This window comes from Lepisma saccharinum, chromosome 1, assembly GCF_977018435.1.
Source record: "Lepisma saccharinum chromosome 1, izLepSacc3.1, whole genome shotgun sequence".
NCBI lineage: Eukaryota > Metazoa > Arthropoda > Insecta > Zygentoma > Lepismatidae > Lepisma > Lepisma saccharinum.
The window spans coordinates 176,955,738-178,109,170 of record NC_139229.1 but is presented as its reverse complement, the minus strand read 5'-3'; the positions used below and the strand labels follow the sequence as shown (position 1 = coordinate 178,109,170).

The 1,153,433-nt window shown below is 39.4% G+C and overlaps 5 protein-coding genes and 1 long non-coding RNA gene across 15 annotated transcripts; 2 read left to right on the top strand and 4 right to left on the bottom strand.

The window, feature by feature from the left end:
* Positions 1-13,853: 13,853 nt before the first annotated feature.
* On the bottom strand, positions 13,854-16,686 carry LOC145990293 (uncharacterized). Its single transcript, XR_014441960.1, has 3 exons — positions 16,584-16,686; positions 14,456-14,593; positions 13,854-13,952 (listed from the first exon to the last, which is right to left on the bottom strand). It is a non-coding gene; the product is annotated as an uncharacterized LOC145990293 (long non-coding RNA).
* Positions 16,687-43,791: 27,105 nt separating this feature from the next.
* nsl1 (non-specific lethal 1) lies at positions 43,792-201,681 on the top strand. 4 transcript variants are annotated; one of them, XM_083143370.1, is made up of 13 exons: positions 43,792-46,360; positions 95,841-95,963; positions 121,368-121,849; positions 165,086-165,298; positions 167,170-167,295; positions 169,945-170,127; positions 172,473-172,683; positions 178,017-178,124; positions 179,567-179,651; positions 185,414-185,573; positions 187,925-188,139; positions 196,073-196,216; positions 199,553-201,681. In XM_083143370.1, the coding sequence occupies exons 1-13, from the start codon at positions 44,916-44,918 to the stop codon at positions 199,697-199,699; spliced, it is 3,642 nt and encodes a 1,213-aa protein (XP_082999496.1). In that variant the 5' UTR covers positions 43,792-44,915; the 3' UTR covers positions 199,700-201,681. The 4 variants fall into 4 exon arrangements, with proteins under 4 accessions (XP_082999496.1, XP_082999505.1, XP_082999488.1 ...); XM_083143362.1 differs by having other exon boundaries at positions 43,793-46,360; positions 196,070-196,216; XM_083143379.1 differs by lacking the exon at positions 167,170-167,295 and having other exon boundaries at positions 196,070-196,216.
* A 38,744-nt stretch (positions 201,682-240,425) lies between these two features.
* Positions 240,426-772,985, bottom strand: cpo (RNA-binding protein). Of its 6 annotated transcripts, XR_014443930.1 has the most exons (11): positions 771,947-772,985; positions 337,537-337,614; positions 332,202-332,255; positions 325,777-325,839; positions 318,885-319,026; positions 315,359-315,373; positions 265,489-265,625; positions 261,046-261,251; positions 257,401-257,578; positions 250,673-250,760; positions 240,426-245,382 (listed from the first exon to the last, which is right to left on the bottom strand). XR_014443930.1 is itself a non-coding variant. In XM_083143323.1 (10 exons), exons 1-10 carry the CDS (start codon positions 772,022-772,024, stop codon positions 245,350-245,352), a joined length of 984 nt encoding a protein of 327 aa, XP_082999449.1. In that variant the 5' UTR covers positions 772,025-772,985; the 3' UTR covers positions 240,426-245,349. The 6 variants fall into 6 exon arrangements, 5 of the variants coding, with proteins under 5 accessions (XP_082999449.1, XP_082999453.1, XP_082999478.1 ...); XM_083143323.1 differs by lacking the exon at positions 250,673-250,760; XM_083143327.1 differs by lacking the exon at positions 250,673-250,760 and having other exon boundaries at positions 318,885-319,023.
* Positions 772,986-880,307: 107,322 nt separating this feature from the next.
* LOC145990285 (uncharacterized) lies at positions 880,308-903,519 on the bottom strand. Its single transcript, XM_083125975.1, has 6 exons — positions 903,464-903,519; positions 890,521-890,621; positions 888,797-888,851; positions 884,484-884,542; positions 881,947-882,103; positions 880,308-880,406 (listed from the first exon to the last, which is right to left on the bottom strand). Exons 1-6 carry the CDS (start codon positions 903,471-903,473, stop codon positions 880,354-880,356), a joined length of 435 nt encoding a protein of 144 aa, XP_082982101.1. The 5' UTR covers positions 903,474-903,519; the 3' UTR covers positions 880,308-880,353.
* Positions 903,520-1,022,530: 119,011 nt separating this feature from the next.
* Positions 1,022,531-1,075,449, top strand: LOC146004450 (WD repeat-containing protein 76-like). 2 transcript variants are annotated; one of them, XM_083143312.1, is made up of 13 exons: positions 1,022,531-1,022,727; positions 1,025,074-1,025,378; positions 1,030,696-1,030,788; positions 1,033,031-1,033,164; positions 1,039,843-1,039,969; positions 1,041,218-1,041,357; positions 1,045,248-1,045,423; positions 1,051,464-1,051,548; positions 1,065,737-1,065,875; positions 1,068,180-1,068,370; positions 1,069,169-1,069,287; positions 1,070,618-1,070,770; positions 1,075,106-1,075,449. In XM_083143312.1, the coding sequence occupies exons 1-12, from the start codon at positions 1,022,608-1,022,610 to the stop codon at positions 1,070,762-1,070,764; spliced, it is 1,776 nt and encodes a 591-aa protein (XP_082999438.1). In that variant the 5' UTR covers positions 1,022,531-1,022,607; the 3' UTR covers positions 1,070,765-1,070,770; positions 1,075,106-1,075,449. The 2 variants fall into 2 exon arrangements, with proteins under 2 accessions (XP_082999438.1, XP_082999433.1); XM_083143307.1 differs by lacking the exon at positions 1,075,106-1,075,449 and adding an exon at positions 1,072,187-1,074,838.
* Positions 1,075,450-1,081,263: 5,814 nt separating this feature from the next.
* snky (ubiquitin protein ligase sneaky) lies at positions 1,081,264-1,151,916 on the bottom strand. Its single transcript, XM_083125967.1, has 15 exons — positions 1,151,801-1,151,916; positions 1,150,288-1,150,410; positions 1,149,224-1,149,333; positions 1,118,250-1,118,483; positions 1,115,751-1,115,882; positions 1,114,870-1,114,984; positions 1,113,256-1,113,396; positions 1,103,128-1,103,276; positions 1,100,648-1,100,781; positions 1,099,358-1,099,553; positions 1,097,510-1,097,636; positions 1,094,786-1,094,902; positions 1,087,623-1,087,765; positions 1,083,527-1,083,640; positions 1,081,264-1,081,973 (listed from the first exon to the last, which is right to left on the bottom strand). Exons 1-15 carry the CDS (start codon positions 1,151,868-1,151,870, stop codon positions 1,081,710-1,081,712), a joined length of 2,169 nt encoding a protein of 722 aa, XP_082982093.1. The 5' UTR covers positions 1,151,871-1,151,916; the 3' UTR covers positions 1,081,264-1,081,709.
* Positions 1,151,917-1,153,433: the final 1,517 nt, after the last annotated feature.

Sequence of the window (1,153,433 nt, the reverse complement as noted above, 5' to 3'; positions counted from 1 at the left end):
TCTAAAAATTAAGAATTGTGTTTGAAACCTTTCTGTCTGCACCATACTTAAATATCATCACAATCGACCTCCCGTTTTTTTTATTTATAGAATTTCAAAGAGAGCGATCGTTTGCAAAACTAAAGAAAAGACTGCACTTTTTTTCTCACGACGCTAAAAATTAGAAGGCCTACTCGGAAAAAAAATGGTTAGCATAGATTAACGCAGAATTGAATTAGCTAAATTTTGATGTAACCCGTTTTGATGTTGGTCTACTGGTTAATTTTTAATTGGAGTCAAAACTCTAGTATCTATAATTTTTAATCCGACAGTAGTATCCAAGACCCTGGTTCTGTATTTAAAGGTTGTACTCACTGGCGGCGATTGGGTCCCAAAACTGGGGGGGGCAAAGACAGTATATTTCCCTTTGTAGATAAGATTTAGCATAATGCGGGGGCAAAAGTGGCGAAAATTGGGGTGCAACTGCTCCCCTAATCGCCGCCACTGGTTGTACTTAAAATAACTTTACAGAGCTATGTCCTCAGGCATATATGTTCTTTATGGCCATTGCAAATGTTATCCATTGGTGGCAACTAAACGTGTGCAGTGTGGTTGCATACGTTCAAATGATAATTTGTTTCTCCAGGGTTCGTAGTGTCGAAGAGAGGTGTCAAAAGGGAAAAAATGTTATTAGAAGTTGTTTCCCTAAATGAGCTAGTACATTATACCTAGGTATGTGAAATGCTGTTTGATTTTTACACTGATTGTTTTCCGAGACTCGAGATGAAAACGGGACAGACCTCCTCGCACACATACATACGAGACGAGCCCTTGTCAAGTACTCAATACCAGCCCTAATCATGGGCGGCGGAAGGGGGAGAGCTTGTTATTTTTATTGTTAATAAGGAAATAAAGTCCAGTTAGTCAGTATTTGAACAGAATAACTTTTTTTTTTTAAAAAAAAATGCTTTAGATCGAAAAAATTGAGTGTTATATGCAGGACCCAAGTAATGTTTTAACATGTTTTTAAGTTCACATTATGCACAGAAAGGCTAATTGGGACTGGGCCTACAGTTTAAAGTGGGATCCGAACCACTATATGCCTCCTCCGGGTATCGAACCCAGGGATGTTCTACCATTTAAACCAAAGAACAAATGGTTCCACAGTTTTCAAAATTCCAAAAAATATAGTTTTATGTGAGAAGTCGGTTAACACAAGCTTTGTGACTAAAATTCCACCCTAACTTTAAAAAACATTTTCTTGAACAAAGTGTGTAAAACCTAATAATGAAATAGAATAACAATACACTAAGTATATGGAAATAGAATGTAAAAAAGTAACGAAAAACAGTAAAACAGTTGTGCTGGTTGTTCACTCATCTGGTGGACCGAGTAGTCTCGCCGAAGATATAATAATAATAATTTAAGAATAGAATTGATTTATTTTTATTATTATTATTTCAACTATTCAAGTATTACACGGCTCTGCATTTTGGAAAAATAATTCGGATGGTTTGAAATCAATAGGCGATTCTGGAAGTATTTTTAATGCTGATCATGGAAATAACATTAATTTTTTCTCACCACGTCAGGAAATTTCACAATGAAAATTCTCATATTCCACTACATCACATTTGTTACATAACGCAAGAAGGGAAATTTCGGTTGTTTCCAAACCAAAAAGTGATTCTGGAAGTATTTTCAGTGCTAATCACGGAAATGACATCTATTTCCAGCCATCACGTCAGAATTTTTCCTTATGTCAGGTTTTCCCCACGTCACTAATGTAAGTTCAGTCAACCTACATTTTATTATAACGTTGAGTTTTTGACATTTTGTGAAGGGAAGTTTGATGCGGAATTTCGAAAATATAACTTACGTAATCAAAGTCTATACAGTTTTTATGCCAAGATATCACGTGAATGTGGACGGTAGATTAAATGTTTACAATTCTATATTCATTTATAGTTCAAAATTGGAGAATTTGTATTGTAGAAAATTAATATTTTCCCATCTAAATAGAGCCATCTATTGGGAAATAATGGAACTACACGGTGAAATTAAGGCAGTAAATATGTTGCTGTTTTCCGAAAAAAAAAAAAACACCTGATGGGTAAAAGTGGATTTCATTTTTGAAATCAGCATGCTGAAATTATTCAGAGACAACACTCATCTGTGAGACATCCAAACCCAAGTCGACAAGTGTTATCAATGGCCTTGACCCTCCCTACAAAAAATTCTGGCGACGCCCGTGGCCCTAATGCAGGCAAGACATGCACTTTCATTCCAAATCTATAGAACCGGTCCGGATCCAAATCACTGGTTCGAATAACGGACCCGGTTCCGTTTTGCTATCCGCAGTTTTGCCTCCCCACCTAGGGCGGTCGAGGGTCAACGCCCCGGATTAAATCCATTCTATTTACGCGGAAACATCTGAACCGTTTCTGATAGAAATGCCCCTCTCCGACTTTCGAGATCTTAGCTTCTAAAGGACCCCCCCACCCTTCTTCCTCCCCAAAGGAACTGCGCAGTTTATAGGCTTATAAAGGTATTCCCTTGCACACACTGTCACCGTCCCCTGCATCCCAGCCAGCTGTTCCCTAGGTTTCGTCTTGTGTCGCAATCAAGTACCTGTTTCTCGTCGTTGCCATGACGACACGCAAAGAATATGCTCCCGGTGTTCGGACAACAGTTTCCTTCGAGGAGAAAGAGTGGCTGTGCGAAGAGATGTTTTCCCCCGGAGAAACAAATTACTTTCAAGAAGGAAATGGGGCGATGTAAACAGATCTCTGGGTTTCATTTTCTCGTGGAGGACACGAGATGCAAGCTCTTGGCGAATAATAAACAAAAGTTTCAAAATCAGACGAAAAACAAAATAAACTTCAGTATTGAAAAAAGTAACAGGAAGCAAATAAACACAGCATGGATTTTGCTGCGTTGTCATTACAGGAAGTGGGACCTCCCCTCCCCCTTTCGATTAGGGGTTCCGATGTATATCCAGTTTCATTACTTTTGAACCCCATCATTTAAATATTCACGATTCGAGGGACACCGCGGGACCCTTTTCGCCGCCACTATGCGTGCAGGCGAGACTCGAAATTCTCCTCCCAAAGGCCCGGGATTTGAGTCCTCAAACCCAACGACACTCGGACAAACTTATAAACAGAGGGTTGCTGTTAAGTATTTAGATTTCCCTTGAAAAACATATCAGTAGTTTTAATATTTTTACTTAACACAGTCGAAACTGACGTTAGCTGTTTCGCTGCTTGAAGTGATAAAAAATAACATTTTTCACATTGTAGCTCTTTTCCAGTGTCGGGAAGAAGCAAAAAATGTAAGAAATGATCTTGAAGATTCTCCACTTTAGACATCGTACAATTAGAATTAGCAACATTCAGGTCCGAACTGGCCCACCGGGACACCAGGCAAAATTCCGGGTGCGCCCTTCCGAAATTACAAATGCTGTGCATTTTTTTCTGCTGCTCGAAATCGGGTACAGATATAGCAGTGGTGAATAAACCGCACCAAAACTTTATTTCTGATTGCTGTTTTTTTATTTTTATTTTAGTGTATTTTTAAGTCCACTTTATGCACAGAAAAGCTAATTGGGAGTGGACCTATGGTTTAAAGTGGGCTCCACCTGGTGCGTGGCAAAAACAGTTACTGCTGTATGACATAATAACTATGTTGCAAAATAGTAGCAATTTAAGCTGAGATATTACTGTTATTTTGATGTCATTATGTAAGTATTAAATAAACACACACCTACAGTAAAACTGTTCTTTAACAGTAACACTTAAAGTATTTTAAAAATCAGGCTATTATTTTTCGTCATTAGAACCATAAATATATAATAAGATCATGTTTTTTTATTGAAGGAAGTTGGAAAGTTGGAGGACCAGAGTAGAAAGATTGAGGAGGGGGGCATGGTGGAAACTGGGCATCAAAAATCCATCTTGTCCGGGTGAAAATTTTATCTTGAGCCGTCCCTGGACTTACAAAGAACAAAGTAGAACAGTGGCCTGGCGCCTAGAAACAATTACTTCAAAGGATTAGTAGTAATAATAAAGAACACAGTAGTAGCTCGTGCCGATTGCACAGCTGTGAAATTTCCCAAATTCAGCCAGGGGCGTCCGCTCCCCCTCTCCTGGTCATCCTCTGGCGCCGCCAATGTTTTATCTTTTTCAATGACTTTCCCTCGCAGGCCGGAAATAAGCGAAGGTCAAGTACAGTGCTGTTACATAAAACATAAAATCCGCTTTATATGTGGAATCAATATAAATCCCATCCTGCTTACAAGTCACTGCAAAACATTTTTTCTTCTTTTTCATGAATTAAAAAACTTAATGAAATTATTCCAGAACACATCCACACATGGTGCTGTGTTCCTGTCTCAATTTAATGCTTACGGACACAGCACAGTGTCTGAATGTTTACATTTCATTTTTTAGATTGTTGCAAGAAACTGCAAGTATTTATCAAAGTCTCGCAAACGTCTGAAAATGTATTTCCGACAGAATCCCAGCGTTAGTTTTGCAGCAATAAGATGGAGAATCAGAAGTGTCGCCACGATAAAGATATTTGATCGTCTTCATTAGGACTGAAGATCACGAAAATCAAAGAGGATACCCAAACGTATGTTCTGTCAGCTTGTTACAACACTTTTTTTTCTCAACGACCATTCTAATTAATGCAACACAAAAGTGCGAAATAATGCCACAACTCTTCTGAACAAGTTCACCGCTTTCGAGACAACCATTGTCCCAATGATGTGTCCACAAGTTTTTAAAATTACAACTGTCCTCTCAGACTATCTACAAACGAGGAATTTAGATTTCGTTCAAGCTGGACGAAATGTTTTCATTGCATCAATAGATTTGAAGGCTTCAAGGAATACATTCTCGAAAATCTACCAGGCTGCCAACAAGTTTGTTGCTATCGATAATGGCAATATTACCTACAAATTATGTTGTGAAAGTTCTGAAATTCGAAGCCTTCTTTCACTGTAAAATATAATTTCACTTCCGTTTCCTTTTTAATAGCAAAGTGTTAAAAAAAAAACTGCATGGTACGTACCTTACGAGGAAAGATTATACCAGAAAATATATTTTCAAATTCTTAAAATCATACGTAAGAATAAAGTAAAAATTCAGCAATAGTTTTTTCTTTTATTTTTATACCAGAATTTATACGTAGAACTTCGTAATACATGAATGTACTGGATTGTACAAATTCTCATCACATAAAAATATATTTGCATTTTATTATGTGAAACAGCGTGGCACTTGTTCGTTCGTTATCTGTGTTCGTAACAAACTATCTCTTGAATTTCTTATGTCTACTTTTAATAGACCAAAAAAAGGTATGTGATAATTCACCCTTTACTGTAATGATAGGCCATTACAATCCTTACAATCAACGATTTCTTGGGGGCGCCCTTTTAAGGAAAATTGCCACCGAACTCTTTGTCAGTCCCAGTCCGGCCCTGGCAACATTACAACTTTCTGGTGAAATATGACAACTGTTAAGTTTTAGCCCATCGAGACAAGTAACATCGATTTCACGCATTGTAATATTTTGCTCCAGTGACCTGCACAAAATAGTTTTGGGTAGCCGAAGCCATGTTAGGACGACGAACTTAACTCCAAACACGTGAGGGTAGTCCAAAGTTTGCAGCATTTCGCAATTACTATCTTCACACATGCATGAATTATGAAACAAAACTCTGGGAGGGAAAATATTGCAGCTCTTTCAACTTTGACCTTCGAAAGAAAGTTAGAAACTCGCATGTTTGCATTACTGATCGTGCGAATTTTATCACACGACTGTTCGGTTTGCACGCCATTTTCCATTTCTTCCATCTCCACGATATCACTGCGCATGCGCGTTGTGTATGCTGTATACGAATGTGCATTGTTGTAACATCTGATACGTGATAATCGCAGCATCGTGTTTACATTTGTTTAACGCTTAGTAATATGAAACTTATTGAGAAGAACCAACGTCACTATTTACTTTTATAGCCGTAAAGTTTCTGCATTCCTCCATAAAGCGCAGCTGGTGCAATGCCATTCTATGATGTCTCCTTTTAAAAATCTGCAAGAACTGATCTACAATCTCATTTTATTCTCGGAATTTCGGATTGCCTTCGGAATCCTGATGGTAAATTTTCCGAATCCGGATATTACATATTCAGGATTCTGGATAGTTTTTGGCATCCCTAGTTATGAGATGATGACAGTATTTTGTCAACTATTTGAGAACGTGTTTTAGTATTTTCGTGTAATGTGCTCTATGTTTGTCCGTTGTAAGTCTCTGTACAACCTCCTTTTTTAAAATTCAAGCGGGGGTTTTACCCACAAGCCCTCTTTTTATATTTTTGAAAAATGCATTTTAGATGAAGCGTTCTCCCCGAATGATGAATAGGTTACGAATAGCCACACCGAAAGAGCTGACTCACCAATAAATTTTAATACAGTTCAATTACTTTCAATTATATCGCCCAACTCCATTTCAGACCCAATTGCAATTCTGCTCCTCTGATGCTTTCTTCAAATCCCGGGGAAACAGAGAATCACTTCGTTAACCTTCACATTCCTCGTCCTGTAGGAAAGTGAGGCAAATTAATAAGAAATTGTGATGTAGCACCAAATCATCTACTTATATGCAATAGGAGTCATCCGTGACTTAGAGACAGAGCGGCGCCGGGGGGGGGGGGGAGTTCGGGGAGTGCTTTCGCACCCCTTTTGGTCTGATCAGTACCCCTATTTTCATCTCAATAATAACAATTTCATTATACCGCAGTACATATTGCAATAAAGCGAGCTGGTCTCCAATTTTTTGGTAACTATTGACAGCGTAGCGGAGTGGATTTCACAGCGCGTTACGACGCCAAGGGTCCCGGGTTCGAAACCCTGCCCTGGGCATGGCCGTCAGAAGTTTATCCAGAATTTTACATCTGGGGGTGTAAGTTGCTGTTTAGGGAGTGGAATAGTAAATTTTGAACCAAAGTGACCAAACATTTGGATTTGGTGAAAAAAAATTATGGAGTGTTGAAATTTTGGGGAGGTGTTAGCGGTGTGTGGATAACACTGATGGATGTTATTTGTCAGTGTTCTTTTATCAATTTCACACATTTCATCACTCATCCTCATCGTCGCGATTACCCAAAGGTGGCGGGAAAGCGAAATAAAACAAATCGATCAATTAACTTTGTATGAGGTTAAAGTAGTATATAAATGGTGATTTTCCTCCGAATGAAATACATATCGCATCGCACCCCCTCATCGTAAACTTCGCTTCGCCCATGCTTTGCGAGTAAACTCACATGAAGCTTTGCTAAGTCAAGTCTATTTCAGGTTGTAGAGTAGAGGGGAAATGGTTGCAACGTGTTATCATGTGCCTTTGCCGCTTTCGCAGCTAGCATTGTTCTGCATTCGAAATGACTCAGCGTCACAAACATGATATCGCGTGTTGCCGACCCACAGGCACACCCGCGCTGCTTGCATATCTGCTCAACCGAAGCGATCGAGCAGCTGTTGACGCCTGGGCGCTCACGGGGTATAGCATCCTCGTGTCCCGTTCTCACGGGTGTGTTGTCGTTTTCACTTGGAGTATGCATCCTTCTTTTGTGATAAGGATATGGACTGACAACAAACAAACAACGAGAAAGAAAGAAACATCTGATGTTGGTAGCTAGCGTCTCTGTTAGAAACACGGCAGTCTTTAAAAAAGACTCCTCCTACTTAAGTTACGCCTATGACTGCAGCTATAGTTATTCGTTTTCAAAAGTAACTTGGTTACAGTTACTTCATTCTAGATAAGCCCTGAATCATAGAGCATGTTGCTCGTATCAACTGTAAGCGTGCTGTTATTTTCTTTAGTAATTAACACTACTTTTAATCAAACCGTAACAAACATAATTGTTTAGGAATGAAAGTGAGTTAAGAAAATTGTATCCATTTACTTATATTTGGAAAAGCGTCATTCAAAACATTTTGTTGAAAATTAAATCATTTACCATTTTTTATATTTTTTTAAATCGAAACCTTAGTCGGGGATTTGAGTTCCAAGCGACACGCGACACATGCCGCTTGGGAGCGAGTCAATCAGCAGCAATGGTTCACACCGTAGCGGCATGACACAATCCTGCGTTCGAATGGTGAATCCTCAAGATACACATGTCAGCTGGCGCTTGTTGCTTCTGTGTGAATTCTCCCTTGCAGTTGAGATATACAGAAAGAGTAACGCTAAAATTGTTACTTTCGTTACCCGATAAAATTAAGTGACTTAGTGTTAGTCGTTTCAAAATGTTATTGTTAGCGTAATCGTCGCTTGAACATAATATACATGTTTCTGTATCACGTTCGGCTGAAATTTGAATCAGTGTAGATCAAGGCGCAAAATCGTATACAATGTCGGGGAAGGAAGAGGTGGAAGGTCAGGAGTTCATCCGGAGTTCGTCGTTACGGCGGTATAAGCGTATATTTAAGATCGAAATGATCGAAATGATCATAAATTGGACTTTCAGGATCGGGTGTACTGAAAAAGGATTTCAAGATGCATGTGACCAGGAAATGGATGCAACAAACTGGTGAAAATGTCAAGAAATAAATTAAATTATTGAGGTGGATGTATTAAGTATTAGCTAGTTTTTATTTGATTACTTTTTGTTTTCTGTTAATATTGATCAATGGGATTTTCATACAATTGTTCTGTACTCATGTTTTACTTTTATTGTGCATATGATGCTGTGACTGGTTTCTTTAATGTTTTTTTTTATTAGTCCAATTTGATATAATTCTTTAATCAGTCCTATGACTATAGTGTACTGCACTCTTAATACTTAACACTGTTACGAACATCGGGAGAGTATGTGCGAGATCTTTTCTTTGCTGCTATTTGATTGGAAGTATAGATGTCTCCTATTTACAGCAGGTTTCTAGTAATTTATACAACATAAAAATACAATACACAATTAAGACAACGTGTAGTTTCCGTGCTAGCTTACGCCTGATGCAAGTGACGTTGTACTAATTTTGACGATTTAAAGAAAGAATGTGGGATACAAATCTATATTTCTTACCTATAATTGAATTCAAGGTAAATAAAAACTAGTAAGAATATAGTTGTTTTTCAAAGTGGTAATAATCACGTGGTAATCGAGAAGTTTGCTTAGAAGCTACCGTAAAATGAAGTACTGTACGTAAAGCTTAAGCAGTTGGCCCTCTTGTCTTTTGTATGTGATATATCAATGGGAATAACTTCTCGTGGGATAGTTTTGTATTTTCGAAATCATTGCTGATATGAATTGACTTAACGAAAAAAACATTAGCACACATGTGAAACGTTACCAAGATAGGGGTCGAAGCATGAGCTAACAGCGTTAATACTGCATAAGGCCCAGTCGCGACTAGTGGACTAAGATAACGTGAAACAGTATTAATGCGTACATCCACCACCTGCTTGGAGCTTGGAACGTAGCCTACCCATCATTTTCCCAGTGCACTTCCTTAGGGCTCATATAGGCTAATCAGGATTGAAATTACAGTTTAAAGTGGTATACGAAACGTGGCATGTCTCTTCACCACCGGTGATCGAACCTGGGACCGCTTGGCTATGTAGGCGACAGTGTTACCGATACACCATCGCGAATTGTCATTTTTTCCTTTCTTATCGCATTGGGATATATTAGTTGATTTTCTTTCCCCATTCAAATTGCTTATTTTTCCTTCTCTTTTTTCTGCTTCCTCCCTTAGAAAAGCAGAGGAGGAGGTATAGAAGTTAAATTTGGACTTCGCAGATCCTGCCGAAAAAAGAAGAAAGTAGAAAAGTGAAAGGAGATAAAACATGGAAAACGGGGAATTTGACAAAGAGGAAGAAAGAATTGAGGGGGTGTGGAGAAATGAAGAAAGGGGATTATGAAAAAGAGAACACTTCCCTTCCTTTCCGCGAGAGAGAGAGAGAAAGAGAGGAGAAAACTCTTTTTATCTTTTAACTGGAAAGGACGAGGAACGCATCTCCCGCTCTTTGTTGTCTTTTCATTAGGACGGACCAAGCCCAGCGCAACGGCTGGAAACAAGAGGGACAAAAAGAAAGAAACTTAAGATCATCTATTAAATCGGAAAACGCTGGAACAAGGCTCTTTTAGAGCACTAATCAGCAAAGCCGAGAAAAGGCAATTAATTGGCTTTTGATTCCAGCCGTTCCGGGTTAGATCCACCTTTAAACAGGGTCGGACTGACCCATCGGACAAAATCCCAGTGCGCCTCTCGGCACCCTTTCTGAAACACACTCCCTCTGCCTTTTATTCCTACACTGTAAAAAGTTGACAGTAAAAAAAACGGTCCAAGACCGTCAATTCTCGCTGCCATCCAGATACCGTAAAAAATACGGTGACCGTAAATTTCTTTTTACGGATACCTGTATATTAAACGGTAATATACCGTAATTTTAACAAGTTTGTTTTTTAAAAAATACGGCATAATGCCGTAATTTAAACAATAATTGGCTGTATTTAGATGGAATACCTTTTTTGCATAATGTAAAAAATTTTTTGGCCAGACTTAATGCCAAAAAGTTATTTTCACATTACATATTGATGATTTTGTTCTGGCATAGGTATAAAATTTCCAATTTCACTGCCAATGTATGTGCTTAAAACACTCCTGGGCAGAACAGTTCATCGTTTTCTACGATACTAAGGCATTTAGAGAGAATTTTACATTTGCACAACACACAATTGATTAACGTACCCTTGCACAGGTCGACAGTAGTTAGAAAGTAAAAATTACCTGTTTAACTAGGGGGAAATACTGAACTACGAATTACGTATTAGAGCCCCCTTCTGGCTTCTGTAGTGGACTGGTGAGCTAACTCCCATAAAGCTAGATGTGCCAGGTATGAAACCCAGTTCATACATGAGTATCATTGTATTTATTATACCCATTCCATCATTTATAATCATTATCACATTTAACCCAATATGCAGAAAGAAACAAAAAAAAAATAATAATTACAACTTATTAATTAAATAGCATTTCTATGGCATCCACCAACTCCATAATCAGCAATGACATACATTTTCATTGGACAAAATTAACATGTTCTTGAAGGCAATGTTTTAATTATTTTATTAGATACTTCCAGGCCCTCTGATGGCACAATGAAATTATTCTTACCTTGTGATCGAGTCCTGAGTTCAATACCCTGGTGGAGGCATATTGCAATGGTTTGGATTCCACTTCAAAACTGTAGGTCCAGCCCCAATTAGCCTATCTGAACATAAAGTGGACTTGAAACTATACCTCTCCATTTACTACAATATGTATGTGTGCGCGAATGCATTGTAAGGATATGATACATTCACAAAGAAAAACAATTATGAGGAAAAGGTGAAATATGTTTAAAATCCTTCCAAGCAAAAAACAAATTCTCAGTGTTTTCAGATATTCAGGAACACTGTGAATAACATAATAGAAAGCAGAAAGGAAAACATAGCCCTCAAACCTTAAAATTTCAATGTTTTAGCATTTATGGAAATACATTTCCATAATGAGACTACTTTGTTAGTACGATAATTATTATTACTTAAATTAGGAAATATTACAAAAATATCTGTAATTGAACTGAAAAAAAATAATTTCACTTCAAGTTCCTCACAATGCAACAAGTAAATCACAAATTGCACTCATAAACACACACAATACTATAATAAGCCGAAGTTTTTCTGTAGGCAAATGATGAAAAGATTCTCTCTCCTTGACCACATGAATTCTACAAAAGTCTGAGAAGTTCCTAGATCTGACTTTATTCTCATCTTCAGGGTAAAGGTAAAGAAGTAATTCTAGCCTGAAGATAGTGGCATTATTCTCAAAAGCTCAGAAACAGTTGCAGAACCCACTTGATCGACAGCCCAAGAGAATCAATTCAACATAAAAAATTTATAAATAAATAAGTAAAATAAGATAAAAAAACTGGATTTTACTGGCATTACTACCAATCTTCCATCCCTATTGGTGCAATCCTCAAATACTTTTCAGTTTTAAAAATGGAATTTTCAAATGTGATATAATAATTCAAATAATATAAATAATTTATTCAAATCAACCAAGTACATAATTATAATTTACTTTTTATTTATTTTCACTTTACACTTGTTTCTTTGCATTTTGTCAAATAATTACTACATTGCACTTGTGCTTTTTTCTTCTTAACTTAGGACCCTTCTGCTGGATTAAATCACCTGGGAAGAAGAAATATACCATTAAGGAATTTGATACAAAACCAAATGCAATTGCAACAGCATAAATTTAAAATATCATTAATTCTCAAGTAACAGAATAACATTGTCAAAGGTGTTCAGTGGTGCATAAGCTCAGTAGTAGTTTCCCACTGATACAGTTCCCTCAAAAAATAAATACATATGTGGAAAGGTGGCAGAAATTGTCACCATTCCATGAAGGCACATGGTTCCACATTATCTACTGGCTACAGTGGAGATGATGTGATCAGTACCATGTTTCAGCTGTCTCACCCCCTCCCTTCCCAGTTACCCATAGAGTAAACTAATTTGAAAAAGTAACTATACTAACTTAGCTACTAAGCCAGCCCTGGTTTATTTCAGTCTGTAGAGCAATGACATGGTATGCCAAAGAACTTGGTTTGTGTCCTGGTCAAGCCTGAATTTTCTTTGCAAAAATTTCTACGCAGTACATCTCCTATGCGAACCATGACAATCCAGTTAGTAGGGTGTCTTTACTGCCATGAGACAATTGAAGTCTGCATTATGTCAGTTCAAAACAAGAAGAGAACTTCTTATGTACGTTTTTGCAAGTTTTCATTTTCAGTGTCATTACGAGTATTATTAAAGTGGTTAACAGAAAACAAAACTAAAATTCAAAAAAGCAATGAAACAAGAAATGGAGATACAATAACATGCTGTACTGTAGCCTGCATGTTGAAATGCAATCATGAAAATATGTATTCCATATTATTTTTTATTTGTAAAATGACATATATCATCATCATCATCATCAGTATTCCACCACGTTTTCCACATTTTTAGAGAAGTTTGCAGATTTCATCCACATATTTAATAGAAACATAATCCATAGTTAATGGAAACATGGTCTCCACTTAACGTTTCATGAAATTTAGTGTATAGCTGGTGGGGCACTGGTGGGGCCAAACTTCCACATTGCGCTGTGCCTTCATGTCATGGTGCATGATGGGCTTTACCTTACTTCCGTTCCGTGTGTGCCAAATCATATGGTAAACCCAGTACTGCATTCAGTGTTTAAACCATTCATCTTTTAGATCTTAAGAGACAATACTAACATGAGAAATGACCAATATTATGATTAAATAATAAATGGTACAGTGGAATGCACAAGTATTGGGTCAGCAAATTGTCCATAACAATTTTCATTCATATTTCTCTTGCTTCTTTCGTGTTTTTAGGGACTGACCTTTTATGTATGCAAGTGCTGGTGTAGAAATTTTCAGCAGCTTGTTTGACATTTTGTTTCATTTTTTTAAGCACTCATTTCGTAAAACAAGGGCAATAAACATGGCGATGGACAATTTACTTTGCAATTTTTATGCATCTCATTGTACAACAAACCACATCCATACTGACAAGAAGACTCAAACTCTGAATGTTTGGTGATTAAAGTATGGGTCTAGCACTAAAACCACATTGCCACTGACCCAACCACCTGTTTTATGCACTGAATTGATGTGAATATTTCAGGAGAATTAAAAATATTTTAACTACAAACTTGGAGCTTTTTAATTATTATGTGAAAGTTTGTGCAGTGTTCCATTCACACATGATACAACATACCTTTTGCCAAACTCCAATGTGTTGTATACTTGAAATGGATACTGATATAGCATTCAGGAAGCCAAGCATTCTATCAATTCTTGCTCAATTGAAAGCATAATTTCCATGCATTCTATTAGGGACGATCCTGTAATAACAATAATAAATTTAAGAATCTCATTCAAAATATCAAATATATGAACAAACAAAAAAAAACTTGCATTCAGTACACGGAAGGGTTATTTCAAAGAATGTCAATTGGCCCACTTTTAAGGAAAGCCCACCCTGACCTTAAATAGTTACAGGAGTTTGTATGATAAATTGGCAGCATTTTTTAAAAAAAGTAGGCCCTGTGTGTTAGTATCAATTCAAGTAATTGTTCAATTCCATGACCCACTCTTTCCACATACAGCCATTCACATGGAAAGTAAAGGTAAAGGGATTGAATAATAGTTGTCAGAACACAAGATTGAAAACTTTCAATAACCTTTACCATGATTTATTTTATTTATCTTTCAAGCTAACTTCCAACCATTGAGTGAGTAACATTTCAAATTTCTTATAAAAACTTATTGGATCCATTTCTAATGGGAGGAGGGGTGGGTATTTTGTTGCTTCAGGTTCTAGTTGAAAACATGAAAAGCAACTTACTTGTGGATCTTGTCCAAAAGAGGTTCCAATGCAGTTTCTAGGACCTCCCACAGAAATTTCACAGCTCACTACCCATTGGCACAGTTCTTGGCATATCTTTTACTTTCCAGACTTAAAATCAGAATTTCTCATAAAAACCTGTAATTAAATGAATTTTGAGCATGAAAACCATAAATTATTAACAATTTTGTACAGTTTTAAACTTAATGATAACAATTAAACCATAAATTACCTAAATCTACTGTATTAAACTTATATTGTGTCATTGTTTTGATTACTGGAACTTTAAATCCAAATTTTGTCCAAAATTGCAATTCTTGTGAGAGAAAAAGAATTTTAAATCAGTCATAAGATACCTAATTACAGTTAAATATGCATGAATGCTAATTGTTGCAGTCATAAACAGCTTACACTTGAAGGGAAATACAAAATAACACCAAGAACTAACATCTTTCATGTCAGTACCACTAAGTTTTTATGTAAAAGTGTCATTCTTGGAAAATGCCGCAAAACCGAAGGAATTTTGAATTATTACAAAAATTTTGCTTTTACTTCACATTATTTGCTTAGAACTAGCAGAAGGATTTTAAGTGGATGCTCAATATGTTATGGAACATCCAAATAGTTAATATTAATGAAAATCAGTGTTGCCATCTAATTTTTTTTAGGAAAATCGTCAGTGTTCCGCAGATAAAAATTTCTAAGTTTCAATTTTGTTTTCACATACAAAGTTAAATATAACACCTCCAACTTGTGTAAATGTACACTATTATAATTACTCATAAATTTGTATTTTTAACCATTCACTTGACATGTTGTCAAAGTTATGTAATTCTACTAACCTAAATACAAAATTATGAATAAAATGAACAATATTGGGAGACCAGTTCTTCATTTATAAATCTCCCATGGGATTAAATACTTCTCAACAGATAACCTTAGCTAGATCAAAATATCTTTACTCTGATGGGGTCTAGAACCCAATATTGAATTTTACTATAATTTTGGGACTTTCAGATAAATTTCGGCTAATTTGCATGATTTTTTTTTCAGTGTACAGGATAGGTGAAGGAAGGGGACAATTGAAGCACACCGTGTCATTTTTTTCCCGTAAAGCTTTTAAACCCTTTCCTGGAATTATTTATGTGTGGAGGTTCAGGATTAACAGTATCATTCAGTCACTACTGATGAAATCCATACAATTTCAGCCAGTACTTTTAGGCTGTTATGCCAGATGAATAGTTAGGTACCCTTGACTTTCTGTACCACCAAGTGAAAGTTTTTGCATTTTTTATAAAGATTAAGTTGTTTATGTAGCTTTTCTGCTGTTTTTAGCTCAGGGAAATGAGTTATGGTGAAGTAAAGTACCTAGTTTCCTTAGCCTGAAGCAAGGAAGTTCGAAGGCTTTGTGCAAGTGCACCCAAAATATTAATAATAAAAGTCAATAATTGAAAATAAATATTAATTTTACATTTTAAATGTATTATAAAATAAGGTAAATCAAACACGAAGGACTGAAAACTCACAAAACCAAAATAGAAGTGTAACTATTGTTAGTAGTGCTAAGTTTGGTGACGTTATCATTTGCACGTATTTTAAGCTATTTGAATGTGCATACACCAATTTTGACCAATACAAAGTTGCGAAAGTACTCCGAGATAGGAGGTTTTTAATTTACGTGAGCTGTGGTTTGGGATCAAATATCGCCGTTGTTCGTGCTTTCCGCGGTTAGAAGCACATTCTATGTTACGTAAAACATCATAACCTGTCAAGTAAGAAAAAATTGTACCTCAGGGACTGTTACTAAACATTTCTACCATCCGTAACTCGGCTATTGCAAGTTTCTGCTTTCAAAAATTTCTGAGTACTACTTGTAAACAACAGACACGCACTTCATATATCGTTTGTATACTACCTAATGAAAGTGACCGGTATTTGCAATGTGGTACATGTGATAAAGGCATCGATAAATTTATATCTTCCACTACACAAGCAAATTGAATAAATGCACGTGGTTTTGGCTTCGTTGCATAGTACAGCAGTACAATAATAATAATATAGCACTAATAAACTGTGTTACAATGAATTTTCATTCCATTATGTTAAAAAATAAAAACATTATACGTACCTTGAGTTATGTAGATTTACTTTCCACGCAGGCATTCGAAGCACAACCATCGATAAAGAAGCACAACACATCAACAAAAACATACGCTTCGGCCATGTTGGCCTGTGAAAGTCGACAAGCGACACAAATGCGCATGCGCGGCTTGGTCTAAAACGGTATGGAAGTATTTCCGATTCCACGGTCGAGTCCGTAAAATTTTTACGGTAGGATGTATTAAATTTCACGGTAACTTCTAACAGTGTACTGTGCGAAATCGGGTCACATATGTAGTTGTGTAGCTATGGGAGAGAGGGGGAGGGGGCTGAGGGAAGGAGCACGCTAAACGAGCGAAAAGAGAGAGAAAATTGGAAAACAATGAACGTAACGGAGTCCAGTGAACATATTGACGCCTTATCAAATAAATACTTTTGTCTGCTGTGAAAGAAAAATATTTCGTGCTTAGTTCGTTCACAAATCGACCGTTTCTGTAAGTCACATCAAGGCTATAAATGCTTATTGTTTAAAACAATGCTATTTCATTTAGTAATGATCGCATATGACAACAGGTCATGACCTGAAGAACGTTTGAAAATGGGAAACATTCAAATTCGGAAATACGTGTCCGGTGCGATGAAAGAATTACTATTAATTAATAGTCTCAATTATAAAATAATTCTTCATCATGACGTTCTATTGTATTTAATACACATTCATCATTATTGCAGTGTTACCCAATGAAATGTTGAAATCAATACTTCTGTATGCTGTAATAATTCGTACTTGTACTATTTACATTTCATAGTTTCTACAGCAGTACATTATTGTACATTGGCCAATTATACGCAGAAATAAACAGTGTCAAAAACGCATTTTGTCGTGTGAATACGGTAGTCTCTCGATACTTCGCTGTTCCGGATAATTCGAAGCAATGAACACTTCTTTAAAGTGTAAGTTCCATATATTTTAACTATTTGTTCCTAACATCGTTGTTACTGCTGTACTAAGTAATGTATGTACACTATTCATAATAATAATATTGCGTATCCCATTTTTGACATACTGTAGTTTTTTTTCTTTCGCCTCTTCCAATTTCCCCTAGGTTATACCGTATATAGTGCTCGGTGTTTTTTGTAATATCTCGGTCCCATCCACCTCGAATTGGAGTGATTGTGCTCTACAGGTTAGACACAGAACAGATTTTGTAGCAGTACATGCACTGGAGTCGAAATGGAAATCATTTTGCTACGAATTTCTATTACAATCAACGATTTCTTTTTTACTTGCATTGTTGAAGGATGCGCCTTATCGCTAAAAATTGCCTCGTCATCTTGGGAAGTCCTACCCCCGCCCTGGCCTTAAACCCAGGTCCTATCTCAATTTCTGTGAACATATCGTGGGCTGTATGCATGGGCATAGTTAGGTAGACCCCCAGAGCCTGGCATGAGCCCCCCCACAAACGCATGCGGCATATGCACAAAATAATTAAGGAAAGAGAAGCATTGAACATAGAAAGGGAAATTGTAGCGGATCACAAAGAATTCTTAAGGAATTTATGCAGAAGAGCAAAGAAAGAGCACTTAGATAAGGCAATTATATACAGGGTGTTTCTAAAGGTCGTTTACAACGCTTGGGAGGTGATTCCTCTCACGAAAACAAGCGAAAAGTGTGAGTTCCATTTTTACGACTGAGGCTTCGTTTCCGAGATAGGAGCCTCGCAAAAGGTGACAAAGTGAACGTCACACCTAACTGGGACGAATGCTATCATAGATAGAGAGGCGGTTCAAAGGGAATCATAAAGGAATCGTATGTGCTCAGTCCGGAAGTCACTATGAAAAGTTCACTGCACGCATGCGCAATGGTGTCCTTAAAGGAATTGGAGATTTCCAGCAAGAACAATGCATGGAAAGGGTATGTAACGCAGCAAGAGGGACCGTGACAATGAGAAATGCGTTAAAGACAACACATCCCGACCTCAAACATCAAAACATGAGCACGGAACACAAAATCCGAAAAGTTGAGCACGGTTGCATACCCCAGTTACACGCGAGGAATAAACGGATCGTGTCATGTGGCGTACGAGAGACACATTACTCCACCAGGAGGAGGCAAAGAAAAACACATTATCAGATGATTGCGACAACGTGTATTTTTACACGCGACAACTACGTAATATCCCCTCCCCCCCAAACACAACAAACAACAAATGCTACAATGTCTTACGCACAGACAGTGCGCACTGTGCGTCACTGTACACCAACTGAAGATGTCACTTTCACCACACAAAGGGGCTGGGGAGCAATACCAAGAGTGTTCACACGCGATCACTGTGACGTAAAAGAGACCAGTTTCGGAAGCGCTGCGCAGGCAAGTCTGGCTCTCGTAGTCTACGTTTGACCTTCTTGACTGCTGTACCCGCGACAGGAGCTCGAAGGGTTGGTTCTCTCCGACAGTCGTCCCAGTCGTGTTGCAGGTGCTGGGATATGATCAGCAGTTCGCTCTAGGTTGTCATACGCATTGAAGAGTACTAGTACGTTGTATTGAAAGAAGTTGACGTGGTGGAGTGGGCAAGTGAAGTATCGCAACAATTGGTCTGTGGTGTTCGTACGGTGATACGGCCAATTTGTGCAGTGTGCCAGTGTTAAACACGAACGATACCTTGCAGTTCCAGCTCCTTATTACACAGATGGCTGCGTAAACCACCCAGCAGCTAGCAGACATACATCTCATGTATGGGGAGGCACGTGGTATTAGCCGTAAGGCAAGGCGTCTTTATGGAGAACGCTTTCCACATGGACGTTTGCCGTCTCACACCTTCTTTCAGGTAGTGCACAGTCGACTGCGTGAAACAGCGTCAGTGTTACCACCGCGGCAAGAAGTTGGAAGACCCAGAAGTGTACGCACACATCAGTTTTCAGAAGATGTGTTAACAGCGGTCGCAGAACATCCTGGCACCAGTACGCGCGTGCTCGCTCGGACACGAAACACGTCTCATGTGAATGTTTGGCGAGTGTTGTCAGAGGAAGGAATGCACTCTTTTAAACTGCAGAAAGTACAAGAACTGTTACCTAGTGACTATCACCCTCGTATGGAGTTTTTCCAATGGTTGTTGCATCAGTTGGACATAAACCCTCACTTCGGGGCAAAGGTATTGTGGACAGATGAAGCCATTTTCACCAGGATGGATGTCTTCAATAGTAGAAAAAGTCATGTCTGGGACTTTAACAACCCACATGCACTTTTTGTGGCCCATCACCAGCACAGGTTTTCAGTGAATGTGTGGTGCGGGATAGTACATGATCATTTAATTGGACCATACATTCTCCCTGTTCGCCTGAATGGTCGCACGTATCATGCATTTCTTAGTGAGGTTCTGTCTGAACTGAAGGAGACCGTACCTTTACACTGCGGCAAGAAATGTGGTACCAACACGATGCGGCACCAGCTCATTTCGATCGTAATGTACGACATTTACTGCATGACGTGTATCGTAATAGGTTCATTGGTAGGGATGAGCCAGTGCCTTGGCCACCGAGGTCGCCAGATCTCAACACTCTCAATCTTTTCTTCTGGGGAGAAATGAAAACCCTCGTATACGACGCACCTGTCACATCAGCTGAGGACCTCGTTGCTCGCATCAACGTCGCCGCCGCGACGGTAGCAGATACACCTGGCTTGTTTGCTCGTACTCGAAAATCCTTGATTCGTCGCTGTCATCTCTGCGTAGAAGTGAACGGCAGACATTTTGAAAACCGTCTGTGATTATCGACCTCGGCAAATCCCAGTGAGAACACTCTTGCTATTGCTCCCCACCCCCTTTGTGTGGTGAAAGTGACATCTTCAGTTGGTGTACAGTGACGCACAGTGCGCACTGTCTGTGCGTAAGACATTGTAGCATTTGTTGTTTGTTGTGTTTGGGGGGGAGGGGATATTACGTAGTTGTCGCGTGTAAAAATACACGTTGTCGCAATCATCTGATAATGTGTTTTTCTTTGCCTCCTCCTGGTGGAGTAATGTGTCTCTCGTACGCCACATGACACGATCCGTTTATTCCTCGCGTGTAACTGGGGTATGCAACCGTGCTCAACTTTTCGGATTTTGTGTTCCGTGCTCATGTTTTGATGTTTGAGGTCGGGATGTGTTGTCTTTAACGCATTTCTCATTGTCACGGTCCCTCTTGCTGCGTTACATACCCTTTCCATGCATTGTTCTTGCTGGAAATCTCCAATTCCTTTAAGGACTCCATTGCGCATGCGTGCAGTGAACTTTTCATAGTGACTTCCGGACTGAGCACATACGATTCCTTTATGATTCCCTTTGAACCGCCTCTCTATCTATGATAGCATTCGTCCCAGTTAGGTGTGACGTTCACTTTGTCACCTTTTGCGAGGCTCCTATCTCGGAAACGAAGCCTCAGTCGTAAAAATGGAACTCACACTTTTCGCTTGTTTTCGTGAGAGGAATCACCTCCCAAGCGTTGTAAACGACCTTTAGAAACACCCTGTATATATAATTTGTGTAATATCTAATATCTTAGTTTTCCCACGTAACTAATCGCAAATGCTTCTCAGTTCTTTGCCTTGCTACATTATAATTTAGCCATTGCCACGAACACTGGGTTATCCAATAATAACAGACTAAAAACATGCCTTTTTTATTATAAAGAAGGAATGTATTCTTGAATAAATTTGCAACCATCTGTAGTAGCGTATTTATTCCTTTTATAAAAGTAAAATTCGACATAAACACAATTCCATTTATTTTAGATAAGATGATGTAGGGATCACCTGTATCCCAAAGAGAATGTCCGTGATGGTTTTCGCAATGGATAAAAACTTGAATAATATTAGCCCCATTTAGCCCCCCCCCCAACTGGACGGAGAAAACTACGCCTATGGCTGTATGACGCTCCCCTCCTTTTTTTTATTCGTTTGCCGTATTATAAGTAGATCGTACTTCCAGGCGCTTATGTGTTTACTTTCTTTCCCTGATGACGGAATTAACAAAGAATTTGCACACAGTTCTATCTGTGACATGTAATTCAACAACGAACCAGGTCTCGTAAGAACGCGTTCATTGTACTCTGTTCCTGTTTTTGGAAACAAGAGTGGAAGTCTTATATATATATATATATATATATATATATATATATATATATATATATATTGATAAAATGGACTGCTCTACCAAAAATAGAGCAAAACCCTCTGTTGCTGTCGTCGAATTTTCAACCCTAAAGAGCTTGAGTGATGCAATCAGCTGCTTGCATTGTAATCCTGTCCATGCCCTTGCTAAAACGTGCGGCATTCCTCAACATATCGTCGTCACCTTTGTTCAGTTCCAAATGCGTTTATCACAACCTTATTTAAACATTGTTGATTTTTTTTTTACAGTGAAATATGGGCGGTGCGTTATAAACATGACAACACGGGGACACACTGTTACAAGCGAAGGTGAACGGGCATCTCTTCTTGGTGGAGTGAGATGCACCACCACCATGTTTATCTTCTGTTTTAATCAAGGGGAACTTCAAGATTTGAAGCAGTCCTACAAAACACGCAGTGGTTTTTAAGTCCACTTTATGCAGAGGTAGGCTAATCGGGACTGGACCTACAGTTTAAAGTGGAATCCGGCTATTATGAGCCTCCGTCGGGTATCGACCCCTTGATTACAAGGTGACGACGTTAACATTACGACACCACGGATGCCCACTTAAAAACACGTGCAATGCAAGCGAAATATTAAAGGGAATACCTATGTACAGTCTTGGACACAGCTGGCTTGTAACGACCCTATTGAAGAAGCAGTGAAGCAAGCCTTCCATGTCTGACCACCAAGCGCCTTGTGACTAGACAACCCAAACAGCATTGCAGTTTTGCGGCTTGTATACCAGTCACGGGTATACATCTCTGTAAATTGAGTAGTGATGCCAAAGAGAAATACGAGATGAAGATTGTCGATCGTAATGTCTCGTGTTCTCGACATGGAATAATACTCGGTCCACGTTACGTTCCATTATTTAATGTTGTTTGGGAACGAACCTGACGGACTGGGTTTATATTTTCACTCCTTGCATTACAGTAAATTCCATATTTTACAATTATATTAATGCTTTGAACGAAAATAATGCCCAGAAAAACATCGAACACACGTTCACACCATTCTTCTCACACACATGCACGTCAAAACAAACACACAAAGCTAAGTTTTAACTTCCAAGTGAATGTCCAAATAACAGTAAATGGAGAAGCACGATGTGCGAAACATGGGATTTTTCACAGAAAGAATGCGTCTATTTGTGACATACGTGGTTTCTATTAATAGACAATGAAACAATTATGAGAGAAATTAACATGCATTTTCGTCTTCAGGTGCTGAGGAAGGAAACAGACTGACTGGAAAAAAGAAAGCATGGTGCTATTGATAGGCTGTTGGTTAGCGTACAGAGCTTTCATCAGTGAGGTCCAGGTTCGATCCCCACCAAGGACATTACTATTAGTGAAGAAGTATGTAATATTGTTTTCTAGGCATTTTGACGAAAGGATACGCATCAAACTTGTTCGTTTAATCTGTATTTTCATTCTTCTAATAAGTTCTCTATCGCAATGGGATATAGAGATTCTCTATCTAGGCGATGGATATCTTCTCAATGGTTACGTAGCTGCGATTCTCCAGTCCCTTACACCCACTTGTCTTATTTATTTACTTCATTTCATATCTAACGAAAACACACAGATATAGTTAGAACAAGAAACACACCTCGTGTCGAAGGTTCCAGACTCGAGTTCTGGCTTTGTTTTTGCGAGGGTGATTATTCTTGTGTGTCTATTTATCTTCTTTGTCAAAAAAAAATATTCCTCATTATTGCCGTGATTAACCTAGGGAGAGACCAAAGCGACTGAAATAACAAAAGTACAGAAAATGCAAGACATATCTGCCTAGGCATGTTATACCTTGGGAATTAGCAATCTGAAAATTAGTCGACTACTTGCGAAAGAGTTTCGTATTGTCTCGTTTGGAGTGTTGGTTATCGTGTCGGACTAGCATGCGGGCAACCCGAGTTCGAGCCCAGCGGAAGGCAAGTTGTGTTTTTTTTTGTCTAATTTCATCCAACCTTAGTTATAAAACTGAATTTTCTGCAAAACCTTTTGAATTGCATGCCACTTCGTATGTTGGTAATCTGAAAGCATGAAAGATGAAAATTTGATGTTTCGAAGCGACGATGTATTTGTGTATGTGTTGAAAGAACGCAGTTATTTATTAGTGAAAAACATGCAGCCACGTGATCATTGAGAACGCTTCCTAGTTGTCAGTGCTAATATGGCAGTGTCTGTAAACACACACCAACTTTCACGTTTCCCGTAAAATGATTACCTTTCCACGTTTCAAAATCATGAGTGCTGTCTAAAGCAATACTTTGATACTTGCGTTTGCATGTTCGAATCTAAAGTAATACGAAACTTTTTTCCCAACAAATGACATTCAAACCATTAATAACTGTTTGAAATGTGATACTGATATCATATATGGAAAGAATAAAAATGGAGAATTTCGCTTAATACAACTTATAAATAGGGAGCGGAAGTTGATGAAATGTCATCTTTTTTCTGACATCTCGGACACGATGCCCATTAAATATACACAATATTACACTTCATCTAGAACCCAAAAAAGGTAATTTTAAAGTGCATTTTTTGGCATTTGTTGCCGTTTGTCAGGCTTTAGGTCATTTTCCCGGATTTTCGGCATTTACCCGTCATTTTTTGCAATATTCGGTATATTGTTTCATCATATTTTGTCACTTTTTTAATTTTGGTAATATTCTTGAATCTTTTCACCAAGGTATATATATCTCGCAGGATTGAAATTTACGAGCAAAAGAAATGCTGAACTGGTGACAGTCTTTGTTGTGTCGGGGGAAACCACCAGGTGCCCGTCTGGGGCAAACTCAGATTTAAGATCAGATAAGGAGAGGCTTGAAATACCATAGCTAGACCCCGTTTGCACTGAAAATCCTCGTTGCATATTTTAATTGAATGTGCATGTGCTATCATTTGGTGCCCTTTTTTTTAAAGCAAGATTGCATTTTGTTTAATTTCATTTTCATTTCAATTTTTATACTGAAACTAACAAATTTGATGGTCATTTCTTGCATTTTACGTTATTTTTTCCCCATTTTTTAGGATATTCTATAGGTCATATACCTATATTTTTTAGGTCATCAACTTCCGCTCCCTACTTATAAATATATTAAATTATGTGGATATCTGATGTGAAACGTACGATGCACGATCAGAGAGCCTGAATGTTGCATTGAAAACTGCAGAGAACAATGACTGACTTATGAACAGTGAAAGGTTTATCCATGCTCCAATGGGATTTTATTTTCTAACTATAAATAAACAAGGGAGAAGGTCACAGTTGGGTATGATGAACTAAATTGTAATCTAAAAGTTTTAATTGAAGAAACAAAACACGTTCGCGGTTAAAAATAGGGCATTCAATTTCAGACACATTACACTAACTGAAAGAGTATTTTCAAAATTAATAGTATCCTCGTTCTTCACCTTTTTCTCAGTTATGACACATGTCAATTTCCTCTCTATTATCTGTATTCTCATTGGGACAAACACCCACATCCATGCCCGAACCGAGTATTGGTAATATCGCACGCTAGCCAACAATTCCAGAGGAAAAGTTTGATACGCGGTTTAGTGGTTCCAAGTGGTTAAAATCCCACTTTAAACTATAGATTCAGTTTTCTTACTGTGCATAAAGTGGACTTAAAAAGAAGGAAAAAATCGAGGAAAAGCGCTTGAAGGTTTCGATGAGTTCCAAGTGCCTTGATGAGGCGAAGCTATTACATGATTTTCAAGTGGTCAAGTGGCCCCGTGCTAGCGGATAAGTTTCATGTACAGAAGGCTTTGAGTTCGATTCCCGTTCTATTGCCCTATGTTTTTTTTATATAACTCGAGCAACTAATTATTGCATTTTATTTAATAATTTATTTGAGTAAAAGTTAAATACATTTTTACTTTATTTTTGGGTGGAAATCTTTACCTTACCGTTTTAAATTTTATTTGTGAAAATTATTTTTTTCCACATATCTCATCATTTTACAAACATTATGCCTGGCGAAAAGTATACATTTATTTCGAGAAAATGATCCAGAAATACATATAATACTATTCACAAGAAATTATCGTAATCGTTTGGAAAACAAAATTCAACAATTCGCACAGCAAATAAAATAAGAATGTTCGCAATAAATACATTCAAATATATAGTCGCTCGAGTTAAGAAAAAAAATTGGAGGAATCAAAGGGGAATCGAACCCAGTATCTTCTGTGTGTCAAACTTACACGCTACCAACCCACCACCTGGTCTTCTGTCAGGCGGACAATCTAATCGTCTGATGAGTAACGCTTTCTAAGTTTCTAATATTTGAAGCGCTTGTAATTGTTGTTGTGTGTCACGGAGTTATGTTTACTGCAACATTTGAGCACACAATCCAAACATACGTAAATTTTATACACAGAAAACATGGGTTTTCTGCACATAATTACGGTGCATGCGCTCTGTCAAGGACTAGAAGGAACCTCGCAAAAGTTACTGAAGCTTGTCTTCGGTGCTGACAGTTGGCCCCGGAGTCACGTGGTCTATCTCGTTATCAGTCGACATGACCTTGAGCCTGCAGAACCAGCACACTGAAGTGAACGAAGGTATTTTACGTGATTTGTAAACTGGAAGAAAACATGCCACGCGTTACAACAGACAGAGGTTTGTCTTCAGCTTTGGGACAGACAAACCACACTAGGCATACAGACAGAGTATAATGTAAGATAAAAGGAAATTATTTCTCCGTCTCCTCACACTGACAATTTTATTGCCTTTATTTGGAGGTATTTGGCCACAGAAACGGGATTATATTATTGAAGTCGTATCTCGTGTGATGGCTTGGTTCAGTATGCTGATCAGGTTTTCTGACAAAAGCAGGACGAGCTACCCAAGAACAGTAATTGTCTATCTTTTATATCTGCTTCCTTCATCATCCGGTATAAGGCAGACAAGCACATACCACAAATATGTAAGAGAACTATTGCTAATTTGGTAACTTGTCTTGCAATTGAATTTCTGTCATGAACAGCTTCAAAGAAACAAAGGCTTTCCTTTTAAAGGATTACACTGAATAATTGTTATTTGATTAGGATACTAAAATGACTTCAGTATTTACATGCAGTACACAAGAGATTCTAAACACACTCTAAAACATACTACTGTTCGTTTCAACGTATTATTTCAACAATCAAGACACAAAAATAAAGGGCATGCTCAAGAAAAATTATGTTTCTTTGATTATCAAGTGCATTACGTGGTTAACATCAAGTTTGGATTTGCCGGTTATCCAAATATTATTAATTTTGAAAATTGTCTTTCAGTTAGTGTAATGTGCCTGAAATTGAATGCCCTATTTTTAACCGCGAACGTGTTTTGTTTCTTCAATTAAAACTTTTAGATTACAATTTAGTTCATCATACCAACCTGTGACCTTCTCCCTTGTTTATTTATAGTTAGAAAATAAAATCCCATTGGAGCATGGATAAACCTTTCACTGTTCATAAGTCAGTCATTGTTCTCTGCAGTTTTCAATGCAACATTCAGGCTCTCTGATCGTGCATCGTACGTTTCACATCAGGTATCCACATAATTTAATATATTTATAAGTAGGGAGCGGAAGTTGATGACCTAAAAAATATAGGTATATGACCTATAGAATATCCTAAAAAATGGGGAACAAAATGATGTAAAATGCAAGAAATGACCATCAAATTTGTTAGTTTCAGTTTAAAAATTGAAATGAAAATGAAATTAAACAAAATGCAATCTTTCTTTTAAAAAAAAGGGCACCAACTGATAGCACATGCACATTCAATTAAAATATGCAACGAGGATTTTCAGTGCAAACGGGGTCTAGCCAGTGGCGTACGCAAGGGGGGGGGGTTACCGGGTTTAAACCCCCCCTTTGAGCTTTTGAAATATTATGGAAAATGCTGTAGAAAAAAAATTAAAATGGCTAATTTATCACAGTCAAAGGTCTGCGACAGTAATAATAATAATAATAATTTGAATTATTATTCCCATGCAGCATGAAGAAAAAACACAACATTCCAAACACAATCTAAGCGGCCACAAAGTTCAATTTTGCATTTTTTTATTATTATTTTTTTGCAAAAAATCGCGCAGTGACTTTCGCGAGAATTGTGAAAATTCCTTGCTTCGTCGCTGTGTGCCGACCATATTGCAACGTTCTTCCCGGTACTTTCCCTCGTGAACTCTCAAGTGATGCTGAGTCTACATCCACATCATTAAATAATGTTGAAATGCTTTGTGAATCACCTAGAAGTGATAAATGTGTTGGAATGTCTATAAACGTACTTTTCAACGAAAACATAGACTCAGTGGAATTTAGCAACATTTATTCTCGCGCCTCATCATCATCCTGGGTGAGTTCCATAAATGTAAATTCCCCCGTGCATATAGCACCGTGCCATGAAGGCACATGTTGTGGTGAGGTGGGCCCCAAAGATTCTCGATCTCGAACTATTTTGCAGGTGATGTGATCGGCACCATGCTCCGGCAGCCTTCATCTCCCAGGGTTGTTCTCAGGTACCCACTGCTATGAGGCTGGGTGCGGAGACAAGGCTGGATAAATTCCAACCAATTCCGAAAATCGAACCCGGATATCCCACGAAGTTGTCAGACTAGACCAGCGCGGCTCCTTGAATGAGTTTCATATTTCGATTATTTCAAAAAATTTAATATATTTGCTTGTTTTTATGGATTTTCTTCACTCTTAAAATGTCTCATTTATCATATACAAAAAACCGTTGACTAGACAATTATTTTGTAACCAAGAAACAAAAGAAATGTAATTTTGTTCTATTTCTTTCATAAATAGCAGCTGCATTAGTAGTAATTATTAATAGTAATTAAACTAATTAATTAATTATAAGAATTATTAATTATTATTATTATTATTAATTAATTAAAGTATAATAAAACAATGGTAATGCGAATTTGTAGTAAGTTTTCGAAATAACACCCCCCTTGATGAAATCCTGTGTAGGCTACTGGGTCTAGCTATGGTATTTCAAGCCTCTCCTTATCTGATCTTAAATCTGAGTTTGCCCCAGACGGGCACCTGGTGGTTTCCCCCGACACAACAAAGACTGTCACCAGTTCAGCATTTCTTTTGCTCGTAAATTTCAATCCTGTGAGATATATATACCTTGGTGAAAAGATTCAAGAATATTACCAAAATTAAAAAAGTGACAAAATATGATGAAACAATATACCGAATATTGCAAAAAATGACGGGTAAATGCCGAAAATCCGGGAAAATGACCTAAAGCCTGACAAACGGCAACAAATGCCAAAAAATGCACTTTAAAATTACCTTTTTTGGGTTCTAGATGAAGTGTAATATTGTGTATATTTAATGGGCATCGTGTCCGAGATGTCAGAAAAAAGATGACATTTCATCAACTTCCGCTCCCTATTTATAAGTTGTATTAAGCGAAATTCTCCATTTTTATTCTTTCCATATATGATATCAGTATCACATTTCAAACAGTTATTAATGGTTTGAATGTCATTTGTTGGGAAAAAAGTTTCGTATTACTTTAGATTCGAACATGCAAACGCAAGTATCAAAGTATTGCTTTAGACAGCACTCATGATTTTGAAACGTGGAAAGGTAATCATTTTACGGGAAACGTGAAAGTTGGTGTGTGTTTACAGACACTGCCATATTAGCACTGACAACTAGGAAGCGTTCTCAATGATCACGTGGCTGCATGTTTTTCACTAATAAATAACTGCGTTTTTTCAACACATACACAAATGCATCGTCGCTTCGAAACATCAAATTTTCATCTTTCATGCTTTCAGATTACCAACATACGAAGTGGCATGCAATTCAAAAGGTTTTGCAGAAACTTCAGTTTTATAAATAAGGTTGGATGAAATTAGACAAAAAAAAAACTTGCCTTTCGCTGGGCTCGAACTCGGGTTGCCCGCATGCTAGTCTGACACGATAACCAACAATCCAAACGAGACAATACGAAACTCTTTCGCAAGTAGTCGACTGAAACGCAAGTTAATTTTCAGATTGCTAATTCCCAAGGTATAACATGCCTAGGCAGATGTGTCTTGCATTTTCTGTACTTTTGTTATTTCAGTCGCTTTGGTCTCTCCCTAGGTTAATCACGGCAATAATGAGGAATATTTTTTTGACAAAGATGATAAACAAACACACAAGAATAATCACCCTCGCAAAAACAAAGCCAGAACTCGAGTCTGGAACCTTCGACACGAGGTGTGTTTCTTGTTCTAACTATATCTGTGTGTTTTCGTTAGATATGAAATGAAGTAAATAAATAAGACAAGTGGGTGTAAGGGACTGGAGAATCGCAGCTACGTAACCATTGAGAAGATATCCATCGCCTAGATAGAGAATCTCTATATCCCATTGCGATAGAGAACTTATTAGAATAATGAAAATACAGATTAAACGAACAAGTTTGATGCGTATCCTTTCGTCAAAATGCCTAGAAAACAATATTACATACTTCTTCACTAATAGAAAAGAATAAAAAAAAATGTCCTTGGTGGGGATCGAACCTGGACCTCACTGATGAAAGCTCTGTACGCTAACCAACAGCCTATCAATAGCACCATGCTTTCTTTTTTCCAGTCAGTCTGTTTCCTTCCTCAGCACCTGAAGACGAAAATGCATGTTAATTTCTCTCATAATTGTTTCATTGTCTATTAATAGAAACCACGTATGTCACAAATAGACGCATTCTTTCTGTGAAAAATCCCCATGTTTCGCACATCGTGCTTCTCCATTTACTGTTATTTGGACATTCACTTGGAAGTTAAAACTTAGCTTTGTGTGTTTGTTTTCGCGTGCATGTGTGTTCGATGTTTTTCTGGGCATTATTTTCGTTCAAAGCATTAATGTAATTGTAAAATATGGAATTTACTGTAATTCAAGGAGTGAAAATATAAACCCAGTCTGTCAGGTTCGTTCCCAAACAACATTAAATAATGGAACGTAACGTGGACCGAGTATTATTCCATGTCGAGAACACGAGACATTACGATCGACAATCTTCATCTCGTATTTCTCTTTGGCATCACTACTCAATTTACAGAGATGTATACCCGTGACTGGTATACAAGCCGCAGAATTGCAATGCTGTTTGGGTTGTCTAGTCACAAGGCGCTTGGTGGTCAGACATGGAAGGCTTGTTTCAGTGCTTCTTCAATAGGGTCGTTACAAGCCAGCTGTGTCCAAGACTGTACGTGCACCACACTGTATATGACTATAGTTTCTACAACACACGCGCCTCTCTTTTATTTATTTCAAACAAGAGATTTATGGACTATTAATCGCTTATTGCCATCATTGCTCTGTACTAAGAATGAACAACAACAGTGAAGTGAACCAGTAAATATGCCTTTCAGTATTAAGTTTCGAGAGCATTTGCCACCCCCGATATATGTCTGGTAGGAACAGAGCAAGGGATCACCGTTGTTCCAGGAATCGTTTCGAAGGAAACCAAAGCATTACGTCCTTCCCTTTGTTTTCGGTTGGGGACTTTGATTTTCACTTTCTGCGGGATTCAAACGAGCGGAATGTGGCTCCTTTCAAATATGCACAAAGTGTTCCACGTGACGTGACTTCGACCCGAGGAGAGATGCCTTTCAGTTTTGCTGGAAGAAACTCTCCGTAATTCCGAGTCCCATTGATTACTGCGCCAGGATCGTGCGCAAGTGTTGCCATGCAATATCTATACTGTCGGGCTCCTCGGGAAGGTTGTTGCGCCAGCGGCAACCCTTGACCCGTTCGAAGACGTAGTTGGTTCAGTTTGTCTGTCCGTTCATATGTCACTTGCAAAGCTTACAGACTAACGAGTATCTGGCGCCTACAACTGCGTTGCGAATGATCTTCGATGTTTATTTCTCCAATTTCTAGTAGTGCTGTTGAAAATATTCAACATTTGTAATTTTCGGTTTTCAAGAAAACTGCAACAGAAAAATTAGTTTAGATAACAGAAACGGAAATTTAACTTTTTTCCAAAAACAGATTACCAGTTTTTTTTCTACATAAATTATCTTTTGACAGCACTAGTTTCTATTATTTCTTTGTCTAAGTAGAATCCTGATTTTTATATAATTCCATATTTTTTCCAGAGTAAAATCAGAATCAAAACTAAAAATATCGAACATTCTTTATTGATTTGCTTATTTCATTTGATTCTACAATTTGTAGTGGTTTTATGTAATCGTTACATAAACAAATTATCACATGTCTTTAAGTATGGACTTTGAACGTTTAGCTTAAAGTACGCCTCCAGCAGGGGCGCCGACTTGTCAAAACTATTGGGGGTGGGCTCTGATCACTGAAATAAATTAAAGAATGACACTCACTCTCTCCCTTTCTTAAGTTTTGGCCTCAGTGTTCGGAATCTCATAAAAGCTAGGGGTGTGCGGTATCCCGAAAAGTCGGGACCGGGATCGGAAAAAAAAAATTCCCGTCCCGATCCCGACTTCGGGAAATGATTTCCCGTCTTTTCGGGGTCCCGAGCAGTCGGGAAATACCGAATGCTCATTTTAAAATGTCGTTAATTCTCGACGTTTTCTGCATTGTAAATTTCTGGAAATTTGTTAGTTTTTAATCCAGAAATCACTTAAAATGAAAATGACGTGTAGAATTCGAGATTTTCAGAGCTTCGGGAAATTTCGAACATTTCCAGTCCCGGCCAAGAAAATTCTGTCCCGCACACCACTAATAAAAAAGCCCATGAATTCCTCAAAAATATCAAATTTTTTATTCACAGTTCGAATGCAGAATATTAATTGTCCACGGATGGATATGTCACAAGTTTCGTCAACCATAATAGCGCAATACTCCCGACTTTTAATATCTGCTATCACGGAACGCAAAACAGATCTCCATAATATATCAATGATCTCGTTCTGAATGTCATGTGAGAGCCATTTGTAGCCCGAACGTCCCATCCACTACCCTAGTTCATGTACATCGTCTTTTGAAACTCTTTTTAGTAAAAAAAATTAACAATACTCATAATTACGTACTTAGTATATAGTAATAAGTCGTGTGTTTTGCTGTCTCTGGTCATAGCCTCCCCCCCAAAGCTGATGGTTTAGCGGTCTCAGCCCCCAAAGTTGATGGTGTAGAAAATTTCAAATGTGTATTTAAAGTTAAGTTCATGTGGCACAATTCAGAGTAAACTTTACAAGAGAAGCAAAATAATACATTAGATCCTCTTAAGCAAAATTGTTTTGGGGGCTCTGCCCCCTCATCGTTAACATTTGGGGGGCTCGAGCCCCTCTAAGCCCCATGGATTCGGCGCCTATGACCTCCAGCATACTACAAATCTCCCAAGAATACACGGTTTCACTTTTGGAGCAGGCTAATCGAATCTCTGTGAAAACCGTGCTTGTATATTGCACGATGCGCACATACACTGACTATAAATGCTTCTTCTATGGTGTAGCCACTCGTATCAACTATAATGCCGCTCAATCAATCCGAAACAAACAAAAAACATGAAGGTTAAAGAATAAAATATGTTGCTCAGATCCCTGTACACTGTTCTTTGTGCTAATGTAAAAAATTCCGACGTTCCTTCTGTGGCGCCGATCTCAGTTGAGATGTCAGGGATTCCGGGTTCGAATCACGACCTGGGCATGGGTGTTCTTTGTGAGTGTCCCGTCACCAATTTAGTCAAAAGTGGCACAAAAGCGAAGTAAAATAAGCCAAATAAACATGTACCTTGTATGGTAAACTTCGGGACTTCTACGACTCTGCGGCACTTAAACTCGTGCTTTCCCCACAACTTCCAGTTTAGAAAGACCCTACGGTAGGCTCACGTTCGTTGTGGCGAAACATCAGTGAAGTCACGCAGGATACCACTGAAGGAACTCAATTGGATTTTAAAAATATATTTAATGACTTGTGACGCGGACATTCGTCAAGAATTCTCATAAGGGTCAATCCATATGAAGTCACATACCATTTTTTTTAAAAAAAAATACTTTTTGTGTGCTGTGAGCCTCATATGTTGACAGTTCAGAACCACTGTTATTTTATTTTTACTATCACCGATTTGAAGATTGCGGGCATTTTTTTTTATCATGGCGCGCGTCATTTTCTCCATTTGTAAGCATGAGCGGCAACTTTTTTTATCTCAGCTCTGGTAAGTCCTACGACAATGAGACAAAATTTGTGATGTTAAGCACATTATAGGCTACAATTATATTTCTGTGTAATTTTATATATATTATTCCTTCATAATAAATGTTAAGGTCAAAATTGTGTATTTTAATCGCTCAAAATGACATTTTCGGATTTCTTTTGGGGGGGGGGGAGGCAGTTTGTTTGACACTTAAATTTTTTTGTGCAAGTACCTGTGTACGAATAGAGTATGTCAAAATTATTTGAAGCTTGAGACTTTAATATTTTTTTTCTACAGGGTCATAAACATGTACTTTTTGTTAAAAAAATTCCAAGTTCAGAGTTAAATATCTCTGGTGGGCAGTTGTTTAAAAATCTAAAATTTGTAAACAATACAGTACTCCATGATAAGTAACTTGAGTAAAAATTTTGAGTTTGAGATTCAATTGGTTTAAGAGATACAAAAGTAGTGAAAAATTCAATATTTTGGATTAAATATGGTATGCCTAATTTCATTTCTTATTAACATCTTGTGTTAAATTTCTGCAAACTGTAATTTGGAAAGTCAATCACCAACATTACAATGCTGAAATGGATCTGCAATAAAATATATATACGAGGGCGTGCTGAAAAGTAAAGTTTCCTATGTTTGATTTTCTTTTGTTACCTTGTAAACGCATTTTGGATTTTGAGTACCCATACATTGCACTTATAAGACTTTCCCGCTTCTCCATTGTAGGTTTCAAACTTCTATGGCCAGCGAGGAAAATGGAAGGATGTAACCATGCAATGTCGGTGGAGCGCCTGAAGTAGCGTGTCGTGATCGAGTTTCTAACCGCAGAAAATGTGCTACAAATTGACATTCATGTGATACTTAGAGCATTTTATGGGGATGAATGCATAGACATCAGTACTGTGCAATCTTGGGTTTTTCATGCTCGTAAAGAAAACCCCAGCTGAACACTATTCCGATGACCTCCATCAGTTGCATGCAGTACGCAGCCTTCCACCACATTCTCTCACATACGCTGAGAGTCTTTCAGCTGCGGTTTTCCTTACGAGCATGAAAAACCCAAGATCGTACAGTACTGATGTCTACGCATTCATCCCCATAAAATGCCCTCAGTCTCAGATGAATGTCAATGTGTAGCACATTTTCTGCGGTTAGAAACTCGATCACGGCACGCTACTTCAGGCGCTCCACCGACATTGCATGGTTACATCCTGCCATTTTCCTCGCTATAGTTCAGCACCCCCTGGCGATAGAAGTTTCAAACCTTCGATGGAGAAGCGGGGTACTCAAAATCCAAAATGCGTTTACAAGGTTAAAAAAAATAAACATAGGAAGCTTTACATTTCAGCACGCCCTCGTATATATACTTTATTGAAGATTCATTTCAGGATTGTAATGTTGTTGATTGACATTCCATATTAAAGTTTGCAGAATTTTAACACAAGATGTTAATAAGAAATGAAATTAGGCATACCATATTTAATGCAAAATATTGAATTTTTCACTACTTTTTTATCTCAAACTCAAAATTTTTACTCAAGTTACTTATCATGGAGTACTGTATTGTTTACAAATTTTAGATTTTTAAACAACTGCCCACCAGAGATATTTAACTCTGAACTTGGAATTTTTTTAACAAAAAGTACATGTTTATGACCCTGTAGAAAAAAAATATTAAAGTCTCAAGCTTCAAATAATTTTGACATACTCTATTCGTACACAGGTACTTGCACAAAAAAATTTAAGTGTCAAACAAACTGCCTCCCCCCCCAAAAGAAATCCGAAAATGTCATTTTGAGCGATTAAAATACACAATTTTGACCTTAACATTTATTATGAAGGAATAATATATATAAAATTACACAGAAATATAATTGTAGCCTATAATGTGCTTAACATCACAAATTTTGTCTCATTGTCGTAGGACTTACCAGAGCTGAGATAAAAAAAGTTGCCGCTCATGCTTACAAATGGAGAAAATGACGCGCGCCATGATAAAAAAAAATGCCCGCAATCTTCAAATCGGTGATAGTAAAAATAAAATAACAGTGGTTCTGAACTGTCTACATATGAGGCTCACATCACACAAAAAATAAACTTGTTTAAAAATGGTCAAACAACCATGTTGTATGACTTCATATGGATTGACCCATAACAATATTTAGAATTTGCAATTCAAAAGAATTTGAAATGTGAGTGTGTTATCCATGAATGATTGAATAATGTAAATTTAATTATTTCTGTTATCAACAATACAACGAATAGCACTGTTTTCATCAAGTAACAATAACATAACCATGGATTTCAACAGACTGTTAGTATGCGATTATCAAGATATTTGTATTTACGTGAACAAGAATATCGAGATTATTGTGTGGCTACAATGAAGGCAGTTAATAATTCTGATTTTGGTAACAATTGGCAACATAAATTGAACGAATTGGTCAGCAGTCGTACTTTTTTTTGTTTCAGGGTTATGTTGAATTTGTATATATACTATGATGGCTCCTGATGTTATTGTGCTACATTTAAAATTAATGGTCTGAAAACTGATGTGTACTTTGTAAATACCTGATATGAATTCTTCATACTGTGGCCTTGTATTCAAGAAATCCTGGGTTCGATTTACTAAGGGCACATATTCAGTGTTTGAAATGCCATTGTAGCCCGAGGATTGTTCTAATTTAGTCTGTCCCACAAAGCGTGCTTAAAACAATATTGGCGAATTAATGCTAATCTTTATGATGGCAAGAGGGATAATACTACATTTTATGTATTGTATCTGCCTGTAGAAATATGTAGTTTCAAATTTTACATTGGCCTAGGGTGGTGAGCGAGCTGCGGTGGTCTAGTGGGAAGGACGTCTAACTGCCATGCGGGAGACCCGGGTTCGATTCCCAGCGTCGGTGATCTAAGATCGGAATATTTCCGGACTAGTTCCCCTCAGAAAACAGCTCTGGGGCTCACCCAGCCTCAAATACATGGGTACCTGATAGTACCGGGAGGGGACTTTAATTACCTTTACCCTATCCGCCTTGGACCTCCCCGGTGGCGTAGTGGTAACGTCTTGGCCTTGTAAACAACGGGTCCCTGGTTCGATACCCGGTGGAGGCACATAGTGGTTCGGATCCCACTAAACTGTAGTTCAAATCCCAATTAGCCTAACTGTGTATAAAAGTGAACTTAAAATTCAAACAAATAAATCCGCCTGAGCGTTGGAACATCACGATCATGCGCGGCGAATGGCTGCAAGTTTTCAGACGACACCGGAATAGATCACATACAACACTCCCAAAATAAATTGCTTTGTCTTTCGAAAAAAAAAAATACTATTTTGACACGTATTTAATATGGGCGTACACTCTGCTGTCTCGTCAATCTTGCGCAGATCTGACGAAATCTGGTTTCTTCTTCACCCTCACAACCTCAGGACATATCAGAAGCAGTGACGACGTCTGGAGAGGCAGGCGACGACCATCCCAGCAAGGAAGAAATTTTAGGTCATAAAGGCTTTTTAGCCCACATATGCTCTTCTGGTATTAAAAATTTGACCCTTGCCTAGTTTTTATTATTGTTATTATTGCGCTGTCACTGTAAGAACTTTTTTCTTATCATTCAAGCATTTAGGAGGCAATTACATAATGTTGCCACTGCACAGAAATATATTTTAGTGACCGGCGGTAGCTATTTTGTAATTTATTTCGTGCGTGTGTTTTTCGTGCCCATTGTCCCGAGGAAGAAACACCAAAATAATGAATAACCCGTGAATTTATTTCAATTTTTGACGTATCTTTGTTGAAAAATTGTCTGTTTGCTCATAAAACAAAACAAACAAAAAGAGAAATATGTTTAATGCATTGTCGTCGTAATTCGTGACACAATAATGTAATCAGGATCATTAGAAGAGTGTTGCCAACTGAGGAACTGAATAAAACACTTTTAAAATGTTGAGCGGACATTCTCACACAAAAGCAAATTTTGCTCATCGTAATTTTGTTAACTTTTACCTTTATTTGGCACGCAAGCTCTGGTGCAACAAACTAGTGACCCTAGGAGGAGGGGGGGGGGGGGGGGGGAAGGAATAACAGTGTAAAAGTCGCGTGGTAGCCAAGCCGGTGGCGTTCTATTTCCGAACACCCAGCTTCGCCTCGTGCTGTATGAGGCGAGCAGGAAGTTCGTTTTCGTGCATGGTTTGGCTTCATTGAGGCTGACATAGCGAGGCATCGTAAAACCTACGAGGCAGGTCGTTCTCCAAGATAGTCATGTTAAGTCCATCAGGAATTATCTGAAAGAAAGAGGGAGGGAATACCATTCAGCCACTGGAAGACATTAGAATCCGGTTATGCTCTGCTCTGTTCAGGAAACACTAGACTCTTTATATATATATATATATATATATATATATATATATATATATATATATAAAGTAGTTTGCAATATTTTAAGTCTCACCGATATTCCAGCATTTTCGAGTTGTGGATATGAGGTAATTTTTAAAGGCATGTAAAAGCTAATTTCCGCTCTAAATATTAATAAATCTTTCTTACAAAATTTGACCCGAAATGTTGGCGTTATCGCTGTCGTGGCGCTTAAGGGTCACTGAATCGATTTCTCGTAACTTAATCTGTTTTCAGCCGAGCTCATTGGCGGAGTGCATAGCACAGCACGCTGCGATGCTAAGGGTCCCCGGGTTTGAATCCCTGCCTGGGCATGGCTGTTCTTTGCGAGTCTCTCTTCATCAGTTTCATCGTATCGTCACTCATCCTCATGGTAGCGATGAGCAAAAAGTTGCCCATAAGCAACCTTAAATAAGGAAAAGTAATAAAACATAATGATCTGTTTTCACATCCGGGTTAATTCTGAATTAGCTCGCCGCATTAGGTGGACTTTACAATAAATTGTGTATTTTCTTATTGTACGTAGCTTTTGCTGCCACTTGTGGCTAATGGCGATGATGAGGCTGAGTGAATTCAATGAAATTGATGGTAGGACAATCACAGCCGATGCCCAGGCTAGGACTCTAATTCGGAACCTTAGCTGGCTAGACCGTAAGTCAACGGCCGAGGAATCGGCCAAATAATAATAAAAAAAGAAAGGTAAAGTGCTCCCCTGTGCTATGCACCACGCCATGAAGACGTATAGGGGGTGTGGGGTTAGGGCCCACACATTCTTGATCACGGCCGAAGGTGGGGGTGATGTGATCAGCACCACTTCCTGGCCGTCTTTACCCCCCCGGAGTTTCCTCCAGGTACCCACTTTATACGACGCTGGGTGCGCGCCGGAGCCGCTTCAACAGATGGAAAAATTTCCGGTTCTCCCCCACCGGGGATCGAACCCGGGTTTTTCGCATGGTAGTCAGACCAAATAAACTTTGCGAAAAGACATTTGGGAGTATCCGAAATAGTTCAAGTCGGCATATTATTTAAAAAAAGAGAAATTAAAGTCGTTTATGCATTTATATAAATTCTGCTTTGGTAAGGTCCAGAGCCCTTATCTGGAGCTGTCAAGCGGATTTTCGTTACGTTGCCTGGTTGACGTATCGTATCCCTCTGTTTTCTGCTTTTCGACTTTCCGAGACAAGTCCACTGATGTTGCTTCCAAGTAGCTCCCCAATTGTCCTCGCAATGCTGGATCAAATCCGAAATTTTGGAGCTCCCGCTGGGAATCGAACCTGGTACCGCCCACACCATGGGAGAGAGCCCTCTAACCATTAGGCTACTAGGAAGTTCACACACACACATATTATAACGACGCACGCTTTTAGAAGCGATATAGGGCGGGGCCACGTAGAGGGTGTGCGTGGCAATCAGCCAATGGCTGGAGTGCAACGTTGTACAGTTAGGAGACTGCGGCGCGGAAGTTAAAAGCCGTGTTCTGCATTTTTCTTGCGCGCAAGATGTTTTCATAAAACTCGCCACTTTAAGGTTCATCATAAAATGGGGCAAGACATTTTGAACCTGACTGTCCAAGTCCCATGAATTTTCGTCGCATACAGCCGGAGTTATCGTTCCTTGAAGAAACAAGGGAAACATCACCTTTCATTTCCTTCCGCCTGTTTTTTCGTTGCCACCGTGTTGACGCAGCTGATTTGTTGTGTCTAAGGAAAACTGTGGGTGTTAAATTCGTCTCGATATAAACAATGACCCTTCATTGTTCTCGAACATTGAAAGTCTGGGTCAGTTTGAGTTCAGCGTTTTCGTAGCAAGGCTGGTGTAAAATTATTCGCTTATCGTTCACTCGTGCGCCATGAAGAACAGTTTCTGAAAAGATTAAATACAGCCCTTTCGTACAATAGTGTGTGTTCCGTGTGTTATTTTTATTTTAAGTAATGTCACACTCGAAACCTAGCACCAGTAGTACAGGCACCAAGGGTGCAAAATCTAATCATTAACCTCCAGGAGAGTGACTCGGAAATGAGTGAAATCAGTGACACGGAGACCAAGGAAGACTACGAGAGCGGTGATGATGACCTGACAGATCCTCTACAATAGATACCTTCAAGCTTCTTTCAGGTATGGGTTTCTCGTATATGCTACAGTGATATGATATTATAATCCTGTGTAGAAATATTCACTACAGTAAACCCTCGTTAACACAAACTCGCTTAAGACGAACACTCGGTTAACATGAACAAAATGTTGGTCCCGGCAGGGATGTATTATATCTTATAGAAAGTTTTATCGGTTAACGCGAATTTCGGTTACCACGAATTACGAACTGTTTTTCAGTCCGTTGTGTCATTAGATCTAATTTAACACGAACTTTCAAAGTTTTTCATATTTTTTTTTTGTTGTTCCTCTGTCGTTCCTCTGCTAGGTATGTAAGAAATCGCTCAACAATCTCTATCATCTTGTCAACAATCAACTTATACAGTATTGTAACGAACAGCTTAAGATCACAATGTGTACAAAGGTGTTTTTCTATTCTTTAAAACATAGCCAGTACGAGTAACATAAATATTAAAACTTGGGTGCAATTGCTCGACAATCGCCATCACCGCGTCAACAATGAGCTTATACATGTTTAACCAACAAATTCAGTTGTGTGTTCCGATACAATAAATGCTATCACCGCATCCTGGGAATCTGTGTCATCACAACACGTACTGAACTGTTTTTCACCAGAAAATGATCTGAGTACTTTTTTTTAAAAATTAATTAATGCAGTAGTGTTTTCTATGGTGACATACAAAATACGTATTGTAAATGGTTAATGTGTAGAAAGAACTGTATTGCAACAATAAAATTTGAGTCCCCGGTTAGCACAATTTTTTTTTAACACGAACTCTTGATTTTTCGGTCCCTTGGGATTCGTGTTAACGAGGGTTTACTGTATATTATTTCACTGTACTCATATATACTGTACATGCATTATCAAAATAATGGATACATCGCGAATCTTCTGTCCTTTCCTTGCGCTAGCAGTTAGTTTGGCAACGGCGCAGTCGCACTGGCCGGGTATTGGCCGAACTCATGTTCCTTCTAAAAGCGTACGCCGTTTAGGCAGAGAGATGGAGTGGCCAACGCTGTTACTTTATAATCAAGAGATTCCTGTTAGGTGCATTTCACAGTGATCTGTCTCACTTTAAACTGTAGGCTCAGTCCTTCTTTGAACATGAAAGAGATTCAAAATGAACAGATTGAGGAAACCTGGTCACGTCACCGCGAACAGCTAATGTCGAGGATCAGATACATATATGTAAATAAACAAAACCTTAAATTTCCATCATGGTAAGAGCAGTAGCGTGCCCAGGATTTTTTTAAAGGTGTGAGTGGCGGTTACTTATACTTTTTTTTAGTAGTTAGCCCTCATTTCGCCATATTTTACTGCCTTTAACGTTCTTTTATTATTATTATTATTATTAAGAATTCTGGGCCAAAGGGTAGGTTATGTCCCCACAACCCCTTGCCCCCTTGGAGACGCCACTGAGTAAGAGTGAGATATGGGGAGAAGGCTTACGCATTCTATGGCAGCGCAAGTGAGTGTCGAGTCCAAGGCCATTTCCGTCACATGCTGATTAGCAGGACGCAGCATTTTGTTTTCCTCCAGCATCGATTGTTCCGTTGGGCGAAGGCATTTTTTTTTTGTTTTTTACTGTTTTCTTCCGTGTCTTGAGCGGAGTTGCTGAAAGTGGGAAAGCTACAGAATCGCCGGCTGTACCTTTGGCGTCGCCAGCTTCGCGCCTCTGGGCCAGGAACAGAGAACCCCGCAGAATAGCTTGTCCAGAAATTCTTGAGGAAGGATTGATTGATTGATTTGTTGTTTTAAGTCCACTTTATGCACAGTATGACTAATCGGGACTTTACCTACAGTTTAAAGCGGGATCCGAACCACTATGTGTCTCCACTGGGTATCGAACCGGGGAACCCTTGATTAGCGACGACGCTCGTCTCGTTTTGCAAGTGCCTCCTCTCTGGTTCTCATCGGCCTCGAAGGGCAAGTATCTGTCTCGTGTCCGACTCTCGATGTATATATATATATATATATATATATATATATATATATATATATATATATATATATATATATATATATATATATTTGTAGTATAAACAACTTACACAGCTTGCCACCGCAGAAGCTTTCACAGTGTATAGGGACTATTATGGCAATTTTATTGGTTCTGTGTGACGCCTCGTTTTGACGCTCGGAACAATCCAAAACCGGAGGTTTATCCTAAAAATATGCCCATAACGCATATTACAATGACCAGTGAAGGATTAGCTTTTTAATTTTTTGAACAAAGTATGTGACTTGTCTACAAATAACCAGATAGATCAGTTGCAAAGTGAAGGTTTGGTTCACGGTTAAATTTTTCAAGAATCTTAACGAAAGTCTCGAACGGTCTCGTTTTTTTCTCGGTACCATCACCAATTTAAAAAAAAATATATAACAATTATGTAATTATAATAATGAAAATGGAATTGACGAAAAGAGTACTCACATGCCCAGGCAGGACTCAAACCTGGAACCGAGCCTCTTCGATAGCGTAGTGTAAACACTGTCCCTTGTATTCAGGTGTCTCGGGATCAATTCCCGTTGGAGGTACATCACAGGGGTTCGAATCTCGCTATAAACAACACACAATATAAAACAATGAACAATAATATGACTCCTCGTTAATGAAAATGAAAACCCCAAGGACTTTTCTCTGAGCACGCCCCTGTCTGTAAGATATAGATGTTTATTTGTGATTGTCCCATCTGTTTCATCGATTATTCTTTCATCTTCACCGTCGCGGTTATTTATGGAAGGAAATAAGTGGCCTAAAACAATTACTATTGGAACGGAGATCATCGTTAGTTGGAACAAACACGGGCATGGTAATTTGAGAAGCAGTACTTATACTGTACAACTTTGTTTACAAATATGGTCTTTACAGTAATGAGTGATTAAGAACTCCTCACCTAATCGAATTTTTAAATTAAAGTCATCACAGGATAAATAGGTTTCGAGTGGAACAAAACAAAGCCATGATGCTTTTTGAACTGTACAATTTAAAAGTGCTTTTAGCATATTTCACAGCTAAAGACCGATTGAAATATCATGTAATTTTGTAGGTTGGCAAAATGAAATAAAAGTAAGATGCCGGTTTTAGTTACAAACGCATAGAGTTGTAATCACTGATTGGCACGTCGACTGTCGCGAACAAAAGCATCGCAAGAAGCATGAGGCTGTTTAATTTCGTGACTACCTCCCTACGACGTAGTACTCTTTCTCGAAAAAATAGACAGTACCGTGGCGATTTCGAAACTCACGTTGGTGATAAATTAATTTATCTCGACATATGATACTGAAATCATTTAAAATTAAGAAGTCGATTAAAAGAGATACAGTAGCGTAATAAGAATTATCAACATGCAGCGGGAGAAAGAGCTATGCATGTAAGAACCGTGATAGCCAATGGGAGTATTCGTCGTAGAGGGGTTTGGGTATTGATGTCATGGAACTTACTACCAGGTACAACTGAAAGACTGTATTCGCTTGTTCATATGGTGATAAAATAAAGTTTAACCGCTCTCCTTTCGTTGCGTTTGATCGTAATGATCGTCGTAGTTTTCTTTTAGAAATATGAAGCATTTGATGGAGTCAGTTTTCTGTCCGTTTGTTTTCGTGCGAGATTGCGATGTGGTTACGTAGTGGTGTAGGCCTTGATCATTCGTCTCATTGTGGTTGTTCTTGTGAGGATCGTGCGCAACTTGGTACGTTTCCGCCATTGTTGAACGAGAAAATTTAGCTGGGTGTAGGCTGATGCAGACTATCTTAAATGTGCTTCGAATACCGTGAATAGGAGAGATGAGTGAAGTGTTTGTGCACATACTTGGACAAGTGCAGTGTTTTATTTTAACCCTGTTGTAACATTTTGCTGAAGTTTGCGTTGTGGATAGTTTTTTTTTAGTCCTGGTCTTCCATTTGCAGTCTTGCCAGCTTCGGCACACAGAACGGGGCTTGATCACGTGGTTATACTTTGCCAAGGGGGGAGGGAAAGAAGCGTAGTGATTACGTTCTAGTATTGAAAAGAGACTTAAAACAAGTTATTCAGTATGTGCTTCAACACGAGAATGTGTTTAATATACAGGTATGAAATGTTGGTTATGGCACTTGCTACTTCAGACAAGAGAAGATTGTAGTGCGCAGTGAGAAAGGAAAGGGAGGGGAGAAAGGTTAGCGGGAATTGTCAGAACGCGGTCGCTGCTGGCTGATAATCGCTGTATGTGCATGTGTCGATTTTGTGCATTTTCTTCGTAGTGCAAAAATTATTCAGCACCATTAAGTTAAGACAAAGATATTAAACTTCAGCAGTGCATTGAGATACAATTCATAACATGAAAGTGTTTCAAGCTGAAGTCTATACGTAATAACCAGTGCTATGTGTTTTACTTTGTTTACATTTTTGTTTACTGATTGTTTACAATACAGAACCAGTGAAAATAGCAGAACAGGGGCAGGTACCTAAAACACCCATACTGATATAGTGTTTCCAAGGAGAGTTGAATTGCCAGTGATAAATGTAAGTCCCATGGATGAATGGGACTGAAGTGTGCCTCAGAAGAGGCATTCGGATGAGGTTGCTATGGCTCCAGCTTTGACAGAAGCTGGGCAGTCACAGAACTTTAAGTTGCCTCCTCCATCACATTCCTCACCAGCATCACCTTTAGGAGCAGGATTAAATGGCTTGAATAATGTTCCTGCTGTACGTGATCAAAGGTTCATCGCATTACCTGATGGCCATCATGTATGCAAAGATGGTCAGATTGTGACAAAGGTCACTGCTGACAACAGTAGTGAGCCTTCAAAGTTAGATAATTCATTTGTGGTTGGAACAGTGAAAGACTTAGTGAATGAAAACATTAGCACAAATTCGGCTGATCCATTTGATAATTTGACCACGCTAGCAATAGCTTCCGAGTTACTAAAAGTTTCAGAACTACAGTTGTCAGGTGAAAGACTAAAAGTGCCAGAAAGTTCCTCTGTTTCAGAAGGTTGCCTTACAATGAATAGTTGTGACCCGTCTATGGGGGACCATGAAAATACAATGGGATTGCAGAAGGCAAATACTGGAGTGTCCTTAGATTTGGGAGGTATGAAGGAGAAAAGTCTTTCTAATGATATGGATCAACTTTTAAAAAATTTAGGAGCTGCTATAACAAGCAATGATTTGGATACTAGTGGTGACATGGGTCAAAACATGGACGATCTTTTGCAAGTGTTTGAAAACATGGACACTACTACAGATTCAGGTGTGCCCTTGCCTGGAGATTCATCATTGGGGACAATGGATACAGGTGGAGAGACAGGTGAGGCAGAAGGAATGTTCCCTATTTCTACTGCAGATATTGCAACATTTGAAAGACAGTTTTTGAATGAAGTTGACATGATGACAATGTGTGTGGATGTCAATTTGAATGATAATCTGGTCACAGTAAATAAGGAATCATACATTAAGGAGAGAATAGCTGAAGCACAGAAAAAACAGTTTTCATTGGAAAGAATGTCTGACCGTTTGTTGCGGAGGTTACGAAAAATGCAGGCAAGGGGAATGGGTACTCATATAAGTGTGGAAGTAAGTGGATTTTTAAGTTTTGCCCATAAAATGTTGAATGTGTCGAAGAAAGATAGACCTCAAAAAGATAATCCAGTTAGTGCTAGTGCTGTAGGTGTGAACATCAATGATATAAAAGTTGAAATACTTCAGAAGGAGGATGTGAAGAACATGTCTACATCTGCACTTGTAAACTTAGTGAGGCGGTTGGAAATGTCACAAGGTGTTGCAGTTCGACAGTCTCAAAAATATTTTGGTGCTGGTTCAGGTGATCACTCATCAAACACTTCAAAAGTTTTCCCAAAGTTAAGTGATGAAGTCAACGAAGAGTTGGATAGGTTTTCAGGACAGTTTCACACTCAGTTGAAACATGTGGAAAGTGGGATGGACTCCGATGCAACTGCAAGCAGTTCTGGTGGAGAAAGTGCTGATGAAATGCTAGGATATGACGATAATCGTCAACACCATGTCTCAATGTAAGTACCATGTTATTATTCATTTAAAGGTTTATTTAATAATTTTATGCTCTAACACAGTGAACATTTTGCATCTGTTTTAGCAGTGTTGTTACTCTATTAGTGCTAGTTCATTGTAAGGTTTTTCTGAAGTTATTGATGGGCTGTTCCCGATGGTGTACTGGTAACGTCGGCACGTTGCAATCAATGGGCCCCAGGTTCGAACTATAGTGAAGGCAACACACTGGTTTGGATCCCACTTTAAACTGTAGGTCCAATCCCGGGTAGCCTATCTGAGCATAAAGTATGTAGACAAAACAAAGAAGCTCAAGTTTCTATGGGGGAATTTTCTTTTATTCTTGTTTCTTGCAGGCCTAGTGATTGGAATGAAACATTCATACTAATCTCCCATTTTTTTTCAAATTTTAACATGTTGTTTTTTTTTAAAAAAATAAAAGAAATGCATTTTTAAACATTCATAGACTCACACTTGAACAGGTTTGTTAATATATCTTCAACAGAGCAAATGCTAATGTGTGTTTAATTCTCCATTTTCTATTGCTGGACATTTTCTGCATCTTGTATCATCACAACATTATGTATTATTCTATTGAAGCATGAGTTTTTCATGGAAATGCAAAATTATTTAAGTAATGAATACTTATGAAATGATTTGAACTGTGATTTCATGTCATTTATTTGTTGACAGGATCACAATTTTTTGGTGAGCCTCCCAGTTGGCATAGTCCCTGGTTTGATCCTTGGTGGAGGTACCCTGCATGGTAGCTCAGGTTTCCCTTTAAACTGTAGGTCCAGTCCTGATTGGATAATCTGAAAGTAAACTTTGACGTAATTTATGCAAATGGGCAATTGATTAATGTTCTCAATATTTGCCTACCAGATTTTGAAGCAATTTGTGTAGTAAGACATCATTTAAGTTTTACATATTTAAAAGTGGAACATGCCACACTGCAGCTTGGATCAAGTGTATCACAGGGCGAGACAACTTGACCCATATGCTAACTGGCAACAATTAACGTTTGGCCCTTCAGTGGGGAACTCGCTTATTACTGTAGGTCGTGTATTAACATGTGTGTTCTCAAAGCAATCCATGTTCTTGTCTGCAGTTTTATTTTGTTTTCCCTGAAAACACATCAGACTCTTGTCTGATAAGTAATGGAGTATGGTTGTATTTGTACATTTAATGTGGGTGGGTCTGTTGCTTAACAAACCTACGTACTTAGAAAAATAGGAATGACTGAAGATGACCGGACCCCTCTCAGATTTTCTTCATATTTGGCATACTCACTAATTCAGGCCTCCTAATCACGAATGTGAAGTTATAATTGTCGGAAACGTCTAGTAATTGCAAAATAAGCTAAAATAAGGCATTAGTTTTCGGAATGGAAACAGTCTATTTTCGCGAATTTTTTTGTTTCACAAGCAAATAGGCTATATATATTCCTGATACTACCACGACACCAAATTTTAACTGTTTGCCTAACATAACTAGGGGCCTCCCCCATGGCACAGTGGTAGCGTCATTGCCTTGTAATCAAGGGGTCCCGGGTTCGAGGCACAAGTGGTTCGGATGCCACTTTAAATTGTAGGTCCAGTCCCGATTAGCCTTACTGTGCATAAAGTGTACTTAAAACAGCAACTCAAACCTAACCTAACCACACATCAATGGTTCGTGGGGCTAGCATCAATGGTTCACAATTATTTTGCAATTTCTAGATCCTGATACTACCACGACACGAAATTTTAACTATGTTTGCCTAACCTAACCACACGTCAATGGTTCACAATTATTTTGCAGTTTCTAGCAGTTTCCAACAAATTTTAACTTCAGATTAGTGCCAGCTCATTTTCTTTATCAAAAAGAGGCTAAGAAATCCATGAGTCCAACTAAGATAAACCTACACAGTGATTTTGTTTCTAATTCTCAAAAAACGAAATGAAATTTCTATCCTACTTCTTATACTCACAAAATACGCAGTCCAGATGAAGTATCAGAGGTTAACATGTGGGGTAACGTGTTGAAATTCTTATTTGGCATGTACAAGTTGTAAAATAAGCTTTTCAATTACCGCAATCGTTCTCCGTATACAATCATGGGAACAATTTTTGTTGCGAATCACTTACGCTGTCTACAGCGTTGCCACACGGTTGCTTTCACTTTTTTAGTAATCTGTATGAAGTGAGGAAGATGGCGACACTGAAGGTAGGAAATAAAGTTCTTTCTTTCGTAGGTTTTTGTTAGTAAATTTTAATTGGTTACATATTAATAATACAGGCCATTCGTTCATATTTCGCATAATTAATATTTTAAGACACTTGATCACGATTTTGTAGTTATTATTGCCCCTCCAGTGCTATGAAACAGATTTTTTTACGGTGCCCCACACACCTTTCACACATAGCACCACCATTCACGGTATGGTTAGGTTGTTAGGTTAGGCAAACATAGTTATAATTTGGGGTCGTAATTTCGATCTTTAGGCATTGGAACATTTTTCACACACCTTTCACGCATAGCCTCCCAAACCATTCACGGTAATATTCGGTTCGGGTAGGCAAACATGGGGTCGTAATTTCGTTCTTTCAGTATTGGACTCACGTAAATAATGAGCAATCATGCATTGTCGTTTGTTATTGCGGACCCCCTTTTTTTCGAATTACTAGACGTGGCCCCCTAAATATTAACTGCAGATTCGTGATCAGGAGCCCAAAATCATTAAGTATGCAAAATATGAACGAAATCTGAGAATGGTCCGGTATTGTAAAATTGCTCCAAAAAAAATATTATTGCATGTTTATTATTCTGATTTATTGATGCATGTGACACAGAAAACACACAAACATTAAAAGAAACCCATACTGTATTTTGTTATTTTAAAATTATAGTAGGCTGCCTCGATGGGGCAGTGGTACCACGGACACCTTGTAATCAAGGGGTCCCGGGTTCGATACAAGGTGGAGGCACAGTGGTTCGGATCCCGCTTTAAACTGTAGGTGCAGTCCCAATTAGCCTTTCTGTGCATAAAGTGCACTTAAAACACCAATTCAATTAATCAATAAAATGATGGTAATGGAATTTCCATAAGCGATCTCTAATTATAAAAAAAAGAAAAACAATGGAACAAAATTTGAAAATTAAGGTGCCAGGTGTACATTTTTAGTTGCCATGGCAATGGGCCACCCTGTATTTGTATACTCCTGAACATACTTATTACTTTGTAGGTGAAAATTCTGGGATTAATATTTTTTTAATAGCTTTATTTACTAATTGTGAATATATATGCATATGTGCAGGGGTGAACATAATACATGGTGCGGAAATTTTCACCTGGCATCTGAATTTTCATCACTTTTTCTTTTCTTAAATAACTAGTACAGGAAAATTTTGTTTGTGTTTGTGTCTTTTCTGTATCATTAAATCAGAATAGTAATTATGCCAACATAAATTATTACACTATCGCTTGCCGAATTTTAAACCCTGCAGCAAGATGAAAGGGTGGAGACTGTCATATATTGGAATGTATTGCGTAGTTATTTATGTTGTTACTGGTAGAGCCTTCTTGAGGAAGATCACTCCGGTGCAATAATTAATTACTTTTAATCCAATCTAACTGGCTTCGAAATGTGTAGCTTTATCTAAGTTGGATTCATGGCTTTTAGTGTTGTCTACACCTGCATATGTGTAATTATTTGTATGGTGTGCACATATACACACTCATATATGTAAGAGAATGGGAGCAGGGGTGATGCAATCTACATACTAACATGGTGTAGAGTGCGGATATTAATTGGTTGGCATTATTTATTGACTGTATTTTTGTTATACATATATTGGGTACACAGTTATTGAGGGTAACTATCAATCACATCTCTTTTCTGATATTTTCAGTGCAAGGAATTTGCTATTCTGTTTAAAAACAAACAAAAAACAGCAGAAAAAAGATTTAACCTTTGGAATGCACAGTGACAACACTTACAGCAACGATGCACACAATCATTACAGTCCATCGGGAAGCATAGAAATAAACTCTTTGTTACTAGGGGGAAAAAAATTAAATGCATACTTGCTCAATTGTGATTCCCCAGTGGGAGAGGGATATGCACATCATTTCACTTACCATGTACATAGAAAGTCCCTGTGTCTTTCCATTGGGCTATTTTCAACCCACGTTACGTGCTTCCCATTTTACTTGATTATATTTTTTGTTTATTAGAGCAAAGTGTTGATACACCGTCTTCTTTAATGTTTTTGCAGAATCAGTGATGAATTATTCGAAGTGTTTTTTATCATGGTCCTAGAATGGCCAACCTGTTTTTTGAAATGGTTTCATTCTCCTTAATGGGAAAACACTGCCACGTGGGAGATCCAGATTGCTTCCAGTTGGGTGATCTAAGGTCGGAATTTTTCAGCACTTTGTGGTGCTGATCACATCACCTCCAAAATGGCAGTGTTCGAGAATATGTGGGGCCCTACCTCCATATCCTGTAAAAAGTACCTTCATGGCATGGTGCTGTATGCACTGGGAACTTTACCATTACCTAGATCTAATTTTTAATGAATTTAGGTGTTATGGTGCTGACCTGATTCAGTCCCAAGCTAGAACATGTTGTTGAATGTACAATGCAAATTCAACTTCCAGCTTTTAATTTAATTACAAAACGATAATGAAAATGTTGCCTTTAATTTCAATCATTTTGACAGTGAGAATTGGGAGCCACACTAGTGACAATATCTTATTTACTATGTTATTCTGCTAATCTTTGTTCTTACAAATCCAATTATTTAAACATGGAAATGTAAGGCAATTTGTAGCAGATTGAGTGGCCATGTGCATTACAAGGTCATATTTCAAACTTGCCTCTGAAGTTCTTGAGTTTGGGTCTGGGAATAGGTGTTCGTTGTGGGTGACCCTGCATTGTGTATTAAGCCCCCTGAGTATTGTGATTCTAATCAAATATGAAAATATGTACCAAAATGTCTGGAAGTACCATGCTCTCATGCAAAGTTAAATTTTGACATCAAATTTCTCACCAAGTGAAGTAAGAAGAAGGAAAGGGAGATTTGTACAATAACTTCTCAGTGAGTGAGTGTGGCCCATATACTGAAAAATAAATCTGTGAAGTTGCCCTGCCATGTATCTCGATCCATGCAAAGTTCTGTTAAAATAGTTCGGTAGTTCACAAAAAGAAAAGAACAGCATTACCAAATAAGCTGTCTATTATATTCCCCTCCCTTAATTGGCTTTAGCACCACAAATGACCATTCTTTGATAAAATGTTGGTCACCAAAATGTTAAAATGGAATAAAATATGAAGAATATATTAGGGAGGGGGTTCAGCTATGTGAGGGCAACAAGGTAGCTGGAGCATGGTCAGTGTTCAAGATATTCAATCAAATAATAATGTTATTATAATACTAGAACTATTCAAATTAACGGTACTCCATTCAATAAAAATTGTAACATCCTTAATTCAAAATATTATCCCTAATAATAATAAAATTTAACAATTGCAGAGATTGAGAATGTGCAGAGACATAGCTCCATGCATATAGAGTCTCCTGCACCCGAGCACGCGAGGGGGATCATTTCTATCTTTTTTCTACATGTACAAGGGACTGAGGGAATATTTGAGTATTCTCACATCTAAATAGGCACTAGTGGGTAACTGTTTAGTACCGGCTGACTGAAAAGTCACGCAACCGACACTTTGAATGTACGTAACTTTTGTACAAAAAGTGATAGACACATGAACCTTACATTGTGTTTTTCAATGTAGATAATTTTTAAACATTGAACAAGAAAATGATCCTTTACATGTATGTTCAGTAATTGAACCCGGATCTCCCGTTTGGCAGTCAAATGGCCTACCGACTACACCACTGCGGCTCCAGAAAATGTGTAAGAGACATAAGTGGACTAGCAATCCAAAAGCTATGGTTAATTACTTTCTGACAGAAAAAATAAAAATACATGAATATAGACATGTTCATGGTTTCAGCATAGTGTTATAATTGGTATAATGCAGGGCTCGAAAAATCCCGGTTGCGATGGCAACTGTGATCTTATGCTGTAATATGTACGAAATTTTGGTGATTCTAAGTTCAAATTGCAGTACAGCGTAAGTTGGCAAATTATTATTTTTTTTTTAATTTTTTAAATCAACGTTGTGAACATTCCAGTGTGTCCGTAATAATTTCTTACTCTTTGTCCCCCGACACCCAATTTCCTGTTTTCTCGAATGCTTTAGCGATGTTTTGAATACCGTGATGCTCAGCTTCTTATACAGTGTTTTTCAAAAGTTGCACAACCCACACTTTGAAAATGTATATCATGAAAACCGTAAGAGATATTTACACCGGGTTTTCTGCCTTATAAAGTCTCATCCATTGATATATTTTTCAATGCTTAAAAATATCAGTTTTCTCCATACAGAAAATTTAGATAAATTAATAACTGGCGGAAGGCAGTGTTAAAATTTTTCCAGAAATGCATTTTTCAATGAGAAAAATATGTAAGAAATTATCAAAGGGTCATAATTAGATGACTGATGCCACGTCAATCTGTCATTTGTGACCAATATTGGTTATGTGCAACATTTGATGGATTTCTTATTAGCGATTTTATGGGTTGAGTGAAAAAGTGCCATTTTTTGTGACATATCGCAATGCTAGCAGGTCGAAATATTGTTAACAGACACACGCCACATGTGCCTAAGTATTGGCTATACATTTACGTGAAAAATCATAAACCAAGATTTTGTGCTGAAATTGGACTCTTGACGACAGAATCCTAGTCTGCCTCTGGCTGCACTGAATTCCCTTCGCTCACCTTCGACGCTACTATCCCTGTTCTTTTAATTGATTCAGCATGGCATATTCTTTGGAGCAGCACGTGTGCATTGCTGAAGAGTATTTTACTACTCATTCTTGCACTCATGTGCAAGAGGTTTTCCAAGAAAAAATTCCTGCTTCTGCTGTACCTCACAAAGCAACTGTTTTACGACTAGTGAAACACCAACAAATGATCCCACAAATTGTATTACAAGTTGGTATTATTATTGAAGATTAGGCACACTACGTAGAAATTTTCAGCGAGACATACAGGCTCGACCAGGAGTCGAACCTGAGTCTCGGGCATATCGTACAATTTCTCAAACCACTGAGCTACTGACCTGGCGTCGCTGTTTTGCCTGTGTGGAATCGTCTCTGCCAGTGCTACCGCAATGGGATTTGTTGCCTTTGAAACACAGTAGACTTGGACATTGCCTGGTTCCTCCCAGCGTAGAGATAATGCATTTTTCGCTGAAAATTTCTACGTAGTACTTTTCCTATGTGTGCCTGATCTTCAATAATTAACATCTCTATGCTGGGAGGAGCCAGGCAACAGATCCCGTTGCAGTAGCACTGACAGAGAAGATTCCATGCAGGTAAAACAGCGACAGCGAAAAATCAGGCTAGGCCAGCTCAGTGGTTAGAGCAATGACATGGTATATCAGAGACCAGTGTTCGAGTCCTGGTCGAACCTGCATTTTTCGCTGAAAATTTCTACGTTGGCATATATTGTTGAAAATTAATTCTCAGATGTTTTCAGCAAATTAACAATATGTTTTAAAATAATGTTATTGCTTTTATTTGGATACATGCTAACATAAATTTATTAACCCAGTGATATCGTACATAATTAGTTTAGTGCAGAAAACCTGGTGTAAATACCTCTTACGATTTTCATTATATACATTTTCAAAGTTTGGGTTGTGTGACTTTTGAAACACACTGTAGTATGAACAGTTGCTAGTAGGTAGTTTTCTGGCGCCTAGCTTTGAAGAAAAGTTTTCGAGCACTGCTATAATGCAATCTTTATCTGGCAGAATTTCATAATTGCTACAAAATGTTGACTGCCTGTTAAGAACGTTTTTATTTCATATCTGTACTAAATGATGTTGGTTAGCATTCACAATGCCTTATTTCAAGGTGAGCTGCAAGGCAAGAATGCTAGTTCATGACATTTTGATTAATGAAAATGAAATTCATCCCTTTAGAACAACGACATCAATTATATTAACTTAATAATCATAAAATCATGGATTGGTAATCCTAGGCACTTAAAACTATCTTCATTCATATGGCCATTGTAGCCAAGTTTGAGGCTTCACAGTTGGACATTACTACATGGTAATATTTCAGATTAGGGGTTAAGTTTGATGTCTACGTATTGTGCATGCAGTATCTTTGTCCTCTTCATGTAGAGTAAGTAACATAGAAATTAAGAAAATCAAAACTTAATTGTGTGCATTTTCCATGCCATAAACAAAAGTGTCATGGCTCTTGAAATAAACTTTCTTGCATATTTTCTTTATTGACTTGTTTCTTCACTACAATCACACAAATTTCAGACCACATACACAGTCTACACCTTTTTCAGAACCTTTATTAGCCAGAAATACAAACATTACACTCATCTCAATTCAGCGACTGACAATTGTTCTACTTCAGTTACTGTGCCAGGAAAGAAAATGACTGAAGTATGGTCACATTTAATATGCACCCAAATGCAGTACAAAATAATATTTTGGGCTTAAAAGACTTGCTTACCTGTGTATCTTTTTTTTGGGGGGGGGAGGGATGGTAGAGAGCCTTTACCCATCTCTGGTACAGTCGTTCATCAATTTCACCCGATAATGGGAGAAGTTCTCTGTTAAAACATTGTGTAAGAATAGTAGACAATGAATAAGTCGAACAAACATTTCTTGCTAATTACAATTACTGCAATAGATGGAACACAGTGTTTAAAAAAATGCTGTTAAAAATGGGTTGGCAATATTTTGCTTTATCATTTGTCATTTTGATGCAGCTTGACCACATTAATAATGGTTAAAATAAACCTCATGTGAATTACGGTTGACCTTGGTCAATAGCAGACTGAATTGATAAATACCTCATCACCAATTAAATGTTCCATTCCACCACACAAAGCTTCTGCCCATTTTCTGTTTTAAGTGCCTTAGAATGGAGAAATCCATGAAAAATTGATGTTACAACAAACTTGATCACGACTTTACAATATGGTAGTCCAACAACATATTTATAGAAAAGGTTTTACGCTATTCATGATGCTGATTTTGTCAACAGAAGTGACAAAAGTGAGCTTAGACATATTTGTTGTCAAACATATATCCTTTATTGTACCACATATATTGTACAAAGTGAACCATACACACAACATGCCAAACCAAGTAAAAGTAGCAACCAACTGCTGAAGTATTATACAGTGCCAAAGTAACCATTGCATGCTATGCATGAATGTAACAGTTGGGCTGAAAAGTTCGTAGGCTGACTCATAGCTGGCGTTACTAGAATTAAATCCATGTGATTTTTACTTAGTACTAACCTTCAAAAGATACGTGTATAAATTTCACAGCTGCCGGATAATTAGTTCGTGAGATATAGCATTGTGAGTGAAGCAGCTTTTGTTATTGTGAAAAAATGGATAAAAAAGAATTTCGTGTGTTAATAAAGCATTGCTTTTTGGCGGAAAAAATACTGTTGAAGCCAAGGCTTGGCTTGATAAACATTATTCGGACTCTGCACCAGGAAAATCAACCGTTGAGAAGTGGTTTGCTAAATTTAAACGAGGCGAAATGAGCATCGAAGACGATGCACGCAGTGGACGCCCCAAAGAAGCTGTTACCGACGAAAACATCAAAAAAGTCCACAAAATAATTTTAAATGATCGTAAAGTGAAGTTGATCGAGATAGCTGAGATTATTACATAGCGTTGTTGGAGCGTTTAAAGGATGAAATCACGAAAAAACGGCCCCATTTGAAGAAGGAAAAAGTGCTGTTTCATCAAGACACTGCACCGTGTCACAAATCAATGAAAACGATAGCAAAATTATATGAATTAGACTACGAATTGCTTCCCCATCCACCATATTCTCCAGATCTGGCCCCCAGTGACTTTTTCCTGTTTGCAGACCTTAAAAGAATGCTCGCTGGAAAGAAATTTAGCACTGATGAAGAGGTAATCGCCGAAACTGAGGCCTATTTTGAGGCTAAAGAGAAATCGTACTATAAAAATGGCATCGAAAAATTGTATGACCGCTATAATCGTTGTATCGCCCTCAAAGGCAACTATATTGAAAAATAAAATCGAATTTTGTCAAAAAAATATTTTTTACTATGTTAGCCTACGAACTTTTCAGCCCAACTGTTATGATGGTTCCGTGAAAGTAGTTACACAAAAGAAGGTAGGATTCTAACATTCTCATTCTTGACCATAATGAAAATGTTATTGCCACAAAGCTCTAGTCACCTATATGTGGGAGTTTGAGAGACTGATCCTTACCTAAGAAACAAAACTAACTTTAACTCTGATACTTGGAAGTCAGAAGTAGTTACTTCATAAGCATACAATAATGAAAACAGAGGAGTGTATTTCTTGTGCAAAAATTATGGTTCATTCCATGTTGGTTCGACCAGACCAGGATACCCATGGTCTCATTTTTTTTTAAATGTACTTTTTGTTCTTTTATGGCCATAAGACTTACCTGGTTTTAGTTCCATCGTTTTTTTCCCTTCTGTGTCTGAAGCCTTTAGCATGAGCTGCACTTCCTTAAAAAAAAATCTCTTGCATCCCATTCAAAATTCCACAACAGTGTCGATTATACTATACCGCTGGACAAAGAAAATCTTACACCTTAATATTTGACATCTGAATTGCAATGATATATTACAGAATATTTGACAAATCATGTACCATACACACCATTCATAGGCCCGGACTTTCTTTATGCATTCGTACTTAATTCAGTTTCTGCAACATTTATGTAGTTAGCCTTGGAATCAGAATTTATGCGTTATCACAGAAAATACAAGTGTCCGGTTTATTTTGTCCAGCAGTGTATAATGATTTCAGAAAAATATGACTACATGTATATGCACATTTTTTTTTGGAAACATCCTCTTACAGTTAATTGAATTAAAATTGCAACAGAATAATAAAAATTGTTGAAACGACTGGATAACATTGTTCTTTTGTAGTAGAAATTTGTCAGTTCTAGAAAAAAAAGGGGTTAAGAAAATGAAAGCAATACTAAACTGTCATTATTAAATAAAAAGTCATAATTATTATTGGATTTAACAGTAGGAAAATAATATTTACATTGTTCCCTGCTAATTGAACATGTGCATTGGGATATTTATTTCATCGTAATCAAATATTTAGAAGAACTTTTGAAACAGTTGCATGAACTGACAGGTCACAGCATGCAATATTTTGCATTCCGCAACCAGTCAATCTGCGTTCTTTGGAAAAGTTAGAATAGTGACCATATCACACGATTTTAAAATTTAAAACTGCGATTCACCACCTTCCTCTTCCTCACAAAGCAATGTCTGCCGGCGTTTGAATGATTCTCAGAAATGCGTATACGTAGTGTAAGACTTTGTGACAGTGCTAATTATTATTATAAACTAAAGGTGCGCGTGTTTGAGTGAGTGAGTGAGCGAGCGTGCGCAGAATGCCGTCTGATGCAGATTTGCTCAAGGAAAGAAGGGTCAGTTTTTACAGCCAGTTTGTACAATGCCTGCAGTGAAGACCTGCTCAGAAACAGAACGGGTTTGTTGCTTGTAATGACTGGGTCGGTGCGTTGTCCTTGAAATGGCCTGCTCTGTGCAGGCAGATGGATCGCTTGACTGCAGACCGAGGCTCGGGTTGTTCCAAACCTATGAAGAAACTTTCTTGAGATAGAGACGCGTTTTGCGTTTTGTCTAAGATAGTCTTTTACATTTGGCTGCAAAGCTGAATGAGAGACCGTGGGAGCCTCGTGGCGCCAGTTTTCTTAAAAGTTATCTTAAAACTGTGTTAATTAATGTGGTGCAACGTTCAGTGCCCCTGCGCGAATGTGCCATTTGCTGATCATCATATTTGCTTAACGTACAGAATATCCATGTACAGTCATGGGCATTTGTGGGTTGCCTGGGGTTAGTTTCAGACGACACATGTCAATGACTGTACCGTCGATGCTATTACGCCTGCAAGGGATCAATCCACAGTTCGAATCAAGGAACAGTCCAGGAAGAGGAAGACGATACGTGTATGAAGCCGTACCGTCATCTTAACTTTTATTTATGAACCCATACATTATATCTGTACGTAAATAAGCAGTAAATTAGGATAAGATTACACAGTGCGCGGCCCGAGAGAGGGCACAGGAAGTGTCGAGTTCACTTGCCAAGCGACTATTTTTCTTATACCCTGGACTCGATAGCGTTTGTTCTGTTTACTGTTCTATTATTTTCTTTTACCGTGAAGATAAAATTGACCATTACCGTTTTCACATGTGGCCGGAAACATATTTTTTCGACTCTAGTTATTTACATCTCGACCAACACAGTTAATAGTGCTGATGTATATGAATCGACGTCAGCAGCATTTTCAGCGACGAATTTCCTGTACTGGCAAAGACACGATTCCTGTGTGTTGAACGACCTTGAGTGGCGAAGTGACGTGATGCTCTGATGGAGTTTCTCAAGTACTGGGCGTTGTTGGGCTTCCTGAGAAAGATCGAGAAGGAAATGCGTATAGCTGCAAAAATTTGAAGATTTATATTGAATAATCATTATTGGTTGTGGTAAATTTCAGTTGGTCATTCATAGTATTTCTCTCGTCGCATACTTCTCAAACTGAATTTTATAGTCACGGAGCGATTTCTAAATATTTTTTGATAGAGCACGTTTAAACTAACATTTCTACAGCAGAAACAAGATTATATATAAATGGTTGGAACTGAATATTGTATTAAAATCTATTTTCTATATGTGCAACTTTTACTAGGTCTGTATATTAATTACATTTGGAGAGCGCCTAATTTTTTTTTGAGTAACGCACGGAGTTTTGTTAACTAGGCTACTTTTTTTTCTGTAACAATGTTGATTCCCGTTATTGGCCGTTTCACTACATTATACCCGAAAACTTGTTAGTTATAATATTTAGGAACGCATATCATCACTGGCTTTATCTTGCATGTTGTGGCGATTGATTTTTTAATTACTACTTTAGTGTAGTAATGTAGAATTACTAATTAGGCCGAATTAAGAAAGCTGAGGACCATGAGAACCAAGAGTTTGCATCCGTCCTGAGGTTCGGGAGCTGAGATAACAGTGGAAGAAGGCTGAAGTTCAATGGCCTTCGGCGGAAAGTGAAAGTGGAAGCGAATTAGGTGCCGTAACATTATTGTTTACTGGGAAACGAGCGTGAGAAGGGAGAATAGAGGAAAAAAATACTACTTCAAACGCTGCCGTCTTCGTAAACTTGTACTGGATAGCTCATGGTTATTCATATTCTGTTGCAATATTCATATCATAATTTTTTGTAAAGTGAATATCTACAAATTAATCATAAAGACTTAGTCACTCAACAACTCGACTTCATTGATTCAAGTCGGCTAAGGCTTAATGGTTTCATCTATTTTCTCCATGTTATGGTTTCGTTATAGATACTGTGTACAGAAACAAGTACGTACTATTTTACGTGAAAGTCATTCCAAAGTACTGACTTCGATGGGAGTGCCGGTGTAGTGTATGTATCTCCATTATATTATATTTCCAGTTTTCTTTTAATTGGCAGCGCGTTTGGAAGAATATTCATTGGAAATACTGGTATGATATTCCGAAACACCGGATTTTGAAAGGAAGACTAATTACAGGCGGATGCAGTACAGTGGAATATCCAGAGTTTTGAGTTGATATCTGGAATTTTACTGGACATCCATTTTTAAAAGTTGCAATTGTCTTTATGCTGGCATATATTTGCGATACCCTGTGCAGCTAGATTTTTTTTAAAAAAAAAACTTATTTTGTTTATCTTTTAAGGTACATAGTACAGCGAAAATTAGGAAATTTCTAATGCATTTATTCCGATTCTGTTGATTTTATTCTTTGTTACGTGATCCTGAAATGTGCAAAATCATAATGTCTCGTATTATCCGGTTGTGTAGAACCACTTTAATTTGCACTCGACAGTGTATGGAATGCAAAACTGGTACACCACCTATGTTCCGTTGTAGGCAGAAATACGATTTTTTTCATTGTCATACCAGTACAGGGTTCTGACTGGCCTGAAAATCCTATGGGAAAATTCCAGGAATTCAACTTATGAGTGAGGAAGCCATGGAAAAGTCCGGAAATTTCTGGAGTAAAATTAAAGATCTTCAAACATCCGGGAACATGTAAGGTAAAGTTTCCCATGTCTAGCACCATGCCATGAAGGCACATTCAGGGGATGTGGGCGTTCCACATTCTCGATCTCGGCCGTTTTGACGGTGATGTAATCAGCACCACGCTCCGACCGTCTTTGCCCCCTCCCCCGGGATGGTTGCCCCCAGGTAGCCATTTATTTGAGGCTGAGTGACATTGTTGGCCCAGCCCAGTTTTCCCCACCACTCAAAATGTCGTTTTTTTTTTCAGAAAATTTAAATTATTGCTTTAAACTTTAAATAATTGTGAGGTTCTAGAATTGTCAACAGTTTGAGAAAACTTGTAAAATAAAGGCTTAGCCAAGCTTATAATACTCAAAATAATTAATGTGGTGCAAGTCAGTGGTTTTTTTTTGTTGATAGAAATGGACTTTTAACAGAAATAATACTAACATATATCCAAGATATATAAAATCAAAAGGGTCTGAAATATTTAGATAAAACATTGAAGGAACAAAGCTTGAAATGTGGTAGCACTTTAGATATCAGTCGCTTCCGTATGTGGGCAAGCCACATAGTTTCACCTGTGACGATCAACTTTTACAATAAATTTTTCCATGTATAAAACATTACAAAGGAGAACTTGAGTACATTTTATTGAAATGTTGTGAAGGTAGAATAAAGTCAATTGTGGTATAATTAAATCAAACACTTTTCAAATGATTCATTTCATTTCTCAAAATGTAGTATGTGTACAAATGTTCTGTTTTCTTTCCAATACCTTGCGCTGAGACAGTGACCCCTCCCTCCAGTTCAGTGCATTGATTGAAGGTAATCGGTTGCTTGCCCATGTAGGATAAATGTTGTTTGTGGTTAGCAGAAGTTTAAGAGACTACAATTTCGAGCTTTGTGACATCACTTGCACTGTATGAGTAAATTCACAATAAAAGTATCGAAACATAATGCATGATTTATGAGGAGCATGGGTGGGGTGGATGGGCAAAGAAAGACAAGTCATCTGTTTAGTGACCATGACAACATGTTTCTGCAGCTAGAAAACTTGATGGACTGCAATGGTATTACATGTGAGCGAAATTGAACAATGTGTTTCAAGATGGTGAATGGAAAACTGATTTTCCTCGTGTTGCACGCACGCTCTATACCATGCTCTCTTTTCCCCCAAAACGGTCTACATTGCATTTTCGGAGTGTAAGGAACTAATCTCGGTCATTGTAGGTAATAAGTCTGTCCACAATTTTGCAGTAAAACTTTTAAAATTATATTTCATAATTTAGGAGACGAGTGGTGGTAGAATCGCAAACATACATTTTGCCATAAATGTATAAAGCTTTTGAGTTGCAATTTTTAGAGTTACAAGATAACTTAAAGAATTGTTGTCATATTGTATTTGAGAGAAATTTGTCACCATGTTTAGAGATGGTGGCCGATTTAACATGCCATGTGAGAACTTTAAGTTATGAAAATATTTGAGGTTAGATTTTCGTAGATTAAGAAAACCAAGTCTCAGCTACTTGAGCTTGAACTTTTTAATAAAAACTCTGTAATATAGTGTGTGGATTAGGAAGGGTGGGGGAATGTCACCAATTTTGAGCACATTTAAGAGTTTTTAAGCTGAAATTCATGTCGCAAATAGGTACACCCAGGGAATGATTTTATTTTGCATTTGCATTTGTTGAAAGCAAGTCAAGATGGTGGATGAAAAATTGAGTTAGCTCCAAATTCTGATGCCACTTTCAAATATCTGCCTATACTACATTTTTGGACGTTAAGAAAAGAGAGAAATATTTTAGGGCATTTCTTAAACTATGGCGTGACAAATAATTTTTTAACAATACAGTGCATATGCATGTTTGGATCCAAATGGGGGCACTAATGTTTTGTCCATGGGAACTCTTAGTTTCATAGCAACCAGATATTTTGGAGGATGGATACGGTATTCCATTTGGATGAAGGATCTTTTTTAGTTCAATATGTTTTATGGTAAAATAATTCTGCTTGCATTTGAATTCATTCTCATTAACTGAAATTATACAGTCCAAAGGCAATGTTAAATAAGTAATTAGTTTTCGTTATTTATTCCTAATTTGTAGCTATTAAGACTAAAACCACATACTGTGGAAGGGGCGACTACAATAATGTTAAGTCCCGTGCTTTAATTCTGAATCGCTGTACATAACTAATCCTGGCGTCAGTTTTTCCCTGTTTTTATAATGGTGGATGAATTTTCGTTAACTCCCTATAATTTAATGTTTCTGTACACCAAAACTGAATGGAATTAACATGTCGGCTCAGCTAAGTCTCGTTTGATGAACCAAATAGTAAATAATAATAGCAAAGATACGATGTTTCGACAAGAGATAAGCTTCTAAATTCTTTTTTGTGCCTCACCGTTGTGACCGTTGCCTCAATTTTACAGCTGTCGACAATAACCGAACAGACTATTTTATCACGGGATATCGTCTTAAATATGAGTCACGTTGTTATTGCGTTTCACTTCGAAAACATTGAGAAAGGCTGGGAGTGAAGGTATGATCAGGAAAATCAATAAAGTGCGATTTCCTGAAAATATTTTTCTTCAGCTGTCTTGCTTTTTTGTTACTGAGTAGGGGTTGAATACGGATATCACTTGTGTTTTATATCTGCTACTTCTGCCCTGGCAATGTGTTTTATGTGGCCTTGCCTATAATTTTATTTTGAAGCATTATCTATAGTGTAAATATTATATATAGTAAAAATATAATATAGTCCGCGATCAAACACTTAATCGACTTCAGTGGCTCAAGTACTTAATGAGGCTTCAAGTGGCTGGTAGGCTATATAAAACACGTGCAACAGTATTTTTTTTTATATACCCCGTACACTGCAGGTTTTTGAATCTGTGTATTCGTGTGACATTGCCACTCACTGATTTGTGATATGCGGACTGAATCTAAGCTCTTGTTGAAAAGGCAGAGAACATCTGCAGCGATCTTCACTGTTCTTGTTTAGTAAAAATCTTGACTGCTCTTAATTGGAAGCTTTAAAGTTTAAATTGGTGTAACGGTGGAGGTAGAGATTAAAGTTAAGGTCCAGGAAATGGGAGGAATTAACTAACCATCAGTGGTCTTCGTTAAAGTAGTCTCCCTCACATCCGGAGCTTTCGAAGAGGAACCCGACGCGCTCTGTTTGCATCTCTGTTATGTACGATCGCGACTTGACACCCCTGGTAGTGACGTAGCTGTGCATCGACTGGGGAAGACCTGTGTGGAGCCATTGTTCCCACAGAGGCACTGAAACCCCTCGGAGATTGGGAGAGGTCGCAGATGGGAAGCAAGAGACGTTGGCAGTGGGTAGAGCCGGTAGAGCGTGGACGTGAATCTCGCATTTGTGCTCTTTGAACCTGCTGCCGATTCTGAGATCATATAACGATTGCAGCGGTGGTTTCAATTCATTTCTGCATTTCGTAACTGCCTCGCCCAATTCCAGATTAAATGGAAGTTTGATCTTAATCCAAGAGCTCTGAACCCCCTGTTTTTTATTCACTCCTATTTAGGTCGTCCCCTATGGCGTAGTGGTAACGTCGCCGTGTATTGAAAGGACCCCGGAGGCACATTGCACAGTGGTTTGGATTCCACTATGAACTGTCGGCCCAGTCCTGATTAGCCTATCTGTGCATAAGTTGGACTTAAAACAATAATTCAAATTCACTCCTTTATTAATTCAGAATTTGAGGAAAGGGTGGACGAAATTTGGTAGTAATATGTTCGTCATAAGCGCAGGCATGTACTTTTTTTCCGTTCTGCTATACACAGAATTACATTTACATCAGTATCGTCAGGATACATAAACTTATTTTCCGTGGGATGCAAACTCAAACATTTCTTGATTCATCTAGCACAGATGAGTATCAAATATCATTACAGAGGATTCATCCACAACTTAATCCTCCGTCCCTTATCCCTTAGCTTGAGAATATATACAAACAGCTTTTAATCATTTTCTGGCTTACCTGTTAAATATGTTGCGTTCTGTGATAATCTTATCTCATAGGAGATAACACACAGTGAAGTTGCTGGTCGATTGTAGTAACCGGCTAACTCAATAAGGGGGCTTGAAATACCACATGGTGTAGTTTCCGTGGGGCGTCCACACTGAAGTTGATGCTTAATGCATCTTGCCGGAACTTGTTACATGCCTTTGGACGTTATTACTCATATGTAAAGTTTCATACCTGATAGTCGTCACTCCCCCACCTCTCCCCATATCCGTCCCCCTCCCCATATCCGTCCCTCCTCTCTCCTCATATCAGTTCCCCTTCTCCCACACACAGGGGAGGGAGAACCACTGTTAAACCGTTGAAATATCTGTAAGATTAGCACATAAGTACATTTCTTTATAATTACTAAAACACAATATAAAATTACTCCGTTCTGTTATTTTTAGTGTGGTTTCCTTTATTAGAAGGAATTGTGAACTGTCGTGGATATGGATGGATCATGCGGGCCAAGTAATCATTTGTTTTGTGTGCGCGATCTAGATCTCCATCGGTATCCAAGGAATTTTAGTGGAGCAAAGAGCAAGAAGCTTGATAAATCGTGCTAAAGAAGTCTTCAAAAAGACAGTAATTGAAATTATTATCTTGATGAATGTTTCGTGTTCAGGGGATGAAATGACCAATCGAAATTACGCAGCGTTGTTCATATCTAGGGTAGGTGTTGGATATCCCTCTTAGAATCGTGTACATGTTTGAACGATGATCATCGACACGTTGTGCTCGTAGCATGCAAAGCTTACTTCTAGGACGAATTACAGACTTTTTAGTCTAAAACTTGGCTGCACCAATATTCAAACAATTCATTACCTGGGAATTCCGTGCCATTGTTGTACAGCCATGAGTAAATTGCGATTGCTGAATATCTTGCAACTTACACTAGGGATGGCCAGATCCGGATCCTAGCGGATGCGGATCCTAAAATTTTTCGGATCCGGATCCGTGGATCCGGAATTTTCAGATCCGGATCCGGAATTTTCAGATCCGGATCCGGAATTTTCAGATCCGGATCCGGAATTTTCAGATCCGGATCCGGAATTTTCGGATCCGGATCCGGAATTTTCAGATCCGGATCCGGAATTTTCGGATCCGGATCCGTTTTGCCATCCCACATGCGCTTCTTTGGAAAGTAAAAATGTGCTTATAAAACATATTGTTACCTGCTAATATACGTATATATATAATACACATACACACACACACACACACACACACACATATATATATATATATATAGTGTGTGTGTGTGCGCGCGTGCGCGATTTGTAATTAATTAATACACTTACAAGGGAAGTCTAAGTCTCCCCCTCCGATTTCCATGAAACTTGCAGGGCCCAAATGAAGAAATACGTGTTTTTTTTGTTTCGGCAAAAAATTTGTTCTAGGGGGCAACCACCTCTCAAATGTCAAGATGAGGACAAATTGAAGAGGGGATCTGACCCCTGTGTTACCCTCCGATTTCCTTGAAACGTGGCAGGTGTATAGTAGGGATGGCCAGGTCCGGATCCTGGCGGATCCGAAATCCAGATCCAGAACTTTTTTATTTTAATTTGTAGAACTGTAACTGTAGAACAATTGTATAATTTTTGTATAACATTTCTATCTTGTTATATGTGTTAAAGGTTTCATCCTGGAATGGAATGTCTCACATTTATGTGTGTTTTCATTCCCCCCTCAAATGTCAAGATGAGGAGAAATTGAAGTGGGGATCTGACCCCGAAACCACGTAAATATGGCATAGGAAGAAACAGGGAGGATAGGGCCTCTCTGTACACCTGTCAAATTTCATGAGAATCGGAGAGGGACACAGGGGTCAGATCCTTACTTCAATTTGTCCTTATCTTGACATTTGAGGGGATTTTGCCCCCTAAAACAGTTTTTAGCTGAAACAAAAAAAACACGTATTTCTTCATTAGGGCCCGTTTATATATACACCTGCCAAGTATCATGGAAATCGGAGGGGGACACAGGGGTCAGATCCTCACTTTTATTTGTCTTCATCCTGACATTTGAGGGGGTTTTGCCCCTTAAAACAGTTTTTTAGCTGAAACAAAAAAGCACGTAATTCTTCCTTTGGGCCCCTCTATACACCTGCCAAGTGTCATGGAAATCGGAGGGGGACACAGGGGTCAGATCCTCACTTCAATTTGTCTTCATCCTGACATTTGAGGGGGTTTTGCCCCTTAAAACAGTTTTTTAGCTAAAACAAAAAAACACGTAATTCTTCCTTTGGGCCCCACTATACTGCCAAGTTTCATGGAAATCGGAAGGGGATACTTAGATAACCTCCCTTGTTAGTCTTACACTTTGTAATTATTTAACACTGCATATATTATAATGTTTTATTTTAATTTGTAGAACTGTAACTGTAGAACAATTGTATAATTTTTGTATAACATTTCTATCTTGTTATATGTGTTAAAGGTTTCATCCTGGAATGGAATGTCTCACATTTATGTGTGTTTTCATTTCCAATACATTCGAATGAATACATATTCGTTTCAATGGCATTTACAAAATCACCTCTGACATGTGTGCACGAGTGTGTTAGCCGATGCGTAGCAAAGTATTTTAGGAACAACACTTGAAAAAATTCTTGTAGGACTAACGAAATTTTTCTTTGTAATCGAATATCATAATACCTTTTAAGGTGTGGTAATATTATAATGGGATTGAGATACGAAACTCTCGGATCCGGATCCAGATCCGGAATTTTCGGATCCGGATCCGAATGGATCCGGATTTTTCGGATCCGGATCCGTTTGGCCATCCCTAACTTACACCGCATCATGTATTGCCCGCCTCCTCATATCTATCATTACCTGGCTTGTCTACCAAAAAGTAACATAAATTTTAGGGCCTTTTGAAATGATTTCAGAACAACGTCAATTTGCTCCCGACTTTACTATGTGACCTACCTAATCTGAATTGGTCGTATTTGAGAGCAGTGCCTTGAGTTCTGGATGCGTGCATTGGTGAAGCCTCATTTTCTCACTCGTTTCTACAGTTTAATATCTTTAATGTGTATCACGTTAGTATGAAATGAGACACTATATTCGCATTGTTAAATAGCGTGATTTCCAGATTTGAACTAAGTCTAATAATTTTGTAGCGCAAGGCTTCCCTTCCTTTCTGAATTAATGCTGATGTGCTCTACGTTGTGTGAACATTCGTGAAAATTTATTCTGAGAAATTCGTATGATTGCATAGCATTCTATTTGGCGCGAACGTGGTGTGATGAATGGTAGTATCTTACATTCGCAATGGAACCGTAACCGGGTGCATTCGCTGGGATACCGGGGAGTTTGGCGCCATCGATTTTCTTGGGAGGGGGAGTTTTACCTAGAGAGCTGATCCTGACAGCCTGAAAGACTTTGAGATAGGCGTTGCACAGCTGCGTGGATTTGCGGCAACATGGGATTTTTGATGTGTTTTACCTTGCTTCTTTTAACTTTCAAAATTCATAATTGAATATTGGAACAAAAATATAAAAGAGAAGAAATCGATACAATATGCGAACAAGTGCCGAGCCGGCTTGTGGTGCTTCTATTCCCCATATTGTTTTAGGAGAGTTGAAATTTTCAATTTATTTAACGAAAGCATAAATGGGATTGGCTACAGGAAGGAAACTATATTTTTGGGGCAAGCTTTTATCGTACTATTTGTTTGGAACCATTTCCGCTGTGCAAACTAACATTGTAACTTATTACGCAGATCAGCCACCTATTCTTGAAACTTGGACAACAGTGGGAAGTAGCATCTTGATACGGAAAAAAAATTGGGAAACTGAAAAGATTTCGCAAAATCCCCTGGAACTCATGATGTTATCGTCCTTACTTCGAACCTCAATCAATATTAGGTTCTAAATGAACCGTATTCCTCCTTCAGTAAAGTAGGTCTGCCTGTCACATGGATAATTTTTGTTACAACGAAATAAAATAACTTGCATGAAATCTGAATTGTCATCAAAAGCGTCAAAATTAATTATGGCAAATATTTTTAGACTATCATATTGAAATGATTATCTTAAAAACAAATATAGAGATAATGTGAAGGAACTTTAATGTCGAGTATTTTTTTAATGTTATCTAAACACAATATTATTGTGTATATATTTCATTAAGGCCGATGTAGTACAATTTAAATCATAGTTCCTGTATATTTTGTGCACGTTGTCTCATTAAAAAATAATTCATTAATATTTTGTAATCGCTAAACCTGGGACAAGTGCAACACCATGTTTGAAACCCGATCAATATTTAGTTCACTTTCTTCCAAGAACGATTAAAGACGTATTGCTCATATCGTTGCCACCAAGACGTTAAGAAATCTCTGCATGGGGGACACGTGTGTTGAGTAAGAGTGCAAAGGAAAGTATACTGAGAAGGTTTATTTCTCTCCTCGGAGTATCTTGAGTGGGTCTTGGCTCATGTCCAAATGAAGGAAGCAGATCGTCGCCAATTTCTGTCAGCTGCCAAGATTACTAGTGTGACGTAGGTAATTAATAGTTTCTTTTAGTTCTTAAGTCGTTCCTGAGAAATGCCCAATTAGAGTCTCCTTGTTTCCTATTCCGACTAATTCTAGTGACTTTGTTGATGAATGCTACTACCGATAGGTTAGTCTAAGGATGAAGCGAAGATTCACGTCATCCATATGATAGGTCAGTTCTTGCCCCGTATCATTCCCACATTGGCCGTGAATTTCTCTGAGAAACATCCACCATGAAGCTGCAAGAATTTTCGAATATGCGTCTATTTTAGTAGGTTCGAAACTAAATTACCATTTCATTTCGGAGCATGTAGGTGCTAGTGACTTCGTAATTTCTTGCACCTGCCTTTACACAATGCTGCTAACTTTAAGCTTTTTGCTTTGAGAGGGATGCCCACAAAGTGATATGTTTGTGATTTCATTTTGCAAATTTGTTACTAATTTAGAAACACTTAGAATATTTACATTCTAAGAAATCCAAAACTCATACACAAGATGATCTATTCGAACTGATGACACCGAAAACTTGACTAAATTTCTATTGCCAAGTTTAAACTTAGTGCAAAGATTACTAGTGCAATCTAACCTACCTACAAGTTTCTTGTGAACACGTTCATACATGTAAAATATCAGCACTGTGCCATGAAAGATAGGCGAAAAACAGCCTGCTCTTATCTCTGGTCGGTGAAGTTGTCAGTCGCAGATTGTTGTCCTCCTTTAATCCACAAGGCTGCATACTTTTCGGCAGGAAAATCTTTGATAGTTAGACCATTAATGGACGTAAATGACTTTTCAATTGTGTTTGTTACATAGTTAAGAAGTATTATTGCCTGTAGTATTATATGGATGCGAAACTTGGTCCCTTACATTGAAAGAGGTACATATAAATGAAGTGTGTTTGAAAATAAAATCCTTAGAAAAGTATTTGGACCTAATGGAAATGAGACAGGTGAGTGGAGAAGGTTACATAATTTAGAACTACATAATTTGTATTCACGTCCAGATATTATTAGAATGATTAAATCAAGAAGACTTAGGTGGGCAGGCCATGTGTCACGAATGGGAGAGGAGTTTACAGGATTCTTGTTGGGAAGCCTGATGGTAAGAGACCTGTAGGAAGGCCTACACGAAGATGGAGAGATAACGTTGAGATGAACCTAAAGGAAATCTGTAGGGATGGAAAATAGTAAACAGATCTTGCTCAGGATAGGGACAGATGGAAGGCCTGTGTTGCTTCAGCCATAAACCTTCGGGTTTAAGAAAGCTGGAGAGTTAGTTAGTTACATAGTTAAGTAATGGTATAGTATATTCTTTGAGTGGGATAAAAACATCCCTGGCAGGAATAAAAATAATTTTCTTTTGCAGGGGGAAATCCCCGGACCACCCCCCTTAATTCACCAGGGTCGCGACAGACCTGGAAAACCGGGAAAAGTCAGGGAATTTGAGGTGTCAAAAAAAGTCAGGGAATTTCGTCTTCATTGATATTTTAATTTTTTAAATATTTTTTTTTTTTGTATAAAGATATCGTTATGGAACTCTGCACGGGAACAGGAAATCTCGTTCGCAAGTTTCGGCCTCAACTTTTAGGCCCCTTTTATGCTCAACACAACCACGGCGCCAGAAACTAGTGATGGCAGGAGGAGGAGAGAGAGGGAGAAAGAAATTTCTCTCGCCCGGGCTTCTCGGCGGGAATTTTAAATTCGAACACTCTTTGGAGGAAAATTGTTATAACTCTGGCACTATGGGAGCAATTTACTTCGGATAACTTTTGTTTTGCAGCTAAAACACCAGCGCATGCAACCGTGTACAATTCAGAACACCGGACGTGGGAAGGGGGACTTGGGGGGGGGGGTACTTCCCCCGAATCTCAATGAAAAAAAATCTGTAGTTTGCCCCCTCTTCTCCCGCTATATTGGAGAGAAGGCGAGAACTTTAGTATTCTTTTTAAAGAATTGACATTTCTCAAGAGAATGAAACATATTTAATGTTTTGTGTGCCATACAAATTGAATAATAAGCCAAAATGTGATTTTTTTTTACGAAAAATCGGTAATTTGCATTTTTGGAGGAGAATTGTTATAACTCAGGCACTATGGGAGCAATCTAGTTCGGATAAGTTTTGTTTTTCAGCTAAAACATCAGAGCATGCAACCGTGCACAATTCAGAATGCCGGACCAAGGAGGGGGCTTGGGGGCACGTCCTTCGAATTTCAATGAAAAAAATAAAATCTGGAGTTTGCCCCCTCTTCTGCCATTATTTTGGTGATAAGGCGCAAACTTTAGTATTATTTTCAAAAAATGGACATTTCACAAGAGAATGAAACATATTTCATGTTCTTGGGCGCCATACAAGTTGAATAATAAGCCAAAATGTGATATTGTTTTTTTTACGAAAAATAGGTAATTTGCATTTTTGGAGGAAAATTGTCACAACTTGAGCACTATCGGAGCAATCTACTTCCGATAAGTTTTATTTTGCAGCCAAAACATCAGAGCATGCAACCGTGTACAATTCAGAACACCAAACCGAGGAAGGGTTTGGGGGGCGCGAGCACCGAATTTCAATGAAAAAAAACAACATAAAAATCTGGAGTTTGCCCCTCTTCTCCCGCTATTTTGGGGAGAAGGTGCAAACCTTAGTATTCTCTTCAAGGAATGGACGTTTCCAAAGACATGTTTCATGTTCCTGGGTGCCATACAAGTTGAATAATGAGCCAAAATGTGAAACTCTGTTCGGAAATGTGGCATGGATATGTTGCGGAGAAGGGGCGAGGTTGGTCATCAATATGAATTTCCCAGGCTTTCTCCAGACCTGTGTCAGAGTTTCCACCCAAACATAAGAGTACGAAGGTCCAAAAAGCACATTCATTTCGTAATCAGCACCATGATACCATATGGTATCATCGGGCCAGTACGACCTTACTCTGATGATACCATATGGTATCATCGTAGAAGCAAAGGTTAAGTCTTTGAATATTACGTGGAAAATGCATCAAATTATCATTTTTTTTTTCTTGTCCGTATGGGAGTAGTAAGGGGATTTGTCAACAGATGGAGGGGATAAGAGCGGGTGGTGCCGTCCGATAGTAAGGCATTTTGTTGGGCAAACTGAAGGAACATGGAAACAAATAGGTTCTATTGATACATACTATTTTTGTCGAATATCGCCACCCGACAAAGTATCTCACTACAACGTGCGACAGAAATTGCATGGACTGCAACATCCAACAAAAATCGCATGCATAAACAAGAAGAGCTTTAGACTGAAAATATGCTGCTGGAATTTTATTGCTCTTCTGGCTCACTTCACCTTATTTAATGTAGCAGTGCTTACGAAGATTTTCTTTCATTATCCTGACGTATTACTGGTTTCGCACAAGTTAACATACATTTACAATGACATTGCACTATTCTTAGATATCAAGACGAATCCAACCAAACGGGATATATATTGAATACTATCGCGAAAAAGTGAAACATAAATCTGCATTGGTGAACGTTATAAAAATTGGCAAGTGCATGTTCGCAACCTCAAATTTACTGCAACACTAGTATTGCAATGAAATTAACGCCACTCTCTGTCCTGTCTATTTAAACTCATGAGAGATGGTCATTAATCTCTCACTGAGTAAGGTTAATGTCCAATATTATGAAATAAAATACTAATAATAAATACGTAAATATTTTAATATCATATTTCCTCGAATCATTCGATCATAAAAGCAAATCACTTTCTTCAAGAATTGACTTTTCTCTGCCAGCCCTGCTAAATTTTCACTTTCCATCTACTGATTTATACGAGGGGTGGCCAGAAAGTAATTTCCGATTAGTAGGGAACCCCAAACGCCAAAACCGTGAAAGCTGGTAATTGGTGCGAAGTTATGTTTAGGAATGTGCAGTGATGTCTGGACACATTTTTCGCCCGTTCGAAATATCGAAATAATGCAAATTTGGCATAAAATGCGAATTGTTGGCATTTTTAGCGATTTTTTTTAAAGAAATGTCCTAAAACAAATAAACATTCCATGAAATCCGACATTCTTGTCTTTTCTAGGCCATGTTTGTGTACATAGAACATGCAAGTTTTCCAGCATTTTACTCAAGAGTAAACTATAGAGTTATACTTATACGTACATGAAAGAATTCCGACAGCCACATTAAATCATGTATTTCCCATAATTTTTTCAACTTCTATCAAAACCATTTGCATCACAGAGCAAAGTGGCAGGGTTCTAACAGGAGATCGATTGCGTATCTACCGTCACACGAGAGCCACATCTTCGTATGTGTCGCACGAGATATGTATTGAATTACCAAGCTAAGTGCTCATCATCGGCATTTGTCGAGCGAGTAATAATGGAGCTCAGTCGTTAGGGCATCTGACTACTATGCGAGAGACCCGGGGTCGATCCCCTGCAGGGATGAAACTGCTCCGGCACCCACCCAGCATCATATGAAGCTGGTACCTTGAGGAAACTTTGAGGGATAAATGTAGCCAGGAGCGTGGTGCTGATCACATCACTCCCACCTTCGGCCGTGATCAAGAAAGTGTTGGACCCTAACTCCACACCTCTATACACCTTCATGGAACAGTGCAGGGGAGCACTTTACTTTTACTACCTCAAAAATCTGTTCCAACATATCAAACTGTCACGAAAATACGTAGACTATGTGACCTACAATTTAAAATTATAGTTTAAAAGCACAATGGAGTATTAAGTTTCGGTATATCTGGCAGATAAATGTTCTAAAACAAAAACGCGAATTTTTGGAAACTTAACACTAACAAGTCAAAAAAAGATAATGCAAATTTTTGGTGCCATAATATATCAGTATCTGTCACGTGAGATTGATTGATTTTAATTTTTTGGGTGCGTCGCCACTTATGGTCATTATGCACCCTTCAGTATATACGGGGAAAATTCCATTATCTAAAATTCTTACCTTAAAATTAAAAAATGGACTTGGAAAATGACTTTCCCAAAATAACTTTAAAGATATCAAACTCTCACGAAGAGGTGTAAGCCATGTGACTTACAATTTGAAACAGTAGTTTTAAAACACCATGAAGGTATAATTTCAGATGTTTGCCAGAAAATGCGCTAAAATGAAAATGTGAATTTTGGGGAAAATAACACCGTATAGTAAAAAATAAAAAAAAATAAGAAAATACACCAATTTGAAAAAAATAAATAAAATATCAAAGAGTCTACCGATTAGGTATAAATAAAACAAGAATATCAGTTGTAATTTATTGCATTAGTAACAGTGAATCCTAACCTAATTTTCGGCATAATCAACACCGTTGTACTGGTATTTGTCGTAGCATGGCTCTAAATTTTGTATGTCCATGGTATATGTGTCTGACAGCAAAGACTGGAACTATCTCTACCGCAGTGTAGCTGTCAATCCTTGCCCTGCCAGAAACCTCTTCAGTTAAGCAAAGAGATGAAAGTCGTTACAGTACATTCAAGGCCAGTGCTGTACGGGGAGTGGTCCAAGATCTCTCACCGGAAGTGATGCAAAGGGCCCGTGTGTACTCAGCTGTATGAGGTTGTGCACATTCGATTGGCCTTCCGTGAATTGTCTGCACCATCGTCTGACCATACTATCACACGACGTCCGGTCTGCACACCTCGCACGATTGCTGGTGGCTCTGTGCCAAATTCTGAGCGTGCAATGTAGCCTACATCGCAGTTGGTGGGAGACTGTGTGAGAGCTGCAATCTTTAACCTAGAACTGTCCTAAAACGGCTGCATTGCAACTGTACCAGATTACAGCTACATGCCACTTCTTCCTGCCTGCATGTGTGTGTGTCGCTCTCCGACCACTAGTGCTGTGTATAGGCACCATTGGAGCTTTTTTCAGGATGCCCCTCGTATATGAACTTTCAGGAGCTTTTATTATTAGGTTTTCCTGTTGTAATGGTTGGTTAGCTAAATCAGGTACCTATACAATGCAATTCTATAAATTCCTTGCGTTAAATTTCTAATACCTACATACCCTTTTCGTCAGCATTAATGTATAACTGCATGTTGTCAGTTTCACAGTTTCACTTGGATATACTGTACTGAAGCAGAAATCCCATTGATAATGTAAGGAAATACGACACTTTATTTTGTTTGATTCAATTGTTTCACTTATATGCAAGAGTTAAGTTGTTTGCTTTATAGAGAAGAGAGAAGTAACTTTATGCATTGAAAAATTAGTCCGCACTCATTGTTCTTGCAAGCAGAGGGTTCGAGGATTCTAAACCTCAGTGAAAATATCAACATATAGAGTACAACACACATATCGTTGCCGTTGCATAGATACCAATTTTAGTTTCGTCTCCCTCTCTCTTAGCATCACGTGTTCTACCCTGCTCGCTAAATTTTGGTACCAGAGCATTGGTTTTTTTCGTTCCGATCAATCAATATTATACCTTTTTGTTATAATTGAAATGAAATTTTTTTCCCCTCCCATTAATTCCCCCCCCCCTTTTTTTCTCTTGTCCTTTTATACAAACTTTGGCAGCAAAGTTTTGGTTTCTTTTGATCCATCAATTATTCACTTTATATTTTTTTTTAGTAATAATTGCCCCGAAAATTTTTTTTTACCTCCCATCCTTCCCCCCCTTTTTTTTCTAACGTGTACCTTTTCCCCCTTTTACAACCTTTGCCGGTTTTTTTTGGGTTTGGTAGTCTTCAATTAATACCTGCCCTTTTCTTTTGTCCACTTGGTGCTTAGTTTTTGTAAGGGCTATTTCATAGCCAATTATGGCGCCTCCGGATGACGTGAAGGTTGTAGACGCAGGCTGTCAAACCATACTATCTTTGCCTGCGGTACCTTCTTTGGTAAATTCTCAGTCATCAGCGTCTTCGGTTCCTTCTACTCTGCCTTCGCAGCCTCATTCTTCCTTCCCACCTTTTTATAGATTTCCAGAGTCTACGGTTCGTCCGTCTTTTGCGCTACCTACTCGCCCACTGCTGACACCGCCTCCTCCCCTTGCTCCGATGTCTTCCGTTTCCGTATCTGCCCCTCAGAACGCATGTTCTTGGGTTCCGTCTCAGTCACCTTTAGATACGATAAAAATCAAAAATTTGAATAGAGCAATTGACGCCTTACCGCTCTGCGATGGCATGGACCCTCCTAAACTTTATCTTTTCATGGTTGCTTTACAGCGCCTAATTGGGTCTCGCCAATTTCCTTTGGAGTGGGTATTGCATAACGCCTTCCGCCGCACCACGGGCTTCTTGGAAGATACGTGGTTGGAGGCTCTGTCTCAATCCCTTTCATGGGATGATCTTAAATCTACCATTTGGAACTGTTTGGTTCCTAACCATCAGTACCTTTTGTTAGTGAACCAATATGTTACCCGCCTTCAGAGAAGTAACGAAAATCTTCATCCTTTCGTAAGTGACATAGTCACTTCTGCGTCCGCTCTTGCCCTTGCTTGGGACGAAAACACTCTGTTGCAGACCATTCTCCTCCATTTGAACCATATTTCCATGGGCTGTCTTCTTTTCCGTGGCCATCCTCAATCTTTGGCGGAACTTACCCAATATGCGAAAGAGATTTTCGCTATTGAAACCAGTAAAACTGCTCACTGGAATCAGTCGGTCACTTCCTTGGCATCCATTCCTTGTTCACCTCATGGGATTGCTCCTCGGGATAGCCCACCATACTGTACATATTGTCGTCGAAGGGGTCACTCCATTTCTGCGTGTCGCCGTCGTCCTAATGCTTCCACTCTCACCGGCTCTGGTCATGAGCCGCGCTCATCATAGAGTTTTTCTCTATTCTGGATTTTTTGTTTACAAATCTTGGTAAATTGATGAATATATTTAGTGACACATACGCGTACTTTCACACAAATATTAATCAATATTTTCAATAACTTTTAATTATTAATTATTACAATGTTCAAGTATGTGTATCGGTGGGAATCTGTGAGTATCGGTGTCGGTTCAAAGTGGTATCCGCTCAGCCCTAGTGGAGATGATGTATTTTCCTACAAGATAGCAAAAACTCCGCGAATTGACGAAGGCATCCAAGTATTTCAAAGTGAAAATATCAAGCACACAAAACTATATACTCCAGAGGCTGATCCAGTAATACATTTTCGGATTTGCATGCAGCAATCTATTTTGGTTGGCTAATTGATGAACTACGAGATGCATAACCGCGAGTCTGGTCCAGTTTTCCTTGAAAGGACAATGACCTGATCGATTTGGCGTTGAGAGTTTAAGTTTAGCAGTCGTTACAGCCAATTTGTACACTTAGTAGAAAGAAAATTGCGTAAGTTTCTCGCTTGAAAATTCTATGTCAGGGTCAATAGTTACATGCGGGGATCGCCCAACTGTCGATCGAGAGCTACGGGTTCGCGAGAATGTTTTCAGTAGCTCGTGAAGTTGAGCTACACACTGCAGGAGCGATCTTGAGGAATATTCGGGCAGCGTCCTGTCTGGATGTAGCCCGGTCAGCTCGAGAAGCAATACTCCCTCTGTCCCATAATTATTGTCCGGTATATTTTTGTTTGTTGTGTCATAATAATTGTCCGATATTCAAACTGTGACATTTGTGTATACAGAAGAAGAACATGAAACACGGGAATGAGTCATACAACTTGATTACTCAAGGATCAGTACAAATTGTGCTTTCCATCTGCCTCTTCGTGTGTCATTCCTGTACTACCATTTTGGCATACCGGACTATAATCATGGGACAGAGGGAGTACTAAACAATAGTCTTTCAATACATTAGAATCATTCCACTCTAACACACTTACAAATAAAGATAACAAATTTTGTGGTAGTCTAATAATCAGGAAAACGGGGGGGGGGGGGGAAGAGGATCCTTTTTTCCTCTCACATCGCTCATGTCCGTCCGTGTCAGCTATCAGTATCTGAGAAACTACGAGAGCAAATAAAAATTTTGAGCCGACAAGCGTGCCAAATGAGCTCTAATTCGGAGGTTTAGACAGACGAAAATCCATTTGAAGTAACCTGTCGATGTCCCTGAAACCAATAAATATGAAGATTTGTTTTTAATGCTTCAAATACGAGTTTAAACTCAACATAAATTATTTCGATAGCCGGGCTCGCCTGCATATTAACACATAATAATTAAAAGTTTCTTCAAAATATTGATTAATACTTGTTCGTAACTATTCCATTCGAATTAGTATATGCATCAATTTACCAATATTTTTGCTTTGAAATATTCAAGAATTACATCAGAATACTAAATTACATGTTATGTAATCACAAAATTAAGTTTTTCACACAAACCTGGGTAGAATATAACGAAATTTCGAAATTTGCATAATTTCCACGAAAATTAGACTCCGCCAAATTGTCTCGCGACATTTTTACGGAGCTCGTGAAAGACCAAAAGTATCGGCTGCTATTTGTAAATAAATTCCAACCTATACTTTTCGGTATACATCTGTATTGGTTCAGCTCTAATAATTTCACTACATCTTATAAACCAATAAATATTTCAATCCACCCTTGGTATCTCTGTGTATTTTCAATTCTGTGAAGTAGCTCGCTCCATGGCTCGGTAACAGGGTGGCTACTGGGAATTCTGGAATTATGCGTGAATTTTGCTTTAATTTTTCTCCATAGACATGAAAAATTGCAACTTTTATTAATCCAAATGAATTCATACCTTTACAAATGCCCCGAGGCAAGTTTTCAGAGTTTAGCTTTAATTTTTGTCGAGGAAGGAAAAGAAAAGAAAGCTGCTTGGAAAATAAAACATAATTCTCTACTTTGTTAGTGTTCTCTGCTGAAAAATCTATCTGACATACAGAAGATTATTGCAAGATATCTTGAAGTTGGTCATGTAAATTTAACTTTGAAATTCTTATACAATTAAGAATTTTTCGTAGATCAGTATATTCCGTAACATTTGTGACTTGTGTTTGTGGATGGCAAATGCAAACTCCATACGTTAAATTGAATATTTTAAATAGTATATATACACCATTTCTTAATTGAATTAGAATTTTGGATTAATTGGAATCACACAGTCGCTTTATATTGTTAATATATTCATGTGTGTGGATGTTGAGAGGCGGTAATACGTAAGGTTGATGTAGAGAATACATCTGCTTGATTTTTTGGAAAGTTTGCCTTGAAAACCGGGAATTATACTTGAATTTTATCATGGACCTAGAGTGGCCACCCAGGATAAGTCTGGCCATCCGTGAGTTTCAGGATGGTCCGCCACTCTGAGCATATTTTATGGTTTAAACGCGCATTACGCTGTTCGTAAGTTGTAAAGAAGTATTGCAAACATACGACGCCAACTTTAATGAACAGGTAGAATCCGTACGTGGTGCACGTTTCTGCATCCCTACGCTCGCATGGAGAGAAACGTGCTCCGAGTTTTGCCTCGCCCGTCACGTCCCGGCAGCGCAGGCCGGATCTCCACAAGGATCGATAGAAATGGTCTAGCCAGGATCGCGAAGCCATAGGCAGAACAGATTGATTTTCCCGCCACTCCAAAGCAGAAACTTGAATATTTTGAAAACAATAAGTAAACAATGAAGAACGACAAGGAATCGCTGATTTTGTGTTGGAACGTGCGAAGTATAAAATGCTTTGTTGATAGCTGCAAGCGGCCATTGGGAGCTATTGCTTAAGCAGGGACGCGTGTTAATGATGTGCAAGAATAGCATTAGTGAATCGAAACGAACTTTTCATGCACACACACACATCGTAGAACATCTAAACTTAAGCCAAGCATTATTAAGCCGTTGGAATTAAATTTCCACGAAAACTGAGCGCGTTGTCTTAGTGGACAGGAGCTGCTGGTGTAATATGGAGGGGGGGGGGGGGAGAGAATTATCGATAGCTCTAATCCGAGTTTTGTTGACAGGCGCTTCCGGAATAGTTTAATCGGGTCTTCTTTTGCGTGCTAAGAAGATATTGGTCAAGAGAGAGAGAGAAGGGGAAGGGGTCATTCAGAGAACACTCGTTAGCTCTAAATGCTGATGAAATGTAATCTGCACGAACGCTTAGATGCTGTGTACTTTCCATTTGGTCCCCGCTAATAGCACTGCTACTACCATGCGGAGAGCATGGAAGGAACATTTCCTATTGCGGAGGCAACAGCGATCGTTTATGGGCCTGCCTTGCTCATGTATATTACTGTATTGCTTTTAGATTGTTTTTTTTATATATAAAGTATTGGATTTTTGTATTTTAAGTATTGCGCTTCGTTAACGCCCACTGTTAATCCAAGAATGAGCGAATGAATGTACGTATACGATAGGTACAACAGCTCATCAGCGCGATAGGTATAATATGAATGCCAGAAGGTATCGTCTTGGATGAAACTATCTCGGGTGATATTCATTTTTTCTTTTCCTTTGAAATTGTTGTTTTATTACGAGAATGGTGACCAGCAACCATAACATTATGGACATTCTGAAGTTGCGCAGGCATGGAAGGGTTTCAAATTTACATCTTACATCCGCATAGGACTTTTCAAATTATACATTAAAAAAAACATTTTGGGGAATAAGGACGATAGGGGAACGACTTTTAACAGTTGGGCTGAAACGTTCGTAGGCTAACATAGTAAAAAATATTTTTTTGACAAAATTCGATTTTATTATTCAATATAGTTGCCTTTGAGGGCGATACAACGATTATAGCGGTCATACAATTTTTCGATGCCATTTTTATAGTACGATTTCTCTTTAGCCTCAAAATAGGCCTCAGTTTCGGCGATTACCTCTTCATCAGTGCTAAATTTCTTTCCAGCGAGCATTCTTTTAAGGTCTGCAAACAGGAAAAAGTCACTGGGGGCCAGATCTGGAGAATATGGTGGATGGGGAAGCAATTCGTAGTCTAATTCATATAATTTTGCCATCGTTTTCATTGATTTGTGACACGGTGCATTGTCTTGATGAAACAGCACTTTTTTCTTCTTCAAATGGGGCATCCTTTAAACGCTCCAACAACGCTATGTAATAATCGCTGTTGATGGTCTGGCCCTTTTTGAGGTAATCGATGAATATAATACCATGCGCATCCCAGAATACTGACGCCATAACCTTGCCAGCCGACTGTTGCGTCTTTCCACGGTTTGGATTCGGTTCATCACGTGCAGTCCACTCGGCTGACTGTCGATTGGACTCTGGAGTGTAGTTATGGAGCCATGTTTCATCCATTGTAATATATCGACGGAAAAATTCGTTTTTATTACGGTTGAATATCGCTAAACATTGCTCCGAATCATCAAAACGTTGTTGCTTTTGATCGATTGTGAGTACGCGAGGCACCCATTTTGCACACAGCTTTCGCATGTTCAAATATTCATGCACAATATGTCCAACACGTTCCTTTGATATTTTTAAAGTCTCGGCTATCTCGATCAACTTCACTTTACGATCATTTAAAATTATTTTGTGTACTTTTTTGACGTTTTCGTCGGTAACAGCAGCCTCTTTGGGGCGTCCACTGCGTGCATCGTCTTCGATGCTCATTTCGCCTCGTTTAAATTTAGCAAACCACTTCTCAACGGTTGATTTTCCTGGTGCAGAGTCCGAATAATGTTTATCAAGCCAAGCCTTGGCTTCAACAGTATTTTTTTTCGCCAATAAGCAATGCTTTATTAACACACGAAATTCTTTTTTATCCATTTTTTCACAATAACAAAAGCTGCTTCACTCACAATGCTATATCTCACGAACTAATTATCCGGCAGCTGTGAAATTTATACACGTATCTTTTGAAGGTTAGTACTAAGTAAAAATCACATGGATTTAATTCTAGTAACTCCATCTATGAGTCAGCCTATGAACTTTTCAGCCCAACTGTTAAGATGTTTGTGGGCCTTTACATTTCGAATCGTAAGTAAAACGACTTAAAAGAGGAAGAACAGAGGTTGGGGAGAAAAGACGTCGACATTGACAACGTGAGAACGTTTACTTCTGAGTACGTGATACATTGATTCGAAACCGGATATTAACCATCTTTTATAAAGGAAACCATACTGTTAATTTTTTTACGTGGTGTTTGTGAAGTTCTGGTACTTGAACCCTTGTGTATGATGCATTGCTATCTGTCGGCACGAGGCTGAAAGGCTTGCTGACTCCATTGTCGCTTGAGAGCATCTGGCCGTGCAACACTCGCGGTTTGTGATGCAATCCGCGGCAACGCAGGAGATGGACTGACGTCACGGTCAGCGCCCGGTTAATATGCCTAGAAATACTTGCGAGCGAGGAACGTAGCTTCATTCAAGGTCGTAAAACGTTAGAGTGAAATGAATGTTGTAATTTATATTCCTTTGCAGAACAATATCTAACATTTGTGGGTAATGTGAAGCTAGTTAGAAATGCGCACGACAGTCAGTGTCTTTAGCGTAAAATGCAGTACAGTTGATACTCTTCGGTTGGATTAGTTTTATTGGTGCTGCTTTTTTTATTTCACCGCAACAGGTTTCATGTTCGAATCCACACCAGTGTATGAGTGTTTATCAATTTAACCCTATAGTGCCCAATGTGTACGTATACCAGCGTATCTTAAAATTCCAGATGGAAGTCAGCACAGCCTTGTTCTCGGAACACTTGCTTTATTCTATATCATTGCTAGTTTATTTTGGTAACCAATATTTTTTGAGACTTGAAAGCACACTCATGACAAATGCCTTTTCTTCCAAAGTTTCTGAGTTCGTGTCACTGCCTCGACGTTGCGTAGGTGTCAATCAGTTTCATTTAAGCCTCATTCATCCTCATCGTTACAATATCCTTAAAAGGTAGAAAAGTTGTCTAAAGTGAAAATTAAAATCCGAATGTTCTTTTATTCCAGACAAGTCGAGAAATATCCATCTATCGGGACATAAATTGCTCTGTTTGCAAACCAATGACAGTGGATGGTATGATTTTACTTCACATGATGAAAGTCCCGCGCATTTAGTGTTCTCTCCGCAGAGTGAAAAGAACCTGCCAAATCTCTGTTCAAGATCCCAAAATAAATACAAATGCAGGACACGGAACTGATTCTTTGGACCGATGCTGTAAACTGCACGCAAACCACTTTCGCTGTGTTTCTCCGTCACGCAGGTGTCCGGGAATGGAAAACGATTGCACTGGAAAACACAAAAGTATTTTCTGTTGTTGAAAATCACTCCAGAAATAAAAAAAGTCATCGGTTTAAATATTTCCCCAACTATCTTCCCACTAGTTGGTCTATGGTCTCATCAAGTGTTTGAATTGACCGAGAGGAAGTGGGGGATATATTTTAGTTCCTTGCATCCCGCTCGAAGTTCTATCAGTAACCACTGGACGTGCGAATTGAAAAATTGTAGCGGCCTTGAAATGGTAGGTAGATACACGCTAGTGTTGCCCACGAGACGAGACTTTGGCCTGTCTCGTCTCGTGGAAATGCTGTCTCGTCTCGAAAATATTCGTTTGTCAAAGGGACACATGATCAATCTCGTCTCGTCTCGAATTTTTAAAAGCCTGACCCGTCTCGTCCCGTGGGCAACACTAATACACGTTGTCTTCTCTGTCTCAATAACAGTATACAATACATAATTAGATCTTCTGGACGCTATTCCCGCGATGATATTCACAACGACCATTGAGTTTGAGGAGAATGGTATTCAGAATCAGGACGAATTTCACAGTGAATTTTCTTAGCTTGCACTAAGTCTTGTGGTAAATTTGGACTAACCTACACGGGTACTTAAAACCTGGGGGGGGGGGGGGGCTGTTGAACAAGACAATGTGTTGGGCAGTCCATGGTGCAATGGACACGGGCGCTTTCAACACCCCCTTCCCCTCAACCATTAACCAGTTCATTTGTTTTTTTAGCGCTGTTCGATGCTCTCCATTCTTCAACAACCGTGTTTTTAAACACGTTGGTGGACCTTTCTATTACACCATTGTAAATAATGATCCCATACGTCGATATGCCCACACCAAACAAATGATAACCTGGTATTTACGATATCATTTCATTTACGATGAGCCCCGGTGGTCAAGTCGATAGCGCGTCTGACTGCCACGTGAGAGACCCGGGGTGGAGATCTCAGGTGGGATTTTTCTAGGGGTGTGCGGGACAGAATTTTTTGGGACAGGATCGCGACGGGAAAAATTCGCAATTTCCCGACTAAGTCGGGAAGTTTTCGGGACAGGAAATGTACAAAATTTCTCGAAGCTCTGGAAATCTCGAATTCTACACGTCATTTTCACTTTAAGTGATTGTTTTTACATTTCTGGTACAAAAACTAACAATTTCTGATAAGGTCCAGACATTTACAATGCAGAAAACGTCGAGAATTAACGACTTTTTAAAACTATCCAAGATCCCGCACACTCCTAGATTTTTCCGCCACTGCTCCTGCATAAAGCGGCTTTGGAACTAACCAGCCTATTAAATTTGTAACTGATGGGGAGGGGGTAAAGGCAGCCGGATCGTGGTGCTGATCACACTACCCCACCATGGCCGAGATCAAGAATGTGTGGGCACCTACCCCCACACTCCGTATGTGCCTTCATGCCACGATGCAATGCACGGAGAACAGCATTACCATTTACCCCACGTGGGATGTTTTTCTATCTCCAGGTTTAGCTAGACGACAAAACTCGGCAATCGTCCAAGACTCTTGCTACACCCCAAGTACACTAATGTTATACGGAGGTAAAGTGCAACTGTTGTTTGCTTCACTGGGAAGAACGTTTAGAAGATTGATTGCAACCTGGAGTTTGAAAGTTGTTAATCGCTCTGTGAATAAAACTTATATAACCCAGGACTTTTGTTCTGGAGTTGCAACACTGGGCTATTTTTGAGATGATAGTTTCCATTCGCTGAGCGTAAATGCAATCATTTGGTTCCCTATGAGAGAACCAAAATGATTACGATAAAAAGCAATAATGGAGAGACGAGAGGTTCATCGCTCAATTCCGCGCACGCGAAGGGGAGAGAAACGTCATACTAAATAACACGCGAAATCTAATTGGCTATACGTTGTCTGTGCTGATCGCAACATAGAAGTGCAGCAACTTCCAACCCGCCAGTGCTTTCATACCGTACTATTGATCCCTTAGGCAGGATTTTTGGGGCATTATTTTTGGTGGGCAGAGCGGTAGCGAAGGGGTGAAGAATTTTCTTAGCATGAGACTACCAGGGTCAATTCTCCTCCTTTACCACTCCAACCAGGCACTGGAAAAGAGATGCTGCCATTTCTATTAACAGTCTTGGTCAACAATGAAAATAAGTAGTTGTCAATTTATACTATAATCTATTCTATATAATGAAATAAAAAATGAATAAGTACAACTCTCCCACCCATTGGTTTTACATAAGATGAACCCCCGTTGGCCAATGAAAAAAAATCGAATTGTGAGTTTTGTTCAGGTTGTGCACGTTAAAAATTGAAATTGATAAATTGGAGGTACACACGCTGCTTAGCTGCCACACTTCCTCTGTCCGTGAGGGTCCAGGAGACGAGGGACGATAGTAGGAAGTGCCACTGCCACTATACTGCAGTCTGACTTGACGACTTACATGTCTGGATCACCTATCCTACCACCAGAACAATAAATGACACTTTTTAACAGCGTTTTTATCTGCATTGAAGTTTTTGATAAAACTTCGCACTGAAAATAGTCTTCATTCACGACACAATACTATTTACCTCAGTCGTTTGCTTGAGGCAAACCCATCCCTTTAAGAGTCCCTCGATTACTTTAAATACGTATATTTTCAGATTCCCGTGAATTTCTTTCAGTCTCCTGTCGTAACTTTCCCGACAACTTGAAAGTTTGAAATTACTTTTCATTTGACCTCAGAGGATGGAGATCACGGAAGTAGGAAATGTATGTTTGGCATTTGCACGACAAAAGTCTATTCCAGAGCCGATGTAATGCTCGAAATAATACAGGGTGGCCCAACGTTCAACTATTTTGATTCGCGTAGTACTCATGTGGTCCCAGAGTAGGGATGACGCGAAGTGTTCAGCGAGAGATGCAATTTCAGTAAACATGGACGGAGCGTTGGTCGGCTGCATATCGCGCATTTGCTGTTGAGACATTTTTTCAAGAATTGGTCGGCTGCATATGGCGCATTTGCTGTTGAGATTTTTTTTTTTCAAGAATAGTGAACATTTTCATGACCCAGCGACTGCTTAGACAGCACTTTAATATTGAAAGACATGGGAGGATACCCGATCGCCACACCATCACCAACTGGGTGAAGAAGTTTCGCAGATCTAAACACACGCAAACAGAGAATTGTGAAGGAAATTAATGCCATACCGGCAGCCACAATCTTGCGTGTGATGGAAAATGTGGGTGCGCAAATGCATTAACTAGGATGGACATGGTGTAATTTTCAAAACACAGCAACGTTTCTTGTGTAGTGACAAATGGCATATGTGTGTGTCTGTCAATACATTTTGATAAGACACAGTATATGTTTCAAAGTGGTAGACGAACGCTGGATCACCCTGTGCATATTTTCTCTGTCTGCGTGTGTGTGTATATGTCTGCGCGTGCATAGATCCTTGAGCGACGAGATTTTGACGTATAACAAACGACCTTTGCTAGCTGCTCGAAGCTCATTTCGCATCACCCTTCTGTGTCCGCTGAAAAAGAAAAGCCTGTCTATTTTGGGGCTTCTGGCACCAACAGCAAGTTTAGAATCTAAACCGAAGGTAGCACGTGCTCGTCTTTCTTATTTTGGCGTCCTGTTCAATCTATGGGGAGAACGAACGGGGAATACCATTGAATTCACATTGCGGTTTCGTGCCAAATTCCGTGTTGCTGATGTATGTAAATTTATAAGTGAAATTGTTTGCGAAGAATATTATATATTACTTCTAGTCCGGCAGCATTTTAGGGCGTTGAGATTGCCGAAATATTCATGTCAGAGTATTGACGTGCGTACCTTCCATACGAACGTAAGTGAAATTGGAATCCTTTGTTGGTATCAAGTACATGCTAAGAGCACACGCAAAGATTCGCAAAGTTGGAATATAAAGTATTTGTGGATAGTTGTTAAGAGATAAACCTATATTGGTTCTTTATTGAAAGAAATGTTTTGCATAAGTAAAACTCGCAGGACATTGTAACGAAAAAATGTATCGTCTGTAATATTACTAAAGTTTTTACATTGGTGTTTTTAGTCACCTTTCAGTTTTTAAAATTGTTTGATACCGAGCCTGAGACTTGGCATTTCCCTTTTATGACAGCGTTCCTAGTAGTTTGTTAAGATCTGTCTGTTAAGATCCTTTTCCATATACGCAGAGCTCAATGGTATCTTTGGCACATGTACTCAAGGACAGCAGGATTCAGTTTCCGCTACATTTCAATGGTTCAAATTACACTCTACGTCGTGCTGATCAGTCTATCTTCGCGTAGAGTGGACCTCCTTCAATATTTATCGCGGGTGTCACCCATAGAGGTTACCTGTATCCAAATTGCCTATCACCACCCAACGTACATGTTTTTGAGGATCTTAAACCTTTGGGGGACATATTTTTTTCAGTCTTCCCATGTGCTCTTACTGAGCGCACGAACGCGACCATTATGTAAATATAAGGTTTTTTGTGCGAGTGGTTGTAACGTTCTATATGGAAACTTATTTGTCTGAAATCCCCCTATTTACCCCTCTTCCTCTCCCACCGTCCCAGTCCACTTCCCTTTCCTTTCTTCCTGGTGACGTCGCTGACGCTTTTCGCGGAGCTAAATCCCAAGTTTGGGAACGTGATTTCCTTGAGCTCAAATTGCCATGGACCGACAGTAAAGAAAAGAAAAATCTTTTATTACTCGGCGTGTTCACATGAAAATAGATTTCTCAAAAGTGTTGGTAGAATTTAGTCGAGTGTGGTTACAATCGAGGCAAAAGAACTTCTACAATAAAGTGTTGTTTCTTTCCAAGCGGAGAATTTGTAACAAACCACAAACAAGCGTGTGCAATTATGCAAAAGTACTTTTCCCCCTCCTAATCGAAAGCACGGGAATTAAATTGCGCACTGAGGATTAGAATCATTTTCAGCCTCCGGCATCTACGAACACCACACTACTTCGAAACTTGAAACAACTATACGCACATTTTGGTTCCAAAATATGCCTTGATCGTTTTAATATATTAATAGTAATCAAGAAGTATTTATTTTTTGTGAATACCATGTTCAAAATAATGTCATTTTTTGTTAGGGAACACAGAACGAACAAATTGTTCACAAATTTAAATGCGAATTAATTAATAATTTTAATATTAAATTTTGTATTATTATTAAATACTTACATTTCCCGAAAAACCACATGATCTTCAAACGTTATACACTGTGTCCCAAAAGGTACTTTACAACTTGGATTATATAAAGGGGTGAGAAATAAACAACTCCAAAACTTCCATGGGAGAGGAGTAAGTAGCCTCCACTCTCTTTCCAACATTCCTAACACACCAGCTATTTTCTTTTCTTTGTAGCAAATGTCGTTAATTTTTAGAATACACAGGAGATAGAAATATACTTACTTTACACACGTAGAATACTTAATTTACACGATAGTAAACCAGCGGAAACGAAAAGTCAGACGAAGCTTGAGGTGACTACAGCAGAGGCACGGTATGCCATAGACCCGGATTCGAAACTTGGTGGAACCTACGTTTTTCGCAACGTTTCTACATCAGCAGATGTGTGTCTTCAGTCTGTGCCAGATAAGGGTATTTGCTTGTCTGTACTAGGAATGGCAGTAACCGAATGTTTGAATAATCGGATATGAAATCCAAACGGATTCGGATGAGTCAACGATTCCATAAGCAGGTGATAAACCACTTTGGGTTTACCTCTTGGAGGACTTATAACTCCATCCAAACGAGAACCTTAACCTTTAAACAGCCGAGCCGGTTTTCGAAAGTAACCCCTCTCTCGCCGCGGCCTTTGCGCGCGATTTTTAAATTTTTACACTTATTTCAGAAAAACGTTATATCTCTGAGACTATTTGAGCAATCTACTTCGGATAACTTTTGTTTGAAAGCAAAAACATCGGAGCACGCGACCGTGTACAATTCAGAAAGCCCAAGTGAGAAAAACTGGGTTGGGAGGGGCAAAGTCCCCAAATTTCAATGAAAAAAATCTGGCGTTCCCCCCCTCTACTCCCGTTATTTTGGAAAAAGGGCGCAAACTTTTGCATTGTTTTTTAAAAAATAGACCTTTTGCAACAGTCCTCATACAGGCTGAAATATGACGCAATATGTACAATCCTGCATTTTGGCAAAAATTGCTAATTTGCATATTGAGAATAAATTAGTATATCTCTGAGACTATTTGAGCAATCTACTTCGGATAACTTTTGTTTGAAAGCAAAAACATCGGAGCACGCGACCGTGTACAATTCAGAAAGCCCAAGTGAGAAAAACGGGGTTGGGAGGGGCCAAGTCCCTTAATTTCAACGAAAAAAAAATTGGCGTTCGCTCCCTCTCCTCTCGTTATTTTGGAAAACGGGCGCAAACTTTTGCATTGTTTTCAAAGAATAGACATTTTGCAACAAAGTGAAACTTGTTTCAAGTCTCTAATCCTCATACAGGCTGAAATATGACGCAATATGTACAATCCTGCATTTTGGCAAAAATGGCTAATTTGTATATTAGAGAATAAATTAGTATATCTCGGAGACTATTTGAGCAATCTACTTCGGATAACTTTTGTTTGAAAGCAAAAACATCTGAGCACGCGACCATGTACAATTCAGAAAGCCCAAGTGAGAAAAACGGGGTTGGGAGGGGCCAAGTCCCCAAATTTCAATGAAAACAAAATTGGCGTTCGCCCCCCCTTCTGTTATTTTGAAAAAAGGGCGCAAACTTTTGCATTGTTTTCATAGAATAGACCTTTAGCAACAAAGGGAAACCTCTTTCAAGTCTCTAGTCCTCCTACAGACTGAAATATGACGCAATATGTACAATCCTGCATTTTGGCAAAAATGGCTAATTTGCATATTAGAGAAAGGGAGGGGGAGGGTGGGTTTCTTCCACATGACATTTCAAATTCTTATCTCAACATCTGTCAGCGTTTACAACCTCACATACAAGTATGAAGGTCCTAAAAGCACGTGAATGTTGTAATCTGCACCATTGGTCATATATGACCCATTGGCTGTTTAAAGGTTAATCTGTGTCAGAACTTGAAATAATCTCCATTAAACGGAGTTCATTAGGTACATAATTTAGAAAATTAAATTTCCAATTAAAAAAGGAAAAAAACAACGAGATATCAAACAACAAATAGAGTTGTAAATATATTTTAACGTCGTTGGTCCTAAAAGGGAAATATACCATTCGTGACGTAATTTCAAACTAAAATTACGCAATATCAAATGCTATATTGAAACTTGGAGCAATAAATACTGACACCAAAAACATTATGTTTGAATTCCTTGGTCCCGAAAAACCAATAATTCGATCTCAAACATAACGTAGTTTAATCAGTGGTTGAACACAGTAAATGGAATGTTATGCCGGAACTAAAAAGAACTCTTCACAAATTATTAGATTCGTGTAATACTTCGTCAAAAAATCATCAGAGAAACTCCGAATCCATTAATAACAATGCTTGAGTATATGGTACTTACAGCATTAAACCTGAAAACAGTGTGCATTCTTGCACAATTTACGACACTGAAAAAAGAGACCAAACAAAGATTCAGACATCACACGCATTATTTCTTCTTTTAACAATGCAACTGCAAAATCTTCGCACCCTCTCAAATAACAAGACGCTTTCTTGCAGCGGGGAAGAAAACATCTGCCTACTTTCCACGTTGCTCATCGCTCACTGCCGCTTGTAACGGAGTAGATTGTCTCGTCAACTGCGAAGGAAAGAGCACAAGAAATGACAACGAAAATGAAAAGTATGAGATACCTTCTACCTCCCAAGATTCCTTGAGACAGATGATATGGACATAAAATGTGTATGAACAGATAAAAATCATGTATTAATAGGTGGCCCAAGCTTCTAGATGCGGTGTAACCTTAAAGACAATCCCTGTTCATATATAGCTAACTACGGAAGTTAAGCCAAAGCGGATTGTCATTAGTTGATGCTGGAATTATATTAAAAAATATATACAGGGTGTCATTTTAATGGCGCACACGGACCATAAATTCATATAGAGCACATCAAAACAAACAACTTTTCTCAGTAACATTTTTCTCGTTGGTGCGTCGACGCTACAGCCGTTCAAAAAAGACAGTTTTGCCGCCTGGATGCTTGCAACCCAACACAACATTTGATCGTATCTGTGACGTCATTTCCTGCGGCGAAACAGCGCACGGCAGAATTGCAAGAAGCACACAAATTTTATGAAAAATGACCACATTTTTAGCTGTAAAACTTTAGCGAGAAACTCGTCCAGAAGACCGAACATCATAAGCCTACCAGCCAGAAGATCAGCATTCATCTCAGGGGAAGGGGGAAGTGAACCAACGATTTTAGCTATGTCATTTTTCACAGAATATGTGTGTACCTGGCAACCCTGTAACGCATCGCTTCACGACGGGATATGACGTCACAAATGCTCTCAAATGTTGTGTTGGGTTGCCAGCATTCAGGTGGCAAAACGGGCTTTTTTGAACGACTGTAGCGCCGTAACGACGCTCCGAGAAAAATGTTACTGAGAAAATTTGTTTTGATGTCCTCTATACGTTTCCGTGGTCCGTGGGCGCCATTAAAATGACACCCTGTATATATCAAGAAGTGGGGAGTTTTATTAAGAAAGATCGTAAGTCTATCTGCCTGGACGGCACAGAACTGAGGAGGTAACATAGGAATAGCTATGCAGCGTCCGGTGTATTTCAGTAACGCCCAGTTACAGTTCTACGTACCCCTCCCTTTCCTTATTCTTTTCCTTTTCCTCTCTCTCGCGCTCTTCTTTTCCCTTTCTCTCTCTCTTTAACAGGGAGAGAGAAAGAGAGAGAGAGAGGGGATTGATTGGGACTGTGGGAACATTAATCCCCCCGTAAATGATTTGCCTCTCTCTCTCTCTCTCTCGCTCTCGCTCTCGCTCTCGCTCTCTCTCTCGCTCTCTCTCTCTCTCTCTCTCTCTCTCTCTCTCTCTGAATGAAGTCCTCAAAGGTCAAGAGCCGGTACGTGCAATGAATGATGCCAAATATTGTCAGTATCTAGAACTATCAGTTATGTGCACGATTGAGCAATGGCCCAAGTCTACATAAAATGCCGAAACCGATCAGCCTGTATGCACGAAAATCGGCAGTATATAAAAAATAATTAATTTTATGTGTTAATAGGCCCGTCTGATGTGCTACTACTTACTTTATATATCCAGCTCCGCATCTTGTGCCGTAAACCCTATTCAGATTTGTACACCTCTGTTCACATGAAGTGGCACATTTTGTAGGGTTGAATAGTTGAAGTATGTGCCACTTTATGTGAACGGGAGTCTACATTGTAGTGCATTTTCTAAAAAATATGGTTGAGTTTTTATCGCATATAACAAATGCGTATTATGGTGCACAGAGACCCCATTATTTTGCCTGCACGATACATTTGCGCTTGTAAAGAAAATGGGGATTCGATCCCAATCCAGAATTTTCGCGAACGTACGTCACGCAAGTGTAAATATTTCAAGTTGCTTCTGCAGCTCTTGGAAGGAGTAGCATGCCTTGTGTGTGTTTCTATGCATAATATCGGACGTAACTTGCCATTTCATAGTGATCAAGGCTTAGATTCACTATCAGAAGTTTCAAAATATTCAGATCAGCGCAGCCAGAATCTACGATCTACCACGGTTCAATCGAGTGTAGATAAAAAGTGAACAAAAATAACAGTTGTGATTGTGCTTCTGTTGGGTAGGTACGCGTAGTACATTTTACGCGCAACTCCGCAGCAAGGCTGGGACGCAGCACAAAGAACCGAGACGAGAAAGCCCGCTCGGCGCTGGTAGAGATCGCCTCCCACCAACTCGCCAGTGTTGCATGGGAAAGTGGGCGGTGTTTTGTCACGATAGCATCCATGTCGTTGTCCTGGTGACCGCAGTCGAGGAGATGCGATTGCACAGTGTCGACGGTAATTATTGAGCTCGGATTGGGAGTATATACTGCACGATAATGTGTGGATTAGTAGCAGCGTCGCAGCGTGTATGTTTTTCGCCTGTTTGAAACAAGACTCATTTAACGTTGACGTGGCTAGTTTTATTCTGTTTAGTTCCTAATGAACGAGACCGTTGGAAAGCATGTTTGGGTAATATACTCGCTAATGAATATCTTATTTATTGTGCTAGACCAGGGTCACCCAAACTACGGCCCGCGGCCAGATTCATTCTGCCTTATAAACCGCTTAACTTGATTCAGAGGCATTACCTTTAGTGTAATGATAATGCCACGTGACCCACGACCAATTACTCAAGTAGTTATTGACCCTGCATGTAAAACGTCGGGACATCCCTTCGATAGACCATGTGTATTTCTTAAGGACTGATATTTGCGTTAGGTTGCACTGTCGATCTCGTGAGAGAAAAAAGGACGTGAATTAACAAATTTCTACTTTTTTAAATTTAAAAACACGTTAATATTTTTATAAATCGTGGATTTTGAATTAAATTATGCAGGGGAACAAATTATATACGATATTGAAAATATACTGAAGTATTTTAGAGACCTTTGGTACGATATTGAAAAATTTGCCTAAACGTAAAACCAAATGTACTTTACCATGTGACTTCAGACATATTAAGTATCTACCTGATTTTATAGATAAATCATACATTTTGTTTATTGTTAGTGAATGATCAATCATTAGTATCTATTGTGAGCCTGTGCTGCCTGGTTGAAACTGATGAAATTCCTTTTTCGGGTGCTCGTAGTGGCGAATCGAGGCATCACACTTGCAGAAAAGTTGTTTGGCTTAATTGTCTTTATACATTGTGAAACTTTGTACGGTGACACGATGCAGATGTTGTTTATGCTATATATATTTCAAGACAGAGACGAGAACCAAATGGGTATTAATAAATTGAAACATGCACCAACAACTCAAGTCGAGGCTGTGAACGAGCAATGCATTATCAACTCGAGGCCGAGACTCTGTAAAGTCTTATCTCGATACCATTCCTAATGGGGCTGGCTGGTAAACGTAATAAATGCATGGAAGCCATCTACCGAACGAGTTTTGTGAATGGTTTTGGGGGGACGGACGGACTCTTATTTGGGCAGTCGCAGGTTCAAATCCCATTTGCGGTCATCGTTTGTTTTTTCCGTGGTTATTCCTGGTTTATCTCGTTAACGTCGAGATGATTTCAAAACAAATTCAAAAGTTACACTGCGTCTGGACAGCAAAAGTGTTTTTAACAACACATGCTGTCTTACAAATCTGTGCCTTGGTTCAAGGTTAGTATCGATGAAATTGTTGTTTGAAAAAGACGCCCTCATGAAATCGGAATTTGCATCACTTAAAGTGCCCGCACGCGCATCCGTCAACTAGATGTGAATATTGAATTTTAATATTTATATGGCTTCAATCAGATAAATAGAATATTACATTTTCATTTCTCGTAGTTTTTATCACGATTCAGGATTGTGTTAAGCCGACCTTCGTGGCGGAATAGTTACTACAGCTCACTACGACGCGAGGGGTGCCGGGTTCGAATCCAGGCATGAGTGTTTTCCTGCGAGTGTCCCTTCATCAGTTTCACAATCCTCATCTTCGCTATTAGCCAAAAGTGGCAGAAAACCAAATCAACAAATCGTGAATGAAAGCAGGATTGTGTTTGGTAACTTTGAATCCTAGAATGTAAGTGAAATGATTGTGGTACTCAAGGGTTGTGATGATGATCTTAATATTAGTGTGATGTAATAAGACTGAATTTTTAGTATCTCTATCGTTTCCAACTAATGAATTTTTAGTACCTGTATCATTTACAACCCTTAGGGAGAATTCACACCCAAGCGACACGCGACACATGTCTCTTGGGAACAAGCCAGCCAAAAAGAACGTTTGACAACGTAGCGGTGCCAGGCAGCACAAGCCTGTGTACGATTGGTGGTGAAATCATGTGTGTCGCTTATCGCTTCGGTGTGATATCTCAATTACCACCTTCGCCTACAGTTCCAGCTTAGGATATCAAAATGAAGGGTCGAAAACATATTCACTCACATGGACTGACCTTCGTTGCTCTTTTTGAGTTTAGAAATCCTACACCAACACGTATTATATCCCACTAATATAGTTTTTTTTTTTAAAAAAAGCAACTGAAATATAGCATGCTAGAGGAGTAAAAACACCTACATTTTAACTGGATTTTGTTGAGTTATTATAATTACTTTTAGCTTGTGACTGGGAAAGCAGAAAATTGATTTGCTTCGGTAAAGTCTTGCATATCAATTGATATTTGAACATATCTCGTCAGCATGCAAATGTCACTTAGATTTCAGAGTGGATAATATATCTGTGATGAGGATTTAAATGGGCCGATATCATATTTTGACGAAAATGCAACTACAGTGGAATTCAACTCCCTTTTGTTCTAGTTTTCTTGTTACAAAAGTCAGAATTGAATGGGAATAGTTTAGGTTGGAAACTATTTCCTATTCAACTTAAACTTTTCGCCATAAGATAATTAACACATAAAACACAGTCACATTTTCGTCAAAATATGACATTTACCCTTTCAGTTCCGAACCACAGATATACTTAACAATGTAATTGGGTGTTCGTTCAAACACATTTAAAGTGTTTGCTTTGTCAGTGCAATATTTTGATCATTTTTTTGCTTCTATTGTTTCAGATCGAAGCGTGCAGCGTGGAGGTGGGCGCAAGATAGAGCAGCTATTGCGAGCAGGTGGACGTGGCTTCAAGCACAGATTTCTGATTTGGAATATCGGATACGCCAACAAAATGACATTCATAGGTAAGTTTGAAGTTCTTGTTCGTATGTAATTTCTGAATTAAGATTTGGGTTCATGAAACCTACAGCGAGTCTTCCCGTGTGTGATATAAATACGGCTTTTTTTTTCTCCAAGTTATTGTTCACGTGCTTGCTTTGTTCGCATCTAAAAAAGAAATAGGTCGAAGCATCGAACGCTACCCAGACTTAGTAGAACAGACCTGGTCAGCCCGTTGTATTTGTGAAGAGCGCTCTCCTATGAACGCGAAGACTGCAGAGTGAACAGCGGTACTATAGCTTTTAAGGGCATGCGGGACAGTCTCCGTCCGGCTTTTCCCTCCGAGTCAGTGTTGCCAACTTAGCTCTCTTGGAGCCAGATCTGACTCTTTCGTGCACTCGTTTGGTTCGCCCCTGTGCCCCACTATGATACCATCACTGGTTCCGGCCCACATAGACCAACTTTTGCCATGATTATACATTTTGCACGTGACGTGATAATGTTATATTGGCTGCGTCGCCCTACCCCTTATATCCCCAGCTACATTTTTTTATATATATAGCGCCGTGTTGACGTAAAATTGGCGTAATATTGTTATCAGGGAATCCTTTATTTTCAATTCCATACGACCATGAGATGGGTGATGCCGCCGGATGTAGATGGTGAAAACTAAGAATAAGTTGTCATCAATTTAGAGTTAACGGTAATAGCAGCGCCTCACCCCTTTGACAACTAACATTCCTCTAGGAAGCACTTCTTAAATCTAGCTCCTTGAAAGTCAGTTTTAACTCCATTTAAGATGAAATTTAGCTCTTTTATGCGCACCAGGTTTTGCAACACTGCCAGGAGGCGAGGAGAAATACATTGGCCATATGGGAGTATTATTTTGATTTCTTATCTTCGGAATATCAAACTTCCGATGGAATAGAAAATGATATCAACGGGAAGAGGGCAGTTTGAAGAAGTGATTGCCCAGCAGAAAAGTCGAAACTCCCATTTCATTGGTCGTAACTTGATGTTGAAGTTGATTCCCAATAAGGAATACATGGGATTCTGAAAATTCTTATTCTTCATATTTTTCAAATATCGTGTCCAGCTTAATAGTCAACATAAAAAAACGCTTGCACTTGCAACATGGAGAGAAAATCATACTCTTGATACACCCAGGTTTTTTTTTTTTTTAGTATCAGTGCCCATTCGGGCGATATTGTCGGTCGCGTTCGTGCTGACAAACATCTGGTCTAATGTAATGATACGTGAGTAACAGTGTATAGTGGAACCACAAGGAAAGAAACCTGCGCAGAACCTCATCGAGCTGGCGGGTGGGGAAAAGGACAGGGGGAAGGAGCCTTCGGCGCGGCCAATGTCAGTGTTGCCAGACCTATTGATTTCTCAGGAGAATTCCTTAATAAACTATTGCTATGGCATCTCCAACGGCCTGCTCAAAAACACGTTTCCTAACATGGAGGGGAGAGATAGAGTGGAACTCCACTCAGCCATGAAAAGTGCTGTTTGAACTGTGAAATTATGCCAAACGATACTCAATTGTGCTAGGACATTATTATTTTATTACTATTACTACATTACTATTTTTAGATGGTTGTATTTTATCCCACCCGAAAATGTATTTCTATTTTAGTTATTTTACGTCGCTTTTGTGCCTCTACGGGTAAGTACGACAATATGGATGAATGAAAAACTGATGAAATGGATGAAGTGACACACACACAGTGAAACGTCCTTGCCCTACTAGGTAGAAACACTGACTTTGTATCGTACTGTGGGCAGATTATTTGATACATGTGTGTGTGCGTATGTATATATTATATAATGTATATATATTGAATGCAGCAACATAGAGGCAGCATAACTGACGAATAACGCATGTGAGTGTTAATAACAAGAAATTTGCTAGAGAACGAAGCGGCATAGTTCAATTACAAAGGAAATAATGCACCCCTCCCCTGTAGTTGCTTCGAACTTTCGTCGGCTTGAAAATACTTAATTTTCTATCCTTAATATACTATTCTATACTTAAATACTTAATTTTCTACAAAATCATATAGCGGCATGGACGTCCAGAAGGAAGTGCAAGGATGGTCGCCACCCCATCCCCTTCTGGAAAATGAATGTTGACATAAAGTACCTATTATTTCAGATGTACGAGTTGATTTCAGTCAGTAATTTACATCCATTATTATAATATTAATGTATCAACGTGATAATTTCAAACTCAAGTGGCGTTTTCTGATAGGGTAACATTATTACGGGGTAATATGCCTCCTTTACCCGCATGATAAAAAATACATTGTTTCCCCTTCGCTGGAAAAAATCTGTGGACGTCCCCTTCCCTGGAAAAAATCTGTGGACGTCCCCTTCCCCCCCCCCCCAATGCGCACGCCTATCCCCCCCCCCCGCCGCCGAGAACGTCGTTCATCCGCTACTATTAGATCATCGGATTTTGTAGCAGATCATCTTGTTTCCCAAGGAACAATCTCCCGATTTTTTCAAGTCTGACCTGGCAACACTGCCCCGAACACCGACAACGGCGGGGAAGATGCGCGAACGCTTTTGACGGAAGGTTTTTTCCTTGTGGTCGAGCTATAGTGTGGCATAGCCGAAGAAACAGGTTGTGGTTTCGTGAAAATGATGGCCCCTACCTCCGCGGTATTGTTTACCTCTAAACACAAGCTAATCTACATTCCTGCTCTGATCCTTACTGGGTCTGAGGTGCAGTGTCCAGGAGGAGAGCTCACACTGCATGGAACGCTCGCTGGCCTCCACAAGTGAAAGCGAGATACTCAAGCTTGTAATAGATCACAAGGCTTGATAATCCAGTTAACCTCGCGTTCTCGTCGTATTTAGTTACTATGGAAGAATCGAGATAGTTCATCGTGCAAACGAGAATATTCGGCGTAACCGCTTTCGCATTTCTTGGAAGGTAATGGATGGCCTGATTGATGTCTGTTTTGGGCCATAAGTAATGAATGAATGAAACTTCTTGATTCATCCCTGAAATGACAGTTTATACATTTGAATATCGGAACAGACCTTGGAAATTTGGCGTGTTCTGTCTTTCTGAAATGTTCGCCCATTCTCATCAATATGACACCGAATATGACAAAAATTTGATCGTGCATGAACAAAAGGGACCTTGTATTATTCTATACCACACGTCAAGTCTGTTTAAACATTTTAGACACTCAAGTGCGTGTAGTAGTTTCTGAACCATCAACAGATATTGAATGGTACTATTGTCATGAAGCAACAAATGGACGCATTAAACGAAAACATTGTGCGAGAACGTTGTGTAGTTAAGTATATCTTCCGGTGCATTAAATTACATGTTCGTGGCTTTATTCGGAGATATCGATTGTGGACTTGCTGCCACACACACACATTTACACACTCAGTTCGAATCCTTTATATCACGTTATGTTAGTAATACGATTTGTCCATTAAATTGTGTTTCCATCTTTAGCAGTTTCTTTGAAATCGATATGCTCTTGTATATTTTTCATATTTATCATCACTTTGCTTCCACATTTCGACGCGACGACAATGATTAATGGCCATTGGATGAAGTTGGTGAAAAGAGAAGACTTGAACCATCCGTAGCGAGATCGTGAATCCAACACTCAATGCGCAAGCCCAGCGAGGCCACGAAATGTGATCAGTTTTCGATTGTTGATTAGATCATTCTAATGGTAAGGTCCAATCAAGATTAAAAGTATCCCATTGGGTTAGTTCTTGCATATCTTTCCGGGCAACAAATTTCATATGTATAGATAGAACGGTTTCATGTATTCACTTTTAAATGTCCCTGAAGAGAGATGAGAGGGTCCATGAAAATAATGTACGTAGCATTGAGCTAGCTTTAGCTTGGTCTTGAACCGCAGAAAATTTCACATCTTCATGTTTGCCACTTTCGGGAATATCGAAATGTAATATTGATCGATTGTTGTCTTTGACGAGCAAATTGAGTTCTTTGAAGCTAGTTATTGTTAATCTATCAGTCCACCAACTTTTGTTTTTATTGCAATATCAGTTTCTGAGATTTCCCATAGGTGATCAGCATGGACGGACGTAGCCGTCGCATAAAGTTAATATTTTCCTGTCTTTTGCTGATGAGTACTCAAAAATTAGCAACTCGTTTCTTGAAGACACATTCTAGTTACTCAATTGTAAAGGTAAAGCTGTTTCCTGTGCATCACACTGTGTCTTCTTGCCATGAAGGCACATACTTGTATAAAATTAAGGCCTCTTACATTCCCGATCTCGACCATAGTAAAGGTGATGTGCACCACGCGCTAACCGCCTTTTCTCTTCCCAGGTTTGCCCCCACGTGACCATTAGAGACTGAGCTTTGCTCACGGACATTGTCGGGGGAAAAATCCGCCAAAATCGCCTATGATAAGTGTCAGTCTATCTGGCAGCAACGCATCCAACCGACTGTACCTCCACGCCTCCTTAATCGCGGATTAATTAACAGGGTGGGTACTCACCGGGAATTCCTTGAATACCGGGAATTCTGCTTGAATTTTTCTCCGTAGACGTGAAAAATGGAAACTTTTATTAATCCAAATCCCATTGAATTTGTACAAATTTATAAATGTCCTGAGGCAATTTTTTCACAGTTTAGTTTTTAATTTTATCGAGGAAGGAAAATAAGGCTGCGTGGAGAATATCACAGAATTTTTTCATTTTTTTAAATTTGTTAGTGTCCCTTGCAGAACATCTGACAGACGGAAGATAAGATATCTTGAGGTTGATTAGGTAACTTTGATTTTGAAATTTTTTCATGGATTTGTATATCCTGTAACATTTGTGACTTGTGCTTGTAGATATATTTCGAGTCTGAGTGTGTGAAATGACACCTTAAATGGAATATTTTAAATGTTTATACCGTTTAATTGAATTAAATTAGAATTTTGGACACATTGCAATAACACAAGACACTTTATATTGTTAATATATTTCTTTGTGTGGGTGGTGAGAGGCGGTAATACACAAGGTTTAAATGGAGAAAACATCTGCTTGTACCCTTGAATTTTTGGAAAGTTCACCTTGAAAACCGGGAATTATGCTTGAATTTTATCATGGTCCTAGAGTGGCCACTCTGATTAAGCCTTTAGCGGTTTTGTTTATACTTTGCGATGGTTTTGAACAAAGATCGTGGCTGATATGCGGCAGAAGGAATGTGTGTATTCGCCGAACATGTTTATTGATGATTGTCGTTAAAGAAAAATGGATTTCGTTTAAGAGCCGCGCGACGACAGCTGCAGCATCGCCGGCAGTGGCACAGGGAAGTGAGCGCGACCCCGTCCGTCTCTCTTGTTAAAAGTCAATAAAGGAGGAAGTGGACCCGAACTCTGCTCATGCGCTGCGATTTCCCGGTAACATGCATGGGTCCCCACACTCGGCAGCCACATATGTTGCGTGAAACCTTTCCAAGCTAGTTGGGATAAAGCTTTTAAAAGGTTTACTTCATATTCACACCCGAATGATACCAAAAAGACCTAAAATGCGAATTGGTAAAGTTTGGTAAATTCTAGTTGTCAAGTTTGACCCAGTGCTGCAGTTGGTATTATACTTTCAATAAGGAAAGGATTTTTGCATATTTAAAGCCCCTGTTAAAGGAATTTGTTTCAACTTTTACTAATTTTGTAGGCTAACTCCTACCCAAGGAGTGTTATTTTTAGCGAAATTTCAGTTGCACGGAACAAAGTAAAATCTTTTTTAAAACGTAAAACTGTTCTTTTTCGGCGGCAAAAGTCGCCAATAAGGAGCATCACAAGATACGTGGCAGAGATCGAGAATGTGTGGGGTCCTACCCTCACATCCCCTAAACATGCCTTAATGGCACGGTGCTATATACACGGAGATCTTTATTTTTACCTTACAGCTTTCACAGTTCTTGGAAGTTAACTGTCGGGCTGATTGATGTCTGTTTTAGGCCATACAAAATGTGTGGAAGCGAACTTGAAGCATAAACTGCAGGAATGGTTGCTTAGAAAAGGACGTCATCTTTGCGGCATAAACCTACAGATCTCTTCAGCTGCATGTAATTTAATAAAATGGCATCCTTTGCACTATTCATTTCCATGATTAAATCTCATGCAACTACCCCCCCCCCTTTCCTCTTCTAATGCTGTGTCCAAAAGGTACAAAGTACATACTTGAAGTACAGTCTTGACGGAAGTGACGTCACCTAGTGCAGTTCGAAAGCGCCAAGCAAACGAGTGTACAAGACCAGAGGACGCAGCACACGAGCGGTGCACACTTGCGATCTGTGCTTGCTTTTCATTTGTTAAAAAAATGGACGTCTGAAGTCAATCAGCTGGTAGTTGTAGTTCTTCCATTGTGTGGAAATGTAAGTAAACAAGTTTTTAAAATACTATGTAATTTTATTTATTGGTTTTATTCATATATGCGTGGTTTCTTTCTTCTATAGTGAGAAGGTGTTTAAAAGTGAGAAAACAATTTATTTTCCCGCGATCGTAAACCATGTTGCGGAATGTGTGAAAATTAATTTGAATGAGCAAATTTCTTTCATATTTCTATAATTAATAACGTGCTGTGTTATATAAACTGCACGCCGAGTCATGTGTGTGTTGTTCACGGAAAACAAGACTGGCACATACAGTCGATGTTTGATAATTTTAGTTTCGAAGCAACTTTTTGTTGCATTCCTCACTTGTGTTGGCGCTGCAGTCGAAGTGCAGTTCGAAAGCTTTCCGCTTCCAGGCTTCAAGACCGCACTGCGAGTATGCTCTCGAAGTATGCTCGCTTCAAGTATGGTCTTGCAGCTTTCGGACACAGCCTGAGTACCTCCATTTTAAAAATGTCCCCATCTTTTTGAGACACCCTTTATAAGTCAATAACGCTATTACTTCCATGCAATTCTAATTAAGCTTAGGGTTTTGTTTTAGAAGCCACGATGGTGCAGAGGCGTGCTTTGTTTACAGCAACATTTTCATGTATTTTTCTATTCCTTGTGTGTGTGTGTGTGTGTGTGTGTATATATATATATATATATATATGCATTCTATCGCAAAAAGTGTGGCGTAGACTCGTAGGTTCATACTTCCCGCGAATATGGAGCTAAAGAAACATATAATTTTTTTACTTGTCGTCTACAAATTTATATCGGAAAGATTTTTCTTGCTTTTTTTTATAATAATATATATAAAGAACTGAAGGCCACACCGAACACACCTTATGAATATTAATTTTTAGAAGAATTTCTAATATTAGTAAATAATTTCCAGTGAAAACGCAACTTTTTTCTGAAGATTCTGTAAATACGATACTCTTCTACACGTTTGTTAAATGGCAGGCGAGGTGTCTCTATGTATTAACTTTGATGCCCTAATCTGTGAAAATGATAACTCAGCCGATCGCGTGCTTATCACGAAAAGTCATGGCACGCCCCTGCACTGAGCACAAGGCCAGAAAGCATGGCGATGTAATCCTGTAATTATCATGCGGTTACTTTCTCTTACTGTGAAACTCAGTAAAGAGGCCCGCCCCCAGCTCTGGGAAGTACTGCTCAGAGATTTCGGATTTTTACGAGGTAGCAGGTGTGATTATGACCTTGGAAAACTCAACGGCGTTTGAAGACAGTTGGCAGAGGTGCGAGAATTGAGTTCGTTTTTCAACGCATTTTTAACTCGGGAGGTGATAATTTTGACCATATACTTAAGTTGTAGAAGAAATATATATTTATTACACATGTAGTGTTTTTTCCCCCCCGCATTAACCGACAAAGCTGTAAAGTGCTTGTTTCACATACCTTCTTCCACGCTGTCTTTGCGTAGGTTGGGCGAAATTCATTGAATGGGAAATTTTATCCCAATCGATATGTTTTTTGTTCCTTTACTTCGGACATGACATTTACGTTCCACACAGGGATCAGACCGTATTATATTTTGGTTATTTTATGTCGCTTGTATACCTGGGTTAATTGCGACGACATACATGAACGGTGGAATGGTGATGAGTTGGGACAAACACAATCATACATCCTGTTTGTATCAAACAGCCAGACTGGAACTCGAACCTGGGGCCTCGGACTTCGTAGCTCTTTAAGATGACCTGCCCGCCACGGAGACTGGCCAAACTATAATCATATACAAAGCTTTGATCTCCATTTGTTGATTTTTTTTTAAAAGATGGAAAAACTAAGGTAGAGAGCTATAATTATCCAGCACAGCATGAATAAACATGTTGGAATGAATGAACCCCCTGGAAGACATTATGATAACCGCGACGGAAATTCATAGATTATAAACTGGAGATGATCAATATAAGGTAGCCTTCGTAGCCGTTGTTTAATGGTACTGTTACCAGATTTCAAAATAAAATAAAGAAAGAAGGGAATGAATATTAAGGCACAAAACATTAAAATTTTTGGAATTTCTTCCGAGAACCTTGAGAGAGATGGTTCGGATCCTTATCGGTTCGTGCTCTCTGTTCCTTGGACAACAAATCTTAGATGTCAAAAGAAGTACATCTTTGCCTGTGGAAAGAAAAAGGTTCCTAAGTTGCAGTCTATTCAGTGATATGACTTATGATTAGAACCCAAGTAAGGAGCCGGGTATGAGTAATTAAGGAGAGTAGTCCTTCTTTTCTTACATCGTACGTGAATCTAAAATGTGCGGAACAGAATAGCCAATGGTTTACGTAACTGGGAGAAGTCCGCTTACCACGATGGAAGGATCATGACATTATTGGAAAGTGAAGAAGAAATTCAGTACAGAATTACTTGTAACGCTCCTGTACTGCTGTGTATGGCAACCATGTTGAACATAAAAATATCCCTGCTGCACGTAGCGTGGGCAGGAGCTCGGCAAAAACACGAGAACTGACACGCAAATCGCAGTATGACGTCATGAGGAAGCACAAATTCCACGTGCACGTACACAAATATAAATATTTGACGGGGATTGGCGGTGTAACTAGCTTAGTATTTACTTTTGAAGGACATAACTGTAGCATCAAAGGAGTGGGGGAGAGGGGGAGATTGGTTAGTGAAAACATGAACAAACACAGTCTTTGGAATTTCGTATGGATGTGATGTGAAGTTCTGTGAAAACGTTTAAATTCGTGAAATGCAGAATTAAAACAAGGAACATTAATTTTTGTGTGTTAAACTAAAGTTACTCGCCGTGTTAGTAAAAAATGGGATAAAAACATAAGCTTGATAAAGAGAGTATATTAGGTTGCTATTATTGTAAAACCTAAGCAGTTTTTCTTTTAACCCAGTTTGCCTACGGGTTAAATTATTTTTGTTTCGTTTTTGTGGCCTGATAGTTTGTTCCACTACGATGCTACTCCATTCATGTGCATAAAGTGCATTTGGAGCCACTGCCCTCTTATTCCCGTATTATGTTAGTCGCAACTATTCCACACACTTCCCTACAAAAGAGAGAACAATGAATTTCGTAGTAAATACGTGACCGCGGTGGCTCAGTCGGTAACGCGTCTGACTACCATGCTAAAGGTCCCGGGTTCGATCCCCGGCCGGTTCAAATCCGGGAACTTTTCTAACGGTGGAAGCGGCCACGGCGCCCACCCAGCGTCGAATAACATGGGTACCTGGGGGAAACCCTGGGGGGTAAAGGCGGTCAGGGGCGTGGTGCTGATCACATCACCCCCACTCACGACCGGATCAAGAAAGTGTGGTTCGTTACCCCCACACCCCCTATACGCCTTCATGGCGTGGTGCTATGCACAGGGGAGCACTTTACCTTTTTAGTAAATACGTGAACAGACTGTCACTGTCCAGCAGTCTGTAAGGAAATAACTTTTTGATATGAGTCAACTTGCCCCTTTTGCAGCAAGGCTATCGATAATGAATCACTTGCGAGATAAGTTTTCCATATGGCTGTCTGTGTTTATACACACATGCATAACAAAACTTGAAACCGCCAAGAGAATAAAGCACTTTCAAAGTTGTTTTACAGAGCGGCGGTCCTTCAGTGACCCGTGCCACTGTGTGCCTTCTAAGGTTACACCATTGTCGTATGCAGTCGTGAGCAGTGAGCACTGGTTGTAACAAATTCATGGCCTTGATACAATGATCACAACCAAAAATATATCAATGTTAAGCATAAAACTCAAAAGATGACCTTGAAACACAAACATTTCCTTATTCACTTTGGATGACGTAACAAACCAACTGCAAAATCCCCGCCATTTCTCTTGCGCTGCCTGCCAATGTCGGAGAGTTCAGTTTTTTAAAATTCCAAGTAGGGGTTGGAATAGGTCATCTTAGTATCTTAAGGTTCATACAAGATGCCCATGTTGCACTGTTACGTTCGTGTTTTATTTGGTTTCAAATACCAGTGTCCGTCTCTTTGCCACTTTCTAAATTCAAATTTTCAATGTCAATGATTGGGTTATTGTTAACCTCGGATAACCTTATGTTTGTAAATATACTAGGAAGTGCTTATTTTATGTTCGCCAATCATGATTATCAGGTTCAAATGAAGAAAGTTTTATGTATATATTTCATTCTTCTCTCCTTTTTGACTATTAATACGAATTTTCTTTTCTCCATTTGCTCACATTTGCTCTAGATCTGCCAGGAAGAAACATTAAGAAAGCAACATAACCGAACGAATAGATTTTGGTTATGAAGCAATTACTATAAAATTGCAAACATACTTGTTACTACGTAGAAATTTTCAGCGAAAAAAGCAGGCTCGACCAGGACTCGAACAAGGGTCTCCGGCATACCGTGCCATTTCTCTAACCACTGAGCTACCGAGCCGGCCTGGCCTCACCTGATCTTTCGCTATCGCTGTTTTACCTGCGTGGAATCGTCTCTGCCAGTGCTACTGAAACGGGATCTGTTACTAGAGTCGTTTTCACGTTCAGAAGACACAATGGGCTCTTATGGGCAATGCTTTTCTTATGGGAAATACGAGCGCGCTGTTGTCAAATTTCTGGATTTACAAATTTAGCTTAAGTAAAATCGGTACCTGCAGTTTTGCAGGACATTTTGTAGAGAATACGATGGTGAACACAAAAAACTGGTAACTTGCTTACATAATTTTAGATAAATTAAAAACGCAAATTTTCTGTGAAAACACAATTTTTACATTGTTTTCATTCCTAACGTTGAAACATGCCGTAAAATTGAAGCTTTCATTATAAAAAAAATTGACACTGTTTTTTAATTGTCATAGGTGACGGTGGTACTCAGAATTTATCAATCTTTAAAGCATATTCGCATTAAAAAATATTCAAATAAAGTATGTGGAGATTTTTTATATTCGTGCAGTAGAAAATGTCGTCGCTGGCCATTTTTTGTTCTGTAATTCCAAGTAAAAACTTCCAGCGACAAAGTTGTAGAGAAAATAATGAAATTATTTTTTATAACCACTCAAAGGTTCCAAGAAATATTACTTCCATGCATTTGGAGTTTCTTTTTAACCCGAACCGCGCGCGAAGTAAGGAGACGTTGTCTGGCCATCTTGAGCTGACTCACCGCAGCATTCCGGCTAATCACCACCAAGTTTTCCAGTTGTTATTTTATTTCTATTCAGTAAAAATATGAACTTCATGCAGTTTGTTATAATAGAATTGAAATTACTTAAATTTAATAATTGACAATTATTTCCAATGCTGCTGTTGTGAGCAACATTAGTGCTGTCGCAAATACACGTTGTTTTCGTTTACATTACTGTCGACATTAATGCTGAAATGAAGATCACCTTTCAGTTTCCAACGTACACATAAATTCATAGACACCATATTAACCTTTGAAAGGCTTTCCAACACGTGACAAAATATGGGCCTTCAAGATAGAAATATGTCATGCCTTGCTTGAGTCATTCACGTCTTATCAGTTCACGTGGGCCATAACTCATTTGTTTGTTTGGGTTGCAACTTGAATCTAACCCATGTGCCAGGGTCCCCTTACTTGAGTGAGAGATCTGCTTTGGTCTGTTTAGACTTTTTCCCTCTCCCGAAAAAGTGTTTTCAGTTGTGTGAGCTCTGTGATTTTTACTTTTTTAAGTGATTTCTGAAGTGTCCTATTCGTGCATTACCCTCGCGTGTGTAGTGATCGCAATGGATCATAGTAAAAAGGGTAACTGTAACGTTCACAGTATAATATTAATAATTACATATAATTATCATTATATATACAAAATATGTAACACCTTCATTGTGAAGGAAGGTCATCATTTCCCGGCGACATGAGCTAGCGCTGTATTGGCAACACTGTGCGGTTTCTCCATAAGCGCCGTTGTCTCTTCTGAACGTGAAAACGACTCTAGTACGAAAGCTAGTATCCTTGGACGCGCTACGAAGTCAGGGGTTCTAATTTAGAATCTTGGGTAAGGCATGAATGTGTCGTGTCTGTCCCGAAACTCATTCTGTTTGTTCATCATTCATTTTGTCACTATCAACGTAGAAAATTGGTGTGAGGACTTACCAAAGTAGATAATCGATAACCATATATAAATACCCGATAAAGAACATTTTTGTTAAAAGTAAGAAAGACTCCTTGAAGGTAGAGTGCCACACATGTAAATTTGCCGTTGCGTAGAAACGAATTTTCGTTTCGTCTCCCTCTCTCTTAGCATCACGTGTTCTACCCTGCTCGAAAACCTTCGCTATTGTTGCCATATTGTCATTCCATTCCTGGACACACTCGCGCAAACTTCATTGAAAACAATTGAACAGCGCTCCAGCTCGCGGTTCCCACCGGTCAGCAGGGACGGCAATGTGGCAATATAGCACGGCGTAGTCGTTGCTTCTTTTATGCAGTGCATGTTCATTGGCTAGCTAGTAACTAGTGTTGCCAACTGTAATAATGAAGCACTATTTCTGCCACGGAAGGGGGAAGCAGGTAAAGTGGCGGTGAGTTTTGTTGGATTGGAAGCACCATATTTTTATTTTATACTAAGTATTTGACCGGTTTGACGTTGTGTGCGTGTATTGCGTGTGTGTATGTAAAAGTGTGTGTTTGCTAATGAACGTTAAATTCCATAATGCCTCCAGTTCTGTCGAAGTTGAATTCAAAAACCTTGCATAGCCAAGCTCGGGAAATTCTAAGCAATTCAACTCTGGCTCCGGCAGGTGTTCTTGTAGAAATTGCATAGAGGAGGCTGTCATTTTTGCTGCTTAATGCGATACATATTGTTTTCTGTGTTAAAATTGCCATGCTTTGATGGGTGACCAAGTTCATAGCAGGGCCGGCGGAAGGGGAGCGGCAAAATTTGAAGTGAAGAAAAAAATAAGCCTATTGAAAACTGTGATCGAGCGAGATATTCTTTTGCGCTGAATAGTATTGAAATAGCATAAGAAGTCTCATTATTTATTTTATATTTTGATGTTTTAGTTAGGAATATATTGATTTTCAATTTTCCGTTGCTGCGTAATGACCGGGGGGGGGGGGGGTCGAAATAGAGCGGCATCTGCCGCCACCTCCCAGGGAGGCAAAATGACTAGCGCCGGCCCTGGTTCATAACAAAAGAAAAAGCCGCGCAGCTTGTCGTCTAGTGGCAGTATATGTACTTGTTATTGTTGTCGAAGCCGGCATCCTTTGTAAATGTACAACAAAGGCAACCGACTGTCGCAGATCTCAGAGAGGAAATAATAATACTGTTTGAGGAGGAGTGTTATGGTGCAATTGTAGCGGTTTAACACGTTGGCATGTTATTATCTGCCGTTGCAGTTCCATACCAGTGTATACGGGTTTTGGGAGTGAAAAGTTAGAACGCCACCAGTGCATTAATGCAATGAAAAATAATATATACGTATATATTTTTTTTATTTTGTTTGAAATCACTCAAATAAGGAATCGTATGAAGAAGTCTTCTTTGCAGCATTTTTGGTAATTCTACTTATGTGTTAGTTCATATTTTGCGAATTTTTAGTCCATATGTATGTAGCTACATACAAAGCCACTTGTTAGTACATATTAATCCTAGTCCTGGTATAATACATGACGTTTAAAACTCAACGTTAGATAGACCTGTATTCTCTAATTTTATTGTTGTACGTAACAGCTGTGCATCGGAGCACTGCAGCGATTTTTCTATCTGCTCCATTAGCAACACTGCTTCTTTAGTTGTTTCGCGCATCGCACGGCAGAAATAGCTGTGGTGGACTCTACCAGTTTCTAACAGCATATATATTAACAATTTCAGTTTACCCATAAGCCTTTGGTAAAGCATAAATACTTTTAAATTTGCTTATATTTTGAAGCATGAACGCCCATAGTTATCTCTAAAAGTAATTAAATATCGATAGTAAATCACTGAAGTGCTAAAAGTCATGGGATAGCGGGAGGGAACTAGTTGATGGCGCTGTAACATCGCGGCAAACCAGTCGAACGTCGCGACGCAGTTGCAGTGTTGTCAGGTAGATTTCTGTGAGTGCAGTGAAACGTCGTGTACCATGGTGATGGCAACCCGACGGGAATTATCGGCGTTTGAGCGCGGGTTGCTGCTAGACGAATGGGGCATGCGATTTCGGAAGTTGTCCGGACACTGAACTTTCCTCGCTTCACAGTGTCAAGGGTGGACCGTGAGTACCGCATTGGATGTATTACTACCCATCAGGAGCAGTGGCTGCCCACGAGTGATGAATGACCGCACCCGGCGACGTCTGGGCAAACTCGTCTGGACAAACAGACAAGCAACAATGCGTGATCTGACAGCAGGAATCAATGCAGGACGTCCCAGGAACGTGTCTCAGAGGTCAGTGCAACGCACTTTGGTCTCCATGGCGTATCGCAGCCGAAGACCGACACGTGTGCCGCTACTAACCGATGTCCATCGGCGACGGCGATGCACATTTGATCTGGAACACGTTCATTGGGCCTTAGAGAACTGCTAACGTGTAGCGTGGTCAGATGAGTCACGTTTCCAATTGGTACGCGCGGATGGTAGGGTCCGTGTTTACTTGGCATGCTTTGGGTTCTCTGGTCCTCGTGAACCAGACAATGAACGCTCATCGCTATGTTCACCTGCTTGGTGACCATCTCCAACCCTTTATGGACTTCATGTACCCTGCCAACAATGGCATTTTCCAGGATGACAATGCGCCATGTCACCTGGCCGTAATATTGCGAGACTTGTTTGAGGAACATTCTGGCAACATCCAACTCATGAAGTGGCCTCCTAGATCGCCGGTCATGAACCCTATCGAGCACATGTGGGATGTCATCGAACGGACTATTCGTGACCAGGATCATCCACCTGCAGCAATGACTGAATTGTGGACGGCAATCTAGACTGCATGGCTGCACATCCCTCCAGCGGACTACGAGAACTTGTTGCGTCCTTGCCACGCCGAATTGCTGCACTTTGCCATGCTCGAGGGGGTCCCACTCCTTATTAGGTAGGTATCCCATGACTTTTGGCACTTCAGTGTATAACTATCACAAGTGACAACTGTATAATTCTACTGCATTTTACAGCACCTACTTCGTACACCATTAACTTCTGGGATTTACACAACCTATTGCAAGTCCCATCAACTTGGAATTAAAGTTAATAATAATGAAGAAAAAACACAACGTAGTATGCATTTCTTATAAATCAAAAGTTTCATCAGGAATAATGTTCGATTGAATCAAATGATAGAATAAACAATGAAGAGGATGTGAATTTACACTTAACATACTACCGATAAAACGCACAATACACATTTACAGATTGAGTGTAACCATCTCATGCATACACTTAGATTTTACTTTATCGGTGCACGCTGATATGACTGACCATCGGCTTCATACTAACGAACAATAAATATTTGTTGCTTAAGGATCAACGCTTGTAAGATATACAGATGACTTCCATCGTGTATCACTTCACTTGAAAACTTAATCTCCCTCTTTTAATGTAAAAAAGAGAGACCAAATGTGTGCTATAAAATATACGTCTCGAATTTCATTAATACAATTAATTATTCTACCAAAATCTTCGTAGGTGTGGTTGGGTTTAAGAATCCATTAGAAATGTGCCTCTGGGCATGGCCGGATTAAGACGAAATTGGGCCTGATGCTGCTACTAAGTAAACTGTTTAACGTAAAATTGATAGCATTGACTTGAAATCTTCGATGAACAATAAACACAACGACGTTATAGTTACGTCAAAGCGAAAATAATAATAGTAACTGTATAATAAGTAACGCTGTGTCGAGGCGTCCGAAATTGGTGCTCCAAATTTCATTCTAAGATTTATTTTCAGGTTAATATAGCAAAAGAAAACTGGTCAGCTTTCGGAAAATTCTCTGTTTTCATCTGGGCCTATTTCAGGAATGGGCCTAATGCTGCAGCATCAATAGCACCTACCATAATCCGTCACTGCCTTGGGGGAAAATAATGTAGTACATGCATATTCTCGCTACTGTCCTTTCCAGTAATTATATCAGGGTGTGTACCAGTCTGTCATGAAAATAAAGAAAAAGTAGCAAGTAGGACAAGAAGTCAAGAACAGTCAAAAAATTATACTTGTGGTCAATAATTTATGCTATCATAGGGACTGATTGATCGATTTATTTTTCTTCACTTTTCTGCCCCTTTTGACTAATTGCAAAGATGGTGGTAGGATAAGATAGATGAAGGGAAAATCAGAAATGTATAGGGACGACAACAGAAGCCTAGCTGTGACTCCAGATGCCATTACCTCGCTAGTCTGCCAATTGGATTAATAGATAAAGCAAGTCTAATTCTCTTGTTAAATATAGCTTTAGTTTTCATCTTAAGGCTCGACTGGACATTTGGCAGCCCTAAGGGCGAATTTTTTCAAATTTTCCTCTCCATTCGAAAAACCTCTTTGATATTCGAAAATATGAAAAATTACATACGTTTGGAATTATTTCTAGAGCATTGACGTGAATTTTCGTGTAGTTTGCTTTCACTGTTATCTACGTAGATATCAATAGTTTAGTAGACTTAACGTAATCGTGAAACTTACGAGAATATCTATTAGTCGCATCCAGAAAGTAAGTTTCCCACTCGCCCACAGGTGGCAGGCCTTGCGTATTGAAACCGGTTTTGCGCATGCGTGAGAGGCACGTGCCCTGACTAGTGAATGTCCTAGAAGACGCCTCCCGAAAGTCCTCAGTAGCGTCGCGGCAGCGATGAAACATGGCAGCTCTTATTCCATCTCTCGCCGCGTGCGAGGTTCGTTCGGTGATCAAGTTCTTGAACGCACAAAACATACAGCCGTTCGAAATTCATCGTCAACTTTGCCAGGTGTATGGGCCGACCAGACGTCATGAGGAAGCAGATGCTGCAGAACATTTACTAAAGGCCGGCAAAATGTGCATGACGACGAGCACAGTGGACGGCCATCGTGACGAAGTTCAAACAGACTGTGTCGGCGCGAAAAGTGATGTGCACGGTGTTCTGCTCATCGAGTTTCTGCCCAGAGATGAGGCTATGAACGCTAACCGTTACTGTGAAACACTGGGGACATTGCAGCGAGCCATTCAGAATAAGCGACGCAGTAAGCTCAGTGCTGGGGTGATCTTGCTGCACGACAATGCAAAGCCGCATATGGTTAGACGCACTGCAGCCGTTCTGGACAGGTTTGGTAGGGAGTTGTTCGATCATCCATCGTACAGCCCGGATCTCGCTCCCAGTGATTACCACCTGTTCTTGCACCTGAAAAAGTTTCTATCCGGTCAACATTTTCACAGCAACGAAGAGGTTCAGACGGCTGTCACACAATGGTTTGGCGCTCAGGCGGCGGACTTCTACGACGCAGGTATACAGAAGTTGGTCCCACGCTATGACAAGTGCCCGAATTCCGGCGGGAATTATTTTGACAAGTAACTGGACAAGTGCTGTATCTGTGACAATAAATCATTGGATGAAATGATGTTTCCTCTGTGCACGACCCCGGGGAAACTTACTTTCTGGATGCGCCTAATAGATAACAGCGAAAGGAAACCACACGAAAATTCACGTCAGTGCTCTAGAAGGAATTTAAGCGCATGTAATTTTCATATTTTGGAATATCACAGCGGTTTTTCGAATGAAGAGAAAAATTTGAAAAAATCGTCCTTACGACTGCCAAAGGCCCAGTCGAGCCTTAACTGGCCTTTTTTTTAGTAGTGGTTTTTCATGAAATAAATATTTATTTTATTAATTACTAATTTCCAGCTTTACATAGGAATCGATTAAATAAAGGTTAAGAAAAATAAACTAACAAAGAAAAGGTGTAGCAAAAGTAATGAAGTCACAAATTTTGGTAGACACCCTACCCTGTATCAGCTCGAAGTAAAGAATCATGTACAATTTAAACTGAGGGAGAATATCGCCGATTGTTAACTGCATTCTTAATACTAACTTCATGTACTTACTTTTCTTCTCGGCTGATCAGTTATTTGCTTGAATTTGCCGCTACACAATAACGATTTCCAAGTATTGAAGTTTACAATTAGTTATTAACTTAAATAGTTATTAAACTATTAAATTAATATGGCATCTAGTTTAAATGCCAAGGCGTGTATTCATTTTGAAACAAAACATTACTACTTAACATTTTTCATAGTAGGGAGGGCTAAATCTGGACATACATTAAATATTCGTATTTTTCAGGTATCCGGATTGTTAGGATATTTTGCAGTCCCTAAAGTACGGATCCTGACAATCAGTTTATACGTTTTACAGATTCTCCGCATATCCTTTATATTTGGTGTCCGTATTTCTGTTTATAAAAGTTGTAAACTCTAAACTACGAGATTTGAGTGTGATGATAAATTTTAAGGCCAGGTTACGACATAGTTTTTGCTTAGACAGCACGCTCGGTCCGCGTCCGGTCAGTCGTTCTTCGCATTTTGTATCCATGCCTTAGGTGCTAAACAGCATATCTGAATAAGGTACCTTTTTGAAACGACTAGTTGGTTTATTTAATTATCGTCGCCTATTGTATTTGATTAGCTGCAAAAGGAAATTCACCAGAGAGAAAGATGAGAAGTACAGGCGCTGTAAGCATTCACTTTGAACGAGTGAGGGGAAACCAGGAAAATATGAAAGGTCGTGTCCATTTATTTTTTCTGAATATCAAGGAATTAAACACAATACTTAGTGGTATTGCTATAAGCAGTTTTCTAAAAAAAATGATCATATACACTGTATATGTGGGTGTGTTTGTTTTCGTAAGCTTTGTTTAATTGTAAATTCTCTTTCTGTTCTTCGCGTTTCGATTATTTTACGTCGATTGCAACGATAAATGGTAAATTGAATGAAGGATGGGAAGGCAACACAATGATACACCGTACCAAAGTTCTAACTTTCAAGTTTTGATTTCGGAGGACGTTACTCTAAATATTCTGTTTATGCTACTAATTCATGGTACTTAAAACACACAGACTGTTCTCGATTGCATTAATTCAAATTAAGTGTTACGGGGTGATCATTGCATTGGGACATCAGAAGTAGCGACTCGAGAAAAAAACGAATGGGAAGTCTGTTTTAGGGGGGGTGGGGATGGAGGTAGTCACATTTAATTCACTCCTACCTTTCCAATGAAGAACGTAACAGGTTTGAAATATCATTTATGTAGCGTAGTCCTACTGATTTGCTTGGGGGAAGATAAGGAGGGGTGGAGTATCGACCAGTTTTCGTTAACCCACCCTTTGTTCTCACCATCTGGCGTCAACACTGGGCGCCGGGTTTCTAGAAATAACTGGTACTTTTTCTTGTCACAAAACAAGAATGGGGTGGCGGATAATCTGCGGCTGCGAAGACGATCACGGGATAATTTGTTATCCAGATCTTTACCCTTAACGCCTGACGACTGATGTTCCATATCGAATGACGAATGCATTGAGAATCCGTAGACCAGAAATACAGGCATCGCGGATGTAGGATATGCATAGAATCTAAGATGTATAAATGTTCAGCTCTGACGACGAATTTGTTGACTTGAAAAGACCGTGCGAGTATTCCAATAATCCGGATACACCGTGCATTTGAAACAGATATTGGATCATTTCAAAAACTCTTTTTGTGGCTTTCCCTATTTCATACTACACTGTATGCATATTGCGAGTATGCAATGAACAAATCTGACGATCATTTTCAAGTGCTGAGTGATACAAGAGCTAAGATTTAGAGCTGAAACTTAATATATTCAAAATAATGCATAAGATGAGGTTTGCATTTGTAACCTCACAAAGCAAATTCATTGAATTATCATGTTGCGCAATTAAGAATTTTCTGAAACTTAATTTCCATGATCGTGCTTCATCATGCGTGACACTTGTACAGTATTGCTACTCGGAAACCGTCTGTACCTATCGAATTGAAATGTGAATAACAACATTTGGGCTCCACAATTATTTGCAACAACTACTGAATTGAGACTAAGTTACTTAAATGGTGAAAGTCTCTTTTATACATAAATTCGTCAGTTTGCGAAGCAGTTGTAAATTTGGCAATTACCCCAGTCAAGCGGAAGATATCCGTGGAACACTTTGTAATTCTCATTTCGTAATAGACATTGCTTTTTGTCTTTCATCAGTTTCATACTCGTGAACTTCCGTCATCGCGATTAACCTAAGGGTAGAAATATGGAGCGTAAAGTTAGTGAAAGGTTCACATGTGTTTATTGTCTCACCTTCGTTACAAGCGAGTTTAATCCCCGACGAGAGACGCAATTTTTGTGTGCGCATTAGAACAATTGAAAAAGAAAAGGATGTAGCCAACTCGTGGCATTAGGATGAGACTTGATGCTCTGACCACATCTCACCCGATGAAAAGCTGTTTGACAGAGTCTGCGAGGAGGTTTTATATCGACAAAGGTGACGAGACACTGATATACGTATTTGGAAGCTTCGTCTTGACGCAACCATTATTTGAAATATGAAAGTTATAACATTTACCATCTCTTCTATGAGAAGAGAACCAGAATAATGTTGATGTGAACCGTCTTGTCCAAGAAGAGCTTGGCCTCCCTGACTGTGTAGTGGTAACGTCGTTGCCTTGTAATCAAGGGGTCCCGGGTTCGATTCCCGGTGGAGGCACGTTGCACAGTGGTTTGTATCCCACTTTACTCTGTAGGTTCAGTCCCGATTAGTCTTATCTGTGCATAAAGTGAACTTAAATCAACAATTCTCTCACCAAGAGCTTTTACGACGTTCAGTATATCGCTACTGTATTGTTGAAAACGTCTAGTAAATATTATATCCTGTTATAGTATATGTCTAGTTGTTCTAGGAGGGTATTTATAAAGGAATTTTATTTACTGGGTTTTGTGTGAAGAAATTTGTGAGTTATAAGATAACCCCACACTGTTGTTTCGACTGTAATTTCGTTTGTCATTAGCGTTAAGAAGCCTTAAACACGTTTCAGTTGAACGTCTAATATAAACGAAAAGCTTTTATGAATTCAGTGCTGTAGGCCACACGAGGAAGTTTGGAATTATGCATACTCACTGCACATGAATATTTGATAAGTATGGGAGGTCTGTGGAAGATACGGAGACCAGAGTATTTGTAAAAGTTAGAAATAAAGAGTAAACACGTGCACAAGCAAGACATTGGACATTGAAGAAAGCAGGAGTGCTATTAAAAATTCACTTTGCTGGGACGACGTCCGAAGCTGCTTACGGTTGTAACTTCAATTCTCTTGCTCGGGAGAAGCATTAAAACGCACAGTAGTCACTCCAATCGGTGTTGTAGTTGCAGTTTTTCTTATTGCTATAATTAATATTAATAGGGAGAAGTCGAAGTTTGAACGTTTTCCCACTCATATAGTTCCTTTCTCGATGAAAGACCAGAAAAGCCTACCCCCGTGGCGGAGTAGTTAGTAGTTGAATTGAATTGTTGTTTAAGTTCACTTATGCACAGAAAGGCTAATTGGGACTGGGTAGGATCAGAACCACTGTGCGATATGCCTCCACAGGGAATCGAACCCTAGAAGAATGGCTATTACAGCACGCTACGACGTCAAGGGTTCCGGGTCCGAAACCCGGACTTGGAACGAATGTTTCTTTGAGTGTGTCCCTTCATCCATTTAATCGTATCATCTCTCATCATCTTCGTGATTAGTCAAAAGTGGTAGAAAAGCGAGGTAAAAATAAGATTAATCAAAAACCAGAAAGATGGTCCAAATACCGCATTTTATGTAAATATGTGTGCAACGAGAAATATGTAATAAACCTCAAAATATGTAACAAGAAATTCACATATATCGTTCCTAACATCGTAATTCGCCGACATTTGCATTTTTGCTTGCGTACATACAAAGGAAAAATACGTAATTACATAAAAATCGGCCCTACTGATTAATAACTTGAATATTTTTCTAGGGGGGAAAAATTGCCCCAGTCATTCAACTTCTACCTTACTGTTAAAGATAATTTGCCAATAGCGTCATCGCCTTGTAATCCAGGGGTCCCGGGTTGGATACCCGATGGAGGCACATTTTGGTTCGGATCCCCCTTTAAACTGTAGGTCCAGTCCCGATTAGTCTTACTGTGCATAAAGTGGACTCGAAACAACAACAAGATTGTCAAATAAACTAGCACATTATCACTTTTCCAGATTCGCATCAACCAAATGGTTAGCGTTCTCTTGTGCTTTATATTAGTCTTGGTTTGTGAGACCGAGCACATTGAGTGTTCGACTCAACGATATAGTCACCGACAATTTCTTAGTCCGTGTGTGGTCAGGTATGTTTATTTGCGACTGTTCTTTCGTGAATCTTATCTAATATTTTTTCATCGTCGTCCCGATTGGCCAACGGTAGCAGAAAAAGCCATATAACTTGAGACAAATGACAATTTTAAGTTCAATCATGCAGCTTCACAATTCCGATCTCCTCTCGCACACTTCGAAAGTAGAATTTGAATGTTTTGCAGATCATTCGGTGGTTACTATATCCAACAGAATCGATCTTCGTGTATCAAACGGTGCATCATGTAGAGACACGAATATTGACACAAGTGCGCGTGCTCCAAGTGGACAAGTTCAGTGGCAATATAGGGGTGACAACTGCAAGTGGAACGCAGCCAGGTTCCGTGAATATCGTCTTTGTTGCGCTTCGAAATGATTTGTTGCTAATTTCAACGATTACCACTAACTGAAAGAGCTAGTGATGTCGAAGAATCGAACACGCAGACGAAGTACTGACTGAAACCCGCAGTGTAGTTTCGTACACGTTTCAACCTAGACTTCCGTGGCGGAGTGGTTAGCACACGGGTGCCGTGTTCGAATCCCGGACTAGACATGGTTGTTCTTTGTGAGTGTCCTTCATCAATTTCATCATATCGTCACTCATCCTCGTCAGTGACAGAAACGTAGAATAACCAAGTAAACCAATCGAGCTAGGCGCGTCTCCCACGGTCAAGCAGTAGTCAGACGAAGTACTTTACGGAAGGACAGAGGTTTCGTGCTGGGAACGTTTCGAATCCACAGGAAGTGAGTCATCCAATATGCCTAGTGCCCTGATTAATATAAAGGCAGTACCCTTTTGTGAAAGCAAAGCAATGCAAACCTTTATTAATTCACTTTTCACACCAGTAACTCGAGTTGCTGAGCAATTAAGATGTTTTTTTTTGGTATCGAGAATGCCATCAACATAATTAAAAGAAAAACAACAACTAAATGCAGGGTGCCGAAAAGTCCTTCTGTTTGTTCTTGCACCAACTGTAACTCTGGGATGGTGATAGGTTAATGAGACTTTCGTGCATTGAAGCATCCTCCTTTTTAATATTTTTTTACTCACATGTCCATCGAATGTCGTAAAAAGGGCGAATAGTTGGATTTGAAAATTCCTAAAAATAGTATTATTATTGTTTAAAGTGCCGGAGCTGATGTGATTACAAACAGCAACAAATAACGTTGTACGTCATTCATAATCCCAATGAAGCTAATCCTTTGAAGGTGTAGTAGGTTTTTAAATCAAACCAAAGCTTTGATGTATTGAGGTTTTTTAAGAACTTTATTTGAAAGGCAACACTGCATTCTCAAAAGTACACTGTATCAATAGCCGCCGTTCGTGCCTGTCTCATCCAACATCACGAAGAGAAAGAACATAAATTCTGGTGCAGTATCTTGGCATTCATGAGAATTATCCAAAGCCTTTTTTTTTTTTTTTTTTTTTTTTGGGAGGGGAAATCTTGTTTTCACGGTGAACATCATTCACTGGTGCGGCCTTGGTGGGGGATCTCGGTACCGAAGTATCCAGGCTCAAGTCCTGGCTCAGGCCGTGTTTGTGAACGCCCTTCATCAATTTCTTCTAATCATTCATCCTTATCGTTGCGATCAGCCAAAAGGGCAGAAAAGTAACGTAAACAAACAAAACATTCGCTCAACATATGGGCAATTCAGTTTCACAATAAAACATGCCAGCGGATGACATCCGCTGAAATGCATTTGATTGAAGTTGAGACATCACGACTTTTCACAATCAGGGGGTTACAGGTTCTATTCCCTAGTAGAGGCACAATGCAAAGTAGTTCGGATCACACTCGTAAACTGTAGGTCCAGTCCCGATTAACTTAACTGAGTGTAAACTACACCGAAAAACAAACCACTTTCTGATAATCATACGTAAATACAGTTTGATTCCTAGGGAATATGGAAATCATAAATTTTATTTCGGCTATTGTACCATGCTTTCTGCACTGCTCTAGTCATTATATAATTAAATGAGACCCACATATAAACTGTAGATGCCAGCATATTTTAAAAAGATGTATTTGTTACATAAGTTTAACTTGATATTCATGTATTACAATACTTCCAAGTCAGAAGCTCATGAAACGCAAACTACATGTTTTCAGTTGTTGTTCTGCCTTCGTGTTGTGGACCACTACTGGACGTTATGCAGTTGGGAGTGAAGATATTCACAAATAACGGGTTTTCTCGAAGGAATGTCTTCTGTTAGGTAAACCCTATATATTTGCAACGTGTCATTTTTCAGCTGCTTGTGTTGATAAACTATCAGAGGTGAAATTACAAGGAATTAGCTAGAAGAAGAAAATATAACCCATTTTTAAAGATGAAATAGATTGTGTTTCACAGAGTCGGGTATATTTTTCACTGTTAGAAAGTTCAGTTTCTTCATTTTAAAGCATGATTGCGTCACTAGCTTCGTAGCACGACGCCGACCACTTATCCATGAGGAAATGAAGGCAGTGGCGCCAACAAGCCCACCCAATAATATGTCGTTGTTGTTAACATTGATGCATGGAAGGGAGGATTTTTTTTGTAAACTTGTAACGCAAATGTTTGAGCCCAGGGAAGATGAAATGCATGGGAAACTAATTCAAGGAGTCAGAATTGTCGATATTAGGGATTGCCTATAAATTTAAATAATAGGGTGGTGTATCCGGTTGCAAATTTTATTCAGCCATGTGTATATTGAGAAAATAAACATTTTGCGACTATTACTTTTTGAAAGATAACTTCTAGTGAAGTCTTAATATCATTTCTCTCTTTTCAGGCAAATTCGACAAGCGAAAGGTCCAGTAGTTCTTGGGGAGCCATCGAAGTGTGTTCGCTCAACGGCAGAACGAAATCATCAATTCGTAAACGGGTATCACGGGTCCTTCCCTGCTGGTACGAAACCAGACGATTCAGTCCCCAACGGTGTTTCGGATTCTGTGAAGGGGGTTAGTCAGTGTGGTGCTTTAAGGACCGGATCAAGTACACTTCCAGATCCCTCGTGTGTGGCGACCAGGACTAGGCCCTTGAAAAACTTCCGGAAGAGAAAATTGTTCCATTCATCCGGATTGCATCTGGTGTCGAAGAAAGCTGCCAAACCTACGACAGTGAAGTGTGGTTGCCAGCCGCCACTCCCACCCTGTACAATGTGTTGTGGTAGACCAAACCCTACGGCCAATCAAGAACTCGACATTCTACCGATTCCTGAACGGATAGCGCTATTAGACCCTACGTATCACCCAGTGCTCTCATTTCCAGAAGGTGAGTTGGCGTCTTGGAGTAATTATTTAAAGAAAATCATCAGTAAGTGTGTGTGTGTGTGTGTGTGCTTGGTGAAGTGTTGGCCCCCTCTGAAATTGTCTCCGATTTTCCCCTCTACGAAGAAATTTCGTTTTGCTCCCCACATACTAATATAAATTTAGTTGGATAAGGGTAGGGTAAGTGAAGATTGAAATGCCATCTGGTCATGTGTGCTTTTAACTTCGAAATTTGTGCTCCAGGAGAGATAAGGTAAGTTGCATTTTTAATACACTATTTGTAATACTTTTATGAGCAGTTTTCTTAAGTGTATATTCTTGTGTGGTTTTGCAGGATTGTTCGAACTGGACAACAACGGCTCGTAATTAGGCAAGCATTAACCTTCTCACTGACATATTCAAAAATTCATGTGGAGAAGGGGTGAATACTGGAAAACTTGTTTCGAAGCTTATAGCACCCCTTCCTCAAAGGTATAAAAATTTGCAATTGCAACCAGAGCAGAGAGATTAATCCTCAGCCCTCTATGAATACTATCATGGGCATAGGTTTCCAATAGAGTTCCTGTCAGTTTAAACCATGTGCATCATTTTCAAATCTTAGCTAGCATCTTTTGAAGCAAGTGGATGGACAGGAGTTGTTTTTCCCATGCTTAGTCCCAACATTTGCTTCATCATGTTTCATTGTGCTTGGTGCGTTATTACTACACATTTAAGTTATTATTTACAATGTGTAGTGTAGCTCTACGAGCAAGCACTTATTTAACATCAAATACGAGAAATGAAGACCATGGCATATTGAATGCCCACATGGTCATAACCTGCGTTTCCTATAGCGTCTGGCACATTAGTATACTGAAAGGTGTGTTTCATATAGTTTTTTTTAATGTGTTGTTTGTGGCTTACTAAGTTGTTATATGCATTGGCAAATGAAGAAATGTCTGAATCACTTTGCAGCTGTGATCAGGAACTCCTGCACAATATATTTGAATATTTGTGGGAGTGAGTGCATATTAATGAGGTATTTAACCCTGTTGATAAATGGCATATTGTTGGGTAAATTGCATATTCATTTTTTTTTATTCTAGGAGGAAGACAAATGTTGGGATGCACTGCATGTGGTATTGAAGGGAAATGTCACAATGTCCATTAAAACTGAACGCGCACAATCGCATTCATAAATGCTTCATTTTGTGATACCATTTGCATTCTTTGTCATCACGTAGTTATATCTTCCATGTTGAGAATGCGATTTAACAACGGTTATTCAAGTACCAGGCGATTAACATCTGCATATTTCAACATTGTTTACTATTCGTTGTTAAGTTCATACAGGCATTTTGCGTCCACATTCTCATTCGCACACTGGCATAAATTGTCATTATTGCTCTTTGGACACCAGGCTTCCATGAAGAGCGCATTAATCCTTCATACCAGACACAACTGTTCATAAAAACATGCGAAGACAGCTCCCAGGAATTTTGTCTTGTTTTTCTCAGGATCCCTTAACAGCATTTCTGAAGTTTGCCCTTCATACATAAAGCATACACGGCAGAGGAATCGTGTTCTTCTCATGATTTGTCTTATTGGATGTGAAGGTTCTAGTGTATTTAGAACAGTTCCAAATTTCGAATGTACATTATTCTTAAGACAACTTTCGATTAAGGCATTTTCTTATTTGTGATTAATATTAAAACTAGCGGGTTGTAGAATGTCATAATTTGACTAGTTATCTGAAATAATGCAAAAAAATTGTATAGACCTATAATTAAACTTCCTTTGAATTATGCTAGGGCAGCTCAATATACAACCCATCACATTTCTTTACACCACCCGCCTTAGTCCTGAAAGACAACTACTTGGAGCATTATTTTGTTGTGTAAATGCAATGTTGTGTGGCCACAACTTATCAGTTGAGTACTGCTGCCTTCATGTGGAGTTGTCTATTCATGAACTCCTCACCGAAGGTCCAGGTGTGAGAGTTCTTTTGTGAGTGTCCATTAATCAATTGAGTGTTATTTTGTAATTGTACATCATTTTAATCTAATCAGCATTCATACTCGTTCTCATTTAACCTTACCGTGCAGAGATGCGTAGTAAGTTTAATCAAATACAGTCTAGCAGTTACTGGCCATTCACTTGAATGATTTTGAGCGCCAATAATTACTGTATATACCATTTAAATTAATTAAGCGTTAAATATTGTTGCATGTAAACATCACCCGAAACTGCTCTAATAAAATACACAAATATTCGTAGTCTTCAATACGCACTCTAGTGTGTATTGCGTGGAAGGTAAAGGTACCCTTGTACGTGTGCACACGTGCCATGAAGGCATATGGAGTGATGTGGAGGTATGGAGCTCCACGTATTCTTGATCTCGACCATAGTTGGGATGATGTGATCAGCATCACGCCTGCCAGCCTTTAACCCCCCCCCCCCCCCACCAGGTACCCATTTATACGAGGCTGGGTGGACCTCAGAGCCGCGCAGAAACAGAGAAATGATTGGAAAGATTCCTGGTCCAGATCACCTGCCCTGGTATTCGAACCAGAGTCTTCCCGCGTCCTCTACCATCTGAGCTACCGCGGCTACATGGAAGGGAAGTTGACATTTGTGTACTAAGGAAATATTACTCCCATTGACTCGAGTTGGGGCTCACCCTTCCAGGTTTTCGTTTGCGATTAGTTCCAACTCACTGTGCATACTATATTATCTATGTTGAAACAGCTTCCTTCATGTTCTCAGAATTCCCGATATCCCCGCCTTGCATCAAGTGTAAGGCAGCTGCTTCTGTAGAAACAGTATCCAGTAGCCAGAGGAATAAGCAAACTGGCCTGACTTGTTTCAACCTCCCAGCCGGGGAGGGGAATTTCGCGTAATACTAATTTCCATTCTTGAAATTTCAGGTTTGTCCTGCCGTCTTCATTTCTTTTTAATAAATTACCCAAAAGCGCAACATTCATCCCTTCATTTCCCGTAAAGCTCTCTGTGACGAGTCCCGTTCCTAGAAAGTCGCCTTACGATCGAAATAGTCATGTTCGGTAGCAGTTTCCTTAATGTGGTCAATGTCAAATACACTTCCAGCCGCTAATTTCGAACTCTTCGGAATAGTGATACAGTTTTATGACATGAAAGAACGGAGAGAGGTCAGGCTGATGACAAGATCCTTCGTTATAGGTTAGTAATGAGTATTACTTCGATAAAGTCTGTGGTTTTTGTTGGTTGCTCCAGGCGAATGCTGGACACACACGTGCTTTCCTTGCATTACCCTCTCAACTCTCCCTCGTGGAGGGTCTCCTCGATGGCGTTATAACCCTGTCGCCTTGTAATGAAGCTGTTACAGGTGCGACTCTGTGGAGACACATTCCACTATGGCTGGATCCCACTGTAAAGTGTAGCGCTCCTTTCCGTGTGAGCTTATCTGATCGACCATAAATTGACTTTACTTTCTGCCATTGATAGTCTGAAGGCAACGTAATAGCTGTGTGTACAGGAGCCATGAGTCATGCGGGTGGCACAAATTTTAGTGTTATTTCATCCTACGTCAGTATACCGGAAAGTTTACTTACCACTTCCTCATATGTCAATTCCGCGAATAAAGTTGCTGCTTCAAATAGCCACATTTGCTGCCATGTAGGTGAAAATTACGGTGACAGTGGAATCATGTTGAATTGTACCAGCATTTCAAAGTAAATACTAGTACTAATTAACTTTTCTGCTGGAAAAAAAAGAAAGTGGCACTATTTCTTCCTTACTGAGTAGCGCGGTATGTGCCTAAAAGAGTATGCAATACGCTATACCTCACCAAGTCCAATTCGGGGGGGGGGGGGGTCCAACCCATGGAACTTGATTGTTCAATCATTCCATCAACTCTTGGATTAATTTTTTAAAATTTATTTCTTTACCAGGTAGTTGGAGCAGGTGAAAGTTTGCCTACCCTGGGTATCTACTGACTGGGAATTATCCACGAATTTTTGACACTGGCAGTTATGCCTGTGTTTGTTGTCTTCATAGATGTAAAATATGGCCATGTTTAATTCTAAGTACACGTGTAATCCTTTCTTTAAGCTTCCGCCTTAGACTTCATGTAGGAGAGTGAGGTAGGTCACTTCATTTAAGACGAGGAAAAAAAGGAAGAGATGATCGATATGTATTTCTCTTCTAATTTTACAATTTTATTATTATTTGGATCTCCTTAGGTAATTAGTTAATTTTATATTTCAAACGGGAAGGTGATCAATTTTTTAAAGAGTATTATTACCACTTTTACGTGAATTCAGTCTTTCTTTGTGAATTGAGACTACTCACGTGAGATAATCGCTTAATTTGGAAACCAAGGAGGTAAGGGGAAAATGGGATGGGGTCGCTGATTATTACTTAAATTTTCGATTTCAGCGGGGGGAGTGGGTCCATGCTTAGTAAAATGAACAAGTCTAAAATATTTTGTTTAAAAGTTTTAATTTTTATGTTTTATTGTTTTTCGTCGTCGGTTTTTGGAAAATTCACCTTGAAAACCTGGAATTATGCTTGAATTTTATCTATGGTGTCTGGCAGTAACCTGCTACCGCATAAAAGTAGATTGGAAGGCAATCAAATCAGCGCATGCCAGCATTCAATTAAAATATACAGGGTGTGTGTCGGAATTTTTTTATCATGTTTTCAAAATTGGCTTTTTCACTACAATCTATTTGTGCAGTTGTAATGAAATTGTTTCCTCTGTTTAGTTGTCATTTCTTAACGTGATGATGCTATTAATTAATGCAAGAATATTAATACATTAATTCCACTAATTCACCGACGTACTGCAGCACCCTGGAATCCCTCTTATCATAGCTTGCCTGTAATGCTAGTTCTCTTCCTACAAAATAAAAATTATGGTACAGTAGACTCTCGTGATTAACCGAAGAAGTGGTTGGAAAACATCGCGCTTCATAACGCACCCCCCTGTTTGTTTATGGAGTCAAGTCACCGTTCGCGCTGCACGTGTTCGTTACATTGTCGGTATATCCGATTGTTACGGTGGTGTTTAAGTCTGTGTAGGCCTATTCTAAGCGGAAAAAGTAATCTTCTCATTTATGTTGTACTAGTAATAAATAATTACTATACAGTTTTAAGTTGTTTCGTCATTTACGACCTATTAGCATATTATCTCCGTATTATCCGAGGTTTTCCGTATCCGAGGTAATCTCGGTCCCAATTAGCTCGGATAATCGCGAGTCTTCTGTATTCGTAAATTAGACTTGCAGTCTAAATTGTCAGAACTACAACTGTTAACAAGATTTTTGCACGTGTCAAGTGGAAACAAAAGTAAAAAAGATTTGCAAATTACTCTCAGATTTGAATTCACAACCACTTTTGTTGCTGATATTATAAAACTATTCTCCATTTTGCGGAAATATTTTATGTACCCTCGCAGCATCGTTGACTGGTTCTCAAGTATTTTGAGTCGTCAGAGGTAACGGTAAAAGTGGATATTGCTCAGGATAATATAGTGACATGTAAATTGCATGACGTCTTTATAAGTGAATGTTCCTAATGGTTTTTCTCGATCGTACACATCTTTCGAGAACCAGCAAGTCTCACTTACTGTGTCTGTTTCACGAACTTGAATGTATCTTGATTGATATTTTCCCAGATCTCTCGTTTCTACGATTCTCGGGCGCAAAAAGGACACTGGTAATAACCACATTTGTAAAGAAGGTAAAGTTCTCCGTGCATATAGCACCGTGCCATAAAGGCATATTTAGAGGATTCGGGGATAGGGCCCCACACATTCTCGATATCAGCCATTTTGGAGGTGGTGATCAGCACCACGCTCCGTCCGCCTTTACACGCCTCCTCCCTAGGTGTGGTACAATTCTTTATACAGCATATTTGCAGAAGATACAATTAAACCTACAAGTTTTATCAATATACGCTGTATAAAATACATCTTATTACTAACTTCGTTGTCCTACAAACCACGTCTATAGTGTATAATACTCTTCTCGACTTGTTTAAAAGTCCTCAGTTTCCCCAATTGGAGGGAAAACCTCAGCCATAAATTTTGGGGTGTAGTTTCCGTGTTGCTAAGGGTCTTGCTGTCCCCCCTCCCCCTCCAACAGGGCAAGGAGGATGTGGCGAAGGTGGATGTTCTTGCCTTGAGACTTTTTGTTTCTCCCTCTAGGATCGCGAAAGATTGAGTCCAGTCCCTTTAGTTTTTAACCTTAGGGAGTTCATCCGTGCCCGATACACATGCCGCTTTACCCTTTTACCGGTTGAAGAACCCCACACCTCTAGGTAGGATTGTGGGAGGAAGATTGGCAGTCGGGAGATAGGCCAAGGCCCTTCCAGGGCTGTCGAGCCACGGATTATTATATATTATTCGTGGCCAGCAGAATATGATCTTTGATCCCTACAATTTTAAATATTTTTTTAGATTAGATTTTCGTTGCGTCAAACTGTCCCATATACAAGCGGACCAGCAGTGTAGCACTTTATCCCATTCCTGGTAACAAATTAAGTCTTTAATCTGTTTCATTCAGTTACCGAGAAAATAAACTACTGCAGCAAAATTGGTCGATCTGTCTGTCTGTCAGTCCCTTGAAATTATGATGCCCTGGTCTACCTCCTCGACGAATTTTGTCTCCCAACATGTGTATTCAAAAATATCAGTAGAGGGAACACAGTCGAAAATAGACCACTAGAACTGACCCCCTCTTTAAGTTTCAATATCACTTAAGATAAAAGTGGAACAAATGATAATAAGTTAACCGGTAACTCACAGGTGCATTTTGATCAAATTTCAGCTCTACACAGTGGTCCAGTTGCATGGAAAGCGTGGTTAAAATTCATTTTTTGGTGTATGACCTCAGAATGCAAATTTTTTCCCCACATATTCTATCATTTTTGGGAAGGAACGCAATATTGGACAGTATTATGATTTTTTAATGCCAATTGCACTCACAATACAGTAAACCACGACTTATGCGTTGTTCAACGTATTTACAATTTCCATCTCGATCAGTTTCAACATCAGCCAGTGACTGGAGGGGACGTTTAAGGAAGTCTTAATACATCGTTTTGAAGTGTCTATCTCAGACTGCTCTGTGGAAATGACAGGATTTAATGAGTCGAAGGATTACATTCATCATCTTTTTCCCCTCCCGAGAATTGGTCCAAGTATGTTACGGATAATGCTTCTTTATATGCTTGTTTCCGGTATCTTGAGCAGCCGAAATAATTACTGGACAAGTATCTTGTGAATGGAAGCTGTCATGTTGATAGAGCGAGAAGTGCAGCCCAATTATCTGCTTGGTTCCCATCTCAAATTTCACCAGAAGTGCAGCCCAATTATCTGCTTGGTTCCCATCTCAAATTTCACCACGTCTAGGCCCAGCCCATAAGATAGTGCCTATAGGATAGTGCTTAAGCGCATATAACACTTTTCTGTGAGAGCCATGGTTTCCTTCTTTAATTGAATCCTGATTGGCCAGCAAAATTTGTCGTTGAAAGTCAAGATTTTGTCAAATAGCAACTTTTTCAAGTTTCTTACATTCATAGTGATCTTAAGCTGCACAAGGGATGTGAAGAAATTGTCTGTGTCTTGAAATTGCCCAGATGTCCATCCCAACCCAACTTAAGAAGAGTTATGATCTCGCATATCCAATTGCATTGTACAACTTTTTTTAAAAAGGGGCAAGAACGAGCAAAACTTACTTTTGGATCCTGAAACTAGAAACATTATTCTAACATAAGATGGTTGAATTTTAACTTGAGCTTGTTTGAGAAGTATCGAAAAAGAAGAAATCTGTCGCTAACTTGAGGTCCGGCACATTAACAATTTAATATTTGATTATACCAGATGCCAGAAAAGTCCATTCTGCATCAAACATCATAGCCGCACTTCAAGGGTTCCTAGCCAACTGAGGGCGACACTTATTGTGTAACATCAGGTAGTTTTCAATAGATTGAGCTTTTACTCTAGAATTCTAAGGGTACCAAACCTACTTTCGCAATTTCAATTTTGGGATTTTGGGCAGGTTGTGCAGTCACTATGCTCTGGTATGAAGTCATTTTATTGCTAGTGATTAGGTTGACGTGGGTCTCCACCAAGGCCAATAATATTCCTATGCTGACGGATTAGGCTGCCCACGTACTACCTACGGACTGTTGATAATGTTCAAGAGACCTGCCTGTCCCTGGTCCAAACCAGTTCAGTATGGACCATGTTAATGGTGACGAAAGGAGCCGACAACTGAGCAAAATTGAGTAAACAAATCCGATAGCGTTGGACTTTACATCGCAAGGGGTGACTCAAAATTGTGACAGCAGTTATGAAACAAATTTGTGATGTGTATCGTATATCAATGTAAAGACAATATATTTCGGAGAATACGTCGTATATTATGCATATTTTACAGACAATAAGGTAAAGAATAAATGGAGTAAGGATATAGTGCAGTTTTTTTAAAGGAGAAAAAACCGTATTTGTGGTAACGTCACTAGCGCCAACATAGTTCGGAAAGCTGCATATGAATTTTGTTCATTTCAATTATCTTTCAGACTTTTAACACATTTTAATTTTTTAACACATTCGTAAATATAGCTTATAGCGATATTTGTAAACACATATTTTGATGTAGTAGTATTATTGTAATCAGTGGAAGTTATTTGTAGGGTAGGAAATAGTTACTTGTTTTACATAATCGTTATTTTCTTATTTTAAGCATCTTAGTAGTTATGCAACACATACCTATACATTTATTTCTCGTTTTGAATCAGTATTTTTTTAATATTTTCTTCTTCTAAAGAACCCAACTTGTTAGAACGGGGCTAGAATTCCTTCGAGAAATCATGTATTTGAATGTAGGTAGCTAGATGTGTCAGCGAGTTAATAATCCATTGGTTCTTGAATCTGTAATATTTAGGAATCTATAAAATTTGCAAGTGTGCCTCTGATTGTAGTGCTGCCATTCCGGTGCAAAACACATCCCCATTTTGCTCGTGAACTTCGATCCTGCGCTTCCGGTAGTGACGTCATCACAAATGTGACTCTACTTTCGTACTCCATTTATTCTTTATGTGTAATGTATGGACTTATTTCCCGAAATGTCATCCTTACATTGATGTACGAGAAGACGCTTTGTTTCAGAACTGCTGTCACAGTTTTAAAGGTTGTTTCCGAACTGCTGTTACAGTTTTAACAGTTACCCCTTGCGATGGAAAAATCTAATGCCATCACATATGATACCACCACGTGACAGGGTTGTCTCAACTAAGTATTACTGAGTTGTTTGCTCGTGACGTCACACTAATGTGGTCCATTACAACGCTCGCTGACGCAACTTTGCGATCCAACTACAAGAACAAAGTATCGAGTAACCATCTTGTGACTGATACAGTATTCCATTACTGTTGTACGAAAAGACATGAATACAATGGCTTATACAGTAAAACCTGTCTATCCCGGAACATGATGGTTCCGAGCAAAATTTTCCGTCTAAACAGTTCTTCTTATACAGGGTTGACTTTAAATAAAGTATAGAGCGCTGCAGGAAATAATGGAAAGACAGATTTACATTTCGCATTACATATAATGTGTCCTTCTCCGTAGCCGAGCGGGTTAAAGCGTTCACTCGTCTTAAGTTCGTTCGCTGCGGGACGGCTTAGGTTCGAATCCGGCTCTGGTCGGCCCACCATCGTGAGGAAATTGGGGAGCTTCGAATGAACAAGCGTAATCCGTTTTCGGAAACATACTATAACGGCTGACCCCCCGACTATTCCAATACTGTTTGCAGATCTCCACGCTTAGAGGTGACGAGGAAAAGCGTGGGAGGGAGACCGGCAGTCTGTAGGTAAGCCAAGGCCCTTCAGGCCTGTTGCGCAAAGGATTATTATATTATTATTATTACATATAATGTAGAGTACTAATGCATGTACATGAATAAAAATGCGATACAGTCGCAATAAGCATAGCAGATATTACAATTATGTAACTACACAACATGTTGGTACACTTTTTACAGTATTGTAAGAACGTACAGTACGTACTTATGCATTTTTTCGAACCCAGGACCCCTGGCGTCGTAGCACGATGTGCATAGAGGGAAAGAGAAAGATTGAAAGATGGAATAAGAGAGGTGAAGAAAGATTGAGATAAAAGTGAAGAAAAAGAAAGAAACAAAGAGAGATAACAAGAAAAATAGAAAGATGACGAAAGAACAGAGGAGAAATAGACAAAGAAAGGTGGAGAAAGAGGGTAAGAGATGAAAGAAAGAAACGGAATCCTAACAGCTATGACGATCGACAATGTTACCGATAAGCGAGTGGCAACAGAGGCGTGTTCCACTTAAAGTATTGCATTCTTTTCTTGCGAGCGAAAAAAATAAAGGAAGAAATTTCCGTCTTACTGAGAATAAAAACATCTCGTTGGTCTTTAAATAGTGTTCCGTTTCCGCGTTAAGGAGGTTTCCGCCTTAACAGGTCATTTTCAGGTATAAAATCTGTCCGTTCTGGGGACTTGTTTTCCGTATTTACAGGTTTCCTTCTTATAGAGGTTCCGGAATATGCAGTTTTTACTGTATATAACATGAACCAATACGCTTTTGTAAGCAGGTTTTTGGGCGAATGTACACAGAATTGGAAAACCTATCTGAATGTATGTTACATTTATGTGTGTACGGATGGCTGAAATTAACCTCTGCAGGATCAGCCCTTTGACATTTGCTAGAAATCCCGCGATTCCAATCGGACGTTCGCACACCCGGAGTGTTGTGTATTTTCTAATGGATAAACTTCTATTTTTAAATAATGCTACTGGATATTACTTGTCCATATACTGGAGGAGGCCTTTCCATTGTGAAATCCGGAGACTGTTAATACCTCCTCGCGTGTCTCCTGTTTCTCAGCAATTATCTTGCCTTTTTAATTTTTTATCCTTCCCAAGCTGAAGAAAACAAGGGAACAACTTTTGAAGCCGTAATCTGGAGCCATGCATTAGACCTTCACTTTCGCTGTACTCTCTCCTCATCGGTTACGTTGACTTTCCGTGTAAAATGAGTATAGATCACCTGTTGTAGGTATCCAGTGTAGTCACCTGCTTTGGTTGTCATATTTTCCAATACCGTCCATCAATTACTGTTGTGCATTGACGTTGTTAGCATTGTGATAATTTAACTTTTCATAAAGAGAGTTGTTAGAGAGTCCATGCAGACTATTAACCAGGTTGCGAGACAGATTTTTTTTTTAGTCTTAATATTTATCCTAGTATATATTTTGTCAATCATTGTTCCTAATTAATTAATTAAAGGGAAATCCCATTGCGTTTTTACGATTTCATGTAGTGGTCTGACGAAAATAGAATTCCGATGTATTTATTGACCACTGTTCGAAATTGGACTTAAGGAGCAGGGTTGTTAAAGGTCCAGGAATTTTAAAGAAATTCAATTCCGGTCCAGGAGAGAAAATCAGCAAGCGTAAATGGGTTCTGTACCGTAAAGAACCTTTTCATCTGTAAAGTATTTCAATTTGGTCCAGGAACATTTTTTCCGGATCAATATAAATACGGTGGATGAACCTTTTTTCCAGGTCAATTTAAATACGGTCCCGAAACGTTTTTTTCCCGCTGAATTTTACCCTCCAGGAACTTTTTTCCGGAGCAGTTTAAATAAGGTCCAAGTTCCGTATTGAAATTAAACAGTACGCAACTTTTGTCGAATTTAAATTGTACGAGAAAGAAGGTTCCGATCCTGTAACGGAACCCATTAGAATGTATGGGTGTCCAATAATTGTAAATAAATTCAATTCTCGCCCGGAAAAGAAAATCTGCAAATGGGTTCTGGACTCTAAAGAACCTTTTTATGTTTAAAGTATTTCAGTTCGGTCCAGGAACCTTTTTTCCAGATCAATTTAAATACGGTCCAGGAACCTTTTTTCCAGATCAATTTAAATACGGTCCGGGAACATTTTTTCCAGATGAATTTAAATACGGTCCAGGAACCTTTTTTCCAGATGAATTTAAATACGGTCCAGGAACCTTTTTTCCAGATGAATTTAAATACGGTCCGGGAACCTTTTTTTCCAGATCAATTTAAATACGGTCCGGGAACCTTTTTTTCCAGATCAATTTAAATACGGTCCGGGAACCTTTTTTTCCAGATCAATTTAAATACGGTCCGGGAACCTTTTTTTCCAGATCAATTTAAATACGGTCCGGGAACCTTTTTTTCCAGATCAATTTAAATACGGTCCGGGAACTTTTTTTCCAGATCAATTTAAATACGGTCCAGGAACCTTTTTCCGGATGAATTTAAATTCGGTTCAGGAACCTTTTTTTTTTCGGATAAATTTAAATTCGGTCCAGGAACATGTTCTTCGGATCAATTTAAATACGGTCCAGGAACATTTTTTTCCAGGATGAATTTAAATACGGCCCATGAACATTTTTTTTCCAGGATGAATTTAAATGCGGCCCATGAACATTTTTTTTCCAGGATGAATTTAAATACGGCCCATGAACATTTTTTTCCAGGATGAATTTAAATACGGCCCATGAACATTTTTTTCCAGGATGAATTTAAATACGGTCCAGGAACATTTTTTCCAGATCAATTTAAATACGGTCCAGGAACATTTTTCCGGATGAATTTAAATACGGTCCAGGAACATTTTTTCCCGGATGAATTTAAATACGGTCCAGGAACATTTTTTCCCGGATGAATTTAAATACGGTCCAGGAACATTTTTTTCCAGGATGAATTTAAGTACGGTGCAGGAACATTTTTTTTCCAGGATGAATTTAAATACGGCCCATGAACATTTTTTCCCAGGATGAATTTAAATACGGTCCAGGAACATTTTTTTCCAGGATGAATTTAAATACGGTCCAGGAACATTTTTTTCCAGGATGAATTTAAATACGGTCCAGGAAAATTTTTTCCAGGATGAATTTAAATACGGTCCAGGAACATTTTTTCCAGATCAATTTAAATACGGTCCAGGAACCTTTTTCCGGATGAATTTAAATACGGTCCAGGAACCTTTTTCCGGATGAATTTAAATACGGTCCAGGAACATTTTTTTCCAGGATGAATTTAAATACGGTCCAGGAACATTTTTTCCCGGATGAATTTAAATACGGTCCAGGAACATTTTTTTCCAGGATGAATTTAAATACGGTGCAGGAACATTTTTTTTCCAGGATGAATTTAAATACGGCCCATGAACATTTTTTCCCAGGATGAATTTAAATACGGTGCAGGAACCATTTTTCAATGAAACAATACGCAACTTGTACTGAATAAACTTCGAGAAAAAAGATTCCCGTCCTGCAGCGGAACCCACTAGAACACATTAAAATTTACGAGTTTCTGCTTAGGAGCCAGTTGGCGACTAATGTTCAACACGTAGTCACCAAAATTTAAAACTTGGTCGCCAAAGTAGATTGAGTAACAAGTGGCAAAACTTAATTTATACGATAAAGTTCGTCCACTGTTTCTGTTTCAGACCACACAGAAAAGAGAACATACGTAATTTGGATTTATTATAAATAAGTCCAGTTTTACATTGAAGAGAACAATTTCCCCACTATAATGTTTCAAAGCGTGACTGGCTTATCACAATATTGACCTTCTCCCCATAGATCGATATTACGATGCCAGTAGTTCCGAGTTGGAATCCTGAATAAATCGTTTTATCTGGTTTCCTCAAGCATTACATCTAATGTGCACTCTCTCCAATCGTCACAACTACGACGCCAGGGGTCCCGGGTTCGAATCCCGGCCTGGGCATGGAAGTTTCATCAATTTCATCGTATCATCACTCATCCCCATCTTCGCAAATTAGCCAAAAGTGGCACAAAAAGCGAAGTAAAGCAAGCAAGTAAAAATCCAATCGTCACAATGAAGCAATAGATGCAGAAAGGCGACACGAAATAACCAAAATACAATAAAGTGTAATACGAATTTCTTGACCAATGAAATTAATTGCTAATTGTCCAGTTGCACGGCACTTCGTAATGTGATAGTCGTAGAAATATTTTAAAATTAGTTAGCGTCCTGTCCACTCGACTAGTGCAGAGTTACCAGAAGACCTGAAAGTGATTTGTACACTTTGACGTACACTTTGCCTTGCCGGAGATAAATCTAGGCCACATGTAGGAGAAGGCATATTTTAGTTCAGGGGTGGACAAAATATTTCATATACGGGCCAGTGAGACCGGTTGAACAATTGTTCGCGAACCATGATCATGCCTCGAAATAGAGTTTTATGAGTTACAAATTATTACCGGAGAATATATATATATATATATATATATATTTAGATCACTGTTCATTGAGCAAATTATTTTTCTATTGCTGGAAGAATATTACGAGGACTTTTCGGAAATCTACTCATGATAGGCAATAAAAGAAAACGTTAACATATAAAATATCTCGCGTGGTATACCAGAGTTGGTTACAGGCATAAGGTAATTCTCGATGTACCCCCCCCCCCCGAGAATTCTGCTTATTCTACTGGCCGATTTTATGGAACCAGGAACCACATTAAGAGGAAAAACTACTCAGAACAATTCAGGACAAAGGCAGTGTGTCCACAGTTCTTCTGTTTCAGAACAACGCACGTTCGCTCATCTGCAGCCACAAACGCTATACGTATACGGCAACGGTTTTGTTAGATATCTTTTATCACCCACCCCACAACCTAGGATCCCCTCCCCCCCCCCCCAGTGATTTATATTTCTATGCCATTTGAAATCTTGGCTTCGACACAAATAAAGAGCTAAGACTAGCTCCACTCCCAAGCAACTACTCTCTTCGACAAATGTTCGAACTTCCAGGTGGATTTCGTATGCGACTTTTAATTTGTTCACGTTTTCTTCGTAGCCCATCGGACGTTGATTTCAGATTAGCTCTCGTAAGGCGAGGGAGTTGCAGGACTGATCATTGGTTCGCGAATCCCGAACATTATACGGTTCAGATCTATTGCCTCTATATTTCTTTGAATTTGGTAATTTCATAGTTGACAAAGACTGTTCTCGAACTTTTCAAGCAGCGGAGCCCTTTTCACCCAAAGACGAGGCCGTGGGGCCCCAACATTTTGTCTATGCCCGTCAGAGGAAAATTGCATTTTGGCAGGCAATGAGAATTCGGGAACTACGGTTCTGAGAAATATTGGTTTTAGCTAAAACCATAGTACACTTTTAGTATTTCTGATGTTCTAGGCATCTAGTAAAAAAAATTTAAAAAAAATGGTATCAACGAAAATGCTTTTACAACTACATGGTAAGTATTCGTAAGAAAAGAAGCGTTGTAATTACTTACCTCAATGTGACGAGGTGGTTGTATCACCCGTACATTCTTCTATTGTCGAGTCGTGAGTTTTCTCGTCTTGTGAGTTTGAAGGACCTGGCACTGGCTTCGAAACATCCGCTGTGAAAGGAACTTCCTTTGGGGGAAGTTTCTGTGTTCCGGTATTGAGCCAACATCCCAATAAACATACGGACTAACGATTCAACACTTTCCCCAAATCAACCAAAGCTGCATCAACTGAAGAGACTGGAAGAAACTGAGTAAATGTCGTGGTGCAATCATGTTGTTTTTTTAAATCCCAACAATCTAACATCAAAGAAAGCGTCAGGAAAATTCCGCTTCGCACCAGTTTATTACTTCAAAATCGGTATCATTGCACTTCAAAAACGCCGCGGTGACCTCACAATTTCGGCACTGATACTATAGCCACTGGTCGCGCTGTCTTTGCCTACCAGTTGGGGCAGGGATTGGGATGCTCAAAAGTAGTCGCTGGGATGACTTTGCAATTATGAAGGTGTGACGAGGGAGTTTTAACAACCGTCGCGGAACCCATGTAATCGGATTCATACCGTCGAGAAAATAATTTCCACTTAAGAATGTCGCAAATTGTTTTCAATTTCGCCAGTTCCAAATTTGTACTCATTACACGTTTGCACTTTTCTAATTCTACAATAGCTTTATTCTCGTGGCACTTCAATCAGCTGCTGCACAGATTCCCCGAAGACTTTCATGGGTGCTATTAGAGTATCTATCTTTTCCAGCTTTTTGATCGTCTCTAATGTGCTTGTAAATTAATCCTTTGGAAAGAAAAATGTCGCCTGTAAAAGTTGTTTGCATGCACGAAAGGATTTTCCACCAGACAAAATGAACCTCAATTGATAACTTGGGAGTGCCGCTGATTCGATATCCAAGGATGTCCCAATAATTTGGATTCTTCCAGCCTCGATAGTCCTCATTAGATTGAAAGTACACAATGAGCTTTCGACCTTTTCTCAGAAAGTCTGTATTTGGAACCACGAGGAAACCTTGTTTACGGACAGTTTTGTATGAGGTTTGGAAAGAAACTGCACTTTCTTACTCAATTTACGGAAAGCAAGGAGCAAATTGGCATCAACATCGTGTACGTTTGGATAGAATTCCAAGTTTTATTCATTTGTTGCGACTCTAGTTCTGTGGATTACGAGAGCAAAATTAAAAACAGGAGATGAGTGAAATTGCAGGAATATTGTATATTGGTTTCAGTGAAACAAATATGAAAAGTAACAAGGAAACTGTTAATATAGCGTTTGGAAAGTATTGCAAACAGAAAAGTGAAAACCAAATATAGCTACATTATAAAGTTCCCAAGCTGCTGCTTTTTTTAATAACCGTGTTACATTCTTATCTTTGGGTATGAAGGAAATCAACGGAAAGTAAACTTATTCTGTTCTGTATCCAAGGGAAAGCTTTATGTGCCCTATGAATGGCATTGGTTTTCTCGCTCTCTTCTCAGTAGGAAATGGTTGCATCTGGAGCCGATGTGAAGGTGAAGTCATCTTTTTAATTATGTATGTTCTGAAATGCTTTATTATATTAATATCTTTATTTTGACCATTAAAAGTACAATTTACTGAATTTCATTCAGTAAGTACATTGAGACCGTGCTAAATCCTGGCGCGGGAACTCCTTTATGGCAGTGACCCCCTGTTGCCTTATTTACTACAAAGAAACTTGCTGTCAAACAGCCAATTAGACCTACCGCTGCCCCATCTTTTGGGAAAGAAGCGGCAACATAGAATCCCTCCTCCCCGAAGCAGCCAGCAGGAAAACAGTTTTTGGTCAAAATAACCGTTCTGCGCTTGTGAATGGAGACCGGTTCTTATGACGGCACTACTATAGTTTACTTTGGAATCTAAAATGGAGCTGCCCTACCAACCATTGTGTACAGTCACAGCGCAGGACTGGTATTTTGACAAAATCCTCTTTCCCCTGTTGGCTTCTGTGGGGAGGGGATTTTTAATTTTGCTGATTCTTGTCCAAGCAGTAGGCCTGATTGCCGGAGTTCCTTCATAGGTAAACGCGGCAACAAAGGGTCACTCACATAAAAGCGGTCCCCGCGCCGACTGAAATGGCGGCTTCACTATAGCTGCACCTGACACAGGAAAGTAAATTATTTCTGATATGTGTGTTAAAAGCTTTCTCGAGGTAGAGGGCAGAGCGAACTAAACAGAGTTACGTTTATAAAGACTTCATCATAAAAATAAAGAAGGTAAAGTGCTCCCCTGTGTTTTGCACCACGCCATGAAGGCGTATAGGGGTGTGGAGTTGGGCCCCACACTTTCTTGATCACGGTCGAAGGTGAGGGTGATGTGATCAGTACCACGCCCCTGGCTGCCTTTATCCTCCAGGTTCCCACGTTATACGACGCTGGGTGGGCGCCGGACTTCATCATAATCTGTGAATAATTTTTGTTTGAGGATATACTGATATGCTATTCGTTGGGCTCGAAATCTCTCCAGTATGTATCGCTATTAATGCCCCTGATTTAACAACCGACATTTTGGTAGCATTTCTCATTTGCAAACAGCAAATACGAATGCGGAATACAGAAGGTCGTTTCACGTCCATGGTAACAAAGTTAGAACCCACCTCACCTTAAGAAAAACCGTGACTCCACGAGCGGTGGTGCTCTACGTGATACGCCTGTCTTTCAGGAATGGCCCTGCAGCGGAGTTTCCATTGGAAGAGACTGCGTTGAAGAACACATTGGTCCAAACGATCATATTCCTCCTGACAAGCTTTCCAAAGACCCTCAATTGTGCGGGGCCGTCTGCTTCCCAAGGCTCGTTTCAACAACGGAAACCCACCAAAATCCATGGAAGAGGCATCGGGGGATTTCACAGGGATGTCTGTAAAGGGGATTGCATGAATGCCCGTTTCACGTGCCATCCGATCCATGTACGCCTGCGTGGACTTTGCCGTATGACTGGAAGCCTTGTCCTGGTGGATGACAACACGAGATGTGTAGCTGCCATAGAGACAAGGAATATCATGTCTGTAAAGTGGCTCCAAAATATTCGTCTGGTAATAGGCTGCATTTATGTTAGCCTTTTTTTCCCACTCTGCGCAGTAGAAGTTTGCCGTTATGGCAGTAACTACCAACAGCCATGAACCCGCGTGGAAAACTTTCAGCACATTCACGTACCCACTCAGATCGACCTCTTGCATCACGTGGACGATAGTAGATGGCCCTTTTTTTTATCACATCCCGACAGATACACCCATGCTTCATCCAGGGACACCACATACTTCCAGAGGTCCCCTGCCAGATGGCGTTCGTAGAGCTTCCGACTGTTGGTCTTCCTCTCCTGGACATGTGAGGCACGCAACTTATGAACTTGAGCCTTGTGCTTCCGCACAAGTTGTAAATCTTGGGCTATGGTGCGATTTACAGTTGCAGGGAAACATTGCACTGCCTGTGCAATCACTCTTTGCGTTGCAGGGTTTTCACATCGCACCAAGGATCTCACTTTCCGCACAACATCGGAGGAACGCTTGGGCTTCCGATATGTCCGAGGCCCAATTTGACTTCTTCCAGCAGCAGGTACGGTGCAAGCTTTATAGCGATTCAACACTGCATTGATGCCCTTCTTTGACACATGGAATGCTTTCATGTTACACTGTTTAATTATCTGGCTATAACTATAACCAACGTCGGAAAGGGCAGATACCCCTCTAAAAAGACTGGAATTTTTGGTGCCATATAAACACTCACTCACACACCAACCATCGTCTTTGCAAGTCAACACACAGTACTTTTGTCCTACTGGCTCTGGCTGCTCTGTGCTGTGCCTACGTTCTGCTCCCTGGTGATCGAAATCGTTACCATCAACGTGAAACAACCTTCTGTATACTACGGAGTTCAAATAAAAGTACGACACATGTGGGAGTGTCCCGGTTCGTACCTTGGGTAAGGCATGATTGCATCATTGTCTTAGTCCATCACCATTCTTCACCCACATCGTCGTGATTAACGCAAGACGTAGAAAAGAGAAGTAAGGTAAAAACCTTTGGTTTTGTGAATAGTACTACTGGTTTCGGCCTCTAAATTGATACAAATTTTCCATCATGAATTGACGTTTTTTTTCTATAATGTTGACTGTTGAGAACCTAAGATTTGTGTCTGAAAAACGTATGTGATCATTAGGGTGCGGATTTTTGCGTATTTCCATCTTTTTTCCTTAAAGAAAATTCATATGCTCTCAACGGATTTATGCATTTCACTTGATGTGGATTTACTTTGGTGAAGCTTTATAGTGCATACAAATGCATATTTGGGACATTAGCTCATATTTTAGCGTAACGTGCATATAATTTGCATATATTGGAAATTTGGGAGTAATTTTCATGTAATTGTTCGTTTCAAGTTTGCTTCATTTTCCCGTTCTTTGTGCCAGCATTAAAAAATAGCCTACTTCGTCTGGTCATGGGCACTTGTTGGGTCAAGGTCATTCCAAAACTCATCTCGTAGCTTTGCAGATGGTCTGGTTGCGAAGATAGTGAAAATCCACTCTTCACCAACCACTGACCTTTCAGAGATGCGAGTTACATCTCCAAATTCCAGCGACAACACTGGGGTCGCGTTATTTGAGGATTGTCTGTTAATGTGACATCTTGATAAATCTGTCTGTGTGTGTGTGTGTGTGTGTTAGTGTTGTCCACTGGACGAGACCGGACAGGCTTTTAAAAATTCGAGACGAGACGAGATTGACCATGTGTCATGAGACAAACGAATATTTTCGAGACGAGACAGCATTTCCACGTGGGCAACACTAGTGTGTGTGTGTGTGTGTGTGCTGCAGAAGTGTCAATAAATGCCGAAGGAGAGAAGTAACAGCATATTGCTCCAACAGTGGGTAGAAGGTAACGTTGCATTTAGCACTGCCGGCAGAGGTATTTATTGTCAAGATGTAATACATTTCAGGTATTTAGAGTAGTTTTTGGAAGCTTGAATGGAAGTTTGCCGAAATGCAAATTTACCATGCTCAAACAGAGCTTTCATTTTTAGTAACGGAAAACATTTGTTGCCTGCGTAGGCCTGGAAACTGTGGTTTTTATAAACTTTTGTTAATGTTTTGCGGACAATGCTGCTGTATAACCTAGTGAAGGATCATTTTGTTATTTGTGTACAAAATAACAAGATAGCAGAAACTAAGGGAATGATGATCAGATGATGAAGATATGCACTATGAGCGTATTTTATTCTCAAATTAGACATAATAAAAATACAATAACTTTTTGCGATTATGTCTGTCGATGGATTGCAGTTAAATATTCAAACAACATACTGGTGAGGATTAAACATGATATTTTTGTGATTTTCTTGAAAGTAGTAGTGAATTGAAGAGCTAATTTTATTATTAAAGTAATTGGAAGGAGAAAGATTTGCATTTCTATATAAACTGAGATAGCGTCCGTGGGATTTGTGCACTTAATTGATATATTTAATGCAGTTTTATGGGCGTATAACACGGTCCCTGGTTTTGATAAGAAAAATTGTCACAATTAATATCTTATATAACCTGCAGCACAATTTATGTTTAAAAAATTGTGCTTTTCTTATTCTTTGGTCTAGAGCTGTTGTTATGCGGACAAAGACGGAATATCGCTGTACATTATTTTCCATTAAATGTCACGTGACATATCGTTTGTTCAACTCCCGTTTTACGGTAGGTGCGAACCACAGATTCATAGTGCAGACGGTTTGCTGCCCGAGTTCAATATCTCTTATAATATATTTATTTCTGTGCGAACTCTATCGCCACCACAACCGCATTTAAATGTAGCAATCCAGCATTGCTCCCTTTTAATTAGCGGTTAAGGTGATGGATTCAAATTCAGAGTGTTTGCAGATTGAATCCCCACACTAGGCCATTGAGACCGTTGTGGTATGTCTGTAATTGTACCATATGCAATTTATAATTGTGTTGTTAATTTTAATCTAAGTGTAGTTAATCTGAATCTTAAATGATGATTAAAAAATATGGTAAAATTTCGTTGATAGTTTTGAACGGACAAAGAATATTTTGTTTTTCTTCCTTAGTCCATCCAATCTCTTTTCGATATTGCCCAAAAGAAAACAATACCAGGAGAAGTTGAGAAAGCTGAATTGGGTAAGCAGTTAGCAATAGCTTTCAGAAACCCAGGTTTGCAGTTCCTGCGACGGGTGAATTCGGTATTGCAGGGAGAACCTATCCAGGATTTGCCTGGGTATTCCACAACTGAAATTTATTTATTTGAAAATTTTGAATACAGAAAAATCCATTTTACATCACGATATCAAAACAAGAAATGAAACGAACAAATACTGTCCAATGGCATCTTGTGAAATGGAAGGAACATTTTCAAAATATAAAGACTTAATTTCTGACAATCGGAAGAGTCGTGTTATATGAAAACAGCGATAAATAACGTCTAGTGTTAATGTAAAAGAATAAGATAATGATTAATGAAAGTGTTAATGTAAAATAATAAGATAATGATTAATGCAACTAAAAGATGTTTCCAACAAGATACGTATATTATTATAATTGCAATATTGTACTTTCGTTACATGGAACAAAAAACGGTTGTAAATTAGTATTTTTGGTGATCCTAAAGAGCACAATTTATCACACTTTCATTTCTATAATTATGTTCAGTGAGTTACTGACACATTTACTTTGCATATATGGCGTACAGAAATAGGTTGTTTTGAAACTGCATATTTTATGTGAAAATTTTGCCTTTTTTAGGGCATGTTTGCATGCATATTTTGGCTTTTTGTAGTGCATATAAATCCGCCCCCTAGTGATTATCCACATCAATAAGGTTCGATTTTGTGTTGAATGCAGATAATAGTAACTGCTCCCACACCTTTTGTTTACAAAGACTTGTGACGACATGGCAGGTTCTTGAAGCCACACAACTTTCCCGTGCTTTCTGCCCTGTTGAGTCGGGACGGAAGTGGTTATTTTAATACTGATTAGAACACTCAAGAAACAATTTGGCTATGTTTGTTTGAATTTTTAAATTAATTTTAAACAGATGGTCTAATATGTATTGTACCTACAGTTTAAAACGGGATCCGAGCTAATGTGCAATGTGCCTCTAACTGATATCGAATCCTGGACCCTTTGATTACAATGCGGCGACGTTACGAAATTGGAAATGAATATAAAGATTGAATGAAGTTAGACGAACGTGTAATTTTTACATGCAATTTTCCTACGTATTAGGTCAGTAGTCAACCTCATATATTACCTTCAACTGACGACATGTTATAAAACACCTCGGTTACACATGGTTATGATTTCCACCAATATCCCTCTGTCCACCCTAATGGCCTGCTATAGGATCTATTAGAGAAGGTATATATATATATAAAAAAAACAAATCTTAGGTGACATCGAATATTTAAATTTACGGAGAGAATGATTTTCATATTGTGTAACAAATGCAGACAATACACTAAATCTGTAACCCCCCACCCCCAAAGAGGGAAATGTAGTATGTTCTGCAAGAGATTTGAACATGCGATCTTCAGACAACGAGCCACCTTCTTGCCACTCCCTTGCTTTCTTAACCGAATAAGCTAAGCTACAAGCTGGAATAGACTTTGAAGTCTACAAATCCGAACCAGATTTATGCGATAACTTAATTCTCTGCCGTCTACTGTAATGTGCATATCTCGTGAATTGCAAATGCCAAGTATCATTGTTACATGTTCCAAACAATTTTTCATTCCTGAACGGTATTTCCAGATTTGGCCACAGCCACCATTTACATTCTGGACATAAGTACTTAGGCTAACCGTGGAGGGTAAAAGCGGCCGAGTTTACCTCCACTCCGCCATGTGCGTTCACGGCATCTTGCAACCTTTAGACTGATCTTTTATTTGTTTAAAGATCACTTTAATATCGACTGTTACTATGAAACCACTAACAGACAGGTAGACAGATCAATTAAAATATAAAATATTGAATTGTACAGAAACCCTTTCTATCCATGATATGTAACACAGTTCGTATTTGGAATTTTTTGTTTTTCAGCGTCTTTTCCCTCCACTTTGGCTAATCGCGACGACAGCGATGAGTAGGTGAAATTAAAAAAAGGAGCACTCAGTAAGAACACCCCCCCCCCCATACCCACGCTGTGACTCGAACCCTTGAATTTCGGTGGCGAGATCGATAGTCGATCGCTTTACATGCTCAACCTTCGAGCCAGCAAGGCCCTTCTACCTGTTGTATTTTGTGACTATATCGCAAAAAGATAGTGCGAAATAAATCTTTCAGTCTAATATAATTCTAAGTAGACCTTTGTCAACTCAATTTTTCCCTTGTACCTCCAGTAGTTTCTGAATGATCGAGAGGTAGCCGTTATGTCGATTGTTTTCTACGACGAGTTAATCTGGGAGAAAGATCATTACCGTAATTCAGTTTTTTCACCTCGCCAACTCATATTTGTAGTTTGAAGAATTTCGATGATGTCGCAAAGTAAAAAGTAATCAATTTTTTATGTTAGATAATTTTACTAATATTGCTAATTTTAGCAAAATTTTAGCCCACCAGGAATAAGTAAATACTGTGTTGGGGGGGGGGGGTTTGCTACTTCAGCTGGGCTCAAGTCCTTTACTCCCCTCAAATTCGACATTGGATATAGAAGTTTGTATGAGACAAACCATTAGTTAAATAGAAGTCATAAATTCAATACCTACTTTATATCCTTGCTTACCTTCTCACTAAAGTGAATTTTTTTACACAAAAATGGAGGATGACATCGGTTTTCTCCAGTCGGATAAACTGACAATAAAGTTCACAAAGTAAGAAATATTCAAAAGTAATCCTTTTTAAGATATAATGAATGTAATTCTCTACATTACAAATCTAGCACCAAAATTTAATTGAATTATGTAATATTTTGATTCATCCGAATAAAAAAATTGAGCTGCTTTTTTCATGCACACGTAAAAACTATTTTCTACAAGCAAAATTACTTGTAAATGACGTGTAATTACGTAACTTACGTGGCCAACTCTGATGCACGGCCACACTCGAACCTTCATTGTGGAGATTGAGAGTTGAAAACGCAACGCGCTCGACCACGAAAGCTCGCAGTGCTATTGTTTTTCGATATTACGTATCAACATAAATCAGCAACCAATGGTTTCTCACTCTGTAGCGTCATGTGGAACCAATCTCAAGCGAGATTACTGAATCTCCTTTTGGCAACGAAGGTAAATTGAATGATTTTTGATTGATTTTGTTTATTCTTCGCTCTTCTACCACTTTTGGCTACTCGCGAAGGTTAGGATGAGTGATGATTTGACAGGGTTGTTAGTCTAAAGGTTCAGGAATTTTATATAAATTCAATTCCGGTCTAGGAGAGAAAATTATGAAAGCGCAAATGGGTTCTGGTCAGTAAAGAACCTTTTTATGTGTAAAGTATTTAAATTGGGCCAGGAACTTTTTCTCCGGATTAATTTAAATACGGTCCCGGAACCCTTTCCCGCATCAATTTACATAAGGTCCCGGAACCTTTTCCCGGATCAATTTAAATACGGTCCCGGAACCTTTTATCCGGATCAATTTAAATACGGTACAGAAACTTTTCCGGGTCAATTTAAATGTATCCGGTCGAGGAATCTTTTTCCGGAGCAATTTATATCCGGTCCAGGAACCCTTTCTCCGGGTCAGTTTAAACATGATCCAAGTTCCGTATTGAAATGAAACAATACGCAACTTGGACAGAATTTAAATTGTGCGAGAAAAAGGTTCCGGTCCTGTTGCGGAACCCATTAGAATTTATCCTGGACCTTTCACAACCCTGGATTTGACGAAGGTACACTTAAAAAAATGACTATAACGGGATTCGAACACGGGACCTCTGGCGTCATAGCATGTCATAGCCACGGAGGCAGGCATAAATTATATGGAATGCCAGTACTTAATGAAATCTGTGTGTGTGTATGTAATGATAGAGTAGGAATTCCGTGTTTTCATTTAAAACTTGGTGCTGCTGTAGGAAATGTGTATTCTCATGCAGGAAATGTGTATTCTCATGCTGGGTGACATGTTCTCTCATGGGGTCACAGGGTTCCCGACCACGGCTTCTCAAGGTCAACCTCTTCTCAGTTTGCTCAGTCAGTAACCTAGACATGAGAAGCATCAGCTGATGTGGCACTACCAGTTGGTACCCTTCAAAAGTCACATATACCCATCCGTCCTAAATTCTTGAAAATCAGTTATCGGTTTTATTCCGGAATAAGCTAAGGTGGGCAGATTGCAAGTTGTAAGAAGAAGAATCGTAAGTAGGGAACCGATTTGATATAGGATGCAGGATGTAGCAAGTGTCAGTGAATTGTGTGGAGAGAGAACTGCACTTGCATGCGTGTGCAGACATTTATACACTGCCTTTCAAACGTTAAGCACGCAGTGCAAATTTTCGAAAGCGTATTTAAATTTGAGTGGCTGAAAATCGCTGCGGATGTAGATGTCAGTTTTAATATGTAGCTTCCTTTTTGTAAGTAGAGAGTGAATTATTGTACCTAGGTGCTCAATCTGTGCTCTTGAAATAGCATAAAGGCGAGGATTTCGTGCAAGAATCATCACACTTTCGTTGAAGACGCCAGCATTCTGAAGGGTTTGAGGTGCATTTAAAAGCTGATACGAAGGGTTTATAACTTTTGTAGGATTACTTTTCATAATATTAGTGTTTCTATGGCTGAAAGAAGACAAATGACAGATAGTGAGCGCTGGCGTGCTGTCGGACGCATTGAAACAGGACAGTCAATCAAAGATGTCGATATTTTCTTTGGCGTTAATCATTCGGTAATTTCTCGATTATGGAAACAAGTCAAACAGTTGTCCGGAGACCTGTGCCCTGTCGTCCAAGGGTTACCGCTCCCTCTGATGATCGATATATTGCTATAGTAGCCAAGCGGAATCGACGAGCGACCTCCACAACTGTTACATCCATGGGTGCAGCGGCACTTGTTAAGACAATATCAGCCAGAACTGTACGCCGAAGGCTCCACATGAAGGGAATGTGCGCCCGAGTACCACGTGTTTGTGTTACACACTAACCGTCCATGCCAGAGGGGCAAGATGAACGTGGTGTCGTCAACATGTCAATTGGACTGTCTCAGATCGGTGCAACGTCCTGTTCACGGACGAATCCAAATTTGCCATAAGATGATAATCGTGTAAGGGTCTGGAGAGAAAAGGTACACGCAATCAGGCCAAGAACATCATCGAACATCACGCATTCAGAGGTGGCAGCGTCATGGTGTGAGCTGGAATTTCAATGGGATATCGCACCGAGCTGCACATCTTTAAAGGCGGTTCTGTGACGGCTGCGGGGTATCGGGATGAAGTCCTAGACCCCATTGTGAGACACTACGCTGCAGCAGGTGGTCCTGATTTCCTCCTTATGGACAACAATGCCCGTCCTCATTAAGCCAACATCGTTGACGAGTACCTGGAAAGTGAGAGCATTTCTCGTATAGAGTGGCCGGCGTATTCCCCTGACCTTAATCCCATTGAAAACCTTTGGGATGCCCTCGGGCGTGCTGTCTCTGCACGTTTACCTCCTCCAGCCAGTCTCAGAGATTTGGAAACTGCCCTAATGGAGGAATGGCCATTGCTTGCATCTGCGATGCTTGATCACCTCATTGAAAGCATGGAAAATCGTTGTAAAGTTTATTTGAAGGTCACATACCATATTAATGTAAGTTTTGTTCGGTTTGTTTGCCTTAACTTACGAAAAGTAATTTTTTTTCATCTTTGTACACAATTCTTGTTTTCCTTAATGCATATACACATTTGCTACCTTCATGTGCAATTTTGTGTTAATCAAAGCTTTACTTTTCCATTTTTGTTGATTTTACCATCGCGTGCTTAACTTTTGGAAGCGTGTTTACTTTGTGTAACGGAAAACACTGTTGGAATATTTTTAAATGACAACTTTCCGGTACGTATTTCACTAATATTTTGCCACCAATGTCACAAGAGGATCCAGGTTTCAAAAGTATAGTCGCACGTTAATTTCCTGGCAAATAATCTCGCAAACAAAGCCATTTGTATAAGGCTGTGTGAATGAAACTCTTTTTGCTGGTTTTGGTGTATATCGAGAAACATGTGGCTTTTGACTTCTCGTATTTTCCTTCAAATGATACAAGTCCTGGCTTGCGGTTCATCTCCAACGCATTTTCAATAAGGAGGTATTATTTCAAGCATTGATTTCCAAACTTAAAGTAGAAATAATATAGTTATTTATTCGGACTTTATTATGTAACAAATTTTATTTCAAGAAGATTACCACTTTACGAACACACCAGCTCATAATTTCATTACCCGTATTACGCTAGGAAGATTCCTTCACCACACAGTTTTGAAACTTACTCCAGTACGAACTAGACGAATAAATCGCGCAATAAAATATACGAAAACCGAATAGTATTTACATCCCGTTTACATGAAATTGGTCTCTTTTCGGTTTAAAAATACTTATTGTAAGATTTACTTCGAAATCCATGCCGGACTTACTGTTTGAATTTTAAAATAAATCATATTATCATTACACTACAGATTTATTTTCTACATTGCTAGACACAGCAGAGTTGATATATTTTATTTCGTTTCATGCATATGCACATTCAGTTCAAAATATAAGACTGTGATAATAAAATACCTGTGTGACAGGAAATGTACACATGTGTAGTATTTATATAAATTATAGCAATCATAATTAGCAAATTCTTCAATCAATATAAAAAGTTTCGTCCTAAATCATATATGTAGTCGTTCTAAAAACAATAGCTACCTAATAGTAGTTACATATCAGTTCTGTCCTCAATTCCAGTTGGTAGTTGAATGAACTTAGGATGGTTTTTAAGGGTTTTTACTTCTTCCCCTTGAGAACGTGGTTTGTGGACTTTCCAGACTATAGGACATGAAAGCTCGTACACGATTCTGAAGTAAGGAAGCTGGATGTTTACCCTGAATTCAGTACTGGACAAAGTACCAGTATTCTCCGGAGCTGATATACAAGGGCACGCCTGTACCGTAACCATAGTTGTGCGATAAATCAATATATTGTTTATCTTCGTTAGAGCCCAAGATGCACGTATCCTATGCATATTTTCGTATATTTCATGTTCATAAGCAAAAAACACAGAGCTTGGGTTTGAAGTTCAAGGAATGAAACGACCCTTGAACACAAGATTTCGTTAGGAAATTAGAAATGTGAAAAATTATTTCTTCGCCTTTCAAGAATAGAGCCAAGTCGCGCGTTTTGCGATCAATATGAAAATGGTGATTAATCATAATTACAAACAGGTGGAGCTAATCGTATGGATGATAAGGACAACCATCTTCGCCATGTACCAAGAAAAAGATTGTTATTTTTATGTGCGTGGGTGGAGATTTCGTCTAAATAATGTTTTACGGGAGAGTGTAGTGGAGCAGGTACCCAATAAGTGAGTATGTACTTAATTTCCTTTTGAATAAAGTCCTCCCTCGCCTAGTTTCCTACTCAGAAATAATCAATGTTTTTATGGCCGGGCAATACACTTACAGCTTAACCAAGATAATGCTCTCGGCAAACTCGCGAAGTGCATAGTCATTTGTTTTCTCCTCTCGCTTACCATTCTGTTGATCCTGTAAACCCTGCGACTACAGTGCAAAAGTAAATACATTTATTTAAAAAAATGCAATTTTAAATACAGAAAATTATAAATTAAGTTTCACCAAGTGAAATTTGTGTAGTGTTTTTTATTTTTTTAACAAAAATATTATTTGAAATCTGTTCGACCAATAAAACGTAAACATAGCTGTTAGCGAGACGAGACTTGGCAGTGTCTCGGTCTCATCTATATTTAAAAATATATATATCCATCTCTATCTTCTCTCGTCTCGAAAAATAAATTATAACCACAACGTGTTATCTCATGAACTTTCACGGGTTATATTAAAGCAAACAACTTGAATAACTTCCTTTTGTCTGTCGACGTGTTTCACTATGAACCCTCGAAAATGATACATGCGATTCCTATAAACAAAGTATGTGACTTATTATTTTTTTATATAAAGATTCTGGTATTCTACAAGGTGGTTTTCTATTGTTCATCATAAGAACTATTCAAAATATTGTAATGTTATAGTGCATCCATGTAGTCACACATTCACACACACGTATATATTTCATTCGTTAAAATAAAATGTTTTAGACTTTCTCACATATTTAAGAAGGTGCTGGTTCGGTGTGCAGTCAGAAAAAAACTCTGGACTTGTCTATGAATAGTCGTTGAGGTATTAGTTTGGTGTCTGAATGTGTCACGCAAGAGAAGTAGTTTTTGTGACTGTCTGGTTTTGATTTTTACAAATCCGCCTCGGTACCAATCCTAGTAGCTCGACTGAGGCCAACCAAAATGATAGGCCCAGAGCTTTCTTCACGCTACGTAAATTCTCTTAGCCAAGGGATAAAAACAAGTTATTTTTTTAACAGCATTCCTGCGCAATGTGAAGCAAATGCCGTTTGAACGCAAGATACGTACGCCATTGAGTCTCCCCGCTCTGCTAGAACTAACGAAATCATGGTAGCTGAACACGATGCAGGAAGCCCTTCCCTTCCTGTTCCTTCGATTACCTGCGCATAGGCGGAAAGCGAGGCTGAAACGCTGTGTGGAGCCAACTTCATCAATTCGTTCGTAATGTTATGAGTGCTCACCACCGTTGCTATAGGAGCGCCTTGCTTACCAAACGAGGGGCATCGCGAATACCCGTATGTTTTTACGCAGTTCTGATAGTCATTGAACTCGCTTGCCAACTGATTATCTCTTGAACGCAAATTAAACGGAACAAAGTTACTCTCTCAGACAAAGAGTATTAAACTGGAGTTTTCTTGCCAGCTATTTTTACTGTTGCCGTAAAAGGAAAATAACTAATTATAAGCGTTGTAAAAGGTTACGTCGAAACTTGAATTTCATTCGTTTGTACAGTCTCCATCGTACAAAAGTAAGGTTGGAGCTCCTCTTACGACACCGCCTGCATGATCACTATAGGCAGTAAAAACTTTCCAATAGGCAGGCAAGGAAGCACCAAAATGTGGAAAATTGACTTAATAATAGGCACTAAAAATAATAATAAAATGGAAATCATATGATAGGCATTCACTTTCAATATTGTGAATAATGAGAGGCCTCAAATTGAAATTATCTTATCTGAGATTTCTTTCTTTCACAATTTCATAGTGCATGCAGAGGATTGTTTAATAATTGTACAATTTGTATATATTTTCAAAGCAGAAAATAATTAAAACTTACCTCTTCGAGTCTCAAATAATGTAGGAAATTTTTTGGAGTGTATATCAACAATGTATTCAGGATGACGAGATATCCACAAAGGAACAGCAATGTCCAGGTCAAGATTCGAACTTGGATCTTTGGTAACCAGATTGTAGGTCGATCGTTCAATGCGCCCAATCACAGAGGCGGTTGTAAGGCAAAAAAACAGTGACGGAGGGCTTCCTCTGGAGTCGCTAGTTGCCACCTACGATGCACATTGAAGATGATGTCAAGGGAGAATCGCTCTATTCTTATGCTTATTGATTTAGTGGAACGTAGGGGAAGCACCTTTCCGTGCCTAATCCACCTGTGCCTAAAGAAAAAGGCACAAAAATAACTTTTCACAGGTAAAGTGCTCCCCATAGGCGTGCGCACGGGGGTCAAGGCGGGGCAAATGCCACCCCCCCAATCATGGACATCCGCCGACTTTTTCCACTAAGGGACAAGCAAGGTATTTTTCCATGGGGCATATTACCCCGATAATAGTGTTCCCCCTCAAAAAACACGTCTTGAATTTGAAATAATCGCATTCCTGCAACCCCATTATAATAATTGTCAATTATTATGGCTGAAATCAAATTATACGTGTGAAAATTTACTTTTAAGTTGACATTCGGTTTCTAAAGGTTGGTGTGGCCATTCTCCCCCCCCCCCCTTTCCAGACGTCATGCCCCTATATTATTATATTTTCACATAGAAATTTAGGATAGAGAAATCTTATCGCCGTTATTAAACGATAGTATACTCTTAAAGAAAATGAAGTAGTTTCAAGCCAATGAAAGTTCAAAGCAACTACGGGAGAAGGGGTGCAGTGGCGCAACCGCAGGTGGCATTGACCCATATCCTTGGACGGAAATCAATTTAATGGGGTCAAACATGGAAGTAAATCAAACAAGACTAGCAGAATCTAAGAGTAGAAAGGATACTCAAGATGGAATGAGTTTTCACGTCTTTCTTGCATTATTTGTTTCAGATGGCCAAGAGCACCTGCAGAAGGGATACAGAGCTGCAATTGCCCCCTCGATCTCAAATTTTATTCAAATAAAGTTAAGTTTCATAAAATATTCTTGCTCGCTTCGGTCGCAATGTCTGTTTTTCTTGCAGTCTTTGCAAGTTCAGAGCAGTAGCTAAGGGTCGGCGGGAGTTGGCCCCGGACGCCGAAAGATCTAAATGAAAAAGATGTAAAAGAGAAAGCTATGGCGTTTCACGAAAATTTTGGCGCCATATTAAATCAATATTGTTTTCATTTTGCAAAAGTTTGGATTTAAAAATTTTCTTGGTCGCTTCTTGTCGTGTGTTATGCATTACCAGGGAGAGAAGTAACTGCTGCTAAACGGATTTCTTAAATGCATGAACAATTGTTTGAAGGAAAAGAAGCGCGCACATTTGAGAGACAATGTGTATGAATGTTGCTGTTGGTTTGTTATGGGGCGGATGAATTGATTATGTATGTATGTATGTATGTATGTATGTATGTGTATATATACACACACATCCATCAATGCAATAAAACTTAAAGAGTGAGACTCCCGACTGAACTTTCATCAAGGCTTCCCCCCCCCCCTTAATCAGAGGATCTGCGCACGCCTATGGTGCTCCCCTGTGCTTTGCACCACGCCATGAACGCGTATAGGAGGTGTGGAGTTAGGGCCCTTCACTTTCTTGATCACGGCCGAAGGTGGAGGTGATGTGATCAGCTCCACGCCCCTGGCCGCCGGTACCCCTTAGTTTCCTCCAGTTACCCACTTTATACGACGCTGGGTGGGCGCCGGAGCAGCTTGAACAGATGGAAAAAATCCCGGGTCTGTCGCATGGTAGTCAGATGCCGTAACGATTGAGCTACCGCGGCTACACTTTTCGCAGATGATACATTATTTTCTCCCTCTTTTGACACATTTTAGACTCCTTATAGGCAATTCTTTGTAGAATTTACGTATAATGAATTAATGGTTGTATTACCCTCAAGCCCACTTCTCTCCTGAAAGCATACGAATCTGATCACAGGAACAAAGTATTTATATATTTAATGATCACATGCTTCGGCATGATTTTCCTGATGGAAGACAGCGAAGAAGTGCAAATTTTGCAATTTGTGGTTTCTACTTCGTAGTGGATATCAGTTAGCATGACGAGAATAATTCCTCAGAACAGGCAGTCGGGATAGCCGTACGTGCGATTTGAGGTCGTGCCCTTCTCAATAGGTAGAAAATAAAATTTCTCTATTATTCGTCTTATTTGTATGTCACTTTTCTGCCAATTTGGGCTAATGTGAATGAGTGATTAAATTAAATTGATCACTCGCAAAGAAACACTGTGCTTAGGCTGAAACCTTCGTGAGTCGACTAGCTCATGTACTCTGCCACCGAGGCGACAAGTAAAATATACATCCAGTATAATAATAAACATTTTTTTAAACCACAGTTTTCTGCATTCTAGATATGGAAATTTGTGTAAAACTGATAAATCATGCTGTTGCTTCCTCGTTAAAGTTAACGCACAATCTGTAGGTTCATTGAGAGAGTTAGGCAAACAGTATAGTAGAGTGAGATTATTTCCGTAACAGCTCTGGCCGTTATGCGCTTGCACCTTGGGAGCGAGTCATAACTCCCGACGCCTCCAATCAAGAAGTGAACCGCAGGCGTCATCTCTACTCTGCGCCTATAGCTAACTCTATTGCGCATGCTGTACACTGCTCGTAGGCTCGCTGGCTAGACTCGCGCAGTCAGCTGGAGATGTTCCGAATGCACTCGGACTCTACCAATTGTTGCTGGAAAAGTTTCTGCAAACTACCACCAACAGTGGCGCTAGTGTTCCGCTATTATAAAAATCGGAAAAGAGACCTTTTTTATGTTTAAATTATCTTTGATTGTTTAAGCCTATTCGTTTATTTTTCACAGCAGTTGGAAGTAGTAGTTTCGTGTGAGAAATGGAAATTTCTCGTGAACACTTTCGGGCAATGATTTTTTTATGATTTCAAATGCATCAAGCGACTTCATTTGGCTTTTGAGGATGAAGCACCATCCAATAGGACTGTGTACAATTTGTTTTCTGAATTCCAGCGTGGTCGCACATTTCTCAGTGATGAATTTCGTGAAGGTCGTCCATCCACGTCTGTTGTTGTCAGTAATGTTGATGATATGCGTGAAATGATTGAGAGAGATCGGTATGTGACATAGCGTGAGATTCAGGCATCCTTGAACATTGACATGAAAGCAATACATACGATTTTGCATGGTCATCTGAACGTACGGTACGGAAACTTTCAAGACGTTGGATCCCACACAACTTGACCGAAGCTCAAAAACAGGCTCGTGTAAATTTGTGTAAAGAAATGCTCAAAAAATTCAACCGAGGCAAATCAAATTTGGTGTACTACATCGTTACAGGGGACGAATCTTGGGTCTATTCATACGAACCCGAAAGTAAACAGCAAATTCACTGTTTGGGTGTTTCAAAGTGAGCCGAAACCAACAAAAGTTGTTCGTTCGAGGAGTGCTGCCAAGCAAATGATTGCTTGTTTCTTCGGTTATTCTGGCAGCAATAGCTTTAGAAGATCGAAGGACTGTAAATGCCGAGTGGTATACAACAATTTGTTTGCCAGAAGTCATCAATGAATTGCGTAAAACAAACCCAAATCGTCGCATTATTCTTCACTACAACGCCAGTTTCCACTCGGCACACCAAACTGTTGATTTTTTGTCCAGTAAAAATGTCGAATTAATGACTCATTGTTCGTACTTACCTGATTTATCACCTAATGACTTCTTTTTGTTCCCACACATGAAATATAAGATGCGTGGTGAGCGATTTGTGTCGCGTGATGCAGCCGTACAGCGGTTTGTGAGGTATCGGCTTCAGAGTGGAAAAAATGCTTTCAAAATTGGTTTGAGCGTATGCAAAAGTGAATCGATCTTAAGGGTGAGTACCCTGAAAAATACTCTGAAAAACAAAGCCATTCCCGGAATTGCACATGTCTTTTTTCATATTCATTGCAGAAACTTTTCCAGCAGCCCTCGTATAACTAACAATTTGATAGGTTATGTGGTCATGTGAATATGGGGAAACTCAGAACGGAACTAAAGGTCAACGTTGGAAATGCTCTTCTTAATATTAGCAAAGAAGAATCTAGACATTCTTCTAAGAAATTGAAAACTTAAACAATCCTCTTTTATTTATTAGTTGTTTTGTTAACATCACTTACATGTATCGTTAGTTAAACTACGATGGAGAATTGAAAGGCCAGTTGAAGAATGAGGTGGGTGAAAGCCGTCGTGGTCTTCGCTAAAAGTATCATCCCAGTATTTGTCTACAGTGACAGAATAACACCACAGATATCTTTAGTCAGGATTGCTAACTGCGGGATTTTAACCTGTAAATTCTCGGGTTATCTTTCGTGTGAACTTCATTGTATTTATTCGCTTGCAGAATATCAGTATGGGTAGAATCATTTGATAATTAATTCTTTATCGATTGAATTTAGGATTTCTCGGATGCAATTGCCCTGATTGAAATAACGTGTCTTCTTGGGCTCATCACAAAGAAGTGAGGTTTTCTTTTTTTTAAAAAAAAACGGGGAGGCCATACTACAAATGGAGGAGAAATAAACCAGGAAAGAAAAAGGGTGAGGTTGGCAAGATTACGAGAATAGAAAGCTCGGTGGAGATGCATTCCATTCCTTGCACGCCATTGCTGCATATTGTATTTTCCATATATACTCCATAAATGCAACTGATTCTGATTACCAAGGCAGGATCAGGTCTCCCCAATGGCGTAGTGAAAGTGTCGTCGCCTTGTAATCAAGGGGTATTGCATTCGATACCCGGTTGAGGCACATAGTGATTTGGAGTCCTTTTTAAACTATACGTCCAGTCCCGATTAACCTATTTATTTATTTACTCAGAGTTTCAGATACAGTCTTATTTGGCCATTTTACACTGAAACAAAAAAAATAACAAAAGGTAAAAACGATAACAAGATGGGATAGATTTACATGTTCTTGGTCAGTAATATACAAAAATTGCGTTCTGGAAGGAAAATATCTACATTCAGGGGAAGTTTGTTGTAGACTTCTGGGAGCCTGTAAAACAAGAAGCGTTGTAGAAGGGATAGCCTAGTGGTTGGGTTGTGGAAGAGTTGCAGGTTGCGCGTTTGCTTTTGGGGTACCCTAAGTGTGAATTTACTAATTAGGAGATCTGTTCTGATTTTACCATTTATTATCTTGTATAAAAATTTCATCACGACGAAAGGATGGAGTGTGAATATTCAGAGCAGGCATGGTGTCTGATTTGGATACATGTCGAAAGGAAGGTATTCTATGGCGAACAATTGCAAGAAAGAAACTGAGAACAGAATCTATTCTGGTGAGATTGGTTTTTGAGGCCATTGCCCAAATTGGGGAACAGTATTCAAGGATGGGCGAGATGATGGATTTTGAATTTCGCTAAATCTGTATAGAAGACCGAGAAGGCGCATGGCTTTTTTAGTGGTAGCTATAATATGATAATTAAAAGTGGGGTTTTCATCCATGATAATACCTAGGTCCTTTTGGGTGGAAACGTTTTGGATTGTTTTCAATAGAATAAGTAGACACCACTTTGTTCTTTTTAGGGAATAAGTAAGGAAAGAGCATTTCTGGGGGTTTAGTTCTAAATTCCATTGACGACGCCACTGAAGTTCTGTGAGAGCATTTTGAAGAATCATGTCATGATGCGATGAGATCTCCTTAAAGAATTTACAGTCATCCGCAAACAAAAGTATATTGGTAGGGAGGGAGAACCGTTTTTCAGGTAGGTCATCCATGTACGGAAGGAATATGAGATTCCCTAAGACACTCCCCTGAGGAACTCCAGACAAAACGGGAAGAATGTTAGAAGAGGTACCTGAAAGAAGAACACGTTCACGCTCATGGAGGTAGTCCTGAAGTAATTTCCATGGATGTTAAATCTCGATGATAATTTATGAAGAAGAAATTTATGATTAATTTTGTCAAAGGCTTTCGAAATGTCCAAATCTATAGTGTCAAGTTGGGAGTTTTTATCAATAGCTCTGGCAGCATACGAAAGTAAGACGGAAATATTTCTTAGGCAAGAGCTGCCTGGAAGAAAACCATATTGTGCTGTGTTGATATATGGTGACGTAAACTGAAGTAACCTGTTTTTGATGATTTTTTCACAAATACTTGATAGTGGCGATAGAAGTGAGATTGGTCTATAGGATTTTACACATTTTTTTACCTCCAGTTTTGTGAATGGGCACAATGTTGGCCCGTTTGAAGTTTTTCGGAAACACACCCTTAGGGAAACATTTGTTGAGTAAGACAGAGGAAGAGCCAAGGAGTCGGCAGTTTTACGTAGGAATATTGTGGGGATTTCATCTGGACCTAGGGACCGATGGAGGGGCAATGAAGCGAGAAGGTATTTTACTTCCTCGGGGGATGTTTTGATTGAAGATAGTGTGTGAGGACAGACAGCAGGTAAGTGGGGGTCGAAAATTGAGGAAGGTGAGAAGTTCTGATGAAAAAAACATTGAAAAGTTCGGCTCTTTCTTCTCCACTAGCAAGTGTTGCCCACGGGACGAGACGGGACAGGCTTTTAAAAATTCGAGACGAGACGAGATTGATCATGTGCCCCTTTGACAAACGAATATTTTCGAGACGAGACAGCATTTCACAGCATTTCCACGAGACGAGACAGGCCAAAGTCTCGTCTCGTGGGCAACACTACTAGCAATCTGCATAAAGTGGACTTACAATAAAACAAATCAAACCATAGGCATGTTCGCAGCCACTATACTAGGGCAGTTGTATTTTTCAGTGCGAACCCTCCATTTTCACCTAGACTGTTGTGTCAATGGGGGAAACAGGCGACGTTATTGTTAATTTGCGGCGTTGCCTTTGCTATTCATTACAGTAGGCACTCGAAACAACCAATCAGATAAGCGTATTCTTTGAATTTTTCCACGCTTTTAAACTGTCGGAGCCGGCCTCGGTGGCAGAGTGGTTAGTACATCGCGATGCGACGCTAGGGGTCCCAGGTTCGAATCCCGGATTGGGCATGAGTGTTTGTAAGTGTCCATTCATCAACTTCATCATATCATTCATCCCCATCTTCGCTTTAGCCAAAAGTGGCAGAAAAGCTGAGTAAGACAAACCCAATCAATCCGACCGTGTTAAACAACTGAATGATTTTGTAGCTAGGATCTTGAATCGCCTGAGAAGTACAGCGTTCGACAACGGAGAACACCTCATCCAGTCATCATCACTCCACATTTTTCCAATTTCGTGATGCAGGCTGGAAGATTGAAATTTGCACAGACGCTAACGTGAGGCCACGATAACAGCCGGCGCGGGAAACTCCGTATCTCAGTGTCCCTCTGTTGCCACGTTTACCTACGAAGAAACTTTACGGTCAAACAGCCAATTAAGCCTACCCCTACCACCTTGTGTGAACAAGAAGCGGCAACCTTAAAATCCCCCTCCCCGAAGCAGCCAGCAGGGGAACAGAATTTTGTCAAAATTGCCGTTCTGCGCTGTGAAAGGGGGCCGGTTTTTAGCGTGGCCCGGGTTCCATTGCTTCTTTCGCCGCTCAGATTCGTTCAAGGTCTCAAACCTTTGTGGTTTGTTTGCTTGAATTTCTACTTTAAGTCCACTTTATGCGCTGAAAACCTAATCGGTACTGGACCTACCCGGGACCCCTTGGGTACAAGGCGACGACGTTGCCACTAAGCCATCGGGGAGACTAAACCTTTGTGGTGGAAATTAAGGGTCATTTTTAATGCAAGATATTTTAAAATTTGAGCGAAAGGTTAAAAAGACGTTTTTCATGTGCAATCAGGCCTTTTAGGCATTTATAGGAATTCATGGTTCATTTAGGCATTTTAGGTCCTATAGAATTTCAGTAGAGGGTGCTGTGTGCATTAAACGCAAAGATCTCTGAATAGCTTATGTCTGGGACGTAGCCAAAAAAAAATGTGAAACTAGATATGCTTTCCCTAATTATTACCGATCAGCTGTACTGACGATTAATAAATACACCGGGTTTTCCACTGGAAGGTGTAATTTGAATGTTTGGAATCAACATTTTTGCTCCATAAATATTACTCGATTCGTATATACTGCCCGCCATTAACACCAATTTTGTTCTATTTTCCCCCATGCATTTGGGATGGGGATCATAACCCCCACCTTGGGTACACCCTTGTTGCGAAGAGAGTAAGTTTATTTTTGCAGGCAGATTATGTTGGTTGATAGTGTCCATGCGGCTCGTATATATTCGTTTCCGAGAGCTATTTACCAAAATGAAGTAATATTTTATTGATTGTCGGCCCCTCCCTTCCGCTGTTAGTTGATCACAACCTGCAGACAGCGCTACTCACAAAATGGACGTGAACGTTTCTGTTTGTTTTAAAATGGTATAATTACGTAGACAACGATGGGAAGAGGACAACTTTCTTTATCCAGTCCCTTTTGTTTAAAAGTAACGCAGTTATAGCTTGCCCTTTTTGTTACTGTTTCCGTTACACTATTCTATACGCTTAACTCGTCGAACTTGTTGCATGCATGAACTGCAAGCGAAGTATTCTTTTCTTTACTGCTGATCATTCAAAATTAACACTAATTTTCATTAAACCATAGCATTCCTCATGCCTAAATATGTAAACATAAAAGGTAAAAGGTTAAGAATTTTTTTTCCCTCGTAACAAATGTGTGTATGAAGATTAAAATTCATATAAGTACATATGTTATTTAACAAACTATAATTTTGCTCATGGCTGTTGAAACTCATAAAAAAAGCAACTGTTCATTTAGTTACTCGTTACTCCAAAACAACTGCAATACGAATGAGGCCCGTGCTTTGCAAAATGCTCCGCGCCTGCCGAGCTGCACAGCTGGCAGGAGTGAGCGCGCGCTCGCAGTGCGTCAAGTCGACGCGGCCCGATTTAGGACGAGGGATCAGTGACCAGATTGAAGGACGTGCAAATCCCACAACCTCGCAGCCGCCGACTTCGCCTTCCTGCCTCATAAAGCATTCTGCTCTCCAATGCCCTTGGCCTTTTGCGTACGGGACAAATGAGTCGGTTTTCCACAGATGTATACATTTTAGCTTCCCAATAAAATGCACTGCGATTTTCCTTCTTGGGTAACACGACGAGCGGGTCGCCTGTCGGAACAGTTTTCATCCTGCGTATTTCCTTCCCGCTTCGATTCGTCGCATGCATGAACGTCCGGAAGGGGAGAGCAAGTGGGACCACGTAAATTTTAATCTATAGTGTGTCCGGAAAGTCACGCAACCGAGATTTTGAACGTACGTAACTTTTGTACAAAAAGCGATAGATGTGAACCTTGCAGTGAATATTAACTATGTTTTTTTAAACATTAAACAAGAAAATTATTATCTACGTGAACGTCGGGGGAGGTTACTAAGGTGTAAAAATAATGTTTTTGTACTAAGTAGAAACAAACGTGGATAAAATAAGGCTGTGGAGTCGCTTACAAATTTTTTTGATGTGTATCGATGTTCTGTGTCGGTATTTATCGAAGTGATGAAAATGATAAATTTTTGCACATTTTATGCATTCGAGACGATTGGTGTGGTTTAATTATGGCACGTTCATGAAAAAGTTATGTTTTTTCGAAATTACTGGCAACTTGGTGGGTAGTACAAGGTGTGCCCGACATCTGACTATGTTATTCAATCAATGTCCAGATGAAGGAAAATATTCGAAAGTTATCCTACAATAAATAACCTACCTGTGCTTCATTGTTCACTGTGTGAACCAATACCATACCAAGGTAATTTATTACAAGGTTCGTGTCTGTTTATTTGTAAAATTTATGTTATAAACTATAGACAAAATGTACTGGAAATTATCCAATGAAGTTAATCCCGCCCATGTTTTTTCCTTCTTTTGTAGTCAGTGAAACATCAGTTTCACAGGGAACAGTGGCCCCCAACTTGCTATGCCCGTGTGCTTGTTTTTTTGAGGGGCGGCCCGTGTGAGTAGTGCCTAAAGTGGTGGAAAGATGAGGGGGGGGGTGCTATCTCCCAGTCAAGAAAGAATTCATAAAGCATCTCTCCAGCTAGGGCAATTTGTAAAAGCACCCCTCCCCCACTATGTATCCCCAAACTCGATAAAAACATCCCCAGCAAGGAATTTCCACTTATGAGTGTGTGAGGGGGCGAGATTTTGATTTTTATGTCCAAATTGAGCAGAAGTAGCTAGTCTAGCAGAGATAGATCAATCCACCTCACATCTCTAATTATTTTCAAATATCAATATTTATTGTCTTGTTGAAGCCACAGTTCACATACAACACTTCTATTTTCACGCTCTTCTCGTCCCTCGATGAGATCAGCTGGTAAGACTGGACTAGCTGGCTTTTCCTCCGCCTCACCAGTTTCAGGTAGAAACTGCAGCCAGAAGGGAAAGGAAAGATTTTTGCCTCTACCTCCTTTGCTCCCTCGCCCCCCGCTGCAATGGTTGAAATTTCGTGGTTTATGATACCCCGGTCTATCTCCTATAGGAACAGATAGGAGATTGATTGGTCTCCCTTCGAAAATTTCCCTTGTAAATTTTCTGCAGAATTTATGTTCTCGGTATTTGCACCACAAATTTATACACATTTTATAATACTCGTATGTATGTATAATGTGGGATGTCAAAATATAATTTCATTGTTTATGAAATGGGGATGTATTATGTGCAGACAAAAATAATTTTAATGTTTTTCTTCTTTTTTTCTCCAAATACGGAAGATATAACAAATATTTGCTCATGATCTCTCTTGTTCTCGTCTTAGTAGTGTTTTATTTAAATATACTTATCTCTTGGCCTCCCGATAAAAAAAAAGGATGGGTTAGCTAAACTGTCATAAATATGGATGTATTATTTCGGTAAGAGAATGTGCATTATTCCTGTTGTTGTTGGTTCGGTTTATATTACTTCACTTTTCTGCCACATTTGGTTATCACAAAATGGGAATGAGTGATGATATGATGAAATTGATGAAGGGACCTCACATTGATCATCCATGTCCAGGCTGGGATTCGAACCCATGACGAGAACGAATTTTTGTTCCTATATGAGATTTAGGTACCGTAAGTTCGATGTGTGGTAGTATAGGTAGTGCCCTTGGCTTATTTGGTATGCACTACTGGCAAAAATATCGTTCTCCAAGATTCTTGATACTATCAAAAGTTTAGCTATACAGCTTTATCTAGCAAAAAAAAATAATTTGATTGATTAGAGCGTATTGTGCTAGCATGACCAAACCTGTATTTTGAAATTAAATTTTAATAAAGCAATATGAGAAGTATGCAACGATGAGAAACCTCTGCAGTGAATAATGAAATAATTTGGAATGAAAAATTTACCCCCAGAACTTAAGAAAGCAAATTGATATTATTGAAGAAACTACAAAAAAAGTGTATTTTGTTACCAGTTTATCCCCCTTTAATATATTAAATTTTTGCCACCTCCCATCACTTTTTTGTAGCTGTATAGATTTAATCGTGATAAGTAGCTAATGAGCTTATGGAAGTCATGAGGGACAATCGTGAACAGAGAACACTGGACTCCTGATTTTGCAGTGCCCGGCAGATGCACTGGAAAGAAATTGTTTGTATTTTATTAATGTTGCTCTTCTATCACTTTACCTAATTTCTGCAATGATGATGGATGTAGATTCAATTAAATGGGTGAAGGGTGGATACAAGAGAAACACTCATGCACACACCAGGGCTCGAACCATGATCTTTCTGTAACGAGATGGATGAATTAGGGAAATCAAGCAGTGCAATTTTTCTTTCAAAGAACATTAATCATGTACAAAGATGGGTTTCAAAAATCCAATTGAAAAATACCACTGAGGAAAAATGCAGTTTGCTTTACCGATACCCACGTATTCAAATGGTCGCTTTTCTCTTGTCTTTCTTGTCGGCAGACGTCTGTAGGGATGTCACAGCGTGCTACGACAGTACGGATTCCGGGTTCGAACCCCGACCTGGGCATGGGTGTTCTTTGTGTGTGTCCCTCAATTTTATCGTATCATCATCGCGATTAATCAAATGTGGCAAAATGCGACGCTAAGTAACAAAAATCAATCAAATCATTGATTGTTTGATTTGGTTTATTTTACTTCACTTTTCTGCCACTTTTGGCTAATCGCGTAGATGATGCGAGAAAATTGATGAAGGGACACACACAAAGAAAATCCGTGGACAGGCCGCGATTCGAACCTGGGATTTCTGGCTTAGTAGTCAAATGAAGTCTTTTTTGATTTTCAAAATAGGAGTACCTTTTTTTTAGTAGTCATTTCCCACCTTTGACGTTCTCTTTTTTAGGAATACTGGGCCCTAAAGAGATTAAGGGTGTTGACCTCCCATCAAACCCCCGCCCCTTGGGCACTGTACTGATTGCTACCTCAAGTGTGGATGTTACCGCACATCACTGAAATTGAGTCAAGTGATTGTTCATCTCACTAGTGCTTCATTGTTCACTGTGTGAGAATTTATTACAAGGTTCATATGTCTGTTTATTTGTTTGCACTTTGTTTTCCTCATGTATTTATTTATTGCACTTATTTTTGCAGACACCCTTCAAAGTATACACTTTGAAGCCCTCATGAAGACGGCAGAGTGGCAACAAAAGACCATCCGTAACAGCCACAAACCTATCAGAACCACTAGTATTGTAAAATGTGAGAAGGATATCCGGCAGGACAGGAGAACAAAGAAACAAGTAGAACACAGGAAAAAATACACGAGTAGATTGAAGAAAACTGCAACAAACACCCTTACAGCAAGTAAGTGTTATGTTTATGAATGACTTGTAATACTTTTTTTTAAACAAAATGTCGTGTTGTGTTGTGCAGTTAATGTTCCTATTTCATCACATTGACCAATATTCTGAACTGCTTTACATGTGTCTCAGATTGCAGGTTTTAGTGTAGATTGTGAATGGACTATAGTAGAACCACAAAAAAACCAAAAAAAAAACCTGTGCAGACCTGAGACTCCTGTACACCTTACTCCCACGTGGAGGGGAGGGGCAGAGTGGAGCATGCTTTATGGCCCGAGCTGAAGGGAAAGTTGCACGGACACTTTTTTTCGAAGGTTCTTTTCCTTGTGGTCCCTCTATACAGATGCCATTTTTATTGTGTGTTGTGCCTGTGGAAAGAAGCCTTTAGAATACTTGTAGGTTATGGTTAGGATGCAAATGTATCTGGGAAAGAAAGAATCATCAGTCAGTGATGAATGTTTTGCAATTTAGCTTTGAGGATAATAATGCTTGATATATTTATACTTTATTCATCTAGAGGGTGTTTTATGTTTCCTGACCATTGTATAAAATTCAACCCTTCCAAGTATTCTTTTCTTACTAAATGTAGGGTAACTAACAATATTCACTGATTGAAGTTTTAGGTCTGTTGTATTATACATAGCAATGTACTCCTTTGTATACAGTGTGTTTCAAAAGTCGAACAACACTAATTTTAACCCGGTGCAACAGCCCTTGAGGGCCAGGGCCTACGAACAGACAGCTGGTCTCACTCTTTATCTGCCGAGGTGGAACCAGTTTCAGTGTGACGTATGGTCAGCACAACGAGCACCCAGTCTTTGTTGTAGGCTTCTGTGACTGGGTTACGGTACTCATTCATAGCTCCCCAATTTCTTCACGATGGTGAGTGGGCTCTGATCCAATACAGGCCAAAGTCGCAGGAAAAAAAGTTGGTACTCTTTTCCCCAGGAGAATCGAACTTGCGTGCATCCTGTAACCTGAGTCCAGAGTCCAAAGCATGACATCTTAGACCGCATGGCTACGTTGTGGGACACAACACTAACTTTGATCGCTCATAATGCTAAAAACAGTGAGATTTTTACACTGAGTGCACTGCATTTTGAGATATTTTTAAAACATTTTAATGCCAGTTCATACAGGGAATTCTAGAAATTTGTGTATGTATTTCATCAGAGTGAATTTTTTTTTTTTTTTTTGTTTTGTTTTTTTCCAAGATGGCTAAGTTTAGGTAAGGAATCTGGTCAAACTGCACCATTTCGTGACCTGACACCATGCTGATGTGTGGTTGTACCCAGTACCAGTCATGTGCAACACTTTATCAATTTAAAAATAATGATTTTTATGTGAGAATTGAAAAGTGGCATTCCTTCATGATGCAGAAAAAATTCCCATGTAAATATCATCAATTTTCATGTCTGAAGAAGTCAGATTTAATGCATTATGGCTTTTGAAACACACTTAATACTGGAGCTATTGTTGAAGCAAAGGAAAAGGTTTACAGTGTATAATCTTCCATAGTAACTAATTGCAGCATTGAACTATGCTGGTAATAAACAGTGCTTCCATTATGAAAAATGAAAAGATTCTCTTGGGCTGTCGACAGGTGAGTTGTGGAAATGATTCCAAGCGTTCGAGATCTGTGTCTCATTTCTACCCTGAAGATGAGAGTGACGTTAGCTCTCGAAAGCTTGGAATCTTTTCCACAACTCACCTGGTCGATAGCCCAAGAGAATCTTTTCATCATTCGTCACCAAGAAAGCTTCAAGACTTATTTCAGTGCTTCCATTACTTTGTACATCCTCTGTATATAATCTTATTTATGGCTAGACAGAGGTTCCATTCTATCTTTTCTGAATAAATTTTATATTTCTCCAGAAATCAGGAAAAAATTAACTAAACGAAGAAGGCCGAGGGAAAGAGAAATTTCACTTCATGCAGGTGGTGGTCATCCTTCCTTACAAAGACTGAAGAAGAGGAGACAGACAACAAAATTAGTAATACGTATGTAGGCTATTGTAGTAGTTTCTTTTTGTAGCTTTGAATGCCAGAATAGCTAATTTTTCTGTAGTTACAGTAGTGATGTTGAGAGTTATGATCATTCGTTTTATGTAGAAGTAATAATGCACAGAAATGCGTGTAGTGAACATGTATGTGGGAATAATAAATTAAGAAAATATTTGGCTTTGTGTGTGGTCAGTACTTGAATTTTTTCGGCTCTAGCAATTTCACAATACATGTTGCGTTTGCATGTTTTCAATTGAACACTTTGAGTGCTCCATTAACCAAGCTTTCAAACTTGTTCTTTCGAACATTCTTTGCATTTTGTTGTTTTCCTTTTGAAATTTCCAGTCCATTAAAATGCTTGGCATACTCGTGAGACATGTAAATATCAACAAGTTTTGATAGAGCTCATTCTCCATAACAGTGCACAATTTATGGTGAAGATATAGAGCCAACTTATTGATCTTATCAGATAAGTGTATCTATTTGATTCACAAATTCAAAGATTTCATCTCAAGTTTCTGAAAAATTTGTCTGTGCTTTAAGTACAAAATATAATTTACAATAAAAAGTTTATTTGTTTAGATTTTCATTATTGTGTGTTGGCCATCTTTTGGCAACAACAGTAAGTCTAAGAAAGTTGCAAAACTGAAGTGATGAATAAGAAAAACTTCCATTCCCATTGAAAATACCACAAGATCATGAAAAAAACTAGAAATAATATGTACTTTCAGATATAACAGACATACTCATACATACATAGTGTTACATTGGGTTATTGTGTATCTTTCTGCTTAACAAACTTTTGATGCATGTTGGCATGTGGTACAAACATTTCCAACTCGAATAAGGCTCTTTACTCGTACTGCTGGTGTTGGGATTAAATCTTTCTCTCAATTCTTATTTCAGTAAGTTGTTTCTGGTAAGGATACACCACTAATCAGTTCAGAACTTTTCTTTGAATTTAAAGTCATTACAAGCCAGTAAACACCTTTTTTTGATGTAACATTTCTGAGAACCCCCCCCCCCCCCCTTATCAGACATATATTTGTAATATGATCAATGTTACAGTTATATAACAATCGGAGAAATTTTAAGAAAAAGAAACAATCTTGTCAATTATGCCTTGAATCATAAGTTATCATTACATTGTTGGTGCCTAACAACCACACCAACAGTGAAATAACGTACAATTTTTATTTCTTATAAAAGTTCAAAGTTATCAGTTGAGAGATGTTAAACCTTAATTATAAATCCTAAATACACTCCCAAGAATTCAAAATCTTTTCTTATTTGCCGTTGAAGTAATTTTTACAGGTGGTGACTTTACTCAGTAGTGAAAAAAGATGTAGAGGTTACTACTACCTTTGCTTAGAGCAATCAAATTCAACCTGTCTGATTTGAGACTTCTTAGAGGATGGTATTTAATCAATCAATATAGAATGGCAAGCTAGTGTAATCTTGCAGGATACTGAGTCAACGATGCAAGTTAAAGTTTTGTAATGAGATGTCGACATTGAACACGAATACCCAATTCCTAATTTCTTCTGTACTATGCTGGACACAAAACATAACAAACACATCTTTCACAGCACAAGGCTGAATGACAAAACCAATCACCACTGAATTCCTAAACATGCCAAGAGTAGCATAAGGGGAATAAAAGAAGCTTTTAAATTCTCCACAATGAACCTAAACCTAAATTTTTGTTCAGAAAGTAAAATAGACACACACTGAATTGAAACGTACTTATAACAAAAACTCAGTCATTGGTCCCCTGTCCGTTACCGCAGGTTAGTCAATAACTAACTATGAGAGTAGTGAAATGCATCACAAATATCCATGAAAGTCTAAAAATCTTTACAACAGCATTATTAAAAGTTTCAAGTGCTTGAATAAGCACGAGGTAAGGCAGTACTACACAAAATGAAATACAAATATACTTTGTTGTAAATTGCTTGAATTTATACGATTGTTTTATGAGTTAGCCTCTGGTGATGGACTAATGGCAAACCTTGACAGGACAGATCCCATTAATTTTCCATCATTTTAGAGCTGTTAGTTTTCATCCAAACTGTTTGAGAGAGCTTGCCTCTTCCTTATACGATGGAAATGTTGTCTAATCACTTCCATATTCGACAGAAACATCGTATAGCAACTTCCATATCCACCTAGAGATTTCCGCTGTCGAACTGGCTTATAGAGCTTTCTCATCCTCTTATATATTATCCTTGGTTTCACTGTTAATGCAGTTGTTAGACTCTAACAATGTAATAAGAACTTGCGTGTCAAGATATTACTGACAAGATTTATTGTTTCTTTTTTGTTAAATTCCTCCTATAATTATAATTGTAACATTGATCAAATTTCAATTAAATGTCTGATGAAAGGTGTGTGTGTGTGTGTTCTCCTGAAATGTAACATCAAATAAGGTGCTTGCTTGCTTGCAATGACTGTAAATGCAAATATAAGTTTTCAAATGCAAGCAATACGTACAGACAAGAATAATCCAGTTTTTTTTTTTTAAAAGAAAAAACTAATCCTAGTTTAATAGTGTGATAATCAAGAGTAAATCCATCTTCCCCTAAATCTCCCTAACAGAAAGAGGTAATTCATGCTTAACGCATTCACTTTTTTAACTTTGCCCAGGCCAAGGACATCAAAAGCCAGTGACAGATAATGCCATCGAGAATTATGGACAACAGGCAAATAACGGAGTCCCAAAGCGACCAGGACGAGAGCGTGTTGATGGCGTCAAGGGTGGGGGGCGAGAAAGAAGACGGCTAGGTGTTGAACAGGGTGTGGGTCAAGGGGTTTTAAGATTGTCTCCAGGTTAGTGGTATATCCTGCCTTGTGAGTGCTTTCTTCAATGTTCGTTGTAGTGAATACATGGGATTAGTTAAATGATGTTGACAATTTTGATATTTTATTTCCAACTTACCTCATAGTTTGTGCCAAAAGGAATTTGTAATAGTGTTTGAATATTGAAATCGTTTTATTCCACTGAACAGATAACATGATAGTCACCATATCAAATACAGTATTTTGTTTGGAGTAATGAATTTTGCATTTGTTGTCATTGAAGAGTATCAAGGAAATTTGTAAAAAATCCTCCAACTTGGATAGTTTGAACATGGTTGTATCAATCATCTGAGCTCTTCCCACACAAATGTATACAGATACATACTTCTCTCCTCACCACGAAAGGCAAGAAGTCTACCATCGGGCTACATGGGATCTTACATATACAGTACATATCCTTTTTTTTTCTCTTATATCTTCACACACTGGAATAATTATAATATGTATTTTGCCTTTAATAGCTACATTGTTTGTGGGCAACAAAATATTTTTCAGTATAAGCACTTACAATTCTTTGGTGTGTGCAATTTGTTACCTTCAACAGAGTAGCAGTTCTCCAATTACACAAGATGATATATATGAGGGGTATAATAGGAAAGAGAAAACACTCACCAGACACAGGAAAAATTAAAATTTTAGCAGCCACGAGCTGCATCTTCAGGTGTAGAAGAGAAGTAACGGAGGTGATGCAAGCAGTAGTGTGACTTGCAGGTTTGCCAGGTCTAGAAAAGAAGTTGTAGATGGTACAAATAAAGTGCTTCTCTAGCCAGGCTTGTCACACTCACAATTTTTTGCTTGCTGGTTTTATACACCTGAAGATGCGTTTCTCGGATGCAAGAACTTTGAATTTTTCCTGTCTCTGGCGAGGGTTTTCTATTTTACCTGTTATTTAGCCCTTGTGGCCCTTCTTCCTTTTGTCCACAAAACATGATGATGATAATAGTTTTCTCGATCCACACTTTACATAATTGTTGCACAGAAATTCCCTTGAGGTGGCATCCATATTGTGGAGGGTTAAAAAGATGTGTTCTGGTTTTTATTCCTTTGTACAAGCTTGGATTGTTGAAATAAATATCTAAGGTGGTCACATTCTTTGGACTAACCATGTATGATTTCCTGTTGATAAATTGTTGCATATTGTTGTTTCAGTGTATGTCAGCACACACTTTCCTTTTGAGATGGTCAAGTTTCTTGAAAAGATAATGGGTAAATGTCCATTAGAGTAGTGAACTGTAGTAATGGAATGTATTTTTACATTTGGTGGAGAACAAAGTTAGTTTGTAAGTACAGTATTATCGTATAATTAGCAGGCTGTAGTTTTCTGTACAATATAATGTATTCATGAGTCATTAAATCTCCCCCCATTCCATTGTGTAAGTAATGTTTAATTTTCTTTTGTAATTTAGGCATAAATTGAATAAAGGTAAATTGTACTGTCTGATATTGGGACTAAATATAAACAGACACCTTTTCTGGGGGTCTGGGTGATCCCACTAGGCATGTGCTAAATGCACAATTTTCATTACTTCTACACCAGTATTGTGGTGTACAGTTTTTCGCATAGGTTCTCACGTCTTTTGCAATGCACTTGAATACTGTTCCAGAAAGTTCGCATGTGCAATTGAGTTCACTGTTTTCAAAAAATTCAAAAACCACCAAATTCTGAAAAATTACATCTGTATAGAATTCCTTCTAGATCATTGAAGTGAATCTTGGTGTGTTTTGCTTCCACTGTTGTCTACATGCAGTAGAAACATATTTTACATTTTCCAGCATTATTCATTCATTCTTCAGTTCCAATACAACAAAATGCTATGAAATTTTAAAAGTTTTTTCACCTTGGTCCCTCCTTGAGAAACATGAAATTGAGGTTCTACTGTATCTGTGATAGTTTCGTAGTAGCACTACAAGCAGAGTCTCTATCACACGTACCCACACAACATCAAAAGCCAAGTACACAGAGAGTCACTTCGGTGCTCTAGAAGGAATTCTACAGAGATGCAATTTTTCAGTTTATCAGATACATCAGTATTTTTTCAATAGAGGATGATCACTGCGTTCATTCACTGAGAATACGGCTGAAGACAGTAAGCCTTCAAAATTAATCTTGAAAAAACTATCCATTCGCAAAGAGGAAACACAAAATTTCATGTACACAATATTAAAAGGCGTTTACCACATCCATTATGAATACAGTACTTTTTGTCTAACCTTAATGAAGTACTAGAAGGTTGAAGGTTTTTATGTGTAGAGGTCTGTGCTTATATAGCATATCATGCAAGAGGGCAAAAAGTGATGAAGTCTCTTCTTTGTAGCTTCCCTCCAAAGTGCCAGTGAAGAGGTGGATGATGAGTTGAAGGTAGACTTGAACAGCATAGCGGGTAGCAGTAAGCATTCGTCTCCGGTGCCATCGCCAGGTGGATGTGGAATGGGAGGAGTAGCAGTGGACAGAGCAGGCTGTGATAATGGATTTGGTTTCCATAGGAAAGATAAGGATCGATCCCATGCACTGCATGATTTGTTGAGGTATGGAGGAAAAAACTTAGTTCAGCACATTTTAAGTCCTAATAGAAATTTTGAATTTGAAATCATTGAAAATGGATATTATCCCCTTTAAACCATGGACAGATTTACATTGGAAAAACTGAATCGAACCCGGTTCGATTCAGTTTGATGTGGCATTGTTATGAAACTTACCTTGACATTAGGTTTGACAATTAAGGTAATGTGCAAGTAATTGATCAGTGTTAAAAAGAATATATATTAGGCAGACAATATGTACAGTACCTCTTCCATATTTCCCATATCCTAATTCTTTTTTGAAATAATTTTATGTGATGTACTCTTCGCAACATCTTAATTGACCGCCCTGAAAAAATTCAAAGTCCTGAATTCGTAAATTTGGCAACATAGCGCTTCACAGTCCACAAATAGTATCCAACTTAGCAACAGTTTTTCTTTCTAAACGAAAATGCTCTTGTGAATTTCTGTCATTCTTTCACATTCCATGAAGTTAGAAACCCTAAACCAGTAATATAATACACAATTAAACAAAAATCAAAAATCGTAAATTGGGAATAGAAATGTTGATATTTTTAAGACTATTCATTCTGAAATAGAAAATAGGGGTATTATATGCAGCTGGAAACACTGAACTCGTTCTCCACCATCTGGAGAGAATTGAAATCACATATCAATGCAATGAAGCAAATTTCTCTCGATTTTAGGCAAAATTACAGTAAAGATAAATTGCACAATACAAAGTGCGTCTTTTCCCTGATTTGTGGTGAAACATGGTTCGGAACTTCGGCAAAATTTTATTTCAACTTAGATGAACTTGTTTTACAGGCTTTCATGTTAGCAATCCCCTGGAGCAGTTGGTTAAGCGGTAGTCTTGTTTTGCTTTTTCCTCAAGAACGAAACATTGTAGGTTCAAATCTCACCCACTCCAGATTCTTTTCTTTTTATTATTGTTATTTACGTAGTACGAAGTGTTGTAATAATGTAATATAAGATTACATTAAATCACTGTAAATATTTATGCGATGTATACCTCGGAAATGTTTCTACTCATCTTCTTGATTTTTCAGTGATTGGCAGGATTTTTGGCAAGACCTTTCTTTTCATTTAGCTGTCAAAAGTTATGTTAGCACAGATTAAGAATTAATATATCATAAATACATGTTCTTAAACAGCATGTTGTAATCAAGGTGTCCCTGTGTTAATATCAGGTGGAGGCTCATTGCACAGTGGTTCGGATCCCACTTTAAACTCTAGGTCTCGTCCCGATTAGCTTTACTGTGCATAAAGTTGACTTAAAACACCAAATCAACCAATGCATCTCCTTTCAGAGTGGGCCTTCTACGATACTGTAGTCGACCAGCATCCGAAAATACAGTTCTGCTTCGCGTACACCAGAGTATAATTTCATTTAATATTGTGACTAATTTTACTTTAAAACCACAGATTAAAGCGATAAGTGTCCAGAAAAAGAACCTCAATGTAGTCGAAGACTGCAAACATTGCGAAACATTTCAGTTAAGTAGTATGCTTTTCCATTGACCATATTTTCGATTCATAGTGAATTTGCTAAAAGGACCATGTCAAGAAATCTAAATATGTAAGTTTTACTAGTAAATGCATTTAAAATGCACGAAACAACAGGAGAGGAGAAAACTAAACCTCACAAATAAGTAAAAAATTCAGCAAAAACTGTTAAGAATTTTGACAAATAAGCTAAAAGTCAAAAAAGGCTGCAAAATGCAAAAGAAATGTAAAATAGAAAGTGTTTTCAGGTTCTAACTGAAGGGAAATTGACATGATATCAGGTTTGTATTGTTTTTAAAGGTCAGAAAAAAAGTTGATTTTTCCTCAACTTTCGGACCCTAATTACTAATTATGACCATTAAAAAAATTGCAGGGAAGGAGTCTGCTTACTTAAATTTTTCTTGCAGAGGGATCGTATCATCCCATATCTCCACTTTCTAATACAGAAAAAATCAAGTTCATATTTCGAAAATGACTTGCAGTTTTCCACTACGGAAATATGTTTTCATAGTTTGAAGTTCGTTAGTATTATCTTCCAGGGTTTTCATTATTTTATTTTCACACATATTTTATATTTCATACGTTGAATATCCCTTTCCTCTCTCTTTTCATACAGTCTTTGGAAAAATGCTGAAGTTTCTTGGCAACCGGGTTTTGGTTCAGATAACTCCTTTTCACTGTTCCTACCTTAAACAAATAACAAGAGACTTCGTAACTAAACAATTGCTTGTTCAAAACACAAAATTTTTACACAGTTTACAAAATATGACAAAACACCAATAGACATGTTCATCATCTTTCCCTTTCATTGTTTCTCGATTTTTTCTGAATCCCTTTCCTCATGAAAATTGCCATGAATTGTGAATTGGTTTCTTCAAACTGGTAGCTAATCATAACATGACCTACCTGGAGGAAAGGTAGCATGCTTTATTCATACGCGGGAGGTCGTAGGTTCGATTCTCCACCTAGGCAGGATTTTTATCAGGAGTTTATCATTGGATGTAAAGTTTATTCACCATGCTAAGAAGTTAACATTGGTCTCCGTATTTCATGAGGTGAAAGGAAATAGTAAGAGAAAGTTGTTTGCATGATAGGAGGAAGTCAAAAGCCACGTAGAATGCGCAGAATCAAGTTAGGTAAAGCTAAGTTTGAAATGGTGGTATCGAATATTACAAAGTTAGAGGGGAAAGTTTGTTATATCTGATACTCGTACTTTCTGTTCAAAGAAGACAAACATTTTAGATACAAAGGCAGTGACGAATTAACGATCATTATGAGGTTGTGAATCTTTTGTTTGTCACTATATAAATACTTATTAGTAGTTTCTTATTGAATCGGCCTCAATCGCAATAACCATTTACTTACGTTAATTGGCGTATTATTTTTAGACACATGGTAAGATGGCGGTGAGGGGATTGACAACAGCCACTACGAAGGAACGGACATAAAATTACCAATCTTAGCAATTTGAACTCATTAAACGTTCTCCTTTGTTACAGTAATGCACTACATCACTAACAGTTGGGCTGAAAAGTTCGTAGGCTGACTCATAGATGGCGGTACTAGAATTAAATCCATGTGATTTTTACTTAGTACTAACCTTCAAAAGATACGTGTATAAATTTCACAGCTGCCGGATAATTAGTTCGTGAGATATAGCATTGTGAGTGAAGCAGCTTTTGTTATTGTGAAAAAATGGATAAAAAAGAATTTCGTGTGTTAATAAAGCATTGCTTTTTGGTGAAAAAAAATACTGTTGAAGCCAAGGCTTGGCTTGATAAACATTACAACCGTTGAGAAGTGGTTTGCTAAATTTAAACGAGGCGAAATGAGCATCGAAGACGATGCACGCAGTGGACGCCCCAAAGAGGCTGTTACCGACGAAAACATCAAAAAAGTCCACAAAATAATTTTAAATGATCTTAAAATGAAGTTGATCGAGATAGCTGAGATTATTACATAGCGTTGTTGGAGCGTTTAAAGGATGAAATCACGAAAAAACGGCCCCATTTGAAGAAGAAAAAAGTGCTGTTTCATCAAGACAATGCACCGTGTCACAAATCAATGAAAACGATGGCAAAATTATATGAATTAGACTACGAATTGCTTCCCTATCCACCATATTCTCCAGATCTGGCCCCCAGTGACTTTTTCCTGTTTGCAGACCTTAAAAGAATGCTCGCTGGAAAGAAATTTAGCACTGATGAAGAGGTAATCGCCGAAACTGAGGCCTATTTTGAGGCTAAAGAGAAATCGTACTATAAAAATGGCATCGAAAAATTGTATGACAGCTATAATCGTTGTATCGCCCTCAAAGGCAACTATATTGAATTTTGTCAAAAAAATATTTTTTACTATGTTAGCCTACGAACTTTTCAGCCCAACTGTTACTTAACATAACTGTATGTGTTTGTTTAAGTATATCGAAATCAAATAATCAATATTTTAGGTGTCAGTAAAGAACAAACAATACATAACTTAAATAACATTACATTTTGCATCCTGAATACATATATGTGATTTGTGAATTAATCATGATGTGTGTGTTAACACAACATATGATAAAATAACGAAAAATATGTTTTAGCTTTAAAAACTGGAAATCTGCAACTTGTAAGGGGAAATATGCGCAGAAAGGATGCCCCTCAAGTGTGCATCGGATTCATTTTTTAAATATTCTAATATCAATGGTCTCTGTTCAGCAAAAAAGAAAAAAGAGGAGATGGCAGATGGTGTAACCAACTGCTCTACGTTAACTTCATGACGTAATACCCTTAAAAACATGTTGACGTTTATGAAGACTCCCACCTCCCTGTGTTCCAAGCACATTTTCTCGACAAGTCGTGAAAAATATTATTTTTTGAGAACTGTTCGATATTATGCAAGGTATTGTAAATAAAATGTTGCATAAATTCCTCACAAATTTGCTTCTTTCTGCACAAACTTGATAGCGATATCCTCCAGATGGAGATAAACTGTATTCAGTGTTTCAAACCCCTCTAATTTCAAGTTGAGCAAGCAGAATCGTAAAAATTCCTCAAGGTTCCTTTTCCAATTTTTTATTTCTCTTTGATTGTGTATTATAATAGCGGTTTATAGTGGAAAGTGTGAAATTGAAAACCTCTCACCGCAGCGTTTTTCGTCTAGTGGAAGGACCAACTCAAAGTTGGCTACTCTCACTTGGAGCCGATGTGCAATGTTGCTAAGTTTACGAATTCGGGACTTAGAATTCTTTCGGGGCGGTCAAATAAGATGTTGCGAAGTGTACAAATTAAAGAAGCAATGCTTGAAAATTTTAACAATTTTTAAAACTTTATAGAAATTTGATAATTTAATAATTCTCTTAAATGTTTGTGATCATGTATCACATTAACATGCGATGTTAATTGAACATTATCTATTGCCTAGTGCATTTCTTTAAACTATGCTTTTTCTAACCCTATGCTTTGAGAGAGCAAGCACATCTTCTCTCACCTTTAGGTGAACAAGTTTATTTTTGCCAGTGGTGGTGATTAACATACACACCGGATATCTATTAAAATCACAGGTCTGTCTGTATGCTCTCTTGAAACATAATGTTAAAATAAGTATAGTTAAAAAAATATTAAAGCACTAGTCAATGGATGTCCAATTAATACTGTATGTTAACAGTTTTTGCTTTCTTAAAGTTACTGTTAAGGACACAATCATTGTTAAATTATTTATTCCGAAAATAGCTTTAGGGAAGACTCTTTCGTTTCTAAATGAGGTTAAAGTCTGCTTTTTATTATATATATATAAAATTAATTATAATGTACATTCCTTTGTTTCAGGAGGAAGAGGGAGAATTCATATGACATAGACAATATTGTCATACCCTACAGCATAGCTGCTTCAACTCGTGTTGAGAAGTTACAGTACAAGGAAATTTTAACACCAAAGTAAGTAACGCTTGTTAATAGGTTTTAGAATTAATTCAAGTTATACAGGAAAATATTGTAAGAAATCAGCAGCTTCTTTCCAGCCAGTCTCTAAACTGCTAAACCATCAACTTTGGGGGAGCTATGACCAGCCACAGCAAAACACATGACTTATTACTATATACTAAGTATGTAATAATGAGTATTGTTAATAATTTTACTAAAAAGAGTTTCAAAAGACGATGTGCATGAGCTAGGGTAGTTCGGGCTACAAATGGCTCTCACATTACATTCAGAACGAGATCATTGATATATTAGGGAGATCTGTTTTGCGCTCCGTTGTAGCAGATATTAAAAGCCGGGAATATTTTGCTATTATGGTTGACGAAACTTGTGACATATCCATCCGTGGACAATTAATATTCTGCATTCGAACTGTGAATAAAAATTTTGATATTTTTTAGGAATTCATGGGCTTTTATGATATTTCGAACACTGAAGCCAAAACTTAAAAAAGGGAGAGTTGAGTCCTTCATTAATTTATTTCAGTGATCAGAGCCCCCCCCCAATAATTTTGGCAAGTCACCTTCCTGTCTCCCTCCTCAATAGCATGTTTCAATCAGAGTATGCGGACCTTCTCTTCTTTTCTCAGTACCCTGTGCATTCTCCTGGTTTCTACTCTGCTCTCCTGATGCTCTTGCCCATAATCCTTCACATATATATCTTGCTGATTTATATTCTTCTGAGACCTCTATTAATGAAAACCTGTAGTCTGTATTCTGATTTTCCACCATTCTAATCCATATAGCATCATTGACTTTGATGTTGCTTTGAAATTCCTGTGCAGTTAAGAACTTATTTTTCCACATTGCATAAACAGACGACAGCAGGAAATAAATGTGTATTTTTGAAGAAAAAAAAAGAAAAGAAATGTTTCCAAAAAAATATGTTTTATTCTTTTGTAATTATTACCATTACGAGTTATCAGCAGTTGGAACTACCAAAAGGAATAAAAATGTATTCTTATCATGTAGATGTACACTACAGAAAGCATTTGCTGACACTTTTATTTTGGTACAAATACAACTATCATAAAAGTTGTCAGTAACCACTTAAAAGTGAACTAAAATGTTTGTTCATAGTATGTGAGATGTCAAATTCAATGCGTACATAAGGTGTGTGTACAGAAGCACACCAGGAAGCAAGAAAGCCTTGTCCAGTTCATATGCATGCATCTACAGTTGACTGACTGCTCCTTTTTTTCCCATTGCTAATTGTTCAGAAGTGATGAGCTGACAACATAAACTCTTTTACTTGGCATTTTCTGCACATGTAAGATACCTTTGGGAACTAGATATTATTTATTTTATATGTTCTCTATTTCTTTATTTTATACGTTCTGAATGAAAACTTGTAGTGCAGATCATCTTGGTACAAATGTTTGATGATGATTTTGTTTTCAGGTGGAGATTAGCAGAAGTTTTACCTCCAAAGAATTTTGATCCCAAGAACAATGGGGTTGTAAGAAGATCTAGTCAGGAGAGTGATGTGAGTAAAAGTGGGGAGTGTTGAGAGGATATATGTACATTGGAACCTTAGTTTTACGTATTTCAGGGGACCAAGCTGAAAAAACTTAGAATGAGGGAAAATGTAGAATCGAGGAAAATTTCATAGCATTTTGCTCTATAGGGACCATGAATATTGAATGTATAATGCAGGAAAATGTAAAACCAGGGATCATAAAATTGAGGTCCCACTGTATACATCTGAAATGCATTTTGGTAGTTTTTTTTATCGTCTTAAGTAATTTTTCTGATTTTTAATATTTCCTCGTCACATTCTACTGCAACAGAAGAATACTTTTAACTCTTCCTCCAATTACAGAATGTTTTAGAATTGAGAATTTTTTCAAGTATATCTTCAAAACAACAACAACAAAAATAATAGAGATAGGAGGTCTCTCTCTTTCACTGAGTTCTTTGAACATGAGGTAAATTATAAAATCAGTGGCAACTTTGAATTTAATTTACTGTCTGCATGTAAGCAATTGCAGTATTGAGGAAAGAATTTTAGCAAGTGCCGTTTATTCTATTTTATTAGCAGTGATACGTAGGTGGAATTACGCAAGAATGCGACAGTACATACTTCTTCCTTTCCATTGTTCATCACCAAATTCCATCCACAAAATGCTTTGCAAAAGGCCATCCTGAAAATGCTAAATATCCATCTCCTCCTGAGAAACATAAACTAGCAGGCCATATATTGCTACATAAAATAGTCGATGGGAACATCAGAAGTGATTGCCTTGTCCAGGAAATTCACATTCAAGGGCAGTCTTGCAGCAGCACTAATCTTTTCGATTGTCACAAGCTAAGATAATGTCTCATCAGCATTCCCTGTTTCACAGACTACCCAACCAATGCAATAACTCAGCAAGCCAAATAGACATTTTTTTAAATCAAGCACACTTTAAAAGGCTGTTGATTTAAGATATGTATGTAACTTTATCACATGCAATTATAATTTTTGTTGCTATTCTTCCTTTTTGTTGTTATTTTCTATTAGTACATTTCAATGTAAAAAGCCTAATTCTGTATTTGGAATCCTTTGTTAAAAACAAATCTATTGAATTTCAAATAGCATTTTATTGAAAGTACATTTTGCTGTTTTAAACCATATTCGTTGTACGGCTCAGTAACATATGAAATTATATTATATGCGAGAAAAAATATTATGCCACGAAGCTCAATAGAACATACATATAACATCCTAAATAAACAGCTTCTAAAGCAATACTTCGCCAGGCTAACATTACTTCAAGAACCCGAACAGATGGTGATTAAAATATTCAATATCCCACGAAATGATGTAAGAGCAGAAAATATGACAAGATTCAAAAACAAATGGATAAAACTATTATTAACCTTTAGCTGCCGGACCTCTCGTGCACCTATATTCTCGTTCACGCCGGCACATTTACAAGCGCATGATTTTCAAACTTGCAGCAATGTACAAAATAAATTGCAACTCTAGAACCAATTGTCGTAGACAGATGAAATTTGTTTTGTTTTCTTTCTTAAAGACAGGGCTTTTAGCGGAGGTAAAATTTAGACATTTTAGCGGAGGTAAAATTTAGACATTTTCCCTTCCAATAATTTGGTTTAATGAAGAAGGAGGAAGTTGATTTTTTTTAAAAAAAAGTTGTGCCCCCTCAATAGACCAAAGTGAACGAAAAATTGTAGTGTGTAGCGGGGTGGTACATTTCTACAACCTTGCAAAGATTAGTTGAAATCTGACTGATACATCAAGAGTGAAAAATAATATATAAAGTGGCAGTGTTGCCAGCTTTGGAACAATGTCAGGAGTTTCACTTCTAGAAACGGCCGTATGGACACCAGATGGACCAAATTTGGGGAGAAACATGACAAAAGACCACTCTATGAGGATATGTAATGCACGTGCTGCAACTTTGAAGAAACCGGAAAGTACGGGGTTCGGAAATTGTGTGTAATTACTAGGGCTGAGCTGATACCACTTTGAACCAATACTCCCACCGATACTGATACTTGTATAATTTCAATTTAAAATAAAAAAGGATAATAATATGCGTGTGTGCACATAAAATAAAAAAGGATAATAATATGAGTGTGTGCGCATGTGTAATTTTTATTATTATTATTACATTTTATACGTATGCATTTCTGACGAGGGGCGATCAATAAATTAACCCACCAAACGATGCTCTCTTCCTACAACGCATGTGAACTTTACAGTATATTTTTTACATAAGTGACAATCGATCAGATGTGAGAAATATTAAGTGCAGCTAAGAGCGAGGCAATCATCGTCGTCATCCCCCTCTCCCCTAATGTTGAAAAATGAGATCATGCCTCTTCAACCTCTTCTAAAAGTAAGGGATCACTCTTCCCAAACTAACATTAAATTATTCGTGAATACAAGAATACCGTATTTACGCGTGTATAGTGCACGTGCGTGTATAATGCTCACCCTGGTTTTTGATGGGTAAAAGTTACAAAAAATTATCTCTTTTATAATACGCAGTACAATCCAGTTTCAGGAAATGCTTCCTTAGTTGTAGGTCATAAAGCTGTTGCTATGCTGATCAAGAGTGAATGACATCATACCTATTCAATGAGTCGCATGTTGCTAGAATATCCTCTTGTGTATACAGTAAGTCACCAACCCATGCCACCTCCCCCTTTTCCCTCCACTGTGTTTAGCATCCCAAAGGTTTCACTCTTTAACCATCTTATTTATTCTGTAATAGTAGAAAGCAAGATCAAAATTACATTATGGATTTCCAGTGCTCAGGAGGTTATTTTCTATTATTTCTCGACCAACAAATATTGCTGATATGCATCCCATGTGACGGAAGGTGCATGCTCGAATTCTGCCAGTGTTGCACTGCTTTTCTTGGTGTCGCAGAACATTACATTACAAAGTGAAAAATCATGTGAAATGGTTTTCAACATTTTATACGTGGTTTTGCTCATTCCTTTACTTTTTCTAAAAGAACTTCAAAATACTTTTTCCATGACTAATGTAACATTTATATGAGGCATGTTCAGGACCTTCAAGCTAGCAGTTAGTACAAGATTTCTTCCATTAAGGAATTTACACACTCCATATATATATTATTATTTGGCCAGTAATACATTTTAATTATTTTATTTTTCCTTATGTTTTCTTTCTTTCAAAGCACCATAGAAATCAGAACGTTCCTTCATTTTGTGATGAACTTATTTCAATATTCCCGCTATTTGTCAGTCACTCTGTGTTGTGCAGTGTTGCAAATTTGCAATATTAAGTAAAGTCTATAATCTTGAAACACCGGACTAGACAGAATCAGAAAACATGATTTAGACTGACAGTGACTGACATGGGAATCTCTAGATTACACATGTGTTGATGTATATACCACAAACACGCACACACTACTTTCAACTTCATGCGTTTTATCTAGAATGGTAAAATCAACACACTGCAAAAGATTGTAGCGAAACCTTTGAAAAAGCCAAAGTGGTTGGTGCAAATACAACCAGTGATGCTTAAAATCGTACGGAATGTTACTTTAGCATTTATTAAATGATTCACCTACGCTTCCTTTCCTTTACTTCCCACATAAAACCTACTCAGATTTCAGGAACCCGAATTCCCCCAGCTTGTCAAAGAAAAATGCCAGATGCATACACTAGCAACTGCTTCCAAGAATGTATTTGTAGAGGGCGGGGACACAAGCTTTTGGCATTACAGATGGGCAAACTGTGCCATTCAGTGTTGCTACCCGACCTTTATAGAAACATCGTTACAATTCGGTTATATTCCAAAGCTGTTATCGTATCTAATTGCTATATAGCCAACTTCGCAACTACAAAGTTTTATTAATGTTCCAACACGGGTGTACGTAATAAGCACTTCACATTTCTTGTATCTAATTCATAAGGGAAAAAATAACATAGTTGGAGACACTACTTCTCGTGGTCAAGAATCTTCGGAAACACTATTACCCTCAAGCACACTGCTATTTATAGCTTTCCTCCCTTCGACCCTGCAAAACCTGCCCTCCTCTCCGTTGCCGCGTGGTGGTTCTCGAGATTTTGCGTAGTGTTTATAGGTTGTAAGTATCATTGAATGTTGATGTGGCTTCAAGAGCAAGTGTTACAAAACATCTATTATACATTTGAAACCTTGAACAAGTGGTGATACCAAAATTGCGGTGAATCCAGAGTATTGTGTTGAATCGTTGACTTATGAACAGGTGTCTTAAAAACAAGCATTTATGCGGACCGCAAGGAAATTCAGCCGAACAAAAACGTGGATGGCACATTTTAGCCGATTTTGGACTTGCTGCCGTCAGCAGGAAAGTGGATGTTTTTTTTTCATGGATATGAGTTTGTCTACGCTGCTTAAATTATTGTATGATTCATTTGGTTTATTTTACTTCGCATTTCTGCCACACTTGGCTAATCGCGAGGATGAGGATGAGTGATGATATGGTGAAATTGATGAAATAACACTCACAAAGAACATCCATGCCCAGGCCAAGATTCAAACTCGGGACTCCTGGCATCGTAGCGCACAGTGATAACCACTCCGCTACAACGGCCAGCTGTGTGAATTCTTCTTACATGGTATATTACCATTGACGAGAACTGACATCGTTGATAAGTGTTTACCTCTATTTTATTATATTTTCTTCATCTCATATTTACAACAGTGTTCATTTTGAAAACTAATATTTACACATTTTTAAAAGTCACTCTAGTTTCGAAACGTTGTGGAAAATACTGACACCGAAGCTAACACGTGCGCTGGGAGGGAGGGGCAAGTGCTGGCGAATAGAAAGTGGGCACCGCGCGCATTAATACAAATTTTGGTAACTTATTGGCCACACCTACTTCGTTTTAAAGCTGGAAACAGAATAGTGTCGTTATCTTGAATGGAATACTGTTGCCATATTCAGAAACTGCAGGATTTAAGCTTTACAACGATATATAACATGATAGGGTTCCATAAACATGAAAAATCAATGCAAGTGTCCCAAAATTATGGAATGACCCTGTATGGTTTCATGTTGGCTGTCTGAATTATTCCATGCATAATTGGCAATTTACCAGCCCTGGACACGACGTCTGAAACTAACAGTACAGCTGTAATGTGTAACCAATCTTGTCTCTTTTTTGTCCTTTAGCAAAAGGAATAAAAATTAGTAAACAAAATTTAAGGAGAGAATGAAAACTTATCACTCTTGCTTCTATATCTTCAGTACAGTGCTATTCCGACGTGACTTTGCTTTCGATATACAGTATTGTGCAAATTAGTTGGGACAAGAATAAACAAGTGCTAACATTGAATTGTGAACATTGTATTTTTTCTTTACAGGGAAACTACAGATACACAAACTTTTTTGCAATGTTTGTTTGTATTACAGTTAAATCAAAGTACAAGACTATATGTTGTTTTCATGGATTTTCTTGTAACTAGAGTATGTCATACCTTCGTATCTATAGTAAAGCTAAAAAAAAGACAGAACTGAAATATCGTGTGTAGTTTTTGAGAAATGCACATTAATTGCTTATTTTTGTCTAAACTGTACTGAACCTTCCAAATACCAATGTATATATGGAGTAAAAAAAATCAAATTCAACAGAGATAGGACAATGTCAGAAGATATTTTATCAGGAATAGTCGAAAGCAAATTTACTTTAATGCATGAGTGTACATGTGTAGAACATTAATCAAACATAATGATGAGTATTTGTCACAGTAATTCATTTTTTAATCCACAGTTTGAAGACATGAGTGATGATGTGTTTATTGCACGGCATGACAGATGTGAAGTGGAGGAAAAGAAGAAGTTCATGAGTTTTGTCAAGTTCCCTCATACAGGCCGGACACGATCTCGAAGGACGGATAGCAGAGCAGAAAGTAGTGGTGCTAACACACCAGGTAAGAATTTATGTTCAGGGATAGAATGCTAACCCAGGGTGGTAATACAAACAGTATTCTTTGTGCTTTGAATGCCTCTACTGCATAATATGTGTACTGCTTTAAACTGATTCCCAATCAGGTTTTTATTTTCCCCACGTCTAATATTCCAGGAATTAGGGAATATGAAGCCAATTTTGTTGGTTGATAATATTACTATAATTACCTGGAAATTTTAAGGAAGAAAATGCATGAAATTATGTTTTGATACATCCATTTTTATCGCTGTATCTCAAACTGACCATGGCAATGTCAGTCTTGCAAAATATTAAAATATACAACTAATTACAGATGAAGAAAGTTATTTAACATTGTGCATTAACAAAACATACACATTTGATATTTAAAAGAGAGATGAATGAATTTTAAATTTGCAATGAAAACATGAGAAACCTTGTTTTATGCTTTGCTTTACTTTCTTTGAGGCATTGAGAGAGAGAGAGAGACACAAAAAAAAAAAAAAAAAAAAAAAAAAAAAAAAAAAAAAAAAAAAAAAAAAACCCTGAATAATGCAATTGTTAAAAATAATTCTCTTAACATATTGTGGAGCATGGATTGTAATTGCCGTATTGTCTGATGTACTTTAAAAAAAACCTTCCAATGTTTTACCTGTAGAGCATGATTATTTTGGCAAATTTTCTTCCCTTCCCTTGTGTTGGTGTAGTTGTGCACTAGTAAATATTGAAATCCTAATGTAGTAATAGAAATTCAAATTTAATCAAATACATTGTGTCCTAATATTTAACATACACAGAATAAGTGACATTTATATACATATGCAGTTAATATTAACCTTTAGCACCTGTAGCCTCTCCCAAAGGATAGTAGTAATAGATAAATACAAGGGTCGTTCAAGGTTTACCAGGACTTTCGTGCGTAAAATATTAATGAATCAATGTAGCGCTGCATTACTAGGGCAGGACAGACCATGATTCCTCGCGAGTAACCATGATCCTTTGCGACACATTTGGCGGATGCGTAGTAGTGTAAACAAAGATGGCGGCAAGTAGTGTATCTGTTGCTGTGGAACAGCGGTGTATAATGAAATTTCTCGTGAAGGAGAAGGTGAAACCTGCTCAAATTTGGCGTAGACTGCAAGCACAGTATGGTGAACAAACACTGTCACGGGCAAGAGTGTACGAATGGTGTCATAAAAGTTCCCCTCCACCCAAGAAAAGCAAAGCACTGCCGTCTGCCAGTAAGATTTTGGGAACAGTCTTCTGGAACATGAAAGGTGTTATCCATGTGGATTTTGTGGAGAAGGGTGCCACAATTAATGCCAAGTATTACTCAACACTGCTTCACGGTGTTCAGAAGAAAAGACCTGGAATGTTGTCGAAACACGTCATTCTTCTCCATGACAATGCCAGGCCCCTCACGGTCCATTTGACTCAAACAACACTGGCCAGCGTACACTGGGAGGTTTTACCACACAGTCCTTACAGTCCAGATTTATGCCTCAGTGATTTCCACTTGTTTGGGGCACTTAAAGAGCATTTGGGCGAGATGCACTTCCAGACAGATGAGGAACTCAAGAATGCTGTCCTGCAGTGGTTACGACACCAACCTACTTTTTTCTACGCCAAAGGCATCAAGGACCACAACGACGGCAAAGGTGTCTGGATGTTCAGGGGGAATACTTTGAAAAACTGACATAGTTTGGTGCTTCTATGTATGTATATTTCCTGTCTAGAAATAAAAGTCCCGGTCAACCTTGAACGACCCTTGTATATGCGATGTGACCATGAAAGATCAACACAAAATCTCTTGATGTGTTTGTATTCTTGTTGTATTCCTGTTGAATACAGAGCCTTTTGAAGCCCATGCTGAAAATAAATTACTGTGACTGAAATGAAATTGTGTGTGATATACATAATTTTTATAGGGTACAACTATTTTCCATGCCCCCTTCTAGACATCTGTGTTATACAGCATGCACCTGACAAGTCAAGCAATGACAAGTCGGCAAAACCACAGCTGGTTCAGTAGCTCAGCTGATGGTGTAATTGCAAAGTATACCAGAGACCCAGGTTTGACTCCTGATTGAGCCGGCATTTTCGTGCTTAAATTTCTGCATATAATTACATAATACTTGCATTACACCAAAAGTGATATGGTGGTAATATCTTTACATGCAGTAACAAAGCCCATTCTATTTTCAGTTTTAAAAAGTGTAAATTTTATGTGTTGTAGAAATAACAAGAACTAATACAGAAATGTACAGGCTTATCCATGCAGAAAATGTGTGCATAAGAAGATTGCATGAATGTTGCTGTTTAAAAATTCCATTGTGGGGTTCTTTCGCTTTGCAGATCCTATGTCGCCCAACATGATAGACAACCAAGGAGACACGGGGTCTCCCCTGACCTCTCCTCCTGCCACGCCTTTGTCCATGTATGGAGAATCCTCTTGCCAGTCTCAGTTGCCAGTGAAGGAAACCTCAAGGAGACGAACGTCCTCTCAGTCCAAAAGCAGGGAAAGGGAGAAGGATGAGGTCCGTTGTGCCACACCAGATTACACGGAAGAGGTTGGTAGATGTTTACAGTAAACTAGTTTATTTTTCTGCATGTGTCCTAATATTCAAAGGAACCTTGTGGCCGTACAGACTAGCTCTTTCCCCCCTGGGCCGCTTGGTTGAAGCCGAACAATAGGCGGTTGGGGACCAAGCCGTCCAGGGTTCGATGCCCGGCTGTATCTGCACGATGCACATAAACAATAGAAAAATACTATTGAGATTGGGGAAAAGGATGGGGTTGCATATGAAATTATAGCGATTTGATTGATGGACTGTGATATATGAATGTGTATTATGTTAAGAATCTCTACATGATATGAGAATTGCAAGTCCACACCTTAATTTCAATTCCGGTCACACTTACACTGATGCCCTGGTGCTGTGTATTGATGTCTCCATTGTCTGTCGTTAAGGAACCTGGATCTCCCAACTGTCCGTGGTGTCAATCACACTGCCCTTCGGTGACGATTCCTACATATATATCAGGCCACGGAAGCACACGTCACAGTTCACATCCGTCTTCTGTACACTGACCAGTTAGTACATATATACTTTTACATGTAAAAAGATATAGTTTATCTTCTGAAGGAAACTATCCCGTTCATCGTAAAAATGTGTTAAATGCTATGCTCTCAGCATTGACGGACACACTTCTAGACACAGGATGTTCAGTATAACCATTTTTACACGGACTCTCAGCGCAACCTCTCGACAAAGACTTGTTAAGGCAAATCCTCAACACTTCTATCGCAGCTTCTCGACAACAAGTTCTAGACACACACTTCTCACCTGAATTCTCAACACCGATTCTTCACTTACATTCTCAATGCCGATGTTCTCTGTCTAGCTTATAGACGCACACTGAACCGCCAAAATTCACCTTTGGGTTAGGTATTTTTGTCCATGTCCACTTTCTATTGGCTGGCGTGGAGGAGGGGGTTGGTTGCAGGGAAGAATGGAAATATTTCACGTTGGGGAGACAAAGGGGCTTCTGGGAGAGAAAGCGTAAATATAGCCGTCACCTTTTGTGGGCAAGGCAAATGACCTTTGCTTGGCTTCTCTGAAACTGACGGAGATTTGGAGTCGTGCTGAATGTTCGATAATAATAATAAATGTAGAAGAAAAATGATATGTGTAGTATATATTGATAATAGTGTGCACGTATGGAAATATGGGTACAACCTTGTCTGATTGGCTACTTGAAAAGTGTAATTTTTAGGTAGTTTTTGCTACTAACAGTAGCGTAAGTTTTGTATTTTTTTTTAAATAGCTAATTTCATAATTAATAATGGATAATGCAATATAAATTATAACCATAGAGGTGTAAATACTGAAAATAGTTTTGTAAACTTTTTGTTACACCCAAAAAGACTTCAAATGAAAGATTCTGCTTCATTTCCTTTTTTAATTTCATAATATTTGAGAAGGCCATACCACTCGATCTCCAATGGTTATCACAGAAGAAAGGTTTCATCGTCATCTAATATGCAGTGATGTTATAATCTCCTAGTTAAGGGTTTTCAAACTTTTCACTGTTGTGGCTTCCCCTCCGTTATCAAAATGGCTTCCCCTCCCTTGCCAAAATCTGCACATGCCTCCGCTCAATAGTAGTAATAGATAAATACAAGGGTTGTTCAAGGTTTACCAGGACTTTCGTGCGTAAAATATTAATGAATCAATGTAGCGCTGCATTACTAGGGCAGGACAGACCATGATTCCTCGCGAGTAACCATGATCCTTTGTGACACATTTGGCGCATGCGTAGTAGTGTAAACAAAGATGGCGGCAAGTAGTGTATCTGTTGCTGTGGAACAGCGGTGTATAATGAAATTTCTCGTGAAGGAGAAGGTGAAACCTGCTCAAATTTGGCGTAGACTGCAAGCACAGTATGGTGAACAAACACTGTCACGGGCAAGAGTGTACGAATGGTGTCATAAAAGTTCCCCTCCACCCAAGAAAAGCAAAGCACTGCCGTCTGCCAGTAAGATTTTGGGAACAGTCTTCTGGAACATGAAAGGTGTTATCCATGTGGATTTTGTGGAGAAGGGTGCCACAATTAATGCCAAGTATTACTCAACACTGCTTCACGGTGTTCAGAAGAAAAGACCTGGAATGTTGTCGAAACACGTCATTCTTCTCCATGACAATGCCAGGCCCCTCACGGTCCATTTGACTCAAACAACACTGGCCAGCGTACACTGGGAGGTTTTACCACACAGTCCTTACAGTCCAGATTTATGCCTCAGTGATTTCCACTTGTTTGGGGCACTTAAAGAGCATTTGGGCGAGACGCACTTCCAGACAGATGAGGAACTCAAGAACGCTGTCCTGCAGTGGTTATGACACCAACCTACTTTTTTCTACGCCAAAGGCATCAAGGAACTTCCACAACGACGGCAAAGGTGTCTGGATGTTCAGGGGGAATACTTTGAAAAACTGACATAGTTTGGTGCTTCTATGTATGTATATTTCCTGTCTAGAAATAAAAAGTCCCGGTCAACCTTGAACGACCCTTGTATATGCGATGTGACCATGAAAGATCAACACAAAATCTCTTGATGTGTTTATTTCCTCTTGCTACACATGCAAGTAATGAAGATATAATATGTGTGATGAATACAGGTAGTGAACATTTTTTTTTTTTTTTATGTTTATAAGGTGGTGTCAATTCATTTAGCATTATGATATTCATGAGACAGAAAGGGTAAATACAGACAGTAAACTGATAATAGATGTTAGAAACAGGCATACAGTAATGCCTGGATTTCTTCATTTAATTGCACTCCTGTTTCTTCTAACAACATACTGATTGTACGAAAGCACATATTTTTGGTAAATACAAAAGCAAAATTTTGGTACAAAAACAGTCAGTTTTGGATTCCAAAGCCGTAAATAAAACAAAATTTTGCTGTTATAGCGGTGAAAAAGAGGTATATAAAAATGACATTTTGGTTTTAAAAATGTGAATATAATCCCAAATTTTATTTAAAAACTGAACTTTTTACACAAAATAAACATATCCCATCTAATAGCACATTTATGTCATTACCAGAATCTCTCTCTCTTTCTGGCTCTACAGCCCTTGGTGGGCCTTGGCCTCCTCCACAATCAGCCTCCATTCCAATCTATCATCAATTCTTCTCCTCCATCCTTTAATCTTCATTGTCCGCAAGTTTGCAGCTACGTCATCTATCCATCGAAGTCGTGGTCTGCCCTTTCTTCTTGCGTGGTGAAGCTTTTCTTTCAACATTCTTCTTGGCATCCTATCGTCCATCATTCTCTCCACATGCCCTAACCACTTTATTCTCTGGGCTTTGACAAATCTCACTATATCTTGGCCTTTTATTAAATCATCTAGCTGCATTATATCTTATTCTCCAGTCGTCATCTTCCCTCACAGGTCCATATATCTTTCTTAATATTCTTCTCTCAAATATTCTGAGGGCATTTTCATCTGACAGTTTCAAAGTCCAATTATCTGATCCATAAGTGACAACTGGTCGTACCAGTGTCTTATAAATTTTAAGCTTTGTATTTCTTGCGATCAGTCTATTTCTAAACAACTGCATATTTGCAAAATATGCACGATTGCCTGCCTGTATTCTTTCCTTTATTACTTTACTCATATCATTGTCACTATATACCATTGTCCCCAGATATTTAAAACAAGGAACTCCCTCAAACTTATTATCTCCAATTGTCAGATCTTGAGGTGCTCTTCTGATCTCAGAGTTAGACATTCTCATATACTTTGTCTTTTTTTCATTTACATTGAGCCCTATTTTTATTTCTTCTCTTTCCATTTGCTCATAGATTTGCTTAAGTGTTGTTATTGTTCTAGAAATGATTGTAACATCATCTGCATATGCACATATTTGACTGGATTTTCCAAATATGGTTCCCTTTTGATCAACTACATTCATTACTTTGTGCAATGCTATATTAAATAATACTACCGAAAGGCCATCCCCTTGTTTCACTCCTGTATTGAATTTAAACTCTTCACTCAGTTTACTACAAACTTTCACTCGTGCCTTAGTACCACTCATAGTCATTCTTATTAGTCTTATTATTTTGATGGGAATATTATACTCTTCAAGTACCTTAAACAGTTCATTTCGATTAACACTGTCAAAAGCCTGCCTGAAGTCAACAAATAAAAAATGCAAATCCACATCATGTTCATAAAACTTTTCCATCATCTGTCTAATTATAAAAATCTGATCAGTAGTGCTTCTGCCAGGGCGAAATCCACATTGGTACTCTCCCAGTATATCTTCTGTGTAACATTTTATTCTCTCACTGATCAATCCTGACAAGATCTTATAGACCACACTAAGAAGTGTGATGCCTCTGTAATTTCCGCATATCAATTTATCACCTTTCTTATAAATTGGGCATATTATTCCAGATTTCCATTTATGTGGCATTGTTTCATTTTCCCATATCATTACAATCAATCTATGTATTGCTGCCAACAATGCGTTACCACCAAGTTTGATAAGTTCAGTTATCACCTCATCCTCGCCTGGAACTCTATTATTACTCATTTTCTTCATTACATATTCAACTTCTTCAATACTAGGTACTTGTACCTCATGACCATCCCTATTTTGTATATTCCTATTATACTGCTCTTCTTCTTCTTGGTCTTCCACTTTATTCAAAATCTCTTTAAAGTGCTCTGCCCATCTATTGAGTATCTGATTCTCTTCTATAATTACTTTCCCATTCTTATCCTTACATACTTCTATTCTTGGCTCAAATCCTATTCTCATTCTATTTATAGCTCTATAGAATTTTCTTATTTCACTTTGCTGATTTAGTTCTTCTATTTCTTGCATCTTCTTTTTATACATCATTTTCTTCTTTTCCTTGCATACCCTATGTGCTTTCCTTCTTAATTCTTTATACCTCTCAGTATTACTTCGAGTTTCCCTCTGTAGCATTCTCTCTCTAGCTTTATTCTTCTCATCTATAACCTGTATGCACTCTTCATCAAACCACTCATTCCTTTTAGTTTTCTCTTCTCCAAAAGTTTCTTGTGCTGCCTCCTTTATCACTCCTTCTATTATTTCCCATTCTTCCTCAACCACTCGAAGTCTGTTATTCTCTTTCTCCTTCAGTTTACTCTGTACCTTACTTACATATTCACTAATTACTTCTTCGTCTTTCATTTTTTTCATATTCCACTTCTTTCTCTTGGCCATCTCGTTTCATCTCGTCATTACCAGAATATTAAGTTTATTCCTGTATAATGGGGTCCATTTTTGCTTCTCAAATATTTACAGCAGAATTAATCAATTTTCCGTGAATTGCATAACTCACAGGATAATTCTGATATCAGAAAGTGCCACGTTGGCAAATAAACTCTAAATTTCATGTTTGAGTCTATTTCACATTTTGCATTTCATTTCGCAACATTTCATGACAAAACAGGGTAGGAAAATGCACCTTACACCTTTCAGAAACCTGAAAAATTAACATTACAATGTGTTATTTCACATTTCGTGTTTTCGCCAAAAACTAAATATGCATGCCTCTCTCTATATAACATACAGCATGAAAGGTATGTTGAGTTATATCATCTATGCTGAGTGCACTGTGTTTACAATTGAAACCCCAATCGAGTTAATTGATTAGTTAGGAATCTGCAGTGCTAATGTGCTAGGCTAGGGAACCTGAGATAATCTGCAGGTGGAAAGTGGCAGATGAGTTTAGGAAGATGAGCACAGAGCCTGAAGTAGCTGTCTTATCATTGCAGAAGGTGTCTGCAGGGACCCTTCATCAATTTAATCATATCCACACACGTTCGCACCTTCATGATTAGCCAAAAGTGGCTGAAAAGCAAAGTAAAATAACCCACATCAATGTGGACAATGTGGAACACAAGTAAAACAGTGTATTGGTGAGGATAAAAACATATCAAACATACAAAAACAAAAGTGAAGTCAGTACATCTATAGCATCGTTAATAAAGGTCCAGGAATTTTAAATAAATTCAATTCTGGTCCAGGAGAGAAAATCAACAAGCGTAAATGGATTCTGGACCTAAAGAACCTTTTTATGTGTAATGTACGGTATTTCAATTTGGTCCAGGAACCTTATTTCCGGATGAATTTAAATTCGGTCCAGGAACCTTTTTTCCAGCAGAATTTAAATACGGTCCAGGAACCTTTTTTTCCGAAACAGTTTGAATAGGTCCAAGTTCCGTATTGAAATGAAACAATACGGAACTTGGATCGAATTTTCAATTCAATAGAACCCATTAGAATTTATGGGTTCCTGAACCTTTAACAACCCTGATCTATAGTGTTAAGAAGAGAACATTAAACACTATCATAATCAAAATTTGCCAGCAGTAGGAAATCCAGTGGAATTATATATTAACGTTTTCTGGGTTGCTAGTTTCAAGCAAAAGTACCACGTAGCAGCAATTAATGTCATTTCTCAAAAACTGCAGACGATACTTCAGTTCTCCCTGTTTTATTTTTTCCTTCATGTAGATACATATGAAGGTATGGCATACTGGAATGACAAAACAGTATATTTATTGTGTCTATTTTTGACAAGCATATTTTACAGTGTGTCCCATAATTTTCCGGATCAGAAAGTGGGAAATGCACATTCAATGGCACTCTTGGGTGTATATTATTCAAAATACCTTGTGATTCAATACACTGAATGCAACGCTCATAGAGCCTTTCAAAACACTTCTGAAAGTCTTTGACGGGAATAGTGTTGAGATACTCGGCGAAGCTCTTTGAATGTCTGCAACACCATCAAACTGGGTCCCTTCCAGCTGCAAATTCAGTTTTGAGAAAAGTTAGTAGGGAAGATGATCAAGCAGAACAATCCCCTTGGAGGCCAAAAACTGATGGACAGCCACAGACCAGTGACTTGGTGCATTGTCAATCGATATTGTGGACGTACCCGTCGAATCCATGTCCACAGATGCTTCAAACCTCGCGTGACCATCTGTCCATTGGGAACAAAGTCTATCAATGATACCCATGGAGTTGAAGATCATGATGTGCATCATCTTGGTACCTACGGTACTTCTGCAGGCAAGCTTTGTTGTGTTTTGGGGATCCATGGCTCTTCCACACCGAACTCTGATACTTTGTTAATGGCTCATATTGAAAACACCATGTTCTGTAACCGGTGAAGATAGTTTTCAGGAAATTGAAATCCCTAATCTGGTCTTGGCAATGTGGAATGTTTTAGTTTTTCTGGTCATTTCAGACATGGTGAAACGTAGTGTGGTGTCACTTCTGTTACTGTAACTTTAAAGAGGATCCTTCCCCAACGTTCAAATTTACCAGCAAGAAAGATAAAACATCAGGGTAATCGGAGAAGGCCTGTTTTTCCAAATAATGCAATATGTAAATGCACTACGACATCAGTCCGGAAAATTATGGGAGACACTGTGTATATGATTTTTTTTTTCTCTCAAGATACGTAACGCATGATTGGGGTGTTAACATTTCAACCATCATTTCTTGCTTATGTGTTTCACTTTACATGTAATAATGACAAAAATGAAGAAAATTGTTCACAACATATTTATTTATTTTTTGCAAATACCATTGCTTATGTAAATATTGTATTTGAAAATGATTTTTCTTGAAAGTTATGTAAATGTGAGCAGCACTTGTAATAGTATATGTGGATAGGAAATTATATCTGAATGAGTCAGTAACTCGATGCAATATATACTGGGGGTGTGGCATCATTCCAGCTCAAGCAGAGCTGGGTGTCGGTGACCTTGACTTCCAAGCAACAATTGCAGGTGTTTGCATCTGGCTTAGGAAGATTTCCTGTTCAGAGAGGTTAACAGGCAGGAGATCTCCCATCTGCTAAAGGTTATAGAATAAACCACGTTAAGTTGTAGTTTTGGTTGTTTTCACATTGTATTACATGTTCATTGTTTAAATTTCAGCAGTGCATCCCCCCTTACGACACACGGGCGTTTCCTTTGCCAGAGGAGCTTTATGAGGAGATGTTGAAGACAATGCCTGCGGATCATCCCTTTCCACCTATGAGAGTACCAAAGACAGAATCAACCAAAGATAATCCTATTGATGAGGTAAGTAGTGTTAAAATTGTATTGGTAGTTGTAGTAAAACCTGAAGTGAGGAAATAATTTGTGAATTTTCATTGATGTTCACGATTCAGAACCTTAGAATCCAGAATTCTGTGCCGCCACCAAGTGAATTTGTCTACAAACCAACAAATTTGCATGGTGCCTGATTGCCAGATTCAGACTACTTCATTCTACTATTAGAAGAATACACAACTATGTATTTTTCTGTGTAAGTGATTAATATCACACCTGACCATTATCAAAGATATGACATTATCACTGTGCAGTGAAACCCCAGGAATACAATACAGATATGCAAGTATGCACTTGGTCAGACTTTGATGACTTTATGGTTTGGCTCATTTCCTCCGGAGAATTGAAAATTGTATCTTGGATCTCATACTCAGCAAAATGCATGTAGAAGTTCTTTACCACATGTGTGATCCATATTGAAAGAATTCAACAAGATTCTAAATATAATCACACATTACTAATAGTCTCATCTCAAAGTAAAGGTATGAAACAATATTCTGTTATTTTGTAGAAAAATCTCAGGTAATGAAATCTACACTTTATTCACCCAGACAGACACCACAAACACACATTCTACATTGTTTTGTTTGGAATATTTTGCCCAATGAATTCAGGCAACCAGTAAGTTACCCCATGTTCAAGATAGCAAACTGTTGAAGGGAAAAAAATCAGAGATATTGTAATGAGATTGCTATGTTCCTTGAGTGCTATATTTCTGTTACAACCCCCTTTGTTTGGATAATAGACTTGTACTCTACACTGTTGGTTTCGAAGGCACTAGTTATGGTGGTGTTATTAATAGGATGTTGAATATCCCTTTGCGGTTATTACAGCATTTATCCTTCGGGGTAGGCTCACCACTAAATTCTGGTAAACTGCTGGTGGAATTTGTTTCCATTCTTTCTGTAGCATGGTGAATAGTTGACGTGTGTTTGTTGCTTGAGTGGGTCTGTCATGCAACCAATGCTCCAGCTCATCCCAAAGATCTTCGATTGGGTTCAAGTCAGGGCTTGGGAAGGGCCAGTTAAACACCACCTGATTTTCTTCAAACCACGATGCAATTGATCTTGCTGTGTAAGCATTATCGTGTTGATACAGAAAAGGGCCTATTCCAAACTGATGTCACAGTGCGGAAAGCATGATATTGTCTAAAATGTCTTGGTACATTCCAGAGGTCAGCAGCCCATCAATTAAAACTAAGGGCTCAAGTCCAAACCAGTCCCATACCATTACCCCACTACCACCAAATTTCAGTGTTGACACACTACATACTGGCAAATGCTGTTTGTCAGGCATCAGTCAGGTCCACACACATCCATCCAGTTGCCAGACTCATCACTCCACTGCTCCATAGTCCAATGACGGTGTTGTTTTCATCATTCCAAAGGATGTCTGGCATTGATGCATGTGATCAGTAGCTTCCCAGGAAGGGCATGACCATAAAAACCAAGTTCCATCACCTCCAAGTGGAACCGAAATTGGTTGCAATCATTGATAAGGTTATCTGATGGTTGGTTTGCACAACATGCTTCAGAGTTCGCCAGTTTGTCAGTTGGTGTCTTGAGCCTTCCAGAGCAGTGATTGGGTTCAGTATTTTCATGACGTTTCCACTTGCCAGTGACTTCACTAACAATGGAACGGGGTGCATGTTCCCTGAAGGTCATGCCCTGTTCTAAAGCACACAACTCTCCCAGTTTACTCATAGTGGCAGCAAAGGCATATAGGGTTTCCTTGCATTTGAGCCTTCATAGTGTGTCACGTGTTGACATTTTACTGGGCAAGTTCACTTGGAGAACAGAGGTGTCAGATGACTTTTGGCTCTATAGTGTTTGTATGTATGTAATAGGGCATGAACAGATTAATCAGCAATGACATTTGTTGATAAGTACAATTGCCTATAATTTTATCCAATCAGTATTTCTATATGTAGGTTGTAATTTGGTGTATAATTCTGCCATTAAAAAAAATATTAATACACCCTGTATTTTGTGAGGTGTCTTGTTTTACAAGGAAAAACTCGAAATAATTCTTGAAGCTTTCCTGGCAGCGGATAATGATGTTTCCTCGGGATATCAACAGGCGATTACCGGATAGGCATCAGAGAGCTAACATCACTCTCATCTTCAGGGATTGATTGTTTCTGGGTTCCAAACTGCCATTCAGAATCGAATATATCTCATCTTTGAAAAGTATTCATGGCTCTCTTTGTGAAGTTGGTTGTTGTAGGTGGTTGGAAGATAATAAACAAAGCAAACAAGCTTTTAAGTTTCCCATTTTTAATTGTAACTTACGTAGATGATGATAAGCTACTCCATAAATTGAAAAGTAAGCAAAAGGTGAAGATAATCTGAATTATGTTTTCCACCACTACTGGTTGTTAAAAAATCCCTTGGATTTAAATCTTTGAAATGTGTAGTAATTACTAATTTGTAATTATTCCTGGTGTGCTTTGTTACATGCAAAATCTGTCAAGATTATGAGTGCGTGAAACAGAATAACATTTGGATTGGTTTTTGGTTAGTTTTAGGACATTCATTCCCTCTTCCCCTCAGTAAAAGTGGTATAAAGTTCTGCTCACCTGTAGAATATTGTTAGATTTGTATACATAGTGTTTAGGCTTCAGATTTTTAAGGTCACCTACTGTAAATGGCATAGATATCATCTCTTAATGGTTGTTAGGTTGAGGTCCCCTTTATATTAAGTTCAATTTAACTTCTTTCTTTGACTATATGGTGCGGAGAGTGAGAGGTTAGAAGATAGTTTTTATATCTAGCTGTAGGGCTTTTAAATCACATAGAAAAATAAACTTGATAAAAGTAATCAGATAGTAATAATTAGGGACCTTGATTTTCCACAATTGTTGGCATGGTGAAAAGTTTTGAACGAAAAATTTTAGTAGTACTACATCAGTCCATGTACAATGTTGATTCAACTATTTCATACACTTTTTGTGAACAAGAAGCTAATTGAATAAAGTTGCTCAAAATGTTAGATCAAGAAGCATGTTTATTTTCAATGTGATCCATCTACCGAAATTACCCAGAATTTATTATTGCAGTAACTTTTGAATAATATTGATGTATTTTAATAAGTGTTTCAGACTTGGAATAGAATGAGGTGAAATTCAAAGTACAGTCTGTTTAATGTTCACGGGAGAAATAATGCTTGACACTAAAAATAAGCAATTTTTAGTATAAAGTAACATGGAAAAGATCAGGATCCCCAGTAGTGAATATGTAGTATAAACATAACAGAATTTTCTCTAGTGGCATACTAACAAGGTTCTATTTCATATATTCTGTGTAGGAAAGCTTTCCTGGCTCTCCATACACGGACACTACAGAGTCTGTGGTGGGGGAAGAGGACCCAAATGATCCTGAGTGGACCATAGAGGGGGTTGATGACAAAGACAAGTCGAAACCTGGCATCATGCTCAAGCTGTCAAAGAGATAGAAGCAGCAAGATGTGTTTGGAGTGAAATTTAGGCAGAGGAATCATGTCGATGTTGTTACTCGGCAAATATGTTAACATGACTGCAAGGTGATCTGAGTTAGTGGATTCTGTTATCTCAAGATCTCTTGTTGTTCATATCCTGTAAGTGTCGTGCCGCCATGCATAGGGTAGGATGAGGCTGTTTCTAGGTGAAATTGGAAAATAGGGTGAATCCATGCTTTGCTGCCGATTGTAACGGTGATGCAAAGTATGTTGATGTTGCACAGGTGGGATGTGTTATTTAAAGTTTACTTTCCTCGAGGTAGGAAGTGTAACAAAAGAACTTGATCAGTAGAAGTCCTGTTATATTATAGATATGGTGCACTTTACAGGTGTAACTTCTTGTTCAAATGTTGCAAGCAGTAAATATGTCAACAGTTGTGTCTGTTGAAAAGCACAGATTTCTTCCTGATTATAGTACCTGAGAACAATTAAATAAGCATACCATCATGTTCCTTTTAAAAGAAATCATCATTCAATTCAATTCAGTCCCTAGTCTTCTAATCAATCAGTTAGGAAACATACATACAATGACTTGCTACGACCAGCTGTTGACAGAACATGCTTCTTATGTTAGATGTTCATGTACTCTTTATAAGAGCAAAGGTATTGTCTCACATGCTTGGAATACCATAACTGCAGGCTAACCATTCCATGGTAGTGTGAGGATGTCCCTTGAAAGGTAGTGTACATGTAGTAGTTAGACAAAAACAAAGAGGAGACTGATACACAGGATAGTATATGTGAGTGTGTGCATGTATGTATGTATGTTCGAATTCAAGGGGTGAGCAAGTGTGCATGTACTGATTGTTTGTAAGGTAATGAGTTGTGTAAAGTTGAAGCAGCGGTGTTTAATGAGTGTAAAAGTTTAAAAAAATAAAATAAAAAAGGAGCAGTACATTAGAATTTTGCACTCACAAATGGTGAGTAGCTAGAAGTAGATTTTGTATGTATTTCTCCAGCACTAATACGCTTATGAGAGCTTTTCCTTGAAAAAGTTAATGCTGTAAGTTCAATAAATTTGTTTTATTTGAGTATCACAAACAAACATTGTTTTCATGTTTTGTTTTTTGCATTGTGTGAATTTACATTTATCGTACATTATTCATTTTTACTTTTACCAAGATTTCAAGTTTAACGCATGATTAAGGTTACTTTTACAAATAATATTAATTTGACAAGAGTAGTATAATGCTCATACAATGTGGGCATGGAGTCCGAGAGAGAAAAAAAATGAAACTGTCCATGTTATCATTGACCTCCTACATCAGCATTAATTATGGTATTGTTCCCATTTATACAAAATCCAAGGAAACGCATTACACAAACATAAGAAAATGCATATATATATTAAAAAAACTTCATGAATCAAAGATCATTATCATCTCATGTCAAGCTGCATTCACAGTGGAACAAGATGAATTTATGTAAATATATTTTAGTCAACCTTTCTTTGTACAGATTTGACCAATACGCTTGGTCCTGTGAATCGGAGTTTAATAAAATAAAAAAAAAAGTAGCAAGTTTGTGATCCTCCTTGGTCCTCTGCTGTTTCGCAGAAAGGAAGTAGTAAACATTAATAGTAAGAACTTGGAATGTAGGTTGATGCTAGTAAGTTTTCACTGTAGTTTTCTGCCTAGAACAGAGAGACCAGGTGCTGGAAGAACTGACACCTGTTTCATTGGAAAGGTTTGTCATTGCATTACCCAGCTTCATAATTTTTGTCAGTGTAAATCACTTTCAGTTCTTGTGTAAATTTATTCCTTCTAGCACATAGTGCAATGGAAAAATGAAAAATCGAAACTAAAAAGTGGAAAAAAAAATACACATTCACTTAAAGCTTACAGTGTTTCATTACTTTTAATTCCTTTTCTCTCGTCGACTGTTTTGATTGTGTTGTGTCTGTACTTCATTTGTGTTACAAAATGAAATTCTTCATACTAGTTTTAAGAGTTTTTATTTACTATCTTGTTGAACTCTAAATGCTGTAGTTACTGATTAAATTGAATATGAATTATATTTACAGCTGGAGAGTGAAGAATAGGCATTTTACACAGTTATGTATATACAGACATAGAAACTATTTCCTATTACCAGGCTGCCATTATTTCGGAACCTGTTTATTTCTAAAGCTCACTTTCTTAATTCTTTTGAAGTACATGGCTGTATGTTCTGGAATAAAAGCAGCATCGAAATGGAGAAGCTTTTCTATCTGTGTGTATACATTAACTTTTTATTTAAGTTACTTTTCCAATTTCTAGGTTAACCACAGAAGAGAAACTATATGAACAGATTAAAAATGAAATCAGAAGAGAGTGCAAAATGAAGTAAATTGATGACTTCAGAAAATGATATTTGATGTTTGTGTATAATAAGCCACATTTCAGCTTTTAACTAGCTGCAACTATTTCTAATAGTACAATTAACGTGTTCCATCTTAACCAAGTTCAGATATTTCAAATCCTCGATGATATTATACCATGTGTTCAAAAATTATTGGTTGATTTTGTAAGACTATATCTTCACCAATAATGAACAGAAATACATATTAGCACCATTTAAAAGAGGAATATTTGGAGTTTCGCACAGATCTTAAATGCATTGAATGTGTGTCCTACGTGTGGTAGGACATGTCCAGGTGGTACTCCGATTCTAGCCAAAGCTTCTTCAGCATGTCTTGTGTGTCGTCTCCTATGGTGGTTTTCCCCAGTCACTGGACTTCGCAGTGTGGGGTTTCATCAAAGTCAATGTTTATCTTCCTCCCCTTCCACACACGGCATATGTCCTGCCACACGTGGGAATGCATTTAAGGTCTGTCTGAACTCTTTCAAACTCTGCTTATATCATGTATTTTTGTCCATGAACACTGTGTATTCTATATAATGGTCAATATTTATGTTCTATATAGTATATATTCTCATAAGATTCATTCCCTCCCACGTGCACCTTCAGTTGGAACACTGGAATTACTGCAACAGAATAATCGTGCCTTACTCCAACTTCAAACTTGGCACCTTGATTTGGCAGCTCTGGATTCATAGTCACCTTGGTAGCTGAGCATGCTGCGTACTCTACCCATGATCCCTCCATTGAAAGGCCCAAGCTCGAGGCCCATCCTGCTGCATATGAATGTTGCTTCGCCGACCGTCTCTTCATCAATTTAATCAAATCATTATCCATCATCATCTTGATGAGCCAAAAGTGACAAAATAAGAAAAATACAAAGGGGAAGTTCCAAGGTCAGTAAAACAACCAGATTTCATATTTATGACTTGAATAGTTTTGGAAATACGAAAGAAAATGAGTGGACCAATGGAAATACAGTGGAACCTCGATTTTTACGTTTTTCAGTACACCAATCTGAATAAACTTAAAAAGCAGGAAAATTTGACATTTTGCTATCTTTGGACCATCAAGATTGAATGTATAATATGGGAAAATGTAAGATCCAGGAATGTAAAATCAGTGTTCCACTGTACTTTTTGCATCATGTGAGAGGTCTTCAACTTCAGAAAGTTGTAGGTCTACTGGTTTATTATTTTCAGAGATACCAGACACCTCATTCCTTCAGGGAAGTATAGAGTGATGGTTATGGAGCTCTAGCCTTGTGATGGCAGTTTTGTAGATAGTTGATGTTAGAAACCTTTTGACAAAATAGTGCATAATTGGTTGAGAAGTGTAGCACATCCAGCACAATCCCAAAGTCTCCCAATTGGATTACGGTCCAAGCTATTGGCCAGCGAGATAAGTTTTCCATCCTTAAGGAAACTAATTTCGCACTCCTGTCACCCATTTTCATGTTTTATAACCATAATTAGAAAATATTTCAATTTACCTATTGGAAAAAAATATTAGAAAATATGACTAAGGCCATGGGGGTCAGTTTTGCATCAGGTGCACATTCATTTTAATTTTGTGTACTACATGAACTTAAATACTGAAGGAAGCTTCCCTTGTAGTCTGGAGCCCAAGCTGTGCTCTGCAGAGCATTTGCAAAACATCTTGGAGTTCTACAAAGATATTGACAAGAAAAATAAATGACTTTGACAAGAACTCAAAATTTGAAATCTCTGCGATCGTGAACTGTATTGGTAAGTATAATTTGAAATTATTTAACCTTTATACACTGGGATGTGACTTTTAGAACATACTGTGACTCTGGTAATGTTCGGTGATACATGTTTTGAGTGGTACACCAGCATTGAATAATCCTATTAGTAAACAATAATAATAACCTGTTGCGCAACAGTCCATTGAGGGCCTGGGCCTACCTACTAACTGCCGGTCTCACTCCCACCTGATCCTACTCACTCACCCGAGGTGGGAGGTCATCCAACCAGTTACAGGATGACGTGTGCCGAGCACGAGGAACACCCAGTGATTGTTGTAGGTTTTCATTTGTAGCTCCCCAATTTCCTCAAGATGCACAGTGATTTAGAATGCTAAAAGATCAGTAAAAATCAGGAGCTCGCTATTTGGCCCCTAAATCAATACAAATGTGCAAGATAAGCATTTTAAAGGGAAAATTGAAATTTTGGGTTCAGAATTCCCACTGAAAAAAGCAAGGCTCTTCCATTAGAAATGTTGAATGTATGAGCTGCAAGTGCCCAATTCTTGCCATTTTGAGCACTCAGGTTCGCATCATGACTGCTGCCCATGTGGGGGCCCAACATAAAGAAAAGTCTCCTACGTGATAAATGGGAGATTATTTTTCCAACCATAGGCTTATAGCAAAGTGTTTACTGAAGAAAATGAGGTATAATTTGTAAGTAGCGTACATAGTTTCTAGATATCGTATCATACCCAAGGTATTCGGTAAGAAGTATAAAGTCTTAGCATAGCAGGAAGCAGAGAAAGGAATGCAGAATAAGCAATTAGGCAAACGTTAGGTGAGTGACTTGGGAGATGGGTATGGAATGAGTGTTGGAATTGTCAGGGGGTGTGATCAGTTGGCGAGAATACAAGAGAGAGTAAGGTCTGCGGATTGTGAAAGAGGAGCAAAGTGGAGAACGATTATTGGACGATGGTGTGTGATTGAATCAATGTCTGACAGGGAGGTCAGACAAGTGCATTTGAGAGGACAAGTATAGCAATAATCTTCATCTATTTGTAAGGCAAGTAATATCCTTTTCTTAACCAATCCATATCGGTTCAGTCATGGAGAGTATAAAACCCATATCTAACCTAAGTTAATTTCTATCGCCATTCTTTATCACATTTAGGCCAAGCGAGTGATAACCATCTGAAAGATGAATGAGGAATAGCTACGTCACCCAATACAATCTAGAGGTTCTTGGTTCGATCCCAAACGCAGCATGGGAGTTGCGTTACGATATAATTATTTTTGAAAACCTCGTAGGAATTTTAAATTTCTTGCTGAAACCATGCATGGATTTTACATTAGAATGTTTTATTTTTCCTCTGAAAGTTTCAGCAGTAAGTTTGCAATTCTTGCCACGAGAATATATATAATATATAATATGCAGCTCAGGCAATGTGCAGATGCCATTTTGAAACCTCACGTCCTGGTATTGCCTACATGGGGCCCTTCTTGATACATGGAAATAGTTTTTTTTGCTTTCAACCATAGATAGTCTGTAATGTCTATCGGAAAAAAAATGAGCTAAAAACTTAGCAGTTATAGTTACTGAGATATAAATTTTTATTTAAATCCTTTCATAATTGTAAAACATCCCACTGAAAATAAGCTTGATGTTGATGCTTATTGTGTAAAACGAGCCTCGGCATTTAACCCTTAAACACTGAGATGTGATATATATATATATATATATATATATATATATATATATATATATATATAGTACATATATAATCACATTTGGTTTACTTTCCCTCTTGGAACATACCGACCTCAGTAATGTTCGGATATACGTGTTTTGATGGCTACATGAACTGTGAGCATCCTATTAGTAATTCGTAGGGGAAGGATTTTTATGCACTAAAAAGGTCAAAATATGCACTACCTATTTTAAAAGGTGTCCTAAAAATTTTGTATTACGATGTGTACAGGGTGGTCAAAAAGTGCAGAACCGGCCGAATAAAACTGAAATACATGCGGTTATTGAAATTTTATATGTGTACATGTAGTTTGGGAATGGGAGAAAACCTACCGAACCGCTTTTGAAATACGGTCGCCATCTTGGATCGAGATCACTTTTTTTAAATGGGAGCCTAGGCATGTGGCACATGAAAATACACTGGAAAAAGCTCGCAAACACGAAGGTAGCATTCATTTTTGCAAAACTTTATTCATGTTCATGCTACAGGGTGTTAAAGAAGTGTTTTCAACAGTTTCTCTCATTGTTGCAGGATGTTAGAGGATATGCTCAATGTGTCCACCATTGTTGGCCAGTGTCATATTGAGTCAATTCATCCATTCCTGATGGACTTTCGATAAGATGTCGGGTGTGATGCTTGCACATCACTCGACAATTCTGTCTTTCAAATGTTCCATATCACGATTTTTTACAAAATAGACCAGTGATTTCACGTGGCCATGTCTGGTGATCGTGGTGGCCATTCCACGGGTCCCCTGCGACCTAACCACCGATTGGGAAACTGGATGTTCAGATAGTCCCTAACATTGTGACCAAAATGCGGGGGATCACCGTCATCTTGAAAGAACTCGGGGAAACTGCCATCCTCGATCATGATAGATGGAAACACTTGTGTATCCAGTAAGTTAAAATAATCCTCGGCATTGAGGGTACCTTCAATGAAGAAAGGTCCTACCACAGGGGTTTTCCATGTGCCACAGCATACAATCACTTTTGAACGGACGACTGTCCCAGATGTATCCACCCAATGAGGATTCGATTCAGACCAGTATATCATGTTTTGTCTGTTCACCTCCCCATCGAGATAAAAGTTTGCTTCATCACTGAACAACACCTTGTGAGGGAAAGTAGGGTCTTATAATACCTTATGCAACATTTCTTCTGCAAATTCAACCCTGCAGCAGGATCATCCTCACTCAGGTGTTGAAGCAACTGGATCTTGTATGGATGCCATTTGTGCCTTTTCAGAACCCTCATAATTGAAGCACGACTCTCACCATTAACAGCAGCATGACTACGGGTACTACGGTGCGGACTCAACGTAACTGCTGCCAACACAGCTGTTGATGTCGCTTCATCTGTGGCTACCTTAGGCCTACCCGATTTGGGCCTGTTTGCAACATCCAGTCTCTCTGAACTTAGCGATAAGTTTCCGCACATTACTGTCAACAATGGGAGCTCATTCTAGATGGCGCCGATTGAACTCATCGGCAATGACTTTCGAGCTTCTTTCCCAACACATCAGGATTATTTCCACGCGTTCTGCTTGTGTAAGCTCCATTTCTTAGTGCACCTGCAACAATGAGAGAAACCATTGGAAACACTTCTTTAACACCCTGTAGCATGAACATGAATAAAGTTTTGCAAAAATGAATGTTACCATCGTGTTTGAGCTTTTTCCAGTGTAATTTCATGTGTTGCATGCCTAGGTTCTTATTTAGTAAAAGTGATCTCTATCCAAGATGGCGACCATATTTCAAAAGTGGTTCAGTAGGTTTTCCCCAAACTACATGTACACACATAAAATTCAATAACCGCATTCATTTCGGTTTAATTTGGTCTGTTCCACACTTTTGGACCACCCTGTATATGCTTTATGATTGCACAAATGCACCCTCCCCCCAGTTCCTGGGGAGGGTATGCCACTAACCACGTAATTCCAGGATTTGAAACAATTCCCACCTATAGACCAATATTTCCAGCATTTTGGCTAATATAATTGCTCATTATGGATAGTGAACAAACTGTGCATTTATGACAGGTATATTTTTATGGATAAAAAGACTGTTTGCCAAGCAGAAAACTACGACTAGACTAAAGTGCAAGCTATCTTGACAGTGACGTCAGCTGGGACCGCACTACAGGTTGATGCGAAACCATTGTATCACTCCACGCAAAGCATGAAAGATTCTCTCCGTCACAGTTTTGTCTCAGATTCCGCAGAGAAAACACACAGGAGGAACGGAACGTTTTTGTGTACAGCTGATCGAGGGTTGGGTCGGGTGGGAGGTAGTAAACTGCTCGACTTCTGACACCCTTTCAATGTTGCCGAACTTCCATGGATGAAAGGTCATTGAGTTCGAGTGCGTCTGTTGTGTATGTTGTTTGTACCGAAATGAAGGTCAAAACCATACATAGCGAGAGCCGAGAGGTGATTTCCAATGTTGTTAATTTTTTTGACAACGAAGCAAGAGAAGGATGTTACACGTTTCCGGTCAATCAAGCTACAAAGCGTGCGGCGGCTGCAGTTCAAATGTCGGACACTTTCATTAAGAAAATTAGAAAGGAAGGAAATTCAGGGGGGAAATTTACGACACGAGGTAATCACAGGTCTGCCGAAAAGAGTAGAATTATTGTAGACGACTTTGACAAGTGTTTGATTAGAAGAACTATTGGTAATTTTTATACGGTTGAACATGAAGTGCTTTCGAAATTAAAGAAAAAAAATAATTTTCGGGGTAGTCGTGAAACTCTTCGCAACATTATTTGCAATGACTTAGGATTATATAGTATTATATATTATATAGTATTATGTATATATATATATATATATATATATATATATATATATATATATATTAGTTATATCAGCTAATCAAACCCAACAAAAAGCCCCCGCAATATCGGGTCGACACTCTTGCAGCAGAAAACGGCCACACCGTACTTCGTATTCCACCTTATCATTGCGATCTAAACCCTATTGAGTATGTTTGGGGTATCATAAAGGGTCGTATTGCATCACAAAATGTGGATCATAATTTGGGCAGAGTACTGCAAGTTGCAAGAGAAGAATTTCAGAACTTTCCCAAACAAGACTGGAATCACAACCATGACAATAGTTATAGTATAACTATATATAATAGTATAGTGTCATTAATTATTTAAATCTGGAATCGTCACGAACGCTATCCATACTTCTTCAACCACTGACCGTGCCACCCTGAACGTCGCGTTTTGCGGCAGGTCCACCAGAATTTCATCTGTCAGAGAACAGCTGTGAGGCATCGTGGCAACAGCGTGCCATTTGAGAGCAAAGAAAAAGAAAAATTTCCCCCATATTCTCGTCTGCTGCCGTTCACCGCGACAGAAACAGGTGGGGGTGGATTTTAGTTTGCATATTTTCCGGGTGTTTTCTCTTCTTTGCTGAGCAGTATATATAATTTTAACTTTGAATTGTAACAAAATAATCGTGCCGAATACTCTACATTTCAACAAGTTTTTAAGTATCTTAATATTTTTAACACATTTATATGCTCTGTATACGCTGTAACGTGTTTTCATTAAGGAACTATATTTTTGTGCTCAAGCCTCGTGAACTTTCCGTTCAAAGGCGCGTTGCCATCTCGTATTCATTATCCGATTCCGTTCATTTTCTTGTATTTATACATCGTGCTCGTTTTAATTGCTCTTTATTTTACATGATTCCATTCTAAAAGAAACCTCGCATTGCGACATGTTGGACTTCCTTCCCTTGCATTTCAAACTATTGAAATTCTTTCCCTTGTTTGTCTTTTTTCTTAGTGCAGACAGTGAAAGTATCAACGATGGAAGTTTGCAATGCTGTTACTACGTCACTGTCAAGATAGGTTGCACCAGAGTTTAGTTATGGGGGCTTATTTTAGGTTTATGCCCCAAATAAGAGAATCATCATGCACTAGTTTTTGACAGCTAAATAGGGACAATACCCTCCATTACATGCAACATTTGCAAAGTAAATGTATAAATTTACACAGATACCTACAATAACTGGTCAAAAATTATGGCTGAACTACACTTTACAAAGCCCTGAAACCACCAATAACCAAAATCCTACTGCTACAATATAACATTGCAAGTTCCCTAAAGAATATGAATAGTTCGATCATCTGCTTAATTACTTGTAATTTATGTGACAAACTGATTGCAATGGATTTTGCCTTTGAGAAACAAACTGTGTATTTAAACATGACATATGAATTATATGTTTTATTCATAAAAATAATAACAAAATGCTTTAATAATAATTAATATGCTTTATTACTGATACACTTAAACACCGATATTAGCTAAACCGCATAGACTACTAATTAACCTGTTCCATTTCTAATAATAATAATGATGATATTCAATAAATATGATATTCTTCGCCTGAATGAATTAATGTGCTTACAAAGAGAGTTATATATATATATATATATATATATATATATATATATATATATATATATATATACAGGGTGATTGGTAATTCGACCTATTCCTGGAAAGGGATAATACTAGAGCACATTTGCAACAAATTTGACCCTATGCACCGGGTGTCGGAAATCAATGGATTTCGAGTTATTGCAGTTTGTAGATTTTCGTGACATATTCAGACTTGTGACCAAAAAAAGCTACTAATTGTGAAAAAACGACTACACCCTGGGCACTTAATCGACATGTTGCTAACAGCTGACGAATGAGTGACTACTGGGAAAAAAAAATCATGCCCAAAATTTCCATACCCACAGAAAGAAACAGTCATTGGAGCACACATGAAGAAATTTGGAAATTATCGTTTAAATCGAAGAGGAATACAAAAAAAAAACAAAAACGGTAACACACTTAGCATAAAAATTACGGAAAAAACTTCCTCGTTTCAAAAGCTCTCCCAAAAAGATACAAATGTTGTCAACTGGCACACTGGTTGGGGAAAAAAATCTGCACTGCCTTTGGGATCTGTGGCTAGCTTGCAGTGGTGCATCAAAATGTTCCATTATTTTCACAGAAATGATATGATTTTTTTAAATATGTGCTTATTTAGTACTTTTTACAATAAGATGTTTCTGAATTTGAAGCGACCCAATCACACCAACTGGGCGTTGCAAGTGCTACGTAGATAGGTCAATATTCTGACTTGAACACCGCGGAAAAATCTTGCTAAAGGTGCCGTGAAACGAAAAAGTTTGGGAATCCCAGGTCTAGACTTTAGAAATTTCTTCCTGAGTGGAGCTTCTTTAACTGTAACTTGTCAAGCCCTGTTGCAGCCTCTCGTTTGACAGAAATCTGTGACTTTGACGTCATCATCCACATTCCTTTCACATCTGCGTCAAATGTCAGTAGATCCTAAGTTTTGGGAACTAAGGGGAGTCTTATTGCATCTGCTGGGGGTGGAATGTATGGTAGGTAGGAACTATGATTGAAGTGAATATTATTCATTTTTACTTGTACGTTATAAATAATTGTGTCATCAAAAATAGTATGGAGTGTGCATTAAGGGATGGTGTCACTACCAGTCAATTAACACTTCAAGAGATATTTTAGAAGATATACAAATACTAGTTTTTTATATGTATATCTATATCTCACATGCTATGAAATGCATTTCAAATAATTCACAATTAGATGTAATATACTTTGATCTGGCCAAAGCCTTTGATACTGTTAGTCATTGTCTTCTGATTCACAAATTATGCAATAGATTCAACATTCATGGCAAATTTCTCACCCTTCTCACAGACTACCTTAGCGATCGCCAACAACGTGTTGTTCTTCCTGGAACTGTTTCTAACTTTCTTCCTGTCCTCTCTGGAGTTCCACAGGGTAGTGTTCTAGGACCTCTCTTGTTCATATTATTCGTCGATGACCTTGCCGACCATCTCACAGCTCCCTCTAGAAATTACCTTCTTTTCGCAGATGACTGTAAAATTTTCAGGGAAATCTCCGCTTCCGACGATACTCATCTTCTTCAGAATGACATAGCAACATTTACTTCCTGGTGCCTGACATGGGACCTTAGATTAGATCCTGACAAGTGTACTTCTCTCGCTATCTCTCTCTATCTGTTAAAGTCATCTTACTCCATCGCTGGCAATAACATCAAAGCAGTATCCTCTCACAAAGACCTAGGCATTGTTTTCGACCAAAAGCTCACATTTGAGGAACATATTTTATGCACCACAAAAAAGGCCATGCGTCTCTTAGGTTCACTCTACCTTTTCACTGAAATTAGTGACATCTCAGCCCTCACCTTGTACTTCAAATCATTCATTTCTCCAATAATAGAATACTGCTCTCCCATATGGTCCATGGCGTGTCCCACTGAGCTCTCTAGAATCGATCCAGTCTTTCACTTCTTCCTAGCTATAGTCCGTTACAGGGTTCCCTCATTAGGCAATTTTTCATCTCCGCATCTCTTGTCTTCTATTAACTTACAAACTCCTTATCAGCGACGTTTGCAAAATGATTTCAGTCATTTATACAAAATTGTCAATGGCAAAATCCGCTGCAACACACTTCTTGAGGAATTCCACTTTCCAGTACCTATGCGCACAACACGCAACACAAGATTATTTTAATCAAAAAACCTAGACTAGAAATTCATAAAAGATCTCTCTTTTACAGATTTGCAACACAATACAATGATCTCTCCTCAAGTATTGATATATTTTCCTCCGAGTTTGCCTTTCGGTCTTCTATCAGAAGAAATACTTGTAATTAATATCACATAGTGCCATCTCTTACTTATTTTTTTTTGTTCATTTGCTATTCACTTTTATGTTGTTTTGTTACCCTTAATTATTTCTTATTTATTTTTATTTATTTATTTTTTTTATTTTTATGCTTATTATAATTATTGCTTTCTCATTGTTGACAATTTCAGTGTAAAATAGCCACCTGTGCTGTATCTGAAATTTTCTCAAATAAATAAATAAATAAATTTTATATTTTACATTAACTTAACACATTGAATCCCATGCTCGTGCATAGCATCCTAAATATGGCGAGTGTCCCATACATGTGCATAGTACAGGCAATATCACATGAATGAATGTTTGGAGTTATGAAGAGCCCCCCCCCCCCCCTAGAAACCTCCTATGGGTGCCCATGCAATTGACCAATGTGTTACTTGAAATATGGAAAGAAATGGAACACTTATTTATTTACTTGCACACCGCCTGTGTCTGATACTAAGGGTTAGTGCCGGCGATTAGGAGGGGCAGTTGCCCCCCACTTTTTGCCACTTTGTCCTTGTTCTATGCTATACCTTATGTACCAAAGAAAAGTAAGTTGCTCTTGCTCCCCCTAGTTTTTGCACCTTGCTGCCCTAGTTTTGGAACCCAATCGCCACCACTGTTTAGTATTAGAAATAGGGACTTTTTCATTATATGAAAAACAAGGACTATGTTGAACATCTCTAGCACATGCAAGAATACACACCTAATTGTTTCTTTCTTTATCGTGTAGGCAAATAAATTGCCTTTATTTTGATGTATAACACATGTATAGTAAGACCAAAAAATAAATTGTTTCAAATTGTTGAAAATCACATAAAATGAGTTATTGCTAGAGGCACATATTTTTGGTAAATAAAAAAAGCAAAATATCGGTACAAAAATAGTCAATTTCGGGTTCAAAAGCGGTAAATAAAATGTAATTTCGCTGTTATAGCGGTGAAAAAGCATAATTTAAAATGATATTTTGGTTTCAAAAAATGTGAATGTAATCCCAAATTTGATTTAAAAACTGCACTATTACACAAAACAAACATATGGCATGGGGAGAAGCAGATCCCGAAAAATTAAGAAAACTAAGAATTCATTGCTTCTATGTTATACTGAAAAAATGAGCATTCTTCCTGAACTGTTTCCATAATGTCTCTAAGGGAAAGATGAATGTCCGGGTGCAGTTGTTCATTTTTTCGAATTTCAGTTGGTCTGTTGTCAAACGTATTTAATGCAACAGACGATCACGGATGATTGAAACAATTTTCAAGATTTTCACACATTACAATATTCACAAATCCACTTTGGCACCACGTAGTTCTTTCCGTAGTAAATAATGCCAACACTAAAGTTTTTGAAGCAAACAAATAAAAATTCACCCACCTGAAAAACCATAACCTTCCACCTCGCAAAGCGCTTGAAAAAAGTGTGACCGCGGCCAGCGAGTTTTACCAACTCTATTTGGCGGATCTGTCCATGGACAGGAGATTTTTCAGCCCCCTAGTGGCATTGCAGGCTACAGAATGGCCAGGGTGATGCTACACAGATGTTTTGTCAACATGCCGCGAGAGGGTGTTGATGGCCCCATATCGGAAAAGGACGAAGCTTAGAGGCTTGCAGGTTGATATTCTGTTGAGGCAACTCGGAAGAAATAACAAGAAACCAAAAGTTAAAGAATTAATTTGTAACAGTTACGCTGTGTGCCACCACTGCTGGCCTTGCTGTACCGGAGTGCACGCGCATGATACATATATGTTGATGTTCACTGGATTCATGTGCATAGAACACAGAGATCGAACTAGTGAACGCTTAGGGATCAGATGATAGAGCAAGGTGTGTTTATGTTCCCCATACAATCTCCTTAACAAGCCCTCGGCTGAGAGTGGAAGGAATCAAGGGATGATGATGATGTATACCCAACGGCAAAAGAAATGGTAGGCAAATTGTCCATCACCATTTTCATTCAGTCCGTTTTCCACAATGACATGATCATGAATTTAAGTAAAAACGAAATTAGGCAGAGGACAACATCTGCTTTACATCAACAGAAATTGATTCCTTAAAACAACACAGGGTGTGGAATAAAGAGTAATGAAAATAGTGATGGATAATTTGCCACTGTTATCTTTGCTGTTGACTGTACATCTTACTTCTCAGCCAAGCGGATGTAAGCAGACGTCAGGCGACAGCTCAAGGTGTCCTGGATTCAGCAGCCCACAGTTTCTTTGCAAGCGTTCAGTGGTGCGAACAATTGAGGGGTATCTCGTGAACAATCGATGCAGAGCTCGTGACCTTAAGCGACATTGCCGCTTGTGACTTTGTTGAAAGTGGGCTCGTGCCGTGAAAATGTGTTTGTTAGTTTGTCTAGCATGTGGCAGCAGAGAATTTTTTATTAAAATTGGAGAACCACCTCGTTGGTATGTCACTCTACAAAAACTGCTAATTATTTTATAATTACTAATTTTCAAAAGTTTTATATTTTCACTGTTAAGCCAATGTTCTGTCAAGCATATTACATCTGGTTCCGGGTCGATCGTGTTGATCAATACTTCGAGTTGTGCTATTTTGGGAGTTAGGTTTTGTATGTTGTGCATTAGGATGGTAAAAATATCACTCTGGTGTTGCCATACGCTGCCTACTCACCGGATCTGGTTCTGTGTGATAATTTTCTATTTCCTAAACTGAACTCTGCACTGAAAGGTTCCTACTTTGTTGATGTACCAACAATCAAGAAGGCTACAACATGGATTTTAAACAGCATTACACAAAACTAATTCCAGCAATTCTTCCATGCACTGGTAGGCATTGTGCTACGATGTGTGGATGCAGGAGGGTCCTACTTTGAATGATCCAAGGTAAGTAACTTTCAATTAAGACTCGTTTATTTTTCACAGCACTAGTCCCAATTTCAAATTGCCGCACTGTGTAAATATATATTAGGGTGGTCCAAAATTATTTTTTTTTTAAATTTATTTTTGCATAGTTGCTAATTTTGTTCCTTTCTCATGAATATATTTTACTGCAAAAATTCAGCAAAATTGGAAAAAATTTAGAGGTCGCTCATGCGACATGAAGTTTTGCCATAAGGATGTATATGTAACACATGTGGGATTATTCACAACATTCAATAATTAATAAAGAAATTGTACTATTTGCACTATGAAATGAATTTTTATCAAAAATACAATTATTTATTTAAGAATTGCAATATATTACAAAAATAAATTAGATAAATTTAAATATTCAGTCAGTTTTTCATTTCAAAGTCAACTTCTATAAAATACAAATCCAAGTATCTCAAACATGACTTCCATGGTGCCTGACAGCCTGAATCGGGCTCTCCATTTCACTTACTATTGACTCATTAAAGTTGGAGATAAGAGCAACTAAATGTTCAACAACCTTCAGTGACAACATTGCTTTGACTTCTTAGAATTTGTGCAAGTCAGTCCAGCTCTTCGGTTCATATTGGAACCTGAAATCAACATTACCTGGAAGCAAACATAAGATCCAAAGGGAGACTGAATTAAGCAAATCAAACAGACTTCTTATTTCTAAGCTTTGGGAGTCTATCTTGAACTCCAGTTTTCATTACAAGCCTTTAGACAATTAAGACAAGTTATCGTTTCTTGATTTTCCTTGGAAGATACCTTCTCTCTAACCAGCTCAGCTCGAAGATACCGCAAATGGGCCTCCAACTTGTTCCTTGCGTGCTTTTTTCATTGACACTCTACGATGATGACAAACGGTTGCGAGTGCCTTGCTTGGCAAAAGCGCAAACACCAACTCAGTACACTTTGTTACGTTCCTAGTAACTTTCCTCACCCTTTACTCCTATAGCCGGGAGCATTGAGGCTCTAAGGGTCTACACTGAAACCTATCTTCAGGGTAGGTGCAGAACAAATCCAACCAAAGTCGTGAAGTTTTAATGAAAAGTTTATTTACTGCTTGAGTAATTACAGCCAGTGGTTAGGTAACTCGTAACTGGAACTTGGAGATCAATTGTTAATAGATAATTTCGAACTTACTAGAAAGGTCAAACTACGGTGGCCCAAACCTAGGTTTTACAGAAGAGCAGCATACACCTATTCACTTCTTCCTAGACTTGGAGTTATCACCCGAGATGGCCAATTTAGGCTTTTAAAGGAGAGCGGCGTGCAGAACAAATCCAACCAAAGTCGTGAAGTTTTAATGAAAAGTTTATTTACTGCTTGAGTAATTACAGCCAGTGGTTAGGTAACTCGTAACTGGAACTTTGAGATCAATTGTTAATAGATAATTTCGAACTTACTAGAAAGGTCAAACTAGGGTGTCCCAAACCTAGGTTTTACAGAAGAGCAGCATACACCTATTCACTTCTTCCTAGACTTGGAGTTATCACCCGAGATGGCCAATTTAGGCTTTTACAGGAGAGTGGCTTGCACCTATTCACTTCTTCCTAAATTGGAACTTATATCCCATTCGGCTAACCTAGATTTTACAGAAGAGCGGCATACACCTATTCACTTCTTCCTAGATTAGACCTTTCCTATTTGGCCAGTCTAGGTTTTACAGAAGAGCGGCTTGCACCTATTCACTTCTTCCTAGACTGACACCAGAACCAAGGTTATTAGAAGTATAGGTTGGGCCAATCCGTTGTTTACTCGTGATGACGAAACGACGGTAAGAGGTGAATTTATCCATGAAATGAATTCCAAATTTATGCGCTAGTGTTGAACTATGCAGGTAGGAAACCATGCCAGAAACTGAACACACGAAATCGAGTACACAAATGAGCATTCCACCCATTTACATTTTGTGGCTTCAGACAAATTGAAAATAAATATAGATAGTTACTTATTGTTATGCGGGACAGAATATTATTGATCGGAACGGGAATTTTTTTAAAATCCCGACATTCGGGACGGGAAATATTCGAAATTTCTCGACTAGTCGGGAAATCTCAAATTCTCATTTTCACCTTAAGTGATTTTCTTTGCATTTCTGGAATGAAAACTAACAATTTCCGATAAGTTCCAGACACTTGTAATGCAGAAAACGTCAAGAATTAATACCGTTTTAAAATAACCATTCGGTATTTCCCGACTGCTCGGGATCCAGAAAAGTAGGGAAGTCATTTGCTGTAATCGGGATAGGGACGGAATTTTTCTTTCCGATCCCGGTCCCGACTTTTTGAGATACCGCACACCATTTGTTGTTATTATTTATTTTAGTTCAGCACAAGATACATCTTCCAAGTACGTTGAACATAATATATATGTTATATACGTTTTTCAAAAGGATTCTTCGGTCACCGAGCTATGGATTCGTGTGCGAACGCTAACGTGAATCATGCTAATGGTAGAATCTGCAGTGCGCATTTCTGCCCAGAAGATTATGTACGTAATCGGAAAAGTCAACTTTTAGGTTTACATCGAAGAAAGATCCTTAAGCAAGATGCCTTCGACTCCTTATTATGAGCAGGAATGTAGGGAGTATAATCCTGGTAAATACTTCGCCTACCATTTCTTTGCCATTGGTGTACAATTCTCTCTCGCTTTTTCCCTACATATTCACATAAGGCAATAAAAATACAAACTGCTAACTTTTCATTCCATTTTGGTTATTTATTAAACGGTACGTGTTTGTATTTATATTTGATAAATTTCCTTGCTCTTCCGGCCATTTAAGTCAATTGAGATGATGAAGAAGTGATAAAATAGATGAATGACCAATCACAGTTCCCCTTACTTACAAGAGCGACCACAAGAAAAAGAACCTTCCTCCTCTTCCGTTCAACTCGGACTATAAGTGAGCATGCTCCACTCTCCCCCTCCCCTCCACACTGGAGTACGGTGCACAGGAGTCGCGAGTCTGCGCAGGTTTCTTTGCTTGTGGTTCCACTATAATAGTAATATAAAATTGTACACTCACCTCACTTAGTTCTCCGGCAGTTTGTTTCGTTCTACATCATAAGGTGCTTTGCAAAATGATAAGAACGGTATGGATTTGAACATATCGTGGGAACGAAAAGGAAACAGGAAACAAAAGTGATGCAAACTGACAGAGAGAGGAAAGCATGTTATGAGAAACGTGGTACTGTTCAGGGCGACGTGTATGTTTTAACAGCAGGCAAGGTCGAAGTCAAAAGAGCGTTGCAAAATGATAAGAACGGAGTGCGGTTACCCCAGTAGATGTCGTTGTCAGTGTCTACAGAGGGCGCTGTTGCAGCTAGCGTGCAGATCGCGAGGTATTCATGCCCTGTTGAGGAGTACGACAGCATTGATGAAGGTGCAGAATGGGCCGTCGAGCAGGATTGTCGGAACGTGAAAAGAGGCAGATATTGACATATAAGGAAGAGGGAGTGTCTTCGAATGAGATTGCACGCCGAATTCGTCGCAGCGCCTGTGTGGTGAACAATTTCCTAAAACTTGAAGACAGGTATGGAATGAAGATAGTACCGGGAAGGCCGCAGAAATTGACGCCCCGACAGTAACGTGACGTCCTGAGGAAGCTGGCTGCTGGTGAAACATCCCTCAGACAGTTGGCTCGTGTTCCTCATATTCATGTGCATCAATCAACGCTATCACGGGCTGTGAAACGCAGCAATCGTCTCCGATATCGCAAGGCTAAACGACAGCCACGACTCACAGCACAACAACGTGTGTCCTGGGCCACGATGCACATGGCGTGGAAGGAGGAATGGCGGTGGGTAATTTTCAGTGATGAAAAGAAATTCAATTTGGATGGTCCCAATGACTGGAGATACTATTGGCATGATCTCCGCAAAGATGAAAAGATCTTCTCCAAGAGATAACAAGGAGGACAGTCTGTAATGGTGTGGGGTGGGTTTGGTTATCATGGGAAAACGAATCTCGCCTTTCCCACAGGCCGTATGAATGCGCTTGGATACCAAAACGTCCTAACGGACAGTCTATTACCATTTGCCAATAACATTGGTGGCGATCAGTGGCGTTTTCAGCAAGACAACGCCAGTATACGCACTGCTGAGTCCACTATCTTCTGGTTTCTTGACAGGAATGTGCATGTCATTGATTGGCCTGCGATTTCCCCTGACGTTAACCCCATGGAAAACCTGTGGGGTCTTCTGTGCCGTTCAATGTACGCCAATGGAACCCAGTACAACAACGTTCATGACCTGAGGAATGCTATCGTTGCTGCATGGAATGCCCTTGATGCTAATCTATTGAAAACGCTGGTGGACAGCATGTGTAATCGGGTCTTCAAAATGGTGTAATGCCATGGTTCGTGTATTGGTTATTAAAGCAGGTCTAGGATGCCGTTCCTATCATTTTGCAACAGTAAACATGGTCACTTTTAAGGTTCGTTGCTTTGTGCTTTCTCCTTGCCTGCTCATGACTTCTGGTCAACACGTTTTCTCTTTCTGTACATTAGGTGAGCTTTGTAATGTGCTGTGTGCCTGTACCTGTAACTTAGTAAACGTGTCACACTTACTTTTTGATTCGTTCTTATCATTTTGCAACGCACCTTATTTGGAGAAGCAAGATACAATCATATACAATTCAATCTATAGTTGTACGTACACTGTATATAACACACCTGGATGTATAGGGTCAAGGAAAACAAAGAAATGAGCATAATTTTCTCTTCGGTGAAGATGTTGAACCTAAACCAAAAGAAACTCAAATAATGAATTCGACAATGTAAATTGATGAGATTTAGTAAATCATTTGATGAAGTGAACTAATTCTGAGTGGACTAACCGCAAAGTACATAATCTGCTCAGACCCTATTACTTCTTCATGGTATGTGACGTAAAGTTCCCACCCAACCGTTTGACGGCGTTAGTGGTTATCGCATCTCCTTTTCTACAGCCTGTAGTACACATCCTCATCTAGACATTGTTCTTGTTCTGGTGTTTAATATCTGCATACTGCAACACTGTCGTTTTGTCATTTCACGTGACTTCACATTGAAGTGATTGATGCATTCACTTGGCCGGTTACACGTCATCGCACGCAAAAACTTCAACCGTTACCATGGTTTTGGGCCAGGGCTGACCAGAACAGACCCCCTTATGGACCAAACTGCTTCGTATTTATACGCAAAGTTCCAGCCTCGAACACCTGTCTTTAGGTAATTTCTTATTACAATATTCCAAATTACAATGGAAAATATTTGAAAAATACATAGTTTAACAATTAATAATTTACAAAGAAAGTTTACATATTCATTTGAGTTAACAATTATTTCTTTAACGTTGATAAAAACTTACATTTTGGAAATATACAAATTTAAATGTTCCGCCATTATTTAATTACAATGAGGTTAGTTCATCAAACATGGATAATGTTTGATTGGCAAATCTATATTACATCATAATAAGTGCCCGTTGTCTTAAGCGAGCTGTCTTCATTAGATACAGGGTTCCCACACACCTGGAAAACCTGGAAAACCTGGAAATCTCAGGGAATTTGAAAAAAATACAAATCTCAGGGAAAATTTTGTAATTGATTAATGGTTCCCAATGAAGCAAAACTGAGGGATTATAATATGCTCCTGTCTGTGGATAATCCAAGCTGTTGTAGCATTTATCTTTCAGCAAGGAACTCATATCTATTTGTTTGTCTGTTTCTTGTTTTTAAATGTGATTCCAGGGCTGGTGACCAAGTGTATACCCTCATAAATTTTGCACTTTTTAAAATTTAATTAACCAATTTCGATCTTTTACATGACGTAAAATATATTTCAAAATGTGGAAAACGCATAATAAAGATAACCTGATGTCTAAAGTTAACCAATGTTCATCTGATTTCCCTTATTATGGAGTAGTTTTAAGTTTTTTCTTCCTTCTTTTTTTACAAAATAGTAAAAAAATTGAGTGTCCTGTTTAGGGAAATATTTATTTTCTGCCATCGTTTGTGTACAATATTGTTGATTGTGTATTTACTGCATTTAGAACAGAATTTTAAATATTTACTTACTAGTGCCATATATGAATTATGTTTTGTTCATAAATACTTGTTCATATTTTAAGTTTTTGATCATGTTCAACTATTGTTATAGTCATGACATGTGAATTTTTACAAGCCTCAAAAGCTCACATATGTGTAAAATGGAATTACTTGTAGGACCAGCAGATCTACATTAATATCATGTAGTGAAATAGTTTTCTCAACAGATATGCCAGAATGATATATTTGACAATGTTCCAAACCCCTAAACCTATGTTCCCATTTCTTCTTGACTCCCTAGAAAGTGTTGTTAGAGATGTAATGGGGAGATTCATAAAAAGTGACATCTTGAACAATGCAAAAAAAAAGTTTTAAATTAATGCAAATTGATGTCAGGAATTCTGACAACTTGATTCCTTTGACAAAGATTGATATTGGAATTGGTGCCAAAGCTGCTTTGGAAGCTAAAGAGGTGAATGAAAAGGAGAAGCTTATGTTTTTTACTAGCTGCAGAATTTAACCAACAACAGGAGAAGATTGTGGAACGTAGTCCCCTTAAGTTCAGGTTGGTGAGAGCTGCTAGTTGTTTAGTTCCGAAGGAAATGACTCAGTTTCCAAAGCGATGTGCTCAGCGCATGGAAGACCTGATACAGGAACTTCTCAGGAGAAAGAGAATGAACGCTGTAACTGGTGATGAAGTAATTTGCCTGTTTAAAGGAATTGAAAGAGAAGTTTTGTAACTTTTCAATATAAACTGATGACTTCTCTGAGTTATGGAGCACTGTTAAGTTGGTTTTGATTTTATCACATGACAATGCATATGTGGAAAGTGGGTTTTCTGTAAATAAGCAGGTTTTAATAGAAAACTTGAAAGAAGAGTCTGTTGTGGCTATTCGGCAAGTTTATGATGCAGTGAAAGTGGTAGGAGGAGTGTCAAATGTAGAAGCAAGGAAAGATATGATCCAGAGTGTTACAGGTGCACATATTAGATATGAAGAAGCATTACAGAAGTTAAGAAAGAAATGTGATCACAAAGAAAACAAAAGGAAAGAAATGAAACGTAAAGCAAGTGAGATCTGTGCTTTGCAAGCCAAACAACAAAAGATGCAAGAAAAAGCAATGGCTATTGCAGAACCATTAAAAAAGCTTGAAGTTTCTGAGAAGTAATGTTTCTTAATTTGCAGTATCCAACATTAAGTACATTTCTTGTTTTATGTTTCAGTCTCAGTAACTTATTATTCCTTTTTAAATTGGTACTAAGAATTGTCACTTCATTTTTATATGTTTTAAAAATTCCAATAATTTCTTTGTCTTAACTATTATTGTACGCATTACAGATTAATCGATATTGTATCCATTTATAAACATCTATGAAAAGTGTGAAAATATTTCAATGTTCTATATCAGATATGTTAGAAATTGTTTCAGAGTTTTTTAAAGTTCTAGAAAACTGGTGAGGAAATGGAGGAGGCCATTGTAAAATTATGGTAGTCATTTACTGTGCATTCAATACTCTGGAAAAAATATGAGGATTCTTGAAAACTCAGGGAAATCTCAGGGAAAATGGATTTGGAGTTTGCGTGGGAACCCTGTAGATAGTTACAGAAAGGTGAATACATTAGTTCAACAACGCCTTGATTGGCACGTTCATATTTGCATCACAACATGTAGTATCACGGACATTAACAAGGACTTGAGGTAACACTATATCAATTTTTCTTTTAACACGGAATTGCAAAGTTACAAAATAAGTAAGGTTGTAACAGGTTCCCCCCTCTGTAGTTTAAAGGAAAATTTGAGAAACGAAAGTGAAACAATTTTTTCTTTGTCTAAACTCTTTGCCTTTCCTATACATTGTTTTTATATATATACCAATTGGGTATATTATTTCAAATTAAATGATTAGTTCAGTAGAACTAATAATCATATTGTTTCCCAAATATTAATGCTTTATCAACATTTATAACAACACACTAGAAATCATATGGTTAGCTTTTCAATTAAGTACATTTCTTAAATACAATTTTATATCCAAATTTTAAATAGAACTATTAAATCAACATATCATACAATTCTCAAACATTATTACATGAAAGAGAAATATTTGATCACAACTTTTTAAACTTCTTTCTTCATCTATTTTTTTCTTCAAATAAACTTTTGTTAATAACCCATATCTGAAATCTTTAACACACTTGGGTTAATTAGAAAATTAATTTTTAATTCAACACAACAGTTTTAATGATTTAACAAACAAATCGAACATCACAAACCTTTCGAATTATTGAATATAACACAGAAATTAATGTTAACTTATTCAGTCATATCAGTTATAGATCAATCATCTTTGTTATGAGAAGTTTACAGTAAACAATGAAGGTTCTTTGTTACATGTTCAACTTCTTAATACAAAATTAGGACAAATATTTCCTTTGAATATCTAATCTTGTTTATGTAATAAGCCTATTCAAAAACAATTTGGCTTTAAATATCATATTTTTCAGTTTATCCACATAATAGTTAACAAAATTATTTGATTTGTCATAATTATGAATCTTTCTTTTCCAAACCTTCGATCTGGTAATCATCTCAAACTTTAGCTATATTTTACATAATAGGAAATTCTAATTCTCTCATTAGTTCTTATTCCTTTCTCAAGACTTAGCCCTTATAACATTTTTGACCCTTTTTTATTTGCGTAGCACACAAGTTACATCAAATATATACTCATTCTTACAGGCTAGACCATTCAGTATTAGTTAATGACCCTTTAATGTCACTGTAGAACAGTAATTTTAGAGATTCTCACATTTCTTGAACATTAGACAATTTTTTATCAAATCTGACCTTTCTTATAAATGTTTACAATTTAAGCCATTTTTGCTAACGCTATGAGGACTCAGCCTCTTAAATAACAATTTCTTCCTTTAAATTGTTACAACAATTTCTCTTCTATCCTCGAAGAGTAAGGGAATCAACCTTTTCCCCTGGTAACCTTTCCTTGGCTTACCAAGCAATAATGCTTACTCGGTTTATGGAAACATCCTCAGTTCCCTGGGATCTGTTTGTAAGGTCTTTCTCTTCTCTTAGGTCCTCTTCTGCTAACTGTCCATCTTTTATTATGTAAAATCTCTGTCTTCCTGCTTCTAAGCTAACCATGTGCCTTTTCATGAACGGCTTTCCCAATACTAGGTCCTTATCCAAATCTCGGACTATATATACTGAGTCTTCAAATACATATTCTCGTATTTTAAAACGGATCTGCCTATATCCCATTATCCTAGAATTTCCCTTTCTAGTAAAATTCAATAACATTTCTTCAGAACATCTTTTAAGTTTAAGTCCTGGTAATCTGTCTTGCAACTTAAGCCAGACTTTATAATTTATTGTAGTGTATTCACTCTCTGTATCTAGAGGACACTTTATTTTCAATCCTAAAATTGGAGCGATAATTTCTGGTTTCCTGTACAACAATATTCCCCTATGTTTTTCCATTCTTCCTTTTCGACTTCTAATTCTAAATGCAATACTTCTCAAAAATCTTCGACGAGGAAATTGTCGGTACTCTAATTTTTCTCCGATACAGTTTTCCCTTCCGTTGTAAATGAGAGAGCTTCATTTACAACGAGGGTTGGTTAAATTTTGATTTAGGAGCATTGAACCTTCCCAAGCTGGAGCGACAGGATTTAACTCAGTCGGGACTTCTTCAGTTTGGCAGGAGATTTCCTTTGTATTGGAATTTCTATTGAAGTGGTTGTTGGGGAAACGGGATTGATTCCATGGTCGTCTATATGGTTGACTTCTATTGTCGTTGCTATATAAATTCCGCCCTTGGTAACCCGTTGTCTTAAGCAAGCTGTCTTCATTAGATAGTTACAGAAAGGTGAATACATTAGTTCAACAACGCCTTGATTGGCGCGTTCATATTTGCGTCACAACATGTAGTATCACGGACATTAACAAGGACTTGAAGTAACACTATATCAATTTTTCTTTTAACACGGAATTGCAAAGTTACAAAATAAGTAAGGTCGTAACAACTTCAATTAATCGCATTGGACAATGTAGTTTCAAAACTATGTTTATAATGCAGTAACAAAATGCATACAAGAATAATAGTGCAAAGTTAGAGAAATTCACTTATACTCTATGTATACTCCATGCTCATAGTTTAATGTTCATATAATTTGTTACACTCCACATTCACTGTAGTGATGACAAGCCTCTTCCAAAGTTGATTGTCTGCAAATTACTCTTATATTTTTCCTCCTTCTGTCAATGGTGAATTATGATTTCTTCAGTCCTTGTCCTTGCCTATTTGTTCATTCTTATTTCCATATTCCTATTTTCTGCAGATCTATGATGCAGTAAATATCCACTTTTCCCCAAGCTTTCTACATAACCATTCCAAATGGATATTCCAGTCACCTGACACTTCTTTGATTTCTCCCACAAAACTTACACAAAAAACAAGGGCTGCCACCAGCATATGCGACAATAAAGTCCCTCTCAGTATAATTTTGTAAGTATTCTGTAATAACATCCACAAATACAGAGCAAATCAGAAGTGATTATTATAAAGTGTAAGGGTGAAAAAGTACACGTTAGGAGAAGCAAAAAAAGTCTGTTAACATACATCTGCAAATAAACCATTAGCGAAAAAGGGGCAGATGTATTGTTACAATCTGCCCTAGACATGTTTTTTGATATCCATGGTACGCTGTTCTCTGAACTTTAAACTCTACGCCTAGTCCCATCATTGGCATGGCATGGATTTCATGGAAGTTTTACCGGTCGATTATTATTATTGTTATTTGAACATGAAACTAATTCAGAATGTTTGGCAATCTAGCCTTATTATGACTTTAGACTCAATAAATATCAACAATACGACTGGCCTCCCCGCCAGGATACTGGTAGCGTCGTCGCCTCGTAATCAAGGGGTCCCAGGTTCGATACCTGGTGGAGGCACCTACTTTAAACTGTAGGTCCAGTCCCAATTAGCCTTACTGTGCATAAAGTGGATTTAAAAACACCTACTCGAACAAACAATATGACTGAATTTAAATACAGACAACAAAATTTCAATTTCAGAACAGGGATTTTGTTCTTCTCCATTTATTTCTAATACATTAGCTCGTAATAGAGGGTTTTTTTCCATTATAACTGTTACTAACAAAATAACAAAATATGTGCACAGTAAAACTGATCTCTGTTGGATGACTAGGGTGTACTATGAATGAATGAAAATACATACAACAACACACGTGTTGACTCGACCATGCATTTCTTCAGTTGCCATCGCCAGGGTTAATTTGAGAAACAAGACAGCAATGGATAAGAAATGTGTGATTATGATATGTACATATTAATTCCAAAGGGTTGTAGTTGTATCCATGGTGCGTAAACTCCTACACTTTTATGTAGAAGTGCACAGCCTGCTGCTCCAGTTTCTTCAGTGACGTCATGCAGCAGAAGATATGACACTTGCTGAAGCCCTTGTCAACGGGGATGGATTTCAGCTGTTTTTCCGCTCCTGTTTCCCGGTAACAAGGGCCTCTAAATACAGGCAACCTTCCCTTTGTATTGATTGTCTACTAGAGCACTGCAGTGAGAGAATTTCGCTAGAGCATCAAATAGTGCACACAGATGACGCTAGATAGCATATGGAAATTAGAGCTTCTTCGCTTGAGCAAAACAGGCAAAAAGAGCAGTAATTGCTCGATGCCCAGTAGTACACGTATAATCATAATTTATATTTGGTAGTGGACTGTCAATTATGGAAATATGCAGTGAAATTGAAACTTAAGTGGACATACACTGATGAGCCATTACATTATGACCACCCCGATCTGGGAACATTTAGTGTACCTGGAGTGCAGAGAGTATAACACGTGACACGTGACATGCTGGCAACATAGTATATATATTGGGCAGGTCTATAGGCTTGCTGTAAGTAATGTCTCCGGCGTCAGAAAGGAAGAACGGCCGATCTCTCCAAGTTTGTGGACCTGAAGAAGGAGGAGTATTGACCTCCGAAACGTAGTTTGGATAAATTTATACTCACTCACGTAAGTTGTGAATTTTTGATACTATTTAGGTATTTACTCTTTTATTGCAAAGTCTCTGTTTTTCCCCAGGTATACTTTCATGTTGGTTAGTATATTCCAATTCGTCACTGATTTGAAATATTTTGATTCCAAACCCCTTGTGCTTCTTCGGCATGTGATGATCACTTGCCCTATGAACAGATCCATAACCTCTAGAGGTCTGCAAATGTGATCCATTGCCTGCTAGCAGCCTGCCCACTTCCACCCTGTGCAGCTGTTGTCATGAACCAACCTGACTTACCCATCTGAGGCTTTCAGTGTCCAACAGTACCTAGCGTGGTTCAACAGTGCGGACTACAATTGAAAAACTGCTGCACTATCCCATTTCGCCAACCTTGAAAATTGTGATTCTTCTCGGTCCTTTGTGTATTCTGTTACTTATGCTTATAATTTCTTTTGTACTAGAACGGAGTTTGAAATAATCATGTCAAATACATAGTTTTTGACGCTTAATCTACTTATGTAGGTTTCATTGAGAATTCTGAACCGTCTCCCCAGTTATTATCAAATGATTCCCTTAACGCTGCGCCAAGAATGCCTGCTTAAAGTCCTGGATGAACTGCGAATACCCGCTCCTGCACGGGCATGACTCATTAGTCTGCAACCGCCGTTGGAAGAACGTGGATCCCACCCAGAAAAGAATCACGCAGGGATGGTGTCAGCCCGTGTCTATCCACCATATGCCGTGCATCGATGGCTTGAGTCTCGACTTGTGGCAGGTCAGATAAGTGAACATTCTTTCTTGTAGCGAGTCATGCCAACCCACGCAGATCTCTAATAACCTCATCAACAGCCATACATTCGTAGGGACATAATATCTGTTGATTATGCTCCCCCTTTATTCCGTCAAAAAATGTCAATCTTCCACAGCAGTGTTTTTGTCTCACAATTTTTAAGAATTTAACAGAGACCATGAGATACTTGCACAATAATAATGTGCTTTGAATTTATGATTCAAAGTTTAAAAATCGTAAGCCATATAAAAATAAATAATATAACTAGAATGTAAGACAATACAATTATTCTTATTTGTTTCTACTAAGCAAACTGGAATATTTAGTGGAAGTATACTTGCCTTTGGAGGAAATCATACTTTACTGCCATAATGCCGTAGGTATTGAATTTCTCTGTTTAGTTCAGGCAAATCCTAAAGTACGAATTTCAAAAGTACAATGGGAGCTGCATTTTTAGCTTTCATTAAGTAGCAGGGGTTTTGAAACGTTTCCAGCCTGACATGGAAAGTAGCGAAATAGATGAAAATCTTTTCAGTATGTTGTGAGTCAATATTTCAGAACATGTGCAAAATTTGAGACAGATACTGCAAGTAATACTTTTACGTTACATGTTGAAAGTGACCATGGCAACGCAGAGTGTGCAGTTTTCCAAATTGGAGAGGAGAGCTGTCATCAAGTACCTCTTCTCGAACCTGGGAGCCAAGAAAATGTATTGCGAATTGACACAAACAATGCCCAATGACTGTCCTTCATACTGCATAGTGAAATTGTGGGGGCAGATTTCAGGAGGGGGAGAACAAGCACAGAAGATGAGGGAAATCACAGAACAGTAGTGACTGAGGAAATTATTGATAGTGTCAACGACCTGATCCTTGCAGACAGGAGAATTGGTCTGCAATGTATAGCAAACATCCTAGGCATCAATTTAGAGTGAGTGCATTACATTGTGCATTAAGAATTGGAGATGAAAAAATTTCTGGCCAGTGAGTGTTCAAACTTTTGACAGCTGATCACAAGCGGAATAGAAGGTACAGTGTTAAGGGTCTGTTGGATCGTTTTGAACATAGTGCAGCTAGTTTTATTGAACGAGTAGTGACAGTGGATGAAACTGCATTGTCCAAGGGTCGTTCAATGTTGACCGGGACTTTTATTTCTGCAGAGGAAATAGGTAGCAGAAGAAACACCAAACTATGTCAGTTTTTCAAAGTATTCTCCGTGTGCGCCGAGGCACCGTTGCCATCATTCTGGCAGCTCCCGAATTCCTTTGGCGTAGAAAGAACTTGGTTGTTGTCGTAGCCACTGGAGGACATCGCTCCGCAGTGCTTCGTCTGTCGTGAATTTCTTCCCTCCCAGATGGTCTTTAAGGGGTGCAAACAAATGATAATCACTGGGGGCTAAATCCGGACTGTAGGGGGGATGGGGCAGAACTTCCCAGCGCATGTCGGCCAGAGTTGTTGTTGTCACATTGGCTGTGTGAATGCGGGCATTGTCATGGAGAAGAATGACATTTCCAGACAACATCCCAGATCTTTTCTTGCGAATGGACTTTCGTACAGCACCACTCAACAATGTGGAGTAATACTGGGCATTAATCGTGCTCCCTTTGTCCAGAAAATCCACATGGATAACGCCCTTCATGTCCCAGAAGACACTTGCCATGATCTTTCCAGCGGACGGCTGTGTTTTGCTTTTCTTGGGGGAGTGGGGAACCTTTATGCTGCCACTCCATGCTGCGTCTTTTGGTCTCTGGGGTTGAATTGTGCAACCATGTTTCTTCACACGTGATGATGGATTGCAACAATTCATCACCTTCTGCTCGAAACCGATTCAGAAGCTGTTCACAGACCGTCCTGCGTGTCCACTTCTGATCGAATGTCAGCTGGCGGGGAACCCACCTTGCAGAGATTTTGCGGAAGCGTAAGTGGTCGTGAATGATTGTCTCAACACTCCCTACACTGATATTCACCTCGGCAGCAATATCCCGCACTGTTACTCGCCGGTTCTCAAGAATCATTTGCTCAACACGTGCGATATTCACTGGTGTGACTGCAGTCGGGCGAATGTGTCCATGCGCTTCATTTGTCACCAGCTCCCGTCCTTCACGAAACTGCTCACACCATTCGTACACCCTTGTCTGCGACATCATTTGTTCACCATACTGTGCTTGCAATCGTCTGAAAATCTCAGCTGGTTTCACTTTCTCCTTCACGAGAAATTTGATTACACACCGCTGCTCCACAGCCACAGACACACTGCTTGCCGCCATGTTCGCTGCAACTGCTGCGCATGCGCGAAATACGTCATGCCGGACGCTAGTTACTCGCGAAGGAATACATTACGTCACCTGCACGTTTCATCATGATCCGGCTATTCATCGATTTTTTACGTACGAAAACCCTTGTATGTATGATCCCGAGACAAAATATCCATCCATGCAGTGGTGCCATAGTGGATCACAATGGTCTAAAAATGTTGCAGACAGAAATCTGCAGGGAAGGTAATGGGTGTGGTATTTTGGGATTGTGAGGGGATAATACTCAGCGAATATCTGGAAATATCTTGAATGCAGAAAGTTATGGGGTCCTGTTGGATAAATTACACTCCCCTTTGAAGGAAAAGACACGGGGGAAACATTCCTCCTTATCCCCCCGATCTGACCCCCTCAGACTATTATATTTTCCCGAAACTCAAAATGTACCTCAAAGGTACTGGATTGAGGGATACCAGTGACGTCATTTCGTCAGTGGAGGCATGGTTTCCAGACCAAGATACAAACCTTTGTCAGAAAAGTTCCAGGACTGATTTTTTAAATTGTTTACCTGTGATATTCAAACACAAGAAATAGGTGTTATTAAGTCACCTGATGTGTGTTCTGAATAGAAATGGCCTTGGAAGTTTTTCCATGTAAATACACTAGGTGGCAGGGCTGTGCTTAGAAGCCCACTGTTTGGCTAGTTGGCGCATTTAGTTGGAAGTTACACAAGTGTAGTGATGACGTGCATTCCGAGCAGAGAGTTAACATTAAGTTTTGTGTTAAGCTGGAAAACTCCTAGTGAAACATGGAATATGATACAGCAAGCATTTGGTGACAAGGCATTATCGAGAAGCCGTATCTTTAAATGACACAAAAGGTTTCGGAAGGGCAGAGATTCAGTGCAAAATTATCCAAAGACAATGTTGATCCCATTTTTTCATGCTAAAGATTTGGTGCTCCATGAATATCTGCCTGAAGGGCAAACGATAAACAAAAACCTTTATATTGACGTCCTGAAACATCTGCGTCAAGCAATTCTGCGGCACCATCCTGATTTGTAAGCATCTGGGCAGTGGTTCTTATTGCACAACAATGCAAGGCTACATACTGCTTTATCAGTCCAGGAATATCTGGCCAAGCATCGTATCTCTGCTCTACCATGTGACTGTTTTCAAATTGTAAAAATGTATAATCACGTCTTGTGTAAAAGAAAAAGAAAGATATGTTATAGCATACTGTTTTGTTGTGTAGCAACCAGTTGTAAGAAACAAGTGAAGGAGATAACAAGAACGTTTTGCATATAGTTCGAATCATAGTAATTGGTGCATAATTTAATGTATTTATTTAGTGCAAATAATAAGTGTATTCATCAAAGAACAGTGTTGTGATTTTGAACTATATACATTATTGTTATTTCATAATTTGCTGTGAAGTAGAACAGTGATTTACTGAGTATAATGTAAAATGCTCAAGTCTCTACAACACTAGCAAAAAGTGGCGACCGTGTGACAGGACTCTGAAGTTAAGTAGTTCTTCGGATAGACGATGTGAAATATAATCTCCGTAGGCCTGGGATTGAAGCGGATTCTAACTGCATTTGATTGATATTCAAGTGCAACGTCCATTCAATATATAACCGGAAAAGTTGTATAAAAGATCGAAAATACGACCATGTTTGGTGTTTCTTTGTTATTTTGTGGTGGCTTTCTAGAACTATTAACAGATGGGCCTGGCATGCCTGCCTCGCAAACAGGGTGCTGGGAATCAGTGAAACAAGATGGCGGCACCCTTGCAGGTTTGCACCAACTTGAAGCAGCGAAGTGTCATTAGATTTCTGTTAGCTGAAGGGTTGAAACCAATCGAAATTCACCGTCGGATGGCAGTGCAATATGGTGAAAGCTGTTTTAGTCGAACACAAGTGTACTAGTGGGCAGAGAAGTTCAAACAGGGTGTAACAAATGTTCAAGATTCGCCACATCCAGGATGCTCTGCTCTGTCTCTGCAGCCACGGAGAACAACATTGAAAGAGTTGATGAGTTGATATGGGAAAACAGGCTTATTACGGTGAGTGAGATTGCATCAGAGATGAACGTTAGTGTCGGATCAGCCCACCATATTGTTCGTGACGTACTGATGTTCATGAAAGTGTGTACGAGGTGGGTTCCAAAACATTTGACACCAGAAATGAAAGAAAGGCGCATGGATGTCTGCTGGGAGCTTTTGCGACAGTACGAGGCTGAAGGGGAGGCATTTCTTCACCGTATTGTCACAGGAGATGAAAGTTGGGTACATTTTTATGAACCTGAATGAAAGCGGGCTACAATGGAGTGGTGACATTCTTCATCTCCAAGACCCAAGAAGGTGTGAGCTGAAAGAAGTGCTGGTAAGGTCATGTTGACTTTGTTTTGGGATCATAAAGGAACAATTCTTGAACATTACATGCCGAGAGGTCAAAATGTAAACAGTGTGACATATGCAAACCTTATGCGTGAAAATTTAAAACCAGCAATTTTGAAGAAGCGATGTGGTCTGGTGTTCAGTGGCGTCCTGTTACTGCATGACAACACGAGACCACACACTGCTAGAGTCACATTAGCTACCATCAATGACCTAAAGTTTGTCTGCTTACCCCACCCCCCATAATCCCTGGATCTGACACATTCAGATTATCACATTTTTGGCCCACTTAAAGATGCTCTTAGTGGCTCAAGGTTCGAGGATGATGAAGATGCCCAGGCAGCAGTGCATGACTGGTTACGCACACGCCCAAAATAATTCTTTTCATGTGGAATTTGGAGGCTTGTGGAGCGCTGGCGCAGGTGCATTGAACTTGAGGGGGACTACGTTGAATAATAATCATGTGTTGTATTCCATTCTAATAATAGATTCTGTACAAAAAAATATTTCCGGTTATTTATTGAATGAACCTTGTATTTAAGTGTAAGTTTTTTTTCGTTAATGAAAAATATCTTCCAGAGATTCATCTAAATCTCGTAGCAGAAAGAAGACTACTATGCAATACGAGGGCACATATCTAGCAACGTTTACAAACGTTCAAGGTCAAGAAGTTAATTCTGATGATAAGACTGATACCAGTACTCACAAGGTGGAATGTTGTGGTGATACAAAAGCTGACATCAGATTTGTTCAGTGCTATAAATGTCTTTCGTGGTTTCACTTTTCTTGTCTTAAGTTGTCAGTTGTTCATTGGTCTATTTATTCTACTACGGTAGAGAATTACTTTTGTAAATCTTGTGAACCTAGTTATAATCCATATGAATTGTCAGCTTACAAAGAGAGAATTAGTCCTAATTTTAACAACCTGCTAGAAACAATCATGAGCATTCAGTTTATGGTAGTTAATTCTAATAAGGAATTAAAATCTCAGCTTGAAGATTCCAACAAAGAATTAAAATATCAGCTTGAAGATTCCAATAAGGAATTGAAATCTCAGCTTGAAGCTTCCAATAAGGAATTAAAATCTTCCAGCGTGAAATTAAAATCTCAGCTTGAAGCTTCCAACAAAGAGTTGAAATCCAAAATTGAAGCTTCCAATGTTGAATTAAAGTTTAAAATTGAATCTATGAATTTTTATTTTAAGCAGGTTAATAACCGTATAGACATGTTGGCTTCTGATGTAGCAATAAGAATCAAATCTTTAGGAGAAAGAGTTCAAATGAAGAATTAAACCAGAAGTTGCAAGAAAGCATGTAAAATTATGACTGTAAAATATCAGACATTCTTAGTACACAACATCTTCATGAGAAACAAATAAATGAAATTGAAGGTTCTTTGAAAGGTGCAAAGGACGATATAGGTAAACTCAAATGTGGATTTGACGATTGTTGTTCGCAAGTTGAAACATTCGATTCTAAGGTTTCACAGTGTTTCGAAATTGTTAATCAGTACGATCATAATTTGAAACAGCGTGCATTACGTGTTGATGTCATTGAAAATAATGTGCAGAAACCAGTTAATGTAAATTATGGTGGTGCTGGTTGTAATGTTACAGGTACTTCTCATAACAAATATTCTAATATGAACTCTTTCAGTTCATGGTATTGATAATGTTGCAAATCGCCAATCGAGAAGGTTTGTAAGGCGTGATTCTGGAATTGGTCATAAGCATGATTCTGGTTTGAGTGATTCAGATGGAAGTTCTACTAACACTACGGATACTACTAAAGTAAAGACATTTTATGTAAGAGAACCGCATCTTAAACATGTAAGTTGGAAGCAAAATCGCAAGCAATCTAGTTTACATAATGCTAGAAAGATGCAAGTAAATTTTAATTGCTCTTGTATGAATAGATCTAGTTGTATTTTAAACGAACACAGAGTACTAACTGAGAATAACATTGATGTTTCCTCGAATAATGCATTTTCTGAATCAACATCAAATATGTTAGGTAGGCCAGAGGACTTCTGCAGTTATGGAGGATATTGTAATTTGAATTACACAAACTATCCTTGCACTTGGTGTTCCGCTTCTACTAATTATACTCAAATTCATCCAGACAGGTCTGATAACACAGCTTCAAGAATGAATAATACACAGAGAGCATTTAATTCTCATAATGATAACGATGAGTCTAGAAGGAAACTGTTAAATCGTTCTTACCCTTGCACATATTTTGCTGGTAATCAACAGTCACCAAACATTCATGATATTGCATTTGTGAATGAAATAGAAAATTGTAATGGTGCACATAATTTTCAAGAAGATTGTAATGGAAGACCGGACTCTGATTCTTTGCCCTTGTACATGAGGAAAGATTGAAGTTAAATGAATTGTCTTTATTACCAAAGTTCTCAGGTTGAGTTGAAACGCAATATGCAAGAGAATACTTGGAACAATTAAACTCAACGTTAGATCTGATAGGAGTGCCTGCTGATAAACGACTGCAGAGCATTCAGAATTGTTTTACAAATAGAGCAGCTTATTGGTTTAGAACACACAAAAGATATTTCTTTTGTTATTCTGATTTTGAAAACAAATTTATTCAACTGTTTGCTTCGCCTGAAATGTTACAATCACAGCTAGCTGTTTTAAGGAATCAAAAATACGACCAAAATGCACATGAAAGTTTAGAAACCTTTGCACTAAAAACACATTCCACATATTGTAATTTAATGGACAATCCGATTGATGTAGATGTTATACAGTTGATAATGAGCCAGTTGCCGGATAATGTTGCTAACAATATGGCTTGTCATAGTGTTCAGACGATGGATCAGTTTACAAATATGCTTCGTAAGTTAGATGTTATTAGAACTAGTAGGAAAGGACTTATTTATTTACCTGAAGATTTAGATTGCGACAAGTCTAACAAAGGTCTTAAAAAGAGTGAACATCAAAGATTAAATGTACAACAAGTAAATATTCGACAAACAAGAAGTACTAGTACTTCTTCTACTCAAACTCTGTCTTCTGATAATTTGGGTCCCTCTGTTGGAAATAGTTCAGACAATGTAAACCAATCTACGAGTTCAAGATATAATGCAAGTAATGCTACTAATTTTGGAAATTTCCGACGAAATAGAAATCAGAGGTTTCCTAGGAATTTTTACAATACTGGCACGTTTTACCAGCAATTTGCAATTTTCGAATGAAAATGCATTAAATAACTTGCAAATTATTTTTTTGTTAGAATGGTTTGAGGAAGAACCTGACTGGGTTATTAACGATGAAGATATTCCTGTACCTTTAACAGAAGTTCCAATTGCACATGGAATTATATGTCAATTGCCTATCATTTGTATAATAGATTGTGATAGCCAAGCAAATGTTATGAATTATGAGGTTTGGTGTAAGATATCATCATGTATTGGTACTCTTACGTTGGACAAGGTGGATGACATTAGATTATCTGGATTTGCTGAAAATAAGAAGTGCAAAATTGTCGGTTGTAAGACGATAAACATTCAGATTGACAGCAAATACTTTCCAATGGAATTTTTCATTTTAAAAGAACTTAATGCAGACATTATTTTAGGTGTTCCTTTCTTATGAAGGTACAAAGCAATTGTGGATTTTAGGAATCAGAATATAAGTTTAATAACTTCGTCAGGAAAGAAAGTGTGTACAACATTAAATAATAAGGATTCTAGTTCGATAAGTGTTGAATCTGACAAGCTTGTATCTGGTGTGAAACATGATACTGACATAATTGAGAATGAATTCCAGTCATGTAGGATGTTAAAATATGTACATATGTTAGATATTGCAGCAAATTATATGCCTTCTCAGAGGGATATTCACGAGAAAGTATTTGCAATTGAAGATATCGGTGATTCACAGAAACGTGATTTAGTTTCACTCTTATGGAACTATCACGAACAATTTTCTGACAAACCAAGACATGCCAAGGTAGAACCATACAGTTAGATACAGTTAGACCTATTGCCACGACACCTTATCCTATACCAATTTCTAGGAGAAAGAATTTAGAAGAAGAACTCGCCAAATGGAAAAGTTGGGGTATCATATATCAAGAATCTTCCCCATATTTAAATCCTCTACTCATTGTGCCAAAACAATGTCTTCTTTTGATTTATGGTGTGGCTATTTCCAGATCCCATTAACTCCAGAATCACATCTTTATACTGCTTTCTCATATCGTGGTAGACAGAATTTATTTCGATATCTTCCCTTTGGCATACGGTCTGCTGTGTCCATTTTTCAAGACAGGATGAACAAAATTTTCACGAGAGAATTCAACAACTTTGTTGTTTGCTATTTAGACGATCTCTTGATCTTTAGTAAAACTTGGCAGGAGCATTTAACACACCTGGAAGCTGTTCTGCAAAAATTGAAAGATGTTAATATGTCCATCAAGTTTTCAAGTGTAAATTTGCTTCTAAAGAAATTGCTTTTCTTGGACATATTGTTTCTGGAAATGAAATTAAGGTAGATAGTAGCAAGAATTCTGCTATAATAAATTTTCCAACACCAAATAACAAAAGGTCACCGAAAATTCTTGGGTTTAGTCAACTGGAGAAGAAAATTCGTGAATAAATTTGCAGAAGTTGCCCATCCACTTTCTGAACTTCTAAAGTCTAATATTCTCTGGACGTGGAAGGAAGTGCATGTAGAAGCTTTTGACAGGTTACGTGATTTGGTTATATCTCCAGAAGCTTTAGCACAGTGTAATTTTTCCAAACCTTTCAACATAAATGGAGATGGTTCAAAGAATAGTATTGGAGATGTTTTATGGGAAAATGGAGACACACCAGAAGATAATCCCAGGATTATTCAATATGCAAGTAGAGTTCTTCGTGGTAATGAGTTGTCTTACAGTACACATAAAATCGAATGTTTAGCAATTATTTTTGCCTTTGAGAAATTTTATATTTATGTAGCCGGAACTAAAATTAATTTGTTCACAGATCGCAAATTTTTTCTTGGCTGGAATCGGCAAGAATTATAAATCCACGTTTAAATAGATGGTGTTTAAAACTGCAAGGTTTTGATTATGATATCCACCATGTTTCGGGAGTAATCAAGCGGCTGACACATTAAGTCGATATCCCGATACTACTACAGGAAATATTTCTTTATCCTAGTTGTTTATTAATAACTTAAAATTGGATATTATTGAAGAAGATACTTTGGAGTTCTGGAAGGAGTCTCAACATCATGACGCATATTATAGTGCTTTAATTCAGAAGATTGAGAATGGAAATTTTTCCAAGTCTTGTTAAGACTCAGTATGCTATCCAAGATAGCATTTTATTTTTAAAATGTGTTTCTGAAGATAATTGGAGATTAGTTGTGCCAGTTTCATTAATACCAAAAATCTTACATGAACTGCATGATTTGCAAGGACATTTTGGATATAGAAAGGTTTTCAATATTTTCTGTGTTAATTAATGACAATATGTATGTCATGAGAAAGTTTTTCTTTGTAATTTTTCATGTTATCTAAAAATTTTAAAACCAATGTTCTAAAATTTTTCTCTGAAGGAGGGAGAATGTTGCGACTGTTTTCAAATTGTAAAATGTATAATCACGTCTTGTGTAAAAGAAAAATAAAGAAATGTTATAGCATACTGTTTTGTTGCATAGCAACCAGTTGTAAGGAACAAGTGCAGGAGATAACAAGAACGTTTTGCATATAATAATAATCCGTCGTGCAACAGCCCATGAAGGGCCTAGGTATACCTACCGACTGCCGGTCTCCCTCCCACGCTTTCCTTCGTCACCTCTAAGCGTGGAGATCTTCAGCCAGTATTGGAATAGTCGGGGGGTCAGCCGAGAACAGTGTTGTGATTTTGAACTATATACATTATTGTTATTTCATAATTTGCTGTGAAGTAGAACAGTGATTTACTGAGTATAATGTAAAATGCTCAAGCCTCTATGACATTAGCAACCACATCCCCATATTTACCCGACCAGTTACCGTGAGATTATTTTTTGTCTCCTCATGTGCAAACACCGCTGAAAGGGAAGCGCCATGAAGATATTGGTAGCAATCCAAATGGTTTTGTGACAGATGTGCTGAGAATTCCCTGCTTGCTTCCATGACCTCCAGAAACTGTGGCAGCTGTGTATAGATAGCCGAGGGGACTATTTTGACAAAACCTAGGACCATTAGTGCTAAGTTGAATAAATTATTTTTTACGAGCTCAGTCCTGAAACTTTTCTGACAAAGGTAGTATAACCTTCTATTGCCATAGGTTAGAATTGCTGCAGGAATGTTGTGCCAAGTGTATCAACCTGAAAGAAAACTATGTTGAATGATATGGCATTCATTTGCCACTGGCGCCATTATTTCTATCCAAGGCTGGAAACTTATCAAAACTCCCTCGTATTTTCTAAATTTTTCACAGTAAAAGGTGCATTTTCCTGGAAGCCTCATTATTTTCCCACTCACGCAATTCATTAATACTTATTAATACTTCCTTAATACATATATGATACATATTTATATAAAAGTTATTTATTATTATTGTAAATACACTATTTATCTTAATGGATGAGGAGTTTTATCAGTTTTATGATATGTGTGTGTCAATAAAAGAACAAATGTAAACATCCATAGATTGGTAGCTTGAATTTCACTGCAGTAACCACCAAGCCATCAAATCAGCAAGAGATAGGACAATTAATTTTCTGCAGTAGCTATCATTAGTTCATGTTGGGTTAGGTTAGGCAAGGCAATATTTGTCATCATGTGATTTCACTTGGGATGTTGTTTGCTCTCATTTTCTGCATTTGTTTCTCCCAATGTTCTAGAAATTAGTATTTGAAGCAGTGTCATCGATCATCCCTGTGCACTCGTGCATATTATTGTATTTAGACTGGAAGTCTCTTCCAATGAAAAATATTTCAGAAGGATTTGGTTTTCTATAGTTATGTCTTTCCTAGCAACCAGCTGCACTCATCATCACCACTAGTAGAACCCACATATATGATCCATGTTCTTAACTTGAACTGCAATGAAATTTTGGAGATAGCAGATTGAATTTTCATACAAATTTACAATGAAAAACCTTCTGAAATGAAATCACAGTAATATCATGGGTTTGCAGGCACATTGCTCTTGTGCATGTGTTATTACGTTATTCTATTCTTCCCCCAAATCATGTTACACATTCTGAACTTGTGCAATGTGAAGCATCTCTACTTCATGTAGTTCTATCAGCAGCAAATGATTTATTCCTATGGAACAAACTACATTTAGCCCATGAAATTCATACAAGGTCCTCCTCCGTGGCCGTGCAGCCTAAGGTGCTGTGCTTTGGACTCTGACTGCAGGACGGGCTGGGTTCAGTCTAGGTTTTCGGCCCGTGTATAGGACTGGTGGCAACCCATCATGAGGAAATTGGGGAGCTACAAGTGAGCAGCATAACCCGGTCTGGGAAATCTCCTATAATGGCTGAGGGTTCAACGTGCTGACCCCACATCATCCCATTACCGGTTGAAGATCTCCACGCCTCTAGGTAGGATTGTGGGAAGGAGACTGGCAGTCGGGAGATGAGCCACGGGTTCTGTTAATTCATACAAGAACATAGTTCACAGAATGAAACTTTTAGAACTTTTTTTTTTCCACTATCCTTGGAAAACATACCTAAGGATTTCATCAACCAAGTAAGGGTTATTTTAATTTCAATAAAAAGTCCAAACATTCGGTTTAATATACATATTTATTCCCCTCCTTTGGACCCTATACAATTTATAGCTAATAGTAAGTTCTCAGGTAGTGCAAACTGTGGAATGTCTTACCTGGATTTTACTTTTTCTTACTGAAAAAAAAGTAACATTCAATTGATGGGGGCAAGCTGGTAACGCACTCTGACTAGCATCAAATTATTACTTATTTTTTTTTTAAAGGCAATCCTGCGCACAATTCCAGTACAGTAATTTTGTTTTTCCATTGCATGCTTATTTTTTAATAGAAGCCATCACTACACACACACATATATAATAGATTATATATATCAATGCCTGTCATACAAAGTTACATAATATCTGATAGTTTAACTGCATGAGCTACTAGCTTAAGGCTGCTTTTTTTTTTTTTAATGTTACAACAATGGCATGCCTTTACAATTAACTGCACTGTCATGTACATCAGAAGCAATCCACATTTTATAAAAATGAAAAGCACAGTATTATTTTTGTTTTAAACTTTGTTATGTCAGTTTTACAAAACAAACCAGAAACTGCTAAATTAATCACGTTTGTAGTACTTTTCTTTAATAATTATCTCAAACTTTTCTCAATAAAAAAAGAAAAATTAAACATTTGTTGTTGTACAATTCCTGAACATGAACACTGGTTACAATATGACTACATTTGAACATATCTTTGGGTATTTTATTTACTTAGAAAAAAAATATAACAAAGCCCCCATCACAGTAAGTAGAATAAGTTTCTTCCTTTCAAAATACACAATGCGAAAAATTACACACACACGCACACACTCACTGTTATACAGTGAAATGTCATACTTTTCAGTAACAAACTTAAAAACTGATATATATATACGTAGTAGCAATAATAATAATAATAATCATAATAATAATAATTACACTACTAGGAAACTCTTTTTAAGTCCTTTCTTACTACAAGTATGTTTATATTATTTTTTCTTTTGTTTATATATCAAACTCTTGTTTCATATAACATGCTTCCTAAAAGTTTTAAGAGTTCACTTACAAAGGGGGCACAGTTGATATGTTCCGAAAATGGTGTTTCTCTTTCCTATAATTAAAAGCAGTTCAAGAAGGCGGTAGTGGGACTCCATGGCTAGTTTTAATGGATATCACAAAATTCCAGCAGTTATTTTTCTCTGCATTAATATCTTGCAGCCTTCATAACATTGAAACAGATTTCTACATGAATAATAATCTTTGTTACCTTTCTCCACTTATTTTTCAACAAATCTATATGCAAACACACTTTCATATTACAATATAGAGATATGTCATCCTGTGATGTTAAATTACAAAATTTACTTTGGTATACACTTAAAAAAAACATAAAACTTAAGGTGTATGATTACTTAACACATGCATGAGTTAATCAGCTATTTTACTAGTTAAAAATAAAAAAAATATGATAACCACAACAATTTTTGTTGTAAGTAATATTGCTGAATAGAAACCAAATAAATACAGAAAAATATATACATATTCTAAAAGTAATTGATCTTTAAGAAAAAAAAGTATATATTTTTTTAATTAAAGTTTTAAAGTCGAAAATTATTTTATTTTCACATTGAAATATTTTCTGAAATGACATATCACTAAAGATTTTCATAAAAAAAGTAAAAAAATCAATACAAATATGGTAAATGAACCTTATTCTTGCAAGGTTATATTTTACTGTCTAGCAGAATAGACAATTTAAATATTAAAAATCAATGAGATGACCAGAAAAATAATTTGACAGGAAGGTAAGATGAAATTACCTTTGAAATGAAGTAGTTTTTTTTCCTTTCAGAGAGTAAAGCTGCTGATATTTGCAGAGTGTAAGTAAAATTGCCTTTAACACATTCATAGCATCCATACATACATTTTTCATTGATATGTACCATAATCTGGAGTTCTGTTTCCTCCACTCTTCCACTTATGCTCCTATTACATGCACACATGGAAATGTAAGTTTACATACATAAATTCATCAAACGGATAGGAATTTCCACGGAAGGAAAGGAATGAATCTTGAGGGAGGAACGAGAAGAGAAACCACCAATATAAGTGTTCTATACGCGAACACTAGCGTGCCAGCTTCATCGTACAAAACCGTTGCTATGCAACCTGGGCAGAACAGCAGAATGGTCTACAGCAAAATCCATTACCAGTTACATAACCAGGACAACAAAAAAAATACATCTGCTGCATTGCCAGGTTCACCATACATTCCCTACGCATCACTGAGCATTTGTTTTCTTTTTTCAAAATTTCTAAACAAGTTCTTGCCACACAACCTAGCTGCGCACACACACACAAACATGAACAATTATCTAGTTTATTCTTTTATACATACAGGTATGTATTTATACTCTTCTAGTACTATATCGTGGAAATTTTGCTCGATGAAGCTCGCAGCAGATATAAGGCATTACATATTAGGTTCAGTTCAGCAGCACCCACACTTTTGAGTGCCTTAAGAAAACCCTGTACCCTTCTGCTAACCCTTGCAGTTGGTGAGGGACTGGAGAAAAAGTCAGGACAAACTGAAGGTTAATAGTTCCACAGAGAGAGGCACTAACTGTACAGGGACTCGTAATTGCCGAGCAGGAGAGAGAGAAAGAGACGACTAAATCACAAACATGCACAATAATCAAAACCTATCTTATTTTAATTACCTGGAAACTACTAGGAAGGGAATTTTTATAACGAGGAAAAAGGAAAACAAACAATACAATATTTTTTTTTTTCACAGCAACATACATGCTTTGACAAATCATGACGGAGGAATCAGTTACAAACATATTTTTTTTTAATTGAGCCCCACTGCATATGTACATATTCGTTTTTTTTTGTATCAGAACAATTAGGAAAAGTACTTATCACTTTTTTTTTAAGAAAAAAAAAGAAATTGATAGGTCGGATTGCATAACAGATATGCTGATATGTTTTTACGCACTCCCCTCATGTGCTGCCCTCATGGCTGATGAAGGTTTTTCTCTTCAGCTTGAGCTGTTATGTCTTGCTAAAAGACAAACAATGGACGGAAATATTTCAGTTAAGATCTGCAGCACTGTGTAGACCTATTTTGAACAACAACAATTTAAAAAATAAATGGGATCTACAACACGTAAAAACAGTCAAAACTAAAGAAAAATAAAGAGAATTTTTTTTTTTGGTCAATGACATTTTACATTTGTTCCCAAACAGACAAATATACATATTTTAACAATAAGCATCTACATGCAACATTTTTAAGGAGGGTTTTATAAGATGATAGTTTTGTCTACACAATGCAATACAGACCTTCAAAATATGCATACAAAATAGATGATGCTGGCAAAGGAACGAACATTTCAATGAGACATTGCACTAGGTTCAAATTTAAGACCATGGAATTTTGGATGAAAGCCAAGTTTGCTTTCAAGTATCAAATTGTGGTGTACTATACATTAGACATTTCATTCTACCTTTTAGTTCGTTCCTTCCCAGCATGCACCAAGCCCTAAGTCTTCATTATCACATCAACCTCACACTTAAAGCATCTAGTTAACCTAAAACTTGAAATTCTATAAGTTAACAAACTAGGTTTACAATCAATATCACTTATACATTTTTTTTTCATTTCCAGTTGGAAAATTTTAACATCTTTGCTTTTTACACTTTCCTTACACTTGTTTTACTAAGTGTATGTTTTAAATATACAAGGACCTCACATGGTATTTTTCGAAAACAGCCCATTCAGTTACTTTGATTGTCAAATATCTACAAAACTTTGTCTATTCACATCAAGCCTTATTACAGCATTTCTGACTTCTTGGCTTCAATAAATAAAAATACCATTGTGTGTCATTACGATGAAATAGTCCGTAATCTATTTCAAACAGTTTTATCCTGTCACAAGTTTCTATATATATATATATTTATCTTGTTAAAAAATGTTATGTCTAGTCAGTTCACAGAAGTTTAATTTATACTTTTCTTTCTTTTGTAAACACTTAATGCAATATATACAAATAAGTATACTATTTTTTCCATAATAATTAAAGAGATGCTTGCTAACACAGAATGAGGCAACAGGGGGAGTTAAGAACACATGAAGTTTTGATATGGTTCAATGATATGCCTCGGCCCTTCCAACATCACCCCCTTACATTGCCGAAACCTGCAGACCAGGTTAAGTGACCCGTATGAGAGGTTAGACTTGTGCCTTTCCTCCCCCAAACATCGTAAAAACATAGCATCAGAATTTTTCTTTATTGCTATGAATAAACACAGAAGAAATATGAACCAAGAAACTATACAAACAATTAATATTTAGAGCTGTTTTTTTTCTTAACCTCAGATTATATCTTTCTGCCTAATCAGCTACAAGAGACGAAGGCAAAGGGATACATTATTGACATGTAGCATCCCAACAGCCAAATATATATAATATATATATTCATTTATTTATATATATATATGTATATATATATCAGAGTCAAAAGATTTCTATGCATCACCATGTAAAATTAACATTCTTTTTCTTTCTTTTTTTACTATCTTAAGAAATAGTCTAGCACATAAGACTTTGGGCACCTTTGGTCTGATAAATCTATCCTCTTAAACCCCACCCTTCACATTTTAAACACACACACACACACTTTTCTTATAATATTTTTTTTTGTTTTTTAAATTATTATTTTTAATAATAATAATATTATTACTGTCCAACCAGTCTACGGCACTAAAAACAACAAACAATAAAATAATAAATGATCTATTATTGTGGCATAACATCTTGAATTTTGCCACAGTTTACGACATGAAAACTCAAAAAACTGCCATTCCGGTTGCCATCCTGGTTGTTTTCATCCAGTAGGCCACTAATACTGCGTGAGCCTACATCAAGTGCTAAGTTGAAGGTAAGAATTAAGGCTGTCCGCCTTCTTCTCCCTTGGATCCCTGGAAGAATAAGAAACGAATTACACATTTCTTAATCTGCGGAAAATCTCACCATATTTCGTTCAATTTTTCAAATGTAAGATAGGTTCTAAAATGTCTTCACACATCATCTGTCGCCACCTGCTGGGACAGCCACAGTCTAACTTTGAACTATTAAAACTAGTTGAAAATATTCAACACCATGCAAAAGATTAAAATACAATTTTCAATCCATTGGGTTCAGATACCAGGGATAAAATTAGCTGAAAATGCTGTAAGCATAGTCATATAGTGTGTCATGATCTCGAATAACTTGGACATCTGAAGCCAATGGAATGCCATTGGATATTTTCCATCTAATTTTAATGCTTTAAGACATAACAAGAAAAACATATTTGAAAAATGCAAAGTGTTTATCTCTCCGAACAGAATCAGTACTTGACTAACCAGTTCGTATTGAGGATAGAACTCAGTAGGACCTTAACTCATTTTGTATGATTCTAGTTCGAAAACTAGAATACCCAAACTAGCCTTACATATCAGTCAATGCTTTGATAAATTCTGTACAAGTTGATGAGCCTCCTGCATCACATAGTGCCTTATGTTGTTACTTTCTACTGAAGGGATTCCAGGGTACAACACAGGCCAGTGGTTTGGATTTAACGATGAACTTTACATTCAGTTTATGCTGCAGACTACGAGAGAATAAAAACTGGACTTACAATTAATGCTGCCAAACTTTGTATACAAGATGGCAGTAACACAACTAATCCTTGTTTCAATGTTACAAAAACACTATACATACATGTAATGTTTCGACCTGTATCTTCTTCAGACTAAGAATCAGCAGCTTTACTGTTTTTGTAAGATGACAACAATACAATTAATAATATTTTTTTCTTTAAAAACACTTATTATTATTATTAATTATATTATGTCAAATACTATTAAGATTCAACCAAAACCAATTAAAATAGATAAAACATCTGTAACTTTCTCATTTGTATTTGTGATTACCTATGCTATATCCAAGGTACTACCATGAAGAGTGAGGTTGGCCTCTAGCCAACCATGATATAATCTTAGAACCTAATTGAAAGAGCTTAAATAATACATTTTCAGGTAACACTCATCCACCCTTGTGCCCACCCAAACAGAATTCTCTCATGGTGCCACTGCCACATGAATAATTAATCACTGAAGTTTTGCATCTTTAACTTATCTTGGACTTAGTTATGTATTATTTTTTTTTTAAAAAAAATAATGTACAAGGAAGAAGCTTGTTTTAGTTATTTGAAAACCAGACAAAGACAACAACAGGTACACAATTCTTAAGTGGTCGACAAAACAATTTCACAAGATAAGAAGCAAAATAAGGATAACATATAATAAAATGGCAGTACATTTTGTTATTCACTCAATATATTTTAACCGTGGTTCCCCTAATTACAAGAAAATGACTTTTGTTACTACTACATGTTTAAGTGGAGTTCCGGGTATATGGTTTTAATTTCGCCATTTATCAATGATTGTTTTGTAAACACCCTTCCTCTGTCTAGCTGGGTTTCTAACCGTCCTCTATTACACCACGGTTTTGTTTTCAGTGTTAGACAGATCTTCGAGCCACTAGGGGGGGGTCTTGTTAAAGCCCCTTGTTGTCCAGTCTTTGTGCGACCATAGGCGTACCTAGTTTTTACTGAAAATCCAGTCTGTCGTTCTGTGTCCCAATAAAGAAGACTGCCTTTTTATAGTTTTACAGAATTTCAATTGTTTGCAAAAAAAGATTTAATCACAATAATTGAGGGTTTGGCAATTTAGATTTTTAATTGAACATATTTTAAGAACCCAGTATCTGGCACCATGCGCGACCATAGACATAATTTTTTTTGTGCGACCCTCGAAGGGTTAATGGCTAACCCACTCAAATTCAGTATAAGTGGAGCCAGGTTCAATTTCCACAGAAATTCTGTAGTGAGTCAGCATCATGAGGACCAATGAGTAGCTACTTGAAAAGAAGCAGTGCAATTAGCAAACAAAGAACAGCTGAGCAGCTCCTCAAAGAGTTGCTACACCATGGAATTAAATACTTTTAAATCATAGAGAAGACAAGAAAAAGTAAAAACATCAATTAGGTTGGACGACAGAACTTATAAATCAGATAACACATGGTTGCCTGATAATGTTCGCATGAGCACGTGAACACTCATGTATATGTTTTAAATTACGTACGTATTAAATGCACACACACACATATATTTATTTGAAAAAATGCTTCTTTGATGTTCGAGTATATACACATAATTTACTCTGGCATGACGTCTTTCACGTCTGATAACTTTTTAGATAGATGGTAACACTGACTTCCACGGTGTTCCACAGATTGCGTTGAGCACAATTGCTGTGCGTGTTGCATCAAACTGGCAGCTAAGGGGCTATTGGCCACTATACCCCGAAAATGTGCAGTGCGCTGTGCAAACATGGTGGTGCGAGCACAGATGCAAGCGGTAATACTTCTTGCATTCGACACCATAGCGCAGCATATGCAAGGGATGTCTAGCAGGATTCGAGACTGCCAGCGCTACATAGTTGCACAATGTAGAATTTAATTTTAATTATTTCTCTTGATATCGATATTAAGTGCATTGTACGTCTGTGTGTAGCGTTCAATTATTTGACCCACAGTGAGAATTTTATTTTCTGTGTAATATCTAGAGCTCAATTATAGATTTTGGCCGGTCATCCTTCAGGAGAGAGTTCGTGTTCAAATGTATCTATTGCAAAGAAGACTACTAACCGATTTGCCTGAATAAGTGGCTAAAGAACACACACTAAACATGCACTTTCTTTAGCCACTTATTCGAGCAAATCAGTGAAGTAGTCTTGTTTGCCATAGATACATTTTGAAAATATATAAATATATCTAAAAGAGAATTGTTATTCTTTTTTCATCGGACAGTTCTTGTAATTGATCAATTCACTCGAATGCATGGATGGACAAAGGACACATCCTGGGCGTTTGTTACCATTTGCACATATACAAACAACTCGCTTCCAAAAGACTGCTACTGGAACGATTCATTTCGTGCAATGCATAACATCAAGGATGGTAAATATGTTTGATTGATTGATTTGGTGTTTTAAGTCCACTTTATGCTCAGTAAGACTAATCGGGACTGGACCTACAGTTTTAAGTGGGACCCGAATCACTATGTGCCTGCACCGGGTATCGAGCCTGGGACCCCTCGTTTACAAGGCGACGACGGGTAAACATGTTAATGACGACGATGAACAGATGTTGCTAAATGTTTTAAATCAGCTGTTTCCAAAGTGTGTGCCGCAGAGAAATGTTCCAATATTTTCACTGAATTATTAGTCAAAGCTATGAATGTTTCAAATATGTGCTTATTTAGTACATTTTTACATATGAAATGTTTCTGAATTTGAAATACGTGTTTAATTTTTAACTTAAAACATGCAATCTTACAAGTAACTGAGCGTTGCAAGTGTTAGAGAGGGCTACATTTTGAGCACCACGGAAAAATCTTGAAACCCTAATAGCACTATGAAGCAGAGAAGTTTGGGAATCCTTGCTTTAAATGGTCGAAAATCAATCTTTCCGAATCATGGCAAAATGATGCTAGGAGGAAAAATATTATACGGAACACGAGGGAAGAAGGAATATGAGCAATGACACATTGACTGACACTTCAATCATAAGCATCGTAACCAAGTCATTGTGAGCGGGGTATATTCTGTATAATACCCAAATATCTTAATACACAAAATACATTTTTTTCTGGACTGGACGAGTCCTCCCCTCTGTCCCGCTAACGACGCAAGTGCTTTCAATGCTGAATGAATATCGTTGGTTAACATATGGTCGGTGTAATAGAAAGTAGATTGCGAAGTATGGTAGTCTTGTGTTGTACATACCCGAGATTGCATGTTATACTAATTAGTTTGCACTAAACATTACTATGTAATTGTAAATTGCATAATTAAAAGGGTGTTAATTGAATAAAAAATCTTGTATTACTTCAAATATGGCGTGATTTTTGGGGGAAATTGTTGAAAATAAGTTGAACTGCTATTTTCACTTTTTCAATTGAAGATGAAGTTACAAGGGAGAGGAGTAAATCTCCATTGAGTATAAAAATTTTATTGTGAACACCCGTATGTGAACCTCACGCGATGCCACTGATGGTCAGCAGACAATTCTAGGGTGTTCACGAAAAGGCACATAAGTCACAAACTGTGATTTTCTGTTGCTTTCTTTGAAGTCAAGCTGAATCAATTAAAGAAAATATTATAAGTTTATATTAGGTGAATATCCAACATGCATATCATGACTGTAATGTTTGCTATTAAAAGAATGATTACTGTCTCCTGTAAAAATGATTTTTTTTTACTAAAGTGTTTTTTTCTCTCCGAACAGCCTAGAATTAAAAATGAAAAGTCATAAACTTAACATAAAATATATCAGAATTGTACCCAGCTTGGTTGAGTTTTTATTCTCAATGCTACATAATAACAATTTCTTTAATTCTAGTTTCGAATTGAAACAATCTAATGGTGGAAGCACAGAGTTCCAAATGAAACTCAAGAGATTGCCGAACAACAAGATAATCGTTGATAACCGTGAAACACTTGCACTAAAAAATCATTAAAAAAAGAAGAAAAGCTACTCCTGCACATTGGAACATGCCTTGAAGGCACAGAGGAGATTGTTGACGCAGGGCTCCACATATCCACAATCTTGGCCATTTATGGAGCTGATGTGATCAACTCCATGCTCCAGCTGCCTTTACCCACTGGTACATATTTATTAGAGTCCCGTTCATTAAGGAATATTGCTGGGAAATTACCTTGGATGTGTTCCAATCCAGGATATACAAATATTAAAAATATATATTTGTGGATATTTTGAGAAATTCGTTAAAATGTATTCATCAAAAAAATCAGATCAGAAGTTAACTTTAACCAATAAAACAAGTGTAGAACATAAATAAAGTTAATGTTACATATCACATTGTCAGTTGCATTACAAGAACTGCCTAACAAGTAAATTAATAATTCTAATAGTTTCCAACAGGCCAGAAGTCATGTGAAATAGCCAATTATGGCAGTGAGTTTTTACAGAGCAAATATACATTCCACTCTTTTCCTAATCAGATTCATCAATCCCATCTTTAAGGAATATTGTGTAATGACAAGTAATCTAGTTCTTGTGCCACATACACACGGACATTCACATGCACACTCTACAAATAGAATTACCCCATACCCGCACATGACCATCAAGTATAAATACCTTATTATAAATGGTGATCCCCCGATTTAACAGTATATAGTGTTATGTTTGAAACTGGCTATACGGCATGTCATATCTCCAGTGATATCTGAGAATCAATAGAAATTGAGAAATATTAGCCTCACCGCATGTCACAGTGGACAATTATGGAATGGATATAACTTCATAATAATACGAGTGGATAACATGAAGGAAGAGGTACTGGGAGTAATATGTTTCTGGTGCCTTTTCTTCATCATTATGTACTTTTTATAGAGGAATATCCTAAGAACCATAAAAAAAATATGTAATGGGTTTCTGAAACTTGACATCATATTCATTTTGTGCATCGAGGAAATGTCAATTAGAAGAAAATGTGAAGCTGTTCATGACATGATTCTGTAGTCATAATATTGATCGCAAATGGCACCTTGAGAGAAATAAATTATGCAGATTTGGAAACTATTGCTAGATCTTGTGGTTTATCAAGTCAAACGATTTATTTTAAAAAATCACAAACTTGTTTTGATAAAAACACATTTCTGTTTGAATGCAGAATTACTGTGTATTCAGTAGTTTAATTTCAAGTTATTTTTACTAATAAAAACACTTAACTGGGTCAGAATGTGATGCTAATAAGAACTTGCACACATATTATGCTGCTAAGATTGAAAAGGCTTCCCAATAAAAAAATTCAAAAGTTGCTCTACATGTCATATTACGCATATATAAACACAATTTATGTGAATACATAAATATTCAATGGGTTTCGATTCACTTGCCATGATCTAAAGGTAAAGTGATTCTTTACTTTCATTATGGATATATTTAAGAGAACATTGTGGCCACGTCTAAATAATTATAATTATTCTTGAAACTAACAATAACCAAAAATAGCAGTGGAGAATGTAAAAGTTAAATGATAAACACATGTTTATACAAATCAAATTATTAATACACTTCTTATATAACTACCATGAACATGCAATAATCAGTCCCAGATTTAAAGGGGCTAAAGCCCCAGGATCCCATCTGCCAAGGGCCACCTTGGGACAAATTGGTTTGAAAAGAGCCAGAAAATGATATCTATAAAATGATAAATATATAAAAATACACCAAACATCTGACATAACTTGATTTATAAGTTATAACTGAAATTGTACTTCGGGGGAAGGAGGAGGAGATCTCAGGAGGTTCTATACCCTGAGCCTCCACATATAAATATCTTGAACTGGTCATGTCTATGTACTTTTGTTGTGTTTACTTTTTTTTTTTTTACGAGACTGAAAAATAAATTATAACTTAATAGTGTTAATTTGGGGCTATGTAAGTTTATGTTTTTGAGTTAAGGAGAAGGGTGATTGGTATCGTTTGAGACCAATTAGAAAAAAATAAGCAAGGTTTCCTAATTTGTTACTCTAGCATCAGTCACACTGCATGCAAATATTGCAGAATATATAAAAGTTCATACGGTTACAATGCTTGCAATAAATCAACTTGCACAATAATAAATATATGGAATTGAATTTTTTAAAGTATAACAGACAACTATCCAAGTACACTAAGTAGCAAATAGAACAAGGTAATATATACATGGACGTTAAGACATTTTTATTTCCAAAATGTTACTAAACATGAATTGCACCATCATCCAACTGAATATCTTGTCTTTGGCAGAGAAATTAAAGGCATTGAGAAATGATATATATAAAGACACACACAGAAGCATAAAGGAAGAGGAGATAACTTAGTCATCTAAATATTCTGTACATCTCCACATATTAGACATGTGTATAGGTACACTATTATTGCCAATAATGACCGGACATCCCTTAACTGCAAGGAGGATTGCCTATACATTATGAAGGACAGTGAGTGAGTGCACTGCAGACATGTATACAGTTGCCAGCAGTCAAAATGAGAGGATGATGCAAGCTGAGTGAGACTAAATGGTATGATTTATCAGGGCCCACACATTCGGGCATTCCATCCATAGACTTCAGACAGGTTCCAGAGACCACATGCAACAGTCCATGATGTAGTGGTAAAATGGAAACGTGAAGTTGTGATGAAACCACAATTGTGACCCGGGAAGCCAAGAAAAATTGATCGATAGGAATCTGCGAGTGCACTGATGTGTGGTAAAGTCATACTGGCAGGCTTCATTAGGCACTGTGGACACAGACTTTCGAATGGCATCTAGAAGTGATGCCAGTACTATTACCATCTGGCCAGAGGCAGTGGCACTGGGATACCATGGGAGAGCTGCAGCACATAAGCCAATGATTACTACCCAAAATGTGACACATCAGTGCAAATAATGTTGCCAGTGGTCCCTAGAACAATAGAAAAACATTCTGTGGTTGTGGCGATCTGATGAATATGTGTAGACATTGTGAATGCCTGGGGAGCAGTTCTTACTGGAGTGTATTGTCCCCACCATGATATTCAGTGGAGGTGGAATCATGGTATGAGGCTGTTTTTTGTGGTATGGTGCTGGTTCCCTGGTTTTGGTGCCTGGAAACCTAAATGCCGATGGCTATCAAGCAATATTAGACAACTCCATACTTCCTACCTTGTGGCAACAGTTCAGAAGTAGCCTTTTTCATTTCCAGCATGACAATGTGCCCACCCATAAAACAAGGGCTATAACCGATTGGTTTGATGGCATGGGAGTGAGTGAACTCAACTGGCCACCTCAGAGCCCTGTTCTCAACCCCATTGAACATCTGTGGGGTGAGTTAGAACACGAGTTATGGTCCAGGCCAAACAGCTGAAACACCACCACCGAGCTGTTCGCCATTTTTTCAGGAGGAATGGAAGCGACTATCGGCCAAAATTTACTGCAACCTGGTGGAAAGTCTTCCTCGAAGGGTAGAAGCTGTGATAGCAGAGAATAGTGGACCTACCCCGTACTGACACCAGACCAGATTCAGGTAAGCACATTCCTACGGGTATTGACAATATAGTGTACTTCAGATAATATATAGAAGTGTTGAATTAGTGGGTGAAAAAGATCATATGATGTCAAATGGACAGATAGTTCATACAGAACAAGGTCTACAAGGAATAAAACAATGCTCGACTCTACAGACACATGGAAACGATGTGGAATTTGCAAACCTGGAGGCAAATCAGCAGAAAGAAGAAACTGCAACTAGGCAAGCTTCACCCCCTCTTTACCTTCATTAGAAGTTTGTTGTCTTAGTTACATTTAAATTTAACTTATTTCCTTCCACAACTTATATTTTATTGTATTTGTTATGGAAGGAAATACAAAAAAACTGTATTGACATGTAATGTTCCTGCTATTTCCACTGCACATGCAGACAAGTTTTAAGTACAAGAAACTTCAATGAAAACAGATGGAATGGAAACCAGGTCCTCCACATGAGTAAAAATACTTGTACGTAACATCCACTACACTGTGTATTCAGTTGTTTAGATTTTGGTAACAAACACACAACCTCATTTATGTTATTTGCATATATAACAACCTGGGAATTTGACAGATCTACAGATATTCTCTTATACTTAAAATTTTAACCTCATATGCATTGCCTTTTGTACATGTAAATTTCTGAAATTCGTGTGCTAATACAAAATAAACCAGCGAGTTGCTGACTTATGAATTACGGTATGTACACTTTTAGTTCAAAATTTGGTTATGTAGGTTTATTATTATTAATCAATTTTTATTATCATCATCATCAGACCTATGTCTGACCACCTAGTCATTTTGGTTGATGACACCCTTAAGGTAAGATCAGATGAAAGAGCTTTTCTGTCTGAAGCTTTTCTAATAGTAATAGCATGCAATTACTTAATAAAGGCCATAGAAGTAGAAAATATCAAATGCAGTGTTAAATCAAAAACTTGGAACCAATTGGTTCTTAGACAACAGGATGCAATTAATAGTCACCACCACTTCACTATCATTGTCAACCTCTAAGGCATTGTTTGCTTATACTACAGGTCAGTAAAGAAAACTTTCATATGATCCATGAATTAAACAAGCACATGTGTTGAATATAGAAGTACAAATAGTTCAAGGCTTTGGAGAATACACTAGGCCTATTAATTGTCCATTGTAATCTTTGTAATTGATATAATTCAATAGAAAGTTAACACAAAGTTAATCAAATATTTTAAATAATGATGACTACTAATTTGTAATGTTAAGTAAGGGTATTTCCTCATGAATATTTCTTCAATGATATCATTTTAAAAGTTCAAACCTTAACAGTCTTGATATAAAATTGTGCACATTGGACTAATCAAATGAAGTTGAATATAATTGCACAACACAAGTAGATAAAAATAACAAATGTTGTTTACAGCATCTTTTAAATATTATAAATTTATTTGAAACTTTATGACAGTTCATTTATTAATTTCAATAACAGAATGGAGCAGAAATATGTAAGATTTTTCTTTTTTGTAATTGATGAGAAATTTAAAGAAGGCAACTATCTCATGATCCTAAAAAAGCACAGATGAAGAAATTCACGAGAGACTTTGAAATATTTGCTACAGTACCAGTAAAAGCAGCATTAAGTTTTCTTATATACAGTAACCACGAAAAGTCCCCTTTAATTTTTACTATTTATTCTAAATTCAATACTCTAGGCCTTGATATTTGTATTTAGTGCATTGCTGAAACTGAATAGAGCTTAATATCAATTAAAACAAACATTTTATAATTAAGATTTACTTGTATTTACTGATACAGAAATAAGGTTTTGGCTATAATGATACATACATGGATGTTTATGCAACACCTGTTATTATACAATCATTTCATCAGACCATCGGGCTTGGATAAATGTACTATATCATAATTTTCAAAAAGTATGAATCCCACTTCTATTTTATGTGAAAATTCTCCTGTGGATCCTGTAAGTAGGGTGACCAACCATCATGCTTTACCTGGAACTTTGCTTGTGTTTTTACACTCTTAAGTTCTGCATACTAGATGCCTAAAATCCTGTTTTCGTTACTTTTATTCAGTTTTAACACACTACACACACACAAAAAAAAGCCATTGTATGTGCTAAAGTAACATCAGACAAATATAATTTTATAAAGAAACAGGACATCTGTCTCTTGTTCTGATGTGTATTGCATTGATCTCTTGTCCTACACTATAATTTTTAAAGGAAACTGAAATTTCTGTATGCATTCTTCATAATTTATCAAATTGTAAAATAATGCAAAATATTTCAAACTGTATATGTATTAGGGTGGATCAAGTGAAAACAGAACTGGAGCCACAGAATGAAATCAACAAGGTTTATTTCAAATGTAATCTCCAAAGTTACACAAGCACTTGTCCCGCTGTTTCACCAAGTGGTGAATACCCTGCTCGTAGAACTCCTTTGGCTGAGATCGGAACCAGTTGCGAACATTGTCCATGACTTCATTGTCCGAGTGGAAGTGCCAACCCTTCAATGCATTTTTCAATGGACCAAAGATATGGAAGTCTCATATTGATAGATCAGGGCTGTATGGTGGGTGTTCCAACATTGACCACCCAAACATCGTCAACGTGTTCTTTGTAACAGCTGATGTATGTGGCCGTGCGTTGTCATGCAGCAAAACCACTCCAGTGGACAACAGGCCAGGCTGTTTGGCCTTGATTGCTGCTCGGAAAATACTACTGCCTATGCATATCATGTGCTCATGCACGACTATCTAGGGCGAGTCCATTATGCAGTAGGGGTTTCCTTCCTTACATCCCGCTCTACCTCTACACAGGGTTGTCGCCACACACACATAAATAAATATAACCCAATACATCCACTGTTCAGTTTTAATTTTATCCACCCTCATGTCGAAGGTGGGGGTGATGTGATCAGCACCATGCCCCTGGCCATCTTTACCCCCCTTTCCAATTTTGTCCAGGTACCCACTTTATACGATGTTGGCTGGGCATGCTTGAACAGGTGGAAAAAATCCTGGTTCTCCCCTGTTGGGAATCGAACCTGGGTCTCGCATGGTAGTCAGATGCCCTACTGACTGAGCTAACGCTTACAATTCTTTTTAGATAGGTCAATTGAAATGGTGCTGGAAATTTTACTGGATAAGAAATAAAGTAATATTGAAGTATGTGTTAGTACTTAAAAAAATAAATGTTAAAAAGTATCATTATTAGATTTTTTTTTTTTTACAACTTACAATTCCATTTTTACATACCAATTATTTGTGTCCATTCTTCTGTATTTAGTGAAATGAAGAAATAAAAACAATAGAAATATAAGTGAATAACAAATAAAAGTGTCTGTAAGCAAGAAGTTTAGGAGATAATTTGGATGCTTCACATGTTTTAATGGAGGACAGAAAAATATTAATTTTCTTTATTGTTATTATTTGTTAATTAGTTCTACAAAGAATACCACAGTGTTTTTTAAAGCATGAAAAATTAAGTTATTATAAAAATAAAAATGTTGGCACCCTGCCAGTAAGCATACTCAGATTCTTTGTCATTCTCATAATTTGCGAAACCTTATTTCTGTAGCAGCAAAATTACTCGAAGCTCAATATGCGAGGTCCGAGGATAACGGGGCTTCATGCAACATAGGTTAAATGTAACACACACTAAAGAAAATTATTTAAGAAGCTACATTACTATGAAACTTATACATTATATAATGCAAACCTGAATGGTCAAGACTGGCAACAAGTCTAACTTAGTTTAGTTCTTTTTTAAAAAAGAGAAATAAGTATTTTAAAGTGAGTGAAAAACCAACCTCAGCCATTTTGCTTTTGGCATACTCAATGCGAATGGCTCCACGATCAGATGAGAGAAGAAAGGAGCCTTGGAGAGCTGACATGGCCTGCGTAGCAAACCTCACGTCCTGGTACTCCACGAAGGCAACTGGGGACCCACCCTTGGTGTGCATGCGGAGGCGACAGAAGCCAGGGAAACTGTGCAAGAAGAGACAACTGTGCAAATTACTGGGAGGTGGTGCATGCGACAGACACCGCATGGGCTACAGCTCACTACACCCAAACACACTACTATAGTTCTTTACTAAGTTGTGCGGACATTTACAACAGTCTACGAAAATCAGCACAGTGAAGTTATGTATTGTTTGTGCATTCACAGACAGGACTGTGGCATTTTTAACATTTCTCTTTCATGGCCCAGAAATAAAAGGCGTCACACATTACAATGTGTCAGAAATAAAGAGGAAAATAAAAGGCCAAGATAAATACAGAGAACAGAATTGTGATTCTTTTTATTTCAAGAAAAATAAACCAAACTGATTTCAAAGTCATATTTCGGGAAATTTACAAAAAAAAGAAAAATAATGAAAAATGCAATATTTTATAATTTAGAACCAATGTGTTTGTTTTCTTCAAAGAGTAAGCTTAATAAGCAAAATAAGCTGAATATTTTGGTAGGAACAAATGAATTACATATATGTACACCACAAACTGTGCGACATATTTTCTGTGCAAATTTAAACTTGGAATGGAAACCAGCGAAATTGTTCATTTTGTGGAAAACACTATGTACATCTATGTTGTGTAAGAAAACTTGTTTCATAAAGTGTTTCCATCCTCTGTTAATTTACCATTAATTCCAATTAGTATTTTCAAAATCGCAGTACAGATCTGATGTGGATAATTCACATATTAATTTTTAACTCATGGGAATTCAGTCACTTTATTGTTACCATCAGCATCAAAGCAAGGGAAATAAAATGGGATTGTTCGCAGAGGTCTAATGTTTCTTAGTTTATTAGGGAAGTGCTTTAGTAATTAGTAAATTGTGGATGTTGTGCTTCAAGATAGCATGATTGCCCTGTACATGGAAAGGTATTGGGGAAAGCTACATTGAAAAAAAATGTGCTGCAAGGTGTAAGTAATTGCAGTTCAAACTACAAGGCACTAAACATTGCTTGCTTTCTTCCCTTTTGTGAAACAGAATTTATATTACCACCAAGAAGAAAGAACCAAAGAAAATCTAAAAATCATACTTTACAAATGGTATTACCTGTATAATAAAATTGCCATGTTCACTGTCTACTAAACTGCCTTCTGTATAATACAGTAAGATTTAACAATCTGTATGTATCAGAGTTCAAACTGTATTTATTTTTTCTAAATATAAATGTACGTACATACACCATCATTCTTTACTGTTTCCAGTCAACTGAGGGTTGCCAAACTAAAAGAAATATCTAAATATTATACTCTAATTAATGCTAGAGGGTATTTACATCAGGGCAAAGAGGATTCCATGAACAGACTTTCATCCCGACTGTGTTACAATAAGTAACTAAACCCTTTTAAAAAAATAAACTAAGCAATACAAATGTGTTTTTTGGAAATTATCAGCAAATCAATAACTCATGTCTTTGCAATCTTTACATAGAGTAGGCGTAGTTTGTGATAGTGTTTGAGTAAAATAAGGAAATATCATTGAAAAGTACAATTCATGAACAGCAAGATACTCTACAGGAAGTTCTATTTCAATTTCTTACAGCATAACAATATGTTTTTTAAGCCTGTACATCACACTCATTTTCCAACATGAAAACTAACAACCCTTTATAGTTATGTCAAACGTGCAATGGATGCTCCTGGCAGCAGACTTAGAGTTGGGAGGTAATGTACCAAGAGTAATATGTATGGTAACTGTAATGGTTAAATTTTACTGTCATCGATGAAGAGCTTGTCATAAGTTGTGGGAAATGAAAGATTGGACACCACTCCAGAAATCAGACAGGTGACAAACTGAGAGAACTTTTTCATCCGATTCATTCTTTGAGGTGATCAAGTTCGCCAAATAAGAGCACACTTTCTACACATGAAACTTCACACTCAGTGCTGTTCAAACAATCAGGTATCCAGTATAAAAATACACAGCCAATGTTTGATTCACATCATGTGGACTTCATTAGAAAATCCTGTATCATCTGAATTCTGAGGCCATGTACACATATACAAATTGACAAACAGCAATCTTTAGAAGGGATTGGAAGTTCCATGGTCAATGCTTTCAAATGGTAAATGCAAGGATGCCTCTTGGATCTTGCTTGTGATAGGATCCTGATCGCTGTGATGTAAAAACAAATTGTGGGCCTCTATGATTCTGGAGTGATCATTTTATTATCTTACCCATGCTTTCAAGTGTCGGCGTACAAACCGGTAAGCGATAGTTGCAAGATAGAAGCCACAAAATCACACAATTCACACTTTTCAACAAAGTAAGATGGTGTTTGTGCATTTTCCTGAGCTGAGATACCAAGCAAAGAAGAAAGCTGCCATGCCATTTGCTCTTGCCTGTATGCAGTACATGACTGTTGCAGTTAGGGATATTATGGCTTTGACCTGTGCGTATCATCTGTTAACTATCTGCCAATTCACTTTCAAAATATGTGCACATGGTCCAAACTGCAGTTTTTTGTAAGTTTAGAAAATTCTCACCCCCATTTATTTACACTATGCTAGAATTTAAACACAATTTTCACAAGAAGCAGATCCATGATTGTTTTGTTTCATGACAACAGGTGTGCATGTTACCTGCATGTAGTGTGTATCATGAGTGGGCTGATGATTGATAGGCACTAAAATTTGTGAACATCAACAGTTTTTTTATTATTTTATCATATTAGGCACTCAAAAACTCGCATATTCCCTTCAAAAATTCACACAATCTCTCCTCTTCCCTTCAGTGGTTATGTAGAATGATGTGATGCAAACTGATTGTTTCAGATGCATTTTCCTTCAACTACAGTGCACTCCAATTAGCTGTTAAAGACAGGTAATTTATGGATCATGTGATAGGACAAAGTCATAAAATTGATGGGCATGGTGAAAAGAAGGAAATGAAACTCAAAATCCAACCTGAATATACAGATGTTTCCCTGAATTTTCATAGTTTCTCATGTATGCAGGTACTTGTGAAATAGGTCCTTATGACTAAAAAGGTAAAAAACAGGCACTATGAAAGTAGTGCATTCCTCTCAGAAAGGCTTCAAAAAGCTGCTTCCAGCCAAGGAACAAAAATCCTCAGCCTAATCATGAGATCGATTTTCAGTGCATATGAAAATGTAGAAAGTATACTCAAATGTAATATTTACCCACAAGAAATTCCATATTGTGGTTGAATTCTATATTGTGTAATACCATCCTAAGTACACTCTCTGACAATAGTTTAAATGATTTAAGCTCCAGTTACAATTGGGCTTACCTTAGCAGTTAGACTGCAATATTGCAGATTGAAGTTTACAGTAAGAACCGTCAATATTACTACTCACAATTATGAACAGATAATTGTTGAAGAATTACACAAAGACATGTCGCAAAACATATTTACATCTTGGCTAAACACAATCATTTTTTATGGGGAAAGAAAAGTTATTGATAAATGAAAAACCCACCTGCTGAAAATTTCCTTCAGTTCATGCTCAGACACAAACTGTCCTAGGTTGGCTACAAACAATGTAGAGCATGGAGCGTTGGTCATTCCCGGTTGTGATGAGGACGATCCAACAGGAGAAGCCAATGCTGGAGAAGGGAGGAGATGGGGGAGGGATGCATGGATAGAAGTCAAGGCGGCTGTAGGGTGGGGAATGGACAGAGGAGGCTGAAAGATATATTGTCAGAATTAATGATTGAAAAAATGAAAAAAATTATATCTTGACTGTCTTCCACAACACCAAGATGACTGCTATTCCATAAGTTACATCTCCACTGAGTGTGAAAGAAAAGTAGCAAGCTAGCAATTGTTTTAAACTTAAAATCTATATACATAATTAGATTACTTTTTGCAACGCCAAAGTCATTGTTACTTCAGAGTACAAGATTTAGTGACATCTGCTTATATGCTTATAAGTAGAGTCATGTCTCGTCGTCTTTGTTGTTTGCTCACTGGTGTTGCAGCACTGCATGGTAACTTACCCTGACAGTAACAATACCCTTAGGTAAAGTAGGGGTAGTGAGTTGCAAGGGTATGTTTTCACACCCCAAATTTTCACCTCAGAATTAGTACTACTGATAAAAAACACAAGTGAATGCTTATAGTGCTGCATCTTTGGAGAGAGAGAAGAGGAGGATAAAAATAGGAGCGGAATACATTACTGTTATTACATTGTGGTATTCGCACCACATGAGCTCCATCCTTAGGGCTACAGTTCATTGGTAGTAAAAAGTAGGATATGCTGTCCCAAAATGCAGGATTTTAAATTAAAAAGTGTGACACCATCATTCAAAGTAAACAATATACTTTACTAGGAAATATGTTAGCAAATAATTGCTAACATATTTCCTAGTAATGTGAAATGGCCACATTTTCAGTTCAAGATTTAAAAAAAAATAATTCTTGAGTACAAAATTCCCATAATTCTCTTCAAGCACACTTTCAGTTTGGGTCAAAATATAATTTTCATTCTGAGCAGTTAAAATATTTGAAATTGTACTGAACCAATAATGAATGTGAAAATTATATCCATTAATTTCCCTCAGTCCATTGTGCAGACATCAACACGAAGACTTAAACTTTTGCATTGCAGAAAATGTTTAACTTTCTGTACCTTGGCAAACTATCTTACATATTTAATCTATGTTGCCAAATTGAAGGGTAATAAATTGCTTTAGGAAAGGAATAATATCCTTGGGATTTTCTGTTTCACCAACTGAATGGTGCATTTTTTAATGCAAATTATGTGGTACTCAAATTGTAACCCATTATAAATGCTGCATACTTTCAGAGAAAAACTAGTGCATTTTTGAGTTGACAGTTTTGGTTGACTATTTATACTTCCAGTTCTATGCAAAGTTACTCTAGTTTATTACAAAATGTTTTAAGCGGTGTGTCTATTTTTTTTTTTATTACAATTCTTTTCAGCTCAAGGGCTTTATCACAATACAAACACTGTGAAGTATGCTTCCGACGATTTAGGTGGATAGATTCTATTCCTTAGGATACATCTTAACAAATAGGTACAAAATACTTACCAACAGCAAAACAAATTTAAAACTAAAGTTTTCAAATTACCTTTCAATATACTACCACCACTACCACAAGTACTACTAAGTAATTAAAAATAATTTGGGTTTCTCTCTGTGGGTAAATATACTGACAGAGATGGGTGCTACACTGGATTTCTAAACATGAGGCAGTGGTGACAAGCACAGCTACACAAAATATGAAAACAGACTGTCTGCAGATTCAATGAAATATGTGTTCATTTTGATTGCCATAATATTTTCCCCATATAGTAGTGTGCATTTTGTTTTAATAAGCAAAGCTGCAAATTGCAAAAACATTCTGTGCAGAGTAGAGATATATAGTAGATATAGATAAAAGGTTTCATGAAATGAAGCTTCACCCAGTCACACATTTAGAAACTGGACATTATATTTGACAACTACATGCAATTAAAATTTCACTGTGACGCATCTGAAGTGCATCAAAATACGTATTAATGATGTAGAGAATTAATTATAAAAGCTGCATTAAATATGCAAATTCATATGTATATGCATAATGCGAATGATTAGTCAAAAGTTGCAGAAAAGCAAAGTAATCATTCATTCATTCATATGAAATATTAATAGCAAGATTATTTTTACAGCTTGCAGCTGTTGCATGTTAAAAATCAGAATATGACAAGGTTTGAGGCCAATTTCATGAATATGCAGACATACTGTTTGTGCAATGCAACAAAACAAACCACGGAAACAGGTAACTTGCACCTAATGGAGAGTGTGAATTACATCGTTGCTCTAAAAAAAATAACAATAATAAAAATAGATTTTTGAAAGGAGTTATTTTTTTCTTTTTTTAAAAAAAAATGGACACAGAAAGTCAAGTGAGGATGATCTTCTTTAAAATAAATGGCTCGTTTCAAGTGTAGTGGGTGAACAAAAGAAGTGTGATCTTTGGTACAGAGGGGATATTACTGAACTTGTGCATACAGGACATGTGACTAATAGAGATGAGAAAAGGTTGCCAACTTGGTACTAAAGGAGCTAACTACATATTTTGCTATCTGTGTTGGACATGGGAACAGGGTGACAATCAAAGGTTGTCTTAAAAATTCATTGCAAAAGAAATATAAAAGATAACTTCCTAGACACTTATTCATATCTGCTAATAATAAAAAATTAGAAACTTGGATCTTAAGGGATATTTCTGGCAGGAAAACTATACCCCATGGATTATTGAAGACTTGTGGGACCACAAACAATTGCGATTGGAAGAATTGCTTCTATTATCAGTTTCTTCTATTGTTGTAACACAATACTCACACTTCACTTGTCATATGTTTTCCATGCATATTTCTTGAACAGCACTTTTTAACAAATGAAACTATATTAATATGAATTGCTGGCCATAGATTTATAAACCTGCTTGTCTTATACCCAGGCCACGCTATCTCCTGGTCCCCATTCACAGTGCAAAACAGTTATTTTGACAAAATCCTGTTTTCCTGCTGACTGCTTTGGGGAAGGAGGGATTCTAAGGTTGCCACTTGGGCAGCAGTAAACCTAATTAGCAGTTTGACTACAATTTTCTTTATAAGTAAACCTGACATCAGCAGGTCACTGCCATAAAGGTGGTCCCTGCACTGAGACTTGCTTAGCTGGACTCTAAGGGCTCATTATATTGTTCTAGCATGTCATCGCAAGATACATTAGATCCCATATATGAAAAAATGTTACAGATATAGAGTCATGGACAACTATTTTGCCAGTTAATGCAAATTACAGTATTAATGTCATATTATGAATGGGTTGTTGTATACACAAAACACACCTTATGAAATTTATAGGGTTCTATTTCCCAGGTGATTCCTGGAACTCACTCCTAACTCTTGACAACTAACCTAAGCAAATGCACTTTTAGCCACCCAAAATTTTTTTGTGGTATGTGGCTGCCACTCAGAAAATATTCCATCTCACTGTAATCATTAGGCATCATTAGCATCCCTTGTTGACTCCAATCACTTTGTAATCCTTACAATATTTCATTTAGTAATGCACTTCACTTGTATCTTGAATCTAATTGTTCCTAGGGTAGAAATGCAATGTGGAATGCTAACACCCAGCACAAAAGTACTTATTGCCCATTGAAATAAAATCAAATTCTTCACTGTTTTGTCTGTTTGACAATAGACTTGAGTCCCTGAAAATGAGGAGGTGCGATGTTAGTTCCAGAAATAACTATACTGATAATACAGTGGAACTTCATTACAAGAGTTTAAAAGACAAAGTTTACTAAAAAAATTCCATTGAGCAACAGCCCTTGTAAATCCAAGGTCTGCCAAGCGACTTTTGAGGGATGACATGTGGTTAGTGAATTGAGTCCCATCACTGCTGTTTTCAAACTGAAGCCTTGTCCTCTTTCCTTCAAGTAGCTTCCAATTGACCTCAGAATGTTGTTTGCAACAAAAATTTTGAAGCTTCAGCCGGGGATCAAACCCAGAATGGCCTACACCAAAGGTGGGAGCTCTGAACCATATGTAAACTCCAGAACATTACAAACATTCTACACATATTAAACGTGCTATCACAAATTTGAAAGTAGAATGAGGAACCGTATCCTGTGCCCTAATTCTTCAACTAGAAAGGGATAAATGTTGGCAACCCTATAGAAAGAATAATGATGAAGTCGCAACTTCTGAAAAATCTTTCAATTGAAAGAAGTGAAAGGTAATGGCAAATGAGCTAAGTGTGTTTGGAAAAAACTGAAAAAATTGGAGTGATGTGAAAACACAAAGGTGTGGCAAATCAATTAATCAACAGGAACTAACATGGATCCCGGCCTGCAGTTGAGTTTCCGTAGTTTTGTCTGGAGATAGTCAAAGATAGGAACGTACGGGGACCTGGGGGTGCAGAGCTGGATGGACAAGCGTTGCATGTTGTAGAGCTGCCCCAGGTAGTTCTGTTGCTGCTGAATAAGCCAATGGGTGATGCCATAATTCTGGTGCTCCAGGAAAGAAAGGTGCTCCCAAGTCTGAAACAGATGAAACAGAAAATTAAAATTGAAGCTAAAAAGTAAAATTATACGCTATTTATATAAAAAGAAAAAACTGTTTTGATACAGTACTAATTGATATTTAAAAAGGATATCAGTATAATAATAAAAAAATAATGATAACTTTACCAACAATCTGTGGTGATGCATCCTATGAGGCCTGAAGGCTCCTAATATATTTGTCTACTTAGGGATTTTATTACTTATAATTTAATTAATCAACATTTAATACAAGGAAACTTACATTTTAGGTCTTATGGTAATCACTGAAAATTTCCATCCCTGCCCAGCACTTGATCTTCCCATGCAAGAGACTCATAACCATTTACTTTTGTAAACAATGTGGCTACCTGCAGTTTGTCTTTTCTTATGGTTAAAGAAGGAAATTGACGTATAAAATTAAAATTAAGAGAGAAAAATGTATGGCAATCAGCTCTGGATGCTAAACTTTGGGGGAACTACACCAATAATGTTCGATTCGCATCAAAATTGATTCCAACATATATATAGAATGGCAAAGCACTTTGGGCACTCATTTTGTGTGTGTGTGTGTGTGTCTCTGATCATGCTTCTTTACTAGAAAAAGTAAACATTAACAAGTACTTTGCCAGCCTTCACAGTCGAGAGGTCAGTGTAAAATGCTACGAAGTCATCTCCATTCATGTGATTAACCCAGAGGTAGCAAAGTGATGTAAAATAACCAAAGAGATTAACATGTTGAGTGCCATATGGGTTATATTTAACTAATGCTAGTTTTATGCCTGGGCCCTCATGAAGTGTATTTAATTCAGATCTCTCTTTACCTTGGGAGCCTCATGGTCCACAGGCAACTCACGCTACCATGCTATAACATACACGTTATGTGAAGAATGGCTCCGTGGACAAAATTATGCAGATAGTTTGTGAAAATTTTTAGTGATGCTGTTATTGTCACATTTAATACAAACAAGTGTGGATCAAATGAATAGATGTACATAAACTTTTTCTATTATATTTATTTTTGTCTTTAAATTTCACTTAAATTTGACAAGTAAACAAAAACTATTTCACTCATGAACTGTTTAAATTTTGTGATTGTGCACTTGGCCTTGAATTATTGCTGGCCACTTCCTCGAACATTATCAATATAGCGGCAGAGTCATGTTACAAATAACAAAGGACTAAATGTTCAGAAACATACAAAAACAATGCTCTGAAAAAAAACAATAACAACACTGAGGACAAAAACAATAAGAATGCTTGAAAAAGTCAATAAATATGCTGTGAGCTAGTGGGGTGCCCAGGATTTTGGAAAGCGAGGGGTTATAGGTACTTTTCTATAGTCAGCCCTCATTTTGCCATATTTTCCTGCCTTTAACGTTCTGTTCTTTAGAAATACTGGACCAAAAGGAAGGTTGTGACCCCCTTCCCCTTGGGCATGCCACTGCTGTGAGCCAAATATAACTCACGTGGCATGCAGCATAATAAATGATTCTAGTACCACATGAGTTGCATATGGTTCACGCACATAAAATAAAATAATGAAAAATAGCAATTTTTCATCTAATCGTCAATCGTCATATCTGAGCATAGGCATGCGCATGGAGGGGGCCAGTTGCCCCCCCCCTAATCATGGACGTCCGCAGATTTTTCAACGGAGGGACAAGTAAGGTATTTTACCATGGGGCATATTAACTCGATAATAGTGTTGCCCCCTCAAAAAAACACCACTTGAATTCGAAATTATGGCATTAATGTAAATTACTATGAAATCAAATTATACATGTGAAATATTTACTTTTAGCTTGACATTCGATTTCTAAGGGGGAGGTGTGGCCATCCTTGCTCCCCCTTCCAGATGCCCATGTCACTACATTATTATACTTTCACCTAGAAATTTAATGTAGAGGAATCTAATCGCTGTTATTAAACGATATTATACTCTTAAAGAAAATAAAGTATTTACTCGTACAAGCCGATTAAAGGGGGTGCAGTGGCGCAACAACAGTTGGGCAATGAGCATTGCCCCTCCCCAACCTTGGATGGAAATCTAATTCTAGGGGTGCAGGGGCAAACACTGAGGTAACAACAAGCAAGACTAGTAGAATCTAAGAGTAGCAGGACAAAAGGATAATCAAGATGGATTTAGTTTTCACGTCTTTCTTGCATTATTTCTTCCAGACGGCCAAGAGCACCTGCAGGGTGGCACAAAGGGAACCCCTAGATAGCAAATTTTATACAAATAAAAATACATTTGTTAAAATGGTCTTGCTCGCTTTGCTCCAAGTTCAGGGGGTGGTGGGATTTGTCCCTGGGCGCCGAATGATCTAAATGAAAAAAATTGTAAAAGAGAAAGCCACAGCGCCCCATGAAATTTTTTGCGCCATATTAAATCAATATTGTTTGCAAAACTTTGGATCTAAAAATTTTCTTGCTCCTTTCATTCGCAATTATGTTATTTTCTGTAATGCATTGTAAATTACCAGAGAGAGATGTTATAACTACTAAGTATTTCAGACTCTTCCTCCTAAACAGTTTTGTCTTAAATGCATGAACACAATTGTTTGGAGGAAAAGAAGTGCGGCACATTTCAGAAACAATTTATTTATTTGTATGGTGCCTCTATGTTGGTGCAGTTTGTATATACCCATCAATGCAATGGAACTAAAACAGTGAGATAGAATGAGGTTTTACTTTCCCGACTGAACTTTCATCAAGGCTTTTGCCCCCCCCCCCACCCCTATGTATCTGAGATATATACTTGCATACATATTCTCTTGTAACAATTGGTCAAGGTTTACATTAAAATAAACTTTAAAAAAATGGTTTCTTCATCAGAAGAGAAAAGTTTGATTGTGAATCTTCTTCCTGCAACATGTATCTTAATTTTTATCACAATAGCGAGGGGAAAAAAGGCTGCATATTTTATAGATATCACTGAATATAATATTCTTAAAACGAGAAGGAATTCAGCTTATTGATAACATTCTTTTATCTTGTTCTTACAATGAATCACCCATTTCCCAATATACAGGTAAAGTGGGTGTTCCATTTGATATCAACAAAAGTGTATGTAGTTTTCACATTCCATTTCAGTTTAGTTTAATGAATTTTCCCATGCATTTCACTCAATGCCCTGTATTCACAGGCACCAAAGAAATTCCAAACGAAGTGACGTATTTCCTTTTGTCTATATCCATTTATGCAGATATTAGACGATCTGAGGAAATGAACTGGCATAACGTCCGCACTCACCATCTCCTTCCTGTGAAACACACTGCCTCTGATACACTAACAGATTTCATATAAGTTTTAATGTCCTCAATTTTCCTCTACTTGCCTATTTCTTCTTTCTTTCAACTGTAATATAACTAGGAGGGATTGACATTTTTATTTACAGATGCACTAATGTGCTACAAATGTCAAAATAGCATTAATCAGAGGTGGAAAATAAAAATAAAAAATCCTAGATCATAAATATATAATGATATTGATAAACTAAAGTGCCTTAGTTTATAATTTAAACAGTAAAAGCACCCATTATTAAGCCAAATTCCATTACAAATAGTAACATTTATCCTGAAGATGATCGTGTGGATATTTTTTATTTGTAACAGTCATCTGTGAGAAATGTTATAGAGCAATGCTTGCTGGATGCTAAACTTTAAGCAGCTATTTTGCTTGCACAAGAATCAAGCTCTGCAACTAAAGTTCAACTAACATGCATTTGTGTGTTCAGTTATTCGCTTTGTTTTGCAGTTATGAAGAGAAAATGCAGCAACACTGTGCAAAAGGAGCCTCAGGTTAGTCCTTCAACATCTCCCTCCCTTCTCTCTTGTTCTGGGGTCGTACCTGGAACAGGCTGTTCCCATCAGCCAGCCAGCTTATGATGTTATTTCTATAGGTGTCTGGAGCGTCAACCATGCTTTCAATTAGGGCAGGAGGGGGATCTCTCCAACAGAACAAGCATTCTTGGCAAGGTGCCAAAGAATACCAAGATGGTCTTTTTCTCTTGTGAAAATGACGCCATCAGGATCCCCCCTCCTGCATACTTCCCCTCTCCAAAGAAGCAAAGCATTCATTTCTGGCTCCCCCTCTAGTCTTTCAAGTAATGAAAATGGGTCTGTTGATTTCTTTAGTTGGCCATGTTTGTTTCCTATTAAGAGCTATTTTCTTACTGTATTAATAAATGAGCACGAATGTGATATCGAAAGTAAGGGAAATTATTACTTTCATATTTGAACGTGTTACATAACTTTCTAGTTTTTTGTTGATTTGGTTCATTTCTCTTCGCTTTTTGCCACTTTTGGCCAATAGCGAAGATGAGGAAGAGTGATAATATGATGGAATTGATGAAGGGACACTCACAAAGAACACATGCCCATACGCGTATCTTAGGGGGGACCTGAAGAGCAAAGTAATAAAGGGTAATATTAGTGATTTCGCAAACGCTATTTAGCAAATAATTCTGGACGCTGTTTTTATGGGATGGAAAACTTTTCGAGTCTCTTCCCCAGGTTTGATTCTACCCTCTCAAAATTAGGCCCAGTTTGATTTCCCCCCCCCTCAAAATTAGGTCCCAAGTTACGCCCAGGACAGGATTCATTTCTGGGACCCCTGGCGTCACATCAGTGTGGTACTTGTAGGGGGGGATGAGGGGGAATTCCCTGTGTGTCCCCCTCTCTGCTTGATAAATTTTATCCCTGGGGGGAATGATATTTAGGTGGAAAACAAGAAATTCAATTGCAACATTTTCTGCCAGACAACTAGAAGCTCTAATAGGCGAACACAGATGTGGCCTCAAGCGCTGCTCTATTCCTGGAACTGTTAAACAAGTGGCCAGGGTTGAAGACCACCTCCCCTCTTTCCTTTTCTTTGTCCACAGAATTTGGCAAGAAAATGCCACCCCAATCAATGTGAAAGTTACAAATGTGTTGTCATGCTACTCGAACTTGTCACCACAGAATGTCTGTATTTGTACGAGTGGAAGAATAGTGCATGAAGATAGCCTACATGAAATTTTTGACGTGAGCGCAATAACTCTCTTCGAAGTCATTTTTTAAAGAACAAGTGTGCTTTTTTTTAGAACAATGAACTAGATTTTTTGGTGAAGCTAGACTGTTAGTGGGAAAAGTGAGCATTACAAGTTCCAGACTTTGCAATGGACAGTGTTAAAAATGAAAACAAACATTGGTGAGGTCTTGCCCGGTCCCCCCGGAACTTCCGGTTTAGGCCAGTTCCAGTTGTTTCCAGTACAGATTCACCGGCATACGAAGTAAGAAATGAGCGCTTGTTTTCATCAATTGTGCGACGATAGTCAAGAAAGGTATTTGTTAAAGTTCTACTATGATGGAGTGGACGTCAAAAATCCGTCGGATGATCAATTGCAGAACAGATTATTAAAACAAGACGTGTCTTTGTAGCCGCCAGTTGTATAGCATACTACCACTACGTATCTCATGTACACGCACGACGAACTGAAAACGTACGAAAGTTTAGATATATATTCAATTATTTTGTAGATGGAAAATTGAGGGAAAGATAAATCTATGAAACTAGTGATATTATTATATTATAAAGTATGCTTAAGTGAATCTTTGCCAACAAATCTGCAGAAGTAATGACACATGCAAATGCTAGTAAATATGTGTGCTTTCAACTTCGCCTTTCCGCCTGAGGGATTTAGGGAGAACCTATGATATGGCATGCCACTTTCACTTGCACGAATTTACTTCAAACAACAAGGGAGTTTTCAGCTGAAGCGACAAGCGATATCGAGATTTCGCATGCTGTCTCTAGGCAATCAGTAGAATTCCCCTCCCTCCTCTGGAAATTTGTTAAATACCACACTGCACAACATGCTGTGATAACCAATCCGCCACAGAGGCCGGCTAGGTTCTTGTTGCAACAACACATAACTAGCAGATGCCTAGCGCATCCGGACACGGTTGTAGCTAGAGGGAAGGGAGACTTAAAACTGAGTTAGCAGTTTGACCACCCTGAAAAAAATTACATATCCAACCAGCTGAAGAATTCTGACTATGGTACTGGGTCCAGATGATCCCAACTTACAACCGACCCTCCATCTATTCCACTTTAAGGGCTGATAATATGGAATTAATTAAAGAACACTCACAAAAGGAACAATCTAGGTTTAGTTTCAGACTTTACGATATTGGAATATTCACCTAAACCTGATTTACTTTACCACCCGTTCCTTCAGCCATACCAAGCGGATTGATTACCTATTTGATTATTTATGGACAAGTCATGTATTTTGGATATAACTGCAAAACCAATCAATTGGTGAAAATTGTGAATTTGCTGCAAGATTAGCACATATAATCAGGATAAAATTATGTTTTTCGAGGGCTCGAAGCATAGAAAATAATGCCCAACAAGAAAAAGTGATTAGGGAAAGTTGGGTGAAATGTTGAATATGTTGTTGTTCCACATATTTCAAGACTCGAGACGGGGTCAAGACAAGAACAAGACGAATGCTTGTAAATCGAAACGAGACTGAGAGGAGCATTTACTTGACAGGAAACAGAGACACCTCTATCTCGTCTCGATACTATCCCTAGTGGCGAGATTGTGAGTCGACCAATCAACGCACTCGGCCTATGAAACCAAGCGGCTATTTCGAAAAAGAAGATATGTTAAGTACTATTTCAGAATGTGATACACATTTTTTCCCTGTGGTCATAATCAAATAAACATTGAAATTTACTGAACAACTGATGCAACCTTCTATATTGTACTTAGGTATTGTCCTTACAAAATAGTATCCGAAGTAAGAAAGCGGGAAGTTTATCCTAACATAAATACAGTAAAACCTCGTTAATCCGGATCCAGATAAGCCGGACTTCGCTTAATCCGGACAGGCAAAAGGCAAAAGGCAAAAAAAAAACCAACAGAATTCAAGGTTTTAAATGTGGCTAGAAGTCAACAAGCGCATTCGTCATATTTAGGGTGACCAGACACATATATTCAAAAAGGAGGACACAGGCATAAAAAAGAGGACACTGCAAAAATATTTAGCAAATTTGCCATTACCATTAATTTCATAAATATATAAAATGTGCTTCTTCCAACATATAACAACAATCTATTCCAGCCCTGAATCCCTATTTTAGCAAAAAAATATTGTTCCTGTTTATAATACTTCTTCTCTTTTGCATAGACTAGACTAGTACAACTGTAGGTTGGAATTTATTTTCTGTTGGGTGAGATACCAACTCAACTGTAACTTCTAGATCAGTCACTGTTTTTTTTAGTTCCAGGATTCGAACCAGGGACCTTTTGCATCGTAGCGCTGTGTTCTAACCACTCCGCCACGGATGCTGGCACTTTGGTATTTCATAAATGCAAATATTACTTAATATTCAAATTTCTCATTACGCGTTTCTGTGTCGCGTATGCACGACTCGCAAAGGAACTTCAGTCTGGGACGCGTTGAAGGCTCATTTGGACATAATGATAGTGGTTGAGCTCCCAGGTCCTCAATGAGCATTGCCAGAATACTTATCGCGCCTCAAGTGATATGCTTTACATGTAAAATAGCACCTGGTTGATCGTTACGGGTGGAAGCATTTTTCCAAAAAAGGAGGACATTTATCGATTCTTAAAAAATCCGCCCGGACGCCGGACAGACACCTAAAAAGGAGGAAATGTCGGGATGACTCATTTTGCTCCGTAACGGCTAAGAATACCAGGAGCGTATATTCCAGGCTAGCTAGGCTATCTGCGAAGCTTGAAGCCTAGAAAGTAAAATACTGAAGATAATGGCACTTCTTAAGTTGGCAACCTGATTTCTCAGAAGTTGGCAACCTGATTTCTCAGAAGTTGGCAACCTGATTTCTTAGAAGTCAGCAACCTGACTACCCTTGGAATGGCAACGTGACTTCCTTGAAGACGTCAAAAATGAGCCTATTAGTCTTCTCCCTTCCTCCATAGCCTAGGACCAGGTGTCATAGTGAGCTAGTACATGTCTTAGACAAAGCATACACCACTGAAGAATACGTACATTCAACGTCAATGGGAAAACTTCCCAAAGAAAAGACAGTCAACCACTGATGAAATTGTTCCCTGCGACTTGTATTTAGGCCTATGCCCTTTAAATACACCATAATAAACATGTTTTGTTCCTATAAACTGAGTTTTGATGCACTTTCTACTGTTCTTTTGGTTATTTCAGTTAATCCGGACTTTCGTTAAACCGGTCAACTTATCCCCCACCCATTAGTCCGGATTAACGAGCTTTTACTGTACCGTGAGACTGGTTCAGGCTAGTATTCTGGTATAAATCAGAAGCTCGCGATTTTTGATAAGAGTATGATATATTATAGAATATATCAGCCACATCACTTTGTCTTAACTCTAGCAAACTTCCATTCTTGAGAGTGGATATGTCTAAAGATGGGACCTTTTGCAGAATAAAAAAACGTCATTGATTAAAATGTTACAAGAGTCTCCATATTGGCTACATGGGACCAGAAGCTTCAACACGCAAGGCTAATAAAAAATGTTAAAGTAAAGCTTTCAACACTATTCTACAACGGTTAACATATTGTTCTTTCCTTATGTTATTTTCCTTGTGGAAGTTCCATGCTCATGTCGACCTCCATGGATCAGGATTCGAATCACGGCCTGGGCATTGGTGTTTTGTGAGTGTCCCTTCAGATATTTCATCATATCGTATCGATTAATCAAAAGCGACGGGAAAGAGACGCTAAATAACAAAAATACAAATTTCCATGCTCATAGTGGCGAGCCAAGGTAAGGTTTGCTCGGGAACATGCGATCCAGAAAAAAAAAGTTGGATGTAGGCAGTGAAACGATAGGTTAAATATACGGGAAGTTGAATAGAATTACAAGGCAGGCTATGCTAGGTTTCCAATTGTTGAAGTCGTGTAAGAAGCATTTGGCATTTTCCCTTACAATACGAACGATTTTCCAATATGTAGCAAACACAATATACAGGGTGTTGCAAAATAAAGGTTACTGAACAATGTGCGTTCTGCATACATTGAGTTACTTTTTCATTGCAACACCCTGTATTTATCTTTGTCTTACGATTGGCATGTTTTTGTGTTTCTTCTCTCTGCGTTTTCCAAAATTTTCAAGGAAATTCTGAGAATTTCTTTTGTTGTAAACAGGAATGTAACAGAATCTGTCTGAAACAGATACGAGCCGGGGTTATTGAAAATGGGCGTTTATCTTAAACAATATTGCACACCTCTTTCCTTGCATAGTTTTCCACTGTCTGTGTAGACTGTGTAAACTTAGAAACTAACGTAAAGTTCGTGTACGTACAGAGTTGTGTTTTGAGTTGATATTTTTAAGACCACTTTATGCACAGTAAGGTTAATCGGGACTGGAGCTACAGTTTAAAGTGGGATCCGAACCACTATGTACCTCCACCGGGTATCGAACCCGGGACCCCTTGATTACAAGTGTACGTACAGACAACGCATAGAGACGAACAATTATAGACTATCACTGGATATAACGTGTAACAATGGAAAAATGTAGCTCTCGGTACTTAAGAAGGAAGTGAGCCCCCCCCCCTCTTCCCCTATGATCACATCCCTCACTTTATGAAATTCCTTCGTTGACCTGTATATTAATTCATCTTGACGGATGTGGTAATGCATGTCTGCGGTTTGCCCGAGGCAAGCCGTCAACTGGACAAATAGATTGCGGCGTGCAGTCTCCGGTCGCCGAGCTATGCACTATTTTTTCCCAACTATTTGCCAAGGTCGAGCAAGGAATTGAAGAGAGACCGTTTTAACAGTATAAATATCAACATGAATCCTATTTTTCAATTTTTATATAGAATTTACCCAACTCACGTTTAAACGCCACAGTAGCTAGTTGAAGTCCCAGTTTCAAATTTTACGCATAGAAAGTTTTTAAAAACAAGTTACTATATGTATATCCCCCTCCCTGGTAAAATTTATTCCCAGATAGCATTCATCCTTCCCCCTCTTCACATGCCTGATTTAAAAAAAAAAGAAAAACCTTTCCGTGCCGAGTTAAGCGACAGCATCCAGCGTTTTATGTTTCGCTGCCAAATTTGTTGCCATGGTAACTGCCAGGGCGGATAATTCAGTCATGCAACGTAACATATGGAGAAGAAAAGCCGACGGAAGTGGAACACGCATGCACATTTACGCGCACACATACACATGCATAAAAAAAAGAGGGTGGGGAGAAAAACCACGAAATGAAGCTAATTCAATTCCTTGCGGATACCCCACCCTCTTCCCCCCCCACCACAAACGCGCGTGCACTTTCAGAGCCATCTCTGAAACTAGGCCTTTTCCAAATTTCTTTTCAACCTAGCGAATTCTAGCCACAAAGAAAGGAGCTAGCAAATATCTTGAAAATGTAGCTCTGACGTAAATCTTGTATAAAGTTAAACTAATTCAGCAAGTTTTTCTTTTATTACAAACAGGGGTAACGTAATTTGTAGGAAGCTCATTAAGAATGTAATGAACATTTTAAAGCAATGGTAAGAAATCCTTTAGTGTAGCACCGGTGAAAAAAAAAGCTGTAAGCTTAAGCTGTAGGTACTGGCTGAGGCATAAGTACGAAGTCTTGAGCCTGACCATGAAGGAGGGTGTAAGAAAGGTGAAGCTTTGTGTGTATATCATCATTAACTCTTCATCTGAATATACCGTAATACCATGACCATCAGTTGACTTTCAATTGTTTTGCAAATAGTTGAATAGGCAAAATTGCAACCTGGAATTGTAGATTTCCTGGCGACGTGATTCGAACAAGTGTTTTCGGGTTACCAGCCAGGTTAAATTGGCGTTAGCTTCTAACGTTTCGAGCGCATACATTGCTCTCATCTGAGAGAATTGCCACGCGATCTGTGATCCAAGACCTCCACAGAAAAGGATAAAAACGAATACGATACATGCAGACATATTGGGGACAGAGATATTCAACAGTTAAAGCAAATTGGTAGCTGGATTTAATTTAGGTATAAACAAGCTTGACCGGGCGATCTCGCACTTCAACACACGATGAGATGGCGTGCTGTTAACGACGCAGTGATGGAAGATGGGCGTCGCACTACGAAGTCAATGGCTGATGACTTCAGGATATCCCAGGGATGCATTTAGAACGTCTTCACTATGGTGCTTGCAAGCACAAGGTCTCATCACGTTGGGTCAATAGATAGTCTTCAGTTGATCAAGAGCGACAAAGAATAAAACTGTCCAAACAAAATTTACAGATGTTTGAATCCGATCCAGATGGCATTGTATCACGATTGGTAACTATGGATGAGGCAAGGGTCTACCACTTTCAGCCCAAAGAACAAAGCAACGGAAACGTCCCAGCTCTACGACACCAAAGAACATGACGGTATCCTTCTTCTTGAGTTTGAAAAGTGTTCGGTTGATTGACTTTCTGTACAAGGGTGAAAGTGTAACGAGACTTTTGGGCAAACTAAGGGGTCAATCAAAGGCGGAGAATGCTGAGGAAAGAAGTGTTGCTCCATACCGATAATGAACCAGCTCATGCCTTCCGTATCCATTGACAAAAGTGTGGATTTGAACTTGTTCCACACCTACTTTACTGGCATGATATGGTTGGTTCTGTCTAATTATTATCCTTATTCTAAACAAAAGAAAAGATGGAACCTGATATGCAACAGACAATGACGTCATGGAAGCTGTGGAACTCTTTTTGCACATGCAAGAGGAACCGTTCTATTCAGAACACAGAAACGTCAACTGATGATCAAGTGGTTTATTGTATATTCACCAAGTTCCAGCCCCCCCTCTCCTTCATGGTAAGGATCAAAACTTTTTAGTCACCCTCTTAATGATTCTTATTAACAAAACTAAAAAAAAAATCCATTTGTTTCCTCTGAAAACTCAAATTATTCAATTCGAAAACAGAAAATTTTCTTTTCATTTTGTCAACGGTATTATTATTATTATTTCTCAAAGTTAATTTATATACTCACTTCATGCCCGGACAGACTAAATGGGTAAGAACTTACGGGTCTCCCTTAACGCACAACGCTATAGCAACCTTGCGTTCTGACGTCACCGCGGAATGCTTTCATTGTTAGGCTAAATGCCTAAGTTGCCGAGTTAGCCTTGTTAACATAAATAGTATATTTGCTATGTATTTATGCTAAGGGAACCTAACAATGTAGGCATTCCTCGTATGACGCCAGAACACGAATTTGGTCTACCGTAGTGCAATGTAAACGACACTCTGAACTTGCACTTCAAAATGAGATACGAAACACGGAATTTTGCCGCCACCGGTAATGAAGAACAGGTTTTCTTGATTACAAAACAATAATATTGGCTATAACGTCTCAAGAAGATACATTGTTGTTGTAACTAGACAGCTAAAATATTCAGTTGGTCTGCTACACTTCAGACACTAGTCGACGTAAAAGATAATGCCCCTTTTTTCCTCTTCATAAAAACTGATTTCTTAAAAATTACACTATTTTATTTCAGAAAAGTTTTCATTAATAAGTGCCACAAATATAACACTAGGCAATTAGAATCAAAAATTATCTATTTCCTAGGCATTTGTTGGAGAAATATGTCAACGTGTACATTCCGCCACGTGTCGTGATTGGCTAAGAACGGACTAAGTATTCGAAAGCAAATTTTGCAAGTCCACTTTGTGCCCTGATAGGCTAATCGGGACTGCACCTTCGGTTTAAAGTGGGATCCGAACTTCTGTACAATGTGCCCAGTGCCGGATATACAATCCGCAAAACCCCGCAGTGCGTGGGGGGGGGGGAGGGGGCGGTGGAGACAAATAAGCCTTTAGGGGCCCTCAGCCATTGACATAGTAGAGGGTTCGCGTATGAAACAAATTATACGTAGTTACTCAGGTACAGAAACGAACAGGTAAAGGTAAAGTTTAGAGTATGTGGGGGGTAGGGCCCCACATTTTCGATGTAGGATATCTTGGATGTGATGTGATCAGCACCCCGCTCCGGCCGCCTTTACCCCCCAAGGAGTACCATTTGATTTGAGGCTGGGTGGGTCCTGAACACTCTGCGGGAACAAAGCCGGAAAAATTCCTACCTTAGATCGCCCACTTCAGGTGTCCCGTGTGACAGTCAGGCCAGAATCAAATCAGGCTAGAATTTTACGAGAAATTCAGTGGTGAAGGTTAATTCAACCTATCTCTAATCAGGAATGAATTATGAGTGCATGATTCTAACAAATGTATCATTTTCCAGGTGTGAGAAAACAGTGTCATATATATATCACATCACCACGGGCGCCGAAACCGGGGCGGGAGGCCTGGGCCCCTCTAGTTCTCTTTTGGCCCCACTAATAGGGGCCCAATGTGTAACTTTTAACATAACTCTTGCACACAGAAGCTTCGCACACAACAGGTGGAAAATTACGCAGGATTCTGCTCTGAAATGGACAGAATCTCATATACTGACTACCGCTCAGTTTGCGTGTCTTTTTGTGCTTCTGCGTTTACTATTTCAGAATTTCCTTTTTTTCAAACCGATAATGAATTAAGGAAAACGCATGTTATATTTTGAATTAAAATGTGCGCGAATACAGGAAGAAGCATGGGGATGCTGTAGTCTTCAGGCTCTTGATTGAGCCAGTTCATTGCAAAAAAGGCACCTTTGTTTCCCTTCGGAAAAGTCAAGCAGAAGTTGAAAATATTCTGGTTTCACTGTTTTATAAAATCAGGATTAGTATTTTTTTTTTTTACATGTAGCCTATCTGTGCATGTGTGTGCTATTTCATACTGCATTGATGTGGCTGAAAGTTGCAGTGTTACATATTTATACCAATGCTTAACCAACGTTGAAAACTATGTGTGTATGGGGGGGTTAAGGGCCGTATGACCCAAGCGATTGGTCGGGGCACCGCCCTCGACGGCGCCACATCGGGGCATTCCGATTTAGTAGAGTCAAATCCTTATTTCTGATTACATAAATATAGATATTTGTTTGTAAAGTGTTGGAATTGTGTACAGAAAAATTTATTGAAGATACTTCTCAATGACAAAGTATGTTGCCAAATCATGTAGCAATTTAAACAAAGAAACTACTTATTTTGATATCAGCCTACAATATACGCGTTCTTTGACTTAAGGCATTGAAAAAAACAAGGCTATTATTTATCGTCGTTAAAACATGGTCATGTTTCTTATTGGTCGAAGGTGGAAAGTAGTGGGATCAGGGTAGAAAGTTGAGGCAGGGGGTGACAGGGTAAACAGTTGGGGTGCAAACCTGGATGAAAATTTTATCTTGGGCTTTCCTTTTTTATATAAATATGTGTGAAGATATTAAACTCCTATAAAGGATTGTAGGAATAAGTATTTTAAACCGAATATGATAATCAAATTCTCAGTTAAAAGTTGCATGTAAAGTATTATGTTGTATAATTACATAATCACAGTAGTACAGTGATTTTTTTGTCCAGCTAATAAAGTTTGATGTACCCTGATATTGCTTTGTTGTCATAGCTAGATATTGTAATTACAATTTTTCAAAGGTTGACTGAAGTGTATTGTCCCTACTTAAAAAAAATTGCCCCTCCTTCCTCCCGCAAACAGAAATAAATCAATATTTATGCTTTACTTAGCTTTCCCTCTCCCCGAATCTCTTAAGAAATCGGCGCCTATGTACAACATTCCATTCCCATTCAAAAACTTTGAGTTCAATTCAATATGGCGGACGTCCGCTTGGAATCTAACCTGTTTCTATCAATTGTACCCAGCCTAACTCCTTTACTTTTAATAAGGGGTGTTAATGGACTTTTGGATCATACTGTAGACCCTTGTATGCGACTTTGTCAACATGAGATCAAGAATTGCGTGTGTGTGTGAAGGTAGATAGTTAGAGGGGGACCTTTAGTAATATTTTGCGGGGGGGGGGCAAGATTTGTAGATCCGGCACTGAATGTGCCTCCACCAGAAGACGCGCTTGGGAATCCGTTGATTACAAGGCGACAACGTTAACCACTTTATCATCAGGAGAGCAAGTGGCAGCCTGTTTCTGCACGATGTTACATTTCTGCTATTTAGCTCCAGTTTTCTGCTGCTTCTGACTAATCGCGACGATGATAGGAGTGATGATTATATGAAATTGATAAACGGATGCTGGCAGTGCCCAAGCCGAGGCTACTCAACGCACTTGCGGCCGAGAGCGTTCAATCGTCGACTTTGGATTTCGCAACAAAAGTTTCTGGGTTCCAATCCCCTCATGGGCATTGTTGTCCTTTGGGAGTGTTCCCTCATCAATTTCACCTAATCATCACTCTTCCTCTCGTCGCGATTAGCCAAAGTGGCAGAAAAGCGACGATAAATACAAGAACGAAAAACACGAAGACTGGTCGATCACTGACGCAGCTTCCTTCTACACGATTTTAACTACTTGTTCATAATTGTTGTGTCGTTTCTTCCAAGTAACCGTTCATTGTTACCACGTGCACTATTCGCCGACTAAAATATCAACATTTCATATTTACACCCATTTTCCATAAGCCTACATTATTGGACATTAATTTGTTCGTAGTTTTGATACGCCTCTGCAGAAAAATACGTCGCATGCAGTAGCGCATTTAAGTGGGGAGGGATCCAGCTCAAGCCGCCTCCTCTCCGAAAGTTCACTGAGTAAGAAAATAAATATTCTAGATTGAAAAGTATTGTGCATATATTTATAATGTCTAAGGTACAAATCGTTAAGTTTGCAAAAATGGAGACAAATTTGAACTGAAAAACACGACCCAAATGAAATCGTAGATACGGCATTGATCGCAAGTTACAAGAATTATTTGTCTCTCGTCGTTTACTCGAGTTCCCATGGTTATTCACTCCAATCACCCGTGCGGCACACGAGCAAAGTAAGGAAGAGACCACCTACAAGCCGTTGCTAGGTTTCAACATCAATATATGGATTGCAGGACCTAAGCAGTCAGATCCACGCACTTCTCTCTCTTTTTACGAAGCCGGAGTTTCATTTGTTCAACTGTTATTTTTTTTCTTCACCAGATGAGGTTCAGGTGAATACGGGGATAAATCAATAACCTTCCTTAAGGATAGGACTATGCAGCATTAGCAACGTGACCACAGAAATCACTTTCAGGAATCTTTAACAAACCAATTGCCGTGTTAGCAGGAAGGGAGAGAGTGTTTTTTACATATACCATGCCCATGGCTGCCACTTTGGAGTTTATCAAGATTGGATTGGGGTCCAATATGTATATTTAATGGGAACGGGTCATGTTATATGGTTTAAGTCCTCATTGGAACGCCATTGGCATGGCTAGAGAGGAAGCCGACCGGACGCGGATCTGGTATCGAGTCAGCACCTGCAGTGTTTATATATCCAACACGAACTGCGACTACGTTCAGGGGCGGCGCCAGGAGGGCGCGAGGGGGGTGCTTGCGCACCCCTTAATTTTCTTCTGCGCCCCCTTCAGCACCCCCTACATTAAACTGAAAACACTAACTCTTAGAGTGTCATATTAGGTCTTATCGTCGCATTGAGCGCCGAATGTTAAGTACTGAAGCAAGACTGTTACTATTGCACCAGGCAAGCACTGAAATAAATTCCGATATACACACTTTCCTGTACTGGCGGCAGCCTCTATAAAGATCAGCGTCCGTTTTTTTTTAAATTTCGTCACTATTGTTGTTTTGAATATTTCTTCTTTTGTTTCTTCAAGTGATCTGTTTGGTTTTCGATAAATGCCTATAGCTTAATGTGAGTTATGTTTATTTTTTTGCATTGCTGATAAGCGGTTTATTTTATCTTCCTCGCACTGAAGCAAACATTTCAGCTGCTTTCAAAGTTATCACCAGGTCGTGCTCGGGAAATTATATTTAATGCGAGTAGTAACGTGAAGGGTAGTTTTCTTCTTAATACGTTCTATGTATTTGTTCCACATAACTAACACGTCTAGTAAACGTACAATTTCAGTCTTTTTCAAATACTGTTAGGAGGTCCAATGTTCACGAAAATATTTTACAGTTCGCTGGGATAGTGCGGCAGAAGGGATTTTAACAAAGACGAAGTTGCTGTGCACTTCGCGTTTTGTCCTGAAGTGGCAGAGGGAAGGTACATTTTAATGTACTATGTATTTTGTACCTCCATTGGATACATTGAAAAGGTTCAAAAATTGTTTTTAAAGACAAGGATAATATCATTTTGTATTTCACTACATAGTTCAATAAGACTTAATACATATCATCATGGACGTCCAGGGGGAGGGCAACGGGGGACAGCCACCCTGGAAAATGTATGTCAATCTTAAATTATACGTATACTTCAGACATATAATTTCATTTCAGTGAGTAATTTATGTTAATCAAAGGCGGCGATTAGGGGTGTAGTTGCCCCCCGCTCTTGCTCTTTTTGCTGTTTTTGCTCCCGCACTATGCTAAACCTTATCTACTAAGGGAAAAGTAAACAGTCCCTCCCCCCTCCCAGTTTTGGCACCTTGATTCCCCAGTTTTGAAAGGTTGCATGCGTGTTTCATGTTTTCTTTATTTTCAGCATCGCACCCCCTACCTTTCTTTCCGCACCCCCTCAGCACCCCTAGATGATTAATCCTGGCGCCGCCGCTGACTACGTTACACTCCCAAGGTCTCCACATTGTATAAAAAAAATAGCACAATACAACAACACAACCTAGCAAAAGGTAACCGCAACCTCGCAGTTATGAAATCTCTAAACAAACTGAATTGCCAACATCTCACTTACTCCACGTGCGTTTCACAAGTACTGTCAGTTCCGAAAACGAACTCTATTGGTGGGAAAGGTTTGAGGGTAGGATATACTGGGCTCCACGTGGACTTGACTTAAGGTTGTCAGAGGGAAACTGATCTTTCGGAACTTTCTTTGAATTAAAGTGTCGGTCCAATGAGGACTGGAACTTTAACATTAGATTGTTCGCACGAATACGATGGTGGTTTTAGTTTTTATGAAAGACAAGAAGTTGACCACGAAGGATTTACACACAGTCCGGCCAAGGAAGACGAAACTACCTGGAAAGGACGATTCCAAACGCGAGAGGGAAGCAGGGAGAAGCTCGTCAAACTAGCCTGTGGTACTTCGCTTGTTGTGTTTATTACTGCTTGCTGTGTTGGGTTTGTGATGGCTCTTACGATTCGCAAGAAACCGTTCCGAAGTGGAATAAAGAAAATTGGAACGTTTTGGCTCCCGTTGCACATTCTACAAAGCACCCTCCTGTGCTAGAAAATCTCACAAACCATTCAGTTACTACATTTATATTTATAATACTATGTACAATAATACTATTATTAGTAAATACTATCCTGATTAATGTTGTGTACACTTTCGTGCTAATTGTAATATTTACTAAGGAGATCAAATTCATTGAATGATCTAAAATGAAGCTACTGGTTTACAAACAAGGTTATCTACTAATGTGACGTGATGAATACCCTCCCGATATGTTCTGTTTGCTGATAGTATATGGATGGCTCTACTTTCTTTATGAACCCTTATATACTTCGTAAATATCTCTCTATGTATTTTCGCGGCGATGTTACTACGTTGAAACTTCATTGTTGTTTCCATAGCAGACGATTTTCAACGAACCCGCATCCTGCCCAGAGTGCCGTCACCCCTATTTAGCCACTGAACACGTCCGGTTGGCGCATGCGCACTTCCGTCCATGGTCTCGGCTAAGGCAGCCAGACAATATATGCTCAATGTGTGGAACCTTCTACTGAATGTATATTTCCAGTCACCACGCATCCCGAAATTGCCTCAGACAGACATTACTGATACTCGCCTGTAATGGTGTAGTGGACTGGTTGATTTTTACTGAGAATACACCATGTCTTTCAAATAGAAATGGGAGTCAGGTCTGGAGACTGAGGACGCCATTCGACTATTTCTTGCTAAAGAAAAGGGGTTTCCTTCATAATTGACTGAAAGGGGGGGGGGTCCTTCAAAATACTTTCAGCTATAAATGTCTGGGTTATGGTTAGATCGTCCATTATTTCGTCAGTGGATTGGCCTCCACGATCACCTGACATAAGGTCCATTTTATCTCCGAGGTAATCTGAAAGACATGGTCGGAAATCAGTGACTGGTATTTGGGAGACATATCTTTCTTTGTTTCGAAATTTGGTACGGCGTTTCAAGACTTTCGACTAACTCGGTACATGCTGCTTAAAATGTCCTCAATAACCATATTGCCACTGTTTACATATTCAAATTCTATAAAGACTACCTTTCTGAAGATTTTCAAACGAAAATTACCGGCTTCCGTGGCTTAGTGGTCAACATACCTCGCTACGAAACCAGAGATTGCAAGTTCTAAACCCAGTGAGTAGAAAAACGACGTAAACTAAGTGATGTACAAAGAGATAGAGAAACAAATGTTAGGAAAGGAGTGAAGTCACTAAATATGTCAAAAACTGATGTGGGAGAGCTGAAAATAGTAGTGAGTGGTTTCTAAAGACGTCATTAGGTGGCAGCACAATCAGACTTGATAATATTCAGTTAGCAGTCGCTAGATAATAGACGCACGCATGGGCAGCTCAGTTTAGAATATGGCGACCGTGCCCGAGGACTGTACGTGGAGATGTTACGGGTAGCAGAGATAATTCGAGCTGACAGACGATTGACGATAGACAACATAGCAACTGCAGTGGGGTGTTTTCATGGTTTAGCGTACAGCATAATGCATGGTCATTTGAATTTCCGAAAAGTGTTCGAACAGTTGCGGCAAACATTTCGCTGATAAAGCGATGGGACAAGTGTATCAATGTTGGTGGAGATTATGTTAAAAAATAAAAATGGTTTTCAAGTCAGTATCTCAGTATTTTTCCTAAATAAGCGTTTGCGACCTACTTACTGACTTACCCATCTACTGTGTGTAAAAATTTGGCAGTAAAACCTTCAAAACAGGATTTAGGAGCAAAGATCACTTGTTTTGTGGCCATACTAACTTCCTTAAATCTAGAGTTTTGGAGCAGAAAGTTTTATAACTTAATAACTCGGAGGATTGATCTGATGTTGCATTTGAATGAAACTGCTTTCAAGATGGAGGACTTAAATCTACGGTAACTTACTGTGCAGCAGAGGACACGCTGTCAATGGCGACTTTGAAATTGTTAGCCTCTACCTTCATGACAACAACCATCTTGCTATAAGTCGTCGTTGAAAGCTTGACACGAGAGCAAACCTTGCAACACAAGTTTTGACGCAACTAGCCTCGCAGGCAAGCACTTGACCCGAGAGTACAGAAAGCCTTGATATATTACAATATATCTCGACAGTAAAGCTCCTGTGGAGAAAATTTTCACTGAGAAAGCGAAAGAGTTCCACGGAGAAAGTCCTAAAACAAATATGCAGATAAGAACTTTATGCGGCGGAAGTTTCACCTGATATTGTTTCAGTCACGGACCTGACTTCAAGGTCAAGTTTATCAGCCAATCAGAAGAAACCTCGGACTAGAGAAACGGTGGTAGCAGGCCATGCAAAGCGGCACTTACAATTTACATATTGCTACGGAACACATTTATTTCGCAATTCATGTGCGGCTAAAAGTGGAACCATGTCACCATCAGTGCTCGATCCACAACAATGAAAAATATGCTGTTGAAGCATAAAACAAATCCTCCACCTTGAGCATTTTTACAATCCTAACATTGTTCTATGCAGTAACATACAGTCACGAGTAAAGGTTGATTGCATTTCTGTCTGTAACCGATAGAAAGTGAACTTTGTATTTGAATCCGACAAACTCCTTAAAAGTAGGCAACCCAAAACACGCAACAAAGTGACAGGTTGCATATTATGCAAGGAGTTGTGGCAACAGAGAGATTATTTCTTTTGGATGAAAAAATGGACTGCGTGGTTGCATACTTAGATTAAAATGCGTTCTTCCGAGCGCTCGTAGTGCCGAAGTGAGACCCCAAGAGTCAAAAACTGTTCTTTGAACGGGTTCTCACTTTCTCTCTTTTTAATATTATGTATGGTGTCTGAGGGTGCAAGAGGTGACCGTTTCTGGAGACAACCTTACGTCCACGTAGTACACTCTGGGCTGCATTTTGGAGATTAACGAGGCTCTGGCGCCTCGACTCACAGCCACTATAATTCTCTGTGGGACTTGTGTGCTGTCCATGTGTGTTTGGGATTGTCCATTCATCCTATTCACCTTTTCATATTATCAACATTCATCTTCATATTCATGATTAGCCAAAAGTGGCAGAATACTGAAGTAAAATAAAACAATTAATTAATATGGTGTATGTCTGTGTGCTGTCTTTTACAATTTACATAAAGCTATCACATTTTGTTTAAAATTCGTCGGAGGACAATCGTGGAACCTTGTAATCGTCAGCGCCCAGTACATATGCTAGATTGATTGAATTGTTGTTTTAAGTCCACTTTATGCACAGAAATGCTAATCGGGACTGGACCTACAGTTTAAAGTGGGTACTGTGCCATGTGCCTCCAGCGGGTGTCGAACGCGGGACCTCTTCATTACAAGGCGGCGACTTTACCACTACACCATCGGGGAGGCCCATATATGCTAGATTATGAGTAGCCAATTTTATAATACCCAAATACCTCAGATAACTGGTTTTGTAAATCCGTTAACGACCTTCAAGATGATTGACAATAAACCAACCGTTAACGGGACGGAGATAGGCCCAATGTGCAGCGGACACCTTGTCAATGGTGACGTTAACAGTTTATATTCTAAATCGATATTTCAAAAGCGTTATTAAGCTTTCTTTCACCAATACATCCACCCATTTAGTAGACATTTTCAATCAGGTTTACATAACAGGTTTATTAGAGATCAGTGTCGGTTGCCCCCCCCTTTTTTTATACCACTTTTGTCTCCTTACTATGCTAAACCTTATATTCCAAGGGAAAATAAACTTTCTTTGTCCCCCCCATCAGTTGTTTTGGAACCTTGACACCCCAGTTTTGGAACCCAATCGCCGCCACTGTTACAGATTGATTAGATTAAAATACTGCAGCAGTAGATACAATTCAACTCAATAACTTATTTCCAAAGCAAGTTTTATTGTTACACTTAGGTTTATATATATATATATATATATATATATATATATATATATATATATATATATAATGTTTTCATTTTATTGTTTCTCGTTCGCTATTGCACACAACACACACATATGTGCATAGACACATGTACAGTTACGGACACTTCTGGGTTGTAACTATCCAATTAACTTTCAGTGGAATCATTACAATCCAGAAGTGTCCATGACTGTACATACTTCTGTTATATTGCATTGATTTTTCTCCCTCTTCGGCTATTGGCGACGATGAGGATGAATGATCAACAGATGAATGACAGAACAAACACAATGGTACAGCACGATGAAATTCCTACAACATATCCTGAAAAACAACTTTGCATCGTGTACTGCCTCTCGATTTTTCACGATAACATGGCTATCCTCACAAAGTAATATGCATGAAAGGAATTTTAGGTCAAGTTTTAATAATTCCATAAAATCGGCAATTTACTCCTGACTGTGCGTGCAAGAGTCAAACCTGGAACCTCTCGCTTTGTCACAGAGGCCGACACATATAAACAGTCTCTTACACTTTTAGGTTGTAAAGGACCCTTTAAAATTCAATGGGGTCGTTACAACCCAGAAGTATCCGTGACTGTACATAGCCCAAAAATTACCTATGTTGCCTCTGTAATGATTCGAGCTCGAATTTGTATGTAATTACATACTCTATTCCTTTGTACGATACATAGATACATACCTTGCACAGGAAAATGTCAACGATTGATATAACTGACATGCTTCTGCATATTTTTACATATTTGTCAGAATTACATATTTTACATACTTTCTAATTTACTTTACAGAAAACAACATATTTCGGTATTCCCCCTTATTTTGATCCTTTATGACATATTTTAGATCTCTGAAACATGAAGAAAATTTGTAGCTCATGTGACGTCATATTTTCTAATCAATGAGATGCATAGTGTATACGGTCACCTACAATTGACTGCCAAGTCGAAAGATAGGCTGAAGACAAGAAAAAAATACTGGAACTGTTATTTATCGTAAGATGCTGGAGTTTTCTCCCCCCCTCTCTTTCTGGTTACATATTTTCGTTTCGCTTTTAGGTTTAGGCAAAGCACCTAGATAATTTGGTAGTGATGAACAAGAGAGCTACTTTCGTGAAAGTAGTGTGTTACACAAAAAGTACAAAAGTAGCTATGTATTTTCATTCGTTTGTTCATTCTGTAGACGCTTTTCTTTACAATTTGTTTCTTAAGTTACGAAGAGCTCTCTTACATATTTACATATTCTACAATAATATGGGACGTGAAAAGTAATAAATAGTTGACAAAAATGGTTTCTTAAATATGTACACGTTGCTGTGCTTTTTTTGAGTTTATGAATTTGACACACATTTTAATTTGAGCATCTTATGTCCTTAAAATTATGTTGAATATGTTCAAATGAAATAAATATCTAGCGGAATTCTTGAAATTGCTTGAAATTACTCTATTATTATTATTTATATTACATATTCTTTGATACTACATATTTAGCTACATATCCTTTGTTAAAACATATTTAGGTACATATTTTATCAATTATTGTTACATATTTATGTAGCTACATATTTTGTACTTTGATATTCAGTGGCGGCGATTGGGTTCCAAAACCAGGGGGGTAAGGTACCAAAACTGGGGGGAAAAGACAGTATATTTCCCTTTGTATATAAGGTTTGCATTGTGCGGGGGCAAAAGTGTCGAAAAGTGTGGGGGGGGGGGGGGCAACTGCCCCTAATCGCCGCCACTGTTACATAAAAATCCGAGGATGTAGTGATGATCATAATGGAAGGCATCGGATATATAAAACGAACACTTCCGGTGAATACAGCATCGTGCTCACACGCAGCACGCATTGTTGCCAACGAACATGCTCGACAATCGACTTCCTCGCTTTTGGAAGATGTTTGAGCTTGAAGGTGAAGCGAAGTTCAAACGCAGAGGCATTCCTCCACCGTGCATGCGAAGGAAATTCCTTCCCCCGACCGGGCAGACATCGATCAAGATTGCCATTCGCCATCCTCGACTGATTGATTAGGCAAATTGCACGCACCTGGTCACGGGGATCGACCTGAGTTCGAAAGTGACTCACTTCCAGGGACGGAAAACTCTGGCGAAATACTGCATTGCATCACAGTGTGATTGCAGAGTCAATGTTGCTAGGAGCATGTCGAACAGAAAAAAGTTTATATTCAAGCCAGCCTTGTGTAGGAAGTGTGAGAGTCATCGCACTGCAACTTCTAAGTTGATTGTTTGGAGTGATAAGCTACTATCCCTGGAACCAGGTGTAAATCATAATAATTCAGGCGTCTGCCCCCTTTTGTCAAAGAGACAGTTTTTCCTTGAAACTTCTGGCTAAGAAAGCCATGAATTCTACTAAGATAAGCTATAAAATGTGATCTTAAAACATTTAATTTATTGATTAATACAAGATTGGATTAAAAATAATTAATTCTTGCACTGGAGTGGTCTTCATAAAGAAGGCTCTACTGATAACAGCATGAATAACTATGCAATGTTACTTTACAATGAAGGTAACGGAAACTTTCGTAAGCGAACTCGATTTCTTTTCTTTCTCAAGAACTTAATTTAAAAATTCATTCGCAAGGTGTCATGGAGACTGTGCGCCCTCTATTTTCATATCCCTGCCCAGACTGATATAAGGGGTTGACCTTTACAGAAAGCACTTGTGACGTTTCTTCTACCTTTCTTTAGTCAATATAATATTGCTCTTTTAGCAGTGAACATGGAAATTTAATATGTCTACTCTGAGGCCATCTACAGTCTGTTCCGGCAATCTCTACAGCGAGCGAACGAAAACAAGTATATGCGCAAGTAATGAGTGACGCGAGAGGATTCTACCAATCGTGAGGGGGAAAGTTAGTGCAAGAAGGGGGGAAACGCCCATTTACTTTCTCCCCTTCTCTACAGTTGTGTGCGACCATGCTGCACAGATTACAGAGACAGGTTGTGTATCATAGGCATGTACATAACAGTCTTTTTTTTTTGGCTCACACCGCGTTTGCGATTTCTAGCCAAAGTTGCTTAGTTCAGGTGATATGATCCAAACTGTTATTGAATATCGTTCACTTTCTTCGCATCACTAATGACTTATTGAATATTGTAGGCCTTTCTGTTCTTATGGTATAACGGTTTTTCGAAGTCTTATTGATTTAAATTGTCATCATGGTTGTTTATATTGTAAACCTATGTTTTCTAGCGAAACTATAAAGAATCCAAATAACTGCAGTGCGAGGTTCAGATATTCATGTAGATAAGGATATCGGAAATGGTACCTGTGCATGTTGTAAGTTTTTATATAGAGAGTCTCGGTGTTGTTGTCTTAAGGGGCATTCAAAAACTAAATGATTAAGTGTTTGATTAGCTTCTCCGCATTGGCAGGAAGTTCATGGCACAATCTTTAAACGAGCCAAATGTTGATTTACTAATACATGGTCTGTATTACACAACAGTCCATGGACTCTACCTTTATCAGTAAACTTTGCTAGCACCAATATTCGTTACATACAAGTATATACACCTGACACACTAAAAGAAACACTAAATCAACTAATACCACTATTGAACTTCTCCTCTTCAATTACATTTGCCAAAATTTCACATACAAGATAAAGTAATATTGGATTAGCATATCAGCGTTCAAAAACGACTAAAAACTCCACAAGTTAGTCAATAACCACTCTCTGAAATTACAAAATTGCGTCATGTACTAGAATTGACGTCATAACAAACGAAGAACATTCGGTTTTAAACATGACATTTTAAATGTCAGTCTACTCAATTTTGCGTAGGCGTAACACAATGAAACGTCATCCTCTCTTCCACGAGGTACGTCCTGGAAATTACATTCGTGCAGGAAAACGAGACTGACACCCGGACTCATAGCCAGTCTAATCTTCTGTTTTGTGTTTATGCTTTTGGTGTTGGCGATCCTCTCTACATTCATTTCATAACCACCATTCATTTTCATAGGCCAGAAACGTCACAGAAAACCAAATACCTTAACACCTCAGAGTCGCTACCGTAACTTCTAAGTAGGGTTACCAGAAATTACAAGGGAACTTAGTATTTATACTCGTAACTGTACTTAAAGTAATCGGGAGATTTTTCTGTTCAAAGATGCATAGTTTCAATCTTATAATAATAAACTATGGAAATTCGTGAAAAAATTGTTTTAATTGTGTATCAGCAAACATACACGTAATCATGATTCTAGTTTGTTGTACAGGGTGACACAGAACAAGGGGAACTTTTGAAAAGCGTAGCTGGCAACACTCCGTAGTTGGCAGCACTGCAACAGCATCTCGAGCAACAGACAACCTTGCCATTTAGTAATCATGGATCAGTGGAGAGGTCAACATCGTGCTTTCTCCATAAAAAAATGTTTTACAAAAACAACGATAGTTTGCAAGTTGCGCAGAGGGAGTTCCGTATTTGTCCGTATGTGATTTCTTCTTGTGGGGCAACCTTAAGAGTCAGGTGTACAAGAACAAGGGATGAATTGAAGCAACGAATTAAAGACGAAATTCGTGCCATCCCACCGGAGATGTTGCAGCGATCAATGAGGGACCTCAATGGCACATTGCAAGAATGCAGAGCTAGCAAAGGGCTCTATCTCAAGGACGTGATTTTAAAAAAAAAGTGATACTGTGGATTACTGTATCTTAAATGGCAAGTTGTAACAGTTCAATTTCTGTCAATATATGTTTTTTTTATCTGATTTCTCTGGTGGGTTTCTCAAAAGTTCCCGTTATTTTGTGTCACCCTGTATTAATCCGTACGAAATTCTCTACTCAGCTATAATATAAGGCATGCTCAATGGAGAGAAGAAATGTTGATTGATTGAATTTTATTTCACCTCGCGTTTTTGCCATTTTTGGCTAGTCGCGAGGATGATGATCAAAGGCGATACGACGAAATTGGTGGAAATGATAATTATAAACACATATGGACAGCATACAGGAAACCACACAGAGGGTTATACAGGCTGCAGGTTCAGACGCCAGAGCCTTGTTGCCCTGCAAGAATGCAGTCCAAGTGTTCTGCTTGGAAGCGACGTTGATATTTGGTTGCTTACATCCCGAGAGAGAGAGGAAAGAGTGAACCCCTGTGTAGAAGGGGTGGAGGCAAGAAAAAAGAGAGAAATATTTAAAGATAGAGGCAAAAGCAGAGAGACGGGGGTGGGGGTGGGAGAAATTAAAAAGAGAAGTACAAACAAAGAAATGGAAATAGTAATGAGGAGGGAGAGATAAATAGAGAAAGACAGGAAATAAGTTAAAATAAAGAAGCACAAAGAAAGGCAGAGAAGGGTAATGAAGGGGGAGATATAAATATGGAAAAAAGAAAACAAGGAAGAGAGATATAATGTTTAGCTGCTTCTTGCCCAACTTGTAGTACAGGGTGGTGCAAAGTAGGTTGGCAGTCTTTCTTTTGTATTTTTCAGGTTGGTGATTCGTAATGGCGGGCAACCTGACAGAAAGTGGAGCCTGAAGAATTACTGGAAATATGAAAATGCAGAGGCGGTGGAGAGAAACCTTCCACACTACAACAAAATAACAATACTACTGCCATCCTACTTTTGCACCACCCTGTATATAACCCTGTATATATATAGTCTTTGAAATTAAATATTTTGCCTATGTTTCCTATCCTCGAAGAAATACTTTTCCTAATCACTTCGGAGGTTTTCAGACCCATCATCTGAGCTAGAGATATTACCGACATGAGAAGAGGCGCCTGAAAAAGCGAGATGAGACGAAGAACAAGACAGATCTGCGTAAAATCGTGCCTCTGTCTTGTTGGAGACTTTGTAAGCCGTAATACGTGACATTTGAAATCCAAAAATTACTTAAGTATGAGACTTATTCACATGTACCAAGCAGATTGTAAAAGTTTGTGTCGAGACCCGCTTACTATTCTCCTAAAACTCTAAACGAGACAGACACTGTCTCCTCGAGCAGGGTCGGCACCAAGGGTGGATCAGACTGGGCCATGGTCCAGCCAGTCAAAATGTAATAGCCATATTAATGCCTACATAATGACGAAAATGATGGAGCCTTATTTGTATGGATCATGTAATAGCGATGGGAATGTCAACAAATATTTTTATATGAAGTTGTGGTACACCCAGATCTTTTGACAGCAATCCAGTTTCCCCCCCCCCACAAAAAAAAAAAACTGGCGATGCCACTGCCTTTGAGAGCGAGAAGAAACAGACAACGAATTAATATAAGTTGCAACAACAAACTTTGTTGCTCAACCTGCTTTTTGAATTGAAAACACAACATACTCTTGAGACAACTAAAAATAATGAGTTCATATTTTACTTCCTCGGGTAGCACATATTCGTCTCCATAGTAACGCGTTAAGAAACAAAAGATAATTTGACGGAAGGTTATAAAATTTCCTCTAGGGTTTACGTTCTCCTTTATCGTGATATTTGTTCCTACACTTTCCGAGCACCTACGCATGTAGCTTGGTAAATCTGACGAAACTTGTAAATTAGGAGTAGAAAATTTCTCCCGCATGACGACAGAAACTGCAGTAGTGTTGCAAACTTTTCATAAAAGGAATTTATTTTCTTATGATATTGCATAGCAGTATTAAACCCCTACGAAAGGTTCTTCGATGACCGAGCACATTCAGTGGTCGACTCGCGATTTCGCCAACGACAATTTCGGATAGTGTCTCGCATTAGAAATACTCATGCGCAGATCGGGACTCGAACCCGGAACCTTGAGTTGCGACCCTCCAGGCATCACTCTGTTTTTTACACATTGTATTGAAGACATAAAAACAACCAAATCTGCTAATCAAGGGAAGACCCAATTTGCCACTAGCCGTTGGATGCAATTATACTGATCTGATTTCCAGTTGGCGGCTGGCCTTCATGGCTATTTCTGACTCTTTCTGTCCCCCAATCGTCTTCGAGGGCGTATGGCTCGATGGTTGGCAACAACTCAGTTGCGAAGTAAAAGCTGTAGGGATAACATGGCTCTCCCGAAGCAACGTTGCCAAGCGTACTTCTGTTTTTGCCAACTGCATACAGAAGCTGTGGGTGGTCGTCCCGGACACTTCATTGTGCACGACCACGTGTGCACTTGTTCCATTAACCCTCGTTAATTTCTAGTGCTGACGATATCGTTGTCGGAAAACTCTCGTTTTGCAGTACGTTTGGCAACATGTGATGTACCCGACGCTTATGTGTTTCGTCCTGCTATACAGGTCGCATTTCCAGTTGGCGGCTATGAAACAACGAATCAGTGATCAGTTGAATTCTCTTCGACTGACATCGGATATTTTCGTGTCTCAAGGCACCGAATGTTGCTGGCGGGACGAAACAAATGAGCATCGGATACACAGCATGTTGCCAAATGTACTGTAAAATGGGGAAGCGAGTGTGTTCAGCGCAGTTACTGAATAAAAATTAAACAACAGTACACAAAGCACGGAAAATTAGTACACAGAGCATCCAAAAACTGAACACACAAGCTAATAAAAACAACTGACGAAAATAGACGTACGCCTGGCAACGTTGCAACGGGAGTGCAATGTTACCCCTACAGCTTTTACTTAGCAACTCAGGTTGACACCCATAGAGCCTCCCCAAGACTATTGGTGGACAGATGGAGCTTATGTGGGTCAGCCACCAGTTGGGCTTGCGATCAGTGTTAACAGCGTTCGGTACCTTGTGACTCGAAAATGTCCGATGTCAGTCGAATAAAAATCAACCGATTGCTGTTTCCCAGCAGCCAGCTGGAAATGCGACCAGTATAGCAACTGGACGCAATTATAAGGACGAATCGCGTCCTGAATTCATGACGAGAAGACTAACGTGATGTGAAGTAAGGATCATTAATCGAGGCAGCCTTGGTTACAGACCGTGCGGGGGTGAGCAACCGGACCACGCCATTGAAAGCGTCGTAGGCTCGCTCTCAGGTAAAGGATAAGTGACGCATTATAGCTACCTGATTAAATTCTTCCTCTTTCTTCGCCCGAAACCATCTCGGTGCTCTCCTACTCTATTGTGTCCACTGCGCCCTCTCCTTCATCAAATTTCATTTTGCAGCCGGCGCTTTCTCCCTCTTCCCCCCTTCAACCTCTCTGGTCTCAAATGGTCCAGCGATCACCTAATGACGCGGCCTTCTCAACATCCGATACGGGACCTCTCCTCTCGCTCACGAACTGATAGTTATCGGTTAATTCAAAAGGACGGGAGGAAAAAGAAAAAGAGAAGCAATGGAGAAGGCTACTACAAGACCACAGGATCAGTGCTGCCAGTGGTACAGAAGTTTTCGTTAATTCAGAATGACGATTCAGGGTTCGGTCGATACTAATTGCGTGCCTTTGACGCGATCAAGGCTACTAGCAGACCTCAAGGGAGGCGTTGCCAGAAAAATAGTATTTTTTATCTGGGTTCAAACAGACGGCAATGATACTAATTGCTACCAGTAGATTAGAAGGGCAGTGTTGCCAGTAATTTCAACGAAAACTTGTGAAATTGATGTTTGTCTCATTTGTAAAGTTTTTGAACTATTCTTTTACTGCTTTTACATCACAAAGATGTCGCAGGAAGTCACATAGTAAACTGTTTGAAGGCCAAAGAATACAATGTAGTGTCTTCCTGTCTAAGTAAGCAGGGGTGTGATCTTTACTGATGTTGAACAGCAGTAACGCACGGTATGGTACAAAGATGCAATTTGTATTCTCCGTCGCGTAGTAGGCTATTCTGAGAAAAGGAAGCAAGCAGACACAAACGAAGGTCTTTGTAGCCTTCAACGTTTCACAAAGTGTCATTCGACATTGGATCCAATGCACAGGTAATGTTGGTTGTCGACCGGTACAGTTCGTTCAAGAGTAACAACTTCTCAGCAGGTCCGATAACTTGCATTCTTGCACTACGTAATCGGACTATGTTTGCTACACTGTCTTCGGAGCTGTAGATTAGAAGCTTCAAACCAGTTTGTCTATGTGCGAGACAAACAGTATACGCTGCGGTAGTGAACGTCACTTCCGGCGCTGTCGCCACAGCAACGGTATACCTGGCATAATACAACGCGCTGTACGCACTTTCCCCATGCATTTAGTATTGGAAACGGATCGCGAGGGGTACATTTTGTTATAAGTGACAGGGGTTTTCAACGAAAATGGTAATATGTATCTTACACCTTAGTAAAGATCAGATTCAGAAGAATACGTACATAAAATACACCTTGCTTACAAGTGGCAAATTAAAGAAGAAATTGGAAAACAAAAGCAGGCATTGTCCATGAAAGTGACCAGCAACTTACGATTTCTTCTGCTTCCGCTACACAGGCTTGCTGACGGGTAAATTAACGTAAGTCACATTGTTCTCTGTAAGTGGTGAGATGTGTGTTATTGCTATGCGTATGATTACAATCATTATGCACATTAGGCACATTTCGTGGCTTTGCACTAATGGGCATTCAATAACTACAGTGCATTTTCTCGATCGGAAGAATACATACGTGTAGTCCATAGTTATAGACGTCGAAAGAAATTCTTGTAAGGTAGTCAGGCCATTGACATATTTTAATAGTAGTAGTAGTAATATTGGGAGTGTCTAAAGAGATTCAGTCAATAGCCGGAACAGCAACCACAAATGAATAGGGACGAGTACTACTCGTAGGTCCAGTCCCGATAAGCCTTTCTGTGCACAAAGTGGACTTAAAACAATTCCATCAATCAAACAATCAATCGTAAATAAGCTATTTCTAAGCAAAAAATTTTAATCCCAATTATAGATCATGAGGAATTGAAATAAATAAAATCACGTTGAAAGAATTACGTTATTTTATCACAGGAACACAACACAACTGACAATAGCAAACTGACAGCAATAGGAAAGAAATCTCTCCCCTAGAAGCTTATCTTCCCGCTTCCTGGACATTAACCCCCTTTCCGAGTTATGCATATCGCTGTGTACATTAAGGACTATTGAACGAAAGATTGAACATATGATAAATGCCTGGCGCCTACCGACCGACCTGAAGGTGTTTTCAGCTTGGCAGCCCATTATTAATTACAACAAATTGTTTTCATTCTAATATTTTTGCATAAAAGAACATGATAAAGTGATAAGTTGGAATAATAACAAGATAATGATGGACAGAGGAAACTGAACATGTTGTGTTCAACATTTTTGTCCTCGTAATAGGCTCAGAACAAATGAATTGAAGCTACATTGGTTATGTAAAATATTTAATCTGGTTCACGTAAATATAAAGAAAGGTAATAAACATCTTTTCGCACATACACAAAGCTATTATTATGACAACTACTGCAAAATTTTCGAAAAAGTGTTAGTCACAACACGTAAGTATAGCTTTCCTTAACATCATATTCTTTCCTTCATGCTTGCTTGCACCCTTCCTTCGACGACGCCTTCTTATCTTATGCATCTGAAACCACGAAAGTGGTTCTCCTTACATGCTAACCCTCCCTCCTTCATTGTTTTCGGCTCATCTTTCCAAAACCTCAGCAACGCTCTATAGCCAACGCCATGTTACCGACGTTGGCAACCACCGTAGCAACCGGTTGTATAAGGCCAATATGGCCGTACCCCTGCGCGGGCCCAGCAGACGACTTGACCAGCGACTTGTCCCGCTCACTACTGCGAAAAAGCGGACGCGTTTACAGTGGAATCAGGAATATGAGTAGAAGCATGTGCTCCTCTCGGATGAGTTCAGAATCAGTTTAGAGGCTGATTTTTTTTTTATTTGTTGTTTTAAGTCCACTTTATGCAGAGACAGTCTAATCGGGACTCGATCTACAGTTTAAAGTGGGATCCAAACCACTGTGCAGTGTGCCTCCACGGGATATCGAACTCGTAGAGGCCGATTCGTGCCACACAACAATCAGGAGAGAACGGAAACCGATGAACGTTACGGCAAGCAGACGGTTTGCTGTTGTTGGTGTAATAGTGTGTGCACGCATCGCGTTCAATGGACGTACAGAGTTTCGCCGAATTCGATAGCAGCCAGAGGTTCAGAGACTCGCATAAGACTTCAAGAGTCGAGTGGTCATATTCATGGTCATGGATGATAATGCACTCCTTAACAACAGTTGCTACAACAACCACACATACCTCTATTAATTGATTGAGTTAAAATTTGTTGGGTGCGTCGGAACATATGGCCATTTTGCACCCTTCAATTTATACGAGGAAATATACTCCTATCTAAAATTCTTATTTAAAGGTTAAAAGAAGGGGTGTAAAAAGACCCTTGAGAAAAGTTAAAAGAACGAGCTTGTAAAGAGACCTGTACAAGACAAACACATTAAAAAGTAAGAATTTTTTAAAAACTTCCTCTCAGGCAGTGGAAAAGTCCAGCTCTTCTCGAAAAGCTAAAGACATTTTTGATACAACACTGTCTTCATCTCCCAACAGGAATGACAGGCAGTTGGTAAGATTAAAAGTCTGCCTGATATCTCTGTTATTGCCACGGTTTCACGATAACTGCAAAACCAAGAAATATACTCCATTTTGTTGATTTACACTTTTCTCTCTCCTCCCTATACACAATTTATGTATTTTTCATTACAACATGTTGTAATGATGGGGATGAAATGAATCAAAGAATACACCCATAGACGCTCCACTACAGGTCCAGCTACTCCCACCCTAGAATTGGAGCCACGCCCTGTTGCGAAAATTTACTTGTGGAGAAGTTTTGTGTGCGGTTGCTCATTGCTCATACTCCAATGGTGGAAGTAGTGACGTCTGCAGCAGGCAAAGAGCTATAGTTTAAATGTTACCGCACTTACTCTCCGAGCTTGTGCAGTTTGGATGTGGACTGGCGGCTCAAATTCTTCGTTTACAGTTCAATTGCTTGCGAATAATTTCGCATCCATGTCCTCAATACGGCAGGTGATGAAAATCCTTATTGTTTCTAAAAAGAAGTGCAATAAATGTTTCATAATTTAGTTTCGCTCAATCATTTTCTTTTTATTGCCAAAAATGGCTGTTCTGCTATGGAGTTCAGTTTTTAGTTTGGTTCATCGTTCGATATATGGAGAATATTAACACTGAGAACCTGAAAGATGACATTTTTAGCGACACACGTGACATGTCCTTCCCGGACGTATGAACAGACTGTTGAAGTACACCATCCCGCCTGATAGATATGAATCTTGGATGGAGGGGACGAGATTAATGGAAGTGCATGAGAGAAATATTGTGCTGTTACTGTGATTTTTATTTGTGAGTTTCGTTATGAGGTACAACTTTGGTTCTTTTTTAAATTGCATAATCAAGATAAATAGATTCTGAATTCATATGTTAAAACGTAAGTTCTGTGTTTTTGTGTCTATTTACTGCAAATCTTAATGTTTTCCCGTGCCCTGGGAGGTATCACGCATATACCAATATATAGTCTCATGTTGCTCATTCCCAATTTGTATTGAGATAAATATATTCTTATGACTATTCATAATATCATATGGTTCACTCTGGCACGACCGTGTCACACGTTTTGTTAATACAGACTCGTCGGCCAGAGGTAGTTCGCCTTCTTACAGCTCTATTGCTACACGAGTAGGCAGGGCAGCATCAATTTTTACTGAAGGAATCTGATCTCAGTTCAAGCTAAAATTGCTGTCGTTAGAGACGGTGAAATTCCTACAACTTGTACCTGGCTTGCCTGCCAAAAATAAATATACGTGTAATTTATAAGGAATTTAGAGTGTATTTTGATGATATCCAACAGCTTCTCACGACTATACTACGTAATGAAAGTCACGTTCTTCACGAGACGATTTTTGGAAGAGTAAGTTGATATAAATAAAAATAAAAACTAATATAAAAAAAGTTTCTCTGATTTCCTCTGCGCACTGTGCACGTTTCTCGGTGTTCTACGGCGACATTAAATATATAAGCAATGATTCCGAGCGGAAAGCTTCGGAAAAGAAGGCGTAAACAAGCTTCTCTTTCTGGAAGATTAAGGAAAAAAAGAACAGCTAAATGACTTAGCATTTACGGGAAGCAGCCGCAGATTATTCCTTTACGCTGTCATTTCTTCGTCCTCCGTGGCGCCATTTTCTCCACTAAAACTTAATGAAGATGGATTCGTTTCCATGGCGGGGAATCCCTAATCTAGCGATTGCAAAGGAAAGGAAGTTCCAGAAAGGGGGATGACAAGTAACAAGATTATCTTTCATTTTCCAGTTCCACGCGGATTTCCATCGTTCACGTCCGTTGCAGAAGGCCGAGGAACAGCTACGAGGGAGAAGGAAAAAAACACAATCGCAGCCAAGGATGGAGAGGACTTCTCGCGCGGTTGGCGAGAAGTGGCAGAGCTAAATCGACGATTTGGAGCTGCCTAGCCACAAAGAAAATAAATTGTTGTTGTCGATTTCTACTATTAGTATTTCAACCACCTCAAAAAACACTGTTTATTACGTATGCATATATCAACACACATGCGTTTAAACATACATATGTAAACACGGGATTCAGTTTGTGATGTAGTACTAAATTAGACCCAAGCAATATAGTGATATTATTGATATGAAGTTTCGTTATTTGTATCAACACTGACGTGACGCAAATTCAGATTATTGGAATCAAACTGACCTACTGTATGCTAGATTGGCAAACGAGCTCCACAGAAATGACAGATAGGTTCCTTCGGACTAGACTTACAGTTTAAAGTGGGATCCGAATCACTGAACCATATGGTTCCACCGGGTATCGAACGCGGGATCCCTTGATTACAAGGCAGCGACGTTACCACTTCGTCATCTGGGAGACCACACAGAAATGTTGGGACTTGAAAAGTGTGATTAGAGGTTTCATAAATAAAGGGCAAGGCTATCGTAATACGATCATCACTGATACTGCAATTCCAAAAATGTATATCTTATTTTGCAAAATTATTACTTGACCAGTGCAACATACATAGTGGAGCAAGAGGCCCCCTTCCATAGTGGGCAGAGTAGAAGGGGGGGGGGAGTTGAGGAAGACATGAAAGAAGAGAAGCAAAAACAAAGAGTGGATAAGGGTAATGCACAGCTAAAGAGAGAAAGAAGACAAAGAAGAGAGCGGAACGATATACGTTTTAGCTGTTTCTTGCCGAACTTGTAGGTTGGAGTTCAGTCAATTTCTATCATGCTATTTCTACAGAATACATCAGTGTAGGCAGGATGTAACATATTATTATTATTTCATTTATTGGATATTTTTTTTCTTATCTAGTAGATTTCTGTATGTAGGGTTGCACAAGTTTGCTGAATTTTACAAGCACAGACCTATTGCTGATCTACGTATATTTTCAACTTCGAGCCACTGCGAAGGCCTTTCTACCCATCTGCCTGCGAACTAAAGATATTGCCGAACTTTCTCTTTCTCCTCCATTAGTAAACTTGCTGGTGTGGTAAGCATGCACGGAGATATTGAATTTTCATTTGCTGAGATATTTCTGGGGGGCAAGAAACTACTCCTCTTCACTGGTGCAAGTGTGTACAGGAGGCGCCATCTTTAAAGTAACAAAAATGGCGTTTTGAAGCTCACTTGATTAGTGTTGCAGCCTTGAGGTTGTTTTGTAACTAACAGTTGATACCTCGTGTAAATTTGAGCTGTATACAGTCTGCCCTACAGGACTTCTAAAGTTTACATTTGACTCTTGTAATATATCGTTCTGGTCTTAGGAGGTCGAAACAACACACATATAAAATCTTATTAAATTCGATAATTTCAGTTCTGCAGAGAGAGTGGGGGCTATACTGCCTACGATGCAATTGGACGAATTATGCTATTGGTTACTTGTTCGTTGAGAACATAGCTACATCAATAACTTTGGCGAGAAGGAAGGAAGTTATACAAGAGATCGTTCAACTCTATGCTACTGAAGAGAACAAAGTTTTCATAATGATTTTTTCTGTGTGTGCGTTGAACATGACTTTGCGCAACAGCTAGCTAATTTGGCCACTCTCTCGTGTCGGTTCTATGACCCTACTTGACCTTCTCATGAGTTTCTCGGAGCCTTAGTTGAACGTCGAACTCTCGGTTCCGACCTTTCGGCCTAAAATAATATTCGATTCCGTTTGAATGATACGCGGGGCTCCCTGTCGCACGAACGCTCCTGCTATTTGCAATCCGATATGCTGCAGCGCTGGAGGAAGGATCACGCGAGACATGGTACTTTCTTCTTTCACCCTGCACGAAATCCGGTAATTCAAAGGAGAGGCAAAAAGAACCTCAAACATGCACGCTAACGACGCAAAAAAAAAGTAGAGCTGCGTTTAGGGCTACTTGCTGCGAGGGTAAGGATCACCTATGACATTTCAAAGTCTGAATCCCTTTCTTCTTAAGTGCTCATCCCCGAAGTTGAATTGCTGAAGCTTCTTTACTTCTCCCCACGTTGTTTAACTTTTCACTTTATTCTTTCCATCTCCTTTTTTAATCTCTCCATGTTATTTCACTCCTCACTCCATTCTTTCCTCTTTTATTTCGCCCCACGTTATATCGCTCCTCACTTCATTCTTTCTTTTCACCACGTTGTTTCACTTCTCACTTCATTATTTTCTTATCTTCTTTCTTCTTCCCACGTTGTTTCACTCCTCACTTCATTCTCTCTTTTCACTACGTTGTTTTACTCCTAATTTCATTCTTTCCATCACTTTTTTCTTCTCCACCTGTTGTACCACTCCTCCCTTCATTCTTTCCTTAGGGCCTCCCCGATGGCACAATGGTAGCGTCATCGCCTTGTAATCAAGGGATCCCGGGTTCGATACCCGGTGGAGGCACATAGTGATCCGGATCTCACTTTAAACTGTAGGTCCAGTCCCGAATAGTCTTAATCAATCAAATCATTCCTTCCTTATCTTCTTTCTCTCTTGTTCTTTCACTTCTTCATCGTTTCTTCGTTTCCCGTGCCTTCCTTTACGGACGGGCTATGGAATTGGTTCCTAGTGTCATCATTTCTCTGTGGATTTCTCAATTAACATCTTGAAGACAAAATTATTTGATATACTCCATCCCTGGTCTGACAATGCAGTTTCACCTCTTCTATTCTTCCTCCAATTACAGTTTTTAATAATCATTCAAGTCTGTTGAATTGCCTTACCATCCTGCATTATCTGTGGGCGATTAACTTCCACATGCTTCTCTTGATAATCGTGCACCTCAGGACATCTTCGATTGTCATTCTGTCCGTCAATTTGATCTTCAATATTTTCCTCTAGCAACCTATTTCGAAAGCTCAGAGGCTTTCCCTTTCAGTTGCTGTATAGAGCCTCACCAAAACGAAAGAGCACGCAACTTATGAAAGGAAAAATTTCAAGAAGCAACTACATGAAAATAACCAGAGAAGGCACACCCATCCAAAATGGATAATACAGACAGAATAGATAAAAAGAACGGAACTAAACGGCATGAATAATTTGAAATAAGTAAGGGCCCATTAAAAGTGAAAACGATAAAAGACAGCTTAAAAAGCTGGAAGTACATGACGAAGTTCTCACACCATAGAAACAACGAATGAAAGCGAGAGAAGAAAGAATCAATAATATTAAAACGATTACAACCCAACGGAAAGAAACTTGAATAGTATGCGACAAAAGCCAGAGAAACAAATTAGAAACGATACAAATGGAATGAAGCCCAGAAAAAGAAGCGAAAAGTAAAAAGTGGGAAAATTTTCAGATGTAGTAAATTACGATAGTCACACACGAACACACGCTGCGCAACACAGGTAGCAGGGAGAGGAGGGAAGACAAAAAGAGCAATGGTTGAAGAGCTACAAACTAAGTTCAATAAAGGAATCTGAAGGAATAAATGAAAAGAACATCTTAGCTAGGATATTGTAACTGTACCATGAGAAACGACCTTCAAAGACACGAGACGATGTATTTTCCTAACAGGAAAAAAACCTTAAATTATGATTAATACATTTATGTTCAAAACTTGGTATGAACGAAAGTAATATTGTATTCTATCTATCTATCTCTGGTATACCTTTGGTTTATTGCAGCAGCAAACAAATCTTGCATCTGTTCCTATCCTGGGCAAGACCAATCCGCTCTTAACCATTCTTATCAATTTCCTTAAGGTTTATCTTAGAAATTGATTCTATTCGCTGCAATATTTATCTCTTCCTGAACTCGATAACCATCAAATCAAATGAATGGAAAATGAATATAACTGTCGTGAAATTTCAACTATTGACTAGAAATTTGCAACAGTGTTCTAAAAACACTACTAATAGAAACGTTTTTCCGAATAGTGTTCTGAAAGAAAAACACCTTAACTGCAGAGTTAACAGTAACAACATTCAAATAATTTTTCCCGAATGTAATATTTTCACAAGGTACAAGTAGACTACATCAAAAGAAAAATAAAGCAATGACAAGGTAAAAGGTAAAGAGTTGCCCCAACGATAGCACTGAAACAGTGTTTCAAAACTTCCTGGTAATTGAGTACAGAGTTAATTCTGTACTTATGCTGGACCATTCTGCTCGGGGCTTCCCTGGCTAAGCCATTACAATCCTGGTTTGTCCTGTGGGACTCGATGTCCATAAATAAGTGAAAATGATAAAGATAAGTTACAATGTTTCACGCAGAGTCCAAGTTGAATTCGCGGAATTAGACTGTCCGGTCAGCTTTCTTGGGCTACGTCAAGGCTGTCCGGTCCAATCGCATCTGTAGAGTATACAGGTCTTGTCAGTTTCAATACTGGGGGTGAAGTAGAGGTGCGTTCTCTTCGTTAACGATGTTGTGGAACAAATAACACAGAGCCACTCAAATGTATCTCTTCTACTATACGCGGACGACCTTGTTTTAATCTCGAACACAACAACTGGTTTACAGAGAGATAGATTGCACAAGTACTGCGAAAAGTGAGCTCTGCGAGTAAATATCAAAAAGAACTAATGGAAGAATGGACATGTATATGGTACGAATGAGCAATGGAAATACGGGATAAATGTGGACAGGATGAAACAATACGACTAATTAGTCATGGTAATGACAATGGAGGGCAGGTGGGCAAGGCACGCACAAAGAAATAAAAGGAAAGCAACGTATGCGTAGGACAAAACGAGGAAAATAAAATACAAATTAACAAATATACTAATTAGAACTCTGGAGGGAGTATACGAGGTCACATTTAAGGCACCACTATTATACCACACTGGGTCTGGCACTTTAAACTCCATAAATGTAGAGGCCTTCCCGATGGCGCAGTGGTAGAGTTGTCGCCTTGTAATCAAGGGGTCCCGGGTTCGATACCCGGTGGAGGCACATAGTTGTTCGGATCCCATTTTAAACTGTAGGTCCAGTCCAGATTAGCCTTACTGTGCATAAAGTGGACTTAAATCACCAAATCAATCAATCCATAAATGTAGATTCAAACAAGTGCTGTACTCTGTCCAGGGAATCTCTGGAGCAAGAGAACTAAAGCAAGTATCTGTAGTGACTCGAGATGGCTCGACCAATGAACATGAGCTAGGGAACGGGATTGCGTGGAGGGGGGAAGTAACTAGCAGCTACCGGACGTTTGAAGCGGTGTGTACTGCATCGCTCCCCCACTCCCTCTATCTACGGTTATGCGCGGCCTTGCACCCGAGTTTCCCGTGATAGAGTACAGGTATAGAAATGGGCATGGCAACGTGTGGGGCTTAGGGAAATGGGAAAATTCAGAGAAGTAAGTGGAAGGTAAAATGAAGAGCTTTAACTATTGGGCTAAACTGAATGACTATGGAGGGAGCAAACTTAAGAACTTTGTGTCCAATTACAGATAAGTGGAGGGCAATGAGAGGCAATGTGTAGCAAAGGTAATGAAGGAATTGTATGGTGTAGGACTTCGGTAGATTCGGGAAGAGGGAGAATAGGAGAAATGATATGCAGACGATAGGGGCCATGCGTGGCAAACTGGAAGGAAGATTTTGGGTGGGATGCGTCCAAAAAATTTCTTTAACATCAGCAATAACAGTGGACATGGACAGAGAACGAGGAAGAACTAATTATATGGATTTAAGTGGGGCAAAAAGATAGATCACGACTGGCCTGATTCAGACTGGGGGAAGAGGGGATGTATACAAGTTGAAAGCAAACGGAAGGACGAAAACTCAATGTCCGTTATGTGGCGAAGAGGCGAAATTTCACATTCTCCTCCAGTGCAAAGAAACAGGGAAGGCAAGACGAAACATTCATTAGGGACATACATGAATTTAATATAGAGAAGATAATGGAAAACGTTATTAGCGGGTAGAGATCGATGTGGGAGATACGCAAATAACGAATCTGGAAACTTTCCTACATTATGCCTGGACAAAGAGAGGAAAGACGCTAAGAGGGGAGAATGAAAATGAGTGATATGGAGGCTATTAAATTTTGTCATTAGTGAAAATAGTGAACGACAGTAGTTGCAAACTCGCAATTAAGCGAAGAGGGGAAGATTACAAAGAGCAGAAGAGAATATTGAAAAAACACACTTTTTTCTTTTACGTTATGTACAGCTGTAAGGGTTCATACTTGAAAAATATTATATCCCCCACAGCTCTTGTCATTGTCTTTCTCTGATGACGATAAGCGACACTCTTGGCCAGTGAGGCAGGTTGCCAGATAAGGACATAGCATCTGGAGCGATTGTTTTCTGTTCTCTTCAAGCTATTGACTCTGTATATCGGTTAGGAAGTACTTTAAAAAAGTAGGAAAGGAAAATTTCATGAAAACTACATGGAATTTGTCGAAGAAGGCGCACTCAAGTTCGAGGGTAAATAAAAAACTGAATTAAACAGCATGAATAATTCGAAATAAGCAAGGGTTCATTAAAAGTGAGAGAAACACTGCTACAAAAGAAGAAAGTACATTAAGGAGCTCTCACGCACTGGCATAATAGAGTGAACGAGAGAAAGAGAGAGATCAGATAGAGATGAAGTGATATTAAAAAGAGTATAAACCAACGTAAAGAGATAGAATGAGATGCAGCGAAAGGCAAGAAACTGTACAAATGAAATGAATTCACAATAAGAAAGCGAAAAGTAAAATGGAAATTGGTAAAAAATACAGAAGTACATAAAGGATAAATTACGAAATACACACACACAGAGAGAGAGAGAGAGAGAGAGAGAGAGAGAGAGAGAGAGAGAGAGAGAGAGAGAGAGAGAGAGAGAGAGGGGGAGAGAGGGGAGAGGGGGGAGAGAGGGGAGCGAGGACAGATACAAATTAAATTCAATAAAGGAATGTTGTGAAAAAATGGACGAAAGCAATGAAAAGGGAAAAAAACAAGAACTGCGAGGAAGCAGCAGAAAGAACGAAAAAATCTCAAACTGAAGCGGTTAAGATAAAAAAAACCATTTGTATAAAGAATGAAAGTGACACACATAAAAATGCTCAATTTTTCTCTCACACACACAACAACGCTTTCATTATGAACACCACCAAAATCTGCCAGAGGACCTAACAAGTGCTGCTGTTCATTTCTGGCCAAATACGTCATGATCCGCGTGTGGCCCATACATTAGGTGGATTACACATCGCCCGTACCAAACTAATTTCACACATGCAAGTGGGGGAGGGGGATGACGATATGATGAACTTCTAATGAGATATGTAAATCCCGAAACCCTATATGATCCCTCAGTTATGCCCGTATACACACGCGCATCCTATATGCATGCACGAACACATACGCGCTAGTTTGCAATCTTGCAAAGGAGGCGCACAAAAATCAATGTTGCAAACCCACGTATAATAAAATTCTCTAGAATCCACACCTCCGATAACAGAAATTATATTATCAGATGCAGAACCCAGTATCAGAGTGTAATTTAACCGATAACAAAAAATCCAAATACTACTCCAGGACTCCCCAAGGCTCCAAACTTCATGGCAAATTTTGTAGTAGTTCTACTTTCTTTTGAGAATATTATTTGCAAAAGCAGTTTTCACTAACTGCCAAAGCAAATTACTCAATTTTTCCGTATTCTTAAAGTATTTTCTAAATGAATTTACAGACAATTCTGGAGCATTTTTACTCACTTCAACTCTGAATATTTTTTTGGAGTAGAAATATTAAAGAAATTTTCTTCATCTGCAACAAACACTATATTGTTATATTTTCTATTCGCAAATGAACATCTTTCGTAGCAAAGTGATTAATAATGTCCGAAAAATCCATATTCGGTGCAACTGTAACAGCCATATTTAATATGCTCAAGCTTTCCAGACTTTTTGCACATCTATATATTTTTTAAATCTTGACTTATCCAGGACGATTTTTTTTGGTCGTGAGTCTAGTATTTCCTTCAATTATTTGATTTGTTGTTTTTAGTCCACTTTATGCACACAAAGGCTAATCGGGACTGGACATACAGTTTAAAGTGGGATCCGAATCACTGTGCCATGTGGTGTCGTCCTAATTGCGAACACGTGCTGCCTGAAGAGGAATATACTCGAAGGACTATGTCCTAATCGCAAACACATTTTTCTGCCTTGGCACCTACAACTTTCTCTCACACTTCTAGAGTCTATTTAACGATTTTTTTCTTTTAAAGTGATTCAGTTCCAGACTTGAGACTGTCGGTGTTTTGTTGGATCATAGAAAATGGGACATGATTAAAGTAGTCGCCAAAGTATATATAATTTAATAATAAAAGTGTGGCCTATTTTTTATAGGAATACGTCCTGCACACTTCTTAACTGAAACAAGCTTCGTCATTTAATAATACAATTATTAACTTTAATAAATTTCAAAACATATGACACTGTTCCTAAAAATTTAGGAATACCACCAATCTCCTTATACTTGTTAGTGCTCCTCGCCGAAAAACCAAAACACGATTATTTTTTTTCCTTTCGTTTTACATCTTCCAGGCTCATTCCCATCCTAAGAATCATGCCATTAGACTTTTCTGCCTCATCCTTTAAGCACTCTCGGATGTGGACTACCTAGCTCCATGTTGATTTTGCGGCTCCATTCCTTTTGTCCGGTGCTTCCTGTTGAAGCAGTTTCACATCAGTTAAGGCACCAAAGGATTTTCCAGTCATTAACACACGAACGAAAGTCAGATTACGCCGACATACTGAAAGGGTGACATGCCCTTCGAGGGATTTACAAAGCAGAAGACCATCATGAGTCAATCAGGTTGCTATTGTTGTTTGTCAAACCAGCTGTGTCTCTGCGTCACTGCCTGTTTTTGAAAACAGATTTTTCAGTTTCATCTGTTCGCAATTAGGAACATGAAATTATTTCTCACCTTTGTGTTCGCAATTTGGACGATTTAGGAATTGTCCGCAATTAGGACTGTTCATAATTAGAACACAACCGTGCCATGTGCCTCCATCTGATATCGAACAGGGACCCCTAGATTACACGGCGATGACTTTACCACTACGCCATCTGGAAAGCCCCCCTCTATTTCCTTGACTTTTCTAGTTTTCCAGATCAGTGAGCACCCTGAAAAATATTTTACTTCAAAAAGCCAGATTATTGACAGACCCCAAAGAGTTCAATCTAAATTCTTCCACAATTCTTATCCTGTGGTTCATGATTTAATCTGGCTTGTGTACTTTGTGTATTAAAGCATATTGTCAAGCGTTTGCAGGCATTGATTAATTTGGCTTACGTCGCCTTTCTACTACTTTTGGCAAATCGCTAAGATGAGGACGAGTGATGATATGATGAAATTGATAAAGAGACAGTCACAAAGAACAACCACGCCCAGTCCAGGATTCGAATCCGGGAGCCCTGGCGCTGTGCTAACCACTTCGCCGCGGAGGCCGACCAGAGCGCAATTTATAGTCGCTATCGAAGATTCCAGGTTCAAGTCCCAGCCTTGTCATAGGCATTTTCCATTGAATGTTCCTTCATCAATTACATCTAGTCATGGGCCACACTCATCATCGTCACGATTAGTACAAAAAATATTCCAGAAAAGCAACGTAAAATGAACTACATGTTCTTATGGATCAGATTCAAGATGGGCGATTATTTATCCACATATTTACTTTGTAGCATTCAAGCTATACATTATTCAATGTAACCAAGGACATAATAGTAGTTAGAAAGGTTTCTTTGCAACTGTTTAGAATGTGGAAGTCTCTGTGTGCTCTTAAATAAAAATCACACTGAGCAGGAAGGCTGCCAACGGGTGAGCTCCAGCCTTACATAAGGAATTTTCAGAGTAGAGCAAGAATTACACACGCAGAAGGAAGTGAAGGAGAGAATTTGGTAGAAAGAGAGATAAGGAGAGGAAGGAAAAGAAAGAAGGAATAAAATCAGAAAAGTAAGAAACAAAAAAAGAAGGATCGAAAGAGAAGCAGTAAAGAAAGACCGAAGTAAAGAAGAAATATAGTAAGGAGATGGGGGAGAGAGTGAGAGTGAGAAAAGCTATACACGTAGAAAAAAAGAGAGAACAATTTTAGTTTTCAAGTCCACTTTATGCACATATAGGTTAATCAGGACTAGGTCTACTGCTTAAAGTGGGATCCGAACCACTATGTGCCTCCACCGGGTATCGAACCCGGGAGCCCTTGCTTACGAGGCGACGACGTTATCACTACGCCATCGGAGAGAGACTAAAAAGAAGGAAAGAAAAGCAAACAAAGTAATAAGGAAGGATTGAAAGGAAGAGAAACCGCGTAAAGATAACCTAAGGCAAGAACAAGATGAAGAAAGAAGTAAGGAAGAGAGGAATAAAGGGCGAAAAAGAGAGAGAGAGAGAGAAACAAATAGAAATTGAAAGAGAAGGTAAGAAAAGGGTTATAGAGGAACGGTGAAGGAAAGCAAGAGAGAAAGAGTGACCACAGAAGCAGATCAGATCTGAAATTATTTCATCTACCCTAGAACGAAATTCTCCGGCGACCAACGATTAATTTACAGAGCCAATACAGTTCCTTAGATTCAAGGAAATCACGGCCGGCCTACGTTCTGACAATAACCGTGAATATTGAAGGCAACGGGCAGAAAAAGCGACGTAATATTACACACACCAACGTGATTTTTTTTCTTTTTTGCAAAAGCCATTCGTTGAACCTTATCGAACACAACCTCTTCCGAGAACTGCCTTCCGTCTGTAATTAATAATAAATGGATTCGTAATTATGATTTCGCGTGACAGCAGAGGGACTTGAATTTCATCGCCAGTTTTTTTTTCCTTTTATGTTCTGCGTCGCGAAATTAAAATGCCACTTGAATATTTGACGAAGCAGTGTTATCAACTAAGGAATAGTTTACCAACATTTTTTTTTCACAATACGTAGTAATATCGGTGTACGTATCATAGATATTTCTTTATTCGATGCATATCTTTAAAAATACTATAATATACTAGCATTAACATAAGTTCGTAGTACTTAATAGTACCACGCTAACTTTAGTTCAAAAAGGACCCGAACAGATGACAATTAAAATATTCAATAACCTACCAAATAATATAAGAGCAGAAAATATGACAAGGTTCAAAAACAATTTGAACTATTAAATCAGGAATATTTTAGTGTTAGTGAATACTAAAATTGTAAGTTGTAGAAATCTTGTAATTATATTTTTCTTGTCTGAACTGTACTGAACCCTTCAAATAAAATTTTAAAAATTCAAATTCAAGTATATAGTACCTTCCATTACATGTAATCTATAATCATAAGAGCTGAAGTCATTTTAATAAAGCAAAATCCTTGAAATTATATGATATTTAATAGGAAAAGTAGAACTCTATATTCGAGATGCCTACGTGAGCGATATATTTCGACTACATTGTAGTTTCGTTAATAAATGGCGCCACTTTCGTTCTTTTAAGACTGGCTATAGAAGATCTTTCTATATATAACTTTCGGTTCACAGGCTTCTAAAATTTACTTTATGCACAAAGACAACTCTAAACTGAATCTATAATTTTGTGTGTTCGATCATGGAGATTCAGTTTACAAAGAGAAATCGAAAAGTTTCCCTAACAGTTAATATACACTTAATGTTCAATGTCTTGGAGGGAAAAGCTTTCGGTTAACAACACTGAGGAGAAAGTTTCGATGCATACATGCTGCTACACGGGGCTGAGAGAGAATTTTCCAGTTATAAAATAAAGGAAAAGCCATCTGGTGGGATTTGCCAGAACTAAACCGTCAGGTTTAACTGCCAACATGGACGCGACCGGTCCATCGAACAGACGCTGCGAAACTCAATTTCCACAAATAAAATTAACTAATGACCAGCCGGGCCGGAAGATACGAGAAGAGGGAAGGTATTTTCACTGTTAATTTGTGACGGGAACAATGGGATATGGCGGAGCGGGAACGTGAAACGGATCTCCTGTATTTTTAAATTTCACTCGGGGCACTTAAATGGAATCCGACAACGTGCTCTCCTTCACCCCCTCTCCGAAGAAATTACCGGGAATTAATTTTTCCGGCCGTTCCAGGCGATCTAAAAAAAAAAATCCCACATTTTCACTCGTACACAGCCACTTTCCATTTTCTGTCGATTTCAATATTTGCATTTATCATGAAGCGCGGCCGGGCGTTGCCGTGTGGAAGAAACCTATGTGTCTAATACAATTGGCTTAGTGCTTGGCAATTGCAAATTTATTCCCAGTTCCATTTCTACACCATTTTTCTCTGCTGCAGCCAACTGAATACTCTAATATTAACATAACAAATGGCTTAGCGGTCATTCGTCTATCTTCGACCTGTTTCCCCTTTGATTTAAAGCGCCAGATATGGCTTTTCTCAATCTTGGACTAGTTTTAGGAACGGTTCCTTGACAACGTGTTTTCTTCTAAAAATCTACGTTTACATTCTAAATTCTAATAAAGATAAATTTGTTAAGAATCTGCGTCTATATTGCATTGGCTATTTTCTAGATATTTAAAATAGAAAATAGGCTCATCACAGTAAGGCGAAGATATTACAAATACCTAGATAAAAAAGGATGTAATTCTTAGCATCTAAAGAGCCCTAATTTTGCTGTGTGATATGCTAACAGGTAGACCATGAAGGTCATAGATGTACAGTCACGGACACGTTTGTGTTGAAAGTCAATAGAATCGTTACAACCCAGAAGTTTCCGTGACTGTACAAATTACCATCAAATCAGAGCTGGTCCTAGGATCAGATATATTTAATTGACTTGAATATAAAACATTATTATTATTATAAAGTTAATTTTCATCACATCAATCCCGATTTATGTCTTATTTAAATGAAACCTATTTCTATAATTTCCATTAGGTGATGAATAAATTTATATTTTAGTGTGACATAAAATTAATATGTTCTAAGGTTTATTAATACTGACGTAATAAAAATACGTCTTTGTAGTAGTGCTTCTTTGTTGCTTGTTTGAGTTTGAATTGTTTTTGCTTTAAATCCACTTAATGCACAGATAGGCTAATCGGGATTGGACCTACAGTTTAAAGTGGAATCAGAACCACTATGAAATGTGCCTCCACCGGGTATCGAACTCTGAAACCCTTGATAACGCGACTACGCTACCAGTTAGGCAGTTTGTTTCGTGTTGTTTACAAACAATAAAATTAAATAATCTGAGTGTTTGTCAAAATTAACAGAATTACTAAATAAAGAGATATGCTGCACTGTAAACCAACTACTGTTGAAGCAGTCGTTTCCCATCTTAGCATACCGATTGGTCTTGTCCTAAGGCCATATCAAGTAAATCGTACGATTAACGCATCTACAATTTAGACCCCCAAGTAAAACGAGTTGTAGACTACTAAAAAACACATGCGATATTCAATTGCCTCCTTCCATTCACAGTTCTGAAAAAAAAACTGTAACAAAAATGATCTAACTTAAAAATGTATCGCCACCATGCCTTGACGCCAGTTCCTACACTCACTTCGTGCTTCAAATAACATCTACGAACTACATAAGACATAATTCGACATGCTCGCATGCCTTTGAACTTATTGATGTATGTATCATGCTTCACTCAAAAAGACCAATAATGAGTTTTGAGACTGATTAAGTACAATTACAACCAATTTTCCCCTTAAGATTTAAGGCCTCAGCTATAATGGTGTAAGGGGTTTTCCATTGTACGTTCTCACTGTTTAATAACGCTAGATAGTTATGGTAAGAAATACTTTGAAGGTTCAATTATAGATTTTCAAATATGCACGTTTATCATAAACAGTCAAGAGAATTTTAGTTTGATACCAGCATGCAATGAATTACGAATTCAAAACTGCATAGCTATTTACTGAGAAACTATTACAGATAAGGCTCGATAGGACTTTGAGATTGTGTTAACAATAAATTCTTCAAATGTATATCTCGTTCTAAATTCTAAAACAAATCTCTTTAGATTTCCTCGTATAGCTTACAAAAGAATATTCTCATATTTCACTCACTGTTATCTAGGTATTAATAATAGTTTCGAGCCAATTTTCTATTACAAATATCCTAGACGAAAGCTAAATAGCAATACAGCTGAAAATTCTCATAGATGCTTCATAAGGAATAATTCTAAAGAGATCTAATTGCTTAGAATTTAGAATATTAACGTGGTTCTATGAAACGAGATATACTTTCGAATATGTCATTGCTAAAACAAGGTCCAGGGGAACATTACGAGACCACTGACATCGTAAAAATAAGCAACAGACACATTTATTAAGACAAACTAATTAATGTATGTTTTGGACTTCACCTACCTTGCAAAGGACATACTGAAAGATAACAAACATTAAAAACGTTTGCAACAGAAATAACCAGTCATTAAAGAAGTAAGTTTGTAAATCATATAGTTCAAAGAGACGAGAAAACAGTGCTTGTTACTAAACATTTATCCTATATTTATATCTGCATTTAGTTAATGGGTATTATTAAGCAAAATCATATCCTCAAGTACAGAGAAAGTTAACTGCAGGGAATTATGATGAAGTGATATTCTTCTTTTCTAAGCATCTCTGAACAGAGAACGTTTTCTTAGTTGAAACTGATATACAAAAACGTACTTAGAGAGGATATTGTAGCAGTATAGGGAATACAAAGTGTGAACAATGGTAAAGTTCATATAAACAGAGTAAGTTACACTACAATGGAAGAACTAGGCAATGCACACCGCACTTACACATACGAGAAGTTTGGAGAGTTAGACTGGTAAAAGAAGATGCTAGTGATGAAAAAAAAGGTAAGTATATTTGGATATGTCTGAGCATTAGAGGTAAACGGAGTCAGTCTAACCATCGATTACTGACAACATTCCAAATTATCAAAATTTTCTCGTCTTTTTGAAAAACCCATTATTAGACCATGATTTAAAAGGCATTCTTTGGTATCTTTATATTCTCTGTTAACTGCTTGCTGAAAAGCTACTTGGTTCAAACTGGTCAGAAACAAAAAAATGTTGATTTCGTAAATTGTTTGACGATTTAGTCACCCTGCGTCGTGCTTGGTTAACCACAAGATAGTATTTGATATTATAAGTAGGTAGCTTGAAATCTAAAAATCTCGGTTTTAACATTACGAGTTAAACGTCTTCATGTTGAACCTCATTTAACTTAAATAGTCTTGGATGTAACACAACAGAACATGCCACCAATAAAACATTTTGCAATGCAATGCCTTTTAATTCATAGTCTTGCAACAAATTCATATTCACTCAGATGAGACTTATAATATTTAACATTTTGATAATTTATGAGATAGAGAAAAAGGTATAAGCTTACTACCTCTACAAGATCATGAGTAGGTGTTCTTTCAAAAATAAACTATGAAGAATTCTTTCAAATAATTCTATGGATTAGTCTTGCAGAATGGTGATATCATGAGCTACATATGGGGAATTCAAACAATAGGTGTTCTGTTACCAATGCAGGTTAACAGTCTTGCTATTCTAGTGACAAGTCAGATCAGATAGAAGAGAAGGTAAAAAACAAAGTATTTTACGAATAAACTAGCACAACTAAAAAAATGTGCGTCTACTTTATTGTATAGAATTATGGGAAGTTCTGCACCAGCCCTTCTTGCGTGAACTTTGTTCTCGCACGGTGTACGTCTGTTTGGATACGTTGTATCTCCACTACGGAACTGGAAGGATTTATGGATAGGAAGACAATAATTTTACTTCAAGATAAAAGCCCTTATGAACACTGCCAGCTAAGGTTTCTAACACACTTCATATAGTCCAAAACATATAAGGTTGTGCGCTGATTTAAGCATTTAGAATTAGCGTTTTCAAATAAATTGTAGCCCTCTTCGAGTGACGTGCACTTTCTAATTACAAAATGAAGCACCCTTCTACCAGAGGCAACAACAAGCTATTGTAAAACTAACTAAACTTAAATCTCTGGTATTTCTAAACCCTAAGATTTAGGTCGCGTCTTCCACATGTCTATTCTGAACAGAATCAATCCACTCTTGACCAAGAACAAACTATTCACTATCATTAAATTATAACTAAGGAGAGCTAGAATATGTACGCGGTAATACGCTAAATAGTATTAATATCTCAGGTCTTGCGTTCTTCATTTAATCGTCGAAAGCTGGCCTCGTTCATAGACAGCGGAAATTATCATTTTCATGATGTTTTTATTAATAAACTTCTATTATTTAAAGTGATGATGAAAACACAAGTATGTGAGGGAAGAGAAAATTGTTACAAGAACAACTTAAAATGGTGATTGGGTACTCAATCACCATTGCGGTAATGATTCAGATTTAAACAGTTGGTTTCACTGCGGTGAGGTCAATCACTGCACAAACGCCGAGGTTATTTACGAAAGGTGGGAAATCGGAACATGACTTAAGATTAGGATCACAGAAATGTGAGCATACACTTGGGGTTGAACCCGTAAACCTTTCACTGGAGGCTCTCTGAGGATCGTGTGCGTGAGACTGTCCCGTGTATCCGAAGCGATGGATGATCACGGTCAGATTGGCTACTATTCATTATATTTTTTTTATTTCTTTTGCATGTAAGGTTATTCAACGTTTGAATGTCGCAGCGATAACTTTTCACCATGTTACATTGTACAGTCGAAGGCAAATATAATTGTAACAAATTGTCCACCACCATGCTCATTCGCTCAGTTTTCCCACAATATTGTATTCCAGAATTAAACAAAGGTAGTAATAAGCTGAAGACTTTAACCTCATTAAAGAAAAGAAAACTTATTGAAATTCCTACAACTAACGCCCTAATCTAGAAAACAATTTTACATCCTCTTAAGCCGCGGTAGCTCAGTCGTTATGGCGTCTGACTACCCGGTTTCGATCCCCGGCGGGGGAGAATCGGGATTTTTTGAACCTGTTCAACCGGCCCCGGCGCCCACCCAGCGTCGTATAAAGTGGATACCTGGAGGAAACTATGAGGGGTAAAGGCGGCCAGGGGCGTGATGCTGATCACATCACCCCCAGCTCGGCCGAGATCAAGAAAGTGTGGGGCCCTGGCCCCACACTCCCTATACGCCTTCATGGCGTGGTGCAAAGCACAGGGGAGCACTTTACTATACTTTACATCCTCTTGAGCTTAACCATTATCTGTCTGGTATTCCAAGAAAATATAGGAATTTTAGGATATGTTTTAAAGATCCCATAAGAACTCTAATTTTCTCACGTTTGTACATAGGAGTGGTCAGAGTGGAAATTCCTCGCTGCTGATGGTTGTGGTGGTCATGAATTGTGTATACTTCAGCATGGAGACAATGAAGTACGTGAGGGATGCTTTACGTGAGTTTTCTTACTTGGGGGATTGTATTCCCCAAGTAATACTGCACATTGCACAGGACTGAATGTCACTACTGCTCAAGAAGGCATTATTGTTGTCGCTACTGTCGCAGGTACACTGTTACCTGCTACTTAGAACCAGTTTCTGCGATATTGTTCTTGTTTATAGTGTGGTATTTGAAAATTTTCCAGCATAGGGATATATAAAGAATCAAGTACATTAGCAGCCCCATGAAGTGCCCGTGGCATGAATTCCCTCTTCATTCCGTGTCAGAACAGGAAGATTTCTCTGCCGCAAAAACAGGCAACGAAGACGATTTTCAGCACGACAATCCAACACCACACAACAGTGAAACCAACCGTGGAAATCTCTGAATCGTGGCCATCGCAGGCATCTTGTATATTCATTATGCAGTCTCCCCTGAATAAGTGCCACTCTCGCGTGCTGTGGAGAAAGGCTAGTGCAGACACACCCCAGCGCAAGAAGACGATGCAGTGCCAGGTACTTACGTCCAGTGAGATGGTGCATTAAAGTTGGGTGTGTTGTGGGAGCCGTGGTTGATGCTTGCTTAGGCTTGCTAACCTTCGTGTTGCTTTTCGCAAATTCCAGGCGAATTGTTTGGGGCATGTCTGGATCAAATCTTACGCCCTGCTGAAAAAAAATTTGACGGTGGAAAAAAAAGGGGAAAAAAGAAAAATGTGCCCCTTAATACCTCGTGAGACAAAGAAACAGCAACTGTGCACAAAAAACAAAGACAATTTGAGTACAACTGAGCTCGGGGACGTTAATGAACTCATTTGTCCAAATTGTCTTTACATTTAAAAATAAGTGATATACGAGGGTTGATCAAGAAGTTTGAACCTTGACAAAGTCAATCGTGGTGTGGTGATCGCTTGCGGTGATAAGTGCCCGTCTGTTTATATCGTCCAAGTGCTTCAAAGACTGTACTTACGTGCAGAGATTTCGTGCTTCAAACGTGACCAAAATTAGTGTAATTTATTTCACGTCTAAAAAAATCCTGGATATTTGACGCCGTGCGGAATTTCTTGAGAACAGACAAGTCAAACTAGGAATCAATGAGATAAATATTTGGAATTTTGTAATATCATAACAAACAGATTTATAAAAATATATCTTTCTACACGAGTAACTAATTTTTTTAAAAGATTGTTAACATTCGATTCGTATATTTGCAAAGGTCCTTCAGCACGAATTGCACATCTTTCAGACGGGCTAACTATTGTACTGTATGTCAAGGTAGAAACATTTTTGATTTCTCCTCGTTTTCTTGACTCACTGTCAAGTGTTGTTCATTGTCTGATATGTTCTCAGTCTTCGTCAAATTATTACATTAATTCTCTTGTTTTTTGGTTCGAAACGTTGCATTCTTAGCACTTCATTCTTCAAAAACGACAATTTGCTCTTTATGCTTTATTAAAAAAATCTACTGGATCTGTTCTTTGTTCAAAAGTCCCTTCTCTCGCCTTGCCTTATCCAAAACACCATCTTTCCCACCCTGCCTTATCCAAAACACCAACTTTCCCACCCTGCCTTATCCAAAACAACAGCTTTCCCACCCTGCCTTATGCAAAACACCAGATTTCCCACCCTGCCTTATGCAAAACACCAGCTCTCCCACCCTGCCTTACCCAAAACACCAACTTTCCCACCCTGCCTTATCCAAAACACCATCTTTCCCACCCTGCCTTATCCAAAACACCAACTTTCCCACCCTGCCTTATCCAAAACAACAGCTTTCCCACCCTGCCTTATGCAAAACACCAGATTTCCCACCCTGCCTTATGCAAAACACCAGCTCTCCCACCCTGCCTTATCCAAACCACCAGCTCTCCCACCCTGCCTTACCCAAAACACCAGCTCTCCCACCCTGCCTTACCCAAACCACCAGCTCTCCCACCCTGCCTTACCCAAAACACCAGCCCTCCCACCCTGCCTTACCCAAAGCACCAGCTTTCCCACCCTGCCTTATCCAAAACACCAGCTTTCCCACCCTGCCTTACCCAAAACACCAACTTTCCCACCCTGCCTTACCCAAAACACCAGCTCTCCCACCCTGCCTTACCCAAAACACCAACTTTCCCACCCTGCCTTATCCAAAACACCAGCTCTCCCACCCTGCCTTACCCAAAACACCAGCTCTCCCACCCTGCCTTACCCAAACCACCAGCTCTCCCACCCTGCCTTACCCAAACCACCAGCTCTCCCACCCTGCCTTATCCAAAGCACCAGCTTTCCCACCCTGCCTTATCCAAAACACCAGCTTTCCCACCCTGCCTTACCCAAAACACCAACTTTCCCACCCTGCCTTACCCAAAACACCAGCTCTCCCACCCTGCCTTACCCAAAACACCAGCTCTCCCACCCTGCCTTACCCAAAACACCAGCTCTCCCACCCTGCCTTACCCAAAACACCATCTTTCCCACCCTGCCTTATCCAAAACACCAACTTTCCCACCCTGCCTTATGCAAAACACCAGATTTCCCACCCTGCCTTATCCAAACCACCAGCTCTCCCACCCTGCCTTACCCAAAGCACCAGCTCTCCCACCCTGCCTTACCCAAACCACCAGCTCTCCCACCCTGCCTTACCCAAAACACCAGCTCTCCCACCCTGCCTTACCCAAACCACCAGCTCTCCCACCCTGCCTTACCCAAAGCACCAGCTCTCCCACCCTGCCTTACCCAAAGCACCAGCTCTCCCACCCTGCCTTATCCAAAGCACCAGCTCTCCCACCCTGCCTTACCCAAAACACCAGCTCTCCCACCCTGCCTTACCCAAAGCACCAGCTCTCCCACCCTGCCTTACCCAAAACACCAGCTCTCCCACCCTGCCTTACCCAAAGCACCAGCTCTCCCACCCTGCCTTACCCAAAACACCAGCTCTCCCACCCTGCCTTACCCAAAGCACCAGCTCTCCCACCCTGCCTTACCCAAAACACCAGCTCTCCCACCCTGCCTTATCCAAAACACCAGCTTTCCCACCCTGCCTTATCCAAAACACCAGCTTTCCCACCCTGCCTTATCCAAAACACCAGCTTTCCAACCCTGCCTTATCCAAAACACCAGCTTTCCCACCCTGCCTTATCCAAAACACCAGCTTTCCCACCCTGCCTTATCCAAAACACCAGCTTTCCCACCCTGCCTTATCCAAAACAACAGCTTTCCCACCCTGCCTTATCCAAAACAACAGCTTTCCCACCCTGCCTTATCCAAAACAACAACTTTCCCACCCTGCCTTATCCAAAACAACAACTTTCCCACCCTGCCTTATCCAAAACACCAGCTCTCCCACCCTGCCTTATCCAAAACACCAGCTTTCCCAACCTGCCTTCTCCAAAACAACAACTTTCCCACCCTGCCTTCTCCAAAACAACAACTTTCCCACCCCGCCTTCTCCAAAACAACAGCTTTCCCACCCTGCCTTCTCCAAAACAACAGCTTTCCCACCCTGCCTTCTCCAAAACAACAGCTTTCCCACCCTGCCTTCTCCAAAACAACAGCTTTCTCATCCTGCCTTATCTAAAACAATAGCTTTCCCACCCTGCCTTATCCAAAACTCTAGCTCTTCCATACAGCGTTATTCAAAATGCAAACTTCTGCACCATATCATCAAAATATCAATTTTGCTTTCTGCCTTGAATGAAACATTTTCTACACGTGCATAAGTTGTCTTTATACTGTGTATTTAAGGAGGTAAAATTATATAATTATACCTCAAATTTGTGCCATTGAGGATATTGATAAGAGTGGACAATTTCTTGGTGTGGATTGCAGTTGCTGGTAGGGTCATCAATTGTTCTTTCTCCACGAGATAGGGATATGCAGATCCGAGACGTACAATGGTGAATGCACAACACGCGAGAAGACCACTATTTGAGGTAAAGTGCTTACGTCTGAGATGGTATGGTTTTTAACACGGAAAAATAGCCAGCAGGCAAATTCATGAGGCATAGCCCTGAAACATGTCAGACAATGAACAACGTGCAAGTACACAAACTTTTCATAGAGAACAAAGAACGACACTTTTCACTTGACACAAAAAATATTACACCAGTTTTTTTAATGGTTAATTAATTAATATTTACTTTTCACATTCATAAAAACACTGATGCAATAAGGGTTGCTTGGGAAGTAGAATCCTTTCATTATATTCAGAACTAGGTCGCATGTCACTATGTCATGAAAACCCTTGGAGGGGCGGCATCGTGGAGGTTGTGTGATATCCACCACGCTTCGACCGTCTTTGCTGGCTCGCATCCCCCAAGAGAGGCTTGAGGAGTCAAAGAAACCACTTCCTCCATCAGGCCACTCAACCCAGAAATCGAACCCGGTTACCTCACGTGAGAGTCTGACCCCATATCGATTGCTGCGAATCGAAACTTTTGCTTCACAGAATGATGTTCTCGTTCCATGAACTACATTCCTACAGCATAACGATATCAGGCCATACACCGTGTGAGCAGTTGGAATGATGTCACTGGAAATCATTCAGTGTCTTTCTCAATAGATTTTAACTCATTCCTGCGAATCAACAAATCGACACAGAAAAAATCAGAAACACCCCAAAACAAAGACGATCAAGTGCAAATGATAACTTTGTTTCGATGACCTCACATCCACTATGTACAAATCAATTACTTTGACCTAAATGAGGATTTCGACAGGAATCATTGTTTTAAGAGACGTCTACTTTCCAAACAACCCTTACGTTTTTAGATAGTAACTTTCCACAATTTTTTTAAAAAAATTATACAATGAATTCGAACACCAAATACTAACAAGTGTTATTGTACAGTCACGGACACTTCTGAGTTGTTATGCTTCCATTGACTTCCAATGGAATCGTTACATCCAATAGTGTCCATGACTGTACCTTCATGTCTAATTCTAGTAGGGGAAACCCGAGATGCCACTAAGTTTTTACTTTGATTGTATATTTAGAAAACTTCATTCTTAAGGAATTCGGGTATAAGGTGTAGACATGTTTTGAAAATCACGGTTTGATATTCAAAAATACGTTGTTGCTAATTTCGATGGTTAACTCGTGATGAATTTACTACGGCGAAAGACATAACAGTCGACACTAGCGTACACAGGATTTTTATTCGGAGGAGACTGGAATGTTAAATGTGAATATTCATAGCTGCGTTCTAAGGATATATAATATCTATACTATACAATATTTCGTAGTTACAATTTCTAACCTTCATTCTAAAAGTTGTTGTTCAAAGGCAGAAATGGTAAGCAGGGCCATTTAAAGGTGGGGTTTCCTTTATCCCTTAGGTTTTTCCCTAGTTATCTACTGCCTTCATTTGAAAATTTTGATTGTGACAAAATTTCAAGAGGGGCTGTAACCTCCCCCTTGAGTACGCTAGTGACGTCGATATCACCTAAGCTACACTTAGTTGAGTGTAAATTCCAGAGAAATTGGATGATCTTTCGCCCGTACCAATGCAATACACTCAATAGTTACATTTCTAGGTAGTAAAAAACTATGTAACACCATTTGGTTACAACTGGTTCTCTGAACACTCGCGAACACACCTTCTGTAAACCACATGGAGAACATTGCATTGCCTATTATTCGTCCATAATAAGGACGAAGCTAATATAAACAAATGAACATGACTTGTGAGAAACCCAATAAATCCGATGGTAGCTATTTTGCAGGAATCTTACGCGGAGAGATATGCATATGCGTTTGATAAAGCCACGCTTCTTTTATACCTAAGACACTGGCGAGTTTATGAGACTTTATGAATTACATACCAAATTACAATATAACTACTGACGAGATAAATTAAGAACTGACCAAAGTCACAAGTCACATGATTTTTTTTATATTTACTTCGATCTTTTAGTAGACGGAGAATAGATTCGAGAGATAAATTGAAGAAACAATTCCATGATCTGACAGTGGAATCTCGGGTACCCATTGTAGGTAGGAAAATTTGCATTAGGGGAATGGAGTTGTAAAAGAAGGACTGCTAGAGTCTTACACTTACAAATCCTTTATACCAAATTATTTTTTCTCAACAATCTTAAGATCTCTCAAATGAATACTTGGTAAAGCTGTTGCTGTTTGAAGTTAATAGTTTTAATTTTGATTTAGTGAAAATTCACTCCCAAGGTTTGAGAACTTGTAGATAACGTCTTACCGAATAGTAAGATAATATCTTATGAAAACTTCTTAAAAATTTAGTGTTCGACTACACAAATGGCTCCTCTACAGGCAAACAAGGCTGAGAGAGGGTTGAAAGTTGGGAGTTCTGATCTAATATATGAAGAACAAAAGCTACAGAACTATTATTTACTGCTGGAGAGACTTGGCCGTGGTGTACTTAATCCTCAGTCAACTTAAGGGCCCTAGAAGAAAAGTGAATCTCAATGGTGGTTGCAAGAGAGGCACACTCGTGAGCCAGTCGCCAGGGAGGAAGATCTTGCTTCTCCAGAACTTCACTCAAAGCATCTCAGCGCCGCAGCATCACAAAGGGTCCTTGACAAGTTGGATAAAGCATGTCAGCAGTTGCAGCGAGACGCTGCCTGCCTCTCGCAGCATCAAGAGAAAAGTTGAAGATGAACGAAGTTGGGTCCACCTCTGATTGAATTATATTTTCAAGTTACCTTCTTTTGTATTCAACTTCAGATTATAAAAGTTATTATGTAAGTAGGAGTGTAGGAATCTGTTAGATTTCAGGTGAAGAAATATATGTTCTGTGTCGATTCATTCTCTGAAGTGCTTTAATTCAGATTTTCCCTAGCAATCTTGATTGATTGCAATGATTATTAGAAATGAAAGTAGGTATACTCAGTAGGTAATCATGTTTGATTAGTTAAAGGTTGGTAGTGCTAGTGTTTCACATCTCCAGGAAGCTAAACACAACTTGAAATTGCGGTATGTGCATAATGAACACTCAACAAATTGATAAAAATGAGTAATATATTCCTGAAAAGTTTAGCGAAGGAAAACTTAGAATGAAAAGAATTAAGTAATTGTTATATTTTTTTCCAAAGGCTGTCAGTGACAATTGTGTTTGCTTTGCAGGTCAGTTTGTTTGTAGGATAACATGGAGTACTAAGATCCCAGGTTCTAAACTAGTTCGCGCCATAATGAATTCTTTCTAACCACGTGTGTCAGTTTTGCTTGTGATAGCAACAGCTGCTCTGAAGAAGAAACAACAACGGGTTTCGAACCCATTCAACGTATTCTTCTGTCCACTACACCACTGGAATGTAAATACGTGTTAAAATTAGTTGAATGGGGCTGTCAAAAGCGACGATGACAGAGAGAGTCGCCATAGCGACCAACGAGATCTGTTTGAGACGAGCGAGTACAGGAGAAGAGAGACTACACAACTCTCACGATGCTAAGATACCCACCTGCAGATCTTGCTTCGCAGCCTCTGCTCCGGCGCGTGTGCTGAAGGTCACGAAACCAACAGGCTGAAAGAGAAAGAGGAAAAGTGTTAGTCCAGAGTAAGCACTATAAAGGAAATGACATAAAATCCTTTATTCCCAATGAAATAACTTCATAGAGTGAGCTTTAAATCTCAAATATTATCAGCACCAACGTATATTGTCAATAGAAGGTGGAATGAATAAACATAATATTTGCAAATTACCTGATTTTGCTGTAGTGTCAATTTCAAAAAATCATGTCTGTTAACGTAATCTTAATAATAATTTTACATGCTTTAACAACACATTTGACTACATTTGTACTACTTTAGACATGTTTCAGATTGCAAATAGTGTACATTTGAGTGGTTAGTGTATGTATTATCTTTATGCATGTATGCTGCTACACAAACAACAAAGCTAATTTAGCTTCCTTGGGTTTTTCTTTTTTTCTTCTTACTGCCGGTTTGAAAGGACAACACACGTTATGCACCAAGTGTTTTTCTAAGGTTTCACACCATAAATCGGGCTTCCGCAAACTATTCGAGATGGAGAGCACCACTTTCTATTGAGACGCAAAGGTGATAATCCCGAGGTTTTTAAAAAGCTAATCAAACTAACAGAAACTAATCACGAACAGAAACATGAAAAGTGATCATTGACTTCTCATAAAAAAGTATACAATAACAAGTTTTTTTAAAAATACTTGCAAACAAAATTAATTGTTGAAATAATTATTGAAGCTTCTTGGCGCCGAATGATGAAGTTCTTTCAGGATATCAATCATGTGATTTCAGGATAGGCTTCCGAGAGCTAACGTCACTCATCTTCACTTCAATCCCTTAAGATGAGTGTGACGTCGTCTGTCGGAAGCATATCCGGAAATCACCTGATTGATATCCCGAAAAAAATCTACAAAATTGTTACTCGAAAATAGTAATATCAAAATTGAAAAAAAAGGAGTAATTTTTTTCGGAAAACTTTAGCGATGGAATGCAAGGAATAAAGTAACTAATTGTTATATTTGTATTTCCAAAGACTGGCAGTTTCAGTTATGAATTATGGCTTAATTGTGGAAGACTTCTTCAAGAATCTAACGGGCAAACATTTTACATTTTCTTGTGTCATGAAGTTAAGCGCTCGCGAGTAATACCGAATGGTGCATCCTACGCCACACTAAATTTGGGTATCAGCAGTAGGTAAGTGTGTTATTTTCGTAACATCCCTGACTCTTGCGCATTTGCAGCTTGGGAGCGAGTCATATCTCCTGAAGCATCCAATTGACAAACGAGCCGCTGACATCATCTCAACACATGACCTATTGCTGTACACTGTTGGTAGGCTCGCTAGCTGGATATGTTCCGAAAATAATCTGACTCTACAAACAAGTCTTATTCCCGACCATCAAAATGCCCCCCCCCCATCACCACCACCAAGAGACTGATTTATTACGAAAACTTTAAAAGAAATTCAGAACACGTAGCGACTGCTTACACGAAATTTGGAGCTACGGTAATTTGTTCTTATCCTTTGCAATACCGAAATAAATCACACCAGAACTTTTAATTTGACAATCGTCAACTCTTCTTCAACCCCTACGGATAGTGTTACATGGCACAACAGCATGTTCATCGCACTTATGACTTCATGCATCAGCTGTTAAGTTATCTGGCTTAGTTCTTATTTTACTTACATTGCGCACCTTTCTGCCACTGTTGGCTATATGCGGCGATGAGAATGAATGGTGATTACATGAACTTAATAAAGACACTCGCACAGAAACACCCACGTACGGTCCAATATTAGAAACGGGAAGCTTTGAATTACACATTCAGACATACTTAGGTAATTTTTAATGCACATTTGTTATCTTAGGTAAATATTGTGATGTTTTTAGAACACATACGAGGTTTCTACTGATTTCGGTAAAATAAATTCCCTGTCTTTTCAGGGTTCCCAGCAAACTTAAAAATAAATTTCCAAAACAATTCCGTAGTATTCTAATATGCTAACAGCCAAGTTTTAAAGTTTAAACTCTGTTTGCTATTCAAGAGATTGAGATTTAATCAACATTTACAAAAGAAAAGAAAAAATAAGCTACGTACATAAACATTTTTATAAAAGGCACCTCCCATCAAGAAGCTAGTTCAAGGAAAAAGTGGAAAATCTATTTTTTATTTCCCAATCCTGACGAATACAAAAGGCACTTGATTGTCACCTAGCTTTCAAGGTTTTCACTATATTATCAAAATGTCCCCACTTTTCCACAATGTTTTCATTCATAGACTGATTTAGGGGATTTTCCCAGATTTTTGTATGTATTATCAACATCTCCTGACTTTTTCCACGACTTGTTTCATTTATAGACTGATTTTCGGGGCTTTTCAAGTCTTCCAGGCCAGAAGAAAACCTTCAACAGCTCAAGCATTGCAACCAGGCGAGTCACCAACGATCGGAGCAGAGCCTCGTTCTCAGTCTTTGCATCCCTCGCGCAGGAGAAGACGGAAGAAGAGGCCGGTGGCTGTTGACTGAATAAACATGCCACGCTCCGACTTCCTCCGAACGAGAGCCTGCCCCGAGGAATTTCCAATGCATGGAATTACGATAATAATTTGCATCAGATGGTTTCTTTTCTGATGCCGCGGGCGCCTCACTTTTCCTTTTGTCTGCAGACAACCAGTTTTCGAAGGATATTTTTTTTATTCCCGAAACAAGGCTGCCGAGGAAGTCTGCTAATATCCGCAGGATAAACAGGGAGATATTGAAAAGGTCAAAGGGGATTAATGCAGGGTGAAGACTGCGTTCACAAGTAGAAGAAGCTATTTAGTAAAGAGGTGCTGGTTGCGTGTAACGAAGCAGAAGGCTCGAACTGATGAACTTACTCTTGAACGCAGTGGAAGATGTGGATAAGTAAAAGCAATCAATATCGACTTCTACTAGTTGCCCATGTAAAGAAACGATTTGGTTCTCAAATAAAGAATGGCTGTAGTAGGATCTAGGCCATACGTTAATTGTTGATATTTTGTAATGAGATTTTTTCTGGTTAATTTATCATTTGGGATACAAAACTTTCCTTGGTCACATCCTTCACAGTGGAGCCAACTTCCAATAAACTGACGGGGAGGGGATTGAAATTAAATCTATTTTTATTTTCACACCCTGGCGAATACAAAAAGCACTTTATTTTCCATTATTTGTTTTTTATTCATAGGCTGATTTCTCGGACGTTTCCAGTTTCTTTTATGTACACGTATTATCCACATTCCTAACTTTATCATCACTTTTTCATTCACAGACTAATTTCCAGACTTTGTCAGGTTTTGGGATATTGAAAGAAATTTAATGAAAACCGTACTGTGAATAGAACCTAGGTGTTCCAGTCGGTAGGGCGTCTGACTGCCCGCATAAAGTGGCTCTGGGGCTCACCCAGCCTCGAATCAATGGTTACCTGGGGGGTAAAGGAGGACGAAGTGTGTGTTACAGTTTTTTTTAACTATTATAGCTATTCCGGGTGGAATTATCGCCAGGTAGTCATAGTAGTGATTCGGTTTCAATTCCCGGCAAGTATCTCAATGAGGATGACCTGACATCGTAAAAGCCATTGATGGACTGAGATGACACAAAAAGATCAACTCTGGGTTACGATGACAGGGGAAAAATGACCGTGCACGCTTAGAAAAGCAGCAGGTGGGATTTACCATGCTCCCTCGACAATATCTGATCTCTCCTTCGGCTAACGTGTCGCCTCATGAATGACGTAACAACTCGTCGTGCGGATGACGGTTGCAGTCTTCCTCTCACGTTAATTAACATTTACAATTGACAAACTCCGCCTCACCGAGCAACCCCCCCCCCCACAACGAAACTTTCGGTCTATGTTTTTTCCCTCCCGGCGGGGAGAATAGATTTCCCCGTTTGGAGATTGCAAGCGGCCGCTGTTAGAGCCGGAAGGCGAGGATGCCGGACCAACCCCCTCACCCCTTCTCCCTCCAACCGAACAACCGCCACCTCCGTCCTCGCAGACGGAACCATTTGCATGTTATTACCTCAATCTCGTTTTGCAGAAACAGTTGCGGGCCGGAGCAGCTGCTCGGGAAGTTCCATGCTCGCGGGGGGGGGGGGGGCAGAGGAAAGGGGGGTAACCTCCCGTGAAGCGGCGTCACATTCGGAAATCTGACCATGCGTCGCCGGGTTCGGATCCAGTTATGCGTTAACGAATTACGTATGCATTATAACGCATGTTATTGACGTAGCTATGCGGTTGCTATCTGCACGCTTGTCAGAGCATATTGAACTTGAGGTCTCTCTTTCCCCCCAGCTCCCTCACAGCATATCCATTTTTTTAAAGTTGATTTTCAATGACAAAATCCTATTACGGATTTTACAAGTGATGTAATCATTTTCTTCCTAGCGGACGAAAAATTCGGAAAATTGAAACATTTTATCTCTGACCGACAAAAGGGGTTAGTTAAGTTTTCGTGAACAGCGATAATGCCTAAGCGACCCCACACTGAATGACGGGAACAGCTCGGAGTTACATCAAACACAGTACTCGTATATTTACTAAGGAATCTACAATTTCCAGGCATATAAGCGGGAGAATTTTATAACTATATGACTACATTTTATTTGCTTGATTAATTGAAATATATGCTTCAATGGACAAAGACATCATGTGAATGAAGGTTTGTTCCCCTACCGGTGATTACAAGGTAAAATCCTCAACCAGGCTGAGACTGTATTTTCTGAACCGGTACAGTACAAGCACGTACCACGACGAATAACTAATTCTGCTGCTGGATGACTGAAAATATCTCTGGTAAAATCTTATGTGATGATAAACACACAAATACGAGCATATACAGTTAAAGATTGAACACTTGTAACATTACTGTTACAACGTTGTCAGTGGATTCTTAGTTGGGAAATTCGGAAACTACCTTACACGTATGCAACCCAACCAGAAATACCGTGGAACGGGTTTCATAACACGCAGGATAGGGGTAAAACAAGCAGAGTTCGTGAGGTTTAGATCTGCACTCAGGGCGCCAAAACAGCTTATGTCTTCACAGGGGCTTGTCCTCGAAAATCAACAATGTTAGGGAATCAAACATCACAGCTTGACCCCACTTTTCATCTCTGGGTGCTAAATTCTTCCGCTCGCACTTTCAACATTCTACCGTAGACGACGCAAGAGTTTCCAAGTGACGTCACATTCAATGAAGGGAACACCAGAGAGGTACAGTAAACACATATATAGGGTATCTTTCATTTTGACATCGTTATTTAGCATCGCCTTTTCTGCAACGTTTGCCGATGCGACGATGAGGACGAAGAATGAATTTGATGAAGTGACACCCATAAAGAACGCCCATGTCCAGGTCGGGATTTGAACCCGGGACCCTTGGCGTCGTAGCGCGCTGTGATAACCCCTCCTTCATGGAGGTTGGCTATAGGGTAGCTATAATTTCCAGGCTTGTAATACGGGAGATGTTTGTAAGAACACCAATATATTACTTTCTGATTTGTATTCCTGCTATTGTCACTTTTCTATCTCTTGGGTTAACTTCCGACGATGAGGATGAATGATGAAATACGAGTAGATGATGAAGCAATGCCTTAACTAGGGTTCGATGGGACCGTGCTTTCGTAGCACGTTACACTGACCAATCCGACTAATATCTACCTTAAACAGAAGCTGATCATCTTGAAACCATATATACCCACACATTAATTTAGGAACAATGTATGTCAAGAAATAACAATTACGCAGAAAGCAAAATCAATAACATCAAATCTGTACAGAATAGTGTTTTAAGTATAATCCTCACCATTTGAACCACCGTGAGTAATGCAACACTCTTAGTGATGCATTTCCAAGCTACACCCCAAAGGCAAGTTGGCTAGAGAGGAATGACTTATTTAGAATGCGGCTCACTTTATATTAGTGTCATGAACTGAATGTGCGAGTGTACATGGAGAGCCTACCACCAACGAAAAGCGTAAGCAAGAGGGTTAGCGATAGGTGAAGGGTCGAGATGACGTCCGCGGCTCGTTTATGGATTGGATGTTTCGGGAGTTGTGAATCTCTTCCAAGCTGCAAATGAATAACAGACAGAGTTGCTACGGAAATAAACTCACTCTACTATGCTAAATTCTATATTTCAAGGGGGAAGACAACTGATAGCGATAATCGGGTCGAACATCGCAAGGAAGCCCTTCCATTTCGCACAATACTCCAGTCCATTTTTCAGCACATGAACACTGGCGAACCTTCAACAGCCAAAACTTATACCTCACACAACAGAGAGTACTACTTATTACAGAGAATTCAAACATTAAGACGTTCTGCTACAGTTTTCTAAAATATTTAACACTTCCAATTATCATCTCCGTAGAATACTTACCGAAGCTGTTTTTCCATTCTTGCTTGTGACTTTGAGAAGCGAGCCCTCGTAACCCTGGAAAAGACAAGAAAATATTATTATTGGAGAACTCAAGGTACAGCAAAAGAGGGGAAACTGTAAAAAAGACGTGGCAAATATTTGAATTCTAAATCTAGGAAAGTAGTAATTATGGTAACACATGTGACAATACCGAATTTGACCACTACATATAATCCTTAAGCAAAATATTTACAGCTATTTCGTAATTATGCTAATTATTTTTATTAGTTCATTAATATCATTAATGCGCATAATCATGCATCTCATTATTTTTTCAGATTTAAATTAGTTACCTCATTACTAAGGTGGCAGTAATAAGACAAATATGCACTTAAGTATGCATTAAATTCGTAAAAATATTTTAAAAATAGTATAGAGGAAGTTGATTTACGAACAACCCACTTGACACATTTATAATTTAAACAAAACTATTGTGAGTTAGTGCAATATATAGTATCCCCAGTAATAATAGATAGCGTATAATTCTGTACTTAAGTGTGAGAAAATATCTCCATATTGTATTAAATTAGAATATGCTCAAACTACAAGCTGTAATATGAAACTGTTCTAAGGTCTCACACAAAATTCTATGTTTACTGGAAAGAGTGATTGTCATTATGAAACTTATTGAGTAATGTTTACCCAGATAGTCTTCATGTTAATGCGATATGGTTTGTTTTTGAATGATGACACAAAGAACACGAAAAGGATGCGAACCAAGCTTGTATTGAACGACAGTTTAGAATTGCTACCAATATATTCAATTATATGCAGAAAATTCTCAAATACGCACTCACATACCCATAAAATTTCACCAGGGTAGTCTAAATCAAGTGAAATGCATTAATCTGCTAAAAGTATTTCAATTTTTGGCAAGGGGAACATACATGCACAAACATGCGTATGTGCACAAATTCGATCTCCACCAGTCCCACAGACTTGGAAGAGAGAGAGATTTAAGTTGAAAGAAACTGGATCTGGTAGATTAATTGGAAACCAAATTTCATCTGTCTGAGGGTAAGAGTTACCGAGATGTCAACGTTGCACAGCTGGACGATAGACAGCATTTTCCATTTTCCTGAAATCAGCCCACCACCAGATAACAAAATCAATGGGCGAATTAACACCTAGCACATATGCAACCCAGCTACCACATCATCCGCGTGTTAAGCTCGGTTGCATACGATGCAGGTCTCCTAAATCATCATTTGTTTTGCAGAACAGATTAGAGCCGCGGAGAAGAGCAACGGCGAGTTCTCTTTTAATCGCCGCTGCGACGGATCATAAACTTCGGGATGCTGATGAACAAGGCGAAAATCTGACGCAGGGAAGTGGTAGGGAGGAGGGAGGTTAGAAAAGGGGAGGGCTTTTAATTTCCTTTCTCCTTGAAACTTTCCCCTTAAGGAAAAAAATGCACACCAGGCGGCAATGTTAAGCTGGAGCTCCGCTCAGAATGGTTGCACGCAATATTTTACTTTCAAATATTCCTGGAACGAGGTTTCTGCGTGTTTCGAGTGCAACGCCATCTCGCGAGGGAGAGAGGAAAGAAGACAGAAACACCGACTGCAACCCTGTCTTAATGAAGGCACTGTTGCGCAATATATTGAGCTCCTAGCACCAGTTGGGCGTAGGAATATTAACAGCAATGCAGGTTATCAAAGCTCCAGCGACTTCAAACAGCGGTGTATAACTAGCAGTGTTGGTAAACTTGAAGAAAAAATGTTCCAAAAATATATGCCTGGTATGGTCTGCTACGGTATACTTATATCGGGCATAACTTTCACAATAAATGCAACCTTAAAATCTCTCTGGTAATGGAACAAACAATGCAAAACAATTGAATGGTTGATTTGAAATTTTGGGGTGTTTCGGCCATTTTACACCCTTCTAAGTATACTGAGAAAATACCCTTACCTAAAACCTTATCTTAAAATTAGAAAATTCAAAAATGGATATAAAGAGCCCATTGAGAAAGGTTAAAAATACAAACCAAACACATTAAAAAAGGTAAGGTAACTTATAACTAAGTTAAAAAGTAGTCTAAAAAGTTACTCAGAAACTGTAAAAGACCCGTGCTTCCCAAGAAGGTAAAAACATTTGGTAAAACACTGTCATCGTCCAACATGGATGATAAATTGTTGGAAAGGTTAAGACCTTGTCCGAGGAAATTAAAATCGACCTATTAATTTTCCCGCGTAGTACGTATATGAAAAAATAAAACTTCATCCTGCATCATCAATCATAATACATAATAACCAACTATTACAGTGTAAAGTTAAAGCATATCTTATTACTTTTTCTACAAGTTTCTTATTTACTTAATGCACATTTGTGTCATTTCATGCAACCTTCACGTTTTAACATTTGTTATGAAAGAGAAACTTTTTTTCTTCGAAATTTGGAGAATTTATGCTGGAAAACCAAGATTTATTCTTGCTACTCTATCCAGCCAACAATCCATACAAATGCGAAAATGATTTTGTTGGATGACGAAGTCCAGGGATGTGCATAGAATAACTCTACCGGCTGATTCACACCAGGCTTTTTGCGAGCACCTGGCAATCCTGCCGGAGGATCACCCGAGGCGATGTCTTTGTCAGTCGATCTTCGAGCGTTGCCATAGCAACTCCCGCGCTTTCCTCCCGCTCTCTCAGGTGGCGGGAAAGTGAAAGGAGGTTTCCTTGGGTTAACTCCCTCGGCAGAGCATTGAGTCCTGGTGGCCAACTGAAACAACACCGTGTGTTTTCGAATCTTGCCGTGCGGAGCAGCGCTGAGGGTTGCTACGAGCCCAGAATTTTGCGGGTGCTACCGGAATATGCCTTCGCCTCCCGATGTTCCCAAATAGTTAATCAAACTGGGCAAATGCTCATTGTAATTGGAGACATACCACGGAAATAAATTCAAAATTCTTAGAATTGATAAAGTGGGAGTGGATAAATTTCAATAGCTAGATTGAAATTCAGTTTCCAATGAAGAAGTCAGGGTTATTCATTACACAACAAAAATACATCTTTTTAAAATTTTAGAAACTGATAGTGCTCAAATATTTATTTTAACTCCCTTAGAGCACTCAAAAATCTCTTCGATTTCTTCACTCCTTCAGTCTCCACTTTTCATTTGAAATTTTCAGAGGCAATCAGTTATGCAACCACGCACAACAGAAAAACTTGTGACCTTTTTTTTTCAGTTGTACGGATATTCTAATGGTGTGTTCGCTGTCTTATCTTGCAAGCTATAAAGGTAGACTATAGTAAGCTAACAAATGCATTTATATCTTTCCTTTACAAAGAAATCTATCGAGAATAACATACCTTACAATCTACAAGACACTGTACGGCTCTTTGCTAAACTTGACTATTTATATCAAGTTCTTGCATGGAATTCACCACGAAAGGTACCTGTACGTTGAATTTCGCCCACGCCGACAATCCTCCTAGCTAAGGAACAGACTTATATGCTGCATCGTCGCTTTGTTTTAAACTTTGATATAAATTCTTCGCTCTTCAATTTCCCACGAATGTGACAGTCTCTACAGGACCACATAGGAAGGAAGATGCTTCCGTTGTAAGTTTTAACATTCTCTATGTACTTTATGTATGACAGACGATATGAGACACATATGCGATGCTGTTCTTATCTCGGAATCTGTTGCTCAATGGTGGCTCAGTTGTGAATTCAGTTTCCAAAGAGATGGGATCTGCATTGAAATTTATAGTTGGCACTCCAAAGGAACGCACTTTGAACTGAGGAGTTACTTTTTCTCTCACTTGAGGAGTTAAAGTAAGCCTCGCTTTCATGAATCTGCTCTTTCGTCAGTGATCATGAACAGCAGCAGGTTCTCGGGATGGAGTAAAAGGGCACTACGTTGATTAACGTTTTCAACCTGCTTCCTGCACTTTTCAAGGAGACCCCTCATGCGCTGCATGATATTCCTCCCGCCTTCAGACTCGCTGTGGGTTGAATCGGATGGAAAACCATGAGTTAAAGTATACTTTTAAAACAAAAGTTACACAAGTCTAAAGATTCTTACACGTATTCGTTAAAACAAAAGTTACATAAGTCTGTGAAGATTCTTACGCGTATACTTTAAAAGAAAAGTTACATGCGTCTGAAGATTCTCATACATATACTTTTAAAACAAAAGTTACATAAGTCTGAAGACTCTCATACGTATACTTATATAACAAAGGTTACAAGTCTGGAGATTGTTGTCTGTGAAGATTCTTATACGTATACATTAAAACAGGTTACATAAGTCTGTGAAGATTCTCATATGTATACTTTTAAAACAAAAGTTACATTAAGTATGTGAAGATTCTTATGCTTATACTTTAAAACAAGTGACATAGTCTGTGAAGATTCTTTATTTGTTCCTATGCACAAAGGCATTCTGTTGATTGCAGTAGTAAGCCATCAGGTGTGACTCATTTTCCCCGGAACTCTCCTGCCTAGATATTGTGCACACTGCTCTGTATAGATGGCTTGATCGATTTCGTACATGTATATTTGGTCCGTGTGGCGTTAACGAACACAATGTATTTTGTAGGTCTATAAGCACACCAAATAGTTTTAGAAACTACTAGGATATCGCTCCCGATTCCTTACAGAACGGACGAATGAAGTGTACAAACTGGATAAAGAAAACTTGTATATTCTCAAAAAAATCTTTGGAGAAAGAAAAACATATAAATGGATTTGAAACTACTGATAGCTCTCTACACTCTATCGTTTGAGCTTAGAAAGTGTTCTACAGCAGAAAAAGTCACAAGTGTTCTGTTGTGCGTGGTTGCATAACTGATTTGAATTTTTATACTTTTGCCGTTGGGTGTACAAAGAGCAAATGACGCTGCACCACAGTGTCACAACTACAAGAAATATCTACAGGATTGAGTAGTTTTTAAGTTCGCTTTATACACAGATAAGCTAATCGGGACTGGATCTAGAGGTTAAAGTGGGATCCGAACAACAATGTGCCTTTACGGGTTATCGAACACGGGACCCCTTGATTACAAGGCGAGGACTTATCACTACGTTACAAGGAAGACAAAAAATATCTAAAGATTATGTAACATTGTCATGCATGAAGAGCCACATAAAGCTTACTGGACATGATTTCGGTTGCTATAGGATGATTGTAAGTTAAAGAAAATCAAGTTGTGCCTCCATCTTAAGAAATAAATGAATTCTTTTCACAAGGACGAACATCCAGACAAACCCATTATGTCACCACATTTGAGTGAACACCACTCAACTATAAGCAAATTAGTATATATTAAGAAGAACGTTGTAGACTTACATCATAGGCCCTGAACAGAAGATATAGTTCTCTAGGCTTTGCATCCATGGGCAGCCCACTCACGAAGAGGGTTCGGACCTGGAAGTAAAAAGTAAAAACGTTAGAAGGTTAGCTTAAACTACAAACATTGAAATACAGGTTATTAAACTATAAATTAACAAGTTTTAAAAAATCTCACAGATTGCAAACATACTCCGATATTGTATTATTTTAGCTTTGCAGACAACAGTTTGAATTCGACTTTTTGTAGATAAGCAACCCGTCAATGGATCTATAATTTTAAATGGGGTCTGGAATGCGTATCTACAAAGAACCAGGATCGCTATTTACACAAATATATTTTTATATATATATATTTCTTATTTTACATCGATGTTATGCCTCTTGAGGCTAACCGCCACGATAGAGATGAATTATGATGGGATGAAATTGCTGAAAGGACACATACAAAGAATTCCCATGTCCAGGAAGAGATTTCGAACCCGGAATCTTTTGTGGCGAGTCTACCTTGGCGACCGATGCAGGCAGATGCAATGCTATCCTGGGGATCCCTAGATAAAAGTTCTAATAGAGTGATACACTGATTAGCGAGCGACTTTCAGAATATCCACTGCCTCTAAAATTCCGAGAAAGGCTGAATCTCTGCTTAAAAGTGCGAAGAAATATTAGTGAATTAATTTTGAAATTATTGCATTTCACACGCATACAATTTTGTATTTTTGCTATTGCGTCGAATTTCTTCCACTTTTGGTCAATTGCGACGATGAGGATGAGTATTGGCTAGATGAAATCGATGAATGGACACTAACATACCCAGGCAGGGACTCGATTCGAGGAACGTCGGTGGTTAAGTCGACCCCAAAACGACTCGGTCATCCGCCATGCATAGCTACGGAGACCTGTTACTTTCGGGAGATTATTTTTTAAGGAGACTTACTCAGCATCGCACTCTATAATGTTGATTCGTAGAGACGTATACGACTCCCGTGCCATTACGCACTCCACGCACTGAAAGACATTAAAAAAAAGGGGCGAACTGCGAAAGCGGAACTCGATAACTCCGAACCATAAACAAACAGGCATCAAACACACCCCTTACCCTGACTCCACTCCAGTACCGCGAGGCAGAAGGCTTATCTCCAGTTTTATTGCTCCTTTATGGGTAGTAGGTTCAAAAACCTTAACCGTCGACCTTAACTTTTTAAAGCAAAAGAAACTTTAAATTCTTCCCAACAGCTTAACTAACATGCTGACTTGCGATAAATCCCCCTTCCCTTAGCTCCAGCGCCATACACCACCGCCGCTGCCAGATGTACTCGGGAACCGCATCTGCTAAGAGCCTATTACACGCATCGCTGATCATGGCGCCCATTCAAGCGCTTACTCTAGAAGAACACATCGTTCTACTTTAAAAGCGCGGACCTGGGCGAAGGAGGCAACCAGTGTTTCCAACAGTAGTCGTCAAGATATACCTAAAGGACGCAGAAACACACAGGTTTATCCATTCTTGCATTTTCTTATAGGTTGGTTAATAGCCTCGGCAGAGCGATAATTGTTAGTATTAAAGAAATAAGTTGCTATTGTCCATCCTCTGCAAGACCGAAGTTAATGTAAACAAAACCACGTGACTCTCAGAAATAGTTACTTTCCTGCGAGTTCTGGTGTTACTTTGCCCATGAATATATTGTTCATAATATAAAATCCCACATCATCAACATACCAGTTACATTGAGTGGGACGGCTTTATCAAACGCACTTTATTCCTACGCCCAAGATTCCTGCACACCTGCTATTCGAACAACCAATAAGATTTCGCAGAAGCCACGTGTACTTGTTTACACTGACTTCGTTCTCACAGCAAGCAGATACGTAACACACTGACTGTCGTGTGTACAGCAAGCCTTGTGCAATATTCTGATATACGCTTCCCTCACGCCTATATCAGATTTATACACTCTCCCCTAATTCTAGAATGTGAGAACATATTGTCTTTCTTTCTGTCTAACCTGGGATATCCAGCTTTGGATCAAGAGCATATTGATATACACTCGGATTAATTTTGTAACTATAATTCTGTAAATTGATCATAGATGGCACTTCTGTTGTACTCCCAAACTTTGTTGTGTTCCTTTTGATATCATCATTGTGTAGCTTCTGATATCGGTTATTTGGTACTAGTTTTACATTTTTTCCTACTGAAATACTTCTTCGTTCATTTTCCTTCGCTGTTATCTTTTTGACTATAAATTCCTCTAAAATCACACGGTTTACTAGAATGTGTGTTTATTATATGTATAGCCTACAGTCTACTACATTAGCAGGAGTTGAACTCGTCGTAAATTAGCAGTATGTTCGTTGACAGCAGGCAACAAAATGTGCACTACACGTGGAAATTCACATTAGTCCAGGAGGAATCAGATTCAGTCAGAAAAAAATGAATAGGCAGAAGGGGGCCAGTCACATTTAATATACTCCATGCAAAAGAGGGCTAACAATGTCGCCTTGTAATGAATGGGACGCGGGTTCGATTACTGGCGGAGGCACATTGCACAGTCGTTCAGATCTCAATTTAAATTGTACGTCCAGAATCGATTATCCTATCTGAGCATATAGTGGATTTAAAACAAACTTTTGACAAGAGTACAGTAACAAAAATGCATGAAGTTCTACACACTAAAGTTAAAAAAGCTAACTGAGAACCAGTGAAATCAGTTGCCTGTCCCTTTCAGTGGGCATGATGACGTCACCTGGTTTCAATTCCCATAAAGAAGGGCTCGATGTATACTGAGCACTGCGATATTGTCGTTATGAAGAAAAATTGGTTCTGATTGGCAGCTCGAAAGATTCAGTGCAGAAGCTAGTAGTGAATTTAGGATGTGATGTTATCAAACTCAGTTTAAAGCCAATTGCATATAAAACAGAAAAAGTAATTATCAGAGTAGCCACCATGCTGTTCTGGTAAGAAATATAGTTAGTTTGACAACTGACTTGCTTCTCCAATAACTGATAATGCAGGACTCGTCCAAACACGTCATAATATTTCAACAGCTACCCGGCTCTTCAGCATGCGTATATATATCTTGGCAACAAGTCCTCGTTTGGCAGATTCCCAGCATGCATTGCGAACAGGCGCTTCATAACAACTGGGATCCCTTCCAGCTTCGCTTAATAAAAACGTTCTCCATTAGGATTTGACTTCCGGACAATTGAGCCCAACAATGGGATTGTTTGCTTCACATCTGGTCCAATTGGACGACATAATTCATAACTGAAGAGTGAGTGGCCAAGCTACACGAGCCACTTAGAGGAAATTCCAAGCTCCCATTTGGGCATGACTCATCGCACCAAACTTAAACACCTTCTTGGTCAAGCGCCGTATTTCATCTCCGGACGTCTCTGGTTAGTTTTAAATCTCTTAGCATAAATACACTATATTTAGTGTAGACGACGGAATACGGAGCTTGATCAAGAAGGTGTTTGCGTTTGGTGCAATAAGCGAGACCCCAGAAATGTCTGATTATGAAAGGGTGAAGTGTTGCAGCTAATTCTAGCAGGATCGTTCGTCAGCACCTTGCCACACAGTACATAAAATCATTGTTGCTGAAGTGGATTAGAAGAATCAATACTGTAATTCACCGTACAGAATGTTCCATAAGTAATAATACGATTATTAGAAGAAACTACGAGCTCTATTTTGTACATATAATAGGCAATGGTCAATGGACACTTTAGGTATTTTAATGGAATTGTCAACGTGGTAGTGAAAAGGAACTATGAAATACCCTCTCTTACGTCACATACCACACAGGGCCTCAATACATGGAAATGATAACGAACTTATTGTACAGTAGTTATCAAAAGTGGGTTCTTCAAACAAGTTGAATAAATGCTCTCTGCTTTTTGTATTAAAACTATTGATCGCACAAGTGGTTGGTTGGTTGAGGTGGTGTTTTAAGGCCACTTTATGCACAGTAAGGCTAATCGGGACTGGGCCTAAGTTTAAGGTGGGATCCGAACCACTTGTGCCTCCAACGGGTATCGAACCCGGGACCCCTTGATTACAAGGCGGCGACGCAACCACTGCGCCACCGGGGAGGCCCTAAAGGCGTAGCGGTGACGCTGCTCCCTTGTAATCAAGTGCTCCAGGGTTCGTTACACTCCACATTGTTTCGGATCTCATTTCAAACTGTAGGTCCAGTCCCGATTAGCCAGAGCATAAAATGGATCTCAAAAGAAATGTTTAAATAGTGCGAGTGTCAAATGAAACAAAAGGAAAGCCAATTCTATATGGTAGGCTGCAACAAACATTCGTTCTTGATTCTACAAATCAGTGATGGACGGTTCGGAGTGCGAATAAATTACTTCCAGAGATCGTGCTAGCCACTCAAGTTGGTAGGTAGGTCACAAGTGCCACGGGGAAGCCCGATCAAATCCAAATCAGAGTTAGATCTACACCTGAACAAAAACAAGCTTGATTTCAATGCCAAAACTAACACACGCACATTGCCACTTCCACAGGCAGAAAGAGACGCTTACGCACACACACATGCCAGATCTCCACGCGGACAACACCACTTCACCCTCGCAATAATTATTATTCCATCTATATGTAAATTAGCGGAGGCTTCCTTGCACATCGCCAAGAGGCCGCAAACAATGCCGAAGCTCGAGGCCTTCTCCGGCTGTATTGTCTGCCTGCGAGAGCTCTCCGAGGCTCAGCCCCGGAGTAAAAACTTGAAATCCTCCCAAATCCTTGAGGCCTTTAAGGGCAGTCGAAGGCATTAAGCGAACTTTCGGCAGTTGGGAGGGCATCGGGAAGGGGACGAGGATGGAGCTAAGATCGATTGGAGGAACCGTCTGCTCTAGCGAAATGCCCTTCACTTTTGGCAATAACACGGGCTTCGAGGGCAAGCGCTGTCGGTTACCTACGAGCCAATTTCAGGAAACTAGATTGCTGCATGTTAGCAAGTTGTTAATGGCCAGCAAATCTAAATTTTTAGGAAGTAATACACCACCGAGAAGGAAAGCTTTCAATACCACGAGCTTTGTTGGTTGATTTGGTGTTTTAAGTCCACTTTGTGCACAGTAAGGCTAATTCGGGACTGGACCTTGGGGCCTCCCCCGTGGCGCAGTGGTAGCGTCGCCGCCTCGTAATCAAGGACTCCCGGGATCGATACCCGGTGGAGGCACGTAGTAGTTCGGATCCCACTTTAAACTGTAGGTCTAGTCCCGATTAGCCTTACTGTGCATAAAGTAGACTTAAAACACTAAACAACCAAATCGGGACTTGACCTACAGTTCAAAGTGGGACCCGAACCACTATGTGCCTCCACCTGGTATCGAACCCGGGACCCCTTGATTACGAGGCGACGACGCTACCACTGCGCCACCGGGGAGACACTCCACCAGTTTTGAATGACAGCAACCTTAACTCAGAACCTTAGAATGGGCATTGCAACGCAGTGTTCTTTCTGCAGTCGATGTGAATAAATTTTCAAACACCTACTCATGGGCGTATATATTGTTCACGTAAGGGAGGGTTCAACTTTTGGTATGATTAGGGTTGCTTTATTTCATAAGTGAAAATCCAAGGCACTGCTCACCGGAAGCTTGTTGGGGAGCGGGGGGGAGTTGGACCCAACGAAGTTGTGTGTATGCAGTCACAAAGTCACGCTACTTAGAATTGATGCTTTTCTGTTCATCTTGAGTCAAACAACTTGAGAATGTTACAATATTTACCTGGTTTTCTTGCACTGCGTTTTTAACAACCAAATTTTTAAAGAGGACTCGAGGGGAAAAAATATAACTGATTTGATAGTCCCAATATAGTTTCTTATCGCAGAAATTCCGAAACTTTCAGGAAATCTTTCATAGTTTATAATATACAGCATTTATAAATGAAACAGGTTTTTAAAGTGCATATTGAAGTGCATATTTGCATGCATATTTTGCATTTTTTAGTGCATAACTATCCGAGCCCTCCTTATTATAGAGTTATTGTGCGTGCTAAGGTAATTGCGAGTCCCATCTTCTGTTGTAAGAATGCTACTTTTGTACGCAGAGTTACAATAATATCTCATTACAGCACAACCAGAAAGCTTCAATCAACAAAGTGTTCCTATGCTTTAAGTATCGTGCAAAATCCACAGCATAAGTCACAATATATTCAAAACACACTTTTAATACAATTAAACGGATTTTACTGAAAAAAATCAAGGGCCTACCGAAGGGGAACATTGGTGGGGCTTACGCAAATGAGGTAAATTTGCAGGAATATATCTTAGAAAAGTATGAAATTAATAACAATTTTGAAAGTTTTCCAATTATACATACCGAGTATCATCATGACTATTATCTGGATTTGTTGAGCACGTAACAACAAACACACACACACACACACACACACACACACATTATAAAGAAAATAGTAATAATAATAATAAAGAGACCAACTAGCCATGCAGGTTATCTCTATGTATGCGGCGATGCGAAATATACCGGGTGTCCCAAAAGTCGCTTGACCGAGAAATAAATATTTGTATTTGAAAATAATACTTGTGTTATTAAATCAACAATAATTCTTTTTATTTCATACATAGTAGAATTTATTACACATTGTTTTAAAAACTTACAAGAGTTGCTCAAAATGCTGCTCATGTACTTCAATACAAATATTGATTTCTCGGTCAAGCGACTTTTGGGACACCCGGTATATCAATCATAAGGATAACAGTTGAATTATCAACTTGACAGTTCCAAAAGCGGTTTGCAAATTTCATTCTATGTCTCGTCTGGGGCCTCACTCTTGCCAAATTGCTTCATGTTTATTTGCAGTGTTAAACATTAGTCACCAACATTATATGCTTACGTGAGCAGGTTGGTTAGGCAGGTCTGGATTTGATGTCACTTGATGCGACGAAGTGTGGCCTTGAGTTTCCAACTCTGTACTTGCAGGCCTCACAAAAGGCAGAAAATCATGTTTTTGAACATGGTTTCCGGAACTATCAAGACTCTAGCCGTAAACATCTGGATAACGGCAAGGTTATTTTTTGTTGCAAGAAGTTGGCAACATGCATATATAACAAGCTTTTCATAAGCAGAAAATGAAGACTACATATTTAAAATTTATATTTCCAACACTGACACTACTGTCTAGTGCAACGTTTCTATTTGCGAAGAGTCTCGAATTAGTTTTTTTTTACTGATGGTGTGATATTGATGGAAACTGTTTACGCATCATACAATTGTTTTACTACTTCCCGCTTGCGTACTACGCTGTGTGTTTAAAATCTATCCAATCTGAAAGGAGCTGTTTCAAATACTTCTTGCAACTAACTCTAATAAGGGTCAATCCATATCAAATGGTACAATACTCGTGTGTGTGTGTGTGTATATATATATACACCATATTTTAACACAAAATATTGTAATAAGAAATGAAATTAGGCATACCTTATTGAATTTTTTCATGAGATTTACATGATCGTATCTCTTAAACCAATTGAATCTCAAACTCAAAATTTAAACTGAAGTTACTTATCATATAGTACTGTATTGTGTACAAATGTCAGATTCTTAAACAACTGCCCACCAGAGATATCTAATCCTGAAGTCTGAGCTTTTTAACAAAAAGTACATGTCTATGACCCTGTAGAAAAAAATAATTACTAAAGTCTCAAGCTTCAATTGACATACATTATTGGTACACAGATAATTGCAAAGAAGTATTCAAGTGTCAAACAAACTGCCTTCCCCCTAAAAAAATTATCCGAATTGTAGCCTATAATTTGCTTAACATAACAGATTTTGTCTCATTCTCGTAGGACTTACCAGAGCTGAGATAAAATAAAGTTACCGCTGATGCTTACGAATGGAGAAAATGACACACGCCATGATGAAAAAAATTCCGCCATCTTGAAATTAGTCATAGTAAAAATAAAATAGCAGTGGTTCTGAACTGTCAACATATGAGGCTCACACCACACAAAATATATACTTTTTTAAAAACGGTGAAGAAACCAATATTTATTTTTCTGTAACACTTGACATGGATTGACCCATAAGTAGTTCCTTTCCTATCTTTCTTCCACAAGCATTGAAAATTTAATAAGCCATTCTTTATTCTCTTAGATACAAAATTTACAACGGTAACAAAGGTAAGAGTCGATTAATGAAATAACGCAACTAACAGCATTATATCCACGTCTAACTTCAACCTTTTTTTGTGAAAACGCTATTAGCAGCCTAAATATACATGCTGCCATCTGGTATCGGTACAAAAAGACTAATGGTACAAGAGAGACTTTGAACATTGTCAAGATTCATCACGGGCCGCGACTAAAACACACCGTTTGCCAGTCCTGCTAAAATATTAATTCTTGAACTTTGAGGTGAACATAAATTATGGAAGAAGAAGAAAAGGCCTCTCTCTCATTTCTCTTTCCCTTCTTCCTTCTCTTCCTGCTTCCACGATTTTCCTTTCTCCCACCATGTTCTCTGCGGAATCAGATCTCGAGGAACCTTGGCACGTCACGGTCGAGTCAAGAACGCCAGTGTTGCCAACGCCACTGTTTTTATTCCTTCGCAGGTAGACGCGGCAACACAGGGTCACTGCCATAAAGGAGGTCTCCGCGCCGGATCCTGGCCCGGTGGAACTGTAATTGTGATCTTTCTCCCTAAATGCTTCTTACTGTTAGTTGACATTGCAAACAGATGTATGGATTAGGAGGCTTCTTATATAACGTTTAGGAAGGCCTTGATTTAGATAAAGAATTTAAACTATCATATTAGAAGAATAAAACAAAGCGTCCCCCTTGCCATTTCTAGCTGCAGCTCTGAAGACAACTAGCTTCTCTTCGGAAATATACATCCCTGTTACAAACGTGGCAAATACTTTTTAACATCCTGCCTAAGTTTACCAGTATATGGCAACACTGCGAAGATACGAGTAAATCATGGACTAAGGGAAGGGGCCTCGTCACCTCTTCCCGTGCCTGAAAGAAGGGAGTAAAAAGGATGAATAATTTCTGGGATGAATAATGGAAGAGGATAATGTATCACGCATGGCGGCTGGGGGAGGAGGGTGAAATCAATATGTGGACATTCACAATGTTCCGTCCCTCAACATCCATTGCTGAAAGTGTCTAGATACAAGTCAAGCTTGGGTGTGATAGTATTGAGCCTATTTTCCACATCACGTTAAATGTAAACTAAATCTTCAATGACTCGTTCGAAAATGACTCGCACAATGTCATTGCCAATCCTGAAAAAAAAGTAGATGTAGTTGAAATTCCTCCAAGAGCATTCAAGAAGACTGGAAGGCATTTTAGAGCATCCAGACGAGAGATCGTTAGATTTAGTTGAAATTATTGCTTAGATGTGCTTGAAATAATTCCTAGAACTTTCCGGAGAACACTGTCTATGATTGAAATAATTCTTAGAGCATTCAGGAGTACGTTAGATTTTGTTGAAACTCCTCCTACAGCATTCAAGCAGACGTTAGATCTTGTTGAAATTCTTCCTGGAGCATTAGAGATAATTTCAGATCTGGATGAAATTCTTCCTAGAGCATTTAGAACATTATATCTGGCTTGAATTCTTCTCTGAGCATTCAGATCAATATTAGATTTGGTTGCAATAATTCCTAGAGCAGTCAGGAGAAACCTAAATCTCTTGGAATTCTACCAGACAATGTCCTTAAAGATTTCATTCAGTGCTCTCCAAATGTTTTGTAGACCTAATTTTTTCGCACCTCAAGCCTATTGTCTACTACAAATATATAGGTAGCAGGAGAGCAAGCCATATAAGAATCTTCTACATGCTCTAGGAAATATTACATACTAATCTTCCAGAATATCTATTAGTGGGATTCTTCTAAATGAGACAAGTCGATCCTGGGAGAGGTTGAAGATTAGACAAAGAATAAGAATTTAAACAGTATTTGGCTATTGGAGCATTTAATTCATACTTTCTTTATATGATCCATATTTTTATGTGACGTCACCACTTGAAAATATGTCGCTGGAATACCCTTTTCTGAAATTGTGCCTTACTTACATTTTATAGTTCAATATTTATTGTATTGAATTCTGTTTCTGTGTAATTTTCTATCTAAATTCATATAATATATTGAGAAATGCTTTGACAATTATAATGCAAATACATGTAACGTGAGGATTTCGCCTTATGGGTGTCTTGACTCAACTGCAACACGTAACCTCAATGCGTGGCTATCGGCGTACCTATGGTCGCATAGGCCTAGCTTGCGCCCCGCACTACCACACCAAGATGTATGTACAACACCGAGCAGTTCTTTGGGGGTTGAATTCTGTCGACGATCTGCGGCGAATGTTCATTTCCCGTGCGAAAACCTCGCTTTTATACTTTTTCAAGAACACAGATTAAACATAGATGAATCACTTGCTAATTACAAAAACATGCTACAAACAAAAGCGACATCTACACAAGTTTCCATAAAAATTCCGCACAAAGCATTTCTCAATATATTATATGAATATAGATAGAAAATTACACAGAAACAGAATTCAATACAATAAAAATTAAACTATAAAATTAAAATAAGGCACAATTTATATACATTAATACAAAAATTGTGATATCTTTCACAAAAGAGTATTCCAGCGACATATTTTCAAGTGGTGATGTCACATAAAAATATGACAGGCAGCTGGTTCAATTTCCCATGAAGAGGAGTGCGGAGCTCTGAAAATGTCTTTGGTGGAGGATCGTGAGCTACCTCGGTGTCCCGACAAATCGTACCATTTGGGTTTCGTGACAAAACGTACCACTCAGATAAACAGCTACCTGTGAAGGATCCACTAATAACTTCAAAATATTTACTCCGCGACAAAACGTACCACTTCAAGGAAAACGCTTGAACTTGCCCTTGACATGTCAGACATTACAACACGGTGCGCTATCCAGCACCCAGCTAGGTTTTTCGTTTTACCTCATTAGTCATTACTACTTTCATCTCTTAAGTTAGGTTAGGTTGAGTATCGAGAGAATGAGGAAATCCGTTTGCATATACGCATGTGTACCGCTCTGGCCTTCTTAAGACGGAGGAAGTTTATGATGGATGGCTAGAAATACACTCTCAAGCCCCAGAATCAGCGAAGCTAACTCTTTGATTACTTTGTGAATAGTTGGTTGCAAAACTCGGAAATTCGATCAACAGTGTGGAACTGTATTAACAAACGATAGGATTTTTGATGCCTTCCCATCAAGTGGTACGTTTTGTCGCATCGCAAATATTTTAAGACTATTTTGAAGTGTTTTTTAGCCTCAAATTTACTAAAAAAGACCCTTCGCAGGTAGCCACCCAGGTGGCACGTACGTCTTGTCGCTGGTAGGTTTTGTCGATGGTACGTTCTGTCGCGTATTCAGCTAATTCGTCTCCTTAGGATACTACAGGATTTATGTCTGAGGACCTTGGTGGCTAGTCCATGCGGTGGATTTATTCACCTTCAAGAAAGTCATCCACCAATTTGGACAATCCCTAAAGGGAAAGAACAAGAGAGAAGATAGGAAGTACCGAAAGTGACCATTCTGAATATAATTGAAGTCGTCAGTCCACAAAGCACCACAACCTATATTTCCTAGTGGCCACAATTGTGTTCTATGTGAAACTATTATAGTGACTCCAGTGTTGCCACGTCAAGAAACACTAAGCATGCGATTAATATAATACGAATTTACATAGGTGCTCTCGAGTTACCATCCTGGTTAAGTTGTATTTGAATCACGTCGCCAGGAAATCTACAATTCCAAACACATTGATTTGGTGTTTCAAGTCCACTTTATGCACAGTAAAGCTACAGTAAAGTGGGATCCGAACCACTGTGTCTCCACCGGGTATCAAACCAGGGATCCCTTCATTACAAGGCGACGACGCTACCACTGCGCCCAATACGAAGTTTATTTCAGAACACACTGTTAGTTCGCAATTATTCTACCTGTACATAAAGGCGAGATAAACTATAATTTTGACCTTCGACTTTGATGATGTGTAGTATTCAGGACGAACCTAGCGTAGTGGAGACTAACAGACGTTCCCTTTTGGTTCATTTAAACGAATGCTTGTACCTTATCTTCAACGAAGGCCACTTCCTTCCTTCATCCATTGAACTTAACAGGAGATAAGCTGAATTAAAAAATGTTAATAATCCAGAGTACAAATATAACCCAATTTTTTCTTTCTTCCTTCAAAATGACCATTAGCGGCAGCTGTAGCCCTCATGCAGGAGACAGGCGAATATAAAATTACCCATTCAGCGAGCCTATTAACTCGCGTCCACCATATAACTATCAGGGTTCAGGGCTTAATTAATGACGCGTCTCACTACTCCTCATTTTTCTCCTCCGCAGACGTTTTGTGCCTGCCGCAGCTGTTCCCTGTACGCGCCGCTCTTCCGAACATGATTTTTATGATGATCGATAAGTCTGCTTCCGGAGAATTGCCGCGTATCTGCTTAATTGGCACCACTCCAGTGACCATTTGGCTATCTCTTCCACGACGAAGGCCCCCTTCTATGATTCGTTCCGATGCGTGAGAACGCAGGCCAAAAGCTTTGACGGCAAATCCGCACGCAATACAATCTTCACAAGCACTTTTACAGTAAATAAATTTCATAACCCCTGCTAATGTATGCAACCCGACCACACTGCTGCTATGCAAGGAGATGGCTCTCCAGGATACACCTTCTTGCCTGACAAGCTGCAGCTGACCGTCACAAGCCAAATTCAGTCTGTTTTACGTCCACTTTATTCTCAGAAAGACTAATGGGAACAGCAATTAAGAGTTTAAAATTAAGATCCAAAGCACCGCGCATTATTCATTCACCACGGTTCGAATCATGGACCCCTCGATTACAAGGCGACAGCGTAAACTAATACCGGGGAAGTCTCATCATCATAAACACTCAGATAGGATCGATATCTGTTCGACCATGTATGTACAGATGGGACGGCCCATAGGCTACAGATCTAAAGCCTATCTCCATTTAAGAGTACACTATGGGACCTAATGGGCTCTTATTTTTTCGTGCATAACCCCAAAGCTAAACCATTTTGGTCAGAAAGAAAATATATTAGCTTCTGGAAAGAGATGATCAAATATGCTGTACGTATTGGGAATCTCCTGTTATTAATATATTTATGCCCGTTTACGTACAATACATATTATCTTCCCAGTGATGTATTAGTCCTTTACATTTTCTACAATTTGGGGGGGGGCTTAAGATAACAGTCAGCTGAATGTTGTCAGCGTCTACCAATTGATTAAGGAATAAGGCAGAGAATGCCCAGGCAATATATGAGAATAGGAAGCTACGGTTGTTCATTGCCTCACGTGTGAGTTTCTCTTTCTAAAATGTTTTTATTGCGAACCTCAGCAGATGTTCAATGAGCGGTGCAGCCTCTTCCCTCTTATAGCACTCGACAGCACTGTTCCAATAAGCACCAGGGCATATTAGTTACACGAACTTTAGAACTCATGTTAATACCAGTCAATAATCACAAGCTATGCCTAAGAAATAGTAAATTTAGATTTAAATTTAATGAAGGCCATACGAAACGCACGTAGTTAACTATTGCAAAAATAAATGGATTCAACTGTTAAAATTGACTGAAGTGACGAAATTTGATATTGGAAATGTTAATTTTTAAGGAACATTGTTGAGAACTAATCTGCCTGTTAAGAAGGAATATAATTTCAAAACAGATGTTTGGATACGTACGTCCACCAGTACAACGAATCCAAGACTAGGAATATAAGAGCAGTTGGTGGTGTTGAACGTCAAGTAATTAGGAGTCGTTTGTTTTTGAGTGAACTTTCTCCACAGGAAGCCTAATCGGACCTGGACCTACAGGTTAAAGTGGGATCCGTATCCTTATGGGCCTCCACCAGGTTTCGAACCCGAAACCCCTTGATGACGAAGCAACGACGTTACCACTGTGCCATCGAGGTGGTCTGAATAAGGAATTGGAAATGAAAGAAACGGTGGCGTTGTTGTGTGACAAGATCTAGGCTGCGTATCGTAGTGAAATCATCATGTCTGGAGTTAAGGATCCGTAATCCATGAATTGAGTTACCATGAGTAAGGACAAAGATCAATGATGTGGCTAACCGCGACGAAGTAGATCAAGCGACGGTAATGAGAAAGGGATAATCAAATAAGAGTAAGCCATTTGTATTTTTCCTAATTCGAATCGTTTTACTGTCATTCTTGCGTGGAAACTTGTTATATGAAGTTTATTAAGGTACGATTGCAAAGAAACACACATGTTCAAGCCAGGATTCGAATTCGGAACCTTCGATGGAGAGATCGTGAGTCATGCTCGGTTAACGAAGTAGTCAATGAGAGGACGCTTCCGAGACATTCGTGAAAGGTAACATCCCAGCATTGAATTAGAGCGGAAGTAGGAAGTGCGGAAATGTGCAATGTGCTTTTAGATTAGAAGTGATAGAGGTGCATTAAAAACAAACTACATGTCAAGAGTGAAATGAATTCTCCAATACACTTACGGACTAACGAATATTTTCTTTTGTAGATTATTTAATATCCGAGTTTCAGACACACTGGTAAAGTGAGGACTCCCCTAATTGAAACACAGCATTTCTGAAGAATCCAAGCGCGTATATTCTGAGCCGGTAATAGTTTCTCTCCTGCCAGAATGATCAGCGTACCACATTACGAATTCAGAGGTTTACAATTTATACCCCCTAGCAAGGCTTGGATGGATCATTGCGTTTGTCCGATCACCTATTTCCTTAGTTTATTACACATTCTCATCGTCGCGATTATTCGAAGAGATAATAAAGCGACATAAAATTACCAAAATAAAAATAGATAACAGTTTCGCAAACAACAAATCTTGCACAAACACTGAAAGAAGGGACAAGAGGTTGGAACCACTAAGCCCGTAAATAAGATCGTCAACATCTGTGGTAAATCTAATGTTTATGTTATGTTCAGCTCCAGTCTTTCTCGAATTCGCGGTTGGCAGCTCTGCCACAATATATCCTCAGTTGCAGAAGGTGTTTGAAAGAGGTTAACATGCTTCCATGCTGGAATATATGCGCACACGCGCAGAATAACAGATTGACGCACAATAGCACGATCCTCGAGGAGGAGTTAAAAAGAAGACTCATCAGGGTAATTCACTTACGGCACCTACTCTCTGTTCCGTCCGACAGTTGCTTGGTACGTGTGGGAGGAGCAAGACGAGATCACGCAGACGTAATTATCCGATGCATTATTAATTGTCTCCATTAGAGCGAAACACGAGAGATGCTGGAGAGGGGCATCCTCCTTGCTCATCCGCACAACCCCTTTCTCCACCCACCCCGCGTTCCCAGAGCGATGAAAGGGGAGAGCTTGTGCGGAGCCAAAGCCAAGATCCGAGACATCGTTGGAGGTGGGTGCGGCTGATCTCCTAACGTCGAGTAGATAATGATTGCATCAGTTCGCTTCCTCCAGAGGCTGTTGCAGAAATTTCGATCAGAGATAGCGTTCTCCTGATTGCTCTAGGAAGAATTTCAACCAGATCCCCTGATTGCTCTAGGAAGAATTTCAACCAGATCCCCTGATTGCTCTAGGAAGAATTTCAACCAGATCCCCTGATTGCTCTAGGAAGAATTTCAACCAGATCCCCTGATTGCTCTAGGAAGAATTTCAACCAGATCCCCTGATTGCTCTAGGAAGAATTTCAACCAGATCCCTGATTGCTCTAGGAAGAATTTCAATCAGATCCCCTGATTGCTCTAGGAAGAATTTCAATCAGATCCCCTGATTGCTCTAGGAAGAATTTCAATCAGATCCCTGATTGCTTTGGGAAGAATTTCGACCAGATCTCCTGATTGCTCTAGGAAGAATTTCAACCAGATCTGAATGCTGTAGGAAGAATTTCAACCAGATCTGAATGCTGTAGGAAGAATTTCAACCATATCTGAATGCTGTAGGAAGAATTTCAACCAGATCTAACGTTCTCCTGATTGCTATAGGAATTATTCCAACCAAATATAACGTTCTCTTTAATGATCCAGAAAGAATTTCAATCAGATCAAACATGCACTAGAAAATCTTCCGATCAGATCTAATATTGTCCTGAATTATCTTGAATTATTCCAATGTGATCTAACGTTCTTCTGAATGCTCTAGGAAGGATTCCAACGAGACGTAACGTTCTCTTGAATATATTTAAATGAATTCTGTTGGTTGATCGGATTTTTGACGATATAAAGAAATGCTGATTAGGTTAGAGGAGAAACAAGATTTGTAAGGAAATGATATTTTCACCAATTTTAATATGGTAAGAACCCAGGAAGAGTGTATAGTTCTGATACAATTTGAATAATGTAGCTGGCAACAAGGTCGAGTCATCCACTGTAAATGGAAAAGTTTCACATGCGAAACACAGGTTTCACACCAAACCTGAATGAAAATATATTTGTAAGCATTTCTAAAAATAATGTTGCTTCGTACCTGTTTGGTAAATCCCGACGATAACGAAGAGTGGGATTATGTTGATGAAAGGAATCCCCAAAGCTTAGGCCGAGAATCGAACCCAGGACGTTCTTGGGACTCTAGACCATCGAGCCTGAACACCAGCCATTCGCTTGGTGTAACACCAGCACAATCTCCCCCACGTCCCCAGAGCATCAGCATCCACTTGATCCCGTCTCATACGCGAGAAGAGGAGGGGAAGGAAGGGAGAAATTTAATTTAACCTCAGGAGTTGTGTAAAAGTTAGAGACAATTTTCCGCTCCCTTCCTCCTTCATAGAAGGAGCGGGAGGAGGGGGGTTATCCTTTGTGACACGACAGGCGCGGCTTCAGATCTCGGCAAGTGACGTCAGAGAACGACAATGGCGAGCTCCGAAACAAAGCTTGCGAAGCCCTCCTGCAGGATGTTGCCTGTTTAATAATAATAGCCCCATTACTGTCTGAGAGAAGCCGGTTGATTAGTTTGGCTCGGTGCGCCCAGAGGTTTTTATCCCTCCAGCGCGGAGCAGCTGCTGCTTATGGAAGTCGCACCTTCAGGAGAGGCATGAAGCGGGCGGGGAGATGTTTACCTAATCTTCGGAACGAGTGTTTGCTCTTTTTCACAGGAGGGTATGGTGCCCCGGCATGGTTGAAGAAACTACTCCCACAATGTGGCACCGGAGTACCACGGTATTTAGATGCTCCAGATGCTGTGAAGTGAGCATTTAACATCTCTCCATTCTCTACAGTGTACTTTGCCAGGGGTTCCGAATCCACCACCCTCCTCTACACCTTTCCCCATTGTACAGAGTGGTCAGACACGGTCGATCTTCGTGGCGGAGTGGTAAGCACTGGCGCTACGACGCCAGGATCCCGCGTTCGAATCCCGTCCTGGGCATTGGTGTTCTTCATGTGTGCTTAGCCAAAGTGGCAGATAAGCGAAAATCCCGGATTTCCCTTCCACCCCTCCCGTATTTATGTTCCGGATTACCCTGCTCAAATTTGTTCCGCATCTGACTACCAGATTGTCACCCTATCCTATTTCGGATGTTTTTGAAACCAATTAATCCCATCTGTAGTACAGAGGCGGACAAAACTGCAGGTGTCTAGAATTGAATGAAAAGTGCAAAGTGAATGGCAACACTACTATTCATTCCCTTCAAAACACAGTGAATAAAAATAACAGTACAATTTACTTTTTTTTACATCTGCCACCTGCTATGTCGTAATATTTTTTAAGATATGTTAATCTATATTTTACATATGTATTTCCTTTGTATAAGTTGAAATAATAATAATAACGGCAATAGTAACAAACAATATCATGAACAATACTGTTTTAGTTATTCTTAACACCTCTCTTCTGCCACTTTGGCTAATTGTGACGATGAGGAAGAATGTTTAAATAAATAATAATTTTGCATCATGCACAAAGAACCACCAATACACATTATGGTGGCGAAAACATAAGTCTGTTAATAACACTCTTACAACTAGTATTATGATGGTAATATCAGTATCAGCCTAAATGGTAGTATTAGTGTATCAATAATTTCAATACCAAGCATTAAATCAATAGAACGGGATTTGTGGAGTAAAAAAAACATCTCTCACCGTTTCAGGTTTATCAAGGGTTTAGCAACTTTCCAGGCACGCTGCGCACATGCTTGTCGTAACACAATGCCCATCAATATATTCTCGCTTCAACCATCGATTCTCTATGTATCCATCCGCGTGGATAGTCTCCCCTTATTTGTCAAATATTTAGTCGGAAGCTGTTAATCAGGGTTGATTGATCCCCCCCTCCCCGTCTTCGACGCCACCGTCGCGTCAACCAGACCGGAGAAAACATGTCCGTTCACAATCAGGCAAAAAAATATTGACAAATTCCTAACCGATGAAAAATCTTATTTTGTGTACTGTGGAGTTTTTTAATCTCTTAATGGGTCTCCCTCACTCCCTCTATATCCCCATCTTAACGTATCGCCTGCGCACGCATGGGTTGATATCCTGCCTTTTGTAGGGGCTCAATAAAAATTCGATTTGAAAAGAGGCGAGATATGAGTTTTTTTGGGCGATATTTTTTTCGTATTCAGAACATTCTAGACCTGTGTGCGATGACAAAAAAAATGCCCGTAAGGCCATAATCAGCAAAATTGAAAATGAGTATATTTGTATAACAGTCACGTCAAACATTATCATCTCAGGAGATACTACGCATGTGTACAGTGGGCTCTGGATCTGTGTTTGTATACAATTTTGTTTTTGTAGGCTGGTTTTTGTTACAACACCCATCAGCAACAGGAACCAAGCACATAGAAAACCAACACGCTAGAATATAAAGGCAATGTGTGTTACCATAAAAATTATATCTTTAACTTCTCGATATCGTAATTCCTCAAAGAGCCTTGCATGAGAAGTACAGAAATAATTATGCCACGCCAACACTTTACATAAAGAGACTGAACATCCTGCGTTACATATACACGTGCATACTGCCTCCCCGATTGCATACTGGTAACGTTGTTGCCTGGTAATCAATGGGTCCCGGGTTCGATACCCGGTGGAGGTACAGTCATGGACAAATACTTACTACCTAGAGCTTTAATACCAGTAATATTATGGGGGAAGTACTTCTTTCCACGCCTGTACACATGCTTCGTATCCCACTTTAAACTGTAGGTCCAGTCCTACAGCTTCATGTGCATAAGATGGACTTAAAACTATAATCAAACAAACATAGATATGTACGTATGTTTACGAGTCGAGGTTACATCAGAAAAAAATCTACGAATTTACTGTTACGACGTTATAACTTATGACTAAGTGTCAGAATCAACCAAGGATTTAAAAAGATAACACATTAAGAAACATTTCTAATCCGAAGCTTGATGAAAATGGCTGTTAATGTAAAATGTACTCAATACTTCCTCTATGACAAGTGTATTATAGCCTGTTTATGCAATAGATAATAAATATTACCTTTTAATAAGTATTTAAGACTAGCTGATTGCCCGGTGTTGCCCGGGTATTTATTTATCCCAATCTTCTATTAGACAGGAAAATAATGAATTGTACTATAGTGTAAAATTAACTTTGACTTCAACGGCGTTGGGAGTGACACTATTCATCTTAATGACCCCGAAAACTATCGATTCCACACTAATATCGGTTTTTACATGTCACCCCCTTCCCACCCCCGCCCCTAGGGTAACCAGGTGTGTCTTACCCCCACAGTAATTCTTTCCAGATTGTAAGTGATATGGGTTGAAATTTCTCGAGGATAGCAATCTCTCACCTTCTGTTTATGCAACCAACTTCTCCGTGCTATGTTGCAGGAAGCATAACTTGCAGGATATGGCACGAAAATGCCACGCAACAGAATGTTATTTTATGTCCCCTTCACACCGTCGCCCCTAGGGGTGCCGGGGATATCTTACCCCCACAGTATTTCTTTCGAGATTGCAAGTGATACGTGTACCAAGTTTGGTTGAAATCGCTCCAGGTGTACGAGAGTTCTTGCTGAACAAACAAACACACACATATACATCCATTTTTATATATAGAGAGAAGAGATTACGATATCACTGGGATGTATTTTCTAACAAAAAATAGCAAATCAATAAACACGGCTTGCTATACAAGCAACATGACCTCAGAATAAACTAGAAAGCCATTTTTTTGCTTTGATAGTTTCACCGATTCGTTGTCCATATTTTCCGCCGAATGTACGCGCCGTAATAGTTTATTTGTTTGCCGCTGTAGCGTGGCAACTCAACCTATAAACAGGTCCCTCAACGGCATCAATAATAGAAATGTTACATTCTCTCCCCCTTGCCTCACTTATCCCGACCTCATCAATAATGAACGAACGGCAGAGGAGCCATATATCTCCTGGCGGAGCTGCTGCCCTCTGCCGCCGTGCCCGCTGCAGTTTGTTTCGCCTAGGGCGTCGCGTTCTGCATCACTGCGGCCTGTTTGCACTTCACTTACTTGCTTTCTTTTTATTTTAAAATTAAAGTGTCTTTTTTTCTGAACCAGTCAATTTGTTTCACTACGTAATGCAAAATTCAATTACTACAGGCCACGAAATAATAGTAATAATTTGAAAAGAGAAGAAGCTCGTTTTAACTGGCAACTCTGACAAAACTTCTGGTTTCATTGAAGTTTTTTTTCCACGATTCAGTAACTATGCAACTGAGAGCTTTATGAGCGGAGACAACCGATGGAACAAAGATAGGTTTATAAATTACAAAGAGAGGAAACTCTATTATACTGGTCACCATAATACATAACAGAACATAGGTTTTTGACGGCATAAATTCGTTTTAGGTAGTTTCGACATTGATAGCACACTTTTAAAAGTGTATATCGCTATTGATCGTGTATCTTCTCCTATATTCAATGCTGCCTTCACTCTCTTCTTCGTTTTACTTATTTTTCTTGTACGAAACAATGCAAATTACCTTTATAACTAGTTAATTCGTTGCCTGTTTTACGATACATAGGCTTATTAATTTTTTTCCCTCTTATCGTGTATTTCGAATTGCTTAGTCTACATTCAGTTAATTTCCACGATTCTTCTTCGTGATTCGCCTCATTTTCATGTCGTCATGTCCCGGATTTACTTCAATATTGTTTTCTTTATCCAATTTAGAAACTGTTCTGTATGTCAATACTTATGTAATAAATATAATTTGTGACTGGATTGTATATGGCATCTATTGTAATTGTAGTTGTAATTTTGTAATTATTACTATTATTATGTACGCCTTCTGTCATTGGAGGATATACCTCTGTTGACGGTAGTAATAAATAATTAAATTCCACGTACCCTTCCCCCAATTCACTTCAGGTCCATGTACCCTTTCCAGATTTACTTCTCTTCATGTTTTTTTCTTGATTCGCTTCATTTACTTGAGCATTCTCAGCGTTTAAGTTAGTCTATGCACCTCTTCTCTGTTTCTGGTAATTTCTAAACCCTAATTCCCTGTTTTACTAAATGTATATTCCTCTTTTACTTCACATCTCAGAATAATTTCCTTCTTATGACGAAGTCACATTCTTTAGTCCCAGTTTATATTCCTTACTTATAAATTAGACTTAAAAGCAAATTCAAAGGAATCCTAATGCTTAAAGTTCAACATTACTAACTGCTTTTATATTTATATTCTTGTGATTCCTTGTATTGGTGGACAGATGTACACAAAATTTGTTTTAAAAATTACATTGTAAGTGCCTGTGAGTGCGTACTGGTAACACTTATTAATGTCCATTTTCGGCATCCGTAATTCTTGTTTGACATACAGGTCATAGAATCTATAACATCTGGTTTTCATTCTGGGAAAATTTCTCAATAAAAACTGGGACCAGAAGTCTCTGCGACGGATTTCAGAAAATAATAACTCAAGAATTCTCGGATGTAGCAGCTTACGTGTTTCGCCTTACAATCATTAACTCATAAAGATTCTATAGACTCCGCTAGAGGTCTGTAGCAGTCGTAGCAACGCAGTGAGTGTTTTTGTATAAAAAAGAATGGAGGTGTCGCACAAAGCATAGTGTGAAGCGTGGTTTATCAAGACAGATCCCCTCTCTGCCACAACATCACACCAAGGGATTTTTCTTGTGGGATTTTGACACGGATAGAGTGAAAGCAAGTAGCGTCTAACACTGAAGAATTAAATCAAATAATCAGAGACACAGCACAGAGTTGAACTCCAGACATGCTACGAAAACGAAAAGAGAACTTTACTATTGCCTACATATCCAGCTGGAAACTATAGAAGCTAACATTGAAGTGGAGATCAGAGACAATACAGAATTTTGAGTTGTCGTCTGCAATGCATAAAACGGTAAAACAGTCTTCAACAGTTTTTGAGTTACTAATGACATAAATCAGTCCGAGACTTCTGCAACACCCTATATAATCACGTCAACATAAACAGTATTTGCTTGAGTTTGAGTTTTTGTGCACAGTGAGGCTAATCGGGACTGTACCTACAGTTTAAAGTGGGATCCGAACAACTTCGTTCCCACCGGAATCCTTTGCTCGCAGGGCAACAATGTAACGCCTACGCCATCGGGGAGACCCACACACAGTATCTGTGAACTCTAAGATTTATATATAATCATTTAGTAAACATTATTTCGCACAAGAATTCGAGGAAGAGCAGCTCCTTTACTTTCACGGCAGCATGTCGCGCAATCAAACGGTACAGCGCACGCGCAATAGAACTCTTCCGCTAACCATATAGACATCTAACACCACCAAAAAGTGGAATTATTTCACCAAATTGTCCGTCCTTTCCGTGGTTTACCTTCATCTATCCTTCCCACCAATCGCAGCACACTTCTCCTGGGCTTCTCTGAAAGTAATTTAGGCTTCACCTGCCTGCTTCCCAGTTGGGCTCCCTCCCCCGGTGCCCCTTCTTTAACCTCTGGAATTAATTTCCTTGTCAGGAACAGTAGTGAAACTCCTCTTCCAACCAACGGGAACCCGCCGGCACTACAATCTCCCGAAAAGGATGCTTTTCCAAATTTTCTGAAAACTTCTCTAGTTGTTTGGAATTAGGAGAAGGAGCTGCGGCATGAAAAGCATCCGCTCACTTCCAAACATGGTATGAGCACAATAAGCAGACTACTTTCAAAATCGTAAAAGAATTTCAGACAGAGTTTCTTTTTTCGTAAGGACATCAAAGACTACAATATATCACATTTACAGTATTTAGTTCGTTGAATTCTGAATAGTACTTTTCTTTGTTCAAAGAATAGTAAGAATCAAAATTAGAATATAGTTTGAAGCTACAAATAAAACAACATAGCATATTTTAGGTTGAAGGTGGTGAACTGTAGATGAGTACTGTCTCTTGTCTCAGGTTAAAAGTGGTAATGTGTAGATGCGAACTGTCTTTTGTCTCAGGCTGAAGGTAGGAAACTGTAGATGTGAAATGTCTCTTTTTAAGTTGAAGGAGGGAAACTGTAAATGTAAAATGCCTCTTTTCAAGTTGAAGGTGGGACACTCTAGATGCAAACTGTCCCTTCTCTCAGGTTTAAGGTTGGAAACTGTAGATGCAAAATGTCTCTCTTCAGGTTGAAGGTGGGAAACTGTAGATGCGAAATGTCTCTCTTCAGGTGGACGATGGGAAACTGTCGATGCGAACTGTCTCTCTTCAGGTTGAAGGTGGGAAACTGTCGATGCCAACTGTCTCTTTTCAGGTTGAAGATGTAAAACTGTAGATGCGAACTGTCTCTTTTCAGGTTGAAGATGGCAAACTGTCGATGCGAACTGTCTCTTTTCAGGTTGAAGGTGGGAAACTGTCGATGCGAACTGTCTCCTTTTACGTTGAAGGTGGGAAACTGTCGACGCGAACTGTCTCCTTTTACGTTGAAGGTGGGAAACTGTCGATGCGAAGTGTCTCCTTTCACGTTGAAGGTGGGAAACTGTCGATGCGAAGTGTCTCCTTTCACGTTGAAGGTGGGAAACTGTCGATGCGAAGTGTCTCCTTTCATGTTGAAGGTGGGAAACTGTCGATGCAAATTGTGTCCTTTCACGTTGAAGGTGGGAAACTGTCGATGCGAACTGTCTCCTTTCACGTTGAAGGTGAGAAACTGTCGATGCGAACTGTCACTTTTAAGGTCGTAGGTGACAAAGGTCAAAGTAAATTATTGACTTAGTTTAGAAATTTGAAATAATTGGTGAAAATATATCATCCCAATGGTATACCCGAGACAAGCATTATTGTGTCATCCACACCACCACGACAGGTGTTCAATGGCATACAAGGGCAGATATTATTTCGCTCCCATTTGGGTTAGCCTACCCATTACGTTCACTTTCAATGTTCACCGAAGTGGCTCGCGGCTGTAATTTTTTTATGAAGCTCGGTACGCCAAACAACGGCCTGTTCACAGGGGCAGCGTCACTGTCGTAAAACCAAAGTCCATTTTCATTCCTGGCTAAATATGATCCTTTGATCTCGTCAACGAGAGAGGTGGCTTATATGGCTCAGTGAAGTGAAAAAAGGGCAGAATACAAGTTTGTAAATTCGTCTAGTAAAAAAGAAACAAAATGATACGCAAACCATTAGAGCACTATTGATTTCTTTAAATGTATTTTCAGAATGTATAAGCCTACGGCGAGGTCTAAGTGCATATACGTATCCATATTATCCTACATTACACAGGAGATTGGCCTTTTAATTTCGCGAAACATTTAATTACGAAATAAGAATTATTTAAAATATAATTTTGGATTTAATTGTCTAGGAAAAATTTATCACGCTGCAATAAAATTTGAACAAGCTGCTGAACAAATTTGCACTAGTGTTCGCAGTTTGTATAAGTTCGTATTTTTAAGTCCACTTTCTGCACATTAAGGCTAATCGGGACTGGACCTACAGTTTAAAGTGGGATCCGAACCACTATGTGCCTCCACCGGGTATCGAACCCGGAGCCCCTTGATTACAAGGCGATGACAAAGTCAAAAAGCCACATTTTGCAGGACACAATTACTTCTATAGTAAAGGAACGTAAAGTCAAAGAAACATAAATCCACATGCTTGTGTCTGCTATACACAGGATGGCAAATGCAGGATCAACATGAACTGGCATCACTTTCGTTTTCAATTCTTTCTATATCGTCACTGTCCCGTGACTTCCTCTGCCTTTAATGGAAGGCTCATTTGGCCAGGCAGTTCTTCCTTCCCGAATAGCCATGTGCTTAAGATGGACGTTGTGCATGTTAGTATCATTACATTGTAAGATATATGAATTATAAATGGTAGTTAATACAACATGTATACACATATATTTGCTTATTCAATGAAAATTATAGCTCTTTTCTGTTCTTACGGCGGGCGCTCTAGAAGCTGGCAGGGGAAGTGGGGAGCGGGGATTACGCAACAGACCAACCAGACAACAGCAGTGGCGCCGAGAGACACGACGCGGCCGGAAAAAGTACTACGTGAAACTCGTTCTACTGGCCGCTACGTTTCTTATCGTGCTGGATAGGTCGCTTCCCCGCTCCCCACTTCCCCTGCCAGCTTCTAGAGCGCCCGCCGTAAGAACTGAAAAGAGCTATAGTGCCCATGACTGATTTTGTAATAATTAAAGAAAGTTTATGTTAATATAATCAATGGAAATATCATGGCTTATTAACATTGGAACTTATTCAGTGTTATGATCATTGTTAAAGAATTTCCAAAATCCTTTGGCCACTTTGAATATAAAAAATAGTAATGTTGCAACTATTTTGCTTTCATACTTAATCAATAAAACAATGAGGACCTCTGAATTAAACCTTGTACGGGACCACTGCCATATACCTGTAGAGTCTTTCAATCGATCTTAATTCCTAAAGGTGGTTTCACGACTTAACAGTGCCCCCCTCCCCCGGGCAGTCAATCAGTAAACCAAACACATGTTTCTCCATGATAAAAATAACATCAACAAAGTAATGTTAACACATTTTAATTGATAAACTATCATTCTTCTTTTGCAGTTGATGTATCTAAGGACTTTTTTCAGTAATTTTAATTCTTTCTGTACAGGAAATGCAATTGATATTATACTTTGAAGGGAAACTTGGAGAACATAATCCATTTAAAAATGAAATAAGTTTGTACGTGATATGAAAGTGGTTACAACCCTGTTTGCTACGACCTTAAAACTGGATATGAACTTATGGCCTTAAAAGAACCTTTGGCCTATGCCAAGCAGTTTTCGAAAATTCCACTTTAGAAAAACAGCTACGACATTTCAAATTCTGTAAAAATACGTATATCAATTTAGAATGTCTTCTTCACGTGAATCTTCGTGTGGTTTATTTTTGCTGCTGTCTAGATATCCGTGACAGAAAACAAGTTTGTGCGCCACGAAGCTATTACAGATATCTACAGAACAGCGAAAACAAAGTATACGAGGATTTACGTGGATGCTCTAAAAGGTATTCTAAACATATTTCTTTGAGAATTTGGAATATTATAGCGGTTTTCGAAAAGTACTTTGCTGGTCCAGTCCTGCTAGCTACACCCTTGTTAATGTTAGTGCTGAACATGGAATAATCGCTGCTTAATTAGATAAGCACTTAAGGAAGTTCCAGTCACTTCTGAGGCACAGAGCGATGTCCCTCTTCCTTTCGACGGTTAGTTTTGGTGGTGGTCCTGCGCTCCGAAAGCTGCCTTCGACCGGTGCAGCCTTGATCGAGTGGAAACAACCTCCGATATAACCCTTCCGTCCCGCAATACCACTTTCTCCTCCGCGCGATCCGATGTGATCCTTTTTCTCTCCCTCCACTCCTCCTGCTAATGGACTCTTGTTGGCAAATTACAATGCGGAAGGTGCTCTCCGTCTCATCCCGGCGAATGGATACTTGATGGTTCGGGCCCGAATTGAAATCGTGCGGGGGAGCGAAAGCCTCAATTTGTAAAAGCCGCTTTGCCATGCACCTCGTTATGCTCCCGGCTTCAATCCCCGTGGGGTAAGCCACGATCCAAGGGGATGGCAATTACACGGGCGCAACCTGGCTGCTCGGGAAACGTTCCTGCCTAGAAGTGTATCTTTCCTGTCAAAGGGCTTACAGACGTTAAGCATCTCTCGTTCTGGTTAGGGAAAGTGTATTTTGGGTACGTGGTGGACAGTATACGAACAATTTGAAAAAGGTATTGAAACGTTATAGGCAAATCAACGCCTCTTATCAGTCAAAGTTCAGCTACTCTACCATTTACAGAACACGAAAAAATGTAACAAAGGCAGTTTTGCGTGTGTGTGTGTGTGTACACAAAAATATCCAATCACTGGTCAGACTACTAAAATAGTCGATAAACAGATTCTCTCAGGCTATCGACCAGGTGAGTTCGAGAGCTAACCTCACTCATATTCTTGCCTAAGATGAGTGACTTGGCAAGTCCCGGCACCTACCGACCTCTTGGGTGAGTCAAGGCAAGAGCTTAATATACATTTTCCTGCTCCCCCAGAATAGGCAATAGTTAGACTGGAGGGTTAAATTAACTAACCTATCTCTAACCTGTTTGCTACCCTAAAGATGAGCGTGATGTTAGCTCTTGAAAGCTTGGAAACTTTTCCAGTATTCACGTGGTCGACAGAGAGAATCTGTTCATTATTCGTCGCCAGGAAAGCTTCAAAAACTATTACTGAATATTCTTTTAAGAACTCAAATAATGATAACTTTCTATTCACGCTTGCCGAATCTAGTGCTGTATACTGCTTCATTAACTGCGAAATACTTTTGTTACTTGCATGTGGAGACATCTGGTGTCAACGCATCACAGCAATATGGAGTAACGCTACGAAATATGTTAACCAGCGGTGGATAGAAGAGGCCATCCCAATAGCGAACTGGCTAACGTTGCCGCCTTAAGGATCTAGGGTTCGTTTTCAGTGTTTGCATCTAACTTTAAACTGTAAATCCAGTCCCGATTGCCTTATCTGAACATGAAATTGACTGAAAGCAAACTTTGGCAAACGTAGATGATATCAGAAATTAGATATCGCACTGTATCTTCGGACGATCTAAATTGTGATATTGGCGATATATAGGATCCGCGATATTTATCGTGTCGGGGATATTTAGTGTCAGCCACATTTATCGATTCAAGATGTGTGAAATCGATCATCGATCTGCGGGGCCTTTATACATATACATACACATTGCATTTATCATAAACTAACACCGTCACCGAGGAAGAGGAGCTAGAAATATAAATAATCGATTACAAATTACTTTCCATGTCTGGCTTGAGCAATATAGACTTCACCGAGTATTAAACCCGGAACCCATATTCCCTTTGATATAGAGCACAAGTGAAATTTTATTAGAACTATAGAATTCAACAACTGTGCAGCTCTGTTCGTAAACAGACGCTTTTTAGAAGCGCTGAATGCTACGTTGAAATCCATACTTAAATTTACGGTCAGTAACCACATTAAGCGTTGCGGGAATTTGTTGGAGCCACTTGCCTGTATATCTAACCAAGACTTCACAATGTTCATTAACAGTTAACTAAGCATGGAAATCATGCCGTGTATTCGTCTTTTAAAAACAAACAAAAACTAAATGCACATCGTTAAAACTTTTTCTCAGTACTCATATCTACACGCCTAACGCAGTATCCTTAGAAGTGCTGCACCATACATATGTGGACGTTGTAGTGGGTTGCATACTCTCCTGAATGCCTTTAGGCTACTTGGCTTGAATTTCCTGCGAACATTCTGCTTGCGTTTCTATGAATATTTGGAGAAGCAAATCTACCCTTCCGAAAAACCTTCACAACGATGCTATTATTCTATGAGGATGAAAATATTTACCTTGCTTTTTAAAATCAGCTTTCAACGAAGGCCTCTGTGTAGATATAAAATAAGGGCCATCATAAAGTAAAATTTTACTTCCATTTTTAAAGATATGCAATTCATCTCTCAAGAAGATAAAGCAATTCTGATCCAGCAAATTAAAATAACTAAATTTCAGATTTAACGAATGTTCTAGAGATGCACTTTTTACCAACGTATGTGTGTTACTTTCCGTCGTTTTCTGCACTTTTTGGCTAATCGAGATGATGACGATGAATTCTAATTACGTGGGACAGGTTAAGGCTTCCAAATAACACCCATACAAGGCTGGAACTCGAACCCGGGACCTTCCGAGGGGGAATCCAAAGTTAACCACACAAGGCGTTCGGCCACTGACGCGGCTGCATTCCTCATCAAGAACAAAGTGGGACACCTCAAAATTAACATTGCTACGTCTTTGATAAAAGCGGAGGTTGATTAGGAAAAGTCAGCTCAGATAAAGAGAATGATAAGAGAGTGGTTTTAAGCCCACGTGGCAGAGCTTCCTTAATCTGCAAGAATGCATTTTCCAGGTGAAAGAGAGCTTGGCATTGTGGTTCCTACAGGGCACAATTTTCATCCCTTATCCAGTATATATATAGCCCCAATCCCACCACTCACTGACATAAATGTTCTCCATGAAGGAAGCCCCGGAGGCGAAAAATGCCCGATTACGACCCCCCATGAAATCGTCCCAAAAGGCCGAGAAAATTCAAAAATCGCTCAATCGGCCCTTCCTTAAGGGTGAAAATGCCCTTTTTTCACGTCCCTAGCAACCGTTTCCAGGGGCATTTTTTTGCAGCACACATTGTTACCTTCAATTCTTAATTGTCGAGATACATTATATTTCTCACAGATCAATATCACACAGATGAATGAACTCATGACTTTGAAAAGGTGCCTGAAACAAGGGTGACAGCTACATAATAAGGAGTTTCAGCCCAGATACAATTCCATATATATTGTTATACTCAATGCGTAAATATCTACATCGTGCTTGTTTTAACTAAATGTTGAGGGGGTATAATGACATGCAATTCCTTAGAGCTTACCGTGCCTGTTGTTGTCCATGGAAACGGACGTTGCTAGGGAACTTAAAGAATGTTTATTTTCACCCCGAAAACTACTGTAAGGGAATTATGCTAGACTCTTTGAATTTCAAAATGCGAGCATCAGAATTTATTACAGAGGCAAGGTAGGCAAAAGAGGGGAATGACGGAAAACAGTTATTATCCAATTACGTTCAAAAATGTGAAAATGACAAAAGAAGTAAATATAACATTTTCAATTTAGTGTCGCAATTTAATTTGTAAATGCAAAACATCCAACTAATTATCTTGAAACGGTTATTACTTACTCAGTTAATTATTAAGAAAATAGACAATAATTGTTTGAATATTTGTACCTTATCAGAGCCCATACACACATAAAGTTACTTTCTAAACTTTTCAAACTTATACATATGTTCCCCATCATCCAATACCACATGCAGACATTTTCAAAGTCATTAAGATCTATGAATAGGGTCATGGATATTTCGTTTTTGACGAAAAAACGAAATTTGAAATAACACATTGTAGTGTTAATTTTTCATGTTTTTGAAAGGTGTGAGATGCATTTTGTGACCATGTTTTGTCACGAAATAATGCGAAATGAACTGCAAAAAGCGTAATTAACTCTTAAACACGAAATTTACCGTTTATATACCGACGCGACACCTTTTGAGGTCTGAATTATCCTGAGAGTTATGCAATTCCCGGAAAATTGATTAATTCTGCTGTTAATATTGGAGAAGCAAAAATTGACTCCTTTACACAGAAATAAACTTAATACTCTAATAACTACATAAATGTGCTATTAGAAGTAAAATGTTAATTCTGTGGAATGAGTGTAGTTTTTAAATCAAATTTAGGATTATATTCACAATTTTAAAACCGAAATGTATTTTTATATACCACCTTTCATCCAATTTTTCACCGCTATAACACCAATATTTTATTTTATTTACAGCTTTTGAACCCGAAATTGACTCAGTTTTTGTACCGAAATTTTGCTTTTTTATTTACCAAAAATATGTGCCTCTATCTATGAAGAACCCCATCTATAACATGATTGCGACCACAACGTGGCCGAAGGTCACGCATGCGAGCGTACAAGACGTGGCCAAAGGCCACGTCAAAAGTACGCGAGTCCAATATATATAAAGCCCCAATCCCACCACTGACTGACTCACTGACATAAATGTTCTCCATGAAGGAAGCCCCGGAGGCGAAAAACGCCCGATTACGACCCCCCATGAAATCGTCCCAAAAGGCCGAGAAAATTCAAAAATCGCTCAATCGGCCCTTCCTTAAGGGTGAAAATGCCCTTTTCTCACGTCCTTAGCAACCGTTGCCACGGGAATTTCTTTTGCACACATTGTTTCCTTCAATTCTTAATTGTCAAGATACATTATATTTCTCACAGATCATTAGCACACAGATGAATCAACTCGTGGTTTTGAAAAGCTGCCTGAAACAAGGGTGACATCTACATGATAAGGAGTTTCAGCCCAGATACAATTACGTATATATTGTTATACTCAATGCGTAAATATCTACATCGTGGTTGTTTTAACTAAATGTTTAGGGGGTATAATGACATGCAATTCCTTAGAGCTTGCCGTGCCTGTTGTTGTCCATGGAAACGGACGTTGCTAGGGAACTTAAAGAAAGTTTATTTTCTACTACTGTAAGTGAATTATGCTAGACTTTTCGTATTTCAAAATACGAGCGTCAGAATTTATTACAGAGGGAAGGTAGGAATTTGGGGGGAATGACGGAACACAGTTATTATCCAATTACGTTCAAAAATGTGAAAATGACAAAAGACGTAAATATTGCATTTTCAATTTAGTGTCACTATTGAATTCGTTTATGCAAACACATCCAACTAATTATCTTGAAACGGTTATTACTTACTCAGTTTATTATTAAGAAAATATACAATAATATTTTGAATATTTGTATCTTATTAGAGCCCATACATACACAAAGTTACTTTATAAACTTTTCAAATTAGCGAACATATACACATGTTCCCCATCATCCAATACAACATGCAGACATTTTCAAAGTCATTAAGATCATTGTGGAACCCCATCTATAACATGATTGCGCCCACAACGTGGCCGAAGGTCACGCATGCGAGCGTACAAGACGTGGCCAAAGGCCACGTCGAAAGTACGCGAGTGTATGATATAACAATACAAATGCATTACGTTATAGAACTTACTATGAAGGCAGCCTATGTTAAAACTTGCTGAATGTTGGGCCCTTAAAGTGAAATGCAGGACGTAGTTAAAAGAAATGAGCGACTGAGACGGTTCTGTAATCAATTAATCCTCCTAGTCACATTTAACTCAATAAAAGTGTTATTTTCAGTCACTTAGTTAGATTTAGGATAATCGCAGCGATGGTTGATGGATACTTGAGAAGTGACAGTGAGTAATACCAGATTCGAATCCACTTTTCAATAGCGGCTGCTAAGCTCTTATATTTTTTTAAATTTGTTATTTAGCATCGCATTTCTGCAACTTTTGCCTAAACGCGACGATGAGGATGGGTGATGATATGATGAAACTGATGAAGGGATTCTCACAAAGAATACTCATGCCGAATTCGAAACAGACACCCCTGGCGTCGTAGGAAAAGCTTTTTAAAACAGACTTGAGCAACTTTCTTGCACTTGTGAAGGGAAGGGAGCGCTCCGTGCGGTGCGAATTTCCCGCCTGCGCTCTGCACTTCAAAGGCAATAAGCAGTAGGGCAGGAGTAGGACAGCCGCTTGTGCTTAGAGGTAAAAAAATAAAATATCAGCGGGGAAGATTTTCGTCCTCTTCATGGAACCACCACTTGTTTCTTCTGCATTGATCACAATGCCACAGTGAACTTTTACTAACGAATCAGATGGCGTGACCGACTGAGCCTCATGTCTCGCCAGTTCTCTCTATTCCGCCCCTCTACAATTGAGGTTCTGATTCGAACGCCACTTTACTTCAAAGAAAGTTCCGAAGGATCAGCCTCCCTCTGGCAACCACATGTCAAGTACACGTGGAGGTCAGTAAGTCCTCCCCTCAAATCTTTCCCACCAATAGCGTCCGTTTTAGGAACTGACAGAACTTGCCAAGTCCGCGTGGAGAAATGAGGTATTGCCAATTCAGTTTCTTCAGAGATTTCATAACGCGAGGTTGCAGGTATCTTTGCTAGGTTGTGATATTGCGTCGTGCTAATTTTTTTTAATGCAATGCCGAGACCTTGGGAGTGTAACGTCGTTGCAGTTCGTGTTATGTCTAAACACTGCAGGTAAAAATGACAACAGTGTTTCTGAGAAAAACAACTGGCGTTCGAATCAGGACTTCAACTTTACCACGGCTTGCTCTGCTGTCCATGTGCATACACTAGGCCTCTTTCACAAATAACACAGAGTTCCCAGGGCTAGTTTCAAGCACAGAGAATAATCATGCCTGGATTTTAACCGAACCTGAACAACTGAGTCGTGTCTGCACTGAGAATTAAATAAGAACTCCTTGACTACAAGTCGCGAGAGGATTAGAAATTTACTACTCCTTTACTACCAACACTACAGGTCAAGGAACTACCTCTGCCACAATTCACCCAGCAGCAACATCTGCATAAGGCCGCCTGAAGATAACGCCGATGGAAACCCCAATCGGATGCTCACAATGGCAGGAATTACAGCCAGTCAAAGCTTTAAGGACGCGTCCATTTCCTGCTCAAATTGGGACGGCCTCATTAATACGGCAGTCAAAAATCCCTTATCTGTCTTCCCCATTGCAGTTTACGGCGGCAATAACAAAGGGCGGCTCAAGCGCTTCTAAGCCCTTCCGTGAAATGATAGTGCTACAAGGAAAGGCGAAGACAAAGAGTTTTCTTTGCGGACAGAAGATGGGGGTAGGTATCTGTAATAGGTAAAAAGTTGAATTTTTGTGCATGAAGTACCGAGAAGGCCATTAAAAAAGTAGCAATATTTTTTGGTGATTTATCGTAATAAAGCAGTATCTACGTTAAGGCAGTCATTCAAGTCCCACTACATGTTAATATCTTTTCTTTTTTAAATGCACTTTCGTATTTAAAATTTTCTTGTTCTTGTACAGAATGCTTCAAAAAAGTCTTTATAACTGCTTATAACATGAAAGCTATTAAGAGATATTCGCAACGTGTTTTCTACATTGTAAAAACCTCGTGTATTGAGCTATTGTTCAATACTTCTGAAGGCTAATTAACTACATACAAGAAATTTCAGAAATTAAGTACCGATAATTGCTTAAGATAAGTCATCATTCCTTGAATGCCAATTTCAGGGGAGAAAAAGCGATCAATTACAATTGATAATTATCGAAGGGCCGTACTGTGATGTTTCTGCACCATGCTTTGGTTTGTGGCCAATATGGGTCATATTTAGCACTTAGTGAATTTATGTACAGAGAAATTATGAGAGAAGGTAAAAAAGTGACACTCTAGTAACATAGAATCTCGATTAGCAACACTGTCGATCCAGAATTTTTGTCGTTCGACGCATGAAAAAACCATGAATCGCAATTTGGCCTCAAATCTTATGAAAGATTCTTGTACAGACTATATACTGCTTTTGTATATTTTGAGATATTTTATGTGGATAGATGAAATAAAAACGTGAAAGTAGTACAATTTGACTAGAGATAATGCTATATACACACATTCCTTGCGTTACATGTTTGTCTGGAAACCACTAAAATCTTAACATTTCAAGGCCACGTGGCATAAACACTCATCTCTGGAAACCGCTTCTGTTAATCGGGTCTGATTGGGCTAGTAGTGAGAAACTTTCGCCTTATTATCTACGAACAGTAAAGCCATAGCTCTTTTGAGATAAGGAACAACGAAGGAGGGGATATAAGAGTCATGGGAATATATCGCTGCACAGTAAAGCACAGGCTGTGTGCAAAGGTGCGTGTGGAGCTTCGAAACACGCAGGAGAAAGAAGGAACGGAGCTGGGTGTCGAGGGACGAAGAAATGGGGGACGCATTAACGCCATTGTTGTCGCTCTGACGGTCGACTGTTTTGCATGCAACACGCGCTCTCATCTAGCGCAAAAAAAATGGCGCACGCACACACACACACACACTGACGCGTAAGAGAGATCGGAGAACACCCTTGCGTGTTGGAAAATAGCGCTGGGCTCCGGAGAAGGTAGGAGGGGGGGGATATATCAGGTAGAACGTGACAAAAAAGCATCTACGAAACAGGCCCTGTGGAAGTGGAGCCATCTATCTCGCCAGCGTTTCCCCCGCAGACAGCCAATGCCACTCCCGGAGATGCAAATGCGACCGTGTCACGTCATGGGAAGATGAAGGACGCGGGTGGCGAAGGGAAGGATTCTGAGAAAATGAAACATTTTGCCAGATATATATTTTTGAGGTACTTTTGCATGCATGATGTCACAATGATGAGAATGAATCAACACTCTGATGTAGGGCATTTAATTTTATGGTCTTTGATATGGACAGTTGAGAGTGATTGGTCTCTAAAAGTTTCGGAACGTTCCAGGGTTGTCCGCCCAGGCGATCGGAACTCACGGGGTGGTCCGCCCAGGCGATCGGAACTCACGGGGTGGTCCGCCCAGAGGATCGGAACTCACGGGGTGGTCCGCCCAGGCTATCGGAACTCACGGGGTGGTCCGCCCAGAGGATCGGAACTCACGGGGTGGTCCGCCCAGAGGATCGGAACTCACGGGGTTGTCCGCCCAGAGGATCGGAACTCACGGGGTGGTCCGCCCAGAGGATCGGAACTCACGGGGTTGTCCGCCCAGAGGATCGGAACTCACGGGGTGGTCCGCCCAGAGGATCGGAACTCACGGGGTGGTCCGCCCAGAGGATCGAAAATCACCGGATTCAATTATCAAACGAATTATTGTCTATTTAATATATAATTAGGCACCAATAAAATAGGAAATCATTAATTTTAATGCATAATAGACACTACTATTATAAAAAAAACTAGCTGTTCGAATATACAATGGAACGCCAAAATTAATTCAAATCTGAAAATGGACTTCCTAGTGGGGTAGTGTTAACACTGTTACCTTACAATCAAAGGAGTCCAGGGTTTGATCTCTAATGGGGCCAGTCTGCACAGTGGATCTTATCTCATTTTCAGTGTAGGTTCAGTCTCGATCAGTCTATCTGAGCACAAAGTCAACTTAAGCTATGACAAAATTTCTTGACTAAGTTAAAATTATCTAAATAGCGTTAGGATATTTTTACACAGCCTCCAATTAATAAAGTTCTCTTAGATGTAATTTCACTTTTATACGGGAGTGAAACCTCATAGGATGAAAATCCTTGGTTGACACAACAGGCGCAAAATAACCGCAGTCCGTTTGTAAACGCAATACAAACGCATATCTAACGATCCCCTGTGTGACCCGAGTGACCCTTGCGTGCCTCCATGGGCGGAGTTGCGCTCCTGTAATGGATCCAAGCTGTGGGCTGGCGGTCGCATGGCGGCTGCGGCTGCACGCGAACAGAGGGACTGACGCCTCCGCTTTTAAAATGATTGCCAAGGATCACAGAGGAGGAGGACAAACCTTCTTTTCCCCAAAGATGCAAGGAATAAGTTTGGAATTGAGTGGGTGATATCCAAGATGGATTGACATCAGGTGATTTTTTTAAAATTCTCTTAATTTAAAAATCAATATTTTTTATAGGCAAAAATAGCAAACATTTTGTGCAGAATAATATACCTAGGGTACAATATACTAATCTAGTTAAACATTAAATAGTGTCATTATCAATAAACTGTAAATTAACATGGCAGCACGGTATTTTCACTAGAAGAAAAGTTACTGAAATTATTATAGTTTCATTAACACACAACAAATATTTCCATAGTAGGTTCATATATACAGTATCAGAAACAGAAAAGTGTAGATTTACATATAATTTTTATTAGCTTTAATCAAACTTTTCAAATATTTTACTGGGCCGTTAATCAGAAAAAGCTTTTCTATATAAGAACATATCTATCTGTATGGTGCCAAAAACCATACAAGCAATTGTAGGGATGTTTTTCTTTTAAAATAAAAAATAGATTTAAATAAAAAAATCATCAAAAATGATTTTTAAAATAAAAATCATGATTTTTATCCACCATGGTGATATCAGATAAAAATCACTCGTCTTTGTATGAGAAGAGCGGGCCCATTGACAAAAACTGCATAAGCATCAAATATACAATAAAAAATATGTATAAATCAAGGGAATGGGAGAGCAAAAAAACTAAATAAAAGAGGAAGCTGGAAAACGACATAAAAATGGGGAAACAAATTCCATAAGAAGAACGAGGAACCGGTTAAAGGAGGAAAAGGAATAGCTTAAAGAAAGGAAAGGAACCGTTTAAGGGAGAGATAGGAACCAGTAAAGGGAGAAAAAGGAACCAGTTAAATGAGGAAAAGTAGAGGAAATAGGAAGAAGAAGGTCGGGGGGAAAAAAAATCCTGAAACCAGAATTAAGAACAAGAAAAGAGAATGGTTTGTATGGGCTTCAATTCTTATAATGGAATATTGGGATACTCCTTAAGCTTACTAGTCTTTAAAGTAGACATTTTAAAGGCTACTATTTTTCCCAATGCACTTTTCATGCTATTCAATATTACTCCATTATGCTATATATTATACCTCCTTTTTTTGCCTACTGCATTCTCATGACTGCAACTCACTTAAGGATGCTCTATATAAATAAAACTGGCGGCCCCCGTGGCGGAGTGGTTATCACATCGCGCTACGACGCCAGGGGTCCTGGGTTCGAATTCTGGCCTGGACATGGATGTTTGTTTGTGTCCTTTCATCAATTTCATCACATCATCACTCTTCTCAATCTTCGCAAATTAGCCAAAAGAAGCACAAAAGGCGAAGTAAAATAAAGAAAATCAAACTAACTTATAATAATATGTCTAGTCAATCTTGAACACAATGACCACCTACATGTTGTATCCACGTTTTCAAAATTGTCTTCAACAAGAACAACATTTCAATTACATTAGTTCTGAGAACAGTTCATTTAGAGTAGTTCTGACAATAATTAATTTGGAATTGTTTTGAGAACAGTTCAAAAGGAACAATTCTCAGAACAGCTCAATGAGATTAGTACTGAAAGAACAGTTCTTTTACGAATAATCATTTCTCATTCTAACAAGGCTGGAAAGGGATTAAGGAGGAAGGGAGGTAAGAATGAATGATTCCAGTGTAGGAACTAACAAATCCAGCGTCCCTACCCTCGATGCTGTATGTAAAAGAAGACGCATTAGGTATGGCAAACAGGTTCGAGGACTTTACAGAAGTCTCTGAACTACGCAAACAATCGTCGACTCGCGGATCGGTACTTCAGCAGTGAAAGTCCGGTGGTAATACTGTCTCCCTCTAGTCAGGGAACAAAGTTCTGTCCTCTCTAACCCCCACCCTTCTCCCAGTTCCCCTTTTGCTTTCATTGGAACCGTCCCTTCCACTCGCCAGCTTTGCATTCCAAGCAGCACCAGGATCAGCTTGTAATTGAGATGTATGCTTTTGCTTGACGTCTCAACGCTCCCTCCCGGGCGCCGTGCAGTGTTGCAAGCTAAAATTAATCATTTTGCACGATAAATAGACACTACGACGTGGAATGAATTGTGATCACTCATGATTCCACTCCAGTTGGAACACTTGTGCCCTGTACGCACAACTACCAAACAAGGTGTATTCCTCTATCGAAAGTAGTGATACTAAGTTGGAAACACTTCATTTTCAGCGTGCTTAAGAGGTCTTTCTCCACTTGTATTTATCTCAACAAGAAGCCAGCCAACCACCTGGGAAATGTTTCTGCTTTCCTACATGCCCATGAGAAGTCTGCGAGATCTCTTGTGAAGTCCGTGAAGGAGGAGCAGTGTTGCCATATCCAGAAACGAAGAAAAGATCCAATTTGAATACTTATTTTCCGGGAAGATAATGCAGGAATTGAAAATTTCAAGCAATGAGTCTCTACAAAAAATATTTTCCAGTATTCGGGTAAGGTTAGAGGCTTTTCTGTCGATTGCTTTCCGAAATAACCATGAAGAAATTGTACTCCATAAACTTTACATAGGACTGAGGAAGAAAAATCGTATCGCCTAAGGCGGAGTAGAAGACCTTAGTGTGCTTCTATTGTGTCGATGAAGTAGGAGGGAGGAGAGGTTGGTTTCTACCTAGTTCGTCGGTACGTGTAAATAATGTATCGATGAATTCAGCTTTCTCCGCCTTTCTTCCATTGCAAAACCGATGCGGAGACCCAGATGTGGCAAGTTCTCGCAATCCTTCGTTGTGATTGAGCATCATCAACACAAAAGGTCTTAATCAGGGCATATCGATCAGAAGCAATGCGCCGTCTGGGATCAGGACGTATCCCTCTACGGAATGCATACACGTTATGCGTTAGGCTTCGCAGCACAGCCTAGCAGAAGTTATTGAAAATTAAAATAGTGCCTCTAATCAAACCTACTAAGCCTATTGCAACTAGTTTATAAATATTACCAATCAGCGAATCCATTTTCATTCCCATTATTCTTTCATGATGGAATTAAAACTGATCGACACTAATGCGTAACAGGAACTATTAGGACAAACAATCTAATGATTATACAATGCAGGACGAATCCCTCGGTAGGGAATAACTTTATAATTTTTGCATGATCCTTATGAAAATTTACATGGAATAAGCTTACCGTCTATTGAAGCAGAACCATCACACCCCTTAACGAAATGGACCATACCCGTGACCTTGAGACCCGAGCGCTAGGCAGGCGTTTGCCTCAGTGTAGAGTGATCCCGTGTGCCACAAACATGGAGTTAGTGGAACAGAATTTGTTTATTGCTAGTAAATACTAACAAACGAGTTCCTTTAAACAATGTTAAAGAGCATTTCAAAATACGCATGGCGAAGGAAATGAACCGTCAAATTCTTGTATTTACAAGGGTCGTTCAAGGTTGACCAAGAATTTTATTTCTAGACAGGAAATATATATACATAGAAGCACCAAACTATGTCAGTTTTTCACAGTATTGGCCCTGAATATCCAGACACCGTTGCCATCGTTGTGGAAGTTCCTTGATGCCTATGGTGTAGAAAGAAGTAGGTTGGTGTCGTAACCACTGCAGGACATCGTTCTTGAGTTCATCTGTCTGGAAGTGCGTCTCGCCCAAATGCTCTTTAAGAGTCCCAAACAAGTGGAAATTTACTGGGGGCTAAATCTGGACTGTAAGGACTATGTGGTAAAACCTCCAAGTGCAAGTTGGCAAGGTGTCGTGTGTGGCCTGGCATTGTCATGGAGAAGAATGACATGTTTCGACAACGTTTAGGTCTTTTCTTCCGAACGGTCCCACGTACAGCCGTACAGCATCGTGAAGTAATACTGGGCATTAATTGTGGCACCCTTCTCCAAAAAATCCACATGGATAACACCTTTCATGTACCAGAAGACAGCTCCCAAAATCTTACCGGCAGACGGCAGCGCTTTGCGTTTTTTGGGTGGAGGGGAACTCTTTATGACACCATTCGTACACTCTTGTCCGTGACAGTGTTTGTTCACCATACTGTGCTTGCAGTCTACGCCAAATTTCAGCACGTTTCGCCTTCTCCTTCACGAGAAATTTGATTATACACAGCTGATCCACACTACTTGCCGCCATCTTTGTTTACATAACTGCGCATGCGCCATATGCGTCGCAAAGGATCATAGTTACTCACAAGGAATCATGGTCTGTCCTGCCGAAGTAATGCAGAACTATATTGATTCACTAATATTTTACGCACGAAAGTCTTCGTCAACTTTGAGCGACCCTTGTGTATGGACTTTCTAATTTTAATTCTCAGCTTTTCCACTGCTCATTCTTACAAATTCTAGAGCTATATATAGGTATTAGATAACCTCGTACATAATAAGTGTTTAGGCTCTGAACGACTAACAATAAAGAAATATAATTTACTTAATTTTCTAGGTTATTTAATATCACTTGCCCACCTGTCTTATGAGGATAAAGATAGATGCGATCAAACATGCGTTGTTATAACAAGAACTCGGTATATCGCTGCCTTGACCGGAACTCGAACCCAGAACAGCTTGATTTGATTTGTTTGTTTTGAAGTCAACTTTATGCATAGAAAGGCTGGACTTACGATTTAATGTGGGATCCGAACCACTACGTACCTCCAACGAGACAACTTGATCCACTACGACATCGGGGACGCCAAGCTTTATTTGCTATTGATTTACACATTCCATTGTTCATTTTATCTATATTTCTTTACTTATTACTTTCATTGGTCACTTGGAAATATCGCATTACATTTTTTTCTTGTAATAGTTCTTTGGAAGAAAGAATGTATGACTTACTATGTTTGGTTTTGTGTGTAGGAAACGATCATTGTCACATTAAATTATTTTCATCAACTAGTGTACAGGGCTCCGATTTGGCGGTGTCTGTTGTGCAGTAGTAAATAAACAAATATTAGTATTACTAAAGATGACAACAGGAAGTAAAAAAACAAACGAAATTGAGACAAAAACCAAACTAAACATGCGAAAACTCAAACTCCTTATTATTGTCTCAGAAATTCAAAGACATTGATAAAGGAGCTTCAAAAATCTAGGTAACAAGTTTGTACAGTAGTGAGAGTGTTGATTTGAAGAGACGGCAGTATATACAACTACCTGAAAAACGAACTAAAGATTTTAAGTTTTCCGATATGGAGACTGGCAACACTACGGATCACGAAGGAGGAAAAAAAATCTCCCGAAAATGGGAAAAGAGAGGCAGCGGGGAGGGAGACTGTGGAACGAAATCGAGGGCAGGGGGAGGGGGCAGAGAAGGAGGCTCATGGCAGCCTCGGGAAGATTAACGCTCCTTGTCTCTGCCGCTGGACTGCGGGACCCCGCAAGCCCACCCTAACTTCATTACCCGGCTGGGGAAGAGAAAACAAGACAATAACGTCATGCGCACTTCCCTGTCAACATTGTTCTTCCGACGGAGCAGTGGCTAGGCCGTGACAAAAAAACTCCCCATCCGTTACTCTTAGGGAAGCCTTTGTATCAGAGACTTTCTTGCCTGTTCTTTCCGGGGATGGAAAGATCCTACCTTTTGTTTTCGGACGTAGACACACCGAATCGAGCTGCTTCGGAGGCGCACTTTTAGCTCCTTGGCAACAGGCATTTTTGTCCCTTACCTGCTCTACGAGATGGCCCCTTTTGTGTGCCGGGCAGATATTCCAGATGGCAGCAGTTGTTCAGTTTTTACAAGAGTCAACAAGATTCACCAAGAATTTCTTGGCGCGATAAGAATATCCGCGACGAAATAAAAGCGAAATGAATCTCAAAATCGTAAAAATCAACCTGACCTCATTTTTTTCTTCCCTCTTCATGACCTCGGTGGTCCAATCGGTAGAGCGTCCGAGTACCACTCAGGAGCCCTGCGTTCGATTCTCAGGGTGAGCGATCTCATGTAAATTCTCTGGGGCTCATCTAGCCTTTCATCAGTGGCTACCTGGGCCAACCCTGCAGGGTAAGGGCGACCGGAGGTTGGTGCTGATCATACCTCCTGTATGGCGTAATTCTGGAATGTTGGGTTTTGATTTGATTTAGTTTATTTTACTTCGCGTTTTGTGCCTCTTGGCTAATTTGCGAAGATGGGGATGAGTGATGAAATGATGAAATTGATGAATGGACATTCACAAACAACCAAGCCCGACCGGGATTCGAACCCGGGAGCCTTGGCGTCGCAGTGGAATGTTGGGTGTCTACATCAACACCCCTCTACATAAAACAATCAAACTGCTGGCCAACCAATTTTTTTAAAACTTTGCATCAGAGTCTGAACGTTGAAATGTCACGTTTGTGGTGTGTTTATTTGGCAATAAATTCTTCCTTGGTCAGCATTTTGAGTATTTTATTAAACATCTAGACAAGGCTAAATCGTGTTACCCTCTCGTCTAAGGGGTGACCCTCTCCAATGTAACCTCTCTTCCACATAGTACACCTTGAACTACAATTTTATTTACAGACTAACGAGACTAGGGTGTCTAGACTCTCAAGCAGTATAACCCTCTGTGGAGATTGCGTTGTGTCCTGTCCAAGAGCGAGTGCGATTGTCCTTTCAACAACTTAATATGATAACCACTCATACTCATTTCGCGATTAGCCAAAAGTGGTAGAAAAGTGAGGTAAATCTAAAAGCGATTTACAGGGGTTAACGTTACTTTTTGTCCACGACTTCAGGATAATTGCGGCGATGATGATGATGAATGGTGACACTTTAGATTCATAATTGCGCATAAATCTCGCTGACCTGTTTTGCGCATAGATTTTGATCGAACGTTGCCACTTTGATAGCTTTAAAGTCTGTGCGCAAAACTTTTTTTTCTTTAGACAAGAAGAGAGAGAGAAATTAGAAATAAAATAGTAAATCTCTAGAGGATTAAATAAAAAATATAATTTGACCAGTAAATGTAGCAAGTCAAGATACAATTTTCATACCAAATTACTCAAACTCAAAAGTTAGGTTAGGTTAGAACATTTTACATCTGACAACATCGCCTCATTTTCTTGTGCGCAATCCTGTACATTGTGACAGCTTGTCAACGGCTTATCAGATATCACTGATAAAACCGGAAAAGTGTCGCAATCCGGCTGTAGCCAGACGAAATATATGAAAACGCAAAAGCTTGTGACGGGACTATTACACGGAAACGTCAACACTACAAGAGTGCCATCTTGGCAATGCATTTACCAACACTGCAGGTCTCCGTGATGATACATATAGTAACCGAGAACGTGGGGGGAAAAAAGCCACGAGATATAATGCGTGGGAAGCGAGACGTACAGAACAGCAGCACGACACAGCTCCGTTGACTCTTCCTCATGAATGAAATACACGGACATTAAAATCTTCCAACCCTGTCACCACGTTGCTACATTTTTTATACTCACGCCGACCGAACGCAGAGCTAAAATTACCAAAGTGCTGCCCCCTGTTGCCCGTCGAATCAAGCATTCAGCCGGAGCCAATGACGCGATTCCTAAGGTCGCACAGGTCCAAGGCATCCGTCGCTCCCTCCGCCTGAAGTTTACAAATCACAGGTTGGGCCGTTTCCATGGCAACGAGTCACTGACAAAGGCAGCCGCCCTAACTGTCTGCCCCCGGATTTTTCTTTTCCAGGCAAACAGTTAACTGGAAAGGACTCAATCTCCTGCTTTCTTCCCAAGTAGAAAGTGGTATTGGAAGAAACCGAAAAGCCGGGACGTCACGTGTTCAGGAGTTGCCCGACAGATGGCGAAGATGTAAAGAAATTGTGAAACGACAACCAGCGCGGTAACTGAGAATAAGATTAAACATTAAGTGTAATGAAAACAAACTAGTACGTATAAATGAGGCAGGACGATCCTCATAAAAACCCAGAAAAGACCGCTGAGATCACTGTGACATGGTGGGAATGCTTCCCCTTGTAGATAGGGATAGTGATCCCAAAGGCAAAGGGAAGTAAAGGTTAACCAAAATAAGAATGCCAAAGCAAACAAACCCGCGAACAAAATTGCATAGTTATTTGTTTTCTTCTCTCGTGCCATTTGACAATGTTTCACAATTTGGCAACGCATGAACACGAGATCAATGCAAGTAGCTGATTGCATCGCACGCTTGTAGATGAAAATTTGACCACAGCGCCACAGGGGCATTCTTGTCTTGGTCAAACTGTATATCCTAGCACTTATATATAAATAATAACCAGATCAATCATATATTATGTAAGTGGAAGTTGGACTTTTAATAAGAAATCGGTAATAGTTCTAAACTCTTTGGAGATGATAATATGGGGACCAGAAAGAGGAGGAGGGAATGAAGTCTGAGAACAATCGAATCTTCATCAAATTAAGAAATCAGACCTCCATGGTGGAGTGGTTAACAGCACGCAACGACGCCAAGGGTCCCGTGTTTGAATCCCGGCCTATGCACAGCTGTTGTGGGTGTCCCTTAATCAATTTCATCATATCATCACTCTTTCTCATCGTTGCGATTAGCCAAAAAGTAACATGAAAGTAAAGTAAAGTAAACGAAATCAATCAAGTTAAAAAGACTGCAGTGGGCAGGCCGGACAAAGGATGGAATCACACTGCATGCCAATAGGAAGCAGGATCCAAGCCCAATTGAAAATGTAGAATAGGATGAGAACACTCTTTGAACTTCCTTGGAGGAAGAGGGCTTTAGAGGGTGATCCATGGGGTTCTACATTATGAAGGTCAGGACTCGATATGGGTCTGCAGCTCCATAGAAACAGCAACATTATAACGAAGATAAAATATCTGAATTTACTGCATTATGTGAAGCGTTCAAGATATTTTTGAAGATTTCTCACCGCTTGGCACTAAAACAGTAGATCGTTGCGTTTTTGAGATTCTTGTCTTTTTTCACGTCGACGAGCAACAAAATTCTAGCCCGGAAAAATATAAGGCGTAGAAGTCCAAGGACATATTGCAATTCCAAATGCTTAACATTGCATCGCTCCATAGTCAATCACATGGTACAAATTTAATCATTCTTACTGTATTCGTCGGAGGATCCATTAGTGCTTACGTATCCCCGTGTAATAGTTGCTCTACAGCGGTAGAAATCTTACCTGCAACAAAAAAGAAAAGGATATTAGAACAAGTTTTAGGGCAACATGAAATTATATTTATAACCACAAACGCATGTTATTTACATAATAGAAAGAGGCGATTGAGATAACGAGATTGCTTGGCATCAATAACATTTCACAACATGTACACATCGTGAAGCTTGGTCCCTTACATTAAAAGAGGAACGTAAATTAAGAGTATTTGAAAATAAAACCATTAGAAAAATATTTGTATCTAAAAGGAAACAGGTGAGTGGAGAAGGTTACATAATTTAAACTGCATAATTTGTATTCATGTCCGGGTATTATTAGAATAATTATATCAAGAAGACTTAGGTGGGCATGCCATGTGGCATGAATGGGAGAGGAGTTTACAGGATTCTTGTTGGGAAGCCTGATGGTAAGAGACCTGTAGGAAGGCCAAGATGAAGTTGGGGAGATAACGTTGAGATGGACCTAAAGGAAATCGGTAAGGATGGAAAAGATTGGATTGATCTTGCCCAGGATAGGGACAGATGGGTGGTTTGTGTTGCTGCAGCCATAAACATTCGGGTTTAAGAAGGCTAGAGAGTTAGTTGGTTAGTTTCATACATCGTGAGATTGAACTCGAAGTTGTTGGTAAATCTGTGTTGTGCAACATGAGAATCTCAACGATTTTACATCCAAAGAAACATAAAAATCAAATAATTCACAATTAGATGTAATATACTTTGATCTGGCCAAAGCCTTTGATACTGTTAGTCATAGTCTTCTGATTCACATATTATGCAATAGATTCAACATTCATGGCAAATTTCTAACCCTTCTGGCAGATTACCTTAGCGATCGCCAACAACGTATCGTTCTTCCAGGAACTGTTTCTAACTTTCTTCCTGTCCTCTCTGGAGTTCCACAGGGTAGTGTTCTAGGACCTCTCTTGTTCATATTATTCGTTGATGACCTTGCCGACCATCTCACAGCTCCCTCTAGTAATTACCTTCTTTTCGCAGATGACTCTAAAATTTTCAAGAGAAAAATCTCCACTTCCGACGATACTAATCTTCTTCAGAATGACATAACAACATTTACTTCCTGGTGCCTGACATGGGACCTTACATTACATCCTGACAAGTGTACTACTCTCGCTATCTCTCTCTATCTGTTAAAGTCATCTTACTCCATCTCTGGCAATAACATCAAATCAGTATCATCTCACAAAGACCTAGGCACTGTTTTCGACCAAAAGCTCACATTTGAGGAACAAATTTTAGGCACCACAAAAAAGGCCATGCTTCTCTTAGGTTTACTCTACCGTTTCATTGAAATTAGTGACATCTCAGCCCTCACCTTGTACTTCAAATCATTCATTTCCCAAATAATAGAATACTGCTCTCCCGTCTGGTCCATGGCATGTCCCACTCACCTCTCCAGAATCGATTCAGTCTTTCACTTCTTCCTAGCTATAGTCCGTCACAGGGTTCCCTCATTACGCAATTTTTCATCTCCGCATCTCTTGTCTTTTATTAACTTACAAACTGCTTATCAGCGACGTTTCCAAAATGATTCCAGTTATTTATACAAAATTTTCATTGGCAAAATCCGCTCCAACACACGTCTTGAGGAATTCCACTTTCGAGTACCTATGCGCACAACACGCAACACAAGATTATTTTATGCAAAAAAACCTAGACTAGAAATTCATAAAAGATCTCTCTTTTACAGATTTGCAACACAATACAATGATCTCTCCTCAAGTATTCATATACTCGTATTTTCCTCCGAGTTTGCCTTTCGGTCTTCTGTCAGAAGAAATGCTTGTAATTAATATCACATAAACCACCTTTTACTTGTTTTTTATATTCATTTGCTATTCACTTTTATGTTATTTTGTTACTCTTAATTATTTTTTTATTTTTTTCTTCTTCTTCTTCTTATTATTATTTTTCATTGTTGACAATTTCAGTGTAAAATGGCCACCTGTGCTGCATCTGGAATTTTCTCAATAAATAAATAAATAAATAAAAATCAAATGCAATTTGCTTGGTTCTGTGACAATATTAACTCCACGTATCTTCAACATCGTTCATCCATTGAAGATCTGATCTGACATCTTTCTTAAGTGGTTTAACTTTTCCTTTGGTATCAAAATGTCGCATCTTCTCTATACGATCCAACCATTGTAATCAATATGAACTTATGAACAATTTCATGAACTAATTGGTCCACATGTATTTCTAGATTATTTAATACTCAAATAATTGAAGAAAGTTTAATCCAATCCTGTTAAAGGCCATACTTTGGCTTTGAAATCATTTTCCACCTACGTCAAGCTCATACACATCCGAAGGGCAAACGTGAAGCCCTTTAATCATGCCCTAATAGCATATTTAACATACCATGAAGCAACATGAAAATCTGAATTATTCAACAGTGATAATGTGCTTCAGTGAGCGACAAGTTCTCAGTAATTATAGAGCAGTTATCTGAGATATGTTATTTGGCCCTGAAGTAAAGCTGGTTTTTACTTCGTGCTATCGTAATGTGTGTGATTGCCCTCGTTGTCGTTCGTCTGTAACATTGGGTTAAAATGTTTGAAAGGAATGGGGGAAAATTAGTCTGAAGAATTGTTCATACCTTTTTTATGCGGATTGTTCGAGGGGGGAAAAAATCTCAAGTAATTTGATTAAATCTTGTTTAATATATTATAATGTTTGACGTTGATTTCCGAAGAAACAAGCGCGACTGTGCCAACGGGTTGGTGCGTAAGCAAAAGGATTAATGAATCCGACTTTATAACTATATTCTAGCCATAACTCTAAGTCACGGACGTGAGTGGAAGGGTACAGACACATCTCATGGGTTCCACCAGCGACGAACGGGACATGAAGATGTTATCGTCTTGGATTTTCAGTTCTTTTCACGTTTCATCTTCATCGCCACGATTAACCTAAATAATGGGGGAAGTTACTGTAAAATACACAACTACAATATAGGTACTATTTAATGGTTTTTGAAAAACCTTTCCGCATAATTATTAACCTTATCCTTTCTGGAGTCCCTCACTACTGAATGGTAAAATACATACATGCATCTGTTATATATATAAAAAAAACATTGTGAAGAATTATGCTCGTTAATTTTGGATATAGCAACATAGACGGTTAATCTCGGTAATTTCAGTGACGAATAAGTTTCATGCGGATATGTAGGTAAAGGAAATGAATCAATTCAGGTGGTACAGACACATGGCACTTCCAACATAATGGTCGTGATGATCTAAACTTTTACAGTCAACGCCAATGCCAATGGTAGACAAATTGTCAATCATGAATTTCATTATTTTTATTCTATATCCTGTGGTGCTTTAAGGAATGACATGTGATGGATGTGAAGTAGATGTTTTTCTTTGTTTATTGACTCTTTATAAATTCATGATCATCACATTCTGAAGAACAGACTGAATGAAAATGGTGACTGACAGTTTCTTTCGCCTTTGGATGTACAAACACTGTAGTGGGAACGCTCTCAACTTGACATCAAGAGGTCTCAGGCTCGTTCCCTGGTGGAGGCATATTTCACAGACTCCACTCTAAATTTCACGTTCGGGCTTACGTAAGCATACATGGACTGACAGCAGCAAGTTTTATCAAAACCTAAGGGCTATGTAGCAAAAAAGATACAACATTGGGGATCAGCGACATATAGTTACCTATAATTGGCAATAAAGTACTGCTGGCCAATGTAATTCATCGCGACCTCCTGACGCTACTAAGCATATCCCAAGGTCCTTCTCAACCGGGGCCGTAAACCTTTGAACGAACTTGCGCCAAGCTGAAAATGGCATTGAGGCATCAGTTTCCTCAGGAACACCAGAACTTTCCATTCACCGACGCCTCAACATGGAACCCACTGACTCACGCGGTGCCCGACTGCCCTCCATAAATTCCGGAACTACTTCGCACCTGGAGACCTCTGGAAGCTGGAGAGAAATATGTCTTCGATTCTCTAGCGGGTTGTTGGAAGATGCTGGAGTGGCGGAGCGGGCAATATATTCTGCAATGCATGATGCTTCCCCTCCACTATTTGTCCTGGCTACGGCTGCCGCACACGACTTATGGTTTGCCACTCAGAGGCGGCTCCCCCTTTCCGAAACCTTTGGGGGAAAATTTTAGTCCCCTCTTCAGAGTTTTCTATTGTCTTGTCCTTGACTTGTATCTTCCCCCACTCGTCCATATTAGCCGAGGGCATCTTTTGTCTTCGTGGGAAGAAAAAACAAGAGATTGGAGAGGTTCTTCTGACTTTCACAGGCAACGTAGCTCCGATATTTTGAAAAGCGATATTTTTGCACCACAAAAACTACTATGTTAATTACTGTGGTATTTTTGGACTCCTAAAAATTATGGAACTTAAATTACTTATGCAGTCGTGCGCCAGAATGGTGTAGAGTTAAAAGTGAACTGCAAATGTTAATAGAGTTATCCTGACAGTCGGGCAACAAGAAAGACACATCGATCGGGCCCATTGCATAATGTGTTGGGGTGCATATTAATGTATTGCGAAAAAGCTGTTTTATGTTTCATCTCTTATTTTAATAGTACTTAAGGTAATACAAGAGACTAGTGTGAATGGTAAATTGATGAAGTGGAAGAGACAATAACAAAAAAGAGGCAAGAGTTCCAATATGGGATCAGAATCCCGTTACGTAATCATTGGTAAAGTTTTCTGATGTCGTTTTGAGTGGACAACAGTTTAAAGTGAACTCTGCTCACAATGGCATTCGAAATCAAGACAGGCGTAATGCGTTATGTTAAACCACAACACCATTTGATTTTATTTTGTATCTGTTTGTATTTTTGATATATTTTCCACCACTCCTTTTTTGGCTGTTCGTGACATTGAGGAGGAACGATGATTGGATGAAACTGATCGCCAATGGCCAGTCCGGAATTTGAAACTGAACCTTCCCTGGAGAGATTGCGAGTCGAGCACTCAATACGCCGAGGCGTCCATTTTCTTTTACTTCGCTTCCTTATCTCTATATTGCAGCGATCAGGATAAATAATTATTACGGAAACGTAGTGAAGAGGAAAGGAGCACCTAAAAAACTAAACAAGATGATCAACCGAGGCAACTGTACAAGTTGTGCTTAGTTGTAATATATTTATTAATGCTATTCTGTCCTTTTCATTCATTTCTTGACAACAGGATACATTTCGGTCAATTAATCTCGGACACTCTGTATATTAAATTGTATTCCCTTTCTACATAATCATACCAGCCCAAGACAGCTGCACACAATACCGAACCGCGGGACAGATCTGAAAGAAAACCGACGTGTTCCTAAATTACCACCTAAGCAACCGAAGTATCAATTTTCCACAGATTCAGACGAAAGCTAGGAGCCCTCATTCACATCCGAGCAGAGGGAGAAAATCTGGACGCGTGCCATTGTGGAATGGGCTGTTGCCCTCCTCCTCGTCCACGCGACAACGCGGCCTATAAACACGGCATATATATTCGGACCATTTGGCACAGCAGAGCGAGAGAAATGGATTGAGTCGGCAGCAGCACTTTGTGGTCCGCCAGACGAGATTGGGAAACCGGGAAAGACGATAAAAATGGAGGGAAATACAACCTGTTGCTTCCCGTCAGTTTTCCATCCATTGGGGGAAGGGAGGAGAAATATGGTCTAAATCCAGGCGAGGATGGAAGGCTTGAATTATAATCACGTACTTATGAAGAGTTAAGTGGAAAATATGGTTTCTCCGAAGAAGAAAAAGTTCAAAATCCGAAATATTATGCATTGATATACAGTTTGTCCAAAGAGTTTAGCTGTTTTAAACCTCAGCTTATGACCTAGCTAATTTGCGACTTGGACTGGGGTCTTTGAAGTGAGACGGGAAACACTGAAATGTGTTCACATACTTGAAAAAACAACTTTGCTTTCACAGGCTGGACCAGGACTTGAACCCGAGTATCCGTTGTACTTCGCCATTTATTCATTGATGGTAAGAGCCCTGTTGGGAGGCCAGTAATTAAACGAGTGAGTTTTTAAGTCCACTTTATGCACAGAAGGATAATCGGTACTGGACCTAAAGTTTCAAGTGGGATCAGAACCACTATGTGACTCCACCGGGTATCGAAGCCGGGATCCATCCCTTGATTACAAGGCGACGACGTTACCACTACGCCATCGGAGAATCCAGGACGAAGATGGAATGACAATATGGACCCGAAGGAAATTTGTAAAGATGGTCAAGAGTGGGTTGATCTTGTCAAAGATGAAAAACATATGTTGCACACGTACCTGCACGTCTGTACAGTCATTGACACTTCTGGGTTGTAATGATCGCATTGAAAGTCAATGGGTTTATTACAAGGCAGAACTGTCCGTTACTGTACAAGCAATTTACCCTACGCTCCTCACGTCGTGAGCAAAACACACTCATTATCTCAGGTGGTGGTAAACGAAACCTTTGATTTAACCTTAATAAAAAGTTAAAACTCTATTCTTGGATTCACTCAACAATCTGTATTATTCTAGATTTCTGCACGCGTCTGTTATCTCGTTGTTATTGATAATAGAGACTATTGATAAATGTATCGTTTCGTAAATTTCGTTCCTAGTGTTACATCTACAAGTTAGTCTACTTGTCCTTCTAATACTGGTTCCCTATGACACACTAAACAGTTGATAAAATAAAAAAAATGAACAAACCCAACATTCTAACTTAAGAACATGCCACTATAATGTTCAGAGCATTACAAATGACAAATAGCGTGTTAGTTTTGCTATTCTACCGTCTTGCCTGTGTGTTACAGCTCAGTTGGCAGGGAAATGGTATGGTATGCCAGAGAACCGGTACTGGGTGAGTCTGCACTTTTGGCTAGTTTCTACATAGTCATCTCTTGCGTGAGTCATAAGTAGACCTCGGATTTTTGGTTTTTAAGCTATTTTTTCCTTTACAGGTATGTAAGAAATAATAAATAGTGTCAGCGTTTCGTTAAAAAACATAACAACTGATGAAATGAAGTTTTATAGTGCCTAAAAAAACCTATTTTGCTTGTATGAACATATTTCAGGTTTATGCGCTTAAATCAAGCCTTCTTTAAGGTTTTTATATATTTTTAAAGGTTTACAGAATTTTTATGTCACACAGAGGCATTTGCCTTGTTTGGTCACGAAAAAAGTCAACGACAAACATGATTAAAACGTACTCTCTGTCGATTTCCCTTCCTCCAAGTCCATGGTGATTTTTCAAAGCTCTAAAGTAAGCAAAATGTCGGGTGCCACTGTTACCTGTACAGTCCAAAGTGCAAACGTCTGATCTATGTGGTCTTGCTCACTTTCGCGCCACTTCGGTGATTTGTGGCATTCACGCCTTGCAAACTAATATTTCAGCATTGAAGTTTGCAGCACTGACTATGTTTTTGTTGAAAGATTATTTTCAGCATATAAGATGGAACCTCACAGACAAAATTGCGGTGTTTGACCGGATAACATGAAAAAAAAAAATGTTGCCTAACTATACAGCCAAGAGTGGATTTTAATAGCAAATTTTCTAGTGGAAAGTTCTCCCATTAACGTAGTTAGGCAACGCACATAACGTTATACAAGATAATGCGTATTTCAGGATGTAATGTCCCATTTTCGTTGCCGGTGACTATAATCTAATCAGCATTTTTCAGGCATTTTGAACTATTTTTAGTTGTTTTTCAACCTACTTTAGGACTTTTCGAGCCTAACGGAAGATTTTTAGGACCTATTTTAGGATTTTTAGAGCCTATTTTGGGAACCTAAAAGCACACTTTTTAGAACCTAAAAATCTAAAGTCTAGTCATAAGGTAAGATGCATTGTTTCTTTGAAAGTCATCGTATGCACTGCAACCTAAGTTGATCATGCATACACAACAGCGTTACTATTTTTACATCGCATTTCTATTGTGTCTGAAGCTGCTAATATTTATAGTCTCAATTTTGGTTTCAGATATCGTCTAAATAAGGTGTTAGAGAGGCTTACGTTCAATCAATTACTTTAAAGTCACCACTACGTCGATGTAGTTTGATTATGTTAGTATTACTGTAACATGCAATGTTAAATTGGACATTATGTATTGTCTAGTACTTCTACTACTTATACTTACTCTAACCCAAAGTTTTGAGAGAGCACCTGAAAACGAGAGAATGGGTGGTGTCTGGAAGTCTTTCGACACAGACGTTCGCTACCATTTCTTTGAAGTAGCTCCCACAAAATATCCTGGGATCAACACGAAAACTTTGGAGCTCCTGGGAGAGCGCTAACCATTGGGTTACGCGGGAGCTCCACGAAATTCAGTTGGGCAATACAAAACAGAGATTAAATGTTTTTAAACATTTACTTATATCCGTTTGCAAATTTGGATTTGACATTAATTCTGCATATGTAATTAACTGTGGCGTTGATATAATAGCATTGTTTACATAACAGCTACAGAGACTTTTTGTTGCTGTATGCTATTTAGAAATGTAAATCCCCCATAAAGCTTTTCCGCGGGCACGGATCAACTCGTCTATTACAGTTGCACAGCTTTGTATAGATTTGCGGATTCAATTGTGTGGTTTGAGAGATACCCGTGAACAAACAAACGTTTGGTTTACAGAGATTTGTTCTCTCAATGCGCATGTTGCAGATGAATTTATGGGGAAGTACAGGGAGGCACCCTTCGCATCAAAATCCGCAGGGCATGATGCGTACCCCTGTTCCAAAGCTTCCGGGAACATTGGTTTCTTTTTTTTTAAACAAAATAAATAAATTAAATTCCTGTCCCAAGGCGGAGAATGCCATATGGAACCCCTAGGTAGAAGTCAGCAGTCATAGGCTACCACAGGAAATACCAGTTAATTGCTGCCATGACACACCGCTGTCAGGATTGTTTACTGGAGCCAACAGCCTGATTGTTCTGCTGTCACAACCAATTATGCAGTGCACGTAACCGAGGAGCAAGAACCCCCCTTCCCCCCGCCGAACCCATTTGAATTCAATATAGGGTGAGCGGGTGGAGGGAAGAAGTGTTTTGACATTAGAAACCGCGGGCGACACCACATATCCATTTCGAATCCCTCGTCCCCCTCACGTGCACCCTATTAAGCGTCAATTATCAGCCTCTGATTGCATGACGGGAAGCCAGCGTTCGCTCAAAAAAACTGCGCATCCATATAGCACCCCCCGTACCGTATTTCCCGACCCTGGGTGCCTAATGAACAGTGAGGTCTCCCAAAGCCTTCTAATGGGCAATAATGAAGGGGAAAAATTGGTTCGGACAACACTGAACTCTGTCTCCGTGCATACGACTATGGACTGATCGTTCAACGTGTCGCTCGACAGTTTCGCTTATCTCCCGACATGCATTTTCCTGCTCCTTTGTGGATGGTCGGCTTTAGTATTGCATGCCTTAAACCAGGGATCACCAAACCGTCGATCGAGAGCTACCAGTAGCTCGCGGAGATATTTCCGGTGGGTCGTGAATGATTGGACTGCAGGCAACGATATTGAGGGGAAACTTTTGCAACGTTCTCTCTTCATGCATACTCCCATAGGCGGTGGACATCCCGGTCAATATAGTATAATATACAAAGAAACAATAATAACATACACACACACACAGAAAATTAAATGGATCAAATCTATCAGATGCACCAGAAAGCATTTGCTCCCTCCCCCAGCACACAATTTTCAGTATATTAAAATTTACAAGTTAAGGGTGCTTTTGTTAAACTCTTGGGACCTGACGAAGAAAGTAATTTTTATGATTTCGCAAATGTCACAGATGCAAAATTATCCTGTATGCTATGTTTATGGGATGGAAAACTTTTCGATTCTGCACCCAACCCAAACGTAAAGCAGTCTCAAAGATAGACCTCAAGTTACATCCATGCACCAAAGTGCACCACATGATGAAGTTAGTATTTCTTTCTATGTTGAACTGTACTTAAGGCAGCAATGAATATGTGATTGATGCATCTTCGTGCATCTTTCCCGATGATGCTCTGAGTTACAGACTTTGTGCATATTTTTGTTTCAGCTGATGGATTTACTTTTCTGTGTCCTACAATCAATACCGCGCTACTAAACCTCGATATTGATGATCACTCACATTCCAATAAAAATAACGATGTTTAGGATACTAATGAGCAAAGCTGAAACATTGACGTTCATGTGCTAGTCATGCCCGACAGTCCCTTCGTGAAGGTATAGTCGACGCGCTAGCTACGTTAACGACCGGCTGGCTTTGAAGTCCACGGAGCGCGCGCACCAGCTCCAACAATCGCATTCAACGAACAGTGTTGCCACATATATACTCTCCACATCTACTCTACGCCACCTTGTCCCTCGCGCACAAGCACCTTCCCACGGTCTCCACATTGAAGTTGCAAAGTACGGCAACAGCGAATCCGCAGTCATGTGACTGACACTTCACGTGTAGTAGACGAGCAGAATAACAGCTGCGCCCATTGGCTGAAGGTTGAGTGTGATTGGACGAAAACAACTCGCCCGCTATTTATCCTTACCCACGTTCGTGGCGGCGGCTTTCTTCAGTTCTTCGACGTTAACGAAGTAAACGCGTGGACTATATTTCAATTACTACCAAAGCTTGTAAGGAAACTGACATAAATTAACTCGATCCGCCATTTGGCCGTGAGAAATAACAATCAATCTACAGAAAATGTGATAATATAGAATTTTCTATTGCCACGTCAACTTGCTTATTAAAAAAGAAAAGTTCATTACATCATAAAGTTTTGTGAAGCAAGGTATTACAAAAAAAAAAAATCATGCATGGTACCTCACTATGCATTTTCAAATGAGGATAGCAGTTCCGTGTGGGTCAGGGAGTTAGCGGATCTCTGCCTCAAACCACATTAAATCTCTTGCAGTGCAAGTAATAGTAGAAAAAGCATGGAGTATGCTCTCAATTGTATCTTTACATCTGGTAACATCAGGACCAGTGATCAGTGCTGCAATCGTTTGCTTATTGTTTTGCGAAACCAGGAGTCTTGAGTTCGACTTTCGGTCAAGACAAAACGTGTGTGTTTGTCCTCCAACTAAGTTCATCGTCCACTCTCACCCACGCATGAAGATAGAAAATAAATTTCTTGCGGAGATTCCTACATTGTAAAAACATTTCACTCACTTCATAAGTAAAAAAAAAGACGAGTTTACAGCTCATTCGATATCGTTTGAACGCCTCATTTATTGTTGGACTGTTAGCACGTAGCATATGTTAAAAAATTATATTAATTTGATTAGCTGGTCTCTGCGGTCGAGTGGTTAGCATAGCACGTTACTTCTGGCGGTCATAGGATCGAATCCTATAAACGGCATTTGCGTGTATTTGTCTCGTCATCTATTCGTCGTTATCGTTGCAATTAGCATTGAGGTAGAAACAAAGATAAACTAGTCAGAATATAAAGAACTTTATGGGAAAATAAAAAACAAGCCACGTTAGGAATTAAGAAGGAATAATGTAACTTGTCCCATAAAATGAATGGAATTTTATCACGTTCAAAGATAAATTTCACACTAGAGTGAAAAGTAGAAGCTGAGGCTATGTGCGCATTAAGAGACTTAATATTTAGCAATTAACAAAGAGTTTGCACTTGCATGTAGTTTCAAATCAAACGAGTACACCTATTATATGTAGAATAACACAGAGGTGCTGCCATCATACGGCTACTTTTCCTATTATTCACTCCTGCTTTTTGTAATGGCGGAACGTTGAAGTAAGGTAAAATGGGAAAAATATACCTAAATACAGGCAAGATCTTGTCAGTTTTCATTATGAAGTACAAGACGATCTTAATTCGGTTCTAGAGTAACGTTACGACGGCACTAAATATTAAATCAGGAAGTAAAATTAGCGAAGTGAAAGAAATCCAATTAGAACACATATAGGCCTACTGTGTTTTCAAATCTGTATAACAAAAGCAAACAATTTTCTTGTTTGTTTATTAAAATCCATTCCCTGCTTTACCGGTGCGTTTTGTATTGAAACGCCGCAACTAATTAGCGGAAACAAAGTTAAAAATTTAAAAAAAGCACACACACGCATACACAAACGTACAAAACGAATAAATTGCTGACATAAACATGTATTGACTCCGCTAATAATATTAATTGCCGCAGCTCTAGCGCATTGGTGGAAAGGGGAAGTCATTTTAATTAAATTACACGTTGGTTTGAAACAGTTCAAAGCCAATTGAGCGTTCCTACCGCAAACGGCATGGGGACGGAAAGGAGGGGGAATCAACAATTATATCTTATTATGCGGTATTCAGGTTCTCATGATTCGTATATTATGCAATGCTATCAAGAGTAGGCTGCTGGTGTAATATGTATCGGGTTGGGAGTTTGGGTGTGTTCTGGTTTATGTGTGAACAACGGACTTAAAATGTGCAAATTTTGCCTTAAGACAAGACCTGCCATCTTTAAGTGGTCGTTTGCGATGCTCTACTACGCTGGACACTTTATTTTAATGTAAGCACGTGCCATTATTTAGCCTTCTTGGAAAGTCGGAGAGCGAAGGTACAAAAAATCGCACAATGTAAAATATTACAAGAGTCAATTAAAAACCTTAAAAGTTCAATAAAAATTGTATGGCAGACTGTACACAGCTTAAATTTACATGAGGTATCAACTGTTATTTACAAAAGGACCTCAAGGCTGCAACACTAATCAAGTGAGCTTCAAAACGCCATTTTTGTTATTTTTAATATGGCGCATCATATTCACACTTCATTCAGTGAAGGGGAGTGATTTCTTGCCCTCTGTCAGCCTAAAAATTATAGAAATTTCACGGCAAATGAAAATGCATTATCTCCGTGCAAGCTTACCACATCAGGAAATTTACTAATGGAGGAGGAAGTTCGACAATGGCCTCAGTTCGCATGCAGATGGGTGGAAAGGCCTTCGCAGTGGCTAATAAGTGACTGCACGTGGTCTCCAAAGACGTATTCTTCTTAAGGTATACAGGCACTAACTAGAAGTTGAAAATATATGTAGATCAGCAACATGTCTGTGCTACAATGCAGCAAACTTGTGCATTCCTACAGACAGAAATCTACTAGATAAAAAACAAACAAAGTAAGGTCTTCATTTCACTCTCCCTTGTACCAATGATACGCATGTATCAATAAAAGAGGTCTCTTGATATTTTTTTTTTTAAAAAAAAACAGAAAGCACAGTCAACTATCTGTGTTTATATGTCCGTATTCTATGCACAGTGTGGGAGTTTACAGTTGTAACGCGTAAGTGTTGGAAGTGTATTATCTCTGGGTTGGTGGTAAAATGAAAATACGTGAAGTTGTTCTCAGTGTCATGCACCACGCCTTATCCGCATGGTGGTGTGATAATCACTACGCTCCGATTGTCTTTCCCCCTAGGATCGTCCCAGGCTCCCATTGGAGTGTAGCTGAAAGAGAAGGAACATCGAGAGGAAAATTGTTACCTGAATCACGTACAGCGGGGACTGAACCCATATCTCCTGAGTGGCTGTTTCACGTCTTCCCAGTTGTTCCACTGCGAGTTGGAAATTGTCTAGCATCGAAGGGTGAGAGCTTTCTATCTCCATAAGAATTCCATGGGATTTGAGACATTCCTTGCACCTATTTATTCAAAATATTGTTCAGAGCCTTCCTGATGACGTAGTGGTAACATCGTCGCCTTGTAATCAAGGGGTCCCAGGTTCGGTACCTAGTGAAGGGTCATGAAATAGTGGTTCGGGTCCCACCTTAAACTGTATATCCAGACCCGATTAGCCTTCTGTGCATAAAATACGTTGTTCCAGATTAGCACTTTCATCTCGCGTCGCCTTGTAATCAAATGGTCCTAGGTTGGATTCTCCGTGGCGGCATAGTTCAACGTTGAACTTCAGCCTATCCCTGATTAGTAGGCTATACCTGTGCCTTAGGTGTGCTTAAAACTTTTTAGGATTTAAACGATTCTATCGTCAAAGCATTCGAATATAGTGGAAGAGTCATGAAATGAAGCAAAGTGACACACAGCCCTTCTGAACCAATCATATTTATCGACTATTTATGAATGTTAATGACAATGGTTCTTTGTTAGCATGCAGTGTTAATGGGACATTACCATGATAGAACACCCCTCCTCTCGTCTTCGTATGATCAAACTCCTTTCTGTGAAAGGGTTTGGTCACAATATACCATCACGGGTGGTGTAAGGTCTATTTTAAGGGGTGTAAAGGTATATTTAGCATCAAACGACCATAAATTGGACTAATGTGAAATATTTTAGAGGTCTATTTGCAAAAGATTTTTGGTGTTAGAGTGGTGTGGATAAGTCACTGGACCTATGATTTACTACAGAGACATGGTGTGCTTGGTTAGCGGGCCGGATTTCTTAAGTAAAAGTAGGAGCAGATATAATTGGAGTATAATATCCAATTAACATTGCATGCTATCACATTTATCGAACCTTCCGTAAAACCAACACGGACAGAACACATAGGCAAACACGCAGGAACCGCAAGCAGCGATGCGCTAACTCGAATCCACCCTAAATACGCGCTAAACGATTCACAGCACGCAGGCTACGTAAACGCACCGTTCCGAAGCAACGTAATAACTTTTTTCGGGGCCAAATTATTCCCAGGCGATTAATTAGCCGAAATGCTACCAATCAAAACGGCCTACACTCTAATTCTCCGTAATCGATTGATGATCACACTGGAAGGGGGGCAAAGTGGGGGCAGGGGGCGCCAGTAATCAATCATAATTTCGCGCCTTTCCTTGACAAAAGAGGTCCGCCGTAGCCCTGAGTGACGGGTTAAGCTCCTGTGCAGTATGCAACACACATCAGTTTGATGGAGAAAGGGTCGAGCACGTGGGACAATGTTAGAGTACCAATGCGTCAACACTATACGTACCATAATATACCTGGGTCTGTTACAAGATGATATTTTACGTAGTTTACATGGCACTGGTATAACTTATCTATCGTTATACTCCGGCTCCCTGAAAATTGTTAATGTCCGAACAATCAGACAAAGCCTGTGGAAAAAATTGTTATAGTGTGGAGCAAATGGAAAAGTCCATGATTTATATGTGAAACTATGAAATCTCAATTGATTATGTTCCGAAATTGATCTCGTCAATGACGGTGCGCTGCTGTCATAAGAACAAGAGGAGGTTCAAATAAATATACGTTCGGCTAGATGTTTTCTTCTGTCCGTTCTAAATTTCAAGTTCCAACCTAGGTCTGGGCAACTCACCCTGTTCGTGATAAGAGCGCTCTCCTGTGCACATGTGCAACTCGGGGCGAGCAAGGTTACTGTAGCGTTGTAAGAGGAACGGAGAGGCTTGAGGAAGATATACACGGAAGATATGAAATCACACACAATTACACACACATTTTCAAATGAAAAGCACCTATGTTCCACTTGTACAACGGCACTGTTAGAGGAAGACTAAATGTCTACCGAAATACATGGGTCGTGTCAGAAAGATGCAAGACAGTATTTGAAGCCCACACCTTTTGAGAATAGTCTTTCAGTTCAGTCTCCAAGACTTCGAACGCAGCACCAAATACGATCTGTAGGTAAAACTCGAATATATAGTTTTCCCCGCGTTTTAAACGCTTGTTTTTCACCATAGAAATCACATAGCGCTTTAAAAATTTTACATTTCCACATATTAGAAGAACTGCAACCAACATCTGGTTGACTTTCGACTTCCACGATTTCAAACATAAGAATAACGAATGCAGAAAGAAGTCTACTAACGAAGACTACTACCTCGCGTGCTGCGCGCTATGGGCTAGATTGCTCGTTTACTTGGTGCTTTCGAACTGTACTAGGTGACGTCACTTCCGACATGACCATACTTCAAGACTGCTTTTTTGGACATTTCGGACATATGTCTCTATCTGCCATATCTATTCTAAATATCATGTAATGCGTCAAAGTTGTGAGTGTGTCTTTGCCATCTAGACGGTTACAAGGCTGTATTTGTCAAGTCACACCAAAAGTCTGCAATTATAGTAGGATGAGACAGGAAGTTTCATACAGAAGAACGCCCCATCACCTACCAATGAACTAGCCTCTTTTGTTACGAGAGAACCATGGGGGAGCTACAGCAGCGACATCGCCTCCAAGTGCGGAAGGATTCACCACTACCTTTCGAAATTCCCAGTGGTTGGGCCTATTATCTAGCAGTCCACCATCACTAACTTGAGGGATCTATCAAAGTCCCCCCCCCCCGCTTTGTGTTTCTTTCTCCCGATGATCGATAACCCCTGGCTGGTCGTGGCAGGAGCAAGGTGGTGCCCCTCCCCCCAAAATATCGGTTCCCAATTCCTTCCTTTTGGAATTCCTGTTCTGCAGGTAAGGCTTGAGGGACTCCCGTCTGTCTCTCGCTTTGTTAGTAGATCCGAGATCCTTTGAACGTGTCTGGCGAGAGAACGAAATTCAGGGTTGAGTTGGAACGGAAGGCAAGAGATGTCACAATTTTTATACGTCCTTCCTGTAACACTACGCTACATCTAGGTAGCCTCACTTACTTTTAACGTTACTTACATTATATTAAAAGCTTTCGAGCCATCATGCGCTTTTTGCAGCATTATTATAAGTTCTTAAAGGAAAATCATGGCAACGTGGCTGCTTCGTGTATGCAGATGTTGAGGTGACGTGATCCTTCAACATGCAGTACACACAAAGACGCTAGGGACTTATTTGAACATTGTATGCTATTTACCTGGCTTGCTTATGTAACACTTGGGGTGATCCTTATTTTTCTTGGATGTTATCTAAACTATTTGTACAAACAAATTCAAAATTGAACAAGGTTGCCCTCTGAGTCACATCACATGACATTTCTTTCCAATGTTCGTAGTGACGTCACTCGGCATTCTTATTTGCTCTTCACTCGAATAATAATATTAATATATGTTAGATTATACTTTCGGAAACCATTACCAAGTGTGTAGTATTAGCAATTTTCATAGATTAGAAATGCTATGCATTAAGGAGAGAGAGAATGAGTGGTGGAAAAAGGAGAGAGAGAGAGAATGAGTGGTGGAAAAAGGAGAGAGAGAGAAAATGAGTGGTGGAAAAAGGAGAGAGAGAGAAAATGAGTGGTGGAAAAAGGAGAGAGAGAGAAAATGAGAGGTGGAGAAAGGAGAGAGAGAGAAAATGAGAGGTGGAGAAAGGAGAGAGAGAGAAAACGAGAGATGGAGAAAGGAGAGAGAGAGAAAATGAGAGATGGAGAAAGGAGAGAGAGAGAAAATGAGAGAGGGAGAAAGGAGAGAGAGAGAAAATGAGAGAGAGGGAAAATGAGAGGTGGAGAAAGGAGAGAGATGTGGGAAAGAGAGGGAAAGGGTGAGACGACGTACTTGGCTTGCCAGGAAATGTTTGGTCACAACGGGGATTCCCCGTTAATTCCTCCCTGACTTCATGATGACGCAAGTCCGTCTCTCTAATAGATGCGTAGAGGTACTCAAAGAGTGGCGTAACGGCGAGATGAATAGACACGCGTCACCTTCAGCAGATAAATCTCGCGAACAAATGCTCCATCCACATTTCAGTTTGCTGGGCCGAGAGACGAATAAAAAAAAAGAGGAAACGAAAGCAAACGAAAAAAAAGAAGAAGAAATCCATTCTTGAATTCCGACGAAGATATCGTGCAGCATTCTTAACATTCCGAGGAGCCTTCTCTTTTTCCCGGTAACCATGGAAACCGGTACATTCCTACGCCTTGTTGTTCGTTTCAGAGGGGAAAAAACGGGAGTGGAAAGTGGGGGGATGGGGGGCAAAAGCCCTGTCTTAGCTCGCCTTACAAAGAACGCTCTCCCCATTTACCCCCACAGTGTTCTGTATTATGAAGATCCTTTCCTCGGAACAGCATGTCTTGTCTTCTTTTAGAATTTCCTTTTTTTTCCCTTTCTTCTTGCAACTTTCCCCTTTTAGAAAAATCTTAAGTACAGAACTCAGAAACAAAGCTTAGTCGTGTTGTAAAGAACGTGAATGAGAAGCTGGCGGAGAGGAAGAGGGGTCAAAGTGGAAAAGATCATTGGAGCCACGTAGGAAGAAAAGCGAAGAAAGCGATGCCAATTTCTTCGCACTCTATCTTCCTTTCTTCGTAAGTTGTAAACTTCTCCCAATAGATAGCTCTGGGCACAAAGGAAGGGAATTCGAGCAGCTTAACTCCCCGGACAGATAGAAGAATGGAGCACGTTCGCAGACTGGGTGTCATAAACTTGACTACCATCTAGTTTTTAAGTAAGACTATATTGACGAGACATACTTGCTGGGGCTCAGTTACTTCAACGCTTCTCGCATACGTAGTTTCATACAATTAAATAATTAAGCCTTTCGCAATAGCAGCAAGCCACACTATATCTACCCAAACCCAAGCAACAGCAAGTTCCACCACACTATATCTACCCAAACTCAAGCAACAGCAAGTTCCACCACACTATATCTACCCAAACTCAAGCAACAGCAAGTTCCACCACACTATATCTACCCAAACCCAAGCAACAGCAAGTTCCACAACATCAGCACAAGAAGCAAAAACCTTACGACCGGGTCCGAATCAGCCTAGGTACCATTCCATCCACTGGCAGGAAAAGTGGCAACTGCACTAGTCGGCATCCTTTCGATACGGACGTCTTCGGAGTCACAAGAAAGCGACGGGAAAGAACGTAAGTGCACTTGCGAACACGAACTAGGAGGCAAGGTTCCATTCGACACTCCTCAGTCCTCATCAGCGGGCTCACCATATCAGGGTAAGAGAACAGAACATATCGTTGCCTCATTCTGCCCCCTTCGTACAAGTCATTCTTCTGGTTTCATAATCAGTGGACCATCATATTATGTCGTTCCAGAGCAAACTTGATTACACACCTAGGCTCGAGCATTTGTCTATTTTGGGGAACAGTAAAGGGTTAATTTTCTGTTATATTTTCTCACAGTGGGTTGACAGGTACCTCGAGTTACTCAGTGTTGATGAATTCTCCTAGATTGAGAATATAATTCACAGATCCAACACACACACACACACACACACACACACACACACACACACGATAGCGATTGCAGAAGACGTTGACATATTCTCGCGAACTCGGAAACAGAGTGAATTATATTTTGTATCTAAGTGTTATGTTTTAGAGAGATTACAAACCGAGAATTGTCAATTAGTAACGAACCAGGAAATTTTTCACGCTGAAGCGACATTATAAGCTGGAGGTGAAATCCTCAAGTAGCATGCGACACTCGTCGCTTCATTGCCCTTACACTTTTACGTTACCTTGGTTTCCAAAAGTTTATGGTAAGATTGAAAATTAGTGATGAATTATTACATTATGGTATTACTGAAATATCGTATTATTACATGGATTCATACACAGATAAGCATACTGGATGAAGAGTAATTTGTATCGTTCATTAGATAATTATATTGTTCTGTATAAAAACATACCTTAACCCATAAATAAACTTACTCTTAACCCATACCTATAAGGAGTTCCCTTTCATTTTTCGGCGCCAGCTAGTACAAGGGGGTTAGTTATTTTCCATTGTGACATCCGTTTGAATTTCCACCAAGCCCACATTATCTCGTAGTGTTCTTGATTGTACTGTGCCTTTTTTAATTCGTTGTTTTTACAGCACCTCTTTGTTTCAACTATTAAGTCAATCGCGTAAATGATGATGAATGATGATTTTAATGAAACACACCTTACCCAGGTGCCAGGTGTAGGAACTCAGAATTCATATCGTTTACGCCAACAATAAAATGTCACTATCATTGACTGAACGTTCATCTCTTCATGTTTAAAGTTTTAAATTCTGCGTGTATCGTTCTGTCTTCAAAGACGAGAACTTGTTTTGTAAACTTATGATACCAGAGGTGTATTCTTGGAAAATGGGTGCAGAATGTCAGAGAATATCAACTGACTTTTATAATCTTGAAAGAAAGTTGAAGATAGTCAAGTTAAGAAAGAGAGGGGGTGAGGTTATTGTACACATTAAGTTTATTTTTTAGATCCCTGCAATATCTGTAACATCAGCAGAGAGAAGAAATGTCTGAAATTCTTTAAGTAAAAGGAGAATGGTCGTAAGAAGAGGGAGAAAAATGGGGAGACCAATGATCTTCCTCTCCCATTCGCAGTCTTGCAGCCTCATCTCAATTTAGAAGCAGACTCTGTACCAATTAGAAGGTTAATTGGAGCGTGGAGGTGGGCGGGGCTGATCCAGGTCTTTAGAAGAGCGCAGAGCGTCACGCTCAGAGCACAATGCGACAGAAAGAACGCTTCAATTTTGCAGAAACGAAGGGGGTTTAATATTGTGTATAACGCGCTTCCAAGAAACACCCTCCCCACAAGCTCACGTGCTTAAGTTATTTCATAATCTTAATGCTAACGAACTGATATGACATCAAGAATGCAATTTCACTGAAGAACTTAGCTCAACATTTGATTTATCACACACGTGAATTACACGATACAGCAGCTCATTTTACCACTTCGATGCACCAGAGAATAGAAAGACTGATTTGCTTTATTTTACTTAGCTTTTGTGCCATTTTTGGCTAATTTGTGAAGATGGGAATGAGTGATGATATGATGAAATTGATGAATGGACAATCACAAACATCCATGTCCAAGCCGAGATTCGAACCCGGGACCCCTGGTGTCGTAGCGCGATGTGCTAACCACTACGCCACCGGGGTCGGCAAGAGAAGAGAAAGAGTACTATAATTTATCAGCATATATCTCGGTGTACATCTTACGCTAGACACGAACTTGTCCTTTTTCAACACATGAAACGTGCAGTGTGCCTCCCCGATGGCGTAGAGGTCCCGGGTTCGATACCCGGTGGAGGAACGTGGCACAGTCGTACGGATCCCACTTTAAAATGTAGGTCCAGTCCCGATTACCCTTTGTGCATAAAGTGGCCTTAAAACAACAAATCAATCAATGAATGAAACGTGCAGAACCTACAATCAAACAGTTTCGATGTGTCTGCAAGTGTGTAAAACAAATTTACAATATTCCAGGGTTATAATTTACATGGTGCACTGAATAAGCACTATACCTTACAAACGTACTGTCTACCGTACATGGTTTGGGTTCGATATCAGGCATTACAATATTTAAATGCAAGATTATCAAATTTCTTATTGGTCTACATGTTTCGACTGGATAGTATAGTAAACAATGTTTGATTTTTTGTTAATTTACGTCGCTCTTCTACCTATTAGGTTATTCGTGACGGTGAGATTGAACAAATGAAATGGATGGATGGACAAGCACAATGTATTGCAAGGGCTCGAACATGGAACTTCTATCTTCGTAGCGCGTTACGTTAAACCATTCCGCAACATAAGCCAGCTTCAGTACACACACACAGACCACAGTTCATTCTTCTATACAGAACATCGACTGTGATTTATATGAGTAATATCAATATCCATCTGTAGTCGATTAAAATCGAGACAAGGATGAAACCAGACAATTCGAGACATGTTGTGATTAGATCGATACTGAGTCAGAGACTTCGATTCGATATTTTTAATAAATGCTAAAACCAAATTTACTCTAATACTGTATGTAACTTGTTAAGACATACCAAGCTGTTATTTACTTGATATGGTAGTTAATACACTAGTACCAATTGTGAACGTGTGCAGCGTCGTTACACAAATTCCGAATAAATTAGTTTTTTTTTAGGGGTCGTAGCGTCAAAATGAGGCGTCCAACAAAGAAATTTTATTCAGAAAAGTTGCCGCCTTTGTGCAGTGTCAGTCTGTACGTCGTGTTTTTACTATACATTTCCAGACGAAAGGAGACCGAGAGTAGACTACCAGGGAGCTAGACCTCCTCACACGCAAGATGAGACTTTTCCAGGTGATGGAATTTCCACGAATAGTTTATGTTATCATAAGAAACGTTTCACCTTTACGGTATTTGTATATTTACAGTACCTGGTGCTTCTTCTAAGTCTCGTCTCGACACCATACGTAGCGCAACAGCTAGACGAAACTTCAGCAGTTGCTTCAGAAGACATATATTTATTTGCAACGCCGAGAACGGTCTTGTCGATTTCTTATCTAGAGCTTCAGTAAATATGAAAGACGGCACGATCTCTCTGAGCAAATTCGGAGACACCTTTCAGTGAATTAGGAGGTTCCCTTTTGGCTTTACGGCCGGTCCCTCCTCCGAAGCGAGAAAGTTACGAGGCGGGCGTCAAGACGCCTTAATCCCATTGCGCCCGTAACGCCCGACTCAACCATCCGCTCGTAAGTTCGGCAACAAATGGGTAATCGAATCGCTCCTTGGAACGGCGCAGTCTGTACGGTCCTCCTTAACCCCCCCTCCCCTTCCTGGCGTCTGCTAATCAGGAAATCATCTCCGAAATCTCATCAGGGCACGTCCCCGCACCCTTCCCGTTCCGGGAGCAACCCCCTTCTGTAACGGCTTATCCCGAAAAACCGGAAGCTGCGTCCGGAAAGTCATCTTCGGAGTCAATTTCCGAGCCATCGACGCATCCAGAGATTGCGCATCTAATAGCTCTCCCCTCAGCATCCCCAAGATGTACCTGGTCATGTTAATTGTCCTGGTTTGGTCCGTGTCTCAAGTCAATGCGTGTCAATTCGCATATGGCGTGCAGGAAAGCTAAAACACAACGTCGCCAATTCAAAGTACTTCAAAGATTTAACACAAACGTTAAAAGTAATAGATAGATATGAGAAAGAGGAGGACGGAATACTGAGAACGGATATATAAGGCTACGTACAAAGCCATTTTCTTTTCCTGCAAGGATTGAAGTTTAACTTCGAAGCAAGGATAACCTGACGGCATCGTGGCGTCCGGAGGGGCGAAGCTCAGTGGCTGATTGGGTGCTTGGTTTGGTTTGAGTTGGTGTTTTAAGTCCACTTTATGCACAGTAAGGCTAATCGGGACTGGACCTACAGTTTAAAGTGGGATCCGAACCACTTGTGCCTCCACCGGGTATCGAACCCGGGACCCCTTGATTACAAGGCAATGACGCTACCACTGCGCCATGGAGGAGGCCTGATTGGGTGCAGTAGTGTAGAATAGGTAAGATTCGGAGGGTTCAATGTACATCAGCACGCTAACCAATAAGCCAGGACGACAATAGGGGATAGAATGAACTGAAGACTGCAAGACACTGCTTACGAGCAGAATACAAGGTCAAGGTGATGCTCAGATAGGTGAACTGGTACTGCTACTGCAGCTAAGTGGAAACCAAAACCGCTACGCGATGTGATCCACCTAAATTCACGGATTGACTTAGTTTATTTTACTCCACTTTCTTGCCACTTCTGGCTAATCACGCAGATGCTGATGATTGATGATATGATGAAGGAACACACATAATGAACACCCATGCACAGGACGGGATTAGAAACCGGACGTCATAGCGCGCTGAGCTAACCACTCCGCCACGGAGCGAGAATCGAATCAGAAAACCCTTCACAATGTACGGCAGAAGAGACTACCGGGTAAGTCTAAATCCTGTTAAAATACACAGTCCGTCCAGTGGGAAAGGGCGACTAATGAGAAATGAAAGACAAGACGTTGTGGACTGGTAGTTTACAATAACGTTTATTCAAAATAGACACTTTGTGAGTCCATACATGCACTGAAGCGGTTGTAGAACTTTGTGAAGCAGTCTTGGTACTCCTGTTTCGGAATTACCCCCAAAATCGCGGTCGAAGCCTTTTGGATGTCTGGAATGGTGTCGAAACGCCTTCCTTTCAACGCCAATTTCAGTTTTGGAAATAGGCTGAAGTCGGTTGGAGTTAAATCTGGAGAATATGGGGGTGACTGAGCTCCACTATTCCTTTTTTGGCCAAAAACTGGCGTACCAACCTGCTCTTGTGCACGGGTGCATTGTCGTGCAACAGAGACCATGAGCCCTGTTCCCGATATTCAGGCCAAACTCTACGAATCCTGGCCAATAGACGATGCAAAATACCCACGTAATACTCCGCGTTCACAGTGTGACCGTCTGGAGTGAATTCCTTGTGGATGATGCCTTTGGAATCGAAGAAAACCGTGAGTAGGGTTTTGATTCGGCTCTTCTGCATGCGCACTTTCTTCGGTTTTGGAGAGCCGCGACCCTGGACCATCACGAAATCTGGCATACCACTTAAACGCGTTCTTACGGCTCAATGCCTCACTACCGTAAACAGTTTGAATCATTTGAAACGTGTCTGTTGCACTTTTACCCAATGTGAAACAGAATTTAATGTTGTCACATTGCTCCTTTTCCGACCGACGTTCAGCAGGTACTGTCAGTCACGAGATCCGTATGCGTCGACCGTTGACGCTAGTGCTTTGCAACTTTGCCGGAAGAAAGTCGAAAAGTGTCGCTACGTAGTACATATACTTCTCCATAGATGGCACTGGTGGTTCCGTGGCGAAAAAATCGGTCACCTTTCCTACTGGACGGACTGTGTATATGATGGACAGCAGTAAATTGAACGTGTCTCGGTTCCAGCCATTCGGATTTGTAGGTTTAAAAAAAACATGACATAGTGCAAAAATGTATTTACAAAATATTCAATTTGCAGACATTATACAATGTACATTCCCAAATGAGGTACACAGCAACACAGATATATAACTCGATTTAAACATCTACTACGGTACAATCATATTTTACCAGCAGATCGTACGTTAAAAATATCCATTAATTAAGAGAACGGCATCAAATTTCAGAAACAAATATTACAGTGTAAATTAATGATTAGATTGTGAAGTCTATAAATTATTGTAATTTTCCATATAGTTTTCTAATGAACGAGAGTGTACTGAATACCCCAAGCACCAAAATGCTGAATTCAAATTCTGAATTTTCCTGCTTGTAACATCAAGTTTCTGCTTGTCTTATGGACGATTCAGTGCTGGAATTTCCAGGAATGCTTTGTATATTTACATAAGAAACGTTCCACATTCACATTAGTTTTATATTTACATTACCTAGGTAGTATCTAATGCTTCATGCAGTGTTGGGCCACTGTGTGAATTCCCACGCTCACGTAAACATTCTATCCTCAAATAGCGCACTGTCAGAGGTAGCGAGGAAAACGAGCGAAGTGCATGTGTGGAAATTGCTGCCTGGACGAGTTGGTTCTTCAGACGTCTAAGGTACACTTTACACGGGAAAATTTCCTGCAACATTCCGGTTAGTATTTGCGATTGCGATTCGAAGCGTGCAGATAACTTGAGATAATATATACAGCCCAAAGGCATGTGAGATAAGTCAATGTGTTTGCAATTGAAACAAGTAATTTATTATTCCATACGTGTACTATATACGCTGCAAAGTATGTATTTAAGAAGCGCCATTGTTTTGTACCTAATAACGTTTTATAAGAAACGTTATTCCTCTCGGTTGAATAGTTATCGGCTTTTAAAAATGTGAAGTGATACGTTGTTTACGTCTCACTCGGCCGCCATTACATCTGCACTCGTGACCTAGAGGTCGCTTCCGATTGGTTTAGTCACGAAAAATGATACGGAAATAGATTTTATCCTTGATAAATACCATGAAATAGACCATGGTATCTGAAATTCCATAAGATACTTCACTTTCCAGGGAAGCGTTTTGGTCATGGCACAAATGTTAAGGAAAATGCTTTCCTCTAAAGCTGACCTTGGACTCTCCCCTGTGGTCAACATCATCTTTAAAATGCTTCGTTATAATTTTCACAATACCCATTTCTGTAATTGCATTGCTACAAACTATCTACTCTAGCACCACACGTACGACAGAGTTCGAGCTGAAGAAAGATACGTTGTAATAATCGGCTGAGTCACGTGACTGTTCTTTCCACTGCGTACCATGACGCCAGGTCCCCTAATACGAGAGGCCAGAGACGTTGGTCGGACATGTTCTTCAGCTTGATGAATAGAGAAAGACGGGGCGGCATAAGCAATCCAAAGATTGCCACATGGAAGTGTTTTTCTTTTTAAGTGTTCATTGGTCACTTACCCACTCTTTTATATAGATATGCGGCTCAGCATACAAAATAAAAGTAAATGCATCGGCTGAAACAAAAATGTATACGGTCCGTAGCTCAGACCAAATGTTATAAGTACGAGAGAGATGCAGGAAGGTGCACAAAAAACGCATCAAATGATGCATTAGGGTACAGCTGACAATTCGAGATTCTTTCGTATCTCATTTCCATAAATATTTATTTATTTATTTATTTATTTACTTACTTTTGGGAAGGCGAAGTTAAGGCACAAGCCTTTTCTTACACTTAACCATCTCGACTTCACATTTTACAAATTTAGTTGAAATATCTAACAGTTTGCGAAATATAATACATCAAAATACCAAAGAAAATAAAAAAAACAAATGGAGAAAAACACACAAAAAAGAAAGAAGAAAAAACACAAAAAAGAAAAAAAGCACAAAAAGAAAAAAACCCCAAAGACAAAAACACAAAAATACACATGCTGTAAGAAACGTAAAAAATGCACGTTTAGATCAAGAAAGGTTTTATTTTATTGTCTTTACTTGTTTTCAGTACTGGTAAGTTGCCTCCAGAAGATGCTTTCTTAATTTTGATTTGAAATTGCCAAGAAGAAGAGTCTCTTATGTCATTAGGAGGTCTTTCCACGCTCTGGTGGCAGTGACAGTGAAGGAATTTCCGTAAAACGCTGTCTTGTGGGAGGGGATGGTGAGCAGGGAGTTGTTTCGTGAACGCGTAGCAAAGGTGTGTGCTTCGCTGAGGGGTTGAAATCGTGAAAGTAGGTAAGGGGGTTCTCTTGAATGCACTATTTTGTAGAGCGCTGTAAGAGCGTGGAAACACTCACTTGCATAACATGATGCATTTCGACGTTAGTTTTACAAACGATATACAAAATGCATCAAAACTGTAAATCTGATTCTTGCAAAGGTCAAAAAAGCACACTTTATACCCTGTCCCAGTAACTCTGGAGCAAGGCTGCGCATAACGTCAGAGAAGCGGAGCGAATATAGTGGTTAGTGCGAAGCAGTACACGGTTCTCGAAGGCTGGTAACTGCAGTCGTTTTCCTCCCCTTCACGGAATACCGACCCCTTTCGCGCGTTCATTTTCGTTCGTTTGGTACAGAGCATAGTTTCTGATACGTCATAGATTTGATGCATTTAGCATTCTGTGTGGGCTTAATACAGCCTCTAATAAATGTGCAGGGATATAGAGCTGCTCGTCCGGAGTGTGGTGCTGATCACATCACCTCCACAATAGATCGAACTTGTGAACTTGTGGGGGTTCTATCTCCACATCACCCCAATATGCATTCACGGCATTTGCAACGTGCAGGGACAGATTTGATTTTATTGATTGATTGAGTTGGTGTTTCAAGTCCATTTTATGCACAGTAAAGCTAATCGGGACTGGACCTACAGTTTAAAGTCTGATCCGAACCACTATGAGTCTCCGCCGGGTATCGAAGGCTTTGCCTTTACATACCACACTAAATCTAACTGAAACTCTGACATACTTTTTCTGGCAACATGGCCGTGCTTATCCCAAATAGATTGGTCACGCTTCGCCACTGCTGAATCCTGACGTGGAAGGGAGAATAACCATGGTACAGTCCCCGGCAATAAAAATGGGACACCTAGATCCTGAAATACTCCCCTGCAAGGCTTTATGCCTAACTCCAGGGCGCTGGTAGAAGTTGCCATTAAACATTTTCTATTAAAATCCACGTATCGCCGTAGAGTTAGGCAACACTCAACGCTTTGAAGGTGTCCAATTTCTTATTGCCGGTGACTGTACATATTTTTTTTCCGAAATGACTGGAAAGGAGAGACGGGTGCGGCGACCTAAGCTAACTTTCCCTGTGGCACAACAAGCGCGGTCCCAAGGGCAGTTTCCTCTTACCCACTGCCTCTCAGAGGGAAGTGTCGTGCAATTTACCACGGGCCGGATATCTTATTACATGTAAAGCGATAGCATCTTCCCCAAGACTGCAGGGGAAAGTCCCCGGGAAGAAGACTTCGCGAGGAATTAACGTCAGACGAGTTGACGGGGGCTGCCAACCTCAAACGCCGTTCATTACTTAAGACCTGGAGATGATGAATCGATCGGGGGGGAAATGCCTCTAACCCCCCTTTTTTTCAATGTTGGTAAGCCTGCCAGGATCCTGTCTTTTCAGGGAATTAATTAAGAAAACTGTATAACCTTCTCTTGGTCTCCATTCTGTCGAAGTTACTTTTTCCCCTTCCCTTGGTATTATTATAGCCCCCCCCCCCCCCTTGCTGGAACGTCTTCCTCCCATTACTTCCTTTCGCGGCGACAAAAATTCCTCCTTCCCTCCTTGCGTCCCACTTCTGTGGACTTTATCGTCTTACTAATTGAGATCTTCCTTCTGTTCGCGGGCAATTACAGAGGGCGCTGGAGCTTTCTCCATGCACCCAGAAGCCATTGCACTTTAGAGCGGGTTCTATGGTGGTGCCATCTTTGGAGAAGTGTCGCTACAACTCTTTCTTACAGGCAAGTATCGGGGCAGTGCTTGTACATTGTTAACGTTAAACATTGCTGGATCAAACACCGTGATCGAAAGTTAGGCTAAGTCCTTTTTAAGATCATTAAATACGCAGAGGTTAATTGCGAGTGGAACTACACTCTGTCCCAATAATCTCTGGAGCAGGCGAACGAAAACATGTCTCTGCGCAAGTAGTGACGCCAGACGGCTCCACCAATGAACATGTGAGAGGAACGGGATTGCGTGAGGAGGAAGTGACTGCATTTACCAGCCTTCCCAGTAGCGTGTACTGCTTGGCTCTGCCCACTCGATTTCTCTCCTTTTCTGCCGCTATGTGCGGCCTTGCTCCAGAGATAGTTAGGACATCGTATACAGTCTTGTTTATCTTGAATTCTGTTCTTCGATCTGGTCTATGGCGCCCTCCATACATCTTTCTGAAGACATGTAAAACTAGTAATCGTACTTTAATATAAACATTGATACGCACCCACTTATTGTATCATTTTAAGTGTTTAATATGTTTAAGATGTTAATTGTCTGTGATGACGTAATTTGTTTGGTTCAAATGAGTAGTCTGTTATGGTTATGGACTAACCTTAAAACATTCGATTGTGAGTTGTTAGGAGAGAGATGATATTATGAATGTTGGGATATAATGGAAGTGATTTAAAAAATGTGAATGTGTTAATTTGTGTAGTGAAGAACAATTATGAAGTTAATACAATTTTGTTTCTAATAAGGAGTTTAATTGCGAGTGCAAGTTGGTAAGGTTTACGTAAGCATATCCTTATCTGATTTCCCACAACCTGAGGGCTTCAAAGTAGGCTGATAAGTCTCATGCTCGCCGTCGAGGAATAAAAGTAAGTAGTTCCATTGAGACTAAACCGGGGAACGTAGCAACATATTTCTCCTAATGTATTATGAATGACGTCAATGTCAGTAGATGACGCACTTTTCTAATTTTACAAAGTGGTTACCTGTAGATTTTCGGTTGCTAGGAAACACTTGTTTGGACGTGGACATGGACTTGAGGGAGTATTCTCATCCAATCTTGTTTTACCTTGTATGTGGAATACTGCCAGCGTAATTGAAGAAGATGGTTCGATACTAATATTACTTCCATTAGAGTATGTTTTAACACTTGAGTTATACAGTGTGTCCGAGAATTGCCGTACCTCTAGATTATAATAGATTGTCATATCTATGGATAATATGTACTTATTTATTTATCTATTTATGTAAAAATATATTATAACAACCTTGGGAAATTTACATTACGTTACAGTACATCTTTTGCCCCGTGCGTTGTCGTTTCTGCACCCCCTCCAACACACGTCACTAACAATTTCTCAGAACTGGAACTATCTCCGCTCACATCAGCCATGGGATACGAATTCGAGCAAACACATCGCTGCTCTACATTAATGGTAGAAAATATTAAAAGTTAGACGAGAGAATTAATGGGATTGTATATACCTATAGGATACCTGTAGTTTTCCCACATGTGAGATTGTCTCAGTGTTCCTCGCTAAAACCTCGAAGGGTATTTTATGCATTGACTAATGACCGGAGAAACGTCACATACTTCGGTCGTTATTCCCCTCTAGACCACACCCCACCACACCCACGGGACCCTTTGAAAGCAAGAAATACTCCAAAGAGTACTGAAAAATATTCTGAAACCAAAACACTGACAAATTTTCATATTTGCATTTTGGTTATCTTTGTGCAGATCTCCCAACGTAACAATGCCTGTGTGCCTCATTTTTAAACTTCAACACTAATCAAGGGATCCTAACTTTGATACCCGGTGCACATAGAACCCTAAAATGTATCAATTAACACTAATAATTATAATTTTATTATTCTAGGGCATAAATTGTAATGATGCACTTTGGTGCTAATGGCATCAAAATATACACAGAAATGCATAAGAGGGTGCTTGTTCCGTGGGAAGCACTCAATTGACAAGATCAGACGCATTAGTTTCAAAGGAACAAAAATTCCAGGTTAACTATCCGCCTATCCCAATTGCCGAACTTGTCCTTGCTAGGCCTGAAAATATAATTTCACGTTCTCTCAGGATCTTCGCAATATTTCGCGCAGTGACTAAAGACTCTTTTCATATTCCTAAAAAAAAAAGCCTGGAACTCCTGTTTAGAAACAAAATCCCACAAGAGGGACCAATGGGTTGCTTGCGTGGTAGCAGGAAAGGCAAAGTAAATTTCGAATTAAAAAGAGAGAGACAGAGGAACGTCGAACTGGTGTGAGGACTCTTCAAAAAACTTAGATCCTTCTATCATCCCATTTCCCCACCCTCCAGGAAGAGAAGGGTTGAGGGTGAAGCGAGCGTCAACCAACTCACAAGATCACGTCACCCATGAAACCCGAATTAGAAAATCTCTCCCGGCCTTCTCCGGGGGACGTCGAAGCCGTGATAAGATGGTGGCAAGCGGTTGTTGGGAGGTGAAAGGGTGGGGTGGGTGGGGGGGAGGAACTGCCACTCGCCTCGGAATCAAAGCCTCAAAAACTTTTCATGATTAAACTGCAAGCTACGCACAAAAAGGAACCCCCCACATTTCTTTGCGCTCTATTACTGCAACTTCTGCTGAAGATGCGGGGGATAAGGGGAGACGAGGGAGTTCAAAAGGAAGAGGGGACATATAAAAATGGCAACACACACATATTATATATATATATATATATATATATATATATATATATATATATATGTATGTATGTATGTATGAGAGAGAGAGAGAGAAATCTTGCATTGGTAGTTTATACTCAGAGTACACGCTCCCTCTCTCCTTTGAGCTTTGACGACATGAAAACGAACCAGAAAACTAAAAGTGGGTGTTTGAAAACTTCACACAGAAACAAATCACCAAGTCAGCCTTGTGCAGTTCATCTGCTTTATTCCTCTTGAGAAAGTTGTATTCTGTGCAGGCAAAACTTGAAGGTAAAAATTAATAATAATTATCTATTAACCGCAATAATTTGCAAAAGAGACTTCGGTAAAATCTGTAGAATCTGTTTAAAATTCTAGCAAGTTCCTAAACAAATTTCTATTTATTTTGTGAAAGGAATTCTCAAGAACAATTTGCACATTCTCATAAGAAATTTGAACGGGAGGGGCGGATGCCAGGGATTCCCCCTCACCCACAAAAATATCCCTGGCTATAGATAATTATTTTTATACCAGCCAGGGGTGTTTTTATCATCCTCAAAGAAAATTGGATTGAAAGCACATGCTATACCATTTCTTACTAACAAACAAAAACAAAATGATTCGTGTCCATTAATAGTCCTGTCATCAAAGATTTCCTTGCTAAAAAGTACAGTAAAACCTCGTTAATCCGGACTAATGGGGGACCGGTTTAACGAAAGTCCTGATTAACTGTAATAACCTAAAAGAACAGTAGAAAGTGCATTGAAACTCAGTTTATAGCAACAAAACAAGTTTATTATGGTGTATTTAAAGGGCATAGGCCTAAATACACTATACAGTACAGTACAAAGTCTGCGGGAAACAGAATTTCATCAGTGGTTGACTGACTTTTCTTTGGGAAGTTCTCGTTGACTTCTAGCCACATTCAAAACCTTGCATTTTTTTTCCTTTTGCCTGTCCGGATTAAGCCAAGTCCGACTATTTGGGTTCGGATTAACGAGGTTTTACTGTATTTGTATTTAGCACCGCTTTTATGCAGCTTTCGACAAGGCTGAGCGCGATGATTTGACGAAACTGATCAAGGAACACTCACAAAGGACGGGACGGGACTCGAACCTGGAAACTTTGGTGGCGAGATAGAAAATCAACCACTTAAAGGCGCTCGGCTAATTAACTCAACATATTTTGAGAATTCTTGTTTGCAAACTAACGTAGGCAAAATATGCTGTACCTACAACCATCCTAAAAAAATACTGCATGAAAGATCGCAGGGGAGAGAGAGGGGGTGATACTCTCCCGGAAACCCGCCCGTACGTGACGCTCACGACCCCCACGTTGCCGCACGCCATAACGACCGCCATAAACCACGTGTACCTGGACGGCATACAGCGCCCTTTCGGCTTATACACGAACTAACGTGAGGGATCGGACATTACTCGTGCTCCTTCGCCATTGATGACTGAGTGTCCCCGTGAACGCTCTTGGGGGAAATAGAACTCCGGAGTAACTGCTCGAAGGTGAGAGGAGGGGAGAAGACGGGGATGGGGCGAAATGAAATTGGCTACAGCTCCGCATCTCTCTCCTCCTTCGCTTCACCTCTCTCGCCAGGCGATATCCAGTCAACCTCGACCACCCTGGTTCGTTTATCTTAGCAGCAAGCCTTAAGAAGTTTCTATGGTTCGTGAGGTGTAACTACACCGCTATACTTGTGACACTAGTCTCCATGATCTTCCTCGATGGCCTAGTGGTAATCAACGGCTCCCAGGTTGGATCCCCGATGGTGGGGTTCCTGGTTCGAATTCCGCTCGGGGCATGGATGTTCATTAGGAATGTTCCTTCATCAATATCATCGTACCATCACGCATCATCATCTTCGCGATTAGCCAAAAGTGGCAGAAAAGGGAAGTAAAATAAAAACAAACCAATCAACCAAATGAAAGATGGTTGGGATACCACTGTAAACTGTAGTTCAAATACAGATCAGTTTGCCAAAGCGTACAGTCACCGGCAATAAAAAGGGATACCTAGATCCTGAAATACTAGATTCCCTGCAAGGCGTTGTGTGTGTTGCCTAACTCTACGGCTGTGGTAGAAGTTGCCATTGAAAATTCCCTATTAACATCCACTTATCGCCGTAAACTTATACAGCACACATAACGCATTGTAGGGAAGCGATCATTTCAGAATCTAGGCCTCCTATTTTTATTGTATGTGACTGTACATATACCACTTCTGAGCCATCTTCAAACTTCTCCCCGATATTTTCAGTCACCCACCCCACAACTACTAATATCTTACTAGAACAGGGTGGCTACTCTTAAGACCATGATAAAATTCAAGTATAATTCACGGATTTCAAGAACTTTCCAAAAATTCCTGGCTAAAAATTCAAGGGTACAGGCAAATGATACCTCTATTTAAACCTTGCTTATTACCGTGTGTGATCATAAGCATATTATGATTACGCAAAACAATATTAAAGAAAATTAAGACACTTCCGTCTGCAAGAACATGCACGTGAGCCAACAACAAACTGATACTAACTCAGTCGAATTTCAGTCATAAAGGATCTCATAGCTTACAAGCTCCGGAAACGTTAGATTTGGTGCCTTCCCATGACTTGCTATGTCTGCCAGGTAGAACAGGGATTGAGAAATTTGTTCTTTCGCTGCAGCTTTATTTCCCCTTCTCGATAAAAATAAAAGCAAAACTGTGAAAACATGCCACAGAGCATTCTATAAATACGAAGGGATTCAATGATGTTTGGATTAATAAAATCTGCAATATTTCACGTCTACGGAGAAACATTCACGCAGAATTCACGTATAAATCAAGGAATTCCCGGTGAGTAACCATCCTGTAGAATGACTAAATGATAAATTTTAAGTTACCCTCTAAATACAACCTTCATCCCCAAATTGAAATTGTGAATAAATTCCTGACCTCTCTGTTTTCTATTAGATGAGGTTTTGAATGGTGGGGAAAATAATTATATCTCGCAGACTATAGATCAAAGTCCGAGCTTCTCTATCAGGGTGTTCCAGAAAGAACCTACAGTTCGTGGTGCATAACTGTAATGCGCAAATGTATCACGGAAATAATACACTCTAAAAGGTGGAGAAAAAGTGTCGAAGCCTTTAGATAATGGCGCAATGACAATATACTGAAAGTATAATGGGATTCTTGATACAGTGGTATATTTGCACCAGCCACCATAGTGCTGTGATTAGCGTATCGCGCTACAAGGTCAAGGGTGTAAAGTTCAAATCCTAGGTATAGCATTCACTTAATTCATTGTTATCAACCTAATAAGAACAGGTACTCATGTAATAGAAATGGAAATTAAATATTTGCAATTTTCTTTAATAGACTTATTATTTCTCATCTCTGTCGTCATGGTTTCGCCAAATATTTACGAAAATGTACGAAAATCTCATAAAGATCACAGTGAAAATGTACGGTTCGATTAAGTCTTCCTCTCTCTCTCTCTCTCGATCTTTCGCTCTCTTCTCCCTTTGCTTTCTTTACTTCCGCGGTTTCTCTTTGTCCTTGTCCATCTCTCTCTTCATTTTCGCTTTGTGTGTGTGTGTGTGTGTGTGTGTGTGAGAGAGAGAGAGAGAGAGAGAGAGAGAGAGAGAGATAGAGAGAGAGAGAGAGAGGGAGAGAGAGAGCGAGTGAGAGAGAGCGAGTGAGAGAGAGTGAGAGTGAGAGAGAGAGAGAGTGAGAGAGAGAGAGAGAGTGAGAGTGAGAGGCAGAGAGACAAAGAGAACAGTTACTAAAAACTCTATTCGTTAGAAGTACCGAAAGTTTTCAATGACAACAAATATAATAATATGCCACTTTTGAATTACTGCAGACGCTGATTGTTCCAGACCGGAGGTACTGGGTTGGAATCCCGTCTAGGCACGAACGTTCCTTTACGTTCGTTCCTTCGTCAGTTTCATCTAATCCTCACTCGATCCCCGGTGGAGGTACACCCAACGGCGAAAGAAACGGTAGTCGAATTGTCCACCACCATTTTCATTCCGTCTGAATTACACAATGTGATGAGAATGAATTGAAATAAAGACGTCAATAAGCAGAGAACAATGCCTGCTTCGAACCAACATAGTTCCATTCCTTAAAACAACGCAGGATGTAGAGTAAAAAAGTAATGAAATTAGCAATGCACAATTTGACTACCATTATCTTTGCCGCTGACTGTACATTGCATACTGATTTTGACCATAGTCAGAACTTTGGTCCGGTCCCGATAATTCTAAGCATAACATGGATATAGCACAAATAGAATGAAAATCAACTTCAAAATAAGCGAAATAGAAAAAAACTGGGGGGTGTCTCACAGTGCAGAGGCGAGTGTGAAGTGTCTTCCAATACGGATTCAACGAAGAGTCTTACTTTCAGACTTTCAAAGCGCTCCTCCCGTCCAGAGCCGCTTCGTTTAGAGCAAGCGGGAACTTTCTACGTGCACCTCCGAGGTAGGAAATCTTATACGCGAAGCACTCAAGACGGCCGAGGGCCATAATTAGCGGGTTCGTAAGGGCCCCAGATTGAATTACTGCCGTCGAGATAGGAAACAACGGGGAACGGGGGAGGCGGCAATTACGGAGATGAATGTTTTCAAAACTGGAAGAATAACAGACGATTTGGATGAATTGCGAGGGCGAGCGGTGAAATACGAAGCTTACAAGGAGATTCCCTTGGAGAAGGAGCCGAGAGGGGAGGGGAGAGGTAAGGGCAGATATAGGGTGAGAGAGAGGAGGAGAGGTGGTAGATAGTGATGGAGAGGTAGGGAAAGAAGGAGAGAAATAATGAGAGGAGGAGGTAGAGAAAGAGAGAGAGGTATGGGGTAAAGTAAGGTAGTTTGGTGACCTAGGATATTTGGTGATAAATCTTCTAACAGTATGCCACAGCATAACCTATGCATTAGATAAGATATGCTAGCGGTGCCCATCTTCTCAAATGCATTATCATGATGGACATCGCGAACCATCTCATCTAATGCATAGGTTATGTTGTGGCATACCGTTACAAGACTTATCACCAAATAACCTAGGTCATCGAACTACCTTGCTTTACCTTACACAAAAGTAAACGCATCAGCTGAAACAACAAGTGCATAAAGTATGAGGTTCAGACCAAATGTTTAAGTGCATCACTGAGATAGATGCAGTAAGGTGCATCGAAAAACTAATCAATTGATGCATTAAATCTCGGTATAGAAAGAAATACTCACGTGCACCGTACGATGCACTTTGACGTTACCTTTACTAACAATATACAAAAATGCATCCAACTGCAAACCTGATTCTTGCCAAACTCAAGAAAAAAGTGCATCAATCGTTGCGTTTTTAGTGCATGAAATAGATTTGATGCATTTACTATTCTGTGTGAAGATAGCATATGGAGTTATCCACATACGAGATTTGAACTCTAACTCAAAAATTAAAAAGAAAGTTCTTGTTTGTACTAAATACAGACAACACTTAATATCGAGATATTTGATGTACTGCCATCATAGGGGAGATTTCATCACTTTATCGTGTTATAGGGGATAGTTTTGTTATACTTTTACACACACGCAGTCCCTGTTGATTTTATAACGATTAGGGTCGCCTCAGTGAGTGAGCCAGATCAGTAGTAGACTCCTAATAATGACACGGAAGCCAGGACTTGGACATTTAGAGTGTACTACAATTATCAATGTCATCTAATCATTGAGCCTCGCAGTCGCGATCACCGAGAGTGAAGTAGGTATCCACTATTTGTCAGAAATATACAACTAGAAATAACGAAAGTTGTATAAATTATTGTTCCCTCCGGCAGGAATTCCTTGTGGATCATGCCATCACTGTCAATGAAAGTGATAAGCATCGTCTTGATGCGTGATTTTTACGCCTTGACCTTCTTCCGACGGGGTGATGCAGGAGAACGGCATTCCATGCTTTGGCGTTTCGTTTCAGGGTCGTACCTCACACACCAGCTCTCATCCTCTGTAGCAATGCATTGCAAGAAATTTGGATCTGAATCCTCCAGATTTCTTTCTCTTCCCACGCCTCAAAATCGCTTTGAAAGGTCAGAGATTTGAGTATATTCCGGACATCCAACGGAACGTGACGAGGGTCTTGAACACCATCCCGAAAGAAGACTTTTCTAAAAGTTTCCAGGACATGTACACCCGTTCTCAACGGTGCATAGCCATGGGAGGGGACTACTTCGAAGGACAGTAAGGTAGGTTTCATTAAGAATTCGTCTACTTTCGATATTCAGGATCATTCACCGAACTTTATTGTCAGAGGTTGTATATAATGGAAAGGAAATGAATACGGTCTAGATAAGAACTGCTTGGTTCTCGTGCAAAACTCTACTTTAAAGTAATTGAATTAAACATTTAAAAAGACTGTAGCAAAATATCGTCAGATAAGTAGAGTTAGTAATTAAATTAATATACTCATATATACACCATTGCAATTGTGAGTCATTCTTAACTTGTTCTGGCTCGGAGATTAAGTGGAGGTTTGGTTGTAGATTGGGCAGGGTACTAGTAGACTGCACAGGGGAGCGGGTAGAGGCTGTATCGAGAGTGATTTGATGTTTTCCTTCACAGCTCTATCTCAACGTTTTCTGATGGAGATTTTTGTGGATGTCCAGTCGTTAAATTAGAGAACTGGATGCTGGTATTGATAGCCACTGTAAAAATCGAGGTTTTGTGTTGATGAGCGGTATTGTAACCATTACGTTGTCATCAACGGCAATCAAGCCCTTCTCCCTATTAAAGCAAAAGCTATAAATGACTAATCGCAAAATATATCAAAAGCAATGAAACAACCATGCTTTAGAATCGAAACCAAGAACCCTGGTTATGCAAACCGTGCTAACCACTACATCGCGGAAGACGGCAAGTTCTAATTAGGCAGTTCTCCAAGGGTTTGCGGCACCCAATTAATCTTCCATTGTTCAGGCAGAGAACATGTCGGCGTGTTTTGTGAAATTGCACAGTCAGAACGAAACCCGAGCCATAACGACATGCTTTTGTGTTCCTTTGAATGGAGAGGATATTGACAGAAGCTGTGGCGGGTTTTGAACACAAGACCAGTTCCACAGAGAGTCAACACTGGCAAGGATATTCTTCGGGGGGCCCTCCAATGACGTCAACCGAATAACGAGGCTGAACAAACAACGGAAGTCCCTCGGCGATATTCACGGAAGTATAGAAGGGGCCGCAGGAATTATTCTGGGCCTCGTTGCGGACGGCTTATGACGTCATCTAGAATTTTTTTACCGTCAGCCGAGAGGGTTAGATGTGGGCGGAAGCTGGTCTATGTACGCGGTTGAAGCAGAAATCCGGTGAACGGAAACGCCATAAAAATAAATAAACATGTGTGGGAAAGAGGTCGGACGGATTTTGACTTCAGCACGAGAATGCAGCGCCTCAATATTCTGCAACGAAACCGCCTCTCCTACAAGTTACTTAAATTTCTATATTACAGGATTGACTCATCGGTATTTTAAAATACTAGTTTCTAAATTGCATTGCAATCAAATGGTCCTGGATTAGATTTCCTGTTAGAAGGGCGTGTACAATGATTCAAATACCACTATCTGAGCAGAAATAGAACTAATAACAATATAGTTTACAAACTGATTAAACAGTAAAATTTCCATAGAGAGTAAAGTAAGCAGGTAATAAAGCTTTTTAGTACTCGAGAAATATGAATTATTGGTAAAATTACCAGTGAGAAGTTATCTGGAGAGATGATTGTCACCTATTCTCACACTCTGTGATTGCCATATGATGGCAGAAATCAGTCGATAAAATTTGCAATTCAGCAGAGCAACAAACGAAGAAACGCGAGTGAAAAAAGTTTTTTCTTGGATGAGGCACAATAATTTCTGGTTTATCCAGTCACCATTTCAAGCAAACGAAGCAACAGACAAAGCGCTGGAGCAATGAAATGAGAATTTATAGAAATATGGATATAATGCTAATATTGTCGAGGAACATTACTTACAAAATAACTCCATTCCTGTTTTTGAATAAGTTATCCCATTCATCTTACCTGAAAATAATAAGAAAACACTGTTAGAACTTTTAATAGTTTGATAAAAAAAATGATATTAAGACTATTTACTCAAAGCAATATTATCACATTAAGAAAGTGTACATTGACAAAAGAATTATTCTGCCTCGGCAGGCTTGAGCACTCTACAGTACTGCTGCTCGCTTTGAAGTACTCGCGTGTTTAGGAGAGCAGTCTTTCACAAATACGACGGGTTGACTTGGTCTGTGATACAACCTCCTACTAACAGCTTCATTAATACCAAGAAAAGGGCGAGCTTGCCAACTCTGCTGCACTAGCCTTCAGAAGAAAAAATATTTCAAAATATACACACACACAATGATTATTCATTAGCAGACTTGTTATGATTAGCATGGGTTAAAAAATGGTTGGAGCATTGCTTTCAAAAAACCAAACACACTATCTATTAGGGCAGATGATTATGAATCTATTCTAGATGTTCTAGTTCTTGGAATCTAGGTAGATCGTTTGATATAGACTCACATGGACGCGAAACAATACATATTACATATACCTCGAAACAAATGTCTTAAACTTGTTCCTCGTTATTCCGATTATTTTTAAAAAAGAGATAGTAGTTTCTGAGACTTTCGCCCGCCTCTTCCCAGCAAAAAGTTGTACGTTAATGTTGTTAATAGCAATATTTCTAGATGGAAATGGACTAACTTGATGGGGGAAAAAATGGCACTTTTCCTTGAAAACAGCGTTGTTAACTAGCGACCACAAGGAAAAAACCTTGGACGAAAAATCCCCGCGCAGCTTTCCCTTCCTCTATTCAGCTCGGGCCATAAGGAAGAACGGTCCACTCTCCCCCTCCCCTCCAGGCGGGAACACTGTGCACAGGAGTCACGGGTCTGAGCAGATTTCTTTCCTTGTGGTTCCACTATACGACTAGATAACATGAGGGTGTATAAGCGTCATCTTTGCATGTCACTCGCAACGTGTGAAAAAGCGGTAGCAGGTTTTATGCAACCCAAATGACGGAATAGACAAGCTGGTTTCATACACAACAGGATAAAGGAGCACGATCTCATCTTGACGTCTTGGTTTGGGGAAACAATGAAACTGAGATGAGGGTTCGGCGCCGCACGCGTGCTTGCGAGATCCGCATACTTCTTCCCGGAATGTCGTCTTGGAGCCAACCCGGCGGAAGCGTAATTTAGATCCTAAGCTTATTACACGAGTCGCGGCCCCCGCCTCCCGTTAACAAGGATCCCAACCACCCAGAGACCTCAACTTGTTAGAGGCCTAAGCGAAAGGATGTGAAAACAGTGTTAATTGGAGAGTTGGGGCTGCGGAATGGGTGCGGAGTCGCAAAGACCAAGCGAAACACTTCCCGGCCGCTCTTTCTTCCAAGAGAGGCAACTTTAGCGGAACAAGAGGAAGGTTGAATGAAATAAAGTCTGTTCTCGTCTTCTTCCCCCCACCCCAGAGAAGTTAAGATAAGGTCATACAATTTGATTAGGAAATATTTACTGTCTTGCGATTTGCTTACATTCAGCAAAGATTTTGCAAGTGTGAGGTACTGAACGGTTTAAAAGTACTGAAGAGAGAGAAAAAGCCAAAAGAAAAACCCTCAATTTTTCTGTGTCACTTGAGTAGAGATGAGAGAAGGAAAGCCAGAGGAGAAAGAGAGAGAAATAGAGGAATAGGCAGGGAAAAGGGATAGTGAGAGAGAAATAGTGAGAGAAAGAGAAAGGGAGAGAAAGAGGAAAATAAAGAAAAAGGGAAGAGAAGGAAAGAGAGAGAGGTAAAGGGAAAGACAGGGGTGAGAGAATGAAATAGAGGAATATGAAGAAAGTGAAAGAGGAAGAGAAAAGTGATAGACAGAAAAATTGAAAGAGAAAGGGAGAGATAGAAAAGAGAGGAAGAGAAAGAAAAGCGAAAAGAGAAAGAAAGGCAGGGCGAAGAGAAAAGAGGGAGAGAAAGAAATCGAGGAATAGAAAGAATGAAAGAGGAAGAGAAGGCATAGAAAGAAAAGACAGTAGAAAATATAGAAATGAATAGTAGTAGTGATAGAGGATATTGAAGAAAAGAGAGGAAAAGAGATGAAGTGAAAGAAAGAAAAAGAGAAGATGAAACGGAAAGTGGCAGGAAGAAAGATGGAGGGAAAGAGATTAAATGTGCATGTGTCTTATTTTTGTTATTCCTTATTGAACTGTTTCGTTTATCCATAACATACGTAACTGTAAAAGAAGCAGTTACCGATAAATGGTTGATTGAAAAAAGGCTTTGTCTTAATTCAACCATTGAAAGTAAGGAAATATATTGAGTTAAATTCTTCATCCAATGCTTCCCGTTTAGTACTCCCATCTGGTAACAGTGAAAAGAAAACTTCCAGTTACGTTTTCATGTTGCCAAAAGATATTAGCGTCAGCATTTCCTTGGAGTGACCAGACGGAAAAAAAAACAAGGTAAAACCTGGGACAGAATGTCCAAACTTGAAGTTTCAGAACGACCCCTTAAAAATTCTGCAGGCCGCATTTCAAGGACACAGGAGTTTAAAGTGTCTCAGCGTCCCATTTTACAAGACAGTTGAAGCACGACGGCAGCCGTTACTCATCTATCTTCAGTGCTAGACAAAGTTTGTCCTCCAAGAGTTGTAAAAGAAAAATCTAACCAATTCGCGCGGCAGGTGCAAGTTTTCCTTCCTCGGAAAGAAATATCTTGTTCTGCTCATGCGGCAACTTTCCATTCGGAGTTCCACGGTTCCAGAAGACGAGCGGAGGCTGTCAGATTCACGCGCCAATGTTGCACACTCTACGTCACATGCATTTTCCACCCGACCGCGCGAAAAATATTGCACGTCATTTTTCAACCCCTCGTTCTTCGGGCGAGCCTAGAATTTTCATCGAAGCTATGATTTTAGTGAAGAAATTACCACCGATTCATCTTAGCATCAGGTTTGCCCATTTCCGCGTCTTATGCAAGCAATTATGTTATGTGTAATGTTGAATGTACGGTCACCGGCAATAAAAGTGGGACACCTAGATCCTGAAATACTCGCTTCTCTGCAAGGCGTTGTGTGTGTTGCCTAACTTCACGGCGATAAGTGTGGATTTTAATAGCGAGTTTTCATTGGCAACTTCTACCAGCGCCGTAGTGTTTGGCAACTCAAGTAACGCCTTGCAGGGAAGCGAATATTTCAGGATATAAGTGTCTCTTTTTTGCCGGTGACTATACATGGCGAATGAAGTGTCAAATTGTATGTTTTTTAAGCAACAACTAATCAGTATTCCTTCACCTAGAGATTTATTGCACCTGAAACACAAGCTCTCTCCAAACTTTCCTCTCTTAGGCACGATCTGGATCATCCTTGTCAGTTTCCTTCAAATAACTTTGAACATTGTCCTTTCACCTTTGTTATGACCTTCCTACAGATGTCTTACCATCAGGTTTCCGGACAAGCTGATCTACATTTCAAATGTAACGTAAAGATGACAGGAAAGGTAACTTTGTGACTAGGCGTTCCAATCTTTCAGTACATAGTAGAAAGCTAAATATTACTATGTCAACATTGCGTCCTTGTAAGATTTTAATGATTATATAGTAGTACGTGTATAGTGCCTAGGCTTCGTTTTGGAAGTGAAAGTGATGAACCAACCAGTCCATAGTGAATCATTGCGATCTAGTTTGAAAGCCGGGTAAGGTATCTGACAACCACACTAGAGACCGGGGTTCGATTCCCGACAGGACGATATCAGGTGGAACGTTCCTGCATAGAACTGATATAGGGCTACCCTGGAATTGAAGAGCGTGGTGCTGATAACACACCCCCTTAGTACGGCCGAGTTCGATAAAGGGATAGCTCTAATTTTGTGATTCCTTGAAAGTATTACGTATGTGATGGGGGAGGGGGCTTCCTGATGGCGCAATGGTAACGTCTTCACCTTGTCTTCCCGGTTCGATGCCAGGTGGAGGCACATATATATTCTCAACATTTTGATACTCTTACGAGAACGAACATGACTAATTCTCTTAACAATTCCACTTGGAAGCACGTGCGCAAGAAGCAACGTGCGAACAGCTGAAATTTAGTCATGAGCCTAATAACATGACCACTAGTTTAGTTAGGTCCTCACTGTGGAGACATGCCTTTTCAAGTGAGTATTTCCCTTATCATATTTCTCAAGCAAATAGTGATTTTTATGTAAGAATCTTACGAAATCGAAGGAAAACCACGAGGAAGACTGAATCGACACAATTGTCCTCTCACGACTATGCAAATAAAGTGAGAATGGCTGTCAATTTTCCATGAAGGCTTCCACACACGAAACAGCCGGTCACACGAGCAGGAGAAAACGAAAATAAAAGCTACGAAAACTCACGCGAGAGAAGCAGTTTTCACACACCTAGCGAACGTACGGCAGACGGAAAAAAGAGAAAAGTGGCGGGAGTAGGGAGGAACCTCCAGTGTAATTTCGATTCGTTCTCCGAAGATATCCTATCCCTTTTCCACCTATTGCATTCTTTCCTTCTGCTCGCCCCCCTCCCCCACCTCCTTCCACAGCGGGAGATTTCTCTGATCCCGCGTTCTTACCCCTGTGATCCCACTAAGCTTTCTCCTCGGAAACGAAGTTTGCCCAGATATTGCACTCAAGCTTACGCTACCGATATCGCTTTCCTCCTGATATCCTGTAATTTCGGCGAAATTCCGCACCTCCGCCTCCGTAATGCTTTCAATTTTTCCCTCCTTTCCTCCGATAATTCCTCGTCCCTTTTCCTCTTTTCGTCTCCGTCCCGTGCTCCTTCCTCACAAGCTGGATGCATTTACTTATTTTAGGCTGGCGAGTTGAAAGAAAATTACGAGCGGAGAAGACATGTAAAGTTCATTAGGCGGGGAGAAGAGCGCAAGGTTCGCTGAAGAAGTAAATGGACTGTACGGAACTTTGCTAGTTGAAGGAGTGGAACAATACATAAGGTTGCCTGAAGAGGCAATGAGGCAGGGAGTCGGTACGAGGATTCCTAGGGTGTCGAGATCAGCACTAAGGAACGTTCTCTCCGATAGTGTCGTGGCAACATAGTCGCCTTGTAATCAGAGATCCCTGGTTAGATAACCTGTGGTTCGGATCCCACTTTAAAATGTACGTCCACACCCGATTAAGCTTTCTGTGTATAAAATGGACTTAAAACAACCATTCCAGAGAGTCAAAGAAAGCATTGAGTATCGTTGCCCAGAGAATCATAGGAAGCAGTGATTATAGTTGGCCAGAGAATCAAATAAAGCAGTGAGTACCGTTGCCCAGAGAGTCAAAGGTAGCAGTAAGTACCGTTGCCCACAGAATCAAAGGAATCAGTGAGTACCGTTGCCCACAGAATCAAAGGAATCAGTGAGTACCGTTGCCCACAGAATAAAGGAATCAGTGAGTACCGTTGCCCAGAGAATCAAAAGGAAGCAGTGAGTACCGTTGCCCAGAGAATCAAAAAGGAAGCAGTGAGTACCGTTGCCCAGAGAATCAAAAGGAAGCAGTGAGTACCGTTGCCCAGAGAATCAAAAGGAAGCAGTGAGTACCGTTGCCCAGAGAATCAAAAGGAAGCAGTGAGTACCGTTGCCCAGAGAATCAAAAGGAAGCAGTGAGTACCGTTGCCCAGAGAATCAAAGGAAGCAGTGAGTATCGTTGCCCAGAGAATCAAAGGAAGCAGTGAGTATCGTTGCCCAGAGAATCAAAGGAAGCAGTGAGTATCGTTGCCCAGAGAATCAAAGGAAGCAGTGAGTATCGTTGCCCAGAGAATCAAAGGAAGCAGTGAGTATCGTTGCCCAGAGAATCAAAGGAAGCAGTGAGTATCGTTGCCCAGAGAATCAAAGGAAGCAGTGAGCATCGTTGCCCAGAGAAATAAAGGAAGCAATGTGGAGCTTTACCTAGAGAATAAAGGGAGCAGTGTTGAGTTTTGCCTAGAAAATCTAAGGACATAATGTGCCGAGTTATCTGAAAAATCGAAGGGGGTCTTTGCTCGGGATCTTGAACCGCGAGTGGTAACTATTTGTGTGATTTTCTAATGAGCAGACGTCAAGAATTTCTTCAGTCATCATACAGGGAGGTTATTTCAGTCGTTCACCGCCAGAGTGACGGCCGTTCGGCGGGCTCTTCATGCAACAGGTCCCGGCAAATTGCGTTCAGGAAGTCCGTAACAGAAACCGCTTGTTTTGTAATGTTTCCACTTTTCACAATTACAGTTACAATTACAATTGAAATAAGCACGTACCTTGTCGCAAGGATTGCAGGAAAAGGTGTCCTCCCAAATACAAATATTTTGGCACCTTATTTCTGACATCTAATCTTAGATTAGACATCGCTACGTTATCCTCAGTTGACAGAAATGGAAGACAGCATCCCGGCGCATAAAGCAAACCGAAAGCGTAAAATGATATTTAAAAGTAATAATAATGATGATCACTAACCTCCTGTGTTATAAGAGATGTTGAAAATGACCTCCTTTAACAGCAATACAACACGTTTCTTAGGTTCAAGAGATCCTGTCTCTCGTAATCCCCTGTCCACTTTTCTGCAAGAATTCGTTTTCACGTAATTATCGTACATAAAAACTCTCTGTTCAAGACTATATTTGTTTAACGACATAAGTAATGAATGAATAACAATTAACACACAATAAAGCACTGGCCATGAGTAGCACATTACAATAACACAGTATAAGCAACACGCGTACTGTTGAACGCAAACAGAATTGAACATGAACGAACACTGACGTCTGGTAGCCGACAGTGTTGCTAACCATTTTTCAGCAATGTCCCTACAGACGTAGTCAAAATGTCCCTACAACTGACCAAATGTCCCTACGCCAAGTAAAGTAACTAAAAAAACAACACCTCATTAGCATGCAAAACAGAAGATAAAATATACACATTTACTTACCAAATCTTTCTGCTCGGTGCTTCCACAATTAATGAAGGAGCGAATTTACAATACATGACCCCTCCCCGATTTTTGTAATATTTTGCATACTCACTAATTGAGGCCTCCTAATCACGAATTTCAAGTTAAGATTTGGGGGGGTCACGTGTAGAAATTGCAAAATAAGTGAAATTGAGTGGTCCGCGATCGGCACGATTGCTTATTATTTACCGGAAGATTTTGTGTTTCCAATACTTAAAAAACGAAATATGCATTCCTGATATTACTACGACCCCAAATTTTAACTATGTTTGCCTATCCTAACCTAACCTAACCGTACCTGAATGGTTCGTGGGGCTATCCGTCAATGGTTTGTTGGGCTACCCGTGCATGTTTTTTTCGAGCCCAAATTTTAACTATGTTTGCCTAACCTAACTTAACCTAAACTTACCGAGAATGGTCAGTGGGGCTATTCCTGAATGGTTTTGCGGTAATTGTGATTACGAACCGATAAAAAATATTATTTTCGTAGCACTTTAACGGGAAACGTTCATCATCGAAGACGCTATTTTCGTATCCTGCAATTTTATGATTGATGTACTGTTGCCAAATTTACCTGTAATCAAATCAGTTCTTCTACATCGTGATTGTCGCTGTCACATGTAAGCACGTTCTTTGGGCAATATACTGAAATCCATAAGTTTATTAATTAGCCCACAGCCATCCTGCTGCACACTCCACCTAACAATCTGTACAACATTAACAACTTTTTTACTGTTCTCTTCCGCCATTCTTACACGATCCATGCTCTCCAAGTATGAAATCAACAGTGTGGCAACGCTGTAGACAGCGTAACTAATTTTAATTTGTTCATATCAACAAATATGGCTACCATACTTGTATACGGAGAATCATTGCGAGAATTGAAAAGCTTATTTTACAACTTCTACACGTTAATGAACATTTTTTCCCCCTCACCCCAACATGTTAACTTGAGATAAATAATCACGAATAATTATTTCGTGAGTATAAGACGTAGCATAGAAATTACAGAAGGGTCCGGTATTGTAAATTCTTGCCTTAATGAATAATAGGGGTGTGCTGGACAGAATTTTTTGGGTCGGGACGGGATCGGGACGGTAATTTTTTTAAATCCCGACATTCGGGACTGAAAAATTTGCAATTTCCCGACCAAGTCGGAAAATTTTCTGGACGGGAAATGTTCGAAATTTCCCGAAGCACTGGAAATCTCGAATTTTACAAGTCATTTTCACTTTAAGTGATCGTTTTTGCATTTCTAGAATAAAAACTTACAACTTTCGATAAGTTCCAGAAACTTACAAGGCAGAAAACGTCGAGAATTAACGACTTTTTAAAGTAAAGAATCCAGCACACCCCTAATGAATAACGTTGAGTCGTTTACTGTTGATTATGTTATTTGAAGTCATACATGCTGCTGCTGTGAAGAGATGGATGTTGGTTGGTGATGCTGTATTTCCTGCATTCTTTAACAATTTTGGTCCCATTTTATTTCCCTTTTTTGTTTTTGTATCACTTAACATTGAAAATATTCTTTCCGTTTCCGCGTTAGAATGCGGCAATGTTAGCACTATTTTCGCGAGAGTGGAAATGTTTTCAAAAAGGAACTTGCCTTGAAAGTTTTTGGTAACCGATAACATGTTCCAAAATTCTGATGGAGATTTGTTAGTTAGTTCTTTTTTCTCCTCCTCGCTAAAGTATCCAGATAAACTAATTCATAAAATGTAATTTACCAAGATTGAAAAAAGTACCTACGTTTTCCCTCATTTGGCAAAATCTGTCCCTACGTTCCTACGCGGGCGAAATTTAGTGAAAAGTCCCTATGCGTAGGGACATGTCCCTACGGTTGGCATCACTGCCGACACGTGCAGTATGAAGCGCCCTCTCGCGGCTGACAACTCACCCAACCCCCGATAAGCTGCAGGCGCTGTCGCGACAACTGAGAATAAAGTAGCGATGACTAATCTAAGATTAGATGTCAGAAATAAGGTGCCAAAATATTTGTATTTGGGAGGACACCTTTTCCGGCATCCTTGCGACAAGGTACGTGCTTATTTCAATTGTAATTGTAACTGTAATTGTGAAAAGTGGAAACATTAGAAAACAAGCAGTTTCTGTTACGGACTTCCTGAACGCAATTTGCCGGGACCTGTTGCATGAAGAGCCCGCCGAACGGCCGTCACTCTGGCGGTGAACGACTGAAATAACCTCCCTGTATTATCCCGCTAGTAGCACGTGCTGTCTTTAAAGACTTAAAAAAAATGCAAGTGAAATCAGGTCATAATATTGTTACTTCGTAAGCAAGATCTGTTTCATTACGAATACCGGTAGCTTGAACGTGGTGGAAAAAATCGTTAGCACCGAAAAGCAACGGAAATATCCCACTATCTGTACATCAAAATACAAATACATTTTCACCCGTCTCCCACATTTCCTCTTATCTCCACGCTCCGTATAAACGATCCATAACGAAGGATTATGGTCATAAGTAGGATCCAGATCCGCTATTTTCCAATCCGCTGTCAGGAGAAAGGTAAAAAAAAATCCGGTCTTCAAGCATTTCTTGTGAAAACATATGCATAACAGCATCATCTTTGGAAGAGTTCGCAAAACAGTTTCCCGGCAGCGCGGTCGGTAAATACAGAGAGGAAGTTCCCGACTAAGACACGTTAGAGCTAAACAATCCCAGACTCATATTCCGCTTTACGACAACAGATCTCTTCTACGGGAAACCTGATGCCAAGAAGAAACTCTTTGAGGAGTACTGCACACAAATTTTGGGACGAAATAGGAGAAACATGTTTGAACATTATTAAAAAAATAACTCTTCCTTGTTCAATGTTTTTAGAGAGTACTTTGAAAAAAAATTCAAAAATCTCCAAACTGGTGAATGCGAGACAAGTGAAACGAACTTTTTCCTTCGTTTGGTGTGTCTGTATTCTCAGGTAAAAAATCGATAACTCCCAGATGCCTAAGGCGAACTCTCTTTTTTTTATCCAAATCTTGAAAAGGCCGTCTAAGTGCACAAAGCAAATTCAATAAAACAGGGGGACGGAAATTAGAAAAGAGAAAAAGTCAGCCAGTGACAATCCTCTAGGAATAGTTTCCTCACTGAAAATTTAATTAATTAATCTGTCAAGGAATGTCCGCTCCTTTCTCTTTCAGCTCCTTTCCTCACGAATTACCGTACTGGATATTTAAAATCCCTCCAAGGAAAATTGAATTTTAATGGAAGATACATAAAGGATATACTAAATTCCTATAAAGCAATAATTGTATCCGAAAAGTGAAGAGGTTTCTTCTTGCAATAAAGGAGGCTACTTTGGTCACTTTTAATGATGGACACTTATCTGCAAGATATCCAGAAGTTCTCATCATAAATAGATCATAACCATCGGTGATGAAAATACACACAAATGGAGCTTTAAGAAGAAGTAAAGTCTAGAGGTAAAATGATATTCACAGTCAATATATACGTTATTATGCTGACAACTCTCCACCTTCATACTTCACTCACTTGCCACCAAGCCACTGTTAGATATGGAAACCATTATGAAGGATCGAGCCAACCGTTGCAATGGAAGGGGCTCATAAAAAAAAGAGCTTCTGGACCATGGTCTGTCCGTGCAATGGTAACATCACCTTCGTTATTTTTGGCTCACACCGCGTATTTTTGCGATTTCTAGCAAAAGTTGCAGAGTTCAGGCACTATTATATATGTTCAAAATTGTTCTTGAATATCTTTCACTTTCTTCGAAACACTATTGGCTTATTGAGTGATCTGTAGTCAATTCTGTTCTTATGATATGACGACTTTGCGAGGTCTTTTGGACATAAATTGTCGCGAGGCTCATGGCTGTTTAGACTGTAAACTTGTTTTCTACCGAAACTATAAAGTATCCAAATAACTAAAGTACGAGGTTCAGATATTCATGTAGATAAGGAGATCGGAAATGGAACCTGTGCGTGTTGTAAGTTTTTATATGAAGAGTAAATTAAATGGTTGAGTGTTTTATTAGCTTCTTCGCATCGACAGGAAGTTGATGGCACAATCTTTAACGAGCCAAATGTTGATTTACTAGTACATGGCCTGCACGAATTCTTAATATAAAAACAACCACTGCCCGAGGTAGGTTCATGTTTTGGTACCAAGGTCTATGATTTCTGACTTGAGCATGCCACTTATAGGTTGTGGTATTTTGTAGATCTATTTTGCACCACTCCTCCCACTGCTTTTGTAGCTTATATTTTACTCTGGGTAAGAGATCTATATAAGGTCTAATAGGTGTTACAATGGTAACAGCTAGCCGTTGGGGTATCCCGGTCCAAGACCGGTTTTAATTTTCGGGGAGCCCTTTTGGCTGTTTCGTTCATATATCTATGTGAACGGAAGTAAACTGGCCGATCGTAATGGGTTGCTTCCCATTGATTTCATCAAAATCAATTTGACGAGTGCCAGTGTGTGTTGTGTCGAGCCGAGTCGTGATGTGCCGATAATGTGTTTCCTGCCTTTCATATTCAGGGCCTTGTGATCTATTACCAGTACAAATTTAGATAACAAATTTTCTCTCAATGACCAAGATACTGCCCAATGAGAACTTGGGAGGGTTTTCTGTTGACACAGATTCGTTGCTCCCACACACTATTTAAATTGCTAGTTCCAGAATTTTCAGATGGCTTGAATTCTAGACAAATGTTTTTGTTGGATGGCTGACTACCCGATACTGAATGGTTTTAAGGTGATATCCAATCATCGAAGTGTCCTACACGTAAAATCGATCACTAGATCACCAAGGAGGAGATTCTGGTGTGGGGCCAATATTTTCTTCTGTTTAAAGATCATACAGTGTATAATATGTATATGAGTGATTTCCAGTCATATCCAGGTGCTGTAAGCTTTCCAAAAAATATATCTTACCAAGTAAGGTGTAATTTAGATCTTTCATCTTTTAAAAGGAACCGCGTAGGTCCAGTCGGTAAGCTGTGTGCCACGGTTGGGTTCAAGGATTCGGTGGTTCCAGGAAGGAATTCTTCAGCACTATATCTGCATAGGGCAGCTCTGGGACGCACCCAACCTCTAACGAATGGGTTACCTGCAAGGACCAGAGCCTGGTGCTAATCACATCGACTTCACTATAGCAGAGATCATGAATGTGATACCTCCACACCCACCATGTGCTCTCATGGCACACGCAGTCTGAATTGCAATCTTCCCTTGTCGGTAATTATGCAAGGGTTCGTCAAAATCCACCCAATCTTCGCCCTTTAATAGACTATCAAAATTACATTACTAACAAAGTGGACCCCAAACCCGCATTTAAATATAAATTTGGCTGAACGTTTTTTTACGCTAGTTGTACAAAGCTGGAGAAGTGAGGAACAACCGAAGGACGGCCAAGAAGAACAACACAATGTAAAGGGACTTCCGGGGGCTATTTGGCCTTTCAGAAATTTCACGGTTCGCTGTACAAGTAGTGGGGTGGTGGAGGGGTAGAAAGGGAGAAGGGTAAGAGAAAAGCCAGAGTGTTATGCGTGGAGAACAAGGAGGGAGAGAGGAGAGGGGGAGAGGGTACAAGCGCGTGTTAAAATTTTTATGATCCTGGAATCGTGACCGGGCGGTCTAACGGGCGATGTTGCTCGCTACGAACGGGAAACTTCTGCGATACGGAGAGTCGGAAGTTAAGAGGGAGAGAGGATCACGCGGAACGGTCAGCAGAAGAAGCTGAGAGGGGGGGAGGGGGAACGGGTCTTGAAGCAAAACGAAAGAGGGAGGAGGATGGGGGGCGTCCGCCGGGAATTTCCAAATTCGATTGGAATTCTACGATGCTGCGAACGCCGTTCAAAATGACGGCAAGGGGAGGAGTGTTCCATAACTTTCGGGTGAGTGTGTGTGTGTGTGTGTGTGTGTGTGTGTGTGTGTGAACACAACAGAATTGGTCCGCGGGTTGCCGAATTTCCGGCTCTTTATTCCGGAAGGAGGGAGAGGGGACATCTCTGAGATCGTCCAAGCCAAAAAGAGGAGGAAATCTGAAGATCTTCTGGCACCTTTGTCCAAGCTGCAGGGACAAAAGTACTTTGAATCTAGTCATATGGAATGGAACGTGATGGAGGATACAGGATGCAGTTGGAAATACTGTTCTCATATAGCTGTTGCTACCCATGGTCGGATACGAACTTGTGCAGTCTTTAGCCACAATGAACTGAAACAGAAGCACCTGTTGGATTAAATTCATTGATTGAATGACTGTCAATTTTATGCACAGATAGGCTAATCTGGACTAGACCTATAATTTAAAGTGAGATCAACCACTGCGTGATGTGCCTCCACCAGGTATCGAACCCGGGATCTCTTGGTAACAAGGCAACGATGTTACAACTACGCCATCGCGGAGGCCGAAGCAGCTGTTGGAATAATTTCCGATTGGATAAATAGCTTGAAGGGGAGACCCTGGAGAGAGGTCTAGGAAACTATATTAAGATGCTCAACGTTCCTCAACAATATATTAGTCTCGAGAAAATCGGGACAGAAGAGTTGGGGCAAATACTGAAAATGATGATGACCCAACATTACAAGACAGAAATTCTATAAAGACGACGATACTTTCAATATATTCCTTTCACCTCCTGGGTAAATCTCGACGATGAGGATGAAATATTAAATAAGTCAGCGTTCGAACCTGCAACCTCTACCTTCGTAGTTGATTGCTTTGACCACTCCGTCCAGAGGATGAAAATTTAGTCGAGACCTTAATTTACAAGGACATCATGCATCTCTGAAATAATTGTAGATTCCAGTCATAGGTGTATCCACGAATTTTTAATCAGAGGTAGTACAATGTACTTTTTTCTAAAACTCATTAGTATGTGGCCTTTACTTATTGAGTTACAATTTGGCGACTCAGTTTCCAAGTGTAGCAGCTAGGTTTGATGCGAGTCAAATGATGCTTAAATTTAATAGTTTCGAACACTGATCATAGCAAAACTTTCCATAAGACATCCACGAAAAAATTGTTCAGAGCTTCACCGGATTGAATAATATCTTAAATTACTGCAATTTCACTTGCTACATCGTAGATAAAGAAGCCAGGCTTAGCATTAATATAGATGACAAAGAAAACAGTGTTACAGTATATTTTAAGGAATTAATTCAGTACGAATACAAATCAATCTGTGTCAAATTTTATCTTAAAAATGGTAAATACATTGGCAGATGAAAATTTTACATAATTCATGCCATCTAGTGGTTACTTAAAAAGCAACACAATAAAACCTAGATGTTTCCAGCAGAGCCAAATATTCCGATTTTTCCAAGCAGAGTTGGGGAGATTTAGCTCGATGTCCAAACTGGCGAATGCGCACGGTCTCTCCCTCACAAAACGTGGAAAATTAATCGCATTACAAGGAAGTACTCAGTGCGCTGATGGCTAGTCGGCAACATAATGCATTTTTAAAGGTCAATACCGTTTACACCACATGCATTTTTAACAAGCAAATCCTTGCCGCTGAAACAAATATGCGTGCCCCAACCTCTCACGGAGTCACAAAAAAAAACTTCATACGAGCAGTGATACGTCTTCATTAAGCCTCTGAAGAGGATTAGGTGCCAGAATGAATAACCCAACGATATGGAGACTAAACAGGATATTATCCTTGCTATTATACAACCCAATTTACATTGTGTTTCGACGGGGAAAACGACTTCACCGGATAAATCAAACGTCTCATGTAAACTTTGTGGTGATGCATCTTATGCATTGGAGAGTGGAAGATGAACAATTTGGGGGAAAGAAGTTGAGAAAGAGAGATTTTAGCACATAGAGAGAGAATGTGAAAGATGAACAAGAAAATGTATGAAGAGATAGAAACAAAGACAGAGGAATGAAAAGAAAGAGAAAGATAAACACAGAGAGAGAGAGAGAATGAACAAAGGGAGAGACAAAGGCAGGCAAGTTAATAGAGAGAGATTGGAAGGAACATAGAGAAGCTCTTATAGAATAAGCTATTAATACATATAATATTACCATATGTAATAGAAAGGTTTCTAGGAGGACATACGTGGGTGTTTGCTTGAAGCTTGAACTTAGATCGGAAAGACAATTCACGATAGCTTTTTTAATTTATTTATTTCACTTCAAATTCAAATATGGTTGTAGAGCACTTATTGAAAAATCCTCATACAGGCTCTCTTAAAACTTGGGAGAAATTTTAACAGATCTAATTCTTCATAATTTTGACTATCAGCGTGTCTTCTCGCGACGAAAGCAAATTCCGAAAAACAATCGTTACCGAGTCAGGTCTATAGATCCAGCATAACCTTACCCGCCCATCGTAGAATTCGAGAATTGCCGGCACGGTGTACCAACCGCAGCTCCAACCGATGCTTAAGCACAAGCCACAATCTCGTTCGAAGCCTCGCCGCGCAACACGACAAACACGGCTCAGCAGACGCCGCGACACGAGGGAGGAAAGTGAGATGTCCGACGCAATCCCAGGTTGACAAATGACCGCCGCTCCTCTGGCGGGAAAGAGCTTGATTACGGCCGTGTTTAGTCCACGCTGGGAACTTCTAGGGGAGAGGCCCTGGCAACAGCTGCTTGGAATGTGCGCGGAGAGCATCCCCACATTACGCCGGGGCCATTCGCGAGGTTCTCCAAGGAGGGCTTCTGCAATGCAGCTCTTTCTCACGAGCCGGAAAACCATGCCTTAAACGCGTCTGTCTCAATCTGAGCTCACTATGGCTTTGGGGGCCGTAATTGGATTTGGAGTGACCCTGTACACTCACGAGCAGAAGATAGCTAATACGGAAATAATGAACATAATCTTGAAAGGTAAGCTACCCGCATCACACAACTATTTGGCACATGGCATAAGGTGAAAGGATTTTTGATACTAGTGTTAATGGTTGATTGATTGATTTGGTTTATTTTACATCGCTTTTCTGCTACTCTAGATAATTGCGAAGATGGGGATGAGGGATGATATTTTGAAATTGATGGATAGTCACTTACAAACACCCATGCCGGGGTTCGAACCCGGCACCCCGGGCGCCGTAACGCAATGTACTAACCACTCCTGGGCCGGCTAGTGCTAGCGGTTCGTGTTTTCTTCTTTAATGTTAATTTTACATTTCTCATGAAATAATGTACTGAATAAGCAGAGAAAGTGAGTGTGGAGAAGAGCACATCCAGAAAAAAATTCTTGGAATGCAACATAAAATAAATTCTAGGAATCGTGTCAAAGTGGTCATCTAGAAATTCCCATGAGATTTTCGTAACAAAACGTGTCTATCGGAACGTCGCATTGCATGATTAACAATTGCTTGTCTCCCACGAACAGACAAACTGAGAAATAAATACTTTATACCACATAAAATACTAATTGTAAAGACACAAGAATAAATTTTTCCTCTTGTTATGCCAGTTCCAGAGAGATCAATAGTAAAAACAAGCGGACGAACGATGACGGATTTAGCTCTACTACACAAGAAGACATTTTCCTGGAAATTTTCAATCTAATTTTGGAACATAATTATCATAAGTTAGGTGTTTCTACAGACATCACATTGCTTTTCTTATTTTAAAAAAATATTCTGGATAAATCACTGCATTAGAATTGAATTACTGGTAACTTAAAATTACCAGTATACCAAGTAACAAGACGTAATAGTAACTTTCGTTAGGGTATTTATGATTTTATTTCTGGCGGATGTTTTCTCTGCCTACGCCGATTACACATTTTTCTTGTCCGCGCATTCTACCGCCTCTCCCGCCGTATATATCTCTCTCGTAACGAGTATAATATCTATCAGATCGGTGAGCAACGGTTATGGTTATATGGTGTGTAAGGGTTGACCCTTATAAAGATGTCTCAAATGTCAACCTCATTTCTACGTAATACACTCCGGTAACTGCAATGTAATCCAACGAGGATTCAGCGTCTGGACCTACGGCCAGTATAATCCTCTGCAGTCCTTGTGTGTGCTGAAAGCCCCTTTACAGCCTCGGCTTTTAACGTAGGTAAGGAGATTGTATCAGGGTCGTTAAAGGTCCAGGCATTTTAAATAAATTCAATTCCGGTCCAGGAGAGAAAATCCGCAAGCGTAAGTGCGTTCTGGACCGTAAAGAACATTCTTATCTGAAAAGAATTTAGATTCGGTCCAGGAACATATTTTCCGGCTGAATTTAAATACGGTCCAGGAACCTTTTTCAGACTGAATTTAAATTCGGCCCAGGAACATATTTTCCTGCTCAACTTAAATAAGGTCTAGGAACTTTTTTTCGGATCAATTTAAATTCGGTTCAGGCACCTTTGTTTCCAATGAAACAATACGCAACTTGGACCGAATTTAAATTGTGCAAGGAAAAAAGGTTCCGGTCCTGCAGCGGAACCCAGTAGAACCCATTAGGATTTATGGGTTCCTGAACTTTTAACAACCCTGGATTGTAGTCCCCACAGTATAGTGTTTGGTTCTTGTTTAGTAATGAATGAATGAATGAATTAGTTTTAAAAATTGAGTAGGGAAGTTTTTAACAGACATATTATTTTCATGTTCGGGGTCTGTTCTCAATTTTGTTATAGTTAAGGGGCTTATCCCCGTATTACGTAACTGACAAAAAAAACCTATGGGCTGAAGAGCCCATAATATAAAAAAAACAACAATCAATCCAGTTATGGTTATTTTTCCCACTTTGCAATATTTTAGGGAGGGGGATCTTTTATTTTTTTGTTTTTTAATTTTCATTTCGGATATAAACTGACATATTAGTGCGCATTTTGCCTTTTTTGCTGGATATGAATCCGATCTCTCCTGATAATACAGTGCGAGGTACATTTTTATTTGATGGCCATTTGCCTCTAATCTTTCTTTGTTGTGTCAGTCTTGTATGTACGTATACTTGTAGCGGCGAGTGCGGGAGTGCGAAGAAGGTATGGGCGAGAGGGGAGGGTGGAGGGAGCGTAGCAGTGGAAGGCTGCAGTGTTCAGTGAGTCGCCGTCAGTTTCCTCCACACTTTCCGAGTGTTGTTGTTGTCAGATATTGTGACCACCATGCAATTTAGTGGTAAAGAACGCGCTTTCATTGTGGAACATTACTTTAAAACAAATTCATATGCAGATACTCGTGCTAAATTTGCAGCGACATTTGGGAAGGACGCTCCCGGGAAAGGCACAATTCAGGATATGGTAAAGAAGTTCCGTGAAACAGGGTCCTTGTTAAACATGAAACATAAACGGATGAGGTCTGTACTAACAGAAGAAGTTGTGGAGGGTATTCGAGACGCCATAAGAAGATCTCCTCGGCGCCGGTTTATAATTGAACGCACTGTAGTATCCGTTGTGCCACCACGATTCCAGAGGGTTCAAGCGAAGTTAACACGCTCTTAAAATTAGCCAATGATAATTTTCAAAATAGGCTACTGCGACTCGCCTAACACTTTAATATGTTGCAACTGATCCCTATCTTCTTGCTTCCTGCTCTCTCTCAGTCTCAAAAGAGAGGCGCCAGAGAAGCGTTCGGAAGATGCGGTACCCCCTTCCCTTTCTACTTCCACCATCTCCCCTTGGAACAGCGCGCGGGAATTCCTGAAACTGGGACAGGTGCTTCAAGACATACCATCAGTCGTTATTGGTAAAAGGGAACAGGAGAAGCGAGCAGGCCGTAAAAATAAATGCACAAGGCTCTTAGATACGTCTCCTGCGCTTACGGCTGATGCGACTCCCGAAGAGTCACAGAAATATTGTTTTTCATAAATATAGTGAAGCTGCGGAGTCCAATACTGCAAGACTCGTTTCGATACCGATTCGATTTACGGGCTAACTTTTCCTCAACATTTGCTCAGCCTCCGTAAAACTAATGGTCTCGCTCAAATCATCTATTCTCTGTCTGCTGTGAGGACGAAGTCAATGTAAACATGTATACGTCACTTCTGAGAGATGCTATTGGTTGTTCCAATGGGAGCTCTGCAGGGTTCTTGTGTTCCAAAGTCCCTAAACACCCCCTATAAAATGTAAATGAGTACAATTGGTCATGATAGAGACAGGTTAGACGTAGGAGGAATCCTATTGGTGTGTTCTAAGCCAATGTGCGCCATATTGACTTCAACTCAATTTTTTTAAATGGGAAGGGGATGATGTGGTATATCAAATCAGGCTACAATTTCACGAGAAATGCAATGGTGAAGGTTTTTTTCAACCTACCTTTAGTCAGGAAAAAGTTATGACTGCATGATTGTAACAAATGTCTCATTTTCCAGGTGTGAACACTGTTGCCAGAATGCTCCTAACGCATGAGGAACGCATCGAGATCGAACTGCCGTCTGGGAGAGAGAAGTGCCATTGCAACGGATTTTAATCAACGACACCCCCAACGAGATCCAGTGTCGCAAGTGACAGTTGCACAATTACTCCAAAAGTTCCGGGAGACAGGATCAGTCAACGACAGGCGACGATCAGGACGTCCCAGAATTTCCACCGACGAAGAAACAGCCACAGCAGTCCTGGCTTTATTTGCGAGGTCACCAAACCGTAGCATACGCCGATTATCACAAGAATGTGGTGTTAGTGAACCATAAATCGTCCGGATCTTACAAGCGCACAAATGGCACCCAGATAAACGCCAGCTTCAACATCATCTCAGTGAGGATGATCATGACCGTTGACTGTACTGTACGTCCATGCAAGTGGTGTATCCTCTTGTTATGAGCTGCACACCTACGAACAACATATTCATGATCAAAATAACACCAGAACTAACACAAACAGTGGCGTGTCCAAGAGAGGTTGGTGGGATCATATTCCCCATGAATTCGTACCATTTTTCCAAAGAAAACATTAAAGGCAGGAAGAGATGGCGAAATGAGGACTGACTACTAAAAGAAATATAAGTAACCCCTCTGTTCGAAAATCTTGGGCACCTCAGAAGTTGTGTTGTTTTGTTTATATTGTTCGTTCTTTCAGTGGACGGATAATAGTTTTACCTCAAATATTTACAATGAAGTAAAGCTGGACTGGAATGTGAAGTTATAAATTCGGCTAGAAGCACAAACATGTGCATAAGGTGTAGGTAGCACGTCATTCGCAGAGGCTTAGCTTGAATGTACCAGATATCCATAATACAATTGAAGCACTTATTGGCACTGAATTTTTTATGTAACAGCGATATGCTCTATGGGTGATAATCAGGATAGTGACATATCTCCAGTTTACTGTTTATTGGCATTTTGTTAAAAATTACGATTGTAGTTGTCCATTGTTGCTCACACTGATGCAGGCCAGGATATTAAACACCTTACGACATTAGCACCTGGTACTTCCTTCAGTGCACTCATTATACATACACACCGTGCTACCTTTTTAATGGCCGATTATTTATGAACATACCACAATGTTTTGAGTAGTTCTTATTATGAACACAAGAATAAACCAACTTGAAGGGTACCGGGATCTTTCTTCCTAGAAAAGAAGCACTGTATACATACATTCATATACATACTCACATGTAAACGCACATACAGAAAACAAAACTAAAAATGGGAGACAAAATCTGCAGAAATTGCTCCATGAAACACCATTCATATCAGGGAAATTTGCAGGAAAATTTATTAGCATGAAATCTGCAGCAGCAGAATTATCGATTGCAACCAACCGGGGCGTGGTTTAAAGTTTCAGCGTACTTAGCAAAAAAAAAAAGAAGAGAAAGTACACTTCATGGAGAGGCACTCTTAATTTTTGAATCCCTCCCTGTTCCCCAATTTGCTTTTTCCCTCCTCCTCTGCTTTCTCTCATCTCTCTTGCTTTCTTCCTCCGGGTACCATAATGCTGCTTCGTTTTCTCTTGACATTTTCCTCACCCACAATCCCCTCCCCCCATCCGGAGCTTCATGTTCAAGAACACTTCCTAAATGTCAAGCACGGGCTTCAGCAAGCAAGCTAGTCTACCGTACCGTATTTCATGCAGCTCGTAATTCTCTAAATATGGTACGAATTCATTGCTAGAAACAAGATTGCTTCCCGCTTCCGATTTTCCAAGTAAATATATACTCCGCTCCCGAGAGCGAAGCACCGAAACAAAGCAGAATGTCACGTGATGATTGGAAGCACAATGCATAATCTGCAGTTTAAAACCTGCGGTGGAATATGGTGGAATTCACACTGAAGTAAAGTATCACACGGCACACCATTGTGAAATCTTCAATTTGTTCCTCTATCGTCGCGATTGTTGTTTTGTTTTGCAGGCCGGGGTTACTACGGGAGATTTCTGAACGATGCGACAAGCGAAACGTGTCACTTGGAAACGAACATTCATAAATATATGTACGTCGGCCCGAAAGCTCCCGGCTATCTCGTCGCATCGGTGCGAAAGTTCCCTTGAGGCTTGTCGTGTCGCGTCGGTGCGAAAGTTCCCTTGAGGCTTGTCGTGTCGCGTCGGTGCGAAAGTTACCTTGAGGCTTGTCGTGTCGCGTCGGTGCGAAAGTTACCTTGAGGCTTGTCGTGTCGCGTCGGTGCGAAAGTTACCTTGAGGCTTGTCGTGTCGCGTCGGTGCGAAAGTTACCTTGAGGCTTGTCGTGTCGCGTCGGTGCGAAAGTTACCTTGAGGCTTGTCGTGTCGCGTCGGCGCGAAGTCTCCCGTGTAGCTTGCCGCGTCGGCGCGAAGTCTCCCGTGTAGCTTGCCGCGTCGGCGCGAAGTCTCCCGTGTAGCTTGCCGCGTCGGCGCGAAGTCTCCCGTGTAGCTTGCCGCGTCGGCGCGAAGTCTCCCGTGTAGCTTGTCGCGTCGGCGCGAAATCTCCCTTGTAGCTTGTCGCGTCGGCGCGAAATCTCCCTTGTAGCTTGTCGCGTCGGCGCGAAATCTCCCTTGTAGCTTGTCGCGTCGGTGCGGAATCTCCTTACTACTTCTTTTCAACTAGCTCCCCATAGACACATCATAAGCGAGAGTGCTAACCATTCGATACGTGGAAGCAAACACCGTAGATACTCAAGAGCAGATTGTTCGGAAAACCACCACTGCTCCACGTCCTGTTATCACTTTTGATAAACCGCGGAATAGCATCCGAGGCAAAACGTTTGAAAAGGAGAATATTTCAAAATTCGAAACACTGTCGCGACGTCCGATTCCCATACACAACAAATCAATTAAGCCACAGCGACAATTTGTCTTCTTGTAGACGAGAAAGCAATCAACAAAATTCCGCATTCGCATTCGAGGCAGCGTCGCGCTTAGGAATGATGGATGGGTACAAACGGAGGAGCATGAAGCAGGCAGGAGGCTTGAGGAGAGATTGCATCTTCGCAAGCTGGTCACGTCCAGGTGGGGCCATCTACCAGCAGCTTTTCTTACTAGGCTGCTAACTCTTCTGAAACGCTACGTTCTCATCCCCCTTTCGCCCCTCCTATCTTTCAGTCTCTCCAACCGTGGTGGTTGAGAACTCTGACCTCTTTTTTGCTACTTAATACAAAAGGCAAGCAGATTCGCCCGGTGCCCGTCGCTACATTTGTATCATTCAAAGAGGAACAGTGTGTAATAACCCAATATATGTAATGCATTTTCTCAGATTATTGGGATGGGGTTCAGTCACGTAACCATCTAACAATAAGAAATCGCGTATCTGGTTTGTTCTTAGGGAAGAGTACATAACACATTGTACAGTCACTGACAATAAAAATGGGGCACTTAGATCCTGAAATACTCGCTTCCCTCTAAAGCGTTAGGTGTGTTGCATAACTCTACGGCGTTAAGTGGATTTAAATATCAAATTTTCAGTGGCAACTTCTACCACAGCCCTAGAGTTAGACAACACACAACATCTTGTGCGGAAGTGATTTCAGGATATAAGTGTCCCATTTTGATTGCCGGTGATTGTATCTCTATATTTCGATTATTTTACGTCGCTCTTCTTCTCTTAGGTTAATCGTGGCACGAAGATGAATAGCGAAATGGATGATTTGACACACACTATGATGCACTCTTGTCTTACCCAGGTCTGGTACCTGTGATTCTCCGCCATGAAGACCAACTAATTTCGTGTTAATGTTGAACTGAAATATTAACGAATATTTTATCCCCACATTTATTTAGAGCGCTGCGTAAATATTTAATTAATGTGACCTGCTAGCTTAAAACATCAAACATTGATAATTAAATTACGCATCAGTCCTGTTACAATTATTAAAGATAATATTTCATATGGTGTTGAAAGGACCTGCGTAGGAAATTTTTTCTAATTATTTTTTTTAAAAAAAAAACAAATTTGTGAAGTCGAGATAGTAATAAAGCTCTACCAAGCTGAAATAATTAACCTGATGCAGTGTAAGGAGTGGCCTATTCGTAACGGACTCTTATCAATCTACCTTCCACGTTGTGTACACTGGACATCATTTATCTTTTAATTCGTTGGCGCCTCTTACTAAGTGGCTTGTTCTGGTATATAATATAAGGGGGCAAATAGCCTAAAAGCTGTTGCAACCTGAATTTTAAATCCAATGAATAAATCAATCCGTATTGTGTTAACTTTTTTATTATTTTACTATATCGTAACTCGTGTAACAGGGGCCCGATCACTGGGTGAAACAGATTGTCACAATTCTGCCCACCCGAATAGTCTACGTTAGAAACTTTTATAGTGGAACCACAAGCAAAGAAACCTGCACAGGCCCGCTACTCCTGTGCACCGTACTTCCACGTCGAGGGGAGGGGGAGAGTGGACGATGCTTCCTTATGGCCCGAGCTGAACGGAAGGGAAAGCTGCGCGGGAACTTTTCGTCCAAGGTTTTTTCCTTGTGGTCGCTCTATAGAATCATTCATAGCAGAGCTAGAATCACACACACACACTGGAGAGAGAGAAAGACAGAAGAGAAAAGTGAGAGGAAGAGAAGAAAAACAAATAGAGCAAGAGAAAAGAATAACAAGACAGACAGAGAGAGAGAGAGAGAGAAAAGAAAGAAAAACAGAACGATGGAGAGAAGAAAGCAAAAGAAGAAAGAAAAGAAAAACAAAGAAATAAAGATGACAGAAAATAAAGATAAAGCAGACAAAGTGAGTGTGAAATAAAAAGAAAAGAAATGCCAAATATGTAGAATGAATAAAAATAAATAGTAGACAAAGAATGAAATAAAAAATGAAACAGGCCTCCCCGATGGCGCAGTGGTAGCGTCGTCGCCTTGTAATCAAGGGGTCCCGGGTTCGATTCCCGGTGGAGGTACATAGTGGTTCGGATCCCACTTTAAACTGTAGGTCCAGTCCCGATTAGACTTACTGTGCATAATGTGGACTTAAAACAACAAATCAATCCAATCCAAAAAAGGAAACAGGAGTAGCAAGGAAGAGATAAACAAAGAAGATAGCGACTAAAAATAAGAAACAAGGAAAGAAAAAGATAGGAGAAAATGAACAAGCGGGAGGGAGAGAAAGAAGCGAGAGAACACAAAAAGAGAATCCTAGCAACCGAAGAAGAGCTCACTTGAACCAAAGTCATATAACGCCACAGCCATTACAGACACAACAATACAAATAACTCATTTCTCACATTAATCTTAGTCAGGCTACACACGTTCCCTTAAAAACAATACCGAAACATAAAATCGCACTATGGCAACACTGCATTCCCAAGTTGTCTTTTCTTTCGTTCCGCGCCGAAAAATGTGAAATGAAATTCACAACAACTTTCCTTAAAGGTTTCCTCATAGCAAAGACAAAGAATTCTTAAAGCATACGCACTAAACTGCCGATCTTCAAAGCGCAAGCTACGAGGAAAGAATGCTGGTTCGAAATAAGTCCGCTAGGTGGCAGCAGAACAAAAAAAAACATCTTCCTGTTGGAATGAGAGCACGAGACACGGGATAGCATGGTTGTCGCTGTCGAAAGCTCGCGACCCGGACATTTATCAAGGCGACGTCGGGAGAGGGTGAGAGCGGAAAACGGCAAAATACTCAAACTCGTGTTTTTGCTCTTCCCTCCTCCTCCTCTCCCCCCTCGTTTTGTTCCCTGGAATGATGGACGTGGAGGTGGAAGCGGACAACCCAAGAGAGTACAAGGGAATGACACGTGGCTCGAATGTAACGGGACGTTAATTAAATATCTCTATTGCCTTTGATGCTGAATATAGTTTGTTCGTTGGTTCTCATTTCCTGTCATTGCATTTTGAGGTCGCAGGTTCAAATCTCGTCGAGTCTCTTCGCAACAAGTAGTCAGGCTAGTGCTGAGATGATACCTTTAACGAGGGCATCAGATGCCTCCTGCCGTTATCTTTCTCCCAGAGCGGTTATCCTTTTTGTACAAACAAACGAACATCACAAATTCAACAATGAAGTCGTGCATGTCTAGTGCTTACTAAACTATAACAATGAGGAAGCATACGATTGCTTATAAAGTTGCTGACAGAGCATATAGAGCTTTAACCTTACTAGAAACGATTGTGCTATTTACGTCACTTACGTCGCGAAATGCTGCATACACGAAATATAAAAAGCATTTACACATTCATACTTCAGCAGGTAATTGAATCCTGTACCATTTTTAACTGTTATTTTATATCGCGTTAGTAACGAAAGTACGAACATCTTTCATTTCTTGCTATCCTAAACACACTTTGTGTACAAATATGCTAGTTGAAACTAGTTCTATTTTGAATTTGGATCACCACGGTGATTCAAACCCAAAAACCTCTTGTTACAAGAAGACAGCATTACGAGAACACTAGCGTAAGAATATATTGCTTTTCATCGCAACGTATAGCTCAGCCGCAAAAACAACTCTTAAGTTTGAATAGATAAGCCAGGAAAAGAATGATGTCTTCTGACTGTACTTTATACACTGGAAGGTTACAGTAAAGCCAACTGGAAGAAATAAAGGAAAAGGAACATCTGTGAGATTTTCTGAAAATACCAACCAGTGCAGTAGAGCGGCGCGTAATTCCATTGCGCAGAAGAAACACGCATGCGTAGTGCTTATTCCGCTGAGGATCACAACAGTCTACCGTACACATTCGCCGAGTGCAGTTGTTCTGTTTGAAGCTCCCGGGGCAAGTCACCTGTGTAAGCTCTTCTGCAGCCCCTCCAATAGTGCATTCACTCTTAACTGTCCACTAAAGGACCCATTTGCTTTTGCGTTGCACTATGTGACGTTCATCTATCGAAATAAAGCCAACAACAAAGTGGATGGACTGTAACATGTATGCGATTATATTATCGGCCGTTGGGTTTCTTTATCGCAGAACTTGACAGACGGAAGGCATGTAGTCTCCCTGGCATTCAGTGATTTGACAGTTCTCCAACAGGTGTTTTCTGCTAATATTCGCTTTGATTTGTCAACAAATAAACCTCAGTGTGGTCCTTGCCTCATTCAGAGACACATAATTTCTAAATGCAGCGGTCAATGCACGCTTTCATCCTAGAAGTATTGCTCTTCCTGTATGCAGATGGCAACACTGATGCCATTTCTCCCTTACTATTCTTGCAGATTGTACATCACGCTCAATACTGTACTCAGGTGGAGGGAGAGCGCAGTTGGGAGAAGTCGGAAGGCTCTTCTCGAGGAGTCTAACCTCATTTCACGCCGAGCAGTCCCGGACGAGAGGGAGTCGCTTTTGTTTGTCTCTTTCTCTCTCTCTCCGACGGGAGGGCAAAACACTGCTGGAGACACCGACGTCAATTAAGGATGCTGGAACATGGCCTGGGGCCCGCTGGAGAAGGTCGCTGGGATGCGGCGAAAGGTGAATCGGAGGGGTTCTCCCCAATCTCCTGCAGGGAATCCAAAGGTCGGCCACCGGGCTTAGGGGAACAGGAGAGGAAGGGCTCCTTGAATCGACTGAACGGAGCCCTTTTTTTCAATATAGGGGAGCGCATTGTTTGGTTAAATACCAACTGAGACAGATTCGCAAATCTGGAGACTTGGATTTTACCACAGTCGACGGAGAAGAGGGGGTACACTTACCGTCGGTGCACTAAAACTAAAAACGAAACTTCTCGACGCCTTTATTTCGTTAGGTCAGCGCATCGAGTCCCATATCTTTCGTTACAAGTGGCTCTCCGATCGTTCTTATGACGTCGGGGCATTCATACAAATTTTGAACTCTCTACCGAGGTGGCTTACAAGAGGGAAGCGAAATGCTATTTTTTTACAGTAGTACCAGAAAGTAGGTTCTTTAGTACGTACAATCTACCATGCGTTGTAATAGTAAATTTCACGATAAAAATGTGATTTCCCTGGGTAAAATTGAAACGGCCGAGCACAAAGAAATAATGCTGCGAAAAGTATGATAGATTTGGTGTCTTTCACTTCACTCTTATGCCACTTTTGGCTAATCGCGAAGATGATGATGAGTGATGATATTGATGACGGGACACACACAAAGAACAACCATGCCTAGGCCGGAATTCGAACCAGGGACCCCTCTGGCGATGTAGCGCGCTGTGCTAACCACTCGCTCACAGAGATCGGCCCGAAAAATTTGAAAACATAACCTGACACAACAAATTCAGAAAGTTAGTGATCGAGCAGCTAAAACGAGTGGTTAGCTCCTTCACCACTACCAAACAACTAAATCTTATTGTTTAATGACAATGTCCCATGCTAGAAAAGTAAGTTAGCTTATCATTTATAGCACTGTCCGGGGACTCGTGTAGGAAACTCGAGGTTTCGTAAACTGAAAATATGAAGAACTTCTGTATTTCGCGTAATATGCTAATCGTTACAGGATAATTGTCGCACTGTCGCCTGACAAAAATAATTGAAAATTCTCGCACAGTAAGAGAATGGAAATACAGATAGCAACTCATTAAAATTACACCTAATTTTGTTTCCTCGCACATTTAAATCGGCATGATTAAGGACAAGAAGCACAGTTTCCTTCGCCGAGCACAAGGAAGGTGATCCATGAAGCATGGTGTCGGTACAGGTAGAACTTTACATCGACCCTTACGGAAGTGTTGAATTATTAAGTATTCTAGGAACACGATTCTTAATAGTTGCCATTCTTTGACTTATTTAGACTTGCGAATATTTACTGGTGTAAAGAAGACTGAAATGACATCTCAGTAATACAGCAGAGTGCAAAATACTGAACTGAAATTGGTTCGGACGTAACGCCAGGAAATTATGAAGAGGATACCATACTCATATTTATATTACTTGCCGCCACGATGACCGATCGCCTTGACTGATTGGCCTGTAAATATGGTTTCATTAAGTACATCTTCATCGTCGCAATTAGCTGAAAGATGCGGAAAAACGACATAATGAAACACTTGTAAAATACCTCATCCATACTCGTATTAAAAGTAAACTATGGGTTACCTGACTATTACAGAAAAGAATGTTGTGGTTTCATTTCAACTTTTGGCTGGTGTCATTAGGGACGTGGCGGAAAAAATTTGGAATCCCAAATCATTCTAGAGAAATCTGGAGAATACGGACGTGGAAAGCGCTTATGCAACAGTTTGACTGCCTTAATCTTATCACAAAATTGAATGAAGAAAGTCGTGCACACCGTTGAGATATTGCGCACTTAATGGTCTAGCCATACATAATGCTCTTCCAATGTACCCTACAGTTTAATTTTAAACACATGGGGACTTAGAGACACGCTGATTATCATCGACGAACATATTGCCATGCTTTAGATTGTTTTGCAATGCATTCCTCAGACACTCCCAATTTCAACAGTATACGTTTCTCTTTCTCCTCAACTAATTTCAAGTCCTGATATCTGTCAACCGTAAAGCGTGGAGAAAAATGTTTGGTGATTATTCCGATGGGAAATAATGTCTGGCACAATTTCCAATTCACAATTCCACAGTTTCCTTGGTGCACGATCACACGTCTATAAACACAATATTGTCCTCGAGAATTTATTCCCGCCTGATTTCTCGTAAAAGATCCCAATTCAATGGATCTTGTTTGTAAACATTATCATTTCTCACGGTATATAGCAGAAAGTCTTGTAAAATGTCCACTTTATTGCGTTATGCATAGAGATTCTATAAAACTGCAAGAGCACAAAGTTATTAGACTCGTGGAAACTGCAAACCGTAAGGTCTGTGACTAATTCATATGCAACGGATACATTGCTCACCTTCTGGCTAAAAAAAAGCAAGTCGGCAAAATACAATGTTGTGGACTGGTATATCAGAACACCTTCTGCGAGTTACAGTTTTTTCAAAGTATTCTAACTCGACTGGACGTCTCGAATTAGAACATAAACAATCTGTGAACTAAGTAAAAGGCAAGAAAACATTATACTATAAAGAAAACTGAAGACGTACCAGGTGTATAAGCTTAAATCTGCTGTTTTGTAGTTAGAAAAAAAAATGGTTTGTTCATAGAAGGCAACAAGAAATTTATTCAAAGTACTTGCCCTCGCGAGATACACATTTTGCCCACCTCTCGGGCAATTTTTGGATACCACGCCAAAAAAAGTAATTCTCTTTCGAGGCAAACCACTCATCAAGCCATTTTCGGACATCTGCATATGAATCGAAGTGCTACTCAGCGACGACGTGGCCCATCGACGAAAACAGATGGTAGTCGGAAGGGCCCAGGTCTTGTGAATAGGCGGGATGGGGTAGCACCTCCCAGTTGCGTGTCTCCAAGTAGTTTTGGACCAGTCTTGACGTGTGCTGTGGGGCGTTGTCGTGGAGGAAAATCAGCTTGCCATGTCTTTGTTGATAATCCGGCCTTTTGTCACACAGAGCATGGTGCAATTTCATCAGTTGTTGGTGGTAGCCGTGGGCAGGGACAGTTTCACCAGATTTCAACAGCTCAAAGTAGACGATACCCTGTTGATCCCACCAAACACACAGCATCGTCTTCCGGCTGAAGCGATTTGGTCTCGAGGAAGATGTTGATGGTTGGCCGGGATCAACCCACGATTTCTTGTGTTTAGGATTCTCAAAATATATCCACTTTTCATCGCCACTCACAATCCGATGCAGGAAAGACTTTCTTTTATGTCTGGCAAGCAAGATTTCGCATGTGTTTTGGAGTCTCTCCAGCTGCCGATCGGTCAATTCATGCAGCACCCATTTTCCGATCTTTTGAACCTTTCCCATGGCACGTAGACGCATGGAAATGGCTGCTTGAGTAAGACCCAATTGCTCGGCAAGCATCTTTTGCGTTTGGGTATCGTCCTCGTCCAAAAGAGCATGCAATTGATGGTCCTCAAACTTCCTGGGCCGATTTTCACACTTCTTGTCCCTCTTGTCAAAATTGCCGTCTTTGAACCCACGAAACCAATCCCTGCACGTTGTTTCCGATACAGCACTGTCACCATAGGCCTTCACAAGCATTTGATGCGATTCGACAGCCAATTTCTTCAAATGGAAGCAGAAAAGCAGAGCTTCCCGCATATGCTCTTTTTCTGGCACAAAACTAGACATGCTTACCACAGGAACACTGTCTGTTGTTGTCTGCACATGGTGGCGATGTGCACTGATTTGTGTTGGCAGATGTCCAACTCATACAAACACCAGGTATGGCGTGCCCATGGTAGCTTCATACACTCACTAACGCCATCTATGAGCAAACAGCAGATTTAAGCTTATACACCTGGTATGTCAGGTCTTGTGACATAAATTCTCAATGTTTCAAGAATAACCCAACGTTTTACGGTTTACCCTTCTTTGTCCTATCACAAATGTCAAAAATGCCCAGTCATTTACAGGTACAGCCACAGCACCAGAAGCGCTAAATTGGGGGGGGGGGTAAGGTTGGCATAAACAATGTTTTATATGTGTAAAATGTGTCCCTCTACGTGAATTTGGGGGCAGAAAGTGCCTTACCCCCTCCCCAAAAGTCGGCTCCTATGCACAGCACACATCATCTATTTCAAGACAGCCAAAACACTTCTGGTGCTATGTTTCCAGCGCAAGAGCTGTACAGTTACGGACACTTCTGAGTTGTAACAATCCCATTGCCTTTCAATGAAATCGTTACAACCCAGAAGTGTCCGTGACTGTACAAGTACACGCTTTCCGCCTGTTTCTTTCGTGCTCCACATTCCACGTTTTAAGAAACTGAACTTCTCAGGTGCCAAAGCAAGTTTTGTCCTCTGCTTATTGGCGTCTTTATTTCAGTGTATGCCCCTCGCAAAGAGGCTGAATGAAAAGTCTGATGGACAATTCGCCTGCTATTGCAAGTCAACAAGCTCCCTCCAGGACAGCGCAGAACGACTTGACGCGATTTGCTAAGTTCAAGGATCGTCTCGAGGTCAGCAAATCACTTTCGACGGCAATCTTCCCTGAGCACAATTTGTATCGACGCAAAAAGAGCTTGTCTGGCTGTGAACGCCGTATGCAATCCAAGAGATTCCTCAAGGGCAAAGCAAAAGATCTCCCAAGAGTTTTCACGAGATCAAAAGAGCATTCTGATCTACAGAGTGAACAAGCTCTCCTATGATTATTATCATTGTCGCTCCAGGCTCCGCACCAGGGAAAATTTGATGCTTGAAATGAGGGAAGAGAAGTAATTAACAAGAAAGGATGAACAAAATAATGTAGGTAAATACGAATGAAGGAAAAAGAGTTAAAAGGAAACTAGAAAAGTTGCAATATAAAGCAGAAAGGTTAAAGAAGAAAATAAAAATATGTACTGAAAATACGATAAATATTAAAGATAAGTTATTAAACGAAAAACTAGTGGTAGTTCAAGACAGTGGATCCCAAAGTGTGCGCCACGGCGTCGCAAAATGTTCCAATATATTTAATTGAAATGACACTCACTTGTTAGTCTACCGAATCGGACCATCGCATCAATCAAAATATGTGCTTATTTAGTACTTTTTTACACATAAAATGTTTCTGAATTTGAAATTTGTGTTTATCTTTTAACTTAAGGCAAGCAACCTAACGACACTAACTGAGGGCCGCGGAAAAATCTTTATACATTGGCATAATACAAGAAGACCTAATACGAAAACGAAAGTAAAACCTACAAAAAAAAACAGGAATATTGCGTCAAAGTTGCAGACAGGCAAAAAAATATAATAGATGTGAATTGCTAATCATAAAAGATAAATACGCATTTCTAATTGTTAAAAATATATATACACAATGTAAGATATCACACACACCCAGAAAGAAAAGGAAAAGGCTGTAGAAAGAGGGAAGAAAATATTAAAAAAGATTAACAATCTAAGGGAGAAACTAACGGGGCCATACAGTAAAACTTAACCAAAGTGTAAGAGGAAAAATGACACGGGACAGAAAGTAATTACATACGTTGGCATGAAAGATAAGAAGCGTGGCCCTTCGGCTGAAAGAGAAGAAAAACATGAGAATACACAGTGTAAGAGTAAAGAGCTAATACAGAAGAAAAACACGCCCATCTAGGATAGATAAGAGACCCCTTTGCATCTGGTTCACCCTTAATTTCTCAACCCGGCATAACAATTCTGCCGATCGACCTGATTAACACGACACGTTCCACGAATCTCCGGTGATAAGAGCTAAGGGAGCCATCAATTCGTCATTCGCTCAGCGCCGACAATCGAGTTTCCACACAGTCACGTGATCGTCTATTGCACGCACTCGCCATGCGGGGTAGAGATATACCCAAGCTGAAAGCGAGCGATCAAATGATAACGTTGAGACGCGTGGAAAGGAAATTGTTTATATTGTAAAATGAAAAAGCAGCTGACCATTTTACAGAATTTGATTAATTGAATTGGTGCACCTTATGCACAGTAAAGCTAATCGGGACTGGACCTACAGTTAAAGTGGGATCCGAACAACTATGTGCCTTCACCAGGTATCGAACCCGGGACCCCTTGATTATAAGGCGACGACGCTACCACTGCGCCATCTGGGAGGCGCTTTATAGAATTTGAAATAGTAACTAAATGACTTCCAGTAGATGTCAATGGCGTGCAACTTTACGAAGAAAACTCTTTTGATGTTACTTGTAGTGATAAGTCGTAAAAATCTTTTAGCGAAAATGTACTTTATAAGTGCACATTGTATATGAGGCTTCAGTTTTCTAATAATACATTTTAAAGAAAATATCGAAAGCCTTATTCATATTCTCATAGAACGTCTATTCTTTATACACAATGTATTCTCTGACATTCAGTTAATAACTATTCATGTCTACATGATAGAAACTCGTACATTTTTCTGAAGTAGAAAACAGTGTGTGATTAGAGATGGCTTAGTTCATTGAGCATTTCAGTCGAACTATTGCCCAATTGTGGGAAACAGTAAAAGGTTTCTTCAGCTCTCGCCTTCACTCATTCTGACCCAACAGGTCGGTAATTGAAGGGGCTTGTCCCGAGATGATACCTTCCTAGAGATGAGACCTGCTTGAAAAGGTTTATTAAGCTCTTAGTAACTGTTCGTCTCCACACGACAGACGCAGAGAGCATCCAACAGGCGTTATCCCCCCCCCAAAAAAAATAAACAATACACACTTTAGTTCCCACCCGTAGAAGAACCCTAAATTGTGTGAAATCCCGGTAAACATGCTCTCCACAAGCGGGACTCCGCGCCACGACAGAACTGTAGCAACCACCCAGTACGCTTATAGGGCATGTAAAAAATATGAAATAACTTTTTCATATTTTATTATATTTAATGTAAAGTAACTATTTACGAGAATGGCTCAGTTTTTATTTTATTCCCACTTGTGGACAGAAGCTGTATGTGACAAACTGGCGAGTGATCAGGAGAAGGCCAGAGTTACAGCAACGACTACATGTTCGAACAACTGCAAGTTGCTATGGAAACCACAGATGTGCTAGTGGACCTGCTGACTTGCCTAAACATGTGCCGAGTGACATTCTGAATCTTTATAACAGTTTGTAAATGTTAGTGGTGTCAGCAAGATTTACAGCATTTTCTTGTTCACGTGTTACTATCATCACATGTATAACTACTAATTCTTTTGAGTTATCTTGTAAAAAAAAAGTATGAGTGTGGGCTTAGAAAAACAAAGAAAGCGAAAGGATACAAATGAGAACAAGAATGAGAATAGAAGTTCAAATAAACGAACGGGGATGGAAAAGTGACTTGTAGTTTGAAACAGAAGTTGCTTGAAAAGAGGAAACTGAATTATGACTGGAAAAATTCTAGCAGTATTGCGTAGTACTGTACACATCTTAGCCATGAAACGTGGAGAAAACCGACAGTGGTTCTCAACCTTTTTGAGTCCGGGACCCACCTTGAAGGATGTTACACTTCACGGACCCATAAGCATGGGCGTCGGCAGAATTACTTGTAGGGGTGTGCACCCAGTTTATAATCATATTTTTGCTAACATCGAGTACTTCAAGAAGCCCTCTTTTACGATTGCTTAAACAAATTACACATAATTCCTTCTAGAAAAGTAAATATGTAATTTAAAATATTAATTTACTCTAGTCTAACTAAACGCACATGCTGAAATTGAGATAAGCCGGTAAAAGCAATGGTAGAGCGTGAATAACAGATGTAGAGTTTAGACTATGTAAACACGGGTTGAATTTAAATTGTTAAAACAATATAGCATAGTATTTTAATTGAAATATGTTTTTAAGAGACAGAAAATAAATTTTCGAGCCCGACTTCACGACCCACCAAACGCCCGACTCGGGACCCAGCAGTGGGTCGCGCCCCATAAGTTGAGAAAAGATGTGTTATAGATCGACCACTAAGAAAAAAAACCTTGTGACGAAAAGTCCCCGCGCAGCTTTCCCTTCTTCCCTCCACGTCGGGCCATAAGGAAGCATGGTCCACTCTCCCCCTCCACTACTCGCGGGGGCACGGTGCACAGGAGTCGCGGGTCTGCGCAGGTTGTTTTGCTCGTGGTTCCACTATAGAGGCATTTGAGATGCAAATATTGAGAAGGATACAAACCGAATATCAGGTACCAGATTGAGTATTCAAAATAACAGGCGAGCAAAGCATTAATGCTAACATGGAAATAAGAAATGGACAGGGCATGTATAAAAAGAAACGACAGTTATACAAAATTTCGGAAATGAAACAAACTAACTCTCTAGCATTCGTAAACCCCAAGGTTTATGGCTGCAGCAACACATGTGTCTCTATCCTGGGCAAGATCAATCCAATCTTTCCCATCCTTACCAATTTCCTTTAGGTCCATCTCAGCGTTATCCCTCCATCTTGCCTTCCTCCAGGTCTCTTACCATCACGTTTCCCGACACGAGTGAAATTGATCAAAAGAGTTGTATGGCTTTTAAAAGCGGAGTAAAGTGGATGTGAAGAGAATCGCATAGATTGGACAAAATGGGAAAGGTAGACCTAAATGAAGAATAAATAGATGTGTGTACATAATAATTTGTCAAGGAATATTACGTTTTACAACACAACCTTCGTCACATTATTAAAGTTTGTTTCTCAAAACTGTCAAAAAATATTCCAGTATGAAATGACGAATGCTGTCGATGAAATCTGAATTTGTGTGAATACCGCAAGGTTAATCCAATGTATAAAATAGCCTAAGGTTCAAGCCTTTATTTTGTAAAGTTCACTTGATGCTAAGATAGGATAATGAGACTAGATCTACAGTTTAAAGCGGGATCCGATCTATTGGAGAAGGCCCATTAAAACACATGTGCCGATGTTCATATAAAAGGTTAAACAATTTTATGAATTAACTCGGCGCCCTATTAGACAGTAAAAATAGGTGGAATCTGGGGAATGAATCGAGCCAAAAACCCATCCTTAGGGAAGCGTAACATCGACCATTCACTTGTCAAAAGGCGAGCGAATCAGACCAACTAATTAAAACATACCTTGGGGAATTTTGAAAACTGTTTCAATAAAACAGCAGCTTAGCGTCATTGTGAGGGAGTAACGGTGGCTCTTCTAAGGGCAGAAACGAACCAACCTAGCCCTTAACGATTCGCACAGTCTCTCGTTATAATCCCGTAGCCGGAGACATCTATCGGAGGGGAAAAGAAGTAAGCCAATTAACCTCGACGAATCCCATCCACAGGGAATGAAGCAAGGTTTGATTTCTTCTTCCTCGTCTACTTCTTCCAGCTGTTCCCTTACCTTCCACTGTTGCCATATTTACTCTTCCAGCATCTGACATCGGCATGCTCCCCCGGGAGTAGAATCCATAGATCACTGAACTTGGCAACGTTCTTTATTGAAGCTGTTTGCGGATTTTCGACGAACGACCGCCGGGGAGGAAGAGAGAAAAATGGAGGAAAAAAAACGTAAAGAAGCAATATTGATCTTTTAAGGGGAAGGGAGGGCGGAAGGTAAATGATAACAGACCCTTAGAATGAAATTTAAAAGATGAAAAGTGAACGAAAGGATTTTATGTGCGTTCTTGTGCATTTGGAGGATTTGCAAAAAAGGTCGGGAAGAAAATGGATGCTGAGAGACAATGTTAAGGTACTTTTATTTCAGAGTCTTGCATCAGAAGAAAGATGTTTCCGTCACCCGTCCGAGGGCGTGCTATATAGTATGGTATTGGCATGTGTTCTTAGATTGGACCTAGCCCAATATTAATTTTCACGGGGTGGCAGGTTCAAATCCCGCGACAATCCATCCTGACAGACGCTTTTGAGTCCTAATATTACTAAGCCAATGTCGGAATGCTCGGGAACGTTCAGGCACCAGCAATAAAAATGAGACAACTACATCCTGAAAAACTGGCTTTCCTGTAATGCAGTGTGTGTGTTGCCTAGCTCTGAGGCGATGGAAGAAGTTTATATTGAAGAGTATCTTCTGAAGCTGGTTCGTCGCCGTAGAGTTAGGCAACGCACAAGGCATTGCAGAGAAGCCATTTTATTGCCGGTGACTGTACCTACAGTTTAAAATGTATCCGAACCACTATATAACACCACCTGAAGCCGGAACCTCTGATTACAAGGTAACCACGGTACCACTACGCTATCGGGTCTGTGTCATTGTCACTTCGGATTCAAGGTCTGCACACAGAGAACTAAATGCATCGTACCGATTGATGCACCAGAACACGTCGATTGATGCACTAAAGTGTGTTCTATGGCATCTGCGAAGAATCAAATTCACATTTGATGCATACAAAAATGCACTAAACTGCATCAAATGTGAATCTGATTCTTCGCAGATACCATAAAACACACTTTAGTGCATCAATCGGTATAATGCATTTAGTTTTCTGTGTGTGGAAAGGCATCAAAAGTCTACATATCTCTGTAAATTTCTTTTTTGCATGCCAACGAGTCTCCGGCACCTGGGCACTCAACCAGTACAAGTCTCTGGATACGAAGTGACTCGAACCCGGAAATTTGGTGGCAAGATCAACGGGTTAGATCAACGAGAAGCACGTACAGTCACCGGCAATAAATATTTTGACACCTAGAGCCTGAAATAGTAGCTCTTCTGCAAAACGTTATGTGTGTTGCATAACTCTACGGTGGTGGTAGAAGTTGCCATTGAAATGCAGTAATCGGCGTACAGTTAGGCAACACACACAACGCGTTGCAGGGAAGTGAGTATTTCAGGATTTTGGTGTTCCATTTTTATTGCTGTTGACTGTACCGTCAACGAGAACGGGTTTGAGAAAGATCTGAGTGACTGAAATGATCGCAACCAGTAGTCGAACCCGCAAACTATTGATTACAAGTCTACGACCACTTGCATACATCGTTCGTGATTGTATAAACCGCAATTCCAGGTATAACTCCTCGTAAACCTTTGTGTGGAAGCCTTAGTAAAGAGAGAAGCCTCAGTGTGGAACCACCACCACAACTTTCCCACAAGCGGTCCCCCCCATTCCTCACCCCCCTTCTCCCCAACGCAACAACACGGCAGCTCATTTTTGCCATTCAAGAAACTCCCCCACCCCCCTCCTCCGCTCATCTTCACGGAGTACTGAAAAACCGCGGAGGAACGAACTTCCTCCCCACCTTCCCCCCCTACGACCCTATTTGAGGAAACGAAGAGAAGCCGGGTCATTAAGGCGCCTTATCAGCCATCGTGCAATTTGCTTTATGCACTGGAATAAGTGTTAACTCCGCCGCTGGTTACGCTAAATTGTCCTCGTCTGCTGCAGGGTGCAATATGTTCCCTTCTCTTTACGGCCAGCTCCCAAAATCGGTGTCAGGAGGCGAAAGAACGTTGCGGCTGGCGCCCTATACCCAAATCCGGAAAGAAAGATGCTATTAACGTTGAAAATGAAAATCAATAAGAGGAAGAATTTTGGTGGCGCTTTACGCAATCCTCAAGCTGTTTCCACTGATATGTAAGCAACCGCAAATCGCGACGATGAGGATGAGTGATGAAACAGACATCATCCATACCCAGATCAGGACTCTGGCTCAGGTGGCGAGATCATATATTGATTTGAAGTTAGTTTGTTATTGTAATTTTGCACCGGTAAACTAATCGGATCTGAACCTGTTATATTTGAAAAGTATTTATTCAACAGAATCGAATATTAACAATTAAATTGTAACTATTAAAATGCTACCATCCTTGTGCTGCTAAGTTGAATGAATAAGTTTAAAAGTTTTGGGTATGTAACACATTTGATCATTTTTCACCCTTCAATGTATATGGGGGGGGGGAAAGTCCCCTTATCTGAGTACTGTTTTTTACGTCCACTTTATGCATAGAAAGGCTAATAGGGGACTGGACCTACAGTTTAAAGTAGGATCTTAACCACTATGTGCATTCCTCGGGTATCGAACCCGAACCCCTTGATAACAAGGCCACGTCGTTACCACTGTGCCATGGGGAGGTCCTTTCTTACCATAGAGTTACAAAAGAGGTGTAAAAAGCCCCTTCAGAAAGGTTAGAAGTGCCGGTTGTAAGTAGACCTGCAGAGGACATGCACGACATATTTAAGAGATAAGGACACACCAAAAAAGGCCCGCTGTTCTCACAAATCTAAAAAAAACATTAGTTAAAACAGTCATCCTCTGCCAACAAGGATGATAATCACTGGAAAGATTAAAACTCTGTCCGAAGAAATTAAAATCAACACCCTCACCCTTTATGTGCGTGTGTGTGTGTGGGGGGGGGGGTGCTGTTGGTGTTTGAAGTCCACTTTATGAACAGTAAGACTAATCGGACTAGACCTACGGTTTAAAGTGGGATCCGAGCCACTGTGCCACGTGCCTGCACCGGGTATCGAACCCGGGACCCCTTGATTACAAGGCGGCGACGCTACCACTGCGCCATCGGGGAGGCCCTAACCTTGAGTCATTTGCCCCATAGACAAAAATGTCTTTGAACCGGTTTACTTTTAATTGGACACACTGTGTGTGTGTGGCCATCAGGAGCGTATATTCTAGGCTAGCTAGGATATCTGCGAAGCCTGAAGTCTAGAGAATTAAATTCAGGAGAAAAATCGATCAGAAATTGTAAATAATATTATTCATATCAGTGAGATGATGATGATGATTTTGGAGTTGGCAACCTGATTTCGTATGAGTTGGCAACCCGATTTCTTATGAGTTGGCAACCCGATTTCTTATGAGTTGGCAACCCGATTTCTTATGAGTTGGCAACCCGATTTCTTATGAGTTGGCAACCCGATTTCTTATGAGTTGGTAAATGTATTTCTATTCATAGCCTAGGACCACGTGACACAGGAGATAGTCCTGATCTTAGACTCCGTATACGCCACTGGTGGCCATGCTACTATCTAGTGAGAATCAACAGACCCCTCCCCTAGATGAAACTCTACAATGTCTCACTAAGTTCCCTCTGTGTCTCCTAGAGGTGTGGTCGAGACAGGGTTGGACAATACTTCCGTTCCAAAACAAGCCAAAGCAGAGAGATCAGTGAAAGGAGAGAGAGCTGGAGTGAACAAAGCACCCCCTCCCCCTTCTCTTTCAGTCTGGTTTCCAGCCTCCTGAGCTCAAAGGTAAAAAACATCCAGAGTATCCCATTCAAGTAATTAATACAGCTTGTTGTGCAGTCCGCAGTATCGTGCTCCGGTGTGTGTCGCGGTCGGATGGTATTCGAGCTCAAAGAGTTCCAGGCATTCCATGCGTATGGCGTCCGTGCCACGCGTTAGAGATTGAATACTGAGTCATTTTTAACAATTACCTTGTTCCCTTTGAGAATCTAATTTCGCAGCCGGACTTTTTACAAGCCGAGGCGGGAAGTTAATTTCGGGAACCGTTTGAGAGGAAGGTTTTTGCCGCTACGTCAGGTGGGAATAGAGAGCGCGCAGCATCCTTTGTCGGTGCCCGCGACGCGATCTTTGGTCGTGGGTGTCAGTGTCAATAGAGTAGCGAATCTTCTCAGGAATTGTAGGCAAAAATTTTGGAAACTCTGCTCTAAGTAGAAATATCTTCCCAGGAATTACAGGAACATTCTTTCAAGTTTTCGAGTTGGCGAGCTGTATTTTTGCGGGAAAATGAGACTTACTTGTTGTAGAGTGATCGACAGTTCTTACGAGGAGAATGACGCGCAATTTGTAGCTCCTCCTCCTCGACACCGCGCAGCCGGTCTTGGTCAGGCTAACCCGCAAAGATACGGCTCGTCAATTCTAGGAACCTCGGTCACCCAGCCTGTAGGGTATCTGACTGCCGCGTGGGAGGCATGGGTTCGATTCCCGGGGTCGGTGATCTAAGGTGTTTTCTTTCGGCCTTCTCCCTACACAAAGCGGCTCTGTGGTTCACCCAACCTGAAATAAACTGGGAGCAAACGTGGAGGGTAAAGGCGATCGAGAATGCGTTGGGCCCTGCCTCCACATTCCCTCTATACGTGCCTTCATGGGTTGCGCGGAGAACTTTTCCGTACCTCTTATTCTTATTTCCAAGTTCTTTAACAAGAAAAGTAGCGAATTTTTAGGCATTGCAGGGAAATATGCCAAATTCTACTGGAAGTAAAATAGCGAATCTTACCAGGAATTGTACCCAAAATTTTTCATGTTTTGATACTCGTACAATCAAAATAATGAATCTTCCCCGGAATTTTCGTCAAGTAGAGTAATCAGCTAAGTAGAAAATCTTAGCAGAAATTGTAGGTTGTAATTTCTGCTAAGTTCTACAGCAAATAAAGTAGACAATAGTAGCAGGAAGTACGGCAAGTGCAGTAGCGAATCTTGCCAGAAATTACAAGAAAAAAATTGTACAAGTTCTATGACAAGTACAGTAGGAGAAATTACAAGAAAAAAATTCCATGTTCTGCGCCAATACTGGCAAAATTTTCCAGGTTCTATGTCTGGCGCGCAAAGTAGAGAATATTTCCAGGAATTATAGGGAAAAGGTTTAGTAGTAGACGTGCATTAAGGAAAGCAATACATCTTCTCCAAGTTCTTCATTGTCCTCTTCTCTATTGGATGGCGACAATTTATGCAGGGTCAGATTTAAATTTACCACGTTATTCGTTCCACAAAAGAATTGAAATATACTAACGCCCTTTACATCGTGAAGGTAGAGGATATGGGGGATATTGCTATAAAGAGCACGTAGTACGGAAGTTACCAAATGTGGGGGCTCTTTTCTGTATTGGTCATTGGTATTCGTCGAGTCGACCGAGATTGAGCTTCTTGTTGCTATCTTAAGACTGCACTTGAGAACAGTGGCTTCCTGCAAAGACACACCGCGGAACGAAAAGATAGTGAACTGCGACATCCTAGAGATAAGACAGGTAGAAAGAGAAAGGAGAAACAGTTATAGTGCTATTTGTATCCTGGGAAAATACCTTGCGATGAAAATATCAGATTTGGTTCTCAATATCATCTATACGTACAACTGTTCAAGTGCTTGATTTAGCATCATAACGTCGATAAAAGTTATCCTTTCATTCCATATTCTATGGTAACTCATTATCGCGTGGAAATGTTCCACACCTTTACCAAGATGTCCCGTAACTTTGAGCAATGGCAAATACGTCAAAAGTACTAGGAAAAACAATAGCTGGTCACAATCATATTGAAAAATGAAGGATGAAATCCCAATACTTAAACAACACTCGGGAAACTCCAAGTGACACTATATGCAGGGCCGAGTTTAAAGTGTGCCCGCCACTGTGTCGGTGTGAAAGAAAAAAAACCTGCAACATTTCACGAAAATAAGCTAAAGGATGTGCCCTGATCACTGCAAGATAGGTTAATTTCTCTGCCTCTAATTCGTGCGCTCGTAGGTCCAACATTACTGGGTCCAGGCCTAAAAATAGTCCTCAAGATTTGGAAACTCCACTGTGAAATTAGTGTCTCTGCCACTACATATGCACAACAGCCAAGTTGATCTGTGACTGGAAGCAGAAAATTCACTTACCTCTGCTGCCTCTTTACCACTCTTGCTCCACACAAACTAGTTACAAAACTCTTTCAGGGTAAGCTTACCTGAAAAGAGAGAAAGAAACAGAATAAATAAATGCATTCACTACATTTTAAGGGATGCACAAGAAATGCCAAGACGACTACAAAATATATTAAATCTAGATTAGTTCAACTACAGCAAATGAATTTACAAAAAAAATTGCGATATTCACTGTGGTTGCGGATCTGTTAAATGTAAATCATCATTATATACTAGTTTTGTTGTTGAACACAGTGGCCGTGCGGTCTAAGGCGTCATGCTGTGGGCTCCGGCTACGGGACGTCGCAGGTTCGAGTCTTCTAGGGGAAGCGTAACAACATTTTAGGCCTGTGAACAGGACCGATGGTCACCCACCATCGTGACGAAATTGAAGAGCTACGAATGAGTAGCGTAACCCGGTAATGGCTTACAAATCTACAACAAAATCGTCGTGATAACCACAGTGTGCTCCCCTGTGCTTTGCACCACGCCATGAAGACGTGTATAGTGTAAGCCCATAGTGTAATATTGCTCATGAATGACAGATGCAGACTCAACAGACAGGTGACTCTGGAAGGTTCTGCCATTGGCTGGGTTTCTGCGCTGGTCGAGCGAGAAGTTTAGCGTGGCAGATCCTTGCCGACTACGAGAGACTTCTGACGTACTGGACACTGGCTGGACAGGCTGAGTATATTGCATTACAGTCTATCGCCCTTTATAGGCCCTCATGGCCGGGTGTAATTTACCTAAAGTCCATTGATTTATTTTGAGTTCTTAAAAGTGCAAGAAAAGGAAATTGTTTTAGTTTAGATTTTTGGTGGATTGCTCCGGGTCATGTTGGCTGTGGGGGGTTTTGGGCTGGGTTGCGATTTGCTCTGACTCGTGTAGCCTTTACTTACTGACTGCTGACTATCAAATGGGACAAATTAAACTAGGTTAACTGGGAGATAATCCATAGACATTTCTGTTGAATTAATTGTATTTGGAAAGTATAAGTACTAATATGTTTTGTAATAAATATTGGGTTAACGAATATTAAGTTCCAATTGTATACTTTAAGTACCTAATATATGATCATCCACTGCGCCGATAAGACAATCCTCGTCTCACTTCTTTGGTATTAAAGGGGAAACAAGAGACGTAGAGGATTATAATAGGGAGTGTGGAGTTAGGGCCCCACACTTTCTTGATCAGCACCACGCCCCTGGTCGCCTTTAACCCCCAGAGTTTCCTCCAGGTACTCACTTTATACGACGCTGGGTGGGCTCCGGAGCCGCTTGAACAGGTGGAAAAATCCCGGCTCTCCCCCGCCGGGGATCGAACCATGGTAGTCAAGACGCCCTAACGACTGAGCTACCGCGGCACGTTGCTAACCACAGTGATCACCCATATCTTCTGAGGCATGTTGGAGTAAGGCTGGCAGTCGGTAGGTAGGCTTTGGTCACGGTTTATTATTCAAATAGTTTTGTTAAAATTACAAGTTTACCTACCGCTGCTTATACTCAGTCAGTTTGAATTCATCAACACACACTTTTGTTACAAAATAGATACATTCTCAACTAACATTTTTGCATATACATGAACTCATTCATTATAGTATAGATATCCCTTTAAACAATTCCACATTACATTGTTTCACAAAAGCAAATATAACGTATCCAATATGAACATGTGGTGCATGCAATAATGAAACTAAGGAAAAGCCACATTAACTTTTGATAATGCTTTGTACAAAAAATTTTTAACGTTGGAAGCGGCCCGGGCGCCCACCCAGCGTCGAATGACATGGGGTACCTGGGGGAAACCCTGGGTGGTAAAGGCGGTCAGGGGCGTGATGCTGATCACATCACCCCCACTCACGACCGGATCAAGAAAGTGTGGGGCGTTACCCCCACACCCCCTATACGCCTTCATGGCGTGGTGCTAAGCACAGGGGAGCACTTTACCTTTTTTTTCTCTGTATGAATAGGACATTCCAAATAATGTGTTGAGCATTACTCTTTTACCACACTCATAATTTGGGGATTGTAAAAGATGTAGAAATTTTCAGCGAAAAATGAAGGCTTGGTCAGGACTCGAACCCGGGTCTCTGTCATACACTAATGGCATGGTATGCCAGAGACCCGGGTTCGAGTCCTGGTCGAGCCTGCATTTTTCGCTGAAAATTTCTACGTAATACATCTCCTGTGTGTGCCTAATCTACAATAATTTAAAAGATGTGTTTTAAGTAAATGATCATGTTACCGAATGATAATTTCCCAGCTTACAGTTATAAAAAAAAGCAAGATTTTTTCTATTGTGTGTCAAAAGTATAATATAGACTAGGCAATAGCTAGGATGTGTAAGAATGTTTAGGCTGTTCTGGATAGTACATTTCTCTATACTGTTTCCATGTTTCACCACCAGTGAGCATTCTGTGTTGTATTACATACATGTCTATGTACATAAAATTAACATCACAGAATAAAGATCATGATTTTTCTGCCACCCCATTGTTCCCGTCGCTTACCACTTCCATTAACCTTGCCAGCAGACCGAAAGAAACGACAAGAACGTGCCTCGCTTCAAGACATCCCGGCACAATAGACGCTATTGCCAGGTTGATCCTCACTCCCACTACTCGCGGGCGATGCATCCTCCCCCCGACGAAGGGGAGAGGGGGTTCCAGAGACGCCGAGTATCCTGGGTGCGGAGCAACTCGATCTCGCGCTTTAAGGACCGAGCCTTGGATGCTGCGGAGACAGAAAATCCCCCCCTGATCCTCTCGTGATTACAAAGTTGGAAGCTAGTTTACCTCAGACACTCCACCGGGTTACAGGTTAATGTTTCACGAGCCGTGGAGACGGGCAACTTGACAAGAGCATTAGGGCAACTCGGGGGACGACAAACAACGCCCCTCCCAGCAAAAACGTCCCTCCCCCCCCTCCAAGTGCATATACTCGGGCGAAGTAAAGCTCGAGTAAGCTGGGATGACCGGGTGCTAGGCAACAGATTGGATAAACTGGAGAGTGTCAAGGATGGAGGATGCTTATTTATGATATTACGAAAGCCTCGAGATGTCCTTTTCAGTTGCCCGAAGCCTAATTTTCGATACATTGGTCGGATGCTTGGAGTTTCTCAATCGCTCTCGGTATTCTACAACATAACACGAAACTGGTGGCAATTTTAAGACTTGAAACGTTCCCACAATCAAACTTGCGAGGGCCTCTACGAAGGCTTTGTGGTAATGTCGTCTTGTAATCAAGGTATCCCTGGTTCGATACCTAGTAGCAGTTCGGTTCCCACTTTAAACTGTAAGCCCAGTCACGATTAGACTACCTGTGCATAAAGTGGACTTAAAAACAACAACTCAAACTCGCGAGGCGGTGGTTACAGTGTTTTCTTAATGAGTTCATTTTACTTCGATTTTCTGCCACGTTTGCCTAATCGCGGAGATGAGGAGTGATGATTTGATTAAATTGATGAAGAGACACTCACAAAGAACACCAACGACCACACCGAGATTCGAACCTCAGACACCTAGCGATATGTATACCTACTTATCCTCGTATTAAAAATGATATTACGTTATTTGGAAAGGGAACAGTCGAATTCACTCCCCCGTATAAAAGTTTCGCGATCACCATTTGAGTTCTTGTAACTTAAATGGCATATTCAATAATAGTGCCCAAATGGTGTTTATAATGTGCATTTTAATGATAAAATAGTAATAAGTGGGTAGAAAGCCAGGTGATGTCGCTTGACGCATGCTGATTCCAAAGATGACGCGATTCACTGGCAGACGCCGAACACCTTCGCTTGAAATATCTCAAAGATCATCTTACATGCTCGTTTCTCTAAGGTGTCTCGGGAAACTTCGAAACCTATTAAGCATCACGCCCATGCTCTCTTCGTCTACAGTGATGTTTTAAGCAATTATAACCAGTAAAGATAATAATTCGCCCATTGATAACAAGGTATCTGAACTAAGAAAACTAAGGAGTATATGATTACAACAGTATGAGGTAACTAAACAGTATTGTGGCAGTGCCACAGGCATGTATAACAAGTTTTCACAAATACTTGCAGTGTGTTTCTCTCCTTTAAAACGGAATCTGATACTTTTGCAACAACACCCTATCGGTTAATTCAATGTACAATCACCAACAACCAACCACACCTGGCTAGAAATTCGAAGACAGTTTTAAGGAGTTCGACACCACCGCAAACTGGTAGCGTTGAAATCTAGAAATGCAACATTCGATTTTTAAAACCTCTCCCTCCACGTGCAAATAGACAACCAAATCTACCAGTCTCTATCGTTTCTCAATTTCAGACACCGATCAAAAAAAAGAAAAACTGCTATCCTGTGACAGGTGCCGCTAGATTACCCCTCCAACCCGACGCCGTCAACCACCAATGACAAGGCCCCTTCTCTCGACGAACCAAATTTCAGGAAGATAAGAGTGAAATGAGAGGGATGAAGGTTGAAATTTCAATGGAATTAACTTTAAAATTTTGCTGATCCACGCGACAGCGTCTGTTTCCTGATGACAGTATTTTTCAGATACTTTTCCGTTAGCTGCCGAAGTCTGTAACGATGATGTGCCGAATGATTTGAACCTTTGGTCTCCCATAGAAAGATTTTATGTCGTTTTGATTCCATAATCACAAACATGTTTTTGCGAGAAGGATTTCAGTATGATAAAAACTCGTAGATAGACAATGATCTACAATTGGAGTTTGCAAAAATTACTAACAAAGTGGTGTGGAGATAAATTACATATGGTCCTAGATTAAGTTGTAATGAGAACATTTGGAAGATTTGAAAATGTGGAAGGATTGGAGATCAAAGGGAAAAAAAATTGGAGTGCCTTGCTCATAAAGAGTTCTGCATCAATGGGAGAGTATGTTGAGTGGTCGACTTGCGATATAACTACCGAAGGTTCTCGGTTCGAGTACCGAGCTGAGCGTGAGGGCTCACTTGTCAGTGTTCACTAATTTCTCATCTAATCTTCATTCATACTTATTATCACGTTTAACCGAAGGTTACAGAAAAGCGAGGATAAACAAGAAGTATAAAAAATACAAACAAAATGTATCAAAAATAGTATCAAGTAACAATTACTTGATAAAACATACTAAGATTCACTGGAAGCCACTACAGATGAAGAAGAGAAAATTCAAAAGTATATGATGACTTTAAAGAAGAAGTTTCTGTAAAAGTGAAAACAAAAGTCTCTCCACAGAGAATTAATTTCCATTTTACAACATTTTAAATAATAAATATTCATTAAAGTAAAACAAAAATGAAGCAGTGTTTGACTATCCTACGTTAACATGAAAAATAATTTAAAACTTATCCTAGTATTATGTATTGTAGTAACTCTTCTATTCTTTAACTGTAATCAAGTATTTTTTTAAAAAATATATTGACAGTAGGAAGCAATAAACTCACTTTAGATGGCGGTTACAAGAGCTTGTGGGGATGTCAAGAAAACCTCTAGCAGTGCTTACTAATATGGAGACGAGAAGGTCACATAAACTAAAGCAGGAAATTCAGTCTTATTGTGTTACAGCTGCGCCAAAGATACGAAGATGAAAAGAGGATCCACACATACAAATGAGATAAGGAAGTTTCAGTACATAAAAAAATCGTTATATATCATATTTTTTATGAATCATACCCTTCAAAACTGAAACTGAAAAGGGGGATTGAATATGTAAAGGAATCAGATTTTCGTTTTGTTCGAGTTAGTTATTTTTAGGAGATACGCGTTGTCAACACTGCCAAAGCATGTATTCTTTTCAGGAAAACTGCAAAAAACAAACAATACACGGAAAGGATAAAGGATCTTCTACGGGGTTAGCGAGCTTAAACGACAATGCAAAGCAACAAGTTAACTGATACCACGGAGAAAGGAAAGAATAAGGAAAAAGAAAAGCAAGAGACAGAGAGAGAGAGAGAGAGAGAGAGAGAGAAATCCAAGAATCAGGCAAAGATCGAAACCCTCTGGTTTTAAATAAAGCCATCGTTGAAAGTGATATATTTCGAGGAGGAAGCTCGCAAGCTCTTTGTCCAGATGCCCTGCTCCTGCGATGACGTCATTAGTGAGGGTTGCCTTGAGTGGAAGGGGGCAGAGAATGCGGGGGATGTTCGATCGCTTCTCCTAATTTGTCTCCCATCGCCAAAGAATCTCTTACGAGTCCAAATGAACTGGCTGCGAAGGCTAAAGGGGATGTTTCACGGAGTCCCTTTAAAATTCCCAGCGAGGGAACGACAGGAACTTCGATGGGTTTATCCACGGAACAAAGACCTTCACTCGTGTTAACAGGAGAATTTACTCAGCATCAAGGCAATTCCAGGTTTCTCGGGATACGCTCCCATGCTATTTTCACGGTAAAAATAATTCCTCCCCTTACCTCTGATAATATCTTGCAAAAGTATTTAAAAAGGTCGATCCTGCGAGATACCAACGACTCAATTTAGAACGATCATTAAACTTTATTTATAGTTCAGTTAATTAATATATTCTTAGAATTAAAATGTCATACGAACAAGCTTGAAGGACGATTAGCAACCTCCGCGACCTCCCACCCTCGTCTATATCCACCCTTACGAAATTTCTGTGTACGGACGGAAACATAAATGCGAAATGATATTATAAGGACAATGTTATAAATTATGACATACCACACATTGGTAAATAACTAATAATAGAACAATGAACGCACAACAAAAGATTGATATTTAACTTTGAGCACGACCCTCCCTTCCCCCCCCCCTCTCTCTCACATGGATAAAGCACGATTGCCATCACATACTTTCCCCTTGAACAAGATAGAAAACGCATGGTTGTATTTACTTTATTAACCTTAAGGAGGACTGTCTCTCAAAGATGGATAATGCATGGTTATTATTATTATTATTATTATTATTAATATTTACTTTAACCTTGAGCAGAACTTTCTCTTACAGATGGATAGATAACTCATGTTTGTCTTTGCTTATTATAGCCTTGAGAAGTACTCTCTCTCTCTCTCAGATGGATAACTCAGGTTTGCCTTTGCTTACTTTAACCTTGAGCAGTATTTTCTCCCTCTCAGATGGATGAAGAACATTCACGTTGAAATTTTAATTTCATATGAAATTGATTCCCACCCAATGATTTAAATATTTCCCCGTCAGTTGAAACTCCGAATAAATCGCTGAAAAGACGAAAGACAGTTGCAAACTTTATACAACAGAAGCCTGCAACTATTTTCTTTCACATGGATACTGTTCTGTTTGTCATTCACCGATTTTCAGAGTTTTGAGATGTTGCCTCATATGCAGTATTTTAAGAGGTTACTGTATTAAAACTTCTTTGTGCTTAAGCACTTGATGAAATTTCAAATTGAGTTGCAGTATACTGTCCATTTATCGACCGTTTAGTAGTAAGACACAAGAAGTGTCTGATCTGAGGGGGAGAGAATATCTACACGAAACAGAGGAGCACAAATTGACCATCAAGACCTTTCTGATAGCGAAGTGGCTATCGCTGTCGCCTTATAAATCAAAGGGTCCCGGATTCGATTCACGTTGAAAACACATTACATAGTGCTCCGAATCCAATTTTTAACAACAGATCCAGTACCGATTAGCCCATCTAAGTGTAAAGTAGACTAATGACAATCTTTTACAATTAGCACCACTGTTTCGTATTTTTTCACAAGATTCTTCAGATTCGATACAATTCCATTAGGAAACGGTACGTGCAAAAGGACCTCGAAAATTTCTTATTTCTGAAATATATATCATGGAAAATTATTTTAAAAATGTAATTTTTGAGAAAGAGATTTTCGAAATCTAGTGTTTCCTCCGGAAGATCTCAAGAGTACAGTGCAGCTCAAAGGTGAGAACGTTAAATGTTTAGTGTTCCAAACTGAACAACTAGCTTCACGCAGCAGACTTGCATAATTTTTTAGCCAATCAGTAGTTCGGCGAGCCTGGTCGTTGCATTTAACATAGTGAGACAGGAAAGCAACATAGGAAGCCACTGTTCTCAAGTGCAGTCTTAAGATAGCAACAAGCAATCACACAAAGACCGGTTCCGCTTCTTCATTTGAGGTTCACTTTTCAGTTCAATAACGGGAAAAGATTCTGAAAAGAACCGTACAAATCGGGAGATTACATAGGACAATAACATGTTCCGTCGTCATAAAAAAAAGAGAGGGAAAAAGAATCCGTAAATTAGAGCAGAAACACATGAAATTGGGCAATTTTGCCTGGAAATTACTTGGTAATTGCATGAAAGTAGGAGAAATTGAATTCCTTTCTCTCTCTTTCTTCCCCATCGCTGGCGGATCTTCCACCCTCGAGCCGTCTGTTCGCGGCGGCGCTTCTCAGCGCACGATATTGCAGCGGAGGCGCTGGATGTCGCAGAAAAGCGACATAACGTCCTTTTGCGCCGCGAGATAAAGAGCCGAGAATGAGGTTGTTATGGAGTCGACTTCTCTCTCCCCCACCCTTTCTTTTTATTTTGTAGCATTTCGGTCCGGCGGATTCATCTTGCTTCTTCGAGTCATCATCTCATTTTGGAATGCCGTTACCTGTTACGAGTAGGGGTTGGAAGCAAGGAGGATGGAGGGGGAAAGGAATGCGAATAGGATGCTGCTAACCGGGCTCGTTTCCAACTAACGAGATTTCAGAGGGTGAAATGCGGAGCGTCCAAGTGGCTGACATTAGCTACGTACCGGGTTTGCTTCTTGTTTACACATCGAGAATTGAAAATTGCGTGCTGCGATGTCAACACTGACGCAGCAGTTTTAGTCTCTTCCCGGTCAATTCGCCGCTACTAGTAGCAGTCACTTATACTTGAGTCTCAAGTAAAAGTAAAGTGTTCCCCTGTGCTTTGCACCACGCTATGAAGCCTTATAGGGGACCCACACTTTCATGCACGGCCGAAGGTGGGGGTGATGTGATCAGCACCACGCCCCTGGCCGCCTTTACCCCCAGAGTTTCCTCCAGGTACCCACTTTATACGAAGCTGCGTGGGCGACGGAGCCGCTTTTACAAGTGGAAAAAATCCCGTTCTCCGCTGCCGGGGATCGAACCCGGGTCTCTCGCATGGCAGTCAGACGCCTTAACAACTGAGCTCAAGTGATACTGCTATTCTCAATCCACTGTAATAAAGAAGTTAATATCAACGTGACTTATGAGAAATAGTTCCTTTCCTATTTGTTAGTTCTGATGAATATATTGGTCGCAGCTGCACAGCTCATAAAGGTCCCACACCTTAGATATAGCAGTTACGTTGAGTAGCATGGCTTTATTGCACGCACTATATTCCTACACACAATATTCCTGCACATCTGTCATTGGAACAACCAATAGGATTTCTCAGTTGCTACGCAAAAAAGTGCTGAAAGTGCGAAAACGACGGATAATTAATAAACGCGAATTTGTTTACAATGAGTTCGTTCTTATAGGGGCCAGAGAGTAGGTTGGAGTTCAAATTCGTCCCTCCCAGGGCTTGGTAATCTTTCTTCTCACACACATTTTCACGAAAACACTCACATTATACAAATGGCTAGATCACTTTAACACTACATTTCCTTCCAAATGTCACGAGTACAATGCGCGAAATATGTTGACATCGGATCTCAGTTGCCCATTCGATGGTATTATAGGCGTGACATTTTTCAACTGACGCCACTAATTGATGCCAGTGGGCCACGTGACCAACGAATGGCACACTACAATTACTCTGTCAGTTTTCAGCACAACCACTTGCAACCCTTTCATTTGTTGTGGGCGGTTTCCCGAGGACCTAGTGGTAATGTCGCCTTGTAATCAAGAAGTCCCGGGCTCGATGGCCAGTGAAGAGACGTAGCAGTTCGGATCCCACCCTAAACTGTACGCCTAGTCCTGATTAGCTTTTCTGTGTATAAAATAGGCTTAAAACAAAAAGCAAGCAATAATAACTGGTTTGTGATAATTCTCTTAGAAAAGTCTACACATACTTTATTTCTAATTTTAAAGCCAGCGTTGAAAAGTTAATAATGGGAAGGAAACTTCAGAGATTCATTAAAAGCAAAACAAATTTCTATTTGTGGAAGCGTGCTGCATTTTAATTTTACATCACTTTTCTCTCTTCATTCTCCTTCGTAACCATGTCGATGAATGACGAATTGACATTACGCAAAGAAATATCCGTTACTAACACTAGATTCGATACTATGGCTACAAAAGACAGGTCGAGATTTACTCTTTAAATATGAAAAAAAAATGAGGAGAAGGAAGATAATGAGTTTTTTCAGGGGTTTATAAAAACATGTACTCCTTTCAAGCTGAGTCTGTATTGTTTACTGCTAAACTGCTTTACGAAAGAGGAGACCAGCATTTACTTAATATTGAGGCTCGCAAGTGCATTACAGAGAAAAAGGCTGAAAATTAATGCTTTTCGACTTTAGATACTTCCAAGCCTGACATGTATGCAAACCCGCTTTACTTCGCTGCGTCAATGAAGCTCTAACAGCGTAGGGGCCATCAGCTTTTAACCGTGAACTTTTTTTTTTCGAGTCTGTAATTGGATTAAAACCTCCACTAGCCCTTCCATTGCGAGTACCTCTTTCACTGTGGCTTGTCGGATGTGCCCCTCGCTTACTGCAGCTACAGTACACGTGGAAATGAAACAAACGGCATCGTCTTTTGAACGAGCGTCCGATGCGCAGAACATCCAGATAAAAAAAGAAGGACGTTGTTAATGAACTCCTCGAGCGAACGATAGCATGTCGCTACATCGGGGATTCCCCATCGCGCAGTTTTGATGACGGCAGTAGCAGCGTTGCAGGAACGTGTAAATTGTCCCTCGGATGCTTTCGCCACTCCATGCAGAGCGCTGCTTTCCACCCCTTGTCATGTTAATGACCCTGTCTCCCCCGTTCGGGGTCAGTCCTCAACGACCCGACACGCCATGCAAATATGGAGTCATAGCCGATCAATGAGAGAACTCGACGCTGTTTATTAGTGAATTCTGGGAAAGGGAAATTCCATTCCATTCATCACACCTGTCTAGCCGTTCTTTAGATCGCCTCTTTGTATTTCCAGAAATGGATGCGAGCTGTGAAAGCCAGAGGTCCTGGGAGCGAATCCCTGGTGCGCATGTGTATAAAGGTTCTCTCGCGTTATTCACGTAAAAAATCCCGATTCTTCAAGAGCTTACGTTACTCATTTTAAAGAATTTGACCAGTCAAAGACGAGAGTGAGACTAGTTCGCGAAGAGACTGAAGTGTTTCGATACCCTAACTGAATCTCCTCAACATTCATCTCTGGGAAAGATTTACGGCGTATTTCTCCGTGGCTCTTCTCCTACCCCCTTCACAAATTCTCATTCATCCTCATCGTTGCAGTTAAACTACAAAGAGAAACACGAAATAAATAATTCATTCGTTTTAATTTAAGACTAACGAAATACATTCATTTCTTAGAAGAATGGCAAACTTAATTTAATATATATGTACTGCGTCCAAAATTAACATTCACCTACCCCCTCCACCTCCCTTGCTTTCAGCACTTTTCTGCGTAGCAAATGATAGAAATATTTACCTTCTAAAGCAATGTTGACAAGTAAATTATTGAATTAAGAGAGAAAAAAAGAAGAAATTCTTGAAAAAGTATTAATAGGCAGTGGAAGAGTAAAATAAGAAAAAAATAAAACTAATGAAAGAAATAGAAAAGAAAAATAAATCTATGATAAAAAACAAAAAGTTAAGAATTAAGGAAGTTACGAGAAAAAGGGGGAAAGCTTCTACAAAGAAAAAATATATATGAAGTTAATGGGGACAAGAAAAAAGGAAGATGGATTGACATAGTAGCACTTAAAATATGCCGCCCGTTGTTGCGTTAAAATAATAGGGTTCATTACATTTTCTTTTATTTATTCGTGGAACTATAGAAATGTATTGTGGTTAAACACTATAGCACATGAGCCCACTCGATTCGCGATGTAGCAGACACATTACATTTCTATATTTTTCCATTTTACGTTCTCTACTTCTTCAACCCTTATTTTCCATAGATTCCACATTAAATTGCACATCCAGTCTAGATCAGCGTATCGATGTTTAAAGTGGATTTAAACATGGAATAAGTGTGCCTGTTAAGTACGTAATTTGCGAAAACAATGCATGAATTTTAAAAAAATCCATAATTTCATATGGTAACAGTTACATCTTAAAGATAATGTTCGAAAATCTCTAAGAAAGAGAGATACAAAATAGTGCCAGAGAAGCGATTTCCATCTTTAAAAAAACGTCGTTGGCTAGACGGAGAGCCCTGACGTAGCTTTCCAAAGAGAAATTTCAGCAGATTAGATCGTCCGACTGCGATCCAAGGCAGAGGAGGCAATAGCCCCTTACCCCTTCCCCTCCCCACGCATTGCTTCGGCCTCCGGTTTAATTAAGGCAGTTAATTAGCCGTCGTCTTCGCACCTTCAGACTTCGTTTTTCTCTTCCTCTTCATTCAAGCTTCGATTGAGCCCTCAGAGAAACTCTGAGTTCTGCTTCTCCAGAGCTTTGTACTGAAAAGATACTGTGAGGAAAGTCCGTAAAGCTTGCAAGGCGCGATCCATAAGTTCGCGGATAGTTTTTAATCGTTTAGCTTGTTTCCTCACCGAGTGCAGACCCCTCGAGGCTGGTCAAGAGGAGACCGAGACAGTCCTCTGCAAAGACGAGACAGACACTCGGTCTTGCTGGAGACTTTTGGTGAACTTCAATTGAAGCGTTGAGGATATTAACGGCGAACTCGCAAAATACAAGTTCCGAGAATCAGCAGTTTTCCAAACGTCCGCCCTATTCTGAAACTCGTTCACTGTTCTATTCTAAAGTAAATTTCAGAGTTTTAGAGGTGAGGTTGTTGCATAAGTTCCTACAGTCTTCAATGTATGTGATACAACAATAAAAGAAAAATCAACTTTTGTCAAGTTTGCCACTAATATCCGCAACCTCTCAATTTGTGATAATAGACAACCAAAATAAGTTTACCACGGGACTTATTGAGAGATACTAGAGGGTATGTACCCTATTATTCATACCTAGGTCACATGTCCTGTCTGTAGTAATTGCAAAGTTAATCGATTAATGACATATGTGTGAACATTTGCTCGTGTACTTGTTTGTGTATTTGAGTTCAGCGTCGAAACGAGGCGTCAAACAGAAAACCCTCATTAGGAAACTTCCCCCCGCCCTAACAACCTCTATACTGCGTGAACATTTTTTGTTGGTACGATTTACACATGAAGACTAAACCTAGACACAAAGGACACAAGCAGACATTAAAAAGTCGGGATCGCATCAAGAACTAGGCAGACCAACTCAAACAAGAAACGAAGTGATATTATATCTCGTTTCGTTTCCATACCAGTCCTACCTTCAGAGAATGTAAGACGTGCAAGGTTGAACCAAAGCGAGTCTGTTGCTTGTGAACCAGAATTATGACTGAGGTGACTTTACCACCGAGTCTGGGTATTTGCCACTCATATCACTCTTGATCCATAACTGAAAAGAATATTCACATTTTCTGCAAGCTGATTGTATTGGACGAAAAATCGATGAAAAAAAGTTTTGTATTTCTAGTCTGAGATTCTCACTAGACAAGATGTTTGTATTACGCGTTGATTATTGATTTACAGTATCGCACATTTTGTGTCTGAAGTTAGAGTAAAAATAACATTTTGGTGGACATTTATTGGTGGGTGCTTTGTGGCTATCACCAGATGGTGCTTCAAGGTGTTAATTTACCTGTTACATGTAAAGTCTAAGTCCACTTTATATGATCAACTCTCACTCGGATAGTATTAGGATAGTATTAGTTCACCTACTCCATGCAAAGTCTAGACCCACTTTATATGTTCAGCTCCCACTTGAAAGGTAGAGGAGAGGTCTAAATATGGGCGAAGGTTTAAATGTGGGTTTTGGAGTTATCAGCGCTCCCGGGTGCTGCAGCCTGGCAGAGGCTATGGGAACTTGTTATCTGTCAAGGACAAAGGCTGCGGCGCTAATTCGCAAGAGAAAGTGGTGGTTAGTTTCGGCCTTGGATGCTGTTATAGAATTGCGACCTCCGAAAACTTTTTGCAGGTATGTTTTAACTTAGCGTTTTCTGAATTCTCATCTGATTTGTATAGGTTAGGATATTGGCGGTACATAAAACAAATGTGGGCTTTTATAATGCCATGATTTGTTTGTGAAATATGTACCACAGAGAGCGAAAATAAATTGAACAAGAAAAATAGCGTGATGGGTCTAAATATGGGCTATGACATTAGGTCTAGTGCTGAGATCATATTTTCAACAAATATTTGGATGTTTTCTTTTTTAATTTCGATTTTTCCCGATTTTCAAAACAACAGATTATTCATAAATATTAATTTTATAATGTTTTAGCGATAAATGACTTTTCTATTTTAATTGCTTTTGTGATATTGCCACTAGTAGCCCATAATTAGACCACAAATTTGAAATACATCATTTTACCATTTTTTGGAAATTGCTTTTTTTAAAAAAAAATTGGAGACCTTCTATACTTTATCATGCTATTACATTTAAGTATATATTTCATAGATATGCATTTTAAAGGCAGGTGCTTGATATATTATTTTTTCCCTCCGAAAATGACAAAAATAAAAAAGGGGTCCCATATTTAGACCATTTCCTCTATTACTTTACCTGATTCATGCAAACTTTGTCGTAAATCCTATTGGTACTCAAATAGGTTAATTGTGATTAAACATACAGTTTCAAGTGGGATCTGGAAAAACATGCACTCCATCTTGTTCATGTATTAGTAGGACCACAAGTACACTTGTTACCGAGAGGGCACAAAAAGCATCTATCTGTAGGTCTCTGTGCGCTAAGATAATAAACTGCTATGATCTTTTTTTCGTTTCTTCAGCCTTGGGTTGTTCGTATGAAAAAAATATGACCCGCGGTAAAGTCAAATGCAGTTCGCGGTAAGCCGAAAGCACTGCTAAGGCAGGCAGGGAAGAGGAGTACTTCCTGTTACTTTATCGTACAGGGAGGGAGAAATGGTTTTGCGACTTGAACCCCTCCCTCCCTCCAGTCTTACGGCTGACAAATGGGCATCTCCAAATCCCTGCGGTTCCCAATGCTCCGTCCTGAAATAACTTCCCCCACCCCAAACCCCCTTCTGCAGGCGATTCTCTGATCATTGCCCCATTAGTCGTTTGGGAAGAAGGGCGAGCTCGGATACCTTCGCCTGCTATTTCTCAAATGGTTATGGAGAAGAAAATACAGTGGTGCTAACTGCAAGCGAGAAATGTGTCGTCTGCTCACTACAAATACGTCGGAATCTGGGCTACATTCGCTCTTAATAAGTAATGGAGGCCAAAATACATTAGTAGCAGGAGAAAATTCTTATTATATCTTTGGCATTTTGATTACCTTTTACAAAATTTGTGAATGTGAGCGTATGTGTCTGAAGTAGGAGAGAGATGGTGTGTATATGTGTACACGTTGTAAATGTATATATGATGATGTTACCTTCTGCAATTGGATACTTGTCTCTGAATAAATTCTTTAAAAAGGTTTCCGTGAAGTCAATGTTAGGTACAGAAGGCTAATCGGGGCTAGTACAGTCAACGGCAAAGAAAATGGTAGGTAAATTGTCCACCGCTATTATCATTACTTTTTTTCTACAGCCTGTGTTGTTTTGAGGAATGAAACTGTTGGTTCGAAGCAGGCATTGTTCTCTGCTTATTGACGTCTTTATTTCAATTCATTGTCATGACATTGTGTAATTCAGACAGAATGAAAATGGTGATGGACAATTCGCCTACTGATTCTTTTGCCGTTGAGTGTACATAGTTTAAAGTGAAATACGAATTATTGAAATGTGTCTAATTGGTTATAAAAGCCTGAATTTCAGGGCGACAGTATTACTCTGAAGCTCCTTGGTCTCTAAGAGAGAGCATCGGGACAATCGATTTCAGGATTCCATGATTACACGGTGTCTTGCGAAGTTAGTACTAAAGTTTTTCACAGCCTGGCAAACATTTCAGAAAGCGAATTGGTTTAAAAGAAGAGATGGGACCTTAATGCCTTGCGAATGCATCTCCATCCTCAAGATCCTACCAGCGTTAGTACTTTCTCCAAGGAGATGGCAACGCTCGCTGGAGGACCAGGAAAGAAAATCGTTCATCTCCCGCTCGGAAGGATCCTCACCTCCCCATTTTAATAAAGAAAGATTAGCGCGACGCTCCCAGCTCAAAGGAAACCGACAAGAAATAGCACACGAAGCACTCCCCTGTCTCAGAGAAAAGCGACACACAGTTTCGGAGCCTGGCGGAATATGTCTGCGGGGGACCTTCGAGGGGGAATTTGATTCCGAGCGAGTGAAGGGGCCACTATCCGGAATTGGAACCCTGAGCAGGGAAAAATATGACGTTTCCGGTGCGATGGTGTGAGGTGAGCGATTTCATCTGCTAAGTGTCCTTCATGTCGGGTAGGCTGATTACACCACCAATAGGAAGACCACGACATCTCTCTCTGAGTGATTGCGAATGACGCGTTCGGTTAACTTTAACTTAATATAAAGATCAGGAAGAAGTTAATATGTATATGTAAATCGTAATGGCAAATCGTAAAGCGAATGGCACAAAATGAAACAGATGTTCAGCACACATCAATATAAGAGGCGTATACTAGCAATATGTACTATGAGTTGGATATTATTTTGTATTTTACATGTTTTTCCTGCTGTTTTTGGTTGATCCTAACTATGATGAATGGTTTAATTAAACTCATGAGGCAACACACAAGGAACATACCTGTCCAGACCATGAGACGAACCTGCCGAGATTGTGTCTCAACCACTGAAGGCACCGACGATCAGCGTTCAAGCTTTCCAGAGACGAATGCTAAGCTTCTCCAAACAGGCAAGTTAGAGAGAAGATTCCATACTTTTGAGAGCTAACGTCACGATCATCTTCAGGAATTGGTGAAGATTTTCTTTCCGGTTATGGATCAAAGCTTTCAAGAGCTAAAGTCTCTCCCATCCTAGGAATTGAAGATGTTCTCTCGTGTTAGGGACCACATGAGTTCTAGAGAAAACTCCAAGCATTCGAGAACTAATATTTCTCCCATCTTCAGGAATCGAAGCGAAGCTGTTTCCTCTGGTTAGGAGTCAGGTGAGTCTTTCAAGAGCTATAGTAACTCCCATCTTCAGGAACTGAAGTGAAGGTGTTCTCTCGGGTTAAGGACCATACGAGTTATAGAGACAGCTCAAGTTTTCGAGAGCTCAAGTCCCGCTCATCTGTAGAAACTTAAGTAAAAGATGTTCCCTCGGGTTAAGAACAACACGAGTTCTAGATAAGACTCCAAGTTTTCGAGAACTAACATCTCTACTGTATTCAGAAACTGAAGTGAAGATGTTCTCTCTTGTCAGGGATCAGGTGTGTTCTGGTCAAAGCTTTCAAGAGAAATTTCTCCACCTTCAGGAATTGAAGCGAAGATGATCTCGCTGCGTATGAACCACGCTAGTTCTGAAGAAGACTCCAGGTTTTTCGACGTCGTCACATTTATATACTGAGGAACTGAAGAAGGATAGTGTAGCCAACGTAGCACAGTTAGTACGTAGAACGATGATACGTTATACCAGAGATCTGATAGATATATTTTTAGCTTAAATTTCTACATAGTTCATGTCCTGTGTGTGTACGAGTGTAACAGATAGTAGGACTGTGGTATGAATCATATATACAACTTTACAAACAGAAAACCAAGCGGTAAGTTTGCATTATAATGAACGAAATGAAATAAACATCGAAGAACACCACCAAGATGTTTAACGATCTACAACATTAACCACGCAATCTACGAAAGACCAGATAAGTCAATTCTGGAGAAAGTGTTAAAAGATAAACACAACAGCTGCAAGTAATGTAGGTTATAACTCCCTGTTGCTGAAAAATCATATTGAACTGAACTGAAACCTGATGTTGTGTGGTACTAGGTAAGAAAATCCTTCTCGCATGGGCAACCTGTAGCCATACCTTCTTTACAAGAAGTCCCAGTCCAAATTATCGAATCCCAACCTTGCCTGCTCATTCTTTTATTTTTCATGCAACTGGAGCATAAAGAATCTGCCATACTAACTGACCAGAAATAATTATACCACGTTCGCCATTCCCTCGCGGACATCCTATCAAATTCTTGTTAGAAGTTGGATGTTTCGTTTGAAGTTCGAGCTAATGGTTACCCCAGCTGAAAAACTTAATCCCCCAGTACAACCTGTCTTGTGTAGTTGAAACTTGATAACTCACTGGGCAATGCAGGGAGAAGTTCAGGAGACTTTTTTGTAGTCGTTTCGCTGTAGTTAAGACAATTGATATGCGGAAGAGTCATAATTAGATTGCATTTAATGCATCCGCAATTGATAGATAAGATGTTCACAAACCAGGAGAGACATAGTGTTCAATTTTTTATTTTTAAGTACACAGAAGGTTAATCGGGACTGGACCTACAGTTTAAAGTTGATCCGAAACACTATGTCTCTCCACCAGGTATTGAACCAGAGACCCCTCGAAAAGAAGGCGACGACGTTACCACTAAGCCATCGGTGAGGCCCACAATAGATTCAAATAGAAAACAACTGTAGCCATTAGGGAATATAGGTTCTGCTGCTTCATGGACGTAGTGGTTGCGATCCTACTTTAAACTGTAGGTCCAGTCCCGATTAACCTTCTACATAAAGTAGAAATAAAAACGAACTCCAAGAAACAAACAAGCGATGTTCACAACACGTTCAAAATCAAACATTTTACGTAAAACATTATTCTGAATTATCTAAATGGTTATGTCATTGTGGCAACTGTTGGTATAGTATTAAGTTAAGCCTTAAAAATAATACAATATATCAACACCCCTCTAATAAGTAGAATACATACTGAAAATGCATGACATTGATGCTTGAAGCTGAGATCAAAGTTAATGAATCATTCAACAAAAAATTCATAACTAGCTATCGCGACGATGAGGATGAATGAATAAATGAAACCTATGAGAAACAACCACGACCAATCCAGGACTCTAACCTGAAACAGTTAGGCTGCTGGAAGGTACTCTAGAATGCCGTAAGTGATAAGGTGAAATCAATACGGCTAAAACATTTGGGAAACTGTGAGTAAGTGGACGCATACGTTGAGAGCATAAATTTAAGCTGCCATTGACCCACGCGAAGCAACAGATCGAATGCCCCTTGCAGATCCGAGCATCTGAGATGTCGCGGATGGTGGCAAAGATCTCCATCCTTGTTTATTGTGGGGAGAGGGGCATAAAGGAAACTTCCCAACAGAACAACAAACAAACAAGTGGCCGGGATCGCTTGTTCCGCAAAACCCTGAACAAATAAAGCTACATCCGACGCGTAGTTTGCTTTCAGAAATCCATTCACCTCAACGCAGAGCAGCAGAGTCCATGGCGGAGGTGCCGAAGGGAAGAGACTTTCGCAAACTTTACCGGCAGGACAGTCTGCTGATACACCGAGGTGACCGCGCTATAAATTAAAAAGAAAAGGCGGATGCTGGGAGAGGAGAGAGGGGGGCAGAGAAACAACCAATAAACCTGCATTTCCCGTGCGGAGGGGGTCGGGAGAGAAGGTGTTCCCAGCTCGGAAAATCGATAGTAATCGAATTTCCAATCGATACAGAGATAGCCACGAGAAGCACGAGGTAGAATTTACTTATAGCCGTTCTTTAAGTGTTGCCAGCTGCACGGATCATTGTCCAAAGTTTTTTCCCTGGTAAATACCACAAGATGTTCTAGAGAGAACGGCCATGGATGTCTCTACGACAATGTTGCCATCAGAAATACGATTAATAGGCATCTTTTCTCTTATCGAGTTTATGTGCGTAGAATCGTAGTCTCTGATAAGTAGCATTATATAGGCATGTACAGACTTACATTTATGACTATACTTATTCCATCGAGATGGGAATTTAAAGTGCCAAATTTCCTCATTGAAGAATACGAGGAGGCGTGAGTTTAATTCCTAAAACTAAACGACAGCGTCTAATTTTAAAATACCATATTCTAAAGTACTATGTAATGACAAAAGGAGCCGACTGTCCCAGATTTGAACCCTGGTTAGGTTACTGATGTACAATTGTGTTTGTCCCATCATCCATTGCACCAGTTCATCATTCATTCTTATCGTTACGATTAACTCAAGAGATAGAAAATTGACATAAAATAATTAAAAATAGAGAAGACAAACAAGAGAGCGTCTTCTTGTTGCCTGTACAGGGGACCAACGGTTGTATCCGAGCAGACCTTCAAGAAATAATATTGCAAGCCAGATCGTTTAACCTCCCCTTAAATGTGAACAGCAATACTCAACGAATATCTTTATATCTCACATTAGCTCGTGAGTACAAAGGCATAGACAGGCTTCATGTGTATGTGTTGATGCACCACAATATTGAAAGATTGAAGCTTGTAAATTATAATAAGTAAACATATATTTAATAATAATTATGTCTACATAAATGTGTAAATTATTGCTATAGGTTCATTGCATTTAATAATAAAGAACTATTAAAATGTTCCTGTTAATGAAATGGATGTCAGATACGACACACTGACAAGGAGGATGGGATTCGAACCTATACTAGCGGAGCGACCTGGAGGTATAGCTATATAGACAAGGATAAACAATTCACCGTATCTACAATGAAAGCTAGATATATGAACTCACCACAATAAAAACATGAGGCTGAGATTACGGGTGCCACACCCTGTTTCGCTTGGAATTTGTTGTCTTCTAAAGAAAGCTCCTTTATATACTTCAATACTTCATTTACTTACCTATACGTAAAGCGCAGTAATAAACAAATTACCTTCCTTTATATCTATTTCAGTTGTGGGTTTACGTCGCTTGTCTACGTATCCGGTTAATTGTGGCGGTGGGGTCGAATGCTGAAATGAATTATGTACAGTCAACATCAATAAAAATGGAACACAAATATCCTGAAATCCTTACTTCCATGCAATGCTTTGTGCGCTGCGTATTGCCTAACTTTAAGGCGACGAGCAAACTTCAATGTGCAAGATCGTATAATGACACCCCTATCCCCTAACCAGAGCTTGAACCCGAGACCTCTGGCTTAGTTGAACATACCGTTGACGACTCCGCCACCTACGCCGGCCATACGAAACAGACAGAGGTAGAAGATATGCCAATTTTGGTGACATTTTCATTGTCGCGGTTGGCTACACTACCCGTTGAGGCAGCAAATGCAGGCGAGCCTCCCTTCCTATAACCGTTGCATCAAACGCGGCTAATGGATCCACATGGGCTCACGGGCCGAGGTCAGGGCCCGGTGCCAAGAAAATAACCTTTTGACCTCGCAGCATGTTCGAAGCGCAGGAGACCTATTTTTCCTTGTCAGGGCCCGCTCTTTAAAGATTAAGCATAAGGCGGGCCCCGTTGTCTTGGGGAGGGGGTGCGGGGGCAAGGAACTAATATCCGAGAAGTGATCTATCCTGAGAATTCGGCAGGAGGAGGCGAGATGTGCTTTGCGGGTTGCGTTGCTTCAGGAAAGCAGAAATGCAGCAGCTGGTATGTAAGGGATGTTGATTAATGCCCAGAGCTAAATAAAGGTTTTCCGCACGACTCGAGAAAGAAAATTTATTTCACGGTCTGCGAAACCTTCAATTGGCAACGCACGAGGTGAAATCTTGTGAGAAAATTACTGAAAAAATCATGGAAAAACAGTTGTAAAAGTAGAAAAAGTATGCTCACATTAAACGGTACAAAATTTCTTTCCATAACCACATGGGACATAATGCATGCTCTCTTACAATACAAATGTACAAACTAAGTTAGAGTTTACATAGGTGGAACCGTCGGAGAACTTTTCAACTAACACGATTAGATGACGTCACGTTAAGACTCTCATTTTCGGAAAATTAAATTCATGCAAGATTATAAAGTTTTGTCCAATTAGTTTCCTCACAGATACGTAAACTTCAGCTGAATTATTGTTGGAAAGTCTTACTTGAACTGAGATACTCACAAAGCCAGATTCAAGCGCTTGATTAAGGTATGGATGTATCGTTGCTTTCCTCATCATCCATTTCATCAGTCCATCATTAATCTTAATCGTCGCTAGTAACCAAAGAAGAAAAGCAATGTAAAATAACCAACATAAAGAAAACGAAAGAAAAGCCATAACAAAGCAACTTTTTGAGGCTTTCCAATACTGTCTGGCGCGGATATATCACGGCTCTCACCATTCAACACTGACAGGAAATTTCGCACGTCTATGATAGATCGCATGCCCATATTCCCATTTGAAAATATTAAGTTGATCCAAAAAGGCGAATCCAAGATGGCGGACGATGTGTGCGACATGCATCAAAGAAGCAGCAGTTAGTCTCCTAGATATTGCATGTGCTTTAACTCGTGTACAATGATATCTGTAGAAATTATATAGGTGGTTCCACACATTTGAATCACCCTGCTGTATACGTGTGTGTGTGTGTATGTATGTATGAGAGAGCAAGAAGAAAAGAGAGAAAGAGGGAAGTTAAAAAAGAAAAGGTGAAACAGAAAAACAGACCGAAAAGAAAGGAAGATGTTAAAGAAACCAGAGAAAGAAGGAGAGAGATTAGTGGAGAAAACGAGACAGGAAAAGTAGCGAAACAACAATAAAGAAGAGAGAGGAAGGAAGAAACCAAAGATAGAGAGATTAGAAGACACAGGATAGAAAGCATAAAACTAGAGAAAGAAAAACAGGAAGAGGAAAAACAAATACAAGTATAAAAAACAATAATAATAAGGAAACAAATTATCCATATTCCAGGGGATCAATTGACACCTCCCCTCGACATTTCAAGTGAGCGCCAATGCCTTCGAACTTAATACCCGAACATAAAAACTGTCCGGCTATAATATGACGTGTATGTAATCCACCTTATGCATAAACATACACACAGGGGAAATCCTACTTTAGAGCAACAGTCAAGTGATTACAATAATGAAACTACAATAATACGAACCAACAGAATGTCATATCAATAATACTTCATATTGTAACCATGCCTCTGAATTATCAAACAAGACTAAAGATTGTGATTTGGAATGCAGAGGTCCTGGGAACATCTATATGCTGTCAGTCATGCATTCAGAAATTACCAGTACGCGGTGCGATATGCCAAAGAAAAATTAAGAGGAATCGATTGAGTGGATGCCATATTTGCTGGGCAAAGCAAAGTAGAATTCCGAGGAATTAATAGTAAAAATTAATCTCTGGATAGAAGTCTTGAGAAATGTAAACAAGGAAAATATGAATGGCCGGGAAACTGTAATTCCTGGTCAAAAAGTGTACTAATAAATACTTAAGCAATGAATAAGTAATCATTGAGAACTGTATGGTGGCAGAAACCAATTTGAGTGCAAGTTCGATACGGCCAGAGGAAGAGTATATATTGCAATCACCGAGTACATGGTTATGTGACAAGAAATTAAGTTGCAGAACACTGAAATTATGGATGAACCACATCTTCTAAAGGAGTCCAAAGACCGTAGTCTACAATTATCGATGACAGGGCAAAGCTGACAGATTGCTCTACAAGGCAATCTGTCAGTTTCACCCTTAACGTTGTTTTCCCGTTACAAATACTAGTTTTAAAACTTAATAAAAATATATGGAAATCTTTTTACTGGAACCGGTAGCATACGGCAGTCTGGAGTGAATTCAACATCATGCTTGCTTCCAGACAACACGATGACTGTACCATGTTACTTTGGTGTGATCTCCGGCTAAGAGACAATAGGAACATTTAGTTCCTAAGACACATTACAGCAACAGTCGAAGATCGCAGTCCTTTCCTTTGATGGTCAAATTTTGTGAGGGCGAGCCGGTTAAAGGCCCAAGTTCTAACGGTTGAGTCCGTTTAAGGATCACGTTCTAACGGTTGGGTCCGTTTAAGGATCACGTTCTAACGGTTGGGTCCGTTTAAGGATCACGTTCTAACGGTTGGGTCCGTTTAAGGATCACGTTCTAACGGTTGGGTCCGCTAAAGGATCACGTTCTAACGGTTGGGTCCGCTAAAGGATCACGTTCTAACGGTTGGGTCCGCTAAAGGATCACGTTCTAACGGTTGGGTCCGCTAAAGGATCACGTTCTAACGGTTGGGTCCGCTAAAGGATCACGTTCTAACGGTTGGGTCCGCTAAAGGATCACGTTCTAACGGTTGGGTCCGCTAAAGGATCACGTTCTAACGGTTGGGTCCGCTAAAGGATCACGTTCTAACGGTTGGGTCCGCTAAAGGATCACGTTCTAACGGTTGGGTCCGCTAAAGGATCACGTTCTAACGGTTGGGTCCGCTAAAGGATCACGTTCTAACGGTTGGGTCCGCTAAAGAACCAAGTTCTAACGGTTGGGTCCGCTAAAGAACCAAGTTCTAACGGTTGGGTCCGCTAAAGAACCAAGTTCTAACGGTTGGGTCCGCTAAAGAACCAAGTTCTAACGGTTGGGTCCGCTAAAGAACCAAGTTCTAACGGTTGGGTCCGCTAAAGAACCAAGTTCTAACGGTTGGGTCCGCTAAAGAACCAAGTTCTAACGGTTGGGTCCGCTAAAGAACCAAGTTCTAACGGTTGAGTCCGCTAAAGAACCAAGTTCTAACGGTTGAGTCCGCTAAAGAACCAAGTTCTAACGGTTGAGTCCGCTAAAGAACCAAGTTCTAACGGTTGAGTCCGCTAAAGAACCAAGTTCTAACGGTTGAGTCCGCTAAAGAACCAAGTTCTAACGGTTGAGTCCGCTAAAGAACCAAGTTCTAACGGTTGAGTCCGCTAAAGAACCAAGTTCTAACGGTTGAGTCCGCTAAAGAACCAAGTTCTAACGGTTGAGTCCGCTAAAGAACCAAGTTCTAACGGTTGAGTCCGCTAAAGAACCAAGTTCTAACGGTTGAGTCCGCTAAAGAACCAAGTTCTAACGGTTGAGTCCACTAAAGAACCAAGTTCTAACGGTTGAGTCCGCTAAAGAACCAAGTTCTAACGGTTGAGTCCGCTAAAGAACCAAGTTCTAACGGTTGAGTCCGGTAAAGTCCCAAGTTCGGGAGGCGGAGTCGGTTAAAGGCCTAAGTTCGGTAGGCGGGGTCTGTTAAAGGGCCAAGTTCAGGAGGCGGAGTCAGTTAAAGGCCCAATTTAAAAGAGGCGGAGATCGTTAAATGTCAAAGAGAAACAAACACGGCTAACGCCAAAATAAGATAAATGAAACATTATAAAGGAAAACGTTTGAGGGAAGACGACCCATGATGATCAGCTTCCGAGGGACGGTACAATTTAAACGCCCATTTAAAAAAAAAAAGAAGTTGAAATGTTATTGCTGTTGGACGTCAATTATTGAATATAAGTTGCGTGTGGTAGGAACTCGAAAGGTTTGCACACTTAGAAAGAAAAAGCATGTTCAAACTACCAATGGAAAAAAAAAAAAACTGTAGATGGTTTTTTTTGAAGATCGAAGACGAAACTGAAATTTTGATGGGTCCCTCATCTTTTAAAGGACACGAGTTCTTTGATAATTTATTTAAGGGGCCGAACTTCATCTGCCCGAAAGCCGCTTTTCTCGAACAGAACTCAAAAGTTTTCGGAACTTTCCTAGTTACAGGGGGGAAAAGCAGGAACTTGAGATAGGTTCGTTATCTGCTCACTCCATATCATGCATGGGGAGAAAGGGAAGAAAAAGAAAGGGGGGGGGGTTCCTCGCGGGAAGGAAATTCACAGACGCGAAGGTCAATCGAGGTCGCCTGGTTTATGGTTTGAGGAACACATCTGCGTGTAGCATGCCCTGCCACAGTAGGCACGCTTCGAGGGACGAGCGCTTGATCTCTCGCGAGGGCAAAATGAAGTGGCGTCTTGGAGGCGCCGATCCAGAGTCGATGGGCGGGAAGGGAAGGGAAGGGAAGAAGGCGCCTGACGCTACACACGTTCGACCGAAATTTCTCCCCCACCAGGTCATCTTGGTTGGTCTGGTACTGTCCGCTTGGGGGAGAAGGGAACAAGCAAGGTTTCGAGGTGTGAGTCACCAGGGAGATCTTGAGGCGTGCTGCGAGAAACATTAGTCTCTCCTCTCTGCAAAAATGCCCTGTGGAAATGCTGTTTCCGCAAGGTGTAGTTACAATAGGTAAGAACATTTTTTTCAAGAGGACCTCGTGAATAACACTTCAGTAAGTACTAGATAATCATACAAATGTGTCAACCAAAGGCTTGGATCCATGCCAATGCAGGGGCAAAAACTGTAAGGGCAATGTTATCAACGTTAACTATTGTATATGGTCCTTGTGTTTAGCTTGAGTATGAGGGTCAAAGTCCTTAGGGAGCTTTCAAATTAAGCTGGCACGTTGTGAGTGGCCTCGTCACTTGAAACGGAACGAAAATATATTTTTTTAATTTTTGTTAGCGCCGCTTTTCTGCCAGTTGGCTAATCGTGACGATCAGAATGAGTGATGATATGATGAAATTGATAAAGGGACACTAACAAAGAACATCAATGTCCAGGTCGGGATTCGAACCCGAAAACTCTGACGTCGTAGCGCGCTTTGATAACCACTTCGCCGTGGAGATCTACACCCTAACTTTAAGAAAAACATCTTTCACACCGGAGTAACGTTTCATGCTGCAAGTACGCACACAAGTTAATTTAAGATTGTTGTTGTGTGACGTGTCACTTTGATGTGAGAACCCCTTCACAGCTTAATTTATTGGCTTCCAAAGCTTTGATTTCAGCTGCTACACACTGTCCCGGGAATCTCTGGAGCAAGCGAACGAAAACAAGTCTTTGCGCAAGTAGTGACTCGAGAGGGCTCGACGAATGAAAGAGGGAAGGCGAGTGTATGGAAGGAAAAAAGCGGCTGCAGCTAGCAGCAGTTTCCAGCAGCCCACTTGTTTTCTCCACTTTTATGCCGTTATGCGCGACCTTGCTTCACACACTCCCGAGATAGTGAAGAGACCGATCTCTCAGACTGTCCATATCAGTTGGCTATATACATGAAACTCGATACGTAGGCAAGCACTGAACGAATAGACTGTTTCCATAAGTTCAAGGTATCCATGAGGTCCTCGATGCTTTAATCACAGCTCCAACTTCTTGCTCAAGTGTGACCTTTCTTCGGATACTCTTGCTTTCATCAATCATAGTCACGTTCTCTTTTATTTATCTAGCAGGAGACAAGGAAGACCAGCTTTCCCCCCCATAATGGCCGTCTAAGTAAATATTTATCTCCAACTGCATTACATCCCGCATCAGACGACCTGTCCCCGGGCCCCTCGATCCGTGTGTTTTCTATCGATTCTCCCCTCTTTCATCTCGCCGGCAGGAAGGGGTGCCGCGGTTTCCACTCATCACGCGATGCAAGGCAAGGCTCCTTTGTTTCCCTGGCAAACGGGAGATGGAATTTGAAGGCAAGTCGTCTGTCAAACAAGTTTTGTCACTGATAATGTAAATTATGCGGAAAGATATCCCGTGCTTGATTTGATAGCGGCTGTATCATCACTGAAGGCTTTCTTCTCCAATTCGTGATACTTTACAAATTAATTGATAGGAGTACGAGATATGAGTAAAATATTTACAATAATTGTTCACGAAGTCCTTAGATGCGAGAGTAGGTAATAATTATACATGTTAAGTCAGGCCTGGGCAACACGTCGTATTTGGGTAAGAATGCTCTCGTATGCACCTGTGGACTGCTAGTACTGTAGCACTGTAAGAGTGGTGGAAACATTTCCTGAGCATGGTTGTTATTATGTTTCAAATTTGTTTATTTTAATTCCTTTCTGCCACTTTTCATTCATTGCCAAGATGAGCGATGATATGATGAAAGTGCTGTAAGAACACTCACAGAGAACACCCATGCATAGGACGAGATTCTAACACTTGACCCTGGGGTCGTAGCGCGCTAGGCTAACCACTCCACTATGGAGCTCGCCTGAGCATAGCTGACAGGAGTGTTTAGAAAGTCACCCGATTAAATGGAAAATATCTGCTACTCAAGACAGATCTTCAAAATCCGCTCTTAATGACATTTTCACCAATAGATTCCAAAATACATATTCCCTTCCTAATGTAGTAAAAATTCCCAGAGAACTCTAATATTGTTTTAATTTCATTTTATACCAAGTTCGGTTAATCGGAAGTGGTAAAAAATTAAAATAGTATTAGAACCACTGTAATCTTTGTTTACAGTAAACTTGGATTATAATGAGTTATGCTAACCAATACATTATCAGGTATGGTTGCTTCATTGAAAAAGCTAGTTTAATCGTCGCCTTGCAATCAAGGGGTTCCAGGTTGGAAATTCGGTAGAGCCACATTGCACAGTGATTCGGATCGCACTTTAAACTATAAGTCCAGTCCCGATCAGCCTATCTGTACGTAAAGTGGTCTTAAAACAATAATTCAAATTCATCCAATAAGCGGTCCACAAATAATTGCATCCTGACGGCATTGAAAGTGAGCGTGATTATCAAGTCTACACGAAAAAAATAACCTGTTGTACAGTTATACTAGCGAGTGCTACCAAGAATTTTCAAACAGCAGGATTTTGTCATGCACTGGTAAACAAACTACTCGTACAAAGTTAGGATTTCGACTCAAGAAAAAAGAAAAACATCCCGTATCCTGTAAACACGCAACCCGCGCTGCAAGTTTCTTATTTGTAATTCCCCAACCGTTTCGACAGAGATTCCGATTTGAGATTCAGCGCGCGTTGCCCCCCCCCCACCCCTCAAACGTTCGATATTTTAAAGGCGACCGCGGACTTCGCGACTTTGAGGAATTGCAGATTCTCACTTCACCCCCTCCCCATGCTCCTAAGACCCGGCCCCTCGTCCGCTTTCTTTCCCGAACTTTACGGAAACTCTGGCGATGAGGTACAGGCTGGGACAGGAGAAGGCCTTTCAAAAGTGACGGCGCCCCGTGTGCCTTCGGTAATTAATTAGCCTCGCCGTGCGGACATACAGGGACGAGACGGGGAAATTTTGGAAACGCATCTCGAGATGGTGGGTCTTGTTGAGCGGCGAGGGTTTCAAAACGGGGAGAGACTTCATGTCTGCGGGACGACGAGACAATTCTTAATGAAGAGAAAAACTGTATGGGAAAGAAATCTTCGAGAGTTTGAATGGTGGAGTGGAACACCGCAACTTGGAAAACGAAATCAATTTTGTGGGTACACTTCCGTGTGAACGTTCATCGTTCATTTACGGAGTAGTGGAATATACAAAGCGCCAGTCAATGCTACTCACTGCGCACTGTTAAATCGCATTTGACCAATGCTAGTTCTCGATACTGAAAACCAACAGTAACACAGTTAAGCCTTGTCTCCACATTAAAATACTGACCAAGGAAAACTTTTATAGTATAAAGAATATATACACTAACGTTTTCACACTCTAACAGGATCTTATTTATGTAACAATATTTTTTGAAGTTTCGTCTGAAGAAGACCCTGTTAGAGGGTGGAAACGTTACGTTTGTAGTGTATATATTTTTTATACTATAAAATTTTGTCATGGTCAGTATTTTAATGTTTTATGAAAACCAACATGTATACTCTGTCCTGGGAATCTCTGGAGCGAGCGAACGAAAGCCAGTCTCTTCGGAACTAGCGTCTCGAATGGGGTCGGTCGACCAATGAACAGTGCGACGGAACGGTATTGCACAGAGGGGGTAAAGGGACTGCAGTTTCCAGCCTTGCAGCAGTGTGTGTGTGTACTGCTTCGCTCCGCCCGCTCCGTTGAAGGCCGTTATGCGCGGCCTTTGCTTTGCTACAGAGATTGCCGGGATAGAGTATAGCCGGAACGTGATTTTACAAATATCATAGTTCGCCTGGTTACCGAGCGCGTTAAGTAGTCGACTTTCGATCCCAAAGTCTAACCTTGGGTATGGATGTTTTCCGTGATTTCGGGGTGTCATAACACATCCAAATATTGGACTTTATTTTGCAGGCTAACTATGCTCTACCGTCTGGACTGCGCCAGGATATTCTTCCACCGGGCTTTCGTTACGTCCTCCACACATGTTCGTCATTGCTCCTTCATCCATTTCATGTGACCATCTTTGATGCTCATCGTCGGAATTAGCCAAAAGGGGCAGCGACTCTAAATATATAAAGTACAAATGCCATAGTCGTCAACCTTATCTCCCTCCAAAATTCCTGAAGAGGGCAAGATATTTATTAAGTCATTCTCCCTCCCGCCCTCTTCTCCCCAAATTTACATGAAGACAAATGAAACTGACAATATCCCACTAAGAATCGTAGTTGATTGCAGGAACACCGCTTTTCCTGCACATATACTTTTTACAGTACAGTACAGTCACCGGCAATAAAAATGGGACACCTAGACCCTGAAAGACTCTCTTCCCTGAAAAGAATTATGTGAGTTGCCTAACTCTACGGAGGTGGCAGAACTTGCCATTGAAAATTTGCTCTTCAAATCTACTCTTCGGCGTCGAGGTAGGCAACACACACAACGCTTTTGAGGGAAGCGATTATTTCAGGATCTAGGTTTGATTGATTGATGTGTTGTTTTAAGTCCACTTTATGCACAGTAAGGCTAATCGGGGCTGGATCTACAGCTTAAAGTGGGATCCAAACCACTTATGCCTCCACCGGTATTGATTACAAGGCGACGAAGCTACCACTGCGCCATCGGAGAGACTCAGGATCTAGGTGTTCCATTTTCATTGCCGGTGACTGTACATAACTGTATGTACTTAGATGAAAGTGATGAATCAAATATTCAATTCTGAGAATTTAAAATCAGTATCAAAGGAATAAACGGGAGAAAATCTCAATTAACTTTTGCCTAAATATTCTTACCTGCACATATACTTTTGTTGCTGAACAGCTCATTTGATCTGTGAGGTCAGCTGTATCGGAGAGGTGGAAACAAGATAAGCTGCGCCCGTTGCACTTCGCGCTAACATGAGTCTAAACCAAGGGCTTCTTGAACACAAGTTACGTTGAGCACTCACATTTTCTTTCGGTGTGCATTCCCTGAATTTTGCAAAATAAAGTGCAGCCTTTAACAACATTTGAATCGTTTCTATGCTGTATAAAAGTAATTGTGTACATTACTCTGTAACAAATTATAGCACTATGACAGACAGCTGAACCAGAATACATAATAAAAGTTCTATTAATAGTAGTATAATTTCAATAGTTCAACTCTCTTTCAGATTGCATTAGTTTTAAAATTAATTAAATGTACTTACGCCTTGATCTAAGCGGATTTTGTGCTCCCTCTCCCTCCCAAGTATTGTATTAAACACAAATTGTGGCCACCTGTATAGGTACCATGCTTACCTAAAAATAGAAAAGATGCATATTAGTTATTTTGAAGGCATTATAGATCAAAAGCAACTTTCTTATTACATTCTCTACAAATCTATTATATTAATGAGACATGTGAAGCAATCGAAATCACGAAGTAAAAATTGAGAGTCGCGGAGAATGGAAAAAAACAACTTGTGAAATAGAAAGAAAATAAAGGCACACAAGAAAACAAATGTAATTTTCTTAATTTGTAATTAGTTGTAATTGTTGTTCAACGCTATACTACTATTAGTTTTTACAACGAGAGATCAATCAGTTAGTCAGGGCTAAAACGAGAAGTTACTTGTTAAGATAGTGGATCAAACTATGCAAGTTCCGTTCCCTGCTCTCTTTATATCCGACTGCTACATAAACTCTGCAAAAATGTCTCGCTATACGTTTCTATACTAGGCTGAGAGATCGATTATGTTAAGGTACATTCGGGAGCAAAGATGAATATTAACTAAGATAAAAATTCTCTATCAAGGCAATATAAAAATTGATTGATTGATTGATTTGGTTTATTTTACTTCGCTTTTCTGCAACTTTTGCCTAATCGCGAAGATGCGAATGAGTGATGATACAATGACACTCGCAAACATCTATGCCGGGATTCGAACCCGGGATCCCTGTTGTGCTAACCACTGCGCTACAGAGGTTCGGCACATAATACTAACTTCAGACACGTTTGACGTTTGCATACTTCTGACACCAAATGTGCTACCCAATAAAAGGGATACTTTTTTCAATGTTGGTTATAACGTAACTTAGGCCTTGATTATGCTTCTGGCTGTACAGTCAGCACCAAAATTGGCAAATTGCACCCTTATAGGTAGGCAACTGAAATTACAGTAAAACACGCAGGTTTGCATAGCTTGCAAGGATGTAACTTACGATATAGCGCATGTTTTAATACACGCGTATTCCACGTATTCAATAATTCGTAATTTTTTCAAGGTTTCCCTCTCGCCTACTAATAAAGACGAGAATTCGTTTCGTGACATCTCTCCCATGACTGCAATAAGTAACAACCCGACAGCCTCTCTCAATCAAACTAAAACACGACTTTCCTATATACGCCACGATTCATGAGAGCATATCTGTGTTTGCCATACGTCCCCGTTATGTTTATAAAGCCATCGTGCGCCCCCTCCTCTCGACGCCCCCCCCTTCCTGCCTCGCGCACGACACGAAATGGAACTCAATTCGCAACGGCGGTGCATCTCATCACGGGCAATTGACGTAACCGGTCACCTATAACACGTATAAATTTTGTTGGCGCGCCGGCAATCAAATTATTTCTTTTTTTTAGGCGTTGCGACGCTCGTCATCGCGGTGCATTATGGGGTGAGGGATTGTCGTCCCGAAAGTCATTATCCGGAGTTGCAATTTCATGTGCGGGGGGAGGGGGTACGGAGAAATGGGGTTGGTGAAGGGAGTAGTGATGAAAAGTTATATTAGAAAAGGAGTGCTTCGCTTCGTGAATTTCACGAGATCATAAATTCTAATATTTTCTTGATGTCCGAGGAGCTTCAACTCTTACAAATGAGCTGAAAAAATGGCAAGTTATACCCGAGACCCAGGATCGGGTCCTCACCATAACATTTCCCAAGTTTCTTGGTTCTCCTAAAATAATCTCAATTTGAATACACCTGGACTTAACTTCTTAAAAAGCAATCATTTCTATCGAAATTTGAGCATACGATATATCTGCATTGAAGACCATACAAATCAGATCCATTGCCTGTTGCCAATCTTTGGTCTAGTTTCCTATGGAATACAGATATATCTCAGCACCTCGATTTTGTGGGTGTGTTCTTGGCTCCACTGCACCAATAAAAGCCCTTTAATCTGCTCGTATAGTCACGGACACTTCTGGGTTATAACGGTTCCAATGAAAATAAATGGGTTTGTTACAACCCAGAAATGTCCGTGACTGTACAGTCACTGGCAATAAAAATGGGAGATCTACATCTTGATATACTCTCTTCCCTGCAAGGCGATGTGTGTGTTGCCTAAGTCTACGGCGGTGGTAGAAGTTGGCATTGAAAATTTTCCTATAAAGTCCAACCATCTCTCTAGGCAACACACAACGCTTTACAAGGAAGCTAGTATTTCAGGATCTAGGTTTCCCATTTTTATTGCCGGTGACTGTACATTCATAACTTTTTATGTTTTCACGTTTGGAACTACCTATTACTTCTTCCATTATGGGATATTTTTGGGCGCTGGTGTCAAAAGTTTACTTTATACTCCGATAAGATAAGGACTGGCCCGCAATTTAAAGGGGATCGTAACCACTATGCAGTGTGCCTCCATCGGCGATCCATCCAAATACCCCTTGATTACAAGGAGATATTGTTACCACATGTCCTGATTTGGTGCCAAGAAACGCCAAGTGGCAAAGTGCAGTTCCTTCCGTGAAGCTATAAAAGTGCTTTTCCCACTCGCCTTTAATGAAATCCTGAAACGTCAACCAAAAGACGCCAACAATGAGACGTTGGTTAATCCGAAGCAGAAAAGATCCCTCCAGACTCGCGAGACGGCTGCGCGCGCCCAAGATACATAACTTCATGATGAAAATAAAAATATCCTCTCCTCAGTTTCTCGCCTTTTCATCACTCCAAGACACTTCTTCATCTTCTTCCCCTTTAGGAGAAATCCACTCTGGAGGCGTTCTGCGGTGCCATTGGTTATCACTTTTATGGGTCGTTCCGTCATTATTCACAGAAAAAGAAATATTTCTTTATCGCCTTCAGTCTCGGCAGCGCCTCTTCTTTTTTGATCTCCACCCTCCCCTCCCCTCCTCTTCATAATTCCTTCCCCTTGGATGCCCCATCCATCAAGACGCTTGGAGGCAACCCTCTCCGGTCCAAGGCGTCACATGGTAAAGTCGAGGACGCATAAAAGATTCCAAACGACGAAGCTCCTAACAGATTGCGAGTCACGTTCGAGTCGCAAGCTGGTACCTCCTGGTCTTTTTCGTCCGCTCTTTTTCCTTTCTCTCTCATCCTTCTTTTCTCCTCTATCCCCCCATTCCATCATTTCTCTTCTGCCGTCAATGAGTACTCATCAAGTCCCTTGTCCCTCATTCTCATACTGTGGGAGACTCTGATTATCTTCCACGAGCTCCCTCTTTTAACACTTCGGCTGGTTTTCTCCAGTTTCTCGGAAGATCCGAAACCGCAGTCCCACCCACCCATCTGCAAGTCTTCGAATTCTCAGTATCACTGATTTTTTCACCACATAAAGCAGTTGTGTCTGCTAGTTTATATTGCTTCTACGTGGTTGTCCTATCTACTGGTAAAGATGACAAGGCATATACCTAACCAGGTACTTGAACTCTGAGCCTAACCTACTGTTAGTTACCTCTAATAGGATTTAGTTTCGGTTCTAAACCAGGAAAACTAAACCCAAAATGTGATCGCTCAGATGCAATTGAAAGTCATCTTTCAGGTTAAGTTTCAAGATATTTTCGTTGGTGGACACGCAATTTTTTGTCGCACTTTGAGAGCATCTTGTGGAAGAAAATACTCGAAAAATACGTCTAGTCTCCGGTATTCCATGACGGAACTCAAAACACTTGATTCAAATCTAGAGTCGAAAAATAAACCCGTTGACAAGCAAAGCACCTAAGTAATATGCAAAACAAGCGACAAACATATTGCGTTCATGTTGAAGTACATTTAGGTGATGTGGACAGATAGAGGAATCAGCTTATGACCTTAGATACTTACAGTATACAGCTATATACTGGAGCTGCACAACTGCATACTTGCCATATATTCTAAATCAGTTTAGTTTGTTATGCTGGAATCCACAAACATTGCTCGTCAAATTGCCCATGTCTATATTTATTATTATTCTCTTTCATCTTACGTGTTTTTGCGTTTGCAGGTGCAGAGCAGTGTGTTTGGAATTCTTTTCAATTCTTGAACCTCTCACTGCGCAGAATAAAGAGCATAAATGTGGCGGTGGGTTATTTGTTTGGTAATACTTATATAGCGCACTCTACACACATGATGAGTATGTGAGTAACGAAACAGTTGGGAAATAAGTATATTTCACTGTTCGATTCAGTGAAACGCCTATCTAAGAGGAAGTGGGTGGGCAGATTGATGTATAATGGTGTGATGACAATCTGGAAGTAAGGTGAACTTATCCACAAAAGCAGGAACAGAAGTTGTGTGGTAGTGTTGCACTATGCAGATATTAACAAAATGACATAACCGAACACCCGAAATCGCGTAAAAAACTCATTTTCTGGAGTCAGTTGCTTTATTCGTATCTGTAAGGTGTATTTATGGTTTATGTAATATTACTCTGGTTGTGTATTTAGTGTGCGTTTTGATATAACAGCTGTTTTTCCTGTATTCAGGCGTTTAATATCTGCATATTGCAGCACTGTCGTTTTATTGTTTGGTGGTAAGTTCATGCACGCACTTTACACCATGGAAACTATGCAGCAAAATTCTCGCGACAGCTTCTTGGATACAACAAGTTCATTAGTTTCAGCTACAGACTGGACACGGGCGACCGTACAGATTCCAATACTTTTTGTCAGGAACTCTTCGTGCTTACCACTCTGAAGAACCCAACATCAATTTCAAACGGTATGAAACAGTACGTGACCGTTTTCCCACCTCCGCAGAAAGAAATGTCGCTAAGAGACGGGATGAGAGTATTGCAATTCTTCTCTCCCCGGTTTCTTAGCGCCTTGGTTAAGAGAGATGCAGTTCATAGCATTAGCATACAAATTTCCATTCTCCACACGGGGGGCCTCTTTGCAGCTTTTTCATCCACGTCTCTCGGCCTTCATCTGCTGGAGCCTGGAGGGTTATTGAAGAAGCGGGGGGCAGGTGAAGTCATACTTCATCTCCTCCTCCAACATGGAGTCTACCAAGAATTCTCCATATGCTCTGCCGAGAGGTGGAAATGTCAACAACAAGTAATTCTTCGGAGGAGTTCTGAGATGAACTTTCCTCTACGTACGGGTGTGTGTGTCTCTCAAAGTTACCTACAGTCTACTCCATCAACCAACAGACTTTCTATAAACAGACCATCTCATTTAGATGTGATGTAGGCCTGCTACTTGCAGACTACATCACCCATCACATTGATGAACATGAAATGAAGGCTCTCCAATGTCCCTATTTCCCAGCCATTATACATGGCTAATTGCAATCTAAATAAAAAAAAATATTTCTATCTAGTTGTAGGTTACCTAAATCGTGAATGCCTCAAAGGAAATTGCAATACATACATAGCTCTGTTTGGACACAATCGATATTATTTTTCTTGAATTGCAAAAGTTCCAAAGCGCGCTCTATAGGCAATACTGCGGAAGAATTTTAGTGACAAAAATGTCAATGGAGAAAGAAAAGATCGTATTCTGGCATCATGTTAAAGTTTCTCTTTATAATTCCGGAAGAACTAAAACAAACTCGGACCGTTTCTTCCTCACACTATTCACGCCTCGTGGAAAGGTAAGGAACCAGGAACTGTAGGCATCACAAATATCACCTTAGTTCTTGTACTAGATACTAGATGACGCATCGCTAGCGATAGATATTGAGTGCTCGTTCCATGATCTGGCAACCGAGGGTTCCGTGTTCAAGTCCTGGAATGTCCTGTAATCAATGTCATCTAATTTTGGTATATCTCCGTCATTGCTATTACCCAAATGCGAGAGAAAGGCAACAGAAAATATGAAAACTTTTCTGAATCATTTTGTTCCTGTTGTATTTGTTATTAAACATAACACCAACCTTCGTGGCTGAGTGGTTAGCACAGCGCGTCACGACCCCAGGGGTCCCGGGCTTGATCACCTTCATCATATCATATCACTCATCCCTAGCGATTGACCAAAAGTGGCATAAAAACCACGACGTTTAATAAACCAAATCTATAATTGAACGTCGCAAGAATGGTGATCAGAATGAGAAAGCACACAACAGGACCTTGATAGTTATAACGTCTCCGCCTTGCAATCAGGAGGTCGTGGGTTCAATACCTGGCGGAGACACATGGCACAGTGATTCGGATCCCACTTTAAACTGTAGGTCCAGTCACTATTAGCCTATGTGTGCAAAAATATGGACTTAAAATAATAATTCAATCAATCAAAGAACCTTGCGCTTAAGTCAGCAAAGCCGTTTGCGAAAAATCTTCTCCCTTCGAGAAACCGCTATGATAATCCAAATTTTTTTTTAAAAAAAACTGTTCATAATTACTTTCAGAATTTCCCTGTGGTTTACTTTCGCTCTTGCCAAATAGGAATGATAGGAAATTGTTTTACGGTGCCACGAAACTATCTCATATTTTGAAAACAGAGAAAGGAAACCGCATGATATTCACTGGATTTGTGGACAAAGAGTTTTAGACAGACACAAATTTAGTTTTTCAGAATTTGTTGAATTGAGAGGAATTTTCGAAAACTAATTTGCTATCGCAAGCCAAAGATCCGCGCGGCCATATAGATTTTCTCTCAATCAGTTCCACTTAGCTAAAGTTTAATTACAAAGAAAAGAAGAATTGGGGGATATTTTGAAACGTTTCGTCAGTTCCAAGCATCAAACCTATTGTGAATGGTCTCCCTAAACGGCAACCCCAACTAGCAGAGAAATTGAGACAGAAATCAACAAACCGCCAATTGCCATCAAACCCACCTCGATCCGCTTGACGCTGTTATGTTTCGATTTATCGAACTGTGTACCGCCTTTTTTATTGCCCTCCCCTCCCCCCGATCGTCGCCCCAAGTAATTTCTCTGCCAGCCATTCAGTCCTCCAGGCACGAGAGACTTCAAGATGTTGGCTGCCTTGTCGAGTTTTATTCGAGCAGTCCTTTCCGGACCAGTGAACCGAACGGCATTTGCAACGGAGGGGAATTGGAGGGGGGCGCTGGATGTGTTGCCATTTGCGCCGTCCAAATTGTCCCATTACGCCAAATAAGCGTCAGTTACGTGTTCGATGGCTTCACTCGCTGGCGGTGGCGCGATGTTTACATTCTCATGCAAGTGGAAGTCTGTCTCAGTCTTTCTCTACCTCTCTTAAAATTTATCACGTTCTCTCTATAAGTCTTAAAATTTCTCTCTCTATCTTAAAATTTATGCCTTTCTCCCTCTCTCCCTCTCTATCTTAAAATTTTTTGCCCTTCTCCCTCTCTATCTTAAAATTTTTTGCCCTTCTCCCTCTCTATCTTAAAATTTTTTGCCCTTCTCCCTCTCTATCTTAAAATTTTTTGCCCTTCTCCCTCTCTATCTTAAAATTTTTTGCCCTTCTCCCTCTCTATCTTAAAATTTTTTGCCCTTCTCCCTCTCTATCTTAAAATTTTTTGCCCTTCTCCCTCTCTATCTTAAAATTTTTTGCCCTTCTCCCTCTCTATCTTAAAATTTTTTGCCCTTCTCCCTCTCTATCTTAAAATTTTTTGCCCTTCTCCCTCTCTATCTTAAAATTTTTTGCCCTTCTCCCTCTCTATCTTAAAATTTCTCTCTATCTTAAAATTTATGTCTTTCTCTCTCTCTATCTTAAAATTTATGTCTTTCTCTCTCTCTATCTTAAAATTTATGTCTTTCTCTCTCTCTATCTTAAAATTTATGTCTTTCTCTCTCTCTATCTTAAAATTTATGTCTTTCTCTCTCTCTATCTTAAAATTTATGTCTTTCTCTCTCTCTATCTTAAAATTTATGTCTTTCTCTCTCTCTATCTTAAAATTTCTCTCTTTCTATTTTAAAATTTCTTTTTTCTAATAATTTCTCTCTCTCTCTCTCTCTCTCTCTCTCTCTCTCTCTCTCAAAATTTCTAATTCTATCTCCTTCCCTCTCATATATATTTCACTTATTGAAAATATTTATGTTGCTCATTACTAGGGAACGGACTTTAAGGTGCAGCACCTTTCCAAAAATATATCAGTTTTCACACAGATCGTTTGAGATGTATTTTAGGTAATGAGATTAAGTAAAATAAACACACTTTGTTGCACCTTTTTACACCTTTTCGTGAGATTAGCATATTTATCCCCTTTTTAGCCCCTCTTTGATGCTTCAGCACCCTTTTCCTTCATTTTCTTTCATGTTTTGTCAAAAACATTGGACAGACTCATGTTGAGCAGCTACATAAAATCATATAGTCTCATTTTGTAGAGCTGAACGAGAGCTATAAAATGGTATAATATAATCATTGCAGCACCAATAGTCCCCAAGAGAATGTAGCAAAACCCGCGAGAGAAAACACAAACTTCAACAAAACCTATTCGGCAGAACGACTGTTCTCTCTGCGCTCCGCGCGCATTATATACAGAAGACGCAGAAAAATATAGCATTGAATAAAGACATCTTATCAGCATCTTTTTCAAATCATTTTCAGAACCTATCTTTCTGCTTTCTCGACCATAATTTTGCACCTTAAAATCCTTTCCCTACTCATTACAAAGTTTTCCTAGCTGCAGACTGACTGTAAATACTTAAATAAGTAAATCTGAAAACTCCGATATATAACAAACCCATAATATTTAATTACTTATGATAAAATTCTACCACGTTTAGAAAATAGAATAAAAACATACAGCAGACAATTACGTACCATCAGAGATTTAGTACACGATGTGTACATTAGCTGATTAGTGTTTTAATTTTATTTTCAGTATGTGTTTTAGTATGTACGAGTTTGGCAAGTTATCTTTCCTTATTTTATATATCTGAACTCACTTCCATTCCGAATAAAGCTTAGGAAAATCTCCAAGTATTCCTGGAACACCTTTAAGACAGGATTTTTGCTGGGAACGATAAGCTAGGCTTGTAAAGTAAGAGAGTTCTCAAGACATTGTTCTACGAGACATCCTGTTTATTTGTTTTCGTATGTAATCTGACTTAGAAATACCTACTCTCATGAGTGCGTGTGCGCTTCTGTGTGTGTAACATGGATTACAATAGAAACCCCATCAACTACCATTGTGTGTAACAGACTGTCGCTCCTGTGTGCTTTCACATAAATAGCCAAGCACTTCATCCTAGTATGCAAATATTTGGCAGCATAAATCACTAACTATAATTGAGAACAAACAGCGTTGGCTGAAATATACAACCGACACAATATATTGATTTGTGTATGTAGAACTGTTCCCTGCCCATTTTATTGTCGTTAGAATTCTTTGGCATGTGATTCCATTGCTTATAAATATCAGCAACTGACTTTTACTTGTGGATCAGGAGTAAGTAAATATGTGATATGTTTTTTCTTACAAGTGCGTTTACTTGGACACGATACAGATACGATCCAGATTTGCCAGAATAAATAATTTATGTAAAACTTTTCTTGTTGGTTTTTCCGAAGTACTTAGTTTCAATCCAAGACGTTAGTGGTGCCAGTAAACGAACTATCTGTTGTGAAAAATGTTGTAATAGAGCATCAGCAATAACCACAGGGTGGGTTATTGCAGAACACCCCCCCCTCACTTTTTCTTGTGCTTAATTCTCTGAAAATGTAGGTTATAAGTATTTTGCTCCATTTTCCTACCAATCATGACATTAAAAATTATTTTCCAGCGCCTACCCCACCTACACTCAAACTTTTTTTTTGCTTTCGCCTGTACCAATATTTTCCGAATTCATCATTTGAATTGCAATGAAAAGTACTAAGTGAATCTCTCTGATTTACAAGAATGATTCAATAGGGTGACGTCGAACGATTGATTGATTTGGTGTTTTAAGTTCACTTTATGTACAGTAAGGCTAATTGGGACTGGACCTACAGTTTAAAAGTTGGTTCCAAACCACTAGTGCCTCCACCGGGAATCGAACCCGGGACCCCTTGATTACAGACGTCGAACGAGTTCCATACAATTATTCATACGGCCAGACCACGTGGCGAAGTGATCAGCGCCACAGGCTGCGAAGGCCGAGATCCCAGACTCGAACCCTGGCTAAGGCATGTCTCTCATCCATTTTATTTGTTCATCATTTACCTTCTTCGTCGAAATTAGCGCAAGGGATAGAAAAGCGACGGAAAATAACCAAAATATGCAGAAATAATAACCATTCGTGTGAAACCCACATTAACGCTGACAATGGGAATACAGTGACATTCATACTATTATGTACATTTTGAGTACATACTAAACCTAAGGAAAATCGCATAGTGGAAAATATCTGGTTTTAACTAGAAAATACGAAAAGATGTAGACTTATTATAAATTACCATGTACTCTTAAAGATATTTACATACTAATTCTGAGCAATTTCTCGTGCCTTAGTATCCCAATACAACAACCACATTAGTGACAATTCATGCGTTTATAAAATATTGAAAAATATTCAGGTTCATGCACATAAAAAACTTCGGAGTGGAAATTATTCCATTTCTACGGTTCTGCCATTACTTCAAAGATAACGCTGCAATTAAGAACATGCGAAATACAATTTAATGGCCTATATCGGCAGACAGAAGACACGCAGGCCCAAAATGAAACCTATGATTTGTTGAAAAGGAAGATAATATTTTTAATTGGTAAGAAAAATGCCTACATTAGAACTGAGGAAATAGATCCCGAAAAGTCAGTCTCCATGCCCTAGAGGGGATGGGGGTGTTCTAATCTGCTTAGAAAAATTGTGCAAATGGTTGCCAACTGAAAGAGGCTCTTCTTTACGGAAAGTGTTTCTGGATCATATGCTCAGAATAGTTTATAGACATTAAGAAAATTCAGCTCTGACATAACCTTCTAGATACCTTCAAATAATACAGTTAAACTCTGTGAAGCCAACAATTTCGCCCTGCTTTTTCTACTCTGAAAGCTGTTTTTTTCACAAGTTCTTAAAATGACATTACAAATGCATGACCTTAAGTCTTTGTTTTTCAAACATATATTGGTTTCATTGTGCTCCACATAGTAATATGTATCTTATTTTACATCGTTTCTGCCTCTTCAGGCTAATAGTGACAATGCGAGTGGATATGATCAAAGGACATTCAACAAAGAATACATATGTCCACGCTAGCACTCGAACTTTGAACCCTAGGTCATTAGATTACGAGTCCAACATTCGGCCAGCGAGAAGACAAATAATTTGTCAGAGTCAAACACTTATTCGTAAAAAAATTTCACACCTTAACTGAATGTGCCTCAATACAGATTTCATTAAACTCAAGATAGTTTAATCTATATGGGTTATCCCATTATATTGATGCGCCAAGATCGGGGTTATATGCTAAATACACGGTTGAAGGTAGCAGTGAGGACGTGGCTACTGAAATTCTCATACTTTTTTTATGATAAAATCCAACATAATGTGAACGATGTTTCTAGCTTTGTCAGATTGGTTGGTATATTTAATTAAACTCTCATTAGTACAATTAGGATCAGCTAAAACGAGAAAGTGCTGGAACTATGGCCAAAATTGACAAAAGGAGGAAGTGTTCGTGGTTATCACTGAAAATACCATCCCAGCAGTCCCTTCCAGTGTTTGAAAAAACATGGAAAAACTCAGTCAAAATAGCTGCTCTGACATCCAGAATGAGAGTCCGTCACCTTACCCAATCCTATTGTTTCCATACTGAAAATATCTGACGAAGGCTGCAAATTAACTCCAACATGACATCATTCTCACTACTGCAAAGAAGATTGGCGATTCTAGAGTACACCATTATAATCCATGTCCATAGTTGATGGAATCCATTAAAAATGGACACCCGTGCACATATGCAACCCGAAAGTAAAAAAGTAAAATGTAAAGTGCTCCCCTGTGCTTAGCACCACGCCATGAAGGCGTATAGGGAGTGTGAGGGTAGCGCCCCACACTTTCTTGATCCGGTCGTGAGTGGGATCAGCATCACGCCCCTGACCGCTTTTACCCCCCAGGATTTCCCCCAGGTACCCATGTCATTCGGCGCTGGGTGGGCGCCGGCGCCGCTTCCAACGTTAGAAAAGTTCCCGGATTTGAACAGGCCGGGGAATATACCTGATTGCATACCCACTCAGGATGTAGCTTCCTAAAGAGCAAACAGTAATCCGGAAGGCAATCTTGAGTTTCATTTTTTATTGCTCAAGAAGAAAAACTTTTCTTCACAAAGAGCACATACACAGTTTACATTGGCCTTCGACAGGCGATGTCTTCCGTCTGGCATAAAAAAAGGGTCTGGGGAATGTGTTTCTGTTTCATCGGATCATCCGTGTTTCGCCAACAGTCTGCCATCAGCGGCTTAACTCAGTCCCCCAACGAGATCCTCCCCCCGCAGGTCTGTCGGAATTGCTTACACAGCGCCATAAAGTTTTCAGCGAATGTAGACGTTACGTGTCCTCTCCATGACAACGAGGACGCTGCTTCCTCCACGCTAGGACAATTCGGTGGAAGTTCACGCTTCGCTTTTCCTCACCCGTCTTTCACACTTTATTTTCTCTGCATTACGACCTTAATCGGCAAACCTGAATTCAAGTATGTGGAACAAGGTCCTTTTGAACACTCAATATCTCGTGAACTAACGCCATTCATCTCGTGCAGTATTCTACATCCAATCATTCGTCGTGTTGTCCTTTCATGTGCTGTTCTTCTTTAAGACTACGAAATTTGTTTCTTTGCTTTTCGACCACTTTTCTTCAACAGTCTGAACCAGATAGGGACAAGTTTCCATAACAGAATACAAAAAGGGACTGTGTAGAACTGTTAGCGAAAAATGCAGGCTCGACCAGGACTCGAACCCGGGTCTCCGGCATTCCGTGTCATTGCTCTACCACTGAGCTACCTAGTCGGCCTGGCTTCGTCTGATTCTTCGTTTCCGCTGTTTATACCTGTGTGGAATCGTCTCTGTAACAGTTCTACGTAGCACATCTCCTGTGTGTGTCTATTTTTTAAAAAAGGGACTGTCATTAGAAAATTGGGGGAAAAGGCAAAGCCAGCCTACGACGGTGGCGTAGTGGTTAGCGTAGCGTAATCAGATGTCTTAGATTCGAACCATGTGTTTGATTTTGTTGTTCATTTTAAGATAAAGATGAATGATGGACCAATGATTGATTGATTGATTGAGTTGGTGATTTAAGTCCACTTAATGCACAGTAAGGCCAGTTCCGATCAATCAATCATTAGTCCACCATTCATCATTATCTTAGCGATAAACTTCAAGTAAGAAAAGCGATATAAATTAACCGAACAATACAAATTACAACTATGATCGACAGCATTTTCCAACGGATGAAAATTATAGTCTGACGTTTTTGTCAGTAACTACATTTTATACACGAAAATAATTATTTTTAAGCCAATTGATTTAATACGCAAATGTCATCATTCACAAATAAATCTGCTTCCTAGGCAGTACTGGATTATTGTGACCTTTGCTGGCTTCTTCAAGCTACTTTTACATGTAGACGTTGGTGTCGCCACTGAACTGTCCTTTTAATTGTTACGCATAATATTAGAACGTGATTGCCACGCGAGAAATCAACGTCCACCGTATGCGTTCTCATCCTTGTAGCACTACGTTTATGTCTAGTGCAGCGTAAACTTGCTTTAGCGCGTGGGTTTTTTAGAACTAAATAAAAGTTATCTTGTGTCTTGAGAATTTTCTAGTTTTTAACAAATAAGAGGCATTCGTTACATTCCCAACCCGGTCGCAATTTCTAGGTGTACATTTGAAAGCATACGAGGAATACACTTTTAACATTGAAGTCATTTTAGCTACTTGATAATCGCACAGACTTATTAACATTTTTCGTGACTGTACACCCAGGAGCCGTGGTTCGGTAGTAATTGAAAAACACACTGAAATTCCGAAATATACGTATAATACCCAGCACTATTAGAAGATACCATAAATTTTCAATATTCAATTTTCAATATTTTACCGAACTGAACGAGAAAAAGAACAAAAAAAGCCGTTTCGATCTCAACAGCTCGACGCCTCATATTGCCAGTCCAATTTCAAATCGACCTCATTTCAAAGGCTTATTAGAAAATGTCGCGCCAGTGAAGGTTTTCCCGTGGCAGTTAGTCGCTTCGCCGCGTAATCCGCCGCCACAAAATCTGGAAACGCTGTTGCGGGGCTTCCTTTAACTTGACGGCACCGAAAAGCAGAATTAACAGCGCGGTTTGAGAAGCCATGCAAGGCAGGAGCGAACAACGAGCGTCAATTGCCATAGGGATCTTCGAAAAACAAATGCAGCATAAAGCGATCCTCTATGGATTCCAGCATAGTAGAAGGATATTTTGCCTTTCGTTCATCAAAATAACGAGTAAATAAACAAATCCATCGTTATCATGTTAGCTGTGAGTTTTGGTCATGCGCCTGCCTCGCTAGTGGGGTCGTGAGTGCAACGCGCTATAAAACCAGAGGTCCCAGGTTTGAACCCTGCTTAAGGCACGGATGTATCATTGTGTTTGGCCCATCATGCATTTACCATTCATTCTCATCGTTGCGATAAACCCAAGAGGTAGAGAGCGACGTAAAACAACGAAGTAGGAAGAGTGTTAGTTACTTTGCGCTGGTCTTCTATCTTTTAGGAGTGATCTTAACTAAGAATATAGAATGATGAATTTATGAAATGAATAATGAAACAAGAAACGGCCACTCACATTATCTCTGAACTCGAACCAAGAGCCCTCTGGCTCCGAAGCACACTTTTACATAATGTCGATGGTCAGTTCATATTTATAAATTGGTTATTTGCTGACATTTGGATTACACACACACACTTATATTTGATCTAAAATCGTGGGGTAGCCCATTCTATAGACACCCAAATGGCAACCTCTCTTTCACGTAGAAGAACCTGGACTGCATTATGCAGACTACCGAGGTTCTGGCGTCTAAACCTGCAGGCAGGATAATCCTCTGTGGGGCTCATGTTGTGTCGTCCCTATCCGTTTGTGATTGTCTCTTCATCCTCTCGGGCCTCCCTGATGGCGCAATGGTAGCATCATCGCCTTGTAATCAAGGAGTCCCGGGTTTGATACCCGGTTGAGGCACATAGTGGTTCGGATCCCACTTTAAACTGTAGGTCCAGTCCCGATTAGCCTTACTATGCACAAAGTGGACTTAAAACACCAAATCAATCAATCTTTATCCTCTCATCACGATTCATGCTTTATGATATTTGCATAAGTTCCACACAAACCTCACATATCCCCCTAGCTGCTACAATCGCTCATTTTTGGACTAGGTGCCATGATAACGGACAAACCCATGCTAGAAAGGTGGGAAAGACCAATGCTATTTATATCGTAATGAAGATTCTAGATCCGTTGTCAGTCTTTGCGGTTTCTGAGATATGAATGGTCGTTACTGAAGGACCTGTATAAGTCTACTTGTTAAGAACGGAACGGTCGGTTAAGCACAGCACTAAAGAGCATTGAAAAAAATATTTGCAGGAAATCAAACGCCCACTTTAGATTTCTTCAGCTCGACACACAAGCAGAACTACCGGGATGCCTACCCGAGAATTAAAACCAGTCCTGGCTGTTCATCCCCAAGGAACAGCTATTTGCGTTGAACGGCCAGTAGAACATAGACCATACTCCGCAACCCTTTGCCACAAACTCCTGTTCTCATGAGCTCCTTTCATTGCAACTGTTAGTTTGGTGCCGTCAAGAATGTGCCGACCGTTCACAATGAATTTCCCACTTTAATATTCTACAATGGAAAATATGGCTCGAATGAGATATGTTGAATCAGGTGGCTGCACTGTACACGAGAAACACGTGGCTGGAGATGTGTGTGATTTAAAAAAAAAAATGTACACACTGGAGAAACGGAACCTTCAGGACACTGCCAGGTATCGAAGGTTTGTGTGTGAACGAGAAGGGGGAAGGGGGTTAGACGCGCCAAATAGGGATGGTTCCAGTTATTGATCGAGCACCTACCTGGGTGGGTGGGGCAACTCTCGTAGTCCGATGGCAAACGGCCTCCACCCTCTCCCCCGTCGCCTTTCGCATCTCTATGCAAAGAACCGCCAACGTGACGTGCGTTTTAATTCCGAAGCCGTTCACGCCAGAGGGGGAGGAGGGGGAGAGGGTGCTACGGAACCTCAAAGAGCACATGGACAATGCCCACTCGTGGGAAAGGTCACGTTGCTTTTGATGGGAAACGTCTGCGACACGCGGTCAATCTGAGAACTAATTACGCTTTCGCTTCCTGCCAAGTCCCTTGATATTGTTAAGGATGGAAACTTTGTACCAAACTCCTACATTTGAAACGGTACAGTCGCACTATTCCCATAGAGCCTCTGCACGTTCCCTACTAGACAAACGTTTGGTAAAGTTTAAGCCAACTTTACGTTTATATAGATCAATCAGGTCTGGACTTAGATTTTATAGTCAGATCCAATCCACTGTACCTCCAATGGGACTCCTTTATTACAAGACGGCAGCGTTAGGCACTGCGCTATCAGGGAGGTTATTTTTCCATTAGAAGCGAATTATACAGTATCTTTCAATTTCATCAAAAACTAGAATGGGGTGATGAGCTTATTACGAGGGGTGAGTTGTACTAACTAGCTCTCTAGTCTTCTTAAACCCGAAGGTTTATGGCTGCAGCAACACAAGCCTTCCATCTGTCTGTATACTGGGCAGTCTTTTCCATCCATACAGATTTCCCTTACGTCCATATCAGAGATTAGATGTATATTGCCGAAACACCCCCTCACCAAGATTTACATGCTCATTTAGCCATAGAGGAGGATTAACAAATATTCACTTAATACAAAGGCTGTTCACATTGAAGCACTAATAAGAATGGACAAAAACCCAATTGTTATGCAGACGGTCGTAGTGGTAACAATGTCGGCTTGTAATCAAGGGGACATGGGGTGATCCCAGGTGGGAGGCGAATTGCAAACTGTTGGGATCTAGCTTGTGACGGTAAGCCGTCTCGATTAGCCTATTTGAGCATAAAGTGGACCTAAAATACTTTGGCAAATCTCTCAGATAACAATACGCCTCCCAAGTTGAGTTTTATTCTCTTCTCCATTGACACTCCGTAGATCATAAATGGGGCGTTGGAGTCTAGAAATGTATGCAATGCACGTCACGAAAAGGGGAGTAACAACCGTGGGGAGAGGCGCTTACTAAAGAACAATACCTGGGGCCGTGATACACCCTGGGCTACATTTTGCAGGCTTTCGCATCTGGTCTCACAGCCACTTTAATCCTCTGCGGAGTTTGTGTTGTGTTCTGCTCGTGTTCTTTTGTTTTAAGTCCACTTTTATGCACAGTAAGGCTAATTGGGATTGGACCTATAGTTTAAATTGGGATCCGAACCGTTATGTGCCTCCACCGGGTATCGAACCCGGGATCCATTAATAATAATGCGACGACGGTCTTCATGTATGTTTGCGATTGTCTTTTCACCGTGCCACTATTCGTCCCCATTGTCTCAATTAGCGAAAAAAGATGAAGGCGAAGAAAAATAAACTAAAACAAATTGAGCACCTCAAAACGAGGAGAAAGATGAAGGAGAACAGTGTCTGACAACAACAAAAGCAAGTACGAAAGTAGTTCTAGCATTAAATCTAACAAAAGGAAGATTGGAACAAAATATGGTCTCTAGCCAGCATTCTTTTTGCTTTAGACTACCATTGACCACTCCTATATAATTCCATTTCTATTGCGGTGCCTGATAATGCTCACGTTCCCCTCTTATCCCTTTTTTACACGCATTTTCCCTCGCCTCCAACAGCATTAGTGCAGCACGGATACACGAAGTTCTTCATTGTTTCCAATCGCGCGCGCACACAAACATATCGAAAGCACACGCGTTTAACGCGCGCTCAAGTTTTGACTGTAACAATATCACACAAAATGGATTTCCGTGCGGGAGTAGAGAGTAATGTTAAAATTTGAGGGTGTGCAGTAATATGCATAACATCAATGGATTGAGTTAGGGACCGCGTTTGATGTAGTTCCTGCCGCAGCACAGGCGGCTACGAAATCGTGTTACTATTGGAAATCCTTCATTTCCATGCGTTTCCACATTTCAAACAACTTCTCAATTAATATGGCAAGAGCCGGTGGGCAGGGAACACCACAGACGTCACAATCAGCCGATCAACGCGATCAGGCATCATAGAGGCTAACGAAAACAGAACAAGCACCGAACATAGTATGGGAACAAGAGTGAATAAACCTGAAACATTACATATATATGAAAAACAATTACAGCCTTCGTAAGTATAGTAAGCAAGAGGTCCCAGGTTTCAACCCTGGTTGATCCGCTGTGTTTGTTTGCCTCCCATTATCCACTGCATCAGTTCATTATTCCTGATGTGGAAAAACTATGTAGAAACCTAAATAAGCTCAAAGAAAGATGTGATAGAACACAGGAATGATGAGCCATATACAGAGTGAGTGTAAAATCTCGTTACGCGTATAGGAATTTATTGATTGAATACTATACACTAATTTCGAATTACTGTTGTTTGTTTCAGTTAGTGTAACAAAAGTCACTGTAGCATTGATGAACGTATTACTGCAAAATATTACGTTATTGAATGTAGATTAGTAGGAAGGACGTGTAAAGATTTTTATCAAGTGATGCTTGTCAAGAATTCTTATGTTATAAGCAATGCCTACTATTAACAAAAACGTTAACAAATATTATCATGTTTTTACAAGAAGCATTGTCTGCAGGGTGTAGATAAATTATAACCGTGACATAACGGAGAAGGACCATATTTGCATGTGTCACGAGCCAGAATAAAATGCTGTGTAATCAAAAACGCCAGCAGTCCCCGGGTGACGAGAGATCGCCAAGGGAGTCTTGATTGAGAGAGCGAAGCGCAAAGTGTGTTGCGAGTGACAGTGTTAAGTCGGTCCGTTTGAAAGGTTTTGGCGAACCCACTGAGGACACCTTCAACGGACAGACACAGCGCCACGTCGTGACTCAGCCGAGGTACCACGAAGGAAACCAGGTACAGTGGTGACACTTTGGGTTTATCATTATCAGTGTTTAGATATCTTGCTGGCTCGTGCGTGATCTTCCTCCTCGCTTGTGCGGATCCTATTAAATATTAGTAAAGGGCAATGAGCGTAAATTTATTCCATTCCTCATACACACATCCTCTTGCAGCCAAGCAGTTTAAGCCGGCGAACGGCCTAAACGTAACATTTGGTGCAACCCGGTGTGACGATCCTTCAAAGACTGACCTAAGAGTTAAAATTTAGAACTTCGTGAGATGTTTCCTTCAACTCTTGCCCACGACTTTGATTTGTATTACCATTGCCTTTTAACCTTGAAGGAGTTGGTATCTACCACAAATGGATTACACATTCTTGAATTTCTAGTTCGGAAATTATTTCTTAAAAATCCTGCTTAAGGTCACCAAACAAATTGGTTACTTCCGTTTCCTATCACAGCCGGGGCTTTGAAGTTATTGAAATGATGTACATGGATTTCTACAATACGGCCCATGCAATCTCATTACGGACAGCAAAATCATCTGCCTATTTCTTTTGTTGCCATGGACTGGAAGGAAATCTACGTCTTAACAAGATACCATCTGGCGGGTCAGGCGTAGAATTAGGAAAGGGAATTTCCGATCTTCGTGTCCAAAAGAGATTTTAAACGATATTCTGAACGTGAGTGTCCTTTGTGAATGTTACTTCATCAAATAATCACTCATCCTCATCATCGATATTAGCCAATAGTGACAGAAAAGCGACGTTAAATAACAAAAATTCGCAAAATTAAATTTTGCTTAACTGAGAGTTGGTCATCTGGCCCTTGACCATTCTTGATGTTAAAGTAAGAATTGAAAATTCGGTACGTCGGTTGTGCACATCTTAACTTGAATTCAACCCAATAGCAAAATTTTATTTAACTTTAAGTAAATAGCTGATTCGAGTCGTATTTGTTTGTCGGACCTGAGTTTATATATGAGGGAAAGACAAATTAAAAACATTAATTTGTTTTAGTTTTTTATCTAGTAGATTTCTGCATGTAGAGATGCGCAACTTTGCTGCATTTTAGTATATATCCATTACTGATCCACATATATTTTCAAGTCTTGAGTTAGCGAATGTATATCTTAGGAAGAAGAATCTCTTGGATGCACGTGCAGTCACTTATGACCCATTGCGAAGGTATTTCCACCCATGTGCCTGCGAACTGAAGCCATTGTCGTACTTCTTCCTCCATTCGTAAACTTGCTGGTGTGGTAATCATGCATGGAGATATTGAATTTCAATTTGCCAGAGAATGTAAATACATTTTAGGCTTCCAGAGGGCAAGAAACCAATGCTCTTCACTGGTACAAGTGTATGAAGGAGACGCCATCTTTAAGAATAACGAAAATGGTGTTGTGAAGCTCACTTGATCAGTGTTGCACCCTTGAGGTCATTTTGTAAATAATAGTTGATACCTGATGTACATTTAACCTGTATACAGTCTGTCATATAATTTTTATCGGACTTTTAAAAGTTTTAATTTGACTCCTTCTCGTATATTAATCCCAGTGTGTTATACTACATTTGCTTCTTCTTTGTCATTTGTTTCCTACGACAGAAATAAAACATCTACGAACACATTCCTTTTCTCGTTGCTGTCAAAGACATATCCTTGAGAGTTATGGCACGTTTCAATTTGTTGTGTTACATGGTGTTGCCTTTTATGGACAGTGTGCATTCAGTATTCGTGACCTACCCGAAACATATTCTTTGCCATTCCCTTCAATCGACCGAATTTATCAATCTTGGCCTCCTTATTCATAGTTGACACAGAGACGACAATGTAGTTACACGGGACAAGCCTGTATTTTGCTTGAATTCTTTTCACCAATACTCTCCAGAGCTCTTGCAACTCGCAGATCACCTCCCATAACCCCCCCCCCAACACTTCCGTCGGTGACATCTCTGTCTCGGAACTTAAGTTCGGAATTGGTAGCTGGGACGTGACGTCATGTCCCACGTCCCCATTCTTGGGATGGAGGAGGAAGGGAATGTATAAGTTAGAGACACAGCTGCCGCTCCTGCAATTGGAGCAGAGACACCCGGCGAAATCCACTACCTTCAGATGTTCATAAATTTCAAATAAGCTACCGGCGGAGTTATTTCATGTAAGGAAGCTTCCCCGTGTATTACCATGCTCCTGGAACTTAGTCCTGTGTCAGATGGTGGGAGAGAAACGTCGCACGGATAGAATATCAAATCGATTCCAGTTTCAAGTTGAAACGTCTCCGAAGATAATTCTTTCCCTTGTCTGTTTATGCTGCCATCTAGTGTGCGAATATCATGTTCCCTTATTGGTTCCCTGGGTTAACATTGCAAAAAAAAAACTGATTTCACCTTTGAGCTTGAGGGTTGTTTCCGTTGATCGGATCGAACGGGTTGGATGAGGGGTTAAGGCTACAAGTGCGTATTCAGAGCGTCGCGGGTTCAAGTCCGAGAGGTGCTAAGAAAACAAAACCTCATCTCTCTAACCTACTGACGTAACATAAGGAAGTTTCTTTGTTAACACAGAAAATAAACACACGTGTGTACGTTAGGCTTGAGTGAGGCCCCGGACAAAGCATAATGCAAATTTTCAGACATATCTTGCAGAACTGTACAGTAGGTAGTCCTACTGGTTCCTTCCACTATCAAGTCCATTGTCTTTTCTCAGTCACTTCAAACAAATGCTGGGTTATTTTGTTTGTTTCAAATACGCTTGATGCTCAGATAGGCTCATCGAGACCGGACCTACAATTTCATCAGATTAGAGGAACAGATGGGCACTATCCAAGCACACTATGGTGCGAGGATGTACTACATAGCCAGATAATTCTTTTAGCAATTCTCTTGCCTACGATTCGAACTTCTTTGAACGGGAGATATCGTTCCTGAGGAGAGTGAAGACCAACTGCTACAAGCTGTACATTGGAATGGATCTTTCAAATGCTCTTTCTCCCCCTGACACTACAACTCCGTATGGCGTGCTCCCTAAAGCAGTGTCTACACTTCGCTTGAAATAAGACCTAACCTACTGACGTGAGTACCAGAAGAAAGTATTATTTTAATGCACTGTGTACGGTAGGCTTGAGAGAGACCTTGGAGAAAGCATAATATCAGGTTTTAAGACAGAACTAGCAGAACTGTCCAGTAGATAGCCCAACCGTTTCTCTCCACTATCAAGTCCACAATCACGAGAGGGTGTCTCCGCGATGACGTAGTGGTAACGTCGTCACCTTGTAATAAAAGGGTCCAAGGTTCGATTTCTGGTAGAGACAAATTGCATATAATCTGTAGGTCCGGTCCCGATTAGCGTTTTTGTGAATAAAGCTGGATTACAAATAAACTCAAAAACCTCTCAAGAATAAATGAGACAGAACCATAGCAACAGGTAAAGGACGCTCCTTGAAAATCTCTATTTGCTTGCGACCAATTCAAAACATATGTATTGGTTCAAAATCTATCGCAGCAAAAAATATACAGAAACTGGCCGACTTCCAGTTTAATTTTTATTCAGCATGTTCATTAACTTTTACCAACATTTTTAAAAAGACACGCTTGTGTAGGATTTCTATTCAGTCCACAAAGTAGATGTCTTTATTTGCAAACAGGGATGGAGGGTTTCCTATTTTTAACGTAAATGAGACTGATTTAAAAGGGTTGTGCTCCTTGTTGGTGGTGGGCTTGCGGTGGGTCCCCCCCTCGGTGTAAGGGCCGAATCACTCATCTCCCAGTGAATCATTTATTTTCTCCAGCCGAGTGTGCGTTACTGTGAATCGATAACAATTATTGCCTCATTTCACCCGGCGTTGGACGGGGAGAAATAGCCCATGGGAAATGGTGACATCACAACACTTGCGCACGCCAAATCGCACGAAAACCCCAACCATGTCAGTTACATTGTTGCGGGGGAAGGGGGCGGGGGAGGTGGGGGGACAGGAACGCGCCGGACAAAACAAGTACATGAAGAGTTGTGTTTGTGCTCTGTCACCGATACGGGGTCACCGAAATGAAGTGCTGGTCCGAAAGATACATGTTTGTTCATATACGAGGGTTGAATGGAAAGTTCGCGCCCTTGCTTAGAGATTGTAGTTGAAGCGCAATTAGGTTTTCGAAATCCGTGTGTGTGTGATGGATACAAGGTTTTAAAGCGAAGAGCACAAGAAATTTTACATATATTCCTTATACCTAGAAACATATTTAAAATATAACATTATTTTGCACCTAGTCGCTTAATCTGCAGCGAAGGAAACTGGATAAAAATCATGGATAAAAGAAGTTAAATGGAAAAGGTGAAAAGAGAGTAGGAAAGATAAAATGGAAACTAAACAATTCCTGCATTTCGACATTCCATATGAAGAAATAATACATATTTCGTAGGAAGACATCATCAACTATAAATCATGGGTGAGGTAAATATTAAATGGTTTGATATTGTGCGAAAGGTTTCCAATGTTGACATTAAAAAATTGGAAAAGTATCTCACTAGACCGGAAATATGACAAATTCATAAAAAACAAATATTTAGCATGATATTTCCTTAACAGCCTCATGATAATTATTTCTAAAGACTATTCGCAAAACATGAATGGACCCACATATTTGTGTGCTGTTCCTAAATACTTACATGTAAACAAGAATCTAATGTTGTAAGAGTTCTTTTCCATGTTCTAACATGTACGTACTAGTTAATAGCCATTGTTATATTTCAGTCGGGTTATATCTTGTGACAAAAATAAGTGTGCATTGTCTTACGATTAAGAAAGCAAATAGTTTCATAAGTACTTCAAAAGTGTAAGTTTAGCAACTTCCCTGGCTTACGTGGGCTGGATCGATTTTGGTTTTCAAGACCGCAATACATTTAGTGATCTCGTTGTACGCGATTACTGTCGAGAATTGAATCAGACACTTTTTGCAACCAAGAAAACCATAACCATTTACATTCCCGGCTTTCAGGGAGACTATAACATCATCAAAAAAAGTTTTCAGTAGTCTTATGGTTCCATGCTAGGAAATGGCAAATTTTTGGCTATGGTGGCAAGCTGCGAAGGAAAGTGCAAACATATACTCAAGAGTGCAGAGTTGCGTTCCCTTATAATTTCGATTGAGCCATACGGGCAGTAAGACAGAACTATTAGAAGAGGTACATATTCTTGAGTAGTATAGTGAATCACAATAATTAGATGGGAGATGAATGAATGGGAAGGACATAGTGTTATTACCAAAGCTCTAAAGATAGGAAGATTCAAATTATTTGGACTGACAGAGACACAGATTATAGCAACAATGGAGGGATGAAGTGAACATGGATGCCGGGAAATGTGGAATTGTCAACTGGTGAACTGTCACAATAAGTCTTATTGAGATCAAGATATGAAAAAAGATTTGACAATCAAAGAAATATAACATGGAAGAAGCTTGAACGAAAGGAAGATAATATGGAAAAAAGCTGAACATAAAAGAAGATAATATGGAAAAAGCTTGAACGAAAGAAAGATAATATGGGAAAAGCTTGAACGAAAGAAAGATAATATGGAAAAAAATTGAACGAAATAGAGATTGCATAAAAGGCGAAAATCGGTATCAATGTAATTACCGATATGAGAACTATATTTCTGTTTAAGAGACAAGAATAGTAACCAAGATTAAATTAAAATAATTATATTTGTAAACATGTTATGAAACAAGTGAAGAAATATATATATATATATATATATATATATATATATATATATATGTATGTATGTAGAGAGAGAGAGAGAGAGAGAGGATTATCTTTGTTTTGTATCGCATAAGGGATGAGCGTTCAAATTCCGATTACATTAACCAATCTCGAATCCCGGATCCATTATCCAAAACCCGGGTTCTGTTAACCGAATATATAATCACCGATCCGTTATCCGAATCTCGTATACCGCATCCGTTGTCTAAATCTCATATCCAGTATCCGTTATCCAATTCCCGAATTATCCGATATCAGAATCTCAGCCGACATCTGAACCTTCATTATCCGCATCCGTTAGAATAAGATTTGGATCCGCCCATCCTTAAAAGAGGCGCCCAAGTCGATCTTGAACATGAAAGTTCAAAATCGAGATTAGACGTCCAACAAACAAAGTGCTCGGACATCAGGATAGAGGGGGCGATCTTGAAAACATGTTGAGAGACATAAGTAATGCCCAACCAACATCCCGCGATGGGCGTTTTCCTTAGGAAAAAGCAAAATATACTACGGTTTTCCCAAAAATAGATTTTATCTCTGTAGCTACATTAACTGCTTGCGCCTCCAAAACCAAGAACGCGAACTCGGTCCTCTGGGAAAAGAGGGAAAGAAAGGGACACAGTGTTTTCCGGGAATAACTCAGAATTCCTCCCGCTTTTTGCGGGCGCCTCACCTTTCTCAAAACACCTGGCAGGCAGTGGACACGGCGCGTGGTAGGGGGAGAGCAGAGATGGGGGGAAATAGGGCAAACCACGTGACCAACCCAGCCAAGCCAGTATGATCGATCGTCCTCAACGTAACGAAACAAGATGGCGACCATAGCAACGGCCGGTGGAACATCAATAAGGGGCTTTTGTTGTAGCAACCCGGTGTCGAGGTTGGGAGGGGCGACCTCTGGACTGATTTGCATTTTTAACGACAGGTGGCACTCCGGTGTCGCGTATGGGGGAGGGGGGGGAAGTATGACAACCGCAATTGAATGCTACATGCCCTGAAGGAAAAGCAGGTGGACGGTGACCAGGCGGGGAGAAAGGGAGGGTTGCTGTTTCCAATCTCTTCCTTTCTCTATTTCTCCTCCTCCCCTTCGCTTTAACCACCAAAAGAGGAGAAAGTGAATGGCTGGAGCCGCAGGACAGTTCGGAGATAAGCAACAACTCAACTCACTGCGCTATCTGACAAAGCAGGGACATCTAGGTAGGCAAAAGTTTGGTTATTACATTGTGGTTAACCCAGCAAACTGGTATGAATAGGTACAATAATGAATGGAGAAACAAGCATTCTACAAGGTATTCGAAATGAAATTGTTTCTTAGTTACTGGCCCCTATGCACTGCAACCACTATAACACAAAACTAATACAAGTGAATAATTGAATTAGTTTTTTTAAGTCCACCTTATGTACAAATAGGCTAATCAGGACTGGCCCTACAGTTTGAAGTAAGATCTGACCACTATGTGCCTCCACCGGGTATCGAATCCGGGACCCTTTGATTACAAGACGACGACTCTACCACTATGCCTTCGGTAAAGAAATTGAATTTCGACAAGTAAAACTGATAGAACTGGTGTGTCAGATCTACAATGTTTATCTCCAGCAGGCTACATATATGTGACGGCCGTGTCCTGTTATCTGTCTGTCTAGACCAGCCACATCTGAAAAACTACAAGAGCGATAAAAACGAAATTTAGTGACCTGATAAACCTATCAAATATTAGCTCATTGTAACAAAACCAACTTATCAATCGGTCCGTCTGGCCTTGAGGGGTAACCCTCAATCTGAAGTAGCCTGTTAATATATCTGAAACTAGCAAATGTGAAAATCTAAACTTTTCTAAAAATAAAATCCTACCACTTTAATGCGACATAATTTTTATTTGCACGTCCGTCTGTCTGTGTAGTGTCAAACAATTGAAGGGCAACACATTTCCAATGCTTGGATATCACCGAAACAATTCAAACGTGCTAAGTTTTTTGTACACAATGCGATATCATATTCAGTATATCTGATCTAGTGAACAATCGAAACCAATCGATACCTACCAATTTCTCAGAAACTAAAGACAGAAACGTTAAATTCAGGGAACAAAAACATCTACTGTATACTAATCTAACATGATATAAAGATTTGATTGTCTGTCAATGGCAGTTAAACAATGAAAGTCAATGATTGATATTATGTTCGATGTCATAGAACAAAATAAAACAATATACATGTAATTTGTTGTACTGTACGATATATTCAGATTCAAATTTTTCCAATTGGTCCTCTCACTTGTTCGTTCGTCAACAAACTAAATGTTTGATACTTGTTGATACTCGGAAAACGATACAGGTGAAAAGATGCCACATCCTGAACTGAAAGAGTACCATGTTTCTGGCATGTTAGCATACTTATTAATCTCGATCGACCTGTTCGTCTGTCTGTCGGTCAATGGGAATCAAAGTTTGAACTAATCGACATTATAGGGACTTATTCGTAAATAAGAAAAGCACATATACATTTTTGGGTAAACTGCAGATGAGAAAATTTCAATAAAAAAATTAGTTACATGCCGGATATTTAGAAAACAATAAATGCTACGAATATAAAAGTACAATAAATTTTGATTCAGTTGCATAAACCTTCTCAACTAAACCTGTTTCATGGCGATTTCCCATATTTCCATATATAAACCCTGATACTTCCCACCGTCTAAATTCCCAACTTCTTTTTTCGGCGTATTAATGATGTCGCACAAGAGAATTATGATGCAGGGGTTCTAACTGGAAGTACCAGTAGTAATTAGTGCACCTTTGTTAGAATTGTGGTTTTGAAATTTGCTTTAAGGCTGTAAAGCTTAAACTACATGCTCTGAAAGTGTATGAATATTTCTCAGTTGAGGCATGGGGGCTGGGTCATAACCCCTCCCCCCCAACTTGGAGATGGCAGTGGTTTATGAGTCTTTAGCTGTGTATCCTCTACTTTCTTTGAATTTCACGGTCGGTGATAAGCACAACGTCATACACAATGACCTTACATCTGGCAAGAAATATACCACGTGAGGATTTTCTCCGGGTCTACCGGCTGTTACACCGCCTGTGAGCAAGGAATAGGAGACCCAGTGTATTACTTCTTTAAATCTTAGGATCCTTAGTTTGAAATTCTTGACCGCGCCTCGCACAAATGAATGCAATCTTTGATGGAACCTGTGTGACGTGTAACCTTCGACCACATCGTCCGGGGAAAGTGACAATCCCTGGAGACTATAAAGGGGCGATAAGGAACGGATGGTTCCAAATTTCCTCACCCGGGGCGTCCATGAAGGTGACCATGTCCCTGTTCGAAAGCTCTTTGCGTGACACTGCCCCCTCCTCCCGGTCCTCTAAGTCTTCAGAGGGAGGAGCGGGTAATGGCCAGGATGCATGGCCGAGGGTTGAGATACGGAGAGTTGAATAGGGGGAAGAGACTCTCCAGTCAGGGTCTTATCGGGACTGTACTTCTTCGACGCAGGACATTATTATCCGCGGCGCCTTTCTTGGACGCCAGTTCAACCTTCTCTGGTTTCCCTCCCCCTTCCTCTTTCTCATCCGGAAACTAGATTCTCTGCACTTTGAAAGGGTATGCTAAGCGACCGATTCGCTGTAAGAACTTGATTGTACGAAGAAAACATGGGCGAGAAACATCTCCAGAGTGTCTTTCTCCTCTCGAAGTCAGGACTCTGAGGGTGTCTCAAGTATCCAGGGTAGATCAATCATCCAACTTCTAAAACTGCATACTTTCTTCAGATGTCTATAGCCAGCGCGATCCTATGGGGACCTAACTAACTCCTTGTCGCGACAGCTCTTCGGAGGCTAAGGCCTACTCAGCTTTTTTGTGATTGGGTGCCGAGTTAATGCATCGAGTCTCATCGCTAATGTTTTCTGGCTTTCGAGACCTGACCATAAGGGGTCCGCTAGATATAAATTCATTATTTGTGTAATAGTGACTTATCTGGGAAAAAGATATTCCACATCTTTTGAATTATTTGGACGAAAGTTTATTATCTCGTCTTTATCGTGCTCCGAAATCATCCGGGGGTGTTGCTGCCCAAGGTTCACATGCAATGGCGAGACATTCTTAGTGTCCAGCCAAGTACTAAAGCCTCCAATGTTAGCTGCTAGGATGAAGTCCATAACATATGCAGCCACTGCTGGAAAGAAAAAGATCAAAGGGTTGATTTGATTTTTGTTATTTAGCGTCGCTTTCCTTCCACTTTTGGCTAATCGCGACGATGAAGATGAGTGATAACAAGAAATTCATGAAATGACACTCGCATAATAAAACACGCGCGCCTATGTTGGGATTCGACCGTTCGACCTCTGGCGTCGTAATGCATTATGATATCCACTACGCCACGGTGGTCGACCATAGATCCAAGGGGGAAAACACAAAAGTTAATAAAGGCAGTAGTGTTCCTATACCAGAGTCATTCTAGGATTCGCCGACAGTGTAGTGACGGAATGTATATGACCAATTGAAGACAGGAGCATTTGTAGAATAAGATATAAAACTGGAATGGAGAAAATCACGCACGGGAGATTGGTACGTGACACCGAAACGATTACAATCGCATGGAAGTGTTTGGATAAAAGTATAATAGAAGGAAAGTTAAAAGGAGGGAAGACCAAGAATGAGGAGTGGATGAAGATTAGAGGCGGAAGAGGAACAATTGAAGCTAAGGATGACTGGAGATGATTGCGGAGGAAACCCAGTGTATCCAAGAGATAGAATGCCATAGAGACAGAGCGTAGCGATGATTCCACGACCTTGATACCCTTTACGCGCCTCTACAAGAAGCTCCAAGTATCTTCAAGCAGATTTCAACAGTTTTCAGAAGACCCCGTTCATAGTCTATCGTACATAATAAAACTTTAACGCCTTCGTCCAACTTCAAGATGAGCCCTTCCTCCTTGCCCTTGAGGTTCTTCCGGCCCTTTACTGGTGTCTCCGATTGTGACCATGACGGCATAATACAGAATCAGTATCATCATCCCCAATGACCCTTTCATCCCTCTCCTGTAACCGCCAAAGATATTCTCGATATTGCACCCCTTCTCCGTAAAACCCTGTCCCACCTATCATTGCAAATCGCAGCTCACTTTTACAGTACATCTCCGATCACAAAGAACTAACCAGATTACTCTCTCTTTCCCTCCGATTGCCCTCCATTATCATCATTTTTTCTCATTCCCCTCTGCCAAGCACACTTTTCTAATTTTCCCTCCTTTGACGTTTCTCACTGGCCCCCCTTTTCCTTCTCATCAAATTATGTCGGCTATTAAGAGTTCGGAAAAGTCCTTGGGGTTGCTTCGCTTTTTTTAAAGTCTTCCGAAGAACAATCTCCTCTCTTTTATTGGCATTCGTAAAGACGAAATTCCCTGTCATCGACCAGTCTTTCTCCGAACCTTCCCATAAATCCTTCTGAGGATTCCCTATCTTGTCTTCTTATTATCATACCGGCGCCTGGTCCAATATTCTTAAGCAATCAGGGCTGGTTTTCATTTCTTTCTTCCCGAGAAAGACGAAGGTAGAACAGAAAGGGCTTCAGGAAAAAGAGGAGAAAGTAGCCTAGTATTTTTTATTTCGAATCTATATTATATTTTTCATACTTTCAAAAAGTACATATCGAATTTGAAAACACGGGGAAACCAAAGAAATTTCAAACAAGGTAGAATTTCCAATGTGCTTTACACACTTAGAGAACATACAAATAATGAAATATTAAATCGAGGTAAGAATAAGAATGATCCCCACAAGGTTGAGTTTTTCAATAATAATCACACACACAAACTTCCGAGATATAGATTTACAATGTAGAATATTATACTGTATTAGATTACAAATTTTCTTTGCCGACCTCTGGGGTGGAGTGATTATCACAGCGCGCTAAGACACCAGGGGTTCCAGATTCGAATCCCGGCCTGGGCATGAGTGTCCGTTCATGAATTTCACATCACTAATCTACGTCGCGATTATCCAAAAGTGAAACAAAAGCAAGGTAAATAACAAAAACCAAATCAAACCCTTGGATCTTGGCTTTCCAGAGGTGTCTTCCTCTTAGCAACTAAGAACAGTAGAGACTTTGGTACTTGACTGCAAACCAAACATGTCTGCCATTGCATGTGCATCTTAGACAGTAACACCTATAAATGAATCTCGACCTGTGCATGGGTGTTCTTCGCGAGCAATTTTACCAAATCAACGCTCATCCTCATTTTTTCGCGATTAGCCAAAAGTGGCAAAGAAGGGAGGTAAAATAAACTAAACCAAATCTATTTTCTTTTCTAAAAGTAACAACATTAGATTCAACTTACGTTTAAATGTAGCCCATATTTATTAGCTGCTATTGTATAGGTGTCCTCCTTCCTCTCGCCTTGAAATCAAGGTATCCCAGGTTCGAAACCCGGCGGAGAGACATTGAATAGAGGTTCGGATTCTACTTTAAACTGTAGGTTCAGTCTCCCTTGGTATAAGTAGATTTAAAACAAAGTGCCTAATAGGTAATCTTTCCTTTATGAGCAATACGAATAGCAATTGATCTTTTTCAAAAATAATAATTTCGATAACCTTACTGATGTTCCAAACTCTGAAATAACAGATTATCTTCAGAATTTCGTGTACAGTATTATGTTCGCGTGTAAGTAGGTTCCGTAGTCTGCTTTCTGAAATGTTTACTCGTGCTGCCGGGGCCACTAAGTTACTGGAAACAAGCTGACAACATTGGATTAAGGTCACACACGTGCACGGCTTAATATGAACCGCCTGCAAAGAGCGTGTTCCTAAGTTTCATCGTTCACAACTCAGGCAAATTATAATATTTTATACATCTGTCCAAATGTTTTGTTTCGGTTCTTCCTTCAGTTTCATTCTCTCCCCTTTTTTTGCTGGTGCATTAAAAGCAATAAAATGTCCATGCTTTTGCGTGCGCTGCTATACCGTATCAAAACCCTTATCACAACACTGTAATCAATTTGAAATAAAATTTTTGTGAAGAGTGCATCATACAATTGTAGGGGTACCAGCGCTCTAAAGTTACTGTTATGATCATGGTATTTTATTTCTAATTTATTTATTTGTAATGAATTTTAGTGTCTCACTTAATCTGGATCTTGAAAATCAATGATAAATTGATGAAATAATGTGTAAATTAAAATCAAAAGTCAATATTTTAACCGGTCTTCATAGTACTTTTATCATATCTAAACTACGAGTATATACATCACGAGGTTCTTCATTGTTATGGTTTTAGAGATTTCAATTCAATACTGATAGGCGAAATTCTTCTATTCCTAGTCTATCGCCAAGAGCCATAAGAATCCAGACTTTCGAGGATCGATCATACCATATCTGCTTCACATAACTTTCAAATTAATAGTGTGTTGATATTCTTCCTCTCTAGATGACACTTCGGCCAAAACTAGCCTAAAAGAGCCGGTTTACATTGCATAAAAGAAGAAGTGCGCGACTTTAGTAGCAAAAAATTCCCATCTCATAACCGATATTCTTGACCAAACAAACTATGAAGTTCAACTTGCGTTTCTGCCTTGAGAATCTGCACTTTAGGTTTCTCAAAATTTCACATCATTTTTAGAATCACCCTATATTAAATTTTGAGAACTTCCTCCTTATAAGATCATTTCCGGACAAAGAACTGCTTGTGCAAAAGAAATGATTACTCCATCTTGAAACATTTTCGCTGAAAGCAAAAGGAGGGAAAAAATCCCACTTCCCAGTTCGCAACCGAGTTTTCTCACGGTGATTTACTGCGGGCGTACGCTGGAAGATGTCTCTCTGTGGTATAAAAACAACCATAAATTCCTCTGTTTTTCTTTCGCTGACAACAGGAGAAGACAAAAGTATAAAGAAAAATTGCACGGAACGGAAAGAAAATACTATTATTGGATCCGCTGCCTGAGTTATTCCTTTCTAAGGCCTAAGCGAACGTCTTCCGCGACCGAATATTCGCAGCGCGCGGCGGACTTGAAAGATTTGTTACGCGGCCGCTCTCGCCCGCGCCAAAGTGATTGATGTAAACGCAGCTTAACTTTCTCGAGATGAAGTTTCTCGGGGTGACTGTAGGATGTGGCGTGTGGGGATGGGGGTAAGCAATGTTATCAAGTAAGAGCCAGAGACAAGATGAATTTCTTGTGGTCATTTTCTATGCGCAGAGTATTACAAATGGGCTAGGAGTGTGGTTGTTGCTTCCTTGCTTTTTGAGTTATTGTGTCAGGGTCATATACAGCTCAAGAGTTTGGTTGGTACAGAAATGACACGGTATTCCAGAGACCAAGGTTCAAATTCTGTTAGAGCCTGCATTGTTTGTTAACATTTCTACACAACACAATCAAGTCGACGAAAATTCATACAAGGCTGGCATAAGTAACTTGGCGGAAATTCATTCAAGATTTGCATAAGCAAAATGGTTAAAATTCATTTAAGATTTGCATAAGCAACTTGACAAAAATTCATTCAAGGTTGACGTAAGCAACATGGCGAAAATTCGTTCAAGGCTGATGGTAAAGCGGGTAAGATTTCATGCAAGGAAGACAACAAAGCATGCGAGAATTCACACAAGGCTTGTACAGTCAAGCGGGTGAGAGTTTATACAAGGCTGTACTAGTATATCCGAGAGGATAGATTCAAAATCATAGAAACCAAGCACAATAAAGTTGGTGAAAATTCATACAAAAGCTACCATAAACCGAGTGGATGATAATTCATAAAGGTACTGTTGAAAAACAACAGTAGCTGCCAATATAAATATTGCCAATACCCAGAATTATCGAATCAACATTATAACGTAGATAGAACTATGAAAGAATTGTAGGCGGAAAAACTGCATAATCGTAAGATAATTTGTCGTTAACCATGCTGAGATAGATCTTGGATACATTAGGCTAAACGTACAACGTGATACATCTCCACGGAAAGCCTCATCTCTCGGTAGAACTCGAGAAGATTCCAATCCATCTGCAGCAGCCTGATATGCCTGATCCGAGTCTCAACTGCTGCCAGGCCATTTTTCTTGGTGAGGGACACGGAGGAGATACGGACGAAGAAATGAAGACCGAGGGAGATTCTTATCTTCTCCCCCTCCTCCCTTGGACAAACGAATGGCATAACTTCAGAGAACCCTTCCCTTCCAAGCACCCTCCAATCCAGGAGAACACCAGATGTCTGGAAGCACCAATCAAAGCTTCTGTGTCACTGAACAGATGTTGTCCGAAAATTCAATCTGAAACGAAACTCTTGTGCTCCAATGCTAGGAGTAGGTGCATTTCCTGTGCTTGTATTCCTCTGGGCAATGCTATCTCCTGTAGAAATCTCTTTCTGGACTGGTTGCAGAAATCGGAAGCTTATTGTATCTATTGCAGCCTTGCGAGGATTCGGTACGTTTTGGCCCAATAGGTAATATACGACGCAACGTTCTGACGTGCCTAGCGACAGTTTACCACAGTTTTATGCGACAAGCTGAATGATTGAATTACACTGCATAATGCAGTGAAAAAGTTCACAAAGCGCATGCGCAGAATGCCTGCGACCAAAGTGAACCGTTGCCCAATGTTGTCTCCTAGTGTTCGCCTCCCAAATATCTCTCGCAACGCACTGTGTCTACAGTCTCAAGCCGTCATTTGCCCTACAAGACTCGAGCACATTACGACAAAGTTTGATTTTTATACTAAATCTTGTACAGTATTCTTCGATACTCTATCCCGTCCACTATGAAATGTCTAACAGATATTGTAGTTTTCTTGTGTTGGTACAATCGCTGGCAATAAAAATGAGATTTCTAGATCCTGAAATGTTCGCTATCCAGCATGGCGTTATGCGTGTTGCCTAACACTGCTGCGATGTGCAAACGTCTTTAGGAAATTCAACCATCGCCGTAGAGTTAGGCAACACACGCAATGGTAAGCGGGAGATATAGGTTCAACAAAATGAACACAAACCGTGGCCTTATACGGATGTGAAGCGCTTTCAATTTACTGGAAGGAAAGAGACACTAAAAGCATTTGAGCCATTGTGCAATGTCGAAGGTGCAAAGGTTGGAGAACAGAAGTGACGTGAGTTCTAGCTAGGAGAAAAGTTGTAGTGCTGTGTTCAACATGCAAGCTATATATTAAAACTATGGTAGATATGTCACTTCTTAGGTTATTTTCATTTGTTACAACATTATCAATTACAGGAGAAAACTTGGAGTAAGACCGAAGTTCCGGATACATGGCACGAATCAAGAAATATCGAAACTAAATGTCGACTTTAACATTATAACACCTTTCCTTATAATTTGAATGGCAAGATTCCTAATCTTCTCACCAAATCTCTTATCCTGCAACTTATACAACCCCTTTGAAAGTGTTGCGTTCCTGGTTGCAGATAATCAAGGGAGTTTCTACTAGCATCCTAACAGTTACATCTCCAACAAGAGCACTCAATCAAACCTCACGTGCGGGGAGAGGATATATACAACAATGAAAACCTAAACTCCATGGAGCTGATGGCCAAGACCTACCGAGCGGCTTTTCGTTGAGTGTGCGGGTCAACGGTTCGACTCCCATTGCCGATGTATTCTGGATTTCTAGACCGGAGCCCGCTACTATTTCTTTTCAAGTAGCTCCCCAGTTATCCACTTGTCCTCACGATGCTGGATCAGCACCATAATTTTGGGGCTCACACGGGGAATCGAACCCAGGATTGCCACACCAAAGGCGAGAGTGCTGCTCATTAGGCTACGTGGGAGGTCAATACTTGATAACATTTTCAGAAAGAAAAAATAATAAATATTTAAGTAAAAAGAAATAAAGAGAATAGAATGCCTTGTATTCACTGTTAAGAGAAAATATACTGTCACGCCAGAAATTCCAATTAGGCATTTCCCTAGCAAAGAAATAAAGCTGGTATGAAAACAATGGCGGCGGAGATGGATAATATCCATTCTGACCTCCAACTGTTGAAAGGTCATAGCTGTATCCTAGCAAATGTCAAAGGTCTACATCGAACGGTATAACTTTAAATGGTCTCCGGAGTAGATAATGCGAGACTTGGAAGAGAATGACAATCCAATCGCTGCTTATCAGTGTGAGGAACGGTGGGATGTGGGGAAGACGAAAACCGGATTAACCTGTCGCCAGAGGACATTGCCATTGACATCCGAAAACTCGAACTGATCCTGAGAGCGAGCTAAAGCGACAGCCAATCTGACTGCAGGCATCAACCGCGCCTTATGGCGTCACTTCAAATACAGAGTTTGACGTTCCCCAGGGACCCTGGGAGTCTATCAGCGGCAAGTGCGCCGGGAATGCCTTTTGAAGACTGCCGAAACAGCGGCTCAGAATCCGGAAGGCTTTCTGAACAAGGACCCGGCGTTGCCAGCAAGAATCAAATGGGATGGCATGAAGAGTCAGGGTTGCCGGAGTTTGGGGGGGGGAAGTGTTTTATGTTCACTTTACGCACAGGTAAGTTAATTGGGACTAAACCTAAATTTTGTAATGGAACTCGAAAAATGAAAATTGGCCTCTTTTGAGAATTCTAACCCAGTAACTTTTGACTAGAAGATATTTAGAATGATCTCCTTGCTCTATAACAGGGGGTAAGATAATGTTCCTCGTGCTAATTTGCTCATTACACCGTGACATGACACACAGAGGGGACGGAGTTACGGCCACTGACAAATCTCTACTATTTTTGCCGGTGCTGTAATCAGCACCACGCTCCGGTAGACTTTAATCACAAGTGTTTCCCACAGTTACCCATTTTATTTGAGGCTTGGTGAACCAAGAGCAGCTTTAAGCACAGACAATGCCTGATGTTTTCGAACTTGGATCACCCGCCCTAGAAATCGAACCCGGCTCCCTCGCGTGGCAATCAGATACTCTATTAACTTGACCACCGTGACTCTTACGTCAGAAGATATTCTCAAAAACCCTCTAATAGTATCAGAACCAAACTGCCAAAGAAGTGTATCTGTGCTGGAAGTACACTCCTAGGGCATTCAGATAGTCCATCTAAATTTACACACTTTTCTCACCCCTCCCCACCAAGCCTTGCCTGAGTGTTTAACAGACAAATAGGTTCAGTCATGGCAAAACACCACTACACTAATTCAGGAATAGCGCATAAATCCTTACGATTATTGTCTTAAGTGTCCTAGGAGGTATAAAGACAACAACTTTTACTAACAAACTCTCTAGCTTTCTTGAACCCGAAGTTTCATGGCTGCAGCAACACAGGCCTTCCATCTGTCCCTACCCTGAGCAAGATCTATATACTCTTTTCCATCCCTACCAATTTCCTTTAGGTCCATCTCAACATTATCCCTCAATCTTCGTCTTGGTCTTCCTACTGGTCTCTTACCATCAGGTTTCCCAGCAAGAAGCCTGTAAACTCCTCTTTCCTCTCCCATTCGTGCCGCATGGCCTGCCCACCTAGGTCTTTAATCATTCTAATAATATCTGGACATGAATACAAATATGTACTTCTAAATTATGTAACCTTCTCCACTCACCTGTCTCCTCATCCCTTTTAGGCCCAAGTATTTTCCTAAGGATCTTATTTTCAAATACAATTTATGTTCCTCTTTCCTTGTAAGGGACCAAGTTTTGCATCCATATAATATTACAGGCAAAAGTACCGTTTTGTATATTTTAACTTTTAGTTTCTTAGATATTAAACGAGAAGACAAAACTTTATGAAGAGAAAAGCAACATGCATTTCCTGAATTAAGCCTGCTCTTTATTTCCTCTTTAATATAATTTTAATTTGTTAGTATTACTCCTAAGTACTTAGGTCACTTGAATTTGGAAACTGGTTCAAACTAGTTATCAATAATTAGATATTGATTATTACTTAACACTTGGTTTTGGCCTGTAAGCATAGATTTAGTTTTCTCTTTGCTAACTTCGAAATCTATCCCTTTAGCTGCTTTTAAAAAAATATTTTAGCATTATTCTTCATTGTATTTACATCATCCACTAATAAGTCTACATCGTCTGCATATGCTAACAACTGAGTCATACCATTTAATTTTAGTCCTTCGTTAGTTTCTTTTACCTTCCTAACAGCATATTCTAAGGCAAAATTAAATAGCAATGGAGGTAATGCATCTCCTTGTTTTAACCAATCATGAATTGTATATTTGCAACAACTTTTACACCAATTTTTATATTTTTTGAAAAGCTGAGCCGAAGGAAGGTCAAGACATACTAGCTTCCCTCTTTCGAGACGCCACTGAACTACTCTTTCTCAGAGAGACCTGGGTTCGAGTCCTGGTAAAGCCATAAGTTTCAACTCTGTTCAAGTGTCAGGATTGATTTTTTTCTCCACATCATGCAGAAATCCCGAGCTATATATCCCGACAAAGTTCACTTCAGTTTCTTTGACGCAGACAAGTGGGTGAAAATGGTTACCCTAGTAAGGATCCAGGAAAGCCAAAGCAGAAACTGGCAACAGCGCCGTGCGGAGAGAGAGCGCAACCTTAACTCACGAGCAACAAGTTATGGTTGAGGAAAGAGGCGAAAGAAGCCTGTGGTTGCACCTACGGAAGGCACGGGGAAATGCAGCAAGTTAATTCGAAACAAAACACGAGGCCAGGCACCTCACCGCAGGAAGAATGGGATCCGACGGGTGGCGAACCATCCCGCACAAAATCTCTTCCACCAAGTGCCAGAGACGAGTTCTCACGGTTCCAGACACGAGGAGAGGAATATCGGTTGTTCAGAAGCGAGGGAAACAATCTGGGATAATACTTGGAGCTATAGCAAAGGAAACAGGCGAATCTCTGAGAATGCGGGCAGAGTATAAAAGAGGATGACACAAGAAAAGATACCTAAAACAATAGTAAGTGTAAGCCCAAAGGAACATCAGATAGAAATGGATGAATGATGATTTTCAAGATTTTAGGATAGTGAAGACCATCGGTGACTGAAAGCAAGATCATTGTAAGCTGACTGTGGAGACTTAGGGAGCTTTCAAAACGAGGCGACACGCGACAAGAGGCACTGGTTCCTTCAGCCTGTAAAAAATTACTCGTTGCACATGTGCGGCCTACAGACCGAGGCGACACGATACATACTATTGACAAACTGGCCCAGTCAGAGTGACATCTAAGCAACAAGAGATATGTGCAGCTTTTGTCACTCTGATGCAAAAGGTTGCATTTAATTCTGAAGGTTCATTTTCACGTGACACGGTCTCTTGCCAAACTGTAAAAGCGTCACCAAGGGCTCTAATGCAAAGTAGCATGACGAACATTACCTATAAAACACGGAATTTGGAGAAAAGGGTGGTGGAGTGCAAAATTAGCTATTCAAAAATTATCTGCAATGACAACTTACACAATCAAAATATGCACGTCCTATATTTTCGAAATCTTTAGAAATTACTGTCTTGTAAAAAATAAGACTATACTAAATTGAAGCCGTTGTGCAACAGCCCATTGAGGATCAAGGCCTATGCTAAGATATCAAATATCTCACAAACTGTTCATTTGATAATGGGTCAACACTGAGAGTATGTACCTCTCAACGGGAATAGAACCCGGGACAAACCATACAGTTATCATTCGGATATGCGGCAGTCCAAAATAAGAATTTAGCAACAGAGACCCACACTTCCTGTGCCTGGCTCTCATATTTATCGAGTGGTATAAAATAAAAATAAAAAACATCTAAATAATAATTATTATATTGTACACATTAGCCTAATGGATTTCCCTAATTCCTAAATTTAATTTTATAATTTGCACTATTTGGGAGAGCACTTTAAATTTAAAAAATCTGTGTGTAATCTATATAAATGAAATAAAAGAGTAGACAGAGTAAACTAATTAATACTAATAGACAATGTCGAATCAATTTAGTTATACTATTGAGGCAAACACTTATAGTCGTACCAGTCTCGGTACGATATTGAAATTTTTACCTGAGGCAAATTTACCTCACTATGCCAAACGGATACAAGAAAAACTGAATAGAAGTTGTTTGCTTAATGAGCTGTCTGTGCAGCGACAAGCTGTGTATATGGTTTATACTGCCATTAGTTGATAAGTTGAATAAATTATTTTTTACGATCTCAGTGCTGGAACCTTTCTGACAAAGGTTGTACTATTTCGAGACGAGATAAACTTTTTTGATTCGAGCCCTAGACAAGAACGATTTATATTTTTAAAACACACACACTGTCCCTACACAGTTCTTAGATTAATGGGTTATCCAGACGCACCTGATTCGCATTCCCACGAACACACACTTTTATTGTAACATCGTGAATTCTCAATGTCGCGATTAACGTGCTGCGTGCATATATACGCGGAAGCAAAATAGCTGGTATAGAAAAGAAAGCGTAATGGGATGAATGACGTTGCCGTCTCTTCTCTCCAGCCCACGTTTTCCCTCGAGAGTTATAATTGCTCTAATCCGGTGCATTTTGTGGTTCGCCATCGACCATTGGTTGCTGCTGTTGATTTTCGGGACGAGATGTGGGAGGGGCGTCTGGTTGTTCGCTTAGAATGTTCGCTCAATCACCCGAGGATTGAAGTCCCAAGCGACTTAAAGAGAAGCTTCGCTCGCCAGCCAGGAAGGCAAGCCACCTCCGGCAGCCATGCTTTGTATGGATCGGCCTTAAGAGGAATTTTGCTGAAAATCCACTGTCTCGTTTGCATTTTAAGTGTACGTACATATCTAGCAGTTTCAATTCAGATGAAAATATCGCAAACCGTGCACTGCCTATGCTTGCTACCCAAACGGTGGTTGTTTATACTATTTGGTTACACCTGGTCCTTCAACTCCTTATATGAACTCCAAGCATGGTGAGGTTCATAATGATTTCCTCACATTTACATATGGTATACCTCATTGAATCAACGGAACGCTGAAATTATTTTCTTAATTTATTTTTAATTCTCGTTCTTTTTTCTGCAAATTTTGGCTAATCCCGACAATGAAAATTAGTGTTGCCCACGAGACGAGACTTTGGCCTGTCTCGTCTCGTGGAGTCTCGTGGAAATGCTGTCTCGTCTCGAAAATATTCGTTTGTCTTATGGCACATGGTCAATCTCGTCTCGTCTTTTTAAAAGCCTGTCCCGTCTCGTCCCGTGGGCAACACTAATGAAAATGAAATTATGATTGCATGAAATTCATGAAGTGACATTCACAAAGGAGACTAGGAGTTGAACTTTGAACATTTAATAGAGAGATCGTGAAACAAATCGATTTGCACGTCCAGCAAAGCTGTAAAAATCTCCCTGCCCATCTGTTAAATGTGCTTAAACGAAGATTAATATAACCCCGGCAAATGATTAATCCAATATTACACAACAATAATCACTTATTAAATACGAGCAACTTTCTAAATATTGTGATTTTTTAAAACAACACTACTTCACCGTCATATATATTTAAAAATGTACACTTATTTAAATTTAAAATTTTAAAATATAGTAATTAGCCCTAGTTATTAAACTGACTTAGCCACAAGTAGCGGCGCACCCGTAAAACAACCCGCCTTGGTATCCTAGTGCACTGAGTGTTCGACTCGCTGTCTCACCTCCGAAGATTCTTAAGTCCTGGCAATGGCATGCATATGCAACCACTATAAATGCTTCTTCACGTAATCATTCATCTCCGTCGACGTAAAGAAGTTATAACGATCATAGTAGTGATCATTAAGACTTTCATAATATGACGCATTTCGAGCATCCAATGGTTAACTACTACCCTGAATATTGCATTCTGAACATTGATCTTGATATTCTTTCTATTACATGTGCTTGGGAGGTACCAAGGAACATAAGTGGATATTACAGGATGTCTACCAGTCAAGAACAAGTAAAGAAATCAACAAGTAGGTCAATAAGCCAGAAAGGAGTCAAGATATTATATACTTTTGGTCAATAATTTTTACAATCACAATGACTGTTGATTGATTTAGTTTACTTTAAATCACTTTTCTGTCCCTTTGGCTAATCGCGAAGATGAGGATGACAACACGAGCTCCATATAAGATTATACTACTTGCAAGTCCAAACGCCAGAGCCTTGCCAGTCTGTCAAATGCAGTCCAGGCTGCATTATTAGATAAAGAAAGTCTAATTCTCTTGTTAAATACAGGTTCAGTTTTCATCTTTTGGTAGGGGTTTTTCATAAAATATATATCTATATCCTTAGTTGGTAATTTCCAACTTTACTTAAGTAGGGGTTGAACAAATAAAGGTTAAGAAAAACTAAAAAAAGGTCAAGATAAACTAATGAAAAAGTCAAGAATTTTGGATTTGTTATTTTGGTAAACAACCTGTATTACTCGCAGGTTGCATGTTGGAGTACAGATTAAAAATACTTCACTCTCAATTCGTTGCCAAGCACGAAAGGTCGGAAAGAAGAACAGTATAAAGCAACTCAAGAACATTAACTCAACTCAACGAAATTAACATCATTTTCTGTGTTTAATACAATAGCTGTTGTACATGTCATAAAGTATGTATGTTTGGAAATATCTATAAAAAGTGGATGATTCGCTTATGAATTGTGATACGAGTGCATTAGCTTAACTATACTGGCGCATATGTGCGAGTGATATACACTTATGAAGCCAGGAGAATAAATAATTACAAGAAGAAACTGGACTTCTAATCTGTAAATTTTACTACTGATCTTTAAACCGAACCCACACATATGAAATATTAAAATCCAAGTATATAATTGTGTTAAGTTATCCTGCACGCATAAAAGGTAATATATATAGAAAGGTATTGCAGCTGCAAACTATAAAACCCGCAAAGACCCGATTAAAAGAAGTTGTATAAAGTACAAAATTACAAGGGGCCTTTATACAGATCTTTAGGGACGTGCAAAAGTACAAAATGAGAATAAATAACCAACATATATTAAAGTGCTGTAAAAATAACATTATATACGTGTTAAAATATAGAACAACTCGCGCGTCATGCGCATGGTCAAATGTTCATAACCCCTGCAGGATTTCTTGCCAAGCTACTGACAACAATATTTTCTTTTAAGAAGTTGGAGCTCGTGGCTGTTCCGCGAGTGCAAAAATAATTGTAGCTAAACTGTCAGTCACAATTTTAATTTATTTAAAGTTTGGAGCTTTCCCTGGAGTTTCCAAGTGTTCGGTTAACGTTTGGATTCAGTTCATGAACCTTCCCTTCTGCAATACAAAGTGAAGGAACATATCTTTTCGCTGGGAAAATCCGCCTGCTATTATCTTTACCAAGGACTGCAAGACAAATTCATACGTGGGAGACTAGTGTAGATAACGTGTATTCGGCGCCAACTGTGCTGAAATCCAGTTAACCGAGGTCGTGAACGAAGCTCCCAAGGGCAAGAGATACGAAGTCTATTTCTTCCCTTTCTTTGTTGCAGACCATGACGCCATCTGGCGCTGACGCCCGGAAATTATGAACCTCGGGATCAAGGTTCGGCACAATAATGTGTCATATGCAGATTCGCGGTGTGCCAGCAACTACATTACAAAACCTCCCTCGCTTCTTTACTTAAGTGTGGCCAACCCCCTGGTCAAAAGGGTGCTCTAATGTTCAGTGAATTAGGGGGAAAATTCTTTTATCCTATTGTGCACCCCATGTTAGCTGATACTTTGCACCCACTTTGCAGAGATGACAGCATATTCCGCTGAAGCCTACGTTATCCACACCAGCGAATAAAATAAACTATTTGCACGTTATCGCACTGCATTAATCGCAAAGAAGTTAGGTAACTTTGGAGTACGTGAACGGAAGTTTCTATCAGGATATATCTTTAAAAAATAAAGTCTAAAGTTTGCCAAATTTTGTTTAAGTCCATTTTATGCTCATATATGCTAATCGGACTTGAACCTACAGTTTAAAGTTGTATACGAACCAATGTCCAACGTTTCTCTACCGGGTATCGAATTATGGGCCCTTGATTACAAGGCGACAGCATTAACGGTACAGAATCGGGGCGATACAATATAATTGTCAAGAATGAAGTTGAATGTTGCGAAAGCGGTAAAATGTTAAAGGATGACTATGTTACTGATTTATCACATCAACGTTTCAAGAAAATTCTGAATAAGATTTACAAAGTTAACGTCATTATAATCTTATCTGATTGAAAATTAGAGCGACTTTAGTTCTCGCAATCTGGAAAGCCGATAAAGAACTCACATGGCCGATATTCCGAGAGTTTCAGTAGTTTGTCTATAAACATATACAATCAAAGTATCCGGTTACACAATAAGCAAGAGTACTCGACGAGTCCAAGCAAAGCGACAAATAAGTGTGTTCGTCAAGGCCGAGAGTGGTAGGTTGTAGGCAATAACTTGCGTTGAGGAAAAAATGATAAAAAGGGGCAGGCAAGGACGTTCGTCGAGGCCAAGAGGGGCAGGCAAGGACGTTCGTCGAGGCCAAAAGGGGCAGGCAAGGACGTTCGTCGAGGCCAAGAGGGACAGGCAAGGACGTTCGTCGAGGCCAAGAGGGACAGGCAAGGACGTTCGTCGAGGCCAAGAGGGACAGGCAAGGACGTTCGTCTAGGCCAAGAGGGACAGGCAAGGACGTTCGTCTAGGCCAAGAGGGACAGGCAAGGACGTTCGTCAAGGCCAAGAGGGACAGGCAAGGACGTTCGTCAAGGCCAAGAGGGACATCCAAGGACGTTCGTGGAGGCAACGAGTGACATGCAAAGATGTTCGTCGAGGCCAAGAGGGGCAGACAAAAACATTAGTCGAGGTAATGTTTAAATGTTGGTAGTAAAAAGAACTTAAGTTGGTAAAATAAACGCAAGTTGAAGCCAAAGAGGCAAAACAGAGTATTTTGTCAAGAGCTATTCTTGAAAGTAAATGTGTTTGCCAATGTACATAAAAAGTGTAAAGCAATATCTTCCTTTAAAACTCTAGTAGTTCCAAGCACTAAGCGTAAATAATAGTTCTTGTAAATACGAGTAATGGATCAATTACAATAATTAATTCATGCTTCCCCACGATTTGTTGCTCTTTTTTTGCTTCTATCTACGACATATGGTTGAGCCAGCATTGTATTTTGTCGACTGAAAATCCCCTAACATGGCAGCACTTTGCGCGGAAACTCAACACGAGAATGGAAAAAAGAGAGAGAGAGAGTTGGCGGCGGTTTTCGTTAATTGTTCTGGATGCTGGTTTGACGCCTGGATCACACTTTTCCATCTGTGGCTGTCACGGGATAATCAGATTCCGAACGAGGCACCTGTCACAGCCGTTCCATACCGCTATTTTCTCGCGGAGAAATTCCATCCCCGGAGCAGGTTCCAGAGAAAATCCTCTTGCCCAGAGATGTTACACGACATCCCCCAGAACGAAAAACTGGCTACAAAATCCACACAACCTAACCAGTCCGTTGTCCACTTCTAAAAGACCGCCGAACGCAAGTAACATCGATGCTTCGCTAATCTTCCGTTCCGTGCCGCTCTCCAAATGCATTTAATTTTTAATCTCTGTGGATATGGAGGGAAGAGGAAAGAAAGGGTGAGGTAACAGCGGGAAAAAACCCAAGCACTAAAATCGAGGATTATCGTCGTTGATTGCTTTCTCCTTTGAAATTCAATCATAGTATTAAAATTTTGAGGATCATCACGTGTAAATTCAAGGAGCAAAGTGGAGTGAACTTATTGTGGATATTGAACGTTCCATTTTAAGCCACTAGATGGTATTCTATAAAATTCTAATTTTCCTAGAATATCGACGTAACCTTCGAGACGAGATGAACTTCTGAAAAAAGAATTATTCATGAGACATGGCGATGGTCAATTTAACCAATTCGCTGCCTGGGAGAACAATTGAGACTGCGGAAAATTGCGATCACTGTGAGACAATTGCTATCACGTGATGGAAATTACTCTTTTAAAACTGCATATAAGATAATTGCGGGCAAGTAGGCTGAACTTGTGTAGAAACAAATACCCTCAGCCTTAGAATTCAGAAAGGATTATAATTCCAGTATGTTCTGTTTCCTATTTACACATGTATTTTTGCTTTCGATATTAACCTGAATTAAGGCTTGTTCAATCGAATGACTTTATATTTTAACAGAACACATCCTAACTATTCTATACTTCGCATACTTCCTACTGTTGCCTACTATCCTACTAATGTGAGGAAACACAAAAAAATCACCAATATCCTCTTAGACACCTTACGAACCGAACATGTATGACCTTATGCCATAACAACGTAAAACAGTAATGAAATATATTTCAACCTATGCCGAACTACACAACAAGTTGCTATGTAACATAATGCTATGTAAATGAATATCCTGATAAAGATTAGTTTAGTGTTAAGCCTAACTTAGTACACTTTCCTAGGCACACTGTGAAGCAAGGGCAAATAGTTAATTAAAGTTGACGTGCATGTACACATTTGCTTACATTTACACAAACACAATGTTTTACTATTATCTAAACTGAATAGCAATTTTTTCACTAAACATATATTTCATACGGGCAAATATGTCGAAACTGAAGATATATGAAAATGAAATAAATAACCTACAAGTTACGTCCATAAAGTGTGCCTCAATTGTTTTAGTATTTAAGTGCGTTAAGTGGTTGACTTCGATCTCGGCACGAAGTTTCGAGATTCGATTTCCGGCCTGGTATAGACATTCTTTGAGAGTTTCTCTTCATTCCATCTACGTATCATCAGTCATCCTCATCGTCGCCATTATCAAAATTTGGCATAAATACGACGCAAAATAACAAGAGTAGAAACAGAAAAACATTGACTCTTGGAAACATAGTGGTGGAACGTTTTTGAACTACCTCTCGGTGTTGTGATTGTCTCTACTTTTCCCGCTTCAGTCCCTTAGGCCTCTTGCACAATGTCATCGCAAATGTCCGTGGGATCTTTCACCATAAATTGATTTGGTAGCAATTGTACACGGTCTCAATTGTCCGAATATCGCATGGAAATTCTTGTATTACAGTAAAACCACGTTAATCCTGACTCCGATAATCCGGACTTCGCTTAATCCGGACAGGCAAAAGGAAAAAAAGCAGAATGCAAGGTTTTAAATGTGGCTAGAAGTCAACAAGAGAACTTCCCACTGATGAAATTCTGTCTCCCACGGACTTTGTACTGTGTAGTGTATTTAGGCCTATGCCCCTTAAATGCACCATAATAAACGTGTTTTGTTGCTATAAACGGAGCTTTAATGCACTTTCTACTGTTCTTTTAGGTTATTTCAGTTAATCCGGACATTCGTTAAACCGGACAACTTATCCCCCCATTCGTCCGGATTAACGAGGTTTTACTGTACTTGTTGTTCTTTCGCAAGAGGTGGGGAAGAACAGTATGAAGTTTGTCAATGGCCACTTTATGCTTGGAGGATAATTGGGTTTACGCCTGCAGCGAGAGAGAGTTCTAAACACCGAAACTGTTTCCTATTGGGGGATCGAACTGGACATTTTTGGTAACAACAGGCAAGAAACGTAGGACTCTTAATCCTTTCTAGCTAACGTTAAAGTTGAGCCCGAGCGCTTCACTGCGAGAAAAATGTTCTCCCAATACCAGAACGACACTCAACGATTGCCTTCGGTTGTCTCTTAATGATGCTGTCAGGCCATTAACCTTCGAGAGAGGCGGAGGATGGAAAGAAACGTTCTCCAATCGCAGCCTCCCAGCGAGGATAACCTTCGGTGTTAATTCATTCGTTTCTCCAGAGTCGCCTTTTCAGGAGGAGATCCTCTCGGGCAGGGAAAGGAGAAAGACGACAAGCGGGGAGAAAACTTTGGTAGAAAAAACTCTCCTCCCCTCTTCTTAATGAACTGTTTTTGAAGGTTATCCCGGTCTCAAGAAGTGCTCGGCGTCTTTGACGAAAACTACGAGATGAAAGGATGTGCATTTGCATGAAAATTTTCAGAGCTGGCCTCGAGATGAAAGAAGTTGAAAAGAGAGGGCGGGACACTAAGAATTAAGCTCAAAGAGGAAGAGAGACGGAAGTTGGAGGAAGGCATTATCCCTTCTCGCGTTAATTAAGCGATTTCCAACTAAGGGAGATGGCGAGGAATTCGGAAATGTCCTCAATTCGTAATCAGCGTCTATTGCTATTGTATGCGAGGGAATGATCCACCATTAATGAAGCTGGTGTTCAATTAGAGAAATCTTGTATTGTTCTGTGATGATTACGGTAGATCGAATGATGGAGAAGAACTGAACAGGTGAGTTTCAGACTTACTTTCTGTTCGGTAGCCGGACAATCGCGATGAACACATTTAGAAGTGAAAGGGCGGGTGGACATTTTCGATTGCATTCTAAATCTTCTTTCAAATTGAAGGGTGACTTAACATCCCACACAGTACCTCTTACAAGAGAATTATGTGAAATATTGATATTTTCGAATTGAACCCTGATTCCTTTCACACTTTGACCAAGCTTGAGACTGGCAAGGTAGCTTGTAAAGGTACTTGCATTACAACCACATTGGCGCGTTTAAAATCAATGTTACTCCACACATAGTCAGTCATCACTATTTCCCCATTCTCGTATTCTTGTTATTTCTTTTCTCTCTTCTCTTCTTTCTTGTCAACACGAAAGTGCTTCGTCAAACTTGGCTCGGAATTTGTTCAATCAAGTTTTTGAACATGGGCTAGAGCCAACAGACACCCGTTACCCGTCCGTTTCCTCATATGTGCGAATACACTTTCCAACTCTCTCGTCAATCTAAATGTCACGCTTCTTACTTTTCTGACTTGCTAGATTAAGTTCCATCAGCATGTACTTGATGTTGGTGTCTTCTGCTTGGGTCTTCAGGCAGGCAAGAACATCATGAATTTTTGGATGCGGTCTTTCAAGCCACCTATTTATTTTGTTGTTCCAACTTTCTACAGCATTATTAGTTCTGTGGAGCATTTGGTTAGGTTACGTCAATCAGGACTTAATTTGTAAATTGACCTCCACTGTCAAAATCATCGCAATTGTCCGTGATTTTGGCGTCATCGCAACTGTCCTATATGCATCTGTTCACAAAGGTGTTCGTTATTGACGCGACTACATAATATTAAACTGTACGTGGTTCCAGAGTGTGAATTTTCGTTCCCATGCAAATCGTTCTAGCTTTTAAAGTTGCTGATATAAGTATATCTCATGCTGGAATCTACGGGAAGACAGGCCGGTAGATTAGCATGCAATGTTAATTGGACATTATCCATTGTCTAGCGATTTAACTATACTTATTGTAACACTCACTACGCTTCGAGAGATCACCTCTTCTCTCGTCTTTCGGTGAAATTTATTTTGCTGTTGGTTGCAACAGTTCCTTAATTGAAATACACTTTTGCATTTATTTTCTGTTGTGCATAATCTGAAATGAACCAAGAAAATTCTGTTGTACATACTTTATTCAATATTGATGTTCCTTCGTCTTGTTATTAGGTACTATGGTCTTGTTATTAGGTACTATTCTACAAATCCATTGCTTTAACCAACTATTTCACGGCGTCCCCTAGAATTCTGTACTACGTTCTTCTCGCTTTATGCTACTACGAGGGTCACTATTTATATTTTGAGCCTAACAATGAAAAAACAGGAATTTGGCATTGAAAACTGCTTTATTGTTTTTCGAAGTATTCTCCTTTATGGTCAATACACTTTTGCATTTGTTCGAACCATTTGTCAAAGCAGTTTTTCCAATCTTCTTGAGACACCTCCATAATATGGTTTTTGAACGCATCAACGGCGTCTTCTGCCGACGAAAATCGTTGTCCACGCAATTTATTCTTGACATTCGGGAACAAGAAGAAGTCATTGGGTGCCAAATAAGGACTGTACGGCGGATGACCCATCAATTCGATTTTTTGACTGTTCATAAAGTCGGTTGTTAGACGAGATGTGTGACAGCTGGTATTGTCTTGATGAAGAATGATCCGACGGCGTTTGTTTGTTTTCCGTATTTGACCGAAGACCTCTGGCAAACAAATTGTTGTGTACCATTCAGAGTTGACCGTTCTACGTTCCTCTAAAGGCACAGTTGCCACATGACCAGTTTTCCCGAAAAAACAGGCGACCATTTGTTTCGATGTGCTTCGAGCGCGAACAACTTTTGTTGGATTGGGTTCATCTTGAAACTCCCATACAGTCGACTGCTGTTTACGTTCTGGCTCATATGCATATATCCATGATTCGTCACCTGTTACAATCTTATATACGTCTTTTGAAGCACCACGATTGTATTTATTGAGCATTTGTTTGCACCAATTGACGCGAGCGTCTTTTTGAGTTTTTGTCAAATTGTGTGGGATCCAACGAGAACATACCTTCCTCACAGCTAAATGATCATGTAATATTTTATATATACTGGTGGAACTAATGCCTATGGTTGCCTCAATCTCACAGTATGTCACATGACGATCTTGCAGTATTAGGTTTTGCACAGCATCAATGTTTTCTTGAACAACAACTGATTTTGGACGACCTTCGCGAATCTCGTCGGTGAGCGAATGGCGGCCACGATTAAATTCGTTATACCAGCTTTCACAGTGGCAAAGGATGGGGCTTCGTCGCTAAATGTGGAAGTAAGTTGATCAATGCACTCTTGTCTTGATAATCCACGTCGAAGATCGTAAAAAATCATCGCGCGAAAATGTTCATGAGTTAATTCCAATTTATTGTTGTCGCGCAATCTCCAAGGCAACATAAACAACACAAATGAAGCTATTGACAAAACATTTGAAGTACGTTATGGTCAATAATGCCAGACGATTCCGTGAAAACGTCAAATCACGCCTAACTTCAATCAGTGTTGCCAAGGCTCAAAATATAAATAGTGACCCTAGTACTTGTATTTTTTTAGGATCGTTACAACGTAGAAGTGTCGATGACTGTACACTTTACTTTGTTACTATACATACAGGGCACTTACAGGTCGGTGCGTATGAATAAAAAAATATTGGAGATTTTAGGTATGCTTATATGGTGTCCGTAACAACGTGTGCAGCACACTTCTGTATCTGACAGTACATGCTACGACGATCTCCGGTTCGGTTAGAATTTTGGTCTGGACATAGGTGCTCTTTGTGACTGACCCTTCATCAATTTCATCATATCACTCATCCTCATCTTCGCGATTAGTCAAAATTAGCAGAAAAGCGACACTAAAGAATAAAAATTAAATCAAATCGATATAGTGTGGCATAAAAGTGGCATCAAAGCGAAGAAAAATAACCAATCATATTGCTGGAGTCCTCTTTTCCCCCCTCGGCTCCTGCAAAACTCCGTCACGTGACTAGGAAGCATTTCACACGAACGAGTAATGCGAGAAGAAACGTCGCGGGAGGGGGGGGGGGTGAGGTGAGGGGAGGGGAGGGGAGGGCGCTGCAGGCCCCTATTTTCCGACCCACCGTCAGCGCTAATGCTAAAAGACGTAAACAAGCCGAACACAATTGGGAAACACGAGGCCCTTGTTTGTCACGTCACTGACCAATCAGCCGTGCAAATTGTTTATTTACGTCGTTCCTATGGAAACACGCCGGCGACGCTTGCAATCTCTGCACGCACACAATGCAGGGGGGGAAGCCCCTGGAGCATCGCGCATGCGCCGTGGGTAGTGTTTGCTCCGCTAATTTTTATGCTTACAGGCCACTGAATGGAATCAATATAAGTCAATTGCTTCTGTCGCTGTGAGCTTCGGAAACTTTAGTCTCTTTTTAAAGCGGGTACTGCAAGGTACAAACAAATGAAACATTTGAGTGTTCAGTTTCACTAAGATTAACTAAAGACTAAATGCACTAATTAATGGAAAATTCTAATTAAACACAGTCTGATAATGTCGAACTGTACCCTTGACGAAAGTGCTGTATAAATAAGCTAATTTCGGCGCTGCTGAGTGAGACGAGTGTACAGCCAGGGGAAAAAGTGCATTACAAATCACACCATTACGTGAAACAATAGATCAAGGTTAACGTTGCGTTTGAATCAATCCTTGCACTCAGGCAACCCGCAACTCAACAGTGAATAGCACCATGCATAACCTGGAAGGGAATTTTGTCTGTATTTCTTGTTTGAAACGACAGAAGAATGGGATATTCAAGACAATGAACGCAATACAATACCTTAGGATGATATGCTACACAAAGGGAGGGGGTATAAAGGGGGTACGCTTTGCCAAAACTATAATTTCTCTTATCCATTGCAACAAAGATCTTTTCAAATGGTAAGAAATGAGCCATTTCGTTACGTTGTTTCAGTGATAGTGTAAGCATGAGGTTGTTTCTTTGACTGATTTAATTCGCGTTGCTTTATTGCACCATAAAGCTTACCACAATTGAAGGAAAATAAATGCTTGTAGCCTTCGTTAAAGGTACTATCCCTGCATTCATGGATATAACCAAATTTTCCAGATCAGGTTGATATAATAAAAATAAATAGTAGAAGTGACAAACCAATTAAAAAACAATGTACGTATTGATTCTTATATTTCGTTTCACCTTGTACAGGTCTCAAAAAAGAAACTTTTTGTAAGTTAGGGGCAGTTTTGTGACTACTAACAAACTTCTGAATTTTAGTTGTGTGGAAAACTTTATCATAGAACCATTCATTCTTTGAGTTAAATGTTGGGATATCAAACCATGAAAGATCTAAACAGGTTTCTTCATTTTACACCATAATTATCGAGACAACTTTGGATATTTTCTTGTAATACTAATACATTGAAATTTAATCCTTTTGTAGAATATCATAATCGTTCCATTTTTCTCTACAATAAAATTAACTCTGTCAATTTAAGAGTGGAAGGGAGTACCAAACAGTTCGCATCCTTTCCATGTTGCGACGCACAAGACACACGAGTGACTGAAAAATCACGGAAAATAATCAGTAAGGATTTCAGCTGTACCATTTGAACTTATGACTTCCCTAATGTGCTTGTAATGTTTAGCTATTGGATACAAATTGCAGGATCCCCTCCCCTTGGTTCTTTACAGTTGAACTGAAGCTCACTTATGTCGGTGGCTGTAGATCTTATGTCCGTCTGGAACATTTGTATCCAGATTTTATTCAAAAATGGATAATATGAGAACATGCATTTTTATGGTAATATAAACTTTACAGCTCATTTCTTCACGCAGCGTTCCAACAATCAGCCGTTTAGTCTGAAACTGTAGATGCGTCTTTAGTTACTTTGGTATAGAATAGGGTTCAAAGGCAAGGAAAGATAGCTTACTGCCAAACGAAATTCCGACTCATTATGGAATTGTTTATTTCATACAAAGTTGCTCCTTTCCAGTAAAAATATATATTTGCTTTGCTCATCTATAACTCTAAAAATACAATGGTTATATTTTTCTTGCTTTTCACTTCTCTTTCAACCTCTTTTTGTGAATCTTAACTTTATAAGCGACTGATTATACGAAATAGATGAAGAGACAAACACGACCCATACATATTAAAGGAATCGAATAAAGAACTTGTGGCGATATCAAGACATGTTGGACACTCCAAGAGGCTGAAAGAACAAATCTTTGTCTTTATTTTGCTTGTTTTACTTCTTGATTAAATGCAACGATGAGTAAGAATGATGGAATGCATAGTAGAGCAAAAATACATCCATCCTTTAACGAGGATTCGAACTTCTGCCTACGTACGCTAACCACTTCGCCACAGAGCCATGACAATTATAACGTCATAAGTTATGAATTGAAACTGCATACATTAACATCCTGGTGCATATTTCAGCAACTTTTGAGGCAGAGATGCATTCCGACTACAGGAGCCCGTTCTTGACGCATGTTATCCTGAAACGCATGCAACCCGAACAGCACTGCAGTTCAGCGGGGTTGTAGAAGCTCCAGGAAAAGGGATCACTTCACATGTGGGAGAGAGAGAGGCCCCAAACAGCAGCATCTCGTTCCAGCGCCGTTAATAATTAACCCGCTTGCAAGCAGCGCATTACGCCCAGACCGGATTTGTGTATTAGCGTTAGTAATAATTAAATAATACTAAAAGTTCAACGTGTTCCGAGTAATTCAACCTTACATCAACAGTCTCCGGGCAATAACAGTGGCATGCTTGCCACATGTACGGGTATTGAAAAACTTTTCTTATGAATACTGAATGACTGCGGTGGGAAGTTGATTCGCGGGAACGGAAGGACGAAGCAGAATGTACAGGAAGCGTTAACCACAATTCAAAGTTTTAAATATATTGTGAAAAATAAAATATCCACCGCTCTCACACTCTGCAGTAACTTTAAACGTGTACCTAACATACCTACATTTCTATTTCTTTAATTTATCTAAAATGTATTTCCTTATTAAGAAGAATCTTGAACAGCAAGATTTATTTCAACTACTTTACATTTTAAGTAAATACGTATAACGTTGTTATATAATAACTTATATACTAACTGATATTCTTCAGAATATGTTTCGTATAATTTCAGTCAACTAGATTTTAATTAATTGATTCGATTTATTTTACTTCGCTTTTCTGCCACTTTTGGATAATCGCGAAGATGAGTATGACTTACTTACTTACTTATTCCGATCCTCTTCTACCGATTGGTGTCGAGGTTTTGTAGAGAGCTCGCCATCTGTCACGATCTTCTGCCAACTTCCTTCCTTCACTCCACGTGATGTTCCTCCTGCTCAGGATATCCTTCATTCCCTCATTCCATGTCCTACGTGGTCTTCCTTTCGGTCTCTTTGCATCCAATCCTCCCATTCTTGCTTCCCATACCTGTTTAGGTATTCGATGTTCAGGCATTCTGCTGAGGTGTCCAAACCATCTGAGTTGTGCTTGCTCAACATCCTGATATATTGGTTGTGTGTTTAATGTTATTCTGATTGTTTGATTTCTGATTTTGTCCCTTCTGGTCTTTCCCACTGTTCTCCTCAAATATTTCATTTCTACTGTTTGTAAGTTTTGTTTTTGTTTTTCATTAATTATCCAGGATTCACTTCCATATATCAATGTTGGTACATAAGTTGATTTGTACACAATCATTTTTGTTTTTTGGCTTATTTCCTTTTTCCCTAAAAATCCTTTGTTTATGGCATAGTATAATCTGTTTGTATTCTTTATTCGAGTGTTTAATTCTTCATCTATTTTTCCATTACTATTGATTGTAACACCTAGATACTTAAAACTTTGTACTTGTTTTAGCTCTGAATCTTCAAGGCTTATTATGCAGGGTTTTTCTATTCTCCCTATCCTTAACACAGTTGTTTTATCTTTGTTTATTTTCATATATTTCTTTGACATATTACGATTTATTATTTCTAAATTTCTTTGTAGGTTTGCTTGTGAATTTGCAAACAATACAATATCATCTGCATATAAAAGTTCAGATACAGTTACAGTTTTCAGTTTCCAATTTCCTACTTTGAATTTTCTCATCTTTAGTTTTATTTCTTTCAGAACATCATCCATTAGAATGATAAACAAGTATGGGGATAAAATATCACCTTGTCTTACTCCTGTTGATGTTATGAATTCCTCTGATCTGTTATTGCCAGTTCTGACATAACTTTGCCTCTTGAACCACTTTCTTCACTTTATCCCTCTGCTTTCTATATTCTTCAAATGCCTCCAGAGTACCCACAGACAGGTATTTCTTCCATTTTTCTTTCTTATCTTTTACCTCTGCTTCTATTTCTGGATTCCACCAATTTGTTATCTTCTTCTTGCTTCCTACTCTAGATGTTCCACATACTTGTTCAGCTGCTATTTGTTCTGTAGAAACTTTGTATTGAATCTACTAATTGTTTGTTTACATTGTTTTTCTTTAGGGTTTTCCATAGCTCTTGCCATGGCACCCTATCGAAAGCCTTTTCCAAATCTATAAAGCATAGGTATAATTCTCTATTGTATTCTATAACTTTCTCTATTATTTGCCTTATTGTAAATATGTGATCTTGGACACCTCTACCTGGTCTGAATCCACTTTGTGTCTCCTCTAATTTATCCTCTATTTCTTGTCTTAGTCTAGTTTCCAAAATTCTTGAATAGACTTTGTGATACCTCTGTGATTTCCGCATTCCCTGTTATCTCCTTTCTTATATATTGGTATTAGTATTGATATTTCCCAATCCTTCACTATCTTCTTTTCCTTCCATGCCACATTTATTATTCTGAGCAACAGATCTTCTCCTTCCTTTCCCATATACTTGATCATTTCTGGTGCAATGCCATCATGACCAGCTGCCTTTCCTAGTTTCATTCTACTAATAGCTTTCTTTAACTCTTCCCGTGTGATTACTTCTTGTTCTACATCTAGTATATCTGGTTCTTCAGGTCTTCTCTCCTCCTCCTCTTCATTTGGTATGTTTCTTTCGTTTTCACTTAACAATTTTTGGAAGTAGTTTTTCCATCTTTTCATTATTTCTTCAGAATTTGTTAATAATTTCTTATTTTCATCATATATAAATTTTTAAAGGGCAATCTTTTTGTTTCCTCATGTTCTTCAAAACTTTGTAAAAAAGTTTTTGATTTTCCTTACGATTTTGCTCCATATTTCTTCCAAATTGCTCCCACATTTCTTTCTTTGCCTCTTGAACCACTTTCTTCACTTTATCCCTCTGCTTTCTATATTCTTCAAATGCCTCCAGAGTACCCACAGACAGGTATTTCTTCCATTTTTCTTTCTTATCTTTTACCTCTGCTTCTATTTCTGGATTCCACCAATTTGTTATCTTCTTCTTGCTTGCTACTCTAGATGTTCCACATACTTGTTCAGCTGCAGATATTATTGCCCCTTTCCATTTACTCCAGAGTTTTTCTAAGTCCTCTTCTCTTTCTTCTACATGCTCATTCGCTAGTTCTTCTTTCACTTTCTTTCTAAATTCTTCTTGAACCTTTTTCTCTTTCAACTTGTATACCTTTATCTTCTCTCTTATGTTGTAATTTATCGTTTTCTTCCTTCTATTCATCCTTGATGTCTTACTTTTAACCCCTATGGTCATATCTAATATGAGAAGTTTATGATCAGTGTTTACTTCTGGCCCTCTTTTAACTCTTGCATCTCTTATGAACTTTTTCATATCTCTCCGCACAATGATGTAATCTATTATAGATTTTTCATTTCTACTTGGTTCTTCTCTAGTATATTTGTGTATGTCTTTATGTATATACATAGTGTTGGTGATAATCAGATCATTTATTATGCAGAGTTCCAATAGTCTCTCTCCATTGTTATTTATAACTTCTTCTCCATACTTTCCTATTACTTTTCCCCATCGATCAGTTTTATTTCCCACTCTGGCATTCATATCTCCTAGGATAATAACTTCTTTATCTATGTCTTCAATAGTTCTTTGTAGTATTTCATAAAACTGATCTTTGTTGTTTGAAGTTTCATTCTCGTTAGGGGCATATACAATCACCAGAGTTAATTCTTTCTGCTCGAAAATGTCTACTGTCATTATTCTCTCATTTATAAATTTCCATCCCTTGACATTTTCCTTTTTATCTTTATGTATCATACATGCCACTCCTGATCTTGCTCTTTCTTGTTTTGGTACTCCACTGTAGAATAGAAGAAAGTTTTCATCAAGTTCTTCAATTCCATTACCTTTCTTCTTTGTTTCTGTAACTGCAAGGTATTTCACTTTTGTTTCCTTTATCTCTCTTACTAATTCACATTCTTTCCCATTTAGACCTCTTACATTCCATGTTCCAACATTCACTGAGCCATATCCTCGCCAATTCGTCGTCGTCGTGATCTGTCCGGCTTGCTCTCTTGTTCTTCTTTTAATCATTGTAGGTTCAAATGTGCAGGGGATTGGCCTACAGATGAGTATGAGGGATGATATAATAAACTTGATGAAGGGACACTCACAAACATCCATGCCTAAGTCGTGATTCCAACCCGGGACCCCTGGTGTCGTAGCGCGCTGTGTTAACCCACCGCCACGGAGGCCGGCTCAGTTTACTAGGGTTTAAAGTGTGTTCCAAACCACTAGGTGCCCTCACCATAAATGAAACGGAACCCCCTGATTACAAGGCAAGGGGTTAGCTATCAAGCTATCGAGGTTGTTATTGTTTTGAACCCACTTTATGCACAGACAGGCTAAACTTGAAGTTCAATGTTGGATCATAACCACTATGTGCTTCCACATCGAACCAGATACCTTTTCATTACAAGGCGACGACGCTAAACTACGCCAGCGGAGAGATTCGAAAAGATTTAGTAAACTGATACGTATATGCAATAGAAGCACAGATTTCACAATGTTGTGAACAACGCACAGTTTCTAAGGGTCTAAGTTATGGTAAAGAATATTATTTAACCTCCACAACGAATTCATTCTCTTGCAGATTAAGATGAAACTACAACTCCTGTTTCCCCATTGGCCATGTTATGCTAATGTATAAGTCATCGGCTTAACAGTGGGTTATAATACTTGATGGTACTTGGTAGGTATCTAGGATAATAGCATATGGTAAGATGCTATAGATCATTTTTTTAAAAAAAAATCACTTTGGAGATCAGTCATTTCTTTTATTGGTTACATACTATAACAGACTTAAAATTTTGTTGTTTTTCAACGGAAGAAATAAATGTCACTGGCAACCCTAAATTTTCACTGCATGGCTGCATAGATTCAAGATTTAGTTTCGAGGACTCGTAACGTCGAAATAAGGCCTCTATGAGTAAACCTTTACTAAGAAAAGTTGTTCTTCTTGATGACCTCTTCACACTGAGAATTTGTCGATGAGGTGCTTCGACACCTTGTGTATATATAAACATTTCGAACAAGAGGCCAATTGGGAGCGCCACGTTTTAATAACTTGTATTAAGCACCAGTTGAGATGTGGACCCAAATATTACCACACGTTTGTAAACAGCAATATAATTATAAACAGTGAAATTTAAAAGACCGTCCCTACGTAAAGCTAAAATTGTCAAGAGAAAACGTTAGTAACTTTTTCATGAATTTCGTCGATGGGTCAGCCCAAACCTAGATTTGAGGTCAGCTCAAGACTACAAGATGTAGTCACTTGTGTTTTTAGTTGGGTCAGATGGCATTCACTTTCTTACACTAAAGTTCAACACATGGTAATCTCGAATGCATGTTCGTAAATAATTCCCCACCTGCGATCATTTTAACCTAGTGCCATTACAAGTAATTTAAATATGAGGCAATATACGACCAAAATTTCTAAGCACAACGTAGGAATTAGGTTCAACACATTAAGTCAAGTCTAAAAATTAGTAACAGAGATTTTTGACTAGTAAAATTAACTTTCCTATCATTTTCACCATTAAAGTTGCGAGTTGATCTGAGTTGTAACTTAACGTCGTTCTTTTGGCACTTCTGGGTAATCGTAATAATGAGGATGAGTTATGATATGATGAAATTGATGAAGGGAGACCCACAAAGAACACCTATGTTAAGGCAGAGATTCGAACACGGGTCCCCTGGCGACGTAGCGCACTGTGCTAACCACCCAGCAAGAAGAAGTCGACCCGCGCACCGAGACACTTATTTCCTCCAAAGTAGCAAGTGTGTATGCACTGACGCTCAGTAAAAATTAACAGAAGCAAGCACAAGTTAATTATATCTTGGTTATTACATTAATTGTAATATGCACAGTAAGGCTAATTGGGACTGGGCCTACAGTTTAAAGTTGGATCCGAACAACTATGTGTCTCCACCGGGTATCGAACCCGGGACCCCTTGATTACAAGGCGAAGACGCTACCACTGCGCCATCGGGGAGGCCCTTTATTACATTAATTAAACATTAAACTCCCTGTATGCAGATTGATGAAATTGTGCGGCAAAGGAAATTACCAATTAAGATAATAAATATTCTGAGTAGATAAATATGAACATATGGAAACAGAAATTCAATTACTGCCAACAACATATTCATTCATGCTGTAAACATGAATATATGAACTTCGTAGTTTATAAGCGTAAACAAATATTTTGTTGTTTACTTTCAATCTACACAAAGCCAGCTTTGAATAATGTCCGTGTTTTTATATTTACCAAAGTTAGGCCGGTGCCATAATGAAAACATTTGCCCCAAATACAAATACAGCTGTAACAATACGAAAAAGTGGAAAATCAAAATTTCCTTCATTTTCTTTCAAATTCAGATTTACTTTCGCGCATTATTCGAGGGGAAAAGTTTATTAAGAAGGTAAAGGTTACCCCTTGCACACTGTAACATGCAGTGAAGGCCCATGGAGGAATGTGGAGGTACAGTTCCAAACATTCACAACATCTGCCACTTGTAGAGGTGTGTGATCAACACCACGCTCCGGCGGTCTTTTGATTCCCAGAAGCTGGATGAGCCCCAGAGTAGATCCTCGCTGGGACGTTATCGGAAAAAATTGATCCGATTTCCGGGAGTCGAACCTGTAACTCCCGAGTGAGAGCCAGACGCCCTACTGAGTGGGCCAACGAGATTAAGAATCGTTAACTGCTTCAATAAAATACACTGAAAAAAAATAACCAAGTTATGTAAAGGTAAAGATTGCACCATGTAATGAAGACACATATAGTTCCTCATATTCTTGATCTAGACTATAATTGAGGTGTTACAATAGGCAACACGCTCCCGCTGTCTCTATCCTCGCACATCAATCCTCAGGAATCCGTAATGAGAGAAGCAGAGAGCTAGCTGCTTATGCTGGAACAACGCGGTGTAAAATTCCGACGTCCTACCAAGCCTACTGCCTACAACTTGTAGTAACATGAAAATTCTGCTATAGAATCATTATTTATCAGGATTTTTTTGTCTTAGGGATCCCTCTCATAATCATGGAAGTAGACGAGAGTGGCGCTAGCTTTCGAAAGTTTGGAAACCTTTCCAGAAACGCCCGAGGGAATCTGTCCGTTGTTCGTCGCCATGAAAACTTCACGCCTTACTTGTTATTGCATTGCTCCAAGATTCAATATTACCCCCTCCTTGCGTACGAGCGATAATTATTAACTACAAATAATACTAATACATTTATTGAGGTATTAATTAATAAAAACATGTAGGCGGCGCTAAGAAAACAGGGGTTATCAGACATCACGAAGTCTGAAGCGCAGGGGTTTCCCTTATCGCACAACGCGATTCCAAACTTGCGTTCTGACGTCACCGCGGAATGCTTTCACTGTTAGGCTAAACTGTGACTAACTTGTTAGGTTCAGTTATCTTAGCATTACAAAGGACCTAATCTAACAATGTAGGCATTCCGCGTCTGACGTCAGAACACGAAGTTGAAATAGTGTTGTGCGATAAGGGAGACCCAAGGCACGGCACAGGACCAGCCGCAAGTTGAATGCAGGGCTCAGGCAGCAGCTTGTAGTGAGGACGAGGGCCGGGAAAGAAACGTTACAAACGGAAATACAGGTGCTGGGTCCGTGGTATATTTGTCAAGGGGAATATGGTGAACCTGTTCACTTTTCCTGGTCATTTTATCACACAACGCAAGAGTGTACAGTAAACAAAATTTCTCCACCAGTAGTTCGGGACGAAGGCACAAACGGTTTTAATTGTCCGGTAGGCACTCTAGCCGTTTTGTTACGTGTGAGCTGAACAGATCAGAACTGGGTGTTCATGGATTACTGTCCACTTCGATGCCTTTAAATCATTTGCCAATGCTAGTATGTGCTATTCTGAACCACGGCGTGCTGACCGTCAATTCTGGGTTCCTTGCTTAACGTTTTTTGGCCTTGTAACAACGGGTTCCGGATTGAATTCCTGATGGTCACATTGTGCAGTGGTTCCGATCCAACCCTAAACTGTAGGTATAGTCTCGAGAGGCCTAACCGAGCATTAAACACGCTTCAAACAAAATCTTATCCTTGGCTTTATCCAAAAAGATTTGTCGTTCTTAGTTTCGACTTGTATATTGTATCACGTCGAAGGTGTGACTCGAGCCCGGGGCCCCGGGCGTCATAACTCGATAGTCTAATAACTTCATAAAGAGGAAGCGCTGGAAAAGAGCTTCTTAAAAGCAAATTACACCAGCGACCTTCAGTGGATATGAAAAATCCGGAAATCCTATAAAACACAGCTTTATGCTAAAAGCACCGTTGGCGACAGACGCGGTCTCGTCAACGGTTTTAACGATCCGAAATTCGAATTCCACATAAATAGTTCGAGAGACCATTTCTCACCCCAGTTGTACTCAGAGATTTATCGCGTGAAGATTATCAAAAGAGTTACCGCGGGGAGCAAGGCGCTTTCGAAGTTTTATTTCACAGGACCGAGCCTTGTCTACCGAATCAACGAGACGATCATCTCTACAAAACACCAGAGGTACACGAAAGCTCCCTTGTCCCTTTTTATTATTCTCACAACCCTGCTAGACCAGTCATCCCCGAAGTGTTAATATTGAATGTTTAAGTGTTGTTTTTATTTCACAGGGGCGAACCCCCTTTGCTTGTTTATGTGTTAACGTTGTTTCTCCGGGGTGTCTGTCACCCCCCCCCCCCCCCAAGCTATAAGTGTACCTCTCGCAGCAGGCTCTCACATAGCCTAAGATTCGATCCCCAATAAGAACCGTAGGGTTTTTATACGATATGACTGTTAAGAAAACAACATTAAAAATGTTCCAATTTCGTCAACAGTTCTAGTCCCAAACTGTTTGAGAGATTATATTCTACACCTAGAGTTTAAAATATGGAACGAAAATGAATCTTTCTCATGTTTAAGTTAGAAACTTCCTGAGAAAATAGTAACTTATTTCCTCTCTCTCTCTCCTACTGCTGGAAAAATGCAAACAAAACCTCAAGCAGAACAAAAACTCTTCCAGAAACTAAAACACGACATGTATGTGTGCATAAACAGAAGCTACGAATACTTAAGAGCTCGCCAAACATATAAGCGATTCCTGTGTAATATGTTTTCGGTTCCTATGGCAACAAAGTACGCAAGCAAAACCCTGCACAGCTCGCGATCCTACAATTGGGTGGGGGAGTGGGAAAGTTTGCTTCGACGGAGAAACGAAAAGGTTGGAGGGGGCGGGGGGATCCAGTTTTCGAAAGCGGGAGTTAGGGAAGGAAGAACGGAGAATTGCGGAAACAAGTGAAGATCAGTGGCTGTTGGGAAGATTTTTCTCCATTACAGGTCGCGAAGGAGAAGAGTTGGAGATGGACTTATGGCACGAAGTGCATAATCCCTTGTTGATCGCTTCGGTTGCTGAACGCGCCTTGCATCGTCCCTTCATCAGTTCTATCTGATCGTGATTCGTCCTCATATCTTCCATTAGCCTAAAGACAGGTATTTTTTTGTATTTTTTCTTGTTGTGCGTTACATTTCTGCCATCTCTAGTTAGTCACGACGATACGCATGAATGCCAGATATTGATACAAGGGCTCTCCCAAAGGAACAGGACATGAACCTGCAACTTTAGGGGCGGAGATTGGGCCAACCCCTCAACACGCTCGACCACAGAGACGCCTACTGAATAATAAATGCAGTACAATTTATCTTGCACATATTTGTATTTGGGTGTTCTGTTTGTTCGTTACCATGGAGATTGTGAAAATAATATCAATCGATTTTTTCCTTTCTTAATACAATACAGGTAAACTATCGCTTGTGTATTGCACTGCACCATGACTGAACGTAGGGCTCCACACAGTCGATCTGGATCATATTGGAGGGGATTTGATCAACATACAGGCTCGCTTGACCCCTCCAGGCTCACCTCCAGATACCCATTGATTCCCACTCGAGATCACACATCCTGATAATCGATCCTGTGTTTCCTACTTCGCAGTCAAGACGCCCTACCTACTGGATTACTGCGGCTCTTGCTTATCTAATGTAAATAATATTGCGACAGATTACATTCATAACGGATAATTGCATTATGTACATACTTCTGGAGATCTTTCGTCGAGTTTACTCTAGTTCAGTAGTTCTCAGCCTTCGTGAACCGGTAAATTCGTTTTTAAAAGTCGATGCCTCGATCCCAACAATTTTGACCATAAATAGCCTTCCGATTTTCTTACCTTTATACGTACTTAAACTTGCTGATTGCCCGGCGTTGCCCGGGTATTTATTTATCCCAATCTTCTATTAGACAGGAAAATAATGAATTCTAACTTTAGTGTTGCTTGCTGTAGGGTGTATTCACCAAAGAATTTGGCGATTCCGAAAACTATGGATTCGACACTAATGTAGGTCATTTTTGACATTTTATTTTTCACCCCCAATTCCGATAGGTGATGAACTTTGAGTTGAACGGCATTCGTAGTGTCACTATTCATCTTACCGACACAGAAAACTATGGATTCCACACTAATATCGGTCGTTTTCGATTATTTTTACATGTTACCCCCCTTCACACCCCTAGGGGTGCCAGGGGTGTCTTACCTCCACAGTATTTCTTTCCAGATTGTAAGTCATATATATACACACCACGTTTGGTTGAAATTGCTCCAGGCGTTCGAGAGTTATGCCGGAACAAACACACACACACACATCCATTTTTACATATATACAGGGTGGCTCAAAAAGTCACTTAACACCCTCTGTACAAGGCCACTGCAGCGCGCAACGTGGAAATGGTGATGACCAATCGTTGCCAGGCCAAGGGGGAACCACATTGACGCCACCCGCGTGGTCGGCGGCCATCTTCATGTCCGCCATCTTGAATTCAACTTCAGAATTTTAAATGGGAAGGGGTGATATATCAAATCAGGCTAGAATTTCACGAGAAATGCAATGGTGAAGGTTTTTTCGACGTATCTTTAACCAGTAAAAAGTTATGACTGGATTATTGTACCAATTTGCTCCTTTTCGAGGTGTTAGAAAAATGCCTTAAAATTTGTTTAGCGCATCGGTAACGCATCAAGATCAAAGTGATGTCTATGGAGAGAAGTTCGCATGCCATTGCACAAGATTTTAATCGGATACATCCATGAAGAGCTGCGCATTATAAATGGTTGTCGCGAACAATTACAGTGTGATGCTTCCATTAAATTAAAAGTCCTTCACAGTGACAAGGCTAATGTTTATGTTCATAATGAAGTTCATAAACAGAATATTCGATGCTTTTTATCTGATAACCCATTTTCGACAGATCAAAGCTGAATGCTGGTAAGTTAATGCTGTGGCGTGCTGAATGGAACACGATTGGTTAGTCAATTTTTTCATCAACGGAACCTTAAATGCTTAGGGCTACTTGGATTTGTTAAATAAACAAGGTTTTTTCATCCTTGCTTATGGAAGAAGGTACTTTTTACAGAGTTTTTTTCAATAGGGAGGAACATCAGAACACTATGGGAACGTTGTTAAACAGTTTCTGTCCAAAGTTAGTTATCAGATGACAAGGGTCGCATATTCTGTTTATGAACTTTCTTATGGACATAAACATTAGCCTTGTCACTGTGAAGGACTTTTAATTCAATGAAGCGTCACACTGTAAATTCATCGCGACAACCACTCATAATGCGCAGATCTTCGTGGATGTATCCGATTAAAATCGTGTGCAATGGCATGGAAACTTCTCTCCCTAGACATCACTTTGATCTCGATGCATTACCGATGCGCTAAACAAATTTTAAGGCATTTTTCTAACACCTCGAAAAGAAGCAAATTGGTACAAGAATTCAGTCATAACTTTTTACTGGTTAAAGATACATCGAAAAAATCTTCACCATTGCATTCCTCGTGAAATTCTAGCCTGATTTTATATATCATATCACCCCCTTCCCATTTAAAATTCTGAAGTTGAATTCAAGATGGCGGACAAGAAGATGGCCGCCGACCACGCGGGTGGCGTCAATGTGGTTCTCCCTTGGCCTGATAATGATTGGTCATCACCATTTCTATGTTGCGCGCTGCAGTGGTCTTGTACCTAGGGTGTTAAGTGACTTTTTGAGCCACCCTGTAGATTAAAAATAATATTTACGCTTGAAATGTAAATAAATAAATTATGGAATAATCATAGAAATTATTCCAATTATGTCTAGACTTGTTGACAAATATAAAATTTGGTTTAAATTAGATAACAAGCGGACCTAATGAAATATTTGAGCCAAAATCGTTAAATTAATTTTGGCTTCAAGTCGCTTCATTCTTCCGGTTCAAACTCGAGAAACACCCATCCGTTAAAATTCAAATTTGGAGGCTGAACTGAAGACAGTCCCTCTCAGTGGCTTTGATTTTAGCTACTGCTGGAGGGAAAGGATTTCCTGTTGTCACTGGTGAACCCCGAACGAAAGATAATCTTTCCAGGCGGTTGCCAGCTTGGGCTGCAAGTCGCAAACTTCAGGAGATCCTCTCGCGGCCCGGCGGTTGAGAAACACTCCGCTATAGCTCTCGCCACGAAAACAGACCAGTCAAGGTCGGAGCTTCCCCTTGCCTCCTCCACACCCCTGGCCCTCCAGTGTTGCCACACTTCTTCTAAGTTACTGGGTAAACACTTCGCGTGTTGTACGTATGCGGTTGATTTCGTTGGTTGAAATTGTTGCTAATTGGCAACACTGTAGGCGGATGGCGTGACCTTGACTGAACTGTTTTCGTGGCGAGAGCTGTAGCTGATACAGTTCGTACGCTGTCACTCGTTCTTCTCCTCGCCGCCTTACTAGTAAATCCAGCTAGAGGAAAACAAACAAGGTGGCGCCTTTGAAACAGCCGATTGGATGTTTGAGTCACGTGCACGCTCATACGTCAAACGTTTTGGCGGGAAGGGAACACAGCTCCATTTCCCAAAGGTTATATTAGTTTCTGCGAGGTGTCCACCAAGTTTGGTCTTCCCAGGGTTGTTTCAGATATCTTGCAGCTGTAACTTTTCAATTTCGCGTAAGAACGTGTCGATTCAGCCTCCTCTGATTCTTACCCCTTCCTCCTCTTCAGGCGACGCCCACTCCCTCAGCTACGGGGCGACGTTCGACCTGCGGCTCAGAGGCAACTCTCTTATTAACCTCGCCCGCTGGTCGGGGAGAGTTAGGCGTTGATAGAACAGGAGACGCGCAAATGAGAAAATCCGTCGCGCTATTAGAGAAAAGGCGAGCAGGATGCCACGTAAACACAAGCAGGGTTGCCAGTAACAGTTTACTTTCCGTACAGAACTCTTTGTCCCTCATACTTCAATGACCACTTCGGCTTCTGAGTATTATATTTCGAAATAACACTTAACAGCCTACAAGCAAACAACTGCACTAATTCGCTCTTGAAGAACAAGATATTTATCGTTATAAAACTTACCATAATGCAGGCGTTTTCAATTCATGCTGATATTGCAATTCGTGTTATTTATGAAACTGGCACATGATGTCACACAAGACGTTGATACTGCTCACTTACCTAGAAAAAAAATGAACATCAGAATGAACCCTTAACATGCAAAACAACTATATTATTAATTTTAATAAAATAACAATAAATAATTGGTTTACATTCACCAGCGAAAACACAAAATTCGGGGTAAGGGAGAAGTTTTATTTTTTATTATTTAGCGTCGCTTTGTGTCACTTTTGGCTAATTGCGACGATGAAGATTTGTGATGAAATTGATGGACACTCACAAAGAATATCCATTGCCAGGCCGGAATTCGAACCCAGGATCCATGGCGTCGTAGCGATCTGTGAAAGCCACTCCGCCGCAGGAGTCGGTGCAAGGAAGAGGGTAAGATTATACCAAATCAGCAAACCCTCCCTCTTACTTTACTCCCAAAAAGTTCATACACACATACATACGAGGGGATACTAAAAGGGTTCGTAGCCCGACGTAGAATAATGCACTTGGAATGATGCAACTTCATAGTAACTCAACATAACCCCTCGAAGATCTATGAACTTTCTGGCGCGGTGCTCTTTAAAAAAAAATCTGAAGTTTGCTTCTCGCACCAATGCTCTGTGGCAGTAATCACCTCCTGATCTGAGGCAAAATGGCGTCCCTTCAGGTGTTTTTGAGCTGAGGAAACAGAAAGTAGTCCAAAGGAGCCAGATCGGGGATATAGGGTGGATGATCAAGACACTGAAAGCCAAGGTCTCGTAATTTCTGCTGTGTTGCTGCTGCTCGATGGGCAGGGGCATTGTCAGGAGGTTATTACTGGCACAGAGCATTGGTGCGAGGAACAAACTTCAGATTTTTTAAAAAGTTGTTTGCAGAAAGGGCATTGAGCTTCGAGGGGAGTAATTATGAAGTTTCATCATTCCAAGTGCATTCCTTCTACGTCGGGCTACGAACTTTTCAGCATCCCCTCGTATAAGCAGCATAATAATGTACAAAAGGTAACAGAAATTGCTATTGTGCCAAAGAGATTATACTCTGTTTTATATAACACTGGAGCAAGTGAACGAAAACAAGTCACTGCGCAGGTAGTGACGAAAGATGGCTCCACCAATAAACACGTGAGAGGGAATGAGATAGCGTGTAGGGGGAAAGCGACTGCAGTTATCAGCCTTTGCAGCAGAGTTTACGGCTTCGCTCTACCCATTCGATCTTCCCCACAACCTTCTCTTCCAGAGATAAGCCGGACAGAGTATATAGTTACCTTCTCCTACCATGATAGACTTCAAACGGGAAATTCGTATTTCATTATTGAGTTTGTGTTAGAAAAAAGATTGCTTATTACTAGGGCCCGGGACTTTATGTCCTATAAAACTTTAAAATGTGTTATAAAAATGGAAAAATATGTCAGAAAAATTCAGAAGTATCCCCAGTAAAGGCAAAAATATGCACAACAGTACTTTCGAATGTCTCATTATACGGGATGTCAGAATCTTCCAGGGAAGATTGACTACGATGGGGGTGAGGTATTAAATGAAGTCAGAATCCCTTTCACCATATATTGTAGTGGGACAGTACTGACAATATAATTGTGATGTTCACTGCAATTATCCAAAATATTATTTGCTATTATGTCAGATTTACTCCTTTGTGGGAAGTAAAGCATAATTGGCAGCTCGCTATAAAAAAAGAGGATATTTTTGGTCTGTACTAGTTGGTAAAAAGATGACATCTGCTTTAATTTCTTCGTTCGTAATTTCCTTATCCTGCCATCGATAATATGAACTATCCGTTGTGATAAAGGTACGAATTATAAAATTAAAATAAATAAATTATAAAATAACCGATTATATGCAAGACAATTACGAAATTATACATAAATATGTCTTATTACGAGAAAATTGAAGAAATATGTTGTAAAAACACAAAATTGGTAAAATATGTCAAAATATGCCTTATAAAGTTTGTCTATTTCGACTGATTTTCATCAGATATGTAAAGATCTCACCCCAGTATCCGATCCGATGCTATATAAAAAAATGTTATAACAAAGTCCCGGTCCCTACTACACTATAAGAAGCTATAATACGCATTATTATCTATGCAATCTGAAATTTATTACGGGGTCACTTGCACCCCACCCCCTTCTACCCAGGTGTTATTGGTAGGTTCTGAATTCATTCAAACACCAAACACTGCCATCCCGGCTAAGATGTAGTGTTTCCGCTCCAAGCAAATTCTTTTTTCTTCGATGGCTTCAATCTCAAACCTTCCCTTGGCCAATTCTTTCAATCCACGTTCGCTCATGCACATGCCGGCCAAATTAACATCACACACCATGTTAAAATGTCAGCAACACACTGATGTCTCCAAGATACTGATGTCACGCAGGATGACATAATTTAAGCTCCAACTTATCGACCTTTATTTTCCCTCATTGTGGTAAAATCTAAGTTACGAGGAAGACGGTAGGGAGCAAAACAATATTTACCCGTCTTTAACCAGTTGTAACGCGCGGGAGCAACTAAGAACAAACAACCCTCAACAAAAACTAAACTCCAAACTCCGAAACGCTGCAGAACAAATAAATTTACAGGCGATTCCAGACTCGTTGGCAAACAACGCTGCAAGTTCGCCGCAGCCTCCTTTGAGCTCCGTGAGCGAGTCTAGAACTTTTTCGCCGCCAACGCCCTCCCAAAGGGACACAATTTTTGCACAATACCCCCGAAGTATTATTACGAGTGTCACGCAATCTTAACTCTGTAATTAATGCGGACAAACAAGGGTGTTTAGCAATTTAGTTACTCCTACCAACATTTGTTCCAGCTCGACGTAGGATCCTGTGGTTACGCTGCGGGGGGAGTTTACCCGTCCGGACAGTGAACCCAGCTTGCGAGCCTATAATCTGCAGGACGATTGAGCTCTTAGCAAACAAAATGCGATATTAAATAGTATATAGCCTGTCACCGAGATTTGGGACGCTCTAAGCCAGTGTTGCCAACTGTGCACATTTTCCTTTTTCGCCATTATCTGTATATTTCAGTATTGTTTTGAGACAAACATGAGTGAAACAAGAACGCAGTCATCGATACAAGTTCGCAAAATGTTTGCATGCTGCTGCTTTGAAAAAACCGTGCAAGTGCGCGTCTTGCAGTGGGAACTTCATCTTTGTAGCTGGCAAATCTGTCTTGTTGCCTAGGAACGTGCTTCAAACCAGATTTTGCCAGCTCCAAGTATGCCTATTATCAATTGCGGGATATCATGAAAGTGCTCGACTAATCCAGTCACTGCATTATTTAGAGCAGAGATGCCAACTCTAGAAACATAAGCACAGCTTGCTGAAAACAGAACTTGCTTCGAAGGAGAGATGTCAACTGTCACAAATATAGAAAATTCCAAGCAAATAAACCACTGACTTGCCAACTAAAATGACAGGATGAGAAGGAACGTTCCAAAACAGTTTTGCAAATTAGTCATCACCGTAAATCACTAAATATAGTGTTGCCATATATCACAACACTGTCTTCAATTCTTTTAAGATTCTTTATCTTAGCACGGTGGCAGATACCAAAATAATCGGCAGCAATTGTAACCTAAGCTCTCAAGTCTGCGAACTTTTGGATCAAATCTTGAATTCAAAAGTTTGTGTTATGCCCACTTTATGCTCAGATAAGCTAATAGGGACTGCAATGGGGCTCAAACTGCTGTGAAATTTTTCCTCCACCGGTATCGAACCCGGGAACTTGCGATTAAAAGGTGACAGCGTTACGTTATCGAAAAGATCTGGAAGTGCATAAGAGCACCAGTAGCTTAAAAGATAAGCAAAGCAAATGAGAGAGTCGGGTAGCAAATCACTCGAAATCGTGCAGTTATCCACCATAAAGTACTGCACCGTTCCAGATAAAAATGTAAGAGCGGATCTGTAAATTTTAAGCAGTGTTCTACATCGTTCGATCTTAGCTTCGTGACGCAGAATGTCCCCTCCCCCTCCTGACGTTGGGGCAACTAAGAAGTTGATTACCCAGGGAACCAGAGTCCAGAAACTCTAAATTAAAACAACGACCCTTAAATCTTCTTTTTTTCATGTTTGTGCAGGACAAACTTTCGTGCGTGGTGCAGCTAAATTTGATTTCCTGAGCCGATAAATAACAACTCTATTTATTTTTGTTAATAAGAAAAGAACTTCCTTCGGTTTTACCTGTTCTTATTAATTCTTGCTACAGTCGTGAGGTTTGATAGTGGAGACTTAGAAGATATGATATATATATGCTATAGTTTATGTTCTGAATTCACTTTATCCTTCTTGAAACCCTTTTTCATGTTTCGTAGTGGAGGAAAAAATGTTTGCAAGTGACGTCAAAGTAGGACGAGTACGTATGGCAAAAATTTCCATTTTCCATATACACGTTGAACAATACACTCAATGTTTATTGTTAGTTTCATTTATCTACTTCCGCTGTTGTTGTACGCTAGGTTCACCTAGGTTTATTATCCGATGGAGGCACACAGTGGTTCGGTTTTCACTTTAAACTGTAGGTCCAGTCCCGATTAACCAAGCTGTGCATAAATTGGACCAACAGTTCACTCGAGACTAATTTTTAGTTTCATTTATCTGTTGTCCTCTAGTTCATTTAGGTTTGATTGTAAATTTCAACTATCGTCTTCGTCTGGTGATTGGTTCATTTTAGGTTTTGATTTGATTTTAAAATTTTGGGTACGTCAGCGCTTAGGCTATTTTGCACCCGTCACATTATACGGGGTCCAGGCCCTTACTCTTACAAAGAATAACTCTAACGTTGCGTACGTAAAATCTTTAAAATCTTAAAATGTTCTGACTTCTGTTAAAAGCTGAAGCTCCAAAGAGGCACTCAGCACACACAAGGACAAAAACAGAACAACACACACAAAATTATACTGGCCATAGTGCCAGTCGCCAGAGCAAAATGCAGACCAGGGTGTACTACGTGGAAGTGAGGTTGACAGTTGGGTGTACTATGTGGAAAATCACCCCTTACACCCCGGTTCATTTTAGACATCAAGGCGGGGTAGGTGAGGAATCGCCATTTAATCTTATGTTAACTGCAATTTATCATTAATTTTAGATGACTTGAGAAATGATGATCGCTTAATTTCAGATCTAAAGGGACATAATACTTTATGGTGTCAAAGAGGAAACAACAATTATTATTTACTCTAAATTGATGACTTATTGTTAGCTACAAGAATACTTCATACCCAAGTGACAAGTCACTTGAAAACTAACCTCGATAAACAAGTGCAACCTTTCACAGAGGGAGGCGTCATGACACCGTAACATTGTCGAATTGTCCAATACTATACATTACATTGAGTTTGGAAAAATTTAAAAATAAAATATCTCGAATTTGGAGAGATGCAATGCGTTTAGAATATAATATATTGCAAACTTTAAAAATAATCAGGTAATTATATTGCTATTTAGAGAGCTGGAATAATTGCAAAACATGTACTGAAACAGAGTCACGGGAGAAAACTAGAATATAATCTGGGGACAATTCTTACCAAATATTGTGGCTTGAAAAAATCTGGTACGACAAGAAATTACTATTTTTTCGGAGTAGCACAATCGCGATGTATGGTTGTGGTAGGATCCCGAATCTTGTAGGTGCCATCATCGGGAATCGAACACGAGACTTTAACATTAACCACCCTGAAAAGCCAAATGCTTCCACTGAACCGATTAGTATCCAAACATCAAACCTTCCTTTCACAAGAATCTGAGAAGTTATTGATGAAGTAAAGAAGGGTTGGGATACAGGAGCTAGATATTCCCCTTCGGCACTTCTCAAAAGTTTATTCTTTTCTTCCTCGGGATTCAGTGAGGGGCGGGGGGAAGGAGACTAGCTGAATACTGACAGCAGCAGAAACATATAACAAAAGAAATCCATTTATCAATTTCAATCTTCCGTTGCGAGCCATCAGCTTTTATGCTCTCTCTTCTCCTTCTCTCTCTCGTCACGGTGTCTCTTCCTGAGGGAAAAACGAGAAAGGGTGGAAAATAGAAGACAAAGCTACTAGAAGTGGGAGGTCATGCAAGGGATCAAGAAATGCATGTGGCGTACATTAAACAAATGACCATGCTTTAATTTGTAATTGTCCATTTCTTCTTCCTCTTCTTTGACTTATGATCGACCTGTTTATCATTGTTCTCTTTATCCATCAGCCAATCCATTTCTTCCTTCGCCTGGATTAGCAGTGTTTCTGTTAAGAGAGAAACGACTTTCCATCAATCACTTCACTAACTCAAGAGAAAAAGGGAAGCGACGGAAGTAGCTTGATTCTTATTGTTTCCACACACACAAATACGCACCGACACGCAATCTTTCAACTGAATGGAATCTTACGGCACACTCATCTTTCATTGTTCCCTTGCCAGTTTCAATAGTTCCCTTCATTGACTTCAGAAATAAAAGGGAAAGGAATTGCTTTAAATTTACAGTAAAACCTCGTTATGATGAACACGCAGAGTAAAAAAAATGTCGAAAATGGTTTATTACGCTTGCGCGTCACATGTACTCTACCAGTAAATTAAGAAAAGCTAGAAAAATGATGTAGTTTCAACGCGCACAAAATCATTAGAACTTGGGTCGTTTAGACACACACTTGACTAGAAGATTGCTTAGCTATATTTCATTCAAAATGGCAACTAACACGTTTACTGCTACAATAAAATAAATATCCCTGGGGCCACGATGTTTTATTACAATAATTATAAAAATAAATAATAAAAACGTTGATGTTTCTTGATGATTTGATGAAAATTGTTATTTTTAATTATTCTATGGGCGTGAGCCATATGCAACTCACGCGGCGCTAGAATGAATTATTACGTTATACGGCACGTGAGATAATTGACTAAGCATATTTATTGTTTCATTTTTCCAAGCATTATTTTTTTCTGAGCATTGACTCTTTTTGTTATTTGTAACATGACTCTGCCATATACTATTGTCTCGATATCGTTCGAGGAGTTGACCAGCTATAATTCAGGGCCAAACAAACAATCGGAAAAACTTGAAAACTGTTCATGAGTGAAAATGTTTTTTTTTGTTTACTTCTTAGATTTAAGTTAAATTAAATATAAGGCAAAAATAAATATAAAAGAAGTTATTCATCCACGCTTTTTATATTGTTTGTATTAATTGTAACAATAACAGCATCACTAAATAACGTTTTCACAAACCATCTGCAAAATGGTGCAGGCGTGAAACTTGCGTGAGTTAAGCACAATTCGCATAGCAGCTAACGAGTAAGTTTTTATTTTATGTGTAATTTTATGAAGAGAACACTTAGTGAACATGATCAACCACCATTTTGCACAATGTATAAATGTCAGATCCCCTGATTATAGGTGGCTGAGTACGAATCCGTTTAGGCAGTAATCAATAATCAATATTTAATTTGTAAATAGTCCTCATTATTAAATCAGTTTATGGTACAAAATCAGTGGTGTATATATATAACGTGGACTATGGAGATGGGGCGAGCTCCCGCGTAGGCTAATGGTTAGCTCTTTCACCTTTGGTGCGGAGGTTTTGCGTTCGATTCCCAATGGGAGCTCTGATATTTCGGTTTTGACCCATTACCGCGAGAACAGCTGGGGAGCTACTTGAAAGCAAAAAATATTTCGATGGATTGACCATGCGTTACCCAATGAAAAAGCCGTTGACAAGCCTTGGCTCTCAAGTTTAGTTTAGTTTATGTACTCCCAGGACGATTTCAACCAAACTTGGTACACGTATCGATCCCAATCTGGAAATAAATGCTGTGGGGGTAAAACACCCCGGGCAACGCCGGGCAATCAGCTAGTTTAAACAATAAAGAAAAGAGAAAAGGAGAACCGACATTCATGTAAATGGCGTCCTGGTCTTTTTTAGGCACCAGGACATAAGCGCATACCTTCGAATGTATGCGGGTGAAGGCTGGGCTTTCTTCGCCCCCTTTTTAGTTTAGTTTATGTACGTAGGTCCCGCACCCTCTTAAAATGTATTATCGTCTCGAAAAATACATTCATTGCCGACTGTACAATGAATGGAAGGTATAAGTTAAGACTCGCGCATTGGGTCTGACGTAATGCACTGGTTAAAGAGTTCGATTCCATCAGTGGCTCGTATCGCATTTTAAATCCTTACACTCAGTCTCCATTAGCCACTCTGTACAAAATCAGCCTGCACGCCTTACCCGGGACTCAAATCCACGATCCTTGGTTATGTTACATTAAAAACGAGTCGTTATCTTCATTTTGTAGAAATAACACTTTGGCTCCCAGGAAAAGTGAAAACGCCATCCATCCACGGCGCTTATTATTAATGCAGAGATGTACACACGCCTACACTAAAGTCAGCAACTCCATCCCGGAATGCAAAGGTCGCTTCATTTACGAATTTTTTCCTCCTCGGCAGAAAACGTTTCCTTCTCGCAAACGCCAGGCAGACTCGTACCCCGCAACGTTTTTTTTTCTTCCTCTTCCGGAAACTGGGACACCCTGAATAATGCCCGCTGTCACGGGAGGCATCCGAATAATTATTCATGCCTCCATTTTGAAAATGGCGACGAGGTAGGGAGGCAATTTCCAAGCAGCGCCGACGTCTCGGACAAGAAATGCTGCCATTTGTTTGTTGCTCGTCCCGGAGTAAACAGCCACGGTTAATAAACAAAAGACGTCACTCGCGAGGAGGGGGTATTAACATGTAAGACGTAGGATTTAATTATCCGAATAAGCAAGGAGGAATTAAGCCCGGTTCGCTGGCGTTTCTTAGGGACCTAGAGCTGGCTGGCGTCGCACTTTTTTAATAAGAGCCCGAACACGTGGTAATCCAAGGAGGAGGAATGCTCATATAATTTGCTCAAACCCTGGAGACCTTTGGTAAAAATGGTCAGAAGCGCTCGTCCTAAGGATGCTGAATATTCATGGGTCTTCACTTGCTGAACCGTTATGTCGCATATAAGGCGAAGCTAGTAGAGATTCCGCACAATTCGGAAAACAAAAATTAAATTCGAAATTGTATACTCAATACGAACGAAGACGATGTAAAGAAATGAACGTGATTTGTGACAAATCTCGTTGGCTAATTCCGATGTCAGTCGCTCCCAGGAATTGCGAATGATAAAACCATATCACTCGGATTAGCCACTGTAGTAAAGTTGTGAGGATTATTTCAAGAATATTAAATCTGGGGCAAAGTAAGTATCGACGCCCGGAGTTCAGAATTAACCAACTCCTACCAAGTGCCATGTTTTTATTTACTTTGACTTTGTGCTTGCAGTGGACGTAAATATGTTTATTTTCTTTATTTTCTACATTTAAGCACATTTGGCGAATCATTCTTCCAACTAGTTTTAGATGTACGAAAGCACATACTCGCATTCCAATTTTAGTAGTTCTGATGCCACGCTAGGCGGAACTGCTTCATTTTTGTTTCTTGAGCTACAACTACCTTCCGCAACCACAAAAAGAAACAAAAAAAAAAAACAAGCATATTGATTTGTTACAGGATTCATAACTTTTTACTTCACAGTTGTATAATTATCTAATTGATTTTTATAATGTAATTATTTGTTCATTACTTATTTTGTTCAATCAGAAGACACTTTCATTCTCGACAAAGCGGCGTAAATTAATTAAGAAACAAATGAATATTATATCTTAGAACAACACGAATCATCATTGCAAATATTATTTAATATGTTTATAAATAGTTATAAATCTTACTTGGTTTAGAACTGTAACCGAGATTAAATATCAAATGAATCAAAACTAATTTTGTGGTGCCATCTCTAGACGATAATATAATCTTACGATGTATGGACCGTTGCCAATAGGTATGTTTCACCTACGTCACAAACTGTTGAATTGTGGGATCGAGCAGCCATGATTGAGGACTGTTCTTGTAAGCATTCGGAATTCAAGCAGGCGGGCGGAAGATACTAATACAGGCATTAGTTACATGAAACAAATGTGCATTTGGTGCAGATGTAACGAACGCAACGTGGTGGATATTTCCTTGCAAACGGTAAATAAAACCGACCGCAAACACGGCGGCTTTTCGCATCCTGCTGACAAGAATATTTTGCTGCCCTCCCTAGTTTTATAATTTTGTTAACAATATTGTGTTTCTACGCGTTCAAAGCCGACAAGATATCGTGGAAATGGCACACGGGATACATGGGTTGCTCAACTAATGTCTAAATGCTAATCACTTTTCTTAGCCTTCTTGTGTCACCACCTTTGCAAACTAGGAATAGCGTTACAAGTGTGATGCTTCATTTTGGGTAAGACCGTGTGGGTTTCATGTTTGAGCGCGTGCCGCATGGTATAGGGGGTGAGGGGAGGAGGTTTGCGGTCTGCTGCCGTGACTGTAGACAAGGGTCCAGAAAGGGCGGACGGGTTGAGGCCGCGAGCACAAAAGCAATTCTCTGGCATCGACACTGGCCAAACAGCGGAATTGAAAATTTTAAGCGCGCCGGCTGCTGTGTACCTGGCATTAAACTTGAAAGGGACGACGCAGACAGGCTGGAGTCCTTGTAGCATCCATAATGGAGGCCATTCCGAAGGTGGCGCTGCATCCACGCGAAGTCGGGAATAAATTAGAGCAGGGGGAAACTGAGACGTCCAGTCTGGGAGAGGATGACCCAGGAGTCTCCATGGCGACTGCGAGACTCCGGCACACCTGATTTTTTTCCAGGGGACAAAAGCGAGCGGGTAATTGCATTAACTGCGCATCCAGCATCCGCCGTAATCAACGCAGTTAAGTCAATGGGAGGGAAAAAACGAAAGAAGGGAGGGAACCGGAAGTGAGCTACCATTCGTATTTCTCTACCTTCTTCCTTCCTCTCCGCCGTCCAACTTACTAACAAGGGACAAACAAGGATGAAAGAAGGGGACAAGAGACAGAGAGAATTATATTACCCACACCCAGCAACTTAGGGGGAAGTGAGGATGGAGTCTGGAAGATTCGTTGAATCAACGGCATTTTATTTTTGCCGTAGTAAGCTACTACTACATTTTCACCTGGCAAAACACAGGCGAGAAGGTGATTTGCCCCAAGGGTGCTACTGTTAATATCTGAAGGTCAATGTTGACCATGGGCTCTTAAGGGTATTTATCTTTTCCCAATTTTTCAAGGGATCCTAGGTTCGATTCCTACATAGTGGTTCGTACCCCTCTTTAAACTGTAGGTCCAGCCCCATTAGCCTTTCTGTGCATTAAGTATATTTAAAAAAACCTTTCCCAATTCATCCAACTGAATGAAGATTCGGAAAAATGTGTGGCATCCGAATGAAATGCATTGCAATTCCTGAGTAGGCTCTAAAGTTCCATCTACATCATCTGAGAAAAAAGGCTCGATCTTCTTCTGAAGTCACATTTGACTGGGAACTTGCCTTTCTGTTTTGGATATTTTGTGCCGCTTTTCTACTTCACGGGATTAATCGCGACGATGAGGATGAAATGGATGATGGACATACTCTGACCCAGAGTTCGAGGAGGATGACGCTGACCTTCGTTGCGGAGTGGTGAGTTACGCCGAGGGTCCCGGGTTCTAATCCCAGCCTGGCCATGTGTGTTCTTTGTGAGTGTTCCTTCATCAATTTCAACATATCACCACTCATCCTCATCTTCGCGATTAGCCAAAAGTGGAAGGAAAGTGAAGTAAAATAAACCAAATCAATCAACTTCGAGGAGGCTGGCAGATGAACACTTATTGCTCCCTTGCTACAAACCTAACAGAACTTACGGGCGCCTGGTGGGTACGTCAACACTGTTGCTATTTGCCTCTGCCACACAATAAATTAGGCAAGAGCTACGAGGACTTTGTCAGAATTCTAACTTGAAGCCTGAAATATTTTAACATGGCTATCATACACAGGAATGACGTAAAGATGCAGAAAAACAAGGTTGCAATAGGAGAAAAAACAACTGCAGAGAACTGTCTTGCATGCGAATCTGGTCGCCAGAAGCTCATTTTCCGTGCTATTATGCAGTCCATACGAGCGTAACCACCTCAAAATGGTTTGTCTTTTGCATATCCTATGACACACAGCGCATCGGTCATCTAAGGGAAAATTCACTTCAACTGCTCACGGGATGTCAAGTGGACTGAATATTTCAGTTCGGCATTCTCCGAAATGTCCTTTTGTAAATATGTGAGAACTCTTTCGATATTCTTTTGTTTCTTCTCGGGTGTCCTACTTCTGAGTTACGTAACTCTAATATGTTAACGAAGAATAAATTACCATTGCAGCGAATCGCACAGCAAAAGAAGGGCGGATCTTCCTCAATTATTGAAAAATGCCAAGGGTTATCTCCCAGCTGTTTTAAGGAGGAAGGGGGCATTTATCTGGTTAATAAACCATCGAGCAACCCTCGCGGTTCCTACAGGCCTTCTGAATAATAGAAGATCGCGTGGAGTTGTCTGAGCATTACGTGCACCCGCGAACGCACGCAAACAAGACTTGTGCGAATAATAAAGATGGTTGATTTTTGGAATAAAATTTTCATCGACTGATTGCAAACTGTTCGTTCGATTGATTGGCTTCCGCGGCACCAATCAGGTTGGGGGGAAATGCCGTGATAGTGGTGCCAGTGTCGACTCCATAACTCAATGGCCATGATGTGCGATGCTCCATGGTTATTTCCAGTCTCTGAAAGCTGAAGAGGATACCTTGCTGGGAGCCAGGAAAAAGAAGATAAAAGTTTTTGTAAGACATGGTCAGGAAGTGGAATCTACAATGACTCTATATCGTGCTGTTCCATACTACTAAAACTATGACGTTCTTAATGTTATTTATCTACAGTCAAGTGAAGAATATCAGATAACGCTTAACCTATCTAGAAACTGCGAGAGAACTTGAGACAAAGAATGAAAACAGCTAGAAAATGTCCAAAAGTAGAACGAACAGAATCTATAACTAATTATGCAGGTTTAACGACTAACCTCACCAACGAGTACTATAAAAAGTAAATAATAGTTATATATTTGAAGCGACTGAAAGCCGCCGAGAGCTGTCGCGTTCATCTTCGATTTCTGAGAGCTGCCGAGAGCTAACCGACGCTCTCGTCCTCGGCGACCAAACGTTGCCGATAGCTAACCGACGCTCTCGTCCTCGGCGACCGAAAGCTGCCGAGAGCTAGATGCCGCTCTCGTCCTCGGCGACCGAAAGCTGCCGAGAGCTAGATGCCGCTCTCGTCTTCGGCGACCGAAAGCTGCCGAGAGCTAGATGCCGCTCTCGTCTTCGGCGACCGAAAGCTACCGAGAGCTAGATGCCGCTCTCGTCTTCGGCGACCGAAAGCTACCGAGAGCTAGATGCCGCTCTCGTCTTCGGCGACCGAAAGCTACCGAGAGCTAGATGCCGCTCTCGTCTTCGGCGACCGAAAGCTACCGAGAGCTAGATGCCGCTCTCGTCTTCGGCGACCGAAAGCTACCGAGAGCTAGATGCCGGCTCTCGTCTTCAGCGACCGAAAGCTACCGAGAGCTAGATGCCGGCTCTCGTCTTCAGCGACCGAAAGCTACCGAGAGCTAGATGCCGGCTCTCGTCTTCAGCGACTGAAAGCTACCGAGAGCTAGATGCCGGCTCTCGTCTTCAGCGACTGAAAGCTGCCGAGAGCTAGATGCCGCTCTCGTCTTCAGCGACTGAAAGCTGCCGAGAGCTAGATGCCGCTCTCGTCTTCAGCGACTGAAAGCTGCCGAGAGCTAGATGCCGCTCTCGTCTTCAGCGACTGAAAGCTGCCGAGAGCTAGATGCCGCTCTCGTCTTCAGCGACTGAAAGCTGCCGGGAGCTAGATGCCGCTCTCGTCTTCAATGACTGAAAGCTGCCGAGAGCTAGATGCCGCTCTCGTCTTCAGCGACTGAAAGCTACCGAGAGCTAGATGCCGCTCTCGTCTTCAGCGACTGAAAGCTACCGAGAGTTAACTTCAATCACAGCGTCTGACGTATCTTCAGCGACTGAAGGTTGCGAGAGCTAACCTATCTTCAGGCATAAGAGTGATTTTATTTGACGAAACGTTGGAACCGTTTTCAATAATCACCTGTTTGAATACTAAAGACATTTTCACTGTTTGCATTATCGCCGTAACTTATTTTTACTATTTCTCCACTTGCAATTATCTCCATTCATATAATATTCAACGTATTTTCTTACCAAGTGTCAAACCTCTCCAGTATTAATCTTGTTCCTTAGAATGCAAGTAACTGATCCGTACGTTAAGTACTGTTATCACATGTACACAGAACTCCCTTTCTTAATATTCAAGACTGCAATTTAAAACTATATAGCTGCTGACAAATTCGTGAATATGCCTGCAATGGGTGTACTAAAGTAATATTACTTCCTTTGAAATTCCTGCCTCCTTAGCACAACTTTCCATGCAATTTCATCCTCCCCTCGCACACCAATTTTCTCCCACAATTGCGACTTAATTATTTTCCCATCCGTTCTAAGCCTTCTTTACTCCCTCATGCGTAGTCCTCATTTTCTTCTCTTCCCTTCTTCTATTCCATGGAAATTTCTATTAATGTTAATATCCTTTCCTTCAATTCCCCTTTCACTCGAATTAAGTCTCTTCTTTCTTCCACATTTGTATCGCTCCCGTGCACTGTAGAAATGGACGGAGGTGGAACACACGCGAAAATGAACAGAGGAATCCTGAGAAATGTGTTCCACGAACAGATGGTGCCGAGATAAGAAAGCTGAGAACTTTTCACAGAATTTTACGTGTTGTTACAGTGACGCTGCCAAAGAACTTGGTTCCGGTGGGCTCAAATATGGACGCAATATGTTCAAAGCGGCTATTCCTAAGTCGTCATGCCTCCTAAGGTTCTATCTCTTCTTCAATTTTGTCATTACTTGATCTCTGCTTTTCTCTCGGCTTCTGGTTTATCTTTCAACTTTGTTCCTCTGTTCTTTGTTCCATTCTTGGACCCGTTTTCCTCTCTCCTTCTCTGTCTTTCTTTTGATTCCTTTGTTTTTCTCTCAACTAATGTTCCTCTGCTCTTTGTTCCATTCTTCGACCTGTTTTTCTCTCTCTTTGCATTTTCTTCGATTTCTTTTTGTTTCTTTCTTTCAACTACTGTTCCTCTGCTCTTAGTTACATTCTTCCACCTGTTTTTCTCTCCTTCTACATTCATATATTTCCAACTTTCTCTTTTCTTTGTTCTTGTCCTTTTTTCTCTGTTCCCCTCCATCTCGCTATCCTTTTTTCTCTTCACACACCCTTAATCTCGTTTATACTTTTTCCTCCTCCTGCTTTTCTTTTATTTCATGCTTCCTCTCTCAATTCCTCTGTCTCTTCCTGACTCCTGTCATTCTACATGTTTCTGCTATTTTCTATATGTTTCTATCTCCTTTATTCTCAATTTGCCTCTAATTTATGTAATGACCTTTCGGACTTCCATGGCGGAGTGGTTAGCACAGGGATCCCGGGTTCGAATTATGGGCATGGTTGTTCTTTGTGAGTGTCTCTTCATCAATTTCATCATATCATCACTCATCCTCATCTTCGCATACAGTGGCAGAAAAGCAAAGTAAGATACACCAAAACAATCAATTTGTAATGACCTCTCTCTCTCTCTCTCTCTCTCTCTCTCTCTCTCTCTCTCTCTCTCTCTCTCTCTCTCTCTCTCTCTCTCTCTCTCTATGTGTGTGTAATTTTGGCTTTGGTATAAATTACTATGAACATTTCTCATCAGACCATTTAGATGGCCTGGTTGGGGAGCCATGATCATTCTACGGTGTGCCACAACCACACCCCCCTCGCTCGTCCGGTGGTAACAACGCCCCTAAATTTTATAAACACACTTTTCCTGAATATATACTCGGGTACTTGTTCAAAATCCCAGCCAACAAAATTCCTTGCACAAACACATTATTATTAACTCCAAAAAAATCACAATTACTTCCGTTAATTTTCATGCACTGGAAACCCTGTCTCTTGGGTTTGATTGAAGAGTACAAGGTCGTGAGATCTTCCCAGCAATACACGTGCTGATGCTTATCTCGCAGTAAAGAACAAAACACAATGCTGTTCGGTCCGCTTTAACACAGTCAGGGTTCGCACTTCTCGCCCATATTTACTCCATTTCTAATACAATCACGTGAATTTTAATTAATTACAATTGCATTGCCACGAAACATGTGGCAATGTTTTCAGCTCATGGATTTTTTTGTTTGTAGTTCCTGCTTCTGGAATGGTAAATATTCCATCTCACTTACTTTTTAATTAATTACAACTACACACCCGCAAAACACACCTTCAATGTTTCCAATCCAGTTTTTTCATCTCCTCTGACGGGCAAAAAGAATCGAAGTAAAATTTAATTACACGGCCACGAAAGAGTATTTATAACCCACGAACCTTTCAACGGTAAATGTTATGAGATGAAGAAACCTTGGATATAATTTCCTGCTTAATTAGACGAATCGGAAATATACTGCAAATGTTTCTACCCATTAGGCTTTTCACTACAGTTTAGAGCCTGTATAATTTTTAAACACCACACTTATTAACACAATATGTGTGAATATTTTGGATCTATATGGCATACTATTTCATACAATATACTGGGTGTATCAGAAGTGATAGCTCAAAAGCTGGAAAAGTTTCTCCAAACTACAACCAACAGTGGCGCTAGTGTTCCGCTATTATAAAAATCGGAAGAACAGACCTTCTTTATGTTTAAATTATCTTTGATTGTTTGTTTAAGCCTATTAGTTTATTTTTCACAGCAGTTCGAAAAAGTAGTTTCATTTGAGAAATGGAAATTTCTCGTGAACACTTTCGGGCAATGATTTTTTATGATTTCAAATGCACTGAGCGACTTCATTTGGTTTTGGGGGATGAAGCACCATCCAATAGGACTGTGTACAATTTGTTTTCCGCACATTTCTCAGTGATGAATTTCGTGAAGGTCGTCCATCCACGTCTGTTGTTGTCAGTAATGTTTATGCTCTGCGTGAAATGATCGAGAGAGATCGGCATGTGACATACCGTGAGATTCAGGCATCCTTTAACATTGACATGAAAGCAATACATACGATTTTGCTTGGTCATCTGAACGTACTGTACGGAAACTTTCAAGACGTTGGATCCCACATAACTTGAGCGAAGCTCAAAAACAGGTTCGTGTAAATTTGTGTAAAGAAATGCTCAACAAATTCAACCGAGGCAAGTTAAATTTGGTATACTACATTGTTACAAGGGACGAAACTGGAATCTATTCATACGAACCCGAAACTAAACAGCAATCCACTGTTTGGGTGTTTCAAAGTGAGCCGAAACCAACAAAAGTTGTTCGTTCAAGGAGTGCTGCCAAGCAAATGATTGCTTGTTTCTTCGGTTATTCTGGCAGCAATAGCTTTAGAAGATCGAAGGACTGTAAATGCTGAGTGGTATACAACAATTTGTTTGCCAGAAGTCATCAATGAATTGCGTAAAACAAACCCAAATCGTCGCATTATTCTTCACTACGACAACGCCAGTTTCCACTCGGCACACCAAACTGTTGATATTTTGTCCAGTAAAAATGTCGAATTAATGACTCATTGTTCGTACTCACCTGATTTATCACCTAATGACTTCTTTTTGTTCTCACACATGAAATATAAGATGCGTGGTGAGCGATTTGTGTCGCGTGATGCAGCCGTTGACGCATTCCGTACAGCGGTTTCTGAGGTATCAGCTTCAGAGTGGAAAAAATGCTTTCAAAATTGGTTTGAACGTATGCAAAAGTGTATCGATCTTAAGGGTGGATAATCTGAAAAACAATAAAGCCATTCCCAGAATTTCACATATCTTCTTTCATATTGATTGCAGAAACTTTTCCAGCAGCCCTCGTATCTCGCAAACGGTTCGATTGTGACCCCATGTTTACAGAGACTTTTTTGCTTCTACCATCGTGTACTTTTCACAGTTTCAGTTTGCGCTATCACTTCTGATACACCCTGTATATGAAATAATTCATCGAGAGCTTTGTTTAAGGTAAAATCCATTAAAAAGACCGATTTAACACGTCTTAACACGAATAGAATATAGATTTCAAAGATTTTATATCAAAACTTGCTGCCAGTTTAATTGCATAATCTTTGTATATGTGGTTTATACAGAGACTTGAAAATATCAGCAGCGCTCAAAACAGCAAAAAACAAGTTCTCGTTCTCCATTTTGAAAACAGTCCTGGAAGATATAAAACGATCATCAAATTTTTTACTCAAAAGCTATAAATTTTATTGTAGAAAATACAATGCTGCAATACTTCTTCACTGCAAAAAGTTGTCTGGAGGAATGATTGTCCAAGACCGTCAATTTCCGCTGCCAGCAAAGTATCGTAAAAAAATGATCACGACCGTTTTTAAGTTATTAACGGCTATGGTATTGTTAACCTAATTAATGCAAATTTCATGATTTCGATTTTCAAAATATATTTATGATTTACACGGCATTATTTATCTTTATGCACTATAAAATATTCAAATGTAAATAATAAACGGCCCTGTCCCGTTTTCTTTAATTAACAGGCAGACTGTTACATTTTAACGGTAGAATAGTGAAAATTTTACGGTCATTTCTAACAGCATATGAGTTTTAAAGTGTAGAATGGAGAGCATTTCGCTCGAGAGCCAAATAGTTCGAACGGACAACGGTAGATAGCGTACGGAATTGAGAGGTTCTTCGCTCGAACAGGCAAAACGAGTGGTATACGCTCGAAGCCCAGTAGTATACGTATAACCGTAATTTGTCTGTGGTAGTTGGCCCTCAAATATAGATCATGAGGCGAAAGACGCAGTGAAATTGAAAGTTAAGTAAAGTCATTATGTCCTTGTTAAAATGTAGTTAAGTCTATCTAAACAATGGAATGGCATATGAATATGAAAAAAAAAAAATGATCGTGGGCTGAAACTGCCAGGACGGATATTTTCATTTATGTTGGGAGACTCAAACTAGTAAGAGCGAGCGAAAGTGGTTTTCCTTGCAATACTCTAATGAGTTTGGTTCCACAATGTTTTAGTCAACGTAAACTCTTTTAAAATGTGAAAAATTCAAGGAGCGGGGGTAGGGGAGTCAATGTGGAAGAAAACAACAGTCTTACTAGTACATTCATTTACTTTCTTGGGTATTGGGACCGGTCTCATTATAATCAGTGATCGATGGAGGGGGGATGCGGGGGATGGTATTTCCCCAGCTAGCAAATTTTAGCAAAACATCCCCCTGCTGCCCATTTTAACCATGATAAACCATAGGAGCATCCATCCCCCCCTCCCCCAGATAAAGGAGAGGTCTGACCAAACATCTCCCCAGCAAACATTTTCCACTTCAAGCGCTGGTTATAATCCTATGTCCTTTCTTCTCGAATAGTCTAAGGTATTATATCCGCGCAGATAAGCGTTGGTTCAGCTCCACGACGCAAATAAAGCAAGGCTGGTACGAGATTTCAGAGAAAGAATAAAGTACCTCACACCAAGGATTCGTGTTTTTTCCCATTTTGTCATCAGACAGGGAGGCATGAGCAGACAAAAGGAACGAATCTCCGGGGACATATCATAATCATGCTAAAAGGCATCTTTGGGGAGAGAGAGATCCGAGAGGTTACAGCGTAGAATGATGAAACCTCCCACCTTCGCATGCATGCATCGCCACAATGTCGCGTAAGGGCATCCCGGAGAATCTCGGCAAGTAACAAAAGCCACGTTCAGCTAGACAAGGCTTCACGCGAGAGCACAGAGAGAAAAAAAGAAGAATCATCTGCGTAGAACAAAAGAGAGGAGATGAGAGATTACGCACTTCGAAGTGTTTGGCTTGGAGAGAGAGAGAGAAAAAGCTATCACTCCTAGCTCAATATCTATCCTGTGTGATGCGACTATGGTGTTTATGGAAAATGAGAACCCACTCTCCAAGATTAACTGTGAATCCTACAGGAGGAACAAGGACAAAGGTGACGCACGAGAACGGTGCGTGTCTTCGCTACTCTCGTCTGCAAGGTCTTTTGGCTAGACAAATCTATTGGCGAACAGAGTTGGGAAAGTTACTGAAAACCCCTTACAGTTTCAGTTACTTTATCTCTAAAAAGTAATACATTACCGTTACTTTCTCATACTACAAAGATATTGAACTGTTTAAGCAAGTATCAAAACATACAGCGATACCATTAGAAATTGGACAAGATAACATTTAGAAATAGAGTTGACTCTAAATTGTCGTTTACTAACTACATTGATTAACTAATGATGAACACATACTTCTTGCGTTCATTGTTACAATTAACCAGCTTTTTAATGCTTGAAAACCTTGAATTTGATCCTCATAAGGAGTACACAAAGATGCTAAAACATACTACAATTTCGCTATGCCATCTATGATTCGTTATCGATAACACTAAAAAGTACTATTACATACCTTTTATGGACTTTATTTTGAGTTACTGTAAAACTATCGACTTGTAATCAAGAGGCCAGTATCGATTAGCCTACATAAGCATAAAGTGGACTTGAAACAAACTTTTTATGACTAATCCGAACTTGGTCCATAAGACTCCTCGCGTGGCAACATGAAAGGCTAACAGTTATCAACAATAGATACCGCCATATATTATTATTTTGCGAGTAAAGAACAACGTATTCAGCGTTGTACTATAATAGTAATATATCCTGAATAAAACTCACCATAATGGCATGTATTAATAATTATTTTGAAAATTAATACCATAGATGCAACAAGGGGGCTGTCTAAGTTTATTGAACGAGAAGCCTAGGTAAATTTTCGATCAATGGTTCAAGACTTAAGCACCTTCTACATTAGCTTCAAAGCGGTTAAATGGACACACATGGACTTGTGGATTTTGCATTTTCCTCACTTTATGCCGCTCTTCTTCCTCTTCATGATAATCACAGCAAAGATGATGAATGATTAGATGAAACTGATTAAAAAACACCAATGCCTAGACCGAGGCTCGAACCTGGAACCTTTGATGGCGGGATATAGTCGATTACTGAACAGGCTTGACAACTGACGCTGTAATATACTATCGGTACATTCGTATTTGTCAGTCTCTCTTTGACTTCTACACTACACACACAAATACCACGCTTCCTGAGAATCGAACCTGTAATCCTGAAGAAGTCAAACTGGGCTATTATTCTTTTATGCTTAAAAAGTACGGGAAGGTATTTAAAAAAAGAACTTAATTCGAAAACCAATCTACAACGCCTTACCACTTACTTTTCAATGAACAGTTGAAAATCGTTAAAGCCTGACTCCGCGGACATTAACGTCAGCACGGAGGTTATCATAATTTCAAGATTAGATCGTTCTTCTCCTTTGTACTTGGAGTTTCACTTGAGGGAGGTAGGCGTGGTATCTCCCCTTGCATCGGATAGCAATAAACAGGAAAAGAAGCTCATAAAAGTTACCATTAAGACCTCAGAAGAATGGGCCGAGAATATTGTTCGCAGCGTGGCCAGGATATTGGCTCAAAGCATCTCCAGGAAAGAAAATGGAAAGTAAGCCACACCAGACAGGAGGAGGGGAGAAAGTAAGTCAGAGATGGAAAGAACAAAACTGCACGGAATACTTTTTCTGGCAGTGGTCCCCTTCGAAGGAAACTTTCAGTGTCTGTAGTTTCCACGGTGCACGTTGGGTAAGGGTACCGACTAAAGATAGCCACAAAATCCGGATTCAAAATATCCGATATCCGTCTCTGATGCAGATAATTAGGATATCAGGATAGTACGAATATCCGGATAATTCGGATATTTGGATAGTATGGATATCCGGATAATCGGAATATCCGGTTAATTCTGATATTACATATGTGATGAAGGATTTCTAGAAAATCCGTACAGTGTAGAAACATGACGAAAAAAATATGCGGATACCCCGTAGAAAGGATAAACGTCAAGTGCGGATAATGCACACATTCAGATAATCCCAATATCCGGACAATTTGGATATCCGGATAATTAGTATATCAGAATATCCGAAATCCAGATATTTGAAATCCGGATTAAAATTTATCCGATATCAGGATAAAATGTTATCCGGATTTGGACATCCCTAGTAGAAACGAGTTGAAAGCTTGTTCCAAGAGCTTGTCAGCCAGTGTCGACAAGGGCTAACAAGCCGAAACACACACAAAAGGTTGGATGTCCCCGCACACAAAGGAAGCAGGTTCAAGCTTGTCAGCTCCTACGGCAAGGACGTACAAGCAGACGAGATGTTTTGAAGATTCGTTTCCGCGGCTTGCACACAGCCCGAGAAAGAACTAATCGTTCTTCAGGGAGGTTTGGTTGCTGATGCCAGTTTCCCCAATTTCTCCATATTTAAAAGTGATGGACAATTTGCCTGCCAGTATCTTCGCCGTCCATTGTACGAGTTAAGATTCTATACATTGTTCATAAGATTTATGTCTGGTGAAACTCACGCAAAGTTAGAACGTTGACATGTCTTTTTGCTCAGTCAAAATAGAACTCGTGAAGTGTACCAGAATTTCACATCTGTTGCGCAGAGGCAGCTCGAATTTGTGTAGAATATGTAAGTATTGGTTTTATATTTCGGGTTTGGACATTAAATAGGCAGAGATGTTCGCTTAAATACACTCTCTACGTACGGAATTTTTTCCTACACGCCATTTCCAACAACGAGAATCTTATTTAGTCTTAAATATTTTCCAGAGATGAAAAAAACAAACTTCGAGAATATATGCGGACTACAGTACTCTCAGATTATGCTAAAGAAAATAAAAAACATAACAAAAGATATTTCAAATCTTTTTCTTGTTTCCATTTTGTTTTACTTTTACAACTTCGGCCATAATCACGTACAAGTAATTACAGATTACACATACTGTTTTACGTAACACTTCGTAAAGTTCCAACCATTCAAAATCACGAACTGTTACATGAACAATATGAAAAGGAGAACTCCAAGGTGTGCTTTTCCCATGGTACTACACGTGCATTACCCTGCAGACGAAATGGTGCAGATCGGTAGTGTTTACTGGAGACGTAAGAGAGATCCAGGTTTTGGAGTAGAATCTGAATACTAAAACAAGAGAACTTCAATTAAAGAGATCTTGTGTTCTATTCTGGGATTCTAATATAATGAAAATCTAGAAATCAATTAAGCACACGAGCACCTGTCTTCTAATGAATACCGGCTTATTAAAATTAAAAGTTCCAACTAGAAAGAAGACTTCAGACCGAAACTCACGCAAATTGGGAGTTCTTGAAATGAAATGGATAACTATTTTGACGCGGCGTAACAGTAATTTCTGAGTGAGTTATTGTGTTATGCATAGAAAACTAATCGGGATTGGACCTACAGTTTAAAGTGAGATCGGAATCACTATGTGCCTCCATCGTGTATCGAACCCGGGAGCCCTTGATTACAAGGCGACGACGCTACTACCACTGCACCATCGGGGAGGCCCCATAACAGTAGTGAACGAACATGTAATTCTCGAACAATTTGTGCGCTTCTATGGGAATCTGTTCGTCCGTTTAGATTTTTTTTTTAGTATAACCTTTGCTACTAGGAGTGCACTCTTGTTCGGATAAAAGTGGCACATACTTGAACTGCCCAACATTATAAAATGTGCCATTTTATGTGGACAGGAGTGTACATGGAAATAACGCACAAACAGAGTTGTGTTATGAAGAGAAATTATACGGACCACGCTGCTAAAGTAGTGATAATGATATCCTTTGTAATCAAGAGACCAGCAGGTTCGTCTCTGTTAGGCACACTGCACTGGTATGAACACTTTTTGAATCTGTAGGTCCAGTCCTAAATGGCAAGTCCATATAATTAATTCCCTCTTGGTAAAGTTGACACACGGGGCGGAATAGGGAATGCTTGCTAGTAGTGTGTTCTCATCCAGTTTTTACCAATGCCTTCTACGCAACTATCTCCACAGCATATCCAAATAGTAAACGATGTGCGATATCGATTTTTCGATATCGACTCTATATCGATATATCGAAATATCGCACAGCCCTACGCTGTTGCAATGTGTTCAAAGTGTCCCTGAATCGTTCCCTAGTAACAGAACATTTCAGTATAGTTCGAATTTAAACTTTGGCTCAAAAGTCCAATCTCTATTAGCCTTCGAGTGTATAGAGCAGACTAAAAATAAACTCTGCCAGATTTTAGCCACCAGTCTCAAGGCTTCAACCTCGCCCTCAGAACTAGATTCCGCTAACAATGCCAACAAACACGCTCGCTTCCACAGAGAGGAAACCACCCCGTGCGGTTACTCATTTAGGAGCACGCACACTCTGCGGAGACGCGTTGTTCTTGCGGCCTACGAATATGCCAGGGCAAACTTCCACCCTGAGCTTTTACCCCGTCCCTCGTCTTTTATCAGTTTCTACTGCACCGTGTGGACTCGTAATTCTAACATTAAAGCACCGCATTCATTGCTCGGCTCAGATGAGCTTTCATCTTAAACTTGGATTAACTTCTAGTTTAACTAGTTTTTATTAAATTATGCACATAAACGCATGTAAGCGCACATAGGGACGAAAGAGGGAGTCACTATATGCACCTGTGCACAAGAGTATGTGGTGTGTTTAAGCTACCACGTCCAGTTGAGCAACTTCCTCGTATTGTAGGTTTCTTCCTGACATCCTCGTTTTGTAGGGCAGATACACGTGTGTGTGTGTGTGGATAGGGATACGTGAATGGACACAGTATGAAAGTGTTTTCTTTTCTTCTTTTCTGTAGGTTTTCTCACACCTTGCGAACGGGCGCTTCCATTTTGTTTGTTCGTGTTTCCTTACTACATCCCTTCATCTCCGCGTCGCTGTTAACCTCACAATGCGTGTATGGGTGTGTGTATACTACCACATCCAGTTGATCAATATCCTCGTATGGTAGGTTTCTTACTAAGATCCTCGTTTGATAGGGAAGGCAAACAAGTGTGTGTGTGTGTTTGGATACACACGTGAATGGATATACTCTTTTTCAGGAATGAACTAGCGAACGAACCAAGTATCTGAGCAACAAGTGACTCGAGAGGGCTCGGACAATAAGCAAGTGCGAGGGAACGAGATTGTGTGGAGGAGAAAGAGATTGCAGCTACCAGCTTTTGCAGAAGCATTTACTGCTTCGCTCCGCCGCACTTGATTCCTTTCTAGAATGGTGGGTTTCTTACTAACATCCTCGGTTGGTAGGGTAGACAAACAAGTGTGTGTGTGTGTGTTTGGATAAAGACACATGAATGGATATAGTCTGTCCCGAAAATCTCTGGAGGGAGCGAGTGAGAGCAAGTCTCTGCGCAAGTAATGACTCGAGAAGGCTCGACCAATGAACAAGTAAGAGGGAAAGGGACTGCGTGGAGGTGGAAAAGTCACTGCAGCTACCATCGTTTGCAGCAGCGTGTACTGCTTCGCTCCGTCCACTCTTGTTTCTTTCCTTCTTATGCGCCGCCTTTGCTCCAGAGATTCCCTGGATAGAATACAGTGTGAATGTGTTTTTTCCGTAGTGTTTTTCACTCAATCCTTTCGAACGAGCACTTCCGTTTTGTTTGTTTTTACTTCAACTTTTTATCTCACCCGTCGCGGTTAACCTCAAGAAGCGAAACAAACCTAACCAAGACAATAACACCAGCAAGATGGGTGCCTAAAAAGTTAACCTCGCGTGTGTCAAGTACGAGGATTGACCCGGATCGCCCAGTTTAAGTCTCTGGCCGGATGCACTGCGGAGTAAGTCGACGGGGAAGACTCCCAGTTTTATCGACGCTGATCGGGAGAGACGGGATCCGAATGAAGGGGAAATAAAAACAGGTTACAACTGAACCAGAAATCCTCCAGTCTCAACTCAAACCCATCCTACAAGGAGCACTCCTAGATCCAGGAAATCTGATGTCTTTCCCTTGTGGAAATTGTGTTCTCATTCGAGACGTCCAGAAGAATCCTGTATGGGATTGTTCCAGAAAGTATCCCAAGTCTTGCACACGAAGGCAGTTCAAAAAAAAACTTCATCAGAAATGCCTGTATTTATGTCTAGTATCTTCCAAAGTAGCATGGTCAAAATATGTCTTCAAGGTGCATGTCTGAGCTAGTATCATATAAATGGTCCATATCTCAGGAACTCTGATAGCTAGAAATGCATACGCGGGATAAACTGATTTATTGAAATTAATCGGAACCATTTTGTTGAACTTTTCTGGAAACCACAGCCAAAAATACATGTAGTCGTTACTAAATGTGATAATCTGGACTAAATTATGCAGATGGAGCAGATTTTATCACAATTACTAACAGATTACCAATGATGAACAATCATCACCTTGTCGTCTATTTTAAAGTGGCCTCCCCGATGGCGCAGTGGTAGCGTCGTCGCCTTGTAATCAAGGGGTCCTGGGTTCGATACCCGCTGGAGGCACAAGTGGTTCGGATCCCACTTTAAACTGTAGGTCCAGTCCCGATTCGCCTTACTGTGCATAAAGTGGACTTAAAACACCAAATCAATCAATCGTCTATTTTAAACAAATGTTTGCTCAGCACTACCTATTATTTAGTAATCAAAACAAACATTTATTTGTGTATAGAATGATGGATAATGAATATGTAACGTCTTTAAGCGGGAGCCTGCACTGATTGAACCCAATTATCAACTTGAACGAATGTTATGGAGTTGAACTCATCGCAAAATAACATGGAAGTACTAAGCATCTCACATAGGAAGAAGACACAGGGCAATGCAGAGCTCCCGGACTGTGATCCAGGCGCCAGAGCAACGAAAGGATAGAAATTGTAGGATAGAGGGTGACGTACCCCGGAAACCAGATAAATAAATACTCTTTTAGATGATTTTTTCATAGCATTTAATGAAATAAAGTTCTCCGTGCACTTTGCACCATGTGCGGGTAGGGCCGCACACATTCTTTGATCTTGGCCATTTGGAGCTGATGTGATTAGTAGGACTACGATTTTCATGACTTTGCATATTTTTGGGGTAAGGGTGGTGTGTTCCCTAAACATGTAGAAATTCATATTATGAAGAAACTAATTAGATTAAGGTGCTTTTTAAGGACATATTTTGCCATATTTGGCCATTTCTACGTGATAGAGCATATTTTGATGGATTTTCGGTCATCTTCAGCATATTTTTGCATTTTCAAGAAATACACAGTCATTTTCGAAGTGGATGGGTTCTTATTCCCATTTTTACTCTAGAGGTTGTTTTTTTTGCACTGTAGCAAAATCGTTTTCACTTTTATTTGAAAATTTAGAGAAAGTATTCATTGTGTATTTCAACTCAGAGCCCATAAAGTGACCTTAAAATAGTACGTATGTGAAATTATCTAAGTATTTAGATATTGATGTTTGAAACAGTCTACTTATAAGGGCATATTTTTTCAAATTATAGTGCATATTTTGTAAAATTTTACTTCATAAGAGCATATTTTATTTTGCAAATTTTGGTGATTTTTAAGTCATAAAAATCCTAGCCTTAGTGAACAGCATCACGCTACAGCTGGCATTTGACCTGCTTTCTTGCTCCCAGGTGCCCATTTATTTGAGGATGGGTGAATCCCAGAGCGGACCTTAGATCACCCATTCCGGGAATTGTACGTCGTGGCAGTTAGACGCCCTGCCGATTTTTTTTTTTTTAAAAAAATAAAAGGAAAATCCCTAAGCGATAGTTTCCCCAGTTTTCACATGTTTCACGTTTTACTCAATTCTCATTTTTCTCATTACGGATAAAACACAAACATCCATGTCTTTCCCGGGATTCGAACTTGGGACCCCTGACGTTGTAACGCGCTGTGCTAACCACTCCGCCACGGAGGGAATTACCTATATTGAGTCTATTGGTTGTGGGTGAAGTGACTTACTTGGTGGGCAAGGGTTATATAAATTTATGAGTGGTTCTTTAAATGAGGTCGACTACCGACTAGACTACAGCGACTCCGTATGGCACTTTTTTTAGGATTACTAATATTCCCACCTCCTGTCTCTCCTGCTGGTGTCTGTGCGCCAGAACCTCGTTAGCCTGAAACAATGCAATTCAAATTATATATTACGTGCAAGAGGAGATTCACATGTGAGTAGCTTCCTTGCCTGTCACCCTTTACACTTCAAGACGGAGTGAGGTTTGAGTGACTGAACACCCTCCTGGAGTACACGCTGACAAAACCGAGAAGCGAACAAGGACAAGGAGGAGGACACCTGTTGTTAATTGCCTCCCGCAGAGAAATTAACCGAGCTGATAACCTATCGTTAATTACAGCGTCCATGCGGGTGTGTTTGTGCATGTGGACGTAAGGGACATTACCATATCTTTACGTGTGCACGAAAGGGCAGGGCCCAGTAACGAAATTCGTGGTTTTCTCGAAAAGAAAAAAGAAAAAAACAGTGGGTGCGCAAAACTCCATGTGCGTAGAATTGCGTGCGGCAGCTTCGACGCACGCATGCAAGTTCTAGATAAGTGCTGCTGCGAGCCAAGTCGAAGGCACTTTTGTGGCCGATTCACGACTTCGATAAGCCCTGTAGGAATAAGCGTGCGGTCGTTATCTGACAACGCTCCCGCAGACCGGCAGCGCCCTCCGCGATAACGACGGACAAACAACGAAACTCTGCGCCTTTGCGTGAGCAATATATCGCCTCGTGCACCACGGGCAGATCAATGGGGACCCGGAAAACAGGTTGCACAATCACGGTCCTGCACTAGCTGTTCAGGAGCACCGGTAGTTTCGTACCAAAAAGAAAAGAGCCAGTTCAGGTCTGTAAGGAGGGTGTTTTGTTCAAAATGCTTCGTACAGTCACATTTAATGCCATTGGAGGATACGTTACAGCTGTATGGTATTCACCCTTGATATCCTTAGTGATATCAAATGGGAATAGGGCTGACTGGCGGATTTGTTTTAATTCACTTCGCTTTTCTGGTATTTGGCTAATCGCGAAGATGAGGATGGAAGGTGATTAGATGCATGAAATGACAATCACGAACATATAGGGATGACACAACACAATATTCACAAACATATAGGGACGACAACGCAAGATTCACAAAGAATTATATTGGCTGTAAGTTCAGACCACACAGGTTTGATAGTCTGCAATCTGCAGAAAGACTGACATTTGGGTGTCCTTAAAAAAAGTCACCCCTTACACCCTGAATGTGAAGAGGGGTGTTACCTTCAGTCGTACCGGATTTCTCCCCTTCTTCTATTTTACTTTTATTGTTAGCGTCGGCTTTCTAGCATATTCGACTAACCGTGACGACGAGGATGAGTAATCATATGATGAAATGGATGAGGGGCACTCACAAAGAACATCCACGGCCTCTCAAATGGCGTACTGGCAACGTCGTCGCCTTGAAATCAAGGAGTCCAGGGTTCGATACCTGGTGGAGGCTCATAGTGCTTTGGATCAATCCAACTTTAAACTGTATGTCCAGTCCCGACTAGCCTATCTGTGCATAAAGTGGACTTAAAACAACAATTCAAGAACAAAGCACACATGCCCAAGCCGGGATTCGAACCCGGGACCCCTGGCATTGTCACGGAGGTCGTCTCCTCTTATTTGTCCTAATATTGGTTGTGTTAACCACATTAGCGGCATGTCAGGGAAAACCCAATCACAATCAACTAAATGGATGTGTGTGTGTGTGCGTCTACGCGCGCTCACGAGATTTTTTGTTGTTACATTTATTTCACGTTGTATATCTTAATGTTGTAGAAATGGCACCGCCATACCCAATACTCAAACTCAGGTCCCTTCAATTCGCAGCGTCAGGAGCAACGAGGCTCGACTGAAAACTAAATCTTACTGCCCTTTCGGCAAACAAAGGCAAATTATAATAGAAAGGAAGGGACGTCATTTCAAAAACCAATTTTAAAAGGTGGGGTAGGAGGGAGATGGCGGAGGATTTGGGTAGAAGTCCTATCGACCGCGTGTCAGGGCGGGGAAACGCAAGGTGGGAAATTTCTGCACCGGTGCAGGTGAAAATCCATTAACGTCGTTAATATCAATTATTCCCCTGCGCTTCAAAATGACAAAATTTAAAGGACGAAAGGAGAAGGGACACGTCGCAATTTCAAGGGGCTCCTGCGCGCCGGAGATAATGAACGATCCAGCTTTCTTCGTCGCTGTTTACTCGGCCTTCCCCGCCTAATGCAAAGCAAACTTACCAAGTACTTTCCTCTTAACTTTTACGGTTTTCAACTGTCACGTTCGGGAAACAAACAAAACACGATCGAAGGCACGGCACAGAAATCTGTCGGAAGTAGAGGACAATCTCGGTTTCTTTCTGGAGGAAGAAGACAACGAAAATTGCACATATCTTAGCGACGTTGTAAAAAAAATATATATGAAAAAGAGCAACATTGCTATCAAAAGATATGCTTAAAAGGTAGATACATCGTGAAGCATACGGAAAGCATTAATATTACTGGAGACATAACATTATCATATTTACAATATGGCAGATTCTTCAATTTGAGATTACGTAATTATGCTGCAAAGTGTATGGTGATAAAGGTCTAGAACTGAATACGTAGCACGAATGAATATTTATACAGTACAATACTACGTAGTACTGCTGTTGACTAATTCAATTAGGTTATTTTACGTCGCTTTTCTGCCACTTTTGACGAATCGCAAAGACGATGATGAATGATATGATTAAATTGGTGAAGGGGCACTCACGAAGAACACCCATTCCCTGACGGAGATTCGAACCACGGACCATTGGCGTCGTAGCGCTCTTTGCTAATCAACCGTCGGGCCGCGGCCCAGTACTTGGCCACGGGAGGTTATCGTGGAGCTTGGGACTTGAGCCTGAGCTGGCTACCATAACTACGATAACAGGAAATACTTTTGTGACAGTAACGGTGATGGATCAAACAGTCTAACCGTTGCTTCTCGCCTCTAGATTTGGAGGTTGACGGGCTGGCCATTGTCGAGTCAAGAGCCGGAAGTTGAAGCGTCTTGCAACCAGAGCTGGCTACAATCTGGAATGATGGCCTTTCCAGGGAACATATTAATTAACGTGTAAGGTTTATAAAATTAGAAAGCTATTTGCGAGTACGTACAATTGTTGAGATCGAGGCATCAATTCTTAAACGAATTTACGGGGCCGCGGGCTCTCAAAGGTTGAGAACCACTGGTCTAGACAGTATATACTAACATTCCAGCAATTACTTTGACAGCCCAAGCAGCAGATCTGCAGCAAGCACAAATAGCATCCGGATTAGGAAAAAAGGGAGGAGTGGGATAAAGGGCAGACGTGAACCAACATCCAAGTCCCCTCTTCTTTTTATTACTTCCTTCGGCGTCAAAATCTAGCAGCCAAAAGACGACGACGCTCCTCACAAAGCGCGTCGCGTCCAGATGTCCAGATTGTGCCCACGTCACAGATGACGGCGTCTGGGAGAAGTTGCAGAACTTTTATGTCACGTTCGATTTAGCAGTTCTGTGTCCTGCGCGAGGGACTCACAAAGGGACGAGGAGGGAAGGAGTGAAAGCTGGACCTCAATTCGGGAAATTCCTCCTCCTTCGCGCTCGAAATGCCATCTCCAGTTGGAAGATAGAACCAGAAACCCGTCACAATCTCTTCCTTTCTTCCGAAAAGAGGAGACGCGCCAGAAAAGTGGACAAAAAACAGAATTGATCCTCACTTATCCCTTCTTAAAATGTTACACGGATGTTATTCCGGAGATTGCGCTTACGTCTCTATCGGCGGTCTGTCGGAGCAAGCACACGGACAAGTGCACCTTTGGGTAGGATTCAGATGTCACTCCAGCCTTCACCGTGTTACAGGATCTATCGGTTAGGGAGGTTCCCTTCTAATCTGTTTTTGCCTTTTTCAAACAATTCCTGGTTCAATTCTTCGCGGGAGCTTAGATTATCGTTGGTGACTGCAAGCACCGATGAGGAATTCGGTATTGACTGCATATGTTGGGAGACCCAAGGAGATACCTGAAAAGAAGCAGCTTGCTACGTGACTCAGATTAAAACTGAGATGGAAAATCGATGCGATGACCCCTCGCTACCCAAAAAGCCACTCGATCGCAACAATAACAAGAGCAAAACACGAAAACTTTTTCCATACGATACTCTCACTACGTTTACTGGACGACGCCATCAACAGAGTTTTAGTTTCACTTCAAAGGAAGGAAATTCGTAAAATGGGGTTAGTTGTTCTTAGTTGGAATGGTTCGTCGCAGCGAAATTGAATTTGGTGGATTCACTCAATACTGATGAAGGGAAAAACAATCTGCTGGTATTTGATCCAAATTCTCTCCGCGAATTTGACGTGCTTCACGTCCAACTATTTCCGTTAACATTTTCTTTTTTATTTTCTGCGTATCTGAGATCAATCTCTGCTGAAAATATAAAACTGATACAAAAAACACGCAAATAAAACACTTCGCGGATGCCATATACATTAAAAAAAAGAAGTAAAGTGCTCCCCTGTGCCTTGCACCACGCTATGAAGACGTATAGCGGGTGTGGGGTTAGTGCCCTACACTTTCTTGATCTCGGCCGAGCTCGGGGTGATGTGATCACAACCTCTGGCCGCCTTTACCCCCCAGAGTTTCCTCCAGGTACCCATTTTATACGACGCTGGGTGGGCGCCGGAGCCGCTTGAAGAGGTTGAAAAAGTCCCGGTTGGATGCCGTATACTTTGGTTGATTAAATTTATATTATTATTATAGGGACATCAGCACATTGACTATTTGTACACGTCACACAAAATGAGTGAAAATAACCGTAGCTAAAGAGAACTGAAGACAGGGCCCTAACCAGAAAATAAAACTACTACTTTTGTTTAAAAAAAGCTTCACTCAATTTCTAAAATTAATACTCTCCTTGATTCCTTAAGAACTAAAACTATATTGTATTCGAGGATACAATCTCCATACCCTAGTTAAAGGCTGCCGCTGTATAGGGTCATGCAGCACAAATAAAGACAAACACACGATTAAGCCCGGTATCCACTTTTGGAAACCAGCGTAACGTATCCCCGTTCCGTATCAATTTATTCGAAAAAACTTGCAACACTCGGTTTCAAAATGTGAGAAAACATACGCAACGAACCCGATTGCTCATTTGGCGGTTTTACCCCGTCACATGAAAGGAAGGATATGATACGCGGTGGAGGGGCAGTGTGGACGGGCATGCGCGCATTCTGTTGCCTCGTTGCATCATCCTTCAGTGTGTAGTGAGCTCTGTGAATGACAGTACGTCCCATTGTCAATTTATTATCTTTATTATGGAGTGGGATAAGGAAAATACTATGGCATTTTAATCCGCTGGAACCGCAAGTCTGCCACTAAAGCTGCTTCCACAATACAGTTCACGGTTCGCGTACATGTTTGTCATCCACCAACGTGGCGATTTGCGTTTTTTTCTTTTGCGATAAAACGTAATTAATGAAAATATATGCGGCTGCTGCCACTTGCTGCGGTGTACTCATCGTCATTTGAGACCAGACTGTGAACCGTATCAATCATGCTGCAGGGTGGATGATACGGAACGCAGTAATGATACGCGACAAATCGGGTCCCTATCGTATCAATGATTGATACGGGACGGGGATACGATACGCTGGTTTGCATCAATGGTCCTGGATCCAGGCGCCAGAGCCTCGTTCACCTGAAAGAGTGCAGTCACGGGGGGGGGGGGATTAGGTTGACTTTTGTTGCCTTCTCAGGGCACCACTTACACGATCGGAGTGGAGAAATGGCAATTACGCAAGGATAGTAAACCAACTTTCCAATCTCTCATTATACAACGGTATATTCAATCTAGTGGATCAATAGTTGCAAAATGCTGAACCATAAAGTTTGCAATAAATTTTGGATTCATAACGTCAATTAACTATGGCTCTGTGGCAATGTAAGTAGTTCATTCTCGGCTTGAAATATTGCTGTCTGTTCGAAGAAGCATTATAATAGCCCCTGCTGCACTTTGACTTTCTCTTCACTCGGACGCCTAGTTGGTTACACGGTGCAACACAGACTCGTATACTTCGTTGATTTGGTGTCAAGTAGTGTATTTGGTGCCTCTACCGTTTGCACCACGTTCTATAGCGGTGTAATGTGTGGTCACGTGGTGTGTGCTAACTAAAGAAATTAACGCTTACAGGTATTTGTTGAATCTTCTGAATCTACACCGCTATCAGTCTACTTGGATGAACGTAATTTCCTTGCGCCAGCCTGAAACCGGGATATACCAGCACTACACCTAGTGTCAAAAGTGCAGCGAGCTAGATAGGGATAATTTATCACAGTGCTACACTATTTTTTTTCTGTACAGATTCTTAGTTTTGTTTCCTTGTACTTCATTCATGGGATCGAAGACGCAATGTTTGCGAAGAAAGGCTGTTTCAACCACTGTCAAATAACTGCATCAACGATTAAACCATCGACGAATGTTGTTATCCGATGGAGGATCACTTCCAAATCGCCGTTGAAAAGCTCGCTGAACTGAAACAGCAGAACCACACCTTCCAAATTCAATGACACAAAAGGACTTCTGCACGGGAGTAGCCATCTTGTAATACACCTACGCCGCTGTAACTGATGGGAAACAAATGATAATCGCTCAGGATAGCAAACTTTCGCAGCCGTTCTTATCGTACATGTACAATATAAACATTCACCTTCGTCTCTTGCAATATACCAACTACCCGAAATCCCGACAATCATTTTGTGACACGCTGTACTTCGCATTTCTTACGATCTTATAAGATTTACTTATTCCCATTTGCGTATTTACAAACCCTATAGTACTGCAGAACCTCCAGCGATATTTGGCTACTGATTGGCTGCTATTCCGGAAGTTGATGCAGCGTTCCTTCAAGTTAACGCTAGATGGCAGGGTTCAAATTAACAGTGTAGATTTCAGATATCCATCCCAACAAGTTAAGAAACCCATTTATATTAAGGTTCATTTTTTAGCAAAATTATTTAAATTAATGTTTTAGAAGACAGAAATCAAAACTCTTCTTGAAGTGAATGATTTTTCCACTTAAAGTCACATCAGTGCAAACATTGAACTACCAATGACTATTGAGAAAATTATGTATATCCAACGTATAGCATTTTAAACATTATGTTTTATTATATAAACGTATATTTCTTAACAATTTCGACAATCTGTCTATAAACTTTATTACTATATAATCACAAGTCTTATTTTTCATACTTTTGCTGTAAATGAATAAGCAAGGAACAATGGACACTGAACATAAACACTTCCGGCGCACACAGCCAATAAGAAAGTGTTATATACCTCTGGTTCTGCAGCACTATAGGGTTTGTAAATACGCTTCCCGTTTCTTCTATGGATCTACTACATTTCAACATTTGAACTGAGATCCCCTTCACTGCTCCCGGAGAGTACCAATATCAATTGACATCCATTTATTGAAAATCTATATTTAACGCCGGTGACGTTGATACCGGGAAGGATGCAACCGGAGCGGATTTTGTTTGTAAAGAAAAACTCATCTCCGCCCTCGAAGCGACCTTAATGGACACTGAGAGCTGCCAAAGATCGTTTACTTGGAGAAAACAGATAGAAGTCACTCTTTTGTTCTGAACACGAGCATCCAGGTTTTTTCCTCTCTCGTGAGAAGAAGTCCAAGGGTTGCATCCTCTCCATTGTTCTCATCTCTCTCTAGGTTTGAGCCAGAACCGTGGGAACAGTGGCAGCTGGTCATCTCCCTGTCCAGTACGTCAGTCACCTCCTTGTTCTCTTCGCCCTCTCTACTTCTCATTCGTTCTCCACGGCGACCTCATCTGCTACATTCAACCCCAACATATCATCCGAGGCGACAAGACAGCGCAAGATTGCCGCTGGTAATGAGGCCAGGAGCCGCCGCCAAGAGAGAATTGTTCCGTGTTCAACAGATCCTAAACGAATAATGTGCAAAACGTGCAATGTAAAACTACACAGGGTGTTTCATGGCCGGAGAATTTCGGTCGGATGGCCCAAGTATGGATAAAATAGCTAAAGATGGGCTCTGCTTTGGTTGTCATATTTGTTAAGGTTCCCTCCCTCCATTTCTGCCTAGGTTACTCTTTTGGGTCTGTTTTCTATATTTTATTTCCTCTTCGTTCCTGTATTTCTCTTTCTTCTGGTTCTCCATATATTTTATTCCGTTCTCTCTCTTTTTCATTCTTTCAATCCCTTTTTGTTTCTAGCTCGTTCTTTGTTACTCTCTCTATTTCTCATATTGTGCCTGTCCTTTTCTCTATTGCTTTCTAATTTTTCCTGTCTCCCTCTATTTTTTGTCATTCTTTGTCACTTTCTCTATTTCTATCTCAATTTTTTGTCCCTTTCTTTATTTCTTTCTCATCTTTCTGTGCTTTTCTCTATTTTTCATTTTTCTGTCCCTTTCTCTATTTCTGTCCCCCTCTATTTCTTTCTGCTCCCTACCTATTTATGTCTCAATTTTCCTGCCCCCTTCTACACTTGTGTCCCACTCTTCATTTTTGTCTCGTTATTTGTCCCCCTTCTTCACTTCTGTCCCCTCAATTTATGTCTCATTCTTTCGTCCCCTTCTTTCTGTTCCCCTCTTAATTTACGTCTCGTCTCTCTGTCCTTCCCTACACTCCTGCCCCATTCTTTGTCTTCCTCTTCACTTCTGACCCATTCTTTCTGACCCTCTGTCTCATTTTTCCTCTCCTTACTTCTGTCGCATACATAACGCCAAAGTCGTCTGAATTTTGAGCACAACTTTTACGCACAATTCACGCTGAGACAACGGAACTCGCCCACAATAATTAAATAACACCATGAAACGGACAAAGGGATCAGCGCAAAGAAAACGGCAGCAACTCAATGATCTGAACCAGCTTATTATTGGCACTTCACGCATTTCGGGTCATCAAATCAAGCAGAGAGGAAATACCAGAAGCATGATGATATCGACGCAGGACCATTACAGCACGCTTTCGTCGCATTTAACGATAAAACGCTTCGGTAATTTAATCAGTTGGAATGTCCTCTCCACGGCAGGTGTAATTAATTAATCTGCAATTTGGCGAAGATGTTCAACAGAAATGCGAGAGAACAAACTTTCCGTGGATTTATGATTCTGCGGAGAGGAGACGGGGGAGTGAGGGGGCTGAAGATCTACGGCAGTCATTTGCCAAGTCGTCTGCTCGGTAGCTTTCCCAGTCGTCATCCCAGATGGTTGCAGACCACGACAAATTTCAACCATATTAGGATCGTAATGTTCACGAGATTACACTTTCTGGTAGAAGGAGAAAGATGAGACTGAATATCTTCAGGAATTGGGGGGAGAAATGTTAAAAGGGGGAGAGAATGAGAGAATCTGGTAATGAAAGGGGGCTCTATCCTTTATTCCACGACACAATTGCAAATTGTCCTTGCAACAAAACAATGAGGCTGGCTACACTGATTGTTCTTTACGTATAGCTGTCATATATGCGTAGATTCCTGAATGCAAGGCGGATTCTCTAAGCGAGTCAAGCAGTCACCAACACTAAAAATTGGTGTTTACATTGACTTACTTCTTATAGCGGACGGAGAATAGTATTAGCACATGGTAAAAGGAAGTGTTCCCGTGGACGTGCCATGAACGCACATATGGAGGTAGGAAGACCCCACACATTCTCAATCTAGGCCATTTGTGGAGATGATGTGATCAGCAACACGCTCCGGCCGCCTTTATGCTCCTCCCCTACCCCCAAGAGTTGCCCTTTATTGGAGGCTGAGTAAACTCCAGAGCTGCTCAATGCAGGGACAAGGTCGAAAAAAACGACCTTAGAGCACCCATCTCGGGAATCGAACCAGGGTCTCCTGCGTGGCAGCTATACCACTGCTTCAAATGGAAGTGTTGCTTAACGCTAAATGAAGATTACTAATATACGCATGTGTGTGTGTGTGAAAATGATATTAATTTTGCTCTTGGCTTCCCTCTTCAGGAACAAATGAAGTTCTCCAACAAAAAAATACATCAGAAACACACAGGGTGTGTGTTCTCCAGTGAAGGAAAATTGCAGCAAATTAGCAACACTGGGGAATTCCCCCCCCCCCCCCCCGTGAAATTACCACCCTGCGAACACATAACGTGTGTCTGATAGGTCGCCGACCGTTAAAACACCGTGTTTGCTGGCGTATGAGACGCCACTTTTTACCTTTAAAAATAGGTCTGAAGGACAGGGTGAGTCTTATACTCCGATACTCAGTTTTTACTTACATTCATTTCTGGAAATCATCTCTGTTCTGATTTGGTAGATTTCCTTGAGGTGTGTGACGAGGAAGATTAAAATGTATTCTTTCCAAGTTACATTAGGTAAGTTATTTGCTGAAAGTAGACCTAATTATTACTTTATATTTGAAATACTGTAAATTACAGTTAACCCTCGTTAACACGAATCCCAAGGGACCGAAAAATCAAGAGTTCGTGTTAAAAAAATCCTGCTAACCGGGGACTCAAATTTTATTGTTGCAATACAGTTCTTTCTACAATACGTATTATGTATGTCATCATAGAAAACACTACTACAGTAATTACCTTTTAAAAAAAGTACTCACAAATCATTTTCTGGTGCAAAACAGTTCTGTATGTGTTGTGATGACACAGATTCCCAGGATGCGGCGTGCATCAAGCACACTCCAATTTGGGATTTCAGTCTTCTACGTTTTAAAACATAGAAAAACACAACTGAATTTGTTGGTTAAATACGTATAAGCTCATTGTTGACGCTCTGATCGCGATTGTCGAGCAATTGCACCCAAGTTTTAATTTTGATGTTACTAGTGCTGGCTATGTTTTAAAGAATAGAAAAACACATTTGAACACATTGTTGATATGAATCTGTTGGTTACAATACTGTATAAGTTAATTGTTGACAAGATGATAGAGATTGTTGAGCGATTTCTTACATACCTAGAAGAGGAACGACAGAGAAACAACAGAAAAATATTGTGAAAACCTTGAAAGTTCGTGTTAAATAAGATTTATTGACGCAACGGACTAAGAAACAGTTCGTAATTCGTAGTAACCGAAAAAACTTTCTATAAGATATAATACATCACTGCCAGGACCAACATTTTGTTCATGTTAACCGAGTGTTCGTCTTAAGCGAGTTTGTGTTAACGAGGGTTTACTGTAATTATAAATTTAGTGATAAAGATTTTTCCTCAAAAATGTGTACGTCGGCAAATACGGTAGTTCAAACAGCATAATACAAGAAAGGTAAATTCAAGTTCATTGCAGCGTCAGAACCAGTAGGAAAAAAGTGATGCAATTGAGAAAATTCGATCAATAGTTACACATACTTATTTCAAACCCCATTTTCTAATGAGCATGTGTAACTAGTGATTTAATTTTCTCTATTACACCATATTTATCCTACTAGCTCTTCACCTAATTCGTACCCACCAGCCGCCTCTCAGGCAGAAAGCTCCTCGACAAAGGTAAACAACGAGTCCGGAGTTCGATCACAGTAAGAGCCTTATGAATGGAGCAAACATCAACAATTTACCTATCTGCACCAGAGGTGCTCCTTAAATAAACCATTCTCAGAAAGATTTGACTTTAAGCGAATGATAAAAGAAAGTAAGGATTAGGAAAGATAAAGTGAACTTTCAATAAACCATTGAAATGAAAAGTAAGGAAATCTGGCTTTAAATATGCTGTGGGAAAGAGGAGACGTAGAATTTAAATAAACAACACAAAGGAAATGCATTTGAATAAACAATGCAAAAGGAAGTGCACTTTAAATAAACCAACCAACTGATTACTTCCACTTTCAGAAGGTGGTATTTTAGGGGGGAAAGTGAATATTTTCCCACTGAAACACCGAGCTACCGGAAATAAATGGACAAGAAAGCGAGAGGGGGGATATGTACAAAAGAAATCTTAGGCATTTGCAAATCTTATTGTGCTCTCGAAAAGCAAAGGATGGAGCAACTTGCGCATGCTAAGAAAACCTGCGTAAATCTTCCGCTCAGTTATTTCCTTCGAGAAATTTTTCCTCGGTTTTTTCTTCCCTTTCAATTTTCCTGGAAGAGCCAGGGAAGGGAGGGGGGGGGAGCCGCGTCATAATCACAAGGTAACAGATTGCCCATGTAAATCACAGGCGCATGAAAATTTAAAATTATTTTCCCCTGCTCCTTCCATTTCCCTGTGTCCATTTCCAGACAGTTATTTTCTTAAAGAACGAACTCCAGCCTTGCCAGTAGAGGGCAGGCGTTGAGCCACACGTGCAACTTACACTCAACCTCTCTTCATCCTAGAGAAAATTAATGCAAATTTAAAGAGCTTGCACTTTCCATTTGGAATGTAAACGAAGGGACTTTGTTTACGCACTTGCAGTTTTAAAAAGTAAATTACTGTCTCTAAATATTGTAACAACTGCTACACAATGATAAGATCATTGCAATTTAAGTATCCATCTAGATAGGCGGACAGGAGCATATTTTCAGAAATTTCCTATCTTTTTTATTTTGTCAAATATTTAAGATATCACGGGCAACTAAAGTTAGATGGACAAATAAGACTAACCTATATGTGTCGACTTGCCAACATAATTTAACAAAGTGAGAGATTTATCAACAAGCTAGAAATAGCATAGCAACAAGATAACGGTAGAATGAAAATATGTAGAACAATACCGATGTGGGGTTAAGGTTAAATAGAGAATTTTGTTTACCACGACTTGTGATGGTTACCAGAGTCTTTTGCCCACGACGTGAGGAGCAAAGGGTAAATTCCTAAACAGACTTTGAGGTCCGTAACAATATTCACACGCGTTCCTCCCTTGCAAATTACAGGTATTTTGATATGTTAACAATTACAAACAACTTAGTTATGAGGAGGAGGGGCAGATCCAAACGCCCTTAATTTCGAATTGGATCCTAAATAATAAGCCAAATTTTGACTCTCTCAATATAATTTGCAGCAAATAGAATCGTGTGTTAACTCCGAATGAGAACGTCGGATGTGATCAGTGGCTCCACATCGTCAAGATGTCTGAAGAATGCAGTCAGTGCAATATGAACGGTTACACGCCATAGGATACGAAGGTGATGATAGAAAAATGCTTTTATTCTCCATAAAGATGAAGGAGAAGCCGGTGTGCAAATGAGAGATTGTTAGCTTCAGTAGACAGGTTAGCCCACCTTAGTCGTGAGGCCCAGCTAGGATGGAACCAGGACCTTATGGATCGGAACCTATAACTATGCCACTTTGCTGTACAATGTTGGAACATAAAGCACACCTGAACTCTATTCGTGTGGTTTGTTAGATTTCACACCAAAGTGAAGGAAGTTTCACAATTAAGTGGCAAATGGCACTTCACCACATACCGCACACACCGAACCAACCACCCGCACCAGTCTAGAGTAAACGTTCACTGCACATGCGCAACGGACAGGCCAAAGTGATATGAAACACGCTTCATGAAAGAAAGACCCCGTATGAGTGACAAGAGTCATGTGCTGCGTGTGGCATCACTCTGTGAAAGGTTGCTTGTATTTCTTGAGGTGAGTTTCCAAGTGACGCGTTGCATGTTATTGGCTAGTTTGGTGTGAAATCCTGTTTATTTCTAACCAACAAAGCATTTTCCAAATTAAAAGACAGATTCGGGCAGTAGTGCACTGTTCCATGCACGAAACTTATAAGATCCTTCACGATGCTTTGCAGATATTATCACAACTAAACTATCAACAAGCGGATTATATATATATTGGAATCCTCATCAATGGTCAAAATTAGAAGAGAAAAAAAATGTTTCTCAATGAAATGCTCAACGTAAATAGCATGTTAAGAGGCAAAAATTTTCACCTTGAAATTTTAATAGTATATAATTAAATTGAACGTTAAACAAAATCACTTTTCAGTGCGAGAAGGAAGGTCATTTCTTCCAAGGAACAGGCACTGTCAACACTGCTTCGTGTCCACAACTACAAGGAATCGTAGGGAAACTTCGCAGCTGCAAACGCAATCAAATGTGGAAGATGATAGGGAGAGGGTCTGGAAAGTTTATATATAAAAAAAAAAAAAAGAAATAAAAGAGGAACGAAGCATCCAGCTGATCTACAAGAAAGAAATGAAGAAATTAGAAAAACAAAGTTTCCACGTGGCTTCGTTTTTCCTACATTTCGGTCTGGTTGTGGGCTTCGTTGTCAGAGTCTTGGCTCAATGTATAACGCAATGTACGAGCTCCGCTTTCTATACGGGGTGGATAAAAATCATTATTATTTAAAAAATCATTTTTGATGATTTTTCTTACTTAAATCTATATATTTTGAAAAATCCTTAAAATTCCTTGTATGTTTTTTTGGCACCGTACATATAGTTTGTGACAGAAAGGCTTCTTCTCGTAAATGGCCTTCTAAAAAATTGAACAGTTTGATTAAAACATATAAAAAAATATAAGATGTTGTTGTTGAATTGGTGATTTAAGTCCACTTTATGCACAGTAAGGTTAATCGGGACTGGACCTACAGTTTAAAGTGGGATCCGAACCACTATATGCCTCCACCGGGTATCGATTACAAGGCGAAAAAATTATACGTAAATATAGCTACATTATTCTGTTTCTGATAGTGTATATGAACCTACTATAGAAATGTGTGTTGGGTGTGTTATGGAAATTATAATCATTTCAGTAACTTTTCTTCCAGTGAAAATAAAACATTCTTGATTGTAACTTAAAATATCTTTATAGTCTCTGTAGTTGAACTCCAGGGGTCCCGGGTTCGAATCCTGGCCTGGGCATGGATGTTTGCGAGTGTCCATTCATCAATTTCATCATATCATCACTCATCTTCGCAAATTAGCCAAAAGTGGCACAAGAAGAGAAGTAAAATAAAGCAATTCAATCAATCAATCTGTAGTTTAATTCTGGCAATCTTTTAAAATTATAGTTTGGAAAACATCAGTTGCCATAATTATTTATAGTTTAATGATAATGACACTAATTACGATTTACCATGATTAGTATTTTATAAATTATTCTACACAAAATGTTTGCAATTTTTGCCTATAAAAATGATTGAATTTTAAATCAAGATAAATTTAATATTGTTTACACTTTACATATTACATTTCTTTTCGTATGAGCTTCACCCCATCAGTACATTATTTTGTATCTTTACTTTCCCTTTCTTAGAGCGTAATAAACACCAATAAATGATTACGAGATTAATGTACTTTCACTAAAAGTGACTTTGATGTCTTCAAAATCCTTAAATAAATAATTTATAGAATAATATACATAAGTAATTTAAATCAGTGATTAAAAAAAATCATCTGAATTAAATCTAGATTTCATTCGCGATTTAAATGAATCCACCTTAAGTTGCTACACCAAGGAAATAAATGTAATAAAATATATATAGATGCGTAAATTGTGGTGAATCTGAAGATTGTCATATGAGTCAAAAAGTATTATCTCGTATATCTTGCTGCTGTATTAAAGTATGGAGTTAAATCGTGCCATGAAAGTGCCGGGTGGCCAGAATTAAAGTTACCCAACTCAGAGCCCTCTGTAGCCTGTTGGAGGCGTCGTAGAACTCGGAAATTTGGTGAATCCACTATGCAGACCATGAGGAAGTGGATGGCGATAAAAAAATAGTTCAATGTTCTGCCACCAGGTTGAAATGTGGCGCTGTACTTCCATAGTGGGTTGTAATAATGACTTACACTGCTCCAGTTGGTTATGGACTTGCCTTTACCTTGCAATCTTGCAATAAACGAGAGATTACTTTCCCGCAACTTCCAGCCACTAACAAATGTCGTTCTAATTAAATAACTCAGTTAAATCACTTAACGTGAGTGCTGAACAAAAGTTCGGAAGTGATCACCATGCCATTAAATAAGAAAGAACGTGCATTGCTGGTGAAGTTGTTTTATCAGAACGGTAGTAATAGTGAAGCTGCACTGCGAGGTTATTGTACACCTGACTTATGTTTTTCAATATTCATTATTACAGCGCCACATTTCAACCTGGTGGCGGAAAATTGAACTATTTTTTTTTATCGCCAACTTCTTCCCCATGGTCTGCATGGTGGATTCTCCAAATTTCTACGATGCCTCAAACAGGCTACAGAGGGCTCTGAGTTGGGTAACTTTAATTCTGGCCACCCGGTATATGGGGTAGAGGACACGGGCACGCACAGTCTCAGGCTCAACTGTAGTAGAGGTGGTGTGATTCACAGACATACCACATCATAGGTGTGTGGTTCTTGTCGATTTGTTGTAAGAGTGGAAGTTTTTCATATATTTCTCGTATAGGTACAGTTTCCTGGGGAGTTTAACTTTATCAAGTGGTTAAGATTATTGCCTTGTAACCAGTGGCGGATTGGTAAGCACAGCGCGCTACTATGCCAGGAGTCCCGGGCTCGAATCCCAGCACGGGTGTTCTTTGTGAGTGCCCCTTCATCAATTTCATCATGCCATCACTCATCATCATCTTCGCGATTAGTTAAATGCCAAAAAATGCGAAGTAAAATAAACCAAAACTAACAAACAAAATGTAAGCAGTGGCTTCCTGGGTTCGATCACTAGCACGGACACAAATTCTTTGGTTCTGGATTTTCCCATTTCCTTATATTACGTCGCTTTTCTACCTCCTAGATTAAATGCGACGATGAGGATGAAGGGAGTGATTGAACATCGAAATATAACAAAGCTTAAGCTGACTACTACGCCATGGAGGTCAGTTAATTTTGTGGTTGAGCTCCAACGTAAACCTATAGGTCCAGTCTCGATCAGCCTTTTTTGTGCATAAAGTAGACTTTGGTGCGTCCAGATCAGGGCAACATTGCCTTCAGCATGGAACTGGTCAACACATCGTTTGACGACACTTTTGCGGGGACCAAAGTAAACACTAAATTGAAGACTAAAATTGGTAAATGCTGTAAGTGCCACAATAATTCAAACACCGTTTTCCACGTTAAACTGTGAAATGTGCCATGCTTTATAATGCGGTAAACGTGGCTGGTAGCCCTCTACGTAGTTCAACGGGCGTGTAAAGAGGTCACTAGTGTGCACGTTCTTACGGGCTGATGTGCGGAACGATGTGATTTTCCAATACTTTCGCTTTCGGCACTTACAACGTTTACCACTTTTAGTCCTCAATTATCGTATGTGTGCTCACTGACTATCACAAGGCTTTGCCCACTTTCAAACTACAAATTCGTATTTTAAAATGATTCACTAGTTTTTGGACACCCCGTATGTTCGGGGCAAACCTTGCAACATACAATGCTACGTCACTTGGCTCGCACCCAGCTAATGCGAACGGCACCGACAGTGCAACGGAAGTTTTGATGCGCGTGTACACGGCAACTTATCACGTTTACCGCAACCTGACGTGTATGCAGAGGAGCACGACAACTGAAATATGTCCGTGATTTGTTTCCAGTGTTCTTCAGTATCTGCGTGGCCCTCGCGTGCCTAGGAGAAACAATTGCAGCGAGAGAGAAGGCTCCGTTATCAGCAAATGCGCTCAGATAATCGTCTCTGACCTTATCACCTAACACTGTAGCGAAAAAAAGAACACTGGATTTATTGCACAAGTTATATTGCGCCGGTTACTTCTTAGGCACGGAGAGAAATACCAGGTTATACAGAGGGTGTTGCAATAAAAAGGTAACAAAGTATGCAGAACGCATATTGTTCAGTTACCTTTTTTTGCAACACCCTGTAGGAGTCATCCAACGAGTCAACAAAAGCATATCGATCAGCAAAATGGATTATCGAATTTCTCCTAAAGAACTTCCGGTTACAACCAAAACTGTGGATAATGTGGATATTCTCAATATTATTATTTAGACCACACAGATCATTTGAGATTAAATAGGTCACGTCTATAGGGTGACCATTTGTTATGAAACAAATGGTTTCTGATTGTAGGTACGCTATGGTACTGACGACCAAGTGGAGATAATTCTTCTTTGTGGATAATTTTGAAATCAAGAGTTGTATACTGTCAACATCCGGAGTCTGCATGATCTTCGGGAAATGATAACCACTGCAAACGCTGCCCTGGATGCTCACATTTGGAAGAAAATCGGTTGAAACGGTGAGGAAGTGTGTTGAGACTGGTGGTAGACATGGGAAGCACGGTGTTCATTAAGGAAATGTAGTGTTCAACATTTCTTACATTGTTTAAAGACTTTATGGTCACCCTGTAGTGCCAAAATGAAAAATTAACTCTGTGGCACGTCATCGGGCGACGCGTGGTCAGCGTACGATGTTCCATCCCTGCAGTTTTCTAACTTTCTAGACAGCTCTCCACTACTACTCTTCTAAATTGTCCTCACGATGCTGGATGAACACCAAACTTACTGAGTTTCCATTGAGGATCGAACCATGGACTGCTCGCACCTAAGGCAATAGCACTAACCATTATTTTACGCGGGAGTCTGTTATAACGAAGAAGACTGGTGTATTGGCTATTTTTACTGGTCTCTTGGATCTCTATTTTTCTCATTTCACGTCTGTTGTTCTGACACGTCTGGCTAATCTTGACAATGACTATTCGATATTGATGAAAATACGCTCATAAAGAAACACCCATGTCAAGGGCAGGACTTCAACCCAGAATATTTGGTTACGAGATCATGCCTCTCGCATATACATAAAATAAAGTAATTAATCACGAGAATAAGCTATTATTGTCCGCGACTCCTGCCCGAGCATGGATGTACCTTTGTGAGTTTCCTCTTCATCAGTTTCATCACCTCTCATCGTTCATTCTCATCATCGAGATTAAACTACCGTTGAAGAAACAGGACGTAAAACACAAACATCAAAATCGACATAAAACTGCCAGTATCTAATAAAAGGCACGCCTAAAATCTAAAATTATCTGATGGCTTCCTCTCTGTTGGTGAAATCCATTATCAGAAACAAGAAAGAGGAAGTTGTTAGGATAACTTTACTCTCCCCCCACCCTTTTCCTTACATGCCGGGGGGGAAAGAAAGGACAAAAAAGAAAATTAAAAGATCTGTTTGCCAAATTCACTTCCTTAATTCTTAGCAACTTTTTCAATAAGAAAACTTAAACTGCGACTGAAAATCCACGACGGGAGAATACTGTGTCAACTACAGCAGCGCCTCGCCGCGGACGGTCTGCCAATTACAGCACGCGCTCCAAGGTTTGCTCTCTTAATTGCAAAAGTGCGCGGGGGGAAGAAAGGGGGATGCGAAGAGGAAAATGAAAGCAGAATAGAATTTCAAAACCTCAAAAATAGAAGGGGGATGAAATTAGATGTAAGGAAAGCATTTATGAAGCTAGGAGTTTCTTGTAATAGAGGAAAGAGGATCGTGTTATTAAATATACATGCTATACCATATGCATTGTACGGTTCACGTAAAAAGTGCTTGAAGTGCGGGAACAGCAACTTTAGCTGCGAATGAGTTTCCTAGTACTGTTATTACACCCACACATTATATGCAACCTAAACTTTTCTGGTGTAACTCGGATTATCCATCCACAGAATGTCCTTTATCTCACTTGTGAACTGCTTATTTTTACGGAAACGGTACAGTATCATGGTATTAGATTCTCTGCAGTAACGCTAGGCAATGAAGGATTTAATAAATTTGAAAGAATATAGTAAATATGCTGTGATTTTGATGTTCACATGATCGTTTTTTTCTAACGACGTACTCAGTTTCCTCAATTCGCTGAAAGTTTTTCCGACTATTATTAAAAATCAAAGATCTTTTTTAATTTTGGATCAAAATCACAATTTAACAAGATATTGCTTTAATGTTCGTATCAGAGACCGTTATATTGTAAGCGAGTTATAAGTGTTATAAGTTATGTGTCAACAGTCAACAATTCAGTTTCTGCAGATAGTGGTTCCTTATTAGCAATCTTTGTTTCGATTTTGTTATTTTGCGTCGCTCTTCTACCTCTGGGGTTAACCGTGAGGATGAGGTTGAATGATGAACTGGTGAAATGGATAATAGGACAAACACAATCTTATATCCGCTGACCTCTGCGGCGAAGTGGTTAGCACATCGCGCTACAACGTCAGGGATCCCGGGTTCGATTCCCGGCATGGGCATTCTTTGAGAGTGTCCCTTCATCAATTTCATCAATCATCTCCATCTTTGCGATTAGGTGAAATCTGCAGAAAAGCGAAAAGTAAACCAAATCAATCAGTCAACAATATTATATCCATGCTTATAGGAGTGCTACAGAGGCGAGGTTAAAAACCGGTCTGGTTTCGAGACCCTTCGAGATGAGACGGGAAGAGACTTACTGTCAGAGGCACTCTGTATCTTTGATCCACTCTAATTGTGACATTTGAAAATTTATCTAAACCAAAATTACTTCACTACTAATTAAGTGGCCGCGGTGGCTAGTCGGTAACGCGTCGACTACCATGCTAAAGGTCCCGGGTTCGATCGCCGGCCGGTTCAAATCCGGGAACTTTTCTAACGTTGGAAGCGGCCCCGGCGCCCACCCAGCGTCGAATAACATGGGTACCCGAGGGAAACCCTGGGGGGTAAAGGCGGTCAGGGGCGTGATGCTGATCACATCACCCCCACTCACGACCGGATCAAGAAAGTGTGGGGCGTTACCCCCACACTCCCTATACGCCTTCATGGCGTGGTGTTAAGCACAGGGGAGTACTTTACCTTTACCTTTTTACATGCGGATATCTACCTAATTATTTATGATAGATCATATATTTTTATATTTATTTGAAATTATATTGAAACAAATATGAGCCTGGACTCTGGGATCAGAATGTTGAGTAAATCGTTCTGTGGTTTGTTTTCTCGCCACTTTCCTCAATTAATCTTCATCGTCACGATTAACCTTGGGAGGTGCAGAAACGTGGTATTACAAGCCTTAAGATTTCAGCAGTGTTCATAACTTGTCAATGTTGTCAATGCTTGGTTCTGCTAGATTCTCAAAATTGTGCTTGTTTTTACATGGTATTTACGATACTAACATCCAGTACAGTCCTATAAAGCAATTTATCTTTTCTCTACATATACATATTGTATAAGTAGGGACACAAATTTATGGTAAATAAAAACTGAGGAGAGCGGTAAATAAAATGTTAGATCAGCGGTATATACCAGCGGTGAAAAAAAAAATTGGCATACACTTTTTCATCATGAGAGAAAACAACATACAAAAGAGCTATAAATTGATAAACAACTTAATTTTTATATACTGTACACATACACAAGTAATTAGTTATCCAACCAAAAAGAAAACATCAACACAAAATCACTTCATTTCTAAATTGCATATCTCAAGTGATTTATTCATTGTATTGCTGTCCAACAAATAAAATAATCACTACTGCACATACTCAAACACATGTTGAAAATCACATAATGATACACAAAATTAATTCATGACTGAACACAAATGACACCATTGTTTCCATTGATGTGCGGGAACAGACTAATCTTATCGCTGCTACAGCTAGCAAGTTCAATGAAACGAAGTTGAGTAGACATTCGGGGAAAGAAAGGAATGCAGCTTAACAGGAAGCGAAGTTTTCGAACTGAGATGATTATGTGCATAGAAAATCCCAATTTGCAGCGTCTTCCTGATGTCATCGAAGATAAAACATTCTTCAGCTGCAAGTGGTAGGAAACTTTAGGCAAACAAATCGTTACAAATCGACAGTTTGCGCGCTAAACCTCGATTGAAGGTTTTTGCGTGTTTTCTACTTAATTTGTTGATATTTCACGGTTATTTCGCGAAAAAGCGTCCATTTCGTGGAAAAGCACACATTTCGCATTACTTCGCGAATAAATCTCATGCATATTTCATCATTGGGGGTGTAGTTACGTGCAGAATGTTCAAAATTGTATATTTTTTTCACATTTCGCGATTTCGCGCATTGCGAAAATTCAATGTCCCTATGTATAAGTTTCGACGGAGCGCCTCTCTTCTTATCTTCAGATGAACATGGAATTCAATTTTTCGAATATACGTGGCGTCGAAACGAGGCGTCCAACAAAGTTTATTAAGGAAACTTGTATGCTCTAAATTACCTCTACACGCTATTACACACTGTATATTGGCTATTGTTTCTACTATATATTCCTAGGCTTATATAAGACCGAAACGAGACAGAAGACTGTTAAATCTCGTTTTGTCTTGATACTATCCCCAGACGCCTTACTCAAATATCGAAGCTCGGACCTCTGGCTTCGTGGATCCAGCATGAAGCCGGCCACATGTACTTTACTGAACACCCAATGTCTAGAGTTTCTCTACTCTATGCCTATCCTATCCATTAGGCATAACTATGGTGGCTTTATGCCACTACGTCACATAGACAATGTCGTCTGCTGCTGTGGCAAGAAGGTATTAGAATTATGTACTTTATCCTATAACACTGCATTTCGAGGAAGCAATCTGTCAGCAAACTGAGCAAAAATGTTCCATCTGAAGATAAGAAGAGAGGCGCTCTGTCGAAACGTATGCAATATGTATATGTACAGAGAAGATAAATTGCTTTATACGACTGTGCTGGATGTTAGTGCCGTAAATGAATTTTTACTATGTAAAATCAAGTACCATTTTGAGAATCTTGCAGAACCAAGCAAAATTCAACAACAACAAGAAGTTACGAACACTGCTGAAATCTCAAGGCATGTAATACAAGGTTTCTGCACCTCCCAAGGTTAATCGTGACGAAGAAGATGGTTTCTGCACCTCCCAAGGTTAATCGTGACGAAGAAGATGAATTGAGGAAACTGACAAGAAAACTAAACACAGAACGACTTAATCAACATTCTGATCCAGAGCCCATGTCGCAGACCTCTACAATTGGTAAAGCAATCAAACTGCGTTGTTGACAGTCCTGACATCTGTAAACCCTAAATTCAGGAACGGATTGGGGAAAAGGAAAAAGGGGGGAGTAGAACTGCCGCATCGCTCAATCCATCGCGAGTGGAGGTGGAGAAGTTAATCTTGACGGATCAAATGATGCTTGTTGCAGCCGAGAAGAGCCTTAATGCTTTACACGATAGTCTGAGTCGAGCAATTGCATATACGCCACCCCATATTATGTTGCTCTTGATTCGACGAAGAAGCGAAATCTGGTTTGTGGACTCCACAAAAAATGGATTGACGAATGAAAGATAGTAAACGTCATCCAAGAAGCGGGGGGAGGACGGATGGTCTACCTTCCTTCCTACCCAAACAGCCTGCACGACGAATTTCCAGAATCACTGAATCACAAGCAAAACAGAAGATAGAGAGAAAAGAAGGGAGAGAATGAGACAGAAGTTGATAGAAATACAATTACAGAGAAAGGAAGAGAAAGAATGAAAGACAAGTTGATAGAAATACAATTACAGAAAAAGGAAGAGAAAGAATGAAAGACAAGTTGATAGAAATACAATTACAGAAAAAGGAAGAGAAAGAATGAAAGACAAGTTGATAGAAATACAATTACAGAGAAAAAACGGAAAGAATGAAAGAGAATTCGATAGAAATACAATTGCAGGGAAAGGAAGGGAAATAATGAAAGAGAAGTTGATAGAAATACAATTACAGGGAAAGGAAGCGAAATAATGAAAGATAAGTCGATAGAAATACAATTACAGAGAAAGCAAGGGAAAGAAAGAGAAATTTATAGAAATACAATTACAGAGAAAGGAAGGACAACAATGAATAATGAAGAAAAGAAAGAGAAACAGAATAAAAAGAATAGAGAGAGAGAGAGACAGAGGAACAAACACACAAAGATAAAGAAAGAGAAACACAAAGAAAAGGTATTAAATTAGAGTAAAGAAAGGAAAGAGCTAAAGGAAAAGTATCCATGACCACCACAATAGAGACCAGCTAAAAATATGTTGTCCACCCTTGAATCTACCCGAACAAAATTATCTGGCGAAGGCGGTTCGAAAAGACATAAAAGTGTTGGAAGCACTTTCGTCCTTTCACTTTGTTTAGAAGTATTAAAAGGCATTTTACCCACTGCCAGGCAACCTGCCTTGAAAATGGTGTGGATAGATCACATTCCGGTGAAAAAAAAAACCGTCCCTTTCCTGTCCATATTATAGGCGATCTTTAGAGGACTGAAGACACTAAGAAATGGAAATACTCAGAGTAATTTATGCAATAACACTTACCGCATTTCCCTTACAGATATGCTACTAGGGACAAAGTCTACAGTTTATAGTGCTATCCGAACAGGGATCGAACCCCGGTAATCCTTGATTATAAGGTGACAGACACTTACTTCTCTATTTGGAATGCCACACTAACTGTGTTGTCAGACTGGGTAGAAATTACAGTTTATAACTGGAATGTAAAGGGAAACCCAGAAATGATCCTGAAGTAATTTTTATTTTTGTAAATACTTTTTGAAGATTTGTTATTTGGCAAATTGCTGAATCCTTTCTTGTGTTTATTTCTTCGCTCTTATTTAACATATTTAAGAAACAAAGGAAAACGTGCACAACACTGATGAAAGCGGAAGCATCTACCTTCTAACAAAACATTTCCAAACCTAGGAACTGAACACGGGTAAGCCATGGAATCGACATATGAGTTCAGACTTCTACAAATGATGTACTTACTCACTGCTCTCCGCCTGAAGCAAATTCACCTGACCATTTTTTTTCTTTTCTAGATTTACACAACATGCATTTTCTGCCTGTCACGCGTTTCTGGATTCTTACCTGTAACAAAAGAAAAGAGCACCATAAGATACAGAAACCATTTATGATATATTACGTGATTATAAGCAAAAACAGCCAATTTTTAACAATCATAAATAATTTAAGTCGACCCTCTAGTCACTTAAATTTACTTAACCTGTCCTCAACAATAGAAAGAGACAAAATTGAACATTCAAATGAAAGTGTTGGACGATACGCGTACGTAGAAATAATATTGACCATCAACTTGTTATCTATGTAATCTTAAAAATACATACAGTACCACCGAAAGTGTGCACTTATCAAATCTGCAATTAAAATGCTTGGATACACTCTCAGAACAAGTTTGGACGCTTTCGGAGCACATTTCAGCACACATAATATGTTCAAAATTTATAAATGGAAGTTTCTGTAACTTGGTCTAGGCGTTTTTAATTTCCTCTGCAGTGTAACACCATCTAACGACCCATTACTCAACTACATTTCATGCAAGTAATATTTTTTTAAAGCACGAAAACAAACTTGAAGTGCTGACCTAACTGGCTGAGTGTTTATCACAGCGTTCTACGACGCCAGTGGTGTCGGGTTCGAATCACGACCTGGGCATGGGTGTCTCTCATGAATTTCATCACTCATCCTCATCTTGGCGATTAGCCAAAGGTGGCAGAAAAGTGGAGTAAATTAAAGCAAATCAATCGATCAATTGGTGCAGTTGGGGTGTGTAATTTTAGTGTGCTTCAAAAGTCTTGTCCGATCAGTCTGATGGATGAGTTTCCACTATTTGAAACAGAATATTGGCTGCAAAACGTACCGTGAACTAATTTTGACGCACTAAATATATAACCAGCATGTTGTGTTGCTGTAACAGATTTTTCAATTTCATCAAAATATTGGCGATGCTCTCTAGATGGGGTGGTTCCTTTACTTTTCCTAAAAAGACAAATACGTCCCGAAAATTCCGCGTAAACCCATCGACAGGCACACAAAAACAAACCTGAGTGAAAACTGGAAGAAGCTAATTAGCAATTCAGTTTCCGAGAAGTATCAGCCTGTTGTGGCTTAGTAATCCAGCGGCTTTCCATGAAATCGAGTGAAAAGACACGACAGCTTGTTTTCCTAGCTCCGCATCAGGCAGATGTTCCCGTTGGCTTCATCCTCAGCCATTGTCTCCCTCTGGAAATTCCCCCCGCCCGCACCCTCGAAAGTCGGAAAGAACCGCCGCTGCTCCTTTCGTTTGGTTTAGCGAGCTTTCCGCGGTCTTGGAGGTTTCTCGTGGCGCGAGGGCGGGAGGGGGTTGAAGGATGCTGACTTCAGTCAATATCTGGCACGCCGGCTCCCTCCGTAGCAAACTTAATGAACCGCCTTTGGTCTTGCCATGTTGCCAAATCGAGATACTTCCTCCCGCATGGGCCACCAAAACGCTTGCTGATTGCTTCTTGTAAAAGCAGTGCTTTGAGTAAATGTTTTGCTCGGTGGAGGATTGAAGACATTTTTATTGGTGGTGACAATTTCCTTTCTCTTCTTTCAGCGAAAAGGTTTCTGAATTACAGTTATGGCCAATAAAGATAATGGTGACTTATTACTACTGTATTTCTCTTTAAGTGATAAAATATTGAAAAGACCCACTAAAAATCGGAAAATGTGTGGTAATACTTTACGAAATACTACAGTAAGTCATGAATTGACCCGGTATACATATTGTACCACTGAAGAGTATAAGTTCTCACTTTAAGTCAAATTTATGCACAAATAGGCTACTCGGAACTGGACCTATAGTTTAAAGTGGGATCCGAACCTCTATGTGCCTCCAACGGGGATCGAACACGAAACCCTTTGGTTACAAGGTGACGATGTTACCACTACGCCATCGTGGAAGCCCTCTACCGCTTACTTATCCGACAAATATGCCATATATGCATGTCTTTCAACAGGATGGAATGTGTATTAGTAAGTGCCCATGCCTGTTTCGAACACGGTCTGCGTAGAAGCCGTACGCCTTGTGTGTGTGTCCTGATAAGTAAAATTTGGCTTCCACAACTATGCGTCTGCATATCCACAGGTGTGTATTATTTCCATTGCATGTAACTTATATGTTAATAATTACCAGCAATAATACTGGAAATGCCTCTCTCCTGCGCGAAATAAACTAATGCTGAAAATAAAACGGCCATTCATGAAAATATTTGTTGGTATATTTCGGAATAGACCATCCAGAACTTTAAAAGGCAGAGTGTGTGTGTGTCTGTCTATATATATATATATATATATATATATATATATATATATATATGGTGTCATTTTAATGGCGCCCACGGACCACAGATTCGTGTAGAGGACATCAAAACAAACAACTTTTCTCAGTAACATTTTTCACGTTGGTGTGTCAATTCGACGCTACAGCCGTTCAAAAAAGACAGTTTTGCAGCCTGGATGCTGGCAACCCAACACAACATTTGATCGTATCTGTGACGTCATTTCCTGCAGCGAAACAGCGCACGGTAGGGTTGCAAGGAACACACAAATTTTGTGAAAAATGACAAACTACCAACCACATTATTAGCTGTAAAACTAAGCGAGAAACGCGTCCAGTATACCGAACATAATAGCCTACCAGCCAGAAGATCAGCAACATCTCAGGGGAAGGGGGAAGTGAACCAACGATATGAGAAATGGTAAAAACGTATTCAAAATGAAAAGTCAATATCGGATTTTGTCTCAGCCTACATGTCAAATATCAACAACAATAACTTTTATTGTACTTACAACTTACATGTGGCTGTTTACGCCCAGCTACATGTCAATTATATTTGCAAATCTCGTTGCAAGGTTGATATCTACAGGTTTGTGTACAGATGCCTTCTAGTACTTTGTGATGATAACGGAAGTATCCGAGGTTCACGTTGTTACATTACGGCTAAAACACGTACAACCACAGTAAGAATCTAATTATGAATCAGTAGCGAATACACTACCCTGTTCACAGTTGCAAACTATTACATGTGTATCCGGTGCGTAGATAAACACAGTCGTCGGAGAGTTTGTTTTACTACTATTTATATCCCTATATTTTCAACCATTTTTGTCACTTGCCTCATAATGCCCTGAATATACATTATATTATGTGTTGCTTACCTTTGGAATTTTGAGTTCTTTCATTTCTATTTTGTCATCTGTTCAGTGTGTCACAGACAACTAGTATCAGAAGGACGAAGTGGATAGACTAAATTGTAGATGCCAACTTGGTAACTAGATTTGCAAATATTTGACATGTAAGCTGATACAAAATTCGATATGACTACTTCCACTTGAATTATATTTCCTTTCTACCATTTTTCGTACCGTTTGTTTACTTCCTGTTAGGTTACAGAACGTGTTTTCTCGTTTTGTTTTACGGTACATAATGTGGCTGATTGTAGCTGTCATTTTTCACAGAATATGTGTGTTCCTGGCAACCCTGTAACGCATCGCTTCACGACGGGATATGACGTCACAAATGCAATCAAATGTTGTGTGTGGTTGCCAGCATTCAGGCGGCAAAACGGGCTTTTTTGAACGCCTGTAGCGCCGAAACGATGCTCCAACGAGAAAAATGTTACTGAAAAAAGTTGTTTGTTTTGATGTCCTCTATACGTTTCCGTGGTCCGTGGGCGCCATTAAAATGACACCCTGTATATATGTATGTATGTATAAGACTATGTGGATCATATATGCTTCGTAATTTTTATTTTCATTTCACACACGGGAGTTTATTTGTCCAAGAGTTTCTTCCGAAGAACAATTTTCTAGTCTGAGTGGTTCACCCTGTGTAGGAACCCACTTATGCTGGATACCAAAAACAACAGTAACGTTGAAAAAAATGTACACAACAGAATTTTTGCAAAGACCAAGAGAGAGAGAGAACCCTTAATGTAGTTAGCTTCGCCCGTGTCATGTTCACTGGTGTCAAACAACATTCCAACGCACTGATTGGCTCTCGTCTTTCTAATTAGCTTCCCGTTCGAAAATAGCCAATCCGGCATAAACCGGACGAATCGGAACCAACCAACCAAACTTGATCATATTGGGCACTCTCGTTCTCATCGAAGTAATATTTTTATATTATGAAAATTTACAATTAACTTTTCACCTGTCGAATATGTTGACATTTAACGAACTTTGGAATTTTTGACATTACATGCCGTGCTAACAAATATCCTAAAACGAAAATTAGAAAACGTGTGCTTCATGCAAATTACAATATGATTTTTATGTCACAATTACCATATTCAGTATTTGAAACTAAAGTATGAACTAGCAAAATAAAGAATATTTGTCTAAGAATCCACGACTCACTTTCAAATATGGATTACCTAGTACTTGAACTGTCTCAGGGACTACCACCATGACATCTTCATTATCGAAAAAACACCAAAGAATTGAGTAATTGGTGCTAGAAAGTTGTAGTGCATCACTGTTCCCAGTAAATATAGTGTTTTTCTAAAATATGTTACCAATGAAAACGGATGCACTATGTTTTCAAGGTCGAAATCTTACAAACTGTTAACTTGTTCAATTCAGTCGAGAGGCATTTCGACTTATAGTTCAAGATTGATTGATTTGCTTTATTTTACTTCGCTTTTTGTGACCCTTTTTGGCTAGTTGGCGAAGATGGGGATGAGTGATGACATGATGAAATTCATGAATGGACACTCACAAATATCCATGCCCAGACTGGGATTCGAAACCGGGACCCCTGGCGTCGTAGCGCGATGTGTAAACCACTCTATCACGGGGGCCGGCTTTTAGTTCAAGAACTACAAGAGGTAAACAAATGGAAAGTAATTCGAAGAGAGCATGTATCGAAATTGACAATTAGTCCATGTTTCTCGATGGTTATTAAGGGGTGGGGATCAAGTAATTTTTCCATGTCATGAAAGCGTGGACAAAATTATTGTCCGCCAACTAATTCGTCAGGAAAAGGTAGAAACTTCTGTGAGATAATAGGCACAGCTAAAGCATGTCTAAAATGCATCCATTGTTTCCAAAAAAAGCTGAGTATCGAAAGAAAATGTGAAAGGTTTTTACACTTGTTAGTAGAAGTTTGGGCTTCTAGTGCGTGGACAGTAACGGCGAATAGGTTATGGATATGCACTATGAACTCATCACACAACATAACGCTAAAGAGGTAACGGGGGCTTACTAACCACTACGGCACGTAACTGCGAAGTGATAATGGTCGTGTACTATGAACTCTATAGTCCCTTCTACTTCGCTGCACTTTTTGACTATCTTGGTACTCACGTTTCTAGTTGTTTACAGAGTACAACAGAGAGAGACCTCTACTTCGCTGATTTGATATCACGTACTGCATGTGGTGTTTGCACTACTTTCTGGAGTGGCGTACAGTGTGGTACATAAATACGTGGTATGTGTTAACCAATCAAATTAACATTGAAAACAGCAGGTAGACATTTGAATCTTCTGAATTTGAACACCGCTATTTTTGCGTAGAGCGTCTACCTGGTTGATCAAAAATTCCTTGGACCAGCATGACACGGGATGCACCCGCAGTGCACCTAGTGCCAAAAAATTCAGCGAAGTAGCCTGGGCTATAACGGCACGTAACGGAGAAGAGGTAATGGGACGTGTAGTATGAACTCACTACAGCACGTAACGGAGAAGAGGTAATGGGACGTGTAGTATGAACTCACTACAGCACGTAACGGAGAAGAGGTAATGGGACGTGTAGCATGAACTCACTACAGCACGTAACGGAGAAGAGGTAATGGGACGTGTAGCATGAACTCACTACAGCACGTAACGGAGAAGAGGTAATGGGACGTGTAGTATGAACTCACTACAGCACGTAACGGAGAAGAGGTAATGGGACGTGTAGTATGAACTCACTACGGCACGTAACGGAGAAGAGGTAATTGGACGTGTAGTATGAACTCACTACGGCACGTAACGGAGAAGAGGTAATGGGACGTGTAGTATGAACTAACTACGGCACGTAACGGAGAAGAGGTAATGGGACGTGTTATATGAACTCACTACGGCACGTAACGGAGAAGAGGTAATGGGACGTGTAGTTTGAACTCAGTACGGCACGTAACGAAGAAGAGGTAATGGAACGTGTAGTATGAACTCACTACAGTACGTAACGAAGAAGAGGTAATGGGACGTGTCGTATGAACTCACTACGGCACATAAAGACGAAAAGGTAACTGGAGTGCACTTTAACTCATTATAGCACGGAAAGAGAATCGATAACGCGTTTGTACCATTAACCACTACAGAAGGTAACGAGCAGGCATATTATAATTGCATGTCTATGTGTTTCATCATTTTTGATGCATAAACCCTGTCCTCTCTTAATAGGCATTCACAGCAGACTCGTTTTTCCGTAACCTCCTTTCGGCTTCTTAGCTTCCTCCCAGAAGCCATTCTTAACAGGCAATGGACGGGAACGACACACATGCAAATGATATAAGGTCGGAGAATGTGCCATGTTAACAAGTTAGGTCGTCAAGCCTTTCCTCCCCCGCTCCTTGTCGATCCTCCTCCTCCCTCATTCCACACTTTTTTATCCGCAGTTTCCTCTGTCCCCGCTCCATAACCATTAAGCGTTGCAGCAGCAGCGACGGAGAAAAAGACATCTGCTAAAGTGCTTGATCCCGAATCCGGCTTTGCTCGTCGGCTGGCAGTTCCATAAGATTCCCGCCCGGGCTTTGAGGGGAAACCGACAAGGACTATATGTTGCCATAACACTTTGCGAGCAGCTCTATCATCCCACGAATAGGGTCAAATTCCAGATCCACTGGGAGAAGAATTCAACTTGGACGATCTTCAAGGATGAAGAAAATAAGGGAATTATTCGCTGCGAAGGGTTCTGTTATTTTTCTATGTTTCGGAAGGCGAATACGAAAACTTCCGTGACAGCTTAATAATCTTGAGAGCGTTGACAGGATATTCTTCATTCCTCCGTTCACAATGGGACTCTTTTGGGGGTTGGACGTTCTTCTTTCTACCACTCCTTCACATCTTGACAGCAGCAAGGGCATGTTTCGACTGGCTGTTCCACTGCCATCGCGTGTTAGGGTTGTGGTTATGGCACAACCTGTGAGCGACGGACTGAGAGCAAGATTCAGTTCTGGCATTTTGTTGAATCTGCCCACATCAGAATAAGAGAAAGATAAAGACCTATATTTTTGCATTTCAGCTCTACATATACTTTTTGAGCGGGAGAAAGTGTAACAAACAGCAGACGTTTCTGAGTCCTTCTCTTATCACAGTCTGTCTGTAATGCTATTTCAGTTAAATAAAATGTTCGTGTCACCCCTTTTCAAATCCAGTGGCGGAATAATTACTTTTTTCGATGAAGGGTATTTTCTTGTATGTTTCCCACTCAATTTGGCCGGTATTCAGTTGCTTCGGAATGATTTCGTTCTCGTGGTTGGCATTCTGGCTCTGAAAGCCACATGGAATGCTCGCTCGAATTCATATGTCAATTGTTTGGCCATGATTGATTTGAGAGGACATATTTACAGTGCTGAAGAAGAGCTACACTCTACCCAGGGAATCTCTGGAGCAATGCCGCGCATTGCGGAAGAGAAGGGGAGAAAACGATTGTGCGGAGAGAAGCAGTATACACTGCTGTAAAGGCTGGTAACTGCAGTAGCTTCCCACTCCCCCATCCAAGTAATTCTGTTCACTCGCACTTGTTCCTTGGTCGAGCCCTCTCGAGTTACTACTTTCGCAGAAGCTTGATTTCGTTCGCTCGCTCCAGAGATACCAGGGACAGAGTATAGTATCATGTGTGGGGCACACGAACGACAACGAATAAGGCAAACGATGTACCGTAACGTAATGTAAAGTTCCCAAGTATGTTATAATGCAAATAAATAGATAAGCATGTTACAATAAATAAATAAGTACTGGGTGTCCCAGAAGTCTTTCCCGGATTACAAACTTTATTCATATCCGCTATATGCAAAGTAGAGATGTAAAAGTGGTGCCAAAATGTTGGAAAACTAACCTAGTTTTTTGTTGCAGGTTTGAGTAACGTGGCTGTAGTGTAGCAGTGTCAGTTCCCAGAAAACCGGAAATGTTCACAAATCCGGAAAAAGCTAAGCATGTCCTCTGGTATCACGAGACCAGGTCACCAATAACAGTGCAGAGGAACTTTCAAATGTACAGAATTCTTTCGTCTAGAATATCTGCCATCAATAAGTTGGTATTTAAAAAATGGAATTTATCTTCATTCCCAAATCCTGTCAAGTCCAAGAAACATTGTACGGAAAGATGCCACCCGATGTTAAGAGCATTAATTCCGGATTCCTTGGCACAGACACTGCTAAACTACAGCCACATTACTGAAACCTGCAACAAATAAACTTGGTTATTTTTCCAACATTTTGGCACCACTTTCACATCTCTATATTGCATATAGCGGATATGAATAAAGTTTGTAGTCAGGGAAAGACTTCTGGGACACCCGGTATAATATTTAGGGGTAATATGCAATATGTATTATAGGGGACTTCTCGAACACCCTGTACTTTGATATTGATATCTCATCCAACCGCTAACTTTACCCACTTCGTGTAAATTGGAATTACAAAAATATCTGAAATCGAAAATATTAATAGGACTAAAGAGTATCGATTGAACATTTCTATTCAAAAAGATAAATATTCTTGTTGGTAAATTCAACAGAAATAATTGTCGATCAAGTTTCCTGAGTGACACAATCGGACACGCTGTCAGACAGACACAAATATGAAAAGCGCCAAGTTATCAAATTGCTGTATCGCTGAAAAATCTGACAAACTAAGCGATGTAGGATAGTCAGCGTCTAGAATTTACATAAGAGGGCTTTGACCACCGGCTTTCTTTAGCCTTTTTTGCAGGTTGCATGGGATGGACTGCCAACGTTAGCCAGGTTGATTGTGAATTCTGACAGAGGCTGCATTTATGATGTATGACGCCACATTAAACAGTTGAGTAGTGTTTTGTTGAAGTACGCTGCAAATTGGCGCTTCTGCGTATACTTATTGGCCCTTCTGGTATTTACCGGGACTGCACCAAACAACTCCGTTGATTGATTGATTGGTATTGAACCTATAGTTTAAAGTGGGATCCGAACCACTATGTGCCTCCAACGGGTATCGAACCCTGAACCCCTTGATTACAAGGCGACGACGCTACCAGTACACCATCTGGGAGGCCTCAAACAACTCTGTCAGCTATTCCTTTCATCTTCAACATCGAAACAAAACGAAATGGAGACCGTTTCTTTATGCAGCAACAGGCTAGTTGAGACTGGGCCAATGTTAACCACTGAAATATGCTCCCATCAGGAATTGTACTCGAAACCTCTTGATTACAAGTTGGTGACAATATCAACTACGCGCCTGACCACCCCACTTGCCCAAAAGCACGTTTTAGCGAAAGTAAGGAATCCAGCAAGACTGAGAAGGAAAAAAAGCTTTGTCCCTAAGTGTACAAATCTTATCATAGTAGCAATTTCGTTCCCCTCTTGTGCGTCACATATGAGAAAGGGCCAAACCTGCAAGTCACATACGCATGACACGCTTCATGTTTCCTCGCAACGCGCCTGCTCCCTTCAACAATGAATGCATGTGGCTGTTAAGGGTTAATTGCCGTTCTGCTGTTACGAGTTGTTAAGGCGTGAAACACATAGCATTATGAAAGAACACAGCAATCGTAACTTTCTCCCCCCCCCCCCTACCAGGACAGGAACAAACACAAGAGAAAGAAAAGAAAAGAAAATTGATTTTTCCTTGATGGAAGAAACATTCCCAGGAAAGAAATCACGCCACGGCAACAAATGTTTTGCTTTCCAATATGGCAGCTGTTATCAAGAAACGGTGGAGAACTTTTAATGGCGCGGAACGAAACGTCCTCTCGAAACAAAACACTGTTGCGTTAGAAAACGTGGCATACCACATTCGTTTCAACACGTTGATCTGCGCGTATTCAACATCACGAGTCTTGTACGTAAGCAAATTCAATGTTTAAAACGAGTTTGTGTGAAGTGTCAAGGGGTCAGCGGTGAAGACAGGAGGGGTTGTTGGGGTTCATAACCCATCTTCCGGGGCCCCGATATCCGAAACGACAAAAAAAAGTAATACAAGTCGGATACGTGAGAAGATTGTAAAATGCAACACTGGTCATTAACATACGAACACTCAAGCTCCATTTACAGCAATATACATACTTCCCATACGAACAGTGGTGTATGAGAGGAGGTGTACGGAAAACACTGCTTTCGTCTATTAATGACAGTAATCGGGGTTCCACACAAAATAACAATCAAAAATAAATAGAAAAAATCAACAAATTCGTATATATCTTCTTAGGTCCGGTTGACTGTTTGATTTTTGTTTTATATCGTTGCTTTTCTACTGCTTTTGGTTAATCGCAACCGCAAAAAGGAACCATGTCAGGCCGGGATTCGAACCCGCGACCCCTGTCGTCGTAGCGTACTGTGAAGACAATTCTATTTTTTTAAGTAAAGGATAGTAGAATCCCCCGTTTTTCACTGTTTTCTCAATATTCATATATTTCAATTATCTCCATATTCTCTGTATTGTTATTGGGACAAACTCAAACATCCATATCCGAACAGGGATTCGATCCCGGGAGTCCTGACATTGTAGCGCGCTGTGCTAACCACTCCGCCACAGAGGTCGGCTCAGAGGTCCGAGAACTTCCTTTCCCTCAGATGGGGGTGCATTTAAAATTTTAGAACTCGGGGGAGAAAACGTAATTTTCACTGAAATCGAACTCTGAGTAGTAATAAAAACCATCCATTCGTATTCACATTTAGATTGATTGATTAGGTTTATTTTACTTCGCTTTTCTGCCACTTCTGTCTAATTGCGAAGATGACCATGAATGATGATATGATGACATTGATGAAAGGACAAAGAACACTCATGCCCAGGCCGGGATTCCAATCCGGGATCCCTGGCCTCGTAGCGTATCCACTTTTAGAGTAATTGGTTTCCAAGCAGCATGCGAGAAATGTGAATACGGTCCACTATTCCTCATTGGTAGTTCCAGCACCCTCTCGCCCTGTACGCACCATTTCCGCTGCGTAGTGCAGCGTGAGATCGCTTCCTCCGTACTAGAGGACAAGAATCGGCGGGATTTTGGGCGTCGGCTCCATAATCAGAAATGCTTCTGGGAGCGCAAAAAAGCCCCCCTCCCTTTCCACTTCCCAGCCCGACTTTAATCATGGTAAGTGCAGTCCAAACCGCGACACGGTCTCGAAAGAAACTGAAACTTTCATCAGAGCCATCTACACGCGAAAAATGCAGTTAGCTGTTCTGGCTGAGGAGCCTTAAGAAATTATCGCTCTCACAGGGTCGAATTTAACATACGCTGACACGAAATTGGACGCGGAACAATTGATTGATACTAGATCCTCGAGGAATACACACCGCGACAGAGTTCCGAAGAAGGGATGTGGTATTTACGGAGTTTCAAAGTTGAATGAATCCATGATCAAGTGCAAACTCCCATAGAGAGTTAGAGGAGAATTCTCCACCGTAGATTAAATTAATGATCTCGCCACTTGAAGGAGACACAGAATTATGCTAATGAAATAACTCTTTGCCTTGTCCGACGTGTAGAACTGAAACATCATTAGCAGCTGAAGAGAAACCAGGAGTGCATCTTTATATACGCTGTCTCTTGGAATGTGACTGGTCATTGTAGCATCCATAATGTTAAATACAGAGTAAAAATCGAAGCTAGAACAAGACCAGACTCTTAGAAACTTGTCGAGACCAGGCAGATCACTATGGGTTTCTTTCAAGATTTTGGAACGTCATTTGAAAAAAATTACCAGGACCAAATGTACGAGGGACGTTCATAAAGTAATATTTTTTTATGATTATTTGCAAGCTTGTTTCAAGAATTTGCACATTGAGGAAGCCTTTGGTCCTTAAGCTATCGGATTGGTACACATTCCGCACGTTGTAGTTCTACAGAACACCGCTAGAGGGGCAGAAAACCAAGATAGTGGAGCCAGCTGAAGTTCGAGACGCGATTGGCTTTTTTGTTCTTGAATGGAAAATTTGCAAAATAAATCCACAATGAACTCGTGGTGGTGTACGGAGGGAATGCTTTATCATATGACATAGTTGTAAGGTGCGTAGAAGGTTTCAGTGTGGTGCAACAAGTCTGCAAGATGAAGAATGCAGCGGGCGGCCTCCTCTCTCGGAGGATCCCGGAATTGTGAAGAAAGTGGAGTCCCTCTCCTAGCAGACCATTGTATTATTATTGCAGCTATTGTAAAGGAGGTGAACATTAGTTAGGGGTCAGTATTTAACATCAAGCTGACGAAAAGAGTGCAGCTTCTCCACGACAACGTCCCCGCTCAATCTGCTCAGGAGTCTGTGTCTCATGCAGCCACTTTGTGTTTTGAAATTCTCCCTCACCCTCCGTATTCTCCGGACCTCGCACATAGGGAATTCTTCCTCTTTCCAGAAAAGAAGAAGCCCTTGCATGGAGGCTTTCGATGACGTCATTTCTGCGGTGAATGACTTCCTGGACATCCAGACACAGGACTTCTACAACAACGGCATCAGCAAGTTGGTACATGGATGGGAGAAGTGTGTCACTTTGGATGGAGTTTATATAAAGAAAGACTGAATCATTCACAAAAACTCGTCTGCGTCACTGAATTATTTCTTGGCAATAATTATTACTTTATGAACGTCCTTCGTAATTCATCATCCGGCTTCTTCGGATATTCCTGATTATTTGTTTGCCTCCATGACCTTTTTACGCTGTGAATATTTGTGTAATAACACGCTGTATACGTTGTTAATACTACATACGTCGGGACTTGAGAGGAACAAGAGGCAAATATTTTTAAATCGAGACGAAAACGAGAATTTGTAAACATACATATAAACACGCACACAACCCCCCACCCCTTACAGTGCATAGATGTGTGTATCTATCAGACTGTCGTTGAAAATGTACGTCATGCATGCTACGGGGAAGAAGAACAGAGTTGCCAACCCAAATAATAAGTCACTAGATCTGTAGGATTTTCTCTATAGGCTATATCCCTATATATAGATATATAGAGACTACCAAAACATTCACAGAAGGCATGAGCATCGGCCTTATATTAATAGTGATGTATATTTTTGGTGAGAACAAGTCTCATTACAATATTTTGAAAATTTGATCCGCTTGTAACATCGTATACTACGTCACAGTGCTTAATAACACACAAATAGTTTATGCGAGGTTATTAATCCAAAAAGTTAACAAGGAGAATGTACATGGAAAGTGATACCTAGAAAATTTATTTCAAAATTGTACATGTAAAGTTTTTCACTACATACTGTAATTAGCTGAAATTAGTACAGATTATTGACAGATATTAAATCCGTCATCTTAGTGACGTACTTCTCAATATCAGCCAATTAATGGATCCCAGTATTAATTCGCGATGTTTGTCGCAATAATTTTGACATGTTTGGTTAATGGGTATTTTAGAGATTTGTATGCAAAAATCTGGAGATATATTTATTCCAGAAGTTAGCATCATTGGCAAAATCCACTCGTCCAAATAAAAAAAAAGTTATGGGGGTTGAGTTGAACTGTTTTTCTCCTTACCGGGTGGTGGGGTTGCACGAACCAGGCCGAGAGGGTGAATGAGCGATTGTCTGCAGAAGGCAGAGTAGGGGAGGGGAGTGGAGAGCAGGGAAGGGGAATGAGTAACATAACGGATCCGTAAAGCAAAGTGGAGGAGTGGGGATGTAAAGAACCGATGTAATGAACTTGGGGTTCACCAACAATGGGTTGCATGAAAAAATAATGGATGTCAAAAACAGGGGGTGGACAATATGCGACAGTGTAATAAAGGGTTGGGCTGACATTAAGGGCGTATTTGATACAGGACGCTGGGTTCATTGAAGCTCCATAAAGCTGCTTTCGATGGCCTGGGTGGGAAGGGGGAGAGAAAGGGCAGGATCCGACCTCGGAATGTGCTCTCTGCCTGTGGCGGGAATTTTACAGTCTCACCTTCCACTGGCAAGTGGAGTGTAATTAGAGTACCCTTACCAGAGAAGAAAGTTTTTGAGTGAAATGTTGCATTTACTTTCTCTTGTTATATCTGAATCTTTGTATCCATTTTCTTTTTTAACTTCTGTGTAATTCTAGGTGCTTTAGTAGTTCTCATGACAATATCTCCAAAAGTGAAATCTCTGGGGAAAAAACCGGGTAGAAAAACTTACAACTTGCAGGTCACGGGCAGGGCGAAGTTGCCACTTGCAGGCCACGGGCAGGGCGAATTTGCCACTTGCAGGCCACGGGCAGGGCGAATTTGCCACTTGCACGCCACGGGCAGGGCGAATTTGCCACTTGCACGCCACGGGCAGGGCGAATTTGCCACTTGCACGCCACGGGCAGGGCGAATTTGCCACTTGCAGGCCACTGACAAAACGAATTTGCCACTTGCAGGCCACTGACAAAACGAATTTGCCACTTGCAGGCCACTGACAAAACGAATTTGCCACTTGCAGGCCACTGACAAAACGAATTTGCCACTTGCAGGCCACTGACAAAACAAATTTGCCACTTGCAGGCCACTGACAAAACAAATTTGCCACTTGCACAAAAGGCTTAATGTATTTCAAATTTGCCATTTGAAAAATGCGACTTAATTAATCGCTAACATGTTCATTTGAAATAATTAATATTTTTACTATATTTAAATTTAATCCTTGTGTTGACCTTACAGAGTTGTGTTTATAAAAGAGCATTGAATATGATTTGCGTTAAGATCCTACAGAAATAAGATATAAAGTCATGGGAACTGGACAGTTGAATCTTGCTCTCTTTTCAATTCAATCGTAACTAACTGCACACAAATCAGTTTAAATCAGACATGGCAGTTAAATCACTGCTAGTTTGCAACACTTACCGGACTAGTAAACAGAGGAGACTTTTAGTCAAGATTTGCGTTTCCCATGGCAACAAATCCTGAACGATTAAGATGCGATTTCGGTTGCTCTTACTCGGTGCCGGGCCAATGTTTAAACAGTACCAACTAGTACGATTTCTCCCCTCCTCCTCGTTGCCCCTGCGAGTTTAGATTGCCCCGCTTGACAGGGACGCTTTGCTGGTTGAGGCACAGCGTGTACTCCTCGTGCGTTTGATTAGGGCGGCCATGTTGGTGGGCGGCGCACTGCCTTGCTTGTGTACTTATTGCCCTTTGTTTTCCTCCTTCGGAGAGGGTGGAAGGCTTCCTGCAAATTGCCGAAAGCGCTTTCTCTTGCTTCTGGAGAATTAGCAGCTGTGCTAAGGATAGGAAGGGGAGACTGGTAGTTAATTTTGCAACAACTGCGAGGAAAGAAATTCACGAAGTCTGGGACCTTTGCAAGGTAGTTAAATAAAAGTAGAGAAGAGATGTGCAGGTCAGATATTGGTCCTCTTGCGTAGGTTAAACCCCCCCTTGATCTCATCGTGACTTCAAAGGGAAACTTATGGGAAAGTCATGAATGAGACTAAAGTCAGAACTACCAGCTATCTCAGACACACTATGACGAAAATGTCCCCCACATGTATCAGCCTGGATGAGGTATCTCCTGAGCGTGACTTAGCTGCCAGACGCGCGACCAGCCTAGCTGAAGTCTCCATCCCCCGCCGCGTGATGAGCCCGGCTGAGGTATCGCCGCGCCAGTGTACTGTCTAAAGTTTTGCCCACACCTGTGACCAGCTTGGCTGAAGTATCCATCTGGCCTGTGGACCAGCTCGGCTGAAGTATCCCCCCGGCCTGTGGACCAGCTCGGCTGAGGTATCCCCCCGGCCTGTGGACCAGCTCGGCTGAGGTATCCCCCCGGCCTGTGGACCAGCTCGGCTGAGGTATCCCCCCCGGCCTGTGGACCAGCTCGGCTGAGGTATCCCCCCCGGCCTGTGGACCAGCTCGGCTGAGGTATCCCCCCCGGCCTGTGGACCAGCTCGGCTGAGATATCCCCCCCCGGCCTGTGGACCAGCTCGGCTGAGGTATCCCCCCCCCGGCCTGTGGACCAGTTCGGCTGAGGTAACCCCCCCCCGGTCTGTGGACCAGTTCGACTGAGGTAACCCCCCCCCCGGTCTGTGGACCAGTTCGACTGAGGTAACCCCCCGGCCTGTGGACCAGTTCGGCTGAGGTATCCCCCCGGCCTGTGGACCAGTTCGGCTGAGGTATCCCCCCGGCCTGTGGACCAGCTCGGCTGAGGTATCCCCCCGGCCTGTGGGCCAGCTCGGCTGAGGTATCCCCCCGGCCTGTGGGCCAGCTCGGCTGAGGTATCCCCCCGGCCTGTGGGCCAGCTCGGCTGAGGTATCCCCCCGGCCTGTGGGCCAGCTCGGCTGAGGTATCCCCCCGGCCTGTGGGCCAGCTCGGCTGAGGTATCCCCCCGGCCTGTGGGCCAGCTCGGCTGAGGTATCCCCCCGGCCTGTGGGCCAGCTCGGCTGAGGTATCCCCCCGGCCTGTGGGCCAGCTCGGCTGAGGTATCCCCCCGGCCTGTGGGCCAGCTCGGCTGAGGTATCCCCCCGGCCTGTGGGCCAGCTCGGCTGAGGTATTCCCCCGGCCTGTGGGCCAGCTCGGCTGAGGTATCCCCCCCGGCCTGTGGGCCAGCTCGGCTGAGGTATCCCCCCCGGCCTGTGGGCCAGCTCGACTGAGGTATCCCCCCCGGCCTGTGGACCAGCTCGGCTGAGGTATCCCCCCCCGACCTGTGGACCAGCTCTGCAGAGGTATCCCCCGGCCTGTGGACCAGCTCGGCTGAGGTATCCCGGCGCGTTACCAGGCTGGCTGAAGTGTTATTCCCATGTGTGGTCAGTCCGGCTGAGGTATCTCCCCCGGTGGAACAAGCTTGAAGCAAACACCTCCCCTCCTGTGGTCAATGGTCAATCTAATGAATTTGCACTTCAAACTTCCCACACGATGTCCGCAACACGAGAATAAATTTGCTTTAAGAGTTTAATTAATGGAGAAAAATATTGTCTTGGAAAAACAAGATACAAATAAGTTATAGTTTACATAGTGTGTTTAACCTAGACACAAAACTATTTCCTTCTAAACTGAAATTATTTTGAATTACGTCAGCCTGTATAGATTCTAATCTAGGATTATGGCGTAGTGGTAGCGTTGTCGCCTTGTAATCAAGGGGTCCAGGGTTTTATACCCGCTGGAGGCATATGGCACAGTTGTTCGGATCCCACTTTAAACTGTAGGTCTAGTCCCGATTAGCCTATCTGCATAAAGTGGACTTAAAACAACAACTCTAATCTAGTATTAGAATAGAACCGGAGGGGGGGAAACATGTAATGAAAGTAGTCATGTTTTATTTGTTCGCTGTTATGCTTTGTGTGATAGAACATTTTAGTCCCAATACGTCCCTTTTTTATAGACAAACACACTAGAGAAAATAATGTGCAAATATGCCCGATTTATATAACCAGCTTCTGATTACATTCGGCCGTAATTATAGGAGACAGGAAAAAACTGCAAATTAGATAACATGACATAAAAATGCTGTTAATTTTGTAACGAGCCTAACATTCTAACGAATCTGAAGCCTTTTGAAGCCTGGTGTATCCACGAGTAACGCGAAAGACAAACTTCTCTCGTCTGTTCTCTCCAGCATCTTCCCAAGCGTCGGGACGGAGTTCTGCTTAAGATCTTCGACTCCTGGTTCAATCGCAGCGTATCTTGTTTTCCCCTTCCATAATCTTCCGCTCTGTAGACGAGCGGCGGATAAAGACGTGACGCGAATGATGAGTATCATACGCTTTGAGAGCAAGCCCTTCAGGGACGGAGGGGAGAAATTCTCCCCCCTCCCTCGGAGTGGAGACTTTATCTCAGAGAAAATTAGGTCTTTGTCACTTTCTTATGACGCTCTCTCCCGTCGTCTCTCTCTCTCTCTCTCTCTCTCTCTAGCTACGCCCTCTTGTTTCATCATCGCAAATTCATATCGGGCCCTGAATTCATTACTAGAAGCAACACCGTTTCAAAACATTAACTTGTGAAGGCATCGGGCTAAAGTTCTTGCACGTTTCTTGTGTGGTTTTCATATGGAGATGATACAGAGATACAGCAACTTGTGCTCCTTAGACGTAGGCAACATGGTTATACTGTATTCTTAAGTGGGTTGCAGAACGTTCAGGATATGATGTATGGTTGGCAAATCTGCATTTCTGCATATCCGCACCATTAACAAAAATGTGTAGGGTGATCTATTTGAGATGTCAGAAAATTAAACCGTTATGTACAAAAAAAATATTTTAATGTAGTTCCTGTTAATGATGCATACATGTGTAGGAGAGTCACAAGTTTCGTTTAACATTTAACATGACGTAAGACTAGAAAATTTCGCATACCATACGACACATCCTGTGCGATGTTGCGGCGTGACCACTATTTTTCTGCCATACCACCTTGCGTCGCTACGCGGATGAAGTATGTAGATATCTAGTCACTCGAAACTTACATCCTTTCTGCTTATATTAGAACTGCTCAGCGATACGTACATTAACCTCTTGTATGTAACGGTTTACTTTCCTGACACCTCAACGGATCACCCTGTATATTGAATTCTACAAATTAAGTGTACGTATGAAAGATCTGCTCCAGAAACGAAAGGAATGATTCGTCGCCTCTGAAAAATCACTTTCTTTAAGGGGGTTTCTGGATAGCCGTTTGAACGTCAAAATGTATCGTAAACCACTAATTAGTATAATGGATAGTTTCGGAGTAATTCTACACATTATTGAAGTGAGAAGTAACCCTGTTGTACTCCCTGAAAATATTGCAAAGAAAACAGCATTAGATGAATTAACAGTACTCCCAATAGGAAACAAACGCAAAACAAAAGTTTAGATGAATTTTCATGTTAATAAAAACAAACATTTCAGTTTTTCAGAAATGTAAACACAGATCGTGCATCGTGCACACACACACACACAGGAACTGAGATTGATTGTTTTCAGCTCTATTGATTGCAGAACGGTCTGAATCTGTAGTGGTTCTCATTTAATGCCTACAACAGTATCAAATCTCTGTGATTGCGACGGTGAACTATTAGTGCTGGGTTTACTCTGAACTTACACTAAGGTACGTTTAGAAGAGTGCATTTTGTACTGTGAAATGTTAATAATCTTCGTGAAGATCCTCCCCCCTTAAAATGCAAAATATGGCACATGTATGATTGGAAAATTAAGACGAGGCAATGTACATCCTTCCTGGATGAGTTATTAGAACCTTTTGTTTCGCGGAATTCCAAGGTGAATTTTGAGCTGGATTCATTCATTCAAGAACAGCATAACATATAGTTTGCAATGTGAAGCTTATAGCAATTTATACTATTGATTAGCTTGTAAAATACGATATTATCTTGTCTTTCTCTCTACTGAAATCGATAACTTTATTTTCGTGTACCACGTGACTGATTAATCGCTCTGGAGGCTTTGTAACTGATAATGTTTCGAATCTTCACAATTACTGCCGTCTGAGAGAGTGGCATGGGTGTCTCTTGCAGTAGGGCTCAAATGTCCTCCCTCCTTTTCACGGAACCAACTCCCGACTGTTACTCACGAATCACGTGACGAGAGGTTTCCTATTGTAAGAAACGCTACCGACGCAGCCTTCTTCCTAGTTCTTTCCGTCCTTAGGATACCGCACGTGCATACGAGAACGCTCTTTCACGAACAAGACGTGTTGCCCACGTTTGATCTACACGCATTGATAATTGGAATATATCCTGATTGTCAGTTTACCTCACTGCGTCCGAGTAATGAGTTTTGCACATATCTTAGGATAACCGCCGAGAACATACAAAAACAACTCTTATTGCAAGACCGGAAGATGATCCATCCCGGGAACGGTTTCAAGACGTCCTGAAGCATAAATCTACGATCCATTTTTACATTATCCTCCACAGCTAGAGCGCATATTACCGCCGAAAACTCCGAACAGAAACGCCGTCCTCTACAGTCACCGTATAAATTGCCCCGACCGGTTCGTGTCAGCATGCTAAGCCCCCATATTTTACTCTACCTCGACATTAGACGGGACAGACGGATTCCGAAGCCATGAATTAAGGAAGGCGGCTTAGAACGGTCCCCAAGATGGAGCTGGCATCCGCGGTTCAAATAGAATGCAGCGGGTATTTTTCTTCGCGTCTCCCATTACGCAATTAAGGGAAACCGCGACGCGGGGAGACGAATGGCGAAAAGGGAAGACGAAGCACTTAAAAAATGAGAGTCCCGTGAAAATAGATTCTTTTGAAGAACGTGCTCTATAAAGAAGCGCGAGAGGCGTTAAATAGTGCGCGTTGTAAGGCGGGGGGAGGTTAAAGAGACGGAATTTTTGAACAACCCTTAAATCATGCACTCCTTGAGTTACGATGGTGTATTTTTTAAAAGACTATTTCGCCAGTCAATTTGACACCTCAAGTGTAGTGATTGATAGTCATTAATCATATATACGAGCAGCGTGGCACAGTCGGTTGGGCTTTTGGCTGCCAAGTGAGAGATTCAGGCTGGATTCACGGGTGGGAATTCTTTACAATGTCTCTCCATAAAGAGGCTCTAGATTTCATCCAATCATCACTCAGTCTCATCCTTATAAGTTGCTAAAAGTGGCCGAAAAGCATTGTTAAATAAGAAAAATACAAATATGTGTGTATGTGTATTGGTATGATAGACTAAACTACACTAATTTCACCCCACGATCCATATTTGAGGATGCACTACCACAGACAATTTACAGTTATACGTGTACTACTGAGCTTCGAATGTGTACCGCTCGTCTTGCCTGTTCGAACGTTATTCGCTCGAGCGAAGAAGCTCTCAATTCCGTACGCTATCTAGCGCCGTCCGTACGAACTATTTGGCGCTCGAACGAAATCATCTCCCCGCAGCACTCTAGTACACGTACATTTAGCCTATCGTATATAAAGAGTTGTCGACAAATTAGGTAGCCTATTAGTAATCCGTGCTAAAACAATATTTTGCATACTAAGCATAAAAATAAGTTTAAAAAAACTGTTTTCTGACCATGAGTATGAATTGAGAATTGCACTGCATGTTCAGTATGAAATATCTGCTTTGAACTGATATGAAATAATGAGAGAATAAGGATAAATAAATCAATACATACTGCATTTGCATTTGTTAAGGTTGTCTACAATTTTTAGTCGCCATGGAAACCGAGGATAAGAATTCATCAAAAGGACTGTTAGTGCATGTAGTTAAACATGTATAAGGATTAGCCATTTACTGTTCAGAGTAAACCTCGTTATGTGTGGTAAGTAATTATATATTACGTATGTAAAATTCATGATTGGCTTTCGTACTAACCTAATGGGCTACCCAACACAGCAATATCAAACTCTCACAGCTTCCCGCGTATTCGATTGTAGCTTCTCACGGCTTAAATTGGGATTTGACGTCCCACTCACTGACCGCTACTCCACAAGGCTATATTCTTACATGAAGCATATTACAAATGAAAATATATTTCCATGGTCAACTGGCTATTTTAATACACGTATGAGTTTCATTTCAAAGGAAAATAGTATAATTCATGGTAAATTGGCAAAAGAATCAGTTAAAATAAACTAGTTATAAGATTTTGCACAAATAAAATTGTATTTGCCTGAAGAATACCTTGAACTGTAAAGTACAATTTTGGGATGGCAATAACGATTAAATCAACATAAGAGGAAGTAGGGTTCGCCATATCCGGATAAAATTATATCTCGATATCAGATATTTTTCTATCCGAATATCCGATATTCTGATTATTAGGATTATCCGAATTGTCTGTATTCTCTGGATATTCGGAATATCTGCTGCATCCGAAACGGATATCGGATAATTTGAAATCCGCATATCAGTTATCCTTATTTTGTGTCAATCCCTATAAAAGGGCCAGATGACAGGTGTAATTGTGATTTGTCATTTGATTTGCTTTATTTTACTTCGCTTTATGTGCCTCTTTTGGCTAATTTGCGAAGATGGGGATGAGTGATGATATGATGGAATTGATGAATGGACACTTACAAATATCTATGCCCAGACCAGGATTCGAACCCTAGACCGTGGCGTCGTAACGCGACGCGATGTGCTAACCACTCCGCCACGGGGGCCGGCACAGGTGTAAGTCAACGTATGTACAGTGGGGTGCACAAGTATTGTTCGACATAACTATTTTCATGAATTCTCTCTTGCACCCTGTATGTCTTTAAGGACTTGATGTTGGCGCATGTTGGTAGAGATGTTGCCAGCAGCTTGTTTGCGGATGTTTCAGTTAAGCTTTCTTTGAATATAGCAAAGAGAATAGACATGGTAATGAACAATTTGCTTCGTAATACTTATCCATCCTACTATGCGTGGTACTTGTATTTTTCACTTAATAATATGTGGTAATACCTACATATTAACACTCCATACTTTAAATAATGCATTCAAAATTACCAAAACTTCACATTTTGAATATAAATAGATATTTCGATTTTAAAATACACTTCGAGTTCTTTGATGAACATTTTTTATAATATCAGAATGAAACTAAGGAGAAAATTTAATATTTTAGTTACTTTTAGATTTTTTACATGTCTAAAACGTACGGTGGTATTTATGAGGGATGAGGGGGGATTCCCCTTTAGGTAATGCATCCCTTCAATTTTCAACTCTTGGGAGAATGCTTTATAATATCCTGATGCTTCGTAAGAAGTTATTGGAACCACTAAACTCTGATGAAATCAATTCCTAAATTCTCCCGCATAAAATTTAACACCGAGCCCAGAACAAGCGCCGGGGCTTCTTCTGATACATTCGCTATTGATCCCGCAGAAATATGACTAAGTCATGCGCACCTCCCATTTGTCAGCGGGAGTTCCCCCCCGAGAACGTGGGTGGGGGAGGGAAACCTTGCTCCGTGTACTTTATTAGGCTAACGATGGAGCGGAGGCAAAGTCATTAAGAAATTCATTAGGGGCCTCCGTGGCTGCGTTTACATCTTTCACCAGTCTTAAGTTGTCCGGATTCTCAAAACATCGCCAGAAGCCATACGAAGTCTTAAAGGTACTGTTACAGGTTTTGCGCATAAAGTGTTTTGCTAAAAGAAGAAACAGAGCAACAGAAACAGGCCCCTCTCTTGAGCAGCGGATACGGATTATCTTGGGCAACAGAGACGGGCCCGATCGAGCGACAGAGACGGGCACGCTCGAGCAACAAATACGAGGCCCGCTCTACTGGTTCGCTTTTGAGCAACAGAGTCGGGCCCGCTCGAGAAACAGATATGGACCCGCTCGAAAAACTGATACTGGACTGCTCTTGGGCAACAGAGACGGGCCCGCTTGGACAACCGAGTCGCATCCGCTCGAGAAATAGATACGGGCCCGCTCGAGCAACAGATACGGGCCCGCTCGAGCAACAGATTTGGATCTGCTCGAGCAACAGATACGGGACCGCTCTACTGGTTTGCTCTTGAGCAACAGAGACCGGCCCGCTCGGGCAAGAGATACGGACCAGTTCGAAGACGAAGTACGGACCGTCTCGAGCAACAGATACGGGTCTACTCGAGCGACAGATACGGGCTCGCTCTACTAGTTCGCTCTTGAGCAACAGAGTTGAGCCCGCTCGAGAAACATATACTGAACCGCTCGGAAAAACAGATACTGAACCACTCTTGACCAACAGGGCCCGCTTGGACAACAGAATCGAATCCGCTCGAGAAACAGATACGGGCCCGTCTAATGACTCGCTCTTGAGCAACAAATATGGGCTCGCTAGAGCAACAGAGTCGAATCCACTAGTCGGGTTCGCTCTAGAAACAGATACGGGCTCGCTCGAGAAACTGATACGGGCCCGCTCGAGATACAGAAACAGAACCTTTTGAGCGACAGAAATGCACTTTCTTGATCAGGCCTTAACTGAGGTCCGAACCAAAAATCATTGACTTTTGAGCGATAATTTTTGATTGCTGTTGATTTAAACATTGTCTATTTTATTGATGTTTAACCGAGATGTGAACTAAGAAAATTGAAGGAAGCGTTGGTTACTGTCTCACAGACACTTACAAACATTTCCGTGAAGCAACTGAGGAATACCCTACAAAGACCTCATCCCACACAGCAGCTTGGTGTAAAATATCAATGGCAACTAGTAGAGGAGTTCACATTTCAAATTTCCCCACGTCCTCCCATCAACGAACAAATCCTAGGGTCGCAATGAGACGCGGAGGTGAAAGAGGGGTGAATTAATGCGATATCACACCTGGAACGTGACACTCATAATCCGACAGCACAACAGAAACACAGTCAAGAGGCGACATGCGGGGGGAGCCAGTGAATGAACAAGCTTGATCTCCAACCTGTCCTCCACGAAAAAAACACCCACCCACCTCCCTTTTGCAGTGACACCCACAATGAAGTGGAGGTCCAAAGTTCAAAGCCAGCTGACACGGAAATCAAGAGATACCCTCTTGTTACGAGTGGTGTGATCCGATTACACAAAATGGATTGCATCCAGCAAGACAAAGAGCCTATCGCGCGTGTGTTATTTCAGACCTTCCTGTTGCAATTACAGCTCCCTCTGCACATAAAACCTTGTCAACTGCGAACGAGAACCTGGTTTTACATTTGGTTCTACTCTGGTGCAGATTATTAAGCTTCCCAACAACGACAGCGGTAGAGACAATGTGATACGAGTGGTTTTGCCAGTGTTGTACATTTAATTTGATCTAGGGACGTTCAAAAACTTCCAGGACTTGGAACCATATTATGAAAAATAAACTTTCTGGCCCAACAGCCCTCGCAGGACGAGGGCCTCCTAAATTATTGTTATCCACTGTGTGTCACGTGGTAAGCACATGGCTTTCCAGACCTGGGACACTACTTCTGTTCAAGTATACTCTGACCCGCCTATCTATGGAGTAAGCGAACGAAATCAAATCTCTGCGCAAGTAGTGACACGAGACGGCTCCACCAATGAACACATGAGACGGAATGGGATTGCGTGGAGGAGAGGGAAGCGACTGCAGTTACCAGCCTTTGTAGCAGAGTGTACTGCTTCGCTCTGCCCATTCGCTCCCCTTATTTTCAGATATACGCGGCCTTGCTCTAGAGAAAGTCCGGACAGGGTATAGCTTTCCAATTGTCCTCACCATGCTGGGTCAGCGCCGAAATCTTGCAGCCCCCACCGGGAATCGAACTCGGGAGCCCCTGAACTTCCTTCTGTGCATCACTAAATATACCGTAGTAACAAGTTAACCTGCTCGAAATATATACACTTTTTCTCCTTCCTTACGTCTAATACATATGTCCTGCTCATTACAGTGTTCTCATAATATTAGGGCATAAATAAACTAATTGACTCAACGATTTATTTTATGTTTCCATTTGTCGTCCCTTAGTTCAACACACCCTGTACATGAAATATAGAACTACAATATCAACATAAATGTCTTGTATTGTGTTACACAAAATTGAAAACTCGTCATATAGTTTCATATGGTACCTAAGCACACTATGCGTTCATATATTATAGAAAATACATTTAAAAAGTTCAAAGAATGGAGAGGAATAGCTGCACTGCTTGAATACAGGGTGGCCCAAAAGTCAGTTTCCCCTAGTAGAGAACAAAGTTACGATACTTGTAGTAAGGAAATGTGTATTTATTGCTGGGGAAAGGTAAGAGAACATAATCTGCCGTGCATACTCAACATGTTTCCCATCATTTGCAATACATTCTAAGCAACGACGATACACAGATTCGCATATCTTTGATAACAAAGCATCCTCTCATGGGAAACTGACTTTTGGGCCACCCTGTACAATAAATATGTGGTCGTGTTACAATAATTTACAGACTTCAAAGAGGCAATCGAACAGTATGTAAACTGATACTTCAGAGACTGACCAGTACCATAACCAGTTTAGGTCGATGTATGGGCAAACACATGAGATATGGTCCTTAGAGGCAGTCGCAAGCAAATGCACGTTGTACATCTATCTACTTTGTAATTTGGGCTTTCGATAGCACAATTTTCGGTATAGATAACCGTGGCGACGGTCACTCGATGCACTGATCACACGTCACCCAGTTACTAACGCTGTGAAGGCAGGGGTTCCTGGCTTGAATCCTGGTTAAGGTATGGGTGCACCATTGTGTTTGTCCCGTGATCTCGATTGATCGATTTTACTTCGCTTTTTTGCCACTTTTGGCTAATCGCAAAGATGAAGATGAGTGATGATATGATGGAATTGATGAAGGGGAATCACAAAGAACACCCATGCCCAGGCACTGTGCTAACCACTACGCCACGGAGGCCGCCTGTCCCGTTTTCTATTTCAACAGTTTATAATACATTCTTGTCGTCCGATAAGCACAAGAGGTCGAAGAGAGACTTAAAACAGAGGAAAGAGACAGAGAAAGAAAGAAAGAAAGAAAGAAAGAAAGGAGAAGAAATCTTCAAATGCCTGAATCTAAGAATTGTGTTTAACACGACTAATCTATCTCTATTACGCTGTCTCTGTTTGTAAATTCAAGTTTACTCTGCTGCGCTATAAAAAGAAATTTTGCTCCTTTTCTGGTTAAAAAAAAGACATCGTCGATGCAGTGGCTGATGAAAGAGTGGGGAGGAAGAGAATTCTGAAATAGAGTACGGGGAACATCAGATGGGAGGAATGGATGGGATGGCTGAAAAGCCCTGCAGAAATGTACTTCTCCCCCACCCCCTTCAAATATTCAATTCTTTCCCCTCGACCTTCGAGGAAAAGAAGCCACGAGGTTTAATTGCAATCAGGACTTAGAAAGGATGGTAAATTAATCGTCTCTGCTGGGGAGGGGGAGTTGCGAGGGAGGGGAGGGGATTTAGATGTCGAGTGCGGCGACTGTGCTCCCTTCAACTGACTCACTGCCGAATTTAGATATTCCTTTCTGGAAAACCGAGACGAGAACGAGACCTGGACGTTCGATACGAGAAAGAGCTCTGCAAAATCGAGAATAGACTAAGACAGTGGTAATCAAACTGGGAGGAGCGAGAACTTGAGAAAATATTTATTTTTTCTGAAAATTCAAAATGTGTTCATATTAAAGATATTAATCTTTCCATCATTTGTCGCCAGGAAAGCTTGTTATTTTTTTATCTGTATCATTATAACTCACATTGGTTGTCCATCGGCAATGCTTGAACTGATACAGAAACTGCACTCGCACTTTGAAGATTGATTGATTGATTTGGTGTTTTAAGTCCACTTTATGCACAGTAAGGCTAATCGGGACTGAACCTACAATGTAAAGTGGAATCCAAACCACTTGTGCCTCCACCGGGTATCGAACCCGAGACCCTTTGATTACAAGGCGACGACGCTACCACTGTACCAACGGGAAGGCCCGCACTTTGAAGAAAACCACGCCAATGCTGAAAACTTCATTGATAGTGTCTTTGCATAGAAATTGGCATACCTTTCTGATATTTTCCACACACTGAATGTGTCTCTACAAGATACAGTGTCTCTCAAAAGTTTTAGGACAACGACATTTTAAAGTAGGCAACCCAATTTACACAAGCCGTTGGTGGGTTGCGTGCAGAGTTAGGCTCAATTTCAGGGTCGCCACATGCACAATAGATATTTATAAAATACGCGAAAGAAATATAAACAAGTATTATTGTATAAAATTATTAAAAATATCAATATTATATCGCAAATGACAAAAATATTTCTGAACAAAAAAAAAAAAAATTTCTAGTATTTCATCGCTGATGAGTCTACAGTAAGGAAAAGAGGTGAGAGGAAACGAAAGGTTACAAAGGAGAGGAGAAAGAGAAAGCGAAAGGAGAAGAGAAAAAGTAGAGGAGAGAAGAAAGATAGGATAGACGAGGAGAGGAGATGTAGTGAGGAGAATGGAAAAAGATTCGAGGAGAGATGAGGAAAAAAGAACAAAGAAGAGAAAAGAGGAGGAAAACGAGAGGAGAGGAGAGGAGGAGACGAGAAGAGGGAAGTGGAGAGTAGAGTAAAGGAGAGAAAAAGAGAAGAACGAACAAAGAGAGAATAGTGCAGTGGAGTCGGAAATCTAAGACAGGAAAGGAGATAAGAGGAGTGGAGAAGAGTGGGATGGAGATAAGATGCGAGAAAAGTAGGGAAGGCGATATGAGATAAAAGCAAAACGGAAAGAGGGGAGAGAAGACGGAGAAGGAACTGGAGAGAAGAGGTAGTTGCAGAAAATATCGTCTGAGCGTCAAGAATGGATGCATTGGTCAAATTATCGACATGAAACATTCAATAACATTTTGAAATATATTGGAGAATATATTAGATCGGTGCGAAATGCCTTTTGGCTGAGTTCAGAGCAAATTAAAATCTTCCATGTAAGATCTTTGATTTTACCTGCGATTACACCACTAAAAAAATGAACGTAATTTTTAATATTTATAAGAATTATTCAATTTTTCTCCACTTCTCGGTTCGTTGAAATGGAGATTTTGTAATTCAATATTTCCCCTCCCCCCATCGTTAATTCCAAACTGAATCTTTCCGTTTCACACGGCGTGGACAATGAGCACAATGGGATATGTCTAAAACTTACGAAAAATTTCTACCACCGGAAGGGTTTGAACCTACGACCATCAGATTGACAATCCTGAACGGTAGGCACTACCCTACAAGCTTCAGCTCCTTAAACCAGGTAGAAGAACCACTACACCACGCCTTTACCTTCGAATGAAACAACAATTTTTTTTAAGTATTCTGTCCCTCCAATATTGTAAATGTCGTTTGGTATACGTGTAGTTGAACTTTTACTTTAATTTTGATTTGCTTTCTTGTAGTATAACCGATATCTTCGAGAAATAATTTTCGAAGTTATTAAAAACGAGAATATTGGTAGTTGTGAAAAATGCGAGTTATTTCTTCTAACTTATTATTGTGATTAGACATTACGTACTAATGGAAAATATCTAGAGGCTTGAACATTACAGGACGATGTTCTTTTCCTGTGATACTGTAACAGACAAAATGCTTGTTTACTGATGCAAGTCTTGTGTCCAGAACAGTCTTATGAAATGTATTTGCTGTTGCGTAAGATAACACGAAATAATTACACCGTGTGCGAACTACCAAATCTGTGCAACGTTATACGTAAACAGTAAACAGGCGGAAAATTTTATTCATAAAATCACTTCACATTTGACAGTGTTAGTCAAGAGAGACTCGTGGGACACTGTGTTAAGGTGCTGGACTAAATCCTTCTAATTTTCCTTCCTCGAAGAACAACAATTTCTAAGGAAGAGCAACATGATGATCTTTCTTATTTCTTTTAAATGCTTACACTTTCCTTTAATTGGGTTAAAAATAAATAAGAATATTGCTTGCATTTCTGTCATTGACGTAGACCAGAGAGAGAGACAGACAGACAGACAGATATTACAAAATAGTTCAAATAGTGCGAGTGCCATTAAAAAGTCATGATAATTCTATGTTGCGTACTTAGAATTATTCATACAATAAAGAACATGTCTAATTGTGAGTTACCAAAAAAACAATAATAAGGAGACATTTTCGCATCACGATTGCAGTTCGAAAAAGTCGGGACAGGGATTGAAAGTAACGCACTGTCCAGACTAAATCGGTGAATCGGACGTCTGGTAGCCTTGCATCAATGATTATAAAACTAAAACCACCCAATATTGCAGCTTGAAGACTTTTGCGCAAGAAACAGATTCATTTATGCAAGAGCAAAATTGAAATTTTTACTCATCCTTGCATCCTTGCATTGAACTCAAGTGGGAAAAGGGGTAAAATTAGCATGTCCTGAATTGCCACACATATAAATAGTTATTTCATTAATATTTGTCAATGTCTTTGAAGCAGTACATAATTATCGTTAGAGTATCATAATTCATGATCTTATATATAAAAATATCCCGTTGAACGTGTGTCAATTCATTTATTTGTTTATTTTTTTATATAAATTCCATATGCTGACCAATGTAGCCACTATATACTGTTATTACAAATAATGTTACCATGCTCTTGTTTAATGGAAGGGATTCTTTTTTAAGGAACATCTAGTATGGAGGATCGAACGTGGGACCGTAATGCTTTCAAAACTCTAACCAATACACTACGCCCTTTGTTTTCTTGGAGCTACTGTTCCTAATTATTCTGTCGCCTCAATATTGTAAAAGTTATCTGCAAAAAAGAAGTTAAATACTCAGATATAGCTCTGTACTTCTAGAATTACTTTATACACATGCATTTGAAATTTAACTCTGAATTTCTTTCTTCGTATTAGTATATCTTAGCTTGTGAATATATTTTATTTGTAATTTTATAACGGTTTCATGAACATCTACGAAATAGTTCCTTATAACTTGGAATATGGTGAATAGATATGAAATGTCTTGAAATTAATTTTCGACCACTAGATTTTGGCAAGAGAATTATGTGTGATCCGTTTCTAGTTATTCATTGCTTAAACAAACGTTTTAAAACTATGTGGAATTTTCATTCTGGGATAAGTTTCTTTACTTGCTACATGTATGCGAACTACACTCTGTCCCACTTATCTCTGGAGCAGGTGAACGAAAACAAGTATCTGAGCAGCGATGAACACGTGAGAGGAATGGGATTGCCTGGAGGGAGGAAAGCCACTGCAGTTACCAACCTGCCCAGCAGCGTGCACTGATTCTCTCTGTCCACTCGATCCCCTCTCCCCTCTCCCCTCTCTCCACTTCTCTTCTGATATGCGCGGCTTTGCTCCAGAGATGCTGGGACAGGGTACAGTTAATTGTTTCTCAAAAGGTATCATCTATGTCTGTATGCCACACATTTAATTCTTACTCACATGGGAAAAAAATGTCAATTTGTATTCAGGGATAGTTTCACAGTTACAAACTATTTTGGCCTTGATGAGAAGTTTAGTGTAAGTAGGCATTTTGTTTATAATTTTGAAATTGAAGTCGTCTAAAGTTGAAATCCTCATATTTAGGGATTGAACTCGTCACCTAAGAGGTTGAAGATCGTCCTCTACTTTGTGCGTGACCTTCTTTATTTTTCTATTCATTATTCATCCTCATCGTCGCGATTAGCCAAAGGTAAATTAAGAAAAGTCCTCCTCCGTGACCTCCGACTGCAGGACGGCATGGATTCGAGTCCGCCTATGCTCACTCTCTAGGTTCTCGGCCTGTGTATGGGACCGGTGGCAACCCACCATCGTGAAAAAATTGGGGAGCTACGAGTGAGTAGCGTAACCTGGTCTCGGAAATCTCCTATGGGGCATGTTCCTGGGTAAACAAAAAATAATCGATCAGGCAATTCGATTATCGAAGGCGATAAAATAACCTCCGGTTGACCAAGTTGCCAATATAAATAAATGGAATACAGATTGTCTTCGAGCTTACATTGTTAAAAAGGAGCGGATACACGTATTACTATCCCAATAATTATTCAATACGGTTTTTTGTTTGTCAGGAATTATCACTTAAACTATTGCATGTTGAGCTGGTGCCTACCTAGCCACCTCTGATGAAATCTACCATTCTTCAGATTCTCTTTAAAATTCGACTCTGGTCACTTGTAACGTGCTGGGTGCAGACACTGTGCATCGAAGCACAGTGTTTTGCGATAAGAAGCGGCCTTGAATAGCGTGAGTGAGTCACTTTGATCGCGAGCAAGCTAGACTACCAAGCTTGTCTGCCTTTGAAAACCAAGTCATATTTTCCCCGGTTCCGCACGCGATTGCTATTGTAGAAGTATATATTCTCTCAAACGAGCAAGAAAGGAAATTCGACCAATGTTCTCCAGTCCTTTAAAACCAAATATTATCTATTAAACGAAAAGTTCACGATTGTCAATAAACGGTTTAACCTATCTGAGCATAAGGTGAATGTAAATACTAAATTTAATACAAAGGTTCTCCAAAATTTCTCTTCCACTGTCTACCCAGGGGAGGGGCCATGTGGGCCATGCTTCCCCCTCGAACCTTAAAATATTTAAATGTGAACATATAAATAAATAAGTACGAAAATAACATCTTCGATTTTAGAAATGTGTAAAAATTTCAATTTTGCTCTTGCATAAATGAATCTGTTTCTTGCGCAAAAGTCTTCAAGCTGCAATATTGGGTGGTTTTAGTTTTATAATCATTGATGCAAGGCTACCAGACGTCCGATTCACCGATTTAGTCTGGACAGTGCGTTACTTTCAATCCCTGTCCCGACTTTTTCGAACTGCAATCGTGATGCGAAAATGTCTCCTTATTATTGTTTTTTTGGTAACTCACAATTAGACATGTTCTTTATTGTATGAATAATTCTAAGTACGCAACATAGAATTATCATGACTTTTTAATGGCACTCGCACTATTTGAACTATTTTGTAATATCTGTCTGTCTGTCTGTCTCTCTCTCTGGTCTAAGTCAATGACAGAAATGCAAGCAATATTCTTATTTATTTTTAACCCAATTAAAGGAAAGTGTAAGCATTTAAAAGAAATAAGAAAGATCATCATGTTGCTCTTCCTTAGAAATTGTTGTTCTTCGAGGAAGGAAAATTAGAAGGATTTAGTCCAGCACCTTAACACAGTGTCCCACGAGTCTCTCTTGACTAACACTGTCAAATGTGAAGTGATTTTATGAATAAAATTTTCCGCCTGTTTACTGTTTACGTATAACGTTGCACAGATTTGGTAGTTCGCACACGGTGTAATTATTTCGTGTTATCTTACGCAACAGCAAATACATTTCATAAGACTGTTCTGGACACAAGACTTGCATCAGTAAACAAGCATTTTGTCTGTTACAGTATCACAGGAAAAGAACATCGTCCTGTAATGTTCAAGCCTCTAGATATTTTCCATTAGTACGTAATGTCTAATCACAATAATAAGTTAGAAGAAATAACTCGCATTTTTCACAACTACCAATATTCTCGTTTTTAATAACTTCGAAAATTATTTCTCGAAGATATCGGTTATACTACAAGAAAGCAAATCAAAATTAAAGTAAAAGTTCAACTACACGTATACCAAACGACATTTACAATATTGGAGGGACAGAATACTTAAAAAAAATTGTTGTTTCATTCGAAGGTAAAGGCGTGGTGTAGTGGTTCTTCTACCTGGTTTAAGGAGCTGAAGCTTGTAGGGTAGTGGCTACCGTTCAGGATTGTCAATCTGATGGTCGTAGGTTCAAACCCTTCCGGTGGTAGAAATTTTTCGTAAGTTTTAGACATATCCCATTGTGCTCATTGTCCACGCCGTGTGAAACGGAAAGATTCAGTTTGGAATTAACGATGGGGGGAGGGGAAATATTGAATTACAAAATCTCCATTTCAACGAACCGAGAAGTGGAGAAAAATTGAATAATTCTTATAAATATTAAAAATTACGTTCATTTTTTTAGTGGTGTAATCGCAGGTAAAATCAAAGATCTTACATGGAAGATTTTAATTTGCTCTGAACTCAGCCAAAAGGCATTTCGCACCGATCTAATATATTCTCCAATATATTTCAAAATGTTATTGAATGTTTCATGTCGATAATTTGACCAATGCATCCATTCTTGACGCTCAGACGATATTTTCTGCAACTACCTCTTCTCTCCAGTTCCTTCTCCGTCTTCTCTCCCCTCTTTCCGTTCTGCTTTTATCTCATATCGCCTTCCCTACTTTTCTCGCATCTTATCTCCATCCCACTCTTCTCCACTCCTCTTATCTCCTTTCCTGTCTTAGATTTCCGACTCCACTGCACTATTCTCTCTTTGTTCGTTCTTCTCTTTTTCTCTCCTTTACTCTACTCTCCACTTCCCTCTTCTCGTCTCCTCCTCTCCTCTCCTCTCGTTTTCCTCCTCTTTTCTCTTCTTTGTTCTTTTTTCCTCATCTCTCCTCGAATCTTTTTCCATTCTCCTCACTACATCTCCTCTCCTCGTCTATCCTATCTTTCTTCTCTCCTCTACTTTTTCTCTTCTCCTTTCGCTTTCTCTTTCTCCTCTCCTTTGTAACCTTTCGTTTCCTCTCACCTCTTTTCCTTACTGTAGACTCATCAGCGATGAAATACTAGACAATTTTTTTTTTTTTGTTCAGAAATATTTTTGTCATTTGCGATATAATATTGATATTTTTAATAATTTTATACAATAATACTTGTTTATATTTCTTTCACGTATTTTATAAATATCTATTGTGCATGTGGCGACCCTGAAATTGAGCCTAACTCTGCACGCAACCCACCAACGGCTTGTGTAAATTGGGTTGCCTACTTTAAAATGTCGTTGTCCTAAAACTTTTGAGATACACTGTACAAGGGAATCTTGTACCTTTCAGACAAGTTGGCAGCCTTTAAAAGGAAGTTGCTGCTTTGTAAGATAGATTAAAATTAAATCATTGGTGATTGCTTTCGTACATTGAGCGCATTATTACAACAAACAGTTCTATAATTAAAACAAGAACTGTATTCCTGTTTTTAACATATGTAATCCGGCTTCTCTTACTTATCTCATTAATATCGTATGGATGAATGAAACGACACCAGCTTATAAACATTAAAAAACTGTACACCGCCTGTATGATTCATACGCATCATACGAGGGGTTATCAAAGTTTTGCCTGTTGAGGTATAATTTGTTTAATAATGGAAAGGTTGAAACAATGAACATAGTTTGCCTGTAGTGTCTTCTACTCAGAGTTACCATTCCACAGTTGCATTTGCATTTCGATGCATTTGTGCCAGCGTTTTATCTAGCCCTCAAAACAAGTTTCGAAAAATTCCACAGAACTTCCCTGCCCCACTGTTCAGAGTTGTTTTAACCTCCTGCAGGGCTTCGAATCTCATGCCACGAAGCACAGACTTTATGGTATCGCAAACTCTCAATCATTGCATGTGCTGACCCATAGGACATGTGCACTGCATCAGAAATTTCCTGGATGGTGATGCGTCTATCCTCTCGAATGAACTCATCATTCCTCTGGCGGTTGTCGGTCAACGACGTTGATGGGCTGCCACTCCTTGTCATGTCCACACTTTCGTATCTTCATTACTTGTATATGTACCAACAGTAACCAAACACATGAAGAGATTTTATGTTGATCTTCAATGGTCACATGACATGTATTTACCTATTATTATTGAGGGGAGGCGGCTGCAGATTTTGGCAGCGGATGGGAATGACAACTAAAATTTTGAAAGCTCCTGGACTAGGACATTGTATTCGATACTACTGATCTCTTGGATGCTTTGGTATAATACTTCAAAATTATAATATTGTTGAGCCATGTTTTCATGGTCATAAAACATTCAAATGCTGACCCAAGGCAAAATTTATTGTACAAAAAATATACACTAAAAACGTAAGGTTTCCACATCATCGTCTGAAGATGTTAGAGCCTGAAAACTTTACGTTTCTAGTGTATATTTTTTATACAATAAATTTTTCCTTGGTCAGAATTTTAATGTTTTCTTTTTTAATTATCTAAACCAAATATATATTATAATGTGACTTCTTCAGACATACCAAGTGGATATCTGCCTGATTATTTACACCCAATCCATATATTTTGTTTATAGTAATTACAAAGTCAGTCGACTAGTGGTAACTCTGAGCCTGTACTGCGTGGTTTCATACATTCAGGATTAAAATTAAATTTTTCGAGTGCTCGTAGCATCCAAACGAGGAGTCAAACAGAAAAATGTTATTGAGAAAAGTTGTTTGCCTTATTGAGCTCTAAACAATGTGAAAGTTCGTGCAGTGACGCACTGTAACCTACAGTTACGAGAACAAGACAGGGTGTTTATAAATCGAGACGAACCGAGAGACTTGCCAAGTCTCGTCTCGGTACAATCCCTATTTTTGGAAACACCCATAGCAAAAGCCGTAGTGAAAGAACATTTATTGAGACATGTGTATTTGAGATATATGCGATATTCTGAGCAAAATAAGTATAATGACAATTATACAGTCTTACTTTCATCAAATTTGACATAACAATGCAGTCTGTGGCTAAAGGAATTATAACAATATAAAAACAACGCTTCAACCATTATTGGAATATACCAAAGCATGATGTACTTTACAGTGTGAAACGTGGTCAAAGACGAAAGGAGCATGATATTGAATACACTATCTTTACATATTACCTGCGTCGACAATGTGTGAAGCTATATCTCTACACATCCTATCGTATTGTATCTAGAGCAGTGTACAGTGTTAGAATAGAATAAATTTGCCATTGTTACGGAATCATTAAAACATAATATAAAATTACTATCATTGACGCAGACAAACTAGATAATTGTAAAAATCAAGAGGAACACCACGATGCAAAGTTGTTTGTTTCATTGTGTTTTTCAGCAGCTCACTGCAAATGAACTTTTTCTCCTGACTGTACAGGAACTCCAGAGATATAATTGATTCTACGTTGTAACGTCAACTTTGCCCACTAAGAATCTTCAAGAAACCCCAACCCTCTCTTGTATAAAAAAAATATATATATTCATGCAGTTGGCAACACTGAGCTACCCCTTTGCACACTCTTTTTCCCCTCTCTAGTACTCAGGAAACAAGACTACCTCAGTGAGCAGCGCTGGTGAATACATATGCACGATTTCAGTTCAACTGAGAATGTTAATCGATCCGTGATAATGAGGACATTTCCCCTACGAACCCCCCACCCCGCCATTACGCACAGCCCCTCCCTCCCCTCATCCTCCAGCGAACGGAAACGATTCGGCTATCTCGTTTCCCCTTGGCTCCCAAATTTCCAGCCATTTTATATGATTAAGTTGGGCAACGATTTCCCCCAGGTACTCGCAGAACGAAACAGAAAGGTAGATGGTGTTTTTTTCCCTTAAAAAAAAAAAAGAAATCATAACGAGAAAATAAACAGGAAGGCATAAATAAAGAGAGGCTGAGATTCATTTTATTCCTGGAGAAAGAAACGAGAAAAATTAAAATTTACGCCAAGTTAGTTATTTAAGAGGTCTCCGAGATATTTACTATCGTTTGTGATGTACGAGAAAGGGAAATAGGATAGGTGCAACCGTAGAAACCCGCAAAGGACTTCAAATCTGCGTAGCTGGCTTCCGCAACTCATACTGAGACTTAGGCCGTGTCCGAAAGGTACAAGACCGTACTTGAAGCGAGCATCCTCCGAGTATGGTGTTGGAGTGCGGACTTCAAGTCGTGGACTGGAAGTGAAAGTCTTTCGAATTGCACTTCGACTGCAGCGCCAAATACGATCAGTAGATAAATCTGAGTTTGGTTTGGTTTGAGTTGCTGTTTTAAGTCCACTTTATGCACAGTAAGGCTAATCGGGACTGGACCTACAGTTTAAAGTGGGATCCGAACCACTTGTGCCTCCACCGGGTATCGAACCCGGGACCCCTTGATTACAAGGCAATGAAGTTACCACTGCGGGATGGGGGACGACCAGTAGATAAATCTGAGTACTCGTTTTCCCCGCGTTTTAAACACTTGTTTTTCAACATAGAAATCACATAGCATTTTCAAATGTTCGTACACATACATTTCCACACATTAGAAGAACTTTAACCAAAAACTTTCTGGCTTTCTACCTCCGTGATTTAAAACAAATTAACGAGTGCGAAAATGACGTGACCTAGTCAGCAACCATCTGTACTGCGAGCTGTGCACTTGTCTTCTTGGCACTTTCGAACTGTACTAGTTGACGTCACTTCCGTCAAGAATATACTTCAAGTCTGTGCTTTGTAACTTTCGGACAGAGCCTTAACAATGCCCTTAGTAAAATGCTGTGTTTGCTAGTATCGGCAATCATGGTACTTTTTTAACGGGATCAGTATTTAAGTGAACGTTGTACACACTATCGCGAGAATCTGTGGAGCAAAGCAGTACATGCTGGAGCAAATGGCTGGTAGCTGCAGTGGCTTTTCCCCTTCCACGCATATCCGTTCCCTCTTGCACGTTCATTGGTCGAGTCCTCTCGAGTCACTGCTTGCGTAGAGACTTCTTTTTGTTAACTAGCTCCAGAGATTCCCGGGACAGAGTATAGAACATAAGCCGAGTAATTAAGAGAAAGAGTTTGATGGTGATCTTAACGTCGAACACTGATGCCATCTAGGTAGCAAATTATGCATTAGGTCTATACTGAAAAATATTCACCAGATAAACTAGAATATACGGGGAGGAACGCATCTTGGAAGAGGATGGAGTGAATGCAGTTAAAACAGATTCCGAAAAAGATGGGGATTGGAATAACTAAAAGGACGATATAGGAAAGCTACTAAATACGGGAAATGCATCAAAAATGAATTAAGAAAGAAGTAAAGAGAAAGTCAGAAAAATATGAAAAATAAAGGAAAACGAGAAAAATAAAAACAAAAAAGAAACAGACGCACAAAGTAGAGGAATAAAAAGAATCCAAAGCTGATAGTGGAGGAAACTCGAAAACATGGTAATAAGAAAAACAGGTACTGGCGAAGAGGAATAATGAGGAAACAAAGAGACTACATAATGAAGGAATCGGAAATAATTACGAAAAGAAAAGAAAGGGTAAATACGCACTAAAAATTCAATGCTAATTATGTTCGTAGTTTCAACATAGCGCTATCCCTTTCCTTCTTTGCAACGAAGTTGGCCAGAAGCTGAATATACAGGGTGGTCGGAACGTATTGTTACCCCTATACGTTTATATGAGTTTTTGTATTTATATTAAATCACTAACTCCAGGTGGCCTACATAAGCTTCTACAATGTGGAAGAAACGGCTAATTGCAAGTGTGTGGGCTTCTGAAACATGTGCAGCAGTGGTGGCATCTGTCCTCAGATTACCCAAAATGCATTGTGGTCTTTGAAATCCACAAGTTCCACATTGTAGGATTTTGTATTACCCATCTGAATATACGAGTAAGTACGCAAGGAATTCGGACCACTTTCTACATCGTCAGATGTGCTGTTGCCATTATCACAAGGACAAGAGGTACTAAGGGTTCGCGATATTTTGGGGGTTGCAGTCCGGTCCCTAATTCTCTACAGTTCCTCAACACTCTTCGTATGTATGGTCCTTAGGAATCTCGTAAATCAACAGCCTACAAGCGTAACATGCTTTCACACAAAGAGCGTGATATCCACCTACTGGTTTCTTGCAGGAACGAAAATTTCGTTGAATGTGAATGAAGAGCGAAGACTGAAGCAACACACAACGCTTTCTGCTTGACGGACGCTCCATCCTGGAGGAAGTAAGAGAACCATCTCGCAGAGCAGGTGCGTAGCTACGCACCGTGACGTCGACCGACGAAACCTGCGCCATTCAACACCTGGTTCGGTATCAGCTCTCCATGAAGTGACTCCTCATGCATATTCACTAAAAACAAGTTTCCCTTTGGTTACCACAACAAAATATAATATGTTCCGTCCTGTCTTCAAAAGACCTGTGCGCATACATCAATTGAACAATTCCATGAAGGCAAATAGGAGTTTTGGAGGAAGAGTATTACAGTGAATGTGATGTAATGTAATGAGCACCACCCTTCACACTGTGGCTGCCCCAATTCTTAGAAAATTGAGTTGAGAAAGGTTAATCGTGACTGGACACACAGTTTAAATTAGGATCCGAAGCACTATCTGTGTGCCTCCACCGTGTATGCAACCCGGGACCCCTTGATTGCAATGCGAGGACGTTACCACTACGCTATCTTGAGACAATTTTTAGAAAAGTATTGTGACTTAATATATATTAGGGTATTATTATTAGTACTATACGTGTATTTGCAACTTTTGAATTATTGCGAAAATTTGCAAACATAACTTCTGAAGCACATATTTATCAAGAAAAGGAGGTCAGTCAAATGTTAATGAATTAGTGCAAATGAAAATTGATTTCCTTCTTGTGTTTATATGTGGATTTCTTACTAAAATACTCAGTTTCTGATACATAAGCTTTACTAATGGATCTCAGTAGTCGCAGTGTAATAGTAGGCTCTTCTGTAGCTATTACTTAAGAGCTCACGAACTGATATAAATTCGAGAACAGATGAGCTACGCAAACATCGCAGTCTTCAAAACGTCTCTTCTTCCGCTCTTCTGCCACGTTTGGCTAATCGCTACGATGATAATCGATGGTTGGATAAGATAGGTGAAAGTAACACTAAGAAAAGAGCAACATGCCTTTGTCGGGACTTGAATACAGGAACTTCCTACAAAGCGAGATCGAAAGTCGACAAGGTAACGCGTTCGGCCACCGAGCTACGCGAATATATCTCATAACTGAGATATTGTTTTAATGCAAATAAAAAGAATCAACTCCGTGTTGTAACAGTGGACCATGGCCTGCTAAGAAGAAACCAAAAACGTTAAACATTCTACCACTTCCTTATCGTCCCGTCGCCCTTTCTAATATGTTTCTTTGTGTCGCTTCTGTCGAAGTGAGAAGCACCTTTGAAAGAAGCAGTTGTTGAGACAGGTCAACAATGCAAGCGAACTTTAAGATCTCGATCGGCAAGATCCGATTCAAGTTATCGGCGAGAATCGATGCACAGACCACGTAGAAACTTACTATGCAGCATGTAGCGAGTGATAACATCTTATCCTAAATTACAATTCGAGAGAACGAAGTGCTTCCAACAGCTTTTGCCTCGCTCACTTCTTAAACCCGAAGGTTTATGGCTGCTGCAACACAAGCCTTCCATCTGTCCCTACCCTGGGCAAGATCAATCCAATCTTCTCCATCCACACCAATTTCTTTTAGGTCTATCCCTGCATCTTCGTCTTGACCTTCCTACAGGTCTCTTACCTTCAGGTTTACCAACAAGAATGCTGTAAACTATTCTTGCCTCTTCCATTCGTGCCACATGGCCTGCCTATCCAAGTCGCTCTTGATTAAATTATTCTAATAATATCTGGATATTAAATCAAATTATGCGATTTTTTAATTTTATGTAACCTTCTGCACTCATCTGTCTCCTCATCCCTTTACGGTCCAAATATTTTTCTAAGGATTTTATTTTCAAACACACTTAATTTACGTTCCTCTTTTAATGTAAGGGACTAAGTTTCTTATCCATACAATACTACAGGCAAAATTATTCTTTTCATATTTTTATTTTAACTTTTAGTTTCTTACATATTATACGAGAAGATAAAATATTTTAGCTACCACACTATATTATGTATTGTGGACACAGATGGACCAATGTTCCATGGGAAACATTCAGCCGGATGTTTCCAAACCGATATTACGAATTATACCTTTTAATCCCAGCAACAAGAAGGAAATAAAAAAGAGAGGAATAAAACGTAACGTTTCATCAAACCAAGAGAAAAAAATAGCGTGCATTTTTGAAAGCGCACTGCCACATATTGCTGTTCATTTGTCTTGCGTAGGTCAGGACACTGAATAATAGCATCACTTGTCCATGTAGGGGTAAACCACAGAAGCAGTTTTTAATTTATTTTTTTAAAAGCATGGTATGAGCCCGCTCCTCGCAGATGGCGCGGAAGGTGTCGACGGAGAAATTTCCGCCGACAAAACGTTCCCGCAAAGCGCCACCTAGCTGCTGCCCTTAATTAGAAAGTATGAGCGCCCCGCAATTGGTCAATTAGCGACTCCGCTTTGCAGAAGCGTCGGGAAAAATTCTTGCAAGTTGCGGGCGAGGGACACCAGAGGTCGTTACCGGAGGTAAACTGAACCGCAAAAACAAATGACAATAGCCGCGCGATGTCCGGTCATCCAAGGGGGTTTCTCCCTATTTGGAGTTTGCAAAAATAGTTTCTCTCACGCTGAACCGTTCAGCTCGAAACAATTGAATTGGCGAGTACGACACCTATTTAAACTCGTATCTGTACAGTTCGCATCTATTGTATGCTTTACATCTTTCGAAGATGGATGTGGAGAATGGTTTTAGTAGATTAATGGTGTCTTTCAGAAAATTAATGGCTACAGTTTTGCTCAGTTGTTACGTATACGTGATTGATTGACTTGCTTTATTTTACTTCGCCTTTTGTGCCACTTTTGGCTCATTTGCGAAGATGGGGATGTGATGATAGGATGAAATTAATGAATGGACCCTCACAAACATCCATGTCCAGGCCGGGATTCGAACCTTGGACCCCTAGCGTTGTAGCGCGATGTGCTAACCACTCCGCCACAGGGGCCGGTATGTCTAGAAAGTAGGCTATATATATATATATATATATATATATATATATAAAGAGTCGCTGAATTCTGAGGATGCATGAATATGGAACCACGAGAAAAAGAAGTAATGCTATTCAAGTGAGGGAATGTAGCAGGAATGAGGGGAATGGAATGTTGAGAAAGACATGAGAAAAGATTACATGGAATATACGGTACAAAGTGGATAGCGAATGGAACCAAGTGAGAAACGGAGAACAAGGAAGTAAATAGAATAATACTAACAATTGAAGACAAGAATTATTAGAGGTGAGAAAAATTGCGGATGTTACACAGTTCATGAGGAATGGGAGGAGAGTGTGCGGTGAAAGACTGTCGATTGAATGGAGGAAGAAACAGAAATACAATGTTGAAAAATGGATACATGGATGAATAGAAAAGAGATATGGAAAGAGGGAAGGAAGGTATCTACAGGTAGGAAGTGATGAAGAAACGGGAGAACAACATGACAAGTTGTGAAGTGAATGGGTGAAGAAAACAGGAAAGCATTACTACAAAGTTAAGGTAAAAGTGAGGACTATTTCGTTTCTTCCTGCGTCGCTTTTTTTGGCTAATCGCGACGATGAGTTTAAAAATCTCGCACAGAAAAGAAAGTTAGGAGTCGAACACTGAGCCTACGTTGACGAGATCGTTGAGTCCAGAAATAACCGTATCGGAAGTGGTTGTGAAAGGGGAAACATGCTAAGCAATTCAAGTTGACTGAATACATATGTGCAATCAAGATAGCAAGAAGTGTTACTAGTAACTCTTACCACCACGTTACCTCTTAGGCCAAGTAGACAAGTTTACAATGAGACGTAACCGTTTACTACTCGACCTAGAGTACGCAATGCGCATACGCAAGAGCCGTCTTCACCGATACAAATAAAGATAACACTTAAATCGAACGTTTCGATTCTTTCACCCAATCGACCAGCCTCCACACAATGAATCACCCAAAAAAACCATCAACCACCCCTTTCCGCACTGTGGAAAATTGGTAGCCCCATTACTCGAACAGGAACCGGGATGGAGAGGATGACATTTCTCCCCCTCGTATCTCAATATTGCATTTACCTCCTCCCCTTCACCTACTCCGGTACGGGACATTTCCACGTTCCTCTTCCTATCTTTATAGGCACCTCCCTTGTTCGGCAGACCATTTCCAACTCGGTTCCCTGCCACGCGAGAAATTGCACGGAAAATTAAAGTGTCTTCATCGTGTAGGCTAAGTTTCATCTGAGAGGGGGAGAGGATTTCTAGGTGACAAGATGAACTGAAATTACAAGTTCCCTACTTACCTCTCAAATACTTTTTTGTGTGTGTGTGTGTGTTTCTTGTATCCCTTTTTACCTCTCTAGTCGCGACAAAGAGGGTGAACAGTGAAATGATGAATGAAACCTTGCAAAAAAAAACAGTGTAAAGCTGAAAATAGGTAAAGGTTTACTTTAAACCTTCCAGAATAAACTATTAAAAATCTTCAAACATTCTCTGTCTGCATCGATCCAAAATGATGCCAGCAAATTACACCTATTATCTCATAAATAGACTCTTTGGAAAAAAGCACAAGTCAAAATATGTAAATTTATAGCAGACAGTTAGTTATTTATACATAGCCTACATGTTGGATTATCACTGTACAATTTTTACACACGCCCAATAAAAAATCATACTTACAATATTTTCTTTAATTGACTTAGTGAGAGACAGATTTTTGACTTGTAAAATCACAGATTTTTGACTTGTAAAATCACAGATTTTTGACTTGTAAAATCACAGATTTTTGACTTGTAAAATCACAGATTTTTGACTTTGTGCGTTTTCCCGAAGACCCTAGATATGTGGTGATACGAACAATTGTTATCATTACACATAGGAATTTGGAATCAACGCCAATCGAATGATACAATATCTTCGATCATTTTGTCCAGTTCCTTTGCCATTTTTATTATAGAATTAGAAATGTTCGTCTACAAGTTACGTGTTTGGCACTTAGGTAATTTATCTTGTCAAGTAACTCAAACTATAAAATCAATTTTTGATTTTTCATTATATATGTATATTTCATTACGTAACTTCCATATTAAAAGAGATAATTTGATCAAATAACTTGCAAATTCCTCAGGAGGATATATTCTATATTTTTTCATAATTTAATTTTTGATAGGATATTTGACAAAATGCACTAGTATAGAGTGTAAAAAATCTAATTTGGAGTAGAACATTTCCATGCCTATAATAGAAACCGTAAAGAAATTACAAAAATGGCAATTCATGTCAACGTTACATCTTATGGAGGTCTCTCTGTATAATGGCGTTATAGATCCAAGTTTCTACGTGTTATGGTAACTATTATAGCAACATATATACAAGACATTAAGTGTAGTTTGCTGGTCGCATTCTACATCGACGCAGATATGGGAATTTGGGAGACATTTAGCATGTTATTCAGGGAAGCCTACAGTAAATCTCTACGCTATTTTGTTCGTAAGGTTTGGTTATTCTTTAGCCTAAAATTGCTGTTCTAAAACAAACATCCATGACTTGACCAGGATTTGAACTCGGGACCACTGGTTTCGTAGCACGGTACGACATCCATTGCTTACAACGTATTTGAAAAAGGTTTCCAAGACAAATACCAATACAGTAAGGTAAATACATCCCATAAGCAGATCGACATATCACCCAGGTTTTGAACTAACGTTTGTCATCTATATATGGTGCGTGCAATATCCGTTATCGGTATCGGGAAATTTAATGTGTGCGTACCACTTCGCTTCGCAGAATCTGGTAACTCACAAACCACATATTTCAACGCACATTCAGTTACCCCAAGATCAATTTTTCGTCCGCAGCCAGATACCCTCAAAACCATGATTCCTCGACACAATCCGATACCCTCAAACCACCCTCACCCTCCGTATAGAATCAGATACCCTCGGGCAGCTTTCCTCCGCAATCCTCGATGAAAAGGGTTCCTTCCCGCCGTAGAACGTGATATCAAGGAAAGAATATTATCAAATGCTGCAAAGCTACATGCATGGGAAACGCATTAAGGGGGCAAAGCAAATAGTTACAGATTGCTCATGCCTTGTGGACATGTTGATTTAGTTTGCTGACTTGACTTAACACTGGTTATTTACTGGTTATTTTAGTTATTTAGCCTAACCATATTCGGAAGATGAGACAACAGAAGGGAAGGGAAAAGGAAGTGGAGAGTAAAAAAGTTAGCAACATCTATCGATAGTGCTTTTGCAAATATAAAGATTAGTAAATTACCTGTCTTGTCATATCCTGAGGCTTCAACTCAAGTATAATCTCACAAATCACCTCGAATATACACCACGTTAACAGCGTAACCCATCACTGTGCCAGAGTGATTATCACAACGTGTTAAGACGCCAGGGGTTCCACGTTCGAATCCAGACCTGGGCATGGGTGTTCTTTGTGAGTATCCCTTCATAAATTTAATCACTCATCATCATCGTCGCGATTAGCCAAAATAGGCAGAAAAGCGACGGTAACAACAACGAAAAATCAAATCAAAAGGAGGCCATAGAAGCTGTTTAAAAGTAATTGATTCATAGGTTTTCTTTCAATAATTACGTGTTTATATTGTGTGTGTAAACTTTTATCGGAAATAAGAGTTCCTTCACCAAACAAGCTGCCATCCCAGTAACGCCTAGCAACCTGCTACCCGCTCCCTTCGAGACGTCAATCAACTTGCAAAAACCTACTGGATAGATTAATTTGGCTTATTTTACTTCCCTTTTCTGCTACTTTTTGCTAATCGCGAAGATGAGGATGAATAATGATATGATGAAATTGATGAAGAGACAGTCACACAACACCCATGCTCAGGCCGGAATTCGAACACGAGACCCCTCACGTTGTGCTAACCATTCCGCCGCGATAGCCGCCACACGTACTTGCTGAATAGACATCGATATTTCTACTAGTTCAAACATGAAATTATAACCTAGAACACTGTGATTCCAGAAGAATAACAGCAGCTGTGTGGGCTGACCGACTTAGTAGGCAGGATGTATCCTGGTGCAGTCACGGGCACTTCTGTGTTGTTACAAACAAATTGACGTTCAATGAGATCATTACAACCCAGACGTGTCCTTGACTGTAGAACTACAGAATGTCCCTCTGGAGTCCACATGAAAAGTGCTAATTAAGAGTAGAACTTCACCATCCTTTACTTTCGAGGGCCCGATGGTCCTGAGTGGATCAAGTGAGCTTTAAATACGCCGCACTTTGTAAACTTATTTCGGCCTACAAAAAAACTACTGGTCCGCTTATAATGAACTAGGATTATCGTCCACGACCCACAAACACGGACTCCCTCGTGGCACGAAATTGGATGAAACAAGAATCTGGAGATGACGTTGCTGTGTCAACAAGTTGTTCACATGGTCCAGGGCCGGTGCTTTCCAATTAACAGGGGCCAAAAAAATGCGGAAGTTTGCTTTCCGTCGGGATTACCCATTGTGTGCTCGAGGGGGGTCGGCGGAGGTCCCTTTCCCAGCATCAGCGACAGTTTCGGCACGAACAGCAAACGTCGCATGCTTGAGATAGAATTTCCATCTCGCCAAATAACTAAGCCCTGCATGGGATGAGGATTGCCCGCTTGGATTCACGTTGTTTTGCCTCAGCTTCGTTTGAGCATGGGTCGTGTGTTTTGGGGGGGAAGACAGAAAAATAAACAGTTCAGCCTTAGTCGCTTCCAAAAATTAGACGCGGTTTTAAAAGTTAAACTACTTTGTAAGTATGTTTTTAAGAGCCAATCTTCGTGGCGGAGAGTAGCTATGCTGCTAGCAGTTTCAACTGGCTGCTGGGAAACAACCAATCAGCGATCGGTTGAATTTCTTCGACTGACATCGGACATTTTCGTGTCACGAGGTACAGAACGTTGTTGGCTGAACGAATCAAATGAGCGTCTGATACACAGCATGTTGCCAAACGTAATGTCGATCAGCGCCATTACTGGATAAAAGTTGTGCAATAGCACGGAAAATGTGTGCACAAAACACTGTACAAGCATGCTAATTTAAAAAAACTGACAAAAACAGACGTACATTTGGCAACATTGTAACGGGAGAGCAATTTTATCCCTACAGCTCTTACTTCTCAACAGAGGTTGTTGACACTCATTGAAGTACCCCCCCGAAAACGATTGGTGGACAATTAGAGTTATGTAGCAAAAAGGAGGGCAGCCGCTCGCCAGTTGAGGCCACGATCAGTATAGTACAGCGCGCTACGACGCCAGAAGTTTCGGGATCGAATCCCAACCTGGCATGTGTGATCTTTGTTAGAGTGCCTTTATCAGTTTCATCACATTATCACTCATGCTCATCTTCTGGATAAGCTAAGAGTGGTACAAAAGCGAAGTAAAATAAACCAAATCAATCAATTTAAGCAAGAAAGCAAGTTATAAGATCCTATCTCGTTCCATCATATAATTCAGGTCACGAGAGTAGAACAGGCCATCGGGGTATAAGGCATCCAAACGTAAAACTCATTTCGACGTAGTACACCCATGTTGCAGGCCAACAGGCTCTGTCGCCTGCACCCACAGCCACTATAATCCTCTGTGGGGTTTTGAGCAGTGATGTGCCGTAGACTACTAAGTTTACGTCTACATGCGTTGTCTATACGTAATCTACGCGTAGATTACATTGGGTTGTAGTTTACATAGACTATGTGGACAATCTAAAGTGCATTAAAATTAACTTTTTAGGGTTTCATGAAAGGACATTTTGAACTATATTGGTTTATAACGAACTGAAAAGAATCCTATATACAACAAAATATCTCTTCTCTTCTATTATCAACTAAGGAAGAAGATAAATAGTATGCAAGAAAAACAACAGATGGCAGTCGTGAGGCAAGAGTGGTATTTTTTCCCATAAAACACTAGAATATTTCCTATGTTAGGTTTTTCCTAGGTGAGAAATTGTTCGAATTTGGAAGAAAGAGTATGAAAAGTTCTCTTCACACATCAGCGACTGATACGCAGTATAATTTTCTTTTAATTCCACGGCGCCCTTTGCTAAGTTATCACCTTTGTTGTTTACATAGATTACGTAATCTACGTGTATAAAATAGTACGTGTAGAATGTAGACTATCATTGTTTACGCGTAGACGCACATCACTGGTTTTGAGCTGTGTCGTCCGTGTGCGCTTAGGATTGTCCCTTCTTCGTGATCAGCCAAAAGTGGCATCAAACCGACGTAAAATAAATTAAGTCATCAACAAATTCAAATAAACATAAACAGCCAAACCACTTCAGTTACCCATTGCCGAAGCTTTATCTAATCGGCTCTTCCATTGTCATGCTTGTTTTGACATCACATTTCGGATCGAAATACATCTACAAACACAAGTCGCAAATGTTACGGTACATACTAATCTAAGAAATGTTAATTGTATAAGAATTAATAACTAAAATTTACCTAATCAACTTCAAGATGTCTTGTAAATAATCTTCCGTCTGTCAGGTTGTTCTGCAAAGGACACTAACAAAGTAAACTGACTGAATTCTGTTTTATTTTCCACGCAGCTTTCTTTTCCTTCCTACGTAGATAAAAATAAAGGCTAAACTGTGAAAAACGTGCCTCAAGGCATTTATAAATACCTATGTATAAATTCAATGGGGTTATTAAAAGTTGCAATTTTTCACGTCTACAGAGAAAAATTCACGAAGAATGCACTCATAATTCCCGGAATTCAAGGAATTCTCGGTGAGTAGTCACCCTGCTATAACTACAGCAATTCCACCAATATGTAAAAACTTGCAGGTGATGAATACGAACTGTTGGGGCTACAAGATCAACTCCACCATCCAAAGAACCAACTTAACTGTGATTGTAACAGAAATGCCACTCTCTGTTACAAGCAGCTGCAACCGCACGGTTACTTCACCAGACCAAGCAACGACAATTCGGTTATTTTTCCAAACCGACTAACAGAATTATTTTATAAAACCGGGTCACAGCAGCTTTGGTAACAGTAACTTTCAGAAGCCTGCCTCACGTGCATTGAGTTATGCGTCCTCGCTTCGGATTCGCAACCAAAGCTACCTTGGATGGCAACACTGCATCATTAAGATCATGCAGCTGAAAAGAAAAGTGTGAATGACGCCACTGGCGGATGGAAGGAAAGCTCCAGGTTCGAAGGTCAAGGAACGGAAGTCGCCGTTTGGTTCCGCCAGGAGGGGCGCGTGCTTTGCACCCGCCGGGGTCACCGAGGGTTGGATAAGGTAACGAGACGACGCGTGGCTGCGCTCATCACAAGGAGATGGATACACTGTTTCCTCCCTTCAAGACATCAGCCGCCCAACAATGCTAAATGTAAGTCATAACGCTGGGCTGTTACATATTAATGAATGGAATGCGAAACGCAATTTTTAACAACGGAGGGAGCGTGCGCGCGCAGGCGCAATGGCTGCGATTGTTTCGGTCGACAGGTTTCATGACTCTTGAAGGAACGAGACTTCACAAAATATGTCCTAGGCATCTGAACAAAAAGAATTACGTCACGGCAGCGGTCGCAAGTAGAGAATCATCCAGTGTGCGAATTAACAGGGGGACGGGGTGCTGGGGATCTCCCCCACACACAAAAAATTACCCCGGCAAAATAAAATTATCTTTATCCCTGCTAAGGATGTTTTCATCCCCATCAAGAAAAATTGAATTGAAAGCATATCGTATATTATAACTTAACTATGGAAACTATGTAACAACCGCAATTGAAAAATCATTCTTGTCTATTAATGATTCAGTCATCAAAGTGCTCTTGTAATTATTGATGTGTTGTTAGTTCTATGTCTCCGGGAGGCGATCAATTAATTTTAGACGTTCCTAGGGGCGATCGTTTAATTTTAGGCATTATAATGAGGCAATAGATATTTACACTTTTCAATGTATGATTTGTCGTTGGTTTTAGATGCTTCTCGGATGAGATCGCAATTTACCATACACGGTGAAATTTATTGCCCATTAAATCGATTATACTGTTGTGATTTTAATTTTAAGTTATCAAAATGTAAAGGTTTATGTAAACATTTCGGAAAATATTGTTGCTTAGACATTTCATATGTGTAGCTTGGTTGAGTGAGTGAGTCCACCCACTCAACCAAGTAAGTCCACTTTATGCACAGAAAGGCTAAGGTGGGATCGGAACCACTATGTGCTTCCACCGGATATCTAACCAGAGACCCCTTGATTACAAGGCGACAATGTTACCTCCATCGGGAGGCCAGTAGCTTTAATGAGAGAGTTAATCTACACTATAATAATTTATTAAAAATACGAATATGCTCAGACTGCAAAAAATAATAAATTTGGACAAGGGAGTTTCGAGTTCTAAATTACTAATAATCTTTATCGATTTTTTTTAAAATTTGAATTTAAAATTTTGGGTGCGTCAGCACTTAGGCTATTTTGCACCCGTCACGTTCTACTGGGTCCAGCCCCTTACCATAACAAATAACATAACTAATGTCGCACAACTAAAATCTTAAAAAAACCTGACAGGTTCATGGCTGAGGCTGTAAAGGGGCACTCAACACACATAAGGACAAAAAAGAGGACACCACACACAAAATTATACTGTCCATAGGGCCAGTCGTCAGAGCTTCATTAGTCTGCAAAAAACAGTCCGTGGTGTACTACGTGGAAGGTACATAAAGTTCTTTCAAAGATGGTTCAAATTCTTGTATCTCGTTTATTTATTAAATTAATGCATTTTTCCCCTAGCTTTAAACATTCCCCATTCTATTACCATTAACTATGCTACTCTATTCCTGTCTGTTAGAATTACGATGTAATGGTACACTAAAAACGAGGCAACTTATGAGTCACCCTGTGTGTGTGTGTTGGAGTAAAATACAGTGTGCGTGTCGAGTACGACCGAATTCAGATGCCTGAAAAAAAAATTGAAAGTCTTCATCTTAATCGATCTAATTGGGATCTTCAAGCAGAAAAATTGAAATGATATTGGAAACTGCCTAAGTAAAAGCCAAAGTTCGGTTAATCGAATGTTTACGAAACCTGCCGAACTGTTTGCAGTTCCTCTCTGTTAATTGCTCAAGTACGAACAGGCAAATAGCATTTTGCATTGTACACAGTCCAGTCATTGCTGTCATCGGGAGAATTTGATCAGCAGATCGACCACGGACAAATATCTTTTAGGCTGCGAGTGCTGACACTGACATGAAAGGTACGGTCACGAGCAAAAGTGGGCCTTAGGAAATCAACATAAAAAATGCGAACTTTTTAAATATTATAACAGCTTCAGTCTTCTTTATACAGCAGCCCAATTCTCAAGGCTCACAACGTACTGGTTTATTGCATAGATATTTAAGCATCAGTGGCGGCAATTGGGTTAGCAAACTAGGGGTTAAAGTTGCAAAAACTGGGGGGAGGGGGACAAGGACAGTTTACTTTCCCTTGGTACATAAGATTTAGTATAGTGCGGGGCAAAAGTGGCAAAAAGTGGGGGAGCGACTACCCACCTCGCTCCTCCTAATCGCCGCCACTGTTAAGGATCATAGCAGTGAGAGATTGATGACAAAAGTGTTTCAATGTGATTACCAGGGCAACACAAAAGAACGACGAGCACTGGAAATATTTTGCCATGTACTTTGTACTTAACAAATTTATTAGTTATTAAAATGTTAAAGAACATAATTTCATGAAACCAATGAGATTTCTAAATAGGAAAATGTGAAGTGTACGGAAACACAAAACGGGTAAGCTTTAGTTAAAAAGTTGAACATATCAAATACAAAATTAATATCAGTTTGATTAGAAAACTAATTTCAAATTTTACAAGAGTAAATTATCACTGACGTGTCATTTTGCATATTGAAAGGGTGCAGGAAGAATGATAATAATAATTGATATTAATGGTACAAGTTGAGTTTGTTTTGTAACCATAATACCTTAATATTTTAAAGGACACCTTTAAGTTCACTTTATGCACAGGATTTACAGTTTAAAGTGATCCGAACCAATGTGACTGCACTGGGTATTGAAACCGAGACCCTTTGATTCCAAGGCGACGAAGTTACCACACATGACTGGTAACCAAGACAACTGCATGGCGTAATGGTCGAGTTCAAACCCTGCGAAACTCAAGATTATTCTGTGGTTTCCTCAGGATCTCCATAGAAATTCTGGTGTGTTGAGCCAACGACAAAATTTTCCCATCGCCTTGTTCACTAATTTCTGTTTCTGCAACGTGTGGTTCAAGATTTGAAGCAAAAAGCATGAATAAACAGAAGACCACCTCTTTCTTCTTCAGCACAATTGCATTCCCTAAAGAAGCTTAAAATTGAGGAAAAAAATAAAATGCTGATTGTACCTTAAAAGAAGGGCACGGACTTTTTCCTCTCTTTGCACTATTCCGAGTAACATAATGGTGCACGAGTATGTATTTGCTACATTTGTTGTTACGTCGCTTTTCTGCCTTTTTGGCTAATCGCGACGATGAGAATGATTGATGATTGTAGGGTTATTCACAAAGAACACCTATGTATTAGACGGGACTCGATGCAAGGCCCTTCGTTGCTGAAATCGAAAAAGTAAGCACCTGATATAAATCAGCAAAACCATCTGAAATCGCAGGATAAATTTGTTTCCCACATGCCAACTGCAACAGTACGTACAACGGTGTTATCCTGTGATACAAGCGAGAGAAGAGGGTGAAGCTTCAACAACAAAAAAAAAAAAAAACAGGTTGAAAAAGGGTTAAAGCAAGACAGTTTCGTGAGGCAAAGCTTGCCACCGCGGACCGGAAATGGCACGCCATACCCAGCAAGTGACCCGACCGTGCTGCCATCTGAAACTTCCGGGATGCTCTGGAAATAGTGTATTTCCGCTGAACAATAGGAAAAGGGGGGAACGCCCCTTTCCCGCTCTCGGTCACTTCCCCTCCCACGCCTCTGTAGCTGGAGGGAAATTTCAAATCCAGTTCAGTACTTCGTAATTAAAAAGAATGTATGGCACTAAAACGAATAAAAGGTGCAAGTTATTTGCTGAAAATGTTCTTCGTAAACGCAAGTACGAAAATATTTTAATATATAAGCAGTAATACATATACGAAGCTCAAATTAATACAACTAGGCTATTTGAGGAATAATACAAGAACGATATAAAGCATACTTTGCTAACTTTGGAACGCTAGGGCTTCGAAAACCCTAGTAAATAGGAATTTAATAAGACAGTCATTTTTAACGAAGCAGAAGATCAACAATGACGAAAACTTTGGAAAAATCACCAAAAAAACATCGAAGGAAAAATACTACGAAAGATATGTTGATCAAATATGAAGAATGAAACATGGAGACTACGTTTAATGGGGAGCTAATACCAATAACAAAAGGTAGAAAATACAGTAAAATTCGTAAAATATAGGAGCTTGCTATTGTTCGGTCTTGAAATAAAGACGAAATGACAATGTTCAAAAGGATATTGAAAGCAAAAATCTACTCATCTAGAAGAGGAAGGCCAAGATGACTGAACGACTAAGAAACCAATGACTGGACAATGTAACACAAGACCTTAATAGTGGGAACGGTTGCAGTGAGATGATAGGAGACAGAGGTCTGTGGAAACTGACTGGCGAGGAGGCCAAGTGGGTAGTACCTGTTATCTCTCCTACCCATATCATTATCTTAACATAAAAAGTACAAGCAACACATATAGGATGCTACCGTTAATGCTGTTTTGTTTATTCTTTTAAGCGTTTATTGGTGACATCACCACCTACGAGAGGAGGACATTTCGGTGAGAAAAAATAACTATTATCGCAAAGAAATTCCACCGAGCACAGTGTTGAAGACATCCAAGTGTTTGGTCAAATGCGAAGCTGGAGAAAGCATTCTTAAAGGGAACAGCGGAATGTAGCTGCATTTTGAAGTAACTAAGCACTTGTTTTTAAAAAACCTAGGTGTGACTAGTTACTTTAAAAAGTAAGTATCTATAAACTTAAATATTTATTTTCTTGCAATTGAAATAATGTTATCAACAGTTAATTTTTACTTTATGACGATTAAATTGTTAACTAGGAAAATTTGTACCGCGGTATAAGAGGTAAATTTGACCTGTTTTCAACTATGGGTTTTCTTTGGATGCTAATGTGAAAGGATTTTCGTGGTTTCGGCTTTCGTGGAAGCGAGGCTTCCGCTGCATGCTTTCAGAACATCCATGCTTTATAGTAATTCAGCATTTCTATTTGCGCCCGAGGGCTTCAGTGTTTTGGATGAATTTCTGCATTCATTTGCAACATGGTAGGCGAACTAGAAGTGTTTAAGGCATATGCATATGTAAAGAATGTAATTAATAAATAAATAATAAATAAAATAAATGGCCATCTTTTTCTTTTTGCTACCAATATAAATACATGAAGACATATTATGTACTAGAAACATAAATCAAACATATGTAAGACTTCATAAGCAAGAAACTGTGAGTTACTTTTTGAGAGAAGACACAATAACTCAGTTACTTTTTGAGCCAAGTACCTCAATTACAAAGTAACTTTCCGAAGACAGACACACACTTTAAAACATCATTCGAAGAACATTCTGTGTCTTAAAAATTCACATATTGAAGATTTATTTAGGGACAATTAAAGAGGGAATGAGGGAGAAATAAAAGTAAATATCTTCTCGGAAAAGTTAAAAATTTTCCTTGAAAGGGAAATTTTCTCCTTTTGTGAGGGAATTCCTGCTTCCAACCCAGAAGACAACAAATAATGTTGCTACCTAATAAAAAAAGTGGGGAAAGCAAAAGGAAAAACAAGAGAAGAGGGAGTTGCAAAAGGTGGATAGCAGAGGGGAAGTAAAATACAATTCTTCTGTCTCCACTCCCCTTCTTCCGCACAATGATTTAGGTAGAGGATGGATGGTGGAAAACTAAAGGGGGGAGAGTGGGGTAAAAAAAAAAAGAATCGAGGGCGTTCCCAAATTGGAACTCCACAATGTCAACGGATGCAGGAACCGGGATCCTCCCCCGTGTCACATGTTTCTGATGCGGAATCAAAGGAAGAAGAGGTCTTCGTATCGGAAACAAGTTCTTTGTCCTCTTCCGTTTCTCTCCCCGGGATGGAAACAGGTGCTTCTGGTGTTTACGTTGAGGGTTGACTGAAGGCTGTGGTGGTACGGATATTGCTTTAAGCTTTGCGTAAATGGAAACAGTGAAAAGGTTCTGCGTTTTATCAAAAACACTGTAAATTACGAGTTGGACAGTGTTTCCACAAGAAAAATGTTTGAGAGAAAAACAAAAAAGGGTCAAAAAATAACTGGAAAAACAAGAAATGAAAAATATAAAATTTACCGATCGCCATTATTCCCAAGGATTGCGCTGAAATGGCAGCATTAGATTTAATTGGAAAACTACCAAGAGGAAGAGGTAGAGTTGAATACTTGTTGGGTATTACGGATGTATATTCCAAGTACACTGCGTTGTACCCTTAAAAGAAGGCCGCGACCGACAGTGTCTTGAACCGAGTGTTAAGTGAATACACACCTCAGGTACAAAAGGTTCAGACTTTACTAACCGACAATGCATCAATATTTCGTACACCTAAGTGGAGCAGAATTTTGGCAGAGAATGGCATTAAAGCAATGAGAACCAGTGTACTCCGTAGCACAACAGCGTCAAGCGTAGTCATGGCATGAGTACCATGGTCGCTGTTATCCGGCTATCTATGGACCGGAGCCCGCTGGTACAGTCACGGATACTTCTGAATTGTAACGATTCCATTTAGGAGTCAATGAGAGTGTTACAACCCAGAAGTGTCCGTGACTGTACATTTCTTTCTTAAGGTAGCTCCCCAAATGTTCTCATGATACTGGGTTAGTACTCGCATGCACTAGGAATCGAACCTGTAACCGTTCGCACCGAAGACGACAACGCTAACCATTTGGTACGCGCAAGGAGAGAATTGGGAAGGAGAAGTAGGGGAAAAATCAAAATTACGTCGTGCAAAATAACGGAAAGAATGGCTAGTAAAATGCAAAGAAGAAAAAAAGGCGAGGAAAACCAAGACAATCGAAAAACACGGGGAAAGTTCGGTGGTGATATACAAATAAATATAAAAAGGAAAAATGTATTTGTTTTGTGTGATTATATTATTTTACTTCGCTTTTCCACTTTTTTGGCTAATTGCGACGATGGGGATGAGATGGACGAAGAGACAAATTACAAACACATATGGACAGGCACACCGGTCACGGAAACCTACTGGGAGTTTATCGTCCTGCTGACCATACTTCACCCAGAGACTGGTTGAATGATCGCCCAACTCTACTGAGGCATGTGGGAGAAAGGCCGGCAGTCGGTAGGTATGTAGGCCCCGACCCTCAAGGGCTGTTGCGCTACGGGTCATTGCTATGGACAGGCACCGGATACAAACCCGGCAGAGGATTATATTGGCCCTGGGTCCAGGCGGCACCCTATCCTTTGGCAAAAATGCAGTATCCAGTCATTTTTTACGATGCTTGGATGACAGCTGAAATTGACAGTCTTGGGAATTTCTCCAGTCACGTTATTAGAATGTGTGAAAAGGTTGGCTGGTAATGTTTAAGAATGTCTGAAATAATATTCACCATTAATTTCCTGATCTTAATTATTGAAGCTGTTATCCCTCTTGTGATTTTTCCGTTGCTTTGAAGTTTGCGAAATCGTTGGTGAAGTTAGCCGCAGGTACAGCACGGCAGTGCTGACAAGTGAAAGCAATTTGCTAGAGAAACAAAAGTGACTCGGTATAAGACAAGATAGCTAAAAGTGTTTTGAAAAATCAACATCCCTCTCTCCTGAAGGATTTCTTGAAAACCGAGAACTATTTTTTAGTATCTTGCCGCTCTATTCATTTCACGTTCCAAATGCGAATCATTAAATTAACCATGACGAGGAAGATGCGAGTACAAATGGTGGTAGCGAGGGTCAAGGATTCGTACGTGATCTTCGTTAAAGGTTTCACCCAGGAATTCATTGGAGTGACTGAGGAGGATGCTGGTATCGAACAAAGTAATGTTGTCGTAAAATATACAATATTCTACAGTTAAAATTTAACAGCATACCTGTTAATTTATAAAAAGGGGACACGGACAATTTGTTTATTAAAACTTGAATATTTTATGACACAAAGATCGATAATGATTATAAATTGAATAACGTTGGCTAATGCAATAGCGGTCATTACATTAAAAATGGCCATTTGGTAATTCTTTTCGGTAATTGGATGCAAGCGAAAATTGGCAATCTTCGATTGATTTGCTTTATTTTACTCCCGCTCTTCTGCCACTTTCGGCTTATCGCGAAGATGAGAATGAAAGCCACTCGTAAGATAAAATTGATGAAAGGCTAATTGCAAACATATATACACATAAAACCCCACAGAGGATACAGTGGGTGCAGGCGCCAGATCCTCGTTGGCCTCAAAGACTGGAGTTACCGGGGTTTACTATATGGAATTGATGGTGCATTCTAGGATCACCGTTTACACCTCGGTCTTTGATTGTCCACTCATTTCTCCAGTCAACTTTTTACCGTGTATATTTGATTGATTCATTCGTTTTATTTTACTCCACTTTTCTACCACTTTTGACTAATCGCGAAGATGGGAATGCGTAATATGATGAAATTGATTAAGGGACACTCACAAAGAACACCCATGCCAGGATTCGAATACGGGACCCATGGCGTCGTAGCGCGTTGTGCTAACCACTCCGCCACATTTGAAAAAATGTAAGCCAATTTATTTTATTCCAAATATCAAAATCATATTCTTGGATATTTACATGCAGAAATACGAGACATAATCGTTCCAATAGGCCACAACACAAATAAATAGCTTCAAACAGTCGTACGCTATCCGCTAGACCACGGAAGCCCCATTTGCCACAACACACAGCGCTCCAGACAATGGCGGAGAAACGTGGAAACGAACAAAAAGCCACCCGCAGCAGCGGACAATGGATTGAGAAGTTAAATTTCCGCCCGCCCAACGCTATGCAGCGACCTCCTACACCCCACCCAGCCCACCGGTCTTTGTGCCCAGCGGCCCCAAAAGCCACAATCATCCCGCCCAGCGAAAACAGCTTTGTTTTACTTTAAACAATTGCCCCCTTCCCCTACTGGTCCCCTAGCGTTCGGTGGGGGGAGGGGGAGAACAAAAAAGACAAAAAAGAAACAGCTTGTCCGCATATAATGACGAACCGGTCAACCCTGTTCGGAAAAAGAAGGAAAAAGCGAGGGATAAAAGGGAACAGAAACACAAACATTCACAAACAACGACTGGAAAAAAGGAGAGAGAGGGGCGCAGACAGTCGTCGAACTTGTCTACTCAATGGAGCGGCTTGCTGGAATCTGTCGATCGAACCTGCTCGTGGTTTCTCCCCCCATCCTCAACCTACTCGTGCCCTCTCCTGCCTAGCCAATTCAGGTCCGTCCCTCCTTCGGGATTCTATATCCTGGGAGAGAGAGGGGAAAAGGGATGGAGGAGAGGGAGACAGGAACCTGTAAATGACCAACGAGAGAGAGCTCTCCGGAAACTGGAGGAGAAGACAAGGGAAATATTTTTCCTTCTCTCCGATTTGTTGAACTTCCCCCTCAAAACTGCATTGCTCAGGTCAAGAGCTCGCTCGACTACTTCCTCCGTTCAATCAAAAAAAGTTCCACAGAGGACATGGAATTCAAATATGTTTCCGAGTGAGACATGATTTTTTTCTACAGCCCTCAGCCACAAACTTGTAGTGCGGTACAGATTTCTTTGTAATCGACGAACGGAGAAAAGCACAAAAGTTACATGCCTCTTCAGCCAGTCCGAGTTAGTCGCGGGTCTCACTTATCGCACATAAGTGAAACACCTTCTCAGTCAAACGCCGTTAGTGTAAGAGATTTAAACCAAGGCCGCGGGTAGAGCGCAGATCGGGAAGCGAGTTCCGCTAAAATAGTATTTGTTTCACTACGAAAAGAGATTTTGATAACAAATCCACAACAAAGTTTTGCTAATTTTTCTGCCTACATTCCTCTTCACATTTGGATTCGTCTATTCGAGCTTCCTAACATGGGGCCCGTTCAGAAAGTCGCACGAGTTTAACGCGTTAAACGAGTTATAGTAACTAGCTGTCCCATAAGTGCTTTCCGTGCGTTTCGTTTGTTTCATTATGTTGTCCCAAAAGTCGCATTCCGTGCGTTTCGTGCAAGAACGAGATTCACCAAACGCACGGGCCAGGAGGCTGGTTTGTTCAGTGAGAATCGTCTGCTGCCTACAGACAAAGCGCGTACGGATGGATTCAAGCTGCACTAGTTCGGAAAATGTATTATAAGTTTAACAGATAGCGATATGAAGCAACATGCACAAGATGAATATGCCTTAACCGTTCTTAGAATGTGATTAAAATTAGTAACAGTGTCCACAGTAGAGTTTATTTTTGCCATAAGGACATTTCTTTCGCTGGACGCCATGCGGAAACTTTATCTAAAGAAAACGCTGCGCCTGCGCTTTCGCCTAGAGTGTCTCATAAGTCTGTAAAATAACTGGTTTCACCAGATTCACGAGCCCAGTTATTTTCGTTCAATACGTTCGTTTCGTTAAGACTTTCGGAAAGCACCCAGAAACAAGTTTTACAAATACTGTTAATATAATTGAACGTCAACGACCGTATGCCTCTAATGATTATAGAAGATACTGGTATGAAGAAAGCAAGAGTTTCACTCTTACGAACCGAAGGTCACATCATCATATATATATATATATATATATATATATATATATATATATATATATATATATATATATATATATATATATTGCTAAAATATTTAATTCTTCTTTAGAAGTAGCCAACAGTTTACTATCGAGGATCCATCCACCATTCTTTTTCGAACTGAGTTGTTTGAATTGTCATTTTAAGTCCACTTTATGCACAGCTAGGCCAATTGGGACTGAACCTCCAGCTTAATATGGGATCCGAATTACTATGTAATGTTCCTCTACCGGGCATCGAACCCGGGACCCTGATTCCAAGGCGGCAACTTTACCACCACGCAATCAGGGAGGTCCAGACTTACCAGAAATTAATTAAAATATTTTAATAAAATATTCAGAATTAACGAAGATTTTAAGAATGAAAAACAAAAAGACTTACAGATAATAATTATAGCTTGCAGAATTGAGACACAAACGTGTTGTGGGGAGGAGAGTGATAGATAAAGACAGGGAGAGCTATAGAAAAGGAGAAACACCCAAAAAGGGTAAAGAGAGAGGCAAAGTAAGAGACAAGGGAATAAGCAGAGAAAGAGACGGAGAAGTAACAAGAGAGAAAGAAGGAGACTGATGAAAAGGATAAAGAGACAGAAATAGAAAATAGGAAGAGGAAGATAGGGAAAACTTTTAAAAATCATTAAAAAATTAAACATTTCCTACCGGTACATTGGTGTGTATAACAAATATTCGTTTGTTTTTGGAACTTCACGTTATATTCCTAACTCTCTGTGGATGAGTAACCCTGATTCTTCGTGGCAATGGCCAAGGGATTGGAAGTTCAAGTTCTGAATTGCAGCCAGACCAGTTGTGCCTTGTTTCTCTCGCCCAGACCTCCTGATAACATATCGCAAGCAACAAAGAACGGGCAAAACAACAACATACCCCAAGACGTGGTTACACATTGCGATATCAAAATCTACAGGTTCAATGCTCTGGTTCCTGGTTCCGAAATCACATGGGTCACTTACCTGCAAAGAAAAGAGAAACGAACGGTTAGTAAATAATTATTAATGTATGCAACTAAAATTTTAATAATTTTAACACTAAATATATTATTACGTAAAAAGGTATTGTAAAGATGTATTTACCCATGCTCATTTCAGCATGCCATGAAGGCACATTGTGGGATATGGGTGTGGGATCACCACAGATCAGACATTCACAATCGCAGTAATTCTGGAGGTGATGTGATCTACACCATGCTCGGACCACCTCTACGCCCCGAGGCTGGATGAACACCACGGACAAGGAAGGAAAAAAAATGCCATTACATCACCCACCCCTGAAACTTAACCAGGGTCTCCCACTCTATCGACTGAACCACAGCGATTCATAACGTACTTTATGTGCACGTGAAATACAAGTGCACGTATTTCAATGTAATCCAAAACAGGCCTACTACTAAAGTTATAAAAAGAAATTCACACTTTATGCACAGATAGGCTAAGCGGGACTGGACCTACAGTTTAACAGTGATCCAAAATGCCATTCTTCATATGATATCGAATCAGGGAATCCTTGATTACAAACCGATGATGTTTCCACTACGCCATCGGAGGCCCAGAAACTCACACAGAACTCTAGGTTTTCAGATAAATTCCTGGACATCAGGAGCGTATATTCTAGTCTAGATAGGCTATCTGCAAAGCCTGAAGTCTGGAGAGTAAAAGACAGGAGGAAAATCGATCAGAAATTGTAAATAAAATTATTCATATCGGTGAAATGATCGTGATTCTGGTGTTGGCAACCTGATTTCCTATGAGTTGGCAACCTGATTTCCTGAGAGTTGGCAACCTGATTTCCTGAGAGTTGGCAACCTGATTTCCTGAGAGTTGGCAACCTGATTTCCTGAGAGTTGGCAACCTGATTTCCTGAGAGTTGGCAACCTGATTTCCTGAGAGTTGGCAACCTGATTTCCTGAGAGTTGGCAACCTGATTTCCTGAGAGTTGGCAACCTGATTTCCTGAGAGTTGGCAACCTGATTTCCTGAGAGTTGGCAACCTGATTTCCTGAGAGTTGGCAACCTGATTTCCTGAGAGTTGGCAACCTGATTTCCTGAGAGTTGGCAACCTGATTTCCGATGAGTTGGCAACCTGATTTCCGATGAGTTGGCAACCTGATTTCCGATGAGTTGGCAACCTGATTTCCGATGAGTTGGCAACCTGATTTCCGATGAGTTGGCAACCTGATTTCCGATGAGTTGGCAAACTTATTTCTATTCATAGCCTAGGACCACGTGACATAGTGAGATAGCCCAGATCTTGGACTCATTATACGCCACTGCTGGACATCCATACATTATTTAATGCACATTCCTAATTCTTAGAGAAAATTTATTTGAAAAATGCGAATCACAGTTTGGCATAACCATGTACTTTCAGATTCAGACACAAAGCTGTTTCTATGCTCATAAAACAGGCTCGGATTTAGGAGCACTTCAATCCTGCGAAGGAGCATTCGGTGGTGAAACATTTCTTTGTAAAGGGCTACAAGAAAAATGAAATTCGGTAAAAATATAAACAGCATAATTAACAATCTGACAATTTATCCTAAAAGTTATAACTGAAATTTTATAATGCCAGTGTTTGAGTTAAAGAGAAGAAAGGAAGAATTTTCCCTCTACATTTTATTGTCATTCCTCGACAATTTAGTTGTCAACCAGGAAGAGAATCCTTTTCTTAAAATTTCCATTTGTTATCATTAATGAAAAACACGAAGTAATTATTCTAGCTTAATTTGAAGTTAATTGTATAGTTCCTTCTTCAGCTTCCAAGTGAATTTTCGCATGGTATACTTTTGTTGCTTCTACATATCTGTGACAGAAAATAAGCTCACGGTACCACAAAACTGTTACGATTATCTAGACAACAATAAAAGCAAATCGCAAGATGGTTTACTTGAATATGGAAATCTAAACAAATTTAATTTTACAGAAATTTGAATATATTTTTTTCCGAAGATGGGGGATTTTCGAAAATGAATTTGCTGGCGCAGTCTTAAACAGGTAGACAAGCGACTTCAAATTTTCAAAAACAAAACACTGCGACTGACACAGTTGGAGAAGTTTCAAATTAACAGTCTTCTCAAATAAAGAAGGCAAGGAAGTTTATTTCATCAGAATTGTTGGCTTTTTACGAGAGTTTTGGATAGCATCAGCAGAGCTCTTTCCCGCAGAGCTAAATTAGTTAGGAGTGTCAGTCAATCTTCCCAGAAGACGTACGTCAGGAGTCTCTGAAGGTATCTACCCTGAAGGGAAGCACAAGGTACGAAAAACTGGAAAATGCTTTCAGAAAAGCTTAATGCAGCACGTTGCGTCAGCAAAATTAGGAAACATAACTTCAGCAAAATAGGCGAGTTCATTAAACCTCCGTCTCCATTTCGCTTGATTCTCTGCTTTCCTTCACTTGTTTCACTGAGTTAACCATCTGTCTCCTCATCTGCTAGTTACGTTCGTGTGTTTGTAACATGTACAGTCACCCGCAATGAAAATGATAATTGCTGCCCTGCAATGTGTACTGCCTAACTCTACGGCGACGAGCGAACTTCAATAGCAAGTCTAGCCATTGCCGTACATTTAAGATAACACACACAATACATTGCAGGCATCGAGGATTTCAGATTGTGTCCATTTTTTTATTACGGGTGACTGTACATCAAAACAAGAGTACGGATTAGCTATAAAAGGGTATAACAAACAAAGGATAATTGACGAATCAAAGTAAACGTTGAGCTTACAATCATCTTCTGCGACGGGTGCGCTGGATAGCACTGACTGGCAAATGCCACCATGTTCGCCAGATCTTAATCCGATTGAGAATGCCTGAAATGACTGTCCATTGAGTGATCGAATCACGATCTTGCCTGCAATGATTCTTGCTTGAACTTCCTTCTAGGGTACAGATCATTGATTTTGTTCCCTGGTCTCCTTCATCAATTCATATCCACCATTGCTGTTGCTGTCAGCAATTTTAAAAAAAAATTCTGTCGTAATAATAGGTTTTCCTTCGTGGTGTAGGAATTATATTCAGTTTTACAAAATATATGTTAATTTTGAACACCAGTGTAAAAGGGACTGGCGTATAGAAAATCTCTATGGGGTAAATGTTAGCGTGTGTTCTCGATAACCAGTGATCCTTGCTTCTGATTGCACTATTAATTGCACCCTGCGTATGGTACGTTACAACAATGGTATTCGTATCCAGGGTTATAGAGGTGCTTGTGCGCAAGGCAACAGGAAGAAGAGAAGATACAAGAAGCGTCTCAAATAAATATTCTCATTGTTGCAGTCACCAAACGCTCTTTAGCTTCAAATGGTTCGAAAATATATTTGTAGTATAGGTGCGTGTATGTGACTTTTTACATCCTGCAGTTAGGTTCATTTTCTTACATGCAGAAATACTAAAGTACATAGTTTGATAAAGTTCGAGTCCACTTTTTATGCTGAAATAGATTGGTTATTAGTGACTGAACTAACTGTTTAAAATGAAAACCGAATCACTTGTCTGCACCAGGAATCAAACCCTGGAACCCTTGATTACAAGACGATATCTATAGCCCTGATGCAGGTGGGTAGTCTGTAAGAGAACTTTCAGACCGAATTAAGAAACAACAACGACAAATGTCACTTGGAAACGAACCTTCACAAATAAATACAACCTTTCGTACCGGAGTGAAACGACAAACTGCACGTACCGCTTGTTGCTTGCGTGTTACTCTGACTGGGCTGTTATCTCCAGAGCCTGCAACGTGTCGCCTCAGTCGCGCATGCGCAGCAAATGCTTATTTTTTTTTTTAACAGACTGAAAGGGTCCTAAAACTTTCTTAAATGATTTCAGCCTCCTCGGCGACAGAGCGTGTTCAGTGGTCGCCTCAGGATTTCACACCGAATGTTCCGAGTTCGAGTCATGGCTTGTTTATTTGCGTCCATCCATCCTATTAGTTACCAAAGGATACAGAAAAGCAATGGAAAATAACTATGCATATTAAAAAATATGCAACTCTATCACAGGCCAATCGCAAATACCCTTATATTGTTGGTGTGCTAGTATTAGTTTTATATTGCCTAAGAAAATGGAACAGACCTTGGAAAGATATTAAACCAGTTATCCAATAAATAAATCAACATATCACCTGAAGCACAGCAAAATTACCAACGCCACCAGATCCACCGAGTAGATAAGTTTTCTTTAGAGAATATCGGCAAGGTGAGGCGGATCTCACACGCTACTGTGTATTGGAGAACGAATCAAATGTTCTTTCACTGTGGTTGAGCTTCAATGCAGCGTAAGATTCTGATGGAGGGTTCACATAACGAACATCCGCGTAACGAGATAACTTCGGCAAAACTTCCACGACAACAAGCGGGTCTCTTACTCTCAGAGATTCCTTACCGGTAATAAACGAGTAACGTAACCCCAGCAGAGAGTTCCACTAATAAGAAATTCCGAAACCAAACCTCCAGTGTACAAGTTATGTTCCTCTTGATCTTTTAGATATAAGGTACAAGATATATAAGGAAACACAAACCCACAATCTCCAAGAACGCTCAGAAGTTTAAATTTATAACGTACAGGTGTCATGGCATTTCCATTTCTCGTATTTCTCTGATTAAAACGAAGAAAAAAAAACCTGTGGTAGCATAGCAGAGAATTTATATGGCTAGGTCGAAAGTTATTATGTGCATGACAAACTAACGCACTAATTTTAAAGTAACAAGTAATTTTGGGGATAAATTAATAGTAACACGTAACTTTTACCGTACTTTTATATCTGACTCCATCTGACCTCGTGGTACAATTATAGTGAAAAAATTGCAAATAGATCACGTGGAAACAGAGAGAGTAATTAAATGATCAGATTTGATTTTGTGTAAACATTTCATGAGAGTCAGTTTGCGTCGATTTAAACGGATATTCAAAGCAGCAATTAGGAACAGAATTTATTAAAAGATCTCGTCAGGACGGGAAGGAGAGCAGACTCGATTCTCTAAAGATCAGTGGCATTAGGTAATGGAAAATTTGAACGATCTAAAAACCGATTTCAATAATTAGAAACTGAAGAGCATTCAGACCCAAGGTTCGGATTTATTATGGGCGAAGGCTATTAGATGGCAGCACCAGATCTTCATCTATAAATAGGTCTCCACTGAGAAGAGAAATAGCTTCGAAAAAAAAACACAGTATAAAAAGAAGTGTGTAAAATGTGGGGAAAAACCTAACCATCTTTTATAACCTGACTTAACAACTATAACATGGTATATCTTCACAACCTTGAAATATCGCGCCGTAAATTCATACACTTTTTCTTTTCTCTTCACAACCTTGAAATATTGCGCAGTAAATTCATACACTTACATTAGGGTACTCTCACAGAATCAGTATGTGGTCGCACAATGTTAAGTGATTGATTTATTTGGTTTATTTTACTTCGTTTTTCTGCCACGTTTTGGTTAATGGCGAATATGATGGACACTTACAGAGGACACTCATTCCCAGGTCGGGATTCGACCCGGGGTCCTTGGCGTCATGGCGCTCTGTGCACACAGCCACGGAAGTCGGCTACACACAATGTTGTTAGGCCAGAGACAAATACGTACTGCATATAAATCCACCCTTATTCCACCTCCATTAAAAGTACAGGCCACTGTCTCAAAACCACTTCCCATCGTTGCCTCTGAACATAAGAGAAACCAATTTCTGCTTCAAGTCTCGCCTTTAGTCCTTAATCCACTGTAGTCTCCCCCGCAATCAAGCCATATCCCCCCCCCCGACCCCCGCTCCCACTGCCATGCATGAGAAGCACTCATCCATCAAGCTAAGACATAAGAGAAGACTGGGAAGAGCGACTTAATATCGTGTTTTTTAGGAGAGTACTTTTTAAACGGGTTTATCCCAAAGATTCAGTGCACTTCTCTCGGTGCCACGGACTTATCTTTCTTCAGTCAGGAAAATGCGACGATATATAAAGAAAACGTGCTGGTGTCTTCGAAGGCTACCATGGCTGCAGATGAAAAAGAGGATTCTTCCAGCCTCGCGCTTTGTTGTTGTGGTTGGTAAGACGGGGTGGGGAAGGAGAAGAAAAGACAGGTCTTAAAATCCTGATTCTTCTCTCGACAAAAGATAATCCCTGTTCGCTTCTCCTCAATCCCATTACACTCCTTCCTGCGGGACAGAATGAAAGGAAAGCCAGCTTAGAAGCATTGTAATTCCTGGTTCATCCCGCCAGGATGTTAGTCGCTTACATGCCTGCACTACCTTAACACCATGCTGTCATCCTCCTTGTCACACAATATACTGTTACTGAGAGCAATCTATCAATGCTTCACCAGAAGCTTTTACTGCGTTGTAAAAGGAATATGAAGATGTTGCTCATTTCTGTATTTGTTATTTCCATGAGGATTAATATTAGATGAAATTGATGAAGTGACACTGCCAAAGGAACACAAGATGCGAATTCGAACCTGAAAAGTTTGGTGGCAAGATTGTGAATAAGCAAATCAGACTGCTTTCAGCGTATAAACGATCCTGCAGAAAAGCCTGGTTTTCCCAGTAACGCAACGAGGCTAGTTTCGAGATCGGCTTCCCCCGTTAGTGAAACCGGGCAGGTTTTACTCCCGTTAACGAAACGAGACAGGCTTCCTCCCGTTAACGAAACGAGACATGCTTCCTCCCGTTAACGAAACGAGACAGGTTTCCTCCCGTTAAGGAGACGAGACAGGTTTCCTCCCGTTAAGGAGACGAGACAGGTTTCCTCCCGTTAAGGAGACGAGACAGGTTTCCTCCCGTTAAGGAGACGAGACAGGTTTCCTCCCGTTAAGGAGACGAGACAGGTTTCCTCCCGTTAAGGAGACGAGAAAGGTTTCCTCCCGTTAAGGAGACGAGAAAGGTTTCCTCCCGTTAAGGAGACGAGAAAGGTTTCCTCCCGTTAAGGAGACGAGAAAGGTTTCCTCCCGTTAAGGAGACGAGAAAGGTTTCCCTGTTAACGGTTTCTCAGGCTTCCTCGATAACGTAGTGGTAATGCTGTCGCTTTGCAATCATAGGGCGTTTCGAATTGTACTTTGAACTTCAGTCCTGAAACTCCGGCTTAGCCTATCTGAGCATCAAGCCAGATTTCTCTATCAACGAGACGAGACTGCCAAATCTGGCCTCGCTACTATCCATATCAGAGAAGGTACCATTCTAGGTACAGATAAGAGTCAATTCCCAAAGAATTATATCCCATCAATGCCACACGCTATGTATTCACCCTCCTCGTCGTCTGCCGTGGCACTTTTCCTTACAAGGTAGAATATGACAGCCATGCTGAAGTCTTCCCCTCTTCTTTCCTTACAGCATCTTCCTTACAAGAACGGAAGCACCAAGAAATGATATTGCCCGGAACGATTTATGTCGGTAGGAACGGGGAGAACAGTTCTCCATATAAACAGTAGGAATGGACCAACCTCCCCAATGCGACCCGCATCTTTTCTTTTTTCGGACAGACCTGCCTCGTTCGCGCCGAAGAATATCACCACGCCGTCCAAATTTGTAGTTTCTAGTTCGCCTTAACGTCGCCGCGCGGCGCCACGGGTCTTCCGCTAGGGTAATAATTCCGTCTCGAACCCGAGCGCCGTCCGGTGACCACCGTAATAACACCACCAGTGCATAAAGCTGCATTAACATTGTCCGATTCGCCCCTTACGAACGATATACTGCAATACCGATAGAGTCATCCGGTGACATTTAGTGCACCCTTATTCCCCTCACGTCACACCGGGCCGCGGCCATAAAATGGATGGGAAATAACCGGGAACGAGGATAAAAACTACATCAAACTCACCTTCGCCAGGCTAAATAGTTTTTCCTCTCTCCTAATTTTCTACTCCATATGAAGTATGTCGGAAAGGAGAATGGATAACGTTGCCTCTTCTCTTTTTTGTTTCTCTCTTACCGCCCTTTTTTCTGATTGGATTTCCCGTGTTTCGAGATGCGTACGGACCTAACCAAGAGGTCGTTATTTTGCTCACTTGTTTTACGGGCTGATTAACGCATCCGTCCCCGTACGCAATCCTTTGTGGCTTCCGTTGCCTCCTATCAATCCACGCACAGTCGGTATTTTTCACGGGATGGCGCACTGCGAAACAAAAAAGTTTAAATCAATTTTTGTTGAAGCCGAGTGACAATTGGATTGGTGTTGTACGACATCCAGGTTAATGTACAGGGGTTGGACAAAATAATATGAACACCCGATTAGATGAGCCCCATTTTCGGAGTTGTGTGCTGACTGCACTGGCACGCACGGAATGCGTCTTTTGTTATCTCCACGTCCTATGATCCCTCTGCTAGAGGTACGAGCCGCCAGTAAGCCTGTGAACGGCTTCGTGTTGTGTTGCGCTACCATTATCTCTGACCTTACAGACTACCAACGAGGGCAAATTGTTGGTGCCCGATTAGTTGGTGCATCCATAACAACGGTCACAAAGTTAGTAGGGGGCATCACGACCTACTGTATCTGCCGTCATGACAGCATACAAAGTGCAGGGGAAAGGACGTCTGCGAAACAGAATAGTGACAGAAATACGAAACTGACAGAGAGAGAGGCTCTCAGAGGAAGACGACCGCAACCACCGCTGAGCTGAATATGCGTGTCGAGAATGCAGTGTCAACTAAAACAGTGCGCCGAGGACTGCATAAACAGAATATCCATGGCAGAGCCGCTATTGCCAAACCTCTTGTAATGCAGGACAATGCCAAACGGAGACATCAGTGATGTCAGATACCTGGAGTACCGACCAATGGAAACATGTCATGTGGTCCGACGAATCAACCTTCACACTATTCCCCACCAGAGGACGTGTTTACGTATGGCGAACACCGGCCGAAGCATACAATCCAGACTGTCTGGTGCAAACAGTGAAGCATGGTGGCGGTAGTGTAATGCTGTGGGCGGTCATTAAACGGCATTCACTGAGTCCTATTGTCACACTGAAAGGAAGGGTAACTGCCAAGGTGTATGAAGGCATTTTAGGTGACCATGTTCATCCAATGGCGCAGGCATTGTTCCCAGCAGGGGATACCATCTTCCAGGATGATAATGCCCCCATTCATCCCGCTTGCACTGTCGAAGGTTGGTTTGATGAACACGATGACGCACTTACACATCTTCCCTGGCTTGCACAATCGCCTGATTTCAATATTATCCAGCCATTGTGGTCAGTATGGGAAACCACAATACGGGCCCGTTTCCCTACGCCAGCCAATCTCAAGGAATTGGAGCAGTTTCTTGTTGAGGAATGGTATAGCATCCCACTGCTTAGTGCTTACCATCCAAAGGCTGTTCTCAAAGCCAAAGGCGGTCCCACACCATATTAGGTGGGTGTTCATATTATTTTGTCCAACCCCTGTATGTATTGTGTCGTGATGAAGCTTTTTACCTCGACTCTACAATGATGGAATCGCAAGCAGAAGGGACGTAGCTCTGGTGTAAGCACACGCTGTTGGCGTAGGGCTTTAAGGCGAGGAGGGACAATTTCCCCTTGGTCTTTCTCGCTGGGGCAGCTGCTGATCACTGTTGCCAACTCGCTCTTTTGGAGCCAAATCTGGCTCTTTCGTGCACTCGTTTGACTGAACTGTGGCACCCGCCCTCTGCCCCACTATGATGCCACCACTGGCTCCGGCCCAAAAATACCAACTTTTGCCATGAGTGTACATTTTGCACGTGACGTGATATTCGTACAGCTATAGGCTGCGTCACCCACCTTTTGTTTCCTCCCCATGTATTTTTATATATAGCGCTGTGGCTAAGATGAAGATGACAATTTTGTTATCCGGGAACCCTTTATTTTCGATTTTATATTAACATCATTGGATTATTGAGATGGGTGTTGCCGCCAAATCTAGTCGGTGAAAACTAAGAAAGAATAAATTGCCATCACTTTAAAGCTAACGGTAATAGCAGCACCCCTACCCCTCTGACAACTAAAATTACCTTAGTAGGCACTTTATGCAGCCTTCGTTAATCTAGCTCCTTGAAATTCCTCTTTAACTATATTAATGGTGAAATTTAGCTCTATTATGCACATCAGGTTTGGCAACACTGCCAGGATGGCCGTAGGAGGCAAGGAGAAATGCACAAGGCTTATGGAACCATTATTTTATTCGTTCTCTCAGGAATATCAAACATCCGATGACGTAGAAAAGTACATGGACGGAAAAGGGACACGTTGAACTATGTCATAGCAGTAGGAAAAGTCGAAACTCCCATTTGATGAGCCGTAACTTGAAGTTGAAGTTGATGTCCCATAAGGAATACATGGGATTCGGTAAATACTAATTCATCATATTTTTCAAAAATCGTATAAGGCTTAATAATCAACTTAGGAAACCGCTTCCACTTGCCACATGGGGAGAAATTCACTCTCTTCATTTCTGCCGGAGATCTTTTTAGTAGCATTGCTCATTCCGACGATATTGGAATAAATGCATGCCTGGTGCGTAATTGTCCCTCTTCGCCGAACTTTCCTTATACGTTCGTATTTCGGTTAATTTACGTAACTTTTCTACCTCTTGGGTTAATCGCAATAACAAGGATGAGCGATGAAATGGATGATGGTGCAAACTAAAGCCGATAACACCTTGAACCGATACCGATAATCTTACAGATTCCCACAGATACTTGAATATTGTAATACATTAAAACTTCGTTAATCCGGACTTCGCTTAATCCGGACAGGCAAAAGGAAGGGGGAAAAAAGCAGCAAGCAGAATGCAAGGTTTTAAATGTGGTTAGAAGTCAACAAGAAAACTTCCCAAAGAAAAGGCAGTCAACAACCACTGATGAAATTCTGTTTCCCCGCAGACTTTGTACTTTACTGTATAGTGTATTTAGGCCTTTAAATACACCATAATAAACGTGTTTTGTTGCTATAAACTGAGTTTTAATGCACTTTCTACTGTTTTTTAAGGTTATTTCAGTTAATTCTGACTTTCGTTAAACCGGTCAACTTATACCCCCCCCCCATTAGTCCAGATTAACGAGGGTTTACTGTAATTAAAATATGTTCCAAAAATTATCAATATTGGTGTATAAATATTCTTCTCCAATTATATGCAACAATTTACAAAGAAATTTGCTTTAGAATATTCAAGAATTACATCACAATATGTTAAGTAATCACAAAATACAAATATTCGTGCAAAATAAAAAGAAAGTTTGAATTTTGCGTACTTTCATGGATAATTAGATTGATTCATTGATTTAGTTAGTTTACTTCGCGTTTTGTGCCTCTTGGCTAATTTGCGAAGATGGGGATGAGTGATGAAATGATGAAATTGATGAATGGACATTCACAAACAACCAAGCCCGAGCGGGATTCGAACCCGGGACCCTTAGCGTCGCAGCAGCGCGATGCGCTAACCACTCTGCCACAGGGTCTGGCAGGATAGTTAGATTCCGCGAAAGTGTCGCGCAGCATTTTTGCGGGCTCCGTGCAAGACCAATATACCGGAAAACTATCGGCTGGTATCGGTCGATGAATTCTACCCGATTCTTTCCTATATCGATACCACTGGTATCGACCGAAACCCATACATCGGCTCAGCCGTAGTGCAAGCGCAATGTGACTCAGCCAGTGTTCGAATCTGGTGTATCTGTCTTCGTAGTGTTACACTGACTCTCGGTCACGGAGTTCGTCAAGCACGGTGCAACACAAAGCAAACACGTCAAGTTATAAGAAAATCTTGTTCGACGTTGAATACAGCAGCAAGGCAAAGAGGGAGAGATGTTGGGTGTTTGTGTGTGTGGTTTGGGGGAAGTCTTTATTTATTATGCCCCAAATTTCAAATGGAAAATGTCGGTAAGGTGTCCGACCGCCACGCGGGAGACGCGGGTTCGATTCCTGGGATGGTTGATCTAAGGTCGGAATTTTTCAGACCTTGTCCTCGCTCTGTGACTTATACAGGCCCAAGTAAATGGGTACCTGGGGGTAACTAGGAGGGACAGTGGTGGCCGGAGCGTGGTGGTGATCACATCACCTCCAAAATTTCCGACATCGATAGAATGTGTGGGGACCTATCACCACAATCCCCCAATGTATGCCTCATGGTATGGTGCATAGTGCACGTGTAGTAACTTTACTTTCACTATTATACAATTATTATTATCAACAACAATAGTTATAACTGCTTTGAAGTATTGTACCAAATAGCATGTCTTAGGAAGAAGTAAAATTGATATCACTGCAATTTGTCTTAACGTCTCTTTGTTATTTTTGAACGATTTCATTCACTTCTCCAATAAGTATAAGCCCCTACGTTTCACATTATATCACGAATAAACACTTCGTAAAACTGGTTTTCATAGGAGTTTACCTAATATTTCTTTCCTTTCTCCCATTTACTAGTTTCTAGAAAAAAATAAACTACGTGGTACAACAGCTCTGCCCAGCTTTTCCTTCAGAGCATCGAATCCCGTCGCTGCGGTTTCTGGTTTTCTACACAGGAGCCTTGCTACTACTCCATTTCAAGCAGCTTCACAGTTCTCCGCATGATGCTGAATAAGCACCGAGGTCTTCGGAGTACCAAACAGGGAGCGTAAGCACCGAAAGCAAGACGGATAACCAATCGGCTACGTGGGAACTCTTTAGTAGTTTTTAGCATCGGGCAAATATCTGTTCCTAGCTCTCAAGACTGAGTGGCCGCTATTTGGAGAAATGGAGATTGAATCGGTTTTTAGTAAATTCAATGCGTTGGTTTCGTGCTTTTTATTTGCACTTATTTTGATATTGCCGGTGGGCCTGCAAGGAATACAGTAACCAAATATCCAATTGTAGATAGCAGACAGCACAGCATGAGCAACCACAGGTTTCTACTGCAAAGGACTATGTATGGGAGAATTTTAGCCACTGACGTAGTTCTAAAACAGGTAAATCCATTACGATTGGATGAAAGGAAATTCTTGCTATTGTATGGTTACGTCTCCTTTCTCTAAGCTCATTTTTCAATCTTCCCATTCCTTTTTCCAATCTCCCCCCTTTCCCTTTCCAAGCGCCATTCTATTTATTTGTTTCTTCCTTTCCATTTAGTCCATTCTTGAAGTTCATCTACTTCTTTTTTCCTGTTATGGAGTTACTCTCTTACTTTTCTTTTAAGGATGAGGGGAAAGGGGGGAAAAAAGTCGATCAGTTTTCTTTGATTTTGTCAAACAATCTTCTTTCTTCGGTCTTCGCTGAAGCAAATATACCTCGTATTGCTTTCTTAATCCATTTTTTTTTGTAAATTCAACCGCCTTTTCTGTTATTTGCTTATGGTATTCATTCACATTATCTTCCATTGTTACTTTGTCAAACAGCACTTTTTAAAGATATTCCAAGTTTATTTTCTCAATTTTCCTCTTACTTTCTTAATTATATTTATTGCTCGTTATATTTCATGTTATTTTCAAGCATTGACAGTTATAATCAAGTAGATCATTAATTTAAAAAAACCAGCCCGAACATATAACATATAGTTGAACCACGAAAAAAGAGGGGTTTGAGATTCATGTGTAAAAGCAAAGGAAAGGGAATGTGATGAGGAAATCTGAACCAACTGAGCAAACCTTACGGTCAACCAAAAATGCACAGAATATTAGCGAGATGCATATATAACGAGCATACGAGAACGGAAATGTTGACAAAAATACGGGTGGTAACATCAAGGCGTTTCCGGTTCGATAGCCGGTGGACCTTACTTTAAACTGTAGGTCCAGTCCCGATTAGCCTATCTGTGCATATAGCGGACTCAAAACTCGAACAAACTTCAACGACAACAATACTGATAATTCAGATTTAATTTAATGGAAAAGACACATAAATATGTAAAACTGGTGCAAATATGTATCTTCGAATAGCCCTAATATTTCCGACATATTCCCATTCACTTTTTAATTTCTTCATACAAAGACTGGGTAAATACAGGGACGTGAAACGGTTGAGTCATGGTAACGTCGCCTCCGTGTAATCATGGAGTCCAGGAATCGATATCCGGTGAAGGCACACAGTGGTTCGGATCCCACCGTCACAATTGTGCATAAATTGGACTTCACTTTTTATTTAAAAACCCAAGGAACTGAAGATTATTTTCTTGCTGGTATTTCTATGCAAACCAGGAGAGGAAATTTTCCACGAAACTGCTGCCAATTGCTGCAGGTTGCATCTTCGAATCGTGGATATGGTATGTTCGTTCCCTAATTTATACACAGTGTTACATTCTTAATAATATTATTATTATTACAACTTTTCTCACACTGCACTAGTGTTTATATCATATATTCCATAACACTCGCGAATCTAACGAATTTGCAAGTTATGACAAATACATGTTCCCGCGCACCCCAAATGAGTAGTGTTCTCGCGTTTGTGCGAGTGGTCCTACCTTCGATGCCCGGTGGGAGAACCAGAATATCGGTGTTGATTCAGGATCCTTAAAATAACCTTAGTGTTACTTGAACAAACAAACAAACAAAAAAGAAAAAAAGTACCGGGTTCTCCAGGGTAGAATACCGGAATGGAGCACTGATGGTACTTTGTTTGCTGCCTACGAATCACTCAATGAAAAGTTGTTTGGTAGGTTTTACCCTCAATGGGTTGTTCAGTTTAGTTTAGTTTTGTATAGAAATATGCATAATCTAGTTAGGAGATCCCAAAATATGTAAAACCACTACGAATATGTAGCACCGTTAAGATAAATTAATGTACAGTCCAACCAGTACAATTCATCAGTATTTTACGTTTGTATTTGACTAAATACGTTCCAAAGTGTATAGCCGCGTTGGCAGTAGCCGAGCACATTAATGGTAGACTTTCTATCTCCTCACAGAAGGCCCCAGGTTCAACATTCTACTTCAACATGCGTGTTTTTTGTAAATATAGCTACTGTCAATTTCGTACAATAAATATTAATTGCCAAGAACAAAAGTTTGTTTTTAAGTCCACTTTATGCACGGATAGGCTAATCGGGACTGGGGCCTTCAGTTTAAGGTGGAACCTGAAACACTATGCGCCTCCACTGGGATCGAACCCAGGACCTCTTGATTATAAAGCGACTGCGTTACCGCTACGCCATCGGGGACATAGACCAAAAGTGGAAGAAAAGCGACGGAAAATAGCAAAAAATACAATTTCATGATGGTCGGTCTCCGTTAGCACAGCGCGCTACGACAGGTTCGATTCCCGGCCTGGGCATGTATGTTCGTGAGTGTCCCTTCATCAATTTCATTGTATCATCACTCATCCTCATCTTTGCGATTAGCCAAAAGTGGCAGAAATGAGAATTAAATTAAGCCAAATCAATCATATTCATTATATTATACGTTCTTATTACAAACGACAACCCAAGCATCTCTCTCTCACTGGCTCCCCCCGCTTCACATTTAGAGGGTGAATCCTGCCTTTCCCGCCATCGCGTATGAAAGACACCCCCAGGACCCACTGGGAGAGGGACACTGATGAAGCGCCTGACATTTACTCGTCTTGTTCCTGGACTATTCCCAGCAGAGGGTGATGCCTTTCTGGTTGCGATGGAAGCGCCTATTTACCCCGAGGGGAAGGTACGAAAGGAGAATGGATTTTTCTTCCAGGGAAAGATGAACGAGCCGCTGTTGTCGGGGCAGCTTGTTCTCGGGGATTCTGTCGGATGTGGCCGTTTTCACGACTGCCATTAGTTCTGCCACAGTCCCGCCGGTGGAAACCGGCGTAATGGCATTACGGCTTGATAGGACCGAGGAAGCCAGTTAGAAGCAGAGCCGCTTCCAGAAAGTTTATATCCGGTTTGGCATAAGATGCACTTTTTTCGTTCACCAACGTAACCGGAAGTTGCAGGTTCTCAGGTCTCTTGTGGATTATAAAGACACATACTATGGTTGTATAGGTCGGGATCCACACATTCTAGATGTTGACTAATGTATTTGTAGGCGACCTCCGTACGATCTTCCTACCTCCATTCACAGCGAAGAACGGTTATTTTGACAAAATCCTGTTTCCCTGCTGGTTGCTTCGGAGAGGAGGGATTCTAAGGTTGCCGCTTGTTGTCCAAACAGGGCTAATTGGCTGTTTGATCGCAAGTTTCCTCGTAGGTAAACGCGGCAACAGAGGGTCACAGCCATAAGGAGTTTCCCGAGCCGATTGTTATCTTTGTTGCACTCTAGCACAGCGCACTACGATGCCCGAGATACAAGGTTCGAATCCCGACCTTGGCATGGGTGGTCTTTGTGAGTGCCCGTTCATCAATTTCATCATATCATCACTCATCTCGCGATTAGTCAACAGTGGCAGAAAAGCGGCACATAAAATAATGTTGCCATCAGTACCATATTCTTGTCGCTGCCATTACCATTTCTACCCACATACCTCTTCCTGGTACGTGTGAAGGAGATGATTCGAGCTGCAAGGCGAGTGACAGACAGCATAGCAACTGCAATATGGTATTCTCATGATTTAGCCTCAGCATAATATATGATCGTTTGAATTTCCGAAAAGTGTGCGCGCGGTGTGGCGGCAAACATTTCGCGGATGATGAAGATGTTGAACGTGAGGTGCGTCTGTGACTGGGGCAGCAGTAGTGTTGCCCACGAGACGAGACTTTGGCCTGTCTCGTCTCGTGGAAATGCTGTCTCGTCTCGAAAATATTCGTTTGTCTTATGACACATGGTCAATCTCGTCTCGTCTCGAATTTTTAAAAGCCTGTCCCGTCTCGTCCCGTGGGCAACACTAGGCAGCAGCCGAAAGACTTTTATACAACAGGTTTTGGGTCACTGATAAAGCGATGGGATAAGTGTATCAATGTTGATGGAGATAATGTTGAAAAATGAAAACAGTTTTCAAGTTAGTATTGTGACGTTACCTGTGTATTTGAAAAACTGGACATTTACTTGATTGTTTTTAGATAAGTCATACATATTGTTTACTGTAATTACAATCTATTAGTAGCAATTGTAGGTTGTACTCGGGATAAAATTCAGTTTTTGCAACGCCACGTTGTCGACTGAACACACCAATGGGCAGCCCTGTATGCAACCTTCACGGTCGCTTTCAACGCTTCCATTGCTTTATTCATCTTGGCGTTAACGTCATAACTACAAAGTTTTTAAGTACCCGTCAGTTCACATACTGATTAGCAATGAGTTCATGCTTAAGTTTCACAACAGAATATACTGTCTTTACTGGTACTTAATCACAATTTAAACTAGACAAAGTTGCAACTAAAGTCTTCTTTGTTGTAGACTTTAGGCACTGCTTTTCAACCTTTCTGTCACTCTCAATTTACTCTCGGGAAATACGACACCCACGTCCTGTGGCCACAATGCATGGAAACCACTAGGTATGACACCGGACGTTGGTCGATTTCTTTTTCCCCCAGGAAGCTAGGGTTACTGCCCTTACGAACTGGTTAGGGGTTGGGCGAGGACAGCTTAACATTGAGCGGTTATCATTGTATTTCATCTGCAAAATATATATAAAAACTCGCCAAGTTTTTGACTTATTCATACTTGAAATACATATTACAATTAGACCAATGAGTAGGCTCAAATTCTGCAGTTGGTTATCAGTTGAATGAAGTGGAAACCTATACATGAGAATGCTACGTACAGTAGGATGCACCTTCGACGGACCGACTCCCTTCAGGTGAAGTACATAGAGGACAGATCTGGCAAATGTGGCGCCCAATTCATCGAACAAAAAAGTTGTCAAGACAGAAAAGGACTTTACGGTCACACTATATTAGCCCGTCACACCACATTATCCCGCTCTCATTCAATCCGAAATTGTTGAAAAACGCTTTTGCAGGTTGAAGGACATTGCTCTGTCAAACGGAGCTCGCACACCCGCTGCGCTACAGTTAAACCTTATGCAAGCAGCACGCAAAGATGGGCGAGGAGGAATTGTATTCTTGAGAAGCACCGGCTTCCGTGAGCCAGGCAGCTCGCGCGCCTCCGATAAACATCTGTTCGCCCCAAGGCTTGGCTCGAGTGGCGCACGGGCCATCCAGGTGCTCCGCAGTTGTTCGGCGAGAGGGGAAGGGGTAATGATGGGGAAGGAGAATCGAGGAAGCAGGGGAGGGGAAATTCTGGTTTCCGGTCTTCGCTATTCCTCCGTGAACTTGACCTCAGCTCGTGCGTTTCTTCAAGACTATGCAGATGAGTGTACGGCTCCGTGAAACTACATACAAATGAAGGGTTGGATTTTCATGATGGCGATGTCATAACTACGAATACTAAATGCAGTGGCGTGCCGTAATATTCTACTTTTGCGATTTTTATTTAAAAAAACAACAAAAAAACGGAATGCTGGGCCAAAGTGAGGTATGACCACCATCAACCCCCCCCCCCCCGTGGACACGCCACTGACAACACGTTACTGTCAATGCCGTTGATACGTCTCCGCCGCCAGATGTTAAAGGGGGTGCTTAAGTGCCATTTCATCATATCATCACTCATCGTCACCATTAGCCAAAAGTGGCAAAAAGCTACGCGGAATAACAAGAATCAAATCAGTAAAGCGTATCGAAACATTTTTTATAAAGTTGTAGATACATTTTACATTTATAAAATACAAAATTCAGAGGATTCATCCTGCGTTTATGAACATTATGACAGTTTAGTATCGAGTTCACAAAATTGTGAACATTTCTGGATTGTAATGAAATGTCCGTGACTGTACAAAGGGTACTTCATGCAGTAGCCTACGTGAAATTGCCAAATAACGAATAACTAACTTCAAGCTAATGCTGTGCATTTATTGTCAAAGTGAAATTTCTTCAGTAAAGTTACTAAATGTCCGCGTGGCCACAGTCATTGCATGTGAATAGGAACATCGTACCTACTGCGGTTCCCTGTTTCGTTGCGACGACGTTTCGTGTGTGTGAATAATCATTTTATTATTGACAAAAATTCGAATCCGGGATCCTGTCGTCGTAGCGCGATGTGCTAACCACTCCACCACGAATGTGGAGGCGGAAAGTCTGGGTTTTCTCAAGTACATTCTTTAGCCGGGTGGACGTTAGGTTCAAATTCAATGTTTGGAGGGTTCGCATCATCGGAAGGAGGCGTCAAAGAAATTATTTTTTAATTTATTTTAATGGCATGTATACACTGTGAAAGTTTGTACCTGAAACGCTGTATATGTTGTTTATACTACATAGATTTCGAGACGAGACCGAGAATAGGACGAGAGGGATGTTTGTAAATCAAGACGAGACGGGAATGAGCTTTGTTGATAAGAGTTTCATCCTTTCTGAAATACGAATATCCTTTGTCGGACATTATTTCTATCCTTCTAACCAGTATTTATTATGTTTTCAATATGGACAATATATTATTGCTGCTGTAACTCTGTAATGATACCTTTCTGACTGTGTGTGCGCACGCGCAGATATACAAAGTTACCACAGGACAAGAGGTGCAACGATACGGTGACCATACGTCCCATTTTGACCGGGACAGTCCCGTTTCAGAGGCGTGTCCCAGCCGTCCCGTTGATGTTATTTAAAAAATCACTATTGTCCCGTTTTATAAAAGTATAGGAGTTAGCTTGAAAATCAAGTCTATATTTGAGACATTTCATTCTTAAAAAAATGTTGATGCAATTTTTAAACTAGCGTCATGGTAAAACAGCTGAACTATGTATGCTTCAAACACTTCATAACGATCAAAATGTTTCATTGTCGTCGAGAACGTTCTAGCAGACAGTACTTGATTGTTAGCTTGCGTCGCGGGTTGTATTGTTTTGTGTGTTCCGTTATTTGTAGAGCAGTGAATAAGCATGGTCTACAAGCCCTACATGAAGTTTCAGTACAGTCATGGTATAATGCTGTTCTAAAGAAGAATGGTTGTTCTGATAAATACAGGAAAACCTCGTTAATCCGGACCCCGATAAGCCGGACTTAGCTTAATCCGGACAGACAAAAGCCCCCCCCCCAAAAAAAACAGAATGCAAGGTTTTAAATGTGGCTCGAAGTCAACAAGAGAACTTCCCAAAGAAAGGCAGTCAACCAATGATGAAATTCTGTTTCCCGCAGACATTGTACTGTACTGTATAGTGTATTTATGCCTTTAAATACACCATAATAAACTTGTGTCGTTGCTATAAACGTAGTTTAATGCACTTTGTTCTTTTAGGTTATTTCAGTTAATCCGGACTTTCGTTAAACCGGTCAACTTATCCCCCCATTAATCCGGATTAACGAGGTTTTACTGTACTTGAGTGTAGGACTAACATCAAACGTTAATCGGAAGAAAACAGAAGGAAGCACTATGTAAGCCATACCGATATTGTAATAATGAGTACCTTTTTATTTCATTCATGTGTATGATGTATCATTCGTGTGACCCATACTTTACTGAATAACAATAATAATATAATTAGGTCGAACAGATTTTTAAGGAGGGGGTTAACTAACCTACTTGGAATGTCCCGTTTTCGGGCAAAAATATTATTATGGTCACTCTATGTAACGAGCAACACAAACATGAGCATGGAACCAACTTTTAGGAAAAAACCCTGTTGATGTTTACAGTAACCATACAAGTAAAAACTCAAATTTTACTCTAGGCCCTTTGAACACTTCCAACGTGTGCAGTGAGGCCAAGTCCGCCATGGCTCCAGTGATTTCACGGCCAGGTGAACCTCCACCGGACATGCACCCAACTACCAACGCCATCTGCCCGACTTCCGGTCTTTCTTGTGCCCGCAGGCAGTACACGCAGACCTAATCTCCACTCTTACTGTGACAATTCAGTATTGCGGTTAGATGCAGGGTTGCCGGCTTTTCGATCAGACAGGAATTTTCCCGCCTTCCGACGAAGTAGTCGGGATCCATTCATTTATCAAGGCAGGGCCTCTCAAGAAGCGTCTGGTCTTGAACAATCAGTTGCGAGACCAGGATTTTCGAAAAGAGTTGGATTACGTGTGCTTTTTTTTAGAAATACTGGGCCTAAGAGACGTTATGGCCCCCACCAACCCCTCCTGGACACGCCATTGTGAACAACTACGTTTAGAATTCCTGCTAGAGCATTCAGGGGCGTCCCAGTTTCCTACACGCAAGATTTTTATTATAGAAGGTATTCAATATAACCAAAGAAAACAATCAAAGAGACGATTCCTCTATAGTCTCTACGGAGCATTGTTGACCGATTGATTGAAGTAAAAATTCTGGGCGCGTCAGCATTTGGGCTATTTGCACCTGTTACATTTACCATAACTAATATCAACTAAAATCTTCTTACCAGGTTAAAAGCTGAGGGTATAAAGGGGCGCTCAACACATAAGAACAAAACACAGGACAACACACAGTCAAACAGAGGATTATGCAGTCGCCAGAGCCTCGTTGGCCTCCAACAATAGGGAGAATTGTAAATAAAAGAATTTAAAAGAGTATTGTTCAAGCTGTTGCTTTCAATACCTGTTCAGCATTTTGGAAACTAAGAAAATATTATATGTGGTGCAAAATTCTACAGTATTTGTCAGTATTTGGAGTGCACAAAAAAAGTTGAATGGATAAATGGCGGTCGCTGCCTTCAAACTACCGGAAAAAAATATCATGACCGTTTTTAACGGACATTGGTGCATTGAACTGAAATTTATAATCATGATCTACATCTATGCATTATAAAATATTAAAATTTAAATGAAAGACAAGTCTCGTACTGCTTTTGTAAATTAACAGGTAAGACTAATTTGTAACTGTAGCATGTTAACAATTTTACGCTAGCTTCTAACAGTGTTTGCAATGTGACCTGGAAAGATATTTTCGTACCGTCCAATAAATAGTTCACCACTGGCAACACTTAACTCGAATCTGCACGTATTGCTCAAGGTCGTTTCTAAAAAGAGGACGAACGTGGATACGATCAATTGCGTAACCAAACCTTGGTGGAACTGTACATGAAACCTGTGAAACGTGCCGTCATATCGAGACATTAACATCACTTGACTACTTTACATACGTTCCTTTAGTAGCACATAACACTAACAGATGACTCTGTATATCTAGTATATTCTATAACAAAAGAAACTCATATTATTCAAAATATAAGCTCTTGTTCGATTTCATTTAATGAACATTAATGTCTGGGAATGGCTTATCTGAGATAAGTACAAATATACTTAAATTTATATCAATTTTGGTATTTTATTACTGTACAGAAATGGATAAATAATGGAAATTTATAGAGTTAATAAAACGTGTAGCTATAAATAAAGTAATTTGTAAACTATCGTTGTTATGATAAGTTTTTGATTTACTGAGTCGATACTACTCTTGTACTCAGTAATTTATTAAAGCACTAGGAGGTTTGAGTTTTTGTTTTAAATACACTTTCAGCAGAGGAAGGCTACATGAAGACTGGACCTACAGTTTAAATTGGGATCCGAACTACTTGTGCCTCCAGTCCTTGATTACAAGGCGACGACGATACCAGTACGTCATCGGGGAAGCCAGCACTAGCTGGTGTTAGTAAGGTACTTAACTATTAGTCTTCAGCAATATTGATGCATATACTGGTTCAGTAATTCAAAATCCACAGTCGAACCACATCAGGACAAAGCGCACAAATAGCACTTGAATCCAAACTGAATTAATACCGTAAAAATGCAGCATCGTTACTGCAGCTCTTCCCTTCCGGTGCCATTCTTCTAACGTATTCCTTCTGAAGTATTTTTTTCGTACGGACAGCTGGCTCGAGAACAGATGTTCGAAGAACGGTTCCAACACGCAGCATTGTAGCAATGTGGCCTCCGCCATTTCTGGAGTATCAGGTGGTCTCTCAAGGAAACCTTTGTCGCACCGTTTCTAGGCATGGCCACAACCGAATTATCAAATATCAGGGTACCCGAATTTTGAATTGGGTACGGGTAACCCTTATTCTAAAAATTTGGGCCACTTAAATTGTTCTCCTCACTTCCTCTTTAGGCGTTAATATGTTCAACACTGACAAATATGTACACGGTATATACGAGATACTTCGGTTTTACCATGGGTTGAGAACTAGGCTAATAGTTTGCAAGTAAAGCGATGTCACATTACAGGGGAATTTTAATTTCTGTTAAAAAAATGTACTGCTTGCCATTTTCCTGAAATACGCTGAATTAGGTTTTGGGTAATTTTACGTCTGTCATACTCATATACCCCTTCAGATTAATCGCTACGGTGACGTATTAGGAAATGAAATAGATAAGGATGTAGCGTACTTTGATTGATTGATTTAGTTTATTTTACTTCGCGTTTTGTGCCTCTTGGCTGATGAGTGATGAAATTGATGAATGGACATTCACAAACAACCAAGCCCGAGCGGGATTCGGACCCGGGACCCTTAAAGCGTACTTAGAATTTTGTCAATAAATGAGCGATCAGAATTCGAAATATCCTAAGTGTCAAGGCCTTTGAAAGAACCTTTGCCAAAGTTTATTTTAAGTTCACATGTGGGGTAATCGGAACTGGACCTACAGTTTAAAGTGGGATCCGAACCACTATCTGCCTTCAAAGGGGATTGAACCCGGGACCTCTTCATTACAAGGCGGAGACGTTACCTCTACGCCATCGAGGAGGCGAGGATGTACCTTTGTCTATGGCAAGGAGTCAATCAGGAACTTTTGGGAAAAGTTGTTTTTCAAGGTTACCTCATGTACGGATAAGAGTAATCTGAAGTGGACCTACAGTTTAAGGTGAACCCCTGAACCACGGAAGTGTCTCAACAGAGAATGGATCTCAGAAACTCTTGACTAAGGTGATGGCATTAACAGCTAACTTCCCGGAAGATAGACTGCTTGGAACAGGAAACTGACATTGTAACAAGCAAAGTGGCGAAAAGGTGACACAGCTGGCGACTTACCATAAATCGCAATTTTGCAAAGACTGAAGGAAAGGCGTGGAAATGAAATATGCTTTGCCCCACGAGACAAGCATCTGGTTTTCGGGGTATGAAAAAAAAAATCCCCAATCAATAACGCAACAGACTCGGAATGAGCGTGGGGGAAAAAAAGGCAGAAGAAGGAAACTTCTTGAGAAACAATTGAAGAGTCCTGAAAAGGGCTGTTTCTTCTTTCTCCCAGGACTAATGGAGAACTTTTGTGAAAGTTTTCTTCGGAGCTCGAAGAAATGCTGAAGAGGAGAGCAAAGAGCAGAGGCTCTTTAACTCGTAAAATGGTGGCGCGGAGCTCTCGGACCCCTTCTTTCGACAGTTCTCTCCTCTCATCCCCGGAAAATCCCCTTCACTATTTCCACATTGCTCCCAAACAGCCGTCGCCGAAGTTCATCGTTGCCAGGAGGCACGTTATTTACCTACTTACTTTCTTGGGCCTACTTTGAAGTCTCAAAAGAATAAGCTCGGAAAAGAGCACCCATTATATAAGTACTTTGACCAGAACAAGCACAACGCAGATCGAAACTTTCGTTGATTAAGAGATAATACTGGAAAACCATTGAAAGTGGCTGCGACTGCTAAATAAAGTACAAGGTGGTCCGAAAGTATGGAAACAGCCGAATAAAAGTTGAACCACACACTGTTCTGCAAAAATAACACTATAGGTTTGTAATAGGAGGGGGGAAATGCAGGGTTGTTAAAGGTCCAGGAATTTTAAATAAATTCGATTCCGGTACAAGAGAGAAAATCAGTAAGCGCAAATGGGTTCTGGACCGTAAAGAACCTTTCTATCTGTAAAGTATTTCAATTCGGCCAGGATCCCTTTTATCTCATCAATTTAAATACGGTCCAGGGACCTTTTTTCCGGCTCAATTTAAATACGGTCCAGGAACCTTTTTTCTGGATGAATTTAAATACGATCCAGGAACTTTTTTGAGGCTCAATTTAAATACGGTCCAGGAACCTTTTTTCAATGAAACAATTCACAACTTGGACCGAATTTAAATTGTGCCAGAAAAAAGGTTCCGGTCCTGCAGCGAAACCCAATAGAACCTATTAGAATTTATGGGTTCCTGTACTTTTAACAACCCTGGGCTAAATGTTATAGGGTATATGACGATGAAGGCCGCCATTTTGAATTCAACTTCAAAATATTAAATCGAATTTAGAAGGTTTGAAACTGTGTGGATGGATGGTACCGATAATGATTGATTGGTTTAGTTTATTTTACTTCCCTTTGTGGCACTGTTGACTAATCGGAAAGATGAGAATGGATGGTGATAAAATGAGATGGATTGAAGGACAATCGCAGACATGTAAGGACGACACAAAACAAGACCAACAAAGGATTTTACTGGCCAGACGCCATAGCCTCGCTAGTGGAAGAGAGGTTGACATTTGGGTATCTTCGGAAAGGGTAACCCCTTACACCCCGTACCGATAACGAGACCAGACTGTTGTTGAAACGAGACAGACTTCTGTAAAATCGAGACAGTGTCAGATTCGATCTCATTCGTGACTTCCACATAATATTTGAACAATTTATCTAAATCAAATTTACTTTACTATACAACTTCTTCGAACATACCAAGCTGATATCTACCTATTTACAGGTAAGCCAATTTTTTTTATATAGCAATTACGAAGTCATCCATTAGGAGCAATTCCGAGCATGTTCTGCGTGGTTGCATACATATTCAGGGTAAAATTAAGTTTTCCGAGGGCTCGTAGCTTCGAAACGAGGCGTCAAGCAGAATAAAACTAAGAAAAGTGGTCTTCTTTCGAGACCCTATACAAGATCTAAACACGCCCCATATAGTATGTAGGGCAAGTATATACAGTGCCTTTCACGGAGCGGCGGCAATTAGAGTGCCACACACGTAAATTTGCCGTTGCGTAGAAACGTATTTTCGTTTCGTCTCCCTCTCTCTTAGCATCACGTGTTCTACCCTGCTCGAAAACCTTCGCTATTGTTGCCATATTGTCATTCCATTCCTGGACACACTCGCGCAAACTTCATTGAAAACAATTGAACAGCGCTCCAGCTCGCGGTTCCCACCGGTCAGCAGGGACGGCAATGTGGCAATATAGCACGGCGTAGTCGTTGCTTCTTTTATGCAGTGCATGTTCATTGGCTAGCTAGTAACTAGTGTTGCCAACTGTAATAATGAAGCACTATTTCTGTCACGGAAGGGGAAAGCAGGTAAAGTGGCGGTGAGTTTTGTTGGATTGGAAGCACCATATTTTTATTTTATACTAAGTATTTGACCGGTTTGACGTTGTGTGCGTGTATTGCGTGTGTTTATGTAAAAGTGTGTGTTTGCTAATGAACGTTAAATTCCATAATGCCTCCAGTTCTGTCGAAGTTGAAATCAAAAACCTTGCATAGCCAAGCTCGGGAAATTCTAAGCAACGTGCACGAGTTCATGAAGGAGGAAGCCAGTCATGGTGTTAGCATCCCAATAAAGCATTTTGGCAAGAGAGCAGCGAACAGCAGCAACAAATTGTTCATATTTCATAATTTTGGAATTATTCAAAATAAATAAATTATGTGGCTCCAACATCATTTCAACTCTGGCTCCGGCACGTGTTCTTGTAGAAATTGCATAGAGGAGGCTGTCATTTTTGCTGCTTAATGCGATACATATTGTTTTCTGTGTTAAAATTGCCATGCTTTGATGGGTGACCAAGTTCATAGCAGGGCCGGCGGAAGGGGAGGGCGAACCGTCCCATCGCCCAGAGCGGCAAAATTTGAAGAGAAGAAAAAATAAGCCTATTGAAAACTGTGATCGAGCGAGATATTCTTTTGCGTTGAATAGTATTGAAATAGCATAAGAAGTCTCATTATTTATTTTATATTTTGATGTTTTAGTTAGGAATATATTGATTTTCAATTTTCCGTTGCTGCGTAATGACCGGGGGGGGGGGGGTCGAAATAGAGCGGCATCTGCCGCCACCTCCCAGGGAGGCAAAATGACTAGCGCCGGCCCTGGTTCATAACAAAAGAAAAAGCCGCGCAGCTTATCGTCTAGTGGCAGTATATGTACTTGTTATTGTTGTGGAAGCCGGCATCCTTTGTAAATGTACAACAAAGGCAACCGACTGTCGCCGATCTCAGAGAGGAAATAATAATACTGCTTCAGGAGGAGTGTTATGGTGCAATTGTAGCGGTTTAACACGTTGGCATGTTATTATCTGCCGTTGCAGTTCCATACCAGTGTATACGGGTTTTGGGAGTGAAAAGTTAGAACGCCACCAGTGCATTAATGCAATGAAAAATAATATATATATTTTTTTATTTTGTTTGAAATCACTCAAATAAGGAATCGTATGAAGAAGTCTTCTTTGCAGCATTTTTGGTAATTTTACTTATGTGTTAGTTCATATTTTGCGAATTTTTAGTCCATATGTATGTAGCTACATACATAGTCACTTGTTAGTACATATTAATCCTAGTCCTGGTATAATGCATGACGTTTAAAACTCAACGTTAGATAGACCTGAATTCTCTAATTTTATTGTTGTACGTAACAGCTGTGCATCGGCGCACCGCAGCGATTTTTCTATCTGCTCCATTAGCAACACTGCTTCTTTAGTTCTGTCGCGCATTGCACGGCAGAATTATCTGCGCTGGACTCTACACCGGGCAGCGAGAGCGCGTTTGGCGGTGAAATGGATGCTACACATTTACGGCATTCTTTAAAGGAAATTTTCACTAACACGTATCTTCCGAAATTGCTTCAATTACTCTCCTGATTTTTCTTCCAATTCTTCTAATGTATGTTTTCAGGTATAAAAGCTTGGTAGCTCGCCATGCAAATGTGTTTCTTTTGCAAGGCGCCGGAGGGATTTTAGAAAAGTGTGTTCCAATCGTGCTCCAACGTCGTCTAGTTTCTCCCCAGTAAGCACACGCCGTTTCACCCTTCGCTTCTTATCAAGAACAGACTGAGTTTCCCTAAATTTGCTCATAAGTTCTCGAACACTTCTGTGTGGAACAGGAACATCTGGGAATTCTGCTGCCAAACGCCTTCTTTCTTCCCTACAAGAATTTGTAATGGCGTAAGAGTCGTACATAAAAATGCGTTGTTTTAAATTGTACGTGGCATTATTAGACAGTAGAAAAGCGCCACTAATATGTAAACTACAACAAAACAACTTGTTTAACACCTTAAGACTTCACAAGCACGTGCAAACTACCAGCTATCTGGATACTGAAGCACTGACGCGTTCAGTGCCAAGGTCAGCGTACAGCTGTGGGTCTAAATGCCGGCAGACGCCCTCCCACCACCCGGCGCGTTAGTCGACGCTTCACGGAAGACTCGACAGTGAAAGGCACTATATAACCATCTCCCATATAGTAGTGTGCGTGTGCAATAATGTTAGATTTAGCAAGTTCAACACTAGCTTGCTTCTACTCTACTACTATTCAAATTAAATGTTATAACAAAATGGGCTCTTTGTGTGAAATTGCTGTTTACAGTGAATATAGTATCATGGCTAAGAATATCGTAAAAATTAAAAAGATACTACTCCATCTTTCTTTTTCTTTCAAAACATATTTTTATCTACCAGAGCAATCATGTCTAAGCTTAATTACTAGCTGCGAGCATTGAACTGTCAAGTCAAAACGGTTGATGGTTGACCATCCAACACTAATATTTTATTATCACTACTACTTGTAGTAACAGTAATTGAAGTCCACTTACTCCGTGGTACGCCACTTGCTGAACGTGTTACTTCTATAACTCTAAAGAAAGCTTTTTCCGTAGTAACTGGACAAAATTTGTTTTTGAGTCCATGTTTATGCTCAAAAGATGTTAACGTAATCTTGAACAATAATTGGACGAACCTGATGAGAACTTACACATAGGAGCACCCAAACGCAGACCAGGGCTCGAAACCGGAACCTTAACTGACGAGGTCTTGAATCGACCTCTCAACGTGATCTGCGATGGAGGCGGCGCTAGACTTGGCCGGAAATGGGTCTCAGCCTGGAATAGAACCCGGAACTAAGGACGTATTTAAAGAGGTCCGGACCAACCATGAAAGACTCGCCAAGCATTCAAATTAAATAATGAAAATATACTTTTTCAGCATTTGTTGCATAATCAAAGGGTGTATTGGAAGGCAAGGATTATATTGGGATCATACGGCTTTCAAGCACAGTACCAAAGAGGATTTATTCACACTACAACTTATGATAAATAATATGCATAAAATATTAATCAGGAACTTTAATTTTTGTCAACTGGATCTAACATCCTTTTTTGTTATGCAATAAATATTCTAATATAAAATGTCTATTAGACATTAATTTCCCAGTCAGGGCAATTGCTTTAACACAAATGTTTGCGATATTAACTACATATAAGTTATATAACAAATACGTGTTGTTATATCATTATTTTTATACCGTCAGTTCACCTATTGATGTAATAATACAATACAAATTAATTAATTTACGTATTTCATTAATGTCGTTGAATTAATTTAATATTTTAATTGAATAATTTATATTATTATTATTACTACTACTACTTGACTGCCTGGAACTCCCCCTTGATTACAAGGCGACAGCGTTAGCCAGTATGCTATCGGGGAGGCTTCATATTTTTTAACCGAATAGCAGGACAGAGTGATAAGAGTTCAAAAGCAAAACTACTGTGTGCAATATCATTTATGACCATACTGGTTGGGGGGGGGGTTCTAGAAGCAATTCCCGTTGCACACCCGACAAAGACACTTAGCCGCACAGATCGTCCTTTTGTCAGCCGCGCCAAGGTAAACCATATTATCCTTCAGCACGGGGAAAAAGGTGAAAGGGGGGGACCTCTTACGTCACAGCAACCAGACAGCAGCCCAATCCGGGATGAACACGCAATGCCAGACTCGCCAGTAATTTCATCTGTCAATCACGTGGTGCGGTGGGAGTGGCCTGCAGCGGGGAACAAAAGGGAGGGGGGGGAGAATGTTGCAAACCAACCATTCTGGTCGAACGTAAACCTGCTCCTGTTTGTCCATCTCGCCGAAGGAACAACTCGGTAAACAAGATTATGACGCTGCAGAGCGACCATTGTAGCGAAGTGTTGCAGCGTAGATCTTGAAATCCGCATGCACCATGTCAGCTCAGGACACAAAAGTAACAAGGTTTCTCATGCCCTGACAACGAAGATAAAAATTGTTTTCCACCTTATTTGGTAGACACACGGATATTTCTTGGTTGTAACTAGCCCATTGAAAGTAAATGGACTTGTTACAACCCAGATGTGTCCGTGACTGTACAATTGTAAACAGTTACTATTACCCGAACTCTCAAAAATAAATGGGATAGCATTGTAATCAAGCATGTAAGTATTACAGTCCCAAAATTTCAATCAAACCTACCATTTCAGGTTTCTGACGTTCCCCTTGCCGTCTCTCCTCTTTCAGACAGCAATGAAACTCAACTGGTCTACTTCTCAGAGGGTGGTAGGCAATTAATAATTGGGTTAGCACAGCCACAACGGCCGCAAATTCTAGACACCATTTTTTACACAATTGAAATCCAGTTATCAGTACTTGTAGAGCACATAGCTGTAGAATACTTCCTCTCAGTGTCCAGTGCCAGCCATCGGCTGTTTTTGTAGATGTCAAAGCTATTGTAAATGAACACTAGAATGAACATTTACAAAATATTGTAAAAACGAGGCGGGAACTTAACTGGCGAGACAAATACGAGGCGGAAACTTAACTGGCGAGACAAATACGAGGCGGAAACTTAACTGGCGAGACAAATACGAGGCGGAAACTTAACTGGCGAGACAAGAACGAGGCGGAAACTTAACTGGCGAGACAAGAACGAGGCGGAAACTTAGCTGGCGAGACAAGAACGAGGCGGAAACTTAGCTGGCGAGACAAGAACGAGGCGGAAACTTAACTGGCGAGACAAATACGAGGCGGAAACTTAACTGGCGAGACAAATACGAGGCGGAAACTTAACTGGCGAGACAAGAACGAGGCGGCAACCTAACTGCCGAGACAAGAACGAGGCGCGAACCTAACTGCCGAGACAAGAACGAGGCGCGAACCTAACTGCCGAGACAAGAACGAGGCGCGAACCTAACTGCCGAGACAAGAACGAGGCGCGAACCTAACTGCCGAGACAAGAACGAGGCGCGAACCTAACTGCCGAGACAAGAACGAGGCGCGAACCTAACTGCCGAGACAAGAACGAGGCGCGAAACTAACTGCCGAGACAAGAACGAGGCGCGAACCTAACTGCCGAGACAAGAACGAGGCGCGAACCTAACTGCCGAGACGATAAATAAACGGAAACGTAACTGTCGAGACGAGAGAGTAAATATCGAGGAAAGAACGAGACAGGCACATGTCATTCACGCTGACGACCCTGCTTTAGTCTCTGTAAAATCCAGACCATTCTTACTCCAATAGCCACCAGGTGCCTGCTTTGCTTGTTGATGGCTTCCTGGAGAATGAGATGGCAGACCTTCAGTTTAGTAATGCAGAAGTTCTGCGTATCACTTTGGGTCTTTAACGTAAGTCGCCCACCACTTTCTCCGTAAAAAAACTGAACCAAAGAACGCCTCCGAAATTTCCAGCCTTCAGCAACAACACTGGGAGTTCATGAGGCCACAACCTGCGCCTGTCCCGCTGCAGAGCAAGGTGGATTACGGCATCAAAGGAACTATGCGTCACACATTAAGACACGGAGGGACACACTCCCCATTTTTCTTCGCCCATTCTTCCACCTCCGCAGTGAGTCAAAGAACTAATCTGCGGAACTGCTGGCTTCCTTGCTATTATCCCATTCATTCCCTCTCCTACCATCCCTGCTTCGTACGGGTTGCCAGGGCATGTTAAATAACACCAGTAAACGCCCCAAGTGCTGGTCTCTTCCGAACCGGATTCGATCTCACAACATGTGGTTTTCAGACTATCTACGGCAATAACTAACTAGTAGTTACACGCTACAATAATAATAGCCGACCTACGTAGCGGAGTGGTTAGCATAGCGCGTGAAGGCGCCAGAGGTCTCGGATGCGAATCCCGATCTGGGAATGGGTGTTCCTTGTGAGTGTTCCTTCAATTTCATCATGTCATTGCTAATCCTCACATTCGCGATTAGCCAAAAGTACAGAGCAGCGAAGTAAACCAAATCAAAACAGAAGGAATTTACATTTTAAATTATCTATATCGACAGATTCCCCTTTGAACTCATCAGACGTAATGGTACTGATAATCGTTCACCGACGGCATATATAGCTACTTCATCAGTCGATCGTTTCAGTTTCATCGTCGCGATTAACCCATTAGTTGGACAAGAGAAGTAAAGTAACCGAAATTGAAAGATAGAAAAGGAACATTTCTAGGGATGCCTACCAGCATAAAACCAAACATGACAACTAAAGAAAATTTTCAGGCTTTCCACGCCATGGCCCGAGCTGGCCACTGGGTTCGATCCCTGGTGGAGTGTCATTGCACGGTGGCTCGGATTGCACTTTAAAATGCAGGCCCAGTCTCTTATTTGTCTACCTAATCATAAGGCGCCAATGTATTCACACAAGGCTCTATAAATTTTCTTCATTATTTCCCTGTAAAATGCTCATTATATCGACAAAGTAGAAGGTAGAATGTGTGTGCGTTTTTCTTAGAAAAAAAAACTAAAAGATAGGAAAATGGAGCATGCCTGTAATAACTTTCATTGATATCAATATTCAACTTATCAACAGGCCCGATTGAGCTCTCGGCTCAACGCTCACTTTCTGGCATCGGACAGGTGTTTCCTGCATTTCCTTTCTATTCTTGTCACGGCTGCCAACATTCCGGTAGGGAGGAATGCAAATAACAACGGAATCGTCGCTCGGGTTTAACAAGATAGCATGTGTGAGCACGCGCAGCGGGACACAGATGATGGAGTGTACCTGATATGTTACTTTTCGTAAATGAAGACTGCCAGCTGGTCCCCATTCCCGCTTTTCTTGTGGAGGACTCTAGCGGCCAATTTGACAATCTATGTTTACAGGAGAAAATCCTCGTTGGGAACTATTGACTTGAAATGAAACAGCTGGTATTTTAAACGCAGAACAATGAAACGAAAGGTAAAACTCTTCCATGTGTATTGTCTTGGTGCAAGTGGCATAACGCAGAGAATGGATTTATATGTAGTTAAGTATATGCTAAATATGTAAATACATATTTAGTTATTTTCACCAAAATATGTAGTTAAATATGGACTTAAAACTAAAAAAATACCTTCTTCAATACATAAGACACTACAGGAGCTACGCTTATACTGACATTAATTGTAAAACACAAAATGTGTTTTCATTTTGTTTCCAAAACAATGAATAACAAAATATTGTAAGTCCGAAAGTTAATTTCCTTGTGTTGTCACTTAAGATGGATTTATATTGACTAAAACTGCGTTCACTGTCGCAAGAAGTAATGCGAGTGTATTACAAATTTATGGGTTATTAGCAAGAAATTCATCCAACTCTTTCGACCACACGGGGACATGTAGTTATTGCACGAATATGGAGTATATGTTGAGAAATGTTCTGAAATATGGAAATATGTAAACATGACTAAAACGTAAAATATTAGCCCAATCTTAATATCAAACTGAATTTTTCGAGTCTACATGCCATGATGCACAAAGATAATACAAAATATAACTGATTTCAGCATCATGCATAAATATGTATTTATTTATAAATCCGTTCCCTGGGCATGAGCATCACACTCTTTATCCTGCGTGGCCAGGGTTGCCACAAACATTCCGCTGATAAGAGGCCGGCTGATTCCCAAGGCTGCTTATATGTAGGCCATTCACTGATTCATAATGGATCTGCCTCATGTCAGTCAGTTGTTATACTGGTTTCACTTTCATTTCACTTATCTCTCCTTTTTTTCTTACCTTTCTAATCAGTTCTCATCATGGACACAAATATTCATGTCTTAACCGGGATTCGAACCCAGAACCCGTATTGTCGTACCGGTTGGATCAGCGAGGTTCAAGAGTATAGTAGAACATTTATAACACGCACGCATCCGTCACTAAAATAATCAAGTTTACAGTCGACGTACAGTCAGCGGCAATAAAAATGGGACACCTAGATCCTGAAATACTCTCTTCTCTGCAAGACATTATGTGTGTTACCATTAAATTCCACTTATTACCGTAGAGTTAGGCAACACACACAACGTCTTACAGGGTCTGAAGTATTTCAGGATCTAGGTGTTCCATTTTTAATGCCGTTGACTGTACCTCAGAAAGTTAATGTGTGGGTCGTGACAGTATAGTTATTCACGAGTGACTATTTGTAAATATCTATATGAATCTACTGTATAGTAGTGATTTTCCAATGGCATATTATGGGCAAGAGGATGGCATAATTGTCGAAAATCGACACGAGCATTATGTAAAAGTTATTTTCCACACATTACACTTAACTTTAAACCAATATATGACAGCAGAGCTTCGATTTTTTACACTTTCGGTTAATCGTGAAGGTGACCATGAAAGGTGATAAGATGAAATTAATGATTGGTTGATTGATTTGGTGATTTAAGTCTACTCTATGCACAGTAAGGCTAATCGGGATTGAAACTACAGTTTAAAGTGGGATCCGAACCACTATGTGCCTCCATTGGGTATCGAACCCGGGACCCGTTGATTACAAGGCTCGCAGAAGATTATACTGACTGTGACGCCAGAGCCTCGTTAGTCTGCAAAATGAAGTCCATGGGCGCAGTTCGCGAAAGGGAGATTGACATTTGGGTACTTTCCGAAAAGGTTGACCCTCACACTTACCTCATTCATAGTAATTAAAGTGAATGTTGACAAAGTGTGTCTCAAGTTCACTTTATACTCAGACTAATTGGAACTAGACCTACAGTTTAAAGTGGGATCCAAGTCACTGTGGAATGCGCCTCCAGCTGGAATCGAACCCGACACCGCTTGATTGCAAGGCAATGGCGTTATAACTGTGTCATCGGAAAGGTTTAAAGTGAGTGTTGTGAACGGTTGAAGCGATTCTGTTTTATATTTTATTACTTTATAACGCTTTTATGCAACTAGGCACGATGACAGTAAATGATAGTGTGTATGATAACTAGAATAATCTACACCAGCCCCAAGGTCACTCACTTAGCGGTGCAGTTTGACCACTAAATCACAATTCTGAACAATGGTGTAGACATTCAGTAGCGAACCGTCAGGATGTGCACTAATTGAAATCCAGGCATGTAGACAGAGGAAATTCTCAAATGGGCGTTCAGTGAATATCCCGTCGGACATTTACTGAATGATAATCAGTACCATTACGTCTGATGAGCTCAAAGGGGAATCGAATTTGGGACCTCCCGGTATAATTGTTAAGCGCAACCGATCGGCTCTTCGTGGAACTCATTGAAATTAGATCCTTCCAAATCCACAAATGATTTCGTCTCTTCTATCCAGCGTAATCACCATTGGTGAATTCTCAGTGTGGTAAACAATGTCTCTCCTCTTTTTAAACGTGTAAATATAAAGTTCAATAGCACGAATGCACTGCCAGAAGAGGTATATCTGGCAGGTTATTATAAGGAATCAGTGGTGACAACCACAACATAATTACCCTTCGAATAGTAAGAATTGACTAGCGTTTTGGCTCTTCGTATGGAGAAATTGGGAGCACAAAATTTATCACAAATATTAAGCATCCAGACTGGTGGTCTCCATACTTAATTAACATGAGAATGGATGACACTTCCTCAATACCAGATATTTCACTGCAACATGGACCAATTCGAAAATAATGTATCGAAGACCGCGCTGATATTCGAATATGGGACCTGTTTCGTCCTATTCAGTGAAGCGGACTATGAATAACGTCAGAAGGTCAAGATGGATATAAATACACTAAAAATGGGGATTATAACACCATTAAGCCTTGTTTCCATGATTATGGTAAACTAAATATGCTGACCAAGGCAGTAATTTATTTTATTAAAAATATAAACTAAACGTAACGTTTCAACCTTCTAGCAAGGTCTTCTTCAGACTCTGTATCAAGTACAAAAGTAACAAGATACAAAAACAGGGCCTTATATATACACAAACATTACTCCCTCCAGACTATTTAGAAAGTTGTATGGAACTTTCTAGAAGGTGACTTTCACTTTCACCATCTTTACTTTCACCTCAAAGGCTAAACTCAATTACTTCCATATAGAATGTGGTTGGACTTTTAATCTCATGATCTTTTTCCTTCATTTTTCTTCCTTCTCCTCTCCTCTTTCTCTCTTGTCCTTTCCACTCTTTCTAACATCTTCTTCCATTCTTTGTTTAACTTCAGTCCCCCATTCCAGTTCATTGTGTCTTCTTCACCTTTCATCTCTATTTCCTTGGCTTCCTTCCATTTTCTCACTAGCATTCTCTTCTCCCTTCCTATCTGCTTAGCCTCATCCCACTCTATGTCGTGTCCTGTTTCTCTCGTGTGTTTAAATATTGCATTTCTCTCTCTCTTAAGTCGTACATCATTCCTATGTTGTTTCAACCTGTCTTTCAGCCTTTTCTTCGTTTCTCCTATGTACACACTCTGACATTCTTTACATTTCACTTCGTAGATAATCCCTTCCTCTTCCTCTTCTCTGTTTTCCTTATTCTTGTTAGCATTCCTCGCTATTCCTAAGATGCTTCTCCCTCCCTTCCTGTAAGTTTTAATTCCCGCTTTCCTAAGCACTTTGCATATCTTTTCCGTGGTCCTCCCCATACTCCTTATTCCAAACCATCTCTCTTTTTCTTTCTCTTCCAATTCTTCCCTGCCAGTTTTCTTCCTTCTTCTGTTTATGTCCAGTCTATCCTGCTTCTCATATGAGAAGCAGGATGGGGAGGACCACGGAAAAGATATGCAAAGTGCTTAGGAAAGCGGGAATTAAAACTTACAGGAAGGGAGGGAGAAGCATCTTAGGAATAGCGAGGAATGCTAACAAGAATAAGGAAAACAGAGAAGAGGAAGAGGAAGGGATTATCTACGAAGTGAAATGTAAAGAATGTCAGAGTGTGTACATAGGAGAAACGAAGAAAAGGCTGAAAGACAGGTTGAAACAACATAGGGATGATGTACGACTTAAGAGAGAGAGAAATGCAATATTTAAACACACGAGAGAAACAGGACACGACATAGAGTGGGATGAGGCTAAGCAGATAGGAAGGGAGAAGAGAATGCTAGTGAGAAAATGGAAGGAAGCCAAGGAAATAGAGATGAAAGGTGAAGAAGACACAATGAACTGGAATGGGGGACTGAAGTTAAACAAAGAATGGAAGAAGATGTTAGAAAGAGTGGAAAGGACAAGAGAGAAAGAGGAGAGGAGAAGGAAGAAAAATGAAGGAAAAAGATCATGAGATTAAAAGTCCAACCACATTCTATATGGAAGTAATTGAGTTTAGCCTTTGAGGTGAAAGTAAAGATGGTGAAAGTGAAAGTCACCTTCTAGAAAGTTCCATACAACTTTCTAAATAGTCTGGAGGGAGTAATGTTTGTGTATATATAAGGCCCTGTTTTTGTATCTTGTTACTTTTGTACTTGATACAGAGTCTGAAGAAGACCTTGCTAGAAGGTTGAAACGTTACGTTTAGTTTATATTTTTAATAAAATAAATTACTGCCTTGGTCAGCATATTTAGTTTACTAAAAATGGGGCCTCCTCTGTGCCGTAGTAGTATTGTCGTCGCCTTGTAATCAAGGGTCCCGGGCTCGATGGAGGAACGCTTTGGTTCGAATCCTACTTTAAGCCGTAGATTCAGTCCCGACTAACATTTCTGTGCATAAAGTGAATTTTAAAGCAAACTCGAAGGAACTGTAAAAAAAAACTATGCATTAACGACACGGTGTCCTTCAGACCAGGCGTGATGTTACTCACGTCCTTTCCTTGAAGATTAGGATATGATTTTGAAACATTAAAAAATATATAGTTTTGTGTCAGTTATTGATTTTTAACCAAACACATGCTATTATTTTACAAAATGTTGCAAAAAACTCGAATTTAGAACACTCGTTTTGTTCTTTTACAAAACTCTCAACCTACAATCAAATTAAATATGGTACTCTTTTGGAGAGCTTGATAAACTGTTCATAAATCTCTGAAACAAGCTAACAAAATAACAAAATAAAATAAAATCCAAAAGATCCGTTCGTCATTACAGTGGATTATATCACATCATTTAAGATTTTTTTAGAGAAGACAAATAGTGCCCTGAACCCCACATAATCTACACTTTTAGTAGTGGAGCTTTCAAGGAAATATTCACAGGAATGTTGTTGCTTTAAAATTGAATTGTTGTTTTAAGTCCACTTTATGCACAGATAGGCTAATCGGAACTGAACCTACAGTTTAAAGTGAAATTTGAAATTTGAATTTAAAATTTTTGGGTGCGTCAGCACTAAGGCTATTTTGCACCCGTCACATTATACGGGGTCCAGCCCCTTATCGTTACACATAACAACGCTAACGTTGCAAACTAAAACCATAAAATATTCTGACCAGCTAAAAGCTAAGTCTGTAAAGGAGCACTCAGCACAAATAAGGACAAAACACAGGACAACACAAAGAAAATTATACTGGCCATGGGGCCAGTCGCCAGAGCCTCGTTAGTCTGCAGTCCAGGGTGTACTACGTGGAAGGAGCACCCCTTACACCCCCTACAGTTTAAAGTGGGATCCGAACCAGTGTACATTATGCCTCCACTGATAATTGAATCACAGGATTGTATCCATGTATCCTATATTATATTGCAAATATCGAGAGTGTACGGAGCACAATTTCTCAGAATTTAGGATATAAATTTGGTTCTTCGAAATGATAAACTATTGTTGCCAAATTCAAACATAAGCTTCAAAAACTTTCTTCTCATGTAAGACAGTGTGGCACTTTCATTGTTTTTGATCAAATCAACCCACTGCCACGCAACTCTTCTATATTTCGAAAGGCAAAATACAGCTAACGGTTTCACAGACACTCCCAATGATGACGACATTCAGTTTCCCGAGAATGCAGATGACGTAGATGGAGTAGAAACAACCGCTCCTCCACGACTTCCTTCCCTCCTTATTTCTCTGTCGAACCAAATCTCAAAGCAAAGTCTTCATCGAACGCTGAAGCCGCTGTGAAATTAAGCTTCGCAATTTTGCTTCCATAAACAATGTGCACACAGTGCTACGTGTCCAGATAGTTTTTTTTTTTTTTACCCACGTGAAGAGATATCACATGCAGAATTTTACGGCGCCGTAAGTGCCTGGAGACGAAACGCCTTATCGCTTTTATTCCACATCTGAACAATGAAACTGAACACGATCGTTGCAATGTTATCAATACGACTTAATCAGACAGGCTGATACGGAGTCTTTACGAGTCCTCTGCCTAGCACTGCAGTCCTCTGATCTTTCCAGAACCTGGTCAATTTTCTTGGTATAGTGGTTAGCGTGTTTCCGAATGCTTTGGGGGGGGGGGAATGTTCACACGTAAGTGGTTAGGGGGAAAGGAAATGTATTTCTGATGAAGAGGTACTGGCGCAGTATTTGTATTTTTGTTATTTCGCGTCGATTTTCTGCCGATTTTGGCTAATCACGACTATGACGATGAGTGATGAGTAAATGAAACTGATGAATAGATGCAACGAACACCCATGCCCTGACGGGACTAAACCCAGGAACTTCGGTGGGGAAATCGAAAGTCGACCAATAAACACGCTCGCACATGAAAAACTATGTCCAGGTCACGAATCGAACCCCCCCTCCACGTGCTCACCACGATTTTTCCTATTCTGCAGGCATAATTTATGCTGACGAATCAACTGACCTTAAGTATGGAACTGCTCAACATAAGTAACAAGAACATTTCCAGAGTGTCTACCAAAATTACAGATTCAAAATTCTTGACTTCTTCATGACCTTTTCTTGACCATTCTTTCCATTTTCTTGACGTTTTCCTCCATTTTTGTTAACATTTACTTAATCGCCCCCTTCTTATAGTTGGAAATTAAGAAAATACATATTTTATCCAATGAAAAACCACTACCACAAGGCCGGTTAAGGTAAAAACTGACGTTGTACTTTAATAAGAGATTTAGACTTGCTTTCATTATTAATGCACTTAAAAATTAATGCTTCAGACTTCATCCTGGATGGGGAATGGCCATATAATTTTATATTTTTACAAAACTTCATCAAAACATAATTTCTTTCCCAACTATAATAGAATAAACTGCCAACATTTGACTCTTGTATGGCTTGTATCGTCACTGTATGCTTTAGTAGGTACTTCTATTTTTTCTTGTCGCATAGACATTCTCTAAAGCAAAGTGGCTAACATTGTTCACTTGTAATCAAGGGATTTGGTTGCTGCAGGAAGTACATTGTACAGTGGTTCAGACCAAACTCTACACTGTAGTTTCAGTCTCGATTAGCCTCATCTGTGCATAGAGCTAAACCAAACTTTTTTTTACTATTTCACGTTACTTTAATTAATTAGGTTAATCACGATGATGAGAGAATGAATAGATAAAAATTGACACACTACGAAGAAACTCCTGTTTAGACCTCGCATCCAGAAACTTCAGTGGTGTCGCTACTAGTCTATACGTAAAACTACAGATACATACTCTAAAAGCTAAAATAATGCAAAAGTAGGGTTTCCAATTATCAAAATTGGCGTAACAGATCACAGTTATTGGTCTTCCAACTTCAACAATTGTCCTGTAAAATACTATTACCGGTAACCATACTTGATTCGACCGCAGACTGAAACACACAGAAAATACAAGCGAGCGATGGATGTTTGATATTACTGTGCAAAAAACATCACAGGGTGATGCTGAACGTTCGGCAAATCCTAACCAGATATGGACGAATCGGTCATGCAGAAAGTGACATTTCAGATCAGAAGGGACACAAAAAAATTGCTAAGAACCAGCGTCTGCTATTTCCCCCAGGCTTTGACGCTGTTTGAAAAGAAGCAGTTGGTTTTTGTACGTCGGGAGGCGCTCATAGAAAGTACTGAATGATTCGCAAACTTTGTCCCGGCTAACGAAGAGAGACAGCAGGAAAAAAAATCACGGGAGGGAGGGGAAAAAAGTACTCACCGTTTTTTGACGTCGGTGCGCCTTTGTACGTATCACACAAAGACCAGGGTTTAATTAATCCCTCAGAGACCGGGGCTGGAAGCTTTTTCTTGTACGTGTCGCAGTGCGTAATGGAGACCTTGTGCGTGTAAATGGGAGGATGAAGATAACCCGAGCGACTCCCGCGCAACAATCAGCAAAGACAGGACTGCAGATGAAAATTTACACCCTGTCTAAGGCCCGTCCTTTCTGCCTGACCTTCCAACTTTATGGAGTTGCAACAGCACGCATCATTCATGCCGCAGATATCATAATTCCATTTGAAGACTGCAGCCAGCAACTCAAGGATCAGAACTCGTTAACGTATTAGAAATAAACGAGTCTATATTCGAGATTCGCCAAAACTGGCGAAAAAGCGAAGTAAAATAAGCCATATCAATCACTAAAATAAAGAAGCCTTAATATAAAGTTACAAGATGCTGACAAAGCCCGTTAAGTTATAGCCTATAGAGTTAGAAGACACTAACTAGTCCCTCGCGTAGCTTCCTAAAGCACCGACTGGGTCCTCATCCAGCGTTAGAAGGCACCGACTGGGTCCGCATCCAGCGTTAGAAGGCACCGACTGGGTCCGCATCCAGCGTTAGAAGGCACCGACTGGGTCCGCATCCAGCGTTAGAAGGCACCGACTGGGTCCGCATCCAGCGTTAGAAGGCACCAACTGGGTCCTCATCCAGCGTTAGAAGGCACCAACTGGGTCCTTATACAGCGTTAGAAGACTATCCTCGTCCTCATACAGCGTTAGAAGACACTATTATCGTCCTTATGGAGCGTTAGAATATCCTAACTGGGCCCTTATACCAAGTATATGTTAGGAAACACAAACCGGGCCCTATATACCGTCAGCAAACACTAACTAGATTATATATAGCATTATGAACACTTTTCTGCCTCTTACGACTAATCGCAACGATGAGGATGAATGGTAAGATGAAATTTATGAAGATATATTTACAAGGAAATACCCATGCTCAGGCCGGTTTCTCGAACCCAGAACATTCGATCTATTGTTATACTTTAAAATGTGAAAATACGGAATGAAAATATGTAAAGTTACTGTAAAACAAACTTTATTATTATTCCTTAACGGTTATCAATATTTCAATGCTAATTGTTGTAATATGCTAGCTTTAAGATGAAGACAAGCGTTCAACTACAAATTGTCCCATAGGGAATTCTTACAGATTTGTGGAGAACAAAATTCATTTGTTTTGAGAAGGAAAATCTCGCGTTCTAACTAACACTCCCTTGTGTGAAGAACTGAGAGATATGTAAGGTTTGTCCTCGGTTATACAGATATAACTTGCAGAAATGAAATCAAGAAAGGCATCTCATTCGAAAGGCCAAAGATTGTCATTAATCTCACGCCAGAAATATAACTACCCTCTTGCTGATAAGTTTTCACAGACCGCGCAATCGATGCCTGATGAAGCCGTGGAAATTCGGAGAACATTAGTCGGGTTGTTTTCATAGCGAAAGGAAAAGAGGTGCCTTGCTTGGCTTCTGCTCAATTTGTGTTGCTCTGAGGAGGAAGCTCACCAACTGACGCAAATTGAATTTGGCGTCAACAGGACTCTCTGTAACTTACTGGCGAATTACCGGTAATTCCATTTCACAATCGCAGAAAGCGCAAAAGTTTGTTTTTTCTATTTTCTGTGGCCGACTTTCTTGGAATCTGGTGAAAGGTTGTAAGCCAATAACTGAAAATATCAGATTTCTTGCGTTGATGGAGATGTGTTCAGTAAGAAAGTATATCAAATAGAAATGAACGGTGATAAAGAGATGATACAACGATGATGGTGTTACTGGCTTCATTGATATTGTATTAGTGACACGCGTTTTGCCTTTAGAGGGTCACACTCATTCATATATAACCTTATTGAAGTCACCTAATATTAGAGAGATAAGCTTCCTGATTGACAATGAAAGCAATGGAGGTTCAAGACTGGCTGAGATTGATCCCTGATTGACAACTAAAGCGCCCAAGACTGGCTCAGACTGGTTGGTCCCTGATTGACAACCGAAGCAATGGAGGTCCAATACTGGCTCAAACTGGCCCTGACTTGACATCTAAAGTAAGGGAAGTCCAAGACTGGCTCAGATTGGTTCCTGATTGACAACTAAAGCAACGAAGGTCCAAGACTGTCTCAGGCTGCACATGACTTGACAACTACCAGAGTGACACGACATGCTGCACATGTTGCTTGCATCTTGGGTGTCACTGGGACTGTACAGTTTTCTCAATCATGTCGTCTCTGTCTCTTAGCTGCTCATGCGCAGTGATTGCTTTTTACAGACTGAAGGGGCCCATGTCGCTTCGGCGTGAAAGAAAAACCACTTCACAATGTGAAATAAGGTGAAAAAAGATAATTATTGACAATAACAACAGTGGCAGTGATGTGACGTTTGGCAAAATGTGTTCCATTGGGATACAGTTCGGTAAAAAAAAATGGCAAGAACAGATGCTCTCTCTCACAGAAGCGTCTCGAAGGTTACTGGAATTCGACAGTTGTACCTTGGAGGAATGATATAAAAAAGTACGGGATGGATAAGAAAAAGATACGAAGCATCTCCCACCAGCCTTCGTCTTCCACCACCTTCCCGTTATCAGGGACCACAAGCAGCCCATTGAGCCGTGCTGACAAAGGAGTTGGCAACCCTGGCGGGAGGATCTGTTTCTCACAGGAGCCAGCCGAGCGTGTCCGGAAGCGGATCGAGACGGAGTCGATTTTTGGGTCTCGCTGGTCCATCGCCGTTCCGCTCCACCGTCCGCTGCAACAATGCCAGGTCCTCCTCCTCCCATGGAGAAGAAAAAGAAAGCTAAACACACGATGTCGCATAGGGAAATCCACTGTTCCCTCTGTTATCCCTTGTACGTCCAAGAAAAAGGAACATGTGTTCAGAATTTGACTCCTGAACTCTATTTCGTGGAAGCACCCAAGCGAAAACAACCGCAATACTTGTATCGGAGATCGCAATACTCGTGTTGGAACAGTGGCGAAATCTCCCTCCTCCCTTTTCTCTCATGAGACTACAAGTGAAATTCGACAGTTGGTGTGGGTACATACGCCACACAGAACGTGGTAGTCATTTTCTTACGCAGCACGTTAGCTGAAAAATCTTCCATCTGAAATCATCCACACAGTCAGAAGTTACCGCAAAATTATTTACGATATTATACCGTAAAAATTTAACGCATTTGTTAACGAAAACGGTATGCAACCGAATTTTTTTTAATGTGAATCTTTTATCGTGCAAAAACTATGATTATGGATTGGATTGGATTGATTCGGTGTTTAAGTCCACTTTATGCAAAGTAAGGCTAATCTGGACTGGCCCTACAGTTTAAAGTGGGATCCGAACCACTATGTACCTCCACCGGGAATCGAACCCGGGACCCCTTGATAACAATGATTATTCATTAGTTATGCATTAGTTGCGTGCACTATATCATTAAAATTACATTAGTTTACTGCAATGACAGTAAACACCTTAAAAACGGTAATTGTCATATTTAACGGTACTTGGATGGCAGTGAAAATTGACCGTCTTAGACTTATTTCTTCAGTCAACGTTTACACTGCACACCAGGAATCGAACCCGAGTCCCACTGGTGGCAGTCAAGACGATCTATGGAATAGACCATCGTCTAAGTTTATCACTAAATGATTTCAACAGATTTGTTTGAGCTTAATACCGTATTTCTAAGAAGAATTTACCAAGTGTGAACAAAAGTCCATCTGCAAAGGGTGTCTGGGAAAGACGCAACAAATTCTCGATCTCTGCCGCAGTGGAGATGCGAACATCACCACGCTCCAGCTGCCTTACACTCCCAGGTTTAATAGAGGCTGAATAATACTCCCCCGAGCCGCTTACTCAGGGACATTACCTGTCCTTCCGAGATCACCCACCCCGAATCAGAATCTGCTTTGCAGTCAGACGCCTTACCGAGAGGGTGCCGCCTATGTTCAGCTGTATTGCACTCAGTATATTACACACCAATACTGAATTCAGTGATCTCTAGATACCCTTCTTTTAATTCCTTCACTGCTTCTTAATCCAATGCGAGTGTAGCTTTTTTGACAGGGTATAAGCAACCTGTCTCCTGAAAAAGCAAACGTGGGAACAGTAATTTAAAAAATGTTCACTTTACGCACGGCTATAAATGCATAGGTTAAAGTCAGTTTTTTTAGGATAAGACTTGAGCATGTTCCTTGATAGTTATTTCAGAGTTTGGGCAATTTCATCAATCCTCGTCTTCGTCGTTATTAACTTAAGCAGTAAAGAGCACAAAATCAACTAAAAAGCCATACCATACGTATTTTTTAATTATTGTCTTAAATCCACTTTATGCACAGACAGGCTAATTGTGGCTGGACTGGCAGTTTAAAGTGGGTTCCGAACCACTATTTAATGTCCTATTGTACATCTTTTAGGTATATGGCAGAACACCAAATTTTATAGTTTTTATTATTTTAGTTATATATCTGTATTCTTTATAAATAATATTTTATGGATTAATCATAGCCAACTTCTTGGTGAAAATTAGTAAAATCGACCACAGCTAACTTAGGTCTTTGCATTGAATTGACGAAATATTGACAAAATCTAAAGCCTTTTACCAACACATGGGCGTTTGTTTCTTATGTTCCCACATCGCTTGGCATTTGATGAAATGGGGCGGACGACATACTGAACCCAGTGAAGAGTCTGTTCTAGGCACGCTGACTGTCGCCCTTTCCTTGCGGTCAGCCATGTAGAAAGAGTCCGTTGCTACCTTCAGTCCACGGACAAGGTTAGCTTCTCAACCGTCGCCAAGTAACAGGAAGCCACAGGGTGCACCAAAAATACGAGCCACGTGCTACGTCCCCGGCTAGGAGTATGAGAACTCTTCTACACCCAGGGCTTGCTGGGTTTAATTAATAGTATCGGTTACTATATTTCACATTTTATTAACCGTAATTGACCTAATTAGTTTCTAGTTAGCACTCGTGACTCAACATGTTTAAAGGACACTTCCACTAAGAATCTTACAATGCACATGCCTTGCAAAGTCGAATCCTTCATTTAAATTCCAGCTGCTATTTGCAGCAGATTTGTAAATAGTAAATAATCACAAGATTATAATATAATAAGTCTTGGAAAAACACAAACTTAAAATTACATTAATGTCATTTTTCATTTTTTTTATAACCAAGCTGGAAGAAAAAATCTACCTTTTCCCATCGTTACCAACCCGCTTACTTTTGCGGAGTTGCCAACCTCGCACAGAAAATTATCATACCCAAATGTGTGATAACACTAGAAATCTTCTATGATCATACAGGCCCGTGTTGTATAATGAATTAATAACATTGGGTCAAATGAACATGTACATAAATTATACAAAGAAATAATAAATATTTTGTTACGACATAATTTGGGGTCGTTGCACACGAAACTTGCTACGGTCAAAAAAGTGCTAGTATGTCCAGCCTGAAAGCATCGTGTATGCTTAATTAGAAACCGGAAGAAGCAATGAGGGTGGCTAGTGTTACAGACGTAACACTAAGAAGAATACGTAATTTATCATGATATTTACTTAGTTTTATTTTACGTCGCTTTACTACCGTTTTAGGTTAATCGCCAGGATAACAGTGAATACACTAAAGTCAGAGGAGGCAGTAAAAATAAATCCTTATCCAAGATTCGATGCTAGGACTTTCCGAATTAATTGTTTTCATAAACTTCTTTAAAACCTTCAATTTCGGAAAGTAAGAATGCACTACTGGCTAAATGGCAAAGTTCGCTATAAGTCCACTTTATGCTCTGATAGGCTCAGCGAGACTGAACCTACTGCTTAAATTGGATTCCCAACCACTGTACAACGTGCTTCCACCGGTGATCGAACCAGGGACCCTATAATGACGATGCAAAGACGTCACCACTACGTCATTGCGGAAGCCCAATAAATTACCGGCGGACAGAAAAAATCGCACTATGTGCAATACCTTCTAACTTTTTTTGTAACTTCGTTGAGATCCCAAAGAAGCAGTTCTGGTCTGGCATCATTTTCAGAAATTTCATATATAATGAATGCATACTAGTACATTATATATTGGAGTCCCTTATAAAATAAACCTATTGCATTGTTAAGACTCGCAGAAGAAACTTTCAAAGCATAACCTCCGTGTCAGGGTTTCATGTCCTTTGTCTCTCTTACTATAGCACAAACCACAGTCACAAATATTGGACTCCCAAAATCAGCGCCAAAGAAGGGCTGCTTCCGAGTTCCCAAGCCTTCTTAGCTTCACTGACTGCACAGGAGAATGATAGCGTGGTTGGATATCTTGCCTATGATTCCATAAACGTGGAGAAAGATGAGGGGCGAAAACTTCATTTTAACTAAGGCAGGAAGGAAGAAAAGGAAGTGGCAACCCTTTCAGAAGTGAACAGTGTTTTTGCAAGGACATCTAAACATGACAATTGAACAGCGACACCTTATTCCCTCAAAAAAATTGTTTCCGCTATAGCTCTGAATCCAGGGACTGCAACTCCCATGAGGAGAAAAACCGCCAAAACAAACCCAGAGCTTCGAAATTACGATTGATTTGCTTTATTTTACTTCGCTTTTTGTGCCATTATTTTGAGTGATGATATGATGAATGGACACTCACAAACATCCATGCCCAGGCCGGGATTCGAACCCGGGCATCGTAGCGCGTTATGCTATCCACTCCTCCACGGGGTCCGGCACTCGAAATTACGATAAAAACCGTTGAAACTAAGTAAAGGAGAGGAAAACACAGCCGATTTGTATGTTGCAACCAATAGTTCCCCATTTACCCACTTTCGCCATAACCGAGAGCGCATCAGGCCTTATGCAATACGATGTCATTCGCCTGTAATCTGAATTTGGTGGGAAAGAGGTGGACCGCAAGCTTTCCCCGTCACTGGAAGTGGTCAAGTGCACCTGCAGAGATAACTGGAAATCAAGGGCTGGGAGAACTTTCCATTCTTGTGGTCCCCGAAGCTTAACAAAGAAACCAACTTAACGCGGCAGAAGTACAGGCTTTTAACGATAGCGGGTAGACTGAGTACTGAGAGCTACGAATTCAAATCCAACGGGGTAACGAAGTAACTGGAAACGTGGGGAAGCTGACTAAAAAGGAAACAGAAGCAAGAAGGGCTAGAAGGGGAGGAGAAGAGTGGAAAAACTGCCCAGGAAGGGAGGAAAAGAACAAAAGGGGAAGAGCTGAAAGAAAAGGGTGCAGGTAGAAAGAACAAATTTTAGGTGTTCGGGAAAAAGCACTAAATTCTGAAACTGCAATTTTCTGTTGCTTTCACATAAGTAGACCTTGGATTTTTAGGTTCTAAAAAGTGTACTTTTAGGTTCCTAAAATAGGCTCTAAAAATCCTAAAATAGGTTCTAAAAATCTTAAGTTAGGCTCGAAAAATCCTGAAGTAGGTTAAAAATACTTAAAATAAAATAGTTCAAAATTCCTGAAAAGTGCTGATTAGGTATAGTCACCGGCAATGAAAATGAACACTTGTATCCTGAAATACGCACCATCTTGCATAACGTTATGTGTGTTGCCTAACCCTACGGCGATGGCAGAACTTACCATTGGAAATTTGCTATTAAAATCCACTCTTCGCCGCATAGTTAGGCAACAATCTTTTTTCATGTTATCCACAGTCAAATTCCGCAATTTTGTCTGTGAGGATCATCTTATATGACAATCTTTCAACAAAAACATAGTCAGTGGTGCAAACTTGAATGCTGAAATGTTAGTTTGCAAGGCGTGACTCGAAAGTGAGCTAGACCAAACAGATCAGACCACTTTCGACTGTACAGGTAACAGTGGCAACAGACGTTTTGCTTTGTTTAGGTCATTGAAAAATCAGCATGGGCTTGGAGGAAGGGAAATCGACAGAGAGTAAGCTTCAAACAAGTTCGTCATTCAATTTTTTCGTGACCAAACAAAACAAATGCCTCTGTGTGACATAAAAATCCTGTAAAACCTTTAAAAATATATAAAAACCTTAAAAAAGGCTGGATTTACGCGCATAAACCTAAAATAGGTTCTAACAAGCAAAATAGTTTTTTTACGCACTATAAAACTTCCATCAGTTGTTGCGTATTTTTAACGAAACGCTGACATAACTTATTATTTCTTACATACCTGTAAAGGGAAAAAATAGGTTAAAAACCTAAAATCCGAGGTCTACACATAAGTTACGCTGAATCAATTAAAGAAAATATGATTTTCTAAGTATAATTTTGTTTGACATAGGTAAAGATTTGAACAGTTATGATCCAACATGTATGTAGGAAATGTTTTCTATTAAAGGAATAAGCATAAATGACTTCTTGCTGCAAAATTGCACCCCCCCCCCCCGAATAGCCTAGAAATTAAAGGTTAAAAAGAAGTTCATATGTAGCCAAGGCCGCCTGCAGGATTTCTCTCGGGGAAGGGTCGAGGACAGCAGTGCTTTAAGAGGAGAAAGGTGGGCTGATGCTTTCCCCAGTTAAGATAATTCTTATAAACAGAGCTCGGATTTGTATGTAATTACATATTCTATTCCTTTCTAGATACATACCTTGAACACGAAAATGTCAACGAATTGCATAACTGACATGATTTTTCATAAGTTTTGTTACATATTTTTACATATTTGCCAGGATATTATATATTTTACATATTTACTAATTTACTTTACATAAAACAACATATTTAGTTATTTTTTTCTACTTTGATCCTTTTCTTATATTTTCGATCTCTGAAACATGATGTAGAAAAGTTGTAGCTCATGTGATGTCATATTTTCTAATCAATAAGATGCATAGTGCTTACGGTCACCTAAAATTCACTGGCAAGCCGAAAGACAGGCTGAAGACTAAAAAAAATTACTGGAACTAATATTTATCGAAAGATGCTAGAGTTTCACCCCTCCTCCCTATCTGGTTACATATTTTCGTTTCGCTTTTGGGTTTAGGCAAAGCACCTAGAAACTTTGCATCGGTGGGCAAGAAAGTTACTTTAATGTCCGTAGTGAGTTACACAATATGTTCCCATGTACAAAAAGTACAAAAGTAGCTATGTATTTTCATTCGACTCTCTCTCTCTAGAAGCTTTACGAAGAGCTCTTACATATTTACATATTTTACAATAATTTGTAATAATGTAAAAAGTAGTTAATAGTTGACAAAAATAAGAAAAGGTAAAGTGCTCCCCTGTGCCTTGCACCACACCATGAAGACGTATAGGGGGTGTGGGGTTAGGGCCCCACACTTTCTTGATCACGGCCGATGGTGGGGGTGATGTGATCAGCACCACGCCCCTGGCCGCCTTTACCCCACCAGAGTTTCCTCCAGGTACCCACTTTATACGACGCTGGGTGGGCGCCTGAGCCGCTTGAACAGGTGGAAAACAAAACCCGGTTCTCTCGCATCGTAGTCAGACGCCCTAACGACTGAGCTACCGCGGATCTGTACTTGACAAAGATTGTTTCTTAAATATGTACACGTTTCTGTGTTTCTTTGAGTTTATAAATTTGATAAAGGTAAAGGTAAAGTGTTCCCCTGTGCAAAGCACCACGCCATGAAGGCGTATAGGGGGTGTGGGGGTAACGCCCCACACTTTCTTGATCCGGTCGTGAGTGGGGGTGATGTGATCAGCATCACGCCCCTGACCGCCTTTACCCCCCAGGGTTTCCCCCAGGTACCCATGTTATTCGACGCTGGGTAGGCGCCGGGGCCGCTTCCACCGTTAGAAAAGTTCCCGGATTTGAACCGGCCGGGGATCGAACCCGGGACCTTGAGTATGGTAGTCAGACGCGTTACCGACTGAGCCACCGCGGACAAATTTTAATTTGAGCATCTTATGTCCTTAAAATTATGTTGGACATGTTGAAATAAAATAAATATCTAGCAGAAATCTTGAAATTGCTTGGATACTGGATTATTATTAATATTACATATTCTTTGATACTGCATATTTAGCTACATATCCTTTTGATACTACATATTTAAGTACATATTTTATCAATTATTGTTACAAATATATGGTACTTTTATATTACATAAAAATCCCGGGTCTACTTATAAAGTATCCCGTCACTAGGATAACTTGCATAGGTACTTAATATGCTATCTTTCACGGCACCCCTTATCCATGTTTTGACGCTACAATTTCAAAATTTGAATTATATGAAGTCTTTCAGATAGCTCGGGGGGAGCAAGTGCACCCACCTGACCCCCTCTGCGGACGCCCTTGTATGTAGCTTCAAACAAGCAATTTAATTTACCAATGTATTGCAATTGTAATGTTCAGTTTGTGAATTCAACATTTACTAGCACTCGAAGGGGAGAATGAGGAGTATGCTGCCCCCTAATTGATGGGATTTATATAAAGCATGCCCCCAGCTAGGATATTTGCGTAAGGATTCCCACTACCTGTTTCAATGTATCCATGTTGAACCATTCGGGAATCCCTGCACCTATCCCAGAACTAGAACCCTTCGATAGAGGTGTCAGGGTCGACCACAGGTGCAGCAAGAACGAACGAATAAGCGTTAATATAGGACACTATTTTCCTGAATATAACCAGGGCAGACAGTCCCCAAAACTGGATTGTGCATAAACGGTACGCCATTAATGATAACAGCCTCGAGATTGCGTGTTTTGCCATCGAGAAACACACGCATATACTAGAATATTATCTCTGAAAGCAATATAATAATTGTGTTGATAGAGGGTATGAAAGTGGTTCACAAAGTTGCACCACAAAACTGTTTGATAGTCTATGGCAATGCTTTCTCTTTGAAATCTAAATTCGTTCCCACACACACACATGTATTTCATGGCACAGGAACATGCTCATTTATAATCATCTATATCCATGATATAGAAGGCTATATTGTTTTACATGGAGCTGGAAGGTAAAAATATAAAAGTTAACTATGAAACATTAAAAAATCTACTTCTAAGTCCACTTAAGAACAGATACGTTAGTGTAAACTGTGCCTATACAGTTTGTAGTCCGATTTATATAAATTAAGTGTGATCCGTACCGGATATCGTACCAGGACCATTCAGTTTGTGATTGTCCTAAAAAAAATAGTTTTTAAAATTTAATAATTACTGTTAAATGCTATAAAGTTCAGTTCATTGAAATATGTCGAATTAATGTCCTCAGTTTAGTGTCAATTAAATCACGCTGTCTCAAGTAATTATGAATGTGAGAAAAGAAAGACAAAAATGCCTAAATTAGTGACTAAGCTGTGAAATGCAATGTTGCTTTGAAATCAAGGGCGCCAGCGGAGGGGGCCAATGTGGCACTTGCCCCCCCCCATTCCGAGATATCTGGAAAGACTACGTATGATTTAGATGGTGAAAGTGTAACGTGAAAACATCGACGAGAGGTGCCGTGAAAGAGAGCAGATTAAGTACCTATGCAAATTATCCTAGTTCTGGGGAGGATTTAAGAGAAATCTCTTAACTGGGGATAGCACCACTACACCTTTAAGCACTGGTGCCATCCCTGAGAATAAAAAAATCCTGCGGGTGGTCTTGTTTCAAATTGTTCATTCAAATGTAGCAAGACGTAAGCAACTATTGATGTAAGAAGATAATTATGATTATGTTTGAGACTTAGTGAAAGAGATGCAAGAAGATAACAATGATGGAATAATATACGTGAGATGAAAGGAGTGAAGACTGTGGAAGCGTGTAGATGATCACGGCACATTCAGCTTCGGTAGTGATTGAGAATGCCTTTCCCTAGCAATAGAATCATAATGAAAGGAATTCTGCCAAGGCTCAGTTCTACCTCGCAAGACCCTGGTCCAATTAAACGTGTACGATCTCGACGCAACTTTTAGTAACAGCGTTCCAACTTTTGCTTCGCGCTCTCCCCAAAAATATCTTCCTGGAGCTTGAAGCCAAGCAGGTAATTTTAACCTCCCACCCAACATAATCGGTTTCCTGTTCTTCGTGGCAAACTGCTGTATAATCGGATTTGTCTCCCAGCAGAATTGCTGGGTCGTCTATGCCCCTTCCTCTGTGATGTAATTCCACACTGCCTCGCGACTCAACTTCCTCCTGCTACTTAAGAATGCGACTTGGTACAGGACTACTAGCGCTATCTGGTGCTCTCGATGGCCTTTCTGCTTTTAAAGGAACGTTTCGTTCTTCTCCCCCGCATCTGGTTTCGGAGTGACTTGCAAAGACAAACACAATTAAGTTGTCGACGATAAAATCGAACTTTATGCCCTATTGCTGCATCAATTAGCACCGTTAAATGTGTAATTTTGGTTTCTTTCAACTTCAATTGGTGAGTTTTTTTAGTGCATCAAACGGAATAACAGCTGGGGGGGGGGGGGGCAATTTTTCTTAATGTTTTGCTCCTTCAGGTATGGTTTCGACGCTAAGAGCTCTAAAAAAATGAAATTTTCTTTCTTGTACAGGGTGCGACATAGGAAACGCGTCTTTTTGGAGTGGCAAAGAGGAGGGTGGGTAAACTGTGCCCCTTGTCAATAGGCACCTAAGACGATGCAATGCAAGGCATCGTGGACTAGCAAGCTAAGGGCGTTCGTCGTTGAAAAACATTTCAAAAGTAGTGAACATGCCTCGCTCTCCTAATGTCAGTTTGCGACTATTTTTTGTAGTTATCTTAAAGCATAGGTTTACTAAAACAAACCACACAACACTGAGGGACTGAAAAATTTCATTGGCCAGAAAATCCCCATTGTGAGAGAAGAAATGTTGGGACGAGATTGCAGAATTTCGCGGAGAGGCTGCAGGAGTCCGTACAGACGTTATTTTTCAGAAGTATTGAGAAACTGAATTGTTTACATATTGTTTGAAAAACATCAGTCTCCTTTGTACCCTGTATATACGCAGCCTTGCGTCACGTGACATTCAAGGTTGCCACAGAAACATTTTCTGTTGGAAAACTACAAATTTTCTAGGACCATCCTGTGAATATTAATACCTCTGGGCAAAACTAATGAAATCAGTTTTTATATATGTACATACAGGGTGGGGCAGAATTAGGTAAATACTTTTGCGATGCTAAAAGTTTTTAATAAATGATCTTCAAGACATACAGTTTGTTTAGTAATGAACAATAAGTATTTTTTTTCTTTGCAGGTAAGCTCGAAAATATTTGTTGGCAAGACGTCAATTCAAGAAGGCAAAAAAGTATGAAATGGAGCATTGTGTGTTCATCGTGAAAAAGTTTTTGCCTAAAAGTATATCAATCATGGTTTGAATGTAAGAACTCTACAGCCTCATTAACATTGATGCACAATAATCGAAATCAATGATTATCAGCTTTCGTGTGACCGCAGCCCTGTAAATTCATTGTTTTAAAAATCGATGCCGGATTCTAACAATTTTACTCGGAAATAACTTTATTTACCATATAACCTAGAAATTAAATATTAATGAATCAATTAAATAATGGTTCGACTATGTCTAGGTTTGCTGACATATATATAAAACTAGGTTTGTAGCTTCCTTGGGCTAACACCATTAAATTAATTTGGTGCCACGGCCTCCCCGCTGGTAGCGCCATCGCCTTGTAATCAAGGGGTCTCGGGTTCGATACCCGATGGAGGCACATAGTGGTTGGGATCCCACTTTATACTGTAGGTCCGGTCCCGAGTAGTCTTACTGTGGATAAAGTTGACTTAAAAAACCAACTCAAACATAATTTGGCACTGAATGCTTATATGCACTCACATGTTGCAATTTGAACACTGACAACAATTTACTCTTCTGAGAATATTTCCACTACTAAATTGACAAATTTCAGGAGAATCATTCGGGGCCTGGTATATTTGGCGCCAGGGCCCGGTACACTAATCTAAACTTTAAACGAAGACATATTACTCTGAGAACACGTAACGCTGCAGCCTAACATTTGCTGAAAAGATAATGTGATAGCAACACCGTACCCAACATTCTGCTCGCAATCTAGCAAAGTCAGGTGTTGATAATCTATAATGCAGAAGGACCTGATGGCAAGAGGCTGGGCAAATAAGCACGCGTGTACAAACAGAACGCACGCCAGACGCCTCGGTGGTTTCCCAGAGAGACGCTCGCTTCGTTGAACCTGCCAAAGCTGTTTGTAGAGCGACAGGTGCTTCTGGAACTGATAAGTTTTGGTTTGTTGCTGACGTCTCGCCACACACACACACACATATCTTTTGGAAGCCGCACCACCGCTTCCACGGAAGCTCGGGGCCCAGGCATGTCGTTCGGCCCTGTTTTCATCAGGGGCTCAGTCGGAAACTGATGAGATACGTGCGTGGAATGCCGCAGGAGGAGCTTAAGCTGTGGTGTATGTATGTATTCTTCCTCGGTTGCACCGCCGCAGCCATACATCAAAAGATTTCCGTACTTTTGGCGGACGATGGAAAGGAAAGAGCTGATGCTAAGGAATACACACACACGCTGCCCTGTCCATGTGCCTCAATAGGTCACCTTCTGCGGCGATCAATATAAAGGAAAGCTTATGGCCCGAGACAGGGCGGCGATTAGAGAGGGCGAGGGGGGCAGCTGTCCCCCACTTGCTACTTTTGCTCCCGCACTACACTAAACCTTGTGTATCAAGGGAAAGTAAACTGTTCTTGCCCTCCCTCCAAGTTTTGGAACCCAATCGCCGCCACTGATCCGAGAATATTTTTCCGCTTAAGAGGAAGTCTTTACTAAAATCTTTGAAGAATGAAAGTTCTCTCTGTTTGTTAACAGCTTGAGGAGTTTCAAAAAAAATCTTCTATCCTCAATCTATAGCCAGCTCTCGGCAATTTGGGTATTCGACAGAAATCCCGCACTATTACGAGTTTACGCTGGTGCTTCCAATTAAGGAACTAATCTGTTTTTCCTGATTTTGTTGACTGTCTTGCCACACTTCAAAATATCAAAAATTTCTGAAATCATATTGGAAATAAAGTACTGACACAGATACGCTTATCTCCATACAATTCTTGTCCAACAATTTCTATCAAGAATTTTTAAGGGCCTCCCGATGGAGTAGAGATAACGTCGTCGCGTTCTAATCAAGGGGTCACGGGTTTGATACCTGGTGGAGGCACATTGCACAGTGGTTCCAATCCCACTTTAAACTGTAGTTTTAGTCTCAATTAGCCTATTTGTGCATAAAGTGTACTTGAAAACCAATTCAAAACAAAAATTGTTAACACGCACTATTGGTTTAAAGAATGAAATCGTAAAGTGCAAGCTTTTTGAAAGCATGGGCGTATTTAAGGGGGGAATTCAGTAAAATTTCCAGATTATCTGTTCTATCCGCTTGTTCATAAAAATTTCTTCGGACTTCTTTTATTCTCCTAAATTCGAGACGTATAGGACAGGATCGGACTGCGGACCAAATGTCTAATTTCCTGATAGTTTCGGAGTTTCTACGATTAAGACACTGCATTGGGACTGACAAATCAGTTATAATTCTTTTCCCTGAGTATTTTTAAAGGAATTTAGTTTTTAAAAACGCAGTGCAAGAAAACCAGGTAAACATCTTAACATTCTCAAGTTGTTTGACACAAGATGAACAGAAAAGTATTAATACTAAGTATTGTAATAATTCTTTACACACCTATTTTTGAGGGAGCAGGAAAAGGTTTATAATCCATTGTGACTACAAACACACAACTTTGTCTGGTCCAGAACCCTCCCCCGCTTTCCAACAAGCTTCCTGTCAGCAGTGTCCTGGATTCTCACTTATGAAATAAAGCAACGCCCATGCATGAAAGCATGTAAATTCACTACAGCGTCAAAATTCAGTGAAAAGTAAACAAAAGGTCCGGCCCTACCTCATTCTCATCTTCAAGGCTTCAGAAAGCTACTTCAGTTTCGTCGGGTCGAAACTTAGAGGCAACTTCAGTCATATCTTCGGAGACAAAGTGTTTGACAAACAACTAACGTCGCCCCTCAACTTTTTGTCTCCCAAGACGGTTGTATTCGGTACTTTTGTTATTTAGCGTCGCTTTTCGGTCACATTTGGGTTAATTTCGATGAGAATGAGTGGTGATTAGATGAAGTTGATGAAGGGACACTCACAAACAACACCACTGCCCAGACAGGGAATCGAAGGCGGCGAGATCAAAGTCGACCATGCAACGCGCTGATCTCTCAAACAAGCTCAAGATGATTTTGAAGTTAGTTGTCGGAAAAATTGGAAATACTTCCAGAAATCACCTTGTTGATAACCTACGAGAAACTCTTCATTGCTCGACGCCAGTCAATATTTAAACGAATTGTTGCCTTCTAACCTGTCATGTGTATAAGAAGCAAAAATTCATTTCAAGGACGGTTATTCGAATTGGATTTAGTTCTGTACATGTCCTTAAGGGCACTGCATTTCTGATAGGCACATCGTTTTGTTACTTATCCTAAGGATGAGTTTGCACATCATCTCAGGTGCCTGCGTACATGACTAAGTAAAAAATCTACTTACGTATGAACATCATGCAAATGTTGTTCTGTCACTTACCTAGAAAGAGAAAAAAAGGAACATTAGTGAATCTGGTTGATAATATGACTCACATTGCATAAACAGTAAATAATTCTGAAAAGTAACAATGAACGTTTTTCTAAATTTCAGTAATACTTTTTCAAAATATCCCAAGCTACATTGTTAAAAGAACACAAACAAGCAACAAAAATTACCCTAATCTAGGAGGAAGTACCAACTCAGTGCGAACGACTCCAGATGCGAATCCTTTTAGGATAAGTATAGGGTAGCCTCATAGGTTAAGGTCGATTCCTATTGTCAGCTTATCTCTGCGTCGACATTTACTGTAAATTCTGGGAAATTTGTTCTGCATATAATTCCTTTTTAGAAAGCTAGGATATTTTCTTTTAGTGTGGATTGCAATTCTTGTGTACGAATTTATAATACAAGAAAGGCTTACTCACGGCGTCATGGTAGTATTAGAAATGTGTAGACGACGGATTGCATGCAAACGAAGATTATGGAAATGCTCTATGCAGAACTCATTTCTAAAAATGTATCTGCTTGGTTCTTCGAAGGAGACACGTTTGAGAAAAAAAATCTAGTAAGAACGTCAATTGGAATCTTTTTTTCAAGATTTTTCATATTCGCCATCCGTATTTGGCTTTCATGTTTTTTTGGGGCCAGATATTTTTGCATGATCTTTCCTAAAATGAGTTTCCTTGAATTTGTTCCATTATTTTCATTTTTCCCTCATTGGAATGCCACGCTGGGGTCACCAATGTCTTTCAAGGGAGCAATTCAACGTTACTGCTTGTAGCATTATTATACCCCAGTGAATTTACTATCTTCAAGCACATTAACTTCTCGAAGTAGAAGTAACTTTTTCAAAATGTAAGGACATATTAACAGACACTAGAACAATATTTATTTATTATGAGCCGGACCCTGAGGCCGACTGGTTAGCATATCGCGCTGCGACGCCAAGGGTCCCGGGTTCGAATCCCGCTCGAGCTTGGTTGTTTGTGAATGTCCATTCATCAATTTCATCACTCATCCCCCATCTTCGCAAATTAGCCAAGAGGCACAAAAGGCGAAGTAAAATAAACTAAATCAATATTTATTATGAAAATTTTAGTAAAATATATACTGAACAATTTCTATATTAATGCAAATTGGTGCCTTTTAGCAATTTAATTTTGGAAAATCCCTTCAAAGCGGCTGGTTACAATACAAGAATAACACTTAAATATTGAAGTTTCTAGGTTTATGGATTTGGGCTGTAAACGTATCAAAATAATAACAAAAGTTTTTCACACTCCCCCCCCCCTTATTGGCTGCTTACATCATAAGTGGAAAATACTCCTAAACTTTACGGTTTTTAGGTCCATGTGTTTGGGAAGACAAACTCTTTTATATTAAGATCTGATCTTACTTGCTCATCATTGGTGGTTGGTAACAATGCAGTAATGAGATTACAGAAATTGCAACACTATATACTTTGCTTCCGAAACTACAAGTCGTGCGGACCAGCGATCGTAGGGTTGGCACCTAAGCATCCTACAGAACAGAGAAAAATGGACATTGAAGAAGAAATGAGCTCTAACTTCTTTTCTCACCGAAGCTGCAGAACCTTCTCGGCTTCGAATCCGAAATCCCTTTGCGAGTTTCCTGCTCCAGTTCCTTTTGAAACCAGTTTCGTCCTGTAAGCTAGCTGGCTGATAAAATGCCCTCATGCCAATGCCTGTTTCGCTTAACCCTTTATCAGCTCTTTATCAGTTGCCCCCATACAACACGCAAAAGTTACGACAGCAGCTACTAACGAAACGGGCTTCGCCTGCTTGCTCGAGCTGGGGGAAAAAAATCTATAGCCATGCTCAGTGTAGATCCCAGTAGATTTCTTCTCAGGGATAGGGAATTTTGTTGAGGAAATATTAGTAAAATCATCAATAGACTGGTCAGTTCGTTGCATGCCTGCTATTTCAAGTCCTCTTTATCCCCATGATAAACTAATCGGAACTGGACCTACAATTTGAATTTGGATCTGAACCATTGTGTAATATACCTCAAAAGGGGATTCAACCCGAAACGCATTGAGAGAATAGTTTTCTTGTATTCTCTTATTGACTCTGCTCCTCGCATCTGATCGTTCAGTTGACCGTGGAAATGGAAGGAATTGCGATAACGACATGCAATAAAAACCATCTATTCCAGCCCTGGGCCTATATTTTTTTGCAAAACAATACGCTAATCTGTAGATCATGGAAGTCAGCTTCGTTCCTGTTTGCAGTACGATATGTTGTTTACATAAAACTGTGCAAGTGTAGGTTAGAATTAATTCTCGGTAAGGTGAGAAACCAGACTGAAAATCGTCCCTCCCAACTGTAAATCCTAGATCCACCACTGCAAAAGTGACACCTCTATAAACGTCAACTCCAAAAGCATCACAGTGAAGATTATCCCAAACGCTGCGAGAAATTACAGCGTCATCCTTCCTTTGGATCAACACCGTGAGGTCAGTTTCAATTATAGGGACGCCACTCCAATTGGCGACTGATCTTGATGTATATTTATTTCCGCCAATCGTCTTTGTGGGTGTGTTCCTTGGTGGGGCTGCAGTGACCGTTGCCTAATTCTGCCTTTGCGAGTTTGTATGCTGTTTTTTTCCCTTTTATACCACAATTCATTTTCTCACGATGCTTTTCTAGCATTTCCTCTTTTGTTGTTATTGTTTTCCATCCGCGACTAGAATATGCGAAGGGAATAGTGAAGCTAACAGGTAGAACATGAGATATTTCTCATCTAATAAGTAACATTGAACAGATCTAAGCTGAAATGTTGGTTCGAGTAAGATAATGTTCGTAATTTTACTTGAACCTTTCCGTAGTTTCTTTTAAGCACGATAGAACACCGCCACATTATGGAAACATATGGCAAGGATTCGTATCTGCAGACTTGTTGAATGGTCTCCATGATATCCAGATATCACCACGCTGAATTCTTAATGGTAATTTCAATGGTATTTTTTGTCTTTGGGAATATTTAAAGGTCATTGTGTAGGCCAGGGTACGAATCCAAGACTCCGCCGCCATGACCCGCAAGAAATACGACGGGAGTCTGTAACAGCGTTGCCACATGAAGAGAAATTTTCCTTTTGCAAGGAAATTCTGATCGAATTTTAAGCCAAATGGAAAAGGTAATTTCGATGAAATTTCAGGGAAATTTGAAGGCATCAGACTGAATAACACACATTGTAATAGATTCAACTTCCATATTCACATATTTTATTTTTCACTTCTAATTTCCACTCCTTTGAGTTGTAACGGTCGGATTGACCATTACTGGTTTTGGTATATTGTAATAATTAATTGCTGGCCAGCTACGAGGTGTAGGATTAAGTAATATGTTTCCATGAGTGTACTTTTATGTTATTATTGCATGTAAGTGTATATTATTGAATTGTGCTTTGCTGGATGTTAGATTCCCCTGTTTCTTACCTCCCCGGTTGGGGGAGCTAGCAGTCTTTCAAGAGACCGTTGTAGTGGAATTTTCCAACGCTACGGGGTCCACGTCCACGGACGTTTACCCTGACTATAAAAAGAGCCAGTGGGCTTTAGCAAAAAAACAGTGTTTCCCCATTGATCGACGAAAGAGGAACGTCTCCTCAAGTTTAGTCCACTTTTGGTGGCTAGACTGGATAAAATACTGTAGCATCTGGTTATGCCAGCCCCTGTTGCTGTCCCAAGTCCCCTTTTAGAAAAAGCTTTGATTATGTGGATATTTCCGGATTTGATTAATTGATGCCCAAAAGAAAGAGAAACGCATTTGTAACGGAATATCATTTAAGTTGAGGATAGGCCCACTGAGATAGTTTTGCTAACTCGGTGGTAAGGGAAGTGCCGATGGTTATGCCATAGGTGCGAAACTATATTATTAGAGATTTGGTAATTTTGGTCTATGCAAGACACTCATGGAAACGCTCTGTAAAATATGTATATATATAACTACGTATAATAAACCTATATATCCTACGAGAATGTTATAATTTCAAGAACTACGGTACTGTCCATTTAACAAGTTGTATATTCACTTGCTGTACATGCGTAAACGAACCAGGGACATAAAAATATAAATTGTTATGTGAAACCCCCCTTTCGTAATTCCGGCGCAAATATAATCTGCTCGCTTTGCACCCAGGGTGAGGTGAAAGGAGAGATTGAGGGATTAGAGTAGAAAGAAATCCAGAGGGCCGGATAGAAACGAGGGGTAGGGGGGCCGACGACTATCACATATGGGGGCTCTATTGTCCAGGATATATCTTGTTGTATAAAATGTCGTCCGGTCTATAGGTTTGAAAGATAGACGGACTGACGGACGGATAGATTTTTTAATTTTTACAACGAAGATCGTACAGAAGTGAATGTTATTACGTAGTGGAAAAAGTAAAGTAGAAAAAATGGCAGTACAAATTGATAGAGATTTGCTTGGACAGCTATTGGGTAATCAGGATATAAGCGATAAATCTCAGGAGGAAATTATTAGGGACTTAAATAATCTTGCTTTATCGCGCACTGAACAGCAGAGTGCTAAGGAAGAGGAGAAGAAAGTTCAGAAAATTCTCAATAAGTCAAATTTACCGATTCCAGTCTTCACAGGGAGCGATGACAAGATTTCGCCGCATGATTATTTGCAGGAGTTGCGGAATTATAAAGATGTCATGGACATTTCGGAGAGGTCATTGTTTGACAAGATTCTTCCGTTTTCGCTAAGGAGGGCTGCAGGGGATTGGTTTAGATTTTCACGCCCGTTTGAAGATTTTAAGAGCTTTGAAAATGCTTTCTTAGAAGAATATTATTCTGTAGATTATAAGAATGAGATCGATCGTTTGATTCTGAATCGCTTCCAAATGAGCGAAGAATCTCTTGTATTGTTTATTCGTCGAATGAGAAAACTGTTTTCTATGAGGCAAAAAGAGACAGAGGAATGTGAAGTAATAGAACATATTCTATCTCATGCACACCCTAGTTTCCGAAGGCATTTGTATGGAATGCAATTTCATACTTTGAAGGAATTGGAATCTGAAGCAGCCGTTGTTCAGAGAAGGTTGTATTCAGAAAGGCTTTATTTTTCACCGCTCGCCGGTGAGACGGAATTATCTTTTTCTGAAGTTTGCAACACTAAAGAGGACACCTCGCGAAGAACAGGAGTAAAACATTTGGCTTTGTCCGCGAGGACAAGCGAGGGGGGAACCGAGAGTGACCAGCTACCGTTATGCTCTCTCAATCCAGGTTTAGGAAAAAGGATCAAGGGCTGTGAAACAACCGCGTTTCTAAGAAGGGGCATTGGCGGTGATGCGACCGTAGGGCAAAAGAGACCCTCTTTTGATGCGACTTTTGGACAAGCGGGGGCCAATAAAAATTCTGCAAAGATAATTTGTTGGGGCTGCCGTAGTGAGGGCCATAAACTTCAGGAATGTCAACAGGCCAATAAAAGGAACCAACCCGCTGGAAAGGGAGGTCAGCAGCGTCCCCAAATAAACATTCTGTCGCCCGCCGGGAGAAAACGCAGAAACAAAGGCCGTTTTTTGAATGGAGAAGGCTGTTTTCAGCAAGACCTCGAACCTCTCATTCAATGTAAAATTAACAACAAACGCTTTGTATTATTTGCAGATACGGGAGCTTCAGCTTCTACGCTAAGTTTGGAAACAGCCAAGTTGTTAGAGAGGGATGGAAATAAATTCATGAAGACGAGAAAATGGAACATTTCATTAGCTGTGGGCAGCGTTAGATCAGTTGGCGAGATGTATGCTACTGTTTGTATTAATAACATGAAATTTAAGCATAAATTTATCATACTTGAGAATTGTTTCCGTGACATAATCGTTGGAAGGGATTTTTTGAGGCAGAGTGGGATAATTTTGCACATTGAGGAGAACGGTTGGTCGTTCAAGGATAGCGACGTGATTTACACGTTCTCGAAGCGTGCATGTAAACGAGAATTCGCTGTTACAGTTATGCAGAGAAATAACGTGGTACAGGAAAGGAATAACTCGTCAGATCCCTCGAGCCTTGATGGATGCAACACACATGCACATGAGAATAGCGGGAAGTCTACGAATGAGGATACGGGCCAATTAGTGCATTCCCAAGGACTCGAAGTTCAGAAGACTGCAAACGCTGGTGCATTATGCTCTCTGAAAATCTCGAAAGAGGTAAAGAGAAAACGGAGGAAGGGAATAAAAAGGGAATGCAAATTTCCTCGAAAAAATTCCATTTCTACGGACAAGAAGAACCATTCATTATCATTGTTGCCTTTTGCTTTAGAGGACAATGAAAAGGATGAATTACTGGTTTCTGAGAGGCTACAAAAAACTTCATCGCTTGTTTCAGAGCAAATGAGAGACAGTTTGTTATCTCATATAATGAAACAACTGAAGGGAAAGCATTTCTCTGGAAGTAGGAAGTATAAGGAGAAAGTTGCTAAGTTGGCCAATCAGTCGTTTTTGGATGAGGAGGGAGTTTTGTGCAGGAGGATAGACTGCAAGCAAGATTCTAAGGGAACAGCCAAGATATGGGTCCCGTTGAGTTTGGAATCTCAAATATTGACGTCACATCACGATTCTAAATTTGCAGGACACAATGGGAAGCAGAAAACTTTGTCGAAAATCAAGGAGAAATATTCGTGGCTTGGAATGACACGAGATATCGCTCGCTACGTCAGAAGTTGCGTTCCCTGTACAGTTTCCAGCGAAATGAAGAAAGAAGTGAGACCGAAATATAAGAAAACGAGCCCAGCTTTACATAAAGTGTTCCCGGATGAAGAGAACGAGATCAAACGTAAGCCATGTAAATTTCGCATTGGAGACAAGGTGTGGCTGAAAGAGCACACTATATCTGGCAGATTGCGTGGCGTTAATGGTGAACTTGAAACGAAACACTCAGATCCATGTTTAATGTCTGGAAGGATTAAAGAAGATACTTTCAGAGCAAAGAATGGGAAGGATTGTCCGATTGTGGAAGGTGAACCAGGCCAGTTGTCCAGCCATAAACCACCAGCTTTTGCTGCGAGGTGGAGGGACAGAAAACAGCCAAGGGGAGCCACGCGACAACTCCTAATGAGGGTTAGGAAGACTACCGTCGGGCCGCCTAGACAGCAATCCCAGTTGTCATAATAGCCGACCGCCGATCTTCTTTTATTTGTTTCTTATTTTTATTTTAGTTTTCATTTGTATATAACTTACCCCCATTTTCTTCATTCACACAACACTGTTTATTTATTTGCGTGTCTCCAAGTTGTAAACAGAAAGACACATTGCGGACTCGGTCAGGAGTCGAAGCCAAGGACTCGGTCAGGAGTCAAACCAGGGACTCAGTTGGGAGTCAAACCAAGGACTCGGTGAAGAGTCAAACCAGGGACTCAGTTGGGAGTCAAACCAAGGACTCAGTCGGGAGTCGAACCAGGGACTCGTTGGGGAGTCAAACCAGGAACCAGAGAAAACCATCTTCAAGGAAGATGCTGTCAGGAAGACTTCATCCTAGAGAGGATACTTCAGTGGCGGACTTCACAAGGAAGAGGAAGCTTGGTGAATCTGTGAACATTGTGGACAATGTGATAAAGTGAATGAACTAGTGACTATTTCATTTTCAGATACTCTGAGAACAGTTGAATACTTCAGTGAGTATTGTGTAATTGTGTTGGATGATTTTGCAAATATGGTAATCTTGTTTTGAGTGTATTGTTTTTCTTGTTCCTCTTGAAGGGGGGAACTATGTAACGGTCGGATTGACCATTACTGGTTTTGGTATATTGTAATAATTAATTGCTGGCCAGCTACGAGGTGTAGGATTAAGTAATATGTTTCCATGAGTGTACTTTTATGTTATTATTGCATGTAAGTGTATATTATTGAATTGTGCTTTGCTGGATGTTAGATTCCCCTGTTTCTTACCTCCCCGGTTGGGGGAGCTAGCAGTCTTTCAAGAGACCGTTGTAGTGGAATTTTCCAACGCTACGGGGTCCACGTCCACGGACGTTTACCCTGACTATAAAAAGAGCCAGTGGGCTTTAGCAAAAAAACAGTGTTTCCCCATTGATCGACGAAAGAGGAACGTCTCCTCAAGTTTAGTCCACTTTTGGTGGCTAGACTGGATAAAATACTGTAGCATCTGGTTATGCCAGCCCCTGTTGCTGTCCCAAGTCCCCTTTTAGAAAAAGCTTTGATTATGTGGATATTTCCGGATTTGATTAATTGATGCCCAAAAGAAAGAGAAACGCATTTGTAACGGAATATCATTTAAGTTGAGGATAGGCCCACTGAGATAGTTTTGCTAACTCGGTGGTAAGGGAAGTGCCGATGGTTATGCCATAGGTGCGAAACTATATTATTAGAGATTTGGTAATTTTGGTCTATGCAAGACACTCATGGAAACGCTCTGTAAAATATGTATATATATAACTACGTATAATAAACCTATATATCCTACGAGAATGTTATAATTTCAAGAACTACGGTACTGTCCATTTAACAAGTTGTATATTCACTTGCTGTACATGCGTAAACGAACCAGGGACATAAAAATATAAATTGTTATGTGAAACCCCCCTTTCGTAATTCCGGCGCAAATATAATCTGCTCGCTTTGCACCCAGGGTGAGGTGAAAGGAGAGATTGAGGGATTAGAGTAGAAAGAAATCCAGAGGGCCGGATAGAAACGAGGGGTAGGGGGGCCGACGACTATCACAGAGTTTAAGCCTTCATGTACATTTAAATTTCTATTTTTTACGTCGCTTTTCTATATTTTCGGCTAATAAAGTTATGAAATGTATGATGGAACAAACACAATTGTACATTCATGCTTGTCCAAGGTTTGAATTTGGAACATCTGGCCTGATTATGCAAGAATTCAGAATTGTTTAACATTTTTCATAAATACGAACAAGAACCAATGAAAATAATAGTTACTACTTATTTGTATTAGTTATTATCCTCACTTAAAATGAGCTATTAGTATTATTATACATATGAATTTTTAGCTGAAGGGAAAAATTTGTCGAAAAAGATAAATTTTGCCCGTTGGAGAGTGAAATTGTGCCAAGAGACCAACACTGGTCTGAAAGAAAGGTTTACTTGGTTCGGAAACCTTGGAGTGACATTTTATTTCAAACGTTTACGTGAATTCACAATAAAAAAAGTTTAATAGCACATCTTTAATCCAAGGGAACTAACTCATTGTGTTTGCATACGTTGTCAAGTGGGAACATTCGGTGTGTTGATGATCGTTTCATTCTCTTCAATGCAAATACTCCAGCGTTCCAGTTAAGCTAGTAGTATAAATGTGTGAGGAAAGTGTTATACCAAATACCAAGGTTGGTGTGCTTGAGACTTATTTCCTTGACAAGTGGGTGCAAATAACCTCAGTGGTAACCCACTGGTAATAAGAAATTGTTTCAATATCCTACTGAAGTCTACTCCAGTGAGTAAAAAGGCCCTACTACTGAAGATCACCAGTTTTAGTCATTTTCACAATATCAACAAAGAGCTGGCAACACTGACAAGAAGAATCGTCCTCCCCCCCCCCCCCAAAGCCTACGCCCTCAATGCAGAATCATCTCGCGTGCAACACAGGGAGAAGTTTAGGGGAGAGAGCTATCCCCAGCGAAATAGGTCGGGTGAAAGAAGTTTTTTTTTCTCTCTTAAGGGGAGGGAGTTGCACGGACGTTCTCCCTGGTGTCTTGGTACCGGGAAAAGGGAGTGGGGTGTGTTTCTCTGAAGGATGATTTCGTACCAAAAACGCCTGGCGACCTCCTCTCCCTGCAACGGATCGTAAAAATGCATCCAAGTCACGAAGGTCTGCTGCACTATCATCTCCTGCAAGGTCCGCGCAGACAAACTGAATCATCCACAATCGACCGGGAAGAACTTACGTTCCTTCACTCCGTTACGTCACGTGACAAGACTTATTTCTTTCCATTTCGGTCCTTTTACGTCAATCGCGATGATGATGAAATAGATGTGTGATGGGAACGAGCACAAAGGTACAGTCAGCGGCAATAAAAATGGGACACCTAGATAGCTTCCCTGCATGGCGTTGTGTGTTGCCTAACTTGAAGGCAATAAGGGGATTTTAATAGCAAATTCTCAATGACAACTTCTACCACCACCGTAGAGTTATGCAACACACATAACGCCTTGCAGGAAAGCGAGTATTTCAGGATAAAGGTGTCCCGTTTTTATTGCCGGTGACCGTACTTATGACATGCCGAGATTTCGAACATCGGAGCGCTGGCTTCGTAGCGCGTTTCGCTGACCAATAACTTGAGAATAACTAAGGATACACCAATTTTCAAATGGCAACGCCAAAAAGTATAGCGATTTTAGAAATAAAGTCAAAAAGTTCTTGAAAAAATATAGAAAGATTGCTTTAATCTCCTGTACCTCATGCTTGATTAATTGATCGATTAATTCGGTTTATATTACTTCTCTTTCTGCCACGTTTGGCTAACCGCAAAGATAAGGATGAATGATGATATGATGAAGGGACATTCACAAAGATCACCCATGCCGAGGAAGTGACTCAAACCTGTAATCCCTGGCAAGATCACAAGTAGAGCTCGAGCCCTATATCAGAATGGATAGAGCTCTCACTTTCGGTGCGAGGGGTTCCTGGTTCGATCCCTGGTGGCGATTCCAGATTTCCGGTGGCGTTACCACAACATTATGAAGGCAATTAGGAACCTCTTGAAAGCAACAACGGTTTCTACAGCCTCACCAAGATAAGAATTCCCATGTGGCGCTGTAGTCGTAGGGATCACAGGCACAAGAGAAAGAGGAAGCGAGAGTTCGTGACTGTGCTAGAGGCATTCTTAAATTAGCCCTGTCTAGTTGGCTGCACTTTTTGACACTGTGCAGTGCAGGTGTATCCAGTGTGAAGAGTGGTGCAAGGAAATTACGTTCAACCAACTAGACTGAAAGCGTGTTCAAGTTCAGAAGATTCAACAAATGCCTGTCTGCTGCTATAAACGGTCATTTGATTAGTTAGCACGCACCACGTGATCACACACAATACATACACTGGTCCGGAAGGTAGTGCAGACACCAAATACATTACTTGACTCCAAATCAACGAACGAAGCCCCGCGACAGGTTAGGTTTGCAGCAACTTTTCGCATATAATAGACCCAAACGTGCGCGCAGAAAATAGTTCCGCTGCAATACTGACGATTTTCTCACTGTCTGTGATATGAACAGCTCGGCAGTTGAGGCAAGACTTGCATGGGAGATGCTGAGCGCTATTCTCGCGTGGTTTAACACACAAAGTCTGCTGCAACCTTAACCTGTCGCGGGGCTTAGACGACTCTGTGTTGCACCGTGCAACCAGAGTGCAAAGAGAGTCAAAAAGTGCAGCCAACTAGACGGGGCTACTGGTTAAGCTGTAAAGCTGGAAAATCGCGGCAATGGGACTCGATGGACTGACAGTTCTTGGACCTGGAAGATCGCGTGCAGCACTGAGTTTTTCACAATTTGACAAATCTTAGAGGACGTTCAGGGACGTGAGTTCCGAAACCTTCGAATCAACTCCAGAAATAGACTGGACATGGATTCCTACATTAACATGCCGCCAAAACATGTAATCTAAGTCCGACCAAGAGCAATTAGCAAGAGTAATTCTTCAGCCCTTATCGCTTAACGTACAGGAAGAAAGAAAAAGGGAAGAATAAAAAGGAGCAATTAGGGCACTGGAGGAACAAAATGACGTAGGCAGCTGCGTGAAGAGCCGCGAAAAAGAAAGGGGGATCGTTGGCCGGAAGTGAGGAATTTCATTGGTAAGCTGTGCCACCTGGCGACAATGGACGGAAAAACTATTCGGAACTCTGGTTGAGAAGGCTAGAAGGAACACTTTCTATCGACTCCATGCATGAAAGACGCAATGTCATGCGAATTCCTGCACGCCATTGAGAGATAAAGGGAAGGAAACGTCCATACTAAAGCTATCATTGTTTAGATTCCTACAATTTCCAATCTGAAACTAATGCAAGTTGAATCTGGTGTTACGGCACTGGTTGCCTAGCCATTGCACTACTTGACGCATTGAAAAACTGGATTTTCAATTTCTCTTGCACGAGAATGCTCCATCACATCCTTAAACTTGCTTTTCCTGGAGAACGGCGCAACTGGCAGAGTCTGGTTCAGCTCTTTTCGGAGAGCAAAGTTCCGGACCGTCGGTTCCTTGGCGACCTCCTCAAGTGACTCCCAAAAACTTACTCTTCTTGGCTCGCTCATCCATTAATCAATCACTCCCGAGCCAAACACGCCCTCAATACTCGTTGGAGCGAAGTTTCGGCGTTCGGAGAGGTGGGTTGCAGCGCAAGAGACCACCGTGTTGGAAAAGCATTTAGATGGAACTTCAGCATAATTTTTGGGTTACATGCTTTTTTCCGAGCCTGTTATCATTTAGTATAACCACTGGGTGTAGTTCTAATCAACAAAGGGGGTGCACGGGTGACCCTTTCTGAAGTCAGGCAAACATCAACCTGACTTCCACGTAGTATACCCTGGATTGCACTAACGAGGCTTTGGTGCCTGCACTCGCAAGCAGTATACTGTCCATGTGTGTGCGTGTCATGTTGTCCATTCATCAATTTCATCTTACCACCTTTCTTTCTCATCTTCGCAATTAGCAAATACGGGCAGAAAAGTATAAATAAATCAAATCAATCAATCAAAGACTAGTTTAAAAAAAGAAATAAGACTTCAGGTGACAATAATACACTTCTTTATTTGGTGTTTTAAGTCCACTTTATGCACGGTAAGGCTAATCTTGACTGGACCTACAGTTTAAAGTAAGATCCAAACCGCTATGTGCCTCCACGGGGTATCGAACCCGGAACCCCTTGATTACAAGGCGACGACGCTACCACTGCGCCATCGGGAAGGCCTTTATGTAAGACATTGCGAAAGTGATATAGGCTTAGCCTATCCATTCCAAGCATGATAAGTTACTGCACAGCTAACAGTTGCAACATGTAGGTTGTAGAAGTATGAACAACATTACCTATTCGAAACAAAACTTCTTGGTACAACAGATCTTTCAGGGGCAACGCTAGAGAAGAGGCCTGGTCAGTACATAGATTCATATCGCAACTGTCTTCTGGCTTTCTACACTGAAGTTTGCTACTTCTTCTTACCGAGTTGTTTCCCAATTGTCCTTCGATCCTCCATGTTGGAACCAAAGGCGATGTTAACCGCTCAGACACTGGAAACCCAACCATGCACATTGGATTGAACAATAAATATTTAACTGGCATTATTGAAAGCCTTCTTCCTCTCACAGGTCTGGGTAACCAAAGCCAATTTTGAGACTACAAAAACTGACCATTCCATTGGCGATATGGTCTTCCTAAATTTATTTTTCCTTTGCGCCTGTAATTAATAATTTTCTAAGCAAACGGCTATCTGGCATCCTCTGAATATTTTGGTTCCACTTTAACTGATATTGTTTTAAAATGTCTTCCACCATTACTTCGATTACATTTATTTCGGATTTCTTCACTTCTAATTTATGTCTCGTGAAGTTATTTCACTTAAAGACGGCAAAACTATAATTTGTTAACAATTTATTCTATTTTTATCAAAGAGTTCAACATTCATTATCATATTAGAAGTGCCGGATTTGAAATTATTTTATGGTATCTAATTTCAATTACTTTTCTAATTTGCTTTCCAAATTTTTTCCAAAGCTTTTTAATCTACGAATTTTATTATTTTTTTCTTTCTGGTGTTCGAACTGTGAAATATGGCTTCCCAAATATACAAAGTCTCTTACCTGTTCAATTATTTTATCATATATCACTATTTTCACTCTAGGAAGTTTCTTTACCATTTATTGGCATTGACTGTTTTATCCTCTGAAATTTCCGTTACAATTATTATTGCAAGTGTCTAATATTATTGTCAGTCAAGTTATTGCTATTATATTTCGCTCTGTAGAATAGGATAGGCGATGCTGGCTGAAAAAATTTCGAGTACATTTTCCCTCACACAACCAGCTACGATCAGGAAAATTTCACGTTTGTAATAGTCTGTTGAACACAATATCTTGAAATAAATTAAACCTACTGGCCACAATATTACACACACACACACTTTTCAATTAATTTAGTTGCTATGTATTTTGCTACAATCCTTTATTGTAAAGGCTATGAGAGGGGTTGCGTGCAGAATTGCATGTAACTGTCCACATATGTTATAACTAATTCTGGCTGGGGTAGTGTTTTTTCTTCTTAATTAGCCAAACCACAGAGCGAAATTAAGAACTCGTTACGCGATACAAAGCATAACGAAGGTGCAATGACTGGATGCAAAAAATGATAGAGGGAAGGGGGAGCCCATGCAGAAAACTGGAGGTGGGGACGAAAACGCCTTTGCCTCAATCTACACTCTAAACTTTAAACTTTGGGTTTCCACCTTGTAAATATTTGCAAAATAATTTGACTATGAACAGTTCCATTCGAAATCTTGAAAAACGAGAAAACTGTTGCGTGTTTCTAACAGACTAAACTTGCTGCCCACGGCAGTGTATTAGACCAAGACGTATTCTGAAAGTATTATTTTTCGAAAATTTCTGCGCAGTCGTAATTTTCGCGAATGCGCGCCAATTTCCCTGTCTACCAGACAACGTTACGCAAGGTAAGGTGATTCATGATCTGGACGCCATTACGAAACAAAATGTATATTTCTCTGTCACTAACCAGAATTTCCCCTCACTTAAAAGCCTTTGCCTTTAAATTAGATTAAGCGAAGCGGAAATATGTAGCAGCGATTTCACTCAAAATTTTGTGACTGTTCATTGTTACAGCACAAATTCATTTTTACATCTCTTCTCTGTACAAGGAAAAGTCAGAAAATAAGGTTCTGTAGTTAATATCTAATATTTTGTTCATCATTGTAGTAATCATTTTGAACATTTATTTTGCAATATTCAAGTGTAACTAGAATTGGAAACCGCTGCCACCTACCAATCAAAATCTAAGTTTCATCGCAGCCACGAAGCAGCTCGACTGGAATAGAACATTAGATATTAATTAGGAAACTTTACTTTCAGACTTCCACTCAAACGTAAAATGTACAATTCCTATATGTTTCTGAGCTTTAAATATGCATGTTTCGTCAATGTAATATAATGTTCTATAATGTTTTTTTCTTATCAGCAATAACTTGTATACCACTTGTGTGTTTGGCAACACTGACGTTGATATGGTACCAAAAATTATAACAGTTTAGGTAATGGTAATAAAAATGTTTTATCAAAATGTGATTTAATGCTTTTTTTAAAATGTTCAGGGAGTTCTAGTAATAATATCGACCAACAGAAGTTTGCTTCACATTTGCTAATTCTTGGAACATTGGACTTCCTAAAAACCTAAACTGGGATTAGAGTTTAACAGTACACATTATCATTAAGTAGTGACGCCCACGGCACAAATTCATCCCAAATCCAATAAAATACCCAGAACACAAATGCATACATACTCAAATCACTATAAGACACATTGGTTGATTGGTTGACAGATTGAATTAAGTGATTACGTCGCTTGTCTGTCATTTTTGGTTAATCGCGACATAGAGAACGGGTGATGTTACAAAGCAATTGATGAAGAGAGACTCACAAAGAACAGGAATCGAATCCAGGACACCTGAGACATACATTGAATTGCACTGAGCAGAAACGTGAATAAAAGATACCAGATACTTTCCCTGTGCTCAAAGCCTAGCAACCTGCAACTACGGTTTGGTGAAGAGTTCTTATTTTTACAATAGCACGGCAGAAAGCTCAAACGGAGATCCCTGGTGGCATAGAGGCTTCCTCGTCGCCTTGTATAGTTGAAGTCCTGATTCGAACGCCACGTTACTTCAAATAAAGTTCCGAAAGATCAGTTTTCCTCTGACAACCACATGTCAAGTACACGTGGAGCTCACTAATTCCTCCCCTCAAACCTTCTCCACCAATAGCGTCCGTTTTAGGAACTGACAGAACTTGCCAACTCCACGTGGAGTAAATAAGATGCTGCCAATTCAGTCTCTTTACTGATTTCACAACGTGAGGTTGAGATTATCTTAGCTAGGTTGTGTTGTGTTTTTTTCCCCCTTTTAATACAATGTGGAGACCTTGGGGGTGTAAAGTCGTTGCAGTTCGTGTTGGATGTCTAAGCACTGTAGGTAAAAGTGACCACAGCGCTTCTCAGGAAAACAGGCACGAAACAAGATACGCGCCCGGTCGTCTTCCTCAAAGATACCAAACTGGCGTTTGAATCAGGACTTTAACTATAATCAAGTTGTCCCTGGTTTGATCTCCGGTGGAGGCACATTGCATGGTGATTCGGATACCAACCATAAACTTCAGATTCTAGAAATAAACAACAAAAGATTCAGCCGCATGAGAACAAAAACCCGAAGGCCGTTAACAGTGCCCTTACCGGAAACCTATGTAGCATGTAGTGCAGGTAAAAGCAAAAACATACAAGTTCCAAGCAAAATAGCTTTTAGTGTCATGCACGTGAGGGTTTACTGCTTGCACATCAACACTGATTAATCTATGGAATTTCCTGTGGACGAGGGAGTGTCGCAACAAGGGGAGGAGGGACACCACAGAGGAAAAATGCCCCGCCACACAATGACAAATTAAAACCTGATGATTAATGATGCGAGACGAACACAAAGGGGGATAAAGGAACCCCATAAGGACGAAAGAACACAAGTAGAAAGCTGAAAGGGGGAGCCGGAATAAGGGAAACTGAACATTCAAATTGAATTGCTTATAAAAAGCTCAGCAATATTGTTGGAAAAGGTTATAGTTAATCTGCGAATACCATCATACCAATGTTCTCTACCGACATTTACTATCTATATCTGTCGATAAGAGAAACAGTTAATGTAAAGGCTAGATTTCGATGGTTCAGTGGACCGCGAGGATAATACCGGGTGATCCGTTTGAGATGTCAGAAAAGTAAACCCGTTGTGTTCAAAAGGTTAAAGTACGTATCACTGAGCAGTTTGTTGTAATACAGGTATAATGCAGAAAGGATGTAACTTTTGAGTGAGTGCAGGCTTACAGACTTCAGCCTGTACTAGTGTGAATATAACACTCGAAAATTTCTCATCCCATACGATACATTGTGCGCTGTTGTGGCGTGATCACTATCCTTATCTACCATGAACGCTAACGCCACGCGGCTGAAGTCTGTAAACCTGCACTCACTCAAAACTTGGTCTACAGTTAGCTGGTACAGGGAATAGACAATGGGACAAACACACATACGGATTCCAGTGGGTTTGTGACCCGTTATGCTGGCCACTATAACACACAAGCAACCACATCTTCATTCAACCAATTGCGATTAATCTGTAGAGATGAAAGTGGCGTTAAAAGAGATAAGTAAATACACATATCAAAGTTAGCATACATGTATGTCATAGTAAACATTTAATATTATTGAAGTTTTTTTCTATTTAGTCGCTTTCTGTCTCTTCATGCAAATTGCTACGATGAGCATTAATTACGATTAAATTAAATTGATGGCAGAACATACACAAAAGAAACATCTATGCCCTAGCCAAGAGTTGAACCGAAGACCGTCGATGGAGGGAATGTGGGTCCAGCACTCCATATACATGGTCGCCAACGCGGCTCATAACAACAGACGTGCCGTAATAACAATGTAAAATTTGATAGTGCAGTTCATATTTACACTTTCCAAAGTATAGTAATTCTACATAAGGTTTCCAAACGGGAGCCCTGTTGAACGTCAGAGAAATATCCTCCACTAGAAGAGAGATTGTCCACTCGACATCGGAAGAAAAGAACTTTCCAGCGATCTGCGCATCCGTAGTGCTGGTACTGCAGACGTTGCACTGTATAAACAAGTGACAACCATAGCTGGATTTCAGATAGAACGACGCAAGCTGGAGAAGAGCCAGTGAAATAATAAAGTTACGTACAATTATCTGCAGTGGAAAGTCTTGCTGTTCCGAGGGGGCATTGTGTCTTCTCTTTTATGTCCCTGAAGCTCTGGAATCATCTGCAGCCTCGCATTCGTGGTCGTGCTATTCATCCATACGCAGGCTAACACTGGCGCAACATTTCCATTAGAGCTGGTTGAAACAATAGTCCTAAGTTAGGAGCGGAATAATGAGCGAGAAATGCTTTGGCTTGGATTCTATCACTTGTCCTTTCGATGCACAGAATGATTCAGAGATGTCTTCCCCAGATTCTAAGAAGGAGAGTGTCATGTAGGCAAACGCTATTTGGATACTTTAGTCATATTTGCCTGGGGATCGCCGCCCGACGATCGTGGGGAACCAGTGATCGCCACCCGACGATCGGAGAGAACTACTGATCATGGCCCGACGATTACCCCAAAAAAAAAAAAAAAAAAATTCATTCAATGCCAAAATTGCATTTGATTTTAAAACCGTAATTAGTGCAAAGAAACTGATCGAGACTTAGGTCTCTTGAATGCTGTCAATGGTTTTTAATTTTTTATTTTTAAAATCCACTTCCTCCTCAGCTAATCGGAAGTGGACTTACAGACCTACACTGCTTCTTGGGAATCTCTGGAGCACGGGAACGAAAACAAGTCTCTGCAGAATAAGAGACTCGAGAGGGCTCGACCAATGAGCGCGTGAGGGGGTAACTGAGTGCATGGAGGGGAAAACATGGCTACCAGTACCAGCCGTATGCAGGAACGCGGACTGCTTTGCTTCGCCCACTCGCTTTCTCCCTTCTCTAGTGTTAAGTGCGGGTTGCTCCACAGATTTCCGAGACAGAGTGTAGATTAAAGCGAGACCTGAACAACTAGACAATGTCAATCCCTTCAGTACAAGGTGACAATTTCACCACAACGCAGTCAGTGAGGTTGAAATTCACCATGAAGTAGCTAGAACCTGTACAAATATAGTCCTGGCCACGGAATCCTACAACAACGATTGGGGATTCGTCGTGCTGACCACTTGTCACCCCGTAACTAGTTACATGGATTTCTACCTCGGCAGGTGGGAGTGAAGCCTTGGCCCTCACGGGCTGTTGCGCTACTGATTAATATATAATTATACAAATATAGAAGAAATTACATCATGTATCGATTCTCTTTTTCCGAAGGGGTGAGAAATTTCTTGCTGAGAATCAGCAGAGCTTTAAAAAGTTACGTTATGTCATAGCTGTATGTGTTCGTAAAGGATAACTATTGTTATCTTAGGAACAGCGATATACAAAAATAAAACATGACGTAACAACGCAAACATGTGGAAAGAAGCATATACTACTACAAACTTAGTTATCGCATCCTGTCATTTCTGACGACATTGTTTGTTTGTTTCAGTAGGGTTTTAAGTCCACTTTATGCACATACAGGCAAATCGGGACTGGACCTACAGTTTAAAGTGGGATCCGAACCACTATGCAATGTGCCTCCGCCGGGTATTGACCCTGGAACCTCAGGCGACAACGTTACCACCTCGCCATCGTGATATTTGACGACACGTACTAGCTATAGTCTGTCCCAGGTATCTCTGGAGCAGGTGAACGGAAACAAGTCTCAGCGCAAGTAGCGACGCGAGACGGCTCTACCAAATGAGCACGTGAGAGGGAACGGGATTGCGTGAAGGGGGAGAAAGCGACTGTGGTTACCAACCTTCGGAGCAGCGTGTAGTGCTTCGCTCTGCCCACTCGATTTGCCCCTTTCTCTACCGCTATGAGCGGCCTTGCTACACATTCCGGGGAAAGAGTAGAGACTTGTATGAAAAATATATTAATTACAAAAACACTAATTTGCAACAGAAATACAACGGAACGCAGTAAGAGTGACACATTCAATCATTGACAAAATAAGAAAACCCTGCAGGCAATTGGCAAGGCCATCGGAACGTTTCCTGACAAAATGCACGTGCCACTGCTCCCCGCGAGCCCTCCCATCCAGTAGGAACCTGTACTCCTGCACAGCCAGGTGTCCACACAGGAAGAGGAACAGGCCTCTCAACCTACTGGCGTCTGGCGAGAAGTGGCGGGGCGATCAAAAGGCAGACGAAGCAGATGCAGAAGGCCAGGTTGCTAGAGGTAAGTATTAATAGTCAATACAACATTTTATTTCCTAGTACTGCCAGGAACAAAAATAATCTGGCGGCCACCAATTTTTGGCGCAGGTTTTTAGTGAAGGCAGTTGCAGATGCAAATATACCCGTAAGAGGAAGTAGCATGTGTAATCATCAGAGTTAGTTTCCCATTATACATAGGATGTATTATTTGAACAGCTTCTATATGTCTGAAAATTCAAATGACTCAAGTTTTGTAATACTAAAGTAGTACGAGTAAGTATTTGTAATTTTATACCATTTTAGCAATCGCGACGATGAGGATGAATGGTGATTCCATGAAATTCATGAACTGACAAATGCGCAGGCCAGGACTCTAACCCGACAACGTCGAGCGTGTTGAGCACTCAACGTTCTGTTACCGTGAAGACAGTAAATTTTATGATATAATTGAAGAGTTGTCTCTGATGGTCACAAGAATAATGTGAACATGAACGATAGTTAGCTGTTCTCTGTTCAAGAACACTGAACAAACACATATAGAAGATCTCATGAGTAGGATTTTGAGGCAAACATTTATTTTTTGCATGTAAATATGAGTTGGTAACAGAGTTACAAATTCTGCTCACGGTAACTAGAGCATAAATATAGATTTTTATTTCACATGGAATACATTTTCCATTTTTATATGTAAACAAGCTGATTGCCCGGCTTTCCCCGGGGATCTATTTATCCCAATCTTCTATTAGACAGGAAAATAATGAATTGTAACTATAGTGTAAAATTAACTTTGAGTTCAACGCCATTGGGAGTGTCACTATTCATCTTAGAGACACCGAAAACTATGGATTCCACACTAATATCATTAGTTTTCGATTATTTTTACATGTCACCCCCTCCCCCAGGGATGCCACAGGTGTCTTGCCACCACAGTATTTTTTGCCAGGTTGCAAGTGATACGGGTACCAAGTTTGTTTGAAATCGCTCCAGGCGTTCGAGAGTTAAGCCGAAACAAACATACACACACACACACACATCCATTTTTATACACTGCTGGACAAAAAAACCCGGACGCTTGCATTTTTTGTGAAAACGCATAAATTCTGATTCGAAGACTAAATGTTGCAGAAATTATTGGAAATAAGAAAACCTGAATAATAATAATAATAAACTGAAAAAGTATGGAAAATGTTCAATTCTATAATAAATGTTCAATTGTTCAGTTCTTAATTGAGAGCGTAATTCATAAGTAATTGCAATTCAGATGTCAAATATTAAGGTGTCCGGTTTCTCTTGTCCAGCAGTATATATTAGAAGATACAAAGTGCATTAAAAACAGATGTCTACATAATTCAGATTCCATTTCATAATTTTGTAGATTTTTCTTAATTTGTCTCTAGATTAACCACGGTGGAATAGATAAAGTGTTCCCCTGTGCTTAGCACCACGCCATAAAGACGTATAGGGGTGTGGGGGTAACTTTCACTTTCTTGATCCGGTCGTGAGTGGGGGTGATGTGATCAGCATCACGCCCTTGATGCTGATCACATACCCCCCCCCCCTTGGTTTCCCCCAGGTACCCATGTTATTCGACGCTGAGTGGGCGCCGGGGCCGCTTCCAACGTTAGAAAAGTTCCCGGATTTGAACCGGCCGGGGATCGAACCCGGGACCTTTAGCATGGTAGTCAAACGCCTTACCGACTGAGCCACAGCGGTGGAATAGAATTACGTAAAAAAACTACAAATACAATAAACTCCAACAAACTACTTTTTTTTAAAAAAAACTCCTACAAATACAATAAACTCCAAAAAACTCCGTAAGCGTAGACAAAAGTCCAGTCACGTGTAAATATGTGATCATACGTAAGCATTTTAAAATGTTGCCAAATGCATTCCATCTTATTAGCACAAATATTTAGCACCTTCAAATGCGGCCTCTAGTCATAAGTATCTAAGTTTTCAAATGTGGAGTACATCGCCTCCTATAGAAATTATAGTCCAAGGCATCTATCTGCCATATACTAATTTTCTGAACAAGTATATTCAAAACTACAGCACATTCTTTGTTGCAAAACATTCCACTGCAAATATGCATGAAAGTGCATAACATATTATCATAACATTAAAATTACTATCTAATAAAGCATTAAGTACTCCCAGATTTCACATACGTACTTTCGTGAACTCTGGCTCAGTGCAGGAGGGAGCAGCAAATCAGATTGCCCGCACAATGCCAAGAACGTGCATGCTGCTTTATTCTGAAGTAAGCCACAGCTGTTTGTGGGTGAAACCACACCACAAGGACAACAATGTTGCCAACCCACTGCCGTTAAGTAAAACCGAGTTTTCTCGATAGAAGCCGTCATACTTTCGTATTGATTTGGATTCAAACCACACGAATACATTTGGGAAACCCTTACGTTGCGTAAGACATCCCTCATTCCTAATAGGCTTGAGAGTTTGATTTATGTAAAACTGGGTTGATGTAATGGTCACCCACGTAGCTATCGTAGACTTAACTTGAGAAATTATACCACAATCAGTCACCAACAGCCACTAATTTCTTTCATTACAATTACTGTACACACACACACACACACATATATATATATATAAATGGATGTAGCCTATGTGTGTATATGTGCGTGTGTGTTTGTTCAGCAATAACTCTCGAACGCCTGGAGCGATTTCAACCAAACTTGGTACACGTATCACTTGCAATCTCGAAAGAAATACTGTGCGGGTAAGACACCCCCGGCACCCGTAGGGGTGGGGGTGGGAAGGGGACATAAAATAGCATTCCTTTGCGTGGCATTTTCGTGTCATATCCTGCAAGTTATGCTTCCTGCAACACAGCACGGCGAAAGTGCGATATTGCTATCCGCGAGCAATTTCAACACACATCACTTACAATCTGGAAAGAAATACTGTGGGGGTAAGTCACCCCTGGCACCCCTAGGGGTGGGGGTGGGAAGGGGGTGACGTAAAAATAATCGAAAACTACCGATATTAGTGTGGACTCCACAGTTTTCGGGGTCACTAAGTGACACTCCCAATGCCGTCCAAGTTCATTTTTACACTATAGTTAGAATTCATTATTTTCCTGTCTAATAGAAGATTGGGATAAATAAATACCCGGGCAACGCCGGGAAATCAGCTAGTCTACTATAAATTGCTTGACAATTTTCAAGTGACTAACCGTTCTAGTCTTGACAAAGTATCATTCATTTTACTTCGTTTTTCTGCCACTAATCGCGAAGATGAAGAGGAGTGATGATGTGTGATGAACTTGATGAAGGGACATTCACAAAGAACACCCATGCCGGAATTTGAATCTGGGACTCCGCGCCAGCTATAGACTCACCAAAACTACTCACAAATCGTTGGAACTGGCTTAATACTAATTTTAACATCAAAACAATGTATCGTATGTACTCTATAATACCACATACCTTAAAATGTATAATATACATTTTTGATAATATTAAACATTTTGCAATTTATAACAGAAGAACATCGATATAGGCTACAAATATGCCTTGATAATATTTAGTAGAGATATTGGTGGGAAAGGATTGCATAGTGTTCCAATCATAATCTCGAGCCTGGACGCCCTGCATTCAAGTACTGATGTTCCATTGCATTATCCCTTTCATCTACTCCATCTAATTATAGATTATCTCCATCGCTACGATGAATGTGAATGAGCATTTAGCAGGTAATCAAATTGGAATGCAGTACTATTTAACACATTGCACTAAATAATAACAACCAGGTTTATAGACAGGGCGAATCTTACGATCGATTCTCTGTAATGAACTGGTTCGTCACGAACTTCCAATCGACACCACGATGCCAGAGGAGCGAAAGGAACAGATACGAATTATGTCAACGAACTGAGCACGCCCAATTAACACGCTCTGATAAATACCCGAAGCTTCTGCGAGTCAACCGCGTTTCACTTGGAGCCGGAATGCATATTAGCAGAAATCAGATGCAATATTGTAAACTTCAACTCTTCCGAGATGCGATACGGCAGTAATTAACACCAATTGCAATGATTAATTAGCCTACGGTATATGACGTTTCCAATTTAAGATCGTAACCACGTATTTACTGAGGCGAGAAATAAATTGTTAAGGTATGCATTTATTACGTCCTGGTTTTAAAACCAGTCGGCTTACAGATAATATCTGCGCTTGTGTTACTTTATATCACGTCGCGTTCAACTGTTCTAATTATCATTGAATGTATTGTCCAGCGGTGGTTTCAACTGGCTGCATGGCCCGGGTTCGAATAACTGTCAAAGCACGGACGATGGAGCTTGCTTACTTAACCCTAGCTTACCCCAGGGGGGTTCAGGCCCACCACCTCTATTTTCTCGATTTTTCAACTGTTAAATTTTTTATAAAAAATTGAAAAAAAATGGTTTCCTAGGGTGATCTCAATATTTCTGAATTACTTTTGTTCACAAAAACATAACTGCAATGTAAATAGAAGGCAAAATGCACTAGGTGGACCTATCAGGGGCCATCTTTGAATGCGTGTTATTCGAGACACTCATCCCAGTAACAGTGTACAATTGGTTGGTAATGAAACATACAAACATAAAAGCATTAATGAAAAAATATTATGATTTTTGTGAGTTTTATCGAATGGTAAAATAGGTGTGTGTGACACTAGTGAAATAATTTGTTATTATTTCGTATTAACGATATTTGTTATAATTAATATATAACTACAGATATATAATCAACAAAGAAAGCAGCGATTCAATAACAAAATTGCTTCTTGAATTTTAATGGGGAAAAAGTGTGGGCCTGTGAGCCCCCCTTCAGGTAAGTACGTTTCTCGTACGGCACGGGTAAGCTAGGGTTAACACAGAGAGAGTACTAAATGATACAAAATCAGACAACAGTCGTTCTTTCCGTTAGAAACTTAATGCTGAACATTAAAATGATGATTCAGATTAAACTTGGTAGGATTAATATATGTGGGGACCTGTGCCTGTGGCCACCTTGCTGTGACAGTTGTATATGTACATAAGCCTAGCGACATAGAGTCAGGTAAAAAAAATGGGTTTCGACAATACGTTTACTCGACAACAAATAAGATGCATACTGTTATAATAATTTTTATTTGTAACTGTTAGGTTGCGTAATGTAGTTATTGTTCACATGACTGACCACATGCAAAAAATCTTGTTTTTACAAAAACAAATGTGTCCCTGTTCAAATAAATCTTACCTTTCCAGTGCAGCCTCCCTCCTCCCCATTCGTTTGAATTGTTGTTTCAATTTCACTTTATGCACAAATAGGCTAATCGGGACCTGACCTACAGTTTGAAGTTGGATCCGAACGATTGTGCAATATGCCTCCACCAGGTACCTTCTGATTACAAGTCGACGACGCCCTCCCCATTTGTATATGGAAGTCTGGGACTATAGTCCTACAGCCCCTCCCTTATATACAGGTATGAACTTGGAAAATGTATACGCCTACAACATTTTTAGCCTTGTGAATATTTTGGGAGACGGAGTTGAAGTTGTTCTGGGAAGTCTCGTGGTACAGAGGGAACGGCTTACGCAAAGGAGCCTACTAAAAGTTATCGGAGTAAGGCTTCTTGCATTACAGAACAGATATAAATTCCCTTACTATCAAGACAGTGATAACTGATAACGGCCCGGGACTTTATGTTATAACATATTTTTCAATTGGCTTCGGATCTATTATTGGAGTGAGATCTTTACATATCTGATGAAAATCAGCCGAAATAGACAAACTTGACAAAGCATATTTTGACATATTTCACCAATTTCGCGCTTTTACAACACATTACTTCAATTTTGTTGTAATAAGACATATTTCTGTATAATATCGTAATTCTCTCGGACATAATCGGTTATTTCATTTTTTTTTTCTTCGTAGCTTTAGCACGACGGGTAGTTCATATTGTCGATGGCAGGATACGGAAATTACGGAGGAAGAAAGGTGCCGTCTTTTCTTAGTACAGAACAATATAATACCCCACCTTTTTATCCCGCCGACAATTGATAGCCATGCAAAGATTATTGAGGCAAAATGTTCTCTCTCATTGTTGCACGGGAAGTAAAGAAGATTCGTTCTCATTTCTTTCCTTTTTTCGCATTTCACAAAAATCTGTCAAAAGTAAAAATAACATTAAGGGAATGGGAGAAATTCGAGAGTACTGTTGTGCATATTTTTGGCTTTACTGGGAATATTTCTGCATTTTTCTGACATATTTTAAATTTCTTATGACATATTTTCCAATTTATATGACATAATTACATACATATTTTACAGTTTTATAGGACAAAGTCCCGGGCCCTACTGATAAGTATTGGGTTTTAATCTGCCCATCAAATGAAAAGAATATAGCTCATTACATCAATAGTTCATTTACATTTTGAAACAATTGTTAAGAAAGTCCAGACTACCATCTTTGACAGTATTTTATCATTTTCAGCTGATTAATAATCGGAAGCATGAGGCACTTTGCTATTGTTGTTGTGCATCGTGTCAAATTGCCTAGAAACAACAGATTGTACATTAGCTTTCAACCAATTCAAAAGTTTGTGATCTTGGCGGTACTTTAAGAACGTCAAATGGAAGCAATTACAGAATGAAATTGGTATGAAGAAAATAATGTAGTTTAACTTTCACATCATAACTAAACTGGCTAATTGTGCACCAGCAAAAGTAGTAATACGAGCGTGCTGAAATAACATTACGCTATACATCAAACCGGCATTTCTGTTCTCAATTAGTGACAAATTTTATTCATTTAGTTCAATTTTGTGGAACATAATTATGCATTTTCTATTTTCTATTATAGCTGTTGTAATATATAACAAGTTTAACAATTAAAACTTACCTTTTGAAAAAAAAAACATTAGAGTTTAAAAATGTATATCATAAGTAGATATTTTTGTGATTTTTCAAGCTTTACACTTGAGAACTAGATTAAAAATTGTCCTCTGGAAGTTGTAGATTCCTCTTAGGGACAATTAGTGCTCGAAGTAAGATGGGGGTGATACCCCCAGGTAGCAAAATTGTCGCATAGCATCGCCCCAACTCTCTAATTGTTACCATGTTAAACCATAGGAGTACCCCTCCCCCAGATTGCCTGAAGGCTTGTCCAAGCATTAGATTCATATTAACCCTTTCCACTTCAAGCACTAGAGATAATGCTGTACAATTTTGTACATTATCTAGAATTTGAAATTTAAAGTGTCTTTAGGATACACTTCCAATTGCAAACGTTTGATAGTATACAGTTTGCTAAACTGAAGCCAACAAGCAACCTGTTTCAACAACTTAATGATGGTGGAATTCGAGTTATACTAACGCAACTGTACAGCTAGCAATTGAAAAGAAAATACTTCTGTACATAATACTCCGTTACGTGTTGCTCGGCACTAGTCTTTCATACCGTCGGAAGATCCCATGAACCATATAAAAGGTCCTAAAAGCACTTGTGTCACAATAATCTGTTGCATTGCATAATGTGGTCTCCAATGGATTTCACATCACACACGTTATCTACAACTCCATAGCAACGTTGAACAGCGATAAAACATGTCACTAGAGATCTGACAGGCACATGTGATTTCAGTGTCACTAGTCGTGAGTTGATCTGACTGTCAGCTTAATCGTGTCGAGCAGAAGTGACAAAAGCGTCTGCAATGTTTGAAATTATGAACATACCGCGCGGAGCTAAAGCACAAAAAATTGCAGTTAACATTGTAAAGATAAGCGAATCCTGTTGAAAGATATAATTTTTTGCTTGCAAGGAACAATATGGGGAACCAGAGAAATAACCCGAGTTACCACTCTTCATTCATAACAGCAGTAAACACAATTTAGGAATTTAATGGTGCATATCAGAAATAATGGTGGTGTAAGCGCAGAGTTGCCAACCGTACGGTCCTGACTGTACATGTACGGTTCAGACCTTAGTTCATACGCTAAATGCACGACATGTCAAAATTCGCTCTTGCAGTTTTACCCCTAAGAAATTCTTAAACCAATCGTACGGACCTGGAGACAAAAATACGGTCCGTTTGCCATGTGCGTTCGGTATTATCGTTTTCAAAAGTTTGCAACGCTTGAGGAAATGGGGAGGACTTCGGGAAAACTCCCGTCGCCCATTACACAATCCCGTTCCTCTCCCTGTTCATTGGTGGAGCCGTCTCGCGTCACTACTTGCGAAGAGACTTGTTCTCGTTCGCCTGGTCTACAGTTAGCTGGTACGGATAATAGCGCTTCCTATGAAAGTACAACCCAGAAGTGTACGTGACTGTACAATGAATACACAAGCTTGTTGCGAAGTAAATCGCTACGAAGCTAAAGTCGAATCCTGGGAAAAGCATACATATCGAAGTTTAAGTTCACTTTATGCACAGGTAAGCTAATCGGGACTGAATCTACAATTTAAACTGGCATCTGAACCACTTGTGGAGCCAGAGGCATGCATTGTCTTTGTTCCATCATCTGCAGCCACTTATTTCATTCTCACGATTAATCCAAGCGGTGGAAAAATTCGTAAAATAAAACAAAAGTCTGGGTACAGTCAGCGGCAATAAAAATGGAACACCTAGATCCTGAAATACTTGCTTATGTGTGTTGCCTAACTCTACGGTGGTGGTAGAAGCTGCCATTGAAAATTTGCTATTAAAATCCACTTATCGCCGTATTATTAGGCAATACACATAACGCCTTGCAGGGAAGCGATCTAGCTGTCAATTTTTTATTGCCTGTGACTGTACCTTCCAAGTCTACTACATGTACTATACTACGACGTCGGATTGCCACACGGTACGGTAATAGGGGCCAATCTGTACAGAAAGCCACAGACTTGTTTGAAATTTTCGGATGGCCATGCTGAAAGCTGATGCATGTAATAGGTCGTTGGTTTTTCACCAATCAGATTGCTGTACAGCGCAGACGCCATTCGATTGCCTTACCAACAGAAGACCAGAACTTTCAGCCCAGAAAGTAGCGCTGAAATATGATGCATGTAATAGGCCGCTTACTCCAAGACCTGGAAACGTATTGCAACGTATGCCGACTTTTCAACAGACTATACAGTGTAATGCAGAGAAAGAACAAGAAACTAAGAAAAAAGCAATCATCCTCCGTGCTTCATGGCCAAGTGCATTCCCTCGCCGCCGTCAAGTGCACTCAGAACGGAAAGACGGAGAAAGCGTTGCAGAGCCCAATTCCCTCCAAACAAAACAAACCGCCAGCTCTTAGTGGATCATTTTCAGCTGCCCTCTTCCTTTCTAAGTTTAAAAAATCCTCCGTTACTTGGAGGAAGGAAGCAAAAAGCTACACGGTTTTGTGTCCGAGTTAACACGGTAGATTTGGGATGACTCTGTAAGAAAGCGACCAATCATGCGTTCAGTCGTCAACTGTTTTTCTCACGGCGGTTCGCAACAGACTTTCAATGTCTGCAAGAAATTCAGAGAGCAATAACATCACAAGTATGTGCGAAAAGGTGTCACTTTTAAACATAATAAGGATCTCTACTAGCAGAACAGAAAATAGCTAGAGTTAACTCGTGAAATACCGTTTTCTGAACGATTCATAGAAAATGAAGCCAGTATTAGAACCGCTTCTAGAGAGTGAAACCAGTGTTTGAGGTGCATTTGGAGCATCCAGAATGTTGATTGCCCATCCAGGATACCAACAATTCTTTGTCAAAGTATCCATGGATACAAACAATTCTTTGTCGAAGTATCCATGGATACAAACAATTCTCTGTCGAAGTATCAATGAACACCAACAATCCTTTGTCGAACTATGCATGGATACCAACAATCCTTTGTCGAACTATGCATGGATACCAACAATCCTTTATCGAAGTACCCATGGATACCAACAATCCTTTGAAGAAGTACCCATGGATACCAACAATTCTTTGTCGAAGTGTCCATGGATATCACCAATTCTTTGTCGAAGTGTCCATGGATACCAACAATTCTCTGTCGAAGTATCAATGAACACCAACAATCCCTTGTCGAACTATGCATGGATACCAACAATCCTTTGTCGAACTATGCATGGATACCAACAATCCTTTATCGAAGTACCCATGGATACCAACAATCCTTTGAAGAAGTACCCATGGATACCAACAATTCTTTGTCGAAGTATCCATTTATACCAACAATCCTTTGTCGAACAATGCATGGATACCAACAATCCTTTATCGAAGTAACCATGGATACCAACAATCCTTTATCGAAGTACCCATGGATACCAACAATCCTTTGTCGAAGTATTCATGGATACCACCAATTCTTTGTCGAAGTATCCATGGATACCACCAATTCTCTGTCGAAGTATCCATGGATACCAACAATTCTCTGTCGAAGTGTCCATGGATACCAACAATTCTTTGTCGAAGTGTCCATGGATACCAACAATTCTTTGTCGAAGTGTCCATGGATACCAACAATTCTTTGTCGAAGTGTCCATGGATACCAACAATTCTTTGTCGAAGTACCCATGGATACCAACAATTCTTTGTCGAAGTACCCATGGATACCAACAATTCTTTGTCGAAGTATCCATGGATACCAACAATTCTTTGTCGAAGTATCCATGGATACCAACAATTCTTTGTCGAAGTATCCATGGATACCAACAATTCTTTGTCGAAGTATCCATGGATACCAACAATTCTTAGTCGAAGTATCTAGGATGCCTATCTACAGTTCTCAGTCGATGCATCCAGGAAGCCTACTACCTACAATTCTTAGTCGATGTATCCAGGATGCCTACCGACGATCCAGGTTGCCAGCAATTTTCTAATCCGAGATTCTACGATTCTAAGAGGTTGACACTACGGTACATGAATGGATTAATATTGAGGGTGAGCCTCCTGAAACTTCTAAAAAACAAGTGAGTGCCTCCGTCTTTAAACACCTAAAAGTAAAATTAAATACGCAACGGAGCCAATGGTTCTTAGCCAGCCCAAGAAAATGTTTTACAATTCACTTCATGCACTACTTTTAACTGGCATCGGCACATTACGCCCAGAAACTAATTAGAACTGGTCCACTGCACAAGAGCCTCATCGGGATACGAACCCGAACCCTTCGATTGTTGAGTGACAACATTAATTATTCGGACATTTGCGAGGTCTATGGAGTGTTATGGAGCATTAGTCTCGAACTTCGAGGTCTTTGAAGGGACATTTACCGCGGTCTTCGCCCGACTAAGAACGTGTTGAGGGCGATGTCTGAGAAAAAAAAACTTGAAACCGGTCACGTGCAGGAAACTTACAGAATTTGATAACAAGTTGACAACTTTGCTTTGTGTTATTTTAACCCGCTGTAGCTTGAAAACATAGATTTCAAACAAAGACGACTCTTAAAAAAAAAAACTACTTATTTAGTAATATTCTTTCCAAAGCTTTTATATGCTTTTTTTCAGAGTCCAATCAGGTAAATGTGCGACTGGTAGCGCAGCATAATGACAATCCATGGCAACATGTGGAATACAATAGAACTGTTTTTCTATTGTTATCTGCTTAGCAAATCCTACAAGGTAAAAACACTTTCCTTGCCTTCTTATTGTTTTTGGTCTCCCTCCTGGCCGTCCCGTCTCCTGCGTGCAGCTGCAGGTTCCACTTTGTAACCAGAGCCAGTGTGGATGTTGTCCCTCCAAGACAATCGAGCCTTTTGTCTTTGGGCCTTTCGTTTCCAACATTGTGTTATTGATCTGAAGCGCAATAACACGTGGCCCTGCCTGGTACTATCCAATTCACATATCTCCTTCCACCATACCATGGTTATCAGTTTGAGTAAATGCAAGTGTGAACAAGCACAGTCTCTCCTCGGGTGATCTTGATGCAGTGGCGGCGATTGGGTTCCAAAACCGGGAGGAGGGGGCAAGGTGCTAAAACTTTGGGGGCGGGGGCAAAGACAGTATATTTCCCTTTGTAGATAGGGTTTAGCATAGTGCGGGGGCAAAGTGGCGAAATGTGGGGGGCAACTGTCCCCCCCCCACTAATCGCTGCCACTGTCTTGATGTATAGTCGTTCGCGGATCTACTCAACATAGCTGATTTGTTTGTTAATCGCGACAATAAACTTAGTCGGGAATTAGACCAATTTTACCTTTCCTTTCTAACACAGGCTAATTTCTACATAAAGCATCTGGATATCGTTAAACATATAGAATAATATTCATTGATTGAATTGATTAATTTCACTTCGCTTTTCTGCCACTTTTGGCTAATCGCGAAGATAAGGATGAGTAATGGTATTATGAAATTGATGAAGGGACACTTACAAATAACACCCATGTCCATCTCGGGATTCCAACGCAGGGCCCCTAGAGCCGCAGCGCGTCCCTGCATCTTATGAATCCATAAGCGATATAAAATTATAAGTAGAGCAAATGATAGAATTTTTATTTCAAATTTTGCCTTATCGCAATCGTTAGATGAAGTTGATAAAGGGGCACTCAAGGAGTGCAGCCGATCTCCATGGAGGAGTGGTTAGCACGCATTCCTACGACACCAGAGCTCCAGGGTTATAATCCCGGCATGGGTGTTCTTGGAGAACGTCCCTCCATCAATTCCATAATATCGTATATCATCCTCCTCTTTGTAATTAGCCAAAAATGGCAGAAAAGCGAAGTACACTAAATCAATCAATATAGGAGTCCCCAGGTCGGGACTCGAACCCAGAACTTCCGCCACTGAGGCGGCAACAAATTAAATTGATTGAAGACCTGGAACTTCAAGAAATGGTTTGAAAATAAAAAGTACAAAGAACGCAGGGAATCTGTTGAGACTTACGAACGAAGAACTCGTCACAAAATATTCACATTCTCCTCTTTGGGCGAAATTCGACAACAGACATCCCTTTACTTCTGCAATTAGAAGGCGTTGTTGCATACATGTGCAATAATCATGCAGCACTGAGTTCATTACATCGCTATCAGAGACTGAAACTGTTGCGTCTGACGGTGCGGATAAGCCTGGGTTTCGCTAAGAAAAGGTGCCTGAAGTCATTCCCAGTCAGCGTGACGTACCGTCGAGTGAACGCTCTAGTGACCACTCGTGTGGGTTCAAGTCGTGACCACAACCGTCATCGGTCTTAATGCATGGCGGAGCAGTCAAGAGCACGGTGCGACAGTTACCTTAGGTTCTTGTCCATCACAGAGGGAAGTCGCTCCCGGCATGGACGTCTGGAAAGCACATCTCAGGTGCCGCAATCTTTTCATGCCAAACCCAAAACCTCGCTTTGAAATTACAAAATTCATTTTACTACACTTGCAGCGCGTTGGCCAAGTGTAAATGCACATATAAATGCATATTTGAAAGAGTTCCTTCCTATTTTAGCTTTGTTATCGTATAGTTGGGAGTAAAGTTTACTTTCATGAAACTTTCTAGATTATTTATTATACGTTTGACAGTAGATCTCCAGTCAGTTTCCATTTTCTATCTCATTTTTATAAGGTTTAGCAACACTCCAAACCCGAGCAACTGGATTATGATCAGATGTTCAGACAAAAAAAGAACAATTTACTTTAGCCAACAGAGCAATGGGGTGTTCAGGAATTTCGAAAGGGAGAGGCGGTTGCCTATACTTTTTTTCCTATTCAACCCTACTTTGCCATCTTTTCCTGCATTTGATGTTGTTCTCTTAGGAACTCAGGGCCAAAGAGAGGGTTAAAAACCCCACCAACCCTCCTTGGGGACGCCACTGCAACAGAGCCCCCTCCCAACAAAATAAAATTGGCCCCATTAACTCCAATTAATCCATTAATCAATCACTGGTTTAATTACCTATTTGCTACGAGTATTGTTAATCTTATATACCAGCATTACCTTTGCACTACCATCATATCGGATGTTATCTAATGTTTATGTTGCGCTAGAGCGCATGCATTTTAAGATGTCTCGTTGCACTCTAAGTGTATAGGAATCTTCCTCCAACTTATAAAGCTGCATGTCCAGCATAATGTAGAGTAAAGAGAAAATAGCCAATGCTATGGAATTATTAAAATTCATACAACTTATATTACTTTTTAGGAGACAAGCAAGATAATGGTAAAAAATAAAGATGCAAGGTTGGGTTTCAGGAAAGGCTGTAACTTGTAGGAATTTCAACGTGTTTTTCAGCAATTTCCCCAACAACTCTCTACCACTATATCCAAAAGAATTCTACACTAAGCCACGTGGTGCAACAACCCTTTGGAAAGTCGAGGCCTGTTAAGTGGTTTACAATTGAGTAACACGTGGTCTGACCATTAGATCCCATCGACGCTGTTTGCTTTCTATATCAGAACCCGCTACTATTTTACTCCCCAATTTGCCCCAACGAGCCTCAGCTAACCACCAGTGGAACTTTTGTTATAAAATTCGATAAGTTCCTCTCCTGATAATACACTCTGTATCCACATTCCAACAATATTTGAGTATCATTCGAAATTAAAGTCTGAATTCCATACCGCAATTATCCCTGCCCACATATCCCATACGCATTTCTCTCATATTACTAAAAAAAACCTTCAGTAATCACCTTCGAGCATCTGCAGTTTTTAATCGTGCTCCAACATAAAGGGTTCATCAGCAACCGCCCCACACAGACCAAATAACAAAACACAATCTGCATCTAGCGCATCCGCTGACAGATAAAACCTCCACCAAGGAAGTGACGCAACAGATAACCACACTTTATTCCTCTGGCATGTAGGATGTGCGGTTTGTGATCAAACACTATAGAACGGGGTTCAGGACAGAGCATCATAGCCCCTTCTCCCTTCTGATGACCTCCCACACATTCCCATCATGCCTCATGGAAACAGAGCTTGTCCTCCACATGCGATATGAGCTTAACGATAGCGTAGTGGATAAGGCAGCTAAGTCTGAAGAGCCTGTCTTTACTAAAACCCAGATGTTTATAAAATTTCTCCCATACCACTCTGGTCAAAGGTCGTGTAGACTGCACTTGAATTGCCTCGGTATTGGAAAATATAAAGCTATTTGTTGTTGGGGATATAATAAAATATATAATGTATATGATTGTTGATACATGCCCGGTTATGATATATGGGTCTTCTACTGGTCGAGCTCAAGTTAATAATAGGGTGGTTGCTAGTTTTATTCAGAATAATATTTGGTTGATTGGATAGAATCTTAAGACCTCGAAAATTTATTTTATGAAGTGTATACGAGCCCGACTATCACAAATTATATTTATTTAAAAAAAAGTTATTAATCAGTTACTCAGACAGGCCCGAAGACCATGTAATGCTAAGAACCGTACTATTAGGCCTAAAATTTTAGTCGCACCCTCGAGTTGTAATGTAACTTTCGTGATGTGGTGATAGAAATAAAAACCATTTTCCCTTCAGTCCATTGTTTAACATGGTCTCGTAACTAAGACGTAGTGATGGAAGACCACACGTCACCCAGTGAAAAGCATGTTACGTGGTTAGTAGACCAAGGGTGTTATCACCGCCTCCCTCCAGACTTGAAACTTAGCTTCTTACAAAAATGTTGTTCATTTGACATAAATGTAAAATATAGTGGTGGCAATATTTTTACGAAATTCACGGCCACTACGCAGACAAGCGCACACCTTTTTTTTTAGAGTTCGCAGAATGATAAATGTTGTCGCGCTAGATATTATGTGTCCTCAGTAAATGCTCCCACCAGACATGTACCATATGCAACTAACTACAACGGCGTTCTAGCCTTACAGGGAATGTAAATATACTCACTACGGGTCCTCCAGCATGATCCAAAATCAAAACCAGAATTTAGGATAGGATTTGGATGGCAGAAGTTTGATAACAATAGGAATCTTCAAATAATGTTTGGCTTTGATTTACAAATAAATACTAGAGATGTCTCCACTAATAGTACTCTGTTACAGCCCGCCCATTTTCCCCGTCAAATTGGGCAAGATCCCTCCCTTTCCAAATGAAATAATATGACACGAAAAATGGTAAAATATACCAGTGGCTAGCAAAGTTCTAAAAAGGGGTGGGCATATTCCTCTTCTTACAAAGTTCGTATGAAATATCCTGACAACAAGCAACAAGTATCGAGTCAATCTACCGATTTCTCACGCTCATATCTAACAGAATTCCTGACTTTCTCATGACTCAGGAACGTTTGATGGGCCCCTCGCAGGATATTTCCATAGGGGCAACACCAAAAAGTGTCTAGCTGGGCTATGACGTCATGTTTAGTCTGTCATAAGAGGGAGGAGAGAAAATAATATACAATAGAAGCGGCAGAGAAGAAAGCCAGGCGGAGGGACAAATAGAAGACGAAAAAATAAGATTAGATAAGCAAGGGAGAAAAAAAGGAAATGAAAGTAAAGAAAAGATGGTTAGAGAGAAGAAATGAAAGGAAGAGATATATGGAAACGAGACAGAGAGAGAGAAGGGGGAGGTACGGAGAAAGTGAAAACATAGAAAAGGGGAAGTTGGCACAAATGTAGACAGATTAAAATAAAAGCAATAACGGAAAAATAAAATTGAATAGTCCCAAATAAATAAAAGGGGGAAAATTCTGCTGATGCACATGATTGAAATGATCCTTCCCTGTCAAAGCCATAAATTGTGTCTTAGTTGATCGCTTAAATAACCCTTAGCCCAGCGATTCCCAAAATAGTTTCACTGAAATTACACTTATTCCAAACAAGTGTTTATTTACTACATTTTACACAAAAATGTTTCTGAACTTGAAATGTGTGTTTATTTTTTAACTTGAGGCAAGCAACCTAACCTTACTCACTAACCGAGCGCTGAAAGTGCTAGACAGGCCTGCATTCTGACTTGGGCGCCGCGGAAAAAACTTGAAACACTAAGGGCGCCGTGAAACGAAAAAGTTTGGGAACCCATAGCCTTACCGGAAAGCATGATGGAAGATGCATAAGTACTCCCCCGCAAACGGCGTAATCCCAGTCAAATCCAAGGTTCTTGAATAAATAACATTTTTTAATAATCCCTTGCCATTAATTATTCGTCATAACTTATTCTGCAGCAGAGGATGGCCTTAAATGGCAGATATCACTAATTTCACTCGCTTCATTGGTACGTCTCGTCGAATCTCGCCTTATCGAGTCAATCGTGACCATGAGGATAGGAAGAGAACTGATACAATAAAATGGGCAATAGAACAAATATGCTTCACCCGGGATTTGAACCCAAATCTCCTGCCTAAGCCGGGAAATGTGCTAACCACTATACCGCATACAGATGTCAACTAGTCAATTATAAAATGCATTAGAGGTTCATAAAAATGGAGCTGAAAATGTTAATTGATTGCTTTTCTGCCACTTTTGACTAATTTGGAAGATGAGGAGTGATAGACATTAATGAAAGGACACTAGCTAAAAACACGCGTGCCGGGATTCGAACCTGGGACACCTGGCGTCGTAGCACGCAGTGTTAACCACTGCTGAGGTCGGAAGGGACTGAAAATTTAACTTTGTAAACAGTTTCGATTAATTTGTTTATTTTGAGCAGCTCCCGCAACCAGTTTTGACTAATCGCGACGATGAATGCCAGGATTCGAACCTGCATCCTCGCCAAAAGTAGTCATAAGGCAGTAAATACACGAGTTCTTTAACTTCTTTTTATTGCCCCATTTTCCTCCCCTCTAAGATAGCCTACCGGTTACTCAGGAAAACTATGGGATTCATAATTCATGCCCTACAAATCTGACGTAATGCAAGTCAAATACTATTGAACAGTAGGAAAATAACGTAGGAATGAAAGGTTCGAATGTAAAAGTTACGAAAAGAGAACACACTGGCATGCTGAAACTAACAGGTGAAGGGAAGTATTAACAATTTTAAGGGTGACCAAACAAACCGTTGTCATAATAATTCCATTCGCAAAGTTAACTTGCTGTTGTCTGTTATCTGCCCTTCCATCAGTAACTCGACAAGTCAGTCACTGTTATCAGGCACCGCCACAAAAGATCCTGCCAGCCTTTAGTCACATGGGCGCTACCGGAATGAAAGTGCGCGATTTCCTTTTGGAGGGAAACCTGCCCGCCCGCATATGCAGTTACTAACCAGGGGTTCCCTGCAAGGGCATTTTCCGATCACGATTTGCCAGTACGTGAGGCATGAAAGGAAAATAATAGAAATGTTAACACGGTCCGTCGACACAATGGAGTACAATAAACAAGCCCCGCAAGTGTGTTCTGGGTTATTAAAAAAGTACAAGAGTGGGTTTGTACTTACCTCTTCCTCGCCTGTCGCTGTGTTCACGGAGTCCATGCTCTGGCTTAAGGCATTCGGTGCTTCCATGGCCGTTGTCATACCTCCTGTTCCGTAGATAAGAATCGAGGAAAACCGACTAAAAAAACAAACACTTCACAAAATCGTATTCCGGCGATGCAAAAATATCACCCAACTTAGGAAACGAGTGTTCAAAAACACGGATATCATTCACGCTTCTTCTGTATCCCAGCAAACACCACAGACTATTTTTATGTTAGCTTCCTTTTTTTCTTTCTCGGTTTCTTTCCGCTGTACAACCACCTTGCAACACGTCACACAGATGCACTTCCTTTTTGTGTTGTGTTTTCTTTCTGTAGTTTATTGCAAGTAGGCGAGTGCTGACAGTTGACGGTGTGCGTATTCGACCCGGTCTTCTCCAGGTGTGCTATCGTACAGACGGAACTCGAGGTCTGCACGGCTGAGAAGCTTGGAGTGGGGGGAGGGGGGCCGCGCGGGTGTGGAGGGGAGGAAATGGTGTAACACTAGGAGTGCGGAGGGGCGGAAGTAGAGAGGAGGGCGCCACAACTCCTGTATCACCTGGTCGAGAAGGTGCCTCTGTTAAAAAACACACTGCGTTACGTGGTGCTTGGAAACGACGGAAGGATATCGGAGAGTGTTCGTACAGTTCTGCCACGCACTATCGGACCACACCTGTTTCGGAGGGTTCTCTTCGGCCACCAAGGTGCTTCTCGCCCCCCCGTCGGCGCTCGGGGTTCGAGTGGGTGCGGGGTACCAGGGAGAGGTGGGAAAGAGAGGGGGGAGGACGTTGCGCTGCTATGTCGAGATCCACCAGCGGGTCGTTTCTTGCTGTGTCTCCGCGGACGTAATACGTTTGGTTGCGGGAGGAAGGGGCCTGATCCTTGTGAGGACGAACAGTGCGGTGGTGCTGGTCGACGACTGTGGTGCAATCCAGGGCTCTCGATGGGGCCCCCTTGTTTTTTTGGCGATGCCTTCCGTGCTTCACGTTGTCTCTCGGACTGCTAGCAGACGAGACTAGGGACGCCTCGCGCGGAGCACCGGGCTCGCTGAGCGGCCAACCAGGGCGCGCAGACTCCGTGACGTCATGCACCAATGCACACGGTTCGCTCGCCCTCACCTGGCCGACGTCACGATATACTCAGTGTTGCAAAACAAGTGTTGTTGAGGATAGATTCCTTTTCGTATCCACGATGCAATTTTGCGGGTGGATGGCTGGTAACAATGACGGTTGCACTAAAGGGGACGAAAGGAAAGCAAGGGGGTGACAATGTGACGTTTCGATCGAAACAACTGTGACGCCACTGCACATGTTCTTATCAATGATAACGGTTTTAATCCGGCTCAACACCCGAGCGTTTAATATTCGGCTCACGATCCTACCTCCGTTGCGAAGCTTTTGGCTTCGAGTCCTGGTCAGGTCATGGAACTAATCTGTATTCTTCCTGATCATCGCATAAGTACGCACAACAGCAACGTTAAATGACACAAAGACATAATTACAAAACGTTCTTTGGAAACTCACTTTAAAAAGAGTAACTGGGTTCAGTTACTTTCCTCAAAAGTAACTCAGTTGCAACTAGTCTTTTTAAAATACAACTCAATTAAAGTAATTGTGACTTAATTTTGCAGTTACTTCAATCTAGATAAACTAATTCGTGATACGTTTCACGGTTGACATTAACTTTTATTACTAATATGCTCACAACAAATGTAGGTAGTTTAAGATTTTGTTTCCATCATTTTATTACTATTGAATTATACATAAAAATAACTACTAGATTTCTTACTCTTTACCTGAAGGGCCTCCCCGATGGCGCAGCGGTAGCGTCGTCGCCTTGTAATCAAGGGGTCCCGAGTTCGATACCCGGTGGAGGCACATAGTGGTTCGGATTCCACTTTAAACTGTAGGTCCAGTCCCGATTAGCCTTACAGTGCATAAAGTGGACTTAAAACACGAAATCAATCAATCAATCGTTACCTGAAAAAGTAACGTAGCTGTCTTAACTCCAATAAACTATCTGTAACTTTCAACTGACAAAAAATATTGTATTTTTCCCGGAATGTTCAGGAAAATCGGTACAGCAATATAATAGAAAACTGCTCATTAGATCACATCACACATGCCGAGATCGTGGATGTGTTACGTTAAAGTCATCAACTTCGGAGTCTAATGTTCTCTTGACATACGTTCCATTATTGCTTAAAAGTTATTATATAATGAACAGTTCTTGAAGTTCACTATACTCAAGTGTTACTTCCTGTAGCATTCAGTTTCTTAAATTTTAAGGAATTGCTACCGCCCCCGTGGCGGAGTGTCGACCTCCGTGGCGAAGTGGTTAGCAAAGCGCGCTACAACGCCAGGGGTTCTGGGTTCGAGTCCCGGGTAAGGCATGGGTATTTGTGTTCGTCCAGTTGATAAGAAACAAAGAAAAATGTAAGAATTGAAAAGTGTAAAAGTGAGAAAAAGAGTGAATGGTGGGGGATACCTCCGTGTAGGGGGTATTTCCTTTAAACATAAAAAAAAAAAAAAAAAAAGAGTGGTCAGCACATCGCGCTACAATGCCAGGAGTCCCGGGTTCGAATCCCGGCCTGGGCATTGATGTTTGTGAATGTCCATTCATCAATTTCATCATGTCATCACTCATCCCCACCTTCGCAAATTAGCCAAAAGTGGCACAAAAAGCGCAGTAAAATAAATGAATTCAATCAATCAATTAAGGAATTGGTGAACCTCAAAATGACAGTGCTGACAATCGCTGTCATAACTTACGGTATATTTTATAATCACGCCCGTAGCCAGAATTTTATTTCTGGGGGGGACTCATCCCTTATCAGCACGGGCGTAGCCAAAAATATTTGTAGAGTGGATCAGGCCGTATATAAAACTTGATTAGTACATATAATAATGACAATAATAATTATTGTTATTTTACAATAATAACTGTTATAAGTTATTTAAATATACCAACTTCAGTCCAAATTTATTGTTATTATTATATAAATGGAGAGACTTTGCTACTCCATCCACCGTATTAATGAATACATAACACAATTATTGTCCATGTTTTTTCTTTTATTTTGTACAGTTAGTGTACTGAAAATCATAGTTATTGTATTTTGCTATTATCTTTTGCACAATCGTTCAAAAAAAGGCTTTAACAGTTAGTGGTGAATTTTACTCATAAAGTTTATATTCTGTGACCTGTCACAAAGAAAACTATAAGTTTTGGAAGCTGTGGATCCCTTTATTCTTTGGATTAAATGGTAGAATATAAAAATACACGTATAACCTGGGTCCTTCTTTATACACTAAACTATTATTGATGTAAATGCAGTTTTTACTGTGGTTATAACTTTATTTCTGTCATTAACAATAAAAATAACATTCAAATTAGATAATTGTAGGATATCGGGTGGGGGGCTTCAGCCTCCCCCTGGCTACGTACCTGTTTATAATACACATACTTTTATAATTATTTAAATTTACATAATTGGAGACTAAAATTGGTAAACGCTGTAAGTGCCACAATAATTCAAACGCCGTTTTCCACGTTAAACTGTGGAATGTGGTAAACGTGAAATGTTGCTGGTAGCCCTCTAAGTAGTTCAAAGGGCGTGTAAAGAGGTCACTAGTGTGAACGTTCTTACGGGCTGATGTGCTGAACGATGCGATTTCCCAACACTTTCGCTTTTGGCACTTACAACGTTTACCACTTTTAGTCCTCAATTTATATAAATTAATTTAACGGAACGCAACTGTTTCTTATTTAAATTTGAATAGTTGCATGCATCATAAATATAGTTCTTAAAAATGAAATCACTAAAATTACAATAACGATGTAATGGACGTTAATATTTTTAAAACGGTCATAGTATTTTTACGGTAGTTTGATTGAAGTGGAAATTGACGGTTTTAGAGCGTCATTTCTCCCGACAACATTGTACAGAGTGCCTACTGAAATTCTGCAATATGCAAAATTAGGCAGTAGTCCTCAAAATGCATTTGTATGCACTCTGAACGTGCGTTATTAGGCTCAAAATAACATGTTGCAATTGTTTTATTACGTAGGAATAAAGAATACAAAAATAGGCCAAATTCGACGCCTATTTACATTTGCATTATTTTTGTACTTACTGCCGTGTTGTTAGTATTATACCGAACAAGTATAGGCAAGGAGCTACGATGACGGAATCGTATTCGGGTGGTCGCAGCTTCAGATACCACGTCCTTCCTTACTGCTTTTCTTTTTCAAGGCCACGAACAAAGACGGATTTAGGAGTTTGCCCATGGGGCACGTGTCCCTCTTGAATATGCCATTATGCAGACAGACCTGTGCTAGGAGGTTGCGAACTAGGTAAATAACTATTCGCACAACACCCAAATGTAACAATACTCGTATCATTGCTGAAAGCTTGCTACAGGTACAGTCACCAACAATATAAATGGGAATCCTAGATCCTGAAATACTGGCTTCCCTGCAATGGATTAGGCGTGTTGCCTAACTGTACGGCGATTAGCCGAGTTTAATAGCAATTTTCAATGGGAAGTTCTGCTATCGCCGATATATCAGGATATGTGTCACATTTTTATGCCGGTTATTGTACATATAAACAAAAAAATAACCAGGCACATTAAAAAATGTTCATAAAGTAAATGCTTACAAATGATAAATTTGTTTTGGGTTTATATTACTTCGTTTTTACTTCTACTACTTTCGGCTAATCGGAAAGATGAGGATGAGTGATGACATGATAAAATTGATGAACGGACAATCACAAAGAACATGCATACCCTTGACGGGAATCGAACCCGGAACCCCTGGCCTGATGTCGTAGCGCTAACCACTCCGCCACGGAGGTGGGGAATGTTAAATTGAATTAAAACAAGGTGTGTAATTTCCACTGTAGGTTTTGTTAAACTGCTCTCGCATATAAAATATGCATGTATAATCTCTCCTCTCTCTATATAAAAATGGATATATGTATGTGTGTATGTATGTGTGATTGTTCCAGCTTAACTCTCGAAGGCCTGGAGCGATTTCAACCAAACTTGGAACACGTATTACTTCCAATCTCGAAAGAAATATTGTGGGGGTAAGACACCCATGGCACCCCTAGGGGTGGGGGTGGGAGGGGGTGACAGGTAAAAATAATCGAAAACGACCGATATTAGTGTGGAATCCATAGTATTCTGGGTCGCTACGATGAATAGTGACACTCCCAATACCGTTCAACTCCAAGTTCATCACCTATCGGGATGGGGGTGAGAGGGGGTGAACATTAAAATGTCAAAAGATTAGTGTCAAATCCATAGTTTTTGGAGTCGCTAAGCTAATTGGTGACATTCACGATGACCAAACTTGGTACACATACGACTTACAATATAGAAAAAAAATACTGAGGGGGTAAGGCACCCCTGGCACCCCTAGGGGTGGGGTGGGAGGGGGTGACATGTAAAAATAATGGAAAACGACCGATATTAGTGTGGAATCCATAGTTTTCGTGGTCGCTAAGATGAACAGTGACTCTCCCAATGCCATCGAACTCCAAGATATCCCTGGCACCCCTAGGAGAGGGGGTGGGAAGGGGTTACATGTAAAACGACCGACATTTGTGTGGAATCTATAGTTTTCGGGGTCGCTAAGATGAATAGTAACACTTCCAATGCCATTCAATTTATTTATTCTTGCTCCTGGAGGTGGAACTAAAAATGTTGTTCATAAATTGTTGTTAAATTGATATTATAGTGAATTTGTAAAATATATTACTTCATAATTTGTATACTGTACTTATACTTTTAAATACCTGTAAATAAAATTAGTTACATTTTACGCTATAGTTAGAATTCATTAAACACCCGGGCAACGCCGGTTAATCAGCTAGTGGCTTTATGAAAAATGAGTAAACACTGGTACCATTCTTGGCTGCTTCTACAGAGCGAAGCAGTACATGCTGCTGCGAAGGCTGGTAACTGCAGTAGCTTTCCCACTTTCCACGTAATCCCATTCCCTCTCTCGTATTCATTGGTAGAGCATGTTTTCGTTCGCTTGCTCCAGAGATGGCCGGGACAGAGTATAAGTCAATATAAACATGTCAGTTGTACTATTTTATATTAAGCTTTTTTCTTTCATTTTCCTTATTCATTTGCAGGTATTTGTTCAGTATTGTTGAAGAGTAAAAAGGGCATCTAAGGTATACATAAAATATTTGGTTTGATTTAGGTTATTTATCGTCATTTTTTTTCCACCTTTGCTTAATCGCTGCGATGGGGATGAATGGTGACGAGGTGAATGAAGGGACAATCACAAACATAGCTGTGTGGTCGTCACAATACGCCCCACAGAGGATTATAATGACGTCAGATATTGTCGTTACCTTGTAAAATGCGCAAGGTGTACTATGGGGAACAGAACTTGTCATTTGAGCGGCTTCAGAGCAGGTTACCCACCCTTTACACCCCAGCATGAAATATGTGTGATTGTGTGTATGTGTGAACACGCTCTCTCTCTCTCTCTCTATCTCTGTGTTCGTGTGTGTAGTGCAATGATAAAGTACTTTTATCATAGGTCAATAATAATAAATAATTGTCAGAATATACTCGGTCTGTATTAACCAAATATATATTTATATAAAATATTAAAAAAGGCACAGGAAATAATACATACATATAGTATATATATATATATATATATATACACACACAGTAAAACCTCGTTAATCCGGACTAATGGGAGATAAGCTGACCGGTTTAACGAAAGTCCGGATTAACTGAAATAACAGTAGAAGGTGCATTAAAACTCCGTTCATAGCAACAAAACACGTTTATTATGGTGTATTTAAAGGACATAGGCCTAAATACACTATACAGTGCAGTAAAATGTAAAGCAATACGACAATGCAGTGCTTCTAGCCACATTTAAAACCTTGCATTCTGCTATCTTTTTTCCTTTCCGGATTAAGCGAAGTCGGGCTTATCGGGGTCCGAATTAACGAGGTTTTACCGTATATGTATGTATGTATATAAATCAATATTTAATCATCGACAAAAGTTAGTGAAATGAATGTTCATGTAAATGTTATTTGTCAATTTCTCTATTTTGCCCCATTTCATTTATTTTCATAGTTTGAGTGAAATTTGATGTTACCAGATGTGATGCACTATAAATAGGCATTTGCTTGTAGTTTTAAATGTGTATATACGTATATGTGTGAGTGTGTGCGCGCGCGTTACGTCGTCCTCTTTCGTAGTTCCCGGGCTGGTCGTGTGTGTTCTTTGTGAGTCTCTCTTCACCAATTTCACTTCATCATCGCTGTTCCTCATCGCCACGATCAGCCAGAAAGCGACGTAAATCAACACAATGCATCCACCGTCTCTCTTAGTGACTTCTTGTCTCTTGCAGATAGAAACACTGCCGAGCGGGGGGACTAAGTGAACACGGCTTTAGACTAGAGGGCGCCAGTAACCGGGAAGTTGTGTAAGAAAAACAGAGGCGAAGGTAGGGGAGGGAAGGGATTTGTCACCCATTATTCAGCGCAAATTGTCATCTGATTTTAATCCCTTGTTCACCAGTTTCCAGTTTCCTCACAAGAGGGCAGCAGCGGCGAGAGGGAGACCGAGGGAGCAGGGAATTTTTGTAATTGCGTCCGAAATATAATGAACACGCGAAGAGAATTCTGTCCTTTTCTGCGTTGCCTGGTATTGATCCGCCCATCACAGTCGGCCATAAGCACGACCTGCAATCTAGCCTCAGCACGAAGGTGGGCGGCCGCTCAACTAAACATGTTTAGGCTCCTTATTAAGTGAAGAGGTTTGCGAGTATCTAAGAGGATTAAAGAACTCATTATACCATTCGCTTAATTTGCGATGTCCAATAGAGGGATGTTTTGTGGGTAGTGAACAATAATCTTTTTTCGTGCGGACAAACATGACGTAAATCACGTTGCTACTATTGTTTTACTCGAAACGGCAACTGTCTACTCGGTGAAATCGAAGGTACTAGGTTCGACTCGCGTCCTGGGTGTCCCTTCATCAATTTCATATAATCATGACATCCTCATCGCCGCGATTGGCAAAAAATCGGAAGACAAGTGACGTAAGTTAACAAATACAAATACCCCGGACCAGTGGCGGCGAATAGGGGGACATGGGGGGGACAATTGCCCTCCCCCAATTTCTTGTCGCGCACTACGGTTCCCTAATACTAACATTGTCTACCAAGAGAAAGTTAATTCTTCTTGCCCCCTAGTTTTGACACCCAATCGCCGCCACTGCCCCAGACAGATGAAGTACGAAAGAAAGTTGATGTAGCAAGTGCCCCAGTCCACGAAATTTTAACTTGGAAGGTGCGACTGATTACAATTTGGGTGACTTATATTGGTGCTGGCTGTTTTAGTGGTGTTCTTACAATATAGACAAAGAAGAAGAATTGTGGGGTACTTTAGTATTATACAGACTACCTCATTTCTCTACGTTAAATTCTAACCTAACCTAATACAGTGTTCCTATTACGTCCATAAGTGTTTCTTTTGCTTTCCCAGAAAACAGACGCTCTGAAATGATGTAGTCCGTATAATACTAAAGTAGCTACGGAATGGTTGTGTCCTTATTCTTGGAATCCGCCTGAACAGTTACTGGGGAGCTTAATATGACATTTCCCCATTATTTTACAGCGCTTTCCTGTTACATTTGGTTCATAACGGCAATTAGATGAAACTGAGGACGAGAATCTCGCCCACTTGTTTTGCCGTATTGCTCAGATACACTTTATTTTTAACTGGTAAGTGCGCAATTTTCTGTTTCTACTTTTGTGTTGCTCAGAGGAGCAAGAATTAGCCGTTAGTGCCATCTGTTGTTTATTTTTAAAAGTCTTTAGGCGTGACAGTTTCGGACGTCAAAATAATTTGTTTCCATCCTGTCGAGTTATCGATAACTATGCACAGAACTCGAAAATGCATCAACTCAAGGTTGACTTACTTTTGGTGCATCAATGGACGCTTTCTTACGTGTTTGTTTTCTTTTAAATAATCGTGTCTGATTTCAAATGAAGCTTTTTTGTGCATCACACTAATTAGCAGTTAATAAAAGTACCAGTTGATAGATATATCTGTGTATATTTTGATGCACAAAAAGTGCATCATTAACAGCAGTTTGTATATTTAATGTTTGCCGAAGTTGATGACTATAAAGAATTTTAAATTGAACTGTTTATTTCTAATGACCTATAAAATGTTCACATTGGATTTTTCATAAGTGACAAAATAATCACATACTTGTAAAAGTACTTGAACAATTCTGCAGAGCCAGATAGAAGAACAGCCATACAGCTATAATATGCAGACAGAAAGATCAATCAAAATTATTAGTTTTTACCACTTAGTACTTACTATTTATTTATAGTTAACTTCTCCGCAGTCAATCAGTCATCAATCTTTACATTCATACTGGTGCCTGATGTATCTATTAGACTAATGGAATGGACATGCTCATTACTTGAAACTTTCTTTTCTCCATCTTTGCTTTATCAGCATCTTAAAATCCCACTCAGGATACGCTACAGATTTATGTGTACATAATACATACATATATACAGTGGCGTGCCCATGATTTTCGAAAAGAGGGGAGGTGTACGTACACTTTTCTTAGTAAACAGTCCCCATTTGCCATCTTTTCTGCCTTTGACGTTCTTTTTTTGTAGAAAAACTGGGCCAAAGGGGGCCCCATCAAACCCCCTGGGCATGCCACTACAAATACACACACACACACACACAAACACACACACACACACACACATACATACGTACATACATACGTACAGGGTGATTCTGAATAAAAGTGACAAACTTCAGGAAGTGATTCCTGACAAAAAGTCCACTTGAACATATGTCCAAAAATGCACGTGTTCCTAGATAGATGGCACCACCCGTCATCTTGTCAGGAGTCCCTTGCATGAGCACTAGTTGCCTTACATGGAGAAAGAAATACATGGGATGGGCAGTTCTGGCACAGAGGCGGACCTGATTTCGATGGATAGAGTCTCAGTAGACGTTCGGCATTTCCTTTCATGGTATTTCTTTTTTTTAATAAATTTCTCAAAACGTCAAAAATCGACATTTAGCTATCTTGGAACACATGCATTTCCGGACATAGTATGTTCAGGTGGACTTCTTTGCTCCTTGTCTTGTCAGGAATCACATTGTAAAGTTTTTCCCGATTGTTCGCAAACACCCTACATAGACCCACACACTAAACTGTGCCTAAAATGCAAATACAAAATGCGTCCATTATAAAATGTGACAAGAGAGAAAAAAATAAAAAATAGCAACTCATAACTAATTTGAACAGAAAAGAATCCAATGAGATAATAACAACATGAAATTTCTAAATCTGAACAAAAAGTCGAAGTTTTTAAGTCCACTAAGCTAATCAGAACTGGATATGCTGTTTAATCCTTGAGAGGTGGTGAATTGAACCCGACTCCAAAACAAAATGAAATAAATCATTTTTTGGGCATGTTGGAGCCTTCTCCTTTTAAGTACCTTTCTGCCTCGCCTTTATCACCGCAATGCAATCCAGGCCCTACTCTTGGAACCACGATCACAAGAATTTCCTGCCTCCTCCGTTTCTTTTTGGAGGGGAGGCTTTTCCACCCATGGCACCACTCCTCCCGTAACTTTCGCTGCTAAAGCGCTATTTTGTATTCACGCTGACCGTCTCGAGAGTTCTCACGAGGCTGCAGAACCGGTACTGTCATATTTGTTTCAAAATATATGTTTTTCTTATTATTATTATTGGCCGAATGTAAAATCACGTGTGATATTACCATGAAGCATTGCTGTGTCCCCTGATCTCTGTGCAATATGAAAAATTTTCACTTTTCAGCGCATTTATTTTGCATTATATTATATCCATTAAAATCCCAAAAGAAACATTTACATAATATTGATCTGTTTGATAAGACTCTAGAGTTTGTGGTCCATCTTGATTTATTGATTTATTTGCTATATTTTACTTCCCTTTTCTGCCACTTTGGCTAATCGCGAAGATGAGAATGAGTGATGATATGAAGAAATTTATGAAGGGACACTCACAAAGATGTCCAGTCCTGCATTCGAACCCCGGGACCTCTCAAGTCGTAGCGCAATATGGTAACCACTCGGCCACGGAGGTCGGCATTGTCGGCCAACCATTGTGGGAAATGTAGGTACCTCAGAAACAGTTGGAAGAAGAAAAAATAGTTTCCGGTCCAAAATAATTGATTGGTTGAAATTGAAATTGTGGGTGCACTTAGGCTAATTCCATCCGTCACATTATACGGGGTTCAGCCCCTTACCGTAGCTAAAATCAATATCTCCTTACCTAGTTAAAATCTGAGGCTGCAAAGGGTTAATCAATGTGGACAAAACAGGACAATACAGCACAATATTCTGGCCGTAGGTCCAGAAGCCAAAGCCTCGCTTGCCTGCAAAATTCACTTACCGGCGGCGGAAGTGAGGTTGACATTCGGGGGCCTTCTCGAAAGGTCACCCCTTACACCCTTTCTCAAGGGGTTAAAATGGACCCCTTCATTACAATGCAACAGCCTTGCCACAACAGGTAGAGAACCACGAACTTAGCCTGCCACTTGTCCAGAGCATTAGCCAAATTTTGTCCATGGTCAGTGCTACGTTAGTGCTGGTTTCTGCCGTGAAAAATTTCGTTAGCGTGCCTTTACTTCCAAAAAATGCCATTCCAAAACGAGACGAGCTAACTTCATGTAGCAGTTCCACATGGGAATGTTTCACCAATTTTCTGTAATATTCGAATCACATTCATTTAACCCGCCTCAATTTAGAACGGCCATTCTTCCATAAGTATGAAAGCACTAACGAAAGTTTAAACGAAAGTCAATTGACGGTAGAAACCAGCACTAATGTAACTGTGGGTTTCACGAGGTTTCTGCAACATTCGAGAAACATCATTTTGGAACGGTCTTTGATCGTAAAGTATATCAGCACCTACGAAATTCTCTACGGCAGAAATCAGCTCTAATGATGGACAAAATTTGGTTAATTTCCTGCACGAGTGACGGGCTAAGTTTACGAACCTATTGGGGAGACACAAGAAGACTTCATGAAGGAGTGGTTGCCGCACTAAGAAGATAAGAGTCCAGGGTTCGAATCCCGGATAGAGCATGGACATTTAATTGTGTTTGATCTCTTATCTACTCCATCATTATCCATCAATTCATAGCATGGAATTGCAACGTAAAATAACCAAAATATGAAACATCGCAAGGAACCAAAAATGTGTCAATTAATACAAATAAATATGCACAATTTTTCTTTTCTCTCTAGTAACAAACACAACAAGTTACTAATGATCCATTTTCGTGCATCAAAATACATAGATGAATGGATCAAAAGTATCATATATTGTTTCGAGTGAGACAATAGACACAATGAGATATAATCATAAAGAAAAATGCACGGCTCCGTGGCTGAGCGTGTTAAGTCGTCGCGATTAGCCAAAAAACTAGCAAGTAAGCGACGGTTATTAACAGAAATACAAAAAGAAATATATTTGTTGAAAGAATCATCAGTCAGAAAAGAGTTTGACTGATTCACTAACACACACAACTCATTCCAGCTGAACTGTTGGTCCTGAATCAATTCTTTAGAATGTGCCCTTTTTGCCACCACCTAGTATTTAGGCACTCTATAAGAGCAAGCCTGCTGCAACCCTTTGGGAACAGTTTTCCTGGTATCTTTTGTTTCTATCTTTTTTTTCTCTCTTTTGGTGAAAACAGGAAGTCGATAAATGATAATCGACATCCGTGCTGGACTGCGTGACATAACAATAAGCGCTGTAAATCGCAGGAAATAACTCGAGCTTTCGTCAGTGGGTTGGGTAACGGAGTCGGGGGTCGCTTTATCTGAGCCCGCATGCTAAGCGAACATGGGCAGCCGCTCTTATCAGCATTTCTGGTGGCAAGTCCGTGGGAAAACTTATGAAGTTTGGCCGAGAGGAGACCTCTGGTGGATGTTCGGAAAGCTACCTGTGTGGTGATAGGTATCCGAACAATTTCAACCAAATTAGTTGAAGGGAAACGTCCGTACACACAGAACCTAAAATATGTCCACTGACACAAATATCTTTACTCTATAGTGCATTATTGCTAATGATGCACTTTTGGTGCATCAAAATACACACAGAAATGCATATAAGGGTACTTCTATCAGTTGCTGTTCCGTTTGAAGCAATAAAAATGCATCAATCGAGAATATCAGATAGGGTGATTCCAAAGAAGCCAAACATAAATATTTAACAATGAACCAAAAGTGCATCAACTCTGATCTGATGCATTTCGAGCTCTGTGTGGCCGCGGAGTTCAATGTACAGGCAATAAAAATGGTACAACTAGATCCTGAAATACTGGCTTCCTTGCATGCAATGAGTTATGTGTTGCATAACGGAAACGAGCTAACTTCAATAGAAATTTTACAAGAGTAAATTCTACTATCGCTGCAGAATGGCAACACACATAACGCATTGCAGGAGCCAGCATTTCAGGATCTTCTTGTACCATTTCTATTGCCGGTGACTGTACAGCAGTCCAAGGATGGTACAGTACAATTTTAGTAGTTCTGGTTAAACTGTTACTATTTATCATAAACACATTTAAAATTATAACAAAGTCATTCTAAACATTTGGATGTAACATTTGCTTGATGTACGTACAATTGTCTTTTAACAATTTTTACATTTTCTTCTTTTAAAATTGGGTTTTATATTTGTGTGATAACTTTCGATACCTTTCAATCATTGTAGTGTTTTGACCAATTCTGAGTTGTTGTTTATTCGATCATAAAATTAGTACACAATGTTCACTAAACAATAGAAAGGCGTTGGGACTAGGGTGACCATAATATTTTGACCCAAATCGGGAAGGCCTCCCTGATGGCGTAGTGGTAGCGTCGTCGCATTGTAATCAAGGGGACCCGGGTTCGATACCTGGTGCAGGCTATTGGTGGTTCGGATCCCACTTATAACTGTAGGCCCAAGCCCGATTAGCCTTACTGTGCATAAAGTGGACTCAAAACCTCAAATCACTCACCCAAAAACGGAACATCCCAAGGAGATCAGTTTACCTCCCCCTTCTTAAAACATCGGTTAAGCCTAATTATAAAATTGTTGTTATTATTGATCTAACGTATTATTATATATCCAAGTATGGAACACATAAATGATGCATCATAAACAATAAATTAAATATGGTCTCCCGTTGTGAAAAGGTATTTATTATTATAATCTTGGTATGACTTACAGAGTGTTTCTGGTCCTTTATGATCAACCTTTGATGTTTGTCCTACGCTGAAGTTGAGGAATGCCAGAACAGACTTATTCTTCACCAATAGTTTTAAAAAGAGAGCACCCCAAAAAACTTACCCCAAATATCGTGCTCAAGACACAGACGTTTTAATTCTTGCTGCAGGTCAGTATTGAAACTACACGTCCGCTTCTTGGCCATGCTTATTCACAAATAACGGAAGACACACAAAACAACACAAACCGCGACTTGATCTAACAAACAGTAAACTGCTGTCTGCTCGAATCTTCTCGATGCTAATGGAACATTTTGATTACGAAGTGCTTGAAACGCAGTACAACTTCCATCAACACTTTTTTAAGCATGTCTCTCAAATTTATATTTTCAAACTAACTCCTAGACTTTTATAAAACGGGACAAATAGTGCTTTTCAAATAATATCGACGGGACGTATGGTAACCGTAGTTGGAACTCATTAAACCCTTCCGTTATGTACGGAAATTTTCTGCCGACGTTGCTCTGGGATTTGCACAAAGGCCACCTGGTGAGTATGGGTTACTCGAACGTGGTTTTCCAACTTGTTAAAAAAGGGGGACATAAATAACGTCATGATGAACCAGAAGAATATAATACTCTAGTTGTTCCAGCGTTGCTTCATCCAAAGATGGGGGAAGGTTGCCCAAATGGAGAGAATACAAATTCGTTGCAATCTCTTCATTCGTATTCATGGCTCATAAGACCAGTGCTATATAATCTGCACCGGAGATGCTATTGTTTTTGTCTTCTTTCTGTAACTTGTGGAGATTATCTCTTGGGATTAAAACTTTGCGTATCCACCCCTTGTGAAATTGTCAATGAGGGTATTAATTAAACAACGAGGTTCCTGATCCTAGAACCAAGATTTAGTTTCTGAAGAGGTCCATGTGTTTTCTCGGAAAATCCGTAGTCACAATCCCACGTGTAATGCTCCTTATAGTATATCTCAGCTACAGTGCCGGTCTTCAAATAGATGTAGTTTTACTGCACCACTCATATTCACACATTGTTTACCAAAAAGGTGTAAGGGGTGTCCTTTTTGAAAGACCCCCAAATGTAAAACCTGGACTCCATTGTTGCAGACTAACGAGGCTCTGGCGTCTGAACTCACAACCAGTATATTCCTCTATGGGACTTGTGTTGTGCGCTGCCCATGTCTGTCTGTGATTGTCCCTTCATCAATATCTACTTATCACCACTGGCGTACGCAGAGGGAGGCTGAAGAGGCTACAGCCCCCTCAGAAATTTTGAGAAAAACAAAATATTTTAAAATAAAAGCATTGAAGAACTCTGGTCCCCGATTGCCATTTTTGAGAGTGGAAAGTTCCAAATACAGGGTATACACAAATGAATGGTGCGGTTATTAATGTCAATAATAAAAAAAAAAATCAACTTACATGCTTGCAGCAAACGCTGTTAGAGGCGGAAACTGTCCCAGTTTTTGATATGTGAGTTAAAATTACAATCCTTCAATGTGGACTCCCCCGGTCACATAACACACATCGACGCGGTTATCAAACTCGTTCCAGACATGGTGTAATATGTCCACTGTAATGTCCTGCACTGCATGCATCATCCGATCACGAAGTCGCTGGATGGAAGTTGGCATTGGTTGTTCATAAACCCTTAATAAACCCCCATAGAAAGAAATCGCACGGCGTCAGATCCGGGGAATGAGGGGGCCAAGAGAGAATGTGTTTTTTTGTGGAAAATCCTTACGTGATGGAGGCCACATTTGGAATCAGCGTGTCAAAAAGTCTGTAATTTTAACTCACATATCAAAAACTGGGACAGTTTCCGCCTCTAACAGTGTTTGCTGCAACCACGAAAGTTGAAAAATATTTTTTTATTGACATTTATAACCGCACCATTCATTTGTGTATACCCTGTATATGAGCTGTCTTATTGTGTACACCGCCCCCTATAAACCAGCTGTATACTATCCATCTTTACAATTCCAGCTCCTCCAGAAAAAACCATTCTGCGTACGCCAGTGCTTATCATTACTCAACCTCATTCTCGCGATTAGCTAAAGTTGCAAAGAAGCGAAGTAACATAAAAACAAATCAATCAGTCTACCAAAAAGAGAAAAACCCTAAAGCGGGCCAAATACTAGCGTGAAAATACGCGATGTACGTTACGCCAGATTGCCGAGACATACTCACGTACATTTTCATCCGTAAACCCTTTCCTCGGAGCCCAGTTCTTCAGAGGAAGCTCAGGTAGTCCGGTCCTACCTGCTTTCTCCCGAGGGATCGACCTTTCAGCGGTGGTACCTCACGGATGATCGTTGTTCAGAATAGCTGGGCCTCGGCCGAGAGAAGAGCAGGGCATTTATCTCCGCTGGGTTCTTCCAGTCCCAACCTGCCCTTTCATCCCCAGCTGCCTTTACGCACGCGTATACGCAGAAAAGTTAAGGACTCCTAAATTTACGGGGTTGCGTACGAAAATTACGGTGCGTATCATCCGCAGGTCTCCAAATACTGTGTTGCGTGCAAAATTTAATGACTTCGACGTGTTTTACGGCTGTGTATGCCCGCCTTAAGAGAGCGGAAGAAAGTGTATGATTAAATCGGCTGCCCCTGCATTGCCAAAAAGCGACTTTCTTCTACACATCGTCGTCGCCTTTATTTAATGTCAAGTGTTTGTATGATATATCGTTTGAACCAATTTCCAAATTCAAATACTTAGGAGTAATATTAACAAATGAAAATTATATTAAGGAGGAAATAAAAAGTAGGCTTAATTCAGGAAATGCATGTTACTTCTCTCTTCATAAACTTTTGTCTTCTCGTTTAATATCTAAGAAACTAAAAGTTAAAATATACAAAACCGTAATTTTGCCTGTAGTATTATATGGATGTGAAACTTGGTCCCTTACATTGAAAGAGGAACATAAATTGAGAGTATTTGAAAATAAGATCCTTAGGAAAATCTTTGGACCTAAAAGGGATGAGGAGACAGGTGAGTGGAGAAGGTTACATAATTTAGAACTACATAATTTGTATTCATGTCCAGATTTTATTAGAATAATTAAATCAAGAAGACTTAGGTGGGCAGGCCATGTGGCACGAATGGGAGAGGAAAGAGGAGTTTACAGGATTCTTGTTGGGAAACCTGATGGTAAGAGACCTGTAGGAAGGCCAAGACAAAGATGGAGGGACAACATTGAGACGGACCTAAGGGAAATCGGTAGGGATGGAAAAGAGTATATAGAACTTGATCAAGATAGGGAAAGATGGAAGGCCTGTGTTGCTGCAGCCATGAACCTTCGGGTTTAAGAAGGCTAGAGAGTTATTTAGTTAGTTTGTATGAGCATTACGTGAGGAAAACCGTACACAGCGAAAGCAGAGAGGTTATGTTAATCGTTGTTGATTTTTCGACAACGAAGCAAGTGAGGAAAGTTATGGCACAAGAGAACAGTTTCGTCTGATCTGACTGTGAGACGAGCACAAATAATTGTCCACTTCATTCGCGAGTTGGCCCGGGTCTTTTTATCTTCTTGGTACGGCTATAATCAATATTACTTTTCCTGAATTCATATCGAACCGTTTGTACCTTTTCAATATCATAATTGTGGCGATAAGGAAGGTAGATTGCCGCCTCAGTGACCGAGGCCAGTTTCTATGTCATTCCCTTTTTCTTCCCTTACTTATTTTTACAATACACACGCGCGCGAGTGTTCTAACGGTGCTCTATTTTTAGCTATTGCCATTAGCAACGAAAAATTCGTATCCTTAGAGATCTGAAGCCAGGATAGGCAAGGCGAGAGTTTCACCGTGGCATTGACGAGGGGCCCAACCGGATGTCCACCCGTGTACCCACAATCCCTTGCGTGGTTTATGGAAACGCGGAACAGCAAATAACTCTCCGGGACATGCATAAAATCAGAAGTCACCGGCGTATAACGCCCGCCCGCATAAAACTTGGATCCGCTTGGTTGTTTTCGTCCACCCTCTCTGATGCCACCCCCTGTGTGATCGGACAGGACACACGGAGGGACTGTCGGGCGGATTAATGTTTCAAGATTGGTGGTTGGTTGCAGGGAGGGGTCAATGCGTTTTTCGAATGTTGGCATTGACATTTTAAAAAAAGAAAGCTGGTAAATGCATTATTGTCACTGTCGCTGCTCGTCAGCGTAGGAAGTGACGGGCTAAAGCTGTGCAGGGAATAAGTAAAAAAATTTGTAATTTATTTGATGCACTGAAATACAAAGAAAAGATAGGAATACGGGTAAAAGAAAAAGAAGTGGGAAGTTTAATAAGGAAAATAAAATAAATTTAGAAAATAATAGACAAGAAAAAAGAAGAGGGTAGAAAGGAGAATAAAGCAATAAACGAACGTGAAACCATGATTATATATTAAAAAAGTATAACAAAATAAATCACTAAATAGACTTACAGAAATGAATGGGGAGAAAATATGAATAAAGGAAATAAGTAAGAGAAAAGCAATTAAAGTAAGGAGAGTAATAAAAACAAGACAGTAGAAATAATGCATGAACATAAATCACAATAAAAATAAACAGAAGTGTAAGAAGGTGTAGGCGACCGCCCGGGGCCTTGCGTCCCATGGGGCTTATTAAGAAAATTGTAATAAAAATGAGAAATATAGATGGCAAAAGCTAATTTTTGTGGGCCATAAAAGTAAAGCAGCCTATTTTAGCCGGAATTATATTCTCGTTAAACGATACAATTTAAATCAATACGTCAAATATTTAACAGTTTCAAGGAAGCTAAGAAAATGTTGATAAACGTAACAACCTTTGGCTTCTCACAACTTTCCGGTTCCAGGACATTAGAGAAACATTTTCCATAGGAGGGACAACAGAAAATTGAAGCATTCCACCGAATAACGCGGTATGGCACATTTCAGTGAATGCGAGAACAACGGATGAAATCTGTTGTATGTTACTGGACTACAGTAGACACAACATAAAACCTTATGCAAACACAGTAGCAATCTTGGGGCAACATTAGACCTTATGACTGGCCAGCTTGTAGCCTGTAGAAGCAGGGCCACAGCATGATTTAACTGGTAACTCAGCACATTCTCAAAAGTGCCATACAGTGTTATTCGGTGGAATGCTTCACGAAGTGTCATAGATTTGGTGAAATTGCTTTCGAAATATGACCAAGTACTTCAAGAATATTTGAGATGTATGCAACAAAAATGAGATTCAAAATTATCTAAATTCTGAAATTCAAAATGAACTGATACAATTAATGAGCAACGAAGACAAAATGGCTATATTAAAAGGAAAATCGAATTAGCTAACTCCCAGTTCACAAAGTTCACGCTTAGTTTCAACATTCACTTTCTGCAAGTTCGTAGTTTCTTCTTTTAGATCCCGGATTATTTTGTAAAGGTCAGTAAGAGTTGGCACCTCTGCTGGTATTACAGATTCTACAACGCCATGTTTGACCTGTGGATTTCATGTCTGTTTCTTTTAACTGTGCACATTTTAAATGGCGCAAGTTAATACAGTTACAACACTGCACTTTCAATTCCTGCCTTGATACGGTGTTAATTTATTCCACGTAAGAGATCATTGCAATATATCGAACGGGTAAGAACTTGCTGCAAATAACAGCTTGTAGTAGTTGGCAATACTGTTTGTTTACATTCCGTATAGGCCACTGGAAAGAACTAAATTGATTGAATTTCTATATTAATGCTGCAATTTGGAGACTAATTCTTATTCCACATAGTGCTATAGTACTTACAGTTCTCCATGTGTTAGAAAAGTTGCCACAACTCAACTAAAAACTCTATAAATTACACAAAATTACGGACCACGGTAAAGCTACACCACACGTCCATTACCAAGGTTGCCAGGTACCGCGCTATCCTTCGAGAAAGACATAGCCTTAGCTCCAGAAAAAGCAGAGGAAGACATTTTTAGTGTGAATGAAATTATTAAACATAATTTTAATCAGTAATAATTATTATTATTTAAATTTGATAATACTTTTGCTATGTATGCCTGAAGATTTTGTATCGATATACTTTGAGATTTCAAATTTAAAGAAAGAATTGGACCCTCGCATTCTAATCTCGCTCAGGGTCCCGCGATATGTTTGTAGGCCAATGAAAATAAATAAAGTAGATAAAGATGTTAATGCAAAGCATACAAGTTAAATTAAAAATATAACAAAGCAAAGGTAATTATGAAATCATATTTACACATTCCACGGAGACAAGTGAAAACAAAACACAATATCATCCTGATCTTGTAACGCTATATTCGTACAAGACTTACTAACATAACCAATTACAAACATAAAATGGTTGATATTGTAGAAGAAAAGTCTGTGCTTTGCACTGTGCCATGAACGTACGTAGGAGGTGTAGAGTGATAAGAAATACGCCACAGGTGTTTTTATTGCCCCGTTCGTCCCAGGCAGTTGCCTTAGGGCTCAGGGGCGGGCGAAATATTTTCAGATAAGCTCTACAGGAGGGAGCCAGAGGAGTTTGTTCCTGTGGTTGGTAGGAAAGACATTTCCCCTCACAACACTGCTTCGGTTTGAAATTATCGTGAGTAGAGGAGTAGGGCCGGTTCACAGCCCGAAAATGGGGCTCCGTGGGGCTCGCCTTAATGGATTTCTCTCGTAAGGCATGAGCCCCATTTTCTCGCAGTGTTGCCAGCTCCTTGCTTGAAAAAATCACCAAGGTTTTTTTTGGTCTAACCTAACCTAAAGCAAGAAGCTGGCAACACTGCTTGAGGCTCGCTTTAATGGTTTACTCTCGTAAGGCATAAGCTTTATTTTCTTGCAGTGTGACCAACATCTTACTTGAAAAAATCACCAAGGTTTTTGGGTCTAACCTAACCTAAGGCAAAGAGTTGGCAACACTGCAAAGCAAGCCTCAAGCAGTGTTGCCAACTTGTTCTTGACCTATTTTTTATTTTACGATGTTTTATACACTAAACTAACCTACAATGAGAGTAGAGCAGCAGGGCCGGTTCCCAGCCCGAAAATGAGGCTCGGTGAGGCTCGCAGTGTTACCAACTCCTCACTTGAAAAAATCACCAAGGTTTTTGTTTTTGGGTCTAACCTAACCTCAAGCAAGGAGCTGGCAACACTGCTTGAGGCTTTTCTCGCAGTGTGGCCAACTCCTCACTTAAAAAAATTACCAAGGTTTGTTTTTGGGTCTAACCTAACCTCAAGCAAGGAGCTGGCAATACTGCTTGAGGCTTGTCTTGCTGTATTACCAACTCGGGCAAGGCGTAGCCTTTTGGGTGTATGTTAACCTCACAGTGTTGCCAACTCGGCGTAGCTTTTTACGCTGTATAATTTTTTAGCTTTTTTGTGTGTGAGTGTATATGTGTTACCAACTCGGCGTAGCCTTTTGGGTGTATGTTAACCTCACAGTGTTGCCAACTCGGCGTAGCTTTTTGGGTGTTAACCCCAGTGTTTCTAATTCGGCGTAGCCTTTCACGGTGTATAATTTTTTTAGTTTTTTGAGGGGGTTTTGCCAACCCATCCGAAGATTCCACTATATCTTTCACTGGCTAAGCTAACCTACAAATAGTGGCAGTACTGACGAGGCTCGAATTATTATTTGAGGCTCGAATTATTATTTGACGCTCGAATTATTATTTGAGGCTCGAAACGAATCGCTAAATATAAAATAAAATAACAATGCCTATGAACCTGTTTGGCTTCAGGAAGCAGGCTATGGAGGCATTCGCCCAAAGTGCACCGTCGCCACCTGCGAGCTTGGACCTGTTGCCCTCCCTATTGTCTAAACTCAACGGTTTGTTGATTATACACTTGAATAGCATCCTGACCCAGTACGACGAGGATGTGGGCAAGACTTTCTACATATTCAACAACAACTTGAATTATTACCAGTTCCCCATCTCCGGCAAACTGCAGTTTGACATGAATCCCGAGAATAAAGGAGAGTTGCCAACATTTTACTCGAAAAGTCACCAAGATTTTTGTTTTTGTCTAACCTAACCTAAAGCGAGGAGCTGGCAATTCTGCTTGAGGCCTTACAGTGCATAAAGCAATTTGCCAACCTACTGGTATTTTTGCCATAGTTTTTTACAAAAAAAAAAAAAAAAGAGAGAGGGAAGAGTTAAACAACCGGCAGTATTGCCAACACCTACCTACAGCTTTTTTACTTGGCAAGGGTTTAGCCAATTTAGCAAGGAGTGCCGGCAACAAATATATACTGCCGTAAAAGAGAAAGAGATGGATGGATAGCAACACAGTATGTGTGTGCGTGTGTGCGTATAATATGTAGTATTATTAACTAGAGTGTGTTGGCAACCCATCTGCAACTAAAAAAGATAGAGATACCTATTGCTGTAAGATAAAGAGAGAGACTAAGCTGGCAACAGTGGTGAGCGAATACGTATTATTTCCAAGTCCCGGGCAACACTGGCAACATCAATTGCGGTTCAGTGTTGCCAACTCACCTCAAGAATATTTCACCATATGATATTTTACAGGCGAAGCTAATCTACGAATGGGAGTTGGCAATACTGACTAGTGGAGGTAGCCAGGGCTGCGTCCGAATTAGCAACAGATGTTACCTAGAGCGCTGTTCCATCCGGGACTCAGCCAATCTCTGTTGTCCGAATTTGCGGTAGACGTGGAGTTGGAGGGAAGAGCAGAGAGGCGCGACAGATGCATGCTTGAACTTGCTGTGACGCTGCGCTTGGCAGCCATATTCTAATTTTCTCTTTGTACAGACAATATTTACTGATTAGAGGATGTAAAACTCAGTTATATTTTAATATTTTATCGATAATACTGAATGCAGAAAAATTGTAAATGATGAAATAGTGTGTTATATTTTTAATATGAGTAGTAAATAGGTGGAAATTATTGTCATGTTTGTTTGCGCCCCAGAGCGCGGTGGGTGAAGTTCGGGCTGATACCTGGCGGGAAAAGTGACAGCCGTACTACAAGGGGACATGCAGATTCGGACGACTTGGACGTGACTTCGACGGCATGCGAGAGCAACGGGAGAGAACGGGGTGGAGTGCTTGCCAATCCGGACACGGCTTTTTCTCTCGGGAACGATGTGCCACACACACACGCGCGCGCCTATTTATCTATCATGGGTAGATCATGTTCTGCGCATTTATTTGTTGCGCTGACACAGCGTGATGAGTAAATGCTTTTTCTTATTTTTGAAGTATGAATGCATCTTATCGTAATCTTCCAAGTCTTGGGGACACCAATGTTTGTATATCGCGATTTTTGTAAATTTTTCTCGGGAACAATGTGCCACACACACACACACACACACACACACCAACATTGCTGTAAGATGAGGAGGGAGAGAGACCTATAGCTGGCAACAGTGGTGAGCGAATACGTATTATTTCCAAGTCCCGGGCGCCAATGTATATCGGGATTTTTGTAAACCTCTCTCGCGGGAACGATGTGCCACACATGTGTGCGCGTGCTTCTTATTATTTTTGTATTGTGATGCAAACAAACAAATAATAATTTTTTTTATTTTTTAGGATTTCTGGCCTCTATAACCTCGCCAGGGTGCGTGGGTGCTCAACACCAGTTCTAACGGTCATAGCTATCAAAAGCCTAATGCCTCTGTAGAGTTTTGTGAGTTATTATTTTTTTAATTTGCGCATCGAACTAACTTATATTGGATTTTGATCGTAGTGTGCAGTGTTAATTTGATCAGAGGTGCCTTATTGGCTGGATTGTTGTTATTCTGCAGCACTGTTGAGGTGAAATCCAAATTGTACATGTGCTTGTCGAAATGTTTTTGTATGCGTGGAAGAGTGTGCTTGGACCAGTAGGGAAATTTATTTTTCGCACCGAGGTCTGTCGCGAAAGTCTTTGTGCTTGAATTATGCGAGAGAGTTGTTGTCGAAGATTCGTCCAATAGGAGTTGGCAACACTGACTAGTTGCTTCACAATTTTTTTTGTTTTTTAAATATATGATATTTCACAGGTGAGGCTAACCTACAAGTTACAAGTTGACGGCGTAATCTTCTATAAGATGATAAGTATGCAATAAGATGAAGAAGATGCTAACTGGCAATAGCGGTGTTAATGTTTCTAGCTTTCTACCCCCTCTCACCGGGCTTCCTCCCTCTTATGGTGCAGTGGTATTTAAGGATTCGATACTTGCACAAGTGGTTTTTGAAACTGTAGGTCCACCCCTGATTAGTCTTACTTACAGGGGACTCTTGTAAACACTACGAGGACGAAAAAAAGCATATTTTTGTTTTTCTACATGTATGTATGTATGTAATGCGATTTGTGTGGGGGTCAAAATTTTGAATTTACGGCTTAATTAATCTGCATGAATGCTTAATGTTTGATTTTTCTTATTTCTAGTTTGATATGAGATATACACAATTTTATTTTTTGAAGTACAGTTAATATTACCTAGTTTAGGTTAAGCTGTAACATACAACTAGCGATCGACACGACCACCTGACACACAGACAGAGAGAGTGTGAGTAAATTCAAAGTGTGATTTATTGTGAACTAAACTAACCTCACTTACCTACCTACATATAGTCTTACAGGTAACTCAAAAAGCAGAAAGTAGTACATAGCATGACAAGTCGATCTATCGTAAACTAAACTAACCTCACTCGCCCATTCACATATAGCCTTACAGGTGACTCAAAGGCAGAAAGGCAGCTATATCACTTGTAAGGGTCAACACACAAGATTTATTGCAAACTAAATTAACCTACGACATAAGCCATGGACACATCTTCCAGATAGGGTATAAGCAACTCACCTTTTGCAATTGTATAACGGGGAAAATTAACCTACAGCTGGCAACACTGTTTGAGTTGCTTTCGACGAGCCAAACTCAAATAGGCTAAAGCTAATCTTCTACAGCTAGAAGCTTGAAACATATACCCTCGCAGAGTATGCCAACTTACCTTATGTAAAAATATTACCTAGTACGGTTAAGCTGTGACATACAACTAACGATCAACACGACCACCTGACACACATACGGAGAGAGTGAGACAGCTTATACGCAATATATTCCTACACATGTACTGGGTTTAAAAGGTAATTTGCAACAACTATTTCATTCACTCCCTATCAAAATCTTCTAACCACATGTTTTTGACACTTGCCGCCAGAACATGGTGGTTTTAGACTGTAAATTCAACCCGATTATTCTATTTGTGCATGATGCCTGCATTTGGAATATTTTATTCTTGGCATACGGTATTTTGCGTGCTCCAGTAACCTTGCGCTCGATTCACGGAAGCTATGACGTGTATTTCCTGTTTCGCGAACATGCGAGAATTTTTCACAATAGATAATATATTGCAAGAGCGAGTTGTTTGTGTATATAAATCTAGTTTTGGAAATAGACATGAATATAATGTCAAAAATTATTGCATAACTTAAAAATATTGATATTTATTGCACTAGCAAAGGTAAATGTGGAATGCCCCGGCCCCTCAGCTGTTAGGTTAAACACCATAAAAATTTTATTACTGATAGCAAGCATTCTCATATCGACAAAACAGATCTAGTAATGAGCTGTCTTGCAAGTCTCCCGAGTGAAGGAATATGATGCCACTATAAACTGTAAACAAGATATGCAGTCCCTCGCATGAGATGTACGAGGCTTATGAACCTCGACCTATAGAGTTGTACAATGGATGTTTTTTTTTTTTTTAAGCATAGCGGTGTGTTTTCGTTTATTTCAATGTCATCGAGCGGGCATGTAAAGAAGGGGAGAGAAAAAAAGGAGGAGGGGTTATAACGGATAATTCATATTTCGATTTCAATATTTTTGCTAGTCACGATTCACCTGCTATCTAGAAGGACACTGGACGAAGGCTAAAAGCGAGTGAAGGAGAGAAATGTTATTTTTTTTATCTTTTTGATTGTGTGTGATGAAATAGTTTTAGATAATAATAGTAGGCTAATAGAATTGTAGAAAACGGCTGTATCGTGATGCGAGGCTGAAAGCAATTTCGAAAGCAGTCTCGGGCATCTTCGCGTTCAGCCAACAAGGAAAATGCACATGGAGGGCGCAACGGTATTGTCCATGGATGGTTTTTCTGAATAAACATACATATCAGTTTTTGCAGTCTCCAGATGGGACCGGAGCTTTTGTTTTGGTTGGACAAGGGGGTTCAGATAAATACATGGACATCAAAATAAAAGAAAAAAAATTTACTCCAATGCTCACATGTATTGAGTCTTCCAATAACACACCTCGCGGGGGGGGGGGGCGTACCTACATGTATGCAAAATATAGTTAATGTCTTATTTCTCGAACCTGTGGTCTGTAGATTTGCTTTTGTTGGCAACAGAAACAGAAAAAATGGCACCATGTTATTGAATACTGATATGGGTGTACTGTAATCATAACAATTTTTCTAGTTAAAAATCTATGTCGAAAAGCAATGTTGGGTGACTTGTCTGTGTTGGGTCTTATTAACAACTTCACAGCTGTACCTGCACAACTCATCGACTACAAGGCAACAATGTTAGGAAATGTGTGCGTGGCTCCGAGAATACAATTTAAAATCACTAATGTGGCATGAACCCCCTTCACTTGTGTGTATTTGAATATGCGAAAATTAGACATTTTGAATAATCGATGAGAACAATCACAAAAACAGGTTGCACCTGTATGACGTGTTCAAACTTCAGACGATTTTTGTTAATCTACAAAAGCCAAGTGTGAACGGAGATTACTACGAAAATTGGGGAAAAGAAAAGAAGCGAGGCTATTTTGGCTAATGGCAACGATGAGGATGAATAATGGTTGTTTTGATAAAATTGACGAAGTCAATATGCCTAGCCTAAAATAAAATTCAACAATTAATGTTAAACATTTGCCACTCTGAAATGGCGACGGCTATCATCATAATATCACTTGTTTCTAACCTGTTCATATTGGCCCTCTCTCTACCCCTCCATAAATTCGATTCGAAAGGCACAATCATTCCAGTTCTTGAATAAGACTCGCATATGCCCTCAGAAAAAAACAAGAGAAGAAATAAATAAATCAAGTCATGTATATTCTTCATCCCCCCCCCCAATTTTCTTCCACAACACCGCACGAAGCCTCGAGTTTCGGATATTGTTGTTGTGCGACAGGATAGGATAGATGAACCGTATGTTTACCGAGGACCAGACGAAATCAAACATTTTTTTGGAAAGATAGTTGAAGAGGTTGAGACCATTGGCAGCCTCTTACGCGAATCGAAACCAAATGCTCCTTTTATCCAGCGATGAACTTCAATCTCACAATAACATTGAAACGTGTCCGGTGTGCGATCAAAGGTTTTACCGACGAGAACCGGAAAGTAATTTCATCATAATTATTTCACCGGAAACTACATCGGTGGAATCTGTAACATAATGTATTTATGTATGTGTTTGACAATCATATATCACTTACTAGAACAATTTTCACATTGTTTTCACTATGTAAGATGATATTTTATTTATATTTACGATAAAATAGAGGTTTGGGTGTAATAACAGTTTTTATTAATTAATTTAGAGATGTATTTTTTATTTGTTGAGTTAATGATTAGGTTAATTTGTTATTTTCTCGCGAAAAAAAAGAGGGGGCCACAGCTGAAAGAAAATACACAACTTGTATTATTGAGGTCAAGAGTTTGTTTTAACATCACTTTTTGCACACATAGGCTAATCACGACTCGGGATATGTTTAAAATGGAATCTGAAACATTGATTATGCGACCTGACTGGAACTCGGAATAGGACACACTGATTACAAAACGTCGATATATTACCACTTGGTAAGAAATTGAAGTGTTTCAATTCACACACACACTCACAATTTAAAACAACTAAACTGATCGCAGGCCCAACTGGTGGCTGGCATACACAACTATCCATCCACCAGTTGTCTTCTGGGGCGTGTGTCTCGATGAGTGTCAACAACCTCCATTGTGAAGTAAAATCTGTAGGGGTAACATCACTCTCCAATTACAATGTTGGCAAACTTTCCAACTTCATCGTGAACGACGACAAAGGTATCGGCTACCTGATAAAAATTATCAACACGCTGCCTCCGAGATTCTGGAACGTTGCCGAAGGAAAGGGACTCGTGAACGACATCATCAACAAGTTATTTTTCGAGATGCATTTACCTGGCTACCAATACTGCGAACCGGGTACCAAACTCGAGAAAAGATTGGAGAGAGGAGACAAGGGTGTGAATCCGTTGGACGCGGCATGCAAAGATTACGATATTGCTTACAATACGCACACGAATTTGGATGCACGTCACGAAGCAGACAAGAAATTGGAGCATGTCGCTTTCAGGAGGGTCATGAGCAGAGACGTTTTTTTTTTTTTTGGGAGAAAAAGTTGTAGCATTGGGTATCACTATCGCCATGAACACGAAACAAAAATTTGGATGGGGAATCCTACCTAGAGTTATTTTAACTGGTAACGAGGTGATCTTGGTCAGCACGACGAACCCTCAGCTGTTATAGAAGATATCTGAAACCAGCTTACACTAGTTACTTATAGCTCCCCCAATTTTCTCACGATGGTGGGTTGTTACCGGCCCTATACGTAGGCCGGATAAATTCCGACCAGAGCCGGATTCGAACCTATGCCGTCTCGCAGCGAACAATCTCAAGACGAGTGAACGCCGTAACTCGCTCAGCTACGGAGGAGGACTCTCTCTCTCTCTACTCTTTCTCTAATTTTCATCATTATTGTTAAAATTAATCCAAGAGAAAATATATATTTTGTGTTGACATGGGAAATATGCAATAAAAAAATGCATGATTAATAGTTAAGGTCAAAATCTGAATAAACAGTGAGGGTGATACACGCAAGCTTCCAGGTATGTGATTTGCATAGAATTAAATATAAAATGAGAGATGGAAGGTTTTTGTTACTATTAGAATTTAAGGACGGAAAATATGTACAGCGAATGAATACTACGTTTGACTAATCGTGAAGATGAGTATTATAGTACGTTTTTATCGTTCTTATATAAACGTTGAAACGTTTAAGAACGTATAAGAACGTTTACCGAAACGTTTCAACAATGTTCAGATTTTGACCTTAACTATTGATCATGCATTTTTTTATTGCATATTTCCCATGTCAACACAAAATATATATTTTCTCTTGGATTAATTTTAACAATAATGATGAAAATTAGAGAAAGAGTAGAGAGAGAGAGAGTCCTCCTCCGTAGCTGAGCGAGTTACGGCGTTCACTCGTCTTGAGATTGTTCGCTGCGAGACGGCATAGGTTCGAATCCGGCTCTGGTCGGAATTTATCCGGCCTACGTATAGGGCCGGTAACAACCCACCATCGTGAGAAAATTGGGGGAGCTATAAGTAACTAGTGTAAGCTGGTTTCAGATATCTTCTATAACAGCTGAGGGTTCGTCGTGCTGACCAAGATCACCTCGTTACCAGTTAAAAATAACTCTAGGTAGGATTCCCCATCCAAATTTTTGTTTCGTGTTCATGGCGATAGTGATACCCAATGCTACAACTTTTTCTCCCAAAAAAAAAAAAAAAACGTCTCTGCTCATGACCCTCCTGAAAGCGACATGCTCCAATTTCTTGTCTGCTTCGTGACGTGCATCCAAATTCGTGTGCGTATTGTAAGCAATATCGTAATCTTTGCATGCCGCGTCCAACGGATTCACACCCTTGTCTCCTCTCTCCAATCTTTTCTCGAGTTTGGTACCCGGTTCGCAGTATTGGTAGCCAGGTAAATGCATCTCGAAAAATAACTTGTTGATGATGTCGTTCACGAGTCCCTTTCCTTCGGCAACGTTCCAGAATCTCGGAGGCAGCGTGTTGATAATTTTTATCAGGTAGCCGATACCTTTGTCGTCGTTCACGATGAAGTTGGAAAGTTTGCCAACATTGTAATTGGAGAGTGATGTTACCCCTACAGATTTTACTTCACAATGGAGGTTGTTGACACTCATCGAGACACACGCCCCAGAAGACAACTGGTGGATGGATAGTTGTGTATGCCAGCCACCAGTTGGGCCTGCGATCAGTTTAGTTGTTTTAAATTGTGAGTGTGTGTGTGAATTGAAACACTTCAATTTCTTACCAAGTGGTAATATATCGACGTTTTGTAATCAGTGTGTCCTATTCCGAGTTCCAGTCAGGTCGCATAATCAATGTTTCAGATTCCATTTTAAACATATCCCGAGTCGTGATTAGCCTATGTGTGCAAAAAGTGATGTTAAAACAAACTCTTGACCTCAATAATACAAGTTGTGTATTTTCTTTCAGCTGTGGCCCCCTCTTTTTTTTCGCGAGAAAATAACAAATTAACCTAATCATTAACTCAACAAATAAAAAATACATCTCTAAATTAATTAATAAAAACTGTTATTACACCCAAACCTCTATTTTATCGTAAATATAAATAAAATATCATCTTACATAGTGAAAACAATGTGAAAATTGTTCTAGTAAGTGATATATGATTGTCAAACACATACATAAATACATTATGTTACAGATTCCACCGATGTAGTTTCCGGTGAAATAATTATGATGAAATTACTTTCCGGTTCTCGTCGGTAAAACCTTTGATCGCACACCGGACACGTTTCAATGTTATTGTGAGATTGAAGTTCATCGCTGGATAAAAGGAGCATTTGGTTTCGATTCGCGTAAGAGGCTGCCAATGGTCTCAACCTCTTCAACTATCTTTTCAAAAAAATGTTTGATTTCGTCTGGTCCTCGGTAAACATACGGTTCATCTATCCTATCCTGTCGCACAACAACAATATCCGAAACTCGAGGCTTCGTGCGGTGTTGTGGAAGAAAATTGGGGGGGGGGATGAAGAATATACATGACTTGATTTATTTATTTCTTCTCTTGTTTTTTTCTGAGGGCATATGCGAGTCTTATTCAAGAACTGGAATGATTGTGCCTTTCGAATCGAATTTATGGAGGGGTAGAGAGAGGGCCAATATGAACAGGTTAGAAACAAGTGATATTATGATGATAGCCGTCGCCATTTCAGAGTGGCAAATGTTTAACATTAATTGTTGAATTTTATTTTAGGCTAGGCATATTGACTTCGTCAATTTTATCAAAACAACCATTATTCATCCTCATCGTTGCCATTAGCCAAAATAGCCTCGCTTCTTTTCTTTTCCCCAATTTTCGTAGTAATCTCCGTTCACACTTGGCTTTTGTAGATTAACAAAAATCGTCTGAAGTTTGAACACGTCATACAGGTGCAACCTGTTTTTGTGATTGTTCTCATCGATTATTCAAAATGTCTAATTTTCGCATATTCAAATACACACAAGTGAAGGGGGTTCATGCCACATTAGTGATTTTAAATTGTATTCTCGGAGCCACGCACACATTTCCTAACATTGTTGCCTTGTAGTCGATGAGTTGTGCAGGTACAGCTGTGAAGTTGTTAATAAGACCCAACACAGACAAGTCACCCAACATTGCTTTTCGACATAGATTTTTAACTAGAAAAATTGTTATGATTACAGTACACCCATATCAGTATTCAATAACATGGTGCCATTTTTTCTGTTTCTGTTGCCAACAAAAGCAAATCTACAGACCACAGGTTCGAGAAATAAGACATTAACTATATTTTGCATACATGTAGGTACGCCCCCCCCCCGCGAGGTGTGTTATTGGAAGACTCAATACATGTGAGCAGTGGAGTAAATTTTTTTTCTTTTATTTTGATGTCCATGTATTTATCTGAACCCCCTTGTCCAACCAAAACAAAAGCTCCGGTCCCATCTGGAGACTGCAAAAACTGATATGTATGTTTATTCAGAAAAACCATCCATGGACAATACCGTTGCGCCCTCCATGTGCATTTTCCTTGTTGGCTGAACGCGAAGATGCCCGAGACTGCTTTCGAAATTGCTTTCAGCCTCGCATCACGATACAGCCGTTTTCTACAATTCTATTAGCCTACTATTATTATCTAAAACTATTTCATCACACACAATCAAAAAGATAAAAAAAATAACATTTCTCTCCTTCACTCGCTTTTAGCCTTCGTCCAGTGTCCTTCTAGATAGCAGGTGAATCGTAACTAGCAAAAATATTGAAATCGAAATATGAATTATCCGTTATAACCCCTCCTCCTTTTCTTCTCTCCCCTTCTTTACATGCCCGCTCGATGACATTGAAATAAACGAAAACACACCGCTATGCTTAAAAAAAAAAAACATCCATTGTACAACTCTATAGGTCGAGGTTCATAAGCCTCGTACATCTCATGCGAGGGACTGCATATCTTGTTTACAGTTTATAGTGGCATCATATTCCTTCACTCGGGAGACTTGCAAGACAGCTCATTACTAGATCTGTTTTGTCGATATGAGAATGCTTGCTATCAGTAATAAAATTTTTATGGTGTTTAACCTAACAGCTGAGGGGCCGGGGCATTCCACATTTACCTTTGCTAGTGCAATAAATATCAATATTTTTAAGTTATGCAATAATTTTTGACATTATATTCATGTCTATTTCCAAAACTAGATTTATATACACAAACAACTCGCTCTTGCAATATATTATCTATTGTGAAAAATTCTCGCATGTTCGCGAAACAGGAAATACACGTCATAGCTTCCGTGAATCGAGCGCAAGGTTACTGGAGCACGCAAAATACCGTATGCCAAGAATAAAATATTCCAAATGCAGGCATCATGCACAAATAGAATAATCGGGTTGAATTTACAGTCTAAAACCACCATGTTCTGGCGGCAAGTGTCAAAAACATGTGGTTAGAAGATTTTGATAGGGAGTGAATGAAATAGTTGTTGCAAATTACCTTTTAAACCCAGTACATGTGTAGGAATATATTGCGTATAAGCTGTCTCACTCTCTCCGTATGTGTGTCAGGTGGTCGTGTTGATCGTTAGTTGTATGTCACAGCTTAACCGTACTAGGTAATATTTTTACATAAGGTAAGTTGGCATACTCTGCGAGGGTATATGTTTCAAGCTTCTAGCTGTAGAAGATTAGCTTTAGCCTATTTGAGTTTGGCTCGTCGAAAGCAACTCAAACAGTGTTGCCAGCTGTAGGTTAATTTTCCCCGTTATACAATTGCAAAAGGTGAGTTGCTTATACCCTATCTGGAAGATGTGTCCATGGCTTATGTCGTAGGTTAATTTAGTTTGCAATAAATCTTGTGTGTTGACCCTTACAAGTGATATAGCTGCCTTTCTGCCTTTGAGTCACCTGTAAGGCTATATGTGAATGGGCGAGTGAGGTTAGTTTAGTTTACGATAGATCGACTTGTCATGCTATGTACTACTTTCTGCTTTTTGAGTTACCTGTAAGACTATATGTAGGTAGGTAAGTGAGGTTAGTTTAGTTCACAATAAATCACACTTTGAATTTACTCACACTCTCTCTGTCTGTGTGTCAGGTGGTCGTGTCGATCGCTAGTTGTATGTTACAGCTTAACCCAAACTAGGTAATATTAACTGTACTTCAAAAAATAAAATTGTGTATATCTCATATCAAACTAGAAATAAGAAAAATCAAACATTAAGCATTCATGCAGATTAATTAAGCCGTAAATTCAAAATTTTGACCCCCACACAAATCGCATTACATACATACATACATGTAGAAAAACAAAAATATGCTTTTTTTCGTCCTCGTAGTGTTTACAAGAGTCCCCTGTAAGTAAGACTAATCAGGGGTGGACCTACAGTTTCAAAAACCACTTGTGCAAGTATCGAATCCTTAAATACCACTGCACCATAAGAGGGAGGAAGCCCGGTGAGAGGGGGTAGAAAGCTAGAAACATTAACACCGCTATTGCCAGTTAGCATCTTCTTCATCTTATTGCATACTTATCATCTTATAGAAGATTACGCCGTCAACTTGTAACTTGTAGGTTAGCCTCACCTGTGAAATATCATATATTTAAAAAACAAAAAAAATTGTGAAGCAACTAGTCAGTGTTGCCAACTCCTATTGGACGAATCTTCGACAACAACTCTCTCGCATAATTCAAGCACAAAGACTTTCGCGACAGACCTCGGTGCGAAAAATAAATTTCCCTACTGGTCCAAGCACACTCTTCCACGCATACAAAAACATTTCGACAAGCACATGTACAATTTGGATTTCACCTCAACAGTGCTGCAGAATAACAACAATCCAGCCAATAAGGCACCTCTGATCAAATTAACACTGCACACTACGATCAAAATCCAATATAAGTTAGTTCGATGCGCAAATTAAAAAAATAATAACTCACAAAACTCTACAGAGGCATTAGGCTTTTGATAGCTATGACCGTTAGAACTGGTGTTGAGCACCCACGCACCCTGGCGAGGTTATAGAGGCCAGAAATCCTAAAAAATAAAAAAAATTATTATTTGTTTGTTTGCATCACAATACAAAAATAATAAGAAGCACGCGCACACATGTGTGGCACATCGTTCCCGCGAGAGAGGTTTACAAAAATCCCGATATACATTGGCGCCCGGGACTTGGAAATAATACGTATTCGCTCACCACTGTTGCCAGCTATAGGTCTCTCTCCCTCCTCATCTTACAGCAATGTTGGTGTGTGTGTGTGTGTGTGTGTGTGTGGCACATTGTTCCCGAGAAAAATTTACAAAAATCGCGATATACAAACATTGGTGTCCCCAAGACTTGGAAGATTACGATAAGATGCATTCATACTTCAAAAATAAGAAAAAGCATTTACTCATCACGCTGTGTCAGCGCAACAAATAAATGCGCAGAACATGATCTACCCATGATAGATAAATAGGCGCGCGCGTGTGTGTGTGGCACATCGTTCCCGAGAGAAAAAGCCGTGTCCGGATTGGCAAGCACTCCACCCCGTTCTCTCCCGTTGCTCTCGCATGCCGTCGAAGTCACGTCCAAGTCGTCCGAATCTGCATGTCCCCTTGTAGTACGGCTGTCACTTTTCCCGCCAGGTATCAGCCCGAACTTCACCCACCGCGCTCTGGGGCGCAAACAAACATGACAATAATTTCCACCTATTTACTACTCATATTAAAAATATAACACACTATTTCATCATTTACAATTTTTCTGCATTCAGTATTATCGATAAAATATTAAAATATAACTGAGTTTTACATCCTCTAATCAGTAAATATTGTCTGTACAAAGAGAAAATTAGAATATGGCTGCCAAGCGCAGCGTCACAGCAAGTTCAAGCATGCATCTGTCGCGCCTCTCTGCTCTTCCCTCCAACTCCACGTCTACCGCAAATTCGGACAACAGAGATTGGCTGAGTCCCGGATGGAACAGCGCTCTAGGTAACATCTGTTGCTAATTCGGACGCAGCCCTGGCTACCTCCACTAGTCAGTATTGCCAACTCCCATTCGTAGATTAGCTTCGCCTGTAAAATATCATATGGTGAAATATTCTTGAGGTGAGTTGGCAACACTGAACCGCAATTGATGTTGCCAGTGTTGCCCGGGACTTGGAAATAATACGTATTCGCTCACCACTGTTGCCAGCTTAGTCTCTCTCTTTATCTTACAGCAATAGGTATCTCTATCTTTTTTAGTTGCAGATGGGTTGCCAACACACTCTAGTTAATAATACTACATATTATACGCACACACGCACACACATACTGTGTTGCTATCCATCCATCTCTTTCTCTTTTACGGCAGTATATATTTGTTGCCGGCACTCCTTGCTAAATTGGCTAAACCCTTGCCAAGTAAAAAAGCTGTAGGTAGGTGTTGGCAATACTGCCGGTTGTTTAACTCTTCCCTCTCTCTTTTTTTTTTTTTTTGTAAAAAACTATGGCAAAAATACCAGTAGGTTGGCAAATTGCTTTATGCACTGTAAGGCCTCAAGCAGAATTGCCAGCTCCTCGCTTTAGGTTAGGTTAGACAAAAACAAAAATCTTGGTGACTTTTCGAGTAAAATGTTGGCAACTCTCCTTTATTCTCGGGATTCATGTCAAACTGCAGTTTGCCGGAGATGGGGAACTGGTAATAATTCAAGTTGTTGTTGAATATGTAGAAAGTCTTGCCCACATCCTCGTCGTACTGGGTCAGGATGCTATTCAAGTGTATAATCAACAAACCGTTGAGTTTAGACAATAGGGAGGGCAACAGGTCCAAGCTCGCAGGTGGCGACGGTGCACTTTGGGCGAATGCCTCCATAGCCTGCTTCCTGAAGCCAAACAGGTTCATAGGCATTGTTATTTTATTTTATATTTAGCGATTCGTTTCGAGCCTCAAATAATAATTCGAGCGTCAAATAATAATTCGAGCCTCAAATAATAATTCGAGCCTCGTCAGTACTGCCACTATTTGTAGGTTAGCTTAGCCAGTGAAAGATATAGTGGAATCTTCGGATGGGTTGGCAAAACCCCCTCAAAAAACTAAAAAATTATACACCGTGAAAGGCTACGCCGAATTAGAAACACTGGGGTTAACACCCAAAAAGCTACGCCGAGTTGGCAACACTGTGAGGTTAACATACACCCAAAAGGCTACGCCGAGTTGGTAACACATATACACTCACACACAAAAAAGCTAAAAAATTATACAGCGTAAAAGGCTACGCCGAGTTGGCAACACTGTGAGGTTAACATACACCCTAAAAGCTACGCCTTGCCCGAGTTGGTAATACAGCAAGACAAGCCTCAAGCAGTATTGCCAGCTCCTTGCTTGAGGTTAGGTTAGACCCAAAAACAAACCTTGGTGATTTTTTTCAAGTGAGGAGTTGGCCACACTGCGAGAAAAGCCTCAAGCAGTGTTGCCAGCTCCTTGCTTGAGGTTAGGTTAGACCCAAAAACAAAAACCTTGGTGATTTTTTCAAGTGAGGAGTTGGTAACACTGCGAGCCTCACCGAGCCTCATTTTCGGGCTGGGAACCGGCCCTGCTCCTCTACTCTCATTGTAGGTTAGTTTAGTGCATAAAACATCGTAAAATAAAAAATAGGTCAAGAACAAGTTGGCAACACTGCTTGAGGCTTGCTTTGCAGTGTTGCCAACTCTTTGCCTTAGGTTAGGTTAGACCCAAAAACCTTGGTGATTTTTTCGGGTAAGGAGTTGGCAACACTGCGAGCCCCACGGAGCCCTATTTTCGGGCTGTGAACCCGGCTTATTGTACTACTATCGTGTTCCTACAAATTACTGTGATTGAAATGAAATGATATGTTTGGAATATAATCATTATAGGCTGAAATTAATTTTCCAGGGGGAAGGTAACTGCTCTCTTTGTTCATACTCTCCGGACGCCAATGGCTTTGCTCCTTTGGTCGTTGCTGCTACATGGTTCCCTCTGTCTTCCCTCTTTCTTATTCTTAATTTCTTTTGCTTCCTTTCTCTCTTCATTGTAATCAACAGGTCTAGGGTTCAATCCCTAGTTTGATTCGGATCCCAGTCCAGTCCCAATTAGGCTACTGAACATAAAGTGGACTTTAAAGAAAACGTGCTTCTCCACTTGTGTCATGTGCCGTGCCTACCTACATTTCTTCTTATTTCTCTCTTTGTATCTTTCGTCATTTCTCTTTGGCTCTTCCGTTCTTACTCTCTCTTCCTTTCTCTTTCTTTCTTTCTTGTTTTTCCCTACATTTTTTTGCTGTTTGTTTCTCTCCTCCCTTTTCCTCTCTTTCATTTATACGTTTCCCTGTTTTGCTTTCTCTGTATCTATCTCACTGCCCTTATTTCTCTATTTTTCTACATCTCCATCTCTGTCTATCACTTCCTCTTCATTTATTTTCATTCATTATTTTTCTGTTCTCTCTCTACTTCTCTTTACTATTGTTCTCTCTGTGCGTGTGCGTTTTTTACTCTGTTATAAAGATTCTGAAAACTTCTCATGTAATCTTTGTGGGTGGCTACGATACATTGTCATACAACATAAATAACGCACGAGTTGAGTGTTGGCTCACTATCTATCCAGCGTTGGTTCCATGTTCGAGTCCAGGAGCCGGCATATTCGTTCTTCCTTTGTCAGTGCCTCTTCATCAATTTCATCTCATCATGATTCTTCCTTAGCGTCGCGGCTATCCTAAATAGGAACAATTCGACTTAAAATAAGAATACTACTCGGTGAAGTTTTCATAGCAACAACACACCTAGAAACCATGCTCGCGGAAATATGTAATGTTTCTGCCAGCTTTGTGCGCACCGATGCAATATTCTTTGGCCTGCTGGTTTCGCTTTGTGTTACCGTAACCACTACACCACTGGGGTTGACTAATGGAAATTTTAACGAGTACTTCCAAACAAATGAAAAAAAAATTACAGCGAAACTTCCACACAAAGCTCGAAATTAACCCAAACGACTGTTGGATATCGATTAGTTGAAACCAGTTTGTAATTTCGTTTTTTTCTAAATAGATGTTTTGTCACCCGCACAACTCAACAAATACTAATTTCATTTGAATATTAATGAATTATTCATGCACTGCTGCAGCTAAAAAATCCTCCTGCTTATTTCGGCTCTTTAGTCGCTTTGTCAGTACCGATGCGGGATGTGCAACGTATTCCGGGGGGAAGGCACGGATTTCCGGAAAACTGACGCCCGGAAACGAGGAAGAGAATGGTGCTTATGAGAAATTGCATTCACAGACGGGCAACTTTAAATGTAAAGGAATTCCAACAATCAAGAAGCACAAAGAACAAAGGGGCATCCGAAATCAATTCTTCATCAGGAAGTCTACTATTAGTAAAATCTCGATAACAATGCAGATATACTCGCCTTGACCAATTCTACAAGTTATTATAGTGGAGGAAGGTGTGGTGGTAGAATTCTCAGTACACAAGGCTCAAAAAGCTCAAAAAAGCTTAACCCTCCAAATTTGCCTTTTTCGTAATATACAGGGTGACTTGTAATTAGATGTATTCCCTGAAAGGAGTTAAAGTAGAGACAATTTGCAATAAATTTGACCATATGATACCCCGTCCGAAAATTAGTAGTTTTCGAGATAATCGAATTTCTTTTGTTTTTTTAAAAAACGACAATTTTCCACATAAAAAGATGAATTGAGAAAAAACTGGTCATTGTATGGAACTTATTTCAGCATTTTCTCATAGCTAACAAATAAGTGGTTCATTGAAAAAAAGTTTTTCCCAAATAACAATCACATGTAAGTAACGGGTGGGTCTAAACTTACAAGTGATGATAAAAAAATGCACTCTTAGTTTACTTGGCAACGTATTAATAACAAAAATGGTATGACAAGAAGCGTACAAATTACTTAAATTACTTCCTTGTGTCATCTGCTATCCAACAAGGTACAAATGTTGCTAGTCGCAAGGCGTCAAATTGATCGGGGGATCGAGCTGGGTAGTCATCATGCTTATAAATCATGTCACATCTTGTAGCTAGAGACATATCCTCCAACAACATTGCCATCCCGTTCTTCAAAAAATGTTCATAAGTGATGCCATTTAAGATTTGGGGCAGGAAAAATTTCTCGATCAAATGATTGTTGATGACGCCCATCCATACTTCTGCCTGGGCGTGCGACAGTGGCTGGATAAAAATTACCCAAAGGAATGGATTGGCCGAGGCGACCAGATTCCCTGGCCGGCTCGATCCCCCGATTTGAAGCCTTGCGACTTTTACATTTGGAGCCACATGACAAGACATCGGTAAACTCGCAAGAAGAGCTCAGGGAGAGGATCTTAACAGCTGGTCAACACATCAAGGACACCATCACATCACGAGTTACGAGACCAAATGTCCGTAAAAACCTCCGTGCCTGCATTCGTAACGGAGGTGTCCACTTTGAGTAAAACGTGTAATGTTCTTTAATTGTATTGTTCATTGATTCCATTCACATGAAGATGAATGAAGTATTATATCTTGAACACAAATGTGAATGTTAGCAACATTTGTCCCTTTTTGGATAGCTGATGACCCAAGGAAGTAATTTAAGTAATTTGTACGCTTCGTGTCATACCATTTTTGTTATTAATACGTTGCCAAGTAAACTAAGAGTGCATTTTTTTATCATCACTTGTAAGTTTAGACCCACCCGGTACTTACATGTGATTGTTATTTGGGAAAAACTTTTTTCAACGAACCACTTATTTGTTAGCTATCAGAAAACGCGGTAATAAGTGTCATACAATAACCAGTTTTTTCTCAATTCATCTTTTTATGTGGAAAATTGTCATTTTTAAAAAAACAACATAGAAATTAGATTATCTCGAAAACTACTAATTTTCGGACGGGGTATCATATGGTCAAATTTATTGCAAATTGTCTCTACTTTAACCAATTTCAGGGAATACATCTAATTACAAGTCACCCTGTATATGGAGATATTAGCAGCGATGGACTGGAAGCAATGTGACATTTATGATAACCGGGTTCAGAATTAGGAACAAATTAATAAAATACCTTCGTTTGTATTTTCGCTCCAAATATACATTTTGAGATGATAAGTGTAACCACAAACAGCAGGCTCTGAGTTCGTCCCTTATCATAGCTTGCCTGTAATGCTTTTTTACTTAAAGGAAATATTAATGCCCCCTTTACTAATTTAGTGGAACATTAATTACTTTTCGATGTAGGGTATTTTTTATTTGTTTCCCACCCAACACGCATCTAACTCTACTTTAACTGATAAGTTAATGATAGGGGATTACCCCACCCAACTTTTACCTTAACCCACCTAATTAAAACTGGTCTTCGTAATTAAAAAAGTCTAAAAAAGAAAGAAATTAACTTAGAAATCTCTATGAATTAAACTACTCGATTCTAAGGATATTCTGATTGATTGGTTTTCTTTATTTTACTTCGCTTTTCTGACACTTTTGGCTAATCGCGAAGATGAGGATGAGTGAAGATATGGTGAAATTGATGAAGGGCACTCACAAGTAACACCCATGCCCAGGCCGGGATTCGAACCTGAGATCCCAGCCATCGTAGCGCTCTGTGCTAACCATACAGCCACGGAGGCCGGCGGATTAGCTGAAATTAGCGTGTACAAGTTTCCTGAGATTAGACTCCATAGACGAATAGGATACACAGATATGACGATACACCTCGTTTTCAAATTGCTATATCCCTGAACAATCTAAAACACCTGGGCGATGTATAGGACAGTCAGCGTCTATCTTGGGTCACCGGTTTCTCTGACCATTTTGCAAGTTAGATGCGGCTTACGCGCCGGAATGGACCGTCTACACATGCCAGGTCGATTGTCAAAGCGGTAGTGTTGCATGACACAACATTAACGTTCTCAAAAGTAAAGCAGTTTACGAGGATTCTTTTGGTGAAGCGTACAGCAAATTTGTACTTCTCTACCTACATGATAAACTTATGGGTCCAATTTTGTTTGTGTACAGGAGTGACCATTTCGCCATTCGCGGTCAGGCGTTATATATTAGGGACGTAACGGATTAATTGATACTATATCGGCACTTATATAAGTATTTTGTTTATCGGTACAGACTAATTGTCGATAATTATAATTCTGCTATTTATTATTGCTTTGATTAATATAAAGAGATAATTTATACAAACTGCTTTTACAGAGTAATTTAAATGCGTAATTTCACTTGCTAAGACAAAATATTGATGTTACCCAAAAATTAATTAAGGAGGGACAAACCTATTTAGTGTTTTCATAGAACGTAGAATACGTAAAACAGAACATGGTATCGGTAGAATATCAGTTATCAGCTAACGTAATATTTTATATTCGTGCCTTATTGCACTGCAAAAATTTCATACCGATTTATCCCTATAATATACAATCAATGTGACTGTCCATTTTGAAACTATCGCGTCACAAAAATTTCATGTCGGTGTATCCCTATAACATACAATAAATATGACTGTCCCTTTAAAAACTATCGCCTCCCAAAAATTTCCCTTTCCCCTGCCTCCTCAACATTTTGATAACTGTTCGTCACGGAAGATGGCGATCTCATTGACGAATTTTGTATATGGCTACTTACACCATCCAAATGAGAACGTCACTAATAATACTATTAAAACTAATTTAACCCAATTTACAAACGAAAATATGATTCCTTGTGGTTATCTGTCATTTTCGTCACATGCACATGAAATGTAGTGATGAAACATGTCACTGCCACAGTTATTAGTAATAACTTATTACATTTGATTTGTTAACATAGAATCAGTCTGGATACGAAATTGACTACCTAGTGCACTGACGAGAAAGTTTCCCAGGTAACCTTGTAAAGCTGGTAAAACTCTGCTAATTGCGCCCACAAATCCCACCCCCATCTTAAGGGAGAACGTAACATGGATTTTTGGAGCTCATCCAGGGGGATCCCCCGGCCTACAAAATTAATCCAACGGAGACCGAAGACGCCTGAACACACAACTCCACTTTTTCTCCGTCAATTGTCTCGACCACTTTCGACTGACAGAAGGGAATACCGTGGGGACTACCCAAACTGCGCGAAAGGCTCCATTGCGGACGGAAGAAGTTGAACGACGGCCAAAGCCGTGGAGGGATTCCCCTCGAAGGAAAGAGAGTTCATCCTGCTTTGGCAGGCGCGGTTTTAGAGTCTGCAGCCGCCGCTCCACAGATGTCTCCTGCGAAATATATTCCCCCTTGCTCGGAGATGAGTCTCCGAAAGAAGGAAGATGCTCCTCTCAGGAGTTGTAGGGGTTGTGTTTCAGTGGCGGTGCCAGAAGGGGCGTGGGGGCGGGGGGGTACACCAAGTAAACCACTACTACCGCTTCCCATCAAACAATTTTTGAAATCTATTTTCTTTGTTTAATATTTTTATTCCTCTTACAAAAATAAACAACTTTTGTAGAAACCATTTTTCCATTCATCGCGTAGTTTTAGAGATATTGGGCAAGTAAAAAGTGGTAAGGTTCTCGCGTGGAATCACCATGGCTCCAATATACTTAATTAATTGATTTGCTTTATTTTACTTCGCCTTTTGTGCCACTTTTGGCTAATTTGCGAAGATGGGGATGAGTGATGATATCATGAAATTGATGATTGGACACTGACAAATATCCATGCCAAGGCCGGGATTCGAACCCGGGACCTCCTGCCGTCGTACCGTGAGGTGCTAACCACTCCGCCACGGGGACCGGTCCAACATACTTAAGTTACAAATATTGTTATTAATTGCGTGCTTGTCCACGTGATGGAGAATGTAGTGCAGGAGAGGCAAATCCGTCAGGAGCAACTTTTCATTTAATTGCCAGAAATTGCGTAACAGCCCACTGAAACCTTCGTCGAAGTTTAGTTTATTATACGTACTTCCACCTACTTTAACACCCTTCTCTACGCCCACATCCCTAAGGCCTGCAGCCTATTTGCAATGGCGACGCTAAGGTGGGGGCCCTACTGGTTTTAGAATGAACAGTTAAAACTTTTGGATGCGTCGGCACGTGTGACCATTTTGTATCCATCTAAGTATACGAGAAAAAATCTTTGCTAAAACACTGTGATCATCTCCCAACATGGATTATAAATCGTTGAGAAATTTAAAACTCCGGGAAAGTAAAATAGGCACATTCGAACAGTTAAAACAGCATTACATACACGAGACATGGAAGAGTCCAACCATTGCAGCAAATGTTCATGGGTGAGACGGCTGTGCCCAATTCTAAGACGAATTAAAGTTACTTTTTCTCGACGGGAGAGAAGGTACGAGGATTGTTTCATGTTACATCATTCCACTATCTCTGCCAAGTGTCAAGAAGGGCCCTGGCTTGAAGAAGGTGGACAAGAACATCGCCAACTGCATTAGCAGACTTGGCGGCAACATCGGCTGCTTCGTTCCTCCTTATACTCACGAGACCGAGATTCAGCAGAAACGGACTTCAGCACTGGCTACTAAAACGAGCAGCCGAAATATTCGCTGCACTACAGGATGCTTGGAAGACAGCGATTCCAGACTCTGGAGCACACTGATCGAACACTGCAAACAAGAACTTTCTTCAGAGCGGAAACAAAATATTATTACCACTTACATATTCCACATTAACTTTCGAACCTATGGGAAAATTTTGCAATTAAACTTTGCAATGGTAAGATGAGGTTTGACAAAGAGGAGAGTGTCTTTCGAATTTTTGCCTAGTGCATACTTACAAATCAATATTAAATTCCTTCTTAAAGTTTCTGTTCATTTCTTCTAATAGTAGGATGTAGTGTTTTACACGTAAAGTTGTTTAAATTGGCTACAAATTGGCATTCGCCAAGTTTAATTCCATTACGGTAATCATTTGACTGTCTAGTGTTTCTTCAGTCTCTACCGCAAGAAGCACAATGAGACATGATTATCCAATTCTGAAACTGAATTAAAAATAGTGGATAGAGCTGCCAAGTGTTCACTTATACAGAGTGGCCCTAAAAGGTAACTGAAATGTAGAACCGTTGCATTATGTGTTCGGTTACCTTTTTTGGGCTACCCTGTATATTCGGGTAGTCACATACAGGGTGGCCAGTTGTGGCCCTACTCACAGTTCTGTCGAAGCAACGGATTGCGCAGAAACTTGGCACAGAAGCTATGGAGACAATGGGGAAGCTAATTCGGAAGAAAAAAGTTCAAATTTTCACCGCTAGGTGCAAATGTGGCGCTGAACGTAGTGAACATCATCACAGAAATAGCTTCGTGTGACCACACTGTTTTACGCTTCAGAAGGGTCATTCACAATGATTATTTTAATTCTTTTGTGCACATATTGAACACTGCTGTACTGACATAAACTCAAATTACTGGCTGCTGTTACTTCAGCGCCACATTTCAACCTCGTGGTGTAAAATTGAACTATTTTTTTCATCATCATTCGCTTCTCCATGGTCTTCCTAGCCCTACACCACGTTTCACAGCAATCCGTTGCTTAGAACGGGCTCCAGAGGGCTCTGAGTAGGGAACTTTAATTATGCCCATCCAGAATGCACAGGGTGACACATAAATCGGTTGACAAAAAGTCAATAAATAGTATCGAACCATTTTTTACAAGATAATCTTATGTTCCCGCTACCCATTACTAGTCCCCCACCCTTACCCAAGTAAATATTCTCCCTTTCCGAATTTTTTTTCCTCAAGGACTATGTTCCTGTTCCGTACTTTTCTTTAATATTGGGTCTACATTCCAGTTTTAAAATAATTACGTCTTCCTGCTGAAATACTCCTCTGCAGCCGAAACTCTTGGTGCAGTCTCATTTTCACATCTTGCATCTTCCCCTTATTCATGCCCAAACTCACTTTTTACACCGGTTTCTTTTTATCTAGATCTACTCTTTCCTCATCTCATATCCTAATCGCCTTTGTTGTCTTTTCATTAATTTTCAGGCCATATATAGTTACCCCTCTACTAATATATCATGTTCGTAATTCTTTGATGGTGTCTGGTTTTGAAGCCTAAAGCTTCTTTGCAACCTCCAAGATATTATCCAAGCACAGTGCAACTGAGATAAAGTTGCCCGTGTGATAAAAAGTCCTTGCGTGGAAAGTTGGGTGCTTGCAACTGCTCCCTGCAAGATAATGACGAGGAAGAAGAACAAACAAAAGAAGGAGAGAAAAACAAGAGAGAGAAGAAACTCGGCTGAAATGACTTCACTCCGGCAGATGCAAGTCTGGAAACCCTTTTCGGATAATTTCATGCCTGCTCAAACGATGAAAATTATGTCAGCTCGTCTTTCATGGGAGAGTGGCTCGATTTCTTTCTCTTCGTTGATAACAAAAGCTCCCCAGATGGCAGCATAGAGAAGAGTCTATTCTTCAAGAAACGGAGGAAGAAAGATTCTAGTACCTTTAGCGTAGAACGACGTGTTGTTGCATGTTAATTAAATATCAATGAAAGGTTCAAGATTTGCAAGCAATTAGAGTTGCATGTTATACTGCGCCAATCTTTACTTCAATTACCGCAAATTCTTATCAATCTCCCATGTATGTGTATGGCATTTCCTTACTTATTCAGACATTCTATGAATTCGTGGTCATAATGAAATCATAGAGCATAGTTAGAGATCGGTTAGTTCATCGAACTATCCAGCCTAACTATTGCCTATTTTTGGGGGGAGCAGGATAAGGTTTATAGTATCCTTGCCTTGACTCATCTCACCCAACAGGTCGTTAGGTGCCGGGGATTGCCCCGAGTTGATAGCTTCCTGGAGATGAGGCCTGCTCCAAAAGGTTTATAGTATCCTTATTCAGACATTCTTTTGGTAAGCTTGTACGCCATTTATTATAATACGTTCTTTCTTTTAATTTCCTTCATGCCTTCCTTGGTCTTTAATTTCTTTATCACCCTTTTCTAATCGTTATATGACGGATACGGGGCACATCGAGCTACTAACACGTCGCGAAAATGAGTTGCTAATACCCCTAAACCTGGCCTTCCTAACCTAAGAGGTTAGGCGCATCATAAAGATTTACAATTTCGAAAGCCACACATCCCATGGTTGACCATTGGGCTTGCCATTGCAGTTACAGGTAGATAGTACACCAGATATCAGCACCGGACAGAAGCGGGCCAATCCACGTGAGCCACGGAGAATTTCCTGCACCACTGTCAGTGTGTATGCGGACAACATGGGTGACGTGGTTCTTTTGGAAAGAGGGCGTGAGCACCACAACTTGGTTGACTTCGATCTCGCAACGAAGGTTCTCGGGTTCGAGTACTTGCTTGGTTATCGGTGTTCCTTACTCAATTTCGTCCTATTATCAATCATCCTCATCGTCACAATTAGCCAAAAGTGGCATAAATGAGATCGTAAATAACAAATACAGTATTCAAATAGAAACAAGTGCCATTGGACGAATAGGACTGGACCAAGAGTTAAAGTGGAATCCGAACTATCTGATTGGGCACCCACTTGGTACTGAACTCAGAATTTTTTCAATTTGAAAATTACCGTCCAAAGAGGAACATTTTGAATTAAGAATGTCCGTAAGTAAAGTTCAAGAGGTTTATATGATGATGTGGAAGGATGAAAGGAATAAAAACAGAGAAAGGATATACGGAGGTCAATTGCTGACCTTTTTGGCTTCATCCTGCGAATGCTAATTGCAACCTCCGTCACAGGAGCATCCGAAGCATGGAGCTGCTCTGACATAAGCGAGCGCAACAGCTTGACAGTATTTGTCGACCTTCCGGGTCCTCGTAAATAGATTGTAACGGAAGAGAAGTGGCAGCCGACTAATGAAGGGAGAGACGGGGTGTCAGTGTCGCTCGTCTCAGCTCTGACGGCGCCATCAAGAATTAACGACGATTCCGAAGACGTTCTCATTTGCTTAAGCGCCGCCGTCTTCTGAGAGGCCGCGCCAATCACACGAGGAAAGAACGGGGCATACGAAACGACTGGATCCTGCTCATGGTGAACTGAGTCTCAGAAGGAATACAACAGAAGTAAGTTTTCTTGGCAACACCCTCGATTGGCCCATGATCCTCTGCTGGGAGTTTTGCCGTGATTTTCGCACAATTACTCGAGCCGAAGGCTAGGATGAAACCTTTCCTTCCTTTAAAGGGGTACCCCTCTGGGAAGTTACTCAAAAGGCAACGTATGATATCCCTAGGAACTTCATATTTGCGCTTGAACTCCCAGCCAATATAATCTGCTGTGAGGTTGCGCGCTTGTTGTGCCTTGGCCATCTGCAGTGATCAGAACGCTCTCATCCAAAAATGTAGCTTCGCTACAGCTGCAGCTACATTTACCTAAAAGTAGCTCGCTAAGCTACTCATGTGCGCTATTTGCTACTTCACTACTTTTGCGCTACTTCTGCATAAGAAAAAAACTTGAAACCATCACATGGATATTCAAAAGGAGCCCCTAGTATGATAGTTGTACTTAATGGAAAATAGATCGCCAATTATTATCATAATTCCAGTAATCCGTTAGATGTCCTGGGTTCGATGCCCGGTGGAGGCACATAGTGGTTCGGACCCCACTTTAAACTGTAGGTCCAGTCCCGATTAGCCTTATTGTACACAAAGTGGACTTAAAAAACACCAACTCATTCAATCCATTAGATGTTTGCTCTAACATTGCGGATATCAGGCGAATGCTTCTTTGGTATAGCTAAATGAGCAACAGGTGGAGGGATGCTTTACGTAAGTTTCCTGTTGGGAATGCTTTCCTGAAGATACAGTGGAAATTCTGTCATCTTGTAATCAAAGGGCCCGGGGTTCGATACCTGGCAGCGCACTAGTGATTCGTGTCCAGTCTCGATTAGCTTATCTGTGCATAAATTGGACTCAAAACAAAAACTACGAACGACGCCTGGTTGGGAAGATGGGATCCTCCTGCTCCTCCATTCCCCACACTGTTCATCATCATTCATCATTCTTTCTCATTCCCACAATTAGCCAAAATTGGCAAGAAGCGACTGTGGATACCAGAATAACAAAATAAACCATTCGTCCTCATTGTCATGATTAGTAAACATTACAGAAAAGCGACGTAAAAGTGGAAGAAATAAATACATTTGGAAACTGTATATTAACTAAAGAAAAGTATCGTTTCTGTAAGAAAGTCAATAACTCGTACATACTTTTTACAATATCATAAAATAAATTGAGGAAACTGATGTGTTCTAAACGTATTGCAATTTTTACTTTCGTGAACAAATATTATGACGAAAATAATTGTAATTCCAGAAAGTGTATGTCTGTCATTCTTGTAACAATAATTTCTTGCTGGTGAGATCCTATGTACTAACAATGATCAATGCTGTTAACATACTGAGCCATTGAATCTGGGCACTATTGCTTTGTCATTGTCCATCCATTAATCGCACTGCAGAATGTGTTTTACACAGTAATTAGTGCCATTTACCTGTATCTTACACCGTGGATATCCACATGATTTGTTCCTGGGCTACCGCGAAATTTTCGCTACAACTACAGGAATTTTGTAGCTTAAATGTAGCACCGCTACAAATTTTGTAGCGCTACTTCCGACCACATCTGTGTATTGAGTGTTACTCATTATTGATCCACCCTATATATTTAATTTTATAAATACATTTTGACAGTTTTAAATGATCAGGTTGATACAGAATATGCTTTTGCAAAATTCATGTATACGAGTGAAAAATATAGCAGAGCCAAAGCATGTTCGGTATCAACCTGAACCTTTAAAACTGTCAAAATGTAAACATAAAATAAAATATACGAGGGTGGATCAATAAATAAGATAAGTGTACCTTTACGACCACAGGTGGCAGTACTGATGACACCTAAGCCAATATTAGTTTCCAACATCATGTCCAAATGATAGATCCACAACCAGCTTGGTATTATTTTGGTAACTGCACTTCATGTTAACCACGACAGAGAGCAAACTCTGCTTTATGAAAACATAGAGGATAATGGAAACTTGAACTATAGTTGAAGTGTGATCTAAAGCGCTGAAATATGTCTCTGTCGGGAATAGACTGTGCGAAGTACATGAAATAAAACAGATTCAGGGATACACTGAACAACACCCTCATCGTGCAGGAATATTTGTCACTCCTTCGACCTGCGTGCCGGCATGAATTGACCATGGTTACGAGGGCGCATTCTGATTATTACGGCTGTTACCAATGTTGACATTCGCGTTGAGGACTTTTTGACTGCTCACTCAAGTATCGGGGTCCCTGGCGCCATCGGAACAGACGTAGTAAATGGCTCAACTAACAGGTAACATTTCCGGTCAATTGAGTTAAGTGTTTCCGGCCAGGAAATTGTGATGGTGGTTTGTCAGCCCTTCGCGGCGAGTTGCATTGTGGGAGATTTGTGACGAATTCAATGAAGCCCCTCCCTTCCCCTTGGAACGGTACCCATTATATTCATTGGCTAAGGATCTTCCGTCACCGGAAGAAATGAAATTTATTTTCCATCGGACGGATAGATGACGCTGTCAATATTTAATCCAGATTTTCATGTGCACCATCTTGGTTACTTGTATTGATGAGAGAATTTCATGTTCTAATCAGATAATAATACTTGTAAAAGTAAACTTGAGTTTTAGGCTTACTAATTGTCTCAAGCTGTTGAACTAACAATACAAAGATTATTGCTTGAGAGAGATTATTTATATGAATTATTTAAATATTATCAGGCACTTGTCAATCCATTGGGTGAGAATGTCTGTCATGAAAAGTCTGATTTCGACAGCAAGTGATCGTAAACATATTCCAAGAGTGCCAAACCTTAACCACCTAACCTAGAAACCTGCATTACTTTTATAATAATTACAACTATGGCCAGTGGCGACGATTTGGTTCCAAAACCGCGGGCGGGGGGAGGCAAAGACAGTATATTTCTCTTTGTAGATAAGGTTTAGCATAGTGTGGAGGCAAAAGTGGCGGAAAGTGGAGGGCAACTGCCCCCCTCGCCCCCCTAAAGGCCGCCACTGACTATGGCTAGTTCTAATAATGCCTACTATACGTGATTAGATTGTGAGAGTCAGGTTTAAGGGCTCTCAGCAACAAATTTTCGTGACATGTAGAAACGTCGTGTGTGTGTGTAGAAGGACTCTTATCCAGCCTAGCTATGACCTATTTTTGGAAAAGTATCTCCTTGTCCTCATTCCAACTCAATGGTTCGCCAGATGCCTGGGCTTGCCTAGTGTTGATTGCTTCTGAATTTCTTAATTGCCTTCTGAACTACAGAGGGGAATATTACGTTTCTATCTACCTCTAGAGTACACACACACACACACACACACATACACACACCCACACACACACACACACACACACACACACACACACACACACACACGGTATAAAGTTACTCACAATGTTATTCGTACAGGGTCAATGTCATAATAAGAATCGTAATTTACCACATGGTATGGAACATCTTGTCATCATGGTTGGTAAGTTATAAACATAAGTATGTGAGAGTGCCGAGGAGCATTAAAATCGATATCATTAGATCATCCCCTGGCCATCCCCTCCCACAAGACAACGTTTTATGGAAATTCTTTAACGGTCACTGCTACCAGAGCGTGGAATGACCTCCCCAATGACATAAGAAACTCTTCTTCTCTCGGCCAATTCAAATCAAAATTAACAAATCATCTTCTGGAGTCAACTTACCAGAACTGAAAACAGGGAAATAAAATTAAACCTTCGTGTAAACTGGTAGGACCAACACCCAATGACTTTTTCTGTAATTTGACTATGTTTGTTGCGTGTGTGTTTATGTTTTACGTGTATTTTCTTTTTTTACTTAGTGTGTATGTATTTTTGTATTTATTTTTTATGTTTTTTGCTTCTTTCTGTTTTATTTTTTCTTGTGTTTTTCTTTTTTTGGTATCTTAATGTTCTTAGTTTTTATAGATTTCATTTCTTGGTATCTTAATGTTTTTAGTTTTTATATATTTAACATACAGTTAGCTATAAAAATCAATTTATAAAATGTAATGTAGAGATGGTTAAGTGGAAGAAAAGGCTTGTGCCTTAACTTCGCCATCCAAAACAAGGAATAAATAAATAAATAAATAAAACAAAGGTATTACAGATAGAAACAGACAAAACGTGCTACAGTCACGTCACTTTTCTGACTGCACAGTCAGTCAGGTATGTCTGTGCCTAGCAATCAGATAACGGGAGGTCAGAGATAACCGTTACCATACTAGAGCTTCGCTGGTATGTTCCGTCACTCCGTCCGTTATTTCGATCCAAAATGGGGAAGAGGCAGGAACTGGGTGCAGACTTGAAAGAGACAATGTAAGTCTGGTTTTCAAAGGGTTATTCATGCGGTAAATAGGCCAGTTAGTGAATAGTAGAGTACAAATATTGATGCAGTGGTTCAACACAAAATGCACAACTAAAGTCAGGAAAAATAAACTAAATTCCAGAGAAGAACGTTTGGCAATTCACAATATTATACATATCCCTAGATTGAGTGTGCCAAAACCACGTGCAGTAATTGAAGAAGCAACAAGGAATCAAATGTGTAACGAGACCATTCGGCGGGTTTTACATAAATATACATTCCATGGCAGAATAGCACGAGAAACGCCATTCATGAAGAAAGGGGAAAAAAAACCAAAAAAAACAACAAAAAAAAACGTACCGACCGAATCAGATTTGCTAAAGATCATTTACATAAGGATCAGGAGTTTTGGGATAACGTGATCTGGTGCGTTTAATCCAAAATAAACCTGCATGGATCAAACGGAGTGACTAGTGTAGAGGAAGGCAAATGCGCAGGACAATATTACCAATACAACGCCTATGGTATAACATGGTGGAGGATACATTTTGATCTGGGGCTGTATGTCGACTACAGGAGTTGAGAAAATACATGTCATTGATGGAATCATGGGCAAACATGTCTACAACAATATCCTGAAGAATAACGTGAAATGAAGTGCACAGCAAATAGGCTTGTCACGTGTGTTCCCGTTCCAGCAGGATAACGACAGCAAACACACTGCTCAACTCAACAGAGACTGGTTGATTTGGAATGTAACAAAGCAGTTGAAAACACCAGCTGAAAGTACAGATCTCAATCTGAATGAGCATTTATGGTCAATTTTGAAGAAGCGTGTCCATAAACATGAGTGAAAATCAAAGGAATATCTGATGAGAGACGTAGTTTTAGAGTGAGGAGGAATCAGTCCAGACATCTGCAAGACCTTGGACGCTTCTATGCACAGAAGATTCCAAACAGTTAATAAGACTGTATATCATGGAAAGGCCTTTTCCGAATTCGCCTTCCTTCTGCCGATAGAGCGCGCGCACAGCGTTTACACCACCAGATGTTTTGTCCAGGCCCTCTTCGCGAGGCCCTCAAGAACACGCCTCCTCCGGTACACGGGCAGTTAGTGATTGACAGGTCGTAAAACCCTTGTCATTTCTTTTCTCAGACATGTCCTAGGTTTTGCTGTTCGGGTCGATTGCCATCTTCATTGCCAAAAGCTGATCCTACCATTTCGTGTCAAAATTCCAGACGATAATATAGAGTCGTGCAGCACAAATATGTGGCTTGTAACATACGTAATTGTGGAAGCTTCTCTTCAACGAATAAGGAAGGAGTCCCAGTAGTCTTACTATTTGACCTCCGGGGCGAGGTAGTTAGCACAGCGCGCTACGACAGCAGGGGTCCCGGGTTCGAATCCCGAGTAAGACATGGATGTTTATGTTCTGAATGTGAATGTTAAAAAATATGGAACTGAGTAAATACTGATAGATGAGAATAGCAGAGAAAATATGACATCGGACTGCCACGTCGTAAACCCAGGTTCGATTCTCAGTGTGAATGATTTCAAGCAGAAAATTTTCCAACATTATCCTTGCATAAAACCGAGTCTGTGAATGTATTTGATCTATTTTTATAAAACTTTCACTGATACGCAATATATGCACTAATTTAATCAAACTTGCATATTTTAATTAATAGGATTAGGTCTAAAGCAAAATATGGCCATTTAATACCATGTGGTCCAAAAAGATAATAATTGAGAAAATGGTCAACTTTTTCTATTTATATAGCCTATATTTTTGTTGTTGTAACCCCTATGCAAGAGTAGTATTTTCCTTTACATGACTTCGTTTAAAAATTGCGGCCCTGTTTGACTTATGATTTGCAGCATTTTTAGCCTTTGTAGGCAGTTGCGGTAATTATGATAACTCATCTAAGAAAAATTATAACTTGGGTAAAAAACATTGTTTTCAGTACATTTCAAGCTACATTGTATGTTTCGTGTATTTTTTCAACATATTGATTTTGACCAAAATTCAAAGTTTAGGATATTTTTGTTAGGGAAGTTATGTAATATCAGATTATTTCGGCTGAATTACTGTTATAGCTCTTTGATCGTTTCTTGATTCTCTTTTTCAAAATTTTGAGCCCAGACGTCTCCGATCGGGGAGCTAAAAAAATTGATATTTACAGCGTAAAGATTACTCTATGACAGGTACCTGTGAAACAAAAAATTCCAGATTGATATTTCATGGATAACAAACCTACAACAGAGGAGGGATTGGTCAAAAACAGGCATTTTACATTATTATTTACAAAGAAATGTTTGCTTTTTAATAATCATGTAATTAGAGTTATTGTGTTTATTAATTACATCCTGCGAATGGCGTAATTTGTCCGTTAGTACTGTTACGAATTAAATTTTCCTTTTTCTTTATCCCATTAGTTATGAAGAACTTCATCCCGGCTCGACAAATGTCGCAAGGTCTTCAAACTAGAAAATAGACTGCTTTATGCCAAATTTAAGTCAGATTACGTGTCAGTAAGCAGTTTTTTTACCTGTCTAGACCCCTACTTCAACTGCGACATTTGTCCGAACGGGAAGTTTACCGATTCTGGCCTATGTTAACTTATTCTTTATAGAATTACAACAAAATTGGTTGCTTTGTTATTTTATTGTAATTTTGAAAAATCCAATTATGTATAAAAAGATGTTTTGTTACTATAATTAACTACTTGTATTTGAAAGAAATTGGTAAAGCCACCCACCTGCATTGTGCAATGTGTTTTGATAGTGTATTGGTGGGTGGGTGGTGGTGGCTCTTTGCATATTCACAGTCTCGCTTATTTATAGACGCGATGCAAATCGTCTCTATGCTCCCACGTAGTTATATAGTAGAGTCCCTTGTACTTAGATGCACCCCATGCAGTGGGAGAGCCCACTTTCCTCACCCTCTCCTCCGGGAATCGAACGGCAGTCAAGCTCTCCTATCGATGGTCTTTATCCTCCCAAAAATAATTTCCGAAATAAATTATGACCGATTTTGAATCAGGTGCAACACAAACAACATTGGAGATATTGAATCGGTAGAGAAAACCCGATTTGTAGGTTGTAAACTTATATTGGCTCCCGAGCGTTCGTGTATATAAATACAACCCCCACCCACCACCCCCAAATTTTTATAATTCTCGGCATTGAATTAATAATGGAGGTTAGGATATTGAATCTTTAACCCGAAATTCATTATAAAATTTTAAAATGAATTCTTAATGATTTATTGATTTGGTGTTTTAAGTCCACTTTATGCACAGTAAGGCTAATCGGGACTGGGCCAGGCATGGAACCCGGGATCCCTTGATTACAAGGCGACGACGCTACCACTGCGCCATCGAGGATGCTCAATTTTAATGGGGATGTAATTCAAATTATTAATATTACAAAAGCCTCCCCGCTATTTATTCCATCCTGTTTAATGATTACGAAAGATTGTTGTTTCAATTTAGCATGTAGAAGGATTCGAACAGGTGTACCAGCCAGATTAAATCGGCGTTATCTTCCAACGTTTCGAGCACATACATAGCAACATCATCTCATCCCTGAAGATGAGAGCAATGTATACGATGGAAGCTAACGTCGATTGACGTCGCCAGGAAAGCTACAACTCCTATGTAGAAGGGTGGAAATACAAACGAGTTGGATGAGATAATTGAGGAAATTAATGAATGATAAGTCTGATGAGATGGAGGCCAAAAAATATATATATATACATAAGAAGATAAAGTGCCTACTGGCAAGAGCTAAATATAATAAGATATTAGATGGAAAATACAAAAATTGATTTAGTAATAATTAGAGGTTATTGTAAGCGTAAAACATCGATGAATGAAAAATATGTTTTGATATGTTTAATAAGTTATGATTAGGGTGCGGATTTATAGGCAATTTTTTCTATCTATCTATCCATCTATCAATCAATCAATCATATGTTTTGTCACTGCTTTTTACCTACTAACTATTCATACTGTGCTTCAAAAGCTGCTTACTTTTAGGGATATTTGATATCGAAGCAACACGCGACAAGCGACACGTGTCTCTTGGTAACTGGCTCTCAGTAATAAACGCAATCAACCATTCAGCTTGTGTTGTCTGTTGCTTGTGTGTCCCTAGGACTGAGTTATTTTTCATACCATCCATCTTATCGCCCTTGTCTGTTGTTCGCGCATGCACAGTGAATATTTTGCTTTAGACGGCGTGAAATATCCATGTCGCTTGATTGAACGCAGGTTTGTGTGACATGTTATCCTACAGCTGTGTGAAACGTGACAGGAACTGTTAATTTAAAGGAATGCCTTTCTCCTTGTACATTGCATGAAATGAAACTGTGTATTTTCAGAATGTTGAAATTACTAAAGGACAGGGGTTCGAGGCTGAGAGCTTGAGTATAAATTCCTCGTAAGTAGGGGTAGTTAAAGTGTTTGTTTAATCGGGTTGGCCTGGATCTCAGGATACCAAGAATATAATGTTGAGGATTGCCTGCACTGCCCTAAGTCCTAGCTTGGCTACCTTAGTAATATTAGACGAACATTGATTGGATTGTTCTCTAGACGAACCAGTATCTTTTTATCTTCGTATATTAAAAACAATAACTACTATATTCAAGGTCTGGTGTTCAAATTTCCTGCCGATCGGAAGTATTCTGGTGGGAAATAAATATTTACAGTCTAACTTATAAACAGTGGGTGGATTTTCTTTACACCTACCATGAGATGGGTTGATACCCCGACTACTGGAGAGGGATAGAGGAGTTTCTAGGAACGCAAACCATTTCCGAAAATAAAATGGTCGCTACGCTGCGCCGCTGTTATTGTTGTTAGTTTTATGACAGTTTTGCCATTCGCCAGCTTTACTGATCTTCAAATTTAACAAGTATTATTTATATATTTTATTCAATTTCTGTTATTTAGCGTCATTTTTTAGCCAACTTTGGCTAATCGCGATGATGATGATGAAGGGACGCCACCAAGGTCTAGTATATTATTGTTGTTTTATTTAATGAGTTTTAATTGTTTCATCATTTCACAATTTGTAATATGTAAATATCATAAACCATTGCATAAGAAGAAAGTATCGAAAGACACGCATAAAATGTCGGTTCTTAGTAGTGCGGGGGGAAAGGGAGGCACCAAACGACAATCCTGCCCAGCGACTGATCTATGGGGCTGGTTTCAACTCGTGAACCTCGTAGAACGGAATTCGCCTGATTATGTGAAATGACGGCGCACAGGTTCACAGTTGACACTTACGATTCATCTTTATGATTGTAATTTCGATTATGATAATCTGTAAATAATGAAGTAGATAAATAACGTTCAGGTATGTTTAAAGTAGTCGAGACCCAGAGTATGAAATACTAATGAAAAAAATGAAACCTGCAGAAATGAGGTAACGGCGAGGAAGAAGAAAGATCATCCGTGTTAGATGTAGTGAAACAGCAGTATTTGTTGGTGTTTACCATAAATGTGGAAGAACTGCGCAATTAACATAAAATTTCTTGCCCGATCATTTAGCCATACCATAGAGGTGTACCATTAAAATTCCTTTGAATTATTATTACTTTTCAAACAATGTATTTATATTTATTTATTTCGTCTTCTTTTACATGGCGAAGTTAAGGCTGTGGAGCCTTTTCTTCCACTTGACCATGTTTACAAAAAAAATGAATGTGAAATAATTAAAATATTGAAAGAGAAAGAAAGAAAGAAAATATAAAATCAAAAGCTGCTTACTTTTAGGGATATTTGTTATCGAAGCAACACGCGACAAGCGACACGTGTCTCTTGGTAACTGGCTCTCAGTAATAAATGCAATCAACCATTCAGCTTGTGTTGTCTGTTGCTTGTGTGTCCCTAGGACTGAGTTCTTTTCCATACCGTCCATCGTGTCGCCCTGGCCTGTTGTTCGCGCATGCACAGTGAATATTTTGCTTCAGACGGCGTGAAATATCCGTGTCGCTTGAGGATTTCACCAATTGAACGAAGGCTTGTGTGACATGTTATTCTACAGCTGTGTGAAACGTAGCTGTTGACTGGATTGTTCTCTAGACGTATGTGTCCCTTGTCACTTCGGTCTGCAGCTACATTGAGAAACGTTGCTGTTGACTGGCTCGTTCCCAAGCGACACGGAACATTCACATCAAGCAACAAGAGCCTATTCAGTTTAAAGCAAAACATGAACGAACAACAAACAGAGTCGACATGATACACGATATTGAGAGAAAGTCCCAGTCCGAGCGACATGCGACACGAGAAGCTTATTTCAGTCATGAACAAGCTATGAAGATGTAATTGAATTCATTGTCACTCGCCCTCTTAGGGAGAACTCACACCGAAGCGACACGCAACATATGTCGCTTGGGAACGAGCCAATCAGCAGCAACGTTTCACACCGTAGCGACATGGCAGGCCGCACATGCCTACGCTCGATTGGCGAAATTCTCAAGCGACACGTGTCGCCGGTCACTTGTCGTTCCGGTGTGTTTTCTCCCTCCATCACGATTAATGTATTCACATAATATCCAAAGTAAAATATTAATGAAACTAGAATTAAAAAAATTGCAAGATGTAGGTTCCATTATTATAACATAACATTATATATAGTATAATTGAATGTGCAGTGAATTATTTTTAAAATTTAAATATCTACCTTCAGCATAGTTGTCTTACCTCTTTATGAAATATATCGGTGTTCTCTAAATGTGAATGTATTTCCCAAGCGTGTTCTTTGTATAGACACAAATTGTATTTTTAAAATGCGTTGAAGTTAATGTGACTATAATTGAAATTATATTCAGAGATCGAGACGAAAACGAGAGAGCGTTTACATAACCCGGGACAAGAACAAGATTTACAGTTTGAAAGAGGACCAGACTGACTAGTGTTGCCCACGAGACGAGACGAGACGAGACTTTGGTCTGTCCCGTCCCGTCTCGTGAAAATGCTGTCTCGTCTCGTGTCTCGTCTCGAAAATATTCGTTTGTCCCGTCTCGTGTCCCGTCTCGAAGGGTTCTGTCTCGTCTCGTCTCGTCCCGTCTCGTTTTGTCCCGTCTCGTCTCGTAAAAGTGATCCGGGATATCATGCCAACAAAAGTCAAAAGTAATGAAGGGTCCTCGCGTCGATACTCAATGGAGGCACAAGGTGGATCGGATCGCACTTTAAACTGTAGGTCGGCTCGCGATTTAGCCTATTTGCGAATCAAGTGGACTTTAAAAAAAAAAAAAGAAAAAAAAAGTCATCTTGAGAATATTAGAATAAACTAATTCACCCGCAGGTAAGTCAAATTTCACATATCCTTCTTCATCCTCGTTCACAGACTTCCTGCAATACTCTTGTGTTGCATCCCACCAGGTGCGAAAAATGTGAAGTTATTATTTCCCCGTACTGCGTTATTTCTTTTCATAACAGTAAGGCTAAATTCTTGTTTTATCTGAACTTTTAAAAATGTGCAAAATACGTCTCTATCTTTAAACAACCACCCTTTCCCATGTATGTGTAAAATAATCCCACTCTGTCTCAGAAAACCTCTTCCTAAGATCAAGTGAAGGAAACAACTGTCAAGTCTCAACAATTATAATTTTTTGCTTAAATTTCCTATAATTTATACAAACAGTACCACATATCACGTCCTTTGGTGCAACACTGTCAACAGCTAATGTTACTTTCCTCGTCCTAATAAATTTACTTCCAACCAGTGACGGCGCCAGGGAAATGTGACTGGGGGGAAGAGGGGGCGGAAGGGGGCAACAAAATATTGTACGGGGGCAGTCACATTAAAACGCCCGAAAACACTACACATATATATACTTATATAATAATAATAATTATTATTATTATTATTATTATTATAATTATTATTATTATATTCATGTATGGTGTTTTGTGTGTGTCTTTTATTTAGAGTGGACGTTTAGTGCCGAAATTTACTTCTTGATTACGAGTTTATCTCCACATGATTAATTTTAATAAAGATAATAATTCTTTTTTATTGGTAAGTTGCGTTGTCTCTAGTGGCCTATTTCAGTATTGAAATACATTCATAATTTTATAATTCATCGTCTTTCTTGAGATGAAACTACTGATATAAATATTTAAGTTATAAGATAATAATATAAATGATGAAAATAATGCTTCTAAGAGTTTAATGTTCTTGCAAAATAAACGTGACGTTGGAAGAAATGAATCTTCTTAAGTATTAGAAACAATGTGAGGCACTTAGTGAAGTGCAATTCTCCTGTAGGAGAATTCTGCTCTATGTGCTTTGGAGAACACATTGCGCACCTTTGGTACGTTCAGGACTTGACATTTCTTCTCAATGGCAAGAACAGCCAAATGAGGCAGTTTGCATCCAGCATCCTGTTTCGAGCAAGCCTCTTCAAAGATTTTAAGGACAACCATCTTCGTAACGCTGAAGAGTTTTGGGCAAAATTTGTGTTTCACCTTTCAGGGAAATGTTATCACAGGATAAAAAATCAGACAAAGGTTACAGTTATCTCATAATTCAAGAAATATTCTGACCCTGGCAATACTTACTCTTACTCTACCAGTCCAACGTATGTCTGTGCTACCCAATTACAGGCACCTATGGAGTTCGTGGGAAGAAGTTCTTCGATTTTGATATGTACGAGAAAGAGCGAACCTGCATCTAATGATTGAAGAAGAGTGGCAAATCCTAATAAGCGTTCTTTTACCTCCCCGCGATATGTTTTGAATCGAATTTTAAGTGTAATTTGCATATTAAGGTTCACGTTCAATACATTTCCAAATAATATCCCCTCATTAACTTCAAGAGTATCGAAGAAATTCCCTTTGTTAAGGTTTCCTCAGACTCATCATCTCGAAATTCAAGTCCCTGAATAGTAAGAAACCGCGATGAATCCACAACAACTGACATGTAGTGTCTGGTTTTTCTCCGATCACCTTTGGTCCTGGGTTCGATACCCAGTGGAGGCACTTTAAACTATAAGTCCAGTCCAGATTAGTCTTACTGTGCATAAAGTGGACTTCAAACGCCAAATCAACCAACCAACAAATCTTGAATCAACTTTGAATGTCTTTTAATAATTAGCGTTGCACTAACGACCACGATTAGAATAATTTGCCCGTACTACAGATGATGTCTTGTGGTCCTGAAAATATTCGTGATGTTTTAAAATCATCCACATTCAACACTTTTTCCCAGTTCTTAAGACTGGTTAAAACTTAGGTTAATCTCGGCTATTACAGGACATAAATGAATGAGAAATCACCTATGCCCAGGTCGGCGCTCGAATCTTTGACGAAGCAAATTAATATTTGTTAATCAAGTTGGTATTATAAGCAGAAAAGTGATATCATGCAGAATACACCACTTTGAAAAGGTGAAAATCGTCATACTCTTATAAATGAACTCTCTTATTATTCGATATTTAATTAACTTCAGTTGGAGGACGGGGGGGGGGGGCGAAGTGTCCGACATGGGGCGTCCCCCTGCCTCCTCTGGTGTCGTCACTGCTTCCAACCCTCTAATAACTTCGCTGTTGATAGCCTCACCTTCGAAATGGAAGCTTGTGTGTCGGCGATTAATACAAATAACTTGTGTTCACTATCCCTCTTTCATTCAAAGTCTGCCGTTTTCCTTTTCAGCTTTTCCTGCAAAACTTCCTGTCAGCAAGCAAACCAAATTACAGAATTTTTATTGCCCCTCCCTTGCATCAACTTTCATTTCTACTTTAGGCCTGGATTTATGGCACGTACCCGCTACTGCAGGTCAACCTCGCCCTATGTTTGGTGTTTGCCCCCTGAAGCAACGGTGTCCATTGTTCAAAGCGAAACCTTTGTCAGTAGGGAACGGCGAAAAATAGTCTCGGAATACACCCTGGTCGTAAACAAGCTCCCGCCAACCTGACATTGCTGTCAGCTTCCCTGTGAAGTTCGATAAAACTACTTTGTGAAATGCGTTTAATAACGAGTGAAAATGTAGACAGTAGATACTACATGTATTTTGCTCATAAACTTGAAGGCTAAATTTACAGAATAAAAAGAACAGCTACAACATTCCTTCATCTGATTTACAGAAAGGCTAATCGGGACTGGACCCACAGTTTAAAGTGGGGTTCAAATCACAATGTGCCTTCACCGGGTATCGAACCCGGGACCCCTTGATTACAAGGCGACGATGCTACCACTGTACCATCGGCGAGTCACCTCATAGAACAAAGTTTCCTTCTACGACGATTATACAGAACTTAGTGCACTTCTTTCATTTGAAATCTATTCTATATCAGCCTCAGTATTTCGTTACTACAATCCAAGGAATAGTATTCTCCTTAAATAAGAAATAAAGAAATAAAAAAAACATTGGAAATAATCTTCAAACGGACGTAAAAAAATCAAATCCAACCACCTGCAGAATGCCTGAGGAGAATTTTCTCAACAAAGACATATCCGAAATTTCCATAACATTCTAATAATTTCGCAACCCGTGGTAAAATCTTGTCGTGGTTCCCTGTAAACACTAAAATCACCAAATTAGTTCTTTCCAAATTTCCCGTATTTTCTCCTCCTCTTTAGCTCTCAGCTGTTCGGAGTGGAATAATGCAAGATTATTTGTCCCTAATTATCTCCTTCTCTTAGTCTTCCTAATATCTTGGACTCCTTAATAACTTTCCCAACAACTCCTTATCAATTTGTACTGCCATGTTTCCCACAATGCTTTTCCTACTTCCTAATAACAATCACTTCTGTACACCCTTTGATGTAAAAATTAATTAATAAAAATAAACCATATCCGTAGGTCCGTTTATCTTTCCAACCTATAGAGCTGAGACTATTTTTACAAGATAAACCTCGGACGCAGACACTCCACGATATTTCGGCCCCTCCTTCCACCTTCTCTACGTGCCCTTTTCTTGATGTTATTCAGAATTGTATTAGTATCTGGAGTACTATCGTTACATAAAGTTATTAACCTGGAATTTTTTTTTTTAAAAAAAATGGGGAGTAACGCTGTGTTTCGAAAGAGTATAGGAAATAAGTTTAGATATTCATTCATGCCTCTCTCTAGTATAGTCTTCTTATTTTGACTTAATACACGCTTATCAACGTTTCTAATTGAAATACTTTATTCCAAACAAACAAGTATTTGAAACTGATTAAAAATTTTGCTTTTATTTTTTCGGGACATTCGAGACGAGACGAGACTTTTCAAAAGCCGTCCCGTCCCGTCTCGTGTCTCGTCTCGAAAACGAGACGAGAAAGGCATTCCGTCTCGTCCCGTCTCGAATTTCAAAAGGCTTGTCCCGTCTCGTGTCTCGTCTCGTTTTCGAGACGAGACACGAGACGAGACGGGACATGTCCCGTCCCGTGAGCAACACTAAGACTGACTGTCTGACTTCCTCTCGCTGTAATTTCTGTAGGGCCTCCCAAGGCATGTATCTAGAAATACACCGAACCAAGTGTGTCAGGAAAAATAATAATATGATGTTTAAGTTAAAATTATATTATTATCACATAAATAGGTAAAAAGATCGAATAACAGCACGTATTCATTATCTAGCTTACCTGTAGTTAAGATCAGCATAATTTGCATAAAAACAAGTGCCGTGGCAAAGAAATTCATTTCAAATTGATGAAGAATTGAATATTTATTGAATAAAAGAGAATGGAGAATGTTAGATCCGGTTAGCGAAAAGTAAAGTTCCTGATTAATATTTTATGTATATTGTTATAAATAGTAGCGTGCAATCATAAATCTTTGGTAATTGGTACTGTCCTTCTAAGCCCCCTAATTCCAATCTTTCTTCCAATAAGTTCAAAGAGTGGGCCTCCTCGATGGCGCAGTGGTATCGTCGTTGCCTTGTAATCAAGGAATCCCGGGTTGTATACCCGGTGGATGCAAGTAGTTGTTCGAATCTCACTTTAAGCTGTAAGTCCAGTCCCGATTAGCCTTTCTGTGCAAAAAGTGGACTTAGAAACAACAAATCAATCAATAAGTTCATAGGAAATTATAACCATCGATTATGTAATAAATGCTACACAAATATATTTTCATTATTTAATTTTTTCACTTGGTAAGTCTTTCTTGGGGAGGGCTCCGGACCCCTCCCCAAATAAGTCCTTGAGTTTCCATGGAATTAGTAGTAATTATCTGGACTTGTATTCAAGGGGTCTCACGTTCGATCCCCGGTAGATAGTGTTGCCCACGGGACGAGACGGGACAGGTTTTTAAAAATTCGAGACGAGACGAGATTGACCACGTGTCATAAGACAAACGAATATTTTCGAGACGAGACAGCATTTCCACGAGACTCCACGAGACGAGACAGGCCAAAGTCTCGTCTCGTGGGCAACACTACCGGTAGAACTACACAGTGGTCTGGATCCCACTTTATCCTGTAGCCCCAGTCCCGATTACCCTATTTGAGCATGTAATTGACTTAAAACAAATTTAATTTTGCTATAATTTATGTAAGATTCAATTGGGACAGTCTCTGTATTAATGTATTTATTATTTTGGAAAATAGAAATAAGACAAATGAAACACAATGAAAAAACAGCCGGGTGAAGGAAATCAACTTTGGATTTTCCGAAATGGTCGGAGCACGGTCAAAAGCTGCCCCCAAGGGAAAAGACAATGCCAAGGGTAGAAGAAGAAGTTTTCCAAGCCACGCCCACAGTAGTAAAACCTGGTCAGAGTCATCTATCGGCAGACGGCTGAACTTGTAGGATTTGAAAATAACCTCGCCAGCCGATGGCCAGCCTCGCCACGGCTCGAATAAAGCCATTCTCAAAGGTGTTTGAAAATGCATATCAATGTTTGCAATGGCGTATTGTCACAATGGGCCTCTCAATTTGAAAAACAAAAAAATCAGTTTACTCAGGAAGGGTGCAAGAAAGCCTTGCAAGGTTTAATTTTTACAGTAACTTAGAATCGGGCTCTATACGCCGCTACAAAAACTGAGATATTTGACAGCTAATATCTATTAAAATATGGAAGTGATAAAAAAATTTCGATAATCACTGTTAAGATTCATCCTTTCTGATCAATTCACCACAAAGCTCATTCAAATGCCTCAAATAGTTTTCGAGTAAAAGTTTTCTGAATGAAGGTCTGTTTTTCCGCTGCCCATGATATGGCCTCTTAAGGCCAAGAGTTATGCATCTGGCTATTAAACTATCTCATTTTGTAACATCGTTATGTTTCTTTTTCTGTTTCCATTACAAATGTACGAACAGAACTGTGACATCAAAATAACGTTTGTACTCAAATGTATGTTTTTTCGTTATTATTAAAGTTTGTTGGGGAACACACGGTTGTCAATAACCTGTATGTTTTATAACTACATGTAGGGAGAAATCCTAATATACTAAGGCTTATTATAATTTTTGCTTTCATTTTCTTCTCACAATTAATCTGTACGAAGAACTTTGTGAGTAACTGTATATACAGGGTGTGGTCAAAAGTCTGGACCGGGCTAAATATCTTATAAACCGGGTTTGTGTGTGATCGGATGTCAGTTGGTATCAATGTTAGTGGGAGGGGGAAACGTGATGACGTGGTTATGGTGGTCGTCCGCCATCTTGGTGACGGCCATCATGGATTCAACATTCTTATTTCAAATGGCAACATGGTCGTGTGACATATAAAAAAACATTAGCTTTTTAAGAGGAATCGAACGGCGAAGTTAGTTTTTCAGTAACATCAACGGTGTTGAAGTTATTAGCGAATTTAGGGTATAATGTGTTAGATTTTGGTTATGTGCAATGTGGTTCTGGGGGCGGTTACGAATTGAAGGACAAGATAAAGAGAAGGTAAAGAAAACACCAATACGTACAAGAAACTCTGTAATCATAAGAGAGAAGCACCACATTAGGATATTACCAGTCACAGGACATGTTCCACATGTCCGCCGTTCTCTTGTATGCACATACGTAAACGTGTAACCCAATTTTCGTGTACCTTACGAAGCACAGCAGGTGTTATTTGTTCACAGGCCTTAATTATTCTCATTTTTAGGTGGGCAACGTTGGTAATTTTGCATTGATACACAATAGCTTTAAGGTGCCCCCAAAGATAGAAATCTAAAGGTGTCAAGTCGGGAGACCGTGCAGGCTAATCAACTGGTCCACGCCTACCTATCCAGCTACCGGGAAACTGTTCATTGAGCCACCTTACAACATCACGACCATAATGTGGAGGTGCGCCATCCTGTTGCCAATATGGAGGAAATGTCCCTTCTTCATTTAACAAAAGTGGCATAACAGTGCTTTCCAGCATATCTTCATACTTTGCAGCATCCAGGTTTCCATCGATGAAGATAGGTCCAATAAGTTTCTCACCCCATATACCACACCACACCATAACCTTACCACCACCTTGCATTTTGGTTGCATCTATCCAATTGGGATTTGTGTCTGCCCAGTACCGAACATTTTGCTTGTTCACTTCGCCTGTGACGTAGAAATTTGCCTCATCACTGAAAACAATGTTATGAGGGAACAATGGGTCACGTGCAATCTGGGCCAATGCCCACCCACAAAACTCAATTCGTCTATCAGGGTATCCTCTGACAATTTCTGTTTCAGCTGTAATTTGTAAGGGTGCCACTTTTCCCTTTCCAGGATTCTTTGAACACTTTTGACACTAACATTATGTTCACGTGATAGACGTCTCACACTCTTTGTCGGACTCTTCACCAATACTCCCAATACGGCTGCTGATGTGTCTGGATCAGTCGCAGTTCGTGGTCGTCCTGATCGAGGTAAATCGTCCACATTTCCCGTTGCACGAAATTTGCGGATTAATTTTCGCACAGCACTGTACGTCACGGGTTCGCGATTAGGATGCTGCTCGTTGAAGTCAGCTGCTATTACTGCTGAACTGCGTCCTCCAGCGAAAAGGATGATTTCAATTCTCTCCTCACGAGTTAACATGTTATGGTCCTACCTGTGAAAAAAAAATGAAACACAGTCAGTTTTTGTGTCATACAACGGTTCACATATCATACAAATGACATACAAAATCTAACACATTATACCCTAAATTCGCGAATAACTTCAACACCGTTGATGTTACTGAAAAACTAACTTCGCCATTCGATTCCTCTTGGAAAGCTAATGTTTTTTGGTATGTCACACGACCATGTTGCCATTTGAAATAAGAAAGTTGAATCCAAGATGGCCGCCACCAAGATGGCGGACGACCACCATAACCACGTCATAACGTTTCCCCCTCCCACTAACATTGATACCAACTGACATCCGATCACACACAAACCCGGTTTGTGAGATATTTAGCCCGGTCCAGACTTTTGACCACACCCTGTATATTCGCGGACCTGCTCCACTGAATCTCTCTCTATGTAGTTTCCTATTATAAATACTATATCCCTTTTTCTTTTGAACTCTCTCTCTCTGTGTGTCGCGTGCATTCTCCCTCGCCCGAAAACAATTCTGGAAGAATGAATAACGGAATCTATGTTCGCGCATGAATACTCTAATCGTCAATATGAGCTTTCTACTTGTCAATATAAACAGATCGCTCCAACTGAATGAGCAAAACCCATTCCTCTGTGAAGCGCAGGGGAGATTTACTCGTGAAAGAGAGTGGTTGGTATTCATTCGCCGATTGCTTAAGAAGATCACAATAAGTTGCGGCTGGATTGGTTGGTGAGAGACCAGACACTTACTCGCTGTTCTCTACTTAAAGGCAAGCAGGCACTGTGTGTACTACACAACCCTTATGCAGCATTAGTAAACTTTTTCTTTCTCCAAGGAGGTTTCTTCATTCATACTCCCCGTGAGACGAGGAAGCACAAGAGTTGTTTGGGAACAAACTCTTCTTCTTACAGTCATATGGACCATGGGCGCCCGCACAGGGGGCAAGTGGGTGCGCTTGCCCCCCCCCCCCATCCCCAAGATTTCTGGAAACAGTTCATATAATTCGAATGGTGAAATTGTAGAGATATTTCATAACAAAAAGTATTGTCTTCTGTGACTTACAGGCCGTAAGTAACAGCAACTATTATTATTATTATTTGAAATAGGGTTACATTTAAACTTACAGTCTATTTTACACTGATTTGTCTAACTATTAAAACAGCTCTTTGTCCTGCATGAATTAATGATAAGTATACAGTTATGCAAATTGTATATAGACATACAGAATATGGAAGTTACAAACGTATGTAATTTTAAAAAAAACGTAAGTGGTTGTAGTAGAAATAGTAATGTAATAATAACAACAAAAATAAGAACAATAATAACAGTAATAATAGCAATAATAATATTGTTATTATTATTATTATTAATAATAATAATAATAATAAAGTTTGTGACTGTCCCCTGAGAAAAAATCCTGCGGACACCCTTGATATGGACAACTTTATGCAAACAAAAATGTTCATCTGAGATATAAGCTGGATAGTTTCCTTCTAGAGAATGACTGGGTGGGGGTTATGTAGTCCACTGACGTAATTTAGATTTATTGTTCGAAATAACTCAGTTATTGATCGATTGAATTGATTTATTTTACTTCGCGTTTCTGCCACTTTTGGCTAATCGCGAAGATGAGGATGAATGATGATGAGATGAAAGAGTTGAAGTGACAATCACAAACGCTTATGGACAGTAGGTCATGGGCCCAGACGCCAGGGCCTCGTTAGTCTGCAAATTGCAGTGCAGGATGTACTCTGTGGAAGTGAGGTTGACAATTGCGTGTCTTGAGAAACGGCCATCCCTTAAACCCCGAAACAACTCAGTTACAGTTATACGTAGGCAGAAACTAACTTTAGAAAAATAACAGGTTCACTAATATTTGGATGAAAAACACACTGGTTAAATACACAATATACGTCATGGAGTAACAATCCGAAATTCTTGACTATTTCGTGACTTTTTCTTTACCTTTTTTAGTTTTTCGTAACCTTTAAATCTTCGAACCCTCCTTAGGTGAAGTTTGAAATTAGCAATTAGAAAATAAATACTTATTTAATAAAAAACACCTGGCAAAAGGCCAGTTAAGATGAAAATTGAAGCTGTATTAGCAACAGAATTAGATTTGCTGCTTTATCTATGAATGCATCCTGGACTGCATTTGGCATACTCTGGGGTCTTGACTAACAGGCAGTATAATCGTATGTGGGGCTCGTGTTGTCGTCTTTATATATATATTTGTGATTGTCCCTTTATCCATCTTATCTTACCACCATCCATCCTCATCTTCGCGATTAGCCAAACAGGCAGAAACTTGAAGTAAAATAAACTAAACCAACCAATCAGTCATTGTGATTGCAAAAATTCTTGACCGCAAGTATAATTTTATTGCCGTTTTGATCTACTTGTTGATTTCTTTACTTTCACGACTTTCTTGACGGTAGACAACGTGTTTTGGGAAAAGTAACTTAGAAAGTAACACGTACAGTGGGATCCATGAGTAGTATCGTGCAAATTGTCCATCACCATGTTCGTGCACTTTATTTGACCCAATAAGAGCTTCAAGAATTTAAAGAAAACTCAAAACAAGCTGTTGACAGCTTCTGTACCATCATACATAAAAATCCATCCCTTAAAAACACACAAGATGTAAGAGAAAAATTAATGAAAATAATCATGGACAATTTGCACGGTAATACTCATGGATCCCACTGTACCTTCTCGGTCTTCTAGGGTCTAGGTTAATTACTATGTTACCCAGGATCGAACTTCTGATAGCTGTTACGGTAACTATCTTACAGACCCTAACCTGGTCACTGGTGTAGGATTTTAATACCTTTTCTTAGTTTTTAGCCATGAAAAGGTATGGAACTTTCTTCCAACAAAAGTCGAGTTTATTAACATCAATGCACTATATACATTAATACTTAATCCTTGGCAATCCTGGATTTAAGTTAACTGATGCAGATTTTTATAACAAATCCGAAACGGGTAACCCTCCCAGGATTAGTCACGATTGCTTTTCGGTATCGCAAGCAACTAGCGCCGAAGCAGCAGGTTTGAGAAACTAACCCAAGCAAATTGCAGCGTCCGAAGAGCGGCCAGTTCTCCCTACAAGGTAAACTTGTGATACCGGCAATCGGGTAAGATAGCCGAAATATACAGAAAATCGTCTTACTTTTATACTACACGGTTATTTACAAAAAACAAGGAAACTTGGATATTTACAGGTTTCTATAGATTTACATAATTACGACATGCAAAATAGATGTTTACAATATTTATATAAAGTAGTTAAAGTTGTAAATAACATACCTTTGTAATATATTTTTCAAAGCCAAAACCGTTTATACAATGATTAATTTGGTTGTCTTAAAGAAATTTAAATTAGTTCTCGAACATTCTCAATCTTGTGCGAGTCATAGATAACGTATGCACACGCAGATGTTGCACTTTCTATTTTCAAATGGTAACATGAACAAATTCGACTGGGGCGACACAAAAGGAAAGAAAATGATACTGTTTGGGTTTCGTTTCATTAATCATTGTCATCCATTAAAGTCTTAATGAGCACGGCAACTCTTAATTGGCTTGCAAATCCATCGAATTTGTAAATTTCACGATCAATTTTGGCATTGAAAGTCTTACTTTATAGAGTTACTACTCAAAAGCGCACAAAAACAAGTTAGGAAAGTTTCCACGAAATGCATCAGCGTAACTGAACTTTCACTCAAAATGTAAACAACACGATTACTCATTCTCCTCGATTCTCTACTCCTCACCTGAAATAAACGAGTAACAAATCACCGGCAGATCATTTGATAATTGAACTACTGAATGGGGCGGACGAAAAGTCACCAGTTCCGCGTGTTTTGGCATTCACATTTGATTAATATTAGCAGAGAGTGTTCATGTGTGTGAGGTAACTGTAGATTTCCAGCTCCGATAGCCCTGGACTGGTTTGCAACGTGGGCGATAAATCGGTTTCAGGTACATTTCAGTTTCAGTGTAGAGATGCGTTCAGATACCTTATCTCGATGTAAACATGCCTTCCAGGTGGATAGCAATGGTGAAAAATAATCGTGCGTACTCCAGTATGTATTTCGGGGAAGGGGAGGGCATATCATTGCTATGTTTGTTTATTTTCCCTGACGCGGGACTGGTGGAGGCACTTAGTGGTTCGGATCCCACTTTAAACTGTACGTCCAGTCCCAATTAGCCTTACTGTGCATAAAGTGAACTTAAAACACAAAATGAACCAACCAATCAACCCTGACGCGGTGAACCCACTGGTGAGTGCCGAGTGGAGCTTTTCCAGAGGAACCTGTAATGCCTTGGACATTACATTATAATTGTTTGTTATTTGGTTGAAATATTGTGTTTTTTTCGTTTCTTATATTTTTAAAAATATTTATGATGTCATAGACAACTAGTGTCAGATGGACAAATAGACTAACCTTGATGTGCCAACTTGGCAACAAGTAACAAACGTAGATATTTATCCACAAGCATAGCTAGAGAATACGATAGCAACAAGTAATGGTAGTATAAAATGTGTGGTGAAGTTTATTAATTGCTGTTAAGTGTGTCTATTAAGGTGAAATAGTACGTTTTGTTTACCACGTCTTGTGATTGCTAGAGTCTTTTGCCAACGACATGAGGAGCGAAGGGATAATTCCATAATAATGTCATAGACAACTAGTGTCAGATGGACAAATAGACTAACCTTGATGTGCCAACCTGGCAACAAGTAACAAACGTAGAGATTTATCCACAAGCATAGCTAGAGAATACGATAGCAACAAGTAATGGTAGTATAAAATGTGTGGTGAAGTTTATTAATTGCTTTTAAGTGTGTCTATTAAGGTGAAATAGTACGTTTTGTTTACCACGTCTTGTGATTGCTAGAGTCTTTTTCCAACGACATGAGGAGCGAAGGGATAATTCCTGGTTAGACTCAAAGGTACGTAACAAACCTGAGACCATGGCCGAAAGTTGCAAGACCGTGCTTGCAACACCATTCAAGAGTGATCTCGTAGTCCAGTCTTGAAGCCTGCGACTGGAAGAGAATATTTTTCGAATTGCACTTTCACTGAAGCGCCAAGTACGGTCAGTAGGTAAAACTACAAACATAATGTTTCTCTCGCGTTATAAACACTTGTTTCTCACATACAGAAATCACAGATAAAAGTTCTAATCTTTACATTTCCACACAATAGAAGAACCACAACTAACAAATGTCGAAGTCTTGTATGCTGAAGACTCTAGAATGCTCGTTGAAGGCAGAATTACACGGAACTGGATATCCAGTTGGCGCTGAACTGGCTACCTGACCGGAAGTGATGGGGCTGCCTGGCTGGCTGCTTCACTGGTTTTGAGGAATAGGACAAGTTCTCATTGCATCTGGCTTTCCCCGTCTGGAATCTGTGGAACAGCCAATCAGAGCGAAGTTTGGCCATGTGAAGATAATCTGTGAGTTTGCCGAAAGAAATTTTTTGTCTGTGGTTTCCGAGTGTTGGTTTCTTTTCTTCGCTTCTGGATAAAAGAAAAAGTAACTGAAATGATTCGCGTTCGCGCTCACTTCGTTAGGAATTTATGCCAAGCGATGAGATTTATACGTGACAAATATGATTAGCCGATAATGAAAATCCTTATTATTACAAGTGCATTTAATGTTTGATATATTTAGTTGAAAAAAATATTGTTTTAATGAATGAATCCTGCGAATATCGTGAATGAATATGCATACCTCAGTTAGTTTAAAAGCTTGTTCAGTACACATTGATTACCATATTTTCATTCGAGTCAATTTCTAGTCCATACTTTTGTTTTTTAATTTGTAATACAGCAGTAATTCTCCTACAACGTTCTTCAAATTGCTCGTCCACTTTTTTAGATTGTCTGCTCTGCGCAATGTCTTATGGGAATAAAAGTATACCGACAAGTACGGGAACAGGTATCTTGTGAGGCGAAAACTAGCAGATGTGTAGCCAGTCCAGCGCCAACTAGGACATTCCTACTGGAAATCCAGTTCCGTGTGATTCGGGCTTTAATTGGCGCTTTAGAAATTCATTAGCTGGCGTCACTTCCGACAAGACAGTGCTTCAAGCCTGCTTTTCGGACATAGCCAGTCGATACTAGAGCAGATCGATGGTAGGTAGTTCGTTTTTACTAATATGGCGATGACTGACTTTTCTTTGCGATTTCTGCTTTCCTTTCACCTCTGCTAATGTCACAGAGCTTTCCATCTCTGTAGTAGCATGACTGATATACCTATATAAAACAACTTTTTTTCGAGCAGGCCTCATCTCGTGGCAAGCCCCGACACCTGCCGACCTGTTGGGTGAGAATGAGTCAAGGCAAGGACTTTAAATACATTTTCTTGTTCCCCCAAAATAGGCAATAATTAGGCTGAAGAGTTCAGTGAAGTAACCTATCTCTAACTATAATCCTAAGGTATAATTAAAACACATTAACCGATCTTTACATCCAATTTATGAATATTACTTTGTCTTGCACAAACATGTTTCCAGCAATCACTTTTTTAACATTGACTCCTCTAAACTTACAGTTTTAATGTACATGCGCCATTTTATTCTTCTACAACAAATTTACAAGATTTATAGAATAAATATTTACATGAAGTTGATACTTGTTGGATCCTTACATATAAACTTCTCCAAGCTTGCAATCAAGTACATTTCTCCTCGGTCTACGGCTCCTGCCATAGTTTATTCAAAAAATACCCTTTTTATCCAACAATAACAAATATGTACAAATGTTAATTATTTCTTGATAAAAAAGAGGGTAGGGAAAGTGGGGGCAAGACGAGGTAGTGCGGTAAAACGGGGCAAGGCCTGAATTGTCCTTGATAGGTGCTTTAGAAAAGCAGAACTTACAGTAACGAAGTCTTCAGACTAACAGAGAAGTCGCTTTGTTAAAATCATGGATAAGACATGGACACTGTATTGTTACTCTTACTTTATCTGTATCGTCATTTCAACCGCCATCGTCTTTCTACTTGAAAGGAAAGTTGTGGCACGAAATTTTGATTATAAAATTAACAAATGATGATTGTTGAATAAACAATGCGATCGGAGCGTTACGCTGTAAGGCTCTTAAAAGTGAGTTTGTCACGAAGTTCTTTTTAAAACTTCTGCGAGGGAGTGAGGTTGACTTTTCGGTCAGAAGGCCACTCCTTACACCCCAATATATTTATGACATAATCAAAAAAATAATGATCGTTGTGGGTGAAAGCATTACGACTTATCTCCAGAAAAAAAGCACGATCTAAAAATAGGACTTTTTCCTAGTAGCGATACGATTACAAGCACCTATGCCAACGAAAGAAGGATTACAAAACGCTAGCTCAATTCAAAAACGCCCCGTCGTGCGGTGGGATGGGAGAAGAGGGCGTGCAAAGCAAACGAAAGGAGCTCGCGAATAAAAGCCACCGTCGAATTTTCAATGTGCATCTCCCCCTACCATCTTCATTTCCCACGAGGTCCAGCGAGCTCCTATAGTTTTCTCGGAAGCGAGTCTTCATTCGTTAATAAACAATGAGATCTTCGACAACAGGCTCCGGCTTGCCGGCCGAGTCGAGAAAGTGGCTGCAGCAGTCGGTTCTGTTCGAGAGGAGGTACGAGAATTCGATTCCAGGCGTGACAGCATGAAGCCAAGAAAAAAAACGCAAGAAGCAGCAGGACAAACACAAGTCGATCTTTGAATGCACGAAACATTGCGACATGTGCATTTTAAATGTCAAGAGATTCACCAAAAGTATTCTGAAAGGATTCTTGAATATTAACCTAAAAGGAAACCACAAAAATCAACAACTCATGAAATAATAGAAGGAAGCAAATGATCAGTAGGAGAACAGGCTTTCACAAAAAAGGCGTTTTATATAATTTTTTGGCAGGATAAAGCAAAACGTTGAGACTCCAAATTTGTTGGTTGGTTGAGTGTGATTTGAAGTCTACTTTATACACAGAAAGGCTAATCGGAACTGTACCTACAGTTTAAAGTGGGATCCGTCTAACTCGTTGCACTTTTTAACACTGTGTGTAGTGCAGGTGTATCCCGGTGTCAGGCTGGTGCAAGGAAATGACGTTCAACCAAGTAGACGGACCGCCGTGTTCAAGTCCAGAAGATTCAACAAATTCCTGTGTGCTGCTTCAAACGTTCATTTGATTAGTTACCACGCACCACGTGTCCTTACACCACACATTGCACGGCTCCAGAACGTGGTGCAAACGGTGCAGACACAAAATACACTACTTGACTACACAACACCAGATCAACGAGGAAGACAAGTCGGTGTCGCACCGTGTAACCAACTAGATTGGGTGTGCAGAAAGAGTCAAAAAGTGCAGCGAACTAGATGGGGCTAGTATGTGCCTGCACCGGGTACTCCAAATTCATTTACCGTAGAATACCATGTGCCCTGGGAAAATTGGCTTCATTTTGGTTGCGAACCACAATCTCTGTGGAGCATAGTGGAGCAGAATGTAGATAGAAAAATCTTGACCAACATCTGGTCATAAATCTAAGGTAATTGCTGAGATTAACAGAGGCTCTGTCCGAAAGGTACAAAGTGCAAACTTGAAGTATGGTCTTGCCGGAAGTGACGTCACCTAGTACAGTTCGAAAGCGCCAAGAACAGAAGGACGCAAGTACACAGCGTGCAGTACAGATGGTTGGTGACTAGGTCACGTGGTTTTCACACTCGTTGTTCATTTGTTTAAAATCACGGAGGTAGAAAGCGAGCAGCACAGGTAGATAGATATACGTTATTGGCCAGCAAGTTGTTGGTTATAGTTCGTCTAATGTGTGGAAATGTATGTGTACGAGCATTTGAAAATGCCGTGTGATTTCTATTGTGAAAAACAAGTGTTTAAATGGCGAGGAAAACAACGAGTACTCAGTTTTATCTCCTGATCGTATTTGGCGCTGCAGTCGAAGTGCAATTCGAAAGACAACACTTCCAGTCCACGACTTGAAGACCGCACTCCAAGACCATACTCGGAGGATGCACCTTTCGGACACGGCCAGAGGAAGAGGGTAGGGAACCCCTACAATATGAACTACTTTTCACGAAAGGTTTAATGTTTTCGCAAGTTGATAGGGTACAGCTTGATAATGCATTTATGTTCGGATCATTTCCACACTGAATTCCAAAGCCGCTATAATCTTGTACAATCAGCTGCAAAAATAACAATAGGCAAATTTTCTGTTGCTACTTTCGTTCCGTCTTCTTCATGTTTTTAGGGGATGGAATTGTACTTGTGCCGGAGCAGAAGTAGTTTTATGCGTGTTATAATTCTTTCAATTCTTGAACCCCACGTTGTGAGAAACAGAATGAATGAATATTTTCCTACTGTTATATTTTTTGATCAATTTGAGGGTGTTTTAACATTTAAGCTGACATTGCTCATAAAAGCATGTTTCTTCCAGTGAGGAAAAATAAGGATATTTCGCTTTTTCCTTTATATCCCTGTGAAATATATGTTACGATTAAAGGTTGTATAACTATGTTTACCAGAAATATGATGTGAAACAACCCATAACAGCATAACGTTTTTTTCTTTTCTACTAAAAATATATTAATTTAGTATATATTTTATCTTTTTTTAGGATACGTAATATCAGGAGCCCGGTCACCATGGCGCCTGAAATATTTATTTATTTATTTATACATACTCCCCATAACAGAGCTATTGCTCCACTTACAACGGGGGCTTACAAGTAAATAAACTATGGTACATAATATCCATATACATAAACATATATTAACATATACATAAACATAAATATTAACATATACAAACACATAAACCAATTGCATATACACAAATAATTAAATGATATTAATGCCTATATTCCCCTGGCGCCTGAATTTTGGAATTCAGTACTAAAAAGTATTTTTTTTTTATTATTGCAAGTTCGCTTATGGAAATTTCCATTAGCTTTTTTAGAAAATAAATATTGCAATGTGTGTTTTTAATGTTTGTGTGTTTACTGTATCACATGTATCATAAAATCAGAATAATAATCATGACATTATATATTTTTTCACTGTCGCTAGCCGAATTTGAAGATATCTGGCAATATGGTTAGAGTCGGGTATATATTAGATGTATTGCAAAGTTATTAATGCTGTTACCAGTTGAGCCTTCTTTAGGAATGCCACTCTGCCAAAAGAATTAATAACTTTTAATCCAAACTAGTATTAATTAATAAATTAAATGTTTTCAGATCATATTTCAAAATGTGTAGCTCTATCTTATTTGTATTCATGGCTTTCTTGGATCGTATTTGCCAAAAAAAAAAATATATGGCTCCTGAGAAAAAGGAACTTGTGCCTCAATTATTGGTTGATTGATCGATTTGCTTTATATTACTTCGCTTCTTGTGCCACTTTTGGCTAATTTGCGAATATGGAGATAAGTGACGATATGATGAAATTGATGAATGAACACTCACAAACATCCTTTCCCAGGCCAGGATTCGAACCCGGAACACCTGGCGTCGAAGGGCGATGTGCTAACCACTCCGCCACGGGGGGCTGGCGCGCCTGGATTAGTTCTAGTTCTTTCTACCCCTGCGTAATATGTTGTAGAGGGTACACTACTAAAAACCAAAGTAATGATTTGGTCAAATGCTTCATGAAAATCATACTTTGTAATTTTAGCAATATATATATTTAGATCACGTTTTGAATTTTCAATTTTTTTTGTTGTAATTTGATCAGAAATTATAAACATTTAATCAAGTTGTCTCTTCAAGAAACGACGATGAGTTTCATAGAGCAAAGACTGTAGCTTCTGAAGAGTCTTCATGGAATAATTATAGCTTATAGCTTTCCACTTCCAACCGAACAATAACGCTTCTCTCCAGTCATTAACTCGTATCCTGCAAACTGAGAATATTATGAAAGGCACGACCTTAACAATGATGGCTGAACACCTACATAATCCGTACAGCATTGTGGTTGACACCGCAGAAGATGGGTATTCGTTACAGAGCATTTACGTCAGCGGTTGATATAGAAGCAAGTAGACAAACGATAGTCAACGACTGTGCTTATTTTGTTCTTCGAGGTGTAATTATGTGCGTGCTGGTTTTTTTAATCAATTAAAACAACGCATAGTGTTACCGAGTTACCCTCGATATGTATTTGTCTTCCTTAACGCTTATTATTTATTTCCTTGTATTTCAGTTTCTATTTGGTTTTCCTGACACCTTAGTCAATCGCGATGGTGAATCATGAACTGATGATATCGGTAATGGGTAAGCACATGCCTTAGACAGGAGTCGAATCTTAGACCTCTGACTACTCCTGCACGGAAGCCAGGTCAATTTTAGTATATTTTCCGTGGTCCCCTTCGACATGAGGATAGTACCTTCACCGAAGGCCAAGAACACTTCCTCTCAGTTTCTTGTCCCTTTGCGTTGCGGTTAATCAAATGATACAAGTAAACGATACAAGAAGCAATAAAACATTCTGTAGGGAGCTCGTGAGGTGATCACTCAACACATTCGTCCTCCGAGGTGCCTCTGAACAGATATCTTTTTTTTAAATTTCGAGTACAGCAGAGGTAGCTTAATACCCAAGGAGCATGCGATTACGTATCTTTTCCCGTAATAACAACTGCAACTTGTCTCAACTGTGGGATCCACGAATTTGAGAATACGGAAGAAAAGAAGCAGAATTTCTTTCTTTGCTTTCAACCTCTCTTTTCTTCTTCCATTCTCGGCAAACTGAAACTTGCCAGCCATTTTATCGATCTTCGCTAGCAGCGCAATGGAATTTCCAAGTCGACCATGTAAAAGCCAACATTTTGAATACTGGAAAAAGAAAGAGAGAGAGAGTAAGTTTCCGAGTGTGCACTTATTTGCATACAACAACCACGAAATGACAGTGGCGTGTGCGGCGGGTGAAGTCGCCAGCCTCTTGCGTATCGGAAGTTGTTAGAGCCGTCTCGAATTGCCATGTTATTTCGGTCGACACGTATCCTTAGAGATATGCAGCCACAACCGATTTTGGTGCGATGCAGGTTTCAGGAGGCACTGTTCGACGAATTCCACAGGCTTTTCTACAGCTTGACGGAGGGTGGGGTTGTTTGTAAGACGGTTCTACTTGCAACCTACGTATCTTCCTTGCTGTGCGCTCTGGGCAACTAGATGTTTCTTCCCTAGTCTTGCTGTTCATGGCAAGTTTTAATTCTAAACTCTTACGTTGAACATCCCCTATTAACCCAGACGGTATCGCAATCTGCAAAGATAAATGTTAATAAAAGAAGGTGAAAGTCGATCATTCACTAGTGTATGTCCTGTTGTTAGTCAACGACCTCATTGTTAAACAAAAAGATAACAGAGGAAACAATATTGGTTTAATTGAAACAAAAACGACCTCACTAATTTTTAGCTACGACAGAGAGTAAAAAATGTTCTCAAGCGTTTTCTTGGGCTTCCCCGATGGCGTAGTGGTAACGTCGTCGCCTTGTATTCAAGGAGTTCCGGATTCGATGATTTTTATCTGATAACCCATTTTCGACAGATCAAAGCTGAATGGTTAGTGTTGGTAAGTTAATGGTGTGGCGTGCTGTGTGGAACACGATTGGTTAGTCAATTTTCCATCAACGGAACCTTAAATGCTTAGGGCTACTTGGATTTGTTAAATAAACAGATTTTTTCATCCTTGCTTATGGAAGAAGGTACTTTTTACAGAGTTTTTTCAATAGGGAAGAACACCAGAACACTTATGGGAACGTTATGAACCTGTTTTTGTCCAAAGTTAGTTATCAGATGACAAGGGTCGCATATTCTGTTTATGAACTTCCTTCTGAACATAAACATTAGCCTTGTCACTGTGAAGGACTTTTAATTCAATGGAAGCGTCACACTGTAAATTGTTCGCGACAACCATTTATAATGCGCAGCTCTTCGTGGATGTATACGATTAAAATCGTATGCAATGGCATGCGAACTTCTCTCCATAGACGTCACTTTGATCTCGATACATTACCGATGCGCTAAACAAATTTTAAGGTATTTTTCTAACACCTCGAAAAGGAGCAAATTGGTACAAGAATTCAGTCATAACTTTTTACTGGTTAAAGATACGTCGAAAAAACCTTCACCATTGCATTTCTCGTGAAATTCTAGTCCATTTTGATATGTCGCACGACCCCCTTCCCATTTAAAATTCTGAAGTTGAATTCAAGATGGCGGACATCAAGATGGCCGCCGACCGTGTGGGTGGCGTCAATGTGGTTCCCCTTGGCCAGGCAATGATTGGTCATAGCCATTTTCACATTCCATGCCGCAGTGGCCTTGTACTGAGGGTGTTAAGTGACTTATTGAGCCACCCTTTATATCGAATTCAGGATTCTTTACCCGATTATGCAATTCAGGATTCATTACCCGATTATGGAATTCAGCATTCTTTACAAAAATTTCGATTTTTAGGATTATTTACCTGAATATGGAATTCAGAATCCGTTACCTGAATATCGAATTCAGGATTCTTTACCCGATTATGGAATTCAGCATTCTTTACAAAAATCTCGATTTTAAGATTATTTACCTGAATATGGAATTCAGAATTTGTTACCTATATATCGAATTCAGGATTCTGTACCCGAATATGGAACTCAGGATTCTTTACCCGAATATGGAATTCAGAATTCCTTACCCAAGTCTCGAATTGTTTTTTTTTTTAACCAGAATATGGAATTAAGGATTCATTACCTTAATATGGAATTCTGATTCTTTACCTAAATCTTGAGTTCAGGGTTCTTTACCTGTACCTGAATATGGAATACAGGACTCTTGACGAATACGGAATCCAGAATTCGTTACTTAAATTTCAATTTCAGGATTCTTTACCCGAATTTCTATTTCACAATACATTAACCGAACCTGGAATTGAGAATTCATTACCTAAACCTCGGACACACGAATCTTTACCCGAATGTCGAATTTCTAGATTCGTTACCTTAATCTTGTTTACCTGATACGAATCCTCAGAAGGACCCTGCACCGCAATGTTGGATATTTGTTATGAGGGTGTGATGAAATTGCAAGTCTATTTTTGTCCTTTCAATGACATGACGCACAACCACACGCATTACCACCCCTGCCTTAGCCAATCACGTTCAAGCCATAACAATAATAAGGAGCATGGAGGAAAATATTATCGATTTTCACAAGTGCCTATTACCGAAGTTACCTAAGCAGCTTGGAGGGGATTTTCTTGCAAGAAGGGGACAATCAATCATCTTGCGCCCTCTTCGCGAGAGTTGTGGTTGCATTGCGCAACATTAGGATATTCCCAAGGGAAGAGAAAGGAAAAGAGGTCTCCAGTCCACGGCGTCCATGTTCAACGCCTGGTGACGTATTCACGTAAGTGCGTGGCACAGTTTTTAGCCCTCCGGTCCCCCTCCCACGGTGACATTAGTAAAATATTGCTCATTACGGTTTAACGGACCCATTATTCCGTAAATGTTGGTGGAAATGGGAATAGGGTACGTGGCACTTCCCCGTCCTTACGGCGCACTTTATGTTTGTTGCTTGGTGGGTGTGGGGGAGGGGCGGAGGATATTGACGTCCTCCGTATGTAATGGACTCCCACAGGTATGGATTGTTGATTTCTGTGTTTGCCTCATTACCGATCGCTCCTGTTTTGCCGTTGCTATGTGAAGAAAACGCAATCCCGACGTTGCGAAACAGTAAATACTCTAACTTTCGTGCGCATGTTCGAACTCCAATATAGCTTAAACTTCATTGTATGCACATGTAAGGTAATCGGGATTGATAGTTATATTTCAAAGTTGGAACACGATTCACCTGCTGGAAGCGAACACGGGACTTACTGGTTACAAGACGGGCAGGGACGTCGCCAGAAATATTTGTAGGGGGGGGGGGTCAGGCCATGGATAAAACTTCATAAGCAGAAAGAATAGCAACAATAACTATTATTACTACGGATATAATTATTATACAATAATAACTGTTATAAACTAATAAAAATAAACCAATTTATTCTAAATATATTGTATTTAATATTCCAACCACCATTATTATTATTATTACATAAATGGCGAAACTTTGCTACTTGATCCACCAGATGAGTGAATATATAGGGTGGTCACAAAGTGGGCGTACCCCCCTTTTATTCTCGACACTATGGTGGTAAGAGTGATTACTTGATATGAACACATAACTGTGTCATTGATTCACCACCTCTGAGACTTCTTGGAGGCCCTTCAGAACGTTATTGAGAGGAACGGCACCGCCCGGAAAAAGATCTTATTCACGCTTTTGCATCCCGAAGTGTGCCCAAATATGGCGCAGAGTTCGGCCGTGCTACGAAAAAGACGGTCTCCATACCGATGTTCCGGACACTTAAACCATCATGTATGTGATCATATCAAGCATTCAACCATAACCATCGTAGTGTCGAAAATACAGGGGGGGAGAGTACGCCCACTTTGTGACCTCCCTGTACAGCTCGACTGTTTTCCATGATTTTATTTTTACATTTCATAAGTTTGTGTACTGAAATTCATAGTTATTGTATTTTGTTATTAACCTTTACGCACTTCTTTCGGGAAAATGTGTTAAAAGTTAGCGAGAAATTCTACTCACAAAATTTATATTGTGTGGCCCATAGATAAAACTGTAATTGTTTGGAATTTTGAAAACTGTTGACTCGTTTATTCCTTAGATTAAATCGTAGAATGTGAAAATGTAATGTGGTTACTGTATTTGACACTCAATTTTATCGATTTAATGCAGTTTTACTTTGGTCATTCTGTACAAATACTAACAAAATGAACTTTGTTTGTGTTATTGACAATAAAAATAACAAGCTTTCTGTTTTTGTAACTTAAAAAGAACTATACCAATTTCCAGGGGGATTCGACGGGCCAGTTTGACCCACTTCCCGACGTCCATGCAAGGCGGTAACGTTAATAAGTAAGCTACCGGGGTGGTGTAGAATACCAACTGCCCGACACTACAATATGGAGTAGTATTACACAGCAAAAAGTGAGGGTACTTCCAAAATACTACACATAGCACACACACACATCCACGGTACATGTGTGTGGGTGTTGCATTGGGCCATTTTAAACTTCTTGCCTAAGACCAAATCAAAGTAAATTTAAAGAGTTTGCTAATGGTGACTTATCAGATTGCCGCATGCAATAGAAATATATGTAACATAAATAAATAAATATACAGGGAATAATATGATTTTGCCATAACATTTACCAAGAAGCCAGCCCCCGTGGCGGAGTGGTTAGCACATCGCGCTACGACGCCACGGGTCCCGGGTTCGAATCGCGGCTTGGGCATGCGTGTTTGTGAGTGTCCATTCATCATATCATCACTCATCCTCATCTTCGCAAATTAGCCAAAGTGCCACAAAAAGCGAAGTAAAATGAAGCAAATCAATCACTAACAAGAATTGTCTGTGGAAACATTATCAAGCTATTTACCAACACAGCAGCCAGGGGTCCCAGCCTGGGCATGGATGTTCTTTGTGGGTGTCCCTTCATCACTCATCCTCATCTTCGCGATTATCCAAAAGTGGAAGAAAAGCGATGTAAAATCAACTAAATCAATCAATCAACTAATGCAGCATATTCTATTACAGTACAGCGGAGGCTATTTTAGAAATAATTTTTAAAACATAATAGAGAATGAACGAACAAGGTGCATTAGTTTACGTAAAAGAAGCATTTGTACTTGTATTTTTCTATTACTTATGGATAATCGCGACATAGAATAAGTGATGAAATTGATGAGAGGAGACTCATACCCAGGCCAGAATTCGAACCGTGGACCTTCCATAATCATTTAACTAGAACATCAACCGTGAACAACCATATAAAAAAATCCGAGGGTTCAATTCCCGGTAGAAGCACGTAGCACAGTGGCTCGATTTGCACTTTAAGCTGCATATATAGTTCCAATTAGACAATGTGGGCATAAAAATAAAGCCAATTTTCCCATAATTGAAACACTGTACTCCCTGAATTCCAGGAAATGACAGTTTTTTTCGTACTGTCGATTTTTCTGTAGTTTTAAATCGGAGATATACTCTTCTATGTTAGTTATTGAGAAGTAACAACCCGTCACCTTCTATCACCATGCATTTCTGCCAGGCAATTAAAAATGTTATTTATAGGTGACCGTTATCTATTCTCAGAGTATGCAGAGGACATTTTTTGCAGAATGTAACAAAAAAAGGGCAATGCCCACTTGAAAAAAAATAATTATTTTCTTATCCACACGCACCTGACAAATATTTACCACCGAATGAAGCCAGACCCGTAATCATCCTGCGCAAACCGTAGCTGGAAAAAGATGGAGTGGATTAAAAAAAAGTCTGATATCGCGAAAATTGCACGTACTTAAAAAGCATTAATTTGCTAATTAGGTTCTTCCCGACCTGAGTCACGATTCTAAGCTGAATGCCGGCAATTTTTCCCATCTTTGATCCGTGCACCCGCTTAATTCCACGACATGACTTTATATTCTGCATTACTCGCTTGGGCTACCTCCCCCCTCCCTTCCCCGACACTCGCGTTCGTAGGGATCCATGCGTAGCTGATATTTTATTATCATTTTAAGCGAAACGTTGAACTCGGATTAAATTTTCAAGGCACCGTAGTTTCCTGCAGACTGTTCACCTACAGGAACGCCAGGTGCACTGACCGGTGGACACCTCGATCAGTGTTTGCAATACAGGCCGGCGAAATGGAATGAACGCAGGATGGTCTTACTGTGACGATGTGCGATATAGAAATATGTGTCAGCAGAAAATCTTCTAAGTTGTGTCCATGAGTCAACTACATAATCTTCCTTTCCTGACGTTTCCAGGGACATATATTTCCTGAATTTCCAGAACATCCTCATCAAACTACTACTTTTCTGCAAGCGTTATGGGCCTATCAGAATTCCTCTCCCTTTTTGCCGTTTAGATATATAATGTTTACTTATGAAGTAACAGGTACAACTTCAGACGCAAACAAATAATCCATATATTGTAAAATAATCAACGATTGTACAGCAAAATGAAATAAAACAAATAAAGAACACAAGAAAAACGGGGAAACCACAATTCCGAGGTTACAGACGCCCTGGTTCTTTTATTTAAAGGCACCAGGGCGATAAGAGCATACCCCTGAATGTATGCGGATGGAGGTTGGACATTTTTCGGGGGTTCCCCATCTTTTTTTGTCCATAAGTGCGATATAATGCGTCATGTCGTCACAAGACCGAAAGGTTTCAAACTCTCTTATTCATAGCGCAACGATCTGCCAAAGCAGCTTTTCATTCGGTGACTCGTGGCCATCACATCGAGTCCCATCGCAGTTGTTTCCGGACTTTCGAGACCGGAGTCCGCTACTTCTTTTCAAGCAGCTCCCCAAATGTCCTCACCATGCTGGGTCAATACTGCAATTTTGGGGGCTCCTACCGGAAATCGCACGAAATGGAAGAGACAGAAACGTTGTAGTGGATAGAAAAAGAAGAGCTATGAAGGAGAAGACAAAGAATGAAAGAAAGAAAGATAAATAAAGGAGAGAAAGAGAAAAGACAAGAAATTGGAAAACTGAAGATGAAAAGAGAAGAAAACAAGACAGAAGAGAGGGAGAATGGACGAAAATAAAGTAAAGCGAGATACAGAGAGAAAATGAAGAAAGAAAAAATAAAAAGGGTAAAAAGGGGAGAGAGAGAGAAAAGAGGAAAGTGAAACAGAAAATGGAATAGCAGAAACAGTAAAATAGAAGACAAGAGGAAGTCAGTACAGAGAAAGAGGACTGATAACAAGAAGGCGAGAAGCTAGAAAAAATATGGAAGAAAACAATAATGGGTTACAAACTAAACGTACACCGGCAGAATAAATAGGAAATATTTAATTTTTCCAAAGGGGCAAGTAACATTCTGAATATTCATCCAAAATATTGATATTGCAAGGCTAAGTGTAGGAAGGTAAAAGCATAACCTGCGCACCCTGTGTATGAATCAGAATGGATTGTCACTATACAATAGTATACCATTAATGTTTCGGACCGCTGGGTTGGTATGGTGCTCCAGATTATTTTTCCAAAATCCTTAACATGACGATATCTTCCAAATATGAGAAGTCAAACTCTTCTTATAGCTTTGCGGCATTAACAGTGTGTTGATGTCCATTCATCATTTTCTGCTCTGAGTTCACAATTAGGAAATGCAATGCCGAGTAAATTGAATAATCTATAGATTTCTGGACTAGGGATCCCGATCTTTGATGTTGACAAATCATTTATTCCCTTCTCTCTATTTGTTCTATTTCTATCATTCTACGTCGCTGCAAAATAGAGTTGACAAGTGCCGAAAGTGGCAGTGCATAACGGATGTATAAGCAGTCATAAAACATAATGACAAGATAGAAAAGCAAGCAAGTTCTGCAGAGGGTCGACAGTCTTGACACTACTCAATATGCAATAATATTCTTATTGCAAATAACATCATTGTATCTTCTTCCTTTTTTAATTCTTAACAAACAAATTGTAGTAAACAATAACTAGGAAAAGTTTTTATGTTTTTCATATTACGTTTTCTTTCTGGCTACACTGGAGAAAAATATGAGCCAGTATAATTTTATTACGAGATGATTTTATTCTAATATTATGGGACTAAACAGGTCAAACTAAACAATGTTAAAGTCTAGTTTTGGCGAGATAACATAAAATGCATATTATTGAAGAAAGTAACACCAGGAAGAAGAATGTAGTTTACGCTAAGCATGAGTGGATGTATGCTCAAAATGCGTAATGCAAATAATCTTTAGTATCCGGTACTACGAATCTTGTAATACTGGAAAAAGTAGAGGGATCCCGGTATTACATTCCCTACTCGCAATCCGCAACTTGTAAAAGTATTTCAAAGACCTACAATCAATCACACATATTTTAATATTTTATAACATGGAACAATTACAGAGACACAATATGCTAGAATCATAAGATTTTTGACATTACCATATTCATAAAGCAATTATATACGCTTCCGTACCTTTTAATGCTGCCACAAGCAAACCACAAAGACATTCAGAACATGTGCTGCCATCTATTATCAGCACTTGCAGTTACTAAGAGCAACGAGCTTTCGGGCCAACTTAGGAGCTCTGAATTACTGCTTGGCATAATTCCGTTTATTCTTTTCCTTCCTTAAGCTCGGATATGACCTCAAGCCTTCTATTAAACTACGCAAACTTCCCCCGCAACAAACATCAACTGCTTAAAATGTGCCACCCCCTCCCCTCTTGTCGTCGGTCGATAGAGAACTCCCCCAAGCAACGGCAAAGTGGTGAATGATAGCGCCATGAACCAAGTATATGGCACCCTTGTTATGGTTCATTTCGTGCTTTACATTATACATTTCAGTTTATTGCCATGTTATTGAGGCTCGGTGAAGACCGTATCGATTTTCACCCTCATTAAATTACAACATCGCGTTTCACTTTTTCCTTTTCTTTTTTTCACTCGCGCCAGTGCTATTTCAGCATGCGTGTTTCGGTCGCATGCACTTTCTGTGCGGGACCAACTTACCCGTTCTTCCCCATTGTTCGAAATAATTGCAGATTGTGGTCGCCCTTTTCTAGTAGCCTTGCTTTCGTGCGCACGTTATACAATTCCACTTCCCGTTTTTCTAGGAAAGAAACCAGAGTTGTCTTTCTTGAAATTTGGAAAATGAATTAAATTCTTCACATTAAATACCCGGTGGAGGCACAAGTGGTTCAGATCCCACTTTAAACTGTAGGTCCTGTCCCGATTAGCCTTACTGTGTATAAAGTGGACTTAAAACACCGAATCAATCAATCAATCAAATTTTCACTTTATAAACGTCGACAGGATTTTAAAAAATGTGAGCAGGGATGAAAATTGGGGGATAGAATAAGTGAAAAGCTACTTGGAAACAAGATAGCATTTCATGCACCACAGTTTAGTTGGATAAGACATTAAAAAAACTGTATTTGGCCCGTGGCTTGTGACAACAATATACATAGAACACACAAATCCTTCATGGGAATAGTCATAGATGCGCCGAAATTGTAAATCTATCCTAAATATGAAACACTATCCAGTTTTGTAAACAGGATAGAATTTCATACCCAACATTTTTTTAGAAATATATTTCTTAAAAACTATATTTGGTTGTGAAAACAATACGTAAAGACAACACATACAGTAGTATATGTCTTCGTAGAAATAGTTGACCTACAATTATGAAACGCTATCAAGTATTCAAACGTGCGTCCCGTTGTTTTTTAAATAAATGAATTCACTGTCCCGTTTTTTTCCTATGGAATAAGATATGTTTTCCATTCAATATCTTATCTTACGACTCGAGATGGGCATAACTGCTCCATTGTTTAAACTTGAAACTACAATGGCGCTATTGTTGTCAATAGCATCTTTCTGCTCTGTAACAAAATGAGCAAGTATTTATTGCCGACGCTTTTGGGGCGAAGTAGGACAAAATGGGTGGGTAGCCAGCGAACCTGGAATCGTGGCATTGTTGATGTAGAGAGGGTGTCATCAGTATCGTTTTCCTGGATCGACTACTTTATTAATAGGGACAAAACTGGAGAATAATATTAACAATAATAATATATTACATAATATAATATAAAATGAGCAGTAAAAATACAAAATACTATCCTTTTTCTGAGACAGATGTCCCTATTTTCATTTCGAATCTAGTTAACCCTAAACCCTTCCCCATCAATATGCAGACTTGAGGTTTCTTATCAAAATCATGAATGGCGGATGTTACTTACCAATCAACTCTTGCCACTTTTTAATATCCGAATGTCACGACTCTTTCAAACAAAAGTTAAAAGACTATCCTTAGAACCGAGGCCACTTTTTAGAAGACATTCAATTTCTCTGCATTGTTCATTCGGGTTTATATTTCTCCAAGAGAAGTTTCCGTGCCGTGCGTTAAGTAACTGAAGACTTTATAATGTTGTTGTTGCTGTTGCTACTGTTATTATTATGTATCAATTATATGTGCACCTTAGTGTGTTTTTAAAATTGTTGATATCTTATATATTGAAGGTTTCTCAAATAAATGAACTATATTTGAAATGAAAAATTAAGTAGTAGGCAATTATAATGCCATGTAGAAGTAAATAATCATTTCCCAGACTTGTTAATAAAAATTATAATTAGTTCATTAACATTTAGTGATGAAAAGCACAAGAAAATTACCCTTCTCCTCTCATTTCTTTCCCATAAACGATGTTGAATGCTGAAAAGTTCTTTTATGACAAACTTTAGTAAGAAATAATAAATTTTAAACATTTTTTAGACAATTTGACAAGAGCAATGTTTATTTGAATGAAAGTTCTAACATTTTGAAACGCTAGTAACCCCAAGACCTATAGTAAGTAGGTAATAGGGTGTACGTACAAACTCAAGATAGTGGATCGAATAAGGCCAGGGCTTTTATAAGATCATTGGGCATGTACAGTATTTTTTGTATGTGTATATATGCGCACACACACACACACACACAGACAGACACATGGGCGTGCGCACGAGGGGGGGAGCAATTGCCCCCTTAATCATTGGACGTCCGATTACTTTCATGGAGGGACAAGCAAGGTATTTTTTCAGTGGGGTATTTTACCCCGATAATAGTATTGCCCCCCTCTAGAAACACCACTTGAATTTGAAATTATAGCATTCCTGCATCCCATTATAATAATTATAATTATTAAATTGGAAAACCTTGGACGGTAGCCAATTCTAGAAGCCAAGGAGGCAAACATTGAAGTAAAAGAAAGCAAGACTAGCAGAATTTAAGAGTAGCTGGACAAAAGGATACTCAAGATGGTATTACTTTTCACGTTTCTCTAGCATTATTTCTTCCAGACAGCCAAGAGTACCTGCAGGGTATCACAGAGGGGCAATTGTCCCCTCGATTTCAAATTTTATTGGGAGTTGGCCCTGGGCAACGAACGATCAAAATGAAAAAAAAATGTGAAAGAGAATGCCATGGCGTCCATGAAATTTATGGGGTCTTATTAAATCAATATTGTTTTCAGTTTGCAAAAATTTGAATCTAAACATTTTCTTGCTCGCTTCGCTTGCAATGTTATTATTTTCTGTAATTAATTCTAAATTACCAGAGAAAAACGTAAGAGCAACTATGTACTTCAAACTGTTGCTGCTAAACAGTTTTGTCTTAATTCCATTAACGACTGTTCGGAGGAAAAGGAACGCGCACATTTCAGAGACAATTTATGTCATTTTTGCTGTTGGTTTGTTATGGGGCAGATGAATTGATAATGTAATGTATTAAATATGTTTACACCATACACACACACACACACACACACACACCCACACACACACACACACACACACACACACTCGCGCGCGCGTATCGATGCAATAAAACTATAACAGTGAGAAAAAATTAGGTTTTTCTTACACACAGATACACACACACACACACACACAAACATTTGCTCTTCTTGAGAAAATTGAGGTGTGGTGAAGGATCTTGCCCCCTGCAAGTCGGATCCTATGGGCATGTTGATGCAATCATAATCACAAGTGTGAGCAACTTTGTGTTACTAGAAGCACGAAGTAGTAACCTGCTTACCAAGTGTCTTTGTTTAGTTTTACGGGAGCCGTAGCTGTGGCCCCCCTCCAAATATTGTTGTTCGCGGGATGCCAATGCTAGACATCAGTCAACAGAAATCGGTCTCTTCCAGGAAAATGATTATTATTTTTATGAAAGTTAATGTCCGCAAATTTGTGTTTTCTTATACTTTATTGAACTTTTGAGTGCCCGCGCGAGGAATCAAAGTATCATCTTTCATTGTAAGGCACGACAGAGTGCAGGTAGAACGATTTACTTTTTTGATTGTAATTTCCCGGAAAACTATATGACAGAATTCTCTTAAACTTACCTTCCACTGAAGATCTCGTCCTGAACATCATTGAAGGTAACGCGCTACACCATAGAATTAATATTCGTTATTTTTTTTTTTAAAAAAAAAAATTGCAACTAAGCTTATTTCTATTCCAGTAGATCGGTTTTAAAAGTCAGGTTGAAAAATTTAAGCGTGTTAGAAAAATATGTTCAGAAAGGACGAAGGGTATGAAGATATTACACTCGTTCACCTTGTTCCACATGCAAAACCGGAAGTCTATTGGGTTGGTGGCCACAATGAATTAGTGCGTTTGTTTACTTAGTAATAACCCCCATGAAACATACACCTTTGATACTGTTGTGCCCCTCAGTCCATCCAGCCAGCCGCGTCAACCACCGAGATCTCAGTACCAGACCTACAAATTCTAAATTTAGTGGACCGAGTTTAACGTAACATAAATCAACTCGATGGATCAGAGGAAAAGCAAACTTCAGCAGCTGAGTACCCTAACAATTAACACTGTCAACAATGACAGTGGATTTTACAAATACAACATTTCACTTCTGTTGAAACCGACCAATGCGGAAGCGCGATTCCCCAAACCTTAATTAGCCGCCCGTCCAGTTAATGTTCCACAGTGATGCATCATCTAGCGAAATTAAAGACTTAATTCCAAAGAAGACTTGCCCAAATTGCGAGATACGAATCAGACAATGCCAGCTGCCGCTCGAAGTCGGTCGTCTATGCGATACCCTGCTTGCCATGTTTTCTTGACGCATGTAATTGCATGTTCGGCAACCTTATTTTTTTCACGGGATTCTGGTGTTTACGGGTTTTCAGTAATGGCAAAAAAAAAATAATATGTTTCGTTGTACTCCTGCAGTGTGACCGCCAATCAAAATTGCAACGCAGAGGTCAAAGACAGAATAATTAGCAAAACGCATCAGTATCAGGGGAACACGTTCTGTTAAGTGCCCGTATGCTCTCTCTCTCTCTCTCTCTCTCTCTTCCCGCTTAGCTGTCTTTCTTATATTTGGATAGCCTATATAAATTATCCGCCCCATGACATTCATTATGCACGATAGCATCAAGCAGTGAATGTCGGCACCCATTGAAGAGGCCCAGCGAAAAAGGATATGTGCATGTTCTCTACCACAGAATGCATTATTTTTTCTTTTCCTTGTAAACTTAATATGTATCATTCATATGTGTTTTTGAACGATTGTCTTGAATATGTATTTTGTTGATGTACAATATTTGATATTGCTTTTTATGTGTAATAAGTTGTATGACACTAATGTATTTGGCAACATTGACGTTTGCTATGATAACCAAAATAGGTTACCGTTATGGCAGATAAAGTGGCACTACTAAGACTTAGTTTTCTGCATTTTACTTTCGATATTATAAATTCCAGATAATATATTAGCGTGATTTACCCACAGAAGTTCATCTACACATTCGTTTGGGCATATTCGGTCTGGACAGCACTTAGTTGTGAACAGGGTTTAACACCAGTGCCAAACCTTTATCCTGTCCGGTCAAGAGATATATATATATATAATTTTATGACGCATTTGACGCCACAAGTTTTGCACCCAATCACCAAACTGGCAACAAGAATGATTTTCGCGACAACGCAAAGCTTGCTTGCGAAAAGATCAGACAAGAAAGGACTGTGGTTTTTTTCCTGTTGAGAAAATGCTTCCTTTTTGTCCCCTTCACGCACCGATTGCTATTTCGGATCTGTTCGCCCAAGCACCGCGTGTTGAGACCACATTACACATACACACACACACACGCTTCCTACTGAATTCTCGGACACGCCGTGCTGATTTGTTCGCAATTCAGGCCAACGACCCTTTTGGACATTTATCAGCCTTTTGAAAGAAAAGTTCACAACAGTAGCCTTATTGTGTGAATGTGCGCAGTTAGACTGAAAATCAAGCCGCGTGTTTAGCCTTCTCTCCACTCTCTTTTCACTAGCTCGTAAACGTAAATAGTGCGAGAGAAATATCGTAATAAGTGGCTTTCACGTAAGGAATGGGAAATGTCTCTGTTGGCCCTAGATAGGCGGACTTGATTTCTGTAATTATTACTTTGCACGCAGAATATGGGCGGTGTAAAGCTGATAGTACACGAAGAAAGCCAGAAAATTTATCGCATTTTTTATGTTCTTTATTTTTTTATAATCCAGATTACTTTTGTTCAAAGCGTAACATAAATTGTTGTTGGTCTCGGTGATGTAGTGATTAGAAAATGAAGTTGTAAAGACAGCCATAGTAACACATGGATGCTTGTTCTTTATCGTTGTTTCTTAATCCACTTTAGTAATTCATTAGTCAAACTCATCATCTGTACCAAAAAACAGAAGTGGATAAGCGACAAAAAATAACTAAAATAAATATACAGAAAAAAAATATTTGTTTTGATTAACCAACAACGTTTGGTTGAGCTTTCGATTTAACCAAAACTTTAGGTTGAGCTTGAGAATTAACCAAAAATCGTGTGATTGCGCTATTAAATTTAATAAAAATGAGCTAGGCTTATGAATTAACCAAAAACATTTGAGTGAGCTATTAAATTAAGCAAGGACGTTTGAGTGTAATTTTAAATTAAAAAAAGGTTTAGTCGAGCTTTTGAATTTATCAAAAACTTTTAGTTGGTTTATGATTACTAAAATGCATGGTAGCCTTTAGTGAATTTGGTAAATATGATTAAATTATTTCGTATTTCTGAACAAGTTGTCCTGATTTGGTCAGAAGTCCACAAGAAATGGTGATTTTGAACAATAATTTATTTACTGCCCGCCTATTTAAATGAATGTTTAGGTCTTCAACGTCTATTTGTTTTTTTATTACATATAATTTACTTCTGTGTACAATATAAATGATTGAGGAATGTAAGAGAAATTATTATTATTTATCGTGACAGAATATTGGAACGGTTTCCGTCAACGCTTCATTCTTTCACTTCATCCATTTCTGTTGTGTGGATCAAAGGAACAATGGGAGGGAATTATTTGTAAAATGTTTTTCTTGCGACTGCTACTAACAGCCCTCCTACACAATGGGGACTACAGAACTGTAGGAAACATCGAAATCATAATAACGGTATCCATATTTTAAAATATTTTATTATTGTATGCACTTCTTCTTTGAAGCTTACTTCAAAGCCTTAGTACTTCGCCTCTGTGAACACAGGCTAATTGCAACGTATATATACAATCCACAAGAAGCTATTTTATCCATAACCAGATCAGAGGATGCTAAAGGAAGCAAAAGGCATAAATTAAACCAAACTAAACCGGTTTCTCGATGGTAATGCACGGTAAGCACCTCAAATTTCCTTTTCAAGTAGCTCTTCAATTGTTCAAAATTTTGGAGCGACACGAAGTGGAAACCAGTCGTACCACAGCATTTGGTACCGTGGGAGCCAAACACGCGTAATTATGATTCTAATATATTAAGATATGATATTTGCATTTAATATGTGGGTGGAACAAGCAAGATATAAAAAAAATTGTCCGGAACTTTTGACTCGAAAACCGGATAGCGAATCGCGAATTTGACATGCGAAAAAAATTCTGCAAACGGGACTAACTTGTAAGTATAGGTCGACCGAGCATCCCTAAGCGTGAAACGTCCCTGTGCAAGAAATAAATCATTTAATCACCCACCAAATCATCACGATAACGACCTCGAACAACAACGACACTTCCTGAAATGTCTCCTCGCAAAAAATAAAGTACCGCTAATCCGCAGAATCCGACTCCGACATATTTTTCGCACACGCATGGTGTACGATGAGAAATGTCACAGGATCTGAAAGCAAGTGATGCACAGAGACTGTCACGATGCGGTGATCCCTACATGGAAGTACTGCCTAATTCGAAAGGTAACTTTTCGTCATGGACGTTTTGGCTTGCGCCACGATGCGTAGTTAAGAACCGCTCGCGATTGTAGCTACTTCAGTATTACCAGCACGGAATGGAAGGTGTTATAAATTTACGCACACAAACGAATATTTAATAACATGCAGTAAAGAGTTATTACCGCCTCATGGTCGAAATCAACACTTTGTCACGTTCTTCGAGCAAAGAGTACACAACGCAGGAGGGATCATAAATACCCATAATGCATTTCGCTTGAAATAAAACCTTTAAGAGTTCCAATTGCGCTGTGTATTAATTGTATAATATTATACATGCGTCTCACGCTTCAGCGAGCGCTACATGAGCTGTGATCTGGACTAATTTAATTCTGAAGCAAGAATCATGGACCTTCTCTGAGCGTTTAACTTCCTCAATGTTACTGGGAAAACGAAAAAGAAACTTATTACATTATGTTCCAATAAACGCTTTTAAATGCACGAATTTTCAACACAAGTTCATAAAGTCATGATTGGTGGGGAAATGGAAGAAATGAAAGATGATAGAGGCTTTCAGGGTCTCTTCACATGGGGCCACTGAGTGATGACACGTTCAGACCTGTATTATTATACTATTAAACGTATTATTATATTTATTAATAACTTAATAACACTCAGCGGTGAACGATGAGACTCGGTGAAGTACACATACTCCTCTCAGGTATAGGGATAGCGTTAGGCAAAGACAATATTCACAGCACAGAGAAATAAAACCACATTAATGCAGTATGTATAAACTGAAAGGTTTTATTCTTTATTTATTGCAATTATCATGCAAATATACTTGAGACGAAGGCGAGGATTTCGCTTTGTCGATGAATTGACTCAAATAAAACGCATAAACTCAATGCGTGGCTATCGGCATTCCTATAATCACATAGACCTAGCTTGCGCCCCGAACTACCACACCAAGAGATACGCAATAATAACTGAGCCAATATTTGCTCTTTAGCCTTTTATTTCCAAATTAATCCTTAGGCTAGCTTTATTATTTAACATAGAATGGTTGCAGTATTGTGCATAGCATCAATGCATGGCTATCGGCGTACCTATGATCACATAGGCCTAGCTTGCGCCCCGAACTACCATACAAAGATGTATGCACAACACCGAGGAGTTCTTGTTAAGTTTAAAAGCTTCGTTGATCCGTGGCGAAAGTGTGTTATTTCTTACGCTACATCCTCGCTTTTATACTATTTTGAGAACACAGATTCAAGTACAGATGAATCACTCACTATTTACAAAAAACATGCTACCAACAAAACTGACATCTATACATGTTTAGAAATACAAATTCGTATAGTGCACTCTCGCAAACATGAAGATACATTAAACTACTCATAATATAGCATAAAATACAATAAACAATAAACAAAATATATACATTAGAAACAAGGTGCATTATTACATATAATAACAAGGAAATTACGCTCTATTTCACAAAAATAAATATATTAGTGACATATTTTGTACTGGTGACGTCACATAAAAATATGGATCATATCAGTGACGTCACCTCGGTAGCGCGTTTGTGGGGCGTTTCATACGCAAACGTTAGGGAGATACGTTGCTTCCTGCAGGGCAGTGACTCTACAAAGCTTGTGGAGCGTTTGTCAAGTGGACTGGCTCATCACGAGGGATTCACAAATGAGCCGCTCAATGGCCCAGTGTGAATGGATCCTTACAGCTATAGTTGAAGTTCTGATTCGAACGTCACATTACTATAAAGAAAGTTCCGAAAGATCAGTTTTTCTCTGACAACCATATCCTTTCCTCAAACCTTTCACACAGCCAAGGACGTATTTAGGGGGGTTCCAGGGGGTCCGGACCTCCCCCGAAAGATTTATGAAGTACTAAAATTGAATAATTAAAAATGTACTCGTTTAGCCGTTGTTGTATAATTTCCTCTGAACTTATTGGGAGACAAGGATTATATTGGAATCATACGGCTTTGAAGGACAGGAAGGACGTATTTAGGGAGTCAGGACCCCCCCCCCCCCCCACACATACACCCGAAATACTTATTAAGTACGAAAATTAAATAATGTAAATATACTCGTTTAGCATTTGTTGTATAATTTCCTCTGAACTTATTGGAAGACAAGGATTATATTGAGATCATACGGCTTTGAAGGACAGGGAGGACATATTTAGGGGTGTCCAGCGGTCCGGACCCCCCGAAAGATTCACCAAGTACTAAAATTAAGTAATGAAAATAGTAGTATTTGTTGCATAATCGATGGTTATTAATTTCCTCTGAACTTTTTAGAGGGCAAGTTTTATATTGGGATCATACAGCTTTGAATAACATTACAAAGAAGATTTATCTACACAACTTCTCAAAATAATATGCATAAAATTTTAATCAGAAACTTACTTTTCTCCAACTACATGTAATATCATTTTTATTGTTCGATAAATATTCAATTATTCATCTATTTGCCAGGGCACTTGTTTTTATGTAAATTATTCCGATCTTATCTACAGGTAAGCTACGTAATGAATATGCACTCTTATATATCTATTCTTACACAGTCTTTTTTCCAAATCGTGTGATAATAATATAATATAAATTTATGTATTGTAATTAGTATTAATTTAATTTATAATTACTTTAATATAAACATTATTATTATTATTATTCCTGAGACACTTCGTTTGAACCCCCCGAAACATATTTCTAGATACGTGCCTTCCCACAGCGTCCGGTTTAGGAACTGACAGAACTTGTCAAGTCCACGTGGAGTAAATGAGATGTTGCCAAGTCAGTTTCTTCAGTGTTTCCATAACGTGAGGTTGCGGTTATATTAGCTAGGTTGTGTTATTTTGTTGTGCTTTATTATTATTATTATTATGAAATGTGGAGACCTTGGGAGTGTAACGTCGTTGCAGTTCGTGTTAAATGTGTAAACACTGCAGATAAAGGTGACAACAGCGCTTCTCAGAAAAACAGGTGCTGACTCAATAAAAGTTACGCGCCCGGTCGGCTTCTTCTCGAGCTATGTGAAAGATACTGAACTGGCGTTCGAATCGGGACTTACACTATATATTTTGTAGAATGAAAAAACATTGAAAAGTCGCTCCAAAGTAAGGAGAGGATAGTTTGCAAAAGCCACATTATAATTTTCCATCAAACTCACAATTCTATTTTCCATCAAATTCTATTCTCCATCAACACAATAATATTTAGTAGCAAAACATCAACAAAAATTTTATTTGAAGATAATTATGAAAGAACAAAAAAATCAGCATTTTAAAATTTTAAAATGGATGTAGTGAAGTGGCAGAAACTTCATACTTCTATAAACCACCTATATATAAAATAGTGAAACTTAGGAAAAGTTTGTTTCACATCTACATTACGTCGATACAGGCTTTTAAAAAATATATATACGAGAGATTTGTTTCGTTCCTGTAACGGAGAGGATGGTTTCGTCATCAAAGGTTCCGAAATCCGCGCATCGATGTTTTTATAGGCGTTCCTTCCTCAAATTTACATAAATATCATTAATTCTTTTGATTGGAATTAGTCTAATGAAAAAACGAAGTAAAATAATTTAAAAATACAAAACATACGAAAAAATACCAAATCATAACAATTGTGTAACTTTTCTGGAAACGACTAGAAGGCATTGTTTAGACCTTACCTTTAGGTTATATGAGATATATGCAATAATGTGTATTTTTAATTACAAGAGAAGATGGTAGCTACAATTTGGCCAATTCTTTGTGATCACTCTGTATTTTTGTACACGCTTTCCTTCGAGCTGCGAATTCAAGGTCCTGAGTTCGAATCCCAGGTAAGGTATGGATATTTCCTTCTTTTTGCTGCCTTGTTCAGTAATTATTCATCCTTATTGCTCTGCTTAGAATAGAATAAATTAAATAACCTTTATTAAAGTGGGTACATGGACATCAGGAAAGGAGCAAGGGGGACCACGAAAATTGCATCCTAAGTTCCTGATTTAAGTCCACTTCAGTGGCGCAACCAGAGGGGGGGGACAGAGGGGCATTCCCCCCCACCTTCGACGGAAGTCAATTCTAGGGGGCAAGGGGGGCAAACATTGACGGCCAAGGGCTTCTGTAGTGGAGGCGAAGAGGATCAATTACCCCTTCGATTTAAAATTTTATGCAAATAAAAATACATTTCGTAAAACTTTCTTGCTCACTTCGCTCGCAATGCCTGCTTTTCTAATTTTCATCAAGTTCAGACCCGTAGCTAGGGAGCGGCGGGAGTCGGCCATGGGTGCTGAATGATCTAAATGAAAAGAAGTTGTGAGAGAGAGAATGCCTTGGCGCCCCGTGATATTATTTGCACCCTATTAGGGGCAAATAGGGGAGGTCAAGGGGAGCAAACATTGTCAGCCAAGGGCAACCGCAGGGGGGAAGAAGCAATTGCCCCCTTCGATTTCAAATTTTATGGAAATAAAAATACATTTCATAAAATTTTCTTGCACGCTTCGCTCGCAGTTTCTACTTTCTCGGTCTTGTCAAGTTCAGAGCCGTAAGTAGGGGGCGGTGGTAGTCGGCCATGGGCGCCGAATGATCTAAATGAAAAAGAAAGTTTTGAAAGAGAGAATGCCATGGTGTCCAGTGAATTTATTTTCACCCTATTAAATCAATATTGCTTTCAATTGCAAAAGTTCGATATAAGAATTTTCTTGCTCGCTTCGCTCGCATCCTGCCGGTGTTTTTTCTGTAATGTATTTAAATAATATGTGTTGTATTTTGTGTGCTTCTTCTCCATTATTAGCTAATGTGATACTGACGGTGTTGAAAAAATATTTCAAATCGTTTGTTCCAAACAAATGCTTTAGCATCGACTTCTACCACCTTTTTGCGTAATTTATGACGATAATAACGTCTTTGATACTAGCCTACTACTACCACTAGTGGTAGTAGAAATAATAATAATAATAATAATAATAATGGCATTATTAATGTTTTTGTTCTTATTATTATATATTATTATTATTATTGGTACGTTTATTCCGGTACTTGTCCCCCCCAGACAAAAATTCGGGGTTTCGCCTCTGGTCCACTTTATGTGATAGGCTAATCGGGACTGTGCCTACAGTTTAAAGTGGAATCCGAGCCATTATATGCCTCCACCGAGTATCGAACACGGAACCCCTCGATTACAAGGAGTCGACGTTACCCCCTGGAAAATTTAAATTTGAATTTGAATTTAAAATTTTGCGTTTGTCAGCACTTAGGTTATTTTGCACCCGTCATGTTATACGGGGTTCAGCCCCTTACCATAACAAATAACATAACTGTAGTGTCACATAACTAAAATCTTATAACATTCCGACTTAGGTTAAAAGCTGAGGCTGTAAAAGGGGCTATCAGCGCACGCAAGGACAAAAAACAGGACAACACACAGCATTATGTTGGCCATAGAGCCAGTCGTCAGAGGCTCATTAGTATGCAAAAAGCAGTTCAGGGTGTACTACGTGGAAGGTCACCCCTTACCCCCCCTCCCCGGAAAATGAATGTCAATCTACAAGTATATATTCCACGCATATAATTCCATTTCAGTTACAGTATAAGGGTAATGCAGGATTATGATAACTTCAAACGAAAGGAGATTTTTTTAAGGATGCAACACTATTATGGAGAAATATGCCTAGTTGGGCCCTGCCTGGAAAATGATACTTCACTTGGTCTTCCCTGGGGGAAAAAATCCTGCGGACGTACAATGGTGTCGGGGAAAAATGCGCCCGGGAAAAGTGCGCTCTCGCAATAAAAGTGGGAAAAATGCGCCCTCCCAAGAGTAACCATGATGAAAAGTGGGAAAAAATGCGCCCAGCACACACGACCTTCTCCAATATGATAATATGTTGATTAAAACAACCTTTACGCAGCTTCCCCTCACACTTAACACAGGCTTGGGACTGTCAGGAAAGATAATTTTTAAAAAAAAATAGTACAGTAAAAATATTCTCTTTTCTAGCGTGTTTAGAAGCTGGAGATGAAGTCCTTTGTCATATATATTTTTTTATACTTTTGTAATTTTTATTTAATATATTTCCATTTCTTGTGACCTCCTTTGACGATCTTTTACTCCATTCGGGACTGTCAGGAAAGATAATTTTAAAAAAAATAGTACAGTAAAAATATTCTCTTTTCTAGCGTGTTTAGAAGCTGGAGATGAAGTCCTTTGTCATATATATTTTTTTATACTTTTGTAATTTTTATTTAATATATTTCCATTTCTTGTGACCTCCTTTGACGATCTTTTACTCCATTTTTTGGATGTACGCCAGACTTCTCAGGCACTTGGTAAGGTCCTTGGGTGTGCTTGTTTTGTAAGTATGTACAATTTTGCTAATCTGTTCATCCAGTTTTATGTACGTTCGTTTCCTCTTCGTTTCTTCCAAACCGATTCTAGCCCTGTCATATTTGTATCCGCTGTATTCCGCTTCCTGCTTCAGTGTCTTCAGAAGGGTGTAGAACTAGGGATGATGTCGAACTTTCTCCTGCAGCTTATTGTTCCACCCTTCGACAGCATTGTTCATGCTATGCTTTGCATCTCCACAGTGCCACACATCAACTGGTAGATTTGGATTTTGCAGCCATTGTTGTACAAAGTAGTCAAGAAACGCTGTCAGTTTCTCCCCTGCTGGCGCCGTACTATGGATTGGGAGCCACCCATCTTCAACGTCCTCGCGAGGGATCTTGCCAGAGTGCTGCACATGCGGACATGAAGCCTTACTTCTTCGTCATTCTTGTAGTCCAGCACCAATCCAACGTATTGAACTTTGCGCCACAGACACTGGTTAAAGTGGAAGTAGCATCCCTTGATGGTACAAGTCGGGAAGTTTGAAATGAGGGAAGAAATGCACGCATCTTCGAAGCCAACCATGATTCTTTCTTGATTCCAACCCGGTAAACATTCCTTCATTTTCCCAAAAAGTAGGTCGTAAGTTTTCTTTTTTGTTGGGCAGGAAGGCGAATATTACTGGAGCGATGTTCTCGTCTCGTTATCTGTACTGCCAAGGTCTGCGTGGATTGTGTAGTGCTGGGTGAACTGCTTGCTACACGATTTGAAAGTCCCGTCCATGAAGAACTGATTGTGATTCTGCAGTATTTCCCTGCCTTTGGAGCTACAAAAAACGAGGATTCTATGCTCGTCTCCTTCATCTACCAAAATGAAACTTGAACTGTCGCCCATTTTCAGGTCTTCTTCAGATAAAACCATGTTCTGTCTGGAATTCGGGTCCCGACGATCTCCTTGTGCCTGCCTCCTCACATAGTTCATGCTGCGTTTGAAGCTGGAGTACACAGGAACTTCCGCCACGAGATCGAATCCTTGATTAAACAAGGGACCCATTTCTTCCTGGTAGAGCTTAGACATAGATTCGTCACCTTCTCTTGCTCGCTTCTTAGCTGCCACTCGCTTAATTCGGACTTCTGTTTTGGCGACGTCCGGGTTGCACTTGTGATCTGTTGAGCTGATGATTTATTTTCCTTTCGTAACTAACTGTCCTCTACATTTCTCTTTCGTCTCTTTAACACAAAGCCAAGTAGTTTCTCACCCGTCTTCTTCTTAACTCGATATTGAAATCCATTGAACAGAGCACACGGCTTGCCTCTGTTCGTCTCGGTGATTGTCAAATCAGCCATCGCAAATAGAAACACAAACACACACACCTGACCTGTGCCAGAGATGGGTTGGTAATGACTACTGAGTTATTGGAAAGCTTACCAGGTGTGCGATAGAAGCAAACAAATGAACAGAGTTAGATAACCGGGAATTCCAACCCTTCAATGGATTAGTTGGTGAAGGTCATGTGTGCTGGGCGCATTTTTCCCACTTTCTAATGTGGTTACTCTTGGGAGGGCGCATTTTTCCCACTTTTATTGCGAGAGCGCATTTTTCCCGGGCGCATTTTTCCCTGATTCCGTACAATACTGTGGCCGTAGACCAAGAAGAGGTTAATGTGTGTTACTTTTACATGTTTACATGTACCATGTGACACATTTTGAGAAAAACTAAAAGTAACCTCATTTGGACTCGGAAAGCTCACTAAGGAAAAAGACAAACTAATATCTCAGAGGCATAAAAGTGACACAAAATTAAAATAAAAAATAACTTCCGAAACAAAGAAAACGTACAGTTTGAAAGGCCAATAACCCTGGGAATTAATAACAAGTTATTTCTTTCTACCAAAGACGAAATTTGTGCTTAAAGCATCGTGTCGAAAGGCAGCGTTGTCACACACTGCTCGCACGATTTACTTCCCCCACGACCACCCGATAAGGATCTCCGTCCAAGACAAAGCGGCGCTCCAGTCGCTCACGTCACAGCAGTAATTTCGTACAGTTTCGTACACTTCGGCGATTAACCATTCTTCTCCTGCATAACGAGGCCTACCTAGCGGTTCGATACCTGGTTCACTCGCTGCCGTACCCGTCACGTGACTGTCCGTCATGGCGATAACAAGCGCTTGTCAGGCATAATCAGCCAACTGTAGTTAATAAATCGGCCACTGCGTCGCTGCTGTGAGCACAAGAAAGGAGCAATGTAATGAGAGCCGGAAGGTAAGGATGTTCTAGTGATCTTTCATGCAATTGGCAGGATTTTTGTAAAGCAGAAGTATAAATAAATAAAAATAAGAATCAGTTTAAATGAGCAAGACATTATCGCCATCATCTATGCCTTCTATGACACAAGCCTGCACAACGAGACGTGACGTCATAATATGTAGGCGAAGCAACTGTTATCAGATACTGTTCAATTGTGGCACTGAAGTCCATAACCTACCTCTCATGACGTGGCACACTCGATGGAACTACTTTTACTTTGAAACTCATGGCGGTTAATCCAAGAGGTAGAAAAGCGACGTAAAATAAAATAATTCGTAACCGTTTAGAATGTTTATTGATTCTTTCAAAGCTTCAAAGGAGAAAGATGAAGTATTGCAGAATTGTAGAAATGATAGTTACAGTAAATTTCAACCTTGGAGAAAGTAATTAGCACTGTTTGAAGTTCATAAAAGTACAATGTATCAACGAAAAAAACGTAAAAAGCATCTTACGCAAATATGCCCGCTTACCATTAACAAGGCATTCTGCAGACTACTGCCGACACGAGGCTGAAAGGGGTATCTTGCTCGAGACCAGCACTAACATGGTGAGATGTTTAAAGCATCTAGAGAAATTATTGTAATGCTAAGGAGCCATAAGCCTAGCCTGCCTAACTTAACCACGAAAGAATTTAGAGACGTTATTTGAATACGAAGAGCTAAACCTGACTTGCCTAACCTAACTACTAAACCAACACACACATGTGAACTACATGGCAACAGCAGTCCGTAACCAAGACGACAGTAGTAAACAAATGGCTGATTGCAACAGAAGTGAAAAACAACATTCTCAAGCAAACACGCAGTATGTAATCACTAAAACTAAGAAGTATGTATTAACAGACATAAATAGAAATCGAACCATGAAAAAAATAGATGCATACCTTGATGACATCGGAACTTGGGCCAAAAATTCGTATTTTTCATTGTGTTGTATTTTTGTTATTTTACGACGAACCTGGGACCTTCGACTCCAACCAACAACGCGCTAGGCCACCGATGCGACGATGATCAATCCCCACAATCTTTGATCATTATGGATTGGGTGAATAGAACAACACAACTTGTGATTTTTGGGGACATTTCGAAAACACAAGATGTTTGTGCGTAAGAACACAAGAAAACTCTTCGAGTTTTGATGCCATTTCCCAAAAAATAGAAAATAAATAAAAAAAATCTCTACTAGCGTACTTTGTGTGTAATAAATGTTTGAAATCAGGGAAAAGCTTTATGTTCACTCGGTAGTATTATGATTCATAAGCATCTTATTTATATCTTAAATTTTATTACATAATACTAACGCACAAAATGCTGAAGTTATCAGAGATTTCTTAAAAGCAAAAACAAACTCTAAGAGGTGAAAGCCATAAAAACTTTTTTTTAAAAAAAACCCTCATGTGGTCATTTTAGTTTTTTTACTTATCAACTTCGCAATTTTTAATCATATTCGATCAGTGTTTCTTTCATAATTATTATAGGTTTACTTCGCAGTTATGTGAGATGCTTGATTGAATTCATATCTATTTACATTAAAATAACATTTTCATACAGTGGTTTTATTCTATAAACACATGAATACTATACTATGTATGAACTATTTTTGATCGATATTGAAATATTTAGAAAAAGTTTTGTGCAAAATTTCAGTAATCTCCGATATTTTTTTGTATGTCAGAACAGTTTGTCCTTTTTTGCTTTTGATGTAATTTACCCAAGTTTAAAGTGATCATTTGCACTGCATGTTTTTCCAAGGTGTAAGGGATGACCTTATGAAGAGAGACTCGCAATTGTCAATATCTTTTCCATGTAGTATACACTATAAATTGCATTATTACTAATACAAACTAACAAGACACTGACGTCAGGAACCAAAGCCAGTAGGGTGACCAACTTTCGACTATGAATTTAATGATTTCCAACTTTCAGCATTGAATTTACGGCACAAATTTACGCGACAAATTTTGCACTTTTTTAGTGGTGCAGCATCACTCCGGCAGATGTTCATGTGATGGATAATATTAATCAAAATAATTCATTTCCATGACTGTACCTATGCTACTGGCCTCGTGTAAATGTATACTTAGGGTCGAGCCATAGAATACATTTCCTATGGGACAGTGTAAGGTCAGGCTGTTATCATAATGAAATGGCTCTAGGAACGACCTAAGAACTAGAGAAAGGCAAATGGAGACATCCGTCAAAAGTTCCTCCCGTTTTGAAACGGTCGAAAAGGGGGTAGGAAGGCGGTTTGTACAGTATCCAAGAAAAAAGCGTAATATCAGAATCTTGACAGCCATTAATTCCAGAGGTTGAAATTGCGGGAACGCATTAAGAATCCCAGACAATCGCAATGACCCTTCGCGATTCGTTAAATGACCCGCGTAAGGGCATTGCGAAATTGCCGTTTCTAAACTTCCGCTCACCTCGAATCCATCATTATAATAACATCTCGCGCCCAATTGCCCGTATTGATCTGTTTATCACTCCTGGGGCTCGAGATATCGGTGAATATTTCATTGGATTTTGTCACTTTTACCAGCGGAGGCATGTTATTACGGTGCGTCCGTCGTTTGTCGTTACGCCGCGGAGGTTGTGCAACGGCAGCAACCTCGGGGCAAGTACACGCCCTCCACATGTATTACGACAGAAGTTTGAAACTCGTGTAAAGTTTTACAGAAATTGAAGGAAATTACTCAGACTTTGCAGCGCCTGCCACATATTGGTTGGTTTACGCTTATTTCGAGAGCGAAACCTTTGGAAAACATTGTTCTAAAGGCAAGATTATATGGACAGTAGTGCGTAGCGTTACTATTTTCAGGAGGAACCTGACTGTTTAACCCTCAATGGATGATATTCAACTTGACGTCATCATGCAGTGCACTTTGGGAAGAAGCGGCATGAATTAGGGCAAATAGATTCACAAAAGAAAGCCACCTTACTGCGATATTTTATAGGTACGCATTCATCATATGATCATGATATATTACTTTGGCAAAGATCACATGCACAATGCTTACTTGGCATGTTTTCAGAACAGGATCTGATCTGTTTGCTCGAAATATGGCGGCGGAGCGTGATTTCGCGCAATGAATTGTGGGGGAAATTCTTTGCTGCATATCATCCATTGGCATGGTGGAAAGGGAAGGGTCGCGTCCGTCCTTATTATGTTTTCGCTTAAAGCACCTTTAATAAATGTATTTTCTTCACGTCTAGTTTATTCACCTTAATTCAACATCATTCGAGAATGATGACACAATATATATGCGCAATTCTCTGTAGAAAACTACACAGGCGCTTGGCAAGATACTTCAGAATTACTACTGCTTGCGGTCAATTAAAACCCCACCATGACATTTAAGGGTTGACATTGTGAATCGAAACTCGGACACAATAGCCATAAAGTACATGAAGAGTCCACAGGACAAAGATGGAGTGTCAAGTTTTACCAATTTTGAGGTACCTACACGTACTTTTCAATGTGATATTTCTCCTTAGCTAGAAAGGAGATTGGCAAGTCTGAAAATACAGCTTCCACTGGAAAAGGTCGGGGAGAAAAATTGTTTGTCTGAGATAAGCTAAAAAATATCATTCCCCTCTTTCCCATTGACCTTTCAAATGCCATCAAGATGGCAATGTATTGAAAGTTATTTAATTCGCAGATATGTCTGAATATTATGGCAAAAGGAAAAGTCACCCCATGCCATGAAGACACAAAGGGGTGAGGCTGTGTGGCGTTCACAAGAATAAAATAACATATGACATCTTACTTTTAACACATATATAACACGCATTTCTTTAATATAGTCTACAAGAACAGATAATTAAATTTCATGCAAATATGAGCTGAAGCATATTTACGACACATATTAAAATTATACCTAAAGTATCTATGATTGTACTCATACCCATAAGGCATTGTGGCGATGTTTGTCTAGTATCCTGGAAATATAAACCCAGGATTCAAACGCCCTCCGACTGAATAACCGTGCGCTCTGAATATTATTGTAAAGTGCAAAATTCCATGGGGGATAGAAAATTCCTTATCGTCAGCGTGTTTAATGATCTTACCACCACAGCGACCTAAGATATGGCTGCAGACAAGTGTAGGATGCAGCTATGAAGTAATTGCGTACAGTCACCGGCAATAAAAAGGGGACACCTATATTCTGAAATACTCGCTTCCCTGCAAGACGTTATGTGTGTTGCCTAACTCTACGACTTGAATAGCAAATTTTCAATTTTCCGGTCACTGTGCATCAATTGAAAATGTAGCTACCATCGAATTCTTTGAAGCAGGCAATCGCTTTGTAGAAATATCCAACTTAGAGCTATGCAGAGCTTGTTATCATTGCCCATATTCATGGCACATCCTGGAAATTTTCACGGGTGTTTAGTTGATAAAAATACATTTTGAATGCAATCATGAGTCATCATAAATGCATCCTACTCATGATCGTGACTGTACCGTGTCCTCAGTCTACTTTCCAACCACGAGAGACGATACTAGCTCTAGAGGACGAGTCTACACACGAAAAGGAGGGGAAGGTAGATACATTAACGAAGCAACGTTATAGGTTTCAGATCAGTCTCTCGTTTGTATGGGTTTGGTTGCTCTGTTTATTATCGATCGCTTTGTTGTGTTTCTGATGACATTTACAAATCTTAACCACCCTCTTAACGTATTTCTTAAGCGGTTTCATTAATCCGTTCTATTCATATATAGGCTCGTCCATCCAGCGCATGCGCACTTGTACCGAAGGACACGAATAAGGCAGTCAGACTCTAATGTCTGTATGTAAATGTAGGCTTTGGTGCAAATTTGAGTGAACAAAAGGGACATACACAGAATGACATGGAAGGAGTGCTTTCTCGTCCAGACAATTAAAGTTAATTTTGTGTAATGAGAACCAAGGCATGCTAGATGGCTGTTTATGGGATACAAAAAAAATATAGAAAAACTCCAAATGAAATTAAAGACGTATGGCAGGACGAAACAATGATGGATTTATTGGTCAGATGGTATTCCGCGTTACAATGATCTAAAATACGTGGCGACCAACATCATGGCCAGAATCAGGAAACCTGGAAATAGATAAGAAGTCATAAGTTTAGAAAGATCGTCTGCATACTGGGTCAACAGCAAGGACAACGAGAATCGAAGGTAAGAGCTCTGACCAACCGCACAAGTCAATAGCCATTGGCTTAATTTGAATAGCCACTATAGGCTGATGACTGGTGAATTGCTTCAAACGTGTAGTGAATATTCTAAACTAAAGCAATGACCGTTGACCAGAGTTTATACGTGTTCAATTAAAGTTTTGTCTGCAAGAAACCCACAGGATCGAAAGATTTCAATTATCAATTAAAGCCCCTTGGAATGGATTATTAGCGACTAGCCGGAAGGTTTCAGCAACAAAAATCGGTAGATGACTTGCCAGGTTTAGTTAACACTACCTGAAAAAAAAAAATGGTGGTTCAAGACGGCAACGTTCCAACCAGGTGACGTCTGCAAGATGCCCTTTGCACTACGAAAGAGCGACGTTCATAACAAACTTGGGTGATTTCTATCTGTCGTAGTGATGTCCTTAACCATTTCATGATGAAATTCTCTATTCTGGTCTAGTAGCATACAGAAAGTGAACAAAATATTAGTTCAGTGACGCATTTCATTCAAACTACTGGGTGATGTTTGGGCCAACGTGTAACTTATATGTATATAAAAGGGTAAATAAAGAACTAAAGGCAATTTTGTGTTTTAGCAGGAATAAACGACGACTGGGTGTGTCTGACGTAACCACGTGTTTACTTAGAGTGACGTGCCCCACTGCCCCACTGTCGAGTGTCGCGGAGCAAAAAGGTCACGCGTATGGACGCACCAACGAGGAACAGCGCGCCGTAGTGCGCTTTCTGTGGTCGGAGCGAGTCAAACCGGCATTCACCTTCGGTTGTTAGCTTTGCGTTGCTTCCCCATCCTCCATACAGCCCTGATCTGGTGCCATCGGATTACCACATCTTCGGCCCTTTGAAGGAGGTGCTCCGTAGTCTTCGGTTCAAGTCAGATGACGAGTTCCAGCAGGCGGTGCAGACGTGGCTTCGTGAGTAACAAAAAAACCTTCTTCACGGACGGGATACAGAAGCTTATTGCACGATACCAAAAGTGCATTGCCGTGCAGGGGGCATATGTGGGAAAGTGATATGTGTAGTCGTTCATCTTGTGTGGAAATAAATATGTTATGTGAAAATTGCCTTTACTTTTTGATTTACCCTCGTGTATATGTGTGTATATATATATATATATATATATATATATATATATATATATATATATATATATATATAACAATTGTGCTCTTAGCTCTCTGCACTCTATCTGCAAACGTTAAGTAAACGGACTCGCAGTAGTACATAAAGTCAGATTTCAACTGATGTAGTTCGACGTCTCTTGGCTAATTGGCAGAGGGGGTCACTGACACTCTTGTATCACATACTTGTGCAAATTTTATGAGAATATTCAGTAGTATGATTCATGTACTTAGCCGAAATGAAGCGTTGTAATCCTTGCAATCATCTATCTCCAAGTAAGCAATTTAAAAGCGCACAGTGAATTCACAACAGTACTTGCCTTCAACACCTAGAGTCACAATCATGGCCACCCGATCTTCTTTCGTGTTCATCATGTTGGCGATGCACATTGCGAGGAACATCACGCAGAAGAACAAGCACTCGAGGGCGAAGAGGCCCGTCACCACCAGCCACGGCAGAAGAAGCACTTTGCTCTCCTGCGAATAGAGGACGATTCTACACAGATTCCACTAAAAAGCATCAGATCAGCTCCACCAACATTACAAGATGACAGCACTTGTCCAAAAGTTCAAAGATAGCCATTGAAACAACCGAAATGTGAACCTAATGGGAATCGAACCATATATTTTTTTGGTTGCAAGGCGTCAGGGTTAACCACTAGATCGAGGTAGCTGAATCGAACATTTTGCCTACATAATTCAAATTCGTCTTCGTGCTATGTTGCTCCTACATACCCTATTAACATCCAGCACGTCCCTGCGGTCTTTGATGGTACACATTTTTGAGGTCCTATCCAAGGCTGTAGTCAAGGGCGGTATTAGAATATACCTTCTGTCATAGTGAGCTTATTATGGTTGCCGGCTTTACGTAATCCGGAACATATTGTCGAAAATGCTGCAATTATTAAACTATGCGTTTCAAATCTTTTATTTAAATAATATTGTAATATGCTTCCATCATCATCAGTAGGGCCCAGGATTTATGTTATAATATATTTTTTATTTGGCATCAGATCGAATACTGGGATGAGATCTGTACATATCTGATGAAAATCAACCCAAATAGACGAACTTGATGAGGCATATTTTGACATATTTGACCAATTTCACGTTTATACATAATTTTTATAATATTCTTCGTATAGCGCAACTGATAGTTGATACAGTAAAACCTCGTTAATACGGACCCCGATAAGTTGGACTTCGCTTAATCCGGACAGGCAAAAGCCAAAAGGAAAACAAAAAGCAGAATGCAAGGTTTTAAATGTAACTAGAAGTCAGCAAGATAACTTCCCAAAGAAAAGGCAGTCAACCACTGATGAAATTCTGTTTCCCGCAGACTTTGTACTGTACTGTATAGTGTATTTAGGACTGTGCCCTTTAAATACAGCATAATAAACGTGTTTTGTTGCTATAAACGGAGTTTTAGTACACATTCTACTGTTCTATTAGGTTATTTAAGTTAATCCGGACTTTCGTTAAAGCGGTGAACTTATGCCCCCACCCCAATTAGTCCGGATTAATGAGGTTTTACTGTATTATCGATGGCAGGATAAGGAAATTACGAAAGAAGAAATTAAATGCTGATGCCTTTCTTACTAACTAGTACAGAATAATACAGAGTAATACCCTCTTTTTCTAATCCTGCCGTGCCAACATTATTGAGGGAAAATGTTCTCTTTCATTGTTGTGCAGGCATGCTAATAATCGGGCACTCATTTCTTTCTTTCTTGCAAGTTGTGTGAAACCGGCCAAGGATAATTGAAGAGATCTTCAGTGTTGGAGTATTTAGGCACGGCGAAATAACAAAATCTGCCTCAAAAAGCTGTGTTTGGGTATTGACTGCCTCGATTTACTAGAGCTGTAGCGAGCTGCGAACCCTTAAAGTGTAAATCTGGCATAATACGTAGTAAATTAAACTTAGGGTAATTCCAGTGAACCTCACTATATTTTTAGTATTTTCTCACTACATTTTTCGGTTAAAGGGATTCCGACTTAATTTAAAACGCCGCCCTCACCATAGTCGATCTTTCCTGGAAGATACTGACATCACGTGTAATGATTATGAGAAATTAGAAAGTACTGTTCTGCATATTTTTGGCTTTACTGGGAATATTTTTGTCTTTTTCTGACATATTTTTATTTTTCATGGCATATTTTTCAATTTTTTAACATAATTACATACATATTTTACAGTTTTATAGAACATAAATCTCTGGAACTAATAATAAGTATTGTACCATTTTGGTATATTTAAATGCTTTCACCCACATACTCGTATTTAATGAAAACATAATCCACAGTCTCCACACAGCGTTTCATGAAACTTAGCCAATACCCTCTGAAAAAATATGGGATTACAGCACTGATGGTACCAATGAATCAGACAAAGGCTCGATGGAAATTCTTGACAGTAAATTGCACCAGGCTTTCTACCTGAGTGATTAGGTAAACCAAGGGTTCTAGGTTTTAATCCTGGTAAGACATGTATGTCTGTTTATTCCATGTATTTCATCTGTTCATAATTTATCCTCAACGTCGCGAATAACTCAAAGCAGCCTAATATAGCCAAAAGAGAATTTGAGAGCAAGGTGTAACATTTGCACTTTTAAAGTTAATATTCAAGGAAATCTAAGTGAAAGCAATCTTCGTTCGGCTGTAGAGCTTGTTGCCTACATGTTCAGGATTGGAGACCCACCTCGATCATGACTGTATTCTTATAAATACCTCTTCTTCAATTCCATTTGACCATCTTTCATCCTGACAATTGCGATTACCCTCAAGATGTAGAGAGGAGACTTAAAATTAGAAGAAGCACAACACGGAAACTTCCTTCAATAAATAAGATAAAACTCACCATGTACGATGCTAAAAACAGAAGGACGTTCGTGACTAAGTGAAAATCTTTCACGAAATCTGAAAATAAGGATGATTGAACTATGTATTAATTTTCCACGCATCTCAAAGTAAATATACTCGCTTATAAGGCTAATGGTGACTGAGGTGTAGATCCCCACATTGGAACCAGATAAAGTTCATCTACTCGGAGCCCTTTGGAGACTGTTCGAAGCAACAGATTGCGCCAAACTGATATAGAGGCTATGGAGATCATCGGGAAGCAAATGCTGAAGAAAAAAATAGTTAAAATTTTCACCACCAGGTGAAAAAGTAGCGTTTATAATTAAATTGCCCCTACCAATAGCATTCTGGAGCCCGTTTGAAGCAATGGATTGCAGTGAAACTTGGTATAGAGGCTATGGGACCATGGGGAAACGAACGCTGAAGAAAAATAGTTCATATTGTCTCCACTAGGTGTAAATGTAGCGCTTAGAATCAAATTCCCCCTACCCAGAGCACTCTGGAGTCCGTTTGAAGCAGTGGATTGCAGTGAAACTTTGTATAAAGGGTATGGATATCATCGGGAAGCAAATGCTGAAGAAAATAATAGTTAAAATGTTCACCACCAGGTGCAAAAGTGGCGTTTAGAATTAAATTCCGCCTACCAAGAGCATTCTGGAGCCCGTTTGAAGCAATGGATTGCAGTGAAACTTGGTACAGAGGCTATGAAGACCACGGGGAATACTGAAGAAAAGTAATTCAAATTTTCACCACCAGGTGCAAATGTGGCTCTGAAGTAACAACAACCAGGAATTTGAGTTTATGTCGGTACAGCAGTGTTCAACATGATGACTGTCAACGTGAATGACCCTTTGGAAGCGTAAGACAGTGTGATCAATGGTCGCACGAAGCATTTCGCGGTGTGTTGTTCGTTGTACACTACATTTCAGTGTCACGTTTCAATCTGCTGGTGAAAATTGAAATTAATTTATTTTTCGTCAGTATCCGCTTCTCTATTGTCCCCATATCCTGTATATCAAATGTCGGCACAATCCTTTGCAGGCTCCACAGGTCTGTTTGTAAAAAGATCAAGGGGCAATACAAGATTGAAAGTTATTTTTCAGGTTAGGGTCAATATTGTAGGATTTTTTTATGATTGTATACATGGTACTGACTGTCGCTCATTTAGACAGTCTCTCTGACCACGAAATATTTGGAGACGCTTCGGTTTCCGGTGAACTCTAACATTCTTGGGATCTACTGGACGAGCTGATGGCTGTATATTTCTTGCAAGTGATGTTAGAAGAGGAATCATGACACTCCTCCCTTTGTCCAGCAATCTTTAGAAAAGAACTGAGCAACTGAAAAATGACTGCTTAAAAAATAGATATAATTCCCCTTCTTATGGTGACATTATCCTCTTGCGAAATACCGAGTAACACCACAGTTTCTTGCACGCAATTCATGGGATCAATATAATGCTATGCATGCTCTATGCTCTCAATCTAATCATCCAAGTGGTCATTTACTTCTATCTGTTTTATTCCAATTACCACTCGTTCCTATTTTGCATTTCAGTATGCTTTATATAATTTTATTACATTCACTTTCACATTATATACATCTATGTATTCTTACCACGAACCAAACTCGGAACCACTCCCATTTATAGCATTTTTCTTTAAAACACTGTGCTCCAGAAATACTAGTTAAAATTACTGAATGCCACTAGTCACACCTGTGGTTACACCCTCCCCTCACAGACAGGAATAGACAAATGTAATAATAATTCAGCCTTCAGCCTATTTTTCTCAATAGCCGTCTTTTTTCTTGCAAATTCGGGCTAAGAAAGCTATGAAATGTGATCTTAAAACATTTAATTAATTAATTAATTAATTAATACACGATTGGATTAAAAGTAATTAATTCTTGCGCAGGAGTGTCCTTCATAAAGAATGCTCAACTGGTAACAGCATGAATAGCTATGCAATACATTCTCATATATGGCTGACTACCATATCGTTGCAGATTTTAAAATTCGACTAGCAACAGTACAGACATTTATAATGTCATGTTTATTATTCTGATTTAATGATACATATGGCACAGAAAACACAAAAAACATTAAAAAGGAACACTGTACTAGTTATCTTTTTTAAAAAAGAAATGAATTTTCGTAAGTGAACTCGAAATATTAAAAATGAATTTAAAAATGCAGACGCCAGTTCAAAATTTTCTGGTCCCATGGTGACGGGGTGCCCTATATTTTTGTGCCTCTACCCGCAGGTACCCATTTTATTAAAGGATGTGGGACCCCAGGGCCGCTCAAGGAAGGGGTTTTGGTGTAAAATTCCCACTGGAATTCACCCAGTCCCTATTATGATATCCAATCATAAACCAGAAATCAACAATAGAGGACTAAAAGTGGTAAACGTTGTAAGTGCCAAAAGCGAAAGTGTTGGGAAATCGCATCGTTCAGCACATCAGCCCCTAGGAACGTTCACACTACTGACCTCTTTACACGCCCTTTGAACTATTTAGAGGGCTACCAGCCACATTTCACGTTTACCACATTATAAAGCATGGCTCATGTCACAGTTTAAGGTGGAAAACTGTGTTTGAATTATTGTGGCACTTACATCGTTTACCAATTTTAGTCTTCAATACGTAAGGCAATCGCCTTTGTATAATCGTTTATCGCATTGCGCTGCGATATCAAAGGCTTGAATTCCAGATACATCCTGATTCCCTCCTCTGCTTGGTCACTTCTTACTTTGTCCTCATTGTCACAAGTAAGCAAGAACGCGACGAAAAATAACGAAAATAAATAATTTCAACTCAAGCCGTGCAATTCGACTGTAGTATCCTGAGCCATCTGCAACCCAACCAACACGGTTGCGGATGGCGGAACGCGTGGTGACTGTCACGATCTCTAGCGGAAAGGCTTGAATTTGAATTACATAAATCGTTTTGCTTCGATGGCCCACGCCGGGGATTATTCTCCGGTTCGACGGTACAGTTCATTATAAGCTCCGTAAGTGTTCAGGCCCTGACAAAGTGAAGAAATAAAATCAGAGATTATCTTTCCCATGAACCATGAACGCAGACGATGTGCTATTTCCAGAGATTGAGGTCATATAAACTGCACATTGTTATCCCGTAAATTCTTGGAGGTGTTTGTATTACCTCTTATTACCGTTTTCAAAAATGAAACAAACCTTATAATTATAATGTGTAGAGAAAATATACAGTGCCTTTAAATTAAGCATAAATTGCAGTTAATGTATTTCCAGGCGTATAAGACAAACTTTTATACTTTAAAAATAACAGTAAAACATCGTTGATCTGGGCCCCGAAAAGCCGGACTTTGCTTTATCCGCACAGTCAAAAAAAATGCAAGGATTTAAATGTGGCTAAAAGTCAACAAGAGAACTTCCCAAAGAAAAGGCAGTTAACCACTGATGAAATTCTCTTTCCCGCAGACTTTGTACTGTGCTGTATTGTGTATTTAGGCTTATTCCCTTTAAATACGCCCTAATAAACATGTATTGTTGCTGTAAACGGAGTTTTAATGCACTTTCTACTGTTCCTTTAGGTTATTTCAGTTAATCCGGACTTTCGTTAAACCGCTCAACTTATCCTCCCCATTAGTCCGGATTAACGAGATTTTACTGTACTCAGTTTTTGATTACATGCATTTCTGGAAATTTTCTCTGTTCTTAGTTAGACGATTTCCTTGCGGTGTGTGACTAAGAAGATTAAAATGTATTCTTTCCTAGCTAGATTAGATACGTTATTTGTTGAAAGAAGACCTTCATATTTGAACGATAAAGATTTTCCTAAAAAATGTGTACGAAAAAGGGTCTTATACGCCGGCAAATACGGTAGTAATAATAAATAATAATAATAATAATAACCCGTGGCGCAAGAGCCCAATGGTGGGACGAGCCTACCTACCGACAACCGGCCTCACTCCCACCTGATCTTACTCACTCAGCCGAGGTTGGAGATCATACATAAATATATCATAAATATGATAAATATAAATAATAAATATGAAGCTAAAATAGATTGAAATAAATATTATTTATCAAAATTCTTGACCTGTCTCACTTTACGCTTCCTAAAAGCACACCAAAAGATCTATGGTTATAAATTTTAAGCATTATACTACAGAAGTTGGCTTGAGGCATGTGTTAAAGACATTTACTAGAAGATCAGCTGAGGCAGGCATCTACCCTCACAAGTTTGAAATCTAAGCTTGCGTTATGGTGAAAAATACTTCCACATCTTATAATAACAACAACAACAATAATTAAACATAGTACGTACCAAAGGTTGCGTAGTGTTGGTCGATCCGATATATGCGAAGAGTACCAGTAACCACCTGTTGAAGGAATTAACAAACTTCCTGTATTCCTCGTTTCTTCTATTTCAAATAAGCTATAGTTACATAGAGAATTCTTGGAAAACGTACTCAATAAAAAGTTCCATCTTGAAAAATTTCCTGTGTGCCTACCACTTTAGGTTTATGAAATTCCTAAAAGTTACCATAAAAAATGTGTTCCTTTGAATAATACGTAACGTCATTCTAGTACAGTTTTGCCCCCCTTGCCCCTACTTCCGAACGTCCATGATACCTCATGCCTTATGAATCAGTAAATAAGTGGAACGTTTTGCATTTTTTGATGACATTGCATCACATTGTACTGACAATTAAATTAGTAGGATTTTCAATCTATTTATATTGATTTATTTTTCAAAAATCTTGGAAACTAGAGCTAGTTGACAATTGTCATTGTCAGATTCATATTCAGCACCCTCAAATTATTAAAATTCTGGTAGTTTGGTTTCAGAAACATTTTGGCTGTTGACCAGTGTTATTTGATGGAAACTAATTCTAAAAATCCTGCAAATTTTGTTAAGAAATTATATGTTTAAACCTTACTGTAAATGAAAGCAGAATCAGGTTGTTAACTTTAGATTACACTTATGTGTATTTCATTCTGCTTTCCTACCAATATGTATTGGAAGATTTGACTAATAGGGAATGTAAAAATAAAAGTTGCGAATAGTTACTGATGGAAAAACTCATTCAACTCTTTAGTCATTGATTACTGTGATACAACAACACAAATGATTGGAAAGAAACCAAAATTGTTTTGACTGGGGATTGTATATCAGTTATTCCATATTTTTCTTTAAAATATTTAAATCACATTAGCTAGCTAAAACAATTAAATATATCCTCCATTGCATTTCCTCACTGACTACTTCGTTTTCAGGCACAAATAACTATATAACCTTTTAATCACATACCAAGCTTCAGATTTTTCTCGATTGAAAAGATAGTTTGTGGACTTTTTATTAGACGGGAATCAGGTTTTCCAATTTTTGTAATCTCCTTTTTTGGCTATTTTAATTGTTACTATCTCAATTTAATAAACGTAGCACGAGTAAGGAGATAAGTTGATGGCCGTTAAAAAGTGTGAATTTGTCAAAGAAATGTGCTGTAACGTTGCGGTTTAAATTGTCACTTTGCAAAACTACAAATATGGAAAGATGTGGGGTACCGTTTTTCTGTATAGAATTCAACTGTTTATAACATAAATCTCTGGAATATGGAAACATTTTTCAAAAAGCGTAATTTTGCACATGGTTTCATAGATACTAAAATGTTCAGTTAAAACGGAAAGAGGACTCTTTTCAAGGTAAATTTGCATGTGAAATGAAGGGAAATTGTAATTGAATGGGTCAATATAGATTGATTTATGCACAAAACTTTTTAAAGGTTAACGGATAGCTGGATTAAAAGTCCAATTGATTTAAAATCTGCAAGGTAGTGAATCTGTTTTAACATGAAATGACAATTGGCATCAAGAGCACAATCCACTTGGGGGCAAAGGCATTTAAGGCTGTCAGCACTGTCGAGAACCTGAAAGGAGTTTCTAATAACTAGATTTGCATTTGTAAATGGGAATAAGTTATTAAACATAGTGGAATCTTTTCTTTATCCGAGGCTAATCAATATATTATTTTTTAAAGAATCGACTCACTGTGCACAGGAGAGCGACCAACATCGTTCCTCTGCGGAGGTTGTTTCTGGTCAATCCCAGGCGCTGCATGGTTGCTGAATGTGACTTGAAGAAGATCCACACTGAAACGAGATGAAGCAGAGAAGTCACATTTGAGGTCACACGAAAGCAATAATAGTGGAGAATATTGTTTTCACACTTCATAATTTGAAGTCGTGAGATAACGTTTTGAAAATATGTATGGAAAACGATTTTAAAACAAACAATCAAATTTTCTTCAAGCATTCATAAATACTTCGTATGCACACACACACAACTCACACATATGTATATATATAATTAATAGATACATCTTTATTCATACATTTATATAATATGTGTTGTGTTGACCCATATATTCAACGCGCACACACACTACTAGCACAACTTCTTAGTTAAATATGTAATTACATGCTAAAAGAAGAAAACTATTATTGAAAATTCTATGTATTATTATTACGGACTATAATCATTGTAGCTGGGCCCTGTGGTTAGCACATGGCGCTGCGACGCCAAGGGTCCCGGGTTCGAATCCCGCTCGGGCTTGGTTGTTTGGGAATGTCCATTCATGAATTTCATCATTTCATCACTAATCCCCATCTTCGAAAATTAGCCAAGAGGCACAAAACGCGAAGTAAAATAAACTAAGATCAATCAATCAATCAATATAATCATTGTAAGTATATTTTTGAACACATGCACATAAACGTTCCTTGTTAAACGTTGGTACGTTTATATGTACTTCCATCAAACCTTCGTAAAGGGAAAATGCCGAAGTAAGAAAACTTGATCTTTATGTGTGTATGTAATAATCTTATACTTAGATTTTTCTTTCTAATCACAAAACCGTTTTAGTTCACTTCTATCTTATTACGTATTATTGTAAGTAAATTATTTTTAATAGCGTTCTGATTTTTGCATGAAAGAAATGTGCGATTACTCAAAATGTATGTATTTTTATCAGCTGTTTGAAATTTGGTGGACAGTTACTTGAGAAGACAGGAGAAATATTCAAAAAAGATATTCGAAGTTCCGTCCCGCCCAGTGCATTGTGTATGTTGTTTTTCCTACTTCATCTTTCATCACATTCATCGTTATTGTTACAATTGAACGGAAGATAAACAAAAACGAATAGTTTAGGCAAGATACAAAACTCCAACTGCAGTGCAGTTTGGAAACAAGTTAATATTTAAAAAAAAGAGGAAAACTTCGTTGAAGGAACTGCTTTGTTATGTGTATCAAGTTTAGGACCATTTGTTGTAAAACATAGGGAAGGACCAATATGAAACGCACAACGATAACCGATGGTTACATTAACAAGAAGCAAGTTGCGACCACGAACAATGACGCAATTGTTAATTTTCGTATAGAGTTTTATTATAGTAGTGGATCTGAAAATGAAACGAAGCACCATTGTCATTCAAAGGCAATTCATATTTCTTCCTTCTTCCATATGCGCATGTAGATGTACCTTAACATAGAGGAAGCACGATCTGTGTAAAACAATGTTGAGTTTTGAAAAATTGCCTCACGCACGTTTTCTTTATTGTGTGTACAAGCGTACAACCTCATGAGTGACAACAGATGGTGAAGGGAGATCACTGATGCCATGGAAAAATTGTTTATTTATTCATACCTACTATAATTGTATCTTCCTAACACCCTTTTATTGTAGATCGTTGCTGGATTGTCGTATTGCTTTCCACTGTCTTTAGATGTATTTTTTCGTTTGTTTTTCTCCTATCGTGTTCATAGCTTCGTTTACTATCGTGTCCCTTCTATCCTCTATCTCATTTCTCACTTACTCTGTCCCTAGCTTCTTTATATCCTTTCTCTGTCTTGCTTATTTATTTATCTCTTTCTCTCTCTTGCACTCTCCCTCTTTTCCTGTTTCATTATATATTTCTCCTTCTCTCTTTTTCCTTCATCTTACTATATCTTTCTCTGTCTCTCTTATTTACTCTCTTTCTTTCTCACTATTATTTCCTTCTTTTCCTTTTTCCATTTGTTTCTTTCATTTATTACTATTTTCTTTCTTTGTTTGTTTCTCTCTCTCGCTTTCTTTTATTTATTTATTTATTTCTCTCTATCTCTATTTCATTTATTTCTCTTCTTACCCTATCTATCGCTTTCGTCTTTCCTTCACTCTCTTTCTCTCAGTCTGTTTCACTCTTCTATTTATCTTCTCTCTCTCTTGAAACTCGCACCGGTTTCGCGTGTATATTGCACGACGTCAAAGATTTTCGATATGTGTTCGTGTCATAATTTTTTTTATTTTGATCTCTAACAGTTCTAAAACAGAAAATATTCTGGGGACTCATGTGTCCTGAAATTGGGAATCACCACCACCTGTGAATTCAATTCTGGGTGGAGGGATCCTCCTCAAATTACAAGCGGAAGTGTTTCCGGACAATAGTAACGGACCAAAGCGAAGGGCATGACCGTCATCTGGCGGCCAAATTCATAAGTTAGTGGATGATGTGCGTGCAAAATAAAACTTAATCGTCCAATGTGTTTATAATAGCCATACGCTTCATGCACCACCCCACACCCAAATTCACTAAATCTCGACATTCTCTTCATGGCTTCCCCGGCAGCGTGGTTGTAACGTTGTCATCTTGTTATCAAAGGGTCCAGGGTTAGATACCCGGCTGAGGCACATAGTGGTTCGTATCCCCTCCAAACAGCAGGTCGAGCCCGATTTATGCACGACTTAAAACAAAAACTGAAACTAGACATTCTCTTTGAATATAAGTCTCACACGTGGTTTTGTACGGGTTGTTATACATTCCAGCATCACATTTCTATCTACGTAAGGGACATAGCATGTAATACGCCAAATTATATATGTTTATGGGTCATTTTTTACCCCTACCCTTTCCCCACATCAACCTGTCCCAAACACTTCCGAATCCTGTACGCAGCTGTGTAAGAAATAGCCACACATCGCAACGTGGAAGAAAAGTTGGCAATGAACTCTCGTCTACTTACAGGAATTTTGAAATATCTCCAAAATAAAATTTGTTTGATTTCTGCTGCTCCGATATCCTTGAGTACTGGCAATAATGTTGTAACTCCATTGTTATCTCTTTTGTTCATCCATCTAAACATTGTTTAGATTAACCTGACTACGGGGCAGAAATAAGTTCTTGACTTTCCTCTGTCCCCGTTCCATTTAAGTTCGAATTCTTTTCGAATCTATCCATGCTCTTTTGCCCACAAATGGTCAATAAACTCACTCACTCACTCTCACTTTTGTCTCTCTCCTATCTCTTTCTTCTTCTCTATCATATGCGTCGATTAGGGGGGCTAGACCCTCTTAAATACCTCAAAGAGAGGAAACTACCTTCTTGCCCCCTCTCCCTAATATTCAATATTCTCATTTCACAACAAGAATACCATGAAAGGTAGTTATAGAGTACATATCGTGACAAAGTTATGCCCCTAAATCATTTTGCATTTTCTACATTTTGCTTTTATTAGCATGTGATGCGTTAGTAAAGTCAGGACCTCAAACTCTTATGTGTATGACAAAAAAGTTGCTAGTTTTAGTCATAATAGATACAAAAATAAAACATGAGGACTGAAGAAGTGCTATAATGATGAATGAATTATTTATTTTACTTTGAGTTTCTACCACTTTTCACCAATTGCGAAGGTGAGTATGAACGGTGACAAGTTGAAGTAGATTAAGGGACAATCACAGGCACATATGGACGTTACAATTCCTACAGAGGGTAAAACTGGATGTAGGTCCAGAAGCCATAGCCTACCTTGTTTGCAGCAATGCAGTCCAGAGTGGAAGAGAAGTAAGAAGTGAGGTAGACATTTGGTTGTGCAGTACGGTTACACCCCCTAACCTTACAACAAAACACAAATAATTTCATGGCGATTTTACAGTTCGATAATTTGATACGCCTTGTCTATTTTGGTGATATGTAATATGTTATTTGTTTTCTGTTAATTTCACATTTGATTTATTTGTTAGTTTCAATACTGTTGTTTACACAAGAAAACTTTCAGTGGAAAAATTCACGCAATATCGGAAGCGGAAGTCATTTCCGGTTTATAAACTTTTGTAGAACTGTCCAATCTTTTATTGATTCCGTTGCGGGAACAACAGTGCGTGAAATGGAAAAAGTAAGTTGAGTTGCGTAAGATGATGTTTATTTTAGTGAAAAACACTGCTTTATAGGAAAAGCCGCAACTTTATTCAAATGTGATTGCGTTTGTGAATATTATTGTTATTTTGCAGTGATTGTTTAAAGGTAAAATGTGTTATTAAATTTGTAAAATAGCAAGAAGCTATTTTTTTTGTTCAAAACGTTTCGTCCTGAGAATGCTCATTGTAGCATAACATTAAGGTGAGTCTCATAACTCCGCCGCACAAGGAGATTGGGTAGCTACCGTGACGTAGTGATCCGTGATCCAGTGGCGAACACAAGAAAGGAACGTCACAGGTAAAATTGGCGACCAACGTGAAGGGCCCGATGATGTAAAAGGATAAATGTAACTGTAATATCGTGTGAAAAAACGTGTGTTTTGTGCAGTGTGAAGTCATGAGGAAATTGTCGAGCGTTACAAAGTCTGATAACACATAGATGTAGGTCATGTGATTGATTTTGCAGAGATATCAAGGTATGAGTAGGAAAATTTTGAGAAGCCAGAGCAAGAAGAAAATGGATAAATTGAGTTGTTGTGATGATAAAGATAAGCCCTTGGACGAAATATTTCAGTGCAGGAAATGCGAGGCGTATTTCCATTTAGGGTGTGCAAATTTGCCAATATCCAGAGAATTTCTTCCTGATGGTGACTTAGTTTGTAAAAATTGCAAATCGCATAGTGCTACTTTAAATATGGAGGTACTTTGTGGCTGGTTAAAGAGAATTGAAGAAGGAAGGAAAGAAGATCAGAATGAAATGATAAAGAGGTTTGAAGAAGGAAGGAAAGAAGATCAGAATGAAATGATAAAGAGGTTTGAGAAAATGGAAGAAGGAAGGCTAGAAGATAAGGATGAATTGAGGAAGATCATTGAAGAAGGAAGGAAAGAAGATCAGAATGAAATGATAAAGAGGTTTGAGAAAATGGAAGAAGGAAGGCTAGAAGATAAGAATGAATTGAGGAAGATCATTGAAGAAGGAAGGAAAGAAGATCAGAATGAAATGATAAAGAGGTTTGAGAAAATGGAAGAAGGAAGGCTAGAAGATAAGAATGAATTGAGGAAGATGATAGAAGAAGGACGGAAAGAGGATAAAAAGGAACTGATGAAGATTATTGAAGACGGAAGAAACGAAACTAAAGTAGCTTTCAGGAACTTAGAGGAGGTATTTAGGAATGATAAGGAGGAAATGATGACGAGAATGAAAGCAGACCGAGAAGAATTGATGAAGAAGATTGAGGATGAGCGGAAAGATGATAAAAATGAAATGATGAAAGTAATAGAAGACAGAAGACAAGAAAACAAAGAAGAATTGGAAGCTGTGCGATGTGATTTGTTAAAACAAATTGATGAAGGGAGAGATGCTCTAAATAAGATAGAAGAAGTCTGGGAAGTAGACAGACGAAAAGTAATGAATGAATTGGACACCGTAAGGGCAAGGATAGAATCCGTCGTGGATCAGCAAAGTACTTCAAGGAATTTGTGTATGCAGGACAGTGAGAAGATGAATAAGGAAATTAACCAGAAGTTCTATTTTATGGAGGAATTCCTTTTAGGGAAGTTGGAGAGATTACATTTAGAATCTGTGCAAGGATATCCAGGAATGACTGCTGGAAATACTGGCAGATCTGTGGAAAATATTCGATGGGTGAGAGATGATAATGACCCTTTGATTTCCGGTATATCTTCAACAGAATCTGTATCTTCTGCTGAATTGTTGACTAAAAGGAACCGTAAGAGGAGGAGACGTATCCAAAGTACAAAAGGGATACCCAGAGAAGATATTGATAAATCTCTTGATGTCTCTCATAGTCCATCTCACACTGGACATTTTTTTAGAATGTCGGATATTAACTCTCTGAGCAAATTTACCGGAGAAATAAATTCCATATCAGCGGAGCGTTATTTGGAAGAACTGAAAACGTCCATGGACATAATGAAAATGCCTATGCACTATAGATTAAAGGTGCTTCCTTCTGTAATGAAAGGGAAAGCTAAAGCCTGGTTTATTGCCAACGAGAGAAGGTGGAAGTCTTTTGAACAGTTTTGTGCCGCGTTTAAAAAACAGTATGCCTCTGCAGAAGCGAAGCAGAGAGAGATCCAGATTTTAAGAAACAGAAGATATTCCAAATCCTCAGGTCTTTCTATGGAGGATTATTGTTGGGACGTCTACGGGTCATACTGTAACTTGGTTGAACGTGTGGACCAAACAGAAGTGTTAAGTTTAATTATTCATCAGCTCCCATACAGAATACGGCAGCTAGTATTAACAAGAGATCCTCGAAACATTGACCAGTTGACCAACTTCTTGGGGAAGTACGAAGCCTCAGAACAGATAGATGGGTGGAGAGGCGACGGAAATAAAGCAGAAGAAAGGAGACCTAACCAACCTCGAGTTCGCAGAGTACAGATGACAACTTCTACTAATAATCCTGCAGGATCCCGCAGCGCAGAGAGCGGAAATGGGAAAGAACCAATCACCAGAGAAGGACAGCGATTCCCGGGTGGAAGGTGGAAGAATAGAAACTGGACAAGTAACAGACTTTATAGAAGGACTACGCCGTACACAAATAGTTGGAGAAGAGATCAAAGAGCTCCAGAACGAAAAGAGTGTGCAATACAGACGGAAGAGCTACCTTCCAGTAATCTTAGAGTTACAGCGTCGCCATGGGAAATTAACTGCAATGAAGTTCTGGGTTTAGCCCAGCGCCCGTTGTAAGCGGTACTCTTACGCTTGCAATGAAGGGCATGCAAGTACAAGAAAGCGACGAAAGTGAAGACCCATTCCTAACAGAAGATCCGTTAGAAGTATTGTACTTGAATATCGAAGCCACTCCTCTAAATTATTTAAAAATTAGAAAGACGATAATGGAAGAAGATAGGGATAATGTGAAGAAACCTGAAATTTCAGTCGAGGTATTAGGATTCCAAATAAAATGCACTCTGGACACGGGTAGCGAATGTACCCTTATGAATTATAATATTTGGCTTCAAGTACGAGAGCGATTACCAGGTCTTAAATTGCAGAAGTGTCCAGGCGTAATATTAAAAGATTTTGCTGGAAAAGAAAGATCACGGATAGCTGGTTGCAGGCGAATAAATTTTGAAATTGGCGGTTTTATATTTGAAGATTTGGTATATGTGGTCAAGTGCTTAGAAGCTGACTTATTATTTGGTTATCCTTTCCTTCGAAGATACAAAGCCACTCTGGATGCAGGCGCAGAAAAATTGTATCTGATCAATGGCGGACACACAGTAGAGCAACATTTACTTCCTAACGCTGGAGATTCAGAGAAGGGCGAGTCGCGGGAGAAGACAGCCTTAATACAGTGTATGAAAGCGGAGGAAGAAGCTAACGCTGATGAGTGGACTGCAACAGAATCAGACATAAGAGATAAAGCCTTTGCTTCAGATGTTTTGAGAGTTGAGGAAAAGGAGCAGCTATTTAATTTATTGTTGAAATATAGAAGAATATTCGCCGACAAGCCAGGATTATCTAGGAATTCTATCTGCGAAATAAATATAACCAGTGAAGAACCTGTTTACTCCAATCCTTATCCTGTTCCGTTGTCCAAGAGGAAAAAGTTGGAAGGAGAATTATTGAAGTGGCAAGAGAAGAAAGAAATGTTTGATCTATGGAGAAAAAGAAGGAAGAAGAAGACAGTTCAGAAAACAAAAAGAAACCGCTTGTAAAACACTCTATCAAATAAGCTTGCACGTGAAGATGTGAAGTACATGTTATCAAATGTATATGACAATCTATCTTTTGGTTGCATTATGAAGGTTGAATAGTATATTCCATCATAGAAAGTAATCGTCGAGAGTCCTGCACATTCTTTAAAGAAAATGGATAAAGAAGAGTTTACAAAGCCATATAATTATTCAGATAATGCTTGGCTTGTGTACATGATTTGGATACAACTTGAATTTTATTTCCTGTAATGATTATTATTAAACCGAAAGAGGGCTGACGTTAGGTATAATTCCCAGAAGGATTAGAAGTTCACAATGTTGATAATTTAGTTCCAGGAGACCTATCTGAGAATGAATGGCGAAGTCGAAGGGAAAGGACAGCCATAGTTGAAAATGATAAAGGTCCAATAGGGAACAAATGTATAATTTTATGTGAGACTTCAATGTCAATAATTAAGTTTAAGCCCAGAACAATTTCAGAAGTTAAACGTTTGGAAGTACAAATGTTTAGGAAATGTATAGTTGAATGAAGAACAAGCTGTTAATGTTAAGAAGCTCTTAGAAGATGTGGAAAGGATGGTGAAAGAAAGAAAACAAGTTCTACACAAAGCAAGATAACAGATAGTTTGAAGATTTGTTTTTATGATTAAAAAATGTAGGATCATATGAATTTTCTTAGAGCGAGTTTGCATGAAGAGTGAAGAGTTCTGAAGTAAGTTCGAAGAAGTTTATTCTATAAAGAAAATTTCCTTCATGTACATTGCGTCAATTTTCTTTGTTTGTATGGGAGGAGAACTTGATACGCCTTGTCTATTTTGGTGATATGTAATATGTTATTTGTTTTCTGTTAATTTCACATTTGATTTATTTGTTAGTTTCAATACTGTTGTTTACACAAGAAAACTTTCAGTGGAAAAATTCACGCAATATCGGAAGCGGAAGTCATTTCCGGTTTATAAACTTTTGTAGAACTGTCCAATCTTTTATTGATTCCGTTGCGGGAACAACAGTGCGTGAAATGGAAAAAGTAAGTTGAGTTGCGTAAGATGATGTTTATTTTAGTGAAAAACACTGCTTTATAGGAAAAGCCGCAACTTTATTCAAATGTGATTGCGTTTGTGAATATTATTGTTATTTTGCAGTGATTGTTTAAAGGTAAAATGTGTTATTAAATTTGTAAAATAGCAAGAAGCTATTTTTTTTTGTTCAAAACGTTTCGTCCTGAGAATGCTCATTGTAGCATAACATTAAGGTGAGTCTCATAACTCCGCCGCACAAGGAGATTGGGTAGCTACCGTGACGTAGTGATCCGTGATCCAGTGGCGAACACAAGAAAGGAACGTCACAAATTGATTGATTGATTCTCTTGGTTTGTTTTACTTCGCATTTCCTCCATATTTGACTAATCGTGAAGATGAGGATGAATGATGATATGATGAAATTGATGAAGGGACACTCCGCTTACAGTTCAATATATCCAACTACATGTATTGTAATAAGCTAACTGCTCCACACCACGTTTGAAACTAAATGAAAAAATAAATACAGATTGCACAAGTTGCGCACCCGACAAACACCCCCTAGACGCGAGATCATGACACCACCTTTGCTAGCCGATCCCTGTGGCGGAGTGGTTAGCACATCGCGCTACGACGCTAGAGTTCCCGGGTTCAAATCCCGGCCTGGGCATGGGTGTTTGTGAGTGTTTATTCATCAATTTCATCATATCATCACTCATCCTCATCTTCGCAGATTAGCTAAAAGTGGCACAAAAAGCGAAGTAAAATAAATCATACCAACCATCTTTGCTAATATTTTTTCAAAATTCCTCCAAAAGAATCGAGTTTTCAACACAAACTACTTCTCATAAGAGCACACAAAGGAGTCAACATTTACAATACAAGATTTTAATAATATCAAGTCTGGTAATTGTAGATCATGTCATCTTGTTTCCACCAACATTGGATTTGAAATCCAAATCATTACTAGTAAAGTGAGATTATTCTCGTGATGTCTCTGGTTGTTTTGCATTGCTAGCTTGGCAGCGAGTCATAGCTACGGAAGCATGGCAAACTAGCCGCTGACGTCATCTCAATTCAGCACCTATCGCTCATGCTCTACCCTGTTCGTGGGCTCGCATTTTGCGAAAATAATATGATTCTAGGAGTAGTAAAATAAAAGAGGACACTTTTACCATCGATGACGACAATGCACTCTATTGAGAGCAACAATGAATGTGAGGGCAACAATCGAATGAACAATAAATTGAATGACCGTTATCACTCCGTCGCGGACTGTTTGCTGGAGGTGTTCAAGGAATCGACTGGAATTAACGTCGTGTGATTTCTGGTGCGTGCAGGGAAAAGCGGTCAGAAGTATCCCGAAGTAACGTTTACGCACCAGGCGTAGCGAATTACAAGGAAATTGTGAAAAAAATGTTACGACGGTCAGTGCAGATATTGGAGTGCACTCTCGAGGCAGTTGCACCTAATTCTTCTTAGCTATAAATCTCCTTCTTTTCACCTTAATGTGCTTTGAGTCCAACTATGAGATTAACATGAAGCTGTAAAGAATGTTATTCTCCTGGCATGGGCAAGTGACTTTGGTTTTTATGGCAAAAGTAAGCAGAGCTTAAAATATGCACCCTTTCATTACATTCCCGTTCGAGTTATTTTTTTTAATATTAGGAACTATGTTAGCTAGGAACCAAAATCGACTTTCTTCGGCAGAAAAAATGAGGGACAAGACAGAAGGGGTGGGAATATTTCCTGGGGGCAGTCATATTTAATATACCACTTAATACCACACGAAAATGCACATTTGGACTAATAGAGAATTTATTTACTTAGGTTTTCTTGTTTGTTGGGGGTTGACTAGGGCCGCCCGTCTCCTGCTTCTTCTGACTCAGTCACTGTTACTACGACATAATGGCTCTTAATATTTGTGTTTACGGTCGGCGGCAAAGATAAGAGAGGGAAATTGTCCACCTTTTCTCGACCATTTTAAATCTGCATTCTATGTTATTTAAAAAAATTGAATTGTGCTGATTCATATATAAACGTTGTCCAGTCCCAATTAATCTATCTGAGCATAAACTTTGACAAGACAAACAACTTTGAACAATATACAAAGACTTACTAGTAGGTCTAAAATCACTTCTTCGGCGAATCGGATAATCATACAGGGAGAATGGCCTCTCCGATAGCATAGTAGAAAATAGTTAGTTGTTAACTTCATTGTGTTTTCAAGTACACGCTAGAAAGAGTTTGTGTGTAATTGCTTCCAAAAGCTAATACTGTTCAAAAATAGGTTGTGTAGCTTTTCCCGACAAATAATTAGGCAAACTAGCGCACAGTTATGAAGTACTTTCATGTGTTAAAATGTACAGAGACGACAATGTAAAATACTCCTCCAAGAAATAAATTAACAAACGTATTCAATAACAATATTAATTTCATAATACATTTCTTAATATTTCATACAGTTATACATCTTTTTCTGACAAACATTTCACGCCCTCTTAACAATGCCGTTCATGAGCATGGCGTGATTTAATGGATAATATGAACACAAGTATTCCCTTTAACAGAATTATTCTAAGTTTTTAACGTTGATCTATGTCCAAAATAGTCACTACCCTTCATATACTTTACAGCATATACTTTTTTATTTGTAAACATATATTCACTTACGAATGTTTATTAATTAATTTATGTTTATATATATATATTGATGTAATACTTGGTGAAACTGTCAACATTAAAAGATTCATTCTTTCATTCCAGATTGATTTGAAGTAACCTTCCGTTGTGTGGAATGCACAAATTAGCACTGGAAAAGCACTGCACTCAGTCCGATGCGAGGAAAACTAGTAGAGATTGCGCAAGGACAACATGTCCAGTCGACAACGTAACATCAGTCCCGTCACAGTTCCAAGAGGGAAGCCAAACGTCCTTAATATGGAAGTTGCCCGTCTCAATCAATAGGATTGAAGTCCCCAGTTAATTGGCAACACTGATGTTGTACTTGTAGATAAGAGACATCATCTCAATGAGTCACCCACAGCAGCTCTTCGAAATTGTAGCACCTACATGTCAGGTATATCATTAAATATAATTATTCTTGAAAGTAGAAGCCAAATCATTTGCATTAGACTACTTGGCGCAAGCGGCACTGGACCTAACATGTACGTCCAGCAGTAGCAGCGAATGGGTTCCAAAACTGGGGGGAAGGTGCCAAAACTGAAGGGGGGGCAAATACAGTTTAGTATACCTTGATACATAAGGTTTAACATAGTGCGGGAGAAAAAGTGGCACACACACCTAATCGCCGCAAGTATGTACACATCAATATACAGTATGTGTTTGTATGTGTGTGTGTGCGGGCGCGCGCTTGAATGGTGGCTCGTTGGCCGAGCGTGTTAAATGGTCGACTTTCGATCTCGCCACCGAAGTTACCGGGTTCAAGCCCTGGTTGTTCTTTGTGAGCAGCCCTCCATCAATCGTCACTTATCCTTGTCACGATAATCCAAAAGTGGGAGAAATGTGATGTAAAATAACAAAAATACAACATACATATAAGTGTGTGTGTGTGTGTGTGTGTGTATGTATATATTTATGTATGTGTTATGTACGTATGCTAAAGACTTAGATGGCCAGACCATGTGGCACGAATGGGAGACTAAAGAAGAGTTTACATGATGGTAAGAGACCTGTAGGATGGAAGGCCAAAACGAAGATGGAGGGATAACGTTGAGATGGACCTAAAGGAAATCTGTAAAGATGGAAAAGATCGGATTGATCTCGTCCAGGATAGGGACAAATGGAAGGCTTGCGTTGTTGCAGCCTTAAACCTTCTGGTATAAGAAGGCTAGAGAGTTAGTTATGTACACAATACTAATTATAATGAAATATGTGACATTCTATTCAACTTGTGTTCTTTGCTTTTAATGTCCATGCCTCTGTAATGGGAGAAGATACGTTTTCTGTTGAAGTCAAATAAATAAATAACAGTTGCTGAATCAATGTTTAAAATGAAATAACACCGTCCGTCGTCCAAACTTTCCACAGATACGTTCTCTCATTCTCGAGCAAGTCTCGGTGATTGAATTCTAGTTCTCGGCCATATTGATGAGCGCTGCTCACAATCGCTGTAACCATGCCTACTCTTCCCTGGGAAATCCTGATGGACCATTGTTGACCCAAACCCTCGTATTGTATATGTAGAACTCTCACGATATTATTGACACTGGCATTGTTATATTGGTCGACAACAATACGCTGAGTGCCCAATGGAGGCAATGTGTAAATACTGTACTTAGGTTTAAATTCGCAAACACGCCGTTGAACAAGTACCGTGGCGTGTATTTTTAATCAGATCGGCCAGGTCAAAGCGAGGGTCCCCCCCTTTCATTCCAGGTCTTTTGAGGACTCCGCTGAATGGCCAATCCATTAGCCGGCTAAACCTAATTTCGGGAATAGTTCCTGAATGTAGTGCAATTATTGAAGTGGTCGGCAGGCTTCTGTGGAGCCCTCCATCACCTGGCACATGTTGAAATGCAAAAATTAAGAACGTGGGGAAATATGATGCGCGCAGGTTACGAATTGGGCGGAAGATTTTTTTCAAAGTTCTGGTTTGTATCAAGCTCGGACATGTTCTTAAGTGGGATATATTGATGTCATGTTTTCGTGACATCAGAAAAACTAAACATTTTAAGGGAGAGAGTAGAGGAAGGCGCAATAGGGAATTTGAGAAAGAGTGTAAAGATATCTTTCTACCAAACTGTATAATATATTGTGGAAATAAGTACCTGAACCCAATATCGCCTAGTACCCAATATGGCCTATTTGCTGTTTCCAAGTAGTTACAAGGTTAATTCAACAGATGGCGTTAGTATGTCATTTAGACTGTCCGAATGACGTGATTGAACCTGTTGGCTGTACCTATACCGTAGTACAGTAACATGAAGACAAATAAGCGAAATAGTTGAACCTCGTGATTGTGTTCTACGTGATCTAATATTGCATATGCAAGTTATTACTTACTGCATCGTCCAAGTGATAGGTGTTTTATATATGTAGTCCATATTATGATAGCTCATAGTTTGTACATTACAACAATATACTCAGTTTAGACTTTAATCTAAAGTGCTGTTCATAACGAAGGAAAAAAGAACACCATGTAAGGTATATGGCCTACATGGGAATATGTCGTGAAGGACATGCGCAAATGTGATATTTGTTACTTTTATGTTCACGGAGAGTGTGTAGGAGTCACTAAATATGATGAAAGACCTTTCATTTCCCCAGACTGTGATGTGTATGTAATCCATGGTCTTCTGGTGACAAGTTATGACACGTCACTTTCTTCTTTATTGGTTTGTAAACGATGTTATATATTTGTTTAATCTCATTACGTGATTATGTAAATAAAACGTAATTGTATCAATATACTTATCTACCTAAAAACATAATATTGTGGTGCTTTCTTTACGATTTCTGTTGCATTTTTTATGTGAAAGAAGAAAATATATTAGTAGGTCATTTTGAGTACATATGTACCAAATATGGCCTAAACGTTACTTTTTAACACAATAATCATTGCAACCATGTTATTATTTGGAAGTGACTCTATTGTTAGTAAACGTCCAGAAATGTTCTCTCTTTTGAATCTTGCCACTAGTATTTATATTAAAAAATTCTGTACATCGTGCCATGAACGTACTTGATTAATAATATACCGATATTGAACTGAAGAATATTTTCGAGAATTGGCGAATGTGTAGCTAAGTTTTGTGCGGTCGTTATATTACTAAATTTACAATTACCTAAATATTATAGGTAAGAAAACGCAGCAAATCAAGTTTTGATAGAAACATTTTATGATTATATTCCAAACTGTTATTTTTATTACCAATGTTGCCAAAAACATAAACGTCATACGAACATAGAAAAGAAACGTTATTTAACATTGTACATCAACTTAAACATGCACATTTGGAAGTGTTAAACAGATATGAATGACATATATTAAACTTGCAATCGAATTGAATTAGTTAATTCCAAAAACATGGTTTGGTTGAACATAATTTCAGAAATCAGTTATATAGGTTAGTTATCGAACTACAAGTTAAGAGGGTATTAGAATATTATTAGAATTTGCAGAGGAATCAATCGAAGAATAAATGATTTGGAACAGGAGAAACGGAAAATTCCCCATTTCGTAGCGTCATCGATTACAGCTATCTTCACCATTAATCGGTTTCATCCGTGCTATCTCTGATCGTTGCCTCTTCCTCTTCTTTCTCTCATTGTTGACACCAGATGAGGCATTTCTCTCCTTCTATTTCCTGCTTCCGCCCTCCGACTGGACCTCCAGTCTTTGCCGTCAGCGACGCCAGTGCGAGCAAAGGAATAGTAACGTTGAGGTCATCCAAGCGTTTCTGTTATCGGGAGCTTTGCCGGTTTGATATCGATGCGAGTCGATAGTATCGACTTGAGTTCTCTTAGGTGTGGCTCTATCGATCAAAAGCTTGATAGGGGGATGGGGGAGAAGATACCGGAAATCGGAGATAATGTGTGTTGCGGAAAGACAAACTTGGAAGGAAGAGAAAAATAATGGGAAAAAGGAAGTGCGGAAAATGAATCAAGAGCAGGAAGTGACGTCGGTTGTTTGTTTGCAGCAAAGACCAGCACTCGCTCAAGTGGCCAATGTGTTTTCTTCGAGTGCCTTCTTATAACAAAGTCTCTGCAAATAGATTGTATACATGTAACGTCGTTATTGATAGGTCACGGACAGTGGCTGCGATTAGGGAGGGCGTAGCTCCCCCCTCCTTTTTTTCCACTTTTTCCCCTGCATTAATGCTAGCCTTGTCCACCAAGAGAAAGTAAACTGTCCATGCCCCTTCAGTTTTGGCACCCAATCACCGCTACTGGCAATGGGTCACAACTTATTGTAACAAGTACTGTGCAGAAGGACTGAGGAATATATTTACATGCAAGCGTAATCATTGATAGGCCATGGATCGAAACTTCTTTAACAAGATATGTGCAGGGAGTGGTTGTTTACATGGAACGTCAGATTTATTATAATTTACAACGTCGAAGTACCCATAGTATTGTACTATACGGAGTGCGGTTTATCGGGCAGGCCCACGCAGAGCCTGTCCGTGGTGACCAGCCAATGGCAGGAGTGCAACGTTGTACAGTTAGGAAACTGCGGCGCGCAAATTATACGCCCTGTTCTGTACTTTTGTTGCGCGCAAGAAGTTTTCATAAAACTCTCCACTTTAAGATGGGACAAGACATTTTGAACCTGTCCGTCCAAGACCCATAAATTTCCATCGCCTACAGCCGGAGTTATCGTTTCTCGAAGAAACATTGGGAAACAACACGTCTCAACTCACACAGACACACACACACACATGCGCACACACGCACGCACACACATACATACATTGACCCTTTCATTTTCCTTCCGTCTGTTGACGTTGACACAGCTGAGTTGTTGTGTCTTGGGAAAACAATGGGTTTCAAATTCGTCTCAATGTACACAATGACCCATCGTCGTGGGCGTTCTCCAACATTGCGAGTCTGAGTCAGCTTGAGTTATTTTATGCTGCAGTGATATGATATTATAACCCTGTGTAGAAATATTCTCTATATTATTTCACTCTACTCATATATACTATATATGCATTATAAAAAAATAGTTGAATGTTAATCACAGCAAATTCCTTGTGTTTCTCTTCGGCTTGCGGTTAGTTTGACAACAGCGCAATAGCACTGGCTGCGTATTGGCTGAAATTATGTTTCTTCTAAACGCGTGCACTGTATATTTTATTAGAAGCATGGCTCTTCCAGTAGAGAGTTACAGCAGTTTAGACTCGAATACTATTGGAATATATGAGAATGTTACTTACTTTCTGCTCGACTTGACTGCTGTAGTTCCAAATTATTAATATGTTTGTTTCCATGTCGAAAAGCGAAGAATAAAGTGCGTAAAGATGCACGGTACATTAAAAAATAAATAGTTCTCTCTCTCACCATGACTTGAACTTTTTCCTATTTCCTTTTCTCCTCCTTCTCCCCTTTTCCGCGCACTTCTATCCAAAAGGCTAAGTGTTTGTCGGAAACTTTCTCAAAACCGCTTCCGTAAGGGAGAGGAACACATTGTGTGTGTGTGTGTGTGTGTGTGTGTGTGTGTGTGTGTGTGTGTGTGTGTGTGTGTGTAAAGCATCCGAAAAGATGACCGGAAGTAATATGAAGAGATTTCTTCTTCTCGCGTAGATTGTTTTGGATGGTTTCCGCTTCCCATGGGCTCTACAAGAGCGCACCGGTATCGTAAATTTTTCATAGCTGCGACAAAAGTTCGGGAAAGAACAACAGAGTGGAACTATGCTTCTCTCTCTCTCTCTCTCTCTCTCTCTCTCTCTCTCTCTGTCTGTCTGTGTGTGTAGAGGAGAGAGAGAGAGATAGAGAAAGGTCAGTCGATTCACTGAGGAAGAAAAATATCATCTTGTTCAACCATAACTTGGTCTCAGGAAGGGAACAAAATTGGACAAAAGTAAAGCCCGTTGCTTCGAATATAGGATAGAGCAATAATTTTATCAAAGGTATCCCTGGTGACTTGGTTTCTGATATGCTGGGTATTCATATATGTTTACTGACGCAACCTTGTAGAGAACACGAAAAAGTATATTTCATTATCAAACATAAGAAGCAAGCAAAACGGACGCAAACAAGAGAAAATGTCGCTTTACGTACGGCTTATATCAAGGAGAAAAGGAAAGTTGACCCCTGTAAATTACACAGAGTCATGAAGTGTGTATTAAGGGCTCAACACATTCTCGATCTCGGTCATAGCTTAGTTGGTGTTATCAACATCGCGTTCCGGTCATCTTTACCCCCTCGATACTATGTGAATGTTGGCTGAGTGTTCGCTAGAACCATTTCTATAAGAACGGCGGCGTAAATTGTCTGATTACTCCGTGAATGAAACCCGTGTCTCCCGGAATCCAAGCCAAACCATTACAGAATCTAAGGCCGTGCTCTTTATATCATGCAAAATTTAAACACATAGCAAAAATTCGTGAAATTTAGCATTTTAAACTCCTTTGCATAATAAACTTTAGAAACTATTCACAAAAATCTCAATCACTTTGAAGGTCAGAAACTTAAATATACATTTTCAACCAAGATTGTAGCACAGATACACAATTACGTAAAACAAATTTCTAATGGAGTGCAGTAACAGGCAAAAACATTTTTAGAAATTTCACCTATTTATCACGATTTGATTTGTCCAATTACCTGCACAGCATTTCTAAAGGGTTTTCGTCATCTCACATTTCCTTTAGGTTCATTCTAACCAAGAAAGAACGTTTGTATAGCCGAATGTTAGCGCTCTCACCTTCTGTGCCACCGGCCCAGGCGTCGATCCTCTATGCGAGTTCCAAAATGTTTGTGTTGACCCAACACTGTGAAGGAGCTGTTTAGAAGCAACAGTAGCGAACTGCGAATTGCAAGTTCAGAAAAGATGGTTATTGGTTAGTTGGACTTTGTCTTCAAAGGATTGTTGCTCCACAGAGTAAGCCTCATTTCAGTTCATGCGAATACCAAATATGTGGAAAAAAATTCACGATGACGAGAATTTTCAAAAAAACGGAATTTCCTTGTTTTTTTCCTGAATTTGTCGCCGTTAAGGGAATTGTTTTTCATCATAAAGGGATTTTGCTTTCTAGTGTAACGTCAGGACTTAACGAATCTATGAAAAGCTGTTGATTTTTTGTAGAAAATGAAAAAAAATGAAATAATCGCCTTGTAGCTTTACGGCTTAGTGATAAAGTTTTTACACTCTTTACCTTTAAAAAAATGTCCATGAATGCCCTAATTTACGGCATGCAAATGCTGCGGTGATATACATGTCCATACACACACACACACACACACACACACGCACACACGTGTGTGTGTTTGTATGTATATAGTTTTAGGTCAGGCTATATTTTATCATTATTTGGTCCCTTACAAAGTCATTTCTCTTTCCCAAAGAAGATTCCTTTGTAGATGGAGGCCTGGGGCTCTAAGACTGCCAACACCTATCATAAATCAGGGCCTGAGTAATGAACTTAGCACAGGAAAGGACAAAATTCTATAGAGGAGTATGCTGACTGTGGATTGAGGCTACAGAACTTCGTTGGCTTACAATAAAGTATTTTCCCTGGTGCTTTATGGAAGAGAGGTTGATATTTGCGTGCCTTCGGAAAAGATTAACCCTTACACTCCTGAACGCTACGCATGGCAGTCTCAACACAAACAGGGTAGCGAGGCTGTGGCGGAAACCCACGCACGATAATCATATGTGATGTAGAGAAGCGTGCGCACTGAAACGGTGTGGATACTTTGTGAAATGGGCACGCGTGGCTGTGTGGAAAAATCAATGTTCCATTCGGATAATCATGTAACGTTACACTGCGTTTCAACCGCACGACCGACATGGTTCGTTTTAACAAATTACTGCCGTCCCGGTACATATGACAGAGAATTATTTCCTTGGCGACATAAACTGCGCGAACATTCCCCTATGCTTCTTCGCCTGCAGACCACACAGTGATCGATATGTTACTTCCAATGCATGCGGCTGACCCAGTTGAAGGAAAAGCGTGTTGCATTTTGTTCGATACGATCGACTCTCTCTCTCTCTCTCTTTCTCTCTCTCTCTTTCTCTCTCTCTCTTTGTTTGATTAATTATCCAGTGACATTGTTGGAAATGGATTAGGTAAGAACGGAATGGATGCGGTCTACAGCGCGCTCCCTACTCAACTTCAGTTAGGTTGTATGCGGTTACGCAGGAGACGCAAACGCTGGATAACGAAGAAATGGATCGAATCGAAGCACTCATTGGTGATGTCGATGTTATGCTATTTAAACCGATGCATGGGCATTGACGTACTGTTGACTCTTGGTGAAGCGGCAGTCTGGTAATAATGACACTGGTGGAGCAGCACTCTGGTATTCTTTACGCTGGTGAAGCGACAGTCTGGTAATATTGACACTGGTGGAGCAGCACTCTGGTATTCCTTACACTGGTGAAGCGGCAGTCTGATAATATTGACACTGGTGGAGCAGCACTCTGGTATTCCTTACACTGGTGAAGCGGCAGTCTGATAATATTGACACTGGTGGAGCAGCATTCTGGTATTCCTTACGCTGGTGAAGCGGCAGTCTGGTAATATTGACACTGGTGGAGCAGCACTCTGGTAATATTGACACTGGTGGAGCAGCACTCTGGTATTCTTTACACTGATGAAGCGGCACTGGTATAATTTACAATAGTGAAGCGCCACTGGTATTATTTACACGGCTAGATCCAAAATCTGTTGTTCTTTACACTGATGAAAAATACTAATAGAAGAGACAACATATACCAATGGAAGAACACACTAAATAGAGGCCCATGCATAACTTTGCCTAAAGAACTGAGGTCCACGAAGATCAATAGTGGAGGATTAGCATTGAAAAACAGTGGAAAGAAATTGATTGTGGAGGATGCCGAAGCTTAACAATGACTGTATTAGTAGAGAGAGAGACAGAGAGATGGTTATCCAGAGAAAACACACATTTACCACAAAATCATCTGTAATGTTGTTTCCCAAAAGGGGGGGGGGAGCGGCATAATGGACCCATGCATTTTTATTTATGTAATGTTCTTTAATATTCTACAATATATATATATATATATATATATATATATATATATATATATATATATATATATATATTAATGTATTGCAATACTGGATGTGTGACTGTATAATTATAGCAATACATCGCTTCAATGTTAGATTATTTAAGCATTTATGCTGACAGGTGTATTTTTGTGATTTTTTATTTATTTAATTTCACCGAAAATAATGCACAAGTGATGTTACTTTATTAAATTGTAATGCTCTTCGTAGTCATGTTTCTTTAAGATGATGTTCTAATCATGTTATCACCAACTTCATACAAAGAAAAATGTAGTTTATGCATCAGAAGACACACTAGTAATAAACACCCTTAAGGGGTGGGCTTCCAGAGCCCACAAGAACAACACTATTTTCCCTTACTTATTTGCTTTACATTATTCCAAGTATTTTTTCTTGAACATTAACAAAAATGTCTCAGTAACAACATTTTCAACAACTTTTCTTTAACATCAATTAAAAGGTTTACCATGACGGAAGTGTCAAGATAAGTTACCACAAAGAAATAGTACCCGTGGGTTCCAGGGGTCCCATCACCTCCAAGGGGAATTCTATACTGCTCGTATTTCCAGCTGACGGTTCAGAAACAACGAATCAGCGATCAGTTGAATTTTCTTCGACTGACATCGGGCATTCTCGTGTCACAAGGTACCGAACGATGTCGGATCGAAAGAAATGAGCATCGAATGAACAGCAAGTTGGCAAAAGTATTGTATAACAGGAAAGGGGGAGTTGATCAGGGCCGTTACTGAATAAACGCTGTACTCTAGTACACAAAGCACGGAAAACGAGTACACAAAACACCCAAACACTATAAAAGCAAGGTAATAAAAACAACTGCCAAAAACGGACGTACGCTTGGCAACGTTGTAACAGGAGAGCGATGTTACCCCTATAGTTTTTACTTCCCAACTGAGGTTGTTGACCCTCAGCGAGGCACACACGCCCGAAGACGATTGGTAGAGAGATGGAGCCATGTTGCAAGAAGTAGGTCAACTGCTAGTTGAGGTCGCGAGAAATAACCAAAATTCGAAAGCTTGTCTTTGGACAAACGTTGATAAGATGTGAAAGAAATGAACATTCCCCCAAACTTCTGCAATTCCTTCCCCTCCACTGATAAATGCCGAAGCATATTCTTAGATCGCAAGCAGCGATTGACCATCCTGTTGATTTCACATCCTATGTCGCTAACACTACTGCAACTTGTTCTATATATATATATATATATATATATATATATATATATATAAATTTAAAAAAAAATCCGTCAGAGAGTTTGTCGATTTCATCTCCAAACAAAGACAGTCTTATTTGATCTGTCACGCTCCATAATGTCCTTCGGCACTTACGCCATAATATATTTATCCCGAAGAGAACGACGCTTATCATTTCTCGCATCTGTCTCTTTTTTTTTTGTTATTCTTCTCTTTCCTCTATTTTTTTGCGTATATTTCCTCGAGGCTGTTTATCTTTTGATGCTTCAAATGACAAAGAACGATCGTCAACTGTGTTTGCGCTTGTGAGAACACGTCAAAAGGTTTAAAAAACTGCAAGAAATCTCTTCCCTGCTTCTAGTCTGTCCACTCTCTACTCTTTCTTCAATTCTCTTTCCTTCTCTCCTTTATTCATTCCATTATGCTACAAGTTCTTCCTATAGTTATGCACTGACGTCACATCTCTTTTCTTCGTTCGTTAAAGAAACTGGTCTTGAATCCCATCTCCCCCATGACTATTTTATCTCTGCATTTGCGCGAAATGTTTTTGCTTTTTCTAATAAGAGCATTCAGGTTTTTCCTGTCAATTCAGACGAGTTGTTGTTGTTGAGTTGGTGTTTTAAGTCCGCTTTATGCACAGTAAGGCTAATCGGGACTGGACCTACAGTTTAAAGTGGTATCCGAACCACTTGTGCCTCTACCGGGTATCGAACCCGGGAACCCTTGATTACAAGGCGACGACGCTACCACTGCGTCATCGGGGAGGCCATCAATTAAGACGAAAAAGCACAGAAATGCCTTTGGAATCTGTTCCAAAGTGACAAGAATGTGCAAAAATTCCATAGCATTCCATTTTATGGACTATAGACTGTTCTGTTAAATTTCTATTTGCATTACTTGTGAATAAAAATTGATATATTATTATTACCTTAGAATAATAAAAACGCAAAAAATGTGGAAAATGTTTATAAATTGCTTGAATTAAAATTGTAGTATTTCATACTGTTATCCATGACGTATCAATGATGTGGTCAAATGAAGGGACAACGAGGTACATTCCAGCGGCTAAGTCCGTGATAATCTCGATCGACAGTAGCAATGAGTCATGGATGCCTCAGTGACAAACAGTAACATATGCTGGTGATGTCTGCAAGGAATCATATAAATATCGCTGCTTTTAATAATGCGCTGGACAGTGCAGGTGTTAGAAGAGAAATACAGGGCTACTATAAATGATTCATTCGATTTCCAAACACTGTATTTTACAAAGTATTGCACATACAGATATGAATGATACCTGAAAATAACTGTAAACTCACCAAGTTTTCCTCACATTCTACAAATGCTCTATATGTGCCCCTCTGGCCATACGACACACATCCAAGAGGTAGTCGAGTTCCACCAATACATTTTTTAGCAATCCAGTGTGCTTAAACTGTCGATACCACTGCAAAATGCTCTGTTTACATGGCGGTTCTTTTCTGTACCCTCTTTACAATGCACGCTGCACTGCAATAAAAGATGAACATATCATAGGCGTGCGCACGGAGAGGCAAGGTGGGGGCAATTGCACCCCCTCCCTAATCATGGACATCCGCAGATTTTTTTTCCCCACAGAGGGACAAGCATGGGGCATATTGCCCTGATAATAGTGTTGCCATCTCAAAAAACACCAGTTGAATTTGAAATTATCGCATTAATGTAATTTACTATGACTGAAATCAAATTATACGTGTGAAATATATACTTTTAGGTTGACATTCGATTTCTAAGGATGAGGTGTGGCCATTCTTTCCCCCTTCCAGACGTCTATATCCCTACATTATTATACTTTCACCAAGAAATTTAGTGTAGAGGAATCTTATCGCCGTTATTAAACGATATTATACTATTATTGCGCCTCCCCAACCTTGGACGGAAATCAATTCAAGGGGGGGGGGCAAGGGGGGGGTCAAATATTGAGGTAAAAGAAAGCAAGTCTAGTAGAATCTAAGAGTAGCAGGACAAAAATATACTCAAGATGGAATTTGTCTTCGTCTTTGTTGCATATTATTTCTTCCAGACGGCCAACAGCACCTGCAGGGGGCAATTGTAATCCCCTTGATATCAAATTTTGTACAAATGAAAATACATTTGGTAAAATTTCCTTGCTCGATTCCGTCGCAATATTTGCTTTTCTTACCGGGGTGGCGGAGTTGGTCCTGGGCGCCGAAATGAAAAAATGTAAAAGAATGACACGGCGGCCTATGAAATTTTTTGTGCCCTATTAAATCAATATTGTGTTCAGTTTACAAAAATTTCGATCTAAATATTTTATTATTTTCTGTAATTCATTGTAAATTACCAGAGAGAGAGAAGTTATAACTACCAAGTACTTCAGGCTCTTGCTGGTAAACTGTTTTGTCTGAAATGTATGAACACAATTGTTTCGAGGAAATGGAGCGCAGCACATTTCACAGACAATTTATTTATTTATTTATTATGGTGCCTCTATGCTGCTGCATTAGACCATATATATAATGCATATAAAGTGAGAAAAAATGAGGTTTTACTTTCCCGACTGAACTTTCATCAATGCTTTTGCTCCCCCCCCCCCCCCCCCCCCCCAATCAGAGGGTCTGCGCACTCCTATGTCGCATATTCCAACACACGAAAAACTCCTTTCTCGGTTTGTCGCGATTTTTTACAGGCACTGCACTCGTGCTGCTAACTGCTATGTCACGATGCAAACTTGATGACTTTACAATTATTTTCATGTATCATTCATATCTGCATGCGCAATACTTTAAAAAATACAGCGTATTGGAATCGAATGAATCATTTATAGTAGCCCTGTATATTAAATGAAACTACACATAGAAAACTAAATCAATACATCATATGTATTGATGCAGCAGAAACGCATGGACTGATGTACTAAAGTGTGTTTTGTGGCTTTGCAAAGAATCAGGTTGACATTTTGATTCATTTTTGTATATCGTAAAGGTAACATCTAGGGATGGACGATATCGGAAATTAGGTATCGCGATATATCGTCACGAAAATATCGTCACAGACAATACGATACGATATTTTCTCCGTATCGTGATATCGGCGATATATCGTGTCGGCGATATACAGGGTGAGCCAAAAGTCCCTGACCACCCCTTATAAACTGAAAGGGAGTGTAGATTGCAGCAATTGGTCATGGTAGTAATATGTTAGGCCTAGGGGGAAACTTTTTGGTGCATGTCATGACAACGTCCGCCATCTTTGTGACCGCCATCTTGGATCCAACTTAATTTCTTTAAATGTGAAGGCGAGCATGTGGGGTATGGTTTTGGGCTAGAATTTCACCAGGAATTCAGTGGTGAAGTCAGATTTATGAAAACTTTAATGATAAGGAAGTTTTGTGCATACGAAAGTGTTAATTACGTATCATTTGCAAGTGCTGAACCATGGCATTGACCAAGGCCGAACGAATCCAGATCATCAAGCTGTCTGTGTGTGTTGAGGGGGGGGGGGCAGAAGTGACCGTGCTATAGCAACGAACGGAACCCTCAACGAAACCCAGTGTCGCACGTTACAGTGTCCCAATTGCTGACCAGGTTCGAAGAGAGCGGTACAGTCCAGGACAGGCAACGATCTGGTAGGCCCAGAACTGCTACTGACAAAGGTACAGCTACGGCAGTACTTGCATCGTTTGCCAAGTCTCCGCAGCGCAGCACACGTCGAATGCCTGTGCAATGTGGTGTCAGCCAGAGTTCCATTTGCAGGGTGTTAAAGATGGTTAAGTGAAGCACCCGTACAAGCTGCAGCTGAGCACCATCTCTCTGAGGACGACCCGGATAGGAGAATGCGGTTTTGTGAATGGGCTGTGGAGCAAATTCGCCAGGAACCACACTTTGCACTGCATATTCTGCCTTCTGATGAAGCAAATTTTTATGTGAATGGGGAAGTGAATAAACAGAACATGCAGTATTGGTCCTCTGCGAACCCATTGTGGAGATATCCGAGCAATATGGTTGGTGCTGGGAAAGTTATGGTGTGGGCCGGGATCTGGGGGTCACGTATCATTGGCCCATTCTTCATTCATGACAATTTAAATTTAAGGGGCTACTTGCAGTTGTTACAAGAACACATTTTTTTCGTCAGTTTTGACGGAGGATGGCAGCTTCCCCTCATATTTTCCGCAGGATGTGACACTACCTCATTATGGGCGACAGGTTCGTCACTATCTAGACCTACAGTTGCGTCGTCGATGCATCGGTCGACGTGGGCCAGTGGAATGGCCTCCCCGATCACCAGATTTGTCACCCCACTCACTTTTTTACTTGTGGGGTCATTTGAAGTAAATCGTGTATGCCGAAAAGATTCGGGTGTGGGCCTCTTGTAGCAACGGATACTGGATACCTATGCACAAATCGCACCTGAGATATTGTTCCGTGTCCAGATAGCATGGGAGAACCGTCTCAACATGTGAATAGCACAAGAAGGACAGCACATTGAACAGATTGTGTAACTTTCAGTGTGTAACTTCCATATGCCCATAATTTCCTTATCATTAAAGTTTTCATAAATCTGACTTCACCACTGAATTACTGGTTAAATTCTAGCCAAAAAAAACATACTCCACATGCCCCCTTCCCATTTAAAGAAATGAAGTTGTATCCAAGATAGCGGTCACCAAGATGGCGGACGTTGTCATGACATGCACCCTATGTATAACATATTACTACCAGTGGCGTAGCGTTATAGTACGCCCGTACGCCCGGCGTTCCCAGTTTTAAAATTTCAAAAATGCGTAAATGCTGTGAATATAAAGTAAAACTTGACTAATTCCATATATGTTTGACCTTCATGGCATTATAATAGCTATTTTTCGCGATCCGCTTGCAACGCTCCACCCTCAACACTCGTTCTAGCATCTCTTTTCAATGCCTTTCCCGGCCGGACGTCGAGCAGGTTCGGCGTAAAAGACACTATATTCCTTGCTGCCTTTCTGGAGGGAAAGCTTCGATGTCTACAGCACGCGCGTAGAGGTCAGCTGCAGCAGAGGTCTACCGTGATTGGTTCATGTGACCCTTCCTGCCTTCTGAAGCAGACGACAGGGGTAAAATTCCTACCTGGTTCTTCGCGCTCATGCAACTCGTGTTATGTGATGCTACAATACACAATATTGACTGACGTAACTTTACCAATCTCAAATATACCGCTTCTTAATGATCACTGCATTGTATAAGTTATCGCACGAACAGCGATGTGCATTTGAAACTAAAAGATCAACACAATTTTTTTGTCAAATAAGTTGGTGAAGTCCTCGTGGTAGAAATTCAGCCTGTGGCTGCTCTACCACTTAACCCGCAAAACTATTATTTTTTTATTGTTATTACTTTTTCGTTATTATCTAACTGCTTAATACTGTGTCAATGGAAATGTTTACCATTCATTTGAAAACTCTTAACATCGAATTGTCTCTGGACAAAATTATTTTAAAATGTTTATCAGCATTCTCAAGATGTAATAAACAGTAGTCTGATTTACTAATCGGCACTGTTACGTCAGTAGAGTGTACGATATTTAGATCATCCACCCACCTCCGTGTCAGAGTGCTTTGCACAGTGCGCCAAGACGACAGAGGTCCCTGGTTCGAATCCCGACGTGAGCACGGGTGTTCTTTGTCAGTTTCCCTTCATCAATATCATCACTCATATTCATATTCACAATTAACCAAAAGTGGTAGAAAATCGAAGTAAAATAAACCAAATCAATCAGTAGTTGGATCATCTACAACAATGACGTCTACTGTTGTGCAGAAGCGCTTGTGATTCAGGTAGGTTTTTAATGACTTGCGTCATGCAGAAAGGTATAAAAAAGGTATAAAACACCAGAGTTCAAAACATTTGTGGCATAGTGAGGCATCTAATTTTCTAGCTAAAACATGCATGGATGATGTTTTATTGAAAACCCAGCTGACTTCAGGCAAATAAACAATACCTTTGGCGACTTATACCATAAGTAAATTATTAAGCAAGAAAGGGCCGACCCTTCCTTCGGACTTGGCGTTCCCACACGAAATGTCCATGCTACGCCACTGATTACTACCATGACCAATTGCTGCAATCTCTGCTCCTTTTCATTTTATAAGGGGTGGTCAAGAACTTTTGACTCACCCTGTACTATTCGAAAACTTCTGAGAATTGAATGCAAACAATAAGCTAAGCGGTACGCTGTGACACCTTTGGATGTGAGCGACTGTGTTACTGATTGTCGGGTTGGGGGAGGTGGTGTCTATCGATGAGATGAATTTATTCCAATGCTTCGGGTCATAATTTTCAACTCTACAATTATACATTTAGCTCCTTGCAATACCACCATAGCATTGATGGTCACATCTAATACTTCAACAGCATTTCGCAGACCGCTGTGGAAGAGTGACTATCACGCTAAGTCGCCAAGGGTCCATGGTTCGAATCCCGGTCTGGGCATGGGTGTTCTTTGTGAGTGTTTTCTCGTCAATTTCATCAAATCATCACTCATCCTCATCGTCACGATTACACAATTAGCCAAAAGTAGCAGACATTTTCGGCGCTTCTCTTTGTTTCGCATTCTCGGATCTCTCATGCCCCCCGCTTCGAAAAAAAACTGGGTCCGAACCTTTGAGATGGAATGAGGTTTTTTCTTTCCCCTACTGGATTTTCATCAAGGCTCTTGCCCTCCTAATCAGAGAGTCTGTGTACGCCTATATTCAAGGCTGCAACACTAATCAAGTGAGCTTAAAAACATCATTTTTTGATATATTAAAGATGGCGCCTCCTACACACACCTGCACCAGTGAAGAGGAGTGGTTCTTGCGCTCTATCAGCCTAAAACTTAGAGAAAGTTTTCGGCAAATGAAAATTCAATAGCTCTGTGCATGCTTACCACACCAGCTAGTTTACTAATGGAGGGGAAAGTTCGACAATGGACTCAGTACGCAAGCAGATGTGTATAAGGGCCTTCGCAGTGGCTCATAATTGATTGCACGTGGACCCCAAAGACTTATTCTTCTTCAGGTATGCAGGCACTAACTCAAAGTTTAAAATATAGTAGATGAGCAATAAGTCTGTGCTAAAATGTAGCAAACTTGTGCAACCCTACATACAGAAATCTACTAGATAAGAAAAAAAAAATTAACCCCATGGCGAAATGGTAGCTTCGTCGCCTTGTAAACATGGGGATCTGGGTTCGATACCCGGTGGAGGCACATACTAGATCCCACTTTAAACTGTATGTCCAGTCCCGATTAGCCTTACTGTGCATAAAGTGGACTTAAAACAGCAAATCAATCAAAAATAAGTTAAGATATATATTTGACTCTCCATTGTTCAATGAAAATAACCACAAAAGTTTTAAAATATTCAAAATTACTCTGTAATACGGTATTTTTTTTTATTGGCAATACAAACTTTTGAAAATATTATTTTGAAAATTTTCAGTTATTCTAAAATGGAATGGCCAGGGTTTATTAGTTTCAAGTTCACTTGTCTACTTTATGCAAGCCTACAGTTGAAATTGAAATCCATAGAAACACACACCACGCATAAATTCAACTTTGTAGAGCCCAAAACCAAAACGTTCCTGCGCCACTGCATAATACTTTTGTGTGGTTCCTATTCGGGAGCATAGGGTACCTTATGAAGTTCAGAATATAATGCAACAATGATTCAAACATTCTCGGATAGATGGCTCTGCATTGTTTACTGATGCATACGCGAAATGGCGAAAATTCATCTCCTAAGGAGCTTCGAATTGTCTACTATATTTATATAAAAATCATGCTGTTTTTATTTTATTTTAAGCCTAGAATTAATTTTATGTACGAAGTGAAGAGTTTCTGTAATTCAAATACACAGAAAACTTCCTTTCGAGAAATCTATTACAAAGTTCGGAATATCTATTTCTGACGATTTTTTTGTCTTGAAGATACGGAATGAAAACATTAACTTTGAGGAAATAATTATCTTGCGAGTCTTTAATTTGTACAATGTAATAGCTTATTTTAATTAATTTTTACAATCAATATCTTGGACAGCGGTAAGATCCACAAGTTTTCAAATTATTATAATAAAAAAGTATAATACCATACCTTGCAGGTTAAAATCTCTTTCAAAAGATTGGGTTCGCGACTTTCAAAATGTCAGTTCCAATTCAACACCTTTTTTATGCTTCTTACCAGCAATGAAGATGTTTTTAATTTTTAAATGTTCCTGATTATCTAATTAAAGATTTCGGCTCTTCCTATGCTATTCCGTAATTTTTCCGTTTTACCATTAGCATGTTTGCTTCCAACAAATCCTGCAAAAGGAACTTTTCTCTACTATAAAAATATCTCGATAGAATTCTTGTCAATAGAATCCTTACAACCAAGAAATGTCAGTGACTGAGTTCAGAGGACCTCAGCAATTGCATCATTTCTACCAATGCAACGTGCAGGAAACGTCTGCTCCATTTTCAAATTGTGCTGCTCTGTCACCTGAACCAGGAAATTAGTCTGCACATTGTACAATATTTATTGAAGTATTTATCACATGAATCACAGTATATTTCAAAATGTGTATTAAAAATCCTGTTATTAATTTGAAAACTCATAAACAAACCTTTATCTTCACCTACTTCATTTCGTTGCAATTTTCCACACACACACATACATATATAAGATAAAGGAAAAATCAACAAGCATTTTGATAAAACATTCAAATGCTGACCAAGACAAAATTTATTGTATAAAATATATACACTACAAACGTAACGTTCTGGAGCATTGCCGGTGTTATGGAGCTTGTGTTATGCTGTTTCGGAGCTCCTCCAACGTAGTAATGGGTCGGTTGAACACACGTTCTCTGATAAATCTCCATAGAAAAAAGTCCATGGGCGTGAGGTCAGGGGCCCATATCAGGGATCCCCCGTGCCCATTCCTTTCCCAGGAAAGTGAGTATTCAGGAACGTGCAAACATCTATGGCCCCTTCTTGCTGACATGTGTTCACCCGACCCATTACCATATTGGAGGAGGTCCGAAATCGCATTATACAAGCTCCATAACACCGGCAATGCTCCAGAAGGTCTTTAGCGCCACTGCCGATAAATTGGAAGTGTGTCGTAATGCTTGATGATGCACATGTTGAAAGTAATGTGTATCGAACATGCACCAACAAAATCATCGCGAATAAAATAAACATTTCAACAAGATATATATCTACTTAATTTATAGACACCCTGTATTAAAGAAGGAGTACTTTACAAATATTCTGTATTAACGATGCATCTTATTGTAATAATAAACATAACGAGCACCCTTATAAACTCAAAAAATGAGAATCTGTAAAAAAAAAATCCATGCCCAGGCCGAGATTCGAACTCTGGACCCTTGGCGGAAGGTAATTGCCGTCCATCGTTTTGTCGCTAGATCAAATCAATCCATCCTCACATAATGAATGAAAACTTTGTGAGGCCCACCATCGGGTGACGAATTGCAAGTCAGTGGGATCCTCCGTGTGTCGGGCGTAGGCAAGTCGCCGTCAAGCACGTAGCTATCACACGGGACAAGCAAGCTGCACCCAAGAGCATGCACGGGATCGACCAAAGCCACCTACGCCACCGAGGCCTCGATAGTTTTAGCTCTTAATTGTTCCTTTTGAATCCCTCATTGTTGCCATCGCCCAGGGAGCACTCGTTCAATCTACAACAATTTGAAATCTTTCTGGATAGGTGGCCGTCGTAATATCAGGTTCAATATACAACACTAAATTGAGTAAACCACTTAGGACAAGGGCAGAAGAAAGACAAAAGCAAATATGTACAATATAATAGAAATGATCGGGTCTAGCTACTTTTTCCAATTCTAGCATAGGACCTCCCCGATGGCGCTGTGGTAGCTTCTATCACCACCCTCGGTTCCTTCGAGAAAAGCAAACTCCCGTGAGGAAACGAGGTTGATGTGACCGCGCAGTGGAGCATGCTATAGAGAGTCCTATGCGTCTCGAGAATGTTCATCGAAAAATACAGATGTTACAATTAAAACCAGCATGTTTCAAAGAAACCAGATAAAGTTATATATTAACATGAGTTTTATTGCACGGTATTGAAAACAAATTGAAAAATATAATGTTAACAAAAATCTTTTGGAACCATTCTATCGTTCCATTACTCATCTAAGTTAAATTAAAGACACATACCAAATACCAATTAGAACTAACGAACTCTACCTTACATGAATAACGCTAGTATACGTGCAGTGTATCTGATCGGCGTGCTACCCAGAACTCGAGTGATTCCGCCTTACTGGTCGCTCTTGAACACTCGAGCTCGTTTGTGCAGCACCAATCAGATCACACCTGACGTCATCTCTACTTCTTATATTTAACGCTAGAGTTCGTTAGTGTACACATCATCTTAAAAGACCTGTTTATAACAAAGTGGTCTTAACCTCCCCCACTCGGGGGTAATATACAAAAATTACACCTTAGTTATGATACCATTCTAATTTAAGTATGTTCTGGGTAGCCAGCGCCGTTATTCCAATAAATCTGGTGTTGTGTGTCGCGACATAAAGCTAGGCGTACAGACCCCATCTGAAATATACAAAATCGAGAACAGTATCTTCGTAACTTACATGAACACCCTGTATAACATTTATAACTCAAACATATGTATATTATTTTGATTACTTTTCACATATAAAAATAATTAGTATACAAATTATTTACAAATGTATGTGTCGACACATCATTAATGGATGTTCAACATTGTTTTTGGATTTTTAGATTACGTAATCTTTAACCTTCGTTCAGTAACACATTTCCGGAAAGGAATTCAAAAGTCTGACCTTGAGTCAGTTAGACAGGTACAACTAGAAATAAAGACATGCCTATACAGCAGACTTCTACAAGTAACAGATGGTTACACAGATAAGACGCAACACAAGGAGTTCTGACACGTGTTTTGGGTAGCACGTCGATAAAGAAAAAAAAATCTGGGGAGTCCTAATCGTGAAGTCGAGACAGATACCTTTTCAATTGACTAACATGAGCTCGACGAATTTTCCGGGAGTCATTTACCTTTTCTAATAAAACACTATTACCCCCTAGAAATTTTATTATCTTATAAGGTCCAGCATATTTCATACTCAATGATTTTGTTATATTTTGTGCTAGACTAGAGATTTCATGCGTCTCTACTAAAACTAAGTCACCTACCCAAAATCTTATGTCTGCAAATTTTTTTTTATACATTTTGTCTCGCTTATGCCACATTTTAACCATATTTTCAATGGCAAGTTCCCATTTATTTATTAAATCTTGTTTTTCAAGATGTTCATCCGACAAGATAAATTGCCACTTAACTTCTAGAGGAGAGTACAACTTCCTACCTAAAAATAATTCTGCCGGAGACATCTTTAAGGTTTCATGATATACTGAATTGATACTAAAGACAATTTCTTGTAAAACACTTGACCATTTGTCTTGTCTGTTGTGTATATAAGTTCGCATGGAACTTTTAATAGTAGATATGTATCTTTCACTCAAGTTTGCCGCCGCATGGTATGGCGAAATTGTAATATGACGAATTCCCATGGAGTATAAATATGAGGTGAAATATTGACTTTTAAAATAAGCTGCATTATCAGTTACACATTCATAAGGTACTCCTAGTAACATAAATGTTTTATGTAGTAATTTGACACACATTTTAGAACTAATCTTAGCCATTGCGTGACATACACAAAACCTAGTAGCGGCGTCTATCATTATTAATATAAACTTATTTCCACCAGACATGGGTAACGGACCTATTACGTCCATAAAGATACGTTGCAAGGGTAATTTTATGATTTCTGACATCAAAGCATTAGACGCACGTACATTTCTTTTCTTTGCCTTTTGGCAAACATCACAACTACTTACAAATCGTTGAATGTGATTTTTCATACCTTCCCACGTAAATCTAGACTGTATTTTCTTGAGTGTTTTTACCCAATAACAATGGGATCCACCAATTACATTCGAGTGAAAATAATCGATTATCGAATTTTGTAAATGTTCTGGCACACATATTTTAAACGTTTGATTTAGTGCACGAGTTTTCTTGTACAAAATATTATTAACTAACTTATAATCTGGAATCAATTCTTTATTATTTATTTTATCTATGATTCGGGACAATACTTTATCTTTTTTCTGTTCCACCTCAAATGATAAAGAGAATAATGGATGAAAATACATTCCCAAATTAACATGTTGCAATTCTTCAAGTTCCAAATTTTCTGTATCAAATTCTTGACTGCTGTAAATGCGTGAGAGAAAATCAGCTATAACATTAGCCGTGGTGGAAATGTGAGAGATTTCAAACTGATATTCGGAAAGCTTTTCTAAATAGCGAGCATACAATGGATATTTCTTAGCTCTCCTTATCATCCATGTAACACTGAGGGAATCCATCTGAACCGTAAATGGTCTTAATTTTAAATAGAAACCAAATTTCTCGATAGCTAACATTAAACCCATTAATTCTATTTCATATATAGTTTTTGATTTATGTTTCTCTTTCAACCGTTTGGAATGAAAATAAACAGGTTTTAGTTGACCCTGTTCATTTTCCTGCAACAACGTGCATCCAAACCCTTTTAGGCTTCCATCCACTTGTACTGTGAAGGGTTTATTTAGGTCAGGTAGTTTCAGAACTACAAAATCTTCAAAACATTGCTTTAGTTTGTCGAAGGCCGACTGTTGAGACTGTCCCCACTGAAATTTAACTCCTTTAACCTTTAAATCATACAAAGGTGCCATTATTTCATGAAAATTTGGAATAAATCGGCTGAAGTAAGAGAGAAACCCACAAAGTCTATTTAAACCTCTCATATTTTTAGGAGGTGGAAGTTTATGTATAGCTGCTATTCTATCTGGGTCCATGCATAGTTTTCCTGATTTAACAATGAATCCCAAATATTGAATTTCTGATTTCATGAACTGACTTTTAGTAGGGGAGATGGTGACCCCCCATTGCTTAAATCTGTCGAATACAATTCTAAGGTGTTTCAAATGTGTCTCTTTATCTGGGCTAAACACAATTACATCATCTGCATAGAATTCCAAAATTTTACCTTTCAAGTCACCCAAAATTTTATACATAATTCGGGCTAAGCTACTAGGGCCAATTTTAAGACCAAATGGGATCCTAGTGTACTGGTAAAATCCCGAGGAGGTCCCGAAGGCAGTCAGTGCTTTCGAATCCTCAGTTAATTTAATGTGATGAAAGGCCTTTTTTATGTCTAGCACACTATAAACATTTCCTTGGCTAATTGACATCAAACTTTCCTCTAACACCGTGTTAGGAAAGGCATCAAATAGTATATGTTTATTGACTTCAGAGTAGTTACAAACAAGCCTACTTTTATTGTTTTTACCTTTCACTATGAAGCAAGGTGAACAATAGTTACTTTGGCACTCTTCTATAATTCCCTTTTCTAATAAATCTTGAACAATTGATTCAATTTCTAATCTTTTCTCACGAGTTACTGGATATGGATTTATTCTAACGGGAGTTGTATCTTTTAACTTTATATGATATTCATAATCCCTTATACATCCTATATCATTATCAGTAAGTACGTCAGAAATTTCCTTTTTCAGCTTACCTAGTTCTTGCTCATAATAGCCTATATTTGCAGTCTGCATTCCCAGATGTGTCCCTTGATGTCTTCTAGGCCTGCCAAAGTGTTCTCGGGTTCCTGGTCTGCTTCTTTTCCGGACTCCAACTTGTTCCCGGCGGTCGTCGTATCCATTTGCTTGACGAATCCTCTGCCCATTTGAATATTGAGGAGTAGAAACACTTTCCTGAAATATTGTACATCCTTTAAGTAAACTATCACCATTCCACTTAATTGCCACAATCTTATTGCTGCTTTTTAACTGCACTACACCATCACTTAACTTTATATTCATTCCAGTTCGAATTTGAAATTTTAGGCCAAGAACTAAGTCTACAGGTAAGTTTTTAGCAATGTACATATCAACTGGCCACGACATTTCATTAATTTGAACTCCAACTGTCACTCTCTTTTTTAAGATGTAAACTGGACGAATTACCCACGGTAACTTTGATATCTACGTCATGCTCGTGAAAATTTCTTTTATCTTTAATTAATTGCCAAATACTGTCTTTAATAATGTTCTCAGAGCAACCTGTATCAATACAAGCCAACACTGGTACCTTTTCCACAGAACAGTCAATGAAAACAGCTTGCATCTCCTGTTTATTTATAGTTTTCGAAAGATCTCTCTTCATTATATAGGCCTGTCGTTTAAGGGGACAATTTGATTCTTTATGATTAAAGTTTGTACAAAATCGGCATTGCATAGGAACTTTGTCTTTAGGCAAGGGGAAGGAAACAAGTTTTTCCTGTCTTTTTTCCGCATAAAATTCACTTGCAATAACATGATGTTTTTGCATTCTTTTTAGACTCGATTTGAATGTTTCAAGAGAGCCAGGAACTTCACTCATTATAAGAAATTTCTCGGAATATCTAGGCAACAGTCTTTCGACCAACAAGGCACAAAATTCCGCATCTGTCCACGCAACTTGCAAAATTCGGGCTCTCCTTAATCTAGATTCTAAAAATTCTACTGGGTCTTCCCAATTATCCTGCCTGCGTAATACATAGTTCGTAATGAGCTTCTCACGTCCCAAAGACGTCACATGAGTATCCAGTACTTTCCTTACAACTTCTCGCCACATGCTGTTCTTCGATATACAAGTCAACCATAAACTATACAATCTTTGTCCCACTTTATTTAACACTGACAACATGATTTCTCTCAAGGGAAACAAACCCTTTTCTACATTTTTTTCTATTGCTAGCAAAAATTGAAATATATTATCCGAAGATTCGGATACCACGGGCGGAACATCAGCAATAGCTTGAACTAACGTATTCTGTGCAATATGACTAGTTAACTTGCTTAACACACCATCAGGAAAAATAACACTATTGTTACTTCTTTCATTAATATTAAGCCTAACTTCTTCGTCAGAATCAGAGAACTGTATTAAATTGTGACGAGGGCGTCTATTTACCCAGGAAGTCCTGATAGGAACCCTATAACTAGGTTATAACTCTACATTTCTTTGGTCGAGTACATTAATAGGATTATTCTCATTACCTTCAGATCGCTGGTCTCTGTTACGAGTTGAAGAAAAAGGCTCACGATATTGCGTGAGATCCGAGTCTCCCACCTGATCTAAGGTTAATAAAGAATTCACACCATCCATTTTCTTTATATTGCAAATAGTGTATCTGTAATTAGAAACATACGTTAATACTAAATACTAAATTCTAATTTTCAGATCTTCCCCCTTCTGTTCCATATCCAATTAAATTTTCCTTTTCTTTTACGATGAACAGATTGAATACTGGCATTTTTCAATGTAACGAGCAGAGCAAACCGACAGCTGGTATGCAAGGTCAAATGAACATGCCTCTGAAAACACACGATCAACCATGCTCTCTCTTATCACCACCCTCGGTTCCTTCGAGAAAAGCAAACTCCCGTGAGGAAACGAGGTTGATGTGACCGCGCAGTGGAGCATGCTATAGAGAGTCCTATGCGTCTCGAGAATGTTCATCGAAAAATACAGATGTTACAATTAAAACCAGCATGTTTCAAAGAAACCAGATAAAGTTATATATTAACATGAGTTTTATTGCACGGTATTGAAAACAAATTGAAAAATATAATGTTAACAAAAATCTTTTGGAACCATTCTATCGTTCCATTACTCATCTAAGTTAAATTAAAGACACATACCAAATACCAATTAGAACTAACGAACTCTACCTTACATGAATAACGCTAGTATACGTGCAGTGTATCTGATCGGCGTGCTACCCAGAACTCGAGTGATTCCGCCTTACTGGTCGCTCTTGAACACTCGAGCTCGTTTGTGCAGCACCAATCAGATCACACCTGACGTCATCTCTACTTCTTATATTTAACGCTAGAGTTCGTTAGTGTACACATCATCTTAAAAGACCTGTTTATAACAAAGTGGTCTTACTTCGCTGCCTTGTAAACAAGGAGGTCTCGGGTTCGATACCCGGTGGAGGCACATAGTTTTTACAGAAAAATTCGTTAGGAAAACGCAGGATAAACTAAAATTTAACCCGACAGAAGGTAAAAAAATGCTCTTGAACCTAGAAGGAAAAAAAAAGTGGGATGTAGTTTTCTTGATTGTTCGCACTACTATTTTAGCAGGACATTGCCATTGACAATATGGGACATTTTGTGCTCCTTTACGGAATAGCGAAAAGATTTTGCAGTTCTCGCTTCAGTCATATTTTCTATTACTTATCTATTCCCCCCATGCAAGTATGGTATCCGCCCTAAAATGTTATTATTCTTGTAACGACCCTGCGTGGTCGCCACATTTAACGACCCTGCGTGGTCTCCATATTATATTTTGTTAACAAGGTTTGGATAAAGAATGCATGGTAAATGTCCCTGCGAGGCGTACGCTTTTAGTTTAAATGTATTCTGTAAACGTTAACGGATCTACCTCTACGTTTATTAGCTTCGCTTATTATTAGACCCTGCGTGGTCACTGTATTCACTATTCAGTAAATGTTATCAATTATTGTCATTTACACTGTTCAACTCGTTGTTTAGAATTTGCAGAGTCCTGCGAGGCTCATTATTAATTGTATTGTCTGAATGCACACAGTTTTAGTTTATATTGACACGTGCATCTAATGATTTTCCCACTAGTGATTTCTCAATGTCCAACCTTGATAATTCTCAGTACGAAGTTTGCAATATGTGAAATAATGAGTTAGCAACGCGTACTTGTAGTTAAAATTTTCACCACCATGCGCCCCCGCGAGTATAAAGCCAGCGCAGCGAGGCCCGGAGCTCAGTTGGCTCCCTGATGTCAACAGGCAAACATCCAGGGTTAACTGGCCTCCCAGCCTGAAGACTAGAAGTCATCCCAGAAGGAAGGAAGGAAAAAGAAGAAGAAGAGCCTAGCAGCAACCTACCTACCTGGTCCGCTCGTTTCGGCTGATAGATGCCCGGCTTGTCTGGGAGCATCCGGACCTTCCTTTCTAACCTGCCGTCCCTGCATAGGAGACACCGGTTGGCTTGCCAATTCCCCGCTAACGCAGGGGGATGTCGCGGCATCCTTTAATCCTTTTACCCAGCGCCCGCTATTCGGAGGTACCGATTGGTTTCGGCCAATTCCCGGCTGTGGTTGGGGGTACTACGCAATCCTATTCTTACAGGGGAACCCGTGACGTCAGCGGTGACCAAGGCCCTAAATAAAATTAGGTCCCCATACCCCCCTGGCACCTTACTGCGAGGAATGACTTTGATGTTCCCTGCCCCCCTTTCTCTTCGAGACCAAAGGTGGCACAGGTGAAAGCACGTGTGTGGTACAAGTAAATGCACGTAGGTGTTACAGGTAAAGACGTGTGTGCTAACAGACATTCCTTTCTTAAGATTATAATAAACATATATAAATATATATATAAAGCTGGTATAACCTTTCTTTACACCCAGCAAGCCCTGAGATAATTCTGAGTCCATGTTCTACGGCTGACAAGAAGTTAGCACATATGGGTAGACTTTTGCCGTCCACCTAAGTGCAGGGTTTAGTGTGTTGAACGCAGCCAGTGCCAGTACTCCTGCGCTGTGTTGTTGTGGTTACGTTAGTGTTGTTGTGAGTACGGGTGAACGTTGCATTCTATACTTTCATCGCAAAGATCAGGCTTATCATGCACTAGAAATATTAAGAGTTTAACATCAGTTATTCAATTAACACACAATAATACAACAACTATCGTGAAATGAAATATCAGCAGTACGAAAAATATCAGACTTGACATAAAAATGTCATCACGGTATAATGAAAGTGTAACTTGACGTACTACCTAGAGTGGAAGTATGTGCTTATTTCACGACAAAAGAATTAGTGTAAGATTCTATTTCCTGGAGAATTTTTCAAGAGCTTTCTTGTGGAAAACAAAGAGAAAATATATAATCGAAACAAACAACTTTCTGAAATTCAATGAGAGGTGCCTGAATATAATGCAGTGCAATAACTAAACTGTCCTTGCTCCCCCCCCCCCCACTTTTTGCACCATGCACCCCATAGATTTGGAACCCAAACGCCGCCACTGATTACAAGTGTAATTAGGATATGCACATGTATTTCATATATTAAGCCGTAAAGAAGACTGACAACAAATTGCAAGACATGCCGAAACTTCAAAATGCTCCTATTCCAACTTCTAAAACCGTTGTCAATTTGACTTTAAGATACTTCATACGAGTATATCTGATTTTATTGGTTAATATTCATGGATAGTCTACGTGGAACAAAAACCTATTTTCTTCCGTAAATAATAGTACTAATCTTATATTGAGAAGATAATGTTTTCCCTGTGCCACACAAACATCTGAAACAAGATATAGAGGAGAGAAATCGAAGCATTCGCCCAGATGGATCTCCACAAAGATGAATAACCTTCTATGATGCTAAAATAATATGTAGAATTAAAAATATGAGAAGCGCACTACGTTTCATTTCGTTCCTAATATTCCCTGAACAAATACAGGACCCGAGAACTGAATAGAATTTGAAATAGAACAGCGGAGAAACGAGTGAGGAGACGAAAGCTCGGAGTGGCTGAAAATTGCAGAGCGATTTATTTGCCCCCGCCCTGCATTGTTAATTGTGCTGCTGGGCCTCGCATCAGCAGGTATTGAGTTGCCGTGTACGTTATTAGGAAGGCCTCGTGGAACATTGATTATTAATGCCGACCAGCTCCTGTACTCGGGCTATCAACGATATCCAAATTGGGAGGCTGCGTTGTTGTTTCTAATGCATTGGACATAGGGGAAAAGAGAGGACAGAGAGTTGATGTATGGATGGATGGATATAGTTATATATATATGAGAGAGAGAGAGAATGAACCCCAAAAATTCACTTCAGGAGCTTTTACAGAGTACATAATAGAATAATCATCAAATACCAGATTTATACGTTAATATAGCTAGGCTATAGGGTGTTCCTAAAGTTACCATCTCTTTTGGTGAAGTAATACCGTGATTGTAAAAATACTCTTACTGTGTAGATTGACACACACACACACACACACACATATATATATATATACATATATATACACACAGATAGGGCTCCCCGATGACGCAATGGTAGCGTCGCCGCCTTGTAATCAAGGAGTCCAGTGTTCGATACCCGAAGGAGGCACATAGTGCCCACTTTTTGCTCTCGTACTAGTCTACTAAGACTAAGTAAACTGTCCTTGCCCCCCAACCCCTTCCCAGGTTTGGCACCCTACTGCCTTCACAGTCCAAAGTGCAAACTTCTGATCCTTGTGGTCTTGTTCACTTTCGCGTCAGTTAGGTCCTTTTGTAGCATTCACGCCTTGAGAAGTAACGTTTCACCACTGACTATGCTTCAGTTGAAAGTTAATTAAAAGATGGAGATAAAATAAAACATCCGCTTGTACTTCTTTTTTTAATTTTTACCAAAATTCACGCATAATACCCGAAATTCAAAGAATTCCCGGTGAGTAGCCATCCTGATATTGTGCAGCAAATTATACATACGTAATTTATTTTTCGTACCAACAAGTAACTTTTGCTAACAGCACAAGTATAGTAACACAACAATTTGTGACAATTTTGAAAATTATGCATACAAATGAAAATTTGGTTAGGAAATTAAGATTTGGTTGTTATGTATAGGTACCTGCTAAAAAATTTTATGGTTCTTGTGATTTTTTTAACGATTCTATCTAATCAGGAATTTTGTACCATTTACGTTTTTTTTAAACCTATACTTCAGGATTTTTCGAGCCTAATTTAATATTTTTAAAACCTATTTCAACATTTTAGAACCTATTTTAGGATTTTTAGAGCCTATTTTAGGAAGCTAAAAGCACGCCTTTTAGAACCTAAAATTCCGAGGACTACTAATGACATCTGCCCTCGTCCCCATACTATTATGTAACTCCATTGGGCTATTTTTTACCTTAAGTTAGTAAATCTTGGATTTGTGGGATTCACGTGCGAAGAAGTCCAAAGATGGTTTAAGTTTGGTGACTGAGGCTTCCAATACTTGGTGACATCTACCTAAGGTGTTGTTCATGAGTTCATCAAAAAAATCAAATGCAAACGTTTTCATGGAAACAGATGATGGTTTTAGGGATACGGTGTGTTAATGTGCACATGGAGTTACGTTGCTAACGTCTTGGAAATCTACTATTAAAATTGAAGAGAGGGTAGGGTATTCAAAGCTGAAAAGAGGCCACGCATTGCAATTTTACTCTCCACTATTAAGGTATTATACCTATACATTCAATACAGGTGGGACTGTCAGACAATTTTTGTATTCGGGAATTATAGTAAGACCTAGAATAGAGGTTCTTCCAGAGATGCACAAAACAACAGCTTCGAGATGCCTGTTTTCCAATCAAAACTTTCCAAGGATTACTTAAGATAATGTACACAAGAAAATTATTTTCTTTAAAAAGTTAAAATTATAAGACTTCTTAAAATTAATGGATTTCACGTGAAGTCACATAATCGCTCTCGTTGAATATCTCGAATGACACTTATATAATTCCATCTTGTCTTATCATGTGATCTTTACAATGTTACGAATCCTTGAAGTATTGCCTAATCTGATTTTCTGAACTATTATTCCTTGGAGAATTCACTTAGTGGCGTTAATGTTTAATAAGTTCTCAAAAATGTGGGAATTTTAATTCGTATTCTAAGTTATAGCTGGATAAGCCATGCTGAACCATTATATTTCATAAGTGCAAACAGCAGAAAGTCGGCAGCTAGTCCAGACACCTGTGAAGATAGAAATTTCATGCAGTTATCGTAGATCAAAACGTAGACTATATTATTGAGTAGATAAAGACAGACAAGCATTACAATTAGTGGTTGAAACTTTTGATACAGCACTTCCTTACGTTGGCCGAAAATAGCAAACACATCATAACACATTGTGATAGATTTAATGCTCGAAAAAATTTACAAGATTCTGGCGGTTGTAGACATCATCATTGACTGTGTTCCACAATTTATAAACTCCTGGATTTGTATGACTGTTTCAGTATCAACTTCTACAAGAAAATCACTTACTTATGGAAAAAGGAATTGCATTATGTGGGGAAACCTATTCCAGTTAGCTCGTACAAAAACAAAACCTATTCTCTTCACTATACTATTCAAGGTGTCAACTCTCTAGCTTACTCTCCTCCATACATTGGCGGCAAATTTCGTCTTCAGTTGGAAACACTGTCGACGCTCTGATGGTATTGCGGAATTCTATTGTTGGATCATTGTGTGATGCCGCAGATATTGACTCGGAATATTCGTGTGAGAGGACGCATTTCCCGCAACAATGCGGTTCCTCTTCCGTGTGCTGTTATGGGCATGTCCATTCCGCCGAAGCGAAAAATAACACGGTTTGATGACTGGTAAAATGACACACGTGGCTGTGACGTTTAGTTAATGAACAGGAAGGTTGTACACTGAAGTTTGTGAAGATTATAGGACCACTTGATGAACAAATTCCCCACATATCAATCCAGATGTGTGTATATAAGAGCATAATTTTTTCGCCTGAAGACAATCTTTCTTCATTCATCCATCTGTTTCCTCTATCTATGATCGCTTCAAGCTGTTGGACAATTAACATCAAACTAGTTAATGTGATGGCAATTTTGTTTACATAGATGGCCGAGTTAATTGCTATTTTATTAAAATTGTTATTTGAAATCTTTTGGACAAAGTACATGATTTTAATTGTATTTCTAATATTTTGCTTAATTGTGATGACCCCAACATGTATTGACGTGACTTAATTTACCTGGTTGGTTATCTTGGTAATTCCTATGAGTTTCTGTTTTTGAAAAATAGGAAGCAAGTACGTTGTACACATGGTGTGGTGGTGAAAAGTTCATTTGGTGCAAGAATTGTGCATTATGAAGATATACGTTGGAAGACGAAAACACGGTACAACAATTGAAATTCCTTACAACAAAGAATTTTCCGAGTGGCATCCTGTGTATACTGTGGAGTCTCATGTTCATGTTTTAGTGTGTTTTACCAAAAATATTGCATTTCAATGTTACAGGGAGTTGTAAGTATTAACAAACTTCTTTCACTTGTTCTCAATGCCTCCTCTTTTCTGAATCGTTGTCTAAAAGGGAATTATACTACTTCTTAGTTCTTCACTCATGGCTAAATCCATTGAGTGAATTTTCGTTTGTTCTGATTGGCTGCTATCTTTTTATCTAAATGCAAGTTAAACTGGAAGGATTGTTCTGGCCCAACATATTTCGTACAATCAGGCCTAATCGGATAGTGCTTGTAGGCTACGTCATCATTGTAAGACCATAAATCGCAACACGATATCGGCATTGCATTTCTGCAAATGCAACGTGACACAATGTACAACTGTACAAGTATTTTCATTCGAATGTGGTCGATGTCGAATTGAGAAGACAATAAAATTTAAATCTTATTAACGAAAGTTTTTCAACAGACTAAAAATTACGGGCAACTGTCATCAAGGTAATAAATATTTCGTACGTCACTTGTTATGAATTCATATTTATCACATTGTCTCGTAATCCCAATAACAACTTTAAAAAATCTGAAACAAAATCAGAATGGGACAGATATTGTATTATGTTTTGTGTGCTAGTACCGTGGGATGCAAGAGTATTACCACACAAATTGTTCATCATTATTTTCAATATTTTTTCTTGCATCCTATTGTTTTTGAAATATAAAATTTTATGTATGCACATTTACAGAGAAACGCCATTGTACGTAGTACAACCTGTCGCGATGATAAGAGACAATTGTCCATTGTTATTGGTTCGTTTTTCTTCTTCATTCTATGTTCTTATGGAATGAATTTTATTGTCCTGGAGCAGATATTTCTCTCTGCCTATTTGCACTTCTGTTTCAATTCCTGAACAGAATGAATGAACATGGTGATGGACAATTTGCATACTATTATCTTTGGCGTTAGGAATTCATGAAAATATAATTTCGAAATTTGATAAGGATCATGTATGAGAAAGTGTAATATCTCGGATGTTTTTTGTTGTCAAGCTAGAGTTATAAAGAAAATAAATATGGTTAATTTGTTTTCGTTCTTGGAGAACAAGAACAACATGCCTTACCATTGATTTATTCAGAACAGTATCTATTCGGTATTGGAAACTTATTCTCAATCGTATACATAGCTTGGCAATGAGCTTATAAGTTTTAATTTAAAGGCAACAAACAGGAAAATCTATTTGAACATAAACCTCTAGTCACTGTTACTGTTTAGTTAAAATAATAGAATGAAAAAGAAACCAATCTTAAATTCGAATTGACTTAAACTATAGTGGCTCACATTACAATAGCACATAATAAAATAGTAGGGATGGACGATATGGGAAATTTGATATCGCGATATATCTTCAAGAAAATATCATCACAGACGATACGACACGATATTTTTCCGTATATCGTGACATCTGCGATATATCGTCAAATATCGTGACGATATATCGCTGACACGATATATATCGTTAAAATATTTTGACGATATATCGCCAAATATCGTGACGATATATCGCCGACTCGATATATATCGCCAAAATGTCGTGACGATATATCGTCTAGTTGATATCGCATGGACGATATTTTTTCAACATCGCTATATATTGTCTGGACGATATATCGTTCAACACTATAAAACAGGTATAGATAAAAATGTAGCACAAGGGGTCTATAACGTGCTCTCACCCAACATTCATGACGTCAGACACATCCGAGCAGGCCTCATAAGAAAGCACTCACCACAAAAGCTTGCATCTCTACACCAGATGGAAATTTGAAGCAAGGTGGGGAGTAAGCATACTCAACGGAACCTATTGAGCAAGACTTCTCTTGTATAACATCCAAAACTCAATTGGGGAAAGTACACAACTATGAAGCAAGAATTTCGGTCTCGTACCGTAACGTCTCTCTCGGCCGCCAATTGGGGCATTTCCCGGCCGCACCGCCCTCCTTGGAGCGGCCATTAGCTTCTGGTCAATTCCTTAACGATCAGATCGAAGTGTGTTGTGGATGTAACGGCCGTTATCCCAATAGCCTCGTAAGGTTCGCCATGGCTCGACTGGGAACTGAGCTTTTGCCTGCCTTTTTAGTAAATGGAGCGGGAACTTCTGAGTGCACTGGTAATAGAGAACTTGTGCTGAAATTCCCTCACAAAAGACAACGATTTTTCCCTCCTTTTAGAAGCCAATGTGAATAGTAAGAACGGTGCATGGTAAGTGAAAGGTTATCAGTAAAAATGACAATGCAAATGTTCCAAATGTTTATTCGAACTGGCAGCCTGCAATATTATAAGGCTGTAAAATGTGAAATAGAATAAAAATGGTGTGTAGAGTGTTATGAGTGCTCATCAAGAGGAATAAAAGCGATGTAAAATACGAAAATGCAAATACATAAAAATATAACATTGTGAACACATTTCGAAAAAATATATATAATATTTAGTCCATCACGATCCTGAATACAAATCTAAACACTAACCCATAATTATAGGTAATTGTCTTATGTAGGACATTATATGCAATAATATGCTAATTAGAAAATAGTTTGTTTCTAAGTTCATTTTATGTACAGAAATTCTAATCGGGACTACATCTGCTGTTCAAAGTGGATTCTGAAACACAAAGTACCTTTATTGGGTATCGAGCCTGGATCCCCTTGGTTACAAAGCTACGACATTACCACTAGGCCATCTATATTTTTTTTAAGAAAAAGAAAAACCTTTAACCAGTTGGTTTCTCCTGTCAGCACCTTTCAATTCTCTCACATGTCAGTTATACACAATTCTCTATTTTCAAATTCAGGACAATACGAACATCCATGTCTTACCCAGGATTCAAACCTGGAACACCTGGGGTCGTAGCGCACTGTGCTAACAATTTTTTTATTAATATTTTAAAGGAATACCCCTAAGCGGTAGTATCCCCATTTCTCACTTTTCTATCAACTATCATATCTCGGATTTTCTCAATTTTCCGTTTTTTTACATTTGGACAAACACAAACATCCATGTCTTACTCGGGATTCAAACCCGGGGCCGCTGGCGTTGCAGCGGGCTGTCCTCCTAACCACTGCGCCACGGAGGTCGACAGCCATTCGGTCATGGAGGTCGACAATCCCGGAGACGTTGATAGGAAAGTAAATTGGTGAATAATGTCGTTGATGAAAGATATGTCTTTCTTGTTCCGTTATAACATATTTTCGTCCCTTCTCTTTTCGCTCAGGAACCACAGTGGCTTATTACAATGTACTTTAGCAAGCAACAAAGAAGTGACAGAAATTTTTATATTATGTGTTATACACATATATAACTGACATTAGAGAGAAACAGTCAATATATATATATATATATATATATATATATATATATATATATATATATATATATATATAATCCAGCGTTCATATATTGCATTGTAATCTTGATCAAAACCTTAGAGATATATCAATGGCAGTATTCTGATGTCGTCACCATCCTATATTTGAATTAAATATTTGGAAATGCAAAATATTGATTGAATGATTTCTTTCACTTGTGCTAAGAATTTTCATCACGATTTGTGACTTTCTATTCAAAATAATCAATTAATTAAGAAATGTGCAGTCACGTACCTATCAACAAAAACAGCAATTTTCCTCTTCTGAGAAAATTTTTCCTACTCCGCACGAAATTAAAATCGGAATGCAATTTCCAAACTTTGAGGGAAATTTCCCAAACCTTGAGGTAATTATTTCTGGTCCAAGAGAAATTGTTCTACTCCTAGGGAAAATTTTATCCATCAAAGGGAAACTTTCCTCTACGAGGGATTTTCCCCTTCTCTGTAGGAAATTTCCCTCGCCGAGGAAGGGATGCAGGTAGAACGTGGAGGGAGAAGAGAAGAGGCAGACAAGAAGAAAAGGATATCGGGAAGGGAAGTGAAGTTTCAGGAAATGGAAAATCTACGTGACAAGTGCATTCTGGGTAGCTACTGCGCAGGAAAGGGGGGCATTAAAAATTCACCGTTATCGACGGACTGGGACAACATTTGCCGGCCAGGTGAAAATGCTGGTAGAACGGAACGCCTTGGAGGGCTACGGAGGGGGAGGGGGTATAGGAGGGTAACCTTCTTCTCTCCCTTCATTGCTTCTACCTTTCCCTTCTGTTATTTAGACACGCAACAAAATGGATTCCTCCTCCGCCTCGGGGCCAGATAGGGAGAAACTGCAATTCTCATGAGAGGGTTGCAAAACCGCTACATAACATCGTCGTGTGGAACTTCGCAATTTTAAAGGGGGGTTATACATATGAGGCGGAAATCGTTTTTCTTTCCCCGAAGCCATGGCTGTCCTCTTCAAGAGCGTTTCTTTGCCTTAATGTTCCCTCCGTGACGTTGCGAAACTTTCTCAAAAGATGGCGTCGCACCTGTAAAAGGGACTTTCTCCAAATCGATACCCTCCTCACCGTCTTCATAAATATTTCCGTAGCACATGTTTGTCAACACTCTGAGGCGACAAATCCCATTACGACGTCAATAAACGCCACGATAGACTACCCGAGTTCCATCCGGTTCTTGCAGCTAATTACTGTCCGTCACCTTTTGAACTTTTCAGTGCGATTATGCTCTGTTAGTGTCCACACCGCAAGGTGCTTTTAAACATGTCCTCACTACCTGCGTAACACTTAGTCGATATTGAGAATTGGTCACATAATTCTCTTCTGGGCATCATTTCCGTAGCCAGGAAGCCACGTGTACCTCATGCATAATTTACTTCCACAAAGTCTAGAGCCAATGTCGGTAACGTTTTCTGATAACATGTGGAATGGGCACCATGGTCACCTGACCTCAACCCCATGGACTTTCCCATGTGGGTAATTTTGAAATCTGAAGCGTATGCTGTGAAAATCCGGGATCTGGATAGTGTTTGGGAAAGAGCCACCACTGCAACGACTGTTCTACATCATCGTATTTTGAAGAGAATTGAAAGAATACAAAAACATGTTGAAACTTTTGAAGAAGTGTGTTGAGACTGGTGGCGGGCATGTGAAATTGTTAATCAATTCTTCCATTGGTTCCATACTTTATGGATAGAGGTAGACAATATTTCTGTAAACTGAAAGAAACATGATGTCTGCTATTGCTGAGAAAATTCAGGACTACTAGTGTTGCTAACTTATGCATTTCAGTGTATGCGACTAAAATGTTACTTTTTAACTTCTCCCATAAAATCGCCATTCCTAAATCCATTAAGTGATGAACATGCTACGTATTGTGAAAGTTACAAAATAGCCTGGCGTTAGTCACGAAACTTCGAATTATAACCGTACTGTAATTACTTATCCCTTTTTCTATCCATTCTGGAAAATAATAACTCTTACTTTTATTGGTTTCTAGAATTGCCTGCATGGAGTGAACTGGCAATCAAAGGTACTTTAAAATATTTCAATAGACGAGTATTCATAATGGTGAAAAATAAAACGGTGTGGATGTCTCTTCCAGTTTTCATGTCATAAATAATCAAAGCTAGGCTTCCGCGACTTTTTTAATCAAACACTGTGTACAAGTACTCTTCATGAAATAAACCTTACCCTGCGTTACGCAAAATACTAACCATACAGCTGAACGGATTTGCTCAAAAGCAGAGCGTTTTGTACTGCCCACCTCCAGGCGAGACGAAATTCTACGGACCGTCGTTGTTTTGTTGCCAGACTTATAACACTGATGGTATACGCTAGGTTTAGTGATACGTTAAATGGAGACCCAATTTACATTAATTATGTCTCAATTACTAAATAAGGACCTCTCTGATGGCGCAGTTGTAGCGTCGTCGCCTTGTAATCAAGTGGTCCCGGGTTCGATACCCGGTGGAGGCACATAGTCGTTCGGATCTCACTTTAAACTGTAGGTCCAGTCCCGATTAGCCTATCTATGCATAAAGTGGATTAAAACAACAACTCCAAAATTACTAAATACCGTGCGTCCATTTTCTTGCGAGGCCGAGAGATCGGGAGAACTGTGGCGGACGGCGCTATCGGAGATGCCAACATTTTCGACCAGTAACTTCCCGCTTAAGTTTACCCTCGAAAGAGTTTTGCTTCCCTCGGAATCGTTTGGAGGTTTCGAATGTGCAACACCGTATCAAGATTACTTTGCAGACTAAACCGTTAAGATTCAATGGTTTTCGTGAGCATTACAGGTGCCCTGGACAGAGCTGCGAATGGAGTGAGGAACAGACCTTGAACCAAGAACATGTTAATTTCATACTGTGTGAAAGAGTGTGGTCTTTGGTTACTTGCCGTGCTACTTTTTTGTGTAATTGCAGTGTGTGTGTGTTGTGTGTAAGTGAGACGATTGAAGTGCCAGCCGCAAAGTTCACGTTAGAAAAAGAACTTTTATGTATGACACTTACGTGAAAACAGACTCGTGTTAGTGCTCGTTTTGCAATATTAATATAAATATCTGAATGCTAAAGATATGTCCATAAAAATAAGCGGGACGTTACTGGTCGAAAATGTCAGCATCTCCGCTTGCGCCGCCCGCCACACTTCTCCCGATCTCTCGGCCTCGCAAGGAAATGGACGCACGGTATATGGATGAAATAATTTAACTTCTACAGAAAATACCATAGATGGTAGAATACTGATGATTATGATGATATATTCATAATTGGTATAAAAGAGGCATAAAATAATCCAGAAGGCATTTTAAAGTAATTTACTCGTATATATATATGTATATATGAATCGCGTATTATAATTATAACAATAGTGTTTAAACATAAAGATTGTAAGAGTATTCTGTAGGCTACAGTACGTCATGTTATTGTATTTTATTTTCTCATGATATTGGTTTTGTGAATTGGCAGTTTCTATATTTGTTAATAACTTCAATATACTGTTAATAACGCAAAAAAATAAACAATTTGGAAAAATACTGTAGACAACACTATTACATTGAGCAATCTAGTCTTCTTCTGTACTTGTCTACTCGAAAACGCTCCAAAATGCCTCTTTTGATACGTCACCACACTTGCCACTAGAAAGTTTTGCACAAACTCTTGAAATAATGTCATTTGCAGCGTGGTAGTTTTCCGGCTGTATCTTCACATGCCTCTAAGACCAGTGGGTGCTATTGATGCTGCATCATTAGGCCCATTCCTGAAACAGGCCCAGATGAAAACAGACCAGAATTTTCCGAAAGCTTAACAGTTTTCTTTTGCTATATTAACCTGAAAATAAATCTTAGAATGAAATTTGGAGCACCAATTTCGTATGCCTATGCACAGCTTTACTTATTATACAGTTACTATTATTCTTTGCGCTGTGACGTAACTATAACGTCGTTGTGTTTATTGTTCACAGAAGATTTCAAGTTAATGCTATCAATTTTATGTTAAACAGTTTACTTAGTAAAGCATGAGGCACAATTTCGTCTTATTCCGGCCCTGTCGAAGACTAAAACCGATCAATTGGTGGGTCTTTTCAACATTAGGTTCCCGATCACGTGAAACCATAAGTATTTGACCGTAATAATCTCACTGGAGTCGTGGCAACTATATATTTTCTGAAAGTTAAACGGTGGTACATCAATATGATCGTAATGTCCCGGAGAGAACATGGCACCCGTAGTATGTGGAAGCGTCACTAGATAGCAGTGTGATGAACAGTTATTGTGCAGGGGACAGTTTCCACGGCGTGAACAGCGTTCGTGTATTAAAATTGCCATTCTTCGGTAGAGAAATGCCAGAGAATGCTAGAGGAGGCTGGCAGAAACTGTAGGCAACAGTGTTCTACCTTACTATGCGCCTCTTTTGTTCTTGTAAACACATGTTTCACGATGCTATCTTTAAGGATGTTATGCTCGCTTCCCTCTCCTACACCTGGTTTGGTTTGGTTTGATTTGGTGTTTTAAGTCCACTTTTTGCACAGTAAGGCTAATCATGACTGGACCTACAGTTTAAAGTGGGATCCGAACCACTATGTGCCTCCACCGGGTCTCACGTATCGCACAACACTTGAGCAACCTTGTGTTCTAACGCCACGGGAGAAAGCTTTTCAATTTTAGGGTAAATGCCTACGTTGTTAGGTTAGGCTAGCTATGTTTAGTTCTATTAGCCGAAATAATAATTTCTCATTGTATTTATGCTAATGCAACCTAACCAAACAGGCCTAACCTAAACTCGTAGGCATTCCTCCACTGACGTCAGAACACAAGGTAGCAAAACTGTTGTGCAACAAGGAAGACCCAGAGGGAAGTGGGAAGTCAGTGCGTGTTTAACAGTCGTGCAGGGTGAATGTGACCCGGCGTGAACAGCATTCTTATGTGAAAATAGCAGTTCTCCGTGGAAGGAATGCGAGAGAATGCCACACTGAGCTTGTGGAAGCTTTAGGAAATGATGCTCTACCATACCGAAGTGTTACGAGGTGGGCAGCAGCATTCGGGCGTGAAAAAGAAGCAACTGCCGACATGCAACGTTCAGGACGATCTATGACTGCACGTAGTTTGTATTTTTCTCTATACTGATACACATCTCTATGTTGTTCAAAAATCATACATTAAACGTTAGCATATATCGTGAACTTTCAATTGTATATTTCACAATATCTTGCCTGAGCCGCATTATCGTCGAAAAATATAGTTGCCATTAATTTTGCTCTAACCCTCGTATTTCCTCGCGAAAAAAAAAGTAGTTGCTCTGACTTATGCCACAACCCTCGTATATATGGTCAAGAACTAAACTATCAAATAGAAAATGAACTAACTCTCAGAAGCCAGATTGGTTTTGTTTACGTTAACTAAACCGTTTTGCTGTAATTCATTTCGCACTTATTCCTTAGCGTGTATTCCGTTCGCACTTAATCCGTTTCGTTCTTGATCCCTTCGCGTTTAATCCTGTGTTAGGTTTCGCGGTTTTGCCCTTTTGCGCTTAATCTCTTTCGCGGTTATTTCACCACCACTAACTTAGGATGGAGAATAACTGTTTTCTTTCCGAAAGTGGAAATAATGCTAAGTCGCAAAGGACGCCCTGGAATACTGGTTTCCTTTCCATATGCAGAGCCTGTTGCAAGCATGGCCTCAGCCTCCTATTTTTCTGCGTATCTATTGTTTGCCCTCCCGTGCAGACCCTTTTGTTCTACGCTTTGCAAATTTCACGCGTGTTGCGTGGGCAAATTGGTTCGATTTCGAACTCCCACTGCGAGCAATGTTCCGTTAAATTCTGTTCTGAATTTGTGAGGAAACTGTGGGTTTGACATCCACCTTGGGTTTCGGTTACGTTTCGTAATTTGGAGAGCCGCAACACAAAAGGGAAAGGTGATTGAGCCTCGTGCTCCTTCAGAAGCCATAAACAGCGCTAATTCTTTCAGGCATATACTTTGAAATAAATATATTTTTTCATATATTAAACCTGTTTTTAGTAATTCCAATTATTTTTCAAAATATATAGTGACTTTTGAGGCAACCCTGTCTATTGGTGTAAAGGCAAGAACGTGCCCAATGGAAGGGATAGGTTCTACTTATTAACCATAAAAATAAAAGTCCAATAAATAATTTTCTTAGCCCACTACTATAACTAACATATAAAGCTTGAGTTTGGTATCAAACTTTCAGATAACTGGGTCAATCCATATGAAGTCATACAACATGGTTGCTTGCCCATTTTTAAAAAAGTTTATTTTTTGTGTGGTGTGAGCCTCATATGTTGACAGTTCAGAACCACTGTTGTTTTATTTTTACTATTTTATTTGAAGATGGCGGGCATTCTTTTATCATGGCGCGCGTAATTTTCTCCATTCGTAAGCATCAGTGGCAACTTTTTTCCTCAGCTCTGGTAAGTCCTACGACAATGAGAGAAAATCTGTGATGTTAAGCACATTATAGGCTACAATTATATTTCTGTGCAATTTTCTAAATATTATTCCTTCATAATAAATTTTAAGGTCAAAATTGTGTATTTTAATCGCTCAAAATGACATTTGGGGGGGGGGGAAGACAGTTTGTTTGACACTTGAATTTTTTTTGTACACGTACCTGTGTAAAATAGAGTATGTCAAAATTATTTGAAGCTTGAGACTTTAATATTTTTTATCTACAGGGTCATAAACATGTACTTTTTGTTAAAAAATTCCAAGTTCAGGGTTAAATATCTCGAGTGGACAGTTGTTTAAAAATCTGAAATTTGTACACAATACAGTACTTAATGATAAGTAACTTCACTAAAAATTTTGAGTTTGAGATTCAATTGGTTTAAGAGATACACAACTCGTGAAAAATTCAATATTTTGCATTAAATATGGTATGCCTAATTTCATTTCTTATTAACATTTTGTGTTAAAATTCTGCAAACTGTAATTTGGAATGTCAATCAACAACATTACAATCCTGAAATGGATCTACAATAAAGTATATATACGAGGGCGTGCTGAAAAGTAAAGCTTCCTATGTTTTTATTTTCTTTGTTACCTTGTAAACGCATTTTGGATTTTGAGCAACCATACATTGCACTTATAAGACTTTCCCGCTTCTCCATTGAAGGTTTCAAATTTGTATCGCCCGGGGGGTGAGGAACTATTGCGAGGAAAATGGTAGCATCTAACCATGCAATGTTGGTGAAGCGCCTGAAGTAGCGTGCAGTGATCGAGTATCTAACCGCAGAAAATGTGCTACAAATTGACATTATTCTGAGACTTAAGGCATTTTATGAGGATGAATGTGTAGACATCAGTACCGTGCGATCTTGAGTTTATCATGCTCTTAAAGAAAACTCCAGCTGAAGAAATCTCAGCTATGTGAGAGAATGGAGTGAAAGGCCACGAACTGCAACTGATGGAGGTAATCGGAATCGTGTTCAGCTTGGGTTTGCTTTACGAGCATGAACAGCCCAAGATCGCACAGTACTGATGTCTACATATTCATCCCCATAAAATGCCCTCAGTCTCAGATGACTGTCAATTTGTAGCACATTTTCTGCGGTTAGAAACTCGATCATTGATACCATCCTTAATTCGGATATCTCCTACACACAGGACTTGAAATGCATCAAATGAAAATGGATGCACTTTTTTGTGCACAAATTGACACAGTTAATAGTGTGATTTTGTTTTCCTTGCAATGATAGTGTCTGATCTCGAATTGTGCATTTTAATGCATCACACGGAACAGCAGCTGATAAAATTACCCTTTGATGAATTTTACTGTGTATTTTGATGCACCAAAAATGCATCATTTGGAGTGACACTTTTTAAATGTAGTATTTGAGTCAACATATTTATATCACTTTGGGTTATGTGTGTATAAATGGTCTCAGAATTACTTCTGTACTTTTATTGGTCCTAACATGATGGTAGTAAAGTAAATATACCATCCTCTTTGGTTCCAGGCAACAGCAGAACCAGAACGTGTGGCTCGTTTCTGGGCAAGAACAATCCAGTCTGCACTATTCTTGCCAATTTTCTTCAGTTTCATCTAAACATTTTCGTTTCAAATTCGACTTCACCTTCCTACAAGTCTATTACTATCAGGCTCTCCAACCAAAATTCTGTCTACCCTTCCCTTCTCTCCTATGAGTGACACGTGACCTGAGCATCGACATTTTCTGCATTTATTCTTGTTATACTTTATACACATGCACGGGGAATTGAGCGTAGTTACCAAGAGAAATTACATATTGCGACACCCAAAAGGACACCAATGGCTTCCCACGGAGTGAGAAACATTGAACTTTTCACAGTACTATAAATGCACATAGTAATGTGATCAGCACCAATATCGGTCGTCTTCGTTTATCCCCTGGTACAAATTAATGAGAGGCTGGGTAAGTCATAGAGCTGTTTATCAGAGGCGTATATTCGGGGCTATCTAGGCTATCTGCGAAGCCCAAACTCAGTGAATAAAACACAGAAAAAAATATCTATCAGAAAATGTGCATACAATTGTTCATTTCAATAAGAAGATGAACCTGATTTCTTAGAGGATTGGAAACATTGTCCGCTTTCTTTGAATTTGCGAGACGGCTGGCCCAGCGCCGGCGGACAAGGCAACTCCACGGTGGTGACGGGCAAGCTTGACAGGGCTACCACAAAGATCACCCGATCAATGTTGCAAACCAATTTTTCCCAGCATGTAATTTCCCCAGAATCGGGGAATTGTGGAGCCAAACTGTTACAGGACAGAGAACAGGGTTACATATGGCGGGGGAAAAATCCTCTGAACTTCCTCAACAGTCTGGGTGTGTGTGTGTGTTGTGTGGTAATTTTCCCAGGAATGGAGAATTTTGAAGCCAAATTATCGCAGGCAAGGGGAAAGTGTGTCATATGGCTGGGACAAGAACAACATTGAACGCTTGCAGAGGAGTTGAAAAAGAGGTCGTTGACCTTCAAACAACTAGAGAAACAGTGGGGAGTAGAAAATTGTTGGCTGAGCGGGAATGGTTTATGAGTGCATCTAAAAATTACCGAAATGACAAGAACCAGTTCTAGTCTAGATCACTTATTTAGGGGCAGCGTGTGAATACAGTAGTGAGTGGATTGTATTTTTGTGAATGATATGTGCTGTGTTGTTTAGTGAACTGAAATGAGGAACATAATTAACAAGCTGTCTATTCGGCTTTCGAATGACGATAAGCTCCAAATCGTTGTGGATTTTTCTTGTATGTCCACTTTATGAACAGATAAGCTAATGGGGATCAGACCTATAGTTAAAGTGGTATTTAAACCACCATGCATCGAACCCGGGACCCCTTAGCTTCAAGGCAACGACGTTACCACTGCGCCAACAAGGAGTACCCGAACTTAAAATCGTGAAAATAGGTAGGTTGAAATTTTATTTTTATTCTCGTATGTAGGCCTACATAAAATTTTACAATATGGGCCTCTTATTTATGCAAATAAGAATGAAATTTTTGAAATCCTTTCCTTACTGACAGTGTACATTTCCCTGTTTTATTTATGAGGCATATATTTTTAATCACAGAGTCACATCACTTCAACCCGCCACCCCAAATTAATTAAAAAAACAAAAACACCACCACCAGCAAATTTTTGCCCATTCGAACACTATGATATGATGCGATAGCCCAGGTTCTTAACCCAGTATACGCCATTGCTGTTTATGCAGGGACATTAACTGAAAAGAAAAATCTTACTTCGATGACCCATACAGTACCTAAAAGCAGATGTCTCCATCTCCAGTGACCCTTAAACGCCATACCGATAGAAACCACGGTCGCTGCAGCATCATACTTTTCTCGCTTACAGTTCGAGTACTTTATAACGTTATATTTATGTCTCTCTGTGGAGAAGAGAAGGTTTGGGCTGAAATATGCATTGTCACTTTGGTGGCTGTTCTGTGGGTGTAAAATATGTGAAACACGAGGGTCGGAAATGAATGTGGAGGCGGCAATCACCATAAAATGAGAAAATGTAGATGTTCCTACCTAATGCTCAATTTCCTATTTTGCGCGTATTTTAACACAGGATATTAATGAACAAAATATTTTTATAACAACAAGTAACTTCTAATCCTGTCTAATACGATCCTACTTGAGTATTTATTCTTGGAGCCTATGATCTGAAAGTTTCCATTTACTACAGGAGCCAAGAACGTGTGCAACCATCTCTTCATTCGAAGCTAATCCCTCCACTCAACTGCGATGAGTAGAAAAGCATAACAGCGTCTCTTTCAAAAGTTTTATTTCAGTAATACTTAAAATATATTATTGATATTCTTTTGTTTTGTCCCGAAAGATTTCCACAGATCTCCTCGATTTTTCCATGACACTCATCCTGCACGTGATGTTCATTTTTTATTATTTCAACATTCTCATCCTCTTCAGAATTTCATACTGTTTCGTCAGAGCTTTGCTTGCCTTCCCTCGTCCTCATGGCAACATGAAATGAAAAAAAGAGAGAATCGATACCGGAACACATTATTTCGTAAATAGGTCACTTGAAAAAGCAGAGAAAATATATTTTTTTCAAAGCTTTGCATGGCGCCAGGCATGCAAACGTTTGGAAAAGGTAGTTTTTCTGAGGAAGTAGTAGGGGGAGGCTGTCAAAAAATGATATGGAGCCTATCAATAAATATTTCAATATTTTCTCCATCTTTCCGATGGCTCGTGTCATGATCTCCTGTCTCTCTTCTATTTATGTATTCCCTCACGAGCTGTTGTGACCAAGAAAGAATGATAGATTGGTAAATTTTTTAATATTCCTATGCACATCCTCTTTGATCCGAGTTCCACAGAGTACGTACTAAGAGAAATGTAAAAGTTTGTTTTTGTTTGAAATTTCGTTATTGATCAACAAAACAATCGACAATAGCTAGAGTATTACATCTCTACTCTTTACTTTGGAAGAGTCGTGTTTTGTCTTACTGGCACTAAAGGAAAGATTGATAGGTACTGAAGTCCTCTGAAAGAAACACTGAAAGGATAATTGGTCATTCAGAGACCTTTTAATAGGAAAGTGTCCATTTTGAAGGTACTAAAATGAAGATGCAATCCTCAGAAAGGCAATGACTTGGAGGCAATGGACGCCAGACACTAGAAAGTTTCTAATAGACGCACTTGGTATTACAAGAAAGACAACAGTCACAGAGAGGGAAATAAAGTACCAAATAGTTTTACAAGTAAGGAAATAGGTGCTAATAGAAAATATTACGAAACCTGTATTTTTGTTACCAGGATTCTAACAACTCGGGCGCTCGCCGGACGCCCCGCGCTAGATAAAAATAATTGTTTGCGTGCGGTATTTTACAAATTTATAGGACGCTGGTGCTTCCAAGTAAGCTACTAATCTTATATAACCTGCATTCGTGAATTATTTTGACATACTTAGACATATCCAAAATTACTTAAATCAAGTTCTAAACAAAGTTACATAAACGAGTGTTTCAAATATTTGTATGAAAAAAGTCACGTTTTCCCGTTTCGCACATTCCCCTTTCGCCCAGTACCGAAAAACTTGTTTTATTGACCCAACATAACACGCGCCAGAACGGAAGTACCGTTTCGCCCGTTACCGTTTCGCCCACAGGGAATTTTTAAAAGATGGTTTGAATGTGAATGGAAATGTGGAAATAAAAAGCCAAATAATCAGGTGTGACTCTCAAAGGGGAGCCTTGTCGCTTTGTTTAATGCATTAATAACAGAAATACAGATACATGTACATAAGAATACACAGTATAAACAAAATATCAACAATAGTATTAGCCAGTGAGGTTAGGTTAGGTTAGGTTAGGCAAACCTTATACTGTTTTAGGTATTGCAGGTCGATGTTTTCCTCGCACATTATAAAGGCTGTGTTTAGCGCCATTGAAATTAGGCATTCTCGCATACTCCTCGTCGGTTAAGGACACGTGGCTCTACACGATTGGGAATTTTTACTATCACATTTTCCTCTGGACGAAACGGTACTTCCGTTCTGGCGCGGATTATTACTTGGGCCAATGAAACAAGGTCTTCGGTAATGGGCGAAAGGAAGGGAATGGGCGAAACGGGCATAAATCGAAAAAAAGTTATTATGTATTGTTCGTTTACTTATACGTAGAATGAAATCATGATGTGAAAATATCATCTTATGGAAACAATATAAATTCACTACCGCGTTATAATATTTCATTTCGTGTAAGTCTTGTATAAATAAATACTAGGAATAATATATAACAAAGTCATGCAGATTTTAGGAATGTTGATATAATTAGGCAAGCTATAGTCGTTTGTATAATAAATATAATTTCAATTGATAGAAAAATAAAGAAAGCAATTATGTTATTGAATATGGTTAAATATTGCAAATTTTATAAAGTAACAGTTTGATATTGAACACACCCAGTTTTGTGATACAATATAATGAACGTCGAACCAGGGGTACATCAAAATTGAAAGGAAACAATAATTTTGAAACTTTTATTAGCATCACATAAAATAAATGTAATAATGTTTATATTATGATTATATAGGACACCTGTACTACAGACTAAGGAACAAAAACCTGATAAAATTTTGATTATAGGCCCCGCGAACATTGTATGCCCAAGGCCCGCACCCACCTAGGGCCGGTCCTGTTCGAACATGCTCCTCTTCCCCATAGGAGGTTCGGTGGTTTTAGATTCATATTGAACGAGAATTGGTCATTTAACCACTGTCTATATTTTCTGATTTCAGTGTTTCCAATACTTGATCTGGTCCATAGGGAGTCTGTTATGGGAATTTTCAAATTTTTATCTGGACATAGGTATCTCCCACTAGATTGCGTTGACATACATGCTTTCATAAATAAAATAAAGTATGTACACCTTACGCACAAATTAGTGTTCTACAAAGCATTTATTAGGCCGTTATTTGAATATTGTTCTTCTGTTCTTTATGCAATTAACCTAAATAAAATTTCACGTACAAGAAAAGAAAAACTGCAAATACCCACTCTTGAATTCAGACGAAAATATACGACATGTGTTCTTGCAAAATATTCATCAGACAGTTCACACAAACAAGCACTTACTAAGCGACATAGTAATTATCTATAATATCGTTCACTATTCTAATCTGCGATCTAATAACATCAACAATAGCCTAGTACCGAATTGTAACAAAAAAGATACGGGTCAAAAGCACTATCATTTCTGGCAAGTAAAGTGTGGATGCAGAAAGTAAAGGAATTTAAACAACAAATTTAGATATTAATTTATGAATACCGACACCATGTCTCATTTACCTCAGCCTACGCTCAACATGCTAGACGGAAAACAGTCTATACGGTATATAATCTGTCCTCATGTTTTAATGATATATATATTTGTAATTTTCTTTATTGGATAATTTATTTTATTTTGCATATTTGTAAATTATTAGTATATTTTTTTGATTAATTGATTGATTTGGTGTTTTAAGTCCACTTTTTATGCACAGTAAGGCTAATCGGGACTAGGCCTACAGTTTAAGGTGGGATCCGAACCACTGTGTGCCTCCACTGGGTATCGAACCCGGGATCCCTTGATTACAAGCCAACGGCGCTACCACTGCGCAATCGGGGAGGCCTATGCATTAGTATAATTGTATAGAGTAACACGTTGATGTATTTCTGGCAAAATTCTGCTTTATACATATACTTGAAGAATCAGTAGAGTCGCGGGTCTGCGCAGGTTCTTTCGCCTCTGGTTTCACTATAACAACTTCTCGCAGATACCAGATTTTCAATGACCTGGTGACGTACATTATAGTTCTAAGGGGGGGCAGGGGAATGTACATTTTTTTTGTATGTTTGGAGGTTTAATCCGTACCTAAGCACGTGTTCAATTTCATATCAAAATATGAGCTCGTGGTCGCCACTGAAGCATGAGGGAGTGGGTGCATTCTGTGGAGGAAGTGCTCAGTCTTGTTATTGACACATACTTGAGAAATAAGCAGGTGCTCGTTTTTATGCATGCAACCCATTAAATGAAGATCAAGTCTCCGAAATTTTGGCATGGGGGTAAAAAGCCCAATTCTAATTCAAAATAAGCCACGTTACTTCGCAGTGCGTTACATTAACAGCAGGTCCGGATTTCCGGATTTTCTACAGCCATTCACAAAATGAAAAAGAACGAAGTAACTTGAAATGTGGTAAATATTTTTAAAAAATAACTAAACATCAGGCATAACTTCCTCCAAATGATTTAACGTAATGAAGGGGGCCATAGGCGCACCAGGAATATTTTATGGGGAGGGTTTCAACCAAATTTATATTCTGAAGAAAGAACTTTTGCGCGGGATGGATTGAGTGGCCTAGAATAGGGTGCAACGATTGATAAATGCTGCTGTGCCATTCCAAACAATGATTCCTGCTATTTGAAAATGATACAAGGATAAGAAATTTTGCATCATGAAACTGTGGATTGATTGAATTGAATTGATTTATTTTACTTCGCGTTTGTGCCTGTTTTTGCTAATTGCGAAGATGAGGGTTAAAAATGATAAGATGAAATGAAGTGGATGATGAAACAATAAAAATACGTAAGGACAGCACACAACACAAGTTCCACAGAGAATTATACTGGCCATGGATCAAGACGCCAGATCCTCGTAAGTCTGCAAAATGCCGTCCAGGTTGTACTACGTGGAACGGTCACCCCTTACACCGCTATAACTGTGGAAAAAAATAATTTGCTGCGTACCATGATGGCCCAAGGGAGGGGGTTCTGACCCTTCCTACCCTCTTTTACCTTGGAGCGCCCAACGATATAATTAGCTCGGACGAACGCAACAACACAGTACATGACCAACACTTCGCAACGAGTGGGTGGCTTTGAAACGAATTAAAGCAGTTAAAAAAAGACTCAAAGAGTCATTAAAATAACAGATGTTTCAAGAAGCAGAAGCACAGAAACGGGACTATAGAAATATGTATTTTTTAATGACTTACGCGTATAATGAAGGTGTGAAGAAATGTTTGCCATACGAACATCTGCTGAAACCAAAAAAAAAGTACGATACGAGTTGTATGTCCAAGAATACCCTAGCACTTTCGTGCAAGTTTGCCGAACTGAGTTTGTGTGATTCTGACATTCCTGAAATTTGAAAGACGATGTAAAAAAAGAAAGAAAGAAGATAAGAAATTGAAACGAAGATAGTGAAAGGTGTTGAAGGAGCTGAAAACGACACGAAATTTTCCTGTCCGCAGAAAAGGAACAAGAGATGTAAAATACCTGGAGAAAGTGCGAGAGAAGTAGACAATTGAAATGCACCGAAGCAGAAAACGGGCCTTAAAACGGCATAAGACGGAAATTAACAATTAAAACTAACAGAATGTGAAATACTCCGACGTGCATGGAATATGAGAGAGGTGAATATTAAAATGCATTCAAGTACAGAAGTACAGTTAAGTTGAAGGTAATGCGGAAACGTATATTTAAGATGGATGAAGAGAGTAAAAGCAAGTGCAGCCAGGATTGGAAAATATTTTTAAATGATCACAGAGACCGAATTTTTAAAATATATACATATGCTAAGAGCATGAAGAAACGGAAACCTTCTTAAAATGCACACCAAAGATATAGCATATATCTTCTACACACACACATATACAGTATATTCCTATGTACCTGTATACGAGTGTGTGTGTGTTTATATATATATAAGAGAGACGTAGGGCCTCCCCCATGGCGCAGTGGTAGCGTCATTACCTTGTAATCGAGGGGTCCCGGGTTCGATACCCGGTGGAGGCACAAGTGGTTCGGATCCCACTTTAAACTGTAGGTCCAGTCCCGATTAGCCTTACTGTGCATAAAGTGGACTTAAAACACCAACTCAAACCAAGAGAGACGTAGGAAAGAGTGGGCGATCGCCCGGGACCTCGCTCCTGAAGGGGCCTTGCGTCCCATAGTGTATATTTTTAAAAAGTATAATAAATAGAAGAGAGAAAAATAGATCAAAGGGCTAATAAAACTAAAATATTCGATTTTTTCCGGTTTTAAATTCTAGCTACTACATGTTACAATTTCAATCAAACTTCAAATATTTGGTATTTCAAATAAATCGGATGATAGCCGTATACAATAAAATGAAGTTCATTATTATTATTCACAATATTGAAATTCAAAATTAACTGATACTAGTAATGGGCATCGAAGTCAAAATGGCTACATAAAAAAACGGTAAAATTAGCAAGTTAATGTTCAGTTTCAATCTATACTTTCCTTAATTGTACAGCCTAGATTAATTTGTACGTACCGGTAAACGTAACCTAACTAAGAATTTTATATTTGGAGCACAACAATGTTTAACTTTCAAGAGTAATTGTTCATTGTTGAAGCTCGTTGCAGTAGCTATGAAACTACATTGAAAATCTGACGGCCCGACATGCATAACAATTTTATACTACTTTTACTAAAAGTAAAAAATTTAATACCATACTTTCATTCAAATGTAGAGAGATACTGGCAGCTGCAGGATAGTACGTAAGTTTTAGAATTTTATTATTTTCAGTCGCTTTTCTGCAATTTCTGGCTAATGGCTATAATGCGGATGAGTGATGACGTTATTAAATGAATGAAAGGACACTTACAAGGACATCCATGCCCAGATCGAGATTATAACCCTGAAACTTCGGTGGTAAGACCAAAAGCAGACCGCTTAACACACTCGGCCACCGAGCTGGTGTGTTTATATTATTAATGCTATATTAATTTGGCTTATTTTACTTTGCTTTTCTGACACTTTTGGCTACTCGCGAAGATGAAGATGATGGGACATTCACAAAGATCACCGATTCCTAGGCCGGCGTTCAAACCCGGGGCCATTTTTAATTCTATAGCCTATATGTTCAAATGTAAATCTGTAAAATAGAAAAACCTTGTAGCCAACAGGTCTTAGAGTGCCACGGCCTGCCAACCATATGTCAGTTTGATGGCGCCTACTGAACTCATAGAGGCCCATCGCCGCTGCTGTCTAGCTTACTAGGTTACAGAATGAATGCTAGTTAATCTCTTAATCTGCTATTTTCATTGTTGACAGTATAGTGTACAAAAGATAACCTGAAGTAACTTGGAGTTTTCCGGTAACATGAATAAGCCTTGTTTCTATATGAAATACACTACAGTTGCTAACCAAGGCAGTTTCATTAAAAAATAAATTGAAAGCACTTTACACGTTACGTTTCCACCCTATATGAATGGATTTTTGTTATTCGGATGGCAAGTTAAACTGTAGGACCGCTCCCAATAAGGTTCTTCCCTACCTGTTTGGTAGGAGACGTCGTGGAAGTTCCACCTAGGTCAATGATTGAGCCTGCTTCTGCGTTGGCTCTCTATACTAGTCTGTGATAGTACACGATGTTTTCCGAGTTAGTACGAGTTCGTCAGCTCTGGAATACTACCTTGTCGGGAAGGTTCCACGTTTAATCAACATCCACTGTAGTTATTCTGTTGTAAACTTTGCCACAGTACAATTACAGTAATTACAGTAATCCATGAGATTTTCCAATGTCACTTCAGGCAAATGTAGGTATGTAATGAAGTAAGTCTTGTTAGCCAGTATAGCTATAGGTATACAGATAGTAGATAACCACTAACGGTTCTTCCTTTTGGGTCTGCGAAGTAATTCCTTAAGCTTGTAGGTTACATTGAGTGATAGGTATTTCAAGCGCTTTATGTATTTTTATTACCTTGGATATGTGTCAGTACTTCCAGACTCAAAAGAAAGAAATATTTCATGTTGTATTATAAGAGATCGCTATGGACATGAAAGCGAGATCTTGTTATACACAGATGCAATCGACATATTGTGTGGGTTGCAGTTGGTTCTCCGGCGCAAGGCTGTAAGGTACAAATGGCTTTGTGCCCCTCTTCCAACTGAAAAAAAGAGGCCCTCACAGATGGTATAGTGGAACCACAAGCAAAAAAACCTGCGCAGAAGCACATCGCGCCGGCGGGTGCGGGGAAGGGCAGGGTAAAGCAACATCCGCGCTGGCTCACGTCAGCGTTGCCAGGCCTATTGATTTCTCGGGAGAATTCCTTAATAAACTATTGCTATGGAACCTCCAACGGCCAGCTTAAAAACACGTTTCCTGCTCATCTTACTTGAACATGGAGGGGAGATGTGGCCGTGAAAAGTGCTGTTTTAACTGTGAAATTATCTCAAACGCTACTCAATTGTGCTAGGACATTTTTTTATTACTTTTACTACATTACTATTTTTAGATGGCTGTATTTTATCCCACCCTAAACTCTATTTCTATTTTAGTTATTTTACGTCGCTTTTGTGCCTCTACGGGTAATTACGACAATATGGATGAAAGAAAAACTGATTAAATGGATGATGTGACACAAACACAGTGAAACGTCCTTACCTTAGGTAGAAACACTGACTTCGTAGCGTGGGCAAATTATGTTATACATGTAAGTGTTTGTGAGTCTGTGTGTGTATTTCTAGCAGATGGGAAGGATGGGTGGCACCCTAGCATAAGCGTTGCTATCTTGAATTATTGAGGAAGACATGCTGTCTAATTCACCAAATCCTATTTCACATACGTAATGCATTTTCTCATTATGGTGCAGGACGCGTGCCCACCCCTAGCGATAGCTGTACACCGAACACCAGCAGAAGGCAAATTGATTTGTTATTGTTAGCATTCGACTTGAAAGATTGTGGAAAATCGCCGACAACGAAAGGCGGCACGTTAGCTTCATCTGTGAACACAACTTTCTACCATTTCCTGTCATAAAAATTCCTCGCGATAATAGAGACATCGCAAACCCCTTGTGTCGGTGCTGAGAAAGGGCAAATTTGAGGGTGTTTTCCTTGCAACCTCTAACCGGAAAATGAGGAAGAGATGAAAGATGTTGGTCGGTTCCCTCGGGCAGTTTACTTTCTTTTGTTTGAAACATGTCCACTCCTGAAATGGAGATCTTCGGTATATTTTCGCCAAACACAGGGTGCTGGGTTTAGCACCATTGTTGCAGAAGTATCTGTGACGTTTACTCCATAAACAATGCGCGCCACTCCCCTTGCCCCCTCCCCAGTGCGCACGACTATGCCAGCCCTCCGACCCCAAGAACGTCGTTCATCCGCTACTATTAGATCATCGGATTTTGTAGCAGATCTTCTGGTTTCCCAAGGAACAATCTCCCGAATTTTTCAAATCTGACCTGGCAACACTGCCCCGAACACCGATAACGGCAGGGAAGTTGCGCGAACGCTTTGGACGGAAGGTTTTTTTCCTTGTGGTCGAGAGACGTTGACGGCGTTGTGAGGCTTTGAACTGACATCTACCTGTACCAATGCTAGTTCGCCACATCTTTTCAGGACCTTAAGAGACCTAGATCGCGCGGGAACCATCGATACAATTACAAAAAGGTAAAGTGTTCCCCTGTGCATAGCACCACGCCATGAAGGCGTATAGGGGGTGTGGGGGTAACGCCCCACACTTTCTTGATCCGGTCGTGAGTGGAGGTGATGTGATCAGCATCACGCCCCTGACCGCCTTTACCCCCCAGGGTTTCCCCCAGTACCCATGTTATTCGACGCTGGGTGGGCGCCGGGGCCGCTTCCATCGTTAGAAAAGTTCCCGGATTTGAACCGGCCGGGATCGAACCCGGGACCTTGAGCATGGTAGTCAGACGCGTTACCGACTGAGCCACCGCGGCCAGTCGATACAATTATGGAGAGTTATTGCGCCGACAGGAAAGCATATCAGATTTCAGAGATTGAAAATCAACAACACAAGGATGTTTGCAGAGATCCATTCTAGGTCTGGAATTGTGGAATCTAAACTTGGAGCCATCTCTCGAAACATAAGGAAATATTTAGGAGATCAAAAGCAGAATAGATCATTCACATGACGTAATAATTGTACCAGAAGGTAATTCAAGAACAGAGTTGGAAAAAATTGTCCAGTATTTCGATAAACTCTCTGGAGGACTTGCGTAATTTAACATTGCCACCCAGACGATCCACTTTACAATCCTCGAGAGTAAGCTGAATGCTAATAGACACCAACCAATAAATCTCATAGGAATAATCTTACGATAGTAAAAGAAGCTATGCTAAATATCTAGATGTAAAATTACAAGAAAATATGCAACAGTCACAACGATTACGTAACTTCAAAAACTGAGTTTGTAGCTAATAAATAAATAAATTGGCAACAATAGGTTCGGACACATACAGACTCCCAATGTCGCTTATAAAAATCTACAATCCACAACGCGATTGTTTCTTATGGCGCACTAATCTGGGTAGACTCCCAAAAATGTGCAACCTATGTAACAAAAATAAAATCAGCACAAATGAATGATATTATTGTAATGACAGGTGCATTTCGAAAAATGTCGACAATTACAGGGCTATGGCCTATCGACAAATTAATCAAACAGAGAGTCGCCAAATACTGGTTCAAAAGAGACCAAGAAGAGAGAGTTTACAAAGTAATTGGCAGATATAACCCTACCATTGCAGAATTAAACTCCCAGATCATCCAGGAGTGGCAGGAAGAATTGACTATCAGCCCCCAGGCAGATTTCTGTATCATTTCTTCCCATGTATAAGAGAGATGACTGAGTGCCGGCGTGGACCTCTCCAGCGACGAATGGGCACTTCACTTATGGAAAATCGCCGACCAGATTCACGGTTTCCAAATTTTTAAGCGCACAAAATAACATTATGTTTAAGCGCTGCATCACATGATTGATGCTTCTATCTCTCAACTTTTAACGTCATTTTAATGTACAATTTAGAAAAGCTGGTTCACTGACCACCTATTAACTGCAAACAGCATAAGAACAAACCCTCTTTCGTTGTTTCCAAGAGGTCCTTAATTCGATACCCGGTAGAGGTACATAGTGGTTCGGATCTCAATTTAAACTGTAGGTCCAGTCCCGATTAGCCTTACTGTGCATAAAGTGGACTTAAAACACCAACTCAATCGATCATTCTTTCGTTGTTTCCCTTTCGTGCTTCACTGCTAAAAATAGACTGACTCCTTGATGTGAAATTTTGATTGTTCTAACACAACAAATTTAAACTTAGTAGCCACTCTAGGACCATGATAAAATTCATGTATAATTCCTGGTTTTCAAGGCGAACTTCTCAGAACTTCAAGGGTACAAACAGATGTTTTCTCTATTTCAACCTTACGTATTATCGCATCTAACCACGTACACACATAAATATATTTACAATATAAAGGGTCTGTGTGATTCCAACGTTTCCAAAAAATTCAAATTCAATTAATTTAAACGGTACATATATTTAAAATATATAATTTAAGATGAAGTTCACATTTGCTATTTCACATATTCAGACTCGAAATACATCTACAGTATAAACACAAGTCACATATGTTACGGGATGTACTAATCTACGAAAAACTGTTAATTTTATAAAAATTCAAACTTAAATTCAACATATCAACTTCAAGATAACTTATCTTGTAATAATCTTTCGTCTCTCAGATAGATTGTTGTGCAAAGGACACTAACAAAGTAAACGTATTGAGACAATTGTGTTCTATTTTCCACGCAGCTTTCTTTTCCTTCGAAGATAAAAATAAAACCTAAACTGTGAAAAACATGCCTCAGGGCATTTATAGATATGAATAAATTCAATGGGATTTTGATTAATAAAAGTTGCAATTTTTCACGTTTGCGGAGAAAAAGGTGCACCTGGAATTCGAAGAAAAACGGCCTTTAAATGTCATAATACCTTTGTTGAAGTATAGTCCCGCACCGTGGCAGTGCGGCCTAAGGCGAGAGGCTTTCGGCTCCAGCTACGAGACGCGCTTAGGTTCGAGCATAACAACTTTTCTGCTGATATTTCGGCTTGTGTGTGGGATCAGTGGCCACCCATCATCTTGAGAAAACTGGGGGGCTACGATTTTGCATCGATTCATTTTGAGAATTAAAATTCAAGGAACGGACTGGGGCCTCGCATTCTAATCCCGCCCAGGGCTCCGCGATATCATGCTACGACAATGTATATAACAAATGTCCCATCAAATTATTAACATATTCATTGTACAATAGTTGACGAACATTTTAACACAAATTAATGCAATATACATACATAGTACATACATACACACATATTTTTATATATATATATATATATATATATATATATATATATACCGCGTGAGGCACCTAAACGTACCACCTGAAATAGCGAAGAAACCAGAAACAGTAGCGATGTGAGGTTTGCGGGAAACAATAATATCAAATGAGGCTCGTAAATCGGAGGTATGGGTGTGGGTCGAAAAATATCGACAAATGGGGCATCTGGAGCAAAGTCATATTTTTTTAAATGGAACGATATACAATAACATGCATAATATAAAAGAGCACACGCAGAGAAACACAACGCCGTTGGTCTCATGCATCTACTGCACATCGGAACGAAGATATGGCCATGTGAAAATATGTAAACAAACTAACAAGTGACCCATTTGACCGTCAGTACCACGGCATGTAAGACTTCTCAGGTGCCTGACAGAACTGCCTTTACGCAGAGCAAGTTTTGATAGCAGGTCCACGAGATCGTGTTAGTTCATAGCAAGCAGTCGTAGTGGTAAGAGCGAAGATTATGGTGTTCACAAACATAGAAAAAGCGGACATGATCCTGATTTATGGGGAATGCCGAAAGAATGCCTCAGAAGCCTACCGTGTGTACTCAGATGGATATCCGGACAGACGACAGCCATCTCGACGTCTGTTTGGTAAGTTATTTATTAAATTAAGAGACACCGGAAGTGTAACACCACGAGCACGTGTGCGGAACAAGCCAACTACAGGTGAGGCAGGTGCAACAAATGTTCTCGCCGCTGTTGCTGTGAATCCGCACGTTAGCTCTCGTGAAATTGCCAGGGATGCTGGGATGAGTCAGCGAAGTGTATTGCGCATTCTGCACACACACAAGTTTCACCCATATCATATCTCCCTCCATCAGGAACTTCACACGAATGATTTTGTGGACCGTGTTCGGTTTTGCACATGGATGTTACGACACGACACACCCGATTTGTCACGTATCCTCTTCACTGACGAGGCAACTTTTACCAATCATGGAAATGTCAACCTAAGGAACATGCACTATTGGTCGGTGACAAATCCACGTTGGCTTCGCCAAGTGGAACGCCAGCGCCCATGGAGTGTGAACGTGTGATGTGGTATAGTGGGTGAACATCTCATTGGCCCTTTTTTATACAAGGGACACTGAATGCTGACCGATACATACAGTTTTTACAACATGAACTACCTGTACTATTGGAGGACATACCACTTCAGACAAGGAGGGACATGTGGTACCAACATGACGGGTGCCCAGCTCACAGTGCAAGATGCGCTACAGCATGTGTGGAAAATACATTTCCAAATCGTTGGATTGGACGTGGAGGGCCTGTCAAATGGCCGGCTCGTTCCCCAGATTTATCACCGTTAGACTTTTTCCTGTGGGGAAAGCTGAAGGACATTGTCTACCGGGATGTGCCAACAACTCCAGATAATATGCAACACCGCATTACTGCGGCCTGTAGGGCCTACAGATGCTACATTCTGTGCAACGATCTTTGCGTGGGCGCCTCGTTGCCTGTATCGCAGCTGACGGCCACCACTTTGAACACACACTTTGACAGGTTTTCGCTTCTTACGCAGTGGTTCTTCGACATACTGTCATGGTCATTTTCATTATGCTGTAACACTGTCAAATACATGGTGCTGACGATGTCTACTGTATTTTTCTTCCTTTAACACGTTCTGTCTTCATCTTGTCCAATGGCTTCCGACATCTCATACTTGTACAAGCCGTGGTACTGACGGTCAAGTGGGCCACTTGTTAGTTTGTTTACATATTTTCACATGGCCATATCTTCGTTCCTATGTGCAGTAGATGCATGAGACCAACGGCGTTGTGTTTCTCTGCGTGGGCTCTTTTATATTATGCGTGTTATTGTATATCGTTCCATTTAAAAAAATATGACTTTGCTCCAGATGCCCCATTTGTCGATATTTTTCGACCCACACCCATACCTCCGATTTACGAGCCCCATTTGATATTATTGTTTCCCGCAAACCTAACATCGCTACTGTTTCTGGTTTCTTCGCTATTTCAGGTGGTACTTTTAGGTGCCTCACGCGGTGTGTGTGTGTGTGTATATATATATATATATATATATATATATATATATATATATATATATATATATATATATATATAAACAGAAACACACATTTAATAAACATATATGAACATATAACTAGGTTCAACATGTATCGATTATTGATTATTTATTACCACTTGACTCGCAAAGGCAGATGGACAATCAGATAGATACGACATCACGTTATGTTAGGACTAGGTATATCTTTCAGTGTTCCAAATGTTATGTTTCCTTCTCTACAAATGAATATATATACATAAATATATATATCGATCGGTTTGAACTGTTCGATAGAGCAGAGCTAATCGAAACAAAAATAAGGAATAAAATTTGAATCCTTCAGTTAATCAAATTTCACATTTACAGCTCGAATAGTTTCGGAAATACCACAATGTACTATATAGTATATCGACTGTTCAATTTCGATTATCCCTTCTCGTCGATAGATCGATCGGACACAATTGTAGTTCGTACAGCTAGCATTTACTACGCACTAAATTTCACTAATGTTTATCGCACCACCATTAGATATCGACGTGTCGCGTGAAATTATTGTTGCCTCTCACGGCAAGACGAACAGTCCAATCGGTATAATCTATCATGTATGTAGCTACTGTTTACTAAGCCTATCAGTTCACCAGATTTTATCTTTGTGGCTACAGCAGTTTCTGAGACGTTACTTGATCTGAACGGATGCACATGACCGCTTAAATGAGGTATAAAAAAACTTGGAGAGGCTGATTGATTGATTGAGTTGAAAACTGTGGGTGCTTCAGCACTTAGGCTATTTTGCATCCGTCACCTTATACGGTGCCCAGCCCTTACCATAGCTAAAATAAATACGTTTCTGATGACTAAAATATTCTTACCTGGATTGAAAGCTGAGGCTGTAATGAGGCACTGAGCACACATAAGGACAAAACGTGGGACAACACACACACAGCTCCACAGAGATTATACTGGCTGTAGGTCCAGACGCCAGGGCCTCGTTGGTCTGCAAAAGCAGGTACCGGGGTGTACTATGTGGAATTGAGGTTGACATTTGAGTGCCCTCTGTCTGTCTGTCTGTCTCCGCCCTCTCTCTTTGAAGATTTCGTTAAGAAGCGGAACTGTTTTCCACAAATTGAAAGGAGCAAATTCGTATTTATGTTTCCAAAATGGATTAAACGCTCTAATTCAATACCTGTGGTTTTTACTGCGTCTGTCAAATGCTCAACGAATAACAGCCCAGTCGTTGGTGTGGTACCTTTGTCATTTCTCCAAGGTGACTTAAATAATAATTCCACATGGCATTTATGTTTTGATAATTCTTGCCTTCGGGCGTATTTCAATTCTTATTCCAAGCGTGGTAATCGATAAAGCTATGTCAGAAAGCTAATTTCCTGCATCCTTGACGTCACATCCTGAATAAAAGAGAACCTTATTAAAGATGGTAGCAGTTCGATCTTTCTACTTCCTTTGGTACGAGTACCCCTTACAGACAACCGCCCCATAAAACATCTTTTGAAGAGCAATATCAAAGGCTACACGACATGGCTCCCTTTTTCGTCTTGGCTTGAAGGTGAATGCTTAGGAAAATGTGGACAGAACACAGAGGAAATTGATTTGAAGAAAGAAGGGAGGGAAACATGTTAGAACAGTAGTCCTTATCGGCATGCGCTTGTTTCCCTCTCGAAGTGGTTTTTAATCGTATAAGGTACGTTCAAAAAGTTTCCAGGCTGAATATACCAAATGATATGTTCTGCTCGTTACAATTTACAGAAATAGGATACTTTGTTGTGACTTTAACTTATATTATTTTATATTGAGAACTTATTGTTATAGTTTATGTAGCTCTTGGTGCCAGATGAGGAGGTAAAGTGCGCCCCCTACAAAACCCAACAAACAAGAAAACTAGATACATTAACCCAACTATGCAGATTTTGTATGGTACTTGGTCTAATATTTAAAGTATGGGTATAGCCGAATATTTTGATGCTCATCTGTAAGGGGATCAAATCACTCTGTTTTTAAATTTTGATATTTGTTTTTTTTTTTAATTTGATTTGATTTAGTTAGCGTCACTCTTTTGTCAGTTTTAGCTAATCGCGACGATGTGTGATGAAAATGATGAGCGAGCACTTACAAAGAACACCGATGCCCAGGTCGGGATTTGAATCGGGGACTCCTAGTTTCGTAGCGCATTGTGCTAACCACTCCGCTGCGGAGATCGGCTAGATACGTATATCTAGATATAAGTGTGTGTGTGTTTGTGTGTATATGTATGAGTGCGTGTGCGTCATTGTGTAAAAATAAGATTGTAATATCTGCTACCATACGTTAAAAAAATGTGTTTTTTTTTTCAAGAATGTATTATATTTAGTAATTTTATAATTTTAATTATTAGAAAATGATACTGTATCACTTGCAAAAATGTAAAAATCGACACAACCTTGACAAACCATGGATCACTGTAATTCTTAAAATTGAATCAATCAATCACATGCACCATATTTCTGCGAGCAAGATTCCTGCACAGTTGCTATTCTAACAAGGGATTGCTCAGAACACACGCCTATTTATTTACGCTGACGTCGTTCTTGCACCGGACAGAGAATAGTTGTATACGTATGGGAAGGAGGAAGATCGCACTTCCCATTAACCCGCCCACGTAACACGCAGAGTACACATTTTAATCTGAACGATGCCTGGACGTCCGGTGGATTTAACACTCCTCAATTCTCATTTCCACAGTGTTCGTACATCCTTTACATTCGCTATACGCCCACGGTCGATGTAGGTCCACTTACATAATTCCTCTCCCCATTTTCTGCTTACGAGTCGGGAGGAGGGGGATTTAATGCCCGGATAAGAAAGAGGAGACGGGAGGGACGGTAGGGGAGAGGAGGGCACGAGTGTGTTTGCAGAGAAGGAGCTGCTTCATCATGAAATATTCACACGAAGCTGGATGGAGCACTTCCATGCCTCATCAAATGAGAGTGGAGTTAGGAAAATTGGAGGATCCCCCCTTCCCCCCTACTTCTCTAGCAGAGAAACGCGCTTCAAAAGCGAATTGTTGTCTTGGAAAAGCCCGCTTGCAACAATGGATGAAAGATACCGAGGAGGGGAAAGTCATGTCTATTCTTTATACAGATGTTGCTTCGATCTTGTAAATTTTTTAATTGCTACCACTGCATTTTTTTCTTTTTTCGACTGCTCTTGTCCGCTTGTTTTCTCCGCCCACCCTCCCTCGCCTCTGACAGTCATTATCCTTTGCGAAAACGAGAGCTTGTCACGTGTCAATTGACGTCACACCCTCTCCAATTGTTGCCGATCCGCATAAAGATTCCAGAAAGGAGACGAGGAAGCTAGGGGGTGGAGGAACGACAGTCGATAATTTTCAATCATGTAAGAGAAACGTAGGTTGCTCTCTTCCTGGGGAGACCAGGGTTTAGAATGCTGAGGCAGGACACTCTGTTGAGATAGGCACAGCGGAAGCGCTGGTTATCCTCTTTAGTGTTTTTACACTACTCTTCTGTCTCAATCTGTATCCATGTGAATAAATAAATAATAGAAAAATACATTCAGTATTGATTCTCAAACACATTCCATTTAATACAAAAGCTGTATCGAATTCTGATAGTTAGGGACATTGAATTTTCGCGATGCGCGAAATCGCGAAATGTGAAAAAAAAAATATGCAATTTTGAACATTCTGCGCGTAACTGCATCCCCAATGATGAAATATGCATGAGTTTTATTCGCGAAGTAATGCGAAATGTGTGCTTTTCCACGAAATGAACGCTTTTTCGCGAAATAACCGTGAAATATCATCAAATTAAGTAGAAAACATGCAAAAACCGGCAATCGAGGTTATTCGCGCAAACTGTCGATTTGTAACGAAACGTTTGCCTAAAGTTTCCTAACACTTGCAGCTGAACAACGTTTTATCTTCGATCACATCAGGAAGACGCTGCAAATTGAGATTTCCCATGCACATAATCTCAGTTCGAAAACTTCGCTCCCTGTCAAGCTGCACTCCTTTCTTCCCCCGAATGTCTACTCAACTTCCAGTTTCATTGAACTTGCTAGCTGTAGCAGCGATAAGATTAGTCTGTTCCCGCACATCAAGGGAAACAATGGTGTCATTTGTGTTCAGTCATGAATGAATTTTGTTTATCATCATGTGATTTTCAACATGTGTTTGCGTATGTGCAGTAGTGATTATTTTATTTGTTGGACAGCAAGGATATCCTTTAAATACATACAATAAATATATCACTTGAGATATGCAATTTAGAAATGAAGTGATTTTGTGTTGATGTTTTCTTTTTGGTTGGACAGCTAAGCACTTGTGTATGTGTACAGTATATAAAAATGAAGTAGTTTATCAATTTATAGCTCTTTTGTATGTTGTTTCCTCTAATGATGAAAAAGTGTGTGCCAATTTTTTTTCCACCGCTGGTATATACCGCTGATCTAACATTCTATTTACCGCTCTCCTCAGTTTTTATTTACCATAAATTTGTCTCCATACTGATAGTTGTTCGAAGTATTTTAATTGCCACACTCTCTAGGCGATAGGGATCACATGCCCCAACCGTCTCCGGCAAAAGAATATTTTCAAATTATTTTCTCTTTTAGTACACCCAACGCCAAAAGAAACAATAGGCGAATTGTCCATCACCATTTTCAGTCGGTCTGTATTACACAATGTGATTATAATGAATTGAAATATTGACGTCAAAAAGCAGAGGGCAATGCCTGCTTCGAAGCAACACAGTTTCATTCCTTAAAACAACACAGAATGTAGAATAAAAAAGTAATGAAAATAGCGGTGGACTATTTGCGTACCATTATTTTTTCTATTGACTGTACATGCTCGTATAAAATAGTTATTGCTGTATTTAGAATTTGTTTTTATTTCGATTTGTGTTATTTACTGCCACTTTTGGCTAATCGCGAAGATGGGAATGATATGATGAAGTTGATGAAGGAGCACTTATAAAGAACACCCATGCCCAGGTCGGGACTCGAACCCGGAACCCCCTGACTTCGTAACGTGCTCTGCTAATCACTCCGTCATGGAGGTTGACTGTATTTGGAATTCAGTGTTAACTAAATACGTGCATTGACAACAGCTTCTCAAAACCATTTTTATCCTATGAAGATATTAAACCCGCCCAATGTGTATGAAATTGGAAGTGCTGGGTGTTTCCATAAATTTAATATTATTTCGTAATCTAATAACGTTACCAACTCTCACGCAAATTATCTGAAAATTTAACAGTAGGTGTAGAAACACCTCAAACGTCAATGTGTAATGTGGTGAAAGACAACTTTGATGTACGTCTTGTTTTTAGTGATGTGGCCACATTTCACAGGAATTGCAAAATCAACAAGCATGCAAAGAAAATCCCCATGCCGCACTCGAGCAACTGAGAGACTCGCCAAAAGTGACTGTGCCATCTCAGAGAATCATCTTCATCGCCCCTTTTTCTTTGCGGGAAATGTGATCTGCGATGATTATCTGTAAATGCTTTAGAGCTGGCTCATGAATACACTCATTGCAAACGAACATTAACACTTCATTTTGCAACAGGATGGAGCGCCACCTCACTGGAAGCTCACTGTGCGGGTGTATCTCAAAGAGACACTGGCAGGGTGATGGATCGGGCACGCTAGTGATGAAGATAATTTCCTTTTGAAATGGCCGCCACGTTCCCCAGACCTGACCCCTTGAGATTTTTTCACTGGAGTTATGTGAAGGGCTTCGCCTATGTCCGCCCTCTTCCTACAAGCCTAGAGGAACTCCAGCAGAGAATCACCGCCGCACTGGAGACTGTAACCGTAGACATGCCGCAGCGTGTTTGGCAGGAGCTGGACTACCTACTTGACGTGTGCCGTTTGCCGCTTATTGAACACTTGTGAACAATCATTTGTGACAACCACATACCTTTGAATATTTTATTCAAATGTTTACGCAAAAATCTTGTTAGGTTGAGCATTACACCTGTGGAGTTTCCTTTACCTTGACTACGTAGTTACTTAGATATTTACATCTGTAATGTTATCAATTTTTTTGAAAAACGCTGTAATTAGAATTTTGAGTTTTGAACCATCAACTCGTTTCTATCTCTGGGGATACATTTCATAACGGCTATCTGTAAAAATGTAGTTTTCCAATGCAACATATTCAGAATCATTTCTCATGTCCTTCATGTCCTTTCTTCAATTTAACTCGATAGATTCTGAATGTCTGCTCTTGAAAGTGTGTAATTCGAATTTTTGGAATTTCAAATCCCGTACTGAGATCAAATACTACAACAGTCATTTATAACAGATTTCATTTTTTAATTGTATCCAACGGAGGCATTAAACCTGTATTAGCTTGCCGATGAAATAACGGGTTCATAAGTGTGGAGACACCCGAATAAAAGTTGAATGACATACTATTCTGCAAAACTAACAATGTAGGTTTGTAATAGGGGTGGAGGGAAATGTTGTAGGGCATATGACGATGACGGTCGCCATCTTGAAACCCACCATCTTGAATTCAATTTCAGAATTTTAAATGGTTGGTTGGTTGATTTGGTGTTTTAAGTCCACTTTATGCACAGTAAGGCTAATCGGGACTGGACCTACAGTTTAAAGTGGGATCCGAACCACTTGTACCTCCACCGGGTATCGAACCCGGGACCCCTTGATTACAAGGCGACGACGCAACCACTGCGCCATCGGGGAGGCCAGAATTTTAAATGGGAAGGGGGTAATATGATATATCCAATCAAGCTAGAATTTCATCAGAAATGCAATGGTGAAGGTGTTTTTGACATATATTTAACCAGTAACAAGTTATGACTGAATTCTTGTACCAATTTGCTTCTTTTCGAGGTGTTAGAAAAATGCCTTAAAATTTGTTTAGCGCGTCGGTAACGCATCGAGATCAAAGTGACGTCTAGTGAGAGAAGTTCGCATGCCATTGCACACGATTTTATTCAGATACATCCACGAAGAGTTGCGAATTATGAATGGTTGTCGCAAACAATTACAGTGTGACGCTTCCATTGAATGAAAAGTAGATGAGAAGAACCACGAAGTAACACCCGTGGCATACTTAGCATTCGAGTACGGTAAATAATAATTGTATAACGTTTCAATAATCTTGCAATATTGAAAATATTTCTGCTACTTCTTGCTTGTACTCTGACAGTGAAGAAGAGTTTTTGTTACTCTTCTTATCGGTCACCGAACAGTGAATACGCAGTCCTGCTATTTTTAACTGTATGAAATTTTCATTACTTTTAATTGATCTTCCAACAGCAAATATACATTTGAATTACTTTTCACTACCTTGCAATAGTGAAGAAATATTTATATGTTACTGTACACTTACCTACCTTAAAACGGTAGAGAAGCATTTTTGTATTTTTCCATCTCCAATGGTGAGGAAATGCTCTTCTTACTTTTTGACATATCTCTCAATGATGGGGAAGTGAGCTTGATACTTCTTCACGGATCTCCTAAAAGTGAAGAAATGTTTTGAAATTTCTCACCTTTTATTATTTCCTCCTACAAAACATTATGCTACTTTTGTTTACTTATTTATCAATGGTAACAAAATTTCTGTTACTTTTCACTTATTTTTCAATGGTCATTTTTTTTTCTAGATTGACTTCCTTCAAGATCTCCTTAAAATTTAGTGTATCTAGATCGCAAACAAAATATAATGCTCATCATTCATCATTGACCCACTGGAATGAAATATAACCTAATTAGATTACATAAAAGGGGCATTCCATTGTCACACGTTGATTACAGTTTTTATATGAAAGTAACTATTCTACTGATAGTTAAGCAACATTTTTCTTACAGTTTCTGTAAAATGAAATATGAAACTTAACACTAATGATTAAGCATAACTACCAGCCGGGTCCCGTGACGGAGTGATTAGCGCATCTCGCTGCAACACCTGGGGTCCCGGGTTCAAATCCTAGCCTGGGCATGGATATTTGTGAGTGTTCATTCCTCAATTTCATCGTATCATCACTCATCCCCATCTTCGCAAATTAGCCAAAAGTGGCATAAGAAGCGAAGTAAAATAAAGCAAATCAATCAATTAATCATTAAACATAACTACCCTTAAAATACTTTCCCAGATTTGCGCGAACAATTTTGTGTCACGGGTGTGACAGACGAAACACTATTTCTTCACTTAATTAAAAAATATTTCAATTTCTGCGAATTGTCATATGATCAAAAATTAATTATTTAAGGCAAAGATAGAAGGTAAGTGACCTTGAATATTCTAGTGGAGTTGAGGAGGGTGGAGAATGTAACAGTTAAAGGAGAAATTAATCGTTTTTTGGAGTGACGGGTGGGACACAATAGAAAAAAGGTAAATAAAAACAATACACGAGCAATATGTAAAATACGTAATATGTATAATGCTTGAATTTCCATGACAATGTAAATTACAAGATAGGATAAAGTTATATCATTGCATTTAATTTTAAAAATTGAGGTTCAGGAGGCACTTTCACATAGAATGAACCAAAACCATTTGTAATAACCACTTCAGATATTCTTGCGCTGCGCATGCGCACTGGAAACATCAATGCAAATGGTGGGGAGAAGACATTAACGTCAACAACAGTTAATGCATAACCACCGACGGAGGGGTGAAGAACCTCGACACCAGAAGGAGCATATTCTCGCACCGTCAACGGTCCTCGAGGCAAATTTAACTTGTGTTAAATTTCGGGAGGAAGGGGAGGAAACCCTGCCAGGAATTACTTTGCAAAGTTCCGGAAGGAGAACTTTTCACAACCTTCCGAGTAAGTTGTTATCGGGGCACATTTCTTAAGTGGAAAGTTCATTTTCACTTTGTACCAGAAAGCTTCTTTTTTCTCCCCCGCCTTGCTCGAATCTGAAGATGTTCCTGGATTTCTGAGAACATCTTCCACTTGGAGATAACGTCTGCCGGTGGTTAAGTCCAGTGTCTTGAACTCAAGGAGCGCAACTTCGCATCTTGTGCAGAGGGGGAATTTCCAGTACTGCTACGCTCAAGAATGAAAGTAGATAGTTATTACGGAAATGCAAGGGTAAGAAACGTTGAAAATTTGAGTAGAGTTAAACGGTAACAAAACCCCAAGAATTTTCAATCAATTCACCCCGTTTCTTAAGCTGTGTATAAGCATTTTATCGTTTGTAACTTAAGTTTTGCTTTGTGATGTTCCACCAAATATTGAAAATCCTTGGATAACTTTCGTACGCTCGTAGATTTCCTGTGTGAAATGTAATTTATCAATTGCAGAGTGGTCTAAATTTTCAATTCAAAACTTTGAACACTTCTCTGACTCACTCATGTATTGCCAACAAAATTAAGTATCCTTTATAAGAGCCAGGATAAGGGATGCATTTAACGTACCGATATAGGTTTCTTTCGTATTAGGGCATACTTTATCTAGTAAATATGAATTACTTACTGATTGGAAGGCTGTTCGGCATTTTAACAACATTTTTTTCCCTCTGTTATTCAGGCTTCTAGCTCTCCTAAAGAAAAACTTTGAAAATTTTTAGATGAAATGTCATATATATCATCTTCCCATTGGGCAAGTATAGAATTAATATTATATTAATATTAATGGTCTTTATATGATTTGTATTTTCGTATCTAAGTATGGGATTGTTATTTTGTTGTTGGCCTCCCCTTGTAATCAAGGGGTCTCGGGTTCAATTTCCGGTGGAGGCACATAGTGGTTCGGATCCCACTTTAAACTGTAGGTCCAGTCCCGATTAGCCTTACTGTGCATAAAGTGGACTTAAAACAACAAATCAATGTTATTTTGTTGTCATCTTTGGTCTAATGTGTGATGACGTTTCATAATGTTAACCAGTCCCGGATCTACAAATCTTGCCTTCCCCCCGCAAAATATTGCCAAAGGCCCTCTCTACCTACCTACCTTACACACACACACGCGATATATATATATATATATATATATATATATATATATATATATATATATATATATATATAATATATATATTATATATATATATATATATATATATATATATATATATATATATGTGTGTGTGTGTGTGTGTGGGGGGGGGGGTGCTGTTGCCGAGAGGTGTCAATTGTCATCATTTCACATTGCAATCGAGATTGCTTAGATTACAAAGCTAACCGCCTATGAACAAATGGTTTGCGGCGGTTTTAAGAGTTCACTGGATTTTTTCCTCAGTCTTTTAAATTACATGTTTAATTTTCTAGAATGAAGTATGTGTAATTTGTATAAGCAAGCGTAAAAGAGGGCTTCTTAAAGTACTCGATGTTAGCAAAAACATGATTATAAGCTGGTAGCACACCCCCTACAAGTAATTCTGCCACCGGCCATGCTTATGGGTCCCATGAAGTGTAATATCCGGACAGAACAAGGTTGAGAACCACTGGCTTAGGGGAAACCACATTGTTGTGTTCCGGACGTCCGCCATATTTGTGGCCGCCATATTGAATTCAATTCAATTTTTTTTTAATGATGTGGTATATATTTGACACTGTTTTCTCACACCTGGAAAATGATACATTTGTTACAAAGATGCAGTCGTAACTTTTTCCTGATTAAAGATAGGTTGAAGAAACCTTAACCTCTGCCTCATTTGATTGTAGTCTGACTGCCACGCGAGAGACCCGGGTGGGTGATCAAAGGTCGGAATTTTTCCGGCTTTGTCCCCGCATAAAGCGGCTCTAGGGCCCACTCAGCCTCAAATCAAATAGTACCGGGGAGGGAGGTGTGGTGCTGATCACATCACCTCCAAGATGTCTTGACATCGAAAATATGTGGGGCCCTACCCCCACATACCTTAAATGTGCCTTCATGGCACGGTACTATATGCACAGGGAACTTTACCTTTACCTGTATATATTGTATTCGTTTCTGTAGCCCTGAGTAACTCTTTTTCACATTCGCATATACGAACCCTCTACTATGTCAATGGTCGAGGGCCCCCTAAAGACTTCCTTGTCTACGCCCCCCCCCCCCCGGCTTGTAGATGCGCCACTGATGTTAACATACATAAATCTCTACGTCTTGGAGCCTTCAGGTTGCCATGTTAATTACTATGGGGTTTCGTCACTGTTGAAAGGGTGATGAAAAGAGTAAGAAGTAATGGTATGGAAAGATGGTATATTGTATTGTGAAATGTGAGGTTAAGTACAAGATTTGCGTATTTTTCATATCCGCCCCAGTGTAGAACGTGGTAAAAGGAGAAATACCTGTAAAAATATGCCTTAAAACTTGGATTGGATTTTATTTAGCAATGAACAAAAAAATAATTTTCCATACACTACAGTGGTATTTTTTGTATGCTATGGAGTTTCATGTTTGTGTGTTTTCTTGTGTTTTTAACAACAGTGTGTTCTGGGGAAAAATTAAGTGTCAAAGAATTAGCAATAAGTAAAGGGTGCGGCACTTAAAACCAGCCCGTCCCTTCATAAGATATCATTAGATGAACAATTTGAATGATTAAGTGAACAAAATCAAACAAAAGTAATACACCAAATGAAATTTAATGTTGTGTGTTAAGATTTCTCACCTTCACAATAGATGCTGAAAGTGTCCTCCACCCACTTCAACACACGTCTGAGCACGTTTCAGGAGATTCATGTACACCTTTGTTAATTCTTGAGTGGTGATGTTGTTCATGATATTCTGGATGGAGGTCTTGAGTTCTTCAATTGTGTGTGGATTTGTTTCGAATACTTTCCCCTTTAACATTCCCCACAAGTAAAAGTCACAAGTTGATAAGTCGGGTGACCGAGGAGGCCACAGGCTTTTCCTAATTGTCCTCTCTGGAGTAAACATTTCATGCACACGGGATAGTGAAGCATTTGATGTGTGGCTTGTTGATCCGTCCTGCTGAAAGTAACAGAACTGACGCTCCTCTTCTGTCAATTGTTCATAAAACTCTTCCAGAATTCCCAAATACACGTTACTGTCTACTGTGGTTTCAAAAAATATGGGCCCCATAACGCGTTTGCAACAGATCCTGTACGCCTCCATTTCCCAATCAAATCCTGTATTGTGCGTTTTGCTGGGACAGGACGTCCTGGAAATTTCTCCTGAAACAACTTCCTTGTTTGCACAAAGGATCCGGTGCGCACAAAAGCTTCAACAATTGCAACACGCTCAGGAATCAAATACGGCATTATCACGGTTTCACCCAACAAGGCCTGATTCTCAACTACTTTCACTCGACCACGGGTTTACAAGCCACCTGTTGGTGAGAAACAGAATTAGTAACTCATGCAACGCCATCTTCTGTTGACATGTCCATTTAGATGTTTTACATGTTCATTAGCAAAGCAATTACATCGGGATTACAGCGGGCTGGTTTTACGTGCCGCACCCTGTATAAGGGCTATGGTATTACTTTTGGATAACCATTACCCGAATAGGTGGTGCTTTAAATAAAGGTTCCCCGTTTGGTGCAAGAGTACTCTGTATCTGATAAACTTTGGGAAACCATTTTTTTTTTCCACCTTACAATTTCCAATCATCGGCAAATTGAACTGACCTGTGTGTAAACACGCACTCACACACTCGCACGCGCACAGAGGCTTTGGACAGGTTGGCATTTCGCAGCTGCAGCATCACAACTGGTATTTAAAATTAATCCCTCTTTACAGGCCCCTCCCTTGCCCCCGGGATACGCCTCTCCGGGAGGATTTGCATTTCAAAATGTCACACGCACTCTCCTCTCCTAATGAGTGTCGTCAAAACCAATACGCGATGGGGGGAGAAAAACCAACAATTTAATCCCATTTTAGTTTTTTGTTTGTTTTGCGAGAAGGAGAGGGATCTATTGGTAAAAACTTACACCTACGAACCATCCAAAATTGGTTGTTATAACCGCATGGATCTCGTAATGTGCGCTACTTAATTTACACCAACTCTGTCCTCAGTTGTGCAGGCTAAGTGATGGGATGATACCGTCAATAACTGATTCGTCTACTTTTTATCGTTGAAGCACAAATATTCACAATTAATACATTATTTACGATTTCTCAGACACGTGTACAAGGCTTGGCTGTGCCCCACGTGAAATATTTTAGCCCACTATATGCCCAGGGTCTCCCTAATTACGTAGTGGTAACGTCATTGTCCTGTAATCAGGGGGGTTCCGGGTTCGATACCCGGTGAAGGTACATAGTGGATCAGATCTTACTTCAAACTGTAGGTCTAAGGCCTAGTCCCGATTAGCTTATCTGTGCATAAAGTGGACATAAAACAACAATTCAACCACCAAAAATGTCCACCAAAATAACTACCTGAGAAAATTTCGGAATCTTAGAGTGGATCAAATTTCATGCACACTCACACACACACAGAGGGAGATAGAGAAGAATAAAGATAGAAAGAGTAACCGAGGAAAATAAAAGGATGGAAGAGGGAGAGAGATAGAGAGATGAATAAAGAAAGAAAGAGAAAGTGATTGAAATGAGTAAAGTAAGCAAAGAAAAAATATAAAGGAGTAGATGAGAGAAAGAAATGAATAAAGATAGAGAGAGTAACTGAGAAAAAGAAAAAGGAGGAGAAGTGAGAGGGAATAACAAAAGAAGAAAATAAAGGAAAGGAAGAAGTAAAGAAAGAGAGACGGACATAGACAGCAAGATTGAGAGAAAAATTGAAAGTGACAGAAATGAGAACCGAGACATAAAGAAAGAGGAGGAGGAGGAGAAGAGAAAGAGAGTAACAAAGGAAGAAAGAAAGTAAAATGAGATAGAGGGAGAAAAAGTCACAGAAGAAATAGAGAAACAGTGGAAGAAAGAAAATGAAAGAACGAAACGCAGTAATAGGGAGATATGAAAACAGAACGAAACGAGAGAAAGAAATATACAAAATTGTGGAACTGAGAAAGAAACAAATATAGAGATAGAGAGGAAGGAAGTAAGATAGAAAAATATACCGAAGCAGAGACTACGTGAAAATATATTACCTACCTTGGATCCAACCCGAATGAAAATTTATAACGACGCCACTAAAATTAGAGACATTCTTGAGCAGCTCCGATGGCTAGAAGAAGTTTATGTTCATCTGTATTCAAAATTAGCATGTACATCAAAACAGAGAACCGCACTGGCTGTAGTCATGTTTATGTTTATGCTCAGTCAGACTAAACCTTCCGTTTAAAGCAAGATTGGAACTACTGTGCGGGGTGCCTCCGTCTGCCTCCGTCGAGGACCTTTTGATTACAATGCGAGAGAAGTACACTCTGTAAAAAAAAAATCACTTCATTATTTTTTGTCGTCAGCATTTCGCTCTTGAATTATCAGTTGTTTTATTGATTTAATTCAACTTGTCGATTTGTTTTCCTAACAATTATATAAAACACTATATCTGTACAATATAGTTTTATTATTTAAGTCATAGTTACGTACATAATGCACTTTACAGAACTAATAACAAAATTATTGCAAGTATAGCTTGTGGAACGTTTTCGCACAAAGACAATTTTTCCAAGTAAAAAAATTGAACAAAGGTTTTAAATGCATCATGATATGTCAATTTGTAATGATAGTAAGTAAATACATTGACTAGTACTTAGTGTGGCCACCCCTGGCCTTCCTAAGTGCTTCCAACCTTCGAGGCATGCTGTGAATGAGATTTTGACAATATTCGACCTCAATTTCATTCCAAACATGAACAATTGCTGCCATAAGTTCCTCTTTTGACCTGTACGTCTGATTACCAAGTTTTTTACACATCATAGCCCACACGCTTTCTATAGGATTCATGTCTGGAGAGTTGGGCGGCCACCGAAGTCTTTCCATATTCATATCATGAAACCAGTTATTCACCACCTGAGCATGGTGAAAGGTTTTATTATCGTCTTGAAAAATAAAGTAGTCCAAATTCTGTCCAGAAAAATGATCTCCTGCAGTTTGTAGATCTTTCAGATTCAGGATTTCCAGATATTGATCAGCCTTAACGGTCCCTGTGCAAATATGCATCCTGCCAATCCCTTTTGCAGAGAAACATGCCCGAATCATAACACTGCTACAAAACTTTTGAATTTCTAAAATATAAGATTTTGCAAGTTCTTCTCCCTTCCGCATCCACAGTTTAACTGAGCTGTTATTCCCCAGCTATTTAAATCGTTTTTCATCAGAAAATATCACATGTTCCCAATCTGTATCATTCCAGGCGCCATAACGTGTGACAAACTCACGTCTAGCTTTTGCATGTGCGTCAGTTAGTCTGGGTTTTTTACGTGGGACGTGTTTAGAAACACCCTGTTTCTTTAGTCGGGATACTACAGTAGCATGAGTATGATTAACTCCCACCTCATTTTGAAGTTTATGTGCAATTTGGCGTGAACTCATTCCTCTGTTCTTCAGTGCTATGTCCTTTATCATACGATCCAGTCGAGGTGATGTCTTTTTCTTTCTGCCACAATGACTTCTCAGTGATGATTTTCCATGTTCTTGTTGCTTTTGCAGGCAGCGGCTAACTGTGGATTGATGCATTTGAAGTTGTCGACCAATTTCTCTCTGAGAATGACCATCCATATGCAAAGCAAGAACCATTCCTTGGTTACGTGGTGAAATGTCACACTTTCTGCCCATTTTTTTTCTTTCGAGAAAACACGCTCAAATACACTACACACCACCAAAACACTTCACAAATATGATAACGTATCCAAACTGTCAATAATGAACATGTAGTTTGCAACATAAAACACGTCACAAGTTACACTACTAACAATCTTTTTACAGATTCCTGACAATTGATTACAAAGCCTTGCAGCAGTAACTGATTGCAACACCCTCCACCGGACACTCCAAACACTAAATCAACAAAAGAATAACACCACACTACGCAGTGATACCAGACCAATGCTTCAATCAATTGATTTCAAGTTGAGCAGGAAAGATGCATGCATGCGAAACTTAAAATTGTCAACATCCGTAATAAGAATACAGTGATGCTATTTTTTTTTACAGAGTGTAATAATAATACTAATAGCCGACTACTATTTATAATAAAAAATCATCTGTAATGTACGAAACTGTATCTTACCGATGACAAAAGTGTAGCAACAAAGGTAACAAAGCTCCAGAAATTAAATCAGCTGTTGATTGTTATCTACTTATGAATAGGTACCAATGGGCAAGTTCAGGGGTAAAAGCGGCCGGAGCGTGATGCTGATCACATCACCTTCACAATTAGCCGAGAGTATGAATATGTGGGATCCTACTCCACACATCCCACAATATGCCTCACGGCATGCTGGAATGTGCAGGTGGTGCTTTCTTTACACACATGGAAACCCACAGAAAGTTTTATAAGGGGATCCAAAATCAAATCGTCGTGTTCTGAAGCGGGGTATTAAAAACCTTGTGACATCGTGCTTGGACATACTCGTAAAATATAAATGTTTTAAGAGAAGCAGAGGGAGAAAGAAAAAGAGGGAAATAGAAATAAAACGACGGCAGAGATAGATAGATAGATAGATAGATAGATAGAGAGAGAGAGAGAGAGAGAGAGAGAGAGAGAGAGAGAGAGAGAGAGAAATAGAAATAAAAATAACGACAAAGAGAGAGAAATAGAAATAAAATAACGATAAAGAGAGAGAAATAGAAATAAAATAACGACAAAGAGAGAGAAATAGAAATAAAATAACGACAGAGAGAAATAGAAATAAAAATAACGACAAAGAGAGAAAAATAGAAATAAAATAACGACAAAGAGAGAGAGAGAGAGAAATAGAAATAAAATAACGACAGAGAGAAATAGAAATAAAATAACGACAAAGAGAGAGAAATAGAAATAAAATAACAACAAAGAGAGAGAATAGAAAAAAATAACGACAAAGAGAGAAATAGAAATAAAATAACGACAAAGAGAGAGAAATAGAAATAAAATAACGACAGAGAGAAATAGAAATAAAATAACGACAGAGAGAAATAGAAATAAAAATAACGACAAAGAGAGAGAAATAGAAATAAAATAACGACAAAGAGAGAGAAATAGAAATAAAATAACGACAATGAAATAGAAAATCTACATATCATAATACATTTAGAAATGAGGATGAAAATCTAGAAAGGCAGAAAAAAGAAATGGGAAAGGGGATTACAAATACAAGAATTAAAGAGCAATTGTTCTAAAATTCCAAGGAGAGGTCCCCTCCATGTGAGCGCGCGTGAGTGTGTTCCCCCATCCCACATGCATGTTTCACTGGCTTCATTTTGTAGTATAGTTCGGTATCTAATTCTGGTATGCTATATAAACAATTGCTATAAAAAGAATGTAAATAGAAATACTCTCTGGAAACCAGTTAACTTATGGTTGAAATTAATATTAGGGTAATAATGCAAGACGGACGGATAATCAAGCGTAAGACCCCGTAAGCAAACCGGGCCAAATTTTTCGGTAGCTTAAGCTGAGAAGGTAAATAGCAATTTTCAGCTAGTGTAGTCCACAGAACCTCCCTCGCCCGCTTCGGTGACGCTGCTAATTACGAGATCATGAGCTACGTTTCAACCTCTCCAAATGGCCTACAGAGTGCAGCACTCTCTAACCTAGAAGTTAGCGTCGTACTCTACTTGACTAAGACTTTTCGCAGTTGAGAAGCATCTGCTGTGGGCAGTGGAAGGCTGTGTATTCAAACCTGTAAACAGCCTCATATGTGCATCAGTGAAGACACGAGAGGGCGATAAGGAAGGCGAACACCCCCCCCCCGGTTGACCTGTCCGCCCCACTACCCCCTTCCCCCTAAGCAAACGAGGAAAGCTATAGAAATAAATGGTTATAGTTAAAGTTGCCTTACTCAGAGACCTCTGGAGCCTGTTCGAAGCAACAGATTGTGCTGAAGCTTTGTATAGAGGCTATGGACACTATGGGGAAGAAAATGATGAAAGAAAAACAAAAAAATGTTCCGATTTTCACCACCAGGTTGAAATGTGGCGCTGAAATCTGGTGCACAGTGAACATTATTCCGAAGAGCGCTTCGTGCGACCATTGATCACACTGTCTTACGCTTCCAAAGGCTCATTCACGTTGACAGGGGAGATGTTGAACACTGCTGTACCGACATAAACTCAAATTTCTGGCTGTTGTTACTTCAGCGCACATTTGCACCTGGTGGTGTAAATTTGAACTATTTTTTTTTTCATCAGCATTCGCTTCCTCAAGGTCTCTGTGCCAAGAAATATTTTCATGAAGTGGCACCCATAGGGCAATGTCCCTTGCCCTATGGGACAGTACGTTTCTAGGAATGCGTAAATATTTTATATGTTACATATTTTATGTTGCCGACTAATGCTTGAATTAAGGAGTACTTAATTGATGCTTCTGTACTTCGTTGGTTGCTTGGTATAGAAATTAATGGAATATAGGAGTGATTCACAGCGCGCTACGACGCCAGAGGTCACGGGTTCGATTCTCGACCTGGTAATGGTGTTCATTTGCTTAACCTCATCATATCATCATTCATCCTCATCGTTAGCCAAAAGTATACGTGAAGTAACCCAATTCATTCAATCAATCAATATTGTATAAGCTGATTATACACAAAAATTCTGGCTAAAGACTGGACAATTTTGGTGGACTTGTCAAGGTTACTCCAAGATACCCAAGAGACTTCCTCGCTCATGACTAAAGAAACAAACCATGCCTCAGAACAGTTCGACGGCGAGGCGTCCCGAAGAGCGGAAGCTGGAGGTTGGAAAAAGTTTCCCCAGCAGGGAAAAAGGAGCCCTCACGAGAGCAGGTGACATCCATCCATCATATCTGCTTGCCTCTGTCTTCGCGTGCGGTGAAGGCAAGGACCCAATAAATCTGACCGGAATTCGGATGAAGATAAATGCTTGAATATACTTGTGGGAGGGAAAGAAACTTTCAGGAACTTTGGAAGGAATGATTTCTTTACGTGGAATTGTTCTTGGCTTGGGGGATTATAAAGGACACGAAAAGGCAATAAAATATTATAAAGAGAAACCGTTTCGGAAGGAAACAGTTGCGGCATATCGGATTTGAGTGAAATTTCGTCTGATGCAAAGGTCATAGCAATAATTTTCTGAATGGCGTACAGGTATATTAAATTCTTACCCTTTTATTATCCATAGTCAAATGTGAGTATTAGGTTTCTATATATGTTTGCGTATTGGCTACATTCTTTGTATTTGTGAATAACACATTTTATTCCTTTCCTTTTCCTTCTATTCGTCTCGTATTTGCTAATCTCTAGACCTTACTAGTTCATGGTAATATACAGAGTGGTCACAAAGTGGGCTTACCCCCCCCCCCTTTATTTTCGACCCTATGATTGTAATAGTCGGATTACTTGATATGAAGACATGCCTGTGTCATTGATTCACCACCTCTGGAACTTCTTGGAGGCCCTTCAGAACGTATTGAGGGGAACGTCACTGCTGGAAAAAGGTCTTATTCACACTTGCATCGCAAAATGTGAGAAAATATGGCGCAGAGTTCGGCCGTGCTACGAAAAAGACGGTCTCCGTATCGATGTTCCGGACACTTAAACCATCAGGTATGTGTTCATATCAAGCATTCAACCATAACCATCGCAGTGTCGAAAATACAGGGGAGGGGGAGGGGGGTACGCCCACTTTGTGATCACCCTGTAGAACTTTGAAAAATTAAAGTAACAACTAAAGCACGCATCACACGGAACTGGATTTCCAGTAGGTATGCCCTAGTTGGCGCTGGACTGGCTACCAATTTGCTAGTTTTCGCCTCACACGATACTTATCAGCGTACTTGTCGATAGACTTTTGTTCCCATACGAGGGAAGTTGTAATGGCGGCCGCGTGAGAAGTAAACAATGTATCACTTCACATTTTTAAAAGCCGATAACTATTCAACCGAGAGGAATAACGTTTCGTATAAAACGTTATTAGGTACAAAACAATGGCGCTGCTTAAATACATACTTTACAACGTTCACTGTACACGTATGGAAGAATATTTTAGTTGTTTCAAATGTAAACAATGTGCACTCAGCATAGATGGTGTAACTCAACGCGCCTTTCATGCTGTATATGTTATACATTGCTGGAGTAACGCTCGGAAACCACAGACAAAAACGCTCCTTTGCACGCTCACAGATTATCTTCACATGGCGAAACTTTGCTCTGATTGGCTGTTCCACAGAATCCAGTCGAAGAAAGCAAGTAGCAATTAGAACATGTCCTATTCCTCCAAACCAGTCAAGCAGTCAGCCAGGCGGTCATGATTGCTACGTAGAAAGTTAGTTCAGCGCCAACTAGGGCATTCCTACTAGAAATCCAGTTCCGTGTGATAGGGGCTTAATATAGGCATATAGGGCCTCCCCGATAGCGTAGTGGTAGCTTAGTCTCCTTGTAATCAAGCGATCCCTGGTTCGATACCCGATGGAGGCAAATAGTGGTTCGAATCTCACTTTAAACTGTAGGTCCAGTCCCGATTAGCCTATTTGTGCATAAAGTGAAGTTAAAGTTCACTTTCAGTACAATATGATACTATATACCATATAAGGTTAGCCTTATATGATATTCTAAATTTGCCTTGGATTCCCTTCTCGTACATATGACACCGATATTTTTCCCAATATCCGCCCACAAAGTGGCTCTGGAGCTCACCTATTTACAATCAGTGGGTACCTTGGGACAAATTGTGTTAGATAGTGGTAGCCGGAACGTGCTACTGACGACATCACCTCCATTATGACTGATTGAGTTGGTGTTTTAAGTCCACATTATGGGACTGGGTCTACAGTTAAAAGTGGGATCCAAACCTGTGCCTCCAACGGGTTTCGAACCTGGGACCCCTTGATTACAAGGCGACGACGCTACCACTACGCCATCAGGGAGGCCCACATTATGACTGAGATAGAGAATGTGTGATATGCCTCCACATCACCCTTCGTTGATTGATTCATTGATTTGGTTTATTTAACTTCACTTTTCTTCCACTTTTCGCTAATCGCGACTATACTACTCCCTTCATGTCATTTCGTGGCACTGTGTAATGCACCGAAAATAGGATTGCCCTTTTTTTACTTTTATCATTAGTGTTATTAGTGAATAAATAAATTAGATCAAGCCAAACGCTCGTATTAAGAATTATCCCTGTACTCAGAACATCTTAGTGCAGGACGCAGGCGTTACAAACAAACGTCACTCAGACAGGCAGACGGGTAGCTTTTCGTAACACTCGCCTTTCGAGCTCTTTCCCAGAACTTTACATAAATATTTCAGCAAATCGAGCTCGCCTTTTATCGATCAAAGGACGAGGACTGCCATTTTTCCTTCCGTAGAAAACAGGTCTAGCAAGAAACGAGCTTATCGAAATAGGCGAGTGGGAGAAACAATCGTTCTTACGTAACTAATGCGTGGATTCGTGTGCGGTTATTATTAGAAGTTTCGCTATGACGTCATTCTGAATGTAGAAACAAAGTTTGGTCGGAAAGAAACTGTTCTTGGAAAGTTTTATAACTAACCGGATAACATACGGTCATGTCGTCCAATGTCCTACCCACTGGCGTGGGGAACTACCTACCATATTACATGTCCTGCTTAGATTTTGTTTTTCTGTTAATTAGCGTCGCTTTCATGCCACTTTTGGCTAATCGCGACGATGAGGATGAATGTCTGATTGTATTGAAAATTTTGGGTGCTTCAGCTATTTTGCGCTCGTCACATTAAAGAGGGACTCAGCATAAATAAGGACAAAACACAGGACATCACACACACGCCCTACGAGAATTATACTGGTCGTAGATCCAGACGCCAGGGGCTCGTTAGTCTGCAAAATGCAGCCCAGGGTGTACTACGTGGAAGGATCACCCCTTACACCCCGATAAGGATGAATGAGATTGATGAAGCGACACTCACAAAGAACCCAGCCCTGGATTAGAACCCAAGACCTGTGCTAACCACTCCGCCACGGCATGGCCCACTTAGCCAACCACTACACGTACTTTCCGTGGTACACACTATTAATCACCCCACTACCCAGTTTATCTATTTGCTTTGATAAGGTAAACGCATGGCTCAAAATTAACGACAATGCTTGTCACGTGTTGAGAAGTTGGTTCTGATTGGCTCCTCGGGATCAGTAGAGAACCAGTAGCGATCGTAGGACATAATGCAATTGAGGCTAAGGAAGAAAGTTTGGAAATCATGCGGGGAACAGAACGCAGTTGCCACGGTTCAACGGACATTGCTGTGTGCGGTATTACCACGATCCACTTACATATTTACTCCGTTGAATAAAAATCTGCATAAAATCGGTTTGGCAATGAGAAATGACAATGGTAATGGATTTTAAAAACAGATGCAAACAGCTTTAGAACAAGACCCACATTGTATTTGTAGGACTACCCAATTCTAAGGAAAAGTTGTTTCGCACAATTGATGATAACGTTTTTTTGACAAATTTTAAAAATCTGAAAATTAAGAATTCTGTTTAAAACCTTTCTGCCTGCATCGTACTGAAATTTCATTAGGATCTGACCTCCCGTTTTTTATCTATAGAATTTCAAAGAGAGCGATCGTTTGCAAAACTAAAAAAAAAAAATCGGCACTTTTTTGTTCTCACGACGATAAAAAATTGAAGACATACTCGAGAAGAATTGGTTAGCATTCGTTAGCATAGATTAACGCAGAACTTAATAAGCTAAAGTTTGATGCAATCCGTTTTTTATGTAGGTCTGTTGGTTAACTTTTAATTGGAGTCCAAACTCGAGTATCTATATTTTTTAATCCGACAGTAGGTGTTCTCACACACACACACTCTCTTCTCTCTCTCTCTCTCTCTCTCTCTCTCTCTCTCTCTCTCTCTCTCTCTCTCTCTCTCTCATACACACACACACCCACACACACATACACATACAAGGATAAGGAGAAATGATATATAGAAATGTAAAAAAGTGATAGAAAGAGATAGAGCAGAGGAAGAGAGAAGAAGCGAATAAAGGAAAGAAGGAGAGAGTAAAATATAGGAAGGAAAAATAAAAGAAGGAAGATGTAGAAACAGAGGAAAGAAGAAAGATGACGATAAAGAAACATAGATGAAAGAGACAGGAAGAGAAATAAATAAAGCAAGAAAAAGAGAGGTACAGAAAAAAGGAGAATCTTGGAATTTGGTATTAAATTTCGTTTCAATACAATGTTAATATCACATATTTAACATTGGGGTCAATACTCTGAACACTAAAGACCATGCCATGTTTTTAAAATTAGCATTGTATGTTAATAAATGACCATTGTAATCATTTAAAGTTATGTGTGTGCCATTCTCCTCTCACCCCTGTTAATATCGAATTTACAGCTAGTAATCTTAACCGATTTCGGGTTCGAATACTGTCCATGGAATGTTTGTTCTTTAGTGAGTGTTCTTCATCAATTCCACGTAGTCAGCATTCGTTCCAGCCGACTTCCGTGGCGGAGTGGTTAGCACAGCTCGCTACGACGCCAGGGGTCCCGGGTTCGATTCCAGGTCTGGGCATGGGTGTTCTTTGTGAGTGTGCCTTCATCAATTTCATCACATCATCACTCATCCCCATCTTCGCGATTAGTCAAAAGGGACAGAAAAGTGAAGTAAAATGAACCAAGCCAATAAATAAATCGATCAGCATTCGTCCTCGTCGTAGCGACGGAAAAAAAGACAAACACAACTTTGTCGACTTAAAGAGTAAATAATTGTGCCTCAGAGCTTTATCTTGAAACGGTTAGGGACAACTTTTACTTTCAAATACTGTTCCATTGATAGCAAGGAATTTTACCTTCCCTGAGAGGCTTACAGGGGAAAATGGAAGACAGAAGAAACGAATTATAAAACTAACAGCGCTTACACGCAACGTAGAAGAGAGAAAGAGGCAAAGAAAGGGAGAAATAGGGGAAAACATCAGCCGAGAGGAACGAAGGGGATAGAGAAAAGTGAAGCTTGACGTCACATTCCTCTTATTCAAAGATTTCGTGGAGGTAATGGCGAAATAAATAAATAAAATGTTTTTCTTCCTTTGCACACTTTTGCGAATCTGCTCCCCACAAAGAAAAACCTTGGTAAAGTGTTTCTTTTTTGGTAAAACCTTGTAGTGCCTTGTAAAAAAACATCTCCCTTCCAACATCTTCCATTGCAATGAATTATTACTTCCACCACGGAAAACATGTTTTCATTCTACGATAGCTTATCTATAAGCAGATTAGGCTACAGAAATGGATGAGTTTTTCTTAAATTTTATGGAAGTGTTGGCAATAGAGGACCAATTCGTTCGATGTAAAAGTCAGTGAGATTCAATTGCTTGAAGATTCCTTTAACGTGCGAAAATTGAAGCAACGTATGCAATTACATCTCGACACTGCTGTGTTGAATCCGGTACCTTTCTATCAACCCTCCACGTGAGAGGACGCTACCTTCAGGCTATCCTTACTCTAAGAATTCTTAACCTCCCGTCCTTGTAGGAAAAGTTAAGATCAAGGTCATATTCAAGGTAAGATACGGGGATATTACGTCGAAGAGAGATGCTGATTTTCTAGTATCTTAAACCCTGGCAACAAAATAAAAATTCAAAATAGACTAAAATCAAAATTGAACAAACTGATTAAGCGCGAACATAACAAGTATTACATTTTTTTCGCTAAAACCCATTTCGGTTAGCCTTCTGCAGTCATGTAAGCTTTGAGGATTTGTTTCTCACTCATAACATAAGATTGAATTGACTGATTGATTGAATTGTTGTTTTAAGTCCACTTTATGCGCAGAGAGGCTTATCGGGACTGGACCTACAGTTTAATGTGGGATCCAAACCACTATGTGCCTCCAACGGGTATCGAACCCGGGACCCCTTGATTACAAGGTGACGACGCTACCATCATAACGTAAGACAATCAACAATCAACTGCTCTGAAGTCAGTGCGGAATGCCTTCGTTCTTAGGGGTCATGTCCAGCTAAAATGGCAGTGTATTCTAGGCTAAGAGAACTCAACCTAATAAATCTAACCTAAGAACGAAGTCATTCCTAGCTTACATTACATCAACCAGATAATGCAGATATTCTGTGTAGTTATACAATCTCAATACAAAAACTTAATTTCTACAACCTCTCAGAAAATGCGAAAGAAATTGGTACAAGGGCAATGTTACATTTCTGTAAATAAAGACTAAACATAAATTAATTGTCACATTGTAATTTCGAACTTTTTGACTTTATTGAGCGAAAGATAATAAACAAATTGAATCTTTTCATTGTCGTTAGTAAGATCTGTGACAATAACTTAAGAGTTTCAACATTTTCATTGAAAAGAAAAGCAGATTAATATTTCGATCTTAGCATTCATTTGGAATATTTCCTTACACAGTAAGGAAGAATGTTAGTGAATTATGAAACATTATCACTGATTTAATAATCAAAATTACGAACATCAAAGCTTCACAAAGACAAGAAATAAAATAAGAATTCACATGAAACAATTTTATAAAATTGACTACACTTGTAGTTCATATTAACATAGCTAGGTAATAAAATGCTTTCTGTGTAAAAATATTTGTGTTTGAAACATAAGTAATATATTCTTGGATAATTTTACACACGAATATTTCATCGAAGTTCTTGTTACACATCGTAACCTTGTATTTGAATTCATATCATATCTTCCATTAGCCTCCGATTAGCCTAAAGAAGCATAAAAGTGGAGTAAAATAAGGTTGTAAATGTACACATGTATCAATTTGGCCTAGTTGTATAGCTTTCTTTCATTAAGCATATTTTAAAACTGAAAATTTGTGTAAATTATATTAATATGTTATCGAATGCTTGCATAATATTTACACTAACAAACTGCTTTGGTAGACATGACCGTAATATTTTAAACGTTCACTAAATCTTGAAACTAATTATTTTGCAATCTTAAGCAACAACGCATCTTAACGTTAATCTTAACGTTGTAATTCAGGGTAAATTATTTTGACATTTCTAAAAAAAATGTTGACAAAAGATAAAACTTCACCAAATACAAGAGAATATTAGATGCCTATTCCGGACACATGAAATCTTTACATCATGAACTATTTCTGTTGTTTATTTATGAGGATAAAACCTTTGTTACTTAACTTGTATTTTTTCTTAGGGACCGAATCACATGGAATTGTCCTAAACATTTCTCATTTTCAGCAACATCTTGAAGAAATGTGAACGCTACTCTTACCTTTTTCATCATAATTGCCTCTCCAATTGAGCACACAACACTTATACACCATACCTTTTGTACATTTAACCATATTTACACATCATGTAAACTCGTATACAGTTCAAAAATTTTCATTACAATTCCATATTCACTAAAAAGGTCCAACATTGATTCCCAAGAAGCAAATCAAACATGGCGGCTATCTCGCCTCCAGTTGCTGACGCTTAGTCATGTGACCAGAGCAAGCCATCAGGTTTTCAGATAGAGAAGGTAATGAATGATTCAAGGCGCTGTACTTACGTCAGACCACGATGTTGATTGTTGTTATGAGTGAGAATTCGATTTGAGTATCCTGTTGATTATGCATCCTGAAATTTCGCACGATCGTGTGGGTTGCATACTATTAATCTATGGTGATTGAAATTGTCGACAGTTCAAGAATTAGAACAACTATATTTGCTCCATTAATGTAACGAGTTCCATAACTATAAATAGACTACTACTTTCAGCTGGGAGTAAGAATAAAGTTTTCTTTCTGTAGTGAGAACCTTGGATATGACATGAATGTAATGAATGTCACACAATTATTTTTGCTCGACCAGGGCCCGAACATGTATCTCTGGCATACGTGCCACTGTTGTACGAACTTAGCATTAAAGCCAGCTCTGGTTTAGCGTGAGATTTCGCTAATGATGTTTGGTTGAACGGTAAGCTATATTCGAATTCTGGTTGAACCTGAATCTTTCGCTTGCATAGTACATCTCCTGCGTGTGCTAAAATGTAAGATAATGCTCTCTGCAGTTAAATTTTCTGTTTGAGTTGATTGAATGATTAGGTTTATCTTACTTCGCTTTTCTGCCACTTTTCGCTAATCGAGAAGATGAGGATGATATGATCAAATTTATAAAAAGACATAACACCCATACCAGGCCAGGATTCGAACCCGTATTTATTTATTTAAGTATGGTAGCATGATAACCGTCACACGTTATATTTATCGTTTTCGTATTTAAACACGAATAACTTCTGAACGAATACTGGAACTACACACTAAACAAATTAGATATAACTGTGTGTTGTACACAGCGAATAGAATCACCGGAGAATTATATTCGATTGGACCCGAGGGTGGACAGATTATTTTCAGCCAGATACTGTTTCGGTGGTCATGGTTAATATAAGGTTCTGTATTTATCTCTATAGTTCCTTCTTTCTTTCTCTCTTTCTTCTCCTGTTTCGTTTTCTTCTGTGTTTCCTGTCTCTTTCTACAATTCCTTCCTCTACAATCTCTCTCTATTTTTCCTAGTTTCTATTTCCATCTATTCTCTCCTTTTTCCCTCTATTTTATGTTTCCTTCTTTTATTTCTCTCTACATCTCTTCTACTCTTTCTACGGCTTTAATTCTTTCTCTGTTCCCTGTTTCTTTCTACATTATCTTCCTCCCATCTCTCTCTCTCTTTCTTCCTCTGTTTATCAATATCTTGCTTTCTGCTTCTGTTTCCTTTTGTTTCTTTTGCCCTGTTTTTCTCCTTTCGTTTCTCTATATTTCTTTTTCTGTATTTCCTATCAACTTCGTCTGTTTCTCTATTCCTTTCTGTAACTTTGTTTCACTATGCATTTTATGTTTCCTTCTTTTACTTCTATCTACATTTCTTCTACTGTTTCTGCGGCTCTAATTCTTTCTCTGTTCCTTGTCTCTTCCTACTTTATCTTCCTCCCATCTCTCTATCTTTCTTTCTTCCTGTTTTTCAATATCTTACTTTCTGCTTCTGTTTCCCTTTGTTCCTATTTTTCTCCTTTCGTTTCTCTATATTTCCTTTTCTGTATTTCCTATCAACTTCCTCTGTTTTTCTATTTCTTTCTGCCACTTCATTTCATTATTCATTTCTATCGTTCTCCCTTTCCCTCTCGCTCTGTATGTGTGTGTGTGTAATCATTGCTTTTTGGGTGCGCAGCTGGATGAGTTAACATTATTTCAAAATGGGCTAGTTCCCACCGCGACACCCCTGTATACAACATAATATCCATTCCCTTATTTTCATGCTTGGAGTCCTTTAATTATGGATCTTTCATCTTCAGGACTAAGAATTCAAGGTCAGATTGCATGATATAAGTACACAGAATGCTCGACTACTCGAAGCGAATAACATCGGTTGAATTGAATCCTGTGCAAATATGCCGTGTAAAGAAACGAAACGTCACATTTTCAAAGTGTCTCTGCGTTTATTTGCGTGTGCGTGCGCAGTGGACTAGCCAATCCACGTCGTTAATAACTTCCTGCTTCCGTCTCCGGTGCTTTTATTCATTATGCAGTCTTGACCTTATTTCGCATACTTTTGCACGATACGCTGTAGAATTCTCGCATGCTGTCGTTTCTGCCTAATGCAAAATTAACCCCGTGTCGACTATATCTGCACCGTGCACCACTTCAGTTGTTGTTCAATTTGGAATTTCTTGTCCCGCACGCACCTTTACGTGAGTATCTTATCCACACACGATTAAGTGCCCGTGATGGTGTTAGTGTATACCTCATAACCTTTGCACCAGATGGTCTGAATGATTATTTTTTGTTTATTTATTGATTTGGTTTAGATTACTTCACATTTCTGCCACTTTTGATTAATCGTGAAGATGAGGATGAGTGATGATATGATGAAAATGATGGACACTCACAAAGAACACCCATGTCGGGATTCGAACCCAGAACCTTGGCGTCGTAGCGCGCTGTGCTAACCACTCTGCCATGGTGGCCGGCATGGCCTGAATGAGAACGCAAGAGAGGGAGGAATAGAAGAAAGAACACAGAGAGATAGAGCGAGAGAGAGGAATAGGGAGAAAGGTGAGAGATAGATAGGAGAGAAAGAGGAGGGAAAACATGAGATGACCACAGAGAAAAATGTGTAGATATGGAGAGAGAGAGGAATAAGAAAATAAAAATAAATTGAAGAAAATAGAGAGAGAAAAGAACGAATCGAAGAAAAACGGAGACAAGGAAGATAAAAAAAATTGGCACTTAAACTTCAGATAGGCTAATAGGCTAATGTGGACTTGACCTACAGTTTAAAGTGAGATCCGAGCCACCCAGAAATGTGCCTCTACGATGTTGATGAAACCAGTAACCCCTGCTTACAATACCACAACGTTACGCCATTGGGTAGGCCCGGAGAAGCAAGAAATAGGATTGATTTAGTGATTAATTTGTTTTATTTTACATTGTTTTATTTTACTTTCCTTTTCAGTCACTTTTGACTAATCGCGAGGATGAGGATTTAAGTTGGAATTGATGAAATTACAAGCACAAACACGCATTACAGGATCCAAACTCCACAGAGGATTATACTGGCTGAGAGTCCAGACGTCAGAGTCTCGTTAATCTTCAAGAAGTGCTGTCCAGGATGTACTACGTGGAAGAGACGACAAGAGAAAATTGAAAGATAGGATACGGGAGAAAAGGAGGAAGTAGTACAGAGATATGAGGAGAGAAAGAGAGATTGATTGATTTGCTTTATTTTACTTCGCTTTTGTGCCACTTTTGGCTAATTTGCGAAGATGGGGATGAGTGATGAAAATTGATGAATGGACACTCACAAGCATCCATACCCAGGCAGGGAATAGAACCCGGGACCGCTGGTGTCGTAGCGCAATGCGCTAACCGCTCCTGAGCAATGATAATAAAAGCTGCAGGTCTAAAATACTCTCATAATATCATAAATACGATTATAAATCATTGCAAAAGTGCAATTTCTCAAAATATGTGTACACATTTCTTCAGTTCGAGAATCTGTTTTACTGAAATACTGAATTTTAATAGCACAGTTACAATTTTTAAAATGATTTATTCAAGACAATAACCAACTTGGAAATATATGCTGATTAATACTGTTTCGAGGTGAAATTTCAAGCAAAACTAATTGTATTGTATGTTGAATGCTTGAAAAAAAACTACAGTTATATGTCTATAGATATATTCACACACATTTGTTTGAAAGTTCTCTACAAAAAAGATTAGCATTTGAATTGTTTATTAATTGGAACTCCATGTAGTGAATTCCATATGCTTACTTTTATTGAGCATCCACTGTTCTACTACAAGGTGCGGCAGAATTCATTAGACAGTTTGAAATTATCGCCATTCACGTCTGCCGATAGATAGCGCGCTGTTTCACGCGTTATTTAGTGAAGCAGCTCAAAGCCTTCAGTAGACATGGAAGTCTGGTCAAGCGAGGACCGCGCGTATGCTGCGGAGCGGTTTTTCAAGAACAATGACGCAGCTACTGCAACGCAATGACTGCACATGGCCTTCACACTCGTCAGACTTATCTCCATGCGATGTTTTCTTGTGGGGATATTTAAAACAAAAGGTGTACGTGAATCGACCCCACACTACCAAAGAGCTGAAGGAATCCATAAGAGCTGAAATTCAGAACATTCCACTGGAGATGCTGCGCAAGACGATGGAATCTGTTATGCAACTTGCAGAGATATGTTTGCAGAACAATGGAGCTCATCTCACTGACATTATTTTCAAATCGTAAACACCAAATGAAATGCTTTTGCATGTACCTTGCAGCAATATAAGTGGTTGAGCATCAGTTTACATTACAATACATAGTTTTGGAATTTCAAACTGTCTAATGAATTCTGCCGCACCTTGTATATGCAACGCCGTAAACGTATAATTTACGGTCCAATTTCTACCGTTGTACATTCTGAGACGTTGACTATCGCAACCACCACATAGAGCATCTTTGCTGATTCGCTAGGTGAAAGTGACTACATAGACTGTAATTGAAATAAAAAGTAAGTCACCTTCGAAACCTGACAGGAACGGAGCATAAATTTATTTTAATATTCTCCTACTTGCGTCACACAAACTTCCATTTTTTTCTCTCCTTTGCCGTTTGAAGAGACAGTCATGCAAGCAAGCTCTTCGCAGCGTTAAAATATTTGCAATTTCGCATGCAGGTGGATGGAAGCGAGCTGCTTTCAACAGAATTCTAATCGATAGTCAAACGATACACGCGAAGTTGGAATAGACGATCGCCTTTCCCCCGTCAGCCTTTTGATCTCATAAAAACGTAGCTTGCACGGAGAGACTTTATGTTCCTTGCGGAAAGAGGTCATGTATTTATAAATCCAGGACCATTTCCTTTGGAAAGTTTCTTGAATAATGCGAGATTTCGTAAGACTTTGACATTTCCTTGATAAGCAGGCCATTGAATGAATTTTCTTTTTACGGCCGCGTTACATTTTTCAAAATTGCAAAGGTGCTCTTGCGAACAGGATTGCCGTGCGTGAGTTTACCCCTAGTTGCTTGGGATTAATGCTGGGGTTGTATAGGGTGTCTCAACAAAAACGCCGGATTTCAATTGCGCCATTGTCTTGTTGTTGTTGGGTTGAGAGCACTGTTCTTATACAGGGTTCTTGACTTTTTTATTACCTTTTCTTACCCTTGTTTTCCTATTTCTTAACATTTATTAAATCGTCCACTACTTAGGTATAGTTGCAAATTAAGCAAATACAGGATGAGTTTAAAGTCAGGAACCATAGGACTACTGTATTAATCGTGTGTCAGTGGCTGGATGACCAGTTTCCGGGGAGGGATATAGGTCGGCGAGGCCCCGTTGAGTGACCTCACACCGATGGATTACTGCCTATGAGAAGGAAATGGTTTGTTCCACCGAGATTCGCGATCTACTCCATCTGCAAGAGAGGATAACACAAATACCGCCTGCCACAATCCTCAAGTGTCCTGAAGAACTGGGAGCGTCCTCTGAACATGTGCCTTGCTGAAAAGGGTCAACATATTGAGCATATCATGTAGACAATATAAGCTGAAGTGAATAATACTATGGTTTCTGACTTTTGACTCACCCTGCTTATATATTTATATTGAATGAAAAATTCTTACCACAATGCCGGTTAAGGTAAGAACTGAAGCTGTACTTTAACAAATTATTTAGACGTGCTTTCATTATTAATGCATGCTTCAGACTTCATCCTGGATGCGGAATGGCCACATTACTTTATTTCATATTTTTACAAAACTTCACGCATCAAGAATGTAATCCTTAAGAAACAAAGAGAACAACTCTTAATTTAAACTCCATACAATTTTAGATTTCCAAATATTAAATTCTATTAAATTCCAGCACAGGTATATGACAGTGTAAATTCAACTATACTGTAAAAAAAATAGCAAACATTTTTGACCACAAGCATAATTTCTTGACTTCTCCTTGACTGGTAGACACTCTGTTATATATGATTCGGATATTGAACACTTGTGGTTCCTTCAGAATGGCGCTACATGCCACACCTCCCATGAGACGATTTCCATGCTGCACGACAAATTTCCTGGCCGAGTCCATTCGCGCAACGGGGACCAGAACTCGCCAGCGAGGTCACGTGACCTCACACCCTGCGAGTTATTCCTTTGTGAAATTGGAGATTTATGAAAACAACCCCAAACCCTACCAGAACTGAACGAGGAAATTCGACGTGCCATCGGCCAAGTTGAGGAACAACTAACTCTGTGTAAGAGTCATCAGTAATTTTATCGATAGAGTGACTGCATGCAGAGCAAATCGTGGGGCACATATGATTTAGCATCATCAATTTCAACCAATGGTCGTCATCATCACGATTGACCAAAAGTGGCGGGAAAATGACGCAAATTAACAAAAACCACAAACACAAATAAGAATTTCAGGGACATTACGAAGACCTTCGCCATGTCCAGAATACTAGTTAGGAAAAATTCCTCACACTCCTCCGAACTCATAATTTGATTTTCAACATTATATCCGCAACGGGAAAGAAATCATTCAAGATGTCATCAGACTAAGAAAAAGACAAATTGTTTGTGTTATTGTTTGTACGTAGTACATGTGACGAATGTTTTGGTTACGTAAAAATCCGAGTTTTGGTTATTGTTATAATCTATGAAGATTTCTCGTTCGATTTTCATTGATTTCAAGATTCTGTGCTGAATAGTAACGATTTCATCACAATCTATAAGAATGCATGTCTCTCTTTCTGACCGCCATATTTAAAACCAATATGGCAGCGATTTCTCCAAGAATGCAGAGTGGCAACGGTTGGATTTGTGATCAGGGCATGTTCTACAAGAATCTGCAACAAAACGTTGGACAACTCTAGAATGTTCATCATAGATATGGGCTTGTCTGCTAAACTGACCATAAGTTATCGTGAACGCTCAGTGTCTAGGTAGCAATTGAAATATTTCTAAGTAGCCCAGAGCATTGGTGTATGTTGACAAAATGTTCCTGAACGTGTCTTGAAAATTCACAAAATAGTTTCTGTCTCCAAAATGTTGATATGCATATTTAGAATTCTTAGTAAAGTGCTCTTGTTAATCTCCATGTAGATTGTACACGACCAGCTAGCTAATGGTAATTTCTATGAAATTCGAGGTAAAATTATTATTTATATTAATAACAAGCTCAATCAATGAAACAAACACGGGTTTGCAGTGTCGGATTCGGAGGAGAATCAGAGACACAAATAAATTTTCTAGTTTTCGCGTAACATGTTTTTATGCTGAAACTGATACTTTCTTTTATCTGAAACTACTAAATATTTTTATGTGGGATAATAATGGATGATTACGTGTCAAATCAGACAGGTGTTTACCCCTGTCTTTTCGCATTTTCACCATTTTGGGAATTTATGGATAACTTCAAAACATACTTGGGGTACACACATATCCCAAAATGCGTCAATTTGACACAAATTTGTTCATTCCAGTAACACATTAAAGTGCATAAACTGCTAATTATGCACTTCTGGTGCATCAAAATACACACACAAATGCATGAAATGGTATTTTTATCTGTTGTTCCCTGTGGTCAATTCAGATCAGAAATGATTATCTCAAAGAAATCTAAATTAAAGATTCAAATGTGCTTGTAGAATCCGTCCCGGTAGGACCAAAAAATGTAGCGATTTCCTCTGGCGCTTGTGCCATGTTGAACGCTTTACCATGAAGCTGGAACTTCCTGATTATCCAGAAAGGGGTAATTCCTCGAGGATGTTTTTGTTAGATACTTGCCCCTTTGCAGTGAGATCATTTATCTCTTGATGCAGAAACGTCGTTTGTGTCATAATGACGTATGTTTCAGTGGTACCTTCAATGCCAATTGAAGTAAGTGGATCGCATTTTTTTGTTGCTTGCATTTTTACAATTGCAAATGAATATTTTACAGAGCGCTACAATCCTTAACAATTAAAAAAAAATTAGAAAATTTGATTATTATTTCTTCTGCTTGCAGATGAGACACCAGTGTGGTTACAGGAAGCTTTCGTTGTTCAGGAACATCTTTGTTGTTCAGATGAAGATGATGGCCAGCACGTTTCATTTTCTTGTAACCAAGCAGGACCATGAAACCATAGCGAATGATGAAGAAGATATTGAGGTTTAACTGCACGGGAGATTAAATCCGCTGGATTATCCTTGGATGAAACATGTCTCCATTGGTAGGTTTGAGTAGGCTCCTGGATTTGCGCTATTCTGTTGGATTCAAAAGGCTTCCATCTGTTGGCTGGCGATCTGAGCCATGCCAGAACTATTTGTGAATCTGTCCACAAGTTAACATTGTCGATATTAAGTCTCAAAATTGGCAGAGTATTGTGAGTAATTTGGCCAATAAGACTGGGGCGCACAGATCCAATTTAGGAGGAGTGGTTTTGATTTTAAGCACAGTAAGGCTTCATTCACATCTACGCTCAAGCAACACTCAGGTCACTGTCCCCTAACGCTCCGCTCACGATCAGGGGTATCTACACTAGCGATCAAGCTTCGCTCCCGTCAAGATACGATGAACGTGATTTTGATGTTGGTTTCTTCACTGAGTACACCGATTTTTCTGTACAAAAAGCCTGCCGATTGTGCTAAGTACAATGTTTAAGATATTTTCAACGACAGACTTGTCTGTTACAGCACTGGCATTAATTAGAAGAAACTAAAGAAGAAAGAGAATTGCGAAAACGGGACTTGATTCACTTGGTTGATTTACTTCGCTTATCTGCCAGTTTTGAGTAATTGCGAGGATGAGGATGCGTTGTGAACTTGTGATGGAGGAAGGGACATCACAAAGAACATCCAAGCCCAGGCCGGGATTAGAATTCGGAGCCCCTGGCGTCGTAGCGCGTTGTGCTAACCAGTCGGCCACGGATTGATTGATTTAGTTTATTTTACTTCGCATTTTGTTCCACTTTTGGCTAATTTGCGAAGATGAGGATGAGTGATGATACCATGAAATTGATGAATGGACACACAACACTCATGCCCAGGCCGGGATTCGAACCTGGGACCACTCGACCACGGAGGTCGGTTATTAAATTATAATACTATACTTTCGGTTTGAAATCGGCAAACGTTGATTTGCAACTACAATGTGCAAAACTGTAAATGTCAACAATGGTAAACACTCCTTTATCTGTCTAGGTTTGGCATGAACATTTTCGGGCTCATTGTTTCATATCGACATTGTTGACCATTTCGTTTATCAGAAAGTTTCCGACACAACACGTGACAGATAAACATCAGGTTCTAAGCTTTGTTTCAAGGACCCGATTGTTACGCACATGATGTGAAAATTCCTCCTCCTAGACTAAAAAAAAAAGGAATAATTTTGTTTAGTATTCCCTAAAGTAAACGAAGAACAAGTTTGTCTAGATATCAAGAATTATGTTTTCCCTCGGCAGAGGGTTGATCAACACTTCCTTTCCCTTTGCACACACACACACAAATGCCAATTTTGTTTTCCGGAAAAATATAACCGTCAACAGGTTAGCTTTCTGATTTAAGGATTTTGGTAACATTATCGTATGAGGGAAACGGATTCCATCAAATTTCCTTCAAATTTACAGGAGAAAGTACTTACGGAAATAATTTTCTTTAGCGTTGTGGAAGTTCCTGAATGTATATTTGATCCATTTTAATGTGAATGCGTGTTGTTTTCTGCGAAAATCTCTGTCCGACACGCTGTTTCTGCTCCCGCCATTTGCTTTCTGCATGAGAGTGCAATGTTCCGTGTGTTAAGATGATGCAACCCCGTAGCCAGTGTTTCAGCCTCGCCGTGTTTTCACTAGAACCACGTGTCGAGTATTTTTTTTTAACTATGCTTGCCTAACCTAACTTAACCTAACCTAACCTTACGGAAAATGGTTTTTGGAGCTAACGTGAATGGTTTTTGGGGCTAACGTCAATGGTTTGTGGGGCTAACGTCAATGGTTTGCGACGTATTAGCATAATTTCAAATCCGGGCACGAAAGTAGATATTTTCCGGTGAACGAGGTTGCAACATTGCATAAATCGACAAAACACTCTCAGAACGCCCCCTAAACCAGTACGCTATCACGGCCATAATGTGTTACAGATTCGAAACAACAAGTAACAGTAAGTACTCGTAAATAGAAGAAATAGACATTATCTTAGTTAGAAATGCATTATTTCACCTTAAGAAATGTTCCGCATTCGAAAATAACACGTTAGCAATGTAAAGAAGTCCGAAATATATAATTCGTAGGTGTTTCCCTCATACGATAATAGTACCAGGATTTCAATTCATGCAAAAAAGGTTATTACAACTAGTGGTCATGAATCATATTTGTGGTTGAATTTCTTTGATTGGCTATAATTGTAATTTGGTTGTTTCTGTCAGTATTTTCTTAGATTTATTTTACTCGGGTTCGTGAAATCGCATTCTAGTTCAATGCTCTTCTCGTTGCAGAATCGATATTTGAAACAAAATGATGAACTAAATTATATCAGTTAACGACGTGTCCTCAGCTATCATTTTGAGTGCTGAAATAGAGCTAGCTGCAGTATTTGTAAACGCGCGAAGTTCCTGACAATTCTCTGTATGATGACCCATGACAAGATCTGGATGATGACCCAGATTATTTGTCAGTCAATTTTTACTCGAAATATTGTTTTGATGAAAATAATATTTTATTTGTACCTGGAATTTTTGCGTTAACTTCAAACCCCTCGTCGTTTTGGTTAATGTAGGTACCGTGTCCCTACCTGCCAACATGAGAAAATCGTTATGTTGAAAATTGTGAAATAAACGATTTTTGAATTGTAAAATCTAAAAGTGTTGTATTTTGCACAGCAATTTTATTCTGCGTTAACAAATGGAGGAAACAGAGAACTAGATCAGATTCCAGTGAAGTAGAAGAAGAAGAAACCGAAGAGCAGAAAGAAGAAGAAGAAGAATCACTTTGTAACTTCTGTAAAATTTCATACAGTGATAAAAGGAGTCAAAAGGGTAGGTGACTGGATTCAATGTCAGGACTGTAGATCGTCATATCATGAACGTTGCTTTAATGCCTTTGGACGCAAACAGTTTGCATGTGGAATATGTGCAAACAATAAAATAGCTGTGTGTCTCTATTTACCTCAGCATTGATCCGGTTTACCCCGTATCACTGGGAATAATCGGGTCACAACTGACTTTTGTTCAACATGTGTTACAATGGGTTAAAAATGAATTAAAGTGGTTCTCAAACTGTAGTACGCGTACCCCCATGGGTACATGAACGACTTGAAGGGGGTACGCGGTCAGTTCGGAAGAAATTTCGAAAATATCCACACGACAAAATTTTTGCTGCAGGTGTGAAGAGCAGACTTCATAGGTTTAACACTCAACAAGAAAATTACGCTAATTTTGTCACTGACACTCTTATCTTTGTTTCATATGTTTTGAAATAAAATACGCGTTCGAAATATATACTAGACTAAATTTGGAGCCGAATCTCTGCTTGAAAGTTTCAAGTGCATAACCAGACATTAAGAAACTGCGTCAGGCTATGCAGGCACATCCTTCTCACTAGAAATTCTGAGGATTTACAATAAAAACTCAAAAATTGTGGTATACAGTTTGTTTTTGTTCCTCACTTTTTTAATAACTCTGGGAAAATATATGAAAGTTAAAGTGTTTTATATTATTCTTAGCATTCATGTATTCCACATTTTTATTCTTGGAACTAATCATAAAGATTGTAAACGTATGAATATCCAATAAAATAATAAACGTAGGATTGTAATGTTTATTTGTTTACCAACTTTCCACATACAGCCAGAATGCCATTTTGCTCCATTGCAGATACACGCCTCCAACATACAGGGTGTACCAAAAGTCCCATTACCCCCCTCCTTTGAATTGTAGACAAACCTGAAAAATGTTATTTTAACAGCATGCGTATGATGAGGATGGTATACCATTAAATCAGACCAATAACCACTATATTCTCCAGAGGATCTGTGTGCACACCACCATTTTCATGGTACAGTATTATTTGCCTCCAGTTGCGATGTGAAATCCTCCGTAACATAAGATGTCAGATCTGGATTTCGGGGTGGCCATTTTAAGAGAATTCCTCAATGATGTGTTCAGAGACAAACGAATTGGACGAGGATCGCCAAATTCACCAGCACCTTTAAAATGGCCACCCCGAAGTCCAAATCTGACATCTTGTGATAATGCGCTATGGGTGCACATCAAACAGAAAGTCGCCCATAATCGTTATCAGAGAACTGAGGAACTTCAAGAAGCTGTTCGCAGTGCGTTTGCTCCCTTCATGCCAGCCAAGGTACGGAAGATTTCACATCGCACCTGGAGACGAATAATACTGTGCCATGAATATGGATGGCGGTGTGCACACAGAGTAAATGGTGGCCATTGGTCTGATTTAATGGTATACCATCCTCTCATCATACGCATGCAGTTAAAATAACATTTTGCAGTTTTGTCTACAATTCAAAGAGGGGGGTAATGGGACTTTTGGTACACCCTGCATAAAAACGCCCCACCAATCAGGCAGCCAAAATAATTCCCCCAAACCCACTATTCGGAGAAAACCTATGGTGGGGATACATTACAAGTTTCGTCACGACTAGAGGGTACAATGAGGAAAGAAGTTTGAGAACCGATGCTTCAAAGTCTGATTTTTGTACTGATTATGTAGTTGGTAAAAGAACAAATGATTTCCGCCAAGAAAAATAATTGTTTTGAAAAAGTGACCCGATTTCCCTCGGTCTACCACACTCGAAAACTTTCAAAAACGAAATACAATAGAATCCATGAAAGATTTTGGAGGTTACGCGATTCAAATCCGAAAAACTGATTTTTTTATTATTATTATTCTTTTTAAGGACACCATTCGGTCAATCTGAAATTATGGTCACGCAAGATTAAACGAATACAGCAATATCTTCCTCTGGATTCGATCCCAAGACCCTTTGCTTTACAGCTCGTTGAGCGAAACCAGATCATAAGGGCAGCCGTGAGTAGCGCATGGACATGCAGAAAGTCCAAATTGGGTTTAATGATGGCGATATGGCCTCGGCACACAGCGAGATAAGAGTTTTAATTATCTCTGAAAACTCAGGCTTATCTCCACCACTTGCGGTCACCAGTACATCAGCATTTATCTCTCATCCTGAACATATGCCACACGTGAAGCAACGGCAGCATCAAAATTACATTTCCTCCTGAAGGATAATTCTAAAAAGAAACATAGTAAATAGCCTCTCTCGATATTACGAAGCGATATTCCTCGTAAATTTTTCGGCTCAACCATTCTACTATGTTACTCGCCAGCATTATGGATCGTAAACGTTACGCCACTGAAAGTAACCCCCAGCATGCATTGCGCTTTACTGCTCCTTGCGGAACAGGGATGTGGAAATTGTTTGAAAATCTCAGTATTCAATGAGCATTAACTTATTTGCATATTTTTTATCCGACTGTTTCAAGGAAGAGGGAAGATTGTCAACAATGAACACGGTAAAGGGGGAACAATGGAGAAGACATGGAAAAAAATCCTGAGTTAGTAAAAACAAAGTTGTGTTATATATCATTACTAAGCAAGGGCATAAAATTTTCGTTTTGACAATCACACCAAAACTTTGAGTAAAACCAAAATAGTGTAAATACAATGTATGTTTACAAATTCGAAGGAGATAGATTTTCAGAGTTTTGGAACATCGAAATTGGTCGTTTTGCAATAACACCGCATTTTGCACAATAATGTGAAAAACGTAGTGTACAGTAGAGACATCTTTGTTATGTTAATCACCAGTTTCCTTAAGTGCTATTAGTTAGAAGCGGTACTATGGCTCTCCTCAAATTGAAAACCGGGAAAGATTTTTTTTCCAATGTAATTACACACTGAGAAAACACAATATTTCCTAAGAAAATTTGAATGCACTAAGAATATTATCATTTTGAGAAGTGAGAGCAACTTGATTGATTAAACGCAGAATTTAGACACGACAAGAGAAAGCGTTCTTCTCGTTGCCATTAGAGCATCCTAGAACGTTCTGCAATGTATTAATTCGTGGTGTGTTGTGGATTATCTACCTGCAAAGAGTGGGTTGATTAACTTGCAAAGTTTATTTTCTATATCCCTTACTTAGGAGCTCCAACATATTTTGGTGTAACTGTACGCTCTGGCTATTCAAAAATTGAATGGTTGATTACGGGTTGCTTCAGGCTATCTATTCTAATAATCTATTCAACTCTTTCTTTAAGAAAAAAAAAACACTTTAAAATAGCGTTCCCGTCTATGCGTGAACCTGGTTCTGAATTTCGTTCGATCTATAACAATTGAACAAGTTCCTCGTTCAAAAAATCAGATAAGGGCTTCCCAAGAGACCTCTGTTCGTAACGGCAATATCATTTCCCATATCATTTCAGACATAAATTTGACATTATCTCGCACAGTAAATGTACTTAACTGTTAACATACAGATCTCAATCATGACAATGGGAAAAGTAATTACACCGTGGAATCAGCCACATTGAACTATAGAGAACTCTGCTAAGAATTTTCAGAATGAAACTCGTTTTCGAAAGCAAGGATATACCCAGAAGTGGGGCTGCTGCTCCCACACACTCAATCCATGATGAGTTCCCCATGGTGTAGTGGTAACGCTGTCACTTTCTAAACAAGGGGTCTCGGTTTTCAATCCCTGCGGAGGCGCATGACACAATGGTCTAGATCTCGCTTTATAATGTACGTTCAGTCCCTATTAGACTGTACTAAAAACAAACATTTTGAAAAATCCTTGACAATGCAGTCAGTCATAGAGTTCCAGTTTCGTGTGTACTGTGAAATGCGCCTTCAGTATAACTTCACAGACCTTTAATAGAGAACCGTAGTGCGCATGGGGAAATGATGGTTACAGGACTAGCTTTTTGATATCTTAGCCGCCATATTGGATTGAAAATGACCGGATGAATTCTTTTAAAATTGCTTGCTCCTCGGCTATTTCTAAAGCGATTTCAATTGATTTTTTTTTTCAATGCTATAATAAGACCTTTAATTGTCATTCATATTGCTAGAAGTTTGAAAAATATAAATTGTATAGAAATTATACAGAAATAAAGCCGATTTATTCTTTATGGGAGGAATCTTATCTGCCTTTTTAAATCAGATACAGCTTTTTTATCCGACTTTAGGTCGCGGGATAATAATAACTCGAACCTTGGTAAGTCGAAATCCTTGATACCTCGATTTTTTTTATTTTCCCCCTCAAGTTCGAGTTTTCAAGGTTCCACAGCATGATGAAATTGATGAAGGGCCACTCACAAAGAACACAGATTCCCTATGGCGTCATAGTTCGTTCTGACCACTGTCGTACTCAGGAGGGAGCTGATGGGGTTACAGCCGCTCCCACAAAATTTTGTAAAAATCCAAATTTTCAAATGGAACAGACAAGAACTCGAAAAAAACCAAAATTATAAATGGAACACCCCTTAAAATAACCCACGATTTCCACTTTTGTCTTCGAGTACATATAGAGTGAAAAGCCTCTACGAAATATGTATTTTATTGCGTATCCTGCTCTCCAGAACGGAGATAAGTGCTATCTAACTTTACAATTCCGCCGACCCCCCCGAAAAAAAGTTATGCGTACGCCAGTGGTTTTAAGCTCAATTTATGCACAGATAAGCTAATCGGGAGGGGGCCTACTTGAAGTTTGAAGTGGGATTTGAGCCACGGTGACTGCGTCGCCAGCTTCACTTAACTTAGGTAGTTCGGTAATATCGCGAGAGATGGCTGCACATGTAGAAGACATGTTACACGTTTTGCCATCTGGTGTCAATTTCTTGAACTCAAAACAAAGTTATCCAGTAAATTAGAATTTCCTTTGAGTTGGTCGAAATGTTTCCTCATTATTTCTCTCTTGCTTTTTAATTGTATTGTTATTTCATTTTCATCTTTCATCTCCTACTTCTTTCCCCTCTTTGACTCACTCTCTCTCTCTCTCTCATTGTATTTCTTTTTTCTTCCTTCGTTTCCTTCTCGTTTCTTTCTTTCTTCCTTTTTCCAAAACCTTTTTCTTTCCATATCCGCCTCTTAGTCTATTTCTATCCTTGTGAGCGCGCGTTTGTGACTGAAGCCATGACATGAGCAACCGAAACGCCGAGGCCCCCCCTTCCCCCCAAAGTCAATGTTAATTCCGGCGGGAATATTCGGTGGAAGAAAATGAAAGAATGTTGCGGCGGGAAACAGATGGACGCGTAAACTTTATTTCTAATGTGTTTGTAATGTTTATGCTAGAATTTTATTATTAAAATTGCGTAAATACGTGGATTCTCTGCCTCCGGCCCCTGTCAGGTGTAACCTAAAAAAATGCGTAGAATTTTGATATGTGCATGTATGAAGTGGCGGATCATCTCAGCCTGCCCCCTGGCGGAGTGGTTAGCACATCGCGGTACGACGCCAGGGGTACCGGGTTCGAATCCCGGCCTGAGTGTCCATTCATCAATTTCATCATATCATCACTGATCCCCATCTTCGCAAATTAGCCAAAAGTGGTACATAAAGCAAAGTAAAGTAAATCAATCAATCAAGCAGTGGCTGCCAGATACGTGATAAGATTGTAAAATACTGTGCAAATAGCCTAAAAAGATGTCATTTACGGCGGCATCCTTTCCATTGCACGCTACATCCTGTGCTCTAGGGATTTCTCCTTTCTTCTTGCTCGACCCAAAACGGGCGGTAGCTCATAGCCGCTACTCATTGATATCCCCAGCCGGGACATTTACCAGATACCATGAATTTTAGGGGTAAAAAGTTGCGGCAAAAGGGAAAATTTATGTGAAAGAAATGGGGGAAATCTCTATATATTGAACACTTGCTTGTGTAAGTGTATATTACATTTTAAAGGTCTGTAGTGATGAGATATTATCTAAACCATCGTCTTCGTTGTTCGGTTCACACAGCCTATAAGCGATTTCCAGATAGAGTTCATAATTGTGAGAAGTCTATCCAAGTAGTGAAATTGTAGCGTGAGAACATGGACGATGTGTTCCATGAAAGACAGCAGATGGTTAAAAAGTGCAATAGGACAAAGAGCTGTCCATCAATAAATTGATAGATCTTAATGGAAAGGTAACAATTCGAATCAAGTTTTCATTTAAATAGTGGAGTCAAATCTGAACTTGACAACAACGCCATGGTATTTTCAATTCAATTTCAATTTTATTATTTGTAAAACAATAATAATGATGATAAAAGGAAAAATCATAGCTCTTATGATTACCGGGCAAGATATGAAATCTTACCCTGCCTCAGTGGCGTAGCGGCCGCCCCCGCAATGCGGGGAGGGTGAGGCCGAGATGTAGGGGCCCCACTATGTTTTCTTTCTGTATTTTTGAAATTTTGTATAATACCAGAAATTCAACAGCTAGTGTCGATTATTTAAAAAATTGGATTTAGGAAACAGAAATCTGGTTCTCAGGAACATGTCATATGACGACGTCTGCGATAATAAGCAGTGGCATATTGTCTCAGCCAGAGGGGTTCGGGCAACTTGGCATTATGGGTCTGCTCCGAAGTACAGAATTAACTTACTCACAGATGGCAATCGATAGGAAAATTTTCTTATCTCATACGTTTATAGGTACGCTGTTTATCGTAAACGTAGCCTCAATATGAAATTGAAATAAGATCAGAGACAAATATTCCACATTGTCCACACTCTTATGTTTTACTTCAAAGGGGCTCAAAAGTTCAGAGGGTGAGCCAAGGGGCAATTATCCCTTTTGCCTTTAGGCCCAGTTGCCCTTATTCCGCCACGGGCGTATAGACAGTGCTCGAAGTGAAAATTCCTTGCTGCGAATTTCCATTTGAGTTAGGGGATAGAAGGAAGAATCATTACATGGATCAACGTGAAGGCAATGAAGAAGGTGGAGGAGGATGCTTATGCAAATTATCCTAGCTGGGGGATTCTTTATGATTTTTTCTGAGCTTGGGGATAGCATCCCCCTGCGTCTTTTACACTCCCCCCTTACATACGCTCTTCGAGCACTGATGATCAATTAACAAAATTATTCTTGTTTCACGGAAATGTCTCAAAGAAATATCAGTGGTCTATCGAAAAGAAATGGCATCGTTAAAACTATTTATAATAATATTAAGGTTCATTAACATCAAAATTAAACACCGTGCCGTGCGGCAACAACTTTTTCTTTGAGAGGGAGTCCAGTCCTTCCAATCGCCATTTCATTGAGTTACAAATTTTCAGTGAATAAAAGGACCTCCCCGATGGCGCAGTGGTATAGCGTCGCCGCCTTGTAATCAAGGTGTCCCGGGTTCGATTCCCGGTGGAGGCACATGGTGGTTCGGATTTCACTCTAAACTGTAGGTCCATTCCCGATTAGCCTTACTGTGCATAAAGTGGACTTAAAACACCAACTCAATCAATCAATCAATTCAGTCCCATCGCAGCTTTATTATCTATCTCTCATCGTTGCCTTTTCTTCGTAGCAGATAGCAATTGACCTTGTGATGCTAGGTCACTATCGACAATCTAGGGTCCAGTTCAACCCTCAAATGATAAGTTTGCTTGAGTATATAACTCACTATTAGTATAAGAAGCGCAACATAGAATCTTATCCCTGGGGTCCCCGGGGCAGACTACCTAAGTGCCCCCCCCCCAGTTAGTGCTATTATAGGGGCTGGTTCTACAAATACAAATAATGTGTAAATTTAGCATATGGGGTGGTGAAAAAAAAATTCTCTTGATTATGATTAAAGATGCGTTTATATGTTTTTGAGAAATGCTAAAGACGTACAAAATCACTAATAAAATAGATGGTGTGAAATGCAATACATTCTTTAATCATTAATAAATTAAGATTAATGATTAAACACAATGCTTAAATTATTAATTAATTGATTATCATTGACAATGATAGACTCAAGACTTAAAGGATTTCTTTCTTGATTTTTGTCAGCAAAAGCATCGATTAATTTGTTAGAATTGATTTTTTGGGCTTTGTCATTTTAAATTAAAAGTAAAGCCAGACCACTAAGCGTTCCTGACTCATAGTACTTCTGTATGTAAATAGGTTTCTCTTGCTTTTCAATTTAGAGAAAGATCTCTGCCTTTGCTACTGTGAGAGTGACAGTAATGGCAGTGGCGCAACCACAGGGGAGTGCATTGGCCCCCAACTTTCGACGGAAGTCAATTCTAGGGGGGCAAACATTGACGGCCAAGGACACAGAGGAGCAATTACCCTTTCTATTTACAATTTTATGCAAATAAAAATACATTTTGTACAATTTTCTTGCTCGCATCGCTCGCAATAGCTCCTCATCGTCAAGTTCAGAGCCGTAGCTAGGGGGCAGCGAGTGTCGGCCATGGGTGCTGAATGATCTAAATGAAAAGAAATTGTGAGAGAGAGAATGCCTTGGCGCCCTGTGATATTATTTGCACCCTATTAGGGGCAAATAGGGAGGTCAAGGGGACAAACATTGACGGCCAATGGCACCCGCAGGGGGGAGAAAGAAGCAATTGTCCCCTTCGATTTCAAATTTTATGCAAATAAAAATACATTTCGTAAAATTTTCTGCTTTTCTCAGTCTTGTCAAGTTCAGAGCCGTAGGTAGTGTGAGTCGAGCGTGGGCACCGAATGATCAAAAAAAAAATTGTAAAAGAGAGAATGCCATGGCGTCCAGTGGAATTATTGGCACCCTATTAAATCAATATTGCTTTCAATTATAAAAATTGGATCTAAAAATTTTCTTTTGTTTGTTTTCTGTAAAGTATTTCAATAATATGTGTTGTATATATGTATTGAATTAACTTAGAATACGTATACAATTTAGTGTTAGCATGTTGCATATGTGTTTTCTTATTTTATGTCGCTCCATGTTGCATATGTATGAAACATATGTTGTATATGAAAATTATACATGTTATACGCACAAAAAAGAATTATCTTCAGAATGCATTTATCATTAATTTTCTGCAATTCAAAAATACAGTTTGTGTGCTTGTTTTCCATTATTAGCTAATGTAAAATTGACGGTGCTGAAAAAAATATTTCAAATCGTTTGTTCCAAACAAATGCTTTGGCACCGACTTCTATCCCCTTTTTGCGTAATTTAAGAGAATTATAACGTGTTTGATACTACTTCTACCACTAGTAGTAGTAGAAATAATAATAATGCCATTATTGTTTTTGTTGTTATTATTCTAATTATTATAACATAATATATATATAATATATATGCCATTATTAATGTTTTGTTATTATTATTATTATTATTGGTACGTTTATCCTGGTACTTGCCCCTCCCCCCAGACAAAAATTCGTGGTTGCGCCTCGGTGTAAAGGGACATGAAACAAGCCGCGTGTACATCAGGATGACTGGAAGCTGTTGTATCACAATGAGATCTGATCTTGCACATCATACGTGTCCCTAAATTGTGTTTGAAAGAACTTCTGATAACATTTGATTTAAAGATTCGGAAATGTTCTTGCAAGTTTCTTCATGTTTGTTGAGAAGTTCAGTGCCTACAAAACTTAACCAAAAAAAGGTTGTAACACTTTCTATGTTCCTACAACTGCTTCCATGCTTTTAAAACGATTGTCCAGTTGTGAGCAATTTGTGCCTACCGTAGAGTAAAATATTGTTACTTTGAATCAGTTCTCTCGGTTGGTTGGTTAGGCTTTCGTCCTGAGGACCCATGATTCTTTTGTGAGATAGTTCACTTGAAATCCCGCACTTGACACATAGCTATGTTCTTTCGTTGCTTCTTTAAGTGATTCAAATGACCTCCGAAGCTCAGACATTTGCAAGAGGGCGTTTTCTAAGAGATCATAATACGAAGAAATTCTGCTTGTAATGACTTAGAAGTAGTGGCGGTGATTAGGGTTCCTATTTTGCCTCCGCATTAGGCCATTTAATCTAGGCCTTCTTTACAAAGAGAAAGTAAACTGGCATGCAATCTCCGCCAGTGTTTAGAAGTGATATTTATCTGCTCCGCGACTTTACAGTGAACAGTCAATAATAAAAAGAAACTGAAAGATTCAATTTTCTCCTTACGTCCAAGAGCCTACTGTCTTTCATTTGGCTTCCTGCTTGTTAACATTATATAAGAAAAACTTTCAAAACATCACAAAATTTTTCTTTAAAAACATACACAGCTTATTGTTTTCCTGGGCTTCGAGTTCGATAAAACGTTTTCAGACCTGGGTTTGGCTTATCTCCTGTTCAAGATTGATTGATTTGGTGTTTTAAGTTCACTTTATGCACAGTAAGGCTTATCGGGACTGAACCTACAGTTTAAAGTGGGATCGGAACCACTATGCGCCTCCACCGGGTATCGAACCCAGGCCCCCTTGATTACAAGGCGACGACGCTACCACTGCGTCATCGGGAAGTCATATTTCTTGTTCAATATTTTAATTCTTTCCATCGCAGAATACTCTTCCCAAAAAATTATACACATTCTGAACTGTTTAAAAAACTATTGTAAATTATGACTACGTAATAATACTGAGGAAATGGCGTACGCACGGGCAGGGCCGGATTAAGACGAAATTGGGCCTGATGCTGCCTACCGTCGATTTTTTTCTGTACAGTGTCTCTCAAAAGTTTTAGGACAACGACATTTTAAACTAGGCAACCCAATTTACACAAAGAGTTGGTCGGTTGCCTGTAGAGTTAGGCTCAATTTCAGGGTTGCCACATGCACAATAGATATTTATGAAATATGCGAAAGAAATAAAAACAAATATTATTGTATAAAATTATAAAAATATCACTATTACATCGCAAATGACAAAATTCTTTCTGAAAGAAAAAAGAATAGGTTTTCTAGTATTTCATCGCTGATGAGTCTACAGAAAGGAAAAGAGGTGAGAGGAAACGAAAGGTGATAAAAGAGAGGAGAGCAGACAAAGGGGAAGAGGAAAAGTAAACGTGGGAAGAAAATAGACGACAGAAGTGGATAGGAGAAGTAATGAGGAGAAAGGAAAAAGATTCGAGGAGAGATGAGGAAAATGGAGCAAGAGGAGATACGAGGAGAAAAACGAGATGAGAGAAAAGGAGGATCGGAGAGAGGAGAGGAGGAGACGAGAAGAGGGGAGTGGAGAATAGAGAAAAAGAGAGAAAAAGAGAATAACGATAAGAAAAGTACAGTGGAGTCGAAAATCTAAGACAGGAGAGGAGATAAGAGGAGTGGGATGGAGAAAAGATGCGAGAACAGTAGGGAAGGTGATATGAGATAAAAGCAGAGGAGAAGGAGGGGAGAGAAGAACAGAAGAGACTGGAGACGAGAGGAGTTGCAGAATATATCGTCTCGGCGTCAAGAATTGATGCATTGATCAAATTATCGACATGAAACATTCAATAACATTTTGAAATGTATTGGAGAATGTATTAGATCGGTGCGATATGCCTTTTGGCTAAGTTCAGAGCAAAATAAAATCTTCCACTTAAGATCTTTGATTTTACCTGCGATTATATGACTAAAAACATGAATGTAATTTTAATATTTATAAGAATTATGCAAATTTTTTTCCACTTCTTGGTTCGTTGAAATGGAGATTTTGTAACTTAATATTTCCCCTCCGCCCCATCGTTAATTCCAAACTGAATCATTCCGTTTCGCACAGTGTGGACAATGAACACAATGGAATATGTCTAAAACTTACGAAAATTTTCTGTCACCGGAGTGGTTTGAACCTACGACCATCAGGTTGACAAACCTTAACGATAACCACTACCCTACAAGCTGTCGCTCCTGAAAGCAGGTAGAAGGAGCTGACCAAGGTGAAATGTAGATGTAACTCTCCTCCCACATGTAATGTGCAAAGAATACTCGTTGTAACAAAGAAAACGAAGGTAGTACGAATAGGTGAAAACATTTAATGGAGAATTGCACATGATGAAAACTTTTCAGTCGATATTTGCGGAGGTATCCTTGCATTGAACTCGAGTGGGAAAATGGATAAAATTAGTATGTCCTGAATTGCCACAAATATAAATAGTTATTTCATTAATATTTGTCAATGTCTTTGAAACAGTACACAATCAATGTTTTTTCTTGTATTACGCATGCTATTTATTTATTAATTTTATTTTACTTTTCTTTCCAAATTAATGCCATTTCGTGACTGCAAATCACTCCACAAATATAACTGTTTTCATCAATTCACGTACCGTATTTCAAGACAAACAAATCTACACAATATATTCCAAAAACTAAGCCACATTACTTTCATAAGAAAATTAGCATTCGTACTGATCGCACTGCCATCTATGTTTGTCATCCGTCTGGGGAACTAGTTTTTGGGTCGTTTTCCACACTACGTTATTCAAGGCGCTGTAGCACTATTTAGGGCTCGAAATGAGAATACGAACCGAAACGCCGTTTCTGTCCGCTCGATCCATTTCGATTCCTGTCCCAACCTTTGTGAGGGATTAATTATTTTGGGAACAAGGGCTGATAGTTTCCTTTTTAACTGAGTTTAGATGCCGTATGAGGGCGGTCGTAGTTTATTCTTTCATGAATTTACTATTGATCGTTAGTGTTGGATTCCACGATATAAACAAACAATTTGGATCCGAGTTTACTGTGTAACCGCTTCGTGAGGGTGTTACCAAGGTATCTCTATAGCTTCGGAAAATACATATCTACATGTATACGAGCTAATCCAGTCAGTGTTATCTTGGGGCTGTTAGATCAGTAGCTTTCATGTAAAGTTGTAATGTTGCTATTAAGGTAAAAAAAGACCATGCATGAATATACATGATATAGCATGTTGTAATTTTTACATGTTAAATTGTTTTACTTACATATAGTCCAAATCTCCATACACCTTCGTCTGCTGAAATTGTAAACATGTTGCTCGAGTTTTTGAGAAAATCCCGTGTCGTGTTCCTTCGCACGAGCAGCAGTATCAAATGAAAGTTTCAACGAATTGATCTATAAAATAATGTCTGCATCACCTCCATTACACTATAATGCACAACATATCTCAACAACATCACAACGTAATTGGTAATTACAACAAAGTTCTGTTTAATCATACATATGGTAAAGCTAATCTGTGGTAAAGCAGACAAAATGTTTTCTTTTGATTTAACGTCTGACGCCCGTCAATGTTGCCAACACATTTAGTCAAATGTTAAGGAATGAATAGCGCAAGTTTATTCCTCTCTGCCTCTATCCACGACTTGCCTTGGGCGCGTCGAGTATCTATGCTTCTCAAAACAATAAATGGGTGCTTATGAATGAGAACAAAACCAAACATTTTTCACGAAACGTTATTCGAAATTTTCTTTTTCACACACTTGCGACACTTTCCAAAACTACGGTGTATATTTGGAATAAACAACACTTTCATTTTAAAACAATCACAAACACAAAGTGGAAAATAAAAATTGTATTACCTTCTGTTTTATTTGTACTACCTCTCAGGGTTGGCAAAATTTGTGTTTCTTTTTAAAGAAACAAAACAAACAGTTATATTTGTTTTAAACATGTTTTAGATCTTTTAAACAAGGTCAGAGAGAGACATGTTTAAAACAAATAAAATGTTTAAAACATAATGCCAAGAAGACTTACTTTCTAATTAATAACGAATCTGTTAATCATCCAAGGATGGACTGTGCTCCTATTAAGGGTGTGCGGGACAGAATTTTTTCTGCATTGTAAGTGTCTGGCACGTACCAGAAATTGTTAGTTTTGTACCAGAAAAGCAGACACAATCATTTAAGGTAAAAATGACATGTATAATTCGAGATTTCCAGAGCTTTGGGAAATTTCGAACATCTGCCGTCCTGAAAATTTCCCGACTGTTTCAGAGACAAAAATGGTAATCTGGGTTATTTTAGGTGGAGGGAGGGGTCATTCCAAGTTCTCTAATGCTTTCGTGTGAGAATTTTTATTTTCACCGGTGTCGAGTATCGAACCCTGTATTTCTCGTATACACTGCCGAACAGACTATGGGAATTCGAAAGTACGCCCTCTCCCCTCCCGTATGTAAGTTTGAATTATACAAACTCTCATAGTCACACACCCGCATATGGACATGTCTGGGCGGGGTGCGACACAGAAGTGATGTACCCTGTTCGCCTCATTTTTCGTAAGAAAAATGAGAATCACAAATGCACTTGGTGCCACTGTTTAGGTTATTTCTTCATGCAACCGCTACTTGGTGATCCTGGATGTAGATTTATTCTCCAACTACAACATGAAGAGAAGTAAAGGGGAATAAATGTTTTAAGCCCACAATATGGCACAAATCCCCAACAAGGACTCCCGGGTTTGAATCCCGGTCTGGGCATGAATGTTTGTGAGTGTCCATTCATCAATTTCATCATGTCATCACTCACCCCCAAAATCGCAAATGTCCAAAACTGGCACAAAAACAATGTAAAATAAAGCAAATCGATCAATCAAAATCAACAAGGATGCAATCTTTCATGATGATAATGCGCCTATTCACGCTGCCAGAGCTGTCCAGTCTTGGTTTACGGTACACAGGGCCGGCGCTAGTCATTTTGCCGCCCTGGGCGGTCGTGACAGATGCCGCTCCCTTTCGAACGCCTCCACCTCGTCATTACGCAACAACGAGAAATTGAGAAATCAGTATATTCCTAAATAAAACATCAATCTATAAAATCAATGATGAGACCTGTTACGCTACTGCAATACTATTATGAAGAAAGGGATGTTACGTCCACAGCATTTTTTTAAATGCAACACTAATTGCATTTTATATCATTAAACGTATCTTAAATGTAATATTAGGAAAGGAATGCTTTGAAGACTTGAACTTCATATTTTTGCCGTTTTAGGCCTATGATATATTGAATTTTGATGAATATGATGATTTATTTTTTTTTAAAAAAAATACATGTAATAGTCTTTTCAGCATAATGCTATATTTCATAAAATGAAAACAATTTTCATTGTTAATACAGTCCTTAAAATAATAAAATACAAGGACGTAGGTTTTAAGTGTAAGTAAAGCGTAACAACATATCCTCTTTTAATTTGTATTTAGACCAATACAAAATATAATGATAAGTAACTATAGTTGTTGAATGCATTTTAATAAATTGAGGAAACCTTTCTTGCTTTAGCACTAACGTCTCAGGCAGCTGGTGCTAAACCACTCAAACTTGTTCCAAATAGTTTTTTAAAATTATTTTATTAAATTCAGTTGCGATAAATTCAGGGTTGGCATATTTAAAACAAAAGTGTTTAAAACAATGTGTTTTAGACTAGGGATGGCCAAACGGATCCAAAAGTTACGGATCTGGATCCGGAACCGCAAATTCCGGATCCGGGTCTGAAAGTTTCGGATCCGGATTCGTTGATCCGGAATTTTCAGATCCGGATCCAGAACTTTTGGATCCGGATCCGGAATTTTCGGATCCGGATCCGTTTTGCCATCCCACATGCGCTTCTTTGGAAAGTAAGAATGTGTTTATAACATATTGTTACCTGCTAATATACATATATATATATAATATACATACACACATATATATAGTGTGTGTGCGCGCGTGCGCGATTTGTAATTAATTAATACACTTACAAGGGAGGTCTAAGTCTCCCCCTCCGATTTCCATGAAACTTGGCAGGTGTATAGAGCCCCCCCCCCCCAAATGTCAAGATGAGGAGAAATTGAAGTGTGGATCTGACCTCGAAACCACGTAAATATGGCATAGGAAGAAACAGGGGGCATAGGGCCTCTCTATACACCTGTCAAATTTCATGGGAATCGGAGGGGGACACAGGGGTTAGATTATCCCCACGCCAATTTGTCCTCATTTTGACATTTGAGGCGGGTTTTGCCCCCAAAAACAGTTTTTTAGCCGAAACAAAAAAAAAAAACACGTATGTCTTCCATTGGGCCCCTCTATACATCTGCCAAGTTTCATGGAAATCGGAGGGGGACACATAAGTCAAATGCCCACTTAAATTTGTCCTCATATTGACATTTGAGGGCGGGTTACCCCCTAAAACAGTTTTTTAGCCGAAACAAAAAAAAAATACGTATTTCTTCATTTGGGCCTGTTTATACACACATGGAATGTCTCACATTTATGTGATCAGGAACTTTCGGATCCGGATCCGGATCCGAGAATTTCGTATCTCAATCCCATTATAATATTACCACACCTTAAAAGGTATTATGATCTTCGATTGCAAAGAAATTTTTCGTTTGTCCTACAAGAATTTTTTTCAAGTGTTGTTCGTAAAATTCTTTGCTACGTATCGGCTAACACACTCGTGCACAAATGTCAGAGGTGATTTTGTAAATGCCATTGAAACGAATATGTATTCATTCGAATGTATTGGAAATGAAAACACACACAAATGTGAGACATTCCATTCCAGGATGAAACCTTTAACACATATAACAAGATAGAAATGTTATACAAAAATTATACAATTGTTCTACAGTTAGTTTTACAAATTAAAATAAAACATTATAATATGCAGTGTTAAATAATTACAATGTGTAAGACTAACAAGGGAGGTTATCTAAGTGCGCCCCTCCGATTTCCATGAAACTTGGCAGTATAGTGGGGCCCAAAGGAAGAATTACGTGTTTTTTTGTTTCAGCTAAAAAACTGTTTTAGGGGGCAAGACCCCTCAAATGTCAAGATGAGGACAAATTGAAGTGAGGATCTGACCCCTGTGTCCCTCCGATATCCATAAAACTTGGCAGGTGTATAGTGGGACCCAATGGAAGAAATACGTGTTTTTTTTTGTTTCAGCTAAAAAAACGATTTTAGGGGGCAAAACTCCCTCAAATGTCAAGATGAGGGCAAATTGACGCGGGGATCATCAGACCCCTGTGTCCCCCTCCGATTCCCATGAAATTTGACAGGTGTATAGAGAGGCCCTATGCCCCCTGTTTCTTCCTATGCTATATTTACGTGGTTTCGGGGTCTGATCTCCACTTCAATTTCTCCTCATCTTGACATTTGAGGGGGGGGGGGGCTCTATACACCTGCCAAGTTTCATGGAAATCGGAGGGGGAGACTTAGACCTCCCTCGTAAGTGTATTAATTAATTACAAATCGCGCACGCGCGCACACACACTATATATATATATATATATATATATATATATATATATATATATATATATATATATATATATATATGTATATATATATATATATGTATATTATATATATATGTATATTAGCAGGTAACAATATGTTATAAGCACATTCTTACTTTCCAAAGAAGCGCATGTGGGATGGCAAAACGGATCCGGATCCGAAAATTCCGGATCCGGATCCAAAAGTACCGGATCTGAAAATTCCGGATCCGAAAAATTTTAGGATCCGGATCCTTGGGATCCGGAACCAACCGGATCCGGATTTCGGATCCGCCAGGATCCGGATTTCGGATCCGCCAGGATCCGGATCTGGCCATCCCTATTTTAGACATGTGTTTAAAACACATTTTGGTACTTGATATTTTATAGTCTGTGTTAATATTTTTGTTTGGCAACCCTGTATTTTCATTGAATCTGTGTCAATTAATCCGTGTTTTACGGGTTTGACTTATCGCACAACACTTGAGCAACCTTATGTTCTGACGTCACAGGAGAAGGCTTCTTAATTTTAGGCTAAGCGCCTACGTTGTTAGGTTAGGCTAGGGTTACCAGATAGCTATAAGGGAAATGTAGGACATGCTGTCCCAAAATGTAGGACACAAAATATTTTCAATAAATAATACATATGTCTATAGAACATGTTAGAAAGTAATTGAAAAATGACACTTTTCAGTTTTAAAAAATGAATTCTTAAAAGCAAAATTTCAAAACTTGCAATCATACTAAACAATGCACCTCCTTCTACAAGATTTAAATAATACTTCTCAGAGGAGCCAATTTTTCTCAAAATTTCAGGTTTAGTCAAAATATATTTAGGTTAGAGTGGACAGTCAAACTCTTGAAATTATAGAGACCAGTACCAAACATTTTACAGACTTTATGAAAGAAAGCATTTCTCTTGTGAGTTTGTTGTGCTGATGGTAATGAAAGTACACTCTCAACATTTGCACTAAGACCTGTAATGGCAAACAAGTATTCATCAATTACCGTAATTTGAAATGGTTCCAAAAGTTTCATCTTGGATAGTTTTTAGTTCAATAACAGGGTGTCTACCAAAATAACACATCCAGAATTCTTGACATTTTCTGGACTTTTTCCGTTTTTCTTAACGTTTATTTATTCGACGCCTACTTAGGTAAAGTTGGAAATTCGTAATTAAGAAAATATTTATTTAATGAAAACCCCTAGATGAAAACTGTAGCTGTAACTATTTAAGAAGAGAATTAGATCTGCTTTATCTATTAATGCATCCTGGACTGTTTTTGGCAGACTAGCGATGCTTTGGCATCTGGATTGATTGATTGAGTTGGTGTTTTAAGTCCACTTTGTGCACAGTAAGACTAATCGGGACTGGACCTACAGTTTCAAGTGGGATCCGAACCACTATGATTCTCCACCGGGTATTGGACCCGGGACCCTTTGGCGTCTGAACTCATCCAGTATAATCTTATGTGGAGTTTGTGTCTGTCGTCCCTATATGTTTGTGACTGTCCCTTCATCCATCTTTGCTTACCACCATTCATCCTCACCTTCACGATTAACCAAAGGGGCAGAAAAAGTGAAGAAATAAACTAAATCAACCAATCAGTCATTGTGATAACAAAAATTCTTGACCACAAGAATATATTATTGCTTTTTTCTTGATTTCTTTACTTTTTCTTGACTTCCATTACTCTCTTGACTGGCAGGCACCCTGAAATATTTTGTGACGCTCAAAATGTAGGACATTTATGATATTTTTCAAATTCCTCCCGGACACTGGACATAAGGCTACAACGTAGGACATGTCCGGGAAAACCCGGACGTCTGGTAACCCTAGGTTAGGCAGGCTAGCTATGTATGCACAAGGTCAGGGGCGCCGACTTGTCAAAATTATTGGGGGGCCTCTGATCACTGAAATAAATGAATGAATGACTCACTCACTCCCTTTTTTTAAAAATAAAAATTACGTCCTCGTATAGCAGTTTTTAAGCAGCTATTATATTCCTCATGCAAATGAAATGTAACAGGAAAAACATTTAGAAAATGTTTCAAAGTCTCTTTATGTCTTTTGTGTCTGCTCATTTGTTTTTTAGATAACAATAACCAGTTTTATTGAAAAGTATGTATTTACATTAAGAGACCAACCTAACAGTTTTATGCTGGCCTCGGTAGCCGAGCGTGTTGGGTGGTCGACTCAACTCGCTTTGATCCAGAGGTCTCGGGTTCGAGTCCCGGCGAGGGCATGGGTGTGTTTTTATGTCCGCAACAGACATGTGATGGGTTGCAAATAATGAATATTTAACAGTTTTATTTAATTATTTACATAAATGCTAACACAAATCGCAGGAAAATAGTTTTACTTGTTTGTTCTTGATACAATATTTTACTTTTTAAATTTAATTTTGCAATAATAAAAAAATAGCATGTAAACTAAGATATAAAGTGACATAAACAACACAAACATATGAACATGATTTAAAAATAAAGCAAAAGTTGCTCTACGCAGTGGGTTATTTTTTATGAACTCATCATCTAGCGGTCTCAGGTCCAAATTATCAAGCACAGTTTGATGTATGTGGAGTACCGTCAAGCTGCTTAGTCTCTTCTGCGTCATTGTAGATCTCAAATATGTCTTTAGTCGGCGAATAGCACTGAATGACCTTTCGGCTGTGGCTGTCACTGGCACAGTGCGGAGGACCATCATGAATTTGGCTCCTGGAGGGTGGTATCTTGCAAAAGAAACTTCCTTATGTCACGCATGGTAGTTAGAACCACTTTCTTCTGTTTGGCGATATCACCAAGCATGGACATGTGTAAGGAGAGCCTATCGGCATCCAAATCTTGCCGAAAGAATTCTCGCGTTTGCTGAAAGTTTGTTGTGCAACTGTTCACAGATGAGATGCATTCTTTCTCTACGGCTGTTACTTTTTGTAGTCCTGTACATTCATGTCCTTGTTTAACACATGATTTTGCTGTGTCACACACGTCAGTGTATATTGATTTATAATGCTATTTTGGATTGTAGAACTTGTGATGTTTGGCAGCATCAGGATTTTCAAGTCTCTTAGGGACGTGACGTTGCCGGGGCAATTCTGGCTCATCAACGAGGCTTGATTTACCCTTTGTGCATTTCAACCAGAACTGCTCAAAACCCATTCGCTTTTCTTGAAAGATGTCAGTCAAGTATTTTAGTTTTGATTCCACTTCTGTAGCACCAATGCGTGGAGACTGAATCTTACAGTTTACCTCTTCTATTGGGCCCATCACGTGGCAGTAGAGGGAGAGAAAGAAAAATGTCTTGAAGTGAAGCATTGTTTCCAGGTATCCAGCACATTTTGATGCTGCGTCAGTAGAATCTTCTTCAGAAAATTTCTCAAGAAAATTGAGAAGGTTTTCATAGTTGCTTAAGATCTGTTGCATACTGGAGGCTCTCAACTTCCACCGACGAGGGCAAAGTGGACGCAGTCCAGTATGGCCAGCCTTCTCATTCACATCAATAATATTCCTAAATATTTGCATTCTTTTAGGGGATTCCCAAACAGTCTTTAACAAGTCGTTGGCTAAATTCAATATGTCTCTGATTAATATATGTAAAATAGTAAATAATAATTATATACTTAGTATATAGTAATTAAGTCATGTGTTTTGCTGTCTCCGGTCATAGCCCCTCCAAAGTTGATGGTTTAGCGGTCTCAGCCCCCCAATGGTCTAGAACATTTCAAATATGTATTTAAAGTTAAGTTCATGTGGCACAAATCAGAATATACTTTACAAGAGAAGAAAAATAATACATTAGATCCTCTTATCAAAATTATTTGAGGGGCTCTGCCCTCACATCATTAACATTGGGGGGGCTCTGCCCCCACATAATTAACATTGGGGGGGCTCGAGCCCCCCTTAGCCCCATGGAGTCGACGCCTATGCACAAGGTAGCAAAACTGTTGCGCGACATGAAAGATCCGTGCTTTACTGTAGAATTCGAAACTTCTCAGTTCTTTGTTACGTACCGTCCTATAAATTTGAGACTGGTGGAAGCTGGAAACTAATATCTGAATACCCAATGCGTGATTTTGATCATGACGTGAGTTTTTTTTCTCTTGCGATACGATTCATTGGTTTGTATAACTGAATGAAGCGCAGATGGTTACTTTTGGTAACATAATTTTGTACTTGGAAAGATAAATTGATCTGGAGAATCTATTATGACACTGCAGGTTGTTTTCTGCTATATAAACTGTTCAGTCAGAGGGAAATATTTCACTCTGATTTTTCCAGGACGAGGATAGTAATTCTATAATATTTAGTTTATTGAAATTTAGATGAATATGAATCCTAACCTACTTCAGCAGTGGTGGAAAAAGGGGGCGCTATTGCCCCCAACTTTTGTCCCTGCAGTAGAGGTGTGCGGGATCTCGAAAAGTCGGGATCGGGAAAAAAATGACTTCCCGATTTTTCGGGATCCCAAGCAGTCGGGGAAATGCCGAATGGTCATTTGAAAAAGTCGTCAATTCTCGATGTTTTCTGCATTGCAAATGTCTGGAACTTATCGGAAATTGTTAGTATTTGTACCAGAAGTGCAAAAACAAGCACTTAAGTTGGAAATTACGTGTAGAATTCGAGATTTCAAGAGCTTTGGGAAATTTCGAACATATCCCGACTTTGTCGTGAAATTGAGAATTTTCCCCGTCCCGAATGTCGGGATTTAAAGAATTTACCGCCCCGACCCAAAAAATTCTGCCCCGCAGTATGGTAAACCTTATCTCCAAAGGGAAATAAACTGTACTTGCCGCCACTCTACGCATAAAAATGAGTATTTTATCTTTAACGACTTTAACTATAATATACTGGGAAAAGGTTGACTTTCTTTTGTTTAAAACATGTTTTTTTAACTCATGTTTAAAACAAAAACATGTTTTAAACAAAAAAACAGTTTGTTTTGTTCTTTTTTAAAAAAACACACAAATCTTGCCAATCCTGGATAAACTTCGTTCGCCACTTGCAACGGTTATCGGAAAAGTTAATAAAATTCGAAGTGTAACAGGTGCAAAATCATGACCCTTTATATGTTTCGTGTTTTTGTGTTTTATTATAGCCGAAAGCACTATCAGTTCATCTTTTAAAACAGTAGGGTTAATATCTTTAGAGCCTTCATGTGTTAAGATACAGACAAGTTTTGTACACTTTTCAGACCAAAGATCAGATGGCATGCATTTAAGATTACTAATATCACACAAGAAATGGAAAAGTTCTCTATGCTCAAATCCTTCTCTTAGAGCTAACATAATCACGTCTAGGACCTGGTAATAAAAGTGAATGATAAGGTGAAAGATGAGGGAACAATCACAAACACATCTGGACAACACCCAACAAAACCCCATAGAAGATTATACCATAGAGTATGATTATACTCGGCATAGGTCCAGACGCCAGAGCCTCGTTAGTTTGCAAAATGCAGTCCTGTGAGATGGACATTTGGGTGTCTTGAGAAAGGGTCACCTCTTACACCACCGTGTTTGTGGATCTTCAACGGTGTCGTCTTCTTTTTCACACTGAAACTACTTATTCCTCTTGCGATTTGGACCTGCACGGCATTGCCTATCCAACCAAACCATCAGTATGTCACCCTTTACCTAGCGTCTAAGATGAGGTATACAGGAAATGGTCAATCACCCGATTCCACGAGAGAAGGTTCGCGATTCGGTATTTGAAAAGTGGTGATTAGAAGAAAGAAGTCTAGAACCTGTGGAATTCATGATAAATATATGTTTATGAAATGACGTACGTTCTTGCAACGCTGATTCAGAAGCGCGCGCTTTTCCTTACGAGAGAGACAGACACGAGAGCTGTGACAATTGTGATTATTTACGTTGTTGTGAGGTGCATTTTAAGAAATGGAGTGTGATAAATCTGAGGAAAAGTATAGACTTATAACAGAAAAGCGATTGGAAATTCGATTAGAACCTCTGAGAAATATCTCCAGCGTTATATCACGGCCACAACGGAAGCGAAAGGTGAGTCATAGCTAATAGTACAGTACGCATTATATCGTATGTATTATGCTTATTTGGTAAGTAGATAGAACTAAATACTACATTTTAGAGGGGAATGTTTAATCGAATGATAATACTGAAACATACAAATAACGATTAACCTATCTGTTTGCTTAGAATATTTGGCATGACAAGATGACCGGACCCCTCTCCGATTTTCTTCATATTTGGCATATTTACTAATTGAGGCCTGCTAATGACGAATCTGAAGTTAAAATTTGTCGGATACTTATAGAAATTGCAAAATAATTGCGAACCGTTGACGCTAGCCCCACGAACCATTGACGTGTGGTTAGGTTAGTTTCGGTTAGGTTAGGCAAACATAGTTAAAATTTCGTGTCGTGGTAGAATCAGGATCTAGAAATTGCAAAATAATTGCTAACCATTGACGCTAGCCGCACGAACCATTGGCGCTAGCCCCCCGAACGGCCCAAGTTCCTTTTGTTTTATTGCAATTTCATCATACTACGAATGCAATTTTTACATGGTTCGATTTCGATGTACGTCTGTGAACACATACTGTGGAGTTTTAGCGATTTCTTAAGATTTTGTTTAATATATGCTTTCGTGGTTAGGTTCCCTTAGCATTAAAATAAAGTTCCTAAATGCATTCTACTAAGGTTCCGATTTACTTCTACATTCTTTCCCACGCTTCTACGATATTTACTGTCGCTTGTCGACGGAGAATATCTTGTCCATGAGGAGTGTAAAAGGTAATTTTCAAGTTCTTTTTCAACATAAATAACTTTTTTCGAGTCCAAACAGGGCTCATTACTTTAAGGAAGGTTGAAATTTCGTGTGACAATGTTTTCCAGAATTCTACGATAATTAGTCCTTGTGCTAGGATAAATCATAAAACAATCGGAACCGTTACCGCACAGAACGTCAGTAAATGCGTATGAACAAGAAAGGTACAACATGAAACAACCTCAAACGATTTATAATACTCTCCAACCAATACAATTACTGTATCTCACCACATCTTTTGTACAAATTACTTTTTCTAAGGTCCTCCCTGAATACTGCATACCTTTGGTTACGATATTTCGCCAACTGACTATATGCAGAGGGGTTTTATGCAATTATACAGCCTGTACAAACAAGTATGATACATACTGTATATTCCTACATGATTCTTCAGCCATTCGTTTACTGTCGTATTGTATATGGACTGTTGGTTCATCTACTTCACCTGCATGGGAGGGATAGTGGTCAGGTTTAGAGCTCTTATGCATTAATAAAACATTTCTAAATCCTTTCTTTGTTAGGGTCTCTAAGGATTAAAATATCGCCCCTGAGTTCTTAAACGGAGTGCCTATCTTCACCAGATTTTAAACTGTGCATTTGTGTGATGTACAGTCTGGCCTACCCTGCTACATGCGTCTGTGTAATGTTTAGTTGTTGATATGTGAAGCCATGTATGCCATGAAGTTTGAAAAAATACCGCAAGGTGTTCTGATATGAACTGGTGCTGCTAATGTATCACATGTGTGAAGGGGTATTATGTTCCTAAATGCCTTTGCTGTTAGGTTAGGCAGGTCAGGTTTAGAGCTATTAGCATTAAAATTACTTCTGTAAATACTTCCATCAACTGATCATGTATTTTCTGGTCTTCAGCACTTTCTGCTATTCTCACTACCTGGTGACAGTAGTAGTTGCACACATTTTAAATTTTAAATAACTTCTTAGCAGTAAGTTCAGCAACACTGCCAATGAATATAATAAAAATAAAAGACAATGTTATTCTCACCAACTGGTGAAAATAATCTCGCATTCTTTAAACACCTGATTATTACGTAATATCTTATCTCGAGCACAAAACCCTCTTCAAGCCCAATATATAGTTGCAAGTTTCATGCTAACAGTGATTTGTAAAAAGGTTATTTTAGCTTAGGTTAAGTTCAAGCTTCTGTATGTGTTTGAAACAATTTCGTCTAAAACTTTTGTTTCAAGAAGTACTCTGTTTAACAAAGTAGAGCATGTTCAGGGTGAAATTTGTGTAGATGCTCTTCAATAGAAAATTGTCTCACTCATGTCACTAACATTACTGAACTATTACATGCAGTGTGCAGCATTTTTCAGAATTTAAGATGTTAACTGTTCATAAAAATTAAAAATTTGGAAAATTATTTCTGACTCGTGTTCCATTAACATGTGATTTTTCTTTAAAGAATATAAAATTGTAGATGTTAAATTATTAATGTGTGCTTTTGGGTGCATACTTTCTTTCAGCTGGCATAAATTAATTAAGAAATTTATACTGTCTTAAGCTGGCACACATTATAGAAGAAACTAATTTCCTTTCAGTTACCAGAAGTTAAAACAGGAGAAAATTATAGGCTGGTGCAAGTTAAAAAAGAGAACATGGATATGAATTCTCCAGTGAAATCCGAGAGAATAACCAGATCTTTGGTGCCTGTTGTGAAATTAGAAACAGCAACATGGTTGCCTGATGGTTCTAGCCCCTCGGAGAATGAGCCTGTCCTTGTGAAACAGGACATTCTGGAGAGTGATGAGGAAGAGAGTCAAAGTCAAGGTGATACATTTGAAGAGATGTCTGACTATGAGAAGCTAAGGGAGAGGAACATTCAGGAGAAAATGAGAATGTTTCAGTGAGTACGTTCTTATACTACAAAGATCAAAACTTAATTTTTCTTGTATGTTCGCATTGCTTGCATTATAAAATTATTGCTCTTGTCGTCTATGGTTGTTACACACAGCTTTTGTTTGCTGTGATGTGTCAGGAGAACACATGCTTGGCAACTTAACTGTGAAACAAGCAGTCTGTTTTTATTATTATTTTAGATGAAGATATTATCACATTTTTTATCCCTTCTCTTATTCTGGTAAGCTTACTTTTCATTTTTCTGCACAAATTTTCTTTGCGATCATGTACATGCCTGACAAAGCCACCAGATGGGTGGCGAAATCGATCGCAAAGAAAATCTGCACCGAAAAATGAAAAGTAAGCTTATGAGTGTAAATTACCAATCTCTGCATAACTGTCAAACAGATATCTTTAGGTTAGGTATCGGCCGATATCGGCATCAGTTAGGATCTTTTGATTTTCTTTTACCGATACCAAAGATTTTCAGTGCCTAGAAGAGCGGGCAAAGACAACAGCTCTGCTCAACATTTGACCTTCTTAAAAGTTTGTTCACTGTTCCTTGTGACAGATTGGGAGACCAGTACAGGAGGTTCCATAGATTTTCCTAGAAACACTGGATAAAACCCCACCCTCCTGGGTTTGATGGCAAGATCAAAGGCATGGGTAAGTGAAAGCTGAACCCAAATGATAGGTAGATGTTTTGAACCCCCCACCACACTAATGCCGGGTCAGGTAGTTGCAGGGATTCTTGGAAAAGAGGGATGAAGGTCACTGAAATTAACTTTGTTTTATCTACGTACCTTCAAGCATGAAGGGGAATCAGCAATTTATATTTATCCTCTTCACTCCCGTCTTTCGTGTGACTGCTGGTATTGGCCAATGATTGCTATTTATTTACGCCGAAAGCCCGCCCCTGTGGTAGGGTGGTAGCACATCACACTACAACGCCAGGGCTCGAATCCCAGCCTGGGCATGGATGTTTGGGAGTGTCCATTCATCAATTTCATCATATCATCACTCATCCCCATCTTCTCAAATTAGCCACAAGTGGCACAAGAAGCGAAGTAAAATAAAGCAAATCAATCAATCAATAATTCCGCCGAGATTAGATTGGGAACATAGGGCTTTAAATGCCAGTACTAAGAAAGATAAGCTAATGGGGATTGGACCTACATTTTAAAGTGGGACCCGAACCACTATGTGCCTCTACTGCATATCGAACCCGCGATCTATTGATTACAAGGCGATGGCGACACCATCGGAGAGGCCCCTCTAGAGATTTATGTACACGACTACTTACAATAATGTACATAAAATATTTATCAGGAACTTTACTTTTCATTAAATGAATGTACCTCATTCTTTTTGTTTTTCAATAAATATTAAATTTTTTACTTCTTGACACGTAAGCTAGATGATAAATATTTGCTGTTTTATCTCTGATTTTGTAGTCTTTTTACTATTTATGTAATAACAATATTTTTTAGTCAAGATAGAAAGAACAAAAGTATTAACTTGGTCTTTCCTCCGTTTCTTAGTCTGTGGTTACATACAACAATACTCCATACACATCGGAGAAATTAAATACTAATTAATTAATTTTCATATTATTACAAATAATTATATTAACGTATTAAATAGAAATAATTTTATTATTATATTCTGAGACACTTGGCTCGGACTGGCTCCCCTCCCCAAATTATATATTTCTAAATACGTGCCTAGTGATGTGAGGAGTTAGTATGACTCGGTAACTAGCCTTTGTTATTTTATACTGGAATTATACAAGCATCGGTATCGGCTCAGCTCTACTTTAGGTACAACCCTTCTCTTGTTAATCATATGCTTCTCATCGATGATGTGAACTGACAGATCCATTCTTGGGTTGGGAACATGTGTTCTCTCGAAATATCACAAGAAAAGCTGTGTTTTTATGCTTGTAACAACCGTAAACCATGAGAGAAATACAACAAAACATGTTGCATGTGCATTTTTTTCTTATTTGTTACTTGATCGAAAGTAATATTTATAGACAGTTAATGTGAGTTAGTTTCCCTCACTTACAGTTTGGGTCATTTTGCTTTGCATGCTAAAATTAATTAAATCAAATTTAGGACTTGGGCGATGCTGATTTCCTCATCATTATAATACAATTAAATTGTACCATATCCATGTAGCAGAGTTTTACTTCAAAATATGAGCATATTCATGTAAAATATAATCACAATGTTAAAATAGCTGTCACATAATAAAATCCACTGTGCACAAAAAATGTAAATTGTAAATTTTGCATGATTTCCAGGAAATTTACTCGCAACAGTATTGTGTGGCTGTTTGCAAGCTCCACAAGACACTCAGAATGTGGAAAAATATCAGACAATACTTGAACATGAATCTGTGACTTTGAGTCAATACATCTGTGTCAGTTGTGGTGTTTGCTTATAACGGGTATAATTTTAAAAGCTCCACCACATTCTCCTCGTTAAATTAACAAGGAGTTTTGCGTCAGTGTGTTCCTGACACTCAGCTCTAGATGTCGAACAAAGTAAATCCGGCAACGCTGTTTCTCCTAGCGGGAGAACCTTGTAACTCAAGGGAGAAAGCCACAGCTACGGGCGAGGTTTTCTCCCGAGAGAACAGCAGTTGCAGCTGAGGCATTCGTACGATAAGGAGCTTCCTTCTCCTTCCTTGAACACTGGCGCGGGTGATCGGCTCCGCGTCGACACATGAATTTGACTGTGGCGTTTGATGGCTGGGCATGGAATAACTAGGTATACTAATTTAACTCATTTCGGTTTATGTTAAAGTTAATTGACCGGTCATTTTTAGTTCATTATGATTTTCAAGAATAGTTTTGAATTATCCATTTTGTGCATTGAATCTTAGTTCGTTTATTCCATGCCAAGCACAGTACAGTTAAAAATTTGTCAGCTTGATTTTTGAGAATATCGTCAATAAAATAACGTAAAGTTTCCGATCACCTAAACCATGCATATGCCATTGTATTTATTTAATATGTGTGTTCATCTATGTAATTTTTAGCGGTATGTATGGTTAAAGGGAATTATTTATTACTGTGAGTTTTAGTACGTTCTGTGGACAACTGTATTTATGAAGAGATTTGTCAGTTGTTGGGAAAAGGTTGCTAGTTGTACAGGGAATAGTTTGTTAAAATAAATGTCCACAAAATTGAATTTCCACGTTTCTAATTGTTCTTATTTTGTTAATTAAGCATTCCATCTTGTTTTGGTACATGTTGAGAGTGGTTCTGTTTTCGTGGCTAGACGACCACGAACACGGAAACCAATATCTAATCGCGGCTACTAAATAAAAAGGGGAAATATACAGTATGTTGGGGATTGGGTGCGCGAGATTCACGTTAATTTGTGAGTCGGCATAAAGGGCCCAAAATTTGTTATATCTGTGGTCATAGTTTGGAATGAATGATGATTTTACCACAGAGGTAATAAATGGTGGAATCGAGCAAAACAAGAAAAGGGTTGCGGGTGTGAGTATTCTTACAGGTCTAGTTTTTGACAATTAACCTTTTTTGTCTTTTGCTCTAATTTTGGCCAATGCTGATGTGAAGTGGCCGTGGACTTAGTGGTATAAGAAGGCCTATTTAGTATTTTTTGCTTCCTAAATGCTACCACTATATTCTAATGACGCGACCACGTCACACAGTTCAACCCTAATACAGTTGTATGTGAATGGCATGACATAAAGTAAAGTAATATTTTATCTTTAGTGCCCAAAATGTTTATTGAACTTAGTTTAGAGTCAATCCTCTGCTATCGCTGTGCTGCTTCTCTTCTTCCAGAGTAGGGTGTGTGGCAGTGATCCCCCTAGATCAGCAATTCTTAAAGTGTGTTAGTTCGTGCTGCAACTTAGAAGGCAAAGAAAAGCGTATCTCTGCTGAAAATGTGAACTCATGGCATTGTTTTTGAAGTGCAATGATAGCACTCCTGAGATGATAAACTGCCTCCAAGAAGTGTTTCCCTGATGCTTTTCTTTGATGCTCAATTGTTGGAATTTTAAACACATGATTGCACCATGGCACTTACTCCAGTTTCTTACCATTTCTTCTATTCATTTGGCTTCAGTTGATTCATAGGATGCATCAAATCGTACCTATCCACAAAATCAAAGTGTCACAACAAAGTAGGCACTGAGCCGGACACGAGACTGCAACTCCCCTCCGTAGAGCCGGATGTGAAAGATCTAAATCATCATATATGTTAGTTATGTATTTTAAACTCTTCATTATATAAGTACAAAAAGTACTTATGTACTTTTTGCACCAATCCAGGAGGTATTTGGTGGTGGGGGTAAGGTCCCACACATTCTTCGATTTCCGGCCATTTTGTAGGCGATATGTTCAACATCATGCTCCGGGCCCCTCATGGTTACCCATAGGTACCCGTTTATTTGAGGCTGGGTGAACCCCAGAGCCACTTTATGCAGCGACAAGGCCAGAAAAATTCTAACATTAGATCTTCCACCCTTGGAATTGAACCCTGGTCTCCTGCGTGGCAGACCACTGCGGCTCCTTCAGCACTAAGATTCTGGATTTGAATCTTAGGTTTGCCTGTGAATGTTTTTGTGTGTGTGTGTTTGTAAGATGTCATCTGCATCATCCTTGTCAGGTATATGTGCCTGTTATAAAGTGCAGTTTCAGTTAGCCTACTTGAGCATATAATTTACTTATAAAAAGTTTTTGAAAGGGATGCTACAACAGAGGGGTTTGTTCTTATTGTTTGGATAATACCAGTCTTCCAGGCATTTGATCCTTGCAAGTTTTGCACTAATAGTTTTTCTTGTATGTACGCATTGCTTGCATTATAGAATTATTTTCCTGTAGTTTACGGTTATTACAATAAATAAAACAGACTGCTTTTTTTTCACAGTTAAGTTGCTATATTACAACAATGTAACATTGACAACATCCATTATATAACAGATTATTTTTGTTTAAAAAATTACTAACCATTGTTATAACTGTATCTTTAGTCAAAATGAAAATAAATGTCTGATGAAAGGAGCGTGTGTTCTCCTGAAACGTCACAAAGAAAAACTGTTTTCTTATGCTTGTAATAACCGTAAACTACAGGAAAATAAAAAAAAAAGTTTTGCACTGCTTAGATTAATCAAATAAAGCCATATATCACAAAGTTTTAAATAGCAGGTATTTTTTAAATGAATTTTCAGCTTTTTTTTTACATGTATAATGCTATTGTATTTGAAAATGATCTTGCCTGATTATACATACCACTGAGTTTAATGTGGCAACAGATCAATAATTATTATCTTATGGTTTGCAGGGAGCTTCAGTTGAATGAGGCGAAGGAAAACTTGAAGTCGTCTCTCCCATCTGAGAAGAAGGCTACTCAGAGGGGCCTGAAAGTTAAGAAAGAGTAAGTTATTTTTGCACCTTCCATTCAGGAGACAATGTGATTTTCTATCCAGTTTTTCATTTTTTTCTCATATTTAGGACCAGTAGCTTACAAATTTCTGCTGGTCTGATTCATACATTTTGACTCCAGAATCAAATATTCTGAATAATTATATCTCCAGCCCAACTTTTCCAAAATTACATATTCAACTAAAAGTATTTGTTTTTGAGGTAATTACAGTAGCATATTTCATGTGTGAATAATACCAACTGATTCTCTGTGCACTTTCCATGGTTCGATATATATCTTTTTCTTTTAGGTATCAATAGACAACTAATATACAGCATTTAGGTACCAGAGTTGAATACTTAGTGTCTAAAATTATATTATGTAGTAAGAATAAAAAAAACCTCTCAATCAAAAGCAGTGTATTTGAATAACATACTCTATACAGGCTGCCCATAATTGTGTTGACAATAATGTATTATTTATAATTGCTAGTGTCAATTAACTTATGCCCCACTAAATGTCCTAAGATTAAGAAATGCTGATGTACGAGTGAAAACCTAGATAGACGAAATTAATTACACAATACACGTGTAAGAAAAACCAAGGTTTAATAACCTTTCAACAGTCGTACAACATGGCATCCAACAAACTAAATCAACTCTATTGTGATAGACAACGGACTATTCAACATATTTGTTGTTCTTCCTCACAGCCTGATTATATCATGGTCATCCATAATATCACGCACCTCATCCACAATAGTCACCCTATATTTCTGCTCTTTTTAAGACCTCGCTTAAAAATAATACTTATTGTAGTCTGAATTTATTAGCAAATACTTCATTTTTGTGTTGCTGTCTGTCTGGTGTTGTCAACAACACACCTTAGTGTATGGCAGTATTGATATTAATTGGTGCTTCTAAACCAGGAGTTCCTGGTTAGGATCCAGATTAACACATTATTTGTGGTTGTTTTGTTGTGCATTTCAAGTGTCAGACCTCCTTATCCCCACAATTAAGCTAGAGGCGCAGAAGGGGGACACAACCAAAATCCAATAAATGTAATTGAAATTTCTTGGCCAATGAAATGTAAATGATATTACCATTTATCCAGTGAACTGAAAGCAATTGATGGGTACAGGGGAAAAACAACCAAAATCCACTTTTTAAGTTTTTACAGGAATACAAATTGAAGTTTGAGAACACTACAGGATGAAGCAGGAAAACACTTTTCGATGTTGATTTATGTAGGAGTAAGAGTTTTTTTTGTTTTTTTTTTAATTAGGCATGTGGGGATAGTACACCACCCCCTACAATAGCAGGGTATCAACGTCTCAATTTTCACCAGAAGTGGAATTTGTTTTTTCCCTTGTACCCTTCAGTTAATGTTTAATGTGTCTGCTTAAAGAAATTAAGAAAATGCACAAATTTGTTATTAGGTTTATAAACATAAGAACTGAGTAGTCCCCAAAATTGGAACCTAATAGTGTAATATATTAAGATATGTACCAAACTGAGTTGTATTTTTGGGCTGCTAATTTTGAACTCTGTGCATTCATGCAATTTACAGTCCTGCTTATAATTAAAAGTTAAGATTTCATAATTACTGTTTGCAAAAAGTAGATACAATGGGGAGAGACTAAAGCACTAACAATACAAGAAAATGTAAAATATGGGAATGTTAAATGAAGGGCTTGGATCTAAAACCTACAAATGCAGCCAAAATTGAAGATACATTAGAGAATTGTAGTATTTCATTGTGTTAAGTCTGGAAAAATAAGCATATTAGATGAGAATCAGTGTTCTTCTGTATTATCAAAGTAGATTCTTCCCTTGTCATATTTTTTTTTGCAAAATCTGTGGGAAGTGTTGTATGTGGAGTCATGAAACTAGTATCTCCCAGCTACTGTTTTGAGATTGTGTTTTGTTGTTACTAATGATAACTGGGTTGCAGGAAATACGAAAGTCATGTCATCTGATAATTCATATTCATTGTATTTATAATAAATGTTTTTGTGAGTGTGTCTTTATATCCTGTGTAGTTTAATTCCCGAACTATACTAATTTGTTTGGTCAGACTTGAAATATGTTTTTTTAAAGAAATTTTGTCAGAAACCTAGAGAAGAAATTGTTTATTCCATAAACGAATCAGGCTTAAAATCTTGAATGTTGTGTTGTTTCTAGATTAATCCCACTATAGTAGGTCATGCACTTGCTGCTTACGTGTGAGTTTTAATATTTTATTTTCCTTGCAGAAAATCTCCTCCCCCTCCACCTCGGAAATCATTAAGACTCCAGGGGAAAACTCCATCAGGTGATGAAATGTCTCTACATGAACCACAGATAAGTATAGTGAATGGTTATAAAGAGATCGACAGGACACCAGGAGGTAAGCTTTCCCACATGGAAGATATAGATAAGTCAACTTCATTTTTTTGTGCTAAAATTATGTTTGTGAAAAAGACAACTTGTGCTTTTGCCCTGTAAGACTACATTTTGCACACTAAAGTAAAGGGAAAAAAAGTAAAGTACTCGTCTGTGCTTGCACCATGCCGTGAAGGCATATAGGGGGTGTCTAGTTAGGGCCCCACACTTTCTTGATCATGGCCAAAGGTGGAGGTGATGTGATCAGCACCAAGCCCCTGGCCACCTATACCCTCAGAGTTTCCTCCAGGTACCCACTTTTTACAATGCTAGGTGGGTGCTCGAACCACTTGAACAGGTGGAAAAAATCCCTAACAACTGAACTACCATGGCCATACATACATTTTGCACAGTAGTAGTTTTATTCTGTTATTGTTCTAAACCATAAAATTTGTGCATTTCGTACAAACACTTTGTATGATTAGGCTGTTACATTAAGAATTGACATGGTACCCAATGATGAGAAATTCATTGAATAACTGATACCTAAATGGTGCAGCATTTATGTGCATTGGTGATGTATTATTTATCAACACATCCTCAGATTTTCATAACATCCTGCTCTTAACATTTTCCACAAAGGCCTTTTTATATTATTGTGGCACAAAATTTGGGTTTGCATGTATAGATTTTCTTTGTAAACATAGAAAATGTAATACTCAGTTAAGTTAATTTTTGAAGTAGTTGTTCTAAAGAATCATAATTAGTGTGTGTTATTGTGGTTGTTTGTTCTGAATGGTTGTTTACCAGAGTAGGCCATTGATATGCAAATGCTTTTCTAAATCATCGATATGTTATGGTTTCTACATTAGTTTTATCACATTAACATGTACACAGAACCACTGTGCTCCTTTAAGAAGTTTATATTTGAAGCTAAGCATCTCAAGAGCGATTTACCATGTCCTTATATGCTTTGCAGATGCGTTTGGTTTGGTTTGGCATCTTATTTTTTTTTTGGATCCATCATTTGTACGACAGTACCATATTATTTCATGGAAAAAAGAGGGGACACTTCAGTACTAAATATGTTGCACTTACAGTGGAACCTCGATTTTATGTTTTTTATGGAACCAAGCTGAAGAAACTTAAAATGTGAGAAAATGTAAAAATCGAAGAAAAAAGTTAACATTTTGCTATGTTGGGACCATCAAGATTGACTGTATAATGCAGGAAAATGTAAAATCTGGGAACTTTGTGTTCCATTGTAGTTTCTGCAAGTGAAAACTAAGCCTGCATTTCACAGGTTGTAGATCTTCTGCAAAAACAGGGGATGATGAATTAGGCTAATTTATGAAGAGTACATACTCTGTCCTTTCCTTATAAACTTCACCCTTTTTTGCCAGCCATTTGATTGCCACTGCCAAGGACCTAAACATGCGGTAAACAAGTAGATGATGTGCCATTTATGAACTTTCTTCATTTCATACCACAGGGTGCATCACAGGAAACGAACTATTTTCAAATGTAGAATATGAAGCATGTTGAGAGGGGTAGAGATGGAAGAAGGTTGGCATTGAACTCTCTCTGCCATGCCATTTTAGGCTCGGTTCGGATAGGCTTGGCGTAACAGCAGTGAATGAAATGTCAGTTGCAGTCATGGCGCTATAGACATTAGAGCATCGTGTGTTCGCATATGACAGTTTCGTGAAGTGGTGAATGGACCCATGACATCCGATATTGAAGGGAGTTTGAAAGACCCACTGTGTTTCAATAAGTGACTCGTATGTGAACACACAATGCTCTGTCTATGGCACCATGACTGCAACTGATATTATATGACGAATTGTCATTTGTAAGAGTGTTTAAACAAAAGGTTTTTACTCACGAGCAAGCGATTGTTGTTAGAGATGCAGTTGTTTAGCATTCTTAAATTCTAGACATTTGCTCTTTAGATGGTTTAAATTATGATTGTGTTCGCTTTGGATTATTGTAACACTTGTCTGAAACGGATACAGCACACATTTTGTAAGGTTTGAAAGCATTCCTAACTTTGGACATAATGCAGGTTACAGAAAAGATCCTTATCATACATTCTTTGTTGTTTCAATACAGTTGGAAGTGATGATTGTTACTCGTGAATTTTGAACGTGCTGTAGGAGGGGAGAATGAAGAAGAAAGCAGCTGAAAAATGGACACCAAAGCGTTGCAGTGATTGTATTTGGAGGGTGTTGTCACTTCAAGATTTCTGTTAATGTAGGAGCTGTCTGGCTTTCAAAGTGTTTTCAACCCGACATGTTCGACACCGGGAAGTTGCAGAGCACCTTTTATCTGTAGAGGTGGGAAAAATTTACATGAGTTTCGGAATCGAAATGCATGCAGAACGTGAAGCCACTTGTTCGCCATGTTCGTAACCTGCAGTAGAAGGTAAGGTGTTTTTCAACCTTGATACAAAAGGAGCGACTTCATTTGGCATTGTGTCGTTGAGAATCAAGTTTCTAGCGGAACTTTAAGCACGAATAGCAGTTACAGCTATGGATAAAATGCTTGCAAGTTAATGGTTTGTACTGTAAATGTTGACAAAGAACGGGTTCCTGCGGAAAACATAGGGACCGTCGCCATATTGCTTTGGCTGCATCAGTCAATTTGTAATGAGTGTTGCACTAAAATTCAAGTAGCAGTCGGAGCAATGCAAACTCATTTGAAATTCACTTCTTTGTTGAATTATATGATCATTATGGAGTGCAATTTATAATAAGGAGTAAGGAGATATGTAAGGAGGGGAAGTAGTCATTATTGGAACTTCATCTGCACAACGGGGCACGAAGATACGCAATCTCTCGTGAGAGATCTGACATATTATAAAGGAATCGGAATTTTTATAGATAAAGGAAATAATACAAAAACATTTCTTAAAGATCGATCTAATATATTTGCAATGTTCAAACATGTTAATCAGTTCGCATGCATGTGCGTGATCTTCCATTACAGAAGGTTTGTTCATTAAACAAGGCACTTGAGCCTTCGATATAAAGTACTTGGTTTCTTGTACAATATGGATACACATTTGATGATATTTTATATGTATATTTATACAAATTCTGTTTGAGTAAGAAAGAAGAACGTGCAGTTTCAAGAACTCGTTTCCTGTAATAGAACAAACTTTGGCGTTACCTTTACTAGGATCATCGAAGATGATTTATAATGCACAATGTGAAAGTTTATTCAGAAAGATTGATAAACAAGAATATTCACATATTTGTATACATAATTCTAGGTATTTCACCACAAGCGTTCCATTATTCCCTTACAGGTGGGGATTTTGTATGCATATCGAACTTGAATTATCTTGTGGGATAAGAGGGTCGATCACAAAGTTACGGGACTGATTTAATGGAATGGGGAAATGGGATATATATTGTTCTGTAAATTCAAAGGGGTGAACTAGGTCATTTGTTTGGGAGATTTTTTTTTATAAGTCTGCAGATCTGTGTACCTCCAAACTGCACTTTGTGAGATACCGGACGGGAGTTGCATAACTAATGTGGTGTGGGTAATTCGGTGATTTGGGAAGTCTGGGCTATGATGCTGGAGTTTTGTAACTTGGTTTAGTTTGGGGGACCACTGTGCCTGTGGCGTACCGTAGCAATTACATGTAGAGTCCAGCGCAGATAATTCTGCCGTGCAATGCGCGACAGAACTAAAGAAGCAGTGTTGCTAATGGAGCAGATAGAAAAATCGCTGCGGTGCGCCGATGCACAGCTGTTACGTACAACAATAAAATTAGAGAATTCAGGTCTATCTAACGTTGAGTTTTAAACGTCATGCATTATACCAGGACTAGGATTAATATGTACTAACAAGTGACTATGTATGTAGCTACATACATATGGACTAAAAATTCGCAAAATATGAACTAACACGTAAGTAAAATTACCAAAAATCCTGCAAAGAAGACTTCTTCATACGATTCCTTATTTGAGTGATTTCAAACAAAATAAAAAAATATATATATTATTTTTCATTGCATTAATGCACTGGTGGCGTTCTAACTTTTCACTCCCAAAACCCGTATACACTGGTATGGAACTGCAACGGCAGATAATAACATGCCAACGTGTTAAACCGCTACAATTGCACCATAACACTCCTCCTGAAGCAGTATTATTATTTCCTCTCTGAGATCGGCGACAGTCGGTTGCCTTTGTTGTACATTTACAAAGGATGCCGGCTTCCACAACAATAACAAGTACATATACTGCCACTAGACGATAAGCTGCGCGGCTTTTTCTTTTGTTATGAACCAGGGCCGGCGCTAGTCATTTTGCCTCCCTGGGAGGTGGCGGCAGATGCCGCTCTATTTCGACCCCCCCCCCCCCCCCCCGGTCATTACGCAGCAACGGAAAATTGAAAATCAATATATTCCTAACTAAAACATCAAAATATAAAATAAATAATGAGACTTCTTATGCTATTTCAATACTATTCAGCGCAAAAGAATATCTCGCTCGATCACAGTTTTCAATAGGCTTATTTTTTTCTTCTCTTCAAATTTTGCCGCTCTGGGCGATGGGACGGTTCGCCCTCCCCTTCCGCCGGCCCTGCTATGAACTTGGTCACCCATCAAAGCATGGCAATTTTAACACAGAAAACAATATGTATCGCATTAAGCAGCAAAAATGACAGCCTCCTCTATGCAATTTCTACAAGAACACGTGCCGGAGCCAGAGTTGAAATGATGTTGGAGCCACATAATTTATTTATTTTGAATAATTCCAAAATTATGAAATATGAACAATTTGTTGCTGCTGTTCGCTGCTCTCTTGCCAAAATGCTTTATTGGGATGCTAACACCATGACTGGCTTCCTCCTTCATGAACTCGTGCACGTTGCTTAGAATTTCCCGAGCTTGGCTATGCAAGGTTTTTGATTTCAACTTCGACTGGAGAACTGGAGGCATTATGGAATTTAACGTTCATTAGCAAACACACACTTTTACATAAACACACGCAATACACGCACACAACGTCAAACCGGTCAAATACTTAGTATAAAATAAAAATATGGTGCTTCCAATCCAACAAAACTCACCGCCACTTTACCTGCTTTCCCCTTCTGTGACAGAAATAGTGCTTCATTATTACAGTTGGCAACACTAGTTACTAGCTAGCCAATGAACATGCACTGCATAAAAGAAGCAACGACTACGCCGTGCTATATTGCCACATTGCCGTCCCTGCTGACCGGTGGGAACCGCGAGCTGGAGCGCTGTTCAATTGTTTTCAATGAAGTTTGCGCGAGTGTGTCCAGGAATGGAATGACAATATGGCAACAATAGCGAAGGTTTTCGAGCAGGGTAGAACACGTGATGCTAAGAGAGAGGGAGACGAAACGAAAATACGTTTCTACGCAACGGCAAATTTACGTGTGTGGCACTCTACTGCTGTTACGCCGAGCCGAGCTCAGTCGAGCTGATCCGAACCAAGCCAAAAATGGCAAGGCTGAGAGAGTTCAATGACACTTTACTTCCATTTCTACCCCTCAACCTGCTTTGAATTCTCCATTTGAAAACCGTCTGTTTCCCGTGATGCACCCTTTATAAACTAGACCTGCCTTGATACTGTAGTGGTAACGCTGTCATCTTGTAATGAAGGTGTCTCAGGTTTGTTCCTTGGTGAAGGCACATTGTACAGTGGCTCAGATCCCAGTTTAAGCTGTAGGTTCCTTCCTGATAAGTATTAATATAAAGTACGCTTTTTTGACACCATAACTTTAAAATTCTTCTAATTGCTGTGTCATTATGATACTTCAGTTTCATCAAATCTTTGCATGAAATAAGGTATCCTTCACAAATTGGCAAAAAAATGTAATCTTAGGACTTATTTTGAATTTTTCTTTTTTGATTTTAATATGTGTATTAGAAAATAATACAGTAAGTGTTACCTCTCAAGCTTACACTCTCAAAATATACACATGTGGAACCTTACCTCAGGTTTTATCCTAGGAAAACTGTTTTTTTAACCTTGCTGCAACTCGGGTGGAGTTACTCCTGCTTGCTTCTCTCCCTCCCCTCCACTTCCTTGTGGAACTGACTTCCACATTTTCTCTTATCTGGTCTGACAAAATAAATTTTACCTATTGTGCTGGAAATTGAAGATTACTCCTGACCCTATAACTTTAATATTATTCTCATTGCTCTATTTTTATGCTATTTTAGTTTCATTTTATGAGACCTGAAACAAGGTATCCTTCACAAATTAGGTTAGGTTTGGTGTAGAGTGACAGGCATGTAAGGTCTTGTCAATGTATGCTTGAGAAATTTCTGAAATGCTGGGATGAAACATCACAGCAGGAGTAAAAAATGCTTTAATAGTAATATTTTCTGTATTTTGCGAAATCCAACAGCGATTATGCAAATTTTTAGAAGAGCATTAATCTGTGTATCCTTTGTTGACTGCAAGGTAATGAAGTGAGAAGTACTAATTATAATTTAGATTAATATAATCCATTTTATGTAATACATTGTACCTATCTTTTTAATTTGATTTTAAGGTAAAAATGTTATATTTTTCTATTAAAATTATTATTTGTAATTAAATGTTGTGTGTCTTATCTTATATCTAGTTATTAGAATTATAAACAAATGTAGCATTCTTTCCATTTAAATTATTACACTGAGGCAATTGTTATAAATCAACTCTTGCAGGCCAACAGAGCTTCAAGACATTCTGCAACAAGCCAGAAGATCTAGACAAGTACACAATGTTTGTGAGTGACGTGCAGAAGGATCTCTGCTTTGGGGTGCCAAAAGAATTAACTGGTGACTTGGACAGGTAGGTTTCAAATTGGCTTTCACTACTTGAGTAATGCATTAACCGTTGAATTGTAGTGAATTTGGCTCCAGTGAAACTTCGTGGTTATCGGTCTTGCCTTTGGTGTCATTGATCTTGGGAAATTAACTTCAATGTTTTGGTGGTATGTGTAAGGTCAGTGAGAGGTCCTCTTGAAAACACCATTCATCACTCCATTAAAAGTTTTTTTTTCCCTCTAATGGGGTTGTTGCGTCATCGATTTTAGATTAGTGTGGTATTTTTATGTATTTATTCCTGTATTATTGTACCGTGGCACGATTTGCATCCAGTGGCATCACTTGGAATTTTATAAGGCACTTCGAATTTCTTCAGACTGTCAGTACTGTATTCATCCTTTGTTTCCTGCTGAGGGGAAACACAAAGTGATCACTAGAGAAGTTACTCAAATTTAGAACGGGGTGAGGGATCCCTTGAGTATTTTCACAGGGGGGAAGGAAGGTACTGAACCTGAATGATAAAATCAAAATTCTAACTATATAAAATAAGTACATCATAACATTTTGTGCTGCCCTCTGTGGTGCAGTTGTTAACTAAGCATGCTTCGATACCAAAGATCATGTTTTCGAATCCTGTGTGTGTGTGTGCCCCATCATCATTAATCTCATCAGTGTGATTTATCTAGAGATGTACAAAAGTGACTTAACGTATGTCACTATATCATGATCTTGCTTTATGAGTTCAACAATCGGAGCCAAAGTGTATATTTCATTATATAGGCTAATTGGGATGGGCATAAAGTTTAAAGTTGGATATGTTGAAATGTGCCTTCCCAGGTAATCCAACCCTGGAAACTGTGATTGCAAGGCAACAGCTTCAACCAAAACACCATCAGGAAGCCCAGAATCACATTTTAGGACATAATAATTTAGTTAGTTTATTTAGTTTAATCATTTAAAAGGTATGAGAAATATGTTGACAGAAATGTGAATACTTTCTATTCTGGTAGTAATGAGACATTTTTTGATAAATGAAATTGTTTCTGAATCAGTCAATACAAATTGAATGCCAGGGGGAAAATGGTATTTCATTTTTAAAATTTGTATTTTTAAACATAACCTGAAAAAATACTTTCTTTTTTCCTGTAAAAACCAGCTGGGTTGGGATTTTACAAAAAACCTGACCAATAGGGTCAATCCTGGTTGTGTGTGTGTGTGCATGTATATACACATTGTGATTTTTAATTAGGGTTTAAAAATGTATTTGTGACAGCTTTAAGAAAACACTGAAGAATTTGAAGATCACACCTGAGCAAGTGGCCAAAGTAATACCAGACAGAATCTTCTCAGTTGCTGTTCATCCGTCGGAGACTAGGTTGCTTACGGCTGCTGGTGGAAAGTGGGGAAATTTAGGTATGTTGTTTTTCAAAGACTTAACGCTGAGAACTGTTTTAGTGCTTTAAATACATCAAAGACACTTGATGCTATGTTCGGTCAGTGTGGCAAGTGCAAAAAGGACATTGGCGATACGTAATGGTTGAAACGGTTGCATAAATAGATCATATGTATAGAGGTCCAGTTTAGGTCATTTCAGGACACTCGTAACTATATTTAAAAATACACATTATATCGTTAAGCAATCTGTGGCAAATGTGTGCCATATCTGGCCTCTTTTTGATGATGTGTATTCAGTATTTTCTCAAAGCCCCAAAAGTCAGAGGATGCTTCAGAAGAACGTTTCTGTAAAATACTTAAGCAGAGTTATGTTTTTGACGTATGTTGGATCAATTTGTCATTTTATGCTTTTTTTAGTGCTTGTTGAGAGCTATAGCAGGGTGTCTTCTAGTCTAGAAAACCATGAAATCCTGGAAAACCCAGGGAATTAATTTTTTCTGGAAAAGGCAGGGAATTTTACTGTTTCTGGAAAAATCAACATTTTGTTGCAGTGTGATAAAAGTAGGTTTTCGAACAAAGGAAGAGAGGACAAACAAGGAATTTAAATTTGTTGTTGACAATCTGTACTTCAGTTTGATATACTGAATATTACCAGCATTCACAATAACAATTGCATGTTGAATTTGGCCTATTATCATGTAGAAATTACTATGATAGGTGGCTATTGAAATTTACCACTTGCAATTTTTGGTGTGTGTGTTTGATAGACAGAAACAATACCTATGATGCTAAATTTTACTATAAATATTTATTTATGTAATAATTTAGTATCTCATATAAAAAATTATTCTTTGTTAATCATTACTCATTATTCAATACAAGTATCACATAAAAACTAGCCTCTTTGTACTTACTTCCCTCTGCATATCCTGCAGTCAATTACTGTTGATTTTCCCTTCTTGTTATTACCTTTAAATGTGAAATAAATATTGCAGCACTTGGTTAAGTGGGATTCTAATATTAGTGTTTAGCTAAAATATTGGTCTGGAAAGCCTTGAAAATTCAGAGAATTTTGTTTTGACGAGAATGTAGACACCCTGTATAGTGTTTTGGTCTGCCTTTTTCAAAAATCATTCATGATGGTTAATGATTTACTCATGAGAGGTTTACGTTTGAAGATATGGTAAAACATTTGAGAAAGTGGTTATTTATAATGGAATTAGCTGTACTATACGAGGCTGTAGAAGTACTATCATTGTAATGCAACATTGAAGTTTTTCACTCTTAGATGAAAGCAAGAAATTGATATGACTACAGAAACTTTTAAAATGTTGAAAAAGATTGATTCACAATTTATGAAGAAGGTAATCGAGAAGTTAGAGGAAAACCATGCTTCTGAAATAATTATTTTTCTATCTTTTGTTTGCCATATAAATAGCCATTTTGAATGTTTCTTTCATATTGGATTTGGTGTGTAATACTCACAATATTAAAAATATTTCTATTATGAACACAATAAAAATATCATATAAAAGCTATTTTACTTACGTATTTGTGAGTCTACTCCTTGAGTTAGCTACGTTTCAGGGAAGCGACTGCTCCCTTCTTCAGGTGTTCTTTAAGCATGCAATACTGCCATGCCACGTCATTATATCATACAAGGAAATTGCATGTTTAAAAAATACCTGAAGAAGGGGGCAGTCGCTTCCCCGAAACGTAGCTAACTCAAGGAGTAGACTCACAAATACGTAAGTAAAATAGCTTTTATATGATATTTTTATTGTGTTCTTAATAGAAATATTTTTAATATTGAATGTTTCTTTTTGGATATATCCATGTTAAACCCAGATGCGTGGCCTTCACATGAGTTGGAACGTGTGTTTTGATGCTGACATGTCAATCCCTCATTTATGTGAAAAAGTAAACTTTGATGGTAGTGAAAACATGTGCGCATAGTTAAAGATTTTCGCATCTACAAAGAAAATCCTCAAGATATTCCAACATGTGAATTCAATTGAAATGTTACTGCTGTCTACAGCTGCATGTGAATGCGAGTTCAGTGCCCTGAATCTAACCTTACCTGATCAAAGAAGTCATTTAGAAGTTTCAGCACTTTCAAACATGCTTTTCCTTTCAATAAATCAATAAATGATCATCCGGTGAATTTGCTTCAATGTAGAAAAAATTGCAAAATGGATCAAGTCTAATCACAACTGTTGAACTGAGTATGACCCATCCTTACTAAGAATATAATTAAGATGTGTAAATGACCTTGCTTTTTAAAACATTATATTGTTTTGATTTTTTAAGAACTCTAAAATGTATTTAATATTTCTTCCATTCTTTTTTTGAATCTTAAAACTGTACTTAAAGTTAATCAGAATTGGATGAGTGTGATGCCCTTTGGCATTTTGGTTTAGTGATTCTTCTGCTAAAAATTTCACGGGGCTGGTGTTTATATAGTATTTTACACATGTAATTTTATATAGTACTTTACACATGTGATTTTGTTATTCTTACAAGTATGAAATCTAAGCATTTTTGTTGAACAGATAACAATACATCAGCATAGGCTGGCATCAATAGTATCTTACAGATTCTCTAACTGGTGCAAGTGGATACTATACAAAATCCAAAAGTACAGAGTACCTGCATTCTGGGAATTAAGCAAAATACAGATTTTCCATTATCTGTGTATCAAAATTGTATGTTAAAATTAGATTTTAATACTCAGATTATAATGTAAGTGATCTGAATTTTTGAAAGTGCTATTCACTCATTAATAGGTAAGGACACACACATTTAATTTTTGATTGTCTTGTTTTTTTCCTGATGAAATCACATGATGCGATGAAAGCTGGAGGGTAATACTAATAGGTAGGGGCATGCATATTTCGTTTTTGACGAAAAAACGAAATTTGAAAAAACACATTGTAGTGTTAATTTTTCATGTTTTTGAAAGGTGTGAGATGCATTTTGTGACCATGTTTTGTCACGAAATAATGCGAAATGAACTGCAAAAAGCGAAATTAACTCTTAAACACGAAATTTAGGGTTTATTCACCGACGCGACACCTTCTGAGGTCTGAATTATCCTGAGAGTTATGCAATTCTCGGAAAATTGATTAATTCTGCTGTTAATATTGAAGAAGCAAAAATGGACTCTGTTACACAGAAATAAACTTAATACTCTGATAACTACATAAATGTGCTATTAGAAGTGAAATGTTAATTCACTGGAATAAGTGTAGTTTTTAAATCAAATTTAGGATTATATTTACAATTTTTAAACCAAAATGTATTTTTATATACCACTTTTCATCCAATTTTTCACCACTATAACACCGATATTGTATTTTATTTACCGCTTTTGAACCTGAAATTGACTCTGTTTTTGTACCGAAATTTTGCTTTTTTATTTATCAAAAATATGTGCCTCTACTAATAGGTACATGGCCAAACTGAACATCACTATTTGTGTGAAATTTTTTGGCATTGTGAGTGCATTTTGCTTTCTGTAATGTTATGAACCATATTTGTACAGTTATAAATTTTATATCAATGCTTGATATTTATGTGCATATATGAATTTAATGAAAAACTAAATATGCTGACCAAGGCAGTAATTTATTTTATTAAAAACATAAACTAAACGACGTTTAGTTTATGTTTTTAATAAAATAAATTACTGCCTTGGTCAGCATATTTAGTTTTTCATAATCATGGAAACAAGGCTTAATGGTGTTATGAATTTAATGATAAAATAAAATAAAGGCATATTTACATGTGTTTTGGTCCAACCAAAACCTCCTGGAAGTACTTCATTTTCTCTTGTGAAAAGGTAAGCAAGATTTAAGGAAATATTTTATGGATTTATTCTAAGCTTCTTTTCATTACTGTTCTCATAGGAATTTGGGATGTGAATGCCACTGACAGTTACTCTGAGGGTGTATATACCTTTCTGCCACATTCAAAGCCACTGAATTACATGAGTTTTTGTAAGTTTAATCCAAGCCGACTCTTCACCACATCATATGATGGCACAGCTAGGGTAATGGACATAGAGAACAGTGTTTTTGATGAGGTAAGTAGTTCCTCTCTCTCTCTCTCTCTCTCTCTCCCTCTCTCTCTCTCCCTCTCCCTCTCCCTCTCCCTCTCTCTCTCTCTCTCTCTCTCTCTCTCTCTCTCTCTCTCTCCCTCTCCCTCTCTCCCTCTCCCTCTCTCCCTCTCTCCCTCTCCCTCCCTCCCTCCCTCCCTCCCTCCTTTGTTTGTGTGTGTTGGGCTGGGGGGAGAGGTGAAACAGTATTGCACAGAAATTTCACTGTTAGTGTGTGCCTGCTTCATTTTGATAGATTTGTAGCTTTTTAAAGTTACAAGATTACTGGTATTAATAAAGATCATTCTGTTCTATTCTGTTTAGGAAAAACTTTGTCTTTAATAGATGTAGAGCTGTTACTGTTAAATAACATATTTATTCATGTATAATGCACACTATTTTCCAAAATTTGTGCCCTCCAAAATTGTGGTGCGTATTATGCACAGAATTATTTGGATAGCCAACATGAAGCTGCACATGTTTTCGCTATGTCACTGTGTATGACATGTATCAAACAGCCGCAAATACAAATTACCAGGTTGGATTTCTTTATTATTATTATTATTACAGTCAACTCTCGATTCTACGACCCCGGGTATAACGACCCCCTCGAAGTAACGACCCTTTTCCCGGAAACCGTGAAAAATTTAGAAAAAAGTTGAAAATTTTGGAAAAAAAGTTGAAAAATTGAAGGAAATCGGCCGAAAAATGTGTTTTTTTTTTCCAATCATTCCCTTCACGAGCGCTCTACTGCTCACAATTGGGTCTGAACTAAAAATAGACACCACCACACCATGCTTGAGTGATATGCAATAGCACTTGACCTCTGTCCCCCCCCCTCCCTCAAGCACACCAATGTTACCCCACACCCGACGGCCGCTACCCAACGTGCCAGGCTTGTTTTGCCATGCTTTCTCTTGGATACGCGAGAAGAGAAGATCAAATGTGCTTGGATGTTATTTTAAATCGACCTTGACTTGTTTCCTTGTCCTAAGAGCTGCTGAAAACTCGCAGGTGAGGAGGGGGGGGGGGAGCAGCCCTAAATGACTGCTGGACTTGCAGTCTTTGCCAATGTGTATGGCAGGTCAAGCTCTTTCATCGATAAATACACCACCTTGAGAGATAAGATCGCAGGAATGTTCGAAAATACAGATGCGTGGCGCCTGGAAGTCTGGCCAATCTGTCCAGGTCTGACCTAGAGTTCAGCAGGTTCCCGTGAGTGAGCAACTTTCGGCCTTGTAGCAGACAACTTCCGGTAACCGCTTTCATTCAAAACGTGTTCTTTGTTCCCTGCAACACTTCATAAAAAAGCGAAACTGTTAGAGATAATCAAAGCCACATAGGCGAACTAAAGATCGTCAACCCGCTTAATGCGTTGTCATCCAGGTTTCCACAAAAGTTTACTTCGATCTTACGTGCATCATAAATCCCGTTTCCCCACTTCATACGTTTTCCTAATTGTGTCGTAATATCTGCTATCTGCCAAAAAAGTGTTCCGTTGGCTGACTGACTTCTCCCCTTTTTCCTGTCAGCAAAGGGGGGAGGGGCGATTTTCTTGCTCGTGTGCACACACGGGCTGATTACAGGCGAGGGTGGAAGTGGACCCACCCCTCTTCCTTTAACGTCTAAAATGGGGCAACCAGTTCTGGATATATTCTTGAAAACGAACAAAAACAGAATAAAAAAATTAACCCTCCCCCCTTTTCCCAGGTTATTTTCCGCCACTGGTGTGCACGGCAATGTTGATAATTGCAGAATTCAGGTCTTTTTTTATGCTGTTGTCTGCATAGGAAATATTACCCATATTATTGTCTGTTGCATGGTAAAACGTAAAGCAAGGGACATTTCTTTCTTCTTTACACTACTGTTAAAAGTTCCGTCTTCGACAGTTGCGTTATCTTTAAAATGCTGGGACTTTTCTCTTCCGCCACCTGTTGCTTGAACTTCCAGCAGGTCTCCTTGTTTTTACGATGCAGCTGGCACCAGTGTTTTGTCTAGCGTCCGCAAAGCTCTTGCTTGCGGATAACAGCAATGACTCATCCAGCGCGAAGAAAAATGTTATTGTTTTGAATCTCGCAAAGCTGTTTTCATTTGACGATAACGAAATTCGATCTCCAGAAAGGAAAACAAGAGTTAAAACAACTTCATGTTCTGCGCCTTCTGATAAGCAAAACTGTAAATTTAATTCACATCCGCTTTTCTTCAGAACCATTCATGTGAAGAAAAAAAAAGTGCTCAATGTAGGAATGGTTGCTGAGATCGATTAGAAAGACATTATTCAAGGGGAAAACTTTTGGAGGAGTGGCTGTTTGACATCGGGAATACTCCTAAATCCAACATTAAATCATCGATTAACGTGAGAGTAAGTAAAGATCTACCATTTTGACATGTATAAAAGTGCGCAGTTTCATAAAGCTTGTTTTAAGGTCATTTTATGCTGATGGGCTAATCGGGACTAAATATACAGTTTAAAGTGAAATTCAATTCCAAACCTAAATGACTTTCGACTGGGACGCTGTTTAATGACGTGTCCTAGAATACGCATTGGGTGAAGACAAATCGCAAGTTGCGCGTTTCCTTTTTCACACTGGATTACAATGCAAGTCAAAGAAGGAGTTTGGACTGCTCCCTTGAATGGAGAAGGGGGGAGGGTGAATGGAGTTGGTTGAAGCAAAGAAAACGTTTTTTTTTTTTTTTGCGATGTATTTTAGACAGCCGAGTCAGAACGAAAATTACAGCCCCGCCTTTTTTTTTGTCTGGTGCCTAGAAAGGTTGTGTTGTTTCTCCCGAGAGATCTAATCTTACCAGTTAATCTTGTAACAGACAATGCTCCACTAGACACGTATAAAATCCAACATTCATTCAGCCCGATTATCTCCCGACTTTTGCTGGCGCCAGTATAACTGGTGTCAAGATTCTTCGAGTTTCGCTTGCAATAAGCGAGAGATTGTTTTCCTTTCGATAGGTCTCGGTGCAAACGGCTTTCTCATGAACTATAATTGTAAGAATTTCCTGGAAAAGCAACGACTGTGCACAATTGAAAGAAAGTAACATTATTTTTTGTGAAAACGTTTTCATGTTCTATTTTCCTTCTCACAACACGCGTCCTGTGCATAACAGGTTGTATAACTACCAGGATAAATGGTGTTACCATCTCCTATGCATCTTTGTGTCCGTTTGAGCTCCGTTTAAGCAGAAAATTGGGGCAAATTCCAATAACGACCCCTTCGAAATAACGACCCTTTTCCCGGGAACTGTGAAAGGTCGTTGAATCGAGAGTTGACTCTATATATATATATAAAAAAACCTATAAGAGTGAAATGACCTTTCCCATGAGTTTTCACTTCATAATGGAACATTTTGCAACACCGAGAAAAGCGGTGCTGTTCTGTCAGAATTCAAGCATACACCTACCGTGTTAGTGGTATTAGTCGAGAGAAAGAATAGAACATAACTTCTTGAGCACTGGAAACCCACCTCATAATTTTGCTTTCACTTTCTTCTACTACAGAATAAACAAAGTGGTTACAGAAGTGAAATGTTTGGGATTCTAAACACAGTGGAGGGAGAGGAGGAGGGTGGCCTGTGTTGAGTTTGAGTTCTTCGATATTTCGGAGTATGGAGGAAAGAATACGACCATATTTTAGATACAAGCAAAAGTGTATAATTCACAAACAGATTAACACAATATGTATAAACAACTTACAACATGGTATAGACACTAGATGACCTTTCTTTGTCATGAAGGATGGTATAGATTAACAGCATACATGATGGAAACTTGACAAAAAAGAGTGACATTATACAACATATAATAACAAGGTCTGGTGCACACTTATGACACAGATTAGGTCTGGCGTAGATGTTCAGTCGGTATACGACAGCCTGGGTTGGTGACTCATTCTATACACAAGACAATATTCTCCTCTTGGTCCACATAGCAACAGGTGACTTGTTGAATAGGTATGATGTCATTTGATGTTGATCGGCATAGCAACAAATTTGTGATCTATAAATAAGAAAGCCATTTCTTGAATTGTACTGTGCATTATATACGAGATATAATTCTTTGTCACTTTTCCCCATCATAAACCAGAGTGCACATTATAAAGGGTCCGGCAGAAACAATCTACCACTTTCAACGGTTGGTAGCTCGTACGGCCCCGCAGTGAGCATAAAACCGAGAAGGGTAGAGTGTAGCAGGAAGGATGCCATTTTTGTTACAATGGAGCGTTGGACCAAGATGCATCACGCTTTTGTGATTGAAGCATATTTCAAAAGTGGTGACAGTGTGGTAGCTACGCAGCGGAATTTTCGACAGCAATTCAACATTGGGAGACATGGAAGAGTACCAGAACGGCACACAATTCGGAGGTGGGTTGATCAGTTTCGTGCTACCACAAGTGCCACAAATAAGAAGCCACCGGGAAAGCCGAGGACAGTGCAAACACCAGAAAACATTGAGAGGGTATGGAATGCTATTGACAGGAGTCCTAGGCACTCAGTAAACAAACATGTTGCAGTTTTACACTTGTCAGGCAGAAGTGTGCGCCGCATTCTCCACAGCGATTTAAGGTATCATCTGTACAAAATACAGGTGACCCATAAGTTATCTGAGCGTGACTATGCCTCCCGGAAAAAATTTAGTACAGACCTTATCGACCTATTGGACGAGAATAGGGACATTCTTCCCAACCTGATTGTCGGATGAGGCACACTTTGAACTGACAGGCCATGTCAACAAACAAAACATGCGATACTGGAGTAATGTGAATCCACAGGAACTCCACGAAAAACCACTCCATAGTGAAAAGGTCACGTTTGGTGCAGTGTTTCGGCTTCCAGGATTATTGGACCCTACTTTTTTGAGGATCATAACGGAAACGCAGCCACAATCAATTCGGAACGTTACAGAGGCCTACTGACGACTTTCCTGATTCCTGAATTACAGAGACAGGGCGTTGATTTGTCATCAGTTTATTTCCAGCAAGATGGTGCAACTGCGCATACCGCTGGAGACACGATGACAACGTTACGTATGGTGTTCGCGGGCAGAATCATCTCACGTTTTGGGGACATACCGTGGCCAGCGAAATCCTCAGATCTGAGTGCTTGCGATTTCTTTCTGTGGGAATGCCTCAAGAGCAGATTGTTTGCATCACGTGTCTCCAGCTTAGAGATTCTGAAGCGTCGCATCAGTGAAGAGGTCAAGGCAATTCCACCTGAAGGTAATGGACAGTTTCGTTCGTAGACTCCATCAGTGCATCACAAAGGACGGTGGTTATCTCACAGATGTGATTTTCAAAAAATAATTATTGTGTCATAAAATGGCATTATGTTATTTATCAATTACCACTGTTGTCCTTTACATTCCCTATGTAGTGTTACTATAGGAACTATAATAAACTGGTACATTGTTTCTGCCTGACCCTGTACATGCATAAATATGGTATATTGTCTAGAGACGTGCATCTTTCGTTTTTAATGGAAACATGAAATGTGAACTAAAATGCTGCAATGTTCATTTTTCATGTTTTTGAAAGGTATGAGGTACATTTTCCTACCACATCACAAAATAATGTGAATGAACTAATAAATGCAAAATAAACTCCAACACGATATTTATAGTTTATTTACCAACACATTTTCTGAAGTCTGAATTATCCTGTGAGTCAATCAAAATCAAATAAAATTGATTAATTCTATTTAAAAGATTTAAAAAGCAAAAAGGAGTCATTTACACAGGAATAAATTTCATAGTCTGATAACTACATAAATGTGCTATTTTAAGGGAAATGCTTATTTTCTGTAATAGGTATCTTTTTAAAAAATCATTTTAACACTGAAATACCGTTTATGTAATACACTATTTTTGATCCTGAAATGCACCCAGCTTTTGTACCAAAATCTCGATCTTTTTTTATTCTCCATAAATGTGTGGGCCTGATAATGTCTCACATTTATTATTGTATAGTAGTGGTTTCTTTTTAAATAACTTGATCCTTATTAACATTTTCTCTTCTTCCAGGTATATTCATCTCCCGTGGATCAAGCATACAATTGGTTAACTTGGCATTCTCAGCTTTCAGACAATGTTCTTTTGTACTCGCAAGGTAAGTTGAGTGCCTTAATTTTTAATATTTTAACAATTTCTGTTGAAGTATTTACTTGTTTCGTTATTTTCAGTTGAATGTCATGGGAATATTGTGGGAATAAATGTTGGTAATGTTAGGGATGAGACAAATTAATCATCAGTATATCGGTAAAATTGCTGATAATTTTATCGATCTGATATGTCTATAAATATCTTATAATTTAGTGCAAAATTCTGTCATTTTGTGAATAGTCTCCATGCCCTACTTTGTAAAAAAGTAAATGTCCAAATATGCAAATTCTTTTGCACTGCAGTCACCTTGAATCGTACATTTATTAAGGAGGTCAATGATCCATTCAGGTTCAAGAACAATTTGTAATTTTATATCGTATTGGTGATTTGTTTCAGTACTTTATTGGTATTGGCCAAAATTTCATATTGACCCATTCCTATTATATATTACATAAATAATGTGCACTCAATTGCAGACTGTTATTTATAGAAATATTGAATTGGTAAAGATTTGGCAGTAGCCATAACTGCTGATACCAGCAGAATATTATTTTCTATTTAGTGCAAAATGCATTTGATATTTAGATAGTTAAAACAGGGCTGAGCTGATACCACTTTCAATCCATGCCAATACTTTAAAATTGTAACAGCTCAGATTAGTTCAAAGCATCATATTTATCAATTTGAATATGAAAGCTTTCCATTAGAACTGTACCATAGCAATCTACCAGAGTTTTGCTTTAAAATATTTATAATTTCACATCAGATAATCACACAATTCCTCTCTTTCAACAACATTGTTACAAAAATAATGAAATTATGCATGTTTCATAATTACAAGGATATTTACTCGTGAAAGTGCTCTATGGTATTTTGTTACATACTCTGCAAGACACACAGACTCTGGAAAACTATCAGCTAGTAATACTGATTAAATTCCAACTGATACTTCCCGATATTGATATGTCGGTATCGGCTCAAACTTACTTGAAAAACTTGGGATTAAGGGAACAACCTTGTAATGTACACTTCTCCAAATGTTACCTGACCGCTCTGAAAGCAGGCGCTGCGTGACAATCTCATGCAACACGGATCGCGATATCTGCGGAAAAAGGCTACTCAACTCCGTAATCGTGAAGCGACGGTTCTCTACGATGCACTGCCGCACCAGCTCAACCAGATCATCAGTGATGAGGGACGGATGCCCACTGCGCTCTTCATCATGGACACTTTGACGACCTTCCGAAAACTGCCGACACCAGCGACGCACCATCTGCTTACTCATAATGTTCGGCCCATAGACCTCACAGAGCTGACGATGAATGTCAATTGGCGCAATGCTTTGTGCATTCAGGAACTTTATCACCGACCGAACCTCGCATGCGGCGGGAGAAGGAATACGAGCTTCCATTTCGGACCACTGCTGCCTCGCTACTGGCATGCGGCGGGAGAAGGAATACGAGCTTCCACTTCGGACCACTGCTGCCTCGCTACTGGCGCCGGGCGGGATCTGTCCGCCTGGCATATGATTGATACGTCTTAGTTCTGCTGCGCATGCGCAATTTACACGGCTCATTATGTTTACTTTCACGGGAAAAAAATTGGGAAACTTACTTTCTGGATGCGCCTCGTAATAGAGAAAAAAACCGAAAGCAAAAGTATGAGAAATAATTTTAGAGAATAGTTGCCATTCGGCATGTTAAAAAAATTGGAATCAGAGAAACTGTTGCGAGATTGGAAACGCTGCACTTGCTAGTGGTCCACCTGGAGGAAATCGCTCTCAAGTTCGAATACAAAATGGCATAATTACTAATCGTTTATGAATATCAAATATAAGAACATCTTGAAAAGTACTGTTCAATGAGCGAAAATTAATAATTCTCGCAATTTGCAGCGAAAATCTTTTCGTCACATACAAAAGTGGTAGCTTGCGTAATCATCAACACGTTTCAAGTCATTTGCTACAAGCGGTGTTGTAGAGCAGCGGTGGCCAACCTAATTTGGTTTGAGGGCTAATTTACATTTCAAGAATCACTGGCGGTCTACTCATCTGATTAGACCTAACAACGAGAGCCTAAAAAAGGAAGCAAAGGTCCAATACCTAGGGGCATGCATATTTCGTTTTTGACGAAAAAACGAAATTTGAAAAAACACATTGTAGTGTTAATTTTTCATGTTTTTGAAAGGTGTGAGATGCATTTTGTGACCATGTTTTGTCACGAAATAATGCGAAATGAACTGCAAAAAGCGAAATTAACTCTTAAACACGAAATTTAGGGTTTATTCACCGACGCAACACCTTCTGAGGTCTGAATTATCCTGAGAGTTATGCAATTCTCGGAAAATTGATTAATTCTGCTGTTAATATTGAAGAAGCAAAAATGGACTCTGTTACACAGAAATAAACTTAATACTCTGATAACTACATAAATGTGCTATTAGAAGTGAAATGTTAATTCACTGGAATAAGTGTAGTTTTTAAATCAAATTTAGGATTATATTTACAATTTTTAAACCAAAATGTATTTTTATATACCACTTTTCATCCAATTTTTCACCACTATAACCCCGATATTGTATTTTATTTACCGCTTTTGAACCTGAAATTGACTCTGTTTTTGTACCGAAATTTTGCTTTTTTATTTATCAAAAATATGTGCCTCTACCAATACCATAAAATTGACATTGATTATTTTATGTATGTATTTATTTATGAAATAAGTTTTGGCTTCAGTACTGTGGACCTGTTACCTGTTTTAGGCTGTATCTCCCCAGTTCAGTATTTCATTTTTATTTTTGAAATCACTAAAAAGTACCTCACCAGCTTTACAGAAAGCTTCCTTGAAAACCTCTCCATCTACAAATTATTTCTTATGTTTGATAAGAATGGCTGCGACCATAAAGGATGCTAAGGTAACCAACTGCCTTTGACCTACTGCCAGTTTTCGTAAAAATGGACTCTTGGGCAATCATCTTTGACTTCAGGTCAGAAACTCTGGCTCTTCGAATTTCACTACCTGCAGGAAATTCTGCAGCAAATTTCTGGTGGAAATGTCTTTCTACATTAGCCTTTTTAGGGAGTGCAACAGTTGCGTTACAAAGACAGACACACTTATCTTTCACCATAATAAATAAGAACTCTTGCTCCCATTCACTATGATAGTGGCAAGTGTTTTGTTTATTCTTACCTGGTTCACTCATGACTTGGCAGCTTGTAGCACGACTAATAAACTGCCGACAGCAGCCTCACAGCGAGTTTACAGTCTTACGATCGCGAACTTTCAACATACGTCACAGCGTTCCACAGGGTTGCGAATAACTACCTACTGGCCCAGTATTTTGTGCGAACAATGTTGCATGTAACAATGTAATCAAACCGGTCTTGTCGCTAACAACAATGTAGTGTAGGAGAAGAAAGCTTTCGATCGCCCATTGTTCAGTCCTTCAATAACGAATTGTTGGTTACTCCGAACGGAGAAGGCAAAGAATATTTACATTTTTTATAGTTAATTATTATAAGATTCAACAAAGAAAGAAATTAACTGTTACAACAAAGCTCTTTTCCTGATACAACAGTTGAAAATACAGAAGGGTAAGTAATACATTTTTTTGTGACTGCATAATAAAATCCGTATACAGTAGACTCGCAATTATCTGAGCTAATTGGGACCGAGACTACCTCGGATACGGAAAAACTCAAATAATACGGAGATAATGTGCTAATAGGTCGTAAATGACGAAACAACACTTAAAACTGTATAGTAATAATTTATTACTACAAGGGTTGATCAAATGAAAAGGTACAAAACGACACTGTCAGTGTAAATGAATACTTTATTCAAAGTATCCTCCATAGGCTTGAGCACATTGATCCCATTGATGAACGAGCCGAATGATTCCTTTTTCCCAGAATTCCTTTGCCTGTGACGCGACCCAGTCCTTCACAGCGTCCTTGAGTTCATCGTCCGAGGTGAAGCACTTTCCTTTGAGATGCTTTTTCAGGGGACCAAACACATGGAAGTCACAGGGGGATAAGTCCGGACTGTAGGGCAGATGGTCTAGCTGCTCCCACTTGAACCTGGCCAGTTCCGCGTGTGTGACCCTGGAGACGTGTGTTATCATTGAGCAGAACCACACCCTCCATGAGCAGCCCCGGTCATTTGTTCTTGATGGACCTGCGTAGGCTGCGGAGTGTCTCACAGTACATCACATCCGGCGATGAATATCAGCCGGTTTAACACCTTCCGCTGTCAGAAAACGGATAACGCCTCGCTGCTCGTCAACAGTCGAATTTGCCAATGTTAACGCCATCCTGTCCGAACACGCACTGCCACGTCACTTGGACAGCGCTCTGTATCGGAGCCTCTGCTCTCTCCTGCGCATGCGCGTTCTCCTGCATGCTCTGATGCCGCGTGGCGAATCCAATCGCACCCCTACATATTATGCTACGTTCTCCCATCGCGGCATCGGTATTATATAAACGATTCCGTTGTTACGACGTTTCGTACCTTTTTCATTTGATCAACCCTTGTAGTACAACATAAATGAGAAGATTACTTTTTCAAAAAGTCTTTCATAGTTTTGGACACACCTTTTCCGTTTGCCACTCATACTACATTACTGGCTTAGAATAGGCCTATACACAGATTTAAACACCACCGTAACATTCGGATACACCGACAATATAACGAACACGGTGACTTGACTCCAACTTAGTAGTAAACAAACAGGGGGTGCATTCTGAAGTGCGATGTTTTCCAACCACTCCCTCGGTTAATCACGAGTCTACTGTAATATGACAGAGCACCGCGGGCTACCTCTCGTGGCTTGCCGGTCAACTGGTAGACCCCGGTCAACGCGTTGGCCACCCTTGTTGTAGAGTATAGGTAAAATACTCGAGTCACAGATCTCTTTTTGTTTCTCTAGGAATTAAGGGTCACGGGTTCAAATCCGAAACTCTCGTAAGTCGTTCAAATACATTGAGTATGGAGTTTAGTAAGATTAATAATTTTGTTTCAAAATGTTCGCAAAAATTTATTTGGTGTGGAATTCGACAAATGTTTCCAGGAAATATATTGATATTTCCTTTTTATTTCTGGCACTGAAGTATACTTTTCAGAGATGAGAATTATTTCAAAGCACTAACTTTACAGTTGATCTAGGCTTGTAAAAAGTCTGCAATTATTTTGAAACTAATTTATATAACATATCCTTGATTATTATTACATTCACTCTAAGTAATTATTTCTATTATTATTTAAAAAGCAATAGGAACATTTATCAATTTGGATCGAAAAATACTTAAAATAAAATGTTGTCGTATTCCAACAGAAAGTATTTACAATGAATGTGCTGATCAGGTCTCGGAAGTTGATGAAGAATATGTTTTTTTCTGAGCCTTCAAAACAATTCTAAACCTGATATCGGTCCGTTTCCTTTCAGATAGAACCAGACAAAAACGTTTTTATTATTATTCTTTAAATTTGTCTGCTTTTTTTAATGTCATTTTCAGTATTTTGTCCTTTGTGTCTTCTTTTTTTTCTCCTTCCTTGTTTCGTGAATTTTAAATGCATTTGCTTTTCAAATACTTTTGCAGTGCGAATAGTATATTAGGCCATTTTTTTTAAAAAATAATTTTAATTTCATTCTTCTTCTTCTGTTGCACTCCAGTCCTTAATAGGTCCAAGGCTTCCCCAATCCTCTCCTATCCAAGGCTGTTCTCTTCCAGTTCCTAGTTCTCAATAGTTGTACTGCATGTGCTCCAACCACTACTTCCCATCTGTTTCTGGGACTCCCTACGGACTTGCCTCCCAACATTTCCTTGCATCACCTTCTTGGGGATTTGGCTATCATCCATCCTGATTACATGTTCTGTCCACTCTAACCTTTTAGCTCTTATATAAGTTGAGATTGGGGACATCTTTGTAAAGTTCAAATAATTTCTGATGGGTTCTTATTCTCTAACTATCTTGCACTCTTATTGGTCCAAATATTTTCCATTCAAACAAGTCCACCATTTTGTCTGAGCTTTGATTAAATGTCGATATTTCACTACCGTATATCATTATACTACGAATTAGGGTTTTATACAAAGTTACTTTGACTCTATGGTTGACTACATGATATTTAATCAGTGGTAGTAATGAGAAGTATGCTTTATTGGCTCTTTGTATTATTGTCATTCTACAGGTCAACAACTTCTGAGCCGTAGTGATGACTAAGCTATTTTTCCTATCTGGTTTCTGCACCTGTCACGTGGTATCTGCCTGCTGCAATTGAGATAGCTGTCTGGAATTTAAGGTTTACAACTCTTGGATGAAATCAACGCAGTTTCCATGAATCTGAACAAATATTTCGTGAAGTGCTTAATATTTCGGGAAGTGCTTCTCACATTCTGAAAAAGTTCCTGCTGTTGTTGGGAATCGATCTTAGGACCCCTGTCACACAAGTCGAGTTTGTTACCATTACACCACAGACACTTGACATTTAGTTTTAAGAAAAACATTCCACTGCAAAGGTATTTTTGAAAAAAAGGTATCGTATTCGTATTCACCATTATGTAAAACATGTTGGGATACTCTTGGATGTGCAAATATTGCCTTTGTTTCTTCAGTTCGAAGTACTGGCAAACTGAGAAAGAAGAGCATCAAAGCACAATCCTTTCCAATCTGACAAGTGGGAAAAGTGAAATTATTCATGTATATTGATTGACAGAAAGGGAGGGAAAAAGACTGGGTATTTACAATTTCTTTTTGAGTCATTTGAGATATACGGATACGAGAAGTTGTTAAATTAAAAGACCTAAATATTGGATTATCATTCTTCACACTGTATATTGAGTGCTAGTGGTGTCTTGGTGTAGTGGTAACGTACTCGACTTGTGTGACAAGGGTCGTAAGATCGATTCCCAACCCCAGCAGAAACTTTTCAGAAGGGGAAAATCGTAACAGAATATTTCTTCAGATTCATGGAAATGACGTTGGTTTCTTCCAAGAGTTGAAACCTTAAATTTCAGACAGCTATCTCAATTGCAGGAGACCATCATATACCATGTGATAGGTGCAGAAACCAGATAGGAAAAATAGGTTAGTCATCACTAGGGCTCGGAAGTTGATGACCAGTAGAATGACATTAAATATTAAAAATTGCCTAAAATAGTTTCCGCGCTGGGAATGAAAGCTTGATTTTTAAATAAAATTAAATAGAGTAGTTGAATAATTCGATAAAACCCACTTTTGGTTGGTTAAACTACTAAACAACTGAAGCAAAGAGATAATTGAGCTTCCTCTACTTTAATTTCAAAGTTACATAACTTTCTGTTCCTGTATAAATCATTCACCTCCTTTGAGAATGGATCTTCTACAATGCAGTAGACGACCAGCAACTGAAAATACAGTTATGTTTGACATACATAAGATTATATTTTTTAAAAAATATTGTGTATAATTTTTACTTTAGTCCTCTTCCGTGGGAGGGCATAAGAAAAAAAAAATACTGAAAATGAAAATATACCAAAAAACGGCCTACAAATGAAAAATAATAAAAATATTTTTATCTGGTTCTATCTGAAGGAAAACTGACAGATATCAGGTTTTGAATTGTTTTGAAGACTCAGAAAAAAATGATTCTTCATCAACTTCCGAGTCCTAGTCAGCACATTCATTGTAAATACTTTCTGTTAGAATATGACAACAATTAGGTATTTTTCAATCCAAATTGATGAAAGTTCCTATTGCCTCTTAAATAATAATAGAAAGAATTACTTAGAGTTATGACGTTTTTTAGCACTTTAGGCGTAATACAACAATAATACACGTCACTTTGCTTCGGTAAAACACAACCTGGGATAAAGAAATAAGATACTTACAAATTTTTGATTTCAGCTTCCACCATCTTTTTTCTCAGTCGTTCTCATCATAATTTTTTTTACCTTATTCTTTATTGATATTTTTTCTTTCCAGAATCGAATACAAGTGGACATAATTTCTACAAAGTTTTATATTAACAAATTTGAATAGTTTTTTTGACAATATTGTCTGATAATAACTTATTATTGAATAATTTGAAATAAAATAGGTTTTTTTTAAAAAAAATCGCTACTATGTTGGGATATGTTTGCTATGGTGAACAATAGATGGCTCTGGACTTGAGTATTTTTCTAACATTTTTCTTTATTGTTTCTGAATGTTTTACTGTGGTGGAAATTAGTTAATTTCTTGATCTCTTTTTACAGGATTTATAATTTTATTTGAAATTGAGAAGATAAACCACATGTAGGAAGATAACAAAGTTTAATTTCTAATTGCCATAAAGAAAAATGTATGTAATTTCTTTTTATAGAAGTAATAAGAAAGCTAAATTTTTCTTGCCAAATTGCTTTTATATCAATATTATGATGATATTGATATATGGCGCTCAACAAGGGTTTGAACTACATGAACCTGAATGTCCCAAACCATCCACTGCACAACTCAACCAAGACATTTTACATGAAATTTTAAAATGTACATAAGTATGAAATTTTTCTTGTACAAATGATATAATTACAATTTGTTTTTTGAATATCCTGAACTTTTCTGTTTTGTTTTGAAACATTTACCTAAATAAATTTATTTCACAATGATTTTTTAGTTTTACTATGTTTATATGGAAACATACAAAGGCAAAATGATATTTGATGTGAAATTATGAAATGAACCCATATTTTTTTTTTATATGCTAGCTTAATAGCATAATGCTATAAAAACAAGAATAGCAAATATGGTATAATACCTGAGTGAATGACTAATTTGCAATGACAATATGCAACAATCATATTACAAAATAGTAGTAAGTTCTACAAGAAATTTTTAACGAAATTCAGTAGGAAGCACTTTGCTACTTCCAATCTTAATGCAATACAAGAAATAGTACAAACTCTTCATTTGTGAGCAAGATGCATATATATATATATATATAAATATATTTATTTTTGCTGACCTCACATTGTCAACATGAATAAAATAAGTTTAAGGAATGAATATTATGTATGAAATATATTTTCAACTGAGCGTGTGGACACCACATGTCCTTCAAATGCCAATTATACCTGAACATGGACAAAAGAAGCATATTGAAGGAGCATACAAATTTTACCTTCAGCAGTAACTAATTAAACACTGGGCATATTCTTTTACATGTAGTGTGTGGAATGCCATATCGGCGCAATACCACCTTATTAATCTTGCAAATTTAAAATTTTGGTTATTTGCTCTTGCATATATTATGCTGAGTATTAACTATGAGTGAAAGCACAAAATTTGTTAACTGGTTATTCCGACTATTCACATACCATCAGTGTTTATGCTCATTGCATACCAAGATTGAATATTCAAAAATTAAGGTTGCATACCTTAACTATTCACAAAGAACAAAACATTTAAGGAAAATCTATCTCCGATGAGCTAGGTACAACTTACATTATACTGGAAAATAAATATTATGTGATTTTATAACATTACCTTGAGAAATCTAAGGGTATCACATATACATTTTCATCACATTTAATATATCACTCTACAGAGCTTACGCATCTACATATATATCAAGTTACAAAATATTACCAAATTATGTCTGAATAATTAGAAAAATTAAACAAAGTCAGTATACTTAAGCTAAAATGGGATTGCATTGATTAAAGTGATTATTTCAATGAACCAGACAAATTACCGTCTAAATAAGAAATACAATTTCTTTTTATTATTATTTTATACCATAAATATTGTTACGCCAAATGCCGTGCATCTACAATACTGCCACAGCAACTTTATAAAATCAAATTTTTATTTATATGTTTGTATCTATGTTGTACTAATTAAGCATGAACCACGAGTGAAATATTAGACCTAATTGACCACTCAATTTCAAGATTGAATATTCAAAGTACAGTACATCACATGAGACACTAAATACCTTGCATGTGAATGAGATACTGACCAAAGTAATAAAATACTGTAAATATAACTCACTATCTAGAAGTCAAACATTACCCTAATTACTATAATGTCTTTGAAATATTTGTCTTTAACAGAGATGTGGACACCAAATTGATCTTTACAAATGTAAAGAAAATAAATGTATTTATTTTGCAGCTGACTGTACCAATAGCGATTTAAGGTTTTGCCAGCAAAGCAGTTTATGTTACATCAACATACCTAGATGTATGCACATATAGAGATATACATGAACATACATACACACTTATCATCTCTAATATTTTAATGTACTACCTACCACTCAACTTCTTATTAAAACATAATTCATAGTACACTTATGAGAAAACAAAAGTAGTTAAGTTACTATACATAAGCTTCAATGGCATTACATTGCATGCAAATGGTTAATTCTACGATTTAAACAATCCAATCACTGCATTATGGCAGTACTAGGAAATTTTTGTACTGTTCTGGTTTCATCACGTTAATATGCTGAACATGGACAAGAAAAATAGTGTTGCAGTGCATGTTACTTAACATTTTCTTTTAACATATTACCTTGCACTTAACTTTTATATATATATATATATATATATATATATATATATATATATATATATATATATATAGACACACACACACACACACACACATTTATAAAAGACTTATGAAAGAACAAGACCACATGTTTCACTATAAATCACTTTTGAAAGAATTACAATATATATATACACATCTGGTTAATTTCACAAAGCACACTATTGACATTAAGGCAATACTAAGAATTTCGTGTGTGTGTTTTCGGATCCAAGATTGTCTGTATTGTTGCCTTTATGATCACCTTGCTTCTTCATTTTCACTTTTTTCTTTTGTGTCTCGTCGTCTTTATTTTCTGTTTGCTCGGAACTTGCAGAACAAATTCCTTCATCTTCCGTACTGGTTGTAACATGCTTTACCTTAAAAGTTTTCCACTTTGTGTGTCTTCTGACATCTTCACTAAGCATTGGTAAGGTAAGTCTTTATCTTCTATGAAATACGCCTTCTCACTGTCAGAACTTCTACATCCAGCTTCCCTTCTCAATTTCTTTTTTCGCTTTTTCTTCTTTCTACTTTTTACTTTCTTCACCATTTTCTCTTGTTTGTGACTATCTGAGGAGTCGTTACTACTACTGGATATCTTGGAGCTGACAATCTTAAGTTGCTTTACATCATGTGTTTGATTTTGAGAAAAGTACGTAGAATTGTTCTTATTCAAACTGTTCTGATGATGTACGTTTACTTCCATAAATTCAAGCAAGCTTGCATTAATTTTACTACTCTCCTTAAGAGTCTCTTTAATTTCACTTAAGGCGTTAACCATACACTTGTTGCTTTGTTCCACATTGTTTTTACCTTCTATTTCTAAATCAAAACTTGGTTTGAGTTGGTGTTTTAAGTCCACTTTATGCACAGTAAGGCTAATCGGGACTGGACCTACAGTTTAAAGTGGGATCCGAACCACTTGTGCCTCCACCGGGTATCGAACCCGGGACCCCTCGATTACAAGGTAATGACGCTACCACTGCGCCATGGGGGAGGCCCTAAATCAAAACTGTTTGTGGCAATAACTACACCTGAAGGTGGACATGCATCATTTTCTGGGCACAAGAATTTACATACCTCCTCTATGTCTGTTGCATTGCTGTGTCCTTCTTGCTCAATTTGGATTTTTGATTGGCTAACTGCTTCCGTGTCTAACTGACTAATAAGTGCAGACGTAGGAATCAAGATTGGTGAGTCATCCAATAGATTTCTTGAAGTACCTCTGTCTAGCATGCATCTCCCTTGTTTTTCTTCTAATTCTCCTAATCTTTTCTTAACACTCCCTAATTCTTGCAAAAACATTGATGTGGTTCCATTTTCACTTTTATTTAAAATCTTTCTCACTACCTCTTTGGTGTCTGCTAACTCCTTTCGAACTTCACTAATTGAGGAAGAGTTGTGCTGGATCATTTTTCTACTCTCCTCATTTTTCTTTTCCATTATGTCAACATTTAGCTTTACACAGGTGGTTTTCCTGTTTTGTTTATCTATCTTCTTATCTGACTTTTCACTCCTCTGACTACACTCCACTCTGTACTGTGCTAAATCCTTTTGCATTTGTTTCATTTCACTTTTCAATTCCCCTACCTTTTGATCTAAACTTCTTTCTAGACTAACTTTTGTGTCCATTATCAATGCCATTATTTTATCTAGTTTCTTCTCCATTTTGTTGTGATTTTCCTTTTATACACTTGCACTGAACTCACCTGCCTAGTTCTTTGTTCAGTATAAGTCTTGCACATGCAATTTATCTTATGTCATTTATCCCTTCTAAGTCTCATAATCTTATTTACGACGTTTTTAAGCACTTTAGCCGTAATACAACAATAATACACGTCACTTTGCTTCGGTAAAACACAACCTGGGATAAAGAAATAAGATACTTACAAATTTTTGATTTCAGCTTCCACCAACTTTTTTCTCAGTCGTGCTCATAATAATTTTTTTACCTCATTCTTTCTTTATTGATATTTTTTCTTTCCAGAATCGAATACAAGTGGACATAATTTCTACAAAGTTTTATATTAACAAATTTGAATAGTTTTTTTGACAATATTGTCTGATAATAACGTATTATTGAATAATTTGAAATAAAATAGGTTTTTTAAAAAAAATTGCTACTATGTTGGGATATGTTTGCTATGGTGAACAATAGATGGCTCTGGACTTGAGTATTTTTCTAACATTTTTCTTTATTGTTTCTGAATGTTTTACTGTGGTGGAAATTAGTTAATTTCTTGATCTCTTTTTACAGGATTTATAATTTTATTTGAAATTGAGAAGATAAACCACATGTAGGAAGATAACAAAGTTTAATTTCTAATTGCCATAAAGAAAAATGTATGTAATTTCTTTTTATAGAAGTAATAAGAAAGCTAAATTTTTCTTGCCAAATGGCTTTTATATCAATATTATGATGATATTGATACAGAGTGAATGGTAATAATAATCAAAGATATGTTATATAAATTAGTTTCAAAATAATTGCAGACTTTTTACATGTAGCATGCCTAGATTGAGTGTAAAGTTAGTGCTTTGAAATAAATTTTATCTCTGAAAAGTATACTTAAGTGCCAGAATTAAAAAGCAAATATATTGAGCTGCTGGAAACATTTGTCGAATTCCACACCAAATTAATTTTTGTGAACATTTTGAAACAAAATTATTCAACTTAATTACTAAACTCCATACTTGATGTATTTGAACGACTTACAACGAGAGTTTCAGATTTGAACCCGCAACCCTTAATTCCTATTGAAAGAAAAACAGATATGAGATGCGAGTACTTTACCGATACTGTACAACATCGCTTGTAGCAAATGACTTGAAACCTTGGTTAATTTGTTGTTTTAAGTTCACTTAATGCACAGTAAGGCTAATCGGGACTGGACCTATAGTTTAAAGTGGGATCTGAACCAATTGTGCCTCAACCGGGTATCGAACCTGGGACCGCTTGATTACAAGGCAAGACTCGAAATGTGTTGATGGTCACGCAAGCTACCACTTTTCTATGTGACGGAACAGATTTTTGCTGCAAATTGCGAGAATTATTAATTTTAGCTCATTGCACAGTACTTTGCAAAGTGTTATATTTGATATTCATAAACACTTTGTAATTATGCCATTTTGTGTTCGAACTTGAGAGCGATTTCCTCCAGGTGTGCCACTAGCGAGTACAGTGTTTCCAATCTCGCAACAGTTTGTCTGATTCCAATTTTAACACACCGAATGGCAAGTATTCTCTAAAATTATTTCTCATACTTATGCTTTCATTTTTTTCTATTAATATGTTGGTTTAATATAGTTTTTGACTTCATGTTATAAACAAGAATGTAAATCTTTCACCAAAGGGTTTGTTGTCTGGTAGAGGGACCTGTAGTAAAGTTGGCTACTCTCTGCTGCTGCACAAGAGCTATGTTGCCAAATTAACGATTTCTGGACTTAGAAATCTTCCAGGGAGGTCAGGTAACATTTGGAGAATTGTACATTGTTGTGAGAGGGACCTGATACTCAACCTGGCCTTTTCTTGAATTATAGTCAATGTTTGATTATAATTTGTATTGTATAATAATATGGGTAAATACTGAACCTAGTAAGATGATTTTAATTGTGCAATTATCTGTTTAAACATTTGTCTAGGAACTGGGAGAGTTTTGAGAGTGGATACTAGAAGCCCAAAGAAACTGGAAGGTGTATTCTATTGCTATCCACGGTCTGTGAGAACAGTTTGTCACCACCCATTGCAGGAGCAGTATTTCTTAACGGCCTCAGGTTTGGGGTGAGTGTCATGAACTAATGTTGTGTGGGATTCTTTGTGGAATTTATAGGACAAATTTCCTCCCTCAGCAAAAAAAAAAAAAATCCTATTGTTGTAAGTGTATAATGAGCATTGCACTTGTTAGTGTATACAGTAAAACCTTGTTAATCCAGACAAATGGGGGGGATAAGTTGACTGGATTAACTTAAATAACCTAAAAGAACAGTAGAAAGTGCATTAAAACTTCGTTTATAGCAACAAAACCCATTTATTATTGTGTATTTAAAAGGCATAGGCCTAAATACACTATACAGCACAGTAAAATGTAAAGCAATACTGTACGTACAATGCAGTACGTACATTCGCGATTCCATTTGCCTACTAGCCACATTTAAAATCTTGCATTCTGCTTTTTTTTTTCCTGTCCGGATTAAGCGAAGTCCGGCTTATCGAGGTTTAACTGTACTTCTGAGTGTATTTTGAAAATGTTACTGTATGTCTGATCTGTATGGGTATTCAAAAGTATTAGTTCAGATTTAGCCTCCAATCCTTGTCCATCCTATTCTGGAACCCAAGTGTTCCTTAGAGATGTGTGAAATCCTACATTTCTGGAAATGGCAAACTGCATGAAAACTGTGTTAAAAAATTGAATTGAAGGAAGATAGTATTGTACATTATTTTGACCTTTTTCACATGACAGAATAACAGTTGACTTATTTAACTTAAATAATTGATACTATTTGTATTTCTCTTTTCATTTACAAGAGAAAGATTATCAACAATAAATGCAAAATATTTTGATTGATTAATTTATAAATACACAGTCTTGCAAAATAAAAAAAAAGAAGGTAAGAATGGCATGAAAATTAAAAGTTTAAAATACTGTCATCTTCGATTTCACATTGTTGTGAGGGAGGGAGTAATCCTTGCCCGAAATGTAGGTCGTGATGAAATAAGTATGTTCACGCCAACTGCTAGGAGTATGCACAATGAAGAGAGTATGGAATTGTTTCAATTGGTATAACTCTGCTAGCAGGTTGTGTGAGCATTATTTCAGGATGAAAATGCAACTGTAGTGGAATCCCGTTTTTTATGTTCTTGGATTGTACATTTTCCTACATTACCCTTGAGAGGCGGATGGTCGAATGTCCGACCACCGCAGGTATTACTGTTGACGATGAATGGTTGGTTGACCTGTAAACCAGCAGTATGCAGCAGCTATTAATGCATCATTTCTTGAAAACTACACAATATTTTAGTTCTATCTTTTTCATTCTTTAGTATACATACGAAGGTATGACATACTTGAATTACAAATCAATACATCCATTGTTACTAATATTAACAAGCGACATTTCAAAAAGTCCTTTCTATCCCTTTATTACCCCATAATATTATGGGATAAATTTATATAAATCTTCTAAACTTTGCATTTGAAAAATTTAAATTCTACATACATGTAGGAATGAGTAAAAAAGCAACATTTTAAGTAACGTATGACAATTAAGTTTCTCTGGGGTGGGGAGGAGAGGGGTAGCAAAGGGGGGCAGAAATTTATGCAAAATTTCCAAATGCCGTAATTTCCGTTTTTTTTTTTTTTTTTTTGCAAAGTTGGGGCATGGGAATTACATATGCTGTAGTGTGTTCTTTGTTGTGCTTCCCTCCAAATTTAGTCCATCAAGTGTCCATAGGGCCAATGAAAAAAGCGAAATTCCAGAAAGATTGCAACACTGTTGCTTTACACAATGTTGTTAATTTTTTTAGCTAATATAAGAAGTATTAGTCTGAACGAAACTTGCCATGGTTGTAGGAATGTACCACTGCTACATACTACTTTTTTCAGTCACTTCGGTCTATTGAGAGGGTACAGGTATACCATTTTTTTAAATTGAAATTTTCTTCTTAATGTAACACTCATTTTATACAATGTACAAATTCTGCCTTCGCCAAAATCCCTATCTTTAAGAAAGGAAACAAAACTGTTTTCATCTCTTTGTGACAATTAGTTCTCGAGATTCAATTTTTTTTGTACTTTGCCACAAGTTTGAAAAGATTCTGTCCTCTGAGGCTTTCCAAGCATGCAAGGTTCCATCCACTAAAGATATGCAATTACTTTTCATTGTCCCAAGAAATCAACATGTCAGAATTTTTCCACCTTGTATTAAGATTTTCACATTAGTGTCTTGAAAACGTAACACTGAGGTTCCACTGCAGTTAGTTACATTTTAAAGTTACAGTGTATGTAATTCCCATGTTATGTTATTGCAAATGGATGTAAGTAATTGCTGATGTTAAAAAAATGTTAACATACTCCATTCTTTGTAGGTTAGTAGATATTTGGGACCAGAGGTATTTCAATAAGAGAAATCCTAAGAGTGTGAGCACTATGCCCCATAAGAAAAGCATGTCTAGTGCATTATTTTCGCCAATTTCCGGAAGTTACGTTTTAACAACTTGCATGGACCATCGACTTCGACTGTATGATACATCCAATTTGGCTGTAAAGAACCCAAATGGTAAGTTTGACTTCTTGTATTTCTTTGTAATTGTAATCTTGTATTCACATGTGTAGTCAGCATGATCAAGACAATAAACCTTCTTTATAAAAATATATGACTATTGTTAGAGCCACTCAAGATTCCAGTACACAAACTGGGATCAAAAGTGATATAAAAATTGACATTTTGGTGTTAAAATAGTGAATAGAACACAAAATTTGATTTCAAAACTACACTTATTAAAAAGAAAAAAAATAAATCATCTAATAGCACATTTATATAGTTATCAGAATAAGTATATATTCCTGTGTAAAAAGAGTCCTTTTTTTTTGCTTCTCAAATATTTACAGCAGAATTAATCAATTTTCCGTGATTTGCATAACTACAGGATAATTCCGATTTCAGAAAGTGTCGTGTCGGTAAATAAACTCAAAATTTCGTGTTTGAGTCTATTTCTCATTTGGCAGTTCATTTCGTGACAAAATATGGTATGAAAATGCACCTCACACAGTGGTGTGACTTTTTCAAAGTGTTACCAGCCTTAAGTATTACACTTATGACTGCTAGACATTATCACCCTGCAAAAAGAAAAACATGTCTTCGATCTAGATTTTTGTTCATCTTGTTCTTTTTTTGCAATCTGCACAGTGATTTAGCCACAAACAGTCATTTTATTGAAACAACTTTTTAATTCTTTACATTTTAAACTAGATCTCTTTTCATTGTATTTATACATGTACAAATTATACAAGCACTTCACACTGATTTATCTTTGAACTTAAGTGTGCCTTGGTCATATATACTTTTTTTTTCCAGTGGTGGCAAACATCATACACAATAACTTCACAGGTCGATGGCTAACAACATTCAAAGCAATGTGGCACCCTCACAGGGAGGATACCTTTGTTGTGGGAAGCATGGAAAGACCAAGACAGGTGAGGGTTAAATTTTTATTTTTTAAGAATCGGGGTTAGTCTACTGAACAGAATATCTATGAATTCTTGAAAATTAAACATTCATTGATATTAACCCTAACTTACCCAAGGGGGTTGAGGTGGAGGGCTGTCAGGCCCACCACCTCTATTTTTACGATTTTTCAACTGAAAATTATTTATAGATTGATTTGGTGTTTTATGTCCACTTTATGCACAGTACGGCTAATCGGGACTGGACCTACAGTTTAAAGTGGGATCCGAACCACTTGTACCTCCACCGGATATCGAACTGGGGACCCCTTGAACATTTATTTATAGAAAAATGAAAATAAATGACATTGTTCCCTACAGTGTTCACAATGTTTCTGTATTACTTTTGTTCATAAATACATAAATGTAATGTAAATAGGAGGGAAAATGCACTAGGTGACCTAGCAAGTGCCATGTTTGAATGCATGTTATTTGAGACACTAATTTGGCTTTTTCGTTAACTTGACTGGTACTACCACTGCACCAAAGCTTACAAATATCTGAGATATCAAGTTTCACACCTTGGTTGAGTTGGCATGGAATGACCCCAATGTAAAATTTATCAATACCGATAACTGATATTCTACCAATCCGATATAAAATTCAAAAAAATCATTGAAGAACCTGAATGGTTCATTGACCTCCGTAATAAATGCATGTTTCCAGGTGACGGCAACTCAAAAGAAGTTGCATATTTAGCTGTTTACTTTTTTTAAAACTAGAGCATGGAGATAATTCATAAAAAAGTAACAATTTTTTTTACCGATATGCCTATTTCGGCCAATACCAGTAGAGTACCAATTAATTTGCCCCATCCCTAATATAACTAATAATAAAATGGCACAATATTGCAGTATTTATAGATATGTTGGATCTGTAAAATTTTGTGTTACTTTACCGGTAAACTGATATGCCTACATCAGCTCATACTGATAGAGTAGTGATTTATCTGTCCAATTCCTAATGTGTATGCAGTGGAACCCTGATTTTAAGTTTCCGGATTTAACATTTTCGTGCATTATACATTCGTTCTTGATGGTCCCAACATAGCAAAATGTTATAAAATTTTCCTCAATTTTTACATTTTCCCCCATTTTAAGTTTTTCAGCTTGGTCCACTGAAAAACTCAAAATTGAGGTTTCACTGTATCATAATCTGAATAATATATTCACCTCTTTTAAAAATGTATGTAAATGAATGTTTATTTACCTTAGCAAAAGAAATTGCATAGATAGAAATGCATTTAATGAATTGTATGCTTAGAGACATTTTATATAATTTGTGTTGTCTTTAATATCAGATTGAAATTTTTGGAATCCATGGCCAAATGATACACAAGTTGGATGGAGAAGATTTGTCATCTGTTTGCTCCATTGTTCATTTTCATCCGACATTGCCAGTTGTTGTGGGTGGAAATAGCAGCGGCAGAGTGCATGTCTTCAAGTAAGCCAAAGTAAGTTTTTTCTTCTTTTTTTTCAAACCAATAGTGCTACAAACATTGATATTAATTCAATCAAACAATTATGTCTTGATTTCCTAACCTTCTGGCTCAGTGGCCCAACACATTAAGTGGTTACTCCACCAAGATTTCTGGGTTCATATTCCAGCCTAGGCATGGGTCTTATTTGTGAGTGTCTTATCAGTTTCATCTGATCATCATTCATCACTCGTCCTCCTTGAGCCTCCCCAATGTCATAATGGTGATGGGAGATCCCAGGTTTGATGGCTGCTGGAAGCGCATGATCAGCCAAGAGCAAAAGTGATGCTAAATATAACAAATGCTAATTTGCTAACTTTGTTGCAGATAGATGTTTCTGTTATATATTTTGTGATTTCTAATATTATTAAACTAACTTATTAAACTTAATTATAAGATATTTATCGATATATCGGATAGGTAAAATAATCGGTAATTTTACCGATACACCGATATGCCTATATTGGCCAATACCGATAGAGTACTGATTAATCGGTCCCATCCCTACTAGTTATGTAGAGGATGCATATTTCGTGTAACACATTGTAATGTAAATTATTAATGTTTCTGAAAGGTGCGAGATTTACCAACAAAACGCTTTCTGAAGTTTGAATTATCCTGTGAGTTATGCAATTCACGGAAAATTAATTAATTCTGCTGTAAATATTTGAGAAGCAAAAGTGAACCCCTTTACCCAGGAATAAAGTTAATATTCTGGTAACTACATAAATGTGCTATTAGAAGGGATATATTTATTTTGTGTAATAATTGCAGTTTCTAAATGAAATTTAGAATTATGTTTACAATTTTAAAACCAAAATGTCATTTTATATATACTGCTTTTTCACTGCTATAACAGCGAAATTTTATTTTATTTACTGCTTTTGAACCCGAAATAGACTCTGTTTTTGCACCGAAATTTTGTTTTTTATTTACCAAAAATATGTGCCTCTAGATATTAGATATCTGGTTCCAGTATTATTGGGTTTAAAATAAGTCAAAGATTGGCCTGGCTTCGTAGCTCAGTTAGAGCAATGTCATGGTATTACAGCTGTTTTTTACAATTAAGTTTCTAAAATAGTACTTATTCTATGTGTGCTAAACCGTGATGAACATCTTAATCTTAATTATATTGTTTATTTGTAATCATCAACAAATTTTATTGTAACCCTAATTTTTTATTACAATCCATGTTAATTTTAAAGTGTCTTGAATTTTATGCATGTTTTATTTTAAGTGTGTTTAAAAAAATGCTTTATAAAACACTGTAAATCTGAAAAGAAAATCACCAGTGTGTCAGAAAAATTACATAATATACCAATATAGTTTGTATGCTTCAGGCAGTTGTCTTTACATGAAATGTAATCTAGTATTTATTTTCTTTTGTTGCAGATAGTTCTTTGTATTGGCTCAATGAGGAATGCTTATTCCACTATAATGACTCAATTTCCCCCCTTTCTTAATTACCAATCAAGCTAACAGTGAAGTATTGTGATGTAACAAAGGCCAAAGCTAGTTTTGTGGTAGAACAAAATCTCTTGTATTGATGCCTTTTTTATGGATTCCAAGCAATTTACATTCGAAAATAGAACAGTTTACAAAGCGCTTGAGCTCCAGATGGATTGTGCTAACCAATTTATGGTTCTCAATGCACTTGTACAATACTCAAAAAACTAGATGAAATAGGACAGTGGTGTTTAACAGGTCTGAGTAATGTGCACATTTATATTGTTTTTAAATGAATTTCACCTTCAAAGTTCTCCAATACATATGGTCAAATTTACATGACTGAAGGATTGTCTTTTTGTATTATTTTTATTTATTTATTTATTCATTTTGTCCTTACTTTTCTTTAGTGATGTAACTTTATGGTCTATGCAGTGTGTCAATTTTGATCTGTTGTAAAACAATTGGTATTTTGTGCCATGTGTAGTCACAACTTCAACACATTTTCAGCTCCAAAAATTCAAAGTACTAAAGTAAGGTGTGTGTTGTAATTTTTGTCAAAATAAATGCTACAATACAAATTCATTGCTTCCCAACACTAGTAAATTTATTATAATTGTAAATGTGAATGGCATGTTCAGACCATTTGTTCTGAATCACAGATACCTTTGCAAAAATTGAAAACTATATGTTTTCTTAGCATTACCCACAATCCTCTCTTTTTTTAATATTTCACACAGTAGAGGGGGAGCTTGTGTAATGCCAGTGTGTATATTCATTACTGCTTTATCATAGAACTAACTTGGCTCTTTATTTCATGTTTAATCATACAGAAAATCTATATCATTAGTAAATGATCCAATAATTCCATAGGATTCTGTAATGAATTCTAGATTTTCCTTGATAGCTTGACTAATTTGATGTTTATGCTTGGGGTCAAATGTTTCTGCATTCTGCATTGTATTTTTTACAAAATGTATCTTGTACATATGATGTAGAATTTAGATTAGTGGAAAAATTATGTAGATCATTTACACAAATCAATGCACAAAAACTTGCCTTAAGTTTGTACACATATGTAAAATATATACAGTTTTGAGTATTTTGAAGAAGAAAAGTTCTGTTAATTTTACCTCTTGTGTGATAATGACATGTAGTACCTTTCATTAAGCTTTAACATGTCTGTACTGTATTTTTTATTTGTATTTTGAGGGTGTACAAATGCATTCATGTAAATACATGTAAATGTTTTATTTCTTTACCTTTATTGGGGGGGGGGGGGGTGCGTAAGCAGAAAGAACATATTCATTCAGTTTTCCTCTGATGGATGCATTACTGAAAATCAAGCCATTGTTGAAGTGTCCAGGATATATGTTTTGTGTAACTGTCTATAGTCAGTATAGAAATGAACGTAGCCAGAAACAAATTATTTGTAGTCACATACTTGTTATGCCAACTGTAGTGATCAAAGAGATGATAAACAAAAATAAAAAAAAATAAAGTGAGATATAAGTCCGAGGTCTATTCCAACTGATAACAATACTCATACACTAAAAATTTAATGTATAGTTAACTCTCAATTCCACCTTTCTTGGTTTCATGGAAAAGATCGTTATTTCAAAGAGGTCGTTTTTGGGATTTGGACCAATGTTGATTAAAATTGTGGTTAGGCTGTTTTTGAACGGCTCTTGTGGCAAAATTATGTATTATATTAAGTAATCATTTTATGCATGCTGGAAAGTTGTAAGTTCTTTGTAAATAAAACTTTACTATTTTAACAGTGGACATCCATATGATACAATGATACCCCACAAGTGCAGTTATGACCACTGATTAAAAAAAATGGGACCATGCATCGGCCTAACATTGCACTGTGGCAAGTAATACTAGTCGAATAAATGTAGTCCAAGACCTTAAATGATGCCATGCATAAGCTTAGAACAGTGTGAAGCAGCATGTGTTTACATGGTGTACAGTACATTAATATCTGCTATAAACACTTGGAAAAATCTCCATGGTGTGCATTTTTCAAATTTTTCTCAATGCAAGGGCCGTAATAAGTGCAACAAATGCATTCTTTCCTCGATTTCCTTCGAATTTTCAACTTCTTAAATAAATATTTCAGTTCCCAGGAAAAGGGTTGTTAGTTCAAGTGAGGCACTATTTCCGTGATCGTAGAATCGAGTGTTGACTGTAGTTTAGAGTATTTTTAAATGTTAAGATATAAATATTCCATTGGAAGGATACCATTGAAATTTACATTTTTTTATTTTAAAATAAGGATTGACTGAAATTTAGCCAGTAACCAATGTGAAATCAAACATTTCATGAAGAACATGAATGGTTTTCACTTAATGTGTGTAAGGAGGTGACTGCAATGAGTTCAGACTTAGAAAAATAAATTAGTTTTATACTGCTGGACAAAAAAAACCGGACACTTGCATTTTTTGTGATAACGCAATGGGTCGATAAAAGCTCTGGTACAAGGGCTAACTAAATGTTGCAGAAACTGAATTAAGTACGAATGCATAAACAAAGTCCGAGCCTATGAATGGTGCATATGGTACTACATGATCTGCCGAACATTCTGTAATATACCTGCGAGCTGTTATTGCAATTCAGATGTCAAATATTAAAGTGTCCGGTTTTCATTGTCCAGCAGTATATTTTACAAATCCAGCGTATGGTATATGAATTATATGTATTGTACAATATTATGTATTGGTTTAAAGTAATAACAGTATTCCAATAAATTAAAAGCAATAGATATACACATTGAATCTGTAATTTTACTGATAAACATATTTGTATGCATAAACATATTTGTATGCCTATACAGTGGAACCTCGTTTTTACATTTTTCAGGTGGCCAAACTGAAAAACACCTTGAAATGCAGGAAAACGTAAAATTGAGGAAAATCTGGAAACTTGGAATTGGGATTCCTTCAAAACTGCCACAAGACACTTTCGTGGAGTGTCTATATCCTGGAAATTATGCAAAATGCATTATTTTCGTGATTTTTGCAACAATATTATGAGGAGATAATGGATTTTGTGATTAAATGATTATTTGATGTGAAATTGTGAATATATTCTGGTAGATTTTTATTGTATATTTTCAATGGAAAACTTATATTCAAATTTAAAAAGTGAGAGGCTAATAAATAGTTAGGGTATATTTTTGCAGTATATTTATAATATAAAGTACATCAGCAGTGAAATGTAAAATTTTAAGAATACAATAAAAGTTACTTTTGTAAGAAAATATTTTTTTATGTTTTTTGGCAAATATAATAATGACAGTTATACAATTATTTCAGCATTATTGTAACTATTATGTAAAACTGATATCTTGCATACTATAGAGGGTGTAACATAAATATATGTCAATACTTGGGGAACATATTCCTCACATGGAGATGATGAAATAATGTTATATGAACATCGGTTCGGAAATGCGTCATTGACGCGTTAGAGTGCATTTTCGAAAATGCTGCACACTGTGTATGAGGCGAAAGTGGTGTAGTATGGAATGTCGAAAAAGCTGTCAGATGCTACATACCCCACATCTGAACTGGCAGGAAACATGGTGGGAGACATTGGCATTGACCCCGGGTGAAATGGGGGAAAGGGGTTCGAGAAACACATCGTAGTCAGGAAATGCTTTATTGACACATTACAGTTCATATGCTACTACATCACACAACATACCATACCAGAACACGCAGTCCGCATGTAATGTAGTAGACGTTCTGGTGAACCCCCCTGCCCCCTCCCGGATGAATGTATGGCAGAGGGGAAGGTACAATGTGTCAGTTCAGTGGTTTACCGCAAGTGGCATCCCGTGCGCACAGGAAGACGTAGTGAGCTTGCCATGCGAATTACGTCAATGCCTGCCGGACCAGCATCGAGGAAGTACTGTCAGTTGTTGTGTGTTCATCACGGATGTGGGTGCAGGTACAGTCAAATGTACAGGTATTCAAATGCAGAATTGGCCGATGCCCATTTCATGTATGGGTTAGCAGGCGGCAATAGTAGTCGCGCTCAGCGTTTGTACCGCGAGAGATATCCAGAACAACAGTGCCCAGACAGGAGAATGTTTCGGGCAATACATCGTCGTCTGAGGTAACAAGGAATATTCACACCTGCCATACGTGACAGGGGGAGGCCGAGAAGAACGAGGACACCACAACCAGATGAGGCGATTCTGCATGCCGTTGAAGGCAAACCAAGTGTCAGCACGACAATTAGCAGCCAGATGTAATGTGGACCACATGACTATCTGGAGAGTGTTGCGTGACGAACCGGTTGTACCCGTACCGTTTACAACGCATGCAGGCACTGTCAGCAGCCGATTTACCCGCATGAGTAGTGTTCTGTGGATGGTTTCGCCAGCAATGTGCAAACCCTGACTTTAGTGAAATTGTGCTGTTTTCCGATGAGGCCTCCATCCAACGTTACCAGATTCTAAATTTCCACAATCATGTCATCAACACCGGTTCGCCATCAATGTGTGGGCTGGCATTGTGGGTGATTGCTTGGTGGGGCCCAATGTGCTCCCACCCCCCACCCCCCACCCAGGCTTAACAGACGGACATACAAAGCGTTCTTACGGGACACTTTACCTGTGTGAATGTTAGTCTGTTTCTGCATCGACATTTCCATGGTAGGTGGACCCATTACGTGGCATCCACGCTCCCCAGACCTCAACCCACTCGACTTTTATTTGTGGGGACATTTAAAGGCTCTTGTGTATGCAACATCGGTGCACGATGCTGCGAGTCTTCGTGTCCGTATTATGGATGGATGCGATACGATACGGAATTCTCCAGGGATTCACAAGCGCATCCAGGAGTATATGCAACGGCAGGTTGCTGCATGTCTCTGTGCACATGGCAGACATTTTGAGCATTTCTTGTGAACCTGTTTGTCTGTTACCTACAGGTCTGGTGTGCAGTGTTCTGCTATGGAGAGAAAAGTTTCACCTCAGGAGAAAAGTTGTTACTCTTCCCCCAGGAGACTCGAACCAGCGTGTGTCCCACAGCCTGATTCTTAAACCACAAGGCCATTGTGCAGGACCTCAATTCAATTACAAAAACACAAATATAACAAACATTAAATTGTCCAATATGTACTAGAATTTGTAACATTTAACTTCCACTACTAACTAATGCAAACCAACTAAAGAATGTGGAATATTAAATGCAGGGTGGTGCAGGAAAACGAGAATATTTCAATTGACGTAAATGCACAGGAAAAAATACATTTAATGCATGGAAATGCATGTACAGAGTATGCATGATTGAAATGTATTAACTATGCCAGTTACATGTCACTTTACTTCTTAAAGATGAAATCGGAAAGATGTGTTCCATCTTGGCATACACATTCTGATAGTCTGCTGTGGAAACTGCAATGCTCGGTGTATCATGTCTCAAAGAATGCCAGTGATTTCTTCTTCAATCTTCTGTTTCAGTTCAGCGATGATTGCAGGATGTGTGCTGTACACTTTGCTTTTGAGATGTCCCCACAGAAAGAAATCTCAAACACAGAGATCAGGGGATCTCGGATGCCATGGAATATCACAGTCACGTGAAAACAATTTGCGAATGGCCTCCATCGACTGTCGAGCAGTATGTGGTGATGTGACTCCATCCTGCTGAAACCACATGTTTTTAATGTCAAGATGTGCAACTTCGGTGCAAAGAATGTTTCAAGCATAGCAACATACTGAGCCGATGTCACTTTCCTTGCAATGCCGTCCTCACTTTAAAAAAAAAAAATAAGGGCCCATGGCACTGCACACCATACTGTAAACTTGGTGCTATGTAATGGATGCTCGTGAATCTGACAGATTCACGAGCATGTAGCCGCTAAGGTGGAAATGGACTTGTCTGACATCCACAAATTATTAAGGAAATTGGCATCCTTAGCCAACACTAGTTCACAAAAACACTTACACAACACTGGGCCATGAGGATGTCATTGCTGCACAATCTGTAATTTATAGGGGTGGAACTGTAATTCATGCATTATTCTTTGTACGCTTCTTTGGCTCAACTGTAGCGCTGATGCATGTTGTTGAACGTAGCAGTGGGGGCTCCTCTCAATGGCAACTCGAACAGATTCCATATTTTCTGGGGTACGTACCAGGTTCTTCGAAATTACACACCCAAGTTGTAATCGCGAGAGCTGATGGGACACAACCGAGGCATCCTATCTGGTAATGCTGCTGAAATACCAGTCACACTGTCACTGTTCTTATAATATGTTTTCACAGCGAACACACATTCTGCGCCACAGCATAGTAGGCCACTCCAATGCACCATCATTACTAAATGCAAAGCCTTCTCAATGATGTTGCATCGGTTCCGAACAAATGCCGGTGCAACAGTGTTGCTAATCCTACATTCAAAATTTCCCGTTTCCCTGCTCCACTTTATATTAGTACCTTAAATATAAGCTGATGTTATTTTGTGTGGCTATTAAAACTTGTTTTTCCACTATGTGATGTCATGCAGTATGATACGAAAGTATTCCTAAAATAACTTTCATGAGTCTTGTATTCACAGAACATTTTATTCAGGAACTCGTGCACAGTTTCACTGGAAAGAGACATACTTTTTTTTACTTTAGCACATAGTTTCCGGGAACATTGAGGCACTTATTGTGTCATTTAACTAGGTTGGAGAAACCCATGCCCTACTCACTCACAGTGAACAATACACTCAATATCATTATCACTGGTGTAGCATTGTCCAGACAGCCAGCTGTGAAGAAAGGGAAGTCACTTGTTGCAAGATCAGGACTGCAGAGGGATGGTTCATGCATTCCCAGCCAAACCTCTCCAGAAGAGCTGTTGTCGCTGCCTTGTGAGTTCTCACCAGAACAACAACAGATATGAGTGAACCTGGCTTCTTTCTTCAAATCGCAGCTTTTCAACCTTGCCAGTGTTTCACAGTATCTGAGGGCATTCACCGTTCCACCACACACGAAGTCCAGCGACAGAGTCCCTTTGTCATCCCAAAAGATAGTCAGCAGATGGGGTAACTAAACTTCTTCTGACCAGAGAACCAAGATGCTTCAACTCCATGGAGGCACACTTTGTCTCTGGGGTGTAATGGTCGACCCAGTTCTCATCCCTGTCAATGCAGGACAATGCCTTTCTACTTGTAATGCAGGAGATGATACAGACTAATGCCCATTCTTAAAACCTTTGGACTGGAAGTCAATTGTCGAGGTACTCACATTGTGCTGTTCCAAACTACGGTGTGCTCGGACACGTTGGATCCTCATTGCTGATAAATCTGTCCTCTCTGCAAGCTGTCAGTCAACATGGATCATGGCATCCGCGCTTTCGATGTTTACCAGTTTCCAGGCTGCTGTTCATTCTCACCTCAGAACTGCTGACACCACCATCAAACCATTTGCTCAGACATCACAAGACCATAGACCTCAAAGATCCACATATGGATGTCAATAGCACTTGTACCACATGCCCACTCATAGCAGACAACCTCTTACACTTCATCTTTCATCCATGTTTGTGACAAGCATCTGCTCTACATTGCTCTCCCTTCTCTCTACTCTTGCACGACAATATGAATCGGTCTTGGCAGAAAGGGCACATGTGACATTTTTGGCGAAATTGAGTTATTGGTGAATTTGTGACATACAAAGGTAGATCTACCATTCTTGTTTAGAATGGTTCATGTGTAGCTTTCCAAAGGCTTTGAATATGAGGGTAAAAAGTTTTCAGTTCAAAAAGCACACGTGTGTGCAACATGTACCCCTTTTACACTAATAACTCAATTTCGCCACAAGTGTCACATGTGCCTTTTCTGCAATGACCAATTATTGTCCCTTAACATACAGTACATCTGAAAATATCACAGCGGAAACTTATTTTTGGAGTCACCCACATGCAATCAAAACTCGAAAAATATTAACATTAGCTAAAATCTGAGTGCATATTTAGAAAGTTCATGTCAATCTACATATTTTGTTCGTAATATGTCTACATATGTTTTATTGTTTGGAAAGAGCAAATAATACAGTGCGTCCATTTCGATCTTCAGCCGAGAGATCGGGAGAAGCGTGGCGGGCGGCGCTGGTGGAGATGCCGACATTTGCGGCCTGTAATGCCCGCTTATGTTTATGGACATATGCAGACATTTATATAAATATTGCAAAACGAGCACTAACCTGTGTTATAACACGCAAAAGTTCTTCTGTAATTCATCACACAAATAAATACGCTTTAGAAACGATGTTAAGAGCCACAGATAACAAAACATTTTAATCATAGTTTTGACCAGTAACGTCCTGCTTAAGTTCATATCCTTGAAAGAGTTTTGTGCCGATGGGGATCGTTTGGAGGTTTCGAATGTGCAACACTGTATCAAGGTTACGCTGTAGACGAAACCGTTAAAAGTCAATGGTGTTCGTGAGCTTCCTTGCAATCCGTGCTCGAGTTTTTTGTTCCTTCGCAACAGAGCTGTGAATATAGTGGCGAGCAGATGTAAACCAAGAGCGTGTTAATTTCGTACTGTACGCAAGAGTGTTATTATTGGTTACTTGCCGTTACTTGTTTGTGTTACTGCAGTGTGTATGTGTGTTGTGTCAGTGAGAGGATTGGAATGCCCGCCGCAAGGTTCACGTTACGAGGGGGCTGATAAGTTCTCGCCCCGACCCAGAAGGACTTTAGCTACAGGCACGAAAGTTTCAGGCTATTCAACGTATTCTCCCCGAAAGTCTACACACTTGGCACTTGGTGGATATCAGTTTGAACAACTCTTATAACACAGGTTAGTGCTCGATTTGCAATATTTATATAAATGTCTGCATATGTCCATAAAAATAAGCGGGCATTACAGGCCGCAAATGTCGGCATCACCGTCAGCGTCGCCCGCCACGCTTCTCCCGATCTCTCGGCTGAAGATCGAAATGGACGCACGGTATATAATAAATGGAAATTTATTATGCAAAACTTTTAACAAGTAAAGTGTATAAACTACAATAAAATAAACTACAAAGAATGAAGGCCTTTTAATTGGTGTATAATGACATTTTCTGCTGTGTATCAGATCTCGTGCTTTGCCTTTGACTTACATAAAATTCATATAGTACATACATTACATACAAGTGACCTGAATCAAATATCAATTTGTTGATCCAGTTGCTGTAAATGCAATAACAAGGTTATATAAATGTTGGTTTACTTTTGGCACTTCAGACTTTTAAGTTAGATTATATTACTCCATAATTTGCCACAGTGTGATAGGTAGTGAAAGAAATGTGTAAATCTACTTTTGTTTTGATTTTAACATGTAGGTTCACTAACTATAGCCGATTAATAAGTTACTCATGGTTCAAGAAAAAACAATTCAGACAATAATGCATTTGAAATTAGAAATGTTCCACTTCCAATATATGATTAAATTCAGCAGTGATTAGACAGTAGTTTTGTTCACATTGTCAGCACGTCCTCTTCAGAGCCTAAGTCTTCATCATAACTTTCCTCTACAGAGCAAGCGTAACATTTCTCACCAACATCTCTCCAGCATTCGCGACAGTATCTGAAGTTACACCATATATTTGGGCAAATGTAGAAATCCTTTTTCTCAGGTTCCTCACACACAAGGCACTTATATCTTCCTTTCTTGAAATGTGCCAACCAGGAACATGCTTTCGGAAACCTATACCGAAGGACAAACATCCAGTTTATCTGCTCCTGCAATGAAAAACGTGAAGTTTTCTAAGTTAAGCATACATGAAAATCCATATTTTTAGGTCTCTGAACCAAATGAACAGACTGGTTATTGTATGTACCTGTACATTTCACATGTACTACTATTGTCACCTCAGACAGGATATGAGACATGTGGATTAGTTTTGAGAACCTGGGAATTATATCTGAAATTCCAATAATCCAATATATTTATTTTTCACAAAGTTATGAAACATACTATACATGCTGGGATAATGCTAGAAATCAATATATTAGAATTAGAAATTATTTACTCTTGGGTGGAAGTACAGAATGTGGCTGTTCTACTACTTAACCCACAAAACTTACACAATCAAAAAGAACAAGACATTGAATTAGTACTATGGTAGAAATACAAAGCATTATTCCATAACTAGTATCATAAAAAGTAAAATTGCCCAATTGTACATACAAATCAAATGTTATTTGCTCCTGTTCTGAAACTCGTCAGGAATTCTGAAAGTTTTTGAAAAATTACAAGTTGGAAAATCTAATGATGTTGAATTGCTCATATATCTGTGTGCAATCGGTAGTAAAAGTAATGATTTACTATTTTTTTACAATGCATTAAACTTTAAATTATTATTTTATGTTTTGTGTAATACTGCATAATAACTGACACCTGGATATTGCGTAAATGCCTATTTTGTTCCTGTGATCAGATTAGTGTGCTTGCAATACAGCAGTAGGTTTCAGGATAATACAATCATTACATGTAAATTCTATAGTACCTAATTGCCTATTTTCACTGTTAGTGCTTTTTTGTTATTAGTGCCTACAAGTACCTAAAATGTTTCAAAAGAGGGACCAAATAATGTTTCAAGTGAGAAAAGTGTGTTTTTGTGCCTTTTTTGTTTAGGTTTCCCCATAGGCATATTCAGTGCTTCCCCTTCTTTTGGCATCTAGAACTTAATAATAATAAATATTCAATAAACACAAGAGTAAAGAGCAATTTCCCCCTTATTGTAATATGCACAGTAGGTGACAACTAGAAAAAAAATTAAATCCTGTAATTCCTCAAGAAGAAGACATCTCTTGCTGCTTTTTGCCTTATAGCTGCCTGGCCAAGGATATTGACTGGTCGACCCCAGACTCAATACTGAAGATACCAGGTTCAAATCCCAACTAGTCATGAATGTTCCTTTGTAAATGCCCCATTGTTGTGAATGCAGAGCAATTGTTGTTATACAGAACAACAGCAACAAATTCTATTATTTGAGGTTAGAACAGACAATTTAATATTTTTTCTTTGAAAATGAAAAAAAATTAATCTGCATGTATTTATGAAATGACATCCGTGAATGTTATGGAAGTATTAAATTTTGGATGACAGAATTTGAATTTGGTGCCTTTCATTATTCACAATATTGAAAGTGAATGCCTATTGTTGTATCCCTCTTATTTTTAGAGCAAATTAGTGTGACTAATTTACACATTTTAGTGTCTATTGCTTGCCTATTTGTGCAGCTTTTAGTGCCTAGAAATCCAGGCTCTAATTAATGATATTTTGAGATTACCTCCAGTCTTTGCTGTCGAGCTTGTTTCCTAACTTTTGCCCTCATATACTTAAAAAATGCTCTTCTCTTTTTCAGAGTTTCATTGTATAAGAAAAGGATTCTCTTCTTTTCACGCTGAAAGAGAAATTATAAGAATTTTGTGAAAAGCATTAACAACTCATGCCTTTCAACCATTCAATGTAACCTATGTTTACATCTAACCAGTATTGACAATGAACACATGTTACAAATAATTTTTAAAATATTTAACTTATAATTCACCAACATAATGAGTTGTTTATACTTCTTACACATTTACTATTTGTGTCTCATTGTATTTTGATTACGGCAAATATCTTCATCAGATGATTCAAAGAAAGATGAATTGTCACAGGATTCAAGTTTGGTCACAGAGTAGAATATCGATTCTACCTCTTTTTTTTTATCCAATCCGTTTCTGTTTATTTATTTTTAATCCGACTACTTTTGATTCGGTTTCAATGTCTTTCAATTTGTTTTCCATATCCTTGATGGACAGCGAAAGGAGGCAAACATCATTGGCAAATTTGAGGTCCTCGAGTCTATCTGCCATTTTTCATTGTATTCCTCTTCTCTTTTTGTCCAAAGCTCTCCATTATTACATAGTCTATCACTAATAGGAACAAAGTTGGTGCTAACACACATCCTTGTCTTACTCCAGTTTTATTTGTTGCTGGTTCCAATAACTGGTTGTTGTGTATAACTTGACACTTGCTTCCTTCATACATGTTTCTTATCAGATTTAGTACTTTACTAGGCATACCTGTTTCATGAAGAATCTTCCACATTTTGTTCCTATATAGTGAATCAAAAGCTTTTTCGTAGTCGATGAAGACTGTATGTAGTGTTGTTCTCCATTCCGCTGACTGTTCTAGTATAATTCAGAGAGTATTTATATGATCCACACATGATCTTTTGGAACGGAATCCTGCCTGTTCCTTCCTTATACCTTCTTCTATTGGTTTCTTTATTCTATTTAATAATATTCTTGCAACTACTTTACTCGGTACTGATAATAAGGTTATTCCTCTCCAGTTACTACATTTTGTAAGATCACCTTTCTTTGGCAATTTAATAATCAATCCTGTTTTCCATTCTTCTGAATACCTCTCTGTTGTCCAAATTTGGGATATTAAGGGATGTAAAAGTGCAGCTGAAGTTTCTCTAATCGCCAACAAAATATCCGCTGGTATTCCATCTTTGCCTGCAGCTTTACCTTTCTTTAATTATTTAATTGCTAGTTTATTCCCATCTAAGTTAGGAGTATTTGTGTTTACTTTCTTCATAAAGTAAAATTCGTGTGGGTATTAATATGTCTGACAAATTTACAATTCATGATGGGTTAAAACAAGGAGATGCATTATCTCCATTGCTCTTTAATTTTGCCTTAGAATATACTGTAAGGAAGGTACAAGACACTAAAGAAGGACTAAAATTAAATGGTGTGACTCAGTTGTTAGCATATGCAGATGATGTAGACTTACTGGGGGATGATGTGAATACAATTAAGAATAATGCTAAAATATTTTTCAAAACTGCTAAAGAGATAGGTTTGGAAGTTAACAAAGAGAAAACTAAATATATGCTTACAGGCCGAAACCAAGTGTTAGGTAATAATCAAAATCTAATTATTGATAAAAACTCGTTTGAACCAGTTTCCAAATTCAAATACTTAGGAGTAATATTAACAAATGAAAATTATATTAAAGAGGAAATAAAAAGTAGGCTTAATTCAGGAAATGCATGTTACTTCTCTCTTCCTAAACTTTTGTCTTCTCGTTTAATATCTAAGAAACTGAAAGTTAAAATATACAAAACAGTAATTTTGCCTGTAGTATTATATGGATGTGAAACTTGGTCCCTTACATTGAAAGAGGAACATAAATTGAGAGTATTTGAAAATAAGATCCTTAGGAAAATCTTTGGACCTAAAAGGGATGAGGAGACAGGTGAGTGGAGAAGGTTACATAATTTAGAACTACAAAATTTGTATTCATGTCCAGATATTATTAGAATAATTAAATCAAGAAGACTTAGGTGGGCAGGCCATGTGGCACGAATGGGAGAGGAAAGAGGAGTTTACAGGATTCTTGTTGGGAAACCTGATGGTAAGAGACCTGTAGGAAGACCAAGACGAAGATGGAGGGACAACGTTGAGATGGATCTAAGGGAAATCGGTAAGGATGGAAAAGAGTATATAGATGTTGCTCAAGATAGGGAAAGATGGAAGGCCTGTGTTGCTGCAGCCATGAACCTTCGAGTTTAAGAAGGCTAGGGAGTTAGTTAGTTAGTGTTTACTTTCTTCAAGCCTTTAATCTCATTCTTCTCACCAGTTGCTGATGCTTCTAGATTTTGATTTGTAGTTTCTTCTTGATGTTCCCTGTTTAATAATTCTTGGAAGTAATGTTTCCATCTTTCCATTTGTTCTTTGTCTGATGTAAGCAACTTCCCATTAAGATCTTTAATTGGTTTGTTCGGCTGAATTTTCTTCCTTGCTAACTGTCTTGTTATATCGTATAGTTCTTTTAAGTTATTTCTGTTTGCAGCCTCTTCTGCTTGATCTGCTAGTTCATCTATCCATTTCCTTTTACCCTAATTCAGGAGCAATACTCCATTTTCAGAATATGATGTCTGGATGATATCTTCCATCTTGCTGTGGACAGACACTAAATTAACCTGTTGTGGGCACTACTACTTATTTTGTGGAGTAAATTCGCAGGAACTCTTCTATTCGAAGCTGTGTGATGTTGATGCACAGAACACTTTAACCTTAAAGTCTGCCTCAGAGGGAAGAAAATCACATGTGATGAGGTTGGATGACCTCAGTAGCCAGTATATATTGCCAAACAGTGCACGAAGTGAGAGGGGTATGATTTCTCCCCAGCTATACCACTCGCAATTCAAACTGGCAGCTTGGAAACAACAAATCAGTGATCAGTTGAATTCTCTTCAACTGACATCGGTCATTTTTGAGTCACAAGGCACCGAAAGTTCCTGGTGGGATGAAACAAATGAGTATCAGATACACAGCCAAGCATACTGTAAAATGGGGGGGGGGGAATAGAGAGAGAGTTTATCAGCACCGTTACTGGATAAAAGTTGTATAAAAGTACACAGGCACAGAAAATTAGCACACAAAAGACCCAAACACTGTACAAATGAGCCAATACAAACAACTGACGAAAAAACAGATGTACGCTTGGCAACATTATGACGGGAGACCGCTGTTACCCCTACAGTTTTTACTTCACAACTGAGGTTGTTGACACTCATCAAGGTACACACCCCCAAAGACGATTGGTGGACAGATAGAGCTATGTAACAAAAAGTAGGTCAGCTGCCAGTTGGGCTAGCGATCAGTATAGCAAAATTTTCACAAAGCAACTTTCTCAATGATTTAGGCCCCCTCCCCCCACCTTTCCCTTTCCTGTGCAATGTTTTCCACTTCAGGCACTGTTGCCAAATGAAGAGAAGAGATGCCCAAGGAATAATGGGCATAAAATTTCAATTAAAATGCATCCAGTGTGCCTTTTAACCCTGTCCTGTTCAAAGTGTCCATGCTGACAGGAAGCCTGCAAGTTTGTGAATAAAGAAGTCTCGGAATATCTGTTCACAATACTCATCATTTTCATCGTCATCCAATGGAAGAGATTTGTTCAGCTTAAAAATAAGACCCCACACATTTCACTGCAAAGTGGCTCCCTACAGGTCATGCTGGTTTTGATGACACCAGCAATGGCAGTTTTGTTTGTTTCCAAACCCTGATACATGGATAGTTTCAAAGGATCTAGTATTTCTTATAAAATTATTATGGTGTTCTCAAACCTATCATTGGTTTTGTAAATTACTTTTACAGCCCCAACAACCGCAAAGGGTAGGGAAAATAGTATAGACAAATTGCCCGGTTCACTTTCAGACTCAATATCTTATTTCATTAGAGTACAAATTGAAATAACATGATTATACTCAAATTTTGATATACCTTTGTGACATACATGAAAGTGTATACACTAATAATAATGTGTGCTGGTTAATTTTCTGATGTATCACTGCTAGTTACCCTTCAGAATTAGCTTACCTTTGGGTAAAAGTAGGCACAAATCGCTCGCTTCAATCTCTGAGTGTATGCATCAGACAACACCAACAACCCCAATGAGAAATAGGTTCCATAAATTTTCTTCAAATAGAATGAATCTAGTTTGTGTGGTTTTGGTAGGCATGCTGAAATTTAAATAATTCACTTTTAATTCCAGTTTTGTAACACATTTATCATGTTACTGTAATTTCTATTTTCATAGTGACTTTGATGAAATAAGAAAATGAAAAAGAAAATTAGTATTTTATTAAATGACAGAAAAGATGATCACAGATTTTACAGATTGTCCAATGCTTTGTAATTTTAGGTTCTTTTCTTTCCTTATCCAACTCCTTCAGTACTTTAGTTAATAAATTTAATTCCTTCCACATTTGAACTTAATATTATGTGTTAACAGTGTGCGAATTAATGGGGGAAGGGATGCCAGGGATCGCTTCCTCCCCATTCACAAGAATATTTATCCCTGGCAGAAGAAACATTTTATAAACCCTGCCAGGGATGTTTTTACCCCCACCAAAGAAAATTGAATTGAAAGTATATTTATACCATTTCTTAACTATGGAACAAACACCACTAAAAAATCATTCACAAAAACAGTTAATCAACCTTTAAAAGAATTGCATCCTACTTTACACCTGAAGCAAATAGTTTAATTCATGCACTGTGTGTTAATATATATACCCAAGTAACCAAAAGTGGTTGGCCAATGGTTGGTCCAATGCAAAAACATACCATTGGCCAATGGTAATTTTGGCCGTGGTTCCAACATATGGTTTTATTACATTGGCCCAACGTAGTGAAAATTAAAGAATGGATAGGTTTGTTTTCTGATATGCAGGGTGAACAGAAACTATAGGGACAAACTTCAGGAGGTGATTCCCGACAGGTAAAGGAACAAAAAAGTTCATATCAACATATGTCCGGAAACGCATACTTGCCAAGGTAGATGGCACTGAAGAAAGACATCATCCTCTCATAACAACACTCACAGTGTGCTTTTTTGTGTTGTAGATTGTGTGATTAGAGCTACGTCGAAGCACCATGGTCCTTTATTCATACCAGGAACAACCCGAGATGATCTTTGTATACGGTCAAGCAGATGGAAACGGATTTATCAAGCCACGTACCTGGACAGACAGCACCACTGGGGTCTATCATACAGGCGAACATGGAGGGGGGCTGCACATGTGCGTACACCAGATCTGGAGGAACATGTGCTACACGATATTGAGAACAACCCCAGTACAAGCTACAGGCAAGTGGCCAAACAGCATGGTGTAAGCCAAGCGACGATATTGTGTATCCTGCATGAAAACAGCTACTATCCCTATCACCTGCAACGTGCGCAGGGATTATCACCAGCGGATTGTCCTCCATGGGAATGGTTTTGTCGCTGGTTTTTGCAACAGACCACCACCATATTGGGATTTCTGTCGTCAGTCCGCTTCACCGATGAAGCTACCTTTGGTAGTCATGGCATCATCAACCTACACAATCGTCATCTGTGGGCTATAGCCAATCCTCGGGGAATGGTTGAATTGTCTCATCAGCAATGGTTCAGCATCAATGTTTGGCATGGATTATTGGCGACCACCTACTTGACCATTTGTTCTTCCACAATGCCTTAATGGACAGACGTATCTGGATTTCCTGCAGAACACTCTGCCTCTTTTCCATCAGAATATGCCTTTGGCAATACGGCAGGTAATGATGGGGCACCAGCTCACTTGCGCATTATTATTCGTCAACACCTCAACAACATCTTCTCCAGAAGATGGATCGGACAAGGAGGCCCTGTGGCATGGCGTGCTCGACCAGCGGACTTAAACCCCCTTGATCTTTACTTGTGGGGGCATCTGAAAAGTGTTGTGTATGCTAAGCCAGTTCCTGACGTGCAGACTCTTGAACAGCGTGTCCATGTAGCCTGTGACATTATTCGGGTACAGGCTGGAACATTCCAAGAAGTGAGGCAATCCATGATGCGACATGTGGATGCTTGCATTGCAACCCATGGAGGCCACTTTGAACACCTGTTGTAACATGGATGAAAGCCATGCCATGTAATGTGTACCGGTACTAATTGCTTTATTGCAGACTCACCGTCCATTTCCGGACATATGTTGATATGAACTTTTTAGTTTCTTTACCTGTCAGGAATCACCCCCTGAAGTTTGTCAGTATAGTTTCTGTTCACCCTGTATACATAATTTATTGTGAGGCAAAATGTAAACAATAGTTCAAGTTATTAATAAAATAAAAAATACACAGCACTTTCACAGTCACATGGTATCATTGTTTTCAAGGCACCATACCTTCAAGTGGTAGCACAAAAACCTTCTAGAGTTTACTTAGTTTTCCATCTTTCATTGAATTTAGTCTGCACATAACATTGCTTAACCATCTTCACAATAATACCTGTAAGAATGTTCTTGGTATAAGATTGATTACTTTTGCAACCTCAAAGAATTTAATTGTGAAAAGTACCACATTTAAACATAAAGATATCCATAAATATACCTGGTCTTCTCCAGATGGTAAAACTCATAATCAGATAGATCATATTCTCATTGATAAGAGAAGGCATACTAGTATAATTGACGTCCCTACACACAGAGGTGCTGACTGTGCCAGTGACCATTATTTAGTAATTGCTAAATTAAGAGAAAGACTCTCAGTGATAAATCATAAGCAACAAAATCTAAAAGTTCTAAAATTTAATACAGGAAAATTTGCTGATGAAAGAATTAAGAAAGATTACCAAATTAAACTGTCAAATAGATTTGATGTTTTGCAGGATTTAAATGATGGTGAAAATATAAATGAAACAGATGTAAATAAGAATTGGGAGCACATACGTAATGCAATAGAATCAGCAGCTAAAGAAAGTATAGGATACCATAAACCAAGAAAAAGTAAGCCATGGTTTGATAATGAATGTCATAATCTAATAGAAATAAGAAATAAGGCTAGACTTAGGCGGTTAAATAACTCTGATGATACAAATCTAAGCAATTATAATAGAATAAAGCGAGAAGTTAACCGCACGTTTAGAAGTAAAAAAAGAGATTACTTGAAAAGCAAAATTAACGAAATTGAAACAAACAGCAAAAATAAAAATATCAGAGATTTATATAAAGGTGTAAGTGAGTTTAGAAAGGGGTGGCAACCTAAAGTAAACTTCATGAAATATAAAGATGGTGATTATCTAGCTGACCCAAGTGATATTCTAAATAGATGGAAGAACTACTTTAATGACCTTTTAAATGTTCATGTAGGAGATAAATCAGAAGTAAATGAAGTCCACACAGCAGACAGACCCTTTAGTTCCAGAACCTAACTTGACTGAAGTTAAAGATGGTATTAAAAGGCTAAAGAATAACAAAGCACCTGGCATTGATTTAATACCAGCGGAGTTAATTAAATATGGTGGAGTTTTGTTAATATGTCAAATTCATAAATTAATTTGTTTAATATGGAATAAAGAAGTAATTCCCGAACAGTGGAAATTGTTCCTGTGTTTAAAAAAGGTGATAAAATGAACTGCAATAATTACCGTGGAATTACAACATACTACTACTCTCAACAACATATAAAATATTATCTAACATTCTTTTAACAAGACTAACTCCATATGCTAATGAAATTATAGGTGATTATCAATGTGGATTTAAACGTAACAGATCAACTACAGATCAAATTTTTCACATCAGACAGACACTTGAATAAAAGTGGGAATATAATCAAAATGTCCATCAGCTATTCATTGATTCCAAAAAAGCATATGATTCGGTCAAAAGAGATAAATTATATAATATATTAGTTGAGTTTGGAATACCTAAAAAGCTTGTCAGTATGATAAAAGTATGCACCAGTGAAACAGAAAGTAAAATTCGTGTGGGTATTAGTGTGTCTGACAAATTTACAATTCATGATGGGTTAAAACAAGGAGATGCATTATCTCTATTGCTCTTTAATTTTGCCCTAGAATATGCTGTTAGGAAGGTAAAAGAAACTAAAGAAGGACTAAAATTAAATGGTATGACTCAGTTGTTAGCATATGCAGATGATGTAGACTTATTAGGGGATGATATAAATACAATTAAGAATAATGCTAAAATATTTTTCAAAACTGCTAAAGAGATAGGTTTGGAAGTTAACAAAGAGAAAACTAAATATATGCTTACAGGCCGAAACCAAGTGTTAGGTAATAATCACAATCTAATTATTGATAACAACTCGTTTGAACCAGTTTCCAAATTCAAATACTTAGGAGTAATATTAACAAATGAAAATATATTAAAGAGGAAATAAAAAGTAGGCTTAATTCAGGAAATGCATGTTACTTCTCTCTTCATAAACTTTTGTCTTCTCGTTTAATATCTAAGAAACTAAAAGTTAAAATATACAAAACAGTAATTTTGCCTGTAGTATTATATGGATGTGAAACTTGGTCCCTTACATTGAAAGAGGAACATAAATTGAGAGTATTTGAAAATAAGATACTTAGGAAAATCTTTGGACCGAAAAGGGATGAGGAGACAGGTGAGTGGAGAAGGTTACATAATTTAGAACTACATAATTTGTATTCATGTCCAGATATTATTAGAATGATTAAATCAAGAAGACTTAGGTGGGCAGGCCATGTAGCACGAATGGGAGAGGAAAGAAGAGTTTACAGGATTCTTGTTGGGAAACCTGATGGTAAGATACCTGTAGGAAGGCCAAGACGAAGATGGAGGGACAACGTTGATACGGACCTAAAGGAAATCGGTAGGGATGGAAAAGAGTATACAGAACTTGCTCAAGATAGGGACAGATGGAAGGCCTGTGTTGCTGCAGCCATGAACCTTCGGGTTTAAGAAGTCTAGAGAGTTAGTTAGTTAAGAATTTTCTTGTTCTACTACAGCAAAAGAGACAAATAATAAGCAATTCCCAACACATCTTTCATCCATGGCGGCTGACAAACGATTGGTGAGTGACTGCAAGTTAAAAATGGCTTCTACTTTCCTTAAAAATATATTACATTTCCAGTGTGTGCTGTTCGAAAAGAAACACTGTTACATGTCACTTATTTTACAGTCTTGAATTTTCAGCATTCTCCTGAAAGTTGTCTTAGCATTAAACAGTTGTTTATAAATCTGATTTTGACTCGCGTTTCCATGGTTGGGCAAACGTTGACAACCATCGTTGGCCCAACATCAGACCAACTTTTATTTGCCAACCAACGTAAAGCCAACCTTTCCCACGTATAAACTGACGTTGGCGCAACGGTGGTGGTTACTTGGGTAGTGTCCTGCATCGTGGCTGTGCAGTCTAAGCCATCAGGCTTTGGGCTCAGGTTACAGGATGCTTGCTGGTTCGAGACTCCTGGGGGAAGTGTAATAACTAGGGAATGGAACTTTAAGTAAACAAATGTTTTTTCTGCGATAAGATAGAAACACTCGATTTTGCCAAAATTCTGATCATAGCCTTATATGTCAACACAGCAAATTTTATTTTACATAAAAACACATATTTTCCAGTTTTCCGTATGTAAATACATATTTTGCAAATTTTCATTTTAAATACATAAAATCGCTCATTGACTTCTATAGAAATTCTGCAAGAACTGTTGAAGGATCCCTCCTTAAAAGTCGAATTGTCATACATCTCAACAAACCTGTCCTTTCTCTCCAATTCCATACGAAAGCTTGAATCGTCCGCGAACACTGCCAAAGCTTCCATGGATGAAGTCCATATAGTAGAAATGAAACTGAAAGAACTCACTGGATCTAACGCACAAGTGCTAATGTCTAAATGTACAGACATTTTTGGGAAAAACCAAGGTTTTCAAACTTTGTGCCAAATTGCACGTGTTTTGGAAGAGGAAGCTTTGGAAAACTCCAGCCTTAGTGACATTTCGTGTTTCTTGTTTCTTGTGACGTGGAGTGATCTTTCTCACAATATAAGATGCTTTCTAGAGATAATCGTCACGGATTTACAATGGAGAATTTGGGAAAAACTATGGGGGTCCACTGCAACTCTTCCAAAAAATAGCTCGCTAAGAGGTAAGCATTTAGAAACTGATTTTATTTCAGGTGTTTAAAATGCATATAATATTTTGTTTTTGTTACCAAATGTTTTTTTGGTCACATATTTTCCTGTTTTTATAACATATTTTCAACATATTTATGACACATAAAAAAGTTAATATTTTTGAGTTTTTTAGCACATAAAGTTTCGTTCCCTAGTAATAACTTTCCTCCCAAGATTTTTCAGCCATTGTATGGGACCTGTGATTACCAAACATCGTGAGGAAATTTTGGAGCTATGAACGAGTAGTGTAACCCAGTCATAGGAACGTACAACTATGACTGGGGATTGTAATGCTGACCATACGTCATCCCATGACTGGTTTGATGAACACCCATTGCTGAGGCATGTGGTAGTGAGGCTGATAGTCGGCATCTAAGAATAATACTATCTCTTTATGGTAATAAAATACATAGTTGAAAATTGAAATGGCAGTCCAGTATGTGTAACCACCTTATCTAGTGTACTTGTGAGATTTTCGAGGTATAATTCAGATAACAGTTGTGCCTTGTTTAGAAGTTAAATATACACATTGTGAATTGTTTAATTAAATTTAAGAAACTCAACGAACATACACAATTAAGACATAGTTAATTTTGAGTGACACTAATTATTGTAATGAATGTGCTACTGTAATTTTGTAAATTGATTGATATGATATGATACTGGACTCATGGGTTTCAGGATTTATTTTGAATAACAGAGAATTGCACGAGTAACAAGGATTAGAGAATAATTCTGAGTTGTTCTTTGTTGCATGTTGCACATATACAGGACAGATTTTTTCCTGTGTTACTCTTATCAACAAAGTGAAGAAACTTCGACAAGCAAAATATTATTAAAAAAAAGTTGTTCACTTTGAGATCCTCTACATACTGTTAAAGTTTCTGTTGTGCAGAAACAGTCCTGTATATAATAAAGTTAGGCCAAATTATATCACATTGTTATTTCTAACAAATTTCATATTCATTTTGTAGCCCTCTTCAGTTTTATCATCCCAGTGGATGCCCCTCAGTAGATTTAAGCCAGGGGTGAAGCCCCTCCATAAATCTAGGCTTGTCTTATATCCTCACCTTTGTTATCCGTAAATGTCTTCACACGTTTTCTGATGTTGAATCCTCCAAGCACAGATCTTACCATAGAGGCAATGAATCCAGTACCTCTTACTCGAAGCACAAGCTCATGGAAACCTAAAGTAAGAAAAGTTAATCATGTGTGATTTTCTGTGCCAACATTACATGCCAAGATAACTTCAGACTGGTATATCATTCATATTTCAAAGTGTGTCCAAGGGTCAGAGAAATATAATTGTTAGGTGTTCAGTTGTCTACTCCAAAGCCAATGGCATATTCTGATATAATTTGACTTGGTGTACCACAATTATTTTTTGTTGTAAAAATTCATTATACAGGTTGGAGCAGAAACAATTAGACGATTTAAATTTGGTGCCATCTTTGTAGGTGGCGTGGTGAAACATATCCCTGGGTGGAACGATTTAAAGACTTCACTCGTCATGCAGTGTTGGTCAGAAGAGCATCAAGCGTTTCATGTGGAAATGTTCTTTAAAAACAATGACTGCTACTGTAATGCAGCATGTTTTTTGATGACATTTTGACATCAGAAGGAGAGGAGACCTAGTTGGTAGGGCATATGACTGCTACACGGGAGACCCGGCTTCGATTCTTGGAGTGGGCGATCTATGGTTGGAATTTTTCCGGCCTTGTTCTCGCATAAAATCAGTGGGTACCTGGGAGCAACCCTTGGGGATAAAAGTGGCTGGAGCATGGTGTTGACCACATCACCTTCAAAATGACTTAGATCAAGAATGAACTTCCACATCCCCTAATATGCACAGGAAAGGAGATGAGACAAGGAAGCTTCTTGCTGACAATGGATACAGTAGTTCTGAATTGTGTAAACAAATTCAATATTGTTTGGTGTGTTGGAACCTTTCAATTCCTTCCAATATCAAAATGTTGTCGAAAAACATTCTGCGTTACAGTAGCAGTCATTGTTTCTAAAGAACGTTTCCACAGCAAATGCTCGATGCTCTTCCGACCAAAGCTGCATGATGACCGAAGGCATTAAACAGCTGCCGGTTCCCATGGTGGAGTGGTAGCACATCATGCTACGATGCCAGATTCGAATCTCGGCCTGGGCATGGATGTTTGTGAGCGTCCATTTATCAATTTCATCATATCTTCACTCATCCCCATCTTCGCAAATTTGCCAAAAGTTGCACAAAAAGCGAAGTAAAAAAAAGCAAATCAATGAAAGCATTAAACAGCTGTACCATGCCACCTAGAAAGATGTTGGTATGGTGCCAAATATAAATTGTCTATATGTTTCTGCCCCACAATGTATATTAATTAGATACGAGGGGGTGCTGGTAATTTCTTAGCCTTACCCCCTTCATGTTGTCGTATTTTCATGAATTTGGTCTTAAATTGCAGCTTAATGTCTGTATATTGTTGGTAGAGAAAAGTATATTTGTACGTCTAATGGTTTTTCTTTATTTCAGATGTGACTGAAAGATGGCAGCACCTGAAGCAACATTTACAGTGAAAGACCATAGAGTGGTGATAAAGTTTTTATTCCTGCAGAGAAAGTCCGGCAAGGAGATACATGACACGTTGGTACAGACTTTGGGGGACCATGCCCCTGCATATGCCACTGTTAAGAACTGGGTAGCTAAATTTAAAACCGGCCATTTCAGCACAGATGATGAGCCACACACAGGAAGGCCAGCATGTGTGGTTGTTCCGGAAGTAATCGATGCTGTGTATGATCTAATTCTTTAAGATCGGCGAATTTCCACTAAAATCATTGCTGAATCTCTATTATTATTGTTATTATCCACGACCATCTAGGTATGAGTAAGGTTTCAGCAAAGTGGATCCCGAAACTTTTGAACGCTGATCAGCACCGTGACAGGGTGAGGACATCCAAAGTGATTCTTGATTATTTTCAAAAGGATGCGTCCACATTTTTGTCTCAATTGGTGACTGAAGATGAGACCTGGATCTACCTCTATGATCCCGAAACAAAAGAACAGTCAAAGGCATGGACCCACTCTGAGTCACCACGCCCAAAGAAGGCCCGTGTGCAAAAGACGGCAGCCAAGGTGATGGCCAGTGTTTTTTTGGGACAAAGACGGTGTACTGCTAATTGACTTGTTGGAAAAGGGTGCAACTATTACAGGGGCATATTATTCATCACTTCTCGATAATTTGAAGCAGACAATTAAGTCCAAACGACGCGGAAAATTGACAAATGGAATTCTGTATTTGCACACACTGAAGGCATTACCCAGCAAAAATTAAAGGATTTGAAGTTCACAGTTTTGGAACACTCTGCTTATTCACCAGATCTGCCCCCCTCTGACTACTTCCTATTTCCAAATCTCAAGAAATTTCTGAAGGGGGTCAGGTTTGGGTCACTTTCTGAGGCACAGGATGCTGTACGTACGTGGTTTGCGGACCAACCAAAAGAATTTTTTGGGGGGGGGTTACAACAACTGGAGAAAAGACTTAGGAAGTGTGTTCACCTCAGAGGGGATTATGTTGAATAAAAAAAATTGATTCCCATCTCTGTCTCATTTGTTTCTTGCAAAGGCTAAGAAATTACCAGCACCCCCTCGTATAATATAAAGAAAACACCAATGCAAGGATGCAAGTAAAACAAAAACAGAAATCCGACAACTTCAAATTTTCGGTCAATTTCTACATACGTTAAAAAAGTTGGTTTACCGACTAAACCGGTTAACATGGGAAATACACCACTGTCCAAAGTCTCACCTGTTTGGCTGTATTCAATGTAGGAATGCCGTTGTACTACATCCAGAGCTTCATGCAAGAGGTGATCAAAGATCACAAAAGTCGTTGCAGTCATCATCTCAAATACCAGCTTAAAAATTTGTCCTGTCTATGAAGAAGAGAAAGAAAGAACAGAATTAGTGATAGAAACAGTGTATTCATTTTTCTGATAATTGCACCTTATTGAAGTAATACTAGAAATTAATAAGATAACAGTTGGTACTCACAACACACTTTGAATAATAAAATGTGTTAGAAAGAGTTGTTATGACTAAGTATACATTTTTCATCAATATCACTTAGAGAGTTCAAGAACAACCAAGAATCGCATATCCTGCAGTAGTTTATGAATAAAAAGAGAACTGCGCATTTCATGAAAATAAAACTATAATTAAGGTAAAAAAAAAGGTAAAGGTAAAGTGCTCCCCTGTGCTTAGCACCACGCCATGAAGGCGTATAGGGGGTGTGGGGGTAACGCCCCACACTTTCTTGATCCGTTCGTGAGTGGGGGTGATGTGATCAGCATCACGCCCCTGACCGCCTTTACCCCCCAGGGTTTCCCCCAGGTACCCATGTTATTCGACGCTGGGTGGGCGCCGGGGCCGCTTCCATCGTTAGAAAAGTTTCCGGATTTGAACCGGCCGGGGATCGAACCCGGGACCTTGAGCATGGTAGTCAGACGCGTTACCTACTGAGCCACCGCAGCAACTATAATTAATATGTAGAAATGATCCTTCATTTTTGTCGTTGTTGTTTGTTTCACGTTTAGGAAAGTACACACATACAGGGTCTGTATAAAAAGTAATGAGACCAATTTTTTTTTTGACGTGAGCTTAAGAATGCAACGTGCCATCGAACAGCGCTACGCCATTAAATTCTGTGTGGGACTCGGAAAATCGGCTATCGAGACGTTGGCCATGATCCAGCAAGTGTTCGGGAGTGAAAGCCTATCAAAAGCTGCTGTTTTGAGATGGCACAAGTGCTTCAAAGACTGTTGAGAGAGTGTGGAAGACGAACCCCACGCAGGACGCCCGTGTGCGTGATGTGTTGAACTCAGACCGACGGTTAAGTGTTTGAATGATGGCAGACCACGTAAGAATTGATAAAATGACTGTGCGCACCATCATTACCGAGGATTTGCAGATGAGAAAAATCTGTGCACAGCATGTCCCGAAAGTTTTGACAGACGACCAAAGGCAAAACAGTGTGCTTGTTTCAGAAGATCCCTTGCAGTGCGTTCAAACAGACCCTGAGTTTTTGAACAACGTGATCACTGGGGACGAAACGTGGGATTTTGAGTACAGTGAAGACAGCCCTCAAATGACACCGCCATGGGACCATTGCAGAGGTCAAAGCGGCTTCGACGCACTGCTTGAAGGACATTCCGGAAAAGGACTTCCAGGGCACCTTCCAAGCGTAGAAAACTCGTTGGCAGAAGTGTGTCGATGCCCAAGGGTCCTATTTTGAAGCATTTTAATGATTTGTAGCGATATTTCAATACATTTTTTTCTCCGAATTTGGTCTCATTACTTTTTATACAGACCCTGTAGTAATTTGCTGTTGCATTTTTTTATTCCTGGAACATGAATAAAACCTGATTTTGATTTAGTGATAAAATAATTTACAAAGATTTATATTTCATAAACCTCGTGATTTGTGGTTTTGAAGAAGAAGAAGCCAACATGATGTTTGTGCAAAATATTGAAAAATACTTGTAGTGTTTTCAGAGATTACAACAGACAAATGACATGTGGCATGTTGTTTTGCTGCTAAAATAAAATGTATTTTAAGTCAATTTAACTTCGGTACAGAAAAATTAAAGCTACTTACAAGTCTTTGCCTTTCCTGTTTCTTCGGGAAAATCGAATGTGGGTCTATAAATTTATCTTTCTCTCTCTTCTTCAGAGGAAGGAGGGTGTGTTGGTCCCTTTTCATTCTTCTTGCGTCAATCCGCCTGAAATAACCTGTGATATATTTATTATCAAACTCAATATCTGTCAGATAGTTGTTGTGGTATTTTTGTGACCTGTGAGAACAGAGGGAAAAGATAAACACATTATGAGGAAAATGTTTACTTGTTATTATACCTAGTTTTCTCAATGCACTGCTACATTTTTAACTACTTACATACTTCTCCAGAAGAGTTTGTGGGAAAATTCCTTATCATGATTGAATAGTTCACTATCTGCAAGGTTCTGAACTTTTGTTTCATTACAAGAAATAAACATTCGATATTACCTCAATGTCATAATGCATTAGGATGGAACAAACATGGATGTCAGGTTAAATTTCTATATTGTTCTTCAAATAACATCATGGTAAGAAAAATCTTAGTCAGAAAATTGTACAACATTAATGTAACTCAGTGACGGCGATTAGGGGGGGCGAGGGGGACAGTTTCCCCCCAACTTTTTGCCACTTTTGCCCCCGCACTACGCTAAACCTTATCTACGAGGGAAAGAAAATTGCCTTTGCACCCCCAGTCTTGGCACCTTGCCCCCCTAGTTTTGGAACCCAATCGCCGCCACTGTGTAACATCATTATAAATTGGAAGTAAGCCTATAATATACATGACTGTATTAAATGCTTTAGTTTGTGATATCAATAGTACCTAGGTTGAATTTGCTTACGTGCTCATATATTTTTGGTATTCTATAGTTGATTTGCTTGATTGGTTGACTTAATTTTACTTCGCATTTCTGCCACTTTTGGCTAATCGCAATTATGAGGATGAGTGATGAGATGAAATTGATGAAGGGACACTCACAAAGACACCCATGCCCTGATCGGGATTAGAACCAAGGAACCCTGGCATCATAGCATGCTGTGCTAACCACTCCACCACTGAGGCTGCCTATATTTTATTTGCATAGATGCATATGTATTGATAATTACTGTTGAGGAACAAGAAAAAAATGGCTTGCAATCCAGTAGCAAATTATTGAAGGTACTATTAGAAGTTAAAGATGAGACATAAAAAAAGGTATTTGTGACCTTGAAAACAAATATGAAAGACAAGAGATTTAATTTTCTCATTGAAATTGAGAATGTAATATTACGAAGATTGGTATTATCTCTCACTGGTTCCAACACTGTCTCAAACTATACACTTTGACTTACCCTAAGATGATCCTAAGGAATATGAAAGCCAGTAACCTCTTTACTATCACCATAACCAGTTCAAATATTATCTTCTTCGTTTCAAATTCAGCCATTACAGCTCTGGCTGTATCTTGTGCATCACGCACATTTATCTGTAAGGCAGGAAAATGTCACAATTGCTGCTTGCTAAGATGCATGTAGCACAAGATATCTGTGTGTTTCAATCTCTGCATTCCAGATTTCACCAGCATGCATCACATTGGTGATCCAAAAATGACGTCAAATTCGGTGAAATCCAGAAAGCAGAACACGGATGCATGTTTTGATGCATCAGCACACTTTAGTTCACTTTGCATACAACTGAAGAATTAGTACTATTAAAAATGTCGACAGTTTATACTTGCATCCAATTTATTCACCCTCAGTGCAACAAAATCGGCATGACATACCATACTATTGCCTATAGAACATAGAATGGATATCATGAGAATCAGAACAAGTTTCAAAGCAGACGATGCCATTTCGATTCACCAGCAGCACCAGCTCTGGAGTAGCTGATATAAAATGATGGTGTCATGGTTTAACCTGGTGAAGCCGAAAACTTTGGTGGACACCAATGAAATATGAAACACCAAAGCATGCATCAGCAGTGCACCAGTCTGTTCACTGGTTAACTCTGGAAATCACCCAAAGAGTATCAAAAACATTTGATTTATTCCCATGCATATTACAGATAGATATGGAATATTTGTTAATACAAATGTACTCTTTGGAAACTCATTTTGGAATATTTCTTTAGGTTAGGTACTTTGGGGGAGGGGGGGAGGGAATGAATTACAGCAAAAACTTGATTTTCCATTTTTCAGAGCAGCAGGATAAAAACACTTAAAATCCCACAAAATGTTATGATATTTTATTGGAACCATGAAGATTGAATATTTAATGCAGAAAAATGTAAAATCGGGGTTTCACTTTATGTATATGCATCTAAAATTTCTTGTTACTGCAGTAAATGTAAAGTTATATGCAATATGTAAGACCATTACTATGATAATCAATGTTTAGGTCCATTTAATGTTATCCTTTCTGAGATTTTTCCAAGCTAAAATCTTAGATATAGAAGAGGTTTAAGACTGCTACAACTTGTTATTGTTAGTGTTGACATTATACGGTGTACACAAACACTTTTTCTTTTGGGCATGATGTAATTGTAAGCTTTGTACTAGAAAATGCATTTTCATTATGAGTGTTGTACCGAAAATAATGCAAAAGTGGGCATAACTTTTTTATTAATTGACAGAGGTTGTTGAAATTGCACATGTTGGTAGAGTAACTCTTGCTCTATACAAACTTGTGGATAGTTTTCAGAGTCTTGTCCGTCCTCTTCCTCCTAATGGCTTCTCTAGGCTTCTTGAGTGTCTCAATAAACCACTAGTTGATCATGGTATGACCAGGTTCCAGAAAATCAATGACGATGATGTCCTTGTCATTCCCCCTTCCCCTTGAAAAAGAAAACAGTCACCATGACATTCTGTGCAGATTGTTGGCTTTTGAACTTTTTAGCTCTTGGAGAAAAGGTGTGATGTCACTCCATGGACTGATTCTTCATTTCTGGATCATGTCCATGTTTTATTTCCTGTCACCAGATAGGGGAAAAGTGCTTTATTGGCTGCAAATGCTTCCATCAGATCAAAGCAAACTTCCACCCTACTCTCATTCAAAATGACTGTAAATTGCCAAGATACTATAGAGGAAGAGCTATTCCACCAACATGTACAATTTTTAAGACCTATTTCAGTTAATAATGTAATACTTCTCTTTGCATTACATTTGGTACAACCCTCATGTTAAAATACATTACATGAAAGTCGCTAAAACTGCTGATACTTCCAAACATTTTATTCATACCATCAGATCTAACATTTAGTGCTAACCACTGTATATACTGGATTTACCTGATTCTCAACCATAGTTCTTTAGCTTAGCTTAGCTTTGCTTTAATAATATTAGTAATAATAATATGTAAAATAATAAAACCCACTGTCTTCTTTGTAACCAAAATCTGTTTAATGTATTTATTGAGAGTTCATGAACAAAGAGTTAGTTTTTGAGACTTCCATAACTATTGTGCTTATAATATTTTCATTGTATAAATCATTGCATCCTATACGATGCAGTTACAGTCAGAGTAGAATTCTTAAAAGGCTGCCATTATCATAGGCCAACATCCCAGCAAATGGTTCTAAGATTTCATCATGATATGTATTGATTGCTCTGACAATGCTTCTGAAGAGGATTTTGTGAAATAAATTCCAAATTACTGTAAAAAGGGTTATTATTGCATGATTTCCTTGTAGGGGCTTTGGAAAAAAAATATTTAAAAAAGCATGCGTTAATCTGACATCCTACATGAAGTAAACAAAATATCAACTCTTCTGGTATACTGGATGCATATATGCATTCATGCATCATAGAAATTAATTCTCTGACACACTTACCACAGGAGGAGCTGCTAATACTTGGTATTGCACCTTCACCTGGAAGTTGTCTGCCAAGGAGTGCTGTGCTTTCAACAGACTAGTGTAGCCTTCCCCAAATCCAGGCTCAACATTTTTAGATGCATCACATGTATCTTTTCTTTTCAATGCTGAAAATAAGATTTACAAGTACATATGTATAAGGCAAGTATCTATCTTGTATATTAATCTGCATAATCTATATATATGTGTGTATGTATTTCGGGAAAGACCTCTCATGCTGAACAATTGTCTCAATGTAATGTTAATAAGTTAGGAATATTCCTGTTAATAATAAATACAGTGCTATACCCGGTGGAGGCACATAGTGGTTCAGATCTCACTTTAAACTGTAGGTCCAGTCCAAATTAGCCTTACTGTGCATAAAGTGGACTTAAGATGCCAAAATAAACCAACCAATCAAACAATCAATACAGTGTCAGGTACTGCTTTATTACTTGAAGGTGGCTTGTTAAAGGTGAAATTTCCTCTAAATTATTGGAAATCTTTTAATGTACTGCTACTACAAAAATCTGGGCATATGCAGGAATATGAATTTCTCCCCATGTTGCAAGTGGAAGTGTTTTTTTATGTCGATTATTAAGCTAGACACAATACTTGATGAATGATAATTTCCAGAATCTCATGTATTCCTCATGGAGAGAAAAACTCAACTTTAACTTCAAGTTGCTACTAATCAAATGGAAATTTTGACTTTTCCACTGGTCAAAAGCTTCATCAAACTGCCCTTTTTCCATTGATATCTTCTTCTATGCCATCAGAAGTTTGATATTCCCAAGAGAACATATCAAATAATACTCCCATATGCTCAATGCATTTCTTCTTTCCCCCTTGTACCATCCTGGCAGTGTTGTCAAACCTGATGCACATAAAAGATCTAAATTTCATATTAAATTGAGTTAAAACTGATTTTCAAGGAGCTAGATTTACAAAAGCTGGATAAAGTACCTCCTAGTGTAATTTTAATTTTAGGTATCAAAGGGGTGGGGGTGCTGCTATTACCGTTAACTTCAAAGTAATGACAATTTGTTCTAAGTTTTACGGCAGCATCACCCATCTAAATAATCCACCCATGGTCATATGAAATCGAAAATAAAGGATTCCTGGATAACAATATTATGTCATCTCCACGGTGCTATAAAAAAGTAGCTGGGAAGGTAAGAGGGGATGGGGTGACGCAGCCAATATAACAATATCATGCCACGTGCAAAATGTATGCTCATGGCAAAAGTTGGTCAATGTGGGCCAGAGCCAGTGGTGGCATCATAGTGGGGCATGGGGCAGGCGCACCAGTTCACAGCCAAATGAGTGCACGAAAGAGCCAGATCTGGTCCCAAAAGAGCTAAGTTGACAACACTGACTCGGAAACGAGAGTCTGGCGGAAACTGTTCCACATTCTCTTAAGAATATGAATTTGAGTTGGGTCTGGATCATCTGCAGTGATTTATCCATACACCCCCAACACCCCTCTAACACCCTCCCAAAAGTTTCTCAACATCCCCCAAAACTTTTTCACAAAGACCCAATTTATGGTAATTTTACTCTGCATTTACCCTTACACCTCCATAAACAAATACAAACTTACATCCCCCCCACAATGAAAAATTCTGGATAAACCTCTAGACTCTGTCCCTTGGATACATGTTTGATGTTATGAAGTATATTCAAGTTCTAAGGTCCCCTAATCTTATTTCAGCAATGGGAGCAGGTAGAAACATGAGTGTTGTTTTAAAAGACACTGACATTCTTTACGAACAGCATGTTATCGTACATTTCATTTACTTCTTTTCGATGATACTCATTGCCATTCATTGTCAGTTGAATGAAACTTGGAGAGATGGCCCAGGAATGTGAAAAAACTGCGTTCGTGGGTGAAGTTCGAAATGGGTTTGCATTCAAGACATCCATCTTGAGGAAAGTGTTCACATTTTCAGTTCTTCATGCATGATGTTGTGCACAGATCCAGGGACGGCGACAGGGGTGGGCACGGGTGGGCGCTTGCCCACCCAAAAATTCCTGTGCCCACCCGATTGCCCACCCAATCAAATTCAATAAATATATGAGGCGTTGCGGTTACGAAGGGCGAACTCAACAAACGTACATTGTGAGGGAAATGAGTTTCAAGTTGTCAGGCACAGTGTGAAGTCCATAAAAACTTGGTAACAGTAGATCGGACTGTTTCATGCGTGATTTCCAAAGTTATTTGTGGAGTTCGCACTGTGCCTGACAACTTTAAATGCATTTCCTTCGCAATGTACGTTTGTTGAGTTCGCCCTTCGTATCAGCAACGCCTCATATACAATTAGGAAATGTAAATGGTTCTGTAAGTATAGGCTGCTCCTCACTCCATTAATATTTTACTTGTGAATATTGTCGATACTAGAAAGTTCACAAACTTCATACCATAACAAGCTTCGATGTCATTTGGCGAAACTTTTGTCTAGTAAGTAAGTTTACGAAAATTTGAGCAAATATCCTGTTGAATGAAATCAATTTAAGCTTTTCTTTCTTAATTTTGTCATTGGAAGCTAAAGGTAGCTACTATCAGAACTCTTTTTTAAAATGTGATCTCATTAACACTGCTATGATTGATTGATTGATTTAGTTTATTTTACTTCACGTTTTGTGCCTCTTGGCTAATTAGCGAAGATGGGGATGAGTGATGAAATGATTAAATTGATGATGGACATTCACAAACAACCAAGCCCGAGCGGGATTCGAAGCCGGGACCCTTGGCGTCGCAGCGCGATATGCTAACCACTCGGCCACAGGGTCCGGCTTAACACTGCTATCATTAGAAGTAATCAATAGGCTTAGTAAGTTTTATGGGTTACTCACAATTATAAGGTTTATGATCAAGTGTTAATCAGAATTTAAGAGGATATGGAGGGTTGCAGCTCCCAGCCTTCAATGGGGAAAATTGATTTGAAAGCAGCCATAAATTGAAGAAAAAAAGATATTTGGTATGTGGAAAAATATTTATAACTAACCATCTGACATGACTTGGGCTAAAGGTTATAATAGACTAAATGAAACTGTGAATAAATGGAAGTGAGTTCTTGATGTTGTCAGCACCGGCCCTCCACATAAATCTCGGCTTGAGTATAATCAAAGTAATAAACAATCAAAAATAAAACATATTCTTCGCCTTGCTTCCTCCAGATACGTACGAAATTATTTCGACCTTTTTAATTGGGTCCACACTGCAATACCAGGAAAGAATACATGCGGAACTTTATGTTTGATTGATTATTTTTTTAAAAAAATAATACTTCGCTTTTCTTCACTTTTGGCTAATCGTAATTATAATATGATGAAAGTGATGAATGGACACTCACAAAAACACCCATGCTCAGACCGTGATTCGAACCCAGGACCCCTGCATCATAGCGCACTGCAATAACCACTCCGCAGGTAATTTGATGTGCCATCTTCTTTATTCTATCACATTTTTCACATAGCTGTCATCTTCAAATAATGCAATGTACGTATCTAAATAACAATTTTAAATTTGTTCTAATTAATAAGGAGTACTCACAATCACTACCATACCGAGGTGACCAAATTTTAATGTAACAGTTTTGTAGGTTTGGAAAAAAATCTATCGAATTATTGAATCGATATTATTAGTGGCTAGCACTATTTGCAAGTTCTCTTCCAACATATAAATTTTCACTATCAGTTATGCAGTTCTTATGATTAATTTGCATGAATTTTAAAGAAGAGGAAGAAAGGGGTGGAAAGAAAGCTTGACTCGAGGCCATATTAAAGGATAAAATTGCAAATAATCCAGTAGTGATTTTATTTAAGTCCACATGCTCAAATAAACTAATTGTCAGTAGATCTCCATTTTAAACGGTAGTCCCGACGAGTGTGCATTGGCCTTCCACTGGGAATCGAACCCAGGACCACTTAATTATAAGGCGAGAGCGTTATGGGATCGGAGAGACGATATACAGAAATAACTCCGTCAACCATATCATTTTATCATAACATAAGATGCGTCCATTTAAGAGGTGGATTACACAATTATTATGATTGGCCCATGGACGTCCACAGAATGTTTTCCAAAGGAGGAGCAAGCAAGGGGGGGGGGGGCAACGAGACATATTTAGCCCCTTAATAGTGCTGCCCCCTCAAAGAAACACTGATTAAAATGGAAGCTCTCATGTTCCTACAACACCCGCCATTCCAATAATTAACATAAATTACTGTGAATGAAATGCCATGTATGTGTGTAATGTATAAGTTTATGGTAAGATCCATTTTCCATGGGGGGGCGTCCCCCCTGTCACTTTCTCCCCCTTCCGGATGCCCATGGATTGGTCTGAGATTTAAACTATTTCTTTGACGAACGGCCAAAAATATTTGAGACTTGTATAAAGCAATGTCGATGTTCGCGGAGTTATCTGTTTTGATAAAAAATGAAGCATTGTGGAGTTGAAATTACTACCTCAACTTTCGAAGTGCTATGAACTGTTGATAATCTATTTGTGGAAAGTAATCAATACTGATTTAACTCATTGTTATATTTCACGTCGATTTTCTGCTAGTTTTGACCATTGGTGAGGGTGAGGTTGAATGGTAATTATACGAACCTCATGAAGGGACGAACACAAACAAGCACGGAGACACAAAACACCAAAAGGAATATCTTGACTGCGGTTACAGACACCAGAGACTCATTTGCCTACAAGAATACAGTTTCCAGGGTGTACAATTCAGGAGGGAAGTTGACATTTTAGTGTGTTCTAAAAGGTCACACTTACAGCACTGTGAAAAAGATATGAATTACGGGATACGATGATTATGTTTGATGAATTCCTTGCTTTCAAATCGCTTTCTACACAAGGTGAGGGAGATCTCGAGTGAAAGAGAGAGAAAGACAGAGAGAGGGGGGAATACATGTTAGTCAAACTCACATAATGCCTTACGTTTGTACTGCCCACCCTAAATTTATCAATATAAAGCTTCTGCCCACCCGGTCGAAATTTTCTGGCGCCGCCCCTGCACAGATCCAACAGAAATGTCATCTTTGGAAACATTATCTTCCACAGTCGACAGTTCTCCATAACCATTTCTTCCTCTCCTGCAATCATGTTGTCAGAATGGCTGGTGTGTGACGTCAGTTCATTCATGCATGATCTTCTTTGAACATTCACACCCACGAATACACTTGTTTTATATCCACCACAACCTCTGTGTGTGTTTTACTCAACTGGCAATGAGACAAAACAGACATGCTGCTCTTGGAATATGAATGTCCATACTGACTTAAATGCTTCCAATGGCAGTCTGCATCATGAGCCATCTATGAGGCAGATGATGCGGCCATCTGTCTCTCCCACTGTAATGAATGCCAGCATCTTATGCCTCTATCTTTTCCCATCCTTGACTTAAAAGTTGAATACACCTTGTAAAGTTCCTTTAGTTCATATATGTGATATGTAAACATGTACAGAGCTTGCCCATTGTAAGAGTAAGTACACTTCCTTGACTTATTGTTCCATGGTTTTCCAATGTTTCAGATTCCAGTTAAAAATCCAATTAGTGGGTGCAGTTGATTTTTAAGTGTCTTTGTATTTTCTTATGTGACCTATTTATGTGAACATTTTCAGATTTTTGACAATTTAAAGGATACAAAAACCTGCAAATTTCTAGGGAAGTTCTGGAGATGATATAAGATGTTTAAAAGCAGAAAATAGTTTTTATTTTGAATTAGATAATGATTGGTATATTCTGAATATGTATGTATACACACACGCAAAAACAAACAAGGTACAACTTTATTTTTCCAGTTGCAATGCCATAAACATCCATCTTTTTCAAGAGATGTGTTGGTAATACATTGAAACAATATTACTACCTAACAGACAATTATCACGGGTCTCATTTATCCCATTTAACTTAAACACCTTCTCAGTCAAGCTTGGTATTTCATATTCTGATGTCAGGTTAAATTCTTTCGTTGTTAGGCTAAACATTAAATCTAACAAGCCTAACCTAACCATGTTTGCATCAGAAGGTGAAATAGCACTTGACCAGGAAGGTGTTTGACTTAACGTTCCATGAGTCATACTCCAATTCTCATGAGGACAACAATAGAGCTTCCTGTAATCACTACACAAACAAGAAATCAATGGAAAAATAATTATATTGTTGCATTAGGTTTAATTAATTTTTTCAGTATCTTTTATTTTTCTTCTTTCTTTAATTCGTCCTACTCTAATATATGTACGGTTGTCATTGGAACATAGAGGAAATAAGAAGTTTTGTCTCAGAAGGAATATTATTTATGTTAAAAGTTCACAAAATGAATATTGTGGTATAATGAAAAGTTCACAAAATAAATATTGTGGTATAACATGGACAATAACAATGAATTTTATTGTAGGGATTGGTGGTTTAAAGGAAATAAAGAAGCAGGGGTGGCCTTCATAGTAGACAGAAGAATGAAAGAGAACTTGATTTTAAACCTATAGATGAGAGAATATGTAAAATAAGAATGAGAACTAAATTCTTTAATGTCTATGCACCTACAGAAGAAAAGGAACAACTAATAAAAGATGAATTCTGTGACAAACTATGAAAGACAATAGACAGTGTACCATCCAGTGATGCGAAAATAATAATGGGGGACCTGAACACACAGATAGGCAAAGAGGAAATTTATAAAGAAACAATTGGAAGGCACAGCTTACATGGAAATTCCAACGATAATGGTCATGGACTCATTGACCTGGCAATTAGTAAAGATATGATAATAGCATCCACAATGTTCCGCAGAAAACAAATACATAAATATACATGGATATCACCTGATGGAAGAACCAACAATCACATAGACCATGTTTTGATAGATCGAAAGAGAGCAACAAGCATTATAAATGTACAGTCATACAGAGGGGCCAGTTGTGGAATAGACCATTACCTAATCAAGGTAGTTGCTGTGTGTAACATACAAGATATTGACAAGCATACTTAGGGAAAGATTACACCCATATGCAGAAGAAGCATTAGGAGAGTACCAAGCCGGCTTCAGAAAAGGCAGGTCTACAATAGATCAAATACACACAGAGAACATAGAAATAACAGAAGTCTTTGTCGATTTTAAACAAGCCTATGACTCCATTGATTGAACTAAAATTGGAAACATATTGAGTACATTCAGAATACCCACAAAATTAATTTGATAGGTAGAAATGATGGTGCAGAACACCAAAGAACGTGTGAAGATACAAGCAAATATGGGAGAGAGCTTTTCAGTTAAACAAGGTCTCAAGGAGATGGCTTGGCACCACTCTTGTTCAATCTGTCTCTGTAATATGTGATAAGGAAACTAGCAGAGCCCTGGCATGCATGTAACCGGTGTTACCGCAGGTAATAGCAAAATGTAAAGAAATTAAAAAGTTTTTTTCTCTCAATAAAATAACAACATTGTTAAATAAGTTAACCGACAGCGTTGCAGTTGAGTGTATATTGCAGAGGACATTTTTTCTGCAGCCGACAAAAGCGAAGAGGCAGGCCGTTCCACTACCCTCAAGAGGCAACAAGAGGAAAGGGTGCCCGCCAATGCAAGGGAACAGCGGGGAAGACTTGGAGGCAAGTGTGTTAGGGGGTTATTCATATGTCTGTTTAGGGTCCCTGTTGCCGCTGCGGCCTACCAGATCAGCAAGTATTGTCACATTGGATTTCCAGAAAAGAGCTAAATCCCACCTAAAACGGGGATACTGTTTCTCTGAAGCAACAAGAGCTAGACTGCAAAGCAAAAGCTGGATTTAACTACAACTGAGACCGTTTAGTAATAGACGAAAAGATAAGTACTTGATGCGATTCGTGATTTGGACAAACCTTGCTCCAAAAAACTAATTTGGCAACAGTGGTACATACATCTGGACTTCCTCCCACCACTGGAGGAGAGGAATTCTGTTGTCTGCTCAACGCAGAAACGTCAAACTGACCCGAATGTGTGGTTCTTCTTCCCCTTTCCACCTCTTTGCAAAGAAACAGAGATGGTTGACAAGGCTCGACTACTATTTACTGGATTTTTGTAGTAACTCTCTCCTGAGTGGTAGTTCTTTCTAGGAGTGATTGTGGCTAAATAAATCATTGAGAGGATTGAAAAAAAAAAACAGATCAAAGGCATGTTTTTTTTTTTTGTTTTTTTTTTTTGAGGGGGCTGTAGGGTGGAGATGATAATGTCTGATGACCGGTAACACTTTTGAAAAAGTCACGCCATGCCACTGGAAACTAATGATAGCTACCAGAAGAACATTAGATACAGTCGACCCAAATAGTTGGGTATGCAGATGACATCAATATCATAGGACGGTTAATAAGATCAATTATAGAAGTAGTAGAAACACTAGATGAGAAAGGGAAGGAACTTGGATTACAAATTAACACAAATAAAAGAAAAATATTAGTCCAAACAAAGAAAGTAAAGTTAAAGGAAAATCATATAAAAATTGGAGAACATGAATTGGAAGTGGTGTCAAGTTTCCCTTATCTAGGAGTATTTATCACAGACAAAAATGATGAGATGATAGAAGTGAGAAATAGAATACAAAGAGCCAATAAAGCATACTTCTCATTACTACCATTGATTAAATATAATTAGGGAGACAAATTTATGGTAAATAAAAACTGAGGAGAGCGGTAAATAAAATCAGCAGTATATACCAGCGGTGGAAAAAAGAAAAAAACAGACTAATCTTATCGCTTCTACAGCTAGCAAGTTCAATGAAACTGGAAGTTGAGTCGACATTCGGGGGAAGAAAGGAATGCAGCTTGACAGGGAGCGAAGTTTTCGAACTGAGATTATGTGCATGGGAAATCCCAATTTGCAGCGTCTTCCTGATGTGATCGAAGATAAAACGTTCTTCACCTGCAAGTGGTAGGAAACTTTAGGCAAACGTTTCGTTACAAATCGACAGTTTGGGTGCACAACCTCGATTGCCTGTTTTGCGTGTTTTCTACTTAATTTGATGATATTTCACGGTTATTTCGCGAAAAAGCATTCATTTTGTGGAAAAGCACACATTTCGCATTACTTCGCAAATAAAACTCATGCATATTTCATCATTGGGGGTGTAGTTATGTCAAGAATGTTCAAAATTGCATATTTTTTTCACATTTCACGATTTCACGCATCGCGAAAATTCAATGTCCCTAAATATAATGAAGTAAACCATAGAACCAAGTTACTTTGTATAAAACCCTAATTAGCAGAATTATATACGGGAGTGGAACATGGACATTTAATCAAAGCGCAGCTGAAATGGTGGACTTGTTTGAATGAAAAATACTAAGGAAAATATTTGGGCCAATAAAAGTGCAAGATATTTGGAGAATAAGAACCAATCAGGAATTACTTGAACTTTACAAAGATGTACCCATCTCAGCTTATATAACAGCTAAAAGGTTAGAGTGGGCAGGACACATAATCAGGATGGATGATAGCGGAAACCTCAAGAAGGTGTTGCAAGGCAGTTTTGGAGGAAAAAGATCAGTGGGGAGACCCAGAAACAGATGGGAAGAAGTGGTTGGAGCAGATGCAGTACAACTGCTGAGAACTAGGGACTGGAAGAGAGCAGCCTTGGATAGGACAGGATGGCAAAGGAAGCCATGGACCGAATACGGACCGGAGTGCCATAGAAGAAGAAGAAGATTTGTTGTTTATGCAATTTGGTATGTAAAGCAAAATTGCACAGTAATTAAGTTGCAAGAATCAATAATCTTAAGAAGTACGTACTGACACAGAGCAGATAACAATTCAGATCAACATGTAAACAATATGAAACTGCAAGGTGTTTAAGATCTACAGTAGATGATAATTCATGGAAGTGCTCTGGTGACTTTATTCTTTATTACTTAATCGAATCACCCATTCTGTCCTGAAATGAATACCTGGAGAGAGTACAAATAGTTGCAGTGTACGTTATTCACAGCTTAAGAAGTATAGTAATACCTCCATGTCCTTGAATTATTTCTGGTCCAATGCAGAAGACATTCCAGTCCAGATGGTAAAAGAGTTTGACTACATTGCTCTCCCAATGTTTAGTAGTCTATTCCTCAGTGTATACTTACCTTGTACGATGTTGCAGATGAAAGTTAATTTCATTGGCCAGCACAACAACCAAGCAGCCACCCAAGATACTGTTTTGTAACATTTATCATAAGCTGATTTAAACATGTCCCTGCATCTTTCTGCTCCTCTGCTCATAATATCTGCAAGAACAAAGATTAGATCTAGTTACACAAACATCAGTATGAATATAATAATAACAATCTGTGGCGCAACAGACCTTGAGGGCCAGGCCTACCTACTGACTGACAGCCTCATTCCCACATGCCTCAGCAGAGGTGGGTGATCATCCAACTAGCGACATGGTGACATGTTGTCAGCAGCACAAACCCCTAGTCATTGTTGTAAGCTTTCCATTTCCAGGATACGCTACTCATTCGTAGCTCCCCAATTTCCTCACGATAGTGGGTGGCCACCAGTCCCAGTCCCATACACTGGCCAAAATCTCAGGAGAAAAGTTGTTTCTCTTTACCCAAGAGACTCGAACCAGTGTGCATCCCATAGCCTGAGCCGAAAGTCTCTCCTAGATGCCCTAGACCACATGGCCACGGTGGGGGACACAATAGTATGAATATACGAGGGCAAATCAAAAAGTCTTTGCACCTAACTATTTACTACCAGATTACAAACCATAAGAGAAAAACAAGATATACACAATCTTAAACGTACTTTTAGCTATTATTCCACATAATCACCACACCTGTTGAGGCACTTATCCCACCGTACCACAAGTTTCGCAATGCCCGTTGCATAGAAATGGCCGGCTGATCACGGAACCAACGACGAACAACGTTCTGCACTTCGGTGTCGTTCGTGAACCTCTGTCCTGCCAGGAACTTCTTCAATGGAACAAAAAGATGGTAATCACTGGGGGATAGGTCTGGGCTGTACAGGGATGCTCCATAATCTCCCACCCCCATGACTGAAGTTTGGCAATTTGGTGTCAGCGAGGAACGAGGTCGGCTCGATCGCTCATTGTCCTCCACATTTTCCCGTCCATTTTCAAACTCCTTGAACCACTACTGCACACTTCGCACTGATAAACACTTGTCCTCATAAACTGGCTCCATTTCCCTGTGGATATCTGTGGCTGTTTGTCCTTTGCACCATAAAAAACTAATAACACTTCGCTGCTCCTATGGCGTGGACTTCCTGCGCACTCCGGCCATCTTTGCCAACTGATAACAGCACCGTGCCATGGAAGAAATCGCAAGTTACAATAGGGCCGTTCCAAGAAAAGCCTACTGCATCGCTCGTATATCTCGCTTTTGTAATAACACTTATAACAAGCTAGAAAAAAAATTAGGCGCAAAGACTTTTCGATTTGCCCTCGTACATGAAAAAATAATGAATTAAGTTTAAAACAGTGATACTTACTGGCTGCCTTCTGCTAATTTTCAGTAATTTTTATGTCCATGTCTTAAAGGAAATATTTTCCTCGGTCTCGTCATATTTCATGTGCTTTCAACAAATATTTCTTGAACAACATGATTGACTACTTAAATTCTATTTTCTTCTACGATTCCTCTGATTACATAATTCCCTTACTTCTTCATTATTCCTTGCAGTAAAGGGCAATTTTTTGGTATTAGTAATTAATTTGTACGTTCATTTACCTTCACATCTATATTCCAGCTTTTTAAGGTATTCTTTTTCATATCTTGCAGCTTTACTTTCTGCAGGAATGCGAAAATACTTGGCTTCAATATCTTTCGACCGACGTGAATCAACCTGGAAAATGACAGAAGTAAGATGCAAAATTTGACAAACAAATCATACAAAAGGAAAAATGTAAGTTCCATACAACACAATTGGCTGTTGAGCATGATACAGCTAGCTCTGTGTAGAAAACCAATGGGCTTAATAATAAGTGTAGACATTAGGAAGAAGGCAATAGCTTGAGACTAATGTGTGGAAGTTGAGTTGAAACTACTGAAATGATCGGAGAATATGGATTCAGTTTCAGATGAATAATATATTTTTCCTTAGGGACTTCACTAATGTAATCACACTCTAATTACAATCACTAATAGCCCTATTATCCTTAGGATTATCCTTGCTTCAGTCCAAGCGCCAGAGCCTCATTAGTCTGCAAAATACAGTCCAGGATGTAGTATGTGGAAGTGAGGTTGACATTTGAGTGTGCGATGCTTTACTGCTCATTGCACACACACCTGAATATGCAAATATCCCCCGACTTCCAGCCTGTAAATAACTATTTACTGTGTTCGTGTAACCAACAGTCTGAGTCAACATGATGCACACCATTGAGAAAATGACCCAGTCCAAGCAACATATGCAGCTTGTCGTGTCACTCCGGTATGAAAGATTTCATTTATTTCTGTGTCATTTCCAAGGGGTCACGGTTGTTTGTGACTTAACACTTATCACTTCCTTCGATCCGTAGGTTCACTAAGACTGTCCAAGGAATGGATTAATTGCTTTTTCCATGCAGTGTTTTTTGAGTCAATGTTTTGCATTAGTTTTAATATCTAACCTGGATATCATCAATGTAATCATTCTCTTCTTTTAGGTGCTTCATCTCATCTTTCCCTTCCATCTCCTTTTTCAATGGTTTTACCACTCCTTTTACATTTCTCAAAGTTCTTTTTGCATCACTGAAGTCAGTCTGAAAAGAAGTTGTTTCTGTTATGTATTACTGTACTAATTAAAAATGAAAGTGCATAAATATTTTGAAGTTGATTGCCACATGCTTTTGCTTTATAGACCTAGTTTATGAAGCAAGCAAAAGCATACCTAACGAGGTTTCAGAGTCCATCCCCCTCTCCCTTTGACCCATCATTTCCAAAAATAAAGATGACATAGCATCCTCCTTACAATCATATTTCTTGTCCTTGCAAAAACTTTGGGCATGCCACAAGTTATACAAGTTGTACTTAAAAATTTCTCATTGTTACTATGCAGTGTGCTAAACACTAAATCCAGAAATAATGTATTTTTACTATACATAGAATCCAAACATGCTAGACCTATTCAAATTACTGACAACTCTAAGCCAACAGCTAATCTAAAGATCTACATAGGATAAGAAAAATAGAATTAAATATCTTCAAACTTACTCTCTACAACATAGAGCTCTTTATATAAGGGTCGTTCAAGTGAAACATAGACAGAGCTGGCAACACTGCAAGTATTTGACAGAGAGGCTAGATGGTGGCAGCACTATAGGGCTTGGTGGTTTGTAGTAACAGAACATAAGATGCGCAGTCTGTTGCATGCATCTGTTGAGTAGAGGAGAAAGTGAAACACAAGAGGTTGTGTAATGGATATGTCCAAGTGCGTACAACGGGGCATCATTCAATTCATGTGCAAAGAAATGTGCAAGTGAAATCTTTCGGTGAATGCAAGCCATGTACGGGGATGCATGTTTCAAAAGAAGCCGAACGTTTTTGTTGCACCTTAGAGAAACTCCGAAGGACCATAAAAAAACTTCCGGGAAAACTGTCACAAGGTGTGAGCATGCTTTACGATAATGCATGCCCACACAATGTCAATGCAACGATGGAGACACTGTGCCATTTTCCGTGGATGTTATGGAACACCCACCGTACAACCCAGATCTTTCCCCTTGTGACTTTTACATCTTTGGTCCGCTGAAGAAGCCGTCTTCGATCAAGCGGTTCAAGATGCTGTGGAAGAGTGATTCAACATGCACCAGGCATTCTTCTTTGCGGACGGTATCCATAAACTTGTTCAACATTGGGACGGTTGCCTGAACGGTGGGGGTGCTTATCTGTAGCCTATGTCAAAGTAATACCAGCATGCTATCTTTGTGATATTGGGTATTTTGTTGCATATAAACTGTGCATGTTTCATTTGAACGACTCTTATATTTCCAGGCTTCTTATTCTTACTTTTTGAGTTAAATATAAGTAAACATTAAGTATATAATAATATAACCCATGGCGCAAGAGCCAATGAGGGCCAGGGCCTACCTACCGACTGCCGGCCTCACTCCCACCTTGACAGTTACGTGTGGTCAGCACGTAGCAGCAGTCGTTGTAGGTTTCCATGACCGGTTTACCCTACGTACTCATTCGTAACACCCCGATATGTGGCCACCAGTTCCATACACAGGTCGAAATCTTAAGACAAATGTTGTTACGCTTCCCCCAGGAGACTCGAACATGCACCCATCCCGCAGCCCGAGCCCAAAGCATGATGCCTTAGACTGCACAGCGACGGTGCCGAACAAACATTAAGTAAGCCAAATGCAAAAACTATAACTTCTACATCTATGATCAGTATCATCATCAGTAATAAGAAATTGAACCAGGAAGAGAAGAGGATAATGTACTTCAAATATATGTACTTAAATACAAACAAATTATTTGTATTTGTAAGTGTGGCCATACTCGGATCGGCTGTTGATATTACTCTTGTGGTCATCAGAGATAGTTTTCCATATATAACATAAAATTCCCTACTTGAATGCTACAAAACGTGAATAAATCCTGTGTATTCACCCGAATTTTGAATTTATTCAAGGTTTATAGTATTCAAGTAGTAGATTTTACATAGCACACAGTTACTACTGTACTGAAATTCATAATTATTCTATTTTGTCATCAACGTTAACATAATCACTCAAGAAAAATGTTCAAAATTTAGGAAGAAATTTAGTCATTAAGTTTATATTGTGTGACCTCTGTCATAAGAGTCTGATTTGAGGAATTTTGGAAACTCATGGAACTCTTTATTATTTTAACTATGATAGAATATGAAAACAAGAAATTCTGACCTGATGCCTACATTTGACACGTAATGTTTCGATCTGCAGCAATTTTTCCTTTGGCTATTCTGCGGGAATAATAATTAACTGAAATTTATTTCATTTATCAACTATAAAAATAATATCCTAATTGCTTTATCTAATTTGAAATGACATTTTCCAGGGATGGTTGATGGATTAATTGACACCCCCTCCCCCAATGCCCATGTTGTGCCCAATACTTACTTACTTACTTAGTCTTACCTTCACACCAAGTAGAGCCTGCTGGAATGGTTTAAACATGAGGGTAACTCTTGTCTTTGTTAAATTGTATGTCAATGAAGCTGAGCATGTGAACACCCTGACCACCTCTCTCCCATTGTTGGCAAGGTTTTGTATTGGGCCTGCAACCAGGTAGCCAAGAATTATTGCTTTGAGAACTCCACGACCAGCTTTTCCACAAAAATTGGGGAATGCCAGAAAAGAGATGCACCTCACCTTTAAATTAATATTGAAAAACAGAATTCATAATTAAAAATTAAATTTTAATTGTACTTTATAAAATAGTACATTTTCTGTTACAAGTGCTAGGTAATATTCCATTAGATTGTTATTTAATATTTGTATAAATGGCCTCCCCGATGGCGTAGTGCTAATGTCGCCTTCTAATCAAGGGGTCCCGTGGCGGCGATTAGGGGGGGGGGCAGTTGCCCCAAACTTTTTGCCACTTTTACCCCGACACTATGCTAAATCTTATCTACAAAGGGAAATATACTGTCTTTGCCCCCCCCAGTTTTGGCACCTTGCCCCCTCGTTTTTGGAACCCAATTGTCGCCACTGGGTCCCGGGTTCGATACCTGGTGGAGGTTCATTGCACAGTGGTTCGGATCACATTTTTAACTGTAAGTCCAGTCCCGATTAGCTTATCTGTGCATAAAGTGGACTTAAAACAACAATTCATACTAATCATATCATACATAACTACTATATTAATAAATGCTAATTCAGTAGCTACTTATATTGTGTTCTTAAATCTTAATGTAATAAATACAAACTAAAATATTCTAAAACTATAACACTTTAAACTAGTGGAGAACAGTGGTGACTAGTGACTTTTCCGGAGTGTAGGAAGAAATTATGGTAAACCGAGGAAAGTTTGAAAAATGCGTTCAATTACATTCATACGTATCGCTTGTACACTGGCGAACTTTAAAAAAAGGTCTCGCTCCTCTTAGTTAGATTGGAAGGTAGTTGGAAACACTTCATTACGCCTGTATTGGATAAGAAAATGGGGGAAGGCAGTTGCAGACAAGGCCATCACTACCTTATGCGCAGGTAAACTTGTTTCCGGAAAGCTTTCTGTTGGAGTCTTGTCAGGCATGATCTAGGCAGTTTGTGGATGATTTTTGTGTTCCTACCCCCCCCTTCTCTCTCTCTCTCTCTCTCTGTGTGTGTGTGTGTGTGTGTGTGTGTGTGTGTGTGTGTGTGTGTGTGTGTGTGTGTGCGCGCGCACGCCGACACCCGTTTCTTTTTAAGTTTGGCGTAATTTTATTGCATCGACTAATTGCTGTTATGGCTGGGAATGAACCAGGTTAGCAATGGGCAAATAAAAAAGTATAAAAAATATCAAAATTCCTGGCATGAGTAGTTAGTAGTAGTAAAGGTTAGGTAAAGTTCCTCGTGCGTATAGCAACGTGCCATGAAGGCACATTTAGGGGATGTGGTAGTAGGGCACGCATATTGTCGAGCTCGGCTATTTTGGAGGTGATACGATCAGCACCACGCTCCAGCCGCCTTTTTTTTCGCCAGGGTTGTAGTAGAAATGAGAAAATAGAAATGTTTTGCATTCTGCGTATGTGACAGTATTCTTTGGATATTGTCCCTGAAGTATCTGTTAACATCCTAACCCGCAGTTTTTTCATGATAAACTATTTGAAGGCCACGAATGGGTTCCTGAGAAGTAATGAACGTATCACAGAATGCGCACTAGTTTAGCTCACGTTTCTTGGGGGAGGGGGAGAATGATATACAAATTTATTCTACGAATGCTTACGTCATTGTGACAATGGAGTATATTTTGCAGACTAACGAGGATCTGGCGTCTAGACACAAGGCCAGTATAATTATATGTGAAGTTTGGGCTGTGTCCTACGTTTGTGATTGCCTTTCACAAATTTCGTCTTAACACACCCTTCATCCTTATCTATGTGATTACTCAAAAGTGGAAGATTGATTGATTGATTGATTTAGTTTATTTTACTTCGCGTTTTGTGCCGCTTGGCTAATTTGCGAAGATGGGGATGAGTGATGAAATGATGAAATTGATGAATGGACATTCACAAACAACCAAGCCCGACCGGGATTCGAACCCGGGACCCTTGGCGTCGCAGCGCGATGTGCTAACCACTCGGCCACAGGGTCGGGCTCAAAAGTGGAAGAAAAGCGAAGTAAAATAAATAAATAAATTGGTCATTGTGTCCCTGCGTTTTTCAATATTTCTTCCTGATCGAAAATTAATGTTTCACGGATGTAATGCATCACTATAGTCATGTGAATTATTATTTTCAGTCATCACAGTGTGCTTAATCATTCCTTAAAGCATAGACTTTAACGATGTTGTGCTTAGTGTAAACGATCTTAACTGTGTGGAAGTTTTTATGTAGGCAAAAAAAAAAAATGGTTAAGAGTAAATCCCAATTGTTTGTTAGAAATTTAAAATATTATAACTCTTTAACGTGACAAATATTAACTGTTCTTAGTTCGCTGTCAAGGAACGATTTCTACTAACTAAAAAGGATTCCGGCCTCCGTGGTAGAGTGGTTAACACAGCTTGCTTAAACACCGCCTTGGCATTGTGTTCGTTGTGACTGTCCCTTCATCAATTTCATCATTTCATCGCTCATCCTCATCGTCGCGTTTAGCCAAAAGTGGCAGAAAAGCGAAGTAAAATAAACCAAACAAACATAAATAAGAATCTGAAGGGAAAATTATTCCATTTACCAAAAATAAAATATATAAATATGCAGTAATTACTTTGTTGACACTGCAGTTTTTTTGGCAGTGTGTAGCTGTCTTAGGGTCGTATGTTCGAATTAGCCGACCTAAAAATATACGAAGAGCGAACGATTAATGGAAATGGGTGTGCACATTTCTATTACTTTAGTAAGCGTTCAGTCGTAAATCCTGTGGACACAGTGTGATTTTGGTGCAAGGAAGGTTTCCTTAGACATCACCTAGTTGGGCGTTTACTTATAACGTTACGAGGGTATGGATTTCTCTCAACAAGTGATACAAATGTTTATGGTCATGGAAATTGTTCATACAATTTGTTTGAGTAACGTCGTTTTCTACCTCTTGGAATTAATGGTGACTGGAGATGAAAAGACACACGTGGCAGATTGTAACGTGCTTTGAAGACAGAGGTCTTAAGTTCGAACCATGATTAAGGCATGTTTGCCCCATCACATCCATGTTATTAATTGGTCAATCATTCTCATCGCCACGGATTAACCAAGAGGCAAAAAGGCAACGTAATATATCATAAATAGAAAAAAATACAGAAAAGAGGCAAGGAAATGCACATATCGTGCCTAGTCGAGGCTGTGTGTTGCAAGACGGAAATAACTATTATCGCAAGAGCACGTTCATATTAGGGCAGAACCATATATCACACAATACAGGTGAAATTGTTGTAGGTTGACGTGAATTGTTAATCTGCATAAACTCTTAAAATACTCTAATATTAGGTTTTTGTTCCACTTATTATTTCAATTTTGAGGGTCTTCATGACCGAGTGCTTTGCATAACTCTATGAAACCGGATCCTATGTTCGATTGATTGATTGATTGATTTGCATTATTTTACTTCGCTTCTTGTGCCACTTTTGGCTAAGTTGCAAATATGGGGGAGGCTTCCCCGATGGCGCAGTGGTAGCGTCGTCGCCTTGTGAACAAGGGTTCTCGGGTTCGATAACCGGTGGAGGCACATAGTGGTTCAGATCCCACTTTAAACTGTAGGTCCAGTCCCGATTAGCCTTACTGTGCATAAATTGGACTTCAAACACAAACTCAATCAATCAAACTCAATCAAATATGGGGATTAGTGACGATATGATGAAATTGATGAATGGACACTCACAACTCCAAGCCCAGGTCAGGATTCGAATGCGGAACGCCTGGCGTCGTAACGTGCTGTGGTAACCACTCTGCCACTGGGGCCGGAATCTATTTTCGAAGCGTGGGTAATATTTAAGAGCTTATTGTGCTCGTTCATTTTTTCTGGTCACTCCAACATTCGTCCTTATCGTTGAAAGTAAACAAGAGGGATATAATATGGTCGTAAAAATAGCAAAGTTACCACATATGCCTGTCACGTGCCGAAAGAAACGACCTTCTTTGCTCGTTTTATTTTTATATTTGTTTTAGAGCTAATGACAAAAGGGATAAAAGAAACGAAAAAATGAACAACCTATTTTCATTCATGAAGGAGATAAAACGCCAGCTACGAACATGATTTCTTGAAAGCTCAAAATGGACAACAAATATTTCTTCCGAGGCCAAATGACCACAGAAATAAACGCTGTGCTAATTCCTTGATGACTCATGGTTAACATTGCTCTTCTGTGTGGTGTTCACGACTGACAACTGTGCAGCTCTTCCTTATCTTGCATAGAGTTTCGGCATTGACGCTGGAGTGTTTCCAATTAAATATCGGTTTTTGTTTGTTGCTTCCAATCTAACTGAGAGGAGGGAGACCTTCTTTTAAAGTTCGCAAGTGTACTATCCTTTGCATTTAGAATGTTAGCTGCAAGCCTATGCTCAAGGTATGGTAAGGGACCCTTGGTCCTCACTTTGAACTATGAAATATTTAAATGTGAACCTATAAAAACCGACGAAAATAACATTAACGATATTTCAGATTTTTCAAGAATTTCGATTTTCTTCTCCCTTCCTGTCGTCGAGTGGATTCACGATAACAAAAAGTGCTGCTAAAACTTCGAAATTAAGCTAAATATTTCTAAATTGTACTAGGATGTATTATTAATTACTTTTTTCGGGTAATTGTAATTCTGCATCTACTTTTCTAGAGTTTTGAACTTGCTTTACTTATTCTTAACAGTTATGTAATACAGCGTGTCCCGCTTATACGTATAATAAAAAAAAAATCACAACTTTTTTATTTATCAATATGTTTTGTTCAAACTTTGTACATGTAACAACTCAGAAATTTTTATTACAAATCAAGAAAACTAGCGCACTTCCACATGTGAACCGTTAGTGGCACGGCAAATGTCAAATGTCAAACCGGTTGTCAGCCTCAAGCCACACGTTTTGAAGCATGTGCGGGGTAATGTTGCTTACTGCAACCACACTTCTTTCACGCAAGTCTTGCAAATCTCTAACCGGTGTACAGTAAACTTTGTCCGTAACACACCCCCACAACAAAAAATCACACACAGTGAGGTCTGGTGACCGTGGGGGCCATTCAATAAAATTCGAACCTCTTCCTATCCATTTTCCATTGAAATGCTCGTCCAGGAAGTCTCTAACGAGATTTGAGAAATGAACCGGTTTCGCGTAACTGTTTTTCCCATTTCTTTATTGAAATGTACGATGGAACATCAGTGGCGTGCGGTGCTAAATCAGGCAGGGGAACAGGTGACCTGCACTTGCCCCCCCCCACCTCCCATACCTGTCGTAATATAATGCAGTAGACCAAGTAAAATTCAACCCTTACTGAAATGAACCAAATAAATATACGATACATATGTTACAAATTGTCAGAAGTGACATACATGAAGCACGTTAAAATTATGACAATAACATTGTTAAAGCAAATATGATATAATGTAAAGAAAACATTAAAAACAAAATTGTTGATGCACAACAAAGAAAAAAATACTGAAAGCAATTTATGAGTGATCAGAGGAAATAAATGTTTGGTCGAAACCTGTTTCATCTTTCTATTTGTAGATTACGTTGGCATTTTTTTTTTGTAGAGCTGAGTATTCTTGTAATTCAAACGTCCTCAATGAAATAATTACATTCAGATGGCCGAGTTTTTTCATGACGTCCGCTAGATTTGTAGAAATTGTGACAAAACCCGAAGTGTTCCAAACTCCCTTCTCAGGAACAAACAAGGACAACAATAATTTGCCGCTGGAAGAGTATCCAGTTAATCATTTTACAGAGTTGTAGTAACTTGTTTGAAAATGCCTTGTGTATGATTTCGTTTTAGTCTTTAATCTAGTTAGGATAGGTGTTGGTTTGCTTATAACACCATTAAGCCTTGTTTCCATGATTATGAAAAAATAAATATGCTGACCAAGGCAGTAATTCATTTTATTAAAAACATAAACTAAACGTAACGTTTCAAAGTCTTTTGTACTTGATACAGAGTCTGAAGAAGACCTTGCTAGAAGGTTGAAACGTTACGTTTAGTTTATGTTTTTAATAAAATAAATTACTGCCTTGGTCAGCATATTTATTTTTTCGTTGGTTTGCTGTCTTGTGTCTTTTCTGTAACGTTCAATGAACTAAAAGCTTTCGTCTTCGTCTTCAGGCTGTCGATCATACAACATTCGCAACCCTACGCTCGCAACATTCGCTTTTTTGTCCTGCCGCTGCGTGCGTCTTGGCTTGGGGCTGGTGGAACAGGTGGACGGACGCGAGCTGTTCCCTCGAAGCTATTTCGCAGAGTTTAGCCAAGGCATTTAGCAGACGATTAGACTGTAGAAGATTTTTCCAGTTCGTTATGAATGACAGACGCAATTTTGCAATGAAATTAGGAAAATATGGACTTACTACACTCAAAACTATCACTACGACGCAATTAAACTTTAGCACATAGCAAAAATTCGAAGGAAAAGGAATTCGCTGTGTCTCTCGCAGGGAACAGCTAGAGAGTTCAGCTTCCGTGGTGAGGATCGTTTACCTTCGCGCGTGGTCGGAAATACTCGGCATCAGGCCGTAGAGGGTGGAACGACGAGGGTTCGTGAAGTAAACAAACGCCCAGTCACGGTGTTACTTTAGGCGTTACTTTAGGAAATGTTGATTTGGGGAGAAAGAAGTGTTCTTATTATGTTAATATAGATAATTTAAATAGCTTCAATGGGCGATAAGTAGGAGGGAACAGCCTGTTCCCTCTGTTCCATGGAGGGACCGCCACTGATGGAACTACTAATATCAGTTTTCAAGACATTCTGGCTACTGAGCATGCGCAACTACCACTGAATGTGTTGCTAAAAAAATTCTGAGTCATTCTTTAAAATGAAATTACAATCACATCATTTTGACAGTTTGTTTAGAAGTTACGAATTTTTATTTTATTATACGTATAAGCGGGACACGCTGTAGTATAAATTTTCTCCCAAAATAAATTGTTTAAAATTGTGCAATAAACAACATGAGTTCAACATAGAACTTAAAAAGATTTGAGAAAATTGTTTACCTCCAAATTTCCACCGATTTCCTACCACAAAATCTCCTGACGAACTAAATCGGGCAGCATGAAGAAAATATAGAAGATGGATTGTGACATGGTTGTAAAAAAGCTAGCCGCTGGATCGGCATACTCCCTTTCGTTTGAAATACGTCTGCTGGTGACGTAGGAATAATATTTGGACATAATATTATTTCTATTTCCTGAAAACATATTCCATTGAATTCGATTTTTCCTCTCCCAGGGACTGGCGTTTGCAGATTTTACCATTATGTCAAAAGCAGAGTGCTAAGTGCCAACAAATATCAAACTGTGCTTGGTTTAGTACCATTTTGCTGGGATTGGAAACCCTGATTGAGGAACAACTTGCTGGTTCCTCAGTCTTCGTCGATCTTCGCAACCTCGCCGCCCCTCACTTCACTGCCCCTTCCACCCTTCACCCATTTGTCTGTAGGATAACCGCCGTGGTTCCTCAGTGAGTAATGTGGGAGCAGGAAAAGGTTTATTATCCATCCGGAGCTCTGTTGATCATTACCAGTGCGTAGTTAGAGATCGGTTAGTTCATTGAACTCTCCAGCCTAATTATTGCCTATTTTTGTGGGAGCAGGAAAAGGTTTATTATCCGTGGTTCCTCAGCGAGCGGCAGAAAGCCTGTGGCCATCGTCTTTCGGCTGCTGCTGGTGCGTGCGAAATCAGTCAACTCTTGACAGTAGCTAATCTAGTCAATTGTACGTACATTGCGCTCATAATTTTATAACGCATTAAACTCCTAAAAAGTAGAGAACTCGAACTAGCACTCCAAAAGTTCTGTAGTGAAAAAAGCATTTATTTTATTTTGCTCAATATTACCACATAAATCCCTTTTTTGCACAAAACACACAGACATGGGCTCATGAATATTGTCTGGCGCCAGAAAAAATAATGAGACAGGCGAGGGGCGGGCACATTTAGTAAACGCCTAATTACTATTGAAGTATGCATATTTGGACTAAAAGATAATTTATATATCGAGTTTTTCTTCTTTGCTTGGGGGAAGGGGAATGGTGGAGGGGCTTTCGCCCCTGCTCTCCTCTGGCGCGTTTACTGTTTGGCATTTCGACACTGTTAGCCATTACTAGGGCCCGGGTTATTATTTAATTAAAACATGCGAAATATGTACATAAATATGTAGGAAAATCTCCGAAGTATGTAAAAAAAATATGCAAATATACGGAAATATGTACTATATTAAAATATCTAATGTGCGTACTATTTCTCATTTTTCAGCTGATTTTTTAGGTTCCTGGCACAGAAAAAATAATTTCTGAATATTATTATATTTTAAGAACTTATCTTGAAATAATGAAATTGTAATGTGCTAAATTACATTGGAAAATTCATAATTCGATAAATTGATGACATGAATGACAAACAGTCACTATTTCACGAATCAGCAGCACTGAAGAACATAGTCCTCTTCAATTTGAATGTCACGGCTTAAATGACGTGAAGCGAAAGGAAGGTGACGGACGTACCACAATCAAATAAAAATTAGGGGATTTTTGGATAAATCAGTTTGAACGTTTGTCCCCACTCTAGCGTCGAACAACATATCAATTACGGAGAATGAACTCTTTGAACTCCTTGAGAAGGTTTTCTCACGAAGGGAAGTGCCCTTCGAGCTGGAAGACATTTATGCTGACTTCGCAAGGGCGTACGGAAGAGTCGCGTTTATCCACCATAAAGAATGGCCGCAATGTTACCAGATCGTCAGGCATCCATGAACGGCCAAATAAGAGTCTTACAGGCCAACCTCAATGGTGCAAAACTAGCTACCCAGGAAATATTTGAATTCGCAAATATAAATAAAATTGATATTCTGTCCATTCAAGAACCGTATACTATTAATAGTAAAATACCATACGTACCGTCAGGAATAAAAGTATTACATGACAGCGAGAAACCACAAGCTGCTGTAATTTTAATGAACAAGAACATCATTCCAACCAAAATCGCTAAATTTTCGAACTCGCACATTAATTGTGTACAACTCTCCCTAGAAAACTTTACGTTCATCCTTATAAATAGTTATTGTCAATTCAGCACTAACCTCGAAATTTTTCTTGACAAGATTGGGGAAGCATGCGATGCCTACAACATCCACAAATTACTGATAACTGCGGATGCGAACTCTTCCTCCCCTTGGTGGCACGGCGACACAACGGATCCTAACGGAGAGTTGATGGAAGATTTTATTGCGAGCCACAACCTCTTTGTCGAAAATGCTCCTGGAAATCCGCCAACGTACAGGGGAAGAGCGGGGGCGTCCAGCAACATAGACATCACTTTATCAAACAACAAACTCTCAGGAAAAGTGCGAGAGTGGAAGGTCTTCGACATGGAAACCACGAGTGACCATAACATAATCACCTTCTGTTTATTAACCGACATCAACGAACCCACAAGCAATGCCGAAAATACGTACGACTGGAGAAAAACTAATCATAGGCTCCTTATGCAAGCAATAAATCTCCCACCGCAGGTGGACTTTACGAAGACCGTGCATGAATGGGCAAAATACGTGACAGAAGAACTAAAAAATGCAATAGATCAATCAACCCCGAAATTATCGTCCAGCGGGAGACAATCTGGTAAGCTCTGGCCCAAAAAACTTAAAAACCTAAAGCAAGTCATGAAGAAAGCGCGTAAGCTGTACCAGAGGACGCGAATACACGCTCTGAGGGTAATAAACTTAGATCTCTACAGGAGGGCCAAGAGCAGATACGAAGCCGAGCTGAAGAACTTTAAATCCAATAGCTGGAAACGCTTTGTCGAATCAAAATTAAAAAATGACAAATGGGGTCTCCCCTATAGGGTTGCAATGGACAAGATAAAGATTGGAACGGGTTTTACAACTCTGCAGAAAGAGGACGACACCTACACCAAGGACCTGCAAGACACAGCGGAATTGCTACTTAACACTCTACTTCCCGATGATAACGTAAATGAAGATAACGACACCCATAAATACATCAGAAGTAATTATAAAGAAAAAAACAACAACAGACCCCTCCTTCCCTTCAGCGTGGAGGAGGTCATAACTGTAATCACGGCCACAAGAAGCAAAAAATCGCCGGGTCCAGACAAAATTCCTGCCGAAATCATTAAAATGGCAACCCCGGCAATCGCCCCTTTCCTAACGTCTCTGTACAATCAATGTCTCATTGTTAAGGAATTTCCGAAAATTTGGAAGGAATCTGAACTTATTATTATTAAAAAAGACGGGAAAAAAGAGGAAACGCACCCCAAGTCGTACAGACCGATCTGTCTTATCAACATATTGGGAAAAATATTCGAAAAATTACTGACTAAAAGACTTTTGGAATTCACAGCTTTAACAAACAGCTCAGACATTCAATTCGGCTTCACGAAAGGCAAATCTACCGAAGACGCCATAAACAATCTATTAAACACGATTGGCTTGGTTGATGAGAAATATGCAGTGGCGGTGCTGGCGGATATATCGGGGGCCTTCGACAACCTCTGGTGGCCCCACCTCTTCCAAACTTTGCGGAACTTGGACTGTCCTGGGACACTGTACACTATCTTACTTGACTACCTCACCGACAGGAGAGTGTTTTTATCTCTTCCAGAAGGAAAAATCAACAAACTTATATCTAAAGGGTGCCCACAGGGATCGGTCCTCGGTCCACACTTGTGGAATGCTAATTTCGAACCATGTCTCCAAGTCATGAAGGGCCTACAGGTAGTACACAAGTGTATTGCGTATGCAGATGACTTATTGCTGGTGATAACTGGAAATTCCAGACGGGAGATTGAATCACGCACTTCTACTGCTCTTAATAGATTGACGCAATGGTGTAACAAAGCCAAATTGGATCTTTCTGCGAATAAAACCAACTATGTTTTACTAAAAGGAAAATTAAGTTTTAACAGAAACCCTACAATTAAAATAAATAATAATTCCATCAAAAGAGTGAAGGAAGTAAAATATCTCGGAGTCACTCTTTACGAGGGGCTGCTTTTCAAGAGGCACATCGAAACCATTACCTCTAAAGCAGAACTAATAATGAACAAGGTGGCCACGATAGCCTCCAACAAATTCCATCTGCCACCCTCAACCTGGAAAACGTACTTGGTCTCCATTTATGACTCGATAGTATCGTATGGTGCATCTGCGTGGGCATCGACATCCCTGGGGAAATCGACATACGTGCATAGACTCAGATCGTCGCAGAGAAAGGTTCTGCTCAGGCTAACCGGGGCGTTCAGAACAACATCTACCGAAGCCTTGCTCACAGTAACGGGCACCTTGCCGTTGGATTACATTATAAAGCTCCGGGCCCTTTCCTACTTTTTCAGGAAGGGCAACGAAAGAAAGATAACCGAGATGCTAGGAAACTTCTACCCAACATTCCGTGACATAAAGCATAGAGTGAGAGAGGATTGGCAGAGGGAATGGAGCTCTTCCGAGAAGGGTAGGAGACTCTACCAGTTCATGCCGAACACGAACGAGCCTTTGGTGCATAAAAACAAGGGGTTCTCAAGGGGCTTGATCCATTTTCTCACGGGCCACGGCCCATACGGCACCCATCTTTTAAAAACGGAGAGACGAGACAACGATCTCTGCAGGTCCTGCACGACGGAAATCGACACCCCAGAGCACAAGGTATTTTTCTGTAAAGCTTCGGACGAAATTATCATCGCAGCGAGGCGGGAACTTCCCCACACGGACGTCTACAATCTGCTAAGGAGTCCACATTTTGATAAACTAAATGCTCTGGCAGACACGGTGTCCGATGCGGAGCTGAGGATATTCATGCGAGATAATCGCCGGCGACCTTTTGCCCCCCTGCCCCGCCCAGCCCCCGCCGAAACACCAAGAAGGAATCCGAGGAGAGGAATCCCTGCGCCCCCTCCCGAGCCCCTCCCCGAAGAGGAGTCGCCGGAGGGTGCGTCGGGGCGTCGCTGCTGCGATGTCGCCGCTGGATGAAGGAGGCGGCCGAGAGAAGAAGAATCCACCCAGCCCGCACGCCTGGGGAGCGACACAGGAAGAACATGAGACGGATGGAACGGTGTTAGGAGGAACAGCAGTGTTAAGTAAATGATCTCAGCTCGATCCCCAGGGAGGACCAAAAAATGCTAAAGAAACAAATTTTAAAAAATTAATTTAAAAAAAAAAAAAATCCCAAAACAAGAAACTGACATCCCGGGATGTCTCCCTTCTGGAGATTTTAATTTACTTAAGAAAGCTTATCTGATCAAATTAGATCAAATAAATGAATCACCGCTGGAAGCCAGTGGACTCCCTGGGAGTTGAGCTCGGGACTGGGATTAGAATTACAATTTAAGATTATAATTTAACAACATCTAATATATGTATGTTCATTGCGTTCAATTAACTTACGCTTAGCATGGTTAAACATATTCTATTTTTCTTATGTAATATATTAATGTTTATATTTCTTGTACTTTAAACATATATAATTTTAACAGGTGAAGGTAATAAAGGGATATTTTTAGTTTCATAAACATTAATCACTCCCGTTACATTGATTAAATAATTAAATAATAATGTAATAAAACAAAAAGTTATGACCCCTGGTAGTGAGACGGGCGTGATAGGATGCCATTTTATAATGTAGAGAAGCAACGACAATAAAGAATCGTTCTTCACACGGACATTGCTCCTTGTCCGTCGTGATCCCTTGTCCCCTCCCTGGAATGCAGACGCTGCACTCTTGCATGGACGTGTGCCAGATCAGCAGTTGTGCACGCGGCGGTAACGACCCTAAAGAATTCAAATACAAATACAAATATCACACTCCAAAATTTTAATTTTATCTCTTCTTTCTAATTAATGAATAGCAATCAGTATGGGTGCAGGATGCGGCCTTTCTTTGGGCTCCCTGCTCTGGTATGCCAGACTGGGGTTCTGGACTTGTGAGTTGGGTTCTGTGGGCTTGATGAGGAAAATAATCTTGTACATCAAACCGCTCTGGAATGCCGGAACGGAATCTTCTGCGACTCCAATATTATGCATGCTTGTCTCACTGCCAGGGAAACGTTATCGAGAATGTTATTGAAGATGTTCTTCATGATGTTGTTAAAATAATATTATTAATATTGTTATGTAATGAAATGTCATGTCATCTGTTCTGGATTCCAGAACAGAAATAATATCACATAAAGTATTGTATCATGTATATATTTCTTGTATAACATTACAATTTATTATTATTATACCTATTTTAAAATGCAAATAGTAATAAATAGAGGAAATAAAGTCGGGGGAACCGTCAAATTCGGAGCAACTGACGTCCTGGTATATTTTTAGGAACCAGGACAATAAGACCAGACCCTCGAATGTAGGCGGGAGGAGCCGGGCTTACTTCGGGGGTTCCCCCCTTATTACATGTATTGAATAGCTGTATATTTGTGTATGATTGTTGCTTATAGTTGATAATTGTCTAAATTATATGATAATGCAAATTCAGTATGTAATGTAATAATGTAATAAAGGGAATTATTATTATTATTATTATTATTGTTTGTCCCCACAATTAGAGCTTCTTATTCGATGAAAATCCCGGCTTGGCATGGGCGTTCCTTTGTGAGTGCCAGCCTCTTCATCAATTTCATCGTATCATCACTCATCTTCGTAATTAGTCAAAAGTGGCAGTTACTAAAATCGTAATTCGCCGACATTTGCATTTTTTGCTTGCCCACATACAAAGGAAAAAAAATGTAATTACATAAAAATCCGGCCCCTAGTCATGAAGGATGGAGCTTCAATTTTCCTCAGTAGAAAATACTGGTAGATTGTGAGAAGCAGGTCGCCGCAGGTCCCCGCCCCAAGGTCCATGACGCACTCCCCCCAAAAAGGTAGAACATTTGCCCCCCCCCCATTTATGTCGGATTAATTACTCAAATTATTTTGGTCAGACAAAATTTGCGGAACAATCCTAATAATATAATACGAGAGGTGTAACCACGAATTTTTGTCCGAGGGTGGGCTTTATTATTATTACTACTACTATTACTACTAAGGACCAAACACTCTTAACTCTCTCTTCTGATAATATAGGCCTACGGACCTGATTGTGATAACAACAAACCAGATTATCATTATCTATACAACTTATTTTCTCTTTCTTCTATGGAATCATCCATGGTTAACCTCATTAAGGGTATGGTCCTTGTTACTATCAAGGAAGCTAAAATCGTCCTAGCAATTTTCAATGAATTGCAATTCATATTTTTACTTGTATATATTCATTTTTATACTCCTTTGTATTTCTTCTTAATTCTATGTTGTTTTCTTTTGTATATATCATTTTAAATGGTTTATCTGTATGTTTCTTACTGTCTTAAAAGATGGGAGAAAGGGAAAATGAAATTGGAAGAAGAAAGAAAATATGCAACAAGCTAACACTAAATTGTGTACGTATTCAAAGCTTATTCAATACAAATATACAACACATATTATTTAAATACATTACATCACAGAAAAGAAGCACATTGCGAGCGAAGCGAGCAAGAAAATTTTTAGATCCAACTTTTGCAATTGAAAACAATATTGATTTAATAGGGCTCAATTAATTTCACTGAACGCCATGGCATTATCTCTTTAGAACTTTTTTTAAAATTTAGATCATCCGGTACTCATGGCCGACTCCCGCCGCCCCATAGCTACAGCTCTGAACTTGACGAAAATGAGAAAAGCTGATATTGCGAGCGAAGCGAGCAATACAATTTACAGATGTATTTTTATTTGCATAAAATTTGAAATCGAAGGGGTAATTGCTTATCTGTGCTCCCCCTGCAGGTGCCTTTGGCCGTCAATGTTTGGCCCCTCTTGCTCCCCTAGATTTGACTTCCGTCCAAGGTTGGGGAGGCAATGCCCCCCTGCCCCCCTGTGGTTGCGCCACTGTATAATAGACATATTTAAGCTTTACAGTTTGTCTGCTCGACTAACCTTGTATTAATGTGAATAGCACGCCTCCTTCCCCCTCCATCCAAACCGATTCTAAAGGCATAAGAGGTGGTGTTTCATTTCAACCCTATCGCCCCGATCACCCACAGGTAGGTAGTAAATCTATACATAATAACCAAAACTAAAAATCAATAACAAGCCAATCAAACGAAACAGCCCCCCCCACCCCCATTTTTGTGTGAAGATATATAGAGTTCAGACACTCACTCAATAATTCAATATTTCTTATTATAACTCACTGTTTCACATTCCTTTAATTTTTTTACGCTAGTGTGTACTGTGTTCAATTGTTCGTTCATCTTGGTTGTTTTCTCGCTAGATGTCCAATCCAGCATTCAATTGAGGGCATCAGTTGATGTAGTATTTATTTTCAAGATCGTTATAATTTCACTCCAAACTGGCCACACTGCCCTCTTGTGGTGGAACCAAAGGACCAAAGCTTCAGTATGCGCATGCGTACAGAGTTCGCGGTATGTACGGCTGCTAATTTTTGTGTTGTGATATTGGACGACATACGTTGGTTTTGTTTGTAAGTGAATTTCATTCTTCGTCAAACTCAGTATTCACCAGTGTTAAATAATCGGTTTTGTATGGACAAATTTTCCAACGTAGAAGAAAATATTAACAGTCACTTTCAGCCATAAGCACGTAGGCTACGCCACGACCTTGCTACCAACACGCCACTTGCAATAGCATTCAGAACTGCCAGTTATATGTCCTGTATTTAGGTTACCGTGCAAACTCTGTGGTGGTGTTGTATCACGTGAACATCCTAATTGACTCAATTGCATTCAAGAGAGGTACAGTACAAATAGTCTACTAAGTAATTTGAGCTTTTGAAGCAGTGATTTCGGTCCAAAACACTTTGGAAACGTGTTTTTTCGCCAATGTTATGCAGTGGGATACAATGTCAAGAAAGCATTGACAGTTCTAGTTGAATTATAAAGTGGGTGTTATTCCACTGAAACAAAATCACCTGATCAGACAGGCAGCTAACTTACCTTCAGTTTTCAGTTATATCGCGAGGCAACTGTAGATACGTACACAATGTTGTCTCGAAAGCAAAATTACCGAATTCATATATAAACAAGTTCGTTAAGATTGCACTTCTCGTTTGTGTCGAATTTATGTATAGTCGGAAGAAAATAAACTTACGTACAAATCTTATATTTTTTTTAGGCCGAAAAAGATCAGAAGGCTGTGCATGATACAGAATTGTTTTCAATGGTAAGTGTACGTTCTAGGAATTTCTAATAACCGTAGGCTTAATTTAATTTTGACTGTACAGTCGAATTCGGAGCGATGTGCGGTTTCAAGTAGAACTCAAATACATACATACATATTAATCAAGGAGGCGAATGAACCATTCATGTCCTTCATAGATCATTTGTGATTTTATATCGAATCGGCAAATTTATATTGGTGCAGGCTCTAGCTCTCATGAAGTATTCTGAATCCATTCTAATACAACACGACACGATGTTTCAGATAAGGGAAAGTTCGTTAAGAGTCGATAGTAAAATGGCCATGACCACCTGTCACTTTTATACCCACTCAAACAAAATTCTCGGGCAACGCTGCTTGAAAGATGACGTAAGGAATGATAGAGATTTGTAAATTTTAAAAAAACAAGAGTCGTGTTCGCGAAATGTACACTGGGGTCGTCACTGCTTGGCGGTCGAGTCTCAAGGTCACGGCCATTTCGTTGATGGGTGTGTTTGTTCTGCTTCGATAAACGTAGGTTTCGTCTACGTTAGTTTTGTGGGGAACCATACGAAAATTAAAAAGTTGTTGAATCCGTTTCCTAGTGAGGGGATTGTGTTACTTGGAATTACATGACTGATTGCTGAAAGTGAACTGAAGTTTTGAATCTTGTGAATTAACGTGCCTGCCATGCATGCAAGAAGGAAATTGTTATTTCTGGAGGTTTGCGAGGAACATAGGATCTACCTACTGACACGAAGCGGCAGCTACTGCAGAGGAACAATGGAGTAACCAGGCTGGTAAGTATCATATTTTCTCTATTCCCATTCATTACAATTATTGATTACGCAACCAGGGGTGCCCACAGAGCGGATTATGGCTCAGGCTGCGCCATCGAGATTTTTAGGGGGGGATTTTTTTCTCTTCAAATAATATAAAATTCAACATTAATATATTTTTCAAAAATATATATTAAAAAATTACACCTTAAATGCACCATACTTAATCCATTAGATGAAGAAAAAAAAGTAATTAAAGGTATTATCGAAAGGGGGGGGGGGGGATATCCAACTCTTAGGCTACATATTAAGCCTTAATTGTCACGTGGATTCTGGGGGCTTCTGAATTTAATGTTGGGGGGGGACAGTATCCAACTCTATATCTTAGATTATGGCGCGTATTTTAGTTAGAGGGGAATTAATCATTAAAGTGAGGAGATATCCAGTTCTTGTGTTTGCCTTATACTGTTGCGGAAATTCTGGTGTGGAGACTGAGAATTATTTTTTTGGAGGAGACAATATCCACTCTTCAATATCAACAGTAAGTCTAAAATTGGCATGGAAATTTTGGGGATAGGATTAAGTATTAAATTTAAAGGGGGAGATAGGAAGCTCTTCATATAGTGTTACATCTTAGATTGTGAAGGGAATTCTGTAGTGGAGAGAGAGAGAGTTCGAACATTAACCTTTGGAGACTGTATTTAGCGATATGGTATCCACACTTTTTCGACCCCGAACGTACAAAAAGAGAAGCTGTAAAATAGTAAATATCTCTGGATCCTAAGAAAGTATTGACACCCCCATTAAATTTATATTCTTGAAAGCCTGCAAAGAAATGGATGTGAAAAATTTATTTCTCGCTTCGCTCGCAATGTTATGTTCCGAGGTTGCGTGTTTGGCGCTTTACTGAGGTGAATGTGAAGTTTTATACTATAGCTGCATTACAAGACATAAGCGATATTCTCGATATTCATTAATAACTTCACTTCCTAAAATATAATGCTTACTGTTGGTATACTTCTTAATTTAAAGCAGGTGCATCATTTGGAACAAAAATATATCGAATCTGCATTTCTTGTCACAGGAAAATTTTACTTTAACAAGTTAAATTTGCACTGAAGATAATATCCACGTAATTATTCTTATGCGTTACTAAAATAATTATTTTTTCCCAAGAAAACGGGGAGGGGGGTTGAGGTCTTTGAAGGAAGAACCGTATTATATTATCGCCCTCAGTTTAAGAATTTCTAGCTAGGGTTCTGTAATGTCTCGTGAAACAATATTGAATCGGTCATACGGCTGGAGCATGTTATTTGGATTGCCAAGGTTGAATTTTCTGTAACAATTTGCGTCAAATACTCAAATTGCGAGTTATATAAACCCTCTCACAAACACTATTTATATGCATATTTACATAGTTTAATGCTTTAACCAGTCAATGTGCTAGCTTTAAGTTTTTTCGAAAATTGAACAATTAAAAAATACAGTTTAACATGTATTTCATTCAAATAGACATCAATTTTTACGTATTTATCCAAATTATTTTGGGGGGATTATGATGAACGATTTTAGGAGCGGTCTTGAATGATGGGCACCCCTGTTTATGGAGGAGGTGCAGATCAAGTATAGTGTTCAGTAAAGCTAAGAAGAAGTTACTTTCGGTAGACACGGCTGTCGTAATTAAATAATTTGTGGGGATTACGATATGGTTTGAGGACGCGAATGATATGATTTGGGGACGACGCATGACATGATTTGGAGGGGATGCACCATTGGCCTTGAGGGGGCGGGGATGGACACCCTAGTGGTTAAGGCTGCGCTGGCCAGCGAAACCGTTTACGAAAATTCCTCTCCTTTCGAAAATGCGCTATAATATTCCAAATTCTGAAAAAGATTCATCTGTTTAGAATTCCTTCTACAGCATTCACGTGAATCTTTGTGTAGTTTGCTTTCCCTGTTTTCTAGATATTCGCAATAATAGTTTTGTGGCTACGTAAACCTATTGTCCATCACAGATATCTAGACATCAGCGAAGCAAGCCATTCGAAAATTCACGTGAGTGCTCTAGAAGGAATTATATACAGATGTATTAAATTTTCAGAATTTCGAAAATCAGGTGTTTTTTTTTAAAGAGAGGAACTTCCGAAAACTGTTTGTCTGGAGCAAATCAAATGACCAGAGGTGTCTTACGTTGTCCATAAATTTTGTCTCACATATCATGAATTTTGTCTACCAGGTCTCAATTTACTCGAATAAGAGCTGTTTTTCATCAGTAACATCGGTGGAAAGAAGCGTTAAGACATGTAGCAGTACCCAGGTATATACTGAAATATCGTTGCTGATGTATCGTGAAATATCACATGTATTATGATGTGGGATACTTATCTATCGAGGCGAGACGTAGTGACTCTCTTTTGTGCGATAAAGCACAATCTTTGCACTTCTGTTATTTTGATATTTTTCAACCACTACCAGTGGCGGCCCCAGTATTTTACCTCATTATGACTTCTTAGTGTTAAGCCTTGTTTACCACGAGAAAGTAAACTTTCCTTGCAACCCAGTTTTGACACCAAATCGCCGCCACTAACCACTAGTGTAATATAAGGAGGAATAAGCGATTTAAAGCTAAATCGCTTTAAATCACGAACAGTTTTTCTGTAGCCAATAGGATACCACAGAGTTCTTTCACTTTCCTCCTTGAATATTCAATTTTAAGCTTTCAAGTGTGTTTTGGTGGAATCCACTGGCGTACCCAGGATTTTTTTCGGGGGGGGGGGGCTGAACTTGTGAACTTGCATGGTGAATTGAGTTCAGTGTCGCGCAGGGTGGGTTTTTTCGTTTGTTTTTTTCAGATAAAACCCAATTAAACCCGGACAAAACTGGTTTTTATTGGTTTTTTCATGTCATGTTTATAAATATATATATATATATATATATATATATATATATATTAAAAATGAAACACATTTTTCCATAGTAATATGTTGGAACATTCAATTTGTATTGTTTTAGTTCATTGAATCAAAAACTATTTAATATTTTCTGTTAACATAGTTAAGAATTGACAATCAAGTTCTCACACCTTGAAATGATTAAACTAAGAACATACATAACCCCTGCCGCAACAGACCATTGAGGGCCTAGGCCTACCTACCGACTGCCGGCCGCAAATCCACCGGATCCTACTCTGAGGTGGGACACCATACAACCAATTACGGGGTGACGTGTGGTCAGCACGACGAACCCCCAGTCGTCGTTGTAGGTTTTCATGACCGGGTTACGTTACTCATTCGTAGCTCCCCAATTAAACATGATGGTGAGTGTTCACCAGTCTCATACACAGGCCGAAATCTCAGGAGAAAAGCTGTTACGTTTCCCCAAGGAGACTCAAACCTGCACCCGTCCCATAGCCGGATCCCAAACAATGACCGCACAGCCACAGTGCGGGACAAATGATTAAATAATCTAAAATACTATGTTCTGAAAAATTTGGCCAACAGTTTGATTCTACTCTTCCTGGATGGCGTAACAGTTAATATATATCTATGATCAGTTCCCAGGGTTGCGCATTGCAATACTACGTATACTAATATTTGATAGCTGTGTTGGTTTAATTAATCTCCTTGGCAGAGGGGTTAGTACAGCACGCTGCAATGCCAGGGGTCCCGGGTTTGAATCCTGGACCAGACGTGGATTTTGTGTTTGTCCCAATGATAATACAGAAAATTATTATGTTTAAAAGAAAGTAGACAGGCTGTGACTGCCATGCAGAAGCCCCTGGTTCGAATCTTGGGGTGGGAGATCTAAGGTCGGAATTTTTCCGGTCTTGTCCAAGCATAAAGCAGATGTAGAACTCACCCAGCCTCAAATCAATGGGTCATGGGGGGTAAAGGCAGCCGGAATTTCTTTGTGATCACATCACCTCCAAAATGGTCGAGATCAAGAATATGTCGGGCCCTATCCCCATATCCCCTGAATGTGCCTTCATGGCGTGGTGCTATTTCAGGGTGGCCACTCTACGACCATGCTAAAATTCAAGTATAAATCCCAGTTTCCAAGGTGAACTTTCCAAAAATTCAAGGTCACCAGAAGATGGTTTCTCTTTTTCAACCTTACGTATTATCGCTTCTCACCACCCACACACACACACAAATATATTAACTATATAAAGAGTCTGTGTCATTCCCGTGTATCCAAAAATTCTAAATCAATTCAAATAAACGGCACATATGTATATTTCAAATATTAAACTTAAGATGTGGAGTTTACATTTGGATTTCACATATTCAAACTCAACATACATCTACAAACACACGTTACTAATGTTAAGGGGTATACTAATGTACGAAAAATTGTTAATTGTTTAAGAATTTTAAGCTGAAATTTACTTATTCAACTTCAGGATATATTATCTTGCAATAATCTTGCATCTATCAGATAGATCGTTATACAAAGGACACTAAGAAAGTAAATGGATCAAGAGAATTCAATTTTATTTTTCACGTAGCTTTCTTCTCCTTCCTCGATAAAACTAAAATTGATCGGTTAAAAACTTGCCTCAGAGAATTTATAAATTCAATGGGATATAGTTTGATTGATTGACTTGGTGCTTTAAGTCCACTTTATGCACAGAAAGGCTAATTGGGACTTGAGCTACAGTTAAAAGTGGGATCCGAACCACTATGTGCATCCACCGGGTATCGAACCCGGGACCCCTTGATTACAGGCGACGATGCTACCACTGCGCCATCGGGGATGCCCTCAATGGGATATGGATTTAATAAATGTTGCAATTTTTCACGTCTACGGAGAAAAATTCACGAAGAATTCATGCAGAATTCCCAAAGCCAATTATTCACACATAATTCCCATAATTCCCGGTGAGTAGCCACCCTGGATATGCACGGGGAACTTTACCTTTACCTCCTATACAACATACGGTAGTTGAACACACACTTTTAAATCTGCTTCAATACAGTTTGTTCGCAGTTGTGCTTTCCCATTATTTTTGTGGATGTTTCAAGTTTAAATGTCTCCTCCGTGTATTAACCATGCCAAATTTATAAGGCTGACATATTTAGTTGTCTTGACTGATTTCATCCAAATTGAATACTGTATCCATCCTCCAAAATATCTGGTTGCTATGAAACTAACAGTTCCCATGGACAAAACATTAGTGGCCCCCATTTGGATCCCAACATACATATGCACTACTATATTGTAAAAAAAATTGTTTGTCAAGCTATAGCTTAAGAAATGCCCTAAAATATTGAAGTGTCTTTTCTTAATGTTCAAAAATGTAGTTTAGGCAGATATTTGAAAGTGGCATCAGAATTTGGAGTTACCTCAGAATATGAAAAATCAATTTTTCATCCACCATCAAGAAATGCAAATGTAAAATAAAATAACCATGGGTGTATCTATTTGCGACATGAATTTCAGCTTAAAAACTCTAACATTGCTACAGACATCGCGGTCTCAAAATTGGAGACCCTTCCGAAACCACACACTATATTACAGTTTTTTTTATTAAAAACTTCAAGCTCAAGTAATGTCCTAACGTAGCTGAGACTTGGTTTTCTAAATCTACGAAAATCTAACCTCAAGTATTTGCATAACGTAAAGCTCTCGCAAGACATGTTAAATCAGTCTGTCGTCCACCATCTTTAAACATGGTGACAATTTTTTCTCAAATACATGACACCAATCTTTTAAGTTATCTTGTAACTCTAAAAAATGCAACTCAAAAGGTTTACATTTATGGCAAAATGTATGTTTGCGATTTTATCACCACTCCTCTCCTAAACTATGAAATATAATTTTAAAAGTTTTACTGCAAAATTGCAGACCGACGAATTATCTACAATGACTGAGTTTAGTTCCTTATACTCTGAAAATGCATTGTAGACAATTTTGGGGAAAAGAGAGCATGGTATAGAGCGTGCGTGCAACATGAGGAAAATCAATTTTTCATTCATCATCTTGAAACACATTGTTCAATTTCGCTCACATGTAATACCATTGCAGTCTGTCAAGTTTTCTAGCTGCAGAAACATGTTATCATGGTCACTAAATAGATGACTTGTCTTTCTTTGCCCATCCACTCCATCCATGCTCCTCCTAAATCGTGCATTACGTTTCGATAATTTTATTGTGAATTTACAGTGCAAGTAATGTCACAATGCTCCTGGAAGTTTTATGCACAAAGCTCGAAATTGTAGCTTTCAGAAAGGTTTGAAAATGTCAAAAATGGTCAAAATATGAAAGTATACGTGTTCATTGTATTTACTTGAGTACCCCACACCCCCTATATTTCAGATAAAAAGAAATTGTGGTAGATTATGAGTGTGCTCGACTTCTTGGGCATAGAGCTCCTAACCACAGGTGTCACAGGTGAAACTATGTGGCTTGCGCACATACGTAAGTGACTGATACACTACCACATTTCAAAATTATAAGCCTTGTTCCTTCAATGTTTTATCTAAATATTTCAGACTCTTTTGATTTTTTTTGTTTCTTGGATGTAAATTCGTATTATTTGATAAAAGTCTATTTCTAGCATGATTTGAGATAAATATCCTGAAAAAACCCTCTGTGACTTGTACCACATTAATTATTTTTAGTATTATAAACTTGGTTAAGCTTTTATTTTACAAGTTTTCTCAAAATGTTGACAATTCTAGAACCTTACAATTATTTAAAGCAATAATTGAAGACTAAAAGTGGTAAACGCTGTAGGCCTAAGTGCCACTAAAATTGAAACACCGTTTTCCACGTTAAACTGTCAAATGTGCCATGCTTTATAAAATGGCTGGTAGCCCTCTAAGTAGTTCAAAAGGGCGTGTAAAGAGGTCGCTAGTGTGATGCTCCCTGCGGGCTGATTTGGTGAACGATGGACGTGCCAAGCCAGGTGGCAGCCGTGAAAATCGTAAACGTTGTAAGTGCCAGATATGTGGAAGAACAGGTTTTTGCGATTTCACAACACTTTCGCTTTTGGCACTCTACAGCGTTTACCACTTATAGTCCTCAATTTACAACATTTTCTGAAAAAAAAAAACACATTTTGAGTGGGTTTTTTGGTGGTTTTTTTGGTGGGTTTTTCAAGGTGGGTTTTTCTGAAAAAAGAAAAAAAAACGCATGGGGAAAGCTGGGCTGGGCCAACCCTGGTGTCGCGGAACATTTGTCATGTGGGGGGTACAAAATTCGTCCTCCACAATGCATATATTAGACATATACTATGTTGGGGCATGGTAAATTACATTTTAAAAGAGCACATACGGATTTCCTGTTTTTGAATTGATAGTTTACATAAATACATTTTATTTCTTTTTTAGTTTTTTATTTATTTTTTATGGTTATTTTAAAAACAGATAATTCTGAAACATTTTGGGCTCATTTCGAAGAGATTTTCATTGAAAATGATGGAACGGAAAATGTGAAGTTTGTCATTTGAGAGTAGCGAACAAACATACATCTAATGCAGGGTGCGATTTGAAAGGGCAATAGGAGTTGTTCCCACCCTGTTTTGAACCATCAGATCTCTCGTTATGAATGGCACATCTCAACCAGGGATCTTTACTGCCAATCCACTTGTGCTTGTAGTGTTCCAGTTGAATTCAATTAAGTTTACTACACTAAAGATAGCTACATACAAATATTTCGTTCCACAATTTATGTTGACTGTGTACAGTGGCGCCATGTGGAGCCCGACCCCATCCACTAATTTATGTGATTTTTTGTGAAATTATAATTCAACTGTTTAAACTCACCCAATGTTTTTGAAAAGCTGGCGCTCCTGGCTGTCTCTCTTTAAGATACCAGGTATTCGATATTTTTTCAGACTTCTGGTGTTGCACAAGTACTTTTGTATCGAATACTAAAACTAGGCTGTTTCTGACGTATGTTGGGTCGCTTCGTGCTCCAATTACCATTTTAAATCTTCATTTTAAAAGTTATTCAAACACAAAAATGGTTATCGGGAGTAATTTTAGTTTCTTTTCCTACTTCATTACTGCCTTCATTTGATTTTTATATTTTCTAAAAATTTCGGAGGTGGGGCTGTAACCCCTTCAGCCCCACCTCTGCATACGCCAGTGTTGGAATCATAGTATTTTCTGGAACCATTGATTTCGAACGTGAACATTTAACAAACTTTGAGGACCGTTGTTGAATGGAACAACGGGCATTATTTCTGGATATGTTTATTCATACATTAGATGCAAATCATCAGACGACACTTGATGACACAAAAGAGCTGATTGATGCACGCTTTGTCTACAACGCGAAAAGCGAAATCAACGAGAAAGAGATTATAAAAAGACAGTGTTTAAGTTTCGCACTTACTCCTTTGGCGCATATTTCGGTGTTCAGTGTTTCATATTACGTTGATGTTTAATTCTGTTATTCCTCTTCGTTCATTTTCTGTTGTAACTTGAGCTATTGTACCCCTTTCCGTATCATATTTAGTTGTGCATGTTCCATGCTTTAAGCTCTTTAAAGTGAAAACATTTTGTAATTTGACCTGATCTGAGAAGATTACAACTACGCAGAAGTTGTGTGACGTCATAAAAGGTATCTGGTTTCTTATCTGATGGCTCGAAGGTGTGGGTAACGTTCTGAACTGAAGCTATTGTGGACAGCTCTGTTGTCTTCAATCCATTGAAACTACGAATACGAGGATGAAAGCAGATCCCATACACTTCCTTCACTTTCTTGACTTTGAAACAAAAGCAAATGTAAATAACTAATTTATTTGTGTTTCTTCTTCCTCAAAATTACTGCATTTGCTCCCACTTTTTTAATATTTTTAATTCTTTGAGGTGGTGTGATTTACCTTGCTTCACAAGTCAATAAAATTGGTTTCATTAATAAAAAAGCAATAGCAAACATGTAAATAATTGCGGTCAGTTGACAGGTACCTCTCTACGAGCGCCACTTCCCTGTCATCAGCAAGTTAGGACTCTCCTATACGATCGCCACTTTCTCATATTCAATATTCAGGATGCTCTTATACGACGGCTACTTTCTCAGCAAGACATTCTGAACGAAATTAGAACAGCTAATATTAATTATATTTCACTTAAAAAAACCGCTGCAGAAATTAAGAAAGATTATAATCTCAGAATATTCTAAAAATTAAAAGATAATTTTGGTGTATTGCTTACAAATTATGGAGAGCCAGAAGAGCTAATATCTAAATTATCACCTTAGTAATGCTCAGACATATGAATACTGCATAGCAACGCAACAACAAACTCCGGCTATAAAAGCGGCGAAATTTCACGGAAACAAGGAGACATGCTGGGTATTTTCTCGTGTGCTCTCCACCAAAACTGTGACACCAACTGGGTATTTACTCGTTGGTTGAAGACATCGCCGTCTGAGGATCTTTTCGGAAACTTGGAAGGACGAGAGGTATTTATCTAAACCTAACCAGACCTTTCGTTTGGTCATCCCCAGCGTCGTCAGCAGTTAAGGCGACCCAGGGTATTCACTCGGGTACCTAATTCCCACCGCAAACAAGACATTTGATTTATTCACAGGAAGCAACATCAAGAAGTTAATCCAGCTGTAAGCTAAGGAAGTGCGTTCCTGGAATTGCGGTGCAACGGAGCTGGTGACGTCAAGATTCCAAATAAATTCCAAAGGCAGTGACTCAATACCAATTATTATGGATACTATCTGACAATAAATATAAATCTGTTCGAGGAGAGAACAAATCGATTCCGACCTGTAGCAACGGACAAGGTGTTACCTCAGCCTTAGAAAATTAGTCCGATAAATAAAGGTAACGATAGCTGTGGTGTCCAAAGGAGCCGGACACAGGTATGTGTCATAGTTTTTGAGGAAATAGTATATAGGGTCTCCTTGTCTTTATAGTCCTAAGATCATCAAGAGGGATCTAGATTCAAAGTCAGTGTTATTATTATTATTTATTAGCAAATAATAAGAAAGAAAAAAAATGTTAGAACACACATTTAAAAAGAGAGTCACTTTCTTTCACCGGTTAGTACTTGGAAAATAATACTAGGAAGGAGAGAATTCCTGATTTCTCCTTCTCCAAATTCGAATACCTATTTATAGTATAGGTTTACGTGTATATTTGCAGTTTTTTTTCGGTTTCTATAGGCACGTCTATAGGTTTTTTTTAAAAAAATGTTGGTCGTTTTTGAGTTGTCTACTTAATTAAGGTACAATTTTCGTGGTTCTGATCCATCTGCCGACCTCCGTGACAGAGTGGTCAGCGTAACTCGCCACGCCAGAAAGGCGTGAATGTATCATTATGCTATTCTCATCACCCATTTCATCCGTTCATCATTCATCCTCATCGTTACACTTATCCGAAATGGTAGAAAGGTGACGTAATACATATTACCAAAATAGAAACAGAATTTATATACAGGGTGCCTCATTCTAAACTTCCCTATAAAATTTATCACTCGCCGGCTTCCGTGGCGGAGTGCTTAGCACAGCGCGCTACAACACCAGGGGTACCGGGTTTGAATCCCGGCCTGGGTGTTTGTGAGTGTCCCTTCATCAATTTCATCATATTATCACTCATTCTCATCTTCGCGATTAGCCAAAAGTGGCAGAACATCTAAGTAAAATAAACCAAACCAATAAACAATAAAACGTATTACTACTGTAGTACTAACGCGCACAGGGTTTAAAAAAAAAACTGCCAGTGAGAGCAACTCAACACTAACAGGTCGGCTTGTGCTCAACTGGTGGCAAGGTTTCCCCGATAAGTTAGTGTCTAACGCTGTAGCTTGGTAATCAATATAAGTTCGGATAACACTTTAAAATAGATGGACCATTCCTGATTATTTGATCACAAAGTGGACTTCAACTGATAATACCAGGTCTCTCCGATGGCATAGTGGTAACGTTGTCGTCTTGCAATTAAAAGGTCCCGGGTTCGATAACCGGTCATTGCACATAGTAGTTCGAATCCCACTTTAAGCTGTTTTTATTACAAATCATATGCCCCAAAAATGCAAAAAGTTAAGGTCTTAATGTACGCAGATGACGTAAAGTTGTACCACCAGATTAGGTCAATAGACGACTACATAAAAGTGCAAGACGATTTGAAAAATTTTGCCGAGTGGTGCACACAAACAGGAATGATCCTGAACGTTGTATCTTTTAGTAATAAGAAAAGTGTTGTTTCTTACGACTATAGTATAGACAATAAAATAGTTCAACGAACAAACAATGTCATAGATTTAGGCGTGACTTCTACTTCTACATTTAATTGTCATCAACAAACTATCATAAAAATAAGTCTGAAGCTTGTAGGTTTTATCAGGAGAAACTTTTTGCATAATTTTTCAGTCTAAATAGGATATACATCACACTAATTCGCCCGATGTTAGAATATTGCAGTTCAGTCTGGAATCCTCAGCATAGGAGTTGGGAGGACGCGGTGGAAAAGCTACAAATGCAAATGGTGAGATGGTTGTGTTTTAAAAGCAATAATGAATATCATAATATAAATTATGTAACTTTATGTGGCCATTTTGATCTCAATACCTTGCAAGATAGAAGAGTTTTTAATGATCTAATGTTTTTACGTAAATTAGTAAGACAAGATTGGCTATGTTCTAAGCTGTTAGAGATAATAAACTTCCATGTAACACCTTTTACAGTGAGGAACAGAACACTTTTCTACACGCCATTCTCAAGGTTTAAACATACACAAAAACTCTCCAATGGCAAGAGTTCAGGAATTGTTTAATGAGTTACTTTTAGTACATGATTTGGACATATTTTTCTATTCATGAAATGTTATTAGGAGCAAAATTTTGTAAACCTTGATATTTTATTGGATTTGACTGTTCATGAGTTTTTAACTGTATTTATAATATGTTGTCAGACTATCATAAATTTTAACATTACTTTATGTATTAACATTAACATCATTGTTAACATTTGTGTATATTATTAACATTACCTTTGTGTATATGACGTTCAGCATAAATGGGACTTCGGTCTTGTGGTGGACAAATAAATAAATGAAATGAAATGGACTGTACGTCCAGTCTCGATTAGCCTATCTGAGTATAAAGTGAACTTCAAACGAACTTTGACAATACTAATTGTAATACGAGTTTATAGAACAAATTATTTAAAAAATAGAGATACATTGAGTGCTAATATAATAACCGAAAAGCTTTAGGGCCGATAGAGGAAATGTTGCGACTTCGCAGTCCCTTTCCATGGTAGAAATTCTATGAGTAATCCGCTTCGAATTTCATCTGTAGAAGAAAGTGGAGACGGGAACAGCGGTTACACTGGCACGTTCTCTTGATGCACAAGGTAACGAGAGCAACTCTGGTACTGAATTTCGGAATCAGTAATGAGCACACTCGTTCCAACTGAACAACCGGAAGACCAATTGAGCCCGAACCCTTGTGGAGGCCCTCTGCCGGGTAATTGGATGTCACATTGCAGCATAAGGGGGCGCTCTTAATTAAGAAGCAGGAAGGGATTAAAAAAAAAAAAGTCCAGCGCGCTAGGGGGATTCGTGAGAAGCATTTGGATGGGTAAATAAGAGAAACAACTTCAGAGGCGATAGGGAAAGGGCGAAAAAAAAATTTCAACCTTGTGCCAATTTATGCAGAACGTTGGACGGAATAATAGGGGTGGTTTCCTTGGTAACCTGGAAATGAGCAGCCAGTTTCAGTTCTGGTGAGGGTTTAAGTTTGACTCAAGGGATTGAGGAAGTCTGAGCGACCCTAAGTTTTTAGACCGAGTCGATTTTCTCTGGTGTGTTCCTAACCGTCAGGCAAATTGTTGCTACTTCCCTTACGTGTCGAGATGGTACCGAGACGAGACAATCTTTTAAAAATCAAGACGAGAATGAGAATTGTCGAAACGAGACGAACCCCCGACTTAAGTGTCCGAAACTCTCGGTCTATACTCCGTACCCGGAATCTGTGGAGCAAAACCGCGCATAGCTGCAGAGAAGGGGAGCGAATCGAGTGGGCAGAGTGAAGCAGTGCACGATGCTGCAAAGGCTGGTAACTGCCGTCGCTTTCTCCCGTCGCAATCCCGTTCCTTCTCACGTGTTCATTGGTGGAGCCGTCTCGCGTCACTACTTGCGCAGAGACTTGTTTTCGGTCGCTTGCTCCAGAGATTCACGGGACAGAGTATAGTTTGAGAATTTGGTTAACTACTGTTTAATTTATGATTCATGATATCCAAAAACTACTTTATTATGTGACTTACACATGCCAAGTGGATATCTACTCCATTAGATAACCACTAGGTTAACCACTATCTATCTAGCTATAACTGATATTTTTTGTTAATAATAATTGTAAAGTTAATCCACTAATGGCAGGCTGATCGCATTTAAATTATTTTTTCGAGGGTTCGTAGCGTCGAAACGAGGCTTCAAACAGTAAAACTTTATTTAAAAGAAAAGGTTGTTTACATTAATGACCTCTACATGCTGTGGTGTTTTATGTGGGTGACACTGTGTGTACATATATTTCATATAATGGAGTATATCTTTTGGGACGAGACCGAGACGAGTGTTTATAGGTCAAGGCGAAACCGAGAACAGACAACTAGAGACGAGAACGAGACTGACTTCCTCAAACTCTGGACGAGACTCTTTGCGTCTCGGCCCATCTCTACTTACCTATCGCTTTGAAATTGGCTTGTTCTTCAAAAACGGATTTTAACGAGTAAATGTTGCAGAAACTAGTTCTGAGAATTTTCAATGTATATTCTACGTGAGGCATAATAGCAAACAAGGTTTCTAACCTCGAACAAATTACTTTTATGGACAAAACCTACAACTCTATATTCACCTGGGTAGAGGTTGCGTTTCCCCATCCTAGCAGTAAGCAAATAAATCCACCAATGAAAAGCCTAGGGAATTCGGTGAATTGAAGGTCCACTAATATGAAATGGTAAAATCCTAGAGAAGATATAATTGTGTTAATACAGGTTACAATGATTTTTCATTTGTTATTACAGCATCTATTTGCTACTAAGTAGCCACATCGGTGACTGAACGATTACGTAGTCCTCTTCACTATATCGAAGGTTACAAGCTCAAACCCTTGCCTGGGCATGATTGTTTCTTGTGAGCGTCCCTTTATCAATGTCTTGTGAACTTCATCCTTCCTCTTTGTTGCGAAAAGGGCAAGAAGTTACAGCAAAGGACGTAACTAAAATAAGAAAAATTACAATTTTTTCCTACCAAGAAGTATATTTAATAGCAGTCCATGATAATGAAATTGAATAGTACTGTTTCGTACCGGTCGTACACCCTGTGAATGGCAGTTTGACTATTACCCTAATTTATGGAAGATCAGGAATGATTCATTATATTCCCCCTCTCTCGGTCTCAGCAGTCGGCTATGGTGTTGTGCGCCCGAGTTGGTCCATTGTTGCAGACTGTATTGTTAATGTACAACAGTCATTGGTGACTTTTGATTGACCCTGCAGACAGTGTTCATTATTCGCGACCATCGACTCAATCGCGCATGCGCTAACTAGACGAGTCCAGCGGGAAAATAGGGGTAATGGCTGCACGGGGAAGCAAGTTGCGTCAAAATCATTTTTGTTCCATTTGAAGAGGGTGTTGCAGTTCTGACAACCATTAAAAATAAATCACAAACGAGCGATAAACAAAACAACCGAACGCTTAAAAGCGAAATATACTGATCTGAAACCATTGGGATAGTTTCGCTCATGTTTTTAGCTGTCCCCCCTTTTGCAATTGGACTCTTCCACTCGAGCTAGGTGCGTGTTACGCGGTCTAAAAGTAAGCGCTTCTTCAGTGCATCACATGGGTCAAAGCCTTGCTAATCCAACCAGCAATTTAAGAAGTATTATAATTAAATTAATTGTTAATAGTCATACATACCAAATCCCAATATGATGCCATACAGGAAACCAAAAGTTGTCTTGAGTGGTTTGTATTGCTCGGAATCTGTATAGAGCAAACAATAGATGAGTGGGCAAAACCATCGCATCAGTTGGTGATATCCTGGAAAGAAATAGACGAAAATGTGGCAAAATGGGAATTTTAAGCTGCTGCTATTAACTTAGCGCATGAATGGTAATATCAACGATGGCCAAAGAACGTCGACAAGTCGTCTTTTAAATCACCATCTTCAGTTTTTTTCTGTATGTTCTGGTTCTTCGTGCCTTATAAATACAAATAGCACAGTCAAATTAGAAAATATTCGGGAAAATTCCCCGTGAGATGAAATTTGTTACATAGTTTCCTGCAAGCATTCTATTAAACGTACTAAACATGAACTCGACATGTGCTGCCCCTTTCCAGGCAAATTAGGCAAACTTTAATTCGTGGAGAGTAAAGGAAAATTGAAGATATTCGACTAAGTGCCAATATTTAATTCAGAAGAAGAAATTTGAAAAGATCTTATTCTTTAAGGGAATTGAAATGATGTGTAAGTAAAATTGAAGACAAAAAATTACGAAAACTATATGTTTGTTTCTTTAATCAACTTATCATTTACTTTTGCTCATCAATAAATATACTGCTGGACAATGAAAACCGGACACTTTAATATTTGACATCTGAATTGCAATAACAGCTCGCAGGTATATTACAGAATGTTCGGCAGATCATGTAGTACCATATGCACCATTCATAGGCTCCGACTTTGTTTATGCATTCGTACTTAATTCAGTTTCTGCAACATTTAGTTAGCACTTGTACCAGAGCTTTTATCGACCCATTGCGTTATCACAAAAAATGCAAGTGTCCGGTTTTTTTTTTGTCCAGCAGTATATTATTCTGTACAAATCTTGAAATACCTGCGATTTCTCGTAATGAGCTTTCCAAATATTTGTTAAATTTAAGATTTTAGAATATCAAAGTAAGATATTGCTTTATACAGGGTAGTGACGATCATTTAATATTACGTAATTTTCAGTTTTCGAGATTTGCCTTGTCCCTTCTATGATCCCCGTTACTTACACCCATGCGATTTGTTCTTGTTCTGACACTGTGACATATCCAATTTTCATTATCTATACATGTAAACGATTTTGATGCTAAATAATGGGATCTAATTTAATAAATTTATCCCTAGTACAGATATATTCATACACTCGAATGGATAGAATGGTTCCACTTCAGTGGAATAACTATTCCATGCTTGTGTCCACCAAGTACCTAAAGACTGATTAACCCTTACAGGTATGTTTCGAAAACAAATTATATCTTCTCTGCCACTTTATAACGTTATTATGTCGTTCTTAAATTAAAATATAAAACTCAATTTCTCTTTAATCGAAGTAAAGTTTAATAGTAACTGTACATGTTACGTGAAAACAAAACTTTATGTTTACGAACAGAATAAATTTGTGGTGCTATTGTCTCACAAATGTATTCGTATATTACTTACGATGCCCAATTTCTTCAGTTACTTTTGTTGAAACATTTATCCAAACACCAGACTTAGCTTGCTCATTCATTGTAAAATCAACAATTTATGACTGTATCAAGAATAAAGTGTCCATCTGTTTGAATTCAGTGTAAATATCAAGAACCACGTAATGATAGGATAATACACTTCGTGCGGACAACAAAACCATCTGGTGACTAAAATAGTAATTAAAATCATCCATCAAGCATTTATCAAATAAGATATCATGTTTACTTGCCAATGCAATTAACAATGAAATAATTCAGTTCTAATGTGACTTTACTGCAACCGCAACGATATCACTAAAGTAACTACTTATTAATGGAAAGATCTTGAATCTTGAATTCGTGTGTATGAATATATGTGTAATAGGGATAAATTTATTTCTATTTTCATAAAAAAACTCTCATCGTGCTTGTAATTCTGCACAAGTATAGGCAGTATCTTCGCCAGAAATCATCTGAAAAGAAAATGCATGGAACAGTGCTGCTGGCCCAAAAGAGGCCAACAGCGCAGCGCTCAAAATTTTTCTACTTTTCGGCACTAATTTATTGTAAAAAAAGCGCAAATATAAACTACAGAGCACAATAACAAGAATGACAAACGCAAGTAGGGCCATTTCATCTCAAATCATACTGGTAAGTAATAAATGTGTCACCTTCGAATTTCAAAATCAGCTGAAAAAAATAAATGTTAAAGGACCACATGATATATGTCCAAAAATAAAATATTTTTATTTTCTGTTGATTTGTTACAGTGTTACAAGCTTACAAAGAAAGACACTATTTGATAAAATAATTTACGTAAGAGAAATAATGCAATTTCCAAACCACTATAAATAAAAATCAAAAGCTGGTAGAAACTTCAGGTTTATTTTATTTGAAAGCTTGTTCAAAGCACTTCCAATACCTAATTAAGGAATATATTTATGAAACCCTCTTCAACTCTAAAATTAAAAATCAAAATACTCAAATTTGAGTTTGTTTTCAAAGTTCAATTTTTTTTTTTTTTTGAAAAATTAAGAACCACAGGATATTAGTTTTGCTGTGATAATATAATATGGAAACTGGACTAACTATTTGCAATGCCTTTTCTGCTCTAACGTCTAACATTATGTAGAAAATTCTTTGTAAAAAATGAAAAAAAAAAATCATTTTGACCCTTTTTCAGAAATCATTTTCTCAAAAACATCCATCTCAAAATTTCTGAAAATTGTACAATATGGTCTTTGGTTACTGTACTTGCAGAAGGTGCAATCAGATCTTGCAATATTTTTGTGTGTAACCGGTTTTTAAAAAATGTCCTTTATGTTCCATATTTTTGGGGGTTTTTACTGTAAAATATGCTACACTGGCAACACTGTTCCGACTGCTGCTTATCAGGAAATATGTAGAGCATCAAACATATTGTTGATAACAGTTTGTACATGCATGCACGCTCGATCGCGCGCACACGTGTGTGTAGTGGTGAGGAACTACTTAAAATAGTGTCATTCTAAACCATTTCGAGCACACCCTGTCGTATCATATTTTTAAAAGAATATTAATAATTTAATAACTTATTTCTATATCCTTCGAGTGTTCAAATCGACATTTCAGGCTTGCGTTTATAT

Excerpts from the sequence above, each read along its gene's own strand:
- nsl1 (XM_083143362.1), top strand. The coding sequence starts at position 44,916 with ATGGCTCCAGCTTTGACAGAAGCTGGGCAGTCACAGAACTTTAAGTTG. Across the intron at positions 46,361-95,840 it reads CGTCAACACCATGTCTCAAT|ATCGAAGCGTGCAGCGTGGA; the intron begins GTAAGTACCATG and ends CTATTGTTTCAG. Across the intron at positions 185,574-187,924 it reads TAGTGGTGCTAACACACCAG|ATCCTATGTCGCCCAACATG; the intron begins GTAAGAATTTAT and ends TTCGCTTTGCAG.
- cpo (XM_083143323.1), bottom strand. The coding sequence starts at position 772,024 with ATGACAACGGCCATGGAAGCACCGAATGCCTTAAGCCAGAGCATGGAC. Across the intron at positions 257,579-261,045 it reads CTGAAGGAAATTTTCAGCAG|TTTCCCTGGCTTCTGTCGCC; the intron begins GTGGGTTTTTCA and ends CTTCTTGCACAG. Across the intron at positions 245,383-257,400 it reads CCAAAAGCAAAATGGCTGAG|GGATCCAAGGGAGAAGAAGG; the intron begins GTTGGTTTTTCA and ends TTATTCTTCCAG.
- LOC145990285 (XM_083125975.1), bottom strand. Across the intron at positions 882,104-884,483 it reads TGTTTTTAGCATCGTACATG|GAGAGCAAAGTGCTTCTTCT; the intron begins GTGAGTTTTATC and ends CTCTATTCGCAG. Across the intron at positions 880,407-881,946 it reads TGTGACTCTAGGTGTTGAAG|GTTTCCTGATTCTGGCCATG; the intron begins GCAAGTACTGTT and ends ATCTATTTCCAG.
- LOC146004450 (XM_083143312.1), top strand. The coding sequence starts at position 1,022,608 with ATGGAGTGTGATAAATCTGAGGAAAAGTATAGACTTATAACAGAAAAG. Across the intron at positions 1,030,789-1,033,030 it reads GGCCTGAAAGTTAAGAAAGA|AAAATCTCCTCCCCCTCCAC; the intron begins GTAAGTTATTTT and ends TTTTCCTTGCAG. Across the intron at positions 1,045,424-1,051,463 it reads AGAACAGTGTTTTTGATGAG|GTATATTCATCTCCCGTGGA; the intron begins GTAAGTAGTTCC and ends CTCTTCTTCCAG.
- snky (XM_083125967.1), bottom strand. The coding sequence starts at position 1,151,870 with ATGAATGAGCAAGCTAAGTCTGGTGTTTGGATAAATGTTTCAACAAAA. Across the intron at positions 1,149,334-1,150,287 it reads TGGCATCATATTGGGATTTG|GATTTTACCATTTCATATTA; the intron begins GTATGTATGACT and ends TATCTTCTCTAG. Across the intron at positions 1,100,782-1,103,127 it reads TATTAGCAGCTCCTCCTGTG|ATAAATGTGCGTGATGCACA; the intron begins GTAAGTGTGTCA and ends CCTGCCTTACAG.